General features: G+C 39.2%; 5 protein-coding genes, 1 long non-coding RNA gene and 1 other non-coding gene across 12 annotated transcripts; 2 read left to right on the forward strand and 5 right to left on the reverse strand.

Moving 5' to 3' along the window:
- Window positions 1-35,622: 35,622 nt before the first annotated feature.
- TRNAF-GAA (transfer RNA phenylalanine (anticodon GAA)) lies at window positions 35,623-35,695 on the reverse strand. Its single transcript has one exon. It is a non-coding gene; the product is annotated as a tRNA-Phe (tRNA).
- Window positions 35,696-130,751: 95,056 nt separating this feature from the next.
- On the reverse strand, window positions 130,752-140,069 carry LOC136001521 (uncharacterized). 2 transcript variants are annotated; one of them, XR_010607806.1, is made up of 3 exons: window positions 139,974-140,069; window positions 139,448-139,661; window positions 130,752-131,172 (listed from the first exon to the last, which is right to left on the reverse strand). It is a non-coding gene; the product is annotated as an uncharacterized LOC136001521 (long non-coding RNA). The 2 variants fall into 2 exon arrangements; XR_010607807.1 differs by having other exon boundaries at window positions 139,448-139,665.
- Window positions 140,070-146,284: 6,215 nt separating this feature from the next.
- Window positions 146,285-462,570, forward strand: IRS2 (insulin receptor substrate 2). 4 transcript variants are annotated; one of them, XR_010605632.1, is made up of 4 exons: window positions 146,285-150,145; window positions 222,154-222,356; window positions 236,759-236,817; window positions 237,284-237,298. XR_010605632.1 is itself a non-coding variant. In XM_065626756.1 (2 exons), exons 1-2 carry the CDS (start codon window positions 146,629-146,631, stop codon window positions 462,562-462,564), a joined length of 3,522 nt encoding a protein of 1,173 aa, XP_065482828.1. In that variant the 5' UTR covers window positions 146,285-146,628; the 3' UTR covers window positions 462,565-462,570. The 4 variants fall into 4 exon arrangements, 3 of the variants coding, with proteins under 3 accessions (XP_065482828.1, XP_065482826.1, XP_065482825.1); XM_065626756.1 differs by lacking the exons at window positions 222,154-222,356; window positions 236,759-236,817; window positions 237,284-237,298 and adding an exon at window positions 462,560-462,570; XM_065626754.1 differs by lacking the exons at window positions 222,154-222,356; window positions 236,759-236,817; window positions 237,284-237,298 and adding an exon at window positions 175,819-178,280.
- MYO16 (myosin XVI) lies at window positions 416,962-714,689 on the reverse strand. Of its 2 annotated transcripts, none has more exons than XM_065626752.1 (35): window positions 714,443-714,689; window positions 695,645-695,908; window positions 666,758-666,828; window positions 664,984-665,040; window positions 638,579-638,687; window positions 631,293-631,417; window positions 627,991-628,116; window positions 616,271-616,346; window positions 614,774-614,927; window positions 609,406-609,556; window positions 598,389-598,499; window positions 596,510-596,575; window positions 593,005-593,132; window positions 581,996-582,101; window positions 578,314-578,431; window positions 570,704-570,851; window positions 544,202-544,313; window positions 539,701-539,818; window positions 538,904-538,975; window positions 538,120-538,261; window positions 529,362-529,434; window positions 521,626-521,778; window positions 520,815-521,015; window positions 510,909-510,984; window positions 508,061-508,236; window positions 503,248-503,328; window positions 502,794-502,999; window positions 481,406-481,508; window positions 470,167-470,263; window positions 465,186-465,432; window positions 463,121-463,428; window positions 460,103-461,305; window positions 441,045-441,203; window positions 433,120-433,211; window positions 416,962-417,806 (listed from the first exon to the last, which is right to left on the reverse strand). In XM_065626752.1, the coding sequence occupies exons 1-35, from the start codon at window positions 714,468-714,470 to the stop codon at window positions 417,573-417,575; spliced, it is 5,691 nt and encodes a 1,896-aa protein (XP_065482824.1). In that variant the 5' UTR covers window positions 714,471-714,689; the 3' UTR covers window positions 416,962-417,572. The 2 variants fall into 2 exon arrangements, with proteins under 2 accessions (XP_065482824.1, XP_065482823.1); XM_065626751.1 differs by having other exon boundaries at window positions 664,897-665,040.
- Window positions 714,690-871,270: 156,581 nt separating this feature from the next.
- Window positions 871,271-882,442, reverse strand: TNFSF13B (TNF superfamily member 13b). The gene is made up of 6 exons (XM_065656213.1): window positions 882,107-882,442; window positions 881,918-882,023; window positions 873,730-873,786; window positions 873,331-873,443; window positions 873,083-873,233; window positions 871,271-871,383 (listed from the first exon to the last, which is right to left on the reverse strand). Exons 1-6 carry the CDS (start codon window positions 882,431-882,433, stop codon window positions 871,271-871,273), a joined length of 867 nt encoding a protein of 288 aa, XP_065512285.1. The 5' UTR covers window positions 882,434-882,442.
- An 11,850-nt stretch (window positions 882,443-894,292) lies between these two features.
- On the reverse strand, window positions 894,293-902,389 carry ABHD13 (abhydrolase domain containing 13). The gene is made up of 2 exons (XM_065640252.1): window positions 902,255-902,389; window positions 894,293-895,632 (listed from the first exon to the last, which is right to left on the reverse strand). The coding sequence occupies exon 2, from the start codon at window positions 895,595-895,597 to the stop codon at window positions 894,584-894,586; it is 1,014 nt and encodes a 337-aa protein (XP_065496324.1). The 5' UTR covers window positions 895,598-895,632; window positions 902,255-902,389; the 3' UTR covers window positions 894,293-894,583.
- A 243-nt stretch (window positions 902,390-902,632) lies between these two features.
- Window positions 902,633-907,063, forward strand: LIG4 (DNA ligase 4). The gene is made up of 2 exons (XM_065644238.1): window positions 902,633-902,678; window positions 903,516-907,063. Exon 2 carries the CDS (start codon window positions 903,532-903,534, stop codon window positions 906,268-906,270), a length of 2,739 nt encoding a protein of 912 aa, XP_065500310.1. The 5' UTR covers window positions 902,633-902,678; window positions 903,516-903,531; the 3' UTR covers window positions 906,271-907,063.
- The last annotated feature ends 167,659 nt before the right edge of the window (window positions 907,064-1,074,722 follow it).

Raw genomic sequence — 1,074,722 nt, forward strand, 5'->3', positions numbered from 1 at the left:
CATTTTCCTCTGGCTATACGCAGTCAGCTATATTTATTATAATTGGCGTGCAGAGGACAGAAGACTTGACAGAGTGAAAGTTATAGATGGAACATGATCATTTGATGCTCTGTCAACTCCTGTCTCGCCTAAGAAAACATGTTACGTTTCATGCAGAATTGTGGCAGGCTTCATTTGTCATCTCAGCTCCATGAAGTATGATTTACACGGTAGTAAATAAGTATGTAAAATGGCCTGGGCAAGGGAGAAAGTCCTTGTAAAACAGTTTAAAGAGCATTGATCAAACCATTTTATTATTCTTAATGCACGGCTTTTAGACTGGTGTAACTCACTGTGTGCTTTCTCTAGAACTCTCAGGCTCACACCAAAGTGGTTATTTCTCACCATCGGTTCCTGGAAGAGGTTCAAAGTGGAGGGTGTTAGCACATGCTCAGTGCTGGCTTCTGCCAGAGCTTTTGTTGTCTTTGTGGGCATTGTAGCTGCCAGTGGAAGATGTTCCCCCCTTCCTATTTCCTCTAAATAATTATAGCAGCATTTTTTCCAGCCTAATTTTGGACATGAACCTGTTTGTGAGATGTGATCAAAGTGGCAGCTCATGGCAAATCACAGGGACTTGAAATGCAATCACATGAATCACGTGTCAAGAATTGTTTCTGTGTACCACTTTCAAAAATGTATCTGGGAATCCCCGCGCTATCTGTGATGCTCAGACACTGATTCCCAGGGGAGTCTTAGTAAATATTGTTTTATAGTTACATAGAGATCTTCCTCCCGTTGTCATAGCATGGGAGATGTGTTGCAGCATCTGTGGGAACTCTGACAGGTAAGAAGGTAAGTACCAGACAGAAGTGAATGAAGGCTCTTGGTAGCTCAACAGGCACATCTACAAACAAAATAACTATTTGCTCTCATTTCCACATAGACTGACTACAGCCTTTTCACAGATTTTTTTACTACCCTTGATCAGCAGCTGGGAACGGTCAACCACCTCTGTTCAAAGTGAGTATCATCCGGGCATTTTGGCATTGTCCCTGAACTAAGGAAAGGATGTAGGTGAGGGCAGTGAAAGATACACCTGGTCTTATTATCAGCCTTCCCTTTGCCAATAAAAAACTAGGAAAAGAAAGGAGAAAAGGGAAGGGAAATGAAGTGGAGGGAAGGGAAAGTGAAGGAAAAAAAAGAAAGAAAAGAAAGAAAAAAGAAAAAAGAAAAGAAAAGAAGATAAAAGAAAAGAAAAGAAAAGAAAAGAAGAAAAGAAAAGAAAAGAAAAGAAAAGAAAAGAAAAGAAAAGAAAAGAAAAGAAAAGAAAAGAAGAAAAGAAAAGAGAAAAGAGAAAAGGAAAGGGAAAAAGAAGGAAAGAAAGGAAAGAAAGGAAAGAAAAGGAAGGAAGGAAGGAAGGAAGGAAGGAAGGAAGGAAGAAATACTGTCACTCCAATAAAAATACACTGCAGCTCTCCATTTCTGTTCAAAGGTAAATCTTACTTCAGGGAAACATAGCAAACTCCCTAAAATGGGAAGGAAAAATCTGAAATGGAAATTTGAGCAAATATTCTCTAGATTGTATTCAGATTATACCAACAGAAAGACAATGTCTGAAATGCTACAATCACTTACAGTTATGAGAGAATTTGAGGGATTCCCCATAAAGGGAAATGGGAAAGCTACAGAAGTTATGAAGGCCAAACTGAAAATAATATAGCAATCACAATGGCTGAGTTAGACTCTCCTGAACACAACGTTATACATTTGAAATAAAAAATCATATTCAGATTCCAAAGATTACTGCAGTTGCTAGTGGTGCAAACCAGAAGCACAGTCTTTTCTAGAGAAAGGCACTGTGACCTGAGGATCACAGGAGAATAATTTGGATTCTGCTCAGATGAGATGCTTTGGAGCCCCTGCAAGGTTTCACTTACAGCCACCTGGAGAACTGACCTAAAAAAATTGAGTAGGTCCTACTAGTCAAAGTCTGAGATTGTCTGAGAGGACACTTGTGAAGCGGATCTGGAAGCTATGGCCAAGCGCTTGATTCACTCCTATGAAAAATATGAGCTCTTCTGTGTAGCTTTAATACCAACACATTTTTGGTATGTTTTGTCCTGATCTATTGCAGTCAGAGAAATCTAGCCAACACATGTATATTTTAGTAGTTACTAGCAAGAAGTAGATTTCTTTCCAGAAACACACAGTACCACACAGTGGAATTTTTTTAACTTTTTCTCCTCTTTTTTTCAGGCAAATTGCAGAGAATCACAGAGAGAGAGAGATTTTGTAGTTGTTTGTTTGCTCTTGCAAGGCACTGAACATGACCCCTCAGGAATGTGTGGGAGAGGAAATGAAAAGCAGACGTGGGAAGCTGAAAAAGCAGCACTTCTCCTCTATCATTAAGTATATAATAAGGTAGATTACATCAGTTGTTGGCCCGGTCTCCCTGGTGAACAGGTGTCATAGATACAGCACTGTCTAATCAAATATTAACTCATCATGTGGCAGCAAGTACGAGGAGAGAGAACATGTAAGATCATCTTCCTCCTTTCACATGCAGCCGACTCTCCCGTGAGGTGCTGAGGTTCAGTAAAGGACATTCTTGTCATTCTTATGGAGTGAATTTAATTTTATATGGTTGCCTAGACTTGTGACAACCAATTTTTTCTGCTTCCTATATCAAAAGTACAACGGATACTAACATGTGAACAGTCACAAACTCAGACAAAGGGTTATGTTTATATAAACAGTTATAAAGTAAACCCGTAAGAGCTCAGTAGAAACTATCTTCAGCCGTTATTTAGAATAAACTGATATACAAGATTTTGGATTCATATATTTCTACGTTGTTTACAATTGCAAATAAATGACGTTGCTCCTATTTTACAAGCGGGAAAAATGGAAATGAAATTACATGCAATTAGTTAGAAAATAAGTCAGTCCTGAACTCCTGGACCAGGCCTGTCCCTGCTGGATCATGATCTGCTCCAAAGTGTCTGGCACTCCTGAACAGTGACGAAAAAAAGAAATACTTGTTTAGTTTTTGAATATTCCATTGGGTTTGTTACACTTTTTAGTTTATACACTCTTATATAGAATCGAAAGAGTTGCAGTAGTTTTAAAATGACAGCTGGATCAGATTGGTGGGTATTGTATACAAGATGTCAAATAATATGAAAGGAGGCACCTGATTAGAGTCGTTTTCTGTCTTCTCAGTCACTTTCCTGAAGGAAAAGACAATCAGTAAAGTATGGTAGCCAAAGGAGAGCCTCTGAAATGAACTAATGATAGAAAAAATGAGGTAAGACATCTTTTTTTCAGGAAAGGCAGAGTATCACTTACTCTCTTTTTCTTTGGGCTCCAGGAAGGGTCAGTATAGAAGGAGAAATGACGGCTAAGAGAGGATGTTCTGGATGACGAGGTATTCTGACATATGGACTCTTACAAGTGTACTCCTAACTGTCCTTTTTCAAGATCAGAAGTCTAAAACTCCTCCACACAGTTTCAAGGAGGAGGCTAAAAACGCTTCCTGTTCAACGGGAAAGAGACTTAGTAAATTGGGTGTAAATTTGCCGTAAAATGATTCAGCCTGGAGAGTCCTTTATAGCCATCAAAGGAGGGAGATTTGGAGCTGTTTTTTCGATAAAACTCTAGGTGCAAAAAACGTTAAGTGTTAAGGCCTGACAAATTTGCATAGTTATTTGATGGGATTGCCTGAGCTGGCAGGACTGAAGAGCTAAGACTCTTTCCATCCCAAGCTGTGTTAGCACTTACTGAAAAGAAATGCACAGCTGCTGGCCGTATCTGTAGTTTCAGATATTGCCCTTCGATGTTCTAGTAGGATTTTTATTATGGATAATATATATATCATCAACGGTTATTTTATATATATTTTGCATCTAAGAACTATTATCCCATCATCTGTACTACCTGTCCAAAATATGACTAAAATTTAGCTGACAGAAGGGTGAACCTGATGTATAAGAGCTAAGAAGTCCTGCTCTGTAGTTTTTAATTACTTAAGTAAGGTGGGAGATGTGCCAAGAGCTGGAGAGATCTAGGTGCAAATTTTAGCTCTGACTCAGCTCCACCTTTGAACAGAGATACAGGTGCAGACTGTTCCCTGTCCACCCCGCTTGCTTTTGGGAAGAAGCCCAGAGGCACAGAAAAGGGCTGACAAGCTGGCAGTGAGCTCCAGCAGGTTCATGGTCTGGACAGTCAGGGACTCAGGACCTGTGGGTGCATCACAGGGTGAATTCGCTCTGGGGTTGGGACCCAGCCAAGGTGCAAGGCCTACAAATACAACACCTGCGCCGCCGTGCAAATGCAGCTGCTGCCATCCCGCTCTGCTTCTGCTCAAGTCAATGCTAGTCCATGGGAGCAGAGCTGGTGGGGCCTGAGCACCTCGATAAAGCCCTGGTGACGTATTTAAAAAGAAAGGTTCAAAACAAGCACTGCTAGGCCACCTGTTGGTGATAAAGACTTGTCATTTATTTGAGATTAATCGAGGATGTCTCCTTTGGGTTCTCTGTTGTACCACCTTCAACATCTTTTGGATGTCTCAATGTGACAGAGCAGTGAAAGGAGGCGGTCTTCTTGAACTCGCACTTCTGGAAAGGAGGCCATTGGGGGCTTGTAATCAGATTTTATTAACACTAAATATTTTAGCAAGCTCTTGGCATTTTAAGTATTGTGGGCAAAACAAAGCAGTCATCTGCCTCCTCTAGCAATTTTCACAGCTCATGAGACTAATCATTCCTGTCAGGTAGCTGGATAGCTTTTTCATTCTTTATAGCTGGCAGCCTTTTTACATTTGGTATTGAAAGCAAAGGCTTCAGCCTTCTGCCACAAAGAATATCCTACATATTTTAATCGCTTCCTAGAGTCATTCACATTTTGAAAAAGGCACAGCATTGCACTGTAAAGCACAGAAAGGACAGCATTGAGTCTACAGGGTTCTTAGTCTTTGGAGAACTTTTTGAAAGAAGTGTGATGCTCTCAGTGAAACGCATTGAAAACAGGCTTTGGTCTGATCATAGAATCATAGAATTTCAGGCTGGAAGGGACCTTCAAAGGCCATCTAGTCCAGCCCCCTGCAATGAGCAGGGACATCTGCAACTAGATCAGGTTGCTCAGAGCCCCGTCCAGCCTGGCCTGGAATGTCTCCAGGGATGGGGCATCTGCCACCTCTGTGGGCAACCTGGGCCACTTTTAACATGCTCATTGTAAAAAATTTCTTCCTTGTGTCTAGCCTGAATCTCCCCTCTTTTAGTTTAAAACCATTACCACTTCTCCTATCACAACAGGCCCTGCTAAAAAATCTGTCCCCATCTTTCTTACAGGCCCTCTTCAAGCACTGAAAGGCCACAGTAAGGTCTCCCTGGAGCCTTCTCTTCTCCAGGCTGAACAGCCCCAACTCTCTCAGCCTGTCCTCACAGCAGAGGCGTTCCAGCCCTCTCTTAGTGAACTTGTGATCCTTACTTTTATTTAATCCTCAGTGTATGCTGTGAGTTGATCTAGATTTTAATTTTAAAAAATAGCTATATAATTGGTGGATCCTGAAGGTCTTGCTACAGAAAAATACAGAAAAGGAGTATTATTTTATTTTTGTAAGGAGGAGACTCACTACCAACAGAGACATTCTGCTGCAGTAAACTTGTACTGCTGGGATACGTTTAAGTACTTAATGCTTTTGCTGCTCCTGTTGCAACAATTCCTAGAATATGGCAACGTTAACAGGATGTTTTTCATAGAGATTACAAAGGATTATTCATTTTAATGACTCACGTCCAACCAGTTCATTGTTGAAAGCCATGGCTGATTGTACAGTGTGTTTTCCTGATGAAAGAAAAGCAAACTGAAGAGACCTGTGCCTTTTCAACCCCTCTCTGTTCTGACCTTTGCTCTCTGTTATCAATATAACAGTTAAAAATTCCAACAAAGTCTTGTTCTCTTCAATGTGTCCAATGTGTGTTAGTCCAAGTATCTGTCTCTCCCTGTCCTTTGCCTCAACAGACTATTCAGAGACAAACACCACAATGCCACGTAATGTCTCCTCCTTCGCTTCAGCGTGGTGGAACATCCGTGTGTCAATATTAGGAGCACATACCCATCTGGTCCTGCTTAGAAGTTAATTCTGAGAACAACAGGCCAAATAATATTTTCCGCAACAAAAGAAGTCCTCTTTCGATAAGGTAACAAGAGCAGCTGGGTAGAAACATGAAAGCAAGTAAAATGCTCACAAAAAGATGCAAAGATATCTTGCTTTCTTATAGTAAAGCAGGAATTACGGTGCTGAGTCAGGCTCCTTACTCTCATGTTCCTCTACTACATATACACCAAGTCTGCCCCTTTTCTAAGCACAGACTATAAACTGCTGATTGAATTAATTTTCATCCTCTCAATCTGTTTGGAAAAGGTTTAAATAGCAAGGACAAACAACAAAAGCCTTTTCTTCAAGAAGATACAGCCTAGCTTGGAGTGTCCCTTTTAATATTAACTTTCCTGGCACAATTAAACAGCTTCTTGCCTTTTGCTTATCACCAAGGGTTTCTCTCTGTGAAAAGCTTGCCACTTAGTTTTTTTCATATGTGGGAAAGTCAGTTGGCTTTCTAAGAACTACTTCTAATCTTTCAATTTTGTAGGTCTTCCTCTAGCTTGTTATCTACTGCTTTATGGACTTGAATTGCCAGAAGTCTTTTGAAGTATAAAAAAAAATGCATACATTTGGGATAACTTTTTGGGATATGTTCTCTAAAAAAAATAATTGTACCCAGTAAAAAATGTAGTTTTCTTACATTGTAACCAAAATGGACTTCAGTTAAACATCATGGAGCAAAAATTGCTTGGATGACCGATTTTCCTGTGAAGCAGGAAATATGTGTTCTCTTGATATCATTGACACAGTGCATATTGCCATCTGGGTGTCCTGAGAAAGCACCTGGCTTGCTTCCTTACCTGCTGCTCTCATCCTTTCTCAGTGGCCACATCAAAGTGCACCATAAACACAAAAAAATGTCATCAAATGCCAAGCTTTCAACCTTACATAAGGCCATTTGCTCCAGGCTTTTGCAACGTGATTGATCATCTCTCTTTCGCAGGTAGACAAGCTGAGGTAAAGATGCCCATGAGCCACGGGCTGGGAGCAGAGCTTGAGCCCAGATTCTTCATGCGGTCAGTGCCTTCTCTGAGGCCACGTCCATGCCCACTGCTGTCGCTGTGTCCACAAATACTGCCAATTACTGTCCGTACTTTACAGCTGTATAAAGAGATTCCTTCTGAAATGCAGAAGCATCTTAAGAGACCATGTGATAATATTACATTTGTATAACAATTCATGCTGCAGTACTAATCTGAAATCAATCACAGCTAATGTTAAAGGCAGTTTTTCTGCTCCACGTTCTCCCTCTGTGCCTAGGTAGCTGAATGATGGTGAAGTGCCTGGTTTTACGTGTTATTTGATAAGCATCTATGTGTAGGTCACTAAAAGTATGTCAAGAATGCAGTAACATTTGTCATTCAAACTATCACATCAACCAAGCCACTGTGAGCATTAATTATTTCACAAATGATTGCACTCAGTTATGTGTCTCAGGCTGGTGTGTTGCCAAAGGAGGTGATTTTTTTTTTAATGAGACAAAATTTTCTTTCCACATTAGTTCCCTGTTATATCAGATCACATTCCTTATATACTTTCAGAGTGATGCGAAGACATGTTAGTTAACAAACTAAAAGTGGTTAAAATTGCAAACTGCTAGCTGTCCTGTGTTTTCTTTCTTTGTGGCAGATTGCTGAGGTTCCTGCTACACTGTTCAGTTTTCCAGGAACTGGAAGGCAAGAAGCTATTTCATTGCCCACAGGAACTCAAGGGGGTTCATATTATAGTCAAGTAGCAAGAAGCCATTTCAATTGGTGCTGTTGCCAGGAAGCTCACAGTATAGTTTAAGTCTTTGTCATGAATCCATGAGGTTTTTTTCTTACCATAGTTTGAAGCGAGAACTGTAAACCGTACTAAAAATCAATATAATTTATTAATGTATTATGGAGAGAACAAACAGGGTTTTTCTAGAATTTAGGAACAAATTACCTATAGGCTACTGCTGATGGCTCAATCTCCATTTCAGTTTGTGAACAATAGGGCATACGGCCAGCTGGGATTTACTAGATACTTCCAAAGCATCGTTATTTCCAGTGAGAAATGCTATCCGCTGTGAAGTCACATCCCCGCAGTGGAGGCTGCTGAGTCTTTGTCCTCTGCCAGGGTAGGAGGCGCTACCCTGATCATATGTAGCCCAACTGGAGCCGTGGCTGTGACAGGAAAGTGAGCAGAGACAGGGCAGCCTGGAAACTCTGTCCCTGGTCATTATGTTCATTGGTGCTATAAAAAGCCTTCAGTCAATTATGAATTTTGTCAGAACATTCTAATGCGGATAGAAGGAGAAGGTCACTTTGAAACTAGCTCATATTTATTTGTCTGTCAATGGTCGTAAGAAGTTATACACATAACACTAGATGCTAGACTGGCTGTGCCCTTTTATCATAACACAGGCAATTAAAACAAAAAGAAGAATGTCCAAGCCGTATAGTTTTAATAATCCCAAAGATTAGCAACTAATCCCAAACCATAATGAATTTTCCATCAGCATGGCTTGCAGGTCACTGTCACTATAAATCTAGTCCAATAAGTCCATTACCCAAAGGAATGCTCATGGACTACAGAAAAACAGAACGGAAGCCAGGGTTAGTGATGGAATAAATAAAAGTAATAAAACGTTGCTCAGAAGGTGCTGTATGACGACCTGTAGATGGCAGTGCACTCAACTCAACTGCTACTCAAACACTCTGCAAGGAAAATACCTTTAAGGAGGTAAACATCCATCTTCTTTTCCATTTACATCACTTTCTGTTCCATTCCATCTTAATAACACCAAATCTTAGTGCCACATGTCTGCAAGAGTCCTTGTCTCCAATCATGAATGTCCTTTGAATGACTGTAAGGCAAATTGTGTGAAAAGACTTGGACTTCTGCTCAAATATCCGAATTCTGGACAAAATGGTTCCACCTATGTGAGCCTACAGAGAAACAGGTGTGTGAGGGGAGACACATCCTTGAGAAAATGGGAAACAAAATCCTCTGGTCAGACCATGCCTTTACTGAGTATGTTATTTGAACACTGCCAGTGTAGCATGAAATACCAAAAAGTCAGTCCTAAATCACTCTTGGTGACCCACAGGTACCTGGGCCCACAGCCTATGAATTCCAAGGTTCTGGTACAGATGAAGTATCTTTAGTCTAAAACTGTAAACCAGAAGCCTTCTGTTCAGAAGCCAACTTATCTGGAAGGAAAGCAGAGTATATGGGATTAGTTTAAACCATGATGTGACTAAACACTGTTATGAAGCCATGACCTGAATGAATGTCTGAAATGATAACAAAGACATAGCCATGTGAACAAATAAACATTTGACACTATCTCCCACAATCCAAGTTAGGATGTTATAGCTTGAATGGGTGGACAACCAGACTGGTAAGAAACCAGCTGGATCTTCAGGCTCAGAGGGTCATGGTCAGTGGATAATTTTCTGCCCACAGCATGCAACAGGGTAGGTACTGCAGGGTATATCCTAGTACTTGTAGTGCTCAATGTTGTCATCAATGACCTGGAGGAGGTCGTGAAGCAGTCTCATCAGGTTTGGAGATACCGGGGGCAGACGGCCAATACTTTCTGTGGAAGGGTTGTCATTCAAAGGGACCTACGTAGGCTGGAGGGATGGGCCAACAAGAACTTCGTGAAATTCAAGAAACCAAATGCCAAGTGCTCCACCTGGGGAAGAATTATGTCTTGCAGTAATAGACACTGGGGACAGACTGCCCGGGAAGCAGCTCTGGAGAAGGGGCTCTGGGACAGCAGGCTGGGCAGGAGCCAGCAGCGAGCCCCGGCAGCAGAGATGACCAGCAGCATCTGGGGCTGCATCAGCAGGAGCACAGCCAGGAGCTCGGGGCAGGGCTTGTCCCCTCTGCCCAGGACTCCTTGTCAGACCACAACTGGGTACCGTGGCCAGTTTGGTGCCCCCAGTGCAGGGAAGACACCGAAAACCTGGAGTGGGTTCAGCCCCATGATGCTCAGGGCTGAGAGTGTCCCCGAGCAGAGGCCGGGGCAGCGGGGCTTGTCCAGCCTGGGGCAGAGACGGCTCTGGGGACACTCACAGCCACCCCAGTGCCCGGGGAGGGGATGCAGAGGGTCAGCCGGGCCCGTCACAGCCGTGCGTGGCCGGGGAACAAGGTACGGCAGCAGGAACTGAACCAGGGGGGTTCAGGCTGGTGCTGGAACCTCTCCCCGTGAGGCCAGGCCGGCCGGGGGCAGGCAGGGGGACAGGCTGCCCAGGGAGGTTGGGCAGGCTCCAGCCTTGGGGGGTTTCTGCACCCAGCTCAGCAGAGCCCTGAGCAGCCTGGTCTGATCCCACGGCTGTGCCTGCTTGGAGCTAGGGTGCACGAGGGACCTCCTGAAGTCCCTTCCAACACAAACTATTTTACGATACCATGATTCTAACCAGTAATATTAGACACAGGACCATGAAGAATAGCTCTGTTGTGATGCTATTCTCATCCAATTATGCACTGGTGATAAATCCTGACTAGGGACAGTAACCCAGATCCGTGCATCTTGACCACTGGCATAAATTAGTGTACACTTTATTGACTCAAAAGTGTTTAAATCTAGGAGATGCTGTTTCTCATTTTTTAATGTGCATGACAAATTTGTCAAGAGAATATTTCAATGCCTCTTCTCAAATATGGAAAAAAAAATGAGTTTTTACTTTTTTTTTTCTTCCATCACCACCGGTATCCTGTAATGGACCTGAGTGTGACTTTAAGAGTACATTTTGCCTCTAGTTTGTTCTTTTTTTAAAATCTCTGTTATAATTAAATTTTATTGGTCATTCACTGTGACTGGTGACATTTCACTGATTCTGTCAGCTATCTCCTTCCTTTTTAAAGCTAAAACCTATGCTCGCTGACATTTTTCTTTCCTTCCCAGATTCTAAATACATATTTTGAGGATTTCTTTATCACTCTGCATCTTCTTCTTTTCAATCCATTGCATTTTTCACGGTTGCTCAAACACAGCTTTTTGTTTAGCACCCAAGGACTAGTTCTTAAACATTTCCTCATGTGCTTTTTGAAAGCATTTCTCACTCTATATATGCATTCCAGTCTGTAATGTTGCCAATTAGTTTAAACGTTAAAAAGTGACTATTTAAAGCTTGATAAAATATAATGCTAGTTAGTAGTAGTACTGTGGTCAAATAAATTTAACCCAATCATGATCATTAATATCCAGGCAAGCAAAAATACTCTAAATCAGCTCTAACACAGCAACTCTCTTATCATCCCCTTCTATGAATATTTTAAGGTCTCTGCAGTTACCTAACTCTTCATCCAGATGTAAATACTTGCACTATTTCAAACTCCCATGAAAAATGTCTGATGTCATTCATTTGTTGTCATCCCCTAAAAAAGTGAGGCCCTTTTTCTAAATGTTCCTGAGGTGGTTCCTGCAATACAGCTAATGCCTGGGCAAGGTGACCTCCAGAGGTCCCTTCCAGCCTCAAAATACGAATTGCACCTGTGATTTCTCCTGCAGTACCTTCAATTTCGACTTCAGTATTATCTGTCCTCACTGCTTCCAATTTGGTACAACATCTAACCTATAATTTTTAACTGCTTCTCACTGAGTACATTATAAATGGAATATAAAAACTGGAGTACTTCAAAGACCCCTGAACCTGGACAGCACCGTGGTTTATAGAAATGGGTTTCAGGTTCAGAAGTGATATTTGATGCCTTAGTCAGTGGGATCTCATAGACTCACTGCTTTAGACCACAGTGCTGGTGCCACAGCCTTTCTGAATCCCTAATTTCCAAGATACTTCTTCTTAGCTGTGGAAGATCTGATTTCTAGTTAAAAGTAGAGCAGGGACCATGGCAAGACAGTAAACTGGACAGACACTGGGATGGAGAATATAGCACTCTGAAAAATAAAAATATTCTGTGAAAATCCTCCAACTCTGATCTCAATATATCCTCGATTTGATCCATGACATTGCACTATGTCATCATTCCTTCCTCAGCCTGATTTTCTTTTTCTTACAGAACTGGGGTCCAGGTTGCAAAATTTAGAGCTCCTTCCCTTGTCGGTTTTCTAACAAAAAACATTGAAAGACAGTAATCACCATTCCTGTATGGTGATGTGCCACGCTTTGATAGCTCATGGTGTCTCTGCCACACGTCTGAGCTGTAGCTTTTCCCCCAGGGTGTGATGCCTTTGGCACAGGGTGGCTGCTGCAGCTCACCGAGGAGGCTGCAACTCCTATTCCTGCTGCTCTGTCCTTGCTCCGCTGCTTCTATGTCCCCTCCCCATTAACTGCTTCAACCTACAGGCTGAGAAATTGCATTCTCAGCCTTTTCAAATGCTCCAGTAGGTAAAATCTAGCATGTGTAGTTAATCATTGGTCTTTATTTTTATTAGCTTAGTGCTAGAGGCTCAGAATAAGAGACTCCTGAGTCTTCTGAGAAATAAAAGAGCAGAGGGAGGCAGGGAAAGGTGCTCACTCCATTACTGACCACGTTCCAGCGACTGACACATCACTGGGTGTAACCCACAGCAGCTATAGGAACTGCTGTAATTTAATGCTCTTTCTCAAGGATTTTCCACTGGCTTCAGATCTTCCAGCCTTATGAGCTCTGCAGTTGTTCCTTACTGTACCTTGGAAACTTCTGTACCGGGATTGTGAGAAGAACCAGCTATTTTGGCCATGACCTACCTTTCTTGGGTAGAATCAGACCTCTGAGACTCATGTAAATTCCCTAAATGCTTCTTGAGTATTTGGGGATATGTGGGAGGGACGCTGAATTAGTCCCTTCCAGTTTCTTACTTCTATTCATACATGGTTCTGGATGGATGCATGTGCATATGTGGATGTACCTTCAGCTGCAGGATGCATCTGCACCTCAGTGAGATAAGGCAGCTCCTCTGTATGAAGCTGAGCTCTACCCTGTTGAGGGAAGAAAAGCAGTGGAGTGGGCTTAACAGAAAATAAGCTCTTTACCTGTGAACCATCCAAATGTGCGCATCAGAGATTCACATTTTGCTGAACTTGTAATCAAGGTTGTGTAAACGGCCATGATTTTGAGGAGCTGGGCAAAATGTGGTGAGCAAGGATAAGGTAGATGAGAAAAAGATAAAGGGGTAAAAATTTTCTGATTGCAGGGACAGTTGATTAGAGTGTTGTTATTTGTAGTAAAGTGTGTGGGGTAAGCCCATACCTTTGAGAGAATCTCTGAGAAGCAGTGAACATCCAACCACACAGCATCATGTTTTGAATCAGATTTTGAAGTTACCCTTGTAATGCAAAGATGCATAAAAGAGAAATGCTTCACATGAATATGGTATCCAATGCAAACGAAATACAGACAAACTGCAAATAAACAAGCCATCAAGCAAAATACATAAAATGAACACAGGTATTGCCTGCTTCATTTCACTAAGCAACGCAGGCTGAAACTTACCTGAAAGATGCATTTGTAATGAGTAGATGCATTTTTAAAGCATTTGTACCTCCTCTCATTCAGAAAGTGGACTCTTGTTTTTCTGCAGTCTCTGACAGGAGGTAATTCCCTGTTCAGGCTCTAATTCCCAGCTGAGCCCTGCATCCCTCTGTTGTGGGGTGGGGGGAGGATGGAATCTCATTGTCATTAAAAAGAGATGAAACAGCAGCATGGAGGAGATGCCTGGCAGCGCTGTTTTGTTGTGTGCCAGTGCTGTAAAATGCAGAAGAGCTACAGAGTGGCTCTAACCCCTGAGTCCAACTAGCTACCATAAAACAAAGGACTTTGTTGTCATTTAAATGTTGCACCTTTACATTTGCAAGTTTACCTGAAGACTTTCCAAGTATCGATGTGACCTACCACCCTTTTAGGCCTATTTACTTTCATATCGTAAATGAGTGAGTTTCTTAGGAAAAGGGTATATTGGCGAAGTTTTAAATGACTTGCAGCAGCTAACTCAAAGAGACAGAGACTAAACGGACTAAAATCTGCGCATTAAATCCCTGCTAGTGTCCCTCTTCACCCTGACAGAGAGATAGCCTACAAAGCTGGGCCACCTGACTTGAATTAGTTCAGACAATTGGGGCAGTCCATGAATGTACCAAAGAAAGATGTTTCTCCAAAGAAAGACACATTTATACTGATATTTGAAATATGAAGTTATTCCCACATATTCCCTAGAATTTCTTGCTAACTCAAAAGCTACTACATAAAGTTCCTTTTTTTTTTTTTTTAATTAGCTCTGGAAACCTAATGACTACTAAATGCAGTTACACAGTGACTTTACTTCTAAAATTGCAAGGTCTGTATTGTTTGGTCAGTCCTATTAAACAAGAGGTCCTATCAAGTGAACTTAGCTATACCTTTAAGAATCATTAGCATACACCACTGAAACTAGTTGTCCTGCATTATCCAGAAGCTAACAATGCTGATCATTAGCCAGATACTAGACAAAGCAGACCTCTGTCAGAGCCCTTGGCTTGGGACAGCTTCTAAAAAAAAAAAAAACCACAAAGCTATCTGGGAACAAATACTACTTGCATGAAATACTCTGAGTAACAGAATGAAGTAGCTAAAACCAATAGAGCTGAAATTTCCTGGAAATTTGGAAAGCAAGAGGCTTGAACAGTGCTTCATTCTGTATCTGTGTTTTGTGCTGACTAATCTGCTAAGTCTGGTCATATATGCCAAAACTAAAAGCCAAGTGAAGGGAAGGGGTCCATGCTGATGTCACAGAAAAAGTCGGTATCCTGGAGCAAAGGAGACAGATTTGTTTGTTAAGGAGCATAGGACTGGAAAAGATCTCTGGATCTTCATTGGTTGGATGGAAAAGAACCTGTGTCCTTCTTGTAAAATCTTATTCTGACTGCAAGGATATCACCTTATTAAAAGACACTACAGCTAAAACAGGTGATTGCACAAATGAAATCTGCCTTTGCTTGACATGTTGTTTCACTAAGTTCTAAGTGCAACTTTGTCCTGAACTTTGAAACCCTTTTCTAGTACTGAAGAGCGAATGGGTCTATGCAGCTGGAGAGTGGGGCACTAGTAGATGTGAGCTCAGGCAGATGAAAAAGATCATGCATTTAAGCAAACAAATCCAGCTTGGTAGCAAATGGTCCTAAATAATAGAGTACTGATTAAAAGAGACAGGATGATCAGGCTCCATACAAAACCATCCTAAAACCATACCGATGAAAATGGGACTGTTCCCTCCTGCTACTTTAACAGGCACGGGAATGGTTGCAGCATGAAAAACATCTCCATGTCCCAGTGAAGCTGGAGCTACGTGAAGAACGAGCTGATTTAAGGCTAAAGACTAGTAGATGCTCCTGCGCTGCTGTTCGAACATGGTTGTAACCAAGCCGTGAGCCCAAACTTGCCTCACATGCACACTGTGGGTTCAGGACAAGCTGGGGGAGTAAGGGGTGCTTGGGCCTAGATTAACTTTGAGCTTTGGCATGAATTTGCTGTTTACACCAAACCCATCCTACTCAAATCGAGCTTTTCAGCCCCAGACTGGGAAACAGGCTAGAAGTGTGCAAGAACCACATGCATGAGGCTGCTATTTAGATTAGTTAATAGGCTGGTTATAAATATCACGTTAACACCGTGTAATCATTGTCACTTCTGTTATCCTTAGCTGGGAAAAGAAAGCATTTGGAACGGTATTTTCAAGGGACTTTTCCGCAAGCCAGCTGAAACCAGTTACGTTACACGCAGGCTCATGTAACGTGCTGCTGTCAGCTGGAGCCCAGACGCGCAGTCAAAAAGACTTCGTCAGACCCTTGGCTCTGATGGGCGAGTGAGGAGCAGACAGGTTATTTCTAAACTTTAGCAGCCAGCCTGCATTAGTTCGCTCACTTCTACGTGCAGCTTGGACACTCCTGAAATGTCTGTCACAGGACATAAGCATTTATGTTTTCTTCAACGCCAAACCCTTGGGCTCAGAACCAGCTAAGGTTAAATGAATACACGCTATTATTCTTAGCTATGTCACCTTAAAGCAAACCCAGTATGCTTAAGCGATTTAGCAATCGGTTACTTCACGTTTTTGGTGAGTGTGTGGACACTCACGCCTGTCAAGCTGGTCCACAACACCCTGCAGATGGTCTTGGTTTCTCAGTGTGAAAGAGGCCACCCACATGGGCAGACGTGCTGCTGCTGTGTGACTTCTGCTGAAATGGACTGAAAAACCCCTTCGTAAAGAAAAAAACCCCCACGTTAAAATAAAGGAGGGCTGGAGGAGCCTCTCATCCAGCATATTCTCTGGCATTAGGATCTGATTCTTAAGCTTTGGGTGTAGCTCCCTGCTCTACAGCTGTGTCTTTCTCATTCACTCGTTTGTTCTGGCTTCTTGCCTGCATTTCACTTCTTGCTTCTATAACATACAGTCAGATGGCACACAGACCCAACGCCATGCAAGCTAGTTTTATGTAGTTGTATGACTGACGATATCGCTAAGCAGCAGCCTTTTTGAATAAAGATTATAGATTTTATTCTCATGAGGCTTGAGATTTTGCTAAGAAAACAGCTTTGCTTAGCAGGAGAGCTTTTGCAGCCAGTTTCAAATCACAGAAAAACTCTCAAGATATTTGTAATATTTTTACAAGCCCTTTTTGCCTTTCTGTTTGCATTGGTATGTTCATGCACCTAGAATTATCAGCAAGAGGTGGTGTGGGGTTTTTTTCTTTCTTTCTTTTTTCTTTTTTTTTTTTTTTTTCCCTTTCCTTTATGCCAGGAGACTTTTCTTTAATGACTTGTTTGGTACTAAGCCAAACTTCAGTGATATAACATCAGTGATTTTACCCGGGGAAAATACCACCTATTTTTCTTTCCTGAGGGACTTTAGACTGTAACCCTGCCCTTCAGGGCTGAGTTATAATCACACCACTCTCTCAAAGAGGACAAGTTGGGTTACAGCGCTCACTAGATTAACCAAACATAAAACATGAATGCAACAGTTCACAATCACAATGAGTGAATGCCCTTGAGAAAGAAGAGTTCCAGTTTAGCAGAACAACAACAAATTAGCTTGTTATGAATAACATTTACAATAACTTCACAAAGTGAAGCTGCCATTCTGTTCTGCTAACTGTACAAGACACGAAGTCACAAGGTGAAACTGCCAACTGCTAGGAAAGAGAATAAAATTCACTCCTTCACATCAGGGCTGATTAGAAATAACAACTATTGCATCTCAATTTGTGTTCTTTTCAACCTGCTATTGCTCGGCTAAAGGTCCTTTCCGCTGATGACAGTTTTGTAAGATAAATCTTGCAGGTGCTGAACTGCATTCAAAACTCACACAGAACCCTGCAGACTAATAAGAATTTGAACCTATTCAAAGAGTTGAAAAATGTAATCTTGCAAACACATGCGAATCATCTCTTTAATTTCAATTGAGACTTGTGATGTGATTGAATTTTCTTGTATATGTACATGTTTGTAAGATTAGCATGAAATTTAATGCATGATTTAAATAAGGAAAAGGAAAGAAATGCTTTTTGGTGAAAGAACAGTGGAAATTATGCCTTTTTGGGCTTTACTGACTTCATGTACCTTTCTACTTGAACTATGTATATGGGTTAGTCACTTTTAATTTATGTGTACGGTGGAATGGCGGTCAGAGTTGAAAACCTAAGTAATGAATAAAAATAAGAAAGAATGTTTTTTACCAGCTGAGAGAGCACAGTGATAGAGGTGCAGAGTCTGGTGTTGAGAAGCAGCCATAAGGCAAAGAAACACTGAATCTCTGTCTCTGCTGATTTTAGGTTTGGAAGATGAAGGGACAGGTTTTGAAAGCAAGATGGGTAACAGTTGTCACCTGAAAAATCCTAGACAAAGACACGTGTAAGATTGTGGTCAGCAACATATCCATCCCCCCCTTCCCAACATTGTGATTTATTTCAGACAGCTTAGCTCAAAAAAATTTAATGTTTAGTATGTTTTTGAATGGCATGACTTTTTCATGAAAGCTACACATATATATTAACAGCAGAATATCTGTCCAGATACCAGACCTCACCACATTTTCTGCACGTGTGGGCATTGACCCCAGCCTAGTTAAAGAGGCTGAGATCATGCCCTGATGCCTTTTCATGCCTGCGCAGATGCCATTTAGTTCTTGAAGGACCTATTTGGAGCTGGAATTTGGACAGAGCACAAGACAGAAGGTGGGAAGACAAAGGTTTTCTGAGATATGACTAGAAGGAAGGAAAAGGCAAACTCATTTAAGCAGCAGCATGCTGTGGTCAAGGTAGGAAAAATGCAGAGACTAAAGGGAAAGCAATTAGATCCACAGGCAGATGGTCAATATGGGCTTAGCATTCAAGATCAAATTGAGGGAGGGAATGAATCTTAGCCTAAACTGTATTTAAAAAGTGATAAGTGGGATTCAGTTTGAGTCTAAATTTTTGTTATGGTATGTAGGTGTCACATAAGGGCCACTTTTCTAAGCTCTGACTACTGTCAACAGAGGTTTAGTCAATGGTATCCAGAGAGAAGCACAGCAGACAAGTTGCTTGGGGCACGATTCAGCTGTCTAAACATAGACACCTAATGCCAGTTGAGACGCTCAAGGCTGCGCCATCTGGCCTACAGCTGCCTCTCCTGAAACAAGTAGGACAAACAGGTCTGTATTATATCTACCAGCCTACACAGATGTCTCAGATACCTTCACGCATCTGAAATGGATGCTGCACAGTTACGTCTAGGAGTACAACTGAACCAGCTGAATCAAGTATCAGATGCCTATTTAAGAATGAACCCTTAGGATGCTCTCTAGGCTGTCCTAAATGTCGGTGTTTAAAACCTGATAGGATTCCCATACAGACACTAATTCCAAGTTAGTCATTATCTCCACCCTCACAGGTGTACATGCAAACAGGCTCCTACTGAAGATGAACCATGTAATCTGAAAATGGTACCTAAGGTGATACTAGGGGTTACCTGCTGGTACTCTATGACATACTTTTTTTGTTGTTTTTTTAACTACAAAAGGAGGTAAGACTGAAGAACTTGCACTTTGATATCTGACTTCTAAACATCTAAAACCAGGTGAAGTAAAACCCAGTCTAGGGAAATAGTTCCAGAAGAATTGGCAAGATTGAGGTCTGGCCTGCACAAGAAAAAAAATGTTTTCCATGTAATTAGTGGCGCAATTTTATCTGAATGATTTCATACTGGTATGAACACTTTTATTCTGAGACTATTTTCCAGTTTTACTTATATCGCTTGTGAGGAGGCTGAGGTAAACCTGTTCCAGGGTAAGTGTGCCTATGTGATATAACCCATGACATTTCACTTCAGAGACAAAGGTTTGGGGACAAAAGAAGGGAAAGAAGAGAAGGGCTGGTAAAACCGATGTCACAGGGGAGGTTAGTCAAAGCATGGACAATGGCAGTAAAAGGAAGCACTCATTTAAGTTCCTTCAGACTGTCTAATAGTGATGATAAAACATTGGCTTCATTTTCTTTGTTTTTAAATGGTTTGTGTTTTTATACTTACTGGCTGTTCCTTTCATTCTGAGCCTTTTGTATGATACAAATTGTTTCAATATGTCTCTGAACTGCCTGTTTGAACACACGGCTTAATTCACTTCAATTTTCAAGAACAAAATATCTCAAGCACTCAAAAATGTTTAGAAATAACCCCACACATAAAACTTCAAAATCTTTGCAAGTGCCTGGAGTAGGAAATGCTGCTGGTTTGTAAGATATGCAGTCTATTTGAAAACCAGTTGCATATTTCATTTAAAATGAAATCATGTAAAAATAGTTTGTTGGTTTAAAGCAGTTTTAATTTAAGCTGTCCCTTAAAATGACTTCCATCCTCAAAGCTTCTTATTTTTGCTGCCATCATCAGCCATCTCCAATCCTGCAAACACTTGTGCGTGTCAGGACAATTGCCATGATCTAATTGACTTTGGTGGGACAACTAAAAGTGATGTTAAGCCTGACAGTTTTTGCGCAAACAGGGTCACTAGACAGCATTCCTGCTTCCCAACTGAGGGATCTGGCTTGACTTGCTTGTGTAGTGTGTGTAGGAACCATATCAGAAGGTTTCTTACATAGGAAACTGGGTAAACTGATCTTAGCAACAGACGTCACTGTAAATGTTCTGACCAGACTCTTATTTTTTCACCTGTTAAAACGGCTGTCAGAATTAGTAGCCAGTTACTGCTCACAGTGACGTAACCTTTTTTCTGAAGATGGCATGGACGGTGGTCAGATGAGAACTAATGTCATCCTAGGATTACAAATACGCTTCAAGGTGCGTATCTGTAATGATGCTCAAAACAAGGGATAGTTTGTGTTATCAAGGCCCTAGAGCACAGTTATATAAAAGGCTTTTGTAAAAGGTACTATAAAGGAAGCAAAGTAGACATTATTTTCATGTTTGGTCTGGTTTTTTTTGTTATTTTGTTTGTTGGTTTGGTTTTTTGCCTTTTTTTTTTTAACATTTCATTTTGTTGACGCAAAGCCAATCCAATTATTCCCTCCTAGGAAATATCTGAAAATGTCTGAATCACAGTCTTCAATGTGGAAACACAGGAAGCCTAATTCACCTTTACCAAGGAATCCCTTCTGTGGAAAGTCTGGAAACTTTACAGTATTATTTGCTACACTGGCTGAGGTATTTTTATTCCATTAAAAACAGATGCTATGCTTTAGTGTTAAGGCAGATTAACTTCACAGATACAATAGGATCCTATTATAGCAATCTGGTTTTGTTTTTAAACAGAACAATTTAATCATATGCATGACGCCTGGCTATAATATAACTGTTTTGATGTGCAAATGGAAATCTGGGAATCTGACTTTCTTACAGTATATGTAAAAGGTGGCTATATTTGTAGACTTTAAAAGTGGATTCAACTGTACAAGTGTTTGAATACATACCATCTGTGTTAAACATATGTTCTTTTTAGGCCTGAATTTGCCACTGCCACTATTTCGTTGAAGAGACTACAGTGCACTTCAAACTGATTGGGCATCTTAGAATTCAAGGTTAATTGACAGCCATCTTGTAAAAACTTGATACATATTAATAGTAACTTACTCTGCAATTAACAAACCAAACCAAACCAACCAACCAGCCAAACAAAAATAATTAGATTAGTTGTGAAGCACTTCCCAGTGCTGTGAGGAGGACTTAGTGTGGCCCAGGACAGAGACAGCCATAACAGATTTGAGCTTCGAAAGTGGTGAGACGGGACCCTGGGAGCATGAGCACAGAAGATGAGCAGAGAACGTCGAGCAGCCCGCGGTATTGGTGTCACACCTGGTCCCAGTGAGGGGAGTGAATGGCAGGAGGGATGCTGATAGACAACTGAGCTGTGGCACGGTTCTCCTGCTGCCTTCCCAAGCGAGGTATGTTTTCAGCAAGCGAAGGCTTAGTTACGGAATTTAGCTCTCTTTCAAGAACATCTGTGGCTTGCTTTTCTAATTAGAAGGGCAGTCCACAAACAAACTATTTTTATGCTGGGAGAAGAAACGACAGCTCAAAGAGAAGCTCAGGGCTTTAGAAAGATGCAACAACTTACAAGGGGGAAAAACAAGCAAGCAGCTGTGATTTTCGGAACAGCCACATCACTTTTGGTAATGTTGTCTCACTGAGCCCTGACAATTGCATGTGTGATATAAAATGAAATGTCACTAGGTCTTCCATTTGCTATACTCCATCATAATTGATGGCCTGAGTCTTCCCAGTGCTGGCTTTGATCTTGCTGTTTGATTTATGTGAGTGATTTATTCTAGTGCCTTGGAAAACCTCAGTTGAAATCCATGGGCTTGTGGAAGGGTGCATATTTTTGCCTTGCAGCTCAGGCTGCAGGATAGGAAAATGACTTTATAAGACTGCAAATTGATTTTTGGATTTTCTACTATGAAATGCCAGACTAACATACTCAAAATTTTCATTTTCACAAATGCGCCTGTTGGTACATGACTGGAGAATGTGAATTTCTGGAACGCCGCGTTGAATCACTATGTGTTTCTCGGCCAGCTCTCCCCTGACTTGCAGGGCACTGAGACTAATAAGTGGATAAAGAGATCTGAATCTAGCCCATGAAAACAGATGAAGGAGAGGAAAGCTGATTGCAACAACAGCAACAACAACAACAAAAATTTTTATTTCTCATATCAAATGGCTGAAAAAGTTCTCACTATTTTCCCAATGCAAGCAAACTCAGCTTTTACCTCTCAAAGCCTACTGATCTTTTCAGAATTCTTCCCTGATGCTTCTTTAAGGTTTTTGGCAGCCAATCTCTTGGTGACTCCTTACTCAACAGAGTACCAAATTACCACTTTATAGACAAGGAGGTTGCTTGCGTGCCCCCTCCTCCCCCCCCGCTATTCTAATATTATTTGTCATTTTATATAAATCAGCTAAAGTAGGGAATTTTAATAAAAAATAAACATCTATGTATCTCTGAGGATCTGGCCAATATTTATTATAAATAAATCTTATATATTTGTGCATTTTTTCTATAGAAAATAATACATAGTACTAGAATATCTCAGTCCCCTGAGACCAGTGGGAAAGTCTGGAACATGAAAGGCTTACTCTTGGTGAAGGAGAACCATTTTAGAGAGCACTTAAACAAAGCAGACATACTGAAGTCTATGGAGCCTGACAGATTGCATCCACAAGTGCTGAGGGAGCTGGCTGATGTCACGATCAGGCCACTCTTGGATTATCTTTGCAAGGGTATGGCACCTGAGAGATGTTCCTGAGGACTGGAAGAAAGCAAATGTCAATCCTATGTTCAAAAAGGGCAAGAAGGAGGATCTGTGGACCTACATGTTGGTCAGCTACACCTCAATCCTTGGGAAGATGATGGAGGAACTAATCCTGAAAGCCATTTCCAGACATGTGAAGGACAAAAAATGATCAGGATTGTTCAGCAAGAATTTACAAATTGGGAACTGTGCTTAACTAATCTGATAGTCTTCTCCAATAGAGAGGACTGTCTTGGTGGATGAGAGGACAGTGGATTGTTGTTCACCTTGACTTCAGTAAGGCTTTTGACACTGTGTCCCACAACATCCTCATAGACAAGCTGACAAGGTACATATTAGATAAGTACACAGTGAGATGGATTGAAAAGTTTCTGAACGACCAGACCCAGAGGATTGCAATCCACAAAGCCCAGTGTGAGGCAAATCGCTTGGAGTTTGCTCCAGGGGTCAAGACTAAGACCAATAATGTGTCGACGTCTTTGTTAATGACCTGAACAGTGGGGCAGAGTGCATTCACAGGGAGTTTGCAAGCAACACAAAACTGGGAAATTAGTGAATACACCAGATGGTGTGCTGCCATCCAGAGGAACTTGGATAGGCTGGAGAACTGGGCAAAGAGGAACCTCATGAAGTTCAACGAAGGAAGTGCCAAGTCCTCCATCTGCAGAGGAATAACCCTGTGCACCAGGATATGCTGGGCAGCACCCAGATGGAAAGCAGCTTTGCAGAAAGTGAGGGTCAAGAAGCTGAACATGAGCCAGAAATGTGCCCTTTGTAGCAAAGGCCAAGACGGCAGCATTAGGAAAAGCATTGCCAGGAGATTGACAGCAATGATCCTTCCTCTCAGTGCTGGTGAGGCCACATCTAAAATGCTGGGCTTCCCAGTAAAAAAGACATGGACATACTAGAAAGTGTCCAGCGAACAGTCATGAAGGTGATCAAGAGACTGGGGCATCTCTCCTATGAGGAAAGGCTGAGAGGGCTGAGACTGTGCAGCATGGAGAAAAGGCTGAGGGGGATTTTATCAATGTGTATAAATACTCATGAATAAGAGGGAGCCAGGATCAGTGCCTACTGACAAGACAAGAGGCAATGGGCACAAATTAAAGAAATAAATCAGTCTGAGCACACACACACACACAAAAACATGTTTTACTCTGAGAGTGGTCAAACACAGGAATGGGTTGCCAAGAGAGACTGTGGAGTCTCCATCCTTGGAATATTTAAAATCTTTCAGGACAGAGTCCTGGGCAACTGGCTCTATCTGACCCTGCTTGAGAAGTGAGGCTGGACTAGATGATCTCAAGAGGTCCCTTCCAACTCCAACCATTCGGAGATTCTGTGATATTCCACAACAGAGTTGCTGTGGTGTTTAATTGCATTTGCTCGTCAGATACAAAAATATCTGTGTGGATTTACTCAGTATCAGAGTAGTTGCATATAAGAATCATCATTCAAAGCAAAAGCTCTTTTACTACTAATTACCTCAAGACCTACAGGAACTTCCTAGGCTGCAAAAGGTGAATTGACTCCCTCATAATTCCTCCTGTTCTAGTTCTGCAGCTCTCCAATACAATGCAAATTGCACTTGCCAACAAAATAAAGTTGTAGCTATTTGGTTAGTTACTTGAAGTGATCTCAAGTAATGTCTCCAGAGGCAGGTTGTGAAAACTGGGCTAAGGCTAGACTGAAAGCAGAGAGGAATATAGCTATCACATAGGATTTCTGCTTTTCTTCCTTGGATGTAGCTATGCTGGGAATTCTGTCATAAGGGTGACATGTTATGTCAATTCTATAGAGTATTTTCCTTTTATGGTTATGCTTTGTTACTCATCTAGCTGCTCATATGAACATGGCCCTGGCTGCTTGGCAATTCATGGTAATTACTATTACACCAAGTACCACTGCCTTTAAACCAGGGTTCTTTAAATGTATTTATTTGTAGTAGGAATAGGGTTTTACATGCCAGATAAATAACTGAAGTACTAGAATACGGCTTTCTTAATGCTATATTTTATGCTATTTAGTGCCACAAATGTATTTTATTAAGATAAGAAAATTAGTCTTCAATAGAAAAACCAATCTGAGTATATCAGACACTTCACGTGAAGACAATTACCTTGCTGCTGCCAGATGAACTCTTTCCTCTCTCAATAATGCTGAAGTAGACACTGTCCTTTGTTCTTAACACACATTTCTCTGTCATTTCATAGTCACCGCACAGAAAGAGCAGCCACTGCCAAGTAACTGAAAAACCTGAAGATGTACACGTTGCTGGAAAGAATCAGATTTTCTATGCAAGTTCTGTCCAGTTGGTCACTTCCCAGAAATATTGGACTGTGTGACATGCACACATACTTTTGTATTTGGGAAATCCCAGAAAGAAATGCAACATGCCACATGGGGATGTGGCCTCTGAGTGCCCAAACCAGAGCTCCCTACCCCTATTTCAAGTCCCTCTCACCTTCTCTGCTCTCACACCCTCCCCTTTTCCCCAGAACAATCCTCTTCCCTCATGCTCCTGTTCTCTGAGCACCAGTCCTAGGCATGGCCCGGTCTACAGATGCCGTTCCCTGCCACAGAACCCTAGTCTTCCCTCTCTCTTCAAACCACTGGCTAGTTCCCATGTCACCTCACATACTCCCCAGCTCACCCCCCGATCTGCGACACAGACCCAAAGTGCCAAGTCCCAGATGTTGCACCCAGAAACAGTAGATGCTGCTTCAGGGGTTGACCTGCTGGAAAGCAGCATTGCAGAGAAGCACCTGGGAGTGCTGGTGGACAACAGGTTGACCGTGAGTCAGCAACGTGCCCTTGTGGCCAAGAAGGCCAATGGTATCCTGGGGTTCATTAGGAAGAGTGTGACCTGCAGGTCAAGGGAGGTTCTCCTGCCCCTCTACTCTGCCCTGGTGAGGCCGCATCTGGAGAACTGCATCCAGTTCTGGGCTCCCCAGTTCAAGAAAGGCAAGGAACTACTGAAGATAGTCCAGCAGAGAGCTACAAAGATGATTAGGGGTCTGGAGCATCTTTCTTCTGAGGAAAGGCTGTGGTGCTTCGGGCTGAATTAGCCATGAGTTGTGTGGGCACGTGCACTCACAGTGTGTCTGCTACTCCGTTCTGCTATCTTTCTAATGCTGGCAAAGACAGTGCTGGGTAAGGGGGAAAGAACCTCAGAGCCACCAGTTTTGGAGCTCTGCAGGAAACACAGGAGATAGGAGAAAAATCTTTGAGGGAAGGCGAAGACGACCTGAAACTTGCACAGGATTTGAAGCATGGTTTTGAATGCCATACTGGAGAATGGGTTTCTATCCTACTGATACAGGGGTGTTCCTCTTAAATTTAGTGATGCTGATAGGCAGTTGTAACATTTTGGCAGCTGAATGTAGTAATTCTGTTGCTGCCTTACTACTTGTTGGAAAATACACTGATAGCCTGATGGGAAAGGATAGTCCATGGCCTCTTCATCTGGTCATTCTAAGCCTCCAGGCTGCCCATCTTTTCCTAACCTTTCTTGTTTCATGCTCCTTCTGGGGAACCACTCTCCAAACTGCCTATTTTCACCTTTCCACCTCCCTTCCCCTTGCTTCAGTCTTTGGCCAGGTCCAAATCTCCCTTTGCAGCCTTGTTGTTCCTTCTGCTGCCTCTTCCCTCTGCCCGCAGCCCCCCTGCCCACCCTTGCCCTGGAGCCCTTTCTCTGGCCTGGCAGCTCCAGTTTCCTTTTCTGCTTTGCCCAGGTAAAACTAAGTCTTGCCCTGCCCTCTGCAGCTTCCACCTGGAACATGTGCAGGAAGGGTGCAATTTTTAGACAATTAGCTACAGATTTGTAAACAACAGGTGAAATCACTGTTTTTCAAAGGCTTCTAACTGGGTCATATTGAATGGAAAAAAGCAGGTTTGTTACATGCAAGCTGCTTATTCCTCCTTAGATTTCTAGGGCCTTCTGTGAACCTCTAGGCTTAAGAGCAGGTTTTAAAAGTTCTAAAAATTATCCAAAACACTATCCTTCCCCCACACGCACTCTTGTGGGTGGCTGGACCTTGCCATGTCAAATTTTCTGCAAAAATTCAGGGTCCGCCAAAATCTGAAGTCTTCTGTGCATGTAGTTAGACCTTGACAAATCCTACAAAGGGAACTCTTGTTAATAGTGTTATTATGGAAAGTGCCAGGCTAGCTTCCTAGCAGGAGTTGCTATCAATCCTACCTAGAATAGAACTGAAAAAAAAAAAAAAAAGACGATTTGAAACACCAACTACTGAACATTCTAGTAAAATATATTACACTGACACTGTGTTTTGATGTCACCTCACCGAAGACTTAATTAAGACAGCTCAAAAAGCATACTGACTTAAATTAGCTTTATATCAAGTTCTGAGTAACCAATCAACAACTAATAAGAGATAAGAGAGATAATAAACATGACCAGCTTTTTTTTTTTTTTCAATGTGAATTTGGAGGAGAGGGGGAATAATGGGCTGAGAAATGTTTCATTTCTTCTTGTCAGGGTGAAAGAAAAGAAAAATACACCAAACATATCTCTTTATAAGATCCATTTAAATAGGACCACTGTCAAAGGAGGTAATTTTTTTTTCTCATAAAAGCTTGACATCCTCCTTTTAGGGCTGAAATGCAGAAACAAAATGAAATCTTTTGTATGATGGATTGAGTTAATGCACAGCAGCTTTCTGAGTGGGAAAACCAGAGAAGTGATTAGGTTATTTTTATTACTTTAGCTAGAGAGACTGGATACTGCTGCTACAACTAGTCACTGGGGTGTAATTAATAGACCATTTGCTAACAGAATATAGAGCTTTAAAGGCAGATGCCGATTGGGATTTCAGCTATCTTGCTGCATCCCAGAGGGCCGTGAAGAGCGCGGAGCTGCCTGGCGCAGTCCGAGTTGTTCTCCTGAGCCCTACAGGGTTAATTTGGGTTGCTCAGAGACACCTTTGCTGTGCAGAGGTCTAGACGGACGATGGGGCCTGCCTGGCTGCCGGGGCCGGGCTCAGAGCCCTCTGGCAGCCTGCACACCAGGGTGTGTGCGCTCGGCCGCCAGCTCTGCCAGAAGCCAAAAAACGTCCCAACCTCAGCCCGGCAGCTGGGAGAGGTGGGGCTGTTTTGCAAGAGGAAACGTGGAGCCATTTTTGCCAAGGTGGTGAGTGCTGGCTGGAGAAGTCAAGAGCTACCCCGAGCCTCCGTGTTGGCTCTGACCTGGTGGTGTGTGGTGAGTTTGTAGAGCGCCACGGAGTTTCTCTTCATGTCGCCCCATCAGAGGGACCTCTTCTTCCTCGTCCACTTGCAACCATTATGGTATCTGTGTTGTTTGTTAAGGCTAACCCAAGGTTAGCTGACAGAAGAGTAACTTTCCAGCACCTCTGGGTATTGCAGGTCTTTACATGAAAGGAGGTGAGGGAGTAATCTGGTCTCACTCCATTTGCTTTGCATATAGCTGCTGGTCCAAAGGAAAAAAGAAGCAAAGTCAACCTGGAATTTGAAAATAGCGCGTGTAAGGGAATCCCTGACACAAGAAGCTACCTAGTAGAGTCTGCTCTAACACATAGTATCCTGCTTTTATGATACATTTCCACCCTATAGACCTAGATGCGGATTACCATGACCTTCAAGCTGTCTCAGTTTGTGCTGGAGTTGGGGTCAGTATCCCAGTAGGGTCAGAGTACGAAGGCCAGAATCATGTGTCACTCATACTGTCTCTTTTATTTCCTATTTTGCATGTAGATGGGAATATGGACCTAAGTGTTTATTCACACATTCCTGATTAAAATGTTGTTTACCAGTGGGGGAAAGGGCTTTTAAGATAACGTGTGTGGGAGATATTGAGAAAATAAGTGTAATGAAAGCTCCGAAGGCTTGTACTTCCCAGACAGGATGCTAGGAGAAAAAGTAATTTGTTGTGGATGCAGTGTAGTCTTTGAAGACCCTCAGTCTATTTCTCTGCCTTCTTCAGGATCTCAAAACTACGAGATTCAATAGCTTCCAGACCTTTATTTCCATATTATACTGAATTGTTTTCAGTGCTCTGCATGTCCCTATACTGCTAGAATAACTGCTTACAACTTTCTCCTTGAATCCCTGAGCCAGTGTTAGCCAAGGACATACGCGACTTCCCTTTCCCAGCCCATGCTGCTCCTCTTATGTCCACATAGGTTTTGTTTCACAGTTTTCAATTACTTTTCAAGACTTATGGACCAAGCACATTGAGGGTTTACTACCTTTCCAAGCATGGTTACTTTAGCAAATGTTTGTGAAGCAATTTAGGGCCCTTTAGCAGTGAGAGGGCTGTGAGGAGCCTCCTTGGTGGCCTTCCCCACCTCAGGGACCACTTTTCTGCTCAGGTCCTGGCCTGTGGTGCCTGCTGAAGAGTCTGTGGCCAGCCTTATTGATCCAGACCCCGCCTGGTGGACTTGACATCCCACTGACATTGCAGCCTGGCCTTGGTCTGTTCCCATACCCGCGGCCCTGCCTGACCCCGGTGACCGGCCCGGGGATGCTGGGTGTCGGGGGTCTGTGCTGGGTGGGTGAGAATCATAGAATTATAGAATGTCCTGAGTTGGAAAGGACCCACAAGGATCATCAAGTCCAACTCCTGTACCTGTATGGGACAACTCCAAAATTCACATCATGTATCTGAGGGTGTTGTTCAAATGCTTCTTGAATATTGTCAAGCTTGCCCTGCTGCTGCCATCAGCTCCTGCTCCCCTGCCTGCGCTGGGCAGTGTGGTGGGGTAGCTGGTCTCATACTCAGATCTACTTCAGGGTTGATTCTTTAATGCTTTATTTTATTTTATTTTATTTTATTTTATTTTATTTTATTTTATTTTATTTTATATATTTTATTTTATTTTCCCATTTGTATACCTAGTATCACAGCAGGTAATCCTATCTGTGGCTTTTGAGAGCTACCATAGCAGACTCTGGCATACAATGAAGTTAGTTTCCAGAGCTTAACTACCTACCGCACATCAGCTGCTGTGGTAGCTGCCTTTGTATGTTCTTAGTCTGCAGCAAATGCAAGATAATTCAGCTTATCTTAACTCTTTATTACTGCAGGCTCAATTAAATCCAATTACTTCATATTTGCTACAAGATTACACACACAGAGGATTACTGCTGCTCAGCTGATGGTGGAGAATCTGACAACGGCTGAGCCCAGCCTAAATATTTCTTATGACTCTTAAGGATAATTTATACTGCTGTCTGCATCTCTTCGGATCTCTTTCCCTAGAGCTTTATCTCCAAGAGAAGGTGATACTCTTTTAAGTGCCAGTGCCCGTTAGTAAATGAATTTGCATTAGGCTAAACTGGTGACAGTGGAAAGAAAGGACCATGCTCTATAACAAATGGAAAGTCTTAGCCTCAGGCTTACATGACACTCCAAGCATTGAAAGGTTAGGAAATTCCCTTACAGACCCTGCATAGTTAGCCAGAATTTATCAGAGACGTTTCTAGGGATGAAGTAATACAATATTTTTCTGTTACTATTTGGTGTGATTCAACAGTAGAAAAATGAAAGCTCAGATCTCCCCAGTACGTTTATAGTTAACTGCAAATTAGTGAACTGCTAAGCAGGTACACAGGATGAAAAACTTAACCAGAACAGATGGAAGAATTCAGGATGTGTCCAAAAAAGGATCAATCCAGCAGAAAGTGTTGGTGGGGGGAGAGTAACAATATAGGCAACCTCTAAGGAGAAAATGAACTTCCTACAAAAATTAGTCCACAAATAGAAGGACCATTTTAATATGGCATATGTTCTGAGGCCCTGATAAGTAAGATATTTATAGAAAAAAATTACACACATGTGATGCTCTGCCATCTGAGGCTTAGTGACTCCCAGAAATCCACTGCTTAGGCAATCCATTACTCACATGATAGAAGCACATGCTAATGGTTACAAAAGAAGGTGCATGCTTTTTTCTTTTTTTCTTTTTTCTTTTTGTTTTTTTTAATAAAACAAGGCAGCATGCACAGTCTGGAGGGCAAGGTGAGCACAGATTACCTTTGCATGTAATACTAATAGCTGGATTTTCGGGTAAGGCAGTAATGGCTTGTAATGATGTAATCAAAAAAAGATCTTCATCTATTTCGCTCAAGCAGATTTTATGGGTTTAGAAGAGCTAATTTTGTACCACAGTGGTCTTGAGTGCCATACTGCTAGCACTCCAGGAAAGTATTCCAGCACCTGCTCTCACACAGAATTAGCTACATTTATATTCCTAAAAAGAAGATCAAATGAATTATAATATCTGCTATTAATAATTCCACATGTATCTCCCAAGAGCCATGATATTGTAAATATTCAGCAGTTTCTATTCATACAGTAATAGGAAGAGGTAATACACTTTATCATGGATAGCTTCAATTTCAAAATAAGTGGAGGACCGAATGTTTTATCTATATATGAAACAAAATGCTTTTGAAAGAGATAGCCCTACAGTTTTGGTTATTGTCCAATAATAAAAACTAAGAACTAGACAACAAAAAACCGTGTCCATGTCAATTTGTTTATAAAGCACCTTTTCTGAATGCTGTGATGGATTGTGAGTCAAGTAGCGTGCTCTTTATATTCAGTGCATACAACAGGGATTTCAATAAGGTCAAAACAAAGTAAACCTTGAAAGCATTTGCTATTTATAAATCACTGAACTTCGAACAAGTACACATCATACACTGGAATCTGACCTTAGCAGAAATAAAATCTAAAGGGGATTGAAACGCACACAGTCGTTATACCTCTTCTCACACAATATCATATTTAAAGCACGTTCTCCTAGGAGCTTCTCCAGTGAATATGGTTCACAGGTCAAAACGTTCAGCTCCATTTATCATATAGCCTTAAATACACAACTTCCCTAAGTGTGGCTGGCTTTAGAGAAAAACAAATAATGAAGAAAGAAATCGGGACGTCACAAGTACGTATTTTTCAAGGTAGTCTCAAAACCAGCCTGACAGGTACAATTCTGGGGTCCAGTTCAGCCCAATCCCCTCCTGTCGGGTAGCAACACTGGCACAGACAATCTAGGTGATTTCACAGTTTAAATTCAATTCTGTGAAGACTGAAATAAACGTAGTGGTGATTTTTACTGCTCATATTTACTTGTAAAGATTCTTTAGTACAGAATTTTCCAGCTGAACACCAGGAAGTGTCAGACCTTCTGTACCTGCACTCAGTGGTTTTCCATCAGATATGCACTGAATCTGACGGGCCTCATTAACTGCAGTTACGATACAGAGTCACAAGGCACACAGGTGATTTTAGCTACGTAGGACCAGAGAAGTCAGGGCAAAGACATTCAAAATCCTGTACTGTATGCAAACCTTCAAATTCCTAAGGCAGCCCTGGATAGGGAGGTAAGAGAAGACATCCCTAATGCTGTCGGTGCTGTGGTAATGAAACAGCTAGGAGAGAAGAGGAGCTGATATTATCTTCAGCTGACCTAGATGGATTTGGAAGAGGACATGTCTACAGCCTCAGCCAGGGGTTATAAATACAGGATTAAGTTCTCATTCCTTTATGCTACACTTCCATCTAGGAAAGCTGAGTTACCTCAGTATTTCCACAGTTGTGAACTACAGATCTTTGCCATAATGGCTAAATAGCCACATTTTTGTTCCAGAACTGTCTGTCTACCATTCATAGGTCACCCATTGAAGTGATCCCTTTAGTGAGTTTTTCATATAGCAATTGCATTTGAGGATCAAATCTTTTTGGTGGCAAGATATCATTCCTATGATTGACAATCAGTAAATGAAAGATGTGTCTCAGATTTTGGAGACAGAGAAATGAAAGACTGTAAGATCCTCTTAACAATTTATCCAAAATGTGGATAATATATTTAGATAAAGAGAAATGTTACAGCTATGAGAAAGTTCTATTAAGCTGTCTGAAAGGAGAAGAAATTATGGAAATGAAAGAAAAGGAACCAAAAATCATATTCTTCATGGGACTGTCTTCAATCCATTTGCAATGTCCTCAGCTCCCTTCATGCACAGTATGAAGCTACTGATCGGCCACACAAACAGTGTGGATGTGACACTTACACCATGTTTTAACCATGCCAGCAGGCACGCTCCATATGTAGTCCTGTGGAAAGAAGGACAAAATAAAAATAGCACTCTCATCTGAAGAGGAGGATTTTGCGTTCATGTTGGAGATATAAAACCAGCCACATCAGACACCACAATGAATGATTAGATCCCGTATGTTCACATAGAGGCAACTCCTTCATCTGGTGACTGAAGTGTTCTCCTGATTAAGGAGTAGCTGCTGGGTGACAGAAATCGTGGGTTAAGATGCCAGGGTGAAGGGGTCATTTTACAAACTTGGTCTCTTGAAATGTGAGATCTCCCTGCAGCATGTTTAAAAATCTTCATAGTCTTAATTTATGCCAGTATTGCTGGTCAACTTCGTGTCTCCTATCCATAGGTACTAGCTAGAATGATAAATACTTTGATGGAGAGTTCATTCAGGAACAAAAACATTTTGGGGTTTTCTGTTTTCCTATTACCATGCAGGACGCAGGCTTCAGGAGACTAAAAAGAGCAGAAGAAACACTGGCTTGTAAAGTATCAAAGTGTACCTTTGCTTCACAGCTTGGTCATTGTGTCAGATACTAGTAGAGAAACTACTTGTTGTTTTTCTCAGCCTGGAAGGACGGAACAACCTTCTAATACTGGGCCATTTGTGTTAAGTTTGATAAACACCTGGGGCCAAAAAGAATGACCGTCCATGCTGGTATCTGGCACCAAAAGTCAGACAGGCATTTTATTAATGATATCCCAGGGTAAAAGAGTCCTCAGATAATATTTTTTTACATCACATTATACTGTGAGCAATTGTGCTGAGATTCAAGGCAAGACGAAGTGATGACTTTAACAGATAGAGAATGGATTGTAATTTGAGGTTAAATAAGTCCTCTTTCCATTAATAATTTACAGGGATAAAATTTACACTGACTTCACTGGGAATCTGCCCCATGTATCACCATTTAAAGCACTCTGAGGCTTGAGCCCTAGGCATTTGGAAGCAATGAGTTCATAGGGGAAAATTCTGCTGTTCACTTTCCTTTTGTGAATTTTGCTTTATTTCTGTGATTCGAGAAGTACCTGCCAGCTCCGTTGTTCTTTAAGGTTTCAGTTTTCCAAGATGGTTATGTCTTTCAGAATGCATGTAGGGGTTACCTGCCACCTGAAACACACAGATATTATTTTTATGCTGACGAGAGCAGCCTGTGATCTTCAATATCTCTAATTGTGAAATGATCTATAGTAACCTGCTGACATGCGAATGTATTTACTTTTCAGTCAGCTTTGAGTGTCAAATGCTAAATGAAGCATACAAAGTCATTAGGTGGATCTGCAACATTTTCTGGAAGAGTCTGGGTCCGTAGCCTTTTAGTAGCCTTTAGCAGATTTCACAAGCACAGCAGTAAAAGAACGAACTCATTTAAGATATATGGAGATAAATTATCTGGTATAAATAAGCCTAAAGTTGCAAAGTTGACAAGAGTCTGTAAATGCCCAAATGGGGTCATATCCTGGAACAAGAAGTTTCTATGACCAAACCAAATCTGGCTACAGTGACCCAGGACAGGATAAATTCAAGTTACCCAGCACCAGGCTCTGGACAAGCCCTGATCCAGAGCTGACCCAAACTGTATCACACTACACCCTGGGCTAGGATGGAGCTGAATGGAGAATTAATTCAACTGTCACCCTGATATGACTGGTACTTTCTCATGCTAGTATTACCCAAGGATTTTTGCTCATTTTAGGAATCTGTAAATGTTGTAAGCACATTGGTTCTGACATGTGCACTGCATGCACTCTTAATTCAAGGAAATTTGTTCTTTTCACTCATGTGAAGCTCATGATGAGCACAGACTTTTTCCTACCCATTCTATGGCATGAAGTGGACACAAGTTTTCTAAGTGATTTAGAGCTCTGGCTCTGAAAGCCAGAAAAGAAAAGGAAACTTTTCAAGTTTCAAGGAAAAAAACCTGACCTGATGTTTGTATGAGTTACTTTCAAATCAGCAGTGACCATTTAACAGGTAGTGATGGGGAAGAGGGTCTGGCCAGGTCTCTGCTGCAAAAGAAAAGAGGTTCAGTAACCAATCCTTAGCCCAAGGCTAAGTGCCAGAGACTGGGTTAGGTCCACCCAACCGAGGGCTAGCACTTCCACGTGTTATTTGTCCTAGCGAGGACAAATGGGAATTGTTTGAAACAACAGCCAAGCAGCAGGAATGATCAGGTCTCCAGGAGCTGAACTCGCTTGTCCTCTTGCTGAGCAGCAGGGACTGTGTTTGTGGCTCCTGAGAGATTTGTTGCCTTAGAAGGGGTGGGAGGAAAAATGGCTCTGTCCCCAGCCTTCTGCAAACCAGCCTTCAGAAAAGAGTACCAAAAAAATATCAGTGTTACTTTCAGAGATGCCAGCTTCCCCGAACTGCCAAAGTACCATAGAACCATACACAGAATGTCCTGGGCTCATCGAGTCCAACTCCTGTCCCTGCACAGGACAACCCCACAGGTCACACCATGTGTCTGAGGGCTTGTCCAGTCTCTGCTTGAACACTGTCAGGCTTGGGGCCGTGACACCTCCCTGGGGAGCCTGTTCCAGTGTCCAGCACTCACTCTCTGGGTGAAGAACCTTTTCCTAACGTCCCAATGTCCTAAACCTCCCCTGGCACACCTTCCTGCCATTCCCTTGGGTTCTGTGTTATTGGTCGCCAGAGATCAGCGCCTGCCACTCCTCCTCCCCAAAACTTTCTGCCGAAACCCGGGATCGAACCAGGGACCTTTAGATCTTCAGTCTAACGCTCTCCCAACTGAGCTATTTCGGCTGCTGTGTTGTGTTTTGGTTTTTTTTTTTTATTTGTTTGTTTGTTTGTTTTTTTTTTTCAATTAAATAAAAAAAAAAAGAGTCGTGTTTCTTCACGCTGCTCTTTTCCAGGGAGACTTTTATCCCACATGATCCACTCAAAGGGAAATAAATATGGATCTACCCTGTCACACCTGGAGCTCAGAAGAACTCTTGGTACCCGTGTGTGCCTCCCGCCTCTCCCCCTGCAGCAGCAGAGCCTCACCTTCAAACCAAAAATGTCTGTGCAAGGATACTGAGCACCATCTTTGGCCCCTTCCTTTGGTCACTCCAGTTTGGAATGGTGCTCTGTGCTGCAGAGAAGACCAATTTGCCTGCAACCTTGGGTGTTTTTCTATTTTTGGACGGCAACAGAAAGTATTTTGTTTCGGGTTTGTTTTCCTCTACAACCACAAAGCTGTGATGTTCCTTTGTTGTTGTTGATCTTCTATATCAGTTGAAGGAATTAAGCAAACATGCTTTATTTGTCAATCTGGCAAATGGAAAGAAAAAGAAAAGAACAAATCCAACATCACAGGATGCTAAGAAAATTACTTCTATATTTAGCCCGGTACATTTTCAGACATGTAAACACCTCTGCTAATCGCAGACCCTGTGGCGTTGCTCTAGGGATTATTGAATTGCTTGGAAAGCTGGCAGCCCTATATGGCATACCAGTGAAGGGCTTGACAAGGCTAATTGTGTTCCAAGTTGTTTTCAGCACCAGCGGGAAATGAGGTCTGTGTCCTGGATGTACTGTACAAAATAAGTAGTAATGACGGAGGAAAGGGAGGTGGTAAGAGCGAGGTGCTGAATAAAGGTAACAGGATCTATACGCATATGACATTTCACTAATATATTTGACCTCTGGAATTTGAAAAGCAGTTGCATGTTTAAAAGGAGTGAGATGCACCGTCAAGAGTGTCGATGTTTCCCTTGGAAATTTTAAATGGCTGTTAGGTCTTGAGTACATCTTTCTACCTCTCTTCCCTGTAACAGTAAGAATATGAAATTCATTATTGATGAAGTTTCCCCTCTAGACATGGGATTTATCTAATCCAGGGAAGTTATTTTTTTCCCTCCATAAACTTATGAAGCCTAAAATTTATGCCCACAAAGTTTCAAGCTCTCGTAATAACATTTCAGGATTGTCCTCTCTTGGAAATTCCCAGTAGTAGCAAATGATTTGCAAATACCTTTTTGCTTGCCTTCCTGTCTTCAAAGATGGGTTTCCACCTAATCTATTGCTTGAGTGACTTATCTGCTGTCCTCTGAAGTGTTCCTTAAAGAGTACTTAATTCAAAACCTGTGTGAGCAGGTGAAACTTGTGTGGTGTTTGCACCTGTTTTATCTCACATTCAAAATTGGTTCTGTTCATCAAATTCAATATATTTAACCAAACTGCTTTCACAGCATTTGGAATGCATTCATCAACCATTTATGTGACTCTTTGGGTTCTGGTTGGAGGAGGCAGGTAACCTTTTATGGCTTAGAGCTCCAGGAAAACTAGCTTGCTTTCTGTGCTGCAGAAGCACACATGCCATAAAAACACCTCATTGAAACAGATTTAACAACATTTCCTCTTTTTATGAGCACAGCAGTAGATTTGGGCTAGGTCTGGCTTTGGCGCCTTCTTGTTTTTCTCTGTTATATGCTGTTAAGCACACAGTCTCCTGCAGAAAGTGAGCTGTTTCTTCTTTCCTAGGGAACATCTTCCAGTCTGACAGTGGCAAGGCAACCTAAGATTGTGATTGTGCTGAAGTGTGCTGGCTCTTAAGAGTTGGTGTTATGAGCCCTCTGACTGAGGGTTTAATAACAGGACATTTTGGGGAATGCAGTCTCAAAGGGAAATTGTTTGCATCATGGGGTTCAGGAACAATCTGCCAGAATAATAAAAGGGAAGCCAGATAAAAGGATAAAAGGATGCAAGAGGAGGTATGGAGGAATGGTGGCTTGAGAAAAATAGCCAGGAAACGAGAGAAGGTCTGGAAGAATATCAGGGGTGTGATGGAAAGAGATTGTGAGGGGAAGTGTTTCCAGAAGGGAGAAGCCTGGCAGAGAAGTATGAAGTGGTGTTAAAGGGAGTGGTGCATGCTCTGGCTTGGGGGCAGGAGCAGTCTGGGGTTTGCAATGCAAATGTTCTCCTTGTAGGGCTCTGGGCCAGAAAGCAACAGGACTTTTTATGCTTGGGAGTAGGCTAGCGGGCAAACTATAAGCCCATGTTCCTGAAGGCATTATGCAGCCTTTTGTTGGTAGACTTAGAACAAGCTGGTGAGGATGCTACTTCCCATCAAATTTGTGCAGTTCGATCTGGAGTGGGCAGGTCCCAAAGGATACATGTATCCTACTAAAATAAGAGAGAGCCAAGTGTGTTCTCTGGCTCATGAAGCAAGCGGCAGTGAAATCATAAGGGTAAAACATTTCTTCTCTCAACCACGTATATTGTTCTAATCCACTGTCTCTACTGGAAGCAGACCTTGTCTATGTTTTTACCTTGAATCGTACCTGAATGCTGGCCAGGAGGATCTAAACTATATGAGGGAGCCTACCAAAGTGTGGCTGGTCCATGGCCCTGTTTAGTATCCCACCAAAGTAATAACCCATGAAAGTGTACCGGGGTTCAGAAACAAATGGGAGACGGATGCCTTGATGCAGAAAAATTCTCGAGTCATTCTTTAGCTCTGAAAATGAATGTGAAGTCTTCAAGAGATGTTTCCAGTCAGTGTAGGTTTTCCTGCTTTCCACTATGCCTGGCATGAATGACATCAGCATCTAAAACATGCACAAGGATGAGCATAGAGCTGGTCTCTCCCAGTTTTCCCAATCAGAGTGATGATGACCAACTGACAAGGCTGCCAAGTCACCAACAGAGCCTTGAAATTGCACCAGCACTGTGACGATTTTTAAAATAAGTTTGAAAAACATCAAAAAAGGTTGATATAGGGATGACAGGTTCAGTATAGGGACAGTCTCCTTCTGTGAGGACCCTGAATATTTAGAGATGAGTTAGTTGATGATGTAGTGGGATTAGAGAGATTGGTCCTAAAATGCTAAAGTAAGCATTCTTTATTATTTCGTTATGCTCTCAAGAAATTAACAGGTAATCTGCATTGGTGTGTGTCATAGTGTAACCTGCGGAATGGTTTCCTGATGATCTAATCTGGTGTCATAGTTGGAGAGTGTATCTAACCCACATGCTTTGTCCTTTACATGGCCTTGGGATAAAAGGGCAAGGAAAGTAAATTGTGCATCTCTTTGTTAAATAGAGTGAGGATGTAGCCAAAGTACCTGTGCAGATCCATAAATTAAAAGAGTACTCATATCTTCCCATCACATCCTACACAGTTGTAGTGTATCATTATTTTGTTATCAGGAAGCTGAAGTTTTAAAGAAGGTAATAATAAATAAGTTCATAAGAATCTATTCTGAGAGAAGCTGTAACTGTCAAGACCAAGAGGTACTATGATTACTCCACAGACATCAGCACAAAAATGGAAATATATTCTGCCAACAAACAATGTACTGTTCCATTGCTGTAGGACTATCAGGCCCAAATTGCCATCTGTGTCTCCTGCAGTGTTCAGTGTCCCATGTGGCTAATTAGCTGGCATATGCCATCATGTGAAAGAAGGAATTGTTCCCTCTTGTTGGAGGGATTTTTTTGTTCAGAATTTAAGATATCTACACTTGTTCACCTAAAAGGTAAGATTTTTATTATGGTGAACCATAAATGTTCTGAGTACTATGCAGAACAAATAGGACACATGATCTTGACTGTAAATAATTTATCTAATTTAGATTAAAAACATAGAGGGGCAGGTAGATGGCTAGTCATACATTTTCAAAATTGCTTCAGAGGAAAACTGAGTTTTCAAGAAGAAAAATTCACAAGAAAACCTTGCTTTGAATTGACTTGTTTTTAGGTAGGAACTGGTCACAAGTTTCAGTTCAGTTCACTGCAGAGCCTTGCAAAAGTTATAGTTAGGTTGTCTGGCATTTTCTTTCTTCTTTGTGTGTAATTCCCCTTCATGAACTGAACTGCAGTCCCACAGATGCAGTCTCATCTCTTGCTAATAGGCGACCATGTGCTGTCTCATAGAAGATGTAGGCTAAACAATAAACCTTATTTACAGAGAAGAATGTACAGCAAATAGTCTGTAACCCCCAGTGGAATAAAAATATTTCACCAAAAAAAAAGAGATTCACAACAAATTTTCACAAGGCAAATTCATTTCATTGGCTTTGTCTGTCTTTGCCTTGTGGAAGGGCACTGTCTACATGCCAAACAGATGTCAAGGAGCCAGAAGGGTGGGGGATTGGTAGTTGAAAAGATAAAGAGAGGAGACTGGTTTCTGAAATACTTGGAGCTGACAATACTGCTAATAATCTGTGGCTGTTTTTTAAAGAATGATAACCTGGCAGACTCATTCAGCTTCTGCTGACTCTAAAAGGTTATTGAGATAATTACATGGTTGTTTACTTTAGCAGTATACATCTGCCTAAATAATTTTTCAAACCTTAAAGAAAGATAAATTTAGCCTGAGACAGATCTTCTGAACTCAAGAAGCAATGAAATCCTGTCCAGCTATATTTTCCAATAGCATTATTCATAATTAAAACATATTCATGATTATTATGACTAAACTCATATCTAGCTATGGCTAAAATGCTTCTGCTGAGAGTACTCTGGGATACAAACCGCCGTTTTCCATCCAGAACCTAAGGGCAGTACTGAGCGATTCCTGTTTCATGCATGGAGGCTCTGTTGAAAACATAATAAAATTCCAAAAGAAGCCCTAAAGGCAGGCGGGAAGGTGGGATGCAGCAGCAGGAGTCCTTCTTTAGCAGGAATTTTCTTGTTACTTCATGGAGTTAAGATGTTGGTCTGGCAGCACTCTATATCTTTCCAGCTGAAACCCATACATGAAATAATTTGCTATTGCTTATGGTTTAGAAAGTAATTATTAGGCCATGGTCAGAGAAAATTCAGGGTAGATTTGAAAGCTCTTCAACAGTTTAGCTATGATTAGAGCAAGCCAGATCTCTGTGGAGACCCACTTCGGTAACTCTCACTGATGTTCTCCTAGGCTTTCAAATGCTGTTTGCAACTTCAGAACTATAATAAATCTGTAGTAATTCACCTCAGCAGCCTCTCTCAGGGGCTTTTATCCCAAGTAGTTTGCCAGCTTTCTTAAATATGCTTTACTGTATGTTGACACTTCAGCTTTTTGGGTATTTCTGTTTCTTTGCCCACATGAACCACTCCTTAAAATGGCCTGTTTCCCTGGCACCGGGAATGAAACTGGAACAGCTTGTCCTGGCAACTGTTGCTAGTCTACAGCAATTGGATGCATTAAAAATAAAAACAACAACAAAACAATTGTTTTTCCTCATTCCTTCCCAGTAGAAATCAATTAGTCACAGCCTTTATTTAGCACATGTGACATTTACCTAAGCAAAGGCAACTGTTGAGCCGGTTATGTGCAACAGTCCTGGGGAGCACAGGTCTTACTCACGCTCCAGGCCTCGCTCTGTTGTCCTGATTGTCACCAAGGGTTAGTCATTATTCAGGGCAGCGCAGGATGTTTCTGGTAACAGGACAAACTACTGTGAGATCCTTATTGCCATGAATTTGAAAGGAATTGGAGGAGGGAAGCGGTTTCTTGTTGGTGGGATTATGCTCCATCAGCACGCCATGCAAGGAGCTTTTCCCTGCTGGGCTTCACGCCAGGGCCACATCCTCAGCATAAACTGTCACCCTCGGTGCTCGCTGACTGCTGTCCATCAGATCTCCGTGTGCTCCTGCTCGCCCGAGGGCTCATGCAATAAATCGCACACTCGTTCCTCCATCAGATGGTACCTACCCCTCTCCATCCCCATCCTGGCAGTGCTTATCTCCAGGCTCCAGGGAGAAGCGAGGGATTGATCATTTTATTTTCTTGACAGACACTTGACTCATGACATGTGGGTGCAGTTGTCTTGGGAATGCTTCTCGAGTCAGGCCAAAATTCAGCAGAGGAAAAAAAAAAAAAAGGGATTAATCAGGAAAGTCTTGGTTTAGTTTGTGTGGTTTCGTTTTGGTTGAGGCAAATCTCGTGGAAGTGAAAGCCCCTAAGGGACTTGTTGCAGATTCAGATTGATTTCCCTTCTTGGACTGAGGACATCTGGAGCTACATCACCCACGTGTGACAGAAACGCCTTAGCCACCTGGCATGAGGCAGACGAACTCTTCACGTGATCTCTGAAAAAAAACATGTGGCTTTGCCTCTAATCTGCCTGTATTGGCATGCATTTGGGCAGTAGTATAGCTGGAGTCTAGGTACCTGTTCTCCCACATGGTACATGCCCTGATAACTGTTGATTTTGCTTTCCTGCAGCCTCCTACCAGTGTTGTGACTCCAACTCATCATTTTCTTTGCATTTATTGCTAGCATCTAAGAGAGAATTGAGTCAAAGAAATAATGCAACATGCGAAGAATTTTCTCAGGGTTTCATGTTGCTTCAACAAGAAATATCAGGAATAATTCTTGGTTTGCACCAAATTGAATTGTTCTTTTGATTTTACTCCCATTACTGTCACATCAGACATTATCACTGTCTCAGTTCTGACCAGCCTTGTGTGTTGACTGTGTTTTGTGTGCTCCTTGTGTTTTGAGGGGTGGTTTCTGTCTGTCAACTGTCTCATTTGGAAAAAGGCTCTTTCTTTTCTCTGACAGTATCTTGAATGAAAAATAATGCTCTCACCTCTCAGTTTCATCTAGGCATCACCCTGCTTCTGCAAAGCAAGCTATTCTGGTGCGTACATGCACATGAGGACGTTCTTTAACTCTATCAGCTGGTGATTAATCATCGTGTAGATTCAGAACATATAAAAAAAATATTTTTAAAAGATACAGTGCTATACATAAAAGCCTCCAAGGGTTACTTTGAAGTTTGAAGATAATTATTTGGCAAGCAATGTGGGGTCTGCTGACATGGTTGGTTAAAGAACATATTGTGCTAATTTGCTGTTATACTAACAGAGATAAGAAGCCTGAACTACAGAATTGAGTACAATCAGGGGCATGTAAATGGGATCTATGTTACATCTGCTGGATATCCTGAGGTTCTGGCTCTAGTTTAGAGCATTTCTTTATTTAAAACACCAGTGTCAGAAAGAGAGATGTGTTGAATGTTCCAGAGGAATGTCAAAGCTGGAAGGCTCTCCAGAAAATGAGATTATCCTTTAATGCCTAATACAAGATTCATCCATTGTTACCTGCTTTTCCTCCCCTGACTAATTATATAAAGTGTGAATTTTATTCCCCGTTTTAATACATCTATCAGTGTTAAAGAATTTATTGTATGACTTGATAAGTTCTGAACTTCACAAAGACTCCACAGGTGATGGTGTAGAGCAATAAATGACTCTAAGGACATTGGTCTTCTAGTTTGGCCTTACTGAGAGTACCTCAAGAGGAACTTTAGTTATTTGTGTAGGAGTGATTTAAAATAACTGCTCCATTTTTCTGCCAGACATTATTACCCCAGCAGCAGTGGCAGCAGAAAGGGTGATATACCCTTGTCTCAGCTACAGAGGTCATAGCCTGGTGTATTCACTGAAACTGCAATAAGTCTTAGCTTTTGGGCAGTAAGTCCTGGCTGTGTGGGCAGGCAGCTGAGAGTAATAACCTCTTAAATTATTCCAGCGTACATTGCAAGAACTCATTTAGAGGCACTCTGCATGATCTTGGCCCCATATTTTCTAAGGTGCATTTCCTTTCATGAAGCTTTGTGTTCAGGCTGTATGTTTGCACCTATGTACTTGTGGTCATTAGGCTTCTCATCTCTGCACGAAGCTGCCAAAATGCACACATGAAAATGTGCAGCATGGACGGAGATCTACAGTGCTGCTGATCACAGTAATGTCCTGGTGCCTTTAGAAATCCTGTTCCTCCGCCTTTGTAAAGTGTCTGATAGCGGTGCCGTGCTCCAGCACCTGGTTGGGAACTCTAAGATGGCAAGTCAAAAGTCAGACATTTCTCCTTCACACCAGAGGCCCACAACATGCCGGGCTTGGGACATATCATGTAAACCCCTTGAGGTTTCCCTGGGGTTCTCACAGAAACCAAAAGGCTTCTTTTTGCCTCCCAGGAGCTGGGAGCTGCTGCCTCTCGCTGGTGTTTGTTGGGATGCCATGTCCACAAAGCCTCCACCCTGCCTTGCTGCGCACCACTCAGGAGCTTACCTGTACGCCAAGTTTGACGTCTGTGCTGCTGAGTCCTCCTCACAGATGGACTGTTCAGAAATCAGTTCAGTTACCAGTATCTTCAGAAAATATCTCACGGCATGAAAGCTTTGTGGATTAGGAGGCACTGGCTACAAAACTATGATGTTTTGGGTTTTTGTTTGTTTGTTTGTTAAAAGGATTAATGATGTGCTATAATCCCACTTAATTACTATGTTCTTAATGGACCCAAATAAAAAGATTAATAAAGCTATTCTGGAATAATTACTTTGTTTTTCTTTACATAGAGAAAGCAACAGCAATGGGCACAATCTAAGAATGGGCAAACAAGACCTATGACAATCCACATTTTCTTCACCAGCACCTCCTCTGCTGGTCTAGTCCTTCGTCAAAAGCTTTTAAATAGGCTTTTGAAGTCACATTGACCTCAGTTGGCTTTGGACTCATGGATTCTCTGAATGGATATCCCTTGCCCCCTTAATTCTTGGGATTTCCTTAGGAACTTCTGATTTGATTGTCTTTTTCAAGTCTAAGTCAAAATATTATTGCTCTAGCTTTCCTATGTCTTTGAAAAGTATTAATCGATAAACAGCTGTACTTGACATTTCATTTGGGATGGAGGAGAAGCTGGCTAGTGGTTTCCCATTGTAGACATAACTCTTCAGGAAACGTCTGCTGGAAGCAGAACTTCAAGGTTTACCTTGGCATATACAAACTGGCACTTGGGAAAAATAACTTCATTCATGGCTTTAGTTTTTGTTGGTGCTGAGAGTTTTGTGCTTGTTAAAGTTTACTATGGACGCATATGTTCCAGGACAAAGACACGATATCAATCAAGTTGCATATGAGGTTTTGCAAATAGTCATCAGAATGAGCAGTTTACAGACATGTCAGTGATGACACCTGTGAGCCTCCACTCATGTTCACACAGCTTGCAGCTCAAGTCACATAGGAGCTGTGGTTAATACGAGCCAATCTCAGCTAAACCTTAGTGACCATTCATGTTAACAAATCAATAAAAACTTTGACCTGATTTACCCCATCTTGAGCACCATAGTCCTCAGGTTGGCATCTGGAACTGGAGTCCCATTACTACATCTGACAATGGCAACGCCAGTAATGCCAGAAGCTTACTTTAACCCATAAATGACATCTCTTTTTTCTTCCGGGAGGATGATTTTTATCAAGTCTGTTTTCTGATTTTGGTTATTTTCCTCAGAAAATGACGACTATTAACAGAGTCCAAGTACATATTAATTTTGAAAGGGTTGATGTTTCCTTTTTTCCATATAATCTTTGTCTGCCTCTGCCTTGAAGTGTTTCTCTTTCCCTCCCTCTGCCCTGAAGAATTCTGATAATGGGTTTGGGTGAAGTAATAAAAAAATAAAAGTAGTGAAATGCATGAAAAATCAGAGGAGTGTCTACTTTTTCTTGGATCACTTCCTTTGAATAAGGTCTGAAGTAATTTAAGCAAAGCATGATCTTTTCTTCTTCCATTAGTGAAGGTCAGTTATCAGTACATTATACACGTGTAGGGAAGTTATCTTACCATAAATATAATTTCCAGTCTTATTTCTTAAATTTACCTTGTTGATAGCCATGCCACATTGTATAATCTGTGTAATCAGAACAACCATTTAAAATGGTCTGTAAGCACAAGCTATGGTTCTGATTAGATATTTTAATAGTTTTCAGACCAGTTTAGATTTGTTTCCCTCCTTCTCTTTCCTCACCACCAGATTGTAAATTGCAAATATTCCAGTAAATGAAGACTCAAGATCTGCATTTCTTCTTAAGAACAATGATCTCATGAATGTTGTTGACTTTCTTGGAAGGAAAAGAATCCATAGCAAGAGATCTGGTGCTGAAGGCATTTTCCCTCATACTGCTCCCCCTAAACCTCATTCACTTCAGCTCCACCCTGAACCTCTTTGTAGTGACTTTTATACTACAGTTTCAGACTGGGGTGTGTGTGGATTTTCGTTGCAACTATGGATGCAGAGGTAGGTATCTGGTGCCTAAGAGTATTTCAGACATACTGTCTCAAGGATTGCTGCAGACCACCTGCACTGATTTTCAGGATAGATCTGCAAGAGAATGTCTATGCTGCACAGTGGTCTGATGTTCAGAAAGCAAACTTGTTTTCTCATTTTCTAGCTTGCTAGCTCGCTAGCAAACTGGCCCTTGAGAACCAGTTAATGACAGATCATATATCTGCTGCTGGCACTGCACTGTGGAGCGCAGCCATAGCCTTAAGAGCCTTTAAAGGGTGAGTGGCTATTACTGATCTATAAAACATTATTGCATAGCAATTTATTCCACAAAAACAGAATGATACAAGGAGAAACTGTATTCATTACAAAACCAGCACACTTCGACAAACAAGATTGACATTCTATAAGCAGCACACATGTAGGAATGAGAACTTTATAAAACAAATCGTGAAAGGAACAAACTGTTACAGTCTGATGTAATTTCAGTAATTTTGTAATTGAGAATTTCCACCCACTACGCGTGAAAGGAAAAAGTACACAGAGTCCTGCACACCCATTATGTATTTACTTCTTCAATAGTGGCAAGCATGTTAGCTGTTGGAATGATGGCTTTGGGTCCTTTCCATTATTCCTTGACCATTTGCGGAGATGTCATTGCTTCCTAAAGTTAGGAAGGGTAAAAATTGTATTTTGATAATTGACGTCATTCCTAACTGGAATAAACAAAAATTTAAACCAAAACAAAACCAGTTATTTAATTGGGACATTTTTCTCCAGCAAGTCAAAATAAGCTTATTGGGAGGAAAACTGTATGATAGCTTACAGTTGATTTCTTTCAGACAGCAGTAATGCAAACTGTCCTTTTGAATGTAATTATATATGTGAACAATCTGTGAGATCAGCCAAAGTTTTCATTGTTGTGAAGTTAATATTTCATCTTTTCAAACATTTATTTATAGATCCAGATCAGTTACAGGAAGAACAACAGCAGCCATGACCTCAATTATAAATGTTTGTACTAATTGGTAGAAAAGTGTACGTGTATATATATACAAACACACATACCAGTGTTCCAGACACACACCAGAAACTTCTGTACTGCTAAAAGTAAAATCAAACTCATATTTTCCATTTCCATTTTTGCACCTACCTTCGTGTTATGCTGCAAATTTTACTGACTTATTAGGTTCAGACACTGCTTATCATTCAAACTTAGGTTATTCATACAAACCAAGCCTGAACAGCAGATATTGGAAGGTCAGTATTTGGCACTGCACTTCTGGAAAGATGTGAACCAGTTGGAAAGAATCTGGAGGAAAGCAACAGGAATGAGGAGAGGTCTAGAAAACATAACCCATGAGAAAAGATTGAAGGTACCAAGGTTGTTTAGTCTAGAGAGGAGCAGACGAAGGGGAAAAAATTTAATAGCTTTCAAATATCTAAAAAGCTGCTACACTTATCTATTTTCCAAGCTGATGGCTGATAAAGCAAGAAGAAATGATCTCAAACCATGGTAAGGGAGAGACAGATGAGACACTAGGAAATACACTGTAATAGCATGGCCAGAGAAGCACTGGAAGGCTGCTGGAATATCGATCATCTGGAGATTTTAAAGACTAGGTCAGAAAAACATCAGGCAAGAGTAGACTTTGTAGAGAGGACAGGGGAAGGAATGAAGGGGTTGAACTAGGCAATCTTTTGAGGAACTTTTGAAAACTCCTTGGTTTTGGATTATATGATTTTACATCCTAGGCTGTTATAGTAGGGTATCACATTCCCTTCAGTACCCTTTCAGACATTCACAATAGTGTGATTTTCTGGATCAGGATGCACCAGTAGAAAAGGTTACTGCCCCACATCATTGTATGCAGTGGGATCAGACCATTTCTTTGTACTGTCTTTCCAGTCAGCGACCAGAGTGGCTTATGTGGCTGCTCCAAAACCATTTCAGTCAAAATAACTACAATAGTAAAGACGTATTTGAAGTGTGTATGCTACTCTGGCTATCTAATTTGACTGAGCAGCTTCTGCCAGCAGGTCTCCAGCAAGATCAGTGATGAGGATAAGGTGAGGCTGGGCTATTCAGTTGAGCATATTTTGTTCTCCCCTCTTAGGACTTTGCAGACATTGCTCTGACCATAATTGCCACTGCTAATCTTGCTGCTTTCTCACCTGCCATCCTTTCTTCAAGGAACCAATCTCTCTAGAATTTCCTCACATCCAATTAATTTTTAGATAGTTTTTGCTTTGTTGGACAAAACTCATGCATCATGGGTTGTACCTCTGACATTTTACACTGGACGTAAAGTTAATATATGTTAGGATAAGTTACAATCAGTGCAAGACAGACTGGGGCTGCAGGCTCTCGTCCTCAGAAAGAAATGGGCAAGGTAGATAATGTTTTATCATTGTTTTAAATATCATGTTCATTTTGATATATTTCCTTTCTGGCAAACCTGGTCCATTCTTCAGGAACTGCCAGCATTAAGCTGATAATGCACTACAGACTGCAAAATCATTCCAAGAAGTTAGAGTGGTAACTGGCAAGGTCTCCTCTTCTCAACAGCCTGTTACTATTTAGAGGGTAACTTGGACAGTTCGGTTCTTTGCTAACTGAAATTTGGGGTCTAACTTTAGATTCTGAGGAAGAAAACAGAAACTACCAAAACACGGATCAAATAATACTTCTCAGACTCTTATGCTGATACCCCAAGGTAGAGGTGGTGCACTTCACCTTTTGATGCCCAGATTCGAGTCAGACCAGCAGACCTGAGGCAGGTGCCTGGCTCCTCTCTTCAGTGCGTGGGGAGAGGAAAGCATGTCAGAGCAAAGGGGGCTGTAGACGTCTATGAGCTGGGCAGAAAGCCACCCCAGCTAGCTGCTGGAAAACACAATGGGTGGAGAATCCCTGAAAAGCCCTGTTTTCTCCTGGGGCCTGTCCTAACCACTGGGTTATGTTTGGGATGCTGTGAGGCTCGTGCAGATCTTCTTCTTGAAAAGGGGTCTGTGAGTGATGTGCCAGAGAAAGGAGATAGAAATGGGAGGGCCGACTGGGGAAGGATGCTCACCTCAGTGAGTGAGGCTACCTGAGAGCCAATCTGAGCCTCAGAGTTGTGATATGCACCAACAAGCAGTCGAGTGCCCCTATTAAAGGCAAAAATGTGAGGTATTCTCCTTCCCACCCAATGTCTCTGTATGACTCTATAGTTACCATACCCCTGTGGATTGATTTTGGCCAGAGCTGGAAAATGCTTTCAGCCTTGTGTCTCTCACACCCAAGAGCTATCCCCTACCTATAGAGTCTCTGGACAGGGAGACTGCTGCCATCACCCTCTCTTTCTCTAGCTACACCTGACAAGGGAAGAGTTCTCACCTGCTCTAGTTTTGAAACAAAAGTAAGGAAAATGTTCAGGACCATGAATCTCAAGGGAAACAATCGAGCAAGGCACCTGCATCCCAGAATATAAAATGAAAATCTTCTCCAAATAACCCTCAGTTGTCTTAGCTGTGTCCATTCTCAGTACGACAGCTGTTGTAGGTCACTGTGATATGCTCATTTGCAGCATCTCCTTTACTGGCCTCTTTGGAGGAAGGAATATTTTGCAGAACTGGAGGGAAAATACCGATGAAAGATTTTGAAAGCATCTTATCTTAACTGGTGTGTCTTTTTTAAGACATGTAAAAGTGAGGGGTCGGAGCTGTGTTCTTAACATGGATAATCTTTGTATTACACGGGTATTTTATTAGGGATCTCATGAAAGTAGACATGTTTAGCAATACATTGCAGACTGATAAGCCTGAGTGCATAACTGTTAATGGGCTAAAATAAACCACAAACTTACTTTCAGTTTTTTTAGACCTGGCATCCATCTGCCACATCTCTTGTCCTACCTTGCATTTCTGGGCCTTCTAAAAATCCCAGGTGTGTATAAGCATGACTCACACAACCTCCATCTGCTCTATGATCCATGTTGGGCATCAGAACCTTATATTGCTGCCATGAAGCCAAAGGGCTCCCTTCAAACTAAACACAATTTTGGGTGGGTATAATGCCATCTTAAAGGGATATTCCCATCTGAAGATTTTATTGCATTTACATGTAACTGTTTGGATGATGCAGAGGGCTATAAAGGCTTGTATCCTTATAAAAAAAAAATCAGTAATGTAATGGAAGATGAAAATAGATTCCAAATATTTGAACTTTTTAAAACAGTTCTTCAAATTTTAGAATTGTCATAGAATTTAGCATGACCCTGATCATTCTTGAATTAAAGATTTAAAGTTGCTCTTGGTCTTCATGATATTTGCATTTGCACATTTTATGAAAATACTTTGCTAATTTTGCAAAAGACACTGTACCTAGGGTCTATCTTTTTGTGCTGGCTATCTGCTGTCAAAGGCAAATACATGCAAAGATCCATTTAATTTAGACTAGAAGTTGAAATCCCTGCCAGGTACAGCATAACACTAATGAAGATCAATATGATTTATTTGAAGTGCTAGAAATAGCTATGAAAATGGAAGCTAGTTCCATTCTGTAAGTCGTCAGTTTATAGGTTTACTTACATTTTACAGATTTACTCACATTAGCCTAATAAAATTTAACAAGATAGTTGAAAGTATGTCCACAGTTTCTTATAAATAGTTCTTTCTACCTGTAAAGCAATCCTGGAAACACTGTGTGACAAGATAAAAATCAATGGCAAAAGTACATGGTGGGGGAAATGAGTAACACTTATTAACAAGGACATTATTTTGCATGTATACTCATCAGAGTAGAAAGACATTTACCAGAGCAAAACCTACTATCTAGAAATACAATGCTGCCTAAAACATTTTAGCAACACAGCCAAGGAGTAAGTGCTTTCAGGAAATGAGAAGCAACTCTGATTTAGCTCAAGAAAGCCAGCTCCTTTTCTTGAAACCATTTCATAACACCTCACTTGCATACAAATTGCAAGTAGCAAAAGACTTGTAAGAGTTGTACAGGCATGTTTTGTATGATGAGCAGCCTCCTCCTAGCTGCAGTTTTCACGGGTGGAGAAGGGGGAGCAGTAGCAGCAGTATTGGTTGGGTCACCATTCACACTTCAAATGGGACATATATGGGAACTAGAATACCACTGATGCTGTTCTGAAAGCACCATAGTGGATATAATTTATCCCTATGGCATCCAGATGCCATGGAAACCCACCTCATGTAAGCCAGGATGTTTCTTTTATGATTTAAATTCCATTTCTTCTGGCCCACATGAAGCATATGAATACCACCAAGGAAGAATTTGTATATAAACTACCAAGTGCTTCTTAGCAATTTCAAACGTTTTCCAAAGTGGCAGTAGGATCATTTGTATGGCTCCTGTTGTTGTGGTTTAGTCCAGCAGGCAGACAAATCACACAGCCATTTGCTGACAGCTGCCCCCACAGTGGGATGGGGGAGAGAATCAGAGTGGGGTGGGGGGGAAAGTAAAACTCATGGGTTAAAATAAAAATAGTTTAATGGGACAGAAAGGGAAAGCAATAATAATAATAATGATAAAAGAATATAATAAGCAAGTGATGCACAATGCAATTGTTCACCACCCACTGACCAATGCCCAGCCCATCCCTGAGCAGTGATTCCCCAGTTTATATACTGAGCATGATGTCATGTGTTATGGAATATCCCTTTGGCCAGTTTGGGTCAGCTGCCCTGACTGTGTCCCCTCCCATCTTCTTGTGCACCTCCTCACTGGCAGAGTATGGGAAGCTGAAAAGTCCTTGACTTACTATAAGCAATACTTCAACAACTAAAACATCAGTGTGTTATCAACATTATTCTCATACTAAATCTAAAACATAGCACTATACCAGCTACTAGGAAGAAAATAAACTCTATCCCAGACAAAACCAGGGCACCTGTTTACATTTTAAATCCTTCAGTTGCTTCAAGAAGCAGAAAACTCTTTAATATAAAACTTTATGCAAAGCTCCATCTATGACATTTTAGTAGGAACACTCTTACACAAAACCAGGTTGCATTGTACTTTCACTGGATGGAGAAGTGACCAGGACAGAGAGCCTGAAGAATATACTATCTCCTTACAGAGTGACTAAACAGAAGGCACTAGAAGTTCTTAAAATCTTCCTTAATGGTTTAAACAACCTTTGTTAACATAGGATCATAGAATCTTTTAGGTTAGAAAAGACCTTTAAGATTATCAAATCCAACAGTTAACCTAGTACTGACAAGTCCACCACTACACCATGTTCCCGAGTGCCATATCTACACATCTTTCAAACCCCTCCAGGGATGGTGACTCAACCACTTCCCTGGGCAGCCTGTTCCAATGCCTGACAACCCTTTCTGTGAAGAAATTTTTCCTAATATCCAATCTAAACCTCCCCTGGTGCAACTCGAGGCCATTTTCTCTCGTCCTATCGCTTGCTACTTGGGAGAAGAAACCGACACCCACCCTATTTTTGTAGCATGGTTCTCAATCTCTGAAGGTTCCCACTCATTGTGAGAAGGGAAAATAGATTGTTCATATGCTAAAGAAGAGTTAAGATAGTTACTTTGTCGGAAATCTACTTTAGGAACAAAGTTGAATCTAAATTTTGCAGGAAAGGGAGAGGCTGCATGGCAAACACTGAATTTTCTGTAATACGCTTAAAGTTCACTGAGGACCAGCTAAAGAATTGATCAGCTTTCTTGTATTTTTTTCAGAAGCAAATAAGCAAAGTAGTAGAACTGTCTGAATCCTCCGTTGAAGTTTCTGTGGCTAAGTTCTGTAGGTTAGCTTCATGTTGCAGAAAACAGGTGTTCTCTCTCAATCACTCACAACCTTCAGCTGTATCCTTCAGCTCCTTCACAAGTCTGAAATGAATCTTACTATGTTGAAGCTTAGAAAACTCTTTTGTGTAAAAATGTTTCTTGTTAGCAGATGACTAATCATTGCCAACTCTGCCTTCTTGTGTTGTTAGGAACTTCCCCTGGTACTGACTGTATTTTCCTATGCCTCAGTGCTGCAACACTTGCATTCACAGGTATTCTGTTTTTTCACTACCTACAACAGCTACACTGATGACAGCAATTTGTGTGTATAAATACCTGGGGGCAGGAAAAAAAAGTGAATGCCATGTTTAATACTCTGGAACATGCTGACAGTGACAACTGCATATTTATTTTCTTTGAGGCTGGCCAATAGCTGTCAGCAAGGGGCAAGGATGGACTGCTTCTGTCAGCCCAATTGGAGCTATATTCTTATGTACAGATTATTCATTAATAAACTCAAAGTGGAGTTTATTCAATAATATTCTTCTGTGATGGTGGTGACCACTAATAGAAGAAAAACCAGCTACAGAATAGAAGAGACCCATAAAATCTTCAGTTGCTCCAGCTGTTGAGTAGTGAACGTGGTATCACTGCAAATTGCACAGGTGTTATCTGAAAATGCTTTTGTCAGATATGTCCCGACATGTACCTGAGGCAGCACAGAGTCCAATTCAAGCTATGTTTCCAGTAATTTTTTCAGCTTCTCAGGTGGTTTGCATAACCCAAGCTGAGCGTTGTGCTGCCATAGCTACACAGTAACAGCATTCCTGCTAGTTTAAAGTTAGATTGGGCTTGCGTGCATGAGCTCCAGCCATGGCTCCACACAAACAGACCAGCTCTGCCCTTATTTATTTGTACAGTGGGGTTTCAGTTCTCCACTGAGACCTTCAGGCACTGCTGCAACAGAAATAATAATCAATCATTAATAACTTCTGCTGAATCTTTTGAAAACTATTCACTGTGCAGTTGATATTTATTTATTAGTGCAGAATAGGTGACGTAACTAAAGGCAGCAAACAAAATGAGCTGTGGACTGTGTTGCTCCAATTCATTGCACATTTTCTTCTGGGGATAATTATGTCTTAAAATGAAAGCAAATTGTGTGCATTTGTGGTTGGAAAGATTCCCCTTGCCTCCGAATATTGTCTTAAAATGTCTTTGTTTATTAGTCCTGGTATTGCTTTATTATTAATGCAGTACTGATAAAGTGCCTGGAGAGAGGTGTTGTGTTTTATTTTGTTTTCCAAAATAGAGTAATGTGAGATCAGAACCAGGTATGTTCTGTCTTTCTGTTAATATTTCTATGTTCTTTTGGCATAAATTCATGCCAGCCTCCGCCTTTGGACCGAAAACAGCTAGGTGGTGCTCTTTCCTCTCTAATTAACAGTAAACTGTCTTAAAGAGCTAATTTAAAATCTTTGGACCAATTCTGCCAATTAAAATATTCTCATTTTAAAATAAGATAGCTCTGAGTAAGAACTATGTAGGAAGATTTTGCAAGATGAGACTAGAAGGCTTAAACTGGAAAGATGTTAATAATGCGCATGTGAACAGAGCCAGTTCTGCAGTGCATGGACTATTGGCAAAAAAAAGATAAAATTAAGGAGAAAAAAGCATGACTTGAAGGTTTCCTGCCAAGCAGTATCTCTGTAATTTACATACACATATATACAAAAGATTGAATTAAATGGTATAATGGTCTTTCTTTGTCTGACTCACTGAATCTAGACAGACATCAAGTACACTCATTAGTGAAGATGGCTAAGATGCTGCTTGTAAGAAGCTGTCTTAAACCAAGCCAAGTAGAGGTCCTCTGATGTACAAATCAGGGCAGCAGTCTCAGATATTAGTGCTAGCTACTCTTGCTAAGGTAGGAAAATCTACCCTGGTATGGACATATTTCCTTCTGTCAACCCTCAGGAAATTAAGATAAATGAAAATGGAGAACTATCTGCCTTAAAAATATGCACAGTATAGATATGCATAATTTGTATAAATTTAATTAGATATTACATTTTGGAAAAGCAAATGTAACTGTAATAAAAAAAAGATCCAAGGATTTTTATTCTTTGTTTTCCTTTGTAATGCATACACTTATGCTGGGATTGCACTAAAACCTCTTAGAATCAATGGAAGATTTTCCTACTGATTTGGGGGAACTAAAAATAAACTATATCACATAATTGCTTTCAGAAACAACTCATCAAGCTCCACTCTTAAAACTGTGCTTCTGTCAACTACTAAGAGATTCTGGTTATAGACAGAGACACAAGTGAGCTGTCTGCTTCTGCTGTGCTCTCCCTCTCATAGCCTATCAGCAACATGAGCTATAGAAGAGGGAACAGAGCTGCAGTGACACTTTGAGGCACCTACACATCACCTCAACTTCAGAGCACATAAGCATCTTCCAGATGTACGACAACCTCCTGCTAGTTCTGCTAAGACCTGGAGCCTGTTGTCCTAGGCAGCCAGAGGATGGCAGATATGCTTGCTTCCCTTAAGTACCTCCATTGCCATGGCCCAGGATGGAGGACTCCGAAGTGGGCCCTGAGACTTTCTCGGCTGTACATGGCACTGTGGGCCCGAAGGAGTCTGCCTGAGCTGCATAGTTCAGTCTCATGCCATTACAATCAGTCACTGCTTCTATCCCTCTTTGCCTGTTTAGCTCAGGCTAACAGTAGTTATTGTTTGTTGCCACAGCTCCTACTGGAGAGCCGTTCCAGAATCTCACAGCACTGAAGATTAGAAACCTTCTGATCTCCAGAGATAACTTATTAATAGCCAGTTTATACCTACCTGTTCTTGTATAAGGATACCTGAAAGTTTAAATAGACTTTCTCCCTCCATGGTGCTAATGGAATAGAGTCAAGTTGTGGCTACATTAGCAAATTAATTTCAGCAATAAGACTGGATTGGCAGGCAGAAAGTCAGTGCTGAGACTTGTGTTACATCCTTTACAGGCAGCTTGGAGTTTACTTGGGACATGGTTTATTCTGGCTGAATGCCCTCATTGCACATGTGGTTCAAAGCTTTCGAAAGGAAATCTGTGCTTCAGACCTTTTCTTCCTGAATCTCAGGTTCCTTTAAGAAGTGCCACACTGTCCATCTGCCTCATGCAGATTCATGCCACTGTTCACAGCAGTTTCCTCACTGCTATTATCTATGTAAGGTCAAACATATGAAAGTATCAATTCTTTCCCTGCTTATGCTGTCTCTACAGCTGCAGGCAGGGAGTGAATCCTGTGGCTTCAGCAGGTACCTCAGCAGGACAGCCAGAGTGAACTGACACTTGCAGTCCCAAGTTTCTGTGCCTGCTCTGACTACTTTGCCCAGCCTTAATTGATGTTAATTGATGTTGAGGCTACTGGGACTGCATCACCATTGGGATGACCAGTAGTGGGTATGAAATTTCCCACTACAGTAGAACAGCACCAAGAATCTCCCTGGTGAGCTGCTGCCAGGACCTTGCCATCCTGACATGAAATTTTGCAAGCTGATATCTGTAGCAGTAGCCCTATGGAGCCCTACGAACTTCAAAGCCTGGTCTGTAGCTAACCAGTGTGGGATGGACAACTCTGTCATGGGCAGGGTGCAGTGGTCTTCAAGGGCATTCTCCACACCTGCTTCCCACATATAATGCAAATAGGTGATATCAGCAAAATCATCAAGACCTGTGCAATCCAGGGGTTGCAGAACTGTGTGTGTCATGGGAGAGACAGGATGGCATGGCAGCTATGGTCACCTCAACTGCAAGGGCTACCACCACTTGTTCAGACCCAAGGCAGGCCAAGATGCCTTGACAGAGTTCACCAAAAGGACTCAGGATACTTATGCCTTCTGGAGCTCTGGCCATGAAGTCAGTGGGGTGCTGGCACCACCTTTCCAAGATTGATGAGGATCATTCAGGGCACTCAAGCCCTGTAGAGATGCTGCATATCCATGCACAATTGGATCATGAGCCTGTGCTGAGGACTACACTGCCAAGAACGGGAATGGTCCCTTGGTGCAGGGAGCTTCTTACTGCATGTGCAAGTCACGTGCATTTGGCCAACACACTGCAAGTTGGAGGGCCATGCAGAGCAGCCTTGATGCCAGTGCCCTCCAAATTATGGGTGCCTGCTTTGTCCTGCAGGGTTGTGAGAGAATACATTATGGACTAAAACTGTGAAGAACAGTTTCTTCAGAAAATGTGTGCACAACCTGTTGCTCTCTGCACACCAACACTCAGGAAAACATGCATGCTTGGGATGCTATCTGTTCGTTCATTAATAGACAGTGTCTGAGACAAGATTCTTAGATGTCCTCATCTTTTTCAGAAATGAAACTTCATTAACAGAAAGTTAAAAAAAAAATCCCAAAATGTCTTTTAGGTCTGTTTTAGCCTTCCTTTTCTTCCAAGAGAGGCTACAGAGGCTTTCTATAGCCCTAGAGGGGGCTTCAGCTGCTCACTGGTAGCACTCAATATACTCCCCCTTTTCAGCAAACGTGATTACTCCAGTAAGTCTTCACTAGCTCTGTTTGCCTCCTATGACTTTTTCTGCATATCAGTATTTACTTTGACTCAATAGCTCTAAAGAAACCACTCCTAGCCTCCATTGAGGTGAATCTCCTGCCCTCACAGGTCTTTCCTGAAGTAGCTGCTCTGGGGGATGCAGCAGCCAGAACATACAAGCAGCGCAGGTGAAAGGAATGGTGGGTGGGTGTGTTTTTTGCTGTTCAGCAAAGATCTGACAGGAGAAGACAACCTTGAGGGTGGTTTGCTTACATGTGGCTCTGCAGGGAGCTGGCAGCAGACACAGCGGTGGGAGGGAAGCTTGTTGAAGGCTCTGTTAGTTGAAGCTGTTTGGGGGATGGGACAATTGATAACTATTGGAGTAGGAGAGCTAGCTGACCCTGAATGGTGGGAAGGGACCCCTCAGCAGGAAGATTCTCCTTCCATGTCAGACAAAACTCTCTCTTATTTCTCCTTCATTCTTTTCACATTTCAGCAAAACAGTCTCCCACCTCTTCTGTGCCTGAATTGTGTCTCCTCCTTCCTTGGTGCTCCCTTGGGCCTGAGGCGCTGCACTGTCCTCTGCGGTGGCCTCCTGAGCCTTCTGCCTATCGCAGCGTTGGAATGGGCAGTCAAAGGAAGGATGAGGCAACCTCGGTGCCCTGCCTTCCTGAGAGGTCTCTTGGAGGAGAGGAAAGCAAGTTTGTCAGTCCCTCTGTGCCTCTGAGGGTGCAGTGCCCTGTTCTTGCTGCCTGTAGTCATCTTCCCCACCATTCCGAAGCTGCCATGGGCACAGCTTTCTGGAGAGCTGGAACAGACCTTTTTCTACCCTGACAGACTCCTCTGAGTGGCAGGTAAAGCCAAAGTCTGAGTAGCCAGCCGGGTACTGATTAATTACTTCTAGGCCATGATCTACAGGACACAGAAGACCAAGTCTCCAGTGGGCATTTAACCTCTGCAACAGAGGAGGGAAGAGCAGCAAGAAGCTTCAAGTGTTCAAGTGTTAAGAGGGGCAGAGCAGAGAGTTGCTGTTAGGCAGTGAGAGCAGAAACCTTCCTCTGTGCTCACAGTGATCCCTTATTTTGCTTTCACTGCATGGAATGTGTGTATGTTGAGACAAGACATTCTAGCTCCCAGAGGTAGTATATGAAGTTTTTGATTGCAGTGAGGGCATCCCCTCAGGATTTGTCACAAATCTGCTGGACGCCTTGTTACCACCTGCCAGACTGAGGAATGGTCTGGGGCTGTGTGTTACAGGGGCTGTGCAGAACCCTACTGAGCACTCCCTCCTGTAACCAAACTCCTGAAGTTACTGCTGATGCCAACACATGTCCACTCTCCCATCTCTCTCTAGGTCATGAGACATCATGCTGTGGATTTCTATTAGAAGTGATGGTTTGTCTGCAAATATGATGGAGAACCCTTTTGTCACTCCACTTTTCTTCCAGGAATACAAGACCCACAGATTATACTCTGTTTGCAGGCTGCCTGCTCAAATAGGAAGCAAAACTGTTTCTTTGCCCTAGGTGTTGTGCTCCTGGAAGCACATTTTCTCCAAAACCTCATTGACTATTTGGTGCCATAACGGATTTCTATGAAAGGACTGGCACGACTGTGAGAAGTCCTGGAAGGAGATGGGCATGCAAAAGTGGGCAGCTTTTTCTTTGGTGTGAGAATGTGGAAGAAAAATGGAGCGGAGAGGTAGCCAGCTGCTACCCCAGTAGCATACTTACGTTGTAAATAAAGAGAAACTTTTCAGCATCTGCTTTTCAGTCTCATGACTGAGGGCAGGAATGGGAGCAATAGTGTTATTGTGCATGGTGCCATCACCACATCTTCAGATGATAATCCAGTGTATACAGGAAGGGGAAAGTACCATGCAAGAGTGTCAGTCCACAGAAGGCTAAGAGGCATGAATCACCGTGGTGTGCTGCATTTCCAGCTTTCCTGGATGCCTGGACTGAGCTAGGTGCTCCTTCTGGGTGTGACTGGGCGAATGGTTTCAAATGTAGACAGTTGCTGCATGGAAAAATTCTCTGGTAGCTCATAACCCTTGGAGAATAGTTTGCAAAAGTGGTCAGACCAGCAAAGTGCTAAACCACAGCTCTAAATATACAGCTGTAATACAGTTACTATAAGTTCACTCCTTCTCTTCCTTTCCTACAGACATGAGTAAGAAACTGTACCCTTATCCATGCTTGAATTAACCTGGACAGAGGGTAAGGGTTGCAGGTCATGGTGGGAGCGACCAAAGGAGGACACCCTCAGAATTCCCTCACGTGTCTTCTGCAGGGTTTAGGGATGGGGTCTCTAGGTCAGTACTGGCCTGGTGGCACCATGACCCAGGACTATGGAGGTTCAAACAAGCAGCCAACTTTGCGGTGGATTCCCAATCAAAGAACTTCTAAAGCTATCTGTAATGGACACAGATCTTCTCCTGTTTCCACAATGCGATTATTTTCTTCAGAAAAACTACCTTTCTCATCTTAAATTTCATGCAACTTACTGCCACTGTATTATTCAACTGCCCAAGTAGTTTTCAGCCTGTTCATCTCAGTTTTATGAAAGATGTTATTTCCTTAAGTCTCCATTAATCTTCTAGGAAAATGGGCAGGTGTCTGATACTTTGACAGACAAGACAGAGATTGTAAGTTGGGAAATGGAACAGTGACAAGATTGGACTGGTAATCAAGAGGAAGGGTAGCAAACCCAGAGATGCCTCTGTAGAAGATGAAGGGTCATTTGCAAAAGCAACTGAGGCATAGCAGTTGTTGATAAATAGAAAGGCAGAGATGGCATTTGTTCCTTTGCATGGCAGGAGAGATGCCTTTTGGTGTTGTTTGTGGGACTTGTGGAAGAGTCCCGAGCCTCTTCAGCATAGATGTTTTATGTAACAAGTAGTGACAATGAGGCCCAGATCCTGGCTCAAAACCCACTGTCTCCATAGAGCACTTCTGAAGTGGTGATTTGTTTTTAGTTTCCTCCAGGGGGAATTTAACTTGTGCACATGAGAATCACTCTGTCACCTGAAACAAGATGCTGGAACAGAGACAAACAGGGGAGTATCTTGAAACTGCATGACTGTTTCAAGCCACAGTGTCAATGGAGACATTACCTTGCACTCTCTTCTCATCCTTCCAAGGGTGAGGGGAAACGAGCTAAGATTTTCACATTGGTGTCCTGGCCTTGTAGCTCAAATTTGGCAGTGTAGAACGATGCAATACTTACAGGATCCCTGGTCTAGTTTCCATGGCCACTTTCTCTTCTGAGGAATTCAGGTATAGGGATGGTTTTTTGCATCTGACCTACATCAATGTAAAAGTTGGTATCTGGACCTCGGAACACGGAAGCATCTGTGGATCAGTTATATGGACATGAGTTGGAGGCTGCATCCTCTGAGCTATGTTGCATTGCAGCTGGGTGCCTCCTACTCTGTCCAAAAAGACTAAGGTTGATGGCAAGCCTATCTCCTTAGTTATATAGTTATATGTAGAAAGTCTTTTTTTTTTCTTTTTCATTTGGCAGTACACGATCCAAGAAGATGCCTCCCAGAAGTCCTATGATACTGAAAAGATTGAACAAAAGTAATCCAAGTAATTTGGGACAGTAAACTTAGCCCATTGGAGCTATGCGTTTTTTTCATTTGTCTCCTGAAATGATACTTTTGGAACCAAACAAAGTGGAAAAAAAAAAAAAGGGCTGGATTTTTTTATTCCACCAAAGAGTAACAAAGGGCTGAAGTTTAAAACAATACTGTTTCCTCTCTTTAGGAGATAAGTGCAAAATCTTTGCACATAATAACATATTTTAAAAGCAGATCTTTGACATAGAATCATAATTATCAAAAAATGAAATAAAAGCTTCCCAATTTGGTGTCTGGCATTTCCCCTTCACTACTTTTTATCTTCCAGTTGGATTAGCACCAATGAATCATCACAAGGCGTTTGCCTGAGGTTCAGCTGTGTGATCACATCTAACTTTGTTCCTCACAACCTGAGGGATTAGCAGGAGCATAAATTAAGAGTTATCTACTTCAACCATTAAGCACAAATATTCGAGTTTTATATGCACACTTGTTGTCTGATGATAATCAATACGAGATTTTTGTTTTGTTTTGCTCTTTTGATGAATTTCTTTGGAAACAAACTCCAGTATTTCAAGATCAATCATTGCTGAGATTTTGCAGACTATCAGGCACCAAAACCTCCCTGAAATACCTAACAAAAAGTATTTACAATCAGACCTGCTTAATCCTAAATCAATCATCAAGTCCTGTTTCTATATAGGCTAGAAGAATCTTTGGGTTAACAAAGGGGTGACAGGAAGCTAGATAGCTAGATATTTGGATAAACTAAGAAGGGATTAACTAGGCCTGAGTGATATTCTGCAAAACAGGGAAGAGTAAGTGCCAGTTCGGAGTTCAGAAGGGCAAATGAGAAATAATGTTGCATACTGCCTTCTCTTTGCCTTATTAATAGTAGGATCTGGGGTGAAGAGTCCCTTGGTAGCAGTGGGCCTTGCAGGGAGCTGCCAGTGGCGTCCAGCTACACGTGCATGGTGGCAAACAAGGCTTGGGGACTCTACCTGGAACACAAGGAAGTTGTTTCTGGTATGCAGACAGTCCTGGTTGATTGGCAGACCCATAGGAGAGATAAATCAAAACAAGTCCAATTTGAAATGCCCTGTGTTATCAGTGTCATGCTGTGCTGGTAAGAGCCACGTTTGGTGTCCTTGTTTTTTCTTCTCCTGTTTTGAAGAGCAGAAGGAACAGGTTCCCAGTATAGCTCACGAAGCTGACTGCTACCTGCTCCTCCCTGAGCCCTTTTCTTAGGACCTTCTACCACAACCCCGGGGGGAAGCCACTAGCTTATAATGGCAGTGGGGATCCCTGTTATTAATTATTCTATAAGAAATTATGCTTCACTTGATTTGGATTCCTATAGTTCATCTACATTAAGTCATGCACTTAGAAATATTATACTTGTCATCTTTCTCTTTCTGCTATTGTTTGTAACACTCACTTGTGTTATTTCCTATGCTAAAATGTAGGATGTTATCAGATGTCTGTGGAATGGAAGTGATCATGTCTATAAAGGGATATTCTATATAACTAGGCACTTCTCTGAAGTGTGGGAGTATCCTGGCATAACCATTTGTGCATCTGAGCCTCCTCTGATTCCTTTCAGACCCCTTATCATATTCAACATGCTTCAAGTGTGAGAGTATTTTGAATTTGTAGTTGAATATTAACCGTTTCCTATTTATTGTCTCAGATAAACCTGGCTGAGGATAAGGTGAGGAAAACAAATGGTAAAGATCCTCTGCCACAGGGAAAACAGAAATATTTTTAAAGTCGTCAGACTAAACTAGATCATTCTTTTCCAGGCAGCAACCAATGTCAGATACTTCAGGAAAAGTCGCATCTAGTTCCCACAGAGTTGGTTTCTAATGCTGCTGATGGTATTATTTACTGATCCTTTAGTGATCTAGAAAATTTCCTGTCCTGAGAAATGAGTCCTAGAATGGACCAGGATGTTCTAAAATAGAAAATCAGGAAGACATTTCTCCAAGTGGAAACATTAAGATTAACCTTTGCGATGAAGGTGATAAAAAAACAAACAGCTGTGAAAAGTCATCATCAGCCATATCTGTAAATTAACCCATCTGCACTCTGTTAGGGAAATGTGGCTCTATTCCTTTATTTTCTTATTAAATTGTTTTCTTCTTTATTTTCTGCTACTCTCTCCACCCTCCTAAATAAGGCAACTAATCAGGGTAGAGAGGGCGGGTAGGAAGAGAAAGAGGAAACACTAAGTGGAAAGGTACGGCTGGGCAGGTTGGCAGGTGGATTAGCCAGGTGATGGATGATACTCAGGAATGTTTGCACACTGTGCCTCCTTAATTGCTCTCCATGAAGTAGTGAACTGAAGAAGGAAGGGCCGATTTTATTTCAATCTGAATTGCTCACATGGCCAACATTTCATTTCATTAGAGCCTTTTCCTTGTCAGCTTGAGCTCCTTATCATTCTATCAATGAATATTCTCACTTTTCTTCTGCTTTTTATATATCTCATACATTTTGCTATTCAGCTTTCTGAGTAATGACAACAAAGCAGGCTGATGGATACAAAAGGAGAGCAAAATGCATGCTTACTATCACTGAATTACATACTACCTGCTAGAGTGTGGTACAAAACACTATCCATGTTATAAAATCAGAGCATGTGAGAGTAAATTATAGGTGGAAAACTTATCCCCCTCCAACTCCCATACAATCAATTCAAGTCTTAAGGAAGACCCTATCTAAACATTTGATGTATACTCTCTGTCTTTGATACCATTTTATTCCTAATATAGAACAAAATTCAAAGCTTCAGTTGGGCACATGGGAAAGCAAGAAACAGAAGGCAGTAATGGGCAAGGTATAGGCAAAAGTAGGGTTGCACAAGTACGTACCTGATCCTGATTTTCCGTGCCAGGACTAGATTTTTTCTCAACAGCCACTAATGCCCATGCCCTCCCCGAGGGGCTTCCCACTAAAGGGACTCCCTACCCCTAAAGGAACCCCAAGGGGTCAAAGCTTTAGGACTAAGCATGGCCAATGGCTGTAAGCTCCCTGGCCAAGGCATCTTTGTTGCCCTTGTGGTGGACTGCATGTGAGGATGAGTAAAATCGGCTCTGAGCAGTCTGGCAGAGGGAGCATGCTTCTGCTCTTTCCAGCTGCGACTTGAATGTTCATCTGCACAAGTGAAGAGGCCTTTTCCTATTTTAGATTGTGCAACTTAAAGTGCGTATTCAGTAAAATGACTTGGACAGTTGCAGTGCTGTCCCACTTTGTTAATTAAACCAGAGCTGTGTTTAATTCATTTTGACAGCACACTTCTATCCCCTGTTGTATTTGTAACAGCAGGAATCCCACTCACTGGCTAATAGTTCCACAGAAACATGCAATTACAGAAATTGCCTATCGATCTTCATGTCTCTTGCTATGGCCAACGGAGTGAAAGCACCAAAACTTATCTGACCAGATGTGAACTGGGTGTGTGCCAGGGAGACTTTCCTGCCCCTCCAGGCAATCACAGGCAGCACAAATTTGTGTGTCAGGAAGAGGACAGATGCATAGCTGCAGATGTTCTTAATGGCTGTCAAATTCTTCAGTCCTATTCAGAAATAAGCACTCCCCTCTGATCCCTTGGGCTAACTCTTAGACTTAACTAGTTACCTAACATAAAAAGTGAAAAAGAGAGTAGGTGTATGGTGTGAATCCATGGTGATGCACAGACTAGCTGTCAGACAGGGTAAGAATAAATCATGCTTCCTACCATCTATCAGCTAACTGTGAGGATGGTAAACAGAGAAAATACAGCCTGGTAGGAGAAACTGAAATGTACAACAGCATATCCATTGTGACCCATTAAAGAAAGATATAAGCAATAACATCTGGATGTCTAGAACAGAAGAAGAAAGGAAGCATTGCTTTTGGCAGAAGAAAAGCTGACAGTTTCCTTCCATCCACGTCTACACTGTCTGTGTCTGTTCATTCACTACCGTAGCCCTAGGGTGTTCTTTGAAGAGTGGTCCATAAGAAGAGTCACAATTCCAGAAAAAAGTTTCCAAGTGCTATCTTTGTCTATTACACACAGCATTTTAACCTGCAGCTGAAAATACAACACAAGAATTCATTAGATGCCACTGCACCCCTGTGAGACAGGAAAGGGTTGTCTTCTTTATTTTGCAAAGAAAAATAAACAACAGCAATTATTAATTCTCAGGAATAAACCTACAACCTCAATAACAAAGGTTAAAACACAGTGCAGCTTTCCTCTGTACAACTGTCATCTTCTTCCTTTTAATAAATTTACTGGTTAGAAAAGAATGAGGAATTCAAGCTAATACAATATAGGAAATTATTAACATAGACTAACCACAACCTCATAAGGCCAGTCTCTCCAGGCACTAAATGGAGGCACTTAGGATGAGCTGCCTACTAAAGAAGGCTTGGTTTCTCTCTCTTTCTGTCTCTCTGTCTTTCTCTCTCTGCTTCTGAACACAGGTGGCCAATTGCAAATGGCTCGTAGAATCACAGAACCATAGAATAGTTTGGGTTGGAAGGGACCTTCAAAGCTCATCTAGTCCAACCCCTGCAATGAGGGTTGGACTAGATGACCTTTGAAGGTCCCATCCAACCCAAACTGCTCAGCAGCAGCTTGAAGAAGACGCCCATATGAGAACAATGCTAAATGCTTGAGGTTATGTAGGAGCCGAGGCCAGAGGACAATCCAGGCCCTGGAGTGGGGAGGAAGTTGCAGACTCCAGCACTGGCCTTTCATGGGCCTTTCACATCCCAAGGTGAAGCAATGAGACCCTTGGTCAAAACAACCTCTTTCCTCCTGGGACCAGCCCTTGTGCTCCTCTTATCCTTGGATCTCTTATGTATGTGGTGTGTACTTTATGACTCCTGATCATGCAAATATGTTATATAGCTCCTATTGGCAGAAAGGCTGATTACCCTGGAGTCATTTAAGAAATTATGCTAAAATTATCAGGGAGACGCCCTTCAGGGTGAGACAGAGTGTTTTAAAGTTACTTTTAGACTTCCAATTTCGACTGAAACCAACTATTTAAACTTGAAGAGTCCCTGACAACATGAGAGTTAAGCAATCAAATACCTTTAAAGCTGTAGTTCCTAATCCGTGCTGACTATACATTACTATTTTAAGTGAAACAGGAAACTTGAAGGTTTAATGTTTGATCTAAGATCTCATATGATATTTATCAGAGCTGATGAGGTGCCTGATAATTTATTTTTTTCCCCAGAAAAGTATTTCCCTATTCTTAAATATTTATTTTAATTCTTTTATATAATTAAAGAGTTTCATTGACAACTATTTCATAAGTTATTTCACTTTCTTCTCTCTGACTCATTCACTTTTTGTGTGTGCTCATTTGTCTTGGTGAGCAAAGAAAGCTGGGACATCGCAGCCGATGCAGAGGTGCAACTTTTTTTGTTTGTTTGTTTGTGGTTTTTTGGTTTTGTTTTGGTTTGGTTTGGTTTTTTTTTGTTGGGTTTATTTTTGTATACAATGACTTGCTCGGTTCCCTGGAAATTTATTTCCATGACAGCCTTCTTGAATGGCATATTTGCCATTTCCAGTTTACTCTGCATGTGTTTGCGTACGCGTGTGCGAGCGTGCGTGTGTGCTGGCAGGCGGATGTGCCGGCAGAACAATTCCCATTGATGGGGCAGGCAAGGCGGGGGGGCTTGTTAGGAGAGGTTATGAAAGACTTAGAAGGAAACAGTGCATGTAGCTGCCAGAGAGAATTAATTATTAATGTTTATAGCTTAAAAGCTTTTAGAAGCCCAGCTGTTCAGGGTATGTATGTGCGTACGTACCTGTGTGCGCGTGTACACGTGCATGTGTGTAAATATAAAGGTCAATGACTCACACTGTGTTTAGTCAATGAATGAGTAAAAGTGCCCAGGCTTCAAGTAACAACTAGCAGACATGCCTGGGAATATCCACCCTAGTAATCATCACCTAGAACTTGCAAACAGCAAAATTTCACTTGCTTGGGACTTTCTGGCCGCCCTAATATTATCGTTGCAGTTTATAGGGTCTTTTATGATGTGACAAAGAGATGCATTACTTCTTTTCACAAAAGTATAATGCATGTTTACAGGTGAGTGATAATACTTAAGATAGCAGACTTTGTTCCAGGAGAAGCCATGTAGCTGGTTTAGAATGGTAAAAGTCTGGTGTTCCCAGAAATGACCTGTATTTAAGGAAAGAGTTGCTCAACTAGCCAACAACATCCAGCTTGGCATGACAGCTTGTTTTATCTCCATTTCTGAATAACTTATGGAAAAATTTCATATGGACAAAAACTCCCTAACCCAAACAAGTAGAGAGAGACAGTCAGTTAAAAAATTTCAAAAAAAGAAAAAAATTAAGACACTATAGCTAAGCATGAAAAGAGAGTTCTGATATTTTAATGAATTCTTTATTTGCAAAAAGGAAAATAAACTACATTTGTATGATTTTCACCCCTTCTCCAAGAGTAAGAGCTTTTGCCAACAACCCAGAAGGCCTAGACCTTGCCCTTTTCTGTGCTTAAGTGGATTTGCACCTGGACCTCCGGCCCCACAAGCAGTGTGTCTGAATACAGTGAAATAAATTCTGTGCTTTCAGTCTCTCTAGCTGAAGCTTTCCTATCTATATGGGACCCTGAAAAATGCACTGAACATGGCATTTGAAACCATGCATAAACTCTTTCTAAAACACCCATAAGTTCATTCACTCTGTATCAATGCATATTTAAACATTTTCTCTCTATTGAGAGGAAGGAGTTCAAATATTTTCAAATAGAAGAGGAAGTTGAACCTCAGGTTCCCACATTTTGGATGTCTGAAAAAGTAATGATAGGATTTTTTTTTCTACGCCATTTTTGTGATCAATGCCTATATCTATCCTTTTTTCCCTATTACTCATTTATTCTAAGTTTTGTTTGTTTGTTTGTTTCACTTTACCATTTCAACAAGACATTCACCAGCTTTTGCTCTCAAACACTTGGTTCCACCTGCTATATTTTCCTTGCTCAAAACTGTGGCAAACGAGTGCTCTTTGCTTGACAGAGCATGTGGTCCCTGACTGTGCACAGAAAATACCCGAGCAAATAGAGTAGTATTGCACCTTCCAGAAGTTGCTGCACAGGGTGGACAGAAAGGAGTCATCCTCAAAGCTCTGAGGTTCTGACTTAGAGCAAAAGCCAGACCAAGATAATTTCAGTAATTCTTTGGTGATTTACATCAAAAGAATTTTAAGATATTATAGATATTATATGTGTGTGTATATATATATATATATATATACATGAAGAATTTCAGTAGTCAGCAAATTCCAGTTAAGTTTAGGTTTCTTTCTCCTCTGTCACTCCGCCAGGTTTAATTAGGGATTAAAGTTGAGACGTGGACACCCCTGACATGAAAGTTTCGCGCACAAGGAGCTGGGGCAAGGAGAACTGCAGATTCTGCTCTGGCAAACTCAGCCAAATGCACTCTTGAGCTTGGAAGACCGCGGAAAGCACTGACACAAGGTCTGCATCTCTGAAAGCCCACTAGCATTGCAGATGTAGAAATCGAGTACACCCAGCTGGTGTAGAATTGGTTTGCATCCAGAATTAGAGTCCACTTGCAACATGTCAGCTACTGTTCACGAGGGACTTAGATATGGTTGCACTTGAAAAGGTTAGAAGTTAGAGGACGGTATATTCTTATCAAATTATATTACAGGTTGCAGCTCCAAAACTTGGCCTATTAGGCTTCTGAAGCCCAAGCAGCCAAGTTTTGTGCTGCTTCTACATATACACAACATCCAAAAGCTCATCTTCGACTGTCTTCATTTTAGTTCTCCCACCTTCAAGGGTAAGGTCAGCAAGTAAAACACTAGTGAAGATGAAATCTTCATCAGGTCCCTTCTAGAAACACAAAATTCAACTTTAGCTTGTGCATATGTGTGTGTTCGTAGAGATGAGAAAAAAGCCACCGCTATTGTAACAATAAAGACACGATTTGCCAAAATCTGGGGTGGTTGAGGGCAGAGGTTTATTGAGAGCTGGAGAACAGTGCTGTGGGGCAAAGGCCCAACATGATGTGGAGGGGACACAGCATTCCTCACCTAAACAATTTTCCTCAAAGCCTTTTTCCACACAGAACTGCCCTGACATGTCAGAGCTGAACAGTAGTGATGTGCCAGATATCATTACACAAGCATTAAAAACCTGAACAATGCAATGCCAAACATGCACCATGTGCAGGTGAAACCTGCTGAGCTCACACTCGTGGAGGCTCCACAGCAAGTGACGGTGCCCTTGGAAAGAGAGAGGCGCCTTACACCTTGTAGGGTCATAAATACCAGCTTCTGTCCTCATGCTTTACCAAGTAAAACTGCAAAAACTCTTGGGAAAATTTCTTCAGTTTGGGGAGGTTCAAGGGCTTGGGGAGTCTTTTCAGTCTATACATGAGATGTATTTGTAAAGTATTGCCTAGGAATCTGAAAAGGCATGAGGCACCTCAGGTTTTCACAGCAGCACAACTCCCTCTTCAAGTTGCTCCGGGTTATGATTACACATCCTGTTTACATGACTGTTAGCAAAAGCAAATTAAAGTTATGATAGACCCACCTTCATCAACACCTGACCACCTCCAGACAAGTGGTGACGTGAGCCATACATGCTTGTTGGTCTGTAATTCCTTGACTCTCAGCAGCTGCTTGCCCTCCTCCCACCCTTTCCTCTTGGGGCACTTTCTACTTCAAAAGTATCATATGTCTGGGGTAGACTTTTGCTATCCCTGCTGCTGAGCTCTGTCTTGTCACCAGAGACTTGTTGAATAATGTCAACCCTGCCACCAGCTGTCCAGCAGCCTGTTTCTCTATATAGACCCCTCTAACTGTATGGCCAAGAACTCACATGCCTTGCCAGTTTTCCCTTAGTTCTCATTTAGTCAAATTAATCAAAAAATCATTTGTCTCTTTGGTCCCTGAAGGCTGTAAAAGTTAAAATGTCCATTGAAATGTGTCTCTAATAGAAAAGAAAGAAGGTACCTGGGAGAAGTCTGTGTACTTTTTACAAATAGTTAACATTCATAAATAAAATTCAACACAATTCTGTGACTAGTTTGGGGTAGCAGTCCTGAGGTACATGAGAAAAGAAGGGTAGAAACACGAAGCAATGTACTAAAATCAGTTTATTTATCAAACAATGTGATGGCAGTAAATGCTGCATCTCTCTTTCAAAAATATCATAAGAGATGTTCTGTAGATAAAAATCAGAGAAACCAGTTCTTTGGTAATGAGTAAATTAATTGGAGCAGTAACCAAAACCAGAATTATAAAACGTTGTGATGAATGTAACAACGAGAGCAAATAAGCACCGCCTTTGCAAAGAAAACCTCTATTTGTGAAAGTCTCACCACAACAGCAAATTCCAAAAAAACCAAGAATTCCATTTTGTATGAAAAATTGATGTTTGAGCAGTTTGCATCCTTTCAACTTTTTGTTGAAATGTCAGGAGCTCCTGGTAGACAGGAGATCCAAGCACACATCAGTGGACTTCAGCACTCGCATCTCCATCCCAGGCAAGTGCCCCAAATTTACAGAACTGGCAATCTCCTTCCCTCGTTCTCACACACACACACTCACTTATTTTTGTCGCAGTTTCGTGTGATCTTAACACACATAGAAGGGTTGCCACTGAATGTTTCTCTAGAATGGCAGAACATTTGAAATGAAAGTGGAATTCCAAAATAAAAATGTTTTGTCAAAAAATTCCTAATGATCATTAATAGTAAGGCATGCAGATCTCAGATCCAAAGTGCTTTTATTAAAGCCTGTCACAAAAATTTTATAATTGTATCTATGTATGATAAATAATGTTATTTATTTTGGATTAAACAGAGCTTCTATGGACTGTTGGAATCAAAAGAGCTTGTCAGCATACAGGAAAAACATTTTTTTCACCATCTGAACTGTAATGAAAATCTCTGCTTGTAATATAACATCAGTAACAGAAATCAAACAATGCTAAGATAGACAAGAAGATGGGGAAGAATATGCTTATGTAAACAGAGAGTATGCCAAATGATGGTAGTCACATCTAAGAACAACAAAGCAAAACAAAACAAAGCCTGAATAGAAGTTTCATGGCAATGGGCTAAAATCACAAGGATTATGCAGAAACTTCTGCATCATGAGAGCGTGAGATAGTTCATGCTAGGAAGGAGACAAGAAAGAGTCACTAAGAGACAAAGATAAAATATTGGAAACTTAAATTGAGAGAGAATATAAATTAGAATATTCCTTTTATGGGTCTCGTAGTACATGAGAAAGGGGATGGCCTGCGAAATCAGGAAGCAACAGGTTTAATCATGGTTTAAAGGAAATCCTCTTTATGCAATGTGTAATTATCTATTAGGACTGATTTCTAGAAGATAATCGAGGTAAAGGGCTTGAAGGATTTGAAAAATGATTAGACTTTTATACAGATAATAAGAACATTCATAGTTAATTAGACAGGATAAGAAATGTACAGGGTATAGCTATAATGTGTTACAGCATAGGAGAAGTACCAGTTAGTGGTGGTTAGGTAGATATTTCCCTCGTGTCTAGATTATTCTGCACCTGTTCATTCTGGCTTTTCTTTTACCTTTTTTCTGAAACATTTGCTGTCAGACTCAGGATGACAAACCAGCCTGTGGATCAATGCTGTGTTGTCAAATGACAATTCCTGTGCCACAAAGACAATAAGGTTAGAGTGTTGTATCTATTCTAAGGCCCAAAACCAGAACTGGGAGAGATGAAAACCTCTACAAAACCCATATTTTATTCTGCCCAGGTACATCGCTTCAGACAAAATGCAGAGTTGTTGAGACCCTCATGATCTTGGAAGCTTTTTGCCCTCTACTGACCTTGGACAAAACCGTCTGATGCCTTCCCAAAAAAAGTCTGGTGGGATGAGCACGGGCTGCTTTGTCTGCGAAGGGTTTCTCAAAGGCTACCACGATGTGAGACTGGGCCAGATGAGCTCTGGGACAGGGCACAGCTGGGGCTGATGAATGTCCTCCCTGGCAGCAGAGGTGACTGACAGCTCAGAGGACCCCCGCAGTTCAACGAATGTCTCATGGCATCTCGGGTCTTGGTTCCCCGTGCTCCCTTCCAGCCCCAAAACCTCAGTGTCTTCTCTGCGAAAGCAAGGAAGAAGAAGAATGATGTTTTCCTGCACCTCATCTCACAGCAGAGCTGGAGTCCAGCTGTGGCACCTACCTGGAACTGGGGATTGGGAAGAAATCACTGATCTGATAGCAGACATAGTCGCAGAGATTAACTGAATCATTTAAAAAGGATAAGAAAGTTGTAGCTCTCAGCCTAATCCACAGAGAAATATGAATTTCTCTACTTCTATAGTGTGAATTTCTTTTAGATTTCTGGGAAACATACCTGTAGAGAAGACTCTTTTTATTCATTGACCTCAGGTGTACGGCAATTTTGCCATCTAAAAAATGTTGCTATTATCACAGTACTGACCAACTGACCTACTCTCAATAATGGTGGGATGCTGCTCTGTTCAGAGTGACAGAAGAATTCCAGTCTTTTAAAACAGGCTGGGAAATTATTTTAGAGAGTTCAAGAAAAAAAAATTAAAAAGTAAAATTACTATCCTTACTAAACATGTTTACATCCAGCATTTTCAAGTAGATTACAATAAAGATGTAAGAGACTGCATGCCTTTTGTGGATCATTCTATGGGTCTTATTGAAGGATGAGATAAGTTTAGATATGGTTCTCTATTGCCTGTTTTACCAGCAGTCTGGCCTCATGTTATTTTAGGACCATTCTTAGAAGGTTACATAGGATGTGAAAAATTCAGTCTGTAGTTTCTAAGAAACTCTGTTCACTCAATATTTCAGATTTCTTCTGTGGTCAAGCCTAGAGGCAGTAACATAGAGCACTTGTCTTCTGCAACCCCCTGAAGAAGAGATTTTATATTCCAAAGTTCTTATGTTAACTAAGATTTTTAATAAAAAGTTTTATCTTAATAATGACACTGTAAAAGTAATGTTGACAGCAGATGCTTGACCTTAAAATTACTTAAACTCTAACTTAAAAAAGTGTAACTTTCGTGGCTTATGTACAGGATGTTTCGAAAAGATGGACCCAGTTTCAAAGCAGTATATTTTGAGGTCATCCAGATTAATATCTTATAGTGGCACAAAAACACGGTCTTTGGCATATCCCCACAAGAAAAAGTCACATGATATAATGTCTGGGGATCTCAGGGGCCAACAGTGTAGCATCAAGTCTTGGTGTCCCATGTGACCTAACATTGAGACAGTGGGTCCATCTTTTTGAAACACCCTGTGTAATAAAAAATGAACTATGTTGATCTCAAATGTCAATGTAATACCATGCACATTTGTCATAATAATTGGGTACAATATTATAAATAATCTTTACAGCTTAAATTGCGTGGATACATAGACAAGATATGCATGGTTTAACTAGACTAATATAAAAGGACTGTTAAATTGGTTTTTCATATAGTGAAATCTGACTGATACCTGCATAGCTTATGAAAATGGTCATACACATAATGTAGATGTTTCTGTGTAGAAGATTAAGGCTTAAAATCTGCAAAGAAAAAGATCACATCTTTAAATGATTGAAAAGTAGCTGTGATGTTTCTCTGCACATTTCCACAATAATATAAAATATTTTAAAACCACTATTTTTCTGATCAGGCACATATAATTGATGAACTTGCTTTTCTGCTACTTTCCTAAAGAATGATTGAAGTTTTGGGACATCTATATATGAAAACTCACAGATATTTTTAGGAATTTGTGCTTTTTCAGCTGAGATCCAGTATACCACGATACAAAAACAATGTCAGAGATTTGTTTTTCTTGCTTACGTATTTTCAACAATTTTAATTGTGTCTGTACAATTTGTACGTTTCTGGTAAACAATAACATGTTTTGCAACTCGCTGAGATTTAAATACTAGCCCTGTGTAACAGGATACAGAATGTTTTTATGATTAAATTACAAATGATTTGGTTAGGTAATGTCAGATCCCCTCATTTTTAGTTTGAAGTAACTGAAATAGGGCCAAATTTAAAGAGAGATCTGTCATTAGAGGTGGCACTTTTTGATAAAACAGCAGCTCAAATACACCTGTATAGGAACTCATCAAACAATATATGTGTGTATATATATCTACAACCACGATACCTTTTGAGGAACAGCTTTTTACACACTGTTATTAAATCACTTCCTATGAGAAGATTTTTTTTTGTGCTTTTTGAAAAAATGATAGCAATGTTACTGATCAGTTTTAATGCTGGATCTGTTAATCCAGGTTAGTCCATTATATTGTCAGTGAGAGAAAAAGGGAATATACTCATTTTTATTAAACAGTCACTTGAGGTAACATGAAGGAATCCTATGACCTGGTTCTGTTCTCAATTACATTGCATGATATCAGACTAATTCTGCAATTAGTCCTCAATTCAAGGAAGTTGAAAATTGACATTGCAGCCTTTGGAATAAAAACTGCCCAAGAGTTGTCCTGTTACTCAACTGTAATCTTCCATGTTTTTCTTCTGAGGTTAATTAAATTCTTTTAAATCTCCTTGAAAATGCTTTTGAAATTAAAGGAATAAAGTTTATATTGTCATCACCTTCAATAAGACTCAAGCCATTTGCTTGTTCCTATTGCTTAAGTTCCAATAAACTTAAAGAAACCTCACAATCTGTGAGGAGTCTGGCTGGTTCCACTAAGTAAGATACTGCTTATCATCAGGAAGGGAATCACAGTTTTCATCAAAAAGGTTTTGACTTTTTTTTCTTTTAGATATTTAAAATGCCATTTTAACCTGTATCTTTTAAACATCGTTTTTCAATTTCTTTGTACATCTCATTTGTTTATATACTCCATTCTAATGGCTTCCCTTCAGTGTTCATTACCCAAATGCCGGCTGATGATCTTCCACTGAGCAAGGGAACCTAAAAGGGGAGGAAAAGGTCTATAGGAGAAGGGAGAAGGCAGCAGCAGCTCCAGAGAGTGCAGTCGCCTGTTAACATTGGGAAAATTTGTCTATGTTAGAATGGTTTCTGAGCCAAAGCTGTAGAGATAAATGATAATTTCCCAAGTTCTTTCCATGCCTTTTCATAAGTGTCTGGCCATAGCCATATTAATTATACAAGACTGTGTTTCTGTGTATAAAGTTCTCTGTTTTCATAAACATGGCACTTTCAAGCCATTCCTCCATCCTCTATTTGGTTAAATTACACACTTTTCAAATCTGGGCACCTTACTTTATCTCCTACAGAAACAAACATCGAGGAGTCTCTCAGTGCCCGTGAGTCCTTTCCTGATGAGAACCAGGTCTTCCTTAGAAACAAAAATGAATGGGCTGATCAGGTAAAGTACAACTTGCTGTCCTGCTGTGGATTAATCCTTAATCACGCCGTTACCTCAGCACAGCTGGCCCCAGCCCCACCGCGCAGCGCCAGCTGTGGGGCTCTGCCTTGCCCAGAGGACAGCCTGGCAGCTGTGGTCTTGGAAAGGATGGAGGCACAGGTCATGTGGCAACTGCCAAGTTCTTCCTCCAGCGATGTCTGCATTTCTATCCACGTGCATATGCTGCGTTATTTTTAAATTTGATAGAAAACATGTCTGTTCTCAGGGTGCTATATAGTTTGCAATGCCCAGTATCTTCATTTTTTTTTTTTCAACCGTAGTTTTATGTGGCTCAGCTCTGCTGGTAATTCTGATAAAGATGATGGTGATAAACATGAGGGTGTTCATGAAAGCACAACAAGAAGCAATTCAGGCTCCACTGTTTTCTAGTAGGTTGAAGGGAGGTAGCTGTCCCCTTATACAACTTTTTTATTACAATACGTATTGTGTAAACATAACTCTTTCATGTCTGGTTACTTTGTTCATCATGTGGCTGTTCATACTCTTACACAATTTCTTAATTAAAAATTGCAAAATCCTTACAGTTTCATCTCCCTAGTTCTGTCTCAAAATGAACCTGTTGAAAGAAAATGCTGCCATGCCAGCTATGTGCTGTACAAGGACTTGAATAACCAAGGTGCCTTTGTTGCACACTCCCTGCAAACTTGCTAAAGCAAAAACACTTAGAACAAATGCATCCTTACTTGCCTGTGAATTTTTTCTGTTTGCCATGGAAACTCTGTTCTGCTTGTTGGTTCAAGCACACAATGCTGATACTTGGAACTCACAGGACAGTTTATTCTTAGAAATGGCTCATTTCTTTGCCACAGTCTTTCTATGTTTAAAAATATATTTATACATTTAAATTTCAAAGTTCTGTTCTCCTTTTTCAGGAATTCAGGCATTTCTGTTCATACTTTCCTCCAACCCCCCAAATATTATTTACCAAAAAAAGCACTGCCTGAACACAACACACAGTACTGGATTGCCGTTTTCCTCCTGGCACTCTACTCACTTTCTGACTCTTTTGTACCCAGCTGCAAAATAGCTCTGTACTATCAGATCCTGTTTATGCAAGCAAGGCCCTGGGAAACCAAGCAGTTCATATAGCTTTGGTTTTGGTCTTGCTTTGTTGGGCATTATCTTGGTACTACAGCTGCCAGTGACCAAAGGAATGTTTAATTGCTGCTTCAAAATACATTGAATGAAGGATGTTTAGTATACACATTACCTTTAAGCTCGCCTTTAACTAATTGTAGCTTTTACTATCTTTCAGCTGGAATTAAGCTTGTTCTGTCCCAGTGCACAAGGTGCTGTACATTAGTCCCTGTGACAGGAGCTCCCCTGCACGTTGGACCACCAGATCTGGAAAATTCCTCATATAAAGCTGTTGTGGGAAGGAAGAGGCTTTGATGTGAGGTTGTAGCCTGGGAGAATTTGATTTGACTTTTTCAGCATACATTTGAGATCCTTTCTGTGTCTAAGTGCAATGGTCCAGCTGATCATAGAAGAGGCTGACCAGCTAATTTGGATAGAACATAAACTGTCCATAAGTTCATGGGATATGGCCTTTGTGGTGAAGAAGGTGAGAATCAATTGCTTGAATCAAATCAGGCTTTGTGAGCTCGTATGATAAAACCCTGTGTTTCCTTTCAATAAGTCACCAGACATACTAAATAAGTTAGTACTTGCTTTATGCCATAGGATTAGTAATATTTCGTTTTTGCTCTGAACTGCAAAGAAAAGTCACCCTCAAAGATCCTAAATATATAATGAAGTATAAATGCACATGCAAAGGGGACCACATTTGTCTTTTTGGGAGAAACCTTTACAGAAGAGATGACACACACCCTCGGGCACCTCAACTCTCCTCCTGTACTCTTCTGCGGGGATTCTTTCTATACACTGATAAGTGGTGTATCAGTTATTTTTCATTCTCACCTGTGCCAGAAAAAATTTCCCATGCCTATCCAATCCTGATGTAACATTTACTGAAGACAATGATTTTTTTTTTTTTATTATTTCAGGCCTGAAGAAGGTATGCCTATCCAGAAGGTTGCCCCTTTTTTACTGGCTGATTTAATAAAATACATTGCATATTCCTACAAGGTTTGCCTAATGCATTTTTTGGCTATTCTTTCTGTGGCAATACAATTAAAACTGTGCTTGGCTTGTAGAGACACAGGATTAAGGAGCTATGTCCCCTTACAAGTGTTCCTCCTGGACTTGAGCATCTGAATGTCCCTAAGCATAGCTAGACTCTGAATGCATATTGAGTGCAAGAAAAATGGTGTGTAAATTAACAAATAAAAAATCCTAGAGAAGCTCCTCGGCTGTTTCAACTGCAAAATAAGTTCCTTAAAAGGTTGTTCTAGATATCACTTCTTGTTTTAAGTACGTACTATGAAATGCAGAATTGCATTCACAATGCATTTATATTTTAGATGGAGTGCTGTCCCTAGTTTACTACACTAAAATTAGACTGACACTAAAATTAGACTGACAATTCTATTTTCATCAACTAGGTTGACTATTAGCAGTCATATTTTCATGGCTGAGCTTCCCAAAAATATACATTTATGTTCTGTGCAACTACTCTCTTACGAAAATACCACCAAGAGGTATTAACTGTATGCATTCCTCCCTCACACCCCCAGGGTGCCAGCTTGTTAGGTACCGTGGGGCTGAGCACAGTGCAGATTCAGTCAAGGAAACCTTGCCTTTAGAAATTGTCAGGTCCCTGCAGATTTCAGCTCTGAGAGCCTGACCACGTCTTCTGCTGACCACAGCAACGCCACAGTGCTTGGCAATCCCCACCACCATCGTCTTGGCAAATTTGCTTCTGCTAGCTCTTTTTACCCTGTTTCAGCTTTAATCCAGCTCATTTTGATGGATGTGGGTCAGGGACTGACTATCCAAGTAGCTCAGCAAGCAGGTCTATAGGACAATAATTAATAGTCTGGCAGTGGCAGCCCTTAAAGGTGGACTCTTCACCTCTTCCCCTGTAGATAACAGAGGGTGAAGGTGGTAGTGACCTCATAATTGAAGGTTTTGGTTGTCTTTTCCTGGTTTTTTAATGTTTTTGCCTCTAAGTCTTATTTAGCACAAGATCAACAACTGGTAGTCTAGTGGCAACATGTGTTAGGGAACAGATATGAATTTGTATGGGAAGAAATATGAAAGGACATATTCAGTCTTAGAATATGGAGGCTTAATTTTTCCAGGCATTAGTGATCTTATCAAACCACAGGGGAGGACTGTTTTCATGCTTCCCCTGAAATTGTTTTCTGTAGCTCATTGAGCTTCTGATTCATTCATGCTGTGAAGAAGAGTGATTACAGACTTTAAAAGCCTGTATCTTTATTACTGTGGGTGTACTCTTCCTCCTGTCTCTTTTTTTTTTTTTTTTTTTGCTAAGCCAAAAGGGTAAAAAGAATGATTTCTTTAATTTATCTTTTAGTCAAGAACTCATTGTGGACAAATATTAACCACTGTTTCATAGCTTGTAACAGACAAAGGTATTAAAATGTATGTCTTAACAACAGTGCCTTACTTTTTTTCTGTAGTTGCTGTCACTGACATCCTGCTGCCTGGAGATCAGAAGGACCCAGATTTGTTCCTGCTTGACTGGCACAAGGATAGACCTACACAGACACCGGCAGATGCTTCCTTGGGAGAAGCTGGCAGCTCAGGCATGGTGGGAAGAGCAAAATGTCTGCTTACCACCTCTGTGCTCCATCAGTAGAGGGAAAAAAAGGAGAAAAGAAGTGGTTCCTGAAGCAGCATTCCCCAGGCCCTGCTACAGTGCTACAGAGAGAAGGAGGTGAGTGGGCAGGTGGTAGCGTGTGATGGTACCATTGGCCTTCTGCACTGGGACTGACTGGTAAGTCAGCACAAGGATGTCAGGGAAGGCAGCTTACTGGTGACACTGGTTAACAGATGCAGAAAATACTCTCTCTGCAGGTTTTCTGCATCTGAATGGAGACCACAGCCAGGTGAGAAGGATGTGCAGTGTTGACCACTTTGCAGCAACCTGATGCCAGCCCCTTGAGCTGGAACTGCATGGCCCTGCACTTCAGCTTTGGGTTGGACCAGAGGAGAATGCAGCAGAACAGAGCCCCACATCACTCATTCTCCTTTCTGTTTCCCTTCTCTGACCGTTCCTCCTTTCCTCCTCTGCTCCCCACCTCTCTTACAGCATTCTGATTTCTCCATATGCCAAGTGGCTGTTGAGACATCGCATAGCCGACTTCGGCATTGTCTTTGTCACTGAGCTTGCCTACGAATCCCTGCATCTTTCATTATTTAGCGGAAAGTTTCAATGTCTTATGTTAATTTTCAATTGTGTAACAATGCTAAATACTTCACATCAGTTTAGTACCTTCATCAGGGATTGTCCAACTATTTTCAGGGAGGATGGAAGAATTTCTGTCATTTCTACTGTTCCTTATACGCAGCTGGGTAAACTGAGGCATAAACATGCAATTTGTCCATTCCATGAAGCACTTTGTCCAAAATCACACTGGAGTCCAGGACCTGTATCACGTGTCAAATTGAAGTTGCAATATGATAACCGTGCTGCAAAATGCATTATCATGTCCCTTCATTCAAAATAGTCTAATGACAAGTGTGCAAATGTTTGACTTGTGTGGTCCTTAGGTGGCCAGGCTAGGAGACAAGTCACCTCTCTGAAATGGGAAGAGTCTGCTCGCACTCACATCCACCAGCACAAACTTGTCTTACCTCTTCAATACCATTGAAGCATGATGCCACCGAAGTTTTGTGCCAATAAATATCCCCAGGATAAGGCTGCTTACAGGTCTCTGCCATTCATGAGATTCTCTAAATATTTGCTGTCATGTGCAATATTTCAAAGGCATAACAGTAAGAAAATGTGTGCTATTTTACAAGGGTGAGCTAAATGCATTTCTTTTGACTGTGTTTGAGATGAAAAGAAACCAGGCAATTAAATAAGGAAGTCTGGGGCCTGTTTTATGGCATTGTATGTGACCGCAAAAGGGAGAATGGTAATTGCCCTTGGTGTGTGATATCCTTTAGCAACGTGACACAGAGAATATCTCTCCATCCTAGAATACTGGAGTTTTATAAAGCCTGCAGGCACATCAGTCTTCAATAACAGAGCTCACCCCATTAAAGCATTTAAAATTAATTTTAATCCAGGCAATTCAACTCCTGTCTTTAAACCTTTACAAACAAGTTTAAAGCTGCCATGGACCATAAATTCGTGGTGGTCTACAGTGGGTTTTTCATAAGCTGAACAAAGCATAACCATTACATAGGGCATTCAGCAAGGCCCAGTTGGAGTGTACAGGTAATATGCTTAGAGAAGAGTTCTTTCTACCTTTTATAGTAGCTACTGTATGTATAACATCTACAGAAAAGTGTCACTGTGATAATAACTATCCCATAAGTTAGGTGTGTTATAATGAAAAGGCAGAGCTGCTCCTTTATTTGTATAACAGTAAAACAGCGAGGTAAGTATTCTGTCCCATAGCTAGCATGCTGTAATACAGGTGCAGTTTGCCATATACCAGGATACTGAAATTTGGCCTGTTCTGCTGCAAAATAAAGGGAAATCTGCTGCTACTTGACTTCATGTGATCCTTCTCACTGAACTGTGCCAATAAACATTGCATGTTCGTAACTTTGAGATGAAATAACACGGAATTTCAGCTCTTGTCCATTTAACTTCAGAATCACAAGGCATTGTACTGACAGTGGCTGATATGCAGCCAATACCTAGCTGGCCAGGCTTCATCTTCCAGGCTGTTCCGATTTCCTTCTTATTCATCCTCTACCTTCTCATGTAGTAAGGCAACACCGATTCCCATCTCCTCTTGGTCGAAGATTCTGAACTTCACTACCTGTTATTCTTCAAGCAAGTGCTCTGTGCTTTCACTGCTGCTCTTGCACCAAGTCAACACACCATTATTGGTTCTGAGACCCTTCCCTGGAGCCAGCACACTGACACTGCTGCTTATTGAGCTGAGCCCTGTGACCCTGCTGTGTTGCCGTGCTGTTTGGCAGAGATGCCCCGTTGCGATCCCGAAGGCAGCGACTCTATTGCACCGGCAGGTCTCTGGCTGAAGCACCAACTGCTTGTGGGATGCTGCTTCCCATCCCATCAGCTTTGCTGATCCAGCTCCCCAGAGGGTTACAATCCAGCCCCCAAAAGTGAAATGATCCAAGCTAATGTCCCCCCGCCCCCCAGCTCTGTGCTAAAAATAGTGGTGGTGTTTTTTTTAAATGGGATCATTACTTCGATCCTAGAAAGAAGCAGCTGAAATGAAAGAAGATGGACATCTCTTAAACCTGCTTCCCCAGAGAAATCTTAAGCGAACCCTTATCCTCATTTATTTTCTGTTGGTATTTACATGCTGACTCCAGTCGTAATTAAACTGCAAGCTCCTTAGGGCAGAGACTAGCCTTTTCTTCTGTGTTAATTAGCAGTTTATGTAACAAGGCCTCTATGATGCAGCTTCCGAGTGATACAAAAATCAATATGATATATTTTTCAGGTTTGAGGGAGGTTCTGGACATCTTCACACTGAGAGACTGACAACTGGTTTAGAATCATAATGCATGTGCATTAGCTGAATGATGTTCCTAAAACGATGAACAGTTAGAATTCAGTTGATGATAAGACTTGAATGATCATATTAAGGATTTTGAGTTAGTAGTCTACTGTAGTCACTCCCATCTCTCCAGGCTTTATTTCAGGCTGTCTGCACAGTCAGTGAAAGAACAATGCATTGATTTACTCCCAGTTTGTATTTTCAGTATTTTCTGGAGTGGTTAGGGTTGGAAACATATTTATTTTCCAAAGTTAAAGCTTGGATTCCTGGGGGATTCCAATGGGCTGCTAACTTCTTAATGGCTGCCAGGAGCAGCTACTGACCAAGTGCCTTTACTCTTCTGGCTCCAGGCTCTGGGTCAGTTAGAAAACAGTAAGTATTTTCCACTGAATTTTACGGAATAGCTACAAAAACTTTTCTGAGGGGAAAAACAAACCAAACCAAAACTAAACAAACAAAAAACAAAGCCAGGCATATTTGAAATATTCTGTGAAATACTAAAATTATTTGATTCTGAACACTGGACATGTTTCAGCTGCTTAACTGTTTGGTAAGGAAAAGTGAAAGAAGGAAACATGCCATGTGAAAATTTTCTTTTCAAAGTCAGTTTTTCATTAAAAGTTTTAAATCATGTGTATTTGTGACAAATAGCAACCACATGGGGATTTAAGTTATTGTTTGTATTATGTGTCAGAGAAAGAAATTTAGAGCTTTTTCCAAGCATCAGGGAAACTTTAGGAGTTCACAAACTGTCACCAGTTTCATTAATCACCCCAGATTTTTAAGTATGTCATTCTAACCATGCTAAACTATTAAATCAAAACTAAGGCCAAAGTTTGCCTCCGAATGCACATATGCAGTATCCATTTAAGACAATGTGAGGACAACATTCAGCTCTTAAGCCTTTTAACTGATAAAATCCTAAAATAGCTTTACAGGCAAGAATTTCCTGGCAAGACTGGAGTTTTGTAAATCTAAAAGCATGTAATCATATTTCAGCGTAAAATAGCATATAAATATCAAGATACATCTTGAATTGTAGCCAAATGCAACACTATATCAAGCACGGCTCGGAAGTGCTGTATACAAAATTAATGCTTTGTCAAGTTTCTGTATTGGTACACAAAAACCACAGAAATTTGCACATATTAATATATACATATCATTGCATGGAATTGGAAGATGCCATTGTCCTTTTGTCTCCATTATAGCCTGTTTTGCTAAAAGGAGTATAGCATTTAGCTTTTAAAGTCTGAGCAGGATGTAAGTGAAGTGTATTTCAAAGAGAGTTTTATATTTAAGGCACATGCAGCTCTGTCAGTGTCTTCCTCTAAGAGTCAAGTGAAGTAATTCTGAGTTTAAGCAACACAAAAGTTTTGGTAGAAGCCTTTTAAACCACCCACTCTTTTGTGTAGATCTCAAAAGCCAGTGAGAAATTTTAACGTGTCAGAAAGTAATAATACAATTAATCTTTTTCAGAACGTAAGTTCCTGTTTGGCTATTACACTCAGCCTATGCAGATCCATCCTTATTAAATGTTGTATACATTATAAACTTTAATTTCTTACCATAGACATGATGTTTAGTGTTATGCATTGCTGGAGCCCCATCCTGAAGGAAAGTGCAGTTCAGCAGTGGAGCAAGTGATTTCTCTATAGATGGGATTTGAAGACAAATGCTTAGTGACTGACGCAATGGAGAAACAAGAAGCCGTGTTGAGATGCAGCACTGAGGATGACGTTGTCATAGTGATAAATCAAAGCCATCTCTGCAGCAACATTGTGACCAGATGTTAGTGGCTCTTGTCAAGGCCAGAGAAGAGGACTTTGAGGCAGTCAGAGTAATAAGAGCTGAGACTAGTGCTTCAGCTATATGAATGGAAAACAACAGAAGGCACAAGACCAAATAGGAATGAGCTCTGAGGCTAAAAAGAGTGATGATGGTAGAGTACCTACAGATAAGTAAGCTTGCTTTCCTTCACACAGGTTACCTGAATATGCATTCATATTGTGGTTCTGTATTTAAGATCACTGAAAATATTTTTTCTTCATATGTCAGTAACACCCATAATATCCCCAGTTCAGCAGTTAAGAGTCCCGGAGAGAGAAGGAGACGAAGACAAGAGACATCAGTGGGACCTTTCTGAGCTCTATCTGACTAGGAAAAGGAGGTATAATTGAGGAGACTTAAAGAGATTAACTCTGATGCGAAATCAGCTCCTTCAACTCAAGCCCACCCATCTGTCCAGTGCTGAACTGCCTCAGTTCACTGCCTAAACTTCTCAGGTAAATCAAAGCTAGTGACAGCTACTTAGCACCACTCAGTAGTGCTTCCAGGGTGGTTTTGCAAATGCATCTGCTGTCTGCACAGAACCAGGCAACAGAGGATGGGGCAGACCGCTGGAGGTAGTCTCCCCCAATTCATCTGCTCGAAGCAAGAGAAGGGCTTTGCTTAGTCAGGCTTTGGATATCTCCATGGATGGATTGTCCACAACTTCCCCGGCCTCCTGTTCCAGTGTCTGACCACCTTCAGGGTGAACATATTTTTCTTCTATCAAGTTGAGAATTGCCAGTGTTAAAGCTTCTGCCCATCACCTGTCCTCCTTCCACCTTGACTCTGTAGGAAGGAGTCTGGCTCCACCTGCTTTATACCCTTCCATGAAGCAGTTGCAGACAGCAGTAGGGTATCCCCTTCACCTTATCATATGGATGAGCAAACCCAGTTCTTGGAAGCAACAAGGCAGAGAGCTGAGCCTAAGAGCACCAACCACCCTCACCTGTTCCATCCCCACTGCTAAGTCAGAGCCCATAATGCTCCCAGTGGGGAAACAGCACCTTGTTGCTTCCACTCTGTTCACTGAAACAAGGCTTCTTGTGAGCACTCTTTGTCAACTAATAGTTTATTATAACAGAAGAAAGAGGCACTTGTATCTAAGACCACATTCTTATTCTAGAGTCAACAGTTCTCAAGACACATATTACAGAAAAGCTGCTAGCCTTCACATCAAACAGCAGAAAAAGAAAATATTCACTCCCATAATTACTGCTGTTTGATTTCTAAAAGCAGTAGAAAGGGAAAACTGTTTTTGAGTGGAAAGTAAGTTAAAGCAGAATTTAATTTGTGAATGTCTTAGCTTTTTCTTCTGGTACCTTTTAAGTTTTCAGAGGAGAGGGGTTTATTTTGCATTCCTGCTTTCATGAAACAGTATGCAGCAACACACCAAGGGCCCTAAAACACATAAAACCATACTTGGCTTTTTCCTATTTTTCTCCCAGATAAATTAACTCTTCTTGAAGAAGTAATGCGTTCTTGAAAAATCTTCCATCAAACACACTGGTCACGGTTGCATTCCACCTTCCACACACGCATCTATTCTAGCATTCAACATTCAGAACACCATAACTTTCTTAAGCAAATTGGATTCATTTTATGGAATGAATGAGAGTTCCTCTGTATTGATTAGTAAGTCAGTGACATTGGAAATTTGTCTGCCAACTGACCTCACTTTAAATACCAAGGCAAGGAGGTTTTGCTTCATCTTTCATCTTTGCTTATTTAAGAATGACTTAATTTTGTCAGTTCGACTGAGGCGTTCTTGTTGTACCCCAGTGAAAGTAGAGAAAAGACCTCAAACATTTATTGAGTCTGAATGCTCGTGCAAACAATGCAAACACAGATGAGGATTCATACCATTTATTAGTTTATATATACACATAGAATATACATAAAAAACATTTAGAAAGGACTAGGGTAAAATTAGATTTCGGTAGAGTCCAAGTTAAAAAAAATTAACTTAATAAAATGTTTTTTTATAAGATTCAGCTTTGCTATTTTTATTGGTACACACTTTAAAAAAAGACTTTTCAGAAGATGTAGTAGTTAAAGAAGCTATGGAGCCTCTACATGCTTGTCCCAGTCGGATTCACATATCCCTCCCACTTACATCTTGGGACATTCATAGGTTTGTCACTGTTCCACAGACAGGTTATTGTACAGCTACTGATTTTCTTTACTGCTTAAAAAACAGGCAAAGGCTTCTGAGAGGGACACTTTCTGGCGGCGTGCTCAGTTACGTCCCTGTTTTCTCTGTTCACTCAGAATCCAGCTTGATCAATCAGTTGTCTCTGATTGCAAAGCTGGTTTAAGAGCTCTTACCACATTTGAGTGATCATTCCTATCACTGAGCAGCAGGTCACCAGCCCCTCAGCAGTGCTGAAGCAACAGTTACATCACTGAAATAACCCAAGGTATTTTTTAAAATAACTTTTAAAAAGTATTGATTTTTGTTTGTTTGTTGTTTTGTGTGTGTGTTTTTGTCTCGTTTTATTTTGGTTTTTTAAACCCAGTATGGTGGCTGGCACAGCTCCACAGAATTAAACCAGCACAAGTGAGGAAGTGATCAGTTATAGCTATAGGGCAGGAATAAGCAGGAACTGCAGGAACCTCTTAAATCAGCTGCCACCTGGAAAAAAGTTCCTGTAACTACATCATTGTGTGATGTGCTGGGGGAGTAGAAGAGTATTTTTATGAATATAACTGCAGTGATTCATGTGTTTGGTGTTCTGGAATGTGTTGAGCATATGGTATTGCAGGCTTTATGTAAGTGACCTTGCAAGTTTGTATTTTTAAATCTATTATGGAACAACTAATGAATAGGTTCTGATTTCTCCCTCCTACTGGTGCAAATCTTGAGTTTCTGGTAAATATACTGTTTGGGACAGACACTGCAACCATTCCTGTAGGACAAACATTTCTTTCATCCCAACAGAACCAGGAGTTCTTCACAACAACATCTTTCAGGAGATTTTTGCTCCCGGTGTGTGCTACCTTGAGTTTTTTCTGTGGGAAGAAATGATATGAGCCACGATAGCGATGCAAAGACATATTATATACAAAGTCTTATCATTTTCCAGGAGCACAAATAAGCTAGAAATCATCCTACTGTTCTTGTTGCTCGACACAGCCACAAGGCCGTCGCTTTATTAGCGAGCGACACACTTCCAAGGAGCCCCACTGGGCCCAGAAAGTCCCTCATCCCTGGTGCCGCGCTGGTGGACATTTCTACCGCAGGGTTTTGGCCTGGCATGCTGTGGGGGCTGTATTGAAGAAAATAACTTGGTCTGGACTTCTCAGTTAGCTTGTTGACCACCTCAGTAAAAACCTGGTACCTACACACCAGGGCCAGCAGAATCGTTCTTCCAAGTTTTATAGTTTAGCAGCAAAAACCCAGTGTGTCATGGCATAAAGCATTCTTCATGGAGACCATCAAGGCCCTAACAGCATGTTGTAGGCAAATACATTTCCTCTGTATTGCACCAAAATTCCTATGCTAGGCATTTAATGATTGCATACTGTGTTTAGCTGGCTTATTAATAGTGCTGTAATAGTGCGACAACTGTACTTTTTCACTCTGAATAGTTGGTTCTAAATATTAGATCAAATAGTGTCAAAGCCTTTTAAGTGAAAGGCCTCAGTTAGTACTTTGTGGAGTTCTGGTCTGCCTTTGGTGACACATATGGTCTGCAGGGCCTCAGATGCAGAAATCGATCACAATAGCGTTTCCAAAATAATTATTCCTCTGAGCCATTCTGCAGGCACTAATCCAAAATGTAAATGAGCATGATCCAGCATACTTACTCTATATGCAAACTAGGCTAAATATCCTAAAATGAAATAATTTATATTCCAAATTAAGCTCGCTGTATAGAGAAGCCATTCTAGAATATAAGAATAGCGAGAAAATACATGGACTGTGTTAAGATTTTGATTACTCATATAATCCTGATGTCAGTAATTTTCCTAAAAATTCCAATATTTCTACATTCTTGAAGTCATTTAGAGTGTGTGTATTTTTTTCAAGTGCATCTACAAAGCTCGATGATTATGTCAGATGTATTTGTACCAAGTAAAAAATAAATCGAGTTTGAGTTCCCAGGTTTGCATATTTACTATGGAGATAAGGATTTTTTTATAGTTTGGGTACAGCACATCCAATGTAATAAACTAGTTTACTTGCTTGAATGATAAATAGACTCAGGCATCACTTAGATGAACATGTATTTTTGTGGCAGAGCAAATTCACATGTCATATATCCCCATTTGTGTGCTCTCCCATTGTACAGCTGCACAGTGAACCAGGCTGAGAAACTGATAACCCATAAAAACACCCAGAAAATGTATATAATTTTAATCTGTATTAATTCTTCACTCCACCTTGAGGCTCTTATTTGGCACCACACACTGTTGTACCACACTTTGCGTACAAAGGGAAAGGAATGGCAGGCTGACAATAACAACCTCTTTTCCTTTCATCTCTTTGGACCCTTCCACTGCTTTATCTAAATGCAGAAAATTTTCTGCTGTTAAAAGCAAATAACTTCCAAAGCAAAAGTGAGTATGTGTGTGTGTGTACCCAGTTGCTGTCAATCAGTCCAACAGCAGTGTTGTGAAAGAAGATCAAATTCCTTTATCAGCTCTCAGTATCTATATTAATTAACGTTGTGTTTAAAACTACCTTTTTTTTTCTTATAAAATATTATGCTGACTTTTCAGTATTTTAGCTTATTTTCCAATGGCCTCTAAGAGTTTGGTTCAGGTCCCTACAAGTAGAAATCATGTTATAATATTATATAGCATTATAACACCACAGTTCTAATTATTTGCATGCAAAATTGAAATGCAATAGAATAATTATGACAAAAAAAAGTTCTCTTGTCTAAACAAAACTTTTTAAAGATGGTAGAATGAGGGAAGGCTTCTGTACTTCTCTCCAAGTAATTCTGCACACCTACCATGCAGAACAAGCACCTTGAGGACAATGCCTCTGGGACAAGTCAGATCTGCTAATTATCAGTACAGATGCACCAAGACAATCATGCTTTGATAGTGTCAGACTGACTATTCATAAGCTACTGACTGCATACTACGTGGAGTAAGGCCAGCATGTCCTGGTTGTGCTGTCTTTACTTCATACATGACTTTTGCATGAAAAATGACCACTGGTTAATAGAGCCTTCTTCAACCAATACAAAAATTCTGAGTGGTAAAAGACAACTGGTCTAGAAATCCATGGATATATCAGGTCAGATCCCACAGTAAATCTAATCTTAGGAGTAGCCTTTCAGATAGAACAGTCAACTGTGAAAAGAACCCTGGAAAAGTCTTCTTGAAGGCATTTTCTGCTAATTAAGGAGTTGGAATTCAAGCAACTATAACCTTAGGAAATGTTTCGTGAATGTCGGTGCACATCTTTGTGCATGTGCCAGATTTTTGAATGCGTAGCTTCTCTATTGCCAGGGATACGAATATGAAAATGTCTAATAAGTAAGCCTTGAGCCAAGCAGAAATGAGACAGCCAAAAAAATCTGGCTAACCTAAGCCACTTTTTGATATTTCTCTCAAGAAGACATCTATAAAGCACTAAATTTTAGGACCAAAGCTTTTTGCTGTTCCTAAAGTGTTAGCAGGAAGAGCACAGTAAAAAGCTGGGGCAAATAAATCATTACAAAAAATCATTACTGAGCAGACACAGAAGCCAAATTAAAAATAGGACTATCATCACTTTATTAAGAGTCATATTTTTTTAAAATGCCTGCAGGGTGGTTCTTCTCTTACTTTTGCCCAAAGACCAGATCCTGGTTCTGCACAGTTATCCCCAGACAAGCATACACAAAAACCTACAGACAGCTTTAATATGCACAGTTACCCTGAACAGCAGAAATTTTACATGCCTTATCTTGTGAAGTGTATTCTGTCCACAAACTTAAGCAGTTTTCACAGGAACGCGAGTACGGGCTGGGCAGTTACTTCCGTGACTATGAGATACCATGAACTGGGTCAAATGATGGGCTGCAGGGGTCCAGGGTACGGGAATCGCGCCTCTGATGTGTGTGCATGCGGCCATGTGATGGGGACATCTCAGGGCACTGCAGATCACATGCTGGGAGGGTGAGAGGGGAGGGAAGGCTGTACTGCTGGTCTGCGAGATCCCCTGTGGAGACAGGATGATAACTGGGTAACTAAATAAGTGGCTCCTTTCCAGCTGACCGATGCCAAACACCAGCTGCAGCCTGAAGTAGGAGATTAACCACAGTGCTGCTCTGTATGTGCATCATCTTGGCTTGTCCAGGCAAGACAGCATCCATGTACAAACATGGGGCTGATAGTCTCTGACCTTTAAATCATACCAGAAAACCCTCTTCCTGCTCTGTCCTTATGTAGGGAGTTTTTGATTACCTAATAGAGAGGACTCAGTTCCAAAGAAAGTAAGAGGTAGAATTTCAAGTTGCCTTCCTCATATGAGGATGAGATGTCAGTGATAGTAGAAAAGAAGGCTGAGATTGTGTTTGGGAAGCAAGGATTTCCTGAATAGATGCTAGGGGCTGATGACAGGGATACTTTATTGGTCTTATTTGTTGGCCACCTGACCTGTTTCTTGCAGTAAGAATTGGGTCTTGCTGTTTCATATTTGCTATGTCATTCATGATTGTACTTTCACAAAGCTCTGGCCAAGAGTAAGCATGGCAGAAACTTCCTGTTCTTATGGCAGGAGTCATAAGAAGGCATCATTACAAGTCAGGCTAAGACGTAAGACAGGACTAAGGGATCAGAACCCAAAAAAGTTAAATGTACAGGACCAAACCTGCAACTTTAGATTTCCATTTAGGTACTGCCTTGACTTGCAAGCTCCGTGGTGGGAACTCCATGCATTTCCCTCTCACGCTCTGTGAACACTTCGCTTCTCACAAATGTGACTGGAAACTAGCTGCTCAGCTTCACAGCACATAATTATCCCAGGGATCCTAATCTATTTTGCATTATCAGAGGACACATACAACATACGCACAGGATTGGGCTCCTCAAGCAATGGTATTGTTTCCACTTCGTAAAAAACTGGACAAAGTAGTGTTCTTTCATAATTTAATAGTCAGAGCATCTACTCAGGAAACAGAAAATCCACCTTGGTGCCCTCAGATCAACATCTATCTGACTATGTCATTCTCTAGCAGCTTCTCTCCTCCACTAGCTGAAGCTATGCCACCATACAGAAGAGATTCCAGCTTTAGTGGAGAATGAGGTGAAGAGACATACCTACCATACTGCATCTCAGTGGGCTAGCACTGATCTGGGAGCATGGAGCCCTTTGTTACCATTTCTAGGACAATTTCTGTATGTCATCCAATGGCTTTTATTTCAAACACAAACCCAACACTGAGAGAAGGGACTGGAATCCAGATACACTCTGTTGTGCCTCCAATGATAAGCCAAAGATTAATTATTTTGTCTGTATTGCACACTTAGTCTCTGGTCCTACCATGTCTGTGGTAGCCCCTTCTTCTCTGCTCACTGCAAGATGAAGGAAAGGTAGATGATGGCCTTCATGGACACCAATAGCAACAATCTCTGGAAAAAAAGACCCTAAATTAATCTGATAGCTTCACAACTTGGCTTAGGGAGCTGAGAAAGGGTAGAGCATGTTCTTTTCCCCGACCCTCACACACATTGGTGAGACAAAAGTCTTCTTGCCTGAACCACAAACAACTAGTGGAAAAGACTAGGGAAGGAGTTGGACTGGAGAAATTATTACAGTTGACTTGTCTAGACAAACATAGAGAAATGAAATGTGAGAGACAACCTGTGCTGATGGAGAGACTGCAGGGAAATCCAGAAATACCAGAATGATAGCAGAATTTTCCCAGAGTTAGTTGTCCCCAAGTAGGTTTGCCAGAAGAGAAATCAGGTAAAAGTTACATCATAAGCTACATCAAAAGCTACATCATAAGCAGGAGGAGAAGCCCTGTGACACAATCATCTCCAAAGAAATCCTCTCTGCTAACATTTGGATTGAAAAAAAAAAACCTAGAAGAAAGAAATGAGCCTGAGAGTCTGTGACCCAAAAAGATACCATCCTTTGACTATCAGTTTGCTTTATGCTTTCACTGCTATCCTGCTGCAGAAGGTGAGGCATCAGCTTCCTTGGATGCCTTGAGAAAAGAAGACATCACAAGTGTTTGCACTGCTTGCATGGGGGAACATATGGTAAGGTGGAAATATGGAGAACAGCTACCCAGGGAGTACCTTTCTGGGAGCTGTGCAAGCAGCATCACATCACTGCCAGAGTGGCACACGCCTCAGGGCTGTGGAGTTCAGGCCCTTTGCCCATGTTCCCTGTGCCACCGACTCAGATCGTGGGGGACGAAGAGCCCTGAGTCTGCAGGGATGACCTGAAGGGGAAGCCTGGAGATGATATCAAGTTGTGTTGCTTCTGTTTTCTCTCACAGCTGTCATGGCTTGTTCCTCTGTTTGCTTCCAAGCCAACAGCAGCCTCACCTGTTGTCAGTATTCAGGCTCTCAAGCTCTTTAAGCTCTTTGCTGAAAGATGCTCCCCAAGTGTCAGCTCCAATCATGCCTGAGCCACACCAGTGAAGGTGCAACCCCAGTAATAGTATGCAGAAATTATATTGAAGTGATAAATACTTGAACGATTAATAATTAGTCATATGATTCACTCTGATAAGCTCAGCTAGAACAGCACTGCTGTCTTGGTCCAGGCTCTGAAAGGAAGGGCGCTGGCTGCTGCAGCACCTAAAGGCAAGCAGCTGCCCCAGGGGCAGCCCGCCCCGGCTTTTGGGGGACTCTGTCACTTTGGTCTGCCTTCTGACTGCATTGGTGACACCCAGGCACAGCCCTTTCCTGAGCTATCCTGCAGGAACACCCTGGGACCTGTCATTGCTAAATGGCAAAGTAACCTGCTGCCCAGTGAAGCCTGGAGCCAGGCTTACACTCAGTAGTAACGTGGTAGTTCTGTTCCCTAGCAGCTTTCCAAACAATGTTACTGAAAGTATTTTTTTTCTGTACATTACGCTATTAGCAGATACCTCCCACAAAGCCAACAGTGACCGGGTAAATACAATGGCTGCGCTAATGACTCGTTAATGAAAGTGAGAGCAGGTACAGTTGTTTTCTTACAAGTCCTGCTGACTCCTGAGATCAACAGAGAATTGAATTGCAATGTCAGCTGGAATATGTGGTCACCTCTTTCCTCACTAGCTGCAGTAACCGTAAGTCTCCAACTTCTGTAAAAACAAGGGAGGATCCTTGAAGGCCAATTAGTGAGTGCTTCCTCAGAGCAGTTAAAATGCTGCAGTGTATGTGTGTATTTAAATATATACATGTGCGTGGATGAAAATGTGCCTGTAGTAGTGACAACTATATCAGCACTGTAGCAGGAAGGTAGATGGCCTTTCTTGTTAGAGTACAAGTAGTCCTTTAAGTAATAGCACGGTTGCATAACAGCACGGAAATTTAAAGCTGATCCGTGTTTGCTCTAACAAATGTAAGGCTGGCACCCTGTCAGTTATGACTCAAGTAACACATTATAACACTTCAACCATATTGAACTGTGCGTCACCAGAAGAGTTATTTCGTACTCTATTTTTCTTGCTTATGAGGAGCAAGTAGCAGAATGGATTTTTTTTTTCTTGATGAGCTGTGGGTTTCCATTCACTTTGACTGGGATGCATTGTAACATGATACGACTGCAAGAGTGGCTTTCTTACAAAAACACCTTACCTGAGTAACAGTGTTGTTTCTAGAGAGGAACTATGCTTTACACACTACTCTCTAGTGTAAGCACTGGCGAGGTAACGAGGTCATAAAAATCAGAGAAAGAGAAAGATTTAAGGGATTTAATTTCACTGTTGACCAATGTGAGGAAAATAACTCTCTCTGTTTTTCTCTCTGCTTTTCTGCGGAGATGTCTGCATCACCGCTACTGAAGAACACTGACCAAGCGACAGAGCTGGAGCAGCTGTGATTTCATCCTCAGTCTCTGTGCAGTAATACTGCTCTGTCCTTCATGAAGCCTGTGGCAGCCCAAAACATATAACACAGTTTTCTTTGCTGTGTTGTTGTGGGGTTTTTTTATCAGATTCTATTTTAATATTTAATTTCAGAATTAGGCAGGATTTTCTGTTAACCATTTTATCTTTTGTTCTGAATACCCAATCTTATTCATTCGCTTATTGTCACCATTTTAAAATCATGTTTCCTCTTCGATGTTGCAGGATACAATACTCATGCATGTCATAACTGGCTGCTTAATCTGGTGTTTGGTTCAATACACAGCCCTTTTCTTCCAAGAGTAACTGAGTAGGTAACCTCCTTACTTCTCCCTTTGTTCTGACAAAAGGTCTTTCTATCTCTCCCTCTCTACATACTTGCTATAATGTAGCTCCCTGTTCTTCTACCAAAAGATGGGAGCAAAAGAAAAACTTTGTGATTTCTTCCTTGCTTAATGTTGCTTGAAGCAACATCCTGTGGACAGTGATTTTCTCTGTTGCCCTGTGCATTTACCAGGTTCCCCTTTACCTGTGGAATTCTTACAAGTAGTGACAGAAGGAGATAAACCAAACTTGTAATGGGCATTAAGAAACAGGTAGGCTTATCCAAAAGTGCTTTTAACTAAATGTTTGTCTCCTTTTGTTTTTAAACTCATTAGGTATAATTGCCTACAGTCAAACAGAAATCTTATTCTCTGAAGTGTCTTGCAGGCTTGAAATCTTGAATGTCATTAAGTTAGACCTAGACACAAAAGGGGCAGGTGTTACCTTTGACAGTGGAATTTCTTGATCACTTATGTACTTTGTATATTTTTGTGTAACCTTAAGCTACAAAGGAGGCTACACTCTACTTCACGTTAACAATATAGAATAAACACAGGTCTAAAATAACAAACTTAGTTTTCACTACTTTGGAACTCAGTGAAAGAATTGGATGGTTGCAGTACACCACACTGTTTTCAAACACAAGTCTGACGTGCTCCTTGACAGTCCCAAGTAAGCAATGCTACAAGTAAACGATGTTAGAAATAAAAGTCAGATTTCACATGGGAATGTTTGATGCAAAATAATTGTGGATCTTCACACTACTAGTGCCAAGGAGCTGTGTTTCAGAGGATGTTTCAAAACTAGCTTCAAATCATTCATAAGTGGCTGTTGCTAGTAATAGGCAACAGAGTCTCAGTCACAAAACAGCCTGAAACTTATTAAGATCTGAGTATTATTGACTTCAGCTGAAGGCTGTTTAAATCTGGGCTTTGACTCATGTTTAGAAGAAGATTTAGCTGGGAAGTGGCCATTGTCCCAGCTGCTCATCCTGCCCAAAGTTTCAACCACAATAAAAAAAGAGATTTAAATAAGATTGACATCCAATCCTCCACTGCTGTAATTCCCAGCATGATATATTAACATTAGCATTAACATAAAACCACTACCAGTTTCTGTTTATGACTATAGGATAAACTGTAAACAGAGGTGATTCAGTTATCTGTCCTGCTCAGTCACTGCCGGGAGAGGGATGGGATAGTTGTGGGTGAAAGCTGCACCAGCCGTCCCAGCTGAATTAGTCAGTGAACACAAGCCTGAGCCTTTTCAAGGACTGTGTTGTAAGTTTATTTTACAGGAGCTGGAGGTGTTCATGTGTCTGTCTAGAAGCTCCATTCAAAGAGATCATGAGTTCCCAGACGACTAAGTAAATAAGCCCTAATTAGGCTAGAATTAGGGCTGACAGTATATTTCAGAGACTTAATTGTTACAATCGTCGCATAAAAGATGCAGATGTTAAAAAAAAAAAGGCAGTGAAAGCTTTCACAACAGCTGACCTTGCAGGTGACTCAGGTATTTCCACTGCTTCTTTTTATCTTTTCCTGAGGAGTCCTATTAAGGCTGTAAGATAGCAGCTCTGGGCTATGCCCTTTCAAATCACACCTACCACTCATTCCTTCCTTACTTATTCATTGTCTCATCACTCATCTGCTCCCATCTACCCATTTGTTAACATCATTCACTACTTCAGAATTATCTCCTCATCCACTAACTGAATGAGGGATTCAGATAGCTCAAGGAGTTTCATTTTCTGTTTTAAACTTATTTTTCCTACACTCTGGAGGGTTTCCTCTCAGCTGCAGAAACCTATGGAGCTTGGGAGAACCTTGATGCCAGCACAGTCGTCAGTCCTCAGAAATGCCTCAGGGTATGGAGCTTTTGACCTTCTCCGTTTCCCTCCCTGTTGCCATTGAACATCAGAAACTTCATAGGAGCAGGATGAACTTCTCTGCTCCCATGAGAATTTCACTTACGGCACTTACAAAGCATGTGCTGGGCTTTGAAATGCTCCAGACTAAATTACTGACTAAGCTTAGTCACAAAAATCATAACACTTTTTATTAATCATAATGTTTGAGCTCAAACATTTTCTGCAGAATATAACCCTCAAAATTATTTTATAGACAAAATGACAAACCTTCAAAATGAAACTTTTAGGACTTTAAAACCCAACATCATCATTTTTGGTGATGAAAGGTACAAATTATCTCTTATCACAAAGCATTTCCTAGTACTGGACTTACTCCACAATTCCAAAACTTTAGATAATACTTCATTTAACAGAGCCTCATAACATTAATCTTTTCTTTAACAACATTTCCCTTAGATATAGAAGATGCTCTGTTTTTAATAGAAGTCTTATAGCCATCATTGTTATAAAGAATGCCCAAGGCTTAAAACCAGACACAAATACAAAGAACTCCAATTTTATCACATGTAAAATTTGATGTTTAAGCCAATTCCAATAATTTTTGCTTGACTTATGATTCTTGAATGCTGTGATTTGTGACACTAAATAAAAACTCATTAAAACTTCACATTTTTCTGCTAATGGCCTTGAAAATGAACTTTATTTTCTTTTTCTCTTTTGTTTCTAAATAAAATAGTTCTTTAGAATGTGAAATCACAGCTGTAGCCCACTCCTCTCTACCTTATTTCCTAGCTAATTTAAAAATGGTTTTTCATTTCCTGCTTCCAAAGGACTTGCCAGAATAAAATGAACAGGATGGTAAAAATATTATCTGGCAGCATATTTGAGCTTGAGATAAATTTTCCTGGAGACTGAAGAAAACAAAAGCAAAAATCAAATTTGAATGAAACAAAAGAGAGAGTGCTAATTATGGACTTGCTGCCACCATTCCATCTTCTGCTTGCAAGATGCAAATATAATTTCCATCGAGCTGTTTAAAAGATCACAGGTCTGAATCACAAAATGGCATGTGCCATAGCCTTCCAAATAATCATGTTTGCTTAGGATCAATGTATTGAGTGACTGAAGGAGATATGTCCATCACTGTGAATGTTATGATACACCGTACATCTATTGACAATATGCACTCATGTTTACAGAGCTGGCCCCTGGGTGCTTTATATTTCCAGGTATGATGTATATCTATGTTTATGATTGCTTCGGTTCATAAATATTCTAATGAATCACATTCTGTGACCACAGGTAACATCTAAAGAGGACTTAAAGTTAGATAAAAGCGAGGTTTTCAAAAAACGCCCTGGGAAAGGCAGAGGTAGGTTCATTCATACCTTCCCATCGGTGCAGTGACTGGGCTGTGTCGCTGGAATTGGGCTCTGGGCACCAGGCTCTTGCTGTGGAATTTTCCTTTCTGATACTACCTCATACACATCATATAGCTGCCTTGGGTGGCCCAGGGACAGAGAACAAGCTCATATTTCCCAGCTTCACCTCCCATGCTCAATGGAAGACCTTTTCTCCATCTATTTTCCCCTATTGCCCCCTGACCGCGTGGCAATTGTGGTACCTCACTATGTGCTCCCTCTCCACAACCTGCCACCCACATGCAGGTGACTGCAGCAAAGCTCATATCCAGCAGCTCCCTCTCCCTCACCAGAAGAAAACAAATCAAAGCAAGTTGCCTCACCAGGTGGGCTGAGGTGAGCATCTTTTCCTTCAGGTACAACCCCCCCTCTATCTCTCCTAGAGCTCTGCAAGGCAGGGTTTTTAACTTTGCCTCAGGATGAGAGCTGTTCTTGTCTATAAATAGTAATAATAAATGTCCACCAGATTTTCAGGCTTTTGGTTGGCAGTTGGCTTTTTTTTTTCTGCTGGAATGGTAGCAGGAGGAGACACTCGTCTGATAGCTTTATTTTGCTTTACATATCAGGACTGCAGTAATACCCTGAAACCTTGTAAATCAAAGGCTGAAACTTTTAAGGCAGTGGAAAGTTTTGAGTGAAATCTACTCGTCTTTGTCAAAGAGCCGTGAGCAGACCAAATGCCGACAGTCACAGGAACCACTTGGTGGGCTGTGCGGTGAGCAGCATCCACCCAAGCTTGGCACCTTTCTGGGCTCGGCCGACAGGTAAGGAGGTCATTTTAATCTCGCCAAGGGGAGCTGCTGCTTCTGGCTGCTGGGGAGAGCCGGAGCGGGAGGTTTGGCCCTGCTCCCTGGCCGGCCTCACACACAACGAGCCCACGAGGGCTCTGCCAGCTCCCCGCTGGTGTCTGGCTGCTGCCTGGCAGATGTAAACGGCTCCTTAGCTGGAGGGTGACCACGGTATTCAAAGCCAACACACATATATACACAATGAATATTTTTATTCCCTCATATAAATTGTTAGACATTCGCTGCCAATTATTTACTAGAAGTTAAGGCTTAAAAGCCTTCTGCAGTCCTTTTCTAGCTCTTCCCCATCCCCCACCCAAAACACAGCATTGATCTCCTTCTGGCTCCGAGTGTTTCACATTATATTATTTTTATTTAAGGTGATATCTGGCCACTGGTGCTTCACAGGAAGAAAACTTCTGTATTCCCAGGCAACTGTTTTACCTCTCGCACGTATCACCCTGTTAGCAAAAGGGGGTCTGGTCGCCCCAAAGATCAGAGGTACTCAGACCTGGGTCAACATGTTGGCTCCACCAGGAGCCTTGCCTGAGTCAAGGACTGCAGGAATAGGCTAATGGGTTCCCAAAAAGTGCAGAGACCAATTTTGTCCTTCTTTGGCATCTCCTTTGAGCCCTAAGGACATTAAGCATTATGTAAAAGTATTGTTTAATATTTTGCTGCTTGTAAAATCAGCCATTAGCAGGGACAGGCATTTGACTCTCTATTTACACTTCTTACAGAAAACAGGGAAGAAACCCTTAATTTAATGAGACATTTCTCATTATTGCAGGCAGCATGACTACTGCCTTCTTTCCCTTGTTAAAAGAATATCTTAGACTCTGTACTCAAAGTACCTTTCCCTTTCTCTCTAAAATTTAAGTTATGATGTTTTGACAGAGTTTCTACATATTTCAGAAATTCATTGACTTCAAGTTGTTACTGTTCTTCCTGGCATTCTCATGACATGACAATTATGGAAGCCTTTTAATTTTTGTTTTCTTCCCTAATTTTGCTGTCAACATACCAGAATGAGGACAGCAGCTTTAGAAAGTATACTTATCTAGTATTTTGACGTGTTAAAGATACTTGCTTTTTAAAGTTAAGAGGAATGGGTTGTTGGATCCTGAGGCAGCTTGTAATTTTGTACAGATAGTATCTTCAGGTTCTGCAGAATTTATTTCAGCTCATATTCATTGCTTGATTTTTTTTTTTCTGAGGTGGAAGGTGGCCTTCTTAATTTGTTTATAATGCTACTACCATTGTGAACTTACTACCAGCCAAGTACTTAAAATGAAAACCATACACAAAACAAGTACGCAAAGCTCACTGCAGAGAAAATATTTGATTCCAAGTCTGTGCAGACATGGAGAGGAAAACAGACTAAAAATTGCCAAGTAACCTAGAGGTGTGGATTAAAGCTGTACACAGGTGTGCTCCCTAAATGCAGGCTTCCTTGAAGATGGGTTCTGTTGTGAGCAGTCCAAGTGTATATTTTCTCCAAGGAATACCATATTTGGCTTACATCAGTGGCTTTTGACAAATGTATTCAATGTTTATCACCTTGTGGTTGAGTTATAGATAACGCTTACTGCCAAAATAATCTTCCTACTGCTCCAACATAAATCCATACCTAAACTTTGCAAATATTGATGATTTTTGTGCTATGATGTCGCTCATTTTAAATCCGAAGACACACATAGTACACAAACTTAATGTCTGCTCAGTTTTGCTGCTGAAGGTTTTTTCACTGCAGAAACAAGGAGCTCCCTGAGCTCACTGTGAAAAGGGTGAGGGGGGTAATATAATGGAATGAATCCCTTTATTCATTTAAGCTCCTATATCGGTGTTCTGTGCCTTTCATACTGCTCGGGCTTTTGCTGCCTGCCAACCGTATCTCAGTTTGAAGCTTTGAAACGTTAGAAGGGATGTCCGTAACCTCAGTAGCGCTACTCTCTGCTGGTATGAGCGGAATGTTGGCCCTGCACAGGGAAACCATGTCTCTCTCGGTTAACTCCTGCTGATAAAGCAGCACATGAAAGCCATGGATACATCTCATACGTAAATGCATTTCGTTTGTTTGGACTGGAAACTATCACAGCTCATTGACCTTTTATGAGTTTACCAACAAAAATGTAAATGGTGGAATTTGTGAGCCGGTGCACAGCAGAAATGGTACACCCTGGTGCAAAACATGTTGTAGAAACTTTCTTTGCATTCTCTTGTGTTGTCTAAAGGAAACAAATAAAACTAAATTCTGTTCAGTTTTTTCACCAGCTGGCTTTCAAAGCACCTCCATGTTTAAGGGTGAACTGTAGATCTTTAACTAAAATGTAAAATTCTTGGCTACAATAGCAAGAAACATAAGAAATATATATTTCAGATTAGAATTATATATTCCAGATTAGTGATAAATGCTATGTAAATTAATGCACATTCTATGTATAGTGGGTTACTATTTGGTTGTCATTAGTTACTTACAGGGATATATATACACAATTCAGCTTCCACTCAAATTACTGTAAGACTACCTTAACTTAGTGATTGGGTATTGACAAGATTTGTGTAAGTAATTGAATATCTCTGCCTATTTTCTGCATACATTTATACATGAGGTTGTGGATTAGAAGTTTTCTTGGAATAAACTTGGAGTGCCCACAGTATTTAGAGATGACAAGGCTGCAGTGTGTTAGAGTGCCCAAAAAAGTGTGTCAGAAATGTGTTACTCAAATGAAGTTTTAGTAGATTATATATATATACACATATATAAATATTTATAGAGTTCTTTTTGATACTTGTGGTACATCTCTATCAGCAGCTGCTGGTACATGCAGTGCATACACAGCAGGTGGCTGCTGGAGGACCTTGAGCCCAGGCTGCAGGTGGGGTGCTCTGGGTGGTGGCCCTCTGTGTTTCTTCAGCCTTGATTCCCTTTGGAGGGAAACTGCTCTGAACACCAGGGATGTGCTCGGTTGTATATCACATCTCTAAATATAAAAGGAAGGGAAACACATATCAAAACCTGCTTCCTCTGGTGCATTAAATCACTGACATAGCAGCACAGAATGCATTTTTGTGTTCCTCAGTCATTCCATTATCAGCCTTACAAGCATGTCTATATATGTGATATAGTCCACAAATCTTCCAAGATGTATCAATGATAATATTATAATATATGCCTCATAAATAAATGGTATCATATAAAACCAACATATACACACCTAGGAATGTTCCTAGTGCATAGTAATGCTGTTTGCCTCTTCCAGATCTTCTAAAATTAGTACTGAGAAGCCATATTTCTAAAGTCATATTTTCACTTCAGTGCAAGATCATCCCACTACATCCAGTAGGACTGGGTGCTGCTAGGTGGTGAGTACCATTGAAAAGCAGTCCACTGACTTCTTTCTGTTCATGACATGAAAACAGGATAGGGTTTTTTTGCAGATTGTGGAATTTATTGCGCTTCAGTGGTTTCCCCGAAATAATGTAGAATATATTATGATAACTAAGCAGTGGAAAGATCTTTGAGTTTGAAATATAAATGGAGCTGTTTGTTGGAGCTTAAGAAACAGGTTGTGTGATTTGAATGGCAATACTTGACGATGTATGACTTTGTAAGGTGATTTTGTTTCAGAGTTCAAACTCTGTTATTCTATGGGGGAGGGAGGTGTCATTTTGCAGAAAAGATGAAGAATTTATTTTTTATTATTATGATGCCACAGTTTAATACAAAATATGTAAGGCAACTAAGACAATATACGCGCAGGGTTTAGATTTAATAAAAGTACTATAGAAAAAGATTTAGCTATCCTAACTTGGGTAGAAAGAAATCTATAGGCAAGGGACAATCTGTAAGGTAATAATTCATTGACTTACTGTGGAATGATTCATGTCTCAACTGTATGCGGAGTACAGATAGTGGGTATTCCAGAGCACAGCACACACTGTACCCTGGACTGTAAAATAGCAAAGGTCCTTAGGCCAGAAAGACCTTAGGAGACAGGCACAAATGCTTTAAACACTGTTACGAATCAGGGAGGACAACCATTCCGGATTTAAGCTTGCTGTAATAGTAGCCTCCATGCTCAGTGGAAACTGATGCCTCTCATGTGACAAGGGGTAACCTTGAAGATGCTGACACACGCCAGGGGACTACATGCAGAATGTGAAGTGTCCCAGACAGGCTCTTCTGCGCGGTGTGACGTTGGTACCCTTCAACTGAATTTCAGTGCTATATATATATTTTTTTTTGTCATTTCTCAAATCCATGCATTTTTTTCCCTCCTAAAATCTACCTCAGAATGACTCAATTAAGGACATATAATTAGTTTTTCTTCCAAATGTAACGTGAAATATTGATATAACAAAATAGGAATGCCCATCAGAATTCAATTTATCTCTTAATAATTTTTGTCAGTTTTTAGGAAAGAAGCAAGAAGAGAGACAAAGCTTTCTCTGATGGACTCATCTGGCAGATGACACTTTTTAAAGAAAGATTGAGTGAACTGCTATTTAAAATTGTTAAGAATATAAGCAATAGTGTTAAAATAACTGCTCAACTCCAAAGACAGCAAATAGAATTCCTAGTATGTCAAATACAAACTTGCTGGTGGCCAGGAGGAGAGGGGTTAGAAAGACATTTTTAAGCTTCCTTGTAGAGATAGTCCTGATCATGTAAACCATTATTTGAGACTTTGACCTTAAGCCATCACTACAATTTTATTTCAGGACAATTGAAAGTAGTCCAATAAGATCTCTGTAAAATAAAACATTTTTAGATGGTAATCAGCAGCAGATGAAAATTAAGCCATTCCCAGACTGTGTAACGAAAGGCTGCGGTAAGTTGTCCACACTTGGTCTTTGGAACCATTTAAACTGCTCACCATGAACCTTAATGCTAAAAGGGCATGGGGCAGACTACAAATAAAATTAAACAGTTAAGATCAAACATATCTGATCCTAAAAGTTTGGGACCACTGTTCTCAGACTCCTCTCAGTTTGTTTTTTTTTTTATTTCCCTAGATGCTAGTTTGAGAACGCAAAATGTAAGCACTTACCCTCACATTTCCTCCTTCACTGAAGCTCCTGACTCTGTTAACCTGCTCCTGAGGCCCCCTGGAAGTGACCTCATGTATGAGACATACATACTTTGAAATAAATTAATTTCTTAACAGTTCAGCCTATCATTCTCATAGCTCTGTATCACTAGCTATTTCTGACATGAACCTGCTCTTTTTTCTACCAGCTGCCATACTGCTACAGGATTTACTGGTGAGGAATTAGTCTTTGGCGACATACATGGGCACCATCTGCTTTCAGATATATTTATAAAAGCATTGAAAAACTACTTGTCTTTCTTTAAGCCCGCTGTTTATCCAGAGTTACAGTTTTGTTGGTCTGGTACCTTTCAGAAGATGATTCACTGTCCATGGGGAAGTGAGCACGGTGGTTCGGTTTCAGAGGGCTTCCATGTGCTCCGCAGCAATGATGTTCCTACTGTCAGGGGATCTGAGCCAAAGTGCTGCTTTTCAGAAAGGAACTGCCAAGCTCCTACTTGAGGACTGGAAAAATATTCTCAATAGGTGAGTCCTCAAGTGCAACAAAACATGGGAACAACAGTTCCTTTCCCAAAGTTCCAGGTCTCTGATTCTAGATAATTTATGACTGTTTTCCCCATTCTTGATCACACTGAGTAGGTTCTGAATGTGCAGGTTGTTGTGAGAACGGATGGGATGAGCAGGAATCTGTACGTAGACCCTCGAGGGAAAAATAAAGTTCTGAAGTGTTGTCTGTATCTGTCTTTAGCAGATACAGATTAATATTTACTCTTTGAAATCTAGGAACTATTCTGATTTACATCAGCCAGTAATCTTGTCCTTGAGCATCTTGCTTTCTTTGTTCTCCTGGACCCTTTACTTCTAATAAATTTTAGTAATATGCAGTAATGTACCTATAAAATTTATCAATGTAACTTTTAGCAAAACAAGCCCTAAATTTTGAGATACAGACAACCCTTAATACTTACTGAAGCTGTTGGGAGCAAACCACATAGCGTTTCATAAAATGGTCCTACGTTTTTGTAACTAAAATGACCCATTTTATGTCATTCCATACATACCAAAAGCTGTCTTACATAATTGACAACTCAGCTTCATGACTCATGCTGGGGAAACTGAGAACACTCTTCTTAACCATTAATAAAAGTGTGCTGAGCTTTTCACTGATGCCTGAATGGGTGTTATGATGTTCCCCATTCAGCATGCTGGAAATTGCAAATGTAATATTTAATCTGAATCTAAACAAGTGTTATTACTTTACGTCTACATTTTGAAGCAAAATATAGGTATCTGGACAGTCTTGTTGACTTTTTTCCAGTTACAAATTTAGAAACACAGGACATCCTATGCTTTCTATAAATCTTATTAGTTATGAAGTTGCTGGAAAATTGGCTTAAATCCACAAGCTTCTAGGTATTTTAGAAATAGTCCTCACTCTGTTTTTCCATGTATAAGGGAATACAATTTCTGCCAGCTACCTCTACAAAACAATTTATTTCACAGTAACTTCAGCTGTCTGCAACGACTTTAGTTATAGCGTAAAAAAATATCTGGTCAGGCTTGCCAGTAATGTTTTGCAGGTTTTAATTCCTCTGTTTAATTTATGGAACCCACCACTTTCCTACAGAGTTTTTCAATCCCTAGAAGAAGAAACTGATATCTGTACATCAGAAAAGTTGATTAAAAAAAAAATTTCTTGCCTGAGACAGACCAAATCCATAAAGAATAATCTTTGTACTCCTCGGTTGGCATACCTCACCTTTAGGAAGTAGATACACAACTCCTAGAGCTAAATATACCTTTTTTTTTTTTTTGAGTGACTAATGAATTTTGGTGTGTCAGCCTTTGGCAGTTTAGTCTGAACTGTTATTAAAAGGTCCTAATTTTTCAGAAGAGCTTGCGTTTTCTGGTCTTTTGATTTGCCTAATGTGAGTATTTGAAAATTAACACATTCAAGATGCAGTTTCATGGCGTAAAGCGCTCAGTGAGAACACTGGCTTAAGATTCTCTTCCCTTTCTCCTGCTGCCCTGCACTGTGGCATCTGGTTGAGAAAAGACTGTCAGCTCTGCTGAAAATTCATTTGTGACACCATGCTGTGAGGTTGAACATGGAACTGAAAATCTTGCAGATAAACTTTTCATAGTGTGAAAGCATGGCCCAGAAATCACTTGTCACTCTAGACACCGCAGGTCTTCCTGTTCCAGAATTTGGAAAATCATCCTGCTCTGTTTCTTCCATTTCTAAGAGTCAGTGAAATCATGATCTTTGAACTCTGTGTCTCCTCATACAACACATTTCCAAAGCTCTTGTTCACTGGATCTTCTTTCCCGTTATGATTGCATTTTTTGAATGTTATAAAAATGTGTCGGCATTTGCAGGTAGGCAAAGACCGTGATTCCCTTCTGCAACTCTTCTTTGAGACAGAGGGTGTAGATTCATTCTTCCAAAACAATACAGGTTGCATCTGATTAGAATCTGGCAATTATTTCTGTGAAACAAAATTGCATTGTGAGTTTTGTATTGTAAAAACTGGATTTGATATTTACCCGTTGGGTGTCTGTGGGTGAAATTGGAATAATACAAGAAAAGTGATGATTTTTCTTAACAGGATAAAGGCAGCCATGATCAGAAGGAGTCGCACAGTCACATTGCTCTGCCTCTGGTACAAGAGGCAAAAGCTTATACACCATGGAACCTTGTGCTAGAAGGAAACATATTGCTCGTGTAGCTTGCCTAGCAAACTCAAGCCTGATTAATTATTTCTGGGGGGTCACTCAGTGTCAAATGTTCCCTATGAGAGCCACAGTACATGAAGAATTACACAGCACTTTTGTCAAAAGATAACACACAGGGCATGAATTGGTCTACAACATTGACAATCACAACCTTGTCAAAAAATAACCTTCGCTTAAGCAGAATTAAGTAAGAGCATTTGAATGTCTCTGCCCACAAATTCCACCCACTACTCTATCAACAGTGTTCACAGACATGACATTCAGAGAAATAAAAAATCTTGACTTCTTTTTCTCCATCAAACTTGACTTTGACATGTTAACTTAGATATTGTACTTGGTTGCATCCTAGCACAGAACAGGCTAGATTGCAAATCACATCTATTTGTGGGTCTACAGCCAGTAAAAGAATAATTCCTTCACAAGAGGACATAAGGTCATATATTTTCCTATTAAAGAGAGTCAGTTTGCTTCTAGCCATAATCCCAAGGGTCCTTTGATAACAGAAGTATAACTATATTCTTAATGTTACAAGTTAGCAAATTACTTAGGCTTTTTATTTATGTGGATTGATAGGGCATCTGGGAAATGATTGTTCATTTGAAGAAAGATGACATAAATACATGAAATAATATTTTAACATGACAAAAGCATTATGCAAGCTGATGACATATTAGCAATGATTTTAGCAGCTATTTGATTAATCTATAGCAAATGAGCCGGTACATTTAATTACAAGTTTATGTGCTGTTGAAAATTGTGCTATAAATAAGGATATTACATGTGGGTCGCTCCAGTGTTTGGTTGTGGAATTGTTTACTTGACATACTGATGTCATTAAATTATTATTCCAGATCACTGGGTAATCATGGTGACTTTTTACAAGAGGGAATCATCTTTTCATTGAGTCAGTTTCTAATTCAGTCCCTGAATTCCTTTAGTTCCAGATCTATTTTAAGCAAAATATACAGAGAGGCTATGAGTGTATTTGTGTTGCTTACATCTCTTTGTGTGAAATTCAAGTATGAATAACTTGTTTTGGCATTCCAGTTTCTGGATCCTGACCTAAAGCTTGCTGAAAGCAAAAGGAGGGCAGACAGGTCTTTCAATACTGCATAACAAAAGCAGGAGAGGAATGACTAACTGGCTTGAAGCCCCTGTGTCTCTGGTGACCTGTACCCACACCACTTCAGGTTAGTCATTTTTATATAAGAATTGCCTTGAATGAGCAAGATGTGCAGGTCAGTGCAGAGCTGGGGAGTGAGTTGACAAATCACCTGTGGTGATGATTAAGACCAGTGCTAGAGCTCTCTCCCTGGCTCTTGCTTATTTAGCAAGGGGTACCCTCATTTGAAGTAGTGGTGTTTGCTACTGGCTCATCTGGTGTGGTATGAACAGTACGTGGAATGGATGTAGCCTTGACTGACAGCTCATAAGCTCTTCATGGAATTTGTCCCCTTGTTTGCATCAAATGTAATGGGAAGGAGAGTTCGATGTGTCTAATTTGATTAATAACGGGTGAAAAGCATGGCTGTCCTAGCTGAAAGGTGAGTATCATGAATTCACAGTTTCACAATTGCTCAACCTCAGTGGTAAGACTAGTTTAATGAGTTCCCATCCTTTCTCCTCCCTCCATCTCAGTTGGCCCTTTTCTGCCCCCAGTTGCTCGTTCCCATGCCCTGTCCCCTCCAAAGCTAATGTTATTTTTAATCCAAATCAGTTCAGTGATCCAGTTTAGATTGCAGTTCCACAAACAGTTGTGTTGACACAACTGTGGAGGTGGTACAACATGGGGAGGCAGGAATGAATGGTTAGGGACAGCATATTGTGAAATGGCAGCTTGAAAGTGAAACCTGGAAATTAAAGACTTTTTACAGTAAAACTATGGAATCATTATCACAATTATACATCAACAAATCAGAACATAAAGCTCAGTAGAGGAAGTCAACAAAATAAATCACTTTGTCTTCATACAAACCCTAAAGCTGAGGAGTTCTGGTAATCTGCCTTTTGCTGGCTATAATTTCTGCCAAGCTGAAGCAATAGCTTAAATGTTCAAGACTGTCCTGAATTATAAAATGGGTTGCATATGTTGTTGTTTTCCTCCTCTTCACTCCCGGCTGAATTTTTTTTTCATTTTGAACGTTTATGTCAAACTCTCTGTCATTCTACTGCCCATCTAATTCCTCATTCAGTTTTATAGTTAAGCAGTAATTAGAAACTATCACTGGGGAAAAAGCATGTTTTAGTTATTTGATGTGATTCGGCCTCATATGAAACATAAACTCCCCAAAACTAGCAGTAAGAGAATTCCAGAGGACCCATTCTTACCTCAAATTCAAAATAAAACATTAAACCCTGTAGCTTGGAACAAGTGCATCTTCTCATAAGTATCTCCAAACAAAGTAAAGCGAGGTTTATAATTGAGAAAAGCAAGATTATGTTTTCTTTTCGTAAAGAATTTGAATGAAGGGAACTCAGAAGAAAGCATAATAAAGTGGGCAATAGTATAACAGGTACAACAGATCCTTCCCATATCTCAGTGATTCTATGGACCAGGCTCTCTGTTTGGAGGTTTGTAGATGGACATGCTTGTTAGAGACAAGCTGATGTAACAGTGTGTCTCTGGTTCCTCAGTCTCCTTTGCCACACAGCCACTGAGACATGGATGGGATGAGCGGGGAATGGGCAGCAGAGGTATCTGGGCAGGCATGCCTTCCCAAATGCCCAACCCTTGTGAAATCTACTGCCCGTCCCTCTGCTGTGACAGATGTAGAGCTCTTCAGTCCTTCAGAAAATATTCCAGTAAAAATGAGATCCTATTTTTCCCAAGGTAGGAAAACAAAAACAAAACAAAACACAAGAAACCCCAAAACCAACCAACCAAAAAACCCATCCAACCAAGCAAACAAAAAACCAACAAACAAGCGATTGTCTTTCTACCTTTTTTTTTTAACCAGATTTACCTATCCATAAAATAATGCAGAAGAGGGCAAAAGACTTATCTTCCCTTTGAGTGCTAATAGCCCACAGAGACCACAAGATAAGAGGGAAAGGCAAGCAGCAAGAGAGCCACATATCAAACCCTGTTCTTTTTTAATCAGGAATGTAGTGAGAGCAGGAAGGAGGCAGGATCAGGCAGGCTTGAATGAAAACATAGTTGCAAGAACTTCTGTCTCTAAAATCTTTTCTGTGATGTTTTTTAACAGTAGAGCAGACTCCCTCCTCTCACATACAGGGCAAGACGAGGCCTTAAAAATTTACTTCACATTTCTCTTTCCATTGTGGTGTGTGTATCGGTTGCGGTAATTTTATGATTGCTTTTCAGTGGCTTAGAGGTGTAGAGTATATTTTATTTATTTCTGTATCAGTATCATAACAAATTGCATTCAGCAGACTGTTAAATCTGTTAGGTTGGGGGTTCTTTTGCCTTTTTTTTTCCTTCATTGTAATGTCTCCCCTAACTGATTGCAAACGAGTTCTGGCAGATTTATCTTGCACCATTCTGCTCCGTCACCCCATCACTCCCTGAGCTGACTCCCTGCCTGTCATGACCCTGAGGACAACAAGGACCTCCCTGTCCCTGCCTAACCCATGGCTCCCCCAACCATGCCCACAGACCCCACCAGCTGGGCTCACCCGTGGGTCCCTGGCCTGGCCTCAGCCCAGCCCCAGCCCCACGGCCCTGCCCGGCCATCCCAGGCTGTGTCTGCCTCTGGTTCCCCTCACTAGGCCTGATTCTGACCCCCCCATCTTGGGCTGACATCCCAGCCTGGCATCTCCTTGACCTTGCCTTCCTCTTTATTTTTGCTCATGTGATGCATTGCCTAAAATTGTATCTATTTTTTCACCATTTCCTTCATTAATTTTGCTGAATTTCTGCTCTTCTTCAGAGCCTGTGAGCACGTAGTGCACCAGTTTATCTTAAGCCACCCAGATATTTCTTTGCAAAGTAAACACTACCAAAGCTATCCATATTTCATGGAATCATAGAATCATAGAATGTCTTGAGTTGAAAGGGACCCACAAGGATCATCAAGTCCAACTCCTGTCCCTGCATATGACAACCCCACAGGTCACACCATGTGTCTGAGGGCTTGTCCAGTCTCTGCTTGAACACTGTCAGGCTTGGGGCCGTGACACCTCCCTGGGGAGCCTGTTCCAGTGTCCACCACCCTCTGGGTGTAGAACCTTTTCCTAATGTCCAACCGAAACCTCCTCTGGCACATCTTCCTGCCATTCAATGCGAGTCTAAAAATTACTATTCCAACTAGGTAGACATGTCCTACGTACCTGTTGCCCATGCCTAAAGGCGAGGTGTTTCCAGGATTTTCATTGCTTGTTGGGATCTCAACCATGGACTGAGCAATTTCTTTTTTGGCTATTCCGGTGCACTGTGTACAGAAATATTGTGCGCTTCATAAATGTCACAGGTTATATATTCAAGCTTTTGTCTGCTCTGTGTCAGCTGTCTCACACTCCTAGGTGAAAAAGAAGGTAGTCAACAAAACATTATGTGCAATGGTGGAACAAACCTCTCTTCTGAATCAGAAAAATAGTTTCTCAAAGGAAAAATGGAAAAACAGTTCTTCCAGAGCTGCAAATTCAGATGCCAAGTAGAAAGCTGGATAGACAATAAAATTAGGAACCAAATAATAATTTTCTTGTCCAAATAAAAATTCCAAAGTATTCTGTGGATTGTTAGAGGTTTGAGATATCTGTGGACTTCATATGTATTACTATATTTTTTTTCAATACTTCTTTGCACTGCAGGGTTTCTGTATCATAGAAAACAGGAGTTCTGGTTCTCCAGAGGAAGAAATAAAACATACAGCATCCAAGGATGGAGGTCTATGAACAATTTTCCTTCTGACAATATTTTCCTCGCTAGCTGCTTGCTTCCATTCCCTTACCAATATTTATCTCCTCAGTTCTACCAGCAGAGTCATTAATAAAATTTTACCCAATAGGATCAGCAAAATGTTCTAAGCTAAAAAAATCCTCAAGAAAAAAAAAATATTTTCAACCCAGCTTATTTCACTCTTCTAATTTAGAGCACGGCACTGAACATGCATTGTCCTGCAATATGGGCATGGCTAAGGAGGCGGTAAATTGTTGTACAAGGGAGGGAATGAGTAACTGGGCTGAGAAAGGATGGAAATCTATTAAATTGGTTTTGCCACTAGAGAAAATTAAGTCTGGAACTACACTACAGCTTTTGTCTGAGTAGGGCTGGATGACATGTAGATTAAAAAGCACTGATAGCTGCCAGGGGCTCATCTATATGAGCATCTCACTGGATATGCTGCAGATGCTGTGCAAGAACAGGGAACTTAAACAAACAAACCAAGTGTTGTTAAAACAAGGCTCCTAGGGTTAAGCACAGTTTGGTGACAAAATTAAAATAAGTCTGTCCTTCAATAGCAAATCATCCTTTTATTCTTCTAGTGGAAAACTAGAACAAGTGTTTTTAACGAAGTGCATATTTGCGCATCTATGTTGGTTTTGCAAAAAAATTGTGAGAAAATCACAAAGGAATACGAATTGAGACCAATTGTGAGATTTTGGAACTTTATGGGGAAAGTATTGCCTGGGATAGGAGAAGAGGGTTTTATTTGGTATGTGTAGGTGTATGCTCTTAATGTATTAGCTGACTCCTCTAAGTCTATGGAGTTTTCAGCGTAGGTGCTGATTAAGAGCTTAGACTAATGATTACTTTATAAACAGTCACAGCAGTTTAAGATGTTTACACCTGACATGTGGTTTGATGGTGGAACCATCCTCTGGCACAGGTGTTGAGGGATCTTGAGAGGGTTTCCTAATCACAGGTCTGGTTGGGTTAGTGTCCCTGTGGGTGCCTGTGGCAAGGCAGGGGGAAACACACTCCTGGGCTGTCCCTGGTGTCTGCTGAGCTCTGGGGGAAAAGACCTTCTGCTGAGGATTAGTAACAAAGCTTGGAGTGGCTAATTGTAAGACCCAGTTAGATCCAGAAATTATCACTTCTAGTACCTCACAAACCAAATTAGCTGATAGAGCTTCCATCCTTCCTCTGTTCTCCTCCCTGGATTACATTGAATTAAAATGTGACGGGATCTGGCTCTCATAAGAGTTTAGGAAATTGGCCTACTGAATGCTAGGCTTGAAGTAAAAAAATTTCAAATGTATCTGCAACGAATATGTGTAAATCAGGAAAAAATTTCTGCAAAATAATAGTAATACTATTATCAGGTTTGCCATTGGTAAAGTGCATTGATATCTCAGTGCTTATACTGAGCAACCAGTGCCTCTAATAGACCACAAAATTGTCGACTACTAGCTGAAAAGGAGCTTAAAATGCATACCGATTTGCAGTAATTTATTATTGGTCATTCTAGGAAAAAGCATGGCATTAGCTGAACACTTCTGTCACTAATAAAGTCATACCAAAATGGGATTTCATGGGATTCTGCTATCATTCAAATAATATTAAATGTGCTCTTAATAACCTTGCACTGTTAATAACCTTCTACTGTTAATCTCTGTATAATGTGAAACTATGAATTAAGAAGTCTTTTCATGTACAGGGGCAGAACTTCATTTAAAGACCTTGATGGTGTAAGAAGCAGACTGGAATAAATCCATATTGCAAACAGTCAGCTAATGGATGTGGAGATAAAGAAAGACTTGTGAAGACAGAAGCAGTGCAATGTCAAATCTATTTTTTGCACAATATCCTACAGAAAATATTCCCATTAAAAGCTGGAATGTAGCAGTACATAAGTGGTTTGTGCAAGCTAAAAAATGTAAATAGTAAAAATGATCAATGGGGCTGATAAAATATAATTCCTTTATATTTGGTCAGATGGAAAATGAAGATTAATGGACTCTGATTTATCCCATATTTAACTTTGGAAAGCCACTGTTTTGGCAATACTGAACATCCTATTCCATTTTTTTATCAATTTACAAGCCAAGACTTATGCTCATTTTATAAACACTGTTTGTGCTTATCTTGATTTAACTTTGATTAAATTAAAATCAAACCATGGTACTGGAGACTTTTATTCTAAATTTTACCTATAACTCTTAAAATTTTATTCTTAAGTGCAACAGTCTGGTTTATTTTAATAGAGTAATTGAAAGTCACTGAAATAATAAAGCTTATTCAGCTAACATATCCAGTTGGTGTGCCCCTGCCACACAGCCTGGACAGATCGCATCATTGGCAAAAACATTTTTTCTGGCAGAAATCCTTTCAGGAAAAAAAAAAAAAAGGTTCTCTTTTGTTATTTTTTAGATGTTGGGCCTGTTTAACACACATGCAAAAAATTAAAAAACAAACAAACAACAACCTAGTTTTGAAATACAAGCATGACTTACAGAGCGAGGCGATTTAAACATTAGGTTTATTTCATAATTAATAAAAAATAGAATTTCTTCCTGCGAATGCTGCTGCTCTTGTGTCTTTAGCCCATCCCAGCAACAATACTACTACCACTGTTTTCATAACAGAGTAGTAGAAGTGCCTGTATTATTCAATGCATTTATTTCAAGCCTGACACTCTGCAGGCAGAGCTGCGTAAAAGATGGCTCACACCCTTCAGCCAAATATTGGCAGGTCATTCTGTCTTGCAGCTCCTCAAGCAGGATGGGTGTCCATGCTGCAAGGCACATCGCCTTGTGACCTCTGTGATACCCCAGAGGTCCAGGACATATTTTACAATGAGGGTGGTGAGACACTGGCCCATGTTGTCCAGAGAGGTGGTCGATGCCCCATCCCTGGAGACATTCCAGGCCAGGCTGGACGGGGCTCTGAGCAACCTGATCTAGTTGCAGATGTCCCTGCTCATTGCAGGGGGTTTGGACTAGATGATCTTTGAAGATCCCTTCCAACCCAAACCTTTCTGTGATTCTGCTCCTGTTTGCATGGGAATTTCGTTTAGGGAAAGAAGAACCAGCAATGTCGACAATCAGAGGCCCAGTGCTCAAGATGGGTTTATAGGCCTCTCCATTCAGCTTGTAGATGGCCCCTTTCTGCCCCCAGTCCACTATACATCCATCACTCCGCATAGGCACAGTCTTACAGAGGTTTTTCACACCGGCAGGCAGCCTGGGACATGGCTTGGATTGTAGCTGTTTATGTCCGAGGGTATATAAAGCACGTAGCAGTGACCAGCCTCAAAAGCCACAGGTCTCTCAGCCAGGAGGGGAAACAGGGGAAGTGCAGTCAGTCAAAGCTGAACAGTGAAAAAACCCTGGATCTGCTTGGTTGCAAATTTTGGAAAATATGTCATGAATATGGCAGACAACCTCAAATGGAGGCATTTCAGTCCCTGTTTTTTCTACATTTTTCTCAGCGTCTATCTTAAAACACCTAAAGCCTACTCAGCTGATTGCTAGGCACTAATAATTGCAGCAAAAGTGAAGAGGAACTGTACTTCAACCTTATGAAGGCCTAAAATTGCTAAGTACTCTGAAAAATCCAGCTGGAAAGCATGTTACTTGGGGGAAAAAATATTAGAAGACTGTTTTTACTTTTTTCAGTGTATCCACTCACAACATTTAAAAGGAAGATAATAATACCACCAGGGTGTTGGGAAGATAAATTCATTAATATTTGCAGAGAAATAGAGTACTGCAATAAGAGTAGCATGGAAAAGCCCATGAGAAAATGAAGTATTCTCTATTCAGTGCAGCATTCAGATGGTGCGCAGTAAATAATGGATGGGGCGCACATTGAGAGATGTGTTTAAAAAGAAATATTGAACAACTACCCACTCACTGAGCTGTGTTCTTCCCTTCCTGATCCTGCTACCTGCACCTCCCATGAAGTATGTAAAAGGAAAATAAACGCTGTCTGACTTCAGAGCAGCTGGGCAGCCTTAATCTCACCTAATTTTAGCCTATAAAATGAGATGTCTAGTCTGTGCTTCCCCTGTAGTCAGTGAAGAGAGATAAGTACCTTAGGAAGCAATACATCACCCTACCTCTGACACCCGTGCTGGGACGGGGTGATCACCGTCTGGTGGTGTCGATCTCTTTTCCTGGACACACACCGAGGAAGTGCAGAGAAACAATTTGGCTTAGTCCTCCACCGTCGAGATGACTTCAGTGTTTAGATTAATCCCGCCCTAAATCTCAATCTGAATGGTACAGTGTGCCATCCCAGAACAAGTAAATCATTTTAACTGCCTTGTTTTCCTTCTAGTTTTCTGTGAATCACGATCTGTTTCGCGCTGTAAAGTAAAGGTGCTGAAATTTGCATTGGACTGTCACTGACAAGATGCTTCAGAGATGCCATTTGTGGGGCAGCCAGAGAGTGATGGAGTGACGCCTGGTTAGATGTAGAACAGCTGCTTGTGGTGACTGGTATTGACTGGAGAAGGATCCCTCCCTTTCTCTATGCCACACTATGTAGAAGGTTCCCTCATAGTACACGTGACTGTTTGAGGAAAGTACGTGATTTAGAAATACGCTGTTTTGCATTAGGAAACAAGCATCCTTTCTTACCCTGGGAAAATGGTTTCAATCATTCATATCACAAATCTGACCTCTGTATTGTGCCAGGATGAGAAATCAGATATATTGCACAAACCTGTAAGCAAATAATGCAGAACTAGTGAAGAAACTTTATTTTGTAGTTAAACATGTATTTAATTTTAAATCTAAAATGAAATGGAGAAAGAAAAGCTCAAATGAAACAAAGTTGGTTGCATTTAGATAAGGGGGGAAAAGAAGATTCTTCTGGGCATGATTTTTTTTTAATTAATTTATTGTCTTTCGGTTATTAAAATGGATATGTGAGAGCTTACCTCTGTATTATGAGGACCAGTACCTTATGATCTTCTGAGCACTGGCCTTCTAGCTTTGAAAGGATTAGAAACTAGCCTGGGTTTAAATATTTTTGGTTTCCATTAAACCATTTCAGAGCTCAAATCTAGTTGTATTATATTTGTCATTTGTTCTTTTCTTTTTTGCTGGATTGCTATTACAAGGCATCTTTTGTAAGTGAAGCTCATGCCCATATTTTTTGATGGTTAAACTGGAAAACTTACTTTGAAAGGGCATTTCAGATTCTGTAGGAAAATACAGAATAAAGAGGTTAATTAACAGAATGGTCAACAATCAATCATCTTCAATTAAAATTTAGCTATAGTTAATGCAGTCACAAGTCTGTGTCAGTCTCTGTGCTCCAGGGACAAGTCAAATACATAATGCAAATCCACCCTACTTCTCTTCATAACATTAATATTCATCCTATAAAATTTTCATGGTAGGTGAAGTTCTGCATTTTATTTTCTAACAGCAACTCAAGAGAGCAGTATTATGCTGGTCCTTTCATTTGTTTTCTTAATTCACTGAACACTTAGGTTTCTGATCAGGCAAGTGCTTTGCCACCTGTGTACACCAAGCAGGTCTACTGCATCCTAGAACCAGTGCTGAAAATAAATCAATAAATAAAACAGCTGGTCAAAGGAGACCCTATCAAAGAGAACTCCTTGGTGCTCAATGTTCATTATGGCTTTAGAAGCCACCTTAATAAAAGGCAAGGTGGCTTCCAGCTCTCACCTCTGGCATCTCTAAGAGTAGAGGTAGAACTGCTGAATTCCCTACTTTTAGCTGTTGCTAAGACATTGCTGTTTTTTACACTTCTGCAGTGACCTGCAGGAAGTGATAACATGTAGACTGGATAAGCAGTCCTGAATTTCAATGGACTGATTTTAATAAATTGCTACTTCAGGTTGTCAAAAAGCTTTACTTGGCATTAGTGTTCAGAGATGTTAGAAATGACTACATGAATACACCTTCAGTGAAAAACTAGCTTAAAGTAGTTTAAATGGCTTTGCACTGCAGTGGATGAAGAATACTCACGCGGTTTGTTCTGCCATGGGAGGGATATTGCAGAGAGGTGATGCTAAGCAGGCAAAAAGTGAAAAAAATACTGTGTCCATGTGTTCTGCAGTGAACATCTCTCCATGTCCCAGTGAGCCCAACCACATCAGCTGGTGTGCTGAAGAAACACTTTCTGAATGCTGGAATTTGTTCCATATCTTTCTGAAGGTCTGTGATGGGATGTCCCACCTGTTCAACATTCAAAACACACAATGGCTCTCTCTGTAGTCCCATCTATTCACAGGTTCGTGAAAATGAAGACGAAGGCTTCTGTATAACCCTTCCCTTAACCATTATCTACCTCTACTTATATTACTTCACTAATTTATTAAATTATTGAATCGATCCCATATGCGCAATGCAAACTTCAGCCTATAGATAGACAACTCTTTCCGGGTTTTACTGTGCTAGAGCCAGCAGGGCCCTGACTTGTCACCATTGTAACACTGTCTGCAGAAGGACTCGTGTGAGAGCTCTTTAACTTCTGTCAAAATTAGTCTGGATAGTGCAGATCCCCAGAACTATGTCTATGATAACCTATGGGTAAAGGGCAGAAATAAGGAGCTGAGGATGGACCATTTTTGGCCAGAGCAGCTATTTGAACAGCTATCTATGGTTGCAGAGCAGTTTAACATGGAATGGTTGCACGAAACTACAGAGGTCTCACAAATATTGGTACCCGATGACACTAGTTAGGATTCATGGTGTTCCCAATGTCAGGTAGCGTCCAGGGAGGTTAATGGTCTGTCACCTCACCTGCCATCAACTAGCAAGTAACTTGACTGCTGCTTGTGAAAACGAGACAAAGCTTGGAGCTATATAATGTTTTGGGTTTTTTTTAACTTGCCTTTCTTCTTTTTTTTTTCTTTTCAGTTCAGTTTTAATTTCAATTTTTTAGAGCAGAACAACAAACTAACTGACTAACTATTAGGCTTCTAGAGTACATTAGATCAGGCTAATTTTAATCACACTATAGTTACTCATCAGTCCTGTGTTACCCAATACTCTCTTTCTGAAAGGTTGTTTTGAAAATCAGATATTTTCGTTTACTGGCAAGGTCTGAGCTGAAGAGAAATGTTGTCTTACACGGCTAACTGTAACTGAAATTCACGATGCAGCAGCTATAAATCAAAACTAAGTAAACAATTTTGTTTAGTGTGTAGACGTTTTTCTCCATGCTTCAGGGCCTTAATACTGATTTCTTTTATGCTGACCTTCGCTTTTGTCAATTGACTCTTCTGTCACTATCTGCCAGTTTCGTGTAACCATTCATGCCACATATACCGTCCTTTCTGTTGTATTTTCCAGCTAGTCCACAGTGCGTTTCTTTCTCCTCCTCAGCTCTCCTTCTCTGAAAGCCTTGAGGAAACATCTGAATAAAACTCCAAGCTAAGAATAAGTTAACTGCACTTTTTTTTTGGTCTCCTGAAAAGATTGAGAGTTTCTACAATATGTTTGTTTAACTTGCTTCCTCTGCTTTTCCTTCCTGCTTTTTGTTTTCCTCTGCTTCAAACTAGCCCATGTTAAGCTGCCTTAGTTTTTATTTAATGAGTTAAAATGTTGGGACAGATACGTTGAGTACTTTAAGGAATCTGCAGTCAATTTTGTGCAGAGATGTATTATGGGTTTTGAGCGAAAATCAGATGAACAACAGCAGCCTTATTCAATTTGACAGGGATCTCTCCTGAAACAGTCGGAAAATGTTCCAGTTTTCACCATCCTCCCAAACAGAACTACATGAAGCACCTTTTATTTTCCTGTTTTGAGCCAAAGTATGTTCTGGGTTGCCAAACAGGAGAATCAGCGTACAACTAATATTATTCTAAAGTAGTTTGCTGAGTGACATTTTGAATTATGTATTCCCACTATTGCGCCTAACCCCCTTCCAGTCTCTAATTGTGGGTCCCTTTTTGTGCATGTTAAGTAGTTTTTGATCTTGACTGAATTCTAATTTTAGCTGAACCTTTGCAAACATGTATGCTAATTATATTAAAAAATAATTTTGCATTCATTTTGAAATGAGAACATGTTTTCAACAAAATGTTTCCCTTTCATAAATGTGAAATTTCAACTACTCCTAGGTTTGACACTCAAAAAGTTTTTAATGTTATATTTTTGAATGTATTTATGAGATACACATTAAATTTATCACTTGCTTTCTGTAGTTTATAGTAGCGTTCTGGTTAAAAAGACAAAAATAACCTAAAAAATACATGTATATATTTCTAATACAAGTTACAGAATAAAATAGAATACAATACAAAATGAATGTAAGTTTTTTATTCCAGAGTAATTCAAAGGAACCTTTGTGTAAAAATAGCCATAGCATTTCTTTTATTAATTTATTGGAGCTATCAGATATAATTCCATTTTAATTTTATATATTTAAAATTATATAACCCTACTTCTGATTACACACATAATAATAGGTATTATTTTAAAATGAAAGGAGCTGCAAATAAGATATGTTTCTAATTATTTCTTACCTAGTACTGAAAAGGAAGGACAACGAAATACAAACGATCACTTGAAGATTTAAGTGCTTAGTTATTAAATGACTGAAAGCAAAAATGAAGTAACTAATTTTAAAGTCAATTTTAAATGTGATTCGCCACTATGCCATCAGCGATCCAGACATACTATGATTTACCAATGAAAAATTCAGCCTCATATTAGGAAAGAGAAGACCTGTGTCATTCGTTGCTACACCTGATTTGCATTGGTTTTCAACAGACGTAACTTGATGCAAGCTGGATGGAATGCATTGTTTTGAACAGTTCACAAGTTCTTTAACCTTATTAAAAAGATACAACAATAATAATTAAAAAAAGCTGTTGCTGAATGCATTATCTTTCAACCCGAGTTAAGATATTTAGGTCTTAACTATTGCTACGGTTCTTTTGTAACTAAAGTTCACCTAAAATTCTCTTGTAACTAGAATTCATGGTGTTCATCATAGAAAACATAGATTCTGCAGTGTCTTCCCAGTGAAATGGGACAACGTGCTGCAATTCGCCATTTCATGTGTCCTGGTTTTGTAAACGGTGACACATGAAATCAAATAATTATCAGGACCATTAGAAAAATAAGGCTCTGGAATGATATCCTAATAGGGATAAGTTGGATTAATAACCTTAACTGTTTTGGAGAACAGTGCAAATGTAAAATGGGTGATAGCACGACCTGAGAATTGTGATGAGGTTTTTGTGATGGCAGAGAATCCTGACAAGAAGACACTGGCTGGTTCTCCATTCCCATGTCTATACTTTCAGTTTTTACAGTGAGGAAAATTAACTCAAACACATGTACTCAAGTAGATTTTTTGTTACAGAAGTTTCTGAGCCACAGAACAAACAGTATTAAGCACAACGATGACTAATAGATGAGAATCTGAACGCTGTTCAGACAGTAAAATAGTAATTAAAAACTATTTAAACATTTTCCCTGTGAAGTAATGGTACCTTTGAGAAATATATTATTGATTTCATATATTTTGGACAGCCTTTTTCAGGGCCAAAATGACGAGCCTAACTCCTAACTTGGACACCCCTGGCATAAAATTCTGATCTATCAATGCTAAAGAAGTATTCTTCTGGCACCAGATATGTGAGATGGAACTATTATTGATATAATTAGGAACTCAATATTGATCTGAGAGCAGTTTAACAATTGTTAATTGTATAAGCTGATTGCTGACAATTAGCATAAAGCCAGCACACATGCATAAAAGTCAGCCTGAATCCCATTTCGTTTTTACTGAGTAGTTCAACAGTTTGATCAAGGGCCCACATCTGATTTAAATCACATGTCTTTCACTGAGTGACACAATAAAGAGAAGGCATAGTATTTGTGATTGTGGAACTACATCATAAATATTCCAAGACTTAGAACATTTAATTATTTGATAATGTTAAAGGTTCTCAAATTGTTCTATTAGAAAGTACAGAGCTTGGGCACACAGAGTCTTTTTAAAAATGGTTCAAAAGAACTTTTAACCACAGGCAGACCAGATTTCATTGAATACAAAGTCACCAATCAGTCATTCTGTTGAGGTGATGATATAAGACTGCACTGTTCACAAAAGTGGTGATTTCGTTCTGCAATCCATTCACGTCTCCTTCTCTCATCCAGCTGAAACACAACCTTTTATTTTTGCTAAGATTGGTATTTAGTGAGATCAGCAAAGTGATCTATGTCGCCTTGTGTGGCAGCATAGCAGGGGCAGGAGGCACATGTGGCCAAGGGGGAAGAATTTGCCCCATCAGTGGCCATGGCTTTTCCAACTGGCTTAAACCAATTATGATAGTGTGCCTTTGATGTGACAACAGCACCTTTCTCTAATTGTGTGAGGAGTTTCAAACTGACTTTTGATGCATTAGTGAGCTCTTCTCCTAAAGGTAATAGGAACTCTGCCAGAAGAGTCTTTTATTCTCCTTCATAGACTGCCAATCCATTGGACTGAATTGAAATAAATTAGTTGATTGAAACCTACCTGATAGTTTTAAGAAGGCTTGAGTGGCCTTTTTTTTGTTGTTGTTTGTTTGTTTGTTTTGTTTTGTTTGTCTGCATTTGTTTTAAGGAATGCTGCCACTGATGTTTCTGAAGCAAGGCCTGGTAAGGACCCCTAGCTAAAAATTTCCCAATCTCCTAAATGTGAAAAGAAGAAATATGTGATGTTCCTATCCAAGGAACTAGGGCAGGGAACACTCTAACTTCATAATGAAGGAGGGAGAGGAGGGAGAAACCACCTGAAACACATTAAATACGTCAGTGCAGAGGTGGCCACTACCTAGCCAACAGAGTAACTATGGATGGTCTACAGAAACTTTTTTTTCACAGCAGTGGTCATCTCCCTAGTGTTTCTCAGTCAAAACATATTGTGTAATGGACATAAGGCTTGTTGTACTTCACATTGTACCAGCTGACCCCTTGGGAAGAAGATACTAACATATCTCCTGCTATGTCTCAGATGCACAGCGTCACATTGCTGAGAGCCAAGTACCAGACCCACCTTCTGGCTTGGGTACGGCCGCACCCGCTGCAACAGCGGTAGCTGTGCTTACACAGTATCACTTGGAAGAAGTATGGGATATCAGCTGAAAATGCAAAATAGCAGCAAATGAAATAATGCTTTTTAAAAAGAACACAGCTGGGGCAACTCAGAAGAGTATATGGTGCCTGCCGGCTGCTCTGCACTTCTGGAAGAACTTGTTGCCCCTTTGTAATCCTGAGAGAACAGGCGCTATGCCTGCTCTTGAGCTGCCACAGCCTCAAGCTTGGCATACTGCCTTGAACGGCCATCAATTCCAATTAAACCTAGTGCGCAGGACTGCGGGCTGGTGTGGTCGGGGAGCAAACACACTGGTTTGGCTGGAGGCATCGTAACCTCCACAGAGAGGGGCAGCAGAGGGCTGGGGGCACTACCTGCTCAAATTGTTCCAGCATGAATCACCAGAGGTTTCCTGGTGGCACCCCACTTTAAGAGACCTTTATGGAGTTCGCTTGCTGTTGTTCAGGAGTAAAAGAGCCTTTAGCTTAAGTCTTCTGAGGATTAAGTTAGCATTAAAGACCCTGTGGCTTGGTCTCCAGCATTTTATGTGGCAAACAAATGGTATGTGTGGTGACCTGGACAATCAAATTGCCTTCACACAGTGATCACAGGTATTTTCTTACCTCCCCTGTCTTTCTCGTTCAGGGCCTTACTAGCACAATAGCTCTAATGAATCCTCTTCCTGAGAAGGTCGGTATGTTCTCATAAGAAGACCAGTAGTGTAAAAGATCTATTTCTTAGTAAATTGCTGAAAGATAAGGCACAAGACAAAATTAAAATTGACATTTTCTAGAAGCTCTCATCTGTTTTATCTTCCCTAAAACTCTAATCCATCCTGTTCATATATCACCTTTCCCAGTAAGAAGTTTTACCTGAGTTGCCAATTTACTCTTAATTCTAGACTATACAAATCCATTCTGGCTTGTCTAAGGTTATACTTGGAACCAACCTGTATATCTATGAAATTGGGAAAAAAAAAAAATTCATTGTTATGGTGGGTGTCAGCCCTTAGGCTAAGGTAATTCAAACTGGTTTATCTGCACCAGTGTAGGTACGCCCTGCAAACCTAAAGCAAAAGCAGAGGATGGAGCTTGCACACTAACTGTGCAACGTGATTTAGGACCTCTACCAAGTCAAGTGATCTCCATTTGATCCTGTTCTCACCACTTACGAGGGATGACAAGTGGACTGTTGTGTTTGAAGAGCTTGCCACCTGCAGCTATTTGGTCCCCCACCCCTCTGTTTTTCCTTGACCCAGGTTACAACTGCCTCAGGAGAATGGCAGTACAGAACGTGTGAATGATCCTCAGCCAGTTTACAGTGGACGGTGAGCTCAGCGTAAATTTTTGTTGATACAGGTGAACTTAAAACAAACTGTCGTGTTTTGGACTGACATGGCAACATGTGGACTTGCATTTGATCCACCTAACTCCTGGCTGGGAGGTGGTTTTCTGGCTGGGCAGTTGTCACACAGGTCACAACATTGCTTATAATAGACTTTGTTTTGCAAACAGCAGCACACTCTGATAATGTTTTAATCTGCTAGATCCTCAATATCCTCTCAGAAGAGGCACCCCTCGGTTTTCCCCCCATTACCTCCTTTAATCTGCCTTAGGTAAACTGGCTTGATTAACAAAACCTGCCAATACATGGCTATGGATGACAGCAATTTCAGGCACCACAGACAGAGCTAGAAGAGGATGCATGTCCACAAGCTAAGGCCTTAAACTGGGGAGCAAGAGTGGCCAGCCTGGGGCAAGATAAAGCATTTCACAGACACAGTTCTCGGTTCTCACCTTTACTGCGGGGATGACTAAGTTATAAGTGAAGCTGGTAATGGCCATGAATTAAAGAACCGCGTATCAGTGCTGGTTTATTTTGACAGGCCTAAAAACCTTGGGGTTATGGCTACTTCCCAAAAAGCCTAGCCCATCTTGCAGTGGAGTGAGTAAACTGAAAAGAGGGGAGAAAGCTAGATCAAAATAGATGGCTGTGAGCAGGAAACATTACAGCCACGCCAGCATAAGCCATTCCTGCTCCTGAGTCAGTCCTGTGTGAGCATGAGTCAAACCCCTTAATTGTGGCAGCACAACCACCGAAGATTTCAAGCTATAGCACCTTGCTGGGGCTCCTAAACAAAGCCTGAAGTAGGAAAAAAATCCCCTGTATTTAAAAATTAAACAGCTGACAGAACTGAATATTTTCAAACAGGAGTAAAGCCAGGTTGACATCTAGAAAAACTGTTACCTTACAGGTACGCTTTAGTGAGGGAAACTATCTGAAGACGTTCGTTTAAAAACAGTCACCTTCCTGTATGTCACCTATTTTACCTTCTGCTGCCGAAAAATTACTGATGCTCTTAAAGAAAACAAAACAAAACCAAACCATCAAAATGTGCCTGGATACTGGCCTGCCACTCAGTGACAGTAGTTATTTCAGAAATACGCACACACAGAGAATTGCATATGTAAAATCTGCTCAAGCTAGTATGATGAGCCGAAAACCAAAAAAAGAACAGTGTGGAAAAAAAAAAAAGAGGATGGAAGAAATGTAGTGATTTTAGTAGGCAGGCACTGACTGTGTATTTTCTGTAAAATATGAAGGGATAACCAGCCATTTTTTTTGGTGAGTGTGGGTCACCTAAACTTGAATGAGTTTTTCATATTCTCATGATTCTGTTTTCCATAGGCAAAACCCGACAGTTCTTAAAATACATGTAAATAAGTGCTATTTACAAAGACAGTCCGGTCATAGATGTAATGAATCCAAATGGATTTAGCCTTAGCTCAGTTCAGTGTGATTTTCCAAGCTCCTCTCTTCACATGCAAGAGTCATGCATTTAGAACAGGCTGCCTGAGGTCATAGACAGGATTTAACGAGTGCAAGCCTGCTTAAGGAGGCCGATTTGAACTGAGTGGATACAGAGCCTTATTTATGACACAAACGTAATCTGAATGAAATTGGTTTATGCCTTGCTCGTGTTTAAGAGTACTGTGCTACCCTTATGCAATATTTGCATTGGAAAATAAGAGATTGGCATGGGAGTGAATCACTAAAATTATTCACGAGGCATTACAAGATTTTACAGTGGATCTTTCATAAGGGAATTGGGATGGATACTGTGGCATTGACTTTAAAATAAAATTTGGATGCTATGTGTGAAATTTTGTTAATTTATTTTAGTAAAAAGACTGTCTCACCATCATTTTGAATTTAAAATAGAAAATCTCTTAGCTTTTGCTCCAGAACATTTGCAACCTATCTATCTGCATCACGGTGTTAGTGCAGGCATTGAACGTGGAGAAACGATTTAGGCAGAATGAGAAAGCAGCGTTTGGAGCACATAGGGTCATCCCTTGAATAGGAGGATTTTCTGCTAGCAGCTGGCACTGCTGAATCTGACCAGTGACTGGAAGGCATCATGCCAGAAGCTAGGACTTAAAAAGATCTTCAGGCTGGGGAGAACAAAATTGAAATGGAGAGGAGCTGATCAGCTTTTTTTCTAGTTTTAGAGATAGGTCAGGGAGGTCAGTGAGGCAATGATTGATGGGGCTGGCACTTCTGGGTTTGTCTACAGGGTAAAACTGCACTGGGGTATATTTAATTAGCTTTGAGGCCAGTAGAGTTGCTGTATTGCTTATCCATGTTATGTTCCTTCTTGGTATAGGAAGACGTTTTTCACTTTCAACCTGTCAGTAATATATTTAAGATAAATGGGGAAACTCATTCTTACTCAGTCATAGAAGTGTACACAGGAAAGCTTGCTCTGGTACAAAGTTAGGGCCAAATCCATGCCAGGAAAGATTTGTCAGAACAGCCATCCCAGCAAGCCCTCTTAAGACAGGGAGAGTCTGTATGAGCAAGAAAAGTGCTTTACCTATGAAACATACACCAGTGCAAAAGTGCAAAATAAGCTGTGCCACAAGAAGTGGGTTTCCCTTTGGGCTTTTACCAGTATAAAAAGGATGCAAGACAAAGCACCTCACTGGCTGTTTGTAAAGCTGCCAAGGGCACTTGTTACACCAATTTCTATGTCTGTTTAAATTCATATCTACCTTATTTTATACTATGCCATTCTCAAGACTGGTCCTGCCTAAAGCCACCACCAGCCACACTTATGCAATGTTGTGTCTGTATCACAGTTACTAATCATGTTCTTATGCAATAGCGAGCAGACAAAAGAACATAGGTAACACATGGTTTTGCAGAGATACCCTAATGGAGATGATTCTATTGGTTTGGACTTTACTGCGAAAAGGATTAACTATTTTTTTTCAGCTTCAGAGAAACCAACATGCGTCAGCTCTCCCATGCTAAAAACATGGTCAGGATAAGGTGCTTTAATTTTGTATGGAGGTGAATTTTCCAAGGTCAGTGCCAGGCAAGAGAAAAGGGCTGACCTTGCTGAACTAAAATTGAAGTACCCAGCACTTGGCTGTGTTTTCAGTTTGACATATCTGACATTTTTGTGATTTTTATGCAAAAAATATATATATTTTGTTTAGCAGCAAAGACTTAGTCTTTATAATCTTCTTTTGTGTTACCTCAGAAGCAATTACGTAGTTCACCTTCCACACAGCACAAAGCTTAACGTAGACACCTGAATTCTACACACAACTGAAGTTCACTGTGGACATCTGTATCTATGACAAGTCCTCTGAACCAGGGAGCAGTATGTCCGGAGTGTTTCGTTATCCTTGGTGATGCAATTTGCGTTTGGAATAATCATGTCTACACAGTACTTTGGAATCACTATGTCTACACAGCTGTTGCAACACCGCTGCTTTGCATGCTTGTAGGATTGCATGGTTTATTGCTTTGCCTCTCTGTTTTTTGTTTTGTTTTTTCTTTTCCATGCTGCTCATTGTGAAAGATCCCACCAGAAGGCAGTGGAGTATTTAACATAATTTCTCTCCTTTCATCACAAAGTTCGAAGTGAGCTCTCTTTTCAAAGGACTGTTGGGCATCAGGCAAGAAGCACTGAAGACCACTGGGAGGTTCCTTGTGCTGTTCTCATACCTTTAGGGACAAGGACATATGCTGAGCTGAGGCTGAGCTGAGACAACTGACTAAACTAATGCATGAAATGGTGAGGCCCTGTAGTGATGCAGAACAGGGACAGCCAGCAATTTCAGCAGGGTTTGGGAATACTAACTCTCAAGAGTTCTCCTTCTCTGGAGACATTCAAAACCCACCTGGATGCCTTCCTGTGTAACCTCATCTAGGTGTTCCTGCTCCAGCGGGGGATTGGACCAGATGATCTTTCGAGGTCCCTTCCAATCCCTAACATTCTGTGATTCCGTGATTCTGTGAAGAACCTTAAATGGAGAAATTGCCCTGCAACTGTAAGAATGGAACATGTCAGAAGAATTTCTCTTGGCATGGTGAAATATACTCTTTCATTTTCATCTGAAGGCTTGCCGTTCTTATTTGGTAACCATTTCTGCAGAGAGAAATCCACAGGAAAAATGGTCAGGATTGTTGTGAAGCAGTTATGTGCAACAACTGAAAAGCTGTCTGGCTTATATGGGTTGGCAAAGCACAGGCATTTATTGATGTGTTTAAGTATTTGAAGGTAGCTAATTGTATTTAGGTCATTAACGTGACCTATAAGGCTATTCTCACTTCAGATTGTACCTAACAGAAGGCGGCATTTTTCTATGATGTAGCAGAGACAGATGATCACCATGGGAGACTTACTAATATTAGAATGATGTGATGGGTAGGTTCAAGAAACCTACATTTTTAGAAACTCCAGGCTATTTAATGCTATTTTTTTTCTTTAAGGGCAAATATAGAAAACAATAGTGCTATGATTATTCTTGTCTCTCCAAAAGACTTAACAGACCCATATGCCCATGTTTCCCTTGTTTGTGAAGCCTTTCACTGGATGCTTAACTAAAAAAAGGCTCATTTATACCCCCCCAAGTAGGGTGATTCTAGATTGTGCATTAACAATACTCAAAAATCAGATGCTTGATTGGCAAAATCTGCTTCATGTGAGAGTTATTTCCTCTGTGTTATGCAGATTCTTTCACAGCAAACAGAGAAACACTGAGACATTCTGAGTGCTAAAAAGAGTACTGATGGTGCACTCCTTCATCTGATCAGGAAGACAACAGTCATGGATGCCCTACAATTCAAATGTGAAATGAGAGCAGATTTGTGAAAAAAATTGATGCCCTCTTAGGGCAGGAGTAGGGAAACTCGTGTACATGAAGGATTTTAATATATCATACTCAGGGATTTTACTGAATTCTGCAAAGCTTTTTATATAAACAAGTAATATTACAAAAACCATTTCAGAAGATACAAGTTAGAGCAAGACAGCAGGGGAAAATATTCTGTGGAACTGTAGAAATACACTGTCCCTCTGGGCAGATGAATGAACTTACGGGATCTCACACTATGCACATTTTACTTGTTGCTTTGCCATGTGAAATGTGGAAGGACAAACTTGTACCTGCAAACTGGTGTTAAAAGGTGCTACCTCAGTAGATATGTTCTTAAAGAAAAGCTGACAGAGTGTGGGTTTTGTCTTTGAAAAAAGCATATTTAGATCTACCTGCACTCTGCCTCCTGCAAAAGCTGTTTCTGTAGGGTCATAACCATTTTTCTCTACTCTCCTCTCAATCACGCTAAATTTAACATTCTTTCCACTTCTCCATCTTTTTATCACTTGTGTTGTGTACACAAAATCAGTAAACATGCCATCCCTTGATTTCCTTTCCTTCCTTTGTAGATTGGACAGGTGGTACATCCAGTGTCAGCACCTGCAGCCATGGTTGCTGTGATGTGGCATGGGTGGGAAAGGTAGAAAGGAACAGGTAGTCAGGCCCAAGAAACAGCCACTCTGCCAAGAATAATAAAATTTTGCTGTTTCCTTAATTGTGCAATATCCATTACAAAATAGAGTACTATCTTTGCCTGAAGATTTCTTTTCTAATACTTGTAGGTCAATATAAAGTTCTCTGTTGAACAAACAGAATTCTGCAGTCACCGAAGATAAAAAAGGCTTAGAATCTCTGTAGGTATTGAAACATTTGCGTATTCAGAATTGGGTGATTTATTTTGTCACAACTCAGTCCAAAGCTGAAGGCATAGTGAAAATAAGCCAGAAAATTTATTCTAGCATTTGTCTATCCTGTATCTGCTGTTCCAATAAACTTGCCTTCTCCTTGTTAGGCCACACAGAGTTGCCACCTTGGATATGTATGACTCTGAGGTAAGTGGTAGAATGGGAAAGACAACAATGATAAAGGGCTGTTCAGCAGATTTCATCTGAGGGTTATTTTACACTTACAAGAAGTAGGACTGAGGTCTTGTACATTGAGGCACTTTAGTGTTCAACTCCAAAGTTAAGTGTTTTGCTTCTACTGTGGGCTCTTCAGAAAAGAAAATTCAGTGTCAACTTGCATAAACCAATGGTTATGTTAGACAGCAGCTATTCAAGGAAGATGATGATAGTATGGTGGCCATATGTTACGGAGTCAGAGATGGATTATCCACCAGGAGACATACATTCAAGGACTGCTGTGAATTTGTGATGAAATCTACTCATAGTCAGCTCAGTTAGAAACACGTTTTTTGAGTCAAGGAACCGAAAGGGATCGGATACCATGATGCACATAATACCTCTTCGATGCTCCTAACTGTAGAAGGTAGGAGCACTCCAGCAAATCCTGGAGGCCAAATAGGTGTGCAAAAGTCTTGAAGACTGTTTGTAAAACGGTGATGCATATGTATTTTGTAACCTTTGACAAAGTATCTGTTATGGCAGAAATGCTGTATATTACATGGAAACAAATGTGCTTTTATAAGACATGGCCATGAATTAATTCTTAAATGTACTAGTTGTTGCCATGTTCATTGGAAGAGGCAGTATGATTATAACCAGATTAGCACGAGGGCTCCAGTGTAAGTACAGCCAATACCAAGGGAATCAAGAGTCAGTAGCTAGCTGTACAAACAAAAGACTTTCATACTTTATAAGCACATCAACAAATTCAATCACTTTTGGGGCCTACACCACTCAGATAGGTGGGCAGCCCTTGGCATAATGCTTTATGCTTCAAAAGCTATCAGAGGTACTCAAGAACTTGGCATAGCTGCATAATTTGTAATGTGATACCTGTTTTAAGACCTGTTGCTTGCTTCAAGTCCTTAGTTGTTAGACATACATTCACAATAAGAACATGGTTAAGCCTTTGTGGTATTCATTTACAGGCCTGTATGCCATGATTTCCTATTTATGGTGATACGTAGTGAGAAAGTTTTGGCTCGTCCACAGGTTTTGTTGGCATAGCATGCATAAAAAGAGGGAAACTGGTCAATATTGAAAATGCCTTAAATAAATTATTTTATTTGAAATGTTTTTCAATTCCTAGAGCAGACAAGCAAATAACATCAATAGGAAAGCTATTTTCTAACACTGGAATTTCACTTAAACATTTTTTGTAATGTATTGTTATTTCTGGAGGTCTCCTGCTTGATGATCCAAGAAGAGTACTCTGTTCAAATTATAGGTTTAATAGCTGCCTTAATGATTATCAAAAGTATTTCCCTAAGCTCAAGAGTGAATTTAAAAACCTGTGTCGCAAAAACCAATTTCTTTTGAGGATTTCCTGTATCTTCGTCACTAGAGTAGAATTCTCAAATACAAAAGAAATTCTTCACCCACTAGCTGAAATCTTTTTGAAGCAATCTGTGTACTCAGCTAGCTATTTGCACCAAGTCAGCATATTGAAATCTTTTGCCAAATTGATTGGTAGGTTAAGACAAGTTATTCCAAATCAGCTTCCATGTATCCCTTCAGATAGCTCTCTTATGGATCATCTATGCCATTATGGTTTTATTGTAGAAGGAATCAAATCCGTGTTTCAAACACATTTTAAATACTTAAAAACTTTAACATTTTCAAGTGTAGTAAAAATAAAAAATAACTTCCAGATAAAGCAAAAAAGAGATTAAATTAATTTAATTAACAGTTACCTGAATTAGAGAATGCTGTCTTGATTTATTTAGTCTGATGCATTTGACATACAGTAACCTTAAATATCTACTTATAATCATTACTTCCATGTAAAGCTGTTAAGAACTTTCAGTTCTTTCATCAAACTTAACTAAAAGTAATTTTAAAAAGCCCTCATAGAACCATAGTCTACCTTGTACTTTTGGTAAAGAAAATGAACGGTTTTAAATAATCTTTGTATCTTGAAGATTCAGAGTCTCAGCTGCTTCTTTTCCTCCTTATATAACCAACTATTTATTTTCAGTCAGGAAGAAAAATGCAGTATGGGTGGCCAGATGTAGAAGTCTGCAGTGCAAAGAACTGGATCAGGACTAATCACCCTGGGCTCCTCTTGTTGTCTGTGAAAAGGAAAAAAAAAAAAACAACCAAAAAAAAAAAAAGGAAAAGGAAGAGAGAAAAAGCACTTTGAGCCATGATTCACACCATCCTAATGTAGACATCTAAAATAGGTCAGATTCACTGAGCTCTGAAATGTCTGCTTTTCTCTATGGGCAGAGGCATGGTCACCTCAGGGAATCACTAGCTTAGATGTGGATGTCTATGTTATCAGGTAAGGCGGGATGATTTCCACCCCATGTAACTTTTGTGACCAAGAACAAATATCTATAAAGAAAGAAACATTGCCTCTATAAAAAGGTTTCTAATACAATGATATGCACTAAATCTCACATCCCCTACAATGCCCTAGATCCTCTAAAACTTACAAATTTCTATCACAAAGGAAAACATGTTATAATACTGCATTATCCTTCATTCTGACTCATGAAAGCGATTGCTCACTGAACTTAAAACTAACACTTGCCAAGAAGTACACAGCAGTGATCTAATTAAAGATGTGCATGCAGAATTCACTGCTGATTAGTATGTGTATTATAATTACTGCCTAAAGCAGTACCTCAGTATATTAGTGTGTATATACATATATGTGTATATACACGCTAATAGAATGTTTAAAAGACAATTATAGATAATAACAGTAGTTAAAAACTGAAAGCCAACAGTCATATCAGTTAATAAATTTTATACATTAATAAATGCAGTTTATCAGTATGCAAACTAAATATATCCAGGAAAATGTAGGGATAAAGACAATAAGAACTTGTCTTTGTTTTATTCTGAATTTCTGTAAAACTATTCAGGACAATAGAAATCCTAGTGATGACATAGTTCCATTGCTAACTGTGGAAAAGAAAAAGCATTCATTGAATATTTCTGTTTTGCATTTAGAAAGGAAAATAGACTGCATTGCTAAAGTATCACCTATTTTGACATGCCCTTAACAGACGGTAAAGAGCACCCATTATTTTTTTTAATTGGCAGGACCAGATAACTTGATTTAAAGCCTTCAAAAGGAATCTTGTATTGCTGCTCATTGGCAAAAAGCTTTGGCATACTGGAGAAGTCCAAGATGCCTGGAAAAATCTAATGCTGTGTTGATATTTCAACAGCATAAACAGGATGACCAGGGTAACCGTAGATAAGTTAACTTGATCTTGGTTCCATGTGAAAGAATGTCCAGAAGAATGTCCACCCTGGCCATAAGGAAATAAAAAAATTGTAACAATTACTGCCAGTCAACACAACCTTATGCAAAATAGGTTAAGTTAAACAAACTGCATAGTACTTTTATGAGATAAGAATTTTGATTATTTAATTTGTTTAATAAAGGTAACTATGTTGACAAAACAATGTCTTTCAGACTCCTGTTAAGCATTGATACCATGTGACACCCTGATTAAAATATTAGCACCAGAACAAACCCAAGAGAACATATATTAAATGAGACTAAACTGTATAACGTAGAAATTCAATGTGTAATTGTAAAACTTACAAACTATTGTCTGTGTGATGCTACAGAGATCCTTTCTTGTCTGAGACACTGTTATTCAATGTTTTTATGTACGGCATCAGAAAAAAACTTAAAACTAGAAAAAATATTATAGTAATAATTCTAGTGATACACATGACAGGAGGAGAGAAATTATGAGGACAGATTACAAGTAGCAAGTGATCTAGACAACTTTCTAGCTAAGCAGAAACAGTATGGATATTAATATTGCCAATTAAAGGCTATCTATTTTGGGAGAAGGACATATAGATTACACTTGCAGGACTGAAGAGTGCAATGGCTCTAAAAAAATGTGAAGGCAATGGTTGATGGTCAATTTTTTTAGTGTAAAATAGCATTAAGTTGGCTAATGTGATCCACAGTTTTACTCTGGAAGAGGTCAGAAATGGTCTTCTAATGGGTATGGTGGTCAGAACAAATTAAGCTTTCCATAGAGAAAGGCAGAAACAATGAAAGCTACAACCCTACAAACAGGCATTACTCTGTTTTGGACTACGCAAACAGAGCAATTTCTCTGGGATGTATCACAAACACGGTGGATGGAGAAATGGCTAGCAGAGGTTATGTACATCTGCATAAATAAGGCACAGAAGAACAGCAGGGAGTCTTTCCTCACTGTGTTTGGGGAAACAAGACTTTGGCTACATTATTTGTAAATAAGATTGCACAACTTTGCTAGCCCTTGTGGTGCTTTTGTTTTTGTCTTGGGGTTTTTTGATTTTAGCAAGCACAAAGCAAGTCTCAAGAGTGAATCAAGAAGCTCGAGACGGTGCTGAAATTTTGAGATGTTTAATGGGAAACCCCGTCCTAATAGTGTCCTGCTTATTTTCCTGTCTCTTGGTCCCCATGGATTTGCTGTGTAAGAGGTAGAATGCTTCCCTGGTCCCCTCTGGGGCAGTCATTGGCATGGGAGGACAGAGCCATCTCTCCACCCCTTTCCCCAATTCCCACCCTCTTCCTCTGGTCTCCCTTCTCCAGGAGCATCAGAGAAATGAACACTAATCTTCCACTCCTTTTTTTTTTTTTTTTTTTTCTTCCTGGAATGCTTTAAAAGAGAAAGATGATACAGAATCTCTGTAGGTCTCACCCCACTCTTGTAGTTTGGAAAGGAGAAAGCATATACAAAAGCAGTTTGATGCCGACCTGAGAAGCTCTAGCAGATTGCATGCAGCCAGCCCCAGCACCCTGACCTCTTATCCTCCTCCAGTCTCCAGGGCTATGGTTTCAGATGGAAAACAGGGAGCAGGAAAAGGGGCTGCTCAGCGTTTAATTTCCATATGGAGCCAAACCTGAAGTTTGAAGAAACTGCCTGGGGTTTGCTAAGCTGCAAGGGTTAGGTGGGCTGCTGTAGGGAAGCAGGGATGAAGCTGAAGAGGAATAAGTGGGGAGGCACATATCTGTTGGTATTACTCAGTGCCTGTGGATCAGATAGTAGTAATGGCTGATAACGCAATGGGGAACCGGACCGGTGCATCAGGTCATGTTGTGAGGCAGCAACGTGGAACACCAGCAGATACCCCACAAACCTAAGGGTGCAAAGTATCTTTGGTGACTCACTACATTATGGTCCTGCAGCCTTCACCCTCTGATGTGACATATGATCCTATATCTGATCAGTAAGACAAGGGGTTTGTCAATTGACGCATCGAGTACATCAGTTCACGGAGCAGAAGAGCCTGCAGCAAAAATCTGTGAAGTGTGGGCCAAATGGAGAGAAGTGCCTGGCAGGAGCAAGTGTACAAATATCATGGTTAGTGCATGAGGCTGGGCAGACTGGGAACTGAGAGGCAAATGTGGGGCAGGACTGATCTCAGATCTGGGAGACAGCAGGAGTCAAAAAGAAAAAAAACAACCTAATCTAATAATCACTGACTTTTGTATGAAATGTGGTGATCAATACAGATGAAAAGGGATAAAATGTATAGATTATAAATAAGGCACTGATACCTCTGCCCCTCAGCATCTTCAGCACCATACTAAGGATACACCGGGCTTCTATTTTTAATCCCCCTTCTAAATAGCCTGTAATTCTGCTCTTTCTAAAACCATGACCCAGCTGCTGGTGTCTTCCTTCTTCCTCTACCATCATCAACAGACCGTCTGTGAGGAGGGAGAGGAAAAAAATGAAAAGCCCCCATTTTGCCCGCCTCCCCGGCTTCTCTTGCTGGCTAACCGTGTGTCCCACAGCTGCCATGCAGCACTCAGACAGCAATGAGCAACTTCAAGGTACGCACGTCTCCCAGTTTTCTGATTTACAGCAAAATCGTCAGGGTTTTGCCCCATAACGCCCAAGAAATCGAATGCATATATTCATCTTAGCCATCTAAAAAAGAGGAGGCGCGAGCTAGTTCTACAGAGTTCCCTTACAGCAGATGGAGAGGGGCAGTTATCTTCTAATAGAAATATGTCACACCTGTTTTAGGCCATTGTTTTGTGATCATTAGTACCAGAGCTGCACACAAATCAACACAAGAGATATTAAACATAACTTCAATGTTTATTTTAACGTAAGTTGAACGTTTTTGTTAAACGAGCAGGGCACATAATAGTGAGTCCAGGCTGGCATTAGGGTTTTATGCTTCTACAGAAGCTCTAAAGATGCCCTAACTGGCAGGAAGGTGAGTGGATGGTATCTGGCTGGGCATAAACTTCCTGGTACAAAGCTAATGTCTTAACTCTTTGTAAAAAAAATGAATCACTAGTTGCAATTGTACAAATCAACACGTACATCACATGGCTGCATATTACCTCCTCCAGGACCAACAGCAATATCAACCCAGATTCACTATATTGTGAATAAACTCACTGTTAGCCTTCAGATCTACCTGAAGGAAGGATTAATAACTCTCCCTTCATCACTTTCGGAGGAACTCTAGAGGCTAAAATGCATTAGTCATACAACTTTTAGATAGCTATTGTTAGCTGAGATGGCAACCACCTCAATAAATATACAGGCAGATTCAATCCAGCTGAGTTTAGAGCATCTCCTCACTTATCCCACCACTTATGGATATAACTTAATGGCCACTTGAGACCTGCATAGGAAGACTCAAATATTATAATCTAGTTCAATCACAAGTTGTTTGTGTTGCAGAGGACATCAGATCACTGAACCCTCTATAGTTTGATTTAAAATCCATGCTGCTATAACAAATACAACTTGAATTGTGAATATATATTCTTAAGCGACTTGTTAAGCTTTAAAATGTATCCAAGAAAATCAAAACAGTGGAATGTGCTTCTTGAGAAAAAATAGGCCTTGTGGACTGTTATCGTTCTCTATAGACATCTCTTCTGGAAATGCAGAGTATAGCTGCTGCATTTATGTCAAATACTCGTAGTCTATACAGCACTAAAAAAGTGTATTCTCCTGAGCTTATTTACAATGAGGGACAGAATTTAATTTACTGAAACTAATGAACTTGAGGCAAAATATTGTCAGTTCTCCGGGTTTGTTTTCAAAAAGAAGGGAGCCTCATCAATTGTTGTGTGTTCCCAAGTCTTACTGAAAGAACTCAGAGGGAATTGTTTGTAAGATGTAAGATTCTAAGATAGTTTTAAATTCTCAAAATCCAACTGGAAGCAAGATATTTGTTTAAAGTAATATGTTAATTTGATGTGTATGTGCAGCATGGTTACAAAGTTGAACCTGCCCATGGAAGAGCAAATAAAAATTAATTATAGACAGCCTCCAAAAGTATGAAACAGAACAACTGACTTTCTTTTTCCCCAACTGAAAGTAAAAAAAACAACAAGTAATGAAATTAGGTTGTAAAATTATTTCACTATTATCAGGCTAAAGGATTGGTAATGTAAAAAAACCTGAATGTGAACATTTTGGAGAGTGTGACTTCTAACTTGTTGGTATTTCTTTAAATATAGCCAACACAGGAGGGTGGCAGACAACTGTAGTTTTAAAACTTGATTATCCTGCACGAACATCTAGATCACTTACCCGTTGGCACTTTTCAGCAAATGTTCAATTAACAACTTGACAGCCAACCATTGACTTTAAAACTCTCTGATCTTTCCACAATCAATAAATCACATCTGTGCAATTTATACCATTGCAACACAGTTACATGTTTAGCACATTCATTGTGCTTACACCTTTCTAAAGAAAGCAGAGAAGGTCATTTTGTCACAAAGAAGGAGACCATCTCAGGAAATCGTTTCAGGGGAAACTGTTGGGTAGATACATCAACTGGGAAAGGTAAATCAAGGACCAAACTATGGTGCAGCCCAGGGATTTTTCACCAGGTCCAGGTTAGTTAGGACACAAGAAGTTTTGGTTACCAACAATGTCAGAGTGCTTTCTACCAGAAATGAAAGGCCCTTTCGGCTCACTGGATGGTGTAAGAAAAAGATACCCCTAGGAGGCTTCATTTCTGGGGCTTCTTCCAGGTCCTTAGAGAAGTCCAGGTGAAGAAACAGTTTGCTTTGGTTTGGTCACCATAAGGTGGTGGTCTGAATCTTAGCTCACTCATCCACTTCCATGACAGCTGCTTTTGAGAGACGACAGCAACTCTTGCAACATCTGTGTTTGGAGTAATTCACCTTTAAAAAAATCTGCTTCTGTAGCCTTGAAAGATTTTAAAAGCCAGCAAATCCCTAGCCAAAACCAGTTACATTTCCCATCATGTCACAGAGAGAAGGTGCATCCTGAACTTCCAATATACAGTCTACCTCTCCTGGTTAGATGGTCTGAATAGACTAAGGAGCGATCCAAGGGGCATTTCACATTCCCTGCGGGTCTTGGGGAAAATATTTGAAATCTCCTTTGCTACATATCAATAAAGACACTGGGAAGAAAATAAAGACAAAGTGAAGAACAGAACTGAAAGATGAGATCATAAAAACCAGAAGCACGTAGGAATAAAGTGAGGCACCCAGAAACATTCCCTTATTGTATGATTAAATGCAAGAGACGAAATTAAAAACATGTTCATTTGCCATGATTACCTCATTCTCTCCTGTTACAAATGCTGTTCCTTTGCTCAATCAGCAGTTTAACCAAAAGCACACTCTTCACTTGTATTCGATTTTGTGGTCTCCCACTTCAGTAAGGAAAATGTAATGTTCACATGAATATTTTATTAAGTGACCACTTTGTTTTGCATCCACGAGCAATCAGCAGAACATGCATGAATCTTTTTTTTCCCCTTTTTGTGGGAATTACTTGACAGTAATTTTTTTAGCAAGTTATTATTATTATTTAGGCACATAAATTGCTTCCAACCATGGTAGTGTTTTCTACAACAAGGATCCTGGAGATAACCACTCCTCCTTCTTCTGCCCCACAACACAGCCATCGGTGGCAGATCCTGTACCAGTGGGTGCGGTGTTTGAGCCATGATGCCCACCAACTGGGAGCTTTTGTTCAACCTCTCTTGTAGGCATACCAAACTGCACAAATTTCTAGTGCCAACAGCTTTGTAGTCGCTTTGTTGTCATGTTTAGCATTCCTGAAATCGATAGTTGCATCTCAGCTGTGTGCCTGAAAAAACACGCTTCCAAAAAATATATCTTGAAAAAGAAACTTCCACCTCTTCCTTCAGCACACGTGGTGCCTTTTGTGCTTCCCCCCGTGCACGTGAGCCCACCAAAACATGGAAGGTTGATGTTTTTCAGTCCTTTAAATGCTGAGCATGCCTGCAGTGCCCATCAGTCAAGCCGCCGCCTGTCAGCCGCACTGATCACTCGACTGCAGAATCGCCCTTCTCCCACTTGGCTCCCCACGTCGGCAACCTTCCTCAATTCATTGTGTATGTACAATATATACATTAAACAAAACAGAAGGAGGCCCACCATTAATTACTCATCTACACAATGTCTAGCACAATGGGAGCCTGAGGCTCCAGTGAGTTTCCCAGACGCTGTCTAAATAATGCAGACAGATGATAATTCTCCCTGAAAGCAGCCAGCCCGTTCCGAGGGTAAGCCTTCCTCGTTTTATTCACATAAAACTTCCACTGAAGGGCTACACTGGAAAAAAACAGGCAAGATTTCCCTCTGTAGTGACTCTGTTTCCCCAACTGTCTCTTTATCTCCCTGGTGGTCTTGTGCCTGCACAACTTAGGCCACCAAATGTTCTGCACGAGTAAGAATTCCACCGGTAGCTTATCCCAAACATTAAGTGATGATTCATGATTGTAGTTTTATAGTCTTTATTTTACACAATCAAATAAATAGCCAGAAAGAGAAAAGACCAAAAAAGAAGACTTTTTTTTTTTTCCCTTCCAGCAGTAATAATCCTGGGGCTATTTATAAGGTTTATATATCATAGAAATCCAATAAAACAGGACTGGAAGTAAACATGAGATCATCTAGACTATCACACTGTCCTGAGTCAGGACAACTTGTGTCATTCCCGATAAATATTTGCGCAGCTTAAAATGCTCCAGTGATGGGGACTCTATAAAAATCCCTTGACTGTCTACTCCAGGACTGCATTACCCCTGCTGTTAGCAAAATTATCCTGATGTCAAGATAAATGACGGAGGAAGTTAAGCTCCCTCCTAAAGTTGTTTTTTTAAAAAAAGAAGCTAGAGGAAAAAGGGTTACTACCTAAAGCAGATGCAAAGGCCATCTGAAACAAAGACAAATAGCCAAAGGAATTGTAGGGCAGAGGGAAAAGCTGAATGCCTGGGATTGTTTTGCTGGGAAACAGCTTCCAAGAGCAGTAAGAAAAAAACAGAAAGAGAGGCTGGAGTAACCTGCCTAAGGAAAGAAATACATGAATAGATTTTCAAACAGATTTCTACCTGGAAAGAAACAAGAGTGGGTGAAAGCAGACCACAAAACCCCCTCTTCTGCTGGAGTCGCACTGCGTTTGGACGAATAGGCCTTTGCAAATTTTCTGTAAATATTGCATCAAAGAAATATTGAATTGTATCGTTGGTCTCTTCTTGAACAGGAATACCCTGCAAGACCTTAGATCTTGGCTGTCCAGGCAGGTCAGAAAGGTTCATTACAAAACTGCCTTAAAAAAAAAAAAAATAAAAAGAGCGTGGTTTTCAATGATTCTTCGATATTTACACGTTCTTCTCATAAGCAGGAGGGGCTTAAACTATTGTTTGAAAATATTTGGCTCTACTGCTTCTCAAACCCTTTTTATTCTAAAAAGCTATTTGTTATATTCTATCAGGCTTTTTTCTTTAAATAAACAACAGTATTTTTTTTTGATTCCTGATGACTCCGGAAGGAATGAAAGACAGCATTTCCACCCCCCAAAAAAAAAAAAAAACAAACCGAAAAACCAGACATAATTTAATAACTCTCAGTCGATACCTGCCTCTCAGAAGAGCCCCCAAGGGTGGGCGGGAGCTATTGCTCCCCCGGCTCCCAGCGCCTCCGTGTCCCTTTCCCGCCGCTCGGGGCGCGGCGCGCACCGGCAGGGGGCAGCACGCCCCGGCACCGCCCCCGCCCCCCGCGGCCACAGCGGGTGGAGGGGGGGGGGTGTGGGGTGTGGGGGAGGTTTTTGGGGAACCCCGGGGCTCCCCCCGCGGCCGCGGGGGGCGCTGCGCCTCCTCCGCAGCCGCTGACGCGCTTGGGAGGCGGGAATGTGGAAAAAAAAAAAAGAAAAAAAAAGAAAAAAAAAAATTACAAAAATAAAATCCCCAACCAAAATAAAACCCGCAACCAACAACAACAACAACAAAAGATGTTCCAGGAAGAAAATCCTGGTGATTGCGACGCGCTGACGCATCTCAACCCCCAGCGCGTAATTTTCGCACCAGTGGGGCGGGAGCGGGGCAGGAGCTGGTACCGCCCCCCCGCCTTTTCCTCCCGGTATTGCCCCCGGGGAGGGTGAACAACAGCACTGATTCCCACGCGAGACGGCAAACGCGTGCAGCCCACCGGAGGAGCGCGCGGACCCCCCCGCCTGGCCGAGCCCCGGAGCCCGAAGCACCAGCCCCCTGGGGACACGCTGGTGAATCGAGGCGCGTTCCCAAACCCGCCTTCTTTGGGGTACACCTGTGACCTGGGGAAGAACTGATTCCCTGTTCACACCACAGGAACTTTGCTCGGTGTCTTCTCCAAAATATCCCCAACGTATCTGGCTGTTTGTGGACTACAGGGTCCTGAACTTGCCACTTGAAATAGAAATTTTAAGGAAGAAATGATCTAAACTTAGAAAAGTATCCACCTCTTTGCCAAAAAATAACAAACTGGAAATAAGGCATACTTCAGATTTTCCTCAGCTTTATTCCCCTCACATATAAGAATATACAAGCTAATAACATCTACATTGTTTCAGCACATACGTAAAAAAATAATAAAAACATTATTAGCTTTTAAGAATTACTGAATATTCACAAAGTTGCATAACTGGAACCCCAGTTTATTTAAGTGGAATTCTCTGGAAATCTGTGGGTGCAATATTCGCTCAGGCAACTAATCTTTACTGAAGAAAGAAGTATTTTCAGAGTCTACAATTTCTCAATATCTTTCCCTCAGGTACAAAGCCACTCCTAATTGTTTTCACAGCACCAGAGGAAAAAAAAAATGGCAGAAAATCAACAGCCACTGTATCCCTTTGCATTACGCTTGCTGTAGGGGGAAAAAAGCATGTTAGGAGTTACTAATGAGTAGTGTCAACAAGCTGTTTTATAAAACTACCTGGAAAGATGGCCTGCCCTCCCTTCCAAGTAACACAGACTTCACAACTGGTAGTAGCACAGTCATGGTACATTAGCACTCAAAGGAGCTGAGAAAGGTTAGAGAGAAAGAAGCTGATAGGAGTTCACGTCCTCTTACAGTAAGGTTATGAAATGTATAACCAGAATGACACTGTATCAGAAGTATGCAAATAAATGTGCGAGGGAATAAACTGACTTCACCTGTTTGTGTAGAAGTTCAAGGACATCAAAATATAAATCACTCTATTTTGTTGGAACAGATAACTGTACTCTTGATAGTATAAGAAAGTGTTGCTGACGCACATAATCTTTCTCTACGCTTTTTTCCCATGGCTCCACTAACATCAGCTCTGTGATCCTGGCAACAGGTAGAAGGCAACAGCCAAGCCAAACATCAAGCACATCCCTTTCAACTGTTACTCCTTATCCTGAAATGGAAAGATATTTCAAAATAAGGCTTAGACTAAGAACAAACAGAAATGTATTTTTAAAGGATGTGACAAATTTTGAAATTCAACCTGCTCATGCATCCAGCCTCTCATAAAGTGTCTAGAGAGCAGCCTGGTTGTGACTTCGGGCAGTATTTAAATACAGCTACACATTCATAGGGCCTGGTGCTCCAATCCCCCTAATATGGAAAACAAACAAACACACAAACAAACAAACAACTGGATCCTCTGTGTACATTGGTTTTATAGAATCAAGCCTCCACATGAAACTAAAAGCAGTTGCATGCCCCTAGAGGTAATACTTTTATCTGACCATTTAACTACTATCGTGGCAAACAGACTTCCCAACCTGAATTCAGTGATATCTTGAGAAGTTCATTGCCTGCAAAACATACTGTTGATGGCCACCGCTTATGATATATCCATACAGTTCAGTAACCAAAACACAGAGTTTAAATAGATTAATACATAAATTAAATGACCACACTTTTTTTTTTCTTTTTTTTTTTTTTTTTACATATAGCAAGGGAACCCCAAGTACTTGAATCATGGAAATGTGAAATCAGTAGGACTCCGTGGTGGCAAAACTCTATTTGCAATATTTAAACTAAACTTCATCGTTTTCATAAGCAAGTTCTATAATTTTCTAGGCATGTCTCTGCCACTTTAGGATAGAGGTAAATTTTTACGACTTGACATAACTGATGGAAAACGCCCCTCACAAAGATAGCATATTTTGATAAATCTGACCATTACCCAGCAGCACAGGTTATTTTTCTTGGAGGATAAAGAAGATGGCTGGAGCAAGGTATGCTGGCAAAAGCATCATTCAGTGAGCAGTAAAGATGCTAATATTAGCACCATTTTGTTGGTCTACTTCATATGTTAGCAAAGCATTCCCAGGAGAGACCTCAAACTAGAAGATAAGTGTGGTGAAACAGGTGGTGAAACAGGGCAGGGTGATATGACAGAAGGAAAGGAATGGGAGAGGTAAAACGAGATCATTTTTTCTTTCATCATGATGGAATTATTCTACAGACATGATTTAAGCAAACATCCTTTGGAAAACCTGTTGCAGTTACTCAAGATGCTATTTGTCCACCCTTGTGTTCCGCCTGAGATTACTTGGTGGAACAAGAGAGCCTGTGCTGTGCTTCAACCATCCAAATTCAAAGGCTGCTGTTCTCATGGAAAACCCACTTACCTCAGAAATTAAAGCTAATATGCTCCACAATGCATAGGAAGAGCTGAAGCATAAGTCATACCAGCCTGTAGAAACAGTGATCTGTAGCTGAGAGGTGGCATGGATGACTGGTGTTAGTGCATTTACCTTAACTAAATGCCCCTGTCATTACATTGAAATGACCAGGACATTTTTCCAGAAGGGATATAGTTTTGAAAAGAAATTCAGAAGAGTTCAGAGAAAACTCTGAATGAGACAGATCACCTACATAAGCTGGGGTCATTTGTTCTGGAATGTTGGTCATGAAACAATAGTACTTGTTAACCTGAATTTTACACACACCTGAATGTGATTTCTTGTGCTCTGTACTCAAGTTATGCATTAAAAAACAAATCCCCAAAATAATTATGGAAAAAATAATACTTGTTATGAATGGGGCACTGCTAAAAATGCTCCTTATAGCAATGCCAATATAGAAATAAAAAGTATAAACTTCAACCTTGAATTCTAGTCTATCCTAATACCTTTATCATAGAAATTGTTTGAAAACTCAGTTCTGCTATAGCCAGTATACCTAAATGTGTATTGCCTGCACACTTATGAATAACGTATACATAAATATCAAGTAGATGAATTAATATTAATCTTTTTTACATGTCAGATCTAAGAATGCTTGCTTAAGGTCACCAAATATATTTCATAAACATCCAGGGAAAACTTCCCAAATTTCCAAGGGGTTTCCAGACAAATGGCTCCTCTTGGTGTTTATGGGCCCAGAATGCCCAGAGTGGCAAGAAATCGTTCAGATAACTAACTTCCCTTATGTCTTCAGTAGTGTGAGTACAGCAGATAGTTTGGCCCATTACAGTCACAGGCAGAAAAATCAACTATTCCTGAGTTTCCATATGAAACTTGCCTCACTGAGATCTGTTACGCAATCATTACATACAACCTAAATTTATAATTCCCTTCCAATTCTACGCATTTGTTTTTCCAGATACAGACATCGATAAGCATTACCAGGCCAGCAAAGACTGTGCGCACCGTTTCTTGCGAGGAGCCGCTCAGGCACAGAGGTCACAGGTACCTTGCCCAAGGTTGCCCGCGGGATCAGCTGCACGTTGCAGACGCGCTTTTCTTGCTCCTGCTAAGGCGTCGGTGCCTCAGATCTCCGATTGCTTCTCATCCCTCCCGCCTCCCCCCTTTTTTGAAAAAAGAAAAAAAAAAAAAAAACGAAAACCAACATCACAGCAACAAAAACAAAATAAAACTAGGTACCCACTACCTTGTATGTAAATATTTCCCGGTAAGACGGAGAGGTGTTTGTTCAAAAGCGGCTTTATTGCAGCGTACCGGTATTTACAGTTAAGTTGTCTTTTCCTATCCCCCCCCCCCCGCTTCCTCCCTGTTACAGCTGTTGATTTCTAAATGGGTTATTATGACCCAAACCGCGGGGAATTTCGGGCAGGCGGGAGCGGAGCGGAGCCGGGCGGCGGCCGCGGTACGTGCGGGCTGCGGGCGGCCCCGCCGCCGGGAACACGGGGAGCGCCCGCCCCCGGCCCCCGCCACGGCCCCGCACGGCGGCAGCTGGAAGCGCCGCATCACTTTTGTCCTTTTTTTTCTTTTTTTTTTTTTTTTTCCTCGGCTTTATAAGCAAACCCGGCTGCTTCAGCTTCGTCTCAGGCTGACAAATGAAAGCGTGTCCGGCCGGCATTCAGGAGAGAGAATGGCAAGGGCGGAGGGATGTTTGCGTGACCCCAGCCTCACTTTTCCCGCAGAGCATGTGCACAGGGAGGCTCCCCCGGCCGCTCCCGGGCGGGAGGAGATGCGGCTGCTACTACACACAGCCCGGGCTGGACGCTTTTCAAGCACAGCCTTTTTCCCTTCGTCCCCCGACCTTTACCATCACTGCCCTCCCCACGCCCCGCTGCGCTGCGCGCTTCGTCAGGAGCCGCCGCTGCCCACACCGGAGCGGAGACAGCCGGGCATCCCCAGCCCCCTCCCGGGCCCCCTGCACTCCTCCTTCCCTTCCCCCGCTCCCGCCGCACACGGGAAAATGGGGACTGGCGAGCCCCCCCCAACGCCGCCCACCCCGGCCGGGGCCTCATCCCCGCCCCGCGGCGGTGAGTCGCGCCCCCTCCCCTCCGCCGTTCACCTCCCCCCGGCGGCGGGGAAAGAAAGACGCCCGTTTATCCGCGGGCACGGCCGGCCCGGTGACTTAACGCGTGGGTCCCCCGGTAAACAAGCGAGCCCCCGCCCCGCGGGAGGGACGCGCGGAGACCCCGCACGCCGCGGGCGGCAGCGGGGAGCAGGCAGCCCGCTGGAGGGAGGCGGGGACCGCGCTCCCCCCTGCGCGGCTCGTTCCCCAATGGCCTCGCCGTGTTGTGATCGCCCGCCGGGGTCGTTTCTAGAGGAAGCGCGGACGCTGCGTTTATTCACCGCTAGCGCGGAACGCCCCGATAAATTAATTTATTTCATTAAAACCGAGTAAGAGTGCCCCCCTGCCCCGCTCGGCTTCCCCAGGTGGCATTTGGTCGCCGCACGTAAACAGGCGCTGTGGGCGGCGGGAACAGCCGGACCCCGAGGGCGAGCGGCGCGGGGGGAGAGGAAGGGACGGTGACTCCCCGCGTGTTTCGAGGCGGGGGAAGAGAAGTGATGCGTGACGTGGGGGGGGGGGGCGTGGGGGCGCACGGCGTGGGCAGGGGCTGACACACCGGGCGGAGGAGTGCGCGCACGGCGGCGGAGGTGCCGGGAGCCGCCGTTCCTGCGTGTGCGATGAAGCTGACGCACACACGCGTGTGCGTGGGTGTGCGGGGGGGAGGCTGGCGCACACGCAGGCCCGTAAGCTCCGCTGCCGGGGGCAGGCGGGGCGACAGCACCTGATAGCCGCGGCGAGCTACGCCGATGCCGCACCCCCCCCATATCCCGCCCGCCGGTGCTGCGATGGATGACGCGGGTCAGCACCGGGACTGGCCGGCTGCACCGGCTCTCCCCGCCGTGCCCGCGCCCCCGGCACCCTCGGGGCCGTGTGCGCGCAGCGGGCGGGGCGGCTCCCGCGCCGCCCGAGGGGGGCGCGAGGCTGCGGGCGGGAAGGCGCGCGCCGCGGAGGGGCGGGAGGGGGGAGGGGGGCGAGACTCCTACCGCCCAACGGCGGGGCGCCGCCTCGCACCCCAAGTCCCGCCCCGCCGTCCCATTGGCGGGCGGAGACGTCCTTCGCGCGGCTCGGCGGCCAATGCGGGGCGGTGCCGGCGGCGGCCGCGCCCCGCCCCGTCTCGGTGTGTGAGCGTCTCGGTAAGGCGGCGGTCACGTGTTGTTTTGCTCTTTAGTTGGGGCACTCGGTGCGCGATGTGTTACTTACGGCGAAACTCCCGCCGGCGCCGGCAGCAGCCGCGGCGGCAGCAGCAGCGACAGCAGCAGCGGCCGGGGAGCGGCAGCGGCGTTGCCGGTACCCGAGCCAGGGAGGACACCGGGCGGCCGCCGGCAGCACCCGCTGCCTAGAGGCGACGACGGAGGACCCCGCTGCGGCTCCGGGCAGTCGCGCTCTCTCTGCGGAGGAATAACTTTATTTTACCCGCTTCCCTGCCATTCTCTTTTTCCCGCGGCGCTCGGTCCCCAGCCCCGCTCGGCGGCAGCAAGAGGAGCCGGGCAGTGCTCCCGCCGCGGGGTCGGGGATGGCGAGCCCCGCCGTGCTGGGGCTGCTGCCCCCCAGGAGCTCCCCGCCCGGCCCCAACCTGAACAACAACAACAACAACAACCAGGGCGTGAGGAAGTGCGGGTACCTGCGCAAGCAGAAGCATGGCCACAAGCGCTTCTTCGTGCTCCGGGGCCCGGCCGGCGGGGAGGAGGCGGCGGGCGCGGGGGGCGCCCGGCTGGAGTACTACGAGAGCGAGAAGAAATGGAGGAACAAGTCCGGGGCGCCCAAGCGGGTGATCGCCCTGGACTCCTGCCTCAACATCAACAAGCGGGCGGACGCCAAGCACAAGTACCTCATCGCCCTCTACACCAAGGACGAGTACTTCGCTGTGGCGGCAGAGAACGAGCAGGAGCAGGAGGGCTGGTACCGGGCTCTCACCGACCTGCTCAACGAGGGCAAGGCGGCCTGCCAGGGGTCCCCCCACCGCCACCTCGCCTCCCCCTTCTCTGCCTCTTGCAGCGCTGCTGCCGCCTCCCTGGCAGCCGCCGGCGAGGACCTCAACTACGGGCTGATCACCCCGGCCAGCGCTGCCTACCGGGAGGTCTGGCAGGTGACGCTGAAGCCCAAGGGCTTGGGACAGAGCAAAAACCTCACCGGCGTCCACCGGCTCTGTCTCTCGGCCCGCACCATCGGGTTCGTGCGCCTCAACTGCGAGCTGCCCTCGGTCACGCTGCAGCTGATGAACATCCGCCGCTGCGGCCACTCCGACAGCTTCTTCTTCATCGAGGTGGGGCGCTCGGCGGCCACCGGCCCCGGCGAGCTCTGGATGCAGGCGGACGACTCGGTGGTGGCCCAGAACATCCACGAGACCATTCTGGAAGCCATGAAGGCGCTGAAGGAGCTGTCCGAGTTCCGGCCCCGAAGCAAGAGCCAGTCCTCCTCTTCCTCCTCCTCCGGGGGAGCCGCTGGTCCCGGCGGCAGCGGCGCCTCCGCTACCCACCCCATCACGGTGCCCGGCCGCCGGCACCACCACCTGGTCAACCTGCCTCCCAGCCAGACCGGCCTTCTCCGCCGCTCCCGCACCGACAGCCTCGCCGCCGGCGCCGGCACCAAGTGCACGCCGTGCCGGGTGCGGACGGCCAGCGAGGGCGACGGCTGCCGGGTGGGCTCGGTGGCCGGCAGCCCCATGAGCCCGGGTCCCGTGCGGACCCCCCTCAGCCGCTCGCACACGCTTAGCAGCGGCGGCGGCCGGCAGGCGGGGAAGCTGCTGCCGGTGCTGGCCGGCGGCGGCTTGCAGAACAGCCGCTCCATGTCCATGCCCGCCTCCCACTCGCCCCCCTCCGCCACCAGCCCTATCAGCCTCTCCTCCAGCAGCGGCCTCGGCTCCGAGCCTGCCCACCCGCATCACCCGCAGCGCCCGTCCAGCGGCAGCGCCTCCATCTCCGGCTCTCCTAGCGACGCCGGCTTCATGTCCTTCGACGAGTACGGCTCCAGCCCGGGCGGCGACCTGCGGCCTTTCTCCTCCTCCTCCACCGCCAGCAACCGCAGCAACACCCCCGAGTCGGTGGCCGAGACCCCCCCGGTGCGGGACCCCGGGGGCGGCACCGACCTCTACGGCTACATGGCGATGGAGCGGCCCCCGAGCGGCCGCCTCTGCTACCGGCCCTGCCCCGACGCCGGGGCCGACAGGGGCCATCGGAAGCGGACCTACTCCCTGACCACCCCGTGCCGGCAGCGGCCCGCCCCGCCGCAGGTCTCTTCCGCCTCCCTCGACGAGTACACGCTGATGCGCGCCACCTTCTCCGGCAGCGCCGGCCGCCTCTTCCCCTCCTGCCAAGCCGGGGCTTCCCCGAAAGTGACCTACACGCCCTACCCCGAGGACTACGGGGACATCGAGATCGGTTCCCACCGCAGCTCTGGCAGCAGCAGCACCAACCTGGGGCCACCGGCCGCGGCGGGGGGAGGAGGAGGAGGAGGAGAAGATGACGGCTACATGCCCATGACCCCCGGTGTGGCTGCAGGCTTAGGGCAGGGAAGCAGGGGTGGAGATGACTACATGCCCATGAGCCCCACCAGCGTGTCTGCCCCCAAACAGATTTTGCAGCCCCGTCTGGGGGTGGGTGGTGGGTCTCCCGGGAATGGGAGCAGCTACAAGACCAGCTCACCTGGGGAAAGCTCCCCTGATGATAGCGGGTACATGCGAATGTGGTGCAGCTCCAAGCTGTCCGTGGAGAGCTCAGACGGGAGGCTGAGTAACGGCGACTACATCAATATGTCCCCTCGGGACCCCCAGCATGGGCCCCAGGCTCCCTCCCTCACCCCCCCTGACTTCTTTTTCGCTCCTTTGGGGCATGGGTCCAGCGAGCCCCTCAAGCCTGGCTGCTATTCCTACAGCTCCTTACCCCGCTCCTACAAGAGCCAGGGCCTGGCGAAGGACAGTGACCAGTACGTCTTCATGAACTCCCCCGGGAGGGTGATCCCGGAGGAGGCAGTGTGCGGAGCGGGCCAGTCCCCCGCCGGCACCTTCGCCCCCTCCAGCCACACGGTGCCTTCGCCCCTGCGGCACAGCCGGACCGAGAGCTTCCTGAGCCAGCGGTGCCAGCGGGCGGCCCGGCCCAGCCGCCTCTCTCTGGAGACCTTGCGGACGATGCTGCCTAGCATGAACGAGCACCCTCTGCCGCCTGAGCCCAAGAGCCCTGGAGAATACATCAACATCGACTTTGGGGATGCTGCCGTCTATTCTCCCCCCTCGCTGCCCGCTGACAGCCCAGCCTCCTCGCTGGGCTCGGGCACAGGGCGGAGGCGCTCCCCTCTCTCTGACTACATGAACATTGACTTCGGGTCACAGTCACCCTCCCAGTCAGGCACAGTCTCTGTGGGCTCCCTGGAAGCGCTCTCGCCAGGCTCTTCTTCCAGCACCAGCCAGCCTGATGGGCGCTACATGAAGACGACTGTGGGGGTGGCCTGTTTGTCCAGCCTGTCCGACGGCGGGGATTACACCGAGATGACCTTTGGCATGGCCACCACCCCACCCCAACCCATCGTTCAGAAGCCAGAAAGTGCCCGGGTCACCAGCCCCACGGCCGGCGTGAAGAGGCTCACCCTCTCTGGGGTGGAGGCTTTCATTCTTTCCACCCCCCCGCCAGACCCGAACCGGGGGGCCAAGGTTATCCGGGCAGATCCCCAGGGGCGCAGGAGGCACAGCTCAGAAACTTTCTCCTCCACCACCACTGTGACCCCTGTGTCCCCCTCCTTCGCACACAACCCAAAACGGCACAACTCAGCCTCGGTGGAGAACGTGTCCCTCAGGAAAAGCGAAGGCCTGGAGGAGGAGCAGGGGAGCAGCCCCATGTGCCGGGAGACCTCGGCTGGCTTCCAGAATGGCCTCAACTACATCGCCATCGACGTGGTGGACGGGACCCTGGCAAACTGTGACAAAGCCACGTCGAAAGCCAGGCACGTCCTGAACGGGGGCATCAAGGGAGTGGAGATGAGTGCCTATGCCAGCATAGACTTTCTGTCTCACAACATGAAAGAAGCAAGTGCTGTGAAAGGTGAGTAGCTACATCTGACAGTGCCTGCCACGCGTGCTTGTGCCTGGTGTTTGTTTCTCACTGTGAGGTTGTGTTTTGGCCGGTAGAGCACTCTTCCCTCCTCGCTTTCTTAAAAATCTCTTTTTTTTCCCCAACATGTCCTATAATAAACAGTCTTGGAGGAACTCACCGGCTCTTTGTATGAGAAAAAGATTAATTTTGGGATATTACTTAACGTTTGAATTCTGCTGTAGTATCATTATGAATGTATACTTCTGGGGACCCCAATAGAGGCTTATGTTTACACAGTTACTATATTTGGGCTGTACTTCAGGGTTTTCTTATGTAAGATTTTGGAATGTTTGGAAAATGTGACCAAAATAGTTAATGCAGCTTCTAAATGCTATCTAAAAATCTAAAATGATTGAGTTAAAAAATAGGATTGCTGGACTGAGGACATCAGATTACAAAAAAGTCCTTGGCTGTCTATCAGGGAAAGTCAGTTATACCAAAATGAGAAGGATAGATTTAATATCTTGATTTTGAAATGTCTTATCTCTTGCAAAAGTTTAACAGTAAATCATGGTGAGCATGGAATGTGAATTAAAAAAAAAAATCTTCCCAGAAGTCACTGTATGCATGAGCTGTTGCATGTTGTATCGCACATTTCACTTAAAGGCCTACCCTATGGCGGTGTGTAACTACGCTCCAGCTGGCGGCTCAGTCCCAGCGTGAATGACCAGTTGGTTGGCTTGTTTTTCTATGGATTCCAAATGCTGGGTGTTCAAAGACAAAAACAAACGGAAGAAATCTGAAATGTGAGAGAGAACTCACATTTTGATTATGTAGCTGTTCCTTTGTTGGGGTGCTAGTTATGCTGGTGGTTTTTTTTAAAGAGACACACAAACAAAAGAAACAAAGAAGTGTGTCGCCCCCCCCCATATAGTAACCCGCCTTCTCTTAACAAGTGAGAGTTTGCGCACAAGTGGGGGCTGGTTGAGGAGGGCACAGGACAGCCAGTCTGTCAGGGATTAAAAGTTAATGATGAGAGGCCGTAGGGATTCTCTTTGCTCTTGAATTTATGCAAGACATGGTGCTTTAAACCCATACGCATATGTAGTTGTAATATATGTTTGTGGGTCTAGCTAGGTGAAATGCCACACCATGCAAAACCAGTTGCTTGGAGGTGAATAGGCGTATTCACAGTGCTGATAGAGGTCGTCAATAGTAAGCAAACAGTAGCAGTTTGTAAGAGCCACTAGCAGGTTTTTCTTTTTTTCTTGTGTTTTCTTAGCAGCTAGTCGATTTTGAAGAAGAAAATATTTTCTCTTTTGATAGGAAGTACAGGAAGATGGAAAAGATGAGAGATCCACCGTTTGCAGAGCAAGCTTTGAACCTAATTAAGACGAGAGGATTGTTGAATGAAATGCCAAAGTTTGAAAGGATGAACGCTTATTCTGAATGACGGGGAGGGTTGAGGGCAGAGCGTTATTTGGCTGTTGCTGTTAAGTTTTGCTGGGGTCCTTTTCAGGATCCCTGCAGCTGGACCTGGACTGGTGGGGACGCGGCGGTCACCGCTCTCCTTCTCCCCATCAAACTGTCCCGCCCCTGGCTTTGCAAACTGGTGGGGTTTTTTTTCACAGAAACGAGGAGTTATTCCTGAGCCACCTACAGCTCCAACTGCAAAAGCAAGCCCCAGGTTGGGAAGGAGCTGTTTTATTTCCACAACATTCCCCAAACTGCTGACCCTAAGGCGGGGCTGGGGAGAGGGGGCGGGTTAGGGGGAAGGGAGCGAGCTCCAGTTACCCAGAAAAGCTGGAGTGGATGGGAGTGCGGTCGCCATCCAGGCGAAGAGCTGGAATGGAAGAGCCAGAAAAGCAGGGGGAACCGACTGTGCTCCTTCCCATCCAGTAAACAAAAGGATAACGCAATAAACGCAGTCGTGTTAATTTGGTACGTGGCGTACAGAGGGGAGGGTTCACTCCTGCTACAGATTTGTTGAAGAGTGTTTGTAGGCTTACTTGAATATTTGATCGGCGTGCGTGTTTGTTTTTCCTCTTTCCCGTAGCTTTTAAATGCAGACCGCGTCGAGAAATGCGGTGGGGAAGCTCATTGAGATTTAATCTCTCTGTAGGAGGCAAGGCTGTCTTCTCCATCACCCTCCTTCCCTGGGAAATGCACACTCAGGGTTGGGGTCTCGGGAATGTATTTGGCCAACATTGGGCCAAGGCGGTAAGGAAAAAAAAACTCAAGACAAGCATCATCAGTCAGCAGTGTGCAGGGTTAGGTGCCAAAACCAGGGTTTCAGGTTAGTTGCCCTTGTGGTGGATGAACTGGAAAAGTCATAACATGGGAAAGGAGAAACATGTCAAAAAATCAAACCAGGTCATTAACTTTTGCAGATTTCCTAGTTTCTCTTTTTGGTTTTCATTGGGATTTCACAACTGAAGTTTGTTTACGGAACGACTTCTGCGACTCTTTAAGAGATCACAAAGTATCGTGCCAGTGTTTTTGAATTTCAAACATTGTGAGTTGGGAGACTGCTCAGAATTTCATGTTCTACAGAGAAAGACATATGCAAGTTAAAGAAAACTGTAGTTTGAGCATAAGGAAGATTATTTTAACACAGTAGTAATTCAGGTAGATTTGGGAAAATCTAATTTTGTAAAAATTATTGGTTTGCACAAGAGATAGTACAATGCTGATTACATATAAGCTTAGTTGTTTGCACTTTTCAAATTTTGTTTTTAACTATATTAGCACAGCGAGAAGCTTAATTTCTTCAAAACTTCTTGGAAAACTGAGAGGTTTCTAGCAATTCTAAACCAACGGACAATCCATATATATTTAATATTTAGAACAGAGGAATCTCAGAGATAGAGGGCATACAAATGAGCTCCTTGTAATTACCTTCACAATAAGTTAATATTTCGATTTCTGGAAAATACATGTAAAAAACCAGTTTGAATTCTTCCTGAAGGTCTGTAGCAGTAGATGTGTTTCCACGTGGATAAGTATTTTAAGGGAAATTATTTGTGGTGTTTAGAGGTGGCTGGTTTTCACGTGTAGCTTGTGTCTCTGCTGCCAGTAACTTGTAGGGAGTGCTGTGCTTTTGGAAATCTCTCTCCATGTTACCCTGTAGTGGCAAGAGCAAGCGAGTGCATCTACAATTGCTGTCAAAACAGAAAAATTAAAAGGTTGCTTGAAATGATCGTTTTGTTTAGTTTTATTGTGTTCTGAAAGTGCGCAAATATTTAAGAATTGGAGAAATACTTGCCTTCATCTGATATGTAAATAAAATTAACTGTTACTGGTTGGTTAAAAGTTACTTGCTGATAATTAGCCTTTTTTCTTAAATTATGACCACTTTCTTGCTTAAAAACATATGAACTGTTTATGGTTTTCATTATTTATGGAGACTTGTACATTTGTTTTTCTCATATAGTGTAAATTAATTACTCCAGTACATTTATGACAGATTACACCCAATAATGATGTGACTTTTTATGGTGGATCTTAGTTCTGTTAAAGTCAAATGGGAGTTTTGTTTATATTTTGGTGGGGTTGAGATTTTACTCTTTGTGCATAATCCTGGAATTCTTAAGTTAAATTCCCATTAAATTTAGTGAGTGTGTAATAGGTAGTTTTGCTTAATTGAAAACACTAGACTTGGGTGGGTTGTCTTTAATTTTATTTCCTTTTCTGTTAACAAAATGCTCTGTAACTTGTAAGTGTTTCTAGTAGTTGGTCTCGTTTTCTAAAATTGAACAGATACTGTGTGTAATGGAGCAAAAAAACCCAAAGGTTGTTTTCCTCCTGTGCTAGTTTCTTTTGTCTTAATTTACTTAAAGAAGTCAACATCTGTCATGCATCTACTTAAGATCATAATAAGGTGATTTTTGATAATAATAACCCCCTGTCTTGTCGATTAGCTCTTTTGTGAGGGTTTTATGATTGCACGTAAACAATAAAAAGCCTGTCTTGAGAAATCTCTTCCTGTGTCTTTCTAATGGCATTTTAGATTACTGAAGACATAACCATTGTTTCCTTTTTCTTTGGGATTACTTTGCACAGTGAATTATATTATTAATGTTTTTTCTTCCCCTCTAATATGCCAACTGCTATAAAGTATTGGTTTTGTTAGAAATCTGTACATCTTTTATAGTCTTTTTTGAATAAATTAGTTCTAAGTGTGGTAGCTTCTCTTACTGATAAGATCTGTGAGAACATCAAAATCAAAGCAGAAAGAACTTAACTACTTCTAATACCTTACATAGTTTATTTTTTTACCTCTTAACCTCAAATTTTTTAGTCTAAGCGTATCTCTTGCTACCTCTAGAAATGTACTTCTTGTTGCTCAGATTATGTTTTACAGGTGACCAAACCAAGATGGTTAGGCCTGAACCTAGCAGTGCCATTTGTGAAACACGAAATGTAAACTGAAGTTATCGAAGATTAAATTATGCCTTTGATATTTTAAATTATGTTGATTATACGGATGTCAGCTTTTTACAGGCAGATAGAATATTAAAATGTGTAGTATGTATTAGACTTTTATTTTCCTTTATACTTTCAATTATGTTTAGCTATACTGCTCATAGAAAGAATGTCATGGTTACTTTGAGTCATGTAAGATAAATTGTTATAGACCAAGTTGAATGGTGGGTTTGTTCTGAAATGAACCAGTACAGTCATTGCTCAAGGCAGAGGAAATGCTTAGGTTGATGATTGCTTCTGATTACTTGATTTCTTTCAAGATAGCTACACAGACTAACGTTCGCTTGTAAGTTAAATGGATAAAGGAATGTTTGAACAGAAAGAGCATTAGGACATATTTTAGACGGTGGCTTTTTCTGTTTTGTTTTAATAAGGAGAGAATAACATGGGTTTCTTTACACTTGATTTACTATTATTTTTAAATAGCATTAATTACACTGGAATGCTGAAGTAATTTAAAAGCTGAACACAGCAAGCATCCACAGAAAAGTTAAAATAGTGTATGTAATCTAACTTTCCTCCCCATTCAGCAGTTAAATGGCAACATAGGTCCCTCCAGGTAATTTCTGTTTATATCACACTTTCTCTAAAGCACCATTAATGTGTTTTTTTTTTTAAAGTAATAAGCATACAAACAAATGGCTATACCTGGGGTATTTTTTTCCCCAGTTTGTTCAAGTATAATGTATTTTGGTCCTGGTTGTCCACATGTTTTCTCTTTGTGTCCAGGTGTGTTGTGTATTAGTAACGTTATACTTCAGCAGAGTTTGTGGAAGTTTTAACATTATGTTGGCACAGCGTGTGTGACAGTAATTTTTAAGTGAATATAAGTGACTGATTTGATACATTAGGGTGTGTAATTATGAGGGTTTCACAACTCCCTGTTTTTTTTGTTGTCATTTCTTACCATGCTCACTTAGACGTGATCCGCGCATCCAAGGAAATGGGGTAGCATCCCCTGAGTTTTTAGAAGACAATGTAGTGACCCCGAAGTTCAGATATGCTTTGTTTGTGTGTCTGCTGCCTGGCATGTAGTTACTTTTAAAGCTTTTGTGTGTATATGTGTAAGGGTTCAAGAGTGGCAGCCTCGAAAACCCGAGTTCAGCTGAGCAGTCCCCTTGTTGATGGTTGTTGGAAAGGCTGGTTCTCTCCTGCAGCCTTTTCAAAGGAAAACTTTTCTTGTGGTGTTCTTTTCCTTTTTTTTTTTTTTTTTTTAAACACTTGTGTTTGTCTCAGCTGCCTTCAGCTATCCAGCATGTGGGCATCTTGGGCGAGTCAGTCCTCCAGGTGCCCTCAAGAACCAGCAGCAGTAAACAGAGCCGGCAAGGATGACTCCCCCACCTCTTCAACAAGGGTTATATGGTAGCATGGATTTTCCCCTGCATCTCTGTCAGCTGTAGAGGAAACCTGAATTATTGGTTTAGATTGTGTTTGCAGTTTCCCCACTAATTTAGGTAGGATGAACCCCTTATTTTTAGGGTTGTGCTTGTATTTAAAGCAAGCTTTTAAGGCTTGGGCATTACAAGCTTTATTCAAAGCACAGAGAAATCAATGTAAAGATAGCTTACATCCTTATGGAGGCTCACCTAAAATATACGCTTCACGGAGTGCTGAAGTGCTAACACGTAAAATAACATTTGAAGCTCATTCAAAGACAGCAGCAGTGTGTAATCTCCGCTGTGTTGCCAATTAGACAGTAATGAATAACTTTCCCGAAGAATAGGTGTGATCAGAGCGACTAGTTGGTAAGCGTGTGCATGTTTGCATGGAGTTGTGCTATTGCTTGGTAGCTGAGGCGAAAAATAGGCCACTCAGCTAGCACTAGTTAGAAAAGGTGCCCAGTGTGATCATAAGAAATCCATTTGGAAATCAATTTAAAAGACCAAAAGCAATACTCAAAGTTCTGTTATCTATCCAGGACTTTTCTCTCTTTTTTTTTTTTTTTAAAAAAAACCATTGTTCTCAAGTTTTAACCAGTGATAATGGCTCCAAGTTGTGTACAAGTGTACAAAACCCAATAATAATGAAAATCCAGTTCTTGTGCACAGTGAAAAGCAGTACAGTTTGTAAAGAAGTACATTACAAGTTAACAGTGAGGAAATACTTTCAAAAACAAACATCTTTGATGCTAAGGTGATTTTTTTGTTGTTGTTTTTTTTTTTTTTTTTTGTTCGTTTGTTTTCAAATCCAGATTTACCTGTCCTGGTTAAATAAAAATTACTTTTAGAGTGTATTTTTATTTTAGTAAAGCAATCACAGAAATCATTAAGAGAAAACAAACCCTAAGCCCCCACCTCCAGTCCTAACATCTACACTGCAGAAGAGTAATGCAATAGCTTGGTTCCATAGATTAGGAATGATTCAGTGTTTTGTTTACATTATTTGTCAATCTCATCAGCATCCTAGAGGAGAACACTTCCTTCCTGGCAGATGGCAGCCCCAGGGCCATGCACCTGCCATGACAAGCACTACCGCACTAGTAATCTACCCCAGCGCTGCCGCTGACAAGAGGCTAATGATCGGAGACTGTCTGCCTGACAGCCTAAACAAAATAGGAACACGTCCGTCCTTCAGCCAGGGTCCCAGAGATCTTAGGAAGGGCAGCCGGGGCGGCAGTGCTGAGGAATTGTGATGGCTCGGTGTGGACGGGAGGAAGGCCGGCCGGCGCGGTGCCCTGGCCGCGCCGCGGCCCCCGGCAGCAGGGCCTGCTCTCCCTGGGAGCCGGGGGCCGGTGTACTTGCACGGGGGTCTGTCTCGTGCTGTTAAATGGGGCCAAAGCAGCGTCTTAGAAAGAGTTATCTCGTTAATTGCTTATGAATGGTGTGTTTGCTTGCATGATGCGTTCCTCTTTCGGCCGTTTGATTTGTAATACTATATGTTTTTGTTGTTACACCGGGATCACTTAATTTCTCTCGTGCGTTCGTGTGTGTTTGCTTTTCTTGTTTGAGAGGAGTGTGGGCGATGTTTCTAGGGGACGCTACCCAAGGCGAGAGTGTCTTTGAAGTAGGCCAGGATGTTCTTTGCTAAATTTAAAAACTACCCAAATATTACCCAGAGTTTGTAGAGTATTAAGCGGGATTACATGACGCACAGATTAGACATTGTTGAGCAGCTTGTTTTTGTTTGAAGGGGTCAGAAATGGAGGCACTGGGGCTTTAGTGTAATGCCAAAATAGCAAACTTGCTGATACCAGAAACAGGAGAAGTTTCTTAGAAACAGTAGAAAACAGTGGAGAATTTTCCAAGCTTTTCCAAGTGATGCTTTAGTAAAATTTGTTTGATATGTGCTGTGATGATGAGTGTAAAGTGTGAAACTTATTGTTCCATTGGGTCTCAATTTCCAAATCTGTTTCACAGACAGTTTGAAGTAGACCAAGCACAACACTCTAAGTGTGACTCGAGGCAGAGGACTTTGCTTCTCTTCAGTCAAAGACAAATCAATAAATCATTCCAGTAACAGTGGTAAATTCATGTCAACAAAATAAAATCTAAGCCATTTTAGACGTGCCTCTTGTCCTCCCAGGCAATATATTATTTTTAAAATAGCATTGAAGACAGTCCTAATGTCCAGTTTAACTCGTCATTAAATTGGGAAACATTGTCAAACTAGTGCATGGAATGAAAATTCAGAAGATTTTTTTTTTTTTAATCATCTTTGGATCTAGGCTTTTCCTCACTGGAAGTCGAAAGACTGATTGAACAAGACATCCGATGGTCTTTTGGGGGAGAGTTACGCTGAACTCTTATATAGGAGACAGAGTAGTATTTCACCGAATCATAGAACGTCCTGAGTTGGAAGGGACCCACAAGGATCATCGGGTGTTGAACACTTGCTCAAGAACAAGAAAACAATGATGCTGGTTTAGTCTGTCTTCACTGGTGGACATAGCGGAGGCTATAGGAAGTTATTTGCAATAACTAGTAATGCTACATTCTAGCATTATTTAAAATAAATAAGAATAGAGTTGACAAATGGATGTAAGCCTCATGGGTTTGCTAGTTAGTGCAAAACCCAAATCGACTCCTTCAACTACCATGGTTTCTCCAGTGCTTGAATTATTAAGAAGTTATGGTGTGAATTTCTTCTGTAGTCATTTTACCAGTTTCTCTGATTCTAATTTTTTCAAAAACTCGAGCGAGTTGTTTTAGTTTGCGTTAAAAGGCAGACCTAATGTCAGGTGATGTGTCCAACCAAAATTTTCACTGATACCAAAAAAGTCAAGTTGCGAGGGAATTACGAGATTTAGATCTGGAAGGTTGAGGTAGAATTCTTCTTCAAGGCAGTTGCACTTGGTTGGGTTGTAACGTCATTCATTTTTACAACATGAACATTTGGAAAAATTCACAGGAGGGTGGACCTGAATCTTTTACAACAGGTGTCAGTCCTGAGCAACAGTTTATGCCAAAATTAATGAGATACAAGCATAATAATACTGTCTCTTTAACGTAAGTAAAAGAGAAGTTATGTGTTTGTTGTAACAATCTTGTACAGAAAATCTTGTACAGAAGCTTGGTAAAAATTTGTGATGGTGATTAATATTCAAGTTGTTTGTGAACTATGAAAAGTCACTTTATAATGAAATTATTATTAGTTTTGATCTAGCATAAAACTTGGAACATTTATGTTTGGATTTGGAATCAAACTTGTATAACTTAATGCAAGGGTATTTAGTTCACTCGATGAAGTTACATAATTAGTGCTCATGACTTTTGAAAACTGACAATGTGGAGGAGCATTAGGAATATATATATATGTGTATATATATATATATATATGAAATCCTGAGGCACAGAATACTTGACAGAATTGGCCATAAACTTGAAATGGTTAGTTCTGAGGACTTCGTAATCCCAGTAGTCTAGCAGTTACTCTCAGAAATACCAGCAAGAGATTCTAACGTGCACCAAAAAGAGCGCTAGGGTAATATTGCTTTCATTTGGATATCTACAGAAAGGTAACTTACTACACTGTTCTTTTTCAGTCTTTGAATGTCAAATGAAAATCCTGTCAAGATCAGCTTTTCTCTTGTGTATTTTAAATAAATAGTAGATTGCATAGGTTCTAAATAAATAAATTGGTAGTACTCAGTTATTGAATGTCCACCAATAGGATGGTTTCCAGATACAAATGTACCGATGTACTTCAGCATTATAAGTGATTTCTAGTCCAGGTCCTCTCTTAATTTCTTTCCATTAGGATGAATGTTCAAGTGACAGTAAACTAAAAGCTTCATAAGGTATGGTAATATTAGATAGTGCATCTGTTATTTAAAAACAAAACAAGCGAAAAAATAAAACCCCACAACTTGATAGTAGTGAAACAGCTGGACTCTCTTGTTATTGATTTTTAGTAGAACTAGAATTCAGCCCTCAGGAAATAAATTGATGGACTTCTGTTTTAATAAATGTATGCTAGACTGTGTGAGGAAGTGGAAACGATAGACCCTGAGATAGCGCAGCCTGAGTGAGCAGGGTCAGGCTGGTGAGCCCGAGCGCGGAGGAGCTGGGAATGGGCTGTGCAGGGTGTTCAGAGACCCTGCTGCTGTTCGGTGGAGTCTTTACGAGAGGTCATTGAGAAAATCTCCTGTGAGTCTGAAATTATTCCCAAAGGCTTCAGGCTGCTTCATTTGTCATGAATATGGCAAGCGCTAACTGGCCATACTGGTCGTGTTGATGCTATGTTGTCATAATTAGGAGAAAATACTACAACATGTTTGATTCCTCTCCCTCCTCAGTAGATGTTTTCCATTTTGTTTGTATGTTTTCCATTTCGTTTGTACTCATAGATTGGCTGTTGTAGCTTTTCCAGCGTTTCAGTGTTTCAACCATACTATTTAAAAAAAACATATTGAGAGTTATTTACATATTTTTGGTCACGTAGACTGAGACTTGTATTCTATTTACTTCTACTTTGCCAAATGGTATAACCGTATTGATTTTCACTAATAACTTCTATGTTGTTAAAGTGCAGCTTGCTCTGTGTCCTTTAAGCATAGGAGAAGCAGAATGCTGGAGTTTAAAAAAAAAAATAAAAAAAAGGTGCTGGGACTTTATAACATGTACCTGGGAAACAGTGAGCTCTTTTGAGGATTGATGTGTACGAGACAACTTTAGACTTTCCACCCGAATAGAATGAAATGTGTATGTCTCGTCCTTAGTCAGGTATCTTAACTCTGAAGATGTTCTAAGTATTTCCTGTTAGTTTGCTTTAGATCCCAGCCCCTTTATTGGGCACTGATTTTTTCACTTGCCTTCTTGAGGCATTTTGCCGTATGTTTTTGTGAAGGGCTACCTGAGCAGATGACTCTTCTTCATTCCACTATGGAGGCAAAGTTCTATTAAATTCTGCCAAAGATGCCAAAACAGTAGACAAATGAGTCTTTTATTGAAACTGTATCTTAAATTCTTCTTTGCCTTTTTTTTTTGGTTAATAATGTAAACCCATTATTATTTTTTTGGACTGTGAAGTGGCTTTGTGTTACTCATATTAGTGTAGCTGCAGGTGTGTGTGTGTGTGTGTACCAGACTAAAATATTTATTTTGCTTCTGTAGTCTTAAGAAACATTTCATATTTTGGTATGTCCCCAAATACATTAACTTGTTATTTGCATCAGATATAAACAAAGAAAATTCTTACCTGGAAAAAGGGAATAAAGTGTATTTGATACATAAAAGCCTGTTGTCTTATCAGTTTAAAAAAGCGCCATGCTGAAAGAATTATATTTGTTAATTGTCAGTTTATCCAGGAACAGGAAACACTTGTCCAAGTTCCATGATCTAATTTCAGAAAAACATTGGAAATAAGTGATACCCGTATCAGTACAGGATATGGCATTGTAGGGCTATGACTGTAACTGTCGTAATGAACAGCATTGCCATCTGTCTTCTAAGTCTGAATTTCAGTTTCTTCAACTTCTCTGCTTGAGTACTGTGGTAACTTTTAATTTGACAGAGGTTTCCAAGATTTTTCATAGCAGCAATGTGATATTAATAGGGAGGCTTGGAACCATTTCTCTTCTTTCTCATGGATTGTCTTAGGTCCCTTTTTGGGCCATTTGTGACCACATAATATCTTTCTGGAATAGTCATAATTAATTCAATTAATTTTTTCAATGTACTTTAATTAAAAATAGCTACTGGAAATAAGGACTTCTGATAAAGTAGTCCATAGGCTGTAATTTGGAAAGCTGTGATGTGGAGGAACCAGTCACAGCCTGTCATGCTGGGTTTATTTTACGTGTGTTTAATGGAAATTGTTAAGTGACTTTGCCCAAGTCCTATTCCTGTTCTATAGGAAAGTGCATCTGTGGTCTGTTGTCTCAAGCATAGATGGGATCTGGCTTTTTTGTTTTACTTTTTTGATGACAGTTGGAGAGGCAATAGGCATCAAAGTGGAAGACACTGTCAATATTGTCGCGCCTTTTATTAGAGCCTCAGCTTGGTCGGTTTTTCTTCCTCGTAAACAGGCATCTTGTGATTGCTGCAGAAAAGTTTTGGTAGGATTGTTTAGCGCAGACAGGGTTGGTTTGTGATTTTTGGCCTGATGGACACAGGACTATGAGTGATAGGCACAAATATCTTCGTCTGAGGCCACAGGACTTCAAAGTCTCAGGGCACCTTAACGTAGGTGTTCTGGGTGAAGCTGCTTGATTCCTGCTGCGTCGCAGATTCCAGTGCAGGTGTCTCCAGTACACACCAAGGGTCCATATTCCTGGTTTAGATTTCCATATATGTGGTGTTTGGTTTTTTTTTTTTAATTGAGCCGGTATTCCTGCACTTTACGTAGAACTGAGAGATTTGGCCCAGTTTCTAAACACCTGATTGGCACCTTATTAGGAGCCTATTGAAACAGTCCTCTTAAAATAAGGACCCGCCTTCCGTAAGTAGTCACTGGAAGGATACAAGTGCCTTTTAAGTATTGAAGGAGCTGGTCAAAGACAGACTTGGAGATGGGTACAGACCTCTTTGTCTTCCCTGACTACAGAGAGAACCTATACGCTTGGCATAAACGGAACATCTAACATCTAGAGGTCTGTGGTTTGGCGAGATTGAACTGACTGTGTGGAGTCTATTTTAAGCAGAAGGTCTTGAAATGAGGCTGATATTCATATGTGGATCAGCTGGTGTAGCTAACAAAGTATTCCTGCCTGACCTAGACCGTGCTCTCTACTTAGTTGATGATGTATTGTACTTGTTCAGTAAATGTGAAATTAAAAGGGATTTGTGTTTTCTTTTGCTATGCAGCTGTTGCATTGTTGGCTGAAGGCTTTTCAATGTATTTCCTGGTCAATCACAATACATGAAATACCCAGCAATATCTGGGCCGTAGCACTTGGAAGCAAACCTGGCCTTTTAAAGGCACAGATGCCTCGGGGGAAATACTGATATTTTGCCAAGTATTTCTTCATGAGCGTTGTCTGCGATCTTTCCTTTTCTGTTCTTCGCAGAGCATCCTTCTAGCACAGCATCTTACCTTTATAAAGTCTTAACCTACTGCACAGTATGCTACAGGAACTTACGATTCCTTAATGTGACATCCCAAAGTGTTCGTCACACCTATTTGAGATGTCCTAAGCAGCTTTAAGAGTGGGGATGCTGGCAATGGGAGAAAATACACACACGTCTTTGCGTACTGGAAAGCCTCTCTGAAGTCTAAGGCAATTCTCTGCTGAGTATCGTGGGATTAGAGCTGAGGTCTTATGTGTTCCGTTTTGGGTGACAAAGATGGTTTTAAATCTGTTTTATAGAAACAGTCTTGGCAACATAATACAATTTCAAAAAGATGAGTCTCAATTCTATAGTCGTGTGCTCAGATATACTGATATAGGTAAAACTTATTTTTTTTAAATGCTGTATTATATACTGACAACCTTTTTAAGAAAATTAAGCATCATCAGTTGCTTATAAACATGTTTACCCAGCAACAAATCAGGGGAATGTAAACCAAACCAAAACAAAGACACTTGTGTGAGAGTACTTGTGAGATGAGGAAAAAAAACCCAACAAACCAGAACTGGTGAGACTGTAGAGTGCAGCTCTGTTTGTGTAAATATTTACTGAGAGCTCTTGTAATTACAGAAGAAAATGCATCTTGCTCTGGAGTTAGCAATATTGCACATAAACGGTGCTAATTTTTTTGGTCTTTATTTTCTAAAGTCTCTTTGAAGTTTTGAGAAAAGTGCTGTGAAAGCACACTGCTCTGACAGCATAGTATTTTTCCTTTTTTTTTCTTGGGGAAGGGAACATTTTGTATTGCACATCTCATGGCTGAAAAACAATGAAATAAGTGCTATTTTCTAAGCTGAGAGTTACTGCATGTCTCAGATATTCTTACTTGTTCCTTAGGGTAGGCAAAACTTTGCATTTTGCATTCTCCTTCTTTAGCTACATTAGCATCTGTTTGGTCTTGCAGAGCTAATGAATGTGCACTTGCTTCACTTTAGGTCTGAAGTAAACTATTGGATGGGGAGGATTCAAGGCACATCCAGTGGCACTGGGAACAATCTCATTTCAGTACAATCTGTGTTTCTTGCTTGAAAAAGAAAGTAAAATACAATCCGAGTAAGACAGAGGAGGCGATTGCTCTATATGCTTTCTACTATCACAAGTTATCTTACGACCAGCTTCCAGTTTTTAAACTGATGTTCTCAGAAGATAAATTTTAACCACCAGAAGTACTTCTCTAAACAGTAAACTTTTTGCCTATGCTTTCCAATGGAGTAGCAGTTAGCCTCCAGGACTGATATGTGGATGATATTTTTGATGCCCATGTGACAAAAATACTTCCTCTCCTTTCATATCTTAGCTTAGTATTAGCTTCTATATGCAATACAATCCACTTCAGCTTCAGAAAGAGAAGTTAATCCATTTTGAGATTAAATTCAGAGCAGGAAGTTATAGGTGCCCGTGTTTGTTTCAAAAATGCAACATAATGTTCTTTTTTCTAGAATTTGTCAGAAATGCAGTTGATGCAAGGGAGAATGCAATCCAGTTTGTAAGTAAGAAATCTACAAATATGTTCTTTGAAACATCATTTTATTTTGGTTACTGGAGGTTTGTCTGTTTATTGAAGGAATAGTAGGAAATGTCTGCTGGGGGATTGTGTTAGAGTGGCTGTTTTCAAGGAGACATATTGGTTTGCTGTAGAGTGCTAAGTATTAAGACTGAAATGGACAAAGGTGTTGAAATCATCAGAGAAAGGGCATCTTGCTAAATTTGTGAATCTGGCTTTCAGACAGTAACCACCGTGCCAAGTGTAGCTATGGGTTGCAAGCCTAGGAGGTTAATGAGAGCTCAGCTCGTGGTGGTTAACGAGCTGGCTAGGGGTACTGTTCTAAACATTATCTGGAGAGATGATTGTGTACCTGAGGAAAGGGTAAGACATTTTGATCATTCTCTGTGGAGGTATTGTAAAGTATTTGCTTAAACTTTTTTGGTTCTGAGCGGGTTCTGTCTCCCAAATCTCATGTCTGAACTGTGGGACCAGGACACTTTCCAGGCCCTGGGTTCATTGCATGGACACTCCCATCACCTTCTGACTGCGTGGAAGGTGACAGACGAAGGCCCAGGTCTGCATCATCTCCCAATCTCCATCCTGTCTCCTGATACCCATCTAGGGGGGAAACCCAGCCTCAGGCAGGGAAGGTTCTCTGGTGGCTTCCCATAACAATCTTGTTTACAGCTCAGGCTTTCAGGGTGTTGTGGTTTAACCCCAGCTGGCAACTGAGCACCGCGCATCTGCTCACTCAATCCCCTGCAGTGGGATGGGGGAGAGAATTGGGAGGATAGAAGTGAGGAAGCTTGCAGGTTGAGATACAGTTTAGCAGGTAAAGCAAAAGCAGCACACACACAAGCACAGCAAAACAAGGAATTACTTCACCACTGCCCATGGGCAGGCAGGTGTTCAGCCATCTCCAGGAAACAGGGCTCCCTCACATGTCATTGTTACTTTGGAAGACAAACACCATCGCTCCCAAAGTAGATGATTATAAAACATCAACTGTAATACTCTGGTGAGCAGAAATAGATCTATGAATATTCTTGACTAACGATAAGCTAAACTTGTAATTCAAACAGTCGGTAATAGTTTTCCTACAGAAATATTTTTAAGGCTTTAAAAAAATTATTCACAGAAACAGGTAGCTTCTCATCTTTTGGTTGTGTAGTGCGCCCATGACAGCGTGCTGACCCTGGTGTTTGGGTGTCACAAGCAGAGTAAGTACCCAGGTGTGTTGCAAATGAAGTGAAGGAACATGCTCAGGGGTGATGCAATGAGCAATAACTTACTCTGCTTGGAGGAAAACCTTCTGGTTACAGCTTGAGTGGCAGCGGGGAGCTGCGTCCCTGAAATGTGATGAGCTGGTAATGCTCTGCTTTGGTTTTAGCTCACCGCCATTGTGAAAGGTTTGGAAATGGTCTGGTAGTATGAGGCAGTTTACCTTTTCACAAGGGTTTGTTGTAATAGCTTTTTCTCACAAATTTCGTCTTACAAATTCTTTCTGCAGTGTTGTTTCCAAGCACTTTTCTGGAGTGGTTTTTTTTTTAATGTGTTGCTAACAGGAGCATTACATTTGATAAGTCAGAATCACAATTCTATTCAGTTAATTTTCTGTGGTTAGCAGAAAAATATATTGTGCTTGTGTGCAGGTACAGTGCCTGGCACTATAGGCTCCATTAATAGAGGTTTCCAACAACAGCAATATAAAAACGCCAAAGCTTACAGAATAAAAAAGCCTTTAATATAAGGAGTTCCTGGATTTATTCATGGAAATATTTTACTTTTTTTTTTTAAACCAAGATTTTGTATATAGAAGCTTGAATTATTGTTTAAGTGGAATTAATAAATGAAAGAGGTTAAGGGCTTAACCTGATTAGTGCTACTGTATGAACAACTCTGAACTACAAGGCATAGTTTTAAAAGAACAGGTGTACTACTATATGCAACAAGATTAATAGCTCAAGTGAAATATGTAGCTGTTTAATGACTCAGTAACGATCTTCAGAAGATATAAAATAGAGAAATAAACTGTTCTTTTTTTCTTTTTTTTTCCAAGCAGTGTTACCCAAAACACATCAGCTTATTCTTCGTTCAGTCTGAAAAAAGAATCCTAACCTGGTCTCATGGAAGAAGACTCTTTAAACTTGAACAGAACTAAACTCAAACACCCCACAGGAAAAAAAAATCTTTGTGTAAACCTACTGGTTAGGTTTGATTAAAATGAGAATAAATTGTAGGAGCTATCTGTGTCAAATATTGAAAAAAGATAATACCTCTTTTCCTCTCTCTCTTTTTTTTAATTTCATCCTAAAAAGGAGACTTCAAGTAAATGACCACAATAAAGTACGGAGCTTTGTTAAGAAATACTGGACATCTGTGGATACCTTTTTCTCTTGTAGGGAATTTTGTCTCTTCCCTCTGCTGCTGTCCATGTATACAGTGTAACTGATTTCCCATCAAAGTGTTGGGAAACCTTTTCAGGTAGCATAGAGCATAGTTTTTCTTTTCCCAAGAATCCTGCAGAAAGTTTTGGCCAGGTGTTCAGAACAAGCAGAAGTAAATAATTCGTCTTGCACCTCGTAGTTCAGGTGTGAAACTCCCGTTTACAGGATACTAAAGGTTTCTGTGAAGGGCAACAAGTTGCAGGATGTCCTTGATGGGTACATCATTAGATGATAGGTAAGAATTTGGGCAAGTATCTCTGTATGCTTGTTCCGCTTTTTATAGTCATGCTTAAGCAGCTGCTTTTGACCCACTGTCAGACAGAGAAAGCTGGGCCAGAGCAGTATTTAGCCTGTGTCAGCACAGTTGTTTTGTGCTGTATTGCTCATTTCACTAATTGGTTTTGGGAAGGCTTTGGTGGTGGGGATGGTGTCTTTTTGTCATGCAACATGAAGTCTGCGACTTCTTGCCTAGCTTCGTTTCCCTCATTCTTCTATTACTGACTGAATCACAGCAACAGTGATGAGAACACAAAAGATTTCTAGAAGAACATTGACAAGAATTGCAAATTGCCCTTTAAAGTCTTTTTCCTACCTACCATGAGATGCTCAGAGTTGCAAACAAGGGGGTAACAGCAACAGAAAGCAGTAGGGAAAAGATTGACCTCCCATGCATGCCAGGTTGTTCCCCTTAGCCTTTCCCTGCTTTCCTTTTCTCTCCCTTCACTCCCCATGTGTCTCTTCTGTGAGAAGCAGCATCTCTCTGGGCATATCTCCTGACTTGGAAGTCCGAAAGCTGCAGCAGCCAGCCTGACATTTAGTATGTGACCATGCAGTGCATTTAGATGCCAGGTTAGATGCATAAATTAATGTATGAAATGCCAGGGTTGTTTTGGTCTCCTTGGTAAGCAGTCCGAAAATCAGTTTGTAAAACAGGCAGGTAGTTGACTGTGAAAGTTGAGGAGAACCTTGTGTTTTAAAACATGCTGCTCTCTGGAAGATAAATGTCTTCCTCTAGGACGGAGGAATGCTGCAGTCTCTGTAAAGACTTTGTAAATCTGAAACCTCTTTTGATATTAGGTGCCTGAACCTGTTGGTCAGTGATGGAGGCAGGGATCAGTCTTTCAAAGAGTGCCTGGATGAAGTGTTTCTGTTTCCCTGTCCACAATATTTACCTGGCTAGAGCACTTAACCAGGACTGACCAGCATCCAATACCTTTCTGACTGAAAAAAAAAAAAAATCTCAATCCTCTTTCCACACCCCCCATTTCTAGCCCATCTAAGCCATATATTCTTTGGTGGAGTGCTCTCGTTCTTTCTTATTGAAGCTGTTTTCATGGAATATTTAGGTATCCGCTGTAGTGGAAAGGGAGAGTGAACATGACTTCCCACAACTTTCATGAGTCCTTATCCCTGTTGCCATGAATATTTAAATTTTTAATATGAATAATTCTTCAATTTAATCACTGGAAAAGATTGCGTTTTCTCTCAAGTGAGAGAGAGAAGAAGCATGCTTTTGAGCTCTTTGAGAGCACTCTAACATTGTGTGTTCAGGCATGTTGATGGAGGTAACCTGGTGGCTTAGAAGAAGCTATTGGACTTTAGTATTGGCTGCTGGTATCTAGAATGGCAGTCAGGTTCTCACTTGTAGATCTAACCAGAAATCTGATTATGCTTTTTTTTATTTCCCTCCTTGTTACCTGCCTGATATAGGTCCACTAACAGATGGCATTTCAGTTGGCAGTTTGTAAAAATACCAACCTATACTTATGAGAGCTCTTTTTTCTTGTCAGACCTTGTTGCCCTTGCTGATGACTACTGATATATATATTAGAGGAGGCACAAATATGCCTTTGACATCCCAGCTGAGCAAAATTCCCAGCATTTGCAAAGGTGTGTAGAAGGATGTGGTCTCTGCTCCTAAAATGAATACCAAGTCATACACCTCACGCACTTCAAGATCTTTCATAACTCGTGTTCGTCTGAGCCTGACATGAAATAGGGCAGAAGAATTGTTGCTTGGAAGCGCCTGTTTCTTCTCCTTTACTATGAGGAGCTAGAATGACTGGTTCCTCATAGGATGAGTAGGTCAGAGATGTGAAGGTACACATTGGGGATGGCAGAAGTTTGCTGAGTATTGTCTAGTGTATGCTGTAGAGGCAGACGCGCTAATTCAGTTGTTTTCGTTGTGCCTCCGAAGATGCAGTTGGTAGGTAGTTCAGTGTATTAGTCACCAGTCCCTTCCTCCTCACCCTGCATCACTTGTAAAGGCAAGCATGTTGTTTTGCAAAAATTCTGTCTCTTAAGAAACTTCCAGCCTCCCTTTATATCCAGAGTGGTGTTGCTGGAGTTCGCTCGTTGCTGTCAGTCTGTTCCTGGGAAGAGCTGCATTCTCTCCTTGGTGTGATGGAAGGAGCTGTAAAAATCAAGCCAATGGCCTAATTGAGGCCATGTTTGCAGTGTTGAGTTTTGAATCTGCTCTGATAAAGGAATGGTGTGATGGTTGTAAGGTGGGAGGCAATTACAGTTGCATGGTAATGGTCATCAGACAATAATGTGACTTCTTGTTCCACCATGGTTAAATCCTGTACCCGTGAACTGTTGAGTGGCTCTTTGGCTGATGGCCACAGACTAATCTTTCAGTGGCAAATTTTCTATATAGTTTCAACAAGGGGTAGTAGTTTTAAACTAAAGGAGGCGAGATTCAGGCTGGACATAAGGAAGACATTTTTTATAATGAGGGTGATGAAACACTGGCCCAGGTTGCCCAGAGAGGTGGTCGATGCCCCATCCCTGGACACATTCCAGGCCAGGCTGGACGGGGCTCTGAGCAACCTGATCTAGTTGCAGATGTCCCTGCTCATTGCAGGGGGGTTGGACTAGATGGCCTTGGAATGTCCCTTCCAACCCGAACTGTTCTGTGATTCCACATCTGCTTCTCTGTGTGTGTTTCTGTCCCTCTTGCAAACTCAAAGTGCAAGGCCAACAGGACCCAGTTTCTTTCCCCCCCCCCGCCCCGGCATTTTGTTTGCTTAGAGAAAGCATATTGGTTTTGTTTGTTTTCATGGAATATTTTTAAACAGTTGTATATGCAACTTGCAAGGGAGAGGATAACTGAACAAATTTCACAGAGTACTATGTTGAGTTGTTCTGTCTAATTTGTTTTATCCTTAATAATGGGATTAAATCACATCTATACAAACTTGTTTAATAGTACACAGTGGCTGTAGCTCTGAAATTAAGAAGTATAATAGCAACTGTATTAAATTAATCCTGGAAAAATGAGCATGTCTAGTTTCTTAATTTTAAATTTGAAGCGCCTATTTTTATTATAATTGATATGGGAATTGTATTTCTGGATCAGCACTTTAGCTATAAATTCATTATAATGACATTTTTAAGTTGAATCCTTTATTTTCCACATAATTACATTTTAATGTTTAGTTATTCATACTACAAAATCTATAAGAACCTTGACAAAATGATATGAAACACAAATTATATCAGATTCTGAAATTAACTAAGCATAGCTCTCATCTTCATCTATTACTTCTACCATAGACTTGGCTGCTTAAACTCTAGTGTAAGATTGCATGTAAAATAAGTGTTGGTCATGTAAATACATGGTATCAAATACAGATTAATTTGATTTTAGTACCTTTGGATAAAAGTTGACACTCATTATGAGTTGTAGGGATTTGTTCATGCCATCATATAAACATTTTAGCCTCTCGTGTGTGCTAGGACAAAGAAAAAAATATATATATACTTTCAGGTGCTGATATGCAGCATCTTTTTTCCAGATAATCTAGTACTTTGTTCTCACTTTAGAAGTTAATATCTTTGTCTATGGTTATCTTAATGCAATTGAAGATGTGCTGGTTTCTTAACTATTTGAACTATTTGACACAAGAGAAAAAGTACTACGAAGTTCATTTTAATAACTGTGCCTGCAAAACCTCTACTACCTAAAGGAAATTCAGTGGGTTTTTTTGTTTGTTTTTAATTATCGGTAATGAAGAATCTATGTTGACCTGATACTCACTCCTCTAAATTCATGAAACAAAAGTGCCTAAATAACAATGTGTACTGTTTCTTAGTGGACTAACATACCAAAAGAGCATAGTTACTTGGGGCAGCATGTCTCCAATTCTAATCAACCATGATTTGTTTAAAAAAATAATGACATGGCTTTTTAGTTTCATGGCTTAACTTGTTTTTCCCATCAAATGTGACAGCGTTTTACTTTGGATGGATACTATTCATGGGCTTTGTAAACTACTGGAGCATACTACTTTCTTTTCCTGTGAAGTGTTGGTGAGCTCTGCTCTGATCGAAACCTTTTCCTGTGATGATGGCCAAGCTCAGCTTTATTTGGTGTGAGCATTCCTGCTGAGCAGAGCTCGGATTCTCTGGAACTACTTGTGGAGAGGCATAGCTCAACTCATGAGTTGTTCTGTTATCTTTAGCAGAATTACCTATGTACTTAATGTTACATATAGTATTCATTAAATTGCTTAATGAGAGTCGGAGCCAGGTCAGGATTTGACTCCTACCGCGCACCTCACAGATAGCATGCCGAGGAGCAGCAGGCTGCATTTCGCGTTGGGATGCTTGGCCAAATTTGTGACCTTACAGTGTATGTGTGCATCCTACTATTGCTCCCGCAAAGAAACCCTCAGAGGCTGTGGTTCAGACCATCTCCTGTTGCTGTCAGTGCCGGGTCGGCACGGCTTTGTCACCACCAGGACCTGTGCGGTCCCTCCGCACCCCAAGCCCCTGCCACCTGCATCCCTGCTCCGCTTGTTTGCTGATGCTGACAGCTCTGGGTGCGGGGAAGGTGCTGCTGGGGTGCAGGGCGGCCACCTGTGTGGGTGCCTGTGGGGCGCGATGGGGTTGGGAGGATGTTGCAGCTGGTGGGGCAGGGGGAACACTTGCCTTTTCTGGCCGGCCAGTTGCCTTGCCCAAGGCCACAAGTCTCCTCCCGGGTGCTGGAGGAGCCAAAGACGTCTCCCGGCGGGTGGGATTCGGTTCCTTGGGCTGTGCTGTCTAATGGCCCCATGCCCGCAGGTGGACGTGTTGTTAACCTCCAGATTCGGTTGTATCAATAGGATTGCTCTTCCAGGAGAAGTTAGTTAGCGGCGCTCAGAGGCTTAAGCGATTTGGCAGGCAGCGTGGGGAGGGGAAATAAAGGGTCAAAGCCACCAAGTGGTTTGGCTGGAGTCGCGGCAGGAGCCCATGGTGGAGCTGGGGGTTCTGCATCTGACGCCTGATCCGCTCTGGTGGTCGTGCTGCCAGTGGAATAAATTTACTGGTTCTGAATCACCAGCAACGCATTTTGCTATGAGCCACATGAGTAGCTGTTCCTGTCTGTGTGCTTGTTAGCAGATGAGAATTATTTTTAGGAATTAAGAAAATTTTCATTCATTGCTTGCTGACTTTGAAAATTAATAAGCAAACTAGATCTCCTTTAATTGGCTAACTATTGTATTCTTTTCACAGTATATCTAACAAGTCTTTGAGTATTTGGTAGTTTCCTCGCAATTTGTGTGTGTGTTTCTTATCTGATTTGTTCCCCAAGAAGCACTGGTGGAATCGAGTGACTTTTAAGTAGTTTCAGAAACTTGGGAGTGATCAGGGATGCTTTTCTTAATAAAGCCCAAAACCACGATGAAACTTCAGTATTGACACAGTGCTGCACTTCGTATTTTGCTTTGTGCATGCCCATGGGGAATGAGGTTATCAAAGAACATATTCGTGTGCTGTAGGAATTTTATTTAGTTCCTGGATAAAGACAGTGTATAGTGGTGTGACTTGCTGTGTAAGTACAGTGTTGACCTGAGGCTTGAAATAAGTAAAAGATACTAGTCACTGAAGTAAAAATTAACAGTGATATTGATGTTTGGTTGGTTGGTGTGTTTTTTTTTTTTTACTTTAGCATGGAACTTGCAACTTATTTTCTTGCAAGTAGGTTTCTCTGAAGCTGACATTGCTATTATGTAGATCATGTGGTAGCTGTAGTTATTCTTCCTTTCTCGATTCAAAGCTTATTGAAGTCAAAGGAAATTGTTTAATTATTGAAGACTATGTTTGGGTTAGATTTTGACTTACAGGTCAGCATTGCAGACTCACTGGATGACGTGTTTGTTGTGTCATAAGCTCTTAGTCCTGCACCCATGTTCCATCATACACCTGTAAAACCCTCTGAACCACATTTGGAAGTGCGTTGAAGCATCGGCCACTTCATCTGCTCCAGTTTAGTTTTGGCTGGCAAGTGCCTGTTGTAAGAACAACAGCACGTTTACTCAGTTGCTAATAACCCTTCCTGATGACCACCCAAGGCTGACACACATCTGGAACCGTACTTGTTTGTGTCGTTTGTGTATACAAAATCTCTTCCTCTGATTTCTCTATCTGAACACTTTTTTTTTTTTTAAAAAAAAAAAAACCCTTTATTTGGTCTTCACTATCACGTGGCTTCTTTCAGGAACCTACATTTAGTCGTTGGGTTGGTTCCCATTTGGAGGAGGAAAGCAATAGCAGAGAGTCAGCCTGTATCTTTAAATACTCACTTCTTTGCCTACGTGATGTATTTATCCTGCTTCATTGAACAAAGTGTTTTGTTAGGTGGCTCTTGCTCAAACGAAGGATCTCAGCTCCCTTCTGAGAACCACCCATCCTGCCACGTGCTCTCCCATGCAGCCATGCTGGACGGTGATGACTGGCTAGCGCAGTTGTTTTCTTTTGGTTCCCAACTCCAGATCTAAAGTTTACATGAACCTCTTAGGGCATAGTGTCATGTTACGGGATCTTCATCATCTGTGCCAGCTGAATTTGCAGCTCGTTGCCAGCAAAAAAGAGGAATCTTGCTGTCCCTCCATACTTTCCATGTCCTCCTCCTTCCATCTCAGCTTTCCTAGTGCTCCCTCAGCTCCTTTTTCCCTGTGTATGCACCTTAGCGATTCTTGCCCTTTTGTCCTGCTGGCAGTTTTGGGGCTCCCCTTGTTGCATCGTAACCCAGTGCAAGTTCTTAGTTTGAAACACACACACGAACACACACCCCGCACCCACACACCAAAAGCTCTTGTTCCCAAGTTTGAATGGGTAGAGTTGACTTAGTGTCTGACCAGAAAAGTGTCAGCAAATAAATGGCAATGAGTGGGGGCAATGAGGTGCTCTCCTTTTGGTCTTGGCAAGCCATTAATTCATCTCAAGCTGTGTGATGAAATCCTGAGTAATATCCTAAGGATCTGATCATATAGCGGCTCCAACGACTGCAGCAGGACTAATTCCTTAAGTAAACCTTAGGTCTGAGAGATTCAACAGCACTTTAGCAATTCTTGCATGTATGTCAAGATATGTCAGCCTTTGGTTTTGTGTAAACTTGAAGGAAAAGGCTTTCTTTTGGTTTATCAGAGGCTTATGTGGACTGAAATGTGCACATATAAGCACTGTGCTTACTTTGACATCCACGTTTCATATAAAATTTATTTTGGTTTTATGGTCCCAAAGGAATTAAAACTATACAGGAATACTTCCTGTATCCATACAGACAAAATTCATGGCTTATGTCCTTTACAGACTTTTCTAAGTAACAATGTCAGTTCCCAAAGTGTTCCAAATAACTTCAGTTTTTAGGAGAACTTGTGTAATACGTCGTCAAACTAAAATTTTCATTTGACTTGTAAGCTTGGAGCCAGCTACATACAACAAAAAAACCCTGTTATAAACTATTAAATTAACTAGATGCTATTAATAGCACTTAGTGTGAAAGTAATGTTGCAGCCTGACATTGTATTGGGATGTACCACTTGGTACCTTTTGAAATCAGGTGTCAATGTTTTGTCATGCAAAATTTAGTGTCTTGGTGTTTTAATCACTAGTGTTTGTGCATTGCTGCTTTCCAAACATTATATCAAACAGGAAAAATCTACACAATAAGCAACATACTAAGGAAATTTTGATTTTTAATGACCCCGTTACCAAACCATCTTAATGTTGTGAATCAATATAATAATGTCCCTTTATGGTAGTGGCATGTACTATGCATTAATTCTTTGCAGTGAAGAAAACACGAAAGGAGTCATCTGCATTCTTTAAAGTAAGATGGGTCACTTTGTAACCATTTCGATTTTACTGCATAATTCACCTTGACTGTTTAAGGCAGCTTTGTAGTCAGTAATCTGGAGAACATTCCCTCTATTTGCCTGTCTACCCACTTTTGCACTTCTGCAATGATAGTTGTTTAGTAATTCAGATAACTAAGTTAGAGGAAGGTTCTTTAGCTACTTTGCTTCTGTTTTTAGAAGACTCTTTCCCTCAAGACAATATAGTCTCAAGAAATTGGTTTTTAATATCTGATAATGGATAGCTTTCGATAACACCCAGACGACTGAAAACCAATTGAGTTTGTACCTGCTTTCTGCAACCCCTTTTCCTTTCGACTGATGAAACAATGGTCACAGCTTGAACTGGGGGATTTTGTGTTGGGTTTTCTAACCACTTCTGTCTCCCATGGTTTGCTGGTTTGAAGAGCCACATCTGGAAAGTTCTACAAAAAAGAGGTGGTATTGGATTGGGGAGTACTCCTTCATTGCTTCTGCAATACCTTATGATGTATACAAATATAAAAGCAGTTAGTACTTACTTTCTCATGAAAACCCATACTGATTAATCACTTAATGGTAATTTTTGTGTTTAAATCATCGATATGATTTTTTGTTGCAGCTTTTACTGACTTTCTTTCATTTTTATTTTCAGAGTGAAGGAGTTAGTTTTCTCACCATGACCTCAAACAACAGAGTACAACATTCAACAAAGCTGCTCGGCATATACCTTTTTGTTTTGTTTTGTTGGGATTACTTTTTTTTTTGGTAACTGAAGCTGCTTAAGGTTTACTTTTTGTTGTTGTTATTGTTGGTCCAGACAGTTACTTAACTTTCAAACTGTTGTGGACTAAACTGTGCAACAGATCTGGGAGGAAGGGAAAGCAACCTGCCTAACTCACTACCTGTCCATGGCATCTACAGTATCATTTTGCTGCTGTTTTGACAGAACTTGGAGATGCTTTTTGGATCGTAGGAACTTTTCTACCAGCCTCTTTAACTAACGGCCGATGCCTTCATTTCCTTTTTTTTTTCTGCAAAGACGGACTGTATTTATTCTTCGGCATATTAGAGGATTCTGTAACACCTGCTGAAGCAGTAGGATCTGGTATTTACTGGCATAATTTCAAGCCTACCACAGTACTACCTCAGTTCAAAGTAAAGCCGGATTTGCGGTGTTGGTGTACGACAGGACCTCCTTGATCTCGATGCTGAGTGTCTCTCGAGAGTGGTCGTCAGCCTTACTAAACTTGCAATGCGTACAGCTGCTGCTGCTGGGTTGTCAATCACTAGCCGCAGGGTTTTACTTCTCACACAAAGCCGAACCAGGGCACTGAAAAGTATAAAACGGGATGAAACTCTGTGGAGCGGACTTGGACGGCGGATTCAGAGTAGTTTAAAAAAACATATATAAAAAAGTGTAACTGAAGCATAGTAGGTTAAAAACATCAAACTCTATTGGGGGTATCTCTCTGTACCTTTGATACACTTGTTTAATCCTCTCTATGTAGGTGTTTATGTAGGTACTTCAGATTGCAAAAGCCTTTTCTCCTATTTACAAGCTCACTTTTGTCAGCTAACCCTGTTCTTAGCTGCGTTTCTTGTAACCAAAAATCCACATAGGCATGCTAGGAATGCAGGGATGATAATGGGTGTTGGGCAGATTCAAGCGCTAATATTAACACAGTATTATCTCGCCATTTAGAAAGTCCCGATATTTGCCTTCTACCAGGAAAGCACCGTTGCAGCTGGGGGCATTATTACAGGGAAGAACCACCATTGCAGTCACTTATCCTGAGTTCTTCTCAAGGCTGCCTGTGCATCACATGTCCAGTAACCTGAAAATCTGAGTGATGTGGTGGCCACTGTCACAAGTGACACATAGACTAGCAGAATGTCATGCCACCTTGTTTCTCCTTTGATAAATTTATCAAAAGGTTCGTATACATATAAAGGGTACCACCCCAGTGCCTGCTTTGATAGACATGTATTACTAACTTATCTGAGTTATGTGAGTCTTTTTTTTTTTTTTTTTCTTTTTTTAAAGCATTGTGCTAGGTGGAACCTGTACTTCACTATAATTATAACAATGCATTATCTTTTGGGATTTTTTTTTTCTGAGGAAGACGAGAGTCAATGTCTTAAAAATATAATGAATGGCAATGCGGTCTTCCTGCTTACGTGCTGAATTTTTAGAACTGAGGATTGTATTACAAGACAAAGATGAATGTAAACTAATTCCTTCTCTACCCCATGAAACACTTCATTTTTCAGTGTAATTTTTGGGGTCTTAAATCACAGCATAGGCTAATACAATATTGGATCTAAAATCAATTTAAATATCTAATCTATCTGGTTTAGTTTAGTGTTGTTTGGGGTTTTTTTAATAATAATAATACTATAAATGGTTCTAGGACATTCTGAAATGCTGCTTGTTCAAGTCTGGAACTAGGGAAAAAAAACAAAAAAAAAACCAAAAAAAACCCCCAACCTTTGACATTTTCTGTCTGAACCCCCTCATAGCACTGAGTATGGTACCTGCTGAATTCAATGTTTTAAACTTCTGTTCTGTAGTAGCCCTCTATACCAATCAAGAAATCATGCCACTAAAACAAACGGCTAAAATGCATACAGCAACTTCAAAACAAAAACTTGACAATATAGTAAATTCTTCTCTATCCTGTATATTTCACAAAGGCATATGCAATACTTACATTCTTAATTTAGTTTACAGAATGGAACCAAAATGTATAAATGTTATGTTTGCTAAAATTTCACAATGTATATTGGGTCTTTGTACATTTTGCCTGACTTACCTTAAATTTAAAATATTTTTTTGCTATATAACCTTAACAGTTATTAAGCAGTGTTTTCTTTTTGGGTACGTATTGTTTCTGGATATCAAGATGTTAAATATATTTCTTGCTATTGTGATATGACAAGAGACTTAACTTATCTTGCTGTGTCTTCCAATGTACACGCTGTATATAAGGATAAATGTGATGCTGCTGGAGACCAGAATAAACGGAACTAGAGTAGTGTATTGTATTTAGTCTGTATTGATCATGGATGCTCTCCTTAATAGCCATATGCAATAAAATACATTATTTATGAAAAGAGTAAAGTATTTGTGTGCCTGTTTTCTCTAGAGGTGGGGTGTTTTTTCTGGTTATTTACATAAAATCAGTTTATTCTCTCTCTTAAATGGAAACACACTTTATCTGAACAAATCTTACTGCACTGCACATACTAACCTGCTTTCCTTTTAACTCGTGTAACACTCTGGAAAATAACAAAATAATTTTAGATCTTGTTTAAAAAGATCAGTATTATAATGTTCGAATACTTGAGGAAATAAACAGGAGCAAAATTTGGTCTTAATTTTTAATTCCAGTTTTAAGAGTGAGCGGAAGACTAGGGGAGTCCTTCTGGCAGCCTGTTTAGTGGGAACAGACTTGCCCTCTCCATGATGTCAAGTTAACAAGGTGAATGGGAACCTAATGCTCTCTATAGGTATCTTCATCTGCCAGCTTGTGTGCAGGGACTACAGAGTGCAGTCACAGACACCATGGGGTCACCATAGCCTGATCTGCTCCTGGTCAGTAGGAATGTCCCTTATACTTGTGTAAACGACCCTTTTTCAATGTTCTTTGCACCCAGGTCACTGACTCGTGATAGGGATTGTGTGGATGAGGGGCAGGGGCTGACAACAGGAGGTTCTTGAAAAGCTTGATGTCTCTTTCACAGCAGGGTCTTGCTGAGATCTCCTTTGCTTAAGCTGAGGAGTGTCTGAGTGACACGTCTTTGTTGATCACATGCAAAGCCTGCTCATGCAGGTGGAGACATGGGTTCTGTGTACCACATTTAAAGTCATTTGGAGTGAAATCCTGTCTTGGGACATGTAAAATTCTTCTGGCCACATCTGCCACTAAATGGACTAGTACTTTCATGGTTACCGTTTTGGGGGTGGTTGAAGGACCATACTCATACAACTTTATCTTAAAAGGACAGAACCTGGCTCATTGTGACAAGCTCAGGTTCTTCTCTGAAAGTGGCCTAAATGGAAAATAATCCTGTCTGTTGCTACAGTAGGATCGTCCTGTTGCTGCTGGAGTGTCTGGATAAGCCACAGAGTGCAGACATAAATCACAGATAATGTATATGCTGCCTAAGAGAGAACATGCAGTTCCTTCTCTCATCTGTCCTGACTGTCTTAGCTGCAGGCTTAGCTAGGAGAGACAAAATGGAACATGGCAGATCTTACAGTGCCTGTATCCTTGGAGAGGAAGAGCATTGCTTTAGTCTTTGAAGTTGCTCTGGAGAAATACAACTATACAAAAACATCTTCCTTTCTACTGGCAATAGGGTGTGTGAGTGGTACCCTGTGATACCATGGAAGAAGAGTGTGTTTGATAAGACATCTGGAAGTCCAGTGCCAGATTTTCTGGTGGGTTCAATTTCTCATAATCAGAGCATAAAGGAAACTTCTGGATACTCAGCCCACCCACTGCACAGTTGGGTGGGATGTTAGCTGCTTCCAAACAGTGTAACATTTGCACTAACCATAGAGTGTTGCTACTAAGTCCTCATCCAGTGACTAGCCTTCTCAAGGATGTCAGATCAGTCCATGGCTTCTTCCTCAGGAACCTGGTTTACTTTTTGTGGTACAGGGTTCAAAGAAGGGTTGATAAATGTCCAGGTATCACCTCAGCGTGCAATGAGGTTACCTTGAGCATATACCTGTGCCTGGAGCTTAGAAACATGCCCAAAGTCTCCAATTCAGGGTGGCTCTGGAGACCACTATAAAGGCATCATCTTCAATAGTTTTAAAATAATGAACACAGGACAAGCAAGTTGCTGCCTTCAACACCTATTCCTACTGTTCAACTTGCTTTCTCAAAAAGGATGAGAAGAAAGAGTATTTGCCGTGCTAATTCTGATCCCATTTGTGAGTATTCTGAGTGAGGAAATGCAACTTGAAATCTGCTCTTGGGAAGAGTCATTGCTGAATAGTGCAAATGGAACCGATTTGGCCAGAGGTGCAAGACTTCATGCTTCGTGGTAGGCAAATCACTTACCAAATCCATCAGTATATTACTACTGCTTCAGTTGTTCCCAGAGAGCTCTTCCACCTTGAGGAACTTCAGCCAGCTGTTGCAGAGACATCCAGATACACTGCAAGACTCATCTGACTTACACCCAGTCTCTGAAAGGATCTGCAGACAGAGAGTATATTTAATGAATGGATTGTTCGCTTTTTAGGAGCCCTAAGTATTTGACTTACAGTTGATGATAGGTATTTCTAATTTAAGGGTACAATTTGTGACATTTAGGGGGAATCTGACTTCCGAAAACAGGACACGTCTGAAGCATCTCAATGGCCTACCAAGATAATAGGGACAGAAAATGTCACCATACACTTTTGAAACTACAGATCCCTTTAAAAAACCAAACCAAAACAAATTAGTTATTATTTTGATGTGTCAAGTCTATAAATCAGACTTAATGTATGTTTTACAATATTTGAAGTCGGGATGGGGTTAAATGTGTGGCTGCCAAAAGTTTTTGAAAAATCTGCTTGATCCTCAGTATTTCTTTACAGGGCGTCTTTTTGTCTTCTCTTTTCCCCTCTGCTTAAAGTGAGTAATAAGCACCATCACAAAAATGCTTTAGTAACTACTAAACTGCATGTAGAATGTACGTCTAAAAGGTGGGGAACACTGCTGTCAAAATACTACTGCCAAAATACTAGCTCTTACATAAGGAAGAGGATATAAACATCAGGCTATGTTCACGTATTGTAAACGGAGGAGGCAGAGAATGGAATTAGACACACCTTAAAACATCCATTACTACAAATATGAGGGCTCTAGATAAAGGAACAGGATTTTCTTACTTAGAAACACGCTTGCTGCAGATGGACCGGTCAAACTGAACTCCTGCATTTGGCAGGAATTAAACACTAATATATTACTCTCTTTCAACCTTTGAAACTTCTGCTACTATTTCTAAAAATAGTTCTACTTCTCATTAAGTAAGGATCCTGTCTGAAAACATGGGTGTACCCAACAATGCAGTTATTCCTTCCCCATTCGTTCACTAGCCTGAGTAAGCTGTATTGCAGAGGTGATCATCCAAGCCTACCATTCTATCTCAGACAAACTCTGACGTGGAAATTTTGCCCAAGCAAGAGGGTCCAGACTTAGATCTTATAATACAACTTCAATTTTTCTGAAGAAAGTGAACTGAAGTCTTCCTTTAATTCAAAATACCAGATCAAATAATGGAACTTGGTTATAAAGGGATGAATTTACAACATCACCAACTAGAATATTTTTGTGTGAAAAAGTCTGACCTTGAAACAGGGAGTTAATACTAATTCATGTCCTAATGCTCCTAATTATTTTTAAAATTTTCCTTTCACTCAGGTATAATGGCTTTTGGGACAAATTTCTATAGTAAATGAGTGTGGAAAGGTCTCTTAGGTATCACCTGTGAGGCCTCCAAGGTATGGTCTAAATTTGTGATGCTACAACACATTACAACCCTATTTGACAGAACAGTTGCTACTGGAAAAAAAATACGATAATTTCTGTAACATTGGCCCTTTACTTGCCATCCACCTGATGCAGAAGCAGATGTTCAAGACAGAGGAACTGATGAGGCTGGTTGCTTTCGGTTAAAACTCAGATCATTTGCTCAAGAGTGCTTTTATCCAACTGCAGGTGAAACTCCTCATTCAACACGATGAATAAAAAAAACCCCAACAAACCACAGAACAACACTGTGAATTAAATTCAACAAAGGCAAGTGTAGGGTCCTGCACCTGGGTAGGAATAACCCCATGTACCAGTACAAGTTTGGGTGGACCTGCTGAAAAGCAGCTTTGCAGAGAAGGACTTAGGAGTTCTGGTTGACAACAGGTTGACTATGAGTCAACGATGTGCCCTTGTGGCCAAGAAGGCCAATGATATCCTGGGGTGCATTAAGAAGAGTGTGACCTGCAGGTCAAGGGAGGTTCTCCTGCCCCTCTACTCTGCCCTGGTGAGGCCGCATCTGGAGAACTGCATCCAGTTCTGGGCTCCCCAGTTCAGGAAGGACAAGGAATTACTGGAGAAAGTCCAGCAGAGAGCTACAAAGATGATCAGGGGTCTGGAGCATCTTTCTTATGAGGAAAGGCTGAGAGAGCTGGGTCTGTTCAGCCTGGAGAAGAGAAGGCTGAGAGGAGATCCCAATGCTTATAGACATTCTCAGGGTAGGTGTCAAGAGAATAGGATCAGACCCTTTTCAGTGGTGCCCAGTGACTGGATGAGGGGCAATGGGCACAGACTGAAACAAAGGAGGTTCAGAAACTTTTTTACTTGGAGGGTGACAGAGCACTGGAACAGGTTGCCCAGAGAGGTTGTGAAGTCTTCTCTGGAGACGTTCAAAACCCACCCAGATGCATTCCTGTGTGATCTGCTCCAGATGAACCTGCTTTAGCAGGTGGGTTGGACTAGGTGATCTTCAGAGGTCCCTTCCAACCCCAACCATTCTGTAATTCTGTGACTCCTCTGGCAGTTGTGGGCAGTATCCTTTCATATCAGGGGACACCAATGCTTTCCACATATCAGGAGAGGAACCGTCCCACGTGTCACAGAAGACTGTCAGTACCCCCTGCTGAGGAGGCTCAGAGCAGACCGGGCCTCCACACAGGGCTCCCACTGCTCCTCAGGCATCAGGGGTGAAGCTGGTCGGTGAGACAAAGCAACCTGTTCTCATCAAGCCTTTTGCCATCCTGCAAAAGGACCAGCAAGCGTGGGGTGGTATGTTATGCCATTGCTTCAGCTGTGTGGTAAACCTACATGAAGCTGTCAGGATTCATGTAAGTGTGTATATATTTAAACAAACTATGGAGATGGGAGAAATAAGGGATAGGGAAACTACACCTCCATATCTATAATTTTACTTAATTTTACCCAGAGCTAACTGAGGTGTTTACCCCTTCTATATAGAACAGTGATTACCTCAAATCATCTCTCACTTGCCATGGGATCAGGGTATGAACACAGAGACCGGGAAGTAGAGTTCACACCGAGCTGGCCCTTAGCAGGATCACCCAGATCACCTACAGTGGACCCACTGATTGCCCTTTTACTGCTGCGAATTTGCAGTCTAAATATCACAAACTGGTGCACAAAGATAAACTCTGGGTCCCTGGTCTCAGTGGCCGCAGATGAGGAATATGCCACAGTTGCATTCATGGTGATATGGTGATTTACTGCAGCTGAAGCTCTGACTCAGAGTTGATTAGGAGGCTGTTCATGTGTGTCTGATTTTTTTTTTTTTTTTTTTTTTTTTTCCTGAAACATTATGTCCTCTGAAGGCTTTTCTGTGTTGTGGTATAAGATTGCCTTTGAGCACTACCTCAGGAAATGTAATCATAGTCAGTTATTTATCATGTCTATCACATCCTTCCATATAAGTATATTGAATCTTAAGTGGGATATTCAAAGAACTTTTTTCCCATTTTTTCAAGGCTAAACTGCTTTTAAATGACTTTTTTTTTTTTGTTCCTGTTCAATCTGTCAATGGAAGCAAAGAGGAATTTCCATGGATAGTCTGTGCCTTTAGCCAATGAATCAATAAAGCAATCCAATATTAATTTCAGCTGCAGATAAATGAATGTTTTCTAATGGTTTCAGAAGAGCAAAGGTTAAAATTTAATCTTATCTATCTAAAGAACAAACATTGAAGTGTTTCTACTTTGAGTAGAGGCTTTTCTTAGTAACAGACTTGATAAGAGGAAAAATATTTTCCTTCTCTGCCTTTGATGCAGCATGATTAATATCCCAGTGTGAATTCTATATTATTTTAATCAAATAATGGTTTTACTATTTTGCAGGAAATACTTGGACAATATAAGCATTTCATTACTTTATTGACTTTGTCTGTATTTCTCAGAAGGTAACAGACCCCAGGATTTTTCTGTTCTAAAGGAATAAAGAAAACAAGATTTCTAATCGAGCAGCCGTAGTCTAGTGCCTTCAAAACCAGAAAAGAGATATTGCAAAAAATTCAAGACAGCATAATTTTCATTTTTGGAACCTGCTCTTTTGTTGTTTAACAACCACACTTGTTATGTGATGTACCTGGAGAACTCCTTTGTCTGGTTATATCTGTGATCTTGGCTCTTCATTTACAGACATGCAGCTTAGGAGAAACATCCAGGGGTCATGGTCAGAAGAACCTCATTTATTTTTAGACTTGCCTTTAGACTCTCCAACCATTGAACTGCCTCGCCTGCTACAAATTATAAGCTCCAGCAATTCTGTCCTTTTACACTGTGATTGTCTTCAATTCAAAATGTAAAGTAGCGATGTACCTTCTTGATTTGTGAGGTGCATCATCAAATCCAACCATTAACCCAGCACTACCAAGTCCACCTCTGAATCATGTCCCTAAGATTATACTTGATACCACACAAGGAACATCATGTTTTGTGTACATTCAAGTATAGTTTTACAGCTGTCGGTGTAACAATTGACATGTACTTGGAGGATGCTGTTTGTTTGTTTGTTTGTTTTGCTAATGAGTGGGTGATTGTTTTACTTGTTCTCTAGCACAGAGGATCCACAAGGAGAAAAATCTTTTGTCCCGTGAATGAAAACAGAAATTTCAAATGGACCTCCAACTTTCGTCAGCCACCGAAGACTTCATTGTCCTGCCTCAGGGCTTGAACCGCTGGCTCTGTGCTGCTCTTAGTGCATCCATTTAAATCATCATATTAATCCATGTGACTGAGACATAGTGAGAACAAGGGCTGGGCACAGGTCTTTTTGAACTCCTGTCTCACTGCATTAATCTGCAGGGTGGCTCTGAAAGATGACTGACTTGAGGAAGAGAAAAAGAGAGATTTTTCATATTTCCTTTCACACTGGAGGGTTTTCAAGAGCCTTTCAAGGGAAGGAATAAAACCCTCCTGCTAAGCACAGGGCGGCACGTGTTGTTGTATGGGAAACACAGCAGCCTGTACGGTGGCGGGCACAGGAGCAGCATAGAAATGGACACTGGCTTCCTCCATGGCTGCTGGGATGGGGAGAACTCATGGGACAGACGCATCATCTACCAGGCTGCGCTCAAGCTGCTCCGGCTCCAACCAGCTATACCAGACCAAAATGCGGGAGGTTTCATCTGAATATGAGGAGAAACTTCTTTACTTCGAGGGTGCCAGAGCACTGGAACAGGCTGCCCAGAGAGGTTGTGGAGTCTCCTCTGGAGACATTCAAAACCCGCCTAGAGGTTTTTCCCTGTGCGATCTGCTCTGGGTGAACCTGCTTTAGCAGGTGGGTTGGACTGGGTGATCTCCAGAGGTCCCTTCCAACCCCAGCCATTCTGTGACTCTGTGGTTCTGTGAATGTCACAAAACATCACACTCGGCCCCGGCTGATTCTTTCCACCATCGTGCTCTCCCCACCGAGAGGGCAGGAGTGGGAACCTCCAGGTCTTGTAACGCCTTCCTCAGAGGAGGCTGCTGGAGGAACCTGGCCCCTGGCAGCCCCCTCGGATGGGCCACATGCCGAGGTGGGTCAGTTGCCCCTCCACTCACCCCTCCGCTGGGTCTGTGTGGCACCGCCATGGCTCGAATTGTGTCTGACTCATTTACAGCACTGAAGAGGCTTTATTGGCTGCTTTGCTGCCCATTCTGTGATCCCCTGCTTGATTTCCATGCATGCCTCCTTGGCAAGAAGCCAGCATTTTGTTTACCTCTCAAAAGAAGATTCATGAATGTGTTTTTCCTGTTTATTTGTGTGCATAGGTAATTTTGCTTTCCTAGTCTTTTTTTTTTTTGGCTGGGGAATGGGGCAGGTTTTTTTATATTGTTGATATATTGGTGAGTTAAGCAATTGTTTGCAAAATGAACCACATGCTGTTTGTGGTTTAAGGATTCCTTCTCTTATTTTTTTTTTAAGTTTCTGAGCCTAGTTTTGCTAGCAGTTATTTCTATGCAGCCCCACTGAAGTCAACAGAATTGATTACTTATGACTGAGCATCATATTAATCTCACTGTAATTTTATCTCTAGGCTTTTTAAAAGAGTGTATTTATGTGAAATACCCACCACTGCTAGCATCGATAGACCTATAAAAGGGCTAGACGCAAGGTGAATGTCAGCAAATGAAGCCCCGTATTTCTGAACTCTCAGGATAAGATAACCTGAGAAATTTAAAAGAAACAATGCTGGAGATCGCAATCTAGATTAACATTACGCTGCTGCCCAAAGCAGTAGTGCTGTTTTAGCAGAGAAATCAGACTTGGGGTTTTGATGGTGCAGACAGGCTGATCAAACAAAGTGGTGAGAAAGTAATAATTTCACAACTTTCACTACAGGGGGTGCAATTTTTTTTTATTTTTAAATGATGAGATGACAATGAAGTTAGCAGAATTCCTTTCCTTTTTGTTTATGTGCACCAAATGATTTTTCAAACTCTCTGTGGCCAGTTTGTGTATTCTGGAGAGGCTGTGAAATGAGAAGATGCTAACGAGTGACTCTGCTCATGGTGCACACAGAGTTGTTGATTTTTAGAGCAATAAACTGTCACTGCCCGGGCTGGGAGAGCCCCTCGTGGAGGGGAGCCAGGTAGGACAGGTGCCCAACATATTACAGCGGCTTACGGTGGCCTTCACATGGTTATTTAGGCACAGGAGTTCACACGAAGCAAGAAGCGTACCACGTGCTTTTCCATTCCTCAATCTTGGAACTTAATTAAATTTTTTCTACAAAGTGTCATTTTGGGATGAAATTATTTTAATAATTTAATCAAGCATGTTCAAGGCCAGATTGAGAGAAAGAACTAATGAATACATTCTGGAAGAAAGACACTTTACATTCAGTGCTACTCTGTCGGGGGATGGCTGAGATCAATTTCCTCTTCCTATAAAGCCATAGCACTAGGGCTTAAAAGATTTATGTTAAAAAAAATCTAATTTCAGGACAGAAAAAATGTGCTTGATCATCTCCCTCCAAGAAAGGAAGTCTTTGTCTAATTAATACCTCCATTTGCTTTCTTTTAAGGTAAAGCATTAGGCGATGCTGCATGACGATGTGTTGTTATATGCTCTGTTTCTCCTTCTGCTAGACCAGTGAGCCAAGGCTGGCAATGCAACCTTTTCCACTGGCCCCATGACCACAGCAAGGAGGGTTTTGAAAGCCAGCTTTCAAATTCCCTCCTCAGAAGAGAGACAAATTCCAAAAAAAAAAAAAAAGAGTAAGATCTCTTTGTCATCCTGACTACCTATGTTTCAAGTTTAAAACCTGTTTCCTTGGTAACTAGACTTGCTAGGTTAGTCTGGTCACACCACGCATGCAGAGGCCACCACATACCATCCAACACTTACTGAGCTGTTTAGCAGAAGCATTTAACATGTTAGATTTTTGCACTAATTTTAAAGGGCGCCTGAAAGACAGAGGATAAACTTTCTCTACTGCTTGCCTCACCTGGTGTAAAAATCTTCTGTGATGCCAGAAGGTATCGTGATGGGGGATGGTGACAGCCCCTTCACGAGAGAAAAGACATTCTTCTGCTGGTCTCGCCTCTCCGTTGCGATTTCTTCCTGGATTCCTCCCAAGTGTGGTCAGCTGCAACGCCGCGTTACCGTACTTTTTCTGTCCGCGAATGCTGCTGTTGCGGAAGATGTAAGTTCAAAGTTGGCTGTTCATGGCATATCTCCGCGCTGTCGTCACGTAGCTGCATGACGGGCAGCTACTTGGATATTCCTGACTGGCAATTTGACTCTCCACACCCAGACAATGTACATTCATAGCGTCTTGGTTGCCTGCCACCCAGCCCATCTGTTGGGTTGACTCTTTGCCTGTTTAAAAGTCAGTCAGACAGGGATGTAGGTGCCAAGAAAATGTGAATTGAGAAGGGGAGTCTGCATAACGCTGCTGGCAGAGTGTCTTCGGCAAGAGCCTCCTTCTTTGTGGCAGCCATCACTGCCAGATGCCTCCCTACAGTAGGTTACAACTGCTGACATTTGCGTACCAAGGAAAGGATATGCGAAGCAGAGAAAAGGAGGGAAGAGTTTTTGGGGTAGCCTTGGCAACTTGCAAGGCAAGCTGTGCTGCTGCAGGTACTCGGCTTGTGGCACAACCAAGAGACACATGGAGCTTGCGGGGTGTTAAAAAGTTACTCGGTAGGAAGGAGAGCATGTTGTCAGTGTGCTAGGGTGAACCTGAGGGAGCCCATTACACTTGAGAAGACAGCCATTGTCCCAGCCGAGATAGCTGCAAGAGGCCAGTAAAGATATTTTTCCTCGCCTTCCATTTGGGAGATCTATACAAGATTGTTAGCCCTGCCTGGGGAGCATTCCTGAATGCAGAGTAGAGATTCAAAGATAAGATCCCTTAAGATAGATCGTCTCCCTCTTAGCCACAATTGCGCTGTGCGGTGAAGAGGATTAACTCATATGTGTGTAATCTTTATAATCCAAATCTTGAGAGTGTCAGGCTCATGCATGCTCTCAACACTGTCTATAAATGTATGTTTCACTTAAAGTCTGGCTGACCAGGATTACTTTATCTGCAAGGCCAACTTGTGCATCTGTCTTCTTTGCTCGGACAGCCCTTCATCTCTCCTGAACAAGGATTACTGCTGCTGCCCTTTACACCAGAGGATCAGGTAGCCTTTCTCCATCATCATTATACTTGAATGTAGGAGAGAAACACCGTCAGAGCTGGTCAGTGGGAATTTCCCATATCAGTGGCTGTGGATCAGCAGTACACTGCAGCCTAACTAGTATTTCATGGATAATGCATGACCTTTTTCCAAGGACATGTACTGATAGCACAAGGGGTAATGGCTTTAAACTGAAAGAGCTAGATTTAGATTAGATCTAAGGAACAAGTTTTTCACCATGAGGGTAGTAAAATAGTGGAGCACATTTCCTAGAGAAGTTGTGGATGTCCCATCTGTGGAGACGTTGAAGGCCAGGCTGGACAGGGCTCTGAGCAGCCTGATGTAGTGGGAGGTGTCCCTGTCCATGGCAGGGGAGGTGGAACTAGATGACCTTTAAGCTCCCTTCCAACCCAAACTTTTCTATGATTCTATGATTTTCTTTTCTGTTCTAACATAGAACATAAATAGACATGTGGAATTAGTTAGGACTCCAGAATTTTTAAAATAATTCTTTATAAACTGAAGAAAACAATCATTCCAAACCAGGTGAATAGCTCTGTGTGATCTGAATTACTTTCTTTTGTTTCCAGACTTTTTTTATTTGGTGGGGGTTTTTTTGTTTGTTTGTTTTGTTATAAACAAAGACGTGGCTTTCCTGCCTACCTCAGGAAATGCAGTGTGGCACCAGGAGCCTGTAACTAGTGCAGAGATGATGTCTCTCTTCTTATGAACCTGAGGAAGGAGTTTGTGAAAGGCACTGAAAGAGTTGCCCAGTCTTCTTTTGGGGGCTTGCTGCAGTGAAAAGACAAGATTTCAGGTACTGGGCAAGATTATTTTTGTGATCATTCAACTCCTCTTCCAGCTTCTGTTATTTTTCCTTTCTGATGTCTTTTGTCCAATGTTTAATCCCCAGCAGAAAACCCCAACTTCCACCATTCTGGAGTAATATACTGAAAAAGTAATGCACTGCAAGTGATGTCTGATGCTGTACTCTGCTTTCCCTGCTGGCTGCAAGTGATGCTGAGGAATCTGGTGCTCAACATGTTCACTCTGAGCCAAGAGTTAGGGACCACTGCCTGAGGGGACAAGAAGCAGATTTAGTGTGCCTACTTGTCAGTTAATAGCTAGCCTTATGTTGTACAGTAACCACTCTACTTGCTCACTACAAGGGAAAACAAAAAAACAGTTAGAAAACAGTAAAAATCCCAAACGATAGTAAGAATTCCCCCTCCCTCCTATTTTCACAAGTGTTAGGCAGCATGCTGCAGCTCTAAACATACACGGTATCAAGTAGTACCAAAATTATTAGGTGCTGATGCTTGAGTAGCCTTTGCAACACCAGTCTGCTTCTCTGTGGTGTGCTAGCCATGTGGGCCACCCCGATGCCTCTCTCCCCACCCTCATGCCCTTCAGTCTTCCACCTTTGGATCCGTAAGATGTATCCTGCACAGTCCTCTACCTTGTCAGCATGATGGGGTTCGACTGAAAGTGGGTGCCCTCGCTTGTCCCCCAATGTCACTGATCCACTCTCCAGGAGGGTGTTGTGGGGTGCTAGGATGAGTTTTGATGGTGACCAGGGCTATAGGGACAGAGGGACTAGTGGGGGTAAAGTGAGCCATGTTTCCAGAAGAAGGAGAAAAGCAGAAAGCCGGGCTGGAAGAGAGGAGTTCAGTAAACCATGGACTGAGACAGAGAAAGAAACAAGTGTGGGGAGAAAAGAGAAGGAAGAAGAAGAGCAAGCACTGGAGGTGCAGGTCTCATGATGCTACTTTCCTGCAGTCTCTACTCCAGAGTGAAGTCTGCCAAGAAAGTCCCATTGTCTGGAAAACAGCGGTGTTAATACTCTTGTTCTCACCTCGGGCCACATGAAACATGGCATTTTTTAGTCTCTGTATCATGAAAGATTCAAATGGAAATGTGCAAACCCAAGTGTATGCCCAGGTAGTTGGTTGTCAACAGACCAGTCCATCCTGGGCAGAGGAAGAAGCACAGAAGAACAATCAGTGTCACAGAGGAAATACTTAATATTCTGTCTGAGTAGTACTAGGAAATATAAAAATTCTAAGAACTGAAAAAAAAGTGTCAAATAGTCTCTTGGTGTTAATATGCTGCAGTCCAGTGAATAAAGTTCCAGTCAATGAAAGCAGCCTTTTAAAATAGCACAGCCTAATTTCTCACTCTTCTTCCGTGTACTCTACAGGGACTCTTGCCAGCAGCTGAACTGCTGCTTTTTGGTCCCAGAAAAATATTGCTTTTTTTCTTTTTCTTTTTTTTTCCCCTTAATAAAGACTATCCAGAACTGAGAAAAACAAATATTCTTTATTTAAACTGTTTGTTAAAAGCAGATGAATTATTTTTCACTAGATCTTTTTCAACAGCAGTTCTGCTGCATCTATTGGTAGCCATAGATTATGGAAGAACTAAATGATCAGTCCTAACCTAGATCCATTTCTCATTCTGGATCACAAATTCTTATGCCAGTGTTTGTAAAATGCAGCCTTTTGAGTTCTGGATTTGGATATTCAGCATTAACACATTTAAAATCCTTTATAAACCTGTGTAATATACATGTGCTGCATACTCTCTGCATGTTCTGTATATTTTCTTTGTGTAAGCCCTATGCCATCATTTTATTAAATATCCTCTATAAGAAACATCCTCTTACCCATTTACAGCACGGCACTGTGGAGGACGCACTTCTAAAACAGGTCAGTGAAGCTGGAGGCTACAGCAAGAACGATTGATGCCACAGTCATTCACAGCCAAGTTAAGCTAGCAGACAGAATTAGCCTTTCTCCTCGCCCCTGTGCGTGTTTCCCCCTCCACCCTTGGTGCCACCACCAGGTTTCATGCAGCTGCCCAGTGTGCTGTGTAGGGAAACTCATCCAGGAGAAAGCTATGCCAGGAAAAGGGGGTTGTCTAGCTCAAATGTGGGGACATTGCCTGCTCTGGTCCACTGCATCAACATGTACCTTCTGATGCCAGAACAAGGGAGAAAGCAATGTTGAATCAGAAAAAGAAATGAAGCTAATGGGAGAATGGGACTGCTTCTCTTGGCCTCAGTGCCGGACCAAATTATTTGTGGAACTAAAGCTGCTGAGTGCCAGGTCTGGATCTCTTGAATTAACACAGTTAAACCATGAATAAAATCTTATTCTGGCAGAGAATTTTATCTGGCCTACGGTAAGTAACATCCATTGCTTATTCAGTCAGGTTCCTGGAATACAGGCAATAAATATATTTATTTTTTTTATTGTTTTTGTGAAAGTTTGTATAATAATACTTGACTACAGCAAGTTGTCTCCAGTCTGAGTCAGGCTGCATTCGCTTTTCTTGCAGTCCAAAAAGAGATATTAGGGACCAACACATACATTATGACATATTTTTGGGGACCTTAATTGTCCCCATGAATCGACAATGCCCTGCAGTGGTCACTGCTGGGGTCTTGGGTATTTCCTGCAGTGTGGTGTGCTTAGTGTGTGTCGTGAACAGGAGACAACCACAGAGCAGCAGAGATGCTGCCCTTCTGAAAGGTGCTATGGCTGCTGCCCTTCTCCGTGTGGTTACTTAGCCTGGAGAAAAGGAGGCTGAGGGGAGACCTTATCGCTCTCTGCAACCATATGAGAGGAGGTTGTAGCATGGAGGGGGTTGGTCTCTTCTCCCAAGTAACAAGTGACAGGACAAGAGGAAACGGCCTCAAGTTGCACCAGGGGAGGTTTAGGTTGGACATTAGGAAACATTTCTTCACGGAAAGTGTTGTCAGGCATTGGAACAGGCTGCCCAGGGGAGTGGTTGAGTCACCATCCCTGGAGGTGTTTAAAAGATGTATAGATGAGGTTCTCAGGGACACGACTTAGTGCAGGTGCTGGATTAACAGCTGGAGTCAATGATCTTGAGGATCTCTTCCAACCAAAATGATTCTATGGTTCTATGATTCCCACGGTCTTCCACTCCAAAAGAAAAATGAGGCTAATGTGAGGGTCTGCAGTAAAAGACTTTTTGTTAGATACTTGGATGGTTACGATTTAGACCCTCACTGGCTTTACTGGTGTGGGTAAGTGCAGCTTTTGCCCCACACTGTTAGACCAGAGCTGTTTGCACAATGCCTCCGAGCGAGGTAACCATGTATGAGGCAAGGTCTAGGATGGCCAGGCCTCAGTGGAAATACAGGGTGTTTCAAAAAGATGGACCCAGTTGGAAATCACTATATCTCTGCAACCATGAACTACCCATGAATTAAACTCTTTCCACTTGAAAGGGCAGGGCACAGAGTTTCAAATGTCTCTCCTGGGGCACAAACCGCCCCCAGCCTCAGTCATTCATGAGATGTTGACCCTGAAACACGAGGCGTTTTGCATTCCACAATTCAGCAAGACTGAATCCATAACCGCAGCGTAGTGCGTGTTTCAACAGCATTTTGGCATTGATTCGCTGTTAAACTCATTAAACCATTTGTAAATTTTTGTATAATTGTAACATGTCAGTATTGTGAAATAGACTGCTTTGAAATTAGGTCCATCTTCCAAACACTGCACAATCGCTCACTCAGAGATCCCAAATAAAAAACCAATCCAGATGCCCTACATGTAGGGATGGACTGTGAGTTTTATGGGCTCGGTAATGACTTCTGAAAGTAACAAAGAAATGAGTCCCTGTTCACAACAGCGTGTAGTGTGGGTGGCTGACAGCCCCCAACAAAACCAGGCTGGGTGATGGGTGGGAGGTCAGCCCAGCACGGCTCAGCTGAAGTGCCGGCATCTCAGATGCGCATGGAGGGGATGTGTTTGAAGGCATTGCAAACCATCTTGGGTTTCTGTAAACAGCTGTAGGTGGACTGTACAGCAATGGGACACTGGTTTTGTCCCCTGGCTTTGTTCATTTGACCAGCGTATGGATAATATATAAATAAATAGATAAATAGATAAATTAATCCACAATTAACATCATAACACTGATGCAGGAGGTGGAAAGTGGTATGCGGCCTGAATGATGCTTTTCCCTCTAGTTTCTCTCAATGGAGGAGTGGAACGAGTTCCCAGATTTTTTCTGTCTGGTGTTTCTTAGAGTGGCGAGTCAGAATTGAGTTGAGCCCTGTTAAGGGGTGAGGAAAGAGGATAATTTAAAAGGAGGTTCAAGAACCATTATCATTGCATAGCATTGCATGAACTGTTAAGGATGAGTGGTCTGTTTCCAAACCTATGTGCTATATTGAGACATGTTTTGAAAGCAATTACTGAAATCCCAGTGTGTGCATGTCTGGTGCCCAGCTAGGAAACATCTGCAGCGTGAGTTTCTGCATTTACTTGAATCAAGAAACTCTTTGACTTGGAAATATGAATTATCAACATATGATACTGCAAGTAAGGGGAAGATGAATTTTTTTAAAGCCTAGTATTTCAATGGGAGCCGAAACACTTCCATATTCCTTTCCTTCCAGATGGAGTTTCTGGTACTCAAAAGTTTGATAGTGACATGTCCAGTAAAAGCTGGGGAATGACCTATTAGAGAGCAGTGTAGGGGAAAGAGACCTGGGGGTCCTGGTGGGCAGCAGGATGACCATGAGCCAGCACTGTGCCCTTGTGGCCAAGAAGGCCAATGGCATCCTGGGGTGGATTAGAAGGGGGGTGGTTAGTAGGTCAAGAGAGGTTCTTCTTCCCCTCTACTCTGCCCTGGTGAGACCGCATCTGGAATATTGTGTCCAGTTCTGGGCCCCTCAGTTCAAGAAGGACAGGGAACAGCTTGAGAGAGTCCAGCACAGGGCCACAAAGATGATGAAGGGAGTGGAGCATCTCCCTTATGAGGAAAGGCTGAGGGAGCTGGGTCTCTTTAGCTTGGAGAAGAGGAGACTGAGGGGTGACCTCATCAATGTTTATAAATATGTAACGGGTGAGTGTCACGAGGATGGAGCCAGGCTCTTCTCGGTGACAACCAATGATAAGACAAGGGGTAATGGGTTCAAACTGGAACACAAGAGGTTCCACTTAAATATGAGAAGAAACTTCTCAGTGGGGGTAACAGAACCCTGGAACAGGCTGCCCGGGGAGGTTGTGGAGTCTCCTTCTCTGGAGACATTCAAAACCCGCCTGGACGCCTTCCTGTGTAACCTCATCTGGATGTTCCGGCTCTGGCAGGGGGATTGGACTAGATGATCTTTTGAGGTGCCTTCCAATCCCTGACATTCTGTGATTCTGTGATTCTGTGTGATCTTACGTTGGAGGAAAACACTTCCATTGATATGCAAAATAGTGGCAGTAGAACGAAAAACACGAACTCTCCTACAAACCACAAAAATCAATGTTAGGGTTGTGAAACACTGAGAATATAGATGTACCACTGAAACATCAGGAAATAAAAATGCTTTCCCATCTTTATAGCCGTTTCCATCCATCTAAAAACTTTCTTTTCTTTTATAGAGTCACACGGTGCCCTCCCTCCTCGCTCCCACCTCGTGACCTTTTGTTTTACTATATTTGAGTTGGGAAACATCTCCTTTGGTTGTCAGAGTGTTGCTTTCATTTGCAGTTCTACTTTGTTTTGCAAAATCACTCAGGAATTCTTCTTGATCCAAAGGCGATTGTTTGAAAGCATTTCAGTAAAGCCTGTAAGAAGAAAGACATCTATTCTTCCGTTATTCTCTTTCTCTGTCATTTTTCCTGTTCTCTCCTTGCCTTTGCCAATGACTATTAATTTGTCCATTTAGAATCCAAGGAAACATAGCCTTTATATTTTCTGGAAAAAAAAAAAAAGTGTTATTTTCTGTCCTTTGCAAGATACCACATGTGCAATTTGCTTCCTGCCTCGGGGTCTGAAATCACCACAACAATGCCTTCCGCCATCAAGGTCTCAGAGGCTTCTCTGCAGCTAAACACTTGAACAAACACTTGAAGTTAAGCCTCTGCATGGCCTTCTTGAAGGGGCTGAAGAAGCATGAATGTACCTTGAAATGTGCAGAATTTTTGTATAAACATTCTGAAAATGTGCATTCAAAAGGGAACTGATGCAATTTTTACACTAAAGTTGCTTTTCACTTGAAACGGCTGTTCAGCTGATAGCAAAATTTCACATCACTCAACATTCCGCAAGAAGAGAAACAATAAACTCCTCAAAGCCAAACTTCCAACTGGATTCTTTTTTTCATTCTCACAAAACATGAACAATTAAGCAAATTGTAGCTGAAGTATTTTTTTACCCAGGAAGAAGAAAACATAAAAAGAAGACCATTAACCCTAAATCTAAACTGAAAAATGGTATGAAAATGAAGTGGAAAAAAAATCTGTAGAGTTTTTTGTTTGTTTTTTCCTGTGTTTTTGAACATAAACCAGCCTGAAGATCAGATATGGTGACTCCTGAGACAAAGTCCAATTCCCCGTGTTCAACATGGTTGAGTTTGATATTCAGGTTTGTCCAGACTGTTCTTCTCTTCTTTGGAAGGACAGTTTGCAATCCTTGCTTTCTGGAGCTGTAAATGATTGCATAAGCTTTAAAATACTGAAAAGTCCACCTGAAAATCTGTTCATTTTACCTTAGCATAGTCAGATATGTGTCAGGGATTGCTGCACGTCCCCAGAGGTGTTTCCAGGACCACCATGCAGGCTGGGTATCATGAAACCAGTTCAGAGGCCCAAGGACTGGAGCTGCCTGATGAAGAACTTTAAATATTTGCATCAGATGAATGCACATAGAAAGAGATGAGTAACCTGTTTGTGACTCAGGGAATTCATCAGGAAGTGTTCACACAAAGAGTGAAAGATCAGCTCCCATGTCATTTGGATTAAGATGTCCGCTATATTGTTACCTGGGATGAAGTGTAAGATTTCTATAAACATCTTCTTCCCCTTGCTGAGGATCAGCCAATTCAAACCACACTTGTGTAAGTGGTTTCCATGCTAAAGAGGCCTGTGTTTACATCTCGAGCAGCTGTTGCTGTATTTTGGTCCTGTAGAAAACCAAATCAAAACAAAAACCTATTTAATTTCACATTTGTTACCCTGTTTCCAGTCCTCTTGGACACAGTGGCTGCTTCGTTCATCTGGCAGCATAAAAACCAGGCACTTTGGCCAGAGAAGGATTATTCTCACCTAGCAGGATCCTCAGGTTTTGGGAAGTGCAGTCGTGTTTCCTCTGCCACCTCCTTCCAGAGACGAGAAAGGAAAGAAAAGAAAAAGAGAAGGGCTATTTTTTCTTTCTAGACTGGCTTTATATGAGCTGTATAGAGACACCTTCTACTGACGTCGGACTTCGTCATTGCAGCTCATTTTTTGCCTCTCTCAGTGGCTTGGGGGAAGGATCTGGCAGGCTCGGATAGCAGGGTGTGGGATTTATCATCACTTTCTTGAAATTAAATGCCAGAGCAGCTGTCACAGCTTCATTAGGCACCTCCAGTATGACGCCTTGGAGAGTGCCTTCCAGATGGGGTACCTGGGATAGAGGGGGTTCATAATCGACAATTTAAAAGCAATTTCTGGCCACCATAAGCAACTGCACCGAGTTTCCTGAGAGAAGACCAGGGTCCTTATTTCTCCCTTAAGAATGAAATGTTAAGTCCCATGCTTCAGTGTTTTTTTCTTTCCATATACAAATATACAAATCCCTCCTTGTATAACTCTGATAGCCTGAGTACTTCAAGCAGATACAAGCATAAGGAAGAACATAGCTGTTTATATCTTATTCATTTTGCAACTCATATGACCCTGGCAAGATTTTTTTCTTTAAAATTTCGAACCTGTATGTTAATGAACCTCATCTTTCCTAGCTATTTCAAGTCAGGTCTGATGAAAGCCACCTTTGATTTGATTTTTTGTTTTCATTAAATGTCTTTTTGAACTTTGGTGTGGGCAACTGACCTTTAGAATAAAAAGCTATAGTGGTGCAATGCAGCTAGATGCATTAAACAAGTGTACTGACAGTTAAATGAAAAGTGTCTGGCTGGGCTGAGGTACACCTGTCACATTAATGCTGCCAGGGGAACTTGGTGCTCACATGTTTGGTTCCCTCCTGCCCCCCATAAATCTCAGTTACATAAATTTGCTAGGGGGATTTACATCTGCAATTCTGGCTTCAGAGGCACCCCGCATGATATTTAAAGGAGCTCTGCTTCCTTTTCTCTGGAATGCAGGATCAAGAGAGGGCTTTTACATTAAAAATGAAAAACTAAATCAAACGGCAGTGGCTTATTTTTTAAAGTAAACAAAGGCTATCAGTGTCAGCTACAGCAGCAGTCAGGTGCATGCTGACAAAAGAGAGTGAAGAAACTTTTCCTAACAGAGGAAATTATGGGGGTTTGTTTACTTTTTCTAGAGAGGAAATGATATTTTTAAAGGATACAGGCTTATTTTTAAGAAAAATAATAATAACAACAATAACAACAACAACAGAAGGCAGACTTGTTTGCAGCAAAACCATTGAACATCATCCAGCTTACAGCCCTGCTCAGAAAAGTGCTGAGAACCCCGAGTTCAAAGAGGTCAGTAGAAAATTAGGTGATGCTGTCAGAATCAAGCCCAAAGGCAGGATGAGGCAGTCCTTTAGGGAATGACTCCTAGATTTATCATTAATTAGACTGTAGACCGGTAACTCCAGGCCCATACACAATTTTGCCAATAGTCAAAGCTATTTTGCACAGTCATACTAAAGGACACAGTAATTTGCTGGTCTTGCTGCTGTTTATCTTGATTCTTTGTGGAAACAAAACTTCAGTTTCATTTCTCAGGCCGCCTGGATTTTGTCGACTGTTCTGGGTTTCTTAACCCCATGCTCAATTACTGTGTGTTTGACTATTGTTTACTCCATCAGGGGTTAACTCCAATGCAGCGCAGTACAAAAATTGAGCATGTCAATGAAAAAAAGTCTCTCCTATGAAAACGGCAAAAATCAGAAGGAACTATATTTTCATATAATGGCAGGTATGTATCAGACAGGAACTTCAGTAACTTACCAGTTTTAACGTCTTATCATCTTATCAGTGAGAAGTCAGTGATTTCAGGCTTCTTACTCCTTTTTCCTATGCAAGGCTGTCACTATTGCAAAGGAAAGAGCCTGGTCTATCCTTATTTTGAATCATATAGGTAATGCAAAAGAGACAAAACCTGTATGAATAGCAGCATTGCAGTGATTTCTGGCAATGACATTCTGCTATTTGCTCTTGTTTCAGAGCCAGGTATAACAAATACTGCTGGCTTAAATGAAGGTTAAGAGGAGTTGAAGGCAATGCAGGTTGTATGCTGGGAAGTTCTGGAAGGAAAACAAGTCTCTGAAGGATGGCTCAATGTCGTAAAGTTGCCTCTTAGATGGATTTAAATATTGTATCAGACAGTGGACACAGGCGCAGTTTTGTTGCATCGCCTGCTCTGAAGTCCAGCCTGGCCAGGTTGGAGTGCAGCCTCTCATCTCCACCTTCTGAAGTGCCAGCAAAGTGAACACGCGCATCTCTGAAAATAACACCACATAGAGAAGTTTTGCTTAGTAACGATGCTCCATTTCTGTCTTTATAACAAGAAGCCTGACTGCATGTGAATAATTTTTATTGGTTGCAATGATTATCTTCTTATTACTGCTGCTATTTTTTTCAAAGAGTAATGGCAAATTTTCTCGACACAGCTGAGCCAAACGAATAACTGCTACCCCTGAAGGGGCAGACCTCATTTCACTGTTTGCCTTCTCTACTTCTTTTTTTTTTTCCCCTGCCCTGACTCTTTCCCACATCTTCTCATTTCTTTTTCCACCTATAGACATTATTCCCTTCTCTTCCTCTTTAAGATAACTCCCTTGGTTGGAAAAGAAAAAACCAAAACCAAAAACCAACCAAAACCGAACATGTAAATACAACAACCCTACTTATTTTGTTTTGCTGAATTGTAGTGTCATTTTAGTGAACTGAATTCACTGAACTTCTTGGTTGTCCCTATGTACTACTGGACAAACAGCACAGCTGGCACAAGCTAAGTGACAGATGTGGGTGTCCAGACATGGCGAGGGAGCGCAGACTTTCTTTTTTCCTGCAGCAGAACAGTTATTTGGCTCATCCTGCTGAACAAAACCACATCCCCAAAACTTCACCCCAGTAACATTTTTACCACCAGCAAAGCCAGTTTAAGAGGTTCTGATTTTTCCTGTTCCTGTACCCGTTCACACTCTCTGCCATGTTTCTCCTACTACTTTCTTAGCTGTGCTGACACAACTTTTTGTAGAGACGCATTGCAAACTGGATCATCTGGATCATTGAAATGATTGAAATCCCTCTTCAAAAGTAGGTGGTTTTTGTTTGGTTGGGGTTTTTTTTGTTGTTGTTTGTTTGTTTGTTTTTAATCCCTCTGATCCTTCAGGTGATTGTGATCAGAGCACAGCCCAGAGCAGCCCTGTGGCCCTTTCAGTCAGCAGAGCTGAATGGGCACCGAGCTGCAGCTGTGAGCAGGTGAGTTTGCAAAGAAGTGAACCAAGTGTCCAGGGACAGGGGAGCGACAAACTATTTTACACTGTTTTGTCATTAGAGAAAACAAATGTCTGAGTTCCATGGATTTAGTTTTTGTTTTCAGTAAAGGCTGCATTGAACACAGCTGGGTAATGTTCAACAACAGGTGAAGCAGAACTTCTAATCACTGATTTAAGTACAAATTTTTACAGTGACAACAAAAGGCTAAGGACATCAAGGTGACAGCTGTGTTTTTCAGCTTTGATCATATAAATTGAGAACTGGTGCCAGCTGGGAACAGTTCGGCCTTTTCTGGGATCCAACTTCAACAAAGAAGCAATTTTACTGTGGGAGCTAGTGGGCCTTATTTCTTACACCTGACTGACCTGTACCTAGAAAATATAGAAATAAAGAGTATTTTCCATGTTTGGAATGAAAGCAGTGCTCATCATCATAGCTGTGATTGCTTGGCATAGGAGGACATGAATTCTGGTATGATATTCTCCAAAGTCCAGATCAAGGAAACCTTCAAACCTAGTGTCTCTTAATAGTTCTTTGTCTAGTGTTACACCCACCCTCAATCAACAACACGTAATGAGCCACCTCGCGCTGTAATTTATATGCTTGTATAAAATACAACTGTCAGCTTAGATGTTTATATGAGATACAGGTTTTTGTTTGTGAAGAATATATACACTGAAAGCTGAATTCTTTGAACACCAGGCAGAAGGGAACATTTTCTCCCCACTGGGTTAATGACCTGTTTGTATTAAATAAAGAAGTAGTCCCTAGCAAGTTTCTGTTTACAGGAAGATGACTCCACCTTGCTATCTGAAAGGGATGTTAATAAGTCTCAAAGTTAGATGGGGAGGGCCAATAACCCTTCAGGAGAAGTGTCAAAATTATCACTCCGATTGAATTGCAGACCACAGGTATCTGTGATGAGCTACAGGTTTGAGTATGACCTCAACAGGAGTCTGAATACACATGATCTTTGCCTTCAAATGGATTTTCTTCTTATATTCATCCTAAGAACAGCATGCGTGGGAGCATCTTAGCAGTATTTGAAGCAAAGAAGAAAAATGTCTTTGAGTGGATCTAAAGTACACACATACATAATCATTATTCCCCTTTTGTTTCTTTCAATTTGAAATTAAACCAGGTAATTAGTCTGTAACTATTTGAACCACTGTAAATAATTGTTTTTAATAAGTATTTCTGCCTCTACTTTGCACCTATTTTTTAATGCCTATTTTGGGCTAAAGTTAATTTTAGGGTAACTCAAACATCAAGGCATTTTTTCCTTTGGATGTGGTGACCATTAAATCTTGCGTTGTTTATCACTTTTCTGTGCTATCACCACTGTGAACATGTTTTGGAGGACTGAAGAGTTAGTATTCCTTCTGTAAGTTATTAAACTGATTTGAACTACAGAGCATCACTGCAAGTAAAACCTCTTTCAATAAGCAGTGTTACCCAGAGTCTCAAAGTCTTTTACTGATACAAGAGAGGGCTTGTGCTGAATCCTAGGTGGTCATAGATGAACTGTATTCTCATAGTAAGAGATTAAAATATTTTTTAAAAAATCTCAAATACATGATTAGATAAAATAAAAAGCAATGCAGTGCAAGCTAGTTGTTATTAACACATACAACAATAATATGGAATATATTAAATTTTTAATTGTGTGAATAATAAAGGAAGAATATTTATTCTAGATATTGCTGCAGGTGTATGACAGGACACATTCTACCTAACTTAACCTCAGTTTAGTGTCTGAGTTTCAAGGAGGCTTTAGGGCCTTTGCAGATGGGAATCTAATCAGGAATACAGGTTCTGTGCCAGACGTGACAGAACTATTATTTGTTTACAATCAGAGCTGCTTTCTGACCTTCACCCATTGAAAGCTCTCATTCAGCATTAAAAATCTGAATGTTCTTGCTACCGATGCTTTCCAGACATCTTATTTGTTGTTACCATAACTAAAGCTATGCTAGGCACACACTGTATACAGTTCCTTCTCACGCTTTGCTAAGCTGGTACTGGTATTGTTATCCGAGACTATTTCTAATGCTATCGTACGCTATTCAATATACTAAGGTATGTTAAAGAGTTAAGATTAAATTTTTGATGTGTACCTGAACCTTAGCAAAACCGTTTAGGAAAGCTTCTTTGGAGGTTAGGATTCATTTTCTCTCTGTTTGAACAGGTCTGTCTAGTTCTTTCTTGTAGAAATTCAGAGCTTCCAAGGTTTATAATTTTTATGAATAATAGAACCATGGTTGTGACATTAGATTGACTAAAAAAGATCAAAGATATACAGCCTAATGCTTTAGGAACACTGTTATCTAGGTGGAATTCAGAAAAAGACCATGTCTGCAAGGTTATTTCATCTTAGAAGTTCATGGAAGAATTTCTTTGGTTGTTTCCAAAGAGGTATATGGTCTGCTGCTTTTGACTACTATAGACATTCTTGGTCTATGAAGACTTATTTTCCCAGCCCCAAGAAACATAGAAGTAATCACCAAAAACTAACAAAGATATAAAGTACGTGCTATCAAAACTTCAAAGCAAGGAGGAAAAAAAAAAGCAGCTGCAACTGTGTGGTTCACAGGAGATTTATTTTCCTAATGCGACTGATTTGACAAAGAGAGTGCTCAGATGCTGCCGTGATGGAAACAGCATAAAACACTAAGGCTGTCATCTGTGACAGAGGTGTTTTTTTTACTACAGAATTACCAGGTTGCATTAGCCAGCCCCGTGCAGAAATGTAATAGAACCAACATTTTGTTGTAACCCAAGTGAGATATTAACCATGTGGGGACACATGGATATCACCTAGTTACCTGGGGTGATACCTGGTTTTCTATAGAATTTCAGCAGGATCTGTAACTGGAGGTAAATTTGTAGCAGGGGGGAGATGTTAGAAAGCTGTTCTAGTAGTGAGTGGGAGAGATGCTTTGCTGATGACTGGTCAAAACAGGTTCTACTGCTTTCTGGTCTGTTCCAGCTCCAATCTTCCTATGTTTATAAATATTCCATATTAGACACCTGGTTATAAGAGAAAGCTTTTGTGTTTGTGAGTATAAATCCCCAGGTGAGATAGGGATAAAAAGGTTTAACAAATAGAGATAAGACTGGACGTTCAGGAAATAAGAGCGGAAGATGATGTGACAGTAGAAACACAGAAGTGTTCCCCATTTGGGCATCTTCTTGAAGAAGTTGTTCAGGAGGGAGTTAGCAGGAAATTACAATATTACCAGGGAATTTTTTAAACTGGTCAAAAAAAAAAATGGATTTTGAAACTGGGTTCTCTGTCATTTTGAATTAACATCTATAGAATCCTGCTGGCTTAATCCAGGGATGTAAACAACAAATTAAATCGATCCATCATATTCTCCTTTTTTTCTCCCAGGGTCTAAAGACTCTATTTGAAACAGTTTTCTATCTGTTACTAGGACTTTGTCTATTTTCCCTTTCCCATAGCTCATGATTGACCTTGAATCAGGTTCCGAGAACAATTGAGACTGTTTTATGAAATCAATAGGAGCATTTTATTGTTAGTTTTCCTTGCAGGGCTGCTTTATTTCTTTGTTCCTTACTGTGCTGCTGTGCTATGATTTTTATTTTTTTTTTTTTAATTAGAAGACTAATAATGAATGACGTAAATGGTCTTGTTGGTTCCTTTTCCACTTAGTCAAAAGAAAATTCAAAATATAGGTTCTTAGGAAAATTGCTTTGTTCAGGTAACAAAAAGAACTTCTTTCATTGCTCCTGGGTAAAGGAGAGTGGATGGAAGAAATGAGTGCAGGGGATTTTCCTTCCTTTGAGGCTTTGTTCCTCTCTCTGGATACCATAAGGAAGACAGGCTTTACTGCTAGTTTATGAAGAACCTGTTCTCACATGTACAGAGGATCTCCTCTCTTATAAGGTATGAAGAAATGTATCAGATATCCCTGAACGGAAATCAAGTCGTAACTCTGGCAGTCTCTGTAAGTAGTCATTACTTGTGGCTGTTCATCATCTTAGAAAGTTGAGCTTAAAGATACTTATCATTAGATAAGGGAAAATCTTGGCCCTTAAAAGTCTAAGGGAGTTTTGGTGCTGACTTGACTGGAGTCAGAATTTCACCTTGAATATTTAGTCTGTTGGATGTCCTGAATTGCACTATAGAGCAGATGCCTTCCAGTCTTTCTCTACTGGCTAATGTCCACAGATCTTGCAGATCCCTGCAAGACTTTAATTCCCTATCCCTCTTTGTCACATGTCCTATAAGCTACTTTATTTGAAAACTACTTCAAAAATAGGTGTGCTCTGCACACAGGTGTTAGACTGATGCAAAGTCTGAGCTGGCAGCCTTCTTGTGATAGGAGCTGTTTATTACTGATTAAATCAAACATCAGACCTGACAGCAAAGTCTATTTATCATTGTAGCCTCCAGAAAAAAGAAACTGGAATTTAATTTTATTATGAGTTTGCCTTAGAATAATTTCATTCAGATTCATGACCCTGCACTCATGTATTGATATTCAAGAGATGAATCTTATTTTAAATGACAGGTGAAAGTTTTCAGATCAGGCATATGGTACATACCTATCTGTGCAGCAAGTCTCTAAATGGATCCTTCCAAGATAATTAACAGATTTCAGGACAGTGACACAGTGATAATAATTCATTCTAGAGTTCAGATACATACTTGATTTGCTTTAATTTAAATACATTAAGATAATAACAATAATGATAATAAATTCTATAATTCAGGCATTGTAAGAGCTTAAAGGCAAGTGTCAGCTTGTTCTGCACCTCCTAGCAGATTAGTTTTCTAATATATGTATTTTCTAATGAAATTGTAGTCGCGAAGCTGTAATTTGGGTTATCTGCCAAATGTTCTTATGCTTATTTACATTATAAGCTTCAGCTGGAACTGACACATGCTAGGTATTTGCAAAATACACACCAGATTTATTCAGCAGGCAGAGTGAATGAGACATTTTTAATTTGAGGTGAAGACTCTTGCTCATCATATGACTTTCTCTGTCATTTCATCACAATGAGATTGTTTTAATAAGTATGAGTAACTTTATTGATTAAGTAGGGTCTGAGAATACCCAATCTCCTACCACAAGGCTGAATGTTCTAACTGCTTGGCTATTAAGAAGAAAACAAACCTGGGGACCATAATTTCTTCCTCTGAGCAGTCAAGGAGGGACTGGTAGGGAGGGTTTGGTTTGGGTCCCAGAGAAAGCTTTGGTGCTAGTCAAGTGAGCTCCAAATAGTCTTTGAGAGGGTGCCAGTCACCACCATTATGGTGGTGCCTCTAGACATATGGAACAGCAACATTTCAGATATCTCAATAAACTTTTACCAGCAAATGTAGATCTTCTTAGCACTTGTCTTAGGTACACACTAAGTCACTATATTGACCATCAAAGAGCAATTTTCTTACTTGCTTTTCGGGCCTAATCTGCAATTTTATACTTCACCTCACCTGTGTTATGACTGCCAACAGGCAGCTCTTCTGCATATGCATAACTCACTGTTTTTGTCATCTTGTGTCCTGCCTTTTATGCAACAGAAAAGAAAGAGGTGCTACTGGTGTGCCTACTTCTGGTGGCAGTAATGTGGACCTCGGCTCTGTGCCACCAACTGGTGCTGAACGTGGTGTCTATACTGACCACAGCCAGGGCTCCCAGAGCCACGTCCCCCTTTGAATGCCAGGATACATCTTCACAGAAATTAAACGACAAGCTGCTCTGTTATTGTGGCTCTACCTAATCCCTTACTATGCCTTTACTCTGTACCCGGTCCTACTTACTAGTCCCAGAGCATCTTTCGAAAGTATGCGTTGTCCTACATGTGTGTGGTGGGCACCCTTTGATAAGCTGGAGGACTCATGAGCAAGTGCCCTATAAAGCCTTTTGAAAGTATTTTAGTTATTGACAAGAGTAAAGGGAGGAAACATAGCTGAGGTGGCGAAAACCCTCAAAATATAGCATAAGAAAAAAACACCTCATTACAAGAATTTTTGATAAAGGAAAGGAAATGTGTCAAATTTTGATTTGAGTCTGAATAGTCAAAACCTTATAACAGAAAAGATATCCAAATAGTTATTCACATTAATAACATTATATGATCCTTCTATATGATTCTAACTTTAGGAACTTAGTGAGGACAGTCTTAGGGTTTCACTCTCCCAGTATGACCCTGAATATTCCCTGAAAGAAGTTTGGTCGCAAAAATGTCAGCTAAAAAAAATCTACCATTATGAAAAGCCAGATCTTTTCCTCAGAATGGTTAATAAATGAGTTTGTTTCTGATCTTACTCGTGCTGGGATAAACATGGAGAAGCTCTAGTGAGGCCACAGAATTACATTTACGTTCATGCAAAACCAGGGAGAGGTCAGAATCAACTATTTTAGAAATTGTCAACATTTACTCTAGTTATAGTTCTTAAGGAACTGTGCCTTGATACCCTATCTTTAGTGATTAGTACAATGAACTCAATTAAAGCAAAGAAAGTTATTTAGCGTTATGTTTACTAAGAACAGATCTGATCCTGATGGCCTTAGACAGATTAAACTATGCTTCAGGTGGTGAAAGAACAGACTTCTCTCACGCGATGTCATTATTGAGCTATTTCTTTCTGAAACTAAACTTACATGTGGGACTGCTCAGGACCTTAAAAGAAATCACTGTTGTCACCTACCCATTTTCCTGTTTTTCTGTCCACCTTCCTACCTGCCTACAACACGGAAAGGATTAAAAGTAAATATTCTTTATTTCACAGACTTATAAGTAGATGATACAGTTTTGTTCTGTCTGCCCTTCTTCTGATTGCACATCAGCAAGCAATTGCAATTGTTTGAGCATAGATATATTTTTGCACAGTAGATCCTATAGACAAATTAAGCAGCTTTCACTTTTTTTTTTTTGTTAAGAAAAACCTCTGTATAATTTTATTCTTGTTTTAAATTTCTAGAAATCCTTTCCCTAACATTTTTCTGATAAACATCAGTGTCCATAATGCTAGAGCTAAAAGCATCAGGTTTCTCACTGTGGCAATTAAGCTGCTCTGTGATTAGCAGCAGGTTATGCAATACAATAGAAAACATTGCACCTACTGTTTTGCCTTTTCTCCAAGGGCTGTTAAAGTAACTTTTATATTATCAAGGACATGAGCACCTTAGCATCTAATAACAAATATAGATCTGTGGTTCTAGAAAAAAATACATTTGCCATGAATATAATTTTTGCAGTGAATAAGGTGTATGTAACTTATTGCTCAGTCCAAAGCTTTTGGGAGTGAAAATCTTTTTCACTGGCAAACATTCTTCATAGCTCCTGTATATAAATATGTATTATTAATGTGTTATCAGTGCTGTGAAACAAAATAAACAATCAGAAACCGGATGAGGCATCATTAGGAGAAAGTAGGTAGAGCACTGTTAAATTTATAATACTAGTGAACTAGAACTCAAACCCTCGAAGACATTGAAACGCTTAACTCTTACTGGTTTCGGTCGGAATCAGGCATTCAGATATGTTTTTAGAATGTGAGACTGTGCAGGTACTGTAATGAGTACAAGGGAAATTCAATAAATGAATATTTAACACTAAATTTTTCTTTTGACAGGTTTATTTCTTCAGTAGATATTTATTTTTTTAGCAGTTTCATCATACATCGTAGTTTAGCATTATGCATCAGTAGGATATGGCTTTTAGACCAGACTAGATGTATTTGCATCAACATTTCTTATGTTTTGGGGGTTTTCATTGTCAGACTTTTCCTTGGGCTAAGTCTTGGGTGAAGTAAATCTCAACCCAGGAACTACAGTTTATTTCAAAAATGCATTCTTAAGTACCTGGATCTTCCTTTTCAGATCAAGAGGTGGCAAGGTGGCATCAGTGACATTGCTCTGCTGTGTTACTTTCTCTTCTTACTCTGACGCCCTCTCCTCCTCCTCCTCCTCCCTCCACCCCTCATCTGTCCCTCTGGGTAAATGTTTGCAGGTTAGGCAATGAATGAGGTAGCGTTTGCTCTCTAACACTCTGTGATCTGATTCCACAAATAGTTTCCCAGGCACAGAGTCCAGCGAAGATCAATGAGATCATTCACATAAGCAAATAAAGATCTGTAGGATCAGGCCCTTGATTGCCTCCTCTCTTCTCTTGGGACTAACGTCCTTTCCCAGCACCACCATAACAACACTCTTCGGCATCTCTTTCTTTTATTGTTTTCCTGCCAGTTTGCCCATTTGATCTTCTATTTTATCCCTTAACTTCCTTGAAAGTCCCATCTGTCCTTTTCCTTCTCAAAGGCTGGGGATTTTTGAACAGTGAAAACTCAGGTAAAATTAATTAAAACGGTTGATTCCTCTTATGTTTAATTGCTGGAACACGATTTCTTCTCTGGAGCCTGACATGTTAGTACACACTTCCTCCAGAGTCTTTCTATGCTGCAGTGATTCAGCTGCCACGCTTGCTGTGCCACAGAGAATTACCACTATCACTGAAAAATCACTTTTCTATTTCTGCACATATATACACACCAAGAACATTATTTTTGCAGTGGGTTGCATCATGTGATGTCAGAGCTTTAAAGAGAACAATTTTCTATGTGGGAAACATAGAGAAAACGCCAGAGCCCCCAGCTGCTTCACTTGAAGTCAATAGAGGTTTGGCCACTGACTTCAGTGGGAACAGAAGTGGGTCCCAAGACTTCAACCACATGGCCTCAGAGGGGCTGATTTACACAAACACTGCTAATTAAAAGAAATAATACATTCCCCAAAGTAGTAAGGAGAAGAGCATACAAACACTAAAATACTTCCCCCTGTGCCAGCAGTACCTTTATGCCTTGTTGCCCCCACTCGGTCCTTTTAAAAGGTGATACTTTCACCCCCAGAAAACCTTCTCTCTGATAAGAGAGGTATTTTCAGGTGGGAGCCCTGGGAGATCAGTGACAAGGAGAGTCACATAGGGGAGAGTTCTAGGGGAATTTTAAGGAAAAGGTGTGGAGCCAGAGGCTGTGGGGACAGTCTAAGCGGAAAAATGCTTCAGTGCTTACTCTCCATTTTGAGAATTAGAAGTTAGGGCTTGTCATATATTGGTTCCTGTGGCAAAGCCTGCAAATGACACTCAGCTGTCATGTAGCCTGTAAATATAGACAGTTTCTAGCAAAGGACCTGTGAGGACCCCAAAGGCCTCCCACACTTGCTTTAGAAGACTTTTGAAAGGGAGAAGGTTCTTTTGCAGAGGCCAGATGTTTTGCAGAAATTCAAGAGAGCCATGAGCAGATTCCCCTCATGCCATGGCTGAGCACAGGCTACAAGTGCGTAGCTTGTTAAGGGCCAAGGTGGGGGTTTGCACACAGGCCATCAGCTACCATGTCAGTGATCTTAATCTGGCTACACGGTCAACAGACAGACAGCTAGACCCAATATATCTTCCATTAGAAAAATCCAGCAAGTACCTCCAAAGACCTGGCCACTGGTATTTTTGTAGACAGGAAACAGAGGTGTCATGTTCATCCTGAGATCCTTTATATGGGAAAATAAGAAAAGCTGCCACCCTGAGCAGCCCATGTCACTTTCAGACCAGTATCCCGTCCCATCAGACCATCATCCCATTCATGTCTATGAAACCTGTGAGCTGTCCTTTCCGACTTGTGGATGGAGATGGGATTGGATTCTGTGAATGCCAATTCAATGGGGACAAATAGCACAACAGATGGAGAGAAAATCATCAAATATAGGCCGCAAGCTTTAGAAAGTTACCCAAATCTATTCCTGTCACTTAATAAATGGTATTTTATTCTTTTGCATTATCTCTGAATGGCTAAGTAAGCCTGTATAATGGCACTATTTGTTACTGGCAAATTATTGGCTAAACGGCTGTGTTTCTGTATGGAGAAGTCAAAAAAACGTGTAAAAATGGTGAACTAGCTGTTTCTGTGCTTACAACCATTATATTCCCCGTGGACATGTTGACAAAGATCTTAACGGTTTTGAACCAGCTATTTCTGTGCTCGTGGCTATTAGAAAGTCTCCACTGAGAAGCCAAAGGAGTTTATAATGGTTATGAACTGGCTATTTCCGAGTTCATGGTTATTACAGATTCCAAAGAAATGAAGTTTATCATGTGCGTGTTTCTGTCTCTCAGTAACTATAAAGTCTACTGAGAAAGTGAAAGAGTTTGTAATGGTCACACATGAGCTATTTCTAGGCTCAGTGCTATTACTCACTCAGATAAGAAGCCAAAAGTTCACAAAGTGGTATTTCTTTCGCCCCTGGCAAACTCCATGTAGAAACTGATAAATCTACTAATGTTTCTCAGAAAACCACACTCTAATTCACAATAACACCTCTCAGAGTACTACAGTGGTGCAAAGTCTCTGCTCTGCTCAGAGCCTCTGTGGCAACTTGCCAGGAGCCTGAGGGCTGCAACTCATTTATATATACATTTACATAAATTTACATGAATTTTGTGTCAATTTGTATTCCGTCAATGTTACAATGAAACCTATACTGAAGAGAATAACATATAGCTAACTGACTAACACTAAAACTGCTTTCCTCTTTTTTCGTTATACTTCTTTCACTTTCATTTTCTTTGCAGCTTTCTAATACCTGTTCCTTAGCTAGCTTGCCTTCCAGTCTCAGGGATAGTCTGTTTTGCAGGGTAAAGAAAAACCCTGTTTCATCTACATTCGATGGCAGGAAAGCAGAGAGTTGTAGCTTCAGCAAATTGCTTATGCTTTACACTTAGCAATCTCCCCAAGCACCAGTGGCTAATATACATATTAAAAAGGGCAGCGCTAGCACAGTCCCTTGCTGACCTCCACATGTGAAGCCTTCAGAATATTCATGAGATTTTAAATATACAGTTAAAAAAAATCCTGAAAATCAGAAATAATAGGTCTTTTTCTATTGAAAAGACTGCTAAGGTAGAGCTTTACAGATAAGAATAACTCAGTGGACTGAATTAGTCATTCAATAGCAAAGGTCTCCTTTGTGACAGGATCTATTAGGAATTAATGTACTTTGATGCCATTATGTACCTTTGCCTCCTCTTAAGGATGCGCAGTTTATATAATGCTGCTTTATTTTTCAGTGCAGCTTTCAACAAAGGTCACTAGGACTTCAGATAATTATCTGTATGAACCACAACCTCATATTCCACTTTCTGCCATCCTCATGAAACCACTAGCTTTGAGATGAGAAGAGTTCCCCACTTGTTGCTTGAAGGTATGACAATACTTTAAAGTGGAGATGGATTTAAATCTTGTGTGGTTTTGCTGAGGTCAGGAATCAACTAATAGCTTTAAAGACTCAAGATCCCTCTGCAATTACCTAGCACTCAAACGGCTGATAACACTTACTTTAGAAGCCTTGCTAGGGTAGGGGAAAGTGGTGGAAGGGGCTACCTCTAACCACCATCAGCTTCAGTGTCTGCAAGTGCAGCTTACATTGGCTGTTTAAAACCTATTTTTAAAATGTTTTCAGTTTTCTGCTGCTATGATCTAGTTAGCATGTAGCTTGTGTTGGTGAACGGCTACAGCAATAAAAGCATTTTTTAACAGCATTGCTCATCTGAGTGACCAGGCATTCACATCTAGGCCTGTATCACTGGAGTACTTGTAATATACTACTCTTCACCAGAAGTGGAAACTTTAAAACTTACATTTTAAATTGCAGAGGAAAAGCATTAAACATACTGGGTAGGAATTTACCAGGTTGGACCAAAAGTCCTTTAGTTCAGGACCTTGCCTGGTGATGTGGAAGTCTTCCAGATCTGTTCTTCTTCAGTGTAAACCAACAAGAATGGTGACTGGGCACAAATGCACAAGGAAAAGAAAAGCAATTGGTTGCCATATTGTAGGTTTTTCTGTGTTTGGCCTCTGACTGTCTGGCAATCTTTGGAATAAGGACTGCCTGATATCAGGTGGTGTATCAGCATCTGAGCATGGAACAATCCTGATGGATTTTTATTCCATTACTTTGTTTAATTGCTTTTTGAGCCCATTCACAGCTGTGCTCCCAATTTTATGATGGAAGTAATAGTGAAGAAACATTTGTTTCCTTTCTCTGCAGAGTCTGTGGGAGTGAAACATGAAGGAGGATATAGAGAGGGAGCCTTTAAGCTAATTGAACATCCACAAGTCTATGGGACTGAATGGAAAGCACCCAAGGGTGCTCAAGGAGCTGTTTGGTGTCATTGTCATTGTGAGGCCCCTCTCTGTCATCTTTGAGACATCATGGTGTTTGGGGAATGTTCCTGATGACTGGGAAGTCTGTCCTTGGAAACACTGAAAACTCAGGGGTTTGGACTATATGGTCTCCAGAAATCTCTTCCTAAGTGTGTGCAATGGGAGTCTGTCAGTTGTTCAGAACACTTTATGGCATGTCATCTGATTCATCACCTTGGTGAAAGACATTCCATAGGCAGACAGAACTAAATTGTTTAATTGTAAATGACATGAACACTAGCATTACAGGGAAAATATAAATAAATCAATATGTGGTGTTAGATCGACCTTTAAGCAAATATCTCGCTATGCTTAAACTATACCTTGCTCCTCATGAACTCAAAATGATTTGCAGACATTAAATGAGTCTTAGTCATTCTGTGGCGAAAGGAAGCGACCTGTTTGCAGAGGCAGGTAAAGGGAATCACCAGGTGGCTGAATGACTGAGCCGGGGCTGCAAGAAGCAGGAAGGTCAGGCTGGGTCAGTGGGGATGCCACAGTGTACAGAGCAGAGGAAAGAAGCTTGTCTTATGTGCCTCTGTGCAAAGGGCAAGTCACAAGTGGGTCCTCCGCTGCAGCAGATGCTAGCATCTTCAAGAGAAGAATGAGAAGGCAGAGGAAGAGGTCTCTCCTACTACATCTCCTCCCGACCACCAGCAGCGGTTTGTAGGCTGCCAAGAAACAGAGCCAGCACATTTTCTGTGCTGCTGCTGAAGCTGTCTGCTCATGGTATGGAGGACATTGTGCCTTCTTCAGGTGGAGGGCCCTCCAGAGCTCCAGCTGACGCACTTAGAGTGGCTGCCAGTTTTGTATGCTAAGAGACCGGCCTTTTTCCTTAACTTGGCCCTTCTGGGGACTGGCCTTCCACCACTTAAAAAGATGTCTCTCATTTCAGTACTGCACGAGGAAGGAGAAGATGGGATTAGCCAGTTAAACGATCAGACATTCACAATGCAATGCTAAGCAGTGTAAGTGCTGATTAAATGTTGCTCTAAGTGCAAAATTCAGCCTGGGGAAATCCTTTAACAAAAAGTAACTACCAAGATGAGAAGAAATAAGGTTCTTTTTGTGTTATCTGAAGATCACACTGAATTGAATACTTTGAAAAAAAATAATAATGGGTTTGGCTTAATGTTTCAGATTGCTGCTATAAAGACAATATTTCTTCACAGTTCTGCTTTGTAATGCAGACAAGAAATTTCATGCAAGCAAGGAAACTTCAAAAAAAATCGTTAACAGCTATATAAAGAACAAATGGTTGACACACCTGGGCAACTGAGGGTCAGTTGTGAAACAAGAGTGTTTGTGCAAAGCAGAGTTTTGACTTGTGGCATCCAGACAGCTGCTTCTGTCAGAGCCAGGATGTTTTAAGAGAGGTTCTTTACTGGACCTCTCTGGAAACCTCCACCTGGCTCAGTAGCTCATGCCTAGGACAGGTCTATGGCTTCTTATGGGGTCTGGAGCTCCAGGTGCAGCTAGAAAGAGAATTTGGCTCCCCTGCACCTCCAGGCAGTGATGTGGGAAGGATGGCAGAAGACAGGCATAAAATATTCATTCTAAAAAATATGCGTTTGGAGTCTCCCAGTTTCCATACTGACATGCTGCTTGAAAGCTGAAGGACCTGGCTAGAATGAAGTGTGGGACAGGGGATAAGCCAAGGAAGTACCAGGAGTGTTCGCTTGCTCGGAGCAACATGTGAGAGACTTGATCTAAGCTACCTATACCGAATGCCTCTTCATTTATCAAAGCCACATTATGGCTTGAAATCAAGGTGTATATGCTTGATAACAGCCAACAGCAGTAACTCCTTTAAAAATTTTTATTTTTTTTTTGCAGACTTTATACAGAAATGATCAAATCATTGCTGAAACATGAAAAGCTACGTTAGAAAGGTATTGCCCAGGAGAACTGTAACTAAATTCCCCTCTGTGCTCAACGTCTTCTGGTACGTGGAGATTGCCACTTTCCATATGTCTAACACAGGCTAAAAACTTGCTGTGTGGGAGCAATACTCGCTGCTTGCTGTTTATGTAATATCTGGGATAAACGGGTCCTATGCAATGCAAAACAGAAGTGACAGGGATCTGAGACTGGACTGAGGCACAATTTCCGTATTTTCAGTTGGCTGACTTCTTACAGTCTTTTGTGGACTGTGGCTGACCACTGGCTCAGTGGCCAAGTCAGGACAAGAAACTGGCGTATATCCACTAAAAGGCAGAAGCTGTCACTTCGTGGAAGGAGCAGAAAAATGATTTTGCATGGATCAGATAGCAGTGATCACCATAAGACATATCACAATATACACAGAGGTGTCTCTGTTGGTTACAGCAGACTGTCAGCTGGAGGCCTGCATAGAAATGGAGCAGATGATTGAAATAAGTCTAATGTGACTCCCAAAAAACGTTGAGAAAAAATTTATAGTAAGAAATGTGAAAATACAGTAAATAACATTTTTTTTTTCTACAAAGGCAACAAAAATATTTTCATGCACTGTCATACCAATAGGTCACTTCATTGTGACAGGAAACAAGCAGCATTAGCTTTATGTAACTGCAAACATGATATTAGCATTCCTTCATTTAAAAAAAAATATTAAATATTTTCTTGAGAGATTTTTTTTTCTGTGTCCATGCGTGCCTCAAGCCATGGGAATACGCGGCTGTTACTGACAGTTCTTGTCCTTATGCTACTGACGCAGCCGCAGTACCATGTCATCACAGAAACAGTGGTGTAGACACAACCAGGGGAATGATGAGCTTTAGTGCAAGGCTGGGAACTTGTCTGGGACAGGGAAGGTGGGACCTGTCTAAGCCAGTTTTAGCAAGGCTGAAAGATTTCAGGTGCTATTTCAATTTGTCATCGTGACTGCATACAAATGTTAAGGCTGGTACCCATACATGCTGCAGCTGGGAGGATTTCAGAAATATTTTCCATTTCAGTCTCTTGTTCCTTAGCAGAGAATTTCCAAGTTCTCTGTTCGTTATGAATGATGCAAAGGAGAATTCTAACTGCTACTTTTATTTATTTCAAAAAATGCTTGAAGTTAATATGTTATAACTTTAAGTTGGAACAATATGCTCTGTATGTGCCGAAGTCTATGACAGGAAGTATAAGTAAAGAATCTTTGATAAATTATTTGATAAGAAAGGTTGCTCTTATCTGAAGAAAAATTGTGACAAAGCAGAACAAATGGAAAGGGATTTATCTTTTGTGTGCATATTAACTCTTAAGCTCCTGATTTCACATTTAATTACAACAAAAGTTACGTTATTCTGTCTTGCTCATTTTCCTTGAAAGGCTTTTCAGGCAACCATAAGCACTATCAAAGGGTCAGAAAATAACAGAGGACCTTTTTTCTGAGGTGCTTGGAGTCAGATCTGCTGAAAACGGTGAAGACTGAGCCCAAATTAGAGCAAACTTTTTGGACATTGAAATAATTTGTATGAATCAGTTAAAGTGAGCTATTGAAATGTATTCATATTCACCATAAATTCCATTTGAAATAACATGCTGAAACTAAGGGTAACTGATTTGTATATATGAAGGCAACTGAAAAGTACACTGAAGAGAAGAATGCCTTTTAATATAACGCATGGTTTGGGTAGTGATTTTCAATTCACGTGTTTGCCCTTTAGTTATTTCTCAGAAGTGTTATTACTTAAGTTTGTTGGTTTTTTTGTTTTTTTTTTTTTTTAAACTGCAGAGATTTTTACACTGTAAAATACTGTTATGCTTTCTCTAACAAGAATTTACAGTGTTCAGTATTTTACAGAATAGAGCCCTATTGGCAGAGTACAACAACCAGGAGAGTTCTCCACAGTTCGTTACTGATAGTGCAATGAAGTGCTCTGTTTATTTTAGACCTCACCTCAAACTTGTCTCCAAAGTATCTCAGCAGCTCAATGTTTGAACTTATCTCCCTGTGAAAAGCAAGATTGTTTCTTCTTATGCATGTACTAGCGTTTTATCCAGGGTAGCTTGTGATGTGTCAAGATAGGAAATTTCTATTGCTTCCCTTAGGAAACTGTTCTACCCCAGCAGATCTCCCTGGCAAGCAGTTTTTGCCCGAGATGCAGGGTGACTGATTTCAAGCTGATAGTCTGAATTGTTTCTTCACTGTTAGAAAGCTTTCTGGAAACCTCCTGTATGCACCCAGAATGCAAAAAAAATCATTTATTGGGAAGAAAAAACATCTTAAGCAGCATCTTCTGCTGAATGCCCCAACATTACTGGGTCACGAGAGTATGGAAATTCAATGAGTGGTGAATCATGTGCCTCTGAGCTCCCATTCTGTCAGCAGTTTCCGTTCTTCTGCTTAGCTGATGTAAACAACAATGAATCTGTGCTGATTTACCAAAGGAGAATTTGGCACTGCAGTGTTTTTCTGTTCCTAGATTGAATATTAATTTTTGTTTGTTTTCTTCCCCTTGTGTTACATCTTGCGATTGTTGCGGCTAAGAGAAGACCCAGCATGCAGCTACCCAACAGTAACTTCCAGTCAGGAGAGCTGCTGATTTACTTATTCCAAGGGACAGAAACACAAGAAACATAAACACTGAGGATCAGGGAATCAGAGCTTGCTTCCCACATCCTGGATCCAAGAGCAGGATCCCAGCTCTGCACTGAGGGAAGACATAAGTGAGTAGCATCTCCCACACATTGTTAGTCAAGGAAACACACGGGCAGCTGAGGACCAGAGACTCTGAATCCGCTCTCCCCCTGCCCCCGGCAGCTCTGGAGCTGCCTCCCAGTCTGTCTAGCCCCTGTGGGAAGTCGGAAGCAGCAAATACTGTTTTCTAGACTGGTCTGTGATTCTGGACATAAACAAATCAAAGCAGAAAACTGATAAGCATGCTGCATTGTTCCTGCGGTTGGATGCTTGAGCATATTCAAACTAGAGTATCACTGCCCTGGCATCGCTGCGAAGAGATCAGGGAGGATTACAAAGTGTTTTGACATAATAATAGCTAATCAGCTGGGCAGACTCAGACTGCCCTGATCAGTTGAAAAGGTAATGGGATTGCTATCAGAAATAAATAAATAAAAAGAGCAGGCTACTCACAGTGCCAGCAAAAACAGACATCAGGCTTTGGGAATATGTGATAATAATACTCAGATTATTTTTTTAGAGATTTCATCATCTGTTTCCCTGTGAAATCTGTGGAATGTGGGGTTCAAACTTGGGAAGCTCTTGGGAACCAATAATGTGTGCTTGTGACTAAATAAATACAGTGATGAGAGAGCACCATACAGCAAACTGGTTCCAGTCTTTCCTCTTGGTGCTTGAGCAAAGCAAGAGGTACAAGTGTTAAATATTTGGTATTGATCACCAGGACTCAATCTGCTGAAAGTAACCTGAGTGGTCAGTCTGAGTCCTGGCTAGATTGGCCATCGCTTGGCAATGCTGCTGGAAGATGAGGATGTTAAAGATTGCAATTCACATTGTTTATACATGTCTGTAAACCAGTTAATTTTAGCACAGTGGGAAAGAATGTCTTGCTACACATGGGACAGTCAGAATGAACGGCTTCATGGAATTTTTGATTACTTTCTTTTATATATCAATTAATAAACGCAGGAGTGGTTTTGCTACTGTCAGAAGACACTTTCAGTGTTGTTTGAAGAGGATGATGACAAAAAGCCAATTAAAATGAATGATTCTGTGAAGAATGTTCTCTTCGCGATAGTGCACATTTTTTTTCCCCTTGCCCTTCAACAGGGAATGAAATCTCTTTAGTGGTGCACTGTGTGGGGTATTCCCTTTGTGATCTGAATGTGCTGTAGCTCCTTAGAGATGCACTCCTGCACACTCGTGCAAGTTAAAGCATGCTGATGCTTTTCACTATACTACCAAGGAGCACTAAGCTGGCTGTATTGCTATTCTCAATTACTTTTACAAGGGATGGTGTGTCTATTGTCGGTATGGAAAGAGTGTTGTGTTGTTTTTGTTGTTTGTTTGTTTGTTGTGTTTTTTTTTTTTTTAATTCTTTGCCCCTGCTGCCCCTCCCCATTATTATTGCATTTGAGCATCTTATGATCTTCATTATCTGGAGATTCAAATTGTCCCATTGAAGTACCATGATCCCTGACAGAGAACTGAGGTGCAAGCTCAGAGCAACCGAAGTCCATGTCTTGGTTGCAGCCCAGAGCCTGTTTGTCCTGATGAATTGCTAGGGCGCTTCATGCCCTGTTTCTGGCCTAAATCAGCTGGCACACCCTCAGTCTCTGGGAATGGCTTGGGAGCTTTATGGAGCTGGGATCATTTCCCATAGGCAGCCTGCGTGTGAGCAAGCTCCTCTGGAGGCCAAGAGCATTCAGGTGTACGAACACGATCAGTTGTAGGCCAGGTGGTCTCGATGCCAGAGTATAGCTCATGACATGTTTAATTCCCTAGTACAGACGTGGTGTCCTGTCAAATCCCTCAGACCTCCGGTCACACAAGAATTCAAGTAAAGGAGTGCTTGGCTAAGTAAAAACTACTTTAAAGGTCCTACTACTGTCCTAAATTGTGAGCTAACTATTGACACTTGTGACAATGACAAGTGCCATAGTGGTGTCTATATAATGTAAAAGTGATGTAATAATATTACTAATATAAAGTCACTTAGGTTACAAAACCTTGTTAACTGAACTTCTTGCCCTGAGGACATGCAAATAAATGACCTTGTGCTTACTGAATTACCTAAAGACAATGCAGGCTGTGGCAATAGAGATGAATGACAAGTAGAGTTCGATAATATCTCTGTTCATGCATATGATCCCACCAAGGAAGAGTGGAAACAAATACCTTCTGAAGAAAATAAGAAACCAAGAGGGTTAGTTTGCTGTGATTTAGTATGTTTTCTCCAGAACCAAGAGACTTTCTGAAGCTGCAGTGAAGTATCATTTAGTCTTCTAAGCTCTCTGGTGGAAATTTGCAGTAGAGGTTCAGCTCATGTTCATAAAAGTGATTAAGTGGAATGGAAGATATCAGTGCTATAGTATAAACCTCTTGTGAATAAGATCCAATAAAGCATTTTAGTCCTACTGCGCTGACTTAGTTATGAAGTCCAATATTATTCGCAGGGTTTAGTCCTCATAAACTCCCTGTCCTTAGTACAAAGTTTCATTAAATATGGATAGCATTAACACTCTTTTTTTGCAGCTTATCCATATAAATAAAATGTAAACAAAGTATGACTAGCCAGAGCTTATTTTCTCAGCTGTATTCTGGTGCATTTTTAATTTCAGTGAAAATTGAGCTGAACAGGAAAATTACTAAGCTATTTTTTAGGTGCAATCTATCAAAGTATTTATTTGGACAAAATAAAATACGTAGTCTTTTCTAAAGTTCTGAACTCTCTCCTTTCTTAGCCATTTCACACTTGCAGGAAGCTTCTTTCAATGTTACTAAACAAAGTAAATCTCACATTATTCACAACAGATATGAACTGAGCAGGATGATATCTCCATGAGGTGTATGCCATGGTTTAACCACGCAGCTGCTTGTTCATTCCCCCAGTGGGATGGGGGAGAAAACTGGAAGAGTAAAAGTGAAGAAAACTTGTGGGCTGAGATAAAGACAGTTTAACAGGTAAAGCAAAAGCTGTGTGTGCAAGCAAAGCAAAACAAGGAATTAATTCACCACTTCCCATGGGCAGGCAGGTGCTCAGCCATCTCCAGGAAAGCCAGGCTCCATCATGCATCATGGTTACTTGGAAAGACAAACATCATCACTCCGAATGATCCCCCTTCCTTTTTCTTTCCCCAGCTTTATATAATGAGAATAACATCTTATGGTATGGAATATCCCCTTTGTCAGTTGGGTTCAGCTGTCCTGGCTGTGTCCCCTCCCAAATTCTCATGCACCCCCAGCCCACTCATTGATGTGAGAAGTAGGAAAGTCCTTGACTCTGTGCAAGCATTGCTCAACATTAAAACATCCTTGTGTGATCAACATTGTTTTCAGCACAAATCCAAAATATAGCCTCATGCGAGCTACTGGGAAGAAAATTAATTCTATTCCAGCCAAAACCAGCACAGTATAACAGTTCTTTCTTTTTTGCAGATGGGGTAATTGATGAAGGTAGATGTTAAATGGACCTAAATTAACCAATGTTTTGGAGATAAATTCCATGTTCTTGGGATTTGGTCCTGTTTTCTTAGTGATAGTAATATCAATCTGACTGAAAATATACTAATTCAACAAACTGAACTCTCCAATTCAAGCTCCAAGTGGCAGCTCCTTCTCCTACCACAAAGCCTCAAATTTTCATCACACATCTACCTTCATCAAAATACACTTCCATAGTTCCTACATATATCCTTTCCCTTGTTTTGCTATGACTACATCACCTACTGTCTTCTCATTCTCAGCGCCCTCTTATATGATCTAGCTTGCTGCTTTATGGACTAGAGGCATTAGTGCTTGGCCTGGAGCTACATACACAATTGGCTGCTCTGAGCCAAAGATATAACTGCTATATAGATGTATACAGAACATATGCGGTATATATATATAGATGTTTCTCAATACCAGAAATTTCTGATGCTATGGGAGCCAAAGTACTGACTTTTTAGATATAACTGTGCCTCCTGGTTATTTACTGTGCAAGCAACAGCCAGTCTTTACTGATACATGAGCTGGCTGGATCTGAGTTCATGCAGTGTAAATATAATTAATGTAAGGATGTAAGGAACAAGCTGTACTGAGACAGGCCATAGGGGTCTTGATAAGCTCCCTATCCCCTCTCTGACACAGTCCAGTAACTGATGATGAGGGGAGGGTATCAGCACAAGTGGAGTATAACAAATGCTCCTTAGCTATGCCTTTCATCAGCAGTGGGCTAGAGTCCACCTGGCACAAAGGGGATATCTTGCCTCTTAGTAGCTCACAATGGATTTTTTTTTTTCTGTGAGTCTGCGAAGCTAGTTTTAAAGCTATGCATATTTCCGGCTTTCTACCATCCTGCTGCTGCCAAAAGTCCCATAGTTTAATTATGTGTTGCATGAAAATAAATAAATAAATAAATAACCAACCAAAAAAGCCAAACAGAAACCCCCCCAAACAAAACCTCACGCACTTGTTTTGAAGAAACAACTTTTGCAGTATAACATTCCCTCTTCTATCCTTTGTGCCACTCTTGTCTCCTAAGACTTGTGTCTTCGGCGTCCTTCCTAGGCTGAGAGGCCAGAGGCAATTTAATTCCCCCTTGCACAGCAGCCCTTCCATACCCTTGCCGCTCCCTGTCTCCCTTCTGCAAGCATTTCCTGGGCCACCTCATTGTTTCTCAGGGGGACTGCCTGGAATTACATGGAGCTTCCAAAATGCAGTGGTGTCATGGATTTTTGCTATTGAGCATGGAGGACACATGGAATTTTAGAGGTGGAGTTCAATTATCAGGTGCAGATTTACCTGAGGGTGTGTGTGTAACCCCTTTCTTTTCATTTATTGCCCATCCCTCTGTGCTAGCACTTCCTGATGTGGCATTTGCTTTACTGTGTGAAAAAAACCCACAGTGGCTCAAAGCTACAACTATCTGGATCTGGACCCAGTAAGGTTCATTTGATAGTTTATGTATGCATTTCCTAAAAGAGGGCAAATTGTTCTGGCTGCTGAGCCTGGTCAAAGAAGATCTTTGGTAAAATAGCATGACCTCAGCAGAGATGGCAATTCAACCCATTTCTTGCTTTTCAACAGGGTAGCTTGCCAACCCCCATCCATGCCCTCAAAACCAAAGCCAAAGCAGGAGATTGTGAAGGACAAACTAAGGGAACAGAGACTGCAAACTACCTGAGAAAAGAACTGTTTTCCTCATCTGACAAAGTCTACTCGGCACTGAGGAGAAGCAATCCATGCAAGGAAGCTGCCATGTGAGGTCATTCAATTCACTGCAGTCACAGGTAATTCTCTTGCACAGCATTCATTTGCCTCCCAGTTTTTCTGAAAACCTGGCAGAATTGGGATCGTTAACTATTTCTTTCCATATCACATCAGCTGACATTGTTAGCCTGCACTGTGTTTCTAAACACTTGTCCATGAAATCTCTCAAAGGGGTTATAATGTCTCGCAAATTCATCACTTATTGAAGAAGCTTTTTATTTTTTTTCATTTCCTCCTGGGGATGATTTTTGCAGTGCATCAAGCAGCATGAAATACTGAAAAGGCAGAGAGAAGTGTGCCATTGCAGAGCACATTGTTTCATTATTTTTCTGAGAAAGTGCTTTAATGCAACTGTGTAGCGTTTAATTGTATTTACTGATGTTTCCTGATGCATATTTCATTATTCTAAAGACTTTAATAATATAGAGTATTCTGTGACTGACGAATCAAGAGGTGAAATATATGACAGAAAACACAAAAGCTGCCAAAAGTACTGTGCAAATCACTTTTTTCTTTATTGTGATTTACAAAGCAAGCATATAAGTTGCTTTACTACAGCAGCTGAGCAGCTTCATTCAGCACTTTGATGTGTTCAGGCTAATATGCTATTCTGCTCTGCTAATTTGATGTTATTTCAGAAGCAGATTTTACTCTCAGTTAATTAATGTTAGTGAATATGAATAGCATTTTTTTTTCCTGCACTAGGAGATGTTACTGAAAATAGGTGTCTCTGCAGGTTGAGGGAAAACAGTAAGCACCTGAAAAAACAGTCTAAAGTTAAAAACGCAACCAGGAGCTAAATCTCTCTGTAGGGTGTTTCTGGGACATCTACCATTCTTACTTCCTCCCTGATGGAGCTTTGAAATTCTTAGCATTTTCCAGCTCTCAATGTAAGTAGCATAAAGCTATTAACATATGCTCTGATAAGAGGACCAGAACAATTGTAGCCGAGGAATAACACAGCACGTCTTCTGGAGTGCAGAATAAGTGCTACCTTCACACACTGGATTCATCAGGACACAGAGAGGTAGCTAATAGCAACACATTCCTGCTCTTTGTCTCTCTTATGTGCATGTTCTCATACACAAATACCTACAACAGAGTCCTCAAAGTGACAATTGATCAGCCAATGCTTGTGAGCGTGAGTCACTGCTCTCAGTAATATTTTTAGGGGCCAGCTTGCTGTAGAGTTCTCCACAGAGCAGGGTAAATCAGCTTGACAGTTACTGAAACCTTGTTTTGATTTGGCTTTTTATTTAAATTTACACCCGTGACATTACATCCGTAAAACAAACTACTGAAAAAAAAGGTGAAAAAAAGGACACAGGAAGGAAGAGGACAATAATAGATCAAAAGGGAGAAGACCAGAGCCCTTTCCCCCATACCATTTGCATCTTTTCCTCATCCCTTTTACTGGTCTTATGTGACGAGTCCAGACTGTGACAAGAGTCTTTCTGCTTCCCCTACTGACAGGCTTCCTCTGTTCCAAATATTTCTCAGTATCTCTTTCAGTCAGTATCTTTCCTTGGGCTTTTGATTCCTTTGCTTGGGCTTTGGCTGCTGTGTATAACCCCTGAATAGGGCCCCGAATAGGGCCAAAAGATACATTGCTCTGAGTGTCCTCCTTTTCATGAGCTGGGAGAGTTTATATGCCCTTTGATCAGGAAAACTGGGATGACAGTAATTGTCCTGCAGCTTTCTGGGTGTTCTCCATCTCCAGATAGATGACCTCAGCATGGCTGTTCTCCTGTTCTTAAGCCAGGTAACACTATGGACTCCAGCCAGATAAACACCTGTGCCAGCAACAAGTGTTATATCTGACATATACAGCTCTGCCAGGAAAAGCCGAAAAGCCTGACCATACACACACTGATCCTGGCTAAACTTGCTCTGACCCCAGCTCTGGGGTTTAGCTCTACTATTCCACTGTAACATTTGCTACTACATCAGTGTTTACAGAAAGTGTATGCTTATATAGCATATTGGTCTTTATGTACCAATGGCACTTTGTACTTTGGTTCATGTACTTTGGCTCGGCATAAACACTGGGTATACCCACTTCTACTTGGCAGGGAATTGTAAATTGGGTACGGGTAAAAAACTCCCAAACCTGACTGTCTTGGGTGGCGATTCAGACCCTGTTGGTACGGTTCAGACCCCAGGATGCAGCGAGAGTTTTCTTTATGTGCAGCAGGCAGGGCTACGCATGACAGACTTCATGCAGAACAGTTTAACCAGACATCTAATCTTGCCTGGAGGGAAGAGTGTTTTATACAGAGTGTGTATTCATTCTTTTATTCATTTAGCTCTGTGTTTCTGCACTAGTGGGTAGGAATAAATCTTTATATTGTATTCTTTGAATAATACTAGAAATGCTGTCACTTGAGTTTATCATATCCCTTATTGCTCTATAAACATAAGGAATTTCAAAACCAGACATGCAACTTGTAACAATTCGGATATGTATGTGCAAACAGGTCACTGAACACGCAGTACATGGTAAAAGATAATTTTGAATTTATATTCTGGCTTTTAATGAATTCTTACACTTTTTAATGTTCTTTTTCTTTTTTTTTTTCTTTTTTTTTTTGGGGGGGTGGAAATGCCACAAGTCAGTAGTGCTGACAAAAATTTTCCAGGTGTAAATCTTCAGCCTAGTGGTAGACTAAGCAAGCAAGAGAAGTGGCTATATTCTCTTTTCCAGACTAAGTATCTCTGGAGCAGCTCTTTTGGCGCAGAATTTGTGGAAAGGCTGAGCAGCTTCACAACATGTGAAGGTACCCCATGGTGTGAAAAACATAACTTTGCCTCCTGCCTACAAACTCAAATTGCAATCTTTCCCTTCAGATCCAAACTTTCTCAGCATTCGCGAAGCTGGGATAAGGCTTGGGGATTGTTTCTGTTTCAGACTTAGGAGTTTTTCATCCTTTCCTTTGAACTCTGCTGACCCCATCAGTTCAAAGTTGACACTTTGAACCTGAAAGCCTTAAAATTCCAATTAAACTGGCTGGCAAAGGAATGTGAAAAATCTCAGCAAGACTGTGGGGCAGAGATTGATAAAACTTGGATTTGGTTTGTAATTTAAAAGGCAGGTTGTGTTAGGATTAAAAGCTGAATCAAGTTCTTGCTTCCTCAGAGCTTGCATTTTCACTTCCTTTAGTTCTAAGGATCAAGATAACTAAGCAGTAGAAAAAAAGCTTTATGCAATCCTTGTTCAGGCGAACACAAGCCCTCTCCTGCTTATCTGACTTGCTCAGCATCATGTCATGGCTTGTTCACAATTACTTGACCATTCCGGAGACCAGGCAAGGCCACTTCTCTTGTGACTCTCCGAAGGACGCAGACTTATAACAATTGTTCTCACCCAAACAGGGAATTGCTCTGTTGCACACCATGGCTCAAGGCAGACCTACCCTGCTTCCTGCCATGGACAAGTTCGACTACATTGTTAAGCCTTACCCAGATGAAATTACAGGTTAAAATCCTATATGCCTTAGTGGGCCACTAAGGTAGGGTTTCAAGATGCAGCCTCAGTTTGCAACGTCACTTCCCTCTGGGAGAGAATGGGGGATGGAAGGGCACACTTGCTCACTCCCATCCTACTGCAATGCTCCCAGTTTGCAGGATGGAGAGGAGCAGGCAGAGGCACCTGCTATCCTGCCTTCCAGGTCACAGCCGCATGGCTCTGGTGGACACCAGGCTGTGGGCAACTCTCGTTCTGAGAAGTAACTCTCAAATGAGTGTTTTTGTTTATTTTGGTGGGGAAGCTCAGTGAGCAGGGCTATATTTGTAAGTAAAAGTTTTCTGGCTGAGGACCAGAGTTTGCATCACACTCTTCAATATTCATCCCAGCAGGACCTGCATGAAAATGAAAATTATTTCTGATTGCTTGACTGCCCTCACTCACCAAAGCCCCTAAATCTGCTCAGTTTACATTAAAACTGTAACCCCCAAAATCCCTTTAGATTAAATCTTCTTGAAACATTGTGACTCACTCAAGATCTTCCAGAAGATGTTGGACATCCCACGAACCCAGCCCAGATCATCAGATAGTCCAAACTGGTATTGGTGAATAATCTTATTACGTCAGAGAATTTGCATCTGACCTATGGTTACTATGTGCCACCAAACAGTATTTCCCTCTTGTATTGTTTTTTCATTTCCTAGAGATGACTTAGACAAGGAAAAGCTGCATTTTGCTGAAGAGTATAATCTTTGGATCCTGAATTAAGATAGTTGCTGGTTCTCCAGGAGAAACACCAGGCTGGTGCTTTTGGTCTGCTGAACAGTTTGAAACCCTGGGTCAGTGTCTGGTTCTGACACTATACATTTAATCTTTAGTTTCACAGCATGATAGTGCTAAGGGCACAGCATTTGCCTCTGCTGACTGCAGATAACAGACTCAGCACCGAAGTCCCAAGCACTGCAAATTCCTCTAGCCCCGCTATCCGCTGCTGTACATTACACTCCTTACTCTCCGAAGAGTTTGCATTTATCTTCCTTGCCTTTTTTAGAGGTGGCTTGAGACATTTCAGAAAACTGCATTTTAGGTGACTTATTTCCACAGACTCACATTCCTCTCCAGCTTTGATTCATTTGCCGCAGGAGATCAGCAAACCTGAAACTGCCTGGCCAAGTCTTCATGACTAAATCATACAGGGTAGGCACACAGAGTGCATGAGGCTCAGCTGGGCCTTCAGGGCTGAGGCAGTCTGGGCCTGCAGGAGCCGAAAGGAGAGATTAATAAACAAGAATGCATCTCAAACTGAAGCCATGAAGATGCTCCTCTGGGAGAAGGGAGGGCCTGGGTTCTTGCTTCTGCTCCTGGTGCTCTTTATTTGATAACACTTAATTAAGAAATGCATAAGCAGTGCCAGGAACAGTGCCTGGTTTGCCACCTCACTTTCCTCTGCCACTAGCATTGCTGGGTACCCAGGCTCAGACTGGACGGATGGAAAACAACTGCCCCCTTGCCTTGCCCCCATGGGAGTGGGGGGTCTATGGGGAAGGGGGCAGTGCTGGAAAGAAGATGAAGTCGATTACAGTCCCAGTTTAAGAGGGCTGGATCACAGCCTGGGGCTGGGTCGGGTAGGGAGGGTAACTCAGAGCACCTTTAGGTGAGGCAGGGAGGCCTCACCACTGAACAGGGGTTCGTGAGGGTGGGTTCTCATGTACTCACTTGACTGGACCACAGTGCACATCGAAGTGCGGTTTCCCTGACGTTGTGGATCTCACCTGGGTTTCCCTTCCCTGAGTGCAAGCTGGTGTCACCATGAGGTGGGCACTGTTCAGACACGAGGTCAGGGCACAGTCAAGGCATGTCCCTAATCTGGGCACACAGAAGCTCCTCTGCGTGTGGCTGGACAGTAAAGCCAAATGAGGCTGCTGAGCAGTGGAGCTGCACATTTACCTTAGAGGAGGACTGGAAGACTTAGGTACCTTCATCAACTGTGGGAAGTCAGCCTAGAAGGAGTGTCTTTAAGCAGGACAGAGGAACTTGAGCCTTTGTCCTCCTGCATTTCACGATACTAACCTTTTGTTTGTTTGTGTGTTTTTCTTTCCAAAGAGTAGGAACCCAACAGAAAGGCAGACAGCATTGTAAGCAGCTGAAGTCCCAGCTTGCCTCAGCCAGAATAGGAGATGATTCCTACTCCCAGGAAAATGTCTGGTTTTGGTTTTCTGTATTACTTTGATATTAACATCCAGAAAGCAGAGGCTGGTAGCCTGGTTTTACCATTTCCCACTGGAAATCAGCCTCATCTTTGCCCGCCCTGCCTTGGGTCTCATTTTCGTGGTTACAGTATGGCCCAGCTTTCCATTCCCAAAAACAGGTCAGCGTCCTCTGGGTGCTGTTATAACACCCTGCTGGAATGTGGGAGCCCAAAAAGGGGAAAGCTCAGTCTCCCGCAGTGCTAAAGTGTATACCAAGTAGAGTAACCCATACTATCTATTGCTTTCATTTAGTACTCTGATCTGCTAATTGTCATCATAACCCTATCTTTCCATTCTTCATTGACTTAACTGAATCCAATGAGTGGTGAGCTTTTGAGGTAGAGGTCAAACTGGATGTTCCCTTTTAGAAAGAGGCAGTGAAAATGCTTGCTGTTGAAGACTAACTTTGTGTATTTGGTGTCACAGGTGCAGTGGCTCAGGAGACCTTTGACAATAACTGTCTGATGCCAGATCAGTTGAACAAGATTGCCAGGGCATAGCAAAATTTGATCTCATGCTGTTAAGACTTATACCAGTCAACATTTTAGGCCTGCAAATAGTCATTCCTTGGCTTTTCATTTAAAAAGCAGTCAGCGCCTCTGGCCACCACAAAGCCATTCACCACAAACCAGCATCTCTAACAACTCTTGTGTTATTATCAGATTTTGAGTTGGCAGTGGACAGTCTTAACGATCCTGATTTTGCCTCTCCACCACACGTGCGTTTAAATGGTGTATTAAGTTCCTGCATGCATCCCCCATATTGCATTTTTATTGGAAAAAAAAAAAGGAAAAAAAAGGGTTTGCTATCTGTCAAAACTCTAACCACTGCCCTTTCCAGGGATACACCTGTGACCTGCAGAGGAATACGTGACTGTACTAAGCAGAGGAGGCAGAGACACTGACCTACTTATTTAAGGGACAAATCTGAGTGCTGATCCCTGGATAAGATGAGAAGGACTCCATAAAGGGAGGCAGGAAACGTGTCCCATTGTTCCACCTTACAACCAGCAGCAAGAGGTTGGTGGTTCTCATAGGCAGATTGTGTCTCCCTTTGGTGGTCTTCAGAAGAACTTGCTGATTCTTCCTTTGCTGTATGGAAATTTGAAGTCCTGGTGTCCTCCTGCCCAAAGAGCAGGTGAAGCCATGCCTCGGTGAGGAGCACAGGTTGGGCGCTGGGCTGCTGAAAAGTGTCTGCATTACTGTGCCTAAAGGTTTCAGCCCAAATCTTTCCCCTAGGAAACAGTGATGTGAATGGGCACCTCATATACTTCAAAGTGCTTCAAAGTAAGTTGGGCACTTCACTGCTATGACTGCCTTACATACTTCGGAGCTTTAAAAAAATCCAGTTAAGCAATTTAAGTACTTGGAATTTCTCACTGCTAATCTGGAGTAAATTTATTGTACAGGTATTATAAGAGTTCAAAATCCTGCTTTTTATTGAGTTTTCCATTTATGTGAGAGTGTGTGTGCGTGTGCAGATTCTGGAGAAAATTCAGGTTGAACTGACCCCAATTTTCTGCGGCATGAGGCACAGAGTTACTTTTTTTTCTGAAACAAGCAGTACTGTTTTGCCATAGTCATTTGCAGCCTCTGGCAAGAAAAGGCACAAATAAGTTAAATTTACAACACGTATTTTTCCCCAGGAACATCACAGTGTTATTACCACCTTTGTCTGAAAATTATACTGTTTGTTTTGTTTTGCTTTGGTTTGTTTTTTTTTGTTTTGTTTTGTTTCTTTTCATTGAACTTCAGTTAAAAACGGGATTTAGGCCAAAATCTCAATCTCATTCATAACAGCAATGTCCTCAAATATAGAACTTGATACTAGTGCTCATTGCACAAACGAAATATTATAAGATCATGTTTATAATCATATTCTTTCTATAGTAGTGACAAAGGATAACTGGTACAGTTGTCTGTGGGCCTCAAGGTCTGTATACTTTAGTACAGGTTTTTTTTAAAGAGCAGGGCACCGTAACCCTGCTAAATTCCTTGAATATGAATATCCGGACTAGATTTTATACTAAAGCTTTTTCTCCCCCTCCCCACCCCGCTTTATTTTCTGTGATGAATTTGCAGGCTGGAAACGCAGGAGTTAACTCGTTTAAATTTTTCATGAAGTCTAACAAGTGATCTGACTTAAAGTAAACAACAGTCCGAGCTACATAGTTTTCTTTTTATTAGCTGACCTTGCAAGCTAATAAATTCATCCTGTATTTTTCTGCTACTGCCAATTTGCAGCATACAGGAAACTAATCTTGTACAATAACTACCTTCCTGTACTCAGTTCTTAAATGGAGCCAAATGGATTGGTGGCGGAAGAGCTCCCCAGCAGTTCCTGTGAAACAGTGCTGAGCACAGCAAGACCTGACAGAGGCTGCTTGCTATTATTGACTTTGACAATGTAATTATGTTCTCATTTACCTCCCTAGCACTTAAGAAGAAAAAAATCCACCCCCCTCCCCGTACAAGGACTACAACAATTTTAATGTCAAATTAAATGTGAGATATGTATTTGTAACATGCTAAATATATAGCAATAGCTCTGATTTTTGAGAGGGTAAAACAGACGAGCAGTGGCCATTATAGCATAAAGGTCTTTCATATGTATCTGGCTGCTGCAGCAACACTTTGTTCCAGACACAAAGGCTCACGCTCAGCAGTGAGTTAATAAAGGATCTGTACTTAGATTAGAAACTCGTATGTTTTCTTTTGCATTAAAGACAGACTACCATTAACATAGTGTACTACAGTATACTGTAAATGAATCCAGGATCACTAATTTAGGGACTGAGCTCCTCCTTTTGAGCTAAGAGATGTCCGTGGGTATTTGGCATACTTATGAGCGGTTTCATCTTGCATGCACTGAAATCGGTTGCAAGAGTTACTAAAGATTTTGCTGTTGCGAGGCCAGATGCACGAGCAGATCCCCAACGTGCTGTGGCACTGTGGACACATGCAGGTGGATGGCATGTGCTCGTACAAAACCGATGCTCTCTTTGCCCTGTGTGGGGAAAAGACCTTGCAAAGGCCGGTCCCTGATTCGGTCAAGTGAGGTAACTGTCTGGTCAGTATGGAAATTAATGTGGAAAAACTTTAATTTTTTGGATCTGTCAAGAAGTGCTTTCACAACTAGCGTCCATCTCCCCAACCCCTTTGCCCCTCCACCAGAACCATTTAAACAAACCAGAACAAACCATTTGAATGGCATTTTTGAAAACCTTGTGTGATGAAACAGTTTCCCCCCCTCTAGTTCTTGACTGTTCCTGACTCCTGCTTCACTTGCCCTCTCAGGAAAGGTTAAACACTAAGTATGGTTCACATATTGCTCTCCAGGGAAACAGACCATGATAGCTTCCGAGCTGTGGCTGTCATTACTTTAAAGCATTTATGAGAAATCACACAAGCTACTCCACTAAAATGGATACATTTCTCTGCAGCAACATTTATTTGGGCTCTGTACCAGCTGCAGTTGTGAATACAGCTGGGTGGATAAAAAAGGACAGAAAATCGAAATGAGTTTCTATGTTCTTTCTGGGTCTCCTTTTAATTTGTGATTTCTTTTAATTTAAAAAAGATAACTGGAAGGTGAAAAAGATAACTGGAAACTGAACTCATCTCCTGGAGTTCAGTATTCCATTTCAGATGAAAAGAAAATGTGTTTTATGCATGCAGGTCTTGGGTAAGGGCTTCTGGATCTGTTAGGTAAAACAGTTCATTCAAGAGAAATGAGCAAAATTTGCATAGAGGTCTTCTCAATTAGTGACTTAGTGGACATTTGCTACTGCATATAATGAGATATCCTCTTAAAACTCTCTACAGGAACAATTGTTGGTGTGACTCTAGAAATGAGACAGTTAATGATGGTTAGGAAGGTGGCCAGCAGATAAAACTGAAACGTACACCATTAATTTAATTAAAATAAGGGAATATTTACTATTAAGTAAAGTTATCTACTACACATTGTTGGCTTAATCTTCACCCTTTAACCTTCATCACTGAGTATCCTTAAGCTCCTAGGGCAAGTGTCTTAAATGCGTGGTACTTTGCTTTGCGATCAGGGTGACCTGAACCTACGCTCAGACACTAATGGCACCATAACTCAATCCCCACACAGCCCAGTTCATCCATATGTCATGTCCATCCTGACTGAGACAAGGGCTCTGAAGAAGATTATATGTGATCCTGTAATTAAAGATATTGTAAAAATTATACTGCACAGGCAATGTTAGTTCCGGTCTTTCTCAGCCTTTGAATAGACGAGGCTCTTAGGAACATTGTTTGGAGCTAGATCTAGGTTCTGGTTGGACTCAATGATCTTAAGGGTCTCTCCCAGCCAAAATGATTCTATGATCCTATGAGTTTGCAAGCTTAATAGTCTTTAAAAAATGTAAGTTGTGGGGGTTTTTGTGTGTGTGTGGTGGTGTGTGTTTTGGGGTTTTGTTTGTTTGGGTTGGTTTGGTTTGGTTTGTTTGTTTTGGTGGTTTTTTGTTTGTTTGTTTGTTTTTAATATATATATTTCTAATCAGACAGAATAATCCTGGGTACTGACCTGGGATTTATTAAGCAGGGTTTGGACTCCTGTCTCCCTAAGTTTCCCTTGTACCATCTAATGAAAATACCAATGGCAACTGTGAGTCCTTACTGGCTCTTTAGGCAGCTGATTAGACTAACATGGAAAAGGACAACATATTTTTGCCACATACTGCACAAACATGTACTCTAGGCTCAGTATCTAGTTCTGAAAAACAGAACGCTATAGGCAATCCTCCCTATGCAAACAGTATGTCTCCACCCCTGTTCTCCTCCTATCCAGTGGTCAGTCAACACTTTCTCCAAACCAAACTCCCTGTTGGCCCACCTTTTGCCGCCTTCTTTCATTCTTCCCCCTTGCCTCTCTCCCCAGCTCTGTTTCCCACCCCCAGTTCACATCTCCAGGTGCAGATCTTCTCTTGGTCTGTGACTCCTGCTTGCTGCTCATCTACAATCCGGCACCATCTTCCCCCACACTTGGGGGCCACCAAGAGAAGAAGGAATGGGAGCTCACTTTCTGGACCAGGGACTGCCTCTTGCAGCAGAGTGCAGCAACGCTCCTTACAGGTCAAAGTCTCGTAGTGATCCCAGAGGTTACACTGCTCTGAAAAAAAGTGCCAACATAGTTTGACCACATGGAGGACCTGTGGTGAAAAGCTCAGTGCAAATGGACTCTAGTCCATCCAGAGCTGCTGAACTCCATCACAGTCCTCACCAACTCAGTATAGTCCTCATAAGATCAAAATTTCCTCGATTATTTTATGAGGGGGAGGGCAGGCACTGAACTCTGCTCTTTAGCCAACCAACGACAGAACCCAAGGGAACGGCAGGAAGATGTGCCAGGGGAGGTTTAGGTTGGACATTAGGAAAAGGTTCTTCCCCCAGAGGGTGGTGGACACTGGAACAGGCTCCCCAGGGAGGTGTCACGGCCCCAAGCCTGACAGTGTTCAAGCAGAGACTGGACAAGCCCTCAGACACATGGTGTGACCTGTGGGGTTGTCCTGTGCAGGGACAGGAGTTGGACTCCATGATCCTTGTGGGTCCCTTCCAACTCAGGACATTCTATGACACTGAAAGTTTTCTTGAGGATAGCAAAAGACAGCAGAACAACTCAAATGCATTTCAAGACTTCAGTCTGAAGTACATGAAAAAGACTAGAGATTGACAGTAAAATGACTTCAAAATTATTTTCTAACTAGGGAAAAATGTGTATTTCTGTGATATTGTTCTTGGTAACTGTCAAACCTTTAACAGAAGTGTGCCACGATACTTTCAAGGGGCAAGTTTATAATGTACATCTGAAAAATAAAAACCATAAACCAGTATATTTGAATGGCTCATTTGGTAATTAACTTAAAACATAATATTGTAATGGGTATTTGGGCAACCATAAACATAATTTGTATTCAGTTTCTGTCTATAATATTTATAGAGCGCTGTTATGGATGGGTACATTCACACATGGCTACAGGATCTGTATCATCGCACCTGTCAGATTTATCGTACACATGTTCAAGATGTTATCTATTTAGCTTTCCCTGAACCTCTGAGACACACGTTTACTTGTTTTTGTACAATTCCATCTTTATAGTTCACTGCACTTTCCCTCTATACTTTTCAAATCCTGCAATATCTTGTTTAATCTGAATTGACAAGAACAGAACACTGTGTTCTAAGTGGAACCCTACCAGGGTAATGTATTATTCTCATCATTATCACTGTCTTAGACACAGAGAAAACCTGTTGCGAATGCTATTCTAGGGGCTTATTTAACTTCTTAGAGTCAGGAACAGAGAGGCACTCCCTTCCCTGACTGTCAAACCAAATTCTGTCTCCCAGTTTCATCCAAAACCACATCTAGGTGCACAAGTTTCTAATCCTTTATTTTCAAAGGAATAATAGTTCAATTGTCTGCTGGTTTGAGTCAGTCTTATTAGCTCAAATGAACAGGTTTGCAGTGTTATAGGTCAATTTCCTCCAGGATTTCTCAATTTCTTAAGCAAACCTGTGTCTGTTTTGACTAAAAGGTGATCTATCTCCTAATTATTCACCAAATAATTTACATGGACCCTGAAACTTACTACCATTTACCGACCAGTATAGGTATTTATTACTTCAGATAGCACCTAATTTATTAATAGTCATCTATGGCAAATAATTCCATTAACTTTCCTTACTTTACTGTGTTAACATCATACCATATTAAATATGTTCTGACTGCCGAAAGACCCCCAAACACAGGGGACTCTATGGAAAACAGTAAAAAGGCTATTCATAACAGTGAGTTAAGAATAACTAAGAAGTTCTGAGACTCTGTACTAACGATTTCAGGTATTTAGCTAGATATCTTGGACTAAAACCTTTACTTTTTTGTGCTTTGTTTTGGCACCAGTGCAATAAGATCATGAAACGCTGCCATTTCAGTTTAGTTGCATTTTATCCTCCTTTTGCTGAGTTGTACATGATTCAGCAAAATGCAGATAATCTGGCCCCTGTACTTTTCCCATTGACCCTGATTTGCAGGTACTGTGGCAGGAGGACAGATATGTGTTTCTTCCTCTACGTGCAGTTAAAAACAAGCCTTTCTTTGAATGCCGAAAACCGACTCACTTCCAGACTTCTGAGACCTACTGTGAACTTGGCGTCTGTGGTGAGGAACTGATCTGTCACAACACAAGAGGATAAGCCCCATCTGTGCTCCCTGAAGCCATCAGTTTGGAGTTGCTCTAAGTTAGTACTTTTCTGCTTCCCTGCTCTGGGAGTTGTCCAAGATATTGGATAAATAAGAATTGTGAGGCTGCACGTTTCTAGGGTTTTCTCGTTGGTCCATAACTACATTTATTATGTTTTCATTTCACTGAGGCTCTGTGACTTCTGTTCTGTCCTGCATGAACCTAATCTCCTTTTGCCCCTTTGCGTGGATTTTCTGTATCTCACAAAGGAAGCCTTAGAAACATTGATTATTTGAAGATCTGTTCCCTACTACCTCAGACTGTCATTCATTTTAGCCATCTCAGTGGTAAAACTTCCACTTCAGGATCATTTTCTCTCTTGATTTATTCTGCCTACTTACTTGTGTCTCTTGTTCTCTGTCTGCAAAGAAAAGGTGACAACAATATTTTTTTACGTTCAATTTAGTTTCAGATGGGATCTGCAAAACCTACTTTAGCTACTACTTGGTTCCCTGAATTCCCCAAAATTCTCATAACTCAAGAAAATGGATGAAATGCCATTGAAATGCACAGCAGGTGACAAAATCCTGGGTGCAGGCCATGCGGTAGCTTCAGGCTGGGTGCCGCGGTTAAAAAAGATGTTTACTAATGTATTATACAGAAAAACGGAACGAAGAAAATGCATGTAAGCACACAAGAATTTTTATAAATGTTTAGCTGAAGCACACTTACTCTCCAAGATATCACAACACTTTCTAGAAACAGAATAATATTCCCTTCAGTGCTGAGCACTGATATGAATGTGTGATAAGGTGTCATGACTTTCTGGAATCACTGCAGTGAGTTGTGAATTATTCATTAAATTAAAAATCCCAGCTAATTCACAGCATCAAACAGTTCTGGCAAGTGTCATATAATACTGGAAGAAAAATCATACACTGCATATTAATCCAGAAAAACCTTTCTTATCCCTTAAATCACTGGACCCATACTGTTTTCCTCATGCTCAGACATGCTGGTACTTAAAGGCTTTAGAAGTGATTTTTTTCACATATCAGGATTTAGATATTGTGATTCTGTCCTGTGAATAGTTTACACTATAAATGTCTCAGAAATGAGCAATCAAAAAGTCTTGGAGAAAAAAAAAAATTAAAAAGTGGTCCATAAAGATTCACACCTGTTTTTATATTATTTTTTTCTAGAAATAAAGCACAGATACCTTTTTTTTCCTTATTTTTGTAGTGAAAAAAAGTGTTAGTAGATTCAATGAAGGAGTAGGAAAATCCTGTAAACAGTTTGATCAGTAATCATGCATGTTTTTCAGGAAAGTCCTTACTAAGATTAGGTTTCAAATCCCTCAAACATAGAGAATACTGGCATTTGTTGCAAATTGCAAATGATTTCCACTTTTACATAGTTTTCATCTTGAAAGTGGATCATTTCCAGTAGAGGTGTGTCAGCTCTCAAGTTAAATCATTATAACTGATGTTTTTGACTTTGCAGGGATTTGCCGGCAGTTTACTGTTTTGTGAATGTTTGCTGAAATATGAAAATCCTGAAAGGTGAGAAACTAAACTGGCAAAATGTTATGAAAACTATTCAAATTTTTACACAACCCCACTCTCTTAAAGGATGTATATGCTGCCATTTACAGTCCCTTGTGGATAATAAATAATAGATATTCTGGATCTGTTCCACAACGGTTTTACTCAAGGGTGTTACCAAACGCTTGAAAAATCAGTGGAGGTATGTTGTTGTAAAACCAGAGCTCTGCAGTAGGGAGTCAGGTTCATTTTCTGTATAACACATGAAAATAAGATATACAGATGCATGCTTCCATTGTATCAGACCTTTTTGGTTTTTACGGAAAAAAAGAACCACCATTATTCCAAATAAAATAACTGTTACATTTACCCAATTACTCCTTTCCCCAGTTTTCTGAGCTCCCCAGGAATATAAACACACATCCTGAAATCTCCCTTTTGCAGCTCAGCATACTCTCTTTCATGTTATTTTTTCTTCTTTCAGTCTTTTCCTCCAGAAATAGGCACTTCTCTGGAGTAGCTCTTGTCTTTCCAACATTAAGACACTGGACAAATGATGAGTGGCACCTGATGTGCAGACAATGTCCTTACCAAAAGTCACATCTCTGAGAAGAGTTTTGGAAGGCTAATGCCAGTTCTTGAACCTTCAAGGTTTGCTCTTTCAAGTGTCTTATTACTTCAGGATGCTCAGTTTTGAGTAGAGATGGGGAAAAACTGCACTGTGTACCAACTGGCAAAAAAGAAAAGAACTCAGAAGGACTCACAGATAACAGCAAACAACTGCCAACTACTTTGCAGAAACCTCCTTTTTTATTTTTTAATTTTGGTATGATGCCTTAATAAGTTCTCCTGTGCTTTGACCTAAGCTATTTTGGAAGTCCTAGACTTCTGAGAATTGTTCATTCAGTCCTACCGAGGCCGGAGTCAGTAGGATCTGGGTGCTGTTATATCAAGGCAAATCTAGATGCAGAAGCACCCCTGAGGCTAGGCACTGCTTGAAAGGAAAGCAAGGGAAAGCTGGAAGAGTATTAGGAAAGAAGAGGCCAGAAAAGGAGCTCTGATAAGACGCCTGTTACAAGGAAATGGAGACCTTTATTTGGCAAATGCTGACATCTGCAAAGCAGAGTGCTCTGACAGGGACACAGAGACTTGCCAGCACCCCATGCAAAATTCCTGCCTTCAACAAGGTGCCCAGAGCTTTCTCAATGTTATTTATTCATTATGGGGATCTAACAGGAGATAATTTGTTGGGGCAATCAAAAAGTACATCTCCAGCGACTCTGGATGCTACAGAAATATTGCATACAAGCAATCGCACTCAACCCAGAATAGAGTTCTCCTTCTCCTTGCAGCTCAGTTTCCATGGCTTCATATTGGTCTTGCTTCTTTCATTCTGTTCTTCTAGAAGACTTTTATAACACAGCATCTCTCACCCACCCCTTCAACAGTAGGCCACTGGACAAATGCTACCTGGCCCCTGCTTTTCATGTAATGTGAAGGTGAAAATTTAACTTTCTGTAGAAACTGCTGCAAAGGAAAACATTGTACATTATTTATGTGCTATTTCACAGTATAACTGCAAGAAAAACTATTTCTGTTAAGCACTCAGACTATTTTGGGGAGAGTCGAAACCTTGTTTGAATCTTTTTATGTTTCCTGGGTAATAAATATCTCCCTGCAGAAAGATAACTTACGTGTTTATGTATGAGATTACTAACTTGTTGCTTCCCAACTATCTCATCTATCTAATATCAACAGAATTTCCCAAATGTTTAATCTATCCTGGGAGAATTAATATGCGAACAATCACATCTGGAGTAGGAGGAAATAACATCCCAAACCTACAGAAATGAAACTGTCATCGCAGCAACAAGAGAAGGGAGGTGCCTGCACCGGAGCAGCTCGTGTAACCAGATGCGGGCATGGCTGAGAGCGTGCGGTGCAGCAGGACAGAGCTCAGCTGAAAGTCTCACCTGCACCCTGGCTAAAAGTCAGTCTCCTTCCTGCGGTGACTGCTGGGATGAAGCGTTTCGGTGAAATTGGTGCCTGTGTTAACCGCTTTCATGTGTATCTTGTAAACGCATCTTCAAACTGTAATGCAAATATTCTCTAGGAACAGAAGTTAGAATGGGTACTTCTTTTTCCAGTTTTCTTGCTATTTTACTTGTCATTCCTCAGCCATTGCAGAAGGAGAGTCATCACACCTTATAGAATGGTCCTATAGGATGTCTATTTTACTATTTAGGATTTTTTTTTTCCTCGTAGTCCTCCTATGCTTTAAACCTTGAATCCTGTTCTTGTTTAATTGTTTAGGATGGAATTGAGAAAGCGATACTTTAACTCTGCTTTTTGTTAGCAAAAAAATCTGCTCTCGGCTGACCTAAGTGCTCTATCCAGTTCTTAACAATGATTGTGCCAATGCTGACATTCAGCAGAGTGCTGTTTTCCACTACGCTTTAGTAGTTCAGAAATTATATTGACAAAAATAATAGCAATTGGGTAGTTTGTTAGCCTAACTTTCTACCTTAGATTTTGCATAATTTAGGTACCCATGCTACAGCTAATGGCAAGAAAAATCAGAGCAATTAGTTTTGGCAGAACCAATGGCAAAGGCCTTGCAATTAATAAGCATCATCACAAAGCTTCACTGACACTGTGATTACCAAGGAAACTAGATTAAGTTAGGTAGCAAAGTGTAATGAACAGTTTATTACAGTTGAGCTGCCACACCTAGGTTGGAATAAATAGATCAGCATGATATTCCTGTGTAGATATCACCTAAAATGTCAGAGATACAAGGCAAAAGAAGCCAGGCAAGATGCAGTGTTGGCAGCTTGAGAGGACACACAGTACTTCCACTTCCCAGTGACTGTAGGCCTCCATAGTAGTTAACGGCAACTTCTTGTCATCCTGGTACTTGACATCTTCTCTGATCCAAAAATTTGATCTGACTTTAAAATAAATTCCAAAACCAATTTCGTTTTCAAGTCCTGGAAGAAGAACATGCAAACTTTCTTACTATTTCATTCCCCAAACAACATCAACTTTTACCTTCGCATTTGTTTTTTAGCAATGTCTTTATCTTCTGAAAATAAATGTTAACCCTGATCCGACTGAAACTACTCAATACGTTCCTTTTCTTTCAGGGCTTCGTTTCTACTATAGATCAATATAAGAAATTAACAGACGTAGACTATGTAAATTAGAATTACTCTTTTTACACTCGTATTTTACTTTTCCCAGTGCAAAGAGTGTTGTCAGTTACAGATGCAGTAAACCATCTTGGCACGAACATGATATTATTCACCCGTGTGCACCAGTTTGCATCGACATGGTGTGTGACATACCCTGAACAGGACTGGGCTGTGTTTAACAGAAAGCAGATGTGGGCTACCATGATGTGCAATCTGCACATCTAATTTCTGCCATCAGTCAGATTATTCACCAGGAAATCGAGCCATGCCATGGAAGCTATTTTCATTTAATCGGAGAGATTTCAGGTACTTGTTGTTTAGGGAGATGTTAAAGGTGGGTATTTCATTAATTACTTCTCTTTCCTTCTATCCTTGATTTGTTAGAGCCAAAGTTACAGCTGGAGGTTTTTAACTTTCTCTCTTCCCCCAGCACCCCCTTTAAAAACATGATTTTGAAAGGTAATCCAGTTCTGAGCAGGAATAGTCAGCATATTCCTTGAACCATAGGCTCAGACATTCTGCGTTGACTGCTGTTTTGACATTCTTGGATGGAAATCCATCGCTCAGAACTCAGACGTGATGCACATACTGGTTCTCTGGCATGCCTTCGCCTATGACCATCTGTTGGGGTGGCACTATGCCCACTCAAAAAACTCTCTGCCAGTTTTAAGAGGGCATAGGTATCAACCAAATATAGATTTAGAAAGATAGCTAGCAAAATGACGGAGATGTCATTTTAGCTGCAAGACTATTCCTCTTGCTATTAGGCAATCCCAGACTGGGTCCATACATTTCAGAAGAAACCTTGCAGGAACATTGTAAGCTTATTGCAGGCATTTCTGTTTATACACATGTATACAAAGGCAGACAAATATTATTAACTAGAAAATGTCTGCATATTCATTTTTCTCTGAGAGACTGACACAGACTTGGGGAAAACTCCTTTTCAAAACCCAACCATTGTAAACAAGAAAATTACTGTTTTTTTTTAAATAGATGAAGCTGTTTCTCATACCCATCTCCCATTTAAATGTAATGCATTGACATCAGACTGATACTGTAAAACAGGATTTGCGAATTTTTACTTGTAGAGCAATTAGGGAACACTTGAAAGATATCTGTTGCTGTGTGCTCAGAAAAGCCACATTGTTTAGATCAATTTAGAACATAAAAATATTAATGACAAGTGAAACTTGAGTCAGGTTGTTTATGAATCCAATTATGGTTGGAACTTTGCAAAGCTATTATCAAATGGTAAGGTGCAATTTTAGGACGAAAACAGAAATTAAAATTTTCAAGACTTGTAGAACAAAAATTTTGATCATGAGCTAGTTTTATCTGAAGCTTGTAAGAAGAACAGGAGCTACTGGTATTGCTGATGCGGAGACTTTGGTTCATGCAGGTGATGAATAAGTAACAGCTAGTGTTAATAAATATTTACACTGCTTACATCTCCATCTGTAAAGAGCAGTTTAAAACCATAGAAAGATAACATTTCTGTCCAACTGAATGTAAAAAAAGTTATAGCACATGAGAAAATGATAGACATAAGCTGAAAAGCAGACTGGAAGGAAGGTAAGGAAAGGAAATAATGGCAAACGGAGGGAAAAAAGTAAAATCAGGTTTGCCACAGGACAGAATGATAAATTCCTTTCTCTACCACTGGACAGATGATATGCTCTATAAAGCTTATGAAAGAGTAGAAGAATGCCAAATAGATTATCACAAAGAGAAAAATTATTTAAAATAATAGACACAACCCAACACGAGGGGTCTGAAAGTTTCCTGCCTAACCAGGAAGTTCCCAAGAAAGTGGGAATTTGCTCTTGTAAATCCAGATATTCGACAAAGAGGTGGATATGAGAACACTTCCAGTCAGCTACCGCAAACGTGAAATTTAAAGATTACCTGAGGATTCCTTGAAGCAGCAGGCATCACCTGGTCTGTGAGCTCTTCTCTGGAAACATTTGCATGTGTTCCACCCTTTTACAACACTGTGCTAATTCTGTGGTCATCAATACCTGCTCTTACCTGTAGAAGAGGCTTGTAAAAACCAAGGCCAGGCATGATCTTTACCTGCTCTTTTAATTGGACTGTGCACCTCTTTTTATGCACCTCTTTTTCCTCATGGACTAGTTTTGGACTTGCTTTCTTCAGTGCTGGCTGCCCTTGACACCATCTCTTCTGAAAGACTAGAGCAGCATATTGTCTGCATATTTGCTCTGAGGAAGGTCAATGGGACAATTAGTGCACTTGTTGTTGAGACAATAAGTACTTTTCTATCAGAACAGACCATACATATACAGGCTCCTATTATGGGCCAGGACTGTGCGGTGCTGAGATCCATACGAACACAGAACAAAGAGATGGCCCTTGTAGCACAGCAATTAGAATCTAAATGCTTCTTAAAAACACGTATGTATTCCAGCATTTCACTGATTGCTAAACTGGGGTCTAATTTTGAGTTTCAGTGTTTTGCTTTTCTTGACAAGAGACTGAAAGCTGTCTTTGTTCTTTGGGATGTCGCTTCCCTCTGATAGAGGCCTGGAAAAGAGAGATAGGATTTGCTGCAACCTGTGAGGCACCTCATGTCTTTGAGTCAAGATCACACACCCAAACCCAACACTTCTGGCTGATCTCCTGAGTGCAGCAGGGTGCAGGAAAGAGTGCAATACCTTCGAAGGAGAAGATCATCTGGCTTTGGAGAGGGAAGACAGACAGAAGCCGTGGAAGGGCACTGTGTCTGTTGTCTGTGGGTCCAAGAATAAATGTAATAAAGAGCTTTGGTAAAGCAGCAGGTGCAAGTGCTTATTGTTGTACTTACTGTTGCTCTACAGTACAGTCTTCACAGAGGGAAATATCGAGCAACAATGAAACAATTAAATATTGACAAATGCTGACTATTGTCTTCCCTTGAAAAGAACAACTGGGAATGTCTAGAATGCATAAGAGGTGATTAGTTTATCTTGATCCCTGAGAGGCAAACATGGAATTCATCTATAGGTGCCATTAATCCAATATTATTTCTTTTTATAATCTATTTATCTTGACATACGACATCCTCATAAACCTGTATTGAAATAAGTGTCTTTTTAAAATTCTCATTGGATATGTTTGACAAAAGGGTTTATCAAAAGAGGGAATTAAAAGCTGCAGTTGATCTGGAAAAAAGAGTGTATCAAAGTAAGAATGCATAACTTTTTCCTTTGATCATGTTTGAAAATGTTTATGAATAGATTTTCAGATTTTGGAAAGATTACTTCTTTGTAAAGAGTCAATATGAATCCAGTAACATCTGCCTTAAAATGATTATAAAGACAAAATGATTTCTTAAAAAATATGTATATGTATTGATGCCCTTATCTGTTTCTGGCATAGCTCTGCATAAAGGTACCTCTGATTTGCATAAATACATGTGATTGGCATGTGTTTCTAATTTATAATTTAAAATAAAATAATTTTATATTTTATTAAATCTTGCATGGGAAAACATCCTTAAGGTGAAATTCTCTCTCTCTTTTTGAAAGATGAAACTACTTTCCAGATAAAAAGGAAAGAAAAGAGAGAGTCAGTTTCAGCTCTAAGTTACAGCTCTGTGCCTTCTAACAGCTGCATAAGTTCGATTCCAGTTTGTAACTTACAATTGTTTATTCTATCTTGAAAATAAAGTACTAGCTACAGCTCTAGAAACATGCTCTGACAAGGTTAGCAAGCTATAATTAATTCAATTCATTATGGTATTCCAATTTATAAAAATGTATGTAGTTCAGTGTTTCATAGTGTTAGAATACTCAGTAGAGTTTTTCATGCCATGTGAGAGGGCCATAACCTTTTGCAACCTCAGTACATCGAAGGCTGGGAAAAAACAGGATATAAAGTTCTCTCTAAACGAGAACTCTTATGTGTTACACAATCATTCCTCAATGTTTAAAAACAACTCAGAAAGGCAGATCAATAAAAAGTGGTTGCACTGCAAACAAGTGCAATTATAAAGCTCCAAGTATTTCATGTGGGTATTTATGGTGGGCTCAGCACAATGGTGAGCTATACCTTAGGTCCTGCGAACATGAAGAAGGATATATATTCCTACAATCATTATAAAATTTAGGAGCACTTGGACTCCTGTAGGAATGTTGTCAGGGAATGGTATGTTTCTTTACTAGAAGGTGGCTGCCAAGCAGGATCATTGAGTGCTTAATCACTCTTATATTAAAGCTGAGACACATGAACTGAAACAGTTATTATAGAGAATAATTAGAGATCAAATTAAAAGCATTAGAACTGGCAATAAGATCAAAGCAAAGTGTTCCCTGTGAGAAATGGACACGATGTTGCTCAGGACAGGTAGAAGTGAAGATTTGCTGTGGAGATTGTATTCTTTAAAGTGAAAGTGCTTAAGAACAGTTAAGATTCAGCTAATGAAAACTGCTCACAGGGAGAGTTGGATAACAAGTGCAAATACCTGTTTGCAGCAAATGTGAGGGCAGGTGCACAACACCGTCAAGGGCAAGCGATTCCCTTTTCAATAAAATCTGAAATTTTGCAAAGCAAAAACCAGCAAAACCCAAGAAAACCTTGCAGACTCTTAATTTTAAAAAAGACATAGCAAATTACCAGAGAGCCATACACCGAATATCACAAAGATCATCAGTCTGAAAGGAGAGACTCCCCACCCTGTGAGGAAAGTGGCTGCAAAAGTTAGTGGTGTGAGCATGTCAGAATATCTGGACAAGTTAGTTGTCCTCCATGCTAGAACTAATAGTTCTAGATCATCCATAAACAATACTGATTTTCAAAGACAGAGTAATTGGCAATCTATTAAGATAATACCTCTCTCAGTTGTAGCAAAAATATGTTTAACTCCTGTGTATTCTCCTTTCGTAGACATGATAACAAGAAGACAATGAAAAGATACCAAAGTTGAGAGTTTGTTGGTACTGTCCAGAATGCTACGAAAGCTCCTATGAAAGTCACACCTCTCTCCCCAGTTCCTGAGAAGGCAAAGGGACCTGAAAAAATTACAAATGCAAGTCCAGTGGATCAATACCCTGGCAGTAATCAGGCTCAGCAGGGGGACATTTTCAGAAGAAGACCAGAGGAGATCTGGGATTTTGAAACACTAGTTACCTGATGTGTCCTACAAGAGGGAGAGAACACTTTTTGAGACTGTCAAGTTGTCTTCCCCGCTTTATCAGGTTGTATTAACTGACTGTATCAGGTGGTACTGGATGTGTGATTTCCATTTGATTTTCAAAAATTCGAAGAAGTCAGTGAAGCAATGGATGCTGACTGCTGACTGCCATGATACAGAGCAGTCAAAAGCACAGGATCTGGTACCTCTGACCCATGTCGTATGATTAGCTCAGGAATTAAAGACCAGTACATTGTACTTGCATGTGTCATGCCAACACCATAATGAGTGGCACCATTTAAATAGTAAAAATTTAATCAATGTATATATATTAAAACAAATTATTTCAGGGAACAATAACTGCAGCGGAACATATCATGGTCAATACCTAAATCAATGTTATTGAGCTGAGCTAACAATAAATCAAACCTGCAGAGCAAATTCCTGTACTGGAAATGAAATCATTAACATTCAAATACAAAAGCACGTGCCATTTATAATATTTCTTTTGGCAATTTCTGTTTGTTTTTGTTTTTGTTTTTTTTTACGATAGGATGTTCACTACCTTGTATTTAAGGACACTGTCCCCTTATTTATGCTTAATGTGGTATGTGAAGCAGAGTATTGTGAATGAGGTGCATTCCATAACACTTCTGGAACAGATTATGTTGCTATTGTGTAGACCTAGGTTTAAGAAAGATTAATAATGCTTCAGTATGTTTAGGGCTTCTGGGGTACAGAACACATGATGATGGAGTAGGCAAGAATAGTCCAAGAATTAACACTGAACTGAATGTAAATAAATAGGGAGGTTTTTGGGGGCTGAGTTTTTCCTGAAGTGTCATTTGTCATTTCTTCTTCACAGTTCTCTGCACGACGAAAGATGCAGTGCAGACAGCTCAGAGATGGGAAGGGTTAGAAGGTGGCACAGAGGGATCTTCTCACCACAATGCTCAGGGTCCAGGCACAAAATCTTTATGGTCAGGTACCCAATATTTATGGCAAGACTGGAGAGGGAAAGGTATGAAGGAAGGTAGGGTCAAAACCAGATGGACAGCAAGGAAATAAGAACAGTAAACAACCCTTTGCACTCGCTGCACAGCCTTTTACTCTGTGAAAAGTCTCTCTCCATCTGATTGTACTGCTCATGAGGGTAATGAACTGCCCTAGCCACTCTCAAATGTTTCTGGTAGGGACACACACAGAAAAACGATCATCTGGCACGACCTCCAAATCCCAGCATAACCTGGATGAAACATTGCATGTCAATCTTGTCATCTTCCAAAATGCCATGGTCCCCTTCCGGACTGCTGTTTTGTGCTGTGAGAGGATATGGAACACCAGGGTCAGATTTTGGGAGAAACTACTGTGTGTGTAGTCAAATATCTCTGGAATACAGGAGAACTTCATAGGACTTTTGCACATATCTCTTCCCTGAATCTCTCCCTACAAAATCATTTATTTCTAATGAAATATGTATACGAGTGGTAATATTGCAGTCAGATCCTGTGCAACCGTTTTAAGTCAAAACCTTTCTTCAAAAAACAGCCTTCTTTTTCCTAAACTTGGTTTGCAAAATGACTGCACTGCCTCATTTTTATGAAGTGAGGGATCTCTTTTGGCCAACTAAAATTTTGGTTTGTAGTCTAGTAGAGACTATTCTACTATTTCTGTAATCGGTAGAGATGTAAATTGTCTCTTGGACATGCTTATTTTTCTTCGTTGACAGTAAAGGGAGTTGATTCAACCAGCTTAGATGAAATCTCTAGCTTTTAGATGGCTAAAATTAGGCTCTTAAAGCCACTTGACTGTCAAAGTAGCAGGATTCACTGAAGAGTCCTATGCTTTAGAGTTCCTAAAATAAATTACTAGTAGACACGGTCACACTTCTAAAACTGAACCAGTAAACATCATCAGGGAAAAATAAATGGCTTGATTACAAAAATTACTGGTAAAAAAAGTTAAAGAGATACTTAAGCTTAAAATTTAGCTAACAGAAAAAAAAATAAAAAGAAAACTGTTCACCTCTTAGTTTTCTTTGCAACAAACAAGCTAAGGGGAGTTTTTCATTTCTTCACTGTCAGAAGAAATAAAGCAATAAAATGAAAAGATAAAATTCAGCAAAGAAAGGAAGGCTTAGTATGTTTTGTCTCTTATACAAGTGAAGACAAATTCAACAATAGCAAGAATTCAGAGGACTGTACGAAACCTAGCTGTATTAAGCCTAGCCTAGAATGATATACAAGAGCAACCCACGGTAGGCAGTTCTGGATAACAGGCTGTAGGAGCTGCACGCTGCTCTCTTGAATTTATACGCTGCAGCAGTCTTGACGCATAAGGTAGGTAGGTGGTCTGAGTGTGACTCCTACAGCTTTTCCGGATGCCACCCATATCTGCAATGCCATTTGCTCCCAACTGTTCTTGACCTACTACACTTACTGCTTTTGGTCTTCACTCTAGAAAAGAACAAAAAGAAAACTAATTATTAAGATAGAGTTGCAATACAATACAAGCCAAGAAACAGGTATCAGGAGAAGTGCATTACCGGTTCTGTTGTCTTTTGCTAAGGGACAAGAGAAATGAGGGGCAGATGTATAACTAGCTGAGCAGGCGAATGAAGCTGGAAAAGCCTGCTATTGGGATACAAAATTAACTCTGTGGAGAACAAAGCAAGAGATGCAGAGATACACATGCGGATTCTCTTCCTCTCTCCTTCTCTCCTTCTCCCCATGTCCCCCACCTGATTGTGTGTTGCTTTGGCCTCTCTCCAGCTGCAGTAGAAGGGAGCAGGAACAGGGGACTCCCAAACCAGCCTGGTAAGTCCATGTCTGCTGAAACTGGCTGGACAAATGTTCTTGATTTTCAAGTGCCCTTTCAGCTCTAAGGCTGCAGACGCATGCAGGAAAAGCCAAACTGATGTGGGGATTGATGCTGCGGTTGCCTATCGTATGGCTTCTCCTCTGTAAACGTCCCTGTCACAGCTGAGCCATCCTGTTCTTTGTCAGACAGTGGTCTGTGCAGAACGCTGTTGTCTGAGAAGTGATCCAGCTTGGATAGCCAAAGAGTTGGAGTTTAAGCAAAAAAACTGATGTAGGAAGAGTAGAAAAACTTAAATAGAAACCCTCAAAATATTTCTGTTTCCATGTAAGTTACCTCTGGTAACAAAATAAAATAGGGGAGAAAATATGGAAAATATATACGAAAATGAATTACAGAAGAATGTATTAACATAAGTATTTCCAGAGACAGAATAAATCCCTGGTGAGCAAGCAGCAGAATAAAAGGCTGCATAATTTAGCCATAACTTTCTGCCTGCATTCTTGGGATGTGGATGCCAAACACTTCCACCTGCCTGCCACTGAAGAGTCCTTCTGTCCTCCTCATTTAACACTGTAGTTATTAAATGATGTTTGGTATCCAGTTCCCTACTACATATAGCTCTTTGCTGAATAAATTTACCGAATAAAAGTAGGCTAAGGCGTGTGCTGGAGCACAGGCCTTTTGAGCATCCAGATGGCTTCGTTGTCAGCTCAACTTCTGGCTCTGGTTTGGAACCCTCCAGCTCACTCTCCCAACACAATTGTTTGCTTAAAAGCGCATTGTGGACCAACTTGTCCCTCAACATGACCCCAGAAGTCTCAAATGACTGTATATGCCCTCCTGTTGCACTGCGGGTCATGCAACACCTGCCCTGAACTTCATGCACCCTGGCAGGTTGCAAAACAGCCCTCCCATCGTTTTAGAATCAATAGGCACATCTAGAGTAATATTCATGCCTTAGTGCCCCCAGGACACCACTCAGGAGGTAGAAGGGATGTTGGACCAGTCACTGTGCGTGTGGAGGAGGTCGGCCTGATGGGCAGAGAGCCTGGCACAGCAGGGCACGGCTCAGCCCATGACATCTGGGGTTCGTGCTGTGGATTTCTCCCTTTCTTGGCAGCATGGACATAACCACAGAAGACAACTACCATTTCCTTTTTTTCCACCCTGAAGCCTATTATTGACTCTTCTGGGCCCACATGGTTTCAAAGAATGATTTATCTGAGTCTTGTCATTAGAAGGGAGAAACAATCATCAGGTTATCTTAAGAGAAACCAGCACTGCAGCCAGGTAGCACAAACCTAATTCATGAAAGTGGTTGAGTACTTGCTTTAATCTGGTGCTTAAATCCATTCTTTCAAGGTGAATCCCTTAGGCTCTGTTGGAATCCTGAAGTGCTCCCTCAGTTCAGGTCCAAGGGCACAAAAAGATGCAGGATATTGTAGGTTATTGAGATATTTCACCTCTATCTCTACTGAAATCAGTAGATACTGGGAGTGGTCACCTTGACTGAAAAATCAAGCCTGCCTGCTGGTGAGCATACCTGCACTTCTCCCAAACACACCAACCTCCTACATAATATCCTACTCCATCTCAAATTGCAGAAAGTACTGAAAGATTGGTGTTTGTAATTTTTTTTTCCTAGGTCAGAAACAAGAACACTCGAAAAATATGCTCTTCCCAGGAAAGCTTTCACCATTTTTCTGGCTTTTTTTTTTTTTTTCTTATTTTTTAGTGGTAGTAGAATGGTTTATAGCTTGACATAGAGTATTGTTTTGTCCTTTAGTATCGCTGGTTGAATGGTTAATTCCTACATAATGCACCATGGCAAAATGAGGAATTAATCTCTTGCATTCATGTTACCCTGCTGCACTAGCAGATGTCCAGTTACAGCTGTGTATCCCCTCTGCACTCCCTTTTCAAAAACATCCCAAACCTTTCTGTTTCTGTTACACTTCTTTCCAAACAGTGCAGCATCAAGAAACATGTGTCAGTGGAAGCTTTGAAAAAGATTTCTCTATAGTCAGCTGTGAAGTCTGTTACTGTGAGACAAGTTAGTGACAGCTCTCTAGTGAGTGTACCTTCAGGTTTATTGGTGTCAAAAGTGTTGGAAAGTGAGAAAAGCAGTTAAATGCACTCATCTATTCTGTCTGTGCCAGCCTTTACATTCTGCCATACTTTAGTAATCAACAGTTTCCTATAATATTTGAAATATTGCTCATTTTGAGTATTTGAAAATGACTTTGCAACTTTGTGGGCAAATTGATATGTTTCTGGAAAAAAAATATTGAAATAGGTATGTTAATTTATTTTGGTAGTTCAAGCAACTTTTGGTACTCAAGTTCCACCACGATGATCTCTTTGTATCTTCTTGAAATATATTTTTTAAATGTCAGTGAAACACAAGAAAATAATTTTTGATCTCTCTGTCCATTGAAATCAACAAAAATTGTAATAGCTTTTAGAAGTGGGGCTTGAATATATTTATTTTATTGGCATTAATATGAAAAAACATTCATATCTGGGTGTAAATACTGTATTTCTTGTACAAAAAAAGGCTAAAGCAAAAATTCTGCAATCTAAATATCCATACATGCACATATTCTATTACCTGTTCTGCTCATGTAAAACTAGAGTAATTCAATACATTAACGAGAGGCCAGAATTTGCTCTGTGCTATGTTAATTCTTTGTCTACATGTGTTTGAAGCCTCACATAAAAGGCTCAACATTACTTGTAGCACCCACAGACCCCACTGAAATCAATAATTGGTGTCAGTCCACATCAGGTCTGAATCTGGATATCACACTCGACTTTCATTAGCCTCTTGGCAGTGCATTTAGGTGATCCTATTGGTTAGTATGAAGACTAATGCATACAGTAGACACATTCCAAACCACATGTACAGCACAAAATATGCAGTCCGGGATTGTACAATACAGATAATTTAAGCCACATGTAGCTCGGTGAATGTAAAGCTTACAGTGTTTGATCTCAAAACCCAATTAGAGCAGTTTGTTTGCTTTGATCTGTGTGGAATGCTGCAGTTTACACATTATAAAACTGACTTCCAAAAGTTATTGGGGTAATAAACACTAATAATGTGAATATTTTGTATTCTTGAGTTGCAAAAAGAAATTGCACATAGGAGTTGCAATAGGTTATATAGACCGTGACTTTGAAAATTAACCTAATTCTCACAGAATCCCCTGAAGAGGGAAAGTGATCAGAGGGAGGGAGACATGAGCACCCACAACAGTGACGCCTTTGGAGACCAACCTGCTACCCTTGGAATTCCTGTGTGACTGTCGGGATGTGCAGTCTGCAGTTTTGCTACTTGTTAATACACTTTATAAGAAGCTGAGTTCTGAGTCTATATGGACATAGAGCAATAAGGAACTTGACTTTGAGGGTGTCAAAAAAGGGGAAACAGAGGCAGGCAGGTGGCTTAGTCAGGCCGATCTAGGAATCTACATCACTCATAAGTCTGGTTTTGGGGGTTGGACCGTAAGACTGCCTCTCCGTAAAAAGGAAGAAAGCTTCTTTTGCTTCTCAAAGAACAAGTTCGAGTCACCAAAATACCTCCCAGAAACCACTGAAAAAGATAAGCCTCAGGTCCTTCTGGATTAAGGCATCTTTCAGGGCTCCTGCTGGTAGTGCTCTAGCACAGAAAAAGATGACAACCTCCTGTCTCCTCGCTTGACCTTGGGACATAGCATGTTGTCTGGGTGGACTGAAGAAGATTCAGTGGAGATGCTGTTTATGGTTGAATAGGCACCACCAGTTTCTCAAACTGTGTAGATTCTTTCCCCAATTCTACTTTTATTAAAAAAAAAAAAAAAAAATTGCTCAGAAAACAACATCCCCCCCCCCACCCCGCCCCCAAAAGCTAGCACACACGTTTCTAGATGAAGCAGCTTGGGGAGCACAAACATAACTGACATGCAGATCTACTTAAAGTACTGTCATAAAAATGATCACAGTTAAACGTGACAACCTCCATGATTTTTGGAGGAGTGTCTCATGCAGAAGAAGATTTACAAATCCGTGTGGTACCAAGCACACTTGGTATTTTTTTTATAGCTGATTCATATACTACTTATACACCTGTGATATCTATATTATAAAAATGGTTCTGTGTATATGCATGGCACTTACAAATCGTAATGGAAAAAAGATGATTAATTGCACAGCAGAACTCTTTGACAATTTGCTGAACCTGTGTATCAATGACATAAATCTTTCTCCCAAGTGCCTTGACTATCATTAACTTGAAAAATCAGCCAAGCAAAAACGTTTATGAGTGGGTTCATGGAAATAGAGACACATATTTTATAGCTATGATATGCAGCAGACATCTGGGAACAGGAAGATACCTGCAGCAGGATACTATGTCTTGCATGTTTTTCAGTAATTCTCCATTTCTTAGGGCTGGTGTTTATCTGGACCCTTGTATTATACTTAGTGCATCTTGCTTAGTCGGGCTGTGGTGGTCTGCTATGTGGAATTTTTCTCTTTCATTTGAAAGTACCCTCAAATAAAGCAGATGAATTAATTTCCTTCTGTGGCTTCAAAGAGGCCTGTGCTCTCTCTGCTGCTGCTCAGGAATCCAGCATCCAAAAGCTGTGTTCACTTAGCTACGATTCCATCTGAATAGCAAATGCTAATTGCATTTGTTTCTGGCCTTTTCCTCACATGAGATCCTCTGTTACACAAGGAGTTGGGAACCTTCAGCTGGAGAGCTGAAATACACATTGAAGGGGTGATTCTTCTTTCATGTTTCAAACCTCTGTAAGTGCCGGAACAGGACTTGTTCTCTAAAATATGGCCAATTCAATAACGGATGGCTTAGTATTGAAAACCTGGGTTTATATTGGGCAGACTTGTCTGGGCCAAACCTGACTGAAATGAAAAGGACATTTGACATTGATAATCTTTGCATGAAAATTGACTAAATTCAAATGAGTTAAATTATATTAATAATTCAGGTGAAAAAATCTAGCTGTAATTAAAGTGTGTGCACCATTCAGAGACTCATAATATGGTTTATTCGTTGCATTTTTCCATTTTTTATGTTCATGTGCAAAGACAGTGGCATTCACTAGAATCATCTAAATCTGGATTCATTCGTGTTTTCATGTGTCCTCCTCCTGAAACACCTTACTTGAGAACAGAAAATAACTTTTGTAATAAAAGTAGTTTGCTGAGATGTACAAGAGAAATCATAGTATGATTGAGATGTTTCAAGCATTTGAAGAAAATACTGACTTTTTTTTTTTTGAAAGACCTAAAATGAACTTTCATCTATGCTACTTGAGTTGAAAACTCAAAATTAGTAGCCAAGTCTTCTTTTGGCATTGATCCATTGCTTGTTTACTTTTGATACAGCTCCATTAATGCTCCTCCGTAACACCATATTTCCCTCTATTGTGCTCAGATCAGTTTCTTGAGCAAAGATTGCTCAGTCTACAGCTGCTTGTGGAAAGCAAACATGTGCACAAAGATCAGTGAAAGTCCACTAAAATGTCTACATATGTAGATGGAAACCTAAAAGCTAACATGTTTTCCTTTTTCCATAAAAATCCCCTGGATTTGAGACCACTTGCTTCCAAGGTAAGAGGAGACTGTCATTTAAAACCACCAGCATGTGTGGCTAGTACAGAATGTCAAGATGATGTTACCAAGGCTTAAGAATGTCATTGTTTTCAGACGACATCCTTCCATCAAGTACACAGCTCATTAAAAGGTGAGTGACTTCCAAGTCTGGATATTTCAGAGTTTACTCACTTCTCATATATGTTGAACAGTTGAGGTTTAGTTATTTTTATATTTATTGGTGTATCACAAGCAGAAACCTGGTAAAAGAGTTGAGTTTCATTTTTGTAATATGGAGCATTAAGTTATTAGGGGTATCTGATGGAAAAAATAGAATTACTTCAATGAATTTCACTTTATAATAAGTGAGAGTTTAATTGCATGCTTTTATCTTTTATTAGGCATATTTCCTGCCACTATGAATTAGATTTAGAATTAAAATCAAATATAGTGGAACAGTATTATGAACATGAATACACTTTCATTATTTCCAATGAAATAATCTGTAAAACTAAAAAGTTCAGGCAATTGCACTCATTTATCATCAGAGACAGTCACGTACCACATCTATCTCAATGTAGATGCTATTTGACTTTTTTATCAAGATTCAGGTAGCAATTTTCTACTCTTTTTTCATCTGATCACAAACTGCGAACAAACACTTACTTCAGTGTTCAGCCAGTTCCACTTACGGGTCCCTGGTTTGTAATCAGTAATAGACTGATTTTATAGTGAGAGGGGCCCTTTGCTTGGCTGTGTAGGCATGCAAGGATTGAAAACCTCCCATGGGAACCATCCTCCGAACCTTCTTTCTACTAGCCAGGGCCTATTGTTTCCTGATCTGCAGTGTGAGCTTTACTTGCATTTGAGGTTGGTCTACTCTGAGCTTCAGAATCTCACTGCAAGTTAAAACATGCTCATAGGTTGTAGTCACAAACTCACTCTTTACTCTGTGGGATAAAATATTGAGACCCGTCAGACAAATACTACTGCTGAGAGGCCATTACTAAATGTGAGGTACAAACTCATGTGCATCTTCAAGCTAAGACATTCTAGAGCCAAGGAGATCTTGGCTTTTCTTCCCACCCATTTTCTTACACCACAGACTAGAACCTCTTTCCAGTATGCGGTAGAGGACTTCTCGGTGACTTCGTGCTCCATGCACACAGAACCTGGTGTCTAACAGAAGGGTGGGATGGGACACCAGCATCACGTTTTGATTTGGTTCCCTCTCCAGTGAGGCACCCTTTTCACCCCATGTGTCATGTGTCTTGAGCTTCTGTGCCTATAAATTGCCTCTCAACTTTGAGTCACCTTGTCTAAAAAGGTACCAGACAGTAAAAGAGCATTTTGAGTGCAACTCATCCGACCAGAGGTAGATGCCAGTATCTGGTGAGAGGAATTGTGGCCTAGGGATGCCCACACAATTCACTGCATTTCATTGCATTGTCTACCTCAGGGATAGCTGTTGACAATGCAGAGCCTAAGGTTCCCCACCTAATGCAAGCACTAGCAGCGGTGTTAAATGACAAGCCAGATTTACTGAGGAAATCCAGTAAGCCGAGATGCCTTTCTTTCCTCTAACACCTTTAGTATCAGCATTAATATGTCACATACTCCTCTATCCATGTCTTAGACGATGACACCTTGGGCTGTGCCTGTACACAGTAGCAGATAATAATAAAAAAAAAATCCTCATTCCCCATCTGTGCTCCTGCTAGAGGCATATGCTTGTTCAGGAAAGCAAATTCCAAGTGTATTCAAGCCTGCCTACTCTGATTGAGACAAGAAACCTTTGGTTTACCCTTCACTACTCATGCCCCTCCTCTGCCCATCTGAGAGTCTTCTCCTTTTGTTGCTGCTGAAACCAAGAACAGGGTGTGCAGCACAGTAGTTGCTGCTGCACAGAGTGGCTGTAAGCAGCATCACCAGCACTCACTGCTTCCTTCCCTTTTCCCAACACGATTAGTGGAAAAAAACCCTTGCTTTTCAAGAGTTTCCTCTGGCTCTTCACCCCTGTGACAGAAAGAAAACCCAAGCCTTCCCTCCAGTATACAGGCATATTGGAGCTGGCTGTCTGTATGTGAAAAGTAGACGTAGAAGGGAAACTGAAGTTATTTCCCTGAGGACAGCCAGACTCCAGTGCAACTGCTCATTCCCAAGTACAGTTTGCCATGTACAGATGTGTGTAGAGATGTAAACCTAAAAAATGTTAAAGTATATACTTCAGGCACAGCAGTAGTTTCGCTACTGTATATCTGACCCTCAACAGGCCATAGTCTTAAGTCACTGGTGCATAAATAATGATGTGAATGATTATTTTTGATAAAATATCACCATCATACTATTAGACTCATCACAAGGTAGATCCAGCAACCTGTCAATGCTGGTTTACTAGCAGCTAAAATAGAGGAGGTCAGCATTCATCTCTATGTTTCTAAGTCTTAGAAAAAAACAGAGAGAGAGAGACAAAAAGTACATAAAGGACAGAGAAAGAGTGAGCCTGATGAAAATGTAACATCTGTTCTTTGGTTTTTAGAGGTCAAGGAACATGGCCTAGAATATGCAAGAAGGGCTATTAAAAACTATTGATTTCGGAAAGCACCTAGGACGTAAGAGTGACTTCAAGCAGACAGATTTGGAGCAGCTGAGTTCAGGCGAGGAGGCAAATTCTAGGTTGCAGGAAACTGGAATTTCTTAAAAGCAGCAGCTAAATGTCTAGAGAAATTAGGCTTTTAATATGATGAGAAAAGTATATGAAGAAGAAAATGCTTGAGTTTTTCTTTCCATAATTAAAATGTTCTCTTTAGAATGTTACACAGTCACCAAAATAATATTATTTGGAACTTACATACACAAATACGCACAAATATATATATATATATATATATCTCGCCACACACATAAAATCCCTGTTTGACTAGAATACATTGGCATCTTGAAGAGTAAGTAATATGCAAACCATTTACCCTTTGGAATTCTTTAAGACTTCAGAAAAGCAAATGCCTGAACAAGGTAGACGAATTAGAAAACAGAAAGCAATCTTGTTCTTTTGATGTAAGCTACAATTTATTGACGGAAAAGCCTGTGGTAACGAAATCAAGTGGTTTGTTTCAATATACTTGATGCACAATGCAAGTCCACTTTTAACACAGATAACTAGAAATAGAAATAGATATTGTTATTGGCATCTGCACATGTTCCAGCAAAAACATGGAAGAAGAAAGCAGAAGGATGCTGCATGTTTAGGCTCGGCTAAACCTCACAGAGTAGAGATCACCGAGAGACTTCACATGTAATCGCCATTGCTACACAGGGCAGGAAACACACTTTAAACAAAGATTTTGCTCTGTCTTTAGCATCCCCCTGCAGGTACCCTCAAAACGTACATGCATTTACCAGCTGGAGGTCATGCATGACTCCAGCGTGGCCTGAGGCATCGTGTGCCAATTTAAACTTTGTCAGTTCTCTGTAAAAAGTTCACACACTTCCAAAGCATGCTACTGGATATCAGGTACAAAGGGCCTAATGTCCCAGGTAAATTATTAATCCTCGTCTTTCATAAACAAAATTGTTCCGTATTTTTAGTAAACAGATCTGTAAAACACAGAGGTAGTAGGGTAAAAAGGCTTATGAACTCTTTGAACTTTGTCATCTTGGGTGTGGTATTTCCTCTCTCTGCCCAATGTCCTCTTGTGCAAAATACAGGTAGTAATACTAAACATAATTAGTTAATGCTTCCACAATGTTTTGAGTATGGTAATCTCTGTGTAGGTGCTTATCTGCTACTGATATGTTGCAATTAAATAGTCCTTACTGTGCAAAAGGTTTTTCTGTTTACTACAAATTTGTTATCTGGAGAATAAAAACTAGCCCTCTGAACAGATCAGCATGCAGTTTCAGCGAGCAATCTGCGAAGCATAGCAAGAAACCTTGATTTATTTGAATCACCTAAATCTGAGAGTGTATTTACAACAATTCCTTGAAACTTGGCCAGTAACTTTTTTTTTTTTTTTTTAATCTTTCTGCGTATTAATTACTTAAATAGAAGCAGTCTTCCTTACTCCCACCTCTCACTCTCTCATGGCTGGTTCATCTCTGTAGTCCCCTGATCTTTCTGCTTTTCTCTGTTGCACATTTTATCCCTCCATTCTTTTTTTTTCCTTCCTTTCTCTCTCCAGGCTAGTCCCTTCAAAGGGAAGGTGCCACTGCTCCTCAAGTTTCTGGGGCACCACTGGGTTTTATTCGGGACACTCACTATGGCAGCAGTCGTGCAGCCTGTCTGTGTCCACCATCTTCTGTCTCTCAGTGTTGTCTGTCCCTGCTACCACAGGCACCCTGGGCTTGGTCATCCCCCCGATAGGTAACGTGGTATATATAACCATTTCAGTGAAAGAGATTCTGCATCTGAGCTGTGTGTTTGCTTTTTTTGACTGATATGTTGAAGAGGTTTCCAGTAACCTTTTCATAGGCATACCTAGGTCACTTCCTAGAGCAGTTCCCATTAAGTTCAGGTGCAAACACCTGAAGTTTGGGATTTTGCACATTCAGAATTTCGATTTGTTTCTCTCCTGAGGAGCAGTTCACAGATGGAGCCATGAAGTTAGTTTCTGCTGAATTATAACTTCTCAGAAGTATTTTCTTTAACCTGTTTGGTTTTCCATTTGTAAAAGACTCGCAAAGCTAGGCCAAATAAAACCATTAATTAAGAGATGACTGGAAGAGAGAGAAAACATGGAAAAAGAATAAAAGCTGAGATCATTAGAATTGTTTCCTTGAAATAGTGTAAAATATGTCAGAGTTTAGAATCTTGTTTTCTCTTAACAGTTTTTCAAAAAAAATAAATGTAGTGCCAATTAAAACTGCTTCTTTGGCAATGTGGTGTATCATTCAGTGACTAACCAACTCAGCTAGGTATAAACCAGCAACCCAGCTGTCAAAGGATACATCCACCTCTCCTTAGCGATCATCTCTTCCAAACCTGTTTGTTGATAAAGGCATAGAATGTTTGCCTGGGCACTAGTGAATAAGTATTCCTTGCCAGGATAATATCTGCAAAGAGAGGGCTTTCAGTTTAATAATTAAATGAGAAAGCTGAAAATACTCTACTGAAAGATAAATTACTTCACTTTTTGTGAAGGAGAGGTTTCTAGAATGAATTATTTAATACTAAGAATGTAGACTTTGAAAACAGGGTGATTTCCCAAAATGTCATGTCTATCTAAATCTGCCTCTACACACACACAGAAATATATACATATAGATGCAGATGCATAATCACATATGCACACACACATCTACATGTGTCTGTAAATACATCTCATATATTACCTTTTTTGGTTCTTTAAAAAATAAAGTGGCCATTCTCAAGTGTATAACAAAAGGGAAAAATCTCTAAGACATTCAGCAAAATTCTGTTTAATCTTAAGATGGCTTTTGACCTTTGCTTGGTATTTTCTTACGCTTATGTTTTAAAATTTGTCAGCATCAGTGTGCAGGTAAATAGTAAATTTAAATGAATGTGCTTTGGCATTAAATATATAAACAAACTTGCACAAAGTAGTTGGAAAGGACAAAATAATCTCCTCTGTTTCTAAAATGGAATGACATGCATATGCAAAGTCATGCTGCAGAGAAAGATATTATCAGTTTTAATTAAAAATGGGTCAAGATGGCCAAGTTTTTCTTTGGCCCACCTCACTTGCCCTTTTCCTGCAGAATCAAAGCCACCCCACTATTTCCTAGGATGCAATATGGTTCGCTTTGCATTTTCCAACTCATTCTCATGCATTTGTTACAATTTCACATGAAAATAACGGTGTCTTTCACCTTTTTTCCCCAGACAATCTCACCCTATCGTAAGATTGCAAGTGGAAAAACATGCCAGCGAGCAGGCAGACAAATGACCAGAAGGACCCCCCCAGACCCTGGGGTCAGCAGAGGGTGTCTCTGTACTGTGGGGTGCTTGCAGAGTGAGCAGCAAGGGTGGGAGAGTCTGTGATGCCTCACCCAGAGAAGAAGTTGAGTGTTTCCCAAGTGGTGTGGGGGTGAAAGGAGGCAATAGGCACCTCCAAGGTCAGTTAAACCTGGCTTAAACAAGGCAGATGACATCAAGAAAGAGATTATTGGGGAAGGGAAAAGCTAAGTAGCTGAGGGAGATTTTAAGGATGGGAGTGAAAAACAGAGAAGGAGGATATAGGAGACCTGGGGAAAGAAGTGAAGGATGATGATGAATGGGTGGGAACCAGTGTGAAAACTGCTGCAAGGGCAGCAAGAAAAAATTGTAAAATGTTCATGCTGTTTCCTTACATTAGGTCCTTGCTAAATTTTAACAGTATCTTACCATAAAATCAGAGCAAGACATAAAGTGGAGCTGTGCCATGCTTTATGCTCTGGACCCAATCACCCTCTAATGTGAGGGCAGGCATTGCTCTTGAATTTGGAGCTTCAATTGCACCCACAGCCTGTACTGCTCCTGCTGTTTTAACCATCCTACTTGTTTTTAACCAGGTAACTGAGAAAGGGCTTAAGACGTAGTTTGTCTACTCTATTACCAATCTGTCCGGCATAAGATACTTCTTCTGGATTCAGATCCTGACTTACCTTCAGGACCTGGGCAAATGACTTATCCTTTTATGTCATGGCTTTCACATCTTTTGAAATAGGGTTAATTATGCTTGCCTACCTCATGGGAATATTGCAAGGATTAACTCGTACAGAGCTTTGAGAATGCGAAGCATGGTAGTTATATTCTTTTCATGAAATAAAAACAAAGCAGAAACAAAGCTGTTTCCTTGCTACAATCCCACACTTGAGAGCACCACCCATAAACAAAGAGTGACTCACAAGCACCATGAACCAAGGATATGGTGTTTACTCCTGCAGGTTTGTTTGCACAGAAAGAACAATCTATGCTTCCGAGTACGCCTGGTTAACCACCCTCCCAGTACAGCTGAGTGAGAAACGGCAGAGTCCAGAGGTGTGGCCCATGGCTGATAGGTGACCCATAGCGCATTGAGTCCTTTCACTAGAGAGCAGAGCTGAGCAGGAAACTGAACCATGGCAAATCATAGTAGGCAATTGCAGCAGTGCCATTTGGCAACCACCCTCAGTGAGCTGTGCTGAGATTCAAGAGTCAGAATACGATTTTTTAAGTCTTGAAAGTGAAATAATTTTAGCTGCCAGATGATACACTTCAACTATTATACACACATGTATTGGTGGACTAGAATAGAATCATAGAATCATAGAATGAGTTGGGTTGGAAGGGAGCTTAAATATCATCTATTTCTGCCTCCCCTGCCATGGACAGGGACACCTTCCACTAGATCAGGCTGCTCAGAGCCCCATCCAGCCTGGCCTTGAACACTTCCAGGAATGGGGCATCCGTAACTTCTCTGGGCAACCTCACCACCCTCATGGTGAAGAATTTCTTCCTTATATCTAATCTAAATCTACCCTCTTTCAGTTTAAAGCCATTACTCATCATCCTGTCACTATGTGCAGTTGTAAAAAGTCCCTCTCCAGTTTTCTTGTAGGCTCCCTTAAGGTACTGGAAGGCTGCTCTAAAGTCTCCTCGGAGCCTTATCTTGTCCAGGCTGAACAACCCCAACTCTCTCAGCCTGTCTTCCTAGGAGAAGTGCTTCAGCCCCCTGATCATTTTTGTGGGTGTCCTCTGGACCCACTCTAACAGGTCGATGTCCTTCTTATGTTGGACGCCCCACAGCTGGACGCAGGACTCCAGATGGGATCTCACCGGAGCAGAGTAGAGGGGCAGAATCACCTCTGTCTACCTACTAGTAACGCTTCTTTTGATGCAGCCCAGGATACAGTTGGCTTTCTGGGCTGCAAGTGCACATTGCTGGCTCAAGTTGAGCTTCTCATCAACCAACACCCTCAAGTCCTTCTCCTCAGGGCTGCTTTCAATCCATTCTCTGCACAGCCTGTATTCATGCTGTAGACATCAGAGAACCCAGATTACTGTTCGTAAACTAGACAAGAAATTTCCAAACATCGTATGATGCAATCCTGGCGACCATGGTCTGGGCAAGCCTCATGACTGGCATGCCAGCAGGGTCAGCTACCACCAAGAGCGGTGGCAGTAGGGCAGGCCCTGTTTCTGCAATGACTGCTGGAGAAAGTGCTGCTGTCGGGGGCAGTGGCTGGGGAAAGTGTCTGATTGCTGTAGCATTCTCATCTCTTTGCACAGGCTGTGTGCATACCTAGGCTTCCACCAAGTCTGTGATCGTGACCATAGACTCTCGCACACAACCAGATCTTTGGCTTTGGGCCATCTGCCTCCTCTGTACCTGCCCACTTCTACAACTAAGACTCCTAGTAATGCTCCATACTGCTCATAAGAACTCGCAGCTCCACACCATTTATTCAACTGCATAATAAGTTCCCTTAGCCCTCAGTACTCCATTCCTTTCCCCCTTTTGCCCCATTTCTGAATACTGAGATGGTGCCAGAGCCTGGTGTAGTTTTGGCTCAAGCACACACTGGGGAGCACACACAAGAGCTAAGACCTCTATTATATTCAGCAAGACAATGCTATTGCATCTTTTCCAAATTCATACCATCCATATACAGAGGTACATATCTGCATATGTAGCACCAAAATCTTCCAGAAAGACTCCAGGCAGCTCCCCCTACATGCAGAAATGACAGCTGACATTGCTTACTTCAGTGGTATGCATGCAGCCAAATGTGTTTGAACTAGAGGTTTGCTCTAATGTCCTTGGTCAAAATATTCTTACTGCATTCATTTCCACATTAGTTTAGACTTACAGAAGTCAGCAAAATCATATGTTCTGGCCTCCTGCTTAATGCAGGTCACAGACACAGGCTGTTTTTTGTTTTGTTGTTGTTGTTGTTTGCTGATCCCTCAAAGAAATGGTGCCTACATGAGACGTGCTTGTTTTAGTAGCTGCTCAGTGCTCCTCATGTGTCCTTGAGGAGCACAATGAGCTCTGATCTTGAGAGTGTGTTGAAGGTATAACTCTCCACAAGAACGACACATCTTTTTGTATTATAACCCATACACACCAATACTACGCACAAAAAATTGCTACCACCAAAATATAGGGGCTAATCAAGTGGGGTTTTTTTATTTGGTTGGTTGCTTTGTTGTCTGTTTATTTGGTTTGTTTGTTTGGTTTGGTTTTGTTGAGTTTTTGTTTGTTTATTTTTTCCCCAGCATAATACTACCCATTATGGTAAAAGTTATATTCTTCTTCTGGAATCTTATACACATATTTATGAATGTGTCTTTTAGTAAACTTGTAGATTAAGATAACTCAACAAATACAAAAGATCAATAGTAATTTTTAATGAATACTCTCTGTTCTTGCATATCATTCAGTCAGGACACCAGAGGCAAGAGTCAGTGCCCTCACCCTGCTCTGCTACTAACATCCCCCTTCAACACATTGCTCATTTTCTCTAATCTGCTTACTCTTTAATTTCTTTAGGCCCACAGATAGAGATACTTATGCAGATTCATATTCTTTTTTTGAACTCATTAGTGTATGAGGACAACTCGATCATGCCTTTCACAGTAAAGGTGGTCATTGTAACTTCATTAACATATAGTAACAATAATGTTTTGCTTTATTCATTCTTAATTTATAACAAAAGAAAGTTTTTGTCTCCAGATGGAGAATTATTTCATTACCTATGGGTATGCTCACTTTTCCCATTTAAAACCACATTTTCCACACTACTTTTACAGTTTTCCAACAAAACATAGGTAAGTTACAAAGCCTAGTCACTCTTGGACTGGTCTTTATTAGTTCTAAACCAATCTGATTGCCTTGAAAAGCAAAGCTGTGTTTGCTAGCTGAAGCCTTAATGCAGAGGTTGCACATCAGAATGTTTTTTCCTTCAATCTTCCTGTGTGCACATTTGCAGTACATGCATATGTGAACAGAAAACTCAGCATGCAGGTGTTTGAACTTAATACCTGTCTTTTGGTCCAAATCTCCTTTTCTTTTAAATGAAAAACGAGTAAGAATGCCATATTTAATTTTAATTGTCAAAATGTGATTTGTTAGTTAACCAAAACAGAGCATTCTGAAGACTTCTTCTATTTATACTATCGTATTTAACTTCTATTTATATTGTGGGCTTGTTGTTGTTGTTTGTTCGTTTTGTAATTGAGCTGCAGCAGCAATATCAGTCTATAATTATTTTATTTTATTAAGAAGTATGACATAAAAAACATAAACCTCGCAGTTTACAGTACAGTTAGTGAACTGATAAAAAGACCGTTTTAATGTAGACCAAGAAATGCAGTGTGTCATAAGAGAAGGACACACTGTTTTACTAGCAAAACTGTTAGTATAAGTGCTGGAATGAGTGTTTCTGCATCCTTAAATCTTACAGGAGTTCTATTTGGATTTTCTATTCACATGTAAACATAAAAATATGCTCTCAAGGTCTGTTGTAATGTTATACTAGTTAATAGGATGACTCTAATGTGAGTTAAGCATCAGCCTTGTCCTATACAAACTGGCTATTTATAAATATGATTTTACTTTCAAATTAATGAAACGAGGTGTTAATTATAGTTATTAAGGATCTGGGCTGTATAACATGTAATGCAGTTATTCTTAGGAGAAAAAAGTAGCTCTAGGGAAACTGGCAAATCTTGGAGTTCTAGGAAAAGAAATTATTTTTCTGAGTACTCTTTCCTTGCTCCCTTGTGAGAATGAGAAGTAAAATGGGAGAACATTTACATACTGCTCAATGGACTGTGCGGTGTCACTAGATAAACACTCACTCTTCTAAAAAGGGGTGAGCTGGTGCACTGAAAATGGGTTATTTTTCACCCTTGCTATTTAAAAAGAGGGAAGTGCTTTCTAATTAAGGTTTTCACTGTGAAACACACAAAGTCATAAATGGTGACGACAAAGTCAGAGCAGTGTGCTGCTTTGTAGCCTATGTTCAATGAAAGGAAGAAGAAAGGCACTCCAGGCAGTCAAAACAATAGAAAAATTAAGACAATGGCAGAAGGGGAAATAATAATAATGCTCCTCTAGCCTAGGGAAATATGAATGCAGAGCAAAGGGGGAAATAATAGGATCTTTATTATGCATAAGAAAAGAAGATTTTATGTAGGCTACACAACCTAAGGACATTTGGTTGTGATTAGCTGCTGCTCACAGTCAGCACATAGAACCATAGAATCATTTTGGTTGGAAAAGACCTTTAAGGTCAAAGAGTCCAACCATAAACCAAATGCTGCCAAGTCCCACTAAACCATGTCCATAAGCGCCACATCTACATGTCTTTTAAACACCTCCAGGGATGGTGACTCAACCACTTCCCTGGGCAGTCTGTCCCAGTGCTTTATAACCCTTTAAGTGAAGAAATTTTTCATAATATCCAATATCCAATCTAAAATCAAGTTTCGTAATATAGGATTTCAGCTTTAGTTCTTTTTCCACCGAGGTTGTTCATTGCAGTCTGCATAAGCAACTCGTCCTAAACTAAAACGTGTAGGCCACCTGTCATAAGGAGAGGACATTCACTGGAAATCATCAGGCTCTTCGTTTTCCAGGCCAACCTCACATTCCTTTTCAGCAATATCTTGATCATTTTCTTCCTTGTCACTATCACTGGTGACAAATACCACATGGGGAAAGGGAAATTTGCATTAATTCATTTGCAAAAAGGAAACTTTATCTTATCAGGTGAGGTAAAAAGAAGACCACTGAGGAAAAAAATGAAATAAAACAAAACAAAATGATGCCCCAAATTATACTGGTTATGCATAGAACTGTAACTGAAGAACATCCTTTTAATTCTACCTATGCTGTATAAGAGGATAAGGCTAGTCACTAGTTGAATAAGATGTTTTCCAATTTAAAAGTACATTCTCATTCAATAGGTGGCCATCAATCTTCAACAAAGCAGAAAAAGTGACATCTCTGGTCTTCCAAAGACTAGTTGTTATCCATAAAGAATGTATCATTTGCCAGGTGGTATTTTTTAGTGTTCTCTATCTGGACACAGCTGTTCTATGTCTAGTCAGTGATGTGTAACACATTTTTTAAAAAGGCTAGTAACACAGTTGTCAGTTGCGTGTAGATGGCTGTGTACTATTGTCTGCCAAGTCTCCCCCCTTCCACCTGATTAAATTCCTCATTAAGAAGATAAATACAGAAGCATTATGCAAAACATGTTTTAGTATTTACCTGGAAGTATAGGGGTAGGTTGTTCTCAAAGATGGACGCAGTCCTAGAAACTAATAAAAATCATTAATTATGCAATGTCTCATGCAAACATGACACAGAGTAAGACCAGTGTTACAGTGGTATCGTACACCCTCAAACAAATAAGGTTTTTTGAAAACAGGTGGGAAGCGGGGTGTTATTTAGATGTAGTATTCACCAGTTCTTAGGAACCCTGTGTAAACAATATTAGCAACCTTCATTTGGAGTAGTGTCAAATACAACAGGAAGAAGGAAGACAAAATGGTTTTACATATTTAATGTTTATTGACTTTTTTTGTTGGATTGGCTTTTAAGATGATTTGTTTCAAGAAGAAACTACAGACTTGAAAGAATTACTTGAGAACCCCACTTATGTTGCTTTAGGCCCTGCTTTTATCCATTAGGCTGTGCATCCCCTAATTTTAAACAAAGAAATATCTGAAGAACAACTTCATCTGAAACTAAAATGCCATAGACATAGCTCATGCAGTAATGGGCAGATTTTTCATAAACAAACCTGGTTATCCACAAGTCTCTCTGGAAGAGATCTGAGGATCCAAGTGAATATGAAAACAAACAGCTTAGCTGTTGCTTTCTTTGGGCAAGTCTTTGTTTTTATTTAACATGAAAATACAAGGAACTACATTTTATTGATTTAAAATGGCAATCACCTCCTTTAGTTCAACATTACCATTTTTTCACAGAATGTGCTGTCTTCGATTATTTATTTGTTACTGGAAAATGACTGCAGATTTACCAAATGTAATCACTGCCTGGCTTCTTGGAAAAGCATAATTTTTCCATGTACTTTTAACACCTTCTTACATAACTGGGTTAGCTTTTGTCTGAATGGGAAGTTTCTCACAGACACAGATTTTTTAAATCTCACAGAGCCTTCTTGTAACACGAGCAGACCACGTTCTGAACACTGGGGTCTGCTCCTGCCCATGCCTGTGCCCTGAGATGCCCCCCTGACCATCCCAGTTAACCTGAAATGCACCTTGGTGCCAAATGCAAAGTGATTTCTCTTTTATCACGAAGGAACCTGTGAGACAGTCAAGCCTGGCGGGTTTAAACAGGGGCAACGAGATTCTGTGATGAATTTGTAAAAAGAAGACATGGGTGTGAGAGGAGACAGGCCTTGCTAGCTGTTCCCTCAGGTAGGGGGACAGGCCCGTTGCGCAAAGGGATGTTGTCTGAAGGGGAGATCACTCTTGATCGGCTTTGGATAAACATCTAGACATTTGAATACATATCTAAATTGAAAACAAAGGCCAGAGAAGATGAGTTTGTGGTTAAATTCCAGACTGTGACTTAACAGATTTGCATCCTATCCCTGGCTCTTTGCCATACAGTTTCTTCATGGCCACGTGTTAGTTATTTTCCATTTATATAGCTTGATTTCCCATCTATCAAATGTGAATAATAAAGCTTTTTGGTCATACCCTTTATTTCTCCTAGTGTATTTACTCTGTCAAAGGAGTACAGAAGTCAATATGATCTCAACAAGTCTTTTAGCCTCCTCTTTTGGAGCAGCAAATACCCAAACACTCCCTGAAAGATGTTTGTCTAACTAGTCATTAAAATCAGAATAAGAGCTGTCTTTTCTTCAAGAGTCATAAATTCGATTTATGAATCACTTTTTTTTCCTTCATTTTGCAGCATGGCAATTAAACGTATTTCTTACTTTGGATTTGTAAAATGGTGTTATGTTTCCTCAGAGTAATCCGTACATTTGTATTTATTGAATTTCACCTAGCAATTTGAAGTAATTTCTGTAATTAATTTAGATCATTCAACTTCTGTTCCTCCAACTGCTTTGTAAATCTCACTTTTGAAAATATCTAAGAAAACTAGAAATGTAACAAATTTCATTATCAAGGGATTGAATCCAGCTTTCCTGGTTTAAACATCTGCAATTTAGATGCTTAGTAAAGCTGTCCTCATAAAATAAGCACCTATACTTCCACTAGCTAATCATGAAAAACGGGTGCCTTTGAAAGTATCTGGAAGAAGATCCTCTGTGCCTTACTGGCCAATGTCTTGTTCTTGAGACCTTTCAAGAAGCTCTCCTGGTTTTTTTAATTTTTTTTTTTGTGAGCATATACTTTAGCACTACTTTACTAAACAGTAAAAATGATGACACAAGAAACTCAGGCACCTGCCCAAAGCAGTACATTAAAATACTGAATGTTAATAGTCTCAGAACATGTAGAGGAAAGCATTACTTCCATGTCCTCTAGACAATTGTTTGACTAGATAGCAATTTGTAACTACTTGAAAGTCTGTTTTCTCCCCAAGCAGTGTACAGCAATCTTATGACATGGGTTCAATCAAAGCCATATATCCCAGTTTTTTTCGTGTAGAGTAGTTTGAAATTAAAGACAGGATAAATCACATATAGAGCCTTATCTAATTAAGTCGGAATTATTTCCTTATCAAATAGGCCCATTGTCCTGGTAAAGAAGAAAATTAGACTAGTGTGTTACAGTTTGCACTGATAAATCAATATTGGATTATCACTTGATTATTTTTCAACAAATTGACCAATAATGTGTTCTGATATTTCAGAAGCATTAAAGTAATTCGACCCATTTTCCTCTAAATTCCTTTCTCTTTTCCTCAGCAGTTCATTCTCTGCCTGCCTTTCTTTAGTTCTTTGGAGTGTCTTTGCTCCCTGTGAATTCTTAAAGGACTGTTAACAGTTCAGAGATCACTTTGCTGGTTTCTTCAGCATTCTTGGGTAATTTCATCAGGCTCTATCAACACGAATACATCCAGTGTTTTTGTTAACTTGTTATTTCTCTGTTCCAGCCCCTGCTTCTATTCCTTCATTAAAATTAAATATTTTTGTTACTTGTTTACTATCTCACCTTTTTTGTGTTAAAGGACGAAATCAGCTGCTATTTGTTCCATTAATGGAGTGGTGTGTTTCTCTGGCTACTCATAATTTGAACTGAAGTCTTTCTCCATGTCTCTTATATTTCCTGCTTCTTGCAGTTCCCTCAGGTTTAGTAAAGGCTTCTGTATATTTTATTTCTGTAGAAGTCCTCAAGGAGCTCAATGCATCCCTAGCAGCATGTTATGTGACTTCATCTCAGATTTTCCTTCTTTAGGACAGGAAACAATTCCCTTTGTGGGCTGGAATTTCTAGATGCTACCATAATATAAACAACAATCATGTGAAGTTCACCCATCTCTACCTGAGTCTTTGCCAAGAGAAATCTTTTTTTTTTTCTTTTCAATCAAGATTCCTTCTACTTCACTGGAAGTATCATAAGGAATTTGCAATTTGGCAGGGTTCAACCCATCTAATTTTCTAGTCTGGATTTCAGTCTTCTGTACATCCTCACTTACGTTTTCCTGTACCCAGTCTGTTTGAGTGGATATTGCTCTTTAAAATGGTATATGGCAGGGAAGAGAGCATAGACCCAAAGACATGGCAGAGGGAGAATGAATACGACAAAAGACTAATCTGGATTAAAGAAAGGTATACAGGTTTCCAGAACAACTTGATGCAAACCTGAGGCTTTCTTTACATAGTAGGTAGGAAACTGGAGGTAAACAGATGTTTAAACTTCTTTTGAAACTTTGGTAAGCTGTACAGTCTCCTTAAACTAGAGGCCTTCAAGAAAAAAATTGAATTTCTGGCCCTTCTTATTGTTTTCCCTGAACCAACTCAAAGTTGTAGTCATGCTTTCAGTTCAGATCAGGTTTCAGGGTTTGAAAATAAAAACAAAAGTCAAACAAATCCACAACACTTTCCCTCTGTTGCACAGTTTAATATTAAATTCAGATACTAAACCTTCATGTATAGCAGACTGTGCTTCAGCATAGAGGACAGTTAACCTGAAAAGCCCCACTGAAAGATTGCCCAACCCTTCGCTTACATATTTATGTATGCATTTATTATATAGTTAAAAGGCGTAAACAAGGACATGCTGTGTGTGCAAGTTTCTGGAATCTCTTGTTTTCCTTCCATAGTGCACAAACAAGTCATTTAGGTGAACAAAGTCTGAAAGTGAATCATAAACTCGTGTTGTTGTTGTTGTTTTTCTAAGAAAACTTTCTCTGGTGGCTGCAAGAACAGAGATTCCCTGTGTCAGGCCGAAGCACTGGCTTAACCTCTAGAATTCAATGGTGTTGCAGACCTAATTTTTGTGGACAGACTGACAAAATTTTCTGGTAGCTCCATGCCAAGGATAATGATATTATGGCTTGGAGTACAGCAGAAAGCAATATTAGACTCTGTTTTCAGGGGCATAAGAAAACAGCTTTGTTTATCACTACATTAAGTAATTTGATATAAGCAAACATCTACACACTACATAAAAGCCATACCAGTGAAACCTCAGATAAACTGGTGGTTTGCCTTAACACAAACGAACTATTATGTTTCGAAAAATATTTTCTTCTTTGAAAATAAAAAAAAAAGTTTGGTCATATTTCAATGATGAGATTGACACAGGCCAAGTCCTTGAGAACTTTGTACTCCTCAGAGACAGTTCTTGGAGAACTTGAGCTTTGACATTCACCGCTATATGATTACATCTGTATTACACCCCTCAGCTTGTGGGCCTAGGTGTGTGCCTCAGCCATACTGTAAGCGAGACTGAAGGAAAGAAAAGCCAGGCCTATGAGTCAGACTAGGCACTGCAGCATGCCCCACCTGGGGAGTCTAGACACAGCCCGTGTGCCTAATACTGCTAAGATGAAACTAGCAGATAAAAGGAGCCCTGTAATTGGAGTTGTTTTCATTTGGACTCAAAATTTGATTTGATGTTTAAAATATAATCTTCAAATAAGACTTCTTTTATGAGTCCGTGGAGTCATAAAGACCTGAAATCAATTCACCTTTCTGCTACAGAGTTTCTGTGTGGCCTTGGGCAAATCACTTACTCTCCCTGTCCTTATCCACAATTATTGAATGCTAGGCTGTCCTCTTGCTCAACATTTTTTTTCAATGAGAATAAATAGAGGCAGTAAAAAGATGGCAGCTTAGAACAGACACAGAAGAAAGGAAGACGAAGAAGGGAAGTAAATGGAAGAGACACAGACATGTGTGGGATATAGGAAGTGGACAGGGATGAGAGCAAACAGTAGGAAGAAGCGGACAGGCAGAGAGCCTCAGAGGTGGCTAGTTCATTCCAAGCAGACGTAGTTCTGCGAGTGATTTGAGAAGGCAAGTGGCAGATGCACTAGTTAACATCTGCTTGGAATAAACCGCGTGTGTGTGGGGGGAATGTGGGAGAGGGGGAGGATGGCCAGAGCCTCCTGAGAAACACAACTCTCAACTGATCAAAGGGTGTCGACTTTCTGGGAGTACAATGACCCTTTGATCTGTGACTCTTCCCATAGGTAACTGCTTGAATGGAGGACTGAGTGGTTAAAAGCGAATATAGTGATAGAACGGCACAGCAGTGTCCTAAGGTTTGAATGTTTTCAGACTAGTCTGGAAAATCTAGATGCAAATCTCCCATGTAAATTAATAGCAAAAGGAGGAATTTTGCCAAGGTAATCCAGAGACAAAAAAACAGTTGAGACCAAATGTGTATAAATGCAGTGCCTAAGTAACTTGTGATATTCAAAACTCTGGTTTTGAAAATAAGTGTTACTAATTATATAAGTTAAAAATCATGAGTCACTCTTGAAAAAGTAATAGAGAGGATTAAATATCTTGAAATTTAAACAAATGAATGCCTTATTCTTTGCATTTTCTTCTGGTTTTGTAAGTCCTGAGAAGTAACATGGTTCCAATTTCACAATTTTTCTGTACTCATGATTTCTAGGAAGTCCCTTATTTGAAATGAGAGATTCTTATGCATTCAAATAATTACCCATTCCAGCAGCTGGGACTTTGGAAAAAAATGTCATTTACTGTGAACCTTGCGATAAAATATTCTGGGAGTTAGCCTCCGTGGAAAATTCCACCCAAAATCTATCACTCTTCTCTAAATGCCCCAGTCTAGATTCCTTACATATTGTGAAAACTGTGATGAAACTATGTCCCTAAAAAAGCAAGAAAATTTCCATGTGGATTTCTAAGCTCGATTTTTTGTGGTCATAAAAATTCTATGATAGTCAATAAGAGCAGAAAGTACGCTAGACTACTTGGTCATGTAAGAATCTTACTCAAATAATACAAACATCGACCCTTACCCATATTTAAGCACAAGAATCGCTTTAGCCTTGCAAACAGTCTGAAAGTTGAAATACCAAACTTTTTAATGAGATTTCCAGAACTTTGCTACATCTCCAGAGCACAATTGGTTGGACTGTAACTCCGTTGTACAAATTAAATAACAGCAATAAAACCTGGAACTGTTGAGAAGAAACCAGTCTGTATTAGCTTGTCAGGGCTTGCCTTAAGGTAATAGAAATAAACATACATTTACACAAAAGTCACTGTCATAAGACATGTTGTCTAAGTATGGGAAGCACTGATAAACACCCTTTCCTGGAGTGTCATAGTCACTCTTCTGAGGATGGTGATGACAATTCAGAAACCAGCTTCCGCTCTCAAACAAACAGTTCCTTGCCTCAGACCTCGTTGTGCATGTGAACATTAGCGTTCTTGGCACAAAGAATTACACCAGTGCCTCGTCCCTGAGATTGTCTGTTGCCATTGAGAGCATAACCTTTTATAAGTCTTCTTCTGTTTGGCAGTCCTCTGAGTACCTGATGTTGTAAAAAGGAGCATTTGAGTTAGAACTCAGGAAAATGGCATTGTCTTATGTGCAAAATCCCACAGACACAGATTCTTCGGACTTCCATAGATCAGGTGCTAACCCTCTATCTCTGGGGTCACGAAGCCTCTGGTGAATTCACAAAGGGCATGCTTTTTGAGGGAATATACAGAAAAGGCTAATAGAACTCCAAGAGCAGCAGGTTTTTTTTTTTTTTCATCTCAAAATCTTAGCTGATTGTCCTCCCACAAAAGTAAGGAAACGGCAAACAGAAGGACTCAGAAAAACAGTTAATCAATCATATTCAAACTTAAGTGGATTCAGGAAACATTCAGTTATTTTATTGGTAGAATTTAACAACTTGACAGTTCTTTGGAATTTAATTTCCTGTTTATCTGAAGACAAACTAATACTCTGGAGAAGTAAGTCACATTTTCAGTGCTTCTTTCTTATCATGTGTCAAGCTTGACTTGCAAATATCATCACTAGAAGATGGGAGAAAGGACGTAAGTTACCATATTCAAGAAGTCTTTAATCTAAAAAGTCCAGACATTGCCAACAACAAACAGAAGCCATGTTTACTGATTAAAGTGCTGGCTTTTTTTCTTTGCTTATTCCTGGTTGTGTACACCAGGGGTGCCTACAACAATAGAAAAACAATTGATGCAATTTGTTCTGAAAGTCAATGAGAGGCTAGGGGTAGACACAGCTTTGGTCCCAAGGCAATCTGAAGCTGTTCTGAAGGGGAGAAACCTGACTAGGAAACAAATCAAGTGATTTTAGAACATATGTGTGACATGAGACAGTGTTCGTGGGGGATCACAGGCCTCTTACTTCCCTTCTCCTGGAAAATGCACATTTGGGACAGTACAGATAAAATAGATTGAGATTGTGGGGAACTTGGTTGGACCATCTGGTAGGTTACATCTCGTATTATGTCCCAAAACACCATATGCAGAAGCTAATGAATATCTATAATACGATAAATTTTTTTAAAGATGTTCTTTATTCAGATTCAAGGCATTGATCAAGTTCTAATAGATTCTAATGATAGACTGGAAATGCCATTAACTGCAATAATGTTGTTTTACTGTCATCAGCTTTTCCAAAGCTTAGAAGGTGGTATGTGTCTGAAGGATTCTAGTAGCATCAGAGAGGTATATAATGCTTACAAGTGCTTCTGGAGAATGGACCACTTTTTATATCTCATAACTGAAATAAGTGGAGCAATTTTAATTGCTCAGTGTGTGGCCTGGCTTCAGATATTATCTGCTTATCATATGCAAGGACATAACAGGAAACAGGACATCAACAAATTGGTGCATCTGTCATGTTGTGATGTTTGAACTCAGGATTTTTTGAGAAAAATTTAGAGGATTCATTTTTTTAATTGAAATTTTATATCTGGAATAAAAATGAGTGTTCTGGGAAGAAGTACTCAGTGGTTTCTGTGTGTATGAAGGAAGCTCTACAAGACTTTATAAACCTACCTGACATTTGAGCCATAGATGGATCACCAAATGAAGCATTCTCCCTCCTCTGTTGCCTTTAGGACATGAGGCAGATCATGTTTGTATGATATACTTACCAAATGAACTTCATTCAAAGAAGCAGTACCTTCATTGGATTCCCCATCTTATGTGTTCTTTAGACTGCTAGCTTCATTCTCCAAATTGGGAAATGAGTTTAAAATCTGTGGTGAAACTCTCAGAAGCAAAGTGTTGTCCCAGGTAGTCACCTGTGACAGCCAGACACACATTTCAAACAGTGTCGCTCTTGAAGAGTTTTAGGCACACGTGTTCTCACCACTCAGCTCTTGACGTGAGTCTCTACTGTTAAGATACTCACCATAAAAATATGGCCATAGTTTCTTATCATCCCTTGATTCTGTCTGTTTACCTGTGAATTCCTTGCAGACCAGCTTGCCCCCATGAGCTTAACTGGTACCTCAGTTAAATCCAGTTGGTCTTGTTACAAAAAACTGCCCATTACTTTATGTTTCCTGTTCAGTTTTGAATTTTGCTTTAGTTTTTGTCTCCCTCAGTGGATCTCTTAAATATCCTCATTTCAACAAGGAAAGAGCTTCATTTTCCAAAGTTATTTCTCTCTCAGTAGGCCACCACTGAAGATTTAACATCCATCTTCCATTTCCAGTCTGTACTGTATGTGCTGGATCTCCATCAACAAAATGGAAAGTGTATAAAAGGAGCAGAATTTCAGATCTACAACTCCACAACTCTTATTATCAGATCCAATTCTGAAGTCACACTCACAGCTCTCTCAGTTGTCATACTTGATTCTTTTGCACACTCTGTAAATGCAACACTCCTGCCATGATGTCTTGAAATACTGAGGCTAAGTCCCTTTTGTGGATTCAATGGCTGTTGACTTTGTAAACTGTGTATTTGTTACCATATGTTTTTTTTTTTTTAAAAAAATTACTACTTCTGACTGGCAAACTATGGCATACATAGTATAAACTGATCTAGAAACAGGGAATCAATCTAAACTCACTTGTCTATAAACTGAAAATAAATTTGTCCTATAAAAGGGTATTTTGGCTTAAAATGCTCAATTTATTTCCTGAACATTTCTGTACACTCATGTAATAAATTAAAAAGAAATATTTGAACAGGACTTTAAGAAAATAAGTTACTCTACAAAAATGCTTAACTAAAGCACCACACATACAGTGGTTTGTACTACTTGGTAATATGTGTAAAATTCAATATTTCTGTTTTCTACAAATACAAGTTGAGGAGAATTCCTGATTACCAGTGAGTGATTTCTTAAAGTTTAAAACTCCAGAAAAGCAAATTATGTAAGGTCATAGCCATGTCTGACTAACAGCAGTGCATTACCATGGGAATAACTTTATTGAAGTAAAGGGGGTTTGACTTACTGTCAGTTCTTCTTATTATTCAATTTATTCCTAGCATCACTAGCAATAGTGGGACCAAGATCTCCATCAAAGCAAGGATGATGAGCTTTTTGGGTTGTTACTCAAAAAAGAATGAAAATTCAAGGCATGAAGGTAGACACAGTGGGAAATTAAGAGAAGATCAACAGTCTAGGTGGGTGGCAGCATCATTACAGAAAAAAAAAACTACTTCAAGACCTAGTGCAGGTGGTGATTAAGTGTATGGCCTGCTGCCTTGGGCAAGGGCGAAGAAACACATTTCAGACTATCTTCTTCCTTTGTGACTGGTCATTTATTGCACATATGATTTTGTGTTGTGGTTTGGTTTTGGTTTTTTTAATAGCACAGTGTGCTGGGCCTGGCTGGGATGAAGTTAGCTTTCTTCATAACTGCCTGTATGATGTTGTGTTTTGAATTTGTGACTAAAACATCTGGATAACACAGCAGCACTTTAGCTGTTACACAGCATCAAGACACTTTATTTTTCCCACTCTGTCCCCTGCATCGAGTTGGCTGGGGATGAGCACAAATTGTGAGGGAACTCAGCCATGGCAGTTGACCTGAACTGACCAAAGGGATGCTCCATGCTTCATTACCTTGTGCTTAGCAGTAAAAGCTGGGGAGAGGAGAGCGGCAGGTGTGGGAGGCAGCCGTTGCGCAGAGATTGGCTGAACATCAATCTGCTTGGGGAAGGCAATGAGCAATTGCCTTTGCATCACGTATATTTTTCCCCTCTTTCCTTCACTTACTTCTTCATCTCAACCCACAAGCTTTCTTGCTTTTGTTCTTCCTGTTCTCATAGCACTGAGGAAGAGGAGTGGTGAACAAGCAGTTGTGTGTGGCTTAGCTGCCGGCTGTGGTCAACTCACCACAGAGTTTAAAAATAATCTTGATCCTGCAGAGAGAAATCTCCTACTTATTTCTGCAACAGGTTCGCATTTACAAACATGTAGGATACTAGGTTTGTTACAAAATCTGTGCATATACAAGGAGTGATTCTCCATCGCAAGAAATCGCCACATGGGGTCTGGTCATACCATGCACGTGTTGCACCATCAGTCACCGTGGGTGGGCTCGAGTGTTATCTGGCACCTTGAGATGGCTCTGAGCAGAGGGCCAGGCCGATACTTGTGCTACAGCGATGGCACAAGCTGAACTGACTTGTCACCCCTTCCCTTGCTGAAGCAGGAGATTTTTATGACACGGTAAATCTATTAATTTACAAAGGAAAGAGCTGTGAAGAAAATAGTGTCACATTTTCAAAAGCTGCTGGCTTTGACACGTGCACCAGGCCAGCTGAAATCATTGTGCTTAAGGGGAACCCGGGGATTGTGCTCACAGTTGACAGATGATGTTTCCATAACTAGCGTTAGTGCAAGCTTTGGTCCTGCACTTCTGTCACTGTCCATTTAATACACATGTGCTACCAAGCTTAATGCTTTAGTGGAAAACCAGTACATAATCCATAGGAGAGCATGGTTAGAAAATTACTTTATCTTCCTGTCTTCAGGCTGACAAGGACTGTGATTTTTATGTGAATGATGCTGTTGGTAGCCAGCGAGAGGTCAGAGCCTTGTGCTGCTGTTAAGGCTTCTTTAGATAATGTGAGAGGTAACAGAAAAATAAGGGAAGAATGCAGATGTCGTGGATAGGGATGGCGGAGGGTAGACCTACAGAAAAGACATTAAAAACAATTCCTAGACTGTATTTCTTTGGGTCTGCTTCTCATCTGTTCATGTGTGGTATTCTCCTGTGCATAGTAAGAGAGCAAGTCACTGATGTTTGTTGTTTAAATGTAGAAAAGAGAAACATGAAAATACAGAATGCCTGTTTACTGCTCCTTTAACCACATCTACTGGCAACAAAGACACCTATTCCATCTCTGAGCCCAACAGAGAAAGCAATATACCACATCAATCAATGAAACCAAATCCGCTGTAACCTTCAATAGATGACAAATAACAGTAGCAGTAATCCTTACTCGATAGACTTGTTGTGAAGTATCATCCATTAGTCTTCATAAAGTTCACCGAGAACCTAAAATTTAAATGTCCTACACGCTGTGTGTGCAAAACATGATCAGTTTGGGCATGGCAGAAAAATGACAAATACAGCTGAAGTCCCATATATGTGCAAGCACTGTTCATGTGTTGGTCTGATTTTCATTTAATTTGTATTGGTTTTAATAAAAAATTACTTACACGGAGTCACAGAAGTTACAGTGCTGTGATATATGTGAGATGACAATTAAATGTGATACATTTTTTAACGTTTTAGATTTATAATACCTATTCTGAGATGCTATAAATCTATAGCTAGTTCTTCTATAGGACATTTAAGAATCTAATATAGACATAGGTCTGATCTTTCAACAGAATTATACCAACCAGCATAAGCTAAGGATCTGTCATGAAAGGAAATTGGGTACAGAGTATAATGAGATTATTCATTGTGATATGGATAGAGACTGTGATGAGGTATCATTACTATATTTCATTCTGCTGAGAAAAGACTCAATCTATAAGAAAATTAATCTAGTGGAGTAATTACAATCAGCTTACTTATTCCCCTCCCCCATCAAAGCACTTTCAGCCTGATTAGGAAACAAAAGAGGAAATCTGACCAGGGCATGTCAAAAACTATTTCAAGAGCTTTAATTTTTTTAGAAAGAGATACGTATATTCTACCAGTTGCTTGTTTACCTGACAGCAATAAGTCAATGTACAAGTAGCCAAACGAAAATCACACATTACTTTAAGTTTTCTTCTTCCCCTTCACAACATCAGCAGAAAGAGCAAGAGAATATCCTGGGAAGAGCATGAGCAGGTTAGGGATTTTCTGAAAAGAATGACCCTGCACTTGAATCTATGCTGTTTAAGCCTGCAAAATGTTCCCATTGACGGAGAAAGCAGAAGCAGCCACCCTAGGAAAAGCAGACAGGGCCTCTGTTTCCATAACCCTGTGTATTACTCTCTTTTCTGTTTTGAAAAAAGGATTTAATGAACACAAGTGGCTGGCATATCTAATTCATTGAAGAGGACAGGAAAGTCACCCTGAAGATTTAACCACCAAAGCATGCCCTGGCTTGAGAGTGGGCCCAGCAGATGATGCTCTCTTAGAAATTTGAGCATCATTTACTGAGGTCAGACTAAACATTCTATTTTCAAAGTTAACTAGCAAATACTTGGCAAAATACACTGGTTTCATTGACTAGATGTTCCTCTCCAAAACAGTTTGTACAGGCCCGGGAAATCATTAAGTCTGTTTTCTGCAAGTACAAATAGTGAATGTGTTGTAAGAACACCTAGAAATGAACACGTGACAGAAATTTAATGAACAGATATCTAAATCCTGGTGTTTTGAAATACGAAATAGGTGTTGGTAGCACATTTTATTTTCTTTCTATCTTTTTCTTCAGATATGAGCTTCAACCTTACATGATTTTTTTGTCCCCAGTGTATAATTGAAAAGACTTCTGTCTGAACTTTTGGATTTAAATGACTTTATAAGTAACCGAACAACGCTATTGTTTGGCTCGTGCTTCATGCTTGACCTTTACTGTATAGGTGTTGGCGTTCAAAGTAGAAAGCTTTTCCATGTAAGAGAGACAAAATACATTCCACTTAATTTGCTTCCTGTTTCATAGGCCAAAACATTTGATTTCTTTCCTATCTAATTGTCTTACTAATCATAAAAAGGCAGTGATTCCATGAGCAAATACCTAATAAGCCTGAGAAAATACGACTATGTTAATATTCAGTGAGGTTTTCAGGTAATCTTGCATAAAACACTGGAAAAATATATTGAATCTTTACCTTCAAAACACATCAAAACATTGATCTGTAAGTCAGAAGATGTGTGTAATTTCTGGCCTTACATGTTCATCTTTGAATACTGTTTTGTTTTCCAATAGAACCAGCAGACAGAGTTTACATATCACACTAAATATCTAATTACATGCACATATGTATAATAACTAATTACCTCCCCTTTAATTTCTTTTCCCTAGGGCAACTGAAATAATAATAGCAATTTTTTTGTATACTTTTTCAAGCTTTGTTGAGAGTTGAAAGGCCCTTGGGGTACATGAAAATTAGAGAATTACATTAATTTATTTTTGTCAAATTAGGAGCATTTGAAGAGACCTAACCATGACATTTAAGATCACCCTCACTGCATCTTTATTTTAATAAATGAGAGCTTAGCTTGTCCTCCCTCATGAAATGCATTAAAAAGTTTATATTAGTGTCATATATCTCCCGGGATACAGCTGTGAAAGCTTATGATTCTCAATTGATTTTTTTTTGTAAGTGGGACGAGACCTTCCTCACCGGTGGGTGAAGACAGACAGCAACCACTTTCAGCTTGTTTATGGAGGGAAATGGTTGGTCCATTGTCTTTGTTTCCAGCAGGAAAAGAGAAATTGCTGGTTTGGAAAAGCCTTTGGAAGTAAACCAACATGGCAAATCGGGAGGTCTGTGAAAGCGCTTCTGCTGTCTGACTGTGGTCTGTGTGGTTTCCTGTACAAATACAGTGATTGGCATGTGCAGAGATGAAAGAAACAAAAATGTTCCTTCCTCTCTGCAGTCTAAGTCATCCTATCACATGCAAGATGAAAGATGAGTCTAAAACCAAGCAGGTCTTTCACTAAGGCCTCAGCATATTGTCAGGAATTACAATTCTCAGGCGTTGATACAGGTGTCTAGTTCAAACCGCACATCTCCTACGTGTTCTGCCTCATGGGAAAAGAAGTCCTTTCTGGTGTCCTAAGTAAGTTTATATTCCTTAGAAACTGATGAACCATACCTCAAAATGTTAATGGACTTTTCCAGATGGAAGTGAAAACAACAAATTCATTTCACCCATCACTTTTGTCTTGTTTCCTGAGCAGCTGTAGTGGGTGGTGCCATTGTTTTGGAGCTGGGGGAAAGGAGCTTGCTTGGGGCAGTGTGATCCTGACTGTGTGCACTCTTGCTTCAGTTAGGGAACTGTGGTCTGAACTTGTTCCTGCTCTATTAAGTCACTGGTCTACTAGCTGGGAATAGAGAACACCACCACATGCAGCTCTGAAAAACATAAGTCCACAGCTTTCGCCTTCTTTACATCTGAGTTTATGGAGAGAGAAGAGTAAGCCATACATGAAAAATAGTTTCTTCTGTTAATAGCTTATCAGTACTGAAGAGTCCTGTTCCACTCATGAGAATGCTGATGTTGAGAAACATGTGCAATATTGCCTGGACAAGTACATATTTGTAGGTAAGAGTAGTAAAGTCAGGATCAATTCTGTCTTCCAGGGAAGTGGGTAGCAAAACTTCCATGAACATAGGCTTGTGCCCCATGTGCTTTTTTTATCAACTCAGTTCAGCATGTTCAAACACATATTACAATAATCTAATTGCAGTGTAACTCCTTCCAACCACCAAGTGTTACTTTAATTGCATAGCTCGTATTTACCGTATGCTACAAGGCCTTAATTTACTTTAGATCTGTGACTTTCAGAGTGACAAGGCTATTGTTTTGGTGTGCCGGTACATCTACCAGGAGAGAAATGGTCCTTTTCATTTCTGGCAAAATGGCAATGCTTTTCCAGACCAACTATTTAAAAGAAAAATTGTAAGATGGCACAAGAGCCGCTGGCATGTATTCTTGTTTAAGGGAAATTAATCTCCCTATTCTGATTTGGGAGACATTGGCTTAACAAACAGCTCGAAATAGCAAAACTCCATTCACTGTTGATCCTAGCAGACGAAAGCAATAAAACTACTGAAAACAAACCAAGCACTCAATCTCTAGAAATAACTTTTTGTATTCAAAGATAAAAGCTTAAGGAACTGGCTAGTTGCCAAACAAAAAGCCAGAACTGCAGCTGAAAATGTATATACTCCTTTCAAGCTCTGTAGTCAGGGTCATACCATTAATTATATATGACAGCATGAGGTTTAAATACAAATGGCTTCAACCTCACCTTTAGGCTGAAAAGAAGCAAATGTTTTATTCTCAGGGAGCACTACTCTGGCATGCTCTAGAAGGATTAAAACAATAAAAACCTGAAAGCAGGTGGCATTTCAGGGCAAAGGTAGTTCTTGATGCTTACTTTAGTAGCGGCAGAAATAGCCTTTAGGCTCAATGATACTATCTTGGCACCATCATTTCTGTTGTTATCAGATTTTTATTTAATGGTAAGCAGGATGGATAGTAGTGTTTTTTAAAAAAAATTAAATACAATACAGACTTTGAATGTGTTTCTTCCCTGCCTTATTTCCATATGTAGCTATTCACATTTAAATTACAAATGGCAGACTATACAAAAAGATCTGACACTTTTGTGTTCTATACCTTATTTTTCTAAATCTAGGAGTCTGACTCAGTTGTTTAAACATAGGGCATAGTTCGCTTTGATCTTAGGTATCTGTATAGGGCTGGAAGATACAAGACCTATGGAAATCCCATCTCAATCTGATCTGGCAGACCATGCAAAAGGCCAAGCAGGATTACTTTGGATATCTCAAGTGGCACTAGATGCTTGTGTTTAGACCACTGAATCAAGCTCTGGTAGTCTACACAAAGTACAAAGAAGTGCAAAAGCAGGTCCAATGTGGGTAGTCTCTGAAAACTATATAGATTTACTTGCAAATGTAATTCAGACTCCATTCTTGAAATTGACAGCATGAAGATTTACGCCTTAAAGAGAATCCTTGAAGTAGCAATTTTGAACAAATTGTCATGAAACACTTGTTTTAGAGAAGTACCTGGCTCTCATCCACTGTAGGCTGTTGCTTCCTCGTGGCATTAGTTCTTTCAAAGTATGAATTGAGCATTAGAAATGGATATATTCTATACTTCTTGCCCTCAGTCCGGTGCAGTTGCTCCCAAGGTATACAGTATAATAGCTAGAGGACATAAGCCAAAAAGAAGATGGTAAAACCCTTTAGAAAGTTCCACAGTTCTCTCATATGCTCACGATCCACTTATTTCTGGAACTTTCTAAAAAAATATTATTATTATTCTCCCTAAGCAATCAACATTCATTGGTAAACTGTCTACATATTCAACTTTGTCATCAGGTAACTGCAGCATCTCCATCCACTATTGAGACATGAATTCTCAGCATGGAAGCTGGTAGCCCTAGATGCTGATCAAGGGCCTGTTCAGATGAGCATGCGCAGCATTATTAAAAAGGCTGTAAAGTTTACAAGTCTTCAGGGAATTCTTGATGGCTTTGCATGACTAGTGTTCCTCATTGGAGGTTCCACTTAAATATGAGAAGAAACTTCTTCACAGTGAGGGTGCCAGAGCACTGGAACAGGCTGCCCAGGGAGGTTGTGGAGTCTCCTTCTCTGGAGACATTCAAAACCCGCCTGGACACCTTCCTGTGTAACCTCATCTAGGTGTTCCTGCTCCGGCAGGGGGATTGAACTGGATGATCTTTCGAGGTCCCTTCCAATCCCTAACATTCTGTGATTCTGTGATTGTGCGAAAGGAAATGCCAGGACTTAACTTTTGCTTTCCACGGAGAGCAGAAAAAAGTATTTGTTCCCCATCGTTCTATAAGACCAGATACCTTAGTAGATTTATCAACATGAAGACAGGATGCACAGGAAAATTTGCTAATAATAGGATAGTGAACTTTCTAGGAATGTAAAGAGAACAGGAAGATTTGCCTTGTGTGGTTAAAGTTGTGAACATAATTGACATCATTGTTCTTTTCTTTCTTTATATGGGAAACACTCTTTATCATCTATAACTGTAGGTGAAGAAGTTCTTACTAAGGATGTTTTTCTTAGGAAAGAATTGCTTCCATCTGCAGTCTAGGCAGAGATAGTAGGAGACTGGAGTGCATCTTTGAGAAATTCAAAAGTAGATGGCCGACACTGGCCTTGAGATAACCGAATAAGATCGACTTCAAATGATTACTGTTTGTTTTCTACACAACAGCTGTGAGAATAAGGGAAGGAAAGGCTGCCAAAGATTTGCAAGTGGGGAAATAGAAACTATCAAGACAACCTGAGCACTGTTTTGGTTGCCAGGATGCAGCATGAACAATTTCTTTTTCACTTGTTTTGAGGAAGAGTGGGAATTTTTTGGTTTTTTACTGTGTTCTGAGGATGTGTTTGGCTGTGGAAGAGGGTATCAGTCTATAGGAGGCATTGTACATAGTCTGTGTGCTCTCATAAATTCTAGCTGTTGTGGATCTTTAGGCTGAAAGGCATAGACAATGTCAGCACCTGGTACTGCAGGAGCGAATGGTTTGTCTGCTGTTGGGTGAGTACTTGCTGTGTGTGGTTTGTGGGTATCACAGCAGGGCTTTAGCTGATATGCAAAAATTAAAGCGCTCTGTAATTTCGCAAAACATTACTTTATTGTCCTAAAAGTGCAATCAGTACAAACAGTGCCAAAACTGCAAACACTGAGAACATTTAGAACACTCAGAACTGCAAACAATAGGAGTTTAAATTAAAGGATGAGGGAGATTTAACTCAGTAGCTTGTAGCCAAGAAATGGTTCAGTGCTGCAGTGAACAAACATGTTTCCTCCTGTTAGGCCACTTGAAAACCAGGACGGTAAAACACAGTGTCAGCATGGAGGTCTGGTGGGTCCCAAGTGCTGTCCCAAGGGTCTTGTTGGAAAACATTTTGCTCTAACCAAGCAATTTCTGCACCATGTATAAGACAGAGCTGGTGAATCTTGCATTTGCTGAAGCGAATGTAAAATGCTATTGGAGGAAGCAGGAAAGGAGTGACAAATCCAAGACAGCACTTGCTGTCTACTTTTTTTCTTCATGTAGTAGCGGTTTATTTTCATATTTCTTTTTATTTGTCTTCTCTTTCATTGAAAACCTCTTTCTGTCAATTCTTGAGTTGGGAAGTCTTTACCACTGAGCCACCCAGTCATGTTTTGCAGAAGTCATTTGACATTCCACAAATGTTTCCTCTTTTTTTTTTTTTTTTTAACTCTGATGTTACAGCTATTAGACAAAAGCTGAATTTAGCATTTTGAATGGACTGATCATTTTAAGTACAGAACCTGTAAGACAGGAAAATCAACAGAAATTTATTCTTATTTCGACTATTTTCACGTTAGCAAACATAATATCTCCATTTAACAGTTCAGGCATATCTTCAGAGTCTCCTAGTCTTAGAAGACCCTGGAGATGCTGGAGTCTTACCCACCAGTCATTCATCTTGTCTTCCTTATGTCTTCACATTGCAATCTGTGTTTGCTCTCAAAATATCAGAGTTACTAGTTGTTTGCTGCTGCATCTCATTTCTTTTAGTGGGGTCTGAGGCCGTGTGACCACATGTCTATAAATACTGTCTTCCTTAAAGAGCTGAAGCTGTAGACGGAGTTCTGATGAAACCAGGCAGCAGCCTTCCTCAGGAAGTCCTGATATTTGAGAGTAACCTCTGTGACCATATTGCAAGCTAATGCCTAAGAGCAATCCAGCAAGGTATGTGCTGTTGATATTCCTTAAAACAATCTGGGAGACTGTAGCCACCTTTCTGGGAATCAGAGAGGAAACAGCTGTAGCTCTGTTTGCAGTCCTGGAGTCCTACCAGAGAACTCTTTATGCCTGTTTCCCTCCTGTGTCAACTGTTCTCAGCCGAGAGTTCACGGAGTCAATAATGCTGCTTTTTAATCAGTTTTAGGCAGTGTGCCTCTGTGTATGTGTATGTCTGTATGGGGGTGTGTATAATTGCAATGTTTGTGCCTTGCAAATTGTGCTGGGCAAATTGTGTCATCGCCTACTTCTACTTTGCATATTCCTGCAATACATTTTTTGGAGAATGCAAAAATCATATTGACATTGGTTTTACTGATAATAAAAAATAACCTAACTAATATGTATGGTAAACATCAGCTAAGATTTTACTGAAATATACATTGATGAGATTTCTGCTGAGATTTCTACTGTTCTAAGATCCATCTTGGTAGCAAGATCACACTTACTTTCTGAATTAAATCCCTTGGTGAAGAAATCGCAGTGTGTATTTTGTACACGGTATAGAGTGAGACATCCTCAGCTCACAAATGTCCTCCTCTAACAAGGGTTTAGAAAATTCTGTAATGTGAAAGAGAAAAAATTGGGTGGCTCCAGGAGAGCAGGACACTTGGAAATAGAGAAAGAAAACTAAGAACTGAATGACAGGACTGAGAACTCAGCAACATGCAACATGCAAATTTTGCAATCGCACTGAAATACTCCAAATAGCTATGATCATTATGCAGAGAGTGAGATTTACTCTTGAAAAAGCAGAGCAAGTCTCAGAGGAATCCACATGAAAGCACAGCTATTAGGCTCACACACACAGGAGAAAAAAACCCATCTATATCCTCTCTTGTATCAAATGGCAACACGCAGTCAAGTCTGAACTGTTGAACAAATAAAGTGTTAGAGCAGATTACCACAAGGGACAATGAATATGCCAAAAACAATTTGGGGAAATGTCTTAATGAAGCAGCAAAACATGTGGAAGAGTGAGGAAAATAAGACGAAACCAAAGAATCTAAGTTAGAGCTAACAGGGACTGTGCCTTTTCTGAAGGACCTGGGAATGTGTCCCAGCTCCAAGGTCACTTTGGCTGCATCCCAAATTCCTGTCAGGGTGAGATCTGGGTGCATGTCAGTCCCCCCCAGCACTTTGGCTTCCATGTGAGGGAAGCCCTTGTCTGCAGGCAGTGAAGGAGACACAAAGCATGGTCAGAAGGAAAAGAAGAACGGAGGTGTGGGGCCCACCTGCTCTGCAGCCTCGATACAATTCAATGGCATTTGAGATAAATGTGGCTAACTTTCTGTGTATGGATTCACTTTATGAAAACCTCATTCTCTTTGTCAGCAGGAGTTGTTAACAGAGGTATTAATAGCAAGTTATCAATAAAGGAGTGACCTAATGCTGGCTGGCTTGACTAAAACGCTTCCATTGTATACTAATTATATTTATTACAGATATGTGGTTTTTATGTATTGATTAAGCTTTTAAATTTAACACATTGACAGTGGACTTAACAATTAGAAGTGTGTACCTTATAGGTTTGAGATAATTGTTAAATTATGACAGGCCAGGGTAACAGAATATAAAAATGGCCAAAATGATGTCAACATAGAACATGTGACATATAATCCCACAGAAGTCCGGAAATTTAATTAACAGAATAGGGTGTTCTAACATCTCTTGCATTCACTCTTATCATTTTTTGGCTCCAAACATTTTCTTTGTCTTTCTGAATATTTCAAAATAATTGTGCAAAATTGGCCTGTCCAAAAATGTTTGGCCTGATTCTTCGTTACATCGTAGTTTTGGTGCTAGATGGTACTTGCCAAATTACCTGTGACGCATTCCTATTCTAAGTAACATTTCACATAGCAAACTCAAGTAGAGGACATCTGAGCCCTATGCAAAGAGAAGCGTCCAGCTTCCTTCCTGATTCCAGCCAGGACTGTAGCATTACACCAGTTCTGTTAAAAATCAGAGTGTGAGGCTTTAAACAGGTGATTTAAGAATAATGGTTGCACACTTCAGTAAAGTTACCTGGTATGGAGGCATAGTTCTATCTGTTTGCTGGTAAAAACAAATAGTCCACTGGGGTTTTTGTTCTACATGTTGCAACAAATACAATTCCTATAGAGATATTTATTACTGAAGTTCTGATTCTGAACAGTGAATTGAGAACCAGTGAAAACTGTACATTTCTGTAGAGAGATTGTTTGTGCTGGAGCCATTTTTTTTACAGCAAGAAGAACACCATGAAGTAAAATCCACTGCAGTTGCTGGCAACTAAGATTAACAGCTCAGGTGTCAATTGCACTGCTGACATATTTTAACTTGGAGCTTGGCTGAATGCCCCAGCTCATTTCACAAAACCCTCTTGAACAGTAACATTCAGATTGTAACAGCTTTCACCTTCTATCCATCTGGACAAGATGATGAATAAGCAACCAGGAAGATAAAAGCCCCCGAAACTTTTAAACCTGCTTTTGATCCTCTAAGCTGTTCAGCCCACTAGGGTCTCCTTGCTGGGTGAGTGAGGACATACCCAGCAGGCACAGCCCACTCACCATTTTACAAAAAGAGATGCATTTTCTCGTGAGATCACTTTGCCATTCAACCACTGCACCTCTGCTGTAAGTGAGCCTGTTTCCAGACACACCAGATGGGAAAAATGCCGGAGAACACTCAAAAGGAGCCATGCATTGAATAAAATGGGAAAATGCTTCCACGGGCATGCTCTAGACAGCCCTATGTGAATATCATGCAGCTGTGCAAGTTGCTGGCAGATTTAGATACGGGGTGTTGAAACTCATGACAAAATATAAAATTCTCAGGCTGAGGCACGGCACACTGTATTTGGCAAATCTTAAAACACTTGTAGTTTAGTCATTCAGCTTCTTTCTCCCACCTCCTCCCCGTGAATATTCATGTGTAGTCTTAGGCTTGCTTTCTGCCTTTTCACGTTCCTCGTGGTGGGTGCTGTGACTCACGTTGCCTGCCTCAGACTCCTTTCTCCTTGTTCCCCCACAGCTCCTCACATAACCTCCCACGTGCCCAACGCACCTCCCTCCATTCATTTCCTACAGCCTCCTGTGAGGAGTTGCTAGGCTTTTTCTTTCGCAGAAGATGCGACACCCCATAGAACTGTCAAAACTTGCTCTCCTCATTCCCTGCTGAGCCATCTGCAACGGGGGGCTCCTCCCCTGCTCACCTTAGTCATCCTCTGCTGTGACACAGCTCTCTCTGACCTCACTTCTCTCTCTGTAACAACACCCACCCACAGAAGCTGACGCAGCACTCCTGACTCTCCTTCCAGTGACACCATCATCCGCCGCTTCATCCCTTCCGAGCTAATTTTGTCGTTCAGCCTTCCTGGTGCTGCTTATCTAGAGAAGAAAAACCTCTTTCTCAAGCAGCGCTCTTGCTCCTCGTTCCATCTCCAAATTTACGGAGGGTTCGTTATCGGCTGGGGTGTGAGAGGTGCTCACAGAGATGCTGAGCTCCTGACTGTGACCAGAATTCAGAAGTGTCGTCAGAGCATCTGCTACCAATCCCTTTTCAGGCAGCATCACCATGTGCCAATAGCAATCTGGTCAGTGACCAGACAATTATAAAATGGCCCTAAAGGTGTGATCTGTGTTGAAGTTTAGTATAGGAGAACAAAGGCTAAAAAAAAAAATTACCTTAAAAAACCAAATGTGGTTATAAAAATATTCAGTCAGTGCAGTTGTGTGAGTGCTTTCTGGAATATATAAAAGGTTGAGCTCAAAGTTCTGTGAATCAAAAGCAACTTGCTGAAGAAAACTGAGGTATTCCAATGTCAGTGAGGTCAGAAATAATCACTGGTCACTGCCTTAAAGTGAAATGATTCAAGCTTGTACAAAAAGAGACAAGCAGTTAAAAGAGGAGACTGTGAGAAAGCAAAAATAGGTGGGGCTGGTTTGGTAGATTTAGCACAAATGGTCATGCCTATCACTTTTTTGAAAATATTTAAGATTAGAGGTTGTGGGGTTTGCTTGTTTGTTTGTTTTTTTTGTTTGTGTTTTTTTTTTGTTTTTGTGTTGTTTTTTTTTTTTCTATACTGATTTCAAGAACTTCAGATAACTTTAATTTAGTTAATAGTTTGTGTATGGAACAGAGTCAATAGCTCAGCACTGGAATGGTCTTTGTGTATATCAAATGCTTCCTTAATGCTTCCTTTATGTTTTATTGTGGTAGGTAAAATCACTCTTGTTTTCAAAGAAAAAAAAAAAGGAGCTATTTTTTTCTCAGAAATATTAAGTGAAAATAGTCATATTTCTGTGAGGTCTAGTTTATTACACCAGTGCAAAAGAGACCAGTTGGCAAAATGGTAAACTTGGACCCTTGTTTTTTATGCTACACTTATATGTGCATGTATCTAATTGTATTTATACTATGAGTCAATGCATGAGCATTTTGGAAAGAGTAATGACATAAATATTTTTTAAAGCATGACTTATTGAAGCAATTTTATTCCAGTTAATTCCAAGCTCTATTGTACAGTGCTTCTTCCTGGGAACAAGCTACTAAAAGCATACATATTCCTTAACTCCTACACTTCATGCTATAAAAAACTACAGAACAGCATCCATGTGATTCTATCCATAGGGATACTACAAGGGCTTGCTGAAACCTTATATCCTATTTTTAATTTGAAATCTCCTGTAGGAAAGTTTTGTACATTTTATTTTCTACATTTTGGTACAACTTTAGCTGACCTTGCACTAACAAAAAATGCACCTCTTGTCCATGAGATAGAAAACAGAAAGGGCCAGTTACATAATAAGGCCATATTTCTTCCTGTTAAGTCAGTAGAATTTTATAGTCTGTCTCATCCGTGACAGGTGCCTCTTTCTGCTGCATGATGAGAGTGCTATGCTCTGAATTGGGGGCTTCTGCTAGATGCCTACAGTTACATGGGAGTTTTGGGCATTTCAGAGTAGAAATTTAAAAAAAAAAAGTGCTTTGAACAGGTAGGTGCTTAAAGTGAACACTTCTATCAGAAGTTAAAGAGGAAGTTAATGTGAAAAGGCATGGAAAATAGAAAAATCCTTTAGCCGATAGGACAACGTGATAGAGTTTAGGATCAGATAAAGCAGGAACAACCTCAGGTTCCAGTATAGGTTGGGGAACGATCTATTAGAGAGCAGTGTAGGGGAAAGGGACCTGGGGGTCCTGGTGGGCAGCAGGATGACCATGAGCCAGCACTGTGCCCTTGTGGCCAAGAAGGCCAATGGCATCCTGGGGTGTATTAGAAGGGGGGTGGTTAGTAGGTCAAGAGAGGTTCTCCTTCCCCTCTACTCTGCCCTGGTGAGACCTCATCTGGAATATTGTGTCCAGTTCTGGGCCCCTCAGTTCAAGAAGGACAGGGAACTGCTGGAGAGAGTCCAGCGTAGGGCCACGAAGACAATTAAGGGAGTGGAGCATCTCCCTTGTGAGGAAAGGCTGAGGCAGCTGGGGCTCTTTAGCTTGGAGAAGAGGAGACTGAGGGGTGACCCCATTAATGTTTATAAATATGTAATGGGTGAGTGTCATGAGGATGGAGCCAGGCTCTTCTCGGTGACAACCAACGATAAGACAAAGGGCAATGGGTATAAACTGGAACACAGGAGGTTCCATTTAAATATGAGAAGAACCTTCTTCATGGTGAGGGTGACAGAACACTGGAACAGGCTGCCCAGGGGGGTTGTGGAGTCTCCTTCTCTGGAGACATTCAAAACCCGCCTGGACACCTTCCTGTGTAACCTCATCTGGGTGTTCCTGCTCTAGTGAGGGGATTGGACTAGGTGATCTTTTGAGGTCCCTTCCAATCCCTAACATTCTGTGATTCTGTGATTCTGTGACTCAGAAAAATTCATGCCATGAACAAGATATAAATTTCTGAAGCAGTCCAGTCACTGGAGAAATGTTTGCAAAGCTACTAACTTCTGTAAGAGTTGCAAAAGAAGCTATTCCAGTCCTCTGAGTCCATTTACACTCAAAACCAATTACTTAACTATGTATTCCCTTAAAAGGCTGGCTATCTTCCATGTTCCAGGTAGATTTGTGCTTTATTATAGCTGTGTGGCCAGGTCTATGAACACCAAATCAGCTTATACATATCTTCTCAAGTACTAGAATTTTTTTCCTCCCCAATAACTTCATTTTAAACACTTAGGAAAATATTTATGTGTGAAAAAGAAAAGTTTAAGCAGCACCTCTCCCATGGATTGTATAAACGTAGTCAAGTCAAAATGTTCTCATATGATTGTGTTATGTGGTTTTTCATTGTAAGCTGTCACAGTCGAGAGCATGTATGGTGACTGAGCTATTTGTTAAGTTCACCCAATGTTCATCTCTTTAGGGATGGTTGATGCCATTGGCTTGCCAGTAAGCTATTATATGCATATATCTGAAGGTCCTTTATGGGAAAGCAAATAGCATAAAATATGAATTGTGTTTTACACAGAAAATATTTAGTTATTCCTATTCAAATGCAGCCATTCCCCAGAACAAAAGTCCTCTGTCTAGCTCCTGTCACTACCATCCTACAGACTCAGCTAATGCAACCAGGAGAGTAAAGGAGACCTCATGTACCAATTAGCTTGTGCTTTAAAAGCAAAATTATTCACTTCAATTTGTCACACAAATGGATGCATCAAGCGTCCAAAAAGATTTCTATAAAGTCAATAGCTTTTCAGGCTAGAAAAATAATTTTAGTGAAAGATCCAATAAAGGTTTAAAAACCTTCTGGTTTTGGCATAAAAGAAGTGTTGTTTAAGCCCTGGAGAGCATTTCAGGGAGAATTTGTGGCGAACTGAGGAGCTAAGGGCAGCCTATGCTTAGAAAGCTCTGTAAACACCTCCCAGTAGGTCAGAAATGAGTTCTAAAACTTGCCTCTCCAATGCTCTCTACTTGTGTACCTGAGATCAGAGGACTCCATCCATAGAGTTTGCTTCAAAACTCAAGCTCAGATCCATCTGTTCTCTCAGAACACACCTGATGAGGCAGCAGAAAGACAGGAAAAATGGGTACCTTGATAACTGTGGAGTCAGGCAAGAAAGTGCAAGAGAAAGTAGCAGCCAAGGCCAACTAGGGAGAAGGTCTGACGTGTGTATCACAGAATCACACAGAATGTTAGGGATTGGAAGGGACCTCAAAAGATCATCTAGTCCAATTCCCCCACCGGAGCAGTAACACCTAGATGAGGTTGCACAGGAAGGTGTCCAAATGGGTTTTGAATGTCTCCAGAGAAGGAGACTCCACAACCTCCCTGAGCAGCCTGTTCCAGTGCTCTGTCACCCTCACTGAGAAGAAGTTTCTTCTCAAATTTAAGTGGAACCTCTTGTGTTCCGGTTTGAACCCATTACCCCTTGTCCTATGGTTGTATGGTTGTAGCAGGCCTGCTCCAAGGCATCTGCTGAGTCTATGCCCTCAAGGGAGATGAGTGAAGTTGTAGCACTGCAGCCCCCAGCTCCACCCTGGGTTCCCAAGGTCTTGACAGTACTTATAAATTCCAGTTAGTCTCACTTGTGGAGCCTAAGCTGCTGTATTTGCTCCTGAAAAGCAAAGTAAATTACCTTGTTCAAAGCTCAGTGGTACTGCAAGAAGATGGGTACAGGTAAGCATGCTAGTTTACTAGAGCTAGCTGAGATAGTGCTTCAGTCACTGCAGTGGCTGCAGTGTGTGTTTTGGCGTATCACTTTAAATTAGAGTTGATAAGTTCCTAGAGTAAACAAGGTGTGTTTTCATGTGTGTGTGTGTAATGGATTGTTGAAATAAGACACCGTGTGCTGTACGATACATTCATATCAGAGAAAAAAGTTAAAATTTTCACGGACTAGCTGTTTTTTCTTGTTTCTTGATTTTTTGAGTCTTCGCCATACAATTGAAATATTTCTTTAATTCAGCTTTTGATGGATTAGCACATGTTTTGTCATCCTGCTGGCATACACTTAGGTCAGCAGCAGTAAGCAACATTTAAGAATATTGATCTGGCTTTATCTAACCTTTGGCTTCTATTTGTATTACTTTGGGGCTTCAAAAAGAAAGTATTTCTGTACGTATTAATCACAGGAAAAGCAGAGCCTCTGTACTCCTATCTGGACATCACATGACCACATGAAAGAAATGATAACATTCTCCACTCCCAGAATTAACTAGAAATGGCTCTGAGTCACACATTTGGCATAAGCACAATTGTTCCCTAAATTAGGAAATATTCAAACTCTGAGTTTTTGTTCAGCTTGTTATAAAGCTGTGAGCTGACTGTGAATCTCAGATGTGGATCCAAATTTTACCAAGATCCAGGAACGTTCAATCCCAAGATATGGGGGTTCTGTTCAGGTTAACATCTAGAATTAAAAAATAGCCAATCTGGTTTTCTAAGGAAATAGAGCTTATGTGATCACACTACCTGTCTGTCCCTACCTAATAAATTCTGAATGAATCGGCCAATTACAATCAACCCGGAAAGAGTGGTAGATGTCTCAGAAATAAGCATGTACATACAAACGTGTGTGAATGCAGGATGCTTCACAGAACCCTTTCTACACTCTTTGCATGAAATAGGCATTCTCTCTTGCTTAAAGTACCAAGAGACCTAGATGCCTAGCTACATACACTAAGCAATTTAGGGCCTTTAGGTGCCTAGAGAATTTTTCTGCTAAAAACCTACATGATTATTAGTGTGAGCACAACCAGAGTGAGGTCATAGCATAGCAGGAGCTAAAAGTGAGTTTTGAACTCAAGTTGCTCTCAGGTGGAAATCTAAAGCACATTTAGTCCAAAGTTTTGTGGCTAAGGATTAAAAAAAACCCAATGAACATTTCAAGCAACTGCTTCTTGCAGAAGATGAAACAATTCCTGTCTCACCACTGGTTGGCTTGTGCAAAGCTACATACCTTAAGAGCTGAATATAGGTCTTTGAAGGGATACAGGTATGAGTTTATATCATATTGGATTCCCAGAAAGCTGTGAGGCTGGACAAGAACTCAGGAATTTGATGAGATCATAATTTCTGCCTCTGAACAGCCTGTACCTTCAGCATGTAAATATTGCAACTCATATGTTCCATGTACAGACAGACTTTATTCTGTTACACAATTACCATTATTACACTTGAGAGCACAGAAACATGTTCAGGGAAATAAACCCCACAAAGATATATTAGTCTTGGACAAATATGAGATAACTAGTTAAGGGGAAAGTTCTGTCAGTAATAATGTTTCCAAAAGAAGCTCCAGGAAGTTAAGAGTGAGAAAGGGATGTTGGAGGACAAACATCTACTTATGAAAGCAACAAATTACCACACTTTGAAACAAAGGGTGATATAGGAACATTTTAGCACACCAGCAAATTTACCAAGTGTCCATCTTAATTTTCATGGTTTATAGCACAGATGACTAACCTGTTGCCTGCAGACTGGTTCCTGCCTGCCCAAACAACTTATCCAGCCTCTAAGTACCTATGCAGTTATTGGGAGGGATAGGTTAAGAATAGGCCTAGTAGATGGTTTCTAGCCATTCTTTCTCAGAAGTCTTTTATCCATATTCCTTTTCCATATCAAGGTATGTTCTCATGAAAGAATAAATTAGCTTGGCATGTGACAGTGGTCATCTGTGTTTTAATCTTCAGTAATACAGACTCTGGGATCATACTCTGGGAGAAACTGTCTACCTGGCAAGACTGACCTCATGCTCAAAATCTTCCCATCAAGCTTATGATTCTTTGAAGGATTTCTATATTAATCCTTTCAGCTTGATCTGATTTTGAAAGCAGTACCAGCAGCAATATTGGGTTTCTAGAGGTGTCTCCTCTGGAGCTCTCAGTAATATCAGTGTTACAGTAGACTGGTGAATTAGACAGTTGAGTAATAATCTCTGTGGAGCCTCCACTGCAGGAAATAAACAGCAGCACAAGGGTTATCCAAAACATGTCAGAACCATTCCCATTCATGATTTACCCAAACCTTCGGCCCAACCTTTCCAAAGCCTAGCAGAACATCAACTTTGTTTTCTTTTTCACTTTCTAAGGAGGTGAAGGAGTGACACAAAAAGCTGTTACCTCACACAGACGTGTTTCTAATAGGGTACACTCGCCACCTGACAGAAAAGCCTTCAGGCAGGCAGACATTATGAGCTGACTAATACATCTGATATACAGAAGGTAGGATTTAGTTGCCAAAACACAGGTACCTAGTGCCATTTTTGACATCTTAGGACATCCGAGACAGTTGCATGAAGCTGGACGGTACAGGATATGAGGAAGATTCACACCCTTCAGAAGAAGCATACTAAGATAAACTTAGTCACCTACCTTTGGGCAATTGAGTCTCACTCTAGATGTTCCTTTAGTACTATAGGAAGGTTCTGGATTGCATATAGATAACCATATATAAGTAAATGTGTATAGAGAAACACAGGAGTTTGAATTTAGTTCTTAATCTTAATTCTGTAGCTCTGTTGTTGATATCCTCACTGTACCTATCTAGAGACCCTTCATTTTAGCCTAAACATCTGCTTTCTGGAATCCTGTCTGGATTCCAGTGGCCTCTTCAGAAAGGCACAAGACTCATCTGGGTCTTTTGTCATACTTGCAGCCCCATAGGGGCTTTTTGCATCCTGTAGTGTATTTCAGATGACACAGCCTCAGTGTTTAGCTGACTGAATTGGCAGGTGACACCTTGTCATGGTTTAACCCCAGCCCGCAACTAGCACCGTGGTGGCCGCTCGCTCACTCCCCTCTCACCTCTGGGTGGGACAGGGGAGAGAACCGAAAGGGAAGGAACAAACTCATTGGTTGAGATAAGAACAATTTAATAAAACAACAACAACAATAATAGTAATAATAATATACTCCTCCTCCTACAACAACAACAAATATAAAATAAGTGATACTCAATGCAATTTCTTACTAACTCCATCTGCACTGAACAGCCAGTCCCAGAAAAGAGATAGCCCTGGTCCCAAACAGCTGATCCTGGAGAAAGCAAAAAGGCGAAAGGAAGAAAGGCCAAAAGCCAACTGCAAAACAGCAGAACAGAAGAAGGTTGACCTAACACCAAACTTCAAACAGAACTCCTGAATGGAATGCAATTAACGAGCCAGAAAACTCAAATGGAACTAACCGAACTAACTATCTGGAAAACTGGCTCCGGCTCAATACCGAGCTTGACACTAATGGTAGGGAATATTTCATTGACCAGCCTGGATGTCAATCTAGGCACTGTCCCATTTATTCTCCCTCTCAGATGATATTTTCCACCTGCAGCTGGACAGCTGAAAAAGTCCTTGGCCTCCCTGACAATAGCCGAGATATCGGTGAGTTCTTACATTCTTTTTGTACCAACTCCAAAACATGGTTTAGCTACTGAAAGAAGAGCATGGGAAGCTCAATTGTTATCACATTATTCTCATACTAGATCCAAACCAAAAGACTGTGCTAGTTCCTCCTCCCCGCACACCCCTCCCCCCCCCAAAAAAAATTCTAACTGCATGGAAAATGAACTGGATTGCAGTCAAACCAACACACACCTAAATATAAGCAGACTGCTACTTATCTTCATACTGCCCTTCTCCTTTTGTGGCAACTATCTCTTTTTTCAATGGTAGCATATGAAATAAAAATCCAGAAACATTTACTTATTAGGGTTTAAGCAATACTATTAACACTTCTATTTTTTTTGTGCCCTAGGCTACAATGAAACCTGTTTTACATACATGCCTTGTATTTCCATTTTTCCTCCTAAAGAAGAATTTGAGAGGCATTCTCCATCAGATCAGTTGAAAAATCTAAGTGATGTAAAAATGGAAATATACACATGACAATTCAATGCCTCTGATGAAATCATTCATGATCTAATATTCCTATCTCCAGCTAACGAAACCTGTAGGAGAATAGGTTGGATCAGGTCAGTTTACTAGTAGAGGATCCAACCATGGTTTTAAAACAAGAACAACTTTGTTTTCTCACATGTTGAACCTGAAATGTAGTGAGGTACAACTGGAACTGTTCAGCCAGACTGTAGCAATGAGCATTGGACTCAATTTTGCAATACTGGTGTTCTAACCACCAGGATTTCCGCATCTTCATCCAATTTTACAGTGCTCTGAGCACTGCCAAGAGAAGCCTTCTGCTCATGGTGGCTTGAAAAGCTATCATCAGGTTCTCCAGAACCATTCGGTTGAAGTCCACATAGCTTATTTAATGGACAATATTGTCAGTGATTAGGTTATTTTGGAAATGTAAACTTGCAGAAATTTGAACATTTATTTGACTAAGTGATAAATAACTAGTGATTTTTAGTACAATTGTGGTATTTGACTAGTAGAGGCCATAGAGGGCTGGGCCATAGCTTCCTATTGAATGCACTTTCAAAGCTGAAAGTGTCTAATTATACTTCCCAATTGGTTAGTGTTTCATGAGGATTTATCAAGATTAATTATCGTGATTGTAAACAATTTGTCTTTGAATAATATGAATGTAAAGTGACTCCTTGAAATTCACACACTCTAATAAATACAAGGGGTCAGCGCCAGTTTTTGTTTGTATATTTGGAGCATTCATCAGTCACGTTACTGACATGTAGTCAGTCCTCTGAAACACAACACAGCAAGTTCAGTTAAATTCAGATTGACAGCGTGAAAAGAAAGTTGGCAGAACACAGGGTCCCGTTGCTAAGCAATGCTTGGCAATACAACATACACACATTATGGTGCTTGTGATGACACCATGAGGAGAGGAGATGTTTTCAATTTGATGAAAATCCATCATTTCAGAGGAGATGGGGAGGAGCAGTAGCAGACAGGGTGAATGGATGGGAGACATGTCCACAGGGAACAAAATTTTGCTGTTAGTTACATCAGTGTGAATGCGTTAACTTCATCAAAGATACTCTGGATTAACTGTGGAGTCACCGTAGAATATTCCAGGTATTATGCTGAAACTGTTTGTAAGTATTTGTTAAAAAACATTCCACATCTTTCACAGTGCTTCCATCATGCGGCTCTGTCACTTCAAGTCAGTGTGAAAATTACAGATAGTTCCCCCGGCTATGGACTTCACAGTTGGAGTGACGTTCCTTCAGGCGACTGCCACCCTCAGAGTGCCCCATCCTTGAGCTGGACCCCAAGTGGAGACTCTACACTTCCCTCTCATTTGCAAGTGCACATCACCCCTTGGGCCTGAGGATGAGCTGCCCACAGAGGTGAGGAAGTCCTGGGGCTCATGGTGTGGGGCAGGAGGAGATGAAGGAGACCTTTCTACCCACTGGGGAGTCCTCACCACAGCCTGAGTCTGACAGAACTCTTCTGCCTGTCCTTTACTCCGCCTTCTTTCTACACTCCCTCCTTGGCTAGGCATCTTCCCTCTGCTTCCAAGCCCAGCCCTACCACCATGCTTCCTGCTATAGCCCTAAATAGCTTTTTAGCATTTTGAGACTTTGCCTGCTTCCTCTGTCTTGTCTATTCTACTAGTCTAATGGAGAGTTTTAATTCAGGGGGTTTTTTTTGTTATTTTGTTGTGTTATGTTTTGTTTTGTTTTCAACGTATCATTGCCACTCTGAGCCTACTATTTCAGATTTCATAACAGGACAAAACAAATTTACTTCAGCTGTGCAATACAGTTAACTGTAATAATTCCCTGTTTAGTCACATATAAATGAAACAGAGTGAAATCTCGACTTTTATTAGGTCAATGACAAAAATTACGTTGACTTTATGTCTATTGCTAAAAAATAGAAATCAGGAGACCTTTATAGTTCTGGAATCTTGTACATCTTCTGGATATACCCTGACAAAAATTCCTAGTACATTATTCTCATAACTTCTTTGCCCTTGTTTTCAGTGGGAGTAAAGCTAGACATAAGAACAGGAAGGGGTCAGTGATCTGGATGGCAGGGGACTGCTCTACTATTATGAGATGACGATGAAGGTCAAGTTTCCATCTACATCTCCCACATTATAGGATCACAAAACAGACAGGGAGGATAGCCAGGAGAGAAAGATCTGCCATACATCAAATCTGTGTTTCCAAATGGGAGATGTCATGTCTATTGTGAAGCTGTTACTTGAAAGATGGACAAATTAGTGTTAAGATTTTGAAATCAGCTATTGTTCTGTGCTCTAATGTGCTCTGTGCTATAGGAGGAGCCATTTTAAGTTCACTCAAGGTTTTCTCTCATAGGTGCTGAAAGCTCTGGGACGAATCAAACAAGTGTTGAAGAGTGTAACTTAAGTACAAAAGAAAAGCCAGTGAAGCCCAGGAATGCATGCGAGTGCTTTGCTGGATCAGATCAGCATGTCTAGTGTGTCACAAGAGACAGCCAGATGTCTATATTTTAAAATTCTCCTAAATCTACGTTTCCGTAAAAGAGGTGTCACCAACTGCAGGACAAGTTAATTGGTATTGGAGAGACAGAATTTTATTATAGTCAGTATTATTTGTTGTCTTCGCTTCATACCAGTTTTCTTTTCAGATGTTTTCCAAGCAACCTATTACCTCTCTATATATATACTATAACATCTCTATCAGGACAGAATGTCCTTTCTGATACAGTATTCAAATATGGTTTTAATATGCAATGAGAAACCATGGACTTTCAGGCTGTGTGGGTTGGTTGTGCACAACGTTAAGTTTCTTGTGGAGTGAGTGTGCTCTCACAGGAGAGAGGACACGTGAATAGATGCAGCATCACGATTCCTTGTCCGCCCTAAATTCACTCCCTTTCAATTCATGGCTCTTCCTTGCCTGCAGCAGGTCAATCAAGAGAGTTTGAAGGTTTACAGGCCATCCTATTGCATTTTTAGAGACTTAACAAAAGTCAGGGTGGATCAGGGAGCAAGCATTCCTACCAGGAAACAAACATTTTTAAAAAATGAGGGTGGCATGTGGCTTTTAGCTAATTAATTGGAAGAGCAACTATGTCTGAAATCCTACTTTTAGTATCAGATTTGTTATATCATTGAGAGTCATAGTAGTGATTTTAAAATGAAGCTAAGAAAGTACTTTATTTTCTATATGGGATTGCATTTCAACTAGTCATTTAACAACACTTTTTTGCCTGCATTTCTGTGGAGGAAGAACATACCTTAGAAATATAACATATTCAAAGTCATCTTTAAATTAATCGAAAGTGATTTTTTACTGTTATTTTGAGAGCTAAATAAAGAATACAGTAAAATTCATAGACTCATAGAATAGTTTGGGTTAGAAGGGACCTTCAAAGGTCATCAAGTCCAACTCCCCTGCAATGAGCAGGGACATCTGCAACTAGATCAGGTTGCTCAGAGCCCCATCCAGCCTGGCCTGGAATGTTTCCAGAAATGGGGAATCTATTTCTTCACTTCCAGCCACTCTTCCCCTATCGCTTTCAGTCTACTAACACCTTTCTGTTTCTTTTCTTTCATTAGACTCTTTTTGTGTGTTCTACCACAGACATTTTTTTTTCTCTCTCCCTCCAAATGAAACACTTCACTTAACATACTGTACTGGTATCTTCTATTCATTCTTTTAAAACATGATACAGCCTGTACTCAAGAATTAGCATATCATTGTTAAAATGAAACAGTAAAAAAAAAAAAAAAAGATATAAAAGAGCAAGAGATTCATCCCCAAATAAAACCTGGAAAAAACTTTAGAAGTTGTTTGCTTGCCCGTATTAATTGTAAGAAAACTGAGATGGTGGTGGTGGTGGTTTTTGTTTGTTTGTTCAATCCTGGACAGTAGTTTCTACACCGTTAGTGATGACCAAATGAATAACTGCTATGTTTTCACAGAAATAAATGTTTTTTATTTTTTCAAGAAGCCTATTCACAAAATTTAAACCAAATGTAAAGAAAAACTGGTTTCATAAGGATCCTTCTGGAGAGTACCAAAGCTGGATGTGCTTAGCTTAGTTGTGTGGTCAAACTGCCTAAAGACAAAGGTGGGAGCTAGAGAAAGGTCTGTCCTTAAGGTTAGAAACAAAATTGCATTAGGTGAACAGGATGTCCCTCTGGATGCAGTTGAAGATACTTCCATTGAATGAAACTGACTCTTGTTGAGGAATGTATCATGACGTACTTAAAAGGGAGGCGAGAGTAAAGTATCTCAGTCAGGGGAACCGGATGCCATTCTCTTTGCAAGACACAGTTATCCTCGCTTTCATAAAGAAGCGATACTAAAATTCTGATATTTTTTCACATGTGTCCTTTATTCCAGGTTTATGAGAGACAGACAGAAATGGTACAAAAAAAAAAGAGAAATTATCTGAACTGCTGCTCACGGTGCGACGTATCTCATCTCTGCAAATATATTGTTTTCACAAGAGACATCTTGTATCCTTCTTTACAGCTGGAAAATGCATCTGCATTGTAAGTAGAGTACAAAATATTCAGCAAGTTTCAGGGTTGCCTGAAAAAATAATGCCACTATATAGCTATATTAAATTAAACTATTGCTCAAAAAAGGACATACATAGTTGACAACAGTAGCAAGCAGACTTACAGATTCAACCAATTTAGGGCTAGTTCCATTAAAAAAAAAAAAGCAAATCTCTTAATCAAGCAACAAACTAACTAGAGAAAAATTGGAGACAAGAGGTGAAATAGTTCAGGGTCATGGTTACCCATTCCACAACTCTAAATCAAATAATTATTTTGAGCCAAAAGACAAGCCAAATAAGCCATGAGAAACAAAAGTAAAACAAAATATGAAAAGTAAATATATTCTGAAAAACAAAGAGCACTCAATCCCAAAACCCAATTGCATCTTTTAATCTTTACATATAATTTATGAAATTCCACATCAGTTTTAGGTAGAATATGATTTTTAGTAAGGCTTCAAGCTTCTTTAAGACTGCCATCACAAGGAATCCTGCTTATTATCCATTGAGTAGTAAGGGTACAGGTTCTCCGGGCAATTGATTTTGGTAGCTATCGAGTCTGACCTGAGGTGTATAGATAGTGAACCAAGATATTGTCTGAATAAAAAAAAAGTTACCCCCCATATTCTGAATTTTTAGTCAGGATCACTGAGAGGTTATTTAAATTCCCTTGCATTTGTAAGGCTCTTCAACACTAAAGCAAAAGTGAAAATAACAAGAAGTGATCCTATAAACACTTACTGTAAAGAGAAGCACTACTTCTCCCTTATCACATTGTATACGAAATCAAGAAACAGCTAAACTCAGTTTCTCTATTTTGTTCCACTTAGTGGAAGAAAATGCTAATATTGTTATCTAGGTCCATTTTCTAGCAGACTAAGAATATTATGCATAATCTAGATACTTAAAAGGAGTGATTTTCCTTCATACGTTGAAGTTTCCAGGAGTACAAGCTGTGCTTGTTGATAGAAAAATAAAAGCCCTTGTTTTAAAAGGCAAACATTTCTACCCAATGTGAGTAAAGGTGGCAGGAATCATGTTCGCTGAACATTTCTGATGGTGAGGAATGCATGCTTCCTGGAAACATTAGGAGAAGAGCCAGAATTCAATATCACTAGTGAGAAAGTGCCTACACATCTCTTTGGATCAATAACACACAAAGAAGTGGGTATAAGTCCATCTTAGAGACACGAGGTAAGACTGATAATGATAAAAACATCCAATAAATCTCTATAAACAGAAAGATCATCACCAAGTATCACCATCACCTTAGTTAAATCAGCAAATCAAAAACATATGTAGGGCAAACTGTAACATCTAGACCCCTTCTGCACCTTTCTGGATACTGATAGGGACCTTCCTTGCTACCACTTAGACCAGCAGATGGGCAGCACTGCCAAAGAACTGTATGGAAGTCTAATACATTTACTTGTGTAGTACATCATGAAGAGCTTAATTCTAGCAATAAGGACCAGACTTTTCATCTGATTAACGTAGTCTCTATTACTTATATCGTTATTTGGGACGGAGGTGGGGGATACATCTACCTAGTGTAATAGTAATGCAGCAAAGTATCTGAGTAACAGATGTTTCATCATCAAAAAAGGGTAGATGCAAGAGAGATGCCAGGTAAGGCCAGGTGAAGAATAAAACCCCAATACAATTGACTTTTATGGGAGATGAAGTGGAAAGCCACGTGAAAGCAGTAACTGGTTCAGCCTGCAGCAACTTGCCTCCTAAAAGGATTAGATGGTAGGCAGAACATCACACTAGAGCTCTGCTCCTTTCCCTGGCTCCTGCTGGTAGCTCAAAATTGCTTCAAGATGTTGGTTCTAAAACTTTAACAAATCCTTTCCTGTGCCCCTCGAGGCAGCTGGAATGAATGGGGATGCTGCAGCCGAGGGAGCCCCCAGGGGAAGCTCTCTGCCACACAAGGCACAGCACCCTCAGCTGTGGCACAGCTTAATCCCAGAGCTCAAGGCACATTTGCAGTTTGCCACCATTCAGAACAAAAAGTCAGGTTCGATTATTTGTGCAAGCGCCTTGTAATAGCTGTGTTTGTTTACAGAAGGGCTTGGCATTGTTTTGCCCAGAGGTAACCTAAGGCACAAAATGGTATAAACAAGTGAGGGGGTGGAAGGCACAGGCTGTCTGAGTTCTTATATGTGGTGTTGAGAACCCACCTTGAAGAAACTGTCACGAACGCCAGCTTGAATTAGATTAGCTAAACAACCAAGCTTTCATTGCAAAGAAACAGCCCAGCCATGCGTGCATGTTAAGAAAATAGTGGGTGCTGTAACAGATCAAGTCCTCCTTGAGCTTTGGAGCTGGCCTGTGTCAAGGGAGTGGGACATCTACACTCTTCTACTGTCTCTGGACTTGAGCTTCAAGGGAGGCAGAATGACATCTGTCTTGGTCAGCTTGGAATGAGTGGTGAAGACAGTGTCCCTTCAAACTACTGGCACAGATCAAGAATTTGGAAGGTGGGATGAAAATAATGGTTTCTTTAACAGATTTCTCCAGTATTGTAACAAACCCTTCTGCTGCCAGCAGGAAAGGATTAAAATTCTGTGTTAGTGCGGGTGGAACGGAATTTGGAAGGAATAAACAAAAATAATCCTGGGCACGTTTCCAAGGGAGTTCATAAAAAGAATGCCACAGGAATAATGTCTGTCAAAAGACAAGAGTCTAAAAATGAATTGATTCAGCTTCTTGTGCCAAGAAGATTTGACTATAGAGAAGGATCTTCATCTTCTTGAGTGAAGTTATGACCACAGATTGTAAATAGAGAACAAGACTTTCAATGAGCCTCTCTCTGGTAGTGACAGAAGTGAGAATACCTCTGCAGCTAGCAGACATGATCTATTTTAGGCTAGATAAAAAGAAAAAGGTATTGAACTCCCTTTTCCATGGCATTTTGAAGCCTCCAAAAGCAAAAACCTCAGGCTAATCCCACTAAGCAAATGTAATATAAAAATTAAAGCTTAAAAAAAAAGAAACAGTATAATGCAGAGCCAAGGGGAACACACAACGTCAAACTTGCCAAAAGCTGGAGAAGGTCATTATGGATTGAGATTTTAGTATTTAAGACGCATAAGTGGCTGCAAAAATTCAAACAACTCAGTGCTAGGATGACTTTTCATGTGCCTTTCCAGAGAGATGGGTTTCCTGTAGAAACATGAAATGAAACCAAATCAACAAAATTCACAAAAGAAAACAAAAACCAATATTGTCAATATGTAAGTGATTAGAACTGAATAAAAAAAGAAACAAATACAATATGTGCTTTATTTTATTAGGGACTCAACAACAATTATAATAAGTTTTAAAGAGAGACAGATGTGACAGCAATTAACAGATAAAAGCTTTCCACGAGAATAAACAAAAGTGTGGATTGGGGTGTGATCCAATGGACTTGGATGAGGCCCCAAATATCTACATGAAAAAACGTGAGAATTTTCCTCTGGCCCTCAAGGGCTTCAAATGCCTCGAACAGCCTTCAGCAAAATGGGGTTACTATACTAATAACATTAGTGACATAACATTAAATACAAGGAGGATCAGCTCTCCAGAAAATATTTCCTTTAGTGGACCTAAGATACCAAGGACACCTGATGTGGCCTACAGGCCTAGTTGTCACACTCTGATGAAATCATAATCAAGATGTGGAAAAGCAGCTCAGATCACTGCTACATTTTGCATATGATGCTTTTCATTGAAGTGTTCTTGCATGGTTAAGTTAACCAGTTGTGCACTTCAAAGTTAAAGCAGGATAAAAATAATTGTTTATTTCAATATGTGTGCATCCTGAAAAGGAGAATTCTAGAGAATTGCGTAATTAGAAGGGTGTCCTAGGGACTTAGCCAAAGAGCTGGATTTAATTGTCACCTTTCTGTATGGTATTATGTTATGTTTAATCTTGTTGTATCTCCATTCCCTATATGTAAATTAGAAATTTTTATACTACCATGATGGAGATTTTGTGAAGACGAAAATCAGAAATTATTATGAACTACTTCAATTCTGTGTAGTGGAGAATATGCAAGGTTCAAAAGATCTTGTCAAAAATAGGTCAGATTGTTTGCCAATCCCTAAAATCCAAAAGAATTAACAAATAATGACTTTAGATTAATCATTGGGCCAGTTCTAAACAATTATGACAGTGGTGGATAAAACAGTGCACTCACAAGTTGCCCTTCTGCCACCTCAAAAATAACACAGCAGGATAAAAAAAATCTGGTTCTTTATAACACTGATTCTTAGAAGACAGCAAAGGGATAAGATGCAGAATATGAATAATTGTACAACCTTAAAGAAGCAGAAAGCCTAGATAGTGTTTTAAGTGAAATCTTGGAACATGTCAGGATCTCAGCCATCAGTCTAAAATTTAATGCAAGGGTTCAAGGGCCACTGATGGAAGCATTGTTTCATTCTACTTGTTCTTTTATCTTACTCCACTCAAAAATAAACATTCATAGATTAAAACCCAGAGATCCTATTATGGTTCTTCAGTTCCTGTACCTCCTGCTGAGACATTGATTTTTTTTTAAGTACAAATTTCATAGCAAAGGACACTAGAATCATGGAGTGCTTCTGCATCATCCACAGTATACAAAGCAAAGATAAAGAATGTCTTGTTATTAGATATCCAGTTTAGTTTACTACCATTCACCATGTAATGTTTGGTTAAATCCATAGAAATTCTTTTCATCACTGGTGTATTAAGCCACAGAATTTCTTTTCATGGGATGAATTCAGAATTAACTAATATGTTTAGGTTCAGTCTATACTTTTCACCTGTTCCAAAACCCCTCTCAGCTTCCACACTTCTTGCCAGTGTGCAGAGCCTGGGGGAGATTTCTCATCCTTCAGTATTTGCAGCCACCCCCACTGGCAGCACCCACGTTTCTGCTTTGCCACCGGTGCTGCGTGGGCAGGAAATTAGTATGTGGCTTGCGATCTCCATCTACGGAGTGGGTTTCTGAAGCTTCATGTGTCTCATCTACTTCATTCTGCAATCCACCCCAAACCTCCCACCAGCCAAAAATCAAACAGCTTTACTTAATTCTTTCCACACACCTCCCTCAGGCAGACTAATGATCTGGTGCTGCTTGTTTCTTGGTAGGAGGGTGCAGCTCCTCCAGCACAGTAACCATTTTATTACATTGTGTGGTGCTTTTTAGAACTCAAACATTTCACTTCCCTTTCTGCACCTCCCTGTGAATTACTCTTCATTGCTGGTAAGCAAACTTGTCAATGTAAAAACTGAAAAAAAATCCCAAGTGTTCATTTTCTCTATGCCTGTTTGTCGGGTCTCTCTTCTCTTCAGTAAGAAGAGTATTTTGCTTTACAAAGAGTCTTGGAGTCAAGAAAGTTTTGAGTGTAAGCAGATAAGATATACTAAAAGTGCCTCGCTGAGATTATAGATGCCTTGTATACCAAGTCTGACCAAACTATGTTTTGAAATGTCCAGGACACTGCATTCTGTAAAAAGTGATTGTGAGTGGAAACTTTGAGCAACTTGTAATAATGGTAATAATAGCACTGCTGCTCCCCGTTATGTACCAGTATATTTTTAAAAATGATCCTTTATATGTCTATTATTTTTATCAAGGTTTCTTTGTTTTCCACTTCTTCAAGACCTTACAATTTCTGAAATGATAGTATGAAACCAATGCAAACATTATTTTACAAAGAATTGTTTCCAAGGACAACCATAAACATTTTTGACCATGTTGGGATTACTCCCTGGGTAAAACTGGAGCGTTACCAAACCCAGCACATCTGTGCGGAAAAAGACCACTCCTTTGCAGAGGTCTAGCACAGATCCTGAACACCAGCTAAGTTACCTCTTGGTGTGTGCAGCTCCAAGTCTCTGTTTCATACACACACAGACACACGCATTTGTGACAATGCTCACCTGGGATCATGCAAGAATGTGGGAAGGGACCATGATATCAAAATAAGCAGCAAATAGCAGAGGAGCAGCTGAAATGAGTTCAGCAGAAGTGAAACCTGTACTGAGAGCAGAGGAGGAAAGCATCTGAGCCGGCCATATCGGGAACAGGACAGTGGGCATGGACCCAAGAAAATAACATCTCCTTACAGCTCTGCATATAAACAAACACATGCACATCTGTAAAACAGAACCATGTAGGAGAAAGTTTCGTAAATGAAAGAATAACTGTAATATTTAGAGTTGGAAAGCGTTTCCAGGTGTAGATGATCCACACAAAACTATCTCAGATTCGCTCCCCACTCCAACCTTGGTCATTACTCTATGCAAAGAAACATCTTTCCAGCAACACACATATTAGCAATGCCTGCAGGCCTGAACAGGATCAGTCAATTTCATTTCTGGCTATTTAAATATATATTCAGTGATATATTCTGTCCATAAGGTTTCTGACAGTCATCCAGAAATCTAAAAATGTATATAGTAGGAAATACTGAGGGTTTCTACTGTGCTGCAGCATTTTAAACTAAATATTGTTCTTATGATCCATAAGAACGATAATTGCATAAAATAGATTATGACTGTACTGTAATGGCAGTTGTGATTGACTCGCCTACAGACTTTACATGCTTGGGCACTGATATGATATTTGTGTGGGCTGCTTAACAGGGATGGTTCCTTCTCCATACATGAAGGACCAGAGCACGAAAATCATGCTCAAACCCATGAACAATTTTTTGCTTAAGAAGGCCACTGCTGTAGTCCAGCTGTGGGTGGACTAAGTAATTATTTAGTAACAGGATTACTAAGGTGAACAATTGCACAATTATTACAGTAAAGAGTTCACTACTGGCCTAGAGGGACTGATTGGCACACTCCTCCTCTGGCTAAACAAAAGCTGACATCTTCTTTTGGGGGCAAATTTGAATACAGTCATTTACGTAATTTGTTCCATGACACAGACATGTCATTAGAAATTAACATGTCTGTCTTCATTAAAAAATACCTATGCTTACATTAACAAGTTTTTCTCAGCTAAAGAAGTCTACTCTGCTGATTGCCTTATTAAAGATTCAGAAAAGAATGGTGGTGGCTTTGTATGCATTGAATCAAAATGTGATAAAAAGCACTATTAACAATATTTGATAGTTGATGTAAACCTGAGGGTTTGGCTGCATTTTCCACTCATACTTTTGCAGAAGCAGGACCTGTTACTCATGTCCAAATTATGGTTTGGAGTTAATAAAATGGATTACTATAAATTGATACTTCAAATGCCCTCTGTAGTTTTAAGTTGATATAATTTTCTCTACTTCCTGGACTGAACTGTTGGAGTGAGTTGCTGGGTACTTCTCTGCAGCTACTAGTTTTCATCTCTGCAAAGAGACAGATTTGAGTTGGGGCCAAAAATTTTCTGGATGAACATATGGCCAAATTCCAAGGCTGTTACGCAGCCTTCCATAGTACTTCCTTCTCAGGCATAAATATAGATAGTTTCATAGTGACATGCCATCTTCTCCTGTATGGATAAATGAAAACGACCTCCTTTCTCCAATAGTCCGTATAAAGCTCTAGCTGTTCAAAAGTGTCATCGCAGCGTGAAGGCCCGAGGGAGGAGAGAGCAAGCCGGTTCCTCAAGGCTCTGGTAGTATCAGAGCAAGGAAGGAATGAAGTTCAGAGCTCTGGGCAGCAGTATGTCCTACAAAGGCAGCTGGAGAGTGGCACCTATTTGAGCCCAGCCCAGGGGAAGAAGCATCTGTGAAGTTGTTGCTGTATTGTTGATGCAGTGGTCCCCTGGGGCATTGGAGGTCATATCTTGTTGGTGTTTTGGACATACACGCACCCTCCCTGTGGTCTTTTGCCAGTGGATCTCACTGTTTCCCTGTTTTCCTTACGGGAACTGTGAGCAGACAGGAAGGGTTAGAGGAACAAGGAGGCATCAGGCTGGGTGAAAACTGTATCCCAGTTTTGATTCACATACTGAGCACACAATGAAAATTGGAATAAAAGTGTCCCAGAAGTCGAGTAAATTTTATGTATGGATGGGGTGAAACTTATAAGGACAGCAAATTCTGGGTTAGTTCTGAGTGGATGCCTACCTGCAGAGTTTGATCAAGTAACGGAAATGAAAATATCTGTATCTTAATTCAGAGTAGCCTTCTAATCAAGTTCTGAAGTCTAAAGTTGACATTATTCTTCTCCTTCAAAAATATATTTCCTTCAGTCTGAGTGCAGGACCAGAAGCCAAGAATGCCCAAATTCTAGTGCTATTTTTGCCACCTATGGTAACTACCGAATGCCTGAGAGCATCTTGGTTTTGCCACAAGGTAATGAGTGTCAGAAATGGTAATCAAATGTATTCATCAGTAAAAATACATAGGTGCTTTGCAACTGGACAGCTTCTTGTAGTTGCTAGGCATTGTGTTCACATTTTTGCAAGCAAGTGGTTAAATTCATGCACCTTGAGACTCTCAAGCAAATGTAGCTTGATATTTCCAGAAGTGGCAAGAACTCCCAGCTTCTGTTCTCTTCAGCAGGAGATTTGGTTGTTGAACACCACTGGAAATCAGTCATGCATATAGGGAGATAGCTTCTTAATATTAACCATGGGAATGTTGATATCTAATTATAACTCGAGTAAATAATAAAAATGATAATTTAGTTTATACTGGATTAAGATAGCATGTATTATATTTTTTTGCTCTTCTTTGTATTTGAAAACAGTCCAATACCAGTAATAGTGGACAACATTCATGACTGTATTAAAGGGAAAGATGATTCTTCATTAATCTTCTGAAGAAAAGCCTAAAGAATTGCTATGTCTGCATTCTTCCTGGCATAAGAACAGGAACCTTAGGTTGATTACACAGATCACTCTCATGTCCCTATTGTATATTTTACCCTAGACACAGACTAAGTTAATATTTTATTAGGCACTCATCAAATTGAAGAAAAGTAATGGTGGAGGCAAGGTGATAGAACAGTCATTTGCATTCCTATGAGAATCTTACAAGTAAATAAAGTTGCTTCAAAAGAAAAAAAAAAAGGTAAGAGTGAAGCTCTGCATTGCTGGAGTTATTCCCAGGATACTCTATCTAGAAAAGCACATGCTGTTGTCAGTTAAATTCAATAGACATGTAGGTTTCGGCCAGCAACTGAGTGCTCATTTTGTAGAACAGAAAAACATACCTTTCATCTGGTCATAAAAAAAAATGGAAATTAGTGGAATGCTGTTAAAATCATAGCTTGCAAATGCGGATAAAATAAATATGTGCAGTTATCAAACTGAAGTGCATCTTTTAATTGAAAAAAAACTCTGTTCATGTAAAATCTTTAAGACACTTTAAACACCTATTTTCCTAGCATAACTGTTTTGTTTTCAGGTATTCTTTGGAGTGTTCTGTGGTAGACTTCCACCCAGTTGCAATTTTAGGCGACTTTCTTTGGCAAATAAAACTAGACAGCCAGCAACCTGGTTATAGACTTTTAGAGTTGGAAATGAGCCTTTTATTTTCAGTCTAAGAGTTAGATCCATTCTGATCTAATTTCGCATAGTATGTGCTCATGCTGAAAAGGGCAGGGCTTTGAGCAACCTGATTAGGTGAAAGATGTCCCTACCCATGGCAGGGCAGTTAGACTAGATGGTCTTTGAAGGTCCTTTCCAACCCAAACCATTCTGTGATTCTATGAAATTAGGTATGAAATACAGTATTGGTTGTCATTGTGCCCATCTCAATTTCTCACCCATCACGTCCATTCCATTAACTTGCATCTGCACAACCTCATCTACAGGTGGTGTGAGTTTGATGGGAAACCTATTTGTCAGAAAAAGAAATCCACGCTGTCACAGTCATTTTGCAGCCTTTTAAACAGCTGCAAATTTATGATACAAATTTTAGTCCAAGTGGCTTTTTATCCACAAAGTCTGAACAACCATAATCATTTCAAAATCAAATGCAGCAACAGAATGTCAGAGTGCTCTGACAAAAGTATAGGTGAATAATAGCAAGGAAACTTGTATTTGATGACACAGAAAGAGCATGAGATTAAACCAAGCTGTAACAGCCTAACTGCAAAAGTTAACAAATGTATTCCATTGTAACATTTGTTGTGAAGATTATATAGAATTTATAGGCTTTTAAAAGTGCTTTGAAGTTCCTGGTCAGCTGAAAAGAGAGGTGATACTATTACCCTAGGGCATCAATTATTTAACCACTATGCTTGTCTAGCTTGAGATGCGAAAGTTAGCAGAAGAGGAAAATAATTTACTCTATGATTTTTACCAGTCAACTCATTTTTGAAGTTTCAGTAACAGACAACCTTAGCTTCACGAATTCCCAACTAGAATTTGGCTCCATAGAAGTAACTGGTCAACCTATTGTACCTCTTGGCCTCGTATTTCTATGAGAACAGGTCTCCTTCACATTTGACAGTTGGGTTTTAGCACCTAGCATGACAAGAGATGTCTGCTGTTTGATGACTCGGTTTCTACTTATTTTCCTCTGCATCTTGTGATGACAGTGACATCAATTATCTTGATATCCTTCTTGGTCACAACCTGGATTTCACAGAGAAGCTGAGCTGCTGAAGGACTGTGTTGGCAATTATGATTCATTCATGACCAAAACTGCCACAGTTTTACCCTTCCTTCACAGTCTCTGTATGCTTTAGAGGATGGTAGGAACCCTTTGATACTAGTTTTTGCAATGAAATGCCTTCCCACCTACAAAATCCCAGTAAGCACTTCTGAACGTTCAAAGGCAAAGCGGTGATTCATGCACCATGCAAACAATCATGGGCCTCAAACATACATCAGATTCTCATTATTAGTTTACAGATGACCTGTTGTAGGGTGAGAAGGAGAAAGAATTAAGTAAAACACCTTCCCATCTATTTGGATCCTTGTTGGTCTCAGCTCTAAATTTATCTTTTCAAGACTGCCTTCCATCTCATTTGTATGCCTGGTTCAGCTTCCACTGAACTCAATGTAGAGACTCCCATTGAGTTTGATGGGATGTAGATCAAGCTCTTATGCTCCCATAAATCAAAAGTGCAAGGCTTATTTATTGCTGTTGTGAGCACCATAGCAAAAGGCTGTGTCAGCAGACCTGTTAAAACCTAACGTATTACATGGCTTATAAATTTGCCATAAAGTTTGGCTGGAGACTAAAGTTTGGCAACAAAGCACACGACCTTAGTGAGCATTCAGTCTTTCGTTATTTTTTTCCAAAATAGAAAATAATTAGGTGTGAGTATTCGTTATGCTGAAAGGTGAAACAAAATAAACAGTGGGTTTTGTTGAGTTATTTTATTTTTCCATTTTTTCCTTTGTTAGTATCTGAACTAAGTTGTTTTCTTAAATTTTAACCCTGCAGGCCTCTAGCACCATTTTGCCTTCAAATGTCTTAAGAGAAACAAAATGAATGTTTGCAAGAAAATTTCCCTTCCTGAAGAATCCCTTTTGGTTCCTTATCAAAGTGCTTGTGATTAGTTGACATGCAGTTATGGAAATAATTTTCCTGTGTTCTCAACACTCTCATGTACTTGTGTACATGAATATATTCATTGCACTGTCTTACATTCAGGTTTACCTTGTTGTCCACAAAAATGTGATCATGAGCTAACAGACCATACTAAAGATGTTTCATCTGTGGAAGAGACTGTATAGTTATGCCACGAGCATGTGCTCTGCTCAGACACTCCAGAACACTAATAGCAATCTGTTGGTGTATTGGTTTAATATTCCCTTTCATTTTTGAGGAGAATATGCTTAATTCCTTTGTCTCCTAACGTTTGCTTATATCTCAGTCTGAGCTAACGTATTGACAAGGTATATTTATTTTTCTTTTTGAGGTCATCGGTGAAGATTTTGTCTTTTTTGTTTTTTGCACAGAAGCTTGTGTCTCTTATAGTAAATTAATAGACAACACGCATAAAAAATGGCAAATAAAGTCTTCTGCCCAGGCTTATATAAAATTACCTTGGTTTTATGTATTTTTTTATGTACTGTTTTATGTATTTAGCACCTCACAACAAACTCAGCTGCCTTTCAGGAGCTTGCCATCTGGTCAGGAGGTGCAGAACGGGCACTGTCCTTGAAGGATCATCAGGAGATGCTGCTCATGAGGGAAGCACAATGCCTCTTCAGATTTCCTGTATGTGCTGGACATTTCTTTCCTTCAGCCTCTCAATGAATGTGGCATACTCTCCCCTCCCCAGAAAAGCAGGCACAGTGCCTGCCAAAAAGCAGAAGCAAAAGATCAATTGCTTTTCCTATTGCACTCTCTTCCCACACCATTTTTTTGGTGAGGCACTCCACAGGGGAAACAATCTTTTTTTCTCTCAAAGGCAAGGACTGTTCTCATCATCCCCTTTTACACTGACCGTGTAATAGGATGAAGAAGGGACTGTTTAGTTCTTCCTTCTCTGCATGTCCAGGAGGCTGGCTCTCAACCTATTTCTGCATAAAGCTATTTTCACTTAAATTGAAACGTAGTTGATCATCCATCTAAACACAAGCCAGACTTGCTGAAGACTGTTAAGAGGTCAGTTTTTTCCTGGCAGCCAAAACCAAAACAATAGTAAAAGCTCAGCTTGCACTGAAACTCTCTTCTGGTCACTATAAATACTATGGGAAAGAACACTATCCCTAGCGAAAATGAACGTTAACAAAATCACTCTGCTACCTAACGGTTGAGATCTGCTTTCAGTTTTCACTGTGCAGCCACCTGAGAACCCAGTGACACCAAGCGGGTGTTACAGGGGTCTTGCACCATTGCCAAATGTGTAGCGTATTGCAGAAGATGTCAGACTTTCACTCCGAATGTCCCTAAGAACACTTTTCATAGCGATGCATTCCTATTCTCTGACTTGCCTCTTTCCAAAGGTCTTTGTCCCGTTCCTTTTTTCCCCTCCGCTTTTTAAGGGCCTCAAATGAAACTCAGTCCATTTATTTTACTTTTTTTTTTTTCCCCTGAAGATGGTTGTGTGAACTTGTTTCATTCTGACATTTAAAATCAAATGATGAATGCTCTCATTATTATTATCAAGAACAACTGAGTAAGGACTTCTCCACTAGCTATCTATCCTTTGTGTTCGTGGGCCTTTGTGCTATTTGGTTAAAATTTACCAGTATGAATATGAATGCCATCATTCCTTTCTAAAAAGATTATTGTTGTGTCTATTTTTCATCTGAATTGACCTCCTCCTTTCTATGTGACAGGGACTTCATTCATATATAGTCACACTGAGATATAGAAGTGGCCCATGAAATTAGGTCCTGGAAAAAAAAAAAAAAAAAAGGGGACTGTGACCCAGATGATTTAAAAAAACCCCAGTTTTGTTTAAAGGTTTTCTTGGCTTTTTGTTTGTTTGTTTTTAATTACCGCAGGAGGATGATCAGGCTGACAAATCTATCACTCCCTCCTAAAAATTTGGAAAAAAAAAATACTAGTGGGAAAGTTGTTATTTGTAGCAATAATTCTGTCCTCCTTACTGTTCCAGTTTGTTTCTGATCTGCAGACAGCAGGGATTTATTTGCCACTTATAGGGGCAGTTAATTTTGGTGCTAAATCAGTCTTCATTTCAACAGAAATACCACCTGTAAGAACAGAGACTTTTTCTTTTACAGTTTCTCCAGTAAGCTGCTTTCTTTTTTCTCCTGCATCTCCAACTTCTTTCAAACAATGCAAAGAGGTAATAGAATAAAAGTGATATAATAAAGGCAGAATCCCGCTTGCTAAAACTTTTTAATAGCTTGATGACCAGAATAACTGAGAGAACTACTGCTGGGGCATATAATTTCTGCATTCATTCAGAGATTCACAGTGAAAGAGTTTCTCAGCTGTTCTCATTATCATTGAACAGTGCATACACACATCCTCCTACAAATTCATAACCTATGTTTGCCAGCTAGTCAAAGCATGAACAAAGCTTATTGCAATTTTAGCAAACCTGAAAACAGGGCAAGATTTTCTCCAAGCTATTTTTATTTTGTAGTAGGTTTGCCTCACTGGATGTAGGATACTTTAAGTAGTAATCCAATATCAACTCATCTTTCAAAACAGACAAAAAAAGAGCTTTTGTTAGCGGAAATTGTTATTAACATGTAATCCACATAAAAACTGCCCAGTTTTATTTTATGTTTGCACAGGCTTACATGGCTGGCTTAGAAGCCATACCTGGAAGAAAATCAAATATGGGCTTTCTATGCTGATGATTCTTCAGCCCTCTGCTATTGGTTATTTTAAGTGTCATCTTTACAGCTTTCAAGTGAAAACTGGAAAGAATTAAAGAAAGAAAGAAAAAAGGAAAGAAAGAGAAAACTATAAATCCCTTGAGGAACATTTAGTCCTTTTGCCTAGGTGTTTTTCATTTCACAAGCCACTCAGCATTATTTTATACAAGAAACGACACTAATGCCACCGTTCTGTTTTGAAATGGGTCATGTGTTGAACAATTCCCATTTAACAAATGAGGTAGTTGTAAGTTATTAATATACTTTATATGCTGAATGTACGTCTGTATTCATAGCAGAGCACATAATTAACACACTGAAGTTGCTGATAAGTTATGCAAGCCATTACACCTTTCTGGAATCTCAGGAAGGCTCTGTTATGTGGATGAGAGGACTACATTTTTGTGTGGTCAAAAGTTAGGAAATACTAAAGAAAAGGCTCCTGGTACAACTGTAACTGAATGAGACAAAATGGGGAGCCTGCTGTGCATGCCAGGTATGTTATTTTCAGAATCTACTTCATCAATTTCTTATAACGTTCAAAAGACCTATTCATCAAAAGTCTTCAGTATGAAACATGTGAACTCACTATGTTCCACAGCCTTTTACTGTGGAGATCCACTTGATTTTATTTATTTAATTAGCATAGCCTACAGTTCTTCTTTACCTGCACTATATGCAAGCTCTTTTTCTTTCTTGAAAGAAAAAGTGGGATGATCTCCAAGGAGACAACAGGCCTGGAAGATACAAGTTCCAAAAGACATAACTTCTGGAGTGATGTGAAAGGTTCATAATGGGGGATTAAAATGGAAATAATTATGAAAACCAAAATACAACAAGCATGGATGTTTCCTTTTCATTATAGAAGATAAACTAGCTAGGTACTGGGCAGCTCCTTTGCATCAATTATATGCATGAACTAACGCAGGGCCAAGAGACACTCTATACAATCAGGTATTCAGAGTACACAGATAGCATTGTTCATCCACTATGCATATAATACAGAAGTTTTATGAATTTTAAGTATTTTTTACACTTGTAATTCTAACTTTTTTTTTTTTAATGTGTAAATGTAATACAACTGCATTTCACTCATCCAGTTTCACCACAACTACATCTATACCAAGAAATTAAACAGTATCAGCAAATTTTGCTGGCCACTGAAATGCAATTCTCTATATTGTTAAAGTGCTTGAACAGCCACTGGCATTATTTTTGTGTAAGCAAACTAATACTCTCAAAAAAAGAAAAAAAGTTTCTGGGAGCAACTGAGTGTTCGTATAGACCTGGAACAATTACCAGGAGGCAGTGTGGTTGTTTTTAGGTGTGCTAAATGTACTAGTAGAGATGTAAGCCATGGGGATGCTCTGCTGTGTAGTATTAAGAATTCAGAGGTGGGATCTTAGAAAACATTTCCTAAAATGAAAAAACATAAATAAGTCACCGCTACTGAAAGGTGAAATTCAGCTACTGGTTACACTTGAGCATCTAAAGCGTCATGAAGAACAATTGGGTTTTTCCATCTAATGCAGTACATAGAAAGGGTTTTTTAAAATTAGTTTTGGCTACAGAGCAGACAGTCATTTGACAATTATTACTGTTAAAATAATACATAAAATTTTAAAGTAACTCTGATGACTGAAACTTCTATGTCTTAACCTCTTTTATGTGAATTTAAAAGAAGAGTGCCTCATTTGAAGCTAATGAAGTTACACAACTGTGAAAGCAGGATGTGAGGATTTAGGTTGCTTGAGTGCATTTCTGTTGCTAAACAAAAGAGGGCCTGAGGGTGAATGCAAGTATTGGACACACTGAGGGCCAAAAAAACTTGACTGTTTGGTTTAGCCAGAACTAGAAATCACAACCACAATAGCTGCTCGCTCACTCTCTCCCCACTCCCCCAAACAGGGGAGAGAATCAACAGGGAAGGGAGAAAATTGTGGATTGAGATAAACACAGTTTAATAAAATAACAGAATAACACTAATATACCACTACTAACAACAATATATATAAAATGGAAAATAGAATATAAAATAAAAGATAGTGCAATTCCTCACAAACTGCATCCGCACTGAGCAGCCAGTCCGAGGAAGAGAGAGCACCCTGGTCCCGAACAGCCGATCCCAGGGGAATAGAGAAAAAAGGCAGAAAGGCCCAGAAACCACTGTAAAACAGCAGAACGGCAAAAGGCTGAACACGGTTTATTTGTTGGCTTTTTCCCTAGTTCTGTTCTGGTCCCAATGGCTCCAACCAGCGACTCACGATAGCGCCTGGATATGGTCTGCAGCTCCATTGACTTCCAATACTGCTTCTGAAAGTAAGTGTGGACAAGACTGCCACAGGATGGTCTTCCTTGCCTTACATCATCCTCCAACACTGTTGAGCTTTGTGTTGTCTCATGTGCTCTCATGTATCCCAAAGCTGGAACACATACTCTTGGGTTTCATGCTATAAAAACACTGTTCCAGTGGTCTACAGCATAACCCTCACATTATTTTAGCGAGTTTGGACAGAAACTCCTCCTCTCTAATAGCAAAATTTAATAATTGTATCACAGGAGAGAGAGGCGAAAGAAGACTAAGGCATAAGACCTACATTGAAGATGTGGTCATTATCTCTGGATGAGACAATCCTAACCAGTAGAGAAGGGAGCCTGTCCACTTCAGTCAGCCTTGGGTTTATGGACTTCAGTTCTGTAACTTTGTGACATGGACAGTTCAGCGAGAACAAACATTCAAGATACTGACAGTGGAGCGCACAAAATACGGCACATGACTGAGAGCAAGAGAGACCAAGAGTAGAGAAGTGAAGACGAGATTCATAAAAATGGAAGCAATATGTTTATAGCAAAAGGAAACTTTTTACATTAGCTAAGGAGGAAAGAAGCAGATTGCAAAGTGGAGGCAGGTACGCACTGTAATTAAGGAAAAGAGTCACAGAAAGGAAGAGGGATTATAAATTCCTGGCTGAGTACAGAATTTGTGTCCATTATTTTTAAGAATATTGATGAAACTGGGATAAGCAAATGCATACAAGCATTTTACCGCATTGTGCAGATTGACGTATTTCTTGTACTAGCTTAAGACTTAGCTAAAAGTAGATTTTGGGACCTTTGCATGTTTAGTTACTGTCTGCATCTGCCGCCACATGATCCTTGATCTAACAGGTATGGGAATGGGTGGGCTTAAGCTACTTGTAAATCAGCCACTTGAAACTATTGTTATGATCTAAGGCAACTGTGCTGTGGCATCCCATTTATGTGAAAGGCTAAAAAAAAGAAAGAGTACCATAACATGTGCCAGAGAGACCAATAGATTGGAAAGATGTACAGCCAAAGGAGGCTTTAGAGGACATAATTCAAAGGCAGAGGAAGAGAATTAGCATGTAAGTATCCAATGGATTGTACTTTTATTAGGATTTCTTAAAAAGAGTATCAATCATTAGCTCTTGAAAGCTAAGTATGATGTTCTATTATTTGTTGCAATAACCTTGAAATACTGCTAATATTTGCAATGTGCAAAGAAAGTATCAATATTCTTTTTTATTTTGTTTAATGAGGAAATGAAGATAGAAAAGATAATTTCAGATAAAGAGCTTTGTAGAGTCAAATTCTGAAGATGCACACAGAACGAGATTCTTTTCAGTTTCTGTGTAGATCAAATCCCACAGAGTGAATAGAAGTGTCTATTGAAAAACTTATGAGGCATCTTTCTACATCCTTAGGAGTATAAGTACTTTGAAAATGTGATGCCTAGTAAACATACACGCAACAAAGAAGTACAACAGCATCAAGAGGCTCTAAAAGTCACTGTCTCTCATCTTAATCAGAAGGAAGTCAATAAATTAAGACTTTGGATTCTCACGCTTGTGAGCAATACAAAGAGCTTTTTGTGTCTGCACAACTGCCTCTGAGTAAAAACGCTAATGCAAGCCACACACACTTCTCAGTGTCAACACATCTTACAAGAGTTACCTTTGCATAGATGGAATCAGAATTTATCAGAAGACACCAGAATATCCCCCACTGATTATTGTCAGCAATATTAATGCAATTACAATGGCTTGAACACTTTGGTACTTTCCAAGGACATATTTATATAGCAGTCTATCACTAAACTCTGACAATAGTAGCCCAAGTTATGATGCACTTACTCACTCTGGAGAGTACTTTGTACCACGAGCAGTCTCACTTTGAATAAGGCATTCACGATCTGGCCCATCACCCTTTAATTATAGATGTTTCAGAGAAGAGTGAGCATCAGGGTTTACTGCACTATTTATAAAACAAGCTAACAGCCAGACGTTGTAGGGCTTCTACTGTTCAAAAAAACAACTTTCCTTCCTTTTACGAGCTCTTTCCCTGTGCACTGTAAGCTCATTTGAATGTTTCAAGAACATCATTGTAGTAAAAGGGGCATTCACAGATGAGAAATAATCCCACTCTTGGAAAAATCCAGCAGTTACTTCAAACAGCTGATTTACAGTGTCTGTTCTGGAAATTAAATACAATGTGTTTATTAATACTTGAAACAAAGCATTCTGCAATCATAGTGTGTCATCCTACTGTAAAACATTTTAGATTACACTACAATAGCTGTCATTGTATGAGCTGAATACCCTCTGAAACACAGAGAAATCTGTCTGCATTTTCCCTTATACAAATACCAAAACACTAATACACAGAAACCAGCCTCTATCTGGCAAAAACTAGGATGAAACACTTTATGCCTGTCTTTCCATTAATGGAGCATTAGAGCTTTCTTTTGAAGTCTCTACCACTGAACATTGTCTGACGTAGGACACGAGCCTGGAAGAAGCAGAGCCTGGATTCAGTAGCAGGGGTGGGATTTTCTCAGTGTGTCAGGGGAAACATGCAGGGTGTTCCTGGGCACCATTGGGAGGATATGGGAGCAGTTTCCATATCCCACATACAGCTGGAAGCAATGCAAAGGTGGCAGAGAAGCTCTCCAACTTTCACTCAAGGGAGGTTTGAATCCTACCTCTTTCCTATACTTTTCCTATACTCTGTTCGGACCTTACTTAGCAGCTCTAGATTCTCTGCCACTGTATCCTAACGTAAATTTTGCTAGTTTCCCCAGCTATGCACAATTCACAATTCACAGGGGATGTGCCTTGCCTGTTGAACTTATTCTTTGTGCTTCAGAACTAGTACTGCTTTTGCTGGATTATCAGTGCTTTTGTGTGTTATACAGAGGCTGCAGATTATGTAGTTACTAAAATACATACATACCCCATGCGGTTTTGTCTTCATAAAACCTATTTTCAGCTTTTACCCACTAAACATTCCTCTCCATTATAGTTCCTGTTCTCCAGATACTTATGTGGCCTTTTCACTGTGGTTTATGAATGTCTCATTACCTAAAATGATCCCCTTTTCTTTATTTAGCCTCACAAAAGCCTGTCAGGCTGAAAGTGATTGCCTTCCATCCAGCAGGGAAGACATGGTAGGCTTGTCAGTACCTCCTAAGGTTTATGTGGCATAACTCTCCTAATCATTACCTTCCTCCTCCACTCCCAGAGGAAGCTGTTCACAGAGGCAAAAGGATTCTTCTGCAGAAGTATCTTTAACAGCCCCCTCCAAATGGAATAACCTATCTTTGCTAAAGATGAGTTTTGCTACACTTGCTGGCGTAAGTACTTCTATATGAGTATTTCACCCTGTAGCCATTTGAGTAAAGGACTGTTTTTTTCACCCCATGCTTCTAACCAGTAAAGTGGCAAAACTTCTAAGTGTACAAAGTCAGAGAGGTTTGTCCACAGATGTAAAGAAAGGGCATGACAAAACAGAGGACTGTTTCTCTGGGTATAAAAGGTATGCACTTTGTGTCCTAAAGCAAAGCATTGGATCAGCTCAGTTTTTGCTGTCAGCCTTTATCAGATGCTACTGAGAGGATCTTGGGAGCTGTGATAATTTCTTGAGGAAATAGCTGTACAACTCCACCGTGAAGGGAAAGGGGAGAATCACACGTGTATTCAGTATGTTCCCACCGCCTATAAGGACAGGTGCACAGAACAAACTCTTCTCACTTGTGCCAAGGTCTCATCTTAAATGGAAGCAGTTCTTTTGCTCCAGGTACTCTTTGTGGAGCAGAGCAGACGGCTCTACAAGGTCACAATAGAGGGATCAGAGACCCTGCAATAAATGGCAAATATGTCTTTATGTCAAAGAGGAGAGTCCCAGAACCAGTGCTATGCTTTCTGGACTCTACGTGAGGGCAAATTGCACTGCAATATGAAGTGGAGTTCAGAAAGCCTAAGTAAGGTGCTGAATGAGTATAAGCCTAGTGTCATCTAACACAAAATATTAGGCACAGGGGCTTAGAGGAATTTAGGTCATCTGACTCAGACACTCAGTTCACTGAGTCCGTCATTAATGCTGCCTTTTAAACACACTGTTTTGGAGAAGAGCTTAGAGTGTGTAATAGAAATGACTTGATTTCTAATAATAGTCAATTAGAAGTCCTCCTCTGTAATTGTATTTGGAAATGCAATGTAAGTGCTTCTGCTGGAAAAAGTTAATTTATCTTCATTTTCCTACGATTTCTAAAAATAGATTAGAATTAAATGTCATGTACCTTTGGAATGTGTATGTTTGGTAACTAACAAACTCACTTTGTCACTGTTTATGATCTCAGGATTCTTTCCACGGAAACTATTATAAGGTCACTATTATCATCAAGCAGCAATGAATGCTGGTCATATTTTGAAGAGTCATTAGGCAAAGGACAATCCTGAGGCCTTAAAACCCATTTGTGTGTTCAGCAGAAAAGGAATGTATAGTACTTATTCTGCTTATATACAGTTCTATGTGTTTATAGATAGATATTTTTGGTTTGAAGATTCAAAGTCATGCATACTGCCTCTTGCAGAAAGCTCCTTGTCAATTGGGCAAAATTTGTTGGGCTCCTAAACTATATTTTCATAAATGGCATGTGTTTAGATGAAGACAAAACCTATAAAGTACTATGTGGCCTCTATTTCCCTTAGCACCTTTTAAGGGCATACATCACCTAGCAGAACCGAGGTGTCTGTTCACCGAAAGCCACATTCTGAGCAGTCCCCTCTAGGAGTGCAAAGACGTCCTCAAGTGAATGTAGTTGTACTTTACTCCCACTGGAATATTTCATTGCACTGTCATGCTGGCGTAAAGGAGTCCTCAAACAAAAATACCATGCAGGACTCATTTATTAATGTAAGCTGTACCTGTGGAAAGCTCCGACATTTACTGAAAACCAAATAGAAAAGAAAATAAAAAATATTGCACTCTGCGAGGGACTCTTGCTTATTTCAATGTGTCTCATAGCATTTATACCACTGTAACTGCAAGCTTCATAGCATAAGACTTCACCAGTATACTGGAAATGTAAGTTTATAAGAATTATTTAAAAACTTTATTGCATATGCATGATTATATACATAATTCAGCTAATGAGTCTAACTTAGACTGTCTCTGAAGAACTGCCATTGATTGATAGGAGCAGCACTGGAAGCAAAGGAGAAAACATTGTCAACAGAGAACACTACTTACACATATGAACACAGATATATATCATAGTCAGCAGAATAAAACTACTTTCATCAGTCAAGGCATTTGTTCACACTTTTCTACTATTAATCTGCTAGCAGTTTTTCATGTTAGTTCAAAATCTTCTCTAGCATTTGAGAAGATTTAATTAGAATAAGGAAGCAAACTGTGAATTTCAAGATCTGTATTAAAGCAAAAAGCTATAAACACAGGGATGGATTTGTGATGGCAAGTTGAACACAGAAGTTTAAAATGGTTTTACTGAGAGTTGAAACTGAAAAATAATGGATCAACAAAGGTGCCTAAACCTTGATTTGTTAATCTAGTAGATAAAAATATAGATGTAAATACTTGCAGCTGTTTACTAATACAGACTGCAGGTAATATTAGATGGCAAAGATAATGGTTTTATGAATAGGTACGATATAACATTCACTTTAGTGCGCCAGAATACCTCAGTTAGTTATAGCAAAATGTGTGCGTAATTTCTTGTTTTTTCCCCCCTTGCCTTTCTCTTCTTTTTTCAGCCAAGTAGATTTCTCTGCTCTTATCAAACTTACCTAATGATAGTGAATTTTCTGATGGCTTTGTTCTAAATAAGACTACGTTTTAACTTCTTTTTTTCTGTAAAGCTTCAGAGGGATATGAATTTTCTGTATGTAGCACTTCATATTACAAATCTCAGTGTCTCTGAGGTATGACTAGTTTACTGAAGATGAACTTCTCTCAGCAGTTTAACATCTTTAACGCTTTGTATGCATGTCATCTTTTGATTCATTTCTATATCTTTTTGGAAAAACATTTTTCCCATTTTTTTAAGTAAGTAACAATTAAAAAAATGTACTTATGTGTCCCATTTTACACACACATGTATACACAAGAAAGCTGAAAGGGCAACATTTTAAATGTCTTAAATGATAGCTGAGAAGTTTAACCCAGTCTGATGCAGAAGCGAGTGATGCTGTTTGTGGAGAAAAGTGGCTATATGTAGACTACCTTCTTTGCTACACGTGAAACTTTCTGCCCAACAGAACTAGAAGAAGGAGCTCCTTTTTTACCTATAGTAACACATCCTTCAGTTTTCCTATAGCTCCACAAATTAGTATTGTTCCCTGTGGTATCTGATTATTGGATTACATCATTTTATTGCCAATATATTGTCAAGCTCATGAAAATATTTTTTTCATTTTTTTGGTGCTAACAATGAATTTACAGTTATTTTTATTATTTATCCTGCTATTTTTTTCCAGGCTTCCAAACATCTTTGTGGCAGCAGTAGCTGTGTTCTTGAGAAAGTAATTTCTACCCACTACATTGCTCAGAAAGAGATGGTCACAAGTTACATGGGTTTCCAGACTTCTTGAACAGTCTGACACAGTCAGAAATGGGCAGGACATCTTGGACTTTGTAGAATGATTGAAAACTAGGTGATAACTCTCTGTGCTTGTTCTCTGTTGGGAGTTATTGTAATACCTAGGAAATATCCTGTTCACACTGTATTGACTTTAGCTTCCATTGGCTGACTTTATCAGATTTGACACAGAGGTGAAGATCTCAAATACAAACATTTTTTTTTCTAGAAGTGTCGCTAAAAAACAAGAAGAAGCAATTTGAAGAGAGATGCCCTAACTGTGAGTTTAGCTTAATTGCAGACACCTTCACTTCGGAGCTTGCAATGTTTGTTGTGTGTGTGTTCACCAGGCACCATCTCAGACTACAGTCAATGACTATCTAAAGTGGAAGTCACCTGTCTAAATATAGGCATCTAGTGCCACATGAGATGCTCTAATGTATTTCTCCTAGCCTCCAGCTGCCACTTCAGAAGATCATGCAGTATGCCCTTATCATACCATGAGGATGGTTCAAATACCTTATGAATTACAAAGGGCAACTAAATCAAGCTCTGAATCTCCCCTGATTATAGCAGGCACTTAGACAGCTAAGTCTGACTGTCTGAATTTGTACTAAATCTCAGTCCAAGTGGGGGATGCGGTTGCCTCATGTCAGTGCCATTGCAGACAGTCTCCTTACTGCTGGTCTAGAAGGGTTGGGACCTAAAAACACTGTCTCCTCATTGTGTTTGCTTTCATTAGGCTTCTTGAGTAAAGAAAAGCTGCAATATAATTTCATAGGCTTTGAAATCCATGTCTGAAAGGAGAATTTATAAACGTCCCAACTCTGAAGAAAGTGGCCATAAAAGTTTTCAACCAACAGTGAGGCCCCCATGCAGAGGGTGTTGCAATATGCTGATCCCAGAGCTCACCGAGCAGCTTCTCTCGCGACAGCTGAGATTCTGGAGAAAGAGCAATGCCACTGCAGAAAGCCACAGCATTCCCCAAGTGACCCCTTTTAAAATAAAACAGGTGTAAAATAGGAAACCAAAGAGCACCTTGCTGGTAAGCCAGCAAGAGCAGACTTTTCTTTATAGTCTCGGCCATCACCTTGTCTTCAGGCTTTATTTATCTGAGCCTTAATTTTGGATTTTTCCCCCAGTCTCACTGGATAAACTGCACATTCAGAATATTCAGCAAGAACAATCAACATGTGAGGAGCAATGACACTCTTCTGGGCTAGGACTTTCCATTTGAATTTATCTTTCGGAGTCTATCTCCCACCACTAGCAAACAGCTAAGGGTGGTTTGTCTTCTAGCAGCTATTGAAAAGTCACTTCAGCAAGCACCAGAGCTGTTCAGGAGGCAGTCTGCCTTGGTTAAGTTGAACCGACCTTTAGCAAGTACCATCTTCTGCATTTTGCAAAAGGTTCATGAAGCTTTGCCTCTAGCAGCTACCAGCACCCTCCTGCCTGCCTTTGATTCCTTCTCCTGCCCTCCCTCCTCTCCAGGCCTGAGTTTCTCTCGGGCTTTGAGCTGAGAGCCCTGCTCTGCATCTGTCTCCTCACAGCCATTCCCTTAGACCTTGATGTTATTTCTTGGTAGTAGAGCCATGGCAAGGGGAGGCGGTTTGGCGATCAATTTGCCTAACTGGCAATCAGACAGATTGCCTTATTGGCAGTTACATTTTCATTTTGTAGCAATGGTCAATATGGGTCTTGCTGAAATCTCTCTGTTACGCCTCTCCAGAGCTGCCAGAGCTGTTGACTGAACTTTGTGTGATGCTGGCATTTCCCTTCAAGCCAATTTTCATTTGTAGCTCAGCGAAAGGAAATTGTTTCAACTGTTTTGTGGGAAAAGTAAGTACTAGCATACGACCCTTCTGCTTCCAGACTGATTTCCCTTCATTAGTGTGTCCTAAGTGACAGGCACAGTGACAATTATGTGGACATTTATGCTTTTGAGACAGACTGTAATTCCAAGGTGTGTGCTCTGCTGTGACCAGAACAGTCTGCATATGTGGGGCATGGGACAAATAAGAGAATATCTAATTTGTGAATCCTGCCAAATAGTAGGGAAAATTAGATTGCTTGTCTGGCAATATTTGAACATCCCTGATTGTTCACATGTCCCCATGACCTTGCCAATGTACATATGGTCTTGAACGAACGCCAGACACTGCTCCCATACAGCTGTCTACAGCTGCAAGAAGGCAGCTTAGACTTCCCTGAAAGTCAGTGGAGCTAATGGGCATTTCGCAGCTGTGATTCATTTGACTTATTTCAGATGTCTTTTTAAAAATGTGATGAATGGCTCCCTAGCAATACCTATTTTTCTCTATTAACTGTGGAAGATACCGACCAACTCAAATACTGATGTCTCCATCACAGATGTCTTTGGCCAGATGAATGCTCCCTCCATTGGTTTTATACATGAGGTGAATGAGTTTTTTGTGAGTGTCCTGGTGGGCACTGAAACATGGGACAGGACCAGAGGCAATGGGCACCACCTGAAGCTCTGGAGGTTTCCTCTGAACATCAGGAAACACTTTTTCGCTGTGAGGGTGACCAAGCACTGGCACAGGTTGTCCAAAGAGGTTGTGGAGCCTCCATCTTGGGAAATATCCAAAAGCCATCTAGACATGGTCCTAGGAAATGGGCTCCAGGTGGCCTTGCTTGGGCAGGACGGTTGGACAAGATGACCTTCAGAGGTCCCTTCCAACCTCAACCACTCTGTGATTCTGTGATTCTGTGAACTGACTGTTTAGGCATCTCAGTCCACTTTTTAAATCTAGTATCAACTGTTGTCAGTTCTACTGGTGAGAAACTGTCCAAGAAAAAACTAGTGTAAAGCCATCAATATAATTTCAAATAAATTAGTAGCAAAAATTTGTGTTATCGTGTGGCCAACTTTTCATTATTTCTCTTAAAAAAATGCAGAGCAGCTGAAAATGTCAAACCTTCTGATTTTGCCATATTTTAGTGAAATAGCACCCCTGAGTGACCTTGATTGGCACTTTACGAGCATTAACAGCCTTGATAGTCTTTACTAATTGCCATGCTCCTCAACTCTGGGAATACTGGAAACCCATTTCTGCCTTTATTAATTTATATATTTATTATAGTGTTGTTTCCTACACTATGATGTTGAGAGGACATTCATGAAGCTGTCCTGTGGGATCATCTTTTGAGAACAGTTTTTCTCACTGAGTAAAGACTGTTCTGTGCTACATGTTGGATTTTCTGGCTTCACTGAGAAAATGCTGCAGGAGAAGTGGGGGTGGGCAGACAAGGGGTACCTTGCATCCATCTAAGAAAAATAAAACCCCAAACTAACAAGCTTTGAAGATGTTTTGTTTTAATTGTTTTATGTGAGTAAGGTTAGTTCAGTATGTAATAACAGGCTGTCTTGACAACAAAAGGCTGAATCAACACAAAACATGATTGGAATTATGCATGTCAATTATAATGAATCTCATTATGCAACACGAAAATCTAATTCTATTGTAAAGGCCTGCAGTCTGCAGTCTTAAGGCTGGTGTCAATGTTGAACAATAACTGCCCTCTCTCCCACGTGATAGCCATAAAGAATAAACATAAATCTCATTTCTGTACCTTTTTAATATGTAAATTTCCTCGGGGTAGGAAAAAAGAGAGATTTTTTTTCAATTAAAAATAGAAATGTGCCCTGGTCTTAAAGCAGTCCATCATGTCCATGGCTTCTTTAGCTTTAACATTTTGCTTCCCATAGGAAAAACTAAAGTGGTGTTACTAAGTTCTCTCCTTGTATCAAAATAAATACCAAGAATGATAATTTCCCATATTATACCAGCCCAGTAATGTGTTTATCAAAATAAAATAAAAATTTACATTGCTGTAGTGATTAGGCTCTAATTTCTAGCAAGGTTACAGTAATAAATGTGATTAGCAAAACCTTTCTGGAATTACAGGGTAGTAGGGGTGTTGCTCTGTGTTTTGTTACAATTTGCTATTTTCCCCCATTATTTATTGCAAGTATTTTGACATTTGCGGTTAAAATGTCTAGATCTGGGAGTTTATTTCACAGCAATAAATACAAAGGTGGATTCTCCTTTGTGAACATGTGATTTGAACGCCGCTTGAGCTCTCAAATACTGTTCCATAATTCATTGTTAAATAGTTGATAACTTCAGCTGGAAGCAGACATGTAACAGGCATTTTTATTTGCTGAAAGGAAACACTGTTGTGACACTACGTGACTCCAGTGGATGTGGGTATGTCAGCAAACGGTAGTCAAAATTCAAGACTTGGAGTCTTCCAGCTGCCATGTAGCAGGATTAGGTGAGCACACGACAGTGGGGAAGCAACACCTGCCTTGTGCTGAAACTGGCCTGTGGCCATCAAAGAATACTTTGCAGAATGCAGCAGGACTGGGCAGTAACCTCTTATGTTACTGGTTGTTTTCATTCAGCATTATGAAGAGGTGCTGCAGCTGATGGCAAAGCCATAGGCATGAATACCTCTACTCCAGAAGTTAGGACTTTTGAATGCAAAACAGTTACTGGGTCTGCATTGCAGTTCTTTATGAGAATTCATGGCTCAAGGCTAGTTTATAAAATGACTTGTACTAAAATATTCATTTGTAGCTGGCATAAACTGAGTTTTTAAACTCATCATCCAAGCAAAATTGAAAGAAGACACATTGGTTTTTAAAGACTAGACCCAGAATTGCTTTGAACTCACACCTTCCTCACAGATCACTGTTATTTACTTTGCCTTTTAAAAGGCAGATGCTAAACAAATTTTCAGGATCCTGAAAGAAACTTGCAGTAATTAGACCTAGGACAGTTATTCAACATGCAATTAGGAAAACATTATGAACTTTCCTTGTTTAGATTTTCCAGCAGCTTTCATGGGAAAAGTATGATTCAGACAGGTTTATCAGTCTGAGAAAAAGTTGTTCCCAAAGCTGGCCATGAAATTTATTGTCCTTCTGGCTATTTCTGAAAATCAACTGTACCTTTGTACCAGCAGAATGTTACTGTAACCATGAACAGCACAAGAAATAGTAGACCTGACTGGAGAAAAGATTAAAGACAGTAATTTGACAAATACACAAAGAATACTCTCTCATAGGTAAAAGGCAGGTTATTCTTGTTATTATTATTATTGCTTTTACTGCTACCATCATCCCCATCGGCACATTTCCCATGAAGCAGTAGAGGAAAAAAAAAAAAAAGAGGAAAAGTAGCATGCAGGGCATTTCCTTCAAGACTGCGATTCCCCTTCAACTAGTTGTGAAGTTCTACTGGACCTTTGCTTACCACCAAGCTTTTTGAATTAGTTTGTGCTCTTCTCCAGCAAGGAGAGGTTAGGGCAGGAAATGGCAGAAAAAAAAAAAAAAAAGACTAGCTGCTTTTCAGGGTTAGGTGAAAGACCTCCTATTAGAGAAAGGGAAGGGGGACGCTTTCCAGTGCCAGAGACACAAAAGGAAAGCAGCAGCTAGACTGCAGGCTGGAGAAATGTGCTGACAGGTACTTCATGAAGTTCAATGAGGGGAAATGCAAAGTCCTGCACTTGTGGAGGAACAGCCCCATGCACCAGCACACATTGGGGGCCACCCAGCTGGGAAGCAGCTTGGTAGGAAAGGCCCTGGTTGTCCCAGCGGACATCAAGTTGAATTTGAGCCAGGAATGTGCCCTTGCTGCAAAGAAGACAAATGGTATCCTTGTTTGCATTAGATGAAGTACTGCGAGCAGGTGGAGGGCAGTGATCCTTCTCCTCTGCTCAGCACTGGTGAGGCCACACCTGGAGTACTGTGTCCAGTTCTGGGCTCCACAGTACAACAGAGGCATGAACATGTTGGAGATAGTCCAATGATGGGCTACAAAGATGATTACGGGACTGGAGCATTTCCTCGCCTATGAGGAAAGGCTGAGAGAGCTGGGACTGTTCAGCCTGGAGAAGAGGAGGTTCAAGGGAATCTTATCAATGTATACCAATACCTGAAGGGAGGTTGCAAAGAGGCTGGAGCCAGGCATTCTTTAGTGGTGCCTAGAGACAAGACTAGAGGCAACAGGCACCACCTGAAACTTAGGAGGTTGCCTCTGAACATCAGGAAACACTTTTTCACTGTGCAGATGACCAAGCACTGGCATAGATCGCCCAGAGAGGTTGTGGAGTCTCCATGCTTGGAGATAATCAAAACCCATCTGGATGTGGTCCTGGGCAACGGGCCCTAGGCGGCCCTGCATGGGCAGGGGAGTTGCACAAGATAACCTCCAGAGGTCCCTTCCAACATGAACCATTCTGCGAGTCTGTGATCTTCTTAATGAATCAGCCAAGAGTGCTTACTAACTCAGCTGCTTCAGCTGGTTTTCTTTGTGCCTACAGCGACCATGGTAAGCATCCCGCCACTGACTGTCTTCATGAAACACAGAAGTTGCAAGAATAATGCAAAGTCTGGACTTACTCAGGAAAGAGGGAGTGGAGGTGGGTAACAGTACACTTTTTCTGATGTTATTGCCAGCTTTGTATTTCTGAGGTATCATTTGTGTATGTAGTAGTATACATGCTTCCTTTTCTAAACTCTGCCTTATTTTTCCACTCTCTTCCCATGGCGAGCTGCTGGACTGCGTGCTGTCTCTCTGTCCTAATTTTCACTCTGCATACCACATCACTCTCTTTGAATGCAGACATGGAAAAAACAAGCCATTCCGTTTACTGATAATCTCATTAATAGATTTGCGGCACGGTGTCAGCAAGGACTTCACCTCACAGCTGGCACCAGTGTGTGATGCAGTCTATTGCAGACCATAGAGAGTGTGCATGGAGTCAGCAGCTGGTGGGGAGAGGTGGTCAAGAACAGCAGCAATCACTTTCCTTTTTCTCATGTTTTGTCTCTCTCTATAATATGGAAAATAGAAATATCAGAGACAGTTACCGTGTCACTTACACTTACAGATAATAGGCTGCGGGGCTAGAAAACCAATTGGAGTTCAGCATGCTCCTAGATGCAGCGCCAGACCTGCATTGTCCAACAGACTCTGCAATCATGACAGCTCCCAAAAGCAGAAGGAGGACTGTGGAGGAATACTAATAGGAAAGCACTGGAAGGTCCTGCTGGTCCATGCACCAAGTAGATTCATGCTTAAAGGCAGCAAAGTCCTGAGATTCCTTAGATGGGAAGACCTGAATGTTGCCTCAAGACCTGGTTGGGTTTGCTACCAAACAGCATCACTGCATGACAAGTTTGGGCCCACGCCCATGTTGGAACTGCAAATAAAGGTCTAGCCAGAGTATGAGAAGCAGATTGGAGTGCAAGAAGGGTGTACTTGGTTTTTTTTGTTTGGTTGGTTTTTTGCATTTCTGTATATTGAAAAATAGCTAAATTAATGATGTCTGCAGTTCTCTGGAATTACTATACTGTAATGTCTTGCTTTGGAATCTGGAAAGCTATTTTTAGCACACAAGTCTTTAAGGAACCATAATTGGCACCTGGAGACATAAGAGCTCTCCTGGAAAGGGTAGCTACTACCTGAAAAAGCCATTATAATTTTCTGTCAAATGGAAAAGTAAATAGCTGTGTAAACTAATATTATCAACTGATGAATGCTTGCATTCTCAGCAGCAGCTGTCAGGTACTGTACACCCAGATCTTTGGTTGCTTTCCCAATTCTGCTTTCTCCTAGGCAATATTTTACTTTTACACAGACATTGTTATACTAGAAATAAAACTTCACTGCAGGTTACTCTGGTCTTTGAAACTCTTCTGCTGCATAGACAAAGCAATTCAAAATCTGGGCAAGTGACCACAGACTAGGCAGAGGATTCCCCAGGGAATACCTTATGCATGGGGATTCTATCCCAAGGTCAGGCTCTCAACACGCATGGTTTCCTCTACACAAGTTGTAAAAATAAGTCAAAGGCATGATGATACCTGCAGTGACAAAGAATGAAGAAAGAGCAGACTCTAGTAAGGCGCCAGTGCAAACAATTCTCCTTGGTGTAAAGACCCATTGGACTTTTGGGTAAAATAAACTTGCCATCCCTGTGGGAAGCAGGATGACCCAGTAATTAGAAAGCCTCATACTTTGGAGATCTGTGTGCCCATACTTGTTCTACCACAGATCACCTCTGTGACCTCTGGTTTGTTTTTCATACACTTTATCTTCGCTGAACTCCTGTTCTGGCTGGCCCATCAGGTAAACAGAGTAGATATTTTGGAAGCCTGGCAGCTTGCATGTGTAGTCTAAGCTCTAATAAAAGATCTTGGCCAGTCAATAGGGAAGCAGAGGGTGTCTGTCACTGTCTAAAGAGACAGCACATTAATACAAACGTGGGCGCAGCCTCGAACAGGAGGGATGGGTGGGGATGGACTGTGGGGCAGCTTGGCTGCTTCCCTCCTCTGGGAGTGCAGACCCCAAGGTGGGCAGTGGCAATGGGGAGGACAGGGGGAATGGGGAAAGGGAAAGAGTACAACCACTTCCTTCTCCAAGAATGCCTAGCTCAGTTTAATAGGCTTCAAAATACTGCCCATATGAGGATGACAAATATATTTGCCTCCCTGAGTGTGTTCTTAGTTTATAGTGAGCTAACTAGGTTTATCGGTGACATTTGTTTATCAGACGTGTGGTGCATCACACTGCTATTCAGAAAAATCTATTATTTCTATTACTGTATATACCTACACACCACCGGACTCTTCAATGTGCAGTGATCTTTCTCAGTTTAATAAATAGCACCACAAGAATTATCTGCTCTTTGAGTTTTAATCTGTGAAATGCAGTTGGCAGAAGTGCTTAGCACAGGATTTTATTTTTAGTTTTATGGATACTTGATTACAGGCAAATGAAGACCATGCAGTACATCAAGGATATATGTGTGATAATTAGGGAGACGAAAGATTTTAATTCAAGAAAATAATCTTTAGTTACAAAAAATTGCAACTTTAACATTCTGATTAGGCAAAACATCCGCATGATGACGCTCTTGGTGTCCATTTTATATGGATGGAAAAAAGGGCAGGTATTTAACAAGCAGTAATAGAGCTCACATATATGGATCCAGCCCTGCAACAAAACAGAGAGTTTAGCATATGTTCTCTGTTAACCTCTTCTCAGGCAAATGAACAAATTCTAGCCCACACTTTGGTCTTTGCTTTTCAGAAATTAGGGGACATATTTTGACAATTATTTTTAAGAAACAAACTTCTTGTAAAATATAATTGTCCTCATGGAAATGGTCAGAACATAGCTGTACAACTGCAGATGGGAATGTTCCTAGAGAAGGGAAACAGTGGATAAGTATAATGGCCTTCCATATAGGTAAAACAGAAATGCATTTATTCAATATATGAATAATTGCTATTACTGACAACTGTGCTGTTCATAATTTCCCAGAGGTACTTCTCAAATCAGCAATTATTTTTAAACAAAGTATTTACCACTTCTGATCTCCCCTCACAAATGCTGTGCTAGATTATGATTTGGAAGCAAATAGTACAGTACAATATATGAAAGTAAAAAAGAAAAAAAAAAGAAGAAATCCCTACAGAACTGGTGTGTGAACAGGAAGCTATTGAATGATGATTTATGCCTGGAATAATTGCTGCCATGAGCCTCCTTGGAGCGTGCAGCTGGAATTAGAATTCCTGAGGAGGAATCCTAAGCGAAGGGCTGCAGCAAGGTCTGTATTTTTTTTTTTTTTTTTTCTAAAGAACAAACAAAAAAACTCCTTCTCTCCCTGTCTGGATGGAATGGTACTGTCCCAGACAGAAAGGTCCCCATAGGCCAAGCTATTCATGTAGCACCAGGCTGCCGGGAGTACCCAGCTATGGCAGGGACGGGGAGCAAAACCAGGGAAACCACTGCAGTGCCTGCATGACAATTAGCACCATACAGATTGGCTTTGCTTGCCGGTCCTGAAGGAAGAGACAGAGAAAGGGAGGGAGAGAGAAAAGAAAGAAGAGAAAGAGAGAAAGAAAAGAGAGACAGGAAGAAGGAAAGAGAAGAAAAACCTAGAACTGCATAAGGCAGTATTTTGAGAGTTCAAAATGAATCATGAGTAAAAAAGGTGATGCAGCAAATCAGTCTTCTTCCCAAGTCATTTTGTAAAGTGATTAAAATGTTGTTTATTATTTTGCTTTAGAGAATATTCAAAATTGTTTGCTAAATAAATGTGTGAATAAATTCACTAAGCATATGCAAAGTTCCCTGGCTGACTGTGTCTCCGAGTGCCTTTCTCTTTTTTTTCAGGCCTTTTTAAACTGCTTGTCCATACTGTTTATGAAGACCACAATTGTACTTGTGCTTCTTTGACCAAAGGATTAATTTTAATGGAGTTAAAAATCCCTTATAAATGAGGACACCACCGAAGAACAGGTGTAAGTGAATTCACTGAATATTCTCCAGTGTGTCAGTAATAAAAACATTTTTCAGGATACTATTGCAGGGTGATGTATGGGGTTTTATGCACATCACTGCTAGTAAAACCAGCAGGAATAATCAATGTATATATCTGCCTGCTGAAGGCGAATAGGAATGGTTTGTAACCACTCTCATATCATGTCCCCTGAAAAAAACACATCATTTTTTTCAACAAAGGAAAGAGACTTTTTATCATAATGAAAAATCATTTATATAAGAAGTGTGTCCTTAATTCTAATTTGGATTATTTTTGTGGTATTACAGGCTGGAAAACAGTCATGATTGCCCTGTTTCTCCCTGCCCCCTCACACTCTGCTATTCATGATTTTCCTGTCATGCAGGGGTCCCAACTCTGTTCTCTCCTTTATTATTTTATTCTATGTTTTATAGAGCACTGTATTTTCATTTTTGGTTAATGTAAACAAAGAGATAATCTTAAATTTCCTGTGATCAACAATAGTTTAAAACATCATTATGACAGGTTTCTTAGTTTTTAAAAGCTTTCACCTTTTATAATCTTTAAGACTCACTCATCATTATTGCCTGTGTATACAATCGCAATAAAAACTTTGTGGAAAGAAGAGTACCAAAATGCTAGGCAAACCAGACAAACCTAAGAAAATAATCCTACTGAATAATACACACACTAAATACTTGTATGCAGATTTATATGCATTCATATAGAGATGCATCTGTACATGCACATGTAGAAGTTTATATAGACATTTATATTATATATAAAGGCTTTTCATTTTTTGTGATTGATACCTTAAACCACTGTTGGCTTCCTTGGATATGCAATGATACTTGTCAGGTATCTGAATTTGGCCCTTCATGACATTTCAAATTGCATCCCCTGCTTCCTTTGGTTTCTTTGCCCCATGTCGACCGAGTTGCTCCAGCTGATCTGATTATATTAATATCAACGTTTACCCCGGCTAAGACTTGGCCTCCATGACCTCATTGGGGAGGCAAAATGGGAAGTCTTTTTGAAAAATCAGACTAATAATCAAAAGCCAAATGTCTCAGCCAATGTAACACAGTGCTATGCTGCACAGGGGCAGGTCCACGAGGTTAAGCTGACAGGACCGGCTGGCTCACTGGCCCTGGGCTCCCCTTCTCCACCATCCCAGGTGCACGCTGACATCCTCTCGCTCAGGCTGGATTTGCAGCTTGTCTGACCCTACACTGAGATCCCTGCTGGCAGGAAAGCCCCCAAAAGTAATGATCTGTCTCAAAGGTCATGGCTGAGGGGTTGTACTCTCCCTAAAGAGCACAACAAGGTAGGTACCTCTGGGGTCTGTCCTTGGACCTGAGCTACTTAACATCACTATCAATGACATGAAGGAGGTGACAAAGGGCACTCTCCTTAACTGTGCAGATTATGCGAAATCAAGGGGCCCAGTCAATATGCCCCCTGGTAGAGCTGCCGCCCAGAGAGACCTCAACAGACTGGAGGGATGGGTTGAGAGGAACCTTGTGCAATTCAGCAAGGACAGGCTGTGCACCTGGGCAGGAATTCTCTTGAAACGATAAAGGTTGGGTAAAAGACTACCTGAGAAGCAACTCCAGGGGAAGGGCACTGGGAGCACTGAGCTGGCAGCAATCTCTAGCAGCAGAGGTGGCCAGCAGCATTCTGGGTTGCATCAGCAGGAGCATCACCAGGAGCTGGCGGGAGGTGGTTGTCCCCTCTGCCCAGCACTCACTGTCAGATCACAACTAGATACTGCGGAAAAACTTTTCACACACACCTCCTCCCCTTCTCCTCTCCAGGAGAGGCATTTACAAACTATAGCCATTTCAGTGCAGGGCACCCACAATGGCTGGGGTTGGAGCAGTTGTCCCATGAGGAGAGGCTCGTGGAGCAAGGTTTGTGCAGCCTGGGGCAGAGGTGACTTGGCGAAGAGCTATTAGCAGTCTGCCTGTATCTTCAAGATCTGAAAGGTTGGAGCCAGACTCTTTGTAGTGCTGTATGGCAAGAGAACAAGAATCAGCGGGCATAAACTGAAAGAGGAGAGTTTCGAGAAGGATGTTCTTGCCATGAGGACAGAAAGACACTGGAACAGGCTGCCCACAGAGGTTGTCCATGCTCCAGCCTTTAAAGTGTTCAAGACTCCACTGACAAATCATCCTGAAGTGATCTCAGCGTTTACCATACTTTGAGCAGGTTGTTTGACTAGAAACCTCCTTAGGTACTTCAACATCTGGATTATCCTGTGATCCTATGAAAAGTGAACAGTTTTCTACTGGTTTAATGAGCTGAGAAAGACTCAGATCCAATAAGCATTAAACTTGAGACACGGGGATGGTAATTTTGTAGCTGGCAGTTGAATCAGCCCAGGAAGTTGGAAGGGTCTTGAGCCAGCTGCCTTGTATAGGTCTTGGGTAACCTTTGGGGGGCATGGAGTATTTTTTCTTCCCTAACTTACCTGGTCAGTGTGAGTTCAAATACAACTTTGGGAAGAGATGCAGAAAAGAGAGAAACTGAGGATGTCCACACACTGAATCAGCCTCCATGTTGTACCTTATTATTTTGATTTTAGAATGGGTGAACTTGCAACAGCAGATGATACAAGAAGTGTTTATGCTGTTTTTGAGACAAATTATACATGTGAATGCTTGCTGTGAAGGAAGAGGTATGGGGGAGTAGGTAGGTAATGGAACTGGGCTGCAGGAAGAGGGATGAAGATCATTGAGGATGGTTGAGAGATTAGGACTGTGAAAAGGTTGGACTAGAAGAAATAGGCAAATGATATAAGAATGAATAGACTGGGTGAAAACATGTGTCAGCCCCACTTTCTCCTTTCCCTTGCAAATGTCAAAACTGAAGTAGCCCTCTGCCTCTGAGGGAACCCAAATACCTTGCACTGTTGCCCCTCATTTGAGATAAGGCACAGAGTCTGGGCTTCCTTTCCCTGTCTCCTGGGATACTGGAGGCTTCGTCTGAGCCAAGAAAATGGAGAATCTCTATCCATCTTGGGGATAAGCATCTCTATATGGTTCTTCTATGTAAGACAGTACCTGTTAAGGAAGAAGAGAAAGGTATAGAAAAAAGTTGGTATGTATTTTCAGAGGCATGAGCCTCTGGCTCTAAAAGGACGAAAAGGTGGAGCAGAAAGCTGCTGATATGTATCCTGAATGCAGAAAAGGACACCTGTAACTACAGTGCTGCAATCTACATCCATAAATCTGCACAAATATCCTAACAATATGATCATAAAAGACAAGTACACTTTGCCTAGGAAGAGTGCATTACTCCACTACCCCTGTCTGGTACCACTTATATCATTCTTTCTGCCTGTCACAGGACTGGGAATAATGACCAGGTGTTTTCCTGGAGGTGGGATTGGGAATAACAACGGAATGTTTCCCTGGGTTCTTTCTAACTTTATGAATGCAAGTGCAAAGAACAAGAAGATCTTAGCCCCTCTGTTGTTCTGCAGTCTTTGAAGAGTATTGAAGTCTTCACCGTTAGTTTGCCTCCACCTCATAAGCAAGCTAGGTTGTTCTGTAACTGTTACCTGTTGTAAATTAGCACTTAACCTTTACTCCACTGATATTGTTTTTTTCTCAGGTTGCAATTTAATGTTTGATTCCAAATAATTCATTAAAATATTAAAAGGGAAACTAGGCTGAAAATTGACCAGCAAGAGATAAGCAATTCTGCTCATTAATATTTTCTCCTTATGTTCTGTGATGTCTCAGCTGGTTTTTAATTCATTTCATACATACATATTTTATGAAGTGCTAATTTTTAATCAGAATATTGTGTAATGCTAAGCTGAACTAAGCTGAACTCCCAAGAAACCAGAAAAATATTATGCCCATTCAGTTATGTACACCAGCTAAACTGGAAATTCTGCCAATGAATAACATCTTGTCAATATCAGGCATATCATGTGGTGATGAATATCACATATACTAACTTTGACTTTTAATTTTAGACTACACCTTTTCCCCCAAACATACACACACACACAGAATAGTTTTTTCTTCTTCAAAACATCTCTTGATGTTTTACTTGAAGCCCAATCCTTCTCTGTAAGGCTGATGGATGGGTAACTCAACTCAGGGTCTAAATGGAGTTTTTTGAGCTACAGGATTGCCACCCCAGCCGCACGCCACCTTTACTTCCAGTAAATATTTCTGCATAAGAACATTTTCTTCTATCTTAACGTATTGTAAGAAATTAAGTCAGTTAGAATAGCACAAAGAGATGGGTTAGATGTTAAGCTTGTGGAGGAAATATTTTGATAGGGTCCCTCTCTTCCAAATTATCTCTCATCTTCCTTTTTTCTTTTCATCCTCCTCCAAGCAATATGATACACAATAGATGAAATAGATGAGTAGGTTTTTTTGTGACTCAGAACCTCCCTAAAAGAAAAGGGAAAATGTCTGTTTTAATTTAATGTGGGAATATACTGACTCAGCACAACCTCATGCCTCTTCTCACTTCTTGCCTGGCCTATGATCCTCATCTAACCACTCCTCGACTCCTTCCTCCTCGACTGAGTTAAAAGCTGTTAGCACTGCATTTCCTAATTAGAGGTTTTGTGGTACAGCCTACAGTGACAGAAACTGGCTCTTATTTACTCATGCTATAGGTAACATGCCTGCAAAAGAATCTGAGAGACAATTTGTCATAGCCAGACTAATTAAACATGGGCACTTTCAGCCTCATCCATCTTCCATGGAGATTTGATAGTCATAAAACACGTAGACAACTGTGGGATACAATATATATTAAGAAAACTTCCCGTTGTAACCAAATCACATCCTTTTAGCAGAAAGCGAAGATTTTTATATTTGCATCTTATAACAGCCAAAAGTCCACAGGTATGTTTTTCCATGTAACATCTGGAAATATCTCCATTGGAAAATGGTGAAGTGTGGGTTCTATTCAGTAGCTGACATGCCATTTTCACTGATGGTGAAGTTAAGGGTAAATAAAAATATCTTTTTTAAAGTTTTGACAAAATATTATTCATGTACTTTCCACTGCCCACCTTGGGACTTCAGGGATTCACTCATTATTTTATTTACCACCATACCACTGATTGCCAGAGGCATCATTTCCTTGTAAGACAACTTCTGAAAGCTAATTATGGATGATGTGATGAAGACTAACCTCCTAGTGACTTGGACGCCTCCCCTAGGAAATAATAATTTAGTACTATACCAGACTATTCTGTGCCAATTGTCTTGGATCCAACTACAGTTAGAGACAATATGATGTCTGTGATTTCTTCTTTCAGATTCTCCTGTCCTGTGGCTGTTTAATGAAATTGCTTGCTGTTGTGGGCTCTGTCCATTCGTCATTTAAAAATTACTGCAGAATTTGCACCCCACATGCTTTTAAAGTCAATCAGCACCAACCACTTGAGAGATTGCTGCTCTGACTTCCCTTGAAGACTCCTACCAGCACAGAAACAACGATACCTTAATCACAGTTTTATTTGAAAAAGAACACATATTTACTCTGATTACATCTTTGAGTTCCTGAAGGCCAGATCCTGTTCCCACTGGCATCTGTGGCAAAACTCCCATTAACTTCAATGGTAACAAAAGCAGCCACTTAGTCTGCATAATCAGCAGAAAGTAAATATTTCAGCACTTGTTATCTGTGATATTTAAAGAGATAATAAAAATGTGCATGTAAAACTGGTTCATATTTAAGCTGGTAAAAAAGTGACTTTCAAATAGGACAAAATATAGGGCAAAAACATTCTATAAATGAAGACTCAATAAATAAAGCAGTCTTTTTCCTCTTTTCCTCCCCCACAGCAGAGCTTATGCTTTTTAATAATGTCACAGAAATATAGCTGTGAACACTGAAAACAAATAAAATGTACTTATTATGGATATAAAATGACACATTAAGACTTCCAGTCCTGAATTGTTCCACTACAACACATGCATATATATTTATATAAGGAGAAGGTAAATTGACAAACTATTCTACTTGAGCTTATTTCTGCAAAAGCCATCTCAGCCCAGCTGCTAATATGCTATTTATCCATTAAAGAATGTTGCTATAGTTACAATATCTATTGCAAAAATAGTCTGGTAGTATGAGAGAGTAGATGAAGAATGCAGAACAAACAAGCTTTCATATTTCTAGTGCTTGCATTTTTTTAATTGTACATGAAAGTTAAAAAACTCTTTACTGCTGGCTCTGTTTTGAATTAAAGCCTTAGAACAGTACCTTTGTACTCAGTGGATCTATTTTCTTGTGCATCTGGTGTTACAGAAGCTAACTTCTATGACTCAAACAAAGACTCCAGTACCAGAGTTTAACTAAAATTTTCACTACAAGAATTTTACTAGTGATTACATAGAAAGATCAAAACATCAAGATTTCACTTAGTCATCCCAGATTTCGTTTGGAAAATCTGAAGATGGAAACAACATTTCTTACTGACAAACCAAGCAAAATAGGTAATTGCACAAGGTCAATTTTCCACGACTGTCTTTCAGCCCAGAGCTACACTTCAGCCGTATTTCACATGAAGACATACTAGATCTGTTTGATCTCCACACCCTAAATAACCATTGGTAAAATTCTTTAACTGTATAGGAGAGCACCTACACCACAACCCAGCTACTTTCTCTTGTGGTAGTTTTGCACCAGAATTATAATGCACGGTCTAACTATGTCTAAGCAATGTGTAGATAGATGCAGTGGCTTGCCAAACTCCTGCTAACCTTAAAAAAGCCCTCCTGTCTAAAGAGAATTTTCTTAAAAAGCAAATTATCCAAAAGTAATAAATCCTATCTAAAAAAATGTGTAATTGGATTAAGTGTCTTTTACAGCTTCTGGAGTAGAATCTGCACAGTCAACCCCAATTTAAATAAAACTAGGATTAAACTCTTCTTCCAAATAAAGAACTCATGAGAGTTACTAGGTTTATTTCAGACAAGGATGAAGCCCCAGACAAATTAAAAAAAAATCAGTGTAGTTACATCAGTCTTAAAACCAATTTGATATCAAAGGCATTTTTCCTCTGAGAAGTTTTTGTAGTAATTCTGTTTATCAGTCAAAAAAAAAAAAAAGTGGTTGAGACAATGCTGCTCTCAAAGTAATCTTGAGCACTTTGCCCCTTCCTGGCTGAAGAGAGAAACTAGAAGGCATCTAGGCAACATCTCACTTTTGGATAACCTCAATAAAATTTAACCGAGGAACAGCTATTGTTACGTCACCCACATAAGTAACCATTGAGGATATCCGACTTATAAATACTAAAGCTTATGGCCCTGACATGACAAAGAAAAAAAAGTCCCAAAGTGAGGTTGCATTTACAAGATCATTTACCTGCTCAGTTCATCCCCTGCTTCTTGACCATCACACTGGGAAGGTTTAGATTGGATATTAGGAAAAGATTATTCACAGAAAGGGTTATCAGGCATTGGAACAGGCTGCCCAGGGAAATGGTTGAGTCACCATCCCTGGAGGTGTTTAAAAGACATGTAGATGAGGTTCTTAGGGACCTGGTTGAGAGGTGGACTTGACAGTGTTAGGGTAACAGTTGACCTCCATGATCTTCAAGGACTTTTCCAACCAAAATGATTCTGTGATTCTGTAAATGTCAGTCCTACTGTGGTCTCTGTCTTAGTTCCAACTTAGTTCCCTCACAAATAAAGTCCAGGCTGGGTTTATGTTTTCCTCTGAGTGTTGCGGACAAGAGTGCACAGGAGGCAATCCAGGGCAAATGCTCGGCAGCAAGAATGCAGCAATCTGCTCTACAAAAGGACATACTTGCATGAGTGGGAATACATGCCACTTTGCAGCCCGTGCTTTGAGGTATGATCATGTTCTGGGATAGATGCATTTAAAGGTATAGATGTGAGCTGTTGATTAGTCAGAATTTACTCTCTCAGCGCTAAGAAACTTATGCAGACCATTACTTTAGCACCTGCTCTTGTGTCCATCGTACCCCTGAGAAAAGGAGAGCGCAAGATGGAAGAAGTGTGGTTAGATCTCAGAACATTCACTTGATAGCGCCTGTGACATAATATATACATTTTAGCAGCAGGCTGTATAATGCAAAATGTATAAACATTCTTGAGCACAAGGTTTAAAGCAAGAATGAACAGCTTTGGAGGCATTTTGTGTAGGAGAAAACTTGTCTGCAGAAGGGGACACACAGTTGTTTCATCACTAGTAAAGACATTGAAAGAACAGTATTTTGTAGGATGGTGAGCCATTGGCCAAAGATGTTCAGTTATTAAGTCTAAGTTTGTATTTGGCTCTAGGGACTGGAAACATTTGTTTATATTTTATCTGAGGAAGTCAACATAGCCTATAAAACCCCAATTAACCAGTTAGTGTGATCCTGTATTACCCTACTGTATTCACAGTTTCGTTCATGCAATGGAGTGTTGTATGGAGATCCTTCACCCATCACCAGTGGAACTGAGGAATGGTCTGCTTATCTTAAACATAGTACTCTATCAATACATCTGGACATCTTTTGGAAACTATGCAGATCTCTCTGGATGGTACCATGTGTCTCTCCTGCCCTGGCCAGTTTCTCCATTGTTTGTCCTCTGTGGTATTTTGAAGTTGTTGAATGGAAGAAGGAAATTGTGAGATAAAGTGAAACCAGCTATGAATGTTTTTAAACATCTGCTATTGGTTCCTACTGGTGGTGTGTTAGGTAAATCTGTCCTCAGGTATGGACAGGTTTTGTGTTCTCTCCTGGAAGTCTGAATTCACCAAAGTCAAATCAACAACAAACCTGAATGACGGCACATCTCCATTGTCAAGCTTTGCAGGCTAAACTTCAAGGCTCCTGTCAGGCTTTGTCCCAAGTGTTATATAAACTAAATATATATGAATGTTCCCTCACTACCCACCTGTTGACTGCCTCACCGCCTACTAATCCAGAAACTACTCAAAGGACAATTGATTCTATCTTGATATACTAGTCATTTATTATTAGCTTAACCTGCACTTACAACAATTCAACATATCTAAAATCCATATGCAAGAACTTCTAAGCCATTTCAAATAATAGCCAATGTTAGATAAAGTACTAAAGAATTCTGTTAGCTTCATATGCTGTGTTCCTGCACTTATTACTTAATGTGAATAAAGCAAAAAATGCCAATAAAATAATTCTTCTCTAATCTTTAATTTATAATTTATTTGCCTTAGTCAGATTTACAAGATTTTTCTTGTAGCATTTGCTAATCTTGTCAGGGAAGCCTGTAGACCTAATGAGTGAGAAATACAAAAAGCTCCTACTTTAACACAAAATTCTTTTATAAAATTATTGATACTCTTTTTAATGATTCTGAATCATCTAATTGATTGTCTGTGAATTTGAAAACATATTTCATATGAACTGAATACACTCACATTAGCATTCACGAATTGCAACCTGTATTGTTTAAATGTTCTTAGTAGCTACTTATCTGCTTTATATAAATCATTACCTTGTAGCCTCAGATTTTCCCAAACCAGCATGGTTTCATTATCATCACATTCTACTATTTAAATACTGCTTTATTAACATTGCCAGGCATCACCAGCTGGATTTTCTGGTTTGGTTCCTTTTCTTGATCTCCATTTTCAGTACCACCTGAGGTGGGACCTAACTACCAAGAAGCACCACACTACAAGTGGTTATTAAGTCTGATTTCTGGGCAGCTCTGAGCCATCTTCCCATGCTCAGTACCCCTGACAGCTGTTTCTCATAGAAATGCCACCCTGTTGTCACCAGGCAATTGGATGTCTACAAACCCACCCAGGAGTGATATGGGTTAAACCTCCTGCTCCACCTGAGAGGATCAGTTTGGGAGAAGGGAATGGGTTACTGTTTACTGAAGCAGATTGGTAGACAGCAATATTTCACCATTGGCAACTAAAGATCATATTCTGATGAGAATCAGGGCTGGATAAACATGGGCAGTGGCTCAGTCAGAGACACTTAGTGGAGGTATGGGAAATCTACTCCAAGGTAGCTGATGGTAAAAGGATGAATACAGACTAAACTAAATCTACATTGGGCACCTTTTGTGTAGCAGTATAGACATAGACAAAGAGCCACTGGGTCAAAGGAAGTGAACAGAAATTCACTGGAAACATAATGGGAATCTACCTGCCTGACGGGAGATGGAAATTCTGGCTTTCACTCAAAGGAATGTATCATACCAAAATGCACACTGCAGAAAGGATTGCAACCCAGTCTCTTACTGGGATGAACTTCCTTCCCAGAGAGTCAGGGACAAACAAACATTGTCTACAGGGCCATGCATAAATTCTTGTTCCTTTGGTGACACAATTTATTGTAATTAACAATGGGGCTGCTGTGCCTGGTTGCTCACTCCCTGTTCCCAGGAGGAACACTGGCAGCAGTGGCAGCCAGCACTGACGCTGCTCAACTACTGTGTGACCCAACTCATCTCCAGTCCCCTTCCTTCAGCCTTCATCCTGCCTGGTGACAACGGGACGGCTGAGGAGCTCGTGCTATCTCCTACACTCAACTATTTCCAGAACTCCAGTACTGGAGCACATGTTTTTTGGCTCTTAGGACTATAATGATTCTGGTGCACTGCTAATACAGTTAGAGAATAGTCTCACATGCTGCTCTTCCCTTCAGCTCAGGAAGCATTTACTTATACTGTTCAACAAGCTTGAACAAAAGTATTTAAAAGCAGTCAGAGAAATTAAGTTTATATTATAGAAAACAGGGAGAAATAAAAAGGAAAATCTAAAGTTTGAAAACTTCCTTAAGCCAGGACAGGCTATCTACGTTCTTTACTTCAATTTACCTAAAAGAGATAAAAGAACAAAAAAAGTTTTCCAATCTATGAAAAAGTAGTTTTCCATTCAACTGTTGCCATTAGTTTCCTGTAGACCAATAAAGCCCCTTGTTTATGTGAGCTAAGTAAAAACGTCATTTAACATCAGCATATGGATAGAGTAGGGTTTGACATCATCCTTTCAGAGAAGTGATCATACTAACACCCTCCCTGCTAACCACCTACTACCAAAAATCTTTTGAAATAAATGTATTATTTAAATATAAAGATATTAATCCTTTAATGGTTTGATGCTTGAGGAACCTGCCTAGGGATTTTCATCAGACAGTCTCTTCTCTTTCCCATGTAACCGAGCATCCTCCCTGGCATTAATTTTGCATCAGCTCCCTGACTCTAGCTGTCCCCTCCAAGATTCAGAGACTGCTACAGAGGTATAAGAGTTTACTCCTATCTAGCAATGGTCAGTGACAGGGTTGTTCTCATTCCCTTCAGAAATTGTGACCGACTCATAGGAATCTATTTCTACCTTGACCTCACTGTGAATTATTTTTCAGTTGTATCTAAACCAGTTCACTATATAGCATCATTGCCAAGCTTTACCTGTGGGTGTGGTGATCAAACTTCTACACTGCACTGCAGTTCTGTTTGTGAGGATATTGAAATGTGGAGAAAGCAGGTGATACTGCGCTTCTGCTTCTCAGTCAGCTGAAAGGTTAAAGAAGGACTGGAAAGATGCCATATGAGAGAACTGTGTTTGTTCAGCCTTGAGAAAAAAAGGCTTAGGAGACACTTCATCACGATGTTCCAGTATTTAAAGGGTGGCTACAAAGAAGATGGAGTCTCCCTTTTTACAAGGAGTCACATGGCAAAGACGAGGGGTAATGGGTACAAGTTACTCCTGGGCAGATTCCAGTTGGATGCAAGAAGGAAATTTTTCACAATGAGAATAATCAGCCATTGGAATAATTTCCCCAGGGAAGTAATGGATTCCATGACACTGGACACTTTTAATATTCAGCTGGACAGGGTGCTGGGCCATCTTGTCTAGACTGCATCTTTGCCAAGAAAGGTTGGACCAGATGACCCTTATTGGCATTCTACGATTCTATGATTTCCCTCTCCATTCCCTCTTGGCTGTGTGGGCTACAAGTCTCCCTGATATTTCTGGCAAAAGTTTTTTATGAGATTAAAATGGCCATTGGTTTTTGAGTCATTGTTTTACAACAGCACTGCAGTTTAGCAGGACTTTGCTATTGCCATGAAAGTGTGGGAACATCAGGAAGATCAGAACAAAGGCGGATTTAGAATAGACTGAGGATATAAAAATCTATTAAAGTCCTTCTCTTTCTTTTTTCCTCCAAGTGAAAAATCAATAAAGTGGTATAAGCCAGATAGCACGAAATGTACAATTCCTAGACCTCTAATTTATGCACAAGGTGACCTTGACCTATTCTGCAATTTCCTATCATTAATTTATTATGTACTTCTCCTAACCATATCACTACAAACCACAATGAAAACCAAAACTTAAGAGCTGGATGTGTTTCCTTTCTTTTAAAGAAGCAGACTTAGCATGGAGTAAAAGAACGTAAGTTACCATTTACAAAGGGGGAAATTTTTTTCACTATTCATAGTCTGACTAGATAATGATTTACTACCTAGAAGCTAGCTGCAGAATACGTTTAGGAATCATATGACTCTGAACTTTCCGAAAATGTTATTTCTGTCTGTGCTTTTCTACCATTAGCCTCAGACTATTTTCTGTGATATTTTCATGAGTATATTATCATAATGAAAACAGGAAAAAGACAATGTGAAAACAGGTTGCCAACCACATTTAATTCTTCTAAAAGAACTAAATACATCACATTGGCAGTTGTAGATCAGTCTATTATATAAACTGCAACCAGAGGAAGACAATAACTTCCTCTTATATGGGCCAGGTAAGACACAGAACTGTAATTCAAGCCATACAGTGGGGAATCAGTTGAGTTTGAAGTAGACCTCAGTGTTTTAGTGTGAGTTATAATGAGGAGGCTTTGAATGAATGTATAGAAAAAAAAGTGGGAAATTCGGCTTCATAGAATCAGAGAGTTGCAGAATATTTTGGGTTGGAATAGACCTTAAAGATCATCTAGTTCCAAACCCCTGTCATGAGCAGGGACATCTTCAACTAGAACAGGTTGCACAAAGTCCCATCCGACCTGGCCTTGAACACTTCCAGAGAGAAGGCATCTACGACTTCTCTGGACAACCTGTTCCAGTGCCTCACCATCCTCATCATAAAACATTTCATCTTTATATTCAACCTAAATCTAGCCTCTTTCAGTTTAAAACTGTTACCCCTTGCCCTATTACTACATTCTCTGACAAAGAGTGCCTCCTCCTCTTTCTTGTAGGCTCCCTTTAAGTACCAGAAGGCTGCTCTAAGGTGTCTCTGGTGTCTACTCCAGGTTGAACAACACGAAGTATCTCAGCCTGTCTTCATAGGAGAGCTGCTCAAGCCCTCTGATCATCTTCATGGCCCTCCTCTGGACCCTCTCCATGGGCCCATGTCCTTCCTATGTTGGAGGCCCCAGAGCTGAACACAGTACTTCATGTGGGGTTTCACAAGAGTGGAATAGGGGGGCAGAATCACCTCCCTTGACCTGCTGGTCCCACTTCTTTTAATGCAGCCCATGATGTGGTTGGCTTTCTAGGCTGCAAGTGCACATTGCCAGCTCATATTCAGCTTTTCATCCACCAGTACCCTCAATTTCTTCTCCCCAGGGCTACTCTCAGTCCATTCATCACCCAGCTTGTATCCATGTTTGGGATTGCCCCAGCTCAGGTGCAGGACATTGCACTTGGCCTTGTTGAACTTCATGAGGTTCACACAGTTTCTCATCTTCTAGTCGAACCTTTTCTATGCTGTGTAAAACTCACCTAATGCCCAGGCTAGTCCAGTCCTTTCCTTTCCAGGGCTGATCTAGCCCTGTGAGTGCATCTTTTCACTAGGATCTACTCTAATTTCCTTGTTTTGGGCAGGTGAGTCTGTCCTGTCAGTGACAGGTCTGTTGTGGGCCAGATTAAGTCAGCTATGTACCCGTTTTTCCCTGAGGAGACCTCCAGGTGACTGAAATCATCAGGAGGTACCACCTTTTGCACCCAATACTTCAATATGGTACAAAAAACAAGTGGAGATGAGGATTTAAACCTATTCTCATTCACAGCCAAGTTCCCTAGGCACTGGGAAACGGCCCTCAATATTTTTCCTTTTCAGTTGCATTCCTGCCAAAACAGTGGCTGAGCTTCAAGAGAAGAGGTAAAAATAATATTAATCCAGCCCAATTTCTTGGTCAACAGAAGAGGCAGATGCCTAACAATGGGCTGGACCACCCTCTTGAGCTCCCCAAGTTGCCCACACAGGTATTACCAGGGAAGTGTCAAGGTGAGGGACACCAGGACTCTCTCTGCCAGTTTCCACCTCTCACTTCTGACAGACTGGAGAACCTGGGCAGTTCTGTTCAGGCAGATCAGATGCTTCCTCACCCTCTCCTCCAACACCCATCCTCTCCCAGGGGCACCTGCCTGAGATGAGGCAATGCCTAAATGAGGTTGCCTGGATTATCGCCCTGTTCAGGTTATTCTGCTAAACACACTGTCATGGTTTCACAGCGACTCTTCAATTTGAATATCAAAAACTCTTGACACTATTGTGCCTGAGGGTGACAGAAGCTTGTAGTTATCAAAACCAAGTTTCTATTTTCAAGCACCAGTAGTAAAAGTAACTGCTTGGGTTTTATCCTATAGCATTCCAAGTTTTTCATGAAACTGAACAAGCAGGTCATGTAAAACACAAGGAAAGGTATTCTTATATTAAGAGCAATTACTTCGCAGGACAAGTTTGCAAAAGTAACTCAAAATCACTAACAAAGAGCATCTCCAAAACCAGTTGCCTGTTATTGATCCTCTGTGCCCTGCAGATGGGAGGCTGACAGGAAACGCATCCCCCTGCACGGATACTGCAGTGTCTCAGACGCACGGGCACAAAGTGCTGTGAACTACAGCCAGCTTCCAATCTGTGCCGCACGAATACCCATCACTTCTTCAAATCCCCATATCTGCTCGGAGGTTTGCCCTCTATTTCAACAGGAGCAGGATCATGCTCTCTGAGGGCGCTTGAGAGCTGCTCTGCACCTTGGGTACAAAGTCAGTGCATTCAGAAGGGCAGCCCTGTCACTCCTCTTCACTGCCCAATGCACTAAACCCCAGGGAAGTTGTTTCTGGGTCAGTGTCTTGTGCAGTTGTGCCAAAGTCCTGGTCAGGAGTACGGAGAGGACAGACTCAAGACTTTCCCAATGTTTTCCAGTTCCCTGGCTTTTGCATGCTTGTTAAAATCTGCAGGGGTTTTACCCCTCGACCCAGCCTTCTGCTGCGGTATTGACTGTCGCTCCCCCGGCATTTGAGGATTTATAAATCATGCACATCTTGCACTTTTTCTATACGAATGTAAACAGCATGTGAAAAAGAGAGTGTTGCTTTTTGCCTGACCCAAATGCAGCTTTTCAGGAAGAGCAGCATCAGACCCACACTGCTTACATGTTCATGCCAGCAGAACGAATGTCAAAAAGTAGTTTTCTTCAAAGCTAACCACATGCAAAAGCAGGGCTGTTTTGGCTGATTGGAAACAACAGGTATAAATAACCTCCCATGCCCTAGAAAGCAAGAGCCTGGAAAGGCTCCTTGGGTTGTTTTCCACACATCAGCCTATGACCTCAGGGTGTTTTAACGCTCTGTTGATGCCACAGGAGCCGATAGAAGCAGGGACGGATTACACGGAGAAGGAGGTAAACAAGTTGTTTACAACTCAGCAGGGCTGCATCGTATCCTCCTTACATCAGCTGAAAGGCAATGAGAGCGTCGGACACTGGGCTGCTGATGGGAAAGGATCCCTGGAGCTGCCAAGCTCTGGCTCCAGAAACGTCTGTGGGGCTTCAATAACAGGAAATCACGTGTGCTGTCATTATCAGCTGCTGAGCGAGACAGATGCACCCAGATCAATATCAGTCTCCGATATCAAAGAGCTATTGTGACGGTACCCAGCGTTTTGAACTAAGGAGAACAACAAAACTATTTTAAATGATTAGGGCTGGCAAAAATCCCCTGACTTTCTCATTTCTGTTTTGTTTCTGTTTTTCTTTTCTGAGGCAGTGGATTCATCACCATTAAAGGAACTGCAAGTCCTCTCTGCCCAAAGTAGCTTTGATCATTATTGATCTAATTAAACTGTCTTTGCTTAAGGTTGCAGTGGAGAAAGGGCTGCAAATCAGCAATCTTCGTGATCTCTTGTAATGGTAAAAGGGTATCCGTTCACCCAGCTTGGGAATCAGCCTGTCCTTCAACACAGCTGAAACAGGAGTAAGCTTCCCTTATTATGCCATGTTTTATGCTAAAAATACGGTTTAGGAACAAAGCACAACGTTTCCAGGGGTCTTGTTCCAAGCAGGACTTGGGGAGTGGGGAGGTTCTGCATGTAGACAAGTGTGCTCCTTGAGCTAAGGTTTGAACTGCGGGGGGTCTCGATCACACTACCATTACACAACATTGCTGCTTTCTGCAATGGGCTTTCTGTTTCTTGTCATTTGTGTTGTCAAATAAAAACTGTTTGTAAACAACCGAGCCAATTTAGCTTTGTTCAAATTATACACTAAGAGATGAACTCTGTTTTACGTGGAAACGTCTATCTCCCTAAATTTCAGCCTTTACTTTTTTTTTATTTTTAACAGCTGGTAGGTTAGGATATTTTGGAAGAATCTTGTGCCTTTAAAACTGTTGCAAGCTGTTGCAGAGAATTCAGTAGTTTTGAGGCCCGGGTTGTTCAAACGAAATCCACAGGTAAATGCAGGGAGCTTATTTCATAGTCCAAACAGAGGTACTTTTGTTATACATGGACAGGCCCTGCAGAAGAATTTCTGGGATACTTTGGCCCCTCTGATTTCAGATAGGGAAGAATCTATGACACATGAGAAATGCACTGAGGTGAATCACGCACTTCTTTCCATTGCTTCAGCTGGGTGACTCCTGTGCTATTGGTACGTCAGAAAAGAGCCAACAGCTAAACCAGATATTTGCCTTCTGCCAGTTCTGCTGGTGGCTCATCTGTTTGCATTACACACTCTAGCTTGTAATTGCATTGCTGTATGTCTGCGTCTGTGTGTAAACTGCTCACGTAATCTTGCATACCCTAATAAAAGCAGTGTATAAGGATGAGATGGTGCAGTCTACGTGATAGCCCACATACATGTTTCTCTTAAGTGCAAGTCAAGTGCTTGAAGGGAGATAAGTAGATCTATAACTGGAAAAGGTCCAGCCTTGATTTTATTCTGGGCTGGTGAGTGGCACCGGACCCAGAGAGGTTTGCAGATTTCGTTTCCTTCAGGTTTATCCCAGCAATCAGTGCATGAAGGACCATCTCCATTCAAAGCTGGGAAGAGACTTGGGGCAATAGCACGGTCTGAAGCACGGGCTTCTCTCACCCGCAGCTGAACCCCCCCCTCCTCCGCTACGGTTTTAGCATTATGCCTTTGGCAATCACCCGATCCACCCGCCTTTAATGCAGCCCTGCCTAGTCTTCCGGTCCTCCTTCAGTCGGTGTTTGGATCAGAGGGAGGGAGAGCTGCTATTTGCTCTCTGCCCGAGAAGTTTTCCGCAAGGAAAGGGTTAAAGTGAACTGTTTTCAGCGCTGCCTGCCATTGTGCGGGGCCTCTCCCAGAGCCTCCCCCCGGCTCCGCTCGGGGGCCTGGCGGGGGGAAGCCTCTGGAGTATAAAGCTTGTCTCCCCGGATAAGATAGACGAGTCCTTAATGCGATTCCTCAGATCTCTCCAGGGATATCCAGAAATGCTGCAGAATAAACAAACAGGGGAAATAATGAATGAGAGCAAAGCAGCAAAGGCAAGAAAACAGGGCAGCAGGCTGCGAGCCGTAGTAAACAAGCGCACATGCGGCTCTAGAACCGCCCCTGGCTCGTCGGGCTGGGAGTAGCATCCCCATCCCTAGCTCCGTTCCAGCCTTCCCCCCATCCCTCCCTCCTCTCTATACCTCCCTTCCCTTCATCCCTTCCTCCCACCCATCCCTCCCCCGCTTCGCTCCGGGCCGGGGCTGCGAGGTGCTGCCTCCCGTGCTCTGAATGCATCAGTCTATTTTTACAACTGTCTGAGAGCCCTGGTTTCCTCTGGCAGATCCAACCGCTTAATACTATTACCCGGCCGAGGAGAAAAGAAACGAAGCTGCTAAAATAACCGTGCGTCGCCGAAATAGACGGAAAAGGCATTTTAGGTCACACAATCCTTGCCCCCCTGCCAGCAAAGGTTGCTCCCTACAGAGTAAATATAAGTGTTCTGTAGATCAGCTTTATATTGATGTATTATACTCCCTGTTGTGGATGGCTCTTTTTTTCAGCCCAAGTTTTGGTGCTGGGTTTTTTTGATCATGAGAATCCTTGACCAAAGTCATAGTACAAACTGGCATGGCTTCACTAGTAACAGTTTACCCTAGGCAAAACTTAGTCCCTTTTACTTTTTTTCTTTTCTGATTGTTTTTATGACATAATATCTTACTCTCCACAATATAGAAATGTTCTACAAGGTCACTCACACAAAATGTAATAAAGTAAGCTTATTGTTTCCCAGAAGAGATTATGTTTGAATTACTCTTTTCTCCTCTTTTTTATTTAAACTGCTGTCTGGTTCACTTTGGTGGGATTCAGTTCTGAAAGCCACAGAAATCCTGACGGCCCTCTCATAATATTGGGTTTCAGACTGTTAACATGTGTTTCAGTCAGTGAAGCAGATATTCCAGGGCTTCTCTGACCTTCTTTAAATATTGTAATAATTGATGATCACCAAGTGACCCTGTCATTCCCTGGGTGCTTAGATAGTCAAGTATATCCAGGATGACCTTCGGTGTGTATTCTGGCCTGCTGGCCATTTATTATCTTAGCTCTTCATCTAGGAGGTCAGCGATCAGAAGGGAGCGAGCCAACCCGACCAAGGGGGAACCCTCTCCATGCCGCAGCCTAGCTGGAACCCCTTGAACCAGTGAAAGAAAATTGAAGGGAGAGACATAAAATAACAGCTGAAATCCTGGAGCTGCCAGGAGGGTACCTCAGCTGAGACAATTTCACGGCTGCAGATATACCTGCATTCCCAGATCTGAGCGCATTTCCATGTTTTTGAGCTGGGTTGTGTGCTCTGGCCATATCCTAACTTCACACCAAAGCCAGACCTGCACACCAGCCTTCTCCAGCCTGCTTCTGCATGCCCATGGAAAGGAAACATCATGGGTGAGGCCTGGCCAGGAGTGGTGGCATGTTCCTGGTGGCACTTGGCCATCCCCATGGAGCATGGGAGTGCTAAGTCTAGGCGTGAGCCTTTCCTTCTGTCCCTTCTGATCCAGTAGAAAGGCAAACAGATTAGCTTAAATAATTGGCTCTTTAGAGCTGTTAGACTTCAAAATGAAACAGAGGAATAGTTCTTACAGACTCAGGAGCAGGTAGGAGGTAGTTTTAAGAAGCTGCTTCTTATCAGCTCTCAGCTATTGGTTTCTGCCACCCAACTGAGACAGTGCCTGACTGTGTCCTAATTTTGATGTGATAAGACTGGGCCAAACATGCAATCCAAATGCGTGAAAGCCATCAAGAGAAAAGTCTACAAAACTTTTTTCATACAAAGGTTTAAAACCTGTATCATCAGCAGAGGAGAGAGTTTTGAGGAGAGAGCAGGAACAAATTACAAGTAGCACACCTCTGCAGTTTGAGATAAGGCGAATACCCTTTGTTGTTTGCTCTTTAATGTTATAGCACCCATGACAGGGAGCAGAACATTTCTGATTTATTCTAACAGAAAAATGGTAAACATACTATATGGGTATTATGTTAGAGTGTTTACCTGTGTGATAAGTTTTGCAGTTCTGAAGCAATTCTTTTTAATCTAATCAGGTTTGCAGATGAGATAACCATACTGGAGAAAGCAGCAAGGTGTTCAAATATGCAGATGATTCCTTCAGCTGGAGACTTCTTAAGGCACAGAGAAATCATCAAGGGCACTGGTAAGAACAGCTGGAAAGCAGGTAGAAGACAGGAGCCAGGGTGGCCTGAAACCTGATAGGAGGCGAAGAGCAGAAAACTGAGGCAAGAGATGTGGATAGCAAGGAGGAGTTGGTACAAGGGCATGAAGAGTAACAAGAGAGCTAGAAAAGGAGTTGAAGAGCAGGAAAGCAGAGACAGGAGGCCTGTGCCAAACTTCCCAATGAGAAGTTACCAAGGCCCAATGAGAAAGAAAGAGAGACAAGAATAAGAAGTCTGAAGAAAGCAAAGAAATTACAGAGGATGGAACAATGCAATGGGGGTTTGCTACCACTGTCGTAGATTGAATGATGAAATAGTATTAATATGGCAGAAAAGGAAATGCAAAGACACTTCTAGTGGAGGAAGCTCTCTGGTGTTGAGCTTTTCTCAGATGCACTGGCTCAGCATTTGGAAGAAGAGGAAATTGAATATTGCTGGTATTTATTATAGTTCTTGTTCTAGATTTCACTTTCACTTAAAAAAATAAAGGATGGTATGGAGAAATGTATTTATGTCTTTTACAGCCATTTTGTCTGTTAAAAGTGTGACTTCAGCCCTTTAAATCTCTGCTCGTAGCGGCACTCCAAATACCTCACAGGGTCCTTCTAAGTAGCTACTGCGTAATGGCTCTTACAGGCATCTGCTCAAATTTTATCCAATTGAAAAAATAAATCTGGGAACAAACTGCTCACAGTTGCAGCTGACTGGCAGGTATGAATTCTGCTTTCAAAAAAAGCTTATTCCTGTTCTCAATTCTGTTTATGGCTACCAGGCCAGGAAAACTATATCATGTAACTTTTAAGTCGTATAGCCTTGAAATTTATCTAATGGTGTCATCTGCAAATAGCATTAGAACAACATTGACTCAGTAAAGAAAATAAGACAAAACAGCTCAGAAACCTAAAATGTGGTGACATACCTCATTATAAAATTCTGCCCAGAGTTTTCGGGAGTTAAGTGTGTGCCACGTTTCATTGGTTTTGGGAATAAATCTTATTGATTTCTGCCAAGGTTACCAGACTTCTTATTTTCAGTAAACACAAAACAAATGCAAAATCTCTGTCGGTGGTGATACCTTCCACCTCATGAGATCTGGAAAAAAAGCTTACAAGCCTCCCCTTGCTTAAGACCTATTCAGCATGAGCACTATTAGCCTCGGTGTAGAACGGCGCGAGGCGTGGAGCTCTGACAGTGGCATTATGGCAGAATTTTCGGCACTGGGTTGAGCATTTAATCATAAACATTCTACGGCAAATTTTTACACTCGAACCTCCCTGCTGGAAGTGCGGCAGCAGCAGCAGGGCACATGAGAGCTAGAATTTGCTCTTGTAAAATTTATGGGAACCAACTGGTTTTGCAGGTGTACTGGCGAACACATGTATGCACCCAGTTGCTGGAGCACATAAAGTGTGAGCCGGGGGCTGGAATGCTGGTGGGGGACCAGGGAGCCTGTGCCCACCCCAGGGCTGTGGCGAGGGGCCTGCCTGGAGAGGGAGAGCTCTTGGCTCCGTCCATAAAACAGACCCTTATATGGTATCAAGTCTGGCACTCTGAAATGTGGGTATCTCTAAACACTACACTTTCTTAAAAGGTTACTCAGGGAAAAATGTTCACACTTACTTAGAAAATGTAGGCATTTAAAATAGAAGCCTGATATGAGGTCTTTAGATAATGTTACTCATAATGTCGAGTCAGACACTTTTAATTGTCAGACATAATCTCCAGCTCTGTATTTACTACCCATCTGCTTGAAGTGTTGTACTTGCTACCAGATTTACTGGGGGAGAGGAGCGGGGAAGAACAGGAGTGGGAGAGGTGTTGGAAGGAAACAGCAGACCCTCCTGTGGCTGCCAGGACCGAAGTGACCCTTGTCACTGTGCCGAGCTCCTGTCACTCTTCAGGCTATGGATGCATGGGAACGCGGCTTCTTGTGAAAATCACAGGATGAAACTTAAAAAATTAGATACTATGTGGTCCCTAATTAATTATCCTTTCTTTTTATTTTTCTCAGAAGCACAGGTGAGTAAATGGATATATACGATCACTGCTATTAAGCATAATGCAAACTGATCATTGAAAAACAGTATTCTCTGTATTGAGAAACAGTATTTCATCAGAGTTGACCTGCTGGTGACTTTGTTTCCATATCTGCTGTGCTTTCCTCATAATTTTTACCCATCATGAAATGGGTAAATCACTCATCGATTCCCCCTTTCAAAGGGAATTTATGAGTGTGGCTTCCTGTCATAAATATGTAATTATAAAATTCTTTGCTGTTGATTCTTAGAGCTGACCACATAATTTTACTCCTTCTATCAGTGCCAAACAAGCTGCATAGCACTGATAGGCAGACAGACAATAGATAGATAGATAGATAGATAGATAGATAGATAGATAGATAGATAGATAGATAGATAGATGAGAATTTTTGGTTAGGTACACCTTATTTAATGAGTTATAACTTACTGTTTCTGATAAGCCAAGTATCAGAAACCATATAGCATAAGAATGATGAAGAAGGCAGAAGTGCCATCATTTTAGACACTTCTCTGCAGGACTGAACAGCTGAGGACACCAGCTATCATATATTATCTCTAATAGTTCTGCATGAGAAAGAGCTACTTTAAGTAGATCAGTTGCAGCCAAGCTGATCTATGCGGAATATAGCTGTGAATACCCAGATCCAAATCCAGGATACACAAACCCTGCTGTGTGGAATGCTTTGTCACTTGAACCTCCGTATGCTATAGATCCAGTTTGGGGGTGGGGAGGGGAATATGTTTTCTATTTATATTCTAAATAGATACCAAGCCACTGAGAAGCTGAGCATCATGACTCCTTTCGTAATCAGGCAAACAATTTTGAAGCAAAACTGCTCGCAACCCACCTTGAGCCACCCCGCTCAATGCTGGTAGTGCCACGGAGGCAGAGGGGGGCACGGCTGTGCCCTGGCCCCCAGCCCTCCCTCCCTGTAAACACCACGGGGTCGGAATGCCGCAGGAATTTGTGGTCGGGAACCAGCCTCCGAGGAGAGCGGCAAGGAGCAGCTGCTTTGTGTGACGGGCTGTCATCCAGAGCTTACTTAGCTTGTTTGAAGCCAGGGAACCTTCTAAGGCTACGGAGAGGCTCCCCAGGGAGCTCGCAAGGCTCAGGAGCCAGGCTGGAGGGGACCTGCCGGGCAGCTCCTCCTTGGCGCTGAGACCAGCCACGGGTGCCACATGCTCGCAAGCGAGAGGATGCCGACACATCTCGCCTTTGCTGTCGTGGGGGGAAAAGCAGACTCAAAACACAGATGGTCTCTCTTCCTCCTTCGGAACACAGCCGTGCGCTGCTAAACTCATGGTAATTTAAGGTTTTAAAATTAATCTTAAAGCTGTTGTAAGTCTGTGGTGGGTGAAGTCCTGCTCCTTGAGTTACGGCTTAGTTCGACACAAGAATCCGACCTAGACTTCCATTTACACACTCATGGCCAAGTCAGCTGTCAGGATTGAGTCAGTTTCTAGTGACCACGTTTTGCTCAGAGCACGTTAATATACCCACAGTTCCCAGCTGTGATCCATGGACATCTCTATACTGATATTCACTCATAGATGAGAATTGAAAATAACTTTCTAGCTGGGTGCCCACGAGGACAAGTAAGAAAGCTGGTCCATAAATCATGTTAATACTTTCACCTTCTTTGCAGATTTATCTCATTTTAAGATATCCTGTACTGCACAGAGACTTCCTTAAATTGATCAGTGAGAGCATCATATTCCTTTGGGACAGGAGCAAGTGCCTCGTTGTTCTTCCACTACCGGTCTGTGTCATTTTGTGAAAATGCAGTCTTAATTCTGAGTTTCCTGGAGCTCTATCACATGTGTGCCATACATTCAAACCAAAGCTATGCACCTGCAAATTCTACTTAAAAGCGAGAGCTTTCTTTGCTGATGGAAAATGCAAGGAAGCCTATAGGACATGCACATTAACCTGTGAGAAACAAATTTGGCTAAATTGAACAGACCTGTCATCCTTTTGTTACCAAGTATATTTTGTGCCTGAAAACAGACCTAATTGTCAGGTCTCCCTAAGCACAGCGAATAACTCTTTAAATAGCCACCGATCTTCATATCATTAGTTCCCTGTTCTGAAAACTGAAATGCCCTTTAATTATCCAGCTGTAGGAGCATATAAGATGGTACTAAATTTTGCTTAAGTACAGCCTATTGCTAAAAAGGAAGCCAAAATACATAATTATGTTGGCATTAGCATTCTATAGCTGTGTGATATCAAACTGCACAATGGCTGGAACATTCTGTGAAGGGCAATGCTGTCTGGGTAATGTAGCAGAAACACTTATCTAATAGCATGCCCTCCTGTGCCCTCTGTCAGGGCGCCAGCACATTAGTCCTATTATCAGCCCGCAAATACTGGAGGCTTCCACATCGTGGCTGCTGCCAAAAGAAACAGTCTTCCCTGTTACAGGAGCAAATGTCTGTGCACATAAATGAAACCGAAGAGTAATTAGATTACAGCGTTTCCAACTGACCCCCCGTGCAACAAAATATTCGGGCCTGCTAATTTACATTAATAAATACCCTACTATTTTTACAGCATGTTTGGTTTAGTTCACAGGTCAGGAGTTTCCATAATAAATTCTAAACAGACTATTTCAATCAAGTAAAGAAGAAATGTCGAGGCGACCTACCGTAAAATTATCTTTAAAAGCTCTGTATGTTTTTTTCTTTCTCCTGCATTATGTAGTTTGTTTCAGATGGGGTTGTTATTTCTCAGATTCAGGGTTTGTTTGGTTTTGTTTTACCTGACAATTTGAACTGAATAGGTAAAAAAAAAAAAGAAACAATAACAAATACCTGTCCAACCGATCCCCCAAAAATATCAGCCAGAAAGTTATTTAATGCATTTAAGTCCTTTGCTAGAAATATATTGTAATAGTCTGTTATCATGTGACAGGCACATTGTAAACCGTTTCATTTAGTACAAGAAAAAGGGAACCAGAATTTTATATGAGATCTAAGCCACACAAACAAACACCCAATTTAAAATAAATGTCTTGCCTTAATTATTTTTAATTAAACAAATGCCAGAATGCACTTTTCATTAATACATCTGTGCATTTATTGATGAGCATTCTCATCAACATTGCAGAGTAAAAAACATCTGTTCACTGGAGCCCATGTAGCTGAATCCATATTAGGTTGTATAAAGATCTATGCATTATTAAGCTCATCATGTTAAAAATAAATCAGTGATCAAAGAAGATAAGAGATAAGGGAGGCGAGTTTTGTATATCATTTAGATTTTGCGTTTATAAAATTCTGAAATATTTTCCCGAAACCTGAAATAATACTGATCCCTTCTCATTCCTTTGGCTCAGTTTAAGCTACTCCTTGTTATTCGAAGAATTCATAGGTAAGAAAAAAAAAACAAAAACAAAAACCAAACACAAATCCTGCTGTTTTACTCTTTTGGATTAAGCACTGTCATTGGTGCAAGATGTTTCCGTCCTGCAAACGATTCCTGTAACTGTTCTCTGGAACTGTTCATGGGAAAAATAGATTGTGCTGTGAATAAAAACTGTCAGGCATCGATCTGTAAATTCCTGTCACTTGTCAGAGATCCTAAGGAGCGCTCCTTTTGAGGCAAGAAAGGTTCTTGGGAAATTTGATGGATTTATTATAAAAGAACCAGGGATTCAGTGACTTATTTACCATGGTGAATTCAGTTTCTGCAATTTTATGAAAAAATGCATTCTAAATTAGTGTAATACGACATTGCAACTTTTTACACACATAGTTATGTTGTGCCCTTAAAACAGTTATTTTATATGGTTCTGAGTGTGTCATTATTGACAATACAGGTCACCACTATTGCCTTGCACATGTGTGGCTACAAACCTGCCCTTAAAGTAAGTGAGAAACGTATTTCTGACTTTTTGCCCCAATCTGCTTCTATAGTGTGAACAAGCTGTGAGTATTGGAGACCATCCTCTCCTTCTTTTAAAATAAATTTCCTTTTCTCAGTCACATGGAAGACTAGTAAGATGTCAGAAACAAGTTAGCAATAGCTGTAAGACCTTGCTGTAACCCAGTGGTCTGGAAAAAATGCAGTGAATTACAGGTCAAGGACAAACTCTTCCTTACCTGAGCAGCAGTGATACTCAGGAAGAAAAAGAAGAAAGGAAGGGAAAGGAAGGGAAAGGAAGGGAAAGGAAGGGAAGGGAAAGGAAAAGAAAAAGGAAAGGAAAGGTAAGGAAAGGAAAGGAAAGGAAAGGAAAGGAAAGGAAAGGAAAGGAAAGGAAAGGAAAGGAAAGGAAAGGAAAGGAAAGGAAAGGAAAGGAAGGGAAAGGAAAGGAAGGGAAAGGAAAGGAAGGGAAAGGAAAGGAAAGGAAAGGAAAGGAAAGGAAAGGAAAGGAAAGGAAAGGAAAGGAAAGGAAAGGAAAGGAAAGGAAAGGAAAGGAAAGGAAAGGAAAGGAAAGGAAAGGAAAGGAAAGGAAGGGAAAGGAAAGGAAGGGAAAGGAAAGGAAGGGAAAGGAAAGGAAAGGAAAGGAAAGGAAAGGAAAGGAAAGGAAAGGAAAGGAAAGGAAAGGAAAGGAAAGGAAAGGAAAGGAAAGGAAAGGAAAGGAAAGGAAGAGGAAGGGAAAGGAAGGGAAAGGAAAGGAAGGGAAGGGAAAGGAAGGGAAAGCGAAAGGAAAGTGAAAGGAAAGCAAAAGGAAAGGGAAGGAAAGGGAAGGAAAGGAAAGGAAGGAAGGAAGGAAGGAAGGAAGGAAGGAAGGAAGGAAGGAAGGAAGGAAGGGAGAGAGGGCCAACACATTTATTTGCATTTAGAATATGTACCATTAGATTTCTTTCCTCTTCATAGCAGTAATCCATCAGCACTAGATCAGCACCCCCAGTTAATCCATGTCTGAGAAGAGCGTGCAAGCCCCTCACTTTCTAACAAATAATTCTGTGTACACCACAAGGCATGAAGTGATTCCTGCTCCTGGTCAACTGATGTCTCCGTTTCCTCTACAAAGGCTGCACTGTCAGCACAGAGCTACATCCGCTTTTCTCTCAGCTTAATCACCTCTGGCTGGTTCTTTACCACCTCCTGCACTTAAATCTCAGGGCCTCTTGCCTCCTTTGCGATACATATAATATCTTCTGATATTCGCTGTGCACACCACAGTGTCTGCATACTTGTTCCTTGTACTGCCCAGTACAATAAAACTGGATTGCTGGCTCTGGAAAAGGACTGCTCAGCAGAAAACTGTAGAGTTTGGTAACTTTGGTTTTGGTAGGATAGCAGGCTACAAGTGCACTTTATTTATTTTCCTTTGGCAGAATAAAGTGACAGGGAGAAAGCTGAGGTCTTCTCAAAGGTAATAGAGGCAATAAAAAAATTGGTGGAGATGTCGCTGACAGGGGAAGTGGGAGATTTGAGTTTAATTCCTTTTTCTGCTCCAGATGTTCAGAATGTCCATGGACAAGTCATTTAACATCACTTTCCTGTATGAAACAGGAGCATAAGAACAATTTTATGCCTGCCATACTACCAATATTGCATGGTATAATGCAGTGATGACTGTGGTGAAGGGTAACACATCAGTGGAAATACACAGAGGGAATGTCAGATAAACAGATTTATATTATAGAAGAGAGAAAAAAGAATGATGATTTTATCTTCTCAAGAGGAACTGGGTTAATATTTAGGAAAATCTATTTGCAAACGAGTATGTACCCTGCGTAGACTTAAGCTTTTTCTTTGCCTATGAATATTAATGCAATCAATTTTAATTCACCTGGAGAAGTGCTTTTATTGGAACAGAGGTAGAAATTTGTGCTTGGGGGTGGTAATTCTGAGCAAACAACGGAAAGCTGCTCTCAGGCTGTTCTCGCTTGGACACTGTGTACCCCTTGGTTGCATGACTGAAGGATGTGGATATTCTGAGATGAGAAGAAAAAAGAGCAAGTGTGAACACCAGTGGCTTTCAAAGAACCTCAGATACATCACCCAACACAGGCAGGAGCCTCAAAGAAAGGTGGTGTAACATAAGGACAATGCTGACATAGCAGCAAACTCCCTGTCCCAGTGACACATTTAGCTTGTTTCAGCCTCAAAAGGCAGCACAATCTGCCCATAGTGTAGGACAAATCCTGGGAGGAGGGATCAGCCTCCGAGCACAGCTGAAGGGGACACGGTGTGCCCAGGTCTTAACTGATCTTCACGCTTTTGTGTCTCTCTGCCTGCGGGGTGAAATTGCGGCTAGCCCTGCGTTATTAGAAGGCACAAGGTTCTGAATTCATCTTGTGTAATTATGGGATTATCGAGGATGCCTAAATTAGGAATGTAGCCACTTCACACTCCCTCTGTGGGCCTCTCTAACTATGAGATGTAGATGCTGTCAGTAGGCAATCCGTATACGTAGCTTTCTTTGCTGTGTATTGTGTGGTGCTTTTTATGGACAGCCTCTTTTCATCTCACTCTTGCACAGTTCACGCTGAAGATGTCAGCTTTCATACTGTCTCTTTTTGGCTGGTTTGAAAATTACCTCTAGGCTTTTTTCCACTCTCCTCAAATCATAGTGTTTTCTCTCTGCTAACCAAAAGACGTAGTTTTTATTCTTGCAAAACCTACCTATCAATACGTAAAATTCTGAAACACTCTCGTGTTCTGCATATTAATTTTAATTTACCTATGGAAATAACCCATCCTGTTGTGTCCGTATCTTACTGATGTTTCCTCTGATCTATTGTTTTGTCAAGGCCCATGGTTACATTCCCATCAGACTCATTCATAAGCTCACTGAGGCAGGAATTACAGCATTTATGTGTGTCACATCTTTGTTAAAACAGCTAATGATGTGACCAGTCACACAGCAAGACCTGAGGATGCTGCAACTGAATGGTGAAGTGAGGAAAAACTCTCCGAGACCTGCATTTGCACAATAACATCCAGCTCAACTAAGTCCAAGGTTCTCATTTGTTAAGCAATTACTGCAAATCCATAAAAATCATGATCAATAAAGAGTGAAAAGAGGTATACCCAATGACTGTTCAGGATGAATATTCTGGCCAGCTGCAGTCTGAAGTGTCTGGGTGGGAAATCAAATGTAATATTGTGACCGTGTATGATGTCTTGGGATTTGTATTTAGAAGCTGAAATTATGCAAATTCAAATGAGAATATGCGGCTTGTAACAGCGTGGATAATCAATCATGAGAACAACTTGCCTGAGGATACAGTGGTTTGTCCATCTCTCCTTCTTCTCAAATTGGCCACAGATATCTTTTTTTGAGCAAAATATCCTTATGGTTCAGTCAGAAATTATGATTAAGATAATTACGGATCATCCAATCTGTTTTCTGTGAGCGGTCAGACTAAATTACCATAATGTATTGTATCCATTTTTGGACTTTTTTTTTTTTTTCTTGTGCAAAAGACAGTTGTTTCTTGTCAAATAGGTGAGCCTACCAGAAATCAGATGTGAAGGACACACTAAAAAATCTCACATTCTCACTACTGAGCTGCACTCCTTTATAAAAATATATCCTCTATGTACTTCATGAATTAAAAGATGTTTTCAATGAATGGTTGTAATGGTCAAATACTTAAAAGACACTAAATAAAGACTTTGCAAGATTTTTTTGGTGGCTTCTCAAATACTGTTGTCTGCTGGTCTATGACTAAAGGTAATTCTCATTACTTTTTTGCACTGTGCTGATTGAGTCTTCTAAATGTACAGTATTCCTTTTCCAGTCTTTATCCTGGCTAACTGTCTTTGAGGTCATAACATGATAATTGATAATGCTTTGATTTATATTCAAAATAAAGATTAATTCTACTGCATGCAAAAAGGACAGGGAAAAGAATGGAAAAAACTATGTCTAAAATATCTATCACTAGTTTCCATTGTCTAACATTATTTTTATTAAATTCATAGTGTTGGAACGAGCAGATCCTTACACTTGGCAAGAAGCAATAACAGAAGTGACAAATTTTTATTCAAGGTCTTGAAACATATCAGCAAAACAGTGAAAAGAGAAAAATGACAACAAGAGACATACATTTCAATGCCTCCAACACTAGAACAGGAAGGTTTTTCCTGTAAATTGTCAGCGGTTTTTTTTTCCAGATAACTGACATTATAATGTGTACCAGTCACTGTTTCTAACACATTTTAATAGTCCTTAAATTCCTAGGGTTCACTTTATAAACTTGACATATGGAAGACAGTTTCTAATCTACACAGGTTATCAGATATATTATTCAAGTTTACAATTATTTCCTTTTTAATGGAAAGACCACACTGACTTCTTATCTGGAGCTGGTATTCAACCTTTCAAGTACTTCCTCATCTAAAATAATTCACGCAAAAAAATTTTACACTTTGTAAATCTTTAAAGTCTCTAAATTATAGCACTACCCAAAATGATTCCATTGTGTTATGAGCTAATCAAGGCTAGTCAGTGGTGCTCAAGTTGAAAAATGCAACAACCTGAGTTTTAATTAATTTCATTAGAGATTGTTAAAGTTGACAGAACAGCCTGGCATTCAATTTAACAATAGTTACTTCTACGTTTTGTTAAAATAATTCTGTTTTCACCACTATCTAACCTAAAATTACAAACTTAGGAGAAACAACTTTGTCAAAATAACCCTGTTTTAAAAATTTTGTACAGAAAAGCTGAGAAGTATATATGACTTATAGCTGTAATCAAATCAATCTTCATCTTAATTCAGACACTTAAAAATTTTTGTTTTCTATAATTCACTTGTTCATTCAAAATCCATCAGAAGCAATGAAACTGGCTGTACATAAGCAAGGAGAATACCTCTTTGTCCACTTAAAGCAGAGAAATATTGCAGAAATACTAAAATATTGCAAGAAGAATATTTCTTGGATAGCAACTAGGTCTTTGTGTCAAGACATTTTTCGTTGGAATTTGTTTCCCTTTTGCCTTACAAGACATTTCAGGCCTTTTGACACAATAGCTGCTTTTCTTCTGAAAAGAAGACAGAAAATTATGCCTCTATATTCGTTAACATTTTTTAAAATAAGGCTGATTTTAAGATAAAAACAACAACATTTGCAGCTAGATTTATGCAAGACGCTTTTAAAGAAGTGGTTTACTCTTGTCACTGGAGTCATCCAAAGCTATAAGCTGTAGGTCTGGTGACAAACGCCTGCAGAATCTTGACCTGATGTTGTATATCTCCTTCCCTTATTCTGGTGAATAGTACTTTTTAGTTACACCAAAAATAGTCGACTAAACTCTGAAGCTTTTACTCTGTGCTTAATCAGTTGTCAGTCAGGCCGTCCTCCTGAGAAGTCGATGGGAGTTTGCCTGGGAAATGACAGCGTAGGAACTTATTAAAGCCCTTAAAATTGAAACGTATTCATAAGATTTGCAGGATCAGGCCTCTAATTTGGCATGGACTAAAAAATGTTGATGGAAAGTTGGTCACTCAAAAAGCTGTGGAAAGGCTGAGCTGGGGCAGGCAGAATTCCAGGCAGTGCTGGCCGTGTCTTGGGATGTTGTGAGAGTGGGGCAGCGAGAAGTGACTGATGTAGCTTGACAGAACACTTTAAAGTGACAGGTCGAGCTAGGTTCGGTGACAGTGTAATGGACAGGTGGGTTTCATTTTCAGAAATTTAATGGCTATTTGACATTCTTTGTCATTAGTGATCCTGCTTAAAACTTTATTGAATGGTGATAATTTTTGTTTCCTGTTTCAACAAAACAAGATCTCTGCTATCACAACAGCCAGCAAAGCACACTTATTAAAACCCGCTACTTCTCAGCAGAATGGCTGCAAGAATGATTCCTTGCATACAAAATATTCATACTTATTTTCAACAAAGAAGTTGTATGAGCGGAGAATTGGTCTTTTTTCACTTCCTAGGTATAAAAATTGTAAAATGCATCTTGATACCCATATCTGATAATATATATACTTACCACTCTACAATGGTTGAATTTCAGTAGCTCTTTAAATTCCTGCTTTTTAAAAGTTATTTTTAAAAAGCAAGTTATTTTTAAAAGCAAGAAGCAAATAAACATATTTTCTTCTAAGGCCTTCTATTACAATATTTAACATATGAAAAGAAACACTGTTTTCAAATAGACCTCTGAAAAAAAAATATAATTTTGCCTTATTCATTATTCTTCAGGAAAGCTCATAATTGCAGAAATGCTAATAGTGACTTTTCTTTTTTTTTTTTTTTTCCTTTGCAAAACTAATGCTGCTTTATTTGCTACAGAAAGATAAGGTTGCTCCAAACATGTAAATTGATATTAGGAGGTCTATATGCTCTTACAAACAGAGGCAAGAATAAAAGTTCAGATTTGTGGCCTATTGACTCTGGCAGTGTCCTTTTAAACCATTGTTGTTTACTGATGGGTTCACGTTATCAGGCACGTTCCATTTACATTACTTATAAATGGTACAAGGCTTAGTTCATAATTTATTTATTAAGATCCCATGTTGTTTTTCGAGTTAGTGAGTATCCAGGTAACTTCTGGAGTGTCATGCAAAAGGGCAGATTATCAGCTCCACTTAGCTCCCCTGTTTTCACTGAAATGCATCAGAGCCTCTCTTGGGTATTTGGTTGCTGGCAGGAAACCTTTGATGCTGTAAAACTTGCTTCTGCCCCTCTGTATTGAGCACCCCCCCTCCCAGTTTGCTGTGTTGGTGAGGGGAAGGGGGACATGCCTTCCCTGCAGTACAGCAGATCCAGCCCATGGGGGTATTTTTGAGTGCCCCTAAAGCTGCTTCAGAGGAGAGCGCTGTGGTGGGGGTGACCATCTGCAAGGAAACCTCTGTCCTTTCCCACCCCCAGCACAACCGCGGCTCCCAGGTCTCCAACAGGCCGCACCTCGCTGCACTGCAGAGCGTGACAGCCGGGCAGCGTGTTTTTGTGGAAGGAAACCCTTCCTCCGGACCCAGACATCATGCTCACATCCAGGCTGATGCCATTAGCCCCCTTGGACGGCTCTCAGCTGGGTGCGATCCCAAGCGGCACATGGCGCTGGCAGCTGTGGGAACCAGGTGCAGAACTGGTCCCAGCTCAGCAGAGGCTTAGCACCTTGCCGAAAGGGTATCCACTCTCCCAGGGGGGGCGAGGGGTGGGCGGCAAGTGCCAGCTGTCCCCTTGCCCCACGCTGTTGCGGTCACTGCCTGACATTGGCCTCACCTTTAGGAACACTTGAGCAACTTTCTGTTCCTGCTACCAGGTGTCACGGTGGCAAAAACTATGCACCCGGGTGGGAAGTTAAAATATGCACTGGAAATACACGTTAAAAAAAAAAAAAAAAAGTCTCTAGGTTTAATTTGAGGCTTTAATCTGACAAAAAGGGCTTCCTGCTGCCTAGGCAAGTGCTCTGAAGATTAAAATTTCTTCTAAGAGACCTCTCCAGGTTAGAAACAGTCACACAATAATGCTTGTCAGCATTTACTAGCCTAAGCACCTGCATGACAGAAATCAGTCAGATCTTGCCTGCCACTGTATCAGTGTAGAGCAAAGACTTTTTTTAATGCAAGGAAGAAAAAAAATTAAAAGAGAGAGGGTCATTGCTAATGTTAAAGATTTTTAAGTACTTTTTTTTAATTTCCAGTAATTCTTATTTTCTTTAATGAATTGTCATGGCTGACAAGTGACCATTTTGCTTCTAAAATTTAATTTTAAAATAGATTGCATCTGTAAGCAAATAATAATTTTGAGTCATTATTAGTATGTAGATTAACTCTTTCACTTTTGCAGTGAAAAGCATATTTATTTTTTGTCCACAGTGCTTTTATAAAGGCATCACAATTCTCAGTCCTGAGTTGGAGGGATCATCCTGTACACCACTTCAGTAATGTTTCCAGTGAGGCTGGTAGGAAGGATGCCAAAGGAATTGCTATTGTTTCCCTGTAGCATGACAACCTCTTCAAGAGGAGTAATTGGCTTGGGCCAAGAACTTGTTTCATGCGTATGGCAGAATTACTGACCCAAGCTGGATTTGAACCAGGAGCCATATGATTTAAATAGGAGATGAAAATTGATCTCAAAATAACCTCAGCAATCTAAGCCAAGGAAGTGACAAAAGGGTGAGTGCTTAGCACTGCAGAAAAATAAATATCCTGTTTTAGAAAACAGACTTTGTCAAAAGAACCGAACGCTTGTATATCACTGGGTATCTTAAGTTGAAGGATATGTCTCTGCTGGTAAATATAAGGAAGACAAAAAAAGAAAACCTTTAAGGAACCTTTTCTATAGTAGTATGACTAAAACTACTGGAGTGAGAGGCATATCCCTTGTGTTGTTAGACTGGTGAATACTGATTATGACAATGTCAACAATATCAGCTTACGTATTATGTTACAGAGAAAGGCTAGCTGAAAAGGGGTACAGGCTAGTACAAATGAGGCCCTTAGCAAAGTCCCATGTCTAGTTTATATGTGTGCATACATATATATACACACACATATGTATTTGTTTATGTAGAATATTGGTCTATCTACACAAATGTACACTTGGGAGATGTGTCTCACTGTGTGTGTGTATATTTACAATATCGTGTATGATGTATCACATATCTAATGTGTCGTATCTCCCAAGTTTAGCAAGTATTCATCGTGATCTTTAGCGAAATAATAGCGTACTGAATTCCTGGATTACGTTCTTCATGGGAAGCTGGGGCCTCCAGCAAAATTTACTTACCAGATGGATAAAATTCAGGTTGTAGAAATGGTCCACATTCCAGCTAGGAAAAAAAGACAGAGTGGGTGAAAACCATGTCAGCTTTTTGCCTGCCTGTTTGCTTACACTGTCTGGACAAGCTACACTAGCAACAGGTATTCAAATAGTGGGTTGCTTAAAATTCAGAGATTTTTTTTCTCACAGAAAGGGTTCAAAAAGGACTTGGAGAAGAGGAGTATGTTCTTTCCAGAGCATCTGTCTGTGTGACAAGCATTTTACCTGTACAAGAGGGTATGTTCTGCTCCTGGAATCCAGTATATAAATTACAAATAAAATAATAGCTTCAGCCCAAAGCACTATCCACTAATCTCCCTGATTATATCACAGGTAATATGTAAGTGCTTTTCAGAGCTTATCCTGTCAGCCATAGCATAAATGTGAAAGCCAATAAGATTACTTGGAGATGAAGCATTTTAATAGCATCACAGAGTCAGGAAGTAAACAGATTATGAAAGGCAGCAACTGGCATTGATTTTATTTTGCAGCTTGGCCCAAATGTCTTAAACTTGATGAGCCTTGTAATCAATATTGTTTGAATTTCGCAGAAGACTTTATCTCATGCAGAGGATAAGGAAACATGCAATTTCAAAAGTCAGCCAATCAAAATACAAATGATGAGAGGGAAGAAAACCACAGTGTAAAACCCAATAGTGAAATCCTCTTTGCTGGGCCTCAGAGGTACCTGACAGGGTTCAAAGGATGAATCTGTGAGACAACAGTGCAGGAGATAACTGTGACAGTGCCCACCTGGAAGCATGGGCTCTCCAGAGAGAAGTCAGATTTTGTAGGTGTGTTGCTAGGTAGTCTCCAGGTTTCTACATCTGTGGGTTTATTTTTCTCCCCTATCACTCTGGACCATTCCCATTGATCTGTTGTGGTTTTGACATGAAGATGCACATCTAGAACAGAGATTCAAGCTTTAATTCTTCTGAAAGGAATCTCACTTGTGCAACGAAACTGCTTTGGATATCAAACTGGTACAAAGGGACAATCAAGGATATGGTCCTCCAAAACTGCACTGTTTCTTCAAATCAAAACAATATTGTAGAGGAGGGAGTTTGGCCTAAATTGACAATTCAGTGAAATTAATTCCCTGATTGTGATCTATGAGGTCTTTCTGAAAAACATCATACTGTAAAACCTGTTTTTCCTTGCTATAATACAACTGTTTTCTACAAACTGCATAGAGACAGGGAAGTATTTATTTGTAAGCGTGACTTTTTTTGGAGGGCATAGGAGAAGTCTAGATCAACAGCCTGCATACCAGCTCTGATTTTGTGCCACACAAGCCTGTGATACAGTGAAAGAAAGCACTGTGTTTCATGAAGCTGGCTAACAAGACTAAATTAACAAGAAATTCATATGTGCTCTTTTAACAGAACAGGAGCATTTGACACATCTTTTACCGCAACTTTTTTTCTCCCCAAAGTGTTGAATCATGTTCAACCTTTTATCATAAAACACTAAAAGTCAGGATCTGAGATAAAGCCATGCCTTTCTTCCTGTGTAAGTACAGCCCTACATTTCCACCAGTGTTTGCAAATCCAGTAGATTTTAATACATTTTGAGTCTATTCAATTTGAAATTCAACCCTTCCACTCTGTCCCTGCAGCTCGATAATTTGTTTCTGTGATAATCATCTTTTACCTAGAATTCATACCAAATCTGCCACTGCACTCATTTTGTGTGGTTATATTTCCATTTCATACTTCCAGACTAAATGAGAGGGCAATTACATTCCCCTTAGGTTAAGAATAGCTGAAACAAAAGAAGCTAGTGAGCAGGGACTAGCTAATACAATTGAACAAATACCCTTTAGACCTGTGAAGCAGAGAGATCAGTTGGATGTGAATGTGAAAGATAGACAGCAGAAACATGTTGAGTGCAGACAGAGAAGTAACAGCAAGCTAAGAGAAAAGCAAGGAGGGCTAGATGCTGGTGAGACAGTCAGCAAAAACAGTGCATGAACAGTGCAAAAGCAGTCCAACAAACTCCTGGAAAACAAAACAAACCAAAACAAACAGACAAACACACACACAAACCCAACAAAACCGAAACCAACACAAACATAAAAGCCTTGTGGGAGAAGTGGAGAAAGACTTGTAACAGAGCTACTGCATCTTACTGACTTTGCTACAGAGTTTAGGGGGACTGGGCAATATGAACTTTTTCTGCCTATACAAAGGGTTGCATAAAGCAAGTATCTGACTCTGCCGTCAATTTCTCCTAACACAGAGAGCCCTGAAACACTGGCTGACTGCTGGGGACGGACAGACATTTCTATATGCCAGTGTTCTCAGACCTCCCTGTGAGTCACCACCATTTGTACGCGTTCACCTCTGTCTCAGGCCACTCTCTGCTGTGAAGGGGTGGCTCAGATTTGACATCATCCAGACTCATAAGGCATTTCAAAGTATAACTTCCACTGAAGCCTTAGCTCTTAATTTCAGAAATTACACTGGGATTTTCAGCTTCCTCAAGTTTTTGAATCAGAGCATCTGTATTTTTTACTGTGTACCTTGAAAACTCTCCCAGAACTGGTGTATCAGTAATCATGTACAACTCCTACAAATTATTCTCAAACTTTCACTTTTCCAATAGATGTATAAGAAACGAATTATGTGTTAGTTTTGTGGGGAAGAAAGGTGGAGGAACAAGGTAAAGCTGCTAGGGAAAAAGTGGAAATCTGGGGCTGCATGAAAAAATATATTTTTCTGTGGATTTGAAGTAAATACATATCGAGAGTCTGATTTTGTGGAAAGGGAAGCAAGAAAGGAAGAGTCTTCTCTATCTGTAGATTTTTGGAGTAGTATTTCTCTTTTAAATCTTCAACAGACAATTAACGGCAGGTGTCTAGTATGATTCTGTTCTAAAGATCACCTCATTCTTTGTAGAATCATCAGGGGGGGAATACATGGCATGTTATATAATAATATATGAAAAAAAAGTACTTTGACTGATGATTATTTCATAAAAAGTTATTTTCAACTGACCTTCCACTGGTTGTTAATTTACTGTATGATTTAGCAGAGAGACTTTCTGATTCTCTGGTTGTTATTTTTCTTCCCTGCATTGTCACCTATTGCGCAAATTTTCTGCCAAGTGTGTCAGTTTTTTTATTCATTCCTGTGACCCTGTGACCCGAGTCATCGACCAAGAACTGCATTTCATGCAAATTGCAGCTGAACACTCAAGGATAAGCCAAGGGTTTTCTCTCCTACTACATCAGCTGCTCCACAGACCAGTGGCCATGCCTGAGTGACCCAGTAACTCTGCTGTAAACATTGGTGGGGAAAACCGGAACAGATCCCTGGTCGCTGTAATTGTGATTGCCACCTTGACTATGATGTTCTACCATTTCTCTACAAGGGCCGTGAGTTTGTTCCCTGAAGCAGATCAATGCTGTAATCTTAGCTCCATGATTTTATGGAAGCTTTACAGCATCACTGCTTGATTTTCAAAGCTAGCTTTGAAAAATGAACAGGAAAAGGAAAATAGCCCAGAAAAAATAACCTCAACATTCACTTCTTGTTTCTCCCTTCTTCCAATTCTGAGGAATCATGACATCACTCATCTTACGCTTATTTTAAGGAAGGCATGCTCCTTTTGAACCTTTTAGAGATTCTTCTCTCTGAAGTCCCTTTTACTTCCTCTCAGCAGCTTGTTTCCCCTGCCACCTCTCTTCATCTTTTTGGAAAGGTCGTGGAAAAGCCTTTGCAGCTGACACAGACTCCCATTAGCGTCTGTGCGCTCTAACAGTACAGAGCGCCAGCTACTGTCCCTTTCCAAGAGCCTAGGCTGGTGTCCTGGTACCCAAGAGATGTGGGTCAGAGATTTTACACATGCGCTGACCTGTTCGGCAATGTCAAATGATCTCTCAGTGCTACCACAGAAAACTCTTCCCCCTGTTTCCTTTTCCCTGATGTAAAGCAGGGGCAAGGTAGAAAACCTCCCCCATAGCCTCCTGTTGCTGGCCAGAGGTTTGTTACTGGACACGGCATTATCCGGTGGCATCTGCTGCCTGGTTTATTCCAGTTTATTCTGCTAAGGCTCCATTTGGGTCAGTCAACTCACCCCTCCTTCCTTCTGTGCTGAAGAACAATTCTCCTCTTGTCATCTCTCAACTCGAAACCTGCTTGCTTGAGCAGCACACAGAGAGATGTTTGAGAGTCATTCTAATACATTCATAATGACTTAAACGGAGACCAATGAGCAAATGCATACTGTAATGTCTTCCAATCCATGATATTAACGGAATAAAGATTTAAGTCTACAAAATTAAAAACAGGCAGGTAGCTGCTGTACTATTAGCCACAGCTTTGCAACACTTGTCATATAGTCTAAAAAGGTGTCAATGTTTCAGTATTTATGTTATCTATGTTAACGTAAAACAACAATAAAGCTATTGAAACAGTGAATCACCTCTTGAAAATCTCCATAATGGCTAGTCTATGCTCCGGACTATATAAATCACAGCATAAGAAAATATCCAAATGAATTATATTTGCTGGGAATGGGCTTGGTCCTTGAGAAATTACGTCTTGCGAAGAACAGCAATAATTTGCAGCACATGCTCTTCTAAACTATGAGTCTACCTGGGAAAACGCCTATCTCATATTGCAATTGTGGGCCAAGAGAATCAAGTGGCTGAGTCTCTGTGTAAAGTGATTGGCTGTCACTGTGATAGGTAAAGGGCTATTCTAAGAATTATGTAAATTGGCTCCTTGCTATCTAGTAAACTTTAAGTACTGTACAGTTGCTGATGGAACTGCAAATTTACAACATCATTTATAATACCAGTGATGCTCTGCAAAAATCTAAGTATATTGTTTTAATCCTCCCTTAGTCCTGTCAAGTATACAACTAATTATCTTGGCTTATGCTGTTGGAAAAAAGGCTCGTACATTCTCTTGTCAGATTGCTGAAACAGTGAGTTTTACAATATATGAAACTATTCATTGTTTCCTTTCATTTATAGAAGTGTATGTAAGGCATTTCACTGTAGCTACAACAAGAAAATAGGCAAGCTGTTTTAAATATGGTGGTATAAAAACTATGCCATGGTCACATACCTTACTTTCAGCTGAATTGAGAAAACTTTCTCAAAAACCCCTTAATGCTTCATCAAATATTTCTGTGCCTACCTCCATCTTCTTGCAATACAATACTCTGTGTGTTATGTAGAGAGGAACAAAAGTACATAGAACACAGGTCACAGGTCTGCAATATTTTCTTAGCTTGGGTTTATAATTTTTTCTGAGTGTTTCCTTTTTTGACTGTTAGATTTATTTTAGGATAATGATGCTGGGACAGACTTTAGTGTAAGCTCTGATAAAAAAAATAACAAAAAACAAACAAACAAACAAACATAAACCCTATTATGTAGTTAATTTCTGAGATTGGATTTAAGCCAAAACCAATAATCTTTATGTATATGTTAAAATAAAAGTAACCATTTTGAGAAAAATGGGAACCTATGTACAACATTTGATACATATTTTCCCTCTTCCCTCTTAATTTTGCACATCCATGAAAATATTAGGAATAAATAATAACAAGTTTAAACAATATTAAGCACCATGTAGGAAATATTTGCACTGAACTGAAAAGCACTGGAAATGATATAATTGCATTAGCATTTATATGACATCTGTATACTCAAAGTATTTGCTTGAAAATAGTTAGCACATGCAGAGTAATACTGGAAGCCCTATGAGTTTAAAAAACTCATGGGACATACCAGGAAAACACAAAACAGATTGGCTGTGAGTCTAAAGAATGTCAGCTCTCCTCATTTTTAAATGTACATGCAACAAGCTTTCCTAGCAAAATTGGTATTAATTTGTGAATTTGAAAGTCAACCTGAAATTGAGTCAAAATGCAAGTACAAACATAAATGAAATTTAGGATCACTGAAAAGAAAAAGTAAATGTGATTTCCATTGCATTAGAATTTCAGGCAAGTAATGTACACAGTTCATTTACATATTTAGCAATAATTTGCCACGAATGACAAAATCAATATTTACTGTTTAAGATACATGAATTTTATATTGTAAAAACACTACTAAATATCCTGATGAACAAATTCTTTTGGGACTCTACAGGGTAGCAAATTAGAATAAGCTTTTCTGGGTAGAACTATTTCTGAAAAAATGCTCTTATTCTAAGCATATTAAGAGTAATATCTTCCTCCTACTCCCTCTATTTCTTGGTCTATGTGCAAAGGCCAATTGGTGCAAATGAGGGAGGCCAGTTGCAATACTATAAATTCTTCTTACAGATCAAATAAAAACTGAAAACAAATGTTGCAATGGGTGCAAATCAAAACCCAGGAAATTCATTATGAACACAAGGAAAAAACTTTTTCGTCTGAGGGTAGTCAAACACAGGAACAGGTTGTTCAGAGAGGCTGAAGCCTCCATCTGTGCAGATATTTCAAACCTGACTGGACACAGTCTGGGGCAACTGTCTCTCTCAGATGCTGTTTGAGCAGTGGGGCTGGACTAGATGATCTGGAGAGGTCCTTTCCTACCTAAACATTTCTGTGAATTGCAGCACCCCAGCCGTGGGAAGTATCTCATCGTGTCTCTGTGATGTCAATGAGACTGTAGCTCTGCAGTTGCATGCAGATCTCTAATTTATCTTTTAATTTTAGAGCACTGCATGCTTCTGGATTTTTGGTGTACTTTTGGACTGCCAGTCTGAACTCAGTGTACGGAAGCAGGGTCACTTCTATGTAATGAATGTCTGCTGACTAGTGTAAGGTGGATTTTGAGTCTTACATTTCCTTCTGTAATGCACCTCTAATAATTAAAATAAAAAAAAATTCATGAGATTTTTTTACAGCTGTGTATGTGATTTAATTACATTAGTCATACAGAAAGGATTTGTATTGTCATAGTAACTAAACCAAGATTCTTTTTTTCCCTTTTATACTGCCATAGCATATTATATAAATATAATACTTTTTCTTGTTCTTGGAGAGGCATGTGTGAGCACTTCTCAGGATGTTTTTTTGTTAGGACATAACATTCTACAGTTTGGTCTTCCAATGTAGATCGTCATCTTATAAATCCTGTTGCTTGAGCTTAGCTTTAAGCAAAGGAATATGCTATAGGAGCACAAGAATCTACTCATCTGTGTGGAACTAAGTATGAGTGTAAAAATTCAGATCACTAGAACACTGAAACTCATACTTAACTTTAAGTTGGAATTCAGGCATGTGCTGACATTAATGAAATGATGGGCTGCTTCACCTGATTTAGGGCCTAAGTCTTTGCACAACTGAGGCTCTGGGACTGGAGTTGCAAACAAATTAACGGACCACCTTCAATGTCTTGGGGTTATTTCTTATCACCAATTCTGTGGGGAAACACCTTTGCTATGGAACAATCCCTTGATACTGCAGTGTACTTCAAGGTACTTTTTACTCAAATAATTAATCTTTGTTCATCCTTAGACTTACAAGTAGTTACTCTGAGGTAATTGATTTTACCAAGTGTTCCTTTATATTTAAACTGTACCATGTTTAGAAAAAGAAATATGTAAAAACCGATTATAAAGCTAGCAGACCATGTCTTGGATTTTGATTGGGTAGAAAATCAGTCATTAACCCAGGAAAAACAGTAATTTTCCTGCACAGCTGCTCAAACATGCTGGGGCATTTACTATGAGAAAAAAAGCAAGAGGGGGGGAAGACATCAGCATTGTAAAGCATTGATTAGAGTTTATTATACAAAATAATTACATTTAATTAATTTTCACAGTTAACAAGGGATTTCTTGGGGGTTATTATTACCTAATTGTTATTAAAGATCTGACTATAGATAGCATATGCAATTCATTGCTTATTATTACTTTTACAAGCACAGATGGCACAGTACAACCAGTAACGCTAGCAGACAGTGATCTTTTTCCTAATAACAAATGAATGTACTGAGTGATTTTTTTTTAGTTTTGCTAAAGTGCTGCAAAATAGCTAATGGACTCTTCAGATCATTTTGTCTCAATAGCAGTTCCTACAGATTGCATGTAGAAGCCTGTTCAAGAGAATCCCAAATTAATGTTACAGACTCAAAATATTTGCGTTATGATGCTCATTCCAACTTGCCTGAAACTACGTTTTGCATAAGAATCAGTTTAACTTGAACTCTGTGAACTCTGCTGGCAAGACTTCTAAGGCATCAAAATACCAATAAAAGTCATACAAAGCAAGAAGTTAGTTCAAGAGCAGTTAAGGCTATTTATTTAAAAATAGAGTCATATTTCTTAAAAAAAAAGTAGAAGAAATAAAAAAGATACTTATGTAAGAGCCAAAAATATCCTTTTAAACTAGAGGGAAAGAATTATTTCAGCAAAAGATCAAAAGTTTGTTCAGGAACAAAAACACAGCATGCATGCGATACTTTCGTACCTTTCTTTCCGTCTTTGGGTCCCAAGCGAGCGGATGGGAGGAGAAGTGTGTGATTTTACTGACTAGTTAGATTTAATGGATTCTTAAAAGCAAGACAAGTGTGCTGTGATAAGTAGAGCTTAATTATTTTTTCCAATTCTATCCAGCAATTATGTCTTGGAGTTATATTTCCTCTCCAAGTCTCCATCTCCAGTAAGCAAGCCAATCATGTCATTCACAGTTGAATGGAATTATCAAAATATCTAAAAACTGTTACTTTCCTAAAATGTAATTATAGTCCTCCTGCATGAGAGCTTTTATAGTCAGCAGTTGCACAAAGCTGGAACATGTTTTCACTATTCGTCTTAGGTCATATTAAAAATGCATTATTTGCTCTCCTTTAAAATATCCAAATCACATCTCAGAAAAGGCAAAAAACAACACTAGGTGTTATTATTAGAGAAATGTTATTGGAATATTTCAGTTTTGAAACTGAATGGAAAATAAACCTGATTAAAAAGATAGCAAACATTACATCATTTTAAGTACAGATAATACAAAAATAGAAAAGAAAATGTAGACCCATATACTAAAATTAAAAATAAAGACCGCCTGAGAAATAGGTCACACATGGGAATAGATAACTATTTTTTTGCAGAAGACATATATCACAGTAGCTATACTCCTAAGTATGTAGCAAACAAAAGGAAAGTAACACTATTCGTTTTTAAAATACTTGTATGCAAGTTCTGCCATTACACTAATTCTGCCATGCACTGATTATGTCTCTAATTTAAATCTGTAGAATGGCACCTCTAACATTTAAGCTTCTTATTAAAACACTCCAAAGACAACATTCTCTACTTTCAGGCCCTTCTAAGCGCAAGTCAGCATGCCAAGGCATCAACAAAAACAATTCAATCTGATCTTCCAAATAAAGTTTTTACTAATGAAGTCAAAATCTATCCCTACACAAGGTCAAAAATGATTTAATTACCTTGTCTTATTGAATTAGTACTCAACAGCTGAGCTGTGGTAACTGGCAAAGCGCACACCCTAGTAGAATCCATTTGATAGGTAAAATCCATTAGCTTAAACCACTATGAAACTCTACATAAGAAAATCACCATCAAGAAGTTGTGGTTTAACTGGTGGTTTGATCTAATGTGTTTCACTTTTCACAGCTTGGCAGAGAAGCAGCTGCTTGTTTAGCCACAATAACATGATTGCTTCCATTTTACAGCCATTTCCTTACACATTTTCCATTAACTTCAACAAAGCAGGGCCTGGTTCTACCTGCCTTATGTTAAAAGGGTGCTACTCAGAGCAGGCATGGTAGAAGAGCATGCACATGCGATTCTTTCCCCATCAGCTTACTTTAATTGAGAGTAAAATAAACTTGCCTTTAAGGCTCTAAAGATTACAGGAAATAATGCAGACTGTCAGGTGAGTTGAAAATTGCAGATATGTCCAGATCAGAGGGTTAGAATCAATGGTTTAGTGTTTGGTTGGTGGTCAGCAACTAGCAGAGTACCTCTGAGTTTGATACTGGGGCGTTTATTGTTTACTGTATTCATCAATGACCTGGATGATTTTGGAGAGTACCCTCAGCAAATTTAAATTAGAAGTTATTATCACCATAACAAAGAGCAGGCCCTGATAAACTGGAGGACTGGACCAGCAAAAACCATATGAAATTCAATCAGGAGAAGCAACAACTTTTGCGTGGCAGATGCAACAGCCCTGTGCAGTGTTGCAGCCTGGCAGGAAGGTGATGGAGAAGCCGTTGTGCCAAAAAGGAACCTGAAATGAGTGAGAACCAACAGTTCACTCTCGTCATGAGTAAGGCAAATTGTGTGTTGAGCTGGTGCATGGTCAAGGAACATTGACCTAATCTGTAGGTCTTGTACACTTGTACTCTGCTTGCTGCCGTTGATGTTGAATCTGGAATATTTTGTCTAGTTTTGGGCCTCCCTGTTGAGGTGAGGTGAAACTGAAGAGTGTCTAACTGAAGGCTGGTAGGACATTATGTAGGAGAGGATGAGGGAGCTTGGCTTCTTTAACCTGGCTAAAATGAACTAAAGATGATCTAAAGGAACCAATTATAAATAACAGAAGTGTAACTACAAAGATAAGAGATGAGTTACTCTGTGGTATCAGATGATACAACAAGGGACAACAGAATGACGCAGGAGATTCAGACAGGACATTAGGAAAGACTTTTCCACTAAGAGGGTATTACAGCACTGGAAGAGGTTACCCAAACAGTTGGTACAATACTCATTATTAGAAAGTTTCATAACTTGGCTGAACAAAGCCATGGCTGACCTGACCCAGTGGAGAGCCACTTTGATTGTGACTTCAGAGTGGAGTCGCATTCACCCAGCATTTCTGTGGTATTAGAATGCTATGGCTTTATGATGTGTCCAGCATAGGAACCGTGTACAATTCAGGTAAAAATTTTGGAGATCAATATCAGTGACAGCATCATAACTGACACAACTATTTTCAATGCACAAAACACACAGCAGCCAAACATCCAACACCAACTGGTGGAAACACAACCAGAAGGGATTGGAATGGATCATATACTCCCTTGTCACGGATCAGATATAAGAATAATCCCCTACACACACACACACACACAAACACACACACACACAAAAAGAAAAGAATATATGATGATATAATTGTACACAAAATAATTAAACATTTCTGTTGCCTTCAAGTAGGATGTGAACATAGAAATATATTTAAATGTCTTTTGTTTCTGGGCTGAAATTGTCTCAGTACAATATGCTTTTCCACCCTACTTCCTGGTTTTTAGGTTTAAATAAGTTTTGTATTGTAGAGGAAATAATTATGAGGTTTTATCACAGAATCATAGAAATATGTGGATTGGAAGGGACCTTTAAAGATTATCTGGTTCAACCCAGATGATGTAGTCCAACTCTCGTGTCTCTTTTAATATGTTTTGTGAAGTGCTTTATTTGTAACTTTTTCTGGTCTTTGCCATTTAATCACTTCCTCACTTGGAGATTGCTCTGCCTGCTCTTCTCTGCACCTTGCTCAGAGAAGTGTTGCACTCATGGAACCATCAAAACCTGAATTTAATCACCGACAATGACCACTGTTGTTATACCAGCCTGTGGGAAGCACTGATGGAGAGGGAAGAAAGCGGATCCTCATGCTTTCCTTCAACATGCTTCGCCTGGTGTGTCATGTTACGTTATTCTCCACTGTTGATGCAAGGAGGATTTATAATACAGCTGCCATGGATCTCTGTGACGTGGATCACTTTCCTGCCTCTCTTTTTTGCTAATCAGTTCAATGTCAGCTACAGTCATCCATCCCCTGTAGCCTCCCTGTATATTTCCACACAGGCTATTTGAAACCTGCATACAAACGTATGGTGCAACATTGTCCTGAAACCATCAGCCATCTGGGCAATAGAATGCAACCAATAAGTTTCTATAAAAGTTCAGATAGTGCTGCTCTTAGTCAAAACATCTGTCAGAGAGAGTAACTGCTGAGTTTAAATTAGAGCCAAATTTTCATTGCCTTGATCTGGCAGTGAATACTTCATTGGTCCTTCTGAGGAAAGTATTTTCATCTTTGGTGAAGTCCTGCAAAATATATTTTTATTGTTACAGATGTTGTGGCTCAGAGACAAAACTAACCTTCATAAAAGTAATAAAGAAAATGTTGGCTTTTCAAAAAGATGTTTGAAATTGTGAAGGATTTGAAACAAAATGGTGTTTATTGGAAAGCACACATTCCTTATCAGAGCTAAGATGTAAAGATTTCAATATTCAGATATGATTAGAAAGTAAGCCCATCTTTTTCTATGGTTCAAGTTTTTCTGGAGCGAATGGTCTCTCCCTGTGCAATAGAAGCTTTCAGCACGTCAGAGAGAAGTGGCCAGAATCCTGCTGTAAGGTTTTGAGTCTCAAAACCTGGCATAGATTTATAATCATTAAAATTAAAAAAAAAAATAAATCAACAAACCACGTAAAGCAAACACAAAAGATCCCTTTGAAATACTTTTTCAAGAGCAAAAATAATGACCTGGATTCCGAGCACATGCACATGTTTAACAAGAAGCAAAAGAATGTGCATGTGTATAGCTCCACAGGCAAGCATGGCGAACAGTTTTATGTGACTGTTTGCTCAGGGTTTAGTTTGGTTTTTTTGTTGTTTTTGTTTGTGTTTTTGGTTGTTGTTGTCGTTGTTTTGTTTTGTTTTGAGCTGTGCTTTTTCTCCTTTTGTATTCATTTTCAAAAATGTATGGGTTGTTACCATGCATCTTGGGCTTGAAGCTGCCAGAGTAAGTATTAGCAAAACTAATTGACACATGAGAGAGTATTTGTGTGCTCTTCTAATCTGAGAACAGAAACAACACCATATGACTTGTCTGACCAGTCGCAACTAATCAACACAACTAGAAAAACAAATATTAGACATTACATAAATACAGAAAACTGTTCACAAGCCGTCTCAGCATTACTGTTGCATAACAAACACTAATGATCTGCTCATAGGTTAATCATAAGCGTTAGAAAGAAGGAGGCTTAGGCTGATGAGAAACAGTATTACTTTCTTCCTATTTTCTTTGATTTTGGCAGCATGTGCACTTAAAAGAACACTGCCTCTTTCTTGAAGCCTTCTCCATGATCAAAATAAGAATTCTAAAATAACCTTCACACTAAGCTTTCCTTTTAATTTTGCTTAGACCCAAACTTCTTTGCAATAAAGATCACCTAGACATAACTCTAGTCCTTGCTTTCCTCAAGTTCTGTTTTCATCTGTGTAACTGTGTATATACAGGATGCATGAGTCAGTATACCAGTCTTGGTGTGATGGCCAAAAATATAGTAGAGCAGCAGCTTTGTTACAGTCAACACAGGGAATTCCCTTTTGGAAAAAGTGGATTCTCCTAAGTACTCTAAAAACCTCATGCTTCCTTGAGTCTTCTTCCTGGAAAGAGTGAAAGGTGGGGATAGAAAACCAAAGATGAGAACACCTGAAAAAGAGCAACAAGGTAGGGAAACACAGCTTTTTTAATGCTTTGCAGATTTTCTTCTCTTGACTTTGCTTTTCCTTGCTTCGATTTTCTGTATGGAGATTACAGTACTGTACTGGTTGAATATTTACCTCATGCTTGTCATCGGTTGCTCTGTTGGGGAAATCTATTAGAAAATGGTATTCAGACATGTATTTTTCTACTAAAGGAAGTCTAAGCATATATCTTATGAACCAGATATTAACTTCAGAATAAAACTGTCTTCTTCTTGAGATTTCCTCCCTTTTGAACCAGATGTATCACCTGCAGCTTGGGAACTGAGGACCACACATGAAATGAAGTAGATTACTCATCTGTGTTAATCTAGAAACTGAAGAACAATTTACTGTTCTCAGCAGACTTAAATATTTGAACGGAACAGGGGCAGATACTTGGAAGGTCTAGGGACAATCTCCCTCTGAGGGCTTCGCAGATTAGAGCTCACTGTTCAGCAAAGGGAGGCAACTTATTTCCACCCTTGCTCAAGGTCCGAGTCAAGTATTTTTATAGCACTCCTGACTATCTTCCAAGACAGGGAGAAAATACCAAGACAAGAAGTCAAGTGGCTTTTGCTTTTTACACATACAAGAGAGGCATAATTGCTGATTCAGAGCAGTTTGCAGTCCAGGAGGCTGTCAGTAGCCCATTATCATTAAACACATTTAACATGACTTGTCAGTAACAGGATGCTGAATTTTCCCTTCAGCAGCACATCTCTCAGATTCTACTTCTTTGTACTCCTAAATCTAGCTGGGCAAGTTGCGTTTTCCTGTCTTTCAGAAGACAATTGCACCTTTCCAGAAGCTAGTAACTCAGGCTTCTGAGTGTCTCCAACAGATGAAGAAAGCTGACAACCAACTCTTGAGGACTGAGAAGTCAGTAGGCAGGAACCAGTATGAAAGACCTTGCCCGCCAACACTTCTGTCCATTACCTTGTGTCTGTGAGGACATAAACCTAGACACCTAAGTTTTCAGCATGGATCTCACCTAAGTGTTTGGCATTTTCAAGGCTACTACAAATGTCACCATCTTGACTAACTCTCCCTATACAGTCACTCGGGATTCAAAAGCTACAAATCCCTGTAATGGGTTTCCTCATGTCCCTAGTTCAACAGACGAGCTCAGATTGTGCCTAACAACTCTAACGCAACTAATTAAAAAAAAAAGACACTTTGATTTGGAACCAAGAGGGTTTACTGCCTACATTTTTAATAAAATGCTAGTTAGAGCACTCATTGTTAGAAAATTTTGGACAGAGAAAACTAGTATCTGTGCTTCCTGTTTACGATAATCACCAAGTTATGAACCATTGACCATATGCAGCCAAAACCACAGAGGTCATGAGCTGATCTGGTAGAAACCAGGAAGCCTTTATAACCTTCAGTTAGGTGTGGACTTAAAGGCCTGCTGTTTTATTCACACTCACATATCTGGGTCAACTAATTGATGTAACTTAGAAAATATCACAAATGCAGATGAATTTATCATGAAAATTGCTATGCTATCTGCTTTCTTCTTAAAATATCTTCTTGTGACTTACCTATAATGTTTAAACTCTATTTTAATTCAGTACAAAATATATTTGTTTTAGTTTAAATGAGGTCTGTAAAACAAAATATTTTTGCTCACACATCTGATACTGAAGCGCTGTATTCTAAAAAAAGGTATCAAAACCCCATTTAAAGTAAGTAAAGCATTTCATTTGGAGATAACCGTTTAAACTTTCTCAAACCTAAAAAAGAGAGTTGTTGCTAATGTGAATCAGTACACAAATAATAATCCACCTTTTTCTGAGTTTTGTACATTGATCCACATTTTCCTTGTCAGAGCTGGTTCAAGTTACTTTCGATTTCACTTGTCTCTGGTGTTGGGGGGCTATTCTTCGAACAATTCACATAGAAAAGACTAAGCTTATGTATTCCTGCTGACACTTTCACTCATTCCCTTGATTTGAATGGTTTTGCGCAAGCAGAATTAGTTTCAATTTGATAAACCATTTTGCTGGTAGTATGTTTGATGAAGATATAAGTGAGTGAATTGAAATAACCTTATTCTCCCTGTCTGACCTGGATTTGCAGTCTTAAAATGATAGAAAGCAGAAAAAGCATGTTCAATATCAATGTTATACCCCCAATGACCTGGGGTAAAAATAGTGAGAAGACCAGACATACAAGGAGGTGCTATTTTTGCATACTCACTGTTCAAAGCAGAACCACACTTCAGCAGCTTTAAAGAAAGCATTTACGACATCTTTGAAATGCAAGCTTGAATCACAGAACATAATGTGCATTGAAAGAAATCCATCTAGAGAACAATGAGTAGGCATTCTATTTTTTAAAAAAGTGAGCAAATAAATGGCACCATAATACATTTATTTGTAACGTGTAACAACTAGTTCCAGGGATAATTGCTAAGTGCCTGTTTACAAAAAATCAGTTTACTGAATACATTCTGAAATGGGCTGTTAATGTCACTACATATGTGTCACCTATAGAAAGTTGTTAATTGTGACTATGTTCACTTATCGTCTTCAGAAAACAAGTAAAAAACATTTATCCATTTAAATGCAAATGTAAAACTATCTGCTGACTGTTCCTGCAATGAATTTAGTCCATTATTTCAGATAACTTAGTTGTGCACACAAAAACATCTTGGATAAAAAATAACAAAGCACCAGGAAAGAGAAGCTTCCAGTGCCTGACAACTTCTTCAACACTAATACACATTTCTGCATCAGTAACTGGTTTTCCTTCATACACCAGGAGGCAGTTTTGCACTTCATGGTGAAAGAAGGCATTATTATCACCAAAAGCCAACACGCATTTCTAAAACACACCTAAACCTACAAGAACATAAGGTATAGCTTTTAACATTAGTTAGCCTCTTCCCTGCCTTACAATGCAGACAATACTACAAGCCAAAGACCGGGATCTCTAATAGCCAGAGATCAACGAAAGTGTGTAAATCCTCACAGGACTGCTCAGAATCCATTTCCCTGACAACGCTGGGGAGTGTGCACTTAGGTTTTAGAATAGAAAAAAATACTTTAAACCCCATTTGGGGTAAAAGCAAGAGATGTTATTCATCTCTTGGTCAAACAGTCATTTGATAAAGTATGGTGTTGGCAAAAAAGCAAGGGAGAAAGACAATTCCCTGTTTTCTGTCAATCTCTTTTCCCTCTGTCATTTCTACTGCTTCTTTCCATCTTTCTGCATGATTGGTGTGTTCAGCTCTCCTCATTCCCTCCATACCTTTCTTGTTCAGTCATCCGCATTCCTAACCATCTAGATAGTGCTGACATTTATGTAGGCCTAATCACCATCGCCTGCAAGACAATGCCCAGAAAGCTTAAAGCTACCCTCTGATGTTACAATCTAATTAAGTCCAAACTGAAGATTTTGAAAACAACTGGTTAGCTGCCATCATAACTATGGATGTGTCTAGTTCGTTAGGCTAGGCACCCAGCTGTGGGCCTTACACCTCCCTACAGGTTCAAATCACTACATTTTCCTATAGCCACAAATGTCTAGTTTACACCCGGAGTGAGGTGTAACACCTGCTTTGTGGGTGCTGCTCTGACCCTCTTCCTCTTTCAACCACCATAAAGTCTCTGGCAGCGGGCAGGATCCCACCCTCTCAGCCAGAAAGCAGCTCGTCTCCATGGATGGTTCATAGGCTGCAGTAGCTGCCTACACATTTTTTCTGCTTCTGAACAAAGATTTTGTTCTGTAACTGTCTAAATATGGTAAAACTGGCTTACTATATGTACACAAGTTGCCGCACTGTTATGTCTTGATTTTTTTTTTTTTTTATTCTCTTCAGGATAATTATATGCCTTTATCTTGATATTCTCACTGAGTATATTCTTACTACTTGTTAGTGCCAATAGCCCAATATGTAGTTAACTTAATTTGTCAATTTGAACTGTAGCAAGCCTAAGGCGGTATTAATATGCTGCATGTATTAACATATAGAACGCAACTGTAGAAAAAAATAATTCTTTAGTTAGATTAGGTCTTAGCTGACATAACACAACTCCATGAAAAAGATCATCTTTTTACTTTGAATATTTTTGAATGCCTTTTTTCTTTTCCATTCTAGGATGGAATAAAGAAAGTAGAAATTATTATAGAATCATTCACTGAAAATGGCTGAAATAACAACATGGAGATGAATTCAAGTTCCATAGTGGGATAAACAAACAAAATCCCCAGGAAGCTAAACTCAACAAACACTAATAACTTTATAGTACTTGCTATTAATATTAAAGCTTTCTCTATGTGTTATTACCTGAGCTATGTGATTCACAGTTTAATTAGATAGGAAAAACTTTAAGAACAGCAAAGCGAATTGTGTCTCCCATGAAATCTTTGAAATTTCAAAATATTTTCCATTTCACATCAGGATAAAAGCTATGACCTTTTGACAATTCTCATTTAGGAAACAACATACCACCTTAGAGAGCACTCACACTGAGATGCAGGCACAAATCACTTCCCTTATTTTGGCTGATTTATCTGCTTTCAACTTAAAGACCCACACAATTGCTCTAGGCATCAGGCTGTGCAATATTCTTGTGTGGGAAGGCAACAGACATGCTTTTTCCTTTCCGCTGCCACCCCTAGTTTGGAGTTTCTCATCAAAATATTTATGTACATGTAAACACACAGTTATATATATATATGTATTTAAATTTTGACCAGCTGTAAGGACAAACTTTGTAAAAGTTTTCTTTAGGCCTCGTGAGCTGCTCTTTTGCTAGGCTGCATGAGGCAATGTTTGCTTTGGGGTGTTTTGGCCAGTGACTATTGAAGATGGCATTCTTTTTGCAAAGATATTGATTTTATTTGCTGTTGTTGTTGCATTCATCTTTCTTACACAGTCATCCTGAAATTTTTCTAGCTCAGGCTCTAGTGTATAAACATTTAGATTCAACAAGCCAAAAGAAGAAATTATTTCTAAAGGGTAATGATAAGGAGTGTCAGTTCCCTACTGGAAAGTGGATTCATCTCTAACAGAATAAATGTATCGAATTATATGCAATTCTGAAAGAGATTACATTAGGTCATTGTGCTCATGTTGTGCATCTGAACTACTGTGTAGTTACTGTTTTCCAAAATCTTTATTCCAATCTTAATGCAAGCACTTTAACAAAAATAAGCCTCAGTTACTCTCATCCCATGCAAATCCATTTGAGACTTGCAACAATGAGGAAAAGACACATGAGACCTATTTCGCTCTAGTATCTGTTTCTTTCCCACTGTTTTATGACATTTAAATGAGTGTTAACACTGCAGGTGTGTGTGCAATGCACAGTCACTAAGGAGACTAAAAAGGATGTTGGTTACCCAATGCAGGGTCTGATCCAGCGCTCCACAGAATCCTTGAGAAATCAGTGGGTGTAATGCTGGATGCTGAAACATCCTTGCAAGTCTTTCAGACTCAGAAATGCTAAAGGTAAAATGTTAGTGAAGCATTTCAGTTTATAATTTAAACATGAATAAATAGAGAAGACTGTGGATTCTCAGCTTGGTGCAATACCTCTTTCCACCACTCTACCTAGACCTATTTTTTTTCCTCATGTGAAAACCCATTGCTTTCCCACCACTCTGCTTTTCTGTTTATTAATACCATATTTATAATATTTTTATATTCTGTAATGTCTGGCGATGGATTCTTACTAAAGCAAATGTCCAAACATAGCGGTGTAATATGTTTAAAAATTCAGCACGACATCTATTATTGGAACAGTGGTTGGGCAAATAAATCTTCCATGAACTGAAATTAGAAAATTATACCTAAAAGTGTTCACCCACCAAAACAGGCCGTAAGGAGAAAAGAGTTATAGATTATTGTCTTGCTTTTATTTAATATTTTAATCAAGCTGGCTTGAGTCCCACAATTAAACAAACAGCTCTCTCTTCCAAGGGATTTCTCAGAATGAACAAACTGCTAATATTACAGCAATATCTCATAACATCAGGTTTCAGGGTATTGAAATGGCCACAGCCTTTGCTTTCAGATAAAAAAAAAAAAAGGGAAGGGAAAGGGAGGGAAGGGGAGAGAAGGAGAGGGAAGGGAAGGGAAGGGAAGGGAAAAGGTCTTGGTTTCATAGTACAAAAACATTTCCACCTTTGAATATAAGCTGATAATAATAAGAGATTGAGTCAGTAAGAAAACTTCATTTCAAACTGCTACTTTAAAATGGTTTGAGGTCCTGTTACTTCCCACATGTATAAGTAACTTTGCAAGCATTTGAATTCCTAAAAATCCTTCAAAACCACTATTTTCCATTTGTTGGATGTCTAAATGTCTATGAAAGTTCTCTGAGACACTTATTGAGAACAGCATAATATTGCAACACAGATTTTTTTTTTTTTTTTTTTGTGCTAGGGCTCACGCAAACTCTCAGCTTTTTTAAAAAATATAAAGTAGAACTTACACTTTGCTGATTGCTTTCTAGGTTACAGTTAACATCTGAGCTGAGGCAAAACCCAACTGTTTGCTGGATGGAAGATGTGATTGAGAGTATGTATGTGTTATGTTGGACAACACTACAGCTAACATCTTCAGTGGTAATGTAGATTATGAGAAGGGGAGCATTAGTTATAAGCTAAATCTTCTCTAGGTAGAGTGATAGTTCTTATACAACTGATATGCAAAATGTCCCACAAACCTGGTATATTAGTGAGCTGACTTAGTCCAATCTGTTTAACTGACAGAAAACATTTATTACAATGTCAGGGTTTCTACAGGTGTGTCGCATTCTTACAAGCTGGATTCTGGATAATTTTTCTTTCCTTATTCAAAAATCTTCACCTCTTTTTTTTTCACGTGGGAGTTTGATTTAGCATGATTATTTGTTCGCTTTTTCTGTTTGTTTAAAATTTATTTTCTGGTGCTTTATTCTATCTTTATACTACCTTCAGATTAACTACACAGAATTCTCATTTATGTCCACAGTAAAAGTATGCTTATTTTTCCACACTCACCTACATTTGAAATTTCTTTTGCTAGGATCTTAATGAATTGCAGGAATATGATTTAGACAAGCATCTTAAGGAGAACATATTGACATTTCTGGAAGGGAACTCCTGAGTTTGGGATCTTTTTCTATTTATCAGCTCTTCTAGCCATGTGTCTTTTTAAGAGCCACACCAGAAAGTCTGCATGCAGAGGGAAGCAAATTACAGATATTATACCTGCAAAAGGCATCATCTGTGACCATCTTGCATTCTCCAATTGCCACACAGTGGCAGTGAAACAGCTGAGTACTGCCTAAAGTTGTATTTCTCGCTTGTCACAGGGTACATTTTTATTTGTATTAATTGCATACACTGAACAACAGTCTCTCCCCATGTCTCCTATTTCGGTCCTTTTGGTTTAGTGCTGTTTTCCAAGATAATAAAAAATGCTTGAGGAGAATTGGTCAAGAGGAAAGCTGAGAAATCTACACAGAAATGTCATATGTTCCTGAGTTTATGCAAACAAGCTCATAAAGTATCTGACAGTGGAAAGACAGAGTAGTTTGCCACATACAAGCCTGTCTGCAGCTTCTATTGATGTGTTAACTACTGCTGAGATGGTTAAAATAGCAAATAAACAAAACCAAAGTCACTCTTATGAAAATAAAAACTGCTTTGTCATCTGTCAGGATGACCTTTATCATTATCAGTCACAAGAACTGAGAAAAAAAAAAAAAGGCTAAAACACCTATTATATTAGCGAAGTACAGCATCTGCTGGACCTGTTTTCCCAAAACAACCCTTTGCTTTATGCAATTCAAGCATTTGCTTGCAAAGCCAGATTAGTAATCACAACAAAATAGAATTGCAGGTCTCTGGAAATATCAGTAACATTAAGGGCAAGATAACAAAAAAAACCCCAAAACAAACACACGCACCAAAAAAAAAAAACCAAAACCCAAACCCAAACCAAAACAAACCACCCACCACCACAAAGAAAAGCAAACCAACCAAACAACAATAGCAACAAAAATCAGCAAAAATCAAAAAAACAGCTAATGAAAGTGTTCAAAACCAATGTGAAATTCATCATATGGATGAAATCAGATGATTTTACAGTATCAAGTGTACACACATGCTGGAAATGCTCTAGGACACTTGTTTCTGTTATCTACATAAACTTTATTTCTGAATAAAGTGATACTGACTTTAACAGTTGTATGGGTCTGGCTGGGATGAAGTTAACTTTCTTCATAGCAGCTCATATGCTGCTGTGCTTTGCATTTGGGGCTAAACAGGTATTGATAACACCCCAAGGTTTGGGCTACTGCTGAACATTGCTTGCACAGCATCAAGGTTTCCTCTCTTCCCCTAGACTCCCAAAAGCAAGTAGTCTTGTGGGGTGGGCAAGATGCTGGCAGGGGACACCACCTGGGCAGCGGACCCAAACTGATCAAAGGGTATTCCACCGCATGCCACGTCATACTCGGCAAGAAAAGCTCAGGGCAAGGAGGAAGAAGGGGGGATGATCATGGGGATGGTGTTTGTCTTTGCAAGCAAGCACTGCACATGCTGAGGCCCCACTTGCCAGGAAGTGCCTGGACATCTGTGAGCCGATGGGATGTAGCGAATGAGTTCCTTATCTTATTGGGCTTATGCACACAACTTTTGCTTTCCCTGTTAAAGTGTTATTATCTTGATCCATGAGGCTTCTCTCCTTCTTTCTGTTTTTTCTCCCTGTGCTGTGGGAGGGGGAGCGAGCAAGCAGCTGGGTGGGTGTTTGGCTGTTGGCTGCGGTCAATCCACCACAACAGTATTTTCAGCTCTTTAGACAGAGTCTGAGGGGGTAGAAGTATAGAACACAAACATCTGATTCACTCTTTGCTTTAGCGGCAAAACATGGGTATCCTTTAAGACATATTTTGATCTGAGAAAAATAAAATGTATATTCTCAAGTCAGTTTTCTATGGAATTTTATTATACAAAAAGACAAGTGTCTTATTGTAAGATCTCTTTTCTAAAATACCTTTCATTAAAAATGTTTGGTTATATTGGTCTTATGAAATTTTTTTTTTGCAGCTGATCCAAAACTGAGTCAGGGTTTATGACTGCTGTGACTGTAGCATATCAAAGCTGGCTTTAAAGCTGGCAATATGTACACACAGTTGCAGTCCAAATTAGAAGTAGGTGAGGGCAGGCTAACCTCCCATCTGGTTCACTGGCACCTGTGAGTTCATGGGCAGAGTTGATATCTTGCCCTGAATTTCTCAACAGCATAGTTTGGCTGTTCCTGTACCTCGAGTACTTAACTCAAAGCTGGTTTTGGAACCCCTATGCATAGGCATTCCTTACAAAACACCAAGTATACCAGTGATAAAATAAAAAAAAATAATAACAATATTGACTCAAAGTAGACATGCTCAAAGTGCTTCTCACCAGAACAAAAGGGTGAATTTAGATTTCAGAAGAGATAATGGAATTTTCCCTTTGTTCTACACAGTGACGGCATATTGACTGACTTAGTGTTAACAGTATCATTGTTAATCATTGACTACAGAGATGCAACAAAGAAAGTGGAAGCTACTATATAAGCAAGAGTGAATTTTGCTGTATAATGATGCACAACCAGAAGGCCTTTTCCTTATAGAAGAAGGTAAAAAGGGTTTGGAGCAGCCCTGAACTTGAGCTCAGGCAGAGCTCAGCACCCTTGAGTCCTTTCATCTTCAACCACTGGTTGTTTTGTTCCTGACAAAGAATGTTATTACATATTGTCTGTGCATGCTGTACTTGTTTTCTTTGTGTGAGTGAATTAGTGTCAGGAGAGGGGAATTAGAGATGTGCAAATTTACGTTTTCAGATGTAGGTGTGGGAATTCCTTTCCTCAGATTCCAAAACTCACAGCTAAATTTTGTTTCTTGAGCAAAAAGCAGATGTGATTCCCTCTTCATAATCTTTTCATAAGGCTCTTTGGCTCTGATAATCAAATCCATACTTAACTAACTTGACAGTTTGCCTGGTATTCCTCAGTCTGCCAAAAAAATGTCAAGTAGCATGGTGAGGGGCTCTGAGATGCATCATCTTGTTCCTCCTCTGAACCTGAGAGAATTTACTCTTCGTTTGTTGTTTGCTAAGTAATGGGATACATGAGACTCTGAAAAATAAAGTTAATTTTACCTTCTATAGGTACAAAGTGAGCCATAAGTCTATTTTTACAAGTTATTATGCAGATCCAGAACTCAGATCATTTAGAAAGCACAGATTGTTCTTTACCGTTCAGTGCAGTATCTGAACTGGTTTTCATATGTATGTTTATTTGAATTGTATTTCATCTGGCACAGTAACCGCTATTCATCTGGAGGTTCTTTTCATCTTTTGTGAACCAAACGGACATTTAGGACTAGTATCAAAGATAAGATCAGATACACAGCTGACATAAATCACCCTAACTCTACTGAGCTGCTTGATTACTTCTGTCAAAGTTCAAATCTTAAACTCATTGACTGCTTCCTTCTGTGCAATGTTAATATATACATAAAATAGCATATTTCCTGCTGATGCCCCATAGAGGAGCGTATAACCAACCACAATCCACTCTGAAGCAACCAACCATGAAAGCTTCACCATGCCATGGAATCTTCAGTTGTTGGTGTCTAGATATCAGCACATAGATTTTTGACTGATGGTCTCTGTTGTATGAACGAACAGTTATCAGTGAGGAATAGTTTTGAAAAGCTTATTTGATACATTTAAATAGGAATTTCTGATAAATTGCCCACAAACTTCTGGAAGTAGAGCTGGAGTCACTGCAAAACATCCATTTTTGTGGATAAATGGAAGCTTGTGGTCAAAACATATCCTTTATTTTTTTTTTCTTTTTTTCCACAATGGGTGGTTTAATTTATGTCAGTGTTAACTAATAGGGGTGTCCATGTCTAGCTTTGAACCCTTCTGGCGCATAAACAGATATGTGCATACAGCGTCATGGGCAGAAGCAGAATTTCAATTTGTCCTGCAAATTCTCTCAGTCCGTGTCGGGGGAAGAACAAAGACCCCTCAAAGAGACTCCTTCTCCCAGCTGCTTCCAAATTAGGTAAATCAGCCATAAATGCTTTCATCATCATTTCTTTTCAGTTAATAAGGTTTTGCTTCCTCCAGGTTGTTCAGAGTATTCCAAGACAAACCTAATAGATAAGCAGATTTGTATTATAGTTTGGTGTTTGCAATTAGAAACAAGGATTTCATATAAAATTGCTGTATCTTTCCTTTAAATGGCATAAGGTAAGGTTCATGTTCATACCTTGTTTGTGCAACTTGCAGGCGCACTGAAGTGATAGTGTCGGGATCTTCAAAAGCTGGCAGTAACGTGTATAGAGATGTGTCTAAACCAGAAAAAAATTCTGAGATACTCAATAGTTATAAGTTGTTATGGATGCTATAGCTGCAGCACTCAGACCCTGATTATGTATCCTTCTTCTTTGCAGCCACAGATGAGCCTTGCATTGCTCTGACTGGAACACTTCTACCACGAGCAGCTATCTTAAATGTAACTCCAACTTCTTGATGATGTGTTTCATTGACAGCAGTGGCTGTACCACAGATGTGCATTAAATTTATTCAATGGATCCACAGTGACCCATTCATGAGACTGAGGAGAAAAATGAGCAGCTCATCACATCCTCCTCTGAAAGGGATGTTTCTGTGATGGAAGGTCCTTTCTGGCAGAGTGAAAATACATAACGGCATCTTCATTCCAGCTCCTACGTACAGTGATCCTAGCTGCCTTGTATTAGAGGTTTGGTCTTCTCACGGAGACCTCTCTAGGACACTGTAAAAAGCACTGCTCATATTTCTTTCTCTTTCTAGTGATAAGTTCAGCCACTTTGAATCACAGAGCTGAAAGGGGCTCATCTTAGGTCAAATTATAATCTGCTTGACTGTGTGGCTAATGCAGTGACTGCACTTGATACAGAGCACTTCCCTTGCCCACGTCTAGCTACATTCACCCGGCTGGAGTTCTGCCTTACTGCATTTCCATATTTTTTGGTTCAGCTTGCTGAGCTAATTGTTTACAAAGCCCTAGCAACAGCAACCAACGTAAAACCTTCTTATCTTCTGCCCAGACAGACTGAAAACTGGGTAAGCAGAATGATAGATCTATGCTCTTCACTAACGACCATTGACTTGCTCTGAGTGTGCATTGCTAGTGTGTGGGCAAAAAATACTGCCTACAGGCTTTCAACAGCAACAACAGATGGTCCTAAGTGCACTAGCCACTTCAGGGTATCTGCAACAATTGTATTTTGAATAAGGCACAAGTATTTGCTGCTTTCATTTAATCGCTTATGTTTCTTCTTTGTTCACCTCCAAACGTGGCAGTGTGTCAAAACAGGCACAAGTCCTTGGGGTTTTGTGTGAAGAGTGCTTTGCTGTTTTTTTTTTTTTTTTTTCCTGCATCAGACCAGCTTGGGAGAGATCACCATTTCAGTCTCTTCTGTTCTGCCTTTGGGAGTGTTTTGAGCTCTCTTTTGCTCTTGGTAGAGGGGAGGCTGTTGAAGTGGGGTATTATTTAAGAACAAGACTATGTTTTTCTCCCTTTGTTAATGTTTGTGCCTATGGCCTAGCAGATTTAAGCATGTTTCCTATGAATCTGAAATGTGCTTATGAAATAAAAGTAAAATTTTTCATAGTTCAGACTGTGCTTTTTCAGGCTTAATTACACGTATTTATTTGACATGTCTGTATTGTTAGAATTAAGAGTCCACATAATTCTCTCACAGACTGTCACCTCTGTGTGATCTGTGTAAGTCCTGTCAGGAATGCTGACCTTGTGCTGCCCTCATGCATCTGTGTCTGGCCAGGTCCATGGTGACCCTTTACCTTCACATGAAAAGAAATAGAGTGATAACAGAATCCATGACATTTTCATCCTACTTACAAATGTCCACAAGTACGAAGACTAATTTATTTAAATAGGACAAATTTTTCCTAAGATGGAGCAAGACATTTTTTCATACTGAGGCCAGGAAACTGTACAGAGAGTTTCGTGGCCAAATTCTTCGAGCGGCATTGCTTTCAGATTCCTTCCTAATTATTATGATGTCAGCAACGGCAAATCCAAAAGGTCACTTTACACAGTCCTGGAAGCAGTGCTTTCTCCCTGTCTTTTTCTCCCTGAGGAATTACAGTGAACTGATCATGGATCTATTCATGCCTTTGCATTTCGTTTGAACGTGTTGAATACTTGACTCGCATTTGCTGCATGGTCCAGTCACTGTAAATTAAACTAGGCCAGAAACAAATGAACTAACACACCAATTAGAAAACAAAAACCACAAATCAAAATTAACATCCCAAACAATGTCCTTGACAACTGGCAGAATATTCAACTTCCTGCTACCTGCATGTGGTAGGTACCAGGAATGCAGTACTCCCTCTTTTATGGACTCCCTTCTAGCAACAACGATGCTTTTCTGCTTTGGAGAAAACCATTTTTAAGTATCTTGTCAGTCTATTAATGCTTAAGGCAGTCTGCATGGGACTGTAGTATGAAGTTTCTAAAAATTGTCTGGAAATGATTTTATGAAAAATTTAGCTCAAAGTGTCAAAATGGTTAATATCTTTGTAGCTAGAGATCTCAGAGAAAGCTCATATCTGAATATCAAAGTCTTCTTTGTGTTTTCAGGTATTTTGATATGATGATAATATCAGGGGGGAAAAAAGCTTTCACTGTATCCTTTTCATACATTTCTACAATTTATGAAAAAAGAGGCTGTACCTTTGGGCTTATCCAGTTGAATGAGTGGAGGCTATTCTGAATGGTGTGTCTGCACTACTGTAGAAATGCCTAAGGAAGCTTCAAAACAGCTTGCCCAGGTAGTGGAGCTGATCTATCACAGGCTCACAAGCATCTTGTCTCTGGGGATGAGTTCAGATTCATCAGGGCAATGGTTTGGTACTGTTCTACCTGCACTGCAGTTCCCAGTGCTCCAGGTCCCCAGAGACCTCCCCAGAGAGTGGTGCCGCATGACACGAACCTGTGGCCCCGTACCAGTGTCATATGGCTGTGGATGCAAGTGCAGGAGGCACTGCACTGCCTCCTCCCAGCACAGCTTTGGCAGGGCTAAAGACCTCGCATACTACACACACACGGCTAGGACGCTTCAGGACCCAAAGCAATATTTGTGTGAAGCTGTATCTGAGACAACCAATAGTACTGGAGCAGAACTGGCCCCATCGGCGACACAGGTGACACACAGACAGGCTGAGCAAGTAGATCACTTGTGTAGGTGCTCTGGGAGGCCAGGCAAGCCTGACCAGCTGCATTCAATTATACTTTGACAGTTAGTCATCCTTGGATCCAAAGTTCTGTGTAGGAATGTAAGAGTCAGTGTGGGTCTGAATCATTTCAAGCAGAGGAGAGGATGGAGAAAGTCTTCACCACGTTCTGGATCACTCAGTCCTATAAACCATTGTATAGTACAGAGAGTGCATGACCACTTTTTATAGCTTTAAAAGAAAAGTTATGTGACCCGTATATCTTACACAAACAGTGATGCATCACTGATGCTTGCCGGACAATGATTTGAAGACTTCCTCCTACCCTTGGCAATTCTTTGTCTCTCTCTTGGCAGCTGTACATGGAGAAAGCTGGCAATTTTGGACCATTGTGTGAAGGGCACATGCTGTTTCAGTCTCTGTACAACATGCCCAAGTGCCCTGGCTAGTGGCCTGGGTGCCAGCTGGGGACTGGAGGCAGCACTTTGTCCCCCCTGGCTTCTTCTTACTTTTTCCATCAGGTTTCAGTTTCAAACTAGTGCAAGAGGAAAATTTCAAACAGGGTAGGTAAAGCAGCACCTCCCAACTATAGCCTGTGCTTGGAAGTCACTTTTCACCTCTGCCATGAAGAAGTGAGCCTTTCCCCTTGTCCTTCTGTGGCCCAGCTGTACCAAATGATGGACAAGTGCAGCCTGGAGTGAAGGTCCCTGGCTGGCCATTAAGGCATTCACCACACAGGCTACACTGCAGAAGTTCACCATACAAAACCTTTGAGAAGAGAATTTCAGAGACACCAAAAGGACGTGTAGTTGTGTATGGAGAAGAACTTGTTAAGGTAATCTTAAACTCTTAAATCATTAAGGCTTTTCCTAGGGTAATTGCATGTGATCCCTGGAAGCATTCAAGGCCAGGCTGGACAGGGCTTTGAGCAGCATGATCTAGTTGGAGATGTCCCTGCTCATTGCAGGGGGGTTGGACAAGATGACCTTTGAAGGTCCCTTCCAACCCTCACTATTCTATGATTCTATTCTGCTAAACATTAGGAAGAGTTGTTTTCACTATGTCCCAGTTTTCTGTTTTTCTTTTCCTTTCCTAGGAACTTAGTGCACTAAAATAGCTAAAATAGCTCATACATTGTTTTGGAACTTGTAGTACTTCTGTTATGCTGCAACATGACTTTAAAAAGGGAAGCTTGATTGGCCCAGCCTTCGAGGAGCTGGAAAATAAGGACCTATGCAGTGCAGCATCTGAAAGAGATCCAGGCTCAGCCTCGTAAAGAAAAACATCTAAACATTTATGTGATTACTAGGAACGGCATATTCTCTTGCACCCATGTGCTTCTGGATGCATTCCAAGATATTAATAGCAGTAGTGGCAGGGCTGTACGTTATATTGTTATTTCCTCCTTGGAGAGAACAGAATGTTAGACTGTGAGAATATGACATGGAAACTATGTGAGTTGGCTGCCCTCTTCTACTTTATTTACCCCTTCTTAGATCTTTCTGACTTAGGGGCTTTTGCAATCACTTTAGAAGGGATTCACTTTTTGCCCAGGAAGAGGAACTCTGGAATTTCCACTCTGGATCAGATTATGGACATTAATCCAGGCTTCTGTCTCTATCTGTCAGAAACAGAACAGACCTGAGTAGTCAATAACATGTTGGACAAGGCGAGAACTTAAATTTACTTTACTCTTGAGTTACAACAGTGGTCAATAGATGTCAATAGGTATAAACATCGTTAAGCTTCATTACTTTTAATCTTATTTGTACAGAAATAGACATTACACATTCAGATAAATATCCATTTCATAGTCTGTCTCACTAAACTAGTCGACGACAGTGTGTCTTCCACCAGTTTGATCTAGGACTCAGCTAAGATAGCAGGCCAAATACAGCAAAGAGAAAGGCCTAAGAAGCCAGGGAGAAAACAGTGATTCAGTTTTTTGTTCTTAGAGCAAGGGCTGGTCGCTTTCTGAAAAGCTGCCATTCTACCACTAAACGGAAACCCAAGTGTCTCCTGAACTGCCTTAGTCTGGACTAGGTCTAGCTATGTTTTCCAAGACTGGGTTTTTAAATCGGTGGTTTCCCCAGCACCCTGATGAGGAGGAAGCCAGCAGCACTGCTGAAAGTAGCAGCTCCCCCTTTCCTACCCCTCCTTCCCTCTCCCATGTGTTTGTGCCCTTTGCACCACGCTGGCTCTTGTGCCAAAAGAATTGTCCACGTGGTGGCATGGAAAAGCAGATCAGGGAATTGATCCAGTTTGAAACCAGCTGTTTTAAGAGCAGAAGCTGTTTCCTGCTGCTGTTCAGCATTAAGCCATACCAGCTGATGCTGGTGCAGAGTCAGGGCAGTGGGCAGTGCAGGATGCGGGTGAGGAGGGCAAGCGATGGGAAGGAGATGGGCAGAACTGGCTCCACCTGCGGCACTGCTGGTTTATGCTGTTTAAAGGGTTTTTGTAATTATGGGCTAAGACACTGTCAGTTTTGCATTTCTAAGCATTTTTTTTTTCTTTTCTGGAGAAGTAAGATTTTACCAAATAATGCCCCTACGCTCTGCAGGTTTTGGAAAAAAAAAAAAGTCCCTGTTCCTGAAGACAGTGAAGCTTGACATATGTATCCTCTCTGGGTACAGCAGCCAGCGTAAACTTGGAGGGCATGGTAAAGCTGAAGTAAAACTACTTCAAACTAGAGACAATGGGTATGGGTTAAAAGACATTGACAAATCATAGATGTACAGTAACAGTTGATGAATCTGTTTTTCTACTCCAAACTTGAGGATTGCTTCTCTTGCTCTCCAGATGAAAAGTAGAATCTGCAGATTAAGACAATGATGCTTGTTAAATGTTGAAATAAAGTTGCATTTCAGGGGACATGGATTCAATAATCTGCATAGTACCTTTCAGTTTGCCATGAGGTGTTATCTGTTAGTTACAATACTGTAACTCTTTGAAGGGCAGATCCTCTCTTACCATAAATTAGCAATGAGGTGGTGAGGGAAAGGGAGGATGCAAAATTTTGTAGTGTTTCATTTCTCCCTGACGTAGAAAGGGAACGACCAGCAGCTCCTGTTCTCCGAAGGTTGTGTGGACTGCTCCCCATGGGACAGGCGGTACAAGATAAGGCTTCCCACACTGTTCGACAGAAGCTGTTTGCCATGGAGGGATTCTACTATAGATAGGTTCAAACTGTATAGCCCACCTAGCAGAAAGTCTAATGCACCAAACCTGATGCAATTGTGTTCACATTGCTTATTGGAGGTGGTGCTTTTCATAACCTAAGCCCTGAGCAGCAGCTGGGGTTTGTTTCAGAGACAATGAGATAGTTTGCTCCAGAGGACTGAACAGTATTTATTCCATGTGGGTAATAAGGATTTGTGAACCGGGAAATTTGAATAACCTGATAGTACAGATGCTGGCTACAGGCACTTCAGTGTTTTGGGGGCTTTTTAAGATGAGGGCTGGGCTTAAGTATTTGAAAACACCTTATTTCTCAGTTTTTTGAAAGTGACCTCTAGATGTACACAAAATTGCCCAACTTTTCTTGCTGGGTCAGTCGATGTAAAGAGGTAAGCATGTAACACAGGTAGTCATCTGTGAAGATTTCCTTTACCAATCTTCAGAGGTTCTGACCTGTCTACTGCTGCTATGTAGGGACTGCAGGTGCTTATTTGTGCATAGTGAATCACCTCTGGTCCTTTTTTCTTCTGAACTTTCCTCATCATTCTAGATTTAATGGCCTAGTACCAATTGCCTACGTTAGCCATACTGGGTCTAAAATACTTTTATATTTTGACTTAGAAAGAGAAGATACTCATTTTAGTGCACAACGGAAAGTACTACAAATGCTAAACTTCTGCTTTCTAAAAGCAATCAAGTTTTTTGTATTATTGTTATTACATTTGATCCCAGTGTGAATCACCCTGAGAGTCATACTCGTGATTTATTTGATAAAACTGTGCTCCTGTATTCCCTGTAAGATTGTTGCACTACAAACACATTATTTTTCTGCTTGACTGAGAGTCAGATCCAGCTATGCAATTGAATCTGAAGTCTCTGATAAAGTTTCTGTTTGGGATCCTGCTTCCAACTTCTTTTCAGAGGCAGGCCAGGGACCAAAAATTGAATTTTGCATTGCTGCTGAAGTAATTCAGGTGCCTGGTACCACAGGGCAGTTTTGAAAATAGCAACTGATGTGCAGTTTAACACCATATTGGGTCTATCTCACCAGGGCAGGAGGGACCTCCCCGGGTCTGAAACTTTCCAAAACGTGCCGGCAAAGGTGCCCACTGACAAGGTTAACCTCTGAAGACCATATTTTCTTGGTAGATGTGAAATGAACTTCATTTCTTCATAAACCAAGTATCCAGGCATCAAGAAGATTTTTTAAATGCTGCTTCAAGTTTTAGTTTTGTGTATGGCACTGTGGAATAAGGCTCATTGCCTTTTTTGCTTTCTTCCACTTTACACATAGTCTGAAGACAATGAGAAAAATAAGGAAGCATGTGAACAGGACTGTAAAACCACTTAATGACATGTATGGATTCACAGTTTGTTTGTTTTGGAAGGTTTTTGGTTTTGTTTTAAATGAAACGATGAGCTCCAAATATGTTTTTATTACAATATCTAACTGCTCTATGCTGAAGATTTTGCCACGGTACCTTCCAGCAAATAAAGACACAATGTCACAGCTTTGCTCAGTGAGCTCATCAGGAAGCTACTTGTGGAACAGCAGCTGCAGCGAGTGATTTTCTAGAGAATTGATAAGGAAATAGAATGGACTAACCTATTTTCCTGCAGTGCTTATCTGTCATTTAGGCTTATGTAAAATATTCTAATAATGTACAGACCCTGGTAGACAGAAGCTATCGCTGGGCTATCACCGGAATCAGGGTTTGCATAACAACAGGAGGAGGTATCCTTGCTATGTTTCCTCCTCTTCTCTTGTTTCCATCCCCTTCTGTGCCTGGAATGTAAATTCTAAACCACTGAACAAGGCATCAAGCAAACCCATACGAGGCAGCTGGCAGGTGGGCAGCAATTGGTCAGGACAGCAGGAGAGCACCAATACACTACGTCTTAACACTCAGTGTAGCTTTTAAGAGATTTGAGAGCGTGCACAATCTGTACAGAAGCCCATGGCTCAGATGTTCGGCCGCATCATGTACATCCAGCACGTAATCTGGTACCTGCTCATCGATCACTCAGGTTTCCTGGAGACTCTGGTCCTGGGTACTTAAAAATACTGTTTAGTCAAGAGACCTTTGCTTATAAGGTATTTCTTTTTTTTCATGTAAACTGAATGTCCATTAAAGGCTCTTCTGTGACGGTGTTGATGGCTGAAGTGACCTTCATCTGTACAATTCATGCATACGAATTCATCGCATAGTCCTGCTTGACCCTAGAGGGTACTTTAAAGGGAGAGGGGATAATGCAGACCCAGTGACTGCTCTGGTGCTCCACAGATTTAAATGTGTTTGTAGAACCAGATAAAACATGTTGCCTGTGATCACTTTTATATTAAAAAGAATTCAAAGCCAGCTAAATGGGAGGAAGCCAAAAAAACATATGGAGAAAATCATATCCAAAAAGCCTGGAACGTGCTAGAAAACCAGCAGTCAAACAGGAACAATAACACAAAAATCAGTAGGAAAAAAGGCATATACTGAATCCAATTAAGTTTGCATTGATTATAGAGAGCAAAACAAAACCAATTTTGACTTCTCTCTCCAATATTTGATCCTGAGAATGGTGTCCTTATTTAAAACATTATCAGAATCAGTTTCCTCGATATTCAGCTTTCTCCTCTGAGAATGTGCCATGCACCACATTTGTAATTTATGTCAGAATAAATTAAAATAAAAGCAGAGAAGCCACTAAAGCCACTTTCAGTTTTGAGAACTAAAAGTATCAAAAGCACAATCAAAGAACTGAAAGAATAATTGGTAACAGTGAATACAAAAATAACAGTTTCAAGCCTGTTTCAGATTTGGTGATATATCAGAGCAGGGCTAAGGAAGCGAAGCAAATGGGAAGTTTCTTCTCAGCAGAGTGGATCATAAATTCGGACCATACCTAAGAGTCTATCCAATATTTTGGTTAAAATTCTTTAGGCTAGAAACTACCAGATATGAAAAAGTGCTTTTATTTATTCATTTAACTCCTACCTGGCTACCTAACATTTCCAGGTGATCAAATTATTCTGACTGCTGTAACACATTCTATATCAAGAACAAGGTCCATATGCAAACCTGGATCAGACAAGTGGGTAAAAAGTAGAGAATAAGGTAGTGTTTAGATCTTTTTGGATTTGTGGCTCTAAGTTTCACAAGCAAGATAATTAAAAAAAAAAAGTAAGGAGATGAAAATAACCCACTGGCATAACGAAAACATTTGTTCTAACTTTGATTTGTTACTAGTTTTGAAGTTTCATTGACTTTCTAGTCAAAGTGAAGATGATTTCAGTATTAGAAGTAAAAATTCTGAAAAAATGGGTAAATTTATTGTAACAGAATGTGCGGCGGTACAAATCTCTGTGATTTTTGGAAGAAAGCTCTCTGAGAATGATATTCTTTTGTTTCCTAGTTACTCTGAAATATCCGTTCACGAAATAATTTTATTAACTTGGGCTGAGGTTAATCTCTCCTCACATCTAACATCTAAAAGTTCGGAGTGTGGTCTAGGCTGTTCAATCTGATGCTGTTGTGAACAGAAAACATTGGATGTCTAGGGCAGGTATCTAAGCAGGTGAAACCAATTGCTTTTTAAATGTGCTTGCCTCTCAGGCAATGTAAAAAGCTTGAAGTGCTTCTCTCACTGTTGGGCTGTTAAAGTTGAGAGGAATCACAACCTGACATCCAGATCCATGACATCTGTTGATTTCAGTGGTAATATATTGAGAGATCTGGCTTCAAAATGCTACAGCTCATACACTTGCTAGTTTTGGATGCTGTGATATAATACACGAGTCCATGAGTATTTCTTGGAAGACACAGTCCTGAAATACCCTTTCTGTTTTTTTTTTTCTTTCTCTCACTGAAGATTTTACTGTGATAAAATGCTGTATAAAATGCATTATAATGGGGAAAATAAGCAAACAAGCAGAGGAAGGCAGGAGGAAATCATCTTCATTTTCAATAGTAAATCATTATTATTTTGGGCACCAGGAAAACAGCTTAACTTCTTAGAAAGGGTGGAACAATGGAAAAGGAAACTGGAGGTGTGGCAGTGTGTAACACACTGGCAGTGTGTAACAGCAGGTCACCTCACCTGTCAGTGATGATCTGCAGACAGTAGATCCTACTGGTCCTTACTCGGTACATGAAAGAATGATTTGGTTTGCTGACCTCCAACCTCATACGTCACAAGATTGTGAAAAGCCTTAATGTTTGCACTTGAAATGTGTCTGATCTCACACTGGATACATATGCCAAGGTCTAGCCGTGTTTTATAATTTCCCATCAGTGCTGCAGAATAGAAATTGTCTTGTTCCCATCTGCCAAGACTTGAGCAGAGCTGTGCATGAACTGAGGTGTTACTCAATGTATTTGGAAAACTTTAAACTGAAATATTGAAAAGAAATTAGCAAAATTTGAGCAGCTGAGCAGGATCACAGCTTTGGACTTGGGTGTCTATGTGTTCTATGCGAGTCCCAATTTTGGTAAGTCCCTTTGGCTCTGCCGATGTTGTGGGATGTGAAAGTGCTTGCCAGCTTCTGCATCCCTGAAACTGAATCTAGGCACATACCATCTGCCTTTCCTCCCCAGGCTATGGTCTTCAGCCAAAGAATATTCAGGCATACAAGCGAGAAGACAGTAACATCAAGTTTCAACAAGTCCCCTAAATGAGTGGAGGGTCAGGAATGCATGAAGTAGGGTATTATTGAGGACATGCAGCATAGCATAAGTGATCCTTCAGACCATATGAGTAAGGACAATATATTCATTTTTCCTCCACAAGCCAGGAGCGGGTGTCGAGGGAGGGGTATTCTGCCCTTCAGTATAGATGTGGTCTCCCTGAATCTGCCCAGGCAGCTGCCTAAAGTCAAACATGTAAACTAGTAAAGCTTCTGAGGAGAAGAAATGTTTTCTAATCCATTTCCATTAGACAGAAAGGTGTTATGGATAAGTAGGTGGTAAGTTTTGCTGCCAATGAATTAGTACACCTACTTCATGGCCATCAACTGTTGTCAGAAATGTGTCCTAGTCTGGTAGCTTTTCTTACAAATTGACAGTGACTGGCCAGGCTGAAAGCAAGTGTATCCATTTGAATCTATTCTGACCTTTGATTCATGGCATACGCTCATGTCATGTCACATTACCTCATCATATCACAAAAGCTAAATGTCACACCGTGTCACATCTTACCCTAAGATGGCTCATCAGCCCCACTGTTCTCAGGTAGGTATCACACAACAAGAGCACAGTAAAAACATTGTCTCATAGGTTATTTTAGCAGTTGTCAGTCACTAAGAAGCTGAAAGCAATATTCATGCAAATGAACAGATATAGCATAATTTATTTGTAACCTCTCTGGGGCTTAGTTAGTGAGTATTATTTCCATAAATCATTTTGCTGTGTGTTAACAAACCTTTTGAACAATTATTTTCAATAATCAGGACCACAAGCCCTTGGAAATCTTCTGCTTAAGACTCTCTGAATTATTACCGTGTTTGAGGTGAAAGAGCACAGCACCTGAGGGCAAATGCTCAATAAAATTGTCTTTGCCTTCTGTGTGGTGGTGGGATTGCCCTGCTTACCATACTCCTAGCTTTCTATCAGCCTATGAGTCAAAGCCTAGTAATTTAATCAAGCTTGTGCCTGTTTATAAAGCTTATGTCATCCTAGTGGGAAACTGGAGCAATCCCTTGTGACTTAGGGGACGAGTCACACGCAGCCAAAATGACTGACCATGGAGCTTGACTGCCACAGGACACAATTTGTTTAGACAAATGGCTAACAAACAACCATGAGTATACTGAGGTTTGGATAAATAACCCTCAGTTCATGGCAAGCTCATAGACTGGAAAAGAGACAAAGGATATAGTCGTCCTGTAAACTGGTTAAGTGATCTCTCCAGGCCTGCTCAGCCCACACAATGCTAGTCTTTGATAAGACTTGCATGCAATCAAAAAAGTAAAGGTTCCATATTTGAGGGACAGGTAGGTACATGCAGCTGCAAAATGACACCTGGTGGCTCTTTAGGAGAGTTGGCTATCATGCTTTCTTGAGGCCAAGGCGGAGGAGTGGGCAGGTGCAGTTGCTTTCAGAAGATCTTTGCTTCTGGGCATGTAGAAGTTGTGTCGACCTGGAAGTAAGAGGTTTCAAAGCAAATGCTTCTGATTGCTCATCTAGCTACATTTTTTTTTCCTGTCTTGTGAGTACGAGCAGGTGCCATTCCAGTGAGCATGGTTTTGTCAGGCCACTTGACAGAAACATCCTAATTTGCTTCCCTTCTCCTCCTCCCACTCCATTCTGGGCATAGAGGGAGGAAAGGAACATGGAGAGATGTGCCCTTCCTACCAGGTTTCATGCTGGGATATACTGGGTTGGACCAGATGATCTCCAGAGGTCCCTTCCAACTCCAACCATTCTGTGATTCTGTGATATTCCCTTTCCTTGTCCGTGCCGCACTCACACCTCGCCTACTGTCTCACACGTGACGGGGTGATAAGGGTTTATGACACAGTGGGGAGCATTAGACTTCTTGCATGCAGCTCACCCTCTTTGAAAGGCTGGGTGCCACGTGGCGTTTGGCAGCAAGGTGCCAAAGAGGAGTAGGAAATGAGGGAGGTGGGGTTCAACAATGGAATGAGGCTTCTGAGGTAGCAACCATAAGGACCAGCTCTATCACGTGTCAGAGCCTTCCGTGTGAAAGGCTGATCATCTGCAAGCTCCTCAGAGGCCTGTGAAACCAAAAGGGTTTGAGGGTTCCCAAAGATTTCTTGGAGATACTCAGCTTCTTTCAAGACTAGAGTCCCCCATATCACTCTCTCCTTTTGCCTTCCTGTTCCTCCTACAGTTGAAATGTCTGATACTTACTAACTAAATCATTAACTGAGCTAAGCATTTTAATAGGCTAAGTAATTATTGCCCATGGTCATAATATATGATATGGAGAGGGGATTTTTTGATTAAGAAATGTTTTCCCGCCCCTGTATAGCATATGACCTTCAATGTATAGGCTATATTTCTTGCTCACTCTGCCACCCTGAGGGCACCACTTCCCTTTATATAAATAAAAAGAATGTTAATGATGCACTTGTAATCACATGGCTGCATTTGAACGAATCCCATTCCAGACTTTCCCTGAAGGGTTTAATTATACAGATTTGTGCAGAATTACACTCAGTTGTAATCCTGGGGTCTGCTAGTGTAGCTGGTGGCTCCTTTGAGCATCTATACTCCTGACCAAGTGTGCACAAAGAAATGAGATGCAACATTCAAAAGACAAGCTTAATGAACGTAACTGCAAACCGAACCTCTTTAAAAACAATTATTTAGAACAGAAGCATAGAATGTACCTTTCTGCAGAATAGCAGAACATAATTCTGAGCTATCCCTTCATTGTGGGAAGGAAACATGGTGTCAATTATTTTTCTTATGCAATTTAATATAAACACATTTTTTTCAGTCACAGATATTTCAAAAAATAACCAATTCAAAAGGATCTCCTTCCCTGATATCTTCCTATTAAAGGTCTGGGTCAAAGTCTGACATCTGCTACCCCAATATAAATCTAGACATGATACCTGGATTCCAGTGGAGTAGCTCTGGATTTATACCAACTCAAATGAGAGCTCATTTGGCCTTCTAAATATGTAATTGTTCTCAGTGCAAAAAAATCTATTAATCCCTCACAGCAGTCACTGATTGTGGCATTTTAACAATAACAGCCAGCATGATTGAGTGTTTTCAGTGCTTACTGACAGATGGTCATTGTGTTACAAAACAGCCTCCAGTAAATAATGACCATATCCACATGAGAGATGGAAAATAGTTCTCTATTGTACGATCCTTTTTTGCTGCACATAATGAAGTAGAAATGTGTCTTCGACTCCATTTTATACTGATACTGAAAGGCCAAAACTTCAATTTGAATGAAAAGCGATAAGAATATGAAAGCAGAAAGGTTCCATGTTGCTTTTATTTGTTTGCTTGCCTATTTGTTTTCATCTAATAAACCATTAGGACTTTGTGGTTAATGTTCTTCTTTCCTTATTTCATAGTATATAGTTCCCTTAGGGCACTAATGGAGCTTCTTTTTAAAGATTACAAGTAAACTAAAGGCAAAGAAATGTTTTAATAGTTACAAGATGGCAGGGCTAAAGCTCTGCTTCATCTTAACACGATGAGTGTGAGTGCACAGTGGTCTGTGTGGTTTGGAATGACATTTCATTCTAACCACAATGCTTAGGACCATAATGTGTACTAACAGCTTATTACATTAACATTCGCGGAGATGTGAATTTACTAATGTTGCTAATGTTGCTACAGAAATTATGTCTGTTATACTGAAAAACAATCTGAAGCACCAAACATATTTGATAGATGCCTCCAAAATGTTGTTAGTAGATACCTTATTGTACACTAGGAGCAGCACGGTAGAAGTAGGAGAGGAGATCAGAATCAAATGAGGGAAACAAGTTGTCTTGCATCAGATTATTGATAAATAAAAGGAGTATTTTTCACAAGCATAGAGACAACTAAACCTAACTTACTGAACACATTCCGACCTTTTTTTTTGAAGAATAAATTGTTGAGTAGTAACTGTCTTCATTCCCACTGCAAAAAGACTCAGTGATCCAACTGAGCTGAAGTGAAATGATGAAGCAAAACTGGAAAAATGAGCACACAGCTATTTGTTTATCAGAGAATCATAGAATACTTTAGGTTAGAAGGGACCTTCAAAGGCTATCTAGTCCCAGCCCCCTGCCACGAGCAGGGACATCTGCAACTGGATCAGGTTGCTCAGAGCCCCGTCCAGCCTGGCCTGGAATGTCTCCAGGGATGGGGCATCGACCACCTCTCTGGGCAACCTGGGACAGTGTTTCACCACCCTCACTGTAAAAAATTTCTTCCTCATGTCTAGCCTGAATCTCCCTTCTTTTAGTTTAAAACCATTATCCCTTGTCCTATTGTAACAGGCCCTGCTAAAAAGTCTGTCTCCATCTCTCTTATGAAAGGCCGCAATAAGGTCTCCCTGGAGCCTTCTCTTCTCCAGGCTGAACAACCCCAACTCTCCCAGCCTGTCCTCACAGCAGAGCTGTTCCAGCCCTCTGATCATTTCTGTGGCCTCCCCTGGCCCCTCTCCAACAGGTCCATGTCTTTCCTGTTCTGAGGGCTCCAGAGCTGGATGTGGTACTCCAGGTGGGGTCTTACCAGAGCAGAGTATGGGACAGATTATGTGTTGACTGGGAGTACAAAAAAGTCTAGCTTCACAAGACCATGACATGTCGAAAGGACTTAAGGGTCCACGGGGCTAAGAAGCTGAATATATTTCAATAGAAGAATAAATTGTTGATCACTAACTGGCAGAAACTTAACATTGTTCAAAAACAAATTTAAGTCTTATAACCTCAGTGGAAAACCCCTGTGCAACTGTACAGCTGAGGGCTGACTGGGTAGGAAGCAGCTTTGCTGAAAGAACACGAGGGTCCACGGGGGCAAGAAGTTGAATACGTTTCAACAGTATGCCTTTGTGGCAAAGCAAGCCAGCCCCACACTGGCCTCCGCTAACAGAAGTGCAACCACATCAGAACCTAGACAACTGGTCCTCCAGTCATCCTTTCCAACCTAAATTTCTCTGTGACAACCTTTATGTCCTCAGCTCGTTTAAAGAATGTGACATGACACAGTAAAAGCCCAGCCAGTAGCTGAGTTCTCCTTTAACGTTTATAAGGCTTTTGATGCTCTCTGCTAGTTCAGTTAACCTATTAAAGAAAAAATGTGGTGGAATGATACTTACTGCTTCTGGAAACCCCATATGAGGTATTAATCTCCTCATCTTCCAGGTATTTGTTACATACTTTCTCCTAGTACTAGAACAGGATAAAACAAAACAAATAAAGCTCACCAGTTTACTAGAAGTCTGGTTTCTCTCCTCCTCTCCCCCCACTCTCCTGCAATGTTTTTTATCCTTACCCTTTATTAATCTTCCACATACTGCACCAATTCTGAATAACAATTGCTGTCAGAGTAATCCTGAGCAGCTGTTTTTTCACTTCGAGGATTTGTTTTGTCTTTGCCTAGGCCTTCACTTTTACCTGGGTGTATTTTCAAGAACATTTGCCTTGATATGTGCTTGTACGTTCATTCTTAAAGGTCAGCCATTACTTCTCTTAAAGACAGTGTCCCAGTGCTTTTAGCAGGTAAGGAGCACGGATGTTTGGGAACATTGGGAAAATGTACTGTGCTGGCTTAGAAATTCTCAGACTTCCTGGGAAGATGGAGTCTCCGTTCCCTCCACCTCCTCCTGTACGCAGAGATATGCCCATTGTAATGCACAGCGGTTCCAGGCTGCTGAGGTCTCTCCTTTTTCTCCCTGAACTACGGTGCTGCATCTACTGTGAGAAATGAGTCAGACAGAGTCACAAATGGAAGCCCAGAACAGGCAGTATGGAAACACAGCTCAGTTTTATGTGCCTTTCCAGGGACAAGGCACCTAAAAGGCTGGTCTAGTGCTAACATCCTTACGAGATCCAAACCCTCATCAGGATCTGGCCTTTTATTCCTATGCAGGGATCAAATAAAATACTAGGTCTATAGATTTGCCGTGATTTTTTTTTTTTGTCTTGGCAGAGCTTATTTGAATATTCAGCCAGGACTTTTGTACACATACAGAAATAAGTAAATCATCTGTGGGCCTTAAAAATCAGCTGCGATCAAATCCTCAACTTAACTGAAGATCTTTGTAAAATCATGGACCTAAACTAGACCCATATTCCCCAGCTATAAATCAATGTATCTGTTGAACAAACAACCCTGCTGTAGAATGTTTAAGGGAATTACATCTGGTATAGAAAAGTAAACACATCTACATGAGATTTCTGATATAAGGCATCTACCATTGTGCTTTTGGTTGGCTAAATAGAATGTCCTTCCCACTTCAGAGAAGCTGAGGTCTGGATTCGTCGTTTGCCTCCCTCAGGAGACGAAAGATGCGTGCTTTTCAAGCTGCATGATGTCTGACCTTGGTAACTGCTCATGCCCGATGAGGACTTATATAAGACAGAAAACCAAGGTAGAAGAAAGTCTTTAAACTTTGAGAGCTGCTTTTGGGTTGCTGTCTTGATCTTTGATGAAATGGCATTTAGCATGTTACTTATGATAACTCTGAGGCTCAGGGAGCCCAGATCTCATAATGGACCCACAAGATGTGTTTCAAATGCGCTTATTTTCATGTTGTCCTTTTTAAAATTTTTTTTTAATTGTTTAAACGCTAATTTCTTATTCCAGACATGGGAGCTATATCGGTAAATGTTAGACTTGAATAAATACTTTTAGTAATCACGTTACTAAAATATAATAAATGAAGGTTATTTGAAGAGTAATTTCTGTCCAAGATACTCCTAACTGCACAAACTGATTGGGATGGGATTCATAAAACAAGGATGTATACAAAATCTACCTTCAGGCTGCTGTTCAGAACCCTGAGGAAGGTGGTAATGTCTGGAGATTTCCAAAGCACTTACTCAAACTTATCCATCCACAGACAACTGTTCTCCTACCCTAGTCCTGTCACACGTGAACACTAGGCATTCCCTTGCCTATCTGATTTGTGAGACTCAGACCATTCTGTTAGGGAGGGTCTGCACTAAAACCAGGTAGAGACTGTTTTAGTTCAAAGGATGTACTTGGAGTTGTCTTCCTGAAACGGTGTAAAATCAGCTTCTCTAGTTTTTGGAATATTTTCCTGACCACAAAGTTATACTACATTATGAAACAGAGGTGTTACACCTCCATAACTCTCCATTTAATAACTGTGGCTATTTCATTGCCACAGCTTTCTAGCCTAGTGGTTTGTTCACATCCGGACAGCGAGAAAGTTGCATTCCAATTCCCATGTTCAGAAATATTTAAGTAATTGATATTAATCAGTAATTAAAAAGAGCCCAGAGCACATTTCTCCTCTTTCTCTGGGAGCTTATGACAGGTTCAGTACTCTTCTTTCTGTAGTCTAATGAGTATCAGGAGACAGGTGACTACATATCCATGTAGACTGAGAAGGGGCTAGAGCACACATAAAACCAGTGAGGGCACAAACATTAGCTGATGGCTGTCACAGGAACATTGCGTCGATGGCAATATACCTGCGCTTGTCAAATTTTCCCTGTTGGTGCTTCTAAGGACCTCAGCAGTTGTCCTGCACCTCGAAACAAATATTCATTAGTGTGGTCTTTTCAGAGAAGAGCGGATTTCTGAAAAGATATGTCTATGAAGAATTGAAATTATGTGTAAATTCAGACTGCATCCAACAAACAATTTCAGATGGAAAAGGTGAAAAACATGTTAAATATTGAAATATTCTATTTCATTACTTTTAAAGGAAAATGCTTCATTTCAAAAATTAAACCTAAAGGTTATGCTGTAATTTCATTTAGTCACTGTTTTTTTTCATCATAACAGTCTGTTTGAAAATTAACCTAAGTTGACAGGAAAGGAAATAATGAAGGGCTGAGACGGGATTTTATTCACATATAAGAGCACCAAAACAAGGTAGTTAAGGTTGAAGTAAATACTTCTAACTAATTCAATTTGTGTGTACGTTTGGTTTTTTGTTTTGTTTTGTTTACTGTACTAAATAAAAAACCCTCAAAAAGTCAAATAATGACTTGACAAAATTTTTGCCTAAGACACCTCACAGCAAAATCCATGATTTGGCCAGATCCAGCTTGTGTACATGTGGTCAGGGAAAGGGCCAAACCACAGGTGGGAGGACAGACAGTCTTTACTAATGATCTAGTTCTCACAGCCACAGTATAAGCCAGCATTGGGATTTATTTATTTCTTCTCAAAATGAAAATCCTGAGTATACAGAGAACGGCAAAACTGGAAGAAAAGCATTTCCTCACACGCCCTTCTGTTTTGTTCAGATACTGTAAATAGTTATGCTCAGGTGGTGTTTTCTAAAACTACAGATTCAGAACACAAAACCATTAAATGTTTAATACCATTCTGGAAAACTGACTTGTACAGAGTTTAATTACATTTATTATTTAACAAGTGAATGGCAAAACTTATTTTAGGTTCCTCAGAGCATTTCAGATATTAGCAGGCTTTATAGAGATAAGATTAACAGGATTACTAGGGATGTCAATACTATAGAGCAGAATTAAAAACTACAATGAATGTGGCTATTACTATCACTTTAAAACTATGCTACAATCTATTACGCTTTCTTAGCAAGTTAATGAAATTCTTTGTGGCACACACAAAGGATCTGCAGTATAATAAAGTTATTAGTGAAAATAAGTCAACCTTTTAGAAGGAATAAAAAAGGATCACTGGCAAAAAGGGAAATGTAGTTCACTTACTCAACAATCATACTATTGTTTTGTAAACAATACACATTTTGAAAAGGCTTATCACTTCATGCTCTACACAGATCTTTCGTTAAAATATTGGTGCATGTATTTCTCTGGATGTCTAAATCAGTTTTTAAAAGCAAAGTTTTCTTATAATCTGCAATAGGAATGTAACTACAGCAACTAAAAAACACCAAGTGCTATTTCAGGAGTAACAAGTAAGGTTTACAAGCTTTAAAAATTTCTCATGCCAACAGCTGTTGTTTTTCTTTTATTGTGGTTTAATATGGTTTCAGAATTCCCTTGGCTTTAAGACCAACGGCTTTTTAAAGTGTAAAACATATCTGATTCTTCTTACCTTATACTGAAGGACAGGCTGATTTGTTAGAAGTTTTGTTTGTTTCACATATTAAAAATTAAGCAATAAGGCACAACGTGGAGGAGTGATTATCTCATGATAACCCCAGCTTCCTGAAATTGCTTTATTGCAAATATAAATATAGTTTAGACTGTTCGTTTGATATTAAGGGCATTAGCATGCTCATAGAGTTTAATCTTTCCCTTTAGAATATTAAATTCATAAGGCTTTTTTTTTTGTCTAAGCTATTTTTTAATGTGCAAGAGAGGACTTCATATACTCAAGAAATACTGTAATTGCCTGCTGCATACTCCAGTGGGGAGATTAATTTACAAGCACTGTACAGTTCTGCTAAAACTACTTCTCAACATTTCAAAATGTCAATAGTAAATTTTCCCAGCCCTGTAAACACATTTTGATACACAATATAAACTTTAATGGTAGTTTTAAGACACCTCTGGGGGTATGGTTATTTAAGCAATAAGACACAGTAGGGTGTGAATTATGGTATAATAATTCCCTACCAACTGCATTGTTAGGCACAAGGCCAAAGGCCAAGGGACCAATGAAGACACTAGGTGTGAATTATGACATCATAAGTCACACTCTGGAGTGTCTTACTGCCATTAGAGAAATATTTAAAACATGTTTTAACACAAATACTTTATTCCTATAGTACTATATTTTAATGGAATATCCTGAAAAATCTTCCCAAGTAAAAAAGTCAGCCATTACATAACCTGGAATTAATAACAAAATTGAAAACAAAACCAAGAAATGTCTCATATCTTCTGTTTTTTAGTTTGTTGTACTGCGCTGTGGTAACATGTCTTAAGGAAGAGGCCAAGAAAATAGATGTCTCACCCAATTTTGCAAAAGATAGAACAAAAGCCTTCTGCACAGAGGGGAATAATCTGCTTTGTTCATTCTTCTGAAAATCAGATTACCAGAATCACGTTTGTACTGGCTTCTCCTGTGTCACGGTGTTGATGAAGCTGCTAGAAAATCTACAGACCTTTCCTCCACACTTGGTTTGTAGAGCACGATACAGACTTTGAAAGAGTAGCAAAACGGTTCCTTAGACCCCACTTGAGCATCTGCAGCTGAGGCTGATCATGGCTCTAACACAAATATTAGTAAGGACTGCAAATAGTACAATGTGCATTTATTTTATGTCCCATTTTAAACTCTATTTGAGAAATGTGTTCCCTCTGAGTCCTCCCACGTCACACGTGCAGTGACCATAAGTGTCCTCTGGAGATAACACGCAAGCTCACCTCACACATAGCCAGCTCAGTGACTGGTAGCAAGCCCACTGCCATAGCAGAGATATCGTCATGGTCTAGACTGGCTTCTCAGTCAGTTTTTACAGCTTGCCCTAAACCACCAGGCTGCTGTGGATTGATTGCTACCCGTTGCCAAGCCAGCTAGTGGGCATTAGAGTCAGCAGTGTGATAGACCTGATGAGAGGGCTAATTGCCAGGCCTGTTAGAGGAGCGACAAGCCCGAGGGCCTGTCTGCACGTCTGGGCGCAGTGAGGTGTTCAGGGTGGCTAAGCCATCCGGGTAGATGTTGTTAGGGCTCTGTACAGCGATGCTGTGCCATGTAGGGATAACAACATGCGTCCTGCAAGCAATGTACTTGCAGGGTCGGGTTAATTAGCCCTCTTGCATCCAGTTCTGGAGCCATTTCATTTCGCTCTCACACAGGGACATCTGTGTGTCCCTGATTATCTGACTGAAAAGCCAGAAAGATCAATTCTTCCAGGCAAAGCCTCGTTCCGATATAATTGTTTAGCAGGTAGAGTTGTTTCCTGCATAACCACAGTGGTTAGCTACCCCTCCTGCATAAAGTCACGATCTATGGCCGTTTACATCAGCTGAAGGTAAGATTCAGAGTCTGGAGTCCCTGCTTCTCCACAGAAAAGAAATGGGTATTCTTGAAATAAACAGAAATACAAAGGACTTCTGTGAAGCTAACAGTGGTAACAAGGTAAAATTCTGAGCTAACCTGGTGTCTCCCCTTCCTTGTGCACTCAAAATGTCTATTTTAATATCTAGTGAGAGAAGGTGCTTAATCCTGCCTACAGCTTGATGATATTCATGAGAACAATTTGAGTTTTGCTGCTTCCCTGTAAAAACAAACAAACAAGCATGTGATTGCTTCTACCATTTGGCCTGCTGGAAGCTTCTCTCAAACATGATGGAAAAACCTACATTTCTAAGCATTTTTTTTTCTTTCCCATTAACTTCCAACCAATGCTGAGCTCACTTTTTAAACCTAGCTTACATTTGAAAATATTAGTTTTACATTCACTTGCAAAATTACAAGCACTTTTTCCTGGATCTCAATAGGAACAGGGCAAACAGCCAAGAAAAGTGTTTCGCACTGGCTCTACACACTCCAAGAACTTAAAATAAGTGGCCCCTGACAAAATACCTGTGTATTTATATAAATTACACCTCTTAGTGGCAGAGCAGTATTTCAAAGACTGCTGAGCAGTAGCTAGCAAATTTCCAGCAGCATGTTTTTCATAAATTAACATTACTGCTCAGAACTCATGTTCACCAACTAGAATGCTCCAATTCCTGAAACCATTTCATTACATGAAATTTGAGGTATAAATGCATCATTGTACCACCATAAGGACATAATCCTTTGATACACCCATCTCCATAAAGCCTTCTGGCTTGTAGCAGTAAATCACAGCCCTATTTTCATACCTCATTACCGTTATGTATCTTTCTACTGACACCTGACCTTATGCATAATCAGGTATGAATTTCTAACCATACTTATAATCTAAATGAGTGCCTCATTATTTTACATAACCCAGAATGAAATAAGATTTCAGATGTAACTGCAGAATTCACAGTTCACACACTCAGAAACACAGGCCCACCAAAAAGAAGTCATGACTGAACAGCATTGAACCACACCGGCATGTAGCAGCTTTGCAAGAATTTCAGGATTGGATTTAAGAAAGGATATTGCCAGTTCTGAAAAAAAACCCACAGTGTTGAAACTGTTTGGTATGTTGCTAAAGATAAACTATGAAAGGAAAATTAGAGCACTGAATTTATTACCTGTATTTTGAAGAAAGAACGACAGCACCAATTGCATAAAGTTATAAAACACCAGTTATAAACATGTAAATAATGCTCAGGTTTGCAACGCCAATAGAACACAGACATCTACAAAGAAATATATATATGTATACAGGTAATATAATAAAACCATTCATTAGAGAACAAGAAACATCATATTTTTGTACTATATAAAACAGCTGTACAGTGTGCACACAGACTTTCCTGATCTCTCTAAAATGTCTGTCAGTCACTTCTCCCCATCATTTGCTTAACATATTTTCTTTATTGTCCATGGGAGAACTCTAAGTGACCGTCTTGTACTTTTAAACTAAGCACTTATAGTGCAGTTTGTCTCCATTTATATATACACACACATACATATATATACTCACAGGTGCACACATATATGTATATGTGTATATATATGAAAAGAACAAACACACACATACACACACACACACAACAGATCTAAATAGCTCCTCCATCCTGTGCTCTTGAATGAGTGCTTATAAAAAATCCCTGCACACTTTGTGAAGGGAGGAAAGCTTGCTGATTGTGCAGATTGAAGTCATTAGATGGTTTCATTCCTAACAGTCTGCAAACACACGCATCTGAATCACATGGTGGTATCCCATATGCCTGAAGAGAGTCTGTTGCAGGAGGTATCTTCTACCTTCTTCAGCAGCGTTGGCTTTTTACAAGGGGGTGGAGGTGGGGCTGTGATTCTTTGCTCAGTGTTGTGCAAGATTTGCTGCCAGTCTTCTCTCTCTTCACACAGCTTTCTCCTCCAATCTAGAAGCTCTTGCAGAGCCACACTCTCATTCTCTGAAAGTCTAAGCTGATGAATAACCTGTTAATGAGAAGGAAATAATAATAATAAAGGTGGATAAATTTAATTATCTTGGCAGCGTAAAACTGCAATATCCATGTTGAATGATACTTCATACAGGATTCTCTGTCTCTTTTGTCGTGGAGGTAAACCTGTGAGCAGGGCAGGTTCAGGTCCTGTTTTCTTATCTCCTTCATAAAGAGCTCAGTGACACTTATGATGATGTATAAACAATAATGACTTTCAGCAGAATAACCTTCCCTTGAACTCATGAGAGGTGTTTTATACTGTCGAGCCCCTTGTGAGAAGGGAACCACTTTCTGCTCTCCATCCATTATCTGCAAAGGGCATCGTGGAGCGTTATGAGCTTACCCACACATTCTAGTATGAGCCATGTTAGTGAGTGGCTGTGAGCGCTCCCATTCTAATATTTACAATTAAAGAAATAAATAAATGCATGTGGGCAAGCACTGAAGTTCCACACTTTTGCTGAGGGAAAGCTGCTCTCATTTGTATTACAGCTGAAAGAAAAAAGATTAAACAACCCTGGTAATAATTTGAAGCAACCTTGTCCTCCAAAAAGGTTTAAAACTTTGTGCTTAACTTGCTGTTCCCACTCCTCATTTATCATTCATTACACTGAAAATGAAGAAAATTAATGATTTAGAATCGCCCTATTTCAATCTCATGTCTGAAAGTCACAGAACTGAAGTTGTATGAAGCAGGTGCCAAAAATGAAAGAAATGGAAAAAATTCCCCTATGTCAGCAAAGGGTACATGAACACAATCCTCTAAAACACACAAACAATACTGCCTACAGTGATGAGTAGTTCATATTTCTAACAACTTGGTCTTAAAACTGATGTCATAATACTGTTATACTAACAAAATACTCCTTTAGACAGAGCAAATAGCAGCTACAGGTGTAGCAAGGTTTTGCCCCTGTCATGGTCTAACTCCATTATTCTAATTCTAAATGCAAACCACAGCGCTATGCTAGTTACTAGGAAGAAAATTAACTCTATCCCAGCCAAAACCAGGACAGTTACTAAATGTAAATACCCAAGTACCTATAATCTGGTTTGCTGCTTATAGTTAGTAGTGCTACTTGTCACAGATAGATATTTTCCTTAGAACCAGGGGCTGGCCCTTGTCTTCCTCCAGAGAATACATTAACAACTTAAAAAGTGGCTTCAGTTGCCCTGAAACTATTTATAAAATCATCCTGAAGTAGCCAAACAATTCTGTACTAGAATCATAATCCATCTGGAAGAAATTGTTCCCTCACATTTAAACTTTCTGTTGCAATGGTTATTTATTTTGTTCAAGTCAGATTGAAGCCCTCAAGACAGCACAGGTCCACAAAGCTACAAAGTCCATCTGTCCATCTTTTAAGACCTGCTTGGCACCTATGCAGTACAGAAGCACCTAGGGCAGGTCCTAAGAGCCATTGGCGTGGGGGTATTCTGTAGCAGAAGGGGCCAATCTAGGGAATATGAACCAAACCCACCACAACAGCTAATGGCCCATGGCCCTTACTCTGCTACCTTCCTTCTGAAGGACCCCACAGAGGCACCTATGATGTGACTAAAATGCCCATGTTTCACCTTGCACAACAGGCTCACGTGAGGAGTACGGCTGTTCTTGTCAAGGTTGCATTTATAGTCCTTGTCATAATGAGAGCTGGCTGCATGTTAGTCACCATGATAAAGGATGAGCAGTGCCCCCAAATGCTCGTGAGACACTACCCATGTGGCCGGTTCTGGCTGCAAGGAGGGCTGAGTGACATGAATGGCATTTTTGTCCCTGATGGGCAATAAGGTTCCCAGGGTAGATGACTTTGCTAAGGCCTGTGGCTCCTGCTGTTCCTCCACGGAGCAGCAGGTACCTGGGTACAGCGGCTTACACAGGCTTTACACCAATGCTGCAAATGTCTCCTGTGCAAGTCAGACCTTTCACATGTGCTGTCAGAAAAGGAATGTGACTGCACATGGAGATGCCTGAAGATCTATGGGGAATCTGCTTAATTTCTGGTTGGTTGATGCTTCAAAGAGAAATGCATTAACCTACATAATGACATTTTTAAGAAAAAAGAAGAAAAATAGAAAGTGTTTGAAAGACTTCATTAAAGTATATTTTGATGCCATCCCAGTTACATACCACTAGGAAATCAAAAGCCTCTTTGCTTTCATGTTTACACAAAAAGCAACAGGGCATCTCAGCGACTCAAAGGAAAATGAAATGTTCCATGGGTGTTGTTAGAGGGATATCAGATAATTCTTGTGTGCCAAAACACATTGTCTTTTTTTTTTTTTTTTTAGTGTGGGTAGGAAAGGTTAGAAGACAAATGAAAAGTTTGTAATTGGAAACAATTTATTAAGACAGGTCAGGTAGTTTTATCCTATAGAACATGTGTATGGCTTGGGAAATGCTGCAGCTTACTGTGGCCAATTTGCCAATTTCTATAGATTTTTGTGGGTTTAAATTATGGGCATAACCCAGTTTAGAAAACAGGTAGAATGGAATTCATTCTTCTCAATTCAGTCACCTTATTTGCATCTAAATTTTAGGCATTTCATGAACCTGTATTAGGAATGCTTCTCAGAGACGTACTGGAACATACAAAAAGCAAGCTGTGTTAGACTGCAAGAGTTTCATATGAAACAGTTTCAGAGATAAATAATCAAAGATGTGTCTGAACACTGGTAGAAAAGTATGCTTATAAGAAAACAGATGCTTTGAAACTCCATGTTATTGGGTGTGCTCAGGCGAAAAAAGTTTGATAGCATGACTCTAACGAGGTATGGACAAAGTATTTGGATAGAGAGGGCTCCATTGCTATTCTAAGAAACATAAAGGCACACAGGTGCAGGGTGAAAAGCCAGTACAATTTGCCTGGGCAAGGCAATGGACAAATGCATCCTATTTATAGCTTATAGGCACTGAAGAAGCTTTTTTATCCCGACCCTGCTTATACAAGCTGCAAATTAATCTTGGGTCAGCAGTTTCACTATACAGCTTGTTTTCCAGTGTATAGTGGACAAATGTAGGTCCAATCCACAAATAAGTGTACATCCTTTATTGCATTTTTAAAACAAGGAAGGAAAAATATTTTAAATCTTCATTCATTATGGGACTGAGCTGGTAAATAAGCTGGAAAAAGTTTACATTTCAACCTGGATGAAGGACGGACAATGGAAATCTAGTGGAAATGAAATGAGGGAAAATGCGCAAGAAATGGCAGAGATTTAAATGAATCAATTAATTTAATTAGTTCTATTTGAACAAGATGATATCTTTTCTCTTTTCCATTCATGATTAGACCTGTGGCAAGTTAAAGATTTATTTTACATATTCATTATGGAAAAGATTTGCTGAGTAATTTTACATGAAGCACAACGTAAAACAGAAAACCGCGTTTCTTTGTTATTATTCTGTATCCTGAACATGTATTTTGTGAAGAGTAACTGAGGTGTGTAGGCAGCAATTCCTTTAAGACTACTGATCTTCTCAATGGACACTGAACCAACAACTTCAACCATTAAGGGATAAAGATCGTACGAACTGTAGACCAGGATTTTCCTACTCAGTGTCAATGGTCAATCAGACCATTATGGGCAGCAAAGCTTCTGAGCTAGACCCACAAAAACGTATAGTATTTGAATACCTAGCATCTAACAGTCCTGCCATCTGGTGGGAACACCATCCCTGTGTTTGGTATCAAGAGTCCTTACTGAGCAAACCAGAAAAGCTGAAGTATCAAAGTGACGCACAAGAGATGAGCATCCGGAGTTACCAAAGCTGCAATAGATTGAAGCGGTTAATCAAGATCCACATTTTCCACTGCAAAATATGTCAAGATGAACAAAATAAATGTTATGAGCAGCCCAGGGAAGAGACCCCAGGATTTGTTCCTCCCACCTCACAGCCCAAACAGACTGTTGAAGCAAATGCTCGCCTCCTGGCACTAGGGATTTTGGTTGGTGACAGAGCATCAATGGCTCGGTCCCATCAGGACATGCATGGAAGGACTTTCATCATTATCTCGTGGTTTGAGCGTATTGGGAAATCAGAAGATGTGGATTTGACTTCTCTCAGGTTAAGGAAGAGACGGAGTTCCCACATAGTGAGAGGACACTGTGACTAGAAGAGGTGGACTCCAAGTGCAAGGAAGAAGGACTTCGGCTCCTGGGCTTTGTGCTGTCCATATGTGGTAAGTATGCTAAAGCAAATCCTTCAGAGTGAGTCCCTTGTGATTTTATCACACAAGAGATAGAGGAGACAGAGCATTTTGGTTGCATGGTGGCAACCATGAAAGTCATGGACCATGATTTTGCCTACTGAGTTATACACATTTAAGTATCTCATAGTCACTGGAAAATGAGCTCCTGAATTGCCTTCTGGATTTAGGGTTCTAAATTCTGCCTAAATTTCACTTTATGGCCTAAAGCAGACGTATGGGATTTCAACTTTGTCTTAGAAACAAGATGAGTTGATGTAAGATAAGCCAATAAATTATTTTAATTTTAGTCTTATTTCTTAGGCTAGTTAAAAAAATCAGTGAGTTTTTAATTATGGAAAGTTGAAGGTTTTGCACTTTTAAATCATTTGTGACAAAAGGTATGCCAGCTAATGAGATTAACAGGTCCATTTAAAATTAACTTTGAGTTATTTAGAGATTTGGCTCTAGCACCTCAGGAAATTCATTCTGCATTAAGAGATCAAATGCTGTAACTTTACAGAGGACATTTTGTAACATTCAGAAGTAGCAAAGAGCTTATATTGTCTATTTGTGTGTCAAATGCAACGGTCTTTATCATCAGCCTATGGCTAAAGGTCTCATTAAACTGTCTGCCAAACAGAGATTTACTGATTTGCATTAGAAGATTCTTTTGAATACTTCACCTCATTTTGCTCTCTCCCTGACCAAATGTAGTGTTTACTTTTTCGAAAATATGTGTATTGTACTCTTGTAATTTTTTTTTTTGTCATTCGCGATTACTTTTAATTTTTCTACTACTATTCACCAGAAAATGAAAATAAGTATTTAATTACATTTTTGGATGTTAAAACATAGAAATAATTTTCTTTCCATAAAATGTAGCTCTTCATGCTTGATTACAGTTCTGATTTAGTTGCTTCCATAAGTTTTAGTAAAATTTCTGAATATAGACATATAAGCACAACAGAGAAGAGATTTTTAAATCACAACACAATTTAAGGACATGTATAGCATATAAACCTGTAGTCCTGAGACATTTGCAAAAGATAGCTAGTCCATATTTTCCCTTCAGAGAAATACTGCCAATTATTTTCTTTAATAGATTTGTCAATGTTGGTGCTTTAAAGTAACTGTCAGTAGATGCTCACAATTAATTATTAGAGCATTATTATGTTTCTGTTCCATTAGTGTTTTAAATTGTTAGTAAAGTTGATGTCCCATCATGTAATCTATGAGGAGATTGAGTCTTGAACAGCAATGATGTTAGTTTTCTGAAATTTGATTAGGATCTAAAGTGAATTATGCAATAATTAGAAATGGAACTTCCCTGAAAAAAAACATTTTTAAAAATCTTTTCTGGTTTGCAGGCTGCCTAAAAACATAAGCAGAACAAATTTCAGCCAATAAGTAACTCACAGTTATCTTTATTAGAGCCCTCAAAAGCAGTTCACAAACCCCAGTGGGTCCCCTGTGGATCACCAGTTTTAAAGACAGAAGTGATCAGGACGTTCTCACCTCTCATTTCAGAATCAAAGACACAATTTCATTCAGTAATTCTGGAAATAAGTCATACTGCATGTGCTTATTAGCAAGACTAACACATTTGGATTCAACCTCTGACATGCATGCATCTCACAAAAATGTTTAATGTGTTTTAATGGCTTCATCTTTCTCTGTTTTCTTTTTGTATCTGATAAGCCCCTACACTGATGGCTTCCAAACATACATCATGTCTTTTTTCCAAACTACAGGAGAGGCACACTGCAACCTCTCAAAAAATCCTTACCCTTCAAGTTCAAACAGATATGTTTGGTTTTTTTCTATGTGACAAAAAAGCATAAATCAGGAAAAGATTCCTTTTCCATCGGTTCTTGAATCAAGAAAAAAAATCTGTCAGCTGATGTGTTATTTTCCAATCCAACACTTATTTAAAGATACAAGGGGGAAGCGCACAGTAAACCAAGTTGTGTTACAAAGTCTAGGCAAGCATTCATCATGAATCAAATCAATATGTAAATTTGTGTTTGATTGGGAAACCTGCACTGGCCGTGTAAGACCCCAGCAGGGAGCAGAAAGCAACTATGATAAATGAGCTTACATGCTTCTAAATTCCAATTAAAAGTCTTCAAATACAAATGTACCACTGGGATGCAAGCTGATTCATGCGATTGTCTTGTGAATGCGTTTTTTTGCAAATGCAGACCCACTGGATGTAATGACTTGTATGTGACATGCAACAATAAAGTGATTTTTAGTTAATCGCTCTTTTAAACTGCTGATTATTTTTCTTTGTGTTGGAGCAACCTTAGAGTCTCCAAAAATAACACTCCAAATGGATGGCAAGGGGGTTTATTGGAAAAGAGAAAATGGCGAAGATGACAGTTGCTCTGTCTGGTGCAAATCTGGAATTGCTCTGCAGGAGGTATGCCAGCTTAAATAGAGTTGAATATGAGACCCATAGCTGATATATATGTTACATTTGCTTTGCTCTAAACAAGAAAATATTTTTTTCTCTTGGTTAAAATCTTGTATTACATCAAAATGATAAGCTACTTTTAGATCAGGTGTTATATAGATGACATATCAAAGGAAGAAATATCTTTGGCAATATTTAAAAATTGGAAGTAATCTTGAGAGTAACCTTGTATTTAAAATAAAACTAAAAAGTGACTATATTTCTGAAAATAATTAGATCACCACAAGAGTCAGGAAGAAATGCTTTCCCTTCTGGAAAGCGTTTTTCAGGTATCTGGATTTTTTGAGGGACAGATTAAATTTTCTTCCAAACATCGGTCATGGGGTGATGCTGGAAGTAGGATATTCTGGTGTCAGAGACCCCGGAGGAACAGGCATCTTTGATTGCCCAGTCCAGCCTTCTGCTATCACACATGGTGTTTGGACACCTCTCAAGCTTCATCCTAAAAAAAATTTAATTCCACTGTTCGCCTCAGTTTGGCTTTCTGAAAGGATTTTGCAGAAAAATTCATAAAAGTAAAGTCCACCAAGGATTACTAGCTACAAAATGAACTCTGTCTCCAGAAGGACCTTCCTCACAGACCACTGGAAACCAAGAGATCACACCAGCAGAAGAGGCACTTCACACCTCTCTGTTTTCCTTAAGCGGCAACTTCTCCTCGTTTTTGTCAGAAAGAGACTCCTGGGCTACACACACTTTTGGTGTGTTCCAGACAGAAGATTTCATATTCTTCATCTGACTGCAATTCTATTTTATATTTTTCATCTGACTGAAATTCTATTTCTGGTGTAAGTTGTCTGATCTTCTTTCATGCCTTTTTTTTTTGTTTGTTTGTTGTTTCTGTTTTGTTTTGTTTTGTTTTGCAGGGTGGGGTGTGGTGGTGGATGGTGATGTGGTTTTCTTTTTTTTTTTCTCAGGAATACATTTTAGTTGTAAAAGCAGGACTTCATCTTCTGTACTTTTCTGCCTTTCCATCAATGAAGTTGCAACATGCCTGGGACCACAATATTCTCAATTAATTAGGTTTATCATCTTCCATACAGCTTGGAGGTATTTCAGCAATTGAAGATATTATATATTTGCAAAGTAATATCAGTACACAAATCCTGAGTACAGATATAATGTGTAATCTGGCAGAAACTATTAGAAAAAGGTGGGCAATGTTCAATAATATATCACAGTACACATCAGGCACTATGATTACCTGAGCTGGGAATAGAGTTGTACAAGCCTGTACATTCAAAACAATGGTGTATTTCATTTACTTATTTGGATTTTTGGGGTTTCAATTATTTATTTTTTATTATTTGTTTTGGCTGAGGTTCTTTCAACTCTAGATTTCTGATATCAACAACTAAATGACACCTTCCAAGAGTGACTAAAACATCAACAAATATTGAATTATACTTTTTTTTTTTTTCCTCTAAGGTAATATTTCTCTTTCCAGACAAACTGACTACACAATGCTCTTTAAAACCTTCAGAGCATTCTCCTAATTTACTTCTGATGCCTGAGAAAAAGATGATGCTCAGGACAGCAACTGTGCCTTTCTCAAGATGAGTTCTGAAGACAAATCATTTATTGTAGAGGTCGTCAGAACAGCTGACCTAACAATGCTGATACCATTTTGTACATAATGTAACAAAAACTATCTGAAAAAATGAATCATGTTGCTACTTAATTGATCACTGCTGCTTTGTGGTATTAATGGAGATATTTCACTTGATCAGTTACAGATGAGGTTTTGCCACAATGCTTTCGAAGCAATCGTCAACTTGTACTTGTTAATGTTGTGTATCATCCTTTCTTCTACAAAAACACTACACTTATGGACAAAGAACACTAGAGGCAAACACCACTTAATTTATGGCCTGTTAGCAATCTGAATCTCTGCTGATCGACATGTTTGTGGCAGTGTGTGACGGCAAGAGAACGAAGGGCAGAGAGACTGATTTATTCTCTCTCCCACCAGGCACTTATGACTAAGTCAGAAGTGAAGTCACTCTCCACAGATGCTGTCCATGGGGTAGGGGACCACATTCCCATCAAACTCAGATTGGAAGCAGCCTTTTCGGGTGACCCGCTGGCCACTGGGGCAGCCCAAGGGGAATAAATATGTATTTCAGCCAAGCACCTGAGCTTATGGAGGGGAAAGGGATGCTCGGAAGGTTTTGTTCCCTTCTCCTCAACAGTCACAGCCTTCTACCACGGGAAAATGCAGTGAGGATGAAGCAGTAGAGACACAAAAGGGGCCTCATGTATAGGAAGTTCTTTGGGGCATCTGTGGGTTCAAAGAGGAGAATCTGTGCTTCCCCTTTTGACGGTCACAGAAGTCAGACCTAGGACACGCTTGCTGATCAGAGGGGCATCAAACCTCCAAAAACCCTTGGTACAGAACCACAAGATATTGTACCTACTGATGAATTTATACTACGCATTACCTCATACCATTTAATCTGTAAGGTACATGTTTTTGACTGTAAGTCTTCTAAAAATAAAGCTGCACTGTTATAAGACCTGATTTTTATTTGTATGTGACATTACAAAGGGAATTCTTTGACATTACTGTCAAAACAATAAACAAAACACAGTTCAGGGGGATATACCGATTCAGATCAATGCTAAATATATGTCATTCTGTGTCATCTCTTGGATATTATGTGTTTACAAAGGTGTTAGTGGTTTGGGTTTTTGTTGTGGTTTTTTTTGTATGTTTGTTTGGGGTTTTTTGTGTTTGTGTTTGTTTGTTTGTTTTGTTTTGTTTTGTTTTTATTACACCAGACTTGTTTGATTGCCACATTTTGCTTCAAAGATGATCAAAGATTACTTCCAGCTAATAGGCAAACAGGACAGACTTTAATAACAAATATTAGAGCCCAGTTTTTAGAACTGTGACAAGAGGTGGGGGTTAGCAACACATTCCATTTTTGACTACCCATTTTTTTATACTTTTGTATAGTCAACAAAAAAGTGATTTGCAACAAATATTAAATCAAGTAGGAACAAAGACGGCCCTTGAAACTATAACAAACACGCAGCTTTTTCAGAGGGAAGAGACTGCTGAAAGCAATGAGATTTCATGAAATAAGAGCTATGGCTTAAGCTATAATGAAACAATAAATACATTCTTCACGAATATGAAAAGACATTTCCAATTTTTCATTGTCAAATGTTGGCTCCTATATTACCGCAATCTGCCAACCTGCACTATGGGGTTTAAACAAAATAGAAGAGATAAGACTACAGATTTTTTAATATAACAATATGTGAAAAAATAACCGTCATTTTTTAATGTTACCTCTTTGAGCATGTGACAGAAAAAAATGTTTCAGAAGAGGGTAACCAAAACCTTATGCCAGGGTGTACTTTATGTCTGATATTAGTTAACCTACTAGGATGGCAAGCTGCTTGCTTATTTGTGTCTTGTTCTGGGAGTATCTTCATAGGATGCTGAATGCATTTGAAAACATCTGATTTCAAATAAGTCAACATTCAGTCATTAGAAAACTAAACTGCACAAGGAGGCTTTGCACCTTTTAAGGGGAGATTTTCTGCCTTTCTCCTTGGATGGCTGAATCTTCAGGAGACTATGGTTGCAAACCAGCTTGCATAGATTATTACAATTAGTTTATTTTATGGAACATGAAAGATCACATTGATATGTATATGAAGATGAGTATCATATCTGGAACCTCACATAGGCTTTCTACTTTTTTACTCCTTAGTCCCTCTCTCTTTTTACTCCATCAGCCTGTGGTTCGTCCTTGGCTCTTTCCCTCCTTTTATTCTTGTCTTCCTTTTAGTTGTTTTTCTCATTTCTCTGGATTTTTAAATTTTCTCTGACTTTTCCTTCTTTCCTCTTTCTAAATCCCCTATTCCATTATATTATTTACGTTCTCCCTCAATCGTTTTATTCTTCTTCCAACCTTACTTCTCTGAATCACCCTCTCTCTGGTGCCTGTTTTCCTCCCCACTCCCACCCCCCGCCACACGCTTATTATCACTCTAGTCTTTAAGCTGCCCCTCACTTCCCATCTGTTCATTATCTCCAGGTTGTCCACCTCATCCCGTTACAGACAGACCATGTCGCTTCTTGCTGCCCACGTAAGAAACAAGGAGTCTTTTAGCTGGCCTGCTCTTCTTCACTATATCTTTCTCTCACCACATCCCACTTTGTAGCGAATGTTAATAACAACTTTAAAATATTTTTACCAAAAATAATAAAAAAACATAGTCCTGGATCTGTGAAAAAGAAGATGAAATGGGTCCTTCGCTTTTGTGTGAGGTGCCAAACATACAGTTTTGCTTTTGTTGATGCTATTTCATCTAGCTGCTGTTGCTGACATTCCAAAGAACTTATGTATTTCAACAGTCTTTATGCTCTGTCTTTTAAACATATCCACACATAGGAGCTATTGAGAACAGAGGAAGCAATAAATACAGTTTGGAGGAAGGAGCCCATTGGACTGGCTAAGGAACTGAGAAATGCTTCATGTAAAAGAAAAGGAGCACAGAGGTAATATTTTACAGACCTGCTTTATTTTAGGGGGTAGTTGGCGTTTAGACTCTGCTAAACAATTTCAACATTTGTGGGGTCTCCAATATGCTTTGGGATCACTTCCTGGAGCGTGACTAAACAGAAACAACTCTTAGTCATAACAAAATTTTCTATCTAAGCAAGATTATGGCACAAATGGCCAGAAGATATATCTCTTCCATTTTGGTAGTTTCTTTGCCTCTGGAAGGAAATTATGGGATAAGAATTCAAGACTATAGATCGAGGCACATTTGAAAGTCTCAAATTGTTTAAACAAATCACTGAAGCAATTTGCAACAATAAGCATTTCAGTAATGTTAAATCAGTAATTTTAAATCAAGTTTGGAAAAGGAAGTTTCCTAGTTTTCAGCTGTTCAGGGAGCAAGAGGTGCAGCGCAGCTATCAAAAGGCTTTCTGCAGAAGCTCAGGTAGATGCAGTTCTTGCAGCTGATGTATTTGGGCTTAGTTGCTAAGAGCAAAGTAGGTTTTCTCATCAGGACAGATCTGGATATTGTTTCTTGCAGAACCATTTTGCTATAGGTTACATTTTGAAGATTTCCTTGACTATAATTTTTTGTTTTTCAAGGAAAGCATAAAATACAGGGAAGATGGCATCCTAGGTTGGTAAAAAGAATACGTGTGGCTCTTTGCTAACAAATAATTTCTGAAAGATCTACTATCCCAATAAACTACAGAACCTGAAAGTTCTGGCTAACTCGTTTTGACAGTTTCGATGCCCAAATCCGTCATTCAGTATCCATCTTCATTGAGGATGAAGATAATGCTACCGTGTTGCATCAGATGTTGTATTCTTTATGTTTTTATGTGGCACTTGCAACCTATAATCACTTGGAAATCAGTAACTGTACAGCCACAGAACAATAAGAAGGAAAAGGTATTAGTTTTTTAAAAAGCCCTATACTCTGTTATTCTTTTTAAATGCAAGACTCATTTCTTTTGATGTAAGCTCTTTCATTTTTGATAAGATAAAAAGTATTTTTTTTAACACTCTTCCCCTCTTTCTAGCAGAAGAAAGCATAATTTTATTTTACAACTTTCAAAGGAGAAATACTTTATTGGTATTTCTACAAAATTTTTAAATTTTTGTCATTCTCCATTTTGATAAAAATCAGCCTTAAGGCAATCATTGCCCTAGAAAAGTGGCATTTGTGCCAATAGTGAACATTTGGTTTGTTTTGTTTCACTTTAGAGATGATCAGTTAAGTTGCTGAATTCACATCTGCATGATATTGTATACTTTGGTAATTGCTTCCAAAAGTGTTGGCTAAAAGACTGATCCTTATGATGCATGTCGACAGATACCAAGCCGAAGAATTTGCTCTCTGAAGTGTGTAGGTTTGCCATGTGCAGGAAGTATCAAGCAGTGATGCAGGTAATTATCACCTGATGTGACAACATGATGGTACCATAAGCCACAATGCCTCAGCTTTAGTTGGATGTGTAAGAGCCTTGAGATCCTGTGACAAAAATGAAATTAACTCCTGTCACTTCAGTAAGGAACTAGCAGGGAGATATTAAGAAACCCATAAATATTAGAAGTCCCTGAAAGCTAATGAACCAGTTTCCTTTAGCTGAAATGACAGGGTGTCTGCCAAGAAATCCAAGGACCCAGTCTATGTTTCTCTCTCTAAAGCAATTAGTCAATCAGTACCTTCATAGATCTGTGAAACAATCTGTCCTATTTCATATGTCTGTGCAAGAATTACTTTAAAGTGATAAGGTTACTGCAGTGAAGCCTGGCAAAGGCTTTTACAATACAGTCGTACGCTGTTAGAGTCACCAGCAGCATACTAAGAAATGTCAGCTGTAATTAAAACCAATCATTTTCAAATATATGCCATACTTTAGAAATGGTGAGGAATGATTTTTACAGTAAGAATTCTAGTCCTGTGAGCAAAGACATTTTAATTTTTTTTTTCTTTTTTTTGTGGGAGGAAGATTTTTTCTTTTGGCAAAAGCACTTTGGAACATGTTTATTCATTAAGGCAATTGTATCAAAAGTCACAGAACTGCAGGTTCCTTCTCTAAACTTGTCACAGTTCTTATTGAGCTTGCCTTTAAGGATTGTCCCTAAATGTAATTCGGAGTACATGGCACAGAATCTATTTTAAAGATTTGTGAAACACTCTGACAAAACATCTCTTTACTGAAGAGTGATATTTCAAAGTACTGAATTGAAATTGTGTTCAGCTTTTGGCAAGCAGTTTTGGAAAAATCAAAAATAGATGTTTGTAAATGGTTAAAGACTTGCTTCTAAAATAAAGTATTCAAATGTTGCAGACTTATTTCACAGAAGCGTACAGTTTCCATTTTGCAAAGATAAGAAGAAGATACTGGCTCCCCTATAACCAGTTCATTTAACTCTCCATGTACTGCACTGATACCGTAATTTACATATGATCCTCCTTGATCTCAGAGCAGCAGAGCAATAGAGGTGTAAGGTGCTCTACGGTGAAAGTGTCTCACTGTGTGAGGTTTATAACTGGAGCAGTGCCTGGACTTGGATTTTTCGTTCATTAGAAAGGTCTGTTTGGCCACTCTCACGCCGAGTAAGTATTTGGTTGACCATTAAAAAATGTAACAGAGACAACTGAAAACGTTGCCTCTAGTCATCTTTATAATCCCATATCCTCATCCAATATACTGATCTGGAGATAGCAGACCTATAAGTACTTTTGAAAAATGTGGCCAAAGTATATTTTGAGAGTTTGAGAGGTACGGTGATGGTAAAGATTTGCTACTGTGTGCAAGATGGCTATGTGGCTACATCCGCCAGGGCAGCTCTGGCTGGCCTCATTTATCTGAAGAGATCAGCCTAGTGCTGGGTGCTGTCTTGGCACAATTTTTCAACTCAGATTAGGTGCTGTAGTTATCCCTGTGCTTTGGACAGTAGGGCAGAAAAACAAAAAGTGAAGACTTTTGTACTAGTTTGCTTACGTATTTACTCAGTTAAAAGCTATTGTGTTTCAAAGTTACATTAAGACTGAATATGAAGTTGCAGGTTGAATCCCACTCCTGTTGGAGTCAATGCTCAAACATTCATTCTCTTGGTTAGGGCCAGTATTTTGTTGCGATGAAGTGTCAGCTGTTCACCACAGACAAGTAGCTTTTCAATGTGATAAAGCACTTCCTTTATCTTCTGGTAAAATTGTTTGAAAACTGTACCATTGGTTAATGAGAGGTTTCTGTTGAGGAAATTCCTCTCAGCTCCAATATTTTTTCTCTGTGGACAATATCTGGCTTTACTGTAAAATACTTACAATCTTCTCAAATGAAAAAATGACTCGGGACAGCCCTTTTAGAAAAGTGGACCGAAGACATAAAGGCAACAGGACAATACATTAATGCCATTCAAGTGAAACAGAATAAAATAGCTTGAATGCCTTCATGCCTGAATTGGTTATTTAGAAAGGAAGAAAAGAATGAAGAAAACATATTATGAGAAAGTTTATTCTTTTTTGTTCACTTAATGCACATGAAAGTTAATTCTGTGTTGTTATTTCAAAGTGACATTGACTAAACAGAAATTTTAAACGAACCAAAGTGCAAGCTTTGCACTACCTCAGTACCTACTGCTGTTTTAATTGATAGACATTATTTTGATTTTAATCTTTACTTATTTATACTTGTATAAAAAAAATTGAAGATTGCTTTTAAAGTATTCCCTCTTTTTGTATAGAAAAGGAAGTTAGAATTATGCATTTGTTCCTACGAGGTTCATTATCATGCAACTCTTTCTGTATGAATGAATATCTTGAGAGAGACATCATCTTGCATCTTGGTCCTCTGAGGGTGAAGAGACATATTTCCTGCCTGAAAATAGCATCCTCACAACCAGCAACAGTAAGTTCCTTAAACTTCGAACTCTAGTATGAGAACCTTTCAGGATGATTATACTCCCAGGAAAAAAAAAAAAAAAAAAGAGTAAATTCCTTATTGTACTTAGCTCAATACAAACCTATAAAAGAAGTCTACATTTTTTAATGCCAACACACAAATTTGAATCAAGGCAGTTTTCAACATGCATGGTTTTTTTTCTCTTTTACTGGTTCTAGTAGGCTATCAGTAAATTATTTACCTGAGTAGTGTGACTCTCTCTATGTCTTTGAATCGATGAGCCTGCTGTAGTGCTGGCCGACAGTCTTGAATATTCATTTTCCTCTGATAAACCTAAAGCAAAACAATACTCATTTATAATCTGACATTTATGCATTGGCTGATTTCAGCATAAGATTCAGAAGACCTTATTTTACTAAAAAAGGACAAAAAAATCACACATTTGCCTGGATATTTACTATTTCCATGCCTACTGAAACTAGAATAATTCTTGTTTACCAAGTATGAATAGCATCACAGGTATGCATGCTGGTTTACGGAAGGAGCAACTGTACTGAAAGAGCCTACAAATATCACATTTCCTATACACTGGCCAGGGATTCCTCCTGCAATGCAGAAATCCCTGGCTCCTTTTCACCGCAGAAGCAATGCAAAGGGAATGGAAAACAGGCCTGCGGTCTGCTATCAAATTAACATCTCTAGGTCACATGAGAAGTCAATAAGTAGGTCCGGGACTTCATCTCCTCAGTGCAGAGGCTTTTTGTGATTCTTGTACTTATTGTGCAGTCCCATGTGGGAATCAGCTCCTCAAAGCTTAGCTGTATAAAAAACAGTTATCCAGTGTAAAAGAGCCAGGTGGTTTCCCTCTGTAGCCAAGAGAAACCAACACCTCTGCTGCCATGATCCTAGAGCGAGGCCCACTGCCGGCCATCCCCATCGCTTCTGCCAGAGAGGGAAGACCATTCGCATCCCGCTACAGAGGATCTGAAAGGCGGGATGAGGGGAAGTGAAGGCAGGAGCAGACACACAGTGAGTCCATGATAGGTGTTATTAAGCCCCTCACAAACTACAATCACAGACACCATGGTAGATCTGGTATCCAGCAATTTTGGTATTGCTTCTTATAGCGTATATTCCAATTTTTCATTAATCATTATCGTAGAATCATTGTCATAGAATAGTTTGGGTTGGAAGGGACCTTCAAAGCTCATCTAGTCCAACCCCCCTGCAATGAGCAGGGACATCTGCAACTAGATCAGGTTGCTCAGAGCCCCGTCCAGCCTGGCCTGGAATGTCTCCAGGGATGGGGCATCTACCACCTCTCTGGGCAACCTGGGCCAGTGTTTCACCACATGCTACTATGGCATATATAAACAGCTTATCACTATTCCTTCTTTAGTCAACCTAACAGAGCTAGTCATCATGAGAAGAGGATTCATCCTGGTAAGAGAAATATAAGTTGAATTGTTCTCAGTAGATCACTTGAGAAACGGATAACATCTAAAGTATTTGATTAGATGAGGCATTTGGATTTTGTGTGGCTAAAGGTGTGGTAAAGTGATTCTGGGCCTACATAAGAAAAAATGAGGACAGCCCCACTCTTTGCATATTATACATAACATATACAGAATCATAATGGAAACAATGCAAAGTTCAAATGCAATGAATCATAAACTGCTTATGGGATTATGTACTGCACTAGACATAGTTCTATTTCATGTTTATGTTCAGTTTCTTGTTCAACCATGAAACTGGCATAGAAACACACTATGAAACATGATTGTCTTCCAACCCGCTATTTTCAGTATTAAAAATGTTTGTTCTTTCTTCCTTCCTCTCCCTTCCTTCCTTCCTTCCTTTCTTCCTTCCTTCCTTCCTTCCTTCTTTCCTTCCTTCCTTCTCTTTCCTTCTCTTTCCTTCTCTTTCCTTCTCTTTCCTACTCTTTCCTTCTCTTTTCTTTCCTTTCTTTTTTATTTATTTTAATTTGATCAGTGAGCACTAGCTCCTATATGGTTACTGATATATGATTTAACTCATGAAAATATAAATTGCATGAATAATCTCAAAAATTAACCTGCTTTGCAAGAGAAATAAACCAAGAATTTTTAAGAGAAGCAATGATCCTTATTCCTTTTTGGTGTCTCTACCCTGCTCCTGTTTTCCCACTTATAATGGTGCATTACTGTGTAAGCAGGGACAGCTGTTTTTCTTTGATTTGTTCTTCTGAATGAAGCTTGTGTAAAGTCCTGATAAATATGGATTTTTTTTCTACAGATTCAATTCATCTGGACTTCATCTGGACACATGGAGACAGTGAAGAAGATGGAACCTCTGTTTGCAGCTCAGGGGCCAGGTCAAATCTTGTGATGACTCAGCATTTCAGTCCTTTCCTGCCTGGTCCAGAGTGGGAATCTGACCCTTTTCTCTCACTGATTTGAACTATGTGTTGTTTCGAGGGGGAATTATCACTTTTCGAAGGTGCTCCATGACATATTAGGTATGTACTGGGGCAAGGTCTGAAACTCAAGGTCTCAGGTGTACTAGGCTTGTGAAATATATGTAAGTTACCACTATTCCTTTCTTACCTATATTAAATTCCCTGTCCTCCAACTTAAAATTTTTCCTCACCAAAACCACGTATTTTTGGTCAAATGAAATGCATAAAATAAATATTGCTCCAAAAATCATGGTTTTGTCAACACAAAACAAATCCTTTTTTTTTCTTTCCAAATCATTTTCTGAACTAATAATTTATTCATATGGATTCATTTTGGACACATCCCAAGTAAAGAAATGAAAATTCATCCACGTTTTCATACAAAATGTCTTTTTAAATTAGGTATTATTCATGTAATTCAAATAACAGCTATAATGTAAAATATTTGCATGATTCTAGACCATGATAAATGAATGAAAATACTTTCCTAGACCAGAAGCATGTTTTGAAAAAGATATTGCTTTTGCACTATATTCATACACTTCAGGATCTACCACCCATGACAGCCTTGGGCTAAGAATAAGGTTATAAATGATTTTCGGTTTATTTCTATGAAAAGCACTTCGATAAGAGGTCTTATCACATAAGTAAAGTTTCCATGTACAGCCACGGCACGTCATCACAGACATAGCAAGCAAAGGCTTGGTAGAGTTTGGAAAGATAAATGGAGTAAGTGATTACATTCTGAGAGTTTTCCTTTACGTACACCTCAGTAAATATTAGGATATCACACCTGTGCATGGAATAAAGCCTTGCTTAACTCAGCACAAGGTTGGAAGCATCAGCTTAGCAGAGGCAGAGGCAGAACTACAAGAACGAAAATTAATCGGGGGTTCAGGCTGGAGTACAAATTACACCATCTGGACTGGGCTTTCTTTCAAGTTACCAAAAGTAATTCTAATTAGGCATTTTTTTGGCAAAATTATCCTTGATAATATTATTACTGCAATCATATGTGGTGGTGATAATGATAGGAAGGACTATGATTCATTCAATAATCTCTAACTGGAGAAGTTAAATGAAAGAAATGCATTCTTTTTTTTTTCCACATAATCAAGGATACGGCCTTATCTCAAGCAATACATGTATTCAAACTAGAAACCCAATCCTCTACTGTAATGAATTGTCTATATTCCTTCAGAGGAAGATCCCACACTCAGTCCCAAATCTTCTTCCTATACTTCCTATTTTGCATTTCTGACCTCTTCTCAGATACTCCTCTTAGGATCCTTTAGATAAATAACTTGCATCTCAAAAACTGAGCTCTAGATCACTGGACATCTAGAGGTGGTTTCAGAGACTCTCCAGTCTCGTAGGGTCTGCTACACCCAAACTGGAGACCCTGCGCCTCCCTGTGGCTTCCCACATCCATATTTGCACAGCAACAGCAACACCACAGAGTATGTGGGTCTTCGCAACTGTGGTCACACATAGTTCCCCAAACCTTCTACCTTCCACCCCGATTCTGTATTCACACATAGGCTGGATCTACTGGTCAGCTCCAGTTGATACATTGGCTGCTTTAGTGTGAAAAAGGCATCACCAGGAAAAGCAAAACGCAAGGCTCTGTGCTGAACAGCGTGTAGTCCTTACCATGGTGACATGTCCCCTTTCCATCAAGTTATCTGCTGTGACACCTCTCCCATTCTGTGACTTGTTGCCTGATGTGCTTAGATCTGGTGGTAAGTTCCAAGAGACTGTATAGAAGACTGCAGCCCACAGGTGACCTGCTTAGACAGAATGGGCTGCCTTCTCCACAGCTAAAGTTAGACAAGATTAATCCCCCTTACCTGAATAATGCATGGGGCTTTTGGTGAAGCAGACAGGTTCTTGACAGCTACTCTTATGCTGATCTGCATAAACTATACAGTGAGTCCATATACATGGATGGCCACAAACAAGCTGTGGACCTTAGTTATAACTGAAGAGAGAGGAACCAGAGAAGAACCCAGAGAGGTTCTTTGAGGGACAGCAGCTGGAAAACAGCTGGATGCACAGTGCAGTGCAATGTGTGTGCTGGTATGACCATTAAGCACAATGCAGCACAATGCTCCCTCAGTCCAAGAGGGCTGTCTCATCTTTACAATATCTACTCTAATTTTCACTCGGGTTACGCAGAGTATGTCTACAACACACTCCATGGGGGGTAAGGAACTGTCAGATTTCTGGGGAATTTCTCCCTTTCACTAACCAAAGGTCAGGTCACCCCAATCACTTATTATAGTTGTTATATTTAAACATTTCACTTAATGATTAAACATTCCTCTATATCCTATTAGGTACTAGCTGGAAATAACAAATTTCAGTAAACTTTTACCTGCCGTGTTTGAGTGTCTCCCAGCAGAGGATTCGCTGTTTTGAGTGATTTAGGATTACAACTTTCAGCATTGTAATGTGAAAGGTTATTATAAGCTTTCTGATTACTCTCTGTGTTTGGACAAGAAAGAGCAAAAAAGCTCTTTCTTTCAGATTAAGAACTCTGGTAAGTGTGGAAGATTTGTAGCAGAGAAGTTACAGTTTGACAGCACAGAGCTGTAGAAAGCTATTACTCTTGATATTAAAGATAAACTAAAGAAGAAGAGGATTACATTATATAAAATGAAGGAGCAACTTCTATTAAAATTCTCAACTAGCAGCGGTGCCAGAAATTAAACTCAGCTTCTGAAAGTAACGCAGCATTAATCTGTCTGGAAGCTGAGCCAGACAGCTTTTTAGCTGATTAGTGATGGTTTTCTAAAGAACTCATTAGGTTATAAGTAAGACTAACATCTTCATCAAAATGATTATTCTTATGACCATAGTGACTTTAAGTCTCATGACGCTTCAGAGGAGTGGTGCTGACACCTCATTCACGACAGTAAAAGACAAGTCTTATTTAAGATATTGCTTCTGTATTAACTCACATGAGTAACGTATGAATCTAGACTTTAGTTCCACCAGTGGAAAGCAGATTATATAGTTGCACTGTGTAACAGTGGGAAGCAGATTACATTCAAGAGTTCTGTAATCTCATTATCAACTATTCAATAATGCATTGTGGGTTTTATTTTCCACAAAGCTAGAGGAGCTTGGTGTCCAGTAACAAAGAAATGAAAAAGTATTTTACATGGAAACATCTCATGGCACATTCTCAAATACCAGTATTGCTCAGATATATCCAACCAGACATGGATGTCAGAATCATGACGATGTTAAGTTTAAATCCTGGAAGGATTTTTTTCCTAAGCAAATGGGTAAAATTGGTTTTGAATTAATGTAATCAAAGTACACCGAAGTTTTCTATATTGTCAACTCTTTCAACTATTATTAAGCGTTTCTGGAAAACTAGCATTCTGTATCACAAAATCTTTACTCTTATTTTGCTCTGCATCAGGGTAAAACGACAACTTGTATCATCTTCGGGCTACGAAGATGATTAGGGGCCTAGAGCACCTTTCCTGTGAAGAGAAATTGAGAAAGCTGGGTCTGTTCAGCCTGGAGAAGAGAAGGCTGAGAGGGGATCTCATCAATGTTTATAAATATCTCAAGGGTGGATGTCAAGAGAATGGGATCAGACTCCTTTCAGTCGTGTCCAACGATAGGATAAGGGGCAACGGGCACAGACTGAACCACAGGAGGTTCCATCTGAATACGAGGAGGAACTTCTTTACCCTGAGGGTGCCAGAGCACTGGAACAGGCTGCCCAGAGAGGCTGTGGAGTCTCCTTCTCTGGAGACATTCAAAACCCACCTGGACACATTCCTGTGTGATCTGCTCTGGGTGAACCTGCTTTAGCAGGTGGGTTGGACTAGATGGTCTCCAGAGGTCCCTTCCAACCCCAACCATTCTGTGATTCTGTGATCACGTCTACAGCAGTCTGATAGGTGAAACATAGAATTAAGCCTTGAAATACCACAAATAATGCTAATTCTTTACCCAGTGGGATACTGCCAGACCTAAAGGGAGTTTTTTTCTACTCATAGTATACACTGACAATCAAAACCATCCGTTATCAAAGCTACATCAAAATTGGGAACCTTCCACAGAAAGTTTGGGTTTGATGAATCAATGGTTTTTAATGGGAAAAATATCCTGGAAAATTCCATTGCACAACATTGCACCTTTATGATTAAACTTGCCATTCACAAATAGTTTGAAAATAATTAGTTTATGCATAGTAGATGCTGTATATTATCATTACAGACAGCCCTGGCTACAAGTGGTTGCAAATATACTGACAAAAACTTCACACAAACAGTTATAAGCACCCATCTCACCTGTTAGTTGGCCTATTATTCAAGCAATGACTATTTATTTCAGTAACTGAGGTTGTTTACTAACAACTATAATCATCACAAATTATGAACTTAAAGCACCATTTCATTTTTAAGAAGCACAACTCTTATGGTTAAACTCCTAGTTAAGGGCTCTGGGGATAAAATGGTTGATCTTATAAAAAGCTGATCTCCCACAGGTCCCATTAGGACATCAGAATATATGGTTAAAATCCTACACAGAAAGGAATCAAAGACTTGGTCTACTTACAGTTTTTGTGTTAACTTAACAGCCTGACTGTTATATGTACTGAAAATATTCTCCCCTACTGCCCAAATTATTATATTGATATAAATGGGGAGATGGTTGTAATGGTCAAAGATGCCTTTTTCTTCTGTCACAGTGTGTAACAGAGCACACAGGGATGAATGCACCTTTACACTCATATAACTTTTCAGGCTGGATGAGTTTTCTGCTTTGATTATCAGGGAGAGCAAGAAGAATTGTTTTGGCCAAGCACTGCAGAATTTGGAGAATAGGCTTTATTGAAAGAAAGGAAGGATTTGATTTTGAAATGTTTCATTTTGATAATAAATCTTAAATGTTCATTTTAAAACATTGCGTATTAAGCAGCTCTGGCCTTTAAAAAAAAAAAAAGGGAGCATATTTGGAAAAAAAATGCAATATTTCACTTGACCGATTATTTTTTCCCTCAAAATATCAACTGCATTATGCGTAGTTCTACTCTTAACACTAAAGCCTATGCAACTGATCTGCTTACACAAACCATATTTAGATGTAAGTTTTCAGCATGAAGATAACTGTACTTAATACCATGCAAGTATTTAGACATCTGCTTCTCCACATTCCATCAAAACAAATACTTTCTATTTGTTTTGTGTCTATTCATATTTGTGTATTTGCATTGTGTGATTTTATGTAATACAGGTGTTATATCACTAGGATTTATGCTTTGAGGATCTCAAAAGATTTCATTCTTTCTGTCATTGCTTTTGCACCATTTTGATCATCTTGTCGCAATGATTAACAAGTTGACTTTCACTACTAAGCCACCTGTAGCAAAGGGAGATCCCGATTTTATATTTTCTGTCCCATTTGTATTGATTATAGGATCAGAAATCTCCCATCTCAGTCCTCCATGCCTCAGGCTGTTTATAGACTTGGAGCTGAGCTAGTAAGAAGTTCTTCAAAAGAGGCTGTTTTATTTTCTTCACGTTCAGCTTTTACTGGAGGGGGGCTTATCAGCTCACACATACAAAGTTAAGCCAGTTCCAGAAACACAGATATTTCACAACTCAGAAGATTCCAGCTTGACTATATCTTAAAAAGCTAATTCAAGGCAACACTTCAGCAATTTTATGTTAAAAGAGCTTTAGGATTTAAAAACTGCTTACCATTTGATACTGAATTTCCGTTTTCAACAGTCACAGAACTGGACAGTAGGTTAGATGACTGAGTACCATGGTTATTTGCATTTTTATCCTGGGTTTCTGATCCAATATCTGATGTATTTGGATCTTCCTTGCTCCTCAAGTTCAGATTAGTTTCAGCACCTGACACAAACAGAGAAAGAGCTTGTCAGCTTCCTATTAACTAGAGGTTTCCACATAAAAATAGAAAAAAATAACACATAAAAACCAAATTACTTTATAAAATGAATTTAATTAATCGCTAAATTCATGAGTTCAGTGATAACTATGGGAGGTTTAAGTCAGTGACTTTTGCAGGGTTTTTCTTTTTTTTCTTTTTTGCTAGTGTTCCACCTGTAGCCATTTAAAGATTATGGAAGAAAAAGACATTAACAAAATTTCATCTGTACTGTTTCTTTTCATAAAAAAAGTCAGCTGATAAAACTCAACAAATGTTTGTATTTCCTCTGTTTAAGATTCTCTTCTATTTCGCAGGAGTTCATATACTGCTGTTGTCACTGGAATACAGTTCACCGTTGCATTAGGTGATACTAGCAACAACTTGTTTGTGTTTGAGGCTTGTTTGTTCTTTTGTTTGTTCGTTTGTTTGTTTGTTTTTTCTCTTATCTCTTCCCACAAGAAATGAAACGGCTTTTGATATGAAAACATAGGTCACGAGATTCCTCCCAGCAGAGCCTCCCCATGGGCATTATTTACCCCGCCTCAGGGCTCTCCAGCCATCAACTGTCATAAAACTCCAGGTTTTCACATCATAGCTTTTTAGCTAAATTTCTTCAAGACATGAAGAGGAGGCCCGATCCTGCAGGCCTTCCCAAGCTGTGTACAATGCACTGGCACTTCTTCAAAGAGGAGGGCAAAACTCTTCCCTTCTCCCCGCTCTGGCTGATGGCACATCCACGCAAAGCAGAGCAGCTCACAACAAAGTGCCCGGCGTGGCCCTGAGCTCGCCCAGCTTCGTCAGCCCGGAGCACAAGAAATGGGGCTCAGCCACCCGCCAGGCCCAAGCAGAGCTCCCCACTGGAGTTCAGGGGTGGGAGGCAGGATAGGGGCTGGGACACAGGACCATGAACGGATGGGGAATGGTAGGAGGGACCCCCACCTCAATTCTGGCATCCTGGGCTACCCCCACTCCACCCTCGTGTGGAAGGGCTGATGAAGCTGCGTGAAATGCTGTGCTGGCAAGGCTACGCAGTTTTGGATGGATTCTTCTCTCTTTTCCAAGTTTCTCTTCATTTTGTGGTGAACATACTCGTAGATTTTCCTTGCCATAATCAAGTTTGTTTCACAGATGACAAAGCTGAATTCAGTTCTCTCTCCCTTCAACTTCATTTCAGTTTTTCTAACTCCATCCCCTCTGAGAGCTGGCCTTCACTTTGGGGCTGACATATTATGGCAGACCTGGGTGCAAAGGCCCTCATTTAGCCCTCTAAAATGGGAATTTTTCTTCTATGTCAGCTCTCAAAGAGCTACTCTTTGATTTTGGTTGCGTGTATTTAAGTTTTGTCATAATAACAACAACAACAAATGGAGGACAAAACACTAGCTGTTAAAAACAACATTACAGCATTCATCCATACTTCCACAGAATCACAGAATCACAGAATGTTAGGGATTGGAAGGGACCTCGAAAGATCATCTAGTCCAATCTCCCTGCCAGAGCAGGAACACCTAGGTGAGGTTACACAGGAAGGCGTCCAGGCAGGTTTTGAATGTCTCCAGAGAAGGAGAATCCACAACCCCCCTGGGCAGCCTGTTCCAGTGTTCTGTCACCCTCACTGAGAAGAAGTTTCTTCTCAAATTTAAGTGGAACCTCTTGTGTTCCAGCTTGAACCCATTACCCCGTGTCTTACTGTTGGTTGTCACCGAGAAGAGCCTGGCTCCATCCTCGTGACACCCACCCTTTATATATTTATAAACATTGATGAGGTCACCCCTCAGTCTCCTCTTCTCCAAGCTAAAGAGCCCCAGCTCCCTCAGCCTTTCCTCATAAGGGAGATGCTCCACTCCCTTCATCATCTTTGTGGCCCTAACGACATCCTCAGCTCTCCCAAAGATTCAGTATATTCTTGTAAGTCTTGAGCACTTGAGCATTTTTCAAGGCAACAGAAAAAACATTTTTTTCACCAAGTAACAGATAATGTGCCTTCAGGTTTTCAAAATTAGTGTTGACTGCATGGTTGATTTTTCATTGTTATGCCTGAACTGAAAAAAACCCCGCCTGGTTTACAAAGTACCAAAATTTTAAAAATGAATTAGTGAAACAAAAAACTTGTTTACTTGAAAGGTTTCATTTGATTGAAAAGGGCTTTCTTAGTTTTGTTTAGCTTTCAGTTATCTCTGAATCTTTCTTAACATTTTCTTTTCTAACAAAAAAGCTGTCTTGAAAAGTCAAAGAGTTCATTTCCAAGCTGTTAGAATAAGACATTTCAATATTTTTTTTGCTCCCTCCATTGCCCTCATTCCCTGATCATTACTTTTCTGCCAGACCTGATTGGAATGTTTCAGGGGCACTGTTTCATAAACTGTGTATTTAGGCAAATGTGCTATGCATTGAATAAATTAGGCCAGCTCTATCCACAGTAACTGACTTGGGAAAGGCGGTAGAACCAGAGTCTGAGATGGAAAATGCATGCACTACAATTATAAAAGCATGCCTGATTTAGCTTTTGTACAAGCAAGTTGACGGCAAAATGCATCTTTGCAGCTCATATTAAATTTGTCTGAAAAGGAAACATCACTTTTAGATGTTAATAGTCAGCGCACTTGCCTATAGATCATAATCCACCTACGTAATTATTGTGCCACCTTTTACATAAAGAGTCTCAGGGGAAGTGGCTGGGATCCTTATTTGTCTTGATATCCAAAAGATTTATTGATTTGCCTGACATCTGCAATTCATTTAAGAATGCGCAAGTAGAAAGACTTTTTCTTGCATTGCTATTTGCAGAAGCCTTTTGTTTCATACATACATTGATATCTTTTCATGGCATACATGAAGAGCTCTTGGAAAAAAAAATGCTATCTTTTCTCCTTTATATCTGTAAGATGAAATGCTACAAAGAATTGTGGATAGCTACTATTGAGCTAAAATATCATCCTAAAATGGCAGAAGCAAGTAGCGGACAGTTACGCAGTGTATCTTTTGGGACAGCTTTCTAGATAAAGGTCTGTTATCCCATTTGCTCTGTTGAATCATTGTAAGAAAAACACAACTTTAGTTTCTAAACAGAAGACTACACAGAGAAAATACACTTCATAGTGCCTCATTTAATTAATCCTGGGGGTGGGAAAGAAGACTATCTTTTGTTTCAGAATAATCTATATTATATAAATGTACTCATACTAATTTTCTGTATATAGGCATCTCCATCTCCTTGTGTGGTGGATGCACTTGACCCGCTCCCACCAGCCAAACCAGCAGCAGTTTGGCCCGGGCCCCAGAGGAGGCAGGCAGCATGCGGCTTGGCATATTTCTTCCATGCAGTAAATAATAGGGTGAACCTGCCATCGAACTCTTTTAAGTCGCGATTTTCTTTGAGAAATCTAAAGATTGTTCTGCAGTAAGTAATATCCTAAATTACTCCCCCGCGACACCTTGCTGGAGCAGAGTCACGTGAGTCTGTGGAAAAAGTGTAACCACGTATGTTGGCTAACTTCTAAAAGACTCCTGGAGAAGCCAGAGTGCATCCCTAGCAAACAAGTACTGCTTATTTATTTTGGACTTTGTGTGAAATAGGTAAGTTTCTGAGGAAAATCTTTTCCACAAACGGGACAACAAGATGAAGCTTTAGCCAGGTGTAACCAGTGTACTGTCCCAGTGCTGCAAAACTTACCTGAGATCACTGGGTAATTCATGTCGGAAGGGACCTCAGGAGGTCCCTCGTGCACCCCAGCAGGCACAGCCGTGGGATCAGACCAGGCTGCTCAGGGCTCTGCTGAGCTGGGTGCAGAAACCCCCCAAGGCTGGAGCCTGCCCAACCTCCCTGGGCAGCCTGTCCCCCTGCCTGCCCCCGGCCGGCCTGTCCCCATGGGGAGAGGTTCCAGCACCAGCCTGAACCCCCCTGGTTCAGTTCCTGCTGCCGTACCTTGTTCCCCGGCCACGCACGGCTGTGACGGGCCCGGCTGACCCTCTGCATCCCCTCCCCGGGCACTGGGGTGGCTGTGAGTGTCCCCAGAGCCGTCTCTGCCCCAGGCTGGACAAGCCCCGCTGCCCCGGCCTCTGCTCGGGGACACTCTCAGCCCTGAGCATCGTGGGGCTGAACCCACTCCAGGTTTTCGGTGTCTTCCCTGCACTGGGGGCACCAAACTGGCCACGGTACCCAGTTGTGGTCTGACAAGGAGTGCTGGGCAGAGGGGACAAGCCCTGCCCCGAGCTCCTGGCTGTGCTCCTGCTGATGCAGCCCCAGATGCTGCTGGTCATCTCTGCTGCCGGGGCTCGCTGCCCCAGAGCCCCTTCCCCAGAGCTGCTCCCTGGACATTGTCCCCAGCTTATGTCATTGTAAGAAGTACTTTCTTCCCAAGTGCAGGACTTTGCATTTGTTTTTTATTTTTCAATAAGATTTAACATGCTAAAAGGCCCTGATGTTGTCTTCTGCACTGGGGTGTCCCTCTCTGTCCTGCCTCCTCACTACCCAAAATATCCCTGAGCATAACAAATGTGTCTCTTGACTTTTTATCATAATATTTCTGTTTCACACGGTGTATCATTGCACGGTGGTATCTTAGACAGGAATACTGTGGACAGTTATAAAAGATATAGGGAAGCTCTCTGTTAACACTAAGAACTTAGAAAATTCCTACTGATTCCAATATTATCCATCAAATATTGGTCTGAAATTCACTTCACCTTCATGTTTTCCCATTCACCTCATATAAAGTGTTGAACTTTTCTGAACATTAATGTCAACTTCCCTCTGCTGCCATGAATCCCTGAAGACAGAAGCATGCACTGCTTTCCCATCCCTTAACAACTCTCTGAAATCATCAGAAATACTTTAGGAGAGAGGAAAAAACTATGATTCCTACTGTTGAACATCTTCACCAATACACTGAATGTTAATTTTTTGTTCAGACTTGCACTCTGCTGTTCTCATCAGATGGGTGGATGATATTTTTTTTTTTAAGTAACAGCATTTTAACAGTTTCCAGAGAGTAATAAATGTTATTTGAAGAGTCATCCATGTCTACTTGTGAGAGACTAGCTACAGAGAGGTATCAGCTGTAAGAGCATGGTGGGAGTTCATGATTATGAAAGGAATACAAACTTAAGTGAAAACCTACAGACTCTTTGCAACAGTGAACAGCATTTTGATTATTATTTCAGTAAACTGACTTTGCCAAAAAGATATCTCTGACTCAGTCAAATTCTGCTCTGACTAATCTTGCAGTTAATGAGGGTGTATGGACTACAAGGATGTATAGATGTTTGGATTGGGGCATAATCTGCCCCTCAACTGCAGCGTAGGTAATAACTGGAAGCAATCACATGTACAGTGCTTTTAATCAGAGCATAGCAAATCAAAATGTAACAATTATTTCCTTACGAGCAATTTCTGTGTTCCAATAAACCCATAATTAATTACATCAACATTATTTTAAAAGTGTAAGAGGAAAGGCATACAAAAGAGGCAGCTCATGAAACCCACATTTGCTTGTTATTCTAAGTGTTCCTGGAAAAGACTGAGATTAAAAATTATGATAAAGTCATAAGGCACAGGATGGACTGAAATTTCACTTATTTTGGAAAGTCAAAGTACGGCAATCATAGGAATGACTTATATATCTGCTTTTTATTGTCCTTTTTGAGTCATTTTCTCGCTCTTAAAAGAAACTCAATGCACTGAAAATCTACACGATAGAACTTTTTTGTCAAAAGAATAACCTAAACTCTTTTAATTTAGCTACGACTTCCAAATATCTTATTATTAAGATCATTTTTCTCAAACATAAAATGTAGCATCCCAAACATCATAGTTATTTCATAAGGAGTATTTAGGCCAAATCAATGCTGTTATCACCGAATTAGAAAATGGGGTAGTATAGGCTCTATTTGGATGACAAATTAAAGTGCAATAATGAAACATTTTAAGAAACTATTAATTTTGTAAGGAAATATATATTTAGCCTATTTAATACATTCTAAAGCAAAGTATAAATCAATGATTTCAGCACTTAGGTGGAGTCACCATAGACTCTTTGTGCAGCAAGACATGAAAAAAGGTAGTATGTTATTAAAAGCCCAGCAGCAACTCACCTGGTTGGGTTGTATTTTTCTTTTCTGTCAAAGCCCTTTTTTTGTTCTTTCTTTAAAAGCAGGCATATCCATAATGTATATTTGTTCTCTTATGTTCTTCTTTTTTTTTTTTTCTCCAAATAGTTCTCCTTTTAACATTTAGTGCTCATTTACAGTCTGACTCAAAACTCATTAATAACAACAGAAGGCCTCCACTCCTTTCAGTGGGTTTTGGATGAGATTCATGCTTACCTCGGATGCTCTGTGCAGCACTGCCAAAGCACCAAGGGATTCGTAATACAGGGTAAATACAGAGGGGCCTCTTCCTTTGTCTGTTCTGGTAATTCAAATGTGCTCAGAACTGTTCTGAGCCCTGAGGCAACAGTAAGAGACCCATGTCCACGCTGTTACACTTTCTTGCCCTCCACAGCAGAGAGGCTGCGTCCAAGTTGTCTACTGGGAATAGGCCCTGGCCTGGGCCATTTCCTGATCCATGCCCAGGTCTGTCTGGGAGCCAGCCTGCCAAGTCCCAAACCATGCCAGGGACCGCTCTAGAACTTCGACTGCACCGAGGATTGAGCTGCCATACCCAGGACCTTCCCTGGCACTTGGCTTGTCTACTAAAACAGACATAGCTCTTCACCTTGACAGCACTAGTTACCACAATCAGAAATGGGTGGTCAATCTCAGGAAAAAAAAAAAAAAAAAAAAAAAGAAAAATATGGAAGAAAAGCAACCTCAAACTGAACTGAACTATTATACAATTTCTGCTGAAGCCACGTGTAAAAGTTTCATGCTGACTGTATGGGGAGAGCAGGTTCTCCCTAGATTTGCTCTAGTGTAAATAGAAGTCATATACCCTTCTTGATCTGATTTGACTTGTACCTGGACCATCCTTTCAAGGCACTTGTTCTTTTTCATTAATTAAGCAGAGAGCTAAGGCTGAGTTCCCAGCTGAGGAATTTCAGTGCCACAAGCTAAGCAGGGTGTATCTAGGTCCTAAAGTAGAAACAATCTCTGTCCTGGCCAACAAAAACATCAGCCCCATAAAACAGAAACCAAAAATATTATAGAAAAAGCTTAAAAGTTTTTCCACAAAGGAACGAAACCTACAAAAGTATGTAACGCGTACAATTATGGAAACAAATAAATGAAAAAAGGGGAAAATAGTTCCCCTTCTTATCACTTAATGTCTTTAATAAATCCCAGGATAATGTCAAACATTATTTCTTCATCCATGGAAAACATGACTTCCTGTAACCAACAGTCAATATATGGTTTTAGTTATAAAAATCCACAGCCATTCACACTCTGTTAGCAACTATGAAATCTGGAAAATACATACATTCTGGTAGATAAATTAATGTAATACAGGAGTCAAAGCTTTTTGTACATGGTCTACCATGGAATCTAAAAGCTAAATAGCTTGATTCCCCTGAAACCTGTGGCTGGCATCCAGCAAAATGGAATTTTCAAGTCAAGCAGCTTGTCATTATACATGTGAATAAGTGACAACTGATGGATCCTATTAACCAGCACATGAAAGACAAGATGTTGCAGACAGAAGGGATTCCTGATCTGTGCTCTCACTCTTTCTTGGGAGAGTCAGGGATACACTGAATCCTAGTGGCCGATCCTGAATATTTGTTACTTTTACTGTGGTAAACGAAAACTGAAGTGAGGGGAGAAAATAATAAAAAAAAAAAGACGGTGACTGCAGAAACTATGCAGGGTTTTGGGGGGGTTGTTTGTTTGTTTGTTTGTTTTTGTTTGTTTGTTTGGGGGGGTTTTTTTGGGTTTTTTTGGTTTGGTTTGGTTTGGTTTTGTGGGTGTTTTTTTTTTTTTTTTAGGAAAGAAAGGGAGAGGAAGCTTAAATAAGGACAGGCCATTTGATTACATCTTGAGTGTTTACCACTGTGTTTTGTTGCACGTTGACAATTGCACTTGGCGTTTCCTGTTTTGCTCTAACTTAGTGTTGAGATATTCCTTGCCTGTGGCATTTGCTCACTATCCTCAGCACATGTTGTCTTGGGTGTCCTTAACTGGATGAATGCATATTGCTTCAGAGTAGTTCAGTTTACCCACGTGAAGTCGCACTGTGACCTGCTGTAGCACGAGTATTTACTTTGTCTGCTGAGAGCTGGAGGCAAACAGATGCATCTTATTTGCTGAAAGAAATGGAGCGGGAGTCCCCCAGCCTGTGAGCGTGTGCTGTCTGTCTCACCCTCATAGCTATGCTGCCGGCTGCCACTGCCGACAGAGGCAATAATTATTCATTGATTTATTTCACCTCACAAGGCTGCCCTTATGGCAGCAATTGTCTAGGATTTCCCCCTGCAATGATGCTCCTACGGTAGGCAGCAATGAATTTGTACTGTCACTTCCAGCACCCTTCCTTTCCCTCTGAGCTGTGTAAGCGGAGCTATCAGGTGGTGTTACAAGCCACTCCAGAAGCCGTGTTCTTCAATTGTGCATCTTCAAAGTGCATTTCCAGAACACTTCTTTGCTCTGGGAAGCTGCATTCATGGAAGCTCTGTACGAATACTGGAAGGCAAAGAGAAGCAATGCAACCCATGAAGAACATCAAGTAACAAAACTCACTCTCCTGGCAGTAAAGAGCTCCTTTGAAGAACATCGTGTTAGTGTGACACCCATCAGCCAGAGTACAGAAGATAAGGCTGGTGGTAAGAAAGTAGTCGCTGAAGCAACTGCAGGAACTCCTGGGTCTGGTGCAGCCCTTAAGAACCATCAGCTCAATCAATTTTACGTAAATCACTTCACAGCTATGGGAGGTATACACCTAAAAGAGAAAGGTTTCTTCTGCTTTCTTCTCTGATGGACTGGTGCTGGTAGGAAGACAGTGCTCTTATTTTACATTTATTTCAGTGATGGTCATTACAAGCTGCAAACCTTCCCCTCCTTCCTGGAAGTAATGTTAGAGACATCTCTGAGTCAGGTAAACTTTCAGAGTTGGTGATAACACAAGTGCCTTCTTTCCCTGTCTGGAGGACTCTGGATTGTTTTAATTATGCTTGTTCCCAGCATGAGACAAAGAATACTGCTGATGAAGTGGAGAAAACAGCCTTCTTAAATTCTGGTAATGGATTAAGAATATCTGCATGGGCTGCCACCTCTCCTGCTTGGTAGTATCTGAGCAAGAACGTGGAAGATCTTTTCAATGCAGCAAGTGTGCTAGAGTCCAGCCAGTGCACATGTTTCAGAGACTGGGGACTTCATTCGCCCCATCTTCCCTAGGAACTGATCTCTGCAGGACTTTCTGATGTCCATCACTAACCACAGAGGGCAAAAAAGGCTGAGGGAGCTGGGTCTCTTTAGCTTGGAGAAGAGGAGACTGAGGGGTGACCTCATTAATGTTTATAAATATGTAAAGGGTGAGTGCCACGAGGATGGAGCCAGGCTCTTCTCGGTGACAACCAATGACAGGACAAGAGGCAATGGGTACAAACTGGAACACAGGAGGTTCCACTTAAATATGAGAAGAAACTTCTCAGTGAGGGTAACAGAACAGTGGAACAGGCTGCCCAGGGAGGTTGTGGAGTCTCCTTCTCTGGAGACATTCAAAACCCGCCTGGACACCTTCCTGTGTAACCTCATCTAGGTGTTCCTGCTCCGGCAGGGGGAATTGGACTAGATGATCTTTTGAGGTCCCTTCCAATCCCTGACATTCTGGGATTCTGTGAAGGAGGGCAGCACTGCTTGGGACACTTTTCTGCCTTGGGACAAAACGTTTCTTCCTTCCATGTTCCCATGTTCCCCACCTTTTCAAGTCTAATATGGAAAAAAGTAGCCGATTTTACTCTGTAATAGTTTTGTTTACTGTTAGGTGTGTTGCTTGGCTGACCAAAGAGTCTATTTCTTGTGTTTGTGTGGTTAATAAACTGCTAGTGTGCTGGAAAAGGAGGAGGCAATTTAGTAAGAAACACAGCTTCCCTTTTTTAAACTGTTTTCTTCTAACTAATATGGATGCAGCAGTTCTTTTTGAAGGCAAACATTTAAGTTTGTTTATGTTTGTGTGTGGTATCTCAGTAACAGAACAGCTATTACTGCTGGGCTGTAGCTGCTGTTGGAAGGAATTATGTGATGAGACACTGTCTCAACCTTCCTCCCCCTCATACACAGTTGCAAATATTGTAAAAATAAACAAACAAAAAACCCCAAACAAACAAACAGACAGGGATTTGCTACTGCCAACAGCATCACATCAATTCTATTTACTTTTTCTACAGAATCCTTCTACAGAGATTTTTAAGGATCTCTCTCATACCAGCTCTGGCACTGACTGCAATGCAGAAGTCTCAGCTTAAGTGACTGCCTTGGGTAGATAAATTGTGTGAGCAGATCCTGACGGACAATCCAAGGAATATTTTTGGATCACCTGTACTGTAATCCTGCCCACCAAGCAGGGACAGCTCTTCCGGAAAACCTCTCAGACAACACTCCCAATTTACTTTCAAAGTGAACTTCAAAAATAAAAGTTGAATTTAGATATTTCTTTACCTTGTTTTTAAGTTCATTTTGAAGGGATACAGTGATGGTCAATGACACATCTGTGAACCTCAAAGCAAGAACACAGGGCTATCACAATGCAATGTGATAAACATCCATATTGTGCACAAATATAGCTAACCAGTGGCTAAAACTGTCACTACATACTACTAGGACGTCAGCATCACACTGCAACCAGCCCTTAAGGAAAGAGCTAAAAGAAATAATGAAATGTGGAACTTCAGGTTTAATTATTTCATATGTTTTTTCTTTTAAAAATTGCACCACGCAAAGGATAAAATTCAATTTCATTTTTTATCATTTTAAAATAGAGTGACAAGTCAAAAGAGCGCTGAACTTGAAGGCTTCTTTGTTTTCCCACTCATTAGTGGGCCCAGGGAGAAGACAAATGCTCCAAACTGCTAGTCCTACTTCCAGTGCTCCACTACCAAACACTCTCCTACCCTCTCAACAGCAGAGTGCAGTGGCGTGGAGAGAACATGGGGATCAGGGCACCCTCATGTTTATCACAGAATGTTAGAGATTGGAAGGCACCTCATAGGATCATCTAGTCCAATCCCCCCGCCGGAGCAGGAACACCCAGATGAGGTTACACAGGAAGGTGTCCAGGTGGGTTTTGAATGTCTCCAGAGAAGGAGACATTATGACCAAATCTATGACCAGTCTCTTTCCCACTGTCTTTTCTTGCTTCTCCATCCAGCCCCACAAAATGCCAACAGCAAAACTGGAACACAATCTACACACATGGGTGTGTAGAGTTTCATGGTGAGCTGCACAAGTCCTGTCAAGAACTTTGGGTCATCACTGAGGGGCTGGAGTTTCCGCAGCCACAACTGTGTTGCTCTTGGTTACCTGACCCTGTGAGTTCAGAAGTAGCTTGATTTGTTTATAATACATCTTTGGTTGCTGTGCTGACATACCCCTAAATGACAACCTGACCAGTGCTGAAATGGTCACTCTTGATCTTATCTAGGTCCAAAAATAAAAGTCAACACATTTAATAGTTATCATTTCCAGTAAGAAAAACTTTAGTATTTTTGAGGCAAACCGTTTCAATACTTACCAAATATTTTTGAAAGACCGAACATGAAAGAATATTTATTTCTGCACATGCTTGTTTTTCACTCCAGGGCAAAACAAAAATAAATGTCACAATCTTTACATTTTGTGTGAAATGGAATTATTGTTCTCTACCGAGGCTCTATGCAAAAGATGATTTAATGCTGAGCTAGATGTAAATAAGTTAAAAGCATCTGAACAGATTTCTCACTCAGGTTGAGAATTTAATTAGAGACTTTCACTAAAATGTGTTCAAATTTCATTCTCCACTATGTCCCAAATGCCTGTAGTCCTGTAAAATCAAGTGATGTGACGTTTACTGCCAAATAGCCATATTCTTTGTTGGTATCAGGAATAGAAATATGCTACAATTCAATTTCCTTGTTCCCTTAGATATGACTAATTTCTCACATTAATTTATCTTTGCTTTACAATTAGTGATGTAGTGCTTCCTTAACAAAGCCCTTTGTGGTTCTGCATCTTGGATCACAAATAAAAAAAACCTGAAAACTGGTTTAAAAAAGCTCAGAACCCTGTTAGTGATGAGACAACTTCCCAAACCATTGCTGAATTTGGATCAATTGTGTTGCATCAGAAGGCAAAGAAAATATGTTGTTATGAAAATAATAATCCTGTAAAAGTCTACCTGAATGATCAAAGGTGGGCTGTTATTAAAATCTATGGGCTTGAAATGCACTAAGCTTGAACCAGTATGGTATGGTTATTGTGCTTCAGTATCAGACAGGATGAAGAGGACACAAAGTAAATCCAACCCAATGGAAAGAAAGCAAAAAAAAATCTGTAGTTTAAAAGGAATGCCTGCAGTTCTCAGAGATGGAGCATGTAAAAGGAACAGAAAAGTTGTTGCAGTGACTTCTCCTAAGCTTCCTTCCTGCCACGCGGTGACTAGGTATGAACATAAGAGAGCCACTACTTGGTCAAACCAAGGGTCTGTCCACTCCAGGATCCATTTCTGACAGCTGTAGATACTTAGAATATAAGATCATGTCGAAGATGCAGTAAGATTTCCTGTGTGATCCTGGGGCTGCACAGTCTTCTCCAACCTCAATTTGACTGGATATAGGCTTGCGAAATGTGTGGAGGAGTGCTAAGGATTTGATTTTTTTTCAATACAAGCATTTAAAATGCAAAATAAGTATAATAAAGGTTTATGACAATAAACATCCTTTTTTTTTCACCTGAAATACAAATGAGACTTGCTTTGTTCTTCTAATACTCTTCTGGTTAAAATTGTTTATGGTAATCACACAAAGCCTCATTTCCATGTCAGAACAGAAAAACAAAGCAAATTACACATTACATGATTTTAGACTGTAAGAAAAAACAGTGAAATCAGCCAGGAAGATAAATGCTACAGTGAAAAAAAAAAAAGTCATAACAGAAACCCAAGAAACTCTCCAGTAGTAACATAGTAACATATACTAGTTTTCAGAGAACATGAAATGGAAAATTATTCTTGGTATATTGTGTTTATCCTAAAACAACAGTTTGTTTGTTTGTTTGTTTTTTAAATGAGAAATTATCCAGATAATGGTAGACTTATAAATGAGAAGACTAGAGATTGAGGTGGTATCTTTCAGGCTGTAAAAAAGTCCATAGACATTCTCCAAACAGGAATGAAGGTTACTTTCTCTAGACTCTTCTAACCCCTTTTTCTGCTGCAGTAATGCAAACCACAATTATTTCCTCAGAAAAAAACGCCCAGCATGGGCTGGATGGCAGCTGTACTGCCACCAGTTCTGTCCCTCCTTTGTAATTTTCTACATAGGGCACTTCCAGCTGGCCAAGTATGGCCCTTCTTTAATGACTTGCATTAAACTCTTACTAGCAGCGCTTCGGCTTTCTCCCACTTTTCTGTACCTACTGTGAGAGCTTCAGATTGAGAGCTGCAAGGAGTCCACAGTGAATCAGAGAGTGATGACTCTCCTGTGTTTGGATATCTAATCTGAAAATTAGTCACAGAAAGTCACCCTCACTCCCTGGTAATTAAGGCAATTATATAAACACATATTAATCTCTTTCTGAGAAGTGCTGTGAAACTTAATTCGTTAAAGTTTTAATGCGTTGTGAATTTTACTTGAAAGGTGTTACAGAAGTCCAATGCCTCATGTAATCATTCCTCCAGCATTCACAGGTAAAAGAAAATAAAAGGTGACCACACAGCTTTCTGTATTACTCATGTTTTGTAAATGGTTAGCTTTTGCTAGAAAGAAAGTAAAACTATTACATTGTATTCATATAATGTAGGAATAATGCCATGCAGATATAAATATTATCTTTATTAAGTTGTTTAAGAGGAAAAGCTGAGTGGCTTGGAGGACAAGGGACTGGGATTTCATCTCAGAAACCCCAGTGGGGATTTCATTTGCAAACCACTGTTGAGACCTTCACTGCACAACAGCTTACTCTAATCTGCTGATAGAAGGAAATTATTTACTAGCTATCAAAGGGATACCTGCCTTTGACAGGACAGTGCTTCCATACATTCACATAAATCCTGTTATTTTCCAGGTCTGAGCCAATTTCAATAGAGTGTTTGGCAAGCTTTAGTCCCAGCTAGGTATGTCTAAATATGTCTATTATTTGTCAGCTGTAACTATCTTCCTGTGACTTCCAGTGCTTAAACTGGAGTAATTCAAAAGTGCTTAAACTGGAGTAAATGTGGAGTAATTCACAGATATGTGAGGCCACTTGCCTTTGAAGTACTTCACTTCAGAAGTAGGTAAAGAAGGGATTCATATAGGTAATGAATGCCAAAGATATTGGGCAAACATTTAAACCGTATTGATATTTTGTTAGCAATCTAGTGTTTGCATGCCTTTTCTGTTGCTATTATGCGAGTTACTAAACTGTTCTGGAAAGTAATAGTAACAATAGTATAGTGTAGAAATAGTAACAATAATTCACAAAACTTGGAAGCCTGTACATGGATGACCTACATAAAGGAAAAGAGGTCTTCCTCATTTTATTTCTTAGGCACCTAAATCTGGCATTGCAAGGTTGCACATTTTGTTTTGCTCAGACACAAAGTCAAGCATCCATGCCAATCTTTTCTCAACAAGCAGGAAGGAGAGAAGGTATTAAGTCTTTATCTCAGTATCCCGATGGTAAGAAAATTCATCCAGGTTAAGGGAAAATCATATTTCCTTTGCTCCTTTCCCTTTCAAATCCATACGAATTCCCACTCCACCAATCTGAGCATGGATGATGGCCTGGGAATTATTCTGTCTTTTGTTCTGAAGCTGAAACAATTCCCATTTCTAAGGAATAATTTATTATCAACTGTACCAATCAAGAGAGACAACACCATGGCCTAGCAATCTGAGTATCATTGATCCATGCTGTGGAAAATTCTGTCCTTGCTCCACAAATAATTAATATGAAATGCTTAAACATGTAATTGGCTCTTCCTTATATAAGGAATGTCCCATATGTTGAATAGTTAAAAATATTTGTACTTTCTGTTAGAGTGTGGTTTAGTGATTAAGGCATTGAATTGGGTTTCATGAAGTCTAGTTTCAAATCTAAGGTCCTGTCTAGAAATATCTGAGTAGGGCCTCTGCACACAACCATTCAGTTTCTAGTTGTCTTGCAAACTGAAGTTTGTACTTCTAGAAATCAGGGAGAACAGAAGTGTGTGTGTGTGTATTATCACTTATCTGCACTCAAGTCTTGTTTTATGTGGAGTAAAAGGAAATCTCTGTCTAACAATACAACTGCAGCTTCAATGACAACTCTTTTCAACCTTGGATAAATCACTTTATCTCAGTTCTCACCTGTTACAGTTTTGCTTATTTAAACTATAAGCTTTGCAGAGCAGAAAACTTACCCTATTACATGTAAAGTATTTTGCAAGAAATCACACACTATATGATCCTGATCATTGCTTGAACCAGTAGACGCTACCGTTATCTAAAAAAATGTGGCCAGGCTAGGCCACCAGGCAATAAAAATTATTGCCAATTGATTATTTTTTCTGTTGCCTGTGTGAAAGAAGAGTGCTCTCAGTTCAGTTCGCAATAAGTCTGCAGTCCCTCAGAAAACGCCAAATCTGTTCCATTGTAATTCTGGATGATCATTTCCCACAAAGAGGTCAGAAGCCAAAAGGACATCAGTGTTCTCAGGCCTTGAAATTACTCCTCCAGGCAAGAGGGAGGCATGTTGGTGGATCTGTCTGTATTGCACTTTTATTGGTAAGGAAGCTTTTATCTCCAAGGCTGATGATCCCACATAGAAACTTATTGATTCCCACAGCTAACTCTCCTCAACTTCAAAATGGCCCACAATTTTACTTTCTGGTTTTAGATAAGGTTGTTGATAGGTTATGACTTACGGAAATAAAGGAAATCGCACATTATGGAGTGCTGCTCTAGGCCATGTCTTCAATTTTAATGAATTAAAATGAATTTATTTTTTTACCACATTATCTACTATAAATAAAACACTACAAAAGACAAAAAGGCTATAAAGACGAGTCTTCCAGGAACTTGATACGCATTAGGCAATAAGTGATAAAAAATCACAAGGTAAGACATGGACAACTTCTAGTTTTGCATAACGGAGTCCACTCTGCTGATTATTACTTTGCATAAGAGGTTAAATAAAAGATTTTTTTCCAGCTCTTACCCTAGAAATGAACTGAACACATGAAGTACATGAAAAAAGGCAAATTGTAAAAACACGTACATACATTCACCTGTATTTGTTACTTTCAGTCCATCTGCTCATCACTGAGCTATTCATATGTAACCACACTTAGTAGTATATAGCAGCTTCCTAGCTCATAAAATATTGATTCAGTTTTTTTATCTTATATCTTTCTTGAACTTTGATCTTTCATACTTAGCACTGCCTTGATGAAATATTTAGAAGTACAACATTTTCCATGCGAAAGGTAAATTTAGAGTTTTTATACAGTAGCCTCTGCTAATGCATTAGCTTCGACCCACAGGGGACCCAAGCTGAACTCTACCTTGGTCAAATTTAGTTGAAAATTGAGTTTGCAAAAATCCTCCATCCCAAAGAAACTTTTTTTTAAAGTAAAGGTCAGTTTTGTGACTTGGTTGGAGTAGGCTTAACACACTTCCTCAGCAGGGGCATTGAGAGAGCCTTGAGAAGATACATCCAAAGAGCTGACTTTAATAGTTACTTCCCAGCAGATAAAAATGTATTTTATATATAATAAAGCAAGACTCCCAACTTAAAAAGCAAATGAACAAACAAAACCCAAAAGTAAACCAAGGAAACATTCTTCATACATTTATAGGCATTGGATGTTATCAAGTAATTTTGCCAAATCAAGCAAAACTACTGCAACATTTCCTTTACAAATTTCATCAATTCATATACTCAGAATAACAAACAAAGCATTCTGTTGAGGTTGAGAACTGATGAAGTCTCAATTCATAGCCCAAGGCTGACTGAATTCAGCATCTAGGAACATGTAAGGTCCAGCTAAAGCTTTTTCAAGGTCTGGAGAACTCACAAGGGTTCTGTCCACCAGGGTTTCTTTGACAGCTGGTACGAGCCTTTCTCCCAGTATAAGTCTCTTGCTTCCACCTAGCCACTAACTTTCAGGAAACCTGTAGAAACTCCATTAGTTTTGAGACCTTGATCTCCCTGCTGTATTTGGATAAAGGGGTTTTGGCCAAAGGATGCCAGGGTTCATAGAAACGGAGAGATAGGGTGGGACACAGGCAGGCATACACATATCCAGAGTAAGCACAAACACCTGCTTCTTTTCTATTATAGCTGCATAAATCAGGATATGATACTGAAATCAATGGAGCATTATATATTTAAGAAAATGGGCAATGAATAAGAAGATAATCTATCTCATTCTCTACTGTTTTATATTTCAAAAATAGAACTTCATATTGCCTGTTTTGAATATGCCATGCTCAGCTCTTGATTAAGGCAAGCTGTTTGGACAGACAGAAATGAAGATGCAGAAGAAGCAGCGAAAACAGTCTGGAGGTTATTTCACTCTGAATTTCAAATTCACAAAATGTTTTGTTTGGGAGATTCTACCAGGGAGAGAAGTTTCTGTATACAGTGCAGTGACTATTTTCAATAGGATACCTTTTTTTTTTTTTTTTTTAATCAGGAAAGTTATGTGAAGACTGGAGTCAGTGTTGTAATCGATATGCAGAACCAGGATTTACTTCAACTTTAATCACTTAGAAGTTACCACTCTACTAGTTTAAGCATCTAGACTTCCCTCATACCCAATGGAGAAAGATAGGAAGAATTAAACTCCCCAAATGTCTCTTCATAGCCTAAGGATTTGATGCTTAGATATTGAGGTTTTAGATGGACAAAGCTAGGTCAGAAGCACCTCACCCTTAAAGAGCAGCCAATTGAATGTGTTAACATCAGGATGAATTTACAGTATTCATAAGTTCCATAGACTCGTTCCAGTAACAACATTAAACCCTTTATTACCTGGACAAGGTAAATAATTGAAGTGACAATGTCTGAGGACTGCGGTCTCAAAAACATTTAGCAAAATGGCAAGCTTTGCTTCTTTTTACAGCTGTCTTTTGCACTAGATTCAAAAGATGTTCTTCAGATGCCAGAAAGCCAGGACACCACGTAATCTCTGGATATGTACAGAGGTGTATGTAAATAATAGGAAAGGTGAGAATAAAGGATAGAGAAGGGAAATAAATATATTTTGTGGCACATCTCTCTGTCTCAGCTTCATTTGGGAGAATAAGAATGGCTGTATCACCGAATTCAGAATATCACAGAAATGAAATAATGAAACCTTAAAAGAAAGTCTTTAAATTAAAGTACATGCTATCTATCAGACACTTAGCCATCTATTTCATTCAAAGTATTTCTATAGATTGATATAATAAATTCATTTTCATATGACATAACATCTGTGTTTATTTCACTGAGACTGCTGGAATGTTAAAAATAATCCATTTAAATTTGCATCATACAAACATTTTGGTAAAAGAACAGTTGACTTCTCAGAGAAAACCTGAAGACCTAAAATTTTTATATGAAATCTATTTTCTATACTTGTTTCTTATTACTACAACAGAGCTTTATTTTAAAAAACAAACAATCAAAGGTTTTGCTTTGTATTTTTACCTCCTTTATCAGCTTCCAATGTAAGAACATTTTGGTGCAGAAGAAATACAGTATACAGAAGCACAGAGGTCTGTCTTACCTTCTGGCTCCCTGATCTTACGTCCTGCTGCAGATTTTCGTAGCACGCTCCGTCCTGAGTTGAACAAGCTAGTTAACTCATCAAGGGGACTGGTCAATGATCTTGAGTTTGTAGGGCTGTATGAAAATGAAGATGTGGAATTTGAGTTTAGTTTCCTGTGATCTGCTCTTGCCACCTTTGGGGAGTAAGGCAGTTTGGAGAACGGAGAAGAAGAGCATCCAAGCTGAGCAGGATTTGGTCTCTGAGGTACTTTTGACAGATCTGAGTTTGTACCTGTTTTCCCTGCATTAATCAGAAAACTAGCACAAGTCTCTGGAGGAAAGGCAAAATGTGTGGAAGCCCGGTAGGAAATAGGAGGTGGTACAGGAGGAGGAGGTGGTGGGAGAGGAGGAGGTGGTGTGGAAGGAGGAGTCACTTTGCTGGAAACATTGAACACAACCAAGCCCGGAGATGCTGGTCTTTCATTCTCCCCTTTCTGGCTTTTGGAGTACTGTGGTGATAATGGACTTGAGCCTTCTGATTGCACAGGGTATTTTAGGTTGGTTTCCAAGACAGGAAGCTTTTTGACTTCTAGTGGTGTTAGAGGTGATTCATCAGAAGCAGGTGAACATGTGACAGGGGTTGGAGGAAATACAAGAAGTGGTGGCCTGTGCGGGAGCAAGTTAGGGAAAGGGGCTGGAATGTCACAAGAGTCTTTACAGATCAAAGCTGCTTGATTGTTTCCATCCAATGTTCCATCCTCCATGTTGACATTTTTTTTGCTTTCAAAAAACAGAGGAGGAGACCCAGTTACTACTGGAATTATTCCATTACCATTACTTCCTTCTTCTGGTAGAAAATACTTCATTTCTTCATATACAGACTCTCCTTGTTCTGGGCTTTCTGCTTCAGCAGAACTGCTTTTCATTGCATTCCCTACCATTTCAATATAGACAGGCTCATTTTCCTCCTCTTCTTGTGACATATAGAGACTCAACATGCCATGTTGTGGCCCATCAGCACAAGTTGCTCTCTGTACTGTCACAGTGTCATAGCCACCTGGTTTAGCTACTGTGCTTGCCTGTTTTACATCCCCAGGCTTTTGGCCAGGTATTTCTTCATAAGAGCCACTAAGTTTCGTATTGGGACTTCGTTTTGGTTTTCTGGGAGGTATTTTTTTCATGGTACTATAGTCATCACTGTGTGGCCTTGGACGGGTCAGCACTAGGGAAGTGAAAAAGGTCTGAGTTATTAACAGATCAAAGACAGTTTTTTCTTTCACAGGTCTAGTACTTTAAGCCTTTGAATGTTGCCCATACAGTTTTACAATGAGCAGCAGTCACAAACACAGAGGTTCAGTCAAAAGTATAACTATTTCAAGGAATGAAAAGCACAACTTTCAGCTTCCGAACCACAAGCCTCAGCTACCTGGGCATATCATCTGCTTTGGTAATGTCTACTGCCACTGAAAGATGAGAACACCTGAGGAGATCTCTTTTGAATCCAAATGTTCACTGCAAGGTCTGTAATGCATAGAAATATGTGCTTGTTATTCCTTTTGCCCCAAGGGAGAGGGGCACGCTTTTAACTAGGAGGTTCAGCATGGCGCTGCTTTGACACCCTGTCATTTCCAGTAACTGAAGTATCCCCCTTTTATGTAATATCCATAAAACTCTAATTATAGGCATATATTATGCCTGTCTCTTGTGCTGCGGGTGTGGATATAATTTATAAAGTTAGGGAATCCCACAGCCTAAGGGCAATTCCGCAACTGAATATACAGTTAACTAAGCTAAACGTCTTTTTACAGCCTCCAGGCACTTGCGGAGTGAAGACACAAGACACCTAGGTGATTGGTCTTTTAAGATCAAAATGAGATGGTGTAAATCAGAGCTGGTTCTGGACAAAGACTCAGGAAACTGACATAATTCTTGGAAAATGAGTATACAGCAGGGAAACTGGTCCTATTGTTTCATACATATGAGAAGGATTCCAAAGTTGTTTGTGAATATACACAAGCATTAGTCTTAAGACCAGACATATACATATAGATCAATTGTAATTCTTTCAAAAACCTCTGCTAGAGCTTTTTGGTTAAAACAATAATCTCTTGCAGAGCTGGGCACAGAAAGCCAAAACAACTACAGAGCTCTTTAAGCTGTACTAGTTTAAAAATATATTGGATACAGTTCATCTCTCCTTACACAGAGCTTGAACGAGCAAGGAAGAGGTTAAGAAAAATGGACCTCCATCTAATGAACTGGACATGAGAACAGTAATTATTTTGCAAGAGGGAGCTGTAAAGGTTTCCATCCATTGTATGCAGGATTAGAGAGCAGTTATACACAGCTTTAAACCCAACCTGAAGGATCTTCCCTGAGAAGTCTAGCGGATCCTTTACACAAAGACACAAGTCACGCTTATCAAGGAAAAGCAGAACGCATTCCTCCCCTTCATCTTGCACTCATTCATTTCAAGAGTGAAGGAGAATAGAACAACTGAACTCAAAACCTTTCTATATGCACTATAATGCATTGAGACACTTTGGGGCTTCCATAGCACTTTCCTTCCAAACAAAAAATTCTCTGTAAGCAAGTTATGACACAAATATAAACCACTGGTACATAAGTTATTCATGTGAACACAGGGAAAAAGTAGGAGAGAGTTTAATGTTTAACTTGGTGAAATTCAAGATTCAAGCATCCTGTTTTAGTGATGCAAGGTATTCTAACATACAGTTTAAAAGCTGAAATAAAATGGTCAGTGGGGTAGAATAGTTGACAAAGATCATTTGTCTCTAGAGAGAGTTCAGCAAATAGGTTTTGGTTGTTGACAAACTAGGCAATTAGAACACACGAGTATTATTTGCTGATTTGGAAACAAATCACAAATCGACTAATTTTATTTACCGCCACTGAAATATTTCAGAGAAGCAGGGCTTCTCAAAGGCACTTGCCTGTGTTCAAAAGGATCAAAGTGAAAAGAATAAATCAATAACCTAGAGCAACATTTGCGACTGTTTCTCCCTTTATGCCTAACCTTCATTAGCGGTTTCCTTAGAAGCCGCCGACAAGCAAGCGCTAACAGCCTCGTAGGAAGCGCTCAGTCGTGTGTTGGGGTCCCTCTTTGGTTTGGGAGGAGGCTGTTTCCTTGGTGACGGCAGGCTAGTGCTGTCGTCCATGCTGAACACAGAGTGCAGGGAGGGGGATCTGATGGATGACCCAGCCGCAGAATGTACCAAGCCGTCCACTGCCATGGGGACAGGGACGGAGCTGGAATGAAAGTGCTTCGGCGTTCGACAGCCGGCAAAGCTGTCCTCAGAGATCTTCCCACCCTTGTCTTCAGCTCTGCAAACACAGAAGAAGAGGCCCAGATGCATTATTCAAGCGCTAACAATGAACCTGTTCATGCAAACATAACAACAGCTTTTTGGTAAACAATCTCACAACTCCCCTGCTGGGGCGAGGGGATGTGTGTAGTAATCTTCTGACAAACAAATCCAGATCAAGCTGCTCGCTTTCTTCCATTTCCTGTTCATGATAAATCAGGACACTGGCCTTTTTTCACACAAATGCAGCCTTTCCTTAAGCAGTTTGGTATTGTCGATCAGACATTCACGGAATGAATTGTTCACACTTTGATTGCTACACACAATCGAAAGCTGGGTTTTCAATCTGAATGATAATTTCTGGGAAATCCATTTTAATAGAAAGTTACTGAGGCAGCAAATGCTGAGCCTTTGTCATTATTTTCTAAAAAGACAACTATAAATTCTATTTAGATAAATTCTATTTAGATAATGCAAATCTTTAAAATATTAGATGACCTTTTCAACCAGCTACATTGGCTGCTTGAACAATTCCACCTAGATATCTATATATCTTCCTGACTAAGCTTAATTATTAGTTATCATTTTAATAATATTAATTACGACATTATGTTTAGCTATTTCAATCGCAATTTTGGAGTTTTACTTATTCCATTTTTTTTCCTTTTTTTTTTTTGCTATTTCAACACCTATTGAGAAATTATGTTTATCAGCTGCTTCCAACACATTGATTTTTAACAAAAATTCTGCTAACATTTTATTCCTCCAAAAACCAAACCTATGAAAACCTTTTCATTTAGAGTAGTAGTGTATTAGACAGAAGATGTCTATGCCAACATTGTACAAATGTATCCCCATGTTTTTGTTTTTGTTTTTGTTTTAAATTGTATTTCTGCATGGTAAATCACCAGCAGAGCTGGAATTCATGCACAGGATATAGCCAGCTGCCCATGTAGTAAATGAAATAGCTAAAGATGAAAGCACGGTGCTCAGTGGATAATTTGTTTTCACTGTAATGTTTAATTACAGTCTTTCCTACAAAAGCATTTCCTCCAATATGTAATCACTGGGATATTTGAAGCTAATTAAGCAGATGCACTGCCACTTTCACTTTAATAAAAGTCATTGACAAAAGCAATGAAAGCAAAGGGAGTTGTTCTGAATGAAAATTAAAGTTCTACAGAAAAATAAACATTTTCATGTCCAGCAAGTTATAGACACATTCCTGCTATAGACACATACCTATTAATGGCAAATGCTACCTCTACCCATTCAGTTGTCTGAGAGAAAAGACATCAGGGACTCAGTTCCTAGAGAAAGACTCACCAGCATTTGTTGGAATTGTAAAATAGGTATCCCTGAAAACTCTGATGGGAGTTAAACAAGAAAACATTTGCCTATTTTTAAATAAGAGGAAAGAATCCTCGTGACAATCAATCCACCTAGTTCGATGCATAATCAGGATTTCTGAGTTCAACTATAATCTATTTATCGTAGAATTAAAAAATATTTCTGTAAAAAATACATGCCTCAGATACTTGATGAAGTTCCTATAAAGCTCAGTCTCTCCTGAATAGGATATTATGGTTGTTCTTAAGTTTCTAGACTTAACTACCTATAAAGAAAAAAATAGCACCTAACATTGATCCGGGTTGAGTATATGCCTGAGAAACCTCTTGTAATTTCTCTGTCATTTCTGTGACTTTCTAAGCAGGGAAGGAAATCAGTAAAACTGAAGAAACATGTTGATACACAGTAGATGTCTCCTCATCTCACCTTTTGTGGCCTTCTTCTGGTCTGTTTCGAGCCTCTAACTTCTCCCTGTGGTAAGCAGTGTTCATCTCATTGCGAAGTCGGTCGTTTTCCCGAGCAATGTCAGAAGCATTTTGAATGACCAAGGCGTCATATGTTTTCAATCCCATATCCTCAGCATTCTGCAAGAAGCTTTTGATTGAGGTGACCTCTTGCTGTTTGATGCTCATCTTCTGTAGCAAGCGCTGGCGAGCTAGAAATCCTCTTACGACTACCATAACAGAAAGAGAAAATACGGATCAATGAAAGACAACAAAATTAGTGAATAAATATTACTGTGTGTTCTGCTGTAAACATGAGGAAATAAGTTCAGTCAATGTCTTACACAAAGAACAAAGCAAATGTGACAGCACAGAAATAACATACTAAAATGGAAATCTTTCTGTTTTCTACTGGCAGTGCCCAAAACCAATGTAGTGATAGTAAATTCATTCACAAATTTGAGCTATCACAACTCAAAATGACTACTTTCATTAAGCCTTATTTTTTATTACATTACAACTGGAAACTTGGATGTATGCCACAGACTGTGAAAGCACACATTTACCCTGCAAAGGTCAAAAGATCTTTTCTTTCAAAATAAAACCCTGAATAAATGATTCTTGCATTGAATGCAGTAGGAATTAAATGCTCATTTGCTTTTGCTCAACTTAAAAAAAATGCTTTAAAAATTTCAATGTACCTAAAAGAAAACCAAAACCAATACAGCTTTTTTCAACTCAACTTAAAGACCTTTTGTTGCTCATTTCCTTTCAGCAAAAACAATTAGACTAATTCAATGCAAATTTCTCAAATGTATCTGTCACATCATGTCTGCATTTCTTCAGTTTAAAATTTTCATCTGCATTGCATCAGATTTATGTATCTATTAGGCCTATTTTTCACACTCTTTGTCAGTCTTACATTGGGAAATTGTGGTATATCTCCTATAATAGCTTTCTGTACTACTTTCCCAAGTATGTACATTGATTACAACAAATTCCACTCAACCTAAGCAACACCTAGTCCCCTGAATTTACGGAAGCGCCCAGCTGAGCAGAAACACAGGGCACAGCGATGTCCATGACCACGATGAACTGGGCGCTAAACTAATCACTCCACCTGCAACAGGGTGGTATTAGTATTCTCTGAGCATGCATGTTGGCTTAGAAGGAAGAGATACCCTAATTAAAGGAGCATTTTTAAATTTTTTTTTTTTAAGTTCCACAAGGTCCTGATTCTTTCCTGACCTGGAATAACTACTGTGTATGTCACAGGGAAGAACCTTCTTTTAGAATTATCTGCTTGTTGCCTGAAATATTGTTGATTTTCACAACATCAACTTATACGTATCAAAAATAGGTTGAACTTCATCATTGATTACTATGGTTACTCTCATTCTGGTCATTGAAAGTTTTTCATAAGTGAAGCCAGCAGGCAATAGCCTGTATAAGATACTGGTTTGAGTTTGAGGGAAAATACTGAAAATATTAATGTTTAGACTGGAAGGTAATAAAGTGCTAAAATGCGTTAGGCCTTTTTAACAACATAATTAAATTTCAGTCTTAGGAACACTGCAGAACAACATCAAAGGACAAAGAGTCAAGCTGAATTAATCTAAAGGAAAAATGTAAACAGAGAAAGATACAATTAGTTTTCTATGAATGTAAAATGTTATTAAATAAAATAAACAGCTAAAACAGAGGGCAACATGAAGTATTTTCTACCTCCTTCTATGTCCTTGTATAGATACTTAAAATAAGACTTTTTTAGAGATGCTTAGTGCCCAGCTGACGAAATAGAAAGGTTAATGTTAAGACAGTAATCCTGCTACTATCCAAAATTCACTGGGTTTGGAAACTTTCAAGTTCAGGTACTTTGAGATTATTTAAAATGAACAACTTTGGAGGTTTACATTTTTATAATCACAGCCAGCCATGCCATTTCCAATCCCTTTTGCTACGTTCTATAAAATCTGACATCTTTAAACTCTGAAACATTAATGCACTTACCCAATTTAGTTGAAAAGGAAATTAATGGTACAGTTATTTGTTGACAATTTAATGAGAGTATTCACATTGGATATATATGTTACTGAGTGTGAATTCACAATGTTGCTTTTGCAAAGGTAATGAATATATGCACAGAAAATTATCAGAGTTCACTGCTCACGAGTACGAAAAATTCAAAAGAGCTTAATAATCAAAAATTCTTCCCTCACTTCCAGTATTTTCTTTAGACTTATCTGCAACAGAGCAAATAGGGTATTTGCAAATGGTTAAACATCAAATCCTGGAAAAAAGCCTGTATTTTAAAGCAACATTTTTACAAGCGTGTGCTTATGTGTGCACTTTTACCTTGACAAAAAAAAAAAAAAAAAGCAGGGGGGGAGGTTGGTAACACCACTAAGGTTGGTTAGGAAAAGGAAATAGAGAGGCTAATCCTTTAGTAGGTCTGTTAGCAGGCATGGACGATGCAGAGTAGCCTGCTAGGATGGTCCAGTAAAATAACATCCAGTACAGCTCACTGTGGCATTTAGAGACTGCACAGCTATTCTCAACTATGCACTTTCATCAAAGCTGAAATGTTCTGAAAAAATATTCAACAAAATTTTGTCAGGAAGAGTTGGCAGACAGACGCCTCTCTTTTCTTTTGCACACATTTTCATGAACTGAGTATCTCAGGTTTTCATTAGGAGATGGACATTTCGCCACATTTCCTTCTCTATGAGAACATTTGAAAGATTTTGTCTTCAGTTCAACACAGAACAAAAAACTAATTTTATAACCTCAAAAACTGCTGGGAAATGAAATTGTCATCTCCTAGACCTCTACTGCGCAGTGTCATCTACTACTGTATAGTTACTAAGATTTCCTTCTGAACTTGCTCCTCATTTATGTAGATCTAAAATAATTCTCACTTATGCAAATTAAAATAATTGAGGTTAGCACCCATAAGGCAGAAGAATATCTACTTTTTTACAGTTCTTCTAAGGATAAAGATCAGAATAATTGACATTCAAGTAGACCAGGGATCTGGGTTACGTGAGAAGTGTATTAGCTATTGTGTTTACAACGTATTAAAGTTAATTTTTAATCTACATGAACTCTAATGGAAGAACTTCAGCATAACAGACTTTCCAACAGGTACAAACAATTTTCTCAGTGATTCAATAAGGTCAAAACTTCCCACATGTAGTTCTCATAGCTGTGAAAAAAATATGACAAAGTCTCTAAACTCACAGATCTGTTTTAAATAAAAAGTGTTTTTACACATGCCTTCACTTTAGTTTGACCCCTTTCTTTGCCCGTGTAAGTTAACTTTCAGGAAAACAGAAAAAGACTTATCTGGTTTGTTTTGTTTTGTTTCTTTTGCCCCTAAATTTAAGGGAATGCTGAAGGGATTGCTAGTAAGAATGACGTAAAAACAATGCGTACCCTATCCCATTCCCAACCTGCCAGAGCTCTTTGGCATGCCAATTCTGCAGGTTTACCATTTTACCTGTTTGCAAAGGGCAGCTTATTTCATGAGCTAACACAGTTGAATGGATGCCTGGCTGCTCCTTATTCATGCAAGTTCTTGATTTTCTCAGGTTTCCCAGACCATAAAAAACATGCATATGAGTGATAGCTTTGATAAAAGCTTTGAATGCATAGTTTCGGTGAAAATGACTTTTCAAGTTAGCCTAATTATGGAGGGCTGGAAGCAAAACCAAAATAAATATTTCTGTAAGGATCCAAGAAGACCTATTATCTTCATTCTTCAGGCAGGGTTTGGCAGATGTCTGTCCTCTTACCTCTGCCAAACATGGACATATTTGAGGATGTTTTACATTTTGGTGTATTAAAGCACTCTGCAAATGGGATTCTGAAAGGTAAATATTTCCTTTCTTTGATAAGTCAGCATGAGAAGGGAAAGAGGATAAATCATTATTGCTTTTCTAAATGTGTTGACACAACAGGGTGATTTGTATAAGGTATCAGGCACAAGTTATACATTCAGCTGAACCATGATCTGTTTTAACTGTCTCTCTCCACATTCATTCCTGAACTGCTAAGATTTCGATTCCACTTGCTTCAAGTTTTCTCTTGATTTTCTCATTTTCACTTCACGCTCACAGTGAAGAATAGATAGTTAAAACAAAAGGGGTTTGCGTATTCTTAAGTCTGCAATATTACGTATCTGACTAAAAAAACCCCACAAGTCTTTGTCTTTTTAATTTCCTTTAAAAAAGTGATAATGGGAATTGTTGCAGACATCAGCCAATTAGATAAATAATGCATTGTGCGAAGGAAGCTTCTTCAAACAAAGCAATATTCATATTTTCGGCAGTTACTTGAGATTTTGATAGGAAGTGGAAAAGAAGTGATAGGAAATGGAAAAGAAATAACAGGAAATCAGGAGGCAGTGGATAATACCTCCTTTTAAAAACATGCCAAAACATGTCAGTGAGACCTTAGTAAAAATGCAGGCATCAAAGGGGGAAAAAATGCCTAAGCATAAAAAACCAAGCACTGTCAAATATGAAAGCTGTAAGAAAACAGGAAAATAAAGACAACTAAAAATATTAAATTATTATCTTTGCATTCACTGTTGATATATTGGAACACATTGCAATTTTGTATCATTGTTATGCTATTTGATTTGCAACAAGAAGTTAAAGGTGATATTAATGTCTTGAAAAAATCACTGAACATATTTTAAAAAGGAAATTTTCAGTATCCTCTAAGTTTTAATTACAGTCAACAGTTTGCCATATAATTATGTCTGACAGACAGAAAGTGCAAGCATCACCAATGCTAGTATCATCTCAAAAAATCTGTGTAAGTTGTTAGCTGGAAATATGTCTGTAGGGAAATGTATAAAATAAAGCAACTACTCAAGGAGGAGAAAATTTTTTTGTTATGCAATATTCTGCTCAGTGTACAAAGCGACAGCTCAGGAACACTTGTTCTGTAATTGTTACCTTTTTGGCAGGTTATAATTTTCTTCTGAAGCTGAAGGCACAAGTCGTTGAGATGGTCAGCTTGCCAGTACTTAAGAAACACTTTTCGGACTCCTATCTAGAATATAAACAGCAGGGAAACCTTTACCATCACCAAAAATGTCAAAACGATGACAAGTGAATAACAACAGTACATATACACTCCAGCTAAGCGTTGAGATCTACAATTTAAGAATGGTACAATGCCAATACTTGTACAGAAAGGCAGTATCACTGCGTTGAATAGAAGATGTATTTGGAAAGGACAAGCAAGCTGTCAGACACATAGTCCCCCTTCCGTTCCAAAACCATCCAGAACAAATACTACAATCTTCAAGTCAAATGCAGGTTGGGAAAAAAAAGAAGCATTCTGAATGTAATTACGCTAATGTGTTAGACGATGTAATAGAAAATAAGGGATGCAGGCAAGGAGAAAGGTGGCAAGCCATAAACCCACGTACACCAGAAAATGGTGACAACTGCCATCTGTGCAACAGCAAGGATTTAGCCCAAGTCTGAGGGTGGGAGAAACTCACTGACATTAGTGAGAATGATTCCCATTGTCCAGGAAAATTATGAATCCTTGTTCCCAGCCTTGCCTGCTGAAGTTGTTCTGCAGGTCTCCTTTTAGAATCAAGCTTAAGAAGTCAGAGACAGAGGGGCTCAGGACTCATTTGTGAAAAAATAACCTCCTAAGTATTGACTGAGTATATGAGCTTATTCTGGTGCTGCTAGTTGCTTAGTTTAACTCGTCTACCTCTTGAGGGTCTTAATAACCATCATTAGATGATCCTCCCCCTTTACAGAAAAATGTAGCTAGTTAGACCAAAAGAAAACACCTTCCTTTTGATACCTTCTGAACATGCTGAAACAATCCTTAAAAATTCTTTTCCGTATTGTCTTCAAAAGCATTCCTTTCTAATAGCCTTAAAAAAAACCACCACACATAAGCAAGCTGCTCTACAAAGAGTAAGTAACTAAAAATTGGATAAATAATGGGTTTTCTTGCACCATTTTCTTCTCAAGAATTCTGTAGAAGAAACTTCCCTTCACTCCTTAGAAAAAAAAAGGACCAGTACCAGAGAACCGTGCTATCCTGTGAAGATTCTAGCTTCTGTCTAGCTTTTAATTTTGCAGGGATAATAGACATACTGATCAATTAACTCAAGTCTGGCTGAAATTGCAGAAATTTATTCCAGCTCTTGTTTGTCTGCAGCTCATAAGCTCATTCTTTTCTCGTTGCACCATCCTGCTGCACTGTTGGTTTTTTTCAGTATAGATCTGGGAGACAGATATCAGCAAGGAGACTGTCATACCTTTTCAACCAACTGTTTTTAACCCAAACACTACTGTCAGGTGTACATCACTAGTAAAGATGAACTGCAGAAAGCCGGTACTTAGATACCACGTCTGAACTCCATTAACAAAATTCAGAAATGTCTGTGGCACATTTTTGTCCCTTGGCTTCTCTTCTCCCTACTCTAAACTATTTTGAATCAAATGTTTTAAAAAGTCTTGAATTCTGAAATTTGAGCTGACAGACGATGGTGCAACTGTTAGTCTTTTAGTTAAAATTAGATGCACTCAAATGGCAAAATTAGAATGCTTTCTAACTTTTTTTTTCCTGCTGTATGTCTTTTCCCAACAAAAAAGGCCTTTTTGTGTTATTGCAAAGTGTGTGAAGGCAAGGTGACAAAAAACACATTTTACTTGTCTTGCCATTGTAGAAATTCATAAATAGGGAATAGGCTTTCTTTGCATGGTGGAAAATGCATGGAACAGCTATTTTAGAAAACAATGCAGCTACAGAAGTACTAGTATAACTTAGCTAGTCCAGAGCAGCTCCTCTATTCAGACCATCTATTCTGGAATAATCTTTCTGCTTATAAATTGTAGTTATTATTCCAGAACAATATTGCTTTTTCCTAGATCCTGTTTCTACAATGGTAGCTACCCTGGTAAAATGTTGTCTTTATATTTCCTTAATAGATTATCTTGAGTGATGCCTTCCAATTTTTAACTTCATAATCATGTGAGGCAATCTCACTGAGATTTTATGGTGCTCTCACACTCTGCTCTCAGCGAAATACTCGCATCCTCATTTTTGTGACCAGTGACTTCCAACAAACATTACCACTTTTCTTCCCGTGCTTTCAAAATTCTCTCTTTGCCTGGTTGTCTTAGTACTCTGACTTCCTTCTTCATCCATCATCAATTCTGGAATCTGCTTTTTTCCCTAGGGGTTGCTCAATTTTCTTAGGAATCTTTCATTTTGTCCCCACTTCTTTTCCTTTTTTTCACTTCTTTTCCTCCTTATTTCATCAAAAAGTTCTGAGAAAAAGGGGCCCACCACTTTCTTCTTTATTTTAAATTTGCTTCTCTTTTAGACATCTAATCCTGTACCATGAACAAGCAATCTTTTCATGTTTTCCCAACAAATCGTATCAGTTTTCTCTTATCTTCCCATCAGGTATTCTATTTTCATGCCTTCAGCTTTCTTCCAGGATACCAGAACTCAACCTTGACTCCTCCCGCCACATCCACTCTGTCGCTAAACCCTGCAAATTCTGTAACAATTTCTCATCAAACAACACATATTGAACTTTCCCTATTACTAGCTTTGGCTACTAAGCCCTCTGTTTTCTTGCTCATTTTACCCTAAATTCAGAATTATTCTAAAAGCATAACCAAATTATTATTCATATGGTTAACTGTAATTCAATTATAATGTAGTTATTATAATAATCATTTGTATCTGAGTAGCTCTCAGACAACCAAAGCCTGGATACAAATACTTAATAAAATCATATTCTTCTACTCTGATTACTTTTTCTCTTTATACTCCACTTTTCCTTTCCATAAACCCTCTACATCACATTGGAGCCTTTTATTCCCCTTGTCTCAGGCCTATGCCAAATCATCCACTTTTTCCTCATTTCTGCCTCTTTCCCTCCATTCCTCAAAATGCTTGTTTCTCCCCTTACTTCCTCACTGGAAGTCTCTAAAACATTCATCTCTACTAGGGCAACATTATGGTACTTTGACAGAAGAAAAGGGGATGAAAAGTTACATTCTGAAACCTTTAAAAAGCCCAATTACCAGCAATGCCCACGGCAAAATTAACAACCCCATTCTCAGTTAGTCTCACAATTAACACACTGGTCACAGCGAGGCTATATTTTGAATATGTAACTTAAGTAAACGTTAAGTGGCAATTTATTTTGCAGTGTGCAGTTGCAAAAACACAGTCAAGACAATTGCCTAAGCTTACGGTCAGTTTAGCTACAAGTGTCTGACATTGTAGAGTCACAGATCAAGCATGGGGACATGCAAAGCATTAGCACTCTTTTCTCTCATCCTACACCCTAGGAACAATATATATGTAGTTCTTGTGGCATCACTTATGCCACAAACTTCATTAGTAGAAGCCTGCTATAATTTTTAAGTGAACGGAGAAATACAAAATGTCAATAGAAAATCATTTTTACACTCAGATAAAAGCTATTTATAGATTTTTACATCATATGCCAGGTCTATAGAGAGCAGAGCTCCAGACTGAAGCAGGTATAGAAGAAACTGCTGTGACACATTTGACTGTGTTAGTATGGCTGGAGATCTGCGTCGCTCAGTCTTTGAACTAAATGTGATACCCTCTAAAGCTGACCGAGAACAAGCTGGTCTCACTGCCCTTTGTACAGTTCTGGCATTCAGTGGAAGCAATAACGTCGAAAAATGTTGGGAATTTCACATGCCAGATATCAAAACAGGTTTTGAGGCTGCCACTTGTCTTCATTCTGGTCTTTTCTCTAATCACAAAATGTTTCCTGCTTGCCTAGGGGGAAAAAAGGTTAAAATGTTCTTCCACTAAAGCACTCACTTTTCAATACTTTCTGGACTACAAAGTGCTCTCATTTGAGTCTGAAATTTTAATGTCATTCAGACTCCTGTAAAAGTAAACCATCTGTGAATTACAGTCATAGTTATTTTAATTAGAAAAGCATTAGGGTTTTAAATGTTATTTTTCAAAATGACACATTTTTTAAAGATTAAGTAGAATTGTCATTGATGACTACCAAAGCTTCAATTACTGCTACAGTCCTCCTCTTTTTTTTCCTGGGAGGAAGGAGAAAGTATGTGAGGGAGCTGTTCTTTCTCGCTTTTTTCCTTTTTTTTTTTTTTTTTTTCTTTTCAGAAAAGGTGTAGGATGTAGAAGTACAGACATTCAAAACTATGGAATGGATGCTGAGATGGTGTGTAGGTGGCACGGAGGCAGTATTAGCTCATACTTAATAGGTGTCAAGGGAATCTGTAAAGCTGTTCTTTAGTTTAAAGAAGGCAATTTGTGGGAGTGCTGTGTGTTTCTGGCAGTACTTTCAAAATAGCTACCTACAAAAGACAGAGAACTATAATCTAATGATATTTCACACAATGACACACATTTTCACAGTGCATTAATGAAATGTAGAAAAAAGCCTTAAAACTATTGTAAAATGTGTCTCTTTGCAGTGTATATGTCTGCAAAAATATAATGACAAACACATTTACAGGGTACTGATCTTTTACAAGGACTGAAATGTTATTTTAAAGCCTTACTCTCTCTGCTTTCTTCACACATTTTAAGAGTTCTCTTTTGTCTCTGGCAAACTAGTGCCCTTTCACCATGGTACATACTGAATAAACCCACAGTTTAGCATAGCTTATGTATGGCCTTAATATAAAGTATGTGAGTAGTCCAGTATTCAAGCAAGTGACATTCAGCATTTATGTAAGGGCTTGTCAGGAGTTGGACTTCAGGGAGAAAAACTGTCATTCAGTTCTCTGGGAAAGGGCAGAATAATCATCGTTCCTTTTCCAAAAGCTGTACAAACCTCAGCTTTTTACACGTGTGAGGTGACAAAAAAGGCCTTACAGGAAAGGAAGTGACCAGGAAATACAAGATGTATGTAAGAAATACTCAGTGGAGGAAACCCTACCCCAGTTTTCGCTGCTGGGATCTCTGTATTTACTGGACCTATCACTCAAGTCTTTCAAAATTCCCGAAATAGACGAAGCAGCAAAAGAAACAATATGAAAGAGTTTCTCTGTGTGAACTGAGAAATACAGGTAACAGGCAACAGGGACAGCAGTGGCAGAAAAAGTAAGGTGGGAGACTGGAAAACTAGACCAAACAAATGAGGGATGAACACTGGGACCAAATGTGAAGTATCTAAAGACGAAAAAAAAGAGAAGAAAACTGGAAAAGCGTCAAGACAGATACAAGAATCAGGAGGGGAGGAAGAAAGAGAGGGATGGAATCCAGATTTGAGAGATCTAGACACAGAAGATTTATCAGAAAGAAAAGAACGAGTTTGCAAGACTAGCAGTCATAAGCAAGCCCTGCAAGGTGGACAAAGGGAGGATTATATTCTAGAGGAAAAAAAAAGATAGAAATAGGAACCAAAAAGAGAGCTCTGTGTTGAGAGACAGAGAGCTTGTGAGCATTCTGAGGTCAAAGTGAACCATCCTTCCTATTCTCTGGCCAAGGGGATTGCATGGATTCATATTGAGTGGCACAAAATAGTTGTTGAGGAAGCTTGCACGTGGTGGCTGGCCCAGGCCAGACTTTCGGTAGTACTTGTGAGGTCCAAACTCACTGTGTGGTGATTTCTGCTAACAGCAAATTATTTCCAAGAATCTAATGGGGTGATATAACGCAACAAAGATACAATGAGACAATGTAATATTGCTGACATAATTCAAAATATGAGGGAAATATAGACACTGGTGTTTTAATAATTTACCGTTACTCTGGAAACTCCTCCTGGGATTTTTTTTTTAAATAAGATCTTCATAATTTACTTAATTTTAAAACTGCCTTAACAAAAAATGACTCTTTAATTTTAAATAAGAAATTAAAACCAAAAAGGAACAGTGACTTCCAGCACAGTTTAAATTACTAAATGACAAATGAATAAACTGCCATACAATTTATGAGTACTCAAAGTTTTCACACTCCGGGGAAAAAAAAGAGTTAAGAAACCCTTCTATACTACATTGCTCGCAAAGTGCTCTAGTACTTTATCATATCATGTACAAAGTGATTTATAAATTTATAAATGGCATAACCATTTCATTTTAAGCCAAAATAAACAGTTCTATTTAACAAATAATTTCAAAGTCCCTCTGAACTAAGCATACAATTTATATATGTATGAGTTCATATAGTTCCGCTCACTTCTCTGATTTAATCATATGCCACTCATGTTCTATACTTTTCTATTTAATCACAAATACACTTTTCCCAAAAAGGACTCTGGTATGCTACTACTGTATCTTAATATATTGAAATTTAAAAAATACTTAAATACAACTGTATCTAATCCAATAAATGAAACACCTGCAGGTCAGTAATGAAATATGGTTCTGGCAACCGGCAAGAACTGTGGATCAGACTCTTCATCTTCCATCTGCAGTTCTAGAAGTGTCAGAAGAATTTAAAATCTCTAGATGGAGTTCTGGTATTTCCCTTTATCGAGAGCTTATTCTGTGTTTTAACATTCTTTTTGAGTGGAAGAAGTTTAATAATACAGTTCCCCGCTGGCAAGGATCATTTCTCCAGAAGCACTGCAGGCTCCTGAAGCAACTCTAGCAGTGTCAGCAGCTATAAAAACGTGAACTGGCACTAACACAATATCTGTCTCGTGCAACTACCTGATGCTGACTTGGAGCTTCATAAAAACATTCTGACTGACTTTCCTGTACTGCTTATTTCATACCTGATGAGTCTTTCGATCATCCCATTCAAACTTAAGACTTGTCTTACTTTTTCCAAAATGAGTGATCTCTTGTGTTCAGAATTCAAGGCTACTGATAAGAAGGTATGATTGTGGATTAGAAGAAGCAGGCTAAAAATTAGAAAGATAAATGAAGACAAAGATTTTATTAGACATTTTTAAGGATTCCTATCTTTTAACCAGACAAGCATTTCTATCAGTCAAAGGCTGAAAGGTTCACTTTTAGTGAAGTCTGGCCTTTGCAGCACTTCTTTTTAACAGCTGCACTGTAGAACAAGACCAAATTAAATTGATGTTTTGTCTTACTTCTGCTATAATACAAGTTGTTTGGCAAGCTCTGTCTGAAGTAACTGAGAAGGATTAATATCAGACCACTGACCTTAGCTAAATAAAATGTAAAGCTCCAAGTTTAAATGAGAAAGCTCAGTAAGCTATGAGTTAACTCTCCTTTATTGAATTTATATTTGCAAGCTTAACAGTGCACAGATTGATAATCCAAACAAATGAAAGTTTCCTTCTGTCAGTAAAAAAAGCCACGGACTGTTTGTGTCCCATACTTCTCTCAAAGCATTAAAATGTTTGCAAGCTAGTCATGCTATTGGGATTGTAGTCTTTGCTTAACTAATACATCACTGCATGACAATAAATGAAGACAGCACTGAAAATATGGGTTTCCTACTGTAAAGGCCTTCAGGTGTTCTGGAAAGCAGGAGATTCTTCTGCTTTACATGGAGCAGCCCGTATTTCCATTCAACTTGACACTTAAGTTACTACATATCATCTTGCTCCTTGTAACATTAATAGCAAAACTCTCACTGACTTCTCCAGGGGTTAAACAAGTCTATTACTTTCACTCTGTCTGGAGTAAGAATGGTTTGTTTTGATTTAGAAATCTGATTTTCTCTTACATCGCGTGTGCTTAAAACTCACAGCAAGTAGCTAAGCTTGTCATGATGAAGTATATATTTAAGCTGAAAGAACACCTTATCTAGGCTGTGCACAGAGTCAGGATGCAAAACCTGCCTTTCGTTAATAGCTCTGCACTTTTATAATTTCAGCAGTTAGGCTAAACTGAAACTGCATGGTATGGCAACTTCAACGAAACAGCTATTTTATTGTCCTAGTTTAGTTATCTCCAGCTCAGCTTAACCAAGTAACAGCAACATTTCATAAACCTATCAACGCTTCCCTAATAAATACTTTCTTCTAATATAGAAGCTGCTGAATCAAGCACCAGAGATTGGCTAGCTGATGGTGCTTGCTCTTTTGCTCTAGTAAGCAGTAGAAAATAAACCAAAATTTGATTCTGGTATTGGATCTTCTTCGCTTGTCCTCTATTTTCAAACAGACTGCAGTATTTACAAGAGAAGAAAGAACTTGTTCTGTGAGTAGGCCCTGGGTTTTGCTGTTTTGTTGGTTAATAAAACACTTTCCAATCACAACTTATGTGAGAAAGAAAAGATAAAACTGGCAAGCCGGAAATAAACCATTTTCTTTACTCATTTTTGGTCTTTCACTTCAGAACACAGATTTACTTTCCCCTCCCCCAAGTTAACATCACCTTTCACAAAACAAGATGGTAAGGTACATTATCAGAAGGAAGTTAAATCACGTATCATCCAGATTCACTCAGCTATAAAGTCCAGATTTTTCTTCCTCCTCCTCTGCTGGGGAGTTTATTGGCAACCTCATCCTCTGATGATGCCATATAAGCAGGAGGTTGATTTCAGATGCGTATTGCTTTCTCCTAAACTTATCATCTTTGATGTGGACGTTTTAGCTATCTATTTTTTTGGTCAATATCTCTACCTGAATCTGCAACAGCTCTTCAGGGAAGTGCAGGTAACACTGTCAGGGAAGGCATTTTTGACTTATTCATGAACCCCTGCATCAAACAGATTTTTCAGTTCCAGCAGTGATTCATTTGAAGTAGTTACCACTGGCAACAGTGGCTGAATAAACTGGTTATATGTGTAACCCCTTACTTCTTGCATGATTTTAACGATGCGCTACAGATGACACCCTTCTTCTGGCTTTGCTAGCTGACATCATCCTGGGTTCCTAATTCCTCTTTTCCTTCCTTTTCTTCCCCCTCTTCCCTTTTAATTTTTTTTTCAGAGTCCTCTGCTGTAAAAGCATAGAGGAGAGCACCCATGACAACTGCAGATTGTATAAGCTTTCTCATTTAGATTGTTATTTAAAGTTCAACTTCCATGATTAGTCAAATGAATCAAAAAGATAATTGAGAGAGATTATGTGACACAGACATTAGTCACTACTGATAGTTGGGTATATGGTCTTGTATCACCTATACAAAACGTGTTGGTATCAAGCCTGTATTCACTGGTCATTTGTCTGTAAGAAGTGGTCTGGACTTAGTGTGAATTTTCTCCTAGATGCTTCCTTCCATGATTATCATCTTTCTATCCCTTTGTCACAGCTCTCTGTGGCTTGAAAAAAGGTGTAAGGAGAAGATCACACATTTTTTCAGACCTTGTTCCTTTCAGCTTAGTCTGTTCCCGTGTGCTTCTTAGTCACTGAGTGACAATGGTATGACTCTCACCCTCAAAACCTCCTATTTCATTTAACTCATCGGCATCTCTTAAGAGTTTTGTTCCTTTCTGGTTTGAAAGACAATGTATTATGCACTGCTGTAGTTTTGCACACCTGACTTCTTCTGGTGTTAATGAGATTCTGGAGTCAGAACTTCTAAAATCTGTTTGAGATCGCAAGCTTCAGTTCCCTGCACAACGGAGAGATTCTGTTTTGCAATTTCCTTTTTACATTTTTGTCTTTCAAGGTTTCAGGCTTGTTTTGAAATGCCAGTCACTATAGAATCACTAGTCTTGAGCTGTAGGCTTTCACTGATGTCCAATCGCTTGTCTTTGCGCTGTAACGCTGTTACTGGCTCCTGGAAAAGAAACTCCATAGGCAACCTACTGTGTGTTTCGTGACTGGAGCACAATATGCAATTACTGTTACACAGCTTTTGCCCATGTCAAGCTTGTAGCTCCTCACAAGTTCTGAAGGTTAGTGGTGCTCTCAGCTCCAGGCACTTGTAAGTGAAGCTACAGCCTCTAGATATTAATGACTTTTTTTATAAGGAACCTTGTGGCAAGGACACAAGATATACACCAGAGCTGACTTAAGAAATCTGAAGAGGGAAAAAAAGTCTATTTTAATAGTATTATCTTTTCAGAGTCCATCCTTTTGCTCTTTGCTATTGAGAGAGTGAGGCTATATATGCCCACTACCTATTTTAGTGACTGAAAGGGGACTTAAGCAGTATTTTGACCAAAGAAAATTCTTCTTATGTGTCCAAGTGCAGGTGATCATGCATGTGTTCTCCCAACCTAGTGGAAAGCTTACTGTTTTTCCTGTTACAACTAAGGAGTCTGGGCCACTGAGAAGCACCCATAGCACAAAGTCCAACATAGTCCTTGCCCTTCATAAACAGTTGCAGAAACATTTTCTGGGCATCTTAATGCTTAGAGGTCATACATGAATTAGATGACCTATGTTAACCCTTTCCTTTAAACTAATATTCCCAAAGCCTATAAGAGTCTTCAGTCTCTAAACTTCATACCTGTCCCTGAAGCTGTTCTGGATGCTCTCTTGTGGAATAGATTTCAGTCCTCCTGGGCTGGGAAAAGACCTGAATCTGAAGCTCACACCACCTGGGACAATGAACTATACATTAAGTAACAGAAAGCTTCCTTTCTGTAGAATAGCTTATATAGCATGCAAGGAAACACCATTTTCTTTAGAAATTGCAGATTTTAAAGAAATCAGTCCTGTTCAATTACAAAGCTACCCCAATGAGAAGACTGAGTACTCTGGCTAAATGGAGACATCCACCTTGCAATCCTCATGCTGATGAGGATTAACTAAGATATAAATAGGGTAAGGAGATGGGATAGGATGTTGAGAGCTTTCTGTTCACTGTTTGGCTTTTTAAATTTTCTTTACTTTACTTGATGTACAGCAACCCTAGATACTTTAGTCTGTCTCTGAATCAGCATGCTGGTGCCTACAAAGGCTTTGACTAGGTGGTAAGTCCTAACTAGTTGTTTTTGTTCTCTCCCGTGATCACAGTACAGCATTCAGTATAGGATTTTACATAAAGAAAATGAGCAGTGTTTTTTTTGTAAATCAGAAACCACTCAACCACTAAAATGTGTACACCAGATACCTTTAAAAATTTACACAATGTATATGCTTAGTTGGAATATTTTCCTTCCAACAAAGATACACTGATTTTTTAACACAATGATCACGGCTACTCATATGCTAGAAAACCCAGAAAATCTGTTTGATTCTATCTCAAAGCATATATTAAATACTGAAAGCATATAGTGCTGCAAAGGATCTGGTGGCTTGCCACAGTGAGAATGACTCAGCTAGCTTGTTTAAAGAATGATATTTTAATTGCTTTGTAGATCACAAACCTGCCAGCCTTGTAATTTACACTGTTGAAGAACAAGACGACATCTTTCCTTGGCAGACAACTTCTTCTTCTCTCCTGCTGCTGTATCAGCCAAATCTTTATACCTAGAAAAATCAGCAGAAATAGAGTTACTCTAATGTTGGCCTGGTTGACATCTTTGCAAACATTGTCAGTTTTCCTTTGACTCTCAAATCTTCAGTATCCAAACTGCAAGCCTAGGATTCTCCTAAGGGTGAAGAAAACAAGGTGTACAATCACTTTAAATCTTTTATATTATTAGACAGGACCTTGGTTAATAACAGTGTGGGACAAGTGATGCCTAAAACCCAGATTTGCTTCCTGTCAGTTCTTTGGATGCCTCACTGAAAAATTTGTGCAGAAAGAATGCAAAGCCTCACCAACCAATTTATTGATACTGAATCATGTCACTGAATGGTGGAAAACATTTTTTCAGTATCTGTCATATGACATATGGCTATTAAGGAGTAATTCCTCAGAAAGTGACATTGATAAAAATGTTTTCCATCAGTCTGAAGTAATTTTTTTCTTCATTTTGAACAAAAAGTCTTATAGGAAAGAGAGTTTAAGGAATGTGATCTGTTTACACTACTGGAAGATCAACAGGAGACTTGATTACAGCATCAAGTACCTTCAAAGGCAGAAAATGCTAGATATTAAAGGGCTCTTTGATGTAATAGATGAAAGAACTCATGCAGGAAACTTAAGTCATACGGAGTCAAATAAAGTATAAAATTCAAATTTTAACTGTGGACATACTACAACATATTACTAAATTGATGAATTTTATACATCTTCATGCTTCATATTATTACTATACTTTCTTAAAGGTATTCCTCAGTCTACATCTGACTGGATGTAATGAGCTGGAATGCTTTTTCATTATAAAATGTCAGTTTTTGAAAAGGAAAGATTTTGCAAATGTGTCACTTTTGATTAAACTCCAAACGAAACAGGGGCAAGTTTTGAAGTTTATGTGCTAACTGCATTTCCTGACATTTTATTTATTTGGTTCCTTAACAGCTGAATTCACCTATAGCTCTGGTGCAACTCAAAACTTTTCTGTCCTGCGTCCACTCACACACACCATGGCAGGCAATGCTGCAGGGCTGGAATGACTCCAGGGACATCAATGGTCCAAGGAGCTGTAGCAACTCTGAAGTAACATCTGCAGGCAAACTGCTCTAAGGGCAAATTTCACCTAGACTTCTAGTTTTCTGGAGCTGCACGGATCCTTGAGTTTCTCAGCTCCCGCAGACTGGCAGTGTTCTCTGGTTTGGTAGCAGTCCTGCTGAGGACTCCGTGGCTAAGATTATTTCTCTGGCATAGAAACCATCTGGGAAAAACAAAAACAATGAACAAACAAAAAAACAAAACCCAACCAACCAAACAAAAAAACAAACCCAGCCTTTCCATTTATTAAGTTTTCTGCTATGTTCTACTAGACTCCGTCACCCTCCAACAGAGTGTAGTCACATCTAAGCTGTCTTCTGGGACTGGTCACTAGACTGTCTTAATTCCCCAGTTGTGCCCAGGAATTGTTTGGAGGAATGCTGGTTGGAAAGGGCCAAAGCTTCACCAGAGATCCTTTTAGTTAGTCTAACACTCCACATTAGCTATCGAAAACCGTGAATCCTACTTTCCCAATAGGTCAACTAGCTGTATGATCACAAAGACATTTGCCTTATGGACTGCTATTAAGGCTGGGGCTACCCTGTTTCCATACTTGTATCAGATGGATTTTCTTAGAAATCCTGGTGAACCAGAGGTGTTGGAGACACAACTTCTGGAAAGCTTAGCAAATGCTGACTGAAACAAAGATGATTCAGTGCTGACTCAATGCATGAAGAAGTAACTGTGAAAGTGGTCAGCCTGAAACTCACTCGCAGCAGAAACTCAAAGAAATAGATCTCATTCCTGAAACAGAGCCAAATTAAAATTTAAAGGGTTGAAATTGTAAGTTTGGATCAGATTTACTTTAGATCCATGAAAATCACAGGACTCAAGACAAGAATAACCAAACATTCTTTACAATTTATATTACACAGGGGGCCAGACGAAAATCATCCGCTGTTTTCCCCCAGCTTCAAAAGTCCCTGAAATTCCACCACATTATCCTGGAAATCTAATCAGAGTTCACAATGTCCTTCTATCCACTAAATCAAGCCTTATCTTAGAAAAAAGGATGGGCTGATGGTTGTGGTAGGAGAGAAAGAGCTAACTATGGAAATTTAATTGTCACAAACTTCCTCTGTGAACACAGCAAGTCATTTGGAAGATGATCTGCCCTTCCCCATGTTAGACACTGAAAAGCTACACCCCTAGCCTGACTTAGTCATCTTTTTCTCAAAAGAGTCTGTGAAGACAGGAATTTCCACAGGGTGACTTGTTCTATGCCTCCTAGATATTTTTGTTAAAATGAGAAGAGATTGCCCTCTGGAGGTGCCTTTCCCTACTGACCGTAGATGGACTCAAGAGCAGTCCATGCAGGACACTCACATTCTGGGTGGCTGAGAGGAATCTCACGAGTCTCCTTGTCTGACTGACTTACTCATCTGCAGAGTAACTAACAGAGAGACTAACAGAACTTCCTTGTTCCTCCAGTCTCTCTTGTTCAAATATACTGGCAACTGGGATGAAAAAGTACCTTTAGGCCTGGTGTCATCATCTGCCGTCTCAGATCAACCATTTTTATCTTGTATAAGGCTGCTTAAACAAAAACAACACAAAAAATGTAGCTATTTCTCAGCCAGAGTGGTTCCCCAGTTTGATTCTCAGCCCAGATGAGCAAATAGCAGTGTTAACACTAGGGGAGTAATGGAAATGGGTAAGTGGGAACGAGCAGACCACACCTACTGGTGGCAGCTCAAACTTGTCCTGGACAAAACTGGCTATGTAATCATAAGCTCTTTTTTTTTTGTACTTAATTTTAAATGAGTTAAAATATTTAAACTATCTTAATTTTTTTTCCCTTTCGTTGGGGAGATAACCAAACACTTGGCTTGGTGTTTGTTTGTTTTTTGTTGTTGTTTGTTTTGTATTGTAAACTTGCTATTATCCTCAGTAAAAAATGTGTTAAAAAGAAAGCAAAACAAAATTGACAATAAGATATAAAAAATAAATTTAAGTGACAAATTACTGAAACATGAAATGACATATCTTCAGCGTATCAGATACCTTCTGCTGTGAACTGAGCTTGTGTTACTATGTAGAGACAATAATTTAATATCTTCTTAAATTTAACCCTTTTGTGGTCTCAAGAATAGCAAAAGAACTTATGATTTTTCAAATTTATTTTATCACAGAAAGTAGTAACAAAACCCACTGAATTTATGGTGCAGGCCTGTGTAAACTAGAGTTACTTGCAAACAACGGGTCTGCTTCTGGGGATATATAATCTGAAGAGTCTTCGAAACTTTCCCTTTTTGGAGAATTCTTCCCCCACCACTGCAGCCTTAGCTCACCCTGAAATAGATGAAGAAACCCAGTGAAATACCAGGCTTCTTCTCACTGACAGGTCATATACTTTGCCTCGAGGGAATAATGCAGAGTGTATTTATAAGGTTTTAGAGACAATCCTGAGGAATCCAGTGAGCACACTCAGTGCTACCTTGCAAAGAAAAATCTTTAGTCAGGAGAAATACGCTTCAGCTTAACTTGGATAAGTTAGTTGCCTAGAGGTTCTTAAGAGTCAGTGGAAAACACTATTCAGGTGTCATATACCCTACTCTAACAGTGATGCTGAAAACAGATCAGATGAATTGTGCACTGTAAGGCCCCCATTTCTTTCCACTGAGTATACAGATGGTCTACGCTCTTGACTCCAGCATAGACATCTAACATTAGACAAAGTGAATCTCTCCCCTAGCCAAGCCAAGAAGCTGATAAAAAGCAACATTTCATGGCCTGCCCAGCACAACTCATTCGCTAATGCATGCAAAACAAAATACAAAATGGGGAGATCTAAAGGATTTAAATGAATCAACATCTCTCCACCACCATGTCAAGACTAATGTAGTGTTGATTAAGAAATAAATGCAAGACCTTATCGCGTGTCTCCCTTCCAACTAGAAGTTGGGACAGGGAAAGCCACCGTCTGGGGGCTCTCGCCAGTGCCCCTCTACAGGAAATCAGTGTGAAAGAAGCTCCACTTTTCCCACCTTTGTCCTTAGCACCCTCCTTGTCCTAACTTGCCATTTTTACACACCTAAGCAGAAGAGCGAGCTTTGGGCTAGACAGGCTAGCACTGTGAGCATGCACAGACTGGCCAGGATCCTCTGGTGCTACAGAAGCTGTGCTCTGACCTCTCTCCCTTTACTTCTGAATGATTTTTTTATTTGTTTGTTTGGACTAAATACTGCTGCCAATACCTTCAGGTAGCTTGTGAATATGGAAAACTCAGTTCTCTTGCATTTTCACAGATAAGGATGTTATCTGATAATTTTCTCCCTCACCTCCCTAAGTGCACAGCTGACAAGATCCAGCAAGCAGTTTTTCCCTGAGACAGAATATTCCCAAGTTCAGGTTATGGCACAGTAACCCACAAGACTATTCTCAGGCTCAGCACGTTATTTGATTTACACGGAGTGTGCACAAATAGGCTGGAGGGCTGCACTTGCAGTTTTGTATGCACAGCAAATCTTTGAGCATTGGAATAAACACCACACACACAATTTCAATAGCACATCAACATGATAGAAGATGCTAATGGAAAGAACAGGGCAAGTACAAAAGGCAAAAAACCAAGCAGCTCCAAATCAACAGCTTAAACAAACCACATAGATATCCTTGAACTGAAGCTTCAGAATGACTTTTTTGTTTCTTTCTTTTTTTGCTGTTTTTTTTTTTTTTTTTTTTTTTCTTTCCCTCAGGTCTCTCTCTAGCCTACGTAAGAAAGAAAACCAAAAATGACAGTCAGGGGTAGCTGTGGCTACAATCCAATGCCCTCAGTAAGAAGACAACTTCTAACACCAGAACTCAAATCTTTCCTGAAAGCAACTCCTTCTCTCCACATCTTTGTCTTGTTATTTAAAAAAATAAAAATAATGCATGTCTAGCATTAAACTGCTTTAATAGAATGCTAAGTAATGTACTTTTAAGTTTTAAATACCCAAACACAGTTTGTGCGAGGAAAAATAATCAGTCCTGCCAGTGTAATTCATTATGTCGCATGATTTACTAAAATCTATTTCAAAAGTAGTGAATAAAAGAAGGCAATCAAAATTAATTTGTATCCTGTATTTCTGCTAGAAGAAATGTAAAAATTGTCATCACAAATAAGTAAAACCAGGTTGTGCTGTCTTGCTAAATTCTCTTTTTTTCCTTTCTAAACTTCCTCTTTTCTTCCTTTGACAACCGGTAACAGATTAATGTATTATTATGCCTGTGAAGTATGTGAAAGAGATGGACTTTATTTGCAAAACTTGTCACTATGTGCTCATAACTCAGGATTTTTAGTTTTGTTTGTTTGGATTTGAGGAGGATGGGGAGAGTGGGTTAGGCATGGTTTGTATTTGAAAAATCTATCAAGTGGGAGCTAAAATAATCTAGAGGACCTATCTACTGAAGAAAGAAAACTACTTTTTTAAGGAAAAAAAAAAAGGATATCTGGAAAATGTTCAAGTAATAGAAACCTTATAAAAGCAGTCAGCAGCAAAGAATAGGATGGAATTTTGATTAATGTTATGTGTATATAAAGGGTAAATACTCAATCCACTTCTCTGTGTTACATTATTTTTTTCTTGAAGGAATAAACTAATTATTTTTGAAATACGAGGAACATGGGAAATCCACATAGTTAGAAAAAGGGAAATAGATTATTATAGTTTCCAAGAAAAGAAGAGCAATTCTGCCTATCTCTGTACAATATATATGACAGAAATATCTCATTATACAGCATAAATATTAACAACCAAAGCAAAATTTTGGAAAGAATAAATCCTTGGGTGCAGAGAAGAAAAGATGTCTATAAATAACCGATTACAGCAGACAAACACTGCATTTTGGGTTTTTTTATGAGTATAAAAATACAGTCTAAGAGGACTGTAAGGTTCACCTTTATATGAAACACATTTTGCACTGAGGCTGCTTCATACAAATGTACAGAAATAATTCAGATTTGTGTGGAGGTGAGCATGAAGTGCAACTTACCTGATGGATTTGAAACAAAGAATAAGTATATATGGCAATGAAGCAAAACTTTAGAGCACCTGCCTACTGTACTAGTGTTAGTTTTTAAAATATCCTAATCGATATCAAGCAAGACAGGATGAAAGGGCTAGACCTACAGACCAATAAGAAATATGGGAGAAAATAAAATCAGAGCCATTTTGAAAAAACTGCAAACCGTTTTATTCTCTCTGGGTTGATCTGGCACACAGACATTTGCTGACAGAAAGAAACCTGGAAAGAGATAATGCTAAATGTGACCTCACAGCAAACTGACCAGGTATCATAGTTTCACCACAATGTTTTTATATATGCCACTGGAAGCCAGAAACTTCTCAACTGATGAAACATTCTGATTTTCTACTTCAACAATTAAAAATTCACTTCCTATATAAACAAGTGTAAGGGCATACATAGCCTGCTTTAACATGTCTATGGAAAAAGGAAAATATACTTAGAATGACATAAATGGTATGCAACTGAGATAAAAAGAGCATAATTAAAGACTAAGAAATAGAAGTGGAAGAGACTCAGAAAATCCCCAGAATAAAATTTTACAGTGACCTGCATGTGAGTCAGCCACTGTGCCCATGTGAAGCTCAGTACAGACTTTTGAGGGAGGATCAGGGCTATGAAATCCACTGGATCAGGATACCCTTGCATAAGAAGTGGCCATGTGGGATATTTTAATTTAGACTGAATAAAAAGTAAAAAAAAAATTATCAGGTAAAGGTAATACTTTGTGATGGGTGATAGACAGATGACTTGGAAGGATTTTTTTTTTTTCTTTCCTAAATTTTATGTTTTTTCATCAGGTTTTGTCATCCTTAATCTTTTCTAGACATTTGAATTTCTGTTTCTGGAGAGACGAAATAATGAATATACGTGTGTCTTAATCCTAGAATATTTATTCATATACTTCATGTAATTAAGCAGGGTCTTCCTCATCTCAGACAATGTGGCAGCAGAATAATAAATAGAATATAAATTATAGTTCAGCTCTTGGGATTAGTGGATTCAGCTAAGCAAATAAAAAATGAATTCACAACATCTGTTCAAGATTTGCATTACAATACACTTGCATCATCTTACTTAAAGCTGACATTCCCATCTCACCTTGATATAGCAACGCAAAAATATATTTATTTAAGAAATTGGTAAAACTGACACATTAACTCAGAAATATGCTAGCATCAAACAGACAAGCAGCCCTATTAAATGAACACTTGCCTCTAACTCTGTAAATGTTTTAATTTACTTCTAGATATACAGGCCTTCCGCATAGCTAACTTCTTCTTCGTGCTTGGGCACTCCACAAACAGGCACACTGAGCAGTAAAATGCTTCACTGTACGCAGAATATATGGGCAATAGAAAAAAAAAATCTTTTTTTATCAACCTGCTAATTTGATTCTGTATAACATAAAGGTGATCTAGTACCGGTGTGTAATGAAGCTGATTTCCCTTCTCCACAGACGTAGCCATGTGAAAACATGGTGTCAAAATTACAAGTCCTTCTGCAAAACTAAAAGGTCTGAAATTACAGAAAATCAAAAAGTACCCCCTTGGCATACTGTATCAACACACGACCAGATTCTGCTCTCATTTACTGTGGAGTACAGCAGGAATAATTCTGCTAAAACTCATGATCTTAAATCAATGCCACATTGGTCTAAGACACAAAGCAAAGTAAGATCCAGTGATTAAGATACACACAAGGATTTTACATGCACGCTTGCAGAGGATTTTGTGTTTGCTCTCAGATGTCACCAGTATTAACTGCCTATGATTATTCAGACTAGGAAATCCAGCTTTAGGAAGTCTCATTCCAAGTTCTTCTGCTGAAGATTAAATGGTTGTAAAGAATATCAAGATGTGGATAAGGAGAAAAAGGGTGCCATGAATGTCTGAGTGGAGTGGAAAGAATTTAACAGCTGCAGAACCACAGAAAGAAAAAGCAGCAGGAGGGTCACCGTCGCTTTGAGTGTGGGGCAGCTGGACTGCACTTATATAAGTCCTATGAGCAGGGAAAAAAGCAGTCAAGAGCAACTAATTATATTTTCCTAGGCACTGCAAGCACACAGTTCTATTTAATTAATCAATGAATACAAAGGATTTTTAAATTATACAGTAAAATTAATTTATCCATGTGACAATTTGCACCTTAATTAGATAATCCAAAGTTCCTGCATAGTGCCATTTGCATAAACTAATGTGTCGCATAGTTACTTCTTTAAAATGTTTATTTTAAAGATGGACTGTTTGTATTAATTTAAGAGGTCTATTGTTTTAATAGGCATTTCCTTAAAAGGGTTTCAATGTATAAGGATTACTGAAGATATTAGTGGTTGATAATATTTCATTTTAACAGGTTTATTTCTATGGTAGGCATTTAACTGAACTTCTTACTACCATATATAAATCTATGCCTATTACCGTTGTCATTATGTGATGTCAGCAAATTATGAAGTACTCAATAATTATTTTCATTGAAACATCAAGGTTCTGAAATCATTTAATGTTACTAGCTGCTTGTTATGGCCACATCGAACTCAGTCAGCTTGTGAGATATGAGTCAAGAGCTTTCAATATGTGCATTTGTATACAAACATAATTTTATCTATTTTTATAACCCAGGCTTTTAGATGGAACCCATTACTGCAGTAGGTATTTTAGTACTCTGTGGGAACATTCCTCCATGTTTAGGAACAGCACGAGTTTTTAAATTCACAGATGTAAAATATGAATAGATATTATAAGGTTATCATAGAGCAACCGGGTTATTTAACGATTTAATGAATGTTCAGTTAACTCTGAGGGATGAGAAATGTCAAATGCTAGTGGAAAGTGAATGTCAGTCCAGAGGTTCCAAGGTTGGCATTAGCTCTGGAAATAACATAAACATTTTAAAATTTCACAGATCCTTCCTTAAGTTAAAAGAAAGAAAATCACTTGAACTGTTACAACAGTTCAGCCACAATTATGTTTGTATGTGTCAAATAGACTTATCACTGCCTAAGAAAACGAACCTAGCTAACCAAAAAAAAAAAAGGCAGAAGAAAAAAGGGCAGAAAAATACCTTGCATAACTACTGTAAGTGAAGGGAGAAAAAATCTTTGAGATTTTCTTCAAAACAGCTTAGAAGCCAGGTCATTCTCTATTGTACAAAACAATAAACTCCCTATAAGAAGCGCTGCTAAGTTTTATACATTCTATACTCAATGTAACATAAATAATGCTGGAAAATTATTCAGATTGCACACTAAATATTTGGAAGCTGGGAACTGCCCGACTTAAAACTCACCATACCACGCTGCCTTTATTTCCCTGTATCTGTCTATTTTATTACCTAATAACACTCCACACTCAAGGGACCCCTTTTCGTGTCGATCCTGCAGAACCATAAGTACATGACAGACATGAATAATTCAACTGACTTCAGTGGAATGTCACAAGAGCTTACAACCATTTATAATCACTTTAGCCAATGAAGGTTGCATTATAAAACTCAGAAGATGCCCAGCAAACAATGCTGATCTTTATTTTTGCCTTCTGAATACAGAATAAAGCTAGGTGAGGGCTTTAAAAGCTAGAAGAGGGCTTTAAAATTGCTGGGGAAGGGGAACCTCAATCCATTCCACTCCTGCCAGTTTGATGCCAGTGCCAGTAACAGATGCCCAGGGCCCGGAGAAGGGTCACAGGTCAGCAGGAGCACACCTCAAGAGCAGCACAAAGGAATTCCAGCCGGTAAGCCAGCTTTATCAAGGGCTCAACTTAAATGTAAATGCACATAACATGGGGAATAAACATGAGGAGACATGTGCATGCCTGCAGGGCTATGATCTTATTGGCATCACAGAGACATGGTGGGATGGGTCCTATGACTGGAGTGTTGGAGTGGAAGGATACAGGCTATTCAGAAGGACAGGCAGTGGCGTCACCCTCTATGAAAATGTGGGCCCTCTCTGGAAGGAAATGAGAGACCTGGTAACCTGGGATATGGAGAAGACTGAGGGACTCAACAACTTTTTTGCCTCAGTCTTCACCAGCAAGTGCTCTAGCCACACTGCCCAAGTCACAATAGGCAAGGGCAAGGACTGTGAGAATGAAGAACCACGCACTGTAGAAGATCAGGTTTGAGACTGTCTAAGGAACCTGAAGGAGCACAGGTCCATGGGACCTGATGAGGTGCATCCGTGGGTCCTGAGGGAAATGGCAGATGAAGTTGCTAAGCCACTATCCATCATACTTAAGAAGCTGTGGCAGTCTGGTGAAACTACCACTGACTGGAAAAGGGGTAACATATTCCCCATTTTTAAAAAGGGAAAAAAAGAAGACTCGGGGAACTATAGACCACTCAGTCTCACCTCTGTGGCCAGCAAGATCATGGGGTAGATTCTCCTGGGAACTATACTAAGGCACAGGGAAAATAAGGAGGTGATTGGTGACAGTCAACATGGCTTCACTAAGGTCAAATTGCACCGGGCAGACTGGGTGGCCTTCTTTGATGGGGTTAAAGCACTGGTGAATAAGGGAAGAGCAACTGATGTCATCTATCTGGACTTGTGCAAAGCATTTTACAGTGTCCTACATGACTTCCTTGTCTCTAAATTGGAGGGACATGGGTTCATGGATTCAATAGATGGACTACTCGGTGGATAAGGAATTGGCTGGATGGTCTCACTCAAAGAGTTGTGGTCAATGGCTCAATGTCCAAGTAGAGACCAGTGATGACTGGCATTCCTCAGGGGTCAGTATTGGGACCAGTGCTGTTTAACATCTTTGTCTGTGACACGGACAGTGGGACTGAGCACACCCTCAGCAAGTCTGCTAGCAACACCAAGCTGTGTGGTGCAGTTGACATGGTGGAGGGAAGGGACGCCAACCAGAGGGACCTTGACAGGCTTGAGAGGTAGGCCTGTGCAAACCTCATGAAGTTCAGCAATGCCAAGTGCAAGGTCCTACACATGGGTCAGGGCAATCTCAAGCACAAATAACAGGCTGGGCAGAGAATGGATTGAGAGCGGTCCCAAGGAGAAGAATTTGAAGGTACTGGTTGACAAGAAGCTCAACATGGCCTGGTAATGTGGGATTTCAGTGCAGAAAGCCAACCATATCCTGGGCTGCATCAAAAAAAGCATGGCCAGAAGGCGGAAGGAGGTGATCCTCCCCCTCTACTCTGCTCCAGTGAGACCCCACCTGGAGTACTACGTTCAGCTCTGCGTTCCCCAACATAAGAAGGACGTGGACCTGTTGGAGTGAGTCCAGAGGTGACCCACAAAGATGATCAGAGCCCTGGAGCATCTCTCCTGTGAAGACAGGCTGAGAGAGTTAGGGTTATTCAGCCTAGAGAAGAGAAAGAGAAAGCTCTGGGGGGACCTTCTAGCAGCCTTCGAGGAGGCCTACAGGAAAGATGGAGAGGGACTTTTTACAATGGCACGTAATGACAGGACAAGGAGCAATGGCTTTAAATGGTAAAAAGGTAGATTTAGATTAGCTTAAAGGAAGAAATTCTTCACTATGAGGGTGGTGAGGCACTGGAACAGGCTTCCCAGAGAAGTTGTGGATGCTTCCTCCCTGGAAGTGTCCAAGGCCAGGCTGGATGGGGCTTGGTCTAGTAGAGGGTGTCCCTGCCCATGGCAGGGGGGTTGAAAATGGATGATTTTTAAGGTCCTTTCTAACCCTTCCAAACCCAAAACTTCTATGATTCTATGTCTGACCTGACACTGAAAACTCCAGTCGAAAAAGAGACTTAATTTACTCTTATACGCATTTGTGCATTGTCGGTGAGCCCCAGAAACACAAGCAGCTTTATCATTTGCACAGTCCAACTCTGTGACATGTAACATAAGGACTGATTTTTTGTATGTACAATACTTCTCATTCTGTGGGCTAGAGAACTGGTGACACCATACAACTTCAAAAGCTGCTCTGTTTCAACTCTAAAATGTTGTTCTCTGTTTTTTGTTGGAGCCTGTTACAAACCATTAATTCTGTTCCTTGCCATAGATGGGAGCTAGACTGAGACTGTGAAATACCTGCAAAAAAAATGGATAAATGTAGAATAAGTCAGTCGGATCATATCCTAAAAAAATGACCATTTTTCTCTATACATTATAAATTAACTCTAGGCTAATTAGTTGAGCCACCATCTGAAGTTACCTAGTATGTTTCTTATCTTTTGAGTATTAAAGAGGACCTAAGGGGAAAAATGGAGAAAACAAGCCAAACAGCTACAAATGAACACCTAATGGGAGTAAAAAAGAATATTCTATCTGCATTTAGCCTATTTGTAACATACAGAGCTATTTAGTTTGTTCATAATATGAATAGGCCAGATACTATCATTATAACACCACATTGTACAAATACATGTGAAATGGCCTATAGCCTTTAAGCAAGTCCCAAATACTTGCTTATATCTAGGCAAATCCCCAGGTGATGTACACCAATTCTAACACATGTGGCTTGCGAGGGAGAATGCCAGTGCACTTTGGATTCTGGTCATCTCTTAAAGTATAATAATCCTCTGTATCGGTAAGTTTTCACAAAGGATTAGTAATTTACAATAATTCTGAGACTGCTGTAAATTCTCCCAAACTAGGCGCCACTATCAGAGAGACTGACAAAAGAAAAAAAAAAATGCTGGGGAAAGGAGAAGGAAGGGATGGATGTTCAGAGTGATGGCGTTTCTCTTCCCAAGTAATCATCACGTGTGATGGAGCTCGGCTTTCCTGGAGATGGCTGAACACCTGCCTGCCCATGGGAAGTAGAGAATGAATCCCTTCTGTTTCTTTGCTCGTGCACATAGCTTTTGTTTTCCCTATTTAACTGTCTTTATCTCAACCCATGAGTTTTTTGCCTGCCTGATTTTCTGCCCTACTCCACTGGGGAAGAGTGAGCAAGTGGTTTTGTGGGGCTGAGCTTCAATGGAGTTAAGCCACGACACTTCTTTATAGAATAAGATGATAACCAAAACTGCCGAAGACATAGTCATTTTAAAAATCATGGTTTTAAACTTTGTGGATGATCTTCATTCTTCACAAGACATTAGTTACTACCATGTTGATGAATTTGGGTTTAAGGTGCCCTCAAAATTGATGACTTCAAAATACTTCATTTACTCACCTTTTCCTGCATTCTAGAAGACAAACAAAAATGATTACCCTCAATCAGAAATACCTCTTCCAGCTCTAGGCCTGAGTCAACAAACTACACAATGGCAAGGTTGCCATTTGGTATAAACTGATATCATTACATCTCCTTTAATGGACTATTGCTTTTTAACATGTCAGATTTTCTGTTGCTCTCCTTGCAAGGATTTAAGGTATCATGGCACATATCAATGCATTGCTCTATGAGAAAACTGGTGATGTTATTGTATAGCAGACAATAAAGCTAAAAGGGGCACTGTGATGACCTATCACTTTGCAATCTACTCAGTACATCATTCTCACTAATGCCCTGCCTAACTTTCTCAGGAGACTTTGAAATGTTTTGCTGCACTTTTAAAATTCACAAATAATATATCACAAAATATTATAACTTCCCTGCTTTCAAGAAGCAATAAAAAGAGGATAGACAGAGAGAAAAAAAAGAACACCGAAAAGCTTCTGGACAAAGGGAGTTCAGATACGCAATGATGAGTCCCACAGAAGATCCACAAACGTAAGTAACATATCTGTGCAATACAGCATCAGCCAATAGTACAAATTTGACCAAAAGCTTACAATAGTTATTAATAACGGCTTTATGCCGGTTGCAGAAGGACAGATACTATTTGACAAAGCCATGATATTAGCATGAACATAAACTTCCTTGCCTGAAAAAAAAAAAAGGTATCTCTTCAGAATGACCTTCAAGCAAAGTCAATTGTCTGGATGATTTAGTAATAATTAAATACTCTGAAGCCATTTTTGACCTAAAGTCCATGATGAGAGTATTTCATTCTCAATGAATGCTGCCCTGAGTAGAACTGCAGAGTTCAAGATCTGCAGTTAAGTGTAACTTCTAATAACAATTCCTTCTAAGAAGAACTTTATATTGAAATCAGAGGAAAATCTATAATTAAAATAGGCTTTGAACATACTTTTTCACATCACTGCTATGATTATCATAAGAATCCGTTATCATTGTGTTCCATATCTTCCTTCCTAATATTTCCTATTCAAATGGATGTTTTGTCATCTTTTTAAAGCTACTTTAAAACAAAAAATAATCAGAATGTTAGCTCTTTTTAACATTCTCTTTCAAAAACCCGAAAACTTAGAGATTCTTTATTTTCTATTGACTCTATACAGCTTACATTTTGTAATTTAGACATTTTAACACTTTCGGTCCATAAAGGAGAATAAAGTTAGCCAATGAAAAGGAAGAGGGAGAAGAAAGAGAAGAAAAGAGGAAGAAGGGGAAGGGGAAGGGGAAGAGGAAGAGGGAGAGAAAAAGGAAGAGGAAGAGGAAGAGAGTGGTCTAATACTGTACCTGCACATGACACTGTCTTACCAGTTAGTACAAACAATTACTTATAATCTAAGCTGCACGTCTGCATATGCATAGTGAAAATTGAAGACTGATGTCATTTAAGCCATTTTTAAAGAGAATTGGAAAAGGTAAATCGTAGCATTCTAGTGACTTATCTCTTCTTGCAACACAGTAAGAGATGTCTCTACATACAGCCTACATGTTCTCCTTCAGAGTATGAATTTTTCTCTGCTGTTCCTGGAGCAGCAACAGAAGACAGGATGGGAACCCCATAATGGAAAAGACAAGACTGAGCTGAAAGAGTTAAACCCAGAAAACAGGGTCTCGAATCCTGAGAGGCAGTAATGAAATACCAAGAAACACTCAAAAGATGCAAAAATAAATACAAGGAATAGCACACTACCAGATAATTATTTGGGCTTTCTGAACAACACGGGTTTTGTCATAGAAATCCTGAAATTCTCATCAGCTCAGTGAAAGGTTCAATTTACTTATCAGTTCACATAATCCACTGAGGTTATCCTGAGGTCCAACAGTCCCAAAGGTTTGCCGCAAATTGGCAGGTGAAGCCTAACACAGATGTCTTATTTGAGGACCTGAGCAACTGGACCTCGCAGTCTCCATTGCTAAGCAGTGTCCCAGACACAAGAAATATGTGTGACATGTGAACCTCTGTCTCTAAAGCAGTAATTCATAAATTCTTCTTTGATCAAGAGAACTAAAATGCAAGAAGAGCAAAGCACTGGGTACAGTTCGGCAATTTGGTGAAGCACACTAAAGAAGAGAGAGGAAAAAATAATCTTAACTTCTAATCCAATTTACAAAACACTAACAGTAGAGGAGAGTCAGTACAGTAGGATGTTACCAAAATAAAATTGTTCAGAATGCGTGAAATAGGGCATCTTACTACCTCATTTTTACCCGAATATGCCTGAACAGCTGTAATCTTGTACTTCACTGAGCAAGAAATATAAGCTCACCTCATTACTCTAGATGGATCCTTGATCACTATCATTATTTTAAAAAATTTATATTCCAAATGGCTTTTATATGTCTTCCTTGAGCACCAAGTGAGGTGAATGATGTGAAAGTCAGCCAGGATCTTTTTATTAATTGATGCAAAGAGATTAGGTTCTAGATACTAAGCTTGTACAACGAGGCTCTCTGTGCCCCAGAGAGTTTCTGAGCTCTATTGTTCTACACTGGTAACAGAGCACACACTGATACTTACTTTTTTTGTTATTCCACTGAATACCAAAACCATAACAAATTACTATGTTCCTGCCAAACTGCTTTTTGTATATCTCGAGTGGAATTGTCCTCATTTTAAATAAGATATCAAAATGCTAAATGCTGGAAAGAAACAGCCATCTGCAGACAGTTTCTACTTTCATGGTTATTTTACTGTTTTCTTTCTTCCAGGAAATGGATATTTGAGGAAATTTTACCTCTGTGTACAATTTGGGCTGCAAATTGGAAACTTGGAACTCTTCCACAACATATTTTGTGCCACTGTCTGGACTTAAAATTAAACCTAGAATTTCAAAATCTAGCCCACTGAGAATGATTCTGAATGTATTAATGCAAAATATATGGGTAAACTTTTTCAGGAGTCTAAAATGCATGTTATGCAAGGCTTTCTCTTTTAAAGATAAGGTAAAACTGATTTCTGTCTCTACTCAAAAAGCTTTAGAAATTGAGCCAACACTGCAGGCAAATTCAGCAGAAACACTGCAGCTGGAGTTGGCAAATACGCTGAAATCACATATATCATTTCATAATTATATTGGTGGTGCCTGGTTTTCCAGCATTTAATAGCATCTGACCTTATTAATTTCTTTTTATTATATATTTATTGACAGTAGCTGTCACAGCTTCCACTTAAGAACCAGAATTTCCACAAGATTTGTCTTCTGATCAACAACCTTTGGTGATTGAGGAGTTCACCTAGCAGCTGTCAACTTTTACTTTGATTACACAGAAGCAGAACCAGTAAATCCAAAAAGGACAGCAATAGAAATAATGATTAAACTTTGTAGCCCAGGAAAAAGTGCTCTGGCAAAATATGACCTTTCCTTAGCTACTGTCTTTCTTTAGTTATCATAAGAGTTCAAATGTGACTCAGAAATATATGGTAGAGAACAGTCATATTAATCCCTAATTAGATATTAATAGAAATTTATTCAAATTCATCCAATTAAGACAGCAATGCTATTGTCTGTATTACTGATAGAATATCCAAGTTTTCCGATATTCTATCGCTTCACCACAAAGGCCCCTAATTCAAACATTCTGTCTTTTTATTAGCCAGTGAAAAAAAGGTTTTTAATTTTTTCATTAATTATTTTTTAAACTCTGACCACATTACCTATATGATAAGGAAGACCATAAAAGTAAATGCATGAAAACTTCAGGGAGGGTGGCAGAGGGTAGCAATTCACTCCCTTTTGGGAATTTAATTTGGGATCTGGGCCATGAATTCTCTTTGATTTTGCACAGTGCTTTCAGATCTACCATTAGTATCCTTTACTTAAGCCAGGTAAGCCCGGGAGAACTGCATAGTACATTCAGCTCTAGAATAACAAGATTTCCTTGCCTCACTACCATAAACCACTTTGCAGGCCAGCTAAGCCAAGCTGTGAACCACAGAGCTGCGTCCATGGAAACTCAGCCCATCAGAAGGACTCCAAGACACAAACTGAAGGTGAAAATCTTACAGTTATGGGTAAATCTCTCCCAGGCACCTGTCTGGGGATACATTTTGCTACCTCTGAGTCTTGTTGTTCTTGGATTTATAAATCCTAGGGTCACACCAACTGTATCAGGATAGCAGGATATCTTGTGTTTTGCATCTGTAGGCCTATTTTTCCCCCATTTGGGGCTGCATAGTCAAATTACTAGTTAGCATGACTGAAATGAGGAGGAAAACCTCCCCTTCAAAAGAGAAAACCTGTGTGCAAATCAAGAGTCCTTACTGGTATTTAATATTTACAAACAAGGACACAGTAGAGCAGGACAGAATAAAATGAAAATGACTTAGATTTTCATTTCTTAGAAAACATTAAAGAAAAAATTAAGGTGTACACAAATTTCACTTTTCTCAGGTGCATCCTTCATTGAGTTAAGAGATGCAAACTGTCTGTTTTTTCTTTCTCCATCTGAGTTTTTCTGTTGTCAGCTGTCAGAGTAACGGGAAGACCTTTGCTCTTTGGGGCAAGCCATGGGGAAGCTAAACTTTTTCAGTCCAGTGAATAAGGAGCAAGTCCTTCATCTTTCCCTGTGTTTTCTTTCCTGATTTTTCTGCCCTCTCCATCTCAATATAATCAGTATAGTATTAAACAAATGCACTAATTCCATACTTAAAAAAACCCCAAAACAAAAAACCAAACCAAACCAAACACCAACAAAAAAACCAAAATAACATCATCCTCATTCACTGTGATAGAAGCTGCATTTTATCCCTGGGCTTCACAGTATGGTGGCTCCTTCCAGATATGAAAGTGGAGGCCCTGTGAGTTGGTATGTATTTCCGTACTCAAAGGCAATCAGCAAAACCTCCTTGTATTTCAGATCCTATTCCTGCTCATGATCCTTCCTTAATTATGAGGTTTTAACTAGGCCTCTATGCATCTCTTTACACTCGGTGTGTGGTTTTTTGTTTGTTTCTTTTTCCTTCTTGGTTCCAGGACAGCTTAGAATAAAGTCTGTTCACATACACAGCAGTATTATTGTAGCCTACTGTTATCACTGCTTGTAATAACTGACATTTTATATTTTACCTGTTTACATGATGTTTGTATTTGTATTTGTATTTGTATTTGTATTTGTTTGGGAATGAGGGATCCTAAGTAAAAATTAATTTGATGGCATTTTTTCTCTCTCTTGCAACTTGAAGAATAACTGCTACCTCAAAGGGAGAGGTTTAGTCTCTTGTGCAGCTTCCTGACTGTTGTAAAAGAAGCAGCTCTTCGAAAGTCATCGCACTCAGTGCCTGTGCTCAAAGTCTGGCCCAACTACCAGTGCAACTCTCGCTGCACACCTAGGGGCTGGAAACCACATTCTGAACTACACAGAAGAAGTAAAAGAGATGTGATGGAGGAAAACTAATTGCAGTAATAGAGAAGATGCTATTTTTCCAAGTATTACAACACTAGAAATACCAGTTTGACACCAAAGGAAATACAAAGTTGGAAAGTGAGAAAGTCTGTCAACTTCAGGTCTATAAGCGTATATGGAAATCAGACAAATAATTTCTCATTCCCATCAATGAATAGCAGGACAAGATGAGAGTTAGGCTGAACAGTCAACAAAACACATCCAGTTTACAAGAACATCACCAAAACTAATTATCTGGTTTCCAAAACCATCCTGTCAGTCACTGAGGCAACACAGAGATGTAGTACAAGTGTCAGTTTTTTACAAGTCTTTTTGAAAAGGTAACTCATAATCTCTGAATTCAGTAATTCTTCACTTATTGTAACTTGTAGTCCATTGGTTAAAAAAATACAGCCTTAAGAACTGATGGTACTTTTGAATTGCAATCTAATATATCATTTCTGCTTTAAAAAGATGTACTTTTCCACCAATAGCAGAACAAATAGCCACACACGTGCACTATCTGAAATGAAAAGAATTATCCAAATCCACTGAATATGAATATGAAGGTTAACTGGTCATCATGAGTAAAGGGAAGAATTCACATGTTCTGCTGTTCAAAGTAGGACAAGCTTTGGCCTGTGTGACAGGAATGGCTACTGTAAAAAGCCTTACGGTGCTGATAGTTTCTTGCAGTACTGCTGGGACAAGAGCTCTGTGTTCCTCTTTGCACACAAATCTAAAAATCAGTACTATCAAGAGATGTATGCAGAGTGATTGTTTCTAACTTCTGAGCAGGTTCAACATATATTCACAGGGATTATTATAAAATGGAGTTCATTTTCAGTGACACTGTACTAGGCCCACCACTGCTGAATTCATTTTACATATAATAATACAATTATTAGGACCTGGTGCAAAAAGGTGAAAAGACCGGTGCTCAGCTGCAAAGAAGCTATAAGATAATTTATTGTGGAGGAAAAGGGATAAAGATGGACAATAACAAAACTAGAACACTTTAAAATGCTAGCATAAATGTTGATGGCATCATATTGTTGGGTTTTGTTGCTATTCTTGTTTTATTATCATTACTGCAAATAAATATTTATTGTGAGACATCAGATGCCCTCTGTTTTTACTTTGAGGTAAAAGTTTTAGGGTTTTCTACTTTTAGGTAAAAGTTTGTCTTTGGGATATACTTGAAGGAGTGGTGGAAGAAGATCGAAATTATATTTGAATCTTCAAATATTCTTTTAGTGAGATTTTTAAATAAAGCTTCTGCAAAAAAGACAATATGCTGGACTCATGCCTACACTGTTAGAGTGAACACGCATGGTACCTACCATTCTCTAGCACTGAAGCCAGCTGAATAAAATGACCTTTGTACATATGATTACTCTCTTTTATCCTCCAAAAGAGAGGAGCTACCTCCACACTGTCCACCAGGAAAGATCACAGGCCTGTGCTCACACCCCAACCTGTATCTGGTAACTGCAGTGCAAAAAGCTAGGTGGCAAGGACAAAATCCCTGCCAGGAACCACTGTAAGGATTTAACAGTAGAAATGATTTTGGTTTTGTGCTCATGTAATAGTCCTCTGAAGTGCTCAATTCAGCAGTACAGCATTGGCTGTACAGAGGTTGCCCCTACCACTTCAGAATACGAAAGCAGCCAGCTTTTCCAAATCTCCCGTTCTCTATATTTTCTCAACTAGTCTGAACTTCTGGATTCGTGCTGTGCAATTAATATTGTGGTAGGACAAAGGTGGCTTACTTTTGAAACACGTGGGATTAGAAACTCCTATACACCTGAACTTTTTGAATATTTATAAAATTGCCAGAGAGAATATGATCCTGTCCAAGCAGTAATTTAACATTCACAGCTTTTTCCAGAGAGGCAATTGAAAGGTTAATACATAGGCCAGATCATGACTTATCGATTTATCAGTCAAGGAGTAGAACGTGCAGAGAGGAGGGACATGTGTTGAGTGCATGAGCATGCCAGCTGAACATCTCTTGGACAAGATGGTGCTCTTTCTTTGCTGAAATATTTGAGAATGTGAAAACCCCCAAAACTAAATTGGGGATGGGGGAAAAGAGCTTGCCTTCAGCCAGAAGTAGTGACATGCATTTTTTTGTCTTTTCACAGTAATTCAAAATTTCATTCAATTCTAACAACAATAATAAAAATGGACTTGTAGTATGAGCATTAGTAACTCATCGCCATGCAGAAACAAATCCTAGTATATGAAATAAAAATACTGAACCCACGACACCTATACTGACAAACTTGAAAAATTAAACTATTTGTTCTGCTGCTTTTTAATTAACTGGAGACAACATGCAATATTTTGTATCTTATAAATTGTATTAATAGAATAAATTATAAAAATATAACTATTTTATTAAGTTATATTTTTAAAAAATTAAATACATTTTGCTGATGATATTTATAAATATATTTCCACAAAGTTTATTATTCCTTCCCTTGCTGGCAGATATGATTTTTCCCCTGAAGAAAGTCTGAAAGGCTCGTCAGCAAAACAAAACTGCAAGTGCTACCAGAACATGATAGAAGGCTTTGTACTGTAGATAAGAAAAACTTTCTATGAAACTTTAAAAGAATTTACCTTGACAAGAAATCTGTGAAAGAGAGACGTACTGGATACCCATGTCGTATGATTTTGACCATGTCTAGGACACCAATATACTGCAGTTGAGCAGACACATAAAAATTGTCAAAAGTATCTGGCAACTTGGAGTTATTCGGCTTTATACAATGAACAGAATGTGGTGTGCAATTCTGCAGCTTCCCAATAATATCTGTGAGGGATTTCTGTGGGGAAAAAAAAATCAATTTTCAACCATTATTTTGCATCAAAGGCAATTGCTCAACACATGTGCTCTTCTTAACTTTTCAACATCATTTTCTCAAAAGGCTTCACCTGGCCATGCAAGGGGATTTCTCAAGTATATGATTTTTCTTTCTTCCATTGCAATCTTTAGTGAGTAATCCTGCCTTTAAAATGTTTGAGGGTTTGTGGGGTTTTTTGGTAAATTTATGTCCAGAAGATATTTACTAACCCTGAGCTGTATTGCCACAGTGGTTGGACCCCCTCGTTCCAGTCTCTGAAGAAATGAGGATGTTCCTTTCTTTTTCAACAGCTGCAGGGGAGAAAAGCACACACACAATACCTTTAGCTCAAGATGGGTGGTAAACCTTCATTTTCAATGTTACACAATTTACTAACAAAAGCAAACATTTATGCAAATACTGTGTCACAGACAACGATTTGACTTTCAGAAATAATTGGGAAAGTGGATAAATCGCCTCAAGTATCTGCAGAGCCACGACTAGCAAGAAAGTTTTGATTTCAAAAAGAGCTGGAAAGATAAAATACCTTTTCCAAAGAACTGGGCAAAGCAATATGATCTGGAACTCTATTGCAGAAGCAGCACTTCTGCAGTTAGTATTCCATAAGTCTGCCTATATGTAGCATAATTCTGTAACTCTCTGAAAAGGTTCCTTATATGTTTGGCATATGCTTAAGTGAGTAAATGTAAGCATAGATGATCAACAAATCTTGAAAGTAACAATATTAATAGGAAAACCTCCTCCTTTTTTCTTTCTGCACAAGTGAATGCAGTTAACCTTTTAAAAAATTTTTTAACCCATTTTCACCATTATAGATATAAATTATCAATAACTTCATATCTCATTTAGAACCAATGTTATCCTATTCATCAGAGTTGGGAGTGGGGAACAATTTTATTTTTCTGTTCTGCTTCCTATCTTTGAGACTTAAATGTCAATAATAATGATAAAAGTGGTTGCAGAGATTAGGGATTTTTTTGTTAAACTTTCTACAGGCAAGCTGGCAAAATTATTGCAATCCAGGATTTGGCCAAGGCTTGGTATCAGTAACAGTCTTTTCACCTCTGACTTTTTTCATTGCCTTTCTCCAGTCCACTTACCCCATAAAACTCCCTTTCTATCAAGTCAGCATGTCCTGGCCTACTCCTGTCTTCTTCTTGTTGCACCAAAAAAGTGCACATTGCCTCTGCTTGGCCCACTCAAACCAAACTCCATTAAAAATATTGCAGAGCGAGCAATTCTCTGCTCACTATGCTAAACTTTGAAGCTCTTTTTTATTTCAAATCTCACTTACTAGGATGCAATAAGATTTTAAAGGCAAATTCATACCCAACTTGAAAAAAGAAAAGAGCTCTGTCTGTTCCAGGTCTTCTCATAAAAAGAACCATTAGCGTGCGAGTGACATTTCTCAGTTAAAGTTTACAAAATGATTGAGGAATACAGCTAAAATAGAGTTTTCTCCTCTTGACAGATAATACACTCATCCCTTCCACCCAACAGATTAAGTGACTAGATCAAGATCAGTTCTTGAGTTAGTGGAAGAGCCAGGAACAATGCTTTTGATGCTAAAGTTCCTGCCTGCTGTCCTGGGTTTCATAACTCTTCCCACGGAAAAGAACTGTTTGGTTCAGAATGAGAGAAAGAAAAGAAAGGAAACAAGGCAAAGACAAAAAATTAATTTAATTCAGTCTCCAAACTTGGACATCTTCAGCTACGGGCTAAGGAACAAGACTACCTCACCTAAGCTGTACTTCTCTCTTACCCTCTAATATACAGTTTTACATCACCAAATCTTGTACTTCTAATCTACAGGGGGAAAAAGAAAAGTAACTTTATAATCTCTGTTGAGAAGCTAAAATCTCCTCCTGAAAACTTTCTCTTTACCAGCAGAATATTTTAAAGCTTTAACAATAAGACATACCAAATCTTTGCAATAGATGTGTTTTTCAAATAACAATGAAGCAAAGTGTTCGTAAAAAGAAATAACGTGAAGTCAATGGAAAGAAAAGCCTTCTGTTAGTGATGTGCATTCATGTGACTAGAGCTCTGCTGTATGAACTCTGAAACCCACCAATTCTTCCAAACGAAGCAAAGAGAATGCAACAGGCCCGACGTATGCAGTAAGAAAAGGTTACACGAAAACAAGGGAGCAAGAGCTGATATGAGCAAAAGAGGGTTGTGAGAGCATCAGTGAAGATATACTTTATTTGAAAAGGGGACATAGTCTTCCTATGTCACAGAGACTTGAGCTTCCTATGACCCCTTATATACTCCAAAATTCTGGACAACTATTAGATCTTTTCATGTCTATCTTAGGATGGATGCGCTTTTCTCTTAGACCCTACTACAAGAAGTAGTGAGCTCAAAGAGGTGAGCCATCCTTACCTGTCATGGCATGCTCAAGATCAAGGAAAGAGTAATTTATAGAAAGGTAAACAGGTAGATACATGGCCATACACAGAGAAATCTATAATTATATAGCCTAGAAAGTAGATAGGTCTGCAGATGACAAGCTGAAAAGGGAGGGGAATCACAACAACCCCCTGTCTGACCTCTGAAAGTGTCTGCTTCTTTTCCCTGGATATGGTGGTGTCTAGATGACTACCCATACACAGCAACGTGAATATCTTCCATTTTGCATTTCTCACTATCTACAGTATGATGTATGTTACAACTCACATATCAGATCTAAAAGAAATGCCAGTCTGTGATTGATAACTCTTGCCTTAATGTCCTTCTTTGTCCCCCCCTCTTTTTTTTTTTTTCTTTATTGCCTTTACCCTCAGGATAAACTCCAATAAAAATGCAGTGGTTATGACTTTCCACCATACAGTAATTTTAATTCTAAGCTGATAAGAAAATGCCCCTTATATTGCATTTCCAATTACAATATCAAAACAAAAAAACCAACATTATTCCAGCCCATCACAGTGGATTTTCAAGGCTATACTGGAAAAGGGAAGAAATTATTTGGGACAGCACAGTTATAGATGTGGGATTGATCCACAAAAGAGTTTAAGCACTTACCTACTTCCAGCTGCTGCATCAGGTGCCTATTCCAAACTAACAAGTGTCTCTTTTTTTGCCACTGTAACAGCTTAGATACCCAAAGCTCTGCTTTTGTCATGCAGGGCAGCACAGTACCTTGCTCAAATTAGGCCAACTTACTATCTAGAAATGAAGTAGTGTTAAGTCTCACCTGCACAGCTCTACTCAAAGCCTACCTTTGAGAAGCCAAGCCATCCTTGTCTCTGTGGGCAGAAGAAGGATGAAGTTCTTTCCACCTTACCTCTAATACCTAAAAGTTTAGAGCATTCTCATTGAATCTCAAATTTCTGATTTAGTTTATCACGTTTCCTAAATGAATGTGAACATGTCTTCTGTCTCTTCAGAGAGTAACTCCAGATTAAAGCTATTCTGTACTGGTGAAAAACCTCATAGGTTCAGAGATCCCAGCTGTGTGGTGTTTCCCCCTAGCTTGATTAGGCTTCTAACTTAGACATGCTTTTCATACTTCTTTCCATGTATGGTAGAGGATCTTTTTCACAGCCTTAGGAAGCTTCCTCTAGGAAGCTCTTTCTGTCATGGAAAGGCACCTAAAGGTACCTTGTGATGCCTCAGCTGCTTGCTAAATATAGCCTTAAACCAACACCATTCACTTCAGCTTAAGTTTTTCCACTGAGATTACTGACAAGAACAGTAGACAGGAATTAGGCTGCTATCAGCAGGGGGGCTATAAGGAAAGTCTCATTGCTATTCTATGGATATATTTGCATAAAGCCTTCCACAATGACACATGAGAGCAGGCACCTTAATCCCATGACAGAATCCATTTTATGCAGCTGTAAGCCAAAAATAGAGTCACAAGATTCAAGCAGCCTGGTGAGGCAGCTGATGTGTTGTGAGAACTGCATGCTTCTTTTCTAGAAGGAGGAATTCCAAAGCTCTGTCAAGAATGGACTCAGCAGATTATGTTATTTCTCCTCAAAAGACAGATGTTCCATGTGACATGAACACTTAATTTTCTGATAGCCTCCCAAATTTCCCCCTGCTGCTTTTTTTTTTTTTTTTTAACTTTTTTGGCTGACTTAGCTATCAGAAAAAGAGACAAGTTCAGAAATGGGGAGATTTTGATTGTCTACAACTACCTGAAAGGAGGTTGTAGCATGGAGGGGGTTGGTCTCTTCTCCCAAGTAGCAAGTGACAGGACAAGAGGAAATTGCCTCAAGTTGCACCAGGGGAGGTTTAGACTGAATATTAGGAAAAACTTCTTCATGAAAAGGGTTGTCAGGCATTGGAACAGGCTGCCCGTGGAACTGGTGGAGTCACTATCCCTGGAGGTGTTTAAAAGGCATTTAGACAAGGTTCTTACGGACATGGTTTAGTGCTGGAGTTGGGTTAAATTATGGTTGGACTTGATGATCCTGAGGGTCTCTTCCAACTGAAACGATTCTATGATTCTATGATTTCAAATCAACAGGGAAAATTTACATACAAGTGACCATTTAAAACAACATTTGCCAAAATGTATAGTGTTGATCTTGATACAAAACCTCACAAACTAGCTTTTGCAAACCAGAAGTCTTCTCAGGTTAACACAATAAAGACATTGAGGTTTTATTTTTGCACTTCCTGTGTCTTTATTTACTTAACTATCCATCACAAAGTCAGCCAAGGACACAAAGAAAGAATGTTCCTATACAGCCAAAAATCACTAATATTGAATGCACTGCTAAGCCTTGGAGCCACAAAATCATGGAACAATTCAGGCTTGAAGGGACCTCCTCATCTTGCCCAACCTTCTGCTCAGAGAGTCCAAGAAAGAGGTTCTCGAACCAGCATTATTAGTGTTAGTAAATTATAACCTGTTAGTTCTCACTATTGCTTTAGTGTAGATATTAAGTACTACATTGTTTCAATAGTTTGATGGCTACAGGGAATGATGCAGAGTAAGGAACTTTCAGAAATGTAATTGAGAAAATCTTCAAGGAGTAAAGAGCAAAAAGAGCCCTAAATTCTTACCTTGCTGAGCTCAATGTATCTCTTTGCATCTCCACTTGCACAGGCTACTGATGGCTTTTTACTTGGCAAAGCTGCTTTACAGCCTTTGATTTTAAGGGAATGATATGGAGGAACAAGTGATCCAGTTTGTGTCAGCTTGGACTGAAACAATTGATTGATGACTATATTTTCACTGGCTGGGAAAAAAAAAGAAATTAATGTATGAAGATAAAATACAAGTTAGAAAATTATATATATTGTATTTGGAAGTAAAGAGATGTGATTAGAATTAAATAAGTAATCTTAAAACAAGTACACAAACTAATAAACTATCATATTATGTTAGTAATCAAGGAATATTGAATATCTAAGTAGGTCAGCTATCAGTAACATTATTTTTAAACATATTCAGGTCCTGTGCTGAACAAAACAGAGCAGAAAACAAAACCTTTCAGACTGTGATCTGTCTAAACTTTACTTACATGACAATCACCTCCAAATATTGTTCCATTACAGACTCCCAATTTATCCATCTATTAAAGCAATATAAGAGATACATTCTGCAGAACATTTATCTAACATGCAGTATTTAGAAATGATTGAGACACTTGGTAGAAATAAATTATAGACACTCACTGCACCAAATAAAAATAATTATATAAAACACAATACAGGAAAGGATGAAAGAAAAAAAAAAGCAAAGTGAAGGACAGAACTGGAGCTAGCTAAGTTCACATTTCTCTACATCAAGACCTCACTTACAGGAAAAAGACAATGGCATACATATGTTTGATGCAGTGGTGATAATTAGTGCAAAAGTAATACATTTCCAAGTGGTGTTTTTAAAAATAAAAATCTGAGTTTTAAGACAGATAGGATACTTTATAGTAATTTCAGTCAAATTATCCTTTATGAGATTATGGTCACAGGCCTTTTAAGATGAACGTGACAATTATTTGCTGCTTGTACTGCCACAAAACCAATAAGCATTAAAACCCAATTGTGTGATACATCCTTAACCATTCTTAATTTTTATTACTTTTCTTTAAAATAACTAACAAACTGGCATTATGATCACACCCATCTTGCAACTAAAACAAAAAACCAGAAAGATGAATGAATCATAAATAATGTCATTAAGTTTAGCATAACAGGTAGAAATCCTCCATTTGCTCTTTTTTAGCTGTCTAAAGGTATATTACTAGATGCTTAAAAGCAATAGAGTTGTTTCCCTTTTTCTGTGGAGATTACTATTACTTACTTAACAGGAATAATAAAGTTATGAGGAAGCTAGTAAAGCAGATACTTGAAACAATTTCAGCACAATCAGTGAACCACCATAAATGTAATAAGTAGCATTAGGAAAGGCATTAAAGTTATGTCCTTCAAATTAAAACCGATAAAATTATGTCAATAATCTCTCCTGATGTATTTGTCGGGCAGGTATGTTCCACATTCTTACACATATGTACAAATTACTTTAATGTTGTTAGTATATATAAAACTTTTGATTAAGGAAACTAAATTCAATGAAAATCAAAGGAAGCATGCACTTAAGGTATATGTCTACATACCTTATGAAACTGACCCTAAAGGAAAGATGTCACTGACAATCAATAGGTTTTAAGCCTAAGTCACTTAAAGAAGGAATGTAGCCCTTAAATGACTCACATGCTTGCAAATATTCTGCCTCCAGAATTTTTCCATTAATTATAATTGTTATTATTATGACTTCTTAATTATATAACCACTCTCAGGATATCAAACATTTTATATCCAATCCAATCCTTCGTTCTTTCCTTTTAACAGCTGCATAACTGATTACACAAAATAACAATGAAATTGCAAAAGGAGACTATGTGAGGGAACGGAAGAATGCTCTCTCTTGCAGAACACACTGGAAGTTGCCAGATCTTCTTATACTCTTTGGCAGATTATCATGTAAATTCCAAGTAGTGAGAAATGGAATGTCTCCAAAACTATAATCATTAGGATTATATTAATGATCAATTCTTCCATTTCTTTCTTCATCTTTAAAGCACACCCTTTGCCTTTAAAACGCACCAATTATTTTACAAGGGAATTTAGCTAATTTCATGGTAAAATTGCTAAAAAATAATACATTGTAGCAGTTGGGCTGATTGGGAAGATAAATATAACCTCCAAAAGACCTCTATTTCTATGGAAGGAAATGTAAGTATATAATATATTAAGTGAAAGACTCCGCAGTGGTTGGAGAAAAGACAAATAACATCTCAGGATCCACTGACATTTCCCTGAGGAACATGTTTTTGTTTTCTTCACAGAAAGGGAAAATGATAGAGGTTTTTAATTATCTAATTATGAATCATTAATTAATAAACTGAGATGCATTATTATTAGGCATAATTATACAATATGCACAGGGAAAGGTATTTAATTTTGTATTTCAATGGACATTTGTATCTATTCACTGAAAAACATAAGAACGCCTACAAGTTCCTGTTTTTAGAAAGGTACTGAAGCAGTAAAGCACATCCCATTGCAATCTCTATGATTTTGGGAGCCTTATTTCCCCTTTTCTGCGGCTTATTTTTGTTTTAATTCATACTCAATTATTTCTTCAAGTCATACTCACCAATCACACTATACCTTCTTGTGCTTTATATCACAGCACAGGATTAAGATGCTTTATGTTCATAAATTCTAAAAGCTTTTTAAATTAGAGGAAATTTCAAACAAAATGTACATACTTCAAAAAGATGAGGTTGACTTTTTTTAAAAACTGGAAATAAAATATATATAAATTTCTTTTAAAACTGAAATGAAAATTAAAGTCATTATATCTTGATTTCTAACAACAACAGCAACCACAAAACCATTTACTTACTTTTCATTACAAAGATGAGATTTTGTGAAAGGGAATCTTTATTTTTTTCTATTGCACCAGCAATTTCATAAGTAACCTATAATAAAATATTGTGACACCATTAGTAATGACCAATGCATCTTCTAAAAATCTTACAGCAGTAGAAATGAAGCTAAAATTTTTTTTCCACTGAACATTAAAGGCTGACACCACGTACTGTCTTTTGCTTCTTTCATAGCCCCAAAAATACTGACCAGGAAAACTGGTTGGTGAACATTGTGTGTCTCTGCAATACAGAAATTTCATCAGACTGATTCTAAAACATTTCCACAATGCAAGACTTTGAATCCAAAATGTAGTGTAGAGCAGAAGGCAGTGACCTTTCCCTGGAGGATGAGCGAGTTGCTCCCAGATCACAGATCTTCTTGTGAACAGGAAACTGTCACATTGACCATGTCAAAACACTCATGGAGCAACCTGAGTCCCAGCTCACACTCAAGACAAGTTCCAGCCATTTATATGTCCTTTGGAGGCGAGTTCAGTCTAGAGGTTATGTACAAATCCCATTTACCTTCCTATCAGCTATGCACATAAGGATTGTGGATCACATTAGTTGCCTGATGTCATCATTTCAAGAACAGACAGTTGGATTGTCACTCCATCTGTCATCTGACTGCAGAGAAACCTTCAAACATGTGGTGGGCACTCTGAGAAGTGAGCAAAACACAAGGCTCTAGCCAGAACTCCCAAGGATACATCCAGAATGAAGAAATATGGACAAGTGGCTGTTTTAACTTCGAGCCCATCCCAGGAGACAGTGCATAGAAAAGCAGTACTAAAACCAAAAAAGCAGTCACTGAGCCCAGGGTTTGGCCTGCTTTTTTTTTAAGTGGGAATGGAAAACAAACAACTAGTTAATTCACAGGCTTTAGATATAAACAATTCTGACTTGCACAGTAGTAGAACCCAAAGGGAATTTTTAAGTTAAAAGAGAAGAAAATTACGGATTGTAGCACCTCGAGGATCAGGCAGACACTTAATGGGAATTTCTTAGAATACAGTTTGTTTTTATTTACCTTGGGACCCTGTTTCTATCTAAAGCCTTTTTGAAGTTTTTTATTCGCTTTATATCCTAAGCCCCTTGGATATTTGTGGAAATTTTACTTTTGTATATTTAATAAAGCTTTAAATATATAATTAAGATTAGTAATACTAATCAGTGCATTACTTTTGTTTTCCATTGGGTCATTTGACAATTATGTAATGCTATCTTACTCACAAAAGAGATTATATGACTTGGATGTGTATAATCTGTTATAGTTAGTAATTGCCAAATGATGTAATTAGTATGGCATATGACATAGAAAAGGTATAACAATGGAATTACGTTCTTTTCCATGACAGATGCAATGTTATATAATTTTCTAATTGCATCTCCTAAGAACATACAACATAGTTAGCAAAGTATTAGAATAATTTAAGTGTACTATTAAATGCTTTTAGTGTACTTAAAGTAAATGTTCTACCGTACTGGTCCATAAAAGATAATTAACAGAACTTATTCGACAAATCTATAATGCCAGTTCCTAATTGAGTATCTTAGGCTTCGAGTAAATTAGAAGAAGAGAGTTAGTATTGGTGGGAAGAGTAGCTAAGTATAGCAGTGGGAGATACTATATTATGATTAAGTGCCTAGATTGAAACAAGGAGAAGTTTCAGTACTGGTATAATACATTACTGACTTCTAGAACTATATTCATAAGACATTTCTCATATCACATAAAATACATAAAAGTTTTCAGGATCCCTTCTTATGAAGAAATTGCTAACTCTAATGGTTTTCCCATAGAATTGGTAAATTAATTCACTGCCTAAAGGCATGAAAACTGACTCAATGAAATGGCACTCTAGGGTTCCATATTCATTGCCAGTCCCACAAAAGAGGAAAATAAAGAAGCCCTATTCTAGCTGCCAATTTTGTTAATTTAATCCTGCCCTCATCAGAGATGCCAACCTACAAAGCACTTTGCCTACAACACATGTATTTCCCTCTGTTTTCTTCTGTTGGGTTTTTAAAGTAAATCGGGCCAAAATTCTGCATTGACTGGCACTCAACCACAGTGGATAGTTATTCTGAGGAGACAAAAACCAAACAAATACACGATTTGGACAGGAAATGCGCACTTGCTTAGATTATGGTTCTGGTGTTATAAAATATACTCCTTTTTCACACTTTTATTTTTTGCAGCCGCTTGTTCTATATTGTTTTACATGATGAATTCTTTGGGGTAGAGAGTGTGTAAACCTATGTGTTAACCAAAGGAAACAAGACCTTTAGATACTATCTGAACTAGTTGAACTATTTTTATTAAAAAAGAAAATAGTGTGCAGTTCCACACTGCATTTTATTTCATTAAAGCAGATTAAAACAAGAAAGGGACTTGATTTGCTTTCCTTTTTGATTTAAGTTCAAAGGAACAGAGCTTAACCTAAACACAGTGGTAGTGCGGCAGGCCAAACATTCATCTAGCCCTGGATATTTAGGGAAAAATATTGAGGAATACTTCCACTCTGCCTCCCACCAGTTCTCCCCTCAGCTTCCAAGGTTCTGCCCGTTAGGGAGCTCCTGACCTGCAGGCTGTATCTCATCTTCATGTTTCATATCTCTTGAATGACGTTTCCTCCTCAAGTTTCTGTTTCCAGAACTCATTAACATTTTGAGCATCTATAACAATTTTTGGCAACAAGTTTCACTAGTTACTAGCTATGTGATAAAATACTTCATTTTGTTTGTTTTGAACCTGTTTTCTGGTCATTTAAGTTGGCACAGCTGCTTTTAATATCATGACAGCTAGGAGATACAAATGAGGTAAAAAAACAACACCCAGAAAACGGGAGACTCACACCCCAAATGTGCACAGAGCTGACTTTGGGAACTGCACATTCCTGTTCTCTTCTTACATATTCTTGCCCCTTTGGTTCATTGATCACCCTCCTGCTACTCCACTGTACATATTTTCTCAGAAATTTCTATTCTGAATTGAAGTATTCCCTCTCATAACATCTGACTTTGGTAAGGAATTTTATTTAAGTTCAATTGATTTCCCAATATACTTTATTAACAGGGCCACCTTTACACATCATTTTCATCAATTCTTCCAAATATTCTATTTTGTAAATAGTTTTCATATCTTATGATTGGCCAAAAGCACTCACAGTTAATGGCGGATCCAGCAGGAACCCTAAAACAAGCTAGGGAAATTCCGCCTGGAATGTTAAGGTAGATTTGGCTGCAATCACAGTTAAAAGGGAAAATGTTGCTATTTTAATAGTAATTGCAAGTTTTGCATGTGTTGTTAAATTCAGTTAATATGAAAATAATCAGTTCATACAGATAAAAGAGAAAGTTTTGAGAACGTGTGCAAGGACAATTTCAAGGCACAGAGGGTCACTTGTAGTTGTTAATTTTCTCCCAGTACTTAAATGTTAGTGATATAATCTAAAAGCTTGAATGTGCTACTTTTTTTTAGGATCACTGGGCTTCTTAGACTCCTAAACCAGGCCTTGTTAAGCAATGAGCAAAGTAAATAATTTTATATAGTCTGTAAAGTCTTATTCTAACACTGTGATAGAAATAATAGCATATTGAAACGAGCCAGATAAAATAGGAGATGGGGTGGGGGGGAAATGTTCTATTTTTTTTTCTCCTGTAAGTGGAAGTCCAAAATCAAGTCTATTTGAAGAAAGAAAGACAGAAAAGGAGAAAAAAAACATGACTATCTCATCTGCGTGGAAAAGTGAATATTTGTCAAGTAACCTTTATGGGCTTTGGTATAGCTTAGACTAGACTGATTTGATTGTTATGTCTGGGGATTCAGCCTGGGGAAAAAATAGAGAAAATGAAAGCATCCTTATTGATTAATCCATCTCCTTTTGTCTTTTGATTTAGAGGTTCAGTTTCAGAGTCTGCCCAGGATACAGAAGGCATTTCAGAGAAGACTGCCTTGCTGAAGGTGAGCTGACAGCTGAGAGGCAGTTTTGAAATGCCCATAGCTAATAAATGGAACAGACATTGATCTGCACTTAAAGGACATTATGTGCACTGGTTCATAGAGCAAAGAAGTTGGTCTTTAGGTCTCATCAGTATATTACAGTACTGCAAGTTAAAACAGTGGCAAGGGAAACAGTGACAAGGGGCTCATCTGATTTGTAAATTCGAGTATAAATTTAAACTGCAGAAAACTTAAATTATGACAACACATTGTTCAGATTACATGAACAATGGGCAAATAGCTCATTATCTTGAACACCAGTGTGTTAAATACCACTATTAGGTAAAACCGTGTCTCTTGGCATTGTGCTAGGACAATATACTTCTGATTTACTTATTGATATGTTAATTCTTCCATAAATTTAAAAAGAACTGTGAGTCCTCGAGAAAGTTTGGTGATGGAATATTATTCTTCAAAAGTCATGACTATCAGTAAGGCTGCAGTTCAGAGATATAATTCACGCTAAGCTCTTTGTTATGTGAGAGCCTGCAATGTAAATATTAATGTTATCTATAAAAGTACTTAGAAATTCAGTAATACACATTCTTAGTATAGTTTCAGCTGATGGTCGGATGCACTGATCAACTGCACCCATAAAAACGTTCATTTCCTCAAGGTGAGCATGCAGCATGGAGTCAGCGTGCCTCTCCTCTCCTCTCCTCTCCTCTCCTCTCCTCTCCTCTCCTCTCCTCTCCTCTCCTCTCCTCTCCTCTCCTCTCCTCTCCTCTCGGTGCTGCCAGGCACAGTCTCAGTGAGAAGCAGCTGAGAACACCCACGTGCATGTCAAGCATCAGAAACAAAGGAACGTCCCGGATGCACAGAATTTTTCCAGAAGAGATCAGACTGCCGGTGTTCAGGGAAATGTGTTAAACAACCTTCAGATAAAGCCTTCCACTAGGATTTTTTTTTTCTTTTTAGCAATACAAAACCTAAATCACTTTTTTTTTTCTACCTTCTGCCTGAACAGAACAGATAAGCTTTTTGTCTTACAGCACTCAGACACCAAGACATTAAAGAGCTCTTAGAAGAGACTCATAATGTGTCAAGGCATTGTAGAATTCCATTCAGCTGCAAAATTAAAACTGGGAGATAAAGTAAAATACTCGATATGATCAAGTACTAATGTTCACAGTGGCCTTTGCGGAGCGTGTGTTCATATAGTTAACAACTGTATCATATTGCTCATGCACAAAAAGACAGATTTAGTGTCATGCAGGCATAATAGTAAAATTCAAAATAAATGAATAAAAAGGGGTTTTTTATTTTTTTTTATTTTTTTAAATTTCTTTCACAGCATCATTCTGTCACCTTTGTGTAATACAGTGTTCTCTCTCAGTTTCCACTGAAAAATCTCACCCCGTGTTGATTTCTTCTATGTGCAGAGGCTTGTTTATGCATATTGTTTTACTCTTTTATTCTGTTTTCTTCATTCCAAAATAGTAAAGAAAGTAAAAAAAAAAAACACCTCAAACGTCTCTCAAAATGGTATCATACATATAGATTTTCTTAAAGCATTGTTTTCACCAGAAATACAAGTATGGATTCCAAATTCTTTAGTATTTTTTCCCTTACATATTTCTCTGACCTTCTTCTTCTTCCCATACGCCTTCTCAGGCTCACTTTGAGCTCGTGATTTGTTTTTTCACTTCCGATGCATTATCTCTTCTCTTTTCTCTCAATACCAAATTTTCTGAAATGGTCTAAGGCTCCTTAGGATTGGGACAACAACATGGTTTGTGTAGTCCTAAGGAAAGCTACTGGGCAAAAAAACAAGGGAATGGGCAATACCTAACAATGAATGACTACCATCAATCAAACACACTTGATATTGAAAGATACAATTTTTCTGTTACTATGTTTAGAGTCCTTAAAACCGCATGGACAGATCTGTATCAGCCATAACTCTCTCATCGTATAAAGCTAGAGATATCAGTTTTGTTCACAAAAGGCTGTTTGTCCGTCTCAAATATATAGAAGAGGTCTCTCCAGTGAGGCAGTATTTTCGATAGCTGCATTTTCAGTAAAACTGCACTTACGAGTTGCTAAAATAGCTACTGTAAGTGTCTGAGTAAAGATATGAACCCAATTCTTTCTGGGCTTTGAGCTACATACATAAACTACTGATGAAAAGGAGCCCAAATTACAAGGGTCCATATGAGATTCATACCAGGGCCAACATAGAATATCAGGTGGCTTTTGTTCTAGATGACTTGGAGTAGCAGCTGTTTCACATTGGCTGTGACCTACACTGCACTTACAACTTTTTGTAACCTAGAGAAATCAGGTTGTCTGTCTGTTGTCTGCCTTTGCCTTCTGTTTGGCACAGACCTGCATTCAGTGTGACTTCCTCCACAAACACCAGCATAGACACATCACGGGAATATAAATGATTAAGCCTAGAAGTAAAAAATTTCATGTTCAATTACGTGTCACGTTTTCCTGGTAATGCTTTTTCTACCCTCCAGTTATACTCATGTAAATAAGGAGAAGATTTACCAAGTTAAAGGAGTTACAATCAATGAAAAAATGTGGTAAGTGACAGTAAAATCAAGCCTCCTTATTTTAAATTCAGGGATCTCTGAAGGTAATGACACAGAGAAAGATTGCTTTATACTTCACTTACTTTAGACTCATGTAATTGATATCAGACTATAAAAGCAGGTCTCAAAATCTGCCAAACTATGCTGTTGCTTTATATATGAAATTCTTATTTTTGAGTGCCAATAAAACCTGGTATATTTAAAAGCCTGATCCTTTGACAATTTCCATAAAGCATAAATCACAAATGACTTCTATAAAAAGCTACTAAATGTAGTAAGTACTAGCACAATATAAAGAACAGCATCAGCAGTTTTAAAATCCCAGATTTTATTATTCAACTTATTCATTTATTAAGACTTCCTAGTTGGAGAATAAACTCAATGTATATATATTTTTAGTACAGTAATGCTATCATCAGATTTTATGTAAATACCTATCATGAATCACTGGAAATTTAAATCTATGATAGTGAGATAACAATTCCATGAGATATCAAAAATGCAAGTGTCTTTAAGGATTTTGCTCAGTCACTATTAATGTGAGAGGAGAGTTAAGCACTTGTACAGGAACTTTTCTGTTTTGGCAGGGATGAGCATTTTACTGCCATAAGGATGCAAAGAACAACCTGACTGTCTGGAATATTTCCTTGGCCAATGTAAATCAACAGATCTCCATTGACTTCAAAAGAATGTATGAATTTGCATTTCTTGGAGAGGTGTCTATTTGTTACTACTTTTAGATTAAATGTCATTACTATCATTAGGGAAAGGTCAAATCAAGGGTCTGTGTTACCAAAAAAAAAAAAAAATCTAAACAACCATGCAAGGATAAAACATATATTAATGAAAAGCATATTCCTTACTACTCACAGTTTAACTTTCAGAACTGGGCACCTGAAACTTTGTTCTTAACAAATTTTCCTACTGAGTGTTTCTTCAGACAATGAGACAGGTATTTTTTTCATTTTGAAGAAATTTTCTTATTGTTCTGGTTGTGATTTTAATGCAGCTGCCTTGCTGCTGCTGTCATGTCAGTTTTTTGGTATGTGGAACCTTTTAAAGCTATTGTGATAAGTTTGTATAACCACAGTAGAACTCCATGAAAAAAATATTTGCCTAACAAGTATAGAACAGATTTATAAACTCATTTATACATCTGCAGCCCACAATTAGTTTTAACTCTATCACTTTAAGTGCTAATAACTTTCACAAAATCTTTGTTGTGCTGTTATCTAACCACTTCGAGCTCACATTCCTACTGAAAAGTCCCAATAGTGGAGGTATTCAAACCACTTAACTTTGGAAAATAATTTGAGTTTGGATAGAAGGCCTTATGATGAAAGAAGAGCCTCCAGGGAGTTATTCAGAGTATTTAGGTTAGGAATTTAAGCACTGCCCAAATAGTCTTAATCCTTTCCATAATGATCACATTTCTGTCATCGGGCAAGAACAAATTTCCTGCGTCAGAACACTACTCATCACTTCCATCGACTTCATTTCCAAATGAGGAGCCACGAAATAGCCCTTTCCCCTTTTATATTGCTGTAAAGGACCCTTATCTGGTTAACGAAGCCTAAGCGTGCACATTCCAACCTCTCATCTGTCCTGGAGAGCTCAGGGCATATAATGTTACCTTGAGATATGACAAAGCCAGTAAGTCTTTTTTTGGTGACTTGGAGACAAGCCTTGAACATTCCTCATAACAGTACCCACTACCAGTAAGCGGACTGACTGGGTGTTCAACAACTTAAATCTGTTCCACCTCAAACATTCATCATAGCAGAAGTTGTGTCATTCAGCACCTTTAGCAGCATGGATTAGAGTTATTTTTCTGATGTTCTTACCCTAGAAAGCACATAAAACTCTCTTCTGAACCTAAACTGATTTTTTTTAGCAGCATACCAGATAAACCCCCCGCATTTGCCACTCAGAAAATCATGTGAGAGAAGGTTGCTCTAGTTACCTCTCACAATAAGCAGCAGCAAAGACATTACATTTGTTTTAGAATTGTCATAAGCTTTCTAATCAAAAGACTTTATCATAGCTGCCCAATTTCTTGCTCATTGAAATTATCTCTTCTGTCTGTTGCTTAGGGAAAGATAGTCCAAGTGTCAGTCATCTGGTTATACCGAAGCACCTGCTCTTTCCATGTGTCTTCCATGGAGGACTGGGAATTGATTAGACAAGTATCACGTGCTGCCACTAAATTCTGAAAAAATCCAGGTTCTGCCTGACAACAGGTTTTACTAAGATCTTGGGTTTAAAGTGACCTATTACCTAAAATCATCAACTAACAACACAGTTATATTAATATACAACACAGTGTATATGATCCTGATGCGATGGTTCCAAGGTAGAATAGCTAAACAGTTTCTAAATGTTCTATGCACAAAGCTGTTACTGGACTCCATCGGTGGATAGATGGCTCATGGGATCATCTGTGTAAGACTTGGAAAATGTGAAAGGACACCGAACACGCTGTTCAGATGTAAAGACAGACTCCTATAGCTTTCAGTCTATGTACTCACCTGATTTCAGTGGAAATTTTGGAAAAATGGTAACTAAGAGCCTCCATTGTTTTGTGCCTGTACAACCTACATTCATTAGCTCATTTCAAATACCATGCTTTGGACAGAGAGAAGTGGGAGCATGTCAGATTAATCACAGAGGGGTCAATCTGTCAGATCATCTAAAAAAAAATTATTATCCCTTTATACACCTACCTATTTTACTTGCTTTGGGCTGTGGGTGGTTGTGGAGACAACATGAAAATGAGGAAAATTGGAAATAAAAGGGTAAGATGTCTGTTTAACTGAATTGATTACACTTTTCCCATGGACACTGCAGAAGGGGAAATGCAAAACATTTGTCCTGTTTTACAGCCACATTTAGAGACACTTAGCATGTTCTGGGATTTTGAAGAAAAAAAAAAAAAGAAAAAATATTATGCTGGTATGCAAGGTATCTACATATATGGCATGGGATCTACAGGAAACCTATACTGTTCTGGAACAACATTTGAAAGCAAAGTGACAATCAACTAAAATGGCATTAAACATTTATGCTGAGGTATCTGAATCATCCCCTTCCTCATTAAGTGCTTACAATGAAGATACAATTTAGGAGACAGAATTAGGTAGCCTGAATCCTGCACAATATAATACAAACTATTTTATATACTAGATATTGCACTGAGATTCTAAATTGTCCTCCAAAAATTCACCACTAGAAAGTAAATTGTTATTTATAGCCAGGAGCTGGAGAAGCCTTGCAGAATTTTGTTTTGTTTAGTCTTTTTCATTAACTGTAAGTAAACAATCATTCAGACAACTTACCCTCCCAGCGTAATGCATAACAGTGAAGGTGGAGCCCTGATCCTTTGGGGCAAGGTTACCATTTCCATCTTTTGTAGAGGAATATACTGTATTTGTGTCCGATGTATCCAGGTAAGACTGAATGCGTTTAGACAGACTATGTTCCACGGACCAAATAGACTGGCTTTCTTCATCCAGCATTGACAAAAAGCCTGATGGTTTCTGAAATGAAAAATAGATTTTTCTCATTTTATACAGGAGCAATAGAATTTCAGGTTTTGCTTGTAGATTAACACAGCTTGTGGTTTAGGAAACAGAAATATATATCACCTAAAAGGAAAAGAAAATTTGGTTAAAATATTCTGCTAAGTCCTGCAGGCTACACACATCAGATAATTCTGCAAGAAACATCAGGAATCATATTTCAGTTGCCCAAAATGGTAACTGTTGATGATCTTTTAAGAAATGGATTGGGCTACTTCCTTCATAGAAGTTATACTCCAGAAACAAGCTTCAGGCACGAAAGGAATTGTCAGGCTTACAACAGAGACTTGTCAATCCTGCAGCTGCGTTAAGGACATGGCACGACACACAGATGCTACATGAGAATCAGTACGGGCAAGGAGTTTCTGTAATATCTTGTTCAACCCTGAACTGTTACAAATCTCTGCTAGCCCTCGAGCTATGGGGGCAGTTATGACAGCTCTCTCTGTGGTCTCTTTGCAACCATAACCTTCTCTACAGACTCATAAATCAGGCAAAAGTTTGTATTAGTCTAACATGCAGAGGCTGTGTATAAATATACATGGTGTAAAAGGGATCTGAAAACTACCTGAAAGAAAAAATCCAAGGCTGCAGTATGGTTAGCAGGAGAATACACCGTTTCCATGGTAACTCCTTCTTGTACACATTCTGCTTGCTCTTGTAGGAAAAGTACTTCATTGATGTACTGGTGTATCTTCTCATTGGTCATGTTGACACACAGCTATTGTAAAATGAAAAAAAAATAGTATTAGAAGTTTACTGGATAATTCATCGATGTGGGTTTTACTGCATGTCTGATATTGAATTTGATGAAATGTCAATCCACAATATGTTATCTCTCGGCAGACCACAGATTTGCAAGACCCCAGGGAAATTTACATGTTAACAGCTATTAGTATTAAATCGGGAATAAACAGTTTTCTGCCTGTACATTTCATTGTGAATTCCACATAAGAATTATCAAATACCAGCATTATCAAATATAGTGCAAATTTAGACTAATTCTATTGATTGAAGTAGGAGAGCTCTACATATAAATCGGTACACTTAATATTCTTCTGCAGTTTATGTTCAGGAAGACTACACAGAGGCAATGTGCTTTTAGAAAAAATAACTACATATTTGGTTAGGATCCTGACTCTGTAGTTACTTCAAAGCTGACAAAGACATTCCGGCTCTGCTTCCACATATAATGTCACTGAAGTCTAAAGCAGTCTCTGAAGAACTCGTTGTGCTTTGTCCAAAGGTATGTTATAAAACAACCAGAGACATTTTACTGGATGCTTCTCTCCACTTTATTGATATTCTGAGGGAAGGCCGGCAAGAAAATGGCCTTCAATAGCAAAGTTCAAAGTTTGGAGAGAGAAATAATATAAAAGCCTCTCAAATATTTCCTTTCATTGCCTTATAAGAGGTGTAGTGCCACTTTTGCAAAATAAATAGTTCAACAGGAATCTGAGTTTCAATTAAAAACAGGTGGGAGTTGTACCAGCTTATTTTGAGACCTTTCATATCTTATTCAAACACACAATCTGCAAAAAAGTAAATATTTAATAATTTTGTGGAATAAATGTTTTAACTGTTTTATTTCTATTAAAGTGGAAATTTTAGTGGGAAATTCTAAAATCTCCTCCAATGCTTACTAACTATCACTAAGAAATTAAGAAAACAGAAAATCCTAAAAGGGTGGAAGAACCCTTAATATGAGGAATGATGCAAGTAATGCTTGCATGCAAGTCTCTTCTCAGACTAAACTAGCCACATATTTGTTTTGGCCACAAACTGTATCTTTTATGAATAAAGAGTGTAAAAGCAATTCCACCAGCAAGTCATATTAAAAAAATGAAATATTTAAATCAGTCCTAGAAGTACATGGCTTAACAATCAGATGAGGGAAAAGAACCCAAGAAATGTGTAATAGCTGCCTGAATTTTCCATTAACACCTCATGCTGGTAGAGTCAACTTGTACTTGCTATACAATGAAATAGACCAGTGTGAATAACAGTAGGAAGAAATAAAACAAAACCTCCATTTTATAACCAAATGTCTGCTATTAACTGTCTTTACCAACGGATGATAGTGGAGAGAAGACAGCCTTGAATAAAACCACCATTTTTTAAAACCGGGATTTCTAGAGATTCAGGTTGTTATCTCATTTTATTAACAATGAAAGTACACAATTGACTTACACTATCTATTTATTTTATGGAAAAAAGACACCTTTTTAACTTCATGGCAGGAAAAATACGCTTTATTGATCACTTTTCAAATTCTAATTCTAATTACAAAATCTTTTCAGAATCTTCTTAACATTATTTTAGAAGGCAGACATAGAATTACAAGCTTATACTTCACAGGATATGTAAAGCCTTAAAACAACACGTTATGTGTGTCTTTATTTGCAAATGAGTTGTTTAAAAAAACATGTTGTTTAACTTTACATGGGTATATTTTACCATAAGAGAACATGACAAAATCACTATAAACTCAAGTTTACTTTTTATCACGTGCCAATCTCCTAAAATACATTAAAAAAATGTACTTGAGGACCTGTCTGTGAGCAAAGTTAATATACTAAACTAGATAGTTCAAGCTGAAGGGAAAGACTCTTAGTCATATCTTTAAAAAGTCTGATAAATAGCTTTAGTTTTAACTGCCAGAAGTAAAAGACATAACATTTTGTTAAAATATTCATACATAACATGCTGGGCTGGTAAAGAAAAAAAAAATTCTACTTATTGGTATATTATAGCATACACTGGTGTGCTTTTTACTAATATAAGCAAATACTGACATTCAGAGTGGCAGACTTGCCACAATGACAGTAAGGTTCTGCAAACCAGAGCAGAAAGCAAGCTGAAGCGCTTATCTTAATACAAAGTGCAAGCTGCTCCAAAGCTGCTCTCTCTAGCAGTGGCTGTGAGCAACAGCTCTGCGGAACGAGAACCAGGAGACCAGCCAGGGACTGCTGAAAAGCAAGACATTCTGATCATATCTTTCTCCATTTCAATGTTTTATACGACCTGCTGGGAAAAGTTAATAAAATGACTGTTTCAAATTAAAAGCTCGACACAGGTTGACATAATAATTAAAAGAGCTGAAATGTAGAAATCAGATGAAAATGAACTAAACTAGCTTTGCTAACCCAACTTCTTTTGCTCCATGTCATGTGAGGTATTGTACACAACAATGACATATTTTCTGCCCAAAGATAGGAAAAATTCAGAAAACTACATTTTTAAAACATGCATTTAATTGCACCCATAAAAATTAGATAGAAATATAGTAGTAATAAAATAAAACACAATGTTGTGGGAATACCTTTAAGCGTTGTATATTTGCTTTATCTTACAGCATCACTCAATATTACGTATGGTACTTTTTCTCAGTAAACATTGTTAAACTGGGTTCTGCATGCCTCTTAAAGGCTCCATTGTAGGTCTCTTCTGTAAGAAATCCTCTGTCTATCTTCCTTTCTAATCCTAACTCACTATCATGTCTCAGCAAAAACAAATAGATCATCTTTTTCACAGAATCACAGAATGTTAGGGATTGGAAGGGACCTCGAAAGATCATGTAGTCCAATCCCCCTGCCAGAGCAGGAACACCCAGATGAGGTTACACAGGAAGGCGTCCAGGCGGGTTTTGAATGTCTCCAGAGAAGAAGACCAAGACTTTTTGCCCAAGTCTTCATTAAAAAGTACTTCTTGAACTTGCAGAATCATCCAAATTGTAGAATTAGGAAAATAATATAGTGGAATTTGGTAAAAGCAATAAGTATTCATCACATTAGACAGTGGTAGCTTGATTTCTGTCACTACATTTGACCAGTTAGTATTATTAAGGGTACTGTAAATTCAAATTTAGGTAGAATACCAAAATTGTACTGTACTCTGAAGACAAAAAAGAACCTATGACTCCTGAAATTTTTCTGGTCTTCACTTTCTAGAAAAAACTATTTGAAAATGCATAGGCAAAAAAAGGGAATTTGTGAAAAGAAAATTTGGTGACTGTCAGTCAGTGACAAACGATAGATGGATGGAAACACCCTTTGGAAAGCTCATTTACATCCTTTGGTCATGCAGAAGAATTAGCTCTCTCAAGGGATGGGTATTCAGAGCATGGAGTAGAGCTTACAGCTGTCATATCAACACATCTATCGAGCCACATGTTACGGGCCAAGATGACGAAGCTACAATGCCAGGTTTGATTTGCAAGGATGTGCTCTGGCATTTCTCAAAAACGTAATTCTAATATAGTGGAAGGAAGAATCATCTTCTATTTGCTGAGGTTGTACTCAGAAAATATTATTAAACCTAAGGCTGATAATCACTTTCTCAGAAGTATGTAAGTACTATAGGATTAAAAAAGAGTGCTGCTGTGGAAAAGTAAGATATCAGTTAAAAAATGTGCAGCATTTTAGCAATCAATCACAAACTGAATCGAGCTGGGAATCTCAATTTTAGATAAATGATTTTATTTTTGGTGAAAAAAGTGTCTACCATAAAAGAATAAAGAAAAAATAAACACTTTCATGTCAGGTACATGATAAGCCAATCTTAAAACTGAGTAATACTGGTTTTCCAGTGTCTGACTGGAACACTGCAAAGACAATATGAAAAAAAAAAATGGGTCCAGACTGGAAAAAAGACCAAAGAGACTGCGAGGGAACAGGGATACACCATGACAAAAGCCACACAGTGTGTAAGATCCACGGGAACCGTATCAAAGAACAAATTAAAACATGGCATTGCCAGGCCCCTGAGGGTGGGAGTAGGATCTTCCAGCCCCGCTCAGCTTTGCCTGGGATCCCCCATCCATGGGCCCACTCCCGGGTGACAACATGGCAGTGCCAGGTTCCACCCCCATCTCCAGCTTCTCCTGACAGGATCCCAGGCCTGGCTCGCTCCTTGCCATGTCAGGGCTGCCGATGGGCACCGTTCCAGGCCCTGTCTCTGCCCATCATGCTCAAGTCCTGTGGGATGGTGCCCATCAGGGAGGGCATGGCTGGCCCTGGGGTCCTCCTGGTGCCCAGCTCCCTGATGCCAAGGATCAGCTGGTTCTTGCTGCTCCACAACAAGGATGTTAAAACCTTCCTGTGTATGGGCACTAGCAACAATCTAACTTTAAAATATATCATGTTATTTTTCCCTGTTAAAGGCTGAATTAAGACAGTAAAGCACGGTCCCTCATCCTACAGGGGATAAGGAATGCCCCAGCACTGGGAGCTGCAGTGGGAGGTTCTGCATTCAAGTCCCTACGTAGTATCAGAGCTCAGGGTGCACCAGGAGCCACCTGCTCCACAGGCGATGACAGAAGTGAGCAGGACCATCCACCTATGCCAGGGACGTCAAACTCATTTTCACCAGGGGCCACAGGAGCCTCACGGTTGCCTTCAAAGGGCGGAATGTACACGCCTAAAATTACATGCGGCCCTTCGAAGGCCATCACGAGGCTGATGTGGCCCCCGGTGAAAATGAGTTTGACACCCCTGACCTATGCTCTGGACCCGCAAAACCAAAGAAGGCTGATTTCTTCTGCATAAAATAAAGTATTGGAATGCCCCTTTGGACTGCCCGAATGCAGACACTGGTGTGTGTGACCTCCCCATCTGCTATTACTGAGACTGCAAAGCCTGTAGAAAAGTTGTCATGTAACTTTTATCTATTCATATCCATCCATCCACAAAACAGGCAACATGAGCTTACATTTGGATAGCTAGAAACGGTCTCATGGCTAAGGCAATGTAATTTTATAAAAAATATATCCTGTAATGGCTGTTTTGGCTAGGAAAGGTCACATGACAAAATTAAATGAAGTCTCAGCAGCATTAACTGAAGGAAACATGCTAAGGAGTTAAATGCAGTCTATTAAAATGACGTGATTTAGTATCATATTGTTCTCTTAATTATGATATTAAACTATCAACTGACCTGATTTGAAGCCTCAGAGAGATTCACACAGCTGCTTGGAATGCCCCCAGACTTGGGCAGTCAGGAGGTTTTAATCTTTCTTGAAAACAGTTCTAATTTTTTTTTTTTTTTCAAGAAAGCGGGCAAACATACATCACAAATAATGCCTTGTCTTACAGTAATTTGAAACAAAAGGTTCATTTTCTCCAAATTACTTCTATAACATCATTCTCTAATATGTTAATCTAAATGTGATGAAAAAGTAATTTTTATGGCTCCTCCACTATTTGGCTGTAACACTTAAGGCTCCGCAGTCTCAGGCCTTGAAACTGGAAATGTTTGCAGCCATGGTGCAATGTTTTGCATGAGGGCTCTATCCGGGCTAACAAGCCTGTTTATCACCAGGGTTAATGAGCCCAGGCAGAACACTGAACTAGGCTAGACCGCGAGACAGCTTGAGCTTTTGAGTGCAGGCTCTTTTGGGTATGGCTGCATGATGACATTGTGCCATGTGGGGGCAACAAACTTTTTTCTTCATTGATGAAGCAACGTATCACTTCAGGAATCAGACATGTTAATCACATTAAAGAGTTCATTTAAAAATGAACTCTGTAATCCCCTCAAGTCTATTCTGTCTTTTCAGGATTGGAGTTTGGTAGTTCCTGAGGCAATGACTCAGAGTATTACTCAATATTACTCAACAAAATGCATTCAGTCCAGGTGGAGGGATAGTGTCTCTTGAAATATATTTAGAAAAAATAAAATAAAAATGGAAAGTTGATCTTGAAATTATCACGCTTGCTATGCAGAAATCATAAAATAATTACTTCTTACTCATTTTTCTTTTTCTCGCTTTTTATCTTCAAACATCTTCTGCAGTCACTAAGCAGAAAATGACTTACCCCAGAAATTGGAATTCATCGTATTTCATTATGTCAGTTGTAGAACTTACATGAGTTTAATGACCAAAACCAACAGAAAACAGAGTCAAGGGAAAACAACCTATAAGTCCCAAGATTCACCCGTCTCTTTTGAGATGCGTATAAAATCAATAGAACACCTCATTCTTATTTATCAATAGATTTTATGTTTGAGGTTTTTTTGTTTAGTTGGTTTTAGTTTTTTTGCATAGATTCAATCTGTTAAAATGTTTATTATTATTATTATTATTACTATTATTATTATTATTATTATTATTATTATTATTATTATTATTATTATTATTATTGTTGTTGTTGTTGTTGTTGTTTTTATTTGACATCTTGCCCCAAAGTAGACATTCACACTGAGTAAATGACTGGGAATATTGGCATACATCAAGAGTCCTTAATCCAGGAAACATTCAAGGAAGGTAGAACTGTAACAGCAAAAATAGTTCTGTGAGAGGGGAACTGGAATATGTTTTATTTCATTCTTACGTTCTCTTTTGAAGGTAGAGGTAAACTCATGCTGTTTATGCTTTCAAACGTTTGGAACCTGGGTAGTGATGCTACACAAACTGAACTAATATGGCTCTGTGACTTTTTTTTCACTCAAAGGAGAAAGTTGAGGTATAAAACAATGGACTGACTGGGATGAAGGCACAAATTCTGATTTCAAACAACAATAGGACCTTTGTTGTTGCTAACGCCGTGTCTATTCTTTTCTGTGCTTTGATTTTCTTCTACTGTATTACAGAATGAATGAACAACTGAACAATAACTTAGACATCTCTTTCAGTGTGTTGCGTAGAGTTGCTAAGGCGTTCTGAAATACATAATTCACAAGAGCTTTGGTATTCAGAGACTAATATTGAGGGTGGGCAAACAGTTCCATAATTTTCAAAAAAATGTTTGATATATAAATGGACTTCAAAGCATTCGGCGAGCTAAAATTTAATTTATTTTCCATGGATGTAATTCAATTGTTTAAAAAGTCACATGATGAAAAGTTACACAAAGGTGAATCTGCTTGTAATGGCACTTAACATAATGTAGCATTTTCACTCTATTTTTTCTCCAAGGCATCTGAAGACCTTTTGATCTTTCTTCCAATCCAGTGTATTGTTCTCCTGCTCACTGACCTAGTTGAAGTATCGTTTCCACAAGCATGAAAACAGACAACACTAAACATTTTCCTCAGTTTGTCTTTCAGTGCTGATGCTACTCCCCTTACAAATAATTGTGGTAGATGTTTATTAGCTTCTTTTGAAATTATGAATAACTGTACAAAGCCCAGATTTTAATTCACATCCCTATAGGCAAAATGGGAAAAAATATTTTAAGAGCTAATTTTTGCCTCCATGTATGTTTATATGCTGATCAAAACACTCAGTTTTGCTAAAACTCAAAATGTTAATAGAAGAATTAACATTAGCAATTACAGTAAATTCAGCAAAACATAGCCACCTACCTGTTCGAAAGTATTCTTCTGAAATTCTTCAAATCCAAAAATATCCAGTACTCCAATTTCAAATACCTGGTCACTGGGGAAAAAAGATATTACAGATACTAAGAATTCAAGCAAGTGACTCATATATCTGTTGTTTCTGACAAAAGTATTTCTGTTCTAGGACAAAAGCAGGCTGTATGTCAAACATGGTACGGAATACACAAGCAGACAATGTATGCAGAAGAATCAAAGTTCTACTCATCAACCTATTACATAGAACATGAATTAAAAAGCATGGTTTAAGGTTGTTTCAGCAGCCACTTTGAAAATTAAATTTGAAAGAGAAGGAAAACATCTTAGCTTCTTGAAAGTCTAGTTTTTAAAGGTGTAGGTACCTGTTCACTCAGATGAGGGATACCTGTTTAGAGGAAGTTTCAAAATCACCTTGTTGCACTCAGTTACCCCTTCCAGTTTATACTTCTTTGACAGTAAGAACTGTTCCTACTAAAGGTACTTCACGAGAAACCTGTTAAGCCAAAGTCCTCTCTGTGCCAGCATCAAGTAGAGGCTGCAAGCTTAGGCTGCACAAGAGGTTACATTTCTTAGCGGAAAGACCGGTCAGGATTTGGGCATGAAGAAGACGGACGTTTCTTCTCTGTATATATAAAAGAACACTTGTTGGCAGTGCATCTAATTTGTCATGTGCCACTGCTTGCATTCAAGAAGGGCTTTTACTTTGGCCCAGTGGAAGGATTAGGGCAGGGCAGTCACCTGTGATTCGGAGAGGAGACACAGGAAAAGGAGAGAGATGTTGTTATTCTGTACTTGGGACTAAGTCACGGTAAACCTGATCTGAAGAAGAAACTAAGTTTGCTATGGGGAGTAAAATGAATGTTTTGGGATATCCTGTTGCCTGCTTTGGAAGGATTTCAGAACTGTATATGAAAGTGCTGGGCTCACTGAGGCTGGGGTTCTTCTTTATTTTTGTCACTGTACTATCAGACAGAGAACATAAAAAGAGGGTTAAAGTAAAAACTTTGTTACAGTTTGCCTATGTGAATACAGTGGGACTTTCTCCAGAGTGAAATGATCTGCCAGTAGGACGAAAGACCTTGCACTATAGCCAATGGCCTTCTGGAACAGGAAAAATCAGCAAAGAAAAATCATTCGGCTTCCTGAGAAAGGAGATGGGCACTTTCTAAAGCAGATGAGTTTTCTTTTCTCTTTGCTAACATAATTCGTAAATGTATGTGGTTATATGCATAGAAATAATATTGCAGACTGCTATTTCTGAAATCTACTTTTTCTTCCACATTTTCCTTCCTTGTTCCATGTTTCTTCTATATCTAAATCTGTGTATATTTGGATATAGACGTAAAGGAAAAAAAGGTGATCCACTGTTGAAGTACTTTACTATTGTTCTATTACAGTAATTGTAAACACTACCATTTAATTAGGCGAGGATCCAACCCTGAAAATAAATTCCCATATAACAAACGACAAAAAGTAAAATCATTTAAAAAATGAGTGCTAAAAAACAAGCTAGGAAAAACAACCCTCTGGGACAAGCAGAGCCTCCTTCAGAAATCACATCCAAGAAGTTTGTCTTCATTTCTAAGGCATACTACTTCAACGCATTACTGATGGTCACAAGACTAGCTATATGCATAAATGTCAGACATAGAAACTTGCGTAATAAATCTAGTCTAGAATGACTTTGTTCAGCAGGAGAGGTTATTGTGAGGTCGATTAGCCTCCAAGGGAATTTCTACAAGAAGCATAAAGATATATCACCACCTCCATGTTCTAGCAATGAGTGCAATTTAAATTGTATTTTAAAATGTAAGCCTCATTCTCAAGTGTTCCTGACTAGATATGGGTGTACATTCCTTGTCAAAATGTGTTTTCCACAAAACCAGTCCATTTCTATAAAGAAGAATTAGACATTTTGAAAACAAACTATCTCAGACTAATATTGAAAAGCCAGAACTACCATGTTATTTAAATAAGTTTTGGGGAAAAAAGCAGTTTGGAATTTCAGGATACTTGATAAGTTTTCATTCTTATTTGACTATATTGTCATCTATCTATAGCTTTCCTTATAAAGAGGCAAAACCTGAACTGCTATGTAATATTGCAAACAGTGAAATATTGCATATTTCACGATTATTAACAACTACTTAACATGGATAGAACAACTTATCTCTTCTCTGTCTGATTCAATGAATAGATTAGAGGCTGGATTGCTTACATCCCCGTTGAGTGCCATGACTGTTATTTTGTCAAATTAGTCTGTCTTACTTTTTCTCAAAGAGTACATAAACATTCGCATAAGGAAGAGACCTAAACAAACTAACTTAATGAATCAGATAAAAGAGGAATCTGGCCCTACTTTCTAAAATTCCAGGTAAAGCCTTAGCAGTCAGCCTATTGCCTACCTCAAATAACATTCCTTATCAAAACTGTTATATTTCCAAGAAATATCTTGATTTGCTGAAGATGCATTTGTTGACAGGAAAACATGTCATCCCAGGTTTTTTTGTGAACTCCACCTGATAATCTTGGCTCTGTATTATTAGAAGATGCAGACACTACATGAAAAGAGCTGGAGGTTTTACATAATTAATATCTTGCCTACAGGGCAAGTGTAACAGAACAAGGCTCTGTATCCTCTACAAAAGTGACATTTATTTATTACTACATTGTGGCATTTATTTGCAAAATCTCACCAACCATTACAGTAATTTTCTGTATTAAATTATGGCCCATATTTTGAAAATTAAATAGCAACACACAGCAGAACATCAAAATTAAAAGTGTTGTTTTATATGTGGCTACAAATTTCTTTCCCTTCTTCCTTCCTTTCTCCCTCCCTCCCTTCCTGTCTTCCTCTGTTTTATACCACTTCTCTTCTCAAACAGAGGATCCATACATGTTCTTCTTGACTAGCTGTTAATCATATTAATTCCAGCAAAATTACTTTCCTTAGATTAAGCATAGCAGAGATTCCCAAGGCAAAATAAAGCATGAATGAGCCCATGTTTACAAATGAAATGGCATGTCACCAGTGTCTAAAAGAACAAATAGCAGAAAAGAGCAATTTTTGTTCTGAAAAATCCCCTTATTTTACTTTATTCTTTTACGGCTACTAAACATCACTGACACTTTCCCTCATTATGTTTCATTTATCCAGTATTTACTGTGTATAAATAAAACAGCTATAGTTTTAGTGGAGACTCAGAATTTGATTTCAAGTCTGACAATATTTCCTAGCATAGACATTAGAAAAATAGCAATTTGCCAATACTTGAAGAATATTTTTATATCTTGGACCAGTACATATTTATGAATAGTGAAAAACAGGCATGGATGTTAACCATAACTAATCTTATTTTTATGATTTACAGCATTTGGACTGATAATATTTTACATCTCCAGTTTTGCCTTTTTCCTCAGAATGACATGTCTGTAAAGATGTCCTTATAGACTAGAAATACCTTTTGATCTTGTACACTTTACAATTGCATTATAAAGAAACTACATAAAAATTCTTGGCAACTCCTAAAAACAATACACATACACCAGACATCTTGTCTGATGATCTGCTGTCTTGGCAGACATCTTGCCATTCATCAAGAGGTGCTCTTGACCCATTTGCCATTCCTGGCAAGGTGAAAAGAACTCTATTTACAATATTTCTGACCCAATGTTTCAGACAAACCTACAGGATGCTATTTGACCACTCTTTTCTCATCCCAGATGGTTTTCAGCTCTGAAATCCATCAGGATCATTCCCATTGTAATTGTTCATAATCTGCCTACATAAAGCAGTGAGGTGAATCTGCTGAGGTAGGATGATCTAATGTGCCTTTTCATTTACCCCAGATATAACGTTTCTCGTTCTTCCTCCAACTTCTACCAGTAACCAGGAAGGAAGTCAGCTGGCTTATGTCTGATCTGGAAAAACTAGAAGTGATACTGATTAATGAGGAAATATTTCTAGGGTCAGATGAGGTATATCACCCAGCCTTCAAATGAGGACCCTCAGAATCCTACTTAAGACACCCTCAGTTGTCCCAGGGGGCCAGATTACACCCATTGTCAGAAATACAGTTCTTGAAGGGAACAGGCTGAATACTCCCAGTTGGGTATGTTCATCACTCAAACAATTACTAAAAATAACTAGTTTCTGAGACTTTTGAGAGAGATTTTTCTGAGATTTTTTTTAAGATGCTGAGATTTGGTGTCATTGCCACATCTCTCCGTCATCTTGTGCAACAACTGTAATTTTTCATGACCTTACCCAAGCACAAATGGTACAGGTAGAGACAGTGGTTGGACACAGCGGAAAGAAACACTGGTTCCACATTTCCACATCTGACAAACATTTCTTTGAGCTGCTTGACAGGTATGGCAGGAAGGGAGAAATATTTTTGCTCATAGGCTCAAGATCTATAGCCCTCTCATCAGTGGCACATACTCTTCCCCAGCTCTTTAAAGTAAAATTTGTTCTATGCTTTAAAAAATGGCATCATCTTGTTTAATGAAACACCGGAAATGATTCAGACCAAAGCAGATCTCAAAATAAGATATTATGCACCATATTGTATTAGATGCTTTGTACTGTTTATTTTAAAGATTTTCCTACCTCCCCATATACAGACAATTCTCATTATGCTGCAGGTTCATGTTCTGAACAGGAACTCTCTTTTCTGTTGTTCTTGCATTCGCAGCACCCCTCTACTGGGTTAAATAATAGATAAATAAGCATTTTTATGCTCTGGTTTGTTTTCTTAAGCTGGGAAGATTTCTATTTCAGAACATCTCATTCTATAAATTAGATAATGTGTATTAAGAAGGTTGTAAATGAGAATCTTGAGACTTTTGCCTTTGCCCAATTAAGTGTTGCTACTGCTACTCTCTGACAACATTTGAATTTTGATGGAGAAAGGATTACACAGTGAGAATACATAAGCTTTCGGAAAATACCTCTTTAGAAATATTCTATATGTTCTATTTGAAACAGAAATCTCCTGTGGCTGACCTGGTGATATAGACAGAGGGTATAACTGAATGTAGATTCATTTGCTTGTCTGTAACACAGTCAGGCATACCGGCATTGGCCCCATCTTCAGGCCATGTAAGACAGAAACTCTTTGCTAACTAAATAAAACATCATGCCTTCTACTTACCAGCAGGCAGGCAAGACAACATTAAGATGTTCTCAAGCTTTTATACCTAATTAGCTTGGTTTTCATCAGAAAAGTAAAGCAGTGTTTCACAATAGTTCGCAGACACTCTTAAATCCCCATAGATGTAAAGTCCTGTTGCAGAATGAGTCAGGAGTTATTAAAAAATCATCTTAAGATATTTTATTACTAATAATTGGATCACTAGATCCAACTTTGCCAACGTGTAATCAAGTACCTTGAAATGCCACATTTAGGCAACTGTGAACGCTGTAGTCTATTTTATCTACAAAACTGAAAATCAGTAGACTTATTTGAATGGAGGTAAAACAGTAGCAAACTTTGAAGATTTGAGAGACTTGGGAAGAAGTTCACCTAGACTATTCTCACAATAATAAAATCAGCAGAATAGGAAATAATTGTATAAATTAGTGAATATAAATAACAAACATTAAAAAAATTATAAATACCTGTGAGAAATTGTAATAGCTTCCTCTAATCTCATTCTAGAGGGCAATTACAGAAAAGCAGTTCCTCCCCAGTGAGTTTCTTTAAAACAATATCAAGATGAACAAAGTAATAAACCTCAAAGGTACCTCGCAACCAGTCCAAACTAGCATCCATGGTCATAATGTAGATCTAACTAGACGAAATTGTAAGTAACTTTTTATGAAGGAGAACAACATTTCTGTAGGGGTATTATCTCACATAACACTGTCATTAAAACTATTGCTTTATATTTGTTGGATAGTATATAAAGCAAAGAATTTGCTGAATTCTGGCAATGCTTTTATCCTCTGTACTTAATACCTCTAGAGTTTGGTCTTTGCATTTCTCATAGAATTGTCTCCTTCTCCTTTAAATCTAGCGGCAATCATCACTTTACCTTGCCTGAAACCAGCCACAAGCTATTTCATGGTAAATATAAATCAATATTAATGACCGAGTAGCTTCACTGTGAAAGTTAAACCCAGGTAACTAGTTTCCTCAAAAATGGCAAGATCAAATATTTCTCTTAGAGTTACTAGGCCAATAAATCTAATTTTATTGCTTCATAAATTCTCACTGAAGTGGGATGGAAGGATAGTTAAGCTACCTCACAACACAAGAACTGAGTCAGAAACCTTATTCCAGGTTTCTGATGAAGGTTTCATTCTATCTGATAAGTAGTAACTGTGTAAGTTTCTAATGGGGGAATGAAGTCTTGCCAGAAATGTATCAGTCTTATTTAACACATTACTTAGTGTTTTCGGTGGGTCTTTAAGCAGAGGTTTACTAAAACTCCAGCAAACTGGAGGTAAAATGCTGCTGATAGAATTGCTCAGAAGTATATGAACTAAATCTGAACCACATATCACACAGATCCATGCAATGACTTGCATTAATCCAACTTGCATCTTAAACTGCTATGCCTTGATTTACTACTACAAATTATACAATATGACTAGGCTGGAGCAAAAAAAGCTGGGGTTGGGGTATTATTTTCTTATCTTAAGCCAGCTAACTCAAGTAAGGTTGAAATATCAATGAAGGATGGTCAACTTCATTTTCACTTAAAAAAACCCCAAAACAACAACTATTTAGCTTCATGTTTGGAAAAGGACCTGAGGCTGAATTTCGCCTGCTGAAATTCAGTATGTCTTATCAGCACTGTCAGTATATCCTGAGCTAGTTAGCTTCCTTTAGCCAGTCTAAATGAAGAACTCCCCTTTTTCAAGCATTGGTATAATATAAAACTACTGCAAATTCCCCATTCCTGACAACATCAAACAGCTGTCCTGTTTTAGCTAGGACAACATCACATTGTCTTCAAGTTACCACACAGGTAGAAACAGTGTCACTGAGAAGTATTTCCACAAGGTAGAAGTCACCTCAGGCACATATGATTACACTAAAAGGAGACTACAGAGTAAACAATTTACAAACAGGTTTAACTTTCATTATTTGAACATCGCACCATACCTAGAAATTATAAGTTGACATTACTGAACAACAGAGATACACAACACACTATTCTGAAAGACTGTGAAATATCAAATTGCAAAATTACACATTGAAAAATTATTTCAAATAATTTTAATAGATTTTTAATATACTGATTCTAGATCCCTTCCTCAATGGCCACTACAAATGAGCTCACTGTAATTAGGAATATCTGAGATGGATTGTTTGTCACAGACGTGCATCAAACTAAGCCCATGTTCTGTAAATCCCAGGAATGAATGGGGAAGAACTGAATGTGACAACATGCCACTGTCTTTCCTTGTTATAGACACAGTACTACAAATTAGGACATGGACTGGAAAGTTGCTTTAGCTTGGTTGTCCAGGTGCCTGCAATCGTAAGGTGCTGTACAATCAGAAGCAGACAAGTAAAACCATTCTGTATTACTGGCAAACCTTCCTTTTGCCTCCAGCAGGAAGCCAGGCACTCTGATGGTATATACATAATGACGGAAAGCTTTTATGTGCAGAAAGCTCTGAGTTCCTCAGGCATGGTAGCTTTTTCTGTTAGCTAGGTCTATGGAAGAGAGATGTAATTTATTACTAATTGGTCCTCAAATGGGATAGAAATAAAAAATAAAAATAAAACAAAACAAACCCCACAACAAGCTTGTGAAGCCTTCAAACTCTTTAACAAGTCTAAAAAATGGCACTCGATATTTGTCTTATGAAGTCAAGACAGATATCATATAAGGAAAAAATACTTACTCTTTTTTGGAAGTTCCACATCTGTCTTTTGTGGATTTCCATTTACCAATAATGCCACGACATCTTGTACTTAGCGTTCATTAGAAAGCTTGTTTGAGCACCTAATTAGGTCTACTGCAGGGATGTCAAACCCATTTTCACCAGGGGCCACATCAGCCTCACAGTTGCCTTCAAAGGGCTGAATGTAATTTTAGGACTCTATAAATGTAACTACTCCTACAAACGTGAGGCTGATGTGGCCCCCGGTGAACATGAGTTTGACACCCCTGGTCTACTGTTTAGTTTGCTACTTTGATTCTGCTGACACTTCTTTGTTGTTGTTTTTTGTTTGTTTGTTTCTTGACTGCTCCACTGACACACATTAACTAGCATTCATTTTTTCTAAGAAGCCACACTGGACAGCAACAACATTGATTTTAGCAGTAGATAACCTAGAGACATCCAGAACATACTTAGAACATTTAATTCAGTGAAATTTAGATATTAATTTGAAGGCCTTGAACAATTTTTTTTTAATACCCTGTGGTAAGTTCATAGTTTTGAGGAGAAAGAACAAGAATATTCTGCACTAAAAAAAACAATGAGCAGCTTTTTGCTTGTTGAAAAACTTTGCGCATTCTGTACTATCAACTCTTAAAAGGCTACTAATTCTAACCACCAATCCAGATTAATGCATAAAGTACCATGTCCCCCTACGCAAGCAAATAAATAAACAAATACGTTACTGAGGAAACAATTTGAAGGAATGGCCAGTGATTTAAAGATCCAAGCATCACTGCCATGATATAAAATGGTGTAAATGACGGAATTCTGTTTCTTTTACAGATCTGGATATGAACAGATAATGACACACCTAATAGTTTGTAATGGCATTCCTACCTGCCAGTCTCATCTTGATTTTGAAGGCAGCAGTTGATTGTGTTGACTAAAAAGCTAAATAAGCGACCATACAGAGATTTTGCCAAGAGATCCCGGTAAAATTCTGCAATCTCTATAGTATGTCTTCGTACAATCATGTCTCCTAAGAGAGAAAGAAGAAAACGGAGATGAAAGCATGCTGTAAAGCTCACCTTAAGTAATTTTACTTACAGTTCCACCCTTTTTTCTTCTCCTTTGCCAAACATATATATGGTGTTGTTTTTTTTCTGAAGCCTTCAGTGAAAGATGAGAAGACTGTCAACAATTGCAAGATCTTCAGTTTGGAAACATGTACCTTTGGGTTTTTTTTCTATAGGAAAGGGTATGCGTACCACACAGAACTAGCATTTTACAGAGAGAGACTTTTTTTTTTTTTTACAGAGAGAGACCTTTTTCAAAACATTTTTTTTTTCCTTTTATTTCAGGACACTCCTGTTGACTTTAGTTCTTGGTATTAATATCTACTCTGTTATCTTGACACACTTTTGGAAGATTAATCAAGTTAGGAGTCCGTCAGTCTCAGACTGTGAAACTGCTTTACTCCATATTACAAAGACATTTCTAATTCAGTGTCCCAGCCTGACTCATTGCATGGCAGATAATCCTACATATTCCTCAAAGAAACTTTACAAGACCATACAAGGAATAAGAAACAAAAATTGTCTGCTTTCAAATTTTTCAAATCAGAAGGATTAAAAGGCCACCAGGGTATGATCTATGAGAATGTAAGCTTGGAAAAGATTACCTTTAAAATACTGAACATCAGTTGTTAAGGCTGAAGCGAGCTCATCTGTTGAAACCTGCAGCATCCCTGCCACTGAAATGAAAAGAGAATTTAAAGAATGCCTGACTTGTGCTCTACTGCATTTTTATTTTTATAACGGATTTTCTTATGGAGATGCTATGTTTTAATAGTGAAAGAGTGCTGTCACAGGAATAATCAAAATTAATGAACATACAAAATCAGATTACTATAATCAGCACTTTGTGAAGTTTGAATGTCTCCGTATATCACATTACAGCTTGCTTTCCTCTTTAAAGCTTACTTAGGACTTTCCCCAGGGCTTGGCAGACTTTCTCTCATATTAGAGTGAAAGTATGCTACTTATTGACATTCTGTATCCATAAGCCACTTTGAGGAGATTTGTTAGTGACCAAGAGGGCAGACTTCAAAGCACAAAAACAAGACATAGATTTTGAATGTAAGGAATTCAGTTCAATGCAAATTGTTCAGCTGTTGACAAGCAGCACAAGAGCATTTTAAAAGAAGACTGGCCAAAGTGCCCTGTCCAATTTATTTTGGTGAATGGTAGCATTAAATATGACATCAAATTAGATAATTTGCAATACTAGTATCTTATTTCATCTCATAAAAATCTGTAGTTTATAAAACATCCAAGTCAATTGGATAGTGTCTTTCTACAGTCAATTATGAATTTTTCAGTAGTCTTTTTTTTTGTCTCCCTGGAGCTGTGTTTCCATCTGTCGGTGGATCAGCACAAGTGCCCTGATCGCAATGCTCCACGGTCACGTCCTACTGACCTTGTTCCAGGAGCTGCAGGTCTGACACAAATGCTGTCTCAGCGTCTGTCAGAGCTGTAAAGCGAACATCTCCAAGATGCAGAATTGCTGAGAGAATTACAAACAGGTTCTCCACCTCCTGCACATATTTTATGCAGAATTAAAGATAAAGAAGAGATCTGTTGGGCACATCGGTGAAAGGCAATGCTTTATAAAAATACAAATTCCATTAGTTTGCATCATTGGCATTTGCTAAGTTAAAAAGTGCTCACATGTGAACTATTAACAGGAAATTTGGATCTAGAAATCAAACTGGAACCTATCTAGGACATAAAACAACAAAATTACCTTTTTTCTTTCGTTTTAATGTAAATCATATTAACTACTGAGTTAAGAAAGTTTTACAGAATATGATAAAAAATACTGAAATCTCTTTAATGGATGCATTATTTCTGCAAGAAATAAACTTATCTTCTCTATAGAGAATTTCCGTCAAGACAAATTCTTTATCTGGGAATAACAAGGTTTGTTTTTTCCTCAGCCACTTGCACTCACAAACAAGGTGTCCAGCTCTAAATTATAACAGGGTCCTGGTAGTAAAAGCTGTAGTTGAGGTCTAAAAAAACCAAAAGCAACCTCCCTTACCCACACACTTTCCCTCCATGATTGCGTGCTATGTTCTGATGCTTCTGAGGCTGTGAAGCAGTTATCTTTAGGGCTAGATTTTTCCTGGCCTCTTTTTTACCACAACAAGAGAACTGATTTTGTTTATTTGGTTGGGGTTTTTTTGGGTTTTTTAACATTTTTGAATTCAAGGAAAAAAAATTATTCATGAAATATGAACCAAAAATGCTAAGACGTGGAAAATATTGTGGGTTTGGATTTTCTCTCTCTCTTTTTTTTTTTTTAAGGTCAGTTATATAACAATAGTGTTCTTTTAAAATTATGAAACAGGAAACCTAATATCCACTATAGCATTACAAGGCATTATGCGTGGCAAAGTTAATTAATAATTCTTAGAATATTTTTTGAAAAATAATATTTGGAATCTGATTCTGCTGAAACATTAGAAGTGACAGTGAGAGGTCCCACTTACTGGAATCTGTAGAATAAGATTAAAAATACACTACAAATGAAATACTTAGCCAGTACATCCCCTCTATTCTCAGGCAACTGCAATGAATTCAGATCACACTGAAATCAAGCATGTATGACTTTTTCTTCTTCTTGTTCCTTTCTTTAATACACATTCCCATCATCAGATTCCTTTCTTTAATACACATTCCCATCATCAGAGGACATTGAAAAAAGCTTACAGTCTTTATAGGATACAGACTACAGCACTTCCAATACTTTTTAAGCAAGTTTGATTCTCTAAACTACATTTTAAGACAAGAATTTCAATCTCTTACAGTATGAGACAGATGCATATAGGGAAACAGTATATTTTTCTGTTAATATTACATTGTACCAAAGCTGAAGATTGAGACAAGCAATATACACAGGCAAAGTCTGAATAAGACAGCTCTTACAATAGAAGGACTGTCATGCTAATATGGCATTCAAGCTAGGGTGCTATTCCCCGTTTCTTGGGAAGGTCTCTTAGGCAAGACGGAAATGCACCCAAGTACTGCGCCCTTCTTGCTTGTTATCTTGTTCAGAACTGATTTGGGGATGACTGTACAGCACTGAATGGCAGCAGGCTGGGATAGCTGCTTATTCTAGTGATTTTGATAGGGTCTTGGGTTTAGTTCACGTTCCAGATTCTCAAACACTTTTTCATTGTGCTCTAAGATACATGTTTCCTCAACTTTAAACCAATTTTTTAATAAACATCAACATACTTTGCAGGATACCATTAAAGACTGCTAAGGAATGTTTATGTGGTTCTTCAAAAAGATAACCTACTTTATCTTTAAATGTGGCTAGATGGTCAAGGAATAATACATACAGACCTTTCAATGTACCTCAGAAGTAATGGCTAGAAATTTTAGGAATATTCTACATATTCCCCTCTAACCTCCAGAACAGAAGATCAGCCTGCAGTACTCTGGAACTCCACAGATTTCTAGCCTTCTAAATTATTATTCTAATGCTGCTTGGATATGGAGCACCCTTAAAGATGGTTTACGCTTTTCTGAGAAGCAACTTGCTTTCAAGAACTCTGAGCAAAGTAAACTTGAAGTGCCGAATCCAAAAGAATACTGTCTTTTTCTGCGTAAAGTGTTCTCAGACAGTTTCTGCTGGCTTCTAAAATATGGTTCATCATGCATTCGATTATTTATTTATGACCTGAAGTCCTTCCTCAACAGAACGAAAAACTCGATAGAGATCTCCAACCATCCATGGACACTAGGCTAAACGCAGAACTGCCTGGAACTTTTGCTAGTGAAGTCTACAGGTGCAGAGCTTGAGTCTTTAAAAGGAATAATTCTGTTAAATATAGGCATATGTGTCCAATTTTTTACATGGTCATGTGAATATTCATGAAAAAACCCACTCATATTGAAAGCTGGCAGAAGTTACCAAACAACATTTGTTATACCTTAACTAGGGAATGCCAAACAGCTACATGAAGTACCACCACTACAGAAGTCTACCTCACACCTAAATAACAGCTTCAGCAGACTCACATTTTTTTTTTCTGATAGCCCTTCATCCCTTTTTATTACAACTGTTGCCCATCTGTCATCTCTTATGATAATCAAGCATACTGTCACAATAACTTTTCCTCTGCTTTTTCCTTATGATGCTAAATATCATGTAGGGGTTAAGAAGTTTCTAGCTCATTCTAGGACTACTACTGCTTATGCATTTGTTTTTGCAGAAGTGCCCCAGCTACAGTGTGCTAGGTAGGAAATACATAGTAAGAAATCTGGAGTTTGCTAAATATTCTAGTATCCTGAAGGAAATTACACAGCCCTCCATTTCTCCTGATTCCCCTCAAACTTCTGTCCTCCAGAATTGCTTCTTGATTAATCTTCCAAATTATATTCTTTGTTAGCTTTATAAGATTAGACAAACAGCAGATCTACCATCTTGATGCTTTTTTGGGGGTTAAATCAGCTCTTTCACAGAATCACAGAATCACAGAATCACAGAATGTTAGGGATTGGAAGGGACCTCAAAAGATCATCTAGTCCAATCCCCCTGCCAGAGCAGGAACCCCTAGGTGAGGTTACACAGGAAGGCGTCCAGGCGGGTTTTGAATGTCTCCAGAGAAGGAGAATCCACAACCCCCCTGGGCAGCCTGTTCCAGTGTTCTGTCACCCTCACTGAGAAGAAGTTTCTTCTCACATTTAAGTGGAACCTCTTGTGTTCCAGCTTGAACCCATTACCCCTTGTCTTACTGTTGGTTGTCACCGAGAAGAGCCTGGCTCCATCCTCGTGACACCCACCCTTTATATATTTATAAACATTAATGAGGTCACCCCTCAGTCTCCTCTTCTCCAAGCTAAAGAGACCCAGCTCCCTCAGCCTTTCCTCATAAGGGAGATGCTCCACTCCATCATCTTTGTTGCCCTGCGCTGGACTCTCTCAAGCTGTTCCCTGTCCTTCTTGAACTGAGGGGCCCAGAACTGGACACAATATTCCAGATGAGGTCTCACCAGGGCGGAGTAGAGGGGAAGGAGAACCTCTCTGGACCTACTAACCACCCCCCTTCTAATACACCCCAGGATGCCATTGGCCTTCTTGGCCACAAGGGCACAGTGCTGGCTCATGGTCATCCTGCTGTCCACCAGGACCCCCAGGTCCCTTTCCCCTACACTGCTCTCTAATAGGTCATTCCCCAACCTGTACTGGAACCTGGGGTTGTTCCTGCCGAGATGCAAGACTCTACATTTCCCCTTGTTATATTTCATTAAATTTTTCCCCGCCCAACTCTCTAGCCTGTCCAGATCTCACTGGATGGCAGCACAGTCTTCTGGCGTGTCAGCCACTCCTCCCAGCTTGGTGTCATCAGCAAACTTACTGATAGTACACTCAATTCCCTCATCCAAGTCATTGATGTTACCCAATTGATGTTACATCCAAGTCATTCAAGTTACCCAGCTCTAATTTTATTTGACTAAATATGTATTTACTTTTTTTCAGGTGGTGCTAGCAAAGACATTTGGAATGTGTGTTTCACAAAATTAAAAGGGACAGGGAGATAATCAGGAAGAGAAAAAATTCCTGTGGGTTTTATGGGGTTTCTGTATTATAGGATTTGATTGTTCCTTTTTATCTATGTAATTTAATTGTTCAGAGTATTATACCTTGAAGCTCTTTTGTGAGTCTTTAAGAATGGAAAAGATTTACATTGTTGGCACTGTGTCTAATTAAAAGTGATTACAGTAATTTCCCTGGAGTGAACTAGTACTGTGTATTGTTTCAAGGTCTTAACCAACAGAAAAAAAGAAAGACAGAAAGGCACTTCTGTTTCCCACAAAAGGTTATCAGAGAGAGTTCCTTATGGCCTGCTTTTAACTAACTAATATGGAGATTTTAGCCACAAATAACATGAGCTTGTGTAACTTACCAGGCTATTGAATCCCACAGCACCTAGAGCTTGTTTTAGTACAGCTAATTTCTCCCTGTTTTGAGGGTCGGCTGTTAACATTGTCTCTTCCAGTACGGTCTGGCTCAGATACCTGCACAGAGGAAAAACAGCATATGCAGTATTTGTAAGGCTGGTGCACAATCACAGAATCATTTTGGTTGGAAGAGACCCTCTGGATCATCGAGTCCAACCATAACCTAACTCTAGCACTAAACCATGTCCCTAAGAAACTCGTCTAAATGACTTTTAAACACCTTCAGGGATGGCGACTCCACCACTTCCCTGGGCAGCCTGTTCCAATGCCTGACAACCCTTTCTGTGAAGTTTTTCCTAATATCCAATCTAAACTTCCCCTGGTGCAACTTGAGGCCATTTCCTCTCGTCCCCTCACTTGCTACTTGGGAGAAGAGACCAACCCCCTCCATTCTACAACCTCCTTTCAGGTGGTTGCAGAGAGCGATCAGGTCTCCCCTCAGCCTCCTTTTCTCCAGGCTGAACAGCCCCAGTTTCCTCAGCCGCTCCTCATCAGACTTGTGCTCCAGACCCCTCACCAGCTTCGTTGCCCTTCTCTGAACTCGCTCCAGCACCTCAAGGTCTTTCCTGTAGTGAGGGGCCCAAAACTGAACACAGGCTTCGAGGTGGGGCCTCACCAGTGCCAAGTAGAGGGGCACGATCACTTCCCCAGTCCTGCTGGCCACACTATTCCTGATACAAGCCAGGATGCTGTTGGCCTTTTGGCCACCTGGGCACACTGCTGGCTCATGTTCAGCTGGCTGTCAATCAACACCTTGATCAGGTTTTTAAGGTTAAAAGCCAGCTTCACTCTTCTAACCAGAGGTGTATTACAGATTTTTCTCAGCTTTTGGAGGGAACAATACCAGTGACAGATGTTCCATATTTCTTTCCTTAAGCTTTTGCTTAAGGTTCCCCTCCACCACCTTTAGCCCTACATATAAGGTAAAACTTCAGATCTAATTTATACCACTGGGAGTTTGCCATTCTTGCACTACCAGAGATTCTCCTTCAGAAGGAAGATTTGAGGAGATCCTCTGATAACTCTGACTGCTTTAAATTCCCCTCCTGCTGGCTGAAGAATAGATCAGCTCTTATCTGCCCGATCCCATGATGATCATTTGCTCCCTTAGTAGCTGAATGGGCAACAGGTATACTCAGTGTCTCTTAGAACAAAGTAGTAACTAAGCACGTAGAGTAGTAAGTGTACAGCCCTTAAGCTGTACTGCTTTGCACACTGTGAAGCAAAAGGAAATTTTACAAACCTTCCCAAAAATAACGATTAGAAGAAAGACAGACCCCTAGTATAGCAGCTAATTTGAGAAAGAAAAAACAGAATCAACATAAAGAGTAGTAACACAAACCAGAATAATTAGAAACTATAGTACAAAACACTATTGAATACCAACCTAACCTTTACAACAATGTATTTTGACCTTGACCCTCTTGATATATGTCTATGGGCCAGAAGCATTCAGGTGTCTTCATATAGCTGTAATCACTAAGAATGAGGTGTCTGCATATCTTACGGAATCTGATTTTTAATTACATCATGCTGAGAATGTAAAACGATGTTTTCTTTTATCATTATCATTAAATTATCATAATCATTAAAATACACATTCATTGCACAATTGACATTCTTCACAAACATCACTTATGTCAACAAAAGAACTCTCCACACCTAAATCAAAGTAACATCATCACAACACCAACAAAGGTGGACAGCTTAACCACCACCTCTCATCCCTTTACCACAATTACAAAAACAAAAAATCCCCAAATTATTCTACTCTCTAATAATGTTTGGTCCATAATCTGTCATATAAATATGGGAAAGATACTGGTTTAATTTCTGACAATTCTTGTTCACAATCCTACTCTAATTGCACTATAGAGGAGACACAGTTTCAAAATAAAACTCTTATTACCACAGAAAGTCTCGCAACGCTGTAGTAAGGATGGTAGCTTTTGTAAAGGTGGCCTTTTATCCGAATGTGAGTAGCTTTTAGAAACATGTGGAAGAATGATTTAGTATTTGCACTTTTCTAACTGATACTGAGGTTTATGAGTCATACGCGATGAAACGCAGACCATATTTTTAGTAGATGAATACCAGGTTTACCAGTGTGGACTTCCCTTGGAGTGATAGTGACATAAGTCACCCAAGCAGGTGGGCAGAGGAAAAACGATGGGGAAAAAAATCATGTGCCTGGGTGCATAAGCATTTTTTGCACCCACAGGAGAACTCAGTCAGCAGATATCTCAAGTACAAACAAGCCTCAAATCACAGTGGCTAAAGGTGGTGAGTTAACACAGCCTCTGAGAATGTGGGTCTATGAATATCACTGCCAGAGTTCTGCACCATTTCCTTGAGGTTACTCAAAACATTAATTTTGTCCAAATCAGGTAGATACAAGTGATAGCACAGCTGTCAAATTAGCTAGAGCAGATGATGCAAAGTATATACCAGATTTATGGGGTTTTTTTTCCTTTTTTTTTTTTTTTTTTTTTTTTTACATTGCTTGTATGTTTCAAAAGGAGGCTAGAATACATCTTATAATGAACCTGGCATAGAACCTACTGGTATAAAGGTTAATCCAGCAGAAAATTTTCCACTGTTCCGAACTGCTGTGTGAGCTTATACCAGTTCAGTGCTGTGCATCATGTGCATAATTTTGATCCACAATTAGGAAATATACAGCAGCATCCACTCTGCTGTCAAAATATCCTATTCTAGAATGGCTGGAGGAGTTGGAAGCTTATGGACATTTCTGTAAAAAAGCCTCCTCACTGGTGTTCTCCCTGTATAATTCTTTGTGTTTCTCTCTCTGTGTACTGAGCAAGGAATACTCTTTCCTGTCCTGTGAAGAGAATATTGTATTCTACTCTTACTTATACAATTAATTAGTTTTGGTTATTTTTAGCATAGTTGAAGTACTAGTGGGTATCACTGCAGCAAAAAGATGTGTGAACACTACCAACATAAGTAGTGGCACAGCAGAGTGACCCAGAACACTCATTCCCGTGGAGCAAAGAGCTGAGCTGAGCTATGAACCAACACATGGCAGTTCTTGCCTTCAGCACAAGCGCTTCTTGCTGATACAGCAGGGGGCAAACTGGGCACCCGCCAAACCAGATGCCTGTGGCTCCAACAACCCATCCATAAACTGCAGCATCTGCCCAGACGTGCCTGTTGGAAGAGAATCTGACTTTCCCAGTATAAATCTCCTGAAGATTTAATCAGCAGATGTGCTGGTGCCCTTGGAAAGAGCTGCAGTTGGACATTTTCTAAGGTGCACGTCAATTTAGAATCAGTTTCTCCAGTCTAAAAGCAATTAAATTCTTTTATAACATGTCATGAGGCCCGCCTGTTTTCCATACTATTTAAGGACTAATGAAATATGAAAATTGCTTTGAAGATATGCATGTTTAAGTGCTATATGTTTATAACATAAAGTATATGTACATTAAGGATAGATTAATTGTATAGAGTACTTGGAACTGTTGATGGATATCATACAACTCCCCCAAAATGCGGAAAATATACACTGTAGCAGAATGGGGATATAATATATACTAGCTGTACAAGGAATCACATTTTTCTAATTATTGTTAAGTCCATTCTACCTTGAAAAATACTGACATTTAGATTGAAATATAAATGATTTTTTTTGTTATAAAATGGCTCCCTGGTATCTCCTTCTTTCCACTTAAAGGCCCTGAGGATGAAAAGGGCTTCAGACACTCTTTGTATTAATGTTACTATTATCATTCGTTTATACTTAAGAACCAGAGTCCAGAAACAATTTTAAATCATTGCCTGCCCTACAAAAATAAGGAAAGGGGAAAGAGATGTGTCACAGCACAAAAGTGATAATAATAAACACTCTTTCACTGCAGATAGATCACTATTCCAGAAAACGTAACCTTTTTTTTCAATATGTGTACATTTGCTTATATTTATAGTGCATTTTTGTCTTTTGACATTCAAGTGGCCTGGATAGAATAGCTTTGTTTGTGATGAAGAGGGATTGAACTGCTTAAAATTTCCATAGTGAACCTACCATGGAGCTTTTAGTTATTAATTTTACTTAATTTTTATTATTGCAAACTGTAGTGTTATAGCCATCATATTTATGAAAACTTATGCTGTTACCAGACTGTGAATAATACTCTTATGAGTTTACAACAGGGTAGCCTGTGTTCAAGTGCAAACCAGACCTGGTGACTCCTGAATTCTTTGATGCTGAAAATTTTAGTAAAAGAGGTACTGCTGCTGTACAAGCCAAAGGTGATGTTCCATAATATCTGCTCTGCGCAGGCTGTGCACCAGTTGCGGACTTAGCATAGTGTTATTAGCCTTACTTGCTTATCTCTGCATGGAAATTCATTCTGGAAACGCACATCCACATTAGCTCACTGAAGCCTTAGAAAAAGATTCTCAGATTTTGGCTGTAGTTGAGCCTTTTAGTTGAAAGTAGCTGCTCAGACAAATGATATTTATATCTCTGATAAAAGCAATGAACCAGACAGTGTATGCAGTTCTAATAATTAACTCCTTTCTACTGAGTCTCTAACCACTTGTTTAAATGCTACCATGTTGACATTTGCATCAGACTAGTACTCTTGACAGACAGCTTATGAGCATACAAAAACATTTTAAGGAGATGTGATCAGTAACCATTTATTTCAAAAAAGAAGAAACTTACTGACCCACAATTTTTCTTTTTTAAGAAGATAAACTGATCAATAATTGTAGTAGAGTACAGTCATTTTCGGTAAAACACAATGCTGCACTAGACAGACAATTTCTTGAGAAATGTAAAAGAGACTACACAGGGCTTTTTTCTGATTTTTCTTCTAACAGTTCTAATTTGCAGTACTGTAGCAATCTCATCTATTCTAGCCTCTCAAAAGAAAAAAAAATTACTATTTAGAAGAAAAAATCAATGGTAGTAATTTTTCAGGATATTGCTTATCATGATGTGCAGTTTTTCAACCATCATTCAAATGACATCATAGAACAAATTTTCAGGTAAAAGTGTGACTAGTGTGCACAAGAATATAAAAAAAGACTTACTATGACATTAAATTATTTCTGTGTTAACTGCTCATCTAAGTCAATAATTACCTTACCTGTTTACCTTATTATTCTCATTATAATTGTTACACATCATAATAATTTGTATTTTTCAGCTTATACCTGCAGTAAAGTTCTTGGTTTTGTACCTACATCTCAAATATGAAGAAGAAATACATGGGAACAAATGTCAACTTGTATACTGAGTTTTTGTGACATATGCATATTTCAAAATTTCTTACATAACCTCACTGGTTAAAAATTTTCTTTCAAGTAATATCGTCCGATTAGAAGATTGTTCAAATAGCAAGAAGCTGAGACTAAAAAGAAACATTTTGACTATCAATTTGCTGCTCTGCCAAAAACCCAGCAAAACAATATTTGATGTGGATTGAACTTAATTTATTTTCTTTTGAACCATAACCCAATAGCATTTAGTATCAAATGAAATAATCTGCCTCATTCAAAATAAAAAAAACATGTCATTTCATTTCCTTGCAAGAAAAGCAAAGGAAATAAAAAGGCGGGACTCACAAAATTATTACAAAACACGGAAGAGTCTTTTTATTTGATTGTTCCTACTAAAACTGTGACTTTTCGTAAAGTATGTGAAAAGAGAAAAGCAAACTCTTTCCAAATTTGATAATTAAGAGGATTTAATTGGCAAGAGGGTACCCCTTTTCTAGTTACTGTCTCATAGTCAGCATGACCCACAGTAACGATCTGGAGCTTCCCCACCTGGTGTGTCAGGCAGTCATTGCAAGGTGAGTCTAAAGCACCCAGAGCAAGAGGGGGTATCGAACCTTCACGTTTCACGTCCCACGTAAGTGCTGGAACGTCTAAGTCAGCTCATGCTGAGGCAGAAAAGCTGAGCAGAGTCCACTCAGGAATTTTTGCCTTCTTTTGGTGGGAAGCTCAAGAATACCATAGGCTTTCAAAATAAGTTTTCTTGGTATTTTGAAGCATAGTCAAAGCAAAGCCAGAAAACAACCACCTTTTGTCCATGGATTTACTCCCCAATCTTGAAAGGCTGTCTCACGCTCAGATCAGAATTCAATATGTCTACAAATTTCCTGTCCATGGTCATCAAATCTACAGATTGTGGTTATCAGTGCTTTGAGGGAAATCTGAACTGTTGATATATGTCACATAAGGAACTCTTCCGACTCTAGCAAATAAAGGTTGACAAATAAATGATATTTTGCACTTGTCACAGGGACCCTGGAGCAGCAAGCCTTCCTAGGCTTTGTTATAAACTTTGGTATTTCACTAAAAGAGTAAATAAGGCATTACAAAACCACTGTCCCAATCCCTAAGCACTCCACATTTGTGAAATCTGACACTTGAAATGTTCAACTATTCTATAAGAACAGTCACTTTATGCCATGTACCTATGTATGTTACTGTTGTTTATCATACAGAAATATCTGGGTCATTACAGTGGTTCAACTCATCTCTGACAGTGAAACTGCCTGAAAGAGATTGGTAGGTTCTGTCCACTTCATCAGAAATTCCCTTTTGTCAGGACAGTTAAAGTTGGGTTCCAATTAGAGGAGAAGAGCAAGTGTGCTTTTGCCAGATGGACACTTCTTTTCAGAGGGCTTTCCTGGAGTAAATACATTCTGTCATGAATAATTAAGAGAATTCTTGGCAGGATTATATCATTAAGTGGTTCTAAGTTGCTATAAAAATTTAGGATAGAGCCCTTTGATGACAGGAAAGGGTTTTTTTTTTTTTAAGTTAGCATCTAGCTGTTTGCTACTTGACTCCTTTCCTGATGGAGGATGAGTGCTGACACATCTACATTTTGTTGTAAAGCTTTCTGGGCAATAGCAGGCTTGATATAAGGGAAACATAACACAAAATTAGTTGTTAGTCTTTAAGTTTATGATCGCTGATAACAGTGCAATAAATGTTGCTTGTGGTAATAAAGATTTCACTGATCATAGTTAACCTCTTCAGTAAAAATGCTCTGGTTATAGGCAAAACACTTTATTTTCTAATTGCTTATACTTAGAACAATTTACCCATTGGAGGTCTCAAGAGTATTCTAAAGCTTCTGGGCTGTGCTCAGACTAGAAACAGGGTACATACCTTTAATACAAAAAGAAAAACACAGAAGCGAGGAGCTGAATAAGGACATTTATGCTAGTTTTTGGTCAGAGAAAGTGTCAGAGACCAGATGAAAGCATATTTTGTCAAATAATTAAGCCAAACACAAATGAGAGCTATAAAGATACAATTCAACTAAGAACAATTATAAAATTAGACAAGGGGATAACTCAATGTACAGATTCAGGACTGGTTAGGTGGTGGATCATCAGAAAAGCATTTAATCATAAACTGAGAGTCAAGTACGCATTAATACTGCAAAAAATTAACCATCATATGTAACACTCTTATTTACATATGCCAGTGTAAGAGGCCTGAAATACTTGAGGTGGTAAAGCTTCAACTGGAGTATTCCATGTGATTTCGGGCATCCTATTTCAGAGAAATCAGGATCAATTAGAGAAAATCCAGAGGAAAGCAATAGAAAAATGTATCGGAAAAATGACTTAGAGCAAAAGTGTTCATTAAATGTAGCGTACAGAATACTGAGGAATATATTGCAAAGAGGAAAAGTCCCACAGTCCTTTGGGCCCAAACCATGGACATGAAAATATCACTGCCTTACACAGCTGATCTGAGGGACACAGGAGAACAGCAGGGTAGAGCATGAAACAGATCTTAGAGACATGAATTACTCTCAAGGAGATGCAAAATGTGAAGGTATCATACTAGAACTAAGATGTGAAGATTATTTACAAAACTCACTTCTTCTGGATTTTGATACTGCATCCCTATCAAGTTTGTGGAGGACATCACATTAAGGGGACCAGCCAATATGCTGGAGGGCAGGGCTGCCCTGTATAGGCTAAAAAAATTGCCCAACAGGAACTTCATGAAATTCAGCAAAGAAAAGTTCAAAGTCCTGCAGTTGGGAAGGAATAAATCCTTGCGATGCTTCAGGCAGAGGAGTCGGGGCGCAGCTCTGGGGAAAATAACCTGGGGGCCCTGAGGGCAGCAAGGTGGGCAGGAGCTGGCAATGAGTCCAGGCAGCAGAAATGACCAGAAGCATCCAGAGCTGCATCGCCAGGAGCATGGCCAGGAGACTGAGGGTTGTTTGCCCCTGCCCAGCACTCACTATCAGACCATAGCTACCTGTCGCAGCCAGCTCTGTGCGCACACACACACACACACAATACACAGATGACATTGCTAAAGCGGGCTGAGATCAGCGGAGGGCCTCCTCAGTGGTCAAGGCTGGAGACACGATGTGGGATGTTTGTTGACAGAGCAAAGCTTGTTCGGCACAGGGAAGGAAAGGCTCCAGAGACACAAACGTCCTTGGAAGTTTTCAAGACTTGGCTGGACAAAGCTCTGAAGAACCTGTTCTGCTCTCACAGCTGGCCTTGATTAGAGCAGGTGGTGCACTAGGGACCTCCCGAAGTCCCTGTCGAAATGAATTATCCTATGATCCTATGAAACTCATTAAACTAATTCCTCAGATATGTTGGGGTTTTTTGAACCTCATATAAAAACAGTAATTTGGGCCCCAAAAGAGTGGGAAACCAAGAAAAGGTAAGTCTCAAATTGTTTGGGACATCACCTTGACCTTTGAGGAGTCCCTAAAACAAAAAAATTGAACATGACTCTTAGACCCATAAGATATCTGAGGATAAATAAGTTATATTCAGAAATGTACATTGTTTACAATCCGAAGAAATGGCAGTGTTCTAAAACCAGAACAATATTAAAAATCAGAGCCCTACAAAAGGATGAGTCAACTTCTAAACAGTTGTTCATTTTTCAAATTTTAGAAAACTTAAATTTTAAAGAAATTTACTTTAAATTTAAAAAAACCCTGATATAAACAATTCATTGTAATGAAATTTCCAGACACTTTGATCACCTTCTATGAACTAGAAACCAAAGAAAATCTCTTTTAGGATTTTTTAATATCTTCAAAATATCCAGAGAAATAGGATGGTTGCTATTCAGGAAGATATCCCATGCAAGCTGTATCAAAATAATTGTAAGCGTACATGCTGTGCCCACCACCATCATCTCCAAGCTAATTCAACTTAGCTTGATTTTGTATCTAGAGAATAAATGGTTTGTACCTTCTGCATGAAATTATTCATTCATAAATGTAGCAGGATGACTGAAAAATAATCCTTTCTTGCACGAAGACACTCATGGAGGATAAGATTTTCAATCTACTGGGCTTCCAGGTAAAGGCACGCACTAAACGAGTTCAATCTTACCTTATGCTCCATGAAGTGGTGAAAAAAAGGGCTGAAAATAACCACAGAAACTTTGCTTATTCCAAATAGCATCCTGAGGCAGAAAACCACAAGTTTAAAGATTCAGGAAAGATAGAATCATCTTCCTGGTAAGAACTGGGAACATGAATGCAAACTCAGCTAAAACAGTCCTGGCATTAGCTTACAAATCAGTTAAGTTTTCTCTTTCTTTTGTGTGGCTGTTGCAATAGATTTTCAAAGAACCTGTCTGTTTGCACAGCAGATCCTGTCTTGATACAAAGAGTTGGACCAGATCTATGGAGGCCCCTTTCAAACCAAGGGCAAACGAAAATATTTTTTTTCTCTGTTTATATTCCTTTAGTCATCAGGGAAAAAAAATGCATGGGAAGAGCTGAATGTCATAATCCAATCTTTTCTGAGATACTGGGGTATCTGGTTCCTGTGAGGAATTAAGACTTTCATGGTGTGCTTTCTTCTTCTGACCCACTTGCTCACATGTCATTTCTCTGCTACTAGTAGGAGGTCTCTTAGCTAACCCTTAGAGAAAAAGAATAGTATCAACTCCTATTCTAGCACAATTGACCACACTATCTAGTACATTTATTTTGCTAAAAGGAGTTAAGATCAGTGCATAAAGAATAAATATTTAACATAAACAAATAACTGAATACAGCATGATATCTATATTTAATTATGCAATACTGTAGATCATGTTATGAATCAGAAATTCTGGATTTTGTCTATAAATACCTTATTTCTTTTATAAAAATGGTGTACAAGTAAAACTCTTCATTCACTAATTCAAAATAGCTACTAAAACTGAGATCCTGATACTTCATATTTATTTATACAAGCCAGTACTTTTTTGTTCCCACTTAAACAAAAAAAAATCCACACTTTTATATATATATATATATCATGCTGTAATCATGTGGAAACCTGTCATGCAGTAATACTCCAAAGCCATTATGTGCTGTCCAGTTAAAGAATTTCAGAACGGAGAACGGAATCAAGCTGTTTCAAAATATCATCTTCATCTTAGATATGACTTTCTGCGTACCTCTTCCCTCATACAGAGGTAGCCAAATTCTTTGTAATTGTGGTGACAGGCAGGGAATAGAACTGACTTGTCACTTGCTTTGCACGAGCTGGTTGACGAGTCAGCTTTACAGGTAATGGTAGGAAATACAGTGTTTATATCCTAGAGGAGAGCACGTCACTTAGACTGAATGGATTCAGATATGCCTGTTGGAAGCATTCATACATTTCTGGTGTTGTAAAGGCTTTAATTAAAGCTCAACCTTAATTAAAATACAGCTTGACCTTAATGAAAGACTCACGCAAGTATCCTCTCAGTGCTAGCTTCTATAAAATGTTGCATCAATTATTCTAAAAACAAACACAGACCATGCATATCATGACGTCATATTCAGTGATTTCAGGCCACTGGAACAACAAGAAAGAAGATTTTTTTTTTTTTCCTTGCCAGGTTTACATGTACTGTGAAGTAAAATAATGATTTATTCTGCCACTCTATATTTTCCCAATTCAACAAAACATTTACATGTAACTAACTTCAAACCCATGCTTCATCCTACTGGTTTCAGTTGAATCTTAGTATCGTAATAAGCGCTAATAAGAAGCACAATTGGAAGTTATACTTTTACACCCTATGTTGAGCTTTGATTCACTAGGAAAGACAGAAAGGTAGATGAGGTGTTTAAGTGAGACAGCAGGACGTAAGTAGCACTGGAGACATAGACTTCAAGCTGCCCCAAGCATTGCATACATAATTGCTAGCTGTATCACCTTACTATACATTTACTTCTCCGCAATGCAACACAGTGTTACACAAAGATTCCTGAACTATATCTGTATGACCTAAGTGCAGCACAGAAGGCACAGGAAGTGGGGCTGATCACCTCAAATGGACCACTGCCCCAACACAGCTCTGGTACTTTTTGCACAGCACCATCTGAGGTGTCTCTGCTGCGCTCCACAATGAGCCACAGAGATTTATCTTTTGCCTCTACCTGTCTTTACATGACGTCTAAAACAAAGGCAGATTAAATTTGACTTTTCTTATCACAAAATCTTCATTAATTAATGCTTTGTTGCTAGAAAATTCTCAAGAGAGCCAGTGTCACAGGAGGATGAAGCAGTATTTCATAATCAGGTTCCAACTTTAACACAATCAATATGCATATTGTGGGTGTCATTTCATGCGACATTGTATTAAGCAGCATGGATTAACAAACTAAATCCCTTCCTTCCCCTTATTAGTGCTGCCCAATGAACCGTGTATCTGCACAATCATGTGAAAAGCGTGTTGCTTTTCTCTTTGCAGTCGCAATCCCTCCTTCCCATCCGGCTCAAGGTGGTAACCCCGATTAAGCACAATGGTCATCACTGAAAATTCAACATTACCAGATTAGCTAATTTTTACTTTAAGCCAAGATGAAATTATAATACCTCGGATATGTGTAAGTTCCAGACAAAATATAACCATTTATAAACCTGTTTTCTTACTACTATGTCTGTTTACTGTCCTCACATTAAATAGTTGTGAAGTCTTTATCTGAAGCGCACGAAATTTTTCTGGAAGGTTAGCTATTTCTGTGACTACTTGCTAAATCCCAAGACTTAATTTAGGTATAACTAAACATTGAACTTAAGGACCATTTTGCCAGACTGAGCTTTACATGTTTTTTAAAAATGTTTGCAAAACTGATGGGGTGAAGGGTATTGAGTGTATAAAACCAAGACATTACCTTTCAAAAATAAATTCCACTAATCTCTACTATATTTACAAAGTCACTCAATAAGAAATGACAACAAACGTTTTTATTTTTTTAGATCTCTCATGTGAATATGCAAGGACAATGTATTCTGCTTAGTGAGAAAAAGCTGCCTTGCACTTAGCGCTGTTAGATATGTAAACAGGAACCAGATAAAGACAAAGCAAAACAGTTGACATCAATGAAGTAAATGACATTTGTGGAACATGATAATGAATAGCTTCTGGCTTCTAACTCTGAGCGAAAAGTGGCATATTTTACCACCTTTTTTTCCTTTGTCTCCAGCTTTTAAACCTGCTCCTACCTGAACAAATTTTACATCCTTTGAACCATGGTACGCAGTAGCACTGAGCTGGAATTACTGCTTACTATTTAAGTGCACAGATTTCTGCTCATGACTAGTGGAAAAAAGCACCAAAACCAGACTTAAAAAATACTAATAACTTACTAATGTCAAGAGGTAAAGTATCAGCACAATATTAATAAATTAAACACTGTAGACAGATTTGCTTATAGCCAGAATATAGTTCTTATTTTTATTTTTCTAAACTAAGAAAATCGAATATTAAGACACAGATTTTGCAAACTGGTTTCAGCACAGAAAGCTTATATTAGCCTGCATGTTGCTCTGTAAATATTTTTCCCTTGATATTTTCATAAGACAAAATTTCAGATAATTCTGTAAATGTACCTGTACTATGAATTACATAGGTTTTTACATACTGTGGATATACTCCAATGGAAAAAGAAGAAATACAGCTTGGTCTTTATTCTCAAAATGCCCGATGGTTTAAATCAGAGACTCAAGCCTTCTGTTCCTCAAATTACATAAAAATATAACCCTAGGATAATTCCATTTAAGAAAAAAATGCACAAGAGGAGTGACTCAGAATTTTTCACACTTCTGGTGATATTAAAAGAAAAATTAAAGGCAGTATACCTTGTAGTGCTGTTTCTCTGACTCATATCTTTCAATACTTTATAGGACAGAATCGCCCAGGTCATAGTTCTGTGAACTGTCACTTTACAAGCATAATTTTGAAGTTGAATATTCATTAAACATGAAGCATGATGATGATGACAAAAAAGTAGCCAATACTGAGCATTGTTGAACGCCTTTAAGAAAATAAGTCTGTATGCAAGTGCAAACTGGTCCAATCCATGTCTTGAAACACTTCAGAAATTGTGTTCGAACTTCGCTCCTACAACCAAGAGTAATTTTGTATTCCTGTGTTCAGACGTACTTCAGCACTAGTTGCCAGGTAGATGTCATTATGTTTATGAGCCTCAAGGCATTTCTACACCAGCGTTTGCTACTTTTTAAATGCTGATTCATTAAATAAAACTTACTGGGTTAAGAGCCACAGTATCAGATCTAAAATTTAAAAGGTGCTTTGGGTACCTGCTTATAACTTTCACCAGTATCCAGTTAAAATGTTGAAAATATTCTTCAAAATTATTTCGTATAACTGCTGATTGTAGCTCATGGATCACTTTCAGATCAGCTGATTTACAAGAAGCCCTCTTCTTCCCATGTGAACAATGATTTCAATAGAAAAATATAGCAAAGAAGAGTCATATAGACTTTCTCTGTGTTTTATTCATTACTGGAAAGTTTTAATTACATAGGACAGTCTCCAATTGTTTTCCAGCAAATTATTTCACTAAATAAATTATTTTCCTATTTAATGGTATCGTTTCCATCAATTCATTTTTACTGTGAAAGGCCACAGATATTTTTTTGCAAGTGATTAGCATTGGTTTTAGTCTTCGTAATCCTAATCTTGAGTAAACAAAACAGATCACAGAACTGGTGTCAGTGTACCGGTGTTGAAATAAAGATCGCAATTACTGTGTAAGTTTAATACGAAGATGCAGCACCAGCTTGGTAAACTGATTTCTGCCCATTTAGTGATTCAGTTATGATACAATGTCATAAAGGTGAAAGTAGAAATTAGAAGGTGCCAGCATTTGTCATAAGCCATAAATTACATTTCTCTGTAATTATGATTACAAACGCAGTTTGTTTGTCAAATAATATTTCTACATTGTTTCAGCGCCCTTTTCCATCATTTTAGTCAGGAGAAAATTTCTACTGAGGTTTTTTTATTTCAGAGGATGTTCTTGATTTGCATAGTTCTTCGTGCAAACCAGATTTGTTCTAACAGTTTTTCTCACCTATATTACTACTATTCAAGCAAATCAGATAAGCAGAGATCTTATTAGTGCAGACAGGTCACAGGCCAAACTGGCATGTTAGGAAGCACAGAACCCTTCAGCTCCCCGCAGTGTGTCTCCTTGTCCGATTCAGACTGCTGTTTGCAGATCTGATAAAAATACGGCATTCCCTGGCTAGATAGGCTAATAAATGTGTGAAAATCATTAAGCGTTCCAAAAACCCCTGTACTATTTTACGTCTATTAGCTGCCAATCAAAGGTGACTTGAAACTATATTGAAACTACTTTTGTTTACTTTTGATATCAACCACTGAGTACATCAAGTTTCATACAATTTATGTTGTACTGTACTAAGCTGCAGCAATAGCAATTTGTGCTGTGATTCCAAGAGATGTGTCATAAACTAACTGCAGATAAACAAGGCCTATATGTAGAATGAAGAAGTTCCAAAGATCATCTGGGTAATAGGTGATTCAGTACAAGATATTCCTGCACCATTCTATCCAGCATTATATTGCATAAAATAATATTAGAAGCCAAGACTGATGGAACAGCCATTTTTAGGAGCTGTATAAAACTGAGATTGTAACATCTTCTAATCTAAACACTCAATTAACATATACAGAAGACTTTGATTAGTTACTTGTAGGCTTTAGACAAAACTCAGTTTGAGTAGTTATATTTTAACTACAAAAAATCCACGCGCAAATCCAGCAGGAATCAAAGGAAACCGTGAGTGGCACTAACCTGACACAACCAGGTTTCACCTCAGTGTAGAGGTCATTTTGAGTTATGATTAATGAAAGAACTACAGGAAGAAAACTACATTACACTTTGGAGTGACCTTGCCTGACTTTTCCAGAGACAGCTGGCTAGAATAACTGTAAAGTTACTCCAGTGCAGTGAAAAATTCAAGCTAGCTCAAGGAGCTGAGTGAAGATAGCAAGTTCAAACAACGGTGAGAGGTATCGTCTCTCTTAGATTTAACATTAAGCTGAGATGAGCCAAGTTCAATGATTGGGCCTTCTGTATGCCAATAACAATCTCTTAAATGACCCACTCCTGACTGGAAATTCATCTACAGTAATTGTATCAGGATGATTCTAAGAGTGACTTTTGAAATATAAATTGCCAAACTATATTATTGCTCTAGATTTATGCAATCTAATAGCTAAGTGGTTTCAGGAACTGAATCCACTGAATCTCCCCCCACATACGAGATGATTAGCATCCTAGTAAAGTGCAGAGACATATTTTGTACTTAAACTAAAAGCCAAATGAGCTCCTCTACCATTTTTATAAGTGAGTAATCACATCTACTTTTAAGTTAGGGTTTCTACGGCAATTTCGTGCCTTGGAGCATGAATTTTCAGTTTGACATGAAGTACTGGTGGGCTGCCTAAACAGTCAGCACTAAATTTCTTCAACAGAGGACCAAATTTAACCTCAATAACTTACACGTATCTCTAGAGATTTATTTTTTCTAAGAAAATGTTGAACTTGACCCAGAAAATTTAAGGTATAAGGTATTCAGCAACAGAATTCACAAGAAATTGGAAAGTCATCTGGTTCATGTTATATTGATTTGCATTTTCTTTCTCCATTTCAAGCAATTTATTCCAAACAATGTTTTATTGTACATTTAGCTTTCTGTCTTCAGTAGACTCTACAGATCCCAGTGCTCTTAATTACCAAGTTTGTCTCTTTCTCTTGGATTAAACAGATTTCATTTTTTCCTGCCTCCTACTCTTTATCTTTCATGCTACAGACAGATTATTCTTCTTTTATTTTCTGCATGTGTTTCTATACTGTGTTTACCCCAAAGGAGACAAGGTCTCAATCAAAGAAATACCAAATGGTATCATGTCAAGTGAAATGAAATAAATGCAAGCTTGTGGATTAAAACTAAACATGCAGAAGAAAACTTTCTAGAGCTATAAAAAGGCAAAAGTCAAAGTGATTTTATACAGTCTGATGTTAATTTTTCTGTTCTGAACTGCTCACTGGCACCGAAAGAATGTAAAATACCAAAGATGACGAGATATCTGAGTTCCTTTAGGACAATACAGAAACACAAGGAGGAGTCCCTTGGCACTCTACCTTACTTACACTACCATACCACTCTAAACATACAATTTATTCCTGAAAAAACATCTCATTCGTCCAGTTACACACAGTTAGTTCTATACCCTTAGCTTGTTAGAATTATGATGGAGAGAAAAAACAGTTGTTGAAAAGAGAGGTAATCGCTATGAATGATTTCTTTACCGCTGAGAGTCTGCCAATGGAGTGCTGTACATCCTCTGCCACTATTCAATCAATATGTATGAAGAATAATAAAATGAGAAGGGGATTGTTAAGATCAAATGAAAGAAAATACCCAGAGGAGTATGAGTTTCAGATTTAGCCTCTCAAACAAAGCAGAATTTCTATAGCATTTATTCCGAAAGCCAGACAAAAAACAAGTCCACTTGGGACCTGAGACAAAGACACTGAGCTAAGTCTCAAACTTACTTTAACTATCTTTGTTAAATAAAAATATTCTTGGATTTCATGTAAATTAATGATTATTAAACATCACTGCAGCTGCATTTTCTTAAAGGACCCTTTGGAAATAAAACAGTAATGTCAAAAGCAGCTAATGTCAACACTAGAATAAATAAATTAAACATCAAAATCCAAAGCTAAGGTCCCTCTGCTTTCACGTAGAAAAATATTGTTTTGGATATCCTGACATGTAATTAGAATGCAAGTGAGCAGGTGTGCATGTAACTAACCCTGAATTTAGGATGAACCACTTAAAACAACTGCACAGCCAGATACTCAAGACAAATACTGTGAAATAACATTAATAATACAGAGGTACACTTTATGCATGAGGTGTAGGTATCTGTAAATAGAAAAATAACCACTTAATTTGTAAAATAAAGCAGATAACATAAATATTTATGTCTCGTTTTGAAAACCTGTGCTGTGATCCTGATTATATCTTCTATAATTGTAATGCTAACCTCCTAGTCATGTATCTTGTAGGACACAACTCTCTGCAAATATCTCACAGAATGAGAGGGTTTAGTATAGAGATAGTGTAGTCAGTTTTCAGAAAGATACTGTATAATATTAACTGTAACACTGACACTATTGTTATCTATTTCATGCATATTAAGGTGTAGAGTTGTGATCTCAGGGAGGAAGTTTTAGTCTACACGGTCCAGTCATCATCACTGAAACATTTCTTTGCTTCTGTACCCTAGTAGGCTGCTTATGTTTCCATCTAATTTTTATTAAAATATGAGAGTCTAAGCATAAAATGTGAGAGACTAAGCCTAAAATATGAGACACTAAGCCTAAAGTTTAGCTGAACAGAAATGAAGTGCATGAATAAGGAAAATGAAATAAATTAGACCACAGAGTAACACTTTAAAAAGATCAAGTTAAAAACAAACAACCAAACAACCAAAACCAACCAACCAACCAAACTTAGTTACTATTTGTTGTATTTTTCTATCTCAGATATATCTGAAATCATGTATTGTAAAATGTTACATTAGAATTAGATAAAATTAGTTCTGGTTAATCAATATCACTTTAACACACAGATATATACAACATATATTTTCTGGTGTCCATCCTCAAGAAAACTGAGTTAATCGAGACTATTACTATGCAGCATAACAAATCATAACATCAGCCATTTACTGGCATTGCCTCTCAACTCTTCGTTCTTTGAAGTGCAAAGAACAACACCGATGCTTGAAAACCATGCACCAAGAGATTCACGGAGCCTGAATTTGAAAGAAAGAATAGGGCAAGAAAAAGAGAGCTAAGGGAAAAAAAAAAAATGTTCCTTTTGGTTCAATTCCTGTTCATTTCTGGGGTGGAAAAAGAGTAAAGCAAGTTGAATAATCTCATGAATCCTATTCACTCAGAAAACCTGCTTAAATGAGGAAGGTAAAGGAAAATTCAAGGTAAATGTACTGAGGTAAAGACTGTTACCAGTTGAAATAAAAGTGGAAGGTGAAGTTATGAGGGGGCAGGAAAAATATGTTAAAGAGAATAATGTGAAAGTGCATTTTGCTGGAATATGCATATGCTATTTACAGTAAAGAAGGTTCAACCTCAGAAAAAAATCAGTGAAAAAGTTCAGACATCAGAAAATATAAGGTAAACAGGCAATAAATAAATGAAATGCAGCAAAAGTGAACAAAAGGGGAAAAAAAAGGCAAAAGACAACAGAGAAAACTAAGACAATTCTTTCGATGTTGAGATTATTTCAGGTTACATAGATATAAAAGTCACTGAAGCAAGTTTAAACCTGCTCCAGAATCTCAGACAAATACATCTGCTTCTCCTCTCTCCATTACCTCTCTAATAGCCAGCTGGTGTAGCTTAGCTGTCCAGACCTCACTGGAATCTAAGTAAATAGAATTGCTTCATTTCATTCGGAATCTACAGATCTTGTCCTTAAAATAGTACTACTGGTTGCAAATCAGATTGTCACAGTAGTATTGTATGAGAAGAGCACAGTTAGAGCTTTTCACTAGACAGATGAAATATCAGTAAATCTTATTAGGAAGATGCAAACTGAAGTATATAATTTTTACATTATTTGCTACCACATGGTTTAAAAAAAAAAAAAAGAAACCAAACCAATTTTCACTTTTACTTAGGGCTTTACCTATCCATATTCACTTATTGCACTCAAACGAATTCCAGCAGAACTAACTGAGAGTTTTTGAAATCTGTGTTTGAAACTGCATCTTCACATTACTCTATTATTTAGAAAACTTGTCAAGCATGCTTTATACTCCAATGGTTCTTTGCTGTCTAGGCATACTAATATACATACCTTGTGCTATGTGTGTCACTGCATTGTCTTGTAAGTGTTAATGTATTTAAAATGCAAGCTTTTTTGGAGAAAAGGAATGCGCTGCATGTAATCAAGTTAGAACAGGAAAACTTGCACAGTACAAAAAAAAAAAAAACAGATTTACTTGTTTAACCAGAACTTGATTTTTTTTTTTTCCAATTTAAGAGTCCTTTGGAAAAGAAGAGAGAACAGGGAAGAAGCAGAGAAATGGAAAAAAGTCGCGTATAAATACATTTGGTACATCTACATATATGCATGTACACATAAATTCAAGGCATTTTACTTTGAGATATGAGATATAAGACAGTAAAGAAAATATATGTTGCCTTTGAACCTTTAAGAAATATTTTTAAAAATTATATGCTTCCCCTCTAAACTCCTCAAAATGTTATGCAGAATGTTTGCAAGTGGAAAAAATATTAAAGACATAAATTTAATTGTATTAGATATGAAACTGAATTTAGCTTGGATACCCAAAGACAGATAACTTCTTTTCAGAGTGCTCCAGAGTTACTTTTGGCAAGGTAAAACGTTTCTGCATAATTCCAGTATAATAATTTGAAATTAACTTTCCACTCAGCATTCATTACAAAAGAAGTATGTTGGAGTAGGATAATAGCAAGACGATGAATTTGAGACACTGCCTTTGAGAATCACCTATACATAGTCATCCAGTCTTTAAAATTCCTTATCCTCTGTAAAATATGAAGTGCACTCATGGTTCATTTGTTAGAGGGTGGTCAATGCTAAGTACAGGAAAATGAATATAAAGAAAGTAGAATGATAACTTACATGTATGATTTAATTCAAGATTTAAAAAATAAAGGTTGAGAAAGGAAAAGGAAGTAGGAGACTGATGCAGGTTTTTCCTCTTCTTTACTCACATCTTTATTAAGAACTTAAATGCAAAAAGTTCCATAGCAAAAAAAAATCTTAGGGGTGACAGATCGTAGAATCATAAAATCATTCCGGTTGGAAGAGACCCTCAGGATCGTCGAGTCCAACCATACCCTAACTCTAGCACTAAACCATGTTCCTAAGAACCTCGTCTAAATGCCTTTTAAACACCTCCAGGGATGGTGACTCTACCATCAACTACAAATCATGAGCTTAATAGTTGTCACAAGAGCTGCCATGTATTGAAAGTGTTAATTAAGTACAAGTTTACAGGCAATATGCTAAAGAAAATAGATATATTGAAGGAAATATATATATGCAATGGAGAGCAATCAATAGAGAATTTTGAAGATTTAGTTGCTTTTTGGTAATGTCGGAAAAAAAATCAGATATTCATTTACTCTCACGAAAAATTGATGAAGGATTTTTTAGGATTTTGCAGGAGTCTTGAATGGCCTCTGCCCCGTCAAGGGCTTAGCTGCCTGGGCTGAGAGAGAAGTCTTTTGGGGATCCTCCTTGGCTCAGAAGTGGCTTTTGAGCTCAAGTGTTGGGCCTCGGTACTGCCCTGATGTGGGGTCAGCCATGCCTGTGCCCAGCCACAGACCTCCCTGACGCCCACCCGGGGGCTCATGTCCTGGCCTGGCCCCGGCCTGTCCCCATCCCCATGGTCCTGCCCACCTCTCTGGGTAGCGTCTGACCCCACTGATCAGCCCTGGACCTGCTGGGTGCCACAGGGATGTGCCAGGAGGGTGAGGGTCCTGCCCCACTGCCATCTTTGTCTCCCTCCTCCTCTGCCCACATGGGGCAGCACCTGCCCCAGCTCCTCTCTGGCCATTGCACAGAGTTGCCCGCATCCTGGAAAAGGCACTGAAAACTCACATTTAAGGTTTGAAAGCCTCACCCAGTATGATTTCCCTGTATGTGTTAGCAAAGAGATAACATTTAAAGAAAAGTAGAAACAACAGGCTGCTACTGTTTGCCCAGAAGAATAAGGAAGGGGTTTTGGTCAAGTAGATTTAGGAGGACTTGACCCTCATGGACATTCGGCTGCAGGGATGGAAAGCCTAACACCTCCTGTCACAGCTTTTCTCCCCTCCTGTGACCATACCTCCCACGATGGAAAAGCTGAGGAAGCTCTGAGTCTGATCCTTACCTTCCTCCTAAATTTAAATACAATGAATGCCACTTTCTTGATTGCCTGGGGCTTTATTCTGTCAGCAAGGTTTTAAAACAAAGTTGATCCTAAACAGTGAAGCTCATAGAGCCTCAACACTAGACTTTATTGGGGTGAGACCGAGAATTTTGATATCACTTACTTACACTGAGTTTCAGCACACAAAGTCTAATGGCAGTTTGGTAAAGTGATGTAACTTGGCACTTCATATAGAAATTATTACTCCAGCAGGACTACTACCCGTGGGAAAATCTGATGTAATCTTTCCAGCTCTAGTTGTTTCATTCACAGTATTTAGATCCAACCAATTTTGTATGATGGGTCTAACACTTGTTTGCATTTCCTTCTAGTCATCAGACAGAGATATCAGCAACAGGTAATTAGTAAAGCAAAGAGATCAAAATGGTATTGTGTAACCACCTCTGTGAATTTCTATGGACACAGCTGGGCTTTATGGGGGTGCTGAAAGTTTAAATAAAAGTGAGTACCTATGAGGAAAAAAGTGATCTGTCACGCTTAAATATAAGGAAAGAGCATGGAACATCAGAGGACTGGGACATTTATTAAAAAGTCTATTTTTCCAGTGCTGTGGGACTAATTAGAAAAATAAGTTTTCTCTATGAATTTATCTGGTATCATTAGACTGCCACAGCTGCATTTGTAGACAACTGACAAAGGTATGGAAAACTTTTAAATTACAATTTTCTGTTGCATTTTAAGTGACAAAATAATCAAATGGTTGGAAAGAAAAATGGCACCCAATGATAAAAGGAAAGAAAAGGAAGAGAGAAGGCAAGGAAACATGCAGCATATTCCTGGCTTTATACCTATAGCAGTTAGAAAACATAGAGGCTGCCTCCTAAGTATGTTGAATTGGGGAAATCTGGGGTAAGTGGCCACTCAGAGTCTTGAAAATTGTCATCTTGAGCTCTTGTGTGTGAGGGAAAGGAAGAGTGGGGATAAATAAAGATGATGCTAGAATAACCACCATTTGCACACATTGTATTAGTGCTTGTTATAAAAGATGATGACTGGAAACACACAAAAAATCAGACATAAGGCTTTGCACTTAACGCCACTGAAAAATGCCTACTAGGATCTTTTCTATGTAACTCATTTTTCCCTCAGTGTAATCTGTAAGCCCTTTTTGAAGGCCAACCTTACAATTTAGAGCGGGGAATGATTTCCTCAGTGATCAAGTAAAGAGGCTGTGATCAGTTTAGATTTTAATAAGAAATTCAATCACTTCACCAAAATTACTACTTTATACAGGAAATGAATGAAAATTTTTCTTAGTGACAGTGAAGAGGGTACCTGCACTCAAAAACTGTAAAAGAAGATACACCAGTTCTGTGAACTGATCTACAGCTATTGTTGCAGAAGAATTTAATTGCTTTTTAAGAGTTGGGGGAAACAGCACAGCCAGAGAGAGCACACACTGCCATGAACATCGTTGTTCTATGGGAAGAAGGAAAGTTTCGCATATCTGGGAACGGAAGTCTGAAAGTACTAATACAAAATGCACACCCTGACCATACCCCAGCTTCTGCATGAATATGTATATTAACATTTTCCCCAGCCTGAAGTTGTTTAGTTTTACACATACAGCTTATTTACAAGCAATATATTTCAAACTATAAATGTTGGGTGTCAAAGATCTGACATTACAAGAGAGGACTAAAAAAACATCTCTGGGTATCACCTTTCAATTCTGAGTGTTGTATCAGCTTGCCTACACTACCAAAACCCATAACAGTACAATCAATTAGGAGAACTAGCAACCTTGTTTACAGTGCAAATGGTGACATCAAGTTGAACAGCTGTCAAATCCACCATCATTTCTGAAATCATCTTCTACAGTTAAGTAGCCTTCAGCTATTTTTCTAATATACATATACAAATGTAATGGCATGATTTTTAATGACAGTGTGTTTGAGTATCTTACACATACCTATTACACAAAGACATTCTTATATTGTTATATATACTACAGCTTTGGAATATCAATGCTAATATGAAGCAATTGAACCATAAAAATAAAAGCAGGTCTTTCCACGATTTTCTGTAAGATTCTTCCAACATTTTTTCTTTCTTATCTCTCCTTTCAGTACCTTCACCAGAATTGAAGAGCACTTAAAAGCTGATCTGTCACCATTGGCACCTCTCTTCTTGGCTCTCTGTTTCACTTTGGTTGAAAGATTCATCACTAAGGTAGTACCTACTGTAACTGTGAGGCTAAAGTTAATGTGCTAGAAAAGCTAGTACATACTCTTATTATGAGACTAAACTGCACATGTCAGAAAAGCAACGCTTACAGGAATGGACTATATATGGACCTAGCAAAAAAAAAAATCAGGAGTAAATCAAGAGCAAATCTAGGATATAACTTCAAATCTCTAATCTCTCTGTATTATACGTCATCATCAAGATAGACAAAGTTCTTCAGTTCTTTTGAAACACACCAAATTAAGAGAAATTTCAGAAATTTCAATCAAGGATCTGCTGATAAAAATCAGCTTCTGAATGTAATGAACACATGGGAGTAGTTGTCATCAATCAAAAAGCCTTGATTTGCCCTTTCAAGACTCTGCATTTCTGATACTCTTCCCCTGCTAAATGTTGAAAAATCATCTTACCTTTCAGGAATTGTTTCTGTCCAAATGCAGATACAGTGGAAGGTGTATTAATTCAGATCCCTCCCTACATAGATTTAGATGGCTTGCTACTTTAAGATTCTAGTTGTATATAGGTTCAATAGAAGGTGGCCAGCTATTTGTCTTCATATGCTGCCTTAGCAGTTGAAATACTTGCAAGAACACACATTCAAGTTTCTAAGCTCAAGCTCCCTCTCAGGATGGCATCAAACACCACAGAATTACAACCTAACAACTTCCCTTACATACTGGGGTGAAAGCCCAGCCTTACTGAAACTCTCAGGAACTCCAAGGGGGAGGGATTTCTCCTTTTAGTTATTGACGTTAACTCTTAATCCATTATTATATACTGCTTAATGCATTAACTACCTCTCACCTTTCACAGCATCAAGTCTAAAAATAACCACTACTGACAATATTAGTTTCACTCTTTAAGATACTTTTATTTAAAATGAAAATAAAACCCCAGTGCTATGTCTCATTTCTCATATTGCAATGGCTGAAGAAAACAATGAAAAAACAGGGGTATCCTGTGATCTCAACACCCGTTATTTACTACGACTGTTCAATCTTCTGCATAAACATGCTATATTAAACAATGGAAAGCGGAACAGAAAAATTATCAAAAAACAGTTAGACATGAACCACCTATAGTTTCAAAAGGGCTGTTATCTAATTAAATTTGCTATTAGAGTCAAGATTACACTTGCTTAAAGCAAACATGACAAATTCACTTATTAATGTTACCAGAATGATATGATCTCATCAAAATCTGACTATGCTAGAAATCATGAATTTATAAGAGGCCAAATCCTGCTTTCTGATTCATGTATGAGTTTGATGCTGTAGAAATTCACCCCTAGTTTATCAACCAGGAAAGATCTGTCCCACTGAACTACTACACTCAGGAGTTTAAGGCAGGAAATATTTGGCCCAAACTCTCTCTCAGTAATGCAAGATACAATCTACCCTATGCAGCCAAAGCAAAGCTTTATTGATAAAAGTAGTTTTATGCAAATGTTCAGCTATAAATTACTTCTAAAGAACTGGCACTGCAATGTTCAGACATCTACTTAAAAATGCTATTATATTCTTTTTGGATGCTTATCAGATATCTTATCAGATAAAGCTTTGTTCATGTGAATTTAATTATTCGGGTTTTTGCTAAGTTCTTTCCTGTTGGAGCTTCTTACAAAGCAATTTCAAACTGTTTCATTTTCTGAATAAACTCAGTAATTCCAAACAACCTTTGCCTAGAAGAGAAATAAAATAATGATCAGGAGCTCAGAATCATTTGGTCTTCCAAGCATTCAAAGGATTCAAATCATAGAATTTAACTCTTCCACTTCTCCCCTTTGAAGAAAAAATCAGAATCAAGTAAGTATTTTCTGAAAAAAAAATAATGTGGTATCTTTCTATTTACATGCTCCAAACCTAGGAATACTATTTTATTCAAGTACTAGTTAGAGTGGAAGATAGAAAAGTTCAGAGAAAAATCCATAAGAAAAAGGCTTAGAAATTAAAAACTCAAACCACTCATTTTACATTATTTTAATTACTATTAGTCTTTTTACAGTTACTCACTATACTCATTGTAAACCTTGCAATTTAACAGAAGATCATTAATGCCATACAGGTTTCTCTCATTTCAGTGATTTTTCTTAGGAGTCATCTAGGAAAGTCTGAAGAAAGAAAGGCAAATTATCTAAACTGGGAATATGTTTTCATTCCACAAGAATTTGAAATAATAATTTTTGAGACACCCAAAATTTCCTGAAAACTCAAAAACTTCCATTTATATTAAACATTTGGAGTGTATTCAGCCTTAGACACACTACATTTAGGTGTCTACATACAGATCTTTATATTTAAGCTCTTACTCTTAAAGGGGATCATCACAGTTTATGAAGCCAGAAATGCAACCAGCTCATGCGGAGATACATACAAAGACTTAACTTTAGGTATTGGGTGTTGAATCCTATCCTTGGTTTCAAATCAGTCAAAACTTTGTTTCTGTATCGCCTCGTAAATATGAGGTAAAGTAAATCTCAACATTAAATTGGAAATATCAGTTACATATGGTGAAATTTCATCAAAATCAACATATTGTATAAGAAAAGTCTAATTTTAACGAGTCTTTCCTGAAGACCAAATGATCATCAGGGGAAACAAGCAAGCAAACAAATAAACAAACAAAAACCAACATCAAACAAAAAAACCCAGACCTACTCTAGTCCACAGAAGATGGAAAAATAACTAGGAAGTTTCCTTTCTCTTTCTCCTTTAAGACAATAATCCTAATGGATATAAGACTCCGACCTTGTTAAGAGAGTGTACATGTACTCCAGAACTAAATCCTCATGAAGAAGTACTCAATAATAAATCATTTCAGAGATCATTGAAAAGTTACAACACAAATGTTAACTATCGGAGGAAGGACCTTAACAGCAAAGAGGCACTAAAATAAGAAAAATATTAATACTAAATATAAAGTTGTTTTCCTACCTGTGTGCAGATAAATTACTGAGGTACAAGGTGTATTTTTCTTCAGCAGACAGCCCATCCATCATCAAGTAAAAAACATGAAAATTACTCTGCTTGAGAGGTTGCATAATGACACGAGACTTCTCCAACATGTATGTATAAATCCTAGCTGATTGAGAAACAAACAAGTAAATTCATCATTATATTGATTACTCTAAACTTATGCATGTTAAACCACTCACCATTGCAACACAAAAGAATAAACAATGTTTCTTATAAAACAATCTGAAGTGAGCATGATATCAAAAGTATTACCATTCATTATACCATGGTTTTCTATACAAATCACATATAAACCCCTACTTCCATTAAAATTAGTGGAACAAATGTCTTACACTCTTATATTATCTTTAAAATTACTTAATTTTAAAGATAATAATGTACTCTGTTTTACTTATTTGAGGAACCAGTCATCATATTTGGGAAGACTTTCTAAGAGACAAGCTGTTAGTCATCTTACTGAGGTATGGTCATCTGAGCATTGGCATCTATTCTAAGCTCCTTCTTAAAGAAGAGAGAAAGATACAATAGAGATTCAAGACATCTTGGAAAAACTGCCCTTGGAACTATTTCCTCTTCCTCTATTGGCAATCAAGAAGGCTCAGATTAATAGTTTAGATTAACCACCTAACTTCTAGATGGCTACTTCTAGATGGCTACAAAGCTCACTAACCTGTGCTGGGGAAACATGGGTATCTCAGAGGGGTTATGATGCCAAATGAGAACCCATGGGAATCTGCACATCTGGGAAGAAGGTGAAGGAAGATGAACCTGACCACAATTTGCCTACAGAAATGCTGATAACAGGATCACACATAACCTGAAGCTCACTAAGGTTCTGAAAGAGGCAAAACACAGAAGGAGAGGAAATATTGAACCCTCAGATCCATCTACCTGCTTCACCAGACTACAGGCATTTTAGAGGTATTTGTGAAGAGACAGAAGGAGATTCACTGTTTTGGGCAGTCTATTCTTCAGCCCTCCACTGAGTGGGGGCTGAAATTTAATGAAATTTAATGAAATATAACAAGGGCAAGTGTAGAGTCTTGCATTTGGGCAAGAACAACCCCAGGTTCCAGTATAAGCTGGGGAACGACCTGTTAGAGAGCAGTGTAGGGGAAAGGGACCTGGGGGTCCTGGTGGACAGCAGGATGACCATGAGCCAGCACTGTGCCCTTGTGGCCAAGAAGGCCAATGGCATCCTGGGGTGGATTAGAAGGGGGGTGGTTAGTAGGTCGAGAGAGGTTCTCCTTCCCCTCTACTCTGCCCTGGTGAGACCTCATCTGGAATATTGTGTCCAGTTCTGGGCCCCTCAGTTCAAGAAGGACAGGGAACTGCTGGAGAGAGTCCAGCGCAGGGCCACAAAGATGATGAAGGGAGTGGAGCATCTCCCTTGTGAGGAAAGGCTGAGGGAGCTGAGTCTCTTTAGCTTGGAGAAGAGGAGACTGAGGGGTGACCTCATTAATGTTTATAAATATATAAAGGGTGAGTGCCACGAGGATGGAGCCAGGCTCTTCTCGGTGACAACCAATGATAAGACAAGGGGTAATGGGTTCAAACTGGAACACAAGAGGTTCCACTTAAATATGAGGAGAAACTTTTTCACAGCGAGGGTGACGGAGCACTGGAACAGGCTGCCCAGGGAGGTTGTGGAGTCTCCTTCTCTGGAGACATTCAACACCTTCCTGGACGCGTTCCTGTGTAACCTCATGTAGGTGTTCCTGCTCTGGCAGGGGGTTTGGACTAGGTGATCGTTTGAGGTCCCTTCCAATCTCTAACATTCTGTGATTCTGTGTACACCACCCTGCAGTTCCAGATGTGGCAGACTAAAGACAACAAGAGAACATCAGACTGTAGTTAGAGGTCAGGGCCCTCCCTGTGAGTGAGGACCTGATTCCAGTTCCCACTTACCCTGCTGTTCATACACTTTATCTCATCATTGCTTAAATACTAGCCATGGTGCAAAGACCAGAAGCATGTCCCTTCACACAAAACTGAGCACCCCCACCACTAGGATGCAGTACATTCTGTGGCAGATTTATGCTTTTAAATCTCTGTAATATGACAAGAGCTTTCAGAGGCTCTTAGGAAGCATCCTTACCCTAGAAAAGACTGTTGAGTTTAGAGTATAAACTGCACTTCTCAACAATGGAGGAGCAATATTTCTGAAACCCTCTAAGTAGAGGAGGATATTAAACCATACCTTCCTATAGTCAGGATGACAATCAACTCATCTAAGACTCCTTCCTTTATGAATTGAAGTAGTTCTTGAGTATTCAGTGATAGAAAATACTGGTGCATGCATCCTGCAGCACGGTAAGTATGTTCTCTAAACACATACAATTTCTGAGCCATTCATGTTTTCTTAGGATTTTTTTTTTTTTTTTTTTTTTTTTACTTTTTTGAAGCAAGACAGGATTAAGCATAAAACAGCACTCAGCTATTCGGTGCAGTCAAAACTGTTGCATTTCTAGGCATAAACAGAAGCACAACTTCAGATGCCTTAGAGGCCTGAAGTTTGAAGGCAGGGTGGGAGTTTAAAGACTGCTTCAGATGGAGATAGTTGGAATGGTATTTTCAATGTACATTTCAAATGTACATTTATACAGTCCTAAAATTACATTTGGCCCTTTGAAGGCAACTGCGAGGCTGATGTGGCCCCCGGAGAATATGAGTTTGACACCTCCGATCTATACTGTTAAATTAAACACAGCAAACTTGAAGTTTCTTGAAGTTCTGTGTATGAGGGAATGTGTCCTGTGAGAATATTGTTGAAAGACAGTGTAGAGTGGAGGGCAACAAAAGTGGTGAATCTTGAACACGTTGTTTTCAGAAAGGTCTCAGCAGTTAAGTGCTGCTCCCGAACTAACTAAAACTATGCACACAGTGCTACTCTGCACAGGCCAAACCATCTCAGACGCATTCCAGTTAAGCAGTATGGAAGCTCAGCGGTGCATTTTCCACCTCTTCTTCTACTGAACTGCACAGGCATGGCCTGACGTGCTGGCAACCAAAACCATGCCCGGAGTTCTATCTACAGAAGAGACAGTAGGACTGACAGAGAAGAGTTGTACAGCTGACTTGCAGAACCAAGGAGACATGATCTGGCCCATTTAATCATCCAACAAAACGTAGAAATTAACTCCTATTACAGAACCTATGTTATGAGAAGCTGAGTATTGACCATCTTGCCCCCTGTTGCTCCACCACAGGAAAAAGAACTGTGCTGGAAGTAAAAGGGCGCACTTAAGAAATTATTGAACTGGTAGCAGGATATTTTTCTGGTTCCAGTAACTTTGCAGCATACTGCAAATTGAACCAATCCAATCTTAACCTTTCATGGCAGGACTGGCTCAGCCACACGCTTTCATCAGAATCACTACCTGGCTGCCATTCCTACAGGGTGGAATGGAACAGATGAACCTGAAGGATCGTTTCCATCTTTTATTGTGCTTGAAACTAATTCCTCACTAAAACTAACCCTACCATCAATTAATTTGAAAAGAGGTCATTAAGAATCTTTAATCACTTTTTTTTCTGTGTAATGATCTTCACTAAGGCTTTCATAATTATCACTCAGGTGTTTTTAACATTCATTGATTAATAAAAGCAAGAAAAATGTTACTGGAGGTCATCTATCTGATTAATTAATACATTTAACTTTGATGACAGGCAACACCACTTATTTAGATGCCACAAATTAATTCAGCCCTTTTTAGGTCACCTACTTTAAAAAGGCTAAATACATTTCATCTCAGCACCTCCAGCAATGGGAAGAGCTGTTAAGAAAAGTCGAGCTTCTGATCAGCAAGAATCACACACAGCACCATCTTAATGGAGCTACAGTAGCTCATAAAGAAAACTATCACAGTAATATGCCTCTCTACAAAGTGAAATGATATGTTCTTTAATCTATGTGAGAAATAAAAGGGAAAAATAACAGAGTTCCAGAGCAAAGTCTGCCATTTTTGTGCAATGTTAACTGTATGTACAGGCACAAGGAAATTGGAACTTCCTTTAACAGATCACTTGATCTACTGAGCAGCTACAAAGTCAGCAAAGTGGACTCTACTGAAAATCTGGCCAGCGAAATCTTTCTTTCACCTATGCCATCTTTGAAACTACATTGGTCTTTCTTAAAAACCATGCTGTCCTAAACACAGATATTGCTAAAGACAAAATAACATTTGAAAGTTCAGAGCTGAAACACAGTATAAAAACACATCAGAGAACTTAGCTGGCTGCAGTCTTTCTTATAACAAAAATTGAAATTCCTATCAGAAACTTTTTAATTGATAAAAAATGTTTGTAAGACACACAGGTGAACATGAATTCTGCCTCTTTTTGCAATTCAAATTAGATCATTCAATTTCAGTGCAATTTGAAAAAAAAAAAAAAAATCAGGCCTTGCTTTTCAAAAAGTGAAGACTGAGAAAAGCAAGGCCTGAAAAGCAAGGCCAGAAAAACTGGATAATAAGTTTGTCAGGCTTGAATTTCTCTTACTAACCTTCTTTTTTAGTAATTTGAGGAAACTGACAGAAGCCTTATCTTTCATCTAAGGAATTACGTTAACATACCTGAAAGACTATTTATTCTCTCCCTTTCCAAATAAAAATAAAATGCAGTAATTTTGCTTCTGGAAATAAATAAATAAATAATACTGGCTTTGAGCAGAATCACACTCAACAGCTCCACCCATGTTTTAAAAACTTCATGGCAAAGATCCGGTTTATGAGACAGACTGAATCAAGCCTGTAGATGAAAACTATGGCCAACATTTCATGTTATTTAGGCACATTGGACTTTTTGCTATAAACTTATGTGACAAAAGTCAACATTTCCAGGGTCCAGGCATAAAAGAACCTCAGCATGAACAAAAAGCTGTCACAAATGTCACTGGTGTCCACTCAAAATGCAAGGAATGCTACCTTGAGCTTGCCCTCTGTAGTAAAAATTTAGACATTGCATGCCCCTTTCTTAGCAAATTGTTCCAGATCTCCACCCTTAAGATCTGTCTGTTAAGCAGTTTAAACAACCTAAATCCTTTGATGAACCCAGTTTAGTGTCACCTGGATTTTTGTTTACAAACCAGACATATTTAGCCCAGTTTGCCTCAATGAGTTAAAAAGTCATGGCTCAGCAGAATCAGGTGCTCTGCATATTTACATTTTTCATTCATGTTTAAACAGTGCAAGACAGTAAATACTGCTGCAAATGATCTTGCAAATAGATACAGAGAACCACTGGGTGGGATTTAAACCAGCCAAAGGCAACATGCCTGATTCTTTTCTCATTTATAGTGGTGTAAATCTGGGACAATTTCACTCAGAAGTGATTCTTTGGAGTGGCCTAGAAAAGCCAACTTCTACAATGCAAATCAAACACTATGAAAAGGTTCAACTTACAAAAATATAAAAACCACTTTTACTTCTGTACTGAGGCTTCTCACTCTTGACTGTAAATTATGGAACTTTTGGCTAACCTTAGATTTGGTAAAAGTAATTGATTCAGTTCCTAAATATTTGGGGAACAGTAGGGCAGAGACTTTTTTTTTTAATATTTGTTAACGGACTTGACTACCCCTAGATTTTTTCATTTAATGCCTATGGTTTGAAAGTGGTAAAAACTTTAGTATATCAGAAACCTGACAGGAGAGCCTGGTTAACTGATACCACATTTATATCATTCGCAGACAAGGGCTGTGAATTAAACAGGCAAGTCCGTGTAAAGCTGCTTGAAAACTCAAGCAAGGCACCCAAAACTGTGGGAATACTTGGCCTTGGGGCCTTAAGGCTTCTGTTCCTCATCTGACACAACCTCAGGTCAGAAGTACTGTGAAAATGAAGCCATTTATGTTTCTGAAATGCTCATACAGTGAAAAATGTTGATGAGCAACACAAAATCCACAAAAAAAGTAGCATAGAATAGAACGAAATGGCACAAGCTATACATGTATCAGTTAAGGGAAAACAAACTATCTAGTAGCAGTTCACTGAAGTGAACTGTAGTTCATTCTCTGCACTGAATGAAGCTGGGATGGGCAAAACTACAGTATTAAATTTGTATGCACAAGGCAATCCAAGAGTATCTCAGACAACTTCAATTCTGGCGTTTCCTAACGTTCCTAACTTTTCAAAATTAGTATCATTTGCGTTTGTGCTCTGTGTGTGTAACAAAAAGAGAAAAACTGTGCATACAGTGTAATTATGATAACTAAATATATGCAAATTAAATTTATATTATATAAAGGGTTTATAAAAAGTTAGTTTTGGGGACTGAATTTAGGGATTATTTGTGTAAGCTCAATTCAGATGCTATTTAGTCCATTCCCATGTTTACATCACTTAATATTACTCCCACAACAGCTCATAAATGAAAAAAAAAAAAAAGACACTTTTTAGTTTTGCATTTGCTTTACAAATATCCTATGTTTGTAAAACAATACAGGAAAAAAAAAGTGACAACAATTTCCCACACAGTGACATTTTCACTGAACAAACTTATTTGCTAAGGTACAGTGACCTCTTTCAAGAAAACGAATTATAATTCCCACTCTGAAATATTTCCAAAGAATATTTTTAGGAAACTGTTCCAAAAGCAAAAAAAAAACATTTAGAATTATAAAAAAATATGTAGTTTTGGAAATGTTCATCCAATGAAATCTAATTTACTTGGATCAAAAGTGCGTCTCACCACATAGCTTTTTCATTCAGGAAGATCAGCGCAGGCAGGAAACTCTGTGTACAGTTACTTCTGCACACACCTCTCACTTTAGCACAGAGTAACTTTATGATGACCTCTGCAGACCAGAAATTAAACCTCTCCCTGACTGCCGGCAAAGATCAGAATCTTCAGAATCAAACTGAAGTTTTGCCCAATATTCTTTTTTTTTTTTTTTTTCTTTTTTTTTTTTTTTTTCCCCCCCACTAGTGAATGCTTACTGGGGATTATCAGACTCCCACTTGCTCTGAAAGGAGGTAGAAATTCCACACTAATTTACCTCTAACAAGAATAAACATCAAGATGATTCCTAGTTCCTTTAGAAAAAGCTCAAAGCTGTAATAAATTACTGCTAATTTCAGTATTACAAGGTATAACTTTATTTTTTTTTGCCCTCAACAAAGGAGTTTGTCATTTATTTAAGGGATATTTAAAATACTCAATACAGTATTAGATGGAAATGCAAAAATGAATCTCTTTGTTACTTTTATTCCACAGTAAAGCAATAACAGCTGTCACAGTTTGTTCATCTCAGGCATAAAGGGAAATACGATTTCCTAGGAAATGTCAGAGGAATCGGTGCTGTTAATTTTTTTCTTGTCTTTCTCTGCCACCTCGTGGTTGCACAGAACAGGTCTCTGCTCCTTAATACTGTGCACTACTCTTGACAAGCTATGAATTCACATGCTGTGAGACATGGTCCTCTGCTACTCCAGAAAACCCCCTTGCCTTTTTCACATGCTTAAAGGCCATTGATGCCTAACTCTGTATATGGGACACTGGGATTTCTCATCCACTTGTCTGTGGGTGATATCAAAACACCACCATTGGACAGATTAAATGGTACTTACCTGCAATTAATGTTTTTTTCTTCTCACAAAACTGTAGCTCAAAATATTTTATAAAACAGCTGGCAAAATCATTCAAGGGTGTCTTAGCATGTCCAAAGGCCTCCAAGATACAGTTTACCTGCAAGACAATGGTAAAGAAGTAATAAGGGAAGAAATAAAACCAAAGATATTTCTATAAACATCAGTGACGTTGGTTTGTGATCAATAACTGAGAAAAAAAAAGTAAAAAAATAATTTTTTGGCTTTGAATTTAACTAATTCCTTGAACGTGTTTTTTTCTTTTCTTTTTCTTGTGTGTTTGTGTTTTTTGGTTTTTTTTGTGGTTGTTGTTGTTGTGTGTTTTGTTTGCTTGTTTTTTACCTAAATTGAAGTAAGATGGCTGGAAAGAAAAAAATAGTGGAAGCTGTAAATGGAAGGGGAAGACAATGGCTCACACTTGAGTCATGTCCTTACAGGTAGTTTGGATACATGTGACTGGAGTCATATGCCCAGAGCTGTCATGTTTAGCAAAAAGATTAGAAGCTTTGAAGGCAGCTGTGCTTGTAAAGTTACAATCAGTCAATACTAATAACCAGGCAAAGGAATTTAAAAGCTTTATATGATACCAGAAATGGCACAAATTATTGATTTAAAATAGAATTACTTTGGCATTATACTAGCGAAAAAGTGAGAAAAAAAGAGTTTCTGACTTTTTTATGGCATCTCTCAGTAATGCCTTTCCATATTATATATTCATGGTCACAGCAATTATTTTTAAAATATTAAAAATTTAAAAAATAATAAAAAAGTATTAAATATGCCATCTTTATTCCACATATACCTCTGCATTTACCTTTTTTGTATATAATTAATTTCTTACACTAAATGGATTCCCTTCAGCACTTTCCTCTTTTGCATCCTAAGAATTTGATTGCAATGTGGCTTCAATACACTATCGTTCTGACATTAAGAGTGGTTTGCTGAAGCTGGATGACGTTGACAGGGGCTGTGGAGTAGCACCGATAACGTGTGGTTCCAATCACAGAGAGAAAACTCTAAAAATCAGGCCCTTCAGAATTATTAATTAAAACAGCTATTTGTGCAGTAGATGGCAGCAGAAAACTAGTCAGCCTAGTTTTGATTCTACACCAGCAGAATTATTTAGGATGTATTTGCTCATTAGGCTAATTCAGCACTTCGTTTAACCTGTGTAGCTTTATTGAATTTAATGGTGTGATGCATAATTGCAGCAGGAATAAATTCAGGCTATTGTATTCATTAAAGCACCTTAAAAGGCAACTAAACTAAAATCTGTACTTGATTCCCCCTGGGAGGGATCTGCTCCATCTACCTTTGCTTTCTGAAGTCAAGTGTCCCACCTAAGCTAATTACAAAGGATCTTTCTATAACCAAGCAGCAACTCATTTGTTTTAATATGTGATGATTCTCCTCTGCCCACATTGACTAAGACACATTAACACACATGAGTACGTCTATATTATTAAACTAAACAGGACCAGGAGCAGGACTCTATCCTCTATGGTAAGTGGCAAGGTAAGGTTCACATTCAGACATCTACCTCTTTTTTTGCAGAACAGGTTGGACATTGGACATGGTCCCTGGCACATGGTGCCCTCTGAACCCTGTGGCCAGAAGACCTGTTGGGGATTTAAATTGCGTCAGGGAGCAGGGTAACAATGGCATGTTAGGGATGGTTGTTCAGTTTACTATATAGATGTAGTGTAGGTTAAAGTAGTCTACAAAGTTAACTAATTTTTAGATGGAGAAAATTAGGCCTGGTCAGCTCCCTCCCACTCTCATTCCTGTTCTTTACTGAGGAGATCATCTTATCTTATTTGCACTGGATCATGATGGTCGTACCTCGGAACTTTCCTGTGGTCAAGAGACAAGTTGAAGTGGAGACAAGACTACTCCCCACAGCTCCTGATTCCCACTGCTACCATAGCCGTATCCAAAACACACAGTTTTCAGTTGCCTATTCACAAAGTTACTTATTTACTTAGTTCTTATACTCATTACTTATTCTGAACTTCATGAAAGAAAAGGACTTGGAGGACCTGACCTGAATTTTGCAGCTCTACTTGAATAACATCTATGGCTTGATCAGTTCAAAACTGTAAGTAAACCTGTGTAGGTAGTAAATAAAAAAAAATACACAGTAGAAATAGATATCACTTGTAGATCTGGCTCTAGGGTTTAAAATAAAGTGTACTGTCCCTGTATAATAGTATTACTGCACCACTAGGCTTAAAAATTTAAATTTTAAAAAAGTGAAAAATAACAAAAGTATTCTTAATATTGTCACATGAAACCTAGATTAAATGTGTCACTTCAGGAACATCATCAATGAATCAGATAACACTGTGAAAAATGCTTTAACACAGCAATTGTATGACTACACAAAGTAAAGCCACAGCTTATTCAGTTGTAGTGTTTTCAGTGTCATCAGGCTTTTTTGATGTGTTCAAAAAACACAAATGCAACGCCGTTTTCTAAAATCCACCCAAAATTCATAGGACTTTTACTACCTTATCAGCTAGAATGTACAAAATGTGAACCAGTAGCCTTTCACACATCCCAATAATCCTGATTTGTAGATTGTCTGTTAGTGCCAGTTGTACTTCTGACACTATTTTATCATCTTTCTGGACAGGATCATGCATAATTCAGGAAGAAAGCAGTGTGTTTTGAATGATGCATATGATGCTATTAAAAAAATGCACAACGAATGATTCTAGAGCTCTCTTGAATACCATGTATGTGGCCAGTGAAAGCTAAAGAAAAAATGTCTCAAGTTGAATATAAATGTTGTTGAGGAAGGTCACCAGAGTGAGTGAAAGAATCTAAACATATATTTTTTAAAGTATGAAACTCAAAACTCACTTGTGATAATGCAGACTGTGCTAAAATATTTTGTGTAAATCTGTCTCTGAGTTGGGATCATCAGGAAAGGCAATTTTCTGAATGAATATGAACTGGCAATCTAGGGGTAGTGTTACAGCTGTAACACGAGATGCAATGTTCAGTCAAAAGAAAACTGAAAATTTATAATGTACTGGAAAGGAGATAAATTCATCTGATATATGAAGCAGGTTCTCATGATTTCATGTTATGCACTGGGCAGAATTCTGCTCTGCTGTGGGAATAAAATATGACTGAGATACTCAGAACTCTTGCCTATTTCATAAATATATTTAGCATTTAAATACCAGGCCGTATACCTTTGTTCAGTCCTTGCAGTTTCGCTGCAAATTTCCAGCTTCTGTCTTACATACCGTTACTTCAGGTGTCTCAGCACTTATACTGTCCAGAGAAGCAACACCACAACCACAGAGATAAATTTATTTACTACAATTAGTACACATTTAGGAGACAGCAATTTGTTACAGAAATGCTTCCTATTCACTGAAACATTGTTTTCTAAAGTCACCAAAACATATATTAAAGAAACGAAACTGACCTCCAATTTTCGGTTTCCTCTCATCACATCAATGTGAACTTGACCTTGTTCTCATTCAGGTAAATTCAGGGAAAGAAACCTGCTTTGACTTCAGTGGTAAAAATAAACCCTTTACGAACTTCTGCACAGCAGATGCCTTTTTCCTTACAGTTCAAATGTCTTTGTCTGTCCAAGACACCAGAATTTTGTTTTGTTCTACTCAGTGATCAGACTGCTACTTACATGTTTGATCTTTGTATCAAAGGCATTTCTGCCGGAGCTGGCTCTGCAAGTGAGGTGCTTCACTATCTGTTTGCAGGCTTCAGTCTTCCCAGAACCACTCTCTCCACTGCAAGATGACAGGCAAGAAAGAGAAGGGGAAATAATTGTTATTTTCACATTTGATATGTTATTTATATTCTCTCCTAGCTCTGTTTGAATGGATTTAAGATATCTCAGCCAAACTTTCATTTCAAATAACAGAAGGTTTATGGATGGCAAATAATAAAGAACAAAATATAGGAGATGATAGACTGGCTGTCTATGTTCATGAGGGCTGTCACAGCTGTCAAGCTGTATTGTCTTGTACCACAAGACAAGCCAATCAAACCTAAAGATTTCAAGCCATTTTGAAGGTATTATTTATAGCAAAGATTTTATCTCCTCCTTTATCTCTGTCCAGCAAAGGAGCCTGCTAATGCTGCCTGGTTCTCTTTGCAGATGGGGAACTACTGTGTTAAAGAGGGGAGTCAGAAGGAAAGGAAACTGTAGAATACAGATTACAGGAATATAGAATACAGGAAGAGGGAAAGAAAATAGCAAAGGAACAGGAAGAAAAAGATTATTGATTTTACATCCTGCTCAGTTTCTGCAGAGCAATACACTGACTTCAGTGATCTTGTTTCACTTAATTTCTTGCTCATGATATGGAATAAATATTTCAGAGAATGAGAATCTCTGAGGGGGGAAATGAGCAAAGACAAGTTAAAAGGCAATATGAACAACAAAGGTAGGAAGAAACTACAGAAAAGTGGAGGGATGGAGGACAGAAGCAAACTCAATGGTGTTCTTTAAGCATGGAAAAAGAAGGAAAATAAACAAAAGAGATGGGAAGAATAAAGTTAGTGAAGCTTGATTAAGAAATTAATGTAAGAATTTATTACTTGAATTATAAGTTGTTTTCTTTATAGAAAACTGAACCGAACGAAATGTAACCTGATGCTCCTCCTTTGCTTATCTGCTTGATCAGATTTAAAAGGCTGTTTCTACAACAGCCAGTTCGATTTTTCACAAGTACAATGGCCATGCTGGCTAGTCAGTCTGTTATCTGTATAGTTTGGTTTCTGAAAATGAGAGGGGAACAAAATATAGTACCTGTCTGGTCATTGCTTTATCTTTTCAAATCTCACTTGTAAGGAGAAATAAATTAAATAAAAGAAGAAACAAAAGAGGGAAGGACAAAAAGGTCTTCATAGTCAGACAGGGATGGGATCTTTGCACCATTTAATGTCATTCAACTCTTATGGGATGTACATGCAGCTCTGGTGAATATCTTGGTTTTTTGCCTGGTAAACTGTAGTCTTAGGTGACAAGACAGATGTCTCATTACTATATGTGATGTGTCAAACTGTTTTTACCTATGTCATCATGTTTCTATGACGAGCTGGAGTCTTACCCTGGACTTCAAACTCCTGTTGGCATCAGTAGGATGTTTGTGGTCCAAGACTGCAAAGGTTCGCAACCTAGGTATTAGCTATGCAAAGACCTCAAATAGTAGGACACAAATCTGTATTTAAACAAGGTCTTAGAGTGAAAGAAATAATTTCTAGTCAAGAATGTCACTGTCACAGTTAATATGAAACTAGTATCTCTACAGAACTGACAAGTTGCTCTGTAAGTGCTCTATCCCTTGCTCAGATCTTCAGCTTCTGACTTCCTGATGACTTCACTCTCCAAATGCTAATTATACCATTCTGCCTCTGTTCTTAAGAAGTAACATTACCCTTCTGTCTTTATAATGGTTGTGTCCAAGTTCCATGTTTCTTTGCCTGTTAACACTAATAGGAACAGAAAAAAAAAGTGAAACAGGGCATTAGTTCTGTGATACTCCTCCCCTAGAGACATTTCATACTCTTGCAAATTGCAGATCCTATGCCTCTGTTATCCAGAAAGTCAGTGAGCTTAGAGATAGATATAAATCTATGTTGCACTATCACTCCTACCACCCATTAACACTGGCCGGTCCTCTGGCACCTGTGTGTCATGATGATGAAATAATTTTGATCCTCCACAACATACTTAATCCAAAATCACAGCTGCAACCTGCTATCACTATACCACAGCTTACCAACAAGGTTAGAAACGTGGCTCTTTGGTTATTTCAGCTGTTAAGGAACTTCTCTGAAATTAAAACCTCTCTGAAGTTTAGTACAGTCACAGTTACAGAAGATGCCACTGAGCAGAAGTGTTCAAATATATGCTTGAAAATCAGATCTGAAATAATTCATAGTTTGTAAGAACTCACAGCTTGTCTAATGTGTACTGCCCTTTATATCCAGCAGATAAATATTTGTATTTGTAGTATCCTGAGGACTGAACAAGACTTGAAATTTAACAAATTGCTGTAATCTTTTATTATTTTGTTTGCTTAGGCCCATCTTCATCTACCAAAAGTACCTTCTTTAACAGAAGACTTTTCCAGGATTAGTAGGATGGGATTATTTTTCAAAAAAATCTTTCTCACAACTGGAGAAACTGGGAGGTGAAGCGGGGGGAGGAGAAAAAGGACTGCTAAAGTAACATTTGATGCACCTCTGATTGTTTTTGAGTGTTACAAAGCAGGCATGCAGATTATAATTACAAACAGAAAACAGAACAAAGGAACTGGAGTGTTTGCCATTAGTTTCCACACTTAACAATTAATTTGTTTCCCTTTTTAAATAAAGCTGTGTTCTGGTTTTCACTGCAAGCTAACTATGGCCCAGGTAACACAGGACCATGCGAGAGTGCACAAAGTGGACGGTTGCTGTCCCTTCTTTAATATTTCTTCCCAAGATTGCTGTTTCCTAAACATTGCAGTGACACAAAGATTGCAGTGACTACAAAGATTTGACACTCTCAGCCCAACTGTTAATTTTACAGTGACTGACATTTTGCCCAGCAATGTCACAGGAGCTTATTGGCTCAAGTGGTTGCCAGAGGGGCTCAGGATTCACTAGAACTTGGTTGCTGAAAGAGAGACACAGTGTCACTTAGTTGTTCTGTGGATTTCAAAGGGTTATGCTCACTGCTACGACTGATACACCGAGAAAAAAATGCTATGTTAGGTAAAGTTTTAATTGTTGATATCATTGTTTGGAACATTTGGGGCAATAAATAATTTAACAATGAAAAAATAATTTGGCACCTTGACCCAGATCTTGTTTACTCCATTTACTTTGAGGTGGAGTAAAATTTTTTGTAGTGCCCCCATCGTCCACAATATCTTTGCTTTAACAATTTAATTATGCTTAGAGAACACTTCCTTTTCTCTATTTTAAATAGTTGCTTCACCACTATATTTTTCAAAATGTAATTTACAATATGAACATTGGTTTCTTATGACTTTTGGATGGACTGTCTTATCAAGGTGGAGAAGTTAACATTGCAGCAGAAAAGCATTCTTCCCCTGCAAAACTTCATTAGAAGGCATTATGAAACAGGCAAAGCAAAGCAGGCTTATTTCACAGATAAAGAAGGTTAAATTAGGAAATTAGTAGAGACAGTGTACTCCAAGCGAAAGGAAAATGAACAAAGAATTTGAAACCCTATGCTCACCAAGGGCTTCAGGGAAGTTCCAGTAAACCTTGTCATTTTATTCCTCCTTTGGCTTTGTAACTTTCCTATATAACTACCTAATGGAGGTCCTGATTCCTACTATATTTCATTAATTTTTTAGTAGGACCTTAAATACACCTCTCATCTCCGTTATCTTAAAATAATATGAATAATAAGAAAAACAAACTCCGTTTTAAAATAAAACATTAAAAACTAAAATTGTTAGGAAAAAGTCAAATTAAAAGTGCAAAACTACCAAGTCATCCGAGGCAAACAACTCAAGGTGTTCTACAACCAGGGGAACCAAAGAAGCTACGCCCTGCAAATCCACTGCGCTTGGATTAGCACCCAGCTCTTCTGCTATCTTGGGCCAGTCTCGCTGGGCCACTGGCACCACTCACACCAGTGAGCTGTGCTAAAGCACGTGGCTGCTGGACGGTCCACATGAAGTGCCTGGATGTCACCTTTCAGAACAGCTGTGGTTGGAGATACAATCCGCCTTTGTGACGGCTCCCCAAAAACTACAAAGCCTGTGTGAACACCCCAGCTCTGAGACCTCCACGGCTGCTGGTGGCCAACAAGTTCCAAAGTTATTGGGTGGAGCGGGACTTAGATGTGGACAGACAGAACCATCATGTAGAATTAGTTAACCTAGGAAGTCCTCCTAAAATAGTCAGAAAACAGCAAGCGCCAGGCAAAATCTTAAGAATGAATTCCTGCAAGTACTGAGAAGTATATCTTACATACCCTCAGTTTCTGAATATTAGCCAGGTTCATCTATATACTTATGAATTCAGATAACAGCATCATTATTGTTTGGTGTCGATTCCGGTACAAATAAATGCTATAAAAGTATGACAAAACATAAAACATGTAAGGAGGAATGTACCTGCCATTTCAGAACATATAAGGGACAGGGTTTTATTGTTTGCATTTCATTTTCAGTTCTGACCAAAAGTACCACATTCAGAAGTGCAGGAATGCTTAACAAAGCAAACAACTCTACTCCTGCACTACTTGAATTATAATCAGAAATGCTGGAAAACTTCCAACAGAATTTGTTCATGTAAGATTTCCACAAGTTTTAAAGGAAGATGTGAAATTTAGTACTCCAAATTCCCATTCTGATAGAAAGACATAGCCAGGGAAGAGACAGAGTAAGCTTGTAAACTTTTGGGGGGCCACAGTCATTTCTTTCTTCTCAGCCTGCAGAGAGTGTAAATGGGACACTGGTTCTTGCTTGATGACTGAGGTTTCGAGATTTGAAATAGATATGTACAAGCAATACTGCTAAATATTAAATAATGTGTTTTGTATCATCAATAGTGCTATCTGTAACTGAACAACCCTGCATGTTAGTTGGAAACTATATTTCTAAATTAAACTAAACTGGAAAGCACAATTCTAAACATTTTTTTTAATAAGATGTCCAAATCTATAACTGTACTGCAGTAGACCATTGCACTTATAATACATTGAATTATAATTTAAAAATTAAAGATTATTAACTTGAACAGAATGTCTGTGTGATGCCAGACTGAGGAAATCAAAAGCTTTCAAGGCTTTCCACTTTAAAAGACAAGGATTTGTCTCTGTTCCAGATTATTTGGCTTAAAAATGTGATTTATATCACAACAAAACCATTGGATATTGACATTCCCGGCTGCTAACACATACAAAATTATAACATTTCATTTGATATATTCATTATGGGCTGTTAGGGGGTTTTTTTTGATTCAGTAAATTAAGCTATCAGTATCCCATAAACCATTGGCTTGATCGACTAAGGATCCTTAGCTTTTAACAAACCTATAAACTATACTTAGGCTTCCTAGACAGCTCCTCACTTATCTTGTCAGTGCTTGATGCATTCTCGTATCATGAACAGCAGGAGCAAAATGCAGTTAGAAGGAAGTTTTTAGGAGAAGTCCATCTATTGCCTAGTTAAGAATGTAACATAATGTTATTTTATTCTGTAACTTTCATACGAAGTTCATAGGAAGTCAGCTTTTGGTGTTAGGGATATATAAATGATGGAGGCTTGCTAGAAAATAAAAGTAATTGTGAATAACTGGTAGTAAACCCTTCAAGAATTTATCCAAATTCTTTCCTGTTGTAAAACACTTAATTCCAGTGAGCGAACACTTGATCAGAGGTGAAGTGATGGGGTGGGGGAAGAAAAATTTAAATTCTGGCAACATGGTAACCCTGTGGAGAAAATTAAGAGTATAGCTTCAGAAGACAAGAAAGTAAGTAAAGTGTAAAAAGACAGAGAAGGTGGAATGACTGATCCAGATTATCCTGAGAGTTTTATTTTTGTTTTGTTTTTGTTTTTCCTTTTTTAATCAATTCAGTAGCTTAGTAGGATGTTTAGGGGAATAGATAGCACAAGAAGACCAAAGTCATAAAGAAAACTGAAAGAGGCAACATTAAAATGAAATAATAGTAACTATTTTATTAAATTTGCAGATGAAAACACAGTTTCACACAATTTAAATGGGACATTATGGAAATTCTGCAAAATAAAGTGCTTTGACATTGCTGGAAATTGTAGGACCTAAAGTGCAATTCTAAAGCTTCTTTAAAACATAACCTTTTTACTATGGAAACACAAAGTTTTGGCACAGAAGGGTTGCCATTGCCTTTTCCGAGGGTTCTCTTTCACTATCAGTATGTAATAATGTTACACTAAGAATCTTATCTCAAATCTGTGCTAAATCTGCATTCTGCAAGTGTAAGGTTTTTAACGTAATACAGGTCAAACCAGAAATTATAAACTTGTTTAATTTATAAATTAGGGGCTAATAAGTATTTTACAAGATATATTCCTAATTACATGCAATTTATAAAGACTATAGCAATGATAGAATTAGTGGAGCTTTGAGCTAACACATTGCAGGGCACAGTCTGCCCCTTTGTTGTTGCAGAAGACGTTTCAGTGTCCGCTGCCCGTTCTGTCTTCTGTACATTCATACCACATACACAGCTTCTGCAAAGTGAACTATCTACTTGCAGTTGTACCATTGTTGAAATACTTTGCCATTGATATTTATGCATAGCATTTTATGTAATGTGTGATTCATTTTACGAGACTAAAAAAAATATTATTTTTTTTATTTTTATGTTGTCTGCTTTGCTGCCTGGGGAGAGCCAGTCAACCTGCATGAATACTGCTGTAAGACTCTGCCCTGCCAGAAATTATGAACATCTCCTGAACGAACAAATGGGATGAAAATTGAAGCAGTCCTTCAAGATCAGAAAGTAGCCTGGTGGTTTAAGCAAGGGTTTCAAGACCATAGCTTTGGACTTAGGCAGCTAAGTTCCAACTCAGGCAAGTTCAGATGCCTTCATCTCTTTTCATTATCATCTCTTGAGAAAATGTGGGAGGCAAAAATGACTAGACTAAGAAAAACAGTATCATTAAGGGTTACGCTGCATGCCGAATCCATTAGCAACAGTATGTGTCCAATAAAAGAGTAATTCATGATTCATTAGTAATGGCCACTAAACTCATGGGAAGTATCTTTCTGTAATTACATTTTGGCAGAAAAAATAAAAAAAGGACCAAAAAACTTTGCTAATAGAAAATAAACTTTATCTCCACAAAATAAACAAGCTACAGAGTTTGATGAGTATGAAAGGATTAACATTAATAAGAGTACAGTTTCAGATATTCTTCCCAGTCCTTTTGAAAATCTTGTGGGTAGCTCAATGTACTGAAAATAAAAGACTCCTATAAAGAAATTACTATTTCTTAAAATAATAAACTTTTCAGGAAAAATTCAGATGAGAGTTTTACATACTGCCATCGCTTGGTCCTTCTCTGGCAGCTAATAGTTAAGCTAGATTAATTTTGAGAATTGCACACAAAAAGTAAAATACTGGTATGGCACTAATTCACACTGCTACATATCATATCACAACACGCACATCGAAACAGTAGCTTCTTCTCATGGTAAAATCTTTACAATAAAAGTAAAGCATAATTGTGTTTATAAATTATATTAACAAATTACTTATACTATAAAATATCATTATAAGCAAAAGCAAAGTAGTATAGATTGAAGAGTTTTATTCTATAATTGTATCATGTTTCACTTGCTAATGATAACAATAGAAGGCAAAAGTGTATTCTCAGTGTGTGATTCCAGGAGTGCTCATATGCCAGAATGGCATGTCTTGCAGATATCAAGGGAATTTAATCTTGAGACCAGTGCATGCCCACAGGGACAATCTACTGTCACCGAATTTACATGATACTAATAAAACCACACAAAACTAGCACCCTTCTGCTTTGGTGGGGCTATTTTCCTATGTGGCATCCCGATACTCCTCACTGTAAGAGCTCTGACTCAGACAGTGTCTCAGGCCAACCATTCCAATATTACAGCAGCAGCAAACACAGTACAAGGATTCTAGGACCTATTAGTCTAAGCCAAAGGCATCACCAAAAACAGTGAGTCGTGCTTTGGCAACTCATTTCAATTGTAGAAGAGTCTGGATTTAGAATGGATTCAGGTTAAAATAGCTCCTCAGCATCACCACCACCCTCCCAGGTGTAATTTTGACATGAGAGTATTTCTTCGGCCCAGATCACCAGGCCACCACCTGAATGTTTGTGTTGGCGCAAAGGATGGTGTGAAAATGAGGAAATGAGCAAGCAAAGCTAGATGGGCAGAAGCTCTCGTAGACACCTTCTTCCAGTGTAACATTCTCATGGATCTATGAGTCCTTTTCACTTGTTCATCCACTGTCTCCTTCCTTCTGAGCGCTTACATGAAATGGCCTGTCTAGCTATAGAGAGCTTCTCTGAGCTCCCTCATCTTCATTCAGCCTGTCATTTCACATTAGAGGTAAGTGTATTTTTTTACTTTAAAATTTGTTACTAGGTGCACTTATCACGCTCTACATGGATGCCTGGAAATGTACCCACAACTCAGCTTTATAACTGGAGATATTTTAAAATCACAGAATTTCTTACTTAGGAATGAAGACTATGCTCGATACAAGAGGTGAGAGAAAAAAAAAGTAAAACAAAAGCTTGGAGTATTTCAGAACTGCAGAATTGCGGTTACTTGGTTTGATAGAAAATGAAACTGATATCTTGAAAACTTCTCCACAAACTCCTCTTCAAGTGGAAAATCAAAGCAAAACTGACTGGATACTATGCCACATGCCCTCACGGCCAGAAAGTCCGCCCTGCTCCATGATATTTATTAGCATAGAAGTAATCAATGAATCATCCCTTCTCTTGCTGATAGCTAATGGTGGTTTACAGCTGAATTAGCAAGAAAGTAGAAATCCATTTTGACCACAAATGCACACACATGACCAGGTGACAGAAAGAGGGTAGACTAATAACTTGAGTTACATCATGAATATTTTTCAGATTATTATTATTATTGTTGGAAAATCCACAGAAATTTCCTATATCACCTTTACTTTCCAGGAATTACTTAGATTCTACCAAAGGACTAATATAATAAGAATATCCCATTTTTAATACCTCTTTATGAACTTCTAAAAGATCTCAATTCCCTTCTGTTTTCTCATTTAGTGCTAGTAGAAGAAAGGTATTTCAGATAACTCATTCTAGCTGTTTCTGTCAAGATGCAGCTATACTTATCTCCTGTTCCAAATTACCAGATGTTTTCCTTTCAGCTTCCATTTTCACAAGTGACCTTTAGCTCTAATTAATTATCCACATAAAGGATACTTTAGGATGGCATATATGTGGGTTGCCTTGATGTGATACGGAGATGTCTTGCCAAGTGCTGATGTGAACCGAGCACTCTCTTGTCACATTCTCCATCAGGTCTCTCATTTATATTAAGCTACAGTGGGCTGGGCAGGAATCGAGACAGTGGGGCTTAATACATGCCTTGACATACTGAAATGAAACCATCAGTAGCAACTGTTCCCTGATATCAAACCCATTTATCAATAAGTACAATATTCTTTGTGTACTACTACATAATACTTAACTTGGCAGTGGGCTTTTTTCTTGAAGCGTGACCAAGTAATATTTTCTACTTCTTCTCTGTCTACACTTATACGCAACTTCACAAAGATACTAATCAATTAGCAGTGGCTCAAGTTCATACTTTGAAGAAAACGCTGAAAACAGTGCCTTAGGGTGTTTCTTATTTTTATCAATATTGTCATACCTAAAAAAGAGTTAATATTTACAAGATGATAATATGAACATACAGTAATGATTTTGTAATATTCCTTTTACCTCTGTTTAAATGTCACTGCGCACTGGATAAATAAGTATCTATTCCATTCTGATTAGGTTATAAAAAGCTTACGTTTTGTTTCTGCCAATCAACAGTCAGTTCCACAAATAATTGATTTATACATTTATAATTTAGAAACTTCTGAAGTATTTTTTTTTTAAATAAACTAAGTTTTTAAAAGAAACTATTAAAATATTCAAATGTATTTGAAGACTTAATATACAGAGCATCAAATAATCACAGGAGTCTGTATCCACATAAACAGAATGCAATAGAAATGACATGCATATGATTGTATTTATGTGTTAATTTTAATTCTTGTAACTCTAAACCAGCATCATTAGCTGCTTTTGAGTATCATATCCTCTCCATTTCATAGTATTCAACTATCTTATAATTAGAGGTAGTTCAAGAGCATTTTTTTTTCTTTCCCATAGCCCATGAAGTTCTGTAAACCCTTGCCAATATTTCAGCTAACAGCAATTGTCAAAGGGACAAGATTGACCAACAAATTCATGCAACTACATCAAATTCAGCGGACTCATTGCTTTCAACTAGGATGAAGGAAGAAAAAAAGGATTAACAGATTTGAGGATCAGAAGTTTCAAGTGAATACAAACTTTCACCATTATAAAACTCATATATTCGGATGAGACTGTTTCGCTGGACATTTCTAATACATTTATTCACAATCTTGAAGTTATTTGTCATTAAAACAACACTGTGAATAAAGGAACTGGTTGAAGTCCATTCTGAAGTTGAAGAGGTAAATTACAAGCATAGGGCCACACAAATACGTGAGGCAGAGTGGAAGTTCCAATACAGGTGCACCAGCTCAGAGTTTTATAATTTAGTCTAGGACTTCTCATTTTTATTGTCATTAGATTCTATTTCTAATCCTGATCCATGTTATACTAGCAAACACACACTGCAGTTTTGAATTCTTTACCATTAACTCTTTGTTCCTAATTAGATGCAGCTAGATGGAGTGGGAATTCCCCAAGATAATTTATGAACTTGAGATGTAATTAAACCTTTTCCAGTTCTATTTTGCTCTAACGTATGATACAGAGATCAGTACACAGAAAGAAATCAGTTGGAGGAAAAAATAAAATAGAAATCTCAATTGCTGAGTCCTGCGGGAAAAAGCTGAAAGGCAGGAGTTACAAATTAGTTAATAGAAAGATAAATTTTCACCTGAGGATGAAGCACTGGGGACGCTGCTCCTGGAATAGCATGTGGTAAGCTCTTTCAGCACAGGCAAATATATGAGGGGGAAGTGAGGAACATAATTTTCCAGAGTTATTTAAATAAAGCTGGGTGACCTGAAAAAATGTAGAAAATTAACATGATCAATACATTTCAAACTAATTATGTTTCACCTCCCTAATCCTGGGTCTTTTGTAAAGCTCTCTAAGCATTAAGAACAGAATCTCTGTAGGTATATATGTGGTACCATTACAGTATCTATGAAGATTTTAATTAAAGCAAATAGAGCTGTAAGCATAGAAGATCTAATTAAGATAGAAAAATAAATGTAACTAGAGGACTCAACAATACTGGTTTGTGCATTGAGTAAAACAAAACCTAGTAAGTTACTTTTTTATACCTCATGTTTATACTTCTTCAATGTCTTGGCTTAAAAATCTTACAAAATGACATATAATAATCTCATGAAAAGTTAAAATTGAAATCAAAGGCTTAAGTTATAAACTAATTCATCTATTACAAGACAGAGCAGTCTCCCATGAATAACGTCTCTTCAATATTTAATAACTTCTGCGATACACATAGCTAGCAACATGTACTATCCTTAAAGCTGAAGTATGAGTAGAACCAGTTATCCACTGCTGAAACCTCAGGTTTTTTTTCTGAGGCTATCCTAATGTCCTTTCAGCTAATATCAAACAAATTTTAGAAAAAATAGATACTCTGCTAATATCTACAATTCTTTCACTTCAGAATAAATAAATATAATTAAGAAAATACAGAATGTGATTTAGATAAGATTGTGAGCAGAAACACCATACCATTTTACAAATATCCTTAAATAACTAATTTTAGCTACCTTTTCATATAGCTCTTATCAGACCTTCTCATGGGTTTACAAAGTTAACACAGGCTCTACAGAAACCCATAGCAGCTGGGGGACAACTGGAATACTATGAAGCATCTAGAATGATACTGGATGCTACCACTTAATTAAATCCTTTCCATCATGTCCTGTTTCTCCAACTGTTCTCTCTAACAGCCTTTCCACCACAGTGCCATTTTGTATTTGCTCCTTTCTCCAAACTAATCAGGTGCTTATCATCCTGTCCTGTCCTATGCCTGTCTTATTTATTTAGATATTAAACTATTGAATCTGGGGGCATCTACAACACTGTGGCTGAATGAATCCTCGAAAATATGGCCCTATTCTCTTCCAGGCTTTTAAAGCTACCGGACTAAACAAGATTAAATTTACACTGATTCTCAAGGAATCATTTCAGCATGTCACAAAGCAGAAAGAAAAACTTTCAGAGACTTATTCTCATTGCATAATGTGGCAAGTGCTTTGCAAGTTTACATATTTTTCTAACACACAAACTTCAAGGATATATTTGCCTTAATCATACACAAATAAATGCTGCACAAACGTAACAAAGCAGGATGACCATAGCACAAGCTGCTCCTACAAACAGTTACTATGATACCTTTGAAGTGATGTCTGCACATCCCTAGTAGAATAGTGATACCTTAATGTATAGTGTAGTAGTACAGTGTATTTCCATGTAAAAATGCGTTAGCACTGTCATCTAGCAATTGCACTGAATTGCATAAGAAGCAATGCATATCAATGTCCATTAACATATGATTCTTTACGTCATTTCAGAGTGAATAATTGCTTATAAAAATATTTATTTTAGTAGTATTCTGTTGAAGCTAAGTGTGGGGGGTCAGTGCAGGATAACGAGACAAAGATTGCCCAGAAGTTATGAAAATTATCTTTAAGAGAGAGAAGAAAACCTGAAGTGTTGCTGCTAATGAAAAATGTACATGATAATCTTTTCATTGCTTCATCCTAGTTTTAAAGATAGTGTCATGCCCATTCTTTTTCTGATAGCTAACAAACCACATGCCTGAAACAAAAATGCTAACTAATGAGCCACATCACATGGCATGTCAGTGTCTACTGAGGAATAGATACCATCAATTTTTATTACTTCAATATACAGACCAATAACACAGAGTTCAAAATAATAGCAGCTAAGCTGTTGCAGTATCTTTGAACATTTCAAAAACAGAGAAAACAAAGCTATTTAACAACCATGGGTTTTTTATCGTCTGGGAAAATATCTGCCTAATGAGCAATACCATGCAGATAATAATGACAGGGTAAAAGCAATGATGATCCAAGGTGATCCAAACAATTACAGGACAAAGTGTCTCATGCTAAACTTGCTAAAATAGATTTATCACAGAGAGCTTCAGAGAAGAAGCAGCAAACATTCAGGAAACATTTCAATATGCAGGCCTACCACCTGAATTCTTTTTTCTTTAGAGTTCTCTCTTGGTGCACAAAATCGTGTATCTAATGTAAAATACACAGTGACAGGAAAAAATATCGTTATCTTAAACCTTGGGGATGATGGATGATTTCCATTTCTAGAAACCAAATTTAGCCTCCCAACTTGGAATCTGCTACTACTGCCATTGAATGTCACAGCATTTCTTTCTCTCAAATTTACTACTGATAAACACAAAGCCACATGACATAGCAAACAGAGGCTAGTTTGCTTATCAAATTTTGAACCCTTCATAATTCTTGTAAACTAAATAAACATATTTGAACACACCCTAACACAACAGTGAGCCTGATCTCTGTGCAGCAATGTGATCTCAGTGAAACAATGAGAAAATTACTGGGAAGGGGAAAGAAATCAACAGTTATGCTAGGGCTCTGTCTTTAAAATGGCTGAGTGATGATGAGGTAGAGATCACATAAATTGAATTTATGTTACTCTCATTGATCTATAAAGTCCACTTAAGTTAGTATCAACGTCTACGTACTGAAACAACAAGCCCCTTGTAAATAACTACTCTTTCTTATAAGAGGAAGATTAGAAAGATAAGGGAAATACTTTTCCAGAGAGAAGCATCTGTAGCACTTCCTAGGTGGCCTCGTGCGTATGACAGTGAACACATGGACCCAAGTGTCCTCTGCCCATGGGCTGCCTGTGCCCAACACAAGCCACCTCCATGAGACAGCCCCATATAGTGGCCTGGCGTGGAGCACAGACAGTCATTTTGAGCCTTTCTGCACCATTCAAGGTTGTTATCTCTGTAATTGTGCTTTGGGCAAGTGGGGTGTGAACTCAAACAAGCACTGCATGAAGTATGCGTCTAGTTTTGCAAGTCTGGCCGTGGCAGAAACCATCAAGGTCATGTTATGTATCAGGAACTACCTTTAAAAATTGAAAGTGCTACTGCTCATGCAAAGCATTAGTAAGATGGCTGTTTTACAAACAAGACACAGAAAAAATAGTGGTATCTTGGAAGAAATTAAATTTTTTTTGCAAAACTTTTAAAACTAGGATGCTCCCAACATAAAAAAAGCACATATATGTTAATTAATCTTAGACGTTTGGCCTGCCAAATGAACTCTATGAATACACTGGAAAAGATCCACACCGTAACATTTTAAAGAGAGAATGCTTACCATGGTAGAATAAATAGGAAGTTCTTTAAATGGGTTAACAAGCAACAGTATATCGCCAATGTAGGTCTGAAAAAGGAGTAAGATAAATTGCTTTATTAAGGAATAAGGTAAAAATTTAAGGAGACTAAGTCTTTCCTTTCAGAAAAGAATTTTTGCAAAGCTGCTTAAATCTAGCTATCAACATATTAAATATAACGTGCATATTCAGAGCTTTTAGCTTCATAACTTTAAATTGAGATCTAAATTTACAATTCACATAGAATTAATTATTCTTTTTGTAGTAAAACTGAGTTCTTCATAATGGAAAATTATGCCTAGAAAAACTGCACTGCATATATTATTGGTAGATTACTTGGAAGTTAATTTGTAATTTACTATTTGTTAAACTACGAAAAACTGACACGCCTGCCACATAAACAAGTTCTTCAAGCAATTTATTTATGGGATAGATGACAGAATTTAGAAATGCTATATTGATTATGCAGAATTGATACGTTAAAATATGTTGCTTGTGGAATGAGACAGAGCAATTGTTACATATGTAAGTATTTTTACATATGCATGTGTATGTGAACATTTGTACACACATATGGAAAAAAAAATCCTGGCTATATTATTAATAAAAATAGCAAACCACCCACTGATTGCGAAGGTGCCGAGATTTTCTGTTTCCTATTTAATCACTTATATGTGAAAGATGTACTTAAGTAAAAGATTGTAGGTCCCCCCTTGCTGCTGTACTTCTCACTCCTCATCAGTAGCTGCTGCTATATCATGCTCTCAGAATGCAAAAAAGCCAGACCTCTGTCTCAGAAGATGCTGACGTTCTACCAAAGCATGATGGTTCCTATTGAGCGGAATATTAATGACCACTGCCTATGAGTTTCCATTAACCCAAGGAAAATGCCAGAGCAGGGCATGAGATCCTCTTAGGCAAAACCTTCAGTATTTTAAAATAAAATACTTCCTTTTTATAAATACTGAGTATCTGTGGATCCTCCTGAATTCAGTTAAAATTATCTGTGTTTGACACCCTTGAAAGTGAGATCAAGCAAAAGAAATACTCAAAATAGGATTTGACCCTAAAACCTGGAATTTTTATTACCTTTGAATGCCATAACAGCTAGAATTGGAGTTAGCAAAATTTCAAAGGTATTCACAGCAACATGCCAATTCCCCAAATTCCTTTAGTCTAAACAGTGCAACCCATTTAAAAATCATTTGCATGTTTCACATTAACATGCTATTCAGCTGTTCAGTAAGTTAGAAATAAGTTATGAATAAGCTATGAACAGGGACACCATGATTGTCAAGTGTATATTTTTCTCCAGAAGTAATGTATGCCTAACCAGATGCACCCCAAGTTTAATACGGCAAAACCAGGAAAACCTGCTTTGGAAAAACTTTGCTATAACTATCTCATTTGATATCTAGATGATGAACACTACAATAGAGAGGATGATTTCCATTATATAGGAAGATATAATGAGTAACGAATTCTAAGCTTTTCAAATCAAATTCCTTTCAAATTTCCAGTAATCATGTGTTCTATTAAAATTAATATAAAGATGGAAGGATCTTTTGGTAGTTTTAGAAAGAAAATTACATGTGTCCATCAGTTTTTAACAATATACTTGCCCTGTGAAATAAACACACATAAATTTTACCCAAACCTATCTGAAGTGTTATGCCATTTTTAATTTCTGCTTTTCCCACATAAACTTGAGAAATTGCCAACATACATACTAGTCTATTTAAATATTAGTCATGAGTCTGAGGCAGGTTACAGTCCAGTACTTATGATAGCAATCCTATTTTTCCTATTCTCTCATTTGTTCTTTTTTGAAAGCTTACTGTTTATAGGTGAGTAATAACTCACATATATCTGATTATTATTGAAACGCTTCTGAATCTCATAAAGCAGGCTGCTGTCTGTTAGCTCACTCAAAGAAGCCAGGTCATCATTTGGAGCTGGAGGCATTAGCTTGATCTGGAAAACACAAAGTAGAGAAATAAAGTAACTTCACAATCAATCGTTCTGTACCATAACATTCTAACCTAAAGTATAAATCTAGATCCCTAGAATTTAGGGAAATAAATGCATTAGGAAACTGGAAAGTTGTCACTCCTTGCAAATAACTACACATCATTAATCCTAAGCAAGAAAAGAACATCGAAAATTATTATCAGTGTTAAGGTGTATAACTGCATGAGTCTGGTGGGCTCTTAAAAACATAGACCACTACTGGAGTGCCATTTGCTATCTCTGAACCCATAAAGATTCCCAGCTCAAATGCAGTTCCACTGCTCTCTTCATTAAATGTTTATGGCAGAAGAAATCAAGACTATAAAAGTTAGTGCACTTGTAAACTATTTATTGCAGAGTATTTAACAAAGCTCTCATACTACACTTCATCCTATGGGATTTAAAATTCTAATAGATTTTTTCTGCAGAATAGAATGAAGTTAATAAGAAGTGGGAATCATGTTGTCAAGGAGACCAGAAGAGATTCAGAAGCAGCTACTTTAGCCAAAAGTGGTGAATGAAATGAGCTTAATATTTTTGAGATTTAAGAGGAATAATATACACTCTGCAAGGTAAAGTAAATGCTAAGGAAACAAAAACAAAATCCAAAAGACAGAATAGAAGACTGAAGAAAAAACAGTCAGTGATAATGGCAGTTTGATTAAATACAAAATTAACATTGACAAATTAACTAGTGTGCTTATAAATTTTGATCTACACTTAAAATGTAGGTTGATTCCTTTATGTCAACCCGAAGAAAAACATTTTTACATCTCAGCAGAATACCTAGAAAGAGAAAATTCTCATGTGAATGATGGCAGAATCATTTGAATTGTTTGTTCAGAGTTTACTAAAATACTCTCTTGACTTCTGTTTTAAGGATGGACAATGAAGATGAAACAACATTGTTCTGTTGCTCTGCTTAAGATGAAGGTTCAGGAGAAAAGCAGACACTGCTTTTTCTCAAAGAACAACTCAGCATCCTCAGCCTCTGGCAGTGGCATGTGACAGAAGCAGCAGACCAGATTTTGGAGGGAACATGGAGTGTGCTTCTGGCAAGAAGATGACCCCAGAGACTATGGATACTGGTGTTTAACACCGGGGATCTGATCCCAAACTACTGAACTTCTATTGTTTCCATAGTTTCAAGGTCCACTTCAGAAATCATGATGATCGGGGTTCTCTTCCTACACCTGTCAGAGCTGCACAGTGTGATACTGCTGAAGAGTTTCATCTTAATGAAATAAGACTAACAATTTATCTTCATCTTAGTGTTTCCAGATACTTGAAACATACATACCAACAGTCATTCACATGCGATTTTTTGGGCAGCCATGAGCAAACACTGGGAAATTTGTAGTCATAAACAAGCAGGATGAATTAGATGTGATTTGGTATCTTCTCTAAATCATAGATCTTTGGCTTTATCAAGTTTTTTCTTCTAAAAATAGTATGGAATACCAGTATCAAAATATTCAGTGAATAGTCATAAAACAGATGACATTGCTTACTCTATTATTTTACCAAGAAGAAATAAATGATGACACCAGACATCACAACCACAGAACCACTAGCTCTTATGACATAAACCAAAATCTTGTTATAATTTCTGTTTCAGTATCTCACCAGCTTTACTCATATTAATGTGCTGGTATGGTATGAATGAAGTTACAAAGCCTTGAAACCTTCTCTAATCTACAAAAAGAGAAATAAAAATGCAAATTGTAGAACAGGAACCTCACACTTCATTTCATATGAAATATTCTCATCGTTTAAGGTGCTTGTCAAAAAATGACTCTCACATGAGCACAAAAAAAATTCCAAGACATGTCTTTTTATGTGTACTTATTGCATGTTTTACTCACTCCGTGCCCCTATGAACATTTTTTCCTAGCTTCCAAGCGTTTTTATGGTCTTAGTTATTCTAATATTATGCATCTGCTTACAGCACAAACAAACCGTCAATTACTATATTTGGTTTCCAGTCACCCAACTCAGCCTACTCTTGTCTTCATCTAAGCCCAGTATTGAATAACGAGACACAAGCTTAATCACTAAAGAAACAGCAAAATACAGCAAAATTAATTCTAAAAAGTATTATATAGCATGCAGGAAGCCACAGCTTCTCATAGAGGAAAGGCATATGTAAGCAGGGCTTGCAAAGTCCCAAATTGAGACCCAGAGCCCAGCAGTACCTTTGATCTATGGAGGGCACACTTCTACTCTTTACTTCAAGAGCTATTGTCATTATTTCTTTTTTGTTTCTTGTAATAGCTCTGTCCTGAAGATTTTCACAAAAATATTGAGGACTACAAAAAGCTCCCATTTTGGGACTGACACAGTGACTGGAAGGATTTGAGGACTTCTGCTTTAGTCTTTAATAATTTCCCTACTATTCCTCTAAAACCAAATACATTCAGTAGAAAACAATGCTTAAAACAAGTATATGAGGAAACAGGCAAACTTCTCACAGAAAGTTGTGTCCTTTTTTTTATCAGCTCTACCAATAGGTAATAAATGTTGATGACTAAAATGGTATATGTAAACCTCACATGCATGTAAGAACATTTTTCAACGTTTCTCCAGTCATCCACCAAAACAGGAAAGGCAGGCATCTGATCTGCATCCCATCTGCAACAGCTCAGATGTTGAACTAGAGAGATAAAGTAGTAACCCATAAAAATGTAAGGAAAACCTACAACAGTAGCTCTACATGTAGTAGCTGCATAGATGCACGAGGACAAGACGCAGTAGCACCCAATCACACTTTCATGATGCTTTCTATTTCTTTCTTTCTCCATAAAAATTGTGATAAAACACCTCTTATTCATTTAAGTCCAATAAGCAATTAATGTACAAATCCAAAAGAGTAAGTATCTCAAGGAGATTATTTACTAGACTTAGTTAATGTAATGATTGTTTTTTACATGTACATGCAAAATGTACTTACTCCAACATGGAAACTGTGCAAATAGGCCAGCTGAAAATTTCACAATGCACCTGCCCATAGTCCTCATCTCACAGATTCATTTTTTTTAGAAGAGATGTACTCTAAAATGGTGGAGTCTGTCAAAATGTTACTGTTACTATTCTCCTTTTTTCCTGTCTATTTAAAACACTTGCTTGTAAAATATTTGTATTTTCAGACTCAGAAAACAGTGTATGAGTTTTGAACAAGACAAACATACACAGGTTGCCTGCTGTGTCTTTCTGTCTACCTATTCTGGAGGTGTATTCCTCACCGTATTAAAGTGAATGAGAAATTTCTGTCACACAGAAGATGTCATTTTTTACTCTTTTTGTTTTTAATTATGGCAGTTGGATGTAAGGCTGGCTAGAAAACAAGAATTCCACTTGGGAAAAAAACAAGTAAATTTCATTTTGACGATTGTTTTTTATGATGCACATTGGAATAGAATAATATTTAAAAAAAAATTCCAATAATTCCAAGATTCTTGTAAAGGGAAAGCAGATGCAAGACAGAAGCCTGCAGCCTCCTTCCCTTGTTAGTGTGCCCAACTTGCTTGCAGGAACAAAGCAAGCATAGGTCTTCGCTATACTCCCTTGTGTGCTGGCAAAACTCAGATCACCTGCGCTAAAGACTGGTCTGCTCTTAATCTATCAAGAGTAAACCTACACTAAGCTAGAGACAAATGTCTTTATTTGTAAGTTCTTTTGTAAGTTTGAATTCAAACACTGCCCTGGGGGTTCTCCGTATGTTGGGGTGCATCAGTGCTGGTTGGTTTTTAAGCACCACCTAGTAAGAGCACAGGACCAGGCCATTCCAAAATGCCAAAAAACTAGCAGGTGAGGTAAAAATCCAGCTTGGTTGAGCAAGGATCTTCTTCTTGACATACAGCGAAAAAAGAAATTGCGTGGTCAGTGGAAGCAAGGCCAGGCAACATGGGAGCACTACAGAGATGCTGTTTGCCGTTGCAGGGAGGAAGTTCACACTGCAAAAGCTCAATTAGAACTGAAGCTGGCCAGTACTGTGAAGGACAACAAAAAAGACTTTTTAAAATATATTTATGTCAAAAGGCAAACTATAAGTAACATTGGCCCATTAACTGATGAGCATGGTCACCTTATTAACAGGGACATAGACCAAGCTGAGCATTTTCAACACTGATGATGGACTTGGGGGCCCCCATGACCCTGGGCTGGAAAACCATAGCTGTGAGAACGATGAATTCCCAATCAGTCCAGAACTTGTACAGGATCTGCTACTCCAGCTAGATCCCTACAAGTCAGTGGGGCCTGATGGGATTCATCCAAGGGTGCTCGAAGAGCTGGCTAACGTCATAGCGAGACCTCTCTCCATCATTTTTCAACACTCTTGGGAATCTTGAGAGATCCCGGATGACTGGAAGCTGGCAAACGTTGTCCCAGGCTACAAGAAGGGCAACAGGGATGACCCTGGCAAATACAGACCTGTTGGCCTCACTTCTGTTCCCTGCAAAATCATGGAAAAGAGTGTTCTGGAAGTCATTGAAAAACATCTGAACAACAACGCAGTCATTGGTCCCAGCCAGCACGAGTTCATGAGGGGAAGTCTTGCCTGACCAACTTAATTTCGTTCTATGACAAGGTTACCCACCTAGCTGACCAAGGGAAGCCTCTTGATGTGATCTTTTTGGATTTCATAAAGCCTTTGATACTGTGTCTCACAGTATTCTCCTGGACAAGATGTCCAGTGTACAGCTGGATAAACACACAATGCAGTGGGTGAGCAATTGGCTGACAGGCTGAGCTCAAAGGGTTCTAGTAAACGGGGTTATGCTGGGCTGGCAACCAGTCGCTAGCGGGGTTCCACAGGGATCCATCTTAAGGGCCTGCACTCTTCAATGTCTTTATAAATGACTTGGACTCAGGACTTGAGGGATTGCTTAGTAAGTTTGCTGATGACACAAAACTGGGGGGAGCTGTTGACACTCTCAAGGGCAGAGAGGCCCTGCAGAGGGATCTGGACAAACTGGAGAACTGGGCAATCACCAACTGCGTGAAGTCCAACAAGAGTAAGTGCCAGATTTTGTACCTGGGACACAGCAACTCTGGCTGTACATACAGACTGAGGGACGAGATGCTGGAAAGCAGCTCTGCAGAGAGGGATCTGGGGGTTCTGGTCAATGGCAAGTTGAACACAAGCCAGCAGTGTCCCTGACAGCCAGGAGGGCCACCCATGTCCTGGGTGCATCCAGCCCAGCATGGCCAGCCGGGCAGGGAGGGGATTGTCCCGCTCTGCTCTGCACTGGTGCGGCCTCACCTGGAGCACTGTTTGCAGTTCTGGGCAACACAGGATAAAAAAGATATTAAGCTTCTGGAGAGTGTCCAGAAGAGGGACACAAAGTTGGTGAAGGGTTTGGAGGGGGAGCAGTATGAGGAGCAGCTAAAGTCACTTGGTTTGTTCAATGTGGAGAAGAGGAGACTAAGAGGAGACCTCATCACAGTCTACAGCTTCCTCATAATGGGAGAAGGAGGGGCAGGCGCCAGACTCTTGTCTTTAGTGACCAATGACAGAACCCAAGGGAATGGCAGGAAGATGTGCCAGGGGAGGTTTAAGCTGGACATTAAGAAAAGGTTCTTCCCCCAGAGGGTGGTGGACACTGGAACAGGCTCCCCAGGGAGGTGTCACGGCCCAAAGCCTGACAGTGTTCAAGAAGAGACTGGACAAGGCCCTCAGACACATGGTGTGAACTCTGGGGGACAGGAATTGGACTTGATGATCCTTGTGGGTCCCTTCCAATTCAGGACATTCTATGATTCTATGATATTTTCTGAATGGTTAGCAGACTTTCTTGTACGTTCTTGGCTCATGCCAGCTAGCACTCATGCAGGTAATACCTGGGTATCATCCAGGTCCCATGTCAACAGTCATTGCCCATAGGCTGTTTGGGCAGGGCCCCATCTTTTGAAGGAGAAAAGAGTTTTGTCTTATGGATGTGAGCCGACCCATCCCACATATCCATAGGCCAGTAAAAAGGCCCCAGCTTGGTTTTATTTCATCATCTAGGTATAACCAAAGATGCTGACTCTATAGATAAACGGTTAGAAATGTGAAGTACTCAGTTGAACTCCAAGTATTTAAATATTTTTTTTCTACAAAGTTCAGGATTTGGTGATTCAGCATTTTGTAGCACTCTTTGCATTAAATTTCACAGCTCAATGAGCAAATAAATCACATAGAAATTAGAAAGTCTAAATGCATTAGAGTGACAACCAATTTGACCTGGTAGTAAACATTATTTACATTAGTATAACTTATTAGTGGGATCCTTCAAATTCTGTTCTTCTCATTTACTTTTCTGAGCATATAGATGATTTTTCTTATTTTTTTCTTCTCCATGCAGGTATGTGGATATCATACCATGATTGCACGATGCATATTTTATGAGACAAGAAAGAAAAGCAGCCAAAAATACAGCATAATTTCTAATATACCTCGGGAAGTATTAGTTTTTAAGCTTTTTGTAATGCTAACAATGAAGATTCCTATTTACTTATTTAAATTACAGATCCTTAACAGCATTCACAATCTGCTCAGATAATAATCTCTAATGATTTTTAGTTTATATGCTTTTGTCACTGAAATAAGGATGCACTCTAGCTCTTATGTGTAACACTATGATAAACACAGTTGTCATGTGTTTGTTGTAAGTGAAAAGGGTATCAGGGGATATTCTATCATACAGTTCATATGGCAAACAATACGTAAAAAAGAATTATAAGCCAAAAAAACCCCTATTTTTTTAAAAAAAAGACTCAATTAAGAAAAAGAAAATATTTTATCTATATTTGTTTGTAGCATGAAGCACATAATTCAATTCTGGGACAGTAATTTCAATCTGCTATCAGAAAAATATCCTTCCCAGCTGAGAGGAAGAGCGATTGCCAGCCATGATAAAATTCTAGAACTTATTCACACTGCTGCCTTTGTTCAGCAGCACAGACCTTGACATTATAGGTGATCAAAGAACATCTTTTACCTAGGAAAAAGCAAAAGCTAATACAAGCCAAGAGAGACCCAAAATGCTTTATCAATGTAGTCATTTGATCCCCATCTCCCACGCTTCATGTAACAAAAATCTTATTTTATGAGAAACAATATTTTGTTAAGGCTCTTTTGCATTATTTTTGCAATTAAAAAAACTGAGGCTACATAAAAAAGCCAAAAAAGTTATGAGCTTTCTCTATTAAAAATGCATGTTTCAGATGTAATAAGATGAAATTTTTGTCTCTGATCCTCCAACAAAGGCCTAATCTGCATGCCATATTGCCTAAGAATGTATGAAATTTCTGACACAAAGCATAGGAAATATCATGCCGATCTATTTCAATAATGTATGAACATAAAATCCAAGTAATGACTCCACATATCGTATTGAAAAATTAAACAGTACATGATTACTCTGAATGTCGTTTGGAATGCAACTGGTAAGAATACAAGATTGTGAAACTCATTAGAATGAGTATACCCGAGAGGCAGGGATGGGGGGAAGGGGTCGTTCAAAGCTTTCCTTTGGTATCAGCACTAAATAAAATTTTTAATTCCCAAATTGTGACGTAAAAAAAAATAAAAATGTTTTACTTGGAAATAACATCTCTGAAAACTAAGATCTACATATTATATACACAAATATGGATATGATATACATATACCTACAGTTGCGTGGCGAGTAGTACAGAACACAATCCCCATCCTCACAGGTAACAAAAATACATTAACAAGAATATTCAAGGTACAGAGAAATGTTGGTCTTGATTGCTTTTCTTCAACTATGGCAGGTTTTGCTGCCTCTTGATTCTTTTGTCATAGGTATCTCCTCATTCCACAAGAGAATGGAAGAAATAAAGCACGGCTCATAGTAAGAAATATGTTTAAGTTACTACAGCTTAATGTTCCCAAGAAAAACTGAGGCTGCCAATAAATACAACCAAAAGACATCAGCAAGAAAATGCTGAAACAAGAAATACCTATGACAGAAAAGCCAGTTTCCAAGATCACGATTATATCACTTCAGAAAAGAAAAAACCTCCTATTTTCATTTGACAAAATATGGGAATTCTTTGGTTTACTAAAATTAAAATATCTTCTGAAGAGATTAAAGTGTTTTACCCACTTTTGTCCAAAAGAGCCAAAGCTTATTAAGCCCCTGCCAACGGAAAAGTTCTGTTAATATACGATTATTTTTTTTTAATGCAACTAGTTAATGCAACCAGTTAATGCACAGTTTCTAACCTATGCCATGTTAGTGTTGATTTCCCAGATAGGACTGTTCCTGCTCATTAATTTCCAAAGGAGCATCATACCTTATTCAGCAACTGCATACATTGGGCAAGCTTTGCATCTTCTCCTTCTACTAAAAGAGAAGAAGACACTCATTCCTTCTAGCTTGTGTTGAGCAGGATTTCACAGAGAGTTCTCTCCAGAATATTCTCAGCTAATGGAGCTAAAAGACATTCATTCACCTTTAAGTCTGCTGTCTTATCTTTGAATTGTAACTGTTGTGGGAAGTTGCACTGATGTATGATGAAACAGTAGGAGTAAAGTTTTGAAAATCTGCCCCGTGACCCTAAAGTGACTCTAGATCATGGGGCAGCAGAAAAGTACCAGCATGAAAACCTCTGGTTTCACCTTCTCACCTGAGAGATTAGCTGCTCTTCTTCCAGTCAGTTTCTGTGTACGTTTTACTTCACAAACTATAAAGCAAAATCCTAGAGGTAATGAAAACTTGAACAATTTTAGCTAGGTCTGCATGAAAAGAGAATCAAGCAGAAGGAAGTATATATTTTCTTGTCCACACTCCTGTTGAACATCTAGAAGCAAGTGATAGTCTCAGTGAGACCCTAGGCTAAACATGTCTCTCTCTTTCCCTACAATTATAGAATCACAGAAACATTTTGATTGGAAGACACCCTCAGGATCATCGAGTCCAACCGCAACCTAACTCTAGTACTAAACCATGTCCCTTTTAAACACCTACAGGGATGGTGACTCCACCACTTCCCTGGGCAGCCTTTTCCAATGCCTGACAACCCTTTCTGTGAAGAAATTTTTCCTAATATCCAATCTAAACCTCCCCTGGTGCAACTTGAGGCCATTTCCTCTTGTCCTACCACTTGCTACTTGGTAGAAGAGACCAACCCCCTCCATGCTACAACCTCCTTTCAGGTAGCTGTAAAGAGCAATAAGGTCTCCCCTCAGCCTCCTTTTCTCCAGGCTAAACAGCCCCAGTTCCCTCAGCCGCTCCTCATCAGACTTGTTCTCTGGGTCCAGATCCCTCTGTATGGCCATTCTATCCTTCAGCAGGTCAACACTCCCACCCAATTTGGTGTCAACTGCAAACTTACTGAGGTTGCACTCAAACCCTTCATCTAGATCATTGATAAAGAGATTAAACAGAATCGGCCCCAATACTGAGCCCTGGGGAACACCACTCATGACCGGCCACCGACTGGATTTGGCTCCGTTCACCATAACTCTTTGGGTCCGGCCCTCCAGCCAGTTCTTTATCCGTCGCAGAGCACATCCATCCTGGCCATGAGCTGCCAGCTTCTCCAGGAGATGCTGTGGGATATGGCGTCAAAGGCCTTACTGAAGTCTAAGTACACAACATCCACAGCCTTTCCCTCATCTACTAGGTGGATCACCCTGTCACAGAAGGAGATCAGGTTGGTCAAACAGTACCTGCCTTTCATAAAGGGAAGACTCCTTCTAAGATGGTTGCAAGCATTTACTTTTCTGACCAGTAGTGCGTCTCTTTTGGGTTAACTGTGTTTTCATCACATCCCTGCACAGTCGGCAAGGCCAGAAATTGTATGACATGAAAATAAGATGTCAGCCAAGTGCAAAACATGTTGTGATATCTTCTGACTGAATAGGGAAGCGAGTGTTCTACAGGATTCCAAAGCTGAGGACTTTTAGAGATGGACTCGTATGACTGACACATGAACTCACTGATTGATCTTATATAATTAACGCATTCTTTTGAAATGCGCTCAAACAAAAAGCAACGGAGTGCATGATTCTGCCGAGGCAGCTTTGCAGTTTGAACTGAACATGGTTTAAATGGAAACAGTATCTTGCTTTTTTGTTATGCTTCAAACTCTCAGTAAATGATTTTAAATGGAAACTTTCTCCTCCACTCCCCAATTCTAAAGTAGTTTTTTTCTTAAATGGCTAAATACTTCTCGAATATGTGTTTGCTAAATGTATATGCCATAAAATAAAACCCCTTGTAGGAAAAAAACAACTAACCAAACAAAAACAACCCAAACAACATTTACGTCCTAAACACTCAAAGTTAGGACATGCCAGATTTATAAGCAACAGATAATTGCCTCCTTTTGCATTCACCCTAACACTGAATGAGATTGTGATCCTGTGGAGAAAATTTTAAAGGGTATCCAAATAATCGGTGCCTGTATCCTAATGCAGTAGCACAAGAAAGGGAGTTAACACTGCAGCTGTAAATCAAGCAAGTCCTATCTTTAAATTGCAGTCTCCCAGGTTGTGCTTCTTTCCTTTGTAAACCCAAGTTGGAGACAAGAGCACCCTTTGGCCAGTGCTAACAATTGTCCCTCCCCTGTTGTGAGCCATGAATAGAGTTTGAGGGGCTCCGAGCCCCCCGACTGCTGCGGCCCCTGACCTGCCACCAGGAGCTGGCAGGAGGCAGCTCTTCAATTTGCAGAGAGGGAACTTGTTGCATGACCAGACTGATTGCGGGTGAGATCAAGGAGACAAGGCTCCACAGTGCAAATGATATTTCTGTGTGGTGAGGGGAAAAAAATTACTACAGTCTTTGGCTTCATTAAGCTTACAATTTCCAGACCTAAGGCCCAATAGGCATTTGAAGAAACTGCATGCTGTTACCTGTTCGAGTTTGGTCGTGGTGCTCACAGTGACATTTTCAGGTGTACTGTCTTGAGACTGCTGCTTAACTAAGCCTTTAGCTGCATCTCTAAACATGGTGTCTTTCTCCAGCAAGCTGTCTTGCTTGGCAATCGGTAAAGCCAGGGAATTGCTGCAAAGAGAATCAATAAAGCAATTAAGACTCCTCCTGACGATGTCAGCCAAACAAAAGATTGCCAAATGCGGGTGGCACAAACACAGAACTAAGATACAATTCAGGGCTCAGACACTAGTTCCCAGTCCAAGTACAAAAAAAAAAAACCCAAAACATTGGTGAGAAATAAGCTGTTCACATAGAGTAGTTTGTTCCCAAAGACACAGAGCAAAATACTTTGATTTAAAATTCACCTTTATGCATATCTTTTCTGAAGCAGAACTGAACAAGCCAAAGAGAATATGTATGAGTCTGCTTTTGATAGCACTAGCCTAGCAAATCAATAGCCAATTTGGAAACTGAATTTAAAACACACAACTAATCTACACAATGCTGTTTTGAAAAATAATATATTCTAAAATAATTCAATACAGATATTGCCATTGCCATTAACAAAATTAAATTCCACCACTTTTTAGCTTACTTTTAATCAGATAATATCCAAGATATATTTTATGACCAAATGCTGCTTTGAATTTGTGATCTGCTAAAAAAACCCCAAGCAAACAGCAGACTCTGAAATCATTGCACTACACTCTTCATTCACATAGAAGTCAAACCTATTCTTACACACATGGAGATATTTCTCTTACTGACACTTCAGACCACATCATACTTCTGAAAAACAACAATGCCAAAATCTTAGATGATTTTGGCAGTGTCTTATGTCCAGAGGAATTAGCAAGGAATCAGCCCCAGGAGCTGAGAACACAAACATCTTAAAAAATAATCATCTGGACTCTGACAGTGCAACTGAGACAATCTCATGGAGTGAGCCGCAGCTCCTTGCCAAAATGTGTGCATAATTTCTTTGAAAGGAAATGTTGCCTCAATGTGGGAATGTGGGAATAATGCATTCCACTATGGGATCAAGCCCAGATGTCAAATTTAGTTTAAAAAATCTCATGTTTACTCTAAGTTACTTGAGATTGATCACTGATTATAATAAAGCCAGGATTATACACACAGCTAAATCAAAGGAAATGAAGGAGGACCCATTGCTAACATTGATCTCCATTGCTGTTGAAAACAAAACTGAACCACAGACATAGTTTTAGAAAGGTACAGTCCTAAGCAAAGGCAAAGCTCATTCCAAGCAGAATTCATTGGAAAACAAGTCCAAGTAGTAGTTTCCCATTGGAAAAAAATACATGAACAAACCCTTTCTTTTTATGAAACCCTCAGCCTGCAAACATCGGAAGAATTAGCTTCAGCATTTTTTAATAAAATATACACAATTTCCTTTCTAATTATGTTGTGCTTCAGATATTTTAATGTAAAATGTCTAGAGGAACACTAGTGGATTTTTTTTTTTTTTAACTCCTTTGATTGGCCTAAGATAGATTTGCCATAAATCTGTTTACCAAATGTCACATGGACAAAAGATCCAAGAGTCAACTTGTTTCACCTTTTTTCTTGATTTGGATTGCAGAATAGAAAAGCCATTGGCCAACTCTTTTTATGAACCTGGCAATTAGATGTCACAGAAGAAATTAAATAGCTGTGACACTCACAAGCAGAAATGTCTAATACTAATTCGCATTTTACCCAGACTCAGAACTGAATGAAATATAATTAAATATAATTTTTATTTCTGAGTAGTCTTTTGCTGTTGTCCAAAACTCTCAAATTCCTTTAGACTGAATTATTTTTAATATTTAATCACAAAGACAAGAAAGATTTAAAGAAAAGCATAAGCTTAAGTAATTCAAATACTAAAAACCAGAGCACTACCATTTATAAATTTTATTATTCATGTGATGTTTCTCTTAAATTGTGAAGATCCAGGATTTTTTTTTTCTGTGAAGCTGAACCTTATCCATTTAATCTTACCACTTTTGTGTTAACCATGCAACAAACACGAGAAACACTTCTTGAAAATTCAGCTGTGAACTCCTCAAACAAAATAAACTTTTCAGGTGTTGCAAAAGAGAAGTAGGTTGTAAATCACAGCAAAGTGTGGGGGAAAAAAGGTGCCTACTGTTTCCACCAATGCATTTGGAACTTAAGAGGACAGTAATGACTTAACCAGTGTTTTCCAATGTATTGATGCACGGGACAATGGCCTATAAATTATGTGCATTTGTGAGATATTAATAGGACCTTACATGATAGAAATGCTGACATATAATTCATATTACAACAAAAATGTGAATTATTACAAGAAAGAAAAAACATATTAAAATCACTCCAACAGTTTATCATGACTCAGGTTCAAGAACACTCAGAAAAAATAAAACAAGCTGAAAAAAAGTGTTTTCAGAAAATAATACCTTTAAAAAAAATTTATATTAACATTTGTATGTATTTCTATGAGTCACAAGATGAAGTCAAGCAATGCCATTGAAAATTGAACTACAGGACAGAGCAAGACAAGATTTTATGTTAATGTAGGCAAGTAGATTAGCATGAACTGTCTTCTTTTATGAAAATTAATGGATAATTAATAGATAATCAACCACGAAGGGAGACTTAATTCAAAATAAAGTTGCATAATAGACAGGAACGAGAGTTATCTAGGGTAATCATACTTGAACAAGGTAGGACTGTTGCTACTGGCATACCTAACTGGAAAAAAATCTTGCATGTTACATGGCAGAATAGTAATTTTAATTTTTAGATGTAAAAGACATCATATATGCAATTAATTTGAAGTTTTGTGTAGTTTTTTTTCTAGATAAACAGAGGCGGTTTTCTGTAAGCTACCATCCTCTAGCCTGGCCTTGTTTTCTAAGAAAAAAGAAGTAATATAAAAAACTGGAAGCTGACAATCAAAAAATTGCTAGTTTTTTAATCAATACTGGAATCACTACTGCAGCTTTTAACTTGGTAGAAAGATCTTATAAAAAACATTATATCAAGGCAGATTCTGCAATGACATTTTCCTCCAAACAATTTCTAAGACCAGTTTACACCTCTAAAGTGCATATCTCTGAAATGTCAGTCTAAAAACCTTTTTTAAGTTATGGAACAGAAACTTCAGAATTGATTAAATATTAGGAGAGTGTCTGAAACCAGTAGAATAAATGAAATGTAAGTTGCTGCATAAATGATTAAATGGAAATGCTCTGTAAGAAGAAAAATGTAATCTATTTTCTGCTTTGTTGTCATGAACACATCTATGTATGTTTTACTTCACATTCTGCTGCCCATTTTGAAACACATCCATTACCATAATTAATATTTGCTTAAATATGTATAAGAAAATATTTAGTGTGATTAAGTTAGTATTACCTTGAGAATAAGTTCCAAATTTTTTAGTATTTATTACTACCTAGATGACTGCACTATGTGTCGGCTTAGGGACTATTTCACCAAGAAAAGTTCTACAAGTACATGTATTAAACTAGAAGTGCAGTGGTGATCACTGGAGCCACATCACAAGCCTAAAATCACCTTCAAACAGACACAGTCAATGTAATTTCCTGAACTATAAGCTATGTCAATTAATGTATTCTGGTACGGGTACTTTTGCCAGTAGAATAACAGAATTTCTTCTGATTGTACAATTAGAAATAAAATTGGCAAAACGCTCCAGCATAGACCTTAGGTTTTCTGCATTGGTCAACCTTCAAAAAACCTCATAACTTTATTACAATTCTGTCCTTTAGCTAAATTACTTTGTCAACCTTCAAACAAACTCATACTGGTAACAGAAAGGAAAGACAAATGTTGATTATATGGCAACATGGTCTTCAATACAAAACGAGCTCCCTACTCATTGGTCTCTACTGCCACTCATTTTCATATGCCAGGTTCCAACATTTTATTCACAAATGATAATACTTTAGCAAAACAGTAAGAAACAGATAAGGTGGTAATGCATTAATTAATGGTACATCACAAACACATTTGTAAATACTTATAATGAGATGCTGCCATAATTTATATATTGCAGTGAGCAAAGTGCATTGCCTGCAAATTACTGTACTGGGCACAAGCTGCAAGGTTTTGGCAGCAAAGGGGGCATGGGGGGGGTCTCTGTAAGGGGAGGCCAAGTGCTGCCTCATGCACGATACAGGCGGCTTCACCCAGATCCGCAACGGTCCTACCACAGGACAAAGCTGAGCCCATTGGCTAAGCTGGTGGCACTTCTATGGAAATATATTTAAGAAAGGGCAGAAAATGCCACAGGGAGAGAAGAAGAAGGAACAAAAAGACTGAGAAACAAAAGAGGGGCCACCGAGGTCAGAGGAGCAGGAGGTGGTCCACAGCAGAGCAGGCACCACCACTCCCTGAAGGGAATTAGTTACGTCTCTCTGCTGCTTCTTCCTTTTTACTCTTGTCCTGTGTGGCACACGGAGGAGCCACGCTGGTGCAGGTCCACCCCTGGAACGACTGCAGCCTGTGTGGGTAGATCCACAGCAGAGCAGATATTTCCCTGAAGGCACTGTGGCTGGACCAGGTACCCCACCAAAGGTACTGCAGCTCGTAGAGGACCCGATGAACCCTGAATCCCTCACTGAAGGGATTAAGTGTAACTTGCAGCAATACCAAGGGGGAAGAAGTGCTTGGAGTGAAGCTGAGCTTCAGAAAGGGGGAGAAAAGGTGTTTTCCCTAAGTGTATAAATGTTTGCTTCTTTTTTTGCTTTCTCTTTTAAGCAGTATAAATCAAACTATGAAGTTGTAACTGCTGGGAGCTATGTCATTTTATCTGTGATTGTGCATATTTTTACTTTCAGGACTTGTCCCTGCTTCTCTCACAAGCAATGGTAGTTTTGGTACTCTATTCCTATCTACCTTAATAAAAGAATCTTTGGGTCTACAGTATTAACCTCTAATAATTCTGCTAAGGCAACCCCAGATAATTTTACTGGTAATTATAACAATATATTTTATTACTCATAGTTTATATTAATAGCATTAAGGTTAAAAAAAAAGAGATAAGAGATACAAATACAAAAGATGATTCAGTGGATTACCAAAATGAAAGAGTTACTTGACCCATCAAGTTGCACAGAATCACAGAATGGCTGAGGTTGGAAGGGGCCTTTAGAGAGCATCTTGTCCAGCCCCCTGCTTAGGCAGGGACACATAGAGCCAGGTGCCCAGGACCATGCCTAGATGGGTTTTTAATAACTCCAAGATCACACAAACAGGATTCAAAGACTGGCAAATATAGTTCAAATGATAATTGGGCCTCAGTGCACCACTCTTAACAAAAGCAACACTTACAGTTTATTGGAAACTGTGGGCAGATCATGGATGATCTCTTCATATGGCTCCTCTTGAGATAAAGCAGAAACAGCTAAAGGGTCTTTCATTTTTTCCTCCCAAACAGTTTCAGCCTTCAGAAGCATTTCCTCAATAAACTCAGAAGCTGCGACATCTAAGACATTGGAACACCGAGATATCAGACAACAAAAATAGTGCAGAAAAGCTCCTTTCAGTTCAAATCTCCAGATCAGATTAATTATCCAGCTAGATAAAATGAAAATAATTGCTCAGATATTGATCATAAAACAATACTTGAAATTACTCAGAAACAAAAGCAAAGTAAATTCAGTATGGAATTGTCATTTGCAAAACCTCAAAAAACATTCTCACAGTGTAGTGAACTGAATTATTATTCAGTAATTCACAGGACTTCAGGAAAAGAAACACAACTTTAAAACTCTGTATTTCGACAAAAGCATATACTGAAATCCTTCTCAAACCTTTACATTTCTATAAGCTATATTTATATGTCTTGCACATATAGAAGTGCTGAAATCAGTTGTGTTTGCAGACCAGAAATACAGTTAACTCAGCTATGTTGAATACATACTAAATATGGTTAGCTAGCTGTATTATTACATGATCTCAGTTAGGTCCATAGCCTTTTATATAAATACAAACTGGCAAGTATCTAACCACAAGCAACTTCCCTGAGTTTGAGTGTCATGAAGTTCCCTGCGAGGGTATCTGTAGGTGGCACATTATTTGAAGCATAACATATCTTGGCTTATTATGCAAATGAAGTTTCTCCTCCTAATCTGACAGAAAGATTCTATTTTCTACATTACTAGGATCCTTCTTCATTTTATTCTAGGCACGAGAAGTTGAACAGTCATGTTCAACACTGCTATCTAGCATTACTGCTTTAGCCCTGCTTTGATCACTGGGTTAGATCAGTTGACCTGAAGTCACTTCAAACCTAATATACTCTATAATTCTGTTATCTTCAGAGTCAGTGCTTCAGCTCCCTGTTGCTATCCAGTCTAAGAAAGTGCCTTCTTCTGTGGGAAACAACAGGTGTTACACTTGAAAACTGGATGGTGAATTCATTTTCAGTCAACAGCTGTGGAGATTCCAGTTCACAAGGCTACGTGCTATCATCAGTTGAGACAGACAAAGGTACTCAGTAGGAAATCATCAAGGAAGTGTAAATGCAGCTACTACCAAAGCAGTGAAGAACTTACAAGGGAGAAACAAAACTAAAAATAAAGAGGGAATACAACAAGTGGAAAAACATGTTACCATTTGACATGACATCCTGCATGATCTTGACTAGCAGTTCTTAGCAAAACATATATACATACATGCATATGTATATGTAACTCTACACACTATGTAATTTATATGTATACACACATATGTGTGCCTGTGTGTGTATAACTAAGAAATCAAGAAGGAAACAAAACGGTGTCACAGTAACTAGTACATACATAATATACACGGATTTTCACCTACCTGAAGGCTTTTCATTATTGCAGTTAAGAAGATTGGGATTTGCCCAGTGCATCAAAAGCAGCTTCACAAGGTTGGTCTAAAATGGTCAAACACAGAGATGTTTGAAATGCCAGAAGCAGGAAAGGAACAGAATATGTTATTCAGTTCGCTCATTCCTTCCTGCACTAGCTGAAATCATATGATAAAACATAGGCAACGCATGCAAAATACCACCTTCTGCAGTTAGTACACACATCACAAAAGGCAGAATAAAATACAGTTCTCATACCATTTCAGTGTACCCTCAGCATAACTCCACCCTCAAAGTGTCTCTCCATCCTTAGATGTGTAAACAAATCTGCATCAGTAAGCAAAAAAACTAACCCTCCATCACCACCTGTCATGACATAGACCACAAATATTTATTTATGCCTTACTAATTCAACAGCTGTGTACCATCACTGCCAAAGGTGTCTGACTCACAGCCATCACAAAAGTAAATCTATTATCTGTCAGCAGTAGAAATAGGCGCATATTTCTTATGTTTGCCAAATCCGTTTAACATACTAGTAATGATAGCAATTATACTATAATAGAGTAGGGTACAGTATCACATAATGAAAAAGTCTAAAACATATTTTTCAATTCCTGCAAGAACGCTGCAAGCAATTGTTTTTAGCGAGCTCTTCTATCGCTGCACTGAAGCCTCTAGAGATATTTCTCCATCAAAAGCTGTAGTAATGTCTACCTTGAAAAACTGGTTGGTCAGAAAGGAGTAAAAAACTGCACAAGAAGCAAAAAATACATTTTGGAATGTGAATATAGAGCCCAACTAAATGAGAGAACTGTCTGCACTTCTGGATATATGCAAAAGCAAACACAATTAATAATGTAAATGCAATCAAAAGGGGAAGCCCAGATGAGCACAGGGGAAAACAAGCTGTGGAGAAAAGAAAGGATTCTTCAGGACAGAAGAAGAGAGCTACAGATAAATGAGACCTGAATTGGAAGGCAGCTAAGAGAAAGGATAGTAATTTTACATCAAAACAAGCAACAAATTAATAAAGGCTAAAAAGGAAGGAAATAATTGCAATAAAAATAAGAAAATTCAATATGGATTCACTGTACAGATGGCAACTTACTAAAAAAGACCATGATAAGGAAGCATCAGTTAAGTGCAAAAATAAACCCCAAACTTCTAATCACAGAAACACAGGAAAGTATTGTTGCAAATTCCTATAGAATAAAAAGATCTTGCTCTCCTCAGCTTTCTAACGCTGGCTTTCCAGTAACAGTAACAGCAGAAAATCTAGCAAAGTGTCGAAGCAAGGAGGAAGCCAAAACAGGTTCACTTCCCAATCCAATTAGCCCTGCTTGCAACAGAGTACCCTCAACACATATATCTCTGTGGTTTTTCATTATGAAAAAATGGTGCATGATTATAGTCACTGACCTGACTAAACCAGCAGCAGTTGCATGATCTCATTAACAGCCATTCTGAAAAGCAGCAGTGGTTTTACCAAAGGAGAGGGGTTTTAAATGCACTTTCAGTTCAGTAACAATAGACAGATTTTTGGGTTATCAAAGTTCAGGATCTACATCACAAGAATTCTGTTCCATGCTGCAATGCCAATTTTTCCTGCTGCCAAACAAATAACTCCTGCTGGAAATCCTTGATGCACATCACCAAGACCAAGGTATTCAGGACACCGTTAATTTCAGTTCCCTGCTTTTGGATACGCAGAACTGTCTGTATTAGTTTTAACCTCATTCACATATGTTTTAGAAAGAGTGAATATATACATATAGTTGAACATATATATAATTGAATATATATATAATTGAATTGCCAGATCTTCAGAACTGTGCCAAAGACTAGAACTATTTGTAATTACAGCAAATTGTCACTATTCAAATATTTCAATTTCAGAGTTACCAATACAGTATATATGACTACATTAAGAGAAACTGTAATACTTAAGGAAATATTCTAGACACTAAGAGTAAAATGACAATATATTTTTTTTTCTCATTTTACAGTTATCTGTGCCAATTCATACAAATAAAAAAGCCAGAAGCTTTTTCACCAAGCCAGAACCTGCTTGCCCTCATTTTCAAAAGCCTTCATAGACCATTCATGCTTTTCCTATTTACCTGTTTACACATTCACTCCACTCCCACTCCAGTTCCCGCTTCACATCAGTCATACATTTTCAAATACCTATTTCAGTCCTTTTTCTAGGCTGCACTTTATACTAGTAAGGAAGTCTTCAAAACATCTGTAAAATTACATTGTAAACCTCCATTCACAATCTGTTCTGATGTGATGCTTGCAAACAGAAGAATGGGCAAGGTGTTGCCATTCCACCATTCAGGTGGATGGAAAAATGGCTCAATGGCTGGGCCCAGAGGGTGGTGATGAGTGGCAAGAAGTCTGGGTGGAGGCCAGTAACTGGCAGTGTATCCTGGGGATCAGTACTGGGTCCAGTCCCTTTCAACATTTTCATTAATGACCTGGATGATGGGGTGGAGTGCACTCTCAGCAAATTTGCAGATGACACCAAGCTGGGAGGAGTGGTTTGTAGGCCAGAGGGTTGTGCTACCATCCAGGGAGACCCTGACAGGCTGGAGAAATGAGCTGACAGGTATGTCATGAAGTTCAACAAGGAGATGTGCGAAGACCTGCGTATGGGGAGGAACAATGCCAGGCACCCGTACACCCAGCTGGAAAGCAGCTTTGCAGAAAAGGACCTGGAGGTTCTGGTAAACACCAAGTTGAAAATTAGACAGCAGTGTGCTTTGGCCACAAAGAAGGTTAACAGTATCCTGAGATGCATTCGGAGGACTGTTGCCACCACATTGAATGACAAGATCCTTCCCCTCGCTGCTGCTAAGGCCACACCTGGTGTACTCTGTACAGGCTCCTCAGTACAAAAGAGACAGATACACTGGAGAGAGTCCAGCAAAAGGCTACTAAGATATGAGGTAGGAACACTTCACATAAGAAGAAAGGCTGAGAGATTTCAGACTCTTCAATCTGGAGAAGAGAAGGCTCAGGGGGGATTTCATTAATGTATATAAAGACCTGAAGGGAGAGTGCAAAGAGGACAGAGCCAGGTTCTTTTCAGTGCTGCCCAGTGACAGGACCAGAGGCAACGGGCACAACCTGAAACACAGAGTGATCCGTCTGAACATCAGATTTTTACACTGTGAGGGTGACTGAGCACTGGCACAGGTTGCCCAGTGAGGTTTTGGAGTCCCCATCCTTGGAGACATTCATCAGTTGTCTGGACATGGTCCTGGGCAGCCTGCTTTAGGTGGCACTGCTTGATCAGGGGAGCTGGACTAGATGACCTCCAACCTCAAACATTCTGTGACTCCGTGTGATGTGGAAAAGGTCCACCTATGGCTTTTCCAAAAAAATAGCATTTTTTCTCCATCAGAACTAATTTGTTAAAAAACTTTTAACAGTTTGTATATTTATGGATAGGGGAAATTCTTAGTGAAAATGTATGAAGAAAGATTATATTAAACACAGACAAGATTAAAATAAAGTTTTTTTGTGCATGTAGGAACTCTGAGTTTGGTAAGCAAGACAGAATGCATGATCAGATGTGCAGGCAGACCACCACAGTTACGCCAAAAGAGTTATGGGTTTTTTCCAAACTAGCAAGTGGTAAAAAAAGTATCCTGCCTACAGTGAACCTGAGCTTTAGTCCTCAAAGGAAATATTACAAGGAAATGAAGTGTAATTCACATTAATAGGAGCAACACTTATGATCTAAGGAGCTAGAAAAACATGCACAGATGAACAGGAGTTGAACACTGGAGTCGAACAGTTCTTTAAACCTAAAGAAACATAGACTGCAATACTGAAAATAAAAAGCTATAAGGGAAAAAAAAGCAGGATAAATAAATTTACTGCAATAAGCACATTATGAAGCCTTCAAATACTATTTCCCCCTGTCAAAAAAGGGCTAAGTTTTACCACACGTTAAATGCTAGCTAAGAAAGCCCGATGCTCAGTTTCATATCTCACAGGCTTAAGAACACCAGTGTTGGACAGCTGACAAACTGAGGCCTTTTGCCACAGATAAGTGACTGCAGTGATCAAGTAGGAAATACAGAGCATGAAGGAGTGAGAGAGATTCTTCAAGAATCTCCCTACGCACTTGAGGCTGCAAAGGCAGCTCCAGACTGCCCTCGAGCCCTGTTAGTTTAACTGCTAGTGAATTAGCTGGGGAGCAGAATCAGTGCTCTTGAAAAGTGTCTTTCTTTCCTGTACAGTCAGATATTTTCCTCCGAAGCAATGCAGAGGACACCAGATCTGTGCCAGCAACTGTAAAGGATAAGCTGCTGGCTCTGGCTGAGCTTTGAACTCCTGAGTTATTATCCAGGTCCCAGTGTCCCTACCTCAGATCATTTATTCCCTTTTCTTTACCATTGGAGACATACATGCTTAAGTTGTAAATTCAGAAAGCTGGAGATTTTATGCAAATGTCCTGATGTGCTACTTTGCACAGCAATGAATATGCATTATCCAATTTGCATGCACCCCCAACAGTAAATTCCTTCTGTTCTTCACTTTTCTTCCCTGTCAAAACCAACGTTTCTCTCCACTCCTCTCCTTCTGTTTCAAAGGTGCACATTTCCTACCATCCTTAGTGACTTGGCTTACCATCCATCTTTTGTTCACACCCCTCCTATCATTTCTTATTCCTCAGGCCTTTTTCCCTCTGTTTCCTGTATTTGAGACTCATAGCTCCTTAGATGTAGCTCTCCAACTTGCTTTCTTCCACCCTTTTATTAGTGTTCTTATCCCTTTTTGGGGACGATGCTATTTTTGTTTTCTTTCTTGATATTAATTCCTCGGTTCTCTTTGACTAAGGCCTTCCCACTCCCTTCTTGCAATTTCTTTCCACCTGCTGTGACTTCTTAGGTTTCCACTCAATTTTCTCTGGATACGGAAAGCATGCTTTCATCCACAGTGAGACAAAGCCATCTAATAGCAAACTAGCGGATCAACAACCTTTACTCAAAATCAGTATTATTTTGGACCATCAGTCACAATATTGTGCAAAACACACTGGAATCCTCAAGTATTATTTTAATATCTAGGGTGCTTATTCACTAAACACAGCAAAACTCTAGGCAGAACACATAAAATATCACTGGTTACACCATTATTATGTGCAGCCTCCACCACTGAATATGATGGCCTACATCTGCACTTAAGAACCAGTTTTCAATTGCTTATAAGGCTGAACTTTACTTCACTGGGTTGGAAAAGTGCATGGTTATCTCACTGCGTGATTTTTGTAAGGCAGTTTGCTAGGATTGCTGCCTGTGAGTGCTTTTTTTTTTAATTAGGAAGAAAAATAAATCAACCAAACATGAAGGACCTTCTGGGAGCAGGGTGTGAGAAAATATATCGATCGACCCTTGTGAGCTCCAACGTGTGTATGATTTGAAGACTTTGTATTAGACAGAAGATGAATTCTGTGGGGTGAGAATATTCCTATTGTTGTCTGTTTGGAAAATTGTCAAAACTTAGCCAAATTTCAAACCTTGAAAAAATCACAGCCACCAGATATTTACAAGACAGTTTTTAGATTATAATGTATAAATCAAAGAGCCCACTTTTACTAGTATGGTCCACTGTAGGCCTAAATGTTAGTATAGCCAGTATCAGTGGTTCTGTTTAAATATCCACTTGGGTATTGAAAAGACTCATAATAAGAAAAATATAAATCAAGGAAGTAGTTTCAATGTTTATTATTACTATTATTACCATTACTAAGATTCTGTGATAGAAGTGCTGTAACTTCAAGGTAGCCAAATATTCAGCAGATGGAATAAGCAAGATCAGAAACTGCTTAGAATAACACTGGAGAAATATATTTAACTGGTGGAATGGGTTGATAATCAGCACTTCGCTAACAATCAAGGACAATGAGAAGAAAAGTGGAGGCTAGGGACCAGTGTTCACTTAAGCTACTGGGGACTGAAACAAATAAAAGCAAATCCCAAGACAGAGACTCCCACGATTTGGGACTAACTTTAACTTTTACAGTTACTGTGAACTGAGTATTGAAGGTCATATATTTCTCCATTACATAATAGTACGCTTTGGAAGACTGAGTCCCCCTTAAAGCCAAAGTCTAATATGCAAACCTCTAAATAAGAACAATATCATTCAGAAGCTAAATAGCATTTTGTCTGCAATTGCAAATCTGATCCACAGTACTGCTCTAGACATAGGAAATTATGTCTAAAACTCATTACAGATCTTCCTTCTTAGTACAATATAGATGAGGAAGGTATTTTTTCTACATGAGTGCAGAAAAAGAAGACCATAACCATCTGAGGTCAGCAAAGTAGAATGGATTAGGAAAAGTAGGTTGTGGGAACGAGACTAGCAGCAAGGTGGAAGGAATGGAGGGGAAAAAAATAGAACAGAGCACGGATAAAATGACGGACTTTGGAACCAACGGCATGAAATAAATGAAGTGAAAGGGAAGAGGAGAGATGTGGCAAAGAGCCAGGATGTAGGTAGAGACAGGCTAAGCAGAAAAAGAAAATGAAAGAAGAAAGTGGCACGATGAGGGAAAAGCACTGATATTGAAAAAGGGAGATTGGGACTGTGAGCAAGTGGGAAAAGGGATAAGTACAACAGAAGGGCAGAAAGGCTGGCATGAAGCCAAGGCAGAGAAAAGAAAGCTTGGATGAGAACCAGGGAGAGGAGGAGGGGCAGAAGCTGGCAGTGCAAGGAAATTAGGATTGGGATAAGAGGCGTATGGAAAGGACATGAAGCCAGGCAAATGAATGGGACAATAAGGCAACAGAATAAAGACAAGAACGGAACAGCCTGGAGGCAATGGGACAAATAAGGTTACGTGTAGGAGGAACGAACCACAAAGACTGTGTGTGCTCATACACGGAGCTTGGAAAGGAACCCAGGTTCCCCAAGTGTCACCGCTACGTTTCTGCAGTCACCATGTTTAACCTACATGGCATAAGAGTATGCCTTTTACACCTCTGGAATGGTTCCAGTAAAGAAGTGCAACCTAATGCTGTTTTCAGCTACCTAAGCAAGTGACAAAGGTTACTTAAAAGTTTTTCTACAGCTGAAATGGAGACTTCAGCAGTCTTTACTTCAAGACTGATAATGTACATTTCTATTTTTCAATCCACCAGGACATTAGAAGAGGAAAAAATAAAATAAATCAGGGAAAATTATTATGTGATCTTGTGATTAAAAATGTTATAAGTTATATTCCTATAAATTATATAATATTATTACAGAGAGGATCATAATTCTGGCACTTCTCAAAGTTTGTGCCTGAACAGGCTTATTAGTCTTCTTTTTCATATATGCCTCTCATGGTTTTATATATATGTATATATATTTATATGTACATATATGAGAGGAAGTTACTATAGCTGGTATTTCAAGGAAAATGAAATTCATATTGATCACTGAGATCCTGCAAAAATCAAATACACATATATAGTGTAGTCCACGCACATCTCACCTTTAAAAGCATATATGTAAACACTGAGAGTTTTATAGTAATTTTGTAAGCTGAGGTTGCCCCTAGTCTGTATATGAACCTTAAACTTGTAAATCTATTTTCTTATTATCATTTGGTGTTGTGTGAATCTAGCTTTTCCTGCCTGAGTGTTCTCTACCCACAATTAGCATTTGAATCATTTCTAGAAACCTGCTGAATATAATGAGAGTAAAAGAAAGATATCACAGGCTGAAATCCCAAAGTGGTCTCTCTGCTTGAGGAAAACAAGCGTAATTTGATCTGCAGGGAAATGCAGCTCTTCTACCTGAGTACAATCACGCGTGCCAAAGATGAACAAAAAGACTAAAGAAAAGAGGGTGAGGTATGTCTGGATAAAACATTATCTGGAGGATTTTCTGACCATAAATGAATGATTCCAACTGCTTGATAGGGAAAATACATATTCCGAGTTACTATACGCTATTCTTTTTGAAATACTGAACCAGCACCCTCTTCTTCAGGCTCTTCCCATTGAAAACATTTGTGGAATACGCAGAAGGCAAGAAATTGCAATCAAAGTAACTGCTATGGCAATGGCCAAACTTGAATGAGATTAAATGTAATTTCCTACTTCAGTTAATCCGTTCTCATCAAAGCATATTCTAATGATCTACGTAGATTTTTTTTCTATTTTGGGGTCAATATGCACTTAAAGAAAACAAAATGAAACTACAGTTCATAGCTAAGTCAAATTACTAATACATTTTGGTAACGATGAGCAAATTAGACCACATAGTAAGAACTTCAGCAAGAAACACAGAGTCCCTTCCATGAGCTGAAAGAAATGCTGTATTTGGATGAACTAACAAGACAGAGGGGTATGATTCAGTCCAAGCAAACATGCCAAATAAATACATATTAAGGGAGAATATGCTTACAGAATGGGAATTTCACACACAGATTTTGAAAATAGCATAGGACGTACATAATATGTTAAGAATAATGAGCTAAGCATCTGAGCTCACTAAACTATTTTTTTTGGTATATTTCCAATCTATTAATGGGAAATCCTTACTGGTGCAGGATTTACTCTCAGAAATGTACAGTCAGCAGTTCAACAATTCTCTTTTTTTCTTTTTTTTTTTTTCCTTTTTGACATCATGAAACTGTTGAACCTTAAAGCCAGAGGCTAAATCTGTCTCACTAAGAGCGTGCAATGGAGTAATCTTAAGAATCCCTTATAATCCACACTGCTTAACTCTTAGCTCTGTCCCTGACTCTGCTTTGGACCACTCCAACCAGCCCTCTACAAACAAGACTAATCTCCTGTGGAGGAAACTAGATCTAAACCATATGAATGTGAGCCAGAGTGTTGCCTGGCTTAATCTCTAGCCTTCTTTTATTTAGTAATTTAACACTTCAGACATAGGCAGCATGCCCCAAGGACAAAATTTTGAGAGGTAGTGTTTAAGCTACTGGGGAGTCAGCTCTGACCTGCATGCCTCCGATAGCTGGTTTTAAAGGTGACATTTCTGTGATAAACAACAAAGAAACAGCTTGTGCCTGGGAATTGTGCCAAAGTACCCAAGGCAAACGTCAGAGCTGCAGCCTATTCCCACCGCGGGGATGGCAAGCGAGGGCTTTCCTGATCACAGCAGCCTGGAAGATGTCCAGCGAGGACAGCACTACCAGTTCCAAATTACTTGCTCTTCAGAAAGTGATTGCTGTGCTAATTTCAAATTAGCGGGCCAGCCTGAGAAATACAAGTCGCCCTTCCTCGGTTCATATCAGTGCCAGGGTGGGCGGCGTGGTCCCCAAGTGAGGACATGTGCCCCACTCTGCTGTGCAGAGGCAGCAGCCACGTCCACACCAGCACTCCCCGGGCTGCACGTGAATGAGACAAGGGAGTTCAAATCTGCCAGCAATATCAGCATCAAGAATGTGTATGTCCAAAATGCCCCGTTAAATCAACGTAGGAAACCCTGGCATATTCTCATTTCTAGGGGCTTGTTTTGCTGTCCTCATAATCTGGTTTGGAAGAGGTTTCTGTGTGCCATTGATGCAGATTTGCATATGTGTCAAAGAGGTTACTATATTCCATCTTTTTATTAAGGTAAAATTATTAAGGTAAAATTATTAAGATAAGCAACTCTGACATTAATACCTCAATAATACCAATTTTTGTATAATGTTAGAATCTCAGTGTACATGAAAAATAAAAACTTGGGTTTAGCCCTAATAGTTACAGGGAGAAAAATGACAACAGTCCTAGAAGCTCAGAATAACTGTGCTTAAAAACATGTCTATTTTTTAATACTATTGCTATTCTTTTTCAATGTTTGCAGCTAGTGGTATTTCAGTTAATAGTCTGTTGCACTCATTGGTAACCTAATCTGTTCCTGAAAAGCAGAGCCTCATCTTACAAAACAGATACACTGATCTTCAGGCAGTAGCCTCAGTAATAACATTCTAGCAAATTTTAGATGGTAAATTTATCCATGAGACTGCTTTTCTTTACAAATATATGTAAAGACAGGTACAGATTTTTTTTTTAACATCAGATAACACATACTGTCATTTAAAACTCTTATTTATTCCCTGTTTGGAAACAATGCAACAACCTACTGCTATGTTTTGCTTTCGACAACACAGGTACTGTTTTAAGTATTTAACTCTGCTCCCTCTGTGGAATTCACTCTGTGCAGTTTTATGTTGTCTAAGAGTAAGACATCAACTCCACGTCGCCTTTATGATCACTGGGGAGACCCAGCACATCCAGTGGGCAGTTGACCCATCGTTTGGCCCTTTGCCCTGCACTTTGGTCTGGATTCCTCCTATAAGATTTTAAAATGTTTAAGTTAGACCTCTAATATATGCTAGTTGTCCATGACCTCTATAATCAGGGAGGGTCAGACCTCTAAGTATTGATTCATCTCACCTATTTTAAATGCACCTCCTAGATTTGTCTGAATTGCCCTCTAGAGGTGATTGTTCACATTATACAAAACAAAGCTTTGCCTTTGTACTTAAGTTGCAGTTGGCTAAATTTAGTTGAGAAGGATCTCATCGTAAAAATTACTGGTTTTGCCATTGTAGACGTGTCTCTATAAGCCAGGTTTTGATTATGAGGCGTGGGTGTGATGTCTTTCACATGCTTAGCTCACTCAGGATAATGTATTTTCTCCAATTATTTCTCATATAATTTACTGCGGAAGTTGGAGCAATAACACTTAGGTTGTATATTAATTTACAACTTGAGATATGTAACAAGAAGGTTGTGGTGCCCTTACTCTTTAGAAGCTTCCTCCTGTACAGATGCAAATTCATTTTTGTCTTTATAAATTTTAAACTTCAGTAGATTCTTCTTTTTTTTCCAGGTAAAGTTGTACCATCTCTATTATTATTATGGTCTTGCAAATAGCCTTTTTTTTCATTTTATGTGTTTTGTATTTATTTTCTTTTTTGTATGATTGTGTATTTGCAAACATAAAACTCTATATGTATAGAGCTGAGGTTCTTCAAATGACTCTGGATGTCACTCTAAAACAGTGTAACAATTTCTTCATAAGAATATAACTACTCAAATTTTTTCATAAGTTAATATGCAAAATGTAGGTACATAAGGTCTATAACATAAAATAGTTCAAAAACTAACTGTGTAATTTGTATAGCTGTGAGGAGATCTCCTGAAGTGGTCAGACCATAACAAAGGTGCACTGAACGTGTCTGGGTAGAGTGAGGATGAAGAAATGTGAAAAGATGTTAAGAGGGACAAGTCATGTTTAGGCATGGCCTCCAAATCCCAGACCCGGGGCACCTTTCCACAACTCAGAAAGTGACTACTGTGTTAAGTGAATCCTGGACATTCATTCACAGAAATCTACACAGAAAAAAGCTAGCTTAACATAAGAGTGTGACATCGGAGTATAAGAAAATAACAGACAGAAGTGCTTATTTTGGCTCTCTTTCAGTGCAAATTTAATTTTTGCTGGAGACAAACTGCTGTTGATGGTAGATTGATTGTAATGAGCTGTATTGAGTCGATAGCTTTACAATGTCTATTCTCAGATGATCTCTGCCATTTAAGATGCCACCTATAGTACAGAAATGTGTAAGCTTTTCACGTTAAAACCAGAATAGTCTCCCTAACTTACAAGTATTTGCTATTTCTACAGAAGACTGCCTACCACAAAGAAAAGAGAAGCAGTTGAAAACATCATGCTTTACCTGTCCATACTTAGCAGCTAAGTGTAGGGGTGTCCAGTACTGATTATCCACTACATTGAGATCAGCCCCATGATCCAGTATCAGAGATGCAACATTCTTGTATCCATTAGCGCAAGCCACGTGCAGCTGGAATATAAAAATATCTTAATAGTTTTCAGAAGTCAGAAAAGTCTGTGATGCCCTACCATGTATCTTGGCTGCCCCACAGATCTTACTAGCTAAATCATGGTAATGGCAAATACAAAATACACACATGATAACAACAGAATAGAAAACCAGTGTGGAATCTTTATCAACATTTAGAAATAAAACCCACCAAAAAATAAGAATGTTAGCTTATTGAGAACTATTTAAACAATCTGGTCTCACTAGATACTCTTCATACCATTTCAAGCAAACATCCTTTGAAACACATTCACAAACTTCACAAGCCTGGATAGATTCTTACATTTCAGTAGAGCATGGCCTATACCTCATTTTCTTCTGTGGCAGTTCAAATATCCCAGATGTAACCTGACACTACTTTCCTCCAACATGAATTCATTAACACATAATCATTGAGCTTGCAGCACAAAATTGGTCACAAAAAATACTTTCTCAATTTTGAACCACAGAGATTTTCTTCCTTTCACTTGAATTGCTTCCTTAGATACTTAACTGTATGTTGAGGCACATACCTCTCATGACCAAATTGATCCAGGATGGTTTTGGTTCTCATGGTTCTCTGCTATGATTTCAAATGTTCCAGGCACTTCCGAGAGCAAAGGGGACAAAATTTGCCTTTGGAAATTGGCACAATATAATTGCTCATCCCCAGTCAGGAGGACTCAGTTCTCATGATGATCAGTAAAAACAGGGCTCAGGAAGATTGCAGAATGGAAAACAGAGAATATAGGTGGTAACCTGTATCCCAAATCATGTAGCCCAACTACATTATTGTTTTCCTTTGAAGCAATGTTAGCTGAAGAGACTAGACTTCTTAGGGTCAAAAGGAATGGCCAATGGCAGAAAAAAGGTCTTGCAATAAACCTGTTACTAGAACCATGTAGCTCCAAAGCCACCATAAGCATAGGAGACATCAAAAACAGAGTCTAGGATATTATTTGCCTTATTTGCTATTTCAGTTCAGCTGCACCTGCACAGTATGCACAAAGTTTTCTCTATGAACATCCTTGAAGCAGAGGGATGAAACACACCACAGCTCATCAAAAATCTACCCCTGTAAAGGGGGCAGAACACCAATTCTGTATGCTATAAATGTTCTAATTACAAAAACCTCAAAATTTTCCCATAATTTGATGTCACTTTGGCGTTTTTTATGTTTTTACAGAGGAAATTACATTTTCTATTCAAACATCAATTTGACAAGTGCTATTTTAAAGTAGTTTAAAAACTCACAAGATAAAGAAAATATTTTATGACTGAAATATTTCAAAGCAAAAAATTATTACAGGAGAATTTAGCAGAAAAAATAATTTTGCCACGTATCATTCTATGTATGTGTTCTCAATGTATGAGAATGTTTGCATTTATACATTTATGGCATCATTTTTTTTGCCTGATTCATCTTAACTTACACATGGACCTAGATATATTCTATCAAAAGAAAATAAATCTCATTTGCTACTGAGATATTTATTGTTTTCTCTGTGCACATAGATGTAGAGCAACAAAAAACCTATTCTCAGAACCCTTTGATACACATACAGCTATCACAGACTGGCTGACTCCATACTCATGAAGAGAGACAGAGCAGTTTAACAAATCCTGGATTTCCCACCAGTTCTGTCAGATGAAAGTTTCACTTAATAGAAATTTCAAACAAAAATGAGATGATCCACTCTGTAGCTACTTGTTGGCAGACTATTAAATAAGCTAGAAAACATCAAAGTTCAACTTAAAAACTGTTCATGCAAAAAATGTCCCCTTTGTCCACATCGCACCAAGCAAAAAACGAAATATCCACAATGCTTTTCTCCTAGTATCTGCAGTACTGTTAAACACATTTCAGACATACATTTCAACAATTCTAGCTAACTACAGAGGTTTTATGCAATGATAGTTATGTAAGTTCATAACTCAATTTAACTCAGCCAATTCAGACTACAGTAGCAATGAGAGTAAAATCAAGAGAAACAACTTTGTGTTCTACTGTGATTTAGCAGCTTAGCTTAAATTTATCAGAAAACTGGAAGTTAAATTAATGTTTTTAGAAATTAAACTAAAAGTTGTGTTGTTTCTTCCCACCTCTCCCCTGCTTCCCTCCTGTTTTTAACTACAGTTAACTGCTTGGGGTGTCCATCCCAAAAGTCACAGCTTTCTGTACAGACAGAGCCAGTAGCTGGATTCAACAACCCCAGGCATGAGGCTGCTCACTTTTTCAGTTGTAGTTTAAATACTTCACTGGTTTTAAAATATGGAATCAAATACTAATGATTCATTGTATCATTGTATCATTCAGTATCATGCAATGTAATTCAGCATAAGTGCTAAAATAATACTAAAGTTCAATAATACATGCCTTTCTAATTATTTTAGTACAGTATTTGCAGAAAAAACACCAAAAAAATTTGAAAGTTTTTTAATATCTTAATGCTGCTGCTGACCATTTACTGATTGATAATGATGTTGAAGATTTTATATGCAAAGAGAAGATTTCACAGACATGCTATGTAGGGAAAAAGACTTTAAAAATTACTTTATTACATTTATTTTAAAATTATTTTGATGACTGAAGAAATAGTGATCCTGAAAAAACAAAGGGATAGCAGATCTATTAGCACAAATAGGTATAATGACATAAATGACTACAGAAACATGCAAATTTGGTAGAAGGAACACTTATCCACTGATATGGTGGATGATTCATTACACTGAATCAAGATGGAATGGCTTCATGAAACAGTGTCTTAGCCTGGTTCAGCCAGAAGATATGAGCCTAAAACAGGAATCACTGATTGAAGTTTCAGGCCATCTCTCACACAGAATGTCAGAGACTGTAAGTATCTGCTGTAGTTCTTAACTGCCAATACTTTTTTTTTTTGCTATTAATTTTTGTGTTGCATATTCAGTGGCTAACAGTAAGCAAGTTGTCATTAAGGCACAGATGTTGCACTAGCCTATTTTAAAACCTATACTGTGAAAGGCATCGACATATATCTATTTTCAAAAGACCAGATGAGAACCAAAATCTCGCATTCCCTCATTTCTCCTCCTAGAGAATTGCCTTGCAAAGACTTTTAGGAGTACACAGCTGCAGTACATGCATATTCACAGGGCGACGATTACATATTCCCACTCACCAGGGTAACTCCTTCATCGTTCTTTTGATTCACACTTCCTCCACTTGATATGAGCTGTCGGACATCTGTAAGCATTGTCATAGGTCTCTGGATCTTCATTTGGCGCAGCGAATTCAGTTCTACACCTGGAACAAACAAAAGGCTAAAAACCTTTCCACTATTTCATTCGTCAATAAAGAACAGACATACGATTTTGCTTTCTGGGTTCGTAAAAGTTTAATCAACATTTAATTAGGCTTCAGTGTATATTTATAGAACATGTTTACTTATATTTACCAACAAGTTTACTCATCTCTGTAGTTATCAGTCACTACACGGATGATTTAATGTCAGTCAGCAATATCCAATTCATAGGCCTTGATCTCCTACTGACTGGCAAGAGCAGTTGTAGGCAAAGCAGTTGTAATATCATTAAATCCACTGGGATTGTGAAAGTAGCTGTGAATGGGAAAAGAATTAAGCAAACCGCTCAAGTGTTTGAGTCTTATTTAATGAAAATTATTTTTTGCTGCATTCTTTCAGCCTTGTGTATGCAACACAGTGCCCAGACCAGTCTCTCAAATCTGTTGGCTCAACTACTTCAGAGATTGTGAAATCTCTCAAGTAAATGACATTAAAACTCAACACTTTTTTTAATCTGCCTGGGTTATTTTTAACCAGCATCAGTTCTCCAGATGAGACCATTGCAAGGCCCCATAAACAAAGAGAAAATGTGGTGTGGAGGCAGAAACAAATGGGAGGGGATGGAAGGAATGAAGGGTGCGCGATTGCTTGTGTCAGCATTGCTACTGAGAGAAACAGTTGTCAAAGTACAGTTTTAAAAGGAAGATCAGGAAGGGTGTCGACTACCAAAAGACAGCATGGCCTCCAGTCTGAAGAGATTTAATATTAGAAACAGAGAGTACAACAAAATTGCTAAGTGGTCAAATTAACAATTGGCTGTGGCTTGATTGGAATATTTAACTGAAATTCAGGGCTTGATTCTTCCGCTCCTATCTGCACTTGGACACTTACAGAAAATGTTATTTGAGCATAAAAATCCTTCCTCTCTGCCCTGGCCATGACATAACAAAAAACATATGAATAAATGAGTTCTTGGTTCTCTTCCACATTTGTCAGTGACCTGAAAAGTGACAAATTATAAATTAATTTAATGAATATGTATTTAACTTAACATTTTACCTTCAAAAACTCCTGCAGTTTTTTACATTACTGAAACAACTGAAGCATGTTCCAGGGTAAAAGCATATTTTAAGTTTCTTAGTATTAATCTAACCCCGGAACTCTTATAAATGGGTGTACCATATGTAGTTCAGCGAAGAATCCCAATCATTTCCTTTCTTTAACATGCTACTATACACACTGCTTTCTGTTCTGCATTTTATTTGCCTGCAGCATTTCTAAGAGTTTCAGCTCTGTAGTGAAATGTTCAGTGTGAATGCTGTCTTGATGGCCACATTTAGTTATTCTCATATTTTCACACCTGTCACCTAAATGATACAAAATGACACCATAAATAAAACACAAATATAAACCTAAGCTGAAGAAAAGGAGATGTTTTCTATATCTAGACTGAAACTTGTGGTCTTTCACATAAATGCAATTCAGAAAAACATATATATACATATATATATATATATATATGGTACTGATAGCTTAACTCAGGTAACCAATCAAAAGCAGAATGTGCTAACATCCTATTGTCTGACAGTTGCTAGACTGGAACACAATACAGATTTCATAGGATGTTCTGAGTATCTCCTACCAAACAATGTATTCATTTTGTCAGAATTGAAGATTTTATGCCTTCATCACATTTCACGGTAATGATCTAAAACTACCAGATGACATCTAGAGATGGTTGATGCCACATGGCATCAACTAAATCTCTTTTTTTTTTTTTTTCCTTTCTGTTTCTGCCTATTTGCTGCTTTTTGCAACAGTAAATTGATAATTTAACATTCTTGTCCTGGTGACGGAACTATCTCAAATGCGTAAGTGTAAACTTCCAAACACTATGTGGTGTGAAGGACTACATACACCCCAAATTAGTTATCACTTGCAGCACTGACGTCACTTTTTTAAACACATTACAGACAGATTGAGCAGCTGAAATGAAACTTGACTGATCATGATAAAGCTCTTTCTAATATTGTCAGGTAAGGAAGATTAAAGCTGAAAAATACATTTATCATTTTATAACTGATGAAGAAGGCCATTTTAAGTACTACTGGCAGAACTTACATCAATTTTTTCTTTCTCTTGATGTCTCCAGGAAACAATAAGTTTTGTTTTTTAAGGAGACAGGCAACAGGTGGCAATTAATGTACTACCTCTTTTGTGTGTGAATAACACCTCAAAGATACAAAACCAAAAACTAAGTTCACAACCTAGAAATTAGAAACACGAGTTTCTGACTTTCCCTGGTAAGAGAAGAAAAAAAAATACTGAGAGTGAAACATAGTTATTATCAAGCTCTTTGGTTTGTCATGTTTCACGTAAATTATAGTAATGGCTACAGGTTGTGGCTACAGGTTGAGGGCAGAGGCCAGATAAGTCCACTCAGCCTTTTCTAGCAATTTACTACTGACTGATGGTCAGCATGATCAGGGAATTAACTTATCAGTATTTTCTTATACTAACAGTGAAATATTGATTCTTGCATCTTGTAAATGACGTTTTATAGAACCTTGGTGTATCTTGTATGGGGCCCCAAAAAACCTGCCTGTTAAAGATTAACTTTATTTGTGCTGAGGGAGGAATCAAGAATAGAGTTCAGCTGCATCAATTGCTATATATGTTCTATGACAGATGTAATTATACTCATAACCTCAGAGAAAATGCATAAGCATTCTACATAGCAACAAAAGACACAGTCTACGTGAATCTCAAGATGGCTTTACTGGTTTCAAACTAGTATTTGTATAAAGGAATTATACACATTTCATTAAACAAATAGCAGTAGACAGCCTGGCAAGTGAGCAACCACAGTGACATGTTCTATGGGCTTAATTTTGTATATGTCCAAAGGAGTTTCGGAACAGAAACAACAGAGATCCCCTTCCTCTGCCTTTATAGAAAATAGAATGAAAACATGAAAAAATTAATCAAAATTGCAATCTTAGAATTGCAGAGTTTTGAATTCCAAGAACTTGGGAAATATTAGGCTTCAGCATGAAGGCTTCTCTGGCAGGGAACTGGGAAGCAGCTTTACCAAGCAGGCACACGCATCATTCTCTGAGGCTCGAACAAGGTGACCTGGTCAGTAACTGTCTTCCCTTAATCAACTTTGTAATTCTGGAGAGTCCGCTCTTCCTCCCCAGGGAGTGACACTTTTCATGAGTTTAGATGGAACAACAAAATGTTACTCATATAGTAAGTAACTCTTGCTGCCTGAATCAAAGAATGACCTTCACGTAGGTTTTCGAAGGGGAAATGTGGTTTAGGTATTCAGCTGAAATGGGATGACAGTCAGCAGGAATAAATAAAGGAAGAAAAGTAAATTGGCATGTACTATGGGAACAGATTCACATTTTTAAAAAATGCAAAGCCAAAAAGGAAGGCATAGGATGGAAAATATACTTCAAATACCCTGTAAAATCAGAACGAGCTACATGCCCACAAATTCTGCAGAACATGAGATGGAGAAGCAACAGTGAAAACAGTAGTGACCCTGCAGGACATAGCATTTGGTCATGAGTATCAGTGCTGATGACAGGCAGGAGCATAACCTAAAAGCTACAAAATATAGTATTTCTCATTGTTTAAGAAAAACACCTGACAAGGCCATTTAATGTGCTTTGGCTGTCTCACCCTCTCTGGCATATGCTTATAGAACTGACAACTCAAAGGATTGTAAAAATCTCAGATAAAAAGAGGGAAAGTAACTTTCAAGAAGTTGCGGTCGTAAGGAAATACATAACAAACAGAACTGAGAATTGCTATAAAAATGTTTTTCCTCAGGAAAGTCCAGTACTAAGAAGTCTCTCCATCTGCAAGGGGAACACCTGCTCCTCTGACCAGTACAAAGCAAAACACTCAAGTACTCTTTGGGAAATACCCACTAAGCACACCCAGCAGCCTCTCTTCCTGTAACTTGCACGTCTCATTCTCAAACTAACTTAATAGTCTTCAGGAGAGGTCAATATCATCTGGTCTTGCAAACAAAAATATTCATTAAAAACTTGCAACAGCTTTGAGAAGCCAATCTCTCCTCTTATTTGAGTCTTCTCTCGCCCAGTCTATATCTGCCCTTCCGGCATAGAGCTGTAAATGCAGCAAGGCTGTTTACACCCCAAGTGTGATGAGCCTGTCTGTTCTCTTCTGTAATTCTGGGGACACCATGGTTTTAAATGTCTATTTTTCTTCTGTGCAGCGTACTATGGGGTAGACACATTCACAAACAATCGACGAGTTAAAAAAAAAAGTCATGGTACCATTCTGAAAATATTAATTTTCAAATTTTCATTCATGAAAATATTCAGGTGTAGCTTATCTAGCTTTATTTGCTTGAAGTTTTAGAAGGACTTTTCTAGCTGCTTACTAGGTAGCTTTATAAAGAACATTATTTTTGTTAAATTAGATCGTTCAGTAGTTCTTGTGCATATCACATGTCATTATGTGCACCTGATTTTCAAAGGTCAGCATATGAATAGATACATTTCAGCAACATTTATTATGTGCGAAGGGAAGCCAATATTTTCAGTGTGTCTGCAAAAGAATGTATACTTGCAAAACTACCGAGGCGTACAGCTCTAACTCACTGAAGAACTACTGACTGATTGTTGTTAGGTTTTAACTCTTTGCCTTTAAAGATACCACTACATATGCCTAGTGAAGGATGTTTAATTTATTTCATTCTAGTCTGAAAAAGCTATCAGAAATTAAATTCCCATCTCCTCCTCGGAATGACAATACTGCCACTCTAGCGAAACATGGTTTTTTTCCCCTCTCTCTTCTATAATAAGATGCTGATGACCCTTCCAGATAAAATTAGTTAAATGAACTCTGTCTCTTCTTAACTTGTCCCAAAACAAAAATAATTTTTGTAATTTATTTTAAAAGACTGGTACAATCTTGAGGTTTAATACTAAAGCATTCGTCTGTGGATATATCTTGCATGTTTATTATTTTCTTTTGTAATATTAATACTAGAACACAGAAGAGCAACTTGTGTCATGGTCTCTGGTTACTTCCGATAAGTATGTCTGAAATAAGGTCACCACATACATTATTTCTATACTCAGGATTTCTCTGAAAGTTCTTAATGTGTTATGCTTGGACGTTTTTGTGTGAGAGCAGTAGAAGGAGGCTACTCAACACGTGCCAGGGAGCCAGGAGCTGAGGGTGAACCCAGGCCAGGTAGGACAGTGTCCTTGCTGACCAGGGTTCAGCCCCACAGTACCCAAACAGGAAGACTGAGCAGGTCTGGTGATGGGAATCAGGTCCAACTGACAGTCCTGTGATTGCCAGAAAAGCCTGTAGCAACACATCCAGACAATTCAGGTGAAACCAGGAAATCAAGTCAGTGGTTCAGGGTCAGGATCAGCAAGGTTCATGGCTGGGCACAGGTCCACCTCAAGTGAGCACCAAGGGCAAAGACCTGAGCCTAAATGTGTCTCCCGAGCCAAAGGATGGGTGAAAGAACATGACAAGGCTTCTCCCAGATCTGCCTCACCACTTAGTTCTTTTCTCAGCCTACTGCTCCCAGGTTACAGGGCTGCACCATACCAGGCCTGGCTTTGAACAGCCAAGCCCCTGGAGTGGGGGGACACATCACCAGGCATGTGGGTGCACTCTGGGCATTGACAATTTTTTTCCTAACTTGCTAGGAATTAGGAATTCTATAAAAAATGATAGCTTTTTTCCTGATGGTAACAGAATTAGATTATTCATCAGTAAGTTGTTTGAAAAAATACTAGAAGGGCACCCCCAGTTTCTGATGTTCTTCATGGTCTTTTTTCAAATCTTTGCAAAGGCTATTAGTCAAGAAGATGCCTGTTTTCCTTCTAGCATCAGTTACAAAGTATATCGCAAACTGGCTATAACTTAAAATGTTAATTGAAGTGCCAAAAGTCTGCACAGTGAGTTTAAAGGTTTTCCCTTTGATAGAAACATATAGGTAACAAAATGTTTCCATATGATGGACTTTTTTCTTTAGTTCGCTTTTAAACACCCACAGATTTGCATGCTGAAAATACACAAATATTAAGAGAAGTCTAAGACTTCAAAGTCAGTTCCCCAAGAGTTAGAAAATGTAAAAATTAAGGTAGCTTGTTCAAGCTTATATTAGAAAACACAAAGGCTAAAGGAAGATAGATGAGCATTCTCAACTACAACATTTTCAGTGTGTCATGTATTCTGTGTAATTCATTTTTAGGACTTGAAGGAACCTACTGAAACATGTCATTTGGTCCCCTGTTCTGACATCACCATCACCCAACCTCTATCATCAATTAATCAAGCTCATTGCAGAAAATAGATTTTTTGTGTGTTATACTCTTATGGTTAGGTGGTTCCAAATCAGCAAGAACCAGAGTGAAAACTCTGCGAACCACCCTGAAACTGTTTGGCTTTGGTTGCCTGTTCTTCTGTCAACCTACTGCATCAATATTATTAGTAGAAAATTGGTAAGCAGAAATCAAGCTCACATTGCATATAGTTCTAAAATAGAAAATATATCAGGGGATTTAGTTTTAGCTTAAGTTCACTCATCTTCAGTATTAACAATCTGTACATGTTGATATTTTATTCAGTTCTAATTGTAGTACGTTAGCAATAATTCCTTAAGGTCTATGAAAAGCCTTTCACAGTTCTAAATATGAAAGTCTAGAGCAGTACTTTTCTGAAATGATATTGATCTATATCAATTGCTTTTCTTGAATGCACTAAAGAAATAGTCTGTCCCTGGGAAAATATACTCTGAGGCTATACATAACTCATGTGTGAAATGAAACCAAATGTGAAACCTGGTCCTCACACTATTAAATTAGTTGTTTTGAAAGCTTCTGTACTACTGCAGTTTTTCTGCTTTGAACTGACATTCTAGCAGCTCCATATGAACGGACAAAAGCAGACCTGACAATTACCACCGTCACTAAACTTTGTTAGTGGTTCAAATCTAAACGCACTGAAAACTTTTGTGACTCCAAATCGTCCTCCACTTCATCTCCAAACTAACATAGTTCCACTGGCTTCAGTGCTGACTTACATCAAATCAATATCCATCCTTTTCATTTTTATGTCGTGTTCAATGAAAACATTCCAGAAGCTGAGAGCTGACTTACCGTTTTCTTCCAAATACACCAGAAGGATGCTGCTAGATTCAGTCCCTTCTATGGCATAATCAAGTGCAATGTTTCCGTTAACATCTTGCAGCAGCACATTTGCTCCAGCCTACAGACAAGAATTAAAAGCATTTTAGGATTTTGTAGCGAAATCTCAAAACACTATTGGGGTTCTTACAGATGCCCATTCAAAAACATTTCAAAGCTGGGGGGCTTAGACAGCAGGCTGATTATAACCTGAAACAAAACAAGTCAAACCAAAACACACAAAAAAAGCAAAAACGAAATAGAGGATTCTTGAATGTCAAAAAGGGCTGGCTTTGCTTGGGGCAGCTGCCACTGCTGCCACCCTCGCTGCCCAGCCTGTCTTTACTGCACAGATGTCTCAGCTGCTCATCAGCGAGTTTTGGAACCACCACCATTTGCAGCACAGCATTTTAAAGCAAAGGAAGCTGTCACCGATTACAATCTGTCTTAGAACACTCCACAGTAAACAGCAGTGGCTCAAAAGCTGACTGACAAGCAGCACAGACACTCATGCAGTAGGGACGGGCAGACAGCTGGTAGGGGTAACCTTGTCAGCTGGCCTAACCTCTTATGGCCTCATCCATCAATCCAACCTCAAAGAGAACCATCCCTTGCTAAATAAAATTGCCATTTGTCACCAACTGGAGACAATGAAAGTGAGCTTGATGATTTCAGCTGTAGTCCCTAAAGGAGACAACCTGACATTTCTATAAGTTTCATTCAAAATTCAATATAAAGGACAAACGACTAAAAGGAGCCATTAGGAGGGGGAGGATGGGAATTGGTTCATGAGAAGCTTGAAAATAAACTACTAGCACAATAAGAACATTTTTATTTTTTATATGATGTATTTTCTGTATTCTATATTAAATACGTTAGTATAAAAAGTTGCACTATTGAGTGCCTTTTTTTTAAATAAGAAATCTCTCATCCTTGAAAATATTATAAATGTCTGGGGGACATAAAAGTTTACATTACAGTGAAACATCATGTATCTTCTTTAAGAGGCCATAACTTTAATTAATTTCAATTGTTCTCTCTATGGCTTTTAACTGCAAGTAATTATGAAATATGAGTAACCTCTGGTAAATTTAATTACTTTTCTTACCAGCTTGTATGATAAAAAGTTCATCTAATAAAAATAAGGGGCACCAAGGACAGACTTTCTTAAAACTACAGCAGCAGAGGTCAATAGTAGGAATTATTGATAGAAAATATGACAGCTTCTTTCAGGAGCCTACTCTGCAAGTACTGTATCAAAGGAAAACTCATAACGGGCTCAGCTTCAGCTCAGAGTGAAATATGACATGAAAAACCAGCAAATTCATGTGGGCTTCGTGCCATCAAACTTCAGGTGTTGAAGCTGGACTGACAGTCTGAGGTGATCTCCTGGGTTCCCCTTGTAGTGATGAGGGGACATACAGGCATCAAAGAATGACTCATCTCAGGTATCTTAAACACCTCAGATATCCTACTAGACCATATCCTCATACAGCAAAATAACCTACCCTGCTACAAAGTATACTACTTTCTTTTAGCACCTGTCTTGCTGCAATATCCGTAAGAGGAACCCAGACAGTAAATTTAGATTAGATGTGTATCTTTTAAATTGATAAATAAGATGAGAAGGGTTGACTCTCATCCTTAGTGAAAAGGAATGGCAGGAGACTTACAAGGAAGGAAACTTACAAAATGTAAACTGTTATATTCATTATAGTGTTATGAAAATAAATTTCTGCTTGCCTGTCCTGCCAGACAAAATTAAAAACATGATCAAAAATCAAAGGATGGATTTGAAGATCATAAAATCTTTGAAGGATGGCTTACCAACTATTTATTAAACTTGTTCCACTACGAGGAAGCACATTTTTGTTTGTATGCTTTCTACTCAGTGACTCATGAGAGTTTGCTGGTGATGGTAGAATCAGGGAAGTAACACATTTTGGTATTTAGTTGACTCGCATACAATAAAAAAGCACAAAGTCTTGAGGGTACCTGTTCTTCCCTGCATGCAAATATTCACCAGGCAATGTCAGAAGGAGGTCAGGAGGATAAAAACAAACCTACATACATTTTCTTCCTTGTTAAGAAATCAAACGACCTTTGACTTATTTGCTTGAAGAAAAGTAGGATAATTAACTTGGCTAGCAGCACACTTTTCATTCCTTCTCTAAGATGTAATGTAAGAAAGATATAACATGGAATTACTCAGCTCCAAGTAATTTTTATTGGGTAGTTCTATATTAATTCATTTCTTAAGAAATGTTCACAATGAAGGTCAAGTTTAGTGACAGCTGTGGCAGTGGAGCTAAGAGAAGCTTTCAGAATTCAGGTAAAGAAGAAATCCTGGACAATGATGCACATTTAAAAGTAGCATCTTGCTTCAAAAAGAAATATTTTGTGGTTTTTAATAATCAAGATTTTTAATACAGTGTATTATCCCAGCCTTCCAGTTTTGTATCATCTGTGAACTTACTGAGGGTGTGCTTTGTCTCACTGTCCAGGTGACCTTGACCATGAAGACCTTGAACAGGACTGGACCCACTATTAACTGATGCAGTGAGTTGCCTCCAGCTGGACTTCATGTTGCTGATCACAACCCTCTGGGCCTGCCCACTTGGCCAGTTTTCAATCTCTCTCTCTGCCTCCTTATCTAACACAAACTTTGTCTATGAGGATGCCATGAGAGATCGTGTCAAAAGCCGTACTAAAATAGAGGCAAATTACATCCACGGCTCACCTCTCGCCCACCAAGCTAGCCACCACATTGGAAAAGTCTATTTGACTCATCTGACTTCAGAAAATCTGATTTTAAGAAATGTATTGAGTGTTTTAAGGATAGCCACAAACACTGCGATTTGTCAAGTCTGTCCCTGGCTATAAAACAAGTTTCACGTTGGGGAATTTTACTTAATTTATTGGCAAAATAACAAACGTTTAATTATTGATTCTGCTACCAAAAAATAGAAACAGGCAAACAAAGTAACACCTAGTGAACTAGACTTCGAGTCCTCTCCAGACAGCGCTCCTCCCCTTTCCCATCTCCCATGGGTTACACCTGCAGTGGGCACTGCGAGAGACTGGGGTCAGCACATTGTGGTTCCTCTTCTTTGGTGGCTCCTTGTCTCTTCCTCCACGGCTCTGACATGGGCTCCTCCACTGGCCACAGTCCTGCCAGAGGCGAAACTCCCCCCAGGCCCTCTGCTCAGTCCCCGCTTGGGCAGTTCTTTCTCTCCAGCCCTGCTTGCAGACCCCGCTGCCAGCAACATGCAGGTTATGCCTAGTTCCCAATTGCAGTGTGCTTTAGAAAGAAAGTCATTCTAGGTACAGAAAGGTGGGAAATTCTACTGTATTTCCCTTAGTGTATTGCATGATATCTTGCCAAAAAGCTGTCTGGCAGGTTGTCAGTATGATGCAAACTGTAAACACCAATATTTTGAAGGGCTCATAGTATGGACATTTCTTCCTGCTCAGTCTGACTACACATTTGCCTGCGATACATTGGAAATTACTCACTGTTAAATATGAATCAGACTTTTCAGTTGCTCAGGATTTCATTTATTCCCAGGCACCTCTCAGTTAGTTATGGCCAGTCATAAAAGCTGATTTGAGATCTTGTTTTCTAATTATAATGCAAACTTCCTGCTTAGCTACTTGTATAAGTAAAGACAAGATGGCAATCCCACAGGTGGCAGAAGACATGGCAGAATCTCACACAGAAAACTGGTAGGAATTAGAGCAGAGTAAATGAAAGAGGCAAACCAAGCAGCAGAAAAGCAGGAATCTCAAGCAGAAGTACAGAAAGAGCATGACAAAGGTGTGGAACATGCTGCAAGTAGCAAATGTCATAAATATTATACCTTTGGTTCAAATTCAGATATAACCAAAACTGTGCCAAAGAATGTGACCACCATTGTTACATATATGACCTTGTAGGTTAGACAATAAGAAAACCAGATATGATAAGAGATGCAGATGGAATTCAGATTATCTCAGTATAGTCCTACTCTGTTCTTAGGTTTCTGTTGATAGCTCTTGAAGAAAATATGAGGAATACTGTCCCCAGGCTGCTGATATCAGAGTTTCCAAATTTATGTGCATACCTTGTTTATATTCAAAATGCAATTCCATACTTATTCCAATTCAGTTCAAATGTTTAATCCACCCTCTTGAATTCTATATGCAGTGCTTAGTGTACATGAAAAGCTACTGGCTTACCCATTCTCAACACATCCTTATTCTCAAGTCATTTCTCCGTAAAAAGATAAATGTGTTGCAAAACTTTATCCAATAAATCCCATAAATACAAAAAATATTTTTGAGAAAAACATTTGTCTGCAATGATAAATTGCTTCTATTTTGGAAAGACTGCAGAAGGAATATCTTTAAATATATTATTAAGGAATGTTCCCAAATACACTAAGTTCAATAAGCAGAATGCAAAATGCAGCTGAAGTGCATGTTCTGCTATGCAGAACAATATCCATATGCAAAGAGTGCATATGAGAGTGAACTCTGGTGATCAATAATAACCAAGTAGACAGTGCCAGATTTCCATGCTATCCCCATGACTAGAAATCAAAGCCTGCTGCCAAAGAGAAAATATCTTTGGCTAGTGAAAGGAAATAAAGTTTCCTTTCTGGTTCCAGAAATTATAATTCTGGTATTTCTTTACTGTACATTTTTCAATCTTGTTTTAATTTCTGCCTATTTATTTATTTGTAGAATCTCTGGTAGGTTTTCATTTCAGACAAACTGAGTAGCTTAATTCCGCAGGTGACTCTATAAAAATCAGGTACTGAGCTCAGGACAAGTATATCACAAGGTACGTTAGATGTGAACAGTTTCACAGTCCCATTCTGTGTGCATACCCCATTTTTTGCCAACATGAAGCAGTTTGAGAGGACTTCGCGTTCAGTGAAAGAGAGATGAACAACTTCAGATTCACTGCGGAGTACACCATACAATGTACATTCCCCCTATAACTTACTCCATGATCACATCTTCGTATAGCTAAACTTCTAGCTAACTTAGGATAGCACAGGGAAGAGCAACACTTGGCACACCAGGATGTAGCAGGACCTGAATTCCTCCTTCCCAGATAACATTCCAGAAGGTGGGGAAAGGACCAAATAGCTTCTGAAATCCAAGAATTATTGGAAATTTTGATTTGCCAGAACTTACAAAAAATAGTAACTTCATCACATAAACACATGTGAATGGACTCTACAGGGCTCTGTCTCTACATCAGCTACATCATGCGACTTGACTCAAGTGCAAAAGTATTAATGCAGTCACAAACTCTTCAGACTATGTTGCTGTAGCCATATGCCAGTGGATCAATGTCTGAACGCCCACTGGCAAAATTAGAGTTGAGTTTAGTCCATATTCTACATCTGGGAAGCCTAATTAGTGATATTGTTAATTCTCAAGCAAACTATTTATTTTTAATTTTCTCCATCAATCTTTTTTTTTTAATTTTAAGAATTAATTGAAATGTAAAAATCAATCTAGGATGCACAGGGGCAAACCTTTAATTCAATATTTGATTTTAAAAAAGGTCTTGAAACTTCCTTCTGTGCAACAGATGTAGGTTTATCCACGCTACTTACTAGCTGGTTAATAATCCATGCTACTCCTTCTTATTCCCAGTGTTTCTTATACACCTCGTCTCATGATTCCCAAATGAGAAATATATCTACTTACCATTCCTTGAAAAAGAACTAGGACCCAGGAATCTCCATTCTGAGAAATGTGTCCTTCTTTACAGATTTAAAATTTCTTTTGTTCTGTCTCTCTGAATTCCGCAATATTTTGTGTATCAGCAGCCTAACTTCATCAGAATAGATGAAAAGCACATTCTCCCAACACTTTATCGGCAGAATTAAAGGCAGTTTTGTAGGAAGAAGTGTTGTGAGTTTACACCTTCTCCAGCCATATCCAACCACTTCCTATATTCAGGGAGAGAGTTCTAACCACTAGGTTGTATGCCCAGAAACATAACACCATCACAACTCTTGGGACTGCAGTGTAATCTGATTTAGGCATTCTGAGAGGACAACCAACTTACGGAGGTTCCCCAAGGACTCAGGAAGGATTTGGGCATGCCTCTGCCTACGTATCTCTTGGTTCGCTCCCCAGGTAGGATGCTACAGTTTATGCACCCAGGGAATTTTGTGCATACGAGGGTTAGCTGGTTGAACTGCTTTCTGAACCAGAGTCCGCATCGATCCATTTTAGGTGGAAGCCAGGTAAGCTCCAGAAAATTTGAGTATGATCTACTGGAATTCAAGCTTAAAGTCCTGTATTCTGTTGCACGCTTTAAATTATTCTTTCAAATTTGTGTTCCACACAAGTTATTTGAATGTTGGAAATCACTAAGTAATTTAGCTTTATTTGTATAGTAGGAAGTCCAAGGTGTGTTATTAAAAAAAAAATGTTTTCACCCAGTGAAACGTTTCTGCACAGTTGTTACTATGGTCCAAGTAGTCCACAGTATCCTAGACTTGTGCAATTTGTGTAGTTACCCATCAATTCCCCCACAAAACCTAATTTTTGATATCTATTTATATACTTATTTATATTTATATTAGTAATCTGTTTTTATTCCATTCCACGTACACCATATATATATAAACGTATACATTTACATGTGTGTAAAAGTACCAAAATTTACATAGTATTTCTCTCTTCTATGTTAACCACTGTTTCCAAAAGGGAAAGATGAGCATTTTTTCAGTAACAGCTTGGACAATTCACTTTTTCATTTTTTTAAATAGAACCACATGATTTACAAACTATTTCTTCTTATGAGACGACATTAACCATCTAAGCAGATAAAGACCAAATGTGGTTCTTCACAAAACATTTGTGGTATTTCACTTCCTGTAATGTGAGTAGTTAAATTTTACTCCCTTATTGATTTACTTCTTCATATTAATTCCATTAAAAGGTTTTGCACATTGAAGGATGTCCAGGGCTTACATGCAGACATATGCATGATCTCATGTATACTATGGTTACTCTGCAAATGGTACATCCTTCCAAAAGCCCTTAGTATACTATCAGTTAAAAAGAAAGCAACAATAACCAGGATATAACACCATTTGCTTGCAAACAAGGAAACATACAGAAAATCACACATGCTGATGGGCTCCATGGTGCCATGTGATCTTGCGCTCCAACCTCCAAGGCTTGCAGAAATTTCCATTTAAGATAACAAACCCCAGAAATCTAGCTGGCTTCTTTTTTCATGGCTCCTATTGAACTTGTTTGACTCTCATTCATTAACAAAGTGAAAGGGATAAAGTTGCTCTACACAGTACCACGTTTTAGGTCATTGGCACTGGATCTCAGTTTTCACAAATGCATGATGCTAAGCAGAACAGGAACAGTTCTCAACGCAGGGCTCAAAAAAAGTCAAAGACTTCTCCACATTAGCAAACCACAAACAATGAAATAAAAGATTAAATGAGATTGAGCAGCTGCTCTCAGTTCAAAAGCATGTTTTCCTTCCAACTTATTTCAACAACAGATTTTCTGTAGGCAGGAAATTATTTCACAGAAATAACAATTTAGTTGCTAGAAGAGCTGGGGGTGGGGCGGGGGGAAAGAGTTTTTTAGTGATTACAATTATAGATCTTCCATTAACAGTTCTCCTACGTGTTCCAATCATAATCCAGGTTTACCTGCTTACAAAGAAGCAAACTGACACACACATGCTGAGTTACTACTTATGTTTTCTCTTGTTGGATACAGAACAATATAGAAACTTTTTTACTAAATCTAGACATTGTCTCCGAGAATGCTGATTGCAGTCTTAATAGTTTCATTTTAATTTTTTATACATAAATCTTTAAGGAAGCACCTTCCCATTGACATCACAGATTCTTAAGATATTTGGGATATAGTTTAGCGATTTCTATCAACTCCAGAGTAATGCAAAGATTCCTGTTCCAGAACAAAAGGTCAAAAGAAGCCCATGAAAAAGCCAACCTTCTTCCCCTGAGCAGATTCAGGATTAGGAGTCTACCATGCAGTTTAACTTTCTCTAAATTTTTAGCTTTATTTCTCCTCCCCCTGGGCTTGACAGGAAAGGGAAGTGACATCACAAATGTTTATAAGCCATCTATAGAGATATGTAAGTTCCATTATAGCCCACAGCACACAGTGCAATCACATCAAAACTGCTGTGGCTTCTGCTCAGGCTTTAATAACCCTTAACGTAGCCTGCCAAAAGAAAAGACAAGACAACATACTCCCTTTACGGAACACAGGAGTGGGACTGATAGAAAACCATTCCCCAAACAGGGATAGCTGCTATACAGCTAATCCTAGCAGCCTCTGTTCTTTTATATATCTCAAAGGAAAACAGATAAATTAAAATCTCAGCTGTCCAAAAGCAACATTTCACAAGCCTGTTCTTCATCCTTTTTACTGTAGTTTCTGTCACTGCAGCCTGAGGGGACACACCTGATCTTTGATTAAATGGGAATTTCAGTAAGTCAAGACTGATGGCTTGAGCTTCAAAGTACTATGTTTTACAAATAATAAACTATAACTTCTCTCAGGCAGTTAAGTTACTTGCAGGTAGTTATGTTCCACATCCAAACACCACCCCCCAACCATAATAGATACCAGACCTAGGCACAACGTTTCCAAAATAGTAGGTTTTCCTCAGTGAATTCTTATTTATTGAAACCTGATCTTTTAAATGCATTGAAGAAATGCAAACAGCAGTCTCATCGTGTAGGAATTTACAAATTGAAAATATTTTCTTCCTTTCTTTCCAGAGTGTCTCTTAGCAAATAATCCGAATGAGATCCCAAACTCCATGCAGCACTTCAGAAGTAAAATCTGTGGATCACGAATCAAAATAACAACTGAAAAAGTCTAACTGCATCTTTCACGCTTGCAATTTGATACACTAACAAATGTTCTGTGCATGCCTTACTTGGGCTTGTGTAGCTACAGAGAAAGCGAAGGGAACAAATCCTCCTGCTCAGCTGATTTCCTTCATAGCAGAGCATCATGTTAAGGCATATTCATGAAAACAAATTCTACCTTAATACAAATAGAAAAACCTCTCGCTTTCTTTAAAATGGACTTGCAGAGTGCACAGCTCTGTGAAGTGGGCTGGCCCAAAGCATCAGCTAGAGAACTTCATCTGTCACCTTGGGTCAGTGGTTACCTGCAGCTCACTTGAAGCAGAAGTTCCCACCTCTCAGAGAGGAAAGATGCTGATCAGCTGTCTACAGCCTTTGTTCTATTTCAGGGCTTTAAACTCTGTAAGAGTTGCTACCGTCTGTAAATCTATGCCTGCCACATTACCAAAATTATTCTTTCACAAGAAGCAGGAACTGCCTGCCATCTGGATGAGCTTAACTTGTGATATAAGTAAAGGCTTGAATTCATTTTCGACATGCCTGAACCCACATCATAAAAACACAAACACAAAGCTCAATCCCTTATGTCTGTGACAATGCAGCCAACAGTACCAAAGCTGAATTCACAGCCTTGTAAGTGCCCTCCAGGCACATAAAATAAACTGAAGAGGAGAGATCACATATCTCCAAAAAGACACTTTAAAGGAAATCAGGAGATAACTCAGTGCTGAAAATTTTCTGCCAATACGCTTATAAAATTGCTAAAACATATGCGTTTGTATTAAGATAAATATATGCTATGCCATTACTACTTACTTTTTTTGCCTCATAGCTCCCTCAGAGAAGTCAGAAATTCACTTATCCTTGTATAAGTAAAGTATTTCAGCTGCCTTGTGGATACAGGTTCTTTAATTCACAGCACTTTTGGTTTCCATGATTCAGAAATGGGCACCAAAATTTGAATATGCAACTTCTGGTCAAAATAGACTTTTCTGTTATAATCTAGAAATTGGGATTTCTAGATGCATGCCAATGTGCATAAAAAACATCACAGCATTCCAAAAATCCCAGACATCCTAACCTCTGACATGCTGGTTAAGAAAGGATGAATAAATGTGCCAGTACAGTGGCTGTTTATAAAAAGCATCATGTAGATCTACGCGTATAAGATCGCCAATGCCTAAAGAACCAACCAATTTTATTTGAAAATGTACTTTTAAATCATCAAAGTTCTGCAATCATTTTGATAAAAATTTAATTCACGAATAAGGCATTTTTTTTTTCCTTAAACTATCAGAATGTAGGCAATGTCAGTTCACAGAAAGGGTTTTCAGTAGCGTTAAAAAAAAAAAAACAAACTGTCATGGCACATATTACAGATTGCTTGACAGGCATAGTCTGTTAGACTAATGCATTCGGAAGATAAAAGAATTAGCACTGATGACTGAAAACTAAAGACCAACATTTTCCCATCTGTTTGTGCACCATGGGGACTTAAATTCCGCCCATCAGCTGGAAGGCATGTAAAAGGCAAATAAAATCCCACTCAGTTCCAGTACTGAACACTTCTGATAACACTGCAAAAATATAGTATGTTTTCAATAACATCTTTTGAAGTAAAATACAAGTAAGCATACAGTTAGGTGACGAAAAATTAAAATCTACTAACCCAGAAGCTATCAAACAAAAAATAAAGTACATTTCTCAAGTTATCACTATTTCCATGCCCTAGCACTACTGTATTTATGAGGATTTGTGAACATTCTATTCATTCTAAATGCATACAGATACTTACTCAGATCTTAATTAGTTGGCAAGTCATCTTTCATGGTTGTTCCTCATATTCTGACTCCTAGGATACACCACCAAGGTTTCTTAGGTCTTAATTTAAGGTCTTAATTTCTAAACTAAATAAAGTCTGGTTTCCTTGACTTAGCTTTACCTCGAGGGATTATTTATATTACCTCTCTTCTCCCACCTAAATCTCTGAAAACAGAATCAAGTTCATTTGAACAGAAATTGGAAGGACAGAATTATTTTTGTTATATCCATTTGTTTCTTTACTTCCATACTTTATTCTGCATTTTTCCAACAACTTTATCAAATCATTCTTAACGTAATCAAAATCTGTAGCTTGAATGCATGACAAAACTTTGCCATACAATTTAAACACTAATTGAATCAGCCTCGGTATGTCTTCTTGATGTGTAATCACTGGTGGGTTTAAATTGATGAGGAAAGAGGCCATAACTACATCTTTTTTCTTGCTCTTGTTGGCTAGATGTCAGGTCAGGGATGGAAGACTTCAGCTTAGGCACAGTGTAGGGCAAATGAAGCTACACGGCTTTTGGTGTGACACTGATTTCCGTCAACAAGCTTGGACCATGGACAGAATGTGTTCAGGTCCAGTACTAGGGCTCCCACATAGCCATGAATTTAAACATCCAGTTTTTCAGTCTCTGCACATAAGCTTTATTCAAACAGAAATTACAGGAACCAGTCTTGCTCTCAAGATATGCACTTGTCTTAAAGTAAATCAGTATTTCTGTATTCTACTAGCCAAAAAATTGCCTTGTATTAAAAAAAAAGAAGTATATTAAAGAGCAGCTAGTGAACAACTTTATATCCATGAGTTTCATCTCTAAAGACAAGCATGACATAAAACAGAACAATACATGTGTTTGTTTCTTTCTTTCTTTCTTCATGGAGGTACCTCTCGAGTCAAAATACTTGTTGCGCAGTTTTAGCAAGGGCTTTTCAGAAAAAAAAGGCAAAAAGATGAGGCACTAAGGTATCAGGAGGGTGCTAAAAGCATGAAGCAGCTCCTTCTTTTTGTTTAGTATGCAAAAAAAAAGAGTTTAATTAGGATCATTATATGAATTAGATGGACAAATTTGAATGTCACAATAATAAGCTAAGACATATTTTAACTCTTTTAATAAAATAATTTTCTTTGAAGGTAAGCAAAAATTGAGAATAAATCTCAGAATATATTTTCTCACTGTAATTTAGTATTTATACTGAAAGCTGAGGAAAACTAAAGAAGTGACAATAAAAAAAATTAAAGCAAAATCTATTTGCTTGATATTATACCACAAAGTTCTCTTTGCCAAGAACAGCATTCAGTTCTATTTTTAAGCCACTGCAGTAAAAATGTAAAAGATCAGAATGAGGTCAACAAAAAGGGTGGTTGAAGTACAGGAGGATGGCTATTTGACTTGATATTGCCAGCTCTCAAATTATTTGGCAAGAAAAGGGAATTAGAAGGGAGCCTTCAAAGAGCATTGATGACTAAAGACTAAAATTTCCCCATCTGCTTGTTCACATGGGACTTGCACACTCCCCATCAGTCGCAGAGCTTATGGAAAAAAATGAAATTATTCAAGCACTGAATGCCTCTGATAAGAGTATAGGAGCACACTTTCCTCACATTTTTATTTTAATTGTAATCACTAAAAATTATGGCAGGCACACAGAAAAATGATCGGTCCCTGTCTCATAATACTGCAACAAAAGGTCACTTTATGAAATCATTGCCTTTTATTTTAAGAACAAATAGAATTAAATTCTCCTTCACACAGCAAGGAATGAGCCTTTGGAATTCCCTTTCAAAAAGCCTTTAAATCTGACAACACAGTTAGAGTTAAAAGTTACTTCATAACTATTAATAAAGCTTGTAATTACATAAGGTCAACCAAATCTCATATTTTAGGAAATTAAAAGATCACTCCCTGGGGTTAGTAAGAACTGTCATTTGTGTACAACATTGGACAGTCAGTAAGGCCCAATTTTATTGTAGGCAAAATGGGGATAGGACTCCTCTGACCATCAACTATAGTATTGCTAAGTATAGGGCACAAAGAGGAAAATAGGCCAGCAAGTATTACTTTTACTAATATGTTTCCTACTGAGTTCCGTGTGTGTGTGCATATATATATGAATATATAGGGAAGTCTTCGTATATATATGCATATCTATATATCTATATATATGTACACTACAAACAAAACAGCTGCGCAGAGTTCTGCCTCGTAGCTTCACTCAAAGGGTTTCCGACCCTGACCCACCACTGCTGAAGGCAGAACAAAGAAAACCAGCACATGGAGCAGCAAAGGAAGGAAGCTGATTGTGATGGCTCAGTAAAGACTGGAAGCTGATTTTGAGGAGCTGGTAGCTTCCAGGCTCAATTTAAATAACATAAATGGTGGAAAACCTAACTAGCGACGAAAGTGAAGACCCTGTTTAACATGAAGGTCTTCTCCTTACTCCTTGTGTGGGAAACCAGTCTTCCCATCTATGCACACTGTCATATCCATGAATGTATTTATGCAGCTTGGAAAATACAGATGCTGAATGTTCTGATTTTCAGTTTCCAGTCCATCTTGAGATTATGTACACACACACAAATAGTATCTATGTGTGTATATATATCAATTAAATAAGCTTCAAACGGAACATGGAAATAAACAGCACTACTTTAGGCATGACATTAGATATTATCATTTTACTAATGCAGAGAAAAAGTAGAAGTCTACATTAATGCATATACATGTACAGTGAAAATAAAGACAATTCTGTACTACATGTATCTGGTATAAAAAGCATGAGATTAAACAGTACATAATAAATTATAGCTGTGTACAGCATATAGTTTCTGCAAAGATAAATCCATTCATTTCACACAAGGAACTAAGAGTACAAACCTGCTAATTTAACTCAGTTAATTTGCATTTTTGTTATGAGACAGATTCATTGTTTTGATTGATAACATCAACATATTCCCAGTGTACAGGGAAGGGACTGTATAGCAGCTTAATCTGCACTGAGGGTGACGCTGTCCTGCTGGTTAGTAATTAAATCTATACACTCTACAAACAAGTCATTGTGTGAAATACCAAATGTATTTAGGAAGTTTAGTATGCCAGTCATCTCAATACAGAAGACCTGACTTCTCAGAACACCAGCGTGTAATTAGAGAACTTGCCAGACAAGCAGATTAACCTGTTATTTTCCTGTGCTTGGGTAAGGGATAATGTGTGGCAGATATCAAAATCTACTAGCCGTAAAAAGTAGCAAATTGCTGTACGGGACTGAAACAACCATGAGGGACACACACGCCCCATGCCAAACTTTCTCATCAGTTATAGGAAAAGGAAAACATATACTTACAACTCCTAGCAATACCAGCATAGCCACAGCTGACATTTGTATATTAATCAAACATGAGATTCCAGGTTTATTTGCAAAAAATCCTCTCAATCAGTTAATGCATATATTGGAAAAGTGTCAGAATTTTACAGAAAGTTGAAACAAGTCAAGGATTTATCTATGTGGTTCATTAGACAGATTTTTTTATTGGTGCTCATACAGCGTAATCTTAGCAATAAATGATGAGGTGACAGGCACCTATCATCTTCCTATCAATCACCTTGCACAGCAACATTTTTCCATAATTATTCTCTGGTCTTCAGCCCAACAAATACATTTTCCTAACCTCCAATATTCTCATAATTTTTATGAACATCCTCCTTCCCAAGAAATGCAATATCAGTAATCTTGCAGTATTTATTTTAATTCAATGAATACTTCCCATCTTTTAACATTTAGGAAAAATGTTATTTACTCTGTTTTAAAAGTTTGCAATATAGCACAGATTCTAATGAGAGTCATTTGAAATGAAAGCAAGTCTGATTTGATAAACTTTGATTTTTACATAGCTGAAGATACAGCTGTTATTCAGAAATCATACAAGAAGCCACTTTTTCCTGTGCTTTCAATTCCAGCTTTGAAACATGTTTTCCAGCATCCTTTTAGCCTTTTGTCTCTGCAGACAGCAACCACATCTTGCTCAAGCTCATTATCAAAAACAAACAAAAAAATAAACCACATCCAACTTCTCACTATTTTTCAGTTCATGTCCTTAACTCCTGCACTTCATTATACATCCTATCTCATTATCTTACTTTGTTCTGCACTGAACTGAAATACCTACTTTTTTTTGCACACAGTCCACACCAATTATTCTACATTTGGGAAGTCAATGTTTTTCTCCACCTTTCCTATTCTAATTGAAAAGTCTTCAAAAACCATGTGCAAACATGAACCTTTTACTGACCCTCATGTCACCTCATTTATTACCTCTACTAACCCTGCACTGTTATAATTTACCTAAACCATCTGCTTTTAATATGTGAGTCAGTTTTTCCTGCAGCAGTTTTCTTTTCAATGACTTTACACATCAGTCTTTATGGTGGCATATCAAGACAAGTTGCCCTTGAATTTTTGATAAATTGTATTTGTGCTGCATTTTCCCCTACTAGCTCACTCAGAACTTCAAGAATTCATGAAGATTCATTTGATGGGGTTTTTTTTATAGGTTCATGCCCCCAAGACCCTCTAAATTATGCATTACAAACTATGCCATTGTGATATTTCATTCCAATGTTTCCCAAATGAAAACACACAAAAAGACTGAGGAGGGAGGGTGTTTTTGTGAGGGTTTTTTGAGCATTGCTGGACAGTTCTATCCAAAAAAATAACATGGTATCAACTTACCTAAAAGAACACTTTTTTTTTACTTTTTTTTTTTTTTTCTTTTCCAGAAGACAGCAGCTGACAAGATCCTTCTGAAGTATGGGAATCACATCTACCATCCTTGTCATAGCCCCGTTTTACTAAAAATTTGAAGATGCTGCAAGGTTCGGTCATTTCCTGTGAGATACTAATTTTTCTTACCCTCGAGAAAAGAGTGATGAAGAGAAGTCTCAAAAGATCAGAAGTATGTTTGCAGCTTGTTATGGCTGTTGTGAATAATATGATTAATTACGGAAAGAAGGTAGAAGAAAAAATAACTGAAGGAGTCTCATCTGTGTTGAACATTTCACAGTTTCCAGGAGTGCCAAAACAAAAAAGCAAATGCAACCTTTCCTTACAACTGGGGGGCAGTGACATAGATCTCTGTAGTTAAATGTCCCCATCACAGGAAATACAGTTATGCACGTATGTCCTGCACCATTAGATCTAACACCAATGGCACACTGAAAATCATTGCAAACAAGTTGTTCAACCCACTAAGCTGCCAAAACCACCCCTTTCCCTGCAGACTCCCCTTTCTAGACTTCAAGAGAGAAAATAATATACATTTTCTAGTAGATTTACAGCTGGCTGATCTCCAGATATACGTATATTTGTTTATAAATTCTAAACATGTACCACTGTACTAACATATTATGTACATTTTAAAACATATGCAAATATAGAAAACAAAAAAGACTGAGATAAAGATAAAATAAAGAATATTTGAAACAACAGGGATAATTATAGCTACACAGGCTTCGGAACAGATGTAATGTAGGATTGTAATATTAGAATGGATCTCCTGAGGCATTGCTTTGATAACACAGGTGAACACGTAACGTATAATCTCATTCACAACTTTAAGATCAATTTTAAAGCCAATTTGGTTTGGGGGCTTTTTTTGTTCCCTATTATTCTGCATGAAATGCTCTTTTCCAACCTATGTCTCCTAACATTCAGAAAAGTTATTTTAATTTCTGTTAAGTTTTTTCCTGGACATTTTATAATCATTTGCTTTCATGCCAGTAGTAGCTTCAAACTTCAGTAGCTCTTTTTACCTCCTCCTCTACCCTGATTTATTTACATGAATTTTTACAACCTCCCTGGTTTTGGGTTTGTGTTTGTTTGTTTTAAGTGAAACATATTATTTTTAGGCTTTCTATTCCCCTGTTTATCTTCTCAGTTTTCCTTGGTACAATTTACCATTCTTGAAAATGGCTGTATATAGTTACCTGCAGGCTGTCATTCCTTGTAGTGTGGCACAAACACTTCTCCCTTTCTGCTGGTAACATCTTCATTCTGATAAATCCAAGAATCTCTTTCCCCTATTGGCAGCTACATATTTGTAGCATATGATTATATGCTTGACTAAAGCTCCCAGGTCTTTTTCCTTATTTCTGATTATTCCTGAGCATATCACAGAAATGCCTGTTACTCATAACATAAATGTGTACACTTAAATTTCAACCCATTTTTATTACTAAAATCCTGAAAGATACCCTGTCCTTTCTGCATGACATTCTAATCCTCAGCTAAATTGCCAAGCCTTGTCATCAGCATATTTCACTACCATACTCTTATTTTTCATCCCAAAGTTATCACTGAAAACTAAATAAAATAGCATTGTGAGACCAATCCTAAAGAAACCCCAGTACTCCCATACTTTCTGTCTTCACAGCTAGGCTGTTGTCTTTTTGCTACCAAGTGCTTGACTACAAGGCAGCTTTTCATGTCTCTCATTTAGCTAACAGTTCTCCTCATACTCCCTAGACAGTCCATAAGAGGGACTCACAAGGTAATTGTGTCACTGATTCAAGCAGGGGCCACCTGGCATAAACAATGAATCTCACCCACTACAAATATCCCCCAGTGGTGGAACACTCCCAGACTATCTCCTTCATAGCACAAAACTATGTTTACTGAAGATCAAAAGCCAGATGTTGATTTTCATTATCTTGTCATTCCTTCATCCTCTTTTGCTGAGGATCAAGAGAATTACAGTAAAGCTGATCCAAAATTTTCCATCTTTGTTCATGTAGCCCATCTCTTGGCATAGTTGTCCTGATGTGCTCCAGCCCAAAATTGGGGTGCTATTTTTCCCACCAGGTCTAACTCTCTTTTACCTCTAGGAATTTTTATTTTCTGGAAACACTCGGATGCTAAGGACATCAAATACATAGCAATGTTGACTGCTAGCACTGGTGTGTAAGTCTCCTCCCAACCCCAAATGTTTTCCAAAATCAAAATCCAGGTACTTTCTGCCATCACCTGGATGTGGGGTGTGTGTGCATGTAGATTTTTTGGTTTTGTTGTTTAAAATCACATCTCCTCTTAGAATCATTCCTTATTCCCATCTGTGAAATATATTAAAGAACAGCCAGGCACCCAACTCACAGTCCAGGTTAACAACCTCTAATTTTTACTGGCAACTAAATCTCTTGCTTATTGTTCACATCCTCTTTCCCCTTCTTTAATAAGATAAATCTTCTAAGTTCTGTCCTCTTCTTGTAAATATGCTATATGCTGTACCATCTGAAACTAGCATTGAGTAGTGTTACTGTTAGCCAGTTTCTACCATTCATGATGTTTCTACTAGAAAGCAGTCCTTTTCTTTGTGAGGTCTTGGCCAGAAAGATTCAATTCTCCCACTGTTGTCCACAGAGTTCTCGGTGATTTCTAGGCATCCAATAAGCATTTACAGACCCTTCAGCAAAATCACTTTCTTATGTATGAAGATAGGTTTTACTTTCTGTGGCTACTTCATGTGTAAAAAGGCTCCGATTCATCCCATGATTTAGCATTCTTTGTACTGTGAAATGCAAATTCTGTTTCACTGGTTATCTCTTCTGTCAATGGAAGCTTTTGATGCTTTTTCTTTTCTCTTTATGTTATCCTCATTTCTTTACTAGGCTATCTCATTACCCTCATGATAGCACTCAAAGGCAAAATGCTTTCCAAAGCTGCTATATGCAGTTAGGTTCCTGTTCTTATCTCTCCTTGGACCACCTTTAGTGCTGCACCACTAGGCTAGCTTCATCCTTTTTTCCCAGTCTTAAAGTAGAAAGACTAATATTTCTGTAGTTTCCCCCGAGTGTTGCCATCTGGTGTTCAGCAACTCATTAAGAACCTTCACCTAGATTAGTTCTATCCTAGCTCAGTCAGCAATGATGAAAGGCTATAAACCAGTAGGACACACTCTCTGGAAGGTCCCTCCTGCACTCACTGCACATCCAGCCGCCTCTGCAAACTGCAGGTGAAGAAGACATATTCAAATAGAAACTCACAGCTGCCATATAAAAGACTTCTATTTAAAGTTTCTTAAAACTACTAGATATTGATAACTCTCTCTATAAAGTGAGAAGAATCATTTTACTTTTAGGCCACATGTCCCTTTATACTTTACACTGTTATCCACTGTCCCCTCCTGACCCCTAACTGCCCTTTACTGCTTCCTCTTTTACGGTCTCAAAGGAGAAAATCATATTGAGCAAGATTGAGTGGGAGCACAGAATTACTTTCTTTGAGGAAGAAATTGTTTATTCTGCTTTAATTTCTTCCAAAACTCTGAAAGATAAAGATCTTTTATTAAATTCTAAAGCTAATGACATCTTGATCTTTCATCTTTGCTTGCTAAAACAGTCTGATGCAGCTGCAAAGAACAAGGGCAAAATAACTATGCAACTGCTCTCTGATTTACATGACTTCAGATACGTGCCATACCGAGTGTATGGGGAAGGGGAAAAGGGAGTTACAGCTCCATAAGACCTCCTTTCTACTCCTACCGGTAAATCTGTTCATATAAAGTTTTTTCCAGTAAAACTATATCAGATTTTGGAAAAGGGATTTTACATTAAAATTAAAAGTAGGTATTTTATAGAAAATATAAAAGAGTTTATCAGAAGAAGTTGGGGCTAAACCAGGAAACGTTGAAATAACTAATAAGTTCCATAAGCGAAGAAGCAGTCAAATTTAAAACATTCAACTAATACTAGTACTGGATTCAAATCTGACTAACTGAATGCATTCAGGTTTTATCCTGTCAGCCAAAATGCAGCACTGCATGTGGAAGGCTTTTAAATAAGTGTTTCCAAAAGCCCTGTGCAAAAATATAATCCCACCAGGCTTCACAAGCTGAAGAGCATCAAGGAAGTTCATGGTGCTTGGATAGATGACATTCAAGCATACTCAGTAAAAAAAAATCAGAGGATGATGTCCTGCCACCCCAAAAGCCCAGCACTTCACTTAAGGTGCTGGGCTTCTGGATGAGAGCTATGAAAGGCTACATGGCATTTACTTGACCCTGTGTTTTGTGAGAGAGCGGAATTGTTCAGATGGCTGAGTATGAACTTGCATAATCATATTATGTTTAATGGCATATTCTCTGCAGTTTGTTCTGTATTCTTTCCATTATGCAGCATGTAATGACCTTTTTGTAGAATCATTGTTTCAATACGGAGAAAGCTAAATTTCCATAATAGCTTAATTCTACTGATTGCTTGATTTGCACTAAAAATCCAAATAACTCTTCAGTACTCCGATGAGTGAGAGGATTTAGAAATAAAACCAACAATTTAGAACTTGCAAATTTAAATTATTTCTTATCACACTAAGACGAGGACAAATAGGCAAGTATAGAGAATCTCTGCCGTGTCAAGACAACCTCATATACCTTTGGTGTCGACAAGAATACAGACATAGCTGTACTTCTTCCACATAAATGAGATTTTTGCTTAGCACTCAGTTTGCAGTGTGACAAAAACTGCCTCCATCCACATGTCTAATATACAACTTCACCAGATTCTCCAACACATGGCCTGTGAGGCATAGGATACCTCAAGCACAAGCTAAGGAAGCAGAAACCACTATCTATCCTTACAGGGCCTTAAACATTAGTTTTCTAGTATCTTGGCTCCTTGTAATGAGATAGACTGTGAAATCCACCTTTCATCCCATCTCTTCTCTAGTAAGCTCTACAGTCCACATACTCTGTTATTTGTTTTTGTTGTGGTAGCCTAGAAGACCCAGAACCTCCTGGGAACACCATTTTTGCACCAAAATCCTTCTCAATATCTCTGGCAACAATCTGAGAGCCCAAGAAAATAAGGACAAAGGAAGACAGAAGTTTCTAGATACCACAGATATCCTAATGATCACAAGGACTTCACGGAGTACGTCACAGACCTTCACTTTGAGCAACTGCCAGGCTATGAGAAGACAGAGCAGGAACAGGCACAGTTGATAAAGATAAGAGAAAGCTACATGGTTTATAAGCAAAAAATAAAATTCAAGCCCCAAGCTGGAACTGCAGCACTGGGCTTGATCGCTCTTTCCACATTTTACCAGCATGAACATTTCATTTTGGCTAAAATGTTTATGCAGCATTTCTTGGTACTTTTTCACTTTCTTCTACCAAATATTGTTCTAAGTACAGTCTAGCTCTCAGTGAGAAAGTCACCCTGAAGATACTTAATCCTCTCTGAAATTACATCCTGTCAACCTAGCTAAAAAAATACAGCATGAATGTAATATTGTTTTGAATTTCAGTCCAACAAAGTTGACTCCCATTAATTTAAGTGAATTAGTTGGGTCCAACACTTTTAAAAGTAACTCTAAAATCACAAAAAACTTCAGAGATGGCCTGTCAATGTTACACAAAACCAAATCGTATACTAAACTTTTTTTTTTCCCCCAAATCTCTCTATATGAAATAGAGGTCTATACTGTGTCATTATCATTTCTGTAAAAATTATGCCAGAACCGATGAACTATTAAGTAATAATATATTAAGGTTTTCTCTTCAAAAGACAAATAATATTTCAGTCTTACCGCAAGTCTCTGTTATTCTCTGTAGTCCTCCTACTTGATTTTTAATGTACCATTAATGTCATGTCATATGGTTTATTTTCATGGCATAAAGAATTATGGAGAGGTGGATTAGCAAATCTGGATTACACATACAGTGGACAGTATCATACTGTTCAAACACTCTAACACTGCTCAGCTACTGTAAAGCCAAAAAATTATTTGAGCAGAACCCCTTTTTGCACACTGCTGAGCACAGATTTTCCTAAGTTCTTAAAAAAAGGATAGAGAAAAAAATATTCAGTGTCATTTTTTTTAGCACTTGTACTTGGTATCCTATGCCAGAATTGCGTTTTGTGCTTCAGTTCCAGGTTCCAAAAAGCACATGATGAAACACATTTAATTGGTTGGCAGACAATAGTTACATTCGCTTTTCCTAGTAAGGTCAGTAAAAAAGAATATATTAAGAATGTCTTTCTACTCCCCAGTTTTTTAATCTATATGTAAAAATTCCTGGGGATGTAGTACTGCTCTCTGTCATTGCAGTAAATTTACTGCTAAGTTTATTACAGTAATGCCTTTGGGTCAATGGAAGAATAAATCTCCACTGTGCAAACTGCTGTACAAACAATAGAATACTCTACCTCCCTAGTTTCATTTGCCAAGATCTCCATTACAGATGGTGAAAACATTACATTCATGTTGCCTACTGAAAGGTGCCTCCTGATGATGCTAAAATAAAGTGGATTACACTATAAAAATGCATTTTCACCTGCTTGCTTTTTCTCTGCTGCTCTCAGCCTTAAGTCAGTCAAAATACAATGCCTCAATGTGCCCAGAGATGATAGAACAGGAACAAACCCCAACTGGACAGAACTGCTGCCAGCATTTCCCATCCTGAGCCTTCAAGAGGCAGCGAGGCAAGACAGAGCAGATACTTCCAATAAATCTGGTTGCTTTTCATACTCCTTGGGAGATTTCATGTGCGCACAAATGTGTATAAGCCTACATATCCTTGTTCTTAAATGAAAGGCACTTCAGCACCCTCCTCAACCTGCTACAGGAATCTCCGTCATACAACGTCCATAGAAAGAGTCTCGTATCCCAGGAGAAAAACACCCAACACTGATGCAGTCAAGACACAATTGATGAATCTGACCTTTACCACTTGATTTACATGTACGGCAACCAGACCTCTACTGATTACCTTTGATCTCTACTCTTTCTCATATGTTAGCAGCTGCCTTGGGGGCAAATTCACCATTGTCTGACTATTTAGCAGACATGGGTTATATTTCTTGGCTGTATTGGCAAATGCTACTCCCCCTGCCCCGCCTCATGACAGTTACAAAATGGAGAAGACATAAATATGTTCCCTGAAAAGCTATACCACTTGAGGTAAAATGTTGGGATGGAAATAAATAGCTTCAATAATTTCCTTCTGCGTGTATTCCAAAAACACTGCCTACAATTCCAATAGTCTTCCAACAGGACACCGTAGCAGATTGTCATATTTCAAACAGCTACATGCACTCCTGGCTCTCCGTGAAAGACATTTCAGCTAACGAGCTTCACTCTTGTCTTCGCTACCTACCAGAGCACAGAAAGGGCGAGTTACCACAGCCAAGTTGATGAATGACAAGTCACTATCATGTCTGAGCCAGCAAAACATGAAGACCACCAAAAGCGGGATAAAATCAGAAAGTGAGCATGCTTAATTAAGTCTTCATTAATAGACTTCTGGGATCGACATATACCCTACATTCCTTTTTGTCTGTTTTTCCTTCAGGAAACATTTTGAAGTCCCCACTCAAGGAAATTTCCATTGGCCTCTATGACAGTTTTCCAGGAATCAGAGTTCGCAGATGTCTAAAGTAAAGGATGTTAGTTACCTTTTAGCTCATGTCTTTAAAACAGATAATATGGCCTTGTCTATGTTGTCAAGTAATCCAGAAGAAATACATATCTAAAAGTAAGTCATGACAGTACATGAAGTGTTATTTTCTCTTCCAACTAAAAATTGTGGCATAATAGAAGCTGTCTGTAGCTCATATTAGCATTATCCAGGCTCACGCTACACATTAGACATGGCCCATGAAACAATCTAACCTCAAGGCAAAGTAATTCCTAGTATCAAATGCTCACACAAAGACAGTTCGGAGTTGTGAAAAATACTTCCCTCCAACCTCAATTTCCATCTTCACTTTGTCAAATGTTATTAAAGACAGCATTAATGTCATGGTTCAAAAACTATTGCTTACCTAAGAATATTTTCCTTTCTCTGCCACAATATTTATTATTGCCACTCCAGAAGGGAGAGCATAAAGTTCTAATTGACATAGTGAGGGAAATTCTGCCTTAAAAAGTGCTGACTGCCTAGAATGTGGGCATTGCAAATAATATAAACAATTCAAACACTACCTGCAAAAATCTATATGGATGTACCCCTAATTACTGAAACTTTAATATGTCAGATGATCTAGTTATTGCAATCTATCAGAAGTTACTTAGAACCTGCAGAAGAAGACAGCTTGTAATAAACAGGGACTAAATCAAACAACATTCAAATGCTGGGGGCTGAAAAATAATTTTGAATATAACTCTGAGTAGAAATATTTGATGAGGTTTTATTAGATTGGGTTTCTTACAAAAACAGGCAGTGGAAATTTTAGAAGTGCCCTGTATAACCTAAGCTGTTCTTATTAATGTCAACAGCACTACGGTATTCAGTATTTGTGAAAATTCCCCACATTACAAGACTTTCCCACAATACAGGAGTTTTTATAGATGAGCTTCTCTGTTCTAATTGTTTATCAGTTTAGAAGTACACACAGAATCCAAAGGATACACAGGCTTCAAAAATATATACATTGAACAGATCGAGCTAAAACAAGAGATAAAATATCACCTTTTGAAAACCTTATCCTTTACTTGCCAAGAGTAGTGACAATGTTTAGAATGGGATAGTCCTACCAAACTTATCTGATAATTGTGGTTAGGTAAGCAATATTATTTTAAGCACTGAGAAATCCAGATTTATACACATTGCATTGTACATTTACTGAACAATTGTAGTTGTAATAGAAAAGCTGAGAAAAGAACATTCCAAGGATGACAAAAGCTGTATCTCTACTATTAAATCAAACGGACCCAGGAAAACTCTAGGCATTGAAGCCAGCTAGCATGGAAGAGACCTTGTCTAATCCAGTTTAATCCTAGCCTCTACAGTGTGATAGCTGGATATAAACTGTTTCGAGCTTCAAAACCATGTTGGGGAATTGTCTGGAAGGAATCTAGATGGCACATGCTAAAGTCACACCAAAGGACATCTATCTAACATTCAAATGAAATACTCTTCTGGGAGAAGACAGACATTGATCTGATTTTTCTCTAGAAGAGGAGACATTTGGACTCAAGTCCTCAAAAGCCTAAGAGGGCTCTAATCTGTATCATACTAGTTTAAAGCCCCCCTTCCCATCCCTGACTTAGTGTAGGTATACAGATCCTGAACAGGGTTCCTAGCTATTACCTTCAAGCAGAGACAGATATTTCCCTACGAGATTATCTCAGGCAGCTAACTATTTTGAAGGATGAAACATAGACTATACTCTTTTCCTCATTATTTCTTACTATCCAGCTAGACAGCTTCCCACACAAAATATTTCTGGGACTAGGACACGGTGGACAAGTTGAACATGAGCCAACAACGTGCCATCATAGCAAAGAGGGCCATAGATTTCTTGGACTGCATTGCCAGCAGGCCTAGGCACTGCTGAGAGCCCACCACTGGTGAGGTACCAGTTGCAGTCCTCCCTCAGTAACAGAGAGACATGGACATACTGGAGTGAGTGCTGCAAAGGGGCTACAAAGATGATGAAGGGACTGGAGCATCTGTTTTACAATGAGAGGTTGAGGGAGTTGGCATTCTTCAGTCTTGAGAAGGCTCAGGCGGGTCTTACCAAAGTGTGTAAACACCTGACGAGGGGAGCAAAGAAGATGGAGCCAGACCCTTCTCGGTCATGCTCAGTGAAAGGAAAAAAGAAAATAGGCACAAACTGCAACACAGAAAATTCTGTTTAAACCTAACAATAACTTTTTCTGTGCAGGTTGCCCAGCAAGGTGGTAGACTTTCCATCCTTGGAGATATGGTCCTGGGCAAGTTGCTGTAGCTGGCTCATGTCTGAGCAGGGGGGATTGGACTAGACAATCTCCCAAAGTCATTTAATGGAAGTTATCAAGTATACAATCTTTAAAAATATTTCTTCCTTCATTTTACCTGTAACATTGAAATGCCATTATAAGTACACTAAGAAATGTTGACCTACTTGCAATGACCTATTAAAAACATACACATTTTAAAATTACACAAACAGACTGGAAAACCATAAGTCAGACTGTAAACTGCTTCGGCACTACTGTTTTAAAGAGTGGTATAAAATGAACTGGGAAAAGAGCTGCTTCAACATCTTGGTGTGAAACTAGAGGCTGTGATCCTAGGAATGGAAGCACATGAACAAAGATGTTCTCTACACTATTACTACATTGGGTAAACTCTGCTTCAAAAAGCTAAAGTTGTATAGATAAATATTAAATTTGCCTCATTTTGACAATGTCCACAAACACTTCTTTATGAATGAGTGTAATTGAGTGAATACGTGGTTTTTAAAAGGAGTTTTTGATAAGATTGTCTGTGAACTCAACCCTTAATAGAAAGTGACAAGGAGAAAATAAATTATCCAAATATTACATTTGGAACTGAGTGCTTATCAGTTATAAGATCCTGACCACAGGGAAGAGATAGGAGAGACTTGACATTGGTGCTTATACGGTATTCTCATTGAAGGCCTAAAAATGCTTCATTATATGCATTCTAAAAAACTTGAGCACCAAAACAAAGTTAAGAAGGAAACACATGCAATATATGCTTTCACTGATATGATTAGTAGTAATATATTGCATTCCTACAGCAGTTTCAGACCCTATTCTATTTCCTTTTCAAGCACACATGCATTGGATTGCTTTACTTACTAATAGTAGTAGCAGGACAATATCAGGATTATCACAGGCACAGGCTACATGCATTGATGTCCAAAAATCCTCATCTTGATGATTTACATTTACTCCTCTGTCAATTAGAATTTCTGCAGCAAATGCATTATCGTAGCGGGCACACTAGAAGAAAGAAGAGCAGATGAGAGATGGTGTTTTACTCAGTGTACAACTGAATTTATTACATACAATTTTTGCTCCATTTAACATTTAGATTGAGCAGATGACACACTGTAGTTAAACTAACGTGTTTGTAGGGGACAACAGCTGATGAATCTATAAAAATAGTTTTGTGGAGACTACAAGTTTCATTTACATGATTCACAGAACCCCTCATTCCTTGTGAAAAAGCACTGTATGAAATCTGCTGAAATCTGCTGAAATCTACAGTAAAGATGAAGTTTTCTTTCTGTTCATTATTGTCATTTCGAATCAGTGCACAGGCATCAGTGCATGATTATCACACCACAACTAACAGCATTTGCATATATGCACACCCGAATGTACACATATCTGCAGTTAAAAAGTGGGCATCAGCTGAACTAGATAGAGCAGCCTAAAATCCCTAAAGATGAATCTTCTTTCTTCTGTTTTAAAATGGCAGGGAGACAGATGTCACATCAGTCACACTGAAGATACAGATTGTCTCCTAGGGCTTTCAGTGCAGGATAAGATTTGGGATGCCTCAATTTGGGAAATCCCGAAGATAACATCTCGCATGGGTTGCATTTTTAAAGAGTGTGTGAGCACCTTTGCAGCAAGCAAATATTTGGAGGAGAGAAAAGAGAACTCAAATTTTCTCTGTTCCAGATCATTACTGCACCCCCCCCTTACTTAGGTCTCTATTTCCCAAAGCCCTTGGTAAGCAGCATGGCCATAGAAGATGAAAAACAGATTAATTCCACAAGGCAAATGCTACACCTTGCAAGAGCCTGGTCGTAGGCATGTTGAAGTCCAGTAATATTAAGGGATTCTTTTATTGGTCAAGAAATTCTTCTATTTTGTGTACATATTATGAGAAACTCAACCCAACTATTCTAAAATGAAACACTCTGTCAGCAGACTTTTCACTAGATCCGTTACGCCCTTTTATATGTTAAGTCACATTTATTTTAACAGCAACAAAATTGGATCCAAATATCTTAAAATAGTTTCACATCAAATAGAAAGCCTGTCTGCAATTGAAGCATCACAGACCAAAATAAAGGATCATAAGACTTAGGAATTTATGATAAGTTTTGCCATTGGCTTCAGCAAAGCCAAAATTTTACCCCTGCAGTATTTCCTTTCTGTCTGCCTGTCACTCTTTCCTCCAAATGCTCTTAGATCTTGTTTCTCTTTTGGTCATAGTATACAAACTCTTTTCCTTCTATCTTTCAGATACTTAATCTAAATTTCTATGCAAATAATGATAAACTAAATGCAGATAAATATCCACAGGTACGAAATTGGTGCACGAAAATATGCACAAAGCCAAAAGAAAAGTGTTACATCATGGCGTTTTTCACACAGGGTCTGTGAATCTCTGAATCATATAATTCTATCTTTGGAATATAGCGATATTTCCTTTGTTCTTTCCTACTGCATGGATAATTTATAAATAAAACAGTTCTACTCTTTTAGTTACCAGTTCTATGACATGATCCATTCTTTCGTAAGCAATTTGAAAATGACCATTTATTTCACACACATAGCTGGATGCAATCATAATCACTGTGAAGGGCAGTGTAGATAAAAAATTATGGCTAAGCCTTTCTTTTTGTTATTATGCCCAATCTGCTACTCAGTATCCCACCATATTTATCCACAGTCACTAACACTAATCTTCAATCACTCTTACCAGATGGAGCAAGGAGCCTCCTGAGGAAACCAGCGTATGAGGGTCGGCACCATCCTTCAATAGCCGTAGCACTGAAATATCAAAGAAAGGAGGAACAAGAATTAATGCAGCAATACACCTAATTCTGAGCCGTTAATAGGCTGATTCTTCGTCATCTTCATTAAGAGATTCAATAATATACGCAAACCTCTCAGATAACATTTGCAAAACCACCACATCAGCATTTCCCATCTCATCTATTTTAATGGCTAAGCCTGGAAGCAAAGGACCTTTGATAATGATGTTAAATACGAACAGTATCAAGGACTTCTCAAGCAGACAGATGAGCATGTCAGTTCTGTCCATAGGAGAGGGGAGGGGACAGCTGGAGGAGAGACCCTGTCTGAAGGTCACAATCACCTGATTAGCACATTTGGGAGCAAAATCACAGTCAACTGGTTTTATTTTACTTTGCAGAGTTCCCATGAGATTTGTTGGCTTTTCCAGTAAATAATTGAAACTAGTGATCATAAGTTATATCACTTGAAATTAATCATTATACCAAAGCTGAACAGTCTGCACTCAATTTAACCTTTCCAGTGCATTGTCAGGTCACTGATGCAGCATAATTCTTAAAATGATATTTGGAGTCAAACTCCACTACCAGTTACATGTATCAAACCCCTTTGAAACGAAAACAGGCTAATAAACGCAAGCAAAACAACAACCCTTCATATTGGTGCTCACTCAAGTGTGGAAATTCAGCACATTTTCCCCATGGTCTTTATTGCCTTTATAACCTTTTCACTTGGAATCAAAGCATTGACTAACTCATGCTACCAGTGTTCATTTCTGGAACAGAACTGCACAGTAACAATGCCAGATATTATCAGGGGACTCCACACTGGCATCGTAACCCTCTCTTCACTAAATTGGTATGAAGAACCCTTTTAAAAGGCCTCCTTCCAGGGGAATAACTGCCAATAATGTTTCCTGTGTGGGAACACAGCTGGTTCTTCCTCCATCATCTGGAAGTTCCTGGTTTTAATTCCTAGTTAAGATTCCTGGATGGAGCTGTGCAAAGGTCTGTAAAGAAATGTTAAGTTCTGAGTATCTCAAAATCTGTTCCAGTGCAGTGTCTGTCCTACAGGAAGGCCATAAATTTGTCTCAAGGCTCTTCCAACTTCTGTGAATTTGTCAAGAGACTCATGCACATCATCTCCTTACCCATGCATTTTTTTGGTTTTCTTTCTCCCTAGAATATCTTGCAACTCCAATTTCACTGTACATTTAAACTTCTTACAGCATTCGAGTATTCAGTTAACCTATTTGAAAGGAGTCAGTTTTCTTTTCAAATATTGTCAATATACACAGGCAATGTTTTCTGTGTGTTGAATTATTTTTGACGAGGTGCTCTAGAAAAATTCAGCCTAAGAAAGAAAATTTGGCTAAATGGTTGCAAGCCTGTAAAATTAAACTGAAAGACTGGGTGTTATTGTTACTAAATACTTCACACATAGTAAACACATTGATATATTAGACAAATATTTGTAATAGTTATACAAATCCATTTAATCTTTTGCTCTTTTTTAAACTTTGAAAATCAAACATCAATCCAAACCATTGTATAAATTCATACTCTGTGAATAGGTTAATGGTATCTATTTCACCTCACCAAAGGTTTTGCGTCATTTAATATCTATAACTGTAAAAGACTTTTATGTTCTAGCAAATGACCCTTTGAAAGTTAAGAGTTACTGTTGTCCCCAGCATGACCACCAAAAGTAGAAGTGGAACATTAAGTAACATGGAATAAATCAACTGGACACAACTGCCAAGCAAGATGAAAAGCACTGAACCAGAGTGGGAGGGAAGAGAAATATTTACAAATTTTCATAACCTTGAGAAAAATGGATTAATGACAAAACCCAAAGTATTTCTTTCTGTTCTCAGATCTACAAATCCAATACTCAAGTACACAATCGTCCTCATCCAGACAGTGAGCATTCAAAATAAAGGTTCAAAGTTAAGTTCCTTCCTCCTCTCAATTCATAAATTGTTGACCGCATATGGAGACGCTTCCTATACCTCAGGCTTTAGTGAGTAAATACCTTCTTGTAAATCCTCCATGCTTAAATACGTGTGCAACTACATCCTTCTCAAGAGTTAATATTTCAGTGTTTTTATGTTATGCCATTTCTTTAGCAGACCAGAAAATACGAATTCTGGATCACAGAAGATTTCTTAAGGCTCCGAAAGTAACTGAATTCTGCCAATCCCATCAGGATTTCACCGGAACAAATTTATACTACAAGTTGTTCCCTGTCCTCCATCCCTGATTTTCAGGGGGAGAAAGAAAAAGGAAAAGGAAAAGGAAAAGGAAAAGGAAAAGGAAAAGGAAAAGAAAAAGAAAAAGAAAAAGAAAAAGAAAAAGAAAAAGAAAAAGAAAAAGAAAAAGAAAAAGAAAAAGAAAAAGAAAAAGAAAAAGAAAAAGAAAAAGAAAAAGAAAAAGAAAAAGAAAAAGAAGAAAAAGAAAAAGAAAAAGAAAAAGAAAAAGAAAAAGAAAAAGAAGAAAAAGAAAAAGAAGAAAAAGAAAAAGAAGAAAAAGAAAAAGAAGAAAAAGAAAAAGAAGAAAAAGAAAAAGAAGAAAAAGAAAAAGAAGAAAAAGAAAAAGAAGAAAAAGAAAAAGAAGAAAAAGAAAAAGAAGAAAAAGAAAAAGAAAAAGATTCCACCCATTTCAGTTTCTCAGCCACTTAATATAGTGCTTTTACGTAGCATTCTTTCTTATGGAATCCGTGTGTAGGTAAAAAAATGCAAACTATGGCTTGGTTCCACCTGCATTGACGGTCTTATTTGCAAATATGGGAATTAAGGCAGATAGTCCTTTAAAGTGTAATTTGCAGAAATTATTAAGCTGCCATAATTCTGTTCTCAAGGAGGCTTTAGATGACATTGATGAGAGTATATAACCCTTCAAAAGTGCTGTCTTCATGGTGCATTCTCACGGACTGCACTGCTGTCAAAAGAAGGAGGGCATGTTGTCCACTGCATGGCCCTCTCTTCCCTTGTGCCAGCTCTCCCCACCTACCCAGCTGCACATTCAACTGGACCAGGAAGTTGTTGGTTTAGTTGTTTCTTTTTTCTTTCTCCTGGCAGGGTTAGTTTTTGGGCCCATGAGTGTAGCTGGCTGCACAGCTCCATAAGGAGCAGCACAGAGGACACCAATACACATGTCATGTGGACACAGAAGAATAACGCTGCATTTTGGTGGCAGAAGTCTTACATTGACTAAGGCCGATAATGAAATAACATCCTCAGTCTGTGTTTCTACAAGATGGGATAAGCCAATTAAGGAGTCAATCAGAAGGGTCTGTTCCCTTCCCCCATTCACAAAAGGACTTACAGAACATTTACCTGTGGCTACTTCTGCATCTGGGAATGAACTCCAATGGCACAAAATAACCCCAGCAAAAATAAAATGCAGAGTTTCTTGTTGGGTCATCGAGATGAACTCCATCATTAAGAGTTTTGAGATCACTAGAACTGGCTTTTAGGTAGATCCTTCTATTCAAAGACAGAGGATAAAGATCCCTTGATTTGGCAGAAGAAGGACAGAGAGGAAGGTCAGAGGGTTGGGAAACTGCATTTCTAAAAACATTCCACAATAATTTCATCTGGAGCCTAAAATGACCGAGTGACAGAAAGAGCCTGTGGCTACTTGGGTACAGAACATATGGACAATTTATTGAATCTCTTCCTTCCGTCATACCCCAAAAATCTTGGTTCTCATAGAGAAGTTATACAAAAGGAAGCAATGCCTTTCCAGATCAATTTAGCAACACCTTGCTGATGAAACCAATAGATGACAGACTATTTCTTGATCTAAGACTGAAATTCATAAGAATGAATGTCTTTGCTTTGCTTACCCCCCAACACCCCGCCAGCAGAAACACAGACGAAGATTACAGCACAGGATTAATATGAAAACTGTGATCTTAAAGTAGAATATTAAATAATTATGACCATAAACAAATGACCGAGTCACATACAAAATAGGGTAAGTGGATAATAGTTCAATAGTTCTTTTCTTTATCTGGTTTATTTTTTCTCATTATTGCATGTGGCTTAATCAGTTCTTCTGGAAATTCATGTCACAAAGACTGGGCAAGAGTCTTTGATCTGAATCAGGTTTATGTGCTGCATTCCTCTGCATATAAAAGCAAGTAAAAAACATTTCTCTTTCCTTGAATTCATCGCCCTCCCCGGCTAAATAAATAAATACATTTCCTGTCCCTACTATGCAATTCACTTAGGTCATTCAGGTAAGACTTTACTAGTCAGTAGGAAAATCTTCATCTTATGTTCCTTTTTTCCTTTTAATAGAACTACTCTAGTTACTGCTAGTAATTTGGGATGAATCATCCTAATGAGGCCAGAAAGTCACAGAAAACTATATTCTAGAAATGTTATATATCTCTTAATTAATGTAATTTTTAAGAAAGTGTTTACAAGACTTTGTTTTAAAATTTTTTTATTTGTAATCTTTCGTGGAAGAGAAGTCTTCAGATAAGATGAGGAGTCTGAAAACAGGCTTTAAGACAGGAAACTGATATCTCTTGAGAAAAACCTGAGAGCAAAATTTTCAGTAAACCCTCAAGCCCATCCTTTGTGTGTCTGAACAGGTCCATCTCTATGTCTTTTAGATCTGACACACAAAATTATCAACTACCTAGAGCAGAATTTCACACCTAATTTCATATCTAATAAAAGTGTTTAGGAAAGCACTGAAGTTGTAAAGTCTCAGCAGCAAAGAAAGATAAAAATCAAGGTAGCTTTTTACATACGCCTGATGTTACAATTTTAACTAAATTATTCCTGTGAGCTGAACACCTTTCCACACTCCATTGGCTGTATTGACTAGATTACGAGTTATTATGTAGCCTTATAACCCAGTTACCAGCCACAGGTCTTGTACTAATTTCGCACATGGAATAGGGCTGTAAGGCTTACTTCATCTGGGCTTGGCTTGGCTTGCTTGAAGCTTTGTTTTGAATTTTTAAGTGTTATAGCAACTGGCTAATGACAGGAGGACAATTACCTAACAATTCTGAGTTTCGTTTAGGTTTGCAAAACTGCTGTGTAATGTGTTAAGAACCTTGATATATATACAACAATAACCAGTACTTAATGCTGTGCTGTGTTGAATAACATCTAGGTACTCTGACATGTAGAACTATCTATGAGCTTATATGCTGCAGACAAAAGGAGGACAGATCCGAAGTGACAGCAGAGCCTTGAAGATTAATTCAGAGGGCGCAGGTCTAACAGTTAACTCACCAGTGATCAGCTACCGATGATAATGCAACCTTAGGAGCTGGGCAATGTTGCATTCACAGCAAACCCAGTTTCAGTAGTAACAGAAAAGAGAAAAAGTGCCTAACATATGCAAAACTTAAATGCTGGCCATCTGCTGTGCTGGATATAGAATACCACTATATGTTGCTACTAGTCGTTCCTCTGGGGAGTAGCAGCCAGCTAGCATAAACTTTTTTCTCATTAACATCTATTTTTGTTCTCTTTATTTTAGCAGGAATAACTCTAGCTGGAAGGCTTTGCTTGTTCATTATGTGCAGAAACATGACTTAATGCAGAAGCCTAGCTAAGACTGTGCTGTTGCTAGAATGGATTATCCCATTCTCCTCCTGCCTCAGGCCACATGTTTCTGCCACTTGCCTCTTGCTGGCACAACGCAAAGATTAGTTTTCAACTAGATCAACAACCTGGGAATGTGACACTGGGTAATGGGTATGAATACAGAGAATGGGGTAGCCGCCAGTTTCACCAACAGCTGAAAGCAGTTTGGGCATAAACTGATCGCAAAATTGAACTACTAGACAACAGAAGTAATACTGTTAAGGAAGTGTCATATTTCAGGCTTGACATGAGGAAGAAATTTTTTATAGTAAGGGTGGTAACACACTGGCCCAGGTTGCCCAGAGAGGTGGCAGATGCGCCATCCCTGGAGACATTCCAGGCCAGGCTGGACAGGGCTCTGAGCAACCTGATCTGGTTGCAGATGTCCCTGCTCATTGCAGGGGGTTGGACTAGATGACCTTTGAAGGTCCCTTCCAACCCAAACTATTCTATGACATTTTCCCCTTTGCTCCCTCCATAGTCAGACCTTTGGTCCAATGCTGGCATCTTAAACTTTGTATAGATACACCACTTAAAATTCTTGCCACCTTCATGCCTCTTCAGTATTCTCTTCTTATTCTTCAGTAGTCACTATGTACTTTCATTTTGTACCAAAGATACTTAAAAGGAACCTGCTCTACAACTCAGCTGCATTTGAGAACTGATGAATGCCAGTCTCTGGTAAGTTGTTCTTAATCAGAACAGCAAATGAAATCAAGCAAGATGTCATAAATTTTCAGGTAATGCAGTCTTAGAAAAATATTTACCTTACACCTTTGCTATGACTGGTTTAAAATCAAATTTTAAAATCCAAGTACTACTGTTGGTAATTTAAACATTCTTTTACATTGTCTTGTTTACCTAACAAACACATTCACAATAGCAATACTGTTACCACATCATTACAAGTGCAATAGCTGATGCTTTCTTCAAAACAAGCTCTACCTGGTTGACAGTACTTATTCAGAGCAGTCATGCCTTTAATGGGCTTTTCAAACAACTGATTTGTAATCCTACTGCTTTTTCCATCTTTGAAATATTTCCAGCAATTACTGGCAACATCTGCCAAACTTGTCCAAATCTCATCTTCTCATTTTCTGAGGAACTCTTGGAAAGAAATTCCCACCTTTGCTGCATGAAGATTAAAGACAACAAACCATAAAGGAAACACGCACAACATTTGGGCATCTAAGTGTTATGTCATTCACAGAAGGCAGAAAAGAAGAGAGAAAAATTACTTTTTCCATACTGGCTGAATTTGCAAACATCAGCCTTGCATTTTCAAGCTGTACTGTCCACTGTTTGAACAGAACACTGCTGAGGATAGGGCTGATGCTTCCATCCTCCCTTGCAGAGGCCACATAGTTTATAATTTTTTCAGGCAGCCAGGAGTCAGATTACCATGACTTCAAAGCAACTGGGCCGTTGATTCTCTGCTGCATTTAAAAGTGTGATGTGAGTTGTCAGGCTGATTCCCGAGCTCCATTCAACACAGCGTTGCCTTTAAAAGAAACAAACCAAGCCACCAATGAAACAGACTGACAAGGGTAGTTCTACAGCTCCAGACAACACCTCTCCCAGCTTTAATCATAGAATAGTTTGGGTTGGAAAGGACCTTCAAAGGTCATCTCGTCCAAACCCCCTGCAATGAGCAGGGACATCTGCAACTAGATCAGGTTGCTCAGAGCCCCGTCCAGCCTGGCCTGGAATGTCTCCAGGGACTGGGCATCTACCACCTCTCTGGGCAACCTGGACCAGTGTTTCACCACCCTCATCGTAAAAACTTAATCTTAGGCCCAGATCAAAATACACAGTAGTTCTATCCCATGCTCTCTTTGTGGAGAAATCAGTCAGACCCCAGGCTTGGAAGCAGCTGCAGCGCTTGATTACTCCTCTGTGGGAGCAAACTTCAAGCAGCACAGGTAGACAGACAGCAAGAGAGGTCCGTTCCTTGCTGCTTAGTCCTCTGCTACTTTCCCACCAGACCCTGCACCCTCAACTAGGATACATCCATGTCCAGGTATTCAGCAACTCTGACAGCTTCCTACAAATGCACTGTCACTCTGGAGGTCGACGGCACATCCCTCCTGTTATCTGATGCACCTGGAACTGGAAAACCACATAAAAAAATTAATGGTTATGTCTCTGGGCCACATAGACACTAAGTCAAATTCCAAGGAGATCCGTGAGGAGGGTCACAGTTCCCTCAGTGGGGCAGATATTTCTGTCACTGTAGACACAGTCAGAATAATTTATAAGCTTAGGGACTACCATTATTTAATAACTGCCAAATTTAAAACAACTTCTTCAGGCACATTTGCCTTCTTTCATTTCATTTTTACACACACGAAATTTAATGCAGCCTGTGCCTCCACTGGAAAATATTAAGGCCACAAATCTAATGGGCTAAAAAACACTAGTGTGTGTCCTTACGGTGCCCGAGCACAGCGATACAAATTAACTTATGTCCTTACACAAAAGTGACAATAGGAAGCAGTTAAACGAGACACGCCTGAGTTAAGTTGTGATATGGCAGGCAAAGCATCTCTGTTTTTAAGGATCTGAGAAGACATGTATTCACATTGAAAAGCAGTCTAGACTCTGAAATCATTTCAGAGGAACAAGATTTATCAATAAGTGGGTCACATTGCCTAATAGCTACATCCTATTTCTCTCTTTTTATTTTTTTATAGGATATTTATTCTTAAAGTCTTCTTTTCTTTCTTTTTCAGTTCACAGCTTCCAACTCCTTTCTGCTTTATAGTTACTCTTTCAAATAGATGGGCCCTAATTTACATCATTTACTTGCAAATACATGCACTGATGATATCTGAAGTGATGTGGAAAAACAGCGGTGTAAATCACAGTAATTTAGAGACGATTGGAAGCAGCCATTCAGTTCTAGGGCCCAAAGATATTGCTGCAATGAGCACATCCAGGGTCACTAGGCAATGGTGGTGATCCCTTGTTTTGCCTGTGTTTTGAGTTAACTCTTCCAGAGCTATAGCTTTGGCCAAGTCATAGGGAGAAAACTGCTGTGGTAAGGTCTGTCTTACCTGTCTATAAAGCTGTGATTTTACCTCACTAAGACCTGTACATATTACAGAGCTATTGCTAAAATGATTCAACACCACTTCCCAAAATAACACATGCTTAGCTAAAACTATTGCTTCTATCATCAGAGCTGATAGCACAGCAGGGGTGTTGCCAGCATAGCTATTTCCCAGGCCAAACCAGCTGTGTCATCAAAAAATGGTAGCACAGATCTGACTGAATTCTGAATTTCTGTTAGTGAGATAAAATTACAGTAAAAACAAAGCTTTTTAAAACTTACCATAAGATGAAAACTCTAAAATTAGCCTTAGGGGAAAGTAGTTGATCATGCAGTAAACTTAAATACGGCTTTTCTCAAAGCTTTCACTCCCAACTAGCTTATGTGAGCTATTTACTTCAAGGTTAAAAAGACCCAAAAAAAGGAACCTAATATCTTAGCATTTAGGTCACCTATTGCATCCTGCATCCATGTTTTATCTGTCTCCCATGTGTGGGTTCTCCAGGAGGTCCTGACAGAGGTAACTAAAAATAGCAAGAACCTCATCAGCAGGCTACAGTTGGTTATTACAAAAGCTCACACTCTACTGGGTTCACCTTAGAAATGCATGTTAATTTGAAAGCTCTTAAAATTACTGGTGTAATTTTTAGGCTAACTTTTCTGCTAGCAACATACCCAATTGTACATAAAAGTTTCAGCTCTTTACAGTATTTCATTAAATATGTTAAATTTATTTTAGACTTTGTGACTTTCTAATCCTATAGTCATTAAATGATAAATACTAAAACACACATCAGCAAAATAACTCATTCTGTGGTCAGTAGCTTAATTTGGAAATGGCTGTCATCTCATGCTTTTCCCTAGTGTAACAGTAAAAGTTAAAGAATTTGCATACAACACAATTTTTTTTTGCTGAATAGACTGTATGCCCCTGCTGTTTCACCCGTGGTTTATGTTGATCCTATGCCAACGTTACTTAATTGGCATAAATCAAATTACTGCTGACTTATATTCCATATGAAGCAAGACTCTCTCACTATGCAGAGCAAGTTTATGCCAGTTGGTTTAGAAGCCGTGTAAGCAAGTAATTGCGATATGTATTAGAGATCTTCGAGGATAACAGGCTATTATCCTGCTTAGCAGCTGCTAAATGGTACTAATTACCAGCTGTAGACCACTGGCTGTTACATTCTGTGTGTATAGTGGAATTCCCAGGATGTTCACACGGAAGCAAACTTAAACCAGGCAGTACAGAACAAACTAGGGACATTAGCTACCCATGTGTTAATCCAAAATAGTCGTGCATGTGGCATATGAGTGACCAGAGCTACGAGGGAAATGTCTGGTTCCAGGAATATCTCACCACTTGATACATGTGGCTCAGGCAGCCCCTCTCACATGGTGCAGTCTGTGACAGTTTACATTGCCATGAGCTGGCATGGGGAGATAAACCAGCTGATGGCTAACCTTATGAAAGCTGGTTTAGCTCCCTGGTGCGTTTCAAGATGAGCACAAAGATAGGAGGACAAAAGGATAGGACAGAAGCAGAGCAGGACTGAAAGGAGAGCAACCAATGGCAACCTCAATTTTGGCTTAGTTTCAAACTATGCTAGAAACACACTTTGCAAGTGTCATTTAGCATTGTATGTATCCTTAGGCTACTGTAAAAATGATGTAAGTGGCTCCAGGATGCCTGGGTATTCCCCTTCTTTTCTTTACATGAGCCCCATCGCTGTGCAACAGGCAGGTGAATGGGTTCAGAGCTGCCACTGAATTTAACTGATGGTTTTGGGCGGTGGTTCATTCTCTCTTGGATCACTTTGCTGAACTGACTTTCCCTGCAGCAACACAATCGCTAAATCCGATACAAAGAGCATACAACGAGAGCAGTGGTAGGAACGGGTTGAGAAAAATATGAATGAAAATTTCTGAATTAGAAAGTATAGCCTTGGCATAACATCTAATGAGCACAGAGGTATATCGGCATAAACAAACATTCATATAACCTGATTCTCTCATGAAAAATGCACTGAACTCACAGAATTACCTCCCCTACCAGTGTAACTACACCCACGTGAGAGTGCAACGTACTATTTTCATTAAAACAATGTGACTGGAGTAATGCAATTCTTTTTTAGGTGAATCATGACACATACGTGGCCACTACAGGGTGTAATCAATATAATATTGCCAAACTTTTAATAAACAGACAACTATAACTACATAAACAAAAAATACAGAACTGATAAATTTAAAAAACAATATTTTAAGTGTTCCAAATAAAGATTATTGTGTGCTTCATTGGGCCAATATCACTATCTGAATGAGTTTTATGCATCAGCTAAATAGAACCTACATCTTTCTTTAATTTTATTTACACCCATCTTGCTGTATCTACTAAATCCAAGCTAATTCCTTCCCATGTTTTGTATGTATGTGTTGTAAGGAACGTTTAATGAAGAACTGTTGTTTTTACATAACTGAGGACCTGGCACCTGACCCCAGCAGGGGAGAAGGACCGAGAGACATCGGACTATGAATTCTTAATGTAAAACACAGTCTCTTCCCGGAATATATACTGATACCTGTATTTACGAGTTAATTTAGGGGGAAGTGTAGCCAAAATGCCAGGAATCCATATTGATAAGGGGAAGGGTATTGTATGCGTCGGGGTACTCTGTAAACCCTGAAGTACCCAACCAGTGGGGAACAGGGGAGGGAAATTGCAGCCGGGATTTTGGGGAGATATAAGCAGGGGCTTTTTGCCCTGTTAGGTGTGCCTACCTTTAGGTAGAACCCCTGGTCTTGCAAAATCATTATTGAAATACGCTTTGCTGAGAGATCCTGCCTGGGCCTATTATATTTGCAAAATAATTGCTTCCTACAGTGTTGCAGATACTCTGTAGGTTAATATGGCTACAATCTGATTCCCCTTAAAATAATTCGTGTTCTAATTTGACCATTAAGTAGGAAGTCCACCAGGTCACAATATACTGTCATTAATTAATAATACTTGCCCTTAACATATAAGGTAGCTCTGACATTTCTACTCACAAATAGTATCAGTCAGCCTGCTAATTTTCATTGTTCTTTTCCTCATCCACACTTCACACTCTCTTTCAGATGATTCAGCATTAGCACATCAGTTCATTAAGACATTCTAGGAGAGCAAGCCTGAAGCCAACTCCTGGACCCCAAAACCAGTACCGTGATCTTTATTGCTACCTTTCACTTAAAGAACTTATATCCAGTTTGGGTAACAACATTGGATGCTGTGTTTCTGGCCTTGGTTCCACTCACCAGGTCTGATCCTGACCCTACCCACAGGTTGTTGTCCTGGCCCAACCTTGGCCTGTCCCCACATCGATGCCTTGATGCCCGGGGCTGGGGCTGCCCCGGTGCCCCCCGGCTGCCAGAATCCTGGCTGGGGCAGTGGGACAGGCCCTGGCTTCCTGTGGCGCAACCCGCAGGGAGCAGTTGGCCCTCATGGTGCCCTTACAGCATTTACCTGCATTTAATTAAGTTCAAACAATCACCTCCAGAAAGATTTCCAATCTCGTCCACACTTCCATAGATTTCATGAGGGCAGAATCACGTCTCTGCTCTTTCACCTCGGCACTTTGAAAATCCATATAATCAAGTTTCTGTGACTAAAATCCTTTTTATCTATATAGATAATTTTTACATTAAAATTTGCGTGCTGTGAAATATGTTCTGGTTGAGGTACATTCTGCTGTACAGGAAATTTCAATCTATCAACACACTTCAGTCTATTGATACCAGTAATCTTTTTCAGATATCTCAGAGATGGTAAAGAGATGTGGAGAACACTGTACACACATGTAGCCATTCCCCTCTTCACATTTACAGTTTTAAAATGGAGAGAAGTTGGAGTTGTGTGTATACATGTCACACTCTTTTTTTTTTTTCAACAATATCAGCATTTAGTCACAGTCCTTTACAATTTGCCAAAATTAACTGGGAATAACATATTAAACTTTTAGTGGTTCCTTCCTACTTCACAATGCTTACCTACACCTTTCAATTTCATTTTTTTCATAATATAATGCATGAGGTTTGCAAAGCCTAATGGCTCCTTGCACATACGGACAGCACAAGACATATGCTCCTACTGAAGATGATGGAACAGGATCTGCTTTCCTTGTCAGCTCAAGGATGGATTCACCACACAGAGACACATCCAGAAAACTGAGGTTCTGGAAAGAAAAGTGTGGAGCTTCTACTCTTCACCCATCTGCTAAGCATAGCTGACTGAGAGACTGATCATTGAGGTCTGAGGAGATGACCCTGTGCTGCACAGTCAGGATCACTGAAGGAAAGCAGGATATGGGGTCCTGTTACATCAGTCTCCCATACAAACATGAAGATAAAAAACAAGCACACTGCATGGATACTTCAGTTTGGGTAACCTCTTCCCAGTATTTCCTTATACCACTATACAGCGCTTACTGCATTGCAACATGCTGGTTGCCAAGTCCTTCTACTAGCCTGCGTACTACAAACACTAAATACGAACACTGTGTCAACCTGGCTAGGTGTCACACATCTTTATAGAAAACAACTAGGTCTATTTTCTGTATAGTTCTATTTCCTTCCTGTGCATCTAGCTCAAGGAAGTTTTCATGGCTCATTCCTTGTTTTCCAAAAATTGGATTTGGCTGAATTGCTGCATTTTTGAAATGAATTATACTTTTCCTAGTAGCAGTCCAAGCGGCTTATATCCACTAGTCTCCAAATCTTCTTTATTCTTCTCTAATTTTGAGTTAGCTCTTTCCATCCAAAGCACAGGGACATTAAGGATTTGACAGTTACAGCTAGAGCTTCTCTCACATCTTGGCTCCCAAACTCCCAACCTTCAAAGAATTCTTTCACACTTGACAAAGGGCAGGCTTGTCACATTTCACAATATAACATAACAACTTGGGTAACCTTTGTCCACTTCTGACAGCGTGGTCAAAATATTACCTTTCACGCTTGCCTGTTGTGTATTCTTTGCACAGACTAAATGTTTTCTATCAAAAAGTAAGGCAACTATTAAATGTCCTAATGACACTGATAAGGGTCTTTTCTCAACTAAATTTGTTTTGGTACACACTGGAATCTTTATTGGTCTCCCAACTGAGTTAATTCCCCTGATAGCTGATGGATGACCTGGATGTCCAGCCAGGAGAACAAATTGCCCACAGACAGGTCTGTGTAATCTCCTCTAGTCAGTGCTGCTCTGACTGCACAAGCTCAGCCTCCTAGAAATTATCCCATTTCCACTTGCTCTTATCCTACAGCTATTTCTGCATGCTTGCAAGTTCAGTGCATTTTGCCTAACACCTTTGTTTCCTCACATCAGTGACAGCAACTACCACCACTACCAATATGTCAACAACAAAAAAACACCTGAAAAATCAGCAATGACCACATAATCACCCTGAGAACAAGAGATCACATGTATAAAGCCGGCACAGAAGGAAAGAACTATCATAAACTTGAAGCCTTTGAATACTGCTCTCTTAAACCACCTCAGAATATGCATAGGAAAACATCTCTGTGTATCTGCTTTGATGTAAGGCTATCACACTTGTGCAGCTGAAGATTGTAGCAATGTAGACTTCACCTGCTTTCAATGTTCAACATTTGAAATACAAAAAAAACCACGACGACACAGGGGACTGAAATAACAGATCTATAACAGTTCATCTATATCCAGTTTCCAATCAAAGAGACAAACGTGAAGTACAAACAGTTCTGCATTCAGTATTGCCAAGCTCACAGATGGCTAAGGTGCACACCTATCTTATGTAGGGTGAACCTACAGTGGGTTATCAGTGAAGCATTTGGGTATCTGGGGAGTCCAGGATAAGAAACAGACCTTCCATCTCATATTTAATACTTAATTGTCTCTTCTTTGACACCAGCAAGCCTCTGGAAGGGCCAAACTAACATGCCAAGGCTGGGGCAATCGGTAAACTGCAAAGCGAGTTTTGCTTTACCTATGCTTTAAGGTTTTACAGGTATGGATTGTCACAGTATGTCTAGAATGGAGAAGGTAAAGTTATACTCACACAGCACCTAGTATAATCATGTTGTTTTCATAGCTTATGGAACACTAAAGTTTGACGTAAATTGGGCTTTGAAGTAGAATTATCAATTGTTCCCCATAGGAATCTCTCTGCTTTGCTTAGTCTATTCTTGCACCATAAGAGCTGCCTTAGTTCAACAGCCTAGTTAACTCAGTCCTCTCTGAAAATTAAACATGATGTTGGACTACAGACATCCTGAGGTCCTTTCTAGCCTGACAGATTTTACAAAGTCTATGAATTCAGCTATCTTTAAGTAAACAAGAGAAGGAGCAACCAACATCACATTGGCTGACAGAAGAGTGCCTCTTAATTCTGAGTCATACCACTGAGTCCATGTCCATGTGGAGCCACAGGGTAGCTTTGGGCTTCAGTGACAAGCTAAAAGTACAGAGGCTCAAGCTTCCTGAGTGATACACAGTGATGTACTTTCTCATTCGCTTAATCTATGCACCTGACATATATCTGGCACATAAAGCTGATAAACCAGGGAGAAGCCAGGGAGAACTCTGCACTAGAAGTGCCTAAGTTACTCGTAAAGAAATGTGCCTAAGTTACTCATAAAGAAATATACCTAAGTTACCGATAAGGTGATGAGGACTAATCCAGGAAAACCCACATGTACGTAAACAAAACCACATATACAGAGAAAGAAAGGGCTAATACACTAATGCCCGTGTAAGCATCAGTATATATACTTATAAGTATATATAAGTATATATACTAAGTATACATACTAAGTATATATACTTAGACTTTACATCTGTCCTCTTCTGTCCAACTTGTAGCATTCTAAATATTTGTACCATGGGATTTTTAGAGAGAGGTTTAGGAGCAAAAGAAGTCCAACTTTCATCCCATATAGGAACAGAGTGAAGCCAGTGAAATGCAGCTGGAGGTTATTAAAGGTTTGATAGCTGGTGCCCTCTTATAGGATGTCAGCTTAGTAGATTAAGAAACAAAGCAGCAGTTAGAATTTCACACAGATGCTTCCAGCTTTAAGCACCCTTCAAGTCATATTTTCTGTACTGTCAATAGGTAAATGTGGAAGTCTAGAAAAAAAACTATCACTCTATGCCAACAATAGTTGTGCTTGCTAAAATCTGGAGCGCAGACCATAGATCAATGATTTAGTGCAGCTGTCATGTGTGTCTTTTGAGTCTGAGTGTAATCAAAACCCTAAACAGCGCATGGTGTGAGAAATTACCTCCTGCAACCATCTCATTGTTTGTCCTGTAAAATGACAGCATGCACTGCTTCAAGGTCACAGATACACTACACTCTAATAGGGAGTCATTGGAAAAAAACACGGTAAAAAAACAGTATGCAGCCCCAGGCTGACTGTCTGAATTCTGCCCTGAACCTTTTACATATGCATAAAATCCTTGTTATAAGCTGGACATTTACAAATATTGCCAATTACACCTTAACTACGCACCTTCCCACCTCCATTCTTGAATGCAATTCACACAGAAACACAAGCTAAATTATCCATTCCCTTAGATTCGATGATTGTATTCTTGCAAGCTTCAGTTCCTCCACTGTAATACCCTGTTACTGTGATGGCTGCAAATAAAAATAATCAAGAAAAATCAGTAGTCTATTCATTATGCCATATAACCTTTGTACTCATTTCTCTCTCTCAGCTATAGAGCTTGTTCACTGTCAACTTGAAGCGCAAAAGGTTTTAACAGCTAAAAAGCCTTGCAGACCAAGTTAAGACATTACCTCAGTGTACTGAGAAAAAAGAATCCTCCAATTCATGCGTCAGAAATAGAAAGATGACTGAAATAATACGCAGTATACCTACTTTGTGTTTAGAATTTTTACTGAGGAAATAAAAACACTAAGCACTATACAAATAAACTTGGATCTACCTCTAATATATTTGTGTTTTTACTGGGAAAGATACTGCAATTCAGGCAGAAGGAAAGAGCAGAGTAACAGAAAAAGCCTAAAGAGATAGGACTTAGCAATTTTTAAAAATTATTTATTCCATTTAGTGGCTCTGACTATATTAATTTAGTTCTACCCTCAGAGCTTCTAGAGGAAGTTACAAACTCCACTTTCTAAAAACTCTAAGCATATGTTCTTCTCAGTCTGACAATTAATACGACAGTGATAAACTGAAGTCCATATGTTGCAAGATCCCAAAATAAGGTCTTTTCCCAGTCTTATGCTTAAATACTCCATTTTATCAACATTCCTCCAGTCTAACAATGTAAGTGTACACTCTGCTGGAAAAAGCCTTCTAAAACTGAATTGAAAAATAGAAAACATTTTCAAGAAATTATTAAAAGTGTAGTTGATTTTACCTAAAGAGCTGTATTATTGTTTAAAATATTTGGGTTTTAAAATAGAAGGAAATAGAAAAAGTTATTCTCTATTGATTTCTGTGGTTTTCCATCTTAATTTCTATGATGGGGCAATCTGTGATTGAAATGAAAACACTTCAGTGATATTGAAAGATGAGTACAGAAAACATTCCCCTTTGTACTGTTATATTATTGGAAATCAATCTGAAGCACAATAAATACATTGAAGAAGACATCGACTGCAACTTGCATGGAAAAGATTCTATTCTTGCTATTATTTTTATTTTCTAAGTCTAGAGTAGGGTACTCTGCCATCACAGTGATCTTTCTTTTTAAGCAGTGTGACTTAAAACAATATCCAGGGAGTGTCAGCAGTACCGGTCACTCAGTAGATACCATCTTTCACCGACTGAATTGGCTTCTGACTGCTGCCAATTTTTAGCCCTGCATCCCACTGCATGATGCTGGAAAATCAACTGTGGATCCCCTTTGAAATGAATAGGAAGAACGCCAGGTGCCAATTTGTTGATTGTTAATGGCTTAACGACCCTTTACTGGCATGACAGTGAATTTGTGAGTGATTAGTCTTCATGTTTTTTGCCGCTTTCGGGTACCAGACCACACTGGAGTGGAAACTTTTTCATTATTACACAGAAGGAAAGATCAGGTGGGGAAAAACACCAAAAGAGAAGTATAAATGAGCAAGGACAGATATATGTCTATAAGGGTTATCTTCAGACCAGATTATACTCTTAAAAAGCTGGATTCTTGTGCAGGAGTAATGTTCTTCTGTATATTTTAGTTTGTGAAAGCCTTTTGAATTAAGACTCTAATCATGCAAAGTCACAAATAATTTACACACTGACTTGTCCCACTGAAGAAAAGCTTTACCTCATAGTCCACCAAAATAAATAGCCAAGAATTTTGAAAATGTGTTCAAAAGTAAATAAATAAAATTCTTTGGAAAAATTGTGTATTTTTACAAAGGTTTCCTCATATATATTATGTTTTACACTTGTAACTGAAGCAACATTTAAAACTATGATTTTTAGTTAACCAAGTGTATTCCTGTTTGGACATATAGGGTTAAGGTTCAAGAATAGACTTACCTATCTACAAAGTAAGCAATTCAATGCCTACATTTTAGAAACCTGTTATTCCAAGAAAAATCCAAAAGCTAAGTTTCTAGAAACTCTGTATATTAGTAAGAAATAGGCGTTCTTTTCAGAGGTGATCAACAAATCCTTCAGGGTGAACTTAGAGACACCCAAAACCATCAAATGGGAATCTCTAAGTTCAACTACATATCTCAGTCTTGATTTATCCAGAGCTTAAACATGTGAAATGAAGCTGCAAATAGTCTAGTATACAGTCCTGTAGCAGAGGCCAGGCTGGATGGGGCCCTGACCTGGTCGAAGATGTCCCTGCTCATTGCAAGGGGTTGGACTAGATGACCTTTGAAGGTCCCTTCCAACCCAAACTATTCTGTGGTTCTCTGATGACAACATCAAGGTTTTTGTACAGTAGTTTACTATGCAGTCAAGTTTCTACAATTTATTATACTATAAACAAGACCACTCAGATTCAGTTTGCCTCTCAGGCTACTTCCCCAGGAGAAAGCCACACCAGGCTGGACATTGCTGGGCAGACTTGAGTTGTGGAGCCAGGGAGAGCAGAGGGGAGAACAGGCAGTGGGAGAGAGGAATGTGCAGACCCGAAATAGCTCTCGAAGCAACCCCCAGGAGCTCCAACCTCCGTTTTGTGGAGAAAAGGAGGAAGCTCTAACTCCACTTGATGATAAGACACATGAATTACATTTGGTGTGAATCCACCTATTAGGAGGGAAACCAAAATGGAAGGATGCATTGTCTTTAGTTCTCTGCTTGGTATGGGCAGAAGATAGCTTGTTAAATCGAGGTAGTTCTGGGCATGTGCAGAAACAAAAACTGCAGCTGAAACAACCCAGGGAGATTTCAGGGCTAAGAGAAAATTAACCAGGGAGGAAAGGCACTCCTGTGGTTAGGCTGTCCACAGGGAGAACAAAAGCACTAGATAAAATCTACACCATTGAGCCTATCCTTCACTTTTTTTTGATATGTTATACATTTTTCTGTGAGTTTTACTTTTTCCATTTAAATAAGTGTTGTATATTAGGAATACTATGTATTTTTATGGACAAAAAAGGTTTAACATTCAGTTCTCATTTCAGCTTTACCAAATTACTAAAAATGTAAACACATGGCCAAAAAACCCAAAAAGCACATATGGAATCCTGTAAGAATTCAAATGTATTCAAATTTCATCTGCCTGTGATTTTATGATTGCTTTTGAAATGGGCTGCTTTAATTACTTAACATCTGTTACCCAATAACTAAAGGCATTATGTGTCCCTGCGTCATAACAAAAAGACACCTTGTGTTGCTGAATTCAGCACACATGGAGCTAAACAAGGTTAACAGCCATGCAGAACCTATAGGATTGAAGGCTTGCTCTGGTTTGAAATGTGCCTCTACCTTCTGGGCCTGCAAAACAGCTTCTTCCTCAATGGGTGGACTGAAATGGTTGATTGATGCTTCATTTTTCTATATACAGAGCTGATTAAATCAACAGCAGCATGTCTGACAGTCAGCTGTGTTAGTGTCTTCAAAAGTTACAGACGTAACGAGTTCCCAACACAGAATACTTCTATTTATCTGTCTTGTGGATATATTCATCTACAGTATAAATCTTTATTTCTTTCAAAGAGCCTCTATTACACAAAATGTTGTGGTCTTTATTAATTTCATGTGCTCTGGATAGTCTATCGACTTCACTATTCAATGTCTAGTATTCATGTATCTTAAGAATTGGACAATAAATATTAAATTATATAAATTATCGTACATATGTATTGTGATTTCTTCTACAATAATTCCTAGTAAATCAACATTTGCCAATAGGCACTTTTAGCTTATTATCTAATGTACAGATTTCTAATCTGATTCAAAGGAAACCAACTGTAGAATCCAGAATAGCTCTGTATTGGCAAACCTCCCTGCTATTACATATATACTGAATTTCATATGCTTTCCCAGTAGGGGGAAAAAAAGAAAGTTTAGATGAAGTTTAGAGTGAGAGTAAATAGTAATGTAAAACTAAAATATATTAAATAATTCTAACATAATCCTGAAACAAAGCACTACAATACTTGAGAAATGTATTCGTGTTTTACATTTTAAGAGACTGAGCATGCTAAAGTAAGGAAATACAGAGTACGTAATCCCTCAAATACATTTTAGCTGCCCTGCAGTTCTGTTTCTATTGCCCTTGACTATGCTGTGTTTTGAATTCCCCAAACTGAGATTAGATTAAATTATTAATTATTTTTGTCTCTCTTCATGATATCACTATGCAGCAAATTACTAATCAATTTAATTCATCTCATTTCCTATTATTATATGTTTTGACACAAGATTTTTTTTTTTTAATTTTATTTTGGAGGCTTTCTTTTGTCATGAAGGTTTACATGCACATACCAAACACACTACAACTGTTTGCCATTTTATCCTCTCAGGATTGGAAGGATTGGTGAAAGTGAGAAGCTTTCCCAAAAGAGAATTTGAAATCAAGAGCACACAGAAAACTGGAAAAAAGTACTCATCTGACACAACCTAATCCCGATTCACCAACTGTGTTTATATTTCTGGTTTTAATGCTCTTGGTATAATACATGTATAACAAGGTTATATATATAGTAAAATACCCCATGCATTTAATATTTCTCATAATACCACTTATAAAATTGTACCGCTGCCTCTTCAAAAGGCTGTAGCTGAGACAAACAGTATACAAAAGAAATGCTAATTAAAGTACCTTTGGAAGAAGGGAATTAAAGAAGCTGACATTAAATATTAATCATAAGAAACAAGACAGGAAGATTTTTAAAGGTGGAAATAAACAAGAGTGGATTATTTTAATTTGGGATGGTGCAGAAGATTGATCTGGACTTTCACACTGAGGTCCTTCTCTTTTCAAGAGACTTTTTTCTTACTCAAGATGGGGGTTTTTCTGCCTAATTTAAGGAAACTCTGGCTTAATGATAAACACTCAACTTGGCAGATTTAATTCTACAACTATTTTTCACCTCTTTCCTAAATATTTAGTATAACAGTATGTTTTATTACCTTTTCTGTAAATCTACTGTATTACTGCAATTCTCTGTCTTTAGTAAACATATTCTCTTATCTTTCAGTCTTGTCTAGTAGCAAAGATGCCTCTGAACTACTGACACACAAAAGAGCAATCCTCACCCAAGGCTCTGGTGAATTTTAAAAATAAGACGTTGCTATGCTCAGAGCCTCACTTCGTAACCACTCATCCAAGCACAGGCAACAGGCAAAATCATAAAAAGCTGCCCGCAATCAGTTTGAGATGAAGAGATGTCATCGAACATCTAAAAAGGTAAACTGAAAGTCAGAATCTCAAGGGCAGACAGGTTAACTGAGTATATCCCCACTCTTCTTAATTATAAAGATGTTTGCAATGAACAGTCCACCTTACACACTCTCAGTGGTCGTCGTTCCTCAGCCTCCTTCTCCAGTTTCTCGCTACCTGACAACAGCTTCAGATAATGGAGTCTTATGTTCACAAACCTGTCACCGCTGCCCATGTCCTGCCTCTGCCAGCTTTTTACAAAGCCTGCTGGCAACTCTTAAGCCTGGTCTCTGAGGATCTGCAAGTTTGCCCTGGTATGTTTGCCAGACAACAGTCAGTACAACCCACTGTTCTCCAGAACAACTTGTCTGTAGCCAGCCAAGCTCTTTGTACTGGGAAAAGAGACAACAGTAAAGCATAAGCAAGCCTATTGTAATAAGGTGAAAAAATAAGAGGTCAGAAGATTTGGAAACCATGCATGGAAATAAGAAAAAATGTGGTTTGCTTCATCTCAGTTTCAGCCACAGTTTTCTGTTTCAAATTGCTTTTATACTTTTTTTTTCTGTGAATAGGAATGGTCACTATAACATCTTTGACACACTCTCCTAACTACCGAAAGCTAATAGCCAGCTCATCTGCCACTTCGAACTAAAGACATGTTCTTCTTTTGAACAGATTTTGCTCTCCTTTCCCCTGGGCCCTTTTTATAACCTCAAGTTGTTAGAATACAAATTACACCCTAGCACCAGCTCCACCTGTACCCCCTTTCGGTTTCCTTATACACATTTTTAATTCATGTAACTGAAATTTATCGTAATATTGTACCTCATACAGTGTTCACAAAAAAAACCCCGCCACCAGCCACCCGCAACTTTCCATTATATTGATTATTCCAATCCTTTCAAATATCATGATGCTACTAAATCTCACAATAGCATTAAATCGTTCAAATACCTAGAGATACTGGTATCATGAGCATGGAGAAGTGAGATGGGATCCCTGTTTTTTTCCCTGCAGTAAGCAAGCACATTGCTGGGGCTAGGACCCAGTCCTGAGAGGCTTCCTCCAGCAGTGGCCACTGCAACAAAAGTAGGATATCGGTATTACATTTAGCAGGGCCTGTTACGACAGCACAAGGGGTAATGGTTTTAAACTAAAAGAGGGGAGATTCAGGCTAGACATGAGGAAGAATTTTTTACAATTTTTTACATTGGCCCAGGTTGCCCAGAGAGGTGGTAGATGCCCCATCCCTGGAGACATTCCAGGCCAGGCTGGACGGGGCTCTGAGCAACCTGATCTAGTTGCAGATGTCCCTGCTCATTGCACAGGACTTGGACCAGATGACCTTTGAAGGTCCCTTCCAACCCAAACTATTCTATGATTCTATGATCTTCTGCTTTTTAAACGAACCTTTGCAGGCATCCCCTTGTGAGAGAAGGGAGGGCAATGCTGTCCCCAGCCACCACATCCTACTGCTAAAGGCAAAGGGTCACTGCAGGGTTAGTAAGAAGCCCAAGCAGAGTTGAGGAGGGCTGAGTAAAAGGCAGAGTCAGGCTCAGCCTCCACAGAAAGGACCAAGAATCATTATTATAGATGCAGCATTAGTGCTAATGCTCACTCACTTTGTTATTGTGGCTATTTAGACTCACAGTGCTGCCACAGAATCAGCATATTGCCCATCGGAAGGATGAAATGGGTTTTAATTAGATTTAGGGAGCCTGCATTTCCCTTTTGAAATGCTGATTTTCACAGGATTACCTCTTTTGTCTCAGGATTGAGTTGGTGGCTCTCTGGACTTCCTACCCTGACCTTCCACACCCTGCCAGCGTGGCAGACCTTACACCATACATCTCCACTACCTTACAACTTAAGAGTTTTCATAACAAAAGGTACTGCATGCACATAATTTCTGACAGTTCTATGATTTCGGTAATATTGCAGGATTTCTGAAAGGCTGGGTTATAAAATATACCAAAAGATGACTCAAACTAAACCCAGTGCTTTATTTCCCCCTCCTTCTTAGATTTCGGGTACAGGACTGTCACATTCACTTTGAGCTACTGTTTTCATTATGGCAAGTTTATCTATCAGTTCACACCCAAAAAACCACCTCTTTCAAAGTTGCCACTGTTTCCCACTGTTGTCAGTGGCAGTAACTCCACTGTGGCTTCAGGAAGGATGCATATCGCTTATTCTCAAGCAGCCAAAATACCAAGATCCATTTGGTGTGACTATCTTGTATTTGAAGCAGAAACTCGCACTCAGATTCTCTCAGTTTATTTCCTGATTGCTCAGTTCATTTCCTAATCGCTTGTACATGAGTTTAAGCTGATGTGCAGGCTCAGCAAATACTGGAGTATGTGTATCAGAGAAGAAAATCTGAGCCCAGTCTAATGCCAAGTGTAGGTGCAAACACGCCTCTTGCACAGTGGGAAGGAATGGGATGCAGGAGCCTGCTTGGCTACATCTTCCAATTTGCAGTGAAATTATATGACTGATTCTAGCAGGACAAATGTCCTGCTGTCCATTATTAACAGGGATTTAACTTCCCACAGAACAAAGCCATATAGGATTTAAAGGCAAACGAACCACAGGTATTCCCTTGACAGCAGTAGAGATGTATGAAACCAGTGTCAGAAAACACAGAACACTCACTTATTCACCAGCTTCTGCTTCTATACATGTCATCACTGTGAATTATAGTTGCAAAATCTCTCAAAATGCTCACTGCTAGTAGTAAGGGCAAATGTGGCCCACCAGCAGCACTAGACAGTATATTACTTTTAAAAAGAGAAACTGCAGATAGCTGTAGGGAGAAAGATGAGGACTTCCCTTCAGTCTCCCCGGGGTCAGATAGAAGATCAAATTTCAGTTAGGAACAATTGAAAAAAAAAAAAAGCCTCCAAACAAAACATACAAGATTTGATTTTGTGAGAAATATAGTGTGCATATATTTCATTTCTAAACTTCAGACAAAGCAGGTCACTGGTAAAAATTTCTAGAAGACCATTCTAAAACGAATTTTAATGCCAACTAATAATCATACCTATTAGCATGCAGTGTCAGAGATGCATTTTTTGCCCAGTAGCAGCTGCTATAGTAATTTTGGAGAAGATATATTGCATTCTTCATGAATAACAAAGACGATGAATTCTTAAGAGTAAAATTCCAATCAGACTCATGTGTGAAATCTCTCTGCACTAGCCACATCATAAATTCATCTATACATATATTCATGTTATCCAATTTATCTTACCTACCAAACCAGACTACTTCTCACTACTTCCAAATGTGCTGTCCAATCTATATAGTTTATGATATTCTGTGAGAAATGAGCTCCTGGACTCACTTGGAAAGCTACTTCTAGCCTTTTCTACTGTTGCATCCTCTTTCCACTTTTTATACTACACTTTTTCTATCTCCTTCACAGAACTGTAAAGCATTTCTCTCTAGCTGTCTTCTGCACCTATAGAATGGGTGTTCTTTCTTGCTGAATTATTACCAGCTGCATTCAAACTTGTTCAGATGTGAGCATTGCTTTATCACTCCCATAGGTCTTCCTTAATCACTCTATAATTCCTCCCAGTTTTGTGGCTTTTCCATGAGTTCCATGGAATGTATCCACATTTTCTACTTAATTAGCACATAACTGACATAAATTGTTTTTAACCAGACCCCAAACTGAATACAACTACTACTCCAAGATTCATCAACAAAAAGGATTTTGCTGAACAGTCTCAGAGGTGGAGCAGACAGTCAAATAGACTTTGGTAGTACTTCAAGAATGAAGGAAGCACATAGACATGGGTAAAGAAAGCCTTTATGAGCCCAAGATTTGCAAACTATTCCTAAATACATCCAAAAGTTGAAGGAAACAGGCCCAGTTGCAATCCTCTGTGGATGAGTCTACTCTTTTGTAATTCTTTCATGTATATCCTCTTCCAAGGGTAAAACTGAAAAACAACTGTATGAATTTCAGAATGTTAGCCTTGAGATTTTCAGTTTCCTTTTACAAAAGCCCCACACTCTGAAAGCTGTTACTTACAAGCACTTTGAACCCAAGGATCACAAAATCAGCACAAAAACATTTACATTTTCATTCACAAAATTGACTCCATCTACGCGTATCCAGTTCTTTAATTTAAAGCATCCAGGTTGCACAGTCCTCTTCTTGGACACCACAGTCTGCCCATACATCCTAAATGGCAGGATCAGGCTCATTCACAGCTACGTGCATTATATTGTACCTTGAGTTGAATTCATCTCTTCAAAGTCCTTGCACTTCAAGCTCACAAAATTTATTACCACAAGGAAAGGTATCGCCTGATAAAATTTAGTCTACTAAAGCTATTTGAGTACTGAATATGTTGCAACACACCTTCACACTTGTTATTAAATATCTCATAAACAAAATGTCCAGGTTGAAAATTATCTCTGGAAAATTAAAGAAATTGAAACTGCATTAAAATACCCTGCTGCCGACTATTCATGTTTAGCAAATGAAATGGAATTTTCAAAGATTTGCTGAGTTCTCATCTTGATTACTTACAGCATTTATTCCAAAATATACAATATTGAGATCAGTCTGAATTCCATTTTTTCGTAGGATAACAACTGATCTTCATATAGCAGAAGAGGTTTTATTCTAAGTTATTAAATTATTATTACTAACTCATGTTCAGGTACTTCTCTGCTACTTACTTGTATTGAGCTAGTTTTGGAAAAAAAAATGCTTGTTCAATGCCCAGCTTTTCCAAAGAGAAGAATTTTTTAAATATTTATTACTGAATTTTGTTCCCTATATTCAAATTGAGCTTATTTGGAAATGCTGTTGGTTACTGAGCCCACTGTGCAGTAAAAGCCAGATTCTGAAGACCAGACATGGATTTACTGGAAGAAAGGAAGGCTGACAGGCTGTTAAAACCTGTCTCCCACCTTTGTTGGCTCAACCCAGTATTACAACCTCTTTGTCAGTCCCCCAGGCCATTTTTACCAAAAGCAGGGAGCTGAAGAGATGGTGTGACATTTAAAGAGTCAGGAAATGTGTGCTTATTCCCATCTGCAGCCTTACATTGCAGTCATTTCTGCCTTAAGACCCAGTGAAGAAGAGGTTTCAGATCTTTTTTCACACCAGAGCTGTATTTACTCCAGCTGTATAGATAACATGGATGTGAACCTGCAGTGAAGTGGAGGATACTCCATGCAATTATCAGGCTTCATCACAATTAGCTTATTGGCTCTATATATCCATGAGTATATAGTGATGTGTAAAATGAATGATGAATGCTGAAACAACTGAAATATTAATAAATAGACGTGAGAAACAGGTGGTGCCAAAAGCCCAACTTCCCCAGCTATACCTGTTTCAGTGGGATTACTTCAACCTCTGTCCAGCCTGGCCTTACAGACTGAAAACCCATTAATATTTGGTGGCCCTAGGTGTGCTTCCAGAGCACATCTTCCAGTTCAGTTTTATCTAAAAGGAATCTAGTTTGCCTGCTCCATAAAGCAAGAGCAAACCCAATAAATGGATATGATATATACTACAAAAGCATACATCTAATTTGAACTGAAATCCTAATGTAGATATATTCTCTAAAGACTTATGGTTAGATGTTCCACTCAGCATCAATAGTAGGAGAACAGCTTTTATGTCATGAGTTTCAATTTTTCTATTTGTTTGTTTATTTGGGTGTTTTTTCTTGTTTTTACTGGGTCACATGATACCATTTCTTAGTATACCATTATTCAGCTCAAAGCGAACACATTCTGGGAACATTTGGCAACAGACAGACATTTGCAGGTCCCCCAGCTGCTTAAACATAACAATCACATTTTTTCATAGTCCTGTGAAAGGACCACAGGCATCAAATTCAGGATAGTGTCCTTAGTCCTACTGGGGTTGTCTGCAGGCTGTTTGAGCTCCTTGCTTCTGTGCTCCTATTTTATCTGTACCAAGTGCAGGACACCATCCCTGGTTTTCCCCCACCTTACTTTCTTCTGCCTGAGGTACCTTCCCTTTATACTTATGCTATTCAGTCTTAGCAGCTGCTAAATTTTATGTCTGATTCAGGTGCAGCTCAAGGCCAAGTACGGACACCACAAAAGACTGTTGATGCCCTAGCACCACTCCAGTGAGCAACCTACATTTCTTCAGCATAAATGTCAAAAATAGCCTTATGTATCTGACTTTTACAGAATGCTAAAAGTCATGTCTATTATTCTGCTTGGTTTTTAGAGAAGGTTGGGAACTATAAGAAGATGGAGGAAGAAGTTCTTCACTTATAAACCCTGTACTTTTATGCACTAGTGGAGTGGAATGAAAGGTTGTGAATCTTATTTTTAACTTAATTATTAATATAAATGATGCCCTGGGCACTCACTTGAAGAGAAGAGCTCTTTGATTCATTTCCTGTATAGATATAAATGTGTAGGACTACACCACAGTGGTAAGTTATGGTAGTTAGAACAAATGCCCATTAAAATGAAGATTCAGGAGTAAAAAACCCATACCTAATCAAAACTATAAAAATTAGGAGAAGCTTGCCAATTCATCCATGCAATGTGATTCTATTTCAGTGCCTCCCTTATTCAGGTAGTTTAATGCTAATGAGATTACAAAGAGCTGCCATAAAATCTGTTTGCAAAGGGGTTGCTAAAAGCATTGAATCACCTCTTTTCTTATATCCCTCCCACACAACAGTATGGGGATTCCTGGGGACTTCCAAAATAGAGAGATCCTTACTGCAAGGTTTGGCTCCCTTTTGAGGAGTAAATTACAAAATTCCTCAGATTGCTATTGGCTGCACCAGGGAGACAAACAATGCCAGAAAACTAGAAACAGAACCCCTAAAATGTGGTTACATATTTCAAAAGGATATAAACATCATTTCACAACCAGAAAGATGACCCAATATCTGATGTGACTATGGCTCAACACCATTTTGTTGCTCTAGCCAGGCCAGTGTCACTAGTAGCAGATTTTGGCTACAATTGAGGAATTAATTTTCAAAGTACCTTATGTTAAATTCTATAGCTTGCGTAGGTATATAAGAGGCCACATATAATGATGATCATGGTCCTTACTGGGTTTGAAATATATTTGTTTATACATATATTAACCTCAGACTAAATTCATTTTGTTTCTAAAGGCTGATTTCAGTAACAAGCTAAGATATGTTGTGTGCAATGCATACCTATATATTCTACTATGAGAGTCACTTTATGATTACCATAATGTGAATTGTATTTTCCCTAAAGATGCATAAGCAGAACAGGGAAGCTTTTCCCCTAAAACTTTTAGCTATACAAAACAAAAAAGTAGTTCAACGTTACTGAGTACCTTCTTTATCATCATGACGTATGATTGCATCCTGTATCATATCAGCAAGATTAAAATGAACTTGATGATTCTTTCCATGTTTCAGTTTTTTCACGTAGCCCTCCCGTTTCTGGAAAGCTTTTTCTCGTTCATAATATGCCTTTATTTGGTCACAGCGCATCCGCTTCACCAGCCGCTGCCGCTGGCCGAGAGGGAGGGACTCCAGCAGGCACTGCTCAATTTCCATCTCATGGGACCGAAAAACATTACATAGCTGGAAACAGCCTGTAAGAAATTAAAGACAAACACATTTAGATCATACAACGGTGTGTTTTCAAATGTGCCATGAAACCTCCACCAATTTTCTTATTGTCCTTTCTAACCGTGTGTAAGTCTATCACGTGAGCTCCTCCTACTCAACCAATGCTGACTACAGAGAGTATATATCATCATCATTTTCTTTTTGGAAACAACACATAACTAATTCCATTAAATCACTGATGCATTTTTTAAAAGCTAACTCAGTTCACGTAAACAAATGTGAACAGAAAGAGGTCTAAAAGTTCAAATGTGAGACAGGCAAAATAACTAAATAATTCAATATAATTCAAGTGGCTTGCATTTTCTTACAAACTACAGACTATTATGCAGAGAAATGCCAGTCTGATGCCCAGGCTTCCTTTTTATTAATTTTCATCTTGCTTTAGGTTAGCAAATTCGTAATATTCAGTGAGAAGAAAAATCATCATACCATAATTATAATGAGTCCATTAGCATGCAATAGATACTCAGGCAACTATCTGTTAAAAACATCAAAGTCATTTCAGATTCCTAACTATGTGTATGATTTTTTTGCTTTGGTTTGGTTTTTTTGCATTGTACAGAGCCAATCCAAATGTCATCTTCTAATGAAACCGTCAGATACTGAAAATTTTGTGCAGAAAACCGATCACAAATTTGTCTTTGATTCAGTTAATCCTAACATTCATAGCATTAAGTAAGATTCCTCTTTTGTTGTTACCGTTAAATCTGGTGTTTTTACTGGCATTGCAAGAACAGTGATGTTCTTTTCCAGTATGTTCTCTTTTCCTGTGAAGAATGAAGACCATAAGAGACTTCTGGCTGCTGGTTGCTTTTCAGGGGACAGTTTTGTTACAAAAGAAGACATGGGGATTTTCCAATAATTTTATCATCTGAGTCCTCGGATGTGAGTCCACATCTTCCACATCAACAATGTACCCACTAACCTATCCTAAGACCCTTTGATGTAGTGGTTGGAGAACACTCAACCACTTCTGATTCTCACATTCTACTTTACATACATAAATTTTCTTCATATGGGAGTGAGCTGCCCAAATTTGTAATTTCAAGGACTGCCAGAAGCCCAGATGAGAGAGGTTTTCTCTCCTTAGTTTGATGGAAGAGCTCTTGAAGCCAATGTTGACTTAAGTCACCCTGGGCAGTTAAGAAATACCAAAATTAAGCACAACAGTGCACCTTTAATTAGGCCTGCTTTTATCTACCCATTTTGCTAAATCTGTAATTACATTATCAAAGGACTCCTACCTCATTCAGGGCACTAGCTGAGTAGGTGCTGACTAAATGACCACTTTGTTTTCTCGTTGTTGCTTGACATATATCTAATCTACTGAATACCATTCAAACCCTGCTCTGAAAGCATAATTAATAATTTCCTGACAGGCTTTTGTTAAGCTCACATCATCATAGCACATAAATGCTTCACAAATATTTATTTATTTTCATTAAAAAAGAGGGATAAAAGGGCGTTATCTACATTCTCTACCGAAGAACAGAAAGACAATTATTTTCTTTTTAAATCACTAATTTTCCCGATTCAAGAATTCTATATTATTTTCTTGAAGTTTTTTGTTTTGCTTTGAAGGCATAGTATTCTATAAACCATTATATACCATAATACCATAGGAAAATACTATCAAGTGACAGTCCTAGCTCTGCATGCCAATCACTCTATAAATTATATCTATTACTTTATTATTTATTTGTTATGTTAGGTTATATTATAAATTATATATTATATTCTATTATATATTATATGTACTCCCTATGAATTAGAACTCAAGGTCTCACACCAGACTTCCCAGATTTATGCAAAAAAGTGCCCAGAGTGTCTTGCTGAGAATCTCCATGACAGAAAGAGACACAGAACACAATTCTGCAGGTCAAGTTCAGTCAACTTATTTTAACACAGGCTAGCCTTGCCCTCCCTATAATTTCTGTTCCTTTCTTAGCATGCCCTTCTAGTTAGAAGAAAACAAGTTGTCAAATTTAAAAACTGGAAGCAAGTATTGGCTTGCATTAAGCCAAAACACAAGCCCTCTCTTTTTGCACACCAAGAGCCAACAACTCCTTCTGTATAAAACAAAATTTTCCATTTGACCTTAAATGCTATGTTTTATTTCTGAGAATGTCAGAAAAGACAAGGAAATGAAAGGGTAGCTCCGTAGAGCTGCAGAAGATGTAACTTTATTTTTATTCCCCGCTTCAGTTCCAGTGTTCAAAACATCTAACCAAACAGCAGATCTGCGCTCAGACCACCCTCAGCCCCAGGCAGTTTGCAACTGCATCTCCTTTCTGTCATGACCAGACTGGGGAATGAACAAACTTCAAATCTTCTGCTTTGCATAAAATATCTCAGTACCCATGCCTTAAGCCTACACAGTATTTCTGGCTTGTAAAACTCTAAGCTTATACCCTAACACTTCTAAATCTGGGGATAGTGCCTGCCAGCCAGGCTCACAACCTCAGAAGGAAAACCAGCTTGCTGTGTTAAACTGTGTTTGGCAACACAGCTAAGAGTCCAGCAGTACAAGAGTTTTACCTCTGCTTTGTTCCTTCCTCCTCTTCCATGAAGATGAAGCAGCCATGTGCTTGAGCTCGGTCTGACAGGCTACAGCTGAAGTTGCTGTCTATAGCTAGAAAACTCAACTGAGGGTGAGAATTGTTGCTGTTGTTCTACATTTAGCTGTAAATCAGTGTTGTTTGCTGACAACTGTAACTGTATTTTTGCTTTTCCTCAGCTTAGCTCATGTGCAGGCTCTGCTCTTAGGAGGAACTACCAGTTCCTCCTACCAGTATTTGCTGCCACATCGCAACTGAGACTGGTGCAAGCTGTAGGACACCTTTGTTGTCACGGTGCTCTGCTCCTCCAGGGTGAGAAATCAAACAAGTTAACTTTACCATGGAATTACAGAATTACAGAATAGTTTGGGTTGGAAGGGACATTCAAAGGTCCTCCAGTCCAACCTTCCTTCAACCAGGCCAGGTTGCTCAGAGCCCCATCCAGCCTGGCTTTGAATGTCTCCAGGGATGGGGCAACTACCACCTCTCAGGGCAACCTGTTCCAGTGTTGTACCACTCTCATTGTAAAAAATTCTTCCTCATGTCTAGCCTGAATCTCCACTCTTTTTTAGTTTAAAACCATTACCCCTTGTAGTGTCATAACATGCCCTTTTATATGTTTTGGTCAAATAGAGCACAGCAAAGATGAGCTCATACCACTGGATTCCAGTTTCAAGAAGGACGTGGCTGTCTCGGTGTCTTCTGTCTCTACACTAGAATGACTTTCAGCCTGCACAAGTGCCCATCTATTTGTTCCATGAAGAACAGGGCTTTACTGCCAGAACTGGCCTCACATAGAGATTTCCAGCATGTGGTCAGAGACAAACAATTCAAGCAGATTGAGGCCTCTTGATCCACTTGGAAATCCACTTGGAAATCCACTTGGTCCCAGCTGAGAAGTAATGAGTTGCAGATGGTTTTTTTTTCTCTCAGCACATCTGGAACCTGATACATGAGATCAGTATCTGACTGTAGATATAGTACCCACAGGTCAGCAGCCTCATTAGGCTAAGCCTGGATTATAACAATATGGTAGAGACGCAGACAAGGCAAACTCTCGGAATTAATCTTTCAGATGCTCATCTTCAAGGCAGGAAACATTCAGTCCCCGTTTTAGAACCAGGCAGATCCCTGCTCTGACCATGGCAGGTGGTCTAATGAGCACAGGAAACCACCAAGAGTACAAGAGGCAGAGCTTCCTGGCTAACACCCCGAGAGAGCTGGACTCAAACAGAAGAGGGTTATAGACATGCTTCTGGAGGAAATTCTGAGGACCATCCAGTGCCACTTTGAGCAGGGGGTTAATCACCTCTGGCATGAAAATATTCACTTTCCTTGTCGAACTGCCTAAAATTTCTGTTGGCCCAGTCCTCGAGATTAAGCTCTACCATTTAAAGTATGCCAGCCACTCTGTCCTCATTTAGCATTGCCAACAGCAGAAACAGCTTCAGCTGTAAAAAAAACCAAAAAAACCCAAAAAAACCACACCACCACCACCACCAAAAAACACACACCAAAAAAAACACACCAAAAAAACCCCACCTAACAAACAAACAACCTAGCAAACAAACAAAAAACGTCCAAGAAAAAACAGCTGCTAAATTTCAGATTTTTATTAGGCAGATGTAAACTGTTACTGTTTAGAGTCTGACAGCTAAAGCCACGCTTGAAAGAGAAGCCATTAGAGCCTCCTAAAGGATAACATGTGCAGCAGGGTTGTCCATCCTTTTCTTTGCCACATAGGAGGAAAATGGCCCAAATCATCACACTGCACAACAACCTTGTACAAGATCCATTCAAACAGCAGAAGATATATAGAAAACATGATCCCAACCAGAGCTGTGGGTGAGTATGCCAGTCAGGAGGCAGTGTGGTAGCATGAGGAAAGGTTTGTGGGTAGGGAGAAAAATTGCCTTCTGAACCAATTTGCGTAAGAGATTATATCTCATTACATAAGATACAAGACTATTCTATGTGGTTCTTGACTGAGTGTATGACAAGTTACAGTTATATACAGTGATTTGATAAGGTGACTGTGACTGTCATGGTATATTGCACTGGATAACTCATTAGCAGTGTCCCCATCAAAACACTGAAAAGGCTTATCAGGATATTATTTATTTGATGAGATGCCCTGGACCAAAACAACTAGAATAAACATGATTGTCAGTATGCATCTGGTTTTAATGTCTGTATTTCTATATAAGCACACCTTATTAAAAACTTTACGAAACACTGAAATATCAAAACCAGAGATCCTCTTTATTATATCACATTGGTTATTAACTAGCACAGGACAAAGGAACTCACTACGACTGTAATTAATGGGAAAAAAACTGAACTGAACCAAACCAAAAATGTTTCAAGGATGCTTGCTAGTGTAGAGCCACTTCACTGGCTGGGTCCAGCCTGAAACACTAGAAAGAGAAGAATCATTGCTACAAAACCACCTGTTCATAAAACTGTAGCAATTTACAAATGAACAGAGTGCCAGTTGCACTGCAACACAAATTACGAGCTTGATCCTGCCTGTATGAGAAAGAGATTTCTGAGTAAAGAGGAGCTGCTTCCTTTGAGCTGTCACCAGTTCTCACTGTAAACGTGAGAGAAGGAATATTTTGTGGCACTACAAGCAGCAGCTCCTGAACAACATGAAGAGGTTGGGGAGAGTGATGGGATATAAACAGAAAGGAAGAATGTGATTGCCACAGTCATTTTCTTCCACCCCTTGCAGGTGATTTGTGCCCAAGTAACTTTACTGTATGTAGGAATATTTTCTCCATATCACTTTTCAGAAGCCATATTGATACAGCTTTCCTTTATATTTCCTTTTTTTATGGCTTTGTGTCACTTAACTTTAGTCACTTGCTCTGGCATTTAAATTGGGAGTCTAGTCGTCCTAAAAAAGTGCACCTCCGATGGTAATTCACATTGCCTGGGGGTGATTATGTTCGTTTCTAATCTGGATCACACGTCAGGAGACATTTCCAGAATGTGAAGCTGAATACCTATAGACAAGTTCATACAGGCACTACAAAAAAACTTTGTGCTCATACGTATTGTATTTTGACTTTTCACATGATATAAATATTTGCTGTTGTGATTCAGAAAGGTAAGTACTACTGGACCCTGGGAATTGTGAGTTTTGCAAAGTATGGCAAATTTGAAACTTGTCTCTTCACTAAAGACACACACACAACTGAACTGCTGACATCAATAAATGCAGCAAGCATCTCAAACAAGGTGATACAGAATTATGGTGTGTAATGTTTCAAACTACAAATTCGCAAATACTAAAATATATGCTCATCTTTATTTATGTAAACATTCATGTTGATTTTGATTATATTTTAAACAATGAATGAGTACACTTCTGGGTGTTTGAATGACTATGGTCTTTACAGCATGGAAACAAAATGTAGAAGGCTAGACAAATGGCAACCTTGGATTCTGAGAATGTATCTACTTGAGACTGCCACCCAAGCAATATTCTTTAAGCATCCTGATCTCATTAAAAGAAAAAGGGTAAAAAACCCTCTGAAACACACACAGTTTGGCTTGGGTCCTCTCACGCTTCAGGTCCAATCTTGGTCTGTTCTTGCTAAAGATACAGTATCAGTCCCTCTTTGTAACCAAAATTAAACACCTGCATTCTAACTTAGATAACTGAAATTGTTCTGAATTTCAGAAAGATAAAATATTTGAAAATTTCAACGACTCTCATGAACTGTTAAATAGCTTAACATTCATTAAATAACAACAACAAAAAAACCCTGGCATTTCTTTATAAAAACTGTACTGTTACATGACACTTTTAAATCTGGCTAGCTAAACATATTCACAGTACTAACAAAGATATTCCCACATTCTAAGTGGGAAAAGCATGTAAGAAGCAGCACGTGCTTTGGCACTTACAGAGCCAGATACCTGGATGGTGTAAAATAGTGCAACTTCATCCAGTTCAAAAAGCTGCATTAATTTACACGTTATGTTTGATAACAGAAATCAGACAAGAAACTAGACCACTGTCCCTTTCAGTAATGCACTTTGCTGTTATACATAATGACTTTACTATATATGATGTTTTTTGCTACCAACAATGCAAATTATAATATTTTAATGTATTATATTAAATTAGAAATAATAATTTATTAGTATTTATGCTGAATTCCATATGAAATCACTGATATAAATACAATAACCTAACTGAAGTTATGGTGTCTGGACCACATATAAATGCATTTTTAGAGGTGCTCTCTTCAGAAATCAGAAGTTATTATGTATCATCTACTGATCTTCCAGTTCCAAAAAGACACACTTCTTAGCCACAGAAGGGGCTAGAATCATATAAATCCATCTCAAATTGCAGTGTCAAGGTCAGTATCAAAATACTTGGAATTCAAAATCCTTTGTTTGGCGCAGGGAAATTGCTTACCATTTGAACAGCCTCTCCATTACGTTTATTAAGCTGTAACTGAAGCACGGTGCTCGTAGCCACTCAGCCTGATTTTAATGGCTAAAGCATTTTCTCATCAGGTCAGCAGTGCTCTGCTCACTGTAGTGACGGGCTTATTCCTTTTGTTTTTTCCTGGTTTCCCTCCTCACCCCACAGGCAGATAATCATGAGGGAACAGTAGAAATGTAAACGATTTACCTGGTAAAGAATGTAAAGAATTCAATCCATGCCAAGTCTTCTAAGAATAAATAACATTGCAGTAAGGGAGCTGATGTGCTTCTCTTCTTGGCTCCACAGAGCTTCTTTTGGGTGTAATTACAAAGTCAGGGCTCTTAAATGACACGATATACAAAGGTTCCTCATTTTCTGTCTAATACCCAACTCTGTCTTTGCTGAAGAGCAATCGTGAGCACATTCAAGCAACCATTCTCTTATAAAATCCTGCTCCTGTATGCTGCTCTTCAAGAGCCTTTCGATGTGACTAGACTGGTAAGCAGGAACTGCAATCAATTTCCAGCTTGATACCAAGGAAAAGTTACTTATCAGGCACTATTAATCAACTCTGCAGGCTTTCTAATAGACTCTATTATCTATCTATCAGCAATTCAGTGAAGCTACAGCAGCATTGTCTAAAAAATTATTGTATTTAAATCGAAGAATCAACCAGTTTGGGATCTTGCCTTCGTAGTGATAGAAGAGAGACTGAATAATAACAAATCAAGTATAACAGAGGGCTCTGCATTGTCATTTATGATTTATGTCATGTAGCAGTCTGTAACATATGGTTATTTTGTGTTCTAGGCAAAAGTCATTAACTCTGTGCCAGCCTATTCAACAAACACAGCCAAACTCCCTGCCTATGTAGAAGAGAAACTCAACTGGCTGTTTGAGCTAAACCTTATAAACTTATGTCCACTTTTGGATCGATTAATCTATGTCACTAATTATATCAGATTTCCAGAAGCAAGCAATGTATATTTATTAGATTAATAGCAAGCACTTAATAAAGCTTGTTAGTCATAAAGCCTTTGAGCAAATAACATCAGCGTATTTGGTCATATTTTAATAACCTAAATTGCTATAAATCACACCAGCAAAAAGTAAAACACAAGAAGCTCCAAATCAGAAGGCACAATGAGAGAAAAGAACATCTGGGCTTGCCAAATGACAATAAAGAAGGAAAAGTCCTTTAGAAAAAAATATCTCCTTTTAGCCCTTTCACAGACCTGGCTGTCTTTGTTCGGCTGCAATGCAAAACTCACGAAGTTGCAAATAAGCTATGAAGAGCTATTTCCTTACAGTGCAGTAAATGGAGATGTAATAATAAATTTCTCTCTAGTTCACACTTTCAGATAGGACAGAGAAGAGGGAAGGACACATGTCTGGGAATAGGTGCACTGGAAAATCCTCCCTGCCATCACAGTATAATATGAAGGGCTTGTTATGCAGCCACTCAGATGACAATAAGCGGTGAAAAACACTAAGACTGTTGCTGATACCTGTAAATCTGCAACTTTGGAGGGTGAATTAACACATAGGTACACAGTGAGAGGAAGCCAAAAATTACAGTTGCTATGCCTCAAAGGTGCTGAGAAAGTTGAACAGCAGCAGAAATAACCGTTTTACTGTAAATTAATATCTGAACAAAGAAATAAAAAATCAGATTGTTTCAAAACCGAAGGCACTTCTTTCATCGCAGACATTCTCAGATATCACTATTTAGGCTGCAGATATGCCAGGGATCGAGAAGCAGATAGCATGTGAGACTTACAGAAACCACATAAATAAAAATTTGCAAAAGCCTGCATGCAGCAAATTTAATTAAAAAAAAAAGAGAGAGAGAAAAGAAAAAAGGTACATGTGGTTAAGACAAAGAGGGTATGAGGATATTCAGTATCATACATCACAGATAGGCAAAAGCCAAAAAGGAAACAGTGGTTCTTAGACCTAACCATAAGGCCTGGCGAGCACACAGGAAAGGAAATCCCATGCCAAGCTGACTGCGGCTCTACACGCAATCTAATCACTCACAGAGATTACTGTAAAGTAAAAGCAGATGGAAAAGTAGTTTAGAGTACAGTAGAGCTAATAAAAATTCTGCAGCAGAGCTAATATGTAGGCCTTTGGTCACTCTTCAGCATATATCTAGGGACTGCCATCGCAGTTCTCAAAAAGCAAAAGGATTGGAAACGGGCTCTTCTCCTTTCTGCAGAAAGGCAACTTCTCTGGAATATTGCATTCAATTCTAGACAGTCAAATTGGAGCAGTTCAAAAGAAACTACCACGAGTGGTTCTGGGGCCTAAGGGACTGATTTATGAGGAAAGATGAAAAGAATTAAATATGCATAGCTTAGCCAAGCAGTGACTAAGGAGAGATAAGTTAACAGAAATTTGAAGGGTGAAAGGAAAAAAGAAAGGTTATACAGCATAAAAAGGAATGGAATTTGGAACAATAAAACTAATTTAATACAGTGTAAATTTAGGCAGATTACCAAGATAAAAATAACGTACATGGATAAGATTAGGAGGTGAGACTGCAAGATTCCTTGTTTGGTTTAACGCGTGGACAGCCAAACGAAAGCAACAACGAATGCTTCTGGCACTCAGGGCAGGTCTCTCACTCAGCTTGGGCACCTCCAGAGGATGGCCCTGCAGCACAGTTCTGTCAAGACAACCCACCAGTAAAGCGGAGAAGAAACCCAACAGAATTTCTGGTACATGGAGCTACACCATTGACATCTGAAAGACTTTGATCTCCCTCTTGCTGGGGCGATGCTTATTGGGTGCATCCTAGGTAAACCTGGCTAGAATAGCAACGATGGTCACTCGTCCCAGCTGGGTCTTCAGGGATAAGTGAAAATGAAAGCAGCTTGAGCAGCTGTCTTGACAACAGAGTTTACAATAGTCTGTCAAGGTCACCTTCCACATCTACCATCTAGCATTATACTCGTGGCTAGATAACACCATAGCACAGGCATATGGGCACATAGAACGTAAGAAAAAAAGTGCAGGGAATCACTATCACACTTGCTTGTGAACATGCATGGCAGTATCACTTCTGGGTTGAGTTGAAATAGGGAAATCCTGTTGACCATTTGTCAACAAGAAGAAGAATAAGAAACTGAGCAGCTTCATCTCATCTGAAAAAAATTATAAAAGGCATAGTGTCAATGAATGGACTCTTAGTCAACATGAAACTTCAAATTCCTTCACTGAGGAAATAACTAGACAAACATATATAAATGCTTCAAAGCCATTGAAGAAATTGAAGTAGAAATCAAACGAATTACTGCAACTCCAACATTACTGCTCACAAGACAGAAAAAGTGTCTCTCAAAGACACAATAAATCTATATGTTCATTGGTGATTAGTAGGAACTAAGCGCCATTTAGATTCCTTTAAGAGCCTTACTTTTCACAATTGTCTGCATGATTTACACATACCACTTCTGCAACTAACATTAGTACTGCAGCACACAAAATCAAATAATTGCGTACAAAGCAAAACATCTGAAGAGCAAGGTATTAATTTAATCTGCAATCTAAATATAAAATTTCTTCCGTTTCACATAAACTGACTGCTGAGTAAGGGATACGTTGAGTTCACATATTTCCTTGGAACCTGCTGCAATAAGCTACCTAAAGACAATACTACCCACCCCATAAAGACCGAAAAAAGGGAAATTTCTACACGCCTCCCTCCCTCCTTTTCCTCAGCTTAGGTGTCAACATTTACAAAGCTTTTACAGGAGGAAGCTTTTATTCCTTATATAGTAAAAAGATCACATTTGAAAGCCATCATTTAGTTTTTAAAATATGACCTTAACAAATCACTCTATTTTCTGTACATGTCTTTACAAGGTCTCATATATATTTTATATGTCATACTTCATAACAGGATTTGCTTCAAATGGTACCACAGCAGGAGTCCACCAGCCCGAGGTGGTATGGCCCAGATCTACTGCCTGTCTGCATCCTCTGAATATCACTTCGATCTCGCCTGAAAAGTCGTACTGCATAGAGAGACACTCGTAACAGGATTTACGGCCAAAGATATCAGACCCCATATTTTCCTCCTTCTCAAATATAACATTTTCTAGTTTAAAATAAACTATGAGGTAAAAGAGAGTAAAGCACAGTTCCAAGTGGAAACCCTACAGAAACGTTTGTATTCTGGCTAGGTAAAAACCTATTATTATAATAAATAACCAAATTCTCTTCCACTTCTGCGCTGGGCCCTCTTGTCCACACTCCTTCCCAGTTTGCTTCTTACTGGCCAAAATCAGATTAAAATGGACTACATTCCAGCTCTCCAAATCACCGTACAGACAGGGGGAACTTGTCATGGGCAGTTGTCTTTCAGTGTACAAGAATGTCACTGGCAAGGAAAACAGATTTGGCGGAAGTATTTGCATTTGTGTTTCTGCAGGTTACAACAAACTGACTCATGTAATCTGTTACCTGAGGGTATGTCCAGCAGTCAATATACTAGAACTTGAAGATTTCTTTTAGCAGATCTTATTTTGTTGTTGTTTGCAGTGAAGGCAGTTGCTTGAAAGCACACAAATGAAAAATATACCTTTTAAGAAACAATCTAACAAAAAAAAAATTGTTGTGCTCCTTTATGATATATAAAAAAATTGCATTAAGACAACTCTTTATTTGTTTCCAGTCAAATCAAACAATTTTCTCTTTGCCTTTACAGCTTACCAACCGCATAAAATTTGCTATGATGCAGCATACTAATTTGTCTAAAATTAGAAAGAAAGGAACTGTGATTATATGGAGCAAGAAGTTACTTCAGGAATGAAAATATGTTCCTTGAGAAAAGTGGCTATATGGCTACAATTTCATATGTGGAAATAGAGATATTTGGGCTTTTTTTTTTCTGTTCTCTGTTCTTACGGCAATATTCCCAAAAATGTAATATCAGAATTCTGAAGCTTCATGCATGCTGTGCCAATATGGTGAGAAAATATGATACTTTGACCTTTACAGTCTTCTTTCATCTGATTTTCAGGATGGCTAGATTTCTTTGCTGTCTGCAGAATCACTATATCAGAAGAAAAAAAGCAGTCCAAATATCCAAAACATGAGATTTCTTTTTCCTTACAAGTTCACAGCTAAGTTTTGCACAGAAAATGCTGATGCTACTCTCTCATGGCAGATTTTTACAGTGGGAAACAAAATGATGACATAGAAATTATTTTTCAGATGACTGTCATTTCCGTGAAAAATATTATAAATAGAATCTATTTTTAGTTGAATACAAGGTTGGAATTTGTGTAGCCTTCAATTGCCAAAGTTAATATTGCTTCTCTTGCTATTATTTCAAAATGTATTTTTCCAAATACCAATTTAATATAAACTTTCATCTTAATGTAATTTCCAAATGCTATCCTAAGCAGTTGTTACAGTTAGGAAAGTTTTATTTCCTTGGAGGCACACTTGACAAATTAGATGACCAGAATTACAGAAGTGCAAAGATAAATGGGCTACTGCCAACCTAAAATATATTTTTCTAAATATCGTTTCCTATGTCTAAATACAGATATTAAATTAAAGGTTCTTTTTACTTCTTTCCTGGCATCCAATGTCATGATTTCTATCCTTTTTTTGATATTTAGGTATGGTAGAAAATGAGTTCAAATCACAAAATAATGCTGAGTTGCTATCATTGTCATGTGATCCTAAGGAATGAAGAATCAAAATAAATAAATAGACATAGTATCATAAGCTGGTACTTATGATGCAGAAGTACTAACATTCATAGGTGGCAAACAATTTCCTTTTCTCCCTGTTGGCCTGCACCTATCCTGTGATTACAGTGAGACAGACAGAGGTACAGAGAGATTAACAGAAGTAAAAATGTTCTAACTGTGGCTCTACTTGTATCAAGGTTTATAAGAAAAAAAAGGTCCTCTTGACTGCAGAATTAAAAAGGAGTTTTACCTAATTTTTAAGATATGTTTCATGCAATCTGAATTATCATACTGACTAAACTTAAAAAAAAAAAAATCTGCATTGTGTATCACTAATACATCAGACTCAGATTCAGTCTCCCAAAACACAATAAGAAATGCTGTGTGTCATGTTAGCATTCCTTTGCTGTGTTTTACAGTATAAGGTTCTTTAACAAATACCTTTCATCAAAATCTCTTTATTCCCCCGGCATTGCTTTGTGCATCTTTACGGGATCTAAAAACTCCCAAGCAGTGGCTCATCTCACACAGCTGTTCCTCTTGCTCATTCTGGCCTTCCAGGGAAGGTGACCCCTGTCTCTTCCTCCTGGTCTCATGTTCAGCAGGCAGGTCCTCTCGGTCACACTAGGCATCTCATTTCAGTAGTAGTCTTAACCTTATGCCATAGGTCACGGTGTCGTAAGCATGTAGAAGGAAAAGGAAGTTTTCCCTGCAGCCATGTTGTACTTGGCTCTCTCTTTGCAGAAATAAACCGTGACACAAGCATTAGCTGACATGATCATGAAATATCAACCTAAACTAAAGGGATGGCTGCTAAATGGGGACTGGTGCGAACATTCTGCTTATATTTACAGCCCTCCTTCCTACCATGTGCATAACTTTTACTTGAGCTCCTAATCAGTGGCAGAGGATGTCCAAGAAGACATGAGACTTCCCTGGGACACCATAAAATGGACTAAATAAATGAATATCACCTCCTGCCCAACCTGGAATAGAAGAAATCCTGGTCACAGGAAGCAGAAAAGACTTTGAAGACTTTGCTAGCTCTCTCACCTCACTAATCATCCAATGTGACAGAGCACCTATGTGTCACCTTCACTTGGGTCATCACACATCCTGCACAATTGCCACCATAGAGGCAACGGGTTCCTGTATCACTGACCAACGAGAGGTCTCCAATTTTTCTTTTCAAGCTCCTCCTTTCTTCTTACTCAGTTTAAGCTACTGCAACTCACTCTGTTGAAACCAGATCAAATTTCCACAGGCTGTCTCATAGTAAGAAAGCTGACAAGAAGGTATCACGTGTTTCACCCGCAGCATTGTCTCTTCATCCATGCAAGAATCAAGATCAAGTCCCCATCCTCTGTAAACTAAAACTAATGTATCACATCACATCTTCCCCCCAGCCCTTTCCAAGCTGCATAAGGTTCAGGTAGAGCTATCGCTGTAGTACGTCTGAAGCCTCAGAAGACTCTGGGTGATGTGAGAACAGCTGAATCCCTTGGCAAATGCACACAGGCTGAATTTAAAGTGTTAAACGAGAGTTTGGCATGATATGCCTCTTTCCTCTGAAGTATCCTGGAACGTGCTAGTGCAGTCTGTCACACAACCCTGGTGAAAAGGGACAGACACCACCATGGGTGAAATGCTCATCCAACTATTCTGAGAGTTCTAGTGGTTGATAATTTTACTGAAACAGAAAATGCACTGAAACAGCAAGCTCTGGAAAAGTGAGGTAACATTAAATAAAATGGAAATCATAAAAATAATCCACAGAATTTACTTTTCTTTCATTCATAAATACAATGGTAATTTTGTTACCAAGTACTTTGTGCATTAGTGTGAAAAATGCTCAAGGATGATATCTGAAACTACATTGCTGCTGGCTTCAGCCTTTCAGGACAAATTATATGACAAAGGTCTCTGGCATTTGCAAACTAAAGTCAAGCCTGATTTTTTTTTTTTTTTAATGTAAGGAAAGGCCTCTGTAGTATATGGATTTTTAAAATACTATGATTTGGAGGCAGTGAAAAGAAGGAATAAATCAGTATGGACTACAAGATATCTGAAGAGGATATAGCAAAATTTAAAGGCCAAATCTTTCAGTGTGTCTTCTAGTCTAATTAATTTTCTCCATGGACGATCCTTGCCATGTATTCAGAGGCTGAAGGTAATAAGGGCTAGATGTTGGAGAGAATTATTACATTTCCTTTGAATTTTTTTTCAAATCTTGAATTAATTCACCAATAACTGTCTAATTAGTATTTCCATCCCAGATCTCTGTAACTATTGGTTTGTAACAAAGCACAATTCAGTGTTTCATAATTCATATAAAGGAACCAGAAAGAGAGATAATCCAGAAAGAATGGAAGTAGATGCTGATGTTCAGATTTGATGATCCTAATATTTGGATAAATTCACTTGGCTCAGATTTTCAGCTGGCGCAACTGCAACTTCTTAGCAAGGTTTTAATTCTGTTTGCATTTTTGCACCTCTACAGCATTTGCAGTAGAAATCAGACTCTTGAGTAATGAATTTACGCCTCCTGACTAAAACACTATTTTTCTTAGTTACCTTTACAGATCCCTTAAGGAAGTCAAGAGCACAGGTGGAAAACCACAGCCATAACATTTAAATGATGTTTATGTCGTAACTGGATATACAAGGGAGAGAAGATAGCAAGGTGCTGCCTAATTCGCAAAATTATGTTCATTTGTACAGTCTGTCACACAAATCATTGAGATAAAATGGTACGCAGCAGCTGGCAGATAACATGTGGTACTCTCCTATGTACCACTGTTCTCGCTTCTAAACGGCTTACGCCAGCTATTTGCCAAAGAAAAGCACAGACAGGGCCAGCTCTCGGCAGCAATGATACTTGGCTGCAAAAAGGAGATGGGCACTTGTAGCGACAACACAAACCGCTCAAACAGGCAGACACGCACCCAGCCTGTGTTTTAAATGCTGCAGGTGCCAGCTGAAGACAACAGGACGGCTGCAGCAGGCCTTACTCCAGAGTATTACTGGGATGAAAGACCTCACTGTGCATGGCCCCAGGCAATCTGGTCTGACCACGCAGCTGTCCCTACTTACAGCAGGAGGGTGGACTAGAGACCTCCCAAGGCTGGGTCTCAAAAGATCCTATCAGAGTCATAGAATCATAGAAGAGTTTGGGTTGGAAGGGACCTTCAAAGGTCATCTCGTCCAACCCCCCTGCAATGAGCAGGGACATCTGCAACCAGATCAGGTTGCTCAGAGCCCCGTCCAGCCTGGCCTGGAATGTCTCCAGGGATGGGGCATCTACCACCTCCCTGGGAAACCTGGGCCAGTGTTTCAGCACCCTCATGGTAAAAATTTTCTTCCTCATGTCCAGCCTGAATTGCTCCTCCTTTAGTTTGAGAACACTATTCCTTGTCATATGACAAGATGGTGACAGTATGTCTCATTTTCACAGCCTTCTAGTGGGAGCAGCGCACTGAAAAAAGGCAAGATTAGGAAAATTGTGCTAATGCCATAGGAGAATGGCTGTAGCCTTTCTCAGCTCAGATCTTCACACTTAATCTCTGCAGAGATTAAAAAAACAAAGTGCAAACACATGCAAAATCCAGGCACACAGTGCTACAGTACATAAAATTCTATCTTTAAAGTGCTATTAATTTATATCTTTTTGATGCTTCCCCTCTCCCCAAAGTAGACCAAGAGACAGTGTTCTGCAAATGCACTTCCTCTGGTGCAATGTCATTTCCTTCTGATGCAGAAATCATTGGTGAAATGGATTAAAATCAAAGCAGGGTGTGAAGAGCCACATGTCAACCCCTGTGAGGTTCAGCCGCTCTCAGCACATCTCAGAATATCGCTGGTGATGCCACCCTGCACACGGCCCTGACCTGTATTTGATCCCAGCTGTCTGCCAAACACAAACATCAGCGAGACTATTGGCATGCTAAGTCAAATGGTAACGCTCAGGGTAGGATCACAGAGGAAGTGTTTCTCCTTCTCTAATTACAGGTAGAGATGGAAACACATTTGTCAATTCTGTATGGAAAAACACAAGGAGTAGAAAATCCTTCTTGCAGGCTCCAACCAGTACCCCATGTCTCCTAAATCACACTATTTGGAATGAAAATAGTATGTGGTAAAATATACTGACTTAGTGGTAATCACTCATTTAAAAAAATCCGAATTTGGAAAAAAAGAAACAAATAATATTGTCAAAACTAATGCTGTACATTCACCTTTCCCTCTGCTGTGTTATAGTCCTTCATCCCTGCCCTCTAACCAATGCAATGCACATCACAAGTAGAATTTCCTTCCTTGTAATGAGAGAAACTCACAGTCATCCCAATCTCTTTCCAGTTAAGGAACCTATAGTTTCTTACATATCTAATATGCTATTGAACACACACACACACGCCCATATATATTCACTACAGTTTCACTTTAAGAAAGTAATTCCAAGGTGAATAAAAACTGAACAATACTTTTCTGACACCTTCCAGATAGTTACTATGCTGCAAATTCCTCATTTGCCTTTATCAAATCTCATGACAAGCTCAAAGATTTATTCATAGACTACCCCTTTAAAACGATGCAGTAAAACTGATCTGTGCTTCTCTGCATGAACAAGGAATTTAGCCTTGTAACTCCCACCAGTTTTAAAAGCAGTTCCATACACAAGCCTCATTAAATCCAGACAAGAGAAAACCCTCATAAATCATTTTTCCTTGAATTACTAAAATATTTCCAGGGTGCCTTAATTTCAGATTAAAACAGCAAAGAACCACATTACTCGTCTCTTAACTGTAATACAGTACTTTAGAAATAGTTTCGGAAATGTTCTTGCTACACTTAAGTCATCAAAGACCACAATCTGGGGCAAAAATCTTCACAGCAATCTGCGATTTGTCATGTAAAACCAGTCACATAATCACTAGAAGGCTGAAGTTTTCTCCAAGTCCCACAGTAAAAAATACCCATGGCTAAGAAAGTACTACTGGCTGTCCAAAACAAGTATCTAAACAACAATTCATTTATATGAGGTAAAACCAGCAATTTCCACTCAAACCCTGGATGCTTTAAAAGGCAACACCAAAAAGCTCAAAAACTGTACAGAAAGACAGGCAGCCTTGATAGCCAGACAAAAAAAAAAAAAAAAAAAAAAAAAAAGAAAAAGAAAAAAAATGCTGCTAGGAATTTGCTCTGCATTGAATCAATGCATTTAGCATAGATCCGAATTTCAGTCTTTACAGAGGCAGCTTGCATGATTCAAGGTTAAAAGTTCATTCTTTTTTTTTAAGTCTGTCACACCAAACAGCTAAATATTCTGATAAGGAGGGAATACAAGTGTTTGGTCTTCAATAAATGATGAGATGTGCTCATAATTATGAAGCTATTCTCATTTGTATTACCCTAATAAAGTGTAAGAGCCATGTCCAAGGTTGTCCTTATAGTCGTCTTTAATGCTATGAATGACATGTTTCTTCTTTCTGGATATTATTGTCTTTGGTGGTTAATTTAAACAGAAGTTTTAAAAGCCCATCAGTGTGAACTTCAGAATGACAGCTTTATCACACACACAATGAAGTTGCCTCTGAACAGAGGAGAAAAAGAAACACTGTGCTCTGCCTGCATATTCACATGCAAAGTAACATCTCCCCTTCCCCACTACCACGTTGGCATCATGCAGCATCTGCCTTCGACCTTTGCATGCGCATTGAAAAGACATACCTCAGAAAATGAAAAAGATGATTTTGAAATCAAAATAACCATTTTGTTACTTACAGCATTTGATAAAATGGTAATGAGACATTCTTTCATCTCAGGCTGTAGTCTCGCTACAGGTTTCAGCATTCTCTTCTGCTACAACTGTCATGCCCAGAAAATGCATTATTTAGAGCCCTTCCTCAGGTATCCAGTATACCTCAGAATACATTATTTAATGCAGTTTCTGTTCCAGGATCTTGCAGAGGCTTCCAAGTCATCCTCACCCGACCGCTGGAGTTATGGTAAACCTCTGTGCGTCTTGAACCATGACTACTGCATGTGCTATTGTAGCACGATTGATTGACACCGCTCCTAATCCCACATCTCCAGAAATAGAAAGATTTAATTGGTGTGCACTTGCAGCCACATTCTTCCAGCACTGAGGTGTGCTGCTGCACTGCGGCTCTCACAGTCCTGCCAGCTAATGGCTTTTCAATAGCTTTCAAATGGCAGCAAACTAAACTTGATGAGTGGGCTCGAATGAAATAGCAGAGCAAGGGATCTTAAATTTTATTTGTGCACGTTTTTCATGTGCCAAATGTGAGCAGATTCTTAGCTGGTACTGAAACAGGATTATTTTTACTTGCCACCAGTTGCTGTGTGAATAGGAAATTGATATAGCCTGCCAAAAATAACCACCTTTAGCATCACAGATCATTTTTCAGTATGTTGTAAGGTAAAAATCAGGATCGAGCTCACAGCCATCTTCAGACTCTCCTGGTTTGTGTAGGAATTCATTTAAATTTAGGTAGGAAATATGCATGTGTGCACATTCCTTGATTTGTTATTTTGTCCTTTCTTTGTATTACATTGCATCTTTTTCACACAATATTTATGTCAGAAGAGAGAAACTGCAATCTCTGCATGATTTATATCATAATTATCTTCATGTTATCTAATGATATTTTAATCACTGATTGTAAGACAAAATGCCTAAGAAAATGCATCGCTAAGGACAAGTCCATACAATTATTTAACAGACTGCAGGATAACAAGTCAATGTATACTGACGCATTACCCGGTTTCGGATTAAGGACACACAAAAGGCAGACCTGCATTGTATTTTAAACACCCAGGCTGCATCATCCTCTGAGCACAATTCTTGCATTACTTTTCCAAGAACAGTCACCTAGGAATTTGGTTACTACTTCTTTGAGAAATCTACAGCAGAACTATAGTAAATTTTTTATAAAATCTAACTATAATTTAAGAAAACTACACTCAGAGAAGATTTACGTTTGCTTACCATGTGTCACTCTTAACACATTCATCACTTCACTCAGTGAGAGCTCTTGTAAAGGGAAACTGATAGCCCAGCCATATTTAAATATTTATTGGTCTGAAAGCTTCTGTCCACTATTTTGTATTCCTACCATTTTTAACAGGTACAAAGTGTTAAAGGGACTACAAAGGGAAAAGGGTCTAACTCATTAGTGAGGATTACTAATTCAGATTCTCTTAACTATTCTGCAAAGTTCCCACAAGAGCAGAAAGATATATATTCACAGGCTTCCAGCAATACATTAGCAAAACCCTTAGGTGAAATCTTTCAGCTCCTAACAGGCACATATTTCAAATCTGGTTTCAGGTATAATATGCACAACGATAGTTTTACAGGAATAATGATTTAGGGGCGTTTTGTTTTCTGAAAACATCACTTTTCAAAAGAAAGATTAAAAAAAAAAATCTAGAAATAAACAGGGGAAATAGAGATGAATTATATTAAACACAATACAGTAATTACATTACCATGGAAACTTCTTACTGCAAAGCTCAGAAGTCCAAAGTAATTAAATTCTTCCACACTTTCTTTCACACCTATATAACACCAAGACAGTTTGGGCCATATGGCTTATAAAATAAACATACAGAATGTTTTAAGAGGCAATGTTAGTCATAGTTCATGGGCAAGTGTCCAAGTAATCTGACAAAAAGCTCTTTGAGCAATACTTTTTGGCGGAGACTTTCCTGACAGGTTCATCTCTGGTGGTACTGTCAGGCCGAGAGACTGCCATGCCTAATAACATCACGCTTCCACCAACCCACACTGGCTAAAACCAGGAGGACTCTCGGTAAACTCTGGACAATGGGAGCAATGGACAAAGGATGCTTTTCTGAAGACAGAGATAAAAGGAAGAAGAAATGTTTCTGATCTGGCTTGAACAAAATGTGGAGATAAATTATTTGGAAATGTCTCATTTCAGATCTTAATATATATTTTTATCTATAGAATTGTCACAGTGAAAATTTAGTATGGTGCAACTTGGTAGCATTTAGGTGACAGGTTAAACTGCATACTCCATCCTGCAACGAATGAGAGAGAATTCAAGGCGGCCAAGTGCAATGTCCTGCACATGGGTCTGGGGCAACCCCCAGCATTGACACAGGTTGGGGGATTAAGAGATTGAGAACAGCCCAGCAGAGAACGACTTGGGGGTACTGGCAGATGAAAGATTGGACATGAGCCGGCAATGTGCACTTGCAGCTCAGAAAGGCAACTTTATCCTGGGCTGCATCAAAGGCAGCGTGGCCAGCAGGTCGAGGGAGGTGACTCTGCCCCTCTGCTCTGTTCTGGTGAGACCCCACCTGGAGTCCTGCATCCAGCTCTGGAGCCCTCAGAACAGGAAAGACATGGACCTGTTGGAGAGGGGCCAGGGGAGGCCACAAAAATGGTCAGAGGGCTGGAACAGCTCTGCTGTGAGGACAGGCTGAGAGAGTTGGGGCTGTTCAGCCTGGAGAAGAGAAGGCTCCAGGGAGACCTTATTGCAGCCTTTCAATACATAAAGGAGGCCTATAATAAAGATGGGCACAGACTTTTAAGCAGGACCTGTTGTGACAGGACAAGGGGTTTTGGCTTTAAACAAAAAGAGGGTAGACTTCAACTCGATATAAGGAAAAAAATTCTTACAATGAGGGTAGTAAAACACTGGCATAGGTTGCCCAGAGAGGTGGTGGATGCCCCATCCCTGGAGACATTCCAGGCCAGGCTGGACGGGGCTCTGAGCAACCTCATCTAGTTGCAGATGTCCCTGCTCATTGCAGGGGGCTGGGACTAGATGATCTTTGAAGGTCCCTTACAACCCAAACTATTCTACGATTCTACAGTCCATTAAAGAGACTATCAAGGTGCAGGACAGACTCCTGAATGGTGCAAGCTGTTGACTTCATATTTACATCAGACTAACTGGGAACAGAGCTGCTGTCCATGCAGCCAACACATCTCTGATTTCTTCTCTCCTGACACACACTAGTCCATGTAAGCAGAGAAGCACGTGGGGCTGTTTGACAAGAGAAGGTCTGCAACACTACACCATAGCTGGGGATTGCCCCTTTCAGATCTTTAGACTATGTAAGTCCATGGGGTGGCATGTATGCACCTGCAGCAGGGCACTGTGCACTCTCCCCTTCTCCAGGAGTCTGTGTGCCAAAAACGTCTGGTCAGCTGTTCAAGTATGAATGATAGCCTGCAGGGGAATGAAAAAAAGGCACCAACTTTTCAACAGGTGACACCTGGCAGATGAGTACCTCAAAAGGCCTTTCATTTTAGAAAATCACATGCTTTAAAAAAAAAAAAAAAAAAAAAACAACATAAAATATTTAGTTTTATTACATGGGTAATTATCATCAGTGGGCTTCGCAAAATAAGTGAAAGTTTACATGGAAAAAAACCAGCATTGTATGTATATTGCTGTCAGCAGGAAGTTCTGACACATGTTGAAGGGTAGCACTAAAGCAGCACACAAATGAGAAGGGAGGAAAGGTCTCATAGAAATGGTAGAATGAAAACACTGGGCAGAGTAAGTGGAATGAAATGGAGAATGAAGAGAAATGAGAACAACGGATAACTGCAAGTACAGAGACAACATGAACCTTGAGGAAAAGTGGTAGCTACACTTGAGGAATAGGGATGCTGAAGCCAAAGAAATCCAGTCCACCTGTAGGAAAGACACATGATTTCCACTTCAACGTTTTGCCAGGCTGTAAAGTAGAGTGAGGACAGAGAAGAAACTGCAGTACTCATGGTAGTGGATGTCCATGTCATAAACAAAGATTTCAAGTGTGAGAACAAAGAAAAAGGATTTAGGTTTCTGAGATGAGTATAACAGAGGGAGTATTTCGTTGTCAGTGATTTTACAAAGTAAATTGTACAATTGGCTTATTCACAAGAAAAGGGGTATTAGTCATGCTAGGTATTTTCTCCTGACTAAACTCCAGCAATGAAAAAGGAATTATGAAGGAAAAAACAAGAGATATGAATAACACTTAAAATCCAACTGTGTAAACTGTGCAACTATATCTGGAGTATATCTAAGCGCACTGTAAAACTGCTTTCTCTGAACATTAGGGAATATAGGCATGTTTTCACTCACAATCCCTCCAGTTTCAAGACAATTGCAGCATTGAAGTCTACAGAGAGGCACAAGTGTACTTGGACTGGGGGACAAAGATCGAGCCGGTGTTAAACCTGGTGTTAAAACACTGAGTTTGATGTATTTGTTTTCATCCAGTTTACAAAATATAGTGACAAAAGAGAACCAAGGTCAGAAAACAAGAGACATTTAGCCCTTCTGGAAAAAAAATCTTCGCCACCTCTCCCTACAGAAAGACAACAGCCACTTTCATGCTATGTACATATCCAGCATTCAATGAAAGTACAGATTTTTTAAACAGAATCTTGGAACCGGTCAGCCATCACTAGGATAGCTATTTGGCTTAAGCTAAACGCATGTTTATGGATCCTCATCTCAGAGTAGACACTGCTTCCACATCTCAATTTCAAAGGCTCAAAGCTTGTCTCAGAAGAAGCACCTGTGAAATGCTTCCTACAATAACCTCGCAAACAAAAACACTGCTTAAAATAAGGTTTTGCTGCCAAGAACTGACCTGCAGTATTGTATTCATGTCATGTAAATATTTTTTTAGCTTTCCAGTGTCTTCTGGTGTTGCAAACAACTGAACATCTAATATTTTTAACATCTTAGCATTTTATACTTTACATATGACTGTAAGATTTGATAGAGAAATGCAGAACTATCTGAAAGCACTTTGAATAATGAGAAAAACACCATAACTATCAGTTTTAAAAACATGACAGATGCTCCCTGTTTATGCCATTTTCATTCAGTGCAACAAAGCTTGCTGTATTCCTTCAGATGTTACGATTTCATTGCACTACTTACGGGTTTAAGACTGCAGACAAAGAAATGGAATGCAGAGTAACATTAACATTGCTCATATATTTTGACAAGTGATACTGCTTAGCAATCAGTCCTTGGCCATGCTATCCAGCTGCCAACAAGCCACTCTTCAGATAACATCTGGTAGTCGTATGCTTATCAGGAAGCTAGGGATGAGCTATAGCAGATGCAGATACTTAGCAAGCAGGACACTATACTAATTTTCTCTACATGCGTCACAGCAGAACAAAACGTGGCAGTTTTTCTGAATAAATTTTCAAATGAACTAGCCTGTAAGATGGATATGAGGTTTACTCCATATATATCTGCAACAAACCAAATCTGATCACTCAATCAACCACTCAGAGTGTGGTTGACTCCTAGAGAACTAGACAACTTTTCTTCTTCTCTTCGTCCAACCTCTGCCTACTTTCCTCCTTTCCCATTTCACTGGAAATGCCTTGATTTTTTAGGAAGTAGTCAGTCTTCCTCCCATTCTTCTACCACTGGATCAAACCCTTACAGAATAAGAAAAGTTAAAAAATCCTTTTTCTTCTCCATTTACTGTTATAACTCAATATATAGCATATGGGTGTACTAATCCATAGTTATTTTTTAATGGATTGGAAACAGTAGATTAAAATCACAGTATTGATGAAGTCTGCAAAATTACCAGTAGAAGTTACGTGCCATTTGAGAGAACAACTTGCTTCCTCTCATACCTCAAATGATCATTTTTAGGTTGTATGTAGACCTATCTAGCTGTTCCTTAACAGGACGTGATGAAGCAGCTATCACTCATGGTGGTAGAGCCCAGAAGAAAGTAATAACAAGGCCAAATACAAGAAAGAAATCTCAATAGTCTTATATATTGTCAGTCCTATCTTTGGCACCAGCAGTGACTCGATAATTAATTTCTTCATAACATCTGTGTATACGTTTTTAAAAATCAGATTTCTTACTAAAGTTAATGTAAAAACTTTACAGAGAGAAGCTGCAGACTATTTATATGAAAAGCCCCTTATGACACTGAAAAGAAACTACCAAGACACATGTTAAAATGATAAGCAGAAAATCATGACAGCCATCACAACCACAAGACACAAGAAAAAAATGAATAAACCACCATGAATTGCCATGTAAAGAGTTTTTATATGATCTGATAGGTTTGTTTTAAGTTTATAATATTGAGGAAATAAATAGACAAAGATAACAATTCAGTTCAACATGAAAAGTGTGTTGTGATCCTCCTGACAATTAGCAAATGCCAAGACCCATTGCATTGTATTACTTTTTTGTTTTTTCTTTTCTAATTGGTTTCATAGTTTTAAAACCAGGAGCAAAATAATGACCACACTAGAGGATGGATAAAAAGCCAAGAATAGAACAGAGGAACTTTTATATCCTTCATTGGGGCAAATGTTACTACAACTAAGTAAATCTTGAAGTACAAGTAGAGAAAACTTGGAAGGACTGCAGGAGAAGTTAAGACAGAAAGTGTTTCTAATTTAGGAAAAAATAACTTGGCCAGCTGAAAAAGCTGAAGAAGTGACACAATCAGACTTTTCTGGGACTGGAACTCTGGAGGTCTGAAGGATAGTGTGGAAATTTGTAATCTCAGGAGCAACTCTAATATTAGGTGTTCCAAAGGGGGGAAAAAAAAAAAAGAAGAGCTGATGTTGAAGATTCATAAGGGGTGGTAAAGTGACAGTATCCAAAACACTTGCACCATAAACAAGTGCTATAGACCAAGAACAGAATAAATATTAGATCTGAGTTTTAACCGAAATTACAAGATACTGAGTGGAGTTCTGTAGATACAAGATGAATTTCAGACAGCTTTTATCGTATTGGCAAGTATGATGTACATAATAGTTTCGATATAAACACCCTAATCAAAACAGGATATTATTAAACTATATCAAAGACAATCTGGAAAGCAAAGACTAAAATTAGGCAAAAATGGCTACCCAAGACCTATTATATTTTCTGATCTTTCTCTTGTCCTTTTTATCTCTTAATCAATACAATATTGCTACTTTTTCAGAGCCTTTCTGCACTCCATTCTTCATGAAACTCAGCACAACTAGCTAATGCATGCTTGGCTCCCATTTTTTTCTTATGAATGAAGCACAGAGCAGAAATGGGTCACTTTTAATAAATTGACAATGCTGTCAGATATGCACAGTGTAGCTACATGTAGCTGGGATGCTCACTGATTCTGCACCTTCTCCAGTTTCTGATGGCCATATTTATTTATTTCCTCTTTTTACTTTGTTTATATCAACGTTTAAGGAATTCATCATTCTGAACACAGAAACCAGGTGAGAGTCTGAATTGATGAAAATGATAATGGAATCAAAGGGTATAAGGATAAAAACTTCTGATAAGATCTAAGATACCATGATATAACTTGAAGATGACATGGACAAGAAGCTAAACTCGGTGAACAAGAGAGAGATGCAGAATTTACTGTACTCCGCATAAACATAGTAGAGTTAAATCTCATTTTAAAATTAGTAGAGAATAAATAAGGAGCTGACAAGAATTAGGCAGCTGTTAGACGAAGAAAAGGGGGAATGAAAGAGATATATAAAAAAACCTAGGAAACGGAGGCATGGTGTCATGGTTTAACCCCAGCCAGCAACTAGGGCCACACAGCTGCTTGCTCACTCCACCTCCCCCTTCAAGTGGGATGGAGGAGAGCGTCAGAAAGGAGAAAAAAAAAAAAACCTTCATGACCTGAGATAATAATAGTTTAATAGGACAACAAAGGAAGAGAAAAAAAAATAATAACAGATTATACAAAACAAGTGGTGCACAAAGCAATTGCTCACCACTCGTGACATCAATAGCCCGTCCATTCCTGAGCAGCAGTTATTTGTCCCCCAGCCAACTCCAGTTTATATAATGAGCATTAAAGTCATATGGTAAGGAACATCCCTTTGGGCAGCCTGGGTTGGCTGTCCTGACTTGGCTTCCTCCCTGCTTCTTGTGCACTGGCAGAGCTGAGGAAGCTGAAAAGTCCTTGACTACCCAGGAACAACAAAAATGTATTATCAACATTCTTCTCATACTAAATCTAAAGCAGTGCTCTATACCAGCCACTAGACAGAAAATTAACTCTATCTCAGCCAAAACCAGGACACATGGTAAGATGACTGCTAAAGGCACCGATTTATAGGGATGTCCAAGCAACACTCAGAAAGCAGCAAACCAATATAATTTTAATAAAATTATCTGAGGTAAAAGTAAGGGCAGTCAGTGAGGTCATAAACAGAGGCAATCAGAAAGATGGTGGAAAAGAACTTCTCCCATGTGGGCAGTGGACAGGTCACAGCTGAGATGAGTAAGAGCAGAAAAAGGGAGGATTCCCCAAATACAGACTGAGAATGGTGTGGAAAGTGCCAAAGATTAATCAATAAATGCAAGATGTCTCGACAACCAGTTCCTCCAAACAGAAATAAATAGAATATTCAGGTCAGATTTCTGTATTTTGTACAATCATGAAAAACAAAGATAAAATTCCTCAACTCAGTGAGCAGCTCATTTACACAGGAACAAGCAAAGGGTAAGGCAGCTTTGTACAGTTACTGCATATACCACTAGAGCAGCAATAAATGTCAGCACAATATCTAAATTTAGGGAAAATTCAGATTACTGGAACCCAGTTTTTCTAGTTTATAATAATGTACTTCATGTTACATTTCATTCCCCAATGATTTGAAAACCTGTGGAACCTATTCTTACAGAATAACACATTTATTTTCTTACTGGAATGGCTGGCTGCTCATAACAAACAGCAGATTCATTTCTTTACTCTCAAATGAACACTTCTTTCAATCAAACACTGCATTAGACAAGTAGTTACTCTTCCAATATTCTTTTCTTGGAAATACAATAGTAATTACCTTTTATTTCAAATAGCAAAGGACACCTGAGAAGGTAACAAAAGAGAAATGCACAAACATAATGGAGTAAAACTTGTCTATAAAGAAGAATTATTTAGTGGGCTAAATCTTGTCATTCCAACCAATTTATAAGGCGCTTTTTTTGTTTTGTTTATTTATAGTGGAGTTTTCCTTGAGAAAGAAAAAAAAAGTATTCAGCACCTTGACATCCTGGCAGAGGGCAAACCACATGAAAAGTTATTTCACCCTTCGCCCTTTAGACAAAATACATTATGCTGAGATCTCCAAGGATTGCCACTCAACGCCATAAATTCTTAGGAGAAAGCCACACAAGCTGGTGCTGACTATAAACCATTCTTTCAGAATTCTTAGATTTTAACCTCAAAATCAGTAGGGGTTCTGTCATTGCCTTCAAAGGGAGCAAAGCTAAACCTTTTAAAGTGAATGACCTAAGATTATTGGAAAATGACATAAATGAGCTATCTTGGAAAAAAGAATTAGTGATTATGCATAGCACACCAAGACTAATTTGCATAACAGCTTTCAAAAATGCTCTTGTTGAACTTGGTATTAACTGGAGACTATGCATTTTTACATTTCTTAATATCGTTGTCATTACAAAACCATTTTTTCTTATTATCACCAAGATATTTTTGTCAAATTCAAGGACAACATAGTAGTAGGTAGTGCTAATTTGATTAGAGAAATTAGTGGGATTTTTTTCACCAACTCTAGGTCTAATCTTATGTCCTTGGCTGAAGTTAAGAGTGGATAGGGCTCAGCACCTTTTACTATCAGTCCTTCTGGGTCTTCCGTCTATGTAAAACAAACGTTGCATTAACATAGGTTTACTGAATGCTGTTCCTTATGTTTTAAGGAGAAAAATAACCACATTTGCTAAAAAATGTTGTAATTTGCTGAACCTAATTATAGTGTCTGAAACTAACATGTATTCAGAGTGTTTGCTAAAGACAGTTTCTTATTAGGATGCATTTAATCATCAGAAGCAAATTTCACAAATGGACTTTAAACATATGAAAAAAGCTGTGTTTACCACACAAACATATCAATAATAATATGGGTCTAAAGGTCTAAAAGCTCTGTGAAAGAAAGGTCTAAAGCTCTGTGATATTAATAATTTTTGTGTGTGTGCCTCTAAATTTTTTCTGCTTTTGATTAGGATGCCATACATAATGCAGAAGACAAGTTATAGCTGGTTTTCTGTGGTTCAGTCTAAAATGCATAACCATAGAATACCTCAAAATTGGCACAGTAAGTGAGTAAACAGGGTCCTTCAAAGACTAACTTAGGAGATCAGTTAACCTGTAGGTAGTCTCACCTCAGAGTGGTTAAATATCTTTGTACCTGGTCTCAGTCAACACCTGGTAATGAGCTGTGTGCAAGAATCCCACTTAAATGTTGGCATGATATATGTTCATCAGTGTAAAAGGTGATATAAAAATATGACACAGTAGATACAGAGGTTTCACAAGTGAGGCTTGGGGTGACAAGGCTGGCAAGAAGATTTTCCTTACTGAGTTAAGCTGCTGATAATAAACCTATGCAGTAGAGTGGGTAGCTCCTGATATGCCAAAGGGATACATATCTCAGGAGTGTTCTAGACCTACATCCTGGATAAGCAGCATATTGATATACTCTAAAGAGGTATAAATGTGACTGAGACCCCTGCAGACCTACAAAATAATAAAAAAAAATAAAATAAAATAAAATAAATAAAAAAAAGGGGGCACTAAGAGGTGGCATTCATCACCAGGAATGGTGTAATGTGCTGAATGCTGTTTGAGATGTAATGCAGAAAAAAGCAGTGCCCTTGACCACGCAGCTCAGAAAATCTGGCAAGTCAGCCGGATAGAAAGAAGGAGGTTTTTCAGATTTCAACTTTTTATCGACAGATTAATAGCTATTTTTGCTTTTGCTGTTGTTTCTTGTTGTTTCCTTATTTTGTGTGAATATTTGAAACGATAATCTATTTTGTATGTCGCAAATAAATATTTTTATTTACAATTATCTTAAAGTACAAATTATTTCAAGGTAGTTAGCCAACACGAAAGCACTTTGCATTAGTAAAAAGGATGACGATCTTAATACAGGAGGTAAAAGGACTCTGTAGTGAGCATCTAGGTTACCAGCGCAAACGAACATACTGCTACAAGCCATAGCTGTCTGATAGCTATTTCTCAGATGAGCTGGCAGCCTTTGGCTTCCTGGCGATCCTCCACCTGTAAGCTGAGAGCCCTGCGGCTCACCAAGATGCTCTCTGAAATGTCGCAAACAATGGCAATGCTTGGAAAGCAGACTGAATAGTTCAAAAATGCTCTCCTTGAAACAGACACATGAAGGGAGTAAGGTACACTCAGGTTATCTCAGCTATTAAAAGCTGAGTTACTAGCTACTCTTCTGCAACAAATAATCCACAGCCCCCTGCCAGAAGTAGAGGGTTGGAAGCTGCCACCCTCTTCACAGACCTTTTTCTTTCCCTTGATTTTTACCCATGCTCACAGTGGTACACAGTGCACAAAGAAATGCTTTCCTCGCCAAAAGCAGCTTTTTTAAGTCCAGAGTTTAAACAACAAATGTTTTTTTTTTAGTCACACTCTGATTCGAGGCAGTTTGTATTGTAGTCTCCTGGCTCTTCTTCGTAAGACCACATCCTAGAGACTTAACAGTACTATTTTTCCTATTTTACCAGCAGGATGCCAAGAAGTGGTGCTGGAGAAGAACATTGTCAGCTGTGAGGATGACAGTATCAGAGAACTGAAGGCAAGAGAGAGAGGGCTCTCGAGATGTACTCCTTCCAGTGCTGCTCTGATGAATATGCCCTGAGTTGGTCACGATGGAAGAGAAAGGCAAATCTGCAGCTGTTCGGCCTGTGGCCCCACCAGCTGCTCCAAACATACCAAGGGCAGAGAAACCCGAGAGAAGGGTGAACGGCTGGATGACAGCTGTAGGGCTCACACCAGCACATCCATCAGTCTGGCTCCAGTTGGCCAACTCCCTGCAACACACAGGCTGGGGCAGCTGCCCTGGGGACAGCAGAGCTGGGGACGGCAGCCCTCAGGTGTGGCTCAGCCCACTCACCAGCTCTCCCAACGCAGCAGCAGCCTAGTGAGGGCAGGCAGGGAGGGAAAGCAGAGACCTGCAGGCCCTTGGCTCACAGCCCTGCTCTGTGTAGAGCAGGCAGGTGATAGCTTATCGGTCCCCAGTGGATGATGTTTGATGGGAATCTTGCTATAAGACATAGGAGCAATCAGTACAGGAAAGACATGATCCAGAGGAGGGCCAGAAAAATGCTCAGAGGGATGGAACACCTTTCCTATGAGAAAAGGCTGAGAGAGGTGTGGTTGTTCAGCCTGGAGAAGTGAAGGCCCTGGGGAGACCTTATTGCGGCATTTCAGTACTTAAAAGGGGCCTCTGAGAAAGATGGAGACAGACATTTAAGCAGGGTCTGGGACAAGGGGAAATGGTCTTAAACTAAAGGAGAGGAGATTCAGACTAGGCATGAGGAAGAAATTTTTTACAGATAGGGTGGTGAAACACTAGAATGGGTTGCCCAGAGAGGTGGTAAATGCCCCATCCCTGGAGACATTCCAGGCCAGGCTGGACGGGGCTCTGAGCAACCTGATCTAGTTGAAGATGTCCCTGCTCATTGCAGGGGGTTGGACTAGGTGACCTTTGAAGGTCCCTTCCAACCCAAGCTACTCTATGATTCTATGATTTTTCCTCATAGCAGCAATCCTCCTCCTCATTATCAGATGCTTCCTAGGGCAGGGAGGATACCAGAGGTGCAACAGCAGTGAGGTGAACATAACTGTTTTCACATACATTAGCCTAAGACTAAGTGTCCACTTTGATTATTTGCATGATATTCCCTTACGCATGGTAATGGACTTTTTCTTGCCCAAGCTTCCTTTTCCAAAACGTCTCCTAAAAGTCTTTCAGAATCCCTGACCATGATGGCCCCACTCTTGTCTTTTTTCGGTTTGGTGCCTTTGAGTTGTGTTTTTATTCACGTCCAGCTATACCTCTTAACCAAAAGAAAGAGGCAGCTCCTCCCTGGTAAGGAACATCGCCCTTCTGCTTAGCTGTTTTGGCCACTCACTGTGTGGTTGTGTACCAAGAAAGGCATTTGTGGAATATTCCTGTTGATTAGTACATTAAGTTAATAAAATGTTGTTCTTCTAAAATTGAGCATCTCTATAGTTTATTTCCTGTATATATTTGGGCCTTTTTATAAATATTCATAAAAATAAATTAATCTTCTCAAGGAATCTTTTAAACAAAATCTGAGGACAAAATCTCTTGTGTAACTTGCTAAAACAGTAGGTTTGTTGTGCACAGAGAGGATTTGCTGGCAAACACACACAGGCTACTGTTTGAATAGGTAATGTCATGGTCCATCTACTGCTCTTGGATGACCCAATTGTACTTATCCTCTTGGAAGAACAACACAAAGAACATCAGTGTTCGTTTTTATAGAGTATGAAGTATTCAAGAAGAAAGTCAGTGTGAGGGCTAGACCATATTCCTTCCAGTTTCTGTTCAGATCTACTTCTGAAAGGAATAATAACCCATCAAAGAAGACAATTTAACTATGTTAATACTGAAGTTTTGAAAGGCAGCACAAAGACTGTTTAATTCTCTACAGCACTGCAGCTCTTTGTTGATGAACTAGGTGAGGAAGGCTTAGTTATTTCAGATGATCCATGTTAACTGCAGCTGCAAGACAGAGGACAGATGTTTCACAAATAAGATTTACATATCAAGAATTGGCAGTAAACTAGGCAAACAACTGACACCAAAGTCTCACATGAAAATAGTATGCAGGTAAATGTTCACATGGAGGTATCAAGAATAGTACTGAAGAACTGAGATCACATTAGACAGAAATCACATATTATCACGAAAACCTTATTTTCAAGAAGCTGAATGCAAGAAAATGAACAGGGAGCTACTCCTAGCAGACATAGTATGCATAATCACAGAAATTAATATAAAAATCATAACCTATGGAAAAGTGTACAAAGATTGTGATGCTGCTAATCTCCCGAAAACTTGCTTCCTGAACCAGCCACATGACTGGAAAAAAAAAAAAAAAACACAACAAAACCAAACAAACAAACTTATAAATTTATTCAGAATTGAAGCGGATTTGTAAATTATTATTTGCCTCCTTTACCATGATGGGTGTTTTCCATTTCATGGATATGATCTGATGCACAGGAAAAGCATACTGTGCTTTAAACACTTGATACTATCATCTTTCTAGCCCCTGCTCTGAAACATATACCTCTCTACATTGGTGAAAATAATCTGTGAAATTTATGATGAAATTTGTGGTTTTCTGTCCTGTCTTCCCTGAAGAAACACAATGCAAATAGGGAATTTTACTGAGCACCTCTGGGGACTGTAGCGGGTGCTGTCCCACCACAGCCCTTCTGCCCTGCCCTGTCACCAATACTGTTGCACGTGTGCCGTAAAGTACCTGCAGCCTTTGAAGAACAAAGAGCGAGTTACGCTGGCGTGCTGCTGGAGCTTTAGCAGAGCTCTCAAGCTGCTGGTTTTTAAAGCATGACATACTGCTGCAACCTGTTCCAACCTGGTCTCCCAAGAGCCTGGTGAATTCAGAGCCCCATCAGACAGTACAACTCTGCCCTAAAGCACAACACCACAACCTCCTCGCTCTGATTCTGCACATGGGTGCGATGGCTACAATCGCACAACAGCGCAGCCACCCCACTGACCAGCCCATACTGTCCCTCATGTTTCAGGCTGGAAAAGGCCATATATAAAGCTACCTGAGACATACATACAGAAAAGTTGTGGATTTCCCATCCCTGGAAGTGTTCAAGGCCAGGCTGGATGGGGCTTTGAGGAACCTGGTCTAGTGGAAGGTGTCCCTACCCATGGCAGGGGGTTGGTTGGAACTAGATGGTCTTTAAGTTTCCTTCCAAGCCATACCATTCTATGATTCTATGAATGAATACGAGGTACCAGATGCATGAATCTTCCAGTACTTTCATGTCTTTTACCATGAAAGAAGGGTACAGACATAAAAAGTAATTTATTACAAGTTTCTGCTTACTGTGAACTGGGTATGGCTTCTGTTGCAGCCATGAACACATACTGTAAAATGAGAAGTGTCATCAGTGGGACTATACGTTTCCTATTCCACAGTAACCTTAGGACAAAACCTGAAAATCATAAGCACAAGGACATTACCTGTACATTTGCAGAAAAATGGGGTGTCAATCAGCTTCAATATTATCTTTGAATCTTTGAACAACTTGAAAACATTTGAAGAAGCTTTAATTTCCTGAAAACATACAGCCTGTTTAAACATCCAAGTGTTCTCAAGCAAAACCCTGTACGTGTAAAATGAAAGAAAACACCTTTAAAATGTGTAATTTGAGTTTCTGGCTTTATTTTTAGTTCCTTTTGCAAATGAAGGAAAATACCATTACCTGTTTCCAAAGTCATTTTATGAGTCCAACATATGTTCTGTTCCTACAAAATACATTAACAGCTCTGAAATTACTATAGTTGCTTATTTGCTGTTCATCTAAAATACCAGCTATGTTTTCTTTGTTACTGGAAAAAATTAAACCATTTTTTAAACACAGAATATAGATTCTTCGGTGTGTTCTATTTTATAGAGGAAGCACTGGGTTTGACTCCTGTTGATAACAAAAGCAATTTCAGCTCTGCCCTCCAAGTGCCCTAGCCTGCTTCACATGCTCTTAACTCTAAGAGCTGAAGCCACCTATTTCAAGAAACACCGCTCCTTCATTCAGCATCCTCTGCTACTGTCTGACATGCTTGTGTCCCTTCACAAAGACTGGGAGAAAAATACAAACCACTGTATAAACCAATAGATTTGCATTTCATTTCTTTTCACCTCATGGCTGTCACTGCTGATATCTTTAAACTTGCATAATTTAATTGGAATTAATGAATTACTGTTGTTTACGGTGATAAGGAAGAATTTTTTATCTGATGGGACAGAAGTCACTACTACAAGAACAAAGGAAAGTTTCATCACCAAAGGCGCAGGGCAAAGATGTCAGAGAAAGAATTTTCTACCTGACTAGAAAATCATTAACCGTCTTTGATAAGAGTCACGAATGATGCCCAGATAACATGCTGCATCAGAACTGCAGAATCAGACCATTAAAGAGAAAGAGATGCGGCTGCAAAGAAAGAGACCTTCAAAAAAGGAAAGGCTTTTGAGTGATCTTGTCTACAGTGGGTATGAGTACTGTGAAAAGATTTTGTACCTTCAGATCATTAAACTCAAACTTTCTAGGATGCCATTTTTGTAAAATGAAAGAAGTTATTTTTAGGTTATTCTTTGTAAGACAATCTTGTTATTAGATTATTTCACTAGAATATATTATCTTGGAAAGCATGCCTGGAAGTATTCTGTACAGTAGGGTGCAGTTAGGATAATACTAAATCCAATAAGTCATAGCAGCAAGCATAAGGCAAGAATGCTAACATGTAGTGCAGAGGGGATTAGGTAGAGCTTGTATTAGAGAGAAGATCTTGTTCAGTTTCTTTACAGATGAAATTAATCCTCAGTGTTTGCTCCTATAAAATCAGATTGGGCTGGTTTTGAAATCAAAGTCTTTTTATAACGAAGGCATTACAGTGGAATGTATATTCAAGAATGATCTTATTTTATGAGGTCTCTTGTGTGAAATTCCCACTGATACACTGGGAGATCTGGGTGCATGGGGACACCAAGGTCAGGCTGTGTAATCAAAGCAGCAGGGATTTCACCAGGACACCAGCTGTGCTCTGCATGAATTATATTAGATACTTGGTCCTAAAGTGAAAAAAATATTTAACTTTTCAGTAAAACAAACAGCAACTCCTACAATATGATCTTGTGGCTTTTTAAATTTTCATATAGACACTTAATTTTAAAATGTAATTCCTAAAAGCCTGCTCCAGTGTCAACTGAAGTGCCATGGAAGTGTTCCCACTGACTGTAGCAGGATTTAGATCCAGTGCAAGGTTTCTCAAATTGCTTATTGAAGATAATTCCATTCATAATGTGCTATTCAAACCTAGCAACTACAGACAATGCCATTAGGAATACGTAAAATTAAAATTTATGTTAAGACCAAGGTGCTGAGAACTAGCATAAATAGGAGGACTAGAGGTTATGGGGAAAGACATCCCTTGAATTGGGAAACTGGGATCAAAGTAGGCAGATAAAAGGTTTCTGAGATGGAGAACCTACTAACATTGGTCTGATAATATGGAAACCTTTGGTGTCAGAGGACCAGCATAGCCTCCAGATCTGTACAGGGCATAACCTTGACACTTCATGGCACAGACTATGTGCATCCATAGCAGTCACAATCTTCCACTTGGTATGCTTCGTACAGTTGACAGCCACCTGGAGCACAGTCTGAAATCACCTTTCCAGACCATGTGAGTTTCTGCGAATGGCACCTAAAATGTATTTCACACTCAGCATGCAAGACAGTTTTTTTTCCTCGAGTCCTTTACAATCACCTATCTTGATCAGTAACATTGGCTCAATGAAGGAGATAGAAATGGTCACGTTAAAGGACAGAAAATGTGTTGTTAAAGGTGGTGTGACCTGTGAGGGAAGACTAAATTCTTCATTTTTCCAAGTAAATGAAGACGTGTGTCCTGCCATGCAGACAAGCAATGGAAGGGCTAAGGTAGCAGTGACACAATGTATTTTACCTTGTGGCACCTGTCCTAAACCATAGCCTCTCCTCAAGTGTGGGATCCCTTGCACCAGGTAAATGTGGCAAATTGAGCAGCACCAGCAAAGTCTGGTCAGGGAAACCCATTCCTAGGACAGTAGTGAGACTATGATGTTGCTAAAATCTGAAATAACAGGAACCACAGGAAGGAAGATTGGGCAGGGACTAGAATAATAGAATCATAGAATAGTTTGGGTTAGAAGTGATTTTCAAAGGTCATCTAGTCCAACCTCCCAGCAATGAGCAGGGACATCTGCAACTAGATCAGGTTGCTCAGAGCCCCATCCAGCCTGGTCTTGAACGTTTCCAGGGATGGGGCATCCACCACCTCTCTGGGCAACCTGGGACAGTGTTTCACCACCCTCATTGTAAAAAATTTCTTCCTCATGTCCAGCCTGAATCTCCTCTCTTTTAGTTTAAACCCATTTCCCCTTGTCCTGCCATAACATGCCCATCTAAAAAGACTGTCCCCTGTGAGTCTTTTTTTCAAAGCAGGAGACTAGCCAAATCAGTAAAAAGCTGCTGCAGTAGTCTTAAGTACTTTTGGGCACATTGCAGGGTGCTCTGAAGGTTACTTCAGCATTTCTGAGGCAGCCCAAGACTGTCTTAGCAGACTGAAGCTGCTGGCAGGTGGGCTCACACAGGGATGTTCTCCTGACTCCAGGAGCACCAAGGGTATTAATAAAAACTGCGTCAGAAGGAACTTACTGCATTTGCTGATCTTTCCAAGGAGCACGACAGGTGTGTTTCTTTAAGTCTGACAGGAGGAGCTGCAGCACACGCTTTTATATCTTACTGCTGCCCAGAAAATGTACAAAACAAAAAAAAAGAAAAAATCCAAGGGAAGCATGTTCAGTTGCAGTTAAAGAAGTGTTGAAGTGCTGTGGACATTTCAGAACACATTCAAATAAACCACTGAAAAAAATACTAAAAAAAAAAAAAAAGTATATACATATTAGAGTAGAACAAAAAGGTGCATCTGCCCAATTTCAAAGCAATTTATAAGCTAGTTTATGAAACTTCATATTCAAATTTTTACTGTCCACATTGTCAAGAAAGTGATTCTTGATCCTGTAAGATTTGTATGCGGTTTAAAGGACAGCAAGCAATGTTTTCAAGGGAATAAAAAAGTCAAGACAGAAACAAGACTTGTGTTTATACGAAATATAGTAACGGGAAAAAAGTACCCAAAATCCTGATGCCTTATTACGAAGAATACGTGAGGTGAAGATTAGGAAGTAAGAATGGATTTTAAATATAGCTGCCACAACAAATTATAAAATATCTTAACGTTAATCTCTCTGGCACAGCAAAGACTAAAGAATCAAATACTTGTTCACTGAAACAATCATTTTCTTTGTCATATATTAATCATTGATGTCATCTTTCTGAAGTTTGTTTAAAAATGTTGCCAATCACCTTTTTGTTGTAATGTCAAATGTCAGGCGGGGAAAAAATTAATGAAATATAACAAGGGAAAGTGCAGAGTCTTGCATCTGGGTAGGAACAACCCCAGGTTCCAGTATAATCTGGGGAACGACCTATTAGAGAGCAGTGTAGGGGAAAGGGACCTGGGGGTCCTGGCGGGCAGCAGGATGACCATGAGCCAGCACTGTGCCCTTGTGGCCAAGAAGGCCAATGGCATCCTGGGGTGTATTAGAAGGGGGGTGGTTAGTAGGTCGAGAGAGGTTCTCCTCCCCCTCTACTCTGCCCTGGTGAGACCTCATCTGGAATATTGTGTCCAGTTCTGGGCCCCTCAGTTCAAGAAGGACAGGGAACAGCTGGAGAGAGTCCAGCACAGGGCCACAAAGATGATGAAGGGAGTGGAGCATCTCCCTTGTGAGGAAAGGCTGAGGGAGCTGGGGCTCTTTAGCTTGGAGAAGAGGAGACTGAGGGGTGACCTCATTAATGTTTATAAATATATAAAGGGTGAGTGTCAGGAGGATGGAGCCAGGCTCTTCTCGGTGACAACCAATGATAAGACAAGGGGTAATGGGTTCAAACTGGAACACAAGAGGTTCCACTTAAATATGAGAAGAAACTTCTTCCCAGTGAGGGTAACAGAACAGTGGAACAGGCTGCCCAGGGAGGTTGTGGAGTCTCCTTCTCTGGAGACATTCAGAACCCGCCTGGACACATTCCTGTGTAACCTCATGTAGGTGTTCCTGCTCCGGCAGGGGGATTGGACTAGATGATCTTTTGAGGTCCCTTCCAATCCCTAACGTTCTGTGATTCTGTGTGATTCTGTATTTTCCCACCCCTCATCAAACAACAAAATCCATTTTCAACATCCATTCTGGCAAACTATCCCAGCACCACTAAGCATCATAAATAGTTTGCTTTTGGGCTAGAAGCCACCTCTATAAAGACTATTTCATAAAAGAAAACTACCAGTCTGTGGCATCCTCATATTTCTTTGGGCAAAAATCAAAGTTGCTAGACTACTATACCACCTTTAAAATTTCATTAGCATTCATGAAAAGAAACAAATAAACAAACAAGTCTAGGAATTTCCTCAAATCTATGTCTTGGAGACTGCTTATACAAGTAGAGGTCTGAACTCTAACTTCAAATGGAAGTAGTTTCAAGTCTTAAAAAGAAAAAAAAATAAAGGGGCGGGATTAACACCATAAATACAGAGAAAAGGGGAAAAAGTAGATATGGAAGTCAAATGAGGAAAAATCAGAGCTAGCTTTTTAATGAAAACTTAAGGTAGAATAAGAAAGAAGTCATACCTCAGCCTTACCATGAAGGGCCAGTATTCTGATGTCAGACAGACTTAGGTCTGTACAGAGAACATAAGACCTAGCTTCTATTTTCTGCTTAGTTTTCAAATAGATCAAAAGGGATTTTGAACTGGCACTTCCCTATGGAGAACTGTAGCCGATGGTCATGCAGCAGCCCATACTAGGAATAGGACAAAAAGAAATCAGGTAGGAATTTGAACACAATGCCGATTTGCTGAAGCTGGAAAATTTTGTGGAAACTTCCATATTTAAGTGAACCCAGTTTTGGAAAGGTTTTCAGGCCTCGAAATAGAATTTCTGGTAAAGATAAAACTCCAGAACAGACAACAGCATGGTGATCAATATATGACTTGGCTGCAAGAGGAGCAGGTCCTATCAAAAGCCTGCCAGGTTTCCTGCCAGCTTGGCTGGTAACCTAAAAGGGAACAAAGCTTGCAGTGTCTCCAGGCAGTCCTGCCATCTGGACTGCCTCCACATCATGAATCCTGAGGTCTCTAGGGACCGCAGTTCCAGGAAAGCCCGGCCACAGAGGCGTCTTGTAGGTCACTGTCTCAAGAAGTTCCCTGTGCTGGAGGTCCCGGCTCCCAAGACTGCCTGACTCCTGCCAGAGAAGACAGGGAGCAAGTGGCCTGAGAGAATCAGGAGAAAAGGGCTGAGCCAAGAACATTAGTCTTGGGTTTGCAGCTTCCTATAGAAATTGAACATACGTTTTTATTCCTAAATAACTTTACCCCTTCTGTGGAGTGTTTGGGTTTTTTTGTTTGGTTGGGGTTGGTTTGGTTGTTGTTTGGATTTTTGTTTGTTTGGGGTTTTTTTGTTTGGTTTCAGGTTTGGTTTTGTTTTTTGTTTTTGCTTGTTTGTTTGTTTTTTAAGGCCTGGATTCTTTAGAAGAATTTCCTGCAAAATATAAATTCCAATAGATTTGCCAAATTAAATCCAATACAATCTACATATTATACCAGGCATCTGTATGGTATCCCTTCCAGTATCACTGCAAAAGAGATGGGGGACCATGACAGACAGGGAAATTCTATTTGCATGAATAATTCTTCTGCTCCTCATGCAATGCAACAACAGGAAATTATGCCAAGATCAATATACAAATACAATTTAGAAAACTGTTTGGCAATCAAGTGTTTATTTTTCACTACAGCGCACTAGAGCTAACCGTTCCTCCCATTTAAGGTACAAGTGTTACAATCAAAGGCTCTTTTCCTGGGATGGATGCAGAATGGACAGGGTTCTGCAGCAGCAGCACCGTTTGGGTTTCTCTTTTTACAAGCTAGGCATTGGTTTTCCTAAAGCATCCCAAGCCCAACTTTTTAGCTTTCTTGTTTATTCAGGAAATTAAAAGCAGCAGTAGTCACTTTGTGCTCTTACAAATTCTCTCCCGCCTGTTGATTTTTCCTACTCTTCCTTACTTCCTAAACAGGATTATCAGGGTGTGAAAGCCTACAGCATTCTCTTGTAGAATATAAATGTCTGCTCAAATGGGAAGATGACATGCTTATTTTCTGATTTATATCACTTTCAGACTCAAGTGAAATCACACATTCAAATGAAAATCACTGCAAAATTTGAGATAGGGTTTAACTGAAACTTGGGAGTGTGCACATGTCCATTTTGCAAGCTGTCTGAAGCTTTTTTTTCCCACTGTATCCCATCAGGTGCTTAAGCTTGCACTCTTTTTGCATATCCATTGAGTTTTATTTTTGCCTGGTAATGATTTCCCCACACCCGTGAGCTTCCAAAAGTATGTCCTAGGTTATAAAAAGATCTTACTGCTTTCAGTGAAAGAATAGTCATGAACGACAAAAAGAAAGTGGCAGAAGAATGAGAAAAATATACTTCAGCACTACAGAAGCTGGTTATTATTAAACATTGTTAATTATAACCAGTTTAAATGGGGCTTCAAGAGATGATCAAAGCCTTTGTCTACCAGGGACTGTAAGCACCGAGGAGAGACAGGTCTTTGCCCTGAGACGCTGTAGGTCTAAGTGTCAAAAGACAGACAGTGGGACAGATATCATCATGAAGTCAAAAGAAAAACCACAAAACATCAGTGAAACAAAACTCAACACAGTAAGCTTAAACCACAGCAGACCAGCTGCTTACAGTTGCTAACATGTCCAAATCCAATCAACTTTGGGTCTCTGCCTGTTTCTAAAATTTAACCTGTACTTTCACATTCTTCAGTGAGCAGACAATGCAGCACCAAGCGTTAACTACCGCACAGCCATGAGGGTTTATTTAGCGCGTGGGATCCTCTGAGCTGACATGGTCATTCCCCTTCGATAGCTCATTTTCCTTGCCAGGACCTGCTGCCAACCTGCCAAAAGCCGGCTGTTTCATCCCTGCCACAGAGTCAGTTTCCAAACAGCTGTCACAGCAAGCAGAGTTTGAAACTCTGCTGCCAGCGTGTTAACTACCCAAGTATTTTTAAAATGTGGGAGGGTTGATTTTAAACTATGCATAATGTAGACACACACACACTTGTGTTTGCACTGGAATTATTGTGCTTCTCAGATGCTTGAAGGAACGTTAGGTCAGCAGCTATATCGAGTCATGTAATTTGCTTTGCTGATTGTAATTCTCATGCAGTGATAGATCTTCCTTGTCAGATGGCTTGCTAGCTATTTTCCATTTTGTATTTTGGTAAATTGCACTGAAATTCTCAATCTACATTAATTCTATACCACAGTTAGTGACAAATGAGTTAATCATGATGAAATCTTTACAACAGTTCCTTTGGGTTACCTACTTAAGCTGCTGTCAGTATTACACAGTCATTACATTCAAATTAAAGGATCATTATGGCATATATTGAATATTTGGCTTCACAGCAGGTAAGTTCTGTTCAACACATCTAGGATGCTGAGAAACAGTCTCCTCTGGTCCCCTTCTCCAAAATATTACCAGCAGGAAAAAACCCATTGGGATTGCATTATGAAAATATTCCTAGTGTGACCTGCTTCATATTTACTTCTAGAGTGCTCTTGAGAGTGCTCTGTATTTCACAGCAGAGCCCAGTAATAATAAGATCACTTAGTACCCAGTGATCATACTGCTCTTACTGTGCCACTCTTATAAATCCCTAAATCCCTGGTGCAAAAGACATAATAGCCTGTACAGTTACAACCTCAAAATAAAAGACTGCAAGTTGTTTCTTTTTACTGTCATCACCACCATCCTTTTCCTGACACACCGAATAACTGGATGATGCAGGAAACACCACGTCTGTTCATTCTTCTGCCAAGTGTCCTTTGCAAGTTGCTGTAAACCAGAGGTCCACCGAAAACTTTCCCTGAGACATGCTAAATTATCTTAAGCCAAATTCCTAGAAGGCAGTTTACATATATAGGTGCCTACCCTCAAGGGCACCTGGAGAACACTCTTTAAAGCAGCACAGAAATAAACACTAAAATCCTCAGTTCTTGGGGAAAATTCCTCCAATTATCCCAACCAACAGGGGATCATGGTATAGTGTAACTGTAAGCTTCCATTCACTTCACTATACACTTCTAACTTTAGTTGCTCTAGATTTGTACAAATAAAAAGGTGAATTTGCTCTACTGTTTTTATTCCTTAACAGTGTGTAGATGCCAAGAGTTGGCTTCCTGTTCAGGTGAACCAAGCAGAAAACATGACAGTGGTACAAGCCAATGGAAGGAAGAATCGGTTTCATACCAATACCTAACCAGCTCTGAATGCGATGGCAGAAATACCCAGATGCATGTAAAATTAACTTCAGGTCTGTCAGGGCTCATATTTTTCATGAGACTTGTCCAAATGCTTTCTGCATGACTATGTATGGATGCAGGAAAATTGGTCAGGGGGCTTTAGCTGCCTTGGCACCTGCCCACCCCTCCCAGACACAAAACTCACACGACTCAAGTCCTTTGAGCCTCAGCTCCAAAAGACAGTGCCCAGCACCCCTGGAGTGCCAGGGCACCCCTGATCCGCCTCCCTCCCCTCGCCTGGTGCTGCACCATTTCCCGCACAGGGAAAGCAGCCCCTGGGGACTGATTGCCTCTGCTAAGGGTTTGAAAGGTTATTCTGGAAATGAAGTAGAAAAAACCCACAGTGCTTCAAAGTCCAGGAATATCTTTTAACCTTACTGAATTTTCCTGCATCATGGACAGCAAGTAGTAACAGTGAAGGGCAATGAGTGGAAACGGTGAGGGGAAAAAAAAAAAAAAAAAAATCAGTGCTTTGTTTTTCTCTTACCTTGGGATACTCCTCAAATTAACAAAATTCCCTCCTGACAAGATAAAACATGAAAGAGAACGCCATACTGAATTAACAGCGTATAACTCAAGTGTTGCAGCAATACTTGGTGAGGAAGGAAACACATCAGCTAAGCAACCAAGGTGAGAAACTTCTTCTTAAATACAATTTCAGCAGCAAGGTATGACTCTAATTAGAATACAGCTGTTTAAGAATGGCAAGCTTCAGTAGTTCCCCCTTCTCTAATAAATGCTCATGCATTTTTTTTTTTAAAGACAATGTTGAAGCACTGGTATGAGCCTATTATGAACTTCTCAGCACTGAAAGAAATATTGGACCATAAGTGACCTGCTTTCTGTGTTCTGGGTGAGTAGGTTTAAAGAGAACACAAATATTCCCATTGGGAACCACTTTCCTGGCTTAGCTTGAAAGATTTTAGTGCCTGGATCTTGTTTAAAAAAATATGATGGGCTAAAGTTAGAGAGTACTCAAAAAAAGAGCGAATTCAATACAAAATAAAACAAAGAAACCCAGCATGACTCATGGACTGCCCCAGTGACAGTTTCACAACAGTCTACAATCACACTGTGGCACATTTCTAACACTCTTCATTAACAAAAAGATACTCTTTTCTGTACAGTTGTGCCAAAAGAAGATGAGGAAGCAGTTTTGGCTTTGAAAACACTGCTATGAGCTCTAAACCAAGCTGTAGCACAAACAACACTGCTAACACAATTATACCTGCATTAGAAGGCTATTTTTAAAATAAATCACATTGAGTCAGGAGATAACCTGACTCTTTTAAGGTAACTGAAATACATACAAACTCACTTTTTTTTTTTTTTGAGAAGTGCCCTCACAGAAAGATAAAACAATAGAAAAGGTAAGAGAGTTTTGATTTGGAGAAAAAAACCAAAAACAAATCCTTTCCCTCATTAAAAATACTTCTGCAGAAACAGTCTTACTCCAAAGCTCTTCTAATTATATAGCTGTAACAATCACATGTACTATATCACTGACTCAGTTTTACAAATACCAAGAATATTCTTTTATGAGCTTAAAAATCTGGTTACATACACATAAAATAATCTAGATGCAACTTTATTAAATAACAATAACTGAGTGAATATCATAAGCCAAAGTAACAAAACAAGCTTTTTAGCTTGCTATCTAAAAGAAAGAAAAGGGAGCGAAGTGTTTGGCAAAGATATGACAAACGGCTGTTTTCTTTGCTATTTTTCTAGAAGTATTATTGAGACAGAAAGCAAACACAAAACCTTAAAATATGCCAAACCACGTCCATGTAAGATAACTTTGCATTGTGTAGCACTTTTAAGACAGAATTCCAGCATAAGGCTGTCAAAATAATAGTTCCAAAGGGCCCATTTACATTTTTCTAGCAGCTAATGAATTGCCATGGAAAATGGCAGCAGGCAAGCTTATGGGAAGTATCTTTAAATCTATTTTTCCCCTTCTTAAAGTATGAGCCCAAGAGCTACACTTAGGAGTAAAACACTCCCTGTTGGCTCCAAAGAAAGACTGAAAGAACCCTAGTGTATCTTCGAGAAAAAAATCATTAAAGTTATATTCAGTCATCATTTTCAAAGGGAAAATGAAAGGAAAAAGTAAGGCACTGCTCAGCTAAAAAAAAAAAAAAAGTTGGGAAATTACACATGGACAGCTTTAACCTGCATTTTATAATAACTACTACAGGTGCTTAAAAGAAAACTGTATGTGACAGGAAAGAGGATTTACTATCATTTTTATGTGCCAATAGTTACTCTGAGACAGCAAGCCTGACAGAACTTAACTTCACGCAGTGCCCCAACTACAGCTGACCTGCACTGAAAAGACTGTACAATACAATAACATATCCTAATTAGCTCTAACAAAAGCCTCTTTAAAGGCACAGCTCTTCATAGCCCTCTTCTGACCTCTTGGCAAACAGAAGAAAATACATACACTTGAAATAAATTAATTACAAGACAAATTGTTTACTTTATATCCAAATAGTATAAAGCAGCTTTGTCTTAATTGGGAAAATAGAGATTGAGCTTGTATAATTGGAAAATGGGGTATAAAAGTAGACTGCTTTTTGGATGGCAACATGTGGTCTTGGTTTCAAGTTTACTTAGTCCTAGACATTTTGATAAAACAACTGCAAAACAGTAATGGTGAAACCAAGGTATCATTAAACTAATGAAGCATATTGATTAAATGTTTAGCTAGCCAAAAGAACATGGGGCACATGAATGCTGGTGATAAAGAAACACTTACATAAGCTGTTGACCTGGGATACAACCCGACCTGATTAGCAGGGAAACAGCCTAGCACTTTGATAGGATACCTAAAAAGAAAGTGGGAGGGAGCAATTTAAAAATCCTCCTTCTGAGAGTTTCCACTTTGATTTAACACTACCCAGTGTAACTCGCCCCTTGTCCCCCGCATTGGTTTCTAATGTGCAACCATCCAGAACTCCCAAGAAAAACTTTTTCCAAGTGTCTTACTGTCTGTGCCTCTCTACCGCAGTTAACACTGCCTATTTCTTTCTTAACCATATGCGACAGAAAATATTCACATCTTTAGAAATTATTAAATCATCAAGGAAAGTAGAGAGACTACATCCTTACTATGCAACAGGATAGAACCTGAGTGTACAACAACCCTTCCCCTGAGGAACAAACTCAAGTATGTTGCCTACAAGGGAATGCCAGCATATTCTGGCCAAGTCACTAAACGAAACAATTAAGAGAGCAGGACTGTGGGAATGCCACAACACAAGATGATTCAGTCAAGCATAATATCAACAGCTTGACAAGCCATGCCTCCTTCAACCTCTGTTCCCTTCCACCCAAGTTTTCATCACTGCCGAAGTGTTTGTGCAGAGAGCTGCATCCAAAAGTATGTATTAGGAGCACTCAGGTGAGACAAAGGTAGAGGGTACTGACACAAAAAGATAAATCAGTGGCATCTCACTGTTGTTTCAGCACCAGTTTTGTAACTATGCATAGCATGATTTTGATTATCTGGTGCCAACTTCTGGGATTCCAAGCCACAGCTGGCTTTTATTTTTCCCTTGTTTGCTTTTCACAAAAAAACCTTCAAGTTTTTAGGGACTGTAGCATCAATTTCTACTGGGACAGACATCTTTCTCTTCAGCTGTCAAAAAAGATGTAATCAGCTGAGAATTTGTGTTTCACTGCTTCCATTCTGTTATTTAACAGTGATAAATAAGGATCAACATTTGACTCCACAGTCTGAGTAAGACCCTCATCATTGCCACACTGTTTTCCACCAAAAAATTCTACTGCAAAGAATAGGAGTCTGAAGTGACATGAGTACACCTGAGCTTCCAAACTGCTACATGTCTCATCCTGAGCCATATTTCAGTGAGCAGAGATTTAAGCAGTTTATGTATTAAATACAACATACTGTTTCCTCTCCACTGACAATTTTATAAAAAACTACTTTTCTTCCAGGCTGTTATTTGTCTTACACCCAAGAAGCATGTATTTCTGGAGGACAGAACATACACTTAAATCTTTTGGTAAAAGAGTTATCTCAAGGCTAGCATAAAAAGAAAAAAAAATTACACATTTTTGCACTCCTATGCATTAGTATGCTTCCTTTAAGAAGAGCCACTCTGGACATTATCTTAGGAATTGCCATCTTGATGCTTTTAAGTGAAGTCCTGTTTGTTTGAGAGATCTCCTTTAAACTAAATTCAGGATTGAGAGTGTATTTTCCATAGTGCTTGCTTATTCAGGAAATGTCATCTAAAGGTCTAACTATTAATTGCAATTCCTGTTTTGCCTGAAACTAAATCGGGCATCTTTGCTTTATTCATCAGAATTCATTTCCAGAAGTCTGCTTTAGCCAGTTACAGACTACCAGCAATGTACAGCATAAGCATATGCATAGCAGAGTGAGTTCCAACTAGCTGATATATTCCTCAGTCTCTTCGATTCCTTCACTCTGCTACCAACTTCCAGCATGACTTCAGACAAGTCATTTCACTGTACCTCGGTCGTCTTCCACAAAATTGAAATAATTACACAAGCCTTTTATTTATGAGTTATACATACAGGGGAAGCTCAGAGGTAGATAATGCTGTAGAGATTATTTTGATAATGTTTCTGAGAAAGTTCTATTGAAGAACAACTTCAGTGGATAATTTGCATCAAAAATTTGCATTTTGAACAACCCACGCCAGACAAAGTGTGCCCTAAGGAATGAGAAGCATCATCATCCCCTACACTCTCATAATTGTCCTTGCTTCTTTTGGGGACACACAAGTATGTCACTGTCGCCATACTGAGCCACTTAAGCCACCTATCTAGCTCCAGCTAGAAAAAGGAATAGCAGGGCAAGCATCCATTCTGTCCTTGTTACTCACCTAATATTCAGCTATTTTCATAGCATTTCCTGAGCCTTATATGTCGCTCTATTTAGTAGCACCTAATGGATTCCCCTTCAGAGCACACGATCAGTCTCCCTTTGAACTTGTGTAATGTGAAGATGGAAAGGATATACTCCTCTTCCCTCCTCCTCCCCCAAAAGTGATACCAAATGCATTGGGTTAGCACATCCTACCTCAGCAGACTGTTTTGAGCTCTTCCACTTCATTGCCAACATTTTTAAGCTCCTGCCTATAATATTGTAGAGGTAAAACTAAAGCCAGCCACGAGCATCCAGTACCAGGCCCAAAACCCCAAAATCTCCCAAATAAAGGACAGTAACACCATAGTTAAAACCATGGTAAGTGGTTAGAAACACACCAGTACTGCTAAGAAAGAAAACTTGGCATAATATTAAAGCACAATGAACAAGCAGTAGAAAACATGCCCACAGCATTGAACACTGGGAACTAAAACAAAGAGATAAATGGTAGATTGCTCGTAATGTAGATTGCAATCTTATTTATGATCTCTACCTCACACCATTCTCTAAATGTTCTTCCCAACACTGCTTGCTGCTTGCCACTGCACTTACAACAAAGTTTCTTAAAAGTCAAATTGTACCGGAAAACTCTGCTTTCTTAATGGAAGGTTGTGTATGTGTTAAATGTTTCACATAAGCCTCCAATGTACCAGAAGGAAGGTAACAATTAAGAGGAATCCACCACATGAGTTTCTACTGATAATGCTGCTTTTATGACATATATTTAAATTCAATTAATTTAAGGCAAATTATGTCTGCAGGATCTGGATCCAGGCGTGTTTGTATGGTTAACTTTTCAACCTTTTTAAAAAATCTTTGGGCAGTATAGTACACATTTATCAAAAATCATCAAGCTTTGTTTTAGTTTTTTTGTTTAAGTTCTAATTGAAATTCAAGCATGGAATATTGCCTTTTATATATTTTCAGTTTGATCCATGGGCTCTCTTTCTAGTTTGAGAACGACTTACAAATATGCTCTCTGAGCCATCATATTGCATCTCGAGCTCTTCCTTGGAACCCAGACTCAAAAAAAACATGTAAGTCTGATTCATATTTCAAGAATTAAGTAGTTTAATGGAAGTATAAAGAAAAATAAGTAATTTTATTCAGTCAAACAGAATTCAGAAGCAGAACCTAGGAAGAGAAAAAAAAAAGTCTTACCAGGTATAACAATGCAAACCAAAAATAGCCTATTAAAGCTGCCCAATTAAGAACTTTTAAACAGGTCAGCTAAGGTGAAGAATCTCAGAGATCTGAAATCAGTAAAACCATCTTCTAGGACAGCTGTAATACAATGTGAAGCAGTTATGGCTGATGAGCTCATGAGTTAAATGTAGTGAAAAAAATTCTCTGATCAAAAAATAATGTAGTTTTGCAGATATAGAAAAGCCTCTAGACCACAAGTGAATTTGAAACTAGCAATCATCTAAATTAATAAGAGCAGGAGACACAGAAATTAAATGAAGAAACAGCAGAAATATACAGAGTTTATAACACAAGATTGCAGGTAATGATAAAAGGAAGCAATGAACAAAAAATGGTTGGGGTTGGAATTTATTTTCAATTTACAGTACACCACAAGTTTAAAAAAGAAAAGGGCAAAACAAAAAACTCTGAATGTCTTCTCCTGGTATATCCCTAATGCAGCATCCTATTTGAGTTGCTGATGAGTTGCTTTATATGTCCGGCCTAACCAAGACCCAGCTCTCCACTACTACAGTGTCATATGGTAACAGCCCATCGCTGCAGTGCAACATTGAGAGAAGTATACTGAACAGGGAAATAAGGTACATGATACCTGTATCACCTTGTCCAATCTCTTTTGGGTAACAGGCTTTATAATCATTTCAAATTACATCTTCAAACTATTTTTTGCCCCCACTATTCCAGTTTGGCAGCCACTTCAAAATGACTCCATGAATATTCACTTTTATGATTAGAAATGGAACCACTCAGAAATCCCCTAGCAAAACAAGAGTCACACTGAAAGCAGCCATCAGCTGAATCTAATCTGATTTAATAAACTACTTTGGATTTAGCTTTCAAAGAACTGGAAGGAAATCTTAACCTGACTTCCCAGTAGGTGGCTGGAAGCCTGGAGTACCAACATCCCCAAAGTTCAAAGAGCCAACCACGAGCAGGGATGCAGGACATCCCTGCTGTGTAACTTCCACCAGGGCCAGAGATCATGAAGCTTTTCATTATCTTGACTGCAGGTGTCCAGAGCCCTGACAGCTCTGGAAGCCCTGTACTTGAGGAGGAACCTGTTCTGGCTGCACAGCCTGAACCATTCACCAGGCCAACAAGTTTCACTTGTGTTGGTGCAATTCTCAGGATAGACTTAAATACAGCAACAGAGCAGGCCTGCCAAAAAGATTAATACTGAAAGGGAAATATCCTGCTTTGCCTCATTTACCCCTGCTTTTCGCACTCCCTGTTCCCTATCCCAATAACGTAACATTGCCTCTTCTCTTGGACCAGCTCAGGTGCTTCCCAATCTCTCACTGAAGTGACCTGACACATTAACTCCATACCAGAGAAAACTGTTGGTTTTTGTTTGGAGGGTAGGGGGCTAGGAGCAGTCAGCTGACTGCCAGTTTGGTGATTTGAACTGACTTAGTAAGCAACCTTCTACAGCCAGTCAAGCAGATGTCAAGACCAGACAGTTTCCTCGTCTGGTCAACAAGAACAGAAGACCTCTGTCCTCCTTCACAGGCAGCCGTCCTCTTCAGAGGAACAGCCACCTCCACTACAGGATCTGCCCTCTCCTTTTCTTCCAAAGGACTTTCATCTCCCTACTTCCCCAGCCACAACTTCATTCAGACTTTTTAAAATTAACATAGAAAAGCTACCATGTGAGCTTCATTTTCCCACAGAACTGTTTTCCTCAAGGACCCGTATACTTTCTGATACATGTTCTGAGTGGAGAGTCTCTCTTCAGGGATACATCAAGCTCCTTGCCTCAGAAGCGGGGTACAGAGCAGCGCCTCTCCAGGGATGCTCTTATCTTTAGCTCTGGGAAAAAAGACTGTAACTATGCAGAATCTCAGTAGGGTAAGTGTTCTCAAAATAAACCAGACCTTTACACAACAGCATTTCCAAATTGGATGTAGAGTAACAAAAATGTGTATTTATTTTGCATGGCCTGTCTAGAATGCAATCGGTTTTTGCAAAATAGGTCTTTTTTCACTGACTGACAATACTTGCTTTTGATCAACTCAATCTGGAAATCTCTAATTTCAAGCCCTTGTATATTAATAGATAATTCATATCTATTTGTTTTCATGTTAGCTCTATGCTTGATTTTGAAGACCTCTTCTGCTTTCTACATTGGATTTACATGGTAAGCGGCAGCGGGGTGGGCTGCTGGGGTGGCATCATGGTCTGTTTTGCCCATGATGATAACTGGAAAGTGATCTCCCCGTCCTGGACCCACAAGATTATTTTCTCATTTTCTCTCCGGTCTGTTGAAGAAGGTAAGTGAGAGAGCAGCTGGGCGGGCATCCAGCAACCAGACAAGGTCAACTCACCACACTTTCATTGAGTTATTTCCCAGAAATCTATTTTTAAGAAGTGAAGGAGATATTGAAGAACCTTAATACCAAGGAAGACCTACAGCATGACTGAAATGATTCTTTCCTCCCCGTTCTCAGCAAAACTTTACCAATTTCAGGAATGTTTTGATGAAAAAATCGTAACCTTAACACGGAAAGCAGATATTTCACAGTTTTAGTAGTAGAAGTAGTAGCAAAAGTACTATTACATCTACTAACAATAATACATTTGCAACAAAAAAAGAAATGTTGATTGAAAGTTATTAATCAGGACCAATAAAACAATGACAATAGTTTTTCACAGAATCACAGAATGTTAGAGATTGGAAGGGACCTCAAAAGATCATCTAGTCCAATCCCCCTGCTGGAGCAGGAACACCTACGTGAGGTTACACAGGAATGTGTCCAGGCGGGTTTTGAATGTCTCCAGAGAAGGAGACTCCACAACCTCCCTGGGCAGCCTGTTCCACTGTTCTGTTACCCTCACTGAGAAGAAGTTTCTTCTCATATTTAAGTGGAACCTCTTGTGTTCCAGTTTGAACCCATTACCCCTTGTCTTATCGTTGGTTGTCACCGAGAAGAGCCTGGCTCCATCCTCCTGACACCCACCCTTTATATATTTATGAACATTAATGAGGTCACCACTCAGTCTCCTCCAAACTAAAGAGACCCAGCTCCCTCAGCCTTTCCTCACAAGGGAGATGCTCCACTCCCTTAATCATCTTTGTGCCCTACGTTGGACTCTCTCCAGCAGTTCCCTGTCCTTCTTGAACTGAGGGGCCCAGAACTGGACACAATATTCCAGATGAGGTCTCACCAGGGCAGAGTAGAGGGGAAGGAGAACCTCTCTCAACCTACTAACCACCCCCCTTCTAATACACCCCAGGATGCCATTGGCCTTCCTGACCACAAGGGCACAGTGCTGGCTCATGGTCATCCTGCTGCCCACCAGGACCCCCAGGTCCCTTTCCCCTACACTGCTCTCTAATAGGTCGTTCCCCAGATTATACTGGACCCTGGAGTTGTTCCTACCCAGATGCAAGACTCTGCACTTTCCCTTGTTATATTTCATTAATTTTTTCCCCGCCCAACTCTCCAGCCTGTCCAGGTCTCGCTGGATGGCAGCACAGCCCTCTGGCGTGTCAGCCACCCCTCCCAGCTTGGTGTTATCAGCAAACTTGCTGATAGTACATTCAATTCCCTCATCCAAGTCATTGATGAATAAATTGAACAATACTGGCCCCAGTACTGACCCTTGAGGCACTCCACTAGATACAGGCCTCCAACCAGACTCTGCTCCATTGACCACAACTCTCTGGCTTCTCTCCTTCAGCCAGTTCACAGTCCACCTCACTACCCGATCGTCCAGTCCACACTTCCTCAGTTTAGCCGTGAGGATGCTGTGGGAGACTGTGTTAAATGCTTTACTGAAGTCAAGGTAGACCACATCTACCGCTCTGCCTTCATCAATCCACCTTGTTATGTCTTCATAAAAGGCCATGAGGTTGGTCAAGCATGACTTCCCCTTGGTGAAGCCATGCTGACTGCCCCTAATGACCCTCTTATCCTTGATATGCCTTGAGATGGCACCAAGGATAAGGTGTTCCATCACTTTCCCAGGGATAGAGGTGAGGCTGACCGGTCTATAGTTACCTGGGTCCTCCTTCTTGCCCTTTTTGAAGACTGGAGTGACATTTGCTTTCCTCCAGTCCTCAGGCACCTCTCCTGTTTCCCAAGACTTGACAAAGATGATAGAGTGGTCCAGTAATGACTTCAGCCAGCTCCCTCAGCACCTGCAGGTGCATCCCATCTGGACCCAAGGATTTATGGATGTCCAGATTGCTTAATTGCTCCCTAACCCAGTCCTCATCAACCAAGGCAAACTCCTCCATTGCCCTGCCTTCCTCTGGGGCCTCAAGGGGTACGGGGCTCCTCAGGACAGCCTCTGGCAGAGTAGACAGAGACAAAGAAGGCATTCAGTAGCTCTGCCTTCTCTGTATCCTCTGTCACCAGGGCACCCACCCCATTCATCAGTGGGCCTACGTTGCCTCTGGTGTTAGTTTTATCTGCCACGTATTTGAAGAAGCTCTTTCTGTTGTCCTTGACCCCTCTCGCCAGGTTTAACTCTAAGGAGGCCTTAGCTTTCCCAGTTGCCTCCCTACATCCTCTGACAGCAGCCTTATATTCTTCCCAAATGGCCAGCCCTTCCTTCCATGATTTGTAAACTCTCCTCTTCCACTTGAGCTTACGCAGCAGTTCTCTGTTTAACCAAGCAGGTCTCTTGGCTCCCTTCCTTGACTTCCTGCGTGTCAGGATGCTCTGATCTTGAGCTTGGTAGAAGCAGTCCCTGAATGCTAACCAACTGTCTTGGGCCTCTTTACCTTCAAGCAGCCTTGCCCATGGGATTTCCCCCAGCAGTTGTTTGAAAAGGCCAAAGTTTGCCCTGCTGAAGTCCAGGGTTGCTATCTAAACTGTCCTAGCTACTCTCTTATAACAGAAAATATAATATTCTTTTGCAGAATCCACAAGGTGGCTACGGTTGCTTGGGAAACCCAGTTTCTAGCTCATACATTTAAAAAAATCTAATGTATGAGGAACCTAACATGTATTTACACCTAACACAATACTCTCATTCATTTTGAAATGGACTCGCATGACAATATCAAATCCAAGACTACTAAACGTTCCCATAAGTCTAGTCGTAGGTATGGCCAGACTCAGACATCCAAATAGATTCAAAAGCCATAACTCACTTTGGCCTCTAGAGTAACTGGGTCCCGCTTCTGCCATCCGCTGACTAAGAACCTCAAAGACCTTGTTGGGGAGACCACGTGGGCATAATCACAGGACTGGTGTTTCACTTACACCAGTTTATGCTTTCGTACCCAGGTCATTATTTTATACTAATATTTCAACTTAATATTGTGTACTTACATTTAAGTCACTCTGTTAATATTGTTGTTTTTATTAGTACACACTCCATAACTCCAGAATGTCTACACCTTGAATATTCTATGCAGTTCAAATCACTCCAACCACACAAATATAGCATAACTACAGAAAGTCAAGATACATGTAGTCCAAGCACAACACAACTTCAATACTGAGATAGAATAAAATAGGGTGAGATGCTTATTTAGAGAAAGACACTGAATATGGAAAGACTAGTAAATAGGACAATATTTTTTATTGTTTATCATAATATTAAAAAAGCAGTGCCGATAAGTATCAGGCAGGAAGTTTACAATAAACTGTGGGTTTTTTCATGGCACATCAATACATTTGGACCTCTTCGACACATTATTTTGTGCATTTTAAAAGTAAATGGGATTAAAAAAATATGTCTATGAGGGTTTAAAGAAATATGCGTATGAAGAACTTCTAGGTATCCAGGTACTCTGACCTGGATTGACCCCTAGAAAAGAAAAATAATCACTATACAAATGTCCTGTTTTTATATTCCCTTCTAAAGTATCTGTCTCATACTATTACTGGAAATAGGAGCAGTGGCTAGCAGGTCTTAAGCTATATTCCACATGTCAGCATGTATTTTCAAATGTCCTGATAGAAATTAAAGTATCTTCAAAACTGGTGCTTTCTTTTCACAAAACTTACATGGATGTGTAAAATGAGTAAGCACAGGAAAAAGCTAGGAAATATACAGCGTATCTGCAAAAAATCAAACAATATTAAAGTATCCAGCTATTCAATCTAATCTAATAACCTTTCTGATTCCAAAATAACTTGATATAATAACATTTGTATCAAAAAGACTCAATGATTTGCAATGTAAGTGCCATGCTGAGTGCCTACTTTAAAAACATATGTATATCGCATTTTTCAGAATGGAAATATTTTTCCAGGGTGAGGTAGTCTGGATCCTTTGAGTCATGGTGATCATTTTCTGAAGTAAATCTTTGTCACATTTAACCATGTTTGCCTCCAAATATCAGTTATTTCCACAAGAGAGGAACTAGAAATTCAGATGATCAGCATAAAACATTTAAAAAAAAATAATAAGAGAAATCTCATTTAAGAAATTTCTGTGTCGATGCAACTGAGGAAAGTTCAGAGGTTTAAAACAAAGAAAAAAAAGACAAGTCAGAGCACTTCACCTATGTGGAACTTTATACTGTAACTCTATGAATTTAAGGTTCCCACTTGATTAAGAAATTAGATTCATCTGTTTATGGCAAGGCTAATGCTATGCTAAATTACAGTGGAAGAATCTGACCACCTTGTAAGCACTGAAAGCTATGATCAGCAAACTTCATATCAACTTCATATCAAGTGCAGGAACAGGCCTAAAACAAACAACAACAACACATCACAAATTCTTCACTGTTCATCCCCCGTAACAGTGCTGCAGTAGCACAATGTTTCTAATTTAAAGTCGTTAAGTTGATAAGAGATGAACAATCACCACACAGATTTTGAAAACTTCGTTTTCTTTTGAGCCAACATAATTTACACTAAATATGTTTACAGCTCCTCCTTCAGAAAAATAGACAGTAGATAAAGGAAGGATATCTCTTTGTCTATAATTAATATTTACAAGAGGGTATTGACTTCTTTTAAGATTTTATGTTCTGCACAAAACTGAGCTAATAAAGGTATAAAATCCATTTCTACACACCAAGTATTCTACCAAAGTTTATACGAAATCACACAGCTCAGCTACTACCTCTAGGGCAAGGTAGTTAGGACTTTCACTACTTGCCTAACACCAGATATGTACACAGCTGTCTAAGAGGATTTAGCCATTCTTTATTACCTTTACAGTGTCAGAAAAAATATAACGAATTAATAGATGGTTGGAAAACAGCATTGGATAGTCTCTGTGCTTCGACAATCTGCACATAGAAAAGCTGGGATTTGCTTTGCTGGAACCTTTACTGGACTGTGTGGGTATCCTGCCCCAAATTTAAGGGGCTGCTGTTTTCCCAGATCTTCATCATTATACTGCCTTCCAGCCTAACTGCAGAGGCTGCTACCCCTCATCTATGGCTGGAAAAGTGAGGCTGCTTTATAAAGATTTTCCAAAAAAGTCACAAAACTGGCTATCTTGACAGACCTTAGCCAAAAACTGGCTACGTGCCTTTTGGCTGGCATTTTGGCAGTGATCACTGGTTCGTGTATCTGGGAAAGCCATGTCCCAAACCGTATGAACTGCAGGAGCGCATGTAGCCATTTTCCTCTTCTACAGGATAAAATACACGTCTGGGACACGCAAGTGAACAGACTTTGTGCAGGTGAGAGGCAAAAAGACAAATGATGGCACAGAGGTTCAGTGAAGCGCAGGGACAGCAGGCACGTCAGGCTGGGAGCAGGACTAGTTGCCCATTGCCATCTGCTTTCACGGGTGGGAGCTCACACGCAGGGGATGCCGCCGGCTGCGCGCACCGGGGAAGGGGAGATTGAGACCTGGAGCTGGGAGCTGACAGTCTTCCAGCGCTTCCTTTGGCAATCAGCTGGACCCCAACCTTGGAAAACGTGTTTCATAGTAAAGTTCATTTAGCATGAAGGGGTAAGTTGGGAGAAAAATGCAGCCGTAAGCTGCAGGTCAGTCTAGATCAACTCCTTTTCCCCACAGCCTTGTAAACATTGATCTTCCCCTTTCAAGCTTCCGCACAGGACACCATAGGATCTCCTCCTTCTCCCAGCTGAGATACACGCATAGCGATGATATCTGAATATAACTGGAAGACTCTGGTGAAAAACTACTTATCCTAATACTGAAGTTAGTCTTATTTTTCCCCTCAGTTACCATTATTCAGTCTTTACTGAAAACAGCAGCTTACTAGTTCTATGCATCTCTCCCTTTCCCAGTTTCCTACCAGAACCGCAGTCACAGGCCACTGCAACAAACTAACTACACCCTCTTGTTGGACATGGGGAGTGCCACACCAAAAAGGTAGCCTTTTCTTAAGTGACAATTTGGTTTAGTTCTCAGCTCATTCTTCACATAAGCATTGCATGCTGTCAGTTTTACTCTTACACAATTCATGCCTTTCCTCTTGTACTTTCTTTTAACTTAAACAAGTTAAACAAAAAACAACACAGAGAAAGAAGCATGATTTTAAAACCTTTCTTTTCAAATCAGGAATGAGGATTCTGTTTGTCGACATCAACCACATAATAATTTATCAGTGAATAAAAGACATGGGAAAGAAAACAATCATATCATATTATACAAATCTCCATCAAAACAAGCAAAGAGACCTTTACATGCCATTAGTCTTTCTGTAATGAGATAGCAATGAAGTGAATAGTACCAGCATCAAAATTAGCTCTGTTTGCACATGGTTTAAAACAGGTAGATAAAGTTATAATCTCACCGTTCAGTGGATACTAGAGATTTTATTTTTTTTACTATGTATGCAACCCAGGTGGATGTTTAATATCTCGAAACAGGTCTCAGAAGAGCAAGCAAAATTAAATTGTGAGGGATAGAATTACAGTTCTATGTCCCATAAGTAATATTGGTATTTATTTAGGTTTTTTAAAATATATTTATTGTCTCTCATAGAAACTCAGAAGTAAAAACCAGATCTCAATAGACTCAAATGATCACATTGGGAAAATTTGCAGATATTGCATATAACTATAATGTCATAATTGAACTTATGCTGTGTGTGCAAGAAGAATATAGAAAGGAGGCAGTAATAAAGAAATTGCCTTAGTGATACAAAGAAAGCAACAGCAGTCTCAACAGTCTGTTTCTTTTTGAGTGAGTGAAGAGAAGGTGAAGTTTGCTTTCAACTGTACTCCACATTTTATGCTGTATAGGAGCTCACAAATATGGATTGAGAAAGATGATCCCTAGTCTATGACGGCTCTCAGATCCCTGGGTACTTCACATCACACCATGAGTTCTGTCTCACACAAAGAGCAGCTTTGTTGACACCAGATTGCAAATTTGTTGAACAAAGTCATGTTATACAGTAGAAATACACAGCTACCCTCTTCATCCTAAAGGCTTAAATAGTCTCTTGGATGGCTTGAGTCCAAACCAAGAAGCAACCTTAGTATGAATATCCTAAGATGGTTGCAGAAGTCTCTGTGGACCACAGATGGTAGGTGTTGGTCTGAGACATTTGTAACAGCTTATTTTAATGAAGGCGTATACTTCAACCATTCATACTTGGTCACATACCTGGAGATAAGTCTTCCACATGAAGAAATACACCATGAATGCAGATACTGCAAACCCCTTTCTTTTCCTCCCACCCATAACACCTGTGTACTTAGTTTTAAAAAGTTGTCCTCCATTTATGAAATGATTTTTATCAATGAGAAGATGTCACCAATAGCACTGATTCAACCAAGGAAATTAGTGTCATATCACATAGGGCAAAGAATCCTTGTTTAGTTTTCGTGTTCCTGATGCTAAAGTCCATGCTGTCAGCTGATCACCAAAAAACATCTATGGGACAACTGACACTTAAATAGCTCCACAGCTGATGCACTTTGCAGATGCTCACTCTATGTTTCCTTTCAGGAAAGGATATTCATCATTAACTAGGAATTTGTTTAGATCCTGATACTCTCACAGAAACATGAAAAACAGACATCCCATGGTCAATGGTGTGAATTTCTATACTACAATTCACTACAAGAAGTAGCAGCCTCCGGTACTTAGATGAAACAAACCAAAACCAAACCCCACACCTCTAACAAACAAGTAAAAAAATATCAAAAACCCCCAAACAATAAATTTATATCTTATAAGCAGTTTTAGAGTGTTGAAAAGCCTAGCATATTCTGGCATGAACACGTGACCAAAATTATATAATGAAGTACCACAACCTGATGCCTGTCACCTAGTTAACTGTATATGCAAGATTTTATCATTTCACACTGACTTCCACTGCATTTTACTTTCCATTTAGAAAGCCTACAAACACATACAGTTATTTTGGCTCATGGTGTCTTTTGATACTACACCAATTCAATCACTTCGGACTACCTGCCCACTTAACTTCTAGGAGATAAATACATTTTTCTTTGTCTAACTTGCTCCCTGTGAACTAGCTTGGGAATGGAAGGTTTGATATTATGATGTAGTTATAGAGGCTACAACCTGTGAATCTAAGGTGAGTTTCTTCTGGAATACATTGTATTTCTGAGCAAAAGGACAACATTTCACTACAAAAGGCAATGAGTATTTTGGCCAAGAGTGATATCAGTTGCTCATGATTTGGTTTTGTGAATCAGTAAAGAGTGTGAGTCAAACTGAAAGGTTTTAGGTTGAGATTCCCTTAGGATGTCCAGAATATCAAACACTCATGATGCCTGTAAAAGCTTCCCAAATGCCTGTAACGAATGTTAGCCCTCTGCGGCTATTGGGAAGTTCTGAATTTACAAAGCTTCTCTCAACGACCGCTGAAGCAGGTTAGCACCAAAGGGAGCATCTAGACCTGGGCTTCGCATCTCCCTAGGCAGCCAAAAGGAGATGACTTTGTCTTACCATATTCTCTCAGCAGCATTTAAGTTTCAAGTCTTTTCATCCAAACACGTTTATTAAAAAATGCTTGTAATCACTGTGAGCAAACACGGAAAAAAAAAAAAATCAAAATGGTTCAGACCACTGAAACACCTAGCACAACATTCTGTCTCTGCCACCGACAACTGAAGGAGCTACTTAGGGAGAGAGGATGAGACAAGGCTTCCCACCTTCCCTTCTCCCACCCACTTCAGTGTGTTCCCTAAATAATCCCCTGCATTGACCATCACTGAACTAGGGATGCTAGACTGTACCTTCGACTATTCCCTTCAGTATCTGTCTGAATTTGTCTTCATTTTCTTTTAATTTGATAGTGTCTGCATTCACAAGCTCTTATGGCAAAATATTTCAAATTTGTAACTGTGTTAGAAATTACTTTTCATCTGTTTAAAGCCAATCACCTCCTAATTTCAAATGTCATGCAGTTCCGGTACTAGAGGATTTGGTGAATGACAGCTCTGCCCCTATGATTTTAAAACTTCACTCATCTTTTCCACCAGTTTTCTGCTTAAAATGAGTAATCTCTGCCATGCTAGACCTCAGGGACAGCTGCTTCCCCTTCATCAATTTAGTGGCCCCTCTCTGCTCTTCTACTACTCTTCCTGTGGTGTGGAAACCTGACCTGCACGCACTGTCAAGATTCGGGCACTTCAAAGTTGTACATCACAGCAAAATACAGAGCAGATATTCTCTGTCTTGTCCTCAATACCCTTCCTGATGATGCCCAACATTTTAACAGCTTTTTTGGCTGGTGCTGCTACACACTAAGCTGAGAATATCAGGGAATTGTTGATGTGACTCCGAGACCTTTGGTAGTGCAGCCCTGTCAAAACTCATGTTGGACTCTCCCAGGGTGACATGCCATGAGACAGTTCTTCTCTGTAGTAGTCTGTAAGTGGGACTGCAGATCCCCTGCCAGATGAATTAATTCAAATGGAAATGATACCTGATGCATTAGTGTTGTTAAGGAAAGTAGCTGCGCTGCCACCTGCCTTTGTGTCCTGCCTAGAACTGGCAAGATACACCATACAAGTATTGCAGGAAGATAAAACAAAGTACTTCAGAACTGGCAGCATCAGTCAGGCAGGTCTTGAAGATGCAAGCTTAAGGGTCTACAACAGACCTTTTGTCAACTGGCATCAGCTTCCTGCTGAACTACTGAGCGCAGCTCATATATTAAGAAATCACATAGCATATATTTTACTAGTTTTAAAGTTACCATCTGCAGAGACTGAGAATATAATACTCTCTCAAATTTCAATATTGTAAAATTTTTTCAATGTTTTATTTTGAAAATTAAATGAACACAACTAAACCAGCTACATTGGAAAGCTCTGTCTTCTGACTGTTTATCAAGCTGACTGATTATTCACTTTGAATCATTCTAAAATGCCAACAGCATGGTATTTTCCCTTCTTCCCATACTATTTAGTGTCATCTCCTTGCTTGCTGTTAATCTGTTTTCTTCATTAGAAACTGAATCCCAAGAAAGCTTAATTCCTTTCACTACAGTAAAAAAAAAGATTTTGAAAAGTTACTGCTTTTGACAATCCAATCACTTAAGAGAAAACTGAACCTGTTTAAAAAATCTGATTCAATATATATATGTAGCATGTATTACCAAAGCATACAATCATTTAACTTCTTCCAGAATGGTGGAATTTATAATAAGGCAAGCCAGGCTGTTGTTTCAGCAATTACCAGAGGATTAGCTACCCCCTACCTGAGGCTCATCAAAAAGTACTACGAGGTTGGAAAAGCCATCCAACAGCTGAGCTGAATTAAGAAAGTTGGTCTGTGTAAGAAGGTTAAGATGCTAAGATGCAGTGGCTAGAGGAAGAAAGCCGACAACAAGGAGCAGGAGTGAATTCTGAGTTGAAAAGAACAGAACAGAACTCTCGAGGTAGTACAGATGGGTCTTCAGCAGGAGAACCAAGGTTGGGAGAAAGCATTGACTGGTTTTGCACAGCCATGTGAAAGAAAGTTGAAGCCCTGAGAAAAAGATTCTGGGCATGATGCCATGCCTTCTTGAGCTCAGAGGGCAAGCTGCCAGTCTATACTTGTATGTTGCACCAGATTTCTCCTGACAGCATCTCTGTGAGAAAGGAGTATTAACTCATTTTAAGAAGGCGCAACCTTACTATCCTCAGGGTTTCAATAAAGGCTGTAAGGAAATATGATTAGGATCTTATATTTTATTCAGTTCTGAGTAAATGTTCCTATTTAAACTAGGTCTCCCAGGATGTAAGATCTGGAGAGGTTCACAGGGAGCTTTTTTTGCAGTAGAAGTAGAGGGAAGATGGAAGAAGTCTCCTGAGTGTTTTGCCAATCTTCAAAGATAAAACTTGGCATTGCTTTTTAATTGTCTACTTGGGGGTGGAGAAAAAAAATGGGTTTTTTTCTACATTATTTCAGCTTCAGAACTAGATTGCCCGCCTTCTTTATCTATAAATAGCTATCCTTTGAGTTTACACAATATCTACACACAGTCTGTGCAGAAGAAAATAAACTCAGCACCCTAACAGAAGAGCAAGTGACAATGAAAAAAAATGCACATATATAAAGAATGCTTTAGAGAATAAAACAATATTATTCTTCACCTTCAACAACAACAAAAAGTATCTCACGATGTAAGTTTATCCCTCTCATACTTCCAGATCAACATAAATCACTGATGAATAACCTCAGTAGGTACTTGATCCCTGCAGCTGCCCTGCTGTGGTATTGCCACTTTCTCAGAGAGACATTCCCCCCCAGATGCACTGATCAACTTACATAGTAGCTGAATCAGCTGTCTCAATTTCTGAATTACATTCTGAATATTTTTCACAACAGAAGTAACTTTTCTGCTTTATGCATAACCAAAACAACCAGGACCGGGGCTCACAGAATTATGGAATGGTTTGGATTGGAAGGGACCTTTAGAGATCATCTAGAGCAGGGGTGTCAAACTCATTTTCACCAGGGGCCACATCAGCCTCATGCTTGCCTTTGAAGGGCCAAATGTAATTTTAGGACTCTATAAATGTAAGCATTCCTACATTCATACTGAGGGCTCCAGAGCTGGACGCAGGACTCCAGGTGGGGTCTCACCAGAGCAGAGCAGAGGGGCAGAATCACCTCCCACAACCTGCTGGCCACGCTCCTTTTGATGCAGCCCAGAATACGGTCGGCTTTCTGGGTTGCAAGTGCACATTGCCAGCTCATGTCCAAAGTGGTGGGAAGGATATATAGGATGTGGAAAAGTTTATGAAGTTTTATAAAAACAACAGCAACAATAATTTCCATAAATACTCTTCTACGAAACGATTGTGGGTTTTGAAATCCTATTTAGGTGCCCAAAGAATGGACTACATTGCCCAGCTGCATCTGACAGAATTCCAACATACTCAGAATGAATTTAAATTCCCAAAGTAACCATCACTTTTTGTCCCAGCAATCAAGTACATTGGTCAACACACATCTATGGACATTTCAGTTAACCTGAAGTTATTATTATTATAACTCATTATTATATAGACAGAAAGCAGCCAGAAGTTCATTTGCTAGGGGGAAATAACCCTAGCAACCCAGCTTAATACCACAAAGAAAACTACCTCATCTAATTAAAAAGAACTACCGACTTAGCAGTACATGCCTCTAAGAAGTATATAACTATTCTGTGGTGACAACTTCTCACCAATGACCTACACTACAGGCAATACCTGTTCTATTTAACATGTTTCAGCTGACACAGCTACGTTCACAGCCTGTAGAGTCTAATATTTCTAAATATTAAGGTCTATATATGACATCCTGAATCTTCTAGGAAAAACTTTATTCATATACAAACACTGAATTTGCATAGAAGTCTTCAGGTCCTGTACGATTTTTACTAGAAAGAGAGAGATTAAGCCAAACAATTATGTGGAATGTGGCAGGGTTCTAAGAGCAAGGGCAATACCTCATAGCACTTTAAGAACAAGAAGTGAAGTCTGCTATAGTTAATGGAAATGATAAAGGGAAGATGTAATCAGCATGTAATTAAAGCAGTTGAAGTTCATACAGGATTAGAGTTAAGAGTCCTGATTTGGCAAAAGCATGTCCTGCAATTTTTCTAATGCCTAGTAATCCAGGTCACACCCTCCTCACCATTCACCAAGAACACAGAATCCCCCAAAGCTCATCTCAGTGAATAGTCAGGAAGGCTGCAAAACCAGGTCAAACACTGCCCTGCTGAAACACTCTCTGGGACCTTTCCACCTAGATCTGGGTGCACTCTCGGAAAAGGTATTGTAGCATCTATTCTCACCAGCCTTGAAAGGAAACTGTGACTTTCCCCACAGAGAACCAGACACTAAATGTTTACATAGAAGTGGTAGACAATTAAAAACTCAGCTTCACTGCTAGCTATAGGCATTGCAAATACGTAAGAAGACACCCCTAAAGGATATAAAATTTGGTTTAGTGTTTTTGATTTTTTAAATGAAACAAGCAAGTTTATTGTAGCACTGAACATGGGGACCAATTTATTTGTCTTCTGCTTTTTGATCTATTGGAGTCCAGCCCCCTTCAATTTTGCAGTACACGAAGTTCCCTACCATAGAAAAAAAAATCTGATGATTTAAAGTTAATCAGTAAATACCAAAAATACTGGTACTGAAAAGTCAGAAAATAGATGCCCTCAAGCCATTACTAATGCAGCTCAATGCATAAGGTATCAGCAGATGAGTTGACAGTCTTCAAGTCACCTGATTCTTAAAAATCAAGGCCAGAAAGTAGGAGCAAAAAACTCCTGTGGGTTCTCTGACCTCAACAGGTACAGAACCAGGGCTGCAGGATGCATCATGGACTGCAGAAAGAATCACCAAATAGTGTTGCAACTGTGATTCAGTCACGAGATCAGTGATTCTGTGCTTTGATTCTTTTTAAACTTCCAGGGAGGAGGCAAACTCATTGCTATATCTGTGCTCTCATTTCCACCACCTAACCTATCATATGAGCTGCTCTACTGCTTTCTTCATTTTACAGCAGTGCAGTACAAAAGGATAACAATTTAGCAGGAGCATCCAACTAATAGATTTAAGTGGCAGATATTGGCACAAAAGCTTACAGAATACAGTTATATCAATTAATTAAATCAACTGCTAATGTGATCCTTCAAGAAACAGACATTAACTGCAGGCAATGCAGCTTGTCTGAGAAGCTTATGAAAATACAGCCTTAACCAAACAGATGCACAGAAGAATGACAGAGGAAAGCAGCTGTCTCAAAGAGGACTGAAGCTGGACCATAGAAACCACTGGCAATTGCGCAGGAAAGAGTGGTGGCTGGCACCTCGGGCTGCAATAAGGGATTTACCAAATGAATGGCTACATGTTCCCAAAACCTTGAGAGAAGCTGCCAAGCCAACTTTTATGCTCAAGGAGGACCAGATGTCCCAAAAGGGCTGGGAAGAGACTATCACCAACCCCAAAGAAGCTACTAAGGGCATTAGTGACTAAAGACTCTCCCAGAATTGCTCAGTGGATACCAGAAATACACATTCCCCAGGTACAGCCAAAAAGTTTCTCAGTGTTCCCTAGACTCTCCCTGACCTCTGCTCCGTGCCCCTTGCCCACACCAGACAGCTCTGGCAAGATCACGAGTGACTGGCAGGCTCCAAGAAAAAGAATGATGGAGACTGGGGTGCAGGTACAGCTCTCATGCACGGTCCCAACCAGGTGTCCCATCCTGCACTTAGGACACTGAAAATTGCCTTCACCTGACTATCTTCTTTAATCTCAAAAAGCTGCTCTTGAAACTTTCTAACAGCCAAAAGTTAGCTGAGATGCTCGAGTAAGATAATTTGTATTAAATATTCCTAAAGAATATTCTAAGAAAGCAAGAAGTGAAACCAAAGAACAAGGATGCTGTTATAAACCTAGAAGTCAACAGACTGAAATCGAAGGCTGAGATAGTGCTCTTTTCATGAAAAAGAATCTCATGCTCAGACTCTATTTTCTTTCCCTTCTCTATACACCAAAAAATAAAACCCACTGAAAATTCACAGGCTGAATGAATATAATGAATGAATGAATATAAGAAACAATGACTTGTACATCAGTAAGGACTTTTAGAGAAGGTGATGCTGCCTTCTGACACTGAAAAAAGTGTTTTTCTTCTTACACAAGGCTCCACATCCAGTGAGGTTACAACCCTTTGAAAATATTTTGGCTTATACAGCTATATTACTCAGAGGAATTTGTGCTTGACAGCACTCTGCTGGCACCAAACATGCTCCCACCCTCTAACACCCCTGGGCTGAGGTAATCCATGGGTGCTGGGAGGGAGCTGGGCTCTCCCAGCTGGTCCCAGTGCTCCTTGTTGGCACACGGGTTGTGTGGAGTAAGATGAGACCAACGTCAAATGCAGAAAGTGGATAACAGAAGAGACCAGGACAAGACAACATCAGTGCTGAGTTCTGTGTAAAAGAAAGCAAACAGACATTTACTCAAAATGCCATTTCCATCCTACTGAATCTTGCAGAGTGTACAGATCAGGATTTTCTGGACTGTATATGTAGTTAGCTACTGGGGCAAAGACAGCACTTGTCTCCATCCAGTCACTACTCCTACCCCCAGGAGTTTTATTGGAAGCACTGGCATTAATTTACACAGTGCAGGGCATCACACACCCGAAAGCAGACTAGAGAGAAAAAAAATTCCAGTGTTGTTTGGTGTCTAGCCCCACTGATTACCTAGAGTGGATGCCTGCATGCAATTCTCCTAACCTGCATCCTTTTGTTTCTGTTCGTTTCTGTGTATCTCTGAGCATCGTGCTGCAAGGGAGAGAGCTGGCAGCAAGGGAACACTAATGCTGCTGATGAAGTATGTGGCACACATCATCTTAGGCAGCACTTATGATGATACAAGACTGGATACACACTTCTGCCAAAATGGACCCTTGTCACCAACTTCTTCAGAGGGCAGGAAGAGGAGTTACCACTCGTTTGACTTGTTTTTCCACTCATAGATGGGGATAGAAAGCCATCATAACTTGCCCACTCAGGGCAGCTAACCTAAGTAATTTCGTTTTACAGGAGATAAAAGCTGAAATAAACAAGCTAAAGGTGAAGTAACATACATTGCAGAGAAAAGAAACCCACTTGATCTGGGGCATAGCTTCTGGCCTTCTGAAGATATACTTCTTCCTTCCTTGCCCCAAAAGCTCGTTTCTCAGCCACATCTGTCATACTAAGAACCTGGGCTTTAAAAATTGCTTCTGAGGATTTTGGAAGTGAACCACTGCCTGCAGTGGCATAGAGATTGTGCAGTTTTGCACACAGTGGGACCTACCCTGCTGATAGACCCTAGGAAGCTTCCAAACCAACACCCCTTGGAATAAACCTTCCTTTGCTTTCAAACCAGCACCATGCACACCAGAAGTGAGAGAAATCAAAGGAGCTGGTGGAAAACTGAGGTTTTTTGGAAAGCACCTTCCCTCCAAGAGAGTATTTCCACTATTTCAGTTGCATGCTTGATCTCATCCAGGCCAGCCTCGCGACCAGCGCAGCTCAAGGAGGTCACACCAGTGGGCTGGGCCCCCCATGCAGGGGGAAGAAGCTTCAACAGTGACAACTTTGCCTCTGCGAAGCCCGTGCTGCGTACCAGTGTGTGCCCAGTCTCGTACACTGCGTACAGCTAAAATGGTCAGTGACAAATGAACAAAGACACTCCATGCATATTTGGTGTACATCACAAACTAGCTCCTGGCCTATATTATTTCTTCTTGCATCTGTTTAACCTTGATCTATGTAGGTTTGCTCAATTAATTTGAGGATTCTGTTCACGTCTGAAAACAAAACAAATGAACAATCTCTTGAGAGGTGCAGCTGCTCACCATCACATGAACTGAGTTTAGGAACATTATTTAGTCAGAGCTTAACACTTGCAGGGAAATATGCAGGAAAATGTGTAACTGAAGGACTTCAAGATGTTATTGTGTGACAGAAGAGCTTTATTCACATCTTTAAAACTCCAAATCACAAAAGCTTCAGTGTTCAGCCAACACTTGCCCCATGTTTGTCTTCGCCTTATCATTCCAACCCAATGTAAAAAGCACTGGTCAGCAAGTTCTTTGCCAATTATTTGGCAGATGTTGTTCTCTAAAATCTAAGCCAAAAGGGTAAACACAAATAAATATTGGTTTCTGTTCTGTAAATAAATTGAGCTATTCAGTTCTGATTTGAACTAAAGAAACCAAAGCAGTAGCACAATGGCTTTCGTGTGACACAGTAGTACTTTAGAGAAAATACATTCTTCATTTTATTGACTGCACATGATAAGACCATTCTGACACCTTAAAAATAAAACAAAATTTAACATAACGCTGTTTCATTTAGAATTATCATCAATATTTTTCTCCATGAACAAATGCAAAGTATTTGGTCATAAAAATACACTCACGGAGGGAGATGGAGATGAAAAAGAAAAGCACATGTAACACGCCAGATTTTTCTTAAGCTATAAATAAACAGCAAGTTTAGATCAAATTATTAGCATGTGAACCAGAAGCACTGAACCTCACGGAAGCACGCTTCCTGCCCAAAATTAGCAGTCAGCCTAAAATATGTTCTAAAAATAGATTTATGTGCTACACGAACAAATATAAATTTATAATATTTGTAACTCACAACAAGCTAACCTTCTAGTCCTCTGCAACAAGACCTTTCCCAGGACTAAAACCTTTATCATTATTTGATCATCCAACTGAACTGAGATGAATTAGGAAAACAGAAATCCTAATTAAAAACATGCCTGCTGTGTATTTTATTTTCCCTAGGTAACAGAAATATACTGGTGATAGCACATTTTAGTATAATTGTTCTTTTCACAGAATGTTTTAAAGCAATTGGGAAAAAAAGAAAGAAGATTTCTCCCTAAGACATTCCAAATACTGCTGGTCACATAAATCACAAAATAGGTCAATGAAGCATAATCAATATTTGTACAATCCATTTCTAAGCACAGATATCTGTCTTTTCCTATATCAATGTGCTATCCAAAACGCATATTGTTTCTAGAACATTTCTCTGGATTATATCACTATACCGCACATTTAGAAATAAAGAACAAGTTTAAGCCTGATGTATCTGAAAACATGCTTTCAAATACAACTTTTACATTATTAGCTTCCAGTTGATAACAGAACTCATACTCATGTTAATTTATCTTACCCAGATTTTACGACTACCAATTATTTTTATTTCTTTAAAACACATTATGTACTTTTTTATATTTAGGTATATTTATTATGCATGGATACAGTTCTTAAATGCCTTATGTTGAAACACACACATAGCACGAGATGAAAAATACATAAGGGTTTACAGTGGGAAAAAATACCTATAAGATTTCATTTTTTAAAAAAAGGTATTACAATAAAAGATTGAAAGTGTGGAAAGAAATAGATTTTCCTACCAGGAATTTTATCTTGACCAATTTGGCTCCCACATATTCCTGTGTTCCACTGAATCAATTTCACACTTACTCACCTCCCTGTCTCTGTGATGAGGTTTATTCATCGGTTTGATATTGCCATAGCAACTCTGCAACATGGTAACATGTTAGCCAAGCAATGCTGCTCACCTCCCAGTATATGGTGAATAGCTGTCTGGTACGTATAGCATAATGTTTTAAGGCATATTGATTTCTGCTTCCTCCTACTAAGCTACAGGTTTAACATCACCATTTTAACTCTGTATTTAACAGCCTTTCATCTTAACCTTCACAGTATTTAATTTGTAGTAGTCTTAGCTTAATTACAAAAATTAGCTACTACCTCAGATTTAAAACCAGGATCTATTTTGACTGTAAATTCCAACTAAAGCATCTGGACATCTTTGAACAACCAGAAAGACAAACATCACTACTCCCACCCCAAAAATTCAGGGCTTCTCCAGCATTCTTGCATTTTTGCCCCATGCAACCAAACATATGCAAATCAAAGATCAGACAGTGACTAGCACAGAAATGCACACATGCTCAATTTCAGAAGCTTTCCCATCAGAGCATATAGCCTGGAGGGAGTGGAGACCCTCTCCCCCTCCCATATGCCTCCCCAGGAACCTGCCAGCAAACTGGCTGGTGGCTGGTACAGGAGAGGGATGGTTCTTTGTCCCTGAAAGGGATGCAGCGTGGCTGAGCCCGTAGGATGCCAGGGAGGGATGCTCCGGCAGCTTCTGCTTCCACAACCTCCCCACAAACAGTGGGGGCTCGCGGTGCGCTCTGAATTACTAACCGGAGGCAGCATGTCTCCTCTGCTTTTATAAAACAAAACCAAAAAAAAACTGAAAACGACATGTCAGAACAAAAGTGGGATCTCTGTTGCAGCAAGCAACAGAGGCTTTAAAGCTACAAAGACTATCACATCAATGCTATGCAAATCAGGGCATCCCCAAACACAGATTTGGATCATAGCAGGAAGACTAGGCAACCATCCAGGGCAATAGTATGAGTGGGAGCTGAAACTGTCTCATTGACTGAGTCTTTATCTTCACAAGCTGGCAACTGTTTCACAACTGTGCTTACTCACAGTGCAAACATCCTTATGTTTCAACTAAGTTGCACCACGGCTTGACCTAAATGCATTTTAAGAAAAGCAGTTTATTTACTCTTGGACGCGCTTGGACAAGCCCTATAAAACACAGAGGATCTGATCACATGTAACACAGAAAAGCAGAATGGAGACAAGCGACACCTTAGGATTGAACACATCTCTGAATGTGGTAATGTAGCAGGACACCTCCTTCTACCTACCTAATAACATCGGCACTGTTTCAGACCACACTATGCTTAAGCTCAAAAGTTAAATGATGTTGTTTGCCTCAGGCAAAGTGTGAAACACATTTGTGAGACAGTACGAGCTTCACAGTTGAAATTCAACCTACTGCCACTTCGCCATAACATGCTAAGTTTTGTGATCTGAGATGTACCACGAAAACATCTCTACATGGACCAAGGGCTTTAATTTCTTTCCACAGCAGAGCTGAAACCAGCATTTTGGCCTGGGTTTTCTTTAGATTATATCAAGGAAAAGATGTGGAGCAGAGGGGAGATGGAAAAAATATTTTCAAATAAAAGTTGTTTCAGTTCCTGACTATGCTTTCAAACAACAGAACACAAGAGCTATCAAAGTGCTTTAAGGTGAATTCCACTGTGCTTCAGCACAGCAACAGCAGCACTAATTGTGCAGGACAGGCAAAGTCATTTCTATTACCATTTCCTATAACTTGGCTTTGGTTTGTTCTTAATCAAAAAAGCTATCCCAAATCCCAGGAGATACAAGTACTTTACACTACAATAGTTGTTTCCACTGAGAGCACCAAGAGGGCAGCTTTTGAGGGCTGGGGGTATAGAGGAGTTGGGGGCATGGGGAGTACTAAAGAAGAAAACATTGAATTCATATCATCTACACACACTACTAGGAAATCATACCTTTTTTGCTTATGTACAACTCTTACAGTAATGCAAATAGCTAGGTGATTGCTCTCGTCTTCTAGCAAAATTTGTGACAGTTCTATGCTTCTAGGCATTTTGTAATATTAATTCTCTTAAAATATTTAGTTTTCTCTTTGACAAAGAAGGAGCCCTAAAAAAGAGTTAAAATAAACATTACATTATGCCTAATGTGAGAGCTTATTTCATCTGAGTACACACTCAATTTATCGTGACCTTTGCTGGAACTCTTACAGTCAGTACACTGCAAAGGCATCTAAGCAAAATTAAACATTAGCAACTGGTCTGGTGTCTGCCATACCCTTCATCCTCCCAGTAAAGAGTTTGAATCTTCAGATCCCAACACAGTTATCCATTTCATCTAAAGGACTTCAAGTAGGGGCCAGATGGGAGCTATTTGTGCACACACAGACTGTGAACTCATGGCCAAAACTGGGGCATAAATATATGAAGATACTCAGCGTCAGTCTCATAGGCGTGTGTCCATTGGACACATTTTGGAAAACAAGGAATAGTGCAGTTTCCAGATGAATACTTAACCTTTAAATAATGCCAAAACTATGAATCTGCAAACAAAACAATATCCAGTTCAACAATAACCAAATATAAACATCACTAGTGGCCTAACCTAAAACTACATGAAGGTTCAGAAAAGACAGAAATACCACTCTCACTTTCCTTTTGCTCCCCTGGTCTCAGAAACCGCACAAACTGAATTCCTGAACAAAACAAACGTAAGAACTACTTCACTCCTAAGTAGTATTATGAAAGGTTAACAAGGAAAACGCAACTGAACATGGTATAGTAATTTCCTTACAGGTCCAAAGCAGTCCTCCATTTGAGCAATATGGAAATCAGTTATTGATAAACATTAATGTTGCAGTCACCTGAACTAAGGTCCAATTTCAGTTTGCATAAAGTCTCACTAGCTTTGACACTCTCTAGCTCTTTCATCCTTAAATTTGCAGCCTTCGTATTACCTTTTGTGAACACTTACTTCTCATTCCTTCCCTGCTACCACCCTGATTTTTTATGCAGGTCTTAAAAAAACCTGTAAGACTGCTAGAATAAAAGCCACATTTTAGTTAACCTATAGGACTGTAAGTTATTTCAAGTCACAGGGCCAACACACACAGCTACTAAATTGCAACAACAGAGCTTTGCTTTTGCTAAGGGTCAGATGTCATTTTGGGGAACTATCATGGGCTCCTCTCCAGACTTGGCATTTCCCAGAGCCAGAAACCCACAGATACAGTGGGTACTTCACAGACCTTAGTGCCAAGGCCTACACAGTCACACTAGGATGGTTTGACAGCTTTGGGGCTTCATGCAATGCCAGGAATCATTTTTCTTTATGTCCATCTTCTGAGCAGGGCCACATCTCAAAAAGCATTTTATATCCAGTCATATTGGCCACATGGGCTGCCAATCAGACTGTTCTGAATTAAAACAAAAGGCCATACAACATGACTTTGGCTTCGATTTCAGTTATTTGTTAATTTAGACCAAACGAGAGGAATGACAGCTCTGATTTTACATAAAGAATCCAATCCCTAGATATAATTCCTTTAAAATGCACCCATGGCTACCTTTATGTTCTCCCAGCAGAGGTGCAGCTCTGTGCAAATGGAATTTTGCCTTGCTGAGACTCTCAGGAGTTTAGTCTGTAAAAAACAGCAAATAGACCTTGAGACTTGCAAAACATCCTGGATGAAAAGCATTCATATTTTGAGCAGCCTTTTTTTTTTTTTTTTAAATCAGAAGACCACATTGTAACAACACAAAATTAGCTTGATAAAATGGGTGATTCAAACAGACAAAATGGGATGTCAGCAAACAAATTGATGCCAATATAAGCAATCATCAGGTCACATCAGGCAAGCTGTGCAAGCAGAAAATGAAGGGACTGAAAGTCAATCCCTACCCAGTAAAATAACTGGTGATATCTTTATTTGTATTTAGAGATTTTTATTAGAGATGCTGTTTAAGTCTTAACATGTATTGCTATGGCACAGTATTATTTTTGATTGATTGCACCTTTCTCTCTTCATCCAGATGAACCAACACCGATATACAACAAACTGTCTTTAAAGGCAAACAGGTATTTATGATATCAAAGATTACCATCACTGCATAATTTTGCCTTTTTTAACATCCAGTAACTTTTGGTTTTTTTAATACAGTCTGTGAAGGCAAACTTAAATCAGAGGGAAGACAGACTTCATTATAGAAGATTCATTCTGATTTCTGTTGCACCACAAGGACTAGTTAAAGCCTTACACTGGTTTATAGTGAGAACTTTTACAAAGGCTCAATTCAGCAAAATGCTCACAATGCTTACAAGGGTTTTAGCAACTTTAGCTTCTTCAGATTAGGAAGGTCCTATAGCCACCACCTTGTTAATGACTACATTACACACATTTAACCAGTTACATAATAAGAAGAATATTAAAGAACAGCTTGTGTGGGACACAGCCAAAATAGTTATGTATCTGCATAACTTCATTCCTATGAACAGGTAAACAAATCTGAATTTGAGTGCACAATGCTTACTTTCATATGTCACATTACAATCATATCAGTTTTAAAAATCATCGTCTAAAGCCACATTCATCCTTCCTTGCCAGTTCAGGTCCTTCAAAAGTTTGCTTTCATGTCTTTATTCCCTTATCTGTGCTTGCTGACAGTAGAATAGTACTATTAACAAAACACCTGAAGAAAACAGAGAACTGTTTCACGTTTATGTCTGGCAATTCACGTTACATAGGTCTTTAGAATGAAAGAGTACTTTTTCCTAAAATAAATTAAAACAGTAAAATTTGTTTATATGCCAAATTTGTGTAAAATGATTATGAGAAAATATGTATTCATGTATTTGAACTTGACAGCAATCATTAGATGAGTACATTTGGCATCTAGTGCTGACTAAACACAGAAGAGTTATCAGTTGCTGTTACAATTATGAAAATGTCTATGAAAACCAAGAGCTGACACAAACAACCCTAATTTTCTTCAGGAACCTCAATACATTACATTCAACAAGATAATGAAACATAAAGTAATAGGATCCCATTTGTATTGCTAGTGGTTTTCCCTACAGCTTTATTCCTTGTGTTTCTGTCAATGGCTCTATTTAGTAGTGTCGTTTATCAAATATATATTTTTATTTGTGCTTTGATATAGCTAAGTTGTTACCTTGATTCCAATACATTGATATGATCTCATCCAGCTTTGCTATGGTAGAATTAATATTATTTGATTCACCTTGCTAAAGCTGCAAGATTTTGATTGCCCCTTGTAACATGCTGAGTATGGCCAGCATCTCTCTAACCCATCCAGGACTTAATCAATATCCACAGATGAAATATGTTAAGAGTATTACTCAAATCAATTTGCAAAAATCACCACATCTCACACCCTCCCTGATTTCAAGTAACAAATCTGTTCCGAGCGCTACTATATATATACACACACATATATATACAGGAAAAAAAAAAAAAAGAGAAGAGGAGTTTACTTGTGGAGTACCTATCCACTATGGGCAAGAGTAGAATTCAACTTTACTCCACAAACAAATTTAGCCCATAAAGATGATTCTACTAATACACACTCACTGTTTGGAAATAGCTGTACCAGCACTGAAAACAGATATTCTTTGCAATTGCTCTCGGGAGATGTGCAAATTGTTATTTGTATTTCATAATAAGCCTATGTAGCCCTTGTAGTGGCAGACAGTTGAAAGACAGGCCAACCAAAGCCAGGCAGAAAAACCACAAGGTGAATAGTGGGCATCGGCTAGGAAGCAATTGTTAAATACGAAGTAGCAGCTGAGCAATTGGAGGGACTGATAACAGACATGAGCCATGAAATTATATCAGATTAATTCCTGACTCAAAAGTCACTATTATCCTCTCTGCAGAAGTGAAGCTACAGATCCGTTAACAAAAGGAGAGGCATTGTAAACTACGAGCAGTTATATCAATTCTCTGTTTTGCTAGCTGTTTGAGCAAGATGTCCATAAATAAGAGATCATTATAATTGTCTTCTACTATTGTATGAATTCTTTTCTAACAAAGAAAAGAACAAAAGCAATAGGACACTTTTGTGTATGTATTGTTTTCATTAGAGTTTGATTTTGACAGAGGTTATTTGACACTAGGGTCCTTCAGAAGCTTTCTGACTGCAGTGCAACACACATGAGCAACTTAAATCCTATGTAGTTCTTTATTTAACGTATGCAGGTGTTTTTGTTTGTTTGTTTTCTTCACAGCAGAAAGCCCCCAACACTAGAATACAGAAGACTTACTAAGCCTGATTCCTTGCACTCATACAGCTTTTAGCATCTCACTGATACCAGCCTGCCTTAACTGATACCTGTAAATACCTAAAATTGATTAGGTAGATTGAGCCAAGTTCCTCCTGAAGACCAGCAAAAGAATCAGACTATTTTTACTGAAATGTCAGGCTCTGCATAGAAACGTTACACAGTATATCAAATTCACAATGTAGTGAATTGGTTGCAACTTGCCCAGTCACTAAGATGGGGCTGTCAACTGGTGTATCTTATTTCCAGGGCATTAACTGAGGAAAATGTTTTCTTCTATTGTCTTATCTTTATGTTCAATTTAAGTGAAGAGTTTTATTTTTTCCATTGTTTCCTTATCTTCTAACACTAAGATGGGAATGCTGAGAAGAGAAAGAAAATTCAGACTCCCACAATTGCACAAATCTAATTCAAAGAACTTGGATTTCATTAAATTCTTCCATTCTTGCGTATAGTTTAATTTATTCAGAAACCCTAGCCTGCTGTTAGCTCCAGCCAACTCATTATATTCCAACCTTATGACAGTAATAAACCTTTTTAAAAAGTTTAAGGCTACACTCCACAACCTAACACAAAGGCAGATCCTTTCAAGAAAGATAGTGGAGAAATACCTGTTTTGACACCAGCCTCCTAAGTTTTTGAATTGCTAGTCTTCTCTAAAGACAGAGAAAGCTCCACAAAAACCTTGTGTTTCTACCTGTCTTCCTAACAACTCATCACCAATGAAAAGAAAAGCTTGTTGGGGAACCTCGCACACAAGTTCTCCCAGGGCAAGTGCCCCTGAAATGCTGTTAAATCAGAGCTCACAGTTGGTCATCCCAAAGTGATTTAATGGTCTACAAAAAACATATTTTTTTTGCTATTGGTAAACCACCGATTTCTGTGCTTTTAACAAACAGGGCTTCTCATAAAAGAAAGGAAATATACCTCATCTACAGAAAAGAAATACTAGATCTTGATTCTTGATCTGGGCTTTATATGGTAACCAAAAAAGATCACATTTTTGCTGTACTTTTTGTTCTAATTAGGGACAGATTTTGTTTCTGTCTGAAATTAAAAAAAGAAGAACCTCTTTTCACATGAGCTGGATCCAGCATCACCATAGTTTTTATTGCCCACTTTAGTAAAAAAAAAAAAAATCTCCTGTAATTTGATGAGACAAAAAGTTCTCTGCAAGTTCTGTCCCTTTGACAAACATGGACATTCCCTACATACTAGTTATTTTTCCATTTCTTTCTCCCCACTCCCAAGTCTTAAAGCTATGCATAAGACTTTTAAGGCAGTAGGTTACCAAGGCAACTCATGCAGCTTGTCATTATCTACATCTCAATATTAAAACTTTGATTTTGGATGAATAAACTACCCTGCCCTTTGAAGGAATCTTGTAACAGGGTGTGCTGAAGAATCACCTCCTGTTACCTTGTTAAAGATCAGGATAGCCCAAGCATTTGATTCCATTGCAGGTAGAATGAACTGAAGAATCAACTCCATAACTGTCTTCTGGGTTTCCCTTGCCCCCATTCTACCTATGTATCGGTTTCTGCTAACCAGCTCCTTCCAGCCTCCTATCTTCTTCAAGATAGGATCAAGACAGTAACTTCACTGATGCAAAAGAGAAAGAGAAAAATGAAGAGCTTACAGACACTGTCAACAGATGCCCTGGGATACAGCCAAAGTTGAACTGAGATCTCTGAAGAATACAGCAAAGAAACTCCTGGTTTCACAGTCCAAACACAGGGTCAACAGCATAATGACTACATAGCACAAATCACTAGGCTGCCATAACCTTATCCTGACAGATCAAATTTGGTTTAGTTATGCAGCATATAAGTTCATGATAACTCGAGAGTGAATTGCCCACATTAGATTTTTACTGAACCTTACACTGCTGGTTCCCAAGCTCTTCTACCAGTCTATTCATATGTTGTTAGTACTCCTCATCTTCTCTGGTCATGCTTCCTGGTTTTCATTAACTTACCTAAAGTGGAGGCTTTGATCCCCGTGTTTGCACCTTTTCTTTAAGCACTACGCAGGTGAAACTTCCTCCTGTCAAAGCATTCAGTACCTGGAAAGACAACCTGGCCCAGCAAGAGCCTGGAAATCCTCAGGCCACACAAAAAACTCCCAAGTTTGCTCAGTCTGTTCCTAAATATTATAGCACAAGATTCAGGCAGAGACCCTGCATCCGGGCAACACAGCAGACTCCTGCTAGTAACATGTATAGTGCTGTAGCGTACTACAGCCACACGTGGATGATTCATACTAAGGAGAACAGCTGTTCAAGATTACTAAAAAGGCTGAAAAGGGAAAGAAGAATATGATGGACCTGTCTACTGGAAGCAGGATAAGCAAAGTGCTCTGCTAGGTTCTTGACTTCACAGAATCACGGAATGGTTGGGGTTGGAAGGGACCTCTGGAGATCATCTAGTCCAACCCACATGTTAAAGCAGGTTCACCCAGAGCAGATCACACAGGAAGGTGTCCAGGCGGATCTTGAATGTCTCCAGAGAAGGAGACTCCACAACCTCTCTGGGCAGCCTGTTCCAGTGCTCTGGCACCCTCAAAGTAAAGAAATTTCTTCTCATGTTTGGATGGAACCTCCTGTGTTTCAGTCTGTGCCTGTTGCCCCTCATCCTATCATTGGGCACCACTGAAAGGAGTCTGGTCCCCTCCTCTTGACATCCACCCTTGAGATATTTATAACCATTTATGAGATCCCCTCTCAGCCTTCTCTTCTCCAGGCTAAACAGACCCAGCTCTCTCAGTCTCCCTTCATAAGAAAGCCCGCCGCTGGACTCCCTCCAGTAATTCCTTATCCTTCTTAAACTGGGGAGCAGCTGACTGAAAGGCTCCAGAATTGAGCTAGGAAACAAGTCACTACCAGCCCAGGTAGGATACTTGCTCTGTAAGCCTTCCTCATCTCCATTCACCTGTCCTTTCCAGATGTATGAACCAAGTTCAAGGAACTTTGATAACAAGGGTGTCTTGAACAAGGGATGTAAATACAGAGAAAAACTATGATTATGTGTAAACACATTGTTCTTGGTTATAAAAAAATAGCAGCACAGACAAGTACTGCTAATAGATTTGGCATGGAAAAGACAAATGTATTTCTCAAGAAGCTGTTGTAGAACTCACACCAATATGACAACATTATTGTAAAAGCTGCATAGTAGTTGGAGAAAAGGCCAATTCCAAGTTCACCTAGGATTATCACAATTTTTAATCCACATGAAGGCTGACTTGTTTAATTGAAGATACTTGCAAGAGTGGAACAAAACTGCTTTCAAGACAAACACAGACAATGGTGAGATTTTTATAACCATTTATCACCTTAAGTGTGAATTAACTATGATATATGACCTTGTGGAATAAGACATGTCTGCAAACCATTCATCAGTAGGTTATTAGGCTGATCAAACAGAAACACTGTGGATGTTTGTGCATTTTCAGTCATGACTCTTCAGCACATTGGTTTATGACAGTAGTGCTGAAATCAGTAGGACATTCAACATTGACTTTATAGGATTTCCTCAGGCTAAGAGTATATGAACTTAGACCTGGCATGAGGACCTATATAACTCTGAAAGCACAGTAACACCTGCACTGAAAGATGTATTTTAATTCAGTTAGATGAGAATGCAATGCTGCTCTGCTTCTGGCAACAAAAGTATCATTACAATGCATTAAAATAAAAGAATCTGGCCGACAGCATGGTGTCTTGAGATCTGAGGGTGATGGACAAAAGAGTTATTATTCCAAAAAATAACAGAATAAAATCAGATCAAGATTCTGCAAGAGATCAGTCAGATACTTCAAAACAGAGCTCAAGTGTAAACCTAGAGCAGTCATTAGGCAAAGAAGAATGGGTGAGTTGGTCATTTTTGGAGGGCAGGGAGGGTTTCCCATATGGTAAATATGGTAGTAGGTAGATTCTAGAAGCATTGTGTCAGGGAATAAGAGCTGTCCTACCTTGCTGTTTGCACAGAATTTAAAAGGTGTTGTGAGGAACAATGCTGAAAGGAGCTGTGCTTACCTAGCACTAAGACCAGTTCATCACCCCATAGGATTTAGAGTCCTATGACACAAAGCTTTAGGATAAAAGACACTACAGTTTAGTGAAACACAATTATATATTACAATTCTTGTAAGGGTTTGTCCTGCCTACTCCTGCCCCTATTTCTGGCTTTGTACAACTTCGTGCACCACTGGAGTGACCAAAAAATATGTAGGAGTTCTTTTCGCTCTTTCATTTTTCAAGATTTCTTTATGGAAGACCTACTTCAAATGCATTACCCACTTTTCCTTCTCTTCTTTAAGATAAGAGCAGCACATTGAAAGTCCAGGAGGTAAATTTTTGGGTGTTAAAAACAAGCATCTTGGAACGGAAAACAAGAAGACAAATGTAACCATAACATCAGTGTCATCTGCTTCAGTACTAATATGCACAAGTTCAGTTATGTGAACATATTCTGGAAACAACAAAAAGGATCTGATATTCAAACAATAACTAATAAAATTCTTGGTAATCCAAGAGAGCACAAATTTAAAAGTGCAAATGGCACAGGACACCATAGTCAAATACTGTCTACCATAAGAGACTGGAAAAGCAAAATAAATTCCCAAATTAATATAATTCTTCATATTCTAAGATGCAGAACTCACAGAACTGACAGAAAATGAATTTACTCAACAACCAGCGTGCACCTGCAGTAACTCTTCTACTCTGAATATGTGGAGATGCTTAACTAAGCAGCAGCAGAGACTCCTCTCCAGAGCTACTGTTGCTGAGCCAATGTGCTGATTTTGCAGTGGATTTCCACAACTTGCAGGTTCAAATTCTCCAGGTTTGTCCCACATGTTGAACCTGGGGCATGACCCCAACCAAGGCGGAACTCACACTTCAGGTATGGGGCAAGGCAGCTGTATGAGCTCAGCTTCCCTACGTGAGGGAGGAGGGGGGTGAGTGTGAGAGGTGTGAGAGGCATGAGAGGGATGGGACAGCTTATCCTGTGGGAGAGTTTTACCTAAGGATGGGGACAGTCACAGATGCACACTCACTGACACAGAGCTGATGGCAACTGCTGTCGATGCTAACTCTAAGCCCACTGCTGGTGACACCTGAACAGCTTGACACAGGAACCTCCAACACAACAAATACTAATACTGAGTCAGCATCAGTTTGAAAACTAATCCACAGCATCATCTACCACATTTCTGCACTAGTCCTGGTGCTAACCTTACATCCTTCTTGCTGCTGTCAACAGGTGTGAACAAGAAGTGAACAGCTTCAGATCTACATCCTTTGTAGCCTTTTCACACCAGCTTGCTGGTATATCTATTACCCACAAGGACAACTAAGTCTACTATTTTTTTTCCCTTAAACTACAAGCAAGAAGATTCAGCTTAGCTATTAGAAGATCACTAGCATAAAGAGGTGAAGCTGTCATCAAATAAAGACTTCAAAAACACATTAATGTCTGATTAAAGCTTTACACAGCGCAAATCCTTTCAGCTGGATCTACATCTTGGGTAGGCCCTAACCATGCTGACAGGGACCAAGGGAAGGAGCTAAGTTCAGTCCCTGAGCTCCCCTCAGGGGACTTTTGGTGACTCCATTGGTTTTCCTTGGCCCATTTTTCCAAAGCACTACATGCAGTCACATCCATCCACATTTGCAGTTTGGTTCAGTGAGCCTCCATGCAATGAGACAAAGATTGGCTGAGAAAAAAACAGGAAGAGATTACTTTTTTCTTGAAGCAGGGAGATAAGCTACATTAGTCCTCCAGGTTTTCCAGCCCTATTTCTCTATTATTCCATATTTGAGAGACCAAGGAAGTGTAGGACTCAGCTCCTTTGCACTTCTCCCCAGTCACTGGAAAGAAGCAACCAGTCAGCCAACAAAAAAACATCGCCTTTCACAAGGCAAGTCTAACCTAAGAAACATTGATATTTAGAGCTGGGGTCACTGATGGTCAGCCCATAGATATTTAACTTGTGCAAAATGACTTTTAAAACTATTAGTCGAATCATCTTGCAGCACAAAGAACTGCTATGTTTTCACTGAAGTCTAATACGCATACGTGTTATACTCTATGTGGCACCTTGCTGTGGGACAGCTTTGTTTTTGATTGAATCTGCAAACTAGCACTTCACAGCCATAAGAATACATGCTGCTGCAGCTGCACCCATTTCTATTTGTCTGACAGTTGGCCAGGAGGCACAGACAAGGCAGCATGTCGTGCTTTGAAGCAACTTCTTACCCCTTACCAGCCTAGGCACCATAAAACACTCATACACTATTTTGGGTGGCATTTCATTGCAAATTCCATATGCTTAGCTGAACTATTCAATGATCAGAATGACAATAAAGAGATTACATTTGAATGCACCATGTAGCAAGTATTTTCCCCTTTAGCTGCTATAGCCCATTATCTCCTAAAATAAACAACGCACAGTCTGCTTGCTCCATCAGCTGAGTTCCACAGTATTAGACACCTCTGTGCAGCAGAAGGATGTGTGTGGCTCAAACATCTACTCCAGGGTACAGTCTCATCTCCATTCAAAGATATTTGCACACACACACTTCCCTGTGCACCGAGATAATAGAGCCCAAAGGATGCAAGTTCTTTAATATGGTGTATAATAGAAAAGAAAGAGAAGCAAGGCTGCTTCAGATTCTTTCCCCAAGCAAACTGTATGGTTTTGCTCTTAGCTATAGGCATAACCATGTGATAATGCAGCACTTAAAATAAAGAAGTTAATTCCTAGTAATTTCTGAGGGAACGAAAGAAGAAGAAAATCTGATCTCCAGAACCATTTACTGCATACTGAAGGGAAACAGCCACCATTACGGAAAATCCCTCTAAATAATTTGTACTCATATGCCACCACAAATTAACAAGGAACCTGAAGTAAGATAAATAACTTTAGGACATGCAGTAACTCATCTCTGCAGCACCATCATACATTTGTTCTTGCGTATATGGTCCAGCAAAGAGGGATACAAAGTCATACATAAGGTTAGTTTTGCAGGGACAGACAGTGCAGATTGAGATGCAGGAAAACAGAAGAAGAAAGTCCCAGCTAAATGAATGGGTTTAAAATCTCTCTTACCTTCCTTGCAGAAGAAACTGTGTCTGCCACAGTAAGCTACTACTATGTGTAAACAATCTAGTGGATGATCTTTTAGAGGCTACTACAATATTTAAGATCCCAAAGCAGCTCATTGGATCAGCTACCTACTGATAAAGTAGTTCAGATAATCTCAGCTACATCCAACCACAAACTCTGGCCAAATATCAGAGCTTTTAGTCTGCTTTGACTAAAGCTGACCAGGCACCAGGCACAACAGCTCCAGCACAAACAGGGCTTCACACAGTCTCCCAAATATTCCTTCCTATTTTCTGTGTCACTTGACTGGAAATTTTGCAATCTATGCAAGTTTAAATTTTATTTTTGCCTAGGCTTTAAACATTAAATTGATCTCCCCTGCACAACTTGAGGCCATTTCCTCTCATCCTGTCACTTGTCACTTGGGAGAAGAGACCAACCCCCTCCATGCTACAGCCTCCTTTCAGGTGGTTGCAGAGAGCGATCAGGTCTCCCCTCAGCCTCCTTTTCTCCAGGCTGAACAGCCCCAGTTCCCTCAGCCGCTCCTCATCAGACTTGTGCTCCAGACCCCTCACCAGCTTCGTTGCCCTTCTCTGAACTCGCTCCAGTCACCTAAAGTGGAGGCACACAGCCGAACCCCCAGCACTGCAGACGCCCTTCTCCTCAGGAAAACTGAACACCCATCCCCTGGTTCATACTGTCACTTATGAATTGCAGATTGCAAGACTTGAGAGGCAACATGTTGTCTTTAGAATGTCCTGTTTACTCCCAAGAAATTATCTCTGATTATCAGATTAAACTGTCTTTTTGGCAAAGAATAATATTTTCAAATAAATAAATAAGCAAGAAGCTTAAATCATAAACAAGGTTAGGAACATGTGAACATTTCTTTCTACTAAATTAACACCAGCAAAAGACAGAATGAAATATTGATCTATGTTTTTGAATTAGCTCTCTGAGGTTTGCAACCACCTTTTCATATCTGTGAACATAGCACAGCAAAAAAAAATTGATGATTACTCACTTCGCAAGCTGAACTGCATGGATCGTTAACAGTTGAGTTGTTAATTAAATATGGTAGCAGAATCCTAGATTAGTTCTCTCTTTATAGGAACATCATTAATATACCTGTTTTTCAATTTAGGAAACATCATCTCTCCATACAATAGTCATTGTAATATTCCTGCCTAAATATAACACTTCATTCATTACCTTGACAGGTCACATCACTTAGGCCATCCACAGGAATATATTTCATCAGCTTGCAAATGCTGCCTCTGTTTCCATGTATAAGCCCCACATGCACAACATCTCCTTTAAATCTCACATCAACATTTTCAGAAACCAACAAAAAACAAACCCACAAACAAGAGAATTGCAATAGGTTTTTCTAATTTATTATTTGGCACCACACAAAATGCCCATTTAGCTGAAGAATTCTCTTCTACATATTTTCCATTTTCTTTTCCAGCCTCTTGCAGTGTATGCAAAATGGAAAAAATACTTTGCTACACATGTTCAACAAGGAACCCAAACAAGTTCAGTACAGCTCTGTCCTTGATCCTTTTAAATTGCATATTAAAATACGAACATGAGCATGTACAACATATTACAACAGCTATGGGTGTCTTATTTTTTATTTAGCATGTGATGCATCAGTAACATTGATACAATCTAGCCCTATCCTCCCTCACGTATGGAATCCAAGGTCAACACTCGTTCTTTCAAAGACAGACAGCAAGTGCCCCTGGGAAAAATACTCCAGAAGCCCTCAGAAAAATTGTAACTAAAAAGGGATTATTTTCTGAAAGTTTCTGCAAAACATCTCATGCAATCAAATTGACTAACACTCACACGTTATACATACATATACAGGTTTTATATATACATATGCACACATACACACACAGAAGCACCCTTCAAAATTTAAAACTATTAATTTAGGCACTGCAAGACTGAACACATGACAATTAAATGACTAGCACGTTGAAATGCTGAGGTAGCAATACCGTTAAAATACATGCTGAGATTCAACCCTGCCTTCATTAGGCAGATAAAGTCATCACTGTGGAAGTGTAAGATTGTCTTTTTGGCTAGTACTTAATCAGGCTTCAAGTATGTATTGCTAATAACTGTGAATCATAAATTAATTCAAAGACTGGAGCACACACGCATATAGAAGACTGATGAATGGTTGTTAAGAGGTCTGTTCCAGAGAGAGGAAATCTCTTACACACTTTTGCAAAGTGTATTTATTCATTCTCACGAATACTTAATGAGAACTTCACTGTTTGCTATTTCAATTAGACACAAAAGGAAATTCTAAGAAACAGTGACTTATGAAACAAAATGGAGACCAAATGAAGAACAGACACGGTTCTTCATTTGTGTGCTCTGGTTTTGAGGAGGTGCAATTGATCCACTTTCAGTGGACATTTTCTGATGGACACTTCTCACATAAACAAGGCAGTTACTTTGCAGCAAACCCTCGGTATTTTAGGAGATTTACTTTGCCTACATTTCTGAGGCCATAAGGTCTCACCCACAAAAAGAGTATGACCAAAAATTTTGCTTCTGTAAATTGGTACAACAGCACAGATTTACACTGGAGCTAAATCGAATGGCAACAGGAACAGTGGAATTCACTCAAGATTCACAGAGCTGATACCAATAGCATTTACCTTGCACCCAAACTGAGAATGAATGCCTTGAGCACTAACGGCTTAATCCCATCACTGGCATGAAAAGAAACTCATAAAAGTACCTGTACATCTTACTGTTCCACCCACAAAATCTGGTCAAAATGGAGAGAACTGTCACTAGGAGCCAAAGCCATAACATTGTGAAAGCTGTTTGTATCTGTGATGTTTGCAACCGTTCACATAAATTTTTATGAATTCTGCTAGTTTTGGTAGTCATGCCACAGTACAGGGGAATGTTTTGCATGGAGGAAAGACAGAAAGCGGGGCAGATTCGGTGACTATAACATTAATATCTGTATTCTAGAATATTAATGCTTACATAAAAAAGGATAGACTTTCCCCTCAAATTAAGAGGTTTTGCCACAGAATTTAACTCTGCAGTTCATCCTATTTTTAATGGATTTTGCTTGCTACATTCTATCGTATAGTAGGTTATGAAACAATCATATAGTCCTTTTGCAAAAATTAAGATAATTTACTGTGTTACAGTGGTTGCAATTTAAAAGGCAGTATTTCCATGCTGCTGGAAATTAAAGTATTAAATGATAAACTACAGACTTCTGTGTGCTTAGAGAAGAATCAAGATATTGCAGATATCTAATTTAATGAGGGGGAAGTCTTTGCTTTTTTTGAATTACTTTAAATAAATTGAATTTTCTTTGTTAAGGAGATACTGAATAAATTATACTAGTTAATGTGCTTTTTAGATGGACTCAATTAATATCCGATATTCACAGACAACATAGTAGAGTAAATCAAGATCTGTATGACATCCCTCAAAGCACAATATGTACAAAAACGCAGGGTTACAGAAAATTTCTCTCTGGTCACATAGCTGAGGTTCCCATTTATTCTGAAACCGTTACAGATAATGCCTCAAAACCCACACTACATCAAGAAAAACATATCCTTTTTTTCCAGAACAATGTTTTAATACTCCACATCCATTTCCCACACATTTTGTATATGTAGTAACACATTCCTTCAAGCAAAGATGCGTGAAACACCTATGTCCATGGAGATGCAAGAGCATTTCACTTATATTATCTTCAGTGCCAGAGACTACAGTTACTACTTTGCCTACAGAGGCTGCAATTTGGAGGGAAGATTCAGGATTATCTCAATTGCAAAAACAGCCATTAACCAGTTTATGTCGCCAATCGGTATGTTTTTCTCCTCAAACATTAAAATTGTTATTTTTGTCCCATGATCATATACCCAATGCATTTAGTTTTACTGTATCCTATGTTCTTAAAACAACTTTACTCCTTTTCTGAATTAAGCATATGCAGTGGATCCACTGCAGTCCCACCACTACCAACAACTAGATACCTACGACCAATAGAATTATTTACTGATAAACACATTGTTTCTATATATCATATCAGACTACTCAATTCCCCAATTTCCCAAAGCCAGAACTTAATGCCAAACGGCTACAATTTACTAGGAAAAAAAAATAAACTAAGTTCCCAGTGTAGCAAAGGACAGCCTTCCCTTGGTGCAACGCACTCTCAAACACTTCAAAAAGGACAAACAGCTTCACAAGCTTTGATGCTGGCAGCGTCCATTCCAAGAAAACTCAACTCTACACCATGCTTAAACCAGGTGGTATTCTTGCAGACAATCCATAGACTGGAATAAAACCTTGAAGAGACTTTTTAAAAATTTATTTAAAGAATAAAATGTACACAAAGTATAAAACCAGATTAACATATTCATTGAGGAACTCTAAATTTAATACATAAATTCATTAGGGAAGCAATAAACATACTGTATAAATTAATTACTTTGTGGTTATCCTCATTAAATTCTACTTAATGAGTTAATAAGCTTAAAAAGCAATGACAAATTGCTGAAGTGCATGTACAGGTCTGGGTTTTTGTTGGTTTTTGTTTGTTTGTTTGGGTTTGGGGGGTTTTTTTGAAAGCAGCATGTCTAACTGAATGCTGCAACTCTGAATACAAGCTAGTAACATTATGCAAGGTGTTCACTTTATCTTCTAGACTGCATTATCAAGTGCCTTTTGCTAAAGGATTTTAATTTGCTAGAAAAGTGCAGACTTTACAAAGTTCAACTGCCGAAGATACTCTTGCAAAGGTTTAAGAACCACCTGCTCCTTAAAATTAAGAAGAAAACTTATTTGTATTACAGGATGAGTTCCAGCTTCTTGGGAAATATTAATCAGAAACATACATACACACATATGTATCTATACACACATATATTTATACACACAAAAAATTATATTGCTACATTTGAGAATTATACTCAGGCTCCTATGGCCTCTCACTGTTTGAGGATGATAAACATGTAACCACGTTGACAGGCTTACAAATTGGGAAGAGGTTGGGCAGCACTGGTGGATACCATACCCAGCACAAATAAATATTTTAACTTTTGTGATAGTGTATGAGTGCTCCAGCATTGACTGAGCTGTTATTTGCATGCTATGGAAGATTGAAATGGTGGCCCCATTTGTCATGTCACAGGTAGAGTCTGTTTATGCTCTCATTTTCTGGAGCACAAAGGCTCAAAGTGCTGTTGGCCTACGTTATGATTTAAACAAACCAAAAAAAAGCCACATGTGCATGGTTTTCATTTGATCTCTTCCCATGCCATAATGTATAATTGAGAGAAAATAGCAAACTGCGTCCCGGAGTACATTAGTCATATTGATATTATAAATACCTTTATTTTAAAGTAAAATATAGCCTGAACACATTTCTGGCTCTGATGCAGCATCAATGCATTAACTAAGCATGGTTCAGTGCCTGTATCAATACAGAGTCCTCTCACCTTCCCAGGACACATACAATTCACAATCAAACTACCAGTGCTACCTGGATAAAATATTTACAGCAATCTTTAATTATTACATGCTCAAACAATTCCTTAGATAACCTTGAGATATTAATCCAATTTTTCACCCCTTAAATTGATTTTATTAACTCCTTAAAACTTACAGCAACAGACTCTATTTCCCTTTGTAGGAACAATAAATAAAGAAGGCAGTATTTCAAACAATGACTGTCAGTCCTTTTAAGGGATTCTCATTCCTTGGATTACATTCCTTTTTCCTCAAGAACACCTAGTCCAAGAAAACTGGTGTGCTTAAATCCTGATTCTTTAACAATCAGGAGAAATATCTGGCAAATTTCAATGACGATGTTAACGCAAACAAAAAAAAAAAAAAAAAAGAGTAAGTAAAAACAGTTTCCAGCATCCTCCAGAAAGACCAGTCCAAACAAAAAAGATCTCAGTATCAGTTGTCAGAATGGACACTTTTGAAACAAAATTCAGAAGAAATCAGTTATCAAAGCAGCATCAGAGAATGCTGCAGTATTAATCTTCCACTATGTAAGCTGCCATGCAGCCCTATGACAGTAGCATTAAGTCTACAAATGAAAAAATAAAAACAATGTAGACTTCACAAGAAGGCACGTGGTGATACAGAACAGCTACCAGAAATTTTTTCCTTAAAAGTAAATAACCCTGTAGCCTGCTGTTTAAGCAAACCTTGAACTCCTTTCAAAACCTAGTCCTTCTGTAAACAGAACCATGTCCATCAATCACACCAAGTCTTTAGACATTTTCTATTGATTTTGTTACTCAAGACTAATTCACAAAGGATTTGAAAGCCAGAGCATGGTTAAATGCCATCTCCATGATTGGTTAAAAATGTATATTAAACAAATCAAGACATACTCATGTTACAAACAGGTTCTCAAGAGTTTTGTGCTGACACTTGGGCAATAAGACAGCTAATGAGAACAGCTGTATTCTGCTCAGCACTGCTTAGGACACTTCAACAAATTGACTTCAAATGATTTGTCACCAAGTCTCTCCAGGAAAAAGCCACACTATTTAATGGGGCAGGGAGGCAGGAGAAAGACAGGTCACAACATATTCATCTAAGGAAATCTTTGATCCCAGGCTAATTACTGGGATAATAGTTAAAATTATTCCAGAAAGAACATTTAATGTGGAGTAAGTTTAACCATTTCTCTCTGTTACAATTATAGATTTTTGAGGTATTGACAGGCACTTTAGGCTTTATTCACTTCTTTGCTTTCAGTAGTCATGATAGTACTTTAAAAGAACCATTTGGAAAAGAAATTTAGATGTAGTTTGAAACAGAAAAATCACGATTGGTCACTCTCAGCATTTTCACAAAAACAACCAATGAAGTCACAAAATAAAGGATGGGTGGTGCTGGTCGGGATTGGTTTTCTTGCTGTTTTCCTTTAATATATCTTATTATTTCACTCCTGAACCATTATGTCTGTAGAAGAGAAGAGAAAAGGTCATCAGTAGCCAGTGGCAGCACCAGCTTGGAGTTCAAAATGGCACTTGCAGTTTTCAGCTGTCAGATGTTGGCTGAAATTGTAGCAAGTACCAATATGAAATGATCTGTAAATCTGTAGACTTTTTTTCAACTGGCAAGAATAAATGAAGGGGTTTGAGAGCAATTTGAAGTCTGTTATATTATTATACTTATACATGAAGTATTGCGAGTTGTTCAGTCTCACTGGTTCCCGGTTTAGCAGAACTACCTTCCACGTCCTGCACTTAAACACCCAAGCAAAAGGGCATTATGTATTACGCTTGATCCACTCCCTGTTAAAATTTCCCAATCTCTTTTCTCTCTAGTTGTTACATTTTTGTGAAAGTAGACATCATAGACAAGATGAGATCAAATAATAGTCATCACTTTTTTACTCTTACAAGTGCTATCCATGAATTGCCAATGTCTTACCATCAATAAATAGAGCTGAAAATGCTGAAATGATACAAGGAAGGTGTAGAAAGCAACACAACTACACAAATATTCTCTAGTCCCATGAACATGGCACTCTGGGTCTAACCTCATGCTTTATATCCAAAACCATATCTTTTGTGAACTAGATTTACCTCTTCCAAGCAGTGAGCTCTATGCAAGAACTGTGTGTGTTTGAACTGAGAAGGAATTCACATTTGTGCACCCAGCCCACCAGCAGGACCAAAAAAAAACCAAAAAAGGAAATAGCTTCCTCCATAACTGCAAGTTCAGCAAATATGCTGCAACAACAGCCACAACATTGCTGTCCCTCCTTCAAGAGATCAGCTAACATTTCAGTATGGATACAGGAAGACACCCGCGCCCACCCGTCGCCATTCCAAAATGCCAGCCTGTTTATCAGCCCAAATAACCCTTCTGGAATGTGCATAGCCAGCCTACCAATGCCACAGTGCTCCACCACCTCACACTGGCCTCCCAAGTATCCTCATCTCCAGTGCAGAAGAGGACACTGCATTGAAACAAGGGGAGGTGAGACAAGGACCCATGATGCTTGTCTTTGGCTGCATGCATGTTTCTTTGATTTCTAGACCAAACTGGTGTACACATGGTGCCACATGCTGCTGTGGCCCATCACCCTTGTCGTGCATTACAAATCAGTGAGACCAAATTTACCCGCTCTGTGAGTTATGAAAGGGTCTGGTCATGCCCATGCTCAGTTGCATGACTTGACTGATCTGCAGACAACCTGAACAGAACAATTGGCTTTGCCCCTTAGAAGCAGACCAATATTACCCTTCCTCCCTCCCCTCCCAGGGTGCAGTATGTTCTGTGGCCCTTGCTCTTGAATGGCTGAGAAATTCCACCCTATTCACTGGCACTGAACTGACTTTTTAAAAATCCTATGTATTGTATTTAAACTATGGTCTTCAAAATAATAACATCTAGCTAGTTTAATGATGGCTTACTATATGCAGCAGAAAAACAGAAATGGAATGTGTTCTTAGCTAATTAAACTCCTTGGACTTAAATCATATTTGCTATCACATTTGTCCCTGTGGACACCACCTAATTTCTCCTTGCTCTTCTCTCATCTGATAGACAGAAAGTTTTTTGGGAGCAGGGACTGTCATTTATTATATGTCTGTACAGGACCTAGGCCACTGAAGCCCAAAGGCTTTGAAGTGCTACTGCATTTCAATGTCCTATTCAAATAATGAGGACATTTGACTGCTCTTTCTAGCAGAAATGACTTGCAGTGGCTATATTTAAAACTAATAATAAGGAGAAAGTTTGAAAGTGGCAGTTCTCTCTTAGAGAACTATATAAAGAACGTAGTAAAACCACCTCGCTCTGCCTTTTTTCACTGTAGGTAACTAGATTAATTATCGATCAGGTATTCAGGTCTACTGGAACACGACAACTTCCATGGGGCAGAGAAACGCGGGGGTGACTGCAGGTCGCGGGCTGCTGCAGCAGCCGCCGCAGCCAGCGCGATGCTGTACAGTTGTCGTGGGCTCCCCCTTCACGTGCCCAAGATTACTCTTTCTGCAAGAACTGCACAGTTACTCCAGCCCAGCGCCTTTTATTAAAGCTTTGTAAGGGAAATATAACGTCATCGTCAGACATCCTCTGTTCAGCTAAAAGTGAAGGGAATACGGCAGGGAGTGGAGGGGAGGGAAGGGGAGAACAACCACCAATGCAAATGCTGCCAGTCCCATACCAAGGAATAAAATTTCACTTTTTTGGAAGAAACAAACAAACAAACAAAACAAAAAACCAACCAAACAAAAAACCCCAAAAACAACAACAACAAAACACCACAAAAAACAAACCCTCAGCATTCCGGAAAGGAATAGCTGCAACAAATAAGTATTAACACAAGTATAAATTCAGAAAGCCTGGATAGCACCTATACCAATAGACAATCATATAAATAAATATTACTCAGACTGTGGAGCTATAAAGTCTCTGTAGGTGAAAGTTACCATGAACCAGCTTGGCTTCCTCCGTCTTTACTCACTGGGATAGGATTCCCCACCCTGATGAATGCTTTTGGTCTCAAGACACTGGGTGTCTATTAGACTATCCTGTAGCTCCTGTATGCTGTTTGTGCCCCCATTTCCTTTTACAGGAGGAGAAAAAACACATCCGTAAACATAGAAAAGATTATTAAATGCCAAAATCTCACTTGATACAGAGTTGGAGTAAAACTACTAGTGTCGTTACCATCCACTTACCCCTCTGAGTAGTATGCTACAGCCACCATCAGGGCTAGGGTCTCTTCACTGGCAGTGCTCGTATTAAAACCCAGCTAGATCTGACACTCAGGAACGCTTCCAAGCTTTTTCTAACACAGGCATGAGGGGGCAGTTAAGGGCAGAAGACCTCCTGAGAGAGTCCTAGAGAAATGTCCCAGGCAGAGGAAGCCAAACTTGGCAGGGTCCATACCCATGCTGTTCATCCAGAGCAGACCTTGAAGCAAATTAGGCAGCCAACAATGCCTTTTTCCTCCCCCCCTGCCCCTCTTCAGAAGGAACTACTTCTCCATCTCTGGTAGGGATACTGAATTAATTAGCATATATGCAATGTGAACAATCAGGAAACTTGAACCTGGGGCTAAAGCAAGAGCCAAATTACTTGATGCTGAAACACATTCAGTGTGAAACAGTGAAAGGGGTCAAGGAAGTACCGGGCCACTTGACATCAAAAACAGTATCTGCGGTAGGAAGTGGGAGCAGAGCAGAGCAGCTTGCAGTGTTTTTGTATCCTTTCCTTTATATGGCTGTGTTGGCACACGGGGACGTAGACGAGCATGTCCTGCTGGGAAAGGAAGAGATGTGACGGGACTGAGGAATCATCAGCCCAGGGCATGATCATGCAAGCTGAAGCGACTCTGACTATTTTTGCATTAAACACACACACCCGCACTCAGTGCCCCCCAAGCACACAGCAGGTCTCCCTAAAAGTGAACCATTTTCTTTTACGAAGACAAACAAGCAAAAGATTAGTTTAAAAGCCTACTACAACTGTTGTGCAATAAAAACAAGTGACAAGCTTTTAGGCTTAATTGCTTCATCAGTCCAATAAGAGAATAAGGTATTCTGAGCCTGAGAGCTTGTTTGTTTCTTTTCCAGCTATATTTATTAAACTAATAAACAGCTCCCTCTCTACAGACCTTATTTATACTATATTACTTCAGACTGGCTACAAAGCTCCTCATCTTCAAAAAAATTAAAAACCTAGGGTTTAAAGAGAGTGAATGATCAGGTTTTAATTCTGCACAGCACGAGCTACCTTCCAGAACTCAGGATTAGTCAAATCTGTGAATGTCTGGAAAGAGCAAGCCTCCTTATCAAAATTAAGAGAACACCTGAAAGACCTTCTCTGAGAAGAAAACTTCTATGACCATCTGTTTGATGGGCCAGGATATTCTCTCCCAGGTTCTCTGTCCAACTGAAACATAATAACATGGATTCCCTGGAAGCCAGCTGCAGGAATAGCTTTATCCTTGTAAAGCTATGCTACATTTTAAAGTGGGCTTATGGTTGCTCCAAGTTGCACCTTACCATCTATGTTCATACAAAGCTGCCTTGGCTGCTATAAACTACAAGAGCACACAGTCACTACACCCTGGCTACACCCTGTGTTCTCTTCCTCACCCTCCAAAGGCCAAAGATAACTGTGGTATAAAGTGATTTAAGCCTGCCTTCTCCACTAGGTAATATCTGAGCAGAATCTGATCCTACAGATGCATGTTCTGAAGCCAGAGTCATTTGGGTCGTGATAGCTTGACTATAATAGGTTTTTGCAAACACTTGGCATCTGTCTTTGCCATCATGTAAAAATAGAACAAATAGTAATATTTCCTTACAGACATTTGCTACAGAACATTGCCATAGAAATGACACTCTATAACCACTGTAAGTTAGTGGTTCTGATTTCCTTACGGGTGTATTTTCCATAAAAAGTCTTGCACCAGTGCTAATTACAAAATTAGCAAGAAGTTCAGAAGTAATTAGATCGGGGTGTTAAACCACTAATGTTCCTTAAATAAGACTCCTAATTAGGACACAGGGAACATTTATTTACAAGCTAGATCTGACAAACTGCCCAAACTTCCCCTTTCTACCCGACATCCAGGACACTGCCAGGGAAATGTTAAGCACTCACAGTATTCTCCTCAGGAAGGAGAGCTCATTTGACTTGTGCAGGTGCAGGCAAGGACTCCTTTGCCCATCTACTTGGAGCCCAAAGCAGACAGGCACAGCAGAGAGAGTCATGGCCATACGTTCAGATACCTACCACCAGAAGGTCATTCATCTCCCTCTTTTGATTGCATAGGGAGCCTGGGCACTTGCTCATATTAAGCTTCCACGATGGGATTTAGCTCCTGATACCATAAAAATATAAAACTACTGACACTGTCTGGTCTTTCCTCCTCCTACATGGTTGTTTCTCAGATTCCAAAATAAATGCAGTTGGATAGATGCTTTTGTTTTATTACACATAATAAAACAGCACCTGACACAAAGGCATCTCAATTGAGAATTGATCCACAGTAAACTACTGCAATACAAACAGCAACACTCACAATTCCTTTATAGCCCGCTTATCTCAGACATACTTAACTGCTTAAAAAAAACCCCTCACAACTGTATTGACATTCCATGCATGCTGCAGACAGTCTTTCCAAATATTTTGTATCTTATTCTAATCTGAAAACAAAATCATCCATGATCTCATAAAAGCAGACACACAGACCTTTAAGTATCACAGTGAAAAAAACTTGTTTTAAAAATAAAAGCTTTTCACCAGTCCATTAAGTCCACTGAGTATTGCTTCGTGTGACAAAAGAACTTCTATTTGTATGGAACACTTCACTCCTACTTTGACATCAACCAACATAAAAATTGATGTCTTCTGAACCATAAGCAGTATCTTTCAGTCGCCTGGATGTTATTATCTGATGCAATTCTGTTATACGCTTTTACTGTGGCTGCAACGTACCTCGGATGCCTACAAGGAATCCTTGCATGCATACCTCTAGGACAGAGCTAGCTTCCAGTATCTTAGTATGGGCTGAAACCACATTGCCCCGTTACCTTTAGACAAATCTTTGAAAAGCAGCCCCTCATTGCCAGACATATTTATGTGACAAACCCAGCTGTGCCATCCTAACCACTTTCACTGTGTGGGGAAAAAAAAAAAAAAAAGCTTTAAGTTATATGTGGGGTAACTTCAACTACCTTTCAGCTGCTAAAAGGAATGTCGTAGTTTGGAAGAATTTGTATCTTCTCTCCGGAGCTTGCTCTTTTTCGCATCAGCTCAGATGAGAGTGGCTTATGCCTAAAAGCACCAGAAAAATTAGCTTGGTTACCATAGTGCCTGTATCTCTGAGTCAACACAGATGTCACCCTCACGCTGCTGGGGATGCATGTGCTCTTCCATCTTTTCGAGGCCACTGAAGTTAAGATTTGATATCTTACCCAGACAAACATTCATTCTGGAGAGGAACAAGTCATTTTTAGCATGTTTGGAAATAACCAGCTACTTCCCTTTGTATGATCTAAAAATCGCAGTTATTTCATTGAATGTCCTGAGTTTGAAGGGACCCACAAGGATCATAGAGTCCTGAAGCCATTTACCTGTGAGGCCTCATTGTTGGGATTGTTTAATTTACTTTCCGTGTACCTTTCAATGTCCCTTTTTCTTTAATACCACAGCAACCAGCTCAGCAAAAACATACATATTTGCTACATCCATTACAAAAAAACCTCAGTCATACTCTTGCTATAGCATAACACAGAGAATATTTTTTTATATTATATTTCTCCTACTGAAACTTACAATAACCTCAATTCTTTTCCAGTGGATACACTCAGCCCTCTGTATAAAAATATTAATTCATACTGGAGATAGGCAGATATGTTCTGACTAAAAACAGGTTGGGTGTTTTGTCAGAAAGAGCAAGTTTTGCTGAAACAAAAGCCTTTCTGCTGCAAATCCAGGATGTAATTTGGGGGAGAAACATGATGACCACAGATCTCAGCTAACATCACCCAGTAGCTGAGACCTAGCATGGCCATAATCGAGATTTGAAACCTGGCCCTACACTTCAGATTGCAGAGATTACTTTCATGATGCCAAATATTTTAGGGAAGAGAAAAATCTTTCCCTGACCAAATAGACATAATGTTTGCATTACTGGTTCCAGGAATTAGAGAGAATGATATTTTAAAGTGAAACATTTAGAATGAAGGAAAAAAAACCAAAATCCATAATCCAAACCTCCTCTTCTGCATGTGTAATGAGACAGGCCAGGAATATAAGCCCTTACAAGCATGAATCAGAACATTATATACTAACAATTACTCCACAAAAAAGCTGTGTGAATAGCCATATATAAATACATATATACAGACACTGATGTTTATTTGACTGCTGTGACACGTCACTAAGAAGCTAAATGACTTAACAGCTAGGCTTGGCACCACATGAAACACACACCTTAGGGAAAATTAACAAATCTAAGTGCAAGGGTTAGAGTTAGCTGCCTGCCAGGAAGGTTCTCCAATCTTACTGAGCCAAAAAAATATTCATCATCTCTTTCAGAAGGATGCAACAAACTGTATTTCACATGAACTTGGCAGAGTCTTAAACCAGCAGGTCTGTCCCACAAAATGGCAAGAATCTCCAGCAGCTGTTGTTGTTGACAACATGTGACAACATGGTATTACCAGACATCATCAGCTGCATCCCCAATTATTGCTAATTTTGTGCAGGGTTACAACATTTTCCTATGTTCATTAGCTACAATTATCCTAATAACAGCTAGTAGCAGAAAGAAGATTAAGTGGAAAAAACACAGAGAATGTGCAAGTGAAGTTTCTAGGCTATGACCAAAAAGACAGTAAAAAGCCAACATGCAGGCTTAACTTGAGATAGTACTGACTGACTACACAAAGTGGCTTTGGACCAGACTACCTGTTTGGTTTTTTTCTTTGTTTGTTTGGGGTTTTTTTTTGTTTTGTTGTGGTTTTAGGGGCTTTTGTTTTGGTTTGGATTTTTGGTTGGTTGGTTTTGGTTTTTAAGGCAGATGAGAAACGTGCTAGTTTGCCACTTTTTATAGAAATGGACAAAAAAATGATGCTCATGGAAATCTAGATAAAAGCATTATTCAGACTGGAAGAATATTTTCTGATGTATCTTAAAATTGAACAAAACCCACTGTGTGTGTGTGTGTGTGTGTGTACACATATGTTCAAACTGCATATTTAAGTACTCCTTTTTGTGAAACAAACACACAGAAATCACTCCACGATGACTTTGTAGTTAGGACAATCAGGTGAGACAAAAGAGGCTCATGTTCAAAACTGTAATTCATCTCATTACAGTGGTCCATTTATTATGGCTACTTACCTCATGATCACTTTGTCAGAGTTTCCATGCCTAAGCTAAGAAACCATTCCTCTCCGAAAGAGGAAAAATGTGGTTGAAACTGCTATTCTGACTGCCATTTTATGACAAAAATTCTTTAAGACAGCTTTAACCTAGATGTTTATTTTTCTTGATATGACGCCCTACATAAGTATGGCATTTTACAGATACCTCCAAGCAAGGATCTGAATTTAGCACTCAAATGTTGTTTTACAGGAGTGTATGCCAAGTGCTTTTCATCTCATTATGCTGGTTTGAAATAATGGTCCTACTTAAAGTAAGACTATACTAGCATAAAACACAAGAGTTATTTCAAAGCAGTGCAATAAACCACTGTTTCATGATGGTCAGTTGCCTCAACCAGCACTACAATTTCCAGTCAACTCAAGCTCCATTTAATTCCTACTGTACAATTAAGTAATATACTATACACTAGGTGGATTCAGTAAAATAATTTTGTACACTTCCAATTGGAAGTATTTTGATTTTCTAATTCAAGTATTTTCAAGATTTATCCATTTTCCACATTAAATATATGTTCTACATACTATACATGAAAAGTTAGTGCTAGGATTTGCAAAATTATTCCATAATCAGGAAAGATTCAGTTCACAATGGAAAAGTATTATAACAGAGACAGAACATATAAAGTCAGCTTCGGTCTGGAAACTCTCAGTTCTGGCCCAACCTTTGTAATATTAGACAAATGTCTTCCCCTCTGTTCTTTCCTCTTACAAATTGCCTGCTTTACCTGTGTCATCCCTTGAGGCCAAGGACTGGCTTTCTCTTTGTATAATGTGATTTACAGCTGGGATTTCTGAATGCTGCTACAACACAAAATCACTGCAACGCTTCAGAGCTCTGCTCTACCAATCACCCTAATCCCAGTCTTTACTGGTACTTTTAATGGCATCCCTGCTGTTCCATAACAATAGTCCAGTCAAGAGAACTTGTCCCATCACTCTGAACCTACTGTACACACACACAAATACATACATAACATGCCTTTTTTTGTTTTCTTGTAACCTTCAGGTCACATCTCAGATGCTGACAATGAAGTCTAAACTTGTTCTATTCTCAGCAAAAGGCAAAATCATTCCCAAAGTAAAACTCCACCTAAAAAAACTCCTACTTCGGCACTGCCCACTCATTTTTGGTATAAACTACTGAAAATAGCGAGTCTAGCCAGGGCTCTACAGCAGAATACATGGAGAAGAAAGGGCTCAACAGGAGAATATTATAAAGACATGGGAACAGGAGACAAGCAACTACAATCCGCTTGAGATTCTGCCCAGAAACAACCCACGGCAGGAGACCGCGGTCTGCGATCACACTCAGCCCCCTGCACTGCTCCCAAGGGCTGACACTTCGGTTTTGCAGGGCTGATGTTCTCGCTTCTCTAGTTGGAACAATGATTTCAAGTTTAAAAGTTTCCCACAGAAAGTTCATAAACTCACTGTGCAAACACCTACGTTACATTGCTCCCCCCCCACCCCCCCGCCTCCTGAAACAAACGGGATGATTCTGGCACCCTACTCGGTATCTTCCCAGAGGGAAGGAAAAGTCATTTTTCTCTAGAGCGACCTTCAGGCTCCCGAGGCCAGCAACCCTGGCCCTTTCAAGCCAGGGCTTTTAGTATCCAGCTTCACACGTACCCACAAGCTCCCAATCGCCTATTGCAAAACCCGGGCCCGGGGAGCCCCCCAGCCCGGCACAGCCAACACAGAGGACACGGGCTCAGGAGCCGCCCCAGGAGGTTCGGAAACCCTTCTTTCACCTGTTTGGTAGGCACGCTTTCACAAAACATTGGGATTTAACCGACTGACACGACCCATGAATGAAAATGTTGATCAGAAAATTCCCATCCAGTTGCCTTTCAGTGCTGATTTACACCAGCGGGGTGGCAGGCTTGCATCAGCCTCTCCGCCCAAACGGGGGGCTCGGGAAGCGCCACAGCATGCCCATAAAGGGGGTTATTTAAGGAAATGCACAAACCTGAGAGAGCCTGGGTTAGTTTTTTCACCTCCGCACACAATAAGAGCGGACTGAACCGAGCACCTCAGCGACCCGCTGCATCTCCCTCGCTCCTCGCCCGCAGCACGGGCAGCTCCTGCCTCTCCCCGGGCAGCCCTCACCAGGGCTGGCGCCAGGCTGCGGGGCCGGTGCCCCAGGGCAGGACGCGGACAGCCAAAAACAAAAAGGGGAGGAGGGGGAAAAAAAAAAAAAAAAGCGTCCCACACATATCCACACGGACACTACCAATCCCTCTGCAAAACGTGCCTGCTCATCAGCCCGCTGCCAGGAGACCCAGGGAACACTCACCTCGGGGGGAACGCAGCCTCGGCAGCAGCCTGCGCCCGGGAGGGAGCCGCCTCTCCGCCGGTGCCGGGCAGGCGGCCGCACAGCGTGGCTGGGCGGCGGCGTGCCTCGGCGCCGCGGCACACTTCCACTTTTTCTCGGGGGGTTCTTTCTTTGCAGCACGATGCGCCCAGCCCCGCCGTGCCGAGCTGCGCCGCCTCTGCCTGCCTCCCCCGGCACTCCTCCCTGCCCGCCTGCCTCTCGCAGACGCCTCCCCGCGATGCGATGCGATGCGATGCGCTGCGCTGCTCGGCTGCCGGCCGGGCCACGGCGGCCGCTCCCCTCCGCCCCGCCCCGGTACCTGCCGGGTCGCCCCGAAGGAGGCGGGGTGGTCCAGGGGAGGCACCTCGGCCCCCGCGTCCCCAGCCTCCCCCCGCATCTCCTCGCACTCCGCCGAACCCCTCTCGTATCCCCCTGCCTCCCTCTGGAGCACCCGCCGCGCTTGGGGTTCACCCGACTCCGCAGGGCACGCCGCAAAGGGCTGCTGCTGGTTTGTTTTTCCGACTTCATTGTCCGCCCGTCTCCTTCGGTTAACTACCCGGAGGAAGGGGCCGGGGAGGCTGTGTAGATTGGAGTAGTCAGGATGTAGTTCAGCACAACAAAGGCTCACTTGATTCCCTCCTGGCACACAATGCCCAACAAAAGGGAAACACTGGGAATGTCATAATTATCACCCTGCATAGATGGAGGCAAAACCAACACTTCTTACGAGGTTTGTAGTTTCGAAATAAATTGCAGCTTGGATGCATCTATTTCTGTCCCCGTACTATAAGCAGCTTGCTCACGCCCTGCTGCTTTAGTGGTGTGTTTGCTTGCACTTTGGGCAAAAATTTTGCAAAAAACACAAAGGCAGCAAAGCCATAAGTCCTGGTGGCAGAGAAGTATTTTGACATCTTATCAAGTGGTGAGACTGGCTGCTTAAGATATTTTGCCCGTGGGTGAAAACCCTGCTTAACTTTTAGCTAAAGTACATTTCCACTGATGCAGGTCAGTGCGTCTGTTTTCTGGGATTAACTGAAGGGTATAAACACCTACCTATTAGATTACTCCTCAACTGGTGTTCAGTGGTCTCCCCTTACCTGATGACAGCAACTGCACTGACTCAGGATTGGTTGTAAGGGCTATAAACAGCTGTCCCTCATTTAAAGCTCTACTGTTATCCACATCTAAATGGTCCACTTTTGAAATTCACTCAAGCTTTCCAGAGAAGCCCGAACTGCCAATCATGGATCTGACCACAGCTAGCTTCACATTAAGTTTTAGGGGCCCAGTACCAAATGCCTGAACATTTAGTGTCGCTGTAGGCAGATTAAAAACAGGTGTGTGGGGGGTGGAGGCATTGGGAGCAGAGCATGCTCTTCTTTGTGCCTGGAAGCTGAACTGGTACAAAGCAGGCGTGAAAGAGCCATGAGAACGAAAGGGAAGGAGTGCCTAGTCTCTAGCTTTGCGATTGGGGTGTTCATTTAGGAAATGTGCTCCCAGGATAGTTATTATCCTGGTGATGCACACTACAGGGAGCAGAATTTAGACCCTCATTCAGTCTCCTGGAGGTTAAATGCTTGGATAATGTCTTCTGGCTCCTTGACTTTGAATTCTGGCAGCCCTCTGGCCTGACAGCAATGGAGTATCTTATTGACTTTTTCCTCAAGCCTCAGCTTGCTTTAGTGCCTTGCTGAAGCACTTTCTTAGAAAGTAGATTGAAACTCTGGGGCTGAGGAAGGCCTATAGTGGCTCTTGTTGGCCAAGCAGTCTAAGTAAGCAGTCATGATGCAAAAGGCAGGTAACTTCCCCCTTGTGCTCCGTAAACAACTTTCAAGCATAAGGTCTGTCATTTCCTATTGATTCCCAGTCAGTCTAGAAAGACTGGTGTCTCAGATGGAAAGGATCTCCTAGAAGCTTTTGTGGTTCCTGTTTCTTTCCTTTGACTTCTTATGTGAGATAGACTTTTTACTCAAAAGTCACCTTCCTTGCCTAAGGGACTAGGGGCTAGGCATCTAAAATGGAAATGATGCAACAGCTGTCTAAAGTACCCCAGTTAACGCACACTAGGTCTATCTCTCTTTACAGTTCATTTTGTTTTTCAAAACTATGAAGTATGTTAATGGTACCCTATCCAACATACTAGACCATGACTTAAAAGCAACCATTTCAAGTCAAATAGAACTTGTTGCCAGTACTATCAAGGTAAGCCCCATTCTTGCAAACATTGTCATCCAAAAGTTTATTTACAAGGCTAATTGTGTTGCATTTCATTGAGGTGACTCGTGAGGCAAAGCATAGAGGAAAATCCCTGCAAACTGAAAGATCTTCTCAAAAGTGAGAAAGCTGAAGAAGTTATAAAAGAATCAGAACTATATATCGTGAAATGAACAATCCATTCATTTTTTTGTTCTCGGATGAAGAGCACTAGTATTAAAAAAAAAAAAAAAAAAGCCCCTGTATCTTCAAACTTGCTGGCGCCTAGGTCACTTAAACAGAGCACAGAAAGGTTTAGATGCCACAGAAGGAGACTCCAGCCCTTAATTGGGTTGCTGCTTTCCCTAAGGGTGTAGTTTTACAATGCAGCTAAGCTGGTTTTGGAGCTATCTGTTGCCCTAAAGGTGGCAGTCCTGCCCCTAATGCTTCCTCTGTTGGAGCCAAATTTAAAGAAAATTAAACATTTGTTCATAGCTAGTTTTGTTTCTTGAACAGACTCCCTGGGTAGATGAGAAAGAAGCAGAGAGCAGTTGTAGTGCCAGTGAGAGGAGACGGGGACTCCTCCAGGACTGCAGCAGGCAGCCACCGACTTGACTGTCTTAAGAAATTCACCTTCATTGGAATAGATCAGAAGAGAGTGTACCTTAAATCTGCTCTTCCTCTGTATACTGTCTACTTTGCATGTCATAAATAAACTGTTAGGAAGAGGAAGAAAGGTTCTGCTACTTTGTGGCTAGGACACATCACTAGGCGGAGGGAAGACCTCATTTCTAGTCCTTGCTTGAAGAATTGGTACTAGCTGCTGGAGCAAGTCGTTAAACCAAGGTCTCCCTATTTCCTCAGTGTCCCAAATCATTCCTCCTGCATCCGATCCTCTAGCCTCGAACTTCAATGCCCAGGAGAAATACCTCTCAACTCATTAGCAGTGATAGTGTGTGCAGCATATATCTGCATTACAGGGTGGTCTGGGCAGGAGTGCTGGGTCTGTGCTGGTCCTGGTACGCCAGCTAGACCTGGTGTCTTTGCAGGATACAGCGCTGTGCTGTGTAGGCATAACATCTTCCAGCAGGCAGTGCATATTAAAACAGAATTCTAAGAGTTAATAAAATATTGAATTATTCCACTAAACTGGCAATATTTCATTAAAACAGCAGTATTGTTTCTGGTTCTAAAGCTGATTCTTCCTCTATTAGAAGACCTAAAAGGTCAGTTTACCATTGTATCTAATGTACGCAAAGCTACTTATTTTTTTTAGGTTTTATTAATTTGCTCACATAGAAACATGTACAACTCAACTTTTGCAAAGCCACAAATTAGAAGGCAACAAAAAATTGTTGACCATAGACCTCAGAAGTTAGTAATGCTCACTATAGAAGTAATTTGGTATGACTTCAGAACAAAAAATATTAATTTTGGGTAAAACCTTTGTAATAGTGAGCTAAGATCACCCACTGTTGTTTAACTGCATCTATTCAAACTCCAATATGAGCAAAATGGGACTTAAGTATCATTTCCAATCTATGTGCAGTCTACCAAGAATGCTATTGAAACTCATTCATTCATTCTTTATTAATAGTTATGAATCTAAATTGCTACCAGGTTTGACACTAACCTGCAAACAAATTATTGCTCCTTGCTTCTCCGCCAGAGCATGTCATTATATATCAGTTGAGGGAATGAGGTTTTGAATCAGAAGGAATTTGAAGTAATTTGGAGTTGTTGTCAATGAGCTCCTTTCTGTAACCTGCTGTTGGTGGGAAATTCTAGTGTGGGTCCCCCAACTATTTTTACAAGTAAAAGTGTAGAGTAGTCATAAGAAGATGTGGAAATTTCTATGGCATGAGCTTTACCAAAATGCCAAGCATGCCATTGGAATAGCATGAATACGAACAGCATTCCTCCTTGCAGCCCAGAAGTTTCTGTTTGATGGGGAAAGAAACTGAACCTCTGTGGTTGTTTTCAGACTGCCCTCCTATGTTCGAGTGGATTGACTTTCACTTTTTCACCCTTTTTTAATTGAATAATATTTTCTCCAGATCAATCTAAACTAAATATCATGCTAACCCTGCACTTTCCTCAGGATATATTCAACTTGTGTATTTCTTTTAGACTTAATGTTTTTCTTCAGAGATATAGTCTCAGGTCTGTACCTTGGAGAGGTAGGTGCATGACATTATGTCTTCTTGTCCCACGCAGCTACAACACATGCCATGTAGATGTGTTTTCTGCTTTTTAACAGAGTAGTCATTTGTGGAAGAAAAACTTCTGTAGTTTGACAGCTAAAAGCTTAGGTAGGAGGTGCGAATCATTGCCTGAAAGCTGGGAGACACTTTGTTCATGTGAATTGCATGGAGTGAAGTGAGGACAGTAAAAGGCTTCTAGACAGCCAGAACTGTAGTGATCTCAGAAAGCAAAAGTGGGGAAGCTGGATAAGAGAAGATTGGATTCAAGGGAAGGGAGAGGGCATATTTTTAGTCATGCCAAACATACCCAGTTTTCTAACTTTGAAGGCACCCTAGTTTTGCTGCATAGACACAAATGGAGAGGTTATGTCAAAGAAAGTAAACTGACACATAAGTAAATAATCTACTATGGCTACAGACATGGTAGGTAGTACAAAATACAAAAATACAAAGTGAAGAAAGTAACCTAGAATACATGCATCAAAGGATTGCACTTTATTCCTTGCTGTAGAATATCTACTTTAAAGGAGAGGTCATGAATATCACAGAAACATCAGCGAAAGAGAAAAGGGAACACAGAATGGGAAAGGCAAAAGAGGTGTCCTTTCAGAATGGAAAACTTCTTTATTTATACATAACCAATACACAGCAGCCCGACTTGTTTCTGGTGAATAAAAGTCTTTGCTGAAGTTTTCCACCAGGGTTAATGAAACATTATGAAAGTTAGTCAAGGAGAAAAATTTTTTATTCATTCAAGTGTGTATGAATTTCACAGTATTTTTGTGTCTGTCACTTCAAATAATAGTCATCAATGTTTATTTGTTTTTCAGAGAAGACAATGGCCAGATCAGATTGCTTTCTTTCTTCAACTCTATTAGCTTAATTCATCAATAAAGGCTTGTCTTCCTGTTAAAATGTCTATATCCTAGCCTGGAGACTCATGTTTCATTCTCCATTCTGTCAGTGAACTAATTACAGTATGGGGTATGTAATTTTAGTAATACTGGTATAGGCAAGGCAAGTTAAAAATAATGTGTCAAAATTTATCTTATGTGCCACATGCAAGGTTTACTTTGAATCCATAATGCAAAGCACAGCACAAAAACATATAGTACTTTTGTACTATGGATTTTCTTTGTATCTAGATCCACTCTGCAGAGTGGATCAGATGTTAAGCTTGGGCAAATTGACAACGCCATTGATTTCTATTCATACACTTGCATTAATCAGGGTCCATAATATTTTAATATGCCACATATCTTCTTGACAATGTTTGGGGAAGTACAAGGTAGGAAATACTGAAGCAGCTACTAACCTCTGAATAGCACCACTGCTGATCTGAATTTATAACTCCATAAGGGCCTATCACAACAATAAAACCACTAATTGTTGGTGTGTTAATCGAGGATTGAGTTATCAAGAGCTTCAGCTGCTTCACTATAGTTCCGTTTTAAATATTGAATTAGATGTCATTGGCTTCTACTGAGGGAAATATTTTACATTGGCAGGGGTAATCATTCGGAAAACTTATATTTAGACATTCTATAAACTTGTGCCTGAAATACTAATTTCAGACAACTGCTCCATAGATTCTTACCATTTTCATCACTATGTGAGTGATTTAAATACTGGGGTGAGGTGCACAATATTATTTGTTTTTAAGGCTGAAAAACATTAGTTTCATGCCTATTGTAGCAACGTAAGGCAGAGGATAACTGCACCTAGCTTCAGTTCAGTTACAGTGTGGCTCCATTTATTTTAAATTCTTAGTGAATATTTGAGAGACTGGTGTTTTGAGAGGAATTTTTTAATTCACTAGAATCTAAGCCAGTTCCTTAATACTACCAGTTCAAAATACCATTTTTGCCAGGAAAAGCTTTCTCAAGAGAAGAATCAGTGAACAGTAGTAAATAATAATGTCCATGTCCTTATCCCACCAGAGCTGCGGAATGGACAGTGTTGCTGGTTTAAATGAGAAGATCTGTTCTTTACTGCTCCAATGAGGATTAACCCTTAGCCTGAATAAAGCAGACTCACAAGCTAAATATGTGTTTCTGATGCAGCAAACAAATGTCCCATATACTTCTTGTTCTCCATGGGTCAGCCAGTTAATATTTTACCTCAGTGTTCCCACTCTTTCCAAAGGTTTTATTTACATCCTGGTGAGAAAAAGGAATGTTTCTAGTGTCTCAAGAAGTCTATAGAATGGAATTTTGTTTTTCTGGTCCTCTCAGAAATGCTGAACCTTTAAAAGTGGGTTCATGATATACCTTTTCTTATAAACTTTCATCACTTTAATACAGGTTATATATGCTTTCAGACAAAAAAATGTCACTATCCCAATTTATAGAAATTTAACTCTGATCTCTCTTGCCACTGGAGTTTCCATTTTATTACTACTAAGTTTATTATTTTGTAATGAAAATACCATACTGTGTTACAAACATGGCATTTTTGTCCAAATACGACAGATGAATTAATCTTAATTTCTGATTGAAAGTTTCTTTCAAAAATAAATGGTTTGCTAACCACTTTTACATTCATTAGGAAAAAAATGAAACAAGGGTGAATCGTACATTTTTCTGGCAGGTTTTGGTTCTTGAAATTCTCTGGCTATCACTAGCAAAACCGGTATTTTATCTGTCATCTTGGATAAAGGAATGCTTTTTATTTAGATTTTTACAATAAAAATACAAATAGAATATATTCTTGTTTGAATTAACATTTCAGTACAGGAAAGTTTAAACACAGGGAACTGACAAATTCCTCAGATGATTTAACCTATCAGTCAGGGATGATAAAACATGACCTTTCTGACTTTGCAGACAGCAAAATAAACACTGTTCAAATGTCTTAGTAGTGGAATTAAAACAGTAGTGGCAAGGCTGGGAAGTTCAGCACTGATTTAGTTACACTTTTATGCATGTACAAAATTCAGTACTTGTTGTTAAAGCAATACAGAGCGATAAAGATGGATACTATACTAAGTGGCAGTGTCGAAGTTTAAATCAGCAAATCAATATTCATTTGATTTGTATTATTCAAATTAAATTACCTTAATTTACAAATTTAGCAGGAGTTATTGGAATCAGCAAAGAAAATATTAATGAAAAAATATCAAGACTTGTTGTCATTTTAGCTTAACAGATTAATGACTACTTTTACGATATACAGGGACCAAGTAAATATTGATTTTACCACTAATATTCATTGCTGATTCCAACACCACAGCTCAGGTGTTCATGATCCCTCCACCTAAAGACCTCTTTACTAGCAGGCAACAACTACAGGGTTTAGACTGAGCCGACTTGTCTTGTACACCATTAACTCAGTTTCCTTCAAGTAAAAGGTAGAATCTTTTGGTACTGTGTTTCCAATCCTCTGATTATTATGGTAGCCTTGACAAAATCATCCAGAAGCAGGGATCTATTACACTTCCCCTTGCACCAGCAGAGCAGAGGGTGTACACATCAATACCAGTGAACCATCCCATTCATTTCAGTGAGATGCTGTCTCAAATACATGATACCATCACTATTATTTCAATGAAAAAGTGCTGAGATATTGATTTGCTTATAGACAGTTATGCAACTTGTGGTGGTGCCTTGCTCTGGTTGTTGATGAGTTCTGCCTAAGGAAGACCAGATAGGTCTTTCCCCTACTCAAAAATAACTGAGCATTAAGCAAGCAGTGAAGCATGTGAGTGTCATCAGATGAAAATGGATGTAGGGAGCTCAGATGTTATGTTCAAACTATGAATCAGACATTAGCACAAACAGTATGGTGATGTATTGCATGTCTTCACTGTCCTCTAAAAGGAGGGTTTATTATGTACAGAATATAATTTGTATCTTGGAGAATGCTACCTCCTTCCAAGTTAGGTTCTGAAGCAAACTTCATGCATTAACATGCTCTTGAGGATTTTCTTTTGAAATAACTTCAGTTCAGCTTTTTAAATTCTACAGCAAGAGATTGTTGGCGTCCTTGACTTTAGCTGAAGAATCTGAGCTGGTAAGTTCTCTACTTTAGATGTAGGATAGAACCTCAGACCAGAAGTGTGTAGAATAAAAACAGAGAACAGAACAGGTGAAAGAGTAATGTGCCACCAGGTGAGAAATGAATATTTTTAAATAGCAATCTATGCCTTCAAGAAATCCCACGTCTATTTCAGGAAGATTTTATTTGATCACAGGAAATTTGTTAGACCTGATGGCTGGTGTTCCAGGACTAACAGGTTTCTTAAGAAAAGATCTGACAGTGAAACAAGGGACATGGAATATAGAAGTTACGTAGCGATGTTGAAAAAACTGAGTCAGAAGCAGTCTGTGCTACCCTTTGCACTCCAGAATAATACTCTACTGTTTTTAATGCCAGCTTGCACAAATGGCAATAAGATTGAAACTAGTTATGATAGCATAAAAAGACATTAGCTGAGTAAAAGAAATGTGTGGAGAACAACAAGTTCAGGTGTCTACATTTGGACACCTCTGTCCATAAATAAACTAGAAAATAAGGCCATGTGTTTTGGTAGGAATTTTAAAAGACTCCATCAAAAGTATGGGAGAAGTATGTCTTAGAATAAAGTTCACAGCCTTAATCTCTTTATCACTGTGATCTATTGGAATGAGTTGCGGAGCATCACAATCCCCCAGTTTAGATGTAACCTCAAGCACAAATGAAAAACAAGACTCTCAGCTTTCAAGAGGATTAAGCTGTCTAGCTATAAGTTTACACAAAGGCCTAATTAGTATACCCTGGTTTGTAGGCTAGGTTCTTTAGTGACACTGTATTATGCTGTCTATCTGACTAGAGAATAGACTAAAATATCTGCTTAAGTCTGACAAAGGGTTAATATTAGCAAATTTAGTCATAAAGGTGAAGAACCAGCAAATGTTATACAAACCTAAAGAGAAAAGTAGAGCAAAATTTATACATCTTCCAGCAAGGCTATGCAGGAGGAAATTTCAACAAATCCAGTGGAACCAATTTCCAGCAGGCTCCGTTCCACCCTCGTCTCCCCTTCTTGTAGCCATACAGCTGCACTCAGTGTGGCAAGGCAAGCCTGATTTTTCTTCTCTGCCCCTTCAGGTTTTGACACTGATATTCTCCTCTCCTTATGTTTGTGTGTACATAGGTATAGAAAGGGAAAAGAAAAGTTTCAGGATCAAGTCCTGCTGTCTCACTGTCCTTGACCTGGAACTGACTAAGAGTCCCTTGCCACCACACATGTGCCTCCCACTACTGTACATGTGACTTGAAGTTCTTAGACAAAGGAATGGTAGAAGGTATCAAGGTTTCTAGGTTATATGTAACTCCAGGTAAGATTTACCACCTTCTACAGTTTGACCCTGTTCTGATCCCAGTCAAAAGCAAATGTCTAATTTTGTGCTGCCACTTTGATAACAGAATGTCTGTAGAATATGCACAATGAAAATCCTGTTAAAACTTTAGATGTATCTAACAGCAGCTGTAAAGATACTCAGAGAACAGTTTATATTTTACAATACTAACTGTTGGTAATGATGAAGAATGAAGTAACTTCACGCAAATAGATAAAGAGAAAAAATGACTAAATTATTTTTCCTTAAGTCAGTTTACCTGTAATGCTGAGATATCAGAGAATAAAAAGGGAGTGACAGAGGACTCATGCCTTTGCTCTTTACTGCAGAATTATGCTAGACAAATATTTCATTCTAATCTTTTCATTAGCAATACTAAAGAAACTAAATATGTGTATGTGTGTATATCAACTATATGTACCTATATATCTCCAGGGACCTGGTGAGGTGAAGGGGTTAAATCATGTTTAACCAGAATGTATACTTAGTGTTCTTTATGTCCCTGGAACTTGTTAGCACTTTGAGGACCAATTCACTAGGAATGAATAATACCATGAATGACATCAGCTTCCGCCAACATGCAAGAGGTTACTATGGTAATGGAGAAAGTTTTTCACAGTGCAAAACAAGTACCATACTTGATATATTAGCCAGCAAAAGAAAGCAGTCACATATAAACTACAGCATCTTTCTAATGAATAGCCATTTATGCAGCATGCGTGTTAGGAACTCTGCTGAGTTCCTCTGAACATCAAACTGTTGGCAGTTACATTGAAAAACTTGGCAGATTTACAAAAGTGTTAACATTTTGTTTTCAGCAGCTTGTTTTTTTTTCTCTCGGATCCCATATCTTCAACATATTCACAGAGTCTTCAGCCAATGCCAACCAGGAAGGTCTCTGATGTGAGCTTAAATGTGCTGTATATGCACACTGAGAAGACAGGATGTCCAAGCCATGCAAGTGACTCAAAATAGACTTACTTTTTTTTTTTTTTTTTTTGATTTGTGGCAGAACAGATGGCTTCTTTGTTAGGTGGCGCATTCTGTTTTATTTGCTCACGAACTTTTCCATAAGAGTTTAATCCACAAAACAATGCAGCATATTTACTACAACACAAAAGCCAGAAAATCTTGAAACCTTCAAATTATGCATATAGATATATACAGTTATTTCTTTACTGGATCAAAGCCAGCACCAAACCACCTGAATATCCTTCTGTGACCAAAAAAACTCAAACACCAAAAACCAAAAACCAAAAAGAAATCACACAAGGCAGAGGCAAGATATTATTTCCTTACTCCTTCCATTACTCAAAAGAAAAACAATGACTTCTTATTTTGGATGTGGTCCTACCAACTGTCATTTCTTTGTTGCAGGGGATGCTTAGAGCTAGGGGAAAGAGAAAATCCGAGAGAAGTTACAGACCATTGATTCGAAGAGTCTGCTGGCAGATTACTCTGGGGTTTGTTACTGATGTAGACTATTGTAAACCTTGTGCCGAAGGACTTGGATAACAACTGAAGAGACCTACTTCACAGCACTTCTGTGCTTCTTCATAGCATTTCCCTTGCTAAGGATAAAGGAGTGAATAAAAATCAAATGAATATATTTAGAGTGAATGAACTTTCATGTAATAAAACACTCATGCATTCCAGGAAAAAAAGGAATAACTGTTCTTGGATTCTGTCTTCTGCCACCTATATAGTACATTCTGGCTGTAGATGCTGTCAAATATATATATTTAAAATTCTGCCAAAATTGAACTTCACTTCCCTAGTCTTTCTGTGTATGATCATCCCATCATTCAGTCTGCCGTTGTTTTTGTAGACATGATAGGCTGTTCCAATTCCACATCTGCATTCCTCATTAACCTTTAAGTAAAATTTTAAAATGGATTTTAAATGTGAAACACCATCGGTCTGATTTTTTTTATATATACAAAGTAATGTCTTCCTAATGTCAGAATCAGTAGAGTATTTCTTCTTCTAAAATTTGAGTGCTGTCATCTCTGTATTTTCTGCCACGGAATTTTCTAAGGTACATTCTATACTGGATATCAGAACTACATAGTCTGAGACAATTTTTTTGTTAGTGTTTTCACAATTTAGTTTCTTCTCTGTTGCCTCATCTGTTACAGTGTTAGTTGATATGTTTCAAATATTGGCAAAAGGGTAAACAAGAGGTGGGAAAAAACAGGAAAAAACTTTCCTTTTTGTGTGAAATCCTGGGGTTTTTTTGGTTTGGTTTGGGTTTTTTAACAGCTTTGTATTATCTCTTCTAAGATATTTCACACTTAATTGCCATTCTGTAAGTGCAAACCTGTGGCAGTTCCAAGAACAGATACCCAGCCTTTGGAAATGGAGGAGAGAGCAGCAACACAGATTATCCATATTGGCCTGGGACCTGCAGCCTGACTGGCCTCAATGGGCCAGCATGACACTGGGAGCAGAATACAACCCAGTTTCCAGAGCAGGAGTGCTCTGGAGTGTTGGTAGCACGCTTGTGGGCTAGGGCGAGGTGTTTGTAGGCACTGTCATAAAAATCAGACATGATCATTTGAGAAGCGCTTTTCCATACAGCTCGTGTAACTTACCTGGATTTTGACTTTTTTTTTTTTTTTTTTTTTTTTTTCTTTTCCAGACCTTTTGTGTCTTAGGCAGGAGCAAAACCAGGTTTCTCATTTGTAGAAAGTTGTTTAATGCTTGTGTGCTAATACCATCTCAAAAGCAGCAGTGGCTTTCATTGAAGAAAAAAAGAGCAGTACTCTTTAAAGTACTGCTACCAGATAATATTCCTGAGAAGACCTGATCTGCCCTTTTATGAAATGGAGCTTGTTAGGTCCGGACTCTTAAAGACGTTTAGATATTTTTCTTCTTTGAAGTGTACACTGGCCTTAATATTGATATTCAGCTGCTGCCCCACAAGCTCCTGACTAACTAAGAAGACTTAGACCCTTTTCAAACTGCTCACCACCTACATTCATCATTGAGGGTATTTCCTTCCCTTGGATGGACAGAGAAGCAGCACCTGACAGCCCTGGGAGCAGGTATGGAACACTTGTGTGTCATAGGTGCCCTCCTGGTTGTGATGTTAGGAAGCTGGAGAAGATGAATTGACCATCACCTTGGATCTACAAATTCTTCGCACAGATTTCAGTTGCAGTAGGATCTCTGTTCATCTGCAAGCTGCATTTTATAGACATGACAAAATCAAGACACACAATTTTATGCTCTGCTTCACAAGTTTCAGTAGGTTAAGTGTAAAGACTTGGATAATGATGAATAGACTACCTGGCACTGAAAATAGTTATTCACCAACAGTTGCCTCACAGTTTTATGAAATATAAGTTATTTTATCAATTTCCTGTTCTTCAGAGAATGTTGACAATAATTTTAGTTTCACTCAGCAGCAATTTGATTTCCTTGTTATATTTATACAGAAAGAAACAAGACTGACCAAAATAATAACTCAAGCTTAAGGAATGTTCCAATTCCAATGAAGAATACAAAGAATCCCTCATGCTCCATTATTCTTCCCTGCTATGCTGGTTATTTATCATCAGCACTAGTTGCAATAGCTGGTTTTGTGGCTTGAAACCTAAAATATGATTTTTTTCTACTTCGTTTAGAATCAAAGGAGACCTGATTTTTTTTTTCAGACTCATCTGAGTTGGGTCTACTGCAAAAATGAAGGTGTTTCAGATTTTCTACATCCAATTGTTTAGTATAGTTACAGTTTAAAAAAAATGCAGATAGCTGTATTTTTTTAATAAGTATTGGAATACTGTCTGATATATAGACAGTTGTAATCATACTACCAAGAGCTACCATAACGTTTTATAGCATTTAGCAAGACAAGTTCAAAACAGCATGACTCTGCCTCTAACAGAATTCAAATGAATGAGCAGGGGAACTAATGTATCAAATACTACATTGTTTTTTCTTGTTCTCTCATCAGGTTTGTCAACATGAATTATTTATGCTGCTGAGGAAGTAGAATCAGTCTCATTCAGATGTACACACAGGTGACAAGTGATAATGATGACAATCTCTTATTGCCCTCAGTTATTTTTCTACTACATCCAGATACAAACCTGCATTTTTGAGTCTGCTCCTGCTTCATTTTATAGCATAAGACATCTGGAAAGTTGGCTTAATGGATTTTTTGGGTGCTGGGAATCCTGGGGCAGTTTTGAATTCAGCCAGCTGAGGCCACCATGATTTTCCCATCTCTCACAACTACAAAACCAGTCCTTTGATGACTACAGAGTTTGATGTTACGTAGCTTGTGCACTGCTCTAAGCTGACTAGGGAAGTGATTATCCTAAGCTTGGAATTTCAGAGATGATTTTAATTAATCTTTGACTCCCCTTACCCTGCTCTAGCCATTATCCTTCCATGTGCAAGCATCTGATTTACATCTGCTGTTTGGATGCTTATGATCCTACCATTGCATTAAAAACCTCACGATCACAACACATCCACATATTACTTCACTCACACCTGCTACATTATCTCTGTATCTCACTCCTTCTGCCCACAGTCCCTTCTTTCCACCCTCACCCAAGAAATACGACTGCACATTTGAGCCATACACACAAATGCATGCAGACCTCAGGTATTGTCTTGCTTCTGAGTCCACTTTTCTACTTGAAGCACTTCACAAATGAGATGACTTGACATTACATGAACAAGATATCAAGTAAGTGAATATCTGGGGAGAAGGAGAGACAACAGACATTGTGAAATCTCATAGTATTTCATACAGAGTTTGTGCCTCCAGCAGAAGACAAATCATTGTGTTTTAGACCATCAGAGAGGAAAGCAAAGATGAATGTGGGAATCAGTTTCTGAATGTGTCTTGAGAGTAGTACTTATAACTAGTGCAAGATGGATGCGCTCTGCAACTACCAGGCAGAGAGCAGAGCTTTGAATGGACTCCAAAGTAGGAAGGGCTTAATCTCGAAAGGTTGGCACTTTGGTGTTCAACAGAGCAGAAAAGAAAAGACAAAAGGCAGGCCAGAGAGGAAAAAAGAGAAATGAGCAGTGTAGAACCAGTGGTGAGACAAGAGCTGGAGAGGAAAGGTGGCTGTGAAGGAGAAGGGGACCTGCCCTTCTCAGGAACAATCAGGAAGCAGATCCTGGTCTTTCTATTCAGACTTTTAGTCTGGCCTATTAGTTTTAAAGTGGTTATCCTTAGATTGCTTCAGAATGCCCCAGTGGAGGTGGCCATTCCCAGTTAAAATTTTCAGGAGAGCTGCATCCTGTTTATTTTTTTCCACTCTACCTGGATTTTGATATATTCTTGGCTAGCTTTACCTTTTATTTGTAGAGTTGCCTTGGGTTGCCAAAAAGCACCTACAAAACAAGAGCAGTGCAGTGCTGTAAACTTTAAAACATGGCTTTTACTAGGGCTGCAGCAAAATGGCAGGTTGCTCAGCCAGGAATAAAAAGCAGGTTTAATAAGAAAATAACAGAGGACTTGCAAGTCACACTTTGCATTCACTCCAAACTCTGGCACAGAGTTTGCTGCCGCACAGTGCTGCATCTTTGCCCTAATTTGAGTTTTAAATACAAATTATCTATCTGCCAACTTCCAGCTTATAATTTAACAAGTAGGACAGCATTCTTATGCTTTAGTGTTTCGGATTTAAGCTCAAGCAGTAACAGAAAAAAACTAGTCGATGATTCTTTCCCCCAGGTATGAGGTAGAGTGAAAAAGAGAAGGTGAATTGACAAAACTGACAAAAATATCCAGAAGGGACATAATTCTGGGTATGTGCCTGCTAGCTTGTATCTCCAGATAAATCCCTCCAGTTAGCTAGCCTGATGTCTTGGAAGGGAACTTTTTTAAACACTAACATTTCAGCTTAGTAGATAAAGCAAAATATGGGAAAAACATTCAAGTCTGACATGATTCCTTTCCCTCTACCCCCCCCCCCCCGCCTTGCTTTTCTACTCGTTAAGAGATTTTTACATTTTATGTTCTGTTAATTCTCCCATTCAAACGGAAGCAAGAATTCTTTGGTTTGAGACCTCATCGGGTTCTGGGAGACCCAGCTTCAATACATCCTTTGGGTGAGGGAATTTAAATTTATACTTGTAACCGAAGATCCAAGACGTCAAACTCATTTGCATCCTTTCTAGATTGAAGCTGCTCTTCTTTCTTTTTTTCTCAGAGTGATTGATGCTTCAGACTCACAAAATCCAGTTGTTCTGCTGACCACCTCCGGCTACTGAAGATTGCCTCAGGAATGGCGGTTCTTGTTAGAAACAGAAGGGTTAATGTGGCCTTCCCTTTCGTAAGACGATTGAGCTTGACAACATGGCTCATGAGATCACACGATCTAACCCCAAAAGTTAATCAACCACGTAACTAACTGCTGCCAAGTCCATGCCAGTTAGGATTGCATACATTCATGTCAAGAGGGTATCTGTGTGTTCCCATCTGGAACAGTTTCTTACACGTTTACGCCTAATTCAGATGAACCTCAGCAATAACACTGGTCTAAAGTCAAGAGCTAATTTAAAGAAATGTATTAAGCATTCCTTGGGGGTTATAGAGGGAGTCTACCCAATACTACAGTTGAAGGAAAGGATGAAGCCAAACTCAACATTTCCCAAAGAGGAGGCAAAGGTGACCAGGACAAAACATTTGTTGAGGGTGATTTTTAGCAACTGGTTCTACTTTCGGAATAGCCTGGAGTACTGCCTGCAAAAACCTTAAAATGGTAGTGGAACATTTTTATTCTGATAATACATTTCTTAGATTTTTCACAAGGTCATTCCAGCTCTGGACCTACACAAACCTTTGCAAGTATCAATGTTTAGCTAAAAAAATGCACCATTGCTGTATACTCTGCGTAGGTTTCAATTGCATTCACACAGGAAGGTAAAAAGGATTACAATCACTTAGTGATGGTCTGCGTAACATCTTTGCTTTGTTGTTAATCAGGATGTTATTTAAACACTGTGCTCACTACTGCTTCATAGTTGTACAAAGTAGCTAAAAAAAATCCAACAAAGCTGGAAATAAACATTGCATGCTTGGGTTGCACAGGCTGGCTTTGCAGGTAGGGTGGTAGACTAAATCTCAAAGTTGGGTTTGCATTTCCAACTCTGATACAGATTTTGTGAGATAAAGTCATTTCACTGCTCTGCCTTGTGTCTCCGTAAGATGTGTAAAAGTTAGAAAATGGAATGTTCGTTACTGAGTTATTTTTTTGTAACACTGCTGACCACTGCTACTATGTATATAGCTACTATTATGTGCAGGTAAAAAAGGGATATACTTGTCCTACCAGAACATTAGGGTCTGATTAGACCCTCTGGGGCTACTGCATTTCAAACTGTTAATCATATCCATAGTATCCAAATTGGTCAGGAAGGCTACAGACATTAAAAATGGGAGGTTTTTGGCCTGCAAGCAAGCAGAGGTCAACATGAACTCAGGAGACCGGTCAGCAGGCCACCCATTAACAAGGATTTCACCATTAATTATTTCCTCTCAATGCAAGACATGCAAGAAATAAAGAGCAGCTAACAGGGTGTAATGAGTTTATCGCATAAATGTAGATCAACTGTTTCTGTTTGTGCAGTATTTGCACGTATTTTGAATCATTAAAAAATTAAGTAGAAGGTATCAGCATTGGGAAATATAAGGGTATACAGAAAAAATCATTTATATCTGCATAGATTTGGTAGAATAGTAACAGATTTAGGACACTGACATTCGTATTAACATGTCTTCGTTGTGTTAACAGTACTAAAATGAATAGCTGTGCTATTTGCAGTGGCTTTAACGAAAAAGAATGATCATGTTAGCTCAGTCCCTGTGAATAATGTATGAGACTGAATTCAACTTATTCACCTCATCTTGCATTCAGTCTAAAACCCTCACAAAATAAAGGGCTATATTTAGCATTAAATAACAATTTATTGTTTAAACCTCCATATCACTACTTTTGTGCAGTTAGAGATTGGTTGGAAAATTGCATATGGAGTAGTTTTCCATTTATTAGAATTTTCAGATGCAGTCTCAGTGTCAGATAGAGACCAGCCCGGGTTTTTCCTATTTTTCCCATTTAAATCTTTTAGGCCCTCAATGCATTTTTAATAGGCCATAGAAGAATCAATTAAATCTTGTTATTTGGATGCATTACAGGGTTATGCTCTTGTGGGTATCTAGCTAGTGCTAATTAACCAAGGAAGAAAGTATTTTGCACTTTAAAATGGTTTAAACTACTACATTCACAAATTAAAGATCTCACACATTTTAAAATTGAAGACTTATTAATAATAGCAATGCATTGGTGAGTTATGACTTCCAGCTGAACAAAGTTATGTGGAAAAGAAGACTTCATTATCACTTCTATTTAAATCAACCTATTTTCACCATTTTATTCTCTTAAAGAAAACTATACTTCATAATCACTTTGAAAACCTAAACTACCTAGGACAGCAATGACCTTGAAGATATGAAGTCTCTCACAGCAGGCAAAAAGGTTGCTGAAGAAGATACCATGAGGCTCTGAGGAGTCTTTCTAGGCCTGCCTACACTTGGAAAATCAACCTGCCCCTGTCACAGCTGGGCTGACAAAGAAACTGTATCCAAAAGAAAACAATGAGGATGGACAGTAGTAGAACAGAAGAGAGTCAGGTCATTTCATTCTGCTGCTTTTTACAATTTTTCCAATCCACAGTGAGGAGGAGCAAGAGCAGAGTCCTGCCATGGGGCAATGCTGGGAAAATAGAGTTTAACCAGAATGGCTGCTGGTCACATTTGGCTGCAATGAGATTTAGCAGTAGTAAAAGAGCAGAAAGGCATTTTAATAGCAAGCAGGGAGGCTACAGGGGGTGGAGGGAAGAACAGTAAGCAGGACAAATTGAGCTAAAAGGTGATGAGAACAGACTTAACGAAGGAGAATCAGTGGTGACATGACATCCCTACCCCCCCTGCTTTCCCACTGCTGGGGAACAGCAACTTCTTACTCAATTAATCCTCCTGGAGAAGAACAGAGGGTTTACACATCTTCTATCCATCTCTGGATGAACATATTCCAAGCACGGTGCTTTAGATTTCCTGTTCAAAAGTCTCTGCATAGCCGGGGGCTATTTGCCTTACTCCTGCTACATCAATATCTGTCTAGAAAATGAAGATATTATCCCTCTCTCACCGTGGCCATGACAAACAACTTTCTGGTGTTGTAACATTGGTCACAGGAATATTGCAGGACAATGCACAACTAAGCAGCCAAATGTGAAGGGAAGTGAAACCTAGAGGATAACCCAGGGAAAAGGCACTGTGATACTTTAAGAGAAGGACACTTGGTATATACTTTAATATTTTTGAAGATATTATAATGATTGATGATGTTGTAATTAAATGCTGCACATGATACGTGGCAGTACTCCCTCGACATCACAGAGTGACAGTCTTTTTCAGTTTGCTGACAGTATTGTAGCATTTTATGCAATTATTTACTTTGCTTGTTGCTTTAGGCAGGCTGTGTTACATAAAAAATCAGTTCCTGTAAAGCAAGGTTTAGGGCAGTGAATAGTTGTTAGCAGTTGAATTCAGTTCAGAATATATTCAACAATTTTTTTTTTTCTTTGAAATATATGTTTGGATTCAGTCTTCAATCACTTGTGTTTCTCAGTACAGTCTTTGGTAAACCCAGGAAAGATCCATTTGGACTGAGTAGTATCACAAAAGAGCTTCCCTTCATGCTACTATGATTACTTTCTTCTGGTCCTGCTGTTACAGAAGGACAACAATAATTTCATGAAACAACTAACATTCATTAAGGGATCCTATCATACATCGAGCACAAACACAAGCACAGTTTGCTAAGCTAAGCCCTGTCTACAGGAACAAATACATCCCCTGTATTTCTAAGGAGGCCAAGCACACCTTGTCATGTCTCAATAAGGAGCTGGATAAATATTGTAAAATATTGTTTCAGTAGAGCAGATGTTCAGACCATATTGACACCTACTAACAAACTCAGACCCCCTGGGGCAAGAAACTTTATTTACAGTGGAATTGAATTCTCTCTGAATGTGCAAGCAGCATGCTACCTAAGGCAAAAAATATTACTTCACATTTTTTTAAAAACACTAAATGAAACCCAAGTACAGACCCACGATTCCCATGTGCTTTAACATCAGTTTCAGAAAAACAGAAACTGTCTATTAGTCATTAACGTAACTTTTATTTTGTGAATAATAAGCTGAATAAGCACTGAAAACATATGATTTGCAAGCATTTTTATTTTCTTAAAGCTATTGTTTTATTTCTAGATATGTGGACCAAGTCTGATTTCAGCATTTTGTTTCGATTATCATATAGACTGTCATCTGAAAAGAAGTTCCAACAGAGGACAAAATAAGGTCTATCTAAACTAAATGGCACATGTATTTGATTTCATATTGGGGAATAGGACAAAATAGCTCCAGGGCATCTCTCAGGGCTTTTCTAAATGATGATTTCCTAAGAATAGTTACAGTACTGTTATGCTATAATCTCCATTTCAGTCTGCTGTCTTTTAAAAAAGGAGTCCTAGAATCACTCTGAAAGATTATCAGCATGAAACTGTTGGAATAGAGAAGATGCAAGATTAATGTCCAAAGTTTTATATGAACTCCATAAGCACAGATCCTACACTGCTGCTGAATCAGATTTTTGTGACCCTGTTTTCCAAATAAACAGGTAGACTAAGGATTGTAAAGGTGAAAATGGAGCTATTTTGTATAAAGAGGAAGCGATAGGGAGTATGGGCATTTTTACATCATAAATACAGTACGATTCTTAGTGAGATCTAATTATTAGAGAAGGAAAGAACAGTACACATGAAGTCATGACACTAAAAACAATTAGGTGACAGAAAGGGTAAGACAAGCCTCAATCTGGAGAGCAAAAGTGCACAGATCCAACATAATATCTCCTATACATTTTCTTTTTATGAAGTTAATAATGCTTAGAAAAAAGTAAAGAACATAAAAATAAAGTTTAGAAGTACCAGTTCCCTATTAAAAGATTAAAGCCAGCTCATGTACTGAACATTAATTTATTTTGCTGGAAAGTCTGTCCTTGCTTCCTATATTCTACACACTCTGTTCATCCTGACAATGAGCTGCCCACAGCTACCACAATAGCTAAGATCATCTGAATTCATTTATTTTGTGCATGACAGAAAAAGATGCAAATTCATGTCTTTCCAGTGAGTAAGTGCACTATTTATACCTCTTTAATATTAAATTGAAATTCTTACAAGAGTTCAAACACAAGGCAGAAAGTGTCTTCATAGAAAAACTCACCAGAAACTGTATTAGTATGCATTTTGGCATATAAGATTCTACATTAAAAGCATTTCTATCATTCGAACAATCTCACTAACATCAAGTCTATGGCTGTCAAAGAAAAAGATCTTGTGTAAGACAGATAAGCTCCACCAAGGCCCTTATTTGTAAACACAGTACAGTTGCCAAGTGCCTTAGAATACACTTAAGTTACCTGATCACGTAGTTGGGAGCAGACTGGAGAACAGACTTTGTCAGCTTGCAAACAGAACCTGTGTCTCCCGATCTGCAACACATCTTTCAAGTATTAAAAATGGATAAAGTGCTATTCAAATCCTGCAGATGTCACATAACGCATATACTGTTTTGTAATTTATAAAGCCAAATTATTGCTCAGGGCAACACTTTCCTCCCTCCCCTGCCCACTTCTATCTTTCATTTTAGACTATAAATTATTGATCAGGTAAAATTGCTTTTCCCCTCTTTTGTATTTTTTAAAAATAAATTAAATAAATCTGAACTTTGTCAACCAGGATACTGGAGAAACTCATTCTTGCAATTCACTTTTTTTTTTTTTGCCAAACTGAAAAAAAACACAGAATCCAGGCAGAGGGAGAAACAAATGTTTGAAATTTTTTTTCAACACTTTTGCCCTGTAAAAAGGGATGAGATGCTAAAGAACAGAGGACCAACTGCCATGTATTTTCTGGAAGACAGAGAAGCAATATATTTTGGTAACATGAATTCATCTATTTTTCTCTGTAAAAGTGTGTATATTATAACAGCAAGTGGTATGTAATGATGACCAGGACTTGGAGCTCTGGATTAAGACCTATTGTTAATAAAAAGAGTGATAGAGCTACCAATAACTTCAGGAGGAAAGGTTTTCACTAGAATTTTGCTATTCACAGCTCTAACACTGGCTGGTCAGGCAACTGTTAATATCACTTCCCCTATAATCCAGTTTCTTTCCTTGATCAGAAAGAGAATACAAATTCCATTCCAGTAAATGCATTCCTTCAAGGAATCTAATTTTCAGTGACATTTTTCTTTCAAGTGTGACAACAAATTTCACATTTTTGGTGAGTGTGACCATGTTTTCACACTAAGCCTTTGCAAACTGCCCTCAGCAGGCATCAGCGTGAGGCGTTCTGCTCCCACGTTCTCAAGTGCCACCTGTGCTATCTCTCTAGGCATATTTTTCTTTCTCTGACAGTGCAGTACATCACCGTGAAAGCTGTGCAAAGTGTTTTTGAGAGGGACAGGCCCAGAGAAGAACCACTAATTACATGATCTAATGTCAAAATGTGTCAATATAGTTTTAAGCTGTGGGAGAAAATGAGTAAACGACTAAATGAATGAAAGTATTGTTTTTAACATATTATGGTATGCCTTCAAAGTACCATAAACAATACAAACATTGTGTTCCAGGGAAGAATTATCATCTACATCTGTGGTGGGTTCACCTTAGCAAACACCCACCCAGCCTTTTGCTCCTCCCCTCTCCAACAGGATGGAGGAAGACAGAAGAGAAGGAAGACGACTTGTGGTTCGTCTTTGTGACAGCTGGATAAGCAAAGCAACAGTTGCATGCTTAAGTCAAGCAAAACAAGGAATTCTTTCTCTGCTTCCCATTGTCAGGCAGATATTCAGCCACTTCCAGGCAAGCAGGGCCTCAGCAGTTGTTGCTTGCTTGCAAAGACAAACAGCATCCCCATGAATGTCCCCCCTTCCTCCTCCTTGCCCTGAACCATTCTTGCTGAGGCATGATGTCTCATGGTATAGAGAACCCCTTGGGTCAATTTGGGTCTACTGTCCAGGCGGTGTCCCCTGCCAGCCTCTTGCCAGCCCCAGACTGTGAGCCTTTGAGTAAGAGGTGGAGAGGAAGCCTTGATGCTCTGCAAGCACTGGTCAGCAATAGCCAAAACCCTGCTCTGCTGGGAAGAAAGTTAGCTTCATCCCAGCTAGACCCATTGCAATCTTCACTCTTTATCTTATACCATTTATATTATGCTCAGGTCCCACATCACATGATGGATCAAAATATCCTCTGACCATACCGTTTCTATATTTTTTTATTTCTGTAGTGTGCTAAAACTTTTCCACTCAACTCACCCAGATTGCATTGCAATATTTGATCTTTCTAAACCATATCTTTCTTTTTCCTTTCCATTCTATTTCTAATTTTTGAAATGCCCTTTTACCAACACTTGCAACTTGTACTAAAAAATCACCTTTACATCCAACAGTCAGGTTTACACATTCTCATTAACCACTTTCCCATCCCTTGCTGTATATACTTCCTCATCCCACGCCATGATGTTACTCCCTCATTCCATGTCCGCCTGTCACAGTGTCCATAACAACAGCCAATGACTTGGGCCCCATCTGTCAAGAAGGTCACTCAGGAGAGGAGAAGCAGCATGGTGGATTGTTGGATGCCAAGATCAGTTCGGGCTGGGTTCCTGCTTCAGTCATGGTGTCCTCAGATGCAGAGGCTCCCCCTTCCCTGCTCCTGTGATGGTGCTGAACAGAGGCTCAATAGGCAGAGGCCTAGACTCAAAACAGTGCTAGGAGATGCTGGGTCTCATTGGAGTATTCAAGGCACCCTTCTGTCAAGTCACACAGCAATTCAACAACATTACTTGCATGTTCAGGAATGTCCCAGTAGGTTTTACTCCCAACTCTAGGGGTCAATGTTTTGTCTCTTCCCTCTGCCCCTAAAAGCCGGTATGCTGGAGGTGGCAAGAGGCTGTCAGGGGACACTGCCTGATGGCAGACCAGAATTGACCAAAGGGGTATTCCATACCATGTGGTGTTGTGTTCAGCAAGAGAAGTGCAGGTCAATGAGGCGGAAGGGGGTCGTTTGGCAATGGCACGGAAAGAATGAAAGAAGGTATCTGGCATAACAAAGAAATCAGTAACACACTAATACATGAAAGCATGCATTTCCCTGTTTGGACCACTGGATTTTGTTACACGTCTGTGTTCTTGGCAGCTTTTGGGTCTGTGAAATGTCCTTTTGATACATTTCATTAAAGAATCACCATCGGAATTTGAAAGGTTATGTTCTGCCATCAGGATGACAAATATATCTTCCTCCTTAACCTTCAAATTGATCTGTGCAGCACAAAATAAGTGTGTCAGCTTCATGTCCGTAAGCACTTCTCATGTGTTTCTTAAAGGAAAGATATTTCAGTTTGCTTCAACACACTTGTTTTCTGGTTCTTAACATTCTTCCTGGGTGAGTGTGTATGGGGAGCAAGGAGATTAAGAGCCTTTTTGAATAATTTTGTACCTCCTTAGTTTTGATTTTAGATGATTAATGTACAAACAAGAAATTCATAGAAGTAGGTACAAGTCAGAACAACTGAAGCGGCATGTAGATCATGATAAGAAGATTTTATCACATAAAACTTACAACAGCACGCTCTAAGCATATCTGCAATACCCCTGAATTGTTTTCCCTTGGTTTCTTCTTTTCAATTTTTTCCCCTCTATTTAAATACAATCTCTTATTAATTCTTCTTTTGTAGGGGAGGAGACTTGTGCTTCCTTTTCTGAAGAGAACCAGGTTGAAGAGGTGTTCAGAGGTCTTCAGCATCCATCCTGCCTTCCTTTCACTTCTGTGCTGCTGTGCTTTAACATGCTATCCCTTCCATCACACCTTCCCTCCCCAGAGCTGTTACAGGAAAGGATTGCACCCAGTGAGGTTTCCTGACAGTGAAAACGGAGAGCTTGGGTTTGGTTGGAGCCCTCAGTACAGGAAAGACATGGGCCTGTTGGAGAGGGTCTAGAGGAGGCAACAAAAATGGTCAGAGGACTGGAACAGCTCTGCTGTGAGGACAGGCTGAGAGAGTTGGGGCTGGAGAAGAGAAGGCTCCAGGGAGACCTTATTGCAGCCTTTCAGTACTTAACAGGGAGCTAGAAGAAAGATGAGGGCAATTTTTTTAGCAGGGCCTGTTGTGCTAGGACAAGAAGTAACTATTTTAAATTAAAAGAGGGGAGATTTAGGCTAGATAAAAGGAAGACATTTTTTAAAATGAGGGTGATGAAACATTGGCACAGGTTGCCCAGAGAGGTGGCAGATGCCCCATCCCTGGAAACATTCCAGGCCAGGCTGGACGGGGCTCTGAGCAACCTGATCTAGTTGAAGACGTCCCTGCTCATTGCAGGGGGGGTGGACTAGATGACCTTTGAAGGTCCCTTCCAACCCAAATTATTCTGCTTATGATTCTATGATTTGCTCCAACACACATGAATGGAATAAAAATATTAGTGGGCTGCACAGAAAACAATATTGCTTAGTGACTTGACTCATGTCCCACAGAACATTGCTGATACTGGCTTCAGTCCTTTCCTTGCCTCCCTGTAAAACATATCCGGGCTATGATCTCATGAAGCAGTGTATATTTAGTGGGACAACTCACACGCCAGTATTGCTGCAATGGCTGGATGCAGCAGGCTTTTTTAGGAAGCACAGTGTCAGGGGCTGGGGGCTTTCTAGGGAGCCTGGAGCAGCAGGGTGTCACCATGGGGTCCATCCTGGCAGGGCTGGGCAACCAGGGCCTCGTCCAGTCTGTGATCATAATAGGAGACACTTTTAATGGATCATCTATGGACCTTGTCATCCTCATGCTGATTTTCCTTGTGTTATAAGCTCCTACTTCTAGCATCACTGGTGCTCAGGAATAGGATTGGTAGTTGTCACCAAGCCTGTGACAATTTTGGGCCTGTTTCACTATAACCCTTGGCCAGTATTTCACCTCAAATAGAAACCATGAAAATCACTAAAAAAAAACCCAAAACAAACAACAAACTATTGTGAACCACTGGATTTAATTGAAAACTGACCTGCCAGACACATGCACTGAACTTTACATTTCAAAAAGGAAAGACAGATCAGCAGTAAAAAAGGTATCATTAAAATACCTTTTACACACATGTGATGATAATATCATATGGAAGTAAATTCTGAATTGAACAAGGTAGGCGTTTTTTTCCCGGAAAAAATTCAGATTGTGTAATGTTCCATAATCACCATCAGGAAAGAGTAAACTGCAGACACTGAATTCTGGTCTGGGGGAATTATCTGGTCTCATGGAGAAGACCCAATTTGCTATGATGCAAACTTTCCTCAAGGTTCTGCAGTGGAAGAATATCACAAATACAATGAGAACAAAATCTTATCCAATGCAGAAATTTTGGCATTTCATCCTCTGTCAAACTTTAGTTTTTTATCTCCCGAGGAGTGTCTAATTTCTCCATTAGGAAAGTCACCTGTTTATTTAAGAAATCAGTAGACAAATGATCTATATTAATGATATATTTGATTAAATGCCTGTAAAAAAAAACCAGGGGGGAACAGTTATTGCAAGTATTGTTTCACTTCTGTTTGGTAGGATTCAGTCTGACAAAGAGCGGTTGGTGCTGGAATTCAGTGAAATATAATTTCCTTGTTAGTAAGCATGAGAGAAAGGATAATAAACAGCTACAGATCTCGGACTTTCTTTCAACTGAAAGCACTTACAAAATATATTAAAATTTCCTACTTGCCCAAATGGCAGCATTTTCTTCAGAGTGTCAGTCATTTCAAAAAGGATTTGGGGACTTCCTTTGGTGAAGTTGCCAACTAATTCATCATAATACTTAGCCCTACATGTCATCGAAACAGTCTCACTGGGATTTGTTCACTGATTGTGCCTTACTGTCTTGAGGGGAATAAATTCTTCCTGACCTGTAGCCATAGGATTATTGCAGTTCTGTCATAACTGATTGGTTTTCATATAACAGCCATTCACTCAAGCTACACAGAAAAATAAAGATATAAAAGTAATACAGAAATATTTCTGCTATGGCTGATATTTTCAAATAGAAAAAAAAATCAGCCAGCAGTGCTCAATCTAGGAGAAAGGGTGTTCACACAGTAATATAACATTCTAGATAAAGCTTTCATATTGCTACAATAGCTCAGCTGTGTGTTTTTTACTGAACATAGCTGAATGTAGCTGAACATAGCTAGCAATCAGTGAAAATTTAAAAAAAAATAGGCAAAGGTTCCTCATAAAGTAAATGAGCTAATCTTTGCAATGCATTTGCCTGCAACACTTATTTTGTTCTTGAATTTAAGTAGGAGGACCTATTAACCTGCTTCTCAGCAGTAGAGAAAATTAATCCACCCAGTCTAAATAAGGCAATCGTAAATGAAAGGCTTTCCTGCAGATTTGTCACCCTCCCACATCCCTCCAGCAGACAAACACTTACGTATAAATGGTAAAATGTGAAGGATGCCAGTGTTGCTTGGGACCACAATTCATTTAGAAGTGTATTGCCAGCAAGCTATTTCTCTGTGTTTAGTGAAAGCTATTATTTTTTTCTGTAGGTTTCAGACAAACAAATGACAATATGAGCTTTGGGGTAGTATTGATTCATTTTGTATGGAGGTTCTTTTGCCCCTCTTCACCAAACACAAACGGATGCATCCGGAAATAAAAAAAGAAAATAACACCCTCCCTCCCCCAAAAAACCCCAACAAAAACAAACAAATAAACAAACAAGAACAGGAGAAAGGAAAAGAGAAAGAAGAAGGTAAAGACAAAGAAAAAGGGGGGGGGGGGTGGGAAGAAGGAAAAAGAAGGAAAACCATGAAAGGGGATTTGCAATCCGCAAAGTGCAGTGAGATTGTGTTTTGATAATGACTCACACTGCTACAATGATGCTTAACTCTGAGGGACAGTGTGAGAAGTCCTGGGAAGGAGGCATCAGGAGACCTGGCACGATGCTCTACCCACAGAACAAAATGACAATGCTTCTTTTAACTCCAGTGGGGCCAGAATGTTGATCTGGTCTCTTCCTTCCCAGCTCTACCATTAATTTATCATGAGACTGTGATTAAAATATTTTTACTCTGTGCTTATTTCTTTAATTGTTGGAAATAGCTGAAAAAAATATTTTTGTGAAAGAGGATTTCTTGTTTTCCAACCTTTAGGCATTATCTAGCTATCTAAATCTCTAAAGATGTCTTATTTAGTCATACTATATGAAGTGAGTCACTCCTGCTGAGTTTCATTAATATTTAGTCAAACAGGAAAAATGATATTTGCCTGCATTTGTAATGTGATTTCAGATCTGTAAATTAAAAGTTTAATATGAAAAGCTTAATGAAAGTTAAGTATTTTAGAAAAAAATATTCATTTAAGTACAAATGCATGAAAGTTGCATTAAAAATACAATTAAAGCATTTGCTGTAATTAATTTACATGTATATTTAGATTCACTTTATATGTGTTTTGACACACGGAGAGTTTTCTACACACAGTATTCATGGAATTCACACACAGCATATTGATGACTATAGGCAGTATATAAGGGTAATATGTAATTGTTTCAATACAATACATTTCTGCTCCTAAGTTTTTTGTTGAAGTGTAAACCTAGTGGAAAACAAAGATTGGCTCATCTTTCATTAATGAAGTGAATATAGTTGATTTTTTATTTGAAAAATTCTGAAATTATGTAATTTTTATTTTTTATAAAAACAATTCAACTCTGTTAGATGAAATAGCATTATTTCAACTAATACTTAATAAATAAATAATTATAATCTTGATAATCCTAACAGTAACTGTGTTTTGTCTTGGATAAAAATTAAATTAACAAAAAAAGAAGCCTCATAAGTGGCAATGATTTTTAATATTTTAATTATTCAACCTAGTCTTCAAGGGTCACTGCTCCATTTGTCATTTAATCACGTGAGTAGGACGAATAGGGTATGTATTTCTGACATGGTCAGAATTTTACAGAAATGGTCTATGGAAATATGCGCAGGACTATTGGGTCAAATCATCACAGCAATCCATTACTGGGCAGAATATTCATGTAGATTGTGCAACTAGTTCTGTGCATCATGAAAAAATATACAAAAATTGGGAAGAATGACAGATCTAAGTTAAATAAAATCCTGAGTACAGTATTTGCCTGGATAAGTATCAATTCCGATAACAACTTCTAGTAGCAGTTGAAGGGAGGAAAACAAACAAACAACAACAAAAAACAAACTCTAAACCACTGCATAGGAAAAAAAATCTTTATCTACCTCTGGCGGTTATTACACAGCCTGTGGGGTCTTGTTTATTTTCGAACATGCCCATTTACTAAGTGAGGGTGTGAATTTACAGGATTTTAAATCTTAAGAAATTATTTTTTTCTTTTAATCCCACAAGTCTGAACTTCCACACTGAATACATGCTAAGGCTAGTCATGTTCCAGTTTACAGAGCACCTACACAAAAATAAGTGGAGACACTGGAATTAGATGCAGTAGCTTCAAGTAGATACACATTTGAAGAATCAGAAAAAGAGTAGGACAACATGTCGATGGGAGTCTTCATGGCTACTGTCGTCCAACTGAATAAAACTCATTGCAAGAGTTGACTTAAAGAAAAAAAGCACGTGCATCTAAATACTGGTAAGAATGACAAAAAGGTAGAACTTAGATTGCCAGTTTTACTTGTCAGTGGTTTCAAGCTACTTCAACTTCAGTCTTTGAGTAGCTGACCATAGAATATTTATGTTTCCTTCTCTGACTCATACTGCAACTATTTTCTTTTTAATTTTCAATTACTTCTGATTTTTTTTGCTGGAGACACACCCTTTTGCTTCCTCCTTTCATAATTCCTCCTGAAAAGACCACTTTCTCTTTAGGATCCTCAACTGTGAGTCTTTAGTACCAACAGTAATAAAAATGAGTGACTGGAAATTTACTTCAAAAGATAGTTCTGTTAGTAGCCGAACTAATCAGATTTGATTTCCCACATATCTCCTGCCTACAGATTCTTTAGCATCTAACAAAGGATAAGATTATGACCCTTTCACTCTGTGTGGCAAGTAATAACCCGGCAGCCTGCTGCCCATTTTCAACAAACTTTAAAGTACTGAATGCGCTTGACATCTCCATACTTTTTGTCAAGACTGTTTAAAGTTGGCCAGTAGGTTCAAACTACAGAAGGTCAAAGAACACAGTTGTATAAACCTCACTTCCTTTAAAAACTACACTTAAAATGCTCCTTTAGCAGGAGGAATCATAGAATCATAGAAAGTCCTGAGTTGGAAGGGACCCGCAAGGATCGTCGAGTCCAACTCCTGTCCCTGCATAGGACAACTCCACAGATTTTGCATTTGTTCTTGATTTCCAATAATGATTAAGTCTTAGATGCAGAGATCAGTTCTTAGTTTCTCTCTCAGACATATATGAGATTTTCCCACTACATAAACTGATTTAAAAAAAAAATCATATAAGTGCATACTGACACAGTAGCTCAATACAAACAAACAGATGATTCCCCCTTCAGGCAAAACAGATACCTGAAGTTTCAGTCTTCCGTAAATGCACACATCAAATCAATCAAGGAAAGTGGATCACTGTGGATAAAATGGCATTATTATAAACTAATACAGGAACTATGCAATTTCTAGCAAATTATGTTCAGCATTGCAAATCCAATATCATGTGTGATACAGTACTTCAGAGAGAATGTGCATTGAATAGAAAATATCTGAGGCTCATTTTTCCTGGCAGACTTTTTAAGTCTTTACCAACTTCATGCAGAGGAACACAAGTGTAAAAATTAACATGATGATCTATTCCTATTTAAAATCTAAATGTTGCTTTTGTTTCCTATGTGGAGCTCGCTTCATATGTATCAAAACGAATCATATTGCATGCAATCATCTGGCAGCATTTGTCCAAGTCTGTCCTTACGTGCATATTTAAAAATGCGGAGGAAGTATCTAGGTAAGAATTTACCATAAAATGAATTACAGTTCTTACAATGTAAGCAAGGTCTTCTTTGTGGGAGGCCAACAAGGTAATTTGTTAAACTTGCTTGTTCTTGTCATATTAGTGTTAGATCCTAGTTTGATGCTCTTGGAAAATGTCAAGGAGAAAAAGGTTGAGCGCTTGACTTACAACCTTAGTGCTTCCTCTGTAGCCAAAAAACACAGCCCTGCATAAATTTTATCACTGTGCCTTAGAAAAAGAGTGACCCATGATTTTGCTGGTCAAAATTCATCTTTGTGCTGGATTTTGTCCATGTCAATAAAGTGCCACATGGTCTTCTTGTACTATATGGTGTAAAAGAAGGACATGACAAGCTCCCAAAGTGGGACTGGGGGAGGACAACACAGAGGAAAAGGAGTCATTTGTCATCATATACTCTTTGTATCTGCACTGTCTGCTTGATGAAACCACGTATCTGGAGAAACATGTACTTGATAGAAATGCAAGTCACTGTTACAATAGATGTCAAGCCAAAGCACGTATTGTATGTAGCCTTACTTAAATGGAAGTTTTAAAGATATATAATTAATTGCTACATAGCTTCCTTCACAGCACGTTGCTGTAAGTGCTCATTTTAGGAGCTGCTTTCTTCCTAGATCTCATACAGAAAGCCTTCCTGTATAATCTGGCACCACAGATGATGCTGAAAATCAGGCCTCAAAAACACCAAGTGTTGCAGTACTGAAGTTAGCTGTGCATTTAGTCTCAGGCTATATGTTCATCAATATCTGTGCAAAGCTCGTGCCAATGCAAACTAGATACTTTATGTATTGTGGGTGCATCTCAATGTGAAAGTCTTATGCAGCTTGTCCTGAAGATGATGAGTCTCTGGACACTGGTCCTAACATGAATTCATGGAATGCCCATCTTTCAGTTCCCATGGTCCATGGTCATCTATGAGACTGAGACCAAAGCCTTTGTCTGATCTTGATTTTTTTTTTCCTGTTCATCTTCAAAAGAGAACAAGGAATAGACACAGACTTAGTTTATGTGCACTAGCATTTGGAACATTTTTTCATACTATTACAAAATCTATCATTTTATTAATTGTTTAGCAATGTGAGTTGAGTGAACTGTAATCTTAAAGTGCATCTGCAGTTCAAGGAGACAAAAAATGCCGCTGTTTGAATTTTGGGATGACTTTTTTTTTGTAGAAATCAGCGTTAGGTTCAAAACCTAAATTCAAGATGTTACACTTGCAGGTAACTGCATGCTACATGTGCAGATAACTCTGTAAGCTCCCATTGTAGTCAATGGCTATCTAATCAGTAAACCTGAGTCACTTGAGAGAGTCGTTCAGATGGCCACGTGAACTTAGGGTGACCTAAAAAGCTCACTAGACTTAACTGACTATAATGAACACCTACACATCCAATTAATATGTAGAGACCTGCATTGTAGACATGTAAATGTAGCTATTTGGTCAGGAAGCCAAATGCTACACTTAGCTTGCACGTAGAATAAACTATTTAATTTACTGCCATGTTACCTTCCTAAACTACACCTTCTAGAATTTCAACAGAAAGATTATTGAATCGTACCAAGGTGATGAGAGCAGCAGCTGCTCCTGGTTTTGTATTAAGCCATGTGCAGGCACAGGATAAAGTATCTGTCTATCTGCATCATCTACTCCCCCATGGAATTGACTTTGGCAGCGATTCCTGGAGGGGCTATTCAGAGTCCTGCAGTTCTGCACGGTTCAGTAAAGACTATCCACAAAGCTGTCTCCCATCTCTTCTAGGAAGAAGATGGCAGACCAGATTTTTGTTCCTTACTGAATGGGGACCCTTGTGCTACCTAGATGGGATTGCCTATCACTGACTATTGTGTCACTCCAGGAAAAAAAAAAAAAGACTTTGATAGGTTATTCAAATATGCTACAGATGGCCTGAAAAAGCCCTAAGGCTCTCAGGTCCACAAGAAGATATTAATAACTAAGAACAAAATTTGGCTAAACAAAACAATGAGAAATCTATGCTACTATAGCTACATTCCTATTCCTAGCTGGGCAGCACCTACAAATTTGGAAATGGTTTGTAGTCTGTCTTTGATAGATGTAGCAAAGTTTTCAACAGGGATCCTGCACAGGCAGTCGCAGTCTTCCTAAGCCCTGAGTAGTCTGACTAATAGTGCTGCATTTTAGAAATGATCCCCCTACAAATTATATATGAGTTCTGGTGCACTTTTCTACAGAAACATTTAGAATCACAGCTAAAGTCCACTGTTTCTGTGGAGTTAGGCAACTCCAGCATTAGATTGCTTCTAGAGAATAATTATTTTCAGTCAAGCAGTTCAGAAAAGCAGAGCAGCTATGCTCAGGGGTACAAACCAATTGTTACTAGATATTAGCCTCTGTTTACTACATATCCACTTGAAACAACCACTGGTTAGAACTGGGCTGTGAAATGCAACTCTACCTTGCTGAAGATTTCAAGTTTGAAAAGCATTTGTGCCTACATGAGACTCCGGGAAGTAAATTCAGAATGAAAAATAAAAAAGGTCCTAAATTTTGAGCACTTCAAGCAAACTGCTTGTCAGAACCTTCCCTACCCCTTGGCTGGCTTGCCAGAAGATCAGGTTGACTTCAGTGGAAACCTATTTGTGCTCTTTCCAACACTTTGCAAAAAAGGAGCGTATTTCCACAGAGTGATCCACTTCCTATGAGTTGGTATCCTTTGTGAGAAGTATCCTGATCAACCCTCTGACCAGCTTGAGTCAGCGTTGTGTTAGTTAGCTACTGGCAGACTGATGCTGCCTTTAAAGGAGCAGGTAAGTTCAGCAGGTAGGCAGATCCATAGAGAAGATGATCGTCATTGAGTGGGGACCTCCAGCTTCTCCAGAGGCTTCTCCATTGTGGCCAGAAGGCACTAGGGCAGAGCTGAGGGAACATTATGAGTTTGGGGTGGTGATCTTTGTGCATTGTAGCCTCCAAGTGCTATGGAAAGAACCATGAGGAAACATCCCTCTCAGTTTATTTTGAGGAAATGCAGTGAGGAACAACAAGGTAGATTTTGGTTCACCTGTACCATAAAAACTGCAGAAAAAATCTGTGGGAGGTAGCGATAAGATTTTTCATATGTTTTTTGAGAACATTCCCTAAACATATATATTTAGAAAAGGCACACAGTGATGGTAAACAATCTCACTCTGCAGTACAAGAAGAAGAGGAAGGTGAGGTAATAAGAGTTTTATTGCAGCATTCATTAGCATTGGCACAGAAAGCCATGCTATCGGGGCTGAGGGGCAAGCACTGCAGTAGATAAGGGCATAGCTTCCCACGACAAATTTAGGCAACTCTGACAGACCATTAACTCATCAAGAAAGACACTTTCTGATCCAGACTTGCTGTTTCTGTGACATTGCAATATTTTTTATTAGAAATCAAGTTACTTGTATATTAAACTAATCCCTATCTTCTGCTATCCCTTTTGTCCTCCTGTCTGAACCTCATTTTGCTAACTAATTTTCCTTCATTTTTGCTACAGAAACTTGCATTGCAGGAAGAGGCATATTGCTGCAGAACTGCCAGTTTAAGTTCCTTCATGAAAATCTGACTTAGAAAGCAGCTACTCTCAAGAGAACGTGGTTTAATTTATACATCAATTAATAGTGTAAATTAATGCTTTACTGTTCATCCTCTCTCCAAAGACTTTATGTGCCAGTAGAGGTTTTTGTTCTGAACAAAGATGAAAGACTTCAGAGCAGAATACATGAGACAACCTCAAAAAGAAAAAAAAAAAAAAAAAAAAAAGAAAAGGCATGTGAAATACCTTGAGTCCAACCTGCTGCAGCTGGTTTGGATTCTCTCATGAATTTTGCCATTCCACATAGCTAGCAGACCAGGACAGAGCTAGCTAGAAAACCAGATTTCTTCAAAACTTTCAGATTTCAAAATCTTGAGTTCCAAACCAGTCAGATAATTTCTAGACGCCTGAAATTCCAGTTTGACGAGTTCAAACCATTCTATCTGATTTTTGGACCCAGTATAGGAAATTTAAGGATGCATCTCTATTAATGTCTTAGTTAGATAAGCAGTGATTTTGAAGTAAATCTACCAGTTAGCCCCACTTTCAGTGCTTTGATTCACACCACAGAGCTCTGAGACAGAGCACACAAATTGGATTCCTTTTGGAAACTAGTTTTTTTTTAATTAAATAAAGGTATGTACTCTTAACATGAGCCAAAGAGGAGTAAGCACTTAGTCCACAAGATTGGACCAGTGCTAGTCTGAAGTAAATGTTGAAATATGGACTTCATTATTGTTTCATTGTACATGTCTGCTCCTACATAACTTCCCACATAACTTCTTAATGTTGACTTTTAGCCTAGTACTGGTCACTGACTTTGTTTTTCCATGCATTAGCGTTTCAGGTAAATATAAAAGGAAATCTTTTCTGAATAAAAAAAGTGAGGACTGCTGCATAAATCAAAACTTTAAGAATGAGAGGAGAAATATATGGGAGGAGGAAGAAGGACGAGTCTCCTCAGAGCTTCAAAAAGCACTGCAGAGCTTGGAGTATCACTACACTTCGTAGTGACAGCCAGGTGTGGTATCTTCCAAATACCAACAACCTAGAGTAGAAGGTAAAAGCCTTCTCCTATCTCTGCAAGTCACCCATGGTGCTTAGTAAGCCACTGAAACAACAATTGACACCTGAGCTTGCATACCACTTGCTTCTCAGCAACCCTAGAACCAAACGTTTAGTCCCATATTCTCACCAGAACCTTCATTTGGTATAAAAAGATTAGCTGTGGATATACATGGAAATAACAGAACAGGCTCTCTTCAAATTTATGGCAGTATGACAGCAGAATTGCAGATATTGCCTCTTGGTGCATTGTAATGTCTCTTCATTTAGTAATAATCACTACATACTTTTCTGAATTGCTAAAACATGAAAAACAGTATATATATCTATTTTTTTTAATAATTCCCCAATAGGTAGGGCCTCCAAAATTTATTAAAATGAAAGATCTGGAAGGTGCAAGAAGGAAACAGACGGAACAAAAGAAATACCACAAATGCAACACGGATTTCCTTGTAGTAATTCAAGAAGAAAATATAGATAAACTTTATTCTTTCTTGAGCCATAGTGCTATGTCAGGTTGCTTTAAAGCACTGCCTAAATTTTAGTAGATATGGCAATCTGCTTTTGCTATGTTACCTTATCTAGTAGCTTGCCTTTATAGTGCATGTAAGGATTTATACCAGCAGCCGAAGGAGTCTGATCTTAGACATAAATCACAATATTTGTGTTTATCTTTGCTAATGTGAGATTTAGATAAAGTTTTTCTATTATGTTTGTGCTAATAATTTAAGAAAGCTTATTTCATATAATGACAGTTAAGGTCTTTGAAAGCTATTATGATAAATACTTTGCATCTGTATATAGGCTTCCTTCCTGTAGTTCAGCAACAATTTGTTAATGTTGGTCTAACAGCATGTTTTGATCTGCACAAGGCTATTTAGCTTTGCTTCAGTAATAGCTCTGTGATAACATACCTATTTGAGCTGCCTTTCACAATCCAGCTTGAGAGAGACATGTGGTACAAGCTGCTAATCTGTCTCACAAACAACATTTCAATTAATATATGCCAGAATTACATGAAAAAAAATTGCCCGTGAGATTGTCTTTGCACAAGTTCCATGTTTAGCTAAAATTAACCTGAAATTATTTTGCAAAACAAACTTCCATATATCAACATAAAAAGACTGAAACTTACATTATATGATATATGCAAAAGTAAAATAGTGGTTTATGACATAAGTCACTATAAAAAATGGTGTAGATTTCTTGAACTTTGAGGGGTGATTCAAGTGGATTTTTATCAATTTCTTAGCAGTCATAGCCAACACACTTTTTCTCAGAATCTTTTAAATTTCCATACATTGCTTAAAGCTAAATTTGAAGTCATATCTGTTATGCAGAAATGGTATATAAAATCAGTGTGAGGAAGGAAATTAGATGCCCTTTTTCATATCTTTCAAGCTTTCTGTGTAATCCTCTTCTCTTTTCATGCCATTATTAGATCCTTTCTTCACTGGATATGTGTTGATTTTAAGAATCACTGAGGGTTTTAAATCTGTTTGCTGTTTGCTTCTTTACTATATCCAGAGCCTGACTTCGTCTCCGATGCTTTTGGCAGGCAAGCCATTGCCAAATATATTCCAAGACTTTTCAAGGAAAAACTTTGTTTTTTTTCCTTAAATGTGAATTTTAAAAATGCTACGATATTTTTTCTCAAGCAGTCACTTAATAAAATTAACTTCTACCAAAGGAGCCTAATCCTCAACTAAATCTGTTTTCTATACCAAGGCAAAAACTTCCAGTGTACTGTATAGACATATAACATAGGAGAGCTATCAGAAAACCAGAGTCTACTGGACAAAGAAATGTCAGCATTAGCCACAATAATAATAATAATAATAATAAGCTCAGATTTGAATGTGCTTTTAAGTGCTGATCTTCAGAGAAATAAATGAGAACTCTTGTAGATGGAATATTATTACACTAGCAACCCTCACTTATATCATTTTATAGTCTGCTATCTTGAAGCAAAAACTGCCTCAGACACTGTCATGATGTTCTAAAAATAAAAATGTAATGTATCAGCAAATAATTGCATGTATCATTGGTCACTGTTCCACAGAACTCCACCCCTTCTGTGACCAAAGATTAGAGTACTCATTTAAAGAAGAAATATTTCAAATAATTCTATTCTACTTATGTTAACACATCTTGCAGTTCAGAATGATACTCAGATATAATATCCCAGCTTGCCTCCAGCTATTAGCTTCTCTATTTGAGAGTTTGACATTTATGCTATCAGTATTAAGATTAATGTTTGAGCTGAGAGCACTGTAATATATATGCTGTGATAATTCACTTTTTCACCCTGAAAACTGTATATTTTACATCATGCATTGTCATGCTATAGTAAGGTTTTTGACACACGAATCTGCAGGTTTTTTAAAAAAATTTCACTGATTTGTCCCATGGGGGTAAAAATATGGGTATCAGGTAAGGTACTGTGTTTGATTTAGGAAGCCATACTCATTCTTTGCTACTCTTGAGAATGCTACAGTGGCCATATTAAACCAGTCTCCACTACAATCCTGCATTCAAATCCAGTTCTGTATTATTTTGCTTAAAAATAGGAGCTTTGTGTACGCATTCTAAGAGTCCCTAAAACTTTTAGTAGTTAAGAATATCACACCTACATTAATATTTCCTGATCCATGGCCCAGCCAGAAGTCTGCATAAGATTCCCACTACAAAAAAAATGCTTCTAACTATTTTGTTATAAACAATTAATAAAATTTAAAGTACTTAATTTTGCTTTGCAACACAGATTGGAGGCAGGCTTTCCATGATTAGAAGTATTTTGAGATATGGCCACTGAACTTAGAGACCAGATTTTATTTATTCTAACAGATGCAACATAAAATCCATATTTATTTCTTCAAGGAATTTTGGTCTGTTTCAGTGAATTTGAATTTATCTCTATTTATCTAACTTAACTGAAATTTCCAATGACTTATATTCTGTATTAAGAACATGATATATTAAGAAAGATACAGCTAGACTCAATTTCATTTATCTGGAGACAAATTTTCAGTTTAGTGGAAATTCCTTCAAAAAGGAATTTCACCACATGGAATTCCTGTCTGCCAATATTTCTTCGTGAATGCTTTTGCGCCTCTCATTTATTTGTTGTTGTCATACTTCTAAAGAAAAAGGTGATGTCAAAAAATGTTTTAAAATTAACCTCAAGGATATTCTACTTCTCAGATTATCCAAAGCTTTTCAAGGAACTGATAAACCATAAATACCCAACATATAGGCTAACAAATAATACAGCATTGAGAATGCAAGAGATCACCAATCCTAGTCTGTTCTCAGGCTGATCATCTGTGCATTTAGGAGGTGTCCAGCATTGGTTAACCTAAAGCTCCATTTCCTTTACAAACAAAGGGGAGATAATCAGAAAAGTGTCTGTTGTTAAGGCTTCAAAATACAAATGTAGCTTTACAATCTTAGTATGCCCATTTTGCACCTTTCTTCTTCCTCCTTTATTTGTTTTTCTCATGCTTTCTCCTCTGGAGTTCAACATTTTACAATGAGGGTGGTGAGACACTGGAACAGGTTGCCCAGAGAGGTGGTAGATGCCCCATCCCTGGAGACATTCCAGGCCAGGCTGGACGGGGCTCTGAGCAACTGATCTACTTGCAGATGTCCCTGCTCGTTGCAGGGGGGTTGGAGTAGATGACCTTTGAAGGTCCCTTCCAACCCAAAGTATTCTGTGACTCCATGATTCTATGATAATAAGTGGTCTGGCCACATTAGTATTCTTCTGGCCAGAGATTTGTTGCAAAGAAATGGTACATAGAAATGATGATTGAAACTTTGTTTTGAAAACACTTTAACTGGAATGGGAAAAATCTTGTCTCTAATTTTCCTTTACAAATTTCTCCTAATCTTGAGCATGGGTAAATTACATAGCTTGTGGCACCTGGGGAGAACCTTCTCTTTTTCTTGGAAAGGAAGATAATTTATTTTAGCGGTTGATCCACAGTGCTGGGGCTGGTGGCAAAGTTCCAGCTTCCCTGACTGTTCAGCACGGTTTTGCACAAGTCTAACATATTTTATGGTGCTTTTCTAATAGTAGAGTAATGCTGTTTCTAGCTTTATTGATGAACCCTTTGGGGAAGAGAAAGGGTTGTTGAAGGAAGGCTGGTAAATAGAATCATTTTTTTGATTTTTTTTCTTTGTCTTAACTCTTCTTAAAGAGTTAAGAAACTGTTCACACTACTGTTCTTGATGCAGAGAGTGTTTTCTGCAAGACTGAAGTATATGTGGGAAGCCTCCATATCATATACAAAACATTCAACTCCTTCTACAATATGAGTTTCTAAGAATAATAGTACTTGTTATACTTAAGAACATACAGGATAGTACATACTACATCTTTTTCCCTTTCTGTAACAGAATTGGCAAATACTTGTGGGTCTCCTGTCAGGAAAGAATTGCTAAAATGTTCCCATATTTTTAATCCAAAGGGTACAATTTATTTCTGTAATATGATTCTCCTGCAGGAAATGGAAAGATTAAAGTGAGTTAGAGCTTTTCTTCAACTCTTCTACTGATTGTTAATGCATCTGACCAGGAAAATAATTTCTCCAACATGCCTGGAGCATAGGATTTAGCTGGGGTGTAGCTCATACTCTGTGCTGGGTATGTAGCACCAGGGAACAGAAAGCTGAAAGATTTTTCTGTACCAGGTGAATCTGTAGCACCTTGAAGGGGAACAGGAGACAAGACGAAAGGTTCTTTAAACATTCTCTCCTTCAGTCTTTTTTTATAGCTTTACTTATTAAATCAGAGTTAAATACCAATGGCTGAGATATGTGGGGAAAGATCTTCCAGAAGCTGCCTGAATCTAGGATGAGGAGCAAAATAGTTAAAAGGATATTGAGCATTTAGCTGAGGTTAATGATAAGGAACTGTCATAAAGAGTCTTCTGCAAGAGTGTGTGTAACCCTGTATATGCAACACAAACTGAGACAGGAAACCACATGAAATTTGAAAGATTTACTACACTCAAACAGCATTCACGATAAGCATTAAGAGATAATTTACTCTTAAATAAAATTGACAGTAGTGCCTATGTAGGTTCATAAGTGAGAGACTACCTTATCTGTCACTTCCAATGCAGTGTGAGGGCCTTATTTCTTACGCTGGTGTGTACATATCCTGGCTGAACAACACTGAAAGCTTTTGGATTCTGATTTAGGCTTCTGAAGAGTGGAAATGAACATAAAAGCACAAATGGTTTGTGAGGACGTAAAACACAGAAATAGAATATGTTCCTGAAATGGCAAAGACAGGATTAAAAAAAAAAAGAAGAAGAAAAAAATGAATTACTACACAGAGTGCTCTGAATTATCAGAGCTTTCTGTTTACTGTTTGGAGTACACCAGAAAAAACAGCTACAGAGTTTTAGGATATGTAAAGTAGCAACAGTGGGAAATTTAGCAAGATGTATCAAGTTATTGCAAAGTCCTGTTAGGATTTTTTGTATCTTCAGTGAAATGCTGATATACTTTTCTCTTCTTCCCCTCACCAACAATTTGAAATATGTAATACCAAAATGGATGGACCCAACTCCTCATAGGAGAGGATGTGACTGAGAGAGAACTGCTGAACTATGACAACTTAGAAGGGTGTGTTTTGTTCCATTTCTGAAATTAATTATTCTAAATGTGAAGTTTCAAGTGATTCTGAGCTTTTCAACTTAAATCTAAGTTCCATTCCTCCCCATATCTGTGCTGCATGCACATTTTCTGTGAATATTGGTACTGTAACTAATGAAGCATGGCAGTATGAGAGCACAGTCGGAGTTGGAATAGCTTTTCTTGATGACTTTCATTTACTATGAAATTATGTTGGAACTAGACTGACACACAGTTCAACTGGTATGTTTTAATTGTACAGGCAAAAAGCAGCAATCTTTTGCTGATGCTGAAAAAATAAGTGGGCCAATTTAAATATTTTTAAAGGCCTCAAGGATGAAGTTACTGAATTACTCACAAGCTCTTGAAATTCTGCAGAACAAAACCTATTAAAGGCCGGTCTAATAGAAAAAAACAAAATAAAACAAAAACCAGACCACATTTCCTGTTCACACTCTAGGAAGTCTTGTATAATGCCTTATTTATGCTGAACTTCTTTAATTATAAGGTCACAGGTTTTTTTGTTGTATACATCAAATAGAATATTCAATTTACATCAAACACTATCCTACCAAAAAGGAGGAAATAAAATCCTGCTTTTATGCTTGAATTAATATTAGAAGGAAAACTACGAAATGCAGCATCTGAAAATCAGCAAATGTAGTAACAGAAGTAAAGCTGTCAGCTCATCTGGGAATAGTCCCAGGACTAAATTAGGTCAAGCAAGAGGATTTTAATGGGGTTCACTGCATTTTGGATAAAGGTTCTTAGTTTTTTCTTCTTACCAGTTCATTTTCACTTTTTCTGATGAACATTTTATTTTCTGCTCTCCCTACTTCACTTCTCTGTACAAAGGAAGTCCAAATGACATAACACTTCAACAGTAGCATCCACTGAAAGGTTTCCTGCCAGACATGAAAAGATGCTTTTCTACTTCAATGAAAATTTGTGCTCCAGGAAAGTAATCAATCTAATCCAACCTAATCTAAACTAATTTTTTAGATTTTGAGGCAGACCATATTGTCTGAAATTCTGCTTCTGGCAACCCTGAAGGAGTCAAGCAATTGAGCGACTAGATCAGGCCTAGATTTCTGTAGAACACCAGAACTAGGGATGGGGTTTGTCTTAACTAACTATAGATGTCTATGAGGTAAATGTGTACATCTGACATAGAACTTCGAAATTCTTTCCACAGTTAATAGATATTTACAGGGAATATTTCACCTGACATGGTTTGTATGTCTATTTCAAGATGTTTGTCTACTTCATGTGATTCATCTGGTTTTTTTTTCTACTGATTGCCAAAGGAGCTTTAGGTGGCCAGCTCTAATATGTACTATTACATATATATTTAAGCGAAATTAATTCTGTGCTAAACATCTTTTTGCTTTCAAAAATGACAGCTTAAACACAGAAGGATGCTTTGGAAATATCTACCACCTGAACAGAATAGAATAGAGTAGAACAGTTTAGTTCCAACTGGAAAGGACCTACAACAAGCATCTAGTCCAACTGTCTGACCAAAAGTTAAAGCATATTATTAAGGGCAATGTCCAAATACCTCCTAAACGCTGATGGGCATGGAGCATTAACCAGCCTCTAGGAAGCCCGTTCCCACAGTCAAACTGCTAGAGTGCTTATCCAGCTACCTGCACGCATAAATCTACTTGCTCTTTTTCTCAAAGGAGAGTTCAACTCACATTTTCTGTCTCTCAGAATAATACTGTCAGCTGGACATAAACATGATATACCTTTCTTTTAGAAAATATTCTATTTTATGAAATAGGACTCAAAACTCACTGGATAAAGCAAAATGTGAATCTCTAACCTATGAGGAGATGGGTTTACTTTATTCTGATTTCTGGTTTGAAAACCATTCATTTACATACACAAACAGCACATTCAAAGTTCATGGCAAAACCCCCCAAATTCTAGACTTTGGAGAAGGTCTGCTGTTAACTTCCTCATTGTTACTTCTGTGACATTCCCAGCTGCATCACAGGGAAGAAGAGAAAGTGCTTGCTAAATATCCACTTCCACCTACTGGCACATAAAGATTGCTTTTATAAAGTCTATTTGTGTTTCTCACATCTCAGCCTTTTGACAAGAATATCCCGAAGACTGAAACATCTTCCTAAAGTATAAAGCTTCCTTTGCATCATGTCATTGCTTCTAATTTCAAACAGTGCTGTAGATTCTTAATCTCACTCGAGAAGCTTTAACATGTAGTTCACCATTATGTACAATATGATTTTCTCCTTTAATTTCTTACTAATATGAACGACTGATGCTTCAGACTTCCTAGTAAGCAATCTACAGTGATTTTCTCTACATTCAACATTATAGACTATTCTACAATTTCCGAAGTAAGACTTTATGCCAGATGCTCTTCTCAAAAGTGCATACTCTGAAAGAAGTCAGCATTTCACTGGCTTTCTTAATTCATGATCTTTCTTTATTCTAAAGTTGTCAATGTAGAAATAACTTCTGAGTAGATCTATTTAAGGATGCTATTGCAACTGGGGAGACAGAAAAAACAGGCAGAGCCTCATTGGAAAGGGTAACTGAAGAAATGATATACAAAATCAAGTAGTGCTCTGGCCTGGACAAAAATGGTTTCATAGATGAAGATGCAAGGCGGGTACAGAACTACAACATCCCTGTACTTCCAAGCTTTGAGTAATTTAAGACTAGTTCTTTCACAGGTTTTCCTGATAGAAGTTCATAAACAGTTCCAAGGCCACTCAAGACCAAGGAACCCATATGTTCAAACACAGCTTTGCCTGAAATCTGAAATCTGATACAGGATGTTCCAAAAAGATGGACCAATTTGAAATCACTGTATCTCTGTAGCCACAAACCACCCATGAATGAAACTCTTACCCCTTGAAAGGGTGGGACATAGAGTTTCAAACGATCTGGATGACCTCAAAACCAGAGTCACAGCAGCAGTGACCTCAGTGGAAGATCACACTTTGAGAGGCGTTTGGGACGAATTCAACTATCATCTCAATGTTGTCTATATAACAGGTGGAGGGAGCACAGACCATTTTTATACAAAAAGATTACTAAAACTTGATAACTCATTAAACCATTTGTAAATTTTTGTATAATTATAACATGTTACCATCATGAAATACACTGCATTGAAATTGGGTCCAACGTCCAACTTTTTGAAACACCCTGTAGAATGGGCTGAAGGTAGCCAGAGTGCATGTTTTTCAACATTTCTTATTTTGAATTACATCAGAGCAACAGAAGATCGCAGCTTAAGAGTTCATAGTGAATAACTCCTGACATGGAGAGAAGAATTAACAAAATAGAAATCTATTTGCTATAACAAGAGTTTTTGCAGATATTTGTTCTGAAACTCCTTTGCATCAATTCAAAGCCACTGTGGAATGAGATGAGGACCCCTCAGAAATTCAAAGTTACTTAAAAGACATAAAAGAATGAAGGCAATAAAAGGCCAGTTTCTATAGAGAAATGTTAATGTGTTAAGTTCTAATCAGTACATCTGATTTTCTTCAGTATCTTTTATGACGAAAGTAAATGAGTTTGGGAAAATATGTCAACAATGTAACCTCTATTAAGTACTAGAAAGTACTGTGGAGAATGCCAGCAAAATAAGGTAACTAAATAACATGATTGCAAGTAAAATGTATTATAAACAAGAACAAAATAATGCATCTCAGAAAGAAGGCCTCGTTAGCTGTAACATGTCATGAAAAGAGTTAAGTTTGCCCACCTCAATGTATGTATGAATCTGCCTGCACTTGAACTTGGCAAACATGCTTATTTCCACTGAAAGATATAAAACTGAAGAGAATGAAAACCTTATGGGAAGATTAAACTCTGGTTATAATTTCTATTTCACTTTGACAAGAAGCTTTATTTTGACCTGTAAGTCAACAAATTATATCCTTTTGCTACATTCAAGGTCATTTGCTGTTTCTTAGCAGAGCTTACAAAAATATATTGCATAGAAGTAATGCAGTGGTGTACTATTCTTTTAATAGGGCATTTAGAAGTACAGAAGCTAAGGAATATGAATAAGGAATAGTGCAACGCTAATAGTGTGACAGTAGCACAAAAAATAGTTTGCTTTATTTTTAAATTTGTAGTAGCAAGAGGTAAGCATTACTACATGCTTGTACCATTTATGTACACTGAATAGCTTTTGAAATTTAAAAATGCATACGCCAATAACAGCAATCAAATCTTTCTTTGTAAGGCTCACCACTATAACATAACCAGAATTACACTAAGCAGTTTATTATCCTACATTTTCTTTATAGAAGCTGTATCATTAACAGAAAAGACGATATGGAGTATTTGACTTCTCAAAGGCAAAATCGCAAGATGAGAATACTGTTTAGCAGAATGTCAATAGCATTGACATAGGAAGACAACTACATTGATCCTGTGCAGGAATTATACCGCAGTGAAACAGGCAATCTTCAGCGTACAGAACCGGTCTTAATTTTGTACATGTCCTCATCGTGAAGTCCATAGACTTTTTAGTCATATCAGAGAAATATATAGCTTATACAGTAAATGCTCTGGGTGTAAAGGGGAACACTTGTCTGCTGTTAATCAAAAACACTTAAGGATATACCAGCTCATGGGTGACAAGCTGATTAAATACCACAGAAGTAAACAATGTACACATCACCTCATGATGTATTTTCAAGAGAGAAGGATTTCCTCTGTTAGAAAGTACTTTTTCTAAGTTGCAGCATTTATTCGCTATTTCAAAAGTTAAATAAAGTTACATGTTAGACTAGACTTTTCTAGGTGTAAAGGAGGAAAGGGAGGAAAAGGAAAGTGGAGAGGGTTAGGAATCTTCAATGTAAAATTAAGAATTCAAAATTTATTAGGCCAGAGATACTTCAAAAAGAGGAGAGTCATGTAAACCAGTGATTAAAATATTCACTGACGGTATGGGAAAAAGGGATTATTATTCTCTCTCCTCTTGTGATTACTTCTAAGGCTTTTTTCTAACTACTGGCAAATGTAAAGTCAATAAACAACTCTTTTTGTGTAAAAACTGGTAAATATAAACCACCTCCAGCTCAACAGCCAAGCATTACTGGGAATTGCCCAGACTTCAAGTTTGGCTTCCACCACAAAGCTAGAGCTTGCCATGTACACCATCTCCTCACAGATCCTGGATTTTACACTCAGAATTTTAAAGCTTTTGGGATCAGTTCAGTGTTACAAGGCCCAAGAGACTAAGATGCATATTTTCAGGCATGTAAATTAAAATGCATCCCAAAATTACTACATTAAAAGAACTTTAAAGTTACAAGTTCAAGGACTTAACAAAATGGGATGTGCTAGACATGAAGGTTATGTAACCTTAATCAGTCTTGTGAATGCACTTCAGGACGCTGTCCTTAATTACGTCCGCCCCTACTGTCTTCATCCCTATTCTTTGTCTATTTTCTTCAGCTCCCTCAGGCCTTCCTGTGCTGATTCTTTAACTTCACTCTTTGTCCAAAAAGATCCTGCTCCACTCTCAGTGAAGCTGAACTTCCCCACTCACAGTCCTCCTGTGGGCTGCTTATCCAGTTTTAGGCTCCTGTTCTCTGCATGACTGGGAAGGAAAGTATTCCTTCCACTTTGCTTGGGGTGGAGGCAGGTGGTGAGAGTTTTCGAAAATTATTTCCACCTAGATTTTAAACCTTCTTTTGAAAAGGAAAGAACATATGGGCTCATGCATATCAGACAGTCCCCCACTCAGATTTGGCTTCTGTATGTCTTTATCTGTTTTAACCAAATTCCACAAAGGGGTAGAAGCCCCAGGTGTATAAGGCTTCTACAAATTTCATAAAAAAACACTAGAGGAGGGAGACCTCCTTAACGCAGATAAGAGAAAAAGGCTCATCATTTATTCAATGCTTATGAGAGGTCAGAGAACCTGTCTGAGGTACAAACCCATTACACACAATTTCAGTGGTTTTATTGCTCACAGAGCAATGTATTTAACTTGGACAAAAGAACTTATTTTCCTCTTCTCTCCCTCTTGGAAATAAAACTCAGTCTGGAGCAGACAGTTGCTATGGAAAATTTCAGCCTAAATGGTTAAGATTTGGCAACATGATAAACAACTCAGAACAGGGATTTAATATAGGCAGCAGCACTAGAGTCCCATCTGTAATTATCCATTATGTCCCAAGTGAGAAACCACAAAAAGTTTCCTTCAGATGTAGGGAATGTAGTTGCATCCAGACAGTTTAGGTTTTGAGCTGCATCCAGTCTAAGGTAGTGTTTACAGATTAACACTGGTTAGAGGAGGATCTGAAAACTTTCCACCATAGAGGGATGGAAAGTGCCAGCCATAGGGCTTCCGGCAGATGTCTCTCATCTCCAGCCTAGTAATGACACAAGCACTATTTTTGCTTTATATATATATGACAAGGTCGGTTTAGTGAAATAGTTATACACTATTGCAACCAATAACGCTTTACAAAAATAGAGGAGGAATCAATTCCCTTTTCATGGAAAGGTATATTCCCAGCATTTTTAGCAAAAGTAAGATGACATTGTGGATTCCAGAGAGTATCTGACTGCTCATAACTCCAGATAGATCTTGGATAGATTTCAAAAGCATGGTTTATCACATAAGCTGAACAGTGTTATGATAATGCCATTTGATCTGCTGCTTTGTATTTCCGGGTATCATTAAGTCACCAAACTTCAAAAATTTTATAGATTGTCTTTTTTTTCTTTTTTGTTAAGAGTATTCTCAATGTCCTTGATGCAAACTTTCTTTTTGTGCCATACTGTGCTAATTTTCTGCACATGTTCTTCTACTCTATGCAATTACATTTTGGTTAGTGTTGTTTTTGTCCTCATGGCTCCTATAACAAACTCACTGAAAGATGTGTGCTATTCCTTACATGCAAAGTTGCAATGCTCAGAGTGGAACTTATTAAGTAGAATAAAAGCAATGTATTCATGCCAGGTCAGCAAGGGGCAGGGAGAGAGGGATGGAAGGGAGCAAAGAAGGTGACAGTGAGTATCAAGAATGGCTGAGCCCTGCCGGTAGTTGCTGCAGGGACAGAGGGACTATGTGGGAGGAGTGGCTCTAATGCAAGCCTGAGGAGGTAGAGTGTTCTTCAAGCAAATGGAGAAAAGCTGAAGTGCCAAGCTTTCCAAACATCAGGGTGTAGATGGGCCTCGCTCTGCAGAGAAAATAAAATACAATTGTTTTACCTCATTATCCTGGTGGAATTCCTTTTCTGTATTTATTTGTGCCTTCAAACAGAGGGCAACTTCTTTTAACGGGAGGCATAATTCCACGACCGGCAATATGGTGCAGTGGGAAGATGCTTGTCTGTCACTGGATCCTCTTGATCTCCAGTGGTAAGGAACATGATGAACTGTATGCCTTCACTGGCTGATACAACCTTGCTTTGCAGACTAATTGTACGTCAAAGATTACTTGAGATTACAAGGAAATCATCACTAATTAGCAGTCTTCCCAAGTAAAGACAGGCTGTTTTATAACTGTGTATCACACTTGTAGACAGCTGTTCTCACTTGACTTCACAGATTAAAATGCAAGGTCTTGCAAATTAAACTATGTGTTTCCTTTTCTAGCTCCAATAAACAGTATTTAGTACTCTGGATCACAAGACACAGGAATGACTCCATTCATCCCTGATCACACAGGGGTCTTAAAATTATGTTTTCTTCTTCATTTGTGCCTGAAAAACTCCTATAAACTCACAGGAAAGCAGGGCCAGTAGAGGCTAGCAGACTTCAACTCCTTCTGCTGAAGTGTTTCTTGGGTATGTAGTTTGTCCTAGCTAGGTGTTCGTTAAACTAATTGAATCCAACTAAAGACCCTACAGAACTACTCTAAGAGACTAGTTCCACTGTGTCACTGTCCTTAAAGCTAAGAAATGTCCCCCTATGTGTAACTAAAACTCCTCTCTTGACAGTTAAACCAAGCTTCATTCTCTGCGAATAGGTGATCAATTGACCACAAATCCTCTTTATAGCAACTTTTTATACCTGGAGGTATTAGTTTCTTTTTTTCAAGTTTGATTGAATCTAATTCCTTCAAATTTACTTAATGAGTTTATTTTTCAAAACCATTTACAATTGCCAGTGATCTCCTCTAGACTTCCCCCAATTCCTCTACAGTTTCCTTATAGTGGAGTAGCCAAAATCTGGAGCAATACCTCATAAGTGGGTGCAATCCTCTTTGATTACCATCATGACTGGAGACACTATATATTCCTTGAGCCCAGATTTGGTAGGGACAGTACTACCCAGGCTCTAGTCTTCAGAGGGCTTCTCTGCTGTCAGTAGTGGACTAATTCCAGAGATAGACCAACTCTGATGATACTGTTGTCCCCATGGTTGTAGTGTTTGCCACAGCTTGCCACAGCTTTTATAATAAGAAGTTAAAACTGGATCTTACTAAGCAATTGGTTCCATTTTTAATGTGTTCCCAATAGCCCACCCTTCATGAGGGATAGGGTACCTTGTGCTAGTGATTGCTTCATTTCTGCTGCTAAGAATATTTGACTTTAAAACTGGACTCTGGCTTAAGTATCAGATTAAATGGCTCTATTCCCTCATCCATCAGACTCCCATAGTTGAAGAGCTGAGCTTTCCTATTCCTGTGCACATGTCTGAATAAAGGAAGAAACACCATCTCTCTGGTACAGACAGAGGATCTTTCTGCTTTGTATTAAATGAATAACCTTTCCCAAAATGCTACTTAACTACATATCTGCCTTACCTTTTACAGACAATTCAGAGTTTGTTCTGACACTTGAAAAGTATAAATGTAGAAGGCTTTAAAAAAGAAGCCTCTGAGACGGATTTCTTAGTTTGGGTAAAGTACCAAACATGAACACGGTTGCATGGGTATGCATTTTGCTTAGAAGTGACTCAGATTCAACTAGTCCATGGTGCTCTGGTGTAAAATGAGGTGTTTTGGAGACACATCTATGCGTATAAAACATTTTCCAGATTTAATATATGCTCTCTTTCTGTACATTTCCTTAAGAACCAGGTGGTGGCTACCCTGTTTATAATATACTGTAATGGTGTTCAATCTGTGATCTACTCCTAAAGATTTACCTAAAAAAGCTTCAATAAGTTTCCATTTTCTGTGGAAATGCCCATATAAAATTGTTACAAGCCCAGAAATTGTAAAATAGTTCAGTCACTGCAGTATTAATGAAGATTTAAACCTCGTTTTGTCAGACTTTTCATTCTTTTCTGTTTTCAAAGACTTTTACTTAAATTTTCTTTCTCACTGACCAGGTGAGTTTATTATTCTGTTTCATGTCTCTGCATTCAAAATATGACATACATTTGAGTTGGCTTTTAATATTTGTTTATAAACACTGCTATTTATCAGCATAGTTGGTACACCTAAAATAAATAGGGTGCAGCATGAGTATTAAATTTCTTCCACTGGCTTCATTTATGCAATCCCAGACAGAAGACCTGTGTAAAATCTCAGTTTCTTCTGATAACAGACATCACAGAATTCCAGTGGCAAAAACTAGTATTATGTCTAGGTGAGTCTTGCTGTGTCTCTGCTGTTAGTTCTTCAATAAACTGCAAGGTTGTCTGGGTTTAGCTGTACTACAATCTTAGTAACCCTTCCTAGTGAAGTTGAGGTGTTTTTAAATCCAACATTGAAAAACCTGCAACAAGAATATCTTTATTTTAACAAGTTCAAAATATCAATTTTTTGCTTGAGCCTCAGTCTCTGTAGCCAATGGAAAGTGTTATCTTATTTTTCATTTTGAGATAAACAAATATCTGAAACAAACAAACAAAACAACAGCAACGCCCCCACACACAACCCCTTTCTTTACAGCCTATTCAGCTAGATAGCTGTGTAGTTCTTCATAGTACCTCAGTCAGTGCTTCCCTGCTCAGTGTACATGCCCCAGCAACCCTGACATTACGAGTAAAAAGCCAGGAAATGGCAATATTCATTCTGCTGTTTTCTCATTCTAAAGACATAAACATGAGTTGAATGTTATAAAATCTTTAAAGACATAAGAAGGTCTGCTTCAACCCACTAGCCACTCACACCCAGAAGTAACAGTGTTCATAATGCTGCCTCTTACAGTTTGCTTCCCAACTCAAGGGCTTAAGAATAAGATATATATATAAAAATTGTAAGCTAGGCCAGTTATAAAAGCAGCATGCTTGAAGAACTTTAAGGAAGTCATTAGAATGGCCTAAAAAGGAAAGTTTGTTTTCTTACTAGTTGTTAGTCTGTGAACAAACCCACACACATAGATAACTACACAGGAAAAACAAAACAGCAAAATTCATTTTAAAATCCCTGCATACCATGCAGGTGAATGTACTGTGATGGTAGAGTTCTACTAGGTTTGAAACTTTTTTCTTTTTGAAGATTGTGCCATTTTACTAGTGTCTGGAACATCTTAGATCAAAACATTTCCATTTCAGTTTACCGTTTTACACAGAAATCAAGTATATGTACATTTTCTAGGATAAATAGTTTAACACCAAAGACATCTTTAATATAAAATTTTCAGCAAAGTCTACATAAAGGAATAGAAAACCAAGTAAAAGATATTTATGTGCAAAGATTTCAAACACTTGAACAATATTTCAGATACTAAAAGACATACAAGTATTTTAAATCTTGCTTGTTCATTTTTCAGTTAAAGGCATGATCTTCTCCTAATGATAATTTATTTTTTAGTATTATTTTTATAAACTTATTTTGATAAAAAGAATATATATACAAATTCATTGAAAGTAGGAGCAGAATATGCCTGAAAATATAGCGATGTGTGCATTTACTAAGAATGAACTATAATTTTTTACCACAAATTCCTTTCGATTTTGTCATAACTATTGCTTGTCTACATCATGAGGAAAGACGATTTTACACAGGAGGCACAATCTGCTCCTCAAGCTGGCTGTGGCATGATGTGGTGGAAGCACACCATCTTCTGGTAGTAAAAGATCACTTTTCAAAAGCATGTGAAAAAAGTCTTTGTGTCAAGATAGATCAGTCGGGCTGAGGGAAACATTTTGAAAGCATGGCACAAAATAACTTCAGGATCAAATCATTTGCTTCCCATATTGATGAGAACACCTCTCCCAATATTTAGTAAAGAATGCTAAAGCTGAGTTAACCACAGCTGCATTCAGCTGCATTTAGCAGATGCAATCTACTCTAGCTGACAGAGGTTAAATCGACAAAGACACTCTGACTTCAGCAGAAGGGAAAACCTCTTCCACATGATGCGTTTCCCTTCCCACAAGAGGCAGAGCTGTCCTTCAAATAAGGGGGAGAAGAAAGGGATGCCCTTCATCCCAACCAACTCTATCTCTTTTCTTCTGCCCGGTGTGCAAAGCTCCGCAGGTGGTTCTGCAGGGTGTAGTGCAGTGCTGTAACAGAGACACTCCAGCTTGTTCAAAACGTTCTCCTTCTTCTATGGAGAGCTGCTCAGCCATGTTAACATTTGGCTAATTTGCTCATTCAATAAATAGAGGTACTGAGGTGGTCCAAGCACCCTGCCAAAAGAGATCTCCTGCTTGTTCAGAGCTGGCTTGTGTGCCTATGCCCAGCAGGGCATTTTGAGGCATAGACCTGCCATTAAGATATGGGACAGCCTGGCGGTACATGCTGTTGGGCCTATATGCTGGATATTTTAAACAGTCACAGCTTCTACAGCTATTACTGTAGTCTCAGATACACCACCTTTAAAGAAATCAGTGTCAATTTAGGCACCTAATACTGAGATGTCTGTGAGTGAACTGGTTTTGAATTAATCGAGTAAAACAAGGCAGTGAAAAAACAGGAAACACGTTGGTCTGGAAACTGCTGCAGCCCTGGGAATGGAGCAACGATGCATGTTTTATACTGTGAATTTTTCATTAAGGGCTGTTTTTTATTTTTTATTCTTGAATATGAATGTTTTACATATTCCAGTTCAGAACAATATGTGTGGTTTTTTGTTTGTTTGTTTGTTTTGCCTGCCTCTGCACTTTTAATGGTAGTATACCCTTGTATTGCATAACTGAGAGAGATCCATTTACAGATGGGAGAAAGGAGACTAACAAATTTCAGCAAAACTAATTTTACTCTGTATGAAAGAAAGCACTCTGAAGTTTTCCAAATTAAAAAAAAATACATATATATATATATATAAAAAATACTTGCATGGAATGGCATGTTAAAATCAGTGTGTGTGTGCTCACATGTGTGTGTGTGTGTGCTCACATGTGTGTGTATGTGTGTGGGTGCACATGTTCATATGGGTATGTGTATAATGACAACAGAGCCACTCTCAGCCAGAGCTACATCTTAGTCCATGTAGCAACGTCGCCACTCAGAAAAGCTCTAGAACATTCTTAACTCCTTTGCATCACATCCCTTGTATTCAGCCACTCACCTGGATGTTTCCAAAGCTGGAGAAATGGAGGCTGGACTACCAGTTGCTTGGTAAATGAACTGACAGAGCTGCCAATACTCAACTGCAGGACTGGTACTTATCTGCCTTTGGTAACGCCATTACCCTTTCTGGCCACTTCTAAACACCTGCAGAGCTTGTTTTCTCACCTGCCTCTGCAGGACACTCTTGGAAAGTCTGTCAGCTGCACACCCTTAGCCTTACCTCTCCTTCTTAGGCATTCTTGGCTGTGCTGGGTCTCTGCTGGTCTTCGAGAGAGCTACTGCTCTCTATGGCTACATTGCCAAACATCTATACCGTGCTCCTACAGGCAGATGTTGTTTTTTTCAGTCATAGGCTGCACACAGTGGCCTGCTGGCATTGCTTCATTCTGACCATGGATGGTCCCCTTGTGTGCTCCTTTTGAAGAGATGCACTTGGCATTGTCTATCCAGCTGCTTTCAGAACAAGCTATCCATAACCATCCTCCTCTAGACCTGTGATCTGCAAGGCAGGGGTGATGGCACCTTCTACAGCAGTGTGCTCATTCAGCTCACCATGCATGAAGGCAGAGGATGGGAGATTTGTATAATAAAGGTAACAATTTTTTGTCTAGTGTATGGTCTAACACAGCCTTTTTATTGTGCATATGATAACAGGGAGGAGAGGAAGAAAGCAAGAACTCTTGTACAGTTCTCAAGAGCTCACAATCAAAAATGGGCAGGGTAATGAGTTTTGGGTAATCAATGTTCATTGTCCCAGGCTGACATTACTGCATACCAATAAAACCTTTAAATTCACAGGGAATGGAGAAAGTGCAAAATGATAACTTGTTTGACATTTAAAAGAAAATAAAGAGCTGCTGAATCTTAAATGAGACTTGGGGAGAGAGGGAAAAAATTACTAGGAACAGGCTGAGACTTTTATGTAATTCCAGCACAAACTTCACAAATTGTTTTGGGTTCCTGATCCCCAAAGTCCCATATCTTTGCACTGACACATGCTCTTAAAGCCAGAGATGGCAGTTATCCCAAATAGCTTGAAGGACAAATAAAGGATGGAACAAAAGAAGTGTGTTTATGAGTGGGAACCAATATGTCTAAGATTAAACTTTTAATTCCACAACAAATCACTGGTAAATCTAGGAATTAACTCAGGCCTTTTTAATCCCTGCAACCAGTCCCATATTCACCAGACTACTGTTGCTTTCCTGAGGCTAGAATCTCAGACATTTACAATTTAAGCCCTCTGTGTATCCAGAGGACACATAGGTGGTAATACATCAGAGAAAGAATTCCTGCAACTGATTTTCTCTGGCATTAGGGCCAAGAGAATAAGGTCCCAAATTATTAAGACCTCAGACCCCTTCAAAGGAAAAATGAAACATAAATGAAGCCATGAATTTCCAGTGACCTGTGCAGTGATGGAAGCGCAAAGTGATCAAGAGATTGAAGAGGCTGATATAAAGTCTAAAGTCATGGAACATGTGCCAACTTCTGCTGTCTTGTTGTGTGTCCTTGAGCAAAATCGTATCTAAGAGGTAAATAGAAACAGCCAGGCCAAAACAGTACTGTGGGTGTTGCATACCTGTAACAATGGCTTGTTCAATGATTTTCACCCCGGAGGAGCTGAACCAGGTCTCTTGATATAAAACAAATTTGGTATCAATGAATCCATCCTGGATTACATCAGGCAATATCTTGTTCTGCAAGGGTGAAATCTCACTGAAAGCACTCACAGAGCTCTGCTAGGTGTCACTCTTCAAGCATGTTTTGTGTCTGCATCTGAGTTTGCAGAGTTGTCAAGCTCTTTGCTTTTCTCTTTCCTGACAACAACCTTGGGTTGCACTGTTTGCTCAGATTCCCTCTGCTTTCCAGTATGCCTTTTTTTTTTTTTTTTCATTTTAATTTGCATTAGATTATTGGAGCAGGAGTCTAAACACTTAAGTTACTGCAAATGTCTCCTCATATAGAAGTCAGTGAGCTGTAAAATATTTACATTGTTTACAGCTGTACCTCATTTCTTTACACATTTCCAGTGGGCTGCTAAAAGGCAACATACTGTAATAAAGATCCAAGATTGCTGATACTGATTTCATAACAGCTCTGAAAGTGCTCTGAACACTTGCATTGACTTGATGGAGTAATATATATCTCAACTTTCTGAAGCCTTAGGGCAGAAGTGGAGCAGAAAAGCTACATGTTTTACTCCAGATTCTTTGCTTTATGCTTTCACTCTGATCATTGGGGAAAATGAAGTTAGGCAGGTCTTGTTGTAGTTACTCCTGGAGTCATCCACAAGACACCCTCTGCTGCCCACATCCTTCATAACTGATTCTTTCAGCCCTTTGTATTTTCTCACTTGCCCTGCTGAGGAAGTGCTCCAGGGCTTGGTGAACAACTGAGCACCAAGTTAGATGTGTCTCCCTTCAGAGCAATGCAAATATCTTGTAGAAAAAGAGAAGAGTGTTGTGATTCTTCAAAGGGCAGCAAGAGGAGGTGACAGATGATGAATCAGTCCCAAGGCAGCAGAGGGAATCAATGAGTTTGAAGATTCATCTCCAGAGTTGAATGAAAATAGCCAGACACTGTACTGAATAATTGCAAGCCAAATTTCAGTTCTTTTCCTCTTTTCATGTTAATCTGGAACAAATTCAAGAAATTCTCAGATATATCTTAAGGGTTTTCTTCAAGTAATTTTTGAACAATATATAAATCATAGTGCTAATTAGTTCCACAAATTATGATGAGATTTCTATTACATGACTGGATGCAATGGCTGAATTTGCAGGTGTGGATAGAGACGGTCACTGTAAATGCATAATTTTCAAGTTATTTATTTGAATGCAAATTTCATTATTGAAAATTCGCGTCTTTGTTATGAATTTCATAGTTCACTTTGGAAATCCAATGAGTTAGTCTTGATATTTACCCTAGATAAGCTTATTTGGTGGAATTATTTGTAAAATTTGAGCTTAGCAAGGCAGATTCACTTAGTAATTCAAGCAAATATTTGCAGGATTATTTTGTCACTTTCCCTAGCTATCGGTGATGAGGTAGAGGAATAACACTTTCTCTTAACTAATTCAGCTTTTCCCAAAAAACAATCAGTGTCAGCTAGGGACCAACATCTCCACTTTCTCTTAGATGCCTGACACCAAAACATTTGTTCAGGAGTCCTCTAAAGAATAAATCCAAACTAGATACCTTTCACCTTGTGATCTCTGATAGATCTACAAATTTTAATTAACACTATATTAAGTTATCTAAATGTAGTCTCACATAGTCCTTGTACTAGAATATTAGTGAAATCTCACAGATGGACAAAGCGAGGCAACGTTTTACATGATGTAACATAGCAAATCACATGGCAAGGCTGCTAATAGCATAGAGATTTTCTAGGTCCAAGAGCTCTGCTTTAACAGCCAGATCAACTTATTTTCATTTTGTGAGAAAAAACAAATTTAGAAATTCATTGCCCTCTGAGCTCTTCCAGGGCTGCTACGGGAGATCTCCAGTGCTGTGGTGAAGGGTCAGCAATACCCCTGAGCCCCCTGTTTCTCCATCAGAGGTCTCCTTCCACTCTTTGGAAGTTTATGGCGAATGACAAGAATCCATCCCCCATGGGCATGGGATAGAGATGGCTTGTTCTCAGGTGTTTAACAGTCTGACAAAGTGTTTTCAGTTCTAGCAGGGATCAACACATTTCTAGAATTAAAACAAACATCTTGGATAGCAAAAATACTCTGAACAAGGAGTGTTTCTTCAACCCAATGCACAAGGAACCTTTCTTCAGTAAGTTATAAAATCACTTACTATAAATCAGGTATTTTTTCACTTGCTTTGATTCTCAGCTCATACTCATAAGCATGTCTCCAGATCCTTTCCATATCATCCCAGCAGGCAACTATGCCACAGTCAATTGGATAATTCAAAGACATGATCCCTCTTTTAGACTGAGCTTCTTCTGTAGTGTGACATTCCTTGTGCCCAGCTCCCAGCATTGTAGCTTTGACTTTTGAGTGACCAACAATTGCTGTAAAAACAGACATCGGGCCACTGTCACCTGCAATACCTGCTTTGAATAACCCAGACCCATTATCAAAGATCACAGCTGGAACAACCAAAATGTTGGGGTCAAACCTTCTTCACAGAGTTGATGGCTCCCCAGAGGAGCTGCTTGGCACTGTTTGCTTTTTCCCCTTTTACAGGCTGGTCACCATTGCTCGGGCAGTCATCTCGGGCATGTAGAGCTTGCCATTTCCAACATGTCTGCCCCCAGCTACCTCACAGTGGCCAGTGATACAATAATACGTTTTCCCAGCAAGTGACCTTATGCCAGGTGCTTTCCTGGATATGACCAGTGTAGCTTCTCCTTAACTGCAGCCAGAGGACTATCAGTTTACAGAGTCTGATCCACAGGTCATGGACCGTGAGTGTGTCCCTGTAAAGAGACCGATAGCATTTATTCCCTCAGAATAGAAAAGCATGTACTGCAAAACACACGCACAACAATAATTACAAATATCTCCAAGATTTGGTGAAGATTAGGACAATTTTACCTCCCTGTAAGTATTAACTGAATTATCAGTTTGCTTTTCTGAATAACATTGCATTGGAAGAAGATCTTTTTCAACTGAATCTTTTCTGATCCTTTATAGGAAACTCCTAAAATATTTTCAAATAGGTAGGATGATGCTTGGCACCAATTATGGCATTATGGCATTTATGTGATAAAATCACAAAAGTGAAATAATAATTTGTGCATCTTGCTGGTCCGAAAAACCCTGACAGCTTTAAACAACACTTATGGTACCTTTTAGTGCAAAGAAATTCCTTCCCCTAATGAATCTATATCCTAGGCTGCTGATGAGCTGACCTGCCAGCAAAAAAACAGACATGCAGGTGTCTTCCTTTCATGCTTCAGTTTTCTGTTCAGCGCTTTGCTGAGAAGAATAAACCCTTTTTTTTTTTGGAAGTTAGTTCAGAAGGATTAAAAATATCCTAAATCTTCAAAATTTATTTTCATTTCAGGGGAAACCTCCTTTTTTTTTTTCTTCTTTTTATTTTGTTTGAAGAGAAGATTTCTCAAAGAAGGAAATTTCTATAGGTTTGAGTCCAATCAGATCTGACAATCCACATCCATTTACAGAGAAAATTTCCTTTAAGAAAAAAAAAATCACTCTGTAACTTCAGTTTGAATTCTTGGTTGCCAGAGTTTAATTTCTGCTTGTGGCTCTAAATCCAGGGCAGCTACAAAGCAAGGGTGGTGTCTATTAAATTTCATTACTTTTCCCTGCAGTTTGGATGGCAAAAGTGTTAGCAACTAAATGAAAATGGTTATGAATTAGAAGGAGATCCCAAACAAAGGTATATATTAAACAAAAATTTTAAATGTCAGCAAATGACCTCCTTGTACAGAGACATTTATACTGAAAAAAAAAGCCGTCTAAGGAGTCAAGCACTCTGTTTTGAACATGATGTGGAGTATGAATACAAGGGTATATTGACTGTGATTTTTAAATGGCATTTGAACCTAGATGCAGGATGCTCATCTGTTCCCTCATATTGTTCTGTCATAAATCAGTTTAAAAAGGGCATGTGGGAATCAACATTGTTACTATAGGGTTTGTAATAAGGGAAGTTACTGTTTGTGTTTAGCTGAAGTACTGTAAATTGAAGTCATAGAAGAGACAATATGAGACATCAAAAATTTCTCATGCTCACCTGGTGGCATAGCTTACACTGATATGACAAGATCTTATTCAGGAATGGAAACATATCTCCTTTTCTGAGTACCAGTGTGTCTTTGGCCTTTGACATTTGCCAGAGGCTGCCAGCTGTGGAGATACATGAAGGACCGGACTGAGCCGAGCAATCCCATTCTGTGTGAGCTGCTAACATCTTGACTAGATGATATCCACTGTTTGTCACTTCTTAGTGGAATGGAATACGAACTCAAAGCTGAAAAGCACTTTGGAAATCCAGTAATAATGTAATTCCCACAACATACCAAACATAAATGCGCTCTGCCCCACAGACATTGTATTGTAAAAATTCATGGAGAGTTAAACACATTGTTTACAGGCCAGTCTTGCTTGCTTTATATGTCAGTGCTGAGCACATATTTTCACTTACTGGCTTAGGCAGGTCTTTTCGCTTTATCGACTGTGTTACCTGCACAAAATCGATCCCCCCAGGCAAGCCAGGGCTTGTCCCCGCTCCATAACCATCCTCTCTCCAAATACTTCTGGAGACAAACATGTAACTCAGGGCAGATTCTGAGCGAATCAGACCAGACTGGAAAGTACCTAGAAAAGGGTGATGAGCTTTGGAAGGTCTGAGTTTACCTGGGGTAAAACCAGAGGGGAAAAATCAGCTAACTCTTAGTCCATGTGCTCATGTGAACCCCAAGGGCCTGACTAATGTGTAACACCTGTAGCAGCAGGGATGAATATATTTCCACATCTACAAAGTGTTACCAAAAAGTGAAACAAGTAGGACCAGAAACTGAGAGAAAGATGCTTCTCTCCATGCCTTTCTACACCACATTATTTTGATATTTTCCCTGTTCTTCCTTTCCATTTATGTGGGTCTTGTCATCCTCAGCTGTTTTCTGGATGTAACCTCATTCTTAGCAGGCACAGTACAGGGCAAGAGTTGAGGCAATGTGATTATAATACACCAAATACAGGTGAAACTCCAGAAATAACAGTGCTTTGTTAGAGAATTCCTTAATGAAACCCATACAGTCATGATGTTTTTCTATTTCACAGAAAAAGGGGACCATTACAATGAATTTGTTAATTCCCCAAACTCATTCCACACTGAGTCTTTCTCATTTTCCTACAGGAACTGATTTTTCTGGCTAACACAATTATTAGGAAATCTCAGACACACAGCTCCAGGAAGACCTGTCTTATCCTTCAGAAACCTGACAGGGACTTGAGGAAATGGCATTAATTTCACTATAAGGTAACTTATATTTCTTAATCAAGATATTTCTGCCACCCTAATAGGCATATCTCTTCTCCATCTTTGTTTACAACCCTCCTGATAAATGCTGATTTTCTTCTTGTCTTACAGTTTCCTTATTGCCTTCTTTGGATCTGTAGGACAGACATTGGGCTGTTGCCTAAGAGAGAGCTCTATGAGAGTGCATCTGTCGACGGGATGACCAGTGTAGCTTTCCAAGTGGGTTTTAAGATGGAACTTTTGATTGCTGTGAAGTAATGCATTAAATACATTAAAAAACCGTGAAAATAAGAAAAAAACAAGAGACTGGCATGTGGTGGAGTTGTTTAGCCTGGAGGAAAGGAGGCTGAGGGGAGACCTTATCACTCTCTGCAACCACCTGAAAGGAGGCTGTAGTGTGGAGGGGGTTGGTCTCTTCTCTCAAATAACAGTTGATAGGACAAGAGGAAACAGCCTCAAGTTGAACCGGGGGACATTTAGGTTCAATATTAGGAAAAATTTCTTCACCAAAAGGGTTGTGAAGCATGGAACATGCTGCCCAGGGAAGTGGTTGAGTCACCAATCCTGGAGGTGTTTGAAAGACATGTAGATGTGGTGCTTAGGGACATGGTTTAGTGGTGGACTTGGCAGTGTCAGGTTTACAGTTGGACTCAATGATTTGAAGGGTCTTTTCCAACCTAAATGATTCTATGATTCAATCTCTGAATGTGAATGTGCAGATACATATGCTAAACAGAACAATGAAAATACAGTTACAGTGAAAAGGATTTCTGGAATTTACATGAAACTGATTTTGCTGGAAAATATTCTTCCTCTGATGGTTTACTATCCAAAGACAAGGAGATCAGTTTTTGAAAGAAATGAAGCCCATCACAAGTGCAACTTAGTTAAGAATTTGTGATTCCCAATGACAACCAAATGTCTCCACTACCAGATAAGAGTTGTTTCTTATATATAGAATGCAAACATGCTCTCTTCATTTCTTCTCTTTAGTTTAGCTGCTAGCCAGTGGTAGCTTTACCAGTTCAAGCATTTGGACATCGAGAAGTCTGTGAATTTCCTTGAAATAAGCATCTCACTGAATTTTACTTTGGCTGAATCAATAAATTGTAGGAAATATTTTTATTCTAATGTTGAAAGATAAAGCAAATCATACTGAAAGTATCTTACAGCGTCACTAACTGCACCTGAGAGAAATTCAGCATCTCCACAAAACACCGATAGACACAGGCACAGCGCAGTGGGGTCCACAGCAGTCAGCAGTAAAAGTTAATCTTGCCCATAGGCATTACCATAAAATTGGGAACTATCAACCAGGACTTCAGCATGTCTCTATATCATTGACTTAGCTATTCAAGTAAGTCTGAGTTTCACCATCCCAACCTCTGTCTGCACATCCACAGCTAAATCCTTCCTTCAGCCCTGAGAGACTCTCTTGCTCTTTCCCTGCAGAGCAGGCATGATGAGAGAGGAGACCTGAGGTACACATCTGATTCTCCTCCCAGGCTCATGAGAACACTGAACTCCAGGTGCCCTACTTCTTCAGCAAGCGCATTAACCATCAAGCTATTGTATATAATAAGGTCAGGCCACCACTTCCTCCTCTTGTGGCCAGGTTTTGGAATGAAACTGTGTCATACTCTGGGCTTTCATCAATAGGGGTGACTAGTTTATGGATGTCAAACAGATTAAAGCTTGAGATAAGTACTAAATATGCTGTTCAGCTGCTCTGGGGTATGTGCATTGGCAGAATGTATGATATGAAAGAGCTTTACCCATGGGGATTTGAAAGCCTACAGACACTGCTACTGTTTAGGCTGCCTAAATATTTATATGGAGTTAAGATAAAGAGTTAAGACTGGGACTGAAATTACTTGCATTTCATCTGAATCATACTTTTGGTGGCTTTCTGTACCTTGGCCTCATGTTCAGTTTTCATGATGCTTGTGGACCTCTGTACACAGGAGTTCACAAAAAGTACTTTTTCGGGTAACACAGCCAGTTCAGAGAGCGTGCAGGTGCAGTTCCTAACTGCCTGTGGAGGCACTGATCTGAGCCTGATCCCAAGGAAGTTTTTTGCAACCGGGTGAGGGAGTAGTTGAAGTTAGATTTGAGTCTGTGGCTTGAATAAATGCATGACAGCCCAACTGAGTGGGATGCAGCTGGGGTCTTGATTTGGCAGGTGAAAGGATTCTGTAGCAGGACTGAAGAAGAGGGTGTTACCTTCTATGGCAGGTTCGACTAGACAAGCACAGAGGCAGAATTCACCACTGCCACTGCTGAGGATACCTCCAAGCTGTACTTGGGACCTGTATCTTTCTTGTTAAGAAGAAGAAAAGGCCCTGTTCATCTGCAAAGTCATGGTAAAGCAATACTGTAACTATGCATGGATGTCTGACATGACTGGGATTTGTGAGTTTGTCCATAAAAAATACATGAATAAAATGAACTAAAACCAAAAACCAAACCAAACCAAACCAACAATCGAAAAACAAACAAACAAAAAAGAGAAAGTCGAACTAGTCCAATATTTAAAATAATGGAGAGACTCAAATAAACTCATTTTCACATGTAAACTACTGCACAAGTAATTGAGAGTTCTTGCATGCTCCCCTCTTTGCAAAATGGCCTGGGTAACAGCAGCTGATACAACAGGAGAGTGAATGTCAACTGTGGGGAGGTGGGGGGCAGAGAGGAGTGAGACAACACCCAAATCTATCCAGTTGTGTTAAAGAGGAAAACAGTCATCACCCAAATCAAAAAGCAACCAGCAACCTCCAGAGATTTTCGACACAGCAGCAGCCAGCTTGCAAAATGGTATATATAGAAGAACCATGAAAATTTGTACAGGGGGTGGGGAAGTTGGGGGTGGCTGAGCTAGACAGGGGTAGCAGGTCAACCCTCCCACTGGGGTGTAGGGGGCCTCACATCAGCTCTGTCACCGGTGGGTGGGTCAGGGCTGCAGGGTGAAACATGGGGAACTGCACAACACCAGGGCACCCACCTGCCCCACCAAACGGGTGTGAGCAAGGGGGAGCCACCCCTGGGGGTGGGCGGGGTGACCTTGTGGCCCCATGGTTGGTGGGGACTGTCACTGGGAGGGGGCTTGGAACTTCTTGAGATGAGTTGTAAATGGTATCTAGAAATTTGAAGGTAGGAACTGACATTTTGTGTCTGCTACTGTGGGTTGTGTGCTGTATTGTTGATATTGATCTAGAAAGACATAAAAAAAAGTTGGCTAGTTTATTTTAGGGTTTTGATAAACCACTAAATTGCTCCGATCCTGACTTTAAATAAAGTACCTGAATTGAACAGCTTTTTCCCTGGGACATCTGAGTATTTTTTGTTGGGAAAACAACGCTTAGAGCTGTGGTAGTTTTGGAAACTTGTTTTAGAGGAGTATTCTACTTCCAGTATAATTGATGCATATGCTTTAAATTCAAAAACTGTCTATAGAACTGAATATTACAATGTCTCCTGTGATTTATTCCTCCTAGGATGGCCTGTTACACCATAATCAGAGACAAGAGACATTCTGGATCACCTTTGGATGAGTAACTGTAGAAATCACAGTAAGATACAGTGGAAAGATTCAGTGTCTGGCTTTAATAAATCATTAGCCTTCTAGAACTGTGTGTATAAAGAAGTTTATTAATCAGTTACCTTCATGCGGCCTGAAACAAAGACACAGAGATGGAGGGAGGCTCTTAGTCTCTTGTCATATATGGCATGATATAGAATAGAAAATGCAACTATGTTCAGTAATGTGCAGTAGATGCTATCTGATTTTTAAATATTGCTAGGCACAGAGTACAGACTTTATGGCACACCATTGATATATTAAGCATCAAGCCTAGGCAAGTGCATCAAGCACAGGAGAAATCCTCTCCTCATTGATTTTACAAGCCAAGTCACTTCATGCTCACCTGGCTGACAGAAGACTACCTCAACAACAAAACAAAACAAAACAGCAACAACAAAAAAGAGAGAGCAGTTTGCTATTTTGTGTTAGTGAATGAGAGATGGTCTGAGCAGCACCAGCTACAGCGCCAGAGCCACAACAGCTGACTGTGAAGTTCTTTCAGGCTGCCAAGATCCAGCCTTAGCATCTTCCATTTCCTGACCTGCAGTTCAGTAGCCACTCAAAGTAGGTTACTACAAAACGTGCAAACACCCTGCAAAAGACTCATAAACAGAGTAACTGCACTTAGTTCAGTTCAAAGTCAATACATGTATAGTCTTTCTCCATCCAAATTAACATCCAAGTAATAGTGCTTCGAGAGTCATTGTTGGGTGTGTGCATTTAGATGTGAATTTTATGAGTCAGGCCTGAAAACAATTACATAACTTCACACAAGCAAAAACAGCTACTCAAATGAAAACATTGAGTTAATCTTGTGTAGTTTTGTTCACCTTCCCCTTAAACAGATCTCCTTTCAGCTCTTCCTATCACGTGTACCCGCACCTGATTCTAGCAGTTCTTCATTAATTTATTTGGCACAAGTGTAACAGTGTAACTCTTGAAAGGCTGTGGAAAATGATATGAATGTGTCAATACTTCAGATTTTATGTAGAACCATATGTAATTCATTATTACATGTGTCATTACAAAAGGCAGATAGCAAAAGAGAAGTGCTCTTCACTGAGGGTTCAAGTGGCTCTATGTACTAATTCACAGGAATAAAAGATTACTTCATTGGCAATAGTGTTCCAGAAGCTTTTTCTTTCTTTTTCTCTTTTCCTTTTTCTTTTTACCCTTTTCTTTTTCTCTTTTTGACTTGCAGTGCCAGAAGCGGTACACTCAGTTTAAAGGAGGGAGGATTTTTACTACCAGCTCGTTTCGTGCCCAGACGACAATGTCCAGGACACGCAGCCGTTCGGCGTCTTGTGCGCTGCTGCCCTCCGGCGGGGACAGGCCGGCGGTACCATCAGGCTCCCTAAAAACCGGGATGATGATGATGATTGTGTGCAGCCGTCCACCAAAAATGAACAAAGAAGACAATCCAAATTAGCTACTTTTCTTTAAAAACTCTTGGTTATTCTATTTATTTATTTATTTATTTTATGTTGTTGTTGTTATGACTGTGGTGGTGATGAATGTGAGACCAAGGCCAAAGAAAGCTGTAAAAAAGAGAGTCTGGATAGAACAAGTAAAGATAGAAAGGAAACAAGTGATGGAAAAAGTAACAGGCTATGCACTTCTCTTGTTTCCACTGCTTGCTGCTTCCACTGATGGTGGAAGAGATGTTTCTGGCAGCATAACAGGTAGGAAGATATACCATTATTGTTTTACAGATGAAGGCGGCTGTTCTCAACCTCATTTCTCATCAGCCTGCTCAGCTTTTCTGCATCAGCCCTGCATTATGCTTCCAGTGTAATATCTCAAGAGAGCATCAGCAGTATTCTTCTACAGGTTGAGCACTGGCAGTTTTGGCTGGTAATTGTAACTTGTCGTGGTTTAAAGACAGCTGGCAACCAAGCACCAGACAGCCTCTTGGTCACTCGCCCTGCCAAGTGGGGTGTGAAAGAGCGTTAAAAGGGAAGGGAGAAACTTGTGGGTTGAGATAAGAACAGTTTAATAAGACAGCAAAAAAAAAAGGAAAATGATGATAATAATAGTAACAATAATAATAATATAGTACTACTAATAACAACAACATATATATATATATGCATATAAAAGAAGTGATGCACAAGGCAATTGCTCATGAACACTGGTCCTGTACAGCCAATCCTTGAAGAGTGGAGTTCTGGACGGCGGTTTGCACTCAAACAAGATCATGTCGAACAGCCAGTCCTGGAAAACAGAGCATCCCAGTCCCAAACAGCTGATCCAAAAAGAGGGCAAAAAGGCCAAAAACTAATGAGCCGGAAAAGGCAGCTCTAGCTATATACTAAGCATGGTGCTAATGGTAGGGAAAAATCTCATTGGCCAGTCTGGATGTCAATCTAGGTGTTGTCCTGTCTGTGCCCCCTCCCAGCTGCTATGTGCACCTGTGCTGGAAAGCTGAGAAAGTCCTTGGTAACTGTCAAACCATCAGTGAATTCTCACATTCTTTTCATACCAACTCCAAAACACAGCCTAGCTACTGGAAATAAAACATTAACTCTGTCCCAGGGAAGTTCAGTGTGTTATCATGAGAGAGCTGGGTCTGTTCAGTCAGGAGAAGTGAAGGTTGAGAGGTGATCTCACCAATGTTTATAAATATCTGAAGGGTGGATGTCAAGAGGATGGGACCAGACTCCTTTCTGTGGTGCCCAGCTATAGGAAGATACAGGGGAAACGGGCACAGTCTGCAGCACAGGAGGTTCCATCTGAATACAAGGAGAAACTTCTTCACTTTAAGGGTACCAGAGCACTGGAACAGGCTGCCCAGAGAGGTTGTGGAGTCTCCTTCTCTGGAGACATTCAAACCTGCCTGGACACATTCCTGTGTGATCAGCTCTGGGTGAACCTGCTTTAGCAGGTGGGTTGGACTAGATGATCTCTAACCGTTCTGTGATCCTGTGATCACACTAAATCCAAACCAAAAGACTATGCTAGCTACTAAAAAGAAAATATTCTAACTACTATGAAGAAAATTATCTTGATCCAAATAAAACCAGCAGACAACTGATAATTGAACCGAGACATAAGTATGACCCATCATGAACTTGCTCTCAAAAAAATTGCCAGTTGTGATTAAATGTTAGACTAGCACAGGGCTGAAAGGTGGCAGCACAGCAGTCTTGCTGTTGCCTTGGCTTTATGCCCTGCTCCCACACAGCTACCTCTCAGCTATCTCTCCCACCTGCCACATCATCTGATGTGCCCCTTCACCCCATTCGCTCTCTTTGCTCTTAGTGTCCTCTTGTGGGAGCAGGAGGAGGTGGCCAATTCCTCTTTGAGGAAAAAAAAAAATCAATAGTGATTATGGTGAAACAGAGTTGTACGTCTTTTCAAATCTCTGCCATCTTTGTGACCTTCTCATTCAGAGGACAATAAAAAAAATATGTGAAAAACCCTGAGCCAGCAGTCTGCCACCAGGCGCTGCTTAACTGCTGTCCTCTGGCAAAACTTTCCCCTTACTCTTCCTCCTTTAAAAGTGCTAGGTTTGCTCTCCAGCAGCGACAGGAGCTATGAAGTGGTTGCTTTCTAGTTCCTTTAATGGGGAGGCAAACAATGTCTAAGCACAGGTAGAACTGTTACCACCCCTTCCACAGCTACATGTAGCAGTTTCTGTGAATTTTGTGGGGAGTGGAACTTCTAGCAGGGGAAATAGGAACAGGCCCCTGGAGGTCCTTTGTCTCCAACCCCCACCAAATCTTCCCGTGCAAAGTTAAATGCTCACAGTGAAGATAGGCCAAAATTTTCTTCATAATCTCAGTCCTACTTCCTTGCACCTGTAACAGAAGTTACTTAATATAACCTCACATTGCCCTTCCCATTAAGTTTCCTATCACACTGAGTGCACACAATGTCCAGCACAGATTTAAGAAATCTTCCTCCTACTTTTTCCAAAGCACACTTCTTGGCTGACTGCACCCTCCTGAGTAAGTTTGCCTCCAGATCAGAATTTGTTTCACCCAAGGCTTTTCCAGAATACCTGTTGCTGTAATATTTCTAAGCAGAATTATACAGCCCTCCATATTTCAAAGCACAGCTCCTGCTAATTTCAGTTGCAGCTGTGAGTTTCAGCACTTCTGCAAACGACACCACAAGGACATCAGTCAGTCAGCCAGAAAATGAGGAACATTCAATCAGTGACCACCTGTGAAAAATACAGTTTAAGGAACTCTACAGTAAAGACTGGGGCAGCTTGGAAATTTTCAGACAAAACAGAGCTCTGCCAAAACCACGAATTTGTGGAGTCCAGCATGTGCTGTTTAAAATATTTCGGATTGAAGGACCTCTTAACAAATTGAAAGTGATGTCTAGAGGGAACTCAGCTTAGAATTCTGAAAGGGCTGTTGGGTACTAAGCTGGGGAAACTGAAAATGGCAGTCTCCAGATACAACGGACCTCATCAAGATGAAAGATTAGTGCATGAAAGATTTGGCATGAGCTGGCAACGTGTGCTTGCAGCCCAGGCCAATAGTATCTTGGGCTGCATCGAAAGGAGCGTGGCCAGTAGGTCAAGGGAGGTGATTCAGCCCCTCTGCTCTGCTCTGGTGAGACCCCACCTGGAGTCTTGTGTCGAGCTCTGGAGCCCTCGGAACAGGAAAGACATGGACATGTTGGAGAGGGGCCAGGGGAGGCCATAGAAATGGTCAGAGGGCTGGAACAGCTCTGCTGTGAGGACAGGCTGAGAGAGTTGGGGCTGTTCAGCCTGGAGAAGAGAAGGCTCCGGGGAGACCTTACTGTGGCCTTTCTGTACTTAAAAGGGGCCTGTAAGATGGGGACAGACTTTTTAGCAGAGGCTGTTATGACAGGACAAGGGGTAATGGTTTTAAACTAAAAGGGGGTAGATTTAGACCAGATACAAGGAAGATTTTTTTACAATGAGGGTGGTGAAACACTGTCCCAGGTTGCCCAGAGAGGTGGTGGATGCCCCATCCCTGGAAACATTCCAGGCCAGGCTGGACAGGGCTCTGAGCAACCTGATCTGGTTGAAAATGTCCCTGCTTACTGCAGGGGGTTGGACTAGATGAGCTTTGAAGGTCCCTTCCAACCCAAACTATTCTATGATTCTATCACTCTCTCCTATGCCAAGAAGCTCTGGGAGGCAAGTACCCTGAGCTCAGTCTGGAAGGGGAACTCACCTGCACGTTGAGATACAGGATTTCCTGCAGAATAACTAGCATTCATCAGGATGAGAGATAGGATCTGAAGAAGCTATGTTTGCAAAAAAAGTTTTGGGAGAAATGGTTTTAAGTCAAAATTGAAACAACTCAGATTTAAAGAAAGAAAAAAAAAAACCTAAAAATCTCTGAAAAGTAAACATGTCCTTTCATCCAGCTCTCACAGACAGAAAGGGAATACAATTCTGATTTAAATAGGACATGATCTCTCTTCTTGCATATTCTGCCTCAATACTACTTCCTTCCAATATTTCTGAAAATTAGTTTGTGTCCCAGCTTAAAGCACTTTCCATCAACATCCCATTTTCCATAGGATGAACTAAGTGTCTCTCCCATCATTGAATGAAGGGGGTGGGAGTGGCAGGGGAAAAAGAAAGGCTAAAGAAGCAAAAGGAAACCTTCAAGGGAGCGAAAGATTATTACTCAGTCACATGGTTTGATTCAATTTTCACTCTTGAGTTTTGGATCATGCAGTACCTGATGACTGCTAGCAGCTTGCTGTGCTTAACTGGAACCTGTGCATTACTTAAATGTTTGCTGATACAGTTGAAGCACAGACTGAGGAACCCATGTTTCCTTTGCATTCAGGAAATGAGCACCCTTCCTTCCCCAGCAGGAGCCTTTCTGACCTATTCCCACCAGTCTCAGTCCTTTTGCTGCCCCCCACATGTCCTGGTTTCTTACCATAGAATAAGCCAGGGGAAAGGGATCATTTAGGAGGTCTGTACTTCAGCCAGCTCAAAGCAGGATCAACACTGAATTCAGATCATATTGCTCAGGGCATTATGCATTAAGGTGTTGGTAAATATGTAGGAACAGATTTTTCACGGCCATCTGGGCAACCTACTTCACTGGTTGACTGTCCCCACGGTGTGACTCTTCAATTCCTGCTTAGATTTTGGCTAACACGCAGCTCGTGCTAAGGCTTGATGTATGCTGGGATCAGTGCCATTAGGTCAAAGCGAAGGCAACACATAGGTGAGACATGGTGGTCAGGAAGGGCTAAAAGTCATTATGCAGCCAGTATCACCTGCAGCTTGCTGTCTCCTGCAGCCATCATCCTTGCGTATTTACTGTCTGGAAGTCTCTTCATAATCTGCTAAATCACGGGAATGGTATAGACCCAACTTCCAAGATAGAAGGGTAGAACCCAAAAGTTTCAGAAACAGACCCAACAGCAGCTGGACTGCTGAGGCTTTCATGCTTCCCGATATGATACGGGGGACACCTGCACCATGATGGAGAAGGAAGATTGATCAGTGCTCTCTCCATCAGCTAGGTAACTCTTTTGCCCACAGGGGCACGAATTACAAGTTATGAATTAGCAAGTCACGAATTAGCTTCTGAGTTATAAACCTCATGATTTAAGTTATGAATTACTGAATTCATGTTAGACAAGTCTGGACAAAGGGGATTGAACCCTTATTTGTCATGTTTGTTTTCTTTCCTAATGAGCTGATAAAATGAAGTTCAATTTACAGAGCATGTTGACCTGTAAATTTGAGAAATCCAAATGGACCATGACACCATGTTAATATATTTTTTCCTTATGTCAAGTATGAACTTCCCAGCTTGATTTGTGCCCATTGTCTTTTCTCACACTTCAAAGAGTACGATTCTGTTTTCTTGACAATCTCCTACCTGATATTGGAAGGCTGCTATTAGGACCCCCTGCCAAGCCTCTTCGCCAGGCTAGGCAAAACCATTTCCCTCAGGCCTTCCTTGAAGGGAAGGTGTGTGCTCCATCCTGACTATCCCTTTGTATGACAAATGGAATCCCTCAAATTTCTCACTTTCGCTCTTATATTTGGGATGTAGTGCATCCAAACCTGGATGCACTACATCCTAAATACGCTCCGAAAGGTGCCAAGAAAAGGGGAGTAACCCCTTCCCTTAATCTACTGGTGACACCCCTGTTAATACAGAGCAGTGTGCTGTTCACCTTCATCTCTGACAGGGCTCACTACGGACTTGTGTTTAGCTTGATTTTCCCCAGGAACCCTTGGCCCTTTTCTCCAAGCTGCTGTCTTTGTCTAACCTCACTTATTCCCCAGGCTTTTCACAGTCAGTCCATTTCATGCCTTTGCATTTCTGTCCAACTCACAAACAAACAAACCCTAGTTAGGGTCTCTCCAATGTCTGCAGTCCACCTCCAAATCTGGTTTGTTTTCCCCATCACCTCTACGCTCTACATAACCTGCAAACTCCATGAGATCCGTCCTGCATCAAACATTTACCTTCCCTTTTCTCTGTGTTTGCATCAACTACCTTTTCACTGCTTCTTGGACTGACCTTGGAAAACAAGCTTAGATCTTACTAATGATGGTAATCCATGGACTCAGCCAAGAGACAGAACTGCTGGGAACATTCTCCTCTCCCTTCCGAAAGTTCCATAGAGATAGAATATGCTTAACATGAGAAAACATAAAATATTCTTCAAAAACATACACCTTGCCAAAGTATGTGTGCACAGGAGAAAGAAGAGAAAGGGAAAGGGAAAGGGAAAGGGAAAAGGAAAGGGAAAAGAATCCCTGATTAAAACAGAGCAAACCCCACATTACACACATTTCTTCTTTCAAAGAATACACTCTCTACTCCTTTCCAAATAAAAAGTAGCCAAGTCATTAAAATAAAATCCAAACAATGCGTTTTCCCTACCCTCATCTTTAGAAGAGTAGAACTTTGAGGGCTGAAGTTATCCAAGACAATTCAAACTAAGACATAAACCAGAGACACAGACAATCTCAACTCTAGAAGTGTAAGCTTGGCAAAACTATAGGACAGCTGAAATCAAGGTCTTACAATGGCAAATGCTGAGCAATTTGAGAAACAGTCAGAGGCAGGAGAGCCATATGAATCTACTCTGTATGTCTGTAAGGTGTGCGACTGCATGTTGTATAACAGGCATATATTCATTTTTAAGATACAAATTACATGTTTCAAAGCAGCTATATATCTGCCAGTTGCACATTATTAAAAAGGAAAAAATGATACAAGCTCACACTTTCTGTGAAAATGTACTGGAAAGAAAATGTTCAAGTCCCTTATGTTTGGCGTGATGCTGTTTAACAAACACCACATGAAAAGGAACCAAAGTATTCACACAGTTTGATGCATTTGCAGAAACCTACCTTAAATGCTAGATGTCCTTGATAAGAATGTAAAATATGGTATGAACCAACTAGATACTACTTATTATCTATCGTGCTTATTTAAATAACATCTATCAAATGCAGAAAGTTTCAGAAACTCCCACTAACTGAGGCATAAGCATGATTGTGGTCTGTATGCACTTTGTTCCCTCATGTATCACCAGCGTTTTAGCAGAACCATCAGGAATGAGGTATTCTCCTTTTCTTCCTGCTTTGGTCTGAAAATGCTGATTTGTTAAAACTCAGCTTTGTGCAGAAGCAGATTGAGTTTGAGCAGACAAGTTTTCTCATGAAGGCAGGAGAAAACTAACCCAATAACAACAAAATTCCCAGCTGTGTCAGTAGAAATACCTGAAGAGTCTGTTGACTTGCACTCTCCGAACGCATGTGGGAGTTCTCACAGTTCATGTTTTTTGTGAAGAAACTTGAGGTTCAGTTTCATTCTACTACCGGAGGGGAATACTTCTGAAACCTTTTCACTCAGAAGAGGAAAGATTTCCTCCAAGCCACACCATATCCCAAACACTTTCCAAAGTTCTGCACTGTCCACATTTGCCAGCAGCAGAAGGAAGAAACAGGGCAAGGAAAAGGGACAGTGATGACAAGTGATCTAGCTTCACAGAATTTTTTCTATGTGCTGTATGTTCAAAATATTACACTATGTCTATTTATGTCAATGCTACACATTCTAAGGTGCCAAGTACCTTCAGAAGGTACACAAGCCCACTGAAACCACTGGGGAAACCTACGTACCAAAAGTTAAATTTGCAAGTTAAGTCATCAGGTCTCTGGGAAAGTAACAGTAACAACACTTTTTTCTATAACCAGACAACACTAAAATCAACAAGCTTCTAATTAGAGATTCTGGGCATCTCTTTAATACATGCCAGTAATAACAGACAACTCACTGCATGCTAATAATTATCTACATGCAGCTTGTACATGCGTACCTTTGGCTAAACCTTTGGTTCCTGTAGAGGATTTAAAATGCCTTTTTCGCAAACTTAGCACATCAAAGTTAAATAATAATAGAGTAATAACTATAATGATAATGATAATAACGATAATGATGATGATGATAATAATAATAATAAACAGCAGTGGCAGCTTCAGATCCAGGACACATAAATAAATAAATTTGTACAAGGAGGACTTCCAGACATTTTGAAACTGTAGTTAAACCTCATAAACATCCCAGTGTGGTAATCCAATACACATAAGGTTGTTGCTAAAATATGTTCCTGTGGCCCAGAGAAGCTGAATTAATGATTTTTTATCATTATTTTACCATAGTCTGTAACTCCTAGCTTCAAATTTCTTTTATTTATTGTCTATCACCATGAGAACGCAATCAAGTCAGCATGATTTATAAAAATAGACAAGGAGACTGCAATACACAAAATGTTGTTTCTTTACTAAATGAGCTTATATGACACAATTCTCAACCCCTAAAAATATTTTCAAATTAAATACAGTTCATTACTGTGGGTTTTATTATTTTATCTATTTCAGTACCACTTCAATACTTCTTTGAAGATCATTGGAATAAGTATTCAATGTTTGAATTACAATAGCTCCTAGAAGTCTTGACCACACAACTACCACACTATTTCTTTGAGTACACAATACACATGGATTCTTGGAATAAAAAAGACATAGACCTTATCTACTGAACTAAGCACACAGACAACATAAAAGAAAAAAGACAGCTGTCTAGTCTTTCTACAGGTTTGATTTTTTTTTTTGTAAAACAGAGCTCAAAACTGCAGAAAAAGTCTATAGTTAACCTATGGGTTGAGCCCAGATTTCTGGGATACAAATATTTTGTTAGTTGTATGGCTGGTTCCAGGTTTATTGGCTTTTTCTTTTTACTATATTGCATAGAATAGAAAAAAGCAAGACAAATTAAAAAGATAAGAAATATTTCCATTGGATAAACTATTCAAAAGAAGATAAAATTCTATGCCCAAAAGTCAAAGGCTTATATATGTGTTTCCATACTTTCATATATATAACATAAATACACAGTATCTATATTTGACCACAGAAATTATGAAGCCAGAAAACCAATTCCACCTACTGTATTTTGTCTAATCTCACCATGTTTCTTTCTATCCCTGCCTTGGTTACATAGAAGTATACATGTTCCGTGATGAGTAGCAATACTTTGAAATTGAGCTGTCGATGCATCTTATATGTCCTTTTTCTATTGAAACTACTTCTAATTAGTAAATACTAATAGATTTTAGTAATTTATACACCTTTTGTTCACAGGAAAGAAGTAAGCCAGTGGCTACTATTCTGTTTATTTCTGAAAAGTTTGTTTTCATTATCCCATGCATTTAGATGTTTTTCTTTCCTCAAAATCTTGCTGTCAAAGAAAAAAAACGAAAAAAAAAAGGCCGAACCCACTTGACATTTCCATTTTGTGATATGGAATCTCCTGTTTGATGTTTCTTCTCCATACTTTATACTTAAAATATATTATTGATTAAACAAAGCAAATCTAAGATGTGTGTTAGTTTTCCTTTTCAATTATGGATAATAATTTGATAGTCAATCGTCCTGTTTATGCTATACTTTAGGTGCAACTCTTTCTTTGATTTGCCTTATGGGCAAGAAATTATTTCAAAGCCAATAAACCATTGCTTTACAGTTGTTATTTAGAGTCTTCCTTTGTCTAAAATAAATTTGCTTTCTGGTAATCACATGATGGTTATATCTCACAAGTATGTCTGCTGTGTTTCCTGTTTTGGGTTCCCTTATTAAACTGAAAAGAAGTTCTCAGAAGCTGGTAGTGGATGGGGAGAGACTGAATTGGCAGCTTTATTACAATTCATTATTTTTTCTGGCAAAAGCGTATGAAAAGAATAAAAAGGCATCAAGCATAGTAACAGAAACGAAGGGCCTCAGAGGAGTCTAACTGCACCAAAAAAAGTACCATCTCCATCCAAGGATATTTTGGCCCTTCTCCGTGGTATTGTAAGTTGAAGTTCATCCCCTTCTTCTAATTTTGCAATGCCTGGCAAAAGATTCGGAATAATTTTAAGTTAATATTTCGACTACATTATTTTCATAAACAGTATGCAAAAAGTCATTACACATCATCTTACGAATATAAGCGTGGCTTGTTATTTGTGACTTTTTTTTGTCTTTGTGCACAATCTTACAACTTGCAGCCTACCCAAAGCTGACACTTAACATACTCTGTGGAGCTGGACCTACTTTCCCCTCTGCACTCAGCATATCACAGTTCACTCGAGCAAACACTGCAAAAAATCATAACAGCGGTGTACCCTCATGTTATGGTGACGAGACAGTCAAGGTCAGCGTACTGCTGGTCCTAGACCACTGTGTTCCCACTTTTCTGGAGGAGGTCTCATGAGCTTTACCAACCCAATAAATTTACCGGACATCAGCTGATCCACTGCAACTGCAGAGCACAAAAGTGCTTCCTGCCAGCCGCACATCAGCTGGCGTGACAACCGAAAGCACCTCGCCTTCAAGTCGCAGTCACTGAGCTGAAAGCACATCTAACATCTGCTGCAACACATGCTCGACAGCAGGAGGCATTGCAGAGAGATTTGAGTTTCCAGGCAAAAGCAGGAAAGTGGGAATCTGGGAAGCAGGAACGGTGAAGTGGCAGGATGGAGCAGAGGTCCTTGTTAGGAAAGGGAGTAATATAAGAGTAAAATAAGAGGACAGATAAAATTGAAGTTTGTTATGATGCCAGAATGTGTGGTGGGGGGCCCAGAAAGTTAAAGAAAATATTTGGACTGCCTCAATGGCCAGAAGGAAGTAGCTAATTTATTTTTATTTAGAAAAAATCTTAGCTTCCTTCCCCATCCCATTTGTTTAATGCCATTACTTGCCAACAGTCAACTCCACGCAGTGTCACCCACTTTTTGTAAAGCATTGATCACACAACTTGTGAGCCCTATTCACACAGATCTTGCTGAAAAATAACAAAAGAGAAAACTCTCAAATCCACCATTAAGGGGGAAAGACAGATAGATAAGAGCTACCAAATGAGGTTTAATAGGCCTTGACAATAATTCCTTAAATGCTACTGCAGGAATATACATATATATTGAGCACTGAGACTGCTAGGCTAGCACTAAATATTTTAATTGGTCTTTTCTTGTGGTGTTTCTAATCTTTGCAGTGAGAAAGATCTCCTTATAGGAATCAATGATTTTTCATCTAACCAAAAAGTAAAACTGCAGTAGCCATAATAAAGAGCAGAGAATTAAGCTGATAATAAATATCTTCGGAAATCCCACAGTAAGGTATGTAAAAGCTGGGTGGCTAAAATTCATATGTGACATTTTAAAGCAGAACATAGCTCCTAAATATTTTATTGGGATAACTAAATGTGGAATTCAGTCCCTAAGTTTAACTGAGTTCTTCAGTAAGGACAGTATGTGCTGCTTTCGTCTGCTTCAGGCATCTGACTGAAAGCAAAGTATCCATCCCTGTTACGTAGTCAGTGGAGAGAGAGGAATTGTTCAGATCACCTATGCTAGATGCATACACTCCAACTGCCAATACCTTCTATAAAACCATATTTGTTTAAGTATTCTGTAATTTTGCAATTAATCAGATCCATGAATGCAGGCCATTTTCTTTACAACTGCCACAATACTTAATTACCCAACACTAGACATCCTATTTGATACAGTGTATTTGCAAACAAAGAAAAGAAAAACTTAGGTGTTTACCAGCTGTGTAGCAAGAATTATTCGGATAAGACTGTGGCATATTTTGGATGCAACGAAACAACGTCACCAAGCTGAGATCATCACCAAACACGTGGGCCTTCTTCCTCTGTATTAGGTGTCCCATAGCAAATGTTGTATCAGTGTATAAAACCTACAGAATGAAGAGGTGCAGACTTCAAAGATACTGTACTGGAGACATCAAAAATCCTTTAACACATCAGATGCTGAAGTAAATCGAGCATTCTCACCTGGCCATATATGAAAAAATAGCCTGTTTCTTTGATCACTATTTTATTTCCATGTTCTTCCAGAGCCGTTCCACGTTTAAAGCTCAGAAGCCAAGGGACAATGCTTGAATCATCTAAAAGAAACAATATTCTTTGGATAATCAGAAAAGTTACTTTCTTCATTTTCATTTGCCAAAAATCAATAAAGCTGACTTCTAGTCAAGACTTCCAGTTTCACTAGCTGGATTTCCCGACTGAAAAGAGGATATTTGCAAGAACTGTCCAGCTGGTGGGGTTTTTTTGGTTTGTTTGTTTTTAATTCAATAACAGAACTCAGTTGCTGCTTTGAAGTTAGATAAAATGGGATGGAAGAGCTAATACATGGACAGGTTAGCTATAAATTGTGGAACATATTCTTACCTTTCTGTTGGATATCACTTTTGCTGTCAGCAATCAGTTGCAAGCACGCCTGCAGCACTGCAAAGTAAAAGCATTTTGAAACCAAAGAAATAGGAATCTGTAATAGAATAAGCTTTTGAAACAACTTTAAAAAAAGAAGACATGAAAAAAAATTCTCTCGGTCTCTTATTTGAAAACGTAATCTATTGATTTTAACACAGATCTTACTCAAATGTGTCCAAACAAAATTCCTACCCAACACATACTAGATAACTTTCAGAGATCATGCAGCTAAGCAGGAGGCCCCAGATAGCAGCACAAGTAACGCTTGTTGTAACCTCTGGCCCTAATATAATTGAAAAATGTAGCAGTAAGTCAAATGAGCTAGGAATCATCAGATCAATTAGCCTTTTTCATTTTCTAAGCAAAAGCTCAAAAAATACCCCAAGCCTGCCAGCTATGACAGATTTCAGATTTTCTAATGATGTTTACTATATTATTTAAAGAAATTAGTTTCCAGGCATAGTTGCTGTAAAATATTAGTCATATATACTGGTTGCATGGTACTTTCAAAATAAATTCTCAAAATCCATATATATGTACTTTCAATACGTTTTCAGATACCCACACTCAATCAACCTATGCCGAGATTAAGAGGGAAGATACAGAGATGACTGTTAGCAAACTAATGCACACGTAACAAATAGTTTAGTGTCTGCCAAAACTGATGGGTTACTCAAAACTGTAAAGACTGGCAACACTAATGAGAAACTAGGAGTTTGATCAGCGAAAAATATTGCGGTATGCTAAAATATAGCCTCGCAAGTGAAACAAATACCTTAAAAAAAATCTGCTAAGCCTAAATGTCAGGGAACAGGATAAAAGAAAAGAAAAAAAAAAAGAATAGTTGCATTTGCTGAGAGCAGAGTTTAATGGAAACATCTGGTTCTTATGCTACTTTGAAGGCTGGAAAACAGCAGTAACATCTACTGCACTTGATAGAAATGAATTTACTAAGAGACAAGAGAAGAAAATTCTGCTGTGGATTGCTGAATCTCCATTTTTGTTTCTCTCTTTTCAGGTAAGAAGGTTGTGGGTCAGATTTGGCCACTCTCACTATAATGGGCAGCGCCTGGCTCCATGGGATCCTGTTTCTACATCTGCCAGTGATACTCGCGTGTGCAATCAAGTGCCCAGCAGCACAAACCTCTTGCTGTATGGGTGGTAGTGAGAGGATTTGAGAAACTGACAGAAGTTGCTTTCTACTAAGTCTGTTTTCCAAGGGGGCCTGCCTGAAAATACCAGAAGGGGGCTGGATGCTCACCAGCACTTAGTGGTGCCAACTGGCAGCGGCTAAAGATTCAGGCACACATTGGGGAATGCTTCAATGTCACAGTGATCACACAACCTGTGTGCCCCACTTACATTAATGGGAATGCTATCCTGCAAGCTCCTGTCTCCTACGCTGTTCTTGAGTTCTATCAATACCAATCAATAATGTGCCAAAATCTATAGATTCTCAAACCAAGAATTTAAAGGCATCTGAATTCCCTGTCTTCTGAAAAGAAATATAAAAACCAAGCCAACACAAATCAGTCATTCAGTCATTTTTCTCTCATGCAAGTGACAAAGTTTTCTGAAAAAGAAGATTCCAAATAAAATCAAACTGTGATTTTCTGAAGTCTCACAATAAAGCACATCAGGCAATTTATTTCACAAGGGATTCTATTCATTTGGTCTCCTTTGGAGCAAAGTGCTTTCCTAGTGAATAGAATTTGCCGATTCCCTGGTATTTTAGTAAGCTAAACCAGTATTTTCATTCCTGCTTTTAAAACAACTCATTAGTGTGACCACTGGATTTTCCACTATCCAAACAAGAGAGAATTTGTCATGATTCACACTAACCAGCTGCTATCCAGCTGCGTACCAACAAGAAGTGCCCGCAAGCAGTGAAAGTTATAGCTACTTCAGCAACTCTTGTTTAACCTGCTCTGCAAACTTGATTGACATTCTTAAAACTATCCCAATTCACAGTTTGCAAGTCTGGATTTATATTTCAGTTGTTTGCAGCATTAGAATACTAGTCATGATTGCTGATAACTGCCACACAGTAATTAAACTCAACAAGTTCAGTACAGTCTGAGATCTTCTCCATCTTTTAAAACACAAACCAACTCTCCTTTATTCTACAGATATAAAATCTACATATATTCTCTACAAAATCTCACTGTTTCTTTTTTTAGTGTATGCAGATAGTATTAAGGCTCCACAGAAGATAGTAAGCTTGTTCTTCATGGAAAAATATGGACACAGCAGTGTCATTCATGACAATAAAGAGAACAGAAATTAGCACTGTGGCCATTTTACTTAAAGCCACAAAGGACAAATAGTATCTAAAAAAGTATTTGAGGAATTGAATAGCATTCTTCAAAAAATGTTCAGGAGCCAAGACTGACACATAACTATTTCCAGTATATACAAGCACTTCACTTTGACCACAGTGGAACTACGTACATGCTGAAAATTAAGTAATTCATTGAAACAAATTCAAACTAAACAACTCTACTATTGAGGAGAAGATATGGATATACAGAGTATGTTTTCTGGATAAATTAACAGAGATTTTCAGTAAAAAGTTAATATTGCTAAGAAATGCTAGCAATTCTATTCTAAGGACCCAAATCTTACCTGAAGTACAACATCAAGAATATATGCATTACAAAACGTGGGTTGAATAGTTACTATCAGTACAGAGCAGAATAAAGCAAAAGCTCTACCTGAATGCCCTTCAGCTCAGTGGAAATCAAACTTGAGCATTAGGTTTGTAGTCTAAAGTATTTCTGAATAATTAACAATGCAAGCAGAATGCAGGATTCATAAAGTGTATCTTAAAAACATGTAAAAAAATCTAAACTGAGTGTCACCATGATGTCTAGCTGTACAAAACAGAACGTATCTAGAACAAGAAAGCATGCCTCGTCCTCTTGTGACTTCGTATAACGGCTTTACTTTGACAAGAAGCTTTTTTTTTTTTTTTTTCTGATTTTAACCGCTCTGCAGGGTGTGGGTGGGGAGAAGAACATTTCAGAATCTCTCTACTTCCATGAACAGAACAGCCAATTCTGAAGAAATTAGTGACTCCAGATGCCTTTATAAACCACAGCCAGAACATGAAGGGATGTGTTCTCCACTGGTTGAGCAATGTAACCACAATTAAAAAAAAAAAATAGCACTAGCTTTTGCAGCGGGATATGAATGCAGCTTTCTGCATATCTGCATGATTTAAGACCTGATATTGGTAAATCGAATCTGCCCTCCCATGCAAGCTTTTGTATTATTTAACTCACATAATAATTTTAATATTTTGCAATTTAACTTCCATCCGAATGAATTTTAAAGTTTGTTATCTGTGAACTCATGCATAATTTTTTAAGTTTTGGTATCTGAGGCCTGAGATATTTATCTCAATTTTTGCTGAAATAAAAACAAGCAAAAAACCCAAACTTTAAAAAACAGACCTGCTTGTTTAGGTTCCTTCTTTGGTCTAGATCTGTTCTCTGTAGACTTCCTGAAACATACTTAAACACTAGATAATTCAGTTTATAAATGATATGCATGCTCTTGAACAATTTGCAGTTCTTCCCTTAACTTCTTCAGTTCTCATCACAGGAGATCTTGTTTTACTTTTTGTTTGTGTATTTTTATAGACTGGTTATTTTGGTGCTTTTTAATTAAGAAATCTTTATATGGCATTAATAATGGATTAAATAAGTCCCTGCATTAAAGTGGCTTGGTCAAAGTTACAGATATGACTCAGATCTAACAAATCTCTTCAAAGTATTGGCAGCATTATTTTGACCTAAACAGAATTACCAGTAACATGGTACACTCAGAATAACAAGGAAATAATTTACTAAGAATTAAGAATACTTTATGTAGATTTCTATTATACAGCATAAAGCAGAATATTGTTTTTGAAAACTAGAGCCTGTTTTGTGTATTTTTGATTGCAGAGAGTTCTGCATAATACACAACACTGATTCATTCATTCAATAAGTAGAATTCCTCATGTAAAATTGCAAGCATTGTATCAAGTAATCTTCTATCCTTTCGCATAGAAAGGCCTACTTCCTTTTGAGTTGTCCTATTGTCAGCAGAAACAAAAAAGAATAACATCTCTTTTCAAGAAGCAGGCCTTAAAAAAAAATAAGAGAACTCTTATATTTCCCCTCTTCAAATAATAAAATAAGAAGTACTTTGAACACTTGGTGAGGGAATTTTATATGTGGTATTTGTTTAGACTAGTAACAAAAGGTTTCTTCATTCAAATATTGCCACAGTCAAGTTCCACTTGTAAAAGTTCTTGCTGTCCCTCTGTCACAGAGATCTAAAACTACAACATCCAGAGACAAAACACTTATAACCAACAAATGTATCAATTTGCCAGCAAGGCAATTATGCCAAGAACAATGGCAAAATTCTCAAAACTTATACGCCATACTTGCATGGCAATAGTTTTGTCCTATAGACACAATAGATGTTGGGCTAGAAACTGGAAACTGCTACTAAAAAAAAATTGCCTAGTCACACACCACGTTAGCCTGTTTCACTGCTTTGTGGAATTTCTTAGAATTTCTCTTCAGTTCCCTCCATACACACAATCAAGCTTGTTGAGATGGATAACCTCAGTACACCAAAGTAAATATAGTCCATGGGTGCTTCAATCTCATCACAGCCGGACACCGCCTGAATTTGAGTTTCTAGAAGGCCCGATGCTCACCTCCCTAGTCGGCCACGGGAATCAAAATCCCACAATAATGACCAGAACAAGGCACAGAGAGCGTGCAAATGAAACGTGACATTTGTATATTGAACTGGCTTAGGTAATGGATCCTACATCTTGTTCCTGGGCTCAAGCACACGTATATCTTCAAGAGAAACACGCAAGGAAGGCAATCAATAATTGTAACCAGGATATAAACTTCAGGTGAGGTTTTTGCTGCGTAGCAATTTTCCCCTACAGGCAAAATTTATAAAAAGAAATACAAATAAGAAAAATCGTATCTGTTCTTATAAGTCCTGATATGATATTTACCATAAGTGGTTAGATGATCAGTCTGCCTGCATATTAATAATATGTGCCTTTCAAAATCACCCATTAACTCCTACTCATTGTATCAAGAGCTCTGGTTCTGACTGCTAACTGTACAGCTTTATTTGGAACAGATGCTTGAAAGTCATCTCTTCAACCTACTTGAGCTGGAAATTTTCTCAAGACACAAAATGTACATGCGACTACTGATGACTAATAGTTTTATTCATCAACATAGACAAATAGACAAATGTATACCCCCTAAAAGTATGAAATAATGACATTGTATTAGATCCATATTCCTTTAATTGTCATTTAAATTACAATTGTAATTTCTGGCCAGTTTTATGCACACAACATCAAGCAAACAGAAAAAATAAAAAAAGGAAATTCAATTCCACATGTTCAAGAAGGGCTGTGCTGGGCCTAAAAGAAATAATGGGGCATCCATTTCTGGAAATTAATAAATGAAGTTTTAAAAGAAAACAGAATTGAACCATAGCTTTATTTATAAACAAAATAATGGGTTTATGTTTTACTTCTGTTCTCTGATGAGAAGCAGTTGTATACAAGTGACATTTTCAAGTATTCGCTTTCTAAGGAATTGGTCCTTGTTAAAGTGAAATTATAGGTGAGCAATTAATTATGCGATCAGACTCTAATTTGAGACCTCATTGAGGCAAACAGAAATAGGACAAGAACAAGACACCTCACTCAATACCATAATTTATCTGCCATTGCACCAGAATAAGTGCAGTGCATCTGCAGGGCAATTTGGAGGCTACTGGGATTCTGGTACCCAGAAATATATGCGAGAAGATCAAAATGTAGGGCCAGTAACTGTGTGTGCATGACCAAGTAACACAGGATTCAGCACCATGAACAACACCATGTTCTCTTATTTCATTCACTCTCCTAAAACAAAATTTAACATTGACTAGTGGGTTTACGGTCATTAGTGAAGTCTGATCTGAGAAAATGTAACATCTTACTGAACTTTGAGAAGTTTAAGTTGTAATTAGAGCAGGCAGAAAGGTAACCCTGTCTAACAGATGGCCTTTTATATTAATGCAAGAATTATAATTTACTTTTTTCTTTTTTATATACAAAAATATGATAGTCGTGTTATAACACAGTTTTGTAGTAGGTCATGTAGCTTTTCCATTTTTAATGAATGCTTTCTGTTATCCATCTGAAACAATTTTAAGGCCAACTTTAAATGCTTAAAAAAAATTTAAAACAAAAACTTTAAAAGCTTACAGAAATTAGTATCTTAGCTAGAATTTTATGTGAAGAAAAATAAATAGGCATAATCAGAGGTGGCTACCTGATGAGAAGAATCTTACATCTGCCAGAAGCACAGCTGAGGAGCCCCAAATCCTCCTCTCCCCCATACACCCTCAAACAGCAATAAGAAAAAGACGAAAGCCACTGTGAAGGGAACTGAATAACTTGCAGAGTACTGATGCTATAACATTAATTAAAAAAAAAAAAAAAAAGACATGCCTCAATTTTTTTAAGATACTTGTGCTTTAGATATACAAGATCACTAGTTTTTATTGGGGAGATGCTGGGGTGGGGAGAGCAAGGAAGCTCTGTGGCTCCCATGATAGGACACAGGCTACAAGAAATACGATTTAAGCAATCTTTTCCTCAGACCTGTTTGTGAAATCCTTCTTAGCCAAGACCCTGAACCAAAGATTACTAATGAAATAGAATAAATCCTATTTAAATTTATGGATTTTGGGTGATTTCCTAAATGAATGCTCTCTTTTGAGAGACTTGGAAGTAAGTAGAGTAAGTACTCAAACTCGAGAACTCCAGAGCTTGAATTTCATTTAGCTTGCTGAAGCTTAAGTGAAATACATTTCACATTAATTAGTCAATCAAAAGCACATTTTAAGCAAAGCCTGGTTTAGTCTTTACCTACAAATTACTCCCTTTTAACTGCATATATTAATAACTTAAGATACCAGCTTTCATCAGTTAAAACAATCTAAACATATCTGATTTAGCAACTCAGGAATGTTTTTAGATACCAGGTGCAATTAGAGCATGTATGCAAATTGTTATTATAAAATTTTGTATTCCATCCTTTCAGGCAGCATTATGTTTCAAAAAAGAAAAAAAAATGTAGGTATTTCATCCCCAGAGGAAACAATTATATCCCATTTATACTCCAACATTATAATACACACCAGATGTCTTTTATTGAGTACAGTCTTCAGTGTTCTCGCCTTTTAGAAAGGTCACGATAAAAAAATTTCACTGGATAGGCATGCCTTTATTAATTTTCCTAATTATATTAATATATATTGTTTTAATGCAGAAATGATGCTAAACTTCTGAATTCCTTATAGCCTGCCTTTTTTGACAGGTACAGGCCATGTTTTTGAAAACTAGAGCCTGGTTTGTGTATTTTTGATTGCAGAGAGTTCTGCATGATACACAACACTGATTCATTCATTCAATAAGTGGAATTCCTCATGTAAAATTGCAAGCATTGTATCAAGTAATTTTCTATCCTTTTGCATAGAAAGGCCTACTTCCTTTTGAGTTGCCCTGTTGTCAGCAGAAACAAAAAAGAATAACACTGAAACGAAAAAGAATAACATTTGAAAGCTCCTACTTCGCTGAAGTTGAGTTTTCTTGTTTCTTCTCTCTTTTAGGATGGACATGTTTTCCCAGAAGAATGACTTGGCATTTTTAATAATAGCTTTTCCTCTCTAATATTAATCAGAAAGCAACAAGTTATGCATTATGCTGAACCGAGAATGATGGATTTAGAATTGAACAATTTGAAAAATTTAAAGCTGCCTTACTCAACTCTACCACATCATGGAGAAACATCTCTGTTACAAGAAGTAGATTTGGGATCTAATGTTCCAAGTTCAACCTGCAGATAGTATGAATGTCTGGCACCTTAAACAGTATGGTAACCATTAAGAGAATATACCTATAATTAACACCATTCTTTCAGCAACAATTGTAAAAAGCTTAATGGGCTCTGGGAGCATAGATCAGCTGACAGGAGAAGAGATGAGTCAAACATCGCTGCTTTTCTCAAGCCAGTATCCAACTGCAGCATCCCAACCCACTCCACTGGCTGCTATTTACCTGTTTCTTCTGTGTGGACAGCAGACCTTCTCACCCTGTTTCTGCTCCCATTCCAGATTTCCTTTTGGAAGCTCTCAGCTGGGCCGGGACCAGGAAGCCTGTTCTCCTAATGGGGAGAAGCATCAATCAGTGAAAGCAGCCTCACGTTTGCTCATCCCCCGCAAGCCAAAAATCACCCCTCCGGCTTACCTGCCTGGTGCCAGCTGCAGACACTTGCAGGAAGGAAGAAACAGAGGTAACCACTTTATTTTTGTCAGGGGACACGGGTGGCCGGTCTAGCGGAGACCTTGGCTGGACCCTGTAGATCAGCTTGCTGCGCAGAGCTTCTAGTTCTGTTTTCAGGGTGACAACATGGTAAAGAGACACTGCTGCAAGACAAGAGGACAGGAGCATTGCAAGCCACAGGAATGTGACAGAAAAAGGTCCTGTGGTGCCCGAGGCAGCACCAGGGGGGGCAGAGGGAGAGGAGGCGGTATCCTTCTGTTGGATGACGTGCACACAGTCCACGGATTTCATCGCTGCTCTTTCCTCACTAAAGCCAGAGGGAGAGTTCAGCTGTCCCCTTCCGAGGTGCAATCCATCTTACCCGTTGCTCTCTGAAACTAAGGGCATCCAGAATAAGTGAACAAAACGCTCAGATCATTTCCTGTCATATGAAGCCGTTGATAGAACTATTAAACTTAATGTACAGAGTGAACGTCTAAGATTCAGTCTCCGTTTAGTTTTCTTCTTTCTGTGCAGCATTTTGGCAATGAATGCTTTCTCATGAGCTGCTTGCTCAATCTACCTTCCTCCTTTCACTTTCAACTATTTATTTATGCAGCAGCTTGCTATTACTGTTTCCCATTATCTTTCTATTTAGGCACAGCTGGTACCACTGGTAATTTAGAGTCTTATCTAGAAATGCAGGAATGATGTAAAGTTTCCTGGCAGCCTATCATCCAGTGCTACTGGACATATATGACAATGTGTGTGCCTCTGTGTGTGTGTAGGTATATAGATGTACTGTGTATATACACTATATCATATATATTTATATATATATTAGTATCTAAAATGCCTATATGCCTATAGAGGGGACAACTTATTCAAACAAAAATTTTTGTGGTTTCCTAAACATAGTGAAATATATTCCCAGGTATGCATAACAAATTACTGGTCCCTCAACTGTCTGAAGTTGCAAATTCTGCAGTGCAGTTCATCATACTAACTTGAAAAGGGATGATGTTTTATTAAACTTATCTAATACATATCGTTTCTCTAGAGAATTCAAGGACCTGGATTAATGCAAAAGGGGACACACAGAAGGGGGGGAAAAGAATGAGGGTGGGAGGGAAGGGTAGAGGGGTGTAGAAGGAAAATAACATTTAGAGAATTAAAAAAGCAAAAAACCCACAATCCAAACAACAACAACAAACCCCAAACAACAACAAAAACCTACCACAAGACAAAAACAATCCCCTGAACTTTAAATATTTATACTAAAGTTTTTCAGGTGAATCCTGCATGTCTGGCTTAAGCTCATCTTTTTAAGATTTTACTAGTCCTTTCATCTTAAAACTCTGCATTAGGAATTCATTTCTTCTTCACAGTGGCAAGGCTACCTAAATATCCTAGATGTGTTCCTATGCTTTTTGTAGTGTCTTCTTACACAAAATTGAAGTCTTACATATTTGTTAAAAGTTTCAGTGGCCCGGAACAGAAAAAAAAAAGATCAAAAAGCATCACAGAAAGGGTTAAAATCAACAGGTCAACCCTCCCCACTGTAAGTATTTTTCTTTTTTTACCACGTAAGTAAACTTTATCTTTGCAGGAGAGAGAACTTCTACAGGTCTGTCTGAATACTGTGTAATGAATTCTGATGGCAACACCCATCAGAGTAGTTCAGATCAAGTTGGTTCTGTTGGGAAGGAGAAGGGAGAAGGAAGAAGGAGCAACAACAGAGTAACAACTTCTGTAGCCTCTTCCTCTGCTATTTCTTAAGCCTATGAGAAATTGAGGGCCGTTATAAGCTTTATCTTCTGTTGTGATGCAAGATAGCCCTTTCCTGACTTTGCCATCTCTAGTAACTATTCAATATCCTGCACAGGCAAGTAATTATTTTCCTAAATGCAGAAGAAAAATAACTATACCACATATCTTAGCATGCCCCTAGAAGGCACGTACGTACTGTGACAAATGATACAGAAATCAGTGCAGTGTGGAATAAGAGCAGAATACCATACAGTTTCTGCATATTTTCAAGGTTTTTGTTTCTGCACGTTTTTAAAGCTAAGTTAAGGTGTAAATGGGGCTGCATTTTGAAAGAAATTTAAGATGCACTAAGAAAGTTTTTTTGGAACAGAATAAGCAATTATTAAAACTAAGCAGACATGCCTTGAAGCATCACTAGACATCAGAACATTATCAGCCTAGTACTGACTGTGTTCCAAAAATAAAATAATACGACAGTTGGAAACGAAGTGCTATTTAAGAAAATGAAACCAAGTGAGCGAATGAAAGTTATAACTAGCTATCCAGGAACACTGAAAAACAATTGGCCACTGAGGTCTCTGCTGTCATTAACACATAAGAAAATAACAGACAGGTATATAATTAGCATCACTCTAGTTGCTTCTAGAGAAAATAGGCTGTTCCCAGCCTCCACACCTTCTTTAAATGGGGACATTATTTGGGCTGACAAAATAATTGTGGTGACACAGAGGACTTCTGTAAGACATCTGGCTTTGTCCTGCTTATCATTCTGATAAGTTAGGATTTCAAAGGCGAAAATCAGAACAGCCCCCACACAGCAAATTGTTAAATTCAACAGGTATTTCTAGTTGAGTATCAAAGGGATTGATCTGTTTGCAACCTTGTGCTGCTCTGTAGTTCCATAAGCAGTTAAATGATTTGAAAAAAAAAATAATTTTAGACAACTTTTATGATGACAAAAACACAGTGGAACACTAAATAATGACAGTGAGCGATCAATCGTGAAAAACAACATGAACTACCTAGAAATTTACTTAGTTGAAAAACTTCCATTTTGAAACAATCAAATGAAGCTTCAGTAAATTGCAGACTACTAATTGCATTAAAGTAAAAACTCAGAAATTTACTTTAAAAAACCCAAACAAAGAAACAAACAAAAAATTAGTTGCAAAGCCCAGAGCATGGAGTCAGTGCCTCGATGCTTGCCACTCTGTCTTGTCATAACATACTGTCCTTATGATTCCTCTTGCTGGCAGAGCTGCAAAATAGTTCTTAACCTGCTTAAAGCAAAGTCAATAAGATTAACATGTGCAGTTTCTTCTGTGTTTTAAACTAAGGTACAACTGAAATGGACTAAGGAGTGCTTAGATTAGTCTTCCATTAGCAGACAGGGGAGGGTGTTGACTCCAGCTGAACATGAGCTCTCAGTGGAACATTCTTGTAGAAACAGAAGTGTAACATTTGGATATATATGCTGGAGCAAAATATTGAGTGAAAATAAAAGGTAGCAGTAATCGTACTTTTATATCGACAAAACTGTTTGCATATAATTATGATTGCCAAAACTGAACAGTGAAAAGGTTCAGAACAAAAACCTAGAATGAATATAAGAGGCCTAAAGAACTCGTCATGGAAAGGGCATTCAGTTTGTGGTTAGCAGCCTGCCTCTACTGGCCAGCTTCCCTGAAAACCGTTTTGCAAAAGTTTATACCATATTAACTGCGTTTGGCTCAAGACACACACTATGCTACACATGCATGCAGTAAATCTGTGGGGCAACAAGGAACCACCACAAGCCCAGTTCAAAGCAATGTTTTCCAAACGATTTCTAGAAAAGAAAATGCTATTGCATTAAACTGCAGAAACCTAGTCCCGGCCATCTAATTCTGGAAAAAAATAAGAATAAACCCTTATAATAAAGGTATTCTGAAAATATGGTCCTATTTTGCATGCACAGTACAGCTGATCCATGCACACAGTGAATCCAACCATTTAGTGCCTCCTTAACCCAAAGAATGAGCTATGTTGAACTCTCAAGTTGACTGACTAACAGATCTCATTAATTTAGCCATAGAAAACTACTGAGAAATGCCTTGGATAGTCTAAAGTTTTTATTTAACCAAGTCTTCTAGTTTTGGGAAAAAGAGCAAACTTTAAGGTAAAACTCAAAATAAGAAGAAAACAAACCAAACCAAACCCAGTACCACTGAAGACTCTTAACGGTGAGAATGTTTCACGAGGGGAAATGGATTCCTGAACAAAATCGAGGCTGGTTAAACCTTCCAAGATGTTACAGCAGAAACAAACCCTATAATTTCTGCAAAGTTTTCATTTCCATTATGCAGCGTATCAGATTAAATGATCAAGATGGGTGCTGCTAACCTGCAAATTTATAACACATCATCACTACCTCTGTGGGGAACCAAGGCAGAGATAGTAAGCAATCACACAGGAAATTTGTGGTTGAACCAGAAACTGAACTCTTGATTTCCTGAAATCCAGTACTGTACTTTAACCACAAAAGCATCCTCTTTGAGGGGGAGGAAAATCCCATAATGAAGTTTAACGTACAAAAGAGAAGCAGATTATTTGAATATGAAGACTTGGGTAAAAACCCAATTTACCAAAGAAATGTAAAAGTTTACTTAAAAACAAAGGTTGTGCAGATGCGGCAGCCCAGAGATTCAGACAAATATTGATGGCCACACTAAAAGTACGCCTCCAGTGGGCAAAGGTCCAACTTCACATACTTCTGAAGTAGCCACAAAATGGAACTGGTCCCCGTGGTTATCACAAAAAGAAAGAGGCCACAACAGCTTGCCTTACTACACTGGACAGTGTAGAACCGACAGAGGAGCAAAGAATAAGCAAAGGTTCAATTTTAAACACATTTAGTTGCAAGTCCTTTCTGAAGATGGACAACATGGATAGACTATTTTGGAGGAGATCAGAATAAATCCTGTATGACAGTTTTCTGCTATTACAGGTATCTGTATTAAGAGTATTCACAGATAGCTCTCTGAAATAGTACACATTCCTTTCAAGGACACTTAATTAGTTCTTTTAGCCATTAACTGCAATTTACAAAGTAGCAAAACCAGGTACGTTCCTGCCTCACATATAGATCCAAAAATCATTCTCTTTGTGGATACTATGTTCCTATCATCTTAAATTTTAGGGAGCTGTTGAATCCCTTGCAAGTAAAGGATGTATTTTACAAACAGTTAAAGACTTATTTGATATATTACCTTGTTAAAAGGAAAGAAAAATAAAGATTCTATGAGATTTTTCTGAAGTAAAACAGATATTTGTTTCTCTTTGCCTCTCAATTTCTAAATTGCCGGGATAACATGAATGTCTCTGCGCATTTTAGATATTTAGATTTCCTATGCTTGATTTATTCCTTGTCAAAGACTTTATTTCTCTAGACTTCTAGACAATTTAGGTCCAAATCTGGCGAATATACCACAGAAAGTAAACATACAGCTGACTTGCAGCCATCATTACTTTTTACGTGTTTACCACAGTGCTTCCAAAAAGAATAGGAAAAAGCACAGGAAGGAAAAGCAATTATTACAGGTGTGTCCCAAAGTATGCAGCAGAACCAGCAAGAAATATAAAATAATTTTTAAAACATATAAAATATATAAAGAAAACATAAGATTTATATATCACAGCAGCGCAATGCCAGTCTCCTCCTCCCCCCTCCCTCCCCATCCTCCACCATGATGTTATAGCAATTCTTACTGCACAGGGGAAAAGGAGCTCTGTCATACAGCTGTAGTCACTTCTCTTACAGTCTCACTGGCCTGGCTATCCAGCAACACGGAGTATCGCGCTTCTCCACCTCTTCGACACTGTACAACTTGACAGATTTTGCACAGATGGGCTAAAAAAGCATTTGTATGGGAGCAAAATAAACAAGGAGCCATGGCCCTTCATGTGGGAGTGGCCGCTTTTCTGCTGCTACAGCCGGTGGACCTTTTAATAGAGGGCACAGGCCTGGGATCCAAGTACTTTCAAATCACTGCGTTATTTCTTCATAGCTGTATCTAATTGCTACATTCTCCCTGAGCCCTCAAGGACAGAAAGGGAATGGTTCTCTGCCTGACCTTTTCCTTTGAATTTTTGTAAATAATTAGCCCAGACCAGATGTAAGCATCATGCAAAACAGCTGTAGAATTTCCTTTCTTTCCATCTTCAAGGAGCAAAATCTGTTCCTTAGTTGTGCATCAAAACTAGTGGCAACATCTCTTCAAACTTGGTATATGAACACACATTTTACGTCAGGAGCTTTGCAGTTGTGCATTATTTAGCTCATTGCCTAAGATTATTAAAGGTGTATCTCCAATTATTATGAGTGGCACCATGTTCTGTAATACATTTAAACTAGGTCTGCTCTTAAGCTGTATTGCCTTTCAGAGAAAGAAAAATTGCTGTTTTTTTCAAGGCACAGGAGAGTTATTCTGTCTCCACACAAGCTGAAGCATAACAAATTAATCACATTAAGATTTTCAAAACATGTCCAGAAATATTTTCCTTATCTGCTTACAGAGAAAGAACTCCGTAAAAATTCTAAAATGAAGACCCTGAATAGGGTCCAACAAAAGTTTTAAAGCTCAGGCATGTTTTAGATGTCGGACCAAATAATTTTTGTTTAGCTGATGGTTCAGTATTTTCTCAAAACCCTACCTAGCTCTACTTGATCTTTTTAACTGACAGCAAGTCCTCTGCCTCTGGTTTAGGTTTCATTTCTAGCATTTTAGTTCAGATGCTAATATATCCTTATGAATGCTTACTGTGATTTAAGCAGTACTTAAAAATTGTGAAATTAAACCACCATATTTTATCTATCTGATATGAAGGCCTATACAGAATCACAGAAAAGTTGGGGTTAGAAAGGACCCCTGGAGATCATCTAGTCCAACCCACCTGCTAAAGCAGGTTCACCCAGAGCAGATCACACAGGAATGTGTCCAGGCGGGTTTTGAATGTCTCCAGAGAAGGAGACTCCACAGCCTCTCTGGGCAGCCTGTTCCAGTGCTCTGGCACCCTCAAAATAAAGAAGTTTCTTCTTCATGTTTAGATGGAACCTCCTGTGCTTCAGCCTGTGCCTGTTGCCCCTCATCCTATTGTTGGGCACCACTGAAAGGAGTCTGGTCCCCTCCTCTTGATACCCACCCCTGAGATATTTATAAACATTGATGAGATCCCCTCTCAGCCTTCTCTTCTCCAGGCTGAACAGACCCAGCTCTCTCAGCCTTTCCTCATAAGAAAGACGCTCCAGACCCCTGATCATCTTTGTACCTCTCCACTGGATTTCCTCCAGTAAATCCTTGTCCTTCTTAAACTGGGCAGCCCAGATCTGGACGCAGTTCTCCAGATGCGGTCTCACCAGGGCAAGGAGAATCTCTCTCAACCTGCTGGTCACACTTTTCTTAATGCACCCCAGGATATCATTGGCCTTCTCAGCCACAAGGGCACATTGTTGCCTCATGGTCAACCAGTTGTTGACCAGAACTCTCAAGTCCTTCTCTGCAAAGCTGCTTTCCAGCATATCTACTAAGGAAATTATTATAACACCATGAGACACTTCAGGACACAGTTTATGTCGCACTTTGTAGCCCAGCTGCCTATCAGTGTTCAAATAAGAAAAAGCAAATGCAGGATTTGTATTCTTCAGAGTAGCGCTGTGCAAGTAAGGTTGTGATGTGCTTCACAAAACGGCAAACTGCTTTTCATTCAAGGGCAGTATCCACATGAAGTACCTGAATCTGAGTTGCTCCTTAGCTTTCATTGCTTCCTTTTCAAGAATTAAAAATATTTTTTTTCAATTAAAAATGAATAGTTATCTTGAATAAAGTGCCAAAATGTGCCACTTACCTCTCTACTTGTTTCCTAGTTATTGGGTTAAAATTGAACTATAAGCCTTGCAGTAATCCAGGAGAGGAGACACATTTTGGAGCTTTAGAAAAGACAGCAGTAAATCTTTATTTTCTGGGTATTTCACATTAACCATGCAGGATGGGAGCAGAGGTGATATAAGCTTAGTTATGCATTTCTCTGTAAGAAAGTAGAAATTGCTTCAGCCCAAGTATCCTTCTGCAGCTACATGGACTATAAACCTCCAAGAGTGGCATTATAGCATTTAAAATTGAAATTTAAAATATTACCAGCAAAAGGTGTCAAAACTAGTCAGACACACTTAAAAATATTTTCTAAGTGATGTAATATGTAGACCACCTCTCAGACACCCAGATAACAGCAAAGTTTTGAAATGCAGAATGTGTTAAAAGTGATGGAAAGCTACTGCATTATCATTTTACTTAATAACACTTCCTGAAAGTGAGGATACGTGACAGAGCTTAGAAATAGATATTTGTAATAGTTTTTCCCTGCCGTAATAGCTTTCCACAAACACTGCATCTAATGATGCAGATGTCTATTGCATGTGCTCTGGTTTTAGTAAGTAACTGAAAATGATGCCCTGAGGTTGATGAGTTACCATACATACAAAAATACCCCTGGACATACTCAAGACAGGCCGGCCACAAACTAGAACAAGACATTAACAGCACTTTTAATGTATCAATTTATTGCATATGTCAGTACATAAAAATAGAAAAGTGTTTTTCGTAAAATAATTTTATTTTAAAAACCAGGCTAGAATGAGAATGTAAAACTTTGCCACAATTAGCACATGTACAGTAACATTTACGCTTTGTTCTACAAAACTTAAGAATACTTTGTAAGACATTTTTGCTTCAACTATATATTAAAGAAAAATCAAATAAAAAGCTTGCATCATATATTCAATGACTGTTTCTGAATTCAAGACACAAGTGTCATTTAGAACTTCAGTATGCTATCTCTATTTACACTTCTGCAGGGTTTGACTCTAAATTATACAAGCAGGATGGCACTGTAAATTATTCTTAACGGGATGCATCAGGCTGATCCCACTACATGCAAGAGGCACCAATTTTGTATTTGGCAGAAGTGCCCCTAGCAAAATTACTTGTCATTAACAAAAATAAAAATGTACTTCTCAAGTATTGAATTACGAAATACAAATGGAGGTATGTCTGCATCTTTCTGCTAATAGAAGAGACCATACCTTGAACTTGCAATTCGGCCTTGCAGTCTTCACTGTGAACACTCCACGTGATGCAAATGATTAGCTCAGAGATGCTGAGATGCATATTTTGTATTAATAGTTAATCCACTTGCCCTTCAACTGAGAGATTGTCCGTAGCCTTCCAAATCTATTTGTGCTCTATCTCTAATTTTACCTGAGAAATGGACATGAGGGCAGCTACACCACTTAAAGTTTTTTCAGAGTAAAGCTTAGCTTATTTCTCCACATTTCACAGTTCAAAACCAAATATTGGGAATGTAAACTTGGGTTAGCAGGAAGCCTCAAGTATTTCCACTAATTAAAACCACACACACATGTGCGCAAACAAGGTCTTATACTGAATGCTTCCTTACAAGGACTCTGGTGCTAAAACTGTTCCAGTTCAACTCCTGACCCTCTCCATGCCTTTTTTTTTGTTGCTTAAAGTTCCTCTTATAAAAGAGACAATTCCTTTAATGGGCCTATTTAAACCATGAGGCTTCCTTACAAACCCATGAAAATAACTCAACTTCCTCTTCCCAAACTAGAGATTTATATATGCAGAACAAATACTTAGGAAACATCTATTACATAAGCAAATTAAGAACTGTTAAGGGAAAACATAAAATTGTATTAAGTGGAATAAATGCAACAGTATCATAATACACCTTTTGGCAATTTGAAGTTATTACTACTGTGTTGCTTGGAGTTCACTTTTAGCAGCAGACAACCGAGTTTCTATCGCACGGACCATAAAATTAAAAAAATTCCTGACTTGTCAGAACAAGCTTCTTTCCCCTCCTCCTTCCCTTAAAAGATCGTATGTACAGCAGTGGGATATTTGCATAAAAAATAATTTCCTCCCCGTTTTCTTTCAGTGTATTTCATAGCCAATGCAATGAAAGAGAGCAAGATGAATGCTCATTCACAAGGGTATGCAGCCAGCCCATTACGGGAGAAGCAAAAATGTGCATTTGTTCAAGGTGGAAGAAACCACATTAAGTGGAAAGAATGCATATATGACAATTTTATCTTCTCACACCCAATATTCAGAAAAATCAGAAAAAGTTTAATCTTTATGTCATGCAACCAACATAGTGAAAAGATCTGTCTTGATAATTAAAAGCAATGTTTAGATACAGTCCACTTTGAACAGCTCCAGATTGCCATAATCTAATGCCACACATTTGAGTCTGACTTAGCAACTGTGTGCCCAAACAAAAATACTTCTTTTGTATGGAGGTGCCACATAAAAAAGGAGGGAATTCTGTTACTTTAGAAATCAACATTTTATTTAAAAAAAAAAAAAAAAAAGTATTTAATGGCAAGTTATAACAACTTCTAAAACATCTAGTTTCTCTTCATTGTCTCCAGCAAGCAACCTATTCTTCTGGCCTTATCAACATATATTTAGAAAAAGGAGTATTTGCCTTCTTATTTTCCTTCTCTCACTCAATTCTAAAATGTGAACCAGCTGAAACAATCTATGCAAGCAGCTTACATTGTCATTTTAGAATACATCAGGGAAAGGGAATACTATGCCTATTAACACCCTTCTGTTATATGAACACCCCACCTCAGCCAAACTTTAGCAATATACCTTCCCTATCTGCCTGCCCGCCCCCCCCCCCATACCATCACTGGAAGGCTGAGGAGATAGCACAGTTTTAAATCTGAATTAAGCCAAAACTATGCCTATAATGATTTTAGGACTACAGATCCAAAAAGCTTTTCCAATCAACTCTAAGAAAACCTTAATAATCGTGTGACAAAAGATAGTTACCAGAGAAAGCAACTTCTGGTATTTATGCTTACTTAAAAAAGTAAAGATGTATCACCCTATCTGTAAATTGCTGACAACTATTACTGATGTGTACATAAGACTCGTAATTCCATATAATAAATTTTAGGAGGCATAGCCATTAAGGCACCAGTTCAGGAAAGCAGTTTTATTCAACCAGAGAACTTAAACACAAGCTTAAAATCTATTTCCTGGTGGGCAGTGGTATTTTAAGTGTGTGCTGAGATGCTTTTCTGAATCAGGACAACGTGGCAGAAAAGTTTATTTAAAAAATTCAATCCAAAGGACAATTGAATGGATTGTGTGGGAAATCTTCCACAGTTTGTTCTTTCCATAAAAAAATATTTTGAAAAGGCAAACTATCATCTGCAGCAAATGAGAAATTAAACCTGCAGAAGAGATTTAAACAGGCCCACATTCTAAGATGGACTGCGCTAACAGCATTCAACTTCGATATGACTACCTAGGACAGGGACCCCTAAAAACAAACAAAAAAGAACGCTAGCATTCAGTCAGAATCAAACTCTCTCAATTTAAGTACTGGTGGGTCTGAAATGGTGACACTAGCTTCAAAAATCCCAGCAAAGCTAGAGAAAACTGCTGATGATTAGGCTACTTCCTCGAGGTACAATAGAACTGTAAAATATTTTTTGCAAGCAAATAGGTAAGACTAACTAAGCTTAGGTCTACTAAATTTAATGCACTGCTCATTTTTATTATCCTTACTGTAACAACTGTATGCATTGGTCTCTATAATCACGTGATCAGTGGCAATTATTTGGAAATTTTTTTTTGGCAGTATAAATAAAGGGCACAGACATTTAACTACATCAGCCTAAGAAAAAAAAAAAATTGAGCACAAATACATACTTTCATCTTGTATTGACACTCCTTTCTATCACATCCACCCACTCTGCGTTGGGAAATCCCATCTCAAATGCACAAGCAGACCAACATCAACAAATAGTTTACCTGTATGTTAGTGAGGAGAGCTTGGTGCAGAAAGGAGCTTAGATGACACCACTCTCTTTTTGAAGGTTACTTCTATTTTTTATGAAGAAATTGCCTGGGCAGAATTCTGAAGCCATGATGTTTAGGCACATACAACTTTCTGGGCACTATTATAACACAAAGAGTAAAATGAAAACAGGGAAGGTGTCTTTTCCACATCAGTTGCAGTTTTAAATATATACGTATGCATAATCATAAAAACCCAGTAATAACCCAGGATGGCATACCTGCATGTATACTCAACCATTAGTGTTATTTTATATTATTTAGCACATTAAAGACTTCCCATCTTGCATAATATAACATTTCAAGGAATAAAGCACTAATCTCATGCATGGCACAATTCAAATAAAAGAATTCCAAGAGAAGCAAGAAATCATTGTGCTAACCATGACTGTCCAAAAAGCTCACGCATTCAGCAGTGAATACTGAAGATCCTCCCATTGTTTTAAACTAATACATTCTGTACTACTTCTGTAGCAAGTTCCTTTAATAGCATCAGTTGTACATATCAAACAAATGGAATATATGGACAGAGATACCAAAAAAGTATAAGAAAGACAAAAAATGGTTCATTTACAATGCTGCAAGTGTAAAAGTTATCTGAACATCTTAATAAAGCATCAGACCTTTCCAAGTTTAATTTCACTCTTTAGTCAAGTACAGACATGACATACGGTTAAAAAATGGACATTCTTTTACCACTTTTCACAAATCAAGGTACAGTGCAGTTACACCCCCCACCCCATAGAAGAATATCAATTTATATTATTGTTACATTAGAGGATGTTTTCGCCATTTCTTCAGGGGAGTGACTCTTTATTACTTCTTTGATGAACTGTTCAAGTGCAGTGAAATAACCCTGGCACTGCCAAGTGTCATTATGAGTTCCATCAGGAAATATCGCCAATCTCTTAGTCCGAGCTGGGGATAATTCATAAAGTTGCTTCATCATAACTGGTGGAATTAACTGGTCAGACAAACCCGAGATGAAGAGAGAAGGCATTCTGCACTGAGAGATTTTTCTGTAGGACAGAAATTTATTTTTGTAGCACCATAAAGGAAGATATCTCATTGGAAAGAAGGAAAACAAAGTGCTGGCCATGTACGGGATGCTAAGAAAGGTGTTCTCCACCACGATGGCAGAAATCCTATGGGAATTTTCAGAAGCTAAATGAATAGCTACTGCTCCCCCCAAGGAACGGCCAAAAAGAATAATTTTTGTTTTATCAAGGTCAGACCGAGTCATCACATAGTCTAACACAGCCTCAGAATCTAAGTACAAACCTTCTTCACTTGCTTCTCCTTCACTTTTCCCATACCCTCTATAATCGACAAGAATTAAGTTGACTTTCAGGTTTACCAGCATTAACAAAGCATTTGGCAACCTGTGGCCAATGTTGCCTGCGTTTCCATGAAAGTAAATGATGGTTGGAGAATATGCTGCATTGTCCCCTGTGTATCTCAGCAGAATAAGATTGAGAAGAACTCCATCTTTGGTTTTGATGAAGATGTTTTCGTGTGGTATACCAGTAGGCATAGGAACATAAAGGCGTGATGAAGAGGGCTGTTCAGGAAAGTAAAGCAGTACATCCTGGAATTTATATAATATACCTGCTATCGATACAAATATTAATATAAGTAGTATAATGCCTCCGTACAAGTGAAAAGTTACTATCAAGGGTAAAAGACAAATACGGCAGAGACTCCAAGACCAGGAAGCCAAAGCGAGTAGCCATCTTTTAACAAAGGTCCAAAGCATCCATGACTTTTCCATTGTAGAAGTCAGTGATCTTTTACTCCAAGTAAACCCTGTAAAAAAATCCCAAACATAAATATATAAACATAGGGGAAAGAAAAAGGAAGTGATTTAAGCATTCATACATCCAGAAGATTAATGGCAAGTCAATACATCAAAGAATAAATATCAAACTTGGTGGCAAACTCCCTTTGAATTTTTGGAAACCATTCAACTCCATAAAGCAAGCAGAAAAACAATCATAAGGAAAAGGCTTTTGAACTCTTCAAAATCCCATTATTTCAGCTGGCAAGGTCCATCAGCAGCACCAGAAATTTGGTTGACTGTGACCATAATAACTTATATTTTCCCTCAGTCTTCCCTACCAATCAAGAGAACAACCATACAGGCCTTATCACCAGTTTGTCAAAGGTTCTCATATAAGTAATTCTAGAATCCAGTGAACACCAAAAAAAATAGCCCTTATTTCCAAGTTGCTACTGATTAAGTCCAAGAGGAGCACCCAACAAGCCTATGAACTTTGCTCTGCAACCAGTGGCTGCTCAAAATGCACACAGGGCCTGCTATTGTTTAGTAGCTGTCTTTCAGAGTCTTGATCAACTGTGATTACAGAGCAACACAGAAACTGGTCAGAAGAGACACCTCTATAGTAAGATTCTACATTGTCATTACATTTATGACAGCTGTTTTGCTATATTTGCATTGGTTCTGATTTATAATGATAGATTTCCACTATCAGATCAGTAATCTGTATTAAGTCTTCAGCTGAATGAAAGACCATATCATCATACAAGACCACTGAAAATGGTCAGCCAACTACATTATACTCTGATCAATGAAAATCACAACTGCTGGAAAGTACAGACATGAAAACAGACTCATGACGAAAACATACACACAGCATAAAATGAGGAGAGTGATGTTAATGATAATAGATTAAATCTTGTTTCCAACCATAAGAGATAGTTATGTCTCCCAGCATAAACAGAATCTCTCACATTATTCACTGCTGGGTTCTAGTGTAATATGGAAGTAGGCAAAACCTGCAACACCTACATGAGAACTACAGTAACCAGCCAGTTGCCACTGAGTTGATGAACCCGCCTGGGAGTGACAACATGAGCTCACTTGTTTACAAACACTGTAAATTATGTAGCAGATAATAATTACAGTTTAGACACAAAGTTATGCCCTCCCAAAACACCATAGTGCAGTAAGAAGCTGAATTAACTCCAAAGGAGTCGGACACACAGAGATGCATCCAAGCATTGTTAAGTCACAGGACCCACGCTGAAATAAACTGTATGTCCTGGTACTGCTGGAAAGAGCTGCAACTGCACCAGTCACCTTGGTAGGTTCAAGTGATAAAAGGTGACCTCTGCAGCCACAGCCTTTGCACTCCCCAAATCCAATAAGCCCCCAATATGACCAGGAAAAACTGCCACCTGTAATCATTTTATGCAACAACTAGATATAAATCAGAAATAAAAATAAATCTGTTGCATCTTAAGATTCACATATTAACCAAAGGCAACATGAAATTAAGATTTTATACAGTGTATCTACTCCAAATATGTAAAACTGGCAAACTATAAAGTAATTTAGAGAGCACTTATCCCAACTTGGTTCTCTTATATTATTTATGAGCTCATGTTCAATACCCACATCCAAGTATGCACAAATATTGTCTATATGAAAAATTAATTATTGTGATCCATTTCTCTAGTAAAGAAGCTGCAGTAATTAGGAGACACAAAGTAGATACCTTAATTTGTAAGAGAACTTCCTAATGAAGTTGACAAATATATCCTGCATTACATTTCAAGACTATAAGAACACTGACAACGACACAGTAAAAGCACTTTCCTTATCTATGCTGTTTGAACTTTTGCTGACTTTCTTATGAAACAAGAGAGACTTCAAAGATGCTTTCTCAACAAGACATTCACAAAAGAGTAAGAGATCCATCATTAAAAACAATGACTAAAAACCAAGGAAGTAATAAGAATCTTAAGGTGATTAAGTTTGCAGATGACTATCCCATATACACTACGGATTGCTATTTGAAGACAGATACAGCTGATTTTCTAAGCCACATTAGTTTCATTTGTGCACTGCTTATATTTTTATTTCAGTAGGACAATGTGATCAAAATACCATACTAGTGAGACACTGCTGCTGTGTGATTACTTCATATATATAGATAGATAGACATAGGTATATATAAAACCTGGTACTGGAATTGCAAAACTAATGCATTCTACAAATAAAACTCAACATCTGCTAGTTAGCAGGAAGGGCAAACTATACAGCCACAAATGTTTCATATTCACCTACATGTTTAAGTAAAGCTGACTAGTCTGCACTAATGAACAACTACATGACTATCAAACTTTTCTTCCCAGCTGTGTGAACCTTCTAGTTCTGTCTATTTCCAGGCTTGAATCAGACCAGGTCTATTTCACATCTTACTGCATGGTTTGTTAGCTAGAGAACTAAAATATAAGTTTCCCCTAGGTTCTTCCCTGCCTCCTTCCAATATCAACTGAGAGATCACTAGAAAGGAAAATGATGGTTTCTCAAACAAGTGCACAGGCCTAGAAGAGATTCTAAACCAAGTCAATATAAGCTCATTCTCAATAAAGCTACAAAGCATGCTTTCTATGGAGTCCAAAGCAGCAGGCCTTCCAAGCATCACCTTGTTTGATCTGAACAGTAGAAGACGGTACAAGCAGAACCAAATTTCCAGGTAAAGGACATAAATAAAAAGAGTAAGCCAATATACTAAATTTCAATGAGAGATAAAGTGTTTGTTAACACTTTTTGAAGTGCATGAGATTTGAGACTGCTCAGCATACTGCAAGACTACATACACACACAAACAAATAAAAAAAAAAATACACCTCTTCTAGGCCTTTATTCCCCACTACTGTTGTGCTGGATAGGAAGTTATAAACCTTTCAAACAGTTTACAATATAACATCTTACGACACGAACACTTTATGTTGAATTATGAAGAGCACATGTTGTGATTCTCCTGTATCTCTAACTTTTGTGACTAATAGGATGCCAGATCAATCAAGAAAAAGGGGGGAACAGGGAATGAAAGGGAGAAGGACGTATTTACACTTCGAGTTGTTCAACAACTTGAGAAACAGCATGGACCCACCACCTAGACAAGCCCTCTAAACAAGCCTACTTCAGTACTAGACTACAAGAAACACTTACAGACTTGCTCCATAACTGCCTGATGGCCCAGTTAAAGAAAGAAGTGTGCACCCTTTAATGTCTTCTAAAACTTCTGTCACCTGCAAATATGCCTAGTTAAGTTTTTTTAACAGGATTACCTCCGTTATACTGCCTTCTACTGTTAGAAGTGTCACAGCTCTACACAGAGGTGGCATGAAACATCATCCTTGTATTACAGATGGAGATGCTGCAACCAAAGTGAGCAAGCTGGCCAGAGAAAAGTCTTCTATTACAGCTAGGGAAATAAAGTTTCTCTACAGATTTCCTTTTCAAATCTCCTGGATAAAACATTAACAGCTTAGAAATCATTCTTATTTCACTAAAAAACCACTCTTGTTTTTGAAGGAACATTATATTCCAGCACTATATTTAAAGTAATTGTCATAACTTCACCAATGACAAGGCTTTCCTGTAACAGGAAGTCACATCCCATTTTACAGCATACACAGCAACAGTATTTTATAACCGATCATTATTTAAACTAAGTTACAGACTATGAAAACAAGCATAAGGGAGATTTTTTTTTGTTCTTTAAACTTGTCATGAAGTCAATGGCTATGACAAGTATACAGTCATCAACAGCAGACCCATACAGTTCTATCTGGTAGATGTTTTCCTAGGTAACTCATATTAATGGAAATTCCTACATAAGCTGCTCTTTGTTCTTAGCTACTCTCATTGCCAGAAAGTACATCCTAATACTTAAGAAGAAGGAAGACTAACTTAAATTCGTTACTTCTAGTTCAATGTTTATTAACCTCCAAATAAGTAATTCACCTTCAGTTTCTCCAGACTATATAAACTCAGCTCCGCTGCTCTCTCTTCACAGATGATAGTTTTTTTCAGTCACAGATATGATCAGAGCTCTTTCCTCTAGCATTTATCTGCTTCACATTTCCTCCTGTCCCTCTGATAATGCTGCATTAGAAAGGCTAGCCTCTGTGAATACCGGTGGTTCCTACAAGGTGGTGTGTTTGTTTTTTGGGGGGTGTATGTTTTTGTTTGTTGATTGTTTTTTTGTTTTTATTTTTGTTGTTGTTTTGTTTTTTATGATTGTATAGTTAAAGAGACAAGTAGAAGACAATATTTAAATACAAAGTTCTATCATGGAAACCATTAACACAAAAGAACAGCAATGCAGCCCAATTCAACTGTGCTTTTGGCTTAAAGGCCAATAAAGACCAGTTCAGCTAACACAGTCACAGTCTCTCAAAATTTGGAAGTGACGAGTTTCAATTTTATGCCACAGAGATATACACATACGTGGATAGGAACACACAGATCTGTATCTATACATCGCCACTGCTGAATCCACAGTCCAGGAATTATTGCAGATCTTTGTGTTCTATCAGATGAGCTACAAATCCCACAATTAAGTAGCTACTGAAAATACAAATCACTCATAATAAAATTCTGAAGAAAAAAATAAAGTCTTTATGATCAAGACATTTGAATAATATTCTGCTCTGCCTTAATGCTATTCTTAAATGGTTAATGTCATTATCAACTGAAGATCATAAAAGCTTAAGTGCAGACTTAATGTACTTGGCAAATTTTTTTCATACATTTTGAATGGTAACTGAAATTATTCTTGTATTTGCCACAAATTCTGTTGTATTATTTGTCTTTGTCTATGTTCTTAATACTAAGAGGTGCTATTTTTACACAACTACAATACAAAACGTTTACCTTTGGATGCGATGAGTTCTCAGGCTTCGTCTCTGCCTGAAATACAATTCCATTTATGAACTTTGAGTAAAATTGCTTCTGAATTACTGTTTGTCTAGAGTTATTTGAAGCCAATACCCTCAGAAGTTAAATCTGCTTTACCAACGAAACCATGCATATCATGTTCATGCTCCTCCTATCAAGCTTAGCTCTTGTTTGAAACATCTGATAAGCTTGAAAACAACATCCTGAAGTTCAAAAATCACCTCAAAATGTCCTGTGTTTTATATGCACAACATTCAGTATAAAACATACATAGTGCATAATTACAAAGTTGTAATAGATTTACATTGCCTCACTAAAGCTAACTTTTAGTGTATGTGCAGTCTCAAAGTTAGTGTAAAGAAGAGCACTCAGGTGTTTAATGTCTTCTTTCTCATTAAAGAGCTTTAAAAAGCAAAGTTATTTTTAAGACTCATGGCAGTCCTTCAGATTTCACAGTTTCAAATTGAACAAACAAACAAACAGAGGTCATTCTTAAGAACAATGGGAAATATCTGAGGACATCAATTTCTCTTTGCTGCACTTCCTTCCCCTATACTCCACCTCCTCCAGACACAGACAAGTGTTACATTTATTCTTATTTCTTTGGAAAACTTCTGTAAGTAGAAATATTAAGTTCTCAACTGTTTAAAACTAGTTTCAGAGGGGGAAATAATCTGGAAGAAAACCTACAAGTTCAGTAAGAAAAGGATAAATACACTTTCTTAGTGCTAAAAACTTACAGAAGGACTATTGTTTTTTAAAAACAACAACAACAAAAGTTAAAACAGTAAAGTAGCTACTTCTAACCAAGGAAAAAGCAGAGTAAGAACAACTGAATGTCAGACATTTAAGAGCTCTGGCTTTTAAAGTCAGCAAGGCACCTCTCCTAATTATTTCAAACAACAAACTTCCACAGCTCTGCATCAAGTGGTACATATTCATAATTGAAAGTGAAAGTGTTTTCCCCTTAACTCTTACCATTCCCCTCTCAACTGACATATCTTAATGAAGCCTACAAGCATGTCTTGAATTATGATAGTACTGTGTAAAAACAAATAAAGGAAAACAACAACAAACCAAGGACAGTTATCATATTAGAGTCTTAGCTTTCTAGTGACCATGACCTCCCAAAACATATTACAAGTCTGTTATTTCCCTTTTTACCCAAAAGAAACGTCCTGCTCAGCATTTTCAATATATTCACTTGGCACATTAAACAACATTAAAGTTTATCATCTGCCCCACGTTCAACGGGCATCGTCATTTGTACGAATTGTTCCGTATGGCAACAGAAACAAACGAAACACTAGAGCAAGATCTTGCTGCGAAGATGCAAAAGCTCTCCCGGGACCTCGCAGGAAGGCACCCGAAGGAACTTTTACAGGCACTGTCAAGGCAGCAGTCCCTCGGGAGACACGTCCCGCACGGCAGGCGCCGGAGCCACCCACACCCACGGGACAGCACCCGCCCGCCAGCCGCTCCCGCCCAGGGAAGAGCCGCGTTCAAGTCACGGCGACACCTCAAAAAACGAATCGAAGCCAAACCTACCGGCCCCCAGCCCGGCCTGCCCGCTCCGCTGTCCCCCCGCAGGCACCACCCGGCTCCCGCCCGTCCCGCCGCGGCCTTGCGGGGACGGGACCGGCCCGCCGCCTGCCCCTGCCCCAGCTCCCCCCGCCGCGGGGCGCAGCCAGCCCGAGCAGAGGCGACACCCACCCGCCGCATCCTCCCGCGCAGCCGCCGGCGCTGCCCCGGGCCAGCGCGGACCCCGCCGCGCAACTTCAACCACCGCTCCGTCCCAGGCAGGAACTCACGCCCGCCACGGCTTCCGCTTCCGGATCAGGGTCCGTCCGCCCCTCTTCTTCTTTTTTTTTTTTTTTTTTTTTTTTTTCACCCCGCCCCGGGCTCGGCCGCCCCGAGTTCCGCCAGCGTTTCTCCGCCGCGGCGGCAACTGCGCAGGCGCGGACGGTTCCGCCGCCGCGATAGCCGGGGCCTCCCCGTGCGGCCGGAACCATTGCGCCGGGGGGAGGAGCACGGGTACCGGCGTCAACGGGGCAGCGGCGTCAACGGGGCGCTCCTCCCCTTCCGGGGCGGAGGGCGGCCGTTGTGACCCCGGCTCCGCGGGTTCCCTCAGCTCCGCGTAAGTCTCCGCTCGGGGTACCCGTTCCGCCACCGTTTCCTCCCGCCTGTCTCCCCCCATCTGCCCGCTAGTCCGCTCCGGGGAGGGAGCGGCCGGCGCAGAGCGGAAGGTGCCCCCTGGGGTGGTGTCTGTTCCCCCCCGCCCCGTGTCCATGGCAACGCCGTCGCGGTGCGCGGAGTCTGCCCGCGGGAGCAGCACCGGCCGCGGCCCCCGCCCAGAGCCGCACCGGCCCCGTAGGACCCCGCTCCCTCAGCCCCCGCGGCGGGCCTGGCGGGTCTCCTCAGCGGCAGGAGGCGGGGGGCGCGGGGCGGCGTTGGGGGCGGGCTGTGCTCCGGGGGAAAACGGTCTCCGAGCAGCGGGAGCGGTGCGCGCTGCCTTGTCCTGTCTCCCAGTCCCGTCGTCCAGGGGATGCTCGTGTGAGAGCAGGGGTGTCAAACTCATCTTCCCCGGGGGCCACGTCAACCTCGCGGTTGCCTTCGAAGGGCCGAATGCAATTTTAGGGCTGTATACATGTAGGAGTAGTTACATTTACACAGTCCTAAAATTACATTGGGCCCTTCGAAGGCAACCGCGAGGCTGACGTGGCCCCCGGGGAAGATGAGTTTGACACCCCTGTGTTAGAGCGTCGTGGCCTGGCTGTTGAGTTTCACCCATAACTAAGGACAGTGGTACCAGCTGGTGACCTTTAAATAAAGATAACAGTTAAATCCTAATTAGAAAAATGAGGAAATCAGTAAATCCTAATTAGAGACAATTTGGGGTTTTTTTGAGACAGAATAGCATGCTGGCGGTTTATTTCTCTACAAATATATATATATTTATTTTTTTTTTACTTAGTGAAAAACGGACTCTGATGGCTTCCACACCTGCATTGCAGCCTTCTCCTAAAAAGACAGTGGCCTCTCGTGTGCCTTTTGCAGATCTGTGTTCTACTCTGGAGCGAATACAGAAGTGTAACTCTCGTCCAGAGAAAACCAAGTACTTCAAGGATTTCCTGGGTTCCTGGAGAAAGTTCCACGATGCTCTTCATCAAAAAGAGAAAGACGTCACAGATTCTTTTTATCCAGCAATGCGACTTATTCTTCCACAGCTGGAAAGAGAAAGGATGGCATATGGAATTAAAGAAACGATGCTTGCGAAGCTGTATATTGAACTGCTGAATTTACCAAGAGATGGAAAAGATGCTGCAAAGCTTTTAAATTACAGGACACCTGCTGGCTCACGTGGAGATGCTGGAGATTTTGCAATGATTGCATACTTTGTGTTAAAACCTAGGAGCCCAAAACAAGGCAGACTGACAATAGAACAAGTCAATGAACACTTAGATGCGATAGCTAATAACAATGCTGCTAAAAACAAGGGTCTGTTAAAGAAAAGTCTTCTTCAGTTAATTACCCAGAGCACAGCACTGGAACAAAAATGGCTTATCCGGATGATTGTAAAGGATCTGAAGCTTGGTATTAGTCAACAAACTATATTTTCTATTTTTCATCCTGATGCTCTTGAATTACACAACGTCACAACTGATTTGGAAAAAGTTTGCAGGCAACTGCATGATCCCTCGGTTTCTCTTAGTGATGTTTCTATCATGTTATTTTCTGCCTTTAAACCAATGCTTGCTGCTATTGCTGATGTCCAGCAAATTGAGAAACAAATGAATAACCAGATATTCTACATAGAAACTAAGCTGGATGGTGAACGTATGCAGCTGCACAAAGATGGAGATGTGTATAAATATTTTTCCCGAAATGGATTTGACTATACTCAGCAGTTCGGCGCTTCCCCCCTTGATGGTTCATTAACGCCATTTATTCATAATGTATTTAAGAGCAATATACAGAACTGCATTCTTGATGGTGAAATGATGGCTTACAATCCTGAGACGCAAACCTTTATGCAAAAAGGAAACAGATTTGACATAAAAAGAATGGTGGAGGACTCTGACCTGCAAACCTGCTTCTGTGTGTTTGACGTATTGATGGTTAACGATCAGAAGTTGGCTCATGAAATACTGACCAAAAGATATGAAATCTTAAGTAGCGTATTTACTCCCCTAACAGGCAGGATACATGTTGTACACAAAAAAAATGCCAGAACAAGAAAAGAAGTAATTGATGCTTTAAATGAAGCAATAGATAACAGAGAGGAAGGGATTATGGTGAAAGATCCCATGTCCACCTACAAGCCGGACAAACGTGGGGAAGGCTGGTTAAAAATCAAGCCAGAATATGTTAATGGGCTGATGGATGAACTAGACCTTTTAATTGTTGGTGGTTACTGGGGGAAGGGCTCTCGTGGTGGAATGATGTCTCATTTTCTGTGCGCTATTGCAGAGACACCCCCTCCAAATGAAAAACCTACTGTTTTCCACTCTATTTGTCGTGTTGGCTCTGGCTATACTATGAAGGAATTATACGATCTAGGTTTGAAACTGGCTAAACACTGGAAGCCCTACCATAGGAGGGATCCTCCCAGTAATATTTTGTGTGGAACTGAAAAACCTGAAATGTACATTGAACCTTGCAACTCTGTCATAGTTCAGATCAAGGCAGCTGAGATTGTTAACAGTGATATGTACAAAACTGACTGTACTTTGAGATTCCCCCGAATTGAGAAGATAAGAGAGGACAAAGAATGGTATGAGTGCATGACTTCAGCCATGTTAGAAGATCTCAGAAGCAAAGCAGAAGGGAAGCTGGCATCTAAACACCTTCATATAGAGGAGTATGATGAGCCACAAGAGAAAAAAAGGAAAACTGTATCAAAGGTGAGGAAGATAATTGGAATAGCTGAGCAATTTAAGGCTCCCGATCTTTCTAATGTAAACAAGGTCTCAAATATGTTTGAAGATGTTGAGTTTTGTGTTATGACAGGAATGGGAAAATACACAAAGTCTGAACTGGAAAGCAGGATAGCCGAATGTGGTGGCAGCGTGGTACAGAACCCAGGGCCGGAGACTTACTGTGTCATTGTAGGAGCTGAGAATGTCAGAGTGAAAAACATCATTGCTTCCAACAAATACGATGTGGTGAGGGCAGAGTGGCTCCTTCAGTGTTTTGAAACCAAAATGCTGGTGCCTTGGCAGCCAGCCTTTATGATTCACATGTCTCCTGACACCAAAGAACATTTTGCTCGTGAGTATGATTGTTACGGAGACAGCTACACAGCAGATGCAGATGTTACACAACTCAAGGAAGTGTTCTCAAGAGTGAAAGACAATAAGGTGATGCCTTTGGACATGATTGCAGAGTTAGAAGAACGTTATTCGTGGAACAGCTGTCGGCTCAGTATATTCAGAGGAAACACTATTTATGTGGATTGTTATGCTGTTGTTAATGAGCCCAGAACCAAAATCCCTGGAACGACACTGTCAATTAGAGCTTTGGAGCTCCGTTTTTATGGTGCAATAGTAGTCTCTCACCTTGAAGAGGGCATCTCCCATGTTGTTATAGGAGATGATCATTCCCGGGTAAAAGAGATGAAATCACTCAGAAGAACATTTGGGATAAAATTTAAAATTGTATCTGAGCTGTGGGTAACAGAGTCAGTGGAGGAAGGAGCCCTAAAGAATGAAAATCAGTACTTAATCTAAAATAGTTTTAAAGCTTGGAGTGAAAGCATTCTTGTTGGCGTGACCGAACTTTGATATTATGAGGTTGCCTTAAGTTGTGTGTGTTCATGTCTGTTTAAAGCTGTCTCTGGCTAAAGAGTAAAAATCTATTGTTAAAATTAGAGGAAGGCTTTTAGTTATACTGTTGTGGGAGGAAGAGGATGCTAAGCTATTTGGAGGAGAAAAAAACCACCACCAGATAAGTAATGGAAGCCTTTTACTTCACAAACAAGTCTCAGGAGAGATCTAATATTTTACATAAGAGAATTTCTAGCTATTAATAGTGCTTGCCTCCATTGTTCAAAATGGAGACAATAATTTAGTATTTTATGGAGATCCTACTATTTAACATATTGTTTATTTATTACTTTATAATCGCATTCATGTTTTCATAGAATTGTTTTGTGTATATTCCATATGCTACAGAATTAATTAATTTATAAAATTTAGCTGTACTATTTTAACTTGTTTACATTGCTTTTAGGAGAGCCCCATGAGCCTCAGTAGCACTTTGGTTTTAGATTATTGCATTGATGCCATGTTTCTTGTATAAATAACCATTGTAAAGTAGAACCTAAACTTCCGATTGAGGTGCTAATTAATTAATAATGACCTACATATCTGTAAAATACAAATCAATTACTTTAAAACTGTAATGACCTCCTGTGCTCATTACAGTTAAACCATGAAGTGTGACAGAGCTAGGTTTTTACACTTAACTGTCAGTTTTACCTTGCAAAAAATGTTTCATAAGCTATTTCAGTAATGTAATATTATTTTCCACATATCCAGTTCAATGGATATTTTTTTCAATTACTAAATAAAATCTATTTTTAAAGTCTGCCTGGTATCTTTTTTTTTTTTTTTGGTGAGAAATAACTTTTTTGAAAAACACAAAACTTAATTTCTGTTTTTCCTCTGTTAGATGATTTATGCATTAACTTTCAGGAGACAAAGGTTCAGGCCTCTGTTCCTGTTACATCAATACTGGTATCAAACAGAACCAGGTTTTGGCTGACTTATTTCTTCAGTGCTTCCTGTGGTCATGCTCATATAAAGAAATCACTGTAGAAAGAATTGGGAAATGTTATATGAAAGGCTAATTGGTGGAGGTTTATTCTTATTTCTTATAGTTAGTGTAAGCATTAGGAACTCCTTTATTATTTTACATGTACTATATAGGTAAAATGTAATAACCACTTTTCTTAAGCCACAGTATAAATTGTTAAAAGGCAGAATATTTTTTTATACATAGAATAGTATATATTAAAAGACAGTGCATTATTTTCCTTCTAATAATTCAAATAGAAAATTGGTCTATGTGATGTCATAAATTCAAGGTTATAAATAGAAAATGAAAAGAGCGTTTGTCTTTCTACTCGCACAGATTTCTCTTAAATGGATTTTAATCAAATACGTGTTTTAGGTGATCCTGGTTAGGAAAGTTAAGAGCAAAAAAAAAAAGGCAAATATGAATTACAGCTGTCTCTTGAGACACTGTCAAATATCTTACTTTGAGATCTAAATGTTATTTACAGAGATGTATTTAAGAAGCATTAATTCCACGTTGTCTTTTTGTCCTCTCAAAGCTATGCAATGCTAGGGAAACTAGAACTAGTAACTTATCAGTGAGATTGTTATTCTTTTTACTGACTCCTCAGTACATAGTGCACTGAAGGATTGTTTTTATATTTGTTTAAACTGAAGGTTTATTTTATCACAGAAAGACCCCTCATGGACTCAGTATTCTGTTTTAGTTTGTTTTATTTTGTATTTTGACTCAGTTTTACTTAGAACTAGTCATTAATTGTTAATCATGCATATTTGTATGGGGCATGATAATTAGCATACTGGATAATATAAAGTAACTAAGCTGGTGTGTATTTTTTTGTTTTGGTTGCTGTTTGAAAATTTACATTTACTTTAAAATGCTGAATAAGAAATGCCATACAGCATGTGTCAGTGTAAAAAAGGAATCTTTAGTTACTACTGCACTGTAAAAGTAACAGTCATTTAAGGTCAGGTTTTCTTTTGGAATGTTTCTTTGCATGGTAACTGCATAGATCTGTGGATGAAATTGCTCTTATTGGAGTATGTATCTAGAATATGACAAACACCATCACTCTGAATGTCCCCTGCTTCCTTTTTCTTCCTCCAGCTTTATATGCTGAGCATGACATTTTGTGGTACGGAATATCCCTTTGGTCAGTTGGGGTCAGCTGTCCCGGCTGTGTGTCCTCCCAAATTCTTGTGCACCCACAGCCTACTTGCTGGTGGGGTGGTGTGAGGAGCAGAAAAGGCCTTGGCTCTGTGCAAGCACTGCTCAGTAGTAGCTAAAACATCCCTGTGTTATCAACACTGTTTTCAGCACAAATCTAGAACATAGGCTCATACCAGCTACTATGAACAAAATTAACTCTCTCTCAGCAAAACCAGCACAGGAGGTATACAGAACATCTCATGCATAATGTCTAAGGATGAATATAAGACAAGTTTTGTAGGTAGCAGTAAGAGCTGATGTGGATCAACAGTGTACCAAAAAAGGTCTTTTATCTATTTTGTTTTGTCTAATAATAAAAAACCTGTTCTGACATATAAAACTAGCCTTACTACTAGATAATCATAGTCTATTAAAAACAGCGTTCAAGAAAGAGGAAAAACTGGAGTCAAAATGCTGATACATTAGCCTGATGTTTAAGTTCCTGAAAACCCCCTCTGACAACAAAACTTCAGCCTATTGTTGTTTTTTTACTGCAATAAATACTCCCATTTTCTTAATTACATTTAGATTTTGAAAACAGAGCTTTTGTAGGTAAAGGTTTCTTAGCTTATTTACATGTTGTGTAAGCTGATTTTTTTTTAAATAGACACTTTTCTTAAGAGCAAGCCTTCCAGTTTGCTTAGTAATATTAAGTTTTAAGTTTGTTTTACGTTTAAGATGATGTTCCTGAAGAAGTGGAGAAAGAAAGGAGAGAAAAAGAGCCTGCAGATCTTGCAGTTTGGGGGAAATAGAGAAAAGTTTGGTCATCTTTACATTCACTGTCTTTTAACTGGCACTTTTCAGAAACGCTGCCAGTGACGGAGGAAGCAGAGCGCAACTTTCAGGACCTGCTGTGGCAGAACATCTGTTATGTACCCATCCTGTCTGCAGGTGTATGTTGGGGAATGATGGTCTGATTTCTTGGCCAGTTACAAAGGCCGTTCTGCACAGGCAATAAACTGCGTGATGCCTGGGAAAATGTTCCACGGTTCACTATGTCTGTTGAACAGTTTAATAAAATAGGCTCACGTCAAGCTTTTCTTCTGCTCTGAAAGGCATAAACTCAAAGCTGTGTGATGCAATTGAGGAATTAAAAGCCTGTGGGCAGCTTGCACACAGTATCACGTGTCTTGCCAGGGAGCAATATTTTTTTATTCAAATGATTTCCCTGACTTGTCAGTGGGAACACAGTGTGTACTGATCATATAGAGCTGGTGAAATCTCAGATGTGCGCATATGTTAGAAGATAAACCTCTGTTTCACATCTAGTGATGTAAAATGAAAGACTATAATTTGCTAGTACCGTAGACATTTATGCCAGGTATAAAGCAAGTTCCAAGTGCTGTCATTGCTTTTTTATATGCAGATGGATGAAAATGTAGCTTTTGCAAGGCAAAAGAGGGTGGCTCCCATCTGATACATGTTGCCTCTGCTGTCATTATATGAGAATATAAGAAGCCAAAATCATAAGTAGTTGACATTCAGAAGGCATTGGAATATGTTATTTGCAAAGGTTATTTATTCCTAGGATAACTTACTGAATTCTTCTAATTCCACTTGGAACTTACCCATCTTAAGCAAACCACTAGTACATGAATAAGCTGAAACCTAAACATAGAAGAAAAATTATTCACTGGGGTGGAGAGTGGTAGGGCTGCTTTCTAGAAAGTGAGTAGTCTGTGCACCAATGGGAGAGACAGAAAGCCGTGATTAGTTGTTAGGTGTTTGCACATCAGCACAACCTGAATCAGCCCTCTTGCTTTATTTCACATTGCCTCTGCTTGTGCCTGTACACTGAAAATAATTAATTGACATTCTTGCTATTTTAAGGGGCCTAAAAAGATCTTATTCTTGCCTCTGCAGATAGGATTTAAACTACAGTCTTGCAAAATATCATACTATTAACTGTTTAGTTATACTTTGAAGACCTGAAAGCTAATAACACTGAAGCTAACTGTGCATATACAATAGATTGCAACCTGCTGACTCTGTGCCGAAGATGTATTATTGTAGCAGTTTCACATTTAAAATATTGTAAATAGTAACACTGAGGAAAGTCAATTGCATGGATGAATAAAAGCTTCCCTCTCTTTTCCTACAATTTAAGTGTAGTATTATGGTAGCTTTGGGTCTCTTTATGCAACTCTATTGTAAGTGTAGTGAATATCAGAATCAAATTCTTCCATTTCTCTCCTGCTTTTAGGAAGATAAATCGCTGGAGAAAGAAAAGGCAGGAAGCTGCAGTGAGTCGACACAAAACACTGTGTACTTATACACTGGTCTTTATACATACTGCATGAAATGATCACTAACTGTTTAAATGAATGCTTTAATTAGACAGTAGACTATAAATAGTGTTTTGCATAAAATACGATGAAAAATCATTATTATTTGAACAGTTACTTAAGACCATCCCCTCTTAGTTCATCAGTTTATATTTTCTTTGTTTTTTGAAGAACGAGGTTAATTCACATATTTAGCCTGTTTAGCTAAATTATATCATCAATTTATCTTTATATTTGGCATACACCAACAATGATAACTTCCAAAGAAAACTATTTCAACCACAAATGGGAATAGGATTTCTAGTGTACGAGAACTTCATAGATGGGAAGGGGCTCTCAGAACCCTCAGTGCACCCACCTCCTCCTGGGGTATGACTGCCTGTGCTCAAGGCCACTTCTTTGGTGGTGTAGCTGTGTTACCTTGCTCAGGTAGTTGTTAAAATTGCTGTGTGCAAAAGAAGTTGTGATAAGCCTTGCTAGGGCCCTCCTTCAATCAACTTGGAAGCTGCACTTAAGTTCAGGCCCTGTTCTTAGTCCTCACCACAACTATCTTGCAGCTGTGCTTGGCTGTGTATCTAGCTTGTCCCAGTCCTCATCCACTGCCTTGACACTGAACCTGCTTCATCACTACGGGCTTACCTAGCCATCACTAGCTGACCAAGCTTACCATCACCAGGCCTGCTTTGCTCATCTTCTTGGATGGGAATTGTATGGTGGAGCTGTGCCATTTGTTGGTGAGGACACTGCCCCGTGCCCACCTTACTGTCCCTTTGGCTCCCACCAAGCTTCCCCTTGCAGAGCAGCCTGCTTGCATCTCTTTTTACTACAGGGAATTGAATGAAGGAAACCCAGCTTCCTTGCTTCTCTCCTTTATGGAAGTTTTCACCCCTCACACAACCTTCTTTCCTTGTCCTCCTGATAGTCACCTCATGTTTAGTTTGGATGTGAACTTCTTTCCAGGACTGAATCAAAAATTGTGGGAGTCTTATAAATTTTTACCGTAGTACATTTGTTTGGTGAAACACTTAAAAACTGCGTAGTCCCAGTTGCTCAATTTCCAGTTACTCTTCCCTGAAATAGTACATCTGTATGTTTTGAAAGAGTCTGCATTAATATATTTGAAAAGCAGAAGGCCCGTTTATTCAGATGAAAAGAAATCAGTCAAAATCTCTGTCAGCTACGGTAAATGACAGGTAAGGTGTGTTATTCTGCTTGTGGCGCCCTGATTTAATGATCTGTTGACAGATTTTATAAAGCTCATTAGTTTGCAAGTGAGGCTGATGCACTGATTTTTATAACGTTCAGTTTTAGTCTTTCTGGTAAAAAACCCCCAACAGTCATTCAATCTTTCCAATCCATATGAAATTTCAGTTTGAATTATTTCAAAAGAAAGTCTTGATGTAAATAATACAATTTCTTTTAAAGGAGAAAAAAATGTTTGTTTGAAAGTGACTAGCAAAATGCCTTTTGACGTAGTCAGTTCAACCAAGCATAAAGCATCTCCAGCTGATAACAGCTGTTGTACCACAAAACAGTAGATGGGCCTATAAAATTTTACTGTACTATTTTTTGTGATGAGTGGATAAGAATGAGGAAACAGTAAGTTTGAATTATTATACAAACCTAACAGTGAAGATGGAGTTTGTATGTATAATTAAAATGTTTCTCCATGTTACTTTTGAGAAGAAAGGAAATTAAAAAGGCATCTCTCTTGAAATGATTTTCTTTTAGATAAAATATATTTAGCATTTTATTGGGATGGTTTCAACAGATGTAACTTTTTCTTTCTTTGTAATTTTGGGGAAGACTATTTTGAAATAACATATAAAAGATAATTTCAAGTTCAAATTGCCAGCATTAATGTTCTTAATTTTTTCTTACAAAGAATATAGAAAGATGTAGAATGCCTAAGCATGTGATTGTATCTGAAAACCGGTATAACAATCATATTTCAACACATTCGTTTGTCACCGTGCTAGTAAAAAAATACATTTAAATTCATTTCTCTGTTAATACTGCCGATAGAGTCACTATGTAAAACTATGAAACTAGAGTTCAGTTTTCTCCTGTGTCATGTGTCATACATGAAGTAAAGTGCAGTTTTCAGGACTTTCAAATCTCAAGAAGAAGTTACCAGAAATGAGATACCAAGGAAAAAAGAAGAGTTGTTACACACAACATGAGTGCATATGGTGTGAGGGGATATATATTCCACACTCTTGTCCTCAGTCTTTCCCATAATAGAACCAATTTGCACTGTCTGGTTCTGTGTAGAATTGTACTAGTCAGAAAAGGTTAACTATGATATTACTATAACTTTTCTAATGTTTAAATTAACCTTTTGGGATGGATTCAGATACGAGGGGTTTTATTTCATAGAACTATTCTGATTTAAATATTTTTTAAATTTGTGTAGCATTATGTGGTTTGTTGTAGCATAAGACTAGCTTGATGGACAAGTGGAGGGCACTAGATGTCTTTCTCAACTTTAGGAAGGCTTTTGAAACTCTCTTCTGTAATATTCTCATACACAGCTGATCAAGTAAGGGCTAGATAAATGGACAGGGAGCTGGACTGAAAACTGGTTTAATTGCCAGGCTTGAAGAGTTGTCATCAGCAGGCCAGGTACAGGACAAGACGCAATGGGCACAAAATGAAAAAGGGGAAATTTTGTTTAAAACTGGGAAAACACTTCCTTACTGTGAGGGTGACAAACACAGGAACGGGTTGCCCAGGGAGGTTGTGGAATCTCCATCCTTGGAGACATTCAAAACCCAACTGGATACAGTCCTGAGCAAGATGCTCTAGCTGACCCTTTGAGAGCAGAGAAGTTGGACTACGTGATCTCCAGAGGTGCCATCCAGCCTTGATTGTTCTGTGATTCTCTGAGTCAGGTCTGAACTGAAGTTCTCAGTCTAATTTCTGGTGTCTCATGAGTGGGCAAACTGTCAAATGGTGACATGTTATACATTGCAAACTTACTGTCTTTTTTTTTTTCGTTTACAGTACAACAGGTATTAGTATAGCTAACACTTTTATCAGTGTGATTGTAACAGCTATGCATTAAGCTGAAGGAAAACCATAGAATTTATTTAATCCTGTTCTGTAAAACTGGTAATAAACTAATGAGTCCCCAGGCAAAAAAACAACCCGAAAAACCCAAACAACCCACCCCCCAAAAAAAAACCCCAAAGCATAAACCAAATCGAATTATATTGAACATGAACACCAAGGTTGTTCAAAGTCTCATGATTAGTGGAAAGAGCTCTCTAAGCACTGTGTGTAAATGTTTAAATAGTAGCCATATCTGAGAGAAAAGAAGGGCTTGCTTTCGTTTTGAGGTGATATATAGTTGTATGAGTTTTGAAAGTGAAAACAGGTTCCAGTAACATAATCGCTTTCATCTGATTGCCCAATCTCGATGCAGGGGTGCTTAAGTAACATCTCATTTCTCGTGACAGTAGACTTTACAAACATAAACACTACTCCAAATCATAGTTTGAGTCCATGTGGGCAACCAGGGATTGAAGGAAGACATAGGATTTCTCCGCGTTATTGCACATGGCAACTTCCTCCTGCAACCGATACCCCACAGCCTACCTTCCCTCAGCAGGCTTTGCCACACCAGCAAACAGAGGCAATGTGTTTGTTCAAATCTGTATTTTCAGCCTCTGTGTCTTACACCTGCAGTTAATGAACTAACGGTCTGATCAACAGCAGGTGGATAAATGGGTCGTGTGTGCCTATTTGTGGATAGATAGGTGCATTCAAGTAAAAGGCAGCGATAAACATGTAACATAACTGGTCTCGGTTAAGGTTTTGTAGTTGCTCTTTCTTGTGTTCTTCTGCCTACACTGAACAGGTGGAGTGGTTCTCAATTACAGCTCTTTAATATGTAACACCAGCCGCCAGCTAAGTGTGCTCTGCCCTCAGAGTGCCCCAGCGTGACTGGAACACAGGGAAACTGCTCTTTCAAACCTGAATGCCAGATGCAAAGCTACCAAGCAGCAAGCTACCAAACAAGGGATGCAGACCTGTTAAGAACAAAGGCTAGGGGATATTTATAGGACCAGGTCAGCTCGGAGTTGTTGTCTCCTCCAGGTTACATCTGCTCTAGTAATTAAAAAGTGCCATGGACTGTCCCCTCATCCTGGTGAACCTACTATTTCTCATTCATACAGTAAATGTTATCATCTCCTAACTCAGGCTGATCATGTAAAAGCTGCACCCTTAGCCCTGGCCAGCCCATTCTAGCTGGTGCTTCCTCACTATTTTGGAAAATGCTATTTGGTCCAGGCCAAACAGGCAGCATTATGGACAACGGCATGGTTGTGGCAGGTCTGTGCCATGGCTCTGTCTATCCAGGGTGAAGAATTGAGCCTGGGCTCTGTGACTGACATGGAGAGGAGCCCTAGGACCATGGAAAATCCATGCTAAGCCCCAGGTTATGCTCAGGAGCAGAGAGGAAACATGGGGAAGTGGCAGGGTTTCATGGGCCCTTAGCATGGGCAGAGTCCTGTTGTGGGAATTTAGGCTCATAGGAAGACTTTGTAAGTGTTCATTGTTGTCCATGCAATTATAGGTAAGATCAAAACAGAATGAGTGCCCAGGGGCTAAGAAAAGAAGACTATAGCTGCCTCTTATGTCAGCTGAGGAGAGATGAAGAACACTATGTGATGCAACCAAAGCAATTGGTGTGAATGTCCAGCAAGGGCAGTGGCAGAGCTTTGCTGCTGTTCAATAAGCCTTCACCCACAGCTGTCTGCCCTTTGACTAAATTCCAGGATTCCCATAGGGAATTTTAATATTCATTTATTGTCTCACAAAGGTTTTAGCAATCAGACAATGCACAAATCACAAATTATCTTTTACAATTGTATTAAAAGCTAACACGAATTAAAATACAGATTAAAATCATTTAGCAACATTTATAGAATAACAGTTCCCCAAAGATCAGCACAAGCAATGAAACACTGGCAGGAATCAAATAGGCATGTGGCCAGCACAGATAACTTGGCTCATCAGTATTCAAGCAGAAACAGTCTCTGCATTGCTAGTCAGCCTAACCTGATTTTGCTTGTTTGTTTGTGTGGTTTTTTTCCTTTTCTTCTCCCCCCCCCCCCCCACCTTTTTATCCTCTACTTACGTTATTTTAGGTGGCGTTGTACCCTGTAGAATCCTATTCTAGGTCTGGTTTTAAATGCTGTTGAAAAGGAAGGCAGGCTGTTTCGATTAACATATATTTGTCAGGATGACTTGGAAGTTAGTTAAATGCAAAAAAGGAGTTCACTTACTGGCATTAAGCAGTATGTACTGAAAATGATGTGAAAGAATTTCTGTGTACAAGGATAAGAGATTAGATTGCCTGTGTTACATCCATGAATGTACTGTGAGCAGCTTCAAGAGCATCTCAAGGAAGAAATAATTTCTGCCAATATATCCTTGTAACTTAAATGTTGACCTGTCAATATTACATGTATCTAGCTCCAAATGGTGATCAGGCTGCTTAGCAGAACTGCTTTGAGTTCACTCAGCAGCCTCTGGAAAGCTGCAGAGAGAAAACAGGTCCACCTGTTTCCTGTTACTTGTACAGAAAATTTAAGCACTTCCATGGTATCTTACAGTTTGCTGGAGCTGTAAACATAGCACTCTGTGAATACTTTCTGAGATCAAATGGGTCCTCTTCCCAGGACTGCTTCCTAGTAAAATGGTCAACATATTCCCCAGGAAGCCAGAAGGAGAAACCCTGTTTTATCTGTCCCAAAGAAGTTCATCAAAGTGTAATCTGATTCTCTTTGGCTTTTTGCATCTCTTTTCCCATGACTTTTATAATCCTGCATAGATCCACGCTTTGGGAGAACAGTTAATAGAGCTTTTACCCTTCTCTTATTTAATCCACTTTGTTTACAGTCTGTTACATGAGTGTTCTGTGGGAACAGGAGGGCCATTCTAGTGTTGTGTTGTATTGAGCCCTTCCTACAGCTGGGCCTTCTTGCCCTTCATGCCAGATCATTCCTTGGTCACAGATTAGCACAACTGAGCAGTTAAAATTAGAATTTCTCTTTCAACAGCCATATTTCAAAGGCTGGACCATGCAATGCATAGTACAGGTCATGTACACCTTTTGTCTTAGAAACTATACCTCAAAAGTCTCTCCCTCTTCAAGATCTGCAACTGATTGCTTTTGGCCTCTTTTGTTTTTGATGTCATCCACAGAAACTCAGCATGACAAAGTTCGTACCTGTTGATACCAACTGATACAACTGTTTTGATCACTTTGGACACCATTAGCTATTTGCAAAGATACTATGACAGCACGATATATACAGCTTTAAACTATATAGCAATTATTCATTGTTTGGCACATTAAAAAGCTACCTAATAAAGAATTAGGCTACATATTAGTATGCTCAGTCCTCACATGCAGCCACCTTCAGAAAAACACACTTACTTAGAAGAACCTAGCCAAAAGAGAAAATAACTAAAAGAGAATTGGTCTTGTTTTAACCAAAACCAGGACATCCCTTCACATATGACACTCGGAGACTCCCTGCTAGCCAGGCAGGAGTCAGTAATGAGGTTGTGCCAGAAGGATGCTGAGTCAGGTAAAGTCACAAAGGTTGGTCTCTGCTGCTCCCTGGTCTCAGCTCTTCCTGAGTTGTTCACTTTCACCTCCCTGTTCTTCCTTTAGAGGTTTTTCTCTTTTCCATGTTGGTGGTTTTCCGCTTGAATCCTTGAGCTACTAACAGTACCAGTTCCCATAATCCTACCTCCACTGTTGATTTTATCTTTCTTATCTCACACAGCTCCACTTTAAAAATGTCACAACTGTTTCTCACAACTTAGCAATTTCCTCAGAAGTCTGAGCCAGGTTTCCATACCAGAGCTAAGCCTTGGATTTTTGAATCACAGACAGCAGAAATCCTATGAGGAGGGAGGAAAAGTTGAAAGAAGGAGATAAATAAGGGCTACATTCATAAAACATATATATATATATAATGGAATATGAAAAGCAACCACTTTTTTTGAATAAATTCAGAAAAAAGCTACATGCATTAAGTGCTCTGTGTAGTAAAATCAGCTTTCCAGCAACTGGTTTCTTTCTTCCCTCAATAGGAGATTTTTATGTTAACCATAAAGTGAGAAATCAGAGTCAAATTGAAGGAACCTGCAACTTGTTAAGAGTTGGACCTCTTCACACAGAAAGCAGATGATTTTCGTGTTCCCTCTGCATCCCTTAACATTTTAAATCAAGTTGCCTGAAAAGAAGGAGCATTGAGCAATCAAACTGTGAATGCCTGTGTCCATGTCTATTTGTATCTAATAACTTCTGAACTAAGCACCCAGTTCTAGCCAATTTTCACAAAGGAGTAGTGATATCCTGCGGGAGCAGAATAACGGACTCAATGTCATGCCAATATGATCATAGTTGAAGCCACTTTATTGCTCTAACAAAGTTATATTTATACCTATCTTATTTCTGTACACGTGACACACTATTATTTAATTGGATATAAAGTTTGTCCACGAGCTGTTCGTGCGCATAGTTACATTGCTAATTGGCTCTTATTACTACATCACGTGTCCCCAAATATGGTAACTGTTTGCATTCTTGCAGTTAACTGCTTCTTGCCAGTTCTTGCTTTTATGCTCGTCAAGCAGCTTTTGCTGTTTACATCGTGTCCTTGGACCAGGACCTAATCAGCAAGGCTCGGTGGATAGTCCATGAGATTGTAGCAATGTCCTTGTTCAGTCAAGTACACTGCCACAATTCCCCCTTTCTCTTCTTGGACTATCCACACTCTTTTGATGACATTATTTATCATATTGGAAACACATTTAAAAATGCAAAGTACAATAACAAATACTATAGCTATTACAATCAAAATCATTAATCTTTGCTTTACTAAATCAAGAAGCTATCCCATAAGTCTCCAGCCCTTAAATAATTGATCTAACCCCTCATTGGTCACTATCTAGCAGACAGCAACTGAAGAGTTTGTTCTAAGCCAAGCATAAATCCAAAAATTACAGTAAATAGCACAAATTTCTCAAACAAGCTCGTTCTATAAATACTAATGCATGAGATCTACAGCAAAAATGTCCTTTCTTTAGCACAGTTCCTAACTTATCTTCCCTATGGCTCCTAATACATAGAGGACTAAATGTACGATATAGATAAAGATGTTGACTACCATTATAATGTATTATATACTTACCACAGTACCTACAAAAACAAATTACATATAGACTACAAGCATGACAGATAGAACAAACTTGACTACTCGCTCTTATATATTGTTCTGACACTGTTCACAAACCAGCTGGATACAAGCATCCCTGGGCACAGATCCCAGCAATTCCAATTCCTGTGGTTCAATATCTGCTTCTGGGATGCAATTAATCCAAAGTGCCATGTTGGTATTATTACAGTTTGTTGCAATGCCTCTGCACCAACCACTATTTTGAAACAATCGTGTGATGCTGCTGTAGTCATCAAGGGGGATGCCAACCAAGCATATGTGGAACGGGTTTTCTGGAGATGCCATAGCTAGGCATATAGAGTCCTGGCCAGTCATGTTGGCTAAAGTAATCCACATGTTAGTCTTTGTCTGTGCAGGCATTCAACATGCAGCAACTGCAGCAATCATTGTCAGGAAGATAACACAGATTTCACATTTCGTGCTGGCAATCATTGCGGCCCTTGATCTATAAAGACACAAACATAGCCTCTCCCCCAGGTAATCAATTGATATGGCCTTTTCCATTGACCATTAACTAGTGATTTGAACATAACTAATGTAGGTTCTTTCTGATTTAGCATGTTTTTGGGTCATACTTGTAAAGTGTTTCATCACAGGGGGAGTTTGGGCTGCACCACTTAGATATAAGTGATTCATCACATACAATGCTTTTGACAATCAGTTTTGTGGTGTTTCCCCTACTTTTCCCCCTTTTTGTTTCAAAAAAAAATATTTTCAGAATCAGATGCGTGCGTTGGACCTTGACTACATACTCAGAATCACAAATCAAATTTAGAGGTTCCTCCTTAAAAAGCTTTAAGTAATGTAAAGCTGCGCCAAGTTCTACTAACTGGGTTGAACCTTCAATAATTTTTACAGAATGATGCCAATTGTTATTTTCATGCCAGATCACTACAGCTTTATGAGACTTCCCTGAACCATCAACAAAAACTGTGCAAGCATATGAGATCAGACCAAATACAAGCATGGTCTATGACCTGATGTGAAAGACATGCAGGTTCTGCAGCAATTTACATTTAGGCATGCCAAAAGCTATACTGTTAAGAAAATCAGCTAGTGCAATTTACAAAGACACAGGTTGCAAATAAAAAAAAAAAAAATCAAAATTACATGTCACAAATGGTACATATATGACAAAAGGATCATGGCCTATTAAGACTTAAATTCATTCCCTGCATTTCTTGATCAGAGTACCAATCAGTATATCAGTCTGTTAGCATTCTCGTCATGCTGTCCCACAACAGCCACAGGTTGTTTCCATGTTGTAGCTATAAACAGACAAATCTGCAAGTCCAATCGAATGCAGTTAGCCTGTAAGATTGTCATAAATTTATTCATCAAAGTCTCTAACCCCATTTTGGCTGTCATATTTACTGGATATTGTTTTCCCTTACCAGATCGACGTCCTGTTTCAGTTCTATCAATACAGTGTTGGCTTTACCGAAACATTGGCTGCCAATACTAATGGAAATATGGCATTCGAAATTTCCTTGGAGATTTCTCACTTGTAGCAAGCAGATCTGCACCATCCAAGCAGCTTCTTGGAGGACATGCAACTAAACAGAATTCTCAGAAAACATTATTTGAGCTTACAATTTACTTAACAAATCTTGACCTAAGAGAGGTATAGGGCTTTTTGGCAAATACGAGAATTCAGTTATTAAAACTTTGTTCCAAATTTGGCATTCCATAGGTTTAAAAAAATGGCCTTTCTTTCTTTCCCATGATCTCAAAAACTAGCATGGTGAATTTACTAAGAAGTCTCTTACAGCTAGTTACCACAGAATAAGTCCATTAAAAGAATTTTTTTTTTTTTGGTTTAATTTCCCAGCTTCATTAGAACTATGGATCCATTGGCGATGCCTTTGAATTTCACTCTCAGACTCCTTCATGCAATATTACAGTTCTCAAACAGTAACATTGCTGGGGGGGCGGGGGGAATGCGAGGGGGAATAAAACCTCCCTCTCATCCCCATCAGAGATGGCAAGATCTCTAGCCTAGCACGAAAACAAATCAGTCCAAACCCCATATCAAACCAGCTTGGCTCAACTCCACATCCAAATTAGTACCAATCTGACCCAGAGAAGCACTCAGCACTCTGATCCCCCAAAGCTGAGCAGTGTAAAAAGACCGGCTTCAGCAAGGAGGCAAAATGATGAGCTCTTTCCCCAGATGTGCCAGAACCTAAGAAACAAGACAGAAGCAAAAAGAAACAGCACCAACAACCTCTGATTCAGAGCTGAGAAGCAATGCAGTGCCACAAGGATGGATGACAACACTCCAGGAAAAAAAAAAAAAAACCAAACAATAAAACAGAGTGGGGGAATAAAGCCCCCCTTTCTCCACTTAGCAGTGGGCAACCAGATTTTTTTTTTTCTTTTTTTTTTTTTTCTTCTTGCTGCAGTTTAGACATAGCCAAGGCCACGCAGGTAGTGTAATCGCTGGTGCTAAGGAGGAGTTGCTGGACTGCTGGGTTACAATGACCTGAGTTTATCTTGCAGCTTGACACAGGCCTGAAATTTATGTTCAAGCTCTACAGCACAGGCCTGGGATATTTTGCTTTTTTGTTTTCCCATTTCATTCCAAACATAATACACTTTATACGCAATTCCAATTAGCTCAGCAATAGCTACATTCCTTAGCTCCATTTACCTTTTACAATTTACAGAGGTCAAAAACCAGCATATTAAACACCAATCCATTATTCTGTTTTCCTAGATCCAAATCAGTTCATATTCTAGCAACTTTTAAATACAACCTCATACAATACTAAGTTCACATCATAGCATTCAAGTTGGTTTTTTTTGGGGGGGAGAGGGGGGCTTGTTTTGATTTGTTTTTTTACAATACCAATCAAAGTTTAACAATTTAAATTCTTTTCTGGTCTCAAAATTATTAGATAACAATAAGAGCAAATTAACTTACAGTACCGTACTTCATCCCATTTTTTTCAAAGTTTTGCAGAACAACATCAATTGCAATACAGCATTAAAACCCAGAATTCCACATTTAAACCACATTCGAGTACAATATTGTTTCAAGTTCTCTTTTATCAGAATATTTCCCCAAAAGTTACTCTAATGTGTAAGGATGCATCCTAAGGGGGAGCAAAGTGATATTTTAGTAGTGGAACCGGTTCCCATTTTGTAATTATCTCCCCAAACAAAATTCTTTTGGTACCAAATATATATATATATGTGCACTAAAATACTGAGCTCGGATATGAAAACCAAATACCAAGTTCAAATATGCAGATGGATCACAGTTATACTTATTCAAGACAATATCTCGATTTTTGCATTGCACCTTTGGACAGCTTACTGCTCAGCCAGGTAGAGGTGCCACTAGGTCTCCCTGACAAAACAGGTCAGTGTGCACTGGAGCGCAATCGGCATCTGTCCCCTGGCTGCTCTAGCAAGCTGGACTGGGCAAGGCTTTTTTTTTTTTTAAGTGTCTCATCTGGCGTGCTACAACTGTTATCCCAAAACCAGAATTCTTTACTTGGTATGCATACAAAAGAGCCAAATTTAGTACACCGAGATGAGGCACAGCCTATCACAGAGTTGTGCAAGTCTGAATGCTGGAATAAAGCTAGCATACTAGAAAGAAAAGTAACTGCTACTACACACAAAATTTTATCATCACATTCACGCAGCAAAGAACTAAATTACTCATTATCTGTATTATCACAAAACGCACATTTTGAGTCCATGGATTCTCATTATTTAACAGTCTGTGAACTCACCGTACCACACAACAGACAAAGACCTACTAAAACTGCAACATGCTTAAACAAATAGCCACAAAGAAAACAGGCTAACAAGGAAGACATCTATGATTGCTGTGTTATACTTAAAGATACTTAAAGGTTCTATTCTCTGGCCAGTTTTCCCAATCATTTAACTTATACAGCAGCCACCACTGATTTCAATATTTAACAAGATCCTCTTTCCTCATATTTCCAAGTGCTTTCCTATGTTCTAAAATACCTCCCAATACCGATTTCTTAGGAACACAACTGAAAACAGTCATTTCTGACCCCATCTCGTAAGTAAAAAAACATGAGGGGGGAGGGGGGCTGGGAAGCAAAGGACTGCTTGCAGCACCAGTGGGAAAAGTGGGGAGAAGGTTTTACGACGCACTTATACAATCAATGCCACAAAAAAAAAAAAAAACCTGTAAAAACAACCAATAAAACAATTAACTCACATTCCTGACAAGCTGCTTGATTTTCAGATAGGCAATACACAGAAGCACATAGTATGTACTGTAAAACTCACAGATAACACGTTGATAGCAAGCATTAGCATTCTCTACTGCTAATTTCAACATTAGTGTTTCCTTAGCTTCTAAGTTTTCAACCTGCTTATTGATGGCCTCTTGAAGATGGTCAATAAATTGCATGTAATTCTCATTGGGACCCTGATTAATAGTCATAAATAATTTGGCTGCTTTGTTGGTTTCAGGCACCTTTATCGTAGCTTGATATGCAAAGTCTGCTGACTGCCTCAGGATTTCAGAAACTAAACACACCTGTAATTGTGGTGTGCCAATTAGTGTCTCTTCCAAGAGTTGTGGGATATCCGCCCCTTTCAATGAATCCCCATCATTCCGTCCTAAATGATCTATAGCTGTTACATTGCATAGGTCTAATTTTGCTTGAGTCTTTATATTATTTTTATCTGATCTTGGGGCAACACGTACACATACCCCTTTTCTTTTCCTTTTAACTTTCCAAGAGAATGCTGTGGACCCTCATCCTCACCCGAGTCATCAGATAATGCAGACTTGAACAGTGCTGGGGAATCATTAATAACAGAGGGATTCAGAACAGTGCACATTTTTGGTTTGTTGGTGGTTTTTTTGTTTTGTGGGGTTTTTTTGTTTGGGTTTTTTGTTTGTTTGTTTTTGTTTCTGTTTTGTTTTGGTTTTTTTTGTTGTTGTTTTTTGTTGTTTGTTGTTGTTGTTGTTTTTTTTTTTTTTTCCCCCAAATCTAGCCCAGGAAAGCCACCCCTCTCCCTAGGTTCTGCACAGTTGTTTGGGGGCATAGAAACAGGGGGGTGCAAATTGGACAACGTCAGGTAGAATGAGGCCAAAAGTCTGATAGCTTCCCAAGTGCATAACTCAAAGGCAGTTCCTACATCAATTAATAACCCTTGATCTCTGCTCCATAATAGAAGCCATTTAAGACAAGTTTTGTCATATTTTATACCTCTCATAAAGAGTATATGTTGGAGGAGCTTTAGAACCACCTCTTCATCTTTGGAGGCTGTCTGCCCCATCTCCTCCCCCGACCGCTTACCTCTTTTTTCGAGTAAGATCTTCACCTCTTTTACGGGTGCTTCTCTCCTCTTTGGGAGTAGTCAAAGGCTAGCCTTTCTGTCTCTGTGGATGTTTTTCATCTCTGTGGACGTTTCAGCCAGGCCAGCTGAACTATCGGTCGGGTTCCTCCCGTCACTCTTCTCTTTTCGTTTGTTTCCAAACGGTGCAAAAGATCTGAGGGTCCCTGTTCGGGCGCCAATTGCAGAATAATGGACTCAACGACATACCAATATGATCATAGTTGAAGCCACTTTATTGCTCTAACAAAGTTATATTTATACCTATCTTATTTCTGTACATGTGACACGCTATTATTTAATTGGATATAAAGTTTGTCTACGAGCTGTTCGTGCGCATAGTTACATTGCTAATTGGCTCTTATTACTACATCACGTGTCCCCAAATATGGTAACTGTTTGCATTCTTGCAGTTAACTGCTTCTTGCCAGTTCTTGCTTTTATGCTCGTCAAGCAGCTTTTGCTGTTTACATCGTGTCCTTGGACCAGGACCTAATCAGCAAGGCTCGGTGGATAGTCCATGAGATTGTTGCAATGTCCTTGTTCAGCCAAGTACACTGCTACAATATCCCTCTCTCTGCCCAATACTCTGTGTAAGGTCCAATACTGTAGGTGCTTGAGTAGAAGAGAGAGAAAACATTAATGGTCTTTGTGAGGGAAAGGCTCTGTGAATCCATCCTGGAAAGAATAAATTATAAAAACATTTCAGGTGCTGAAAGAATTCCCTCCAGGTTTCTCATCTTGTCATAAAGTCAGTCAACCCGTGGCACAGCAATATGGAAACAAACCTCTTTGGTTGTGACACTACGTCCCCTGCTCCAGCCTGCTGCTTTGTGCTCATGTGAAGAGGGAACTATGCATGCCCAGCCACAGGAAAATCTCATACTTCATTAGGCATCAATTATCTAATCAGTAAGCCGTAAAACTTTTTGAAACCACTCTCGTCTGGTTCTGTTGCTTAGAGAAGTACATGTGCTCAACATTGCTGCAGTGCGATGCTCTGGCTGCGTGATGTATCCTGATGTGTGCCACTCTTGAAAATGCAATCATTTTTGTTTGCTATGTTTATACAGACTCTAAGAACCTATCAGACTCCAGTTATGGTATGGTCTGCTGTAACTTGTTGCTGTTTGTCATTATTATTTGGTAAGAAAGATACTCAAAATGCAAGGCTATCACATTCTTTTGATGAATATTCAGTGAATCCAAATCCTGTGGAAATAAAAGATTATACATACCAGAAGGCAATTTCTACCTTGACAGAAAGAGCCAAAGCTGAGGAAAACAGACTGATAGACCAAAAACTGTGCCACAGATTGTTCCTTTTAGTTATATAAGCCAAATAATTTCCAGGACCACAGCACACAAAGATCATCAGCATTTCCGTCAAAATCGCATGATTCAATTATGGTTTGGTTTAGGTGGCATTCCAGTGCTTCACAGGAGTTACTGGGCATTGTGCAGGATGGAGGGATACTGCACTGTCGGTGATGCAGTTTCAGAGTATTCATTTTTCTCAGGACAATACAGTTTCTTCCTTAGAAACTTTAGCACTTGGGTTCAGCTCAAATCTTTGGCACTGCTGTGCTTTTCCTGAAATGGTCACAACAATATGTCACTGAGGAGCATTTTTTTAGAAAAATTGTTCATTGGGATCCAAAATTAAGATAAGAACAGGCACGATAATATCACTCCTCCTTCACCATGTTCCTGCATGATCTGGTAGTGTCACAGTGCCACACTGTCAGTTTTAACAGTCCGGTGCTGAAGGCGTATATCTGTTTTCCCTGTGGTTCGCAGCATAATGTTATGTACATTAATAATGGCATCTTTCATTTAAGGAGAAGTTAAAAGAGCTATAGGTCATAGATTTAAGAACTCAAAAGTAAAAATAAAAACGTGTATTTCTATGGATACAGGGGGAGTTCTAAAAACTCTTCTTCCAACTAAAAATGCCACCTTTACTCTGTAAAACTTAGTATTGTGATTCAAAGGATAAACTAAAATTAATGGATGGTATTGGAAACAGATGTAGTAGTTAATATAAAAATAAATTGTCCTAGGAAAAGCAAACTCAAGAAGGAAAGAAACATCCCTGTGCTGTGAATGATTTAGACATTAATGAGTCCATGTCCATCAACAGTGATGATTGTTAGCACTTAAAACAGCATAAAATATCAATGTCTCCTTTTAAAAATACTCATAAAGCAGGCAAATTCTACAGCAATCAGAGCTGAATGAAAGTACTTAAAAATGAATAACAATTGAATCAAGCAATGAGTTTGGGTTTTTTTGTTTTGTTTTGGTTTGTTTTTTTTCTGGCTGGCTGTTCTTGTGCTCTGTAACCCAATATCACTGTCTGCAGCCGGTTCTTAATGCAGACAAAAGATTCCTGATGAATACTGAGTTGACATTTAAAGTCTTCTGATAAATCAACTTAGGGGATACATTTGTACATGAAAATTCAGCTGACATATAACTGCACAAAATCTGCCAGAGCAACATAACTTTAGCCTCCTGAGCACAAAAAATAAAGCAAAGCTACTACTCTTTAAGTTTTTGAAATTATGATGATTACCTAGGATCTACAAGGTTTAAATGGATGAAACATTGATCCCCAGTTCTTGAGTCATCAGTTAGCATTCCCAAGTGCACTAGTGAACAAGACCAGGGTATGAACTACAGCACTACAAGACTGAAACATTTAATAAGAAAATCCATGTTTGAAAGACACCCATCAGCCTGTACAGGCTGGCCTTTAACTCCTAATTTGTAGTAGCTCTAATGATGTGGGAATTTGCGCCTTATGTTGTTCATGCTTTCTTCAGCATATGAGCACATTTTTATCCTCATTTTGTTCAAGTAACAAAACAGGATTTAGCTGTTACAAGCTCACTTTAGGCAGAGTTTAGTGACTTCTAATTAGCACTGCAATCCTGGAAGACCTGTTTAATTGCTGCCAAAAGCTGCTAAAGCTTGGTGAGTTCCTTGTTACCCTATCTTAAAAAGCTTTTTGTCTTTTGCTGCTGAATATGGAGAGCAGCATCTCAGTTTTCACAGCACTGGGCATTGTTGGTGACAAAGGCTGATAATAATCCAGAGCTACTCCATCCATCTCTCCAGAAGGACTCAAACCAGTTAGTAGTTCACAACAAGCCTACTGGTGTGGGTCCAGCCTGACATGAAATGAAATTCACTGTTTCTTTAAAATGGCGGTGGTTGGTGTTATAATAAACGTTATCATGCAGGATGTGGTGACCTGTGTTGAACATCCTATGGTTGAGAGGCTACAGCCTCCCTTGTGCTGGTTTTCCAGGGGAAACCCAGGTGGGTGGACTGGAGGCCATGGGCTACTATGGGCATTCCTCACCTTGCCCGTGGAAGCTGTGCAGGAGTGCTGTGTTGCTGATTCTGCTTCAAGAGCTGTTTAAACATTTTATCCAGTAAGAGCTTAACGCAGAATGAATAAAGAGTCCTTCACAAATGGACTCAAGTTTAGAGCTTCTGCATCCTAGAGAATCACAAAGCTAATGGATTAAATTGTCACTGTGCATATATATATATATATCTTGGTGTATACGTATTAGCTTTGTATATATGTATATACACACACCTATATAAAACAGGTTGTCCTACAGAAGAGGTCCCAGCTGAGGATTTAAACTAGTTGGAAATGCCTCTAAATAGCCTAAAGTCCTGTGTCTAAGCCCAGGAGGCAGGTGACCGCTCAGGCACACCCACATTCTTGCTTACTGGCTCATGGCTCCTTAGTAGACAAAACCAGAAAAGCAATCCCTTTTCTATATGCAGCTATGTATAATTTTGTTCTCTTCTGACTGTATAAATACTAAGAGAAGAATTAGAGATATTCAGAGTTTCCAAGAGATGTTCAGAGACAAGCCACATCTGACTATTACTAATGTGTAGAAAGAATTACAGAATATCTGTGATATAGATCAAGAGTTAAAATTTAAATTGACCTTAAAGTCATACAGTAAAACAAATTACTGTGTTTATAGAAATGACATTTTAATAAAAGAAAAATAAAAAATGCAAAAGAAACATATCTAGATACCCATCATCTGTATGGTTTTGTATATCTATAAAAGTATTTCTTTTAAATTAGAAGGACATTGGTTTGTATCAAAATGCTGACTTTTGAGAAGAGCATCACTTATATTCTGATGGTATCATCAGTGCAGAAGCAGTGCAGCTGCAGTAATAATTGACCTTTTCTGTTTTCCATGTTTCAGAGAGCCTGAAGATACATTGCTCTTTCATTGCTGAAAATGCATTTGCTGTTTATGCTAAATCAAATCAACACAAGCAAAAACCCCCATGTTGGTTAGTGCATCGAGAGCAAACAATTTCATTCATGTGTCATCCTTGTAGTAGATGAAAGATCAGAGGTTATCAAAAAAAGGCAAAGGAATTCAGTGCTTTATTCTTGTAGCATTTTTGTTGCTCTCATCCTGCCAACTGCTTAAGCGTGTGGTTAATTTTAAACATGGAAGCAGTTCTACAGATTCATGTATTTTTAAATTCATTTTTTAAAGACATGTATTTAAGTGTGTGTAGGATTGGATTCAAATTTAAAATTTAGTTTTTACATCTGATACATGTAGATTATTCTGGACATCTTTACACACAAACAACTTTTTGAGCCAAGCCTTTTACTTACAAAAGTCAACCTGCTACAGCCACTGTCTTTGATTGAATGGTACTGTTTTACACTAGCTGTGATCAAACTATTTTGTTTAGTTTAAAGCACAGTCAATTTTTGGTGGATTTGGTTGGCAGATTCTTGTGGGTGAAAGCACAGAAGTGTGGAAACAATTTCCTTGTCAGACAGTACTTTTGGAGACAACCTGAAGAGTTCAGTGGAACAGAAACAGCAGTAATGAAACTGAAGTACAGGTAATCTATTCTCCACTGTGTTTTGACTAAATCAAAGCAAAAAAAAAAAAAAAAAAGGAAAAATAAAAAGATTTGGACAGAAAGAATGTTACAAAGAGAGACTCTCTTGACTAATCATGCACAAGTATTTGTCTGAAGGTATACTCGCTCTAAAATAAGATGTATGGCTGCTGAGGTATTGTCCAACACCTGTACCCATAAATATTAAAATCTCCCCCGCTCCCATCCCCTGCCCTCCACTTTTATCTTCATGCTCAAAACCCAAGAATATTTAATTGTCCTATTTATTCCTAGTACAGTGCAGTTTCTAGCATTGTGCATCCTGGAACAACATGTCGTCTGTTTACAGCTCAAGGCAATCAAAATATGGGACAGGTGTTAAGGAGACAGATAGTATTAGGATTCATGTTTAAGATAAAAGAAGGATCATTGGACAACATGTGTTTTCAAGATGGATATGAAGGATGGAGTGGACAAAAGGAAGGAAATTAATTTAGGGACAAAAGCAGTATAACCAATAGATTAGGAAGAGACAGATCAATAATGAAATGGGGAAAGAGTGCACAGAAAGGAGATCAGAAAGTTGAGGTAAGAATAATTGACATTGATGGCTAGGGAAGGGAGGCATGGCCAGCAGCTCCATTACATCTTATCCTGCCAAAGAATTTTCTTTAGCTCAGTCAGGTAGCCTAAAGTTTTCAGGCATAATTTGTTCTCTCACAGGAAAGTCTTATTGAGAGAAGTATCTCAGAAGGCGACAAGGTGCACGAATCACCTGGAGTCCCCTAGCAGCCTCTTTGCACATAGTGTTTCTTGAATTTTTCCTTCAGGTTATTAAGCTACTTCTGACTCAAGGATGACTCACAATGTGACATGGAACGAATCCTGGTGAATGAAGATATGCAAGTAAAGCCAATCAAAATAGCCTTTCCCCATGCACAACAGACAGAAGGACACAGTTCTGGATTTCCTGGTGCAGTGGCTTCGAGGCAGCACCTATAGTTTTCTGCAATGTCCAGGATAGACACTTCCCAAGTGAGGTGTTTTCGAACATCCTTTCAGGGATGACACCTGCTGGTACTACTGCTGGTGGTGGTGGTGCTCAGGCAAAAAGAATTGGGAAGCTCTGCTGTAAGGAGGAAGGCAATGAGATGTTTGAAAGTGATGCACGAACATATGGCAAAATGTTTTGACATTGTAACAGGTAGAAAAGGGGAGCTTTGAGAGTTACTAAAGTGTGAGGAAATCAATCAAGTCTAGCAAGATAATGGTTATGACTGAAAGATTTTAAGTCTATAAATATAGTGGGGTGGGGGGAGGGGAAAGAAAACCAGAACAGAGATATTAGGAAACAAAATAAAAGGCATTCAGTTTTGGAGCACGAATAGCACCTGAAATCTCCAAGAAAAATGTGTCCAGAGGCTGCCTTAAATGTTGACCTGGACAAAGGGAGAAAAGATTGAGAGGAGTAATTTTGGTGGTGTTAGTGAGTAAAACAGTGGGAGGAAATGGAGTTGGTAAGGAAAAGGTAAAGCAATAAGATAGGTGATCATAAAAACGAACTAAATAACAGGCAAAATGAACAATTTGTTACTTTTCTTGTTATCTCTATTAATAATAGCACTTGAACTAAATATATGGTTCCTGCCATTAGCATGGATAGGTAGGGAAAAAGCACACAACGGCCTGAGCAACAGGTTGCACTAGGGTGGACAAACCTTTCCATGGTTTTGGTCAAGTGCTAGTTGTGCCTTAGTTATATTTCAACAGGAGTAACACCCTAACAGGGCACCTGTGTGGGCTAATGAGGGAACTGGTGTCCTAGTTCCTGTCGTGTGAGGCTGCCCAGGTCATGAGATGAGGGGGTAGGGAAGTACCCAGCTCTAGCACTGTTGTTAAAACCAAGTTTCCCTTCTGGGTGCGCTCACCCAACCCTTGGAGCAGGAGAACCATTTCTCCACTGTGTGGCCTGAATCAGCCTCAGTGAGATGTGCAGCAAGGCCAGTAACATGGGAGACAGTTGCTGGACCTACTTTGCAGAGAGTCCTCTATTCCCACCAGTCTCCAGATGTGGTTATGTCAGCAAACACATCAGCTGTTAGGAAAGAGTTTTCCTTGCTGGGCTTGACTCTTGGAGGGCTGCTGCTGCCATGGGCAGGAAGAGAAGGGAGTCTAGAGAGAGCTGCCGTTGCCTGCTGTTGTCCTTATGGCTCTGGTAGCTCCTGCCGCACCACAGGCTACATTGTAGGAAACACCAGAAGGCTGTTTCTTCAGTTCCAGACAGCAGAGAAGAATGAGCCTTCAGCCAAATTCAGCTCAGCAAGGGGATGACTTCGCTCTGCATCACGGCCTGGTGCAGAGTTTGGGTCCCTGTGTGGAAGGAGAGAAGAGAAAGTTCTACACCCTGCAAGATAGCCATGTACTGGACAGACTGGCAGCAGGGACAAGATGACTGGGATTATTTCTTGATGAAAAGCAACCTGTAGAAGCTAGAACAGAAACTGGTTTTGCTACAGGACGATGTGCTTGGCTTTTCTTATTAGCTTCTTTTGTACTTGTACTTTCTATTGTAGTTGTATTATACTACATATATACATGCACACTTATTGAAAAAAGATAAACGTCTTTCTGCCTTCTTTCTCGTCTCCCCTAGACCTAATCCCCCCTATTTTTTTTGCTCCAAAATGTTGAGTAGACATAAGAAACCATTTTCCAGACTGTGACAAACAACCTAAGTCACTGAATTGATAGCACTTACATGGATTTATGCCTGCTGAGGATTTGGCAAAAGAGTTGTTTATACATAATTCAGCTTAATTGAAGACAGACAAACATATCAGGAAGAAAACAGGCACACATTAAAATAGGCATATAGAATGTGTTCCTTGCCCCTACAGTATTCTTGTTCTAACAATTCATGAAGAGATGTCTTGATTTACTGAACATACCTTAGCTTTCCTTTGAGACAAGTGGGCAACTGAGTCAAACAATAAATATTTTAATAACTTATATTCTGGATTTTTGATCCCTCATGGCTTAAAAATACTTCTGCGCACCTTGGAGTAATTGTTAATTTCTTAACTGAAATTTCTATATTTGGAAATGGTTAGTCTTCATAATTATTATTGAAATAACGTGCTATCAATTTCATCTCTACGACAGAACTGTTTCCTAAATTTCTATGCATCTTGGAGACAGACAAGCTCCAGCTATTATAATCATATATAATTAAGAGACTTCTATGGTCAGAAAATATTTGGATGAATAGATAATTAAATTAGCATCAGAGAGAAATGTCAGCAATCTAGTTGTACTTTAAATCTAAGGCAGGCTGCCTTATGCAGCTTTAAAAGCTCTAAAATTGCAAAGGCAATTTCAATTGCTTACAGCAGGTGGTAGTATGTGCTATTAAAATATTTACTTCCAAGAAAGACTTTTGCTTAGTTAATAAGAACAGGAGTAGAATGGGCAAGAAAATGACTGCTGTAAATGTGTTGAAAGCTTGTAGATTAGAAAATTGAGTATTTATTACTTCTTTATTGTTAAAGCTTCCTGTTTCTCTGCCACTAACATCTTGGAGGACAGCTATGGACAAGCCACAGACATGTTACCAAAAGTAATTCAAATAGCTTAACCTTTACAGAGTGGCTTTCATCCATAAATCCCACAGTCTTTTAATCTCACAGCCTTTTATAAAAGAAAGACATGAAACACCTTAGAACTAAACGTAAATGGAATTCAAGTAGGTAAATGCAAAATGGCAATTCTGATAATCCTCCTTCAGTTGCTGCCTGAGACTGGGGTGAGCTGAATCTCCGGAGTCTCTGCTGTGGAGTCCACTAGAAGCCCCAGAGTCCTGTTTCTGCACATGTGGAGGTACACCTTAACCTTGCCCAAAGCACACTTGGGTCTAATCCAAAATTACTGGATCTGGAGACTAGATGTTCCTACAGCAATGTCCTGGAGCCAACATGTGTGTACACAGAATACATACAGCCAACATGGTAAGGCTACTCGCAAAGGAAACTGCATGCATTATGAGTAGAAAAGTTACCTTCTTGTGGTGTTTAGGGATGCACTCATCATATATCTCCATTTTCATGTATTCTACATCCAGAATATGACAACTTCAGACAGATTCAGGTCTTTCTGTCTCTATGTTCTCAGGAGGGAACCTCTACAGGACTGTGAATTCTCGTCATAGGGACAATATGCCAAAAACAGGGACTAAGACACCCACTTCCATTGTCGGGCATAATTTTGTATGGGTATGAACATGAGTTTCCCATATGCACTATGAGATGCTGTGATCAGCAGCAGCATCCCTTGCACAGCTGCTCTGTATTTTCCATTTGGTAGGTGAGTTCTGATAGCATCTTCCAGACTAGAGCCCAGCAGTAAGATGAGGAGCAGCATGATTAATGAGTAATTAGAATCAGCGACATGTCTACCAGCTTCCAGTTGGGTCAGGGTGCAGCTAGCAGCAGATATTTAGGGTAAGTTTATCCATAAAATTATAGTTACCATGACATTTCAGATGCCTACAAGAGTCATAAAGCAGTAAAGATAGCTGTCAAGCAGCTCAGAGACACAGCTACGAACCTGAGTCCTTCTGTGAATTTTTGTATGCTAGTTTTCCATCTCTAAAAGCCTTTTGCCCTCATTTACTACATTAATATAATACATTTAAAGGTTATTCCCCCTGTGATATTACTTTAGCACAGCATGGTCTTTAACTGAGCCATCTTCTTGGAGTCCATATAGTCATTTGCAAACACACAAAACCAGCATTTAATTTAAGAAAGTAATTTTTCTTCTCACAGAAACATCTAATTAAGATTTTGATAATACTCAAAATAATATTTTGGCTACTGGTTCTGCTGAAAGACAGTAAAAGTAGGACCCGTAGGACCTATAGTTGAGTTAATGTCAAGGAACTAAATAATAACAGTTTCAAGGACACCCAAGAGCAAAGGTTTTTTATAGGCCATCTCCATTCTTATGTGCTATTGGTTTTGTACAACTGAAATGTTTTTCGTTGGATGATGCACTTCCATTGCAAAGCAGAGAAGCATTTTTGTCTTCTTCCACCTTGGAGACTCATTTTTTAAAAACAAATGAATCCAAACCAAACTTCTGTAAATTACAGTCAGCAAAAGTGCAAGATTTCCCTTCACTGAACAGCATTTTAAGAACTTCAGTATCAGTTTTCGTTGAAGATGGGCTATTACTCTGACAACCTTTCATTTCATACTGACCTACAATAATCCCATCATTCCCATACTACCTTGAACAAAAGTTAACATTTGTATCAAGCCGAGTCGCTGTATCTTGATTGCAAATACCTCCCCCAGCAAGTTAGCTGAAACACTCTTGGTTTGTGCATTACGTCAAATTTCAATCCTGGAGCACAGTCAGATAAAAGAAACTATAATCAACTATGGGTGGTTTATCAAGTTGCCGATTAATCATTCCATTAATCGTTGCAAAGACAGTGAGCTAACTCAGTGCAGAGCCAATTTCTGTGAGCTGGGCTTCTAAACTCAATTGCAGTGCCGTATGAATCTGGCTGTATGTGCTCGGAAGTAGTCACTTTTGCACAGTTTGGATCTTGAGTCAGTCAATGTAGTGCCATTCAGGAGCTCTGGAAATCCTGCATGCAAACCATGCCCAGACCACCCTCCACTCACTCCCATTTCTGGCAGCTCTGGGAAGAGTGGCACAGGGCCACCAGAGTGATGCTGCATAAAGCCAGTGCAGATCCAGCATGGCCAGGACAGGGGGAGGGTGAATAAGGTCACAGGTATCTGAGAGAAATTCTGCAGAATCACTTTCCAACAGTCTTGGTGAAAGGATTTTCCAGTTCTTGTGCAGAATGAGGAAAATAGAGAGAGCCAACATAGGTGTAGTGCTGTATCTGAACTAGCAAACCTGTGTGAAACCAGTAACCACTGTGAGAGTAATTTCAGGTCCAGCCAGTGATTCAGTGATTATTGTGAACTGAGTCTACGGAGTTATTTGGAAGCCTCTGTACAGTGCTGCCTAGCATCCTTCTGATCTGGGGTGGTTCACCAGCTTGCTTACGCATCTGTCCCAATGTACTCCATTAGCCTGGATGAAAGAGAGCTGGCTGTTCTCAGATGCATCATCTGTTCATCCAAATGCAATGTGAGTTTCACCTACAGCAGTATAATACCAAGTCTCCTAAAGAGCTGTGAAGGCTGCGAACTGAAACTAGGAAAGTTGACCAAAAAAAAATTACAAAAAGTAAACAGTAAAGGTGGGTAAGCTTATACTTCAGTTACACTACAGTTTTTGAAGCTTTAACATCAAGATGAATGACTTTCTGAGAGATGTGTCTCATTCCAGCTGAAGGCACAGGCCTAAAGGAAACAGTACAAGTCTAAGGACAAACTAGATGGTTATATTTTTTCTTTTCGGCTTGAAAAGTCAACAGGGTGATGCAAGCAATAGAGATAAAGCATAGGGTAGGTTCTGCAAGTCAGACCTATTGATCTACAGGACTGATGAGTCTCAGATTTAAGGTTTAAACTTCTGATTTTTCTGTCTAGCTTCCACACAGCTATTTATTATGAAGAAATGATTGTAAGGAAGGTGAAAAGCTTTCCAAGCTCTCCCTTCCCAGCCAAAACACTCTGGTATGACAAAGGCAGGTAGGTGGCAGTAACAAGTGACTAATACCCTGCTGGATAATTACATCAGCCACAGGCTTATCTCTTAGCACCAAGTGCCTCAAAATTAAAGCAGGGAGTATAAGACAAGTGCTAGAGATACTGAATTAAGCAGAAGGAAAAAAAATAGTATGTATAGAGTCAAAGAAACTGTAGGAGTTCAGATGGGTAATGAAGATTGTAATGCTGACAGAGATAGAAACATCAGTGTGGTAGCTATCTGAGGGAAAATGTTCAAGACCAGAATCTGCATAGACATATTTAAGGCCCCTAAAATAGGTGTGGCAATGTACCGAAGGTTAGCTTCTTTGACATAAGTCGAAGTGAGGTGCCTAGGCTTTCAAAGCAGGGGGAGAGAGAGAAGTGCTTTCAGATATCTGAGCAAGGCACTTGTCCTTCACTGTGTAAAGAGCCAAGGATTTCTGTAAAAGCATTCAATACTTCTGATACAAAAACCTATGTATGTCCCTGATTCAGAGCTTCACAGAAGGTTTCCCAATTTCATCAAGCTGAGTCTTTGTCTAAATGTAGACAAAAGGGAGAGGAAATCTCCTTTTTGGGACAATTCCTGTAGTTGCAGCATGTGAATACGCAAGTGAGTAATTTGAGATCCAGGCTCTCCATAGCTTGACACCTTTTGAAGTACCTACTCTCATTTTTTTTTTAAGTGTTTGAACCACAAGACTATGTGGTATTCCAGGAGGAGGGTCACTACACATCTCTCCTGTTGAAAGATGACCATTTTGCTATGCCGAATGCAAAATTTAGGGCCTGCTTTTGTAACCATGGCTATTCTCTCAAAATAGATACCCACTTTCAAAAGGGCATTCCCCACACTAGATATCAAGTGGGTGAAGATATAGCACTGTATCCCAAGAAAAACAAGCTGAGGGTGGGACTGATCTCCAAAAGTTTTAGCACATTTTTTGATCTTTAGTGCTTTATTCATGAATAACAAATGCATCTTCTAAGAAATGCAATAACAGCTTCTCCTCATCTTGAAAAAAAATAATAATGGAAGGGTACACCAAATTCCTACCAAGCTCCCAAATACCTGTTCTTATCAGTTCTTTCTACCCCAGAAGATACAGTTAATAAGTGCAAAGCACAGCCTTGCCTGGAGGACGCTGATTTAAACACGTTTCTAAATAAAACTATCCTGGAAAGTTCTAAAACTGAAGGAAAATAACTTGCTGGTCTGAATATTTTATTGTTTAAACTGAGGGATCTAACTTACCTGTCTTTGCTGACCACAGCTGCAGCAATAAGGTACATAGAAAACCGTTGCCTTGGGACAGGTACTCCCAACACAGTTGTGTCTTAGTAAATCAAACCTAAATCTTAAACTCCATTTGGGAAGCGATAAACAACAAATCTTGTGGAATTGGTTTCACTTGCTCCTATGGGATTTAGTACTCAATATTCCACATCAGCACTAACAGGGTTGATTTAAGAAAACAGCTTTCCATCTCAGCTGAACCTGTTTGGCATATTAAGAAGGTTTCCTTTGCTAGTGTGGATTTAAACCTATACAACTGGTAAGGACAAGCAGACATACCTAGGATCTTCAGACCACACCTTCACATTTGGATTTCATGATTTTTTTTTTTCTCCTGTGAAAAGGCCTGTCTTGTAAAAAAAAAAAAAGAAAGAAAAAAAAGAAATCACTGGTGATTTCAGACATGTTAAGGTTGGCACCATCTGAAACACAATTAATTAGGACAAAGTGGCTTATGACTGCGGCTGGATTCAACCTGGCACAGAGTACAGAACGCACTTGAACTGTAGCAAGCAGCTTTACAGACAATGAGCCACAAAAATGCAGCAATTTATGGAGGAATTTCAGCTATGGACTTCAACTCAGGAGCCTTTCAGAGTAAGGAGCTGGTGGAGAAAGAAGGAAAGCCTGACTGACGATAACCCAGATGTCTTACAAATTTCTCTCCTGTACCAGAACGACATACATAAATGATCCCTGAGGAAGTTATATTTGTGCATGCTTACCTCCAAACCCTGTCCAAAACTCTTAAGATTCAGTACTGGAACAGTGTTGTCCATTCGTGCAATTCACATACAGAAAAGAGCAGTGGTGCTGTTCTGCCTTTGAAAGGTTGTGGACAGTTTACGGAAGTCAAAAGGCAAGACATGGAGCTAAAAGAGTAAAATAGGGGGTGACCACAGGTGGTGTAAAGAGAACTCAACTTCTCTCAATGCAAAGGGAATGGAGAGTGGCCTTTGTTTTGGGTAAAGGTCTGTGTCAATTGAGTGGATCAACTGGTCGTGTCAATTTCCTTTCCTGAGTGTTAAAGGTATGATTGCCTTCCTGAGCCAGCCAGACCAGCAGTGCCTGGACTTGAATCAAACACATAAGGAAACAGTGTAAAGAAACATAGTTTTCACAAGGATATTTGATTCGTGCTTGCATTGAATACTTTTCTTTCAGGTTCATATTGAAATGCTCGAAAGTTTTCATTTGCTGTTCAGCCATTAGTCTAATTTATTTCTTCTCCCCAGCTTGCTACCAAAGTTTCTTGTATGTATACTGTAGTGTGGGAGGTAAATTAGACATTAATCACACATAGTAAGACTGTGTTCTTTCCAAGAAGTAAACAAGATATATTGATCACAATTTAACTGTGCATAGTCATACATATATTGAAATTTCTGCAGTTATTATTCGGTCAGCATTGTCCTACTTTAGTAACCGAGCTATCCATCACGTAAAATGCAACACAAGAAGTCAGTTTGAATCAGCCAATCTTTCAATCATTTCCAATCAAGTGAAGAATGTTCATAACATCATTTCAAAAATCTTGCTACCATTCCAGCCCTGGCAGAAATAATAATTCATCTTTCACCTCTGGGTGCAATGACAATTGTGAAGAGACGTTGTTTATAGGTTATCAAGGATGCTTGAAAGACTGATCTGGTTCTAAGCCTGTATGACAATGAAGAAGGCTGAGCTGTTGCCCTTGTACTATGTCGTAATATTTATGTAAGATTAGTCAGTAGTATTCAAGGCAAGTACAAGGGTCAAATTCAGTTTAACTTGTACAGATATATACGGTTTTACTAGCTTAGTTTCAGAGGTGGCTAACCAAGCATATTGGTTTAGCATAATGTAAAGGACTACCTTATCTCAGCGGGCATCTTATTTGTAAGAATAATAGTTAATAACTTTTGACAAATCCAGAAGAATAGGAACCAGGAACACACACACTTTTTTACAAGTTTCTGACCTTGTTTCCTTTCCTTTAAAGCAAAAGTTGTTTGTCAACTTAATATAATAAACTGCTTTCAAGATTAACATGCCCTTCAGGTGAACACTGAAGATAAAAGAAATGTCTCTTTCAGTTGAAATCTGGATGTGATATATATTACACAATTGCTTACACAGCCAGCTGTTATAATAGATAATGGTTTAGTATTAGTAAAATCTGTGTCTATGTAAATATAAGTAAAAAGAACAAGAACACTTACTATTAAATCAAATTCACCTTTAGTCTAGGTTAGAATTTGCCCTAATTGTGTGCAAAATTAATAAACTGTATTAAAGCAAATAAACATATGCTTTAAAAATACAAAATTAGAAATTATATTTTAAAGTAGACAGATTCTTAATTTTGTAATATTATAACTTCTAAAATAATAGTAGTTTTACCACGTAAGTTCAGCCCTGTAAAATTCTTTTACAGCCCTTTATTCCCTTATACCAGCAATTTTTAAACAGTCTAATGGAAAAATGTCTTAAGGTATGAAATCTGTTACAGAGGAATAAATATGGCTTATATCTACTTTTTTCCTAATAGGAATGTTTATATTGCTGTATTCTTTATAGTGTAGCATACTCAGGGCATATTTTAAAGTGATACTCATAGATAAAACTAAACAACTCTTCCAGGACAAAGGTGATGAGAGAGAATTTCAAATATTCTAGATGTGCCAATTCAGATTCAGTAATTTATAGCCTTGGTGCCCACAGTATGAAGTAGACAAAAGGTAGCAGCTGGACTCTGGCAATTGAAGTTCTGGCACTTAAGAAAAGCCAGTAGACCTTGATTCCAAGGTCTAACGTACTCTCAGTCCAGCAGAAACCTTCTTATTCATAGGGGGAAAGACAGTGCCAATAAGATGACGGGTAGCACGTCAGATGCCTCTGAGCCAGTTTAGGCTCCAGTTTGAAGAAATAAATGCAGGTTTTTGCACAGCATGCAACAAGATGATGACCTCTGTGCCAGTCACTAGTGCTTTCCTCCTTTGAGTGCCCACAAACTTTCCCAAGAGACTTTCTGTCCCAGGAACCTCTTTAGCCACTGAGTTACATTTCTAAAGGTTTGGCTATCCAATGTGGGAAGAAATGGGCAGAACACAATGCTAGTCTTTCATCGAACTTCAAGTAAACAGACCTTGTGTTTTCATGTCCAAGTGGAAAAAGAGTTTGGTCTACAGTGACCAAAACTGGCTGTAGTAGTCTCACAGCACCTAGAAAGAGTTCACAAAAACCAATATGTTGATAAAAATTGTCTAAAAAATATGAAAAGCATGCAGATTTTAAAAAATTATTAACTGTAAGAAACTTTTCAAACAAAATCACTGCAATAATAACAGAAGAATAATTTTGTTTGGCTCTAACCAACAGCTGCAGTGTTTCACTTGTTGCTTTCTCTTCCCTTTTGATCCACCCTTAAAGCTAATTCTGTATTGACAGGGGTTTTTTTATTTTATTTTATTTTTTTTTTATGCTGTCTCTTTAGCTCTGTAGAACATAGTATTTCAGAATGACATTAGGACCTTTTTATTTATTCCATTAATTGAATGGAATTGATCTGAACCCACCTTTATCTGCATTGGGTTATTCTACCTAAAAGAAACACAAATGTCTTAAACACGCTACATTTAATAGTTTGCTTATATGTTCATTTTGAAATCCTTTAATTAGCTTAGTGACTGTACATGCATGAGTTAAAACAAGAAGTCTAAGTTCATGCTGAACCATGTTGTTTTTAAGATTTGAAAAGGTGGATGCACTTTTCCCTTCCTTTTATGTTCCAAAATGGCCTTAATGCCCTCACAATGATTTTTTCTCTTGGATACTTGTCTGCAGTTGCTGAGTTTTACTCCTGCATGAGGGTAGCCAGGCACCTTTTTCACTTTGGCCTTTTGCTTTTTGCTCCTTTCTCGGTTTAGAATTCTTCAGGAAACATTTGAAATCCTACTGCTTTTACTGATTTGCCACTTCAACATTTGTGTTGCTCTCTAGAGCTTTTACTGTTACTTGGAGTTGTTCTGAAATCTTACTATTGAAGAGATTCCTCCTTTGGTAGGAGTCCATTACCAGCAACAAAAGTCTTGGCAAGGAGTAGTGGAAGGGGAGAGACCTCGATTCAGCAATACATTTTGACATGTCAACCTGAAGTCCCTTCACGTTCCAAAGTGAGATTTTTAAGCTCATTTTGCACCTCCCTCTGGCAGCCAAACAGCTCAATGCTAAGTAATTTTTCAATACAACAGCTAAGGTCAAGATGATAACTCTAAATTCTACATGGTAATTAGAGGAAAATGCATGTTGTTCACATTTTGAATAGGAAATGAAGACAACATTCTGATTTTCTAAAATATGGCAGTGCACAAGGTTCATTGTGGCTGAAAGTTCTGGTGAACTGTAATTCACTTTCTATATTGATTTTGGTCTGAAGAGCTCTGTTCAGGTAGAACTTTTCACAAGTTTTGTTTTGGAGAGGTTTTTATGTCAGAAAATGAATATTCCTCAAAGCCAAAATATATTTTGCTAGAATGTTTTACTTTTCTCAAGAAAAAAATCAAATTCAGAGGCAATTACTAACCAGGAAATTAATTATTTCATGGTCATGGAACACCTCTAGGGATTCGATAAAAAGTCCCAAGTCTCTGTATTTTACACAAATCATTGGGCCAATGGATGTTTTGATGTCAGAGTCACTTTTTTCCTTGTCTCCTTTATACCATAGGAGCATCTTGAAATCTAGGATTTTTGCCATTGTAGAATGGGAAATATTTTTTGAAATATGTGTCAAAATATATCACAGGGTAGAAAAGCTATTTTCTGCTTTATTCTTTTCTCTGATGATTCAAACAGTGAGTAACTTGGATTCTCCTTGGCATGCATGGCACTAATATGTGTAAGCCTGGGTTCTAGGGCAAGTAACACTGGTATAAATCAAACGTATTTGCTGTCAGCCTTTATTGAAATTCATTGAGTTTTAAAGAGGTGCAATGGGGTCTGAGATGGTTCTTCTTTTCATGATCCAAAGATAATGTCTCCATTCACAGACACAGAGAAGGCTGCAGATCTGTTACTCAGCTTAGCTGTGTGACATATTGCCAAGAGATTTGGACTAGACACTTCTCTTAGAAGAGTTATAAAGTAATTTATTTTATTTTTGTAGGGAGTCAGTTCCTCACATTTGAGAAAAATATGTTCTTGTTATTGAGGGCAGCATGAAAGGCAGCATTTTTGGTCACTTTTTGCTATGTCAAATCCTAGAAGACGATATATAGACAAAAAATTTATGTACGTTAGTAGATACAGCTCTTGAAGGTTCCCTTCGATCTTCTGCAGAAAAAGAAAATGAGTAGTTATTTACATGCCACTGTTTGGTAGAGGAGCAAGCTTTGATCAACAGGCAGAACCTCTGAGGATCTGTGTTTGCAAGAGATTACTCGGGAGCCACACTAAATCAGTTCATCTCCCGTATGCCGTATGCACATATGCCTTCATAAATTTTTCCGACAGCCAGCAGTTTCCTCTTCTGGGGAATGTCCTTCGGGCCCTTTGGCTGAATGAAGAAAGCAATAATGGAGTGTCAGAGTGTGGATGCAGGTCTCTGCCTGACATTTTCTGGCAGAATGCAGCTGAGGAGTGGGCCACAGGTGACACAATTCCACACTAGCCTGGCAGCTCTGCTTGGGAGTAAGGGAGATGAACCTTTGTGAGAAGCGTAGCCATAGATACTGCTTTGCTTTTCTGTCGAGGTTTGATGTGAATGCATGCCACATATTGTCTTTCACCTATTATTTCTCTGAGGTTGAGTGCTACTGCTAACAATAAAATTTCACAGGCTTACTTTAGCAGAATATTAATGAAAATCTTCTAAATCTTTGCACATACACATGCAAGGCAGCAGCTGCTTTTGGTACTCTGAGAGAGATTTCAAACATTTACTCACTGTCGAGCTTTATGCATATACGTGCATGTGAAAGGTCAGAGATGCTCGTTCTATCATTTGGGATGAACACAGCTGAATTGAAATGTCACAGCAGTTGTACCTAGCAATTTGAAAGCTATGGAGTGTTGCAAGCCTGTGGATTCTCCTGCCAAGCAAATGAAAATCAACTCTCTGTACAAATTTACATGATTACAGATAATATATTTTACACCATGCTTGCAGAGTTTCCGAGCACTGGTAGCACACAGGCAGCTTTTGGAGTTGATTGCAGTTGAGAAGCTTGCTGTGCAGCCCAGGAGCAGGGAAGAAGGCTGTGCATAGCATACCATGGAAGGCATCACTGAATCTGATGAGCAGCTGATAGATGTTATAATTGGTTGAAGAAAAAACAGTGTCTCTGTAAAAAGGGCTATACTGAAAAGAGATCATAATCCCTTTGTCAAATGTTTATATCTGGTTGTTTCAGCACTTTCCTTGCTGAGAATGAGCACTGTGTACACCAAGTGCAGGAACTTGCTGACTCAGGGGAAGAAGGACTGTTGGAGCATGTATATGTGCTCTTTCCTTCAGAAAACACTTTGCTGAAGAACGTGGTGAGTGGTTCAAATGGGGATGGGGAAGGTGGAGGTGGACACCTTATCAATGGAAAGTGCCTCTTAAAAAAATAAATCCAAATGTATGAACACTCCACAAGACAAAGTATGTGGTAATTTTGTGATTGTGTAAGGAAAATGAAATCAAAAGGGCAAGAAGAAGCAACTTAGATTCCACCTTTCCATCTGAGATTTGTCCTAAGAAGAAAGGAAATTGAGGTTAACCTAGCATATGGAGTGAGGACAAACCAAAATGAAACTCATCTCCATGTGCAATTACAAACTGTACTCCTGAATGTTTGTATAATCGCTAGACATTTTTCTCAAAGAATATCCAGAAAGAATGATATCAGTAAGAGTATGCCTAAGTTCTTTAGAAATTGTTTTGAAACCTACACAATTTAATAAAAAGTTGGATAATGCCTATAAGATTTTAAAAGAAGATGCAGGTTTACAAGGCAGAAAAGCTTATCTAATTTAATATAGTTAAAATAAGATATTTTTTGATGGTCTAATTAAATTCTACAAATTTTTTTTAAAGTTTGTATATTTTTCTTCCCTAGTGAAGGCAGATATTATTTGATTAGGGAAAAACAACTGTTGTTAAAAAATAGGCTGTTGTCCACCTGCCCACTCTTAGCATACACTCTGCTTAGCAAGGATAAAATTAGGTTATGTCATGTACATCATTCACTAAGTGGGTGCTTCATGGCATCAGTGAATCTCAACATATGTTGTTTAATGACCTGTAGCTGTCCTGATTTCCAGTGTAACTGTCTTTTATATTTATATTTGAAAACAGTATCTAGTTGAGAACAAGCACACATTGTCCAGAGAAACTCAAAAGAGAGAGTGGTAAAAGAGGGGGTGGTCAGACTCTCGCAGATCTAATACCCCTTTCTTCAACTGTTCCTCTGTCTTATTTGTTTGTGTAATTTTTTTAGGACAAGAACTAGTTCTTCCTCTTCCCTGACTTCAGCTGAAGAGACTGAGGTGGTAATGTTGTTTCCCGTAAATAAATAATGCTTCTGGAAGAAGAGAGTTTCTATTCGTGGTGGCTGCTTTCAGAGGCAGGGGACATAATCTTCCAGCACATAGATTAAAGGTCCTGCTAGGAAACAGATATCGAGCAATTCACCCACTCTGAGTAACTCTCTCGGGCAGAGAAAGGCCATTTCGGAGCTCTCAGCCACTGTCAAAATCCCAGCAACCTGGCTACTGCTTTTATTGTTAGCACTTATCGAAGCTTCAGAAAAGATGGAAAGGATTTTGAGGTTGCTAATTTCATGAAGAAATCAAGAGAATAAATTTATAGATCATTTGAAAAGTCTAAATAAGGACAGCTGGCTGAGGAAAGTTTGGGATAAAAATGTGAAGAGTTTCATGTGATACTTGTCCTTTAATGATAGTCGGGAAATAACAGAAAAAAGCCTTGCTGGTAAGGTCCACTTAGAGGCTAGAGGCAGCTTGAGGTGGGATTTGGACAATCTAAGAAAAGTCTCCCTTGACTGAAGAACTCTGCTGTAGCATTCATGTTCCTGTGGCTGTGGATAACAGTAAACAGGGAAAAACAAAAAGAAGAGCTTTTGCAGGGTAACCCACTAAACGCAGTCTGGTTTACAGATGCGGAGGGATGGGGTATGACATGGGCAACTCTGACAGCCAGTCTGCTCTTGGTGTGTTTGGTACTGCTGACAGCACAAGTATCCATGTTACAGCTAACGCCTGTACAGATGAGGGAATGGAGGTAAGGCAAAGCAAGTCAGTATTTAGCCCATTACTGTTATATATATGCACCACTCTCCCCTACCAAAAGAAAACACAAAAAATGACATCCCTCTTACCTGCTCCAGCAAACCCAAACTAAACTTGGAGGAAGAAAACGTGGTTTGGAAACATAGAAGAATAAGGGTAAAAGATGTTCTGGGGCAGCAGAGCTCACTCTTACAGGAAAGTGAGAAGTCTAGATGCTCTCAGGTTGAAAAGGAGCCCTGAACATACAAACCGTAAAATGGTTATATGTCTGTGCTTAATTGTAAGGAAAAGAGGGATAAAGGAAGAGTTAACCTCTAAATTTGGTAAGGAAAACTAAGAGGATTTTTGCTGCTCTGACTCCTCCTTTGAGAAGAGAGAGTATAACCTTAGCTTTGGATGTAATTTTTACAAAGTCTGCTGTAGAGCCCAGTATTAAACGGGATGACTGGTTGCCTTATTAAGCTTCAGAAAGCAGAAAGACACAGGGTGGCTGATGGGCAGTCAGGCACCTGCCAGGTAGTGTGGGGGAACTGAACCAGTGGGTGCTTTCTTCTCTCCTTCACTTTGAGAGTACTGTGACAGATGGCATTTAGAATTGATTGGCATATCTTATAGGGTCTGTGCCAATTTAAATTATCCTTCAGTTTATCGTATAAAACACTGAGGTGAACTGGGTGGTGCGGCGAATCACCTCACTGAGAAAGAAAGAAAGAAAGAAGGAAAGAAAGAAGAAAACACACTTTGAAAAAATCCCTAAATCTGACAGCACACTGTCTAAATGAGGGGGGAAAAAGAGTCTTTTCTGAAGACAAGTGCACTACAGCTTGTGATTGAATTGCGTAGCATTGTCAGTTTGCTGCCTTACAAGGTGACTGCATCAAAAATCCTTCAGTGTTATGAAAGACAAATGGTCTATTTAAGCAGAGCTATTCTTCTTCAGAAAGGCTGCTTTAAAATAGAGGATAGTTAAATGAAGCTGTTCCTCTGTGATCAAAATTTGTTGTATCCCTGAAATGAATTGGCTTAAGTAAACAACGTATGATGGAGAGGTTTGGGGAGCATTTCCATCATCTATTTGTATTAAATCTTAATTTTTCTGGGATGAATATTTTGCCTAACATTCTGCACTTCTATTTTACACTAAGTCAGTTTGGTTCATGTTGAAACAGGCACTGTAGATTTGTTCTTGTTGCTGTCTTATCAGAAAGAATAGCCCACTCACCCAGGAGGCCATAACATCATTTTAAAAGTCAGGGAGAAGGCATCAGGATGAAGCCTTATTAGAGCTGGTAATTAGAAGCAGTGACAACAGCACAAAGCTGCTTTACTCCATCAGCTCCCAAGCTCCGTCAAGGACTACACTCGAGAGAATAAAATGTAGGTACTTGTCAGGGATATCAGTGAAGCTGCCCCATCCCTGCTGAGGTCTCGCAATGCGGAGCCAGAGCTGTCCCAGCAAGGCTCCTGGCAGCGTCCCAGCCCTGCCGCTGGCATCCGTCCCCTGCTGTCACTGCTGCAAGGCAGGTCACCGCCTCTTCTCCTCCTGCTCTCGGCTGCCAGCAGCAAAGGGACAATATTGCTCGGCCTGGTGCCAGTTGCCTGGTGTGACGGTGTTGGATCAGCTCCTCACCTGACATAAGCCGGGCAGAAGGAAAGTAGACAATGTTCTGAAAGGTGAGAAGAAGCAAGAAGAAGATGACAGCAGCCTGGTGAAGCGTCCAGGAAGGGAGAGAATGAGAGAAAGGTAAATCTAGGAGAGTCACCTTGAGACAAAGCACCCACAGCACAGTGAGAGGTGGTTGCTTGTCTTTTGTGAGAACCAGACTTGGCCCAGAGAAAGGAAGACAGAGGTTGGTTTTTAAAATATGTAACTTTCTGGTGATTAAACGTTGCATAATGTAAATACTACCACTTTAAAGTAGATTCCTCATTCACAGGAAAACAAGGTATATGATTTTATCAGCACTCTGCTACAATATCTGTGTCGCAAGCATATTCCTAAAGCCTCTGAGATGATCCTGAACTGAACTTCCTACTAAACACTTTCATCTTTTAGGATCTTCTTGACAGACAGACTGCCAGTTGTCAGAGTGTCTGTCAACTGTGAAAGCTAGCAGCATATGCTAAGACAAGCTGAGAAGGGCAGGGTAAGAGAGATGACTTCTCTGTTTATGTAGCAGGAGCTCAGCAGAATGACTACAGCGGCCCTCGGGAGGAGCAGACACATCTGTGAAGGTATGAAAACCAGGCAGTCTGAAGTAGTGCAGGGAAATTTGTTTAATACGCAAAGTAGATTGTCCTAACTCATCTCTAGAACTAAATAGTGCTCCGTTTTCTTTCTGATGATTCACTGCTATTGTATACATTATTGTTTACTGCTGATGATTGCCTAGCCTAGCACTTTGTCAGGTCTCTACTGTGCAGGTCATATTATCAATGCTTAATTGGCATAACTGCTTGGAAGGGGGATTTACCCTTTAAGTATTTGCAGCCTGGTATGTTAGAAAGAAAGCTGAAGCTGCCTCAGTGTTACTGAAGAGACCTGTACATCTAAGGAGCCACCTAATACGTTTTGGAACAGGAAATTTTGAGGTTTGAAACAGTCTGTCTGAACCTTTGAAGTCTTTCACTGTGGTCATTCCTGCACACTCCACTTCAGCCCACTGAGGTTTTTCAACAGATGCTTTATCTACATCGTCTTCTTAAAAGTGGGAAGGATCAAAAGCATTAAGACCTGTGGCTCGTACTCCCCATCAACCACCTCTAGCAAACAGGTTACCTCTGTCTTTTGCGATATTTGGATGCTACCTTGTGTTCCAGGACTAATTTAGGTCATATCCAGACTGACCCACAGCCTTGTGCCATTCAGGACACAGGGTCCTGATACTCCCTTCTTGCAGTCACTCATCAGCTTTTTTTTCCCCATGGACTGAGAACATTGAAAAGTGAAAAATCATAGGAGTGGCCAGAGCTGTAATATAAAGGCAAAGGTCATGTGGAACCAACCTGAGACAGCATCTGAGCTCAATGTAGAGCGTTGCTAGCTGCTGCTGCTAAGGACATTACTGTCTTGATTGAATGAGTAAATGCGTGCCAGGTGTCTCCTTCATTTGTGCAGTAAGGTTAGAAGAGCAAGCTTGTCATGCAACACTTGAAATGTGGTACCAAAAAGTGGTCTATCAGGCAGTGTCTACCTTTTGGTGGCCAAGCTAGGATGGAGACTTTGAACCAATGATATGAATCAATGCCTGCTCAGGGTAGTAAAATTCTCCTGATAAAAGGAAAATTCTGCCCCCCTTCCTCCTTTCCTGGTCTAGAAGTTCAGGAATCACTGTATAACTCCTTATTACCTGGCAGCATAAAGCCAGGCAAGGATTACAGAGCTAATGACATCAAAAGACAGTTTACAACTATACACTTGAGGAGACTTATCAAGGCATACTTAACAGGAATTTTTCAAATCTACTGCATTTGGGAATTTATCATTAGACAGCAGTGTCAGGTTTTAAAAGTGGAATTAGTTAATGCATGTACAGTGCTTTGAAGATATGAAACGCTATTTAAATTATGGTAAGTCAAATCAAGGTAAGGAATACAGGCTGAGCAATGGAGAAAGAAATATTTTTATGTAATGATACAATGGCTTCATGTGCTATGAAATACTATGTACTCGTTCATCAGAGTAGAGTCCTCTGTCACCTTTCGGGTGGGAATCTTCTCATTTTGCTGTTGTTACGTTGGACTGAAAACCAAAGAATCAGCTATCTGTTTTATAGACCATCTTATCAAAAGAAACAGCTTCTCCTGCTTTCTCTTTTGCAATGCATGTTTCACTAAGGGAACTTTAGCACAATGATGTGACATGAAAAAGTCAGCTAGGCTTTGCGGTGATTATTATCTCAGTCATAACACTGATTTCTGCAGCATTTTTTAATTAGTCAGTTTAAGGAAACATATATTTGGGGAATAATGATGCTTGGAATAAAACAGTGACTGTACCATTAAAGATAACTGAAAAATCTTAAGAACAAAGTGGGCTAAAAATATGTGGGTTTATTTAATAAAAAATGTAACAAATGTTTGTAATTTTGGTTGAATTTTCACATTTTAAAAAGTTTGACAACACAGTAAGCTAGTAAAAAATATGAAAAATGTCTTATTAAAATGTTTCAAAACATATTTGCACAAATGAATTAAGCAGGAATTTTATGCAATACATTTCACTTTTCTAAAAGCAAATGTATTTTACTGATATGAAACTGCTTCATAAAGCTTGTTTTCTGGTATTCATAATGGAAATTCTTAGTCATCACAGCTGACCTGGTGTAGTGCTCATGATAATGCTGCTTCAAATGGGAGGCTGAACTAGAGAACTATCAGAGGTCCCTTCCAGTCAACATTGCTATGATTTTAAGATACTCATTCTCTGGCTTAAAAACACAAATAAATACAAATCTTTGCCAGATATCATGCAAGGCGTCTGCACAGATATAGCCTAAGAATGCTCCCTAGTGCTACAAATAAGGTTTTCTATTCATTGATCTTGCTAAAATTAGCAATGCATTAATGCCCTCAAAGATGGTGGTAGATTTGTGCTCTGCCTCATGGAAAAAGCATATATGTATATTTATTGGGCTACTTTGCCTTTTTTTTGGCCTCTTTTTGGGCTCTCTTATAGAGAGGGGCATGAAGTCCACTAAAGAAAACAGAGGCCTTCTGACAATCACTTTTTTATTCAGTTATTTTCCTCTGACCCTTTAGTGTCTCTAGATTTTGAAGCTAAAGGAAATTATAGGTACTTAGTTCTGCTGTTGTTATCTAAGAGAAAGAAAGTGCATTGTGTACAAGCCATAATATCTCTAATGTATATTCATCATAAAACTGTACATCTTTCAGCAAAATGCTTGTATTGTGTTAATGGAAGTTTCTGTGTCTAAATGAAAGGTGAAAACATGCCCTTTATAATGGGTTAGGTAAGACTAGAACTAGTAGCAAGTGTTATCTTTATCAATCCCAGCAAATTCTACTCTAATGGAGGAAAAAATATAAACATGAACAAATTATGCAGGGGCTACATGGGCTACAACTGCGCCGGAGAGGATACTGAGACAGTAAAGAATGCAACTCATAAAACTGTGCCCCAAGACACTAGGAGGTTCCTGCTATGCTATGACTTACTCTATGTAATTTACAGAAGGTCAGATCCTGGAGGGCGATTTGGAGTCCTGTGCAGGGCACCTGCAGAACACGGAGAGAGTTTGGCAGTGGGAAATGCTCACTTCTTGGTGCCATCCAGAGCTGTGATGCCCACTCAAGGTTGCAGGGAGATGACTCTTTTCTCCTTGGCTCCACACTTTAAATCATATCTTGATAACAGAGCAGAAATCACCTCTTGCTTTTTCAGACCTTAGTGCCAGAAAGGCTATGGTTGCCGCTTTTTTATAGCAGCCTAATAGGTAAATCACTCATCCAGCATGATGCTCATTTGTTGCCTTTGAAATCTTCTTTTCCTATAGCTATACCAAGTCTCCAGGCTAGAAGAGAAGAGGCAGGGGGTACTTTCTATACGTTAGGTTGAAGCTATTCCACTCGACAGTAACACTGCACCAGAGAAAAGCATCCAGTATGAGCCTATGGACTAACAGCCAATGCAGCCACCTCCCGCCTGGAGGGAGAGAAGCTCTGGAAGATCTTGTCAAGACTTATACTATAGTTTACATTGAAACCCATACTTAATACAGTGCATAAACAATTCTTCTCTCGTGCTGAAGATGCTGGGGCCAAAATAAGGCTTGTTACGTGATTTGAAAGATATTGGCAAAGTTGTCAAGGAAAGCGAGTGTAATGCCTCTCTGCAGTACAGCTGCTTCTGCTGTGCACAAGAGCCACAGCCATTAATTTTTTTTTTTCTTACATGAGCACCACAACCATTCTTTTTGAAACAGAGATATTGATCTTACCCCTGAGAGTGGCTGGGAAAGCACAGTAAGGGAGCTGTATTGCTTGGAAAAACTGATAACTTGTCTCTTAGGCTTATGCTGTAAAATGAGGTGAAGTAAAGCCTACTGCAGGATGCTGAAGAGAAGCTTACCGGCACAAAGGTGACAGAAGCAGTAATATTTCCTGCCTGATTTTTCATATTAAAGGGCAGAAATCTGAAATCTAACAGAATGAGGCACATGTGAGCATAGTGTACACTGCAACATCTGCACAACACTGAAACCCAGTGAAAAATAACAAACGTCAAGCTGGTCTTTTAGCAGGTGACAATGTCTGATCCTTTCTAAACTGCTTCAGTTGTTGCAGGTATTGTCCACCCTGTGCCCTGCATTGTATGTGGGTTTAGTGGAGGATGGAGAAGAAAACTAGTGTGTCCCTAAATCCTATCCAGCTCCTCTCTTATGTCGGTGATGTCAGGAAGTGGTTTTGGTTATTTAATCAATTGCGTGTTCTGTCTGGAAAAAAGAAAAAAAAAACAGAGAGAGAAAAGGAAAAAAAAAAGTGACTAGACATTCAGTTGGTAGATGCAAGTAAAACCTGTTATTGCATGTATTATCCAGGTTAGCAAGGTGTGGAGCAGAGCACCAGAGATAGAGTTCAGCTAAGAATTGTCTTCCAGTATGAGTATGGCTCTAGTAGTTTTGTACTAGCAGTTCCACCACTCAAACGCAGAAGACCCAAATCCTCATGTGTGCTGACCTGAAGGAGTCCTGCTGGAAAGGAGATGATGAGCAGGAAAGCTCTGAGTGAGGTGTCAAGAGAGAAAGTTCATTATCACCCAGCACTACAAATAACCTGGTCCTCATGAAAAAAACCTGTTTAGCTAAGAACAAAAGTAGATGAGTAGGACATAAGAAGAAAGGCTCAAATTAACCAATTTAGTGAAATTACTTCTTACAATTGTCTTCACAAGTGGCTGTTCACTCAGCCCTTCCCAAGTAGAACATTAAGATTAAATATTATACTATAAATGTGACAGCGAAGGAAAAAAAATGCATGCATATAATATGCTAGAGCCTATGAAGTCACCCAAAACTGAGATGGACGTCTGCACACTGTTTTTGTACGAAAGCACCCAAACTGGCTGCAAACCTTACAGAAAGAACTGTATCCATTACAGCCTCAGACGCTGATCCATAATACAGACATAGAAAGCTCTTCCTTACTCCACCTAAAAAGCCAGCTTGAAATGTGTTCAATCCAGAGTCACGAGCTTCAATCCTACATTTTATTAGCAGTGGTGAAAAGAGTTCTGCCCACCCTCAAGGTCAGTTAGGGTCGAGAGCCACTATCAACAGTGGCTGCATCAGGCTGGGTCATGCTAGGCAGTATTCTGTAAATTTAATTTGAAGCCCAGTTAATGACAAAGATCTGATTCAAATTTTCTCTGACATGCTGACTCTTCCCTGAATTAATTTATTACACAGATCACATCTGAAAAATATACAAAATGAAATTGCTCTGAAATTCAGAGATCTTTTTGAAAATGGTTTTAGGTTAGTTTGTAATGCTGGTAGGTTAGCTATCTTCAATAAAGACTTGAAGAAACGAGTGACGTAATTAAGAGCATATTCAAATGCACATTCTAGCTTCTGCAGAATGAAAGAAGAGAGGGAAAATCGGGATATACTAATATAATTAATTAGACAATCAAAGTTAATTAGGTGACTACATAATTAGATTTGGGACAATGAGGTTTCACTTGCTGTATCTGTATTTGTTAATATTTGCTTCCTTCAGACCCAAGCCTGTGTTAAGTAAATGATCTCAGCCTACTTGTTACATGTTTTTCAGGGAACCTGTTAGGAAACGTTGTCAGATTTTCCAGTGTAACAGAAAAAGATATTCTCTGAGATACTTACATAAATACCATAAGAGAATTTTCCTTGACCTATTGGCTTTTTCTAGAAATGTTTCCCTAGAGCACTGCAGGGTATCTGAAAGAACATAGGATTGCCTGAATAATTAATTATATGTTTGATATATAAGCATGAGGATGATTGCTTTCAATTTTGAATATATAGTAATATAAGGTTTTGCCAATTGTATTCTGAAACTACAAAGACTTTTCAAAGCATTAACAGTAATAATCAAATGAAGTTGGTAATTACTCCTTAATTGTTATAATATGCCTCTGTTCACATGAAATTAGTTTTTATTAGATAACTGCATAAAGATGTTCAGAAATGTCAACAAGCTAGTGATTCAGATTGTTGAAATTAGTTTGCGTTAAATTTTCTTATTTTCATTCTGTCTTTATCTTTGTACTTTGTCGGTTCCTCTTCTCTTCTCTTTTGCATTCACCTTTTTTCTTTAGTGCCTAAATCTAACTGTAGAGAATAGTAGGTGCTTACATCCAAAGTTGATAGTAACATTGCTGTAACGTTCTTTAAAAGACCAGGGAAAGACAGTTAGGAATGCAACTATTAGTCCACTTAGTTCCTCATGAGGACAGCATCTCTTTCCTGTTCTTATTTTGTCACGTATCCATCTCTACCTATATTAAGCTTTTTCCTGCTGTTGTCATTTCCTGGACAGCTGGCAGCAACCATTTTCCTGGCATGCCTGTTTTCTCAGTTGGGTTTTACTCCAAAATCATTGCATTTCTACTCTTTGCAGAGCTTTACTTCTGCTGTATTTTCTTGCTCCTGTATTGGAGCCAGGAAGCATATTACTATTTCATGACTCAGGGAACAAATGACTCTATTTCTGCAGTCTTCCTCGGAAGTCATTTTACTTTTCAAGCTATCCCTTCTTTCTTGGAAAAGTAAAAATCTTCTCATCATGTTTGATGAGCATTTAAGTGAAACCCTCTGAACCAGCCCAGGGTGCTTACTGTTGATATAACAGAAGCACCCAGGAAGGAGAACAGGGAAGAGTCACTTGAATTTTTCTGCGGTCACTTCTTCTGTGATTGCTCCCTGCTTGAGCAGAGGGCTGCTGGCAGAAAGAGGAAAGCTGGACGTATTGCCAGTATTTAGAGTGCATGCTCCAGAGGTTTGATGGCCTGGTAGCGAGGGTCAAGGATTTTGGTCTCCTACCATTGAGTGAAGTGGTTTAGCTAACTATACAAGTGGGTCTTATTTGTGTTAAGTAATATACAGTATACGGAAACTAATGCAGGCCATTTCTTAAGATTTTCTTAAAATAGAAAGAGAACATTTTAAATAGGTAGAAAAAGGAATTAATGATTAATATGAAAGCATCATCGAGTTTTGAAAATAAGTGGTTTCTTAGTTTGTAATTTGGCTGATGACAAGCTAACAGTTGAAAACCAGGAGAGACGAAGTAGCATAACTCTTCAGAACTGCAAAAGCTGCACCAGTTAGCACCTGTTATCAGCGGGTATTCCCTTCTGTCACACTGGGACACCCTGGTTATGACCTCGTCTTCTGTCCACACTACATATATGCTAATTCTCACTTTGGCTCTATTATGAAGAAGGCCAGTTTAGAAGCAGATATGATGTAGTGCAAACTCTTGATCCTAGATATAGTGTCACCTGATTGTAGCTACAGGACATCAGCAAACCACCTAACTCTCCAGCTCTCATCTTTCAGTGATATCCACAATATCTGCTTGCCTTACAGGTGATCACTACAAAAAAATGCCTCTGCTGAGCTCCAAAGCAGCTGTGTCATTTTGTGCATAACTGTACAAAATGACACATTTGCAGAGGGAAGCAACTTGTTTGTCCAGAAGATAATGGGACCCTTGTCAATACATGCCAGGACCATTCTTTCAGAGACAGCTTTGCAGCTGGAGAATTGCCCAGCATCAGTATGATGGAAAAGACTGACGCTCGCTCAGTCAATTAAACCAGGAAACAGCACTTAATCTTAAACTAGCATGCATTCAAATAAGCTGCGCTTCTGTGTGTAGCTCATCATAGTTGACTTTTCTTTTGCAGAACTGCACAAGACTTTGGGGTAGCAGGTCATCAGAAGCCTGAGGGCCCTAATGGGCATTTCAGTCCCTGCCCAGTCTTCCTTGGCATCTCTCCTCTCCCCCAACCCATGGGTCCCATTTCAGCTCAGCCTTAATTCCCTTCCTGAGCTGTGTTGTAGACATTCTTGTCTCTGGTCCCATCTCCCAGATGGACCTCAGACTGATCCTGTAGATGGCTTACCTCCTAGATGGGGTGGGCCCCATGGTTCGTATGGTTCTGTCTCCCTGACAGATTTTGGACTCACGTTGCTGCTTTCTCTTCAGTCCTGTTTCTGTCCCAGTCTCTTTTTGCTCCTGACAGGACTGCCTGGATGGACCCTGGACCTGGTTCATTGCTCACCATGTCAGGGACTGCTGATGCACCCTGTGATCAGCAGATAGTCCTACCTTCAGAAAAAGAATAGGCACACTTCGGGACATGCTTGGTGTTTGTTGTTGTTTTTTGTTGTTGTTGGTGATGGTGGTGTTGTTTTTGTCTTTGTTTCTTTGTTTCTTTGTTTGTTTGCACAGGAGAAGCTCTGCTCCTGTGACCTAGGGTTTAAAGGAGAAAGTGAACCCTTTGATCAGCTTTTTTGAAGGATCACTCAGTCATCTGCCCAGTGGGTATGGATCCACTGGAGATGTGGGCAAACTCATAGAGTGGGTTTGATTTTACTACTGACTGTCAAAGGTGGAGTTGACAATGCAACCCTGTGAAGTGTGCTGCAGATTTTTTTTTTTTTTTAAATCTATGACTTTGTCAGCAACTTCACCACACTAGACCATTAGCTGAGTGGAAGTTCAAGGAAGCAAAAGAACAGCCCTTCTTTGACTTCAAAGTCTAGAGAACTGAAATCCCAAGATCAGCCTTTCTGAGTTTGTATCACTCTCCTGGTGTGTTAGTGCAAGGAGTCAAAGGATAGTCCATTCCCTATGGTTCAAGTGTTAGTAATCTCACTGGCAGCAACTACGTAATGTATACCTATAAAAAAGATGAAAATCTTAAGTTTTAGGTAGTTCAATGTTTGCAGGTATAGTAGTTAATTACCAAGGTACTCAGCTATAATTAGACATGTAAGCTGAAAGGAAAATTACCCAAGCCTTTGACATTTCTGTGGCTTGATTCGTACTTAACATGTAAAGTAGACACATCCACCAAATTTAATGTTGTAAAATATTTGTGTTACAAGGATGTGTTTAATTTCTAATGAAGGATTAAAAAATTCCTATGTTGAAATAATGCATTAATGTCACTGAAAGATTCATTCTAGCACTGGGAGGTTTTAATCTCTAAATCCTTGAATGTTGTGTAGTACATATTATAATATCATCAGTCTTAAAATAATTTCCTGATACATCTTTCCTATATTCTGTTTAGTGCAATATACACTGTTTGGCTAGTCAAAACACATGTGTTGGTGAGTCAGTCAACATACGTTTAGATTCAAACTGCCACATTCAGTGCTCTCTCTTGCTCTGCGGGTGTTAGGGACATGTACTTATTGTGGCAAGAAAGGTAGCAGGATGAAAGTCATAAATCAGTAAGAAATTGTCACTAGTGTCTGTAACAATTTGTCTTTATTAGCATTGGACAACATATTCAGAAAAAAGGAACTACCATATAAATTCTACGAACTGTGTTCCTTGTAATTGCTCTAGTTTGCTGTAACAAAGTCCTGGAAAGTTTTTGGCTTGCAATAGAGACTGTCCTATTAAGTCAGTTGGCATTTGCTATCAAAGAACCTCACATTGCCCATACAGCTCACATTTTTCTCATATAAAATTGCGAGACCTTCAAGGTAGATTTTGTACAGTTTAAACTGCCTGCCAAATCTTAGCTCCTGTGCAACAGAGGGTAAAAATGCTTGAGACCAGGGAGAACAAACAAGTCAAGCATGACCTGCTTAAGAAACTAAAATACTTTTAGGAATCTAGCCTTTTAAATTTAACGAAATTCTATGGAAATAAGTATTCAAAGACTAAAACGGGATATTTCTCTTTGCTAAGGAGAAAACTGATTAGGGAACTCACCTTTCAAGAGATGAAAAAGATGCTCAGAATGATAATTAAAAAGCCTGTGGCTTTATCATAAGAAGTTTCACAATCAGTCCCACAAAATCATCCCTACAGTTTGAAGCAAAATGAGATATTGAGACTTGAGTTCATAATGTTGTTTTCTATTTTATTCTATTTAATGAATTACCAAATTCAGATTAGAATGGATAGCAGATATGCACTAAGTAGCAGAAACCATTTCTAAGCATTAAAAAGCATTAGACTAGGACTGGTTACATTTTAGCAATCGTTTTTGTAGTTAACTTTGATTCAAACATGAAACAGACTTGTCTTCTGCAACCGATTTGCATTAGGAATCAAGTTGTCTTCTAATATTTAAATCTCAAATTAAATAAACAGAAACTAGAACTAAAATTCATTAATCTTAATATTATCCCAAACAGTTTGGCTTTAGAAGTGAAAAATTGCTTGGCTTATTGTAACTCTGTGTCAATTAATAGGTTTGGTAACAATCACTTCGTAAATAATGTCATACTAATAAAAGAAGACAAAAAATCCACACCACATAATTTTTGACATCCTTACAATAGTGTTTACTAATTTTTAATATCATACAAAAAAAATACCACACTCCACTGAAATCAGAATTGTTTAAAATATACATGATCTTTTAATTATATGGAGGTCAGACTCTGATACTATTACTCAGTTGAACCTCATTCATGTTTCACAGCAGCCCAAGATTTCAAAGCAGTTATTTTGAGAGGTGAAAGATGCCAAATCTATAAATCATTAAACAAGCGTCAGGGTGAATAATAAAGTAACATTTAGAATTCTTTATCAATATTGTATACTGATCACGAATTTAAATAGATTGATATATGCCTGATAATCAGCGCAAATATTTTAACTTCTTAATGAGTAGTGTTGTTGGGTGTCAACATAATTACCCTTTCCTTTTGAATTTACGTTCTCATGCCTTTATCCTGTGACTGTTTACTGTAAAATATATATTTACTCTCTTTCCAGAGACCACTGAGTAAAATTCCAAAATGAGTTGAGTGCCTAACTGCTTTATTTAGCTCCTTCTTGTGCCTACATTACTTTGTCTTATGAAATACTTTCATTTGTTGCAATCTCATAGGTCTTTTACTAGGAAAAGTCAGGAATATTTTCTCCCCATTCTGAATGTAAGTCCAAGGATTATGAAACTCTCCTGGAAGTTTAGAGATATGGGATTGGACACTCCTCAGGTAAGGAAGAGTTTTGAAGTTGTGTTTCCAATTTTTTTTTTCTTTTCTGAGTGCTGTAAGTGTTAGGCTGCAAGGCAAAAGGCAAACAAACATCTGTGGGGTTTTTTTAAAATATTACTACTGCTTTATTGCAACTGTCCTTAAGAGATCCCCTCATCCTAGATCACAATGCAGCTATTGAACCTAAGCTCTAGAAGGAAGAGATTCAAGTGAAATGTATCTTTTTTGGTGTTGCCTGTTGTGTCCTTGCTGTAAATTTTAGTTAGTTGTCAGAGGTGCTTTATTATTTCTTTTGGCAGTAGAATTCTCTAGCTATGGTGCTTGGAGTCATCATGATGGAGTCATGTATACGAATTTTAAGTGTTCATCCCCCAAATGTGGAGATATGTAGTTAAGAAAGTGGTCAATATACTTCAGCACAGGACTGCTGTTCAGAGAGATTTTACCAGGCTTTAGAAATGGGCTGGCAGGACTCATGAGGTTCAGAAAAAGCAAATGCAAAGTCTTGCACCTGGGGAGGAATAAGCCTGTAGACCAGTACAGGCTGGGGATGGACTGACCAGAAAGCAGCTTTGCAGAAGAGGCTTTGGGGGCCCTAGGGGAAACCAAGATGAACATGAGTAGACAGTGTGCCCTTGCACCAAAGAAAACTGACTGCATGCTGTGCTGTGTGAGGAGGAATGTAGGAAGAAGGTTGGTGGAAGTGATTGCTCCTTGGTTATTCAGTGCTTGTCTGCTTCATCTGGAGTGCTGCGTCCAGTTTTGGGTTCCCCAGGGGACGACCACTGAGATGATTAGGTTGTTTGAAAGTATGTGATGTACAAGGAGAAGCTAAGAGAGAAGGATTTATTCATTCTTAGGAAGAGATGGCAAAAGGGAGATGTTGCTGCCTTCCGGTACTTCATAGAAGGAAATGTTCAAGGACAAAAGTTGGAACATGGGAAATTTTTAAAAGGTATTAGGGGAAAAAAAATCACAACAGGGTAGTGAAACACTGAAAAAGACTGTTGAGAGAGGCTGTGGATTTTTCATTCTTGGGGATGTTAAAAACTTGACAAGGCCCAGAGCAGCCTGCTCTAAGCTGAACAGTGGGCTGGACCAGACAGATCATCTCCAGATGTCCCTTCCAACCTGATTTACTCTATGTCTCTATGACTCTGTAATCTCTCAATTTGTAGATTTAGGTCTAAATAGGTCACATGCTAAAATATGTCTCATTTATATGACATAAGAAGTTAGATGCCTTAGCCCTTCTTAAAAATTCCTGTGACTATTTGTATGTTTAGGCTTCCAAGTAGTTTGAAGGCATATTTCCAACCCTTTTTCCTCATCAAAGTAGTGTAATATGGTTTCCTTTCTTGAAATAGTTTCCAGTAGGAACACTAATCCTCTATGTCTAAATGCAGAGTAGCCAAAACTAAGGAGGTCCTATCTGTGAGTGTTACAGGTAACAAACCATTGCTTTTTCCATGCATAAATACCCAGATGACAACTAGAAACTCATATCTGGGTGCTTTTAGATATGAATCTTCAAGGAATTTATTAAATTCTTATACACAAAAACCCTAATATTTCTGATTGGGCTGCCTGGGATCCAGTGTTGCACGTGATCTGGAAAAAGAGAACGGATACTGAAAAGTTACTTGGCTGATACTGTTGTGTTCATATGTAAGTAAAGAAAAATAAAAGATATAAGAGATGCTGCTTTGTACACTACAGTAAAGGATCTCCAGTCTCAGGCCCTGTATTGTCGTAACATACACCAGATTACTGGTCAGAATCATAATAGGTTTAATAAAGAATAAATAAAATGAATTCTTAATGTTGGTCCAGGTTGCTGGAGTTAACATTGTTTTGTCTTATTTCTGGACATCATGGGTTTTATTTGACCTCTAATAGAGTTATTCAGAAGGTTAAGAAAGCATGAGATATATAAATATTAAAAATCTGGTTCTTCCAAGAAGGTTTAGATGACAATTCCTAGACCAGCAACTTGTTTGCTGTTCCAGCATATGGAGAATCCTGCTTGTGATATTGAGAGAAAATTGCTGAAGTAAAGTTTTAATTTTGACATCATGTCCTCACAAGTCACTCCTCATAAAACCTGTTTGCTAAATGAAACTAAGCTCCATAGAGAGTGTTTTAAAGAAGGGTTCAGAAAGCTTAAAAATTATCTCTGTTTCATAAATAAATTTACTTGCTTTCCTTAGTTGTAGTGCAGGAGACTTAGAAGATAAGAATATGATACCTCAACAAAATCTCAGTCTGGGGATGTTTCAAAGAGGTAGTTCTTTGAATCTAAAGGCTATGAATATGTAATTATTGTCATGTCCCTGGAATATTTCCAAGCACCTTGATGGAGAAAAGAGGCACAATTCATCTGACCAACCGTAACTGTATACAGTATTGATGTGTATATCTTAGCTAGTCTCTCTTTGGTCCTCTTTACAATCAGTGCAGAGAAACAGACACTTTTAGGTCACTGTTCTTATCTTAGAGCCAACATTTAAAATGGGAGAGATGTCTGTGTTGTAACCATCAAAAGTTGGGAGGCACAAATAATACTGAAGATGACAACTCTCATTTTTAAAAGTCTTTTACAGTCAGATCCCCCAAAGCTAGCCATGAGTAGCGAAATTAAAGGGCTACCCAGGAATAACCTCTCCTTTTGTACTTAGAATATATTAATGGGAGTTAAAAGGCTTTCATGACATCTAATTTGCTCTACAAAAGCTGCTTATTTTATAACATAGGAAAATACAAAATGTTTTTGTCAAGTCATTCTGATCTGACCCAAATACACCTAACTGGTGCCACGGAGCAATATTTTTTCTGTTCAACTTTATTTATATTTAATTTACTTGGTTAAAACAGAAACAGTACTGGTTCAAAGACAAACATACTTGGCTGTAATAGAGCACGTGGGCCACTTGGTGGAGCCATGAGCAGGAAGGTAGCTGGCCTGCTTCTTGCTGTGTCGCTGTGATTTGTTCCATTAAAATTTGAGTGTAGCAGCATCTGAAACATACATATAAAATATAGCAATGCCCTTAAAGAGGGGAAACAGAGCTCCTATTGCCTCTTCTACAAATTCATTTCCAACCTCTACCAGCCCCACTGGACCTTGCTATAGTGAAGTGACTGGCTGTGTCTAATTGTCCAAGCACACAGAATTTTTCCAAACTTCCCCCCAAACCAAAAGCTACTCCTAGAGGTGTTCACCAATGGTAAATAATAAGAAGAATGAACATTGCTGGATGAAGTGCCCTCTTGTAATTTGCATGATTCTGCATATAGATTGTTTCTAACATGCTTGACAAAATCTTGACAGCAACATGCAGCTGACTTACACAAAGGCATTTTTTAATTCAATGAAACGGATATAAACAGAAACAAAACATATAAAACAAGGGATATGTCTTATAAAAAGGAGGTATCATCTTAAATGATTGCAAATGGTATTCAATACATCTATCAACACAATATATTTTTAAACAAAACCACTTCGAGTAATATTTACTGCAATATTGTTCTGCTTTTGAAAATATTCAACTGGGGGCAGACTAGATATAATTTGTTTTTGATTTCCTGGTTCGTGTTTGGGGTTCAATTTGAGTTTAAGTAGTCAGATTACACTGAGACACAGTAGTGAAATATATGAGCTGATGAACAGTCTGACTTCCTTGTTACCAAAGAATCTGACTAAAGAAAAACTGCTATTTCTCTATGTCTACAATGAAATATTGTAAGGACTGCCATTTTTGCTTTAGAGTGCAAATGTTTATCTTGAAAAACAAATGCTGATCCCTAATGCTGGCTCATTCTCTAATAATTATCTCTTAGTACTGCACTATATTTTAAAATCATCATAAAATATTTATAATCATCATCACTCAACGTATTAATATATAAAATGTAATTGTTTCATAGTTCATGTACTATCATTTGACAATTCTTGCTGAAAGCAAAGATTCAGCTATTGAAGGAAAGTAAGCAAAATGTAAGCAAAACCATGGGCAAAACATTGCCTAAATGACAATATTCCATACTGAGAAAGTAAACCTGCTTTTCCTCAAAGGTTGTCTTATGCCTCACGGTCAAGAGATGCATAATGAAATTAAGTATACACATGTATAAAAGAATATCTTAAGGGAAAGAACTTTGTGTCAATGCAGAAATCTCAGTGAAATGAATTGATAGCACCAGTGCCATGGTGGTCATGTTTTATCTTATTTTCCAACCCTTCATCTATTTTTTGTTGGTTTTTTCCCTCATAATTCATAATCCTGCCCACAAGCACAGTATTACTGGAGATTATTAGACAAATACACTGTCTACAAAACTTCTTGTCTTAACCTGATTTGTAAGAGTATATTTGCTTGAGAGGCAGCTCTGTATTCTTAATAAAGAATATCCTGTGACATTCCATACATCCATGATAGCGGTTTACAGCTATGATTTATGTTATATTTAAAAGGCATACAGACAAATCCCATAAAAAGTATTTCATGACAATTTGATTTCGTAGCATCAGTATTTATGACTATTCTATGACTACAAAATCAAAATGATGAGTGGTAATATTAAGCAGTTATAGCAATTAAGTAAATATGTGATAGAATTGCTAACACTGGAGGATCTACTTTAATAAAGTTTAACATAATAATGAGGTAGTTTAATTTTTATCCTCATGGAAATTCTCAACCCTACATTTAAGTAAGAGCATACAAGAAGTAACACAGCTGTAGCCATGAAAGTTGTTTAAAAATACTCCATGCTGTCAATATGGCATTTGTTTTTGTGTTTCTGTTGTTTTTAAAAAAGCTTGTTAGGATATTTTTCTTTTCATTTCCTGGTTCTAGAATCCTTTCTTGCCACTTCTTGAGAATAAGAAAACATTTAGTTTACCTAGCTTCTGTTTCATTTGAAAAAACACCTACTCTTTCCTTTATGTTGATAGAATCCAAATTAGCAGAAAAATGTTTTAGCTTTGCTGTCTTTAACTTCATTTCATGCGTAAGACTGTCATCCAAGAAACTGTGATGTGAGATTTGTTTAATGTCTGAAGAGAACTGTGCAGAAGGTACTTTCGGTCCCATGTGCTACAAGCAAAGGACACTGATAGCACAAGGGATTTTCAGTATTCCGGACATAGCAATAAAGCCATTTGGGCTAAATAAACAGAAGTAGAAAATTGTTTACATTACAACCAAAGTTTTATTTGTATCTATGACTCACAAGACGTGGTGTGCTTGTTTGTATAGTAACAACCAGAATGAACTTCCAGCTCAAAAGCTCTTTGAAGCTCTTTCATAGAAGTATTGTGATCTATCTGGAAGCTCATTAGAGCTCCAGTAGTGCCCCTAAATTTGTTAATTTCAAAAGTTTACCCTCCTTATATAATTTCAGAAAGACTTGTTCAATGTTTAAATAGCAGAGGGTATTGTTGAGCTAAATATAATATATATATAAGTTCCCCTCCTCTTATTACTAGTATGTTTTATAGGACACAAAGACACAAAAAATTCCCTTTCTGCTGCTTTTGCTGACACCAGATCAAGAAAATATCCCTCTCACAGATATGAGGAACAAGCAGATTTTTCTCCAAACTTATGAACAATTTCAGAATTCTTCATGATGGGAATACTGGTCAGTTGTAAATTACCTATTTCAAAAAGCCACTTTGTTCTTCAAAAATTTTAACTTTTTGCCTCAATTGGTTGAAGCTGTTTTTCTGAGCATCCTCCTTTTTACTGTGACTACTCTCTGACATTTTTCTTCACCATCCACCATCCTGTCAATGGCTCCCACTTTTACTGTTGCTTCTACCTACTCTGAAGCCTCTATTTTCCTGATCTTCAGACTACAGCACACATGATACAGCACACATTTGCTTTTCTCAGATGCAAAAGCTCAAGAACTTTATATATTTCTCCCAATAGTTCTGCTCACAACCTTTGCTCCCAAAGTTCAGTTTTGACTGTTGTTCCAGAAAGGATGAGTGGTTCTAGTCTGTGCAGCTTATCCTCTCTTTGGTGCCTTGCTGTCCCCTAGACTGTGTGAAGCAACAATTTCTTTTAACGTGGTAATTATTGCAAAAGATGATGTCTATTTTCTCTAACCCTTCAGTGTAGTTTCTGGGTATGAGCATAGCAGCTATTTCCATCTCCTGGCTAATTACTTTTAAGATCAAATACCTGAAGAACACCAGAAAATTGTTTTCAAATATCATACTGATTTTTCTTTAAGCAAAATTCCTGATTAAGATTAGATTGCATAAAACACATAATTATTTTGAGACATAACAAGGTAAGATAAATAGCCAATAAAATATTCCTTCTTAAAGCTGAGTAGCTCTACTGGTGGCAAAACTTAATGCATGTTTTGGTGGAATCTTGAAAGATCTCTTAGATGTGAAGTTGGAGACTAAAATGTACAATGTTTCGATTTGTTTTACTCAGATTATCCTTCCCCCTGACAAAACAGACTGGCGTAGTTTACTACTTCATTCTCTATTCAAGGAATTTATTCAAGACATCTGATAGTCAGTATTCAAGATAATGAATAGTTGTCTCTTTTCAATCTGATATAGTTAAGCACTGTTCGATAGGATTTTGGAGTAAATAAATGCCAGCTCTTTATTCCTGGTGGGAATTAAGGGAACTTAGAAGGGAACTGGCAGCAGGGACATGGGAGGAGAGTTGAATTTCAAACTAAATAGAGGCAGACCAGTGAGGAACTCCAGTGAGAAAAAGTGTATTTGCTGCTTATTGGACCGACTTCCACTACTGTACACGACTCTATCATGCTGTAGCATGATAGACGTTAGCATTCTCGTTTGGTGCCTTTTGAAAAAGTAATGAGTTCTCAGACTTTTCAATTTGTGCTTTATACTGCACAAACAGAGGTTTGTGACAGCTTGGCAAACATGTCAATGATCTGGTCATTTGCCTGGCCATATGGCATGATGGATTTAGGATGATGTTCCAGCTCAATGAGAGGTTGGGGCAAATGAATTGTTCAATATTAATTGCAATTGTCATTAGTGTTTTGCAACACTGTATTTGAAGTAAAAGAAAATACCTGGGAATTGTACAGAAAGGTCTATTTCTTTCTTGTTTCTGAGGATATTTTCCCTTGCTTTGCCAGCTACATTGAAACTTTTAGAATACTCTCCCTGAAATAGATGCTCAAAATTTGTAAGTACCTAGACTTATAAATCAGTTCTTTTATTTATTTCTCCCAACGTAGTGTATGCCTAAAATGACAATTCAATGATTCTTTTAAGCAAAGCAATTAAATGTTCTTTTTTTATTCCATCATTTTCTTTCATTATCCTTGCAGCAACATTGCTATCATTATTTTACTAAAATCTGAAAGACAAAATTGGCATTGGCTGTAATGTGACAATGTGACAAGAAATAATGGTAGTTTAAAATATATTCTTGTCATAAAACTCAGTATAAAGAACTAGAACTTTAATGAAAACTGATTTCTTAAAATTCAATACAAGAGTAAGTCTTAAGGAAGGCACTGTAAAAATAAATACTGTGTTGTGAACACAACTTTCTCTTTAGTATTCAGCTGACCCTCTCAAAATATAATAATTTACTGTAATTAATTACATTTTCAGATAATTTTCTATAAACTACTGACATGAGGCAAAGTATGTGGTATGCAAATGTTAATTTCTCTATGATTTTACAGAGATAATTTGTACAGCTAACATTAACAATTCACACTTACTAATTTAATTTTTTATTAGAAGGAGACTGTTTAATTAGAGAACCAATAGCTAACATTCTGATATCAAGGAAATGAAATGCCATCCTTTGGTATAACTAAACTGCAGGTTTCCGAACACAGGACAAGTGACCCCTGAAACAGTATAATTGGATGCTGCTGCTTCTCTTGTTTCAGAATGTTAACACATGCTTCAAGATATGAAGGACTTTCCTTCTGTTAGTGTCTCTGCATGCAATAGTTTAGAAAGGAAATAAGTGTACAAGCACTAGTTTTGAACTTTCCCTAATTTTTTGTTACTCTCTGGGAAATCTCTTTGCTCAGCTTCTGATCACTATCACAAACCTGTAATAACGAAAATTTTCAGATTACTGAATTCTTGTTTAGAGATTCATCATGGCCGAGTACAACTGAACCAAGTATTGATCACTCTAATGTCAATAGTTAATAAATGGCTACAGACTGCCTATTCACAAGGTAGGATTATGAAGTAAAATGACAGAAAAAAACATAAAACCTTCTTAACTGAATCTAGTAGAGTGGACACTTATTAGCAATTAAACAAAAAGGTGTGTGATAAATGAATAACAACAAAAGAACTAAAAAAGTAAGACATTTTAACATGAGTGGAAAAGGTTGTTTTGGTTTTGTTTTTGTTTTTTTAACAACTAAGATTAGAGATTTATCTTGAAGACCAACTAAAATAAAGAAGAAATCACTCCAAATGAAAGGAAATCTCATAAGAAAGTTCATTTTAAACTCTTTAAACTCCTAGGAATTCACTTTTATGCTCAGTGTAGAGCTTCTTTATCTCTGTATGATCTTAGTGATGCAATTCTTAAAAACTTGGTGAGTTTTGGAGGTGTGGTTGGAGGAGCAGGTAGAAACTGAGGAGTTCAGATTGGAGACTGACAGCTGAAATAATGACTCCAGCTTTTAAGACAGGGCATATGAAGGAGAGCTTTCACATTTCAGATGCATTTGCGTACTCCAGAGCAAAGTCAGAATATGGATCTGGTCAGTGAACAAAATCTCAAAACGTTTTGGGAATTCAGCAGGTGTAGTTCCTTATAGCAATCTGTGCAATGGCCGTGAAGGAGCAAAGAACAAAACTCATCACATGGGGAAAAACTTCAACTATGTAGTATAGAAGACAAAATGTCAAGTATATGCACTTGTATAGTAAAAAGTATAGTATAGTAAAAGCAAGATGTAAAAACATGTATTATGAAATCCAGAAAATTTGAAATTTGTCACACAAAACAATGCAGAGGTGCAAAAACTTAAAACTGTTAAAATGACAGGATAGCTTTAAAGCTTTTGACACAATCCTGAGGTAAAGAAAAAAAAAAAAGACAAGGAAGTTGTGTTCTGAAAACAGAAAAAATAATGCTGATTTTGAGGGAGTAGTTTTTCTTCTGTTCCAGATTTTTCATAATAATGTCTATAGGCATTAGAGGGAAACATGAAAAAGGGTGCTTCAGATTGTGTTATAGGAAATGTAAAATACCAGCTTGGTTTGTGTTATGTGCAGTGTTTATATGATTCTCTGAATTATGATGGGCTGTTAACAGGGCTGAGGTATGGGCTCACAGGGCTGGCCCTATGTAATGAGCATTGACATGCCTTTAAAGAATCTCTAGCTGTGTGGTATCTTGAGCATCACAATATGGTGTTTTCATTAATGTCATATTCATGTTTATATAACACATGTTTATGTACTTGCTTTGTCACAAAAAAACCCTCAAAAAACCCCCCAAAAAACCCCATTGAAATGGTTTCTGAAATTTTTTTTAATAAACGGATTTTCCTATTTGCCACTGAAAATGATTACACATTTTAAGTAAAAAGAAGAAAATATGAATATTCAAGAGGATTAGGAAACAGAAGAAACCAAGAAAATAAAGCTCCCAAGACTGTAGCTACTACAAGTCATTACTGATAAATCTCTGACTATACCAGTTTGGCATTTTTGCTGACATTTTATATATGTCTCAAGAAACAAATTTGTGTAGTCATTGTTTAGATACACTAAGGTAAAATTAACAAGGGGCTGTCAAAGACCTGAAGCTCTAAGTCTAACTAATTGCACTAATTATATATATTCGTACATGTTTTTCAAGACAATGGGCATAGGAATTTTATTTTAAATATATCAAGGTGATACATTATTTAATGAGTCCTGTGAATACTAAGTACACACTTGCGTTATGCTCCTGCAACAGCTGAAGAAAGCCAGTGCTGTGATGACTGAGAGTTTGAACTTCATGTACAGTGAACTGAGTGAAAATATTTGTAGACTTACACTAGTGAGAATCACTTACATCTGTGAAGTGATGGTTCTGATAGCACAGTGGAGATAAGGGGGAAAACTCCCTTCTTCAAACTTCACATCAAATAAATAAATTTATTTCCCATTGTTCAAGATCAAAGACATTTTGAGTGTAGATAATTGTAGAAAGCATGTTAATATAGGACTGTGTTAGTAAGAGTGTAATCAGTAGATAGAGTATAGTGGAGATGATCCAGAGAAAGAAGCAAAGAGAGAGAAGAGATGATGAACTCCAGGACCATCCCTGAAGTTCTGGAAAATGTCTCCTATTGTAGTCAGACACTCCTCTGATTGTTTGCAACTTAGGAAGAAACATATATTTATATATGATCATCAAAAAATGTCAGGCATAACCAACCATCAACTTTCCCTGAGTTCTGGAATGAAGAGAAGCTGTAAGAAAAAAAAGAAAAAGAAAGAAAAGAAATGTGGTTCACGCAACCATTATGTTTTCACAAATTGACTGCTACCTATAAATGGAAGGATAGCTGTGTAGTACTAATTTTTTCCCTGCTTGCTTTAGAAAATGAAAAGGCCAGAAAGGCCAACTGTAGCCAAAAAGCTACAATAAGTTCTCAGTATAAGAGAGTCATTCAAAAGATCTCAACTAAAAACTATAAAGGACTGGAAATATTGCAAAATGACGTTAAGCCACTGTGAAATAAGGGAGAGGGAAGCAAAGGCAGAGAATGACAGGAAGATTGTACCAGAGGTTAACATAAATGATAAGGAATGTTTCAAGTAAATAGAGAACAAAAGGTCAGCAAAGGAGACCACAGGAACTCTAACAGATAAGGATAATTTATTGTCATAAGGGTAGACAATGCTGGGAAGAAATAGATGAATCCTCATTGCAGTGTTCATTGAGGAGGACAGGGAGCAGAAGCTGGCAGAGATAATAGAAATGCTTCCACCTGTCTCCTGCTGGAAAAGAAGAAATGCGAAAAGAGATCAGGATCCCTTCAGAACAGGTCACCAAATTACAGCTGCCACCTCCCTGGCCGCTATCTCTCCAGCATTTGCGTAAGGGTCTTCTTTGTACCTCCTGCTATGTGATAGACTCTCCCAGTGTTCTTCTTACCTCTTTTGGCACAAGTCAGCTCCAGCACACACTAAGAATTCACCACAGAGGCTACAGTTGCTTTCCCCATCTGCCTGTGTCTCACTTCTGTAGTACAGAATAGTGACTGTTTCCACAAAGTATAATCTGTCTTCATAGTAGCCATGGTCTGTTTTCAATGAATTTGGCAGACCACATTAAAATACACTGTTTGAAGAAATATGACATACAGAAAAGATGTTAAAAACTGGCAAAGATTAAAGACTAGATGAGGTCTATGCTGTTATTTAGAGGGAAGATTTAAGAATAATCCCTGAAGTCAATGGTGATGTCGAATACACTTAATACATGTCTAAGGATTTGTTTATAGTGGATTTCAATTTAGAAAGGTGTAGAGAAAATATCTACGTTTCTTTGTTTCTTCTAGTATCAGGTGCAGATCAGAATTTTGAATATTTGGAAAACTCTCATAGCAACCTTGCTCAAGTCATAGAAATGCCACTGGAACGGGTGTGATATAATTGCATTAAATAATATCGCTTTCTCACTAAGCATTCCAGGGCATATTGTACTCTACTGTCAAAGAAAGACGATAAGGTAATGGTTTATAACATCAGGTAAATTCATAACCAGGTCAACAAAACTCTGAGGAGAATCTCAACACTCTGATATTAATAAGCATGGTATGCCCACTTCAAGACCAAAAATCAGACAGAAACCAGCTTATTTTAAATACAGCACATTCAATATGACAAGAAATCACTTGCACTTTATTTTAGTAAACACAAGATCGCATTTTTCCTCCTACGTTTTTAATAAGGGAAGTTTTACTATAATATTTGACTTATTTTATTTATAATAGAAAATACTGATCAGAATCAGTACAGTATATAAAATTTAGATTTTAAAAATATTTATTTCATTTTTTGTTTTAGTTTAATGATTCTGATAAGTCAAATAATTCTTTAAACTGAAAAGCTATAAATTATTTGATAAGTTAACTCCAGAAATTTAGTTTTCAAAAATAATAAAAAATAGCTCTTGTGAAAAGAATGGAGGATACATAAGTCGTTCAAATATTTCAAAGCTATTGAGTACTTAATTTTTCAGTGGCTATGTATACATTTATTTTCCCTTTATTCTGTTCAGTTCTGACCTCACTTCTACCATCTATCCTTCCTTTTCTTATTTATTATGTCACCAATGTTTGCTGTACCATCTAGGCTTTCTATTAGACCTTAGAAGTACTTCATTTGACTTCTAGGTAAATTTTATCTTCACTGTGAAGTAACTTTTGGGCTTTATGTTTTCTTCCGAACTTTTCTGTTTTCTGTTGTACAGGATTACTGAAAACCTGTTATAATAACACAGAAACCAAAATGTGATACTGATACAATTGACAAAAGCTAAGGTATACTAAAACCCAATCTTTCTAAACTTTACTTTAAATTATAAAAACATTTACAAAAAAGCAGATGCATGTTGATCAACATGGCATGATATTTTTTGGTTATTTTCTTTATCCTGGATACCCTCAGAAACAGTGAACCTTGCAGCTGTCTTCAGCATAACTAGGAATTCTGGAAGCTCTCTCTACAGATCAGTGTTTCCCTAGTGTTTTATAAATGAAAAATGGCACATGTGTAAGTATCAGCAATCAGAGATTTAGCCTTCCAAAGATAGTCCCTTGTGTCTTCAAAGTGATTACGTTTCTAGATATAGGACACATAGCAAAATTTTGTTTACATGTTAACTTGAGTCAGTGCTCAGTGTTTTAGATGGCAAAAATCTCAGAGGGTTTACTTTTAGATGTTAAAATAAAAGCTACAAAGAGATCCAGAAAAAATAATAATTTTGTGTAAATATTTCCCAGTGTATACTTAATACATTACTTGTGGGCATCATGGGAAAAATGACTGCTGATGTGACTTCATACTAAAAGCCTGTCTTACATAGGGTTAGTGGTTGTCTTCTGCATTGTGGTTGATCATGCTGTCCTTACCCTGTGGAGAATGACAGAAAAGATTGCAGCCCAGCAGAAGGAGGGTTTTAGTGGGTTCCATACTGAATGCCAGTCAAAGAAGTCAAGCTGTTGCAAAAATGCATACTTCAACCTGGGACATAACACTACTTCTGATTTCTTTAGGATACATGAAATAATATTTTTTTCCTCTCCTGTATTGGATCTCAGCTGAAGTGTCTGCTCTGGTTTAAGGCACCCCATTGCAGCAAAGTTGTGGACTAATAAAAAAGCTCAGTAGAGAGAAATGCGATTAATCAGATTCTTAATGCAAAAGAAAAACAAGCACTGGGGCTTTTTAGTCTTGATATGAGAAAACTGTGGCAAGACACAGAGTCACAACGAGGAGGAGAACAATAGTATTTTTAAACACTGGGCTCAGAGCTAAGCTACAGAAGAGCTATGGTACTTGTAAATTACTCATAAAGGAGCCAAGGTCTCAGCATCAATGTGTGTTACCCTACATACTCGGAAATTGATGGACTCTGGAGGACATGGGGGTTAGAGACAGGATGGATACTGCTGAAGACCATGAAGGTGGGAGCAAGAGCTTCACTGGGGCAACCAGTGAACCATAGGCAAAATCTCTCATATTCTAATGTCCTGCAAAGTTTGTAGAAACATTTTACATGCTGGAAGGAATGAAATTGTTCTCCAAATCCACCAGATGAGATACAAAAATAGGTTAAAATTGCCAAAAAGGTGTGTTCTGACTCAACATTAAAAAATAGCATTATTTATGTGTAGACTAGCAGATGTCCAGTTAGACAGCAACAAATGTTTCCTAAGCAATAGATTGTACTACTTAGTAGGAATCACGGAATTTCCTTCCAAGAACTCTTTTTTTTTAAGAATAACTCAGAGAAAACTCTGTTTTGATTAATGTAGAATTAGTAATTGTTGTTGCTTTGGGACAGGGAGATAGATTTAATGGCTTACTTTGATTAGAGTAGGTATTCTATTGTATGTACCCTGGGAATTACTCTATCAATCTGCAAGGTAAGTGGGTAGAATTGATCCACCATTCTTTCAAAGTATTCTTCATTAAACATATCATTGTATGCTCAAGAAATGACAAGCTATTTATGAACTACTTAGACATACTTTCTGTGTTTTGGTTACTTTCATAGCATTCAAATTTTTAAATTGAGCTAGGTAATGCCATTTATAGCAAACTAACTGGGGTATGTATTTTAAAAAAAAAATCATATTCATTCTGGTGGTAAACACCATCAACTCTTGTTATTGAGTGGGAGCAGTGATGATGTAACCTCAAGCCAGAACACAACAAACATCCAGAAAAGTACTGTCTGATTACTCATCCTACATATTTTAAAGCAAGGAATTTTTATATGTATACTTACACAAGAATTATCACCCATATTTTTTAATAATGCTTTTTTAATAGTGCACTTACATGTACACTTACCTTCTGAGCCAAATTGTAACGTATTGTTTATGTGTGATTTCATAGTCCATCCTTTCACTAGCATGCTTAGCTTGAAAGCACAGCTACCAGAGCTATACACATGAATCAGCTGTATGGTCAGATATAACATTATTGTTGCAGTCGTTTATTAGGCTTGCGTGGTCCATGAACTTTTGATGTAAAGTTGAGGTACCACTGCAGAAATTGCACATCTGCTTCTGTTAATAGTCTACTCTGATTTTAACCACAGGAAACCTATACTTGTATTTAACTAAAAGCAACAGAGACCTGCATGCTACAGAACTGTTTAAACTAAACTAACTCTCAGAAGGCAAATGTGACAGCAAATTGATGTCAACAAGTTTCTCCCATCTACTTACTGTGAGTAGGCATGCTGTCTCTTTCAGGATGTAGGTGGTGACCTCGGTGCAGTTGGGTGCCTGAGTCTCCCTTCCAGCTCTACCTTTGCACATCAGGGAGCTGCCTGGCCCAAGTTCTGGAATCATAAGTAAGGCCACTTAATCACAAAAAAAAAAAAAAAAGAGAGAGAGAGAAAAAGAAAAAAAGAAATGTTCTAAAAGTGAAACAAGGTGAGTCAGAAGGTCTAAGAGGCTGGAAAAGAAGCCAATATAGTAAATGATGTTTCTGACTTGGACGTGGCAGTTCAGGCATGAATTTTCTACCTAGTTGTAGACCTTGAAGTATAAGGTTTCACACATCAGTTAGGAATTTTCCTGCTATTATGCAGTAATGATATATAACTCTTGCTCTGCTCTTTGCATCTAGAGATTACAAGCGCTGCACATATATGAGCAAACAAATGTTCAGCCATGACAGCATTTATGAAAACAATTATATTCATATTTCACAGATGGGTAAGTGGGAAAAATTAAACTACTTTTTAGTATTATTCATGATGTTTGTGGCAGAATTGCAAAAGGAATCTGATTTTTTTAGTCCTTAGCCTTGCACAATATTCTCTGGTAAAATTTTAGGCATACTGAGTGAAAAATGTTGTCATCATATGAATGGATAGAAGTTTCCAAGGAACAAGTAATTTATGTCACTATTACATAGGGGTAAATAATTACAAAAGATGTGCAGGTTTACACGGTTACAGCCTCACTTTTATTGATTTTTTTGCTTTACCCAATTATTTCTTTTCAAATGTGTTACTGGACCTAAAGGACAAAATGAAATATATGGAGTAAAAAGGTGAATATACTTTATGAATACCTCTTATTTTCTGTGTTGCTATGCTCTGACAGATACTTATCCTGAGGAAAAAAAAGTAAAATGCAAACTAATAAAAAGGTCTTCCCAGTTTGAGTAAATCATATACAAAGGAAATGTTTCTCAAAGACATAATCTTAGATGCCAATATTCATAAATGGAGAAATCCCAGGGTAGAGTTTTGACTTAATATTTCCAGAGATGGAGAGCTTACTGCTTCTGAATGTTCCTCTCCAGAAACTTAAAAGCTTCAACTACTAATTTGCCTTCTGCATTACCCCAGCAAACTCTGCTGCCATCATCCTGTGACACTACAACTTTTGAAAGTATCTGTCCAGAAGCTGAGGGTGAACTGAGTTGATTGGGTGATTCTGTGTGTGCATGGCAAGTGGGTTGTCCATTTCTTTACTGTAGAAACTCAATCCTACAAGCAAAGCTGTCTGTAGTTAGCCATGTCCTCATTTTCACTCCTATTTACTGTATGTATTTAGAAGGCATTAGTTATTGTAGAAGCCATTTTTATATTACGGCCAATAATAACTACCTTAAGCGGATATTTGACTTCTAGCATGCCAATCAATGGCACACATCGCAGGAGAAACAAAGTATTCTGGCTGAAATAGGTTGAGGCTGTAGCATGGAGGATGTTGGTCTCTTCTCCCAGGTAGCAAGTGATAGGGCAAGAGGAAATGGCCTGAAGTTGCACCAGCAGAGGTTTAGATTGGATATTAGGAAAAAATTCTTCACAGAAAGTGTTGTCGGGCACTGGAACAGGCTGCCCAGGAAAACGGTGGAGTCACCATCCCTGGAGGTGTTCTAAAGGTGTTTACATGAGGTTCTTAGGGATATGGTTTAGTGCTAGAGTTAGGTTATGGTTGGACTCGATGATCCTGAGGGTCTTTTCCAAATGAAATGATTCTATCATTCTAAATGCCAACCACCTTTCTTTACTTGAATGCAGTCTTTATGAAAGCTCTGCCCCAAGTTGTCAGTGTGCTCATCCCACATAAATGTTAAAAGATGGCAAGTAAGTGATGGTACATACATTGCCAGATGTGTCTGAAGCCTGCATTTGCAGTATTTGTATAGCAGTATTTTAATGTTAGCTATACAAGAGACATAATAAAGTATCTACTCCACTATCAAAATAAGGAGAGTGCGAACACCAATTTGATTTTTCAGAGAAGAAACACAGAATCTATTTGATGGGACACTTAATTTTGAAGTATAACTGCTATGCTCAATTACATATTTACTTTCAAAATTAAATTCAGATATGAAATTTGCATTGGAGTAGATCTTAAACTTCCAATCAGAAAACCCTGAAATTGTTCTTTTTGATTGATTTTCCATGGATTTCTGTTTTGTGCTTGGTTGACTTCATGTTACGTCACGTTCTTTTCATGAGACATTTATAAATCACATGTCGATGCCAGGTATGTAGTCACATTTGAAGGGTCATGTTTTGGCCTTTCTTTTAGGAAAAAGACTAATGAACTCTTCTACCTTCTTCTCTGTTTCCTTAAACACATAGTGTCTTACCTTTGAGATAATTATTTTTGTATGAATTAACATGGAAGTCAGTCAACAGGCTCAAAAATTACTGGAGAGAAGGCAGTGTTTGCAGATGGACATGCCCGCAAACAGAATGACCACAAATATCTTATTTCCATAGCTAGCTGGCCTGAAAGTTGCTTAAATTTCAAAGACGAACTAGAGACATGTATTTGGGAGAAATATTGATTTTTTTTATTTATTACACACTCCTGCCAGGACATAACTACTACTGACAGCAACGTAGAAGCAGATCTAAGGATACGCTGAGTTATATGTTAAATCAATATTGAATACAACGCTGTAGAAGTCAGACATGGGTATTTACTGCAACAGTGTTCCTCCAAATTACATAGGGTTTTAAATCCCTGTGAAACTGATGGGAATTTTGAAAATCGTACACACCACTTGAACAAGGGCCTAGATCCCTGTGGTTTTCTTCCTATTTATAAAACTATCTAGTCATACATTCTCTATGCTAAATTCAGGGGAGTTTACTAGCCACACAGTGGAGTCTTTGCATATGCACATCTTATTCTCAAATTCTTTTTTGCTGAAGTTACAATCAATGCTTTCTTTTGTAATGACCTTTTGTCATTCGGGCCTCTACCACAAAGTGATGGAAGCAGCTGGTCAGTCACCATTAGGTCTCAACTCACGGGCTGAACATAATAAAAAAAGATAGCTTTCTCAAGAATTTCTGAAGGATATGTTTCTCCTGTGTATCACACTTCCTGAAACAGTTGATTTTTATTTTAAGGTTGTTTACAGGCTAAGGGCACAGGAATAATCTATTTCTGCAGCTGATCTCTTTATGTTGCATTGGTAACTAAATTGCTCAATATTTAAATTGCCAAACTACTCCTTTTTGTAGACATAATCAATACATCAGTGCTATTTACACAGAACAGGATTTACTTTGGCCTGTATTATTTCTGGTAATGTAGTCTATCTTTAGATGCATATACTAATCAGATGTACAATATGTGATAAAGTGAAAGGAGCCTCTAAATTAGACATCTTTGAGTATCACAAAGGAATCAAAAATCTTGGATTGAGTGCCTAAGCTACTTCTGCAATGCCTGAGGAGAGCTGCATGCCTGAGAAGACATTATGAGATGCTGAGTGAGGACACTCCTAGAAACAAGGCAAAGGGGAAACATTAAGCCTGAAGCATTTCTGAAAGTCCATCTTCTCTGGAAATGAGATAATGGAGACAAGACTGCAGATAGATTTCTCTCTTCCCTGGGGCTTGAAACCTGAAGGTACATAGCTAGAACCATTAATTTAGAGAACAAACTGGAGTTGCTTCTTTCTTTTAAAATGCAATTATTGACGTTTACAGCTTTTGAACGGCAAACGGGAGACCTGGATTTAATATATCCTCAGACCTAGATTTAATGTATCCTCAGCCTTGTAAGTATTCCAAGTTGTATCTTCTGGCACTAAATGCTCTGCAAGGCTTGGACTGTTGCCAGTGGTCCTAACAAAGTATTTTAACCAAGCAGCACAGAATAAGAAGTTTAGTATGCTAAGAAAGAAGACTAGAAGAGGAGAAGTGAAAGGAACCTAAAAATCAAACTCTGTAATGAGTGATCTTGCCTATGTGCCAGTGGGAGTCTTGGGGATCAGAGCCCAGAATTCCTCAGATCCAACTCAGGATTCGAGGAGCATCTGCTTCACCTGACAGGGTGGAAAGTGCCACTCCACTTAGCTCAACAATTAAGGAACTCTCCTGTGAGAAGTAGTTTTGATTTGAATACCTAATTCAAAAAGAGTATTGTAGTAAATCTAGCTATAGCAAGAGACAGATGATTAAAGAAAATTGTAGGTGATACCTATTAATTTTGTGTTTTTTTTTTTTTTATATCCAGCCTTCATTCTGTTCAAGTATCTGACTGTCAGATATTTTAAAGTAGGGACAAAATATAACCTTATTTTGGGATCTTGCTATTTGTCCTGATTTTTGATACTAAAAACTAATAGTGGCTAAAATTGTTGGATTCTTGGGCTACACTCACAAATCAGATGTGATTGATTTCTGCTCTGTATTTCACATCCTTTTTCTTAGCCATATCGATAATACATATATGTATTTTCACTTATGAACCAGGATGTTCTACAATTTGAAGAATGTGTCATTATGCTACAATTGCTCTATGGTGCTAGGAGATAGCTTAACTTTTCATTTACCATTCATTTACCATTCATTTTGGTATTCTGAAGCGGTATTTTTTTTTTCCTTCAGCACAGAACAAGCAAACACTGCATTGAAGCCCTCCAATAAGTCCGACAATTAATCTGTTCACTTTTGCTTATCTCCATTATTTTCAGTGCATATTCAGTAAATTTATAAAATGGATTTGAGGAATTTGTATTTTCTTTACTGCTCATGCTTTTCAGGAATGATTTGTTAAATGAACAACTTAAATGAGTCTGTATGTTCTCTTTTGAAAAGCAAGGGAAAATCCTGAAAAAGCTTTGACTCATATTAACTAGAGCAGGAAGAATTTGAAACTTAGAAGACTTTATTTTAAAATTTCCTTAGATATCAAGAGATGTAGAGGGGCATCACATTGGCAACTAAGATCTCAATGTGACTTAGACAATTAAGTTGGTTAGATGATCATTGTATACTTGTTTTTATTCACGGGTGCATAAACAGCCTGCAGCTTTTCCCATCATGTGAACGTGTAAAGATGTCACTGTGAAGTAAGTCTGGGTGTGGGAAGCATCACCTGTCGCAGAAGTCCTGTTCTGCCTGTATTTTTAGCCTGTGACATGCGAAGTGTCTTAAGACCTTTTTTACTGAAGGTTGTGAGGAAATCTTTAACCCAGATTTGTTTTTTATGGTGGGCTCTGCTGCCCCAGAGATTGTGTAAGTGGTCTGTTTCAGTGGAATACAGGAAACGGTTTGCTGAGAGTTCAAGACCTATTCAGCTTAATAATTGAAATGTTGCATTAGAGACATCTGAGAGAGCCAGTTTGATCATCTCTCACCATCCTCATTTCTGTTCAGGATTTGCTACCATGTAGTGCTTTGTGAGAGAAGACTTACGTGAGCCTTCTAAGATCAGATAGACCTGGGTTATTGAAACGTAACATGCTGACAGGAAATGGTGAAACCTGTATACCTCATGCAGCATCAAACAATACGAGATTTTCTGAAAGCGCACCTGGATATGTCTAATGTGATGTGAGAGCAAATATGGAGAAAAAGTTCTAGGAAAATCACCGAAACCACCTGAAATATATCTGTCTCTGGAAATAAATGAAAGGTCTCAGTTAATGCTTTCTGGAACCAGAAGTTAGAATAAAAAGATGAGGCAGATGAACATTCTCAGAGCAATTATGTATAACATTGAAGCACAGGCACAGTTAGTAGAAACCATTATCCAAACTAACCACAGAATAATAAACATGAATGGAAGATGAAGTAGTGTGGCAAAACCTATTTCCGTGTCCAGTGATACGTCATACAGCAAAATGAGTCAGTATTTGTGATGTTTTTTATTTCCACTCAATTAGTACATTTTATTCCTCTTCAATGGGAGCCAAAACAGGTATCATCTTAAACAAAGCTATAGCATAATTAAATTAGAATAAAAGGGTTATTTTATCAACATGATGTTTTGCCATGAAAGAAAGCAGTCTTGAATCACAGGTGGTATGTTCCCAACTATATCGAACCAAGAGATCTTGACAGCAGAACAATGTTGTTTATGAAAACACAAAACCAAGGGAGGTGTGATTAATTATGCCCGCTCTTGGAAGATGTCAGCATTGATTAGCAGATAAATGGCTGAATGATTCACCTCCTGCAGGTCAAAGTGATTGCACAAAGCTGAGATTAGCATACTTAATACAGGGGTTGCCTCAGCGGTTATCCCACTGCAGAAGAAAGCAAGGGAAAGTGATACCAACTACTATCAACCCCCTGAGCCTGGCTCATGCTAGTCCAGCGCACACCAGCCCTTGATTTAATGGGATATCAGAGTTCAGGGAAAATGATACTGCTCATTCTTCATGCAAAAAGGGACAAATATTTTATGAGTTTCAAGAATATATATATTTTGGTGACTCTTTTAACACCTTTGTTATTCTTTCTAATCTGTGTATTTTTCAAAAAGCTAAAAAGCAAATGTTGCTTAAGTTAAAAGGCAAACGTGGAAAAAGCTATTGAAATTAAAAAAGTGGTGGGATATTTGGGAAGTTTAACTGCATATAGATGAGCATATCTGGCAACTACTTGTTCTTTTGTGTAATAAATAGTATAGAGTACATGTATAAGACATAATAATGAATATAATGAATAGTAACGCGTTTTGGAAAAGCCTTGGTGATAAGGGAAGATATACAAAGTTTATAGAAAGACCAAACACTGTACCAATCTTCCAGAAAAAAACCCCTCTTTCAGGCAATTTCTTTAAATATTATTAATACATATCATACTTTTCTTTAAATAGTATTAATACCTATCATACCTTCTAACTTATGACATTGGCCATGATATAAAAAGCATAATTGGAAAAATATTGCAGTTATTTCTAGCTATTTTCCATTTACAGAAATGAATGTGAGCATTATTCTATCTTCCCTGATATTCCCTGCCCTACACTTCAACACTCCTCCCTGTATGTGACTCCTTACCTCCTGAGGAAGCTGTGAAAAAATGCATCTTGGTAAAGTGCTGAGATACTTTGGTATTGAACACCTTAACAAAATGCAAGATGGCAGATAATAATTCTGTATTGAGTTCAGTGTTTAATGTATAAAATATAAGACCATGTATTTTACCATGAAGATTTAGAGACACAACACTCAGGTTCTCATTGAGATTAGATTAGCCTGTTGTTATCCATGGAAAGCCTCTTAGAGCTGCAGGACTGCTTTGGGCACCAGCTGGAACTGTGTTTGAATGAGGAACAGGAGAAAAAAAGGAATATATTAATACTGTACGGAAAAACAGAACTCTTGATATTTCCAAATTTTGAATTAGTTGCATTATCAGTTTAGCGGTGCTCTTGGATTTCCAGAAGAAAGCATCTACATACACACACACACTACAAAACCTTGGCTGAAATCAAGAAAAGTATGGCACTGCTATTAATCTTTGTGTGAAATTTAAGAGCTTTGATCTCAGAACAATTTAGTACTGTGTTTTTGAAACAGGATAGAAATTAGGAGAGTAAAAAAAAAAAAAAAAAAGAAAAAGAAAAAAGTAAGGAAAAGGAAATAATTTCAAATTAGCCAAAATACACTCCTGATTGCAGACCAGATGAAATCTTCTTTATAGACTGTGGTCACTAACTAACTGTGGTCACTTCATTACGAACTGTGGTCATAGAAGTTGTTTTTCACATAGACAAACAAGGATCCTTCCATTGCATGAAAATAATCCCAAGGCACAACATTCCTGTGTCCTGACATTCTCTGGAGGGCAGCTTTATATTTTACCATTTATCACTGAAGCAGTAACAAGACTATATAACTGCTTTAATTTGCTCTGGTGAAGAAGATTTAAAGCTACCAAAAATATGTGTTGCAGGATTTTCTCTCTTTACTGTATTTTAGGATGCCTGTACTTTGTGGCGCTGTGATTTTCTGGGAGGGGTATAAGAATATTAACAGGGCCATACTTGGTGAGCCTATGAATGTATATAACCCAATAACGTTCTGCATTAAAACGCAGTGATGTGAGACACTCTGCCTGATTTTCCTTCCTCATTAGGAGAGCAGGCTCAATGTTTGCACAGCATTACTCTGTAGAAATCCAGCACATTCAGAGCTGTCAGATACAGAGGCAATAGAAATGTCAGCTGACAACTAAACATCAAGCCTATCATTTTCAATTCTGTTAAAAGAAAAGATTGGTAGAGATTTCAGTTGAACACAAAACATTTAGGGACATCACAGTAAAGGCACAGCCAGCAGCTCAAACCAGCACAATAAGAAGCTCAGAAGCAGCATTTCAACAATCTTTTAAAATTACTTTTTAATCTGTTTTTCCTATTTATTTGGCACATATAACTCTCTTTCCCCATCCTCACAGGTTTGCACATCTTATTTTTTCCCCTTCAGCTAACATTTATCATGGCAACACAGAAATCCCAAAAGTTTGCCTAAAGGACAAATCCCTACAGCTGCCTTCATTAGACTGACAGCCCAGCAGAAACCTCTACTGTAAATTAGACATCTTCCTCTCTGGTGTCAATCAAGCACTGTTTCTAAACAGTTAAAGATAAATAATAAAAATAAAAATGCATTCTTGAAGAAGTGAAAACAAAATACAGGAGATGTTATCTGCACGTAATTTGTCTTGCTGCATATGCTGTTACTTCCAGTCAAGTCTGCCGAGGTACTTAGTGCTGCAGTAAGTGTTCCTGATTCATGAGCACTGATTGTCGTACAGTGCAGGTAACATTCAGAGCTGATTCTACCAGCGCATGCACATTCACAAAAGGGTCTGATGACTCCTTTTTTTACGACACCTTGCTAAAGGACCTGGAATCCAGTACGGACTTTGTCTGTTACTTTCCCCTCTCAATCTAAGTAACCTGCAGCCATCATTCAGAAATCAAGGTTTCTTCTTAGTGTTAACAGCTGAAGTGCACCCAAAAAGTATTTCCATTTCCACTTTAGTAGCCGTGCCATCCTTAATGACTCCCATCTACCACTTAACATCAAGGTTAGAGTCAGGCTTTCCCACCACTTCTATGGGAAGACAATTTCTTCTTTATGAAAAAAATCTGGAAGAAACTTTTTCAGAGTGACATTCCAGTTTTTTAGGTTTGTGGGTTTGTTTTGTTCGTTTTCTTTTTTTTCCCCTATGGCTAATGTTACCTAATTCTGGGCTGTATACTTTTGCTTCTGAGAAATGCAGTTGTTGACTATATATGGGTATTCACCTGTTCTCTTGCCTATTAGGCCTGGCAAAATTGCTATGTGTCTACTGTTACTCTTTCAAACCCACGTTTCTAAAATAAACAGGCTATGAAAGCCAGAAATCTTGTATAGTGCAATAAAGCTAAAAGTCTAGTTAAAAAAAAAAAAAAGAGTCCTCCATTTTATAATTTCATTCTATTTATCTGACTCATGCTAACTTTGAATGAAACCTATATGTATACACACATATAAATTGTCCCCAACAATATGAATTACTCTTGCCACATTTTCTTTCCAGATATGACTCCTCCATAAGGTACTATGAGGTACTATGGAGTCCTATTGAGTCCTACTGAGTCCCACTCAGCACTGAATTACTCATTTTCAAAATTATTTCCTTTGGAGATGTGTTTCCAGAACAAGCAGTTCAGATAGTAAGGAACATGGGAACCTAAATTCAAAATAATATATTTTCTTTCTTTACCAGTGAGATAACAGGTAGCTAAACAGGATTTTCTTTGGGAAAGCTGTATGACAAACATTTACAGCTACAATCCTCAGTTACAGCTTCCATAGAGAGACTCAAGCACAAAGCTAACCAAGGCAAGATTTTTTTTTTTTTGGGGCGGGGAGCATTTATTGTTTTCTCTTGTTGTTGCTTGTTTGATTTCCTTGCTGTTTTGTTAATGCTGCTTCACAGAAATTGTTTTTTAGGATGAAAAATTTCAGTATTTCATAAGATAATTGCAGGCTCTATAGATATAGATTGTTTGCAGAATACAGACCTGTTGGCTGCAGTTATACCCTGTTTAGTTTTTAAATAAAAGTTGAGAAAGTACAGTGCTTGCTTGAGAAATTATCTTAAACACAGGGTCTTTGCCTTGTCAGCCTCCTGCAGTGAACACTGCAGAACAACAGCAGGTTGCAGAACGCAGAGAAATGCAGAAATCAAATGCACTTTATACTGTTCTGCCCTAGTCCTAATAAGAAAAAACAGCAGGGCAAAAGAACAGTGTAGGTGGCATTATACCAGATGTTTTTGCCTCCTGCTGGAAGACTGCAACTTTACAACGGATATTCAATCAATTTAATAAAATAATTTTTTTTTTCTATCCAGAAATAAAACAGTTTTAGTGCTCCAAACCAATGTTTTAACATTCTTACTAATACCACAATTTTCCGGAACATGAATGGAAAGAAAATCTAATTCTGCCTTTCAGAATAGTTAATGAACTTAGTCATTCCATCAAGTCAACAGGGATCCTCTGAGTCCAAGTATTATGCTTGGCTCAGTGCTGGGACTAACAAACCCCTTTCTGCTGTGAGCTGGTTAGCTAAAATGTCACTAATGATAGACTTTCTTTGTAAATCCAGAAGGTGTTGAGTAACTGGGTGGCTAAACCTGTTCTAAGCTCTGTGGCTTTGTGTTTCTGCAGCCAGATTACACCATAATACTAGTTACAATATGTCAAAAGAGATATGTTCAAAGTTAAATATGGCCAAATTTATTAGAGCATTGCACTGTTTTTTCTGGACTTTATTGTTGACACTCCTATATCAGGTGATAACAGGTGGATGCTGGAAGCCAGCAGAACTAAGAGGACAAAGGTTTGGAAGACAATCAGACATGAAGCCAGCAGGAAGTTCTGGCTTCCAAAAAACTTCTCTTAGATCCATACATATCTAAGGGAATTTCCCTATTACATTGAACCTGAGGAGCATATATAGCTCTACTGGAATAGCGACTTTTGTCCCCTCTGAGCTCCAGTCAACAGAGTGACAAGCCACCTGCTTTGGGGATACAGCTGGTAGCGGAAAGGACAAAGTGATCTTGCACTCACTCTCAAGATGTTCCAGTGGCCTCCTGCACAGACAGTGAACAGAGAAAGGCAGTTTAGTGTGCTGATAAGAAGTGGCTCAAAACCACTGAAACCATTTTGGTCTGTCTAAAGCATGACAGATCTCTGTTGCATCTTGTCTCTGAATTTCAGCTGGCAGCACTGTGCACTGAATTTTACATAGCTGGAGCAGGTCTGTCATTTGGGAATTGGCTTGCAATTTAAGACTTACAAGGCAGAGAGTTATCACACAAGACACAGGATGAACAGAGACGGAGTGAGCACATTGCACCCACTGGCATAATGCAATTACCAAAATCTCAATGACATTTGAAATACTGGTTTTAGGCACTATCTTCTTACATTTAAAGTCTTCAGTCACAGATATATGTACCCAACGAAGCAAGAAAAGCCATTGTATAAGTCTCATTGAATTAAAAACAAGCAAACAAAAAGAGTAAAGAAAGTTGAAACCCCTTCCAGCAGGGTTATATTACATCATCACCTGAGAGGAGCAACAATTAGGAGCAACAGAAAACTGGCAGATTAATGTGAGAGCACACTGAAAAGGAAGGAGGCAATTCCGTTCAATCACTGACTCAATGTTTAGTGGCTCAAGTTCTTTAACAGTTTAAATCAGTGTGTAAACTTCTCCCGTGTTTGGCATCAGGAAGAAATTTTATGGCAATTTCTTTAGTAGCAAGAAGAAGCTGGACCACCACTGGCTTTTGCAGTAAATCACACAGAAACCACAAACCAAGTTTCTTCAGTGATAGTGTCAAGAATGTGATATTAACACAATAACAGCAGAAAAATTCAAAAGCTATCCATTTTTGGCTCTCTAGTCTGACTCACCCTTGAAAACACTGTTTAAACCTGATCACCACGTTACAGAGCTCACCAATTAATATAACTGTTATTTGTGCTTGATTTCTAAATTACTTTAGTAAACTGACAACTATGGCAAATGCAAAGGTTGACAATAAGATTTGAAAATACACCTTTTGTTGCATACATCACCTTTATAGAGACAAATACGATTCATTCCATTTTACTTCTACTTCTCCCAGGGGAGAGGACCATATCTCTACAGTTCTCAGCCAAAAAGCTTCTCCAGGAGTGACTTAGCTGAATTCGTATCAAGCAGTGAATCCTGCCTGGAATTAGCTGGATTAGTGAATCCTCTTCTTATGAAAGTTTGTGAGAATGGATGAGGAGTTGCAGTTAGGCGCATATTCCTACCATTGGAAAGACGGGAGCTTGGCTTGTAAGAAAAGGTCCTGCTTCCTACAGACATGAAAGTGTGCTCTTTACCTACATTTTCTCGCATTAGAGAAATCAAGAAATTATAACACTAAAGCTTTCAAAATCTTACTGCTGCCCATAGCATGTGGTATTATCATACAACCTTTATTAAGCATTCTCACACTGTTTTTAAAACTGTAATAACATCAGGTAACACTGTACACAGACATACTGATCAATGACTATTTAATTGGCATGTCTTTGCCTAAGCACTGCTCAAAAATGTGAAAACTGCATTGATAAATTAGCTGCCAAACAGTAAGGTTTGCCAGTCTTCAGATTTTATTGTGGGTATCAGAATGTTTATTGTTTTTCTGAAATATCTAGTCATAGAAGACCTGTGAGCAGAAGGGTAACTTCTTTCCCCTTTAAATTAAACAACAGCAAGTAATTAGATTCATTTGCAAGCAATTCTATCAGTTGAAGAAAATGAATTATCACTAAAGTGTACACTACAGAAATACAGAAACTAAGGAAAACACTTTCAAAACATTTTGCTATTTCAAAGTGAATCTTTCAAGATAGAAGCTGATTTGACTACTGAAAGTTTTCAGTGTCAATAATGCACTACGTTATTTCCCTTTTATGCATGTAGACCCTGAGGCTCCTATGGACATACCGATATTGCATGATTACTGCTGGTAAGCTCAAATGTGCCAACGGGGGTCCTGAGACATTTGGGACCAAATTAAGAAACAGCAAATCTTATTGTGAGTGTTGACAATGGGACTTTAAGCTCAAGCAATCTCACAAAAATAATTTATACTGCTTCCTGACCCCAAAAGGGGAACTAGTTTAGACATTGTTGCACCATATACTCCGGAGCTTCCTGTTCTGTGGTCAAAGGCTGTGTAGCCACAGCAAAGGACAAAGTTTTATGTAAACTGTATTTTGCATTGTTGAGTAATGTCACATAAATATAAAAATAGAAAAATATTTTCTTAAAATTTTCTTAAAATTTCTGTCTGGTTATAGATTTGCCTCAAGCCTTTGCCCACTGGAATTCTCTCGTTTGGGAATCACAACTACTCAGATTGAGGAGCCTAACCTGCTATAATACTAATTTTTTTTTTCCTTCTGTGAATCAGCCTCAATGAGTTTGATGCCCAGGGTCTTGTGTGGAGCATCAAAGCAGTGGGCTCAAGTAAAGACAGAGCTTAAACTAGATGGAATGGAAGGATCTTCTACCGGTCCATCATATCTGGGGCATGTGAAGCAGAGTCTGATGCTTTTTGGCCTGGCAAACACTTTACCACTGCAACAGCAACTTATGACCCACACCTGGTAATCAGTTCACTGTCTCAATACAGTCATGTTTGTACAAGAACTCTGTCTGCACAAATAACTCTACTATAAGGGACCCCAGGGTTTGGGCCCCTATTTTCCCTGTTAAGTTTGCATACCTTGCTCTCTTCCGAAGTGTATATGTTCTTATCTAAAGCTCCTAACACACAAATAAAATTGACCTAATTCAAATACTCTTTAACTGACACTGTTTTGTTTTGTTCTGTTTTGTTTTGTTTTGTTTTAAATATAGTTTTGTTCAGCTTTTGATTCATTCTGACAGCAAGAAACAAACTCCCAGCTTTGTATGACATTAACAAAACATCTAGTTTGCATGAAGGAACTAATTAAGCAATGTCAATGACTACACAACTAAATACCACGGAGCATGTTCCACAGTGCTTCTCCTTTACATATAAAAGGATTTGTGATCTTTGCTAGTTTTCTTCCCCAGTGCTTGGCTGGTTTATGTAGAGAACATGAGCTTACACCAATTTAAAACAGTACTAGTTAAAATAGCACAGATTCCATGTATAGAAGGATATCTTTTTCATTTAGAATTTCCTTATTTACATTTGATTCATAGGCAACTTCAGCTAAACTAAAAGAAGTCCAACTTAAAATAATGAGTTTTCAAGCTTCACTGGTTTAGAGAAATCGTTGGAAATCATATGACAAATTGATCACTACTTTTTTTCCATAAACAAACACTCAACCTAGATTTTCATGTGCCTTACATCTAGCATGGATAATTTAGACTGGTACTTGGAGCACTGGCATTCAGTACTGCCAGTAATTTATAAGTGAATATTCACTTTGTGTGCATGCAAATGCCCGCTTAAAGTGGAGATCCAGCCCTTTCAACATATGTGATCAGATTCACAAGTTAAAGTTTGGCCTTGCTTACACCATAGGGAGTTCTGCTGAAGTTGGTAGGCAGGGGTCCTAAAGCACAAAAAAAGCGGTTCAGAAAAATTAAAGGCAGAGCTACTCTGTCAATTATAGTGAAAGATAGCTGTATATGAGCTAGTTTAAGAAGTGCAGTCATTTTGGCAGCACAAAGCAGGCTAATTTATCCTCCTTCTTGGTGGCCTCTATATAAAACCGTTTTATCATGTCTGTTTGAAACCATTGCTGGATCAAATCTTGTATAAACTTGTGGAATGTCTTGTGTGCATTACAAATATTTGCTCAGTTCAACATGTAACACAAATAGAAAATAGTAATATTTTCACATATTTACAGAAACATTTAGGTTGTGAGGGACCTCTTGAGATCATCTAGTCCAAAGCTCCTGCTCCAGCAGGATCAGATAGAGGCAACAGTCCAGCAGCTTGTCCAGCCAGGTTTTGAATATCTCCAAGACTGGTGACTACACAACCTGTCTGGACAGGCTATTTGTCAAGGTTTAAAGCAAGGCAACAATAAACCGTGGCAGACGCTCTCTGTTACCCCCTTTACCCTCCCTTCACCCTCTCCTTTAGATCGGAAGGATGATAATACTAATATATTAATAATTAATAATTAATAAATTAATATTTAGCTTGGAGAAGAGGAGACTGAGGGGTGACCTCATCAATGTTTATAAATATATAAAGGGTGGGTGTCACGAGGATGGAGCCAGGCTCTTCTCGGTGACAACCAACAGTAAGACAAGGGGTAATGGGTTCAAGCTGGAACACAAGAGGTTCCACTTAAATGTGAGAAGAAATTTCTTCTCAGTCAGGGTGACAGAACACTGGAACAGGCTGCCCAGGGAGGTTGTGGATTCTCCTTCTCTGGAGACATTCAAAACCCGCCTGGACGCCTTCCTGTGTAACCTCACCTAGGTGTTCCTGCTCTGGCAGGGGGGTTGGACTAGATGATCTTTCGAGGTCCCTTCCAATCCCTAACATTCTGTGATTCTGTGATTCTGTGATTCTGTGACAAGGAAGATAAGGAGGAAGGAAGAGAGACTTAGACTTCAAGTTGGAAGGTTTTAAAGGGTTTACTAATGCTACTAATAAATAGAAAATATATACAAAATATACAAAATCAATCTCGAATGCTCGATGTGGAGTTGGCGTCACTCCGGCAGCGGCGGAGCTGGGTGTGCGGAGCTGGCGTGGCTCCAGCAGCTGCAGGTCAGGCCCCCGGAAGTCATGGGCGGGACTTCACAGCAAACCAGAAACGGGATGCAGGGCCTGAGGCCTTCCAGACCTCAGGCAGACAGGCAGGGTCCTCTCTAGATGCCGGTCATGGTCGAAGAGAGCTTGACCCTCGTGATCACCCTCTTGTATAGGGGGTATGACGATTATGGGATGAAATACTCGGTCAGTTTCAGTCACCTGTTCCGTCCACCCCTCCTCAAACATGCCCTTCCATGATAGAATGTGGGAAACCTTATCCGTCTTTCTTGGCTACCATAGTAATAAATCTAAACATGAGCTTCTTCAGCATTCCGTTGGTCTTCTTATCAGCACCGAGTACAGCATCCAAGGAAAAATATGCAGGCAAAAACTCAGAAAAGTACAGCCATCTAGAAGAACTTAGCTGAAAGAAAAAATCACTAAAAGAGAACTGGTCTTGTTTTTAACAAAAACAGGACACTATTCCAGTGTTTGACCATCTTCACAGTAAAAGATAGTTTTCTTGTGTTCAGATGGAATTTCTTGTGTTCATTTTCTCTTGTCCTTTCAGTGGGCACCACTGAGAAGAGTCTGGCTGCCTCCTCTTCATTCCCTCACATCGGATATTTACATACCTCAAGAAGATCTCTTATGAGCCTTCTCCAGACTGAAAAGTTCCACCTCTCCAGTTTGTTTAAATGCTTCCTATCCTGGTCCTCCTTCACCAAGGCTGTCTTGTTCCAGAACTTCCTTCTGGCCTCAGGGGCCTGGGGTCCCTAAAAGCCACTTTTAATGGTAAAGGCTTTTTTTAATTGGGAGGGAATTTTTTCTCATAGCTAGGTTGATCAAGGCAGAAATATGTGTGGGATCTTCCCTCTGTTCTCACCAGGAATCACTTACATGGTTCAGGAGCTAGGTTTGGTCTGCTGCAGTTTAACAGGGCCTTACTATAGGCTTAGTTCATCAAAGAACAGAAAGAGGAAGACTCCTACAGGAGCTGCCACTATCTAGTATGGATTACACTGGAGACAGTTTATTCACCTCTTCAGATTTCATCCAAAGGGCTGATAATGGTGTCCAGAGCAGTCCAGGGACCACATCTGAAGCTGATGATAGCTACATGTACAAATAATTAAGGAAGGAGTGATGACCAGTGCAGCATGAATTTTTAGTGGACAGCTTCCACATGAAGCAAGTTAATAAAAACATGGTCTAATTAAGTCATGCTCCCTGTGTCTTATCTCAGCCTGCATGCCCAACACAATGGCTCTCATTTGTCATTCAGGCAACCTGTCTGGAAAGCACAATAGAAAAGAGAGTAGTTCCTTGCCTCTGCTGGAAGCGATTAGGTAGGAAAATGAATTAGAGGAAACTCTTCTGGGAATGTTTTTTGTGATTTCTATGGGAAAAAATGAACTTGAACATACTTTGTATTAAAGCTTTTTGGGTGTAGAACTGCTGAAGATATGTGGGGCATTATACTTTGTGTCCCAGAATATCTGAGGCTCGAATTCCTCCTACAGTACATGTTCCAGCCTGTTAAAAGCTATAATCATCATCTCAAGAAATGGATCCAGTAACTTTGCTAATGCAAGCTCCTTCCTGAGCCATGGTCTCCGAGCTCTCATTGAAGCAGTAGTCTCCTGAAGATGGCACGAGAAGCCTGTGGAGCTCTTTCTACCATCACTGTTGTTAAAAGGCAAAAAAATATCAGGCAAGTGCGTACTGCTTTTGTATAGATGGAAATACTGAAATAAATATAGACTTTTTGTAGGTAAAGCCTTTTCCTCCATGTAATTACTGTGAATTTAATGTATTACCTAAGAGAATAATTTAATTTATATCTGTGAGAGAAGTTTTCAGTTTTTTAACAGTAATAATGTAATTTATCAATTTTTAAAAATATTTCCACTAGGAAAAAAATATATGCGCTTATTTTTTCAGAGCTGTTCTTTCTCAGCCATCCAGAAAAATAAAATCTGTTCTTTCATCTCTTCTCTTGCATTTATTTTTACTCGTGATCTATAAGGCAATATTTTTTAAACAGACTGCAGGCATAGGTTTACCAAGCAGAAAGAAGCAAAATGGGTGTCTCTCAACTGACACAGTGCATAATCTCCTCTCTCCTTCTGTCTCCAAAACATCACCCTCTATGTGGTACTTAATAGAGAAGCATTAAAGGAGCTTTGTTCTACTTTTTCCAAAGCATTAAAGTTTATAACTTATGATCTTTTATACCTATTTGTTGCACTGTATCCATTGTTGAAACACTGTCAAAATTCTGAGAAGGAGGAATATTTTTTCTATTCAGAAGGCATAGGTTCTGTGAATAAGGTTGCTGAGTGAAGATTTTTTCCTTTTCATTATCAAAAAGATGTGGAGAATATAAGAATGCAACAAATATTAAAATATTTTAACTTCTATCTGCCTCTCTTTTAATTATTCAGAAGGGATTATATTTGTCTTGCTCTGAGATGAGGACTGTTACAGAAACACTTCAGCATTCAGTGTCAATGCATTGACCACATAATTAAAGAAATAATTTGCTATGGAATGTGGAGTTTCTGCCAAACCTTTGCTTTTTACAGAGAATCCTCAGGAGCACCTGTCAAAGAAACTTTTAAGCATAAGATTTGCTTAGAAGAGAAAGTTTGAGAGCTAGCAATATCTTGGAGGGAGTTGAAATCTAGGAGAATAAGAACCACTTCATGGGTGAAAAGCAAGATAGCCTATTACTTTATTATGTGACTGAGAAAAACTTTGCACTGGTGACATGATTGAAAAAACATGCCTATTTATAGTTCCAGGGCTACCCATGAAATAGTTACACCCTTTTTGTTTGTTTGTTTCCAAAACAGATTTGAGTGTATCTGAGCCAGGAGATTCAACTGTTATGCTATGACTTCTGCAATTTGCCACAGGGCAGTAGGAAAATACCTGTATGACAACAACTTTATATTTGAAAGGTCTTATCTGCTGACAGATGTTCACTTCTGAGGATCTTTAAGATGTGACTGTAGGAAACTTGTCCCAAGGGATTGCAGACCTGGGTGAGTTTGTCACATTACCTTACAACAGACTTTCCATATTTTATCATCATTGAATTAAAGGCTTGGAGGCTCCACTGTTCCTTCTTTCATCCAATAATTAAACAATCCACTTAATAGTGGTCTCTCTCTACCCAGTTCGAGTTCGTTTAACTTGAACATAGTCAAGTGGCTCTTGCACAAATGTATTAGTACCCCACTGATGCATATAAAAGGGTTGAGAATTATACTTTCAGTTGATTTCTTCCTTGACAAGCATTTTTGAATTACCACTTGGCCTGTTTTTAATCAGCTTTGAATTTCTTTCAGGCTGAGATGCATTCTGTGTTTAATGAAGCAAATTGTTGATTAAGGCTTTTGCTATCATTAAAATTATTTGCTCCTTATCTTCAATTCTTTCTACCTCTGTTATTAGAGAGTTTTGCTGATTTGAAATGATGAGGCTGACAGTGATATTAGCTGCAGTTTTACTCTTTATCGCACCGTTTACATAGTCTTTATTACACTAGTACAATACACTCATTATTACACTACTGCACTTCTTTCTTTTAGGGCATTCCCTTCATTGTCCTGTCAAACCTTTCAAACTCAAAAAAATTTTAAAAATTTAAAAAAAAGAAAAAAAGAAGAAAAATATGTGGTTTGTTGCAATTTGTGCTCAATCAGTGTCGAGAAAGTTGTATTTCATGCTTTGTCATTCTTATGCAAAAGATAAAGTGGGTGCAGTTTGATGCCCTTTATCTAAATTAAGTGCAGGCTATCTGCTTATTTATGAGTGCCATGTCATTCTTGCTTTTGGTAAAGGTTATTTTCACGTATTCTACCCTTTTGCCTTTGCCCATCATTAGATAGGGACAGTACATGTAATTGGATGTCACCCTAAATTTAACTGGACATGAGTTTCTGGTGTCCAATCCAGGTCCTACTGAGGGAAAATGTGAAGTACCATCCATTTTCTAAATTTATTTTAAAAAATCTTGACATTAAAAGATTAAAAATTGAAAAACTCCCCCTCCCCCTAAAAAGCAATCTACTGCTACTTTTGCTATTCTGCTTGCCATTGGTGTTTACTAACATTTTTCTTTCAGTAGTTTTAAATATTTTCTGGGTATATGGCCAAGCTACACTCCTTCACTTTTTATTTCATATACTGAGGCGTGGAAATGACCTTACAACCTATGAGATTGTAAAGAGGTATGTTTATTTACAGTGCTGGACACACAGGGGAATAATTACACCTAAGACGTGTAAATTTCCAGTAGCTGTGAGCTTGGTTAAATGCTGTAAAGTGTTACATATTCGTGAAAGTTCTAGGAACGCCTATGCGTATTCATAACCTGTCCCCAAGAAGGCAATTCTTTTTACAATGAGTTGTGGGAAATCATTTCCATAGTCTCCACCTCCGGTCCCTCCTGGTTGCACCTGTGCAGTGATCGTGAACTGGGGTCTTCTTCACTGTACACTTTTACCTCTAGCCTGATGTCCTGAGTTGGCTGGGACTCAAACTGATGAGTTGGTTAAAACTGGTGTATCTCTTGTCCTGTGCACAAGTTTCTGTTATCTAGTTCACCCAAGGATGCACCAAGGATGCACCCAAGGCTTTTTATCTTTGCAAGACCTGTGAAGTCATCAGCGAACTCCTGTTTCTCATACAATAAATTACACAAAGCTAAGCAAGGCTAGGCAGTTGTGATGTGGGTTAAGGGTTAGCTCTCTGTGTTAGCTCCTTAGTTCTTTGAGTGTTAGTTCTTTAAGTGTTAGTTAATTCCCTGTATCAATGCTTCCTTAGTTAAACAGTTCTTTTCTCACTGCAGTTATTATCTCCCGCAGTATGCATAGACAGCATTCTACAAGTTCTTTGACTAGGATAAGGAGCTATTCTTTGCTCTTCATGTGACAGTATCTCCACTCCTTTGCTCTGCTTTCTCTCTGTTCTAGTATGAGCTCATATTTTCTGAATACAGGTGATAGAGATTGTACTCACCATTCCACACGAGCTTTGTATGATTACATTAATAGTTCTCTGTCTCCACAGGACCATATCAACTGATACATCTGGACTTGTTTTTTATCATTACTCTATGTTGTTGAATCATAGTTACCCCGTTATTACCTAATGCCACTGATAAATTCCATTTCAGAGCAGAAACTCTCAGTGTTAAGCGCATGACCTTCCATCTTATTCTCTTATATAGCATTTTTAGAACATAGGGCCTCAAAGACAGACGGTGTTTTCCTTATTTTGAGGCTTCTGATCCTCTGTAATATGGAGACTGTCAGTCGTGTTCCTCTCATTGACAGATGTCATCAGAAGACTTCCACTCCTTGTGCCAGGACCATTCAGTAGAATTTGTAAGTGGCCTCAGGCTCTACTCAGGAGCTCTACTGATAAAGTCTATCTACTCAGACTGTATATTTAAAGCTACCCTTTTTTGTATCCCCAATCTCTTCTTCATCTGACAGGATTTTATTAATCCCTACCCTCTTCAGCTGCACTAATAAAACTTATGTGACATCCTGTCAGATGATTTCCAGTAATCCAGAGAGATTAGATCAATTCCTTCTCATTTGTCTGAAAATTTATATAGCTCTTCATGTGAATAAATAAAAGGAAGATTTGTTTAAACAAATGTCTGAATAATAACAAAGAATTGTATATTAATGCAGCCTCCCCAAACCAGAATACACAACTGTGCATTTCCTTTTAAGTCTTTTATGAAAAAAAAAAAAGTTCTTCTGTCAGAATCCATCATTCTTTAATTTATTGAATACACTGGAGTAGAACTAAAAGGAAAAAAATAATTCCCTTTTGTGGCTTATTTTCATTTTTGGAAAACTGTTCTCACTCTGACTTGGATAAAAATCCTGGAATATTCACATTTGCTATGAAATGGTATGGAGTTTTGGCACTAGGGACATCCACCTGTCTGTCTCTCCTGCAGCCCTTGGAAGACCCAGATCTTGTGGCCATGTTACCCAGCAGGTGCTTTATTGAGGAACCATAGATATGAGCTGGCAAAACACCAAGAAAAGTTTCAAAGCTCATCTGGTGGCAGATTTCCAATGGGAATTCATCACAATTGGACTATTTTAGTGAAAAATTTGCATTCTGAGGAAGTAAAATATTCCAAAAAGAAAATAATTTATCTGAATTTTCTGGCCAGCTTTAATGCTAATTATTTTTGCTAGGGGAGGTGGCAGATAATCTCTGTGTGGGATAAAGGGTGCAAAGTATTTACTGCGTTGGGACTTGCTCTGAACCACACTTCTGGTATGTCCTGTTAGGGCCTTGAGGGCTCTAAGGACGTTTGTGTCCCTGTCCAGCTTCCCTGGGGCTTTGCCCCACCCTGCCCATGGCCCAGGAGCCCATTTCAGTCCCCTGGAGCCATCAGTCCCTGCCCCACAATGCTGTAGCAGAGCAGATTTCACAGAATCACAGAATCACAGAATGTTAGGGATTGGAAGGGACCTCAAAAGATCATCTAGTCCAATCCCCCTGCCAGAGCAGGAAAACTTAGGTGAGGTTACACAGGAAGGCGTCCAGGCGGGTTTTGAATGTCTCCAGAGAAGGAGACTCCACAACCCCCCTGGGCAGCCTGTTCCAGTGTTCTGTCACCCTCACTGAGAAGAAGTTTCTTCTCACATTTAAGTGGAACCTCTTGTGTTCCAGCTTGAACCCATTACCCCTTGTCTTACTGTTGGTTGTCACCGAGAAGAGCCTGGCTCCATCCTCGTGACACCCACCCTTTATATATTTATAAACATTAATGAGGTCACCCCTCAGTCTCCTCTTCTCCAAGCTAAAGAGACCCAGCTCCCTCAGCCTTTCCTCATAAGGGAGATGCTCCACTCCCTTCATCATCTTTGTGGCCCTGCGCTGGACTCTCTCCAGCAGTTCCCTGTCCTTCTTGAACTGAGGGGCCCAGAACTGGACACAATATTCCAGATGAGGTCTCACCAGGGCAGAGTAGAGGGGAAGGAGAACCTCTCTGGACCTACTAACCACCCCCCTTCTAATACACCCCAGGATGCCATTGGCCTTCTTGGCCACAAGGGCACAGTGCTGGCTCATGGTCATCCTGCTGTCCACCAGGACCCCCAGGTCTCTTTCCCCTACACTGCTCTCTAATAGGTCATTCCCCAACCTGTACTGGAACCTGGGGTTGTTCCTGCCCAGATGCAAGACTCTACATTTCCCCTTGTTATATTTCATTAAATTTTTCCCCGCCCAACTCTCTAGCCTGTCCAGATCTCGCTGGATGGCAGCACAGCCTTCTGGCGTGTCAGCATTTCCAGCTCCCCACAGCCCTGCCCTGCTCAACCATGAAACCACAAGACAAAAGACTTCCCCTTCTTTCATGTTAAATTGATGCTGACTTGCCTGATTGATGCTTTGAGGAGACAGGGTTTTAACCAGCCTGGATCATAGTCCTTTTTGTTGTGGTGGGTATACTGAGATCTCAGAGTTGGCAGCAAGTCTTTCATGGTTGTTAAGGTCCATATTTATCATAACTCTCAGTGTAGGCAAGGAGGAAACAGGTTTGGAGAAGGAAAGTGTCTTGCCAGGGTCACAAGAAGAAGCCTCTAGGTCCTAATAAAATTTAATCTCTTCTCACAGTCTTACCAATTCTTTTTAGCCCATAGCAGACTCTGGACTGATATGGTTTGACGGAAGCAAATTAATTTGGCTCGGAAGTCTGGTCGTAAGGCAAAATTGAGAGCATAAAGTACTTAAACTATAGCTTCTCTAAGATTTCGTATTTTGATAAACCTAAAATATTGGCCTAGGATTTAACCATAGCAAAATTATTTCTTATTGTTATTTGTCATAGAGCAATAGTTGGCAATGAACTAGAAGTATTAACCCCGTGTAAATATCTGGACTAAAGTCTACTTGCAGATTTGAAAAGAGTTATGAAATCTAGCATTCAGTGTTTAGAAAAACTCCATGCTATGAAGTTGATCCACCTAAAAATAGTAACCTAGGTGTTTTTCTCTTCTGTTCACATCAGTTTCCCAGTTCAAGATAATGCAGGGCCACATTTATGACCTAAAACACCAGCATGAGGGAGAATGCAGAAATTGCAGAGCATTGGAAAAGAGGCCAGGATGTAATGAGACAGACTGTGAGTATTTAAGCTGGTGCTGCCTGCAGAAAAAAAACATAATCTGGCTAATAAATAGGTAGGTTAAGTGTAGCTTTCTTCTTTTTCTTATGTTTACATTACCTATTTGCCTTTAAATTAAGTTGGTGATGACTCAAAGGCATATTTCTAACAGAGAAGTCAATCTCCTCCCATTTTTGTGGTAGTTCCTTTAGCTAGATCTCTAGAGTATTTGTACCCAGCTCAGACCCCCCAATGTATTTCTCAACGATACCTCAAAAGTTTTGCTTTCAAGGCTGCCAGAATCAGTTTGAGAATCCAAGAAACCATGATGCATATGTATCAGTTTCTAGATGTTCCATAAAATGTTACAGTTGCTCAGGAAACACACATTAACATCAATTATAGGCCAAATGTAAGGTTTCTACACTGAAAGTTGCAGGCAAAACAGCATGCAGTGCTTTGTCTCTGCTTCGGACTAAATTCGCATTTCAGAATATTGAAGTTTCCTTGTGCAAATCATTTCGTATTGTGATTAACAGTTACAAAAATATTTTATCTTGCCTAATATACATGATATTTAATGCTTATGCTCTGAGGCACAAAACAGTCCTTAAGCCATGGGAGGCATGAAGAAATACATCCTATCACCAATTTATTCTGTATTTGTCAATGCTGAAATTTCTTTGTCCTTTCTAAATTATCCAGTGCGAACCACAGCGAGACAAGATACTGAGTAAAACTGATTAATGATCTGTTCCAACCTGGCAGTTTTTGTGAAGTTAAGTCACAAACAGAGGTGGGTTTATCCTATAGATAACAATCGACATTATATTCTTGTTAGTACAGCTTGACCTAGTTTTTTCTTTGATTTGTAGAACAGGTGACAACTAAAGCTAATCTACGAAAACTATTGTTAAAACACAAGTATTGCAGAGTTCTAGGACCACGTAACAGGAAACACTGTCTTTTCTGATGTCTTCCAATACCTTCAAAAGTATATATACATGTTTAAATTTTCTTTTGGTTTTGTATCTCCCAAAGTATGGCTATGCTAACTCTATCTGGATTCTGTATATTGTTACAGAATCTATACTGACTTTTTGTTGGCCTGTATGCCTCTCTAATATATTTGTAAAGGGCTTAGTCAAATAACAACTGTACTGGAAGTTAAACTGCATCTTAGAAATTGTGATTTCAAATGGACTAAAGCATGCTATTCTTTTTTCAGCTATTCTTTTTCCTATACTTCTATTTATTTACTTATTTATTTCTAATTCTAGAAAATACCCCATTCCCCTCCATTTGGTTTTCTTAGCTGAGAAAGAACTGAATGAAGACTTCAGGAGTTGGCTTACCAGTATTACTTCCTAGCAGGACTTTGAGGTCTGAAATTGTATTTCTTGGACCAACCTTACAGTCTATTCGATCAGATGATGTGACCTGCAGAGATGCTATGTTACTCCAGTTACTTGCTGTGTTTGCACTCCTGAAAATAAGGAAGTCAATAATATTAAATAAACATCTAGTCTTCACCTCCTGTAGACTTCTAGTGCTTCCTGTCTGTGTGAGATATGTTTTTCTTAAAATGTAAGCTCTCCTGGCTATAAACTGTGATGTTTTATGACTTAGAAAGTCCTGGAAATGTTTATTTGTATTTAAGAAAAAGATAGCTTGCCGATGTGTCAGGTGGGTAGCCCTGCAGTGTCTGAGGAGAGGTAGGCACTGCCAGCTGGGATGCCGCAGTCTGGAGCACCAGGCTGCCCAAGCTGGCTGGTGGGTACTGCGGAAGAGGCAACTTGCATTTTGCTCGTCTGCTGACTTTGGTACCCAGATGGGATTGAATGGAGAGATTTATATTATCCTGCGGTCCTTAGTCTGGTCATTAGAGTTCCTCTGAAAAATAAGGAGGGCTAGAGCATGTCTTTCTTTTAAAAAAGCTGCCAGTGAAAATGAAATTTGAATGGGATGAGCTTACCAGTTTGTGGAGGTGGGAGGCCTGGGTTCAATGCCTTCTTTTGCTTAAGGGGATGTATTTCACACTTAACCAGAGTTTCTTTAACCAGCAGCTGTTCTGAGTTGACCTCTTTTTGAACTTCTTTGATTTTGAAAAAAAAATGAAATAAAAGATTAATTGCCTCAGAGACACAGATAAAGGAGGAATGCCTGGATCACAGAACAGTGCCCAGAGAGCCCAGAGAGAGGTAAGCACAGCAGAATTGCCAAGTCACAGTAATAAAAATCAAAACATTAAGGCTCTCTCTACATTAGCATTTTGGTTTGGGGCAGCAATGCAATACTGAGACAAATCCCTTGATTGCCCCTAACAGTGGTTCGGTTCACAGAGAGGTTTTGGTACACACAAATGAGACTCCTTTCAGAGATAATGAAATTAGAAACTCTGCTTCAGGTGCTCACCAAATGCACTGTAGCCTTTAATGGGAAAATAATGGTCCAAGGCAATGACTGCTTCTTCCAGCAGATTCAAATCACATGTGCTGGGGTGCAAGGTCCAGGGAGCCAACTAGCTTGAAGTAAAAGCCCAGATTACATTTATTATAGATGTAGAGTTCTCAGCGACTGCTTTGATCTACTTTGGCTCATTGTGGTAAAGTTTGGATCAGCAGACAAATAAATTCAGATGATATTGGAACATGAATTTTTAAAAGTTAGGTTTTTTTAAATAGATAGGAAGAAAGAATCCAGCCAGCACAATGGATGCTGCCCAGACACTCCTAAAATTAGACTAATTTTAAAGCAATATTGCAGAAAACATTTGTTGAGATAGAAGTTGTTGAACTGAGAGTCAAGGGGAAACAAGTTTTAAGTATCATTAGCTCATTTTAATCTAATTTTCTTCAGTTTAGTTGGTTATTGAACTAACAGACCTGAATACAAAAAAAACTCATAGCTCTTTCATTGAAGAAATATAGGCTACATGTACACTCTTATGTTCCAGCTATTGAAAGTATTGATAATAGAATTTCTGAATGCTTTCTGATCATTCCTTTTGATATGTACAGCGTCATTTTGGGAAGCTACAGTAATATATTTTTTAAATGCCTGAATGGCCACTTGTAAATTGTTTCTGTTGTTAAATGTAGTTCTGTATTCAAATGCAAATGAATTATTTAATAGAATATATTTCAGTAAAATCACTATTTTACTTTTACAATTACTGTTTTACCTTTATAGATACTCTCTTAAGAAAAGAATAACTGGCAATTTAAAATAACACAGAAAACGAGATCCTGGACTGAACCCTATCAATTGTTAAATGGAACTGTTTTTCAGTTACATTAAAAGTCCATCTGCTGATAAAAACTGTAGCATTAAAAGCATTGTATGGCATTTTAGAATACTCTTAATCAGATAGTGTAATCTAAAATTGCATCTCTTTAATCATCTGTTTTATCTCCTACTTCTGGCATGGTTTCAGCAGTTGATAAGAAATATATAAAGAAGAAACTAGATGCTTAGAAATTCATGACTTCTTGGAAATTTGGATTTTTAACGTTCGTACAATTAAAATATCTGACAGTCTCAGAGGCTAGTTGAAACATTCAGTTGATAAAGGATTTGGAAAATGAGGATGTGTTCAGGAATACAAGGTGGTGATATTTTCAGGATGACTACAGACTTGACAGAGGTTTGGGTTTATAATATTTTCAATCACAAACAAGGAGTTCAATCCAATAAGAACTGCAGCTCCCTATCTGAAAGCAGTGCTTGACTCGGATGTGCCTTTCTCACACAGTGACATCCAAAATCCAAAGTGAGAGGCATGGGAGGAAGCGACATTCAAAGAGGTGACCAGAAATCCAACTACTGAGCAGGCCACTTCCTAAACCCGGCTGATAGAAAACACAGGGAACAACCTGAAATTTTGCTGCAGGGCAGATTCTAAGTGCTTGGCTCAGGGCAGCAGGCTGGCATCTCTGTATAAGCACAAGGTGCAGAAAATCATATTTTCTAACATCTACATGCCTTGACCTTTTCTCTCTACCTGGTAGAGTGGGCAGGTATCTTTTATGTGAGGCTACTGGAGCAGTTGCTCAGGCAGCATTAAATCCTCCTGTGGTAACATGCTAACGGGTTTGAAGGTTTATGCAGTGTGCGTGGAAATGCACATATACTGCTCTTGGCTGTGTTAAGGGGCTGAGCGTGCCATGTACAGCAGATTGCAGGATGATTGCCTAGGTTGAAGCATTTCAGTCGCAATGCACGTGGAAGAATCATAAGCTAAAGTCTGTCATGAGGACTTGTGTATCTACATTTACAGGCAGGCTTCCACAATTAGAAAATGTAAAATATCTTGTAATCAACACTGACATTTGGTATTCAGCTACTGGAAAGTGCAAATTGCCAAACTCTGGACCAATTAGTTCTAGCAAGGAACAACAAATACAGTCTTAGCTCTTTGAGAAATGTAAATCACATCTTAGGAGAGGAATTGATACTAGCTAACAATGCCACTATATGGGAAATGTAATGAATAGCTAGATGTTATATTAATTTCAGAAAAACAAGCAACCTACAAATCTTCTCTCATGATGCAGAAGCACATGCTAGAAATGTTACACATGTGGTCAAATCAGGCCGCATCTGCTAGTAAATCACACAGCATCCAGAAATGAAATGACAGATACTTAGGATCAGAGAATAATATGCCAAGCAGTTCTGATACACATCGTGTCACCCAATTCAATATAGTCTTTCATGAGCCTGAAGAAGACTGAGATGAACAAGAAATTTTTCCTTCTGCCACAACAGCTCAACAGTAAAATGACTAAATTTCTTGCTCTATGAGAGAAGTATTGTGGTCAAAAAACCCTATATGGAGAATGGTAAGCACAAGCTATGTTGGCTAGAGCCATCTTGAAATGTTTCATCTAATTTCAGAAAATCTGAAACATTTAATGAAGAATATCTTATATAGTGTTTTCAATACATTTTTTCTGTTGCCACCCACCTTAGTAACGACTTGCATTTTCCATCACGGTGACATTTGAAGACCAGGTCTCCCTGTGTTAGATAGAACCCTGTCATTTAGTGAAGCCATATCTGTTCTGAAGATCTTACAATGTAAGCATATAAGCACTGTTGGCTAATAGATAAAACAAAAGATGGGGAAGGATAAGAAGAAATACAGGCAAGTAATACAATACCATTCAACATAAGTCTGTTACAAAGAAATACATTCGTATCTTTTACATCTCTGCTCAGACTAGGACATAACTGGTAAGGAAGAACATTTTTAGTAGGCAAGGATACTGTTCCCTTAATAAAAATCTGGTTGGCTCAGAAATAAAGTCTTCTTATGTTGTAAAAAGTGGCTAGTTAGCTGGTTTGGGTTAGTGTTCTGTAGCATTTCTCTTAGAAAGAAAATGTCATTCAAATAAGTCACGGATAGACCTAGCAGAAGAATCTGGAGTATTGTTAGTTAGGAATTTGCATGACAAGTGGGCCATTAATGAATGACAGGAGATTTCTCTGTTAAAGGTAATGTAATGATTAATATGCATTGTGCAAATCTACAAGTTCAATTTTGAAAGGAAAGAGGACTGGACAATTTTTCTGCCTGATTAGCTAAAATTAAACTTGGCACACAAAACTTTAGTAGGTCACCCATTCTTAAAAGATTCAATGCACTTTAGTTTGTGGTTAGATACTGAAGTTTTACAAACAACTTATATATATATACATATATATATATAAAAAAAATATGTAAAGGAAATTAAAATATATATATATATAAAAACTAATAATTGAAACTTTCACACAGTTGTTTATACTTTCTATTCTGAAATAAGTGTGGCTGGTTTGACTGCCTGAGAATGCTACTTCTCACCTCATACATTAATTACCCTGTGTTGCATGCCCTGGTTTTCCAGCCTCTGACGCCCTCCAGCCAGCCATTAGAAAGCAGTAAGCACAAAACTTGCACTGCAATTCAGTGTGCTTGAATGATGACTAACATGCCTCCAAGTTAATACAGGAACTTCACATTTATTGCAACTGCAATAACCAGGGTCCCTTATGGCCATCGAAGTTTGAAACTGAGGACTCTTTTACAGTGGGGAACCCTGATCTCTTTAGACTTTTAGACTGCTGTCTTGGGGGAGCAGCCACGAGTAAATCCCTACAAGGAACATAACCTGTATTATCTCAGTGTGGCTCTTTGGTAAGGGTGACTGATCACACACATACATGACCCCACCTCTCCCTTTATAAATGTCATACCGTCACCTTACTTTTGCTGGTGGCAAAAGATTAGCTCCTGTCGTGGTTTAACCCAAGCTAGCAATACAACCACGATAACCACTCACTCCTCCCGCCACCTCCCAATAGGGAAGAGAATCAAAAGGGAAGGGAGAAACTTGGATTGAGATAAACACAGTTTAATAAAATAACAAAATACCAACACGCTACTAGTAAATATATATATATAATAGAAATAGAATATAAAATAAATGATACTCAATACAATTCCTCACAAACTCCGTCCACACCAAGCACCAGTCCCAGGAAGCAGCACCTGGTCCCGAACAGCTGATCCTGAAGAGAGAAAAAAGGATAAAAGGCAGAAAGGCCCAGAAGCCCCTGCAAAATGGCAAAAGGCCAAACTAAATATCCTGAACAGAACTCCTCTGGCTCCCACAAAAAGGGCAAAGAAAGCAGAGAGGTGAGACAGAAACTGGAAGATCCCGGCTCACCTTAAATAAGAAGCATGATGCTAATGGATGGAATACTCTTATTGACCAGCCTGGATGTCAGTCAAGCTCTGCCCCATCCATGTCCCCCTTCCTTGCTGCCTCACATCTGCAGGCAGAGTGCTCAGAATGTCCTCTGGTCTCAGACCAGAGCAATAAAAACATTATCTCTTGTTCTCAAACTAAATCCAAATAATGAGCGTGCTAGCTATGAAAAAGAAAGGTTTCTAACTGCATGAAGAAAATTAACTCATTTTCAGTCAAACCAGCACAGCTCTATAGAAGATTAGATCCTCTAATGTTACCAGCTAATGGCCTTGTCTTTTTTAACAATAAACAATTTTGTAATGAAACTCTGCCTTTTCACCACCTTATGTAAATTTTTCACCTGCCTTATAGATGTATATCTTGAGCACCAGGTACAAAGAAGTACATAAAAAGCTGCAGCATATCATGTTTATTCCCTAAATCTGAGAATGGATCCTTTTGGACTTAGTTTTCAAAATGTTTCAGTAAGGAAAAGTCCAAATGGGCTAGTTCAATAACTGATTTTTTCCACTTGCTTCTTTCAAAAACCTTCATCAAGTTTGATATCAGTGCATGCATATTTTTGGTCACTCGGAATTATTTTTTCAGAAATAATTAATTTTAAAAGTCATCTCTAATCCTAGGGAATATGTGAAAGAGAATGAATTAGTGGCACTGCAAAAGTGGTAGTCACACTGGTATTTTCTAACTTTTTGTTTCTGACTTTTTTGCCTTAATAGAGTTTTTCTAATATAGATTTTGTATGTGTAATACATTTTATTATTTCTTCTTTCTTTCTCTCTAGTATTTATTCAGCTGGAGTCTGCAAACTGGCTTTGTATGCTTTTGTGTCTTTCAATATTTGCTCTTATAGGAAGACTCCTACACGTACACTTCTGGTGATGATTCTAATGAGGTACCCCAGCCTTTAGGGCACAGTTCTGTCAGCAGGTGCTCCATAAAAGCAATGTTCAGGCTTGCAGGTTATCTTCACAATAGTGTAATTTTCTGGAATGATTCAGTGTGCAGTGGGGGAAATACTGGCATAGGGCCCAGAGCACTTAAGCGTCTCTTTTTCTTCCGAACTAATATTTACAAGTTAAATACCACTTGCTTCATAATATAAGTAAAAAGTTGACATTACTAATACTGGTGGCATCGCACTGCCACCATTTTCATGATGGTCATTTTTTCTCATTAAAAAGAAAACCACCAAACCCCCACTCTTCACCCCCAAAACGCCCACTTGTTTCTAGACTTGTTATTACAAAAGCAAAGATATTTAACCAGAATTTTAAGCTAGCTAGATTTACTTGCAGGCATCTCTTTTCACTCTGTTTTTTAGTTACAAAACAAGAATAAAATGGACATTATTCACTCTTTTGAGTTATGCAATGGCTATGCACAGCGGGTCATATATTAAACAAGGACTTCTTTTTGTACTTAAAGCAACATATACACTATACAGAAACAGCATATATTTCATATACATCATATAATTTTTTACTTACAATGAGAATCTATTAAAATATGAAAAAATGAAATACATTAATAATTTATGTGGTATTAGAAATCCTTTCTAGTTATAGAATTGTTTATAAAATAGAGTATGAATTATAGAGCTTTTCTAATTAGAGAATTTGAATTTTAAACAAAAGTTTAAAGAGAACACTGTATATCCTGTTTCCAAACTTCCCTATTATGAGTTCGTATTTACACTAGAAGAAATGGGAAAACTTCAGTTAAAAACAAAAACAAAACCCCAAAACAAACAAAATGAAACAACAACAACAAAATCTGATTTGAAAAGTCAGTATGCCAAACAAAATTTTAGTCAAAATGAAGCAACCTTTCTTTAATAAATGTTTTCAAAACTTTAATAAGTTTTGTCAAAGAAAAGGTATAGTCTTCTTAAGATTACAGCAGAGATCACAAATTGTTGTCATCTCTGTATGCTGGTCCTCAGAATAATTGCAGCTCTGAGTCCAAAACTGAGTTCTGAAGACAGTCTTTGCTGGAAAACATTTTTAAATGATCTTCCAGCTGTTAAGGGTATCAACCATCAATCTACATTTTGACAGTAACTTGAGTCAGTGTTCATCCTGGTAAAATCAATATTAAGTCATACAGGTAGTACACACTTTGACATATTTCCAGTTTGTGGTAGATGCCAGGTGTTGATGCCAGGTGTTGCTGCCAGGGAGCAGCTGGGGTGCAGGGAGGCAGGAGCTGGAGGCAGCGGTGGGAAGTCAGGCAGGGCAGGTGAGATGTAGAAAGCATTTTGTACCTACATGACACAACCTACCACGCCTAGTTTCAGCATCAGCAACGTTATAGTCAGCTCAGTGAGGAGCTGAATTCAAGCTAATGTGCCTGTGGTGCTATTGGACAGGAACGGACATCCTGTTGGAGTATTGGTGTGTTCAGGATTCATCTAACAAATAGCACACTCCAGGGGCCATAGGCAAGGGAGAGCAGAACTTGAGGTGCCAATCAAACTGAGGTGTGAGGGCATTCACCCTACCAAAGAGTTATTGACACCTGCCATGTAGCGTTGCAAAGCTTATGGTAGAACAAATAGTTAAAGGTACTTCTCCTATAAGTCAAAATCCTTCTGTATTAAAAGATCCAACAGAAGACCTAATGGCTTAATTAAAGACCAGCACACCATGAATAAAAAACAGATGATCAACTGGATTAAAAATTTGGACCAGCTGGATTAAATCTTTGAAAGTAGTTGATAAGCATCTCCAACGACAAAGTAAAAGTCAATTGGTTACAGTAATTTACTATAAAAGGAGGACACTGAAAATTAAAATTATCGAAGTGGAATGTTCCAAACAAGTCTGAATAGGATATTTGCAATAGGTTAAATGTAAACTCTTCATCATAGGTCTTCGTTTAGTAGACAAGATCTTTCACTGGTTCATTTGAAAGGGTTCATTTGAAAGGGTTCCTTTCAAGTCAGTAGAAGTATGCTTGGAAAGACCAAATGAGAACCTGAGCCACTGTATTTTTTTCCATTGTATGTGCTCAGGAGACTGATCCAGATAAGGATATCTAGACAATAATATATTATTATATATTATTATAATAAATGTAATTGCTATTTACAGCTAGTAACTTATCATTTCAGAGTATCTGTGCTGAAGATTCTCAGAATAATCATGTTTTTACAGGTTTCTTTCATGAGATATTTTAATTTTTTAAAAATATATGTGTCTGCAAAGACCATATGAACATCTACTATTTATGACATACATTTTTAACAACTTCTTTAAAAAGCTTTTTTTGAGTTCAAAAGTTTCTCTGAAACCATATTTTGCATGGAGAGTAAATGGTGATTAAGAATTCTCTTTGAAGTTGAACACTTGTGGAGAAACAAATGAAACATTTTTTGCAGTTTTCTCTATGCTTTCAGCTGGCCAAAAGTAGAGAATTTGCAGATGGTTTTGAAGAAGGCGGGAGGGAAGGAATCAGATATTTATCTGATTTAGAAATAAAATTGTGCCATAATGGTGAGATTTTAATGATGGATTTTTTTTTTTCAATACAACAGAAATAAATATTACTTGGTGCATGAGAAGTCCTAGGTTTCAGGAAATTTCATGTGAGACGGTTTAAAATCAAGAACCAAGACAAACAGCTGCTGCCTGTGAATGAATTAAATATTTATTGCAGTGCTTGTCATGGAGGACTTTAGGGTACCATAACCACAGGAACAGAACTATACCACTCAGTGGCATGAAATATGACTTATTTACCAACAAGATGGGACAATGATTTCCGTTTTCAGATCTCAATTCTAAAATGTCTGTTCCTTGAGACAGTGGATTACACGTGCCAACAAAGGTCCCACATTTCCCCCTGCTTTTGGCGTAGCTCATACCTGAGGAAAGAGGACACTCATGCCAGTCTTGGACATGCCAGCAACCCTTAATGGGTGCTCTCTACGCCCTTGACCAGATTGGAAGTGGTTTGGTACAGGCTCTGCAGGAGGTGAAGACCTTCACAGTAGCCAGGCCAAGAACTCCTCCAGCTCATCCACAAAGGAGCAGGGTGACAGTGAGCACTTTGGAACACCGATCATGGGAGTGACATATGAATAGCAGGTGGCTCTTCCAAGACTCATTTATCAAGGGACAAAGAAGTTTGTGGGTACAAGGAGTCTCATGCATACCCTTCCCGCTGCATACGATTCGACTATGAGCCAACCACTTTATTCTATAAATATGACAGCCTAGGTGAGCCTTCTTTGAGGTCTCTCTGCTAGGCAGCATGGCTGTATGGCAATGACCTCCCCTTGAGGTCGGACACATCCCAGGGTTGCTCCTCAAGGCAGAGGGACCTTTTAACAACAGCAGATATTTGGTAAGCAATCAATATCACGTATAACTTTGTAGTATTGTAACTTTGATTTTGCCTTGGTAATTTTGATCGCATGCTGAATTGATACTAATGAAACATTACTCAATGTGAGGATTTTCCTTACCTTTTGCATCTCTGCTTGCCGTGTAAATCATTCTAACTCAAGGCTAACTCAATTTTCCTCTGTATATTTCCTCCATGCAGTACTTAATCATAGAATCATTTCGGTTGGAGGAGACTCTCAGAATCATTGAGTCCAACCATAGCCTAACTCTAGAACTCTAAGAACCTCATCTAAATGACTTTTAAACACCTCCAAGTATGGTGACTCCACCACTTCCCTGGGCAGCCTGTTCCAATGCCTGACAACCCTTTCCGTGAAGATTTTTTTCCTGATACCCAATCTAAACCTCCCCTGGTGCAACTTGAGGCCATGTCCTCTCATCCTGTCACTTGCTACCTGGGAGAAGAGACCAACCCCCTCCATGCTACAACCTCCTTTCAGGTGGTTGCAGAGAGCGATCAGGTCTCCCCTCAGCCTCATTTTCTCCAGGCTGAACAGTCCCAGTTCCCTCAGCCGCTCCTCATCACACTTGTGCTCCAGACCCCTCACCAGCTTCATTGCCCTTTTCTGAACTCTCTCCAGCACCTCAAGGTCTTTCTTATGATGAGGTTACCTTATAATAAGGTGAACCTCACCATCAAACTTGTTGAACCTTGTCAAGCCACTGTTAACTTTGTTAAATTCCATCTTATCTATTGAACTCTGTAAAATTTTTACCTCAATAAAACATCGCTGGTTCTCTCTTTTGAATGAATTGAATTCCACTCATCCATGACAGAGCCTCGCCACCTCTGGCAACAGCTGCACCTCAAGCTCAGGGTGATACAGGGTGCCAGACACCCAGGTACTGAATGTAGCCTGAGGGGCAGCTGTTTTCACTCTTAATTGCTGTTTAAAAACAGACTGTCAGAATAATCTGCCGAAGGCCCCGCTACTTACATATCCCCAGGCTGATCTCTGTGATTTTCCCCATACCCAGAGCCAATTAACAATTCATGACCTGTGTTACCATCACCTTCCAGCCTCCTGCCCCAAACAAGTTACAGGGGTATAAAGCTGCTAATAGCTTGCCTGCCTTTCTGTCTTTCTTTCTTCTTTCTCCTTTCTCTTTCTCTCTTTCTTTCTCTCTCTGTCTCTCTCTTTCTCTTTCTTCTCTTTCTCTTTCTCTCTCTCTCTCTTTCTCTTTCTCTCTCTCTTTCTCTGTGTCTCTCTTTCTCTTTCTTCCCTCTCTTTCTCTTTCTCTCTCTCTCTTTCTTTCTCTCTCTCTTTCTCTTTCTTCTCTCTCTTTCTTCCCTGCAGTTACCTAAACCACTAAAGCAGGACAGATTAGCCCATGTGTCATTTAGCAATGCTCTTGGTTGGGCACCTCCATGATATCTGTCTGTGCATCTCTGTTCTCTGAGCGTACACCAGAGCCATCTAATCAGTCAGGGCTACGCAACTGTGGTCAAGGTCCCACCTACCTGAGCAGTGTTTTCAAGTAGGCTTTATCCTGAGACAAACGCCACTCAGCGAGAGAAGACTTTTTAGTAAAATAAATTCTAGGTGTTTCTTCAGGTGACAAAGCTTTGTTGATCATATTGTCAGCTGACAACTTTGCTTTGGAGGGAGTTCTCTGAGCTTCAGTGACTGCGATTGTATTGTAGGAATGGTTATGAAGTCATATTTCCAAGTTAAATATGTCTGCACATCGTTATTTCCCAAATACAGAATTCCATATCAGTTATATGCATAATTTAAAAAAGTTATTTAAAGACAAACCCTTGTCCCTTAAAAAAACATAGCAGACTAGCAGGTGGTCAAAGGCTGCTTAGCAATTTTCTTGGTACTATTTTTGCATTTCCTTTGAAATCACTTCAGACAAATAGCATCATATTTATATACTTTGTGTGTTTCAGCTTTGGATAATGTATTATGAAAAGAGGATAAATGGCTTCCAAAATTCAGACATAAGAAGAAATATTCCGATTTGTAGCACAGGTAGTTATTACACTTACTTGGTTTTCTGAGGATTTCTGTGGAAATAGTTTCCAACATGAGACTCTGTAACAAAACAAGAAGATTGATTTTTGTGATCTGAAAACAGAGGGGTAATTATATTCTCATTTTCATGTTCATGATGTTCAGCATTCTCCTATTAAACTTTAATGGGTGTTGCAAGTGAAAAAACATATGCAACAAGATAGGGAAAACACCACAGAGCTGTTAGCTTTGAAATTCATTGTCAGATAGCAAATATTATTGCTATAAATCTTAACTTTCACAGCCAGTGAGAGCTGCAGGCTAGACTAGAGAAAGAGAGGCATGGAACCATAGCACTGCATTAAAAGTAACACACTGTACACTGCTAAAATATGTATTGTGATTAAGTTAATATTGAACAGTGAATTTTATAACCTTTTCTGATTTTCTTTTCCCCAGGCAAAAATCAACACTTTTCTAACTGCAATATCCTTCACAATTCATTTTCTACAGTGTCAAAAGAGGTGTATTAAACACTCCGGGAGAAAACACACTCTCTCATGTGGTGGCAGCAGGGTGCATACGGTTTCATAACAACACTAAAAGCTCATCTTTCTTCCTCTCTCTTTCCAGGAGCTCTTGTGGGAAGAGTGACACTGAAATGAGGGTGCACTACCTGCAGTTGCTTCTCAGAGAGCAGGGAAAAAGGAGAGCATGGAAGAGGGCAGGGTATACTAAGTAACATCTGTTCCTAAATGGATGCAATAAGATCCAACCTGCTTAGCATAAACAGAAACATGTCAAGTTAAATAGGATAGCAGCAGGACTGCAGGTAGAGCATGTGGAAGTTGTGGAAATAAACGAACAGAGCACTAAAATTTGTGATACCAGTCAACTGCTTAACCAGGCTGGTGCATTCACAGTGACATGTCCATTTATGAAAAACATGGGGAAAATGTGGAATTCCAGCCATTTGACATAATGCAGAAAAGAAGCATTAGAAATTGCGATTTACAATATGTCTTCGTAATAAGTCTGGACGGCAGTTATAGTGTTTTCTCTTGGCTTTTGACCCAATTAAAATTTTTGGGGTGAAACTGAACAGTTAAAAATGTGAAAATAAAAGAAGGCCAACATTTACAACCAATCAGAAAGCTGGAATGGAACTTGAAGGGGCAATCAGAGAGAAACCAGTGCCTGTGCTTTCACAGGAATTTTTTTTTCAGGAACAAAGTCATCTATATTTTGATATCTGGGGCTTTCTTAAGACTGCGATGATCTTTTTTCCTTTTTTTTTTCCCTTTTTTTTCCTTCCCCAGCCTCTTCTGACACCTTTGTTCAAGTTCAGCAAACACTGTGTATACATTTTGATATTTTGATTTTTAAAAAAATAATCTAAATATAAATATTCACAGATGTTCATTCCTCTCTCAGAGGAAAAACTGCCCCATTTTAAAAAAGCCCCAAATCTGAAAGCTATCTAATAAAGCTTCACTGAGGGAGGGAATTGAAAAGGAACAGTCAAAGTAAAAATAGATGTTTCAAGATAAAAATTAAAGAAAGCACACGACACAAAGTGAAAAGAAATACTGGGAGGCTGATTGAAATCAGATGTAACAGAAAGGTTACATTTACAGGTGATTTGATGAATTACTTGAGATGACATTTTCGACAGATGATTTTAGCCCACAGCTTTGCTCTGTGGCATGGCACCACCAGTACGCCCTCGCCCATGAGTGCTCCATACTAAACACTCCCTGCAGGAAACTTCTCAAATGCAACTCCTGCTCCAGCCTTTGAATGCAAGTTTTTCTTTCCCCAAATCAAGCTTTTCAAGGAAAAAAAAAAAAAAAAATCTATATATATGATTTTTTTGTGTCTTCCTGGAAACACTACAGAGACTGTAACATGTTGGATAATTAAATAACAATTTTTTCCACCAGTAGGAAAACAGAGAGTGAGGACACAGAAAAGAAAATTCTCCAGGTCCTCTAAGAAAGGGCAGATGAGGTTTTGAGGAGGTAGTTTTATATTTCCCTGCAGGGGGAAGTAGTTTTATACTGCTTTTCCACCAAGTACATTAAAAATAAGTCTAGCAGCCTCATCTTGCTTTTTAGTCGTTCTTTGCTCAGTGCCACACACTGAGCAAAATTTGACTCACTCTATTCTAGTAGTGCTTTTAGTGAGTTACCATGAAAAACAGCATGGCATTTTAACCTACCAGCATGAGAACAAATATATTCATGCATCTCCACTGGAAACAATATAAAATAGGAACTAGATAATATTACCAATGTTATATGCATGATACTGCCAGCATCTTGTGTCATTAAACAAGTGCTTGTAAACATTACAAAATACAGACACTAACCCACAGATTTTATTTTTTTAAAGTTTGATTTTGTGAAGCCCCTGTGGCTGGCAGCAAACTCTACAACATCCGAAGTGCCAGATGCCAGCTTGTTTTGTTTTCCTCTTTGGTTTACAGTTGGATATTGCTATGTGGGTGCAGATTATCAGGTTTATTTCTTTGTCTCCTTATTTATTTTCTTCGTTTGTTTTCATGCACAGGCAATAAACAGCTCTCTGGTTAGCTGTCAGTGAGTCTCTGGGTTGGAGTGTATGATGTGGCAGTCCTCACTCTGAATTAATTAAGAGGCAAAATCAGATCAAAGAGCTCTCACAGTGGCCGTGGAAGAAGGCGAATCAGTTTGCTCTTAGGAGACTCCCTATGAGAATAGGTCTATTATTAGTGGGAGAGAGAGAGTTTGTGTGTGTGTGTGTAAAGCAGGAAGGGAGATCTGTGTTAGGGAAAAGCAAACAAGACAAAGCATGCTTTTGTTTGATCTCATTTTGGAATTATGTGATCCGCTTTTAAAATTTTTTAAGATCAGTTTTGAAATGAAAATAATTTGAAAACAACTACTTTTGCTCTGAAAAAAAAAACCCAATAATTCCTTTAGCTAAAGCCAGATATTAGCTCTCCTTGTTTTTGAGGAGAAAACTCAGGGAGAGACAAAAAAAATAATGGAAGTGGAATATCTTTGAATGCACCCAGAAGTGTCACTGTAAAAAATAACCTTTATTTGTATAGTTCTTCTAAGAAGTAGCACATCATCTTGCTAATGTAAAATTCCATCTGTCGGAAAGACTGGATTATGAACCAAATTACTCTGCCACTGCTAATGGTGTACATAGTCTTCAAAAATCGTTTTGAAAAAAGAATAGGAAGTGGTTCATGGCTGAGGCCAGGTCTTCTGAAATTCGGAGGATTAAAGTCTGAACTATGTCGGCAAGCTTTTATCAAAACAAGTAAAGTAGTCTTCATCTTGCATTACTTTCAACTTCTACAGCGTAGATAGCTACATTTGAATTAGACTCGCTCACCTCTCCTTATAGGCACTACACAGAGATAAGTGCAATTCATCTCACCCTGAGATAAAAACGTGAAATGCTTAAGTGAATTGTTACAAAAAATGCCTTCTTCCTCCCCAGCGCATTACAGAATTAATGGCCAGGTGTAGACATTTACATTATAGACATATGAAATTCAGTTTAATAAATCCTCCTGTGATATTTCTGGGGTCTCTCAAAGACATCATAGTCTTGTCTGTTTTCTGGGCTTATTCAGGAGTAGCCACAGTCAATCGCTGCTGCGGTGGGAGGATATTGAGTCCAGCTGGCCCACAGAGCTGGAGGCACGACACTGTTTTTGGCTGAACACACCTTTATAAAAAATACCCAGTTAACCCTGGTAGACCCAGAATAGAGTAAAATTTGTAAGATTTAAGTCTTTTCAAATACTTTGTAAATCTGCTACTGCTGATTACCAGATCTTGTCTTTGAGGATACTCCAAGCTCCAACTGGTTTACAGGTGATTAGGCCTTGTGTTTTGCATATTTTCAATAAGCACTGTCATTCTGATCCCAGCATGAATCTCATATTAAGTTTGCTTAAGGAGTGAAAAAAACCTAACACCTACGATGTTCACACTAACCCCTCCCATCTTCAAATGAAGTGTCAGCAGTACAACTTTCAAGTTGAGTCACTGACCTGGAAAAATATTGTGGCATGGCTGTCAAATTTTCAGTATATAAAGAGCTATTTTTTAATCAGTAAATTCTTTGGCTCCAATAGTGACACTTAACGAAGATTCCATTCTAATATCCTGCTGCCCTACCCCACTTCTATAAAAAGGTCTCTCTCTTTTTTTTGTGATGTACTTTGTGGACTAAGTTGGCATTTCTTCATTTAATACCAGATCCGTGTCACCAAGGAATGCTGCTTTCACTTAATTTCTTGCAGGTATCGTAGAATCATAGAATAGTTTGGGTTCGAAGGGACTTTCAAAGCTCATCTAGTCTAACCCCCTGCAATGAGCAGGGACATCTGCAACTAGATCAGGTTGCTCAGAGCCCTGTCCAGCCTGGCCTGGAATGTTTCCAGAGATGGAACATCTACTACCTCTCCAGGTAACCTGTTTCATTGTTTCATTGTTTCACCACCCACTGTGTAAAAAATTTCTTCCCTATATCTACCCTGAATCTCTCTCTTTTAGTTTAAAACCATTACCCCTTGTCCTATCATAATAGGCCCTGCTAAAAAGTTTGTCCTCATCTTTCTTATAAGGTCTCTTTAAGTACTGAAAGAAAACAACGAGCTGCCCCTCGACCCTTCTCTTCTCCAAGCTGAACAACCCCAACTCTCTCAGCCTTTCCTCATCAGAGAGGTGTTCCATTCCTCTGATCATTTTTGTGCCCTTCCTTGGGACCTGCTCTAACAGGTCCATGTCTTTCCTGTACTGAGGGCTCCAGAGCTGGATGCAGGACTCCAGGTGAGGTCTCACTAGAGCAGAGTAGAGGGGCAGAATCACCTCCCTCGACCTGCTGACCACATCTCTTTCAGTGCAGCCCAGGATATGATTGGCTTCCTGGGCTGCAAGCGCACATTGCCGGCTCATGTCCAACTTTTCATCTACCACTATCCCAAGTCCTTCTCCTCAGGGCTGCTCTCAATCCCTTCATTCCCCAGCCTGTATTGACACCGGAGGTTGCCCTGACCTAGGTGCAGGACCTTGTGTGTAGACTGGCTTTCTGACTACTTTGCCTAAATGGAATATGCCAAAGATCTGTGTTTGTGTTCATCATGTGAAGAGGTGAAGGTTGAAGTCCAGGATAAGCAATTATTTCCATCTAAATTACACCTGATTCTTTAGCATTCCAAAGTTATCCTTCACCTTTATGTTCCTTAGGCTTATCAGAGAAGGCTAGAGGTTGGAAGGGATCTCTGGAAGTCATCTTGTCTACCCACACTACTCAAGCAAGATCACCTAGAACTAGGTTATGGTTGCACTCGATGATCTTATGGGTCTCTTCCAACCAAAATTATTATATGATTCTATAGTTGCCCAGAACCATGTCCAGGCAGGTTTTCATTGTCACCAAGGAGGGAGACTCCATAACTCCATAACTTTCTCTGGGCAACCTGTGCCAGTGCTCAATCACCTCCACAGTAAAAAAAAAAAAAAAAAAAAAAAAAAAAAAAAAAAAAAAAAAAATTCTCTATGTTCAGATAAAACCTCCTGTTTTTCATTTTGTGCCCATTGCCTCTTGTCCTGTCCCTGTACTGAGGAGCCCACAGGTAGATCCAGAACTCTAGTTGTAGCTCACCAATGCTGAAGAGAGAGAAAGGATCACCTTTCCTCAGCCATCTGACAATGCTCTACTTCATGCAACCTCAGATGCTGTTGGCCTTCTTTGCCACAAGGATACACTGCTAGCTCATGTTCAACTTGTTGTCCATTAGGACCCCCAGGTCCTTATCCAGAAATCTGCTTTCCAGCTGGTTAGCACCCAGTACTGGTTACCGGAGTTATTTCTCCCCAGATGCACGACTTCGCACTTCCCCTTGTTGAACTTCGTAAGGTTCATATCTTGCCCATTTCTCCAGCCTGTTGAGGTTCTTTGGTATGGCAGCACAACCCTCCAGTGTATCACTCCTCCCAGTTCAGTTTAATCTGTAAACTTCCTGAGGGTACACTTTGCCCCATCATCCAGGTCATTAATGAAAATGTTTAACATGACTGGATCCAGTACTGGCCCCTGTGGTTCACTGCTAATTACTGGCCTCAAACTAGACTTTGTGCTACTGAAAACCACCATCTGGGCCTGGCTATTGAGCCAGTTTTGAATTAACTTTACTATCTACTCATCCAGGTCATACTTCATTGACTTCTTTATGAAAATCCAATGTGAGACAGTGTCAAAAGCCTCACTGAAATATAGACAGAAAATTTCCACTGATAGACCCTCATCTACAAGCTGGCCTTACTTTTCTGCTAGAAACATACTCTGGCTGTGTCTCCACTGCAGTTGGGATTTGAGGCTTTGCACGTTATTGAGTCTCTGAAAAGATCCTGTGTATCTCTTTCTCTCTCATCCTCCCTGATGCTGAGCAGCCTGCTGACTTTCTCCTGTGACTCCTCCAACTAGTATCACATCTTGTCAACAATGGCATACCTCTTGGTGGCAAGACCATCTCTCCCAACCTCAGCAAGAGGCTGCAGGTGCTATCTGCAGTTTGGGACTTGGAGGGCAGCATCCACCCCTCAAAGCCCTGTCTGGATCAAAGCCTCTGCTCTGACTGGGACAGCTGCTCCAGCATTTGCTTGAAAATGTGCTCCGTGGCACATTACAACCATACATGAGAATGTTTATGCTGGTCTGAACTGAGATGACAACCCCTGCTTTGTACCCTGCTGTGCCAACTTGTGTACAAAATGCTGTATCCGTGAGCTGCACTTTAGGTCTAGGTCTTTTGTAAACCTCTGCCTAGCACCACTTAAACCAGTCCTTGATCATCTGTAATCAGGGGACAGGTTCAACAAAGGCTTCAGTTACCTTTAGGTCAAGGGCAGCTGACAGCTCTTAGAAGCTGATAAAGATGATTTCTTCCTTACCTGGCAGCAGCAGGTATCCTCAGATTTCTCAGACTTGAAATCCAGGCATTCCTTGATGATCCTGGACCTTATCCCCAGAAGATCCAGAAGCTCCCAAGGCAGAATTGAGAGACTGCTGTGCAAAGTGCTGTGTCTGTTATCCACCTCTTGTAGCTGCACTTGTCAATGAAGGGTATGTACAATGTGTACATAAGACTCCAAAGTAAGAAGTGTTGACTTTCTGATTGAAAAGTCCATAGAGCACATCACCAGTTCACACACTTAAGGGCTGTCTTTTTTCAATAACTGTTATCTGTTGCAGCTCATGTGAAATGGTCCTGGAGAGGGCACGAGAGAATTCAGAAGCCACAGCGCCAGACTATGTTTCTGCATTTGCAGATCATCTCAGGGAATGCAACAGTGTAATTCCCAAACCAGCTCTTCTTTGTGAATATGTGAAGGACTTAAGTTCTTGGACTACCACACTGTTCCTTCATAAAACCATACATTCTGTCAGGTATGTCCACTGTGAAGACCGCCTTCCAAAACTGAGGGAGTTTTTTGTTTGGTTGGTTGGCGTTTTTTTTATTTGGTTTAGTTTGAGTTGTTTTTTTTGGGGGTAGAAATCTTATGCTCATTTCCAACCCTTTTATCGCACTTTTGGTCAAATAGCACATCCTTACTCTCAGTGTAGTATGATGTTGTCATCTCCAGTAAAGTTTGATGTTTGTGTCATTCATGCCAACTACTTTCTTGCTTTAATATTACTGGTTCTAAAATAAAGCATCTTTTCTCTTCATGGCCAACTTCTGTCAGCCAAAGGGTCCATCTGGTCCAATATCCTTGCTCTACACAGTGGCAAGTAGCAGATAATTCAATGAAGTGCATAAGTAAAAGGACTCTATTGAATATCTTTCCTTGAAATGCCCTACTGGCTTCTGGCAATCAGTAGTTTAGGGATTCCTGCAGACCTACTCCTAATTGCATTAGATGGTATATACGTCTTTCCTGCCACTCTACAAATTCCAGTATGGTAGTAGTGAAATACTGTGAAAATGGGAAGATCATTCACTGAGGCAGCATATTTCATGTAGTGTGATATAATTCAGGAATTTAGTGTAACCATGTGTATGAATGTTTTATTTGTTGTTGTGTATTACAACAATAAAAATATATGTAATAAAACCTCAGAATTAACTAGAAAGTAGTAATCAATGGACAGGGCAAATAAACCAAAATATGATTAAGGATAAAAACTGGGGTTTTTTTGTTTGGTTGGTTTTTAGTTTTAGCTGCATTAAAAATAATACAGCATCCTTTAAAATTGTTGTGCACTTTATGGTTTCATCCAGAAATTACTGTAAAACCAGGAAGTTATAGAATACATATAACTCAACTTGAGAATCCTCATGGGAAGATTATTTATGGTGCTGAGCAGAGCCCATGAAAGTATTTTAAAATTTATGAAGCACCCTAATACTATAGAGATGGGAGACTTTAATTACTTCAGCTCATAATGCACTGAGCACCTTCTGCCAAAATGATATAGGTTTGCTGATTTGGATTGTAAACTACAAGGTCCTCTGGAAAAAAGTTTTAAAAGAAAATCAAGGAAATTATCAAAAAAGAATAACAAATGTAATTGGAAATGAAATGGAACAGAGAATTAAACAGGCCAGATTCTGCAAGAAGCTGATTATTTTTTTAGCTGGTGCTGAGCATTCTTGACTCCCACTACAGCCATTGAGTTCCTAATGAGCTCACACCCTAGTTTAAATACTTAACTATAGAACTGTTCATCACTATTTAATCTCATTCTTGTAATGACTGCCAATACAGTCATTATGCTAATGAGACAGCTACAAATGAAAAGAGATAAATGGAAAAAAACGATAACTAAAATCCAAGGAGTTTTAATGTTTCTAGTTCTAGTTTAATTAAGTTCTTCCAAAGAATTAAGACTGGATTAAGAAAAAAGGAGAGTAAATATTATAGATTAAGGAAAAATATGCTTTAGTACTTCTCATGGAGATTCAGGGGCCATTCAATATTCTTATTTATGTTTAAATACTGAACTTAAGTATGGCCTCATCCTGAAAGACCTCCCTGCAGGACATTTTTGGACTGCAGAGTACTTTGACATGCTAGATCAATTCTACCACTATGATGGCTAATGGAAAAAAAAAAAGGGTTAAAAGAATTCTGAACAGTTGAACTAGCTAAACAGCACAAGAAGCAAAAGAAAAAAAAAAGTGAAATAGAGTTCAAACCATTTGCTTGAAAGATAAAATTTAACACTGAAACAGATTGAAATAGTCAAGTATGATTCAACATAGACAAAAATGAAAATAATCGGATGGTTCTAAGATGCCTGTGTGGCCAGTTTCTATGGTTAAATACTTAAAAGCAGATTCTCGTGAATCTTTTGGGCACTAATAAAGCACAAAGTCCAACCTTGAAACCAGTTTGGGAGAGCAACTAGTGGTTTTGGTTTTATGCCCCAAATATTTCAGGAGATATTGTAGTGACATGAGAGTGATCTCACATTAATTAGAGTTGCTTTTCTAACAGGAATGTTGTTACCCATTATAATTTGGAACATCAGGTGCTGCTTCACTTCCTGCAATAGCCCGTACTACTTAGAGGAAAGTGAGATAATGCAGAGGAAGTTAGAAGCCCACTTTGACTTCATTCTGAAAACCTATTCTAGAGGTCAAGTCTGACTTTGGAAGGTCTCTTTCTTTAAGATAAAACTTCTACCCTGAATGAAGACCACTGATGCAAACCTCCAGAACCTGATTCTTGTTTGTTAACATGCCTTCCAACAACTTTGCAAGACTCAGAACTATATGTTGAATTCTAACATGATATTTTTTTTTTTTAATGACAGCTTTCCAGGTGGTGATGACTAGTCCTGAGTCATATTCCCATGATGTTTTTCATTCCATGACTTCAGCCATTTCCAGCGTCCTATCCTGTCACATTCAGAAAAGCAGGAAAGCTTTTGAACACCTCTCAAGAATAAATCTTTGTCATGATGACTGCACAGAGCCATACAAGTAAAATTACACCAATAGATAGAACTTGCAAACTCTGTGAAAATTGATTAAATAGACATAAGCTGCAAGAAGGAAGACCTTAAAAAAATGCATCATTAGATTAGTTTGTGTCCACTGAGATGGAAAGTTAGGGGGAGTTGCAACATTACAGAACTCCTCAGTGAATCAGTTTGGTTTTTGTCTCTCATGGCACTATCCTGCATGAAGCAGAGGTGGCACAGGGACAGTGACAAATCTGATAAATTTTAAGAAAAATGCTTAAGGCAGAAAAGAAATAGCTAAATATGAAATAAGAAATATATTTGGAAAGGACATACACTTAGCCTGCCTTTTTTTTTCCTTTGTTTAATGAAGGTATGTACACCAGGTTACCAAAAAATGAAGTAACTTTTTTCTTTTTTTTGCTGCGGATTTACCAAGAGTATTGCCCAAAACACTAGAAAAGTGTGTGTTAAAGAGAGCCAGAAAAAATAAAACTGCTTTGCTTTCACCTAAGTATTAGAAGATGCAGTCTTTGTTATCATTGTGCATTTCATCAAGATCTGGTTGTTTTTCATAAACAGATCTAGGTTCATGATGATATGCAGAATGTATGTCAGTAGTATTACACAGATTGCGAAGGGGAAATCCATGGATCTTGTGAATCTTACAAGTGTGAGAATTAGGATTGCTCGTAAGAGAAAGGGTACAACTTTCAGGAACATTAAAGCTTGTTAGCAAGGAAATAATCTGATTCTTATGTCTGTGTGAGATAGTGCAGAAAATAAATTGCAGCAAGAAACTGTTGTAGATTAGGAGCTAAGAAGAAAACAAAACCAAACCCAAACGCACCACGAACAAACACACACACACACACACACACAAAATGCACCAGAAGTATTGCTGATACAAATACATTGAACTACTGTTCTTAGTAGAACCGTAGTATCCACTACTGGAAGTCTTCAAAAACTGGTTAGGTAAGCATCATCAAAACATTATGCAGGCATTGAGCATAACTGTAACAACAGTGGAATTCATAGGGAATGATGTAGACTTTTTGGATCTTATATTAGTTTTGGATATACTTTTAAGTAGTTGTGATCTCTGGTGGGAAAAAATATTTTGAAACATCAATTTCTAGTTTAGCTATATGTTTCAGATAACAGAATACAGTTTCTGTAATATGACATTTTAAAATAATATCTCAAACAAGAAAAAAACCAAACTAAAACACAACAGCTGTTGAAACATAGGAAAGTTCTATCTTCTTGTATTTACACCTTTTTTTTTTTTTTTCTTCCAGTAGACAGAAATGAGAACTAAACAAGCCCTGAGCAAGATTTGATCAAGTTCTAATCAAAATTTAATTTCCCACACTTAGAGTGGGAAAGATGACGAGGACCAGTGGGGGACAAAATGTGAATTAGGATGTGTAACAGGGGAAAGAAATCAGATTTAATGACTGAATATTTCTCTACAAGAAAGAGAAAGTCTAACAATGCTGGCAAACTAAAACAGTGAACAGAAACAAAATAAGATTGCTCTGATTTGGGCACCAAGCAGAGAGAAGCAAAAGTCTATCTTTTCATGCCAAATAAATTAATTTAATCCAAGACACAGAACAGTTTTTAACCTTTCTTGCAGAAACAAATTCTTCAGCTTGGAAATGCCAGTGCAGACTGAACAAATGTGTCTCCTGATGTTACACATTCTTCAGCCCCCTCTAGTCCACCCCCACAATCCTTCAGTTTGGGAGAAATTTGAGGCAACCCTTCCCACTGCCCTTTCTCTTCCAATCAGTGAGAAAGAGATTCCCAGCTAGGTGTTAAGCAATCTTGAGATACTGAGTTCATTTTGTTTGTTTGTTGTTGTGGCTTTTTCTTTTTTTTTCTACAGTGAGAACACATTTGTTTTCAGTAGAGAAATTCCCTTCCCTAACCACCCCCAGTTTTCTTTAAGTGAGGCCATTTGTTTTCAGCAGTGCTGAATTTTCTTCCCTCTTGCAAACATATTCAGATTTTGCAGCTAGAGTATGAACAGCAAATGCTTACCAGAATCGTTCATCTCTACTTTCTCTCTCCTTCCCCCATATCCTCAGCCCAACTCCTTCAACAAGCCCAGCAGCAGCAACCATATGTTATACATTAAAGACAGTCGGAGAGGTTAATATTCATTTGTATGCTGCCTACATTGACAGAAATTGCAGATTTAGAAAAATGGTGTTTATTTTCCTCAGCTGGAAATTTTCTGAGTTTCTCAACAGATAATAACATTTTGGGAAGTTGCATAGTTTAATTTATTAATAGGTTTTTTTCCTCATGCCTTCCAACAATTATTGATATGTGTAACTATGGAAATGCATCTCCCTTTTCTTCCAAGCAGAAATACTTTTTCTTTTTCATCTATACGTACATTCTCATGTATACTTTCTTTTTTTCCATAACATATGTAACCAGTTCTGAACAAGAAGCATCCTTCTTCTAGCAACCAATAGTGACCAGTGCACCTATTGTCTAAGCAAGATGCCAGACACCTCCTAACAGAAATGTGCAACCTTTATTTTGTGTTTGAGTGCCATATTCCTGTAGTGCGGTGTAACCTTTGGCTTACAAAAAGACTGTATCTGTGCTCTTTATGCAAAAGCTTTTCTTTGTATTTTTAAAATTGGCTGCAGTGGGAGTTTTGCTTTTGCAGGATCTCATTTAAGGAATACAATAACTAGGTTCTCAGAATGTAGCAAGATAGGAGAAACAAATATGAGTATATACAGACATTCAAAAGTCATCTACATTGTACAAATTCTTCTTCTATAGAAGTCCAATGAGAGTTTTATTGCTTTCTTTAATGGAATCAGTGTTATTCTTCTTGCAGTGCTTCTTCTGACTATTTGGTGACTGAAAACATCCTTCCACAGCTGAGTGAAAATTGAGCAGAAAAAAACAATGAAGATGAGATATTGGATGTCTTCTCTGTAGTACAGACTATATGCTAACAGCTTTTTGTGCTCAGACTATTCAATATTGCCTTTTTTAAACAACAATGGAAAATTGTTGCTTCTTTGCATAACTTTCGTATTTGGTTTTGAATGAGCTAAAAGATGATCAGTTGTGCCAACAACAGTATCACTGAAAGCATCACTTGTCTCCAAGATCAGATCAGCAATCTGATTTCTCACTATCTATTGCGACTGATAAAATATGCCTTCAGTAAATAATAGAAACAGCAGAAGTCCAGAGGTCAATTTATTCTGAAAAATCTATCTATATTTAATTGTAAATTATATTTTTATCTATATGTAATAAAAATTGCTGTGAATTCACTAAATCCAAGATACTGGATTTAGCAATAACTTAACAGCAGCAAATTCCACGAACTTTCTGAAACCCGTTGTTTTTAATTCCAGTGTGTTGCCTCCTTCTTTTCTCAAGTGAGAACCTGATTACCTGAACTAGTTTTGTTTTTATGTAACAGGTTATGTTCACCTTCTTTGAAACTATGATCTATCTTCTTAAAAGCCTTCTGCCTGCACCAGCACTATCCAACGGTTTTCTGTAAAATTTTGCAGGATGTTACTCTGGTATTTCCCACTCCCACATCCCAAATCTCTTCATTCAGTTTGTTTTTCATCCAGTCTATCATTTGCTGAACACAACATGTCAAGCTGGTGATGGCAGGTGGGGAGATGTCCTTATTTATTGTGGCAGTTGCACATCCCCCTAAGATCTGGAGCCTTCAACAGGGCAGTCGATGGCTCCTTGGCATCTCTTGTACCCCACTGTGCCTGTCCCCATGTACACACCTATGCTGGTGCCAAGGTGCTGACAGTCACATCCTCCCCTACCCCAGGGCAGGATGACTTCACCTCCACCAGCTGGGGGGGCAGGAGTGGGGGGACCCTCAGTCAGTTGACAGGGTCCTCAACAAAGGAGGTGCCCAGAGAAGCTGAGAAGCTTCTGGACTATGTTGTAATGCCCACAGCCAGATCTGACCAGACTATAAAACGGGGTCCCCACCGAAGACCCCCTTTGAGTGGTCTTCTCGGAGCAGCAGGTCTGTGATCTGGACCCTTCCCCTTGGACTGGGATGCCATCTAAGTAGACTTCCCGGGACTGAGTGTGCCTCACCTCCTCCTGTGGTGAGTGGTTATTTTTCTCTACTGGATATATCCTTGAATGAGTTCTTGCCTAACCCAGGCAAGTGTGAGCCCTCACCTAACCCAGGCAAGTGATTATTTCTTCTGGGTAACCATGAGTGGGAGGCCTCTGTTTTTGTTTCTTGTGAGTGTATGCGTGCACGTTGTGGATCCTCATTATTCTTACGTTGTTGTACCCCAATAATCTCCTCAACTGATATCCAAACCTGTATTTTATGTTGTTGGAGCGCTAACTAATTGTATAAACTCTGGTTTTAGTCAGTTTATTTGCTATACTGTTCTGGCTAGAATAAAGTCTGTTTTGCAACTTGTTGTCTGCCAAAAATTGACTTTTGGGGTGCCTCTGTGACATTTATATAGGGGACAGCCTAGTCCAAATTTCTTTTAAATTCTTCAAAAGATCTGAGCATCAGATCAAGCTCAACATGGAAAACTATGTCAAGATTAACCACATGCACTTTTGAAGTCCTTTCAAAAGATATATCCTAACAGGCAAATTCTTCACCAAGTAGGTTATATTGGAAGTTCAGGACAGAACAGATGATTTGGGGGTGGGGACACTATAGTCCAGACACTGGTTCCCACCATTAGTTTAAAAATAGTTCTTCCTAAGACTTTGCAACCATTCTCTGGTTCCTTCTTACTGTAACCTAAACTGTTCTCTCATGAAAGAAATTTAATTTCAAAGAAGAGGAATTGATTGTCTGAGCAACCTGCCTTCTACTAACCTCTCAAGTAAAGCCTTCAGGAGGGTCTGAATCTCTTAATGACCTCACTGGCTAATGTTTATTTTACCCTGCAGAAACAGTCCCTTATTAGAACACCAAGTAAATTAAATCGCAGGCCACAATAGCTTTTAAGGTGTGCTAAACATGAGAGGATAGCCTGTGCTAACTGACTTTGAAGAAACAAATTTATTTTACTCAGTACTGTCAACTTTCAGTGACTACAAACTATGATTTATATGCTGATTTTAAATTGTCAAAGTTGAGTGTGAGGTTGTGTCAAGATGACAAAAGTTTATATGAGCAAAGCATTCTGTGGGGGAGCAAAACTGGAATTTTCCTCTGCACTTTTTAAGTACTTAGTGACCCCAGCTCCAGTAATCTTTTCAAATTCTTTAGAAAGGACAATTACTCAACTGTTATCATGATAGGATACATCAAACCTTAATTGAGTAATAATTTCCCAATTAACCTTCTTGAAAAATACTTTTTTGAGCCTTGAACTGTATCAAATGAATTCAAGATATGCAACACACTGTTATATTAATATTTTTTTTTCTCCATGACATGTATTTTTAGTTAATCAGGAAAACCATTAACTATAAATGAGGAATGGATCTCCCTTGATCTTTACATGTGTGTGTTCAGGTTCCAGCATTGACTGTAATCTTACATGTTGTGACAAAATAATAAAATTATACTTTCAAAGATGTTCAAGAAACTCCAGAGACTAGCTGTCCATTGGGAAATACAGGCAAGTCACTTCTCAGAAGTACATGATGGTGAGGACTGAAATTTGTATAATGCTTTTCAGGAAGAAATAGGAAACATTTCTGAGGCAACTTACTAGATCCTTTGCCTGTAGGTACTGGGAGCCTGGAGCATTTGAATGAGGATGTTGATATGCTCCTGAGTCTGTTTATATGTGTCCTGAGCAGCTAGATAACCAGCTCCTGCATTAGGGCCTAGGAGAAAAAAGCATCTTCCTTCCCGTAGCACTTCAATTTCTGTATTGAGTCAGGTTATACTGGACCTCCCAGAAAATGTGGCTGTGATTATTTTCCTTTTAAAAAGATTGTGGTGCCTCCACCATCATTTTGCCCATTCTTTTACACTAGGGGCCTAGAGCACTCGCTGAGCCTACAGAGATAGTTAATTCAATCTTTATACTGCAAGTAACAAATCAATGTCCCTCTGTAGGTATCTATCAAGTGCCAGTCTGTATGTAGCCTCAGCAGGGTGGGGAGACTTTACATCTTTCTTGCTGAAGCTGAGCCATGGTGCATCCTTCAATGCAAGATTTCTGGGACTAGGAAGAGATAGGTCAAAGGTGGCTTGATTGTATCTTTATAGGAACGACAAAAAGAGTGTCTGCACCCAGGATTATTTTGCATGAATCAGCTGTTTGACAGAAACAGATAGAAAACATGGCAGAGGTGCTCAGATCTCCCTGAATGGCTTATCCTTTAAGGTCTTACATGAGGGGTTAACAGCCACCATCAGTGAAAAAAAACCCAAGCCCTGCTTAGGTCTTTGCAAGAACAGTTTGTAGCCGTCTACCATCAGTATTCCAGTCTCCAGATGTTGATCAAAGAGGCATCTGTTTGCAGCCTGTGATGAGCTGTTTAAGCCTCAAATGTGAGTGGGGTTACAGATGCTGCCTGTAACATTTGCTGTTGGATTGGCAGCACCCCACTCTCTCTGAAGCAATTTCAACTAGCCTTTCTGAGGTACTTAACTATCTCTGTATTTCACGTAGAGATTACTGGTATCTAACTTTGGGCCTCGAGAGCAGGTTCCTGACAGGCAGTTGTCACAGCAGCTCTGTCCTTCAATAACTCTGATCCTCAGAAACTTGCTCTCTTACCTGACTAGTCTGGCAGAGCAGGGAGTTAAATGCAGGTTTCGCTTGCTCTAATGATTGGAGCTCTTGAACTCTACTTAATTTGGGGTATCTATCAAGAGATGACTTCCTTGTTGAATGTCGGGCATACATTCTCTCTAAGGAGATCAGCTATTTATTTCCTGTCTGTTTATTATCTGACTCTGCACTATGCAAAGACAACTCTTGCTGAGAGAGTTTTTAATAAAAGTTGGTAACTGATGCCTAGAATTACATTAACACTGATAGCAGCATTTTCTACTCCTTCAACAGGATCTTCAAAAAAAGCAGGGAAATGGGAGGCTGCTATGATATTTCATCATTTTACTTGCTGTAGTATCTTCTTCCAAATTACTAAAAATTGCACAGAAGCTCCAAAATGAAGAAACAACTTATCTTAGATTAAATCACCTTACAAAAGTAAGCTGGTGTCATTGTTGTGGTAGTGCAGCTAACCCAGGATAATATTTCATATGAATAGGGTCACCAGTGATAGGCCCCTTGGAAATATGCACAGTAGAAAAAAAAAGAATCTTTGGCAACTGTGAAAGCACATTTCTGGAATTTGGCATTATCTAGTTAGAATGTCGTTATCTCTTTCTTGAATAAAGGCTGGTGCTATTCATTTGATGTTGAGACAAATCAGAAACCCTGCTGAGAACTTTAATAAGATACCTAACAAGGGAAATTCTCCACATTAGGCAGTCTGGCTAGCTGACAGTCAAATTAGCAGTAGCTTTGGAAAAAAATCTTATATTTTAAAAATATCAATCGCATTTTTCAGGTTATTTGCAATGAAATTTGGTTGAAACTATAAGTATGGACAAGCAGTTTCTATTGGATGCATTCAGCTTGAGAAAGAAATCTGAGAGATACCAGAAGGATTATGATATATGAGACATTTCTGCTTGAAATAACTTCAATAGGAAGGATTGTTCAGTGAAAAAAGTACAGGAGAACATGGACTTTATCCTCAAAAAATAATTTTTTTCTTAATATCCATCTTAAACATTCATGAAACTTTGGAATAGATTGCTTAATAAGAGGGAGGTATTGAAGGAGTTTTATAAAGTCAGCTATCTAAATAAAAACCTCTCCTGTTCTTTCTATATTTCTCACTTTCTTGGATGTCATGCATCTGATCTTTATCTTGCTGGGTGATCCATATTTCTCCCTGTCCACCTAGATTTGACCCACAGATCTTTGTTGCGGCCTCCACACTTGTCAGGTCTTCTACTAGGATTTGTTGGTGTTGGTTTGCTAACAAGCCCCCACATAGTTTTCTTTACCAGATATCTGTAAAGACAACTTAGGCATGCTTGACTTTGCCTTGGGTGTCATAAAGTATTTTCTGGACTAACCTTCCTATGACACCATTACTTACTTGAAGCAAGCCCTGACAACTTTCCTTTTACAAGTGGGATATTGTTTAAAAATCTGAAGTCTGTCTTCACTTGCTTGGATTCTTGTAATTTTACCTATTAAACTCGTTCTTATTTTTTCAAAACAAAATGCTGCTGGACATGATTACATTTTCTCCATCTTTAATATAAATAAACAAAGCAGTTATAAATAGTTGATGAGAATCTGTGCATGCATAGTGATTTTTAATTGCTGAGAAGTTTCTACTACATTCAGCTTGCAGCTGGCTGTATTGTTATTGTGTTGGTCACATTGTAGTTGAATAACTTATTTATTGCCTTCCCAGCTACATTTTGGGCTTTGGACTATGCTTTAACAAGCCCAGATGGATTTCAGCCTAAGTAATACACTCAAATCTATAACCTAAATATAAACTACAGATGTAACTCGTTAAAAATATTTCTCTAGCACCAATGTTAATGGCTACATTATTATATGATCTTCCCGTAAATAGGTAAAAAGATGTAAATTGGTTTGGGGCAACTTATATTGCAAACCTTAAATATGACTTTTGTATATAAAATGTAAAATGCTGGATCACATTATCAAAATCTCTACTGTTTTTGTTCATCTCCACAAAGGTTCTGGGTTTATGCTTTATATACCCATATTCAACAAAATATTTAAGCATGTGCTAAATTTGAACAATTGCTTAACTTAAAATGCTATTACATAGCAGGCAATATGCAGAGCACATTTGTATCATTTGGTTTTTTTGTTACGAAAAATTTATTCTATTTAGGCATAACTCTGAGAATTAATTAGACAGTCTGTATCCCAGCCTCCTCTGAAAGTGCTGGTAACATGTCGGAGCCAAACCCTACTGAAATCAGTAGCAGATCAGTCCATTGACACAGGAAAAATCTGGACCCCATTTAAAGGAAGAGAAGGTATGAATATGTTTACATATATAAGTGAAGCACGCTACTTCTTTACTTGATATGGCTGTGACCCCTGCTATCTGCCACACACCACACTCCTACCTTGCAGCGTGGTGCATTGCTCGCTGCCGTGTTGTCATGTTGGTTGTGCAGATGCATGAGGCTCCAACCAGACTTGCAGCTGCATTCGTTACCTGCATCAACACGAGATGTTTCCTGACACTCACAGTGAGGATGCTGCTGCATGCTCAGGGTCCTGGGAGTTTCTGTGTAAATTCTGAAGTTAAAAGACAACTGCAGTTGTTAGTCAAAGCCCATGAGGCAGTTAATTTTTTATTGAATAAGAAAATACAATTTTAGACAGGGTTTTTTTTTGCCAAAACACATGGTAGAAAAACATGTCAGTACTTCAGAGTTCTGGTAGCTGCCACTTTATTGTTATTGTTAGCAGGTGGTCCAACGGTAAAGACTTTTAATAACTCTATTTTTTATTAAATAGTATTATACAGCTGAAAAGTAGTAAATACGGTAGGTATGTTTATGAGGGCACAGAACACATACATAACAAACACCAGTAGTCTTACTCCAATTGCGTGTTTCAGAAAAGCTTTTCTTTTAAAAAGAAAGAGAATAAATAATCAGGCATGACAGTAAGTAGGAAACTGAAAAAAGTTTATAATACCTGTTCACCAAGTGCATCATGATGTACTCATCTGATATTTTCTTTGATAAGTACATCATTTTCTAGATAAAAGACTTACAACATTACTGGTTAAACTAAATAAGATAATAGAACAGTCTGAGAAATGGAGGGTACATAAAAAGCTGGTATAAGGATTATGATTAACATTGAATTGAAAGGAACTTAGTAATGGTACTACTTAAGAATTGTCAGAGAGGTAAATGCTGTTTAATATTTTCATTTCTGACCATAGCACAGAGACTAGAAGTGTCTTTGTAATTTTTTTGCCATCCAAAAGGTAATATTGTCAATATGTGAATAATGTAAATGTCTTAAAAAGACAAAACACAATTTAATGATCTTGTTATCAAGCATGATATAATTCTGTTAAGGATCACATTAATAATTGCTGACGTAAGAGGGGAATTTGGTCTAAATAATGGAGGAAATGAAAGGGTATTATTCAGGCATGAAGGACAGTCAGGCATCAGTGTAATGTGGCTGTGAAAATGGCAAAGACAATCTTAAGATTTATCATCTTACATATTTCTTTTAAAAGAGGAAAGAATAGTACCATTGCAATATTAATGTGAAAACAGAAGAATTCTGGTCATCCAGCTCTAAAAACCCCACCAAATTCTGACTGGAATAGGCTTGGAAAATATTATTCAGATGATCAGGAAAAAGGAGAGCTTATATTCTGTGAATCTAAAATAATTTGGGTTTTTTGGTCAAGCAAAACAAAAGTTGCAAATGTCTGTGGTTAAATCCAAGAAGCAAGCATCACCAGGGGAAAACAATCCTTAAAGGATGATTTTGATAAAGAGAAAAAGAGACTATGAATTGGTGAGGAATAAACTCAGGCCTGAGTTTTTGAATTTCAAAACATGTTTGGAAGAAGTTTCTGGAGAAAACTGCTGTTAGAAATGGTAAGGCAAAGAATTGAACTTGGTTTTGAATGCTCCTCCATTAATTCATTATATGGGTCACATATTTTTCTCTGACAAGAACTGTGGTGGCATTTTTATGGCTGACCAAGGAAATTAGAGATGTGTTTTCTGGTTTTTCTGTGAAGAGTTGTAATTAGGTCAACTAAGCTAGAAGTCATGTTCAGTTTATGTGTGCGTTAGTAGCAAAAACCAGTAACATTTTAACATGATTAAAAGCATGATGATTATACATTCAGACCAGTTGTTGACTGGTATTTCCTATTGATTTCAGTGAATCCACATGAGTTTTCAGCAGCTAAGGGCTGTGTACTTACAAACTTGTTTTTCAGGAGTTGTTTCCAAGAACTAAAACTTCTCCAAGGTTTCTATACCAAAATATATGACAGAGGTGGGAAAATCATTACCTTAAAGTGATATAAGTTGATTATAAGCTTTTTAAACATGGAAGTAAATTAATCCTCAGCATTACTGAGCAGATGTAAGAATAATTAGTTTCATTAAAAATGAAATTATTAAAGATTATTATTAATTTGCCTTTATCAGACATAAATTATTAAGCCATCAGTGTCTACATGTTTATTCTTCCATGCAAATTATCATTCCTTTATATAGACTGTTGAGTTTTTTTATCTCCTCTTCTTTTACCATACTTCTCAGCCCACAACTGTTTGGACAACTGCTCTCTTTACCCTCTTTCTGCCATGCCAGTTCCATACTGAAGCATTGCTCTCTTTTTCCTGTGTTTAGAACAAGGTGAATAACCCAAAGTAAATAATAAGAAGATGAATCCTTCCCAAGCAGTTTTCCTGACAAGGACAATGAATGTTCAAATACAGAAAATAAGACAAATCTTCCTAGCACTTTATCATCACATATTAATCATTGTTATTTTGGAATGAAAGAAAAATTTTTACTTGGCAGCTCAATATTTCCTCAAATATACATCACTTTATCTTTGGAAAACAAAAGCCAGCTCTCTTTTTTGTGTACTGCAATTCTTCCTTTAAAATATCAGGATGCACATTGTTAAGCATTATGTTGTTTGATCAGATTCTGGAAACGTAAAGATGTATAAAGTAAAATTAAATGAACCATCAACAGTGAGTCTACATTAGTACAAAAATTTTCCTTGTGAACAAGAGGTTCTAACAGTCATGCAGGTTTGCCTACTTTGATTCCAGTTATGTGGACACTAAGCCATAGATTAGTTTTTCACCACTAGAAAATGAGGTGAATGATAAGGCACCCAAAAAATCCTCCCAAGCATTAGAGAAGGAGAGGGTGTCCCACAGCTTAGTACCAGAAATGCATAACATAGCAAATGAACCAGGTGTGACAGTTGATATTCCCTCCCTGAGACCTAACCAACACATTTGCAACACTTGAAACCTACTCTTGAAAATAAACAAAATGTGAAGTTGATGAGAGTTTAATGAAAACAATATCTAACTTCAATTAGTTACAGTGGAAGCTCACTAATTTTCACTTGGCTAACACCCAAACTCTGTAATTTTCAAGGAAATGCTATTTCTCTCCTCCTCTCAACAAAGATTTAAGGAACAGAAAGCCACAGGAATACTGTAACCTTAACAAATTATTACCTTTCTAAAATATATAGTATTATACTACAGGGTATGTACACATATCTTGCTGCGTCATCACAAAAGGTAAGTGGCAATAACTTGGTCATATTCTTTGTTATAACTCATTGGATTCAGAAGGTTTGTTTCTAACCGAGTTAAACAGGGACCCATTTTTTAAAGCAGAAATATGCAAATCCCTTTGTTCTGGCTGTTCACATTGCGGGAAAGGACTACAGATGGGGCCTTTTTGACAGTGACAAAAATTGAATCTAGCCCTTTAGTGCTCTATTGTGCTTGCAGGATTGAGATGTTTAATATATGTTTCCTAGGTTTCCATTTTTAGTCTTGGGAGCAAACTCCTCGAGATAACTGGGCTGAAAGTAGCTCATGGTTGATTTTTGCGTTCGGTGCACTAGAACTAGATTAATATTTTAAATCATTTATATCAGGTTGCTTACTATGGCTGACTGGATGCACACATAAACAAGAAACATTTTGTACAAATCAGAAGCAGCGCCCAGCCATGAAAGATCCCTTAGCTATTTCTTCTTTTCCTAGAAATGATAAAAAAGAAAAGGTAAGATCTCAGTTAAACTGTAGCTTAGTTCATACAGCAGGACTAAGTATGTACCAAACAGGTAGTTCATTCTGATGAAAAGCTGACTCAAATTGCTTTTTGTTGAGAGAGCAGTCCCTATGTATACGTCTGATATAATTTCACAAATGTGTTGGTTAATTAAAAAAAAAAAAATTTGACATCTTTAAAATACACATAATGGAGCATACTTCTACCTTAACAGGTATTCCTTTATTACTCACTGGTACTTTAAAAAAATAAGACCAGAAATATCTTCTAGCATAGTAAAAGATCCTTTAAAAATAAATTTTTTCACTAGCAATGACAGAGAGAATCCAAGACAGAAGATTTGCCTAATCATTGATCATCTTTTGCAAATCAGATCAACAGCTCTGTATGAATCACTTAGCTTAATCTTCACAAAGGATTTCATTTTTTCTGTATTTTTATAAAGGATACTGTCTTCAGTTTTATGAAATTAGTTGTTCACTTAGGGTAACGTTCTGAAATAATCTATGGCTTTTTTACCTTTTTTACAAAAATTAGTCTCCAATGTGCAGGAGGTTGACAGCTGGTATAATTTATATAGCTTCTTTCTTTCTTTCTTTCCTTCTTTCCTTCCTTCTTTCCTTCCTTCTTTCCTTCTTTCTTTCTTTCTTTCTTTCTTTCTTTCTTTCTTTCTTTCTTTCTTTCTTTCTTTCTTTCTTTCTTTCTTTCTTTCTTTCTTTCCTTCTTTCTTTCTTTCCTTCTTTCTTTCTTTCCTTCTTTCTCCTTCACATATATTCAAGAATACTTTCATCGTGCCATCCGTATAACTGAAGACATCCATGTTTACTCAGGAGTTGTAAACCATACTCACTGTGTAAACATATTCTTTACTGGCATTCCACAATAGTCTTTTTTCAAAATTAGAACAATCAGGCACTTGAAGTCCCATGTCCATCTTAGAAAAACAACATAATGTAACTAAAGTTACAGTCTTTATGTTTATTTAGTGGGGACCAATCCTGAAAATCATTCTTCATGTAGAAAGTCTTCACTGAAAGTAAGTGTCCCACTAATTTCAAATACCTGAAATGGTAAAGCATATTATAGAGGATAGTATGGATATATGTCTATCAGGATGTCTTTCTGTCCCTGTCTTTAATATTTACCCTAAGTCTTGTGACATGTGGTTCCTGACAGTTTTACAGAGCTGCAAGGGTGAGCAGTCTTAAAAAATTGCTGCTTTGGGCTGGTCTTGTACGGTATTCGACAGAGGAGACAACAGTCCTATACAGAGTTTCCTTCTGAGAATGTCATCTTTACTCCTTCTAGTGGACTCCTCATATTGTGGTTGCTTTCTCATTCTTCATTAGCTCATAATGTAGGATAGATTATGACTGACAATTTTGATTGTGTTTTCTCTTATTTTTAATATGGCAAAGTAAGTCAACGATAAAGCAGAAACCTTTTTTGTTTTGTTTTTAAAACAAATGCAACACCTTACTTAGTGCAATCTCAGCTAATTAACATTCTTTGGTAAATGTTTTTAGAAGGTTGTAGCTATAGCTACATTTTGTTGACATTCACTATACTTCAAATCTGCATTCTTCTGTAAGGCAACCTTCCATTTTGCTGTAGGCAAATATCTCAGCTAAGGAGACTCCAACACTCTTGGTATAGGGAAATTATTTTCTAAGAGGAAAAATGCTTTTTATTTAGCACAGCATGCTGTAAAAGAGTAAAATACTTTCATGCTTCTGACTGCTAGGGCAGACCAGATTAAGTATATACAAAATATTCCTTCTTGTATAAAAGTTGGTGTTAACCAAGGCTATTCTTCACTGAGAGGCGAAGCATAAATATACTGTTCAGTAGTTCAGTTTACATGGCTCCTTAATTAGAGGTGTTTGAATGCCTTAAGTGCTTCCAATGCATTCATCTTTGGGACATAATTTACACGAAGCTTACGAGGAAGTTTTATGAGGTGATGTAGTACTATCATTGAAGTTAAAGAAAAGAATCTTTAGTCTGTTGTCTTAATTTCTTTAGTGTGAAGGACTTGATTTTGTTTTCAAGACAGTTTTCCATATGTGATTTACCTTAAATATTTTGGTTTACCTTGAGGCTTTGGTTTACCTAAGGCTTATCTTAAATAATTTGCATTGCATTGATAAAGATATATTATTAAAAAGGACTTTGAATGTTTGTTCTTTTCTTGTGTTTATTTACCCTGTACTGTGTGTGCACTTGTTTGTGTTGGCCTCTCTTTTCTAGTTTGGTAGCACTGGTTATTTTTGTACTCTCTCTTCTTTTCAACTTACCCTATTACCGAGTATCTTCTACTGTCAGCTTGAAAGTAAATGTCACAGTATTGTTCAGAGGTTGGGCTCAAACCAAAACACAGGATTGGAGACCTTCCTCCCTGTCCTACTGACATTTTTTACTCTACACATGAACTTTGCAATGTATGTTTATTTTTTTAAAGATGAGTTTAAACATTAAATCCAAACTTTCTGCAGTTTAGAGATTTTCTAATAAATACAGATCTTATTCTAAACACAAACATTGTTACTCTAGTATTCTTTGAGGTCAGTATTAGTGTTTCTCATGGGTTGCCTTCTTGACAGATTTTTTTTCCTTATAAACAATGTTATTTTTTTCCAAGCTGGAGTTTCATTTACACTATTTAGAATTTTCTCAATATATTATAACAAAGTGTTCATTAAAAAGTACACTTTCCAGAACTGTTAATTAAAAGGGCATGCTGGGATAAATAAACCCATATGCTGTTGATTAACCACCTTTTGGGGGTCAACAGTTGGGATCTCCTGCTGTGCTTATGTTAATTGTTGTCCAAAATTTTACCAGGAACAGTTTTGTCCATATGGCACTTGCAGAAAATGTAATGTCTATAGAGGGAATGAACAAAACTCAAAGAAAAAAGGTATCTCAGGCTGTACAGTATGTGTGGCAACTTCACGGTGGTACTTAACCTGCTCTATTACTTAGGATACAGAAAAATTTAAAAAGCGATGGAGAGTTTATGTGGGTGTATGTGTATATTCATTATTATCATGTCTATGAATACCCACCACTATTTATAGAGAGAATATCTACCTGATATAAGGAAATATAAATGTATTGAATTGGATGAATATAAATGAATTGAATAGTAAGAAATAATTTTCCCAAATAATGAAAAATAAAAAGGGGTGGCAACATGTTTTAAAGCCCAAAACTATACAGCAAATAACTGTTACTATTGATTCTGGACATGTTTTTTTTCAGCTGAATGGAAATGCCTTTTCCTTGTAAAACTGAATACATACTGACATTTCTTTTTGTCAGTTATTTACCCTCTGCAGATACCTGTATTAATGGAAGCTGAATCACAGAAATATCTGTAAGAATGGAAGATTTGCCCTTTGATTCTCCATTTTGAAGTCTAAAAACACACATACTTTTACTGAAAACTCCTTCTATTTGTTTGGATTCTCTTAAAATTTTAGGCATACAGATTTTTTACTTTTGTCATGATGTAAAGGATTTATGAAATTATCTGCAGTTGTGTTAAAAAAAAAGCCAAATGAACCCCATACCATACTTTATAAAGGGATTTAAATTAGAGAAAAAGTTTTGTCCAAGACTGTTAAGATTTGGTATCTCTTTCACCACACTTCTGCTGAAATTATGAAAAACTGCTGGCCAAGTTTGATCTTCAAACACTGCTGCTAGCAGCTGGGTCAGAAGTTGGAGAAAAAACTCCACAGAAAAACAACAACAAAAATGTATTGATCATTTTTTTTAATTACTATGCCTTCCTTCTCTTTTTTAAGATGGAAAAGCAGTAACTATTGAGAAAACCTTGAACTTTCAAACAAAGTAACTTTAGTTTCAAAAAGAAACAGAGAAAGGGAATAATTGAGGTGTGGATTTGTTTAGTTTAATTTGACAGTTCAGAAGGAGGTGGTGAGTCACATACCTAAATACCTGGATCACAGTATTTCCAAACATGAGTCGGGGACATCATTGCTTTCAATGTGGTATTTGCTGCTGTGCTGGTTTGACTGAAAATGAGTTAATTTTCTTCATGCTGTTAGAAACCTTTCTTTTTCATAGCCAGCACAGTCATTATTTGGACTTAGTTTGAGAACAAGAAGATAACACCCCAGCACAGAGTTAATGTTTCTAATTGCTCTGGTCTGAGAGCCAAGGCCTCTGAGCTCTGCCGACAGGTGTGAGGCAGCAAGGAAGTGGGGCAGACATGGGGCAGAGCTTGACTGACATCCAGACTGATCAATAAGAATATTCCATCCCATTAGCGTCATGCTTCATGTTTAAGGAGAGTTAGGATCTTCGGTCTTTCTCGCGTTCTCTCTCTTCTTTGCTTTCTTCACTCTCCTTGTCAGAGCCGGGGGAGTGCTGTTCGGGACTTTTGTTAGTTCAGCCTTTTGCCATCCTGCCATTTCGCAGAGGCCTCTGGGCCTTTCTGCCTTTTTCCTCTTTTCTTTCTCTGGGATCGGCTTTGGGACCAGTTGCCGTTTCCTGGGACTGGCTGCTCAGTGTGGAGAGAGTTCGTGAGGAATTGCATTGAGTATCTTTTGTTTTATATTCTATTTCTATTTTATATATATATATTTAGTAGTAGTGTATTAGTATTTTATTATTTTATTAAACTGTGTTTATCTCAATCCAGGTTTCTCGCTTCCCTTTTGATTCTCTCCCCTGTTTGGGGGGCGAGGGGGAGGAATGAGCGAGCGTCTAGTGGGATTATATTGCTAGCTCGGGTTAAACCATGACAGTTTCTACATGGTGAGCAGTTGAATGCTGGTTCCTACTGAAGATATGGGCCTGCAAACAGTCCTGTCCATCAAAGAATGAGAAAATCCTATAAGAAATCTCCTTTGGTCAAGCAGGACAAATTAGCAATCCTTGTGTTTCACAAACAAAATGATGCTAACCATACGGCTGCCTCCACTCATACCGAAATGACTGTGACTTCAGCTCAAGAAGAGCTGGAGAAGGTGATGGGCTGGATGGTGACAATGTGAAGTGTTTGACTAGACTGAATGCTCTGTGGTACCACAATCTCACAGAAGAAAGCCAGTTGCTCCTGCTCCAGGCCATGTTCATATTTCACATTGTCTGACAAAGCAGCTTTGTGTGGGGAGAAAAAGTAATGAGGTTTCTTGCTTTTAGGAAAAAAAATTGTGACTGATTTTAAACAACATATTACATTGATGTGGCTTTGCTATGTGCAGAGGCAGAGTTATGTCTCATTCTCCTCAGGCTTTTCAGATTCTGCTGTGCTCTAAAATAATATTGTACACATATCGTTCAGCATGTCTGTTCACAACTTCCTTTGGTTCTTTATTGGTCTGAGAAACTAGTCCAGAAACCTCAATTCTCAGTCTGCTTCCTCAGACTTCTCTCATTTCCCGTTATTGTAGTTTTCATCTTTTTTTTATATGGCTGTGATCTTACTTAAGGAGTATTTCTAGCTTGAAAAACAGTTGTGTGATTCAACTGTCCTCTATGAAAAACAATTACAAACCACAGACAAGTCATTGTGGATTAAATGCCTCTGAAGCCATTCATCCTTGAAACAGTCTCAGTGAAACTATGGAAATAAAGATGAATGGGCTGAAGTGGGGTCCCAGGACATGGGCCAGGGGAGGCTGGGCAGGGACAGGCAGGCACCTCAGTGTTCTCGAGGCTGTGACACATTAAAACCATACATTGTAAGTTTCCTCTTTCACTAGATGTTATTCTAATTGTCTCCGATTTCATATTTCATCCAACATAAGTAATCGTGCAGGACTACCTGTGCCTCCAAATTCTGCTCAAATATTTCATTCATTAGTGTTTTCCCCTCGATACAGAACTCTGCTTCCTCTTTGCCTGTTAACTGAGGATAACTAAGCAAGTCATCCCGCTAGAACTGCCAGTTTCAGGATGATAAGAAAACAATTTATTTGAAAGGAAAATAGAAAATTGGAAATTAGTCATGTTCAGAGAGTAATAGAGAAACAGTTGTTTAATTCATATTTTCATTGTTTTTTTTCTTTTTCTGAGAGATCTCTTAGGTATCAAACATATTTTGTAACAGTCAGTACTCAAAAATATCCTTCAGATTTGCTGGAAGTAACCCCATATGTCAGTACCATCTCAAGCTTCTTGAAGAACTCCAGGACAATTTTTTTACGGGATACCCACTAAATTTGTTGAACGATTCCAAAGATCAGGCAAAATCCTTATTTTCAGCAATGGCTCATGATTGTTGAGGGTATGCTTTTCTGTCAGAGACCTACTGCATACTATTGCTGGACTTTTCCAGCTGAACTATGTTTATTGCATTCTTGGCTTCTTGGCAAACAATAACCTCATGCAGCACAGGACAGATTTGTAGCAACGAAACTGAAATTCAATGTCTTACAATACCAAATCCACACCTAAGTAAAATACTTTCTGCAAATCTGTAATCGAATGTTAAGTAATTTAGACTATAAGAAGAAATCCAAAAATTTCAAAAGAAAGTTGGCAATTTTTTAAAAATTCATTAATTTATGGGTGCTGGCTATGAATAAGGTATGTCAAAAAAGCCACACCCTGAAAACTCCAAAATGTAAAAGTAAAACAATCAATCAGAAGCCCAAATTTCCTTCCTAACTTCCAAATGCTGAGAACATACTTTTTAAAGTATAGGAATTCTACATGTAGATTTTGACCAAACTCAGGTTTTGGTTAGTAAAATATCAGATGTTTTTGTGGCTTTGAAATTGGTGCTCTGCTTCTCTTCTGTAAGAAAAGTACTGTGCTGAAATAATCTATCTTAATGAAATGTGATTTCACTATGGCACAAGGAACAGTTTTATCAAAGGGTTGAAATTAAGAGGTTTAGATATTGGGTTTGAGATGAATGTTTTAGAATATTACCATGTTACAAATTGAAACCTTGATGTTTTTGAATAGATTCTGAGCTGGTTCTAAGCTACTTAGTGCAGTTACTCTGATTCATTCCATGTAAGGACTGACTTGCACTCTTTTTTCATTTGTACTGAAGCTGTCTTCCTCAGAATCATTCATTTGAAAAACAATTTAAGCAAAACCTGGAAGAAAAGTGTATCTATAAATAAGAAACATTGCAGATAGCACCTTGCTTAATTTAGTGTATATGCACACTCACATTCTAAAGCTGTTTATGATAATAGATGTGCTGTCTAATGCTCAAAAACCTGCTTTCAAATTTCAAAGCAATCTAGCCTTGGGATAGAGGTAGTTCTGTAGGAGAGAATACAACCAGCCAGAGTGACTGTGATAAGTATTCTTTACAGCTTAATACACTGCTGATCACTTATAAATATTCCACCATTATATGTTATTAGATTTTAATTTCTTTATCACTTTTTCTTCCTTTGGTTTCTATTAGAAATGCCTGCCTGAGGCATTTGAAGATGTCATTTTGCATAATGAAAGCAGACTAACATGAATGCAAATTTCCAGCAAATATTTTTCTTTCTTTTAGAGGCAAATTCTCATGAAATTTTCCTAAAGAAAATTCTACTCTTTGGGCAGTTTTGCTATATAATTCTGGAGTGATGTTTTGTTTTGTTCTGTTTTGTTTTTCTCATTTTCAATGGCAAATTCAAACTCTTGGTCCAGAGAATTTAATTTTAATTTTAAAAGCTGAATTAAAATAGTTATTTGAAGTGGTTTAAAGTACCTCCAGATGAATGGAAATAAGGAATAGAGAATTTTCCAATTTCTTATTACTCATTCTAGAAAGTCAAACTCAGAGTTTACCCAAAGTACTTACTGCTACACTGCTGACAATAGTCTGGTAATAAGAAATTGAATTGTTTATTTTTGGCATGCTACAAATAAGGTGCAACTGAATATTAGGAAATCCATTTCTTTGATAAATACTAGGGAAAATCAGAAAATAAAAGTCTGTTTCTTCCTAGGCAAGTATGCCTGTTGCAAACCTTACTGGTACTAGTTGATTATTCATCAGTACCTCTGGAAACTGTGGAGAAGTGTTTCCATTTAAGTGCTTCTTTAGTGTTTACAAAACCAATTTGAGAAAATGTCCAGATTAGTCATCCTCCCATGACTAAGTTATCATTAAAAGAAACTGTAAATATTAAGTAAAAGGAAAAGATGAAGGAAATAGAAAAGATAGGTCAGACATACATAGGAATAAATTATCCAGTTCAAACCCCTGCTACTTCAGGCAAGGATGTTTCATAAACATTTCACAGATTTCAGTATCACCAATTCTGTTTTCACCCTCAAGTCCTACATCCTTGTTTCTTGAACACAGATGCAAATGATTATCTTAGTTTTAGTACGATACATTGATTACCTTTAACATCAAGAAAATGAAGATAATGGTAGAGGAGGGTTCACTTACATATTATTCTCCTTTTATTTGCATAAATAAAATAACTTTTATCATTCAACTGCTGGCATATCTGCCTTGATTCTTACACTTTCTTGATGAGTATTTTCCAGTGCCCCCTTGTCTCTTGGCTAACTCACAATGTTTTTCTTTGGGTGATTTTCATGCACTGTCTTTGGAGCATTTCTACATTTTTTCCCATTGCTTGAAATGCAAACTATGGCTAGTTTAATGCTTTTAAGTTGGTATTCAAATCTGGTTCTACATTTAAGGGTTATCAAGTACCTTTGTCCCTCAGGACTTCTAACTAAAGCAGAATTTGCATGGAGGTATAGAACATTATTCTAAAACTGCATGAAGATTTATTCTTTTGTAGTCATTCTCCAAGTGGATTTAAACTAAATATGCCATTAAAAGAAAAAAAAAAAGTAATTCATTTTTTAAATCTATATCATATCATATCATTAATTTACAACACTGCCTCAGCATGTTAACTATTATCTTTGCTTATCAAAACATTTTTTTCACTCCTCTATTTTAGTCACACTTGGCTCTAATTGTCTTCAACTCTGGCTTCATTTCTTGTAGCACTAGTTTCGATTTCTGCATTTTGTTGATCGTGTCCTTCATTCTCCTGCAACTTGCATTCACTGAGAAAGAATTACTCAGAGAATTAGAGAATGAATAGCAACAGAGAGCTAATTTGTGAAATTAAAATGCAGTGAGCTGCATGTTGGCAAATATAAACAAAAATTCATCCAGTTATTTCTGAACACCTGCCCATCACTATCTGGCTTGTCAAACCTGATAACCACCTACTCCAATTTCTGTGCAGGAGGAAACCATAGCCATTAGCTTTTTGACAATAGCTGTCATCTGCACTGTAGACACAGGTGTGCATTTCAGCTCCTGAATCCAACCTCACTTCCCATCTGCCACTCTCCTGTGTTGGGCTAGAGCTGGGCAACCACTGCTTTCCTTCATGAGGGATGTGTGAAGGGTGTGCTTAGGGGAAAACACAGTGTTTCAGCAAGTCTACTGAGTGCACAAGGAGTTTGTGAGCTCTGGCCTCCAGATAGCAGTGTCTATCTTAACAGCGCTCTTTTTATTATATTGAATGATTTGCTTTTAAAACATAGTGGGAAATGATATTAGAGGTTTTTGACTCAATTGTAAGACATTTGCAACTGATGACAAATAAAGAAAGTTAGTTTACCTGTTGTCCTCTCATTAAGAATAATAAACTGTTTAACTAGTTTTAGGGAAGAAAACTTTCAATAAGTTTGACTGATGTGATTAGATTAATGAATATTAGACTGTTTTTCTTACTCATATGATTTGAATCATTTTCCCACAGAAATGAAGAAAACTTTTCATTGACTTCCTTTACTGTCATGGTTTAACCCTAGCCAACAACTAAGCACCAGGCAGCCACTCATTCACTCCCCTCCAGTGGGATGGAGGAAAGAATCAGAAGAATAAAAGTGAAAAAACTTGTGGGTCGAGATAGAGGCAGTTTAATAAGTAAAGTAAAAGCTGTGCATGCCAGCAAAGCAAAACAAGGAATTCATTCACCACTTCCCATGGGCAGGCAGGTGTTCAGCCATTTCCAGGAAAGCCAGGCTCCATCACGTGTAATGGTTACTTGGGAAGACAAATGCTCTCACTCTGAATGTTCCCCTCTTCCTCCTTCTTCCCTCAGCATTATATACTGTGCATGATGTCTTATGGCATGGAATATTCCTTTGGTCAGTTGAGGTCAGCTGTCCTGGCTGTGCCCTCACCCAAATTCTTGTGCACCTGAGCTAAAAAGACCTTGACTACTTAGCAACAGCTAAAACATCAGTGTATTATCAACATTATTCTCATTCTAAATCCAAAACACAGAGCTATACCAGCTACTCAAAAGAAAATTAACTCTATCTCAGCTGAAACTAGGACATTTACACACTATTTTTGACATTGACTCCTTCCTCTTTAATAAGGTGAGTCAGTATGGTGAGTTTTTTCCTTTCTCATTTCTAATATATGTGTTTTGCCTCTCAGAAAAGCAACAACATAATTTACTATTGTTTTAATTATTACTAATTTCAAATTTGTGTCCAGGTAATGTTTAAAATTACTTTTTTAGCAATCTGTGTAGAGTTATTCCTATAAACTTGCATTCTTTGTTGTTCTAAGTAACTATAAACTATGAGGCTGATATTCCTTTTATAGGATTCAGCTATGCTGCTAGCAAATACACCATTGCCTGTTTTCATTCTGACAGTGTCTGAAAGACTTTGGTTCATTCTTTCTATATTTTTAGACATGCTGATAAATATTTGTCAACAGTTATATTTATTGTACCAATTCAGGAACAGAAGGAAAACTTTTCAAACAAAATTACTATGACTTCCATCCAGTACATATGAATATCTTCTCTTCCATAGAAACATCTAGTAACATATCATTGTCAACATCTCATCCTCCCTCAGAAGTCAAAATATGCTTTGAAAATAAGTGCCACCTACCCTTAACATACTTCAGTGTACCATGCAAACATACACACTCTTTTTGTACACCTCCCATGCTGGGTGATTCCAACTGAAATATAGGTAGATAGCTTTCCCTTTCTTGCAACTGCATAGTGTGTTGCTGTGAAAACAAAACCAATTTTAGTATCAGGGTATATTTTCAAGCTTTTTTTTTTTTCCTTATGTTTTTCCTACACAGAGTTTGCTGTTAGATTCTTCAGTTGCTATGGTGAGCAGGGGTGTAGGCAGTTCTTCCAGTCAGGGAAAAAAATAAAAATCATGAAATGAATGCTAATGTGAGGGGAAACTGGCAATACTCTGTTTTGTAATCCAGTCTGGTTCATAAAGAAAGATCTTTCCACTTTGTGCTTTCATAGGGTAACAGAAGTAAAGATCATAAAATTAAACACCTATCTTGAAATAATTTTTTTTTTTTAAATAAAAAAGATTCCTCACCTTTTTGGTAATCAAAAAAAGAATGTGCAGAAGAGAATAGTCTAGTGATTCAAGTAAGACACTAGGAAATCAGGCTCTATGCTGGGTTCTACTCCAGCTCTAGCGCTGCTTGCTGTTAATGAATGGAATAGGTGAAAGAGAGGCACTGCAAAGACAGGCAATGATCTTAAGGAGGCAAAGACCTCTTTGGAATTCAAGTGCCTGGTCTCATTTGTGCTTGCACAAAGCTGAACAGCTTAGGCCACAGTCTTTTCCTTAGGGTAACTAATTAATGCATCCATGTGTAATAGAACATTTTAAATGTTGTTAACTACAAAAAATGCAAAGTTTTACAATCACTTTTACTTTGTCATGTCAACATTTTTGTTTATCAGCCTTCAAAATATGACAATTTTCCATGAATGGCATACAGTTCTCCACATACATTTAAAATAGTGTTTTCCATTCCTTGCTCTTCTTTCCATTCTTCCTTTCCTCTGCCTCTTCTTGTTTTGTTTTTCTTTACTTATTTTTTAAAGAAAGATGTGGGTGGAGTAAAACATTAAAGAAAAGTACTAATTTATTTGAAGAAAGCATAGTTTTGGGAGCTTCAAACCTTTTCACAAAACACTCATTTTTCCCTGTCAAGAAATCATTTCTCTAGGAACACAGTTTATTAACCTACACCAATGAAAGGGGTCAGCACTTCTTTTTATAAACAAGCAAAAATATTAGCAAATGTTTGCTGTAATTTTATGCTGGTTAGCATCCTCTGTGTTTCATCTTCCAGACACTCTGCAGTGCTTGGGTTTCTGACTGGAAGGGGTGGCAGCTGAGCTGGAGGCAAACTCCTTGCAGCTGCCCTTCCTGCCAGGACAGTGGAGTGAGGACTGACTCCTTGCTAAATTAGTGCAGTTTGCCGGCATGTTAAGTTCAGCTGTTTTCCATTTCTGAACCATAGAATCATGGAATACCAGGTTGGAAGGGACCACAAGGATCATTCGGTCCACCTTTTCTTGGCAAAAGCACAGTCTAGACAAGATGACCCAGCACCTTGTCCAGCCAAATCTTGGAAGTGTCTGATGTTGGGGAATCCACTGCTTCCCAGCAGAGATTATTCCAGTGGTTGATCTCATCATGAAAAATTTCCGTCTTTTGTCCAATCAAAATCTCCCCAGGAGTAACTTGTACCCATTGTCCCTTGCTTTTTTGATGTGACTCCTTGTAAAAAGGGAGTCTCCATCTTCTTTGTAGCCACCCTTTAAATATTGGAACAAGGTGATGAGGTCTCCCCTAACCCTTCTTTTCTCAAGGCTGAACAAACCCAGTTCTCTCAGCCTTTCCTCACATGGTAGGTTCCTCAGTCATCTTTGATCATATTTGGGGCCCTTTTTTGGACCCTCTCCAGCCTGTCCATAACTTTTTTATGTAGCGGGGACCAAAACTAAACACAGTATTCCAGATGTGGCCTGACAAGTTCTGAGTAGAGTAGTAAAACACCTTTTTTGTCCCTGCTAGTGATGCCCTTGCTAATGCAGCCCAATATCTGGTCAGCCTTCTTTGTGTCTCTTCAGAAGCTTAATTGGGAGCTCCACAAATTTAGTAATCTCCAGCCATGGCTCTGGGCAGCAGGGAGCCCATGCAGAGCTGGGTCTGCTGGGGCAGGCGACGTGCCTCGCCCCAGCTGGACCTTGTAGTTTAACTCATGTGTTACTAAAATGGGTTCTACCACGTCATCTATATTTGTGGTACAAAGACAGAGCTACTATGGGGAATGCGAGAAGAGCTATATTGTGTTCAACTTCTGCATGCAATATTCACCTCAATGTGACTAGAAGGTCAAGAATATTTTAAGATACATTGAGTACCAGAAAAAAAAAAAAAAAGTAGATGTTGTAGATGTTGTTGACTTTTAGGTAGTGAAGGTGGCATCTGATTTATTCCAAGTTACAATGGTTGTTGTGAGACATAATTAACATCCACAAGGTATCTCAAAATCTTGTGCTATACAAATGTCAAGCATTACTGTTATTGACTTGGAGCCCCTTAAGAGCTGTCAGAAACTAGTCACTCTCTTAGGTTTAATTTAGAGATGGTGATCCTGTAGATTATTGATATTAAATCAATATCTCATTGGAGGAACAGCAGTATGTTCTCTCCTAACATATTACTTACGTGCTTAATAGCGGAAATGTACTTTCTTACTTCAGAGCTGGATGAACTTTTACTGTTATGGAAGCTTGGGGAAAGAGAATTTTAAGTTCTGCTTCTGAAAAATATCCATAATTTTTTTTTTTTCAGTTGGAAACTCCAAATCTTCGCTTAAGACCTGATGGTAAATGAATAAGTCAGAAAAGATTTTTTCATTGGTGACAGGCTTTGAAAGTATTTAGTAGATTAGATCTGTAACAGATGAGAAAAGATGTTGACTAGCTTACCTGCTTAATTTTAAGTTTCTTGTAAGTTAAAAGTATGAAGATAATTCTTCAATTAAATAAAATAAATTAGTTTGCCTTCTGTGTGTTTATGTGTGGGATTAAAAGATGGCAAAGCACAACAGTTCCCAGCCAAATCTAACCTGGGATTTACAGTCTTAAACAGACAAAGGAAGTTTCAAATCTTCTTGCCAGGGGCAGGGAAATGAGCCACAGAAGGCCATGCAGGCAACCTTCTGCATGCAAAGCTTTCTTTAAATCTGAGGACAAGACATAACAATTTCTCACTGCACTTATCCTTATAAATCACGTTATAACCAAATATTGTAGGAACAATGCTCTAGGCAAGGTTTAGATGGTCTGAAAAATAAAGATTTTACTCTTTTCTTACTTTTAAAATACATTTTCTAGCAGTTTCTTTCACATGGTTAGAGATAGGAAACAATTTCACTTGACAGATATATCCTATAACAGCTAAACTGAACCATTCAGCTGCTAAACACTAAGAATATTCTAAGTTATCTGTTAATAATGATTAAATCCTGGAGGCTTTAAAATAAAAAACTTTTAAAAAATCAAGCCAAGCAATCGTCACTAATTGGAATAATATCTACATCTAAAAACAAATCCTGATTTCTTTTACCCATAAGCAATAAGCTAGACAATCGAAATAAGTTTGCTTCATTCAAACTTTGTCATTACAATCTCAATAGCATTAATCTCTTTTCTGCTTGAAAAAAAATTCTAAGGAATCATAGCCTTTCAGAAAAGCTCACTGAGTGCTGCCTGAATAAATTATTCTTCTTGCCTTGTTCATTTAAACAGAAGTTCTTTGGGATGCTATAGTAGGCATGCAAGTTCGCTTCAGCAAGCAACGGGTTAAAGTTAATCCAGGTGTTTCAGATAACTCTCTTGTACTTTCATCAGAGCAATTGGTACTAGCATTATGCAGAAAATATGACTAATAATAGTATATTCACTGTAGAGCACAGCAAACGTTGAAGTCAAATTATCTGGCTCCAGGCATTTTTAGAGATAGAATAAACAATGATTCACTGTGTCACAATCTTTTTTGACCGCCCTTTCTTTCATCTATAGAGCTACTCACAATATATGGGTAACTAAAAATAAGAACACAAATAGAAGTCCCCACTAAAAAGTAAAATCAAAATATGGTAGGGAATCAATATATCAGATGTTTCTACTGTCATGAATAGGGCTGGGTGCAGTTTATGTAGGGGTATGAAGCCCCTGGAGCAGCCTGCCTTCCTGTCTTCATTCCAGAGCACCTGATGTTCTGGGCTGTGCTAACGTGGGGGTAGATAGCACAGCCAGCACCTCTATAAATCCCTCTGTCATTAAAAAGAAACCATGACTGAAGGGGAGAAAACATTGCTACAGAAGCCTCCGTGACAAGTAGGCTTCACGGATTGAGAGCCAGATTTTAGGTAAAGAGGAAGAAAAAGTGAAGCACTAACCATATTAGAGGAAAGTAGAGTTAGAAAGCTATCAAGCTACTTCAACGTACACAAGTCCATGCGACTATGCAAGGTGCATACCAGCTCTCTATCATCTTTGAAAGCTAATATGAGCTAGGGGACCTTCTCGATGACTGGAAAAGGACAAGCATTGCACCCATCTCCAAGAAGGAAGATCCAGAGAATTACAGGTAAGCCAGCCTTACATCAGCCTTGCTGCAAGTTATGGAGTAAATCCTCCACAAAGCCATTTCTAGACCAAAGAAGAACAAGAATGTAATTGGGAAAAAAACAGCAAAAATTAATCATAGGGCAAATCACGCTTGATGAACCTGGTAGCTTTCTGTGATGAGATGACTAGGTAGATGAGAGTAGTGAATTGTAGACATTGCCAAGACTTTCAAAAAAATTTCTGATAATATCACTTGTAAGCAAATTTGTGAATATGGACTGGACAAGTGGACAATAAATGAATGAAGAAGTGGCTGGAGAGCTGAGGTCAAAGAGAGATTATCAGCACTATTAAATCCAACTGGTAACTGATTACTAGGGGTGTCCCTCAGAGACAATATAGGGGCCAATATTGTTTAATATTTCTGTTAATGATGAGGACAACGAGAAAGAAGGTACTCCCAGCAAGTTTTGCAGATGATACCAAACTGTGAGGGAATGGTTGGTACACTAGAAAATGGAGCTGCCCATCAGAGAAACCTTAGCAGGAAATATAAATGAGCAGAAAAGAGGTTCATGAAGTCCATCAAATGCAAGATCCTGACTCTGGGGTTGAATAACCACATGCAAAAGTAGAGGCTGGCAGCTGACTGGCTACAAAGCTGCTTTGCGGAAAAGGACCTGAACTTTCTGGTAGACAAGAAGTAGGTGATCCAGCAGTGTGCTCTTGCAGCAAAGAAAACTAATTACATACTGAGCTGTATTAGCAAGAGTACAGTCAGCAGGCAGTAGGTAGTGATGTTTTCTTTTCTGGCACTTGTGAGACTGCATCTGTTATGTTGGTTTGGGCTCCTCGGCACAAGACAGACATTGACGTGTCCATCTCAGTGCTTGGAGATACTCAAAAGATGTCTGGACATGGTCCTGGGAAACTGGTTCTAGATGGTCCTGATTGAGCAGGGGGGTGGACCAGATGACCTCCAGAGGTCCCTTCCGACATCAACCATCCTGTGATTCTTGACATACAGGAGTATGTGCAACAAAGGGCTGCTAAGGTGATTAGGATGCTGAACCACCTGATATCTGAGGAAAAGCTGAGAGGACTGCTTTTGTTCAGCCTAGAGAAGAGAAAGCTAAGGTGAGATCATATTGATGTCTTCAGCTGCTTAGCTGGAGAGTATAGAAAAACAGTAACAGACTCTTTTGGAGGTGCACAGTGATAGCATGAAAAGTAATGGTCACAAGCTGCAACACAATAAATTCCTCCTAGATACCAGGAAAAAAAAAATCATCCCTAAGTTATTTAAAGAGTTTGTGGAATCTTCAGCCTTGGAAATATTCAGAACTTGAAGGAACAAGGCCCTCAATAAGGCCCTGAGACCAGATGATCTAACTTATCTAAATTATTATGATCTAACCTATCTAACTTATTCTGTGATTCTGTGAAACTATGGTTCAGTGAGTAAAGGGGTTAAGAATGAAATCATCATCATTTTTACTCATCAAAACACACTGCCATGTGATCAAACTTAGTTAGTGCTTTAATCTTACTGGCTAGGTTCAGGAGAAAGCAATAGTCCCTCATAAGATGCACTGTTAGGAACACTTGCGATGTACCCATAGCCCAAGTCCATACTATAGGTTGAATATACTTTTTGGAAGTACATAGAATATATCTGTTTCTATATAGACAGAGATATCAGTAGTGCATAACTGAATGCTATGGCAACACATCTGAGTTTGTGCTACAGGTACTCACTTGATTTCCAGTAGCATTAGAGCTGTATTGGCACAGTTCTCTGAATTGTCTAGTTACAACTGCTGAGAAGCTATATGTATATATATATAAAGCCAAGCAAAGCATCCACTTCACTAGCATATGCTGCTTGTGGCATCTGAGATGGCTTGAATATTTTTGCTTGCTTTCCTCCATGTGTTCGTAGCCTTGGCAGCCCTGAACTCAGCAGATTTGAAAGCTCCACTGAAATTCACCTGATCTCACCTAGAAATACTGAATACATTGGCATTGTCAGAAGATGACTCTAGGTTAGGCCTCACATAAAATGCAAGAGGGAGGTTTCCAACATATTCTTCTTCAGTTTCCCCCTTGTCTAGGGTAGAAGTAGCTCTGTAAAAGACTCCAGTTCGGAAATTTATGTGCCTGTTTTCACAGAGTGGCTCATTCAAGAGAGCATCTTTATGTGATGGGAGACAGAATACTCTAAATAAGGCATCTCTTCCTCTTCCTCTTCCTTTTCTTCATTTTCCTTTTCCTTTTCTTCTTTTTCCTTCTCTTTTTCCTTCTGTTTCTTTTTACTTCTTTCGCTTTTGCTTTCTCTTTTTCTTTTTCTTTCTCTTTTCCTTTTTCTTCCTTTTCCTTTTCCTTTTCCTCTTTTTCTCTTTATTTTTCTCTTTCTTTTTCTCTTTCTTTTTCTCTTTCTCTTTCTTTTTCTTTTTCTTTTTCTTTTACTTTTTCCTTTTCTCTTTCTTTTTCTTTTTCTTTTTCTCTTTCTCTTTCTCTTTCTTTTTTCTTTTTCTTTTTCTTTTCTTTTTCTTTTTCTCTTTCTTTTTCTTTTTCTTTTTCTCTTTCTTTTTCTTTTACTTTTTCTTTTTCTTTTTCTTTTTCTTTCTTTTCATTGTTCCAAAATAATTAAATATACAGTGATCCACAAAAAGTCGATGAGTGACCATTTTGTGGTACCTGAGGTATCAACCCAGTATATTAAGGACTAAAGTTCAAATCTCTTTTCTTGGTTGTGCATTGTATAAGAGCAAGTTCATTTAACTCTAGGAATTGTAAATTGTAATACATATTTTTCCTACAAGAATGATCAGACTGTGGGAGTTCACATGAAGAGAGACCCTCTAACAAACTTAAGCAGCTCGCAGGTCTGCTAGCTGACCTCATCATTCAGTATCTAATTCTTGTGGTTTACTGGAGAGGATAGCTACCTACAATGAATTTTGAATTATGCCAGACAGGTTCTGATGTATTGAACTTCGGTATCTCATGCGGATTCAGTTCAAAAAAGTTGGTCGTTATGCCTTTTTCCCATTTAACGTGCATTAGTTTGCTCATTGAATTCATATTCCAACTCAGTACACACTGCTTTGCTAGCAAAAAAAAAACTCAACAAAACAAACTAAGACCTGCAAAACAAGGTAAAGGAGGTGTAAATGGTGCTGTGGAAGAAAAGCTGCTTTTCTGGGATTTTGGCATGCCTCCTTATTAAATATCTAAGAGAGGAAAAGTCTCACATGACAAAGAATCTTAGCTCAACAATTTTTATTTCTTCTCAGAGATAAGCTTGAACTGAAACTGTACCAAAATGTCATAACTTGGGTGAGTGTCTGTGTTCACAATTTAAGCAGAGATAATCTGTTTGTCAAATCAGTTTATGCTCTCGGCAAGCAAGGTCAACAGTAATCAGTAAAAACAAGTTACTTTCTGTCCTAGCTTAAGATAGATTTTATATTTTTTATATTTTATATTTTTGATTTTATCACAAAGGAAAATCCCAGAAGTACTTAAATGTTGGTTACTCCTTATTCAACATTGGAGGAGAGGTTTTCAACAGGCAGTGGCCAAAAGTTTTAGAAAGAAATGGTAGCTTAGGAACCTCCAGTTTTTCAAATGTAGCTTGGGACAACTAAGGTAGACTAGTTTTCCAAAACTGCAAATACTGTATTTTAGCAGCCCAACTTTTAACAATGTTAGGGTTCCAAGTGCAATACACAAAACAAAAGCATGAAAAATCAATACTAGTTCTGGCACAAGATTTTACAGATGTCAAGACTTCAGTTTTTAATGTATATAAAAGATGACACTTTTAGCAGTACATTGCCCTCTAGCACTGTGCTGTATATTGATTTAGATTTTCTGCGAGATCTAGATATTCCTAGGAGGTGTCTGTTCCAAGTATTAATCCATCCTGGCCTGACCTAGTTTATGAGATCTGATAGGATCCTCGTATAAGATGGTATGTCTAAAGGCAGTTTTTCTTTAAAATATTAAAATAATTTTAAAAGGTCAGCATGGTTCTATCATGTAAAGAGAAGTATAGAATAGATTAAAGGAAGTATACAATAAAAATGCATGCTAAATAGCAAAGATAAAAATAAATTGTTTTGTTTGTTTTAGATAAAACAACAATAAGAATCCTACAGTCATCTGAAATGTACTGAATGATCAAGACTTCCAAAGCAATCAGAAAGGATGGGGATAGTAAACGGAAGCAGTAGGATTTCCTACAAAATGGTGTCCACAATAACTCATGACTGAATGAAGACTGTTTTTTGGCTTCTCTGAACCTTTATGAAAATTCAGCTTTGTTAGGAACATTTATATAATAGGAAATCCTAATATATTTAAACTACAATATTTAGTTTTATACATCCTAGGATTTATGGAATGCGTGTGCAGATAAATCATTTAATAGTTTAATGCATACTGCTAGGCAAGGAGAATTAGGTACCTTATTAATTTAGGTATCTTGTAAATGCCACTAGGCAGCTCTCTTGAGCTTAGGTACCTGAAGACTTCCATAAACACTCTGGCATTGATAACACGTACTACAGAACATTTTTATTAATTAATTCTACCAAATTATTTGAACTGCACCTAGTCTGATTCTCAGAAATTGTCTCATCAGTTCTGACTGGACAAAAAAGTGCTGGAAGAACTTTCATAAAGTAAGAAACATCGACTCCCTTTTAGACTAGAATAGAATATTTTCTTATTTAAGTTTCATTGGAGACAGTAGGACTTAGCTGGTTAACTTTGAAATTACCATACAAAGAATCAGGCTGAGACAAGAAAGCTAGCTGTGATCTTATTCTTAAAAAAATCATTTCAGTTCATTAAATGTTTGGTGTTGCGGGGTGGGGGGGTTGTGGTGATGATATGTTCAAAATCATGTATCTTATTAACTGTAGAAATCTTTCCAAGAAACTGATTTCATCAGACCAAATATGGTGGCTGATTTTTGATCTTTTTCCCTCTACTGTATAATCCTTTAAAGCAGGAACGTCTTGAGGCATTCCCTTCAACCATTTCTTGTGAATAAATGTTTCTAAAACTGAATCTTCAGTTAGATAAGAGAAGCTTAAAGCAGGATATCAACTCTACACTTGACAAAGCATGCACCATATCTTCTCTGCAGAGATGATTTTTGATTTTTAGCTGTATCTTTTAGAATGTAAGTGACGTAGGGGCTTAAACTTCCTTTGACACATCTGGTTGTAAAATCTGCTGCCGTTTGAGCTGGTTGGCAATTGTGGGATACATGACTGTGCAACAGATGCTAGAGTATTAATCACCATGTTTCACTTTCTGTAGTGAAGTATTTAGGAGCTATTCGAATGATAAGGCTTGACAGCTCATGTAAGTTGTTTTCATTGTGCTGAAGCTAGAGGTATAATGTGGCCATGCTGATCCAAAGAGAAGAAAAAATTGTTACAGCTTGTGTGAGGTCTTGACATTTACAGGGAAAAAAAACCAAAAACCAAAAACCAAAACCTAACAGCTACTTATAGGTCATTATATAAAGGCTGCTTGGATAACCAGGACTGAAATATCTAAGACTCTGTCCATCAGGGATGGGCTTTCCTCTGAGGGGGGCATTACGTTTATCACAACTGCTGATTAGCAGCTAGTGACTTTTGATTAAGAGAGACTTTCTTGGTGAAGATTAAAATTGAAGGCTCATGCCTGCAGATAAGAGGTGTCTTGTTGAAAATGTCAAGCCTAGAAGACTTTCAGGATTTGGGAAATCAGTTATTTCTACTGGGGTTTGAAACTACATTTTGGATTCCTACTAGAGATAAGAAAAAAATGTTCCCAACAAGCCATCTTCACAGATTATATTAGAAAGAATAATTATTTTTCAGTTCTTCTCAAAATTATTAATCACACTGTTTTGATTAGTATTATTCTTGTTTTGCTGTGTTTCTATTATATATTTTTAAAATATTCTTTTCCATAAATGGTGCAAATGAAGATATGGGATTTTCAAACCCACTATTTCGGCATAATATATGCTATCACATACAAATGGCAGTTATAAGGCTTTGAAAATCCCCTCTGTGGCCTATCACCCCAAGAAACAAGGCCATTGGTCTCTTTCAAATGCAATTTATACTGAAGAACATTCTTCTGTGAGGGTTGGACTATCTCACCAGAGAGTCAGTGTTAAATCATTGCAAGTCCCTTCTCAATTCTCATTTCCCAGGGAAATATTTTAAGTTTTGGGTTATGAAATTGAACTTTTTTTGTTGCCTCAGCTACTCCTCTCTTTTACACGAATTCCAATTGGATGGGCACTTCCAAAAAATAGCTTTCATATTAGCCACTCTGGAAATACAGATGGGGTGATACCTGTGTTTTGAGCCATGCTGGAATTTAGGCTTGCTGTAGAGCCTGAGCAGTTACATGACGGCAGGATTTAGTAAGTTCTGTTCCTTCCACAAAGAGAAACATTGACACTAAGTGGACTTTACCAGCAGAAATCTGGGTGGTGATGACTGTTCAGTTGTCCGTCATTATTTCCCTGCCCCTGGGTTCAATGATGGATAACACATTGCTGACAAGTGGGGTTCCAGAAACCTCAGGATATGCTTATTTATGCACTAAGAAAAAAAAAAAGTGAAGATCTATCAGTAAGATAAGCATCTGCATGAGTCTTTTCCACTCTCCAAACTTTAATTTGCCTGCAAACCCATGTTTATGAATGGTTAAATAATTGATGAAAAAAAAATCCATCTGTATTACTCAGATTCCAGACTTAGGACCGATTGTTACAAGAGATATGGTTCAATGTTAGGCAGCTGCATTGTTGCTTCTTGCATATCATCCCATGCTTCTAATTGATTTTTATTTAAATCAACTTTTGATAGAACCATATCACTTAAAAGAGACTAGATTTTAACATATGAAAAAGAAATATTGTGGGTTTTTTTTTTTCAAGAACTTAAAAGTTAAAAGCTTGCATGCTATCACTAATTTTTGGAAAAAAAATATTATTTTGCTGGCATTTTATTTGACATTGAAAAGGAATAAGAGTGAAAATTTTCAGCTGACTTTTGAGAAAGAAAATAAAGCCATGAAATATTTTGACTAAAGATCACTTTATGTCTGTCGCATCTTGTCAGCCTATTGTATTCTTCCTCTGTTTTGCAAGCCTAGTTCCTACACATGCTACATAGCATAATATATACTGTCTAAAGAAACAGTTCCAGGAAATCTGGTATTTACTGGAGACAGATAACTCTGCAGAAACAAAAGGAACTTGGACTTGAAAACCTGTAGTTACTGCCACAACGCTTAAAGATGGGGGGTTTGTTGTTTATAACATAAAAGTTTCACAAATATTTAAACTAATACTGAAATTAAATTGGAAAATGAAACTAGAACTCATAATTTATGGAGACATTCTGGAAATTTTACTCCAAACAAAATAATTTGTCTGACTCATCATGACAACTTATGTGGGATCTGAAAGAGTAATCAGTTTGCTCATAGAAATCTTTGCTTCACCACCTCCCAAGATCAGGGTGGAAACGTGTCAGGCCATCTACAGTCTTGATATTTTAAAGATATTAACATTTCAACATTAAATCTAGTCTAGTTAAGCAGAATGACTGCAAGCCAGACCACTTACATACTGAGAAAATAAACTCAAAGGAATTAAGAATTTGTGTTTTGTAAAGTAAGACATTTTCAACAAATGAGAATGCAAAAAACTTCACTTTAATTTTGTTTTACAAAATTAATTCTGTAGTGTATTCCCCCTCATATCTTTTAGTTAAGATTTTCTTATTGACCATTTTGATTTTCATATAGATTTTTATATCTGAAAATATTTCATATTTAATGGAAAAAACACTAATAAAGCAATGCACATAATTTAAAAAATTGCATTATACTGTGCAGTGGAGTTAAGGCCTTGCTTATTACTTTTTTATTGTTATCTTTGACCACAAGTTTCCTTTAAAATTGAACACAGCACAAAGCAAGCACACAAAAATCCCCCAGTCCTACATATAGTCCAAGGTAGATAGAACATATTTTTCAGTTGGCATTTTGGTCTTTAAAGATGTCATTCTTCCCTCTTGGTTCATTGTGACTGACACCATTATAGTCTTACCTCTGTCCTTCTACAATACAATAATTCTAAGGAGTGAGGTTATGCATTCCTTGGTTAAAATTTATTTGGAATTTACCTGAACTTTTTCCATATTAAAGACCACAGAAATAAACCTTCAATAACAACAGGTTGACCATGAGTCAACAATGTGCCCTTGTGGCCAAGAAGGCCAATGATATCCTGGGGTGCATTAAGAAAAGTGTGACCAGCAGGTCAAGGGAGATCGTCCTCCCCCTCTACCCTGCCCTGGTGAGGCCGCATCTGGAGAACTGCATCCAGTTCTGGGCTCCCCAGTTTAAGAAGGACAAGGAACTACTGCAGAGAGTCCAGCAGTGGGCTACAAAGATGACTGGGGGCCTAGAGCACCTTTCTTACGAGGAGAGACTGAGAGAGCTGAGTCTGTTCAGTCTGGGGAAGAGAAGGCTGAAAGGGGATCTCACCAATGTTTATAAATCTCTCAAGGACAGATGTCAAGAGGATGGGACCAGACTCCTTTCAGTGATGCCCAACGATACGATGAGGGGCAATGGGCACAGGCTGAAGCACAGGAGGCTCCATCTGAATATGAGGAAAAATTATTTTACTTTAAGGGTGCCCAAACCCTGGGACAGGCTGCCCAGAGAGGTTGTGGAGTCTCCTTCTCTGGAGACATTCAAAACCCACCTGGACACATTCCTGTGCGATCTATTCTAGGTGAACCTGCTTTAGCAGGTGGATTGGACTAGATGATCTCCAGAGGTCACTTCTAACTCCAACCATTCTGTGATTCTATGATAAGTATGCTCTGCTTTTTTTGCTAATATTTTCTAAAATAGGCTATACTGATGGTGTAAATGAACCCACAAAACCATGAAGACTAAGATTCAAGTCAGTGTAATTTGATTTTTCTTATGTCAGTGTAGAATATCTGCATCCATACAAGTCACTGAAGACTATCTTATAGTCCACAGGGAGAAATAAACACTGCAAAAGTGCAGTTCATCCAAGTTAATGTAGATACATACTTCAGGAAAAGATACATTTTACCATCAAAGTGCCTGTTTCTCTGCAGTAACTGTGGAGAGACCTGAAGGTGACCAGCACAGATATAAATATGTACAAGGTAGTCGTCTGCATTTGATCAGATGAATCATAACTCAGGAGTCGGCTTGATCAAATTTAAGTGTTACATGTCTAAGCAAAAACCACTTAGTTGCCTGTTTTGATAGAAAATTCAAAATCACAATGACTTCTTAATCATTTGAACTGATTGAAATACCAGCTTGACTTTTGTATTTGGCATAATTTGGTTTTCATGATGTTACTTTTGCTTTGATTTCTATGCACATGACTGAAAAAAAAATAAGGAAGATATGCATATGTCTCCTGCTTTTCTAAGATAAAAAAGTGAAGATCTTAGGTGTATCTTCATCTGTAATAATTACTGTGTTTAACTACCATTCCAAAACACAAACTTTTGCAAGAATAAGTTTACTTAAGCATGTTAAATGTCAACTAAAAAATGTAAAACACACTTAAGAAATTCAAAAGTAATTATGTCAGACATGATTCTTAGCAATAGCTAAAGACAATCCTCTAGTCCCTTTCAACAGATGTGCATCATCCACCGAATTCATGAGCAGATGTCTCAAACAGTTAAGCTTAACTAACAAAAAAAAAAAAAGCCATGTCATTCATGACATGATTCTAATTCTAGCTCATTTTTCCCCTGTCATATTATAAATTGCTAGAATCTTTTTTTGGTTAAAATGCTTGTAGGATTTTACTTTATTATGAAAAGCATTTTGCTAGTTTCTTAGTCTGTTTCTTCCTTTTTTTTTTCCCCCAAATGTTTTTTCATGTTTGGTTCATAAAATCAAGCAGTATTCTCCACTTGGCATTTCAGTCAGATTGAAAACTAGCTCTCACAAATGCCATAATTCTGAACAGTTGATTTCCTTTACTACTTTTTCCCCTTAAAAAATCTTCCATCTGTAAAAACTGTGGATATTTTTCACCTATGTAAAATTTTAATTTCAGAGAAAGAATCAGTAAAAATAGAAAGTTTTTCGACATGATTGAAGACATATTTGAAGGTATTATTAGAGGAGTTCCAGAAGTTAAATGAAACCAAAATGAGAACTAATACTTGACAAGAAGAGATGCTGTACATTCTCAAAATAATTACGTGTGCAGAAAAAGAAATAAATCAACCAGGCTAATGACCTGGTTAGATAAAATGTAAGGAAGTTACAGGATGTTTGGGGCAATTGCGTTATGGAAGGGTTGTTGATTTCAGTGGCTTGCTTTAAAAAAGTATTTTCTGTGATGGAGTTGATCATGACCGGAAAAAATCAATTAAAAAAAAAGATACATTATAAATCCTGAAGAGATTATATTTGCAGAGTTTTAAGAAGGAAATACAAGATGGAAAAAAAAAAAAAAGGAGAGGACTGATTCCATAGAAAGGAATATCTTTTACTAGGACTGTGCAGAGGTAAAGCCCTAAAGCCCTTCATGGAAGTGACCTTTCTTCCTTTCTTCTATGTTTGTAAATTGTGTGTCCATACCACCCTTCAAGCTGTTGTCAGGAATTAAGAGTTCATAGAGGAAGTAACTGTTTTGAATACTCAGAAAAATATAAAGAAAGAATGTGTCTTTTTGTATGTCTTAGGTGAATAGTCACTGAAATGAAAGTAAATAGGGTTTGTAAAATAAACAGCTGAGTCAGAGGTATGCTATTTAATATTGGGTTTTATATCTCTTCACATATATATATTTTAACATTCTGAGTTCAGCTAATTTTCTGCTCCCAAAATGCCTAGGTTCTGGTGATGGATACAAGAAAAGTCTCCAGTCTGGTTAGGAGACTCTAAACTAACTGAAAACTATGGAGTATCAGTTTCCCATGTCCTGCTGAGATGCCAGTAAACATAACTGCTATGGGGTTATTTCATCTTTACACTTAGATTCCAGGTGGTCATAAGTACTTGTTGATTTACTCTAAGTTGCATGAAGTGATCAACTCTTTGTGCGTCAACACAGCTGTAGCAAGTGTTAGAATATGCTTGTGCGATTTGGGTGTGTGGTGCATGTAGGTAAAACTTGTCTGCCGTGTATGGGCCAAAGGACAGCACGTAAGTCTTGTGGAATACATTTTGTGAGACCTCGGGGCCTGTGCCAGCTGGCTAGCAGTTGGGACAAGGACAGTCTGTTTTGGGAGACTGTGGACGTAAAAGGTAGGATGGGTAGAGAACAAGCTTTCATGTTCTTAGCACAGAATTAGTCAGTAAAACATGTATGCTGTATAGTTAGTACTCATAGTCCAAGCAGATACAATTATAGTAATAGGGCTAGCGAATTATTGGAAGAAATAAGTGGAGTGCATGAATCATTTCAAAGATGTTTTCCAAAACAGGTAATCTCTTACAGTGTTCTTGGTTAAGAGAGTGAAAAAAGGAGCTGTTAACACAGTGATTGCAACTACTTCTGACTGATATGGACTTGGTTCAGTAATTTATACTCCTAAAATTAGAGTACTACAAGGTGTTCTACTCAGAATGCTTACAGAATATTTCAGTGGTTCTGCTCACACAGAAAGTCGGGCAAACCATCTTAATGAGCACATCATGAAAGTGCCCTGTTATTCAAGCAGTAATGCTATTATAGTCTGTCTTTAGAGAGAGAAAAGTGGTGAGGGAGGAGGGAATGACATAAGAAATAAATTTGCATCATCAAGGAGGAAAAAGTTAAATTCATACAGATGTAACGAAAACAGACAGGACAGCTGGAAAATGACTAAGAGCTAATGTATAATTAGGTCTGTGTGAATAATAACACAGTATTTACTTGATTTGTTTTTCATGTCTGAGAGAGATTTTTTGAACTGATCACGGGCTCCCAAAATGTTTGTTGTTCATATTTATTTAATAAATACTTTCTACATTTGGTAGCTTATTCAGAAATTTTACATTGTCAAAACATGTTTGTTCAGACAAGACACAGGATGTGGCTCTTCTTCCTGGGTTAGAAAGTCCTTCCAACTAATGCTTCTTTATATTTCCTATTTCATCATTCATTTAATGCGAATGTTTGTGCTGGAAACTAAGTGAGTTAAAAATCTCTAGGAAGGATAAATGAACCCATAGAAAGCAGGTATTTAAGAATTCCAATTAGTAACTGGCTTTATTTGGCAATATATATTTACTCAGGTATAGTGGAATATTGCAAAACCAGTAAAGATGGGATGATAATAGGAAAGAAAATAAGCCAATAGGGTCCAGTGCAGTGAATCATTCAGGCTGCTTACTGGAACTGTAAACCAAAGTATAAAATAAACAAATTACCTTAAAAAAAAAAAAATGGAAGTAATCCAAAGAATCCGAAACCTTGTTTCCAATTTTTCAGGAAATAAATTTAAAAAAACCCCACAGAATTCAGTTTTCCACCTCATCTTGTGTCTTTATACATTCTTCTACTTGAAGTAGACTTTCACTTCTACTGCACTAATTGTGTATCTGCAGATCTGCATTTAAAACAAACATAGACACGATGATCTTAAAGTTTTTTTCCAACCAAAATGATTCTACAACAGTCTTTTGATTACAAGTTGCTAGGTTTGAAAACTGAGGGCCCTTCATGCGTATTTGTTAAATGATGTCTGAAAGAAACTCGCAATTCTGTTTTTCACAAGGAAACTCTCTCAGGGTAAGTTTGAAAATAGTTACCCAGCAACAAAGCTGTTTAAATAAGTTATGGTCATTGCATTGTAGTTTGCCTTGTGTTGCACCCAGTTGCACCAACTGGTTGTTGAATGAGACAATAAACTTCACTACGGAAATGAATTGGGTTATTATCATCATTTCACTAGTAAAGTTTGCAGAATTGCAGTTGCATTGTCCCAGGGGGTCAGAGCAACGAATCAGGTGAGGAGACAGGAAATAGCACCTGGAGGAAAAAATGGTGGGATGGTTTTAAACTAGCAATGCCACCAGGGAAAAACTCATATGAAATTTTTTTTTTTTTTTAAGGTGTACTGTGATGTCCAGCACAGTAATTATGAAGATATTCCAATGGCAACTGTAGTCCCAATAAGCACCATTTTCATCTCACTTCTTGCTCATCACTTTTATCACTCACTTATACTATTATATCATGAAAACATGAATACGTATTGGCATTGCAGTAAAACATCACTATTTTTTAATGTATTTTAGTAATCGTCACTATTAATTTCCCCACATCTAACTTATAACTTTCATAGCCACACACTTTGTCCATGCTTGGAGAGCAAAAAAAAATATATTTATAAAGAAAAATATCCAATCATGGCAAACTTATTTATGGAATTATTGTTCTTCAGAACTTTTTAACCTGTATTTTGCAACTTTCTGAAAAACGACCATCAGCAGTTTAAGCCTTGAGTTTGATACTCAGATGATATAAATCTGCAGATAAAATTACAATGGACATATGCCAACAATGTTTGCATGGAAGAGTAGGTCTTTATAATACGATAGGGACTTCAACACTGTATTTCTGATTAACCTTTCTAAATACATGCATTTTCTAGGAGAACAATAGATTTAAAAGAAAGAGGCAGAAATATAAATGACTTATTTAAGGGAATACAAAACATAACAAGAAATTCTGGCTTTATACTGGCAGAGGAATTAGCTTCTTGTAAATTAATGCAGATAGTTTTAATTAATATCAAAGTGCATACTCTGTCCACCTTGCCAGCTTAGATTTAAAGGAAAGCTTTGAAAAATATTTATCTGGGTAGATGTCTCATCAAGATAGTTGAACAGAAATACATCTAAGAATTATGCAGTCCATTCAAAATTAATGTTGTCTAGTTTGTTTTGTAATTAAGAACATATTTGAAAATACAATTGTTTGCATTATTAATAAGGCCCAAACTGTCTGTGTGTTATCCACTCTGAATAATTCTTCCATGTTTAGAATGAGAACAGAGAGACTACTTAGGAAATTCCTATAGCTCCACTGAGGGAAACGATCTAGTAATAGGGTATCCAAGTTCATACCTACAACGCCATATTTCTCCTTGATTTTTTTTATGTTTATATATTAAAGTTGTATTGTATGTTTGCTTGTTGGAACATCAGAATAATGACAGAACCACTTTTCGCTGCATACAGAGTGCTTGTGTCCCTCCTTCATGTACAAGCATTGATTGATGCAGGAACTGAAAAACTACTAAGTTAGGAACAACTGAGGGAGCTTAACTCCATATGGGAAAACCTACTGTTAACCTAGAATGCTTTTACATTCTCTTGCTTCTGCTGCTGCCTAAAATTAAGTATGTTTGGACAATATCTGCAAAACATCTATGGAAATACTTTCACAAGGTGAAGCTCTTTCCTCAAACCCTCAAAGCAGAAGATAGGCAAATCTAGATCCTCTGCTGTAAAAGTAGCTTGGAATGGTTACATCTGTGGAAGGGAATTCCTAAATTCACCTTAGATTTGTGGTTTCTGTTTTTCAATGGCTCAAAAGTTTTGTAATCCATGGTATCAATAACTACAGGTAAGTGAGTGGTGTAAGCTGTGACATTTACTCGTCGGCAAGAGCAGATTACCTTTCCCAACTCTTCCCAAGAAGAGATGTGCTTATGATGAATATATATTTTCAATTCTTTATAACACAAAATTCCTAATAGACACAGTTAATGCCTAAAAAATAACTTTCCATTAGGTTCTTCTTTGCATTGGTGCCTCAGGAAAAAAAAAAAAAAGTTGTGCATATACAATTTTGTACATTAAACCAGGAGCAGCATTGTCAAGTGCATCTGCGAAACTAAAGGTTCTAATTTTCATATCCAAAGTTATTTTAACACCGGAGAGCTAAACTTACATGCTCTGAATCACCCTGATAGAGCCTTTCCCTTTTTTTCTTGGCAAGCAGGAGAAAAGTCTTTATTGGGCTAAAATTAGGTACTATAAAATAACTCCTGCTTCCCCCAAGGATCCCCAGTGCATATGCTTCTACTGTTAAAGCACCTAAAGACGAAGAAAGTTGCCTAGGAAATATGAAAAATCCTTTAAATTGAAGTTATGTAAAGTACATAGACTGTTTTTTTGCCTCAGTAGAATACCATAAACATTTCAGTCATCTACATGCTGTTTAAACATTTGGTTAACTTTTAACATGTGATTAACTTTTTTGAAATGCCTAATACTAAAAATATGCTATCATTTTTGGAGTACTCCTTTATTCAGCTGTAGCTTCATCACCTGAAGGGCAAATAAATTGCAATTAAGAAATCAAGTTTCTGCCAGAAGGCTACCAAAAAATTATGACATTTTCAAGCCCTAACTCCACCTTTCTGGATGGAATTTCTCCATCAAGAAATTTAGGTTCTCCATGTCATTGTATATGTAAAGCAAAATAAATTATCCACTATTCTTGTCCTTTCTTTGTACCACTTCTTCACCTAGCTATGTTGGTTATGCTTTTAAAATTCCTTAAGACAGCAGTATATTCATGTTGTATATTGATAAGGATCATAGCTGAAAACATTGTGGCAAAACTAGTTCCTCCAGCCCCAGGATTCAGGAGATGACACATTCAGTAGAGGATTGAACTGCGATTTACATATCAACGACAAGCTAACGAGCCACAGCCCAGGCCGGCTGGCCGATACGGGAGGTGGAGGATGTCCTGGAGGGCACATAGCTCCATCTTCTGATATGCCCAGCTTGGCACACAAAGGGGAAAAGCTGAGACCCTTCAACATGGCCCGAGACTTGTCGAGACTTGTCGATCTTTCGCAATCACCCCTTCTCCCCCGGACTTTCCTTTACTCGGAGAGCTATAAAAAAGCTCACCTAAAACAGCAGCGCTGGGGAACCCACCACCCTGAGGACTCTCCGCGCACCAGCCTCGCCGCGGCAACTGGTTCAGACACCGGAGGACACTGCGCTCCTGAACTACAAACCCCAGCATCCTCACCGTGGACACCGGAGGCCACACATCATCATACAAGTCTCGTCATCCACGCTGTGGAGCCATAAGAGCAGCTGGATGCCTCACCCTTTTCTTTCTTCTTTTCTCTCTGCTCTTTCCTTCTCTCCTTTTTTTTTTCTATATCCCTATTTCTTTGTCTCTCCTTCCGTGAGTGGTGATATATTACTCTCTTTCTCTCTCTCTTATACCTTAATTTTCCTTCCCCCTGTACCACTCTCTTTCTCTCTTTTCCTTTTCAACATATAAAAGTAACATCACCTTAAGCTCTGCTGTTGGATTCTTCTTAAGTTTTGTATTATAGCTACTAATGGTTGCCAATACATTGCTTGTAGAAGGACCTTTTGCTGTTATACTTTTGCCAAGCCACTATTCGCTGTAACTAGTATTCCAACACGTACTTTTAGTAAAACTCATAATTGAATTGGACCCCTGGAGTGATTGTCTGTCATTCACTTTGCATAACCACACAGAATTAACCCAGAGTTAACTCACACCTGGTCTTATCTGTTGAGTCAGGGTGCGTGTCGCATTCAGGGTTAACTCATCCCTCATCCCATCTATTGGGACGGGACAATTCACTCTACTGGTAAACTAAAAACGTGAAGGCTGAAGCATCATTTAACTGGTTCTGCCCTAACACCTTTAATGAGCAACACAAGTTTCACTCTTTTGAACCCCCAAATCTGTCCTGTTCATTCAAGCTAGTCACTGCAGAAAGTTCAGACTGAGAAAAAAAGACCACAGCTTTCCCATCAGTTGATAAATAAGGAAGCTGGAAACATTTATTTTAATTTAAAAAGAGGGAAAAAGAAAAACAATAGTTTTACACTTCAAAAGGGTGTCTCCAAGTTTCAGAAATGTCAGTATGAATTGTGGACTCCCCACTGATTACTCGTCAACTATATCTTTACTGCCATGACATTCTCACCCTTTCTGAACCTGTATGTCTATTAATCACCTATTACATCTTCTCATGATTTAAGTGGTGTGCCCTGCACAACAGAGACTCTGGTGAGTAGTCTCCAACCTTGCTCTAAGTGCCAAACTAAACCAGCTCCCTCCTCAGCCTCAGTGGACAGAGAAGAGAGCAAGAGGTTCTTTTGCAGGCTGATGCTGAGAAAGGGTTTAATTAAAACTCTTCCCTACCAAGGAGCCTATCTCTCTGCCCTAAGGAAAGACACCAGGGAGATTAACTAGCTTCCTTTAGTGAATTCCCTCTCTGTTGGTGTTCGGTTAGGTACCCAAAGTACAGTGGTGACTCTTCCTCCGTTTTGCATTTTTCTTTGTGTACAATAAAGGGATTCTGGTTTGTAATTCAGGCTTTCAAGGAGTTCTCTCATATAAATAATTATAAGAAAATAATAATAATTTAAAAAAGGGTAATGACACGGTGAAATTGCACTGATATTTTTTTTAGAGAAATGCCATAAAGAAGCTGAAGATCATTACCCTTCTGAAGTATTTCATCTCTTATTGTTTCATGAAGCCCATATGCAGCAGAGCCGGCCAACACTGTATGAAATGATGGTGTGTGAACTCTGAGAGCAGCCGGTCACCTCAGCAACACACAGTGCGCATCCACTGGCCCTGGGCCAGCTGTATTTGTGGTTTCAAGCAAATGATAGCCATAATGGTGGCACTTAAATGCAGAGTCTGTCTGCCTACCCCTAGCAAAACTCTGAATATGCTAGGAAAGCGGTTGGAAACTGTATTTGCTTTGGTGCTCTGGGAGGAGACAAGTATTACACAGCCACAACCGACCATCAGGAGCCGTCTCCAGAGGAAAAAGATCAAGATGAAAGGAAAGAGAAGAAAAATGAACTTCATCAGAATGTAAGAGTTAAATTTAAGACCCAGTGAAGCTAATTAGGAGACTAAAGTACCCAGTATAATTACATTTCCTTTGTCTGTCTTCTCCCTCCGAAGAAAAAAGCATGCAAATAAAGCTCTGCTTTCCCAGCAATGTAATGTAATGAAAATGTAATATATCGCCAAATATCAAATAAAGTATTTTACTGGAAAATTAGAAAAGCAATACTGTTAATTTACTCTAAGATTGAGAGTGATTTGAAGAAGATCCTTCTTGCGGAAAATCTTTATTTGTTTATTCACAAAAGCATGTATGCCACTTAGAAAGGAGGAGCAACCTGATTTGAAACAATAACAAATATTCAGTCCTTAGGAGCTAAATGAGATGAGAAATAACATGATATGCTGACCTATATAGTAGCCCATCAAGAGGTGAATTCATTCTTTTTATTATTTAAAACAGCACTATGCAGACATTAGTTACCTCCTCCAGCCTCCCCTGTTTATAAATGGAGATGCTGAGGAAGAGGGAATGAATGCTTTGCCAGAACCATGACCCATCTAAAGAGTGGAAACAGAATAAAATCTCGGGAGCTCTTTACTTGCAGACTGCACTCAGTTCTCTGGATCTCTCAAAATGCATATGGAATCAAAACCGAAGCGATGGTCGCAGACAAAAGGAGACATTTGCCTTCAGGTCAGACACATTAAATTGATTGTGGGACAACTCCAAAAAGACCACAAGAGCTTGAGTCATCCTACAACTTGAGTCACATGCTTTCTTCACAGGAATACCCTGGAAGGCAAAGGGGATGCAGAGAGGAAAAGACCCAAAACCACCCTCCCTCTCCCTTTCTGGCAAGTGGCATTGCAGCTGCTTGGTAGAAGGTGGGATATCCCAGTTCAGCAGAAAAAGATACATCCCAGGTCAAAAAATAAGGAGTGTCAATGTATGGTTCCTTCATGTCTGCTTTTCTAGTAAACAACAGAATAAAGTTGGTAGGAAAGGAAATTTACAAATGTCTCAAAGATGTACTTCCACACTTGTTTACAGATTTTTCTTCAAGAAGAATCTTTTGTAGAACACAAAGCCAGGAACCTGGCTGATTAACTGAATTAAAGCCAGGTTCGATAGGCAACAATTTAAAGTTAATCAGAAAGATTCCTTCCATAATCAGTGGAAAGAAATGGCAGAAGATGACCTGCCATACAAAAGTGCCTGTCTTAGACATCTCTTTAAGGATAGAATGAGCTATGCTCTGGAGGCAGCCGTATTAGCTGTTAGCTATGTATTAGCTAGGTTACTATCAATATGATGAAAGGATAAACTTTGACTAGACGCTTAAGTCTAGATAGCTAGGGCTAGATGAAATGAAAATTTCCAGAAATTGTTTACATTTCTGAGGGTAGATATATATTACAATGTTAATTATTCAGCCTATGATCAGGTTCTGTATCAGAACTATACATAATTATGTATGTTTTATTAATAGAAGTATTTCTTCTGATCAAAAGAAGAAAGCCCCACATGTATCAATCTCAGGGCAGAGCTGATTTGTATCCTGCATGCCCATGCTGTCAAGTGCCTTTAAAAGTCACACTGCAGCAACAGGTACTCAAAACATAAAGATATTACCAAACTTTCACGTGAGCAATCTCAAAAGAGTTTTTTCGGATGGCATATTTTCCAAGAAAGTGGCATAAAATGTGGAATAATAATCAGCAGAAATTTATTTGCTAGTATCTGTTCTTTCTGAATTAATCCTTTCTCTCTTTTCCACATTCTTCATACCACAGACACGTGTGGAAACAGGGCTACAAGTACAAACTAGTGTGAATTCTGGAATGGCAGCATCATATCAGTACATTACAAAGAAAACCTACCTAATGTAGGCATTGTAACTTCAGCTGATCAAAAACATTCTACAGCAACATGGTTAAATAGAAAATCAGACCACGAATTAGACAGTGAGGTTATCTAAAAGTATTTTTCCTTCTTTGAGTGAAGGTGAGAGAGAACAAATGAAAAGTATTTGACTGATCAACCAAAACTTTAGACTTTTCACACAGTGCTCTCTCGTTTTTTATTTATATAAGAAAATTATTATAAAATAGTATTTCTGAGAAAAATGAAGTATTATTTCTTTCCTATGAGGTGTATTTTGTTACAAGGAAGGGCTGCAATATCTACAAGGCAACCAAGCAGAAAAGACAAGAATACGTCTTTGATGTCTGTAAAAATATAATCAGGCTATAACATTTATTAGAACACAGACAATGAATACAATTACTAAGAGAAGGAAAGGAGGAAAAATATTGTAAAAGCTGTAATCTACCTTTTGGTGGTTCTTTGAGTCCTTTTTCTTTCATCCCCATATGGAAGGAATCTTTATTCTTCTATGTCCTTTCTTCAAGCCTGGTTTCAAAACCCATAGCAATCTTTCCCCCTGATCTCAGCATGCTTTGGATCAGACCCTACTCTAACAGGCATAGGCTAATTCACACAAGACATTTAGATTATCTTCTTCCTGCTGCAGTCATATGCAAAAGTTATATTTCACTAGTTTGATGGCTTCAGTAAATGAAGAATAGCCTCAGTTCATTTGAGCTCATGCCCAAATATACCAGCTGGATGTAATATTACGGCTGAGCTCGCATTACAAAGATGTCATGATAAAGACGACCTACAATTTTCAGAGAGAAATTATTGGACTTCCAGATCCCATGTCATCCGTTCATTGTTCTGTCGTTGAAAATGTCAACAAAAACATGTTCTTATTCTCTAACAAGAAGTCTTATGGGATACAGAGCAAATATCTGCAAGATAATTCAATCGCCTTAATGACATTAGTATCTTCCAAGTTTGTACTGCACTGCCATTTAAAATCCAATGTGGCAAACTTTTATAACTGATTGGGTGACGATTAATCCTCTAATTTTGTAAGAAAAGCTTAAAAAGAAAATCAAGACAAATGGAGAAAACTGAAGGTAATGTGGAAAGTGGGAACACAGGGAAGTGCAAGAATCTCAAAGTCTGAATCGAGCTGTTTGAACAGGGATTGGTAGCTTCAGTGCCTGCCAACATTAACATAAATTTCCCATTGTTTTGGGGCGATAAAGCCCAGATGTTTGAAGCTTTCTCCCAATAATTCAGCTGTCTGAAAAATACTGAATGGGCAGCTAAAACATTAGGAATTTGATGGGAAAAAAAAAGAATTCTTCTATGTTATGAAGTTGCTTGTGTCATACAACCATTATGGGTACTATCCTTAGCAAATAGACTCAGATAATTAAACCTCTGATTCCCCGGGTAACAGGTAAAATCACACCCACAATTTGTTGTAAGAAGTCAAAATAAAACAAAAATTATACAACTCTGAGGATGCTAAAACACATACTTGACATAGCATTTTGCCTACAAAGAATGTATAGATATTCTTATTGAATACAAATTGTTTAACCTATAAAAATTAATTAATATCAGAGGAATTAGTAAAGGGTCTGATAATGTTTGCTTGGTATTAAAAATGCTGGATGACACTCCAATGCAAGAGTTTGACTGAGTATTTCTGTTAATAATTGTTTCAACAATTGCTTCTATCAGTATAATCAGTCAACCCCAAAATAAAATGAAATCTACTATTTTAAAAATAGCCTGCTGCAAGATTTTACAAAAAGAAGTGCTGCTTAGCAATTAGAAAATACATTTTTTCTTAAATAAAGGAGATACATTACAAAGACAAGACATAGCTCTCAAATCTGTTAAAATCATCTGAAAGACAAATATACAGCTCTTCAGACCTTAAAATTTTGTATCCAAAAAACCAAAGAAAAGCAAGAGACTAATGCAGGAAATTACTGTATGCATGATATTAGGCAAAAAAATTAAGAACATTTACTCTGAAAAGATTAAGCCTTCTATTCTGATGAGAGTTTTCATTAACATGTTATGTCAAGAATTATTTCTGCTTGATAAGCTAAAGTACTTTCATAAAGAAAACACATGGTATGTAGGTTAAGCAATAGCTTCAAGTCTCTTGAATGTTGTGCACGCTCATTCTGTTAGATTTTGTCCTCAGTGCTCGATAAATTAGCTATCTCACATATTATGAATCCAAGAATTAAAGAACATCAGGTCTGATTGTATTGATTGAAGCACTGTATGGCACAGCCGACACTGAACTACGTTACTTTAAGAAGATCCATCTGTGAAACATCTGGTGACTCCACCAGCTAGGGAGACAGGCTTGCATGAGTTCCTCACACTTGCCAAGCTTTGGAACATGAGTAATCAATATTCCCAATAAAAAGTGTCATTTCAACTTGAAGCCAGAGTTTTGCACAACTAGAGTTATTTAGGATGAAAGATGAGTATGGGGACATACTTCTGTAATGATATTTTTGAGGAAAGTTTGTCCCTTTTATTCACATTCATATAATTCATTAACCTCACTTAAATAAAATTCTGTTATTTAGATCAGATTTATGATAACAATATATTGAAGGAGCTTTGAGAGAAAGCAGATACAGTATATACTTCAGATTCTTTCCTCCACTGCATGCCATCAGCTTCTTGATTTTCAGACATTATTTTATAGCATTATTTTTTTCCTTTGAGCTCCAAGACCTAACACTAAGGGGCACCAGAGAACTGAACTGCTTCTGTTCAGATCCATCAGGAACCAGCTGCTGCAACTAACATTGTAAGTTATTCACCACGCTAGATGGAGAGGGAATGGGGCTTTGGGGGAAATATAACAGGCAAAACAACAGTTCTGAGTGACACATTCTCTGTCATGGAAAATTATCAATGGAAAAGCAAGGACGCACTCATTTCAGGAATGATGAATGTTGTCTTACAGTTTATTGCTAGGTGTTGAAAAAGAACTCTCACTCTTTTTTTCCAGACAAAAGTCAAGAAATGTGTGAAAATATCGCGTGATGTGAAAACGGATTTTTTTGAGAAGCCAGGTATATCTAAAAAATCCTGGCAGATTGACTTTATTTCCTTTGATCCTAAGCAAGTGTAAACAGAAGAGCATAGACTTAGGAATTCATTCTTATATTAAGTTTCGGATAAGGTCTGGATACCAGCATTTTTTTCATTACCAACTCTTAAATTTCCATTATGGAGATAAAGAACATTCCTAATTTCCCTGTGGATTGCAAAATTGCCTATTATGCTCTCTTTTCCCAACAGGGCAACAGGAAAACAATACGAGAGCCTGTTTACTGGGTCGGAACTCCAAAATTGACTTTCTTCACCCCAAGTCTGGCTGTCAAATAGAGAATAATTATGCAACCAGTGCCATGTATCTTAATAGAGCACATTCTGAAAATCTCAGACCTGATGTGCCAGGAACCTGTTGCTTATCCTAGGTTTTTTGCTGTTTGTTCATTTTTCCTGCGTTTCTGTTTCAGTCCCTGTATTCCACTACAAAATACATAACCAACCAAGCAAAATGTAATGGCACTACATGTTAGAAAAGTTGAGTTGTTCTGATTCCCTTTTAAAAGTTCCATCACAGTTTTGCCCCAGAACAGAAGGCATTACAAAAAGGCAGGTACTATATGGGGCCCAGTATGTCAAATCCTTGCAATCAAAGCTCCAAGACCAAAACTAATAATGTACCATTGGCAGATAGTGTGAGATGATTGACTGAGAATTGCAAGAATGCATTCTGATTTAAGTACTGTAGAGTTTTTCTTATAATACTAGCACTTATTTCTGTGTCTTTAAATAGTCTATGAAAATAAAATCCTCAGATAACTTCTGCTCAGTGTAGAATTTGACTCATAGATCTTTTGAGGCCTGATGAGACCATTATGATAATGCGCTTTGACCCCCAGCATAACAAAGGGCATAGAACCTCACTCAGCAATTCCTCCCTCGGGTCTGCGTCTTCTTTTTGAGGTATAGCATTTCCTTTTGAAAGACATCCAGCCTTGATTTATCACTCAAAGTGATGAAAATTCCAGCACATTCCTTGGTAATCTCACCCCTCAGTTAACGACAGCTGCAGTCAGAAAAGGTACAAGTTTTGTCCTCCTCTGATATGGTCTAGTTTCAGATTTCTTCCCACTATACCTTTCAAAGCTAAATTAGAGCACTGTCAGTGATCTACATCAGCTTATAGACGTTGGCCATGTTTGTTAAGGAATAAAGCTTTCTTTAACCAAATAATAGAGAAAAGCCACCTTTTGGGGTACATTGTGTACCTTGTTCAAGGACAGTTCTGAATGATACCTTACTCCAGGGTGGATAAAGCCTCAGGAACAAGGAAAGTTATGGCCTCTAAACCTTCCCCTAGCCCAATGGAGAAATGAAAATATACACCTTGCTTATGCTATGGCCAGATAGCACAGCTTATGTATCGAGAGGAAGACCTTGTAACTCCAGGTCTTCATCGATAATATTCAATCTTTAGCTGGCATCTTCTCTTGTGCGCGATCCAAGGGGTTTTTTGCTGTTACATTAAGGTGCGTCAGCAACTACGATAAAAGTAATGTGAGAGTGACCAAACAGTATGTTTATTTAAGCAAGAGACCCTGCTGTTTGGGGACAGAAGGTGGTAGGATCTCTGTTGTGGATCTCAGTGGAGATCATCAGCGATTCATCACCCTAGCAGGAGAGTTAAACCTGTTCTGTCTCTCTCTCCAGCCAGTGACGTCTAAAAGGTGAAACACAAAGACTGGCACTACTTACGCAGCTGGACCAGGGTTTTGCAAAACTTCTCTTGGGGGAACAGCTTGAGGTTTATGGCATTATGCTTTCCAGCTTGCTGACTGAAAGACAAGCAGTTGTTTTGAGGCATTTTACTGTGGGGCAAAAACTTGCCAGGATCCAGTGCCTAGAGTTTCATATGTCATTTGTGATTTGCTATGATAAGGACAGACACGGTGACAGACCTCTCCAGCCACCATCCTGCATGGACATGGTGTTTCAGGGCCGCAAAGGGAAGGAGACCTTGAAGGAGAGAGGGCTGGAAGGTGCGACCGTGCAGTCCCTTCGGTAATACGAGTAGAAAGAGTTGCACCGAGGAAGCTCTTTGGAGCCATGTGGTCCCCAGTGCCTCTCCCACCTCCTCCTCCTCAGGCGGGAGGAGGCAGAGTTGCTGCTGCTGCCAATGCGCCAGGATAGAGAGATCTCGGCGCGGGAGGAGATGACGCAAAAGACAGAGCTCCCCCCAAAAAAGTGTTTCTCCAGGACGAAGATGGCGGCAACTTAGCCCAGGGGCCCAAGATGCCTGTGCCCATCGGGGGCCCCCAGCCAGGCAGTTCCGCCCCGTGCGCCCGGGGACACCGCGCCCGGCGGCAGCAGCGGCGGCAGCCGCAGCCCATTGTCACCAGCAGCGGCGGCGGCCCCGGCAGCCTCCTCCTCCTCTTCCTCTTCCTCCTCCTCCTCTTCAGCATCCTCGGCAGCGCTCCGGGAGCTCTGCAGCAGCGTCTCTCCAGTTAGAGCGGAGGGGGGAGAGGAGAAAGAGGAGACGGAGACAGCGGTGCAGGCGTCTGTGCCGGGGCTCGGGGCTGAGGAAGAGGAGCAGCGAAGGCGGCAGGGAGGAAGAGGAGGCGAGGAGCCCTCTCGGAGCCGTCCGTCGGCAGCGGGGGACGTGGCATGCAGGTGTCCGGGGGCAGCAGGCTTTTCTCAGGAGGGAGATGGGGTGCTGCGATCTG

Source organism: Caloenas nicobarica, chromosome 1 (genome assembly GCF_036013445.1).
Source record: "Caloenas nicobarica isolate bCalNic1 chromosome 1, bCalNic1.hap1, whole genome shotgun sequence".
Classification (NCBI taxonomy): domain Eukaryota; kingdom Metazoa; phylum Chordata; class Aves; order Columbiformes; family Columbidae; genus Caloenas; species Caloenas nicobarica.

Bases quoted from the DNA above. Each gene is read 5' to 3' on its own strand.
- ABHD13 (XM_065640252.1), bottom strand. From the start codon at position 895,597: ATGGAAAAGTCATGGATGCTTTGGACCTTTGTTAAAAGATGGCTACTC.
- LIG4 (XM_065644238.1), top strand. From the start codon at position 903,532: ATGGCTTCCACACCTGCATTGCAGCCTTCTCCTAAAAAGACAGTGGCC.
- IRS2 (XM_065626753.1), top strand. From the start codon at position 146,629: ATGGCGAGCCCCGCCGTGCTGGGGCTGCTGCCCCCCAGGAGCTCCCCG. The intron at 150,146-151,462 runs GTGAGTAGCTAC...CTCTTTTGATAG, and splicing joins AGAAGCAAGTGCTGTGAAAG to GAAGTACAGGAAGATGGAAA.
- TNFSF13B (XM_065656213.1), bottom strand. From the start codon at position 882,433: ATGAAATCCGTGGACTGTGTGCACGTCATCCAACAGAAGGATACCGCC. The intron at 873,787-881,917 runs GTAAATAGCAGC...TTTACTTTGCAG, and splicing joins TGTCCACACAGAAGAAACAG to TGCTGCAGGCGTGCTTGCAA. The intron at 873,444-873,729 runs GTAAGAATATGT...TGTTTCTTTTAG, and splicing joins AAGTGATATCCAACAGAAAG to ATGATTCAAGCATTGTCCCT.
- MYO16 (XM_065626751.1), bottom strand. From the start codon at position 714,470: ATGTCTCATTACCATTTTATCAAATGCT. The intron at 631,418-638,578 runs GTAAGTCAGCTC...TGTTTGTTCCAG, and splicing joins GGTGTATTTGGAAGAAAACG to GTGTAGAACTGAATTCGCTG. The intron at 529,435-538,119 runs GTAGGAATGCCA...TTTTTTCCCCAG, and splicing joins AATCAAGATGAGACTGGCAG to TGACCAGGTATTTGAAATTG.